General features: G+C 37.8%; 26 protein-coding genes, 2 long non-coding RNA genes, 1 other non-coding gene and 1 pseudogene across 42 annotated transcripts; 17 read left to right on the forward strand and 13 right to left on the reverse strand.

Moving 5' to 3' along the window:
- Positions 1-12,476: 12,476 nt before the first annotated feature.
- Positions 12,477-25,785, forward strand: LOC133523289 (protein virilizer). The gene is made up of 9 exons (XM_061858793.1): positions 12,477-12,859; positions 12,932-13,223; positions 14,256-19,015; positions 19,429-19,677; positions 20,314-20,440; positions 21,350-21,482; positions 21,797-21,973; positions 22,531-22,601; positions 25,282-25,785. The coding sequence occupies exons 1-9, from the start codon at positions 12,797-12,799 to the stop codon at positions 25,344-25,346; spliced, it is 5,937 nt and encodes a 1,978-aa protein (XP_061714777.1). The 5' UTR covers positions 12,477-12,796; the 3' UTR covers positions 25,347-25,785.
- Positions 25,786-34,202: 8,417 nt separating this feature from the next.
- LOC133523339 (E3 ubiquitin-protein ligase znrf2) lies at positions 34,203-295,920 on the reverse strand. 4 transcript variants are annotated; one of them, XM_061858861.1, is made up of 5 exons: positions 101,807-102,118; positions 68,844-69,392; positions 40,947-41,042; positions 40,335-40,440; positions 34,203-37,720 (listed from the first exon to the last, which is right to left on the reverse strand). In XM_061858861.1, exons 2-5 carry the CDS (start codon positions 68,938-68,940, stop codon positions 37,663-37,665), a joined length of 357 nt encoding a protein of 118 aa, XP_061714845.1. In that variant the 5' UTR covers positions 68,941-69,392; positions 101,807-102,118; the 3' UTR covers positions 34,203-37,662. The 4 variants fall into 4 exon arrangements, with proteins under 4 accessions (XP_061714845.1, XP_061714841.1, XP_061714842.1 ...); XM_061858857.1 differs by lacking the exons at positions 68,844-69,392; positions 101,807-102,118 and adding an exon at positions 295,248-295,920; XM_061858858.1 differs by lacking the exons at positions 68,844-69,392; positions 101,807-102,118 and adding an exon at positions 276,620-276,989.
- Positions 54,108-62,798, forward strand: LOC133523332 (uncharacterized). Of its 2 annotated transcripts, none has more exons than XM_061858847.1 (5): positions 54,108-55,646; positions 57,315-57,437; positions 58,176-58,402; positions 60,452-60,754; positions 62,361-62,798. In XM_061858847.1, the coding sequence occupies exons 2-5, from the start codon at positions 57,322-57,324 to the stop codon at positions 62,774-62,776; spliced, it is 1,062 nt and encodes a 353-aa protein (XP_061714831.1). In that variant the 5' UTR covers positions 54,108-55,646; positions 57,315-57,321; the 3' UTR covers positions 62,777-62,798. The 2 variants fall into 2 exon arrangements, with proteins under 2 accessions (XP_061714831.1, XP_061714832.1); XM_061858848.1 differs by having other exon boundaries at positions 54,108-55,531.
- On the forward strand, positions 132,801-136,659 carry LOC133523290 (uncharacterized). 2 transcript variants are annotated; one of them, XM_061858795.1, is made up of 2 exons: positions 132,801-133,707; positions 136,519-136,659. In XM_061858795.1, exons 1-2 carry the CDS (start codon positions 132,942-132,944, stop codon positions 136,521-136,523), a joined length of 771 nt encoding a protein of 256 aa, XP_061714779.1. In that variant the 5' UTR covers positions 132,801-132,941; the 3' UTR covers positions 136,524-136,659. The 2 variants fall into 2 exon arrangements, with proteins under 2 accessions (XP_061714779.1, XP_061714778.1); XM_061858794.1 differs by having other exon boundaries at positions 136,510-136,654.
- Positions 295,921-296,023: 103 nt separating the features above from the next.
- Positions 296,024-306,489, forward strand: LOC133523338 (uncharacterized Golgi apparatus membrane protein-like protein CG5021). 2 transcript variants are annotated; one of them, XM_061858856.1, is made up of 6 exons: positions 296,024-296,176; positions 299,516-299,580; positions 300,483-300,637; positions 302,380-302,459; positions 303,621-303,734; positions 305,456-306,489. In XM_061858856.1, the coding sequence occupies exons 1-6, from the start codon at positions 296,162-296,164 to the stop codon at positions 305,654-305,656; spliced, it is 630 nt and encodes a 209-aa protein (XP_061714840.1). In that variant the 5' UTR covers positions 296,024-296,161; the 3' UTR covers positions 305,657-306,489. The 2 variants fall into 2 exon arrangements, with proteins under 2 accessions (XP_061714840.1, XP_061714839.1); XM_061858855.1 differs by having other exon boundaries at positions 296,025-296,176; positions 299,501-299,580.
- A 1,908-nt stretch (positions 306,490-308,397) lies between these two features.
- On the reverse strand, positions 308,398-308,491 carry Trnai-uau (transfer RNA isoleucine (anticodon UAU)). Its single transcript has 2 exons — positions 308,454-308,491; positions 308,398-308,433 (listed from the first exon to the last, which is right to left on the reverse strand). It is a non-coding gene; the product is annotated as a tRNA-Ile (tRNA).
- A 213-nt stretch (positions 308,492-308,704) lies between these two features.
- On the forward strand, positions 308,705-331,784 carry LOC133523340 (TATA element modulatory factor). The gene is made up of 10 exons (XM_061858862.1): positions 308,705-310,955; positions 312,423-312,637; positions 313,349-313,490; positions 317,065-317,284; positions 317,373-317,585; positions 320,102-320,294; positions 323,369-323,513; positions 324,108-324,188; positions 325,146-325,325; positions 326,725-331,784. Exons 1-10 carry the CDS (start codon positions 309,075-309,077, stop codon positions 326,866-326,868), a joined length of 3,414 nt encoding a protein of 1,137 aa, XP_061714846.1. The 5' UTR covers positions 308,705-309,074; the 3' UTR covers positions 326,869-331,784.
- A 486-nt stretch (positions 331,785-332,270) lies between these two features.
- On the reverse strand, positions 332,271-584,213 carry LOC133523341 (serine/threonine-protein kinase SMG1; the record flags this gene model as incomplete). The annotated part of the gene is made up of 15 exons (XM_061858863.1): positions 332,271-336,508; positions 338,898-339,004; positions 339,280-339,368; positions 339,831-339,985; positions 340,583-340,780; positions 346,848-346,946; positions 348,099-348,306; positions 349,113-349,237; positions 354,911-355,125; positions 355,386-355,513; positions 357,163-357,335; positions 358,244-358,459; positions 359,697-361,023; positions 368,766-368,974; positions 577,389-584,213. Coding segments are annotated over 15 exons (10,152 nt in total), but the record flags the coding sequence as incomplete, so codon positions are not given.
- On the forward strand, positions 419,023-420,774 carry LOC133523291 (uncharacterized). Its single transcript, XR_009800211.1, has 2 exons — positions 419,023-420,121; positions 420,250-420,774. It is a non-coding gene; the product is annotated as an uncharacterized LOC133523291 (long non-coding RNA).
- Positions 422,770-426,421, reverse strand: LOC133523865 (uncharacterized). The gene is made up of 3 exons (XM_061859618.1): positions 425,914-426,421; positions 423,230-425,804; positions 422,770-422,778 (listed from the first exon to the last, which is right to left on the reverse strand). Exons 1-3 carry the CDS (start codon positions 426,084-426,086, stop codon positions 422,770-422,772), a joined length of 2,757 nt encoding a protein of 918 aa, XP_061715602.1. The 5' UTR covers positions 426,087-426,421.
- LOC133523292 (D(3) dopamine receptor) lies at positions 559,083-573,907 on the forward strand. The gene is made up of 5 exons (XM_061858796.1): positions 559,083-559,300; positions 568,375-568,893; positions 570,318-570,477; positions 572,135-572,305; positions 573,119-573,907. Exons 2-5 carry the CDS (start codon positions 568,523-568,525, stop codon positions 573,617-573,619), a joined length of 1,203 nt encoding a protein of 400 aa, XP_061714780.1. The 5' UTR covers positions 559,083-559,300; positions 568,375-568,522; the 3' UTR covers positions 573,620-573,907.
- A 340-nt stretch (positions 584,214-584,553) lies between the features above and the next one.
- On the forward strand, positions 584,554-585,581 carry LOC133523336 (ribosomal RNA-processing protein 7 homolog A). Its single transcript, XM_061858853.1, has 2 exons — positions 584,554-584,714; positions 584,804-585,581. Exons 1-2 carry the CDS (start codon positions 584,681-584,683, stop codon positions 585,559-585,561), a joined length of 792 nt encoding a protein of 263 aa, XP_061714837.1. The 5' UTR covers positions 584,554-584,680; the 3' UTR covers positions 585,562-585,581.
- A 105-nt stretch (positions 585,582-585,686) lies between these two features.
- On the reverse strand, positions 585,687-590,432 carry LOC133523316 (integrator complex subunit 15). The gene is made up of 7 exons (XM_061858824.1): positions 590,260-590,432; positions 589,897-590,189; positions 588,903-589,157; positions 587,726-587,867; positions 587,192-587,317; positions 586,793-586,941; positions 585,687-586,496 (listed from the first exon to the last, which is right to left on the reverse strand). The coding sequence occupies exons 1-7, from the start codon at positions 590,336-590,338 to the stop codon at positions 586,344-586,346; spliced, it is 1,197 nt and encodes a 398-aa protein (XP_061714808.1). The 5' UTR covers positions 590,339-590,432; the 3' UTR covers positions 585,687-586,343.
- A 319-nt stretch (positions 590,433-590,751) lies between these two features.
- Positions 590,752-597,562, forward strand: LOC133523294 (cleavage and polyadenylation specificity factor subunit 4). Its single transcript, XM_061858798.1, has 4 exons — positions 590,752-591,336; positions 591,438-591,714; positions 593,754-593,994; positions 594,761-597,562. Exons 1-4 carry the CDS (start codon positions 591,234-591,236, stop codon positions 595,046-595,048), a joined length of 909 nt encoding a protein of 302 aa, XP_061714782.1. The 5' UTR covers positions 590,752-591,233; the 3' UTR covers positions 595,049-597,562.
- Positions 597,563-600,407: 2,845 nt separating this feature from the next.
- On the forward strand, positions 600,408-601,455 carry LOC133523295 (NHP2-like protein 1). Its single transcript, XM_061858799.1, has 2 exons — positions 600,408-600,679; positions 601,019-601,455. The coding sequence occupies exons 1-2, from the start codon at positions 600,677-600,679 to the stop codon at positions 601,406-601,408; spliced, it is 393 nt and encodes a 130-aa protein (XP_061714783.1). The 5' UTR covers positions 600,408-600,676; the 3' UTR covers positions 601,409-601,455.
- Positions 601,456-601,983: 528 nt separating this feature from the next.
- On the reverse strand, positions 601,984-605,132 carry LOC133523293 (chitobiosyldiphosphodolichol beta-mannosyltransferase). Its single transcript, XM_061858797.1, has 5 exons — positions 604,462-605,132; positions 603,963-604,243; positions 603,322-603,607; positions 602,721-602,838; positions 601,984-602,165 (listed from the first exon to the last, which is right to left on the reverse strand). The coding sequence occupies exons 1-5, from the start codon at positions 605,004-605,006 to the stop codon at positions 602,070-602,072; spliced, it is 1,326 nt and encodes a 441-aa protein (XP_061714781.1). The 5' UTR covers positions 605,007-605,132; the 3' UTR covers positions 601,984-602,069.
- Positions 605,133-612,926: 7,794 nt separating this feature from the next.
- On the forward strand, positions 612,927-614,368 carry LOC133523297 (RNA-binding region-containing protein 3). Its single transcript, XM_061858800.1, has one exon. It carries the CDS (start codon positions 613,054-613,056, stop codon positions 614,353-614,355), a length of 1,302 nt encoding a protein of 433 aa, XP_061714784.1. The 5' UTR covers positions 612,927-613,053; the 3' UTR covers positions 614,356-614,368.
- Positions 614,369-615,321: 953 nt separating this feature from the next.
- Positions 615,322-624,347, reverse strand: LOC133523298 (nucleolar protein 11). The gene is made up of 5 exons (XM_061858801.1): positions 624,118-624,347; positions 623,821-623,985; positions 619,250-619,456; positions 617,746-617,881; positions 615,322-616,388 (listed from the first exon to the last, which is right to left on the reverse strand). Exons 1-5 carry the CDS (start codon positions 624,247-624,249, stop codon positions 615,334-615,336), a joined length of 1,695 nt encoding a protein of 564 aa, XP_061714785.1. The 5' UTR covers positions 624,250-624,347; the 3' UTR covers positions 615,322-615,333.
- On the forward strand, positions 620,006-622,749 carry LOC133523299 (uncharacterized). 2 transcript variants are annotated; one of them, XM_061858802.1, is made up of 3 exons: positions 620,006-620,548; positions 621,342-621,551; positions 622,555-622,749. In XM_061858802.1, the coding sequence occupies exons 1-3, from the start codon at positions 620,531-620,533 to the stop codon at positions 622,699-622,701; spliced, it is 375 nt and encodes a 124-aa protein (XP_061714786.1). In that variant the 5' UTR covers positions 620,006-620,530; the 3' UTR covers positions 622,702-622,749. The 2 variants fall into 2 exon arrangements, with proteins under 2 accessions (XP_061714786.1, XP_061714788.1); XM_061858804.1 differs by having other exon boundaries at positions 620,007-620,548; positions 621,351-621,551.
- A 195-nt stretch (positions 624,348-624,542) lies between the features above and the next one.
- Positions 624,543-626,195, forward strand: LOC133523304 (alcohol dehydrogenase class-3). Its single transcript, XM_061858808.1, has one exon. The coding sequence runs from the start codon at positions 624,909-624,911 to the stop codon at positions 626,037-626,039; it is 1,131 nt and encodes a 376-aa protein (XP_061714792.1). The 5' UTR covers positions 624,543-624,908; the 3' UTR covers positions 626,040-626,195.
- A 559-nt stretch (positions 626,196-626,754) lies between these two features.
- Positions 626,755-647,665, reverse strand: LOC133523302 (regulator of MON1-CCZ1 complex). 2 transcript variants are annotated; one of them, XM_061858807.1, is made up of 14 exons: positions 647,430-647,665; positions 646,890-647,260; positions 646,256-646,377; positions 645,553-645,668; positions 644,982-645,092; positions 644,648-644,780; positions 643,638-643,738; positions 642,706-642,863; positions 642,103-642,232; positions 640,250-640,340; positions 639,308-639,459; positions 638,859-639,028; positions 637,799-637,851; positions 626,755-630,291 (listed from the first exon to the last, which is right to left on the reverse strand). In XM_061858807.1, exons 1-14 carry the CDS (start codon positions 647,547-647,549, stop codon positions 630,239-630,241), a joined length of 1,881 nt encoding a protein of 626 aa, XP_061714791.1. In that variant the 5' UTR covers positions 647,550-647,665; the 3' UTR covers positions 626,755-630,238. The 2 variants fall into 2 exon arrangements, with proteins under 2 accessions (XP_061714791.1, XP_061714790.1); XM_061858806.1 differs by having other exon boundaries at positions 642,103-642,228; positions 642,702-642,863.
- Positions 647,666-648,095: 430 nt separating this feature from the next.
- Positions 648,096-655,811, forward strand: LOC133523301 (protein CC2D2B). The gene is made up of 13 exons (XM_061858805.1): positions 648,096-648,541; positions 648,783-650,600; positions 650,927-651,108; positions 651,218-651,338; positions 651,503-651,662; positions 651,970-652,137; positions 652,650-652,913; positions 653,338-653,490; positions 653,895-654,212; positions 654,427-654,504; positions 654,626-654,786; positions 655,036-655,153; positions 655,273-655,811. Exons 1-13 carry the CDS (start codon positions 648,129-648,131, stop codon positions 655,456-655,458), a joined length of 4,140 nt encoding a protein of 1,379 aa, XP_061714789.1. The 5' UTR covers positions 648,096-648,128; the 3' UTR covers positions 655,459-655,811.
- Positions 655,756-671,386, reverse strand: LOC133523305 (diphosphoinositol polyphosphate phosphohydrolase 2). The gene is made up of 4 exons (XM_061858809.1): positions 670,917-671,386; positions 670,656-670,811; positions 660,859-661,029; positions 655,756-659,253 (listed from the first exon to the last, which is right to left on the reverse strand). Exons 1-4 carry the CDS (start codon positions 671,013-671,015, stop codon positions 659,215-659,217), a joined length of 465 nt encoding a protein of 154 aa, XP_061714793.1. The 5' UTR covers positions 671,016-671,386; the 3' UTR covers positions 655,756-659,214.
- Positions 671,387-671,504: 118 nt separating this feature from the next.
- On the reverse strand, positions 671,505-673,209 carry LOC133523303 (uncharacterized; annotated as a pseudogene).
- Positions 673,210-673,327: 118 nt separating this feature from the next.
- LOC133523306 (disks large-associated protein 5) lies at positions 673,328-690,430 on the forward strand. 2 transcript variants are annotated; one of them, XM_061858811.1, is made up of 10 exons: positions 673,328-673,611; positions 673,714-673,811; positions 674,106-675,216; positions 675,870-676,012; positions 676,803-676,961; positions 677,361-677,523; positions 683,336-683,556; positions 684,146-684,223; positions 685,304-685,554; positions 689,163-690,430. In XM_061858811.1, exons 1-10 carry the CDS (start codon positions 673,608-673,610, stop codon positions 689,419-689,421), a joined length of 2,487 nt encoding a protein of 828 aa, XP_061714795.1. In that variant the 5' UTR covers positions 673,328-673,607; the 3' UTR covers positions 689,422-690,430. The 2 variants fall into 2 exon arrangements, with proteins under 2 accessions (XP_061714795.1, XP_061714796.1); XM_061858812.1 differs by lacking the exons at positions 673,328-673,611; positions 673,714-673,811 and adding an exon at positions 673,825-673,884.
- A 79,378-nt stretch (positions 690,431-769,808) lies between these two features.
- Positions 769,809-1,127,826, reverse strand: LOC133523315 (netrin-B-like). 2 transcript variants are annotated; one of them, XM_061858822.1, is made up of 7 exons: positions 1,126,608-1,127,826; positions 790,093-790,281; positions 784,312-784,461; positions 783,099-783,161; positions 778,859-778,933; positions 776,769-776,952; positions 769,809-776,348 (listed from the first exon to the last, which is right to left on the reverse strand). In XM_061858822.1, the coding sequence occupies exons 1-7, from the start codon at positions 1,127,605-1,127,607 to the stop codon at positions 776,198-776,200; spliced, it is 1,812 nt and encodes a 603-aa protein (XP_061714806.1). In that variant the 5' UTR covers positions 1,127,608-1,127,826; the 3' UTR covers positions 769,809-776,197. The 2 variants fall into 2 exon arrangements, with proteins under 2 accessions (XP_061714806.1, XP_061714807.1); XM_061858823.1 differs by having other exon boundaries at positions 776,228-776,348; positions 783,092-783,161.
- LOC133523307 (uncharacterized) lies at positions 816,757-821,922 on the reverse strand. 2 transcript variants are annotated; one of them, XR_009800212.1, is made up of 3 exons: positions 818,648-821,922; positions 818,049-818,242; positions 816,757-817,786 (listed from the first exon to the last, which is right to left on the reverse strand). XR_009800212.1 is itself a non-coding variant. In XM_061858813.1 (3 exons), exons 1-3 carry the CDS (start codon positions 818,776-818,778, stop codon positions 817,020-817,022), a joined length of 1,092 nt encoding a protein of 363 aa, XP_061714797.1. In that variant the 5' UTR covers positions 818,779-819,227; the 3' UTR covers positions 816,757-817,019. The 2 variants fall into 2 exon arrangements, 1 of the variants encoding a protein (XP_061714797.1); XM_061858813.1 differs by having other exon boundaries at positions 818,648-819,227.
- LOC133523308 (uncharacterized) lies at positions 988,198-989,448 on the reverse strand. Its single transcript, XR_009800213.1, has 2 exons — positions 989,017-989,448; positions 988,198-988,459 (listed from the first exon to the last, which is right to left on the reverse strand). It is a non-coding gene; the product is annotated as an uncharacterized LOC133523308 (long non-coding RNA).
- On the forward strand, positions 1,015,494-1,017,525 carry LOC133523309 (bombyxin A-3-like). Its single transcript, XM_061858814.1, has 2 exons — positions 1,015,494-1,015,716; positions 1,016,797-1,017,525. The coding sequence occupies exons 1-2, from the start codon at positions 1,015,568-1,015,570 to the stop codon at positions 1,016,978-1,016,980; spliced, it is 333 nt and encodes a 110-aa protein (XP_061714798.1). The 5' UTR covers positions 1,015,494-1,015,567; the 3' UTR covers positions 1,016,981-1,017,525.
- A 6,958-nt stretch (positions 1,127,827-1,134,784) lies between the features above and the next one.
- LOC133523177 (tabserin-like) lies at positions 1,134,785-1,137,459 on the forward strand. Of its 3 annotated transcripts, XR_009800196.1 has the most exons (4): positions 1,134,785-1,135,139; positions 1,135,654-1,136,214; positions 1,136,542-1,136,583; positions 1,137,091-1,137,459. XR_009800196.1 is itself a non-coding variant. In XM_061858654.1 (2 exons), exons 1-2 carry the CDS (start codon positions 1,134,948-1,134,950, stop codon positions 1,136,059-1,136,061), a joined length of 600 nt encoding a protein of 199 aa, XP_061714638.1. In that variant the 5' UTR covers positions 1,134,785-1,134,947; the 3' UTR covers positions 1,136,062-1,136,533. The 3 variants fall into 3 exon arrangements, 1 of the variants encoding a protein (XP_061714638.1); XR_009800195.1 differs by lacking the exon at positions 1,136,542-1,136,583; XM_061858654.1 differs by lacking the exons at positions 1,136,542-1,136,583; positions 1,137,091-1,137,459 and having other exon boundaries at positions 1,135,654-1,136,533.
- The last annotated feature ends 15,974 nt before the right edge of the window (positions 1,137,460-1,153,433 follow it).

Raw genomic sequence — 1,153,433 nt, forward strand, 5'->3', positions numbered from 1 at the left:
ACACCTTGCCCGAAAACGCGCGAAGAGGCGCAACCCACCTGAAGTTGATGCCGACATGGCTTCCTCCTTTAGCTGCCATAAATGTGGTCGCAAATGCTGGTTCCGCATTGGCTTATACAGCCACGAGAGACGTTGTCCCTCACATACAAATGCTGCATAAATCATGTGTCAAGAATCAAGATGCTAAAGGCCTTATGATGTGTACCAATCGTTCACATTGCGGAAAATTGTATAGTTACTTAGGTTTTATTTCATTTATTTAGGTAGCAAATGATACCTAATGTTTGAATAATAATATAATGTTAGGTAATATGTTATACGACTTTGAGTGACATGATAATGTTACAAACATTTATTTTTTAATCTAAAGTACCTAAGCTGATATCCTGAATTAGGACGATTAAACTGACAGCAGTTAAAAAAATGTTTTCTGATCTAAGCATATTTATTTGTAAATATTATTGAGAGGCCATGAAGTCATACTTGGGTGGGTCAACAGTTTAGTGTAACTCGTTGCCATGGTTAGTATTATTTGGGGGTGTTGCGGGCCTTTGAGTGCTACGTCAACCGAGCAGTGATCTATTGTGACGGCCCTTTAAAGTTCATTACTAATGCCCACGGAATCCAAGAAGTTCCATGTGTTGCCATGGTTACGGTTTCTTTTCCCTTAGACAACCACTCTTGGAATTTTGATCTTATGGGATTTTAATGATAGTCAGATTTATACAATATATATTGTCATTTATTTTATTTTATTTTCCTTTTGTAAGAATCCGATATGCTTTCTGTAAGAGTTACTATTTGTATGATTTGATGTCTTCTTTTTCTGCTGCCATGCCCTAGCGGGCGTCGGCGGCCACCTTCGCAAAGTCTTTTCTATGCTTGGCCAGTCTCGTTAGCGTGGTCGCGTCCTTGATGTTTGTCCATTTCTTGATGTTGTCCAGCCAGTTCATCCTCCCTCTTCCCCTTATTGTATGATTTGATGTATATGTACTTTTTTTTAATCTTCTATAAAGATAATTACAATTCCCTGCTTGAATTCTGTACTTTTTCTTATTTCTTCTGCTTCTTCTTCCAGTGCCATCTCGGCTATAATAAGGGCTATACGGACTTTAGACACAGCCGCGCGGAATAATGAACGTGTGCTCTGTTTAAACCATGTTCGAAGATTTTTGAGCCATGAGTTACGTTTTCGTCCGGATAATCTTTTCCCTTGGATCTTTCCTTGGATAATTAGTTGAAGGAGTTCATACTTCTCGTTTCGCATGATATGACCAAGGTACCTGTAGCTTGCATTTTTTAACCGTCCTTAAAACCTCGACCTCTTTATTTACTAACTGCAGAACTGTTTCGTTGGTTATTCTATCCGTCCATGATATTTTCAGAATTCTTCTGTAGACCGACATTTCGAAAGCCTCCAAGCGCTTACACATATTCTTGGTCAGTGTCCACGATTCTACTCCATACCGAAGAACCGAAAAAACATAGCACCGTGCTACACGCACCCTTTTCTTATTCAATGCATGTTAATTATAAGATTTATAAGATGTAATGTTTTGAAAAGATGTGTCCCGCAGGATGTGTGCCGGTCCATATTGGGATACCCTCCTCCAATTGAGGGGGGATTTAAATCTTCTCGGGTCAGAGGTGTAGGGTTAGAGCCGGCGCAGCTTTTTTTAACGTTCATAAGCGCATTGTAATATGCCTACTTGAATAATAAACTATCTTTATCTTTAATGTATCAAACATGCATTTTTGTGTTAATTTTATGCCATTTCTATGACAGACCATCCACTGAACATATTAGTAATTCGTCATGCAACATGTCTTCGATCAAACTGCGCCACTATTGTCCCTTGGACAACGGGACGGAATAACAACAATAAAGTTGATACTTACACCCACTTACAAACAATGTAAGTAATTTGGTAAAAGATTTATCACAGTACCTATACGTGCACCATGACTCCCACGGCCCATGCTTCGTTCCAGAGAAACTGCACAGCAACGGTTAAGGAGTCTTTTACGCAGACGACCCCCAGAATACCCCTGAAATTAAAAACAAGTGATGAGCCCGTCACAAATAATAAAAAATTTTTTCGTTAATAAAATTGAGATATTACACCAAAACATAGCTGGACTGCTAAACAAAACGGACTTACTAACAGTGCATTTAAATGATCTAAAAATAAATAATATAGATATAGGTGTCGTCTGTATAACTGAACACTTTATCATCGAAGGCCATGAAGACCTGATAACACTTCCAAACTTTCAGTTGGCTACATGCTACTCAAGAAAGAACCAAAAGCGTGGAGGATCTTGCATATTAGTGAGATCTGATTTAAAATATAAAGTGTTACCCGAAATTGAAAATTATTCACTTTCAAACATAGTCGAGTGCTGTGCCATAGAGTTACCGATATATAAGACTGTCATAGTATGTGTATACCGAACGCCTATACATAGCAATTTGAAGGACTTTTATGAAGTAATGCATAGGGTTCTAAAAAAGATATGTAATAATTCTAGTAAAAATATAATAATCTGCGGGGACTTTAATATTGATATATTGAAAAAAAATAACATGTCATTGGAATTCGAAAACTTTTGGCATAGCTACAATTTAAAATTAGAAATATGCCAGCCAACAAGGCCGAGTAGTAATACATGTTTAGACAATTTTATCCACAATGCAAAAACGTGTCAAAGCGAATTAATGGATTTTGGACTATCCGACCATACTGCCCAAATACTGACGATTCCGGTGAGGAGAGCGAATAGGTTGTATACGTATCGCATTGAAAAACGGGATTACTCGAACGAAAACTTGGTCAAATTTAATTCCTATATAAAATCACTTTCATTCACCGGCATCTACAGTACAGATAATCCAAATGTTGCGTATGATACTTTTATGGAACATTTCCGCTTACTATATGACCTTTGTTTTCCAAAAAAAATTGTGACTGTTACATGTAATGCAAAAACTAGGTGGATATCAAAAGGTGTGCAAGTTTGTTGTAAGAGGCAGAGACAACTATTATGGCAATATAGACGATTTCCAACTCCACAAAACAAGGCTTTACTCAATAATTATTCAAAACTGTTCAAAAAGATAGTCAAGTTAACGCAAAAGGCACAAAATAACTTTGCAATAAATACCGCCACAAATAGAACAAAAGCGACCTGGCGAGTAATAAATGCTCAAAAAGCTCAACACCCTAAACAATTTATACAATCAATAAAAAAAGGAAATGAGATATTAACAGATCCAGTTCATATCGCTGAAGCGTTCAATAATCACTTTATTGAAAGAAGCTTTCCAAATACGCCACAAAATTATAGGAGTGAAAATAAAATACGAAGTACCTCACATTCCATCTTTCTAGCGCCCGCCACGCCACAAGAAATAAAATCAACAATACGTTCCCTCAAAAATACAAATAGCGTGGGCTATGATGATATATCCACGCTTGTTATTAAATCTGCCGGTAATATAATAGACAAACATTTGTGCCATATAATCAATCTCACCATATCTACAGGAATATATCCCGATGGTTTGAAAAAAACAGTTATAAAGCCGTTACATAAAAAAGGAGACAAGGAAATTTTAAACAACTATCGGCCAATTGCTCTCATCCCTATATTTTCAAAAATTTTTGAGAAAATTATTTATCAACGTCTGTACTCCTACTTAACAAATTTTAACATACTATGTTACGAGCAGAAAGGCTTTAGAAAAAATGTTTCTATTAACTTGGCAATACATGACATGCTTAAAGTGGTAATGGAGAATATTGATAGAAGAAACCCGATTTGTGCGATTTATACCGACATGTCTAAGGCTTTCGATTATGTGTGCCATGATCTACTCTTGCACAAACTTAGTATGTATGGTATAAGAGGCAACGCATTGAATCTTATATCATCTTATTTAAAAGATAGGACACACTATACTGAGATATCCAGAATATGCAATGCAACCAAGCACCAATGTAAGTATACATCTGATGAACACTCTATACAACATGGGGTTCCTCAGGGAAGTGTACTTGGTCCGTTATTGTTTTTAGTCTATATTAATGATTTACCAAAGAATGTCAATTATCCAATTGTTTTATTTGCGGATGATAGTACATCCGTTATACAATGTAACAATACTAATGATTTAAGACAATATGAACGTGACATAAATACAGAATTGAATAGTATAATAACTTGGCTTAGTAATAATAATTTAATAATTAATTTGAATAAGACAAATGTAATGCATTTTTATCAGCGGACATCAATAAAATACGATATTAATGTTAACTACGAAGGTACACCAATAGAGAATGTAGCTGTTACCAAATTTCTTGGATTATCAATAGATTATCAGTTAACTTGGAAAAATCACATAAATGAGTTATGTAAATACCTGAGCAAATCGGCTTACGCTCTTAATACATTGTCAAAAATAGCCAATCGAGATACAGTTCTAGTAGCATACCATGGACTAGTAGTATCAAAAATCAGATATGGCATTATTTTTTGGGGCAACTCTGTAAATCGCGAAGCCGCTTTTATAGCCCAAAAGAGATGCATAAGAGCTATCTGCGGTGTGTATGTAAGAGATAGTTGTATTCCCTTATTCAAATCATTAAAACTTCTAACACTGCCTTCATTATATATACTAGAGGTAGCTCTATTCATAAAACGTAATCCAGATTTGTTTACATATGCATCAGAGAGACGCAAGCTACCAATTCGCTCTCAATATGAGGGACAGTTGTACATTCAGCCTATGAAAACGGCATTAATGCGAAATAGTTTCTTTGGAATGGCGCCAAGAATATTTAACAAAATACCGATACATATCAGAAACCTCCCAGTTCATCGATTTAAGAAGCAGTTGACTATCTATTTAATCGATAAATGTTTTTACTCAATAAAAGACTTCCTAGAGGCTCCTTAATAATGTTAGTTTAGCTATTATTTGACCTAACTAATTATTTGACTACCTCAGTTATTAATCATATGTATAGGTACTTTTATGGAATGATATTTTGTTATTTACAACGCTATGATTTATATATTTACATTGTTAATCTTAATTTTATTTTATTATTACCTGCATGCAGTATTACGCAATACTTATTATTTCTATGCCTATTCAGGCAGGATGTGCTGAACTAAAATTGTTTCATTATATCATACTATTGTACCGCATTCAAAGAAATAAATAAATGATTGATTGATTGATTGATTGACAGTATTAATTGTGCTGTAGAAAATAAATTATTGCAAATCAATATTTTAGGACATTTTTACACAGAGTGATCTAGTCCCACAGCGAGCTGAACTATTTATACATATTATTATACATAGAAAACATATACAACACTTTTTTTTTTTGTTAGCCTACTTTAGTTAGTGTCCCACTGCTGAGCAAAGCCCTCCCCTCGTTTTCTACACTTCACCCTGTCATTGGCATTTCCCCACCAATTTGGAACAAATATTTGTGTTAAACACACAAATAAATAGAGAGAAGCAGGAGGTCCCAAATTCGAATCATGGTAAGGGCATTTCGTCAGGTGAAAAGCAACACTCACTAATTACTAAAACATAATTAGACAAGAATCAACCTTATATTAGTAATAATGTGGTCCATTATGGAAATCAGAAATCAGAAATCATAGCATTTATTCGTGATAAACTATGACATACAAAAGTATAACAACATAACAAAAGAAAGAAACATAGAATAAATAAATAGTTTACCACGAAATGGTCCCGCCTCAGCATTAATGCTTACTCTAAAGTCAGCGCTGATCTCCCGGCGAGACCATTTGTGGGTCACGAACGCAGCTGTACGACACGGCATAAAACTGAACGCGGCTTTGCGGCGGCGAAAGGGCGGCGATCAACGCCATCTAGTCTGCCGGCGAGACGTCATGATTATGGCTTGAGGTGATAATTAGTAAGTTTTGCTTGTTACCTGACGAAATGCCCTTACTATGGTTCGAATCGGGGACCTCCTGCTTCGTAGCAGGTGTTGATTCGTGTTTGTAGGTTGGCTCACAACCAACTAGCCTAGTTCCTAGTTTCAAAGAAACTGAATTAACAACGAAATCCATATATCGAACCTGCTCTCAAAAGTTCCGGGATTTGAATTGATGGAAAAAGCCATAGGTAAGCGTGCTCCACCGTAGACCGCATCATCACATATCATCATGTGAGATCGTGGTCAAACGCCTGCCTATCTTCCATATGACCTATAGATAGAGGACGACATTTCTAGGGCGGTAAAATAGCACCACATGTAATGTTAACTTAATTTAAGTAAGAATTTGAATTGTATAGTTACATATTAGGTACACTTAACGGAATGACAGAATGTATGGCTAAACTAGGTATACATTCTGTACATATTTATTTGCCTATATTGAAAGATAACTCAACGCCCAAAGGGTCAGGTAGTCTCACTATTCTCTAAGTAATAACAGCGTCTCTGATAATAATGATAACGTAGACCATCATTATCATTACCTACCAGTGACGGTGGGTATTTCTCGCCATTAGTTAATGATAATGACCCGTTCTCTGTGATTAGATGTGTTAAAGTCCGTCTATGCTACTGCACAGACTTTGACGTGATAAATTGTGACAGGGTCATTAAAAACGTTTTTTTTTATTATGAATGTCGGTTTATCCACAGATCTAGGATGAGCAAAGTCATTGTAGATCATCCTTACCACGAGTTTGACAGTTTTGACACTGATATCATGGTATGTTCGATAGCAAATGCGTTAACTCAAACGCAGCGCGGATCCAACCCTCAAAAAAGGTGGTCACAGCCACCCAAAAATCGGCCAAGTGCGAGTCGAAGTACGAGCTCGCTCATGAACAATCATCAGCCAATCCATCTCCATAGACCGTGAAAGTGTTACGTCACAAGTCTTTAAGGGATTATCGTTTCTCAGAGTACCTAGATGTAACTTTTAATCGACTAACGTTTGGTAGAGTCTTGGTTCACATACGATTCAATTTGCTTTTGTGTAAATTAACGATTATTCTAAAGTAAATCTGCTTATCAATGTTATGCCAAGTTGCCAACTGACTACACTGTGTAATGAAATTCTGCCAAATAGTCTTCTGCCAAAGCGTCTGCGAAACAAATCGGTGTAATTTTACTCGGCGAATCAATAGGGCACCCTATTATGGCTCCTCTACACGATGGCCCAGCGTAGGCCAGTCCAAGGGACGCATTTATGCGTTAGAGGGAGCAAGTGATATTGCTATCTCATTCCACCGCATAGCCGCGTCCCTTTGGGCTCCTCTACACGATGGCCCAGCGTAGGCCAGTCCAAGGGACGCAGCTATGCGGTGAAATGAGATAGCAATATCACTTGCTCCCTCTAACGCATAAATGCGTCCCTAGGACTGGCCTACGCTGGGCCATCATGTAGAGGAGCCATTAGACTGGCCTACGCTGGGCCATCGTGTAGAGGAGCCCTTAGAGTTGTGGGCATGCCCATCGTGCCCACAACGGTGGATCCGCCCTTGTAATTTACGCGTTCACACCAAGATCATTTTTTGCTGCTTCGCCTGTTCTCATGTCCAGTTCAGCCAGAATTACCTCTGTAGGTATAATAGGAACTGTTTTCAATAAATAGGTTTAAAGATATTTTCGTTTATAAATAACATTAATAAACGGGCAGGCAGACACTTGTAAGGCAAAATATACCTATACCAAAATGTTTTCTGATACTTAGATAAAAGATAAGGGTAAATAAGTTTTCTGCCAACAAACTGTTTTACAGTTTGGCAGATAGTGGTAAATGTGAATGTAACACTTACTTTATGAATAAATAAATAAAAATAAATTCTCATAAAAGACATTCAAGTCACTTACACGAGAACAGGGCTATAACCGCGAAAATCGAAGTTTGCCAATTGCGGGCATTTTTCTCTTTCATTCTAACTACATCTTAGTGAGAGTAAAAGAGAAAGATCACCGCAATTTGCGAATTTCGGCTTTCGCGGTTGGCCCCCAGTACCCCAGTAAATTTATTCGATGATTAGTTCGATGGCGATAGTTAGTTGAACACGTTTTCACCTGAAATGGAATTTCTTAGAAAAATATACCGTTATTTCGCTAGGATCGCAAAGCTACATTCTTCCTTCCGTACTAACTAAATTAAAAATTAATACTGTAATAGGTACTAATGAATACTAATTAAATTTTAGACGGATGTTGCAGCAACAGCAAGAAGCAAGAAGGAAAGTAAGTACTTAATTATAGTTAAAATAATTTGTTATGCCTACTTAGTAGTTACAAGTTTACAATTACAACCACATTTTACATAACTTTTAAGAAAAAAATACGACTTCAATGAGGGAGACCGGTGAAAGAACGATTATTGTTGATTTTGGATTTCATACTATGAAATTAAAAAGACAACGTTTACGCCTAATTATGTAGAAAAGGAGGTAACATGTTTCTTTTTGCCACTGCACCCACCTTGACACATTTCAGATTTGCCCTATGGTTGGCTGGTAAGATACCCCCGATAGGGTATTCGACTGTATTTGAGATAAATTATTTCGCACCATGCATGAAATAAAGCACTAGATAATTATTAAAAAAAACTGAATAGGATAGAAATATAAAAATGTGCCTTGAAAACCTAACTGCTTGACAAACATGCAAAGAGAACAAATTGTCAAATCCTGAACTATGCATCGTTGAAGAGTTCCGTTCTGTTCATCATCAGCAGTTGCACTTCATCAAATGTCACTTCTACAAATGAAAATACTTGATTTGTTGATGAAAATACTAAGATCACTATATACATGCCTTTAACATTTGAGGAATTCCCTCAATGTCTCATGGACCCCATCGTCAGAACTGAAACTTGACAAAAATTTGTCTTAAAAATCTAATTTGCTTCACAAACACAGCGAAGAGGACAAATCGCCAGACGTGAACTATGCGTCGTTGAAGAGTTCCATTCTGATCATCATCAGCAGTTCCACTTCATCAAGTGTCACTTTTTAAATGTAAATGCTCGATTTGTTGATGAAAATACAAAAATCACTATATGCCTTTCACATTTGTTGAGTTCCCTCGATTCCTCATGGATCCAATCATCAGAACTGAGTTTTGACAAAAACAGGACCAATCTGTATATACATAAATTCAAACAAAAAAATAATTTTCAAGATCGGTTCAGAAATGACGGAGTTATGGAGTAGCAAAAATTAAAAAAAAAAACAACCGAATTGATAACCTCCTTTTGAAATCTTGAAGTCGGTTAAAAATAACAAACTTTTGTTATTCATTAGCAGGGGTCGGACAAAAAGTGCGGATGACGTAAAAATGACGTAATCTTGCACACAGGTGATGTTTGAGTTTGTATTTAAACTTCCGTGTGACATGTAGTAACAAAGTAGTATTAATGAAGTAACAAAATAATCGTAAATAAATCCATGGAATTAATAATACAGGTGGTAGGGTGATGTAGTGAATAAAATAAATTTCACGAAACTTGTTACCATAAGGTATAATTATTTGAAATTAGTTAGAACAAGTCTGTGGGATCCTCAGATAAATAGGTTTAATAGTCAAAAGTGGGAACAGTAGGTAAGATTAGTAAAAATAAAAAAAGATAATTTGATGTTATGTTTGCTGCTATCATAAAATTTGTAAGGTTCATATTAAATTCACTTTGCCCTTTTTTTTCTACGTTTCCGATATGTTTGGTTGTCTCCAAATGTCTTTTAATATCATCGTACATCAATGTTTAATATTGCTTACCTTCGTTGGTATATCTTGATTACAGCAAGAGCAGTATACGTGTTTGTCACGTACCTCCAAAAACGGAAAATTGCCACAATATTCGAGTAAAGATGACATTTTAGAGCGTTTTCTTATACATTAATAAATATAAATTTTAGCTAAATATAATCGTGAAGATACAATAGCTAAACAATAACGAAGTCAATTTATTGTTCATCTGATTGACAATGTGTCAGTCAAAAACGTACTTACTCATTTCATTTCAAGTGGCGATATCGTTTAATAAAGAGGTTGATAAATGATAAGTGATAATTGTTTATGAAAATCAAAAGTACTATTTGAAATCATCCTATAAGTGGTTTGACGTCATCCGCACTTTTTGTACGACCCCTGTTCATTTTTTTTTTATTATGCTTTTAAAATTTTGGGTCCAGTCCCCGCGAAGTGTACGGGCGGCCGGATCCGTAAGGTCTGTGGGATGTTTAATATCTCTAATGAATTAATTATGTTAGTTCATTAGTTTGCTCACTAATTCAATAGATGGCTCAAGCTACCCCGGCCCCGTTGACAGTTAATTATTCTATCCGTCAATAGAGGGCGGGACGTGTCTTGTTTTTCTGTCATCGAAAATCGATACGGTATCTGTCTTTCTTAAAACCAAATATGCAAGAGCGATAGAGAGGCGGAAAATTTTGATTTTAGATGTCCACATTAGGCCCTCTGAACTCTGGAGGTAAACACCTACAACAATGATGAGGCATGCTGTATTTAAGTATTTATTTCTTTCTGGTTTTTTATATCACCCACAAACTATAGATCGTGTCATTCACGACGACGCGTGTCTTGAATCGTAGTGGCATGTTATTAAAGGTTAGATTTGACAATTCTGCGCGTCATCGTGGATACACAAACAATACTAAGTTATAAATCTAAATATGATCTAGAACTAGAACATCAATTAGTTATCATCAATAGTTAGTTCGCACGAAGCCAACTAGATGGCGTAAGTAGTCTTCGATATAGACATAAACCGGCCATGACACCCAACGAGGGATGCATGGGATGCGTTCAAAATGTGGCAGATTATAGAAAACCAATATGGCCGCGTGGAGACACTGTCAGTTTCGTTTTAAAGTCCGCCAAATTCAAAATAACCCGCCTGTGTCATTTTGTACATACTTCCCCTAAGCGCAGGCTTCTTCATTGTGTCAAATTCTGTTCTCTAAAGTTTTGGTTTGGCACCGACTTCAAAAACGAAGTAATTACCAGGACGGTTATTAATTTTCTTATAGTATTAATTAGTTTTTGTCAAAAAATTGCTTTACGCTAACGGGGTAGAGACTGGACAAGGATAGGGGTGGGGTATATAAAAAATATTTTGTAGTTTTCAGTGAGTTGGTTTTTTGAAGGCGGTTCCCTTTTTTAAAAAAAACCGAGCAAGTGCGAGTCGGACTCGCGCACTAAGGGTTCCGTACCATTATTTATAAAAACGGCAAAAAAATTATGTTTGTTGTATGGGAGCCCCCTTAAATATTTATTTTATTCTGTTTTTAGTATTTGTTGTTATAGCGGCATCAGAAATAGGTCATCTGTGAAAATTTCAACTGTCTAGCTACCACGGCTCATGAGATACAGCCTGGTGACAGACGGACGGACGGACAGCGAAGTCTCAGTAATAGGCCCATTTGACCCTTTGGGTACGGAACCCTAAAAAAGATAAGAAATTAAGTTATTTTGATTAGCTTTTTTTAAAAAAATTTCAAGACATGCGTCGCTTAATGATATGATCCGTCGGTCTCTTGCCACCATCAATATATATATACAAAAATCTTAATCTAATAAATGCCCCCAAAAGCGAATACTAGTGTCACAAATTGGTTTTCTTGCCTCCATTTTATAGCTAATATCGGTCATAATCGGCACTCGAAATCGACGAGCCAAATTAGCGTTTGTGGAAAACACCTGATTTAATCAGATTGGCGAAAAATTGTTCCCGTCTGGACTGGCCTTTATTAGGTGCCTTGAGAATACACATTGAAAGAAAAGGGCCTCGCAGACGCGACTTGGCTCACGGCTAGATTAGTTCACTCTACGCTACTGGGCTATAACCGCGAAAATCGAAGTTCGGCAATTGCGGGCATTTTATGCTGTCTGCCTTTATAAGAAACTAACTATAAATAGTAGTCAACTAGTCATGGTACTTAGTTATAGTAACGCGTAATCAGCTTCGCTAGTCGTCACAATAACAGGAGAACAATTGTGCCGGGCACTGGTTTGTACGGGCCACGATCATGACTCGTATGGTACCGTGTATTTAGCTGTGAAAACACGTTATTATTTACTATTGTAGTGCGTTTATGCTGTAACGAGTTCTTTCAAACGACATAACGACGGAATAATGACTGATAAATAAATTGTATGTACTTACCTACTTTGCTATTTAGGTATGCACTAGAGTAATACTTGCAGTTTAGCGTAAATAATTCAGAAATTTGTGCAGACTAAAATAATAATAGGTATAATTTCTAAACAATAATACATGTATTACACCTCTTTGTACTATTACCTTTTATAAAACTTATTTTTAAAATGGTAGAATGAGGTACATGGTATTTTTTTTTAATATATTTGTACTGGCAACTTTAAGTAAACGTCACTCAGAGGTGTTTTATAGTTTAAACCATGTTTCATTTCTTTTACATTAAAATCTTTGTACTTTGTTCGATATTAACTTTGTCATTTTTGATAATGATTGATAATTACGTTCACGTTATTATGTTTAGCGAACAGCACACTAGAACTGTACAAATACACATGAAATACTTTTTTTTAAGCGCATACACTTGCTCGATTGGACAGATTGTTGCTGGTGAGATAAAAAAACGTCTTTACGGCGACGCAAGACACGAACGCCGAACGCCAAAAAATAATGAATATAATGATTTACTTTCCGGAGTTCTACTTATAATTTAGAATTTAGGCGATATATAACAATAAAAAGTCGAAATGGCTGCAATCGATCAACCGGACCTTTTATTCTTCGATACTTTCTCCCACGACACGAGCGAGGTTAGTAAAAAGCGCAATAGACAAGTTTTTTTTCTTGTATTTTGTCTTTAATTAGTTTATTATATTTTTCAGGAACTGAATCTAGATCTAGTGCAGTTTCCAAAGTCCGTTTATGTGAGAGAAATACGTATTATTCCTTTGGGGGCTCGTGTGGAAGGCGATTTTCCTGGAGGTGTCCGCTTGGGAGCAACGAATCCAACAAAATTTCATATAGATTTCTTCGTGAATGACTTGAGCAAGCCTGGAGCATCGACTTTTGAAGCGCTCGGGAGCTTGGACTACTGTCAGAATGGACAGATTCATATGGAGTGTGGGTCAAACTTGGACCAACCTAGGATACCCACTGATGGACTTGTTCTTAGAGGTAAGATTTTTTTTTATCCTAGATACTAAAAAACAAATAAGGTCTACGCACACGGGGACAGAATAGTAAATGATTTTGTTACCGGCAGGGGGAGGAAACTTAGAGTGTTTGGGCTTTCTGGCTCTGTTCGGCTTGGCATTGCTCTGAGCAATTATTAGGGTTGGCTCCCAGATATCGACTGTATATTATATACTCAAATAAATATGAAGCTGCAGGTTACAAAACCTGTTAATAGGCAGGTCCACACAGAGCGAGCGAGCGAGCACGTACGTGCGAGGCAATTTTCTCACGCACAAACCGGCCAGTGTAGATGTGCCTCGGCTGAGGCAGCGCGCTCGGGCGAGGAAAACGTCGTCTGTCACAGTTGAAATTTTCACAGATGATGTTTCTGTTGCCGCTATAACAACAAATACTAAAAAGTACGGAACCCTCGGTGGGCGACTCCGACTCGCACTTGTTCGGTTTTTTAATAGTACTCGAGATATCCAAAATATGCAGTTTAAACGGTAGTAACAGATTGAAATATGATGTTTTCTTTACATGATTAGATATTTTTAGATATGCATATTTTTATTTAAAAAAGTTATTTGTTTAATTTTATTCATTGGACTGATTGGATTGTACTTAACGATTACACCCTGTTTAGCTATATATACACACTACAGTGATTTTGTACGTAATACTGAACAACTATTTCTATGTGGCAAAATCCAAGATTGGAAAAAAATTATTCATTCTACATTTCAGCAACACATATGACAAGGTTTCCTATCATACCCTTGTTTTATTTTCACTATTTTGAAATTGGCCCATTAGTGAAAATCTTGAAGATTGTCGCCTAGTCATTAAATCACAAGCATTATTGATCTTATTGTGGGAATGTTGGGAGTAAGTTGATGTGTAAGACTGTCCTATGCTATTTATTATTTATTAATACAGTAAATCCTTCATACATATTTTGTAATGGTCAACCAAGTGCATGTGTAATTGTGCACGTTTTAGCATCAGTATAATATACAATTTTCATTCCAGGTTGGTATACAACCATCACTCTGGCAGTTTATGGGAACCTGAGCCAAGTGATTCCGGAAACCCCAGTTGGAGTGAACCCACCTTCAGTCCAGAGACCATCCATCCCCCGCGAAGTACCTACAGTGTCCAACGTACCTCCACAGGATTGGAACCCGGAGGCTTCTAATCCCATACCAACCTACACTGGCTCCGCTGCTGCTAATCCTGATGCCTATGGACCTAATTATCCTCCGGAGAACTATGATAATCCCTACCGGACAGACTACTATGACAATGAACCTCCAAAGGACCCAAGAACCTATCACATGGATGATGATTGGGAAAAGGACCGTCGGGGCATGAGCCTTGATCGTGAGGGAGATAGATTGCGGCGAAGTCCCCGATCCGTAGACTTAGACAGGGATAGAAGAGAAGGCAGAAGTCGTAGAAGATCTCTTGATAGAGGCCGAAGTCGGGATTCATCGAGACATCGCGATAGAAGCCGGGATTTGGATAGAATGGATAGACTCCATTCGAGATCTAGAAGTCGGGAGAGAGAGTATGTTGTGAAAGGGGAATATCGACCACTCAGCAGGTCTAGGTCTCGAAGCATCGATAGGGACAGACTGCGCGGAACCTCTAACGATCGCGACTGGGACAGAGGTTCTTATAAAAAAGACGACTATAGACGTCACAGAGATTCCTCGTACGACCGATCGCGCGGCGGATCCTATGATAAGCGCTCTGGTTCTTACGACAGACGATCGCCTTATGACAAAAGAGCTCCTTCCTACGAAAGGAAATTGTCTTACGAAAAACGTGGCCCGTCTTATGAAAAAAGGCAATCACCTAGAGCTTCGTCTTATGAGCGCAGAGCACCGTCTTTCGAGAAGCAAGCACCTTATGATAAGAAGAGACATTCACCATACAGAATTAGAACTTCGAGCTATGGCAGTCGGTCCCCTAGTCGAGACGATCCTAGAAAACGACCCAGGACTCCCCCTGGAGAAAGCAGTAGAAGACCATTATCACCTAGAGAAGGAGATACCTCTAGTCCCATTAATTCAATCAGGTCTGAAGAAACTGGGGACTATGACAGGAGCGGCAAGCAAATCCCAAGAGTTGACTTTTATCATCCAACCTACAGACATAAGAATCCGATCAGGAGTCCTTCCGAAGAAATCGAAAACCCTCCATATGTTGAACCTCAGCATTCTAGTTTAGTTACTGTTCAGATAGTGGATACCTCGGCACCTAAGGTTATTGAATCTCCCGCGCGGAATCCTGAGGAAGATCGCTCGATGGATGCAGAGCAGTTTGAACCAATTCTCTCTGACGAAGACATTTGTGATGACTTAGAAGCGCCATACATGGACGTTGACTATGATGTGAACGACTATGATGGTATTGATGATATAATAAAATATTTCAACCCATTCAAGAATGATTGGAAGAAATACCAGCATGTGAATGCCGTTCATAAACTTGCTAATGAGATTAAAGATGTAATGACAGCCAGTTTTGACGAGCTCTGCGATGCCAGTGCTGATCTTTTCAAGATGTCAGAAATGGCTAAAGCGGGAACCAAGAGGGAGCAGAAATTCTTCTCAAATACGTTTACTGAAATCGATAATACGGCAAAAGAAGAATGGGTTCATCAGTGCGAACAACTGACTATAGCTTTATCTAATCTTTGCAATAATACAGATATTATATTGAGGATTTTCAAGAACAGCGTCCGCATGGAAGGGTCTGAAGAATTTACAGATATCTACAACCTTCTAGTGACTTTCTGCCGCATAGGCCTGAATTTTGAGTACGCATTGTCACAGAATGTAGCTACATACAAGATAAGACACATGAAATGTGGCATCCGTTTAGCCGAAGCTCTGTTTTCACACAGGCACAGTGAGCAAGTTATCAAAGTATTTTTAAGCGCTGGAATAGATGTCCAGATGTTACTTTTAGAAATGTATTCTAAAGAATACATGGCTTTGAGCATACGCCTGATGATCTTAAAGGCGTTAAATGCTTGTTTGTCATCTAAAGTTGCCATTGAGCATTTCATGCAAGAGGCTGTCTATCCGAAATTCAGCAAAAATGAAAGTGATAGTGACAACAAACCTATGAATGGCTATCAGGCACTTATTGCTATTATGCAAACAAATCCTTTGGCAAGAATTAAGTTTTCTATCAGTGCTTTGATTAAAAAGCAGAATATATATGAATTATTAGAGAAATTACATGATTTAGTATTGAATTTCAATAAGAATGCTGCAGAAAGTAACCAAACGGAAGATGCAGAATTATCGGAAAGTGACACCGACTTCATTGTCAACTCCTTAGAGGAAGTATTGTACATGTATCGTTCACAGTGCTTCCATATTTCTCAACCAAAGCGTTTTTTACCTGTTTCTGCTCAATTTGAAATCAGTAAAGACTGTTCCAACGAGACCTTGTTAGAATTTTTCAATATGCATTACATTCTGGAAGTCTGTTTGTACTTACTGACGTGCCCTACCACTTGCAACAACTTGGTCGTCATAAGTCCGATACATGACTTGATATATGAGCTTGTCCATTCACAAAATGGTTTAAATTTCTTATATAGAAACATGGAGATGAGCGAACTACTTTTCAAGACCTTAGCTCAACCTTACGGCCAAAATACAGATGAGTTCATCTATCCCCATGATTTGAGCAACTACACTGATTTACAAATACTTGGTCTTGAACTTGCTTATAGACTCAAGGCGTTATATTATTTGGAGTCCATCTGCGATTTGCAAGCCGGCAAAGTGGATGAAAACGAATTGATAGATAGACTGCAATCTTTATACTGCCTAAGTTTTGGAAGCATCGGTAGAACTGCGGTCCCTGATGTAATCGCTATGGGGGATAACGCGGAATGTCTTATGGAAGTATTTGAGAAAGAATTAAAGAGTAAGAGGAGTGATTCCTTATCTAAACAGAAGTCACCTGCTAAAGGCTATGCAATTGAATTAATAGTATCTGCAGTTCGGTACTCGGCCAGTGTCCCATTTTTGAAGAAATATGGGAATAGACTAGTAAATGTTTCCAAGGAACATGATAGATTTGAACCCAGCGTCTCAAGTGTTCTACAAGAAGTGATTCCCTACTTGAAACCAGTCGAAAAGACCAATCTCCTAACTGGAGAGGACATGGGTGAATGCGTAGAAATACTAAAAACCACGTTGGAACAAGTCCCAGATTTGCCTGGAGAATTAATGACCTGTCTAAGGATTTTACGGCATTTCTGCATTTCGGATTACGAATCGAACGTATCCATCGCCAGCGAATCTGCCACCGATGAATATGTTGAATTAAAATACAAGTATAACGTACTTCAACTGTTTTCTCTAGACGGGGTTGCGTTACTAGTTGGAGTGTTAGATCGTTTGGCAGTTCATTTCGATCAACCAAGTATGCATACGGCATTCTTCGCGTCAGTTAGAGGTCTTCAACTAGCCCAAATTCTCTTGCCCTGCTTGAGGCTTTTGGACGAAATGCTAGCACGAGTTGTCCGCTGCCGCGGCTCAAGATTCCGTGATTTGACCGCCGCTCCCATGTTGCTCAAAACCTATGGAATTGCCAAGGCTTTCCCGGTGGGTTCAGTAGGGTATAGGACTGCGACTAAAGCGTCAGAAGCGGCCGTGAAAGCTTTACTAGCTTACGCTCAACCGATAGCTGACAACGCGAAGGATGGAGACTCAATACGTCGAGGGCCTTGGACTTCTTTATGCTCTGAAGTGATCTCATACATAACTACAGCACCTTATACTTTTGTACCTGGCCTTTTAGTGTTTTCAGAGCTTTTACCTTTACCTCTACCGATGCAGACGAAAACGCCTCCAACAGAAAGGGAATTAGCTGACGCGTCAAATGAAAGGCGCTTATGGTCGGCGCATCTCCATGCTCTATCTAATGATTTGACAGACATGATTCAAATCATTTGCATGTCGACATATAGACCTGTCGTTCATATGTTACGGCGAGTGTGTGTTCAGATAGCTGATTTAGCTCCGAATACAGCGGCTACCGTAGCAAGGGCTGCTGTCGGAGCAGTTATGAGAGAACTTAAACCTGGTGAACCTGCTACGGCCAGTTCTGCACGGGTAATGGGATTCTTAGCTTGCTTAGTATCGCACGCTCCAGTCAAATGTGCGGTGTTACATGCTATGAACAGCGGAGGACCTAAGGCTACCGATGTCCAGACAGCATTATGTGGAGTTTTAAGTCTTGCCAACGCGTCTAATGAGCACGCAGCGGCTCAAGAATTCGCCGCTCACGCTTTAGCGGCCTTTTGCGATGTAGAAGTTACATTAACACCTATGCACGCTTCCACAGATATTCTCCTTGCAAATTCCCTTCCCGGAAAGGAAGCTTTGGCTGCATTCTTGGATGCTTCAGCTGATTGTTTAGAATCCTCGACAAAAACATGTTCAGTGTCCTTAGCAGTTCTTAGAGCGTACTTCGTATTAACCGAGCATCAATACGGGTTTCTGCAGTTCCGAAAATTTGTGACCAAGAGAAGGGAAGCTTTGGGAAAATTCTTCAGATGGGTATTAGAAGGTCCTGGGGAAGATAAGGCGGAGTGCTTGAGTTTGTACTTCGATTTAATAAGGATGTTGAAGGCAGAAGAAGGTGATGGGCCTTTAGGGCGTAAAGGGGTGTTGACGGATGAAGAAGTGGCGGATATGGTGGGGTATACGGCTAATGAGGAAGACCATCCTGCTTTGACGTTGGAGAAAACATTGAAGGTAATGTGTTTTTGACATCCACTGTACTGTAAATTTGTATCTAGTATTTTTTACCTTTATAAAGAAATAAGTAGTGAAATTTATTCGGCTGTCATTAGTCATAGTTAAATAAGCCAAAACTTTACTGGTGTACTTTTGATTCAATGATAAAAATTATACGTTTGCTATGTTGAGTACTGGTCTGTGACTGGTCTGGTAAAAAATGTTAGTACCTACTTGTAATAAAGTAGACAATAATGAGGTAAATTTTATCTTGAGCCAGTATTTCATTTGCTAGCATTATTTTTGTTTAGCTAAATTCTTGTTAACGCGTTATTCAGCGAAATTCTAACGAATCTTAATAACGAAACAGGTTCATCCTCACATTAACATTCAAAAAAAAAATGTAAGACGTAATTTTTTATGTTTTTCAGGAGCGGTCCCAGGACGAAGACGTCTCAATCGCCAGCCTAATCACCTCCTGTCTCCACAAACTGAAGCCTTCAGAGGAAACCCCTGAAGTCCCGGAAACCGTCCTACCAGCCCCGGAGACTTTGGTAGCTCAGTTCGCAGCCAGGACTATATATGCTATAGGGGAGGCCAGTGATGAGAGATTAACGTCCAGCTATTGGTTGAATCTGCCTTCTGTTGGCGGGGAAGAGGATGTTAATGATAATGAGTTGGTAAGTAACCTGTATATTTGTGGAGTAATCATCATGAATGGCCATCCTCTTCCTTCACCTAGACAGCCTGAGAAGACTAGACGTTTACTTTTCCTTAGCTTAATGAATTCTCTCCTTGTTTTCTCTGACTTCCTCTTTGATGATTACTCTTCTTTCTATCTTGTATGAATTCGTCGTCTCTTAGCAGGTGTTCAAGCATCTCCCTCTCTATTATCTGGTGGTATAATCTTTACGTAGTCAATTTTCAGAATTATTCCTCAGCATAACTGATTTTTTGTCATAATTTTCATAGACAAATTTAATTCGCATAAATTTTTAGCTTAGGTTCGTTAGGTATGCACAGAAATATATGACAACTGCTATGTATGTCATCAAATATTATGGCTAAAAATGTATGAAACAATATATGACTTTACATTTGTATGCGCAATGATGATTATGAGTATTATGACACAAGTTGTTATGCGTATCAAAGATATAACTTAAACTTTTATGCAACCCAATATTGGACGTATACCGGTAACTCGGGCGAGGTACGTCTACACGGACCACGCTGCTTCGCACATATCCTCGTGAGGGGCCTCGTTCTGAGTGGATGCGCCTATTTACTTAACATACTCTGTTTAATTAATTTAGGTGTGTGTGGACATAATGGAGATAGCCCGTTCTTGCGTCGGAGCGGGTACCGATGTGGCCGGCGCTGTGCGTCGTCTGGCGGGCTGTCGCGCGCAGCCCGCTCCCGCTAGGGAACCTAGGCCTCCGGGTAAGATATAATTTTCCTTGAACCCTTATCCGTACTGGCAATTCAAAAATTTTGTATAATATTTGCATGCCCAATCGCAGGCTGAATACACTGTTCGTAAAAATGTATTTAAGATCCACCTGACTGTAGTTTAGCAAATAAATGAAAAAAAAAAAAAAAAACGACAATTGATTATCGATGTGCCGCATCGTCTGAGTTGCCTCTTTCTTGATAATAGAAGTTACATGTAATTATTGAATATTGATAAATGGCGTGGTAGACAAACCAAATAAAAATAATTGATTTAATAATTATTTAAGTAGAGGGCTCTCGGTCGTGTCGCTCCAAAGCAGTGGATTGTTTTCCTTATGCGATCGCCTTTTATTTATTTAAAATTTGATTCAGGCAACAAGGCTCATATTACAAATACCTTACAGACTAACATACATATACATTTTATAAAATTACAACTAAACACTATTTAGGCGACAAAACGGCGTGGCTCCGTTGAATCGGCTGCTCTTGTGTCGGATTCGGCAGTTTGCCGGAACCTCCGAAACACGACACCCTTTTACCTATACAAGAATAATTTAATTATGTCTGAAATATAATGGTCTAAAAATATGTTAATATAAATGTATACTGCGGCATATTGTTGAATTTCTTAACAAACGTTTGCGTTTGTGTATTAAAGCTAAAGAAGAATATTTAGTAGATCATATGTTTCGTCTTAGTTAAATTATTATAGTTTAATTAATATTAGTGCTATTTTGTACAAACGCATTTTAGTAAGAAAATATTCCTAAGAATTCTTTGTCTCTTATCGTATGTTCGGGTCACCCTGTTATAAAACCTATATCATGTTAAAGTGGTAACACCGACCAAAACGTTTGTCAGACTTAAAATATACGTACATGTTAAATTTTTCAGTGGCATTATCTCGCGTCCGGCCCGAGGGCGCAGACGCGTTCCGCTCCCGACCACCCAACACGTCCCGCCCGCCGTCGCTGCACGTCGATGATTTCACAGCGCTCCATCCACCGTACGGCAAACCTCAGGCACGGTGAGTACTATGGCAATTCCGGTGTTTCACGACAGGCCTAGGAATTTCAACATCTAGCTGGTTTTACGATCGGCCGCCGACAAATGAATAGCTGGACCCGCAGAGAACGAGCCGCCTCGCGGGGAATTTGCCATGCGAGGCATCTCGGTCGGTGGAGATGTGCCTCGCCCGAGGTAATGCGGCCCTGCGGTTCAGTGTGGACCCGCCCAATAGCATGTGATTTCGGTTTCCGGCTCGTCGAAAGTTGTCGAGTGCACTCATAAATAGTTTGGGTACGTACAGTAGAATGTAACGTTTGTTGTTTGTTGTTGCAGCGGCATGCGGCGCGGCGCGGCGCCGGACCGCGGGCGCTTCGCGTCGGCCGCGCCCGTGCACCCGGGCCACGCGGGCCACGCGGGCCACGCGGGCCACGCGGGCCACGGGGGCCACGCGGGCCACCCGCCGCACGCGGGCCACGCGCCGCACCAGGCGCCCGCGCACTACCGCCACCTGTGAGTCGCGCCACCCCCCGACACCACCCTCTGCTTACCCGACGGCCACGAGATGACCGCCGTACTATTGTAGTGACCGAAGTGTTGCGGTCGCGTCGGTATATAGCGAGCGTTTCGTGGCTAAAGCGTTATTGGCTACTCGTGCGACGTCAGTTGGCGACCGACGCCTAATGTAACGAGTATTGCATATTGGAGTTCATCATAAATCCGGTTATACATTTTTCTATCGTGTTGTGTTGTCCGATTGCCGTTCTGATGCATCACGACACTACAACTTCACGACAGACAAATGTGAATCCGGCTTAACTCGTCTACCGTTCTGAAATATATGATCACCAATACGGATATGATGGTCCTATTTGCCCACGTGACTGCGTGATAATGACAATGTCTATCTCTTTCAGTTGCGTTGTATTAAAAAGTAATACTTATTTTTATCACGAGGATAAAGCTATCCAAAATACGCCTACAGCGGTCTATTTGACGAGTACAGTTTGGGACATGGCAAAAACCCTCCTCTATTTGTAAATACTTACGTTAATGATGTGTTTTTCCAGTCGCGGTCGCGGCGCCTGGGAGCTGGGCGCGTCTCACTTCGGGCACTTCCCGCCCGCGCAGTATATGATGAGTGAGTGAAAACATGCATATTTTGAACAATATCGTACCAACATAAAGTCAGTACGTACAAATCCGTCTGCGGGAAATTACAATTTATAAATAAACGTACACAAGCTCGTTTTTTTACAGTACACTATTATTAACCTCGTCAATAACGCAGCGCTTGTTTTTAATTCCAGCTGTCAATAGCAGGTAAAGTGGAGTTTAGTAGAAATGGCAAATAATGTACTTAAACAAAAATGACAGTTTTTTTTTGCATTTGAGATATAACCGCAAATATTTTTAGAAGTTGTTTTCATTGAATTATTATTAAGAGGAAAGTATAGCTTTGCGATCCTAGCGAAATAACGGTACTTTTTGTATGAAATTCCTTTTTGGGAGAAAACGTTTTCCACTAAATAAATCTTAACAAATCACTGATTTTGATGTCGATCGCTTCAACATTAGTTATTAGTGTCCCAAGGGAGGAAAAGTAGTATATTGCGTGCCGCGTGTAAAACTGTTACCCGAGCCAAGGCGAGGGTGGCAAACACGCGGGATGGAATGTCCTACGTTTCCTCCCGTGGTGCGCATACTATTTTTCTGCTCGACGGAGACGGAAAGCGGCAACTTCGTTTAGCGCAGCGGGAGCAAAGTGGACGCTTTCCGCCCGGAGGGCAGAAAAATATAGGAGTCGCGAAAAAAAAACTAATTTTGAAAAAAAGGAAAAACCTATAAACCTAGTTTTTCATTGTCTCAATAGGCGAGTCCACACAGAGCGAACAGCGTCTGGAGGAAATTTCCTCGCGCGGCAAATGGCCAATGTAGACGTGCGTCGACCGAGGCAGCGCGCTCTGCCGAGAGTAACGCGGCCCGCTGCCTCGTCCGAGGCAAGACTACCTTTGCCATTTGCCGCGCTAAAAAAATTCCTGATGCGCCTCTGCCTAATAACATACTAATAAAATCATGGAGAATGCAAAATATTTAGAAGTGGAAAAACGTTTTCTCTTTTTGTATAGACAATGACGTGGTGACTTCCCTCTTAATCAACTTATATATATTTAACTATAATAATTGGTATAAATAAAAGATAAAATCTTGATGAAATTATGGTTGTCCTTAAAAAGTGTGAGATCACGAAGTAAAGAGTACATTGGTTTGTTTACTATATTAGCAATTTCTATTGAACTCTGCTTTAGTACGCTGGAACTGACGATAAAAAATACGCCGTGTAAGGGATTCCGGCAGGCGGATTCAGCCGCATTACCTTATATATCATGTATCCCACGTGGATTTTATTTTATTTCAGACGCAACAAGGAAAAGTACCCAACCATCCGGTTCCGATTTGATTTATATATACATGTTATAGTGTCGTCTAAAATAACAGACACGTATTTTTTTTTTAGCTGCCCAAACTCAACCTATTGGGAGAAATTGTCCTCCAAAGTACTAAAAAATTACTAAATCTTCTAACTCCTATAGAAAGTGATCCTCAAGCAAGTTGCTAGTTAATTGCTCGTTTGAGTATATGTTTGAAAGCAGGCCAAAATTAGCACAAAAAGCAAAACCGATAACACAAATAATTTCATCGCCAACAAAATTTCGTTACGATTGGTTAAGTTTTGGAGGAGGAAACAGTCGAGTACGAGACCTGGATTTATGAGATTTTTACGCGGGATTTTTCGCCTACACTGCAATTGTCGCCTCCAGTTAGCGCGAAGGAGATATTGACCTAAAATTCTCAAATCTGAGAAAGAGCTCCGCTGGCCTTTCCTTTTAAGACTTCATTCGAATAAGGTTACCACGCCACGCAAGGTGGAGGCTTCTAGATTGTAGTAGTGTTATTTACATTTTAGTGATTATAAATAATTAATTTGACCAACCGGTCTGGCCTAGTAGTAGGGTAGTGACCCTGCCTATGAAGCCGATGGTCGCGGGTCAAATCCTGGTAAGGGCATTTATTCGTGTGATGAGCATGGATATTTGTTCCTGAGTCATGGGTGTTTTCTATGTATTTAAGTATGTATAAATAATTATATATATCGTTGTCTAAGTATCCTCAACACAAGCCTTATTGAGCTTACTGTGGGACTTAGTCAATTTGTGTAATTAATGTCCTATAATATTTATTTATTAATTTATTTATAAATAGTTGAAAAGTGCGGTTTTTTGGAGTGAAATAGCTGATGAAGACCAAACATGATGAAATACTGTTTTTTGATGTCGGTTCTTTTTTTTTGTTTAAGGTTATTGGACATAACATCCTATATCGGATTAAGGGCCTCATAGCTGGAGATCCTGGGTTCGAAACCCGGTAAGGGCATTTATTTGTGTTTATCACGGATAATTGTTCCTGAGTCATGGATGTTTTTAATGCATTATCTTACACATATATTATTTTCGTCTAGTACCTGCAACACAAGCCTGATTGATTTGTTTTAGATCTAGTATCTAGTAGTAGTGTTTTTTGTTTTGTTAATATTTATTTATTTATAAAGTAATAGCGCCCTCTGACAATATTTTTATAGTTTGAACATTATTAGCATATACTCAAGAAATTGGGACGAGTGTCGCCGTGACCGGGTGGCTTAGAGGTTGTGGCTTCAACCGCGAATGCTGAAGACGCCGGTTCGATTCGGGTCTCGGTCACATTTTCTTTAGTATATCACGTTTATTTCAGTATATAGAACATTTGGTTTTTATCTGCAGGCTCTATGGGCTGGGGCGGAGCGCGCATGCAGCGCGGGCCGCGCCACCGCGCGTTCCTGCGGTAACCGCGCAACCGCGACTTCTTGCGGTAACCGCGCAAACGCGACTTATTGCGGTAACCGCGCAACCGCACCGTCGTGCGGTAACCGCGCCTTCTTCCGGTAACCGCGCCTTCCTGCCGTAACCGCGACACCACGCCTTCCTGCGGTAACCGCGCAACCGCGCCTTCCTGCGGTAACCGCGCACGGACACATGGACAAACATACTAAAGTTTTGACTTGATGGCAACACTGTCAAAGTTTATTTCGCTCGCAATATGTATGTATGTTGTGTACAGTCGAGTTCATAAATATGCAATCATTTTTTCACCTTATTGCAATATTAAGGTGAAGAAATTGTATACATATTAATGAACCCGACTGTACAATAATGCGTTATTTAAATCATACTATATTAAGTTAAAGTTGACTTAAGTAAATCCTAAATAAATAAAACTGCTGATAACTTAAGTTTTTTTTTTTTCATCCAACTCTTATACCTACTATTATTTAGCTGGAACAAGTTAATAGCAACTTACGCAAGATATTTTTTCATCACACTTGCTCGTAAACGGTGTTTATAGTACCTATGCCAGCATAATGAGATGGAATGAGGGCGTAATAGATTTTACAATACATATGGCGCTATTTTCCCTCCCTAGTGCGGTAACTAGCTGCGTATGTCCAAAATTTAAAGGGACATTGTACTGTAAAACGTGGCTGATTGCCGGGTGGATCTGTGCCTTCGATGCCCTAACCTGTCACAAATTACAATATGGCGGACGACTGTTTGTAAAGCCACCGTATCTAAGAATTATTTCGTTTAAAATTTACTTTTTTCCTCACAATTACGAGCTCGTGTTAATTATTTACCGCCCTTAATACACAATGAACCTTTACGATTATTTGCCTAACCGTTGGACACTTACTATTGTTTATGTTCAATAGATTTCACTTCAATATTACTCCAAGCAATAGACATGACAAACGGACCGAACACGTTCCCTGTCCAGAGGGCCTACCGCGAACCACGTTCGACGTGTTGCCTCTCTGTCGCACTTGTAAATTCGTGCGTAAGTGTGACAGGGAGGCAACACGCCGAACGTGGTTCGCGGTAGGCCTTCAGGTGCCCCCGATCCGATGTGGGGTAATGAAGATTTTTTTCAGGAGGCCGTGCTTCCTTCAAACGAATGCACTTCGTTTGGCTTTGTCATATCATTTTGTATGAAAACAGTGATCATGTGTGTATTGGAATTGGCTGATTAGCTTACATCATGGTTTTTGGTAAAATTTCGTGTATTTATAACTTTATTGTATTATATTCCCCAAACTGTGAATTAAAAATAGGTACTAAGCTCCAAATGTACTTAGAAAACGACAGGTCAAGTGACAAGCAAAACTCACTAATTACTAAAATAAAAATAAATATTTATAGGACATTATTACACAAATTGACTAAGTCCCACAGTAAGCTCAATAAGGCTTGTGTTGAGGGTACTTAGACAACGATATATATAATATATAAATATTTATAAATACTTAAATACATAGAAAACACCCATGACTCAGGAACAAATATCCATGCTCATCACACGAACAAATGCCCATACCAGGATTTGAACCCGGGACCATCAGCTTCGTAGGCAGGGTCACTACCCACTAGGCCAAACTGGAATTGGCGTAGGCACTAGTTTTTAACGAAAGCGACTGCCATCTGACCTTCCAACCCAGAGGGTAAACTAGGCCTTATTGGGATAAGTCCGGTTTCCTCACGATGTTTTCCTTCACCGAAAAGAGACTGTTAAATATCAAATTATATTTCGTACATAAGTTGCGAATAACTCATTAGTACGAGCCGGGGTTTGAACCCGCGACCTCCGAATTGAAAGTCGCACGCTCTTACCGCTATACTTAGCGCTTTGGTAACTAAGTCCTTACAACATAACTAAATGAATTAAGATTATTAAAAATGAAACAACAATTCTTATCAAACTATATTTCACCACGCAACTCCGGGAAATAAAAACAATATGAGAAAATTTAGAAACAAATCAACTTTATTATCAAGATGAAAAATTAAATCATATATTATATATAAGCTTAAGAAACAGATATGTCACCTGCACAGAATCGAACCCGGTGGAGGTGTCACTAGCGTACGAGCTAAGTTTTGGTCTCTCGGACTATGTAGGTATATTATCTATATTATATAAAGCTGCAGCCCGAACGTGAATCGACACGAATTGTTCTCCCGGAAGGAGGCGCGGGGGGGATTCGAGTTTGGTACGGCCGTACAGGGGGCGGTCCGGTGACCTCCGGAAAAATCCGACATTCGGTCTACCGGATCGGGACAGAAAAATGTTTGACGGCCCGGCTAAACGGTGGGAGATAGTGGGGGGGTGCTCGACCAAATGTCACAGAGGACCCTGGGCAGTTTCGGAGGCCGCCATTTTTTTTTCAAAATGGCGGATTCAAAATGGCGGCCGATTTTCAAGTCGGTCCCGGCGCGCTCAAATTTCGGTCACGGAATCTCGGGGCCCTCTAGATCGGTATGGAAAAAAAAAATTTGGAAAAAATCTAAGATGGCGGACACCATGGCCACTTTTATTTTGTATGGCAACTTTTAAACGGTGACAGATAGGTGGGGGGTGCTCGACCAAATGTCATAGAGGGCCCCGAGACAAATGGAATGGCATTTAAAAAAATTCAAAATGGCCGACTCAAAATGGCGCCGAAATTTCAAAACGGTCCGAGAGCGCCGAGAACCGGTATTTGGGTACATATGGGCCCCCGCATTCGAAAAAAAATTTTTTTTTTTTTTTAGCTCGAAAAAAATTTTGTATGGGATTTTTTTTCGAATCCCCCACATGCTAAACGGTGAGAGATAGGTCGGGGGAGCTCGACCAAATGTCATAGAGGGCTCCGAGTGGAATCTGAATAAGAAAAAAAAAAATCAAAATGGCCGACTTTTTTTTTTTTCTAAAACTTCAAAAAGGTCCGAGCGGTCTGAAATTTTGGTCGCGGTATCTCGGAGCCCCAATGACTCCTATGGAAAAAAAAATTTTTGGAAAAAATCCAAGATGGCGGAAAAATGGCCAGTTTACTTTTGTATGGCAACTCTCAAACGGTGCGTGATAGGTGGGGGGTGCTCGACCAAATGTCATAGAGGGCCCCGAGACAAATAAAACTGCATCAAAAAAAAATTCAAAATGGCCGACTTTTTTTTTTCTTTTTTTTATGTTGGTCCGAGCGCGCTGAGATTTTGCATGCGGCGAGCCTGGGGGCCAAGATTACCATATGAAAAAAAGTTTTTTGGAAAAATCCAAAATGGCGGCGGACAGGGGCAAAGTCAAATTTTCAAGTAGGTTAAGCGAGCCCGAAGGGCGAGCTTCAGGCTGGGAGGCCGAAGGCCGACCCCGCGGAGGGCCGCCAGGCCCGGAGCTTCACCCGGAGTGGCCAAGCGTGTCCTACTCCCAGTAATTTTGGGCGAGGCCGAAGGCCGAGCTGCGGGCGTGAGGAACAAAGCGAAATCCTATATAAAAACTGTGTTAAGCGAGCCCGAAGGGCGAGCTTCAGGCTGGGAGGCAGAAGGCCGACCCCGGCGGAGGGCCGAAGGCCCGGAGCCTTCTCCCCGACCCCCAAGCGTGCAACTCCCAGTAATTTAAAGCGAGGCCGAAGGCCGAGCTGCGTGCACAAGGTGCTCCCAAGCGTTCTACCAAGTCAACTGTCTTGATAAGCGGAGCCGGCGGGCCGAAGGCCCGACGGCGACGCGTCGAGGCTAGCGAAGGCCGAAGGCCGAGCTCCGCGTAGGGCCGAAGGCCCGAAGCGTCACCTGAGAGGGGGAAGTTGGAGCTTAAACACGACCCAATAGGAAAAGTGTCTTAGACAAGCGAAACGGCGGGCCGAAGGCCCGACGTGAGCTTGTCAAGACACTTTTACTATTGGGTCGTGTTTAAGCTCCAACTTCCCGCACTACTCCCGAAGCGAAACCAACTCTCCCCGAGTATCTTAATAAGCGAAGCGGCGGGCCGAAGGCCCGACGCTGAGCTTCGAAACCCAGCGAAGGCCGAAGGCCGAGCTCCGCGTAGGGCCGAAGGCCCGGAGCGTCCCATTGGAACGCCCAAGCACGCGAGGCCGAAGGCCGAGCTGCGAGAGTGCGGCCCAAAGCGGAAGTACAACCGCATTACCTTTCCCCTTTGGAAAACAAATATTCTTTATACTAAAAATAACGGGAAAAGTGCATTTATAGAGCGAACCGGTTACAAGTTAACTGTCTTAATAAGCGAAGCGGCGGGCCGAAGGCCCGACGCTGAGCTTCGAAACTCAGCGAAGGCCGAAGGCCGAGCTCCGCGTAGGGCCGAAGGCCCGGAGCGTCCCATCGGATCGCCCAAGCACGCGAGGCCGAAGGCCGAGCTGCGAGAGTGCGGCCCAAGTCGGAAGTACAACCGCATTACTTTTCCCCTTTGGAAAACAAATATTCTTTATACTAAAAATAACGGGAAAATTGCATTTATAGAGCGAACCGGTTACAAGTTAACTGTCTTAATAAGCGAAGCGGCGGGCCAAAGGCCCGACGCTGAGCTTCGAAACCCAGCGAAGGCCGAAGGCCGAGCTCCGCGTAGGGCCGAAGGCCCGTAGCGTCCCATTGGATCATCCAAGCACGCGAGGCCGAAGGCCGAGCTGCGGGAGTGCGTGCTCGCACGCGGACCATTCCTTGCAAGCAAAAGTACAACTGCTTTACCTTTTCCCTTTGGAAAACACAAACTTTTACACTGTGTTAAGCGAGCCCGAAGGGCGAGCTTCAGGCTGGGAGGCAGAAGGCCGACCCCGGCGGAGGGCCGAAGGCCCGGAGCCTTCTCCCCGACCCCCAAGCGTGCAACTCCCAGTAATTTAAAGCGAGGCCGAAGGCCGAGCTGCGTGCACAAGGTGCTCCCAAGCGTTCTACCAAGTCAACTGTCTTGATAAGCGGAGCCGGCGGGCCGCCGGCCCGACGGCGACGCGTCGAGGCTAGCGAAGGCCGAAGGCCGAGCTCCGCGTAGGGCCGAAGGCCCGAAGCGTCACCTGAGAGGGGGAAGTTGGAGCTTAAACACGACCCAATAGGAAAAGTGTCTTAGACAAGCGAAACGGCGGGCCGAAGGCCCGACGTGAGCTTGTCAAGACACTTTTACTATTGGGTCGTGTTTAAGCTCCAACTTCCCGCACTACTCCCGAAGCGAAACCAACTCTCCCCGAGTATCTTAATAAGCGAAGCGGCGGGCCGAAGGCCCGACGCTGAGCTTCGAAACCCAGCGAAGGCCGAAGGCCGAGCTCCGCGTAGGGCCGAAGGCCCGGAGCGTCCCATTGGAACGCCCAAGCACGCGAGGCCGAAGGCCGAGCTGCGAGAGTGCGGCCCAAAGCGGAAGTACAACCGCATTACCTTTCCCCTTTGGAAAACAAATATTCTTTATACTAAAAATAACGGGAAAAGTGCATTTATAGAGCGAACCGGTTACAAGTTAACTGTCTTAATAAGCGAAGCGGCGGGCCGAAGGCCCGACGCTGAGCTTCGAAACTCAGCGAAGGCCGAAGGCCGAGCTCCGCGTAGGGCCGAAGGCCCGGAGCGTCCCATCGGATCGCCCAAGCACGCGAGGCCGAAGGCCGAGCTGCGAGAGTGCGGCCCAAGTCGGAAGTACAACCGCATTACTTTTCCCCTTTGGAAAACAAATATTCTTTATACTAAAAATAACGGGAAAATTGCATTTATAGAGCGAACCGGTTACAAGTTAACTGTCTTAATAAGCGAAGCGGCGGGCCAAAGGCCCGACGCTGAGCTTCGAAACCCAGCGAAGGCCGAAGGCCGAGCTCCGCGTAGGGCCGAAGGCCCGTAGCGTCCCATTGGATCATCCAAGCACGCGAGGCCGAAGGCCGAGCTGCGGGAGTGCGTGCTCGCACGCGGACCATTCCTTGCAAGCAAAAGTACAACTGCTTTACCTTTTCCCTTTGGAAAACACAAACTTTTACACCTAAACAACAGCAACAACAACAAACACTACAACAACAACATATACAACAACATACGCGAGGCCGAGTGCATGCTCGCACGCGCAGCAAAAGTACAACTGCACCACTTCTTCCCTTTGGAAAACAAACTTTTTCACTCAAACAACGACACCTACAACAACAACTCATCAACAACAACATTAACAACAACACTAACAACAACACAAACAACAAACTACACGACTACCGCGGGGCCCTCGGGCCCCGCGCACCAAGCAAAACTCTAGTCTATATTATATAAAGCTGCAGCCCGAACGTTAATCGACACGAATTGTTCTCCCGGAAGGAGGCGCGGGGGGGATTCGAGTTTGGTACGGTCGTACAGGGGGCGGTCCGGTGACCTCCGGAAAAATCCGACATCCGGTCTACCGGATCGGGACAGAAAAATGTTTGACGGCCCGGCTAAACGGTGGGAGATAGTGGGGGGGTGCTCGACCAAATGTCACAGAGGACCCCGGGCAGTTTCGGAGGCCGCCATTTTTTTTTTCAAAATGGCGGATTCAAAATGGCGGCCGATTTTCAAGTCGGTCCCGGCGCGCTCAAATTTCGGTCACGGAATCTCGGGGCCCTCTAGATCGGTATGGAAAAAAAAAATTTGGAAAAAATCCAAGATGGCGGACACCATGGCCACTTTTATTTTGTATGGCAACTTTTAAACGGTGACAGATAGGTGGGGGGTGCTCGACCAAATGTCATAGAGGGCCCCGAGACAAATGTAATGGCATTTAAAAAAATTCAAAATGGCCGACTCAAAATGGCGCCGAAATTTCAAAACGGTCCGAGAGCGCCGAGAACCGGTATGTGGGTACATATGGGCCCCCGCGTTCGAAAAAAATTTTTTTTTTTTTTTTAGCTCGAAAAAAAATTTGTATGGGATTTTTTTTCGAATCCCCCACATGCTAAACGGTGAGAGATAGGTCGGGGGAGCTCGACCAAATGTCATAGAGGGCTCCGAGTGGAATCTGAATAAGAAAAAAAAAATTCAAAATGGCCGACTTTTTTTTTTCTAAAACTTCAAAAAGGTCCGAGCGCTCTGAAATTTTGGTCGCGGTATCTCGGAGCCCCAATGACTTGTACGGAAAAAAAAAATTTTGGAAAAAATCCAAGATGGCGGAAAAATGGCCAGTTTACTTTTGTATGGCAACTCTCAAACGGTACGTGATAGGTGGGGGGTGCTCGACCAAATGTCATAGAGGGCCCCGAGACAAATAAAACTGCATCAAAAAAAAATTCAAAATGGCCGACTTTTTTTTTTTCTTTTTTTAATGTTGGTCCGAGCGCGCTGAGATTTTGCATGCGGCGAGCCTGGGGGGCCAAGATTACCATATGAAAAAAAGTTTTTTGGAAAAATCCAAAATGGCGGTGGACAGGGGCAAAGTAAAATTTCCAAGTAGGTTAAGCGAGCCCGAAGGGCGAGCTTCAGGCTGGGAGGCCGAAGGCCGACCCCGGCGGAGGGCCGAAGGCCCGGAGCCTTCACCCCGACCCCCAAGCGTGCAACCCCCAGTAACTAAAAGCGAGGCCGAAGGCCGAGCTGCGTGCGTACGGTGCTCCCAAGCGTTCTACCACGTCGACTGTCTTGATACGCGGCGCCGGCGGGCCGAAGGCCCGACGGCGACGCGTCGAGGCCAGCGAAGGCCGAAGGCCGAGCTCCGCGTAGGGCCGAAGGCCCGAAGCGTCACCTGAGAGGGGGAAGTTGGAGCTTAAACACGACCCAATAGGAAAAGTGTCTTAGACAAGCGAAACGGCGGGCCGAAGGCCAAAGGCCGTAGGCCCGACGTGAGCTTGTCAAGACACTTTTACTATTGGGTCGTGTTTAAGCTCCAACTTCCCGCACTAATCCCGAAGCGAAACCAACCCTCCCCGAGTGTCTTAATAAGCGAAGCGGCGGGCCGAAGGCCCGACGCTGAGCTTCGAAACCCAGCGAAGGCCGAAGGCCGAGCTCCGCGTAGGGCCGAAGGCCCGGAGCGTCCCACTGGCTCGGCCAAGCACGCGAGGCCGAAGGCCGAGCTGCGAGAGTGCGGCCCAAAGCGGAAGTACAACCGCATTACATTTCACCTTTGGAAAACAAATATTCTTTATACTAAAAATAACGGGAAAAATGCATTTATAGAGCGAACCGGTTACAAGTTAACTGTTTTAATAAGCGAAGCGGCGGGCCGAAGGCCCGACGCTGAGCTTCGAAACCCAGCGAAGGCCGAAGGCCGAGCTCCGCGTAGGGCCGAAGGCACGGAGCGTCCCATTGGATCGCCCAAGCACGCGAGGCCGAAGGCCGAGCTGCGAGAGTGCGGCCCAAAGCGGAAGTACAACCGCATTAACTTTCCCCTTTGGAAAACAAATCTTCTTTATATTAATAACAACAAAAATAACGGGAAAAGTTATAAAGCGAACCGGCAACAAGTCAACTGTCTTAATAAGCGGAGCCGGCGGGCCGAAGGCCCGACGGCGAAGCGTCGAGGCTAGCGAAGGCCGAAGGCCGAGCTCCGCGTAGGGCTGAAGGCCCGAAGCGTCCCCTTCGAAGTTCGCCAGCGGGGAAGTTGGAGCTTAAACACGACCCAATAGTAAAAGTGTCTTAGACAAGCGAAACGGCGGGCCGGAGGCCGAAGGCCGTAGGCCCGACGTGAGCTTGTCAAGACACTTTTACTATTGGGTCGTGTTTACGCTCCAACTTCCCTTCAACCCCCAAAGTAACTATATTGCGAAGGCCGAAGGCCGAGCTCCGCGTAGGGCCGAAGGCCCGGAGCGTCCCATTGGATCGCCCAAGCACGCGAGGCCGAAGGCCGAGCTGCGGGAGTGCGTGCTCGCACGCGGACCATTCCTTGCAAGCAAAAGTACAACTGCTTTACCTTTTCCCTTTGGAAAACACAAACTTTTACACCTAAACAACAGCAACAACAACAAACACTACAACAACAACACATAAACAACAATATTAATAACAACATACGCAAGGCCGAGTGCATGCTCGCACGCGCAACAAAAGTACAACTGCAACACTTCTTCCCTTTGGAAAACAAACTTTTTCACTCAAACAACGGCACCTACAACAATAACTCATCAACAACAACATCAACAACAGCACCAACTACAAAAACAACAATACCAACTACAGCACCATGCACACCGCGGGGCCCACGGGCCCCGCGCACCAAGCAAAATCTAGTTTATTATATTAAAATTATGTGTTAATCCTAATAGGGAGTATTACTGTAATGTTCTGCAGAGTGCAGCACTATCAACTTCCTAAACCATAGAGTAACTTATACATTCTGTGCCTTAAACTGTTTTTAGGGTTCCATACCCAAAGGGTCAAACGGGACCCTATCACTGAGACTTCGCTGTCCGTCCGTCCGTCTGTCACCAGGCTGTATCTCATGAACCGTGATAGCTAGACAGTTGAAATATTCACAAAAGATGTATTTATGTTGCCGCTATAACAACAAATACTAAAAACAAAATAAAATAAATATTTAAGGGGGGCTCCCATACAACAAACATATTTTTTTTTTGCCGTTTTTATAAATAATGGTACGGAACCCTTCGTGCGCTAGTCCGACTCGCACTTGCCCGGTTTTTTAAAAATTTTCGCAGATAATAAAATATGACATTGATGCATCAAGGCGGTTTCTTTACAAAGGGCCTACCGGGAAACACGAAAGCCGAAATTAAGTTATCTGCCTCTTCATCGCTCGAATGTGCAAGAGTGATAGAGAGGTTAGATAACGAAATTTTTTTTTTTTTTTTCGCGGTAGACCCTCACATTGTGATGGATTGTGGTAGTGGCGCCCCCTACGCAGAGTTTCGCGTAATATTCCCTATTATAATTCCAAGCCTTCTACGCTCCGTTTTATACAGATTGTTAAGGCTTAGAGCCGATTTTATAATGATTTGTTAGATCTTTTTCACATTAATGAATATACAGTACATTTTAGACATAAATGAAACAAGGTGTAACAGACCATTGAAAAACCAAGTAATTATTAAATACTATACAATGTTTTATGACATAACTAATAAAAAAATCTTTATAAAACCAAGCCCGAAAGTGAGGCTTTTTAGTTAGACGTCATTGGTTTTTCAAGCAATTAATTTGCTTTCTCAATAAAGAAATATTTCTATATTCTTAATTATTATTCAACGAAAAACAATAGATTTGAGACAAAATATCGATTGCATTAACCCGTCTGTCACCGTTAAAACATTCGCTAAATTGTATGGGCAGTTGCATATTTCACTGCGGATTGTCGTTGATCAGTTAGTCAATGTTGTATAAGTTTAACGCCAACGCCATGAACACCTAAGTCGTCGTTACTAGTGCCCACAGCGCCAAGGACAACTATAGGTAATGGCGGACGCTGTCAAAGTAACCTTCACACTTTCGAGTAAGGTTTACATTAGCTCGCTTGCGCCCGGGAGCTTGGCTTGTGATGTTTGTGTTTATGACAAAGCGTTTAAGAGGCTGTCAATACCTAAAGCGCGCACAAAGTCTATTTGTATCGGAGTAAATGAGATAGCACTGTCGCATGTTACTGGGCCTGGGCAAGGGAATAATAAGAAAAAAATTTAAATAAAAAAAAGTGGATTATTAGTGTAATATTTTACTCAATAGCGGTTTAGATATAAATGTTTTGAAATTGTGATTTTAATTGCAGACCCATAAGTCAAAACAATAAAGGCATAACCGTTTAATTGTGATTTTAAGACCAATCTTTGCAATTATTTTCTATCGAGCCGATTTCGTTCAATCATGTATCGAGTACAACCACGGTCTTTGAAATATTATTAATATGATATATTTTTCTTACTTGACTAAAACAAATAGTCTTTCTTAAAAAACTGTTTAAGTAACATCAATTTCAAGGACATTGGGTGTTGACAGCTTCTTAAAGGGTTAAGTAACCTTCCACACAAATTAAACTTGATTTGATAGAAAATAGGACGTAAACGCTGTAAAATTTGACCAGTGACGTCATATCGACACCAAACAACTATAAACCAGTAGGGCTAAGATGGTCAGCGCTTTATCATTTGTCACCATGCCTGTCTCATTCTAACAAGTATGTAAGTGCGAAAGTGACGGGCATAGTGACAAGCGATAAAAATGGAACCATGCTGCCACTGCAGGGCGGTCAAAAGATTAAAACCTAATCACAGCCCAAGAGACCACCAACGCTTATACATACAATATAAAATAAAAACAATTATATCACTCAATTTCATAATGCCTTCAACTAAAGAGTAACTTTGTAAAATTTACATTTTCTCATTTAAAATTAAAACTTCACCGCGAATTTCCCATTACTATAATTGTCTTTAGGTCAGTCCAGATCTGCCGAATTCGTTCGAGCGTCATTCGCGAACCGATTACACATACATGCACGCTAGCAGTTTAAAGTCCAGTCGGCACAGATTTTGAAGTACCAATGTGTGAAAATGTTACTATTTAATAAACGTCATATTTTCATAGGAATTTCACGGTTACGATGGTACTTCCACAGCAAAATATATGCGGTAAGCTTAGCACGTGCGCGGGAGTTCTCACGTGCGAGTTAGACTACCTACCCGTTTTTTTTATCTGTATTAATTAGAAAAGGATGGGTCGTCTATACTCGTACCTATAGTGTTTCGTTTTTCTTTTTTACCAATCCACTACACAACGTACTTTAGAATACAAAGCAATCGTTCAGTTTACCGCAAAACACGGAAATAACCACATAGTAAAAAGTCGTCAGAAGGTCAGAACCATCTTTAAGGTCCAACATGTTATCGACTTGTATCTCTAAAAACTAGATTACAAGTCAAATAATAAATGAGACACTTTCCTTACATTGACCCGCCTGTTGCTATCTCTACTGCACGCGCATAATTATATTGCTGTCTCGGCCATGATGCCGATTGTCAATGTCACTGTGTGAGCTAGATAGCAATATAAATATTCAAGTGCAATAGAGATAGAAACAGGCGGTCGATGTACAAAATCTATGTGAAAAGCGTCTCTTCTTTAGAGTCTACTCTAAATTACTATTCTCAGGTAGTCAGGTAGGTAGATATACTATAGCGACGCACTCGTGCTAAGCAGAACAAGCCTAGATTTAGCTTGGTTCATTCTAGCGATCTTTGGAAAATGGCGCGCACGGCGCATTTGACAGATCTGGACGCACCGTTTATTTTTTAATTTTTATTTTTTTAATTGGTAAAACATCTCACTAGCATAATATATTTACAAGGCGTTTGCCGCAGTCTGTTCATTGTATAAAAGTATCACTCGCGACTAGCGCATGGCACTGTGGGTCCGGGCGGGCGGCGACTAGTCGCCGGGGTGCTCCGGACACGATCTGTTCACCTCGAACCATTGGTCTATACATCTGGAAAGGAAAATTAGTTATATTAGTGATATTGATATAGCATAACATGAATCATATAACAAAACAGAACAATATAGATTAAATTCACAAAAATTTGAAAATACGAGAAGACCTAGGTAAATGCAAAGAGAATTTGAAATATGCGAACTTTTCGAGCGATGGCGCCATAACTTTGGCCTATTAGTAGAAGGCGCACCTTTTAGAATAAGGATCAGTCAAATGTCGTTCTAAAAGTTTTAATCATGTGTCGAAAGACTGCAGTAAATTTACTGTGGGGACATAGTTAACTTTGACAGTCCACCTCTATTTTTAAATTCTCTTTGTAAATGTAACCGAATTCTACCAAAGCTACGTACTCATTTACGCAACAAAACATCTTTAATGTTTTTTCTATAATAATGCATCAGGTGATACAAGTAGGTACGTAATAGATAATATCTGTTATCATAACATATTAAACATAACATTGTTTTTCCTTATTGATTATGAAATATTTTTTTACTTGACATGCGACAATTCGAGTAAGGGATGGTTAAAAACGGTAAGCGTTGTAACGTTTTTATATGATGAAAAGATGGAATAATGAGAGAATGGGGTTGGCAACTGTCAAAGGGTTGCATAGATGGCGCCATCATAGCTTGCCCCTGTCTCTAGTTTTGTTCTATGAGATTTGGCTTAAAGTACTGGAATCCAGGTCACAAAATTCCAAAAAAAAACAAGAATTTGACACAATTCTAGGGATTGACAGGGCAAGCTATGATGGCGCCATCTGTTTAATACTTCGACCGGCCAACCCCATTAGCCGATATTTGGAACTACCCAAATATTTATTGTAAAAGTAACTATTAGTATCGCTAGCTATTAAAAATGCACGGGCACTGAATCTCATCTCAGCCGAACAAAGGCCTCTCGAAAGGGCCGATAACCTGAAATAGGTCGAGGGCTCGCGGGCTAAACACGGCCTTTGTGCACCGAGTGCACTTTTACAAGGGGCTGCCACTGCACTTGCAATTAGGTAAATGCATTATCTACCGGCTAGGCTCAGACAGATAATTTTTGAAGGTTAATTAATGGTAGATAGTAGACACTGAAATTGTGTGGTTTTAATTTGAATAACCCGTATTAAAATTCTTATTATTATAGCTAGGTAAGTTACTCTTACTAAACTAAACCTACAAAAAAGTAACTCAGTGAACGGAATAAAAACTTACCCCCTTAATAATCGTTTGTCCCTTTCCATCATACCAATACGTCGGAAAGGGACAAACGATTATTAGCGGCTTGTCAACTTCAATGGACGTTTATGAATAAAGGAGTTAGTGACTAAGCCTTGTACAGTCAGCGTCAAATACTTCGTAGCAGTCAAAGTAGCCAAATAGTTCGGTACACCATATATTTAGTATGGTGTACCGAACTATTTGGCCACTTTGACTGCTACGAAGTATTTGACGCTGACTGTACGATTGTGAAATTTTTGAATATTTTCTAATAATTTGTTAGACCAAGTAGTGAAAATGTTATAGTATGTTTTATGTTTGTAATCTACTCGTAGAGCCCTTTCATTTGGTACCCCGCATGGTATATTTAAAAGAAAAAAGTAAATAACTTTGTACTGCCAACTTATGACGTTACAGTAACTACCCCTACCGTGTTCGCGCTTTTTCATCTCATATATGTGTATTCAGCACATCTAACTACCCCCCATATCCGAGCTGACATGAGCGAAAATCGATTTCTAGAAGACTTCTAGACAAAATACTGACTTACTGGGTGGCTAGTCGCCGCGTAACAATTTCAGCTACTCAGTAGATTTGGTTGCTCGTTCTATATTTTTCGTTTGAATACTAACTTCTGCCCGCAACTTTCTTTTAATGATTTCTATGATAAGAATATCCGGTCCTTCCTCGGAACGCAGATAATTTTGAGTCCATATCCATACCAAAATGAAATTGCTTGGTCGCTGTAAGCGTAGATAGTTAACAGACAGAATTACTTTCACATTTAAATACTACTAGGGATCTGGAGTGTGATTTGCATCCTTTACTCATTGAAGGGGTTTAAGGACGGATCAATGAGATGAGATTGATTGAATCTAATACAATCTCGCTGATTTGAGTGAGAACTGAATCAATTAGAATCGGTACCGTGGAACGAGGTATGTTAACGTTATAAAATCCGTAAGATTTTTTTTTACTTTTATTACTATAGGTATTGGATGAGTATTAAAATTAAACCTCGCAAAAATTAAACACTTGCCATTTTGTGACAATTTATTAAATCAACCACCTTATCCTAAAAATCGCTAAAAATTATGACCCACCTAACGATACTTCGCATTCTTATCGCCTGTCACCATGCTTGTCACGTTCTAACAAGTATGTAAGTGCGAAAGTGACAGGCATAGTGACAGGCGATAAAAATGGAACCATGCTGCCACCGCAGGTCTGAACTCTTCTTATAGCCTGTCTTCCCCCGATTTAGCAGTTAAAACCACGATAAAAGTTATTCAGTATGATCAATATTTTCTCGCTCTAAACGTTGTACCCTATGTTTGACCCCCCGAAAATGATTAGGCGAGAAGATGGCATATTAATAGTTACAAAATTAAAATTACCCCTTGTGGTAGATGCAGAGGCAGGGCAGCCTCGCAATGGTGTCGCCGGCGGTCAGCTCCTCGAGACAGATCACGCACTCGCCCTTTGAGTCGGAGAGCACGTCCTCTGAAACGCCAAAACAACACGTTTTGAAAAATATAGTTTTTAGTAGGAGCACTTCCACTGCTTCATTATTTACCCTACTGTCTAGGGCCATAGATTATACCTACTGCCTAACAATTTCCTTGCAATGTTGACCACTGCGCTGTTTTCCCGGTATTAAGTATGTGGTTAACACCGAAGAACAATTCTGCCCAAGCGGCCGCGGGCTATACGAACAATGTTTTGGAATTTGCCAAAGCTTGGAAATAGAACCTACGTCTACGTAAATGAGCTTGGTAGTTTTGCGGTACTCCATATTTTTCATATGGCAGGGATATTTAACTAAGAAACGCTTAAATATGTATAAGGCTTCGAGAATGTTTCATTTTCAAACTGTCGTGAATTCGGTGGCGCACTGTCCATGAACCACTCTTAGTGCTTTAAAATGTAGACATAAGCAAACCGAAACAAAAAACAAATAAAATTAATTTAATTTGAATGAGCAATGTTATTCGGAAGCGAATACTGACCGTTATAGGAAAGGCGAGGCCTGGTGAGGCACATGACGAGGTGGCACTCGATGTCGTCTGGCAGCACGAATTTGCTGCACACTGGACATTTGATTCCTGCAACAACAACAAATATAATGTTACTGGGCAAATTAAGGCAGAAAAAACAAATACTCATATCGCCTTCTGTCGCCAAACACCCTAACACCATGAAATCGGCAGATAGTTTATAAAGAGAAAACAGAAAATGTAAAAGTAAAAGGTAAAAAAAAAAAACTTTAATCATTGGTCACCAGTAGTTACAAGTAACAACGTGCAATCCAAAATACTGCACATAATCGTTGACCGTCCTTTTGTATTTTTTTCTTAACCAGAATCATTAATACTATTGAGCATCGAGAAGGTCCTCACTCACGACCTCCCGTGTTTTATGACGATTTTTAAGGGTTACGGATTAAAACACTAACTTTTGCAAGCTTTTGTCTAATCCAAACTACTGCGTGGTGTAGGCACTTATAGGGCTGACAATTTTGTGTCATGTGTTTTGCCCTTTAGAGTAGGTTTTTACCTAATTTTGTGATCAAAATTTTGATATTTGAATCATATTATTTAGTTATTGTGCGTCTCGCCCGCGTCAATACATGTACGGATAATAAGTACGAGCGAAATGCACGATAACCGAATGACATAGTTAGATTTCATTCTGATATCAGTGTACGTTCGAATTGGCCTATGTGTTGACGTAGAGTTCCTTCGTTAATAGTTGAGTTCCATCGATTTAAAAATTCAAATGCTATTAGTTTAAATGTATCAATTAGAGTCGACATCACGAAAGGCAAGAATATTAAAACTAATTCACGTATATATTTTCTAAATTGTCACGTAGAAACCATATCATTCAACCTATAGCCTTGACTTCTCACGTAAATAACTACGTACGGACGTACGTTACATCTTGACATGTCGGTAGGTAAATATTCGCAACCATTCCGTCATAAACTGAAGATTATTCTTTTTCAATGTCGTATGTGACGCGTTTATGTGAGAATTTACCCTGGTTCCTAGTGTAATAAAATAACAAATCGATCATGTAACGTTTACTTCGTCATAAACTAGAGTCAGATCAAGATAAGGTGCCAGCGACTTTGGCAGCCCAGACAGTGCAAGTTTTATTTTAAACGTCAAACTTTTGTGAAATTATGACGTTTACTAAAGACTTGCACCGGATGGCCTAACAAAATCGTTGCCCACATATCTTGGTCTGACTACATGAGATGTAACGTGAGAAGTTTAAAATCATAGTCAGCCCACCGTCAGCTTTTAGGGTAAAGGAAAAAAGGGCTTCTACGTGTTGGCTTCGGCTCCGTGCACGCCTCCCAAAGATCCGGAACACCATTGTTCCGTGATGGGAAAGAAATAAACAAATAAAAAATAAATAAATACATAAATATTATAGGACATTATTACACAAATTGACTAAGTCCCACAGTAAGCTCAATAAGGCTTGTGTTAAGGGTACTTAGACAACGATATATATAATATATAAACATTTATAAATACTTTAATACATAGGAAAACACCCATGACTCAGGAACAAATATCCATGCTCATCACACGAATAAATGCCCTTACCAGGATTTGAACCCGGGACCATCGGCGTCGTAGGCTAGAAATAAAATTTGGAAATGTATACATGAATTTTGTGTAGTAATTTTACGAGTATGTATGAGAATCATGAAAGCCTGCGAGCCACACGCTTGCTCCCGCTGTGGAAGCCTTGTTGACGCTTATGGGCACCACGGACTCCACTGCCAGTCAAGCGCCGGCCGATTTTATAGACACTCTGCCCTAAACGACCTAATCCGCAGAGCACTCGGTACCGTCTCCATACCAGCAACCCTGGAGCCAGTTGGTTTATCAGCGGCAGATGGCAAAAGGCCCGACGGCTGCTCGCTCGTACCTTGGTTCCTGGGGCGGCCCCTGGCGTGGGAAAAGCCTAATTTAGGCTTAGTTTTTTGATAATATAGCTATTGTAATTGATTATGTAAATATATATTTCCCTCTATTTGGAGACTACCAGTGAGAATCATGATAATGAATGTATATTTTTAATTAATAGCTATAATGGAAAATCGACCTAAATACCCAGTTTAAGTATTTAATTTTCAGATAAACATTTGCATGCGGGCATTGGCTAAACGTCAACGTCGGGATTATGTCAACTTCAATTCACCATGTTTAAGCAAATAAATAATTATAAAAATATCTGCTATATTTAAACCCCTCCTCATCGCAAACGCCTCTCCGTTTGTCCCTCGTATAAAACAAAAGAACGTGAACCTTCTTTTGACATCTACAACAATAGCAATTCAGCAGGTGTTCGGGAAATGGAAAGTATCGATCTACGAGGATTGAGTAAGGTACCTATCGTTTAGATTTAACCTGAGGAATAATAAGGCCATCTATTTCATTGTATTCTGAATAAAATCAAAATTGAATTTATCTTGGCAAATTTTGATCTGTGGGCAGCTAGAGGTTAAAGGCATGTTCACACCAGATGCGTGTGCGTAGACGTGCACGTGCGCGTTGCAATATACAGATCCTTATGAGAGACGGCACACCGCTTGCGTGACGTGTGCGACTGTGCGTGCACCAACAGTTTAGTGCAACACGTCTAGACGCACGCGCAGCCGTGCTCGGGCCTTAAGAGGTAAGAATAGCTTTGCGATCCTAGTAAAATAACGGTACTTTTTCTATGATGATTGATGTTGATCGCAGCATAATATATTCTAGGTTTATAGGTTTCGCTTTTTTTTTAATAAAAAAATTCTATTGTTTTGCTAATTTTGAAAAAAACATTAAATGGAAATACTACTTCCCTCGTAAAGCAGTCATTTTAGTGAATCTTTTCTCCGTCGCGTCACGTAATATAATCGTAGGTCACGAAATGGTATGCGATCATGATGTATTTTGCGCGAATTACACTAAAAAAAGTCGTGCAAGAATGTGGGTACTTAATTGGTCCTATTAATAAAAATGTTTATTAAAACGTCTTAGTTACTCTCCCGACTCTACACAGATAACGATTATTGGTCATGAATCCTGATATGTCTGCGTCAATACTCGTATCGCCGCATCCAAATGTGATTTATGTATTATTGTTCAGCTCAATGATCTATTGTCATTGATACTGTCATTCGCCTGTTATTAGATTACTAGGAAGCCGTCAGACTGATGTCGACCAAACATATTAATGAACCGACGTCAAACATAACAACACGTAAAGAACGCCAGGACACGAGAGATATGAGTTCGTAACTTTACACGTACAACATTTATATCATATCATTCTTAGTTCTTGGTAATGTTGGTATTAAACTTGGTAATTTGAAGCGAACGAATTGAAAGAATAACACACACCGGTAAAAAAGAATTCTACATTTAGATGTACATGTAGATGTAATGATGCTGACAGATTTACATCTACGTACGATGTTATGTTGTATGCGTTCAGCGCCATGATACCTATAACTATAGGTACAGGTGTGCAATTTGCGATATTTTTTCCAAATAAATAAAAAACTAAGTTAGAAGTTTTCATATGAAATGCTAAAAAGAAGATTCCATTTAGATACTTAGATACAAGTATTAACGTGTTGCAATTTAGGAACCTTTCTGAACCATTAATCAGATTTTTTTCTTTTAAACAGCCCACTTTTTTTTAAGTTTTTCTTCAGAGCTGACTCTGCACCAACTGTGACGTGACAATATTCAGAATTGCCACAATAAACGTACTATTTCCATAAAAAAAATAAACATAGGTATATGGTGATAGTTTCAGATATAGCAAAGCCTGATATAAAACTGACCATACCAATGATTGCTACAACCATGGTAGGTAGTTCCCAGGGCCCAACGCATTAACTTGACGCAACCCCGCCATACTGACCGTCGTGACGTCTGTGATTGCAGTCATTGCAGGCTAATGAACGCCTAATAAAGATATACGGCTTCTGCTTTTAGCTGTACTTATCTACTACCTGTATGCGTACTGTCAATGTAAAGTGAACCTTATTGGAAGTATATAAGGTCCATTGATAATTAATTAAGTGTTGTTTATACCATCAAGCGAGGTTACTTCGATCGCTATTTACAATTCCTTACTGATTTAGTATTTAATTAAGTTTCTTCTATTCTTTTTATCTTTAATTCGGCCACATCAATGTGGACACTAAAACTAAAGTACCTACTCCTTTAAATGTTTGTAGGATGCAGACTTCCTTACCGCTGTTTCCATGAAGTTTTTCATCACTAAAACTCATTGGTACGAAACGAAACTTTGACGCCACAAACTTAGCTCTAAATTATTATAATTAAGAGAAATTCACCACAAATTATTCTTATAATCTATTCTTATTCATATTTCTCTGCAACGGTGAAACAAAATTTGTGACAATGTCACAAAGACTGACAAAATTTTCTATTGCTCTTTTTATTCTTTTTATCTGTAAATAGTTTTGTTGAGAATGGGGCTAAATCCTTATTACTAGATTTACGTACCTACGTAATAACTAATGTTTTGAAAAGGTAAAATGCAAATTACAAAAATAGTAACTTTGCATTTTACCTTTCTTATCTTACTATTTTAGGATTTCAAGAATCTATTCAGAAATTTAATTTCCATACCGTTTATTTTTAATTACATTCTATCAAACTGTAGTTAAAGCCTCACCAGTAATATGATCACGCGCCATATTGCGGAATTTCATTGGAACAAAAATTTTCATACTAAATTGAACTGTCACCCTATACATGAGAATAACAGCGCCGTCTTGACAATGATCATATATTTCTGGTCGGGCTTTACGTTATCAATGTTATCATTTATTTATACATTTTATTTCTTACCCTTCTGCTAGAAAGTGCAAGCGCGACGCACTGACATCGAAATCAAATACTTAACGTCTACAAATACGCCTCTCAAATAAAAACATTTCAAGATAAAATAAATACTGTTAAATGCGAAATATCCCTTCACCTAGTCCATTCAACGGCGCGAACAAAGAAGCCAGTTAATTAAGACATCCATTCGACTGTAAATTCCCCTCTAATTATCAGATTTTTATGCGGATTCGCGCCGAATGGCCGCTAATAGATACATGCCAATTCGAACGTACACTAACAGAATGATGTTATTTAGGTATCGTTTCTCTCTCCCGCGCCAATAAATATACGAACAAGTACGAGCGAAATGCACGATAACTGAATGACATTAGTTAGGATGTCAATCTGATATCAGTGTACGTTCGAATTGGCCGGATAGTCTGATACTTTATGCATAATGTAAAAATGTCGTGAATAAATTATCTTTCGTTTATTAAAACTTTTGAACCACGCAACTCGCGCTGGATATCTCGCCTGCGGTATTAATACTTTTAAATCTTTAATGTAAGTAAATATGAATTATTAACGAAGAATTGCATGGGACAATATTGCTAAAAAGTGAGCTTAAGAGCGATCTCTTCCAGACAACCTTTGGATAGCATAGACAAGATAATTAATTAGACCGCGAGCCAGAAACAATTTCTATGACCAATCGCCTCCCGGCTGAAAACTCGTGTAGTGGTTATTGGTTAACGGCTAGGTATGCTGAACCCTCGTGGACGTCAGCTGCCGCTCCGTTGGTAGGTTGAGGAATGGCAGCCACCGACACGTAAAACAAAAAATTTAAGAATTATTTCGCTTTTTTTCCTCACAAGTGTGATGAAAAACAAGAATTACGAACTCGTGTTAATTAAGCCCTCGCCTTCGACTTCGGGCTTAAAATTAACACTTGTTTACCGCCCTCAATACACAATGCAGGTACTATTACCTCCGTAGCTACGTTATCTTTTTATCCCGCAATATAACAGGAAAACCGCATATGTAATATGTATTCGCCGTACGTGTTTGATATTCTGACGCCTGACGCTGTATACTGTCGGCGTCAATGTACGAAAATATACTTTAGGAGTTGTTTATAACACCGTCGAAATGTAGTAAATATGTATGAGTGTGGATACTTCGTTTTATATCTTCGATCGTCAGTGGATTTAATTTAAGAGCGAACACTTTTTTTTAGAATGCTGAATAGTGTTTTTTAGAATATAATTTAACCGAGCGACAGCGGTAACTCCATTTCAGCTTGGGCAAAAACAGATATTCCCGGTTAACCGGCTGTTTTTTTCTACAGGTCACATATTTCAACCAATTCTCGCGTTCGATATTTATTTTCTGTTGGTTCAGTTTTGTGAAATTATTAAAAATGGTCGAGCCATGGGAGTTCGCGAGGTCTACAACTGCTAGAACCACTAGTTTATATGATGTAAATATATAATAATTTATAGAATGAATATCATTTATTTCAGTATAAGTTATACAATACATATAGAGTAAGAAAGAGAAAAAATGACTCTTATAACTAACTTGTACAGTGTATATAATTATACTGAAAAAGGTGAACACTCAGCATAATGCCAGGTCCTACTGAAGTAGTACGCTGACGCTGGTCTTCCGTGGACACCTGTAGGGAGCGTAGTTGCGCGCAGCTACCAACTACAGTTAAGTTACTAAGATAAATATAATAATTACGACGGTAAATAACGAAGCGGCAATGAAGCAGTTGACATCAAATGTTAGCATGACTATCATGGTCCAGAAAATACATTATATATATATGTACCTAAAATACCTTATTATACTACTTATACTACCACATATATACTTATATCATGAACTGTAATAGATGTCATATATCAAAGAAGAACTGACCAATGCCTCCAGTGGCCAGGACTTTAGACAAGTCAGTACAGCAACAGTTATGCACTGACATAAACGCGATCAAGAACACTTAGTTTCTATGCATCTCGCTCGTACTCGTATATAAGTGCAAGAGAGATGTATAGAAAGTAAATTACGTTCTCGATAGCGTATATGTCAGATTTGACATTGTCAGTCACTGATGGTACGGGTACAGATTAGTATTGGTAGGAACTCGAGTCTTTACTCGTTTTTAGGGTTTTACGAAACTCAACGCTTAAAAAGCTTCCGAGTCTTAGTCCCGAGGCGAGTCATTTATTGAGTCTTTTTTAAGAGAGCTCAGGACTCGAGCCTCCGAATAAAGACTCTGTCAACAATTTCATAGGTTTAACCTAAATAAAAGTAAAGAAATTTTGCGTTATTGTATTGTGTGCCAACTTATTACTTTAAGACAAAGCATTTCGAAATTTTGCAAACAAAGAATTGAGAGTTCTCTGACAAGAACTCAAGTCCCCACAAAAGACTCTAGTCTCTAACAAGTCGAAAAGAACTCGAGTTAAGACTTAATATGTGAGTCTGAAAAACTGAGTCGAGTTTCAACGCAGAGGACTTAAAGGACTCGAGTCTTAACCAACACTAGTACAGATCATCCCGATGCCCATTCAATTTCTTCCAGTGTCTGCTATTTTTGGCAAGACGTCTTCGTTTAAATATGTGAGCCGCGAAAGGTAGCGCTAGTTGGATTTCAGTCGTAGATAGCTGGCCTTATAAAGTCTACGGCCCAATAGGGTTGTTTCCAATTTTTTGAAACGCTTATATTACGTTCTATATTAACTAAAAGTTGCCCTAAAATTCAACTTTTATACTAAAAACGGCTTTAAATATGTTAAATTAACACAATATATTTTGACAGATGCTTTCGCGCCCAAAACGCTCTTTGAAAATTGTGTGACGTCACAGTTTACGGTTTGACACATAACTACATACACACGTAGAAGATACGAACTGTCAACTGACATTTGTCATTTGTTGTTTATCGCCTGTCAACAGTGTCAATCCGAGAGTTGTGACGTCATCAGAATATTCAATGACGTTTCGAGTTTGGTCACGTGACACACCCAAAACATATTTTAAATTCAATATTTACAAAAATATGGTCATTACAGGTCCCCTAAAAGTAGTTTAACATGTTGTTATAATCCCAAAGTTTTTATTGTGATACAATTCTGCCCTAAGATTTGTAGATGGAAACAACCCTATTCGAAGAATTATTAAGACACGCTTAAGATCTTGGAAAGATCTTTATAAGATCGGTAACTAAACGACATGTCAAAATTGACGTTTATTTCGATTCCGCTGTGATCCCAATAAGATCTATCTACGATATTTTTGACCTCAAAGTGACATTAGTTTCCCGAATCGAGCTGCTTCTGTCAATTATACGACATACAAACGATATCTACATGAGAACTTATCTAAACCAGAACTTATCGTTATCGTATCTCATTCTTCGATTCGGGCCGCTAGTTTTCGAGAACGAATGGAAATGGCACCAAACGGCATAGCACTTATTTAACAAACCCTAATCAACTAGGTTTATTAGCCCAAGGCAAAAGTGTGGTAGCAAAAACACTGTCCGTATACTCGTCACGTACTTCGTCTTGTAATACCGAAATGTCTTAAGAATATTCCGTTTGGACGCACATACGACTATTTGGTTTTACATCGGTAAGGTGGATTACAGTAAGGCGGTTTAATGTTACTGGCTCATTAAATAGGGACTTGTTAGGCATACTGATTAAAAAACTGGAGAAATTATGCGAGAAGCTGCTTAGCTGTGATGTGTGGAATTCTTTCCTAGTGTTATTACAAGCTAAACACATACACAAGCGTTTGTAGCCGAGCGGAAAAGGCTCGTCTAGACATCACGGGATCATATTTGGCCTACCCCTTGGTGATACCTTGATGATTGTAACGCCCGTTCAAGATCACGTGTATCAGATTTTGGGACTAAGTATAATACGAGAAAATTGGCGATAATTTCGTTGTTTCTGGCTTTCCTGATGAGTAAAAAAATTACACTTGATGTTTTCTCGGGTTCGTGACAAATAACTAATGGTTGTTTTTTGGGATTTAAGGACGACTAAACATTCAATCATTAACTGTCGCCTTTCCGTGAAGGTGCGAATCGCAGTGAGGAAACCGGACTAATCCCAATAATGTATAGTTTTTCCTAGTTAAAGCCTTGTCAATCCTTGTTTCAATCTTGTCGCCCTTGACTAATTGGGACTTCGGACTCCATTACCCGGAAAGGGGAAGTCCTTCTCATCTTTAATCTTTTGTAGAGGCAGACAATGAATAGCAAAGCTTACCTTAGCCAGACAAAACAATAGTAAGCAAACACAATATCAAATCAATTTACTACTAAGTCCTACTATAACCCATTTATTTTTGATGGCTTTGCTTCCAAAACTTCCATTGATTATATGTATATATACATAAGTATAAATGACTAGAAATATAATAGTTTGGTGTAAAATGAAACTTAACTTATTCTAGAACAATCTTACACCAAAATGGATGCCATTCAGCATAAGGCGATGACTACGATCCTCAGCCATGGCGCTGGGCAACCAATGTCATGTTACGTTCATGACTACGTCATGCAATGGAAAGCCCGCGGTTCGGAGTAGTCGAAGTAAATTTTAGAATTTACTACAGATAGAAGCATAAAAGGTATTTCGTGTTCCCTTCCGGAACCCGTGTATGTAAAGTTTTAAAACGGATTGTACAGACAGTTTAGTAATTGTTAGGTACTTTTACATTGTTTAATATTAGTTTACATTGTTAAGCGTAAGGATGATGATTATTTTTAGATTTTCTAAATTTTCGGCCATACCCGCCTACTTATTCTGTGTTTTCTTTTAAGGTTTTATTTATTTTATTTTATTTAAAAAATTGATTTAGAAACACGGCCCATATTACAAATATCCTTATAGAATAACACATATACGCTTTATAAAATTAAAACTGAACACTACTTCGACAACAAAACGGCGGCTCCGTTGAATCGGCTGCTCTGTACCCCTAGTGTAAATAAATTCGATTTCGAAACGTGACGTACGCGTTTGCGTTTAGTCTCATTTTGTATTGGATTTCGAAAGAGCGCGCCAAGCGGGACGTTTTGGAAACTCAAAATCCTATACAAAATGAGACTTAACGCAAACGCGTTCGTCACGTTATGATGTCGATCAAAGTTACACTAGGGGTACTGTTGCTTGTTGTTGTGGTGTGCTGTTGTTTAGTGGCGTATATGGCGTTTATTGGGGGTATATTTGTATAGTGGTGCTTATTATTATTTTTTTCTTGTAATAGTAGTGTTTTATTTAAGTTAAAAAAAAGAAAATAATAATAATAAACTAAAAAAATCAAAACATACACACTTAGGGAAACATGAATTGTTTAAAGAAACGAACGTAAGTACATATATGTTGAATAGAAAAACACATCATGATCAGTACTTTTTTAGCTGTGGTTTGGCTGTTTTTGGAAACATATTATTGGTACCTCTATTTGCGGATAGGTTGTACACAATTTTCACTAAATACTAAAAATAAGACAAACACTCCCATACATTAAAATAATTCACCTTAGCAAAATATCCCATTATTCAATCCTTAAAAGCCCATCTTATTTATTTCGAAGCTCAGGTGGCTTTCAATAACGATATCAAAGTGGCATTGTACACGAAACAAAGGCTCAATGAAGTCCAATATTGCAGACTCACGGTACAATGATACAATCGCTCTATTTGACTAGTAGTCCAACCAACGGAGTCTTTATGTACGGAACTTGCGTCATAATTTTCACCGACGTTATAAAGTCAGAAGGAGATTCTATTTAAGCGGATTAAGTCCTTAAAAAGATTTACGGATCTTTTCTTTCTCGACTGTCCAAATAATATTGCACAGACTTCCGATTTTTAACAGATTCTCCACTTTTAGTTATTTAATTCTTAAAGTAATAGTAAGAGTAAATAAGCTTCTCCTACGGATATGTTTGATGATCATCAGTAATGTAAAATATCCAATATCTAACAATATAAGTGAACGGGGCGAAAAGCGCCTGCCGTCTAAGTGCGCCTACCTTTAATATATACAAATATATATATAGGGGTAGCCGCACTTAGACGGCAGGCGCACTTCGCCCCCTTTACTTATCTAACAGGTCAAAACCACAATAAATCAACTACCAAAACGCATAGCGCTATTAAATCTATTTAGTTGTGGCGGCGATGGCGTGGAGTGATTGGATGGAAACTTAGGCCCGACGAACTTCGGGGACAGGGTAGCGATTTTATCGTCCTTCTCCTATTATACTTACAAACGGTGAACAAACACGCTTTCCGGTCCTCCGCCTATCTTCGAAATCTACGTCAGCAATGAGCAAGACAAAGTAACGTCATCTTTACAAGCCCACTTATAAGGTCAGCCAGGCCAATTGCACCTATGGGGCAAATGCATCTTCTCTACAGTGTCTCTAGAGTCCTTGTATTTTTAGAGTAGTTACATTTGCTCCATAGTTACAATGTCCCTGACTGACTTTACATCTAATCGCTGGGTTCTAAAGACATATACGGGTACCAACCCTCAATGTTTTCATTCACCAAAAAGCAACCAAGTATATTAACTACTTAAAGAGCTTCACACAGCTTAATTCATTCAGTAGCTGACGGCAGTGAAGCAGCCATACGTAGAGGTGAGATGCAGCATATCTCTATCGTCTCCTCCGTCCCTGATTAGATTATATTAGATTTATTTATTTCACAACATATGATTACAGTAAAAATTACGTCAATGTCAATTTATAGGAATCTATATTGTGATGGTTCTCAGTTACTGAACTAAGTAAGGTGTGTGAAGTGCTTAAATATCAAATGAAGAACTCTCCGTTGGTTGGAGTACCGTTCCCATTTACCATCATTGAAATCGACCCAGCACTCGTAAATAATCAGAAAACTGAACAACACTTTCATGAAAATTATAATTTGGAATCTCTTTTCATTCGGCCCGGGAACTGGAGAGGCTATTGACTCCAGATTTCAATCTAGATTGAAAGTCGAATCCTATATTTATTTTACGATTTTTGTCATAATATTATTTATTAAGGCGAGATTCAGACATGTCCACGTGTTTGAGTTCAAACTTGTATAGTTTAGATTGATACTCGTATTGTATACAACGCCTAATTTGCTGTATTTACCCAATATCCTGGTAGACGTCGCTGTTACTACCAGCGAATATTCTACAATAAAAAATATCTCGCGAACATTAGTTCAACGAATACGTAAGATTTTAACTCGTTTTGAGTGGAATAATAGTTTAGCCAGAATTAAACACCTTGTTTACAATTAAACAAGGTGTTTAATTCTAGCTTACCCTTCGAAACTAGAGTGCAAAATTGTACAGGTATTAAATTATAAGTCGGGGGCTTCTTGTAGACCGCCATCTTTGTGACATCAGTTATTGATTAATTTCTTTCTTTTTGCTCATAAACGTTGCTTATCGTGTATCGTGGAGCTTATTATCCAGTAAACTAAAATGAATGTGTGCGTATAATGAAGAATTAATCTTTACACGGGTTTAACCACCATTCTGGTGTCAACTCCGGGTAGCCCCACATGGCCCTTGTAAAATCCAGCTATCACCTTACAAGAGTTATACAGGAGCTCATAATAACATTAATAACCCAACAACCGAACAAAGTTGTGTTCTAAGAGCATTTGGTATTTCTACCTCTAACCGTGTCGGGCTAGAGCCCTGGAGGCCATAATTTATTGTTTATACCGTCTGGCTGAAGTGAAGAACATGAAATGTTAATTCGATCCCACGTGGATCTCACTTTGAAGTTGGCAAAATCATCGGCAGTATCGATGGCCATATTACCCAAAGATTGATTATATTGTAAGTCGTAACGCAATTTTTAGGTTTGGTAAAGGGATATTTTATTGAAATTGATATGATACACATTCAATCCGATTGTCTGTTTTGTGTTTGCTAACATTCTTCTTCTTCCTAGCGTTTGTCCCGGCTCATTGCCTCGGCTCATGTGAGCCTGGGGTCCGCTTGGTAACTAATCCCAAGAATTGGCGTAGGCACTAGTTTTGACGAATGCGACTGCCATCTGACCTTCCAACCCAGAGGGGAAACTAGGCCTTGGGATTAGTCCAGTTTCCTTACGATGTTTTCCTTCACCGAACAACGACAGGTAAATATCAAATGATATATCGTACATAAGTTCCGAAAAACTCATTGGTACGACCCGGGGTTTGAAACCGCGCTCTCCGGATTGAAAGTCCCACGCTCTTACCGCTAGGCTATCAAGTCTACCAACGTTTTGGTTTGCTAACCAAAGGTTCGAAAAGGACTTCTTTAATATCGCGTAATCAGGGTACCTATAGCCAATCTAGATGACAATCGCTGATAGTAAACGGCAATACAAACTAAAATAATGTATGGAAATAGTCACGTGACTTTTCGTAGCATCTGTCATCTCGATACATTTTTTTCTTTTTGTTAACGTTTGTCGTAGTACGATTGTCATTTTGGCCAGGCCCCCAGGTGTATGAGCGCGTGTCGCACTGATTTAATAAGTTGTCGCATTCATGCAAGAACTCCATGGTTTAAGGGCCCGGGTGCATAAAGCGGGCGCACGCACGCGGGTGCCATCGTAGATAAAATCCGTCGTACGCCTCCGCGGCAGTTAGCGCTGCTCATACTATTTTTCGTTAACCCGCTCATCCGTTTCCATTTCGTTCATCCGCTCCGTGCAACCGCGCCAGCTAGCGGACGCCCTTGGATTATGAGCGTGAAGGATCGATGGAATTGTCTGTCATAGTAAATGTAACATGTATACTCCTGTCATTCAAACTGACAAATCAGTAAAATGTTAAACTACGAGAGTGACAGTATTTATGAGCCCGGCATCTACTTGTAAATACTAAGGTGACCTGACTCTATTAAAATGACAAATACACTGTTGTTTTCGCAAGGAACAAAAAAAACAGCAGCCATTTAAACTGATACAAGCTTTGACAAACATTCTATAAGATTCTAAATCATTCAAACGTTTTAGTGTGAAATGAGCGTTATTGAACCGAATCAAGGCTCGGAAACCGGTTAAATGTCCAAACCGTTATCATATACTTGGCGTAAAACGTTTTAATTCCGGTTTCGGTCGAAAACCCGTTATTTTAAACCGGTTTTTATGAGAACAGTTCTTGTCAAATTAACTGGTTCAAAACAATAAAAACCTCCAGGCCGACACATGTAATTGGCGCAAAACCTTTTAATTTCGGTTTCGCTCTAAAAACCGTTTTTTTTACCGGTTTTTATGAGTACAGTTCTTGTCAAATTTATCGGTTTAGTTTAGAACAATAAAAATCACCAGGCCGACAGGCCGTTGCGTTGCTAGCGAATAAACGGGTTTGTTTAGATGAGAATAAAGTTCTTAAAACGTTCGCGTTTTTATAAAACTTCGGAGGAAAACCGAAATAAACCGGTATTTTAAAAACCGGTCCTGAGCCTTGTACAGAATCAACGTTTGTGTGCACATGCTCTTACACGACTAAACTTTGAACAGTTATATATGTAGTTAAACTGTTAAGTGTTCAGAGCAATAAGCCGATACTGTGCTGTATTATGTTTGAGTAACATGTTTACGTAATACATCAATATCGATATGTTAGTATGTACCGAACGCCTCTCGCAACGTTCGACAAATGTTTGGAGAGCTAAACATTAAAACGCGTGAGTTTTCGGTTGAAAGTAGTGAATATTTCGTTAATTATTAGTATTTAAAGTGAAACGAATGTAAACACAAGCATTAACGTGAAAATACTGATTTACTACCTCATCTTGTTTTGTAAGTCTCCTGTTTTATCATTCGGGCAAAATGGCGGACTGTGGATTTTCTTTTTCAATTGTACTACATAGTAACATTTATACTAGCATTTCCTTAGATTGTTGGCAGTCCTCAACTGTGCGTTTCTCCAGAAACTTACTGCCTCGCAGAGCTGAACGGGGAATGATGTGTCGCTCGCGGTATTTCGATACAATCTTCAAACCTTAAAGAAAAGAGCATAATCCCATCTTAAATGCAGGCAACGCACTTGCAACCCGTCTTGTGTTGCAGGTGTCCATGGGCGACGGTAATCGCTTACCATCAGGCGATTAGTCTGCTCGTTTGCCTCATATATCATAAAAAAGATTCTTTAGATACTGATGATTAGTCTTCGTTATATTCCCCGCGAAGGTATAAGGGTTTATCGAAAATCTCTCAATATTATCTTTTACGTTTAATTTAACGCTAAAAACTTTTTTATTGGCCCCTTTGACCCTACAACCTGTATATATCTCGATACAATTTCAGCTTGTGAACTGATAATCAAATTATGGAGTTTTGCGTTTAATCTTGTTAGAATTCTGTGATGCGGTTACGAAAGTTAAGATGGCAATTTAATGAAAGATTGATTTATTCTGTTTATAAAAGTCATTGGTTTTTTAGGGATATACAAAGGCAATATTTTGTTATTGTTACATTGTTAAAAATCTGATATCATTCCATTCTCCTTTAGAGGACCTGTTGAATTACGCATTATGTCAACTTTCAACCAAAAACGGTCACTTTTGATACTGATGACAGATCAGTAATCAGTATCATACATATTTAATTACTAAAACTAGAATCGCGGGCGAGATACTGTCGCGGCGCTCCTGTGCTACTGGAGTCGAGACAGAAAGTCCTATCTCCAATTTAATAGCATTATCATGTCAGCCGAAAGACATCTACTGCTTGACATATCCATCCCCAGGGGGTGACTGGTCGTGCGCTACCCTCACTCATCTTAACCTGATCGTCGGACCATATTGATGTGGGTATATTTTCCGATCCTGCTATGTTTTCCGATTCTGCTATGTTTTCCGATCCTGCTATGTTTTCCGATCCTGCTATGTTTTCCGATCCTGCTATGTTTTCCGATTCGCGATCGCCACTAAAGAACCTTTCTGCCTCATACTCGTAGGCTATCGGTCCTATGAGCAATGTGTCCTCCCCCTGCCACCCAAGACTGGCACCTATCTGAGCTATGTCAACAACCTTGGTTCATTTCTAGATATGTGGCGTTGAAAAGGCTGTAATAAAGCACTTCGTTTGCGGGCACAATAAGACGTGATATTGAGAAATCACAATGCCGTTGAAATTAATTTGAATCCGACATTGAGATTTTTATTTGAACAGACAAAATTTAATATAGGCATTTGAAGTTTTATGAATAAGGGGCTTTATATTTACATGATGAATTCATAATGTTATATTGACTGACGGTACGAATGTCCGTCAAAACATTATTATATTCATCTTTTCTGTTTACTAAATACAACACGAGGAAATTACGGCTCACCCAGATGTCCAAGAGCACCGTGTGTCCTTTCGCTCACGATGCAATAGTTTGGATATTTGGAAGGTGAATAACTGAATATCTATATTTACCTAAAATACATGTATTAAACTGTACTAATTTTCTCATTGCAGCTCCCAAATGCTTCTAATCTGGCTACTCCTCATCCCATCAGTGGCCGCCTTTGTTTGTAAAGGCGCCTGCGAACACTGCGCGAAGAACATGAACCAGGGTTCCGCCTCCTGTGCTCTGTGCAGGTACTATCTCTCTTCTCAGCATATTTGCGTCTACTGCTGAACATATGCCTCTTTCATGGATTTCCATGTTGTTCTGTATGCGGCAGTTCTATGCCAGGTCAGCCCCGCCGTCTACAGATACCATGCTATCCGCGATCCAAACTGACAAGGGTCATTTATTGCCGTCTTTTTCACTCTTGCCATGCCAAGTAAGTGTGAAAGAGAAGTTTTACGATCTTGCTGGCCATCAGTTTGGTTTGCGGATAGTATAATAGCAAAAGTTTTGACTACGTTTACGAACTCAGTTAATAGAGTGGAAGGTACGCACCATATTTCCAGGGTTTCACAATACCGGAGTATGTTGTGAACCTTTCTCATATAGAATAGAATAGGTTAGAAATAATTTATTCGTAAACACAAACTAGAAAAACATAGACGTAAAAAGGAGAAAGTGCCACGAAATGGTCTCATTTCAGCATGTTGCTGACTGCTGACGAATTCCAGCGCTGATCTTCCGATGAGCAATCAACAATCACCAATACTAAATGGATTTATCCACATCCACAAAAACGTAAAATCTTACTAGAGTAGAAGAAATAACAGGATATTTTAAAGGCCGGGAGCCCTCCCCATTGACCCCTTTGTAATAAAAGAGCAACGATTATCAGAAAAGCTTTAAATAGCTTATTATATTTTGTATAGTACTGACAACTTTAAGTTATCACACTTAGCTTTTATAAATCCCGAGATATTTTTTAGGGATTGCAAGAGATTCGAAAATCGTCGCATGATGGAGTCCCACACAAGAATACCCATTCTAAACGACCAGCAGAAGAATGATTTGAAAGAATTGGAGAAATTCGAGTTCAAACAGGTGATGAAGGAGTACGGATTGAAGCCGGAGGACTTGATAGATACTGACATTGACACTAGTATGCAGGATGATACTAATTCTAACGGTACCCAGAATAATACTGATCCTAACGGTGAGTTGACAGCAAAGATCATCTCAAATATCTTCTTCTTTCCATCCTGTTACCCTCTGCTGGGGTGAAGGGCTCGAACCATTTTATTCCACTGACTCCGGTCCTGGGCAGCTCCTCCCACCCTATCCCCAATACACCCAACTCTTGCTCCACGGCGCAAGTCAATTTAGGGTGACCATGTTTCCGTTTTCCGGGCATCTTCCAGGTCAGGGCTATTCAAATATAGTCGAAGAAATATTATTTGCACCGATGAATGATATCTGTTAAAAGAATGTTTAATGAACGACATAATATAACGGTTTAGGAACGATATTAGCAGGCGTTTCAATACCGGTTCCGAGCCATACCATCATAACACACGAACATGTCCGAAGGCAACCTGTCCTGACCTTGAACCTCAAAACGATAACAAAAGATAAGTCAAGATAAGATGAAGGCAAACAAAGCACAAACAAAACAAAAGTGGCACAAACAAACTGATTCCGGGTCTCGTACGCTTCCAGCACACCCGCAACCTGCTCTGTAATTAATGTTATTATTTTCAATAATTTAGTAAAACATGTCAACATTTGTACCTTTTTAGAAAGGTTATGAATTATGGAATCCATTTCTGTAATTTTTTCCCAGTCGCCCTGTACATTTCAGGCGCACGGGAGAGAAAACTTTTTTTTTGTGTATTTTTTCTTCGAGTGGGGGGGTGAAAATAGATATTTTTTTTTTTACGTGAGGAACGAGCTGGACGATTACTACACGAAAGCCTTATTTTAGATAACAAAGTAGGAGAATCGATTAGATTATTTATAATTTTAAACAAAGTAGTCGCATCAGTCAGTTTGCGTCTGTTTTCTAGAGATAGCAGTTGGTAGTGTTGTAGGGATTCCTGGTAACTTGAGTTAATGCGAAAATTGCGATAGTAGAGTATTTTAATAAATTCCTTTTGGAAGATGGCTCTTTATCATTTGTCACCATGCCTGTCAATTTCTGACTAGTATGTAAGCGTGAAAGAGACGGACATAGTGACAAGTAATAAAAATGGAACCATGCTGCCACCGCAGGGCAAGTTAAATAAAAGCTTGTAATAAAAATGACAGATCCTTAGGCCGATGGTATTATTTTGTACTTTTGATCTCTTTGCCGATTATGAAATAAACCGATTGTAAACAAGTAGCTCTGTCAGCTGTAGACCTTGCGTTAAGTTCAGAAAATGTAAAAGTGAAAAATGCTTAGTTCGTTGAGTCGTCATCATAGTGAACTCACAATGGTCTTAAGCGCCATAAACGCTATTGGCGCTTAAATCCTTTATGCCAACTTCTACATTTCGAAAAAATCCATAAACTGGATAGACAAAAGAACTATTTCATCATAATATCTGGTCACAAAATTTCAACCCGTTAAAAAATTGCGACCAGTAGAGGAGAACATCCGGACATACGAAAGCAAAATGCCCGAGTCAAAACGGACGTCTTCGCTAACGCATCGGTCAATAAAAAGTCATGGAGTTTAATAAATTTTAAAACTTTAAACGACGACGTTTCTTACTATTCTGCAGTCGAGTCGTAATGTATATCCTTACCTGTAACAAATTAAAAACACAATTAAATATTATGTACTTACAGCAAATTTAATAATCTTCACAGTTCTGGATAAAAATAATGGAAGTTCAGATATTAAATCTGAATACAAATTTATTGTTCAATGTAATATTAATATTATGATAAAGCGCTGGTGGTCTAGCGGTAAGAGCATGCGCTGCGTGCGACTTGCAATCCGGGGGTCCCGGGTTTAAACCCCGGCTCGTACCAATCACTTTTTCGGAAGTTATGTACGAAATATCACTTGATATTTAAGGTCAGATGGAAGTCGGTTTCGTAAAAACTAGTGCCTTAACTCTTGGGATTCGTTACCAAGCGGACCCCAGGCTCCCATGAGCCGTGTCAAAATGCCGGGACAATGCGGCAAAGATGAATATTATTTTGTAAATTAAATACGCTAAGGATAAGTTTCAATGTGTGACTCTTTCTCTAACTAATATGCCTTTAAATTCTACAGCTTGCATAGATTTCATCTCCTGCTTTGCAAAATCGGAGGAGAACTTTAGTGGCAAATTACTGCATGGCAGAGTTACGTTGACAACTCAAACGCCTAAAAAAAAATGCCGCAACATGTGCTCACCACGTTTCACTCCCAGCCCTACGCGGACTACACGTTGTCCCCCTGTCACGCCTTGCAAGAAAGCCTTGATGAAGATCACACGAACGGACGGACGAACAAGGTCGACGTTACCACCTCATGAGTCGATTTTAAGCGATATAGTCACTCTGGGAGATTCAGACTACGATTTAAATGACCAAGGTACTGTTTTACTTAATTACGGGTCATCCATCACGTCTAGGGTTGCCATCCGTCCGGGTTTCCTCGGATTTGTCCTAGTTTAGAGGGCATCCGGGAAGCGTCCGGGGAGGGCTTCATTAATAGTCCGGGTTTAAAAATTTAAAGTCTTAGACCGCCTGCGACACACGCAAAACCTGTTTAAAAAAACCTGTTGACATGTCCGGGTTCTGGACTCTAAAATCCTGGGTTTTCACGCGTCTTGTCCTGGTTTCAAAAATTTAGAGATGGCAACCCTAAATTTACGTCTCATGCACTTTGACATTAAAATTTGACATATTGTCACATTGGATGTCTTCACTGTACCTACAGTTAAATAAAAACCTTTTGCAATGATAATCGTTTTGTCATGTTATTTTTTATTCCTAATCGGTTTCATATTAATAAAATCTAATATATCTTTCATTAATATTATTTTCTATTTAAATTATAGTACCAAATGCGATTAGCAGATTTTTTTTTTGTAGAAAACAAAATTACTTAATACGTGACGTCACAGAAATGGCTTCTGAAAAGTGATCCCTCCTTGTCACAGATGGGGGGTCAACAAATCTTGAAATTCGTAACGTAATTTATGGATAACCCCTTAACATGAGTATTACGATATCGTGTCAGCAATATGACAGGGAAAACTCAATTCCAAATTTAACAACTCAAGGTCGTTTTTTGCCTGTGAAATTTCGATCCCTGGGCCTAAAGGGTTATCAGTTCATACACAAATAGATCGTGTCATTCACGAAGACGCGTGCCTTGACTCGTATTGCCATGCTATTAAAGGTTAGATTTGACAAATCTGCGCGTCATCGTGGATGATAGGAACTATAGAGTACTCAGTAAGCTTAAGCAGCTCAGTTAGCTCCATAAACCAATTTTTACGCATTAATAATAAGTCGCTTATAACTTAATACTTATTAGGCTTAATTTATTACAAATAAGCAAAGCTGACTTAAAACAAATGAGTTTTTATCAACGTATTGAGTAAGCATTCTACTACTACTTCTACTTCACTGGCTCAGTGACCGAAACAGGATCTTGGCCTCTGAGCCTCTGACACAAGAGAGCGTCACTCTGCCCTATTCTGCGCCGTTTCACGCCCTTTGGAGTATTCCGAGGGCGTATTATTTTGTAATCGAGAAAAAGGAAGAACCACATTTCTTCCTTTTTCCCAATTTCAGGATAAGATGATTGAAGGTTTTTTTTTTTAAGGATGAGTGTCACTATCAAATTAGTAATTACACGTGATAGATAAACACGTTAGTTTAGGTATATAAACAATTAAATGGTAATAAAAAATGTGTACTTATTTTTAAAGATACCACCATTCACCAAGCTTAGGGTTAAGATGTGCCAACTCTGAAGAGAGTTTTAGACAAGTTTTTTTTTTATGATATAGGAGGCAACGAGTAGACGAAATGATGGTAAGCGATTACCGCCTGCTTTTGTTTGTACTCATTTTGTACTAAAATTATTTCTAAAGTATAATTTTATACTAGTATTTGGCCCAAGAAACAAGGTTTAGTTAATAATTTATCATTTTTTCTAACAACAAACTACCTATTTTTTTTTTCAGGTTGTCCTACCCAGCCCAGTTGCTCTGATTACGAAGACTATGAAATGCGAGTTACAAAAAGGGGGTCTGTCTCTCCACCAAAGATTGTTACGAAAACATGTTGTCCCAAGAAACTGCTTAAGATGCTAACCACAACACCAGCCTGTGTGACTTGTATGCCTTTTTGTCAGCAGCCTTGCGCGATTGTCACACAAATACCTTTTCTACCGACATCTATGCCTCAAGAGACCCGGGAAACTCTTATCACAGTAAAACCAATGACAGCAAAAAACATACCAACCGAGAGTAGTGAAGAAAAAGAAAAAAACCAACCAAAAGAAGAAATAACCAAAAGTTCGACTGAAGGCACGACCAAGGACTATATTTACGTCTATGTCGGCGTTCCAAAAGATGTGAAACATCTTCGTAAAGGCTAAAATATTATGTATTTCTTTTTAATATGTATTTTTTCTTAGAGGGCCTTTAAGGTATTTCACAAAGTAGAATTTAAGAGAGGTATGGGCATTGTGAATGACATCTTGCTCTGTGTGGTACGGCACAGCGCAGCGGATGTCATTCCAGATCTAGAGCAGAGCCCAACTGGGGAAGTACCTCCACCTTACCGAAAACCGCAGCCAAATAACACTAGACCCTACTCATAGTGTTGTGTTCCTGCCGGTGAGTAAGGTTGCCAGAGCTCAACGAGGGGTGAGGGGCGTTAGCGTCGGCAACGCGCATAACTCCTCTTGAGTTGCAGGCGTACATAGGCTGAGTCATGGGTGTTTTCTATGTATTTAAATATTTATAAATATTTATATATTATATATATCGTTGTCTAAGTACCCTCAACACAAGCCTTATTGAGCTTACTGTGGGACTTAGTCAATTTGTGTACTAGTGTCCTATAATATTTATTTATTTAAGTATTTATTTATAGGCGACGGAGACTGCTTACCATCAGGCGGACCGTATGCTTGTTTGCCACCGACGTAGTATAAAAAAAAACAAAGCAAGGAAAATTCGATCCATGCCGCCGTGACCCAGGTGGCAGAGCGGTTTAGGCATCCGCCGCGAATGGAGAGGACGCTGGTTCGATTCCAGCCTTAGGCACTGGAGGCCTTGGTCACTTTTTAAGTATTTTCAATTCGACGATAAATACCGACATTTATTAAAGTTACAAGTTTTAAACTAGTATATAAACATCTACTACATTAATATTCTAGCGGCGGTGTATAATACACCACGTTTCTAATCTTCATATATGAATGATAGCTTTAATATATTATATCCCTTATCAACAATATTAAAATACAGGCTTATATAAGCCTTCAAAGCTTTCCCGTGTACATCAATTTTATATTTATATATCGGCTACTCTAATACCACACTTGTACCGCTTTAATTTGAGCGGAATTCAGAGTATTAAAAATGTCCACTTAATTAGTTATTACCTAGGACACACCTGGGACGCCCGGTAGGGCGGAGGCCTATCGGACGTCCCAGGTATCGCTGGGGCGATGCTGTTGAAGCGGACTTGCGCGATCTCCAGGCCGATAACTGGTGGGAGATGGCACAGGATCGAGACAACTGGCGTGTACTCGTGTCGGAGGCCATGACTCATTTTGGGCCATTAAGTAAGTAAGTAGTAATTAGATATTGATATGACATGGCATTGACACGACTCGCAATCTCAATCGCGTCAGTTGGTAGGTCAGGATTATAGTCAAAGCTAGCGGAGCGGAGAAGAGATGTTATTGGTTGATTCCCGAGCGTCCAAGGGCGTCGCTAAGGGAGTGCAGGGGGGGTTGCTGCTGTTCCTACAGGACACAATTTGTAACTTAATGTATGCCCCTACCCCTCCCCTTGACCATCGGCCATATAAACTGAAAACGTACGTATTTTGTAAGTTACTTCATTTGCCAATTGATTTGTTTACGTATAGTTTCATTTGGGTCTAGTATTTCAGTTTCTGAGAGGCTTATTTATTTATCAATATTGATTTACGTAGGCCATACACATACTTACTGATATTAAATTCAATGAAGGGTTTATTTATATACGTCCTACGTTTTCACCTAAGTTCAAGCCTTAGATTTGGACGTTATTTTTGGAAATCCACCCCTTGAGTGATTTTAGGTACCTATAATGACGTCAATCATTTTAAGTTCTACTCGCTGCCGTTCCACTATCAAGCCAACGTTTTAGCTGGGCTTGTTCATAACAATCTCGGTAGCTAATCTGGGCTATAACCGCGAAAATCGAAGTTCGCAAATTGCGGGCATCTTTCTCTGTCACTCTAATTACGCCTTCATTGGAGTAAAAGAGAAAGATCCCCGTAATTTGCAAATTTCGGTTTCGCAGCTCTGTTATCCAACGATGCTACAGGCAAGTGAGGCTACGTAGGTACTGTCAATACTGTCCGTCGTGTGGACGCGCCTAACTACTCTTGATTTTTATTTAAACGCACTACGTATGACCGTGACCCCTCATCAGTTGATAGATAAGCTGTGTTCACATTTACTTATGTAACTTAATTAAGTAGAGATAAGTGTTTTACACTACCGCTAACGAATATGTTGTCTTCCCATTCCCACCTGCGGCGGCATCATGGTTCCATTTTTATCACTTGTCACTATGCCCGTCACTTTCGCACTTACATACTTGTTAGAACGGGACAGGTATGGTGACAAATGATAAAGAGCCGACCATCTTAGCCCTACTGGTATTAGTCATATGGTATAGTTTCATTTTAATTTTTAATAAGCAGAATTATTAAATTTGAGCTTATATGTATACATAACAGACCCATCCAAAATACATAATAACATAATGGCTTTTAACTTTAAATTAAGTCTTTAACAATAACAAAGACTCTTTCCCTATTGAAATAAGCTCAAGGAAAATTGTTTTTCTTTCCTGTACGTAATAAGATTTAAACACATGTTTACCGTAATGCCTCATGTTATTTTTTGAGATTTTGCCAGGATGTATTTTTAAAAATCAGCTGAAACTATACTTTCTATCTCTACCTTAAGTCGCCATTTATATATTGTATATGTGTAAGTATAAATATATATTGTATTATATTATATTGTATATTTATTAGTATATTCGGTATTGTTTTAATACTTATATAAGTAGTATGTGTGTTTGTATTTAATAGTCTCCATATTTAGCTCCTTGCACTACCTGTTGACTTTTGTATGAGTTCGAAATTTCCTGCTACCTAAAGGTTGTCTGGAAGAGATCGCTTTTTAGCGATAAGACCGCCTGTTGTTACCTGGTTCTATTTTCCTTTAAAATTCATTTGTAGTTTTACACGTATGTAAAATGTATAATTGTTGGTGCAATAAAGAATATTTACTTACTTACTTCTCAACAAAACAAATATAACCCACCGAACTTTAGAGTCCGAGTCGGTTCTCCATACAAACGTAAAGCCCAACCAGAAATATATGATCATTGTCAAGAGGGCGCTGTTATTCTCATGTATAGGTTGACAGTTCAGTTTAGTATGCAAAATTTTGTTCCAGTGAAATTCCGCAATATGGCGCGTGATCATATATTAATGGGCAGGCTTTAGTTACGTTCTCATTTTAAAACGACTAGCTAAATTGTTATGAAACTTTGTACGTATAACAGGATAAGGTATATCTATGCCTCTAATTGGTTTATGTAGCTTCAGATACTATAGTAAAAAAAAAAACAACGGGTTGCACTCTGGGAGTGCCGGCAGAAGTGAAAACTTGAATATTAACGGAATTGGAATGCTTAGGGAATAATTTTGCACTAATTGCTTTAATTATCAGTGTAAAAGTACTATCATTTATGTGGTGAAATACAATATTCATTTATTCCGCTATAGTACACAAACATGACAATTTATATTACATTAAAAATGTAACACTTCAGAACTATTACAATTATTTAACATTAGAAAGTTTATCTCTCAGAAAAAATAAACTTCCATCCACAATCTCAACGACTCTTAATTGCACTATCATAATTAGGTACTATAGAACCATCATGGAGTTTTTCGATCAGGTCGCGTGTCCGTCTTACGAATTTTCAATCTGACGAATCTGTCGGTCACGTGACCTGTCACGAGTTTAACATTTTTTCCCCATCACAAAAAGTGCTCAGCGCCGCTAAAGAAGTTTTCACTTCAAAAATACTGCGTTTCATATAAAACTTTTTTTGCTCTATTTCGTTTGTTCTATAAACTGGACCTATATAAACTAATTATCTATTACCTCATGTCATTAAATGTATATACAGTGTCATTACAATCCAACACGTAGTTTTTAAAATGAGAACGTAACTCCGTTTTTATGGAAAGGTGAAATCCGGCCGAGCTTGCTGCTCTCCTGATGATTAAACCTACAATGTGAAAGAAATTTGACATTTTATGTTTGAAAAATAAAAGTATGTGGTCTACTATTTATCTCAAGAAGTAGTTCAAAACGTCGCATGGTGATTTTCTAGAATCTAGAAGAGGACTTCTCTGATTTTTGCGATTAAATAAAACTGTATATTACTTTTTACTTACCATAATAATAATAAACTGCATTGGGCTGGCCCGCTGGCGTGGGGACTATAGCCCAAGCCATCTCAAACATGTGAGTACGTCTGTGCCCAGCAGTGGGACGTATATAGGCCTTAGAAGACCTGGATACTAAGCGCCATCTCCGTAAGACGCGACCGAAGCCCTCGTATACTTATACAACCCAGCTGGCCAGCTTCATTGCGCACCATGTGATCGCATTCTCAAAACCAAATTTGGCTTTGCAAGTCATATCAGAGCGTTCTATGTCTCCGAATAAAAACATTTGGAGGAGTCGCCGTCGTCGGAGACGGTGAGGAGGACTATATAGCGTCCGTCTCAGTAAAACGATAGACCTATAGTATATCACTCAGGAGCGCCGTAACTCAGCAGTATATTGCATTGCACATGTCACACGCATTGTTGCATCAACAATAAATAAATAATAAATAAATATTATAGGACATTATTACACAAATTGGCTAAGTCCCACAGTAAGCTCAATAAGGCTTGTGTTGAGGGTACTTAGACAACGATATATATAATATATAAATATTTATAAATACTTAAATACATAGAAAACACCCATGACTCAGGAACAAATATCCATGCTCATCACAAGAATAAATGCCCTTACCAGGATTTGAACCCGGGACCACCAGCTTCGTAGGCAGGGTCACTACCCACTAGGCCAAACCGGTCGCCATATGATTTATCGGTTCGAAGAAAGCCTACCGTGAGTACCGTCTCAGCTGTCTTACTATTGTAAGACGATGACTCATATCAAAATATGTATATCAGCTCTGGTTTGTTATCTTTAGTGTCTGACAATATGCAAGTAATAAGTTCGAACGGAAGTTCTTAATGATGATAGTAAATGGTACGTAGCTTATATTGCTTACTTTAAGACCACCTCACAATCCTCTCATGCCAGAATCGTAAACATCAAGCTTAGGAATTTTTTGTAAGTAAATATTTTGCGTCAGAAGGTGTTTCTTTCCTGAGTACATAATTTCATTTAGACAAAGTGTGGTTAAACTATTTCTAGTTGTGAATAAGAATCCGCTACAGGACAAAAGTGTCACAACGCCTACCTATCCTCCATAAAAAAAAAAAAAAAAAAAAAAAAAAAACAGTTTTTAAGAAGAAATATTGAACCTCGTTCTACTAATGGAGTCCCAGGCATAACCATGGCAACAAGTGGCAAAAAATAATGATTTACCCACAAACCAAAAAAATAACATATCACCGCAGATACGATGGTTCATGCTGCGGTGGCAGCATGGTTCCATTTTTATCACCTGTCACTATGCCCGTCACTTTCGCACTTACATACTTGTTAGAACGTGACAGGCATGGTGACAAATGATAAAGGGCTGACCATCTTAGCCCTATCTTGATGTAGATGGCGATGTATGTTTCGATATGTTTTATGCTAATGGATTGTCAAAGTTTAGCAACCTAGTTACCGTTTGAGCCACCCCACACTAGCGGTTCCTGAGTGTCGGCGTCTAGTCAACTCTATGGCTGCTGCTCGACGCAACGTTGGCGCAACTGCGCAGCGACGCCATTTTCCATTGCGCTGACCTATTATTACAGCTATCATACTTGTGACTAATACAACGTTTTGCACTAACTTTATATTCGTTTGTGTACACAAATGTGTTATGCCATACACTCGTCGAGAGTCTCTCGCCGAGACTCTCGGCACCGCTCCGATCCGATCGGAGAAGCGCGAGACGAGACGAGGAAGCGCGAGACCAGAAGGGACCAGAATGTACACACTCGTTCTCGGCCTGTCCCGACGAGTGTGTACAGCCCCCAATACGTCTAATAAACGATGTTTTTCAATTTCAATGCGTATAAGGTTACAGAAACATTGTTGTGCTGTGGGAATCTGAGATGCGATGTTCCTGTTTGACATAGACAAATACACAATACTAAAATTCGTAAGCGTTTACCGTAAAGTATCCTCCGTGGCGGACGGCGGAGCTGCGCGCCGTACGCCGCCGCGTCCGGCTCCGCGTCCGGCACGCACGTCCCGATGATGATCCCCATGATCCACGGATCCGGCACTGAACCGTATTACGTCCGACACATTACCGTCATTTCACAACTTTACACTTTTCATGGCCCGCGGTGTACACAGACAGAAAGTTTAAAAGTTATAATTACACAAAACGCTTTTCATGCCCACAGTGTACACGAAAAGATTTCTAAAACTCCACTGTTTATGGCCAGTAAATCTAAAACACTTTATAATGCTCAGTCTAAAACATTAACACTTTTTATTACCCGTTAAAAGAGTTGGCCAAAACACAAATAAAGAGGTTTATTAGGCAACACTTTAGTTCTAATTTTCCATAGCGTACACACTCACGAGAATTTAAAACATCAACATTTTACGTTCAGCGTACGCAATTGACGTCAATCCAAAATTATACACTGCACTGTTGCACATTAAGTTTATTACAAATTTAATTGGCCTGTGCTCTTGCTCCCTACATAAACTAGCAACATAAAAAAAAAAAACTTTTTAAAAATAAAACTTAGGCGACAGTTTGTCAGAAAACTTCCGCGAGTGTACGCCAATCGTCGGGCACTTTATGTAAAGTGGCGGACAATTTAAGCGGCACGTGATTTCTCGACGCCGCTCGGAAGGCGAATGGAGCGTGTCTGTAGACTATGTAGGTCCTGGTCAGACGTGTCGCTGAGCACGTGCGAGGCTACTGCTCGAACTAACCAATTTACATATTTATAAAAATATACTATATTATATTTTATTTATTTTTTACAAACACAAGTGTGAAAATAGCAGATAAGAATAAACAAATTTCAATGGAGTTTTAAATTTAACAGAGTTTTATGAATAATGCTTTAATAAGTTTATAGATGATTTTTCTTGGATAATGTAGTTGAGGGTCTCTTCGAGGAAATAAAATTTGAAGCAAGGTACAAAAAACTAAACGTTATAAACAAATTCTGATCAACATATTTTTGAAATAATGTGCTGTTTTAAAAATCCCTTGCGGTTTGTAAATGCGAAACTTAACTAAAAGATTGTGACAATTATTTTTCTTATTCTCGAAACAATAATGATAATCGTAACAAAGAGGAAATCAATTTTAGCTACGTTTCATTGGTAAAAAATCCAAAAATGCGTCTTACCTATACCTATACTATACCGAAAAACCATATTCACAAATCTAGAAAAGTAATCGTCTTTTTTTTAATCCCAACAAATTGTTATAGATCTCAAGGTCATCTTAGACTGGTTTTCCTCAAGAACTCGACTCGTCTCGCCAGCGCAACGAACTCTAGACGTGACGTGTAGAATGCGTCACGAATAAATGTAAATATGGCCGACCTATTTCGGTCGCGAATACGACCGGTTGACCATTAAGGATCGTATGGCAGTATAAAATATACATTGTTTGTTGTCTACTGTATGAGAACAGTCAACAATAGGTATTGTACAAATATACAACAATGACATGGCGGAGTTAATGACAAATAACATTCTCTACCAGACAACCATACAGAACCAATAGCAAAACAAAAATATGTAGAATTTAATTAGAAATATTTTAATACCAAAACATATTACTATACACCGTGGGCCTATACAACCCGACAGATTTTAACCACGCAAAAATGTTTTACGACTTTTAGTCAAATTCGGCAATAAAAAATATATTTGTGTGTGTATTCTGCTCGATACGTTATTTACATCCTGGAGAAAAAAAAACATTTTAACGAATAAGTAATGTTTTGTTTTTTATTTACAGTTTTTTTTTGTTTCCTGTAAAACTTTAATGTCTGTCAATAGGTATGTCTAAACCAAGTCACATAGTAGCAGCGTCGCAGCCAAAAAGGCGGTTTTCACTGAGTTATTACAGAAAATTTTTTTACAAGAACTGTCATTATCTCTAAAACAAGTCCGATTTCGGAAAACTTTTGTATGTCATTTTAGTCTTCTAAATGAAGAGTACACCTTTAAAATCTGTCAGGTTATATGGGCCCACGGTGTACATTAAATAGTTTTTGACCTCTAATCCAGGCGTAATATAAATGAACAGTGTTATTGATTTACACAGGTTTACTTTAGTTAACGAGATTGACTAAGAAATGTGACGCACTACTAATCAGAATGATATTATATCAAAGTACGAATTTATCCTTATTTGCATCAAAGATAAAAATGGTAATTTTTCTAGGTACCTACTTTGTTTTAATTAATAAGTTAAGCTGCTACTAAAGTTAGTTTATTTAATTGAGCAAAACGAACGAGAGTTTTTCTAATTCTTCCAAACGACTAACTTTCCTAATTATTATTTGTATCTTATTTCATCAGAGAAACTAAGGTTAAATAAACTTAAAAAGTAGGCTTTTAACTACCTTCAAATGAAACCAATTACGAACAGCTTTTTGTCTAAAAGCCCACTAAGTAATTTTAATGGCAAAAGTTTTGACGCACCCAAACTTAAATCACTTTCAAGTGAATATGATACATGGGTACCTAAATTGGGTAACGGCGTAGATTTTGGCAATTAGTAACGTATAGCGACGTAGAAAATATTACGTTACGGTAACGTGAATACAACGTCGGTGTATCGTTATTTGGGGGGAGGTTGGTAAACATTTATAATGGTGGATTACGGTCTGTTTGAAGACTTGGCTGCTTTTTATGATATAGGGTAATAGGAGGCAAACGAGCAGACGAATCGCCTGATGGTAAGCAATCACCGTCGCCCATGGACAGCCGCAACACTAGAGGGATTACAAGTGCGTTACCGGCATAAAGTTAGGAAGTTTAAAGGTCGCATCGGTCAGGAAATACCGCAAGTGACAGTTCATTCCACAATTTGTAGGTACTTTAACCAAAATTTTAGCTAGATTTAGTCCCAACTCTACACTCAACTTCTGCTGGAACAATAGCGCAACCATATTTTACCAAATAGAAGATCGGACACACACACGTTCATGGCCCCGACGGAAGACGCGCTATCCCAGCCAGGCTAGCACCACCATGCTGAGTAGGGACCATTTCGTGGCGTATATATTATGTTTTATTACTTGTTGTTTTCTTCTTTAATTTTGCCACAAATAAAACGCTCTCTATTCTCTACTCTACAATGCGTTGCGTTGCGTTGCGTGTACGGTACGGTACCTATCATCCACAACAAAGCGCGCCAAAATCTGATACAAGCTTATTTTAAGAGCCATAAGAGTGTGTTTATATTTTTGCCCGCTTAGCTGTGGAAAAAATTATTGCAAATTGTACAGTACAAGTCACATAGAATTTGGAACTTGGGTTGTCACACTTGTCACTAAGGTACATTCTTTAAAAGAAACTGTTAGCAGACTTGTAAGAAAATACCTTCGCTATTTGAAGTCTGAACTAACGATAAAATAAAATTTGTATGTACAGAAAGTTCGCTCGATAGAAAATCTATTAGAAAATACCACAAACCAGATATAATTTAAAATCACAGGTTAAAGTTTTATTAGCTAGAGCTAGAATGCATATATTTTGGTTTTATCTCAACTTAAAATGTCCTCAAGTGTACACTTCAAATGTTCTCGTCTGTAACTTTGTAGTAAAGTGGCGGACAATATAAAAGACACGCAATTCCCTTCAAGAATCTTCTTCCACCAAATGCACTAAGTGTATTATGGACGGTAAGGGTAACATATTACACCGCAGAGATACAAAATCGTTTCTGTATAATATATGGAGGGTGACGACCAAAGTCCTATTGGACTGTTGGCGATATAACAATTTTTTTTATTTATTTAACTTCGATTTTCTTTGAATTGCAGCCCACTTTCACGAAATCTTATGAGCTGTCATTACGATAAGTAGAACAGAGCTCATAAAGTTTTATTGTATGGAAATTTTACAGCTGTCTGTGTTGTGGAGCCATTTTTGACCGGTTCGTTTATATATCCACTAGCCGCCTAAATGTCAATAAAAATGAATCCCATTGTATTCTAATCTGAATATTTATTTCGACAAATCAAATCTGCATTTGTATTGACATGTTTTGATGTCTGGGCAGTCAAAGGATAAGCTATTACATTTACGCTAAACAGTGTAATTAAATGAATATGTTATGTCATGTAGTCTCTTTTTGATATACTTACTAACTGGCGGTCTATTTTTTTAATTAAATATAAAAAATCTGACTTGTTTGTGCGAGATAAAGCGAATGTTATCATTCATTGATACAATTTTTGCACTATACTTTTGTAGCCTGTATGAGGTATTTTTAGGGTTCAGTACCACAACAGGAAAAAACGGTATCCTTATAGGATTACTTTGTTGTCCGCCCGCGCGTCCGTCCGGCCGTCGATCTGACCCTTTATCTCGGAAACGCTTGGAGGTACAGAGTTGAAATTAATACCATACATATATTCAAGTCTACAGTCCTTTGAAGCTGTAAAAAAATCAACCTTCTAAGTTAACGAAAAAAAAAGATACAATCGTTTATGCCGCAAAAAACGTATATTTCGACTCTCTCAAGGGAAAAAATAGGGTACTTCCCGTTGACCTAGAACTATGACATGTTGCATACACTACTAATACAGGGAATAATCAGAAAACCATACATTTGTAAAAACAAAAAAAAATATATATAAAAAAAAGTTCATTTTGTACGGAGCCCTCGGTGGCCGAGTCCCATTCGCACTTGTCTAGTTTTTTTTTATATAAAATAGATCAAGCGTACACCTTAAAGTTCCCAGAAGACGATGACGAGTATAACGACATAGTTAGTAAATTGTCTACGCTTATGCTACTGGCAACTTGTATACCTCAAAACTGTTCAAATTACTTAACAAAGAGAACATTCAACTGTTTTTTGCAATAACCGCTACTTCGGAAAACCCATCGCAATGCTGACTCATCATAATACTGCTAACAAAAGAAAAAAAACACCTTATTTCAATGACTTAGGGTGTTATTTCCCACTTCATTGGACAATGTACTTAAGCCCTTATTACGAAAGTGACAGAATCGTTAAGTAAAGAATACTAACACTGCCCTATAATTCTATAGTCATTACGTCATTAGTGGATATTTTAAATTGACATGTTCAACTTTTTTTTTGAATTGATGTTCTTGTATTTAATTGATTGATATGACCCTATATCAGGTCTTTATTTCTTTTAATAGGTTTTCGAGCCAGTGTTGCCAGGTGAGCGGAAGAGAATTATCGTATTTGAGTGTCAAAATTATCGTACGCCTATCTAAAAGGCATTTCTTGTAAAATAAGATTAAATTATAATCAAACAAAAAACATTATTTTCGTCTAAATTGCAAAAAAACAGTTTTATATTTGTGTATTTTTGTGATAAATCCAAACGGTTTAAAGGAAATTTCGAGATTTTCACTCTAAGGAGCCGAACACCCAAAAGGCTGTTCTGTTGAATTATAGGCTATTTCTGAGGGAGTGTTATATTTTGCTTCAAATACTAAGACTTTTCAGGTGGCATCGTCCAAGGGCTGAAATTATCGTAATTTTGGAACGTAAATCGTACCGGAGCACTAATTATCGTACATGTACGATAATTATCGTACGCTTGGCAACACTGATTCGAGCATAAGCGCACGGTTTAATGGAATTTAATTATCGCTACTAAGTAATATAATAAATCACGAAAGTAACTGTGTCTAGTTGTCTGTCGGTTACCTCTTCAATCTTCACGCTTAAACCGTTATACAGTAGCCATCAGATATATAAGAGCGGCCAAGGTGTTCACAAATATCTGAATTCTGAACACGCACTCTAACGCCTTGACAATAGAGGCGTGTTCACATATTTGCGAGCACCTTAACCGCTCCGGTATATCTGATAGTTTTCATCAATCATCATCATCATTCCATGAAGACAAAGTCGCGGGCACTGCGGGCAGTAGGTAGCTAGCAGCGGTGGCAGCATGGTTCCATTTTGATCACTTGTCACTATGCCCGTCACTTTCGCGCTTACATACTTGTTAGAACGTGACAGGCATGGTGACATATGATAAAGAGCCGACCATCTTAGCCCTACGGATTATTATTTCATTATAGTACGCATTAATAATATTAGTAAGGGTATTAGCATAATATTAGGGGCGTCCATAAATTACGTGAGGCTTTTTTGAGAATTTTTTGACCCCCCCACCCCCCCTGGTGAGATTTCGTCATGTTTTTCTTAAGCCCCCCCCCCTCCTAATCTCACGTGAGATTTTTTAAATTTGTGTACAGGCTATAATTTTTTTATTCCGATTCAACTTTACTTCCACGCAAATTTACACTTTTTTCCACTAAGAAAAAAAATTACGTGATATTTGCTAAACACGCCCCTCCCCCCCGAGTGAGATTTGGTAAGATTAAGCTTAACCCCCTCCCCCCTTGAACGCCTCACGTAATTTATGGACGCCCCCTTAGATATTAACTGAGTAGAATACCTAATTAAACAGTCTGATCCTATGCATATTTTATCTGAAATGGCCCATTAAGCGAGGATTACTACCTAGGCTTATTCTTTGTTTGTTCAAACTAAAAGGGTCAGAAAGGGTAATACTAAATTATTTTTAAGCTCTGTAATTGCTAAAGCCAACCTCGAACTCAATCACATCTCATATTAATATTATCTTATCAATGTGACAGAACTATGTATGTTCGTATGTTTCATATGTTTTCGCGGCTTAACTGAACTGTTTACATATTTAGTGATCACGTGACCACAACTCTGGTGCTCCCAATTTTTCTCCATGGTTGTGAGACATGGACTAAACGAGCAGATTTGATCAAGCGTCTCAACGCGCTTGAGATGTGGTGTTGGCGCCGGATTTTACAGATACCTTGGACAGCTATGAGTACGCCGGTTGTCAACGATATGCCAGGACCTAACTCTCATATACTTCGGACATCTCTCACGCCGCTCCCCGTATAGCCAAAAGAGTTGTTATGATGGGCAAAGTTGAAGGCACCAGACTTCAGGGCCCTCCCCCTACTAGATGGTGTGCTCAAATCACTGCACCTATGCAATTAAAACTGCACGAGGCCATGCGCTTGGCGAGGAATAGAAGCCTATGTAGGAATCTGGTCTTCAACAGGCGGACATGATGTCACGATCCTCGGCATTGAGGGACCGACTGAAGAAGAAGAGACCACATCTGGTGCGAACCAGCTGAGACATCGGATAAGGTAAAAACTAAGCCTTATTTAGACGGTTCAAGAACTTGCATGCAATATTCGATACATTGTTAACTACAAAGTACAACGAATTCAGTCGATCGACCAACTACCACAATGTAACGAAAATTGCATGCACGTTCTTGAAAATAGTATCGCGTTAGACCCATTTAAATCACAACATAAAATCTGAGAAAGATCAATATTTGGCAGGTATGGACATAATCGAATTGAAATTGTTACTGTCGTGAGTCAAATACTAAGCTAATTATACGGTTTAACTCACGTAGTTTTAGTCACTCGCGCGACTGTTTCGGAGAGCCTAGTACCCGTGCCATGAGTCACTGACAATGTCATAACTGACATATACGCTATCGAGAACGTAATTTTTAATTTACTTTCCACACATCTCGCTCGCACTTATACGCGAGTACGAGCGAGATGCATAAAAAGTAAGTTTAAGTAAGCGTAGATATATTACTCATATTAGACATAAACTGAACCTACTTTACTTTTGGAAATCATCTCAAAAGGTACAGTTCCCACGGGATGTCGAGACGTGGTCGTATTACGTTAGTTCTAATGTATTGTATTATTAGTAGGTAAGCATTGCATATCTAAACGTGAATCTGGCCTACTTAGATCAGAATAAATCATAATCTTCGTCGAAGCAGTTGTTTGGTATGCATTTTCAGCTGCTAGTGTATTAAACAATATAATCTTATACCTTTAAACGAGCAATTCTTGTATATATATATATATTTCTGTGATCTCGGAAACGGCTCTAACGATTTCGCTGAAATTTTGTATATGGGGGTTTTTGGGGGTATACAATCTATCTAGATTAGTCTTATGTTTGGGAAAACGCGTGTTTTCGAGTTTTCATGCGTTTTTCTTTCGACGCAGAATATGGTCGCTAATTTCGTATTGCCGGCCACTGTTCGTCTGGTCCAGCGGGTTAAGACGCGGACTGCTAAACGAGTGTTACGGGTTCGAATCTCGCCCGGTGACTATTTTTATATGTTCAAGTTTATATATAATTTTTATTGTTGTAGACAAGTTTAATTTAGTAAAAAATGTAGTTAAGATTATCACCTATACACCACCATATTACAATAAATAGTTATAACCGAGCTAAGCTCGGTCGCCCAGGTACTAATATAATGTTAACAATAATATAATAGTATATTTATTTCATAACGTTAACCATAATATTGCCCGCAATTATCAACAAAAGTGACGTGTTTTCCATGTTTGCACCATGTCCGAAGAAACCCATTTACGAAAATAATACGATTAGTTTCTTTCGTACGTAATTTGGTCCCGCGTCACGAAATAGTTATTTTTACTTTGAGTCATAATCGCAAACCTAATTAAGGAAATCGATTTATATTCGGTTGACAGCCTCTTGTGGCCTTCAGGGTGAGATTGATGATTATCCTTATAATACTTAAGTATATAGTCTTACTTACGGGGGTCTCGATGCCAATTATAACTTTGCTCCTTTCGGTGTCGAGACCCTCGGTCCGTGGGGCCCGGGAGCTCAGAGCCTCTTTAATGATTTGGCCAAACGTCTTGGTGACGTTAGAGGGGACAAAAGAGCTGACAGCTTCCTCGCTCAACGAATAAGCGTTGTGATTCAGCGAGGAAATGCTGCCAGTATCTTTGGCACTATCAGTGTCAGGTTCCGATTTGATTTATATTTATATATGTTATAGAGTAGTGTAAAATAACAGACACATACTTTTTTTTTGCTGCCCAAACTGGGAGAAATTGTCATCTAAAGTACTAAAAAATTACTATAATAAGTGACAGAGAACACTTTGAATAGACTAGTTTTTACAAAAAAAAATGTACCAATTCATATTTCAAATAAAAAAATCTTGCGGAATTTGTATAAGTTTTATTTCTTTTTATGACCTCAAAAATACGTGGTTAATTTTTTCCGTTTCCTCACGAGCACTTAGTATATGATATGATTGATATACGGGACAAAAACTGTGCTTACATAAGGTAACAGTCCCGTATAACCGGAACGTATGGCAACCCTACATATAGCGCGCTAGCATGCTATCTTCGCCTATCAAAGTTTGCGCCTACAATAAGTATACTACTTAACGTGTCTTTCCTCTACGATATTCCTAAACTAAACAACTACAAAAAATGGAAGCCGCCTCGACCTTTAAGTAATCGAATCAAAGGGAAACCCTGTGGTGGCTAAAAAGCCTGTTGCGTGCCGCTAATCTGTAGGATGATTGTGCTGCCCTTGCCGATAGCTACTTAGGTTATCTGATCAAGTGACCCAACTTGTACTTGGTTGTTTCAGTGTTGCTGTATACATTGACCCCTGCCTGATGCTATCTCTATTGCACGCGCAGAATTTGATTGCTGCCCCGCTCGCACAGTGACATTGACAGCTGGCAGCATGGGCGGGACAGCAATATAATTACGCGAGTGCGACAAATATAGTAACAGGCGGGTCAGTATCTATATTTTCTCGTATAGCTTACTTCTTGTCTTTAGGATGCATCAGACTTCAATGTTTGATATCAAAGAAGGAATAATACGAAGAAAATTTTTTTTTCTTACTGGCTGTATTGGCCTTTAGTTCATTATCATAAAGCCTCCTATCGCCCACTGCTGAGCATAGGCCTTTCTTCTTGTACGCCACTTATCCCGGTCCTGGGCTAGTCTCATCCAGAAGTGCCCCGCGACCTTTCAAATGTTGTCCACTCAACGAGTTAACGGCTTTTAGTTATGTTAACGGCTTATAGTCATGATTCTATTCTATTCTAGTTATTAGAACTAACAAAGCATAAACCTGTAACAAACACTTTCGTGCTTTCGGTTCGTTTCCACAAAGTTAACAAACAACAACATATTAAGAAGAATAAGAAGCAGGTAACAAGCCCGGACAGTGTGTACCTGCTCTAATCTAATTGGTATTAGGTGAATAAGGTTGCGTGTACACTGACGTCAAAAACTAAATGTTGCGATTAGGGGCCAGTTTCTCAAAAGCTTGTATTGTAATTCAAGTGGAAGTCCCTTTCTAACAAAAGCTGTCAAAAACTGACATGCACTTATATTACAAGTTACAATCTTTTGAGAAAAGGGGCTCTAGGGATTCCCAAATTTTTTGTTCTTACACTTCTTACGGTCTCCTAGCGTAGTCGGTACGGTAGTAACCCTGCTTTCGAAGCAAGAAGACCCGGGTTAGAATCCCGGTAAGGGCATTTATTTGTTTGTTCATCACGAATATTTGTTCCTGACGGATGTTATCTATGTATCTAGGCATTTTTTTATTTGATGTTCAGTTTGGGGCAAGCTCGATCAATCTGTGTAAGATTGTCCCCAAAATATTTTTATTTATTTAAATATTTTACTGCAATCTCGCTATTCTGTGCTCCATGATTGGAATAATTTTAATATAGATTACGGGGTTTTGCAGAGCCTAATAAATAGTGACAAGTGAGCAAATACATTGTGATATAAATTGCTTTATTATATTACCAAAGAAATAAGGATGTATTGCGGTATGTTGTGCATTATTTTTGGGCACTGCAGCGACCTTTACGGTCTCACCCCATCGTAACTTCAAACATATCAGATTCAACAAACTAAGTTCGAAATCCTCATCAGTATGCCGGAACCTTAACAGAATAGGCGCAGTCACGCAATCCCTTTGCAACCAACTCATTGATGATGCTGATAACCGGCGGCCTTGGATATGGAATTAATGGCTACCTTCAGTGGCTACCTCCACTTCAATGGGTTATAGTGTTTTGTGACGTCACTAGTCGGGAAACAATTTTCTATTACAAAGCTTTTATTTAAGTAGCAATGTATGTTTTGTTCTGTTCAAATGTTACAAGCGAAATGAGACCCATTTCGCATTATTCAATTGAGCTGAAAGTTCACATCTTCTTTCCATCCTGTTACACCCTGCTAGGGTGTAGGGCTCGAACCATTGTCTTCAACTGTCTCCGGTCCTGGGCAGTTTGGGTAACCTCCTTCCACCCCCAATACACCCAACTGTTGCTCCACGGAACGCGGCGCAAAGTTTGACGCCTGCTGTGACATCTATACTCTCCGTGAGTTTTCCTTTGTGAAGCACTCTACACGAAGATAGAGTGCTTTGATAACGTTGATCAGCTTATCTGGTACACCGTTAAGCTTCAGAACCCTCCATATGCTTGGCCATTTTACCCTATCGAATGCTTTTTCAAAGTCAACGAAATTTCACAAAACAAGTTGGGTGACAATGCAATATTAGGGTACCATCTAGCTGATCTGATTAGGTTGCGTTCCTATGGACACAGGATCGGGCGACCCTAATTGTGTTTAGGTTTGTTAGAATTGTCTCGATGAGTAGTAGGTGCCTGTTACGAATCGTTCAAAAATGGACTCATTTTTGATCCTTTATTCGTTAGGTTAAGTAATTAATGTTTGCAATTAAAAATCAATAATTTATTATATAATTTAATTTAATGTATCCAAACATTCTTATAATTAATTTCATTCATATTGCATATTTTTTAATTAAAATACTCAATGAAATGTATAAATTCAATCGTTATTCAATATCTCTATGTTCTAATTTCACTATGGCAATTTTATATTCAAAACGTTGACAGTTTACAAAGCTTTTAAAACTTACGGTTGTTATCCAATTCCCCAACGACTATTCACTTTGCCACTTCTTGTATTTTTTTGATTTTTTGCAATTTGGAATCCATATACGTAATTTGGATTTTACATGGTCCTTCGAAGCCTCTGAATTACGAGAAGGCAAGATTGTGGCATCGAGTCGTGCTCCACATATTCAACGGTTCCAGTGAAGCCGTGGGTCATCCAGGTTGGCGTAGGGCACATCCAGCTACGTGCAAGTTCCAGAGCTGACACTCATCGCGTCCCAGCAGTCAGGATCAACGACGAGTGGATACAGCATCGACGAACACACGGAGCATCCCATTGCAGTGGGAATCCAGCCGTAACCGGAGTCAGTTACGGAATCCAGCCCATCCAGCACCAACCAGACCAGTCCAGGAGCATCCAGTGGGGATCAACATCAACCAACATTGCAGTTGAATGAGACAGCAGTGCTCTTCAGATCCAGAGGCAGTCAGCACAGAAGGAACAAGCACGAAATTGTGAGATCGTTCCATTTCCTTTCAATTCACATTTCCTTTGTTTTTTTGTAGCTGCACCATCCATACATTTCTACCATATCCATATCCATATTCAGTTCAACCATATCCATTATTCATTACTTTTCCATCTAGTGCAGAAAGTAAATTCATTGCCTTCATTGTCATCATTTGGTCAGTAGAAAGTAGATATTCACTAGTATTCATTAGCGGTATTCAGAATTGTAGGCAGATATAACCTCTTAGCACATTTCACAGTAATATTAAGATTTCATTTCACAATTTCACTTCCAACTTGATATCTAACAGTTCATTAATCACAATATACATTAACTAATCAATTCAATAGTCTAATTTCAATTTAAAAACATTATAACTTCACCAGCACACGTTAATCGATCCATTTTTATAGTAAACTGCAGTGTGCCGGGAAGGCGTAAACAAAGTGATTAAGTGGTTACATAACTTTATTGCATCTCGCATCTGCATTGCATATAAGTTAAGCGCCTTGAAATTTCGCATAGCAAATTCTATTAAAAGACATTTCATTTTATTCCAAATTTATTTTGAGTAGGCTCATTGATTAATTTACATTATTTCACAATGTCTTCTGAACAAGAATTGAAAAAACTTAACTACAAGCGTGGGGCTATTAAAGGCAAACTTACGGCTTTTCAGAAGTTTGTTTCGAATGTAGCAGCAGAACCACAATTAACTGAATTGCAGCTTGCCGAGCTAAAGTTAAGGTTTGACAAAATAGTGCCTATATTCGATGAATTCGATGCATTACAGACGGATATCGAGATGTTGTCTGCGTCTACAAGCGGAGAGGAAATCGGAGAGGAGCGGGCTCTCTTCGAGGATGCATACTACGCGAGCATGTCATCTGCGCAAGTGCTGATTCAGAAGCACGCGAGGCGTAATTCCGGCGTCAATGAGTCAGAGGTAAGCTCTGCAAATACAGTGGTCAAGGCGCACAATTCAAATTTCATCAACTTACCAAAAATCAATTTACCTCGGTTTGAAGGTGGATATCAGGACTGGTTAGCATTTCGAGACACGTATCTTTCGTTAATTCATAATAATGATTCAATCAATACGGTAAACAAATTCCATTACTTGCGTGCTTCTCTTAAAGGCAGTGCAGCACTTATCATTCAGAGTTTGGATCTCACGTGTGATAATTATTCAATTGCATGGCAATTACTTTCAGAAAGATACGACAATCAAAAGTTATTAGTAGCTAATCATGTTAATGCCTTATTCAACGTTGAGCCAATACATAAAGAGTCGAGCCAGGCTCTGAGAAATATTTTAGATACCACAACAAAAAACCTACGAGCACTTCAGTCATTAGGTCAGCCAACGGACAATTGGGACACATTAATTGTTCACATGATGTCGTGTAAACTAGACTCTGTGACCACAAGGGAGTGGGAAGAGCGTCGCAATGCGGAGTCTACGGTTCCAACTCTGGAATTTTTCAAGACGTTTTTGTTGCAGAGAGCTGACTTTTTAGAAAGTCTTGAAGAAATGCAATTAAAGAGGCATAAAAATGAATCATCATCATCATCATCACAAGTTCACTCAAAGTCCAAAAGTTTTGTTGCCAGTGCATCCTTTGATGCCGACCGCAGGCCGTCCCTACTCGAATGTATGCCCAATGTGTAAAAATAAGCACCATTTATATAGTTGCCATTCCTTTAGGAAGCTTCCGGTTGAGGCACGCCTGAGCAAGGCGAGATTGTTTAAAGTTTGTCTGAATTGCCTTTGCCACGGGCATTCAGAATTTCAGTGCCGGTTATCGCATTGTAAATATTGCAATAGAAAGCATCACACACTAATTCACACAGAGCCAATGCAGGGGACAAACTCAAGGTCAGATATTCCTAGCAATATTGCAGTAGTTGCTGATCAATCAGTGTCAGTCTGTAGCCCTCAATCCAAGCAAAAGCTGTTATCCACAGCTATTGTAAAGGTAGTTGACAGTAAGGGCGAGCTACAGACAGCACGTATTTTCTTAGACAATGGAAGTACTCTAAACTTTATCACAACCGATTTGTGTAATAAACTCAAGCTGCGCACCTATCCAAGCCGTTCCAATGTGACTGGTATCATGAATCACACATCTAGTACGTCGCAGGAATGTGTCATTCAAATTCATTCATTCGATGGGAACTACATGGCAGACGTTAATTGTTCCGTCACTCCAGTTATCACTTCACATGTTCCGCACACATATATACACACTCAAAATATTCAATTGCCGACAGGGATTCAGTTAGCGGATCCATCATTTAATGAACCATCGTCTATAGACATTTTAGTAGGTGCAGAGATATTTTGGGATGTGCTAGGTTTGAGGAAAATCGAGTTAGGTAAAAATCAGCCCACTCTTCGGGAAACAAAGTTGGGGTGGCTGGTGTGTGGATCAATCCTTCAGCCTAAAGTGAACGTGCCACAGACGTGTATGTTCACGCATGAAATACCCTCAGATTCAAAAGTTGACATCTCAAGATTTTGGGAGTTAGACTCAATTGCACCTAGGCACAAGCTCACGTCAGAAGAAAACGCTTGCGAGGAACATTTTCAAAAAACTACGACACGTGATGCTGACGGTAGATTTATAGTTTCCATGCCGTTGAAGGAGTCGCCTGAGGTTCTGGGGGACTCATATCAGCGTGCCTTGGCTACTTTTCTGTCAATGGAACGACGTTTAGAACGTAATCCAACCTTAAAAAATCTTTATGTTGACTTTTTAAAGGAATACGAAAGTTTGGGTCACATGAGTAAGAGCATAGGTAATGAGTGTGAAGTGTCGTGTTTTTTGCCACACCATGGGGTACTCAGGGACTCCACCACGACAAAGTTGAGGGTCGTATTCAATGGTTCCTCCCCTACAACCTCAGGCAAATCGTTCAACGATATTCAAAACGTAGGGCCAACTATTCAAGACGATTTGCAGTCTATACTCATGCGATTTCGTCAGCATAACTATGTAGTGACCGCTGATGTCGAAAAAATGTACCGGCAGATACTAATCGAGGATTCACAGCGGTCTCTTCAGAAGATACTGTGGCGGTGGCACCCTTCGCAGCCAATCGCGATATTCACGTTAAATACAGTAACATATGGCACAGCTAGTGCACCTTTTCTTGCGACCAGGTGTCTCACTCAATTAGGGTACGATTCAAATGACGTAAATGTCAAACATGCAATTTGTCACGATTTTTATGTTGATGATTTTTTGTCAGGCAGAGACACGGTTGATGAAACTATTGCATTATGCCATAATGTTACACATGAGTTGGAGTCAGCAAAGTTTCATTTACGCAAGTGGCATTCAAATAATAAAGACATCTTGCTTGCAGTTGATCAAGATGCTAGTAGTTCTGAGATTGTAGACCTTAGCATTGAAGAGTCATCCAAGACTCTTGGTTTGAATTGGTCATGTTTCCAAGATAAACTGACGTTTTCCATCAACGTTAATACGCAAAGTAAAATTAATAAAAGGTCAATTTTATCGACGATTTCACAGGTGTTCGATCCACTTGGTCTGGTCGCTCCATGTATAGTAGAAGCAAAAATCATTATGCAGCAGCTATGGATTAGGAAATGTTCATGGGATGGGGAAATTCCTGATTCAATTAAAGACGCGTGGGTTCATTTTGCGCATACACTGCCATATTTGAACAATTTGTCAATTCCGAGATGTATTAAATTACCAAATCCTGCCGAAGTCTCACTTCATATATTCACAGACGCCAGTGAAAAAGCATATGGTGCGTGCATTTATGTACGTAGTGTAGGCAATGACGGGATAGTCAGTGTCCGTCTCTTAGCGTCCAAGAGCAAAATTGCTCCTATTAAGCCACAGGCTACAATACCGCGATTAGAATTGAGTGGAGCTTTGCTTGGCGCAAAGCTTTATACAAAGGTGTCTTCATCACTCACCTTAGACATAGATCACTGCGTGTTTTGGTCTGATTCCACAATTACATTAGGGTGGATAGCTGCAAACCCTCTCAATCTAAAGACGTTTGTACGCCACAGGGTAAGCGAAATTCAGGAGCGTACAGTCGGCTGTCAGTGGCGTTATGTACCGTCAAAAGAAAATCCTGCAGATTTAGTTTCCCGTGGTCTCAGCGCTGATCAGTTAGGTCAAGCTTCTCTATGGTGGTCAGGTCCACAATTCATTCGGTCAGATCAGATGCAGTGGCCAAGCAATCCAAACAAGAAATCCGACGGTAATCTACCCGAAATGGTAGAGCGATCTCTTGTTGTCAATCAACCACCTGAAAACATATTTAGTAAATTAATAAAAGACTCGTCAAGTTACACTAAACTCAAACGTATCATGGCTTATGTTTTTAGGTTCATTAACAATAGTCGCAAGAAAAAAGCTAAACAGACTGGCTTTATTGCGCACAAAGAACTTGAATACTCTTCTAACTTTCTTTTGCGTAGGGCTCAAGAAGACTCTTTTCCTACCGAGATTAAGTTGTTAACTTCAAAGAAGCCGTTACCTCGAAAAGGTAGCCTTCGGTCTCTTTCTCCGTTTCTCGGTGATGGTAATCTCATTCGTGTGGGGGGAAGACTGAGCAACTCGAGCTACGATTACGATCTTAAGCATCCGGTGTTGCTCAGTTCCAAGCATCATCTATGCAGACTGATATTCAGGTTCTATCACCTCACGTTCTTGCATGCAGGGCCTCAACTTCTTCTTGCTACCGTCAGGCACAAGTATTGGGCTATCCGTGGCAGAAATCTGGCAAAAAGTACAGTTTATAAGTGCATCAAGTGTACGCGATTCAACGGAAAAAACCGTACAGCCCGTAATGGGTAACTTACCTAGAGAACGTGTGATGTTAGAATATCCATTCCTTGAGACTGGTGTCGATTATGCTGGGCCAGTCATGATATCCAACCGAAAGGGCAGAGGTAGTGTACTTGTTAAGGCATATATTTGTGCGTTTGTGTGCCTTGCAACGAAAGCAGTGCACCTCGAACTTGTTTCGGATTTAACAAAAGAGGCTTACATTGCAGCCTTGCGCAGATTCACTGCACGCCGGGGTAAGCCGCAGACAATATTCTCTGATAATGGCACGACTTTTCAAGGTACTTGTAACGAATTCGCAAAAATTCTAAATGCATCGTCCTCATCAGAGGTCGCCGAAGGTATCAAGTTTTCTTTTATACCGGCTTATGCACCACACTTTGGCGGTTTATGGGAATCTGTCATAAAATCGGTTAAACATCACCTCCGCCGGGTACTTGACCAAACACACATGACATACGAAGAGATGTCTACTCTGCTGATCCAGATTGAGGCAATTTTAAACTCAAGGCCGCTGACTCCAATGTCAGACGACCCAAATGACCTTTGCCCCCTAACTCCTTCCCACCTCCTCATAGGGCGATCCACAAATTTCGTGCCACACCCACAGATCACAGCTTCCAAGATTTCATCACTCCAACGTTGGAAACGCATTGAGCTGCTCAAACAGCAATTCTGGCACCGTTTTTCCAACGAGTACATCCTCTGGCTTCAACAGAAGACAAAATGGCATTCATCCGCAGGAGCACTCCAGGAAGGCGGTCTGGTTGTCGTCAAGGATAGAACTCTGCCTCCCCTCCTCTGGCAACTCGGTCGAGTCGACCGAGTGATTCATGGCAGTGACGGTGTCGCACGCGTGGCAGACATAAAGACAAAGCGAGGAGTCATCCGACGGGCTTTCAACAACATCTGTCCTCTTCCTGTCGACACATAATTGAAGCTTGATTGCTTCAAGGCCGGGAGCATGTTACGAATCGTTCAAAAATGGACTCATTTTTGATCCTTTATTCGTTAGGTTAAGTAATTAATGTTTGCAATTAAAAATCAATAATTTATTATATAATTTAATTTAATGTATCCAAACATTCTTATAATTAATTTCATTCATATTGCATATTTTTTAATTAAAATACTCAATGAAATGTATAAATTCAATCGTTATTCAATATCTCTATGTTCTAATTTCACTATGGCAATTTTATATTCAAAACGTTGACAGTTTACAGAGCTTTTAAAAACTTACCGTTGTTGTCCGATTCCCCAACGACTATTCACTTTGCCACTTTTTGTATTCTTGTATTTTTTGAAGTAAACCAGCGTCTATACTATACAGTCCACTCTTATTTATCACCTCGACAACACCTGAGACCAGCGAAGATTTTACAGTGCCTGTTGAAAGAAAATAACACTCAGCCATAAGAACTTGTATCAAAAATGATATTTTTGACAAAAAACTTACGTAATTTGTGCACTTATATTTGGAACATTGATAGATTTGATAGCGCTGATAAGGCGGCCTTGGATATTAAATGAAAGCCTACGTCCACTCGTGGTTTGTGACGTCACTTCTTGGGAAACAATTTTCTATTTAGTAATGCGAGCATGGGCCAATGGAATTGGTTGGAAAGTGTTAGTTCAGCGCGCTAAAAATGGCCTACCGTGAATCACGAACGAAGTTTTGCCTCTCTGTCACACTTACGTACGAATTTACAAGTGCGTAAGAGAGGCAAAACTTCGTTCGTGTGGTTCGCGGTAGGACCTAAGATCGGTTCACCGAAGCAGGCGCGAATGGAATAAATTAAACGAATGACATTTATTGTTGCGACTGACAAAAAAGGATACCGGGAAGGGCATTCACTCGTGTTTATCATGAATATTTATTTCTGTGTTATGGATGTTATCTTAGTCTAGTAAGCCTGGTAAGGCGACGATATGCTTAGATACAAAACCTATACAAGCTTTGCTTAATTTGGGGCTAGATTGATCAGAGCCCCTAGTGTAAATTTATTCGATAGCGTGACGTGGCGTACGCGTTTGCGTTAAGTTTCATTTTGTATGGGATTTAGAAACAGCGCGCCAAGCGGGACGCTTTGGAAACTCAAAATCCCATACAAAATGAGACTTAAGAGGAATTCCTAGTTGCGATTTTTCCATACAAACGCTCTCGACTGATTCCTCCCTGGATTTTTAACCTAGAGCAGTGATTTTTTCAAATAAGATCAATATCATCAATATCTGTGCCTCTATGTTTTGCTTTTTTGGATTATTTTATTTTGAAGAAAGATACAGCGCCTCGAAAATCGCAAAAACGGCTAAATTGAATTGGCTGTAAAAAAAGGCACAGTATACAAATATGACAAAAAATATCCAAAAAATCAAAACATAGCGGCATAGATTATTTCTTCCTCTTGCAATTTCCAAAATTTCATAATGATTAGTTGCGTTTTGGAGGAGGAAACAGTCGAGAGCGAAACCTCGATTTTTGAGTTTTTTGCGAGTGAATTTCGGTCCGAGCTGCAGTTGTCCTTATCGCACGAATTGGAGGCGGAGACAGTTTCTAAATATACGTACACAGAAGGAATAGTGATGGGCATAACATCCTTATTAGGGATTGCAGAACCGGTACTGTTTAAAAGAACCGGGATTTCCCGGTACTTTCGGAACTGGTCTAATTATTTCATTATTTTAAATAAAACGACAGCATTTTGCGATTTGACCACCTTTCGTATTATAATTTAATAATCACGTTTTCTTTTATTACGTAGTAGGCAATTTTTTTTTAGATATATAGTATTTTACATTGCTCACACTTGTGTGTCACAAGTAAAAGATAACTACTTTGATGTTTGCCACTAGATAGCAAATTTAATGAAATTACATTGACGAGGGGATTTATATATAAGTATCGCAGTCGTATTGTATAATCCGCCGTATTACATTACGGCTAGCCGATATCAAAATAAGGGCCATTTTGAAATGCGGCGGTTCAACGATTAAGGTATGTTGGGTAAATACCGGATGCGGGTGAAGAACGTAGGACATTCATTTCCCCCTAATTTGGCTTTATTTTTTAATGTTGGCAACATTGTGTAAGACGCCATTTCATTGCGCCTCGACTGTCAGTGTCCCCGCGTCGCTCAGGGAGTCGGGCTTGTGCTATGTGCAATCACAGAGAGCAAGGTAAATTTCGCGAATTCTTCCTTCTATCCGATCTTCGCTCTGTAATTTATTTTGCGTATTGTGATGAAACTGTGTTTGTTTTTGTAATTGTGTTAACAGACCTTCCAGGAAAGATCGGACCAGAAACAATCAGATCTCTACCTATTTAAAAAACAGCAGTGATTATCAAACTTTAAATTTTCTTCAATTTACCTACTGACCTTAATTATCACATTTATTGTTTTCTTGATCACACTTTCGTACCATTATTTTTATCCAGTACCACTACCAGCGCGACGGTTACTGACAATGTATTTTTTTAATTTCCGCAACCCAAAGGTTGCCTTTTAGCGATAAGACCGCATGTTGTTTACCTGTGCTTATGGGTTTTAAATTTTCTTTTGTATTGTTTTCTTTTATTGAAGTGTGCAATAAAGAGTATTTATATTGTATAGGGATGATGATACATGTTGAAATTTATAACAAAATCGAGTAAAATAAATGAGCAATTTTTCGCAATAAAGTACCTACACATACGGATGCATATGTAGATGTGCACGCATACATACATTGCTAGTTTCGGATACATACATTTCTAAGTTTGATTCTTATTTTTTTGGCGACCTTCATTAAAAATGACTGGGCACGATTATTTTTTATTTTGATTTTTGTCCCTCCTACTTAAGTACTTAATATCTTCCAGTACATTCCATTCAATAAACAATACGAGTACATTTACACTTTCCCTAAACCTGTACAGTTCCCGAAATCTTAAATTGTCAAAACTTCGCAACATATCTATTATTTTAGTGGTTTTTTTTTTATTACTTCGGGTAAACCTTACAATAAGAGGTTTCTTAGCACATTGTTTACTTATCAAATTGCCTTATGACATAGGTATCAAAGTTTGAGAGCCACAATTTTATCAATTTTTGTATCAGGGTTAAGATCGGATACAAAAGGGTAGACACCGGACCTATTTCTTTGTGATACCTTATTCTCTTTCCATTAGAAGCAACTTTTTTTCAGCATCCAATGTTCTCTCTTGATGGCAAAACACTCGTTACCCTAAAAAAAAGTATGTCTCATCTTTACACAGGTACAAAACTAAAACCGTTCTATATTGAAGATTACCAAAATTCAGGCCGAATCTACGGTTATTATTTAACGATTCGCTACGTCCTTCAAGAATCTGTCACGTGTTGAGATCTCGAAAAAACATTTTTTCACGAGTTCTCTCAATTAGTCCCAAAATTGTCCGGCATTATCCCAACATACTTTACCCAGATAGTCATTGCGATACGTTCTTCAATAAGGCGGCCCAAGTTTAGCCCCATCGTACTACAAGTTAAATAGATTGTAGTTTAACCATAGGTATATTTATACCTACTTACAAAATTTCACAACACACCATGATCACTCCCAACTTACTGATACGGATAGGTACAGTCAAGTGTAAAAATATGGGTGTACACATCTTACTCAAAAATATGTCCCATAGCATCTTATTCCAGTGTAATAAGAGCGTAGTACCATATTTATGAGACGATTCTTTCGATACATATTTTTGCACTTGACTGTACGACGACAACCGAAGCTGAGACATCATTATTTTTTGCAGTTTTTACCTATATGGTAATTAATATCAATCAATCATTTATTATTTTGTCATCATAGGTGTAAAATACATTTAGTACAGGTGATAGGGTGTTTGGTATTAGGGTGTAATAGATACAGTATAATATAAAAATGAAAAATAATATTACGTGGTAACAACAAAAACAACTTGCGTCGGGCAGCGCAGAATAAATTCCGTCTGGCTCGCGGGCGATGTCGACGGAACGGCGCGCAATGACAATGAGCGAGCGCACGAGTCTCGCGTCTGTGTGCGCGCACTCACACTTAGATAGCTCCGGCTCCCGCCCACCGCAGCGCGACAGAAACATAGCTTCAAAAATTCGAGATTTGAAAAGTTGCTCAGCTAGGAATTGCTCTTAACGCAAACGCGTACGTCACGTCACGCTATCGAATAAATTTACACTAGGGGTACTGTGTTAGATTGCCCCCAAACATTTGTGACGTCTCACGAGTACGGGTACCTACCATATGGCGGTGCTACGCGACGTAAGCGCCAACCGCCATAAGGTATCTTTTCTCATGGAACGTCACATTTATTTTGTTTAGGCATTTATTGAACATTAAGAAATAACCATTTGGAAAATCTCACAGTGTTTAAGGAGAAGCTTGCCGTTTGTAAATTTGGACAGTCATCTAAGTAAAGCAAAATACTTTTCATCAGATAAAGTACAAGAAAAATGTTATGTACATACGTATATTGTACTGAAATACGGAATATACGAATATATTGTAAGCCTTGGACGCTGTTATTTCTGCACAAATGCGTAGCATTATTCGTACACCACTAAATATAAGAAGCTCTTTTATTACGCTTTCTAAAAGGAATCTCACGTTACGTTCAGCTTATACAGGGTGGTCCAAAAACGTTAACAAAAATGTTTTAGGAACATTTTTCTTACTGATAAGTCTTTTACTAAATTACATAAAAAATTAAAACTGCTATCGTTTAAATTAAATTAAACGTATAATCTTCGAAGTACAAGGTACCTTTGGAGTTGATACAGAAACAGAAAAAAATATCAACAATAAGTAAAGTAATAAATCTTTGTTATTTTTTTTTGTTGTGACCCTGTAGTGTTATAATCATCCAATTACATGGTAAATAATATGTTTAATAATATGCCTACCTTTAGATATAACAAAATAAAAATCTAAGCTTTGCTACGCCCTTAAAAGGACGCTTAACAGGTTGACAACTCCTGACCTACAGAAACGAATAATATCCAATATTGTGTTATTCATCATAAACGTCAAATCGAAAGAAAGAAAAAAAGAAAGAAATAAAACAATTGTATTTTGTTAAGCAGCAAAAAGGTTCAAGCTCAGCATTATGCTACACAGTTCGGAGACAACATATAAACAGAGATGGGCTAAGTTTTATGAATAAAGTGGTATTTGTTTAACAAATTCAAAGCCGCAACCCTTCCTCAATTAGTTTAGGAAGGGACACGACAACAGTCGCGGGCAGCCTTTTACGGGTAAGAGATGAATATCGTGCGATCGACGTAAGCGATGGCGGTCGGGGGCTTGACAGTCTGAGCGATGGTTTCTAATGCTGGGGTTTCGAGACGTTTATAATGCCCGAGGCTGATTCAGTCTTTTTCTTTTGTAACTAGCAATATTCTAAATCATAATAACATATGTGACCTATCGTTGAAGTAAATAATATTAAGAGTTTTAGGATAGGAAAAGACACGACAACAGTCGCGGGCAACCTTTTACGGGTAAGATATGATTAGATGAATATCGTGCGATCAACGTAAGCGATGGCGGTCGGGGGCTTGACAGTCTTGAGCGATGGTTTTTAATGCTGGGGTTTCGGGACGGACGTTTATAATGACTGGAGCTGATTCCGTCTACATGTTTTGATACTACTTTGAGTCGTGTCAAAACAAAATGAAAATCGAAATCCTAATAAGCTAGTCAATCTAAGTCTCTCTTGTGAAAAATAAGTTGGAAATATAATACAGGGAGTAAGAAGCCCTTCGAAAATAACATCAAACAAAACTCACATCAAATCAAATATTAATTAGTTTTAACCTTGGTTGAAAATTACACCCGCTCATTTCAATCGTAGTAATTAATATTTGAAATTGCCGTGATATTTCACCAACTACGTTAAACCATTCATGTATATTTGAACAGATACAACAAACGTACATAATCGTTCCATTTTGCGTCGTTACAAACAGTTAGCAGACAAAACACTTGATTTGGTACCTATTATACTAGTATTTATGCTTTATACAAGTAAAATCAGGGACGGCGAAACTATAATAAGTAGGCATATGTTGACAATATTTTTTACTGCGGTAAGGCGCCATTCGTTTATTACGTAAGACGGTTTAGAGGGGGAGGGGGGTCGCACATGTCTTATTTTTTCTTACAATGCGGTGGGAAAGAGTTTTCATAGTTCTTACGTAAGATCACAAAGATGCGAAAACTTTCAAATTTCTATGACGTTTAAAATAATACTTCTACACTCTATGCTATCAAACACGATAGTTAGCTTAGAAGGGCTCCAGAACCTTTGTAGGAACAAATAAACGTTCCAAAATGTTTTTTTTTTAATAGACGCTAAGACTAACGAGGCATGTATTCATTTTTCTTTTATATTCTTACGTAATAGAGTTAGGGGGGAGGGGGTCGACCTATTCTTTTTTTTATAAAGAGGTGGGGTGTCATAAACTGGCAAAAATCATCTTACGTATTAAATTAATGGCGCCTAAATTGTTGATAATTTTAAGAAACGTTTGCGTGTATGTTTAAAATTATAAAAAAAAAACGTAAGTCATGTTTTACATAGTTTACTACGCCTTCACGTGACAAATTGGCTAGTAAAAATTCAGTTAAAAGACGTTTACAGTACGTCGGTTAACGTATATCAAGTAGTTTACGGTCTGACGTCACGTTCGCGTCTACGTCATTACCTAACCTCGCACTTAGCGTGATTGGTTCCCGGTGGTTTCCGTAGAGCCTTCTAACGACATGGAAATTTTCCGTGCCCTATACGGCTACCACCAGTTTGACACTGGTATATTACTTTCTGTGCATCTCGCTCGTACTCGCATATAGTGCGAGCGAGTTGTATAGAATAGTACATTACAGTACATTACAGTACGTTTTACAGTACATATGGCCCTTTAAATGTTCGACACAGTAACGTAATATGCTACTTCTCGCACTAGTGCTATAAAGTAGCCCCATATGTACTGTAAAGTAAGTTATGCAGACGTTAGCGAATATGTCAGTTTGACACTGCTAAGTCAGTCATGGTAAGGCTACCGCTTTGAAGCAAAACTTCTTATGGCAGAAAAAAAATGAATTAAGCTTTTAATTTTGTGCAGTTTATTACGTGAAGCGTTTCGCGGTATATTTACCATATTTTACTTGTTTAGGAAACTTTTACATACAGATAAACTGTAGAATAAAATGTCGCCCGCGGTATCTTCGGACCCATACGACCTTCAAGAAAAGAGCGTACTTCCCATGTTAAAGGCCAGCAACGCTCTTGCAACCCCTCTAGTGTTGCTGGTGTTTAAGTATTGTTAAGTGGGGTGGGGACAGATGGAATAGCTGAATCTGAAAAGTTGAGAAATTGACTCTAAGACTGGTAAATCCTGATTCAAAAAGTAAACCGTTGTTAGCCACGTTCATATAATTGGGAAATATTTCTTTGTCTAATGTAACCCTACCCCTCCTGTCTTCAGTAAAAATTGATGGTACGCATATTTTGTGTGAACAAAATTCACTTACAAAAAATAACTAGTTTCGGTACTAAGGAAGAGTTTATGGTAGGTACATAACGCACGTAATTATGTGGGATTGAGGTAAATTTTTACGTCCAATATGCGTCGTTATGGGCATCTAAAACCCGCACTCAACCTGATTAGCTTCATACCGAAACAAAGCTGTAAAACTTGTGAGACGATGGCGCTATGGCTTTAGAGATAAGGCCTAATATCAAGATTTTGAGATTTTTCATTCTTTTTGAATTTCGAAACGGCCGTCACATTTAGTTCAGTTAAAATCTCTCAGTGAAATTTATTTTCGCGGTTCCCGAGATACAGCCTGCGTTTAGTGTGCGGCCGATGTTATTAGCTTAGGTAAAATCAAATTTAATTAATGTTAATTTCACTGTATTATATGTAAATTTGTAAAAAATGTTTGGTAACTAAAACCAAGATCACCTTAAGAGGGAAGTCCCACGTGATCGACCACACAAAAAAGAGAAAACGTTTTTCCACTTCTAAATATTCTCCATGATTTTTTTGTATGGTATTGACACAATGAAAGACTAGGTTTATAAATTTTCCTATTTTTTTCAAAATTTTCAAAACAACAAAAAAAAATTTTTTTCATAAAAGCGAAACCTATAAACTTAAAATATATGCTGAAGCGATCGACATCAAAATCAAAATGATTTGTTAGGATTTAGTAAGTGGTAACGTTTTCACCCGAAACGGAATTTCATAGAAAAAATACGGTTATTTCGTTAGATTCTTCCCTCTTAACAAATTGTAAAATTTGAGATCGTTTTCGCTCTGCCATATTCGTATGATAGAGGCAGATAACAAAATTCCTATCCTATTTTCATGTAAAATGTCGCCAAGACGAGACCATAAGGCTTGCACTGTCAAAAGTTATCGGATCTTATGTAGAGCCAAGCTTGTAACTCTACAAGCCCTAACTTCACAAACTCTACACCTTAGTTAAAATATGTGGCTTGGCCGTTTCGTTACTACAAGAAGCAATATATCCCATCAAAAAAAAAAAATGGTTTGCACTGTCAAAAAGTTATCAGATAGTAGAGCTAAGCTTCTAATTCTACAAGCCCTAACTCAAATATTCTCAAGTATATTTTCAGGGTAATTGATAAAAGAGACGGTCATATCAGTCGGTCGTCAGTTTCGCGCGGCGCGCCATAACTTCTGTTTCCTTCTAATTTCTTAGGCTCACTCTTAATATAATTATTTGATATGTATAATTATAAACCATATATTTTTTCTCAGACATATTTGTTTTCATTGAATGAATTTACTTTTCTCGCAAAGACTATACGTTTTGAATAAGTATTAGGTACGTTAAATTAGTTCTAACATAAAATGTAATAAATAACCAAATTTCTCCGCTGATGTTACATAATATAGATATCGATAAAATAACGAAGCGGAGACTGATTATGTTTCAACAGTCAATATTTGTCGATCCAATTTTTTGTAATCCCATTTTGTTGATTTCTTTGAAGTAAAATTGTTCAAAGAGAAATAATGCTTCAATAACACCGTGATAAGCCATGCAAAAATGTATTTTGTAATATAAATATTTCTTCTAAAGATTTAAATTAAAATAGAACATATTAAACAACGTGATTGTAAGTATTGTAACGTAGCAAAGATAATTATGTATATATGTATATCACTACGTCGGTGGCAAACAAGCATACGGTCCGCCTGATGGTAAGCAGTCTCCGTAACTTATGTACACCTGCAACTCCAGAGGAGTTACATGCGCGTTGCCGACCCTAACACTCCGCACACTCCTTGAGCTCTGGCAACTTTACTCACCGAACCTTTTTACGATAATGGACAGGTAGATGTAAAATATAATTAGATAATTATTCGAAATTTGGAAATCTTAATTTGACTTGATATTGATTTGACTGCTCGCAGTACATCTCGCGCATTAATAAGCACGAGTAAGATGCACTACTCGTAATATCACATTAAGTTTTAATTTTTGAAATTAGAATAGGCCGCGTGGTTCAATAAATCGTAGTTAGTTAGGTACATTTCAAATTCTACATTAAGTTTCCATTATTTCTTTCATTCTTCATTGTCATGTTAAATATTACTACTTAGTACAGTCACCATCAGTTACATCGGAGCGGCTGAAGTGCTCAAAAATATCTGAACACGCATTTTAGCTGATCAGATATTTGTGAGCACCTTGGCCGCCCCGATATTCTGCCGCCTCCTATCTGATGGCAACTGAACATGTGATTCGCTAGCAATGGAAATTGGAACGAATTTCTAAACAGTTACGGTTCAATTTGCTAGATTACGTGTTAATCAAACGCGGGAGTCTGCTACGATTCAGAAAATAGTACATTGCTACGGCGTAGCGCTACCATGTGATATCATTTTTGTTTCATTTTGACATTCGTCCGCGCACCTCGCTCGTACTTTCATAATTTAAAAATACTTAAGAACTAAGAAGTAACTATCAACAAACTTAACTATAAATAAAACTAAACCTAATCAATAAAAAATATTCAAAAAACCCACCCCGCATCGCTCTCGACGCAAAGGTTCGCATCACGTTTGCTGCGATGGATAACCTTTACACTAGGAAAGACCCGGGGCGGGGGCGAGACCCTTTTCCTGCAGGCAACGTCCCAGTTCCCCGAGAAAAGATTCCTAATTACATTTTACCCTGTGAATTTGAGCTCTCTGGTGTTATCTGGGACGTAGCTATGACGGTTTGGAAATAAGACGAAACGCCCCTCCTTTTTTTTGTTCGTCTTCGCGTGTACTTAAGAGCTAAGTAACTCATCATAATCATCATCATCGTATCAGCTCTTTATCGCCCACTGCTGAGCATAGGCCTCTCTTTTAGTACGCCACTTAAATTGTGCCGGTCCTGAGCTAATCTCATCCAGAAGTGACCAGCAATCTTTTTTTTTTATACCACGACGGTGGCAAGCAAGCATACGGCCCGCCTGATGGTAAGCAGTCACCGTAGCCTATGGACGCCTGCAACTCCAGAGGCCGCGCGTGCCGACCCTTTAAAAATCTGTACACTCCTTTTTTGAAGAACCTCATACTGTAGACCCTCGGGAAAACCTCGGCAGGTAGCTCATTCCACAACCGGAGCGTGCGCGGGACGAAGTTCCTCTTAAACCGCACAGTGCGTGACCATTTAGGTTCTAGGGTGTGAGGATGAACACCCTGCCGACGGCGGGCGGTGCGGTGATAGAAAGTAGCCGTGGGCATCATGTCAAACAATTCTTCAGAGCACAGCCCATTGTACAAGCGGTAGAACACACATAAGGAGGCAAAGTCTCTCCTTAGACTTAAAGGTTCAATACCGCTTGTGAGTTTGGGATCGTCGACGATTCGTACAGCACGTCTTTGAACTGAGTCGAAGGATCTTCCGAATGTCGTCCACCCAACGCGCCACCGGACGCCAGCGGCTTCTATAAGGCTAAGTAACTGCTAGGTAGTACTCGCATCATCGGATCGATATTTAAACGATTAGTGTTCACCCTTATGTCACGTGTACACGCGAACTTTTAGTAGAATGCGTGGGAGGACAGTTGGATCTATACCACAGACCATTCGTTAACTTTATTACAAGGAGATAAGGTTCTTGTAATAGTAATTATCTGTGTCGTTGACTTCTATATATGGAAATGCAAACTTTCATTGTTGATGGAATAGACAGTCATACAAATTAACAGGCAGAGATCCCTTGCAGAGATAAGTTCGCCTTTGTAATGCCTAATCTGTCTATCCTGTGTCATATGTTTTTATCTTTGTGTGTTATGTACAATAAAGAGTTGATAAGAAGAAAATAGATAATTCATAATTAAGAAATATGAAACTAGTATATTTTTTTGGAATTGTTGAAGTAGGACCGCCCGCAGTCTCTGCTTTACTTATAGGTTGACTCGAAGAGAAAGCTTTATGGCATTAAGTGCGCCTTTTGTACCGTAAGGCTTTCTTTTTTGCAATAAAGTTTAAATAAATAAATAAATTACAACTATTTAATTCTATGTTTTTCTTTTGCAATTTACTGTATCTTATAGAACATACAGCCCAATTCGAAGTGAGTTTTTGGTTGTATTAATGTCACTTTTGACACTGGCAGGTCGGTATCGTATCGCTGTGACATCTTATAAGCATTGTTCGAATATGGGCCATAATAGTTTGGCGTTCGTTTGATTGTAACAAAAAAAAATCAAGAAACCGCCTCGACAACCTACTGCTTGAAAAATAAAACAAATAAAATCTTTTGCAATAAACAACAAAGCACAGACGCGTATAAAATCGCGTCGCGTCGGCCATGACACCGGATGCGATCTCGCGGCGGACGCTCCACCGGAACCGGAAATAGACACAACACCTGCCGGCGGACTTACGGCTAGGTAATGTACGTGGTGTGTCGATAGCAAACCTATTATTACCCGACTCTTATACTTCATGTCATTCACGACGATGTGAGGCTTGACTCGTATAGTCAGGTTAATAAAGGTTAGATTTGACACATCTGCGCGTCACCGTGGATGATAGGAACTACGAGTATACATGCAAGTGCCGTTATCAATGTAGCAATTAATTTAAAATCATAGAAAGTTAGACGGATTATATCGCGTATAATGAATTTAAAATACATCCCGTCGTTTCGAACCCTTTACGGCGTTCGTACCACGAACCACCACCACGAAAGTTGTATAATGATACGCGTTAAAAGCCGTTTAATTCATAGACATATATATCTAAGCATGGGTCTTACGGACAATGAGAATGGGGCCAGTACAGCGGTGTCACGCACACGTATTCGAGCCAATCGTGCAGTCTAACGCCACAACGCGATTGGTCGCAACTAGTTGCGTTAGACTGCACGATTGGCTCGAATTCGTGAGTGACACCACTGAACTAGCACCATTCTTAGTGCCCGTAAGGCCCGACCTTAGATATATATGTCAATGGTTTAAATAATTTTATTTCATGAACTTTTTATGATTTACTATCGCGGTAAAGACAATAGAAATATTATCATAGAAAGTTGAACTAGGGAACAAACGAAATTATTTTATTAAATATTGTTTTATTTGTTTTTTTTTTAAGAGGCACACGACTTCATACATATAAATTATAAACTGAAATAGATGTAATATACTAATTCCAAGTCGTCGCCTTTCGATTACGTATATCAAATTACATTTCCAACAATGTAATATCTACATGAAACATTCCCGTAACTTTCCCACTTCAAAAACAATTCCACTATCATCTATGTTTTACTGTCTAACTCCGAAGATGCCTATATGAATTTAGTTGGGTGTTCTCGAGAAGTTCGCGTACTAACATTTAAAGTGCTTCGTAACTATTGTTGGTATATTATTTAATAACCGCGGAACAAGCTTATAATAAGAACCTAATCATTACTAGCAGAGACATTATAAAAACTATTAAAAACGTATTTAGCAAATTATTTAATTTTGTGAATTCTGGCCGACATACGCGACAAAGGAACAAAGTGACCATACAACCCCAAGGAACAAAGTGACCAAAGTCCCCTCCTCAAAGACAAAACCCCTCTCCCCACTACAATACTTAGTTCAACAAGACCTTACGTGCACAACAAGTGCCTGATGCATGCTTAATATCAAATATATTACAAAAACAGGTTTATTATCAGACAACCAAGGTTCAAATTCAAATAAAACTCATTTCATCGATGGCAAAAGCTTTATAGTAACTTGTCACATCAACTAGGTTGACAGATTCGTTCGCCGGCATGCATTCTGCTAAAACGACAAAGGCAGTGCACGCTTGACGTGTATTTCCCGGCCTCTAATCGATATTTTCACTGGTTCGGAAAGGTGAATTATCATATTCATGTGTGGGTGAGTTTATAACGATCGATATAACTAATAGTAGTAGTCGTCTACACAAGTTTCATGATATATTGAGTTAGTTCAGAGGCTTATCAAAAGTTTTCATCATTGAGGAGTAGTACATTCTGTAAAACCACCCGACCATAGTCCAAGTCCAGGGCTATAACCGCGAAAATCGAAGTTCGCCAATTGCGGGCATTTTTCTCTGTCACTCTAATTACGTCTTAGTGAGAGTAAAAGAGCAAGATCCTCGCAATTTGCGAATTTAGTTTTTCGCGGTAGGCCCCCAGTACTACATCCGTACAGTATACATTAATCTTCTTTTTTTCTGGGTTTTTTTCTTCCTGCGACATTATCTTAAATGATATTTACACCTGAATGAAAGTATTCGAGATCGTTTTGGACCACAGCTGGATGGTACATATTTTATGGTAGGTACTGAAAACTGGTTACTGGTTAGTTGGTGGATTTTTTCTCAAAGGGCTGATGCCTTGGGTCTTGATGTACGGTCAAGGAATTTAATTTCAGAACCATTTCATACGTTGTCAGTGACAATAGTATCTATGAGATCCCTAGCGACGTTTATAGGTGCAATAAAGATGAATGAATAACAGATTATTACCTAAATATTCCTACTTGAGAATCATTAAATAGCCTAAATACAAAGTCAAAATATGTAACAAATTACTCGCATCTAGTGATCTGGATCTAAATTAAATAGAACGGCTACCGTATGTAGTTATATACTATTATTGTTTTAATCTGTTCACGATAAACTAAATATCATAACGCGTACTTATATACAACGTCGATTGAGGCCTATATAAAAGGTTATACTAATGTTATCTGTATATGATCCGCAAGGTTTAATGTGATTTTAAATTTTAAACTGAAATGCCCCAAAGTATTATTGATAACTTATTTTGAAGAGTCGAGTGTGATCTGACTTAGGCGTTCAGTATTTAAGATCCATCGTTGAGCAATTTAAAAAGATATATTACTAAGAAAGCTCCATTCACATTCCAAAATTAAACGTGTGTGAAATCAGTCTGAAAATTAAAACTTTTCTTTCCAAAAAGCATGTTGCCTCACCGATTTTCCTTAACGAATATTTATAATTTTATATACAAAACTGTTACCACCATTTAAGACATGCATTTGTAGGTTATCGAATACATATAAGAATGCTCAATTTCTTATTCCAAATTTAGATTCAGCTCTGAAATCAATTTGAAGATTAAAAAATTTCCTCTCAAAAAGCATGTTGCCTCACCGATTTTCAATGTATAAAAAAATCTATACAAAACTGTCACCATTATTTAATACAAGCATACCTTATCGACAATGTCTATGTGTAAAAGTCCATTCAAAAATACGTAAAAACTAAGCTAAATGAACACAGCGCGCGCCCGGGCGACACGGCCGCTCCCCGGCGGGCCAGTCGGCTACTGAGGACTTGAGGAAGGACTGGAGGGAGGACTAAAGGGCAGGCCTGGCAAGTGAGTGGAAGAGAATTACGTATTTGAGTGTTAATATTATCGTACGCCTGACAAAAAACACTGTAACTAAAATGAGCTTAAATGTCCATTATATATTTAAAAAAACAATTTTCATCTAAATTGCACAAAAATAAGTTTTTGAATATTCTTGTAATAATTCCCAACGGTTTAGGAAATTTTGACGCCATGCTCGGTGTGAAGCTTCAAGATCGAGTAAGGAATGTCGAGATCGGTCGCCGCACCAAGGTGCAAGACGTGGGTTGCATCATTACCAAATTAAAGTGGAGTTGGGAGGCGTTGGGTTGCGTAAGGGGTAGGCAGAGTGATGGCAGGTGGACGAAAATGTTAACGGAGTGGTGGCTGCTTTCGGATAACAGATGCCCCTGGCGTCCGTTGGCTAGATGGGTGGACGACATTCGGAAGATTGCAAGGGACAAGTGGCGTACTAGAATAGAGGCCTATGCTCAGCATAGGGCGAGAAAGGGCTGATATGATGATGATGAGTTACTTAGCTCTTTGCTATTCTGATGATATCTCGGAGCACGGTAGTGCTCCCAACCAAGACGAACAAAAAAAGGAGAACAAATTTTCTCGAACTGTTTCGTCTCATTTTCAAACACTCATAGCTTCGTTTCTTTTCTCGGGGAACTGGAGCGTCTGCTAAAGGGGGGATGAGAGGAAGGATGAATACGAACTAATTGACAAACAAAACTATACGTATCACGAGATTTTTGTCCTTTGAGAACGTATGAAAGTGGAGTGTTATTTGCGAGTAGCGTGTAATTTTGCTCGGTTCTTTCATTAGGTTCGTAAGACCGACTTAGAGATACTGTAGAAATAGCCAGACGTTATACAGGAAGGAAAATTTTGGGGATGATTATGTATTTATTCATGTAGGTATTAAAGTACGTTGCTAAAGATTTCACCAGCAGTCACAAAGATTTCACTATGTTCTTAAAACTGTTACAGGCAATAATGCATTAAATATAAATTAATAAATAATACTTTTTTTGCCAATTAATCTCTTTTAGAGAAGCGTTCCGCGGGCTGTCCTGTACAAACGCATTTTTTTCGTGTATTAGAATTTTTATTTCGGCGTTTAAAACCGCGGCTTACTTTTGTGGGTATATTTTTGACCATTTGTCACACAAAAAGAAACTCCTATAACTGCAAATCTTCAGAAAATTCGCGTTTGTACACGGGTAGCGAACTTCGTAGTTTGGCAAGCCATTTCGGTCAGTAGAAAAAGGTTTAAAAAATATAGGCGTGAAGGGTTATACTCAAATAGAAAATATGAATTTCCCGCTTTTTCTACTGGCGAAGTGGATTTGCCAGAGTATACTTTCTCAAATTGATTATATTAATTCGTTGTTAATGAACATATAGCTATCACTACATCTTATAAAACAAAGTAAAACTACGATATTTAAAACTGCGTAGTAATAAACTATAGACCACTGGAGAGTGAAATTAAAACAAACCAGACATTGTTAGTGTTTGAAATAACCCTTTAAACGTTTTGTTAGCTGTGGGTTTGAACAATTTAAATTTCAGTGCGGGATTTACTGTATAAATAATACTTTTTCAACAAGCGCATGTTATTATAGTTACACACATGGGTTAGTATCGCTCATTTAACAACAAATTTAATTAATTTAATTGAATTTTTTAAACTGAACATATTATAGTTATGGACGCTTCTAAACTCGATTATTAGGGTTCCGTACCAAACATGGTAAAAAGGAACCGTTATATTAAATTTTTACTTGATTCGTTAATAGTTGAGAGTTTCCCCATTCATTTTTAACATGTTTACCTAATAATTATTGTAAATTGTTTTGAAAAGGTTACGGTAAGGTTAAGGGTACATAATGTGAGAACATAAAATTAAGATTACCACCTGTATTTAACCATTATGTGCAATAAATGTATTGAGTATTGAGTATTGAACTAGTAACGTTCCTTGTAGATAAATTACCCATGTTTCAGAGTTAAATTCGGGTTAAAGAAATTTATTTTCTCATAAGAAATTTACATTACACTTAACGAGAACTTAGAATAAATTCCACTTACCAACTCTTAGGTTTTGAAGTGAGAGGTAATTTTGTAAAGATTTTTTCTTACCTGTAACAAAAACAATATTGCTTTATGATACAGTAAACACATTAGAGTCAGACCAAGTCAAGTGTGCAACGATCTTGATAGCACTCGCAGTGCAAGTGTTGCTTTAAACGTCAAACTTCTATGAAATTATGATGTGTAAATAACACTTGCACTGAGTGTGCTACCAAAATCGTTGCAGACTTGTCTTGGTCTGACTCTTAATTATTTAGTCCTAGTTTTAGATGTATGTTACAAATAGGTCAAGTCTAATCAAAGAGAATTTGAAATAGACGTGGATTGTAAAAGAAAAATTTGTAGCCATAGTAGTGCCATCTTTCGACACGTGATTGAAACTATTAGAAAGCCATGTGACTTTAATGCTTATCCTTTCACTGATATGTGTTTAATTTGTTAAGTATCAAAAAGTGGCGCCATCTCATAGATCAAATGCCAAAGGTATGACGGCATCGTTTCGAGCGACGGCCCCACAACCGTTGGGTTTTGCCCGGTAAGATGGCGCCACTTTTTGATATTTAACAAATTTAATACATATCAGTGAAATAATAAGGATCAAAGTTTTAATCATGTGTCTAAAGATGGCAGCAAATTTACTCTATTTCAAATTATCTTTAAGCTAAATATAAAAATCATAAAGGAGTCCCAATATAATAGAGTTCTAGTGCCGGACGGCATCTCAAAGTCGAGGCAGACCTTATGGTGTTCCATCTATCGAATGTTTTAGTCCAACGTTTACATCTCATATTTTGCTTGATGAGAGAGTGAGACGCAATGCACATTGGACCAAGATATTGGACAAGTGGAATACCACCCTTAGACGTACTCTATTCATTTTATGTGTTAAGGCCGCGTGCGTCCAGCCCGTGGTCTAAGAGTAGGTATTTGTATCAGACACAGCGATCTAAGAGCATGAATCTTAGCATACTTGTTCCTTATGTGTTTTGGTATGTTTTCATATAGCATTTTGTATGAATAAAAAATGTCGCTTAAACAAATACAAACACAGGCATATTGAATTGAGACACGAGTTTTGCGGTTTTTCCATTTTTTACAAAGTTGCGTTCGGCGTTCGGGATCACAAAGTTGGATTATTCATTGGGCCAACATCATAAGCAAGTCTGTTAAAAATCAGACCTACCGGATGTCAAATCCGGATGTAAACGCTAAATGTATAAAGTTACTGGATTATTATCATAAATATTTTTCTCACTGCCCCATTTGGATACACCCTGTACAATTTCCACGTGTTTCGAATATCCGTTAATCCGTCACCATGACGACATTTGTCTTCCACATTTCCCTTTTCATTTTTTCTTCAGACCGATTCGTAGGATGAACGAATAAATAGGTACAGAAAACCCGACACAATATTTCTTACGAAAGTAATAGGCACTTGTAAAAAACTTAGCTAAAGCCAGCAAAGGTTTCGTATCGTAGTTGTGTATGGTTTTCGAACAACTCAGTAGTTTATGTGACTGCTACATAATGAAAGACATTGAAATACAAGTGTTTACGAAAGCAAGCGACAAAAATACATATAAGTACATAACATCGATAACTCGAAACAAAACATTCGTGATGACCTGACGATAAATGTCCTTGCCAAGATTCGAACCCGGGGCCTACAGCTTTGTAAGCAAGCTAAGCTAGGATAAGTTTTGTCTTGGATAAAATGGAGTCCTTCACAGCAACTGGATGGATGCTCGTTACTCGGGAAGATTGTAAGTCTAGTGGGGAGGCCTTTCCCCACCAGTGGGACACTTTATAGGCTCGTTAAAAAAGGTAATCAGAATGCAACTATGAAAGTACTTGAAACGTAAAAGGGTTTCGTGAATTAAGTACCGATATTTTTGGGGTAAGGGGCAAAGGTCGCTCATTAAGATCATGACTTTTAGGTTTAGCTGTAAAAAGCGATATTTTTAATACGTTATAAATGCCTTCGACGATAACTTTTTATTGCACCAGCAGGGAGTCGTGAAATTTCAAGCATTATCCTAAAAACATATCTGGTATTCAATAAATTAAGTAGTTTCTATTAGCTTCACTTCGCGAAACGTTCATCAAATGTATAACCTTATATAACCTGGTTATTACAATCGGAATATGCCTCAAGCTCTAGGAGCCATCTTTTTACTACGCTGCATTTTTCGTAGCGCTACACGATACAGTGCGTAGCAAGGAAACGACAATGTAGAGAAAATTATTCGTAGCACTTTCGTAACTTAGAAGTAGAACTCGCTAATCCGAACCCTCTCTAATCCGGTGATCCTTGTAATCCGGACGATCAATTTCGATTTTGAAAATTAAAAGCGAGAATTTGAGGCTAAATACTCGTAATTTATTTCCTTAGTCAAAATTTTATGTTAATACATAAATTGCTTTTATTTCTTTACAAACTAATAGTACATTACGATACAAGTGCGAAAAATAGGAAATTCGAAACGAGTGGCGATAAATTAAAACACGACCGAAGGGAGTGTTTTAAATCGACACGAGTTGCGAATTACCTATTCGCACATGTATCGTACAACGTTTTACAGTACATATGGCCCTTTAAATGTTCGACACAGTAACATAATATGCTACTTCTCGCACTAGTGCTATAAAGTATGTACTGTAAATGATTTTTTTAGCATAAATAAATTTGCAGATATTATCCGTTATTATCCGGAAACGTCCGTAACCCGTCAACGGCCGGATTTTTTGCCCGTCCGGATTAGCAAGATCTTAACGTAGTTACACAAAGTCTTCCCAAAAAAATCATCAGATTCATACAGGCAAGAAATTTTCCTTTGAACTTAAAATATACAGAACACATTTCATAAAATAATAATATAAGTACTAAATTGTAGTTAAAACTATACTCAAACACGCCCACTTTGTGAGTAGAAAAAAGGAGCAGAATTTTTATTTTTTTAAAGTCAACTCTTCGAGCCTTCAAAGCCGCCTTTTTACTGACAAAGTGGGTGTGCCAGAGTACAGTTACAGTACGATTTTAATCTCCATTTCAAGTCAGTTAACAAGCCCCATAAAGAATACCCGCGGAAACGTCTACAAAGTCGAAGTTAAACGCCAACTCATTATAACTGCGACTATTCGTGAAATGGAAGAATGAAAACGTAGTCGCGCACAACGCGAGGTACAAAGTTACACCCTGTACTACGTATTCCGGTATGTGAAGTCATGTTGTTACAATATAGTTCTCATTATTTTAAAATTATGGCTTCAGTCCAGTGGGACTATTTCGCCAGTATCAAGGCATTTGGAGCTTTAAATACGACTAAAATTGTACGGTTAGTACAAGACGGTGTACGGTGATTTTATCAGCTCTTGTAAAGCGATAGCTGGACTTTACAAGGAGCACGTGGACTACCGGCCGTTGACTCCAAAATGGTGGTTAAACGCGTTTCAAGATTAATTCTCCATTCACTGCACACTACCACATTCGTTTACTGTATAATAAGCTATCGATATTACACTTTAAACTATATTAATGATAATAAGCAGAAAACAAAGGAATTAATCACGAGAACAATGACATCACGGTCAAGTTAACTACTCTTTATAGTTCTTTTGGATTTATTAAATAGAAATTGGGTCTGAAAGTAACTGCGGTCTAGGTTTTTCTAATATTTTTCTGGTGCAAATTTCGTGCATGGTGTGAAATTATTTATTTGAAATACAGGAAGCATCCCTATTTCGTTAAATAAATAAAAAATGAACAATTTATTACAATACATTGAACACAAAAAAAGTATAAATATTACACAAAAATACAAGACCTCAAAGATTCTAGTAATAATGTGATACTGTTTTTCTTGTCCCAAGCAAACTAAACTATGTTCTTCTTACCCCACCTTACCTTAGTGTTTTGTTAAAATAGTTACTTGAGCTGTGAATAAAGTATTTCGGCATTCGGATTTTACAATATGACCTCAATTTGTTATTTTTTACACTAACACTATCAATAAAACACTGTTTAAAATAATACATGGCCAGCGTTCGCAGTCGTATGGTTTCCAGTACGTCTAATAAGGAGTCTGGCGCGAGGCGCAACTTGCAGCGATTAGCGAGCGAACAATAACAATATATCGCGGAATAAGTTGTGTCGGGCGCGGCCGTAAAGTGCAGCCGTCCGAAATGCGCTCCGCAGTTACGATGTAACGAATCTGGTGAGGTGTGGTGCCACTGACAGCGAGTAGTGAAGTGGTTACATAAATAGGTTGTAATGTATAAATTTACCTCAATGAGTTCCAGAAGAATTTGTTATATTTTTGAATTTAGGAGACCTAGTTACTCAATAGAAGTTCAAAATATATCGTGAAATATGTGCAAAAATTTGTACGCAGAGTTTTAGGAGGTTAAGAGAAGAAACCCGTCCGTCCGTTTTTTTGCATTGGAAGGAAGGTAGGCGATTTTGACGAGTCTTTTTATTGAAAAACACTTAAAAATAAGCCACAGCAAATATTTAACAATTATAAATCATTTACATTATTTTCCTTTCACAGATTGTTTACGTTTTTACTATCACTTAAAAAAAATATAGTTATACCGGATTCCTGAAAATGCTTCAAGTAACCGAAAGTCTACGAGTATGTAGTTTTGGAACAAAGAAGTAAGGAAGAAACTGTGATATTTTGGTCCTCATGGATTGAACGTAGACAAATAATGAAAGTAGCTCTACGGATAACTAAATGTATTTATTTAATTATTTTATTTTAAATTTTGATTCAGGCAACAAGGCCCATATTAAATATACCTTATAGACTAACATACATATGAATTTTATAAACATAAAAACTAAACACTACTTTGGCAACAAAACCGCTCACACACACTCACTGTATCCCACTGTATTTAGGTAACTACTAAAAGACTGAAAAGTGATTAATCGCGCAGGTAATAAATAAGTAGCGTAGACGGTGTCCAAAAGACTTATTCTCTGAATACAGCCTCCTTGTCCAACCAATATAATGGCTCTATTAGTTCTTAACTTGCTGCTTTTTAGCATTAGGCACAAAACGCTACCTCCTATCCGCCCGCGTATGTCAACCCGCCACAACAGTGACCGCCCTCCGTCGCGGGCGCTATGCCAGCAGGCTGCGCACTGCCAGTGCCAAGTCCTGGCTTCGATCCCCGCTGATGCACGGGATAATTGGAAGCCCGCCTCTACAATTTGTTGAAGAACCGAGTAATGAAGTGCTTTAAGCAGATGTTTATCACTTTATGGTCACGGTTTTTTCTTTTATCAGGTATTGTTTATACTTTCAGTAAAATTACCATAAAGATATAAAATACCGCCGGAAATAGAGACAATATTGTTTTTCAGGGAACGTCTATTACTAGTCAACCTTTTTTTTATCGGGCCCAAGCTATTACGAGTATATATGATACCTATTGCATTTTAATATTTAGATCACACTTTTTAAAGGAGAAACGCACTTGTGAGAATAATGAATTAAAATGGATGTCCGAGTAAATAAAAGCAAACCCTGCTGCTATGTAAATAATCAATTAAAACAGAATTAATAGTAAATATTACATTAAATTCTCAATACTGCTTGATAACACTAAATTAGCTGTATAAATTAGGCATAACTTGTCATCAAGTTATTTATTTACCTTGATTCAGAATGATTTGAAACTGCTAAATCAATCACTAGAATAATTAACAAATATAATTGAAAATAAAACCTTTTTATTATAGTTAATAAACCAATTTATTAACCTTATCATCAACAACTAATAAATACAATCACTAATACTTTATAATTTACCAATATATGTCTGAATGAATTATTTAATAATTAATTCAGCATTAAGGTATATAAACATTAAAATAATTATCAACATAGTATTTACTTAACTTTCAATATTCCTGTGGCGACGATTAACTCAGTGCTGCAGCGCAACGAAGAATCACAATGAGAATGATCCAAATGAATCGGGCCGGGCCCCTTTTATATCCACTGCAAACCAGCCACTCACACCTGGTTAATCATGCCATTTGTCGTACGAGAAGTGACGTCACAAACGTATCTTCTCATTTATCGAATAATGCAGAATAAAATGATCACAACATCTTTTCAATAAACTCCGTTATACATAATTACTAATAAGTAATATTAATACATAATATAATCACTTTGAAATAGTTAACAAATCTTATTAGTAGGTTAACTACTGTCTCAAAGTTACCACTATCCATGTTTCTCTAAACAACCGTGGTTTCGTATCGTACCCACATAAATCACAAATTGTGTAAACTTCGCGTGATATTGAGTTAAGTGTTTAAATAATGAATATTTATCAACATTGGACGTCAGAGAAACAGGTCAGTTTCATACATAATACAATTTATAAATAATAATCTAACACACTCCTTTCATTTTATATGCAAGCATAATATAATGCCCATATGACCATCTATATCAAAATGTACTTAATCCAGTTACCGTAGCATACCTTTTGATAAGATAATCCAGATATCACCTTTATTATTAGAGAAATAAGTAAGCTAGAGTGAACACTCGATACATCGAAAAAACAATTTATAATAAGTTTTAAGAGAACATTGCGAAAACGAATCTGTAATGAAATTTAAGCTTAAGAAATTTTTAGTGTTAAGCGAGTTTTAATCTCATTAATAATACCATACCTCCCATACAAATTATTTGATAATGATGATGATGACAAATTATTTATTAAGGAAGGAAACTGATGTATGGAGTAAGTACTCTAATCTTACTTATTTCTCCTATATAGAATGGGTCGAGTTCGAGTTACATCTAACGTGTCAGACTTGTCCAACTTACAGAGCCACTGACTGTAGTGACTGTACGAGTAGGAGTAAGTTAGGCTAAGTTGGTCCAACGTAAGATAACACTACTGCGACTGACAACCCTTTCCTGTGATGTCATCAAACATTGCGAAGGGAAAGCCGGAATAGGGGTGTTAATGTTAATACAACTTCTCTTCGTCCATTCCTTCGTTACATTTAAATTACAAATTAAAATTTGTTCCTCTAAAAGTAAATAATTATTCAACGCCGAAGAACAATCCAATCCGACAAAATAGCCATTCCTGGCTATCGTTCAAATTCCAACAGAGTACCTACCCAAACTAAATGAGAGAAAAAACTAACACAATGGGCTAAAAGGGCATTTTAAATTGCGGTGCACAGCACATTTGTTGGCGCGCGCCGCCAATTCAAATTACTGGTGGCTAACATTGTCATGGAAAACTGTGGATTCTATTTAAATAAATTAAATAAATAAATAAATATTATAGGACATTATTACACAAATTGACTAAGTCCCACAGTAAGCTCAATAAGGCTTGTGTTGTAGGTACCTAGACAACGATATATATAATATATAATTATAAATACTTAAATACATAGAAAACACCCATGACTCAGAAACAAATATCCGTGTTCATCACACAAATATATGCTCTTACCAGGATTTGAACCCGGGACCATCAGCTTCATAGGCAGGGTCACTACCCACTAGGCCAGACCGGTCGTCAGTATTTATTTCGTGAGAAGTTTTAGGAAATCATTATTATCATTTTTTATTTATTTATTAAGTACAACCACATCGTATATATTACATATGTTACATCAGAATAATCTTAAAGTACTTCACCTGATATAATACCTGTGGCCCTAGTGAAAAAGGATACAAGTCTCTGGCAGTTTAGGTGTATAAGGGCATAAGTGTTACGTGGAACTTACACCCCTTTACACCTGCGCTGCCAGAGACTTGTACCCTTTTTCACCAGGGCCACAGATTACAACAATTATGGAGTACATAGCGTTGTCCAAGTATAATATTGGGAACGACATAAAAACTATGGGACATTAAATTTTATAACAGTAAATTTGTAAGATTTATAAAACAATTAACTAATATAATTATGTACATTATTTACAATTTTACGAATAAATACTAATATTAATACATCATTTTATTTTCGTTTCGTTTCATTATGAAGTACTTATGAGTTTTATGAAGCTTAACAAATAGATTCAAATAAATAAAATATGAAGCTGCTGCTTGCAGAGCAGAGCCCAACTGGGGAAGTACCTCCACCTTACAGAAAACAGCAGCTAAATAACACTAGACCCCACTCATAGTGTTGTGTTCCTGTCGGTGAGTAAGGTTGCCAGAGCTCAACGAGGGGGGGGGGGAGGGACGGCAACGCGCATGTAACTCCTATGGAGTTGCAGGCGTACATAGGCTACGGAGACTGCTTACCATCAGGCGGGCCGTATGCTTGTATGCCACCGTCGTAGTATAAAAAAAAAATATTTATTTTAAATTCACAACTCTACTATGTATAAATCTATCACTACACTTTAAAAACCAAAGTCCCCGTCTGTTTGTGTGTATTGTTCGCGATAAACTCAAAAACCACTGAACGGATTTTCATGCGGTTTTCATCTATCAGTAGAGTGATTCTTGAGGAAGGTTTAGGTATATAATTTGTTAAGGTTTTGTGTAACACTTGAGAAGCCGGGGCGGGTCGCTAGTATGTATACGAGTACGTAGGTATACGATTGAAATTAATCAGATTCACTGAATAGCAATAAAACTGATTTAATCTTACACTTACCACCACCTACTTAAAAATATGAGTAATTAAAAAAAAAACCATATCAACTTCTTTTAAATAGTGCACTTAATTTAATATATCATTCTTCGCACGTAAGGAAATAACATACATGTATGTTAATTATTCGCAATAAGAGAGCTCAATATAACATCAGAAAAAAAGTTTGAATTGTGCAAAATATTGCGGCTGGTATACAATTTTATTTAGAAACATAGGCCGGGAGCCAAATGGAGTTTTCCACCCCGCATAAAGATTCAAAGAATTTATTTGCGCAGAATACACGTATATACATGCAGATCATATTGGTACAAAAAAAAAAACAAAGTTCCAGTGTATTCAGTCTGCGTGCAGACATGCAAAGATTATAGATTATAGAGGAGCACATTCTAACATCAAATCATAAATCAATACAAACATGAATAAAGAATAATATAATAATTAGTAAAAAATATGAAAATGTCAATGAAAAATAATTGCAAAGTCAGTTATTCAAATAATCCTTAATAATCCAAATAATCCATAGTGATCCAGCCTAATACATTGTGGTTGGTAACTTAGTTATGGACCATTCCGAAATTGTTTCAATTTACATGTTTTGCTGTAGTTTTTAGGCTGCGAGCTCCATATATGTATTTTATTATACATGCTTGTATCGTTATTCAAACCTTTGTTTTATCTAACAAGAATGTTTATTTATCTTGTAGGTATGCCTGTTAAATCCATTGAACCAATGTTTACATGGGATATTCTTAGATTTTTCTGGAATGTGACTGTGTTACTGGGATGATGTCAATATAACATCAGAAAAAAGGTTAAAGTATGCAAAATATTGCTGCAGGTATATAATTTTAATTAAAAACGTAGGCCGGAAGCTAAATGGAGTTTTTCACCCCGCATACTACAGCCTAAACATTGCGGTTGGTAACTTCGCTATGGGCCATTCGGAAATTATTTCAATTTACATGTTTTTCTGTAGTTTTTACTGCGAACTGTGATGTGGTTTATCAAACCTTTGTTATCGAGAATGTTTATTTTTTTTTAGGTTGCCTGTCACATCTATTTGACCAATGTTAAGGGCCTACTAAAGCCGTGAATACCGGTTCGTAAGCCACGTCCGATAGCTTCCTCACTCCCCGCTAGCACGCACACATGGAAGCGCTCCGCGGAGTCCGCGGCGCACGTGAAGGTGAAAGCTCCATCTAGCGTTACAAAAGTTAACTACGATTATACGCGGTCGGCCAGAAACTTAATTCTTAGAAAATAAAAAAGATGGCGTTATTACTTGCTACTAGAAAATAAAAAATTATATTGTTGTAAATTGTAATAAATCTGAGACTACAATATAGCCAATTTTTATTGTTGATTTTTGGAAGATGTCAATAGTATAGATAGTTGTAGGTATAACACTACCTATCTTTTTAAATTCGGTATCTTACACTGTTAGTTATCATATTTTATTTAGTAATATATTGTTGAGGCAGGAAATACAGGGTGCCGTTTTCCGACGACCAATTTTTCGGATGATAGTGAATCACAGTTGTCACCTACATATAAAAAAGAAAAAAGTAAGTATATGGTAACAACGAAAACTACAAAAAAAGTGAAACTTTTAAACAATTACTCAAACAATCAGGGTGATTCTTAAATTGTGTCCAGAAAAATATTTTTCACATATTGTTACGTATAAAAAGCATTTTTTGATGCATATGGTCAAGCTTAATACCCTCAGGAAAGGTATATAAAATGAGTACATAATCACGGTTGTCACAAAGTGTCCCTCAGCCGTGACGTTTCGGCATTTTGGCGGCCAACTCCACTATTTTGAATTATATAATATTTTTAATATAGCCTAAGTTACTCCCATGACTACGACACATCGAATGACAGCTCATACGTTGAAATTCGTCAAACTAACGCTGTAGAGCGTGACAAAGAATCGGATACACATCATATTACATCCACATACACGCGGAAACCATTTTTCTGCTTCGGCAGTTGGGCAATAATAACAAATGAACGTAGCTAATAAAATCCATTTCTAAAGAGTGAATATGCCTCTAAATTAATCAAACGAATTGAGAATGTCACGACCACGTATCTATATGACACGAACGTGGATTCAATAGTCCGTGGCGGGGAGAGAATTTTGAGGCCACTGTCGTGACAATTTGAAACATGTTCGGTATTACCTAAAAATTACCTTTGACTTTGCAAATATTAAATAATTAGCTCAATCTCGAATGTATTAGGTATATCTTATGTTACAAACAATAACGTGAAATGAGCACTGACTTTTAAAAACTCAAACATGGCGGTGACGCGTTAAGGTTGACCTTTTTTTTTTAATTAACACAAAAAAATAATTTTCGACAACATTTCTCCCTTCAGCCATTTGCAAATCTGACACCAACACAGTATTGCTGTTCTAAAAAAGGCTGCCAGACGTAAAGGTAACTTTCTACCGAGTACTGCATGTTTATGTTACCACGCGCGGCGGTGACACGAAAACTGATCACAAGATGTATGTTATTAAAATTGTTATAAAGTCGTTATATATGCATACAATTTTTAAACCGTATTGTGGAATAGGTGTAAGTGTTAACATTTGATATAAAATTCTTCCAAAAACACTTTCAAAGAAAAATAAAATATCATAAAATCCGAGGAAGTCACACTACACGTTCCGTGACATTTAGAACTTCTTAATATGTTTCTAATAAATGCTCTTAGGATATTAGGTTGACATAAAACTAGAGGTAAATTACTAAGGATATTGATATTTAGTTTACTTATTTTCTTAAAAATATATGCTATTCTTACAGGTAACACAAAATTGACGTATGTATTTATGATTGTTATTTTGACTGTTTTTAATTTAAGTTAATTTGTATTGTATTTTCGTTTGTTTGTGATGTAATTATGGGTCTTTCACCTGAAATAAACGATTTCATAATATCGTTCCCGTGGCTTTGGTTCACTGTGATTTTCATTCCCGTGTGTTTTGATATAAAATGTATTCTTCATGGGCATGTACAATGTCAAATCATATGTCAAGTAAATGATTATTTACTTTCATGGATTAAGTAAAAATTATCGTAATCATGACAGTCGATCAAAGACATACTTATTTCTTTTCCCCTGGTTCTCATTCAATGCCTTTGGACTGGGGTTTCAACTAAAATCAACGTTTGGTACTTCGTTCTATAGATCTTAAAAATAACATTAAGTTGCTAAGAGCGTTCTATGATTCAGTGTATTATTTTGGAAGTAATTGTTCCGAAATTCATTGTCATTATGTCATTCCTTGTCATTCCCTTATCGGTTTTTTTCATTCCCTCGTCGCTTTTACATTCTTTTTATCGATTTTATTATTCCCCTGATAGGTAAGAAATTGACCAAAATGTATGCCTATTCGATTGATGGGCTTATATTGAAATTATATTTAATAATCTGATTTCAAAGAACGACCCTTCAATGCCCGCCATAAGCTAATTGGTTGGCTAATGGTTTCAAGAGCATGGACAAATAAAGTATTGACTAACATTATCAACACAGAATCGCGTTCCTCTGAAATGAAAAGTTTGATCGGGATATCCAAAATTGCACAACGCCGTCTATTAGGAACTACTTTAATTATCAGACAGTTAGACAAGAGGTTGAAGCACCCAACCAAGTGTAATGAACTGATACTGCTGTTAAATGGTGGTATCTGCTATAGCAGTTGCCTAAACTTACAGGAAAGACATTGTTAGTAAGCGATTTTGCTAAGTATAAAACTTTAATCGTCTTTGTCAAGACTAAGATATATTATTAAGGTAAAAAAGTATAATTTTAAAATCTGAAAAAAAAATTAAAAACAGTGTAAGTTCTAAGATATACATTATCAAAAACCACCCTGTATATGTTAACATTTATAGTATTTTTCAAACTCGATGGGTAGGGTGACAGGTGTTATCTCTATATAATTATTAACCTAAAAACGCCAAATCTCGCAAAATCGTATTGAAACGACAGCTGTCAGCGTACCCATATAAAAAAACTATAGATAGCACCATACACGAGCTGAATTTTTTTTTATGCTACGTCGGTGGCAAACAAGCATACGGCCCGCCTGATGGTAAGCCTGTATATGTTAACATTTATAGTATTTTTCAAACTCGATGGGTAGGGTGACAGGTGTTATCTCTATATAATTATTAACCTAAAAACGCCAAATCTCGCAAAATCGTATTGAAACGACAGCTGTCAGCGTACCCATATAAAAAAACTATAGATAGCACCACACACGAGCTGAATTTTCTTTTTTTTTTTTATACTACGTCGGTGGCAAACAAGCATACGGCCCGCCTGATGGTAAGCAGTCTCCGTAGCCTATGTACGCCTAGAGGAGTTACATGCGCGTTGCCGACCCTAAACTCGCCCCCCCCCCCCCTCGTTGAGCTCTGGCAACCTTACTCACCGGCAGGAACACAACACTATGAGTAGGGTCTAGTGTTATTTGGCTGCGGTTTTCTGTACTGGCTGTGCCCTACCACACAAAGCGTGATGAAATTCACAATGCCCATACCTCTCTTATCACAATGCCCATCTCTCTCTTTGAATGGCAATTTTAAGAAAGGGACGATTCGGTACGTTTTTCTTATTGCTCCTTGTCAAGTAAAATCAAACTGAAAAGCATAGTTATACTTTACTCTTTGCTGAAAAGTCATATTAGTCATTGACGTTTTGACAGTATCCTGTTAAATAAATTATGTGAATTGTTCTTAAGGCATGCGGATTACAAATCAGAGGTCGCTGGTTCAAACCCCGGCCCGTGCAAACGAGTTTTTTTTTTCTAATAAACATGTTGATTTTTTTCGTTTTTTTTTTTATATAATAAGTATATTTGTTTTACATAAAGATTACCTAGGCTATAGAAAAATTGGTATGAATAAAATAAAATTATTCGTGTCATTAAAATATGTTTTTAATACACATATTTAAAAGAATAACTTTATTTCTGTATAAGACAGACAAGATTTACTTTTACAATAAAATAGAAAATAAGCAATAAAGATATTATATAGTAACAAAAAAAGAAACCAAAAAGTTACGATTAGATTCGATCGGTCTATAGATGTCTCGCATTTTTTCTTTGGTGTCTACACACAGCTACCGATACATTACAGATGCTGTCGAAACTTCCTTACCCGTTGTAATTGTTCAAAGAGTATTTGACTTTGACGTAGCTAAGCAAACACGCACACATGCGTAACGTATAGGCCTGTAAAGATAGCTCCATTCGTAGTAGACCTCGGATTCCGTTACTAGTTAATAGAGCTACGACTCAACGTTTATTGGATATGTCGATTTTACGTAATTTGAAGCGCTGCGCGATTTGACATAGGTCTTACCTCTTTGAGGCACCACGGCCATCTAACATTACTGGCATAAAGGACGCATATATGACTTTGACGCATGACAAAAAGAGAAGTCGAACTGCGTAAAATGGGCGTTTTCTGTTGAATTCATAAAATCAAAAACGAGAATAAATCCGTTTGTATAAGATAATAAGTTAATATTTAGTTGAATGATGTTTAAGACGAGATGAAAACCTTTACTTTAAAGTGGATTATGCTGGATGAAGATGTGTTTTCTAGTTGCACTGAGGTAAACACTAAACATGTAGATGTAACTTTGGATTTATATTCTATCGAGAAAATTTTAAGCCTTTTTGTTTCGACTAGTATCATATCTCTTATCATATAGTCAAGATACATATATCCGAAAATCACGTCTGTTTGTTTCCGGGGCTAGCCCCTGCCACGCTTCAAAGATCCCGTTATTTTTCGATGCAGGGCCTTAACTAAAAATTTTCCCGAATGGCTGGTGGTAGGTTTTCTAATTTTCAACTCCCAAGTATAAAAAATACAAGAATTAAAAAATAGTCCAAGTCAGTTTTAGAGTATATTTCCATTTATTACATGTCTTGTCTATTTGTTTAGTTTACTAAATTTTCTTCTAGCCTTATGCCATTACGTACGCCTTTTGAACGTTAACATTCAGTTTTATGAGATAAAATTTAAATAAATATAGCCAGTCTTCAAAGCAACATTTCTGAGAGCAGCAACCACCGCTTTATAATTGGGTAAAAAGGCTGTTTGTACCTACAAGTTGCTACGTTAACGTTATCAATAATGTACTTGTGATATATGACATGCTCCTATGTAATCTCTAGCAAATACTACCGTTACCTAGTTTGCGTCGGGAACAACGACATCTTTGGGATAATTCGAACAACCAAACTAAACAAAGGCCATTGCGCGTATGGAAAACTACGAAAGCCCCGTTAACCTAGACATAATTATTTAACAAATATACACAGATATTAGATAACACAAATAATAGATAATCAGCTTCCGTACATGCAAGTCAGTTTAATACATAGATATCTATCATATTTCTGTGGTTTAATATCAAAGCATTGATATCATGCAGTGATCATGTGTTTGAGCTACGCTATTTTTAACTTGTGATAAAGTTAAGAATCCGATATTTGGCATGATAATGTCTGATAACTTAGCTTTAAATTCAACGGTATATAATACGGATTTCTGCAGGTTCTTAATTATTTTTTGGGAAAGCCCCTGTGTCAAACACACTCGGCGCTCAGAATCTGTTTCAGGGATGTAAGAAATACGTTTTGATCATCGGTAATTATATTCATCATGCTTGTAATTTCATGCGTGAGAAATAAAATATCAATTACACAAGCTAGGTATTTAATTGTAAAGTAAATAACACGTAAAATTTAAGTTAAGTCAATAAAAATGTGACATTTATATTTGCACGTGTAAAGGTTTGAATAGACGCCTACAACTAAAGCCTTTTAACGAAAATCCCAAGTTATCGCTTTATACATAATATAATACTCCCCAAAACAGGTGCTTTACATAAAAAGCCAACTCCAAAGCCTTTTATTTCAAAAGAGAGTACTTAATTTGGTTCTTAGAATTAATATTGAATGTAAGAAAATCTGATGTTAAGAATAACTAAGGCGTCTAACGGCCCAATTCGAAGAATGATTAAGACACGTTTAAGATCTTGGAAAGATCTTTACCATATCGATAACTAAACGACATGTCAAAATTGACGTCATGTCGATTCCGCTATGATCCCAATAAGATCTATCTACGATATTTCTTACGTCAAAGTGATATTGGTTGCCCAAATCGAGCTGCTTTTGCCAATTATACGACATACAAACGATATCTAAATGAGAACGTATCTAAACCAGAACTTACTGTTATCGTATCTCATTCTTCGAATCGGGCCGTAAATGTTTTTTTTTAGTTTCTATCTACAGGAATGTGATATTTTGTATAAGGTGAAACAGGCGTTTATACCATTCAAACTTTTATTTATACCTTTATAAAACGTCAAGATGTTTAAACTATGGAAAAACAGGCTGGCCCAAGAATATGTTGACAACGAATTTATAGGAATATTTTCCTTACTTACGAGTACAAGTATTTTGCGAAATATGATTTAAAATGAAATCTACAATCATTTAACTACAACAAAATTTATTCAAAATATAGTCGTTTATAGTTAATACATGGGTCAGCGAAGATAATTTGGGGTGCCAAATTTTCTTTTCACAGCAGTTAGATAGGTTTATTACGATGTTAAAAAAACATGATTGCCATCTCAAAGTAATTAAGCGGCTTTGCCGTTTCGTTACTACAAGAACTATTGTACACCAGAAAAGTAATGAACAGTGAATACATTTTTCACGTTACGCCCACCCCATGTAATGGTAGCGAAACGGCCAAGCCACATATTTTGATTAAGGCGTAGAGTTTGTCAAGTTAGGGCTTGCAAAGTTAGAAACATGACATCTGATAACTTTTTGACATTGCAAGCTTTATGGTTTCGTCTTGGCAACATTTTACATGAAAATGTTTTTAGTGGGATTTCACTTCTTTTTGTAAGGTCCCCTAATTTAATTGGGGGGGGGGGGGGGGGGGGGGGGTGATTTACTAAAAATCCTGAAAGATGTATTTTTATCATTTATAAGGTCCATAAATCAATTTTCAGACCTCTAACGTCTAAATTTGCGGAACCCTCATACAAATTTTCACCCCTAGCTTACATACCAATTTCATCTTTCTAGGACTTTAGGAACTACCCTAAGAGTTTTGATGATCATCAGTGAATGAGTGAGTGAGTCAGTAACGAAATCGGTGTTTGTTAAATATCAATAAAATCTAAAGTATATTAATAGCTATGAAACTTTTTATGTTTAATTAAATAGTGGACACTTTTGACATCATATCCCGAGAATTTTGTTTATCTGGGATAATCCAAACACAAGTTATGAGGATTCAAAAAAATTACGAAGTGCTTCGAGAAAAGGTAGATCGCGCCCTTGCGCTTCGCTTGGCTCGTCTTGGCGGGGGCACTACCGTGCCCCGATTAGATTTACTGCTTGCAAAATAATGAAGCACACACGAAATTAAATTGACATGTCGTATTATAACTTTGGCAGGATGATACGCCTTCCTCAAGCAAATTACAAGGAAAAGTATTTTACCTATTGTTTATGTACACAAAGGATGTCAGATGATTTCCTTGTTATTTCATATAACATGTGTCGACTCCCAGGTCAATTCGAACGAACACTGAGATCAAAATTATATCTGAATGATGTCATTTAGTAATCGTGCGTCTTGCTCGCGCAAATATATGTACGGACAAGGACCAGCGTAATGCATGATAACATTGATAACTGAATGACATTATTTAGATTATCTTCACATGCTCTAAAAGGTAAACCTCGTAACTTAGTAAATGAAAATATTTCCATTTCTTTTAGAAAAACAATTCAAGCTTAGTCGTAAAAATAATTTTCCTTGGTTCATCATCTTTTAATAGACCGACATTTTTGTAGTTACGTCCATTTTAGGTTTTACGGTTTGGGTGAAATTATTTATACTCAACAGCGACCCTCTTTTCTTTGTATATTTAAACTTTGAATAGGTGTATCTTTTTACTATTTCGTATTTTATTTATGCTAACAACTTTAAATACTCTTCTACGAATTTTTAGGAGTAAATGTTACAAATAAGCTCCACTCAAAAACATTACGCTCTTGTGTTTCAAGTAATTTACGTATACGCTGACAACCCTTATTGAAGTAAGTATTAACTTATTATTATTACTCAAATGACTAAGATATTCAAGACAAAAATATAGGACCTAAACTTTTGTAACTTCCTCTAATTTTCTAATTTCTTGCTCCAGATAAAAAAATAACGGTTTCTCCCAATAGTTATTTCAATCTTAGGGACCTTGGGCATAATTTACGAACAGTCCATAACAACGGTCCATCTTACGGTAGTTTGGGGCTTAAACTTTTCTTGTTTACGCGGAAACTTCTCCAACTTTGATTTACTCAGGTTCATTTTACTGCCATTTTTTAGATAAATTATCAGTTTATTTAGCAAACAAAATCTTTCTTAAACTAGACTAGGAATTTAATGACTCTCTTGAGATTAATAGCTGATTTTATTTTTTTATAAGTATATTAATGTCGACTTCGTTTGACTACGTTTTTTAATGAAAACAAATTTGTGACTTGACTGCCGTGTTATTATACTTATACAGTGAAACTTGGTTAAGTGGTACCTGGGTAAGTGAGAAACCTCCATAGCTGGGACTCATGGTGCGGTCCCAACACTTTAGCACTGAATTACCTCTGTTAGTGGGACGTAACAAACCTCTATAACTGAGATTAGTATTTTGAATTTTATAGTCACATTTACCTCTATAATTGAGACAAAGAGTGTATTTACCTCTGTTACTGAGACTATATTTACAAGAATACTTTAGTTCAATGGTTTTTTCAGAATGCCATAGGAACGGACCTCTGTATCTGAAATAACGTCAATCTATGACCTCTATAACTAGGACTATTCCAGATTAATTCTCGTTATCTATTAATTTTTACTCTACCCACAAATTCCTCATTTGGTTAATTGTGTTTTTAAACGACGTCAAGTTCCATTAAGTGGTTAAAACTGTAGAAACGAAAGCTAAAATCTTGGTAAGAGACATGAAAAACCAAAAATTTATTTTCTATTATTATAATGTGACTAAATCTATCCTTCGTAGAATCATTCAAAATAAATTTAAATAAACTTTAAAAGTTCACTCAATGTTCTGAAGGTCAAGGATTTTTTTACCCTATTTTTGTTGTTAACTATCACAACTCATACCAACATAATGTTTACAAAATAACTTACTAACCACCTCTATAACTGAAATAACCTCTATTCTCACCTCTATTAATGGAACCCTCTGTAAATGAGACTGAAATTTATTTATACCTGGCTAACTGAGAGCCTGGGTAAGTGGAATACCTCTTTAAGTGAGACAAATTTGCAGGTCCCTTGAAGTCTCAATTATCCAGGTTTCACTGTAATTGCCATTGAAAACACTTGAAAGTCTCAAAGCTTTTTTGCTGTTTAAGTACCTACTCCAACCCACAACTTTTACAAGGAATCTTATGTTTTTGCGTAATACAGCGCGGAATTCAGATATGTAGTTCAAATACTTCAAATAAACCTGTACCCCTAGTGTAAATAAATTCGATTTCGAAACGTGACGTACGCGTTTGCGTTTAGTCTCATTTTGTATTGGATTTAGAAAGAGCGCGCCAAGCGGGACGTTTTGGAAACTCAAAATCCTATACAAAATGAGACTTAACGCAAACTCGTTCGTCACGTTATGATGTCAATTTAATTTACACTAGGGGTACTGGTCTGAGTACAGTCAAAGAATTTAATTACCGTATTTCGTACCTTGTTATACTGACATTCAATATGAAAGTCGCTAAACTCATACTATTGCCACTGTATTATTTGTATACCACTTATTTTATTTGTATTTTTTTAAACTTTCTGTGAAGGATTTTACATGTACGAAATCTACACATTTGGGTTCATCTTCGACGTCTCTAAAAACTGATCAGATATTTTAATTTTAAACTAATTAACACAAAAGTTATGGCCAGTAAACCAGTTTTTTGGCATAAACTTTGAAGTAAATATGTAACACTATACTACAGCCATTTCTGTTAATATGATAAGCTACAAACATTGGAAAACTAAAGTATTCAGATCGAGGGTCTTTGGCGTTAGGGACCCCCTTAAGTATATAACATCTATATCAGTTTATGTTGAGCAAGTTTATAGTAGCTTATGAAGGCTGGAACGTTAAAAGCGCAGTTATTTATAACTTAGTCCTAAGCGAACTTTTGAAGTACTCGGATACTAAAGTAAAAAGAGAAATAGGAAACTCCGTCGGCCGTGCGGCATTGTTAAAAGTTTAAATCTGTTTGTGAAGCGAGATACACGCCATCAGATATATCGGAGCGGCCTAGGTGCTCAAAATATCTGAACACGCACTATAACGCCTTGACAATGGAGGCGTGTTCAGATATTTCTGAGCACTTTGGCCGCTCCCATATATCCGATGGCGACGTACCTACCATAGTCAAGAAAGTTTCAGATCATTTGTAAGCCTTATAGCTATAGGGACAAAGTTCACTAATCGTAAAATCTGACTTCCGTGAAGCAAGGTATATACTATATACCTTCGTCGACAAAATTCCAGACTGTTGGTACTGTTCGTAGACGTTAATGTTATGGAAATAAGGGCTATTGATAATCAAATCTGCTTGCCCTTTTTCGACGAGCTTTTATTACCAATTCTTTACAGTTTAAAACAAGCTTTTATAACCAAAAATTTACATGTCGTTTTTTTCGCATTTCAAGTCCAAGTTGCGTTAATTGAATGAACCAATGAATTCGTTCAATCAATCAACCAAAAAGGTCTTGGATTTTAATTGTTCCAGCATTTCTCTATCAGGATAACGTTTACGAACGCTCCTCATTCGATATTTCTGAGACCGAAACTTTTGTTCGACATTGTTAATGTTTAGGGTGCCGTACCAAAAAGGTACAAAAAGAACCCTTATGGTGGGACTCTGTCAGTCTTTCGTCCATCTGTCTGTCACATTGCCAAATATCTGGAGAACTACTTGAGCTATCGATTTGTATTTTGAAATAATTATGAACAACAGTAACACATTGAAAGTGTTATTTTTTATTTTAAATCATGAAACTAACAACTGGCTCCCTTCCTATAGCATTATCATAAGGACGAGTATGATAAGAGTAGCATTCTTGAGCATATTTCTGACGGAATGCTTCATTTTCTTATGACAACGAGACAAAGGCCACTATATTAGTTAAATTATTTATCAATTAACCTATTCAGCACAGCATTTTATCTATAGGTACATACCTAGAAAAGCATGCTAGTCTTATGACGTACCGCTATAGGTATCGCCAGGAGGGTTGACGTGAATGATTACACAGACAGCTACACAGAGTACCAATCACAAAAACAATCGAATGAATGAATGAGTAAATGTGACTTAAGCCATAAAACAAATAAAAATAAACCTTGAAGAAAATGTTTGGTCTATCTTGCAATTGGCGGTATAACTTTCTATTGTTACGAAAAAAGAATACTAATTTAAAACCATTACATGATTTTGTTGTTGTGTGTGTGACTTTAACTCTAGCGCCTGCTTATAAAGCCAATGGTCCCGGGTTCGAATCCCATAACGGCATTTATTTGTGTGATGAACACAGATATTTGTTCCTGAGTTATAGATGTCTTCAATGTAGATAAGTATGTATTTATCTATATACGTAGGTAGTACATACCTATATATATCGTCGCCTAGTTTCTTAGTTTGGGGCTACGTACTCTAGGTAGATCTGTGTACGAGTGTCCCCAAATATGTATTTATTATTATTTATTTGATTTATTCTACCTTGCACATCATTACCAGCATTTAGCCTTTACCCGAAGCTCTGAAATTCCTAGGTCCAACAAAGGCTCTTAGCGTAATGCCTTCAATTTTCGCATTAGCCATAATTAGTGGGGCTCACTGCTCCTACTGGCGCTCACTGGCTCATTTTACGTACCAGTGACTTGTTTAATAAGATACTAGAGAAAATAGCCAAAATCTTCTAAACGACGATCGTGTTAAGATTTAGAAGTTTGTTAAGAAGAGACAGCTGGCTGGTGAGATGCCACTCCAACGGTAAAAACGTATGAGTATCAAGGTGATCGATGCGATGAAAAGTCACATCATTATTTTTTATTCCATGCTTTAAGTAAGTAAATATTCTTTATTGCACCAACAATTATACATTTTACATACCTACATGGAAAACTACAAATAAATTTTAAAGGAAAATAGAACCAGGTAACAACAGGCGTAGGTGCTTTATTTAAGTTTCGGTTGGTATTTTCTGAAAATTATATGGCGTCCATTATTATTATTGTAGGTTAGTGGGCCTTATGAGTGCCACGTCGACCAGATATTGATCTATTGTAGCGGCCCTTTAAAGTTCATTGTTAATGCCCGTTGTATCTAGGAAATTCCCTATTCTTTGGGCCGTAATGCTCTGTACCTCATAAGATTGCAATACGTGCCACCCTAAGTAGGTACTGTTTGGACATTCTGGTCCGCAGAAACAGAAAATGTGCATTGCAATCTCCTCTGATTCCTGGCAAAACCTGCATGCCGCGTCTTATTTCTTTCCAATTAGAAACATGTGTTTGTTCAACTTGCAGTGTCCCGTCAGTATTTTTGTCACTGTACATGTTATTGTGTCATTTGAGCCCTAGAAGCTCCTTAGTAGTTTTGCTGGTTAACCCTTTGATTAAAGCTTTCAAGTGTTCTTGTCCTCTGGCGAACTTCCACCAATCGATTGCTCTCGTTTTTTCTAGTTTGTGAAGCAGAGAATATGCTTCCTGTTTAGTGATTCCACAGAACGGTCCTGGGTCGACCAGGGGTATGTCTATAGTTGTGCCGTTTTCGAGAACGTTCTCCATTTACTAAGGGGAATGTTCACGCGCGAGAATATTCCCCATACAACGGCACAACTATAGGTGTGTCCGGGGCGTCCATTATTTACGTATCAAAGAAGAGTTTTCGACCCCCTGTGGTTATATTTATGAAATTTGTTTCGATTTTGTAGGAATTTATCTCTTATAAAAGAGAATAATACTTAAATCTGCCCCTAACCTCAATTTTTCTTCTATTTAATTCGACTACCCATTGTCCAGTTGGCGGCGCGGAGTTCGCATAAATCTTATATAATAATTTATTGTTATTTATTATTTAACAGCCTTTATTTACCGGCTCGGTAGCGAGGTCAATGGGCAATTAGCGAGCAATTAGCCAGCAATCTCGGCAATTGTTGCTAAACGAGTCGCAACGGGAATTGGAACTTAAAACGCTTACCGCACGGTTGATTAAAATTACATTTTCACGATAGTTGCTCGGAAAGTGTTGTTTAAGTCAGAGTCAAGTTTGTATTAAATACAGGATAGCTCAAAAATAAGTTTTTTTTTTTAGTGCGGCATATTGATGATCATTTTTAACATACGGCGTTTGTGTATCAAAGCTAAAAGAGAATATTTTGAAGATATACGTTTTGTTTTAGTGAAATTATTGCAGTTTTAATTTTAAATTACATTTTATAAAATATGTATATGTTAGATTTTTTTATCAATTTATTTTTGGTCCAGTACCTAGATTTTTTGGCAAACACTTTTTGATGAGGAAGACAATACAGATGTGTAATGATCTTTCTTTCTAACACAAACCTCTTACGGCTCTTTATACACCAGTCATACACGCGTCCCAAAATCATAATAAATAACACGCAGAGACGTCTGCAAACGACGCTATTAAGCTTAGAATAAAAAAGTAGAAAAAATACTGCCTTGGGTTAGACTTGAACTCACGGCCTCTGGATCGATACTCCAGCGCTCTGCCAACTGAGCCACCAAGACCTCATCCGTAGCCAGCGAATATTTCCACCATATGGGTCTAGGGGACCCTAGCGACATCTACCGTAAGAGCGTTACACTTCTTAAACGGCTATCGGAGTTCCAAGTCATATTAGAAATTCACCAGCTATTCACGGGTATTGGGTTAGAGTTAGATACTTACGATCAGTCGATTAAAATAAGAGTATTGCGATATTTTACCTGAAACAAACAAGAAACATAATAAGATAATGTATATGGTATGGAACAATCTCTCAAAGGTAATTTATACAGCAGAATATGTAGCATTGCATTCAGGAGATTTTTCAATTAGGTTCCCGTTCCAGGATTACAAATGAAACCGAGTTTCCATTCAATCATGGAATTTTATACGAGTATTACATGTCTGGTTTGGTCTCAACAGAAAATCGTCTCGTCTAGGGCATACATTGATTTAATATAGCCATTTGTCGTTTCAGTCCCTAAAAGTTATTACAAGTTTTTAATTAACTTGCCCTGTCAGTATGTATGAATGTATGTTTGTGTGGATCAAATCTTGGAAGCAAAATTTGACCCACTTCCCGGACTCCGATTGAGCTGAAATTTTACATACATATGTAAGTCGGATGACAATGCAATATTATGGTACCATCAAGCAGATCTGATGATGGAGACAGGAGGTGGCCATGGAAACTGGGATTAGTATCGAGTCGCCGCCTAATAATGGCTTTACCGCCGACCGCCGTAAGGTTCCTTGCGTCGAGGAATGTCACATCTTTGTGTTTTTGAGGTTTGGTTACATTTACGTACCCATAAATACGAACAATAAAATCTAATAAAGCAGCATTTTTTAAAGCGACACAGCGACATGATATCGCAGACGTCTTAACTAGCCATTAGTTGTGTTTGAGCTTCCATTAGCACTTCGACTTCTTCGGGTCAGATATCCATTGCATACAAAGGTTGAGCATTAAGCAAACTTGTGTAGCTATACCACAATATAAATTTAGTTCATTATAATTATCTAACCTGTTTATAAAATTTCACGCGAATCGATTAAGAAATGCGACCAGTATAGAACATCCGAATATACAAAAGGTTTTGCCCAAGCAGAAACGAAGACCTTTGCTTCTCTAGGTCAATAATAGTTTTTTTTTTCATGATTTTTTTTATACTACGTCGGTGGCAAACAACCATACGGCCCGCCTGATGGTAAGCAGTCTCCGTAGCCTATGTACGCCTGCAACTCCATAGGAGTTACATGCGCGTTGCCGTCCCTCCCCCCCTCGTTGAGCTCTGGCAACCTTACTCACCGGCAGGAACACAACACTATGAGTAGGGTCTAGTGTTATTTGGCTGCGGTTTTCTGTAAGGTGGAGGTACCTCCCCAGTTGGGCTCTGCTCTAGATCTGGAATGACATCCGCTGTGCTGTGCCCTACCACACAAAGCAAGATGACATTCACAATGCCCATACCTCTCTTGTGGACGTAGTTTAAGGACGTACCCGGGTCCAATTGGGTTAATAACATTTCCTTGAACCATGTGGCCAATGTTACGCCATAATATTTTCAATTGACTGCCCTATGGAACTTACACTTATATCGATGCGTATACAGATATTATCCGCAGCACGTAGGTAAAACCCGCACAAAAAATTTAAATGATTAAAATGCATCTGAAATTAACTACATGTTTGTTTTATTATAAACTAAAAAATACCTACCTATTCAAATATAATAAGCCAAAATACTAAGGGTTTAACACTTTTACTCAACTGTGCCTGCGCAGAAGCGGCCAAAGTGGGTGTTACAGACGTGCCGCGGACTATAACCCCATGACGTGCGCAAATAAGCACTAGCGGCCCGATTCGAAATTAAACATACGTCAAATATTAGGTCTAAATACGATATGAATCGAATATGTCAGTGTCATAAAAACGATTAGCCGTAAAACGATTTTCGTACTACGACTTGTCTGCCTTGTGATACGTTAAGTAGTTTCATATCTGTTTCAAGAGACCCGAAAGTTTACGAATTCAATGCAGGCGAAGTCACGTTAAAAGGCTGGTATTTAATTACAAATTATCGTAAGATCGCATAAGTACGATAATACACTTTTACTTTGTTACCTAAGTATGTGATAAGACCAAGGTCTCAGGGCCTTCAAGTGGTTAATACTTAATACAAATAAATATTTGTCTTGCTCCTTTGTTTTTTTGAAATGAATTCTTCTTTAGCGGCACTGTGCACTTTTTGTGATGGGGAAAAAATGTTAAACTCGCGACAGGTCACGTCACCGACAGATTCCTCAGATTGAAAATTCGTAAGACGGACACGTGACCTGATCGAAAAACTCCATGATGGTTCTAGTAATGATGATGGTGTAAGAGTCATTGAAATTATGAATAGAAGTTGATTTTTCTGAGATAAACTTTTTTTTTGTATTTATATCAGCAGAAAACACTCCCTTTTTGTCGGTCCCTCATTACTGAGGATCGTAATCACTAGGTTTTGCAGTTCCTGTGATTTGTCTCCATCAGTCTCGATCTCCCGTAGCCCTCACCGCAGGATGGAGTCAGACCATATGAGCCTAATCGAAATTAAACTGTCGTGAGACATACTAAGTTTAAACCGTAAAATTTGTTTCATATGAGCAGGGCCCGTACATTTCATGCCATTGACGGAAAAATGACGTCACGATGAATACAGTGTGATTCCAATTGTCTTTTCGCAATAATACGCAATTTTTCAACATCTTTAGTTAACTGATATAGATACTTGACAATCAGTACAGAAACGTCTATTTTTCATATTACTGTCACGCAACAAAATAATAGATTGTTAGTTTATTAAATGATACCTATTTTGATTTTTAACACTGTAATTTTTACGCGTCAATATGTTAGCTATCAAAATCTGTAGTGTTACAAAAAACTGCCTGTATGTGAAATTATGTCATCTTTACGTCAACGGTATGAAATGAACGGGCCCTGCATATGAGTCTAGTTGGTGCAGAGCTCTTTGGTCTTTTGCCTTCAATTTTTCTGACCACAACCATTTTCTAAGCAGAAAACACAGTCAATGTTAAATGCCTACAAGTTAACCTCATTGGACCGAATTAAAAAAAACTCAAGATTGCACTAGAAGACTCCATTCGGTATGCGACTACAAAGGTAATTATGAAAATAAAAAATCACCTCAAAGAATAACTATGGAAAATCGCTAGCACTAATGAACCATAATACTTTATCGTTTTAACCAGAACTGCTCTGTCAAAGGAGTTTAACAAAGAACTGAATGCGACAAGGTACTTAAGTCTTGAGGAACATATCAGTTTGTGCTAAAGAACACTGAAAGGTAACTAAGTAAATGAAAATAATAGTACCGTCGACTATACTAATGTAGGTATCATAAAAACTTATAACGTCATAAAGATCCTTTTTATAGCTTACATTATTAAGATCAACTTTATTATTAGCTTTAGATGAATGTTCGCTAGCAATTAAATGAAATTTAAGTTGTATGAGTGTACCATTTTCAAAAAATAATTGCCCAATCTAAGCTCTTTATTTACCTTAACTGGCCTAATCTTATAAACTTATCCCAATCAAATGTGTTTAAAAATGAATTCTTAAGTAAATGCGAAATACCTCTCAAAAATAAGATATATTTTTTGTGCAGAAATTTTAATCTATATAAAAAACGAAACGGCTAAATCATAAAATGATCAAAGAAAAATGTAGCCTGACATCTTGAAAATTCAAAGCCGTCTTTAAGGCTACAAAAGTACAAGAAAAACAAACAACAAAACAGTGAAGGACTGCGTTTTGAAACACATGGGAGCACTTGAAAGGGTACATTGGAATGTGCGACTTATCCACTTGATAGCGATGTGAGTGGATATAATATTACCAACTACGGGAACAAATCAAATGATTAAATACAAAATTTTGAGTTTTTAAGTAGTCACACTGCTATATATAAATTGATTAATTATAAACTAAAATAAATGTCATATATGTATTAAAGAAAAAGTGACGAAGCATGAAACACGCAAACGCATGAAACCCTAGGCCACGCCGTCACGGCGGAACCGGTCCCAATTTCTCGACTATATGCCATCTTAGTAAGACTAGGCGTCTTTGACCAATTCTAAGGGCGAGCAAACATGCTTGCATCTCCTATACGAATTCCGGAATTATGATATACTGAGAGGGATTGATATTATATTACCAGTTTTAAGTATGAATTTATGAGAAGTATGAGAGCCCCCTTCGAACCTATTATTGCATATACTGTTCTCAGTTAGTCAGTAAAACATGTAATTTAAATAAATGATATAACTATCTAGATTTAACAATGATATCATAAAAACGCTCGTTAAAATCTAGCCAATTTATATAAACCGATACTATTTGCACAAATCAAGGTCATAGCTTTGATATATGTATTACAGCAATGCTTATGCTCAATACGATTGCAGTTATGCTAGGTCAGGGATGGCGTACCAAATAGCACACGTTCCTCGAGTGTATGCGGAGAATTGTGGCGTGTTATTTGAAGCATGAATTATCTAAGTATACTTGAATATTTGATTTTTTTTATTTCAATTAATTTAAAATATTTAATTAGGTCTTGACGATGCACGATTGAATTTTACGCCTTTTTGGTGACACATTTTTGACTGAATAGTTATTGTAGCAGCAAAGCAAACAGTTAAAAATTAGCATGAATGCCTTGCATCTTTGTTTTAAGTAGATTGTTTATTTTATCTTATACAGGCAGACACACCGTCGCGAAAAATCCTTTATTAATGATTCATAATTTCACCGTCTCACATTTCTCATACGACAGATGACTCGGTTCCCATAGATAAAAGATAAGATAACACTTTAATTAACTTGTAGTGCGTTTATCATGGCCGCAAGTACATCCGGGTGTCTGGCGTAGACTAAGTACCCTTCTACGTATTATGTAGGTATACTATAGTCTAGCTGCGTATTTCCAAGTCTGGAGTGCAGTTTTAAACTATGTAGTTATTGGTAGAAGCAAAAGCGCACAGAAAGATTTAAAAATGAAGCTTGTACAGATAATTTTGAGCTCTTAAATTGCGTAACTATTTCTGAACGACTACATAAACTTGAGAATAAATAGCGAAACTATTGCCTCTCGCGTAAAATAATGTTATGTATGTGTGCGTGAGCGCACCACCCCGCATCATTTACTACATGTAATAAACCAGTGTGTCTATAGCCATCGGTTGTTTCACTCGCGCCCTTCCCGAATATAACATTGGCGGCGATCTACCTACTCACACGCGAAAATAAAAATGTCCAGTGCGCATTTCGGAATTTTGCCTACGTTTGATCACCATTCGCAGACCTGGAAAACGTTTAAATCACGTTTATTACAATGGTTTGTGGCAAATAAAATAAATGCGACGTCGGACGCGGGAGGCGAACAAAGGCGAGCGATATTACTTAGCACACTCATTGACGGTACTTACAAACTCGCAGCGGATTTAGCGTTGCCCAAGAAGATAGAAGAAGTACCATACGAAGATGTATTAAAGTTGCTGGAAGACCACTTTGTCCCAAGGGTGTTTGGTTTTAGTGAACGGTACAAATTTTATTCGGCTGTTCAACAAAACGGGGAGACGCATACCCAATGGGCGGCAAGGCTACGTGGTTTGTCAGCGGATTGCGACTTCACAAACGTGGAGGAAGTTCTTCGCGACAGATTTATGATGGGCATGCTGCCGGGACGGGAGCGGGACAAGGTTTTCACGCAGGACCTCAAGGAGCTGACGCTTACCAAGGCGGTGGAGTTGGCTAACGCGGTGCGCTGCGCGCGGGAGGTGTCAGCGGGTGCAGGGCAAGCGGCCTCGACGAACGACCAGCTGTTCAAGATCACCAGCGAGACCAAGGATACAGCCCGTGAAAAATGTGCAGTGTGCGGTTATTCAAACCATAAGACGGCCGAATGTCGTTTTTCTAATTATCGATGCAAGAAATGCCGCGGTAAAGGCCATTTAAAAAGAATGTGCAAAACAGTAAAGTGCATTATGGCGAATGACGTGAGCGAGGGAGACGATGGTAAGTTGTTTAATATTCGTTCCATAAAGGGGGCACCCATGTTAGAATGGGTCACCGTACAAGGCGTGCCTTTACAGTTTGAAATTGATAGCGGGGCAGCGGTCACGGCGATGTCACCGCAGCTGTTCAACAAGCATTTCTCTAAAGTGACGATTTGCGAACCTAAGAAAAATCTGGCGTCATATAACGGCGGTAACCTGGACTGCATAGGTATGGCGCCAATGCCCGTAGAATACACGGGGCGCACACAGCTGATTGATGTTTACATTATTCGCAATGGTGGCCCGCCGATTTTAGGTCGAGATTTCATTTCATCATTTAACTTAGAAATGACAACAGCAGTTAATTACTGTACGCAAAAACGGGATGAACTAGAAATATTGCAAAGTAATTATCCGGCAGTGTTTTCAGATAACTTAGGCCTATTTAATAAGTACAAGGTAGGGTTGCAGCTTAAACCAGACGCGAAACCGGTTTTTTTTTAAAGCGCGACCGTTAGCATTTGCACTAAAAGGAAAAGTGGACAAGGAAATAGACCGCTTAGTAAGTCTAGGTGTGTTAAAGCCTGTTGAGTATTCGGAATACGCATCTCCAATAGTTCCGGTGTTAAAAAATAATGGCACCATGCGTATTTGTGCTGATTATTCGGTCAGCATTAATAAGCAGCTGTGTGTGGAGCAATATCCGTTACCCACAATAAAAGAGTTGTTTGCTAAATTACACGGAGGACAAACGTTCTCAAAGCTAGACTTATCTTCCGCGTACACTCAGCTTGAGTTAAAGCCGGAGTCACAGCATCTTACCTGCATAAATACGCATCGTGGTTTATTTTTCTACACACGCTTAGTTTTTGGGTTGGCTAGTGCCCCGGCTATATTTCAGCGCGCGATTGATAATTTGCTTAGTGGAATGGACGGAGTACTGTGTTTACTGGATGATATATTGATAACCGGTAAAGACGACACTGAACATTTGCAAAGATTAAACGCAGTTTTAAAAAGATTAGAAAACGCAGGGTTAACTTTGCAAAAAGAAAAATGCGTATTTTTTCAAGACAAGGTGCAATATTTAGGCTACATAATTGATAAAAACGGACTTCACAAATCACCGGACAAGGTAAAAGCAATCCTGGAAGCCCCAGTACCGACCAATGTAAATAAATTGCAATCATTTTTAGGTTTAGTAAACTACTACCGTAATTTTGTGCAAGGGGCATCCATGATACTTTCACCTTTGTATGATTTGTTGAAGAAGGGAGTCAAGTGGTGCTGGAGAGAGGAGCATGATCGAGCATTTGAAAAAATAAAAAAAAGCCTAGCTTCGGATCAGGTTTTAGCCCATTTTGACCCAAATAAGAATCTAGTTCTAACCGTTGACGCATCACCTCACGGTCTTGGTGCCATTTTGAGTCAAATACAGCCAGATAACAGCGAAAGGCCTATTTCATTCGCTTCACGTACTCTTAACGCGGCAGAAAAAAATTATTCGCAACTTCAAAAAGAAGCCACGGCAATCGTGTTCGCAGTTAAACGTTACCATCAATATTTATTTGGGAGGTCGGTGCCCTTTATTTTACGAACCGACCATAAACCTCTAATCTCCATTTTCGGGCCTTATAAGGGCATTCCCGAAGTTACTGCTAATCGGTTGCAAAGGTATGCTATTTTTTTAAGCGCGTATAATTATAAAATTGAATATATACGGAGTGCCATGAATAGTGCGGATTATCTGTCTCGAGCTTGTTTACCTGACGACAGCGATAACAGCGGAGGGCCACAGCGGGAGCGCGCGCGCGGGGAGGGACAAGACCCGTTAACAACAGATGATCGCGCGTCATACATCAATTTTGTTATCGAAGGTTGCTTACCATTAACTACGGACGAGTTGCGTAAACAAACAAAGATTGACCCAGATTTAAGTAAGGTGATAGGTTACGTTTGTAAAGGCTGGCCTAAGAAAATTAATGACGATAGGTTAAAACCGTATTTCCAATGTAGATTGCAGTTAGCTTATGAAAACGGCTGTTTGATGAGAGGCCATAAGGTCGTGATTCCTGCGACTTTGCAGTCACGCGCGTTATCGGAGTTACATAATTCTCACTTAGGAATAGTTAAAACAAAAGCGGAGGCTCGGTCCAAATTTTGGTTTCCCAAGATCGACGAAAAGATTGAACGAATGATAGGTTCATGTGAAACTTGTATTAAGTTGAGGCCTGCTCCCAGTCGTGCACCGTTAGCTCCTTGGAAATTCCCAACGGATCCCTTTACGAGGATCCATGTAGATTTTTTGGGCCCAATTAATGGCAATACTTACTTAGTCATCGTAGATGCTCATAGTAAATGGGTTGAGGTATATAATATGAAGAATGGTACTAATACGTCGGCTGTGTGCGAGAAGTTGTACGAGTTTATGGCTAGGTTTGGGTTACCGCAAGTGATAGTTAGTGATAACGGGCGCGCATTTACGTCACAAGAGTTTAAGGATTTTTGCTTGTTGAACGGCATAACACCGGTGACGTCCCCGGTGTACCACGCGGCTAGCAATGGTCAAGCAGAGAGTTCAGTGAAAATAGTCAAAAAGGGAATTAAATCCTGTCTAATAGATAGTAAAAGCATAAAAGATTGTACAAATAAGTTGCAAAAATATCTTTTTGACTACAGGAATTCAATACATTCCACGACGGGGCACTCGCCTGCTCAACTAGTTTTCGACCGCAAACTTCGGACCCGTCTTGATTTACTTAACCCTTCGCCTGCGTCCCCCTCGCACACGTCATTGGATAATTATGTCAAAAATCAACAGTGTTTACAGAGTAAAGCGTATAGTGGTAAAAATAAACAAGAATTTAAGATAGGCGATAAGGTTTTATATAAAAAGAACTTTAATAATAACAAGTTTACATGGTGTAAGGGTGTTATTATGGAAAAGTTGGGAAAAGTTGTATATTTAGTAAAAGATTGTGAACATTTAGATAAGCATAAAAAACATAAAGATCAATTAATGTTATACAAGGGACAACAAGAGGACGGTTCGTTTCTAGATGACATTTCTCTGGAAAATTTATTTTCATCAGAACAAAACCTTCCATCTACGTGTACTACTGCCGGCAGCGAAATGCAAAATAATGGGGGAGGAGAAGGCGGCCAAATAGCCGACCTAAGCCCAGAAGGCGCGGATTTACCAGGTCCTTTGCCGCCGCCCGACGACGACCCACAGGAACAGTTCGAGGACGCCGAGTCGGACGACACCCCAGTAGAAGGGCCAGATGAACCAAATGTACCCCATCCGTCTACCACTGTCGGTCAGGACAGAGTCAAACGGAACCGTCCCAAAGTTAATTATAAACCCTATTTTAAGTAATCCTGTATCTAGGCTAGTTGTAAACTATGGGGAGGATTGTTATGTATGTGTGCGTGAGCGCACCACCCCGCATCATTTACTACATGTAATAAACCAGTGTGTCTATAGCCATCGGTTGTTTCACTCGCGCCCTTCCCGAATATAACAGGTCCCTATAACAGAACCTTCAAGTTTCTTTTAGCTGCGCTAACAGTATGTCTACAAACATTTGACGTGATAGGAGCATACGCTGCTGTCCCGTACGGATGCATTTTATTTCCTGTGTGGCGACTTTTCAGCGTTTAAAGCAGGCAATTATTTTTCTGTGCATATTTTTGACTATTAGTCACAGAAAAGGAGACTCATGTAAGTACCTGCAAATCATGCAAAAATTCGCGTTTTTACGGGAGAACTGTAGAGTCTGTAGACAATTTAAAAATGGCAATAACATATAAAAATGAAATGTTATAGGGACCATCAATTGAGGTGAGAGGTATAGTCTGTATGAACGTAGGTAAAATAAATCCAGACACAAAGGTATCCTATGTTCCATGTCGCATTTAGAATTAAGCTGTACAGACAGACGGCACTCCAGAGTCGCGCCGCATCGATCCAGGTAAGAACACTAGTGTATTTTACTTTTACTAGTTCAAACGACGCAAGTACGTGCAGGTAGAAGGCATTTACGCCCTTATAATCTAATATAACGATTGAATGTTTCTAGAGTCAAAATGGCGTAACTAGGCACATACAGATAGGGCGTGCAGTCCCGGGACCGGTTCCTAGTTTTTCATTTCCCGGTACCGGGTCGGAGCCGGTACCGGGATTCCCGGTTCTCCCGGTTCTTTATGCTGAGCTGAATTATTTTTATATATTTTGTTTGACATCATTTAACTGTGAATCTTGCAACTAACTTTAATAATAATGAAAAGGAATCGTAGGAATAATTAAGAATTTTTTATAGAATAAAAAACAGTTTTAGGAATAATACACTTAAATCAGTCTTTATAGTTACTTTAATCAGTCTTAATTGATTAATCAGTTAACAGTGTCATTGATCATAATCGTAATGTTATGAATCATGTGTAGTAAGTAATACTTACAAACACCATAATATTTTAAACATTCTTATCATGTTCACAATATCATAATTATCATAATATTGTAATTAAAAAAAAAAAAACAAATTGTGCAAAGTTATACAAATTTTAATATCTCAACCTGACTATTTATGTAAGATGTCGTCGAATTTACTTGACGTAACGCTAATCATTATTTTAATTTTAAATGTGAACTTAAATAATATAAATCAGTCTAATTATAATAGGTCAATATTTTTTATATTTCAAATGTGATTAACTTAAGATAATTGTAACATTGCAGTAATACTCGTATAATAATCAACACACTTAAAACAAATACAGTTCTTTTTTTTAACAAAAATATAATCAGTATAATCACGTCACAAATAAATAATTTAACATAAAGAACTTATCAAATACCTAATCTAATCATTGGCTTAAGAACGGATGGAACTGGAGATCAATAACAATTAGACACAAGAATGTGATTTATAGTTTTATACATAAACATTGCAGTTTAAGTCTTGTGTATATAACATTTATTCATCACCATCACAGGCCTTTGCGTCTATTGCAGACGATTTAAGCATTGCTGTTTAGACAACGGGTTTGGTGACTGTGGAGGCCGATGCGTGAGCGGCACGACCTCCCACATTTTTGGCAGAGAAAGCTCATGCCACCTGAGGTTCCAGTCCCGATTTGCTTTCTGCGACACCTTCTACTATCTAACGTAGTAAACCAGGCTTGGTCGCATAGCTTTCTCCCCTCCACAACACGCTTGCGCCATCCATCACGGTCTTCAGCTAAAGTTTCCCAGGCATGGTGGTCGATTTCAAATGCTGACATGTCTCGCTTAACACAGTCTTTAAAGCGCAGCATCGGTCTTCCAACGTTCCTTTTAGCATACGCAACTGCACCAAGCAAGACACGTCGAGGTATTCTAGAGGATTCCATCCGGTGCACATGCCCCAGCCACCGCAAGCGTCTCTGTTTGAGAAAAGCGGCAAGACTAGGCAGCTGCGCTTTTTCAAGAACCCTCTGATTTGTCACTTTGTCCTGCCAAGTTATGCCTAAAATGTTGCGTAGACAGCGCATGTGAAAAGTGTTGAGCCGTCGCTCCTGTTTTGCATACGTCGTCCAGGTTTCTGCTCCGTACAAGAGTATACTTAGAACGCAAGTCTGGTATACTATCATCTTGGTTCTAACAGTGAGGTGTTTGTTACACCACACCCTTGAACGTAGCCTCCCGAACATGGTCGCTGCTTTGCCAATACGAATATACATTACACATTTATACATTTATTAAACTCTGAGTAAAAAGTAATCAATATTACGGAAATATTTGATGTTATGGCGGGAACCGGGAGAACCGGGACTCGGTGCTCAGTACCGGTTCTTTGGATTCCAAATAAATCCCGGGATTTCCCGGGAAATCGAGAACCGGTATTTCCCGGGAGGACGCCCTACATACAGAGTAGAACGCGTTTACGCCCTTACAGTCCAGTGTTTCTAGTCTAATGTAATGGTTGACTATTTCAGGTTAAAATGGCGTAACGACACACTGATGTCGATAGCGTTTACATCCTTTCTCAACAAAATAGTGATCGTGCAACTTACGCCTTTATAGTTTAATGTAGCGACTGAGTATTTCAAGTAAAAACAGCGTAACGACACCATGTTATCAGTAAAATAGTACTGTGCAACTTTAAAAAGAACGCGATGTACAGAATTCGATGCCGCTTACGTCTTTCTTTACTACGGTACTGTCTTTAAGCAGGGGGTGCGTACGCCCTTATTACCTTTTTAATAACGAAGTTTATAATTTGCATAGGATGAGATGGCACTTATGCCCTTTTTTACTGTGGTATGATAAACTTCCTGGGTAAATGACCTTGTGGGGTTGGAAGAACATCCGGTGCTTTGTTTCAATGAGAGGAAGTATCCCAGACTAGTCATTATTTTAGTTTAGGTTATCTACGTACCGCTTTAAGGTACATTCGCATGCAATATTACTGGACGATCTTTGTAAAATATATAAAACTTGTAATCTATTATGAAGGACATTATTGCAGGTGACTGTCTGTATTTAATCATTGCTAAGCTACGCTCGTAATGCTACGTCGTAGCCGATAACATAACTTTCCCGGAGGCCAATTCGAACGTACATCCCGTTTCAAAATAATATAATTTTATTTTCATTCGGCTGTGCGTCTCGTTCGCGCCCATGCGTGTACAAACAAGTACGAGCGATATACAGGAGCGAATGATATCAAAATGACATTATTTTAAAATCGAAATAAAAGTTCAAATTGGCCTCCCGATATGTGCTTAGTGCAAATTCTTTATAAAATCATAACGATAACGTGTCGTGATTAGCAATGAAATAGGTTAAGTAACTTAAATACGATTACAATAGTTACATTGACATATATCTTAGGACGGGCCTTACGGGCACTAAGAATGGTGCTAATTCAGTGGTGTCATTCACGAAGTTACTGCCACAACGCGATGAGTTCGCATCAAGCGCGCGATTGGTCGCAACTAGTTGCATTAGTTCTTAGTGCCCTTAAGGCCCGTCCTTAGATATATGTCAATGTTGTATTGTTAAAAGGCATAGTTTTCGTAATATATACCTATATTACAGATTTATTAATTGTATAAGATGTAATCGTGCCCTGCCTTTCACAGCTGAAGTAGGTACACTGTACGGCTTTACAACTATTATACATTATAAGTATACGTAAGTAATGAAATAATAATAAAATGTATAATGTCACATAATTTGTAAAAGCTATTTTCCGATAGCTACAAATTACAATAAAACAATACCCGCGTCAAAAGTAGAAACATAAAACCAATTTTATTGGTCAATTTAGTAAGGCCGAACATTATAATAAATTAACGAATTAGAGCGTACCTGGAAACTCGTTACAAAGTACAATATTATAATTAATTTTGGTTTGCGCAAACAAATATTGATATTTTCTTTACATTGCTTGTCGTAAAATACACATAAATACTAAGCATTGCAACACGTCACAGGCGCATTCTGAATGTAGTAACAGGTTGATCTGCGGCTGTAACAAGGTCGCATTTTTATCACTTGTCACTATATGCCTGTCACGTTCTAACTGTTTACTATTAGAAGAATACTTCTAATAGTAAACATGTAAGTGTAAAAGTGACAGGCATAACAAAAATGTGACCGTGATGCTATAGCCGCTGGATTTGTTATCAATATGATTTCTCAGTCCCAAAAGTGACGTTTGGCGCCATTTATTTATTAGGTAAGATTATTTTTTCCAGTTTTTGACCCCCTGTAAGAAAAAATAAGATTAGGCCGAACCCGCTCCCATCCTGTAAGAAAAAATGAGATTAGGCCGAACCCCCCAGCCTGTAAGAAAAAATAAGATTAGGCCGAACCCCCTCCCACCCTGTAAGAAAAAAATAAGATTAGGCCGAACCCCCTCCTGCCCTGTAAGAAAAAAATAAGATTAGGCCGAACCCCCTCCCACTCTGTAAGAAAAAATAAGATTAGGCCTAACCCCCTCCCCTCCTGTATTATGTAAGAATCTAACGAAAAAATTAATACAAGTTTGGTTTGTTCTAGTTTTTATTAAAAAAAAAAAAAAAAACATTTTTGGAACGTTTATTTGATGGACTTAATAGTTTTTTAGCAACTTTTTGATCTTACGTACGAATTATGAAGACCCCCTCCCACCCCCTTGTAAGAAAAAATAATAAAACATGTTCGATCCCCCTCCCCCTAAATCATCTTACGTAATAAGTGAATGGCGGGCGCCTTTTTCGTTCAAGCACCAGAAACCACCAAAAAAGTCATGTTATACGAGTGGCTACGACGTAGTGCTACGACCATAGCTTCGCAGTGAACGTTCAGAAGAAGCCAATTACACGAACGAATGAATATAATTCATTTCTATTTGACTTGATCCCTTTACAACTCAGTTTTTCTGTGAACTACCTCGCGATTCTCGCGAATCCCCACGGCTCCGTCATTTTAAAATAATCCAAACTGAATCAACAAAAAAGTTATATTAATATCGAGCCTGCTTACCAAATTCCACGAGAATCGGTTGAGAAATGTGATATCATATCACTATCTTAACCAATAGAACATCCGGCAATTCTAAAGCATTTTTGCCTAAGTTTACTTTATATTCATAATTTCATATTAATTTAGGTAATCCATTATTATCATGTTCATCAGTACATAAAGGTCTTACATTTTCAAGTTGAAACGCTTCCCTCCCGCTCGGTCAATAAATATACGTTCCAAATATATTTTTTTTGTGAAAATGTACTTATACTCTAATAATTAATAACCATCTTAAGAACTGTTCTTGTAAAGAATCTCCTGCCTAAGAAAAAATATCTCCAAAACCAATTTATCTCTCGAAAAAACCGCGCAAAGAAGCAATGTACAGGGTGCTAGCAAAACATCCGCCTTAAAAGGGAGTTAAGGCAGCGATGATTAACGATTTAATAAATTCGCACCACGCCGTATAAATCACAAGCTGGTTTAAATGTAGCTTATCACGTGGACATACGGGCGAGTTTTGCGGACGCGACTGCTATGGTTTAAAAAATGTTGGATTTATGAGCGTCTGTAATAAAAAATAAAAGTTTAAGCCAGCACCAACATTAGCGAATGAAACATAGCACCCTGAAATACCTACTTTTTCAAATAGAAATACATGTCTGCAGTTCATGTTTAAAAGTATCTATCACAAAGGTTACAATCTTATTGTTTTACATATAGAGACATACCTCTTTCTGTTAATCTTTTGATGCTGTCTGTATAAATTGAGGGGCGCGAATTTTTGGGACATTTTTCAATATTTTGGTTTTTTTTTTTTTTTTTTATACTACCTCGGTGGCAATCAAGCATACAGCCCGCTTGATGGTAAGCAGTGTCCGTAGCCTATGTACGCCTACAACTCCAGAGGAGTTACATGCGCGTTGCCGACCCTAAACCCGCCCCCCCTCGTTGGTTTCTCATATTACTATTTTCTTCATCTTATATGAGTATAAAAAACTCATTATCACTTTCCATTGGTTTTTTTAAATGTCACACAACATCATAATCATCATCATTTTTTCGTTGATTTGCATGATCTAGCATCCCACGGTCTTAATAGAACTAGTAATAACTTTAATAAAATTCCAATTATTAATAAATTGAACAGAGTGGACCCGGGTACGTCCTTAAACTACGTCCAAAAGAGAGGTATGGGCATAGTGAATGTTATTTTGCTTTGTGTGGTAGGGCACAGCGCAGCGGATGTTATTCCAGATCTAGAGCAGAGCCCATCTGGGGAAGTACCTCCACCTTACAGAAAACCGCAGCCAAATAACACTAGACCCTAGTCATAGTGTTGTGTTCCTGCCGGTGATTAAGGTTGCCAGAGCTCAACGAGGGGGGGAGGGGGGGGGGGGGTTTAAGGGTCGGCAACGCGCATGTAACTCTGGAGTTGCAGGCGTACATAGGCTACGGAGATTTCTTATCATCAGGCGGACCGTATAATTGTTTGCCACCGACGTAGTATTAAAAAAAAAAGTTGCATTTGTTTTGTTTCGTTCGATTTTAAAGCGAAATAATTCCATTTTCTAATACCATTGATTCAAGTTTGATTGTCTCTTTTTCTTGTATGGTGGCCCGCTAAAGGTAAACTTATTTTTAACTGTGTAGTATTATAATAAAACGCCGCGTTTCTACAGCTTATCAGTACCGTATGTTTTCAATATTAAAAGCCTTGGAGGAACAAAGAAAACCACGAGACGCGACCTCCGAACATTTACTTTTTGTCGCGCGACAAACGACGCGATATATCTCACAAAAGGACTATCGAGTATAAACGTCGGGATATTAGTGTCTTTAAATAAATACGAAAATACTAGTTGAACTAATTCTAATTTATTTTAACTAAAGAAAGAAAGAGACTTCTAAAAAACTCGATAGCGACTGTTCGATTTCGAGTAAGTATATTGACTATTCAATAGTGCATTGAAATTGAAACTGGATACATTTTATGTTTTGTACTATTATTTGAACCAGGGATCGGAACCGGTTTTTTGCAAAAACATCGAAATAACCATATATTTCGGTTTATTTTATGTTTAACTCAGTTGTGTTTTCAGATAACGACTTCGTATTATTAGATTGCCTAATTAGAAATGAAGTAATTAACAAAGAACGAAAAAATACCGTTTTCGTTCCCATACAAAAAATACCGGTTTCCGATCCCTGATTTGAACTACGGAGCGCAGCATATTAGGATTAAAACGGATTGACCGAGTCGGCAACTCTACGCTGCGCTCAAAAACGCGCATCACTGACGTTAGAGCTAAGATCGCCCAGCTGAAATGGGCCTGGGCCGGCCATGTCTGCCGCATGCATCCACAGAGGTGGGCGAAAATAGCCACGGATAGCCGCAAGCTGGGCGAGGAGCTGGCAAGCCCAGGCGGAGATGGCTGGATGACCTGGACGCGTATATCAACGGCTGGCCAGAGATTGCTCAAAACCGAGACGGATGGTGATCGAGGCTGGAGGCCTTTGCCCAGCAGTGAGACACCATATAGTAGTAGTAGTAGTACTAGTAATATTTAATATATCTATTATTTATTCTGTTTTGTTAGAGAAATCTTGTGGAGCCTTTGATTAGTTTGAATATTTAAAATGTTGTATTTAGTAGTAATTGTGTTATGCTATAGCCATAGATAGTATAGTGTAAATGTCTGAGAGCGGCCAGCGGAGCAAGGCTGCAGGAAATTGCCTCTGTAGCGGCGTCTGCGCCGATCCGCTTCAATGCGCGGGCCGTGACGACCTCGCTAGGATCTCGGAGTGAATGCAACACTTACATATACCATCGGCCCGATTCGAACTTCAAGATACGTATACAATTTCAAGTATGGAGAATAACCGGACAAGCATCCGTACACAAGGAGATCCAAACGCGCATATCCTCGGCAAGCCTGACACCCACCTATCCAGAGTGGCTCTAACCTGGAAGATGCCCGGAAAACGGAACCATAGTCGCCCTTAATCTATTTAGCGGTCGGTTTCCTCATCACTGAGGGTCGTGGCTACTTCTAGAGAACAGCTGCTCTATGACAATTTGCCGCTACCTCTTTCTGTCTGTCGCCGAATGATGGTAAAGAATAAAAATAATTAATAAAGATGATAAAAAAACCAATTACAAAGACATTTACGTGCTATTACAATGTAAACTAATTACATTGCTACTTTTCTTTTAAACCGCAGATTTATCGCCGACTTAACTGCAGCGTCCATTATCTCCAAGCATTTAAATGCAGGAAGAGATAACTGATTGTTTTCATCGCGACAAGTGCACGCGATTGCACACTTTAAGTATATGACGTCACGGACCAGAGGACCCACCGCTAACACCGAAGTTCGCTATTTGTGGGCATCTTTCAGTGTCACACTAATTACGGCTTAATTGGAGTAAAAGAGAGATATGCCCGCAATTTGCTTTCGGTGTTCCCTCTGTTTCGATAAGCATAACATTCATATGGTAATGTTACGATATGGAATCATTGTGCATGAAAGGGTTAAAGTCATACAAATGTATGTGGCGCTTACATCTCTTTTAATATAATGTGTGCTGAAATGAATACTGATATTATGCAAACGCCCGTGTAATACTGAAGTGTTGGTGTGATTTGATATCATTGACAAAGGCACACACTTTATGTTTAATTTAAACTATGAATATATTTGGGTTATGATTTGCGTCGAACTTTCACGATGAATCCGTCAATTCTGTCACATCCTCGTCTTTTGTACGTCCTCGATGAGTCTCGTCCTGGCAAACCTCCTCATCAGATCGACGATACCTAGTTTATATATTTATTTCAACTTTATTGCATATGAAAAATAAGTACCAATGGCGGACTTAATGCCTTAAGGCATTCTCTTCAACCATAAGGCAAAAAAGAATTGAACGTGCGAACGTGGGTGTATTAAAAAATTTATTTCAAAAAACATAGTAAGTTTTAACAACTTTAAACCAATAGTTTTAGTTTGCCTTTAGACTTTTAGTTACAACCTTGAAAATATGTGTTTGTTTCACACACATCATTTCATTCAAATCGCTAGTTTGTTTCCTGAGACTTCAAATCTTACGCATCACATAACCACAGAATAAATAAATATTATTACCGTACAGAAAGGAAGCTTCCCACAAAACCAAAGTTTGACAGCGATTCAGAGACGAATCATGTTATCCCTTTCTAATGTACGGCACTTTCCCTTTCGGCTATTTAGGGTTGTCAAAATTCATTCATTATCTTATCTGTGGTTGTGCACGCAAAGGAACGTCAAGTTTCGTAGCAATGCAGGGGGCCTACCGCAAAAAACGAAATTCGCAAATTGCGGGGATCTTTTTCTTTTACTCTCACAAGACGTAATTAGAGTGACAGAGAAAAATGCCCGCAATTGACGAATTTCTATTATCCCGGTAGCCGCCCTGAGCCGAACGGAGCCGACTGCGCAGAGAACGCCCGAACGTTCCCCCCCCACTGAAATAACTCCAAATCCCATGGTAAACAACGGAGCATTTGCCGACGTTTTATACAAGTTTAGTTTCTCTTCACATCATTACTGCAAATAGCATAATGCAGCGTTATAGTACGTATAGTAAATTATCAAATTATAACGTAGTTAGTGCCGGTAATACTGTGACAAGATTGCAATGACTTGGCTTCCTAAATAACAGAAGAGAAAGTAGATAGTTCGGAACTGACTTAAATGCCTTAATATCGCGTATATGAGTGAGTATGTTATGTCTAGATTAAGTTAGACATAACATACCTAATAAGAATTTAATATGAGGCACATATACAAAATAATTTACTGACACCAACCCCAAAATCGCAAAAAAGAAACAGTTGCTCCAAAACGAATTAAACTTATTATTCGCCGAAATGCTTAAAACATCTCGACGACCTTGTCTGGCCTAGTGGGTAGTGACCCTGCCTATGAAGCCGATGGTCCCGGGTTCAAATCCTGGTAAGGGCATTTATTCGTGTCATGAGCATATTTGTTCCTGAGTCATGGATTCTTTCTTTGTTTTTATATTATTTATAAATATGTGTATATAATATATATCGTTGTCTAAGTACCTGCAACACAAGCCTTATTGCGCTTACCGTGCGATTTAGTCAATTTGTGTAATAATGTCCTATAATATTTATTTATTTATAAATATAAAACAGCAAACAACAGATAAATAAATATTTATCTGTTTATTTCGAGATTTCGGGGTATTTCGAGTCTAATAGTAAAAAAAATAACATGTTTACCCAATTATAACCTAGGGTGTAGGATATACCTTAAATACCTCATATGCTCCACCGTACAAAACAAATGAAATAGAGCAAAACCAAGTTTTCAACCTGAGGCAACATAAACTAATTACATCCCTAGATATCCCTTATAATAAGTACAAAGTTTCAGAGCAATCTAGCTAGTCGTTTTATGAAAGCGTAACTACGTTTGTATGAAGAACCGAGCTTGCTGGGGACCCTTATGTCAAATCTCTATGACGTTTATTATGACACTCCCTCGCTTTGTTTCATTCAAATCGGTGCAGCTTAGTCGGATTCTAGACAGTAGGTATCGACAACGACTACCACAAGGCATTGAGCCGGCCATTGTTGAGCGACCTTACTAGATAATTTCTATAAAGACTATAAATTATAAAAGCAATTACGCCTGCGTGATGCGGCGGCCTTCAGACCGCGGTCATGGAATGTTTTGACACTGTCTATAAGTATAAGAGACAAGAGCGAAGCAAACTATAGTTTATTCGCTTTAAGAATGCAGTCAAATCATCATCCACCTTACAGAAAACCGCAGCCAAATAACACTAGACCCTACTCATAGTGTTGTGTTCCTGCCGGCGAGTAAGGCTGCCAGAGATCAACGAGGGTGTGGAGTGCCAGAGTCGGCAACGCGCATGTAACTCCTCTGAAGTTGCCGGCGTTCATAGGCTACCGAGACTGCTGACCCATCAGGCGGGCCGTATACTTGTTTGCCACCGACCTAGTACCTAGCTACACCCGTAACCAATACAAATCGTTCCTAATTAGATAGTCTAGTTCACAGTGACTAGTTGAAGGCATACTTTTAGGAACGATTTGATGGGTTACAAGTAGTGTTGGCCGAACGTCAATTGCAATTAACAATTAACCACTAATTAACAACAATTAGGCAGTCGCTTTTCGGCGAAGAAAAACATCGTGAGGAAATCGGACTAATCCCAACAAGTTTACCCTCTGGGTTGGAAGGTCAGATGGCAGTCGCTTTCCCATGAGCCGTGGCAAATGCCGGGACAACGCGCGGAAGAAGGAGAGAACAATTAACTACTACAAATTGAATCGCAAAGCGTAACGGACGGTTGCAGTTTGCGGTTCAATTTGTAATGGCTAATGGTCAATTGCATTAACATTTCGGCCAACACTAATTACAAGCATCGCTATTAGGCCGGCGGACAATGATGAATTTACTGCATTCTTAACGCGAACGAACTATACTGTCACACAATACACAATGATACCTGTCACTTATATATCTATAACGACCGGTCTGACCTAGTGGGTGGTGACCCTGCCTATGAAGCCGATGTTCCCGGGTTCAAATCCTGGTAAGTATTAAAATGCCACTGCTTCTGTTCACTTCGACTACTGCAAAACCAAAAGGAAAATTTTCGACGTCAGAGAAAATTTATTCGTAGGTATAAATAAAATCTGTAAAGAGGGGTTTAAATGGTGCCCCTACATTGACTGTTATATTAGTCAGTATACTGTATAGTTTAAGGTACGATATATTATCATTCTCATTTTTACACACAAACTCAGAAAAGTGGAAACCCATAATTTTCCTACTAAACTTCCCTAGTCACAGCCCGTTCTAATTTCCAGGGCACACTAACGAGCCCTAACAGGATTACCTGTCGGCCTAATGAACGTGAATCTTAACCCGAAGCCGGTAAGGTTCCTAATTGATCAGCATTTGATTAATAGCGCGCCTAACGAGGTTAGAACGGACTAAGGTTTTTGTATAGTGTTACAATGGTATTATACGTCGCGTGAGTTATAAAACCAATTATATGGATAATGTGATAAATAATCTTGGAGAATGACATAGAAAAGTACATTTCCGTCATCGTACTGTAAGGTAATATCAAAAGAATTTGAAATAGATGTATATTGTCAAAGAAAACTTTGTAGCCACGTATATTTACTTTGTAGCCATATATCTTTCGACATATGTTTATTTTATTTTATTTTATTTTATTAGTGAAAAATCTTGTGGGCTTTTATTTTTTAAAATAAACCACTACGCCATACATTTTATATGCTAGAAACAATTGAGCGTTCCCTACTATACTCTGGCAAACCAAATTTGTCGGTACACAAAGACACGAATATCAAAATTTGTATGAAAAATCAATTTTTAAAATTTGCCGCTTTGCTTATGGTCTGCCAAAGTGTATTTCCTATGAACAGTAAGTTATCGTTAAGAAATATAGTATAGTTTATATTTAGGGACTTCCTTCTAGCTACAAAACGAGAATGACTTGCAGATACCAGTTAATACGTATATTGCTTTTATGAGTAGTTACAAGCATATATGCACGGAGATAAGCTACATAATACAAACATGCATGCAGTGATATCATACATTACTCATGTAATTCCCTCATGATCAACGCATTGTAGGATATCGTGCATTGTAGTAAAATATGCCAGTCGCCTTGAAAACGATCATATCATAGTAATTTAAGTTATTCAGCGAACATGACGCTATAAGTGTTAGAGGGCAGCTGAATAGAGCCTCACTCAACCGGGTGATGAAATTAAAGGCAGATACGACAGAGGCAACGATGTATTTTATTAATGAAAATAAAAGCCACTTGTAACAAGACAGGCACGAGATTAGCCTTCTGATGCAGTTACACACATAAATTACTTTCTTAGATTACTGATTACTGAAATATTATAATAACACTTACCTGCACTCAAACTACCACTTTACTACTACCTTGGCTTTGACTTATTATAAGACTTATTGCTATGAAGCAGATGGTCCTGGGTTCGAATCCCGGTAAGGGCATTTATTTTAGTGATGAGCACATATATTTAAGTTTTTGTATATTATTTATATCGTTATCTCACACCCGCCCACAACCCAAGCCTTCTCCTTGGATTACCGTGGGACCTAGTCAAGTTGTGTAAGAATGTCCCTATACTATTTATTTATTATTTTTTTACTTACGCGAAGCGCTGGTGGCCTAGCGGTAAGAGCGTGCGACTTGCAATCGGGAGGTCGCGGGTTCAATCCCGATATCATTTGATATTTACCAGTCGCTTTTCAGTGAAGGAATATATCGTGAGGAAACCGGACTAATCCTAACCAGGCCTAGTTTACCCTCTGGGTATGAAGGTCAGATGGCAGTCGCTTTCGTTAAAACTAGTGCCCACGCCAAATCTTGAGATTAGTTGCGAAGCGGACCCGAGGCTCCCATGAGCCGTGGCAAAATGCCGGGACAACGCGAAGAAGAAAAAGAAGATTTACTTACGGTTACTTGACAGTCTTCCCTGCAATACATTTTATATGCCGGTCTTTACCACTATGACCTAAGGCATATATACACCTGTGTTAGTATGATAAACACAAGTCCGCAAATCGAGAAAACTTTTAATCTTCTAAGTTTCTATCAGCCTCAAAACATACACTAATGGGAACATTATCGGGAATCAGAACAAAGTTGCGAACAAACCTGGTACAATCGGATACACAAGTTTTAATATCTGATATACCTATTTGTTTTGTTAGAAACAATGGAATACTATCTTACTACAACAAAAATTTACAATTACTCAATAGTCTCACTACAAAGGGTGCTAGGTAATAGGTTCTAACTGACAGCTTGTTAACTATAGTCTATGGTTTGTTTTCCGCGGTGTTACCGTGTTTTTGTGTTGACAACAACAGTGATATTTATTGCCGTAAGATTAAAAACTCTTGTGTAGTCGGTTTCTAAACCGCCTATTTTTTAAATGCGATTCGAACGTCCCGAAACGCATCTCTCAGTCGGATCCTAAGCCTCATTGTGATGATTTGTTGTACTGACAATTCTGATAAAAATAGTTTAAATGAATAATAAATAATAATAAATAAATTTTATTATAACATAGACCTGACAATGACTTCTTACAATTGAACAGAAACGTGTTAAACAATCTTGTGTGGTGGTTAACGAGGTATCAACGTCATTATGTCATTACTATCGTCTTTGTTCTTCATCTCATTATGCGAGATGCGGTTTAATGCAAGGATATATTTAATAGTTGAGGGACTGATAATTGACAATGCACTTTAAATGCATCTCTTTACACTTCCCTGTTTGCAAAATTACGTTCGCTCATTGTTGCTTTATGTAACATAAGTTCATGATTTTATTAGTCATTAATAAAAATACCTAAATGTCTAAGTTTACGATATTACGATCGATACTCGAATTAGACATAGACAGATTTTTTTTAATGTTACAGGCAATGCTACAAAACGTTACAAGCGTTAGACTAAAGTAGGCACAAGTTACTACATTACATGTAGATATAAAACCTTTTAAAATTATGATGCTACGAGTAAAAGGGAGCGAACCTGGCTGAATTATTGCATTAATTTATATAACAATCGAAGATTAAGAGTAAGTTGCATATCTGTTCGTACTTACACAATTTTATTTCATAAAAAAATATAACTTTTATGTAAAATACATATTTATATAGGAAACTTACCGATCGAAGTGATTGTAAAAGGATATCAGCTTTTTAACTTACCTAAAACAGAAAAAAAACATACATTAGTTATGAATCATATGATTATTATGAATTCTATGAATGTTAAATTATTTGTTTGGCCATTGTAGTTAGTACTAGCGTTTTAAACATCTTATTAGAATGTTCGCATGTACCTGTTTCTATATTTTAAGGTAATAATTGATTGTTAAAAACACTTAGAAATACCCATAACGTAAAATTCTAGTGAAGTCTACACAATAACATTTTACCAGTGTAATGAAGCATCCAAATCCAAAATACAACATGTTTGTTACACGAGGTTCCTTTTTTTAAGCTTTATTATTAAAAATATTAACGTTTCCATAAAAGGGTTTTTCGCTCGAGAACTTTGTGTTTATCAAAACAATCGTCTTAAAATACAATTAACGTTTCTGTCACTTTTCACCACGGCTGTACTTTCTTTGTCCGGTCCCCTGTAATAACCGACCAAGATAACTTCCTCAATAACGCCGTATCACGCCATTCACATTGTAATGGCCGCATTGTTTCATAAACTTATATAATTTACTATATATAAACTAGTTGGCTTTTGCCCGTGAGTTTTTTTGTATATATGGATAAAGTTTAGGTAGGTATAATATCTAAATATATAAAACAAACACGTTATTGTTTGTTAATGATTTTATTTATTTTTATTTTATTATTGTTTTTCTATAAATTCTGACTTGACGTTCCTTTTCAGGTGAAAATTTCCGTTTATTAATTTTATTGCTGCTATCTGGATTGTGATGTTATTTTTAGTCATTATTAGAATTTATTTTTGACATTTACAATATAGATTCATATAAATTGACATGAATGTAATTTGTAATGCAATCGTATGTTGTGTAATAAATAAATCTAAATCTTATATTGAAAACACACCAGCAGCAGTAAACGCTCTCTTTATTCTACAAAAACTGATGGAAAATTTGCATTTTATCCACAAGAGTGTCAAAGTAATTTAATGCAAATTTTGGGTTGTTTTCTCATGTTGGCTGGTAGAATTGACTTTTATGTGATAATTTTGAATGATAAAAATTTAATAACGTTCATTTTGATTTGTAATGTAAGGCATGCAGTTAATTTCGTGCCTTAAAACCATGCGAGACAACACTAAATAATCAAGATTCCACTTATTTACTATACTCGTGGTTCAATTTTGCAGTCTTTCGCTTGCTCGGGTATCAATATTAGCATTAGAGGTTAAACAACAACTTTTCCCCCTTGTAAAAGAAGTAACTATTGGCAATTCAACCCTCAAGCGAGTGAAAGTGAGACTGGCAGCTTTTCGGATGTCGCGGATGGAAGTCAGTATAATTAACTCAGGAAAAAAGCGTAATTTTTTTTATTATTGAAAAAAGAAAAGCAGCAGACGGCAATTATCCTAAAGTAGCCTCAGTCAAGTGGTTTCATAAAAAGTTAGTGCATATAACTATTTAAAATAATTGAAAACATACAGAAGTATTTTAAATGCGTGCCAAGGCCCATAGCGAAAGGAGGTTAATATGATTGTATGCAATTTTACTCTAGATGCACTCTGCATGGCAATAGCAGATGCCAGAAAAAGCAGAGGAAATAGCGCATACTGAGAATATATTTAAAATAACGTACAAACAGTAAATTCACTCATGTTACCGAATGATGTCAATGGAATCCGTTGACGATATCAAGCAAAACATAAGTTGAGATCAATGGATTGGATATTCTAAAGCCAAAGTACCTAAGAAAGAATTTCTATTCTGCAGGACGAGAAAATTTTAGGAGAATAGTGTGGGAACGCCGCAGGGATTTGGGATGAATGTCCCTACACTACATCTACATCTACGTGAAAAACAAAACCGCTTGACGCCGATTGGCATCATGCATGCAACGTCGAACATAAGACCTAGTAGTAGTAGACGAATATAACGCTATGCGCCTCTTGGTTTGCTTGCTTGTGATAGAATAAGATTCAGTGATTAAACCGGATACCACCTACCAGTGTTGGCCGAACGTTAAATAGAACCATATTGAAAATTAACCATTACAAATTAAATACTATATTGTAACGGTATTCTTTTTTACGGAGATATAGAGGACATTCAGCTCAATTCCAAACCATACATAGCAAAGAAACGAAAGTACTTGTTTTCGATTCAAATTCTCTTTCGTACAAAACAAATACATTTCTAGATTAGAATTTGTTTATCCTGTAAATATTTTCGCACCGATAAGATTGGTACGAGTGCGACTGATTCATATTCTATTTCGGTATTTGATCGAACGATCACTATTTGCGATTTATTCTTATCGCATAGTAATTGCCTTGTTTTTCGATACTTTGTGCACTTAAACTCAAGATTATTACTAAAGAAAGGACGCTTAGTACAAGGAATTCCGTATGTTCCTATTTCTATCGCACGTAGAGTCAGGCCAAAATAAGTTGACAGCAATTTAACAGTCAAACTTCTATGAAATTGTGACGTTTACATAACACTTGCACGGATGGGCGGGAGGGGTGACTCGACTGGATAAGGTCAAATCAAAAATGAGTTTATCAGGGGATCTTTAAGGTAGCACTCATTGTTGAAAAAGTAAAGGAAAGTCGATTAGGCTGTTACAGCCATATCCTTAGACGTGATGATGACCATTCTGTAAAAAACGACCTAAATATACCCAACCAATCCCGAGGAAGGGGAAGACCACCGACACCTGGTATGAAAGGGAAAGAGAACCTGAGTATGCAGAGAAGCCAGAACAGAGCACTCTGGTGCAGACATACAAGGAGACCCGACCCCAGATAAACTGGGAAGAGGGACAGGCAAAGAAGAAGAAGACATAACACTTGCAAAGGCTGGGCTATCAAAATCGCTTGCTTGGTCTGACTGTAATTATATTGCTGGCCCGCCCATGATACCGGCGGCTAATGACAGTGCGCAAGTGGGACACCAATATAATTATGCGCGTGCGATAGACATAGGAAGAGACGAAATTCCTTGTGCTAAGCGTCCTTTCTTAAAGGAAGTTCCTTGATCCTTGCTGTGAATACAGAAAATGTTGAAGTACAGTACAGATTTTAAAATATTTTGTATATTTCAGTTTAAGTTCTTTTGAGATTCATTCTAGTAGTTTGTAAGTTAATTATCACTTTATATTTCCGACATGATTGTAAAATTGTTACAGAATAAATTATAATTATTATAATTATCTTATCTTATTGAGGCTTCAGTAATGTATTTACAGTGAGCGAGCGCGACGTATTAGAAATTGGAGGATTTAACAACTGTCCAAAACAGTCTGCCGATTTTTGCGGGGGAGGGCACGTCAAATTTATGGATATATGTACGTAACGTAAAAATAGCCATATCAGATAAACGGCAGTCCATACAATACATATGAGGTTTTCGACAGAGGGTTAAGCTCTTAAAGGCGTCTCCAGTTGTTAAATCCTCCAAGTATTTCAAATTGCACGTACTGTGAAGGTTAGAAACCTTCAAAGTCTTTTTGAAGATAACTGGCGACAGTTATAGATTTGAATTCAGAACTATCATCCTGCCAGATGAATAAAGATCTGGAGACGAGCATTCGGGGGGTGGCAGTCAAGTCTGCATTCGCCCTGAGGGTCGCGAAGTTGTAATGTCGACACAATGCGAATTTCAATTATTTTGTGGTAAGCGTTCCGACTGAACGTCTAGAGACAAAGGAGGAGTTTTGGCCGAAGGGTGTCAAGTTTCGGCGGTTCCGCGGTCGGCTCCCTGACACAGCGGGGTTGCGAAATGCTTCGCAGCCACAGTGTGTGATTTAGTTTTTGAGATATATTTTATGTATGCTAGTTTTAAGGTATTCATCTACCTATGATAAGACAATATATTGTTTATCAGTTCAGTTAAATTCACTGTCAAACTCTGGAGCACGATTTTTCTTTTAACGAGCCTCTCAACAAAAAGCCGGGATTCTTCGTTCTCCGTATTATAAGTGCGTACGTACACGATGTACTTATAACATAAAGTACGTCGTATTAAATGCGAATTTCCTTAACAAGAACGACAATAACACGTTTTGTTGAATTGTTGCCCCTCATCTGACCTTGTTAGTCGCAAATCTCTGTGTATTTATTTTGACTCATTGGCAGTTAGTTCATGTTTTTAATCTACAGTCAAATAAATTGGAATAAGGTGAACATAGCATTGGCATTAAAAAATTATGAAACGTGTAGAAAGTAGGGTAGACAGTGGCAAAACATCACATGGTGAAATGGATCAAGATGAAAAGCCGTTGATATTTTAAATATAGCATTGATATGAGCGCACTAAATTGGTACCGTACAACCGTACCGTACCGTTTTAATTGTATGTAACAATTTTATGGGCTCTAGGCCTGAATCAAACTTTTTTTTTAATAACTGCACTTGGTTTGGGACGCTGCGCTGTCATAAAGAATATTTTGAATATCATGATCCGATTCGCATGCATACAAGGAATCAGGTACATATGGCAAATCTGTCCCGAATGCCCCTCATACATCTGCACATCAGACACATCTGACAGACTCATCTGTACGTACATCCCTAGCTAATATGACAATACAGGATGCAAATGTCCTCTCAAACGGCTGCATCGATCGGGTATCAGTGCACTGCACGGCCCTGCTTTCAATTATTCATTGGCTCGGACCTGCATATTGCGACGCCATTACCGTGGATAGTGAACCTTTGTGCTCGGGTTAAAAATATGTTTCCAGTTTTTATTTTGCCACTGATTTATGCCAAATTACAGCTTTCTAGCACTAATGATAACGGAGCAAAGCCGCGGATGAACAGACGAACAGATAGACGGACTTGGCGAAACTATAAGGGTTCCCAGCTGACTAAGGAAGTCTCAATCTCGTTTTGACACTAATATACAGATCCACCAAGCCAGGTTGATTACTTGCAGTACATTTCCACAAGTGACGTAATGACGTCATTAGTCTTCAATTCAACCTTCCACTCAATCTGGAGCACTGAATACTCCAGTCGCTGTCAATTTGCGGGGTTCAGTGAACTATCAAGGTAGCGGCCCGGTTCCCGTAAATGTGTGCTCTTTATACGATCCGGTTATTACGGGCAGTAATTTGACTTGATGCAAATGAAGATCTCTACATTTCGAATTATCTCATATGCCCCAAAATTCTAATACACCTAGAAGATGCTAATTGCGGCATTAGTTAGTCATCTAACCTAACCTTAAGAAAACATTATGCAAGCATATTCGTAATTTATTTGAGTGTGAGGGGTTAAGGAAGCTAATATGGCGGCCAAACAGTGGTTAATACAATTATGACTTATTTCGTTCTATATTCTATTTGCCTCACTATCGTTCCAATACTTCCATTATGCAAGAGCGATAGAAAGGCAGATAACGATTTTCGACGTCGACGGTAGGATCTCAGGGTTGGGATCGAACCAGCGTCTTAAGCAAGTTAAAATACTATCTATCACTACAACCGTGCACCGAGCGCCGCGGTGTGTGAACGAACTTTATCACATTGTTCGTAATTTATAGTCTTATTTGCGAGTGAGCCCTCCAGCTGGTCCGATGACCTGGTTACGGGAGGCTAAGAAGATAAACATGGCGGCCAAACTGTGGTTAATTCGATATTGTGTTAGTGCATTTGATAATTAGTTCTAATTTGCACTTTATTACATAGAAATAAAGTGTACATTTAAATGAATATTCACGTAATACGCGCGACAGCAAAATCCCAGACAGAACTGTAACCGCAACAAAGCAAAATGATCTATGTTTTTGGATTGTCAAATAATTGGCAAGGAATAAATGCCTGACTAAAAATACAACACTACTGGAGGATAAAAAAACATCAGGACATCTTCATCAGAATCAACTTTACCTTGGACGCCAAAGACCTTGTGTTATTTCTAATTTAATTTAACTTATTTTGTCTCAATTACTTTAATGTGAATTTATTTGGTTTTGGCCTAATTTAATTAGTCTTAAGTATTTTGTGTGCCCTAAGCAGGGCGTCATGGACTGACATTATTGATTCATTAATTACTGAACACCTTTTAGATTTTATGTACATGATTTTACAACGAAATAACTGAAATGAAACGAAGACTGATGACAATAACACTATTACCAAAATCTTTTGTTTATTTTATTTATTCAATTAAGACGTTGCTTCGTACCAAATTCCAAGATTCACGGGAAGTAGGTTTTGATTGCGTTGGCTTAGAAGTTTGATTTTTTCACAGCTCCAAGGAACAGTAGACCTGAGTATTTGATATAAATTCCAGCTTGGTACCTCCACGCGTTCCTGAGAAAAAGTGTCTTGACAGACAGACAGACGGACGGACGGACAACAAAGTGATAATAAGGGTTCCGTTTTTTTCCTTTCGAGGTACGGAACCCTAAAAATCAATACGTTTCAAGATAAACAAAGGTATTTTAACGTAATTGGGATGTAAGATATACTTTTTATATCAGGGAATATTTTTACTTGTTTCCAGAAAGTATATTTTAAAATTCAACAAGAGCCTTTGTGTCAAACGCGAACGCGAAGCAACGTTTCCGAATAAAATATGCAACATTTTTATAAAATAATGTTCCGTTACTTAATTCTGCTTCCACGAGCATCAGAGAAATAAAATGTTAAGTTATAAAAATGATAAACGAAATGCGAAACGACGCAGAGGAGATTCCTCGCTACAGTCGGTACTTCGAGAAAGTTATTTGCGACGTCATTTCCGGAGGTAGTAGAGAATGCTTCGAAGGAGGTGGATTCTAATTTTAAAATTACAATTTGATGTGTTATTGTTATGATACCTTGACATGAATCTAAATGCGTCTCGAGAAGACCATGTGCGAGCGAAATGCATTTCGCGCACACTAATAAGCGCGAGCGATATCATCATATCAATAACAAAACCATAACGGATTTGAAAGATAAAGCTAGTTTATTTTCCAAGTAGGCATATTACAATGCGCTTATGAACATCAAATAAAGCTATGCCGGCTCTAACCCTACACCTCTAACCCGGGAAGATTTAAATCCCTCCTAAATTGTAGGAGATCCCAATATGGGACCGGCATAAACAATAATCGTCAATATTAGTATGTTGAGAAATGCATATGACAGACAAACAATAACTGTCAAGCCATTTCCGTCAGTAGAAAATGCAGGCGCGAAGGGTTGTCGTTCCATAGAAAATTTCCTTTTTCTACTGACAAACTTGTTTGATCAATTATAGGGTACCTAAATTGTTACTTAATTCCTAAATAATTTGTAAACAATATACATGTTTAACATGTTTAAGACTGAATGGCAACTTAAGACTTAATAACATAGGGAATCCTAGTTCAGGCATATGTAAACAATCACTATTTTTAAGTCTGTGCTTTATAGGAAAGTAACCATGAAATACGTGTTATGAAATAAATTATGTTTATGTTTAAAAAAAATCATACAATTATAGTTTAATGTGTATTATATTCGCGAGTTGGCACCGCGGCCGAAAAATACCGATCTGTCAGTGTCAAAAGTGACATTTCTTCAACCAAAAACGTCACATTCTGAAGTAAGAACTAAACCGTAAATTGTTAATCAGAAATTCCCTGCGGTCGCAGTTTGTTGGCGAGATTTAAGAAGAGGGTATATGTTAATAAGTACTTAGAATACAAGACACGTTGCCCGTTTTTCCGACTTTTCTTAATCTACAGACATATTCACGAAAGTGTGCCACGCATGACAATAGGTAATTATTCGCACAGATACTTACGAGAACAAAACGGGACGACAGACAGAAATAATCACGGCTTTCTCGGGTCAATAGCACTCATTTGGCACAAATAAAGAAAAGAGACGGTTTCTTAATGCAAATAAATAGAAATATTTTATTTGTAAACATACACACATTAGAGGAAAAAGAAAACAAGGATGAAAGACGAGAATGTGTCACAAAATTTACGAAATGGGCTCATCTCCCACTTCGTTATTCTATTTGCCTTCCTAGCGCTCGAATATGCAAGAGTCATAGAGAGGCAAATAACGAAACTTCGATATTCATGAGACCATCAGCTGAGCAATATAAAATACCAGTAATCATTAAAACCTACCACTCCAGCAAACCATCACTGCTCGCATCACTGCTCGGAGCTGAACTTGAGGGACGCGGCACCTAGGGCTATCAACACCGCTGACTACTGGGCATACATCGTATGGAAAAAGTAACCTCAACACGAAAAGAAGAAGAATAGATTTGCCTGGGATTAAGTGTCGTCATAATCTTCTTTGGATCATTTCAAGCAGAAACGAATCTGCTCTGCGGCTGCTGGATCACCTCAGGAGTTAAGACATGATTGTGATCGATGCGGCAAGAAATACCGATCGGTTATTGGATTATACAGCCACCGGTCGAAGTCGACGTAGGCTGTAGACTACCTTCTCAAAATACCTCCTAAAATGCTGCAACTATCATCTGCAAAGATGCTGTGGCAAATGATAACGATGAATCTTGTTTTGTTTGATTTGCCAAACCATACATTTGAATTTGAACTTGCTTCAAAATAAGTTACGTTATTTGCCGAATGAAGCCAGTTATTTCTGGGTGGCTTGGTCTTTTGTGTTTCGTTCGTTTTGTTATTCAGTGCGTATCTACAAGTACTTAGAATACAGGGCACGATTGGGTACCTATAGGAGAATTCCAATTTGCTTAAGATAATACATTTTGATACCATCATTATCTATGCGTATGTAGAGTAATCCGATTATAGGTATGGATGGACGAAATTTATGGAATTGAAAAAACCTTTCTTATTTTTTATATGGAAACTATACAGTAGGTACTTACTATTGGTTGGTATGGAAATAGCATAATCGGTAAAATAAGAAGATTATTCATTATTAAATTGTATCGCTTAGCGTCGAAGATTTAACGCGACATACACATTTTTGCAGTCCGATAAAAACATTACAGTATGTTTTCTAATTTTTGCTCTAAAGTTTACTAAATTATAATAAGTTTCCGAAGATCTTATAAATAGCAAATGGTTGAATATTGCATACAAAATTCTTCTTATTTACAATACAGTAAGAAAGTAAAAAGAACCGAACCGTAGTTTATTAGATTCCCTCGTTTGTATCAAACGAATAAAAGTGACAAAGTTAAATAGCAACTTTTGAAGGTAATCGATCACTCGGGACGGTAGGGACGGAAAAAACTCAAACTAAGTAGAAAGTTTGCACTCTTTTATTTGTATAGTATTAAACTCCTATTCAGTTGTAACTAGTTTGTAAACAAAGTAATTAACACGTTGTTGGGAGTTCATCCAATCGAAGTTGTTAATAGTTTAGCCTGATACGAAAAAAGCTACAACATTCACTAAACAACAACGGGTACTTCCATTGCAGGATTATCTACACAGCTACAGGAAGAACCAAATAGTATGTCCAACGTAACAATCTGCTTCACCCGATTGTTGTATTCTAATAGTTCTAGTGGCCCTGTGAGCTGTAGACCTCGCGAACTCTCATGGTTGGTTCCGCCATTTTGAATAATTTCAAATCAAATTTGAACTGAATCTAAAAAAGAATCTATATAATTATGAACCGGTGAAGAAAATTTTTGGCCAGTCGGACTCGGAGCGCTTCGCTTAACATGGTCAATAAAAAAAAAGTGGTAACGGTAAACAGTAACCCACCCTTTGTGAATAAATTAATAAAGTTACTTTAGTCAAAGTACCAAGACCTCAGACCACAGTATGAGTCCCTAGCATGTTTTTTTTTCCAGACAAACTTATACAGAGGAAACATACCACGTGTGATTTAATTTCGCCACACTGCCGTCCGTCGGCGGTGCGAAGCCCAATTAATACCGCTTCGAACTAGACGCAATCTGGACCCAATCTAGACAGGCAATAGATTTTGGAATGTACTAGACCCAATGCAGGTTGACCCTGCATGTAATAAAGGCCAGGTGACGTGATTTTATTACGCGGGTCATGATAGATGTTGCTAACAGAAGCAACCATTGGGGCATAGGGCCTAGCCAAGATGACAATCGTTGATATAAAACGACAATCGAATTGTCGATGTACGATTGTCATCTTTGCTAGGTTTTTTTTTTTAATTCAGTAAAGTACTATTTAATTGTAGTAGTAGTATAACACTTTATTGCACAAAACAAGTACATATTAAATGTGTACAAAGGTGAACCTACCCCTTTAAGAGCTGGTTCCCACTTGTCGGATGTCGGCCCCGGACTGTAATCGGATGAATATAAAATATTCTGCCACTGGGACATCCGATTAAAATCCGGATCCTACATCCGCCAAGTGGGAACCAGCTCTAAGGGATCTCTTCCAGTATAGGAACAGTCGTAAATATAACTAATAGTACATGATTGCAGGGAGCGGGAAATGCCAATTCGTGAATGAGATTTTGTGGGACGATATGCGAAGCTGGGTCGTAAATAGAAAATCGAGTTCAAAACACAAATCAGTCTGTTCACACCTCGCCATAAGAACTGCAATTTAAAAACGTCGAAATTGAATTGAAATAGAACACCAACGGCCCTCCTGGTAAAGGCCGGCGAGCGGTCAACGCGTCAAGGCGAGCGGGCAATTTGACACTTTGGCACACAAACACACCCATTTACTGAGACAATTTATCACCAATTTATACTTTTTCATTGCAGCGGTTTTGCCTCGCGTAACATCATCTAACACTTTTTTGGCTACATCCTAAGTAGGTCAGTCTGTGGGGAACTGTAAAAGCCTTTGCTCTACAAAAGGTGGCGTAGAAAATGTTTTGACACAATATTGTTTAGGTATGGCAGGTTAATAAAAATCCAAGTTCTCGACCTTGAAGGACCCAGGCGTTAGCCGCCATCTTGAATTAAAGGTGCCAAAATGAGGTATATTTTAATTAACTTCTCAATTGTTTACTAAATCACAAAAGTGTCTATGAAGGGTTCAAAGAAGACAAAATTGCCTACATTTTTTGCATACATGATTATTCTGTAAGTCTTATAGGTAAAAAGTTACAAGCGACAGATACAATAATATTTACAAAAAGTAATTTAATTACACTAAAGTTTTTGTATCAATTGTACGGCGCGTTAAATTCTACGGTCAAACCGCCATCTCAAGGACGTGTCGGCCAATGATAAAAACGCATGAGACGTTGCCGTTCCGTTTTCTCTGACTGCGCGTGAGAGCGGGACGACATTATGGCGCGTGAGAGCGGGACGACATTATGACGCGAAAAAAAAACCAAAACAAAAACAAACAAAAACCCAAACAAAAAAACAAACAAACAAACAAAAACCGTCTTATATCAATGCTGAAACAAAAAATGGAACAAGCTGCTATTGAAGTAAAACAAGCAGAAGAAGATGCGGATGTGTTAATCGTCAATACAGCAATTTCTTTGGCTGCAACATTTAAAAATGTTTTTGTCGTTGGTGAAGACATAGATCTTCTGGTTTTGCTGACAGCACTGTCTCCACCCCAAAGCAACATATACCTGCTAAAACCCGGTAGAGGCAAAACTGCTGAAAGACAATACTCCACTAATAGTTTTAAATACAAGAAAGCTAGTAACAACATTCTTTTTCTCCATGCGTTTAGTGGCTGCGATACCACATCGTCTCTCTTCAATCAAGGGAAAATGAAACTTTGTTCCCTTGTTGAAAAAAACGCGCAACTGGATGCCATCATTGGCGTCTACAAAGATAAAGAAGCAAGACCAGAAGAAATCGAAGACGCTGGAGCACGCTTTCTAGTAACTTTGTACGGAGGGGACATGGATAAGGAATCCTTAGAAGATATCCGATATAAACTATTCGTAAAGTCATCAATAAAATGTAAATTTAATCTTGCTTCTTTGCCGCCGACAAAGGACGCTGCACGGTATCATGCGTTTAGGACATACCACCAAGTCCAAAAATGGTACGGAATAAAAAAAAACCAGAAGACTGGGGCTGGAGATATGACACCAATAGGCTCACTCCAATAACAACGACAGAGAAAGCAGCACCCCAGACACTTTTAAGTGTAATTTCTTGCCACTGTAAAAAAGGATGCAGCAAAACATGTAGTTGCAGAAAAGCTGGATTAAAATGCTCTATTGTTTGTGGCTTCTGTAGTGGTCAGCTGTGTGAAAATGCAGTAGAGATTCAGATAGATAAGGAAGACTGTGATGACGACGAAATTTCATGGTTGGATACTAAAAATACAGACAATGAAACAGAAAATTTCAGCGACGATAATGAAGAAGGCACCATTAACCAGCCCGGACCATCAAAAAGAATTAAAAAATGATAGCTATACAATTTTTGAACAAAATTAAAATTATATTAATGATTTTTGTAAATATTATTATTTCCTTCGCTTGTAACTTCTTACCTTTAAGACTTACAGAATAAACATGTATGCAAAAAATGTAAACAATTTTGTCTTCTTTATACCTCTCATAGACACTTTTGTGATTTAGTAAACAATTGAGAAGTTATTTAAAATATACCTAATTTTGGCACCTTTAATTCAAGATGGCGGCTAACGCCTGGGTCCTTCAAGGTCGAGAACTTGGATTTTTATTAACCTGTCATACCTAAACAATATTGTTTCAAAACATTTTCTACGCCACCTTTTGTAGAGCATAAATACCTACTGACTGGACTAAAGGGCCACCCCACGCGTTCCCCACCGTACGCGTAGCGTCTTTTGAACGTCGGCGTGTAGTCAAGCTGCTCGACGCAACGTTGGCGCAATTTTCCATCACGCTAGTGTGGGGTAGCCTTAAAGGAGGCTGATTTTTTGGCAACCTATCCCAAATATGGGCACAGGTAGTTTTATCGAAAGCGGCTGAAATCTGAGAAACTTAAGCATTGGGATTAGCCCGGTTTCCGCTTCCACAGAGTTAAAAAAAGGACTGGTAAATATCTGAATATTAAATTATTCCAATTGGTGCCACCTAGGGATCGAACTCGGCTCCGTATCCTTACCATGAGTCTGACACTGACATATTCGTTAGCGCTGCGTAAACTAACTCACAATGCATCTCCCTCTTACTGACATTGGTGCAAGCGGGATTCACTGCGTTTGTGTTGACGCAGTCGTTAGCGTTTAATGCCGCGTAAAACTCATGGTGAGGGTACTGGAGCCGCACGTCCACCAGCCACGTTCTACCAGCGTGTGAAAATTGCATTGTAAACAATGATTTAAAAAAAGTGGCACGAGTATACGAGCTTTATTTCCCACCATGACAGTCTGATATTCTTACCCGCGTTCGAAACGGGTAAGCCTTTACAAATCCCTTTTTTCCCAAAATGAAGAACTCCAAAACGTACTAAATATTGCCATAACTTGGTATTACGAGGAAAATGGTGCATTGTAAATATGGTTTTGTCTTTCGTAGATTTTGTATTTATTAAGGTGCCTTTACCACAAACGTGAATTTAATTAGAAATCAAAGGTTAATGTCTATAAAACTTAAAGAATAATTATGACAAATGATTAAATTAAAAATCACAATGATACACGAGTATACTCGTACACTTTCTCATCTTATGTGTTTGTCATAATTAAGAACATTTATCTGATGAATCTAATTATTATGTATATATGCATGCATGTCACTTTATTGCACATAATTATCAGCGATAAGACCGCCTGTTGTTTACCTCTACTTGAGTTATTCTGTGTATTGTTCTCTGTATTAATGTGTGCAATAAAGAATATTGTATTGTGGCCTCTGCGGGACGGTCAAGGAATTTAATTTCAGTACTTCGTACCTTGTCACAGTGAAAATAGTATCAGGTCCCTAGTCACTTTCATATTGATTGTTACCAAGTCAACATCGGTAAAAGTCCGAAAGGAACGAGGACAACCAAACATTAATTTAAGATTAGTAGTTAAGCTAGAAAAATGCATGTTTTTTGGTATGAAATAAACAGATTAAAATTTTTTTTCGGGTTTTCATCATTACGAGATAATTCTAATATGTTTAGGTTTTACTGTAATTCGGACTTTTACACGAACATACACATGTTTATAACAAGGTGATTGACTGATAAGTCAAAATAGCTTCTTTTTTTCGAACTGTCAAAACGATTCGCCACTAAGGAGTTTCAATAAAAAACAGTCATGTGACGTCACGGTCAAGTAACCTCTTTCTCTTTATAGTTCTCTCTTATTTATGTAATACAAATTACAATATTTAAATAACAACGGTTACACTCACGTGAATTATTCGTCCCTATTGATTTAAAAATATGTCATCATCATCATCATCATATTAGCCTTTTATCGCCCACTGCTGAGCATAGGCCTCTCTTCCAGTACGCCACTTGTCCCGATCCTGAGCTAATCGCATTCAGAAGTGTCCCGCAATTTTCCGAATGTCGTCCACCCAACGAGCCAAACGGACGCCAGGGGCTTCTTTCATCCGAAAGCGGCCACCATTCCGTTAACATTTTAGTCCACCTGCCATCACTCTGCCTAGCAACATGTCCCGCCCAACTCCATTTTAGGTTGGTAATGACGCAACCCACGTCTAGCACCTTGGTGCGACGACGGATCTCGACATTCCTTACTCGATCTTGAAGCTTGATACCGAGCATGGCGCGCTCCATGGCTCTCTGTGCTACACAGATTTTATGCACAGCCTCCTTGGTGAGTGTCCATGTCTCGGCACCGATGGTCATGGTGGGCAGGACACATTGATTGAAGAGGCGAGTTTTCAGGCATTGTGGAATGTTAGCAGGTCTCAGGATGTCCGCTAATTTATTAAATGCCGCCCAACCCAGCTGAATTCTCCTGGAGATCTCCTTCTGCTGATGTGTTTTGTCAAATGATAGAATATGTCCAAGATACAAGTACTGCTCGACCACCTCTAGTATTTCGTTCCCAACCTTAATGATTGGAATCGATTTACCGGGGATGTTCGTCATAATCTTAGTCTTAGACATATTCATCTTGTATGTATCAATATGTATGTCTCACGAAAGTTTAATTTTGGTAATATCAATTGTGTTTGAGGGAAAACCGACAGCACGCCGCCCGGCTGGTCGGTCTAGGTATTGATGGGCAGATGGGGTGGACACGGATCTGCGCGAGCTCCAGGTTGAAGACTGGCGAGAAACTACACAGGACCGGGATCAGAGGCGAGCAGTCGTGTTGGAAGCCAAGACACACTTTGGGTCGCTGCGCCAGAGGAGTAAGTAAGTAATATAAATTGTGTAAAAAACATGTATTCTAATTTACAGATATTTCGTGCACTGTGTGAACCGATATTTTACGTTGTTATCACACTGATGCGAATTCGCACGTCGATCCGATTTATGAGCGTGATAGCAACATTGGCAAGGTGGAAGTTGGTGAAGGCAGAAGTGGAAACACACGTAATCTTATGGAATGTCAAACTTTAATGCCAGCGGCAGCCGTTGTCACTAATTTTACTCCATAAGATTGAACGTGGAAAAGCCGACAAAATGAGAGCAGCACCAGGCGAATATAGGGATGCCCCGTTTGCACACCAGAGCGACGTGCGAATTCACATCCAATGCGAAGACCGCCTTAAATACGGTCAACATCCCTAATATTATATGACCGTGACTGTAGCCTATATTAGTCATATTTCTGTTTATTTGGGTTGCGTTACTTGCGTTCGCGAGGCCTAGCGTTATTGACAAGGTTCAAAGACCTTGCGGCTTCTGTTAGCTTTGTTTGTGACGGGTAGAACTGGGTTTTAGGTCTGTCAATGGGTCATTGGCATTTTACTTCAAATTGAATAAGCGCGTAATGTGCAAACTAGGTCATTGGAACGACTAAAGTTTAGAAATAACAATACTTATATTTATTAAAATATCATATCTCACCTTAAACACGTTTTTTTCATGTTACATATGTGTATGTTGATATTATAACTGAAATCATATATATAATTAAACTACATCAGTCTGTAAGTCTTCCTCTACGTTATTCAATTTTTTTTTAACATCAAAATTACACAGCTTTACAGAATATACTAATGCACTGCGAAATTTGGGACAGAAAGTATACAAATGCATACACATCAGGTACAGAATACAATCTGGGACTAGGTACTCTAGGTAGGTCAATATTATTTTAAGTTATATATCCGTACACAAATAGAAGGGTATTGATCATTAAAAACAGCTGCATAAGGTACAAATGTTATAGCCATGTTATAGCGAATTTAAATTAAATAACATATTCATTCTGCAATGTTTTTGTAACGGCAATGTAGCTTTGCGATTTTCTTCGGTCATATTTTTCCTGACAAAATCATATTAAAATTAGCGAAAAAAAAATTTTAAGTCAAAATATTACCAAACTACGTTTTCAAGCATATTTCAAAATAGAGTATTATCAATGCGGCTAAAGGCTAAATCCGTCTGCGGAAAATTCCGTACACAAGCCTATTTCATTTCAACCGACAGTGACAGCGTACTATGTGCTTTCGACTGCTGGAACTAAAAAGCAATCGCTGCTTTATCATGAAGTAAACAATACTGTACTGATTTTTAGAAACGCATGTACGAAATTTACCGCAGACGGATTTAGCCGCATTCGCCTTCTATAGAAAGTTATTTTTGATAAAAATAATCCTACAAATTAAATACTTCAAAATGCATATCCACCGCTGACGTATACAACCAGACATAAATACATTGCGTGGCCATACAACGACCAACAATACATTACATACATACATTACGGAGCGATTATTATGTAAACATACTCACATAACATAACAATATAATTACATCAACACAAGCAAAAACCTACTATTACTGAGTAATTTATTTTAAAAGGACATAAATACTAATTATTTCCTAACCACTTATGCCTTTATATATTTTTAATTAGCACGAGTACTTTTGTTCTATGCTGAAGTGTTTCTATTTTGTACCTTATTCAATTACATTAAGGTTGATTTTAATAAGTGCCGGTTGTACAGTTCTGAATGCACTCTTTATCCTTTGCTGAAAATCCTTGATGAATCACAAATATGTACCTTATTAAAGCACATTAAGGTTGATTTTAAAAATGTTTGCAATCCGAATATCAATTTATGTACATTCTTGCTACGCTGAAAATCCTTGACGTGTCTCAATTTGTACCTTATGCATCTGTTGTTAAGGTTGTTAATAAGTGTAAGTAAAATTGATTAGACGATCTTTAATTAGTTAATCGTATTTTTTTAGAGTGCGCGCGAAGTAGGTGCTGAAAGTTCATCCTGGAGCACAATCTATATTATCCTTGTGTAAATTGATACAATTTTATCCAGAGACTGTTGAAAACTAGCAGATTTAATGTTTTTTGTAATTGAATTGTAACCGTAAAGCGAAAAACTGGCCTCCCTTTTATTGCTGTTTTAAAGGAACACTTCAATGCAACTCATGTGTATCATTTAGGTTCATACATACTTATAATGCCTTGCCCGCAATAAGGAGTGGAAATATTTATGCAACATATATAAACATACCTGAAACAATAAAAAAGAATTAGTCGAAAATCAGTAGTTTATGAAAAACTAAAAAAAACTAAACTATACAAAACTATACTACTAGATATAATTTTTAAACAATAGATAAATATTTCATAAGTATGTAAACTTATATACTTAATTTTCCTTTTCAAGAAAATTACCAATAAACGCTAATCTTCTACAGATACTACGTATTTCTACAAATCGTACTTTGTATTTCTTTATTACTTTAAAAAACACAGAGGCATAACGACCAATCGTTTACTAGAGTACAAATTTCTTAGTAAAATAGAAGAATAGAATATACAGTAGATATTTCCACTACATCTAAATCATAAACGCAACATTTGTCCTCCGGTCGTGGTAACACGAGAACGAACCATGAAAGTAACAATACAATAAGGTTGCAAGCTGCATTGGGTACGTACTTGCTACATCCTGCATTATGCAATCACGTTGAGAGTACAGTTTGTGCAGAGTGGAGGTCTATTCAGATAGTAATTTCTTGTTTTCAATGTATGATAAATATGATTTGTCAGCTAACAACAATGACGTTTCTTCAACAAGAAATGTCTCTATTAATTTTTTTTTTTTTAATATTATAGGACATTATTACACAAATTGACTAAGTCCCACAGTAAGCTCAATAAGGCTTGTGGTGAGGGTACTTAGACAAAGATATATATAATATATAAATATTGATAAATACTTAAATACATAGAAAACACCCATGACTCAGGAACAAATATCCATGCTCATCACACGAATAAATGCCCTTACCAGGATTTGAACCCGGGACCATCGGCTTCACAGGCAGGGTCACTACCCACGAGGCCAGACCGGTCGTCGAAATATTGTCAGTTAAGTTGGCAGATCATACTTATAATCGTTTGATAACAATAAATTACTATCTAAATAGGACTAGGAGTAATTCGGAGTATCATATCATAATTCATAGCATACTTTTGTAAACATACAACAGCCCATTGCCTGCTCAGTGTCACAACTGTCGATGCCGAACCCATATTGTGTTGTTTTATACTATTTTTGTATAATTCAATCTTCCTGCCGTCATGGAAAGGAAAGAATAGCTTTGCGATCCTAACGAAATAACGGTACTTTTTATGAAATACGATTTCTGGAGAAAGCTATTTCCACTAACTAAATCTTTACGAATCCCTTTGATTTTGATGTCGATCACTTCAGAATAATATATTCTAAATTTATAGGTTTTTGTATTGCAAATTATGGAAAAGAAAGCAATAACATACTAAAACATCATGGAGTATGGTCGAGTACGTGGTATACTTCCCTCTTAAGATTTTTAAACACAAAATTACTTATTTAATTTATTTTAAACATATCAATAATCATATCATGCCAGCAAACGATATGGTATTAAATCAGAACATCTCCGATTATGTGTTATTATATCTTCACAAAAAATGTGTCACTGGTAATTAATCACTTATTGTTTTTCACACAATAAAGGTATACACCAGGAAGATACCGATACAATCGTATGCGACTTTGCAATATAAAAACAATGGTATTATCATATCATGCAACCAATATATACATGCAATATAGTTACGTAATATTAAACATCTGTATAAACAATGTATACAAACTGTAACAATCGATAATGTGTAATCTTTCTTTCAGTCCAAGGCTCAGCTATAACCAGTACACGTGAGCTCTCCGCGTACGTATAGTTGTTATTATCTCGGGGTCATGTTACAGTGGTGTGACGACTCGTCTGCGCGCGAGCAAGCAATGGGAGCATGGCGAGATTAAGATGAAAATTGAAAGTGTAGCCTGCGCGAAATCGCCATTTCATACAAACGTAGTCCTCATTTTCCTCTCTGGATATTAACATTATTGAAAATATTTTGAAACGATTTGTTGTATATCAACCACAGCTATTCCCCTACGTTTAAGTTTGGCTGAAATTTTGTATGGGAGAGTATTTTTTTTTTTTTAAATTTTATAATACAGTCAGCAGCTGACTTTAATTTACAAACGGAATCATATAAAATGATAAATCTATTCCGTTAGTCTTCATCCGTAACATTGACATTTGTATTTTATGGATAAGGTAAGGGCATTCCAATTGACCCACGTGTATCCTTTTTGACAGCCAAATCTAATAAGAACGGCACTGTTTTGTCTGATATTTATATAGCTAGATCATTGTAGATATTTATTTTTACACAACTCAATAAACGATTGTCACGAATAAAAGGCATTTATACGTGACAATAACAAAACAACACAACGAAAACAAAAAAACAGAACATTAAATGCGTATCACGAAATAGACCCAAATAGCATAATGCTATGAAGCCAGTGCTGGTCTTCCGTAGGGTTAGGTGGCCAGGTTAATTAGGTACCCAGCAGCTTATAAAATCAAACATTTTCAGTTTTAATAAAGACAAACACTGCCACCTGATATGACATAAATAAGATAGATAGTGGACACAAAACAACGTTATACAGTTATCTTTATTGCGTAGTTATCTACACGGAAACGTAGCGATTAGCAATAAGCGTGGAATGAGGTGAAATGTCTAGGCGAGACTAGACAATAATTCGAATATAACTACGGCGTAATAGCATAATAGCAACGTCACATGGTACGATTCTATGATTTCTGCTAACTTAGTTACTGTTAAATCTGGGTGTACCACGATCTTCGCTATTCGAGCAAGAGACAAAAATATAAATACTAAACAAAGGTGTCACTGGAACTACTAAAATTGCATTTAGATACTTGTAACATGCCGTTCCCAAAACTATACAAGGGTCATCATCTTCGACACAACCACAACGCGTTTCGAACGCTTAATTTAACGAAGTGTTACTAATTTTTTAAGATATTTTTGGTTTTTTGTAGTATGTAATCAGGGACCACGAACCCTATCAGACAATCAAAAATATTCTTCTGTCATGACACCAAAAATGTGTCCAAAGGAATTAGAGAAACAAAAACGCCTTGATTTTACATCTGAACTCTTTATTTCGTTTTTTCTAGATGGTTTTGTCATATTTAAAACATTGGTTAGTCGAACCACTAAAGCAGTGAAAAAATTTAATGTTCATAGAATTGAGTTTCTATCCACTTGCATATTTTCAAACAAAATGAACGGAGGATTAAAAGGATTTGACTTGGCTGGTTTTTACATAAATTTAAAGAAAAAAGAATAATTATGTCAACTTAGGTTTGCCCTACGAGTGTGTTTGACGCCTAGCTGCTTTGTCCTATTTATTTCCTTTCAATGTAAAAAAAGTCCCTTCAACCTTCAACGCAGGTACCCTTTGTCGAAAGTTCTAATCTAATCCGCCGAAACCTCCATATTCGGGATTAAAGTAACATGAATACATTACTCAAAGGTCATCCAAGGGTCCTATTAGCCTCCTAACTCACCTGCATTTATAAATTAATATACTCGAAAGAAAAGTTTTCCAAAATTTCCATTCCATTTTCAAGCCTTCCATTCCATTACCGTCACGTAAAGTCTATGAAAAATGGTAACGGAATAAAAATAATAATCTATAATTATTAATTATATTTGACCTATCTACGATTACACAAATTGGCTTAGATTTACATACCTATCTCAACAGCTGTGTATGTGAAAATGTGTATATATAAAATTTTAAGATTTTAATACCGATGAACATCTACGAATAAGGATACAAACTAAACAGAGAGGTTTCGTTGCTGTCAACATTGTATGCCATTCTCCGGCTCCAGCTCTGGCCTGTGTATGTGGCGCGCGTAGCGTCGCAACCATCGCGTTAGAAGGCTTGCCGCAAAAAAAAATATATATATATATTTGACAATCACATTTTATGACTACAGTTTGGGCTATGGAGTGTAGAGGTAAATCGGAGTTGTAATTCAATAACCGTTTAAAGTGACCGGGCCCTTTTTTTGCAGGTAGTGGCACGCGCGGTTTTAGTTAAGAAATAGACAAAGGATTAGCCGCTCGGGGCCAGCTTCAAATCTAGTCTAACGAAAAAAGTGGTTAGCGTCTAGCTGGAGGCCCTCAGTTAAGCCAATACATAAAGAAAATGCGTAGTTTGTAACGTTGTACAACGTATGTGAATAATTGAATAGGAAAATAGTTTCAGTAGGTAGTTGAATTTAAATTGTATATGTAAATGTTGGAATACGTCCATTTGTTCAATGTAATTTTGTGTAATGAAATGGAATTGCTGTAAAGCGGGTTCCAGACATTTCTAAAGAAAAAATACTAATACAAAGGATTACATTCACAGAGCTGGTTAAAGGGAAGGTTTAATGAGTTGCCATTGCCTTCGTCTCCTGCATTACTTTAAAAATATTTGTTTTATGGCGGCCTCTGCCCAGGCCGATTCGTAGCAAGGTGTTCCTAGTTAGAAAAAAGTATTCTTCCAGTAGGTTTTTGACTAGTTCAGAGTAATATGTTCGCGATTGGAGTATCTGACTTGAAAGTACTTAACAATAATATATTCTTTTTTTTATAAAACTGATGTATCTATAAGGACGACGGTTGGGACGAAGTTTGTGGCGGATTCCGTTTAGTATCTACGCTTTTAACGAAGCCTGCGCTGTGGATTTAGATGATGGTTGTGTTTTAGTAATTATGTTTTCGTTTAATAAAATGTAATTGCGTTTAATAAAACTTGAGATATAATATAATAGTTATAAACTAAAATATTTATATTGTGTATGGATTACGCTTATACGAACGAGTAGTATAAATGGAAAATAATAACAACGTCTAAAAGTTCAACGACCCTCAAATTTCCCAAGCAAAGGAATAACAAATGTCGATAACATTTGAACATTGCGGAGAAATAAGAATTGACTTTTCGTAACTCATCTTGAGTTACGAAAAGTCAATTCTTATTTTGCAATATTCACATAACCGGAAATTAAATAAACATAACAGTCTCCAAGGGATAGGCTTATTTAGAAACATGTTTTGTTTATTTTGAAGTAACTACGTCGCACACTCACATTGTTGTAACTATATGTATTGTAACTTTTATCAACAAGTGCCAAAACTTACAAATATTAGAATTCCAATTCGTATCATTATAAGACGTATTTATTGGGTACTTGACACATGTTGAATATTATAAGAAAATTTAAATAAATGGATAGAAAATGGTCCATCCGTTATAAAAAAAGACATATTGAGATTATAAAAAATACAAGGCTAGTCTCAAAAAAAAAACTTTTTATGAAACTTGAAAATGGTACCATTCGATTCCTTACATTTTATTTCAGGGTCAAAATAGCAATTTTCTTGATCTTCCATACATTTAGGAGAGACTAATGTAATGTGACGTCACATTACAATATCATTTTGTTAGAAGCGTTTCAATCGTGGAATGCGAGCGTCAGACTTTAACTCTCATTTCTGACATTTGTGTTGCTTAAATGCCATGAGCCCTAGACATTTGATCCTCAAGAAAATCAAGACCGACTGACATTATTTACAAAAAGCGGCCAAGTGCGAGTCGGACTCGCCCATGAAGGGTTCCTTTATGACGTATTAAAAAAAACTACTTGCTAGATCTCGATCAACATTTTACTACTTTGGACACACATTTTACCACTTTGGTAGTGTGTCTCGCGCAAACTATTCAGTTTAGAAAAAAATGATATTAGAAACCTAAATATCATTTTTGAAGACCTATCCATAGATACCCCACACGTATGGGTTTGATGAAAAAAAAAAAAAATATTTTTATTTTATGACTTATTAAAAAAACTACTTACTAGATCTCGTTCAAACCAATTTTCGGTGGAAGTTTGCATCGTAATGTATATCAATTATCATATATTTTTTTTAGATTTTTCATTCTGTTATTTTAGAAGTTACAGGGGGGGGGACACACTTTTTTTCACTTTGGAAGGTTCTCTCGCGCAAACTATTCAGTTTAGAAAAAAATGATATTAGAAACCTTAATATCATTTTTGAAGACCTATCCATAGATACCCCACATGTATGGGTATGATGAAAAAAAAAATTTTTTTTTTTAATTTCATGACGTATTAAAAAAAAACTACTTACTAGATCTCGTTCAAACCAATTTTCGGTGGAAGTTTACATGGCAATGTATATCATATATTTTTTTTAGATTTTTCATTCTGTTATTTTAGAAGTTACGGGGGGGGGGGGGGACACATTTTACCACTTTGGAAGTGTCTCTCGCGCAAACTATTCATTTTAGAAAAAAATTATATTAGAAACCTCAATATCATTTTTGAAGACCTATCCATAGATACCCCACACGTATGGGTTTGATAAAAAAAGATTTTTTGAGTTTCAGTTCTAAGTATGGGGAACCCCCAAAATTTATTGTTTTTTTTTCTATTTTTGTGTGAAAATCTTAATGCGGTTCATAGAATACATCCACTTACTAAGTTTGAACAGTACAGCTCTTATAGTTTCGGAAAAAAGTGGCTGTGACAGAATCGGACAGACAGACGGACATGACGAATCTATAAGGGTTCCGTTTTTTGCCATTTGGCTACGGAACCCTAAAAGCTGACAAGCAGCCAATTCCAGTAGTAAATGTTCTCCATAAGTATTCCAACTTGGTATTTCCTGGTATCCGACGGTATCTCAATAGCACTGTCTCATTTCGGATTCGAGACCAAACCTTCATTGAAATGCAAAATGTGAAGAAAAACCACAGCTCCATTATAGAAACTGGCCGTTTATTCCTACTGCTAGGCGAGTGCGGGCGAGCCGAATTCTTTGTCACCAGTGTAACACGGTTATTATTATAACACTGATGCGGATCCTGCACGTCGTTCCGGTGTGTGAGCGAGACAGCGCTATATGCACGTATATAGTGATGTCCCGGTCGCACACCAAATTGCATCCAATGGGAATACCGACTTTGGATGACCACGAGGCCCGAAACAAACTGGTGTGCATTTATGAATACAGTTGTATTCTCTGTTGAATTTACAATACTCGTCACAGACAGACCAATATAACGTGGAGGTCGTCACCCAAATCCATCCATTTTAGGTAATGTAAAAGAGAAGGCAATCGACTTTCGAGATATCACTCTCCATGCGGGTGATGTGCCTGGAGCGAAGTCCAGTCCAGTGATAGTTGTATGGAGGTATAAAAATTAGACATGTGTAAGTAATGCGCGTAACATCACAAATGAGATATCACTCAAACGCGTAATGTTGCATTACGCATCACTCCGAGAAACCAAGCATTACTTCAACTTCAAACATCACTCGAGCATATGACTGGCCGAAGCGCGCGTAAACTCGTAAAGCATCAATATAGATTGACGCGCCGGTAGTCGGTACGAAAGGTCCGTTCAAGTAGAATCCGCGTAATGTATAATGAGCAATGAGACGTGATGGTGTGATGTGTGATGTTTGGTTGCCATGCTATCATTACTTTGCTATCCCGCTCGCACCCGCACTCACTGCTCGCTCGCTCTCATTCCGCAATGCTTTCGGAACACTTCGGATCGGTCCGCTCGGCCGGTCGGTAGCAGTCGCATTTGAGTTATTGCAAATTTCATTAAATTGATACGATAACGGATTTTTGCACCTGCAATCGATTTAAAACTGTAATGCGTTAACATAGAGCTTACAATGTTTTTAGTATTTTACCTATAAGGATGCGGCAAAATGATAATTCGCTTGCGAGTTTGAATTTGACGAACAAAAACGTATTTACTGTTTATTATTGTTGTGAAATGTTTGGTTTGGTTGACTTTCGCGGCAAACTAAATTAAGCACGAGTGAAGTTACTTATTTATCTTTAATTTAATAGTGAGCTAGTGTTTACAGTACATTCTCGTATCAGTATCATATCATAATTTTATTGATATACCCAAATAAAAATACTACTACGTGACTCTCGATGGCGTTATCTCATTAATTAACAGATATTTTCTTTTCTTTTTTATCTATGATGCATATTTTATAGACATGTGTAAGTAATGCGCGTAACATCACAAATGAGATATCACTCAAACGCGTAATGTTGCATTACGCATCACTCCGAGAAACCAAGCATTACTTCAACTTCAAACATCACTCGAGCATATGACTGGCCGAAGCGCGCGTAAACTCGTAAAGCATCAATATAGATTGACGCGCCGGTAGTCGGTACGAAAGGTCCGTTCAAGTAGAATCCGCGTAATGTATAATGAGCAATGAGACGTGATGGTGTGATGTGTGATGTTTGGTTGCCATGCTATCATTACTTTGCTATCCCGCTCGCACCCGCACTCACTGCTCGCTCGCTCTCATTCCGCAATGCTTTCGGAACACTTCGGATCGGTCCGCTCGGCCGGTCGGTAGCAGTCGCATTTGAGTTATTGCAAATTTCATTAAATTGATACGATAACGGATTTTTGCACCTGCAATCGATTTAAAACTGTAATGCGTTAACATAGAGCTTACAATGTTTTTAGTATTTTACCTATAAGGATGCGGCAAAATGATAATTCGCTTGCGAGTTTGAATTTGACGAACAAAAACGTATTTACTGTTTATTATTGTTGTGAAATGTTTGGTTTGGTTGACTTTCGCGGCAAACTAAATTAAGCACGAGTGAAGTTACTTATTTATCTTTAATTTAATAGTGAGCTAGTGTTTACAGTACATTCTCGTATCAGTATCATATCATAATTTTATTGATATACCCAAATAAAAATACTACTACGTGACTCTCGATGGCGTTATCTCATTAATTAACAGATATTTTCTTTTCTTTTTTATCTATGATGCATATTTTACGACTATAAAAATAAAAACATTAACAAAAACGATCTATCACATGGCGGTGACAAAACGCAATGCCTAATAGATCGACGCGCCGATATGATACGCCCTAGAGTCCTAACACTCGCTGCGTAATATAGTTAGTACTGTGATGACTGTGATGAGTGTGATGTTGCCATCCCGCGCGCTGTATTCGTTCGGGTAAATGTTTCGTTTCGAGTGATAAGTGATGTGATATCTCAGTGTAACATTACGTTTTCGAAAAAGTGATGTGATATAGCATTACTTTTTGAAGCACTGTTTCGCGCATGTCTAATATTTTACGACTATAAAAATAAAAACATTAACAAAAACGATCTATCACATGGCGGTGACAAAACGCAATGCCTAATAGATCGACGCGCCGATATGATACGCCCTAGAGTCCTAACACTCGCTGCGTAATATAGTTAGTACTGTGATGACTGTGATGAGTGTGATGTTGCCATCCCGCGCGCTGTATTCGTTCGGGTAAATGTTTCGTTTCGAGTGATAAGTGATGTGATATCTCAGTGTAACATTACGTTTTCGAAAAAGTGATGTGATATAGCATTACTTTTTGAAGCACTGTTTCGCGCATGTCTAATAAAAATATATGCAACCGACACTTGAAACTTTGTAAGCGCGATGTAGAACCACGCTGCATACAAGTTACACTCTTAGTTGGGAACGAGCCATAGTAACGCCATCTATTGGTAACTGTGGGGCGATACTAGTTGACAATTGACAGAAGACGCGGCAGCCACAGGTTTAGTTGGCGGAGTGAATGATTATTGCTGGACCAAAATGTTAACCGAATGGTAGCCTCTTTCAGATGAAAGGAGCGCCTGGTGACCGTTGTTCCTTGAGTGGACGACTTTCGGAAGATTGCAGGTTGCGTACTATAAGAGAGGCTTATGTTCAGCGTGGGAGATAGAGGGCTGATATGATGATGATGATTTATGCGTAACCTCAATTCTGGTGGCAATACCTCAGTAGGTATATGTACAGGGTCGGGTTATATTGGCGATGAGATTTATCGAGTACATGTTTCGAGAATGTTAAAGATGAATAGATCGCTCGGGCGTTTTTAATCAGACGCAACCTTGGCCGTGGCATTGACTTCGGACGTGATCTGATATTGTCGAGTTGACTAAGTTTAAACACCGGCTTTTGTTATTTAACAATTGGTACGAGTAACTAGTATTGAAGACTAATGTTTCTTGTGCTGTTGCTATGCTTTGGTTTTGTTGTATATTTTGTACCTACTGATAGATGGAGAAGTATGCTTTATTGAGCCACTAAGTAAAATGTCAATAACAATGAACTTACTAAAAAAAGTTAGGTAACAACGGGCGGTCTTCGATCTCTTCCAGACAACCGATGGGTAGCGGGAAATGAAGAATCCTTGTCACAAAAGGTCATGAAGAAAAAAACAATGTAATTTTAGTAGACGTAAATATTACATACATCGATAAGAAATAGGTATTAAATAAACGATAACTAAGAAATAAATGAAATACGAGTCGTACTTTACAAATAATTCATAATCGTTCGTTGAAACACCCAGGGAGATACCCTATCTTGAACAAACTTTTAAATATGGATGGTCGACGTACCCTACATTTTGCCACACTTTTATTTGGTATTTGCAACAGTAAGAAACCCACATATTTGCATGAAAAGATGGTCTTCTACCAGCGTCGTATTAGGCGTGTTCCCCGACTGATTTGCCCAAGGCACAATACCGCTGCATTTCGTGGCAGTTTTCGTTATGCTGCCACGAAGTGCTGGAACAACCTTCCACCTCCTATTTGGGAGAGCACAACTGTTAGTAGCTTCAAATCTAAACTGAAAGCACACCTGATAGCTCAACAGGGTATTGCTGCCTAAGGGCATCATTCTACATAGCCTCAGTTCCTAAATATGATTAACACCCAAGTAAATATCTGGTTACTGCAATATAATGAACTCGCATGTATAATGTATAATATGTGTACCTTAATAGCTGTTATTTATAAGTATTTATATTTTATATTGCCTTTTGATAACTGATTATTTATTATTATCTGTCACACAAGTCGCGCAGTATGCCGTTCCGCTCACCTCACTGGCTCCACAGAAAACCAGCGCCGTTGACAACGCTTAGTCGTGCCAACTGCAATGCTGAGTGGAGACCATTTCAGCCTCACATCCTTATCTGTTCTGTACTATTCAACTTCCACTGTTTCTTTTTTTTTTTTATTATTGTTGTTGTTAATGTATTATCTTCTTTGTAATAATTGATGTGTTGTCTGAATAAATATAATTCTATTCTATTCTATTCTATCTGATGCTTCAAAAGTAAATCAGATGTTAACTGATAGTGGTGCAGGTACTTACGTTACGTCAATATTTGATTTAAACTCAGACCGCACTGTCTTGATGGCAAACGTTGAAATGGAGATGAAATACCTCTAGAGAGACTCTAGCTATCTAGAGTCCCTCTTGGTACCCTAACTCGGGTACCAACGACACATTAACAAAACAATTAAATAATCTTGATTCTTATTCTGTAAACTTTAAGAACGAAATAAATCATTTAACCATTAATCATTAAATAACTGATCATGTGAAAACGCTATTGCAGAGAAATAACAGGGAGTGCTCCGAGGAATTGTTCCCTGCTGCTTATTTCCACCAACATCCTACGGGACAACATTTTCATCTAGCAGTCCTCAGCTGTGCGTTTCTCCAGAAACTTCCTGTTCCTACTTCGCACAGCTAAAGTGTGGAATCGTCACCTGCAATATTTCCGGACCGATACAACCTTCAAACCCTCAAGAAATGATCGTTCTCCGCAATCTGAATACAATACATATCATAATCCTAGTGATACAACACACGAATTTCCTTGTTTCATGTAACATCACATATTTTAAAAGCAAATGCGCATTATAAAAAGACCCCTTCTGTCAACCAGCTGGACACAGCAGGGACCCGCATAATAAAGCCATTGGGTTTTATTAATTAATTCCGCAGTGATCGCTTTTGATGATAAGACTGTCGACTTGTTTACTTAATTATGAATTTTGTAGTAGCAATGAAGAGTGTGGTTTATTACCTTTTTTACCAGACTGACGAAGTTAGGGTAACGTTTTGAATGCATGTATTGTATTGTCTTTAAGTCAGGCTACAGTTATTATATTAGGCATAAGAAAAAGAAAGGTTATAAATCATAAGATATCGTTCAATGCATTTCAGTTGTAGGCGTTGTAACATCACAGACAATACTACTTACCTATTTAGTCGATTTCTTTTCATTTTTACTTTATTTATAATTTCAATTAGATTTCCCTATCAATCAGTCCTTGTTTGGTTGACTGTTCCTTTTGCAAAAATTTTTTTTAAACAATATTATGTTCACTTATTTATGTACGCTATAAGCAGCACAAATTATGTAACTCACTTAAAGTACTTAAAAGAAGCTGAATATTTTAGTGCCTCGTAACAAAGTGAGTGGTTAGAAATTACCATATTCGAGTAACACGCCGCACCTACTGCGTGTTACTCGAAGTCTAGTAACTTTGGAGCTCGCCTGTGTAAAATACGGGTAAGTAAGAGCACATAAAAAGTGCCCCATCAGTAGTTACGATCACGACTAGGTTGTTACTATTAAATAGTTTACGTCAAAAATTGTTATAATTATCTGTTACACTGTTAAAGGCCCGTGCACACCGGCTGCGTGTGCGTGTGTGCACGTGCGCGTTGTAATATACAGATCCTTATGAGGGACGGCACACCGCTTGCGTGACGTGTGCATGCGCGACTCAAATATTATGGGGCTCGAGCGGCGTGCTTGTGCACGTCTAGTCTACGCACACGCAGCCGGTGTGCTCTAGCCTCAAATGATAAAACGTAAACCTTATTGTAAAGACATGAGGTTCACCGATACCATGTTAATTTAAGGTGCCATCACCTGTGTACATTCTATCGATATGTGCAACACATGTGACAAACATGTTTTTTTTATATAAATAAGGAGTATGTTTCTTTTTTTTAGAGAAACTACCACCTAAGTTCCAGAAACAATTTGGAACCTTCTATTCAATAGGTACAGTGTAAGCATCAGTAGTAAATAAGGTGGCCTTATAATGATAGTAACATGTAGTATGCACCTGGCTTTATACTATTTGTTTTTGACCATTTTAGTTTTTGTAACTAGAGAACTGTCAGATGAACATATTTTTGGAGGTAACACAATTTTGCAATCGATAAGCAGAAACATTAAATTTATTCGTGGTAAATCACTCACTCACTTCACTGGCTCAGTGACCCAAACAGGATCTTGGCCTCTCGACACAAGAGAGCGCCAGTCTGCCCTATTCTGCGCCACTTCGCGCCAGTTGGGTATTCCGAGGGCGAACAGGTCGTTCGTGGTAATTAATAAAACAGAATTCAATTGATGAAACCGAAGTTTGATTCCATAACGGAGCCTAGAATAGATAAACTATTGGAGAATAAAATCATTTGTCATTAATACTTTTTGTGATCAGACACATAAAATGTCGAGGTTATCTTTGCCAGTCTTACACGAATACCCAATATGATCTCACTCGTAAATATAAACCTACTTTCCCACAATGTTTACAAACACTCATCATAAAACATAAATTGAGATACTTACAATTTATGTTTACGAAGCAAAAACAGAGCATATGAAAATCTCAATCAACAACGAACGTAAAGCATACATCAAGTGTTTTTGTGCGTTCAGATTTCTTCTCAGAATCTGACTCAGACTTATTAGTGGAAAAATGAACGTCAAGTAATTTAGATAAAATCTGTTATAAAAACAAAAACTTGTGTGTGAATTGTTAAATTGACTCATTAGTGATATAGCTAAAAGCGATACGATTTCGATTCGATTTTCGATGATGATGTCGCGTTTGCGTCAGAGTTTCAACTTTGAACACAACAACTGACCGCTTTTTTAGAACCAATATAATGCTGATTAACCTTCTTGTGGTACTTCTCCTGCCTTAAACTTTCCTCTGTATTATCAACAGCTATAACTCTGTGTTTTAGGTAAATTCATTAATTGTTTTGAAATAAATATAAAATCCGTCACGGCCGAGATTTGATCTTGACGCTAGATAGCGGCGGGCGGTGACTGACATAACGGTCCTTCCCAAAATGGCAGCACTGTATTACTTGCCACGAGATAGGTACGCAATAGGATGATGATAATTCACTTTTGCTAAAACGTAACATGTAAAATACCACTTTTTCTGCCTATTCTAAAGACTTGCGTAGGCGCAAATAGTTACAAATCTGTTTACAATCCAGTTGGCACTGCCCGCTGGCACCTCGGCGGGTTCACGGGAGTCGTTTACCCGTAGCTCAACGGATCTATGTATTAACCCACAAAGAATATATAGATATATATGCTTGGCTGTATCTATTGGATATTACTAGGCATCTATCGCGTAAACGGAGGACACTGGTTCGATTCCAGCTCTGGACACTGGAGGCCTCGGTAATTTTTCCTTCATATATGTCATATTTCTATTATGACATTTATTTCGGTTTTTAAAAGAGGGAAAGTAATATTTTTAAAAATGCGCATCGAGTATAATGGGTTAATCAAGTGCCTAAAATGCTCTGGAAAACAAAGTTAAGAACATAGGTTAATTCAGCCCCAAAAACATACATTATTCGGAATGGCAAGCGCGAAACCAAGGCGAGGCATATGACAGTTTATTTTTTTGACGAGGGTTACGTTTGCTATTCCCATAACAACAAGCAACGTGACGATTTGAGCGTTTTTTCAAAATACAGTTTTATTGCGATCATTCAATAAAACAGAAATGCCTTTTTTTAGGTCATCGTTAACTGTGAATTAGAAAGATGTTTTGCCACGTCTTGTATTAATAGTGATGGATTTTGCAAGTGGCTGATACCGCATTACTTTTATCAGTGACGACCTTATCGCTAAATAGTGTATGTAGGTTGTAAGAGGACTGAACTGACAAAGTTCGTGCATTACATATGGCGTGTTGTACCTACTTATATTTAATATTGTTTACGATATTAATGAAAGAGTTCGGTACAAAAGTCAATATATTTATTCAACACTTCAATATCACATAACGATACCATTCTCGTACGTAAATTTGGAACCTTTGGTCGGGCATAAATAATGCATGCCAAAAAAGAAATGTTTTAACTCTTATAACTTTTTTATAAAATGGTTCAAGTCAAGTCTCCCACCTGGGGTACTCTTCCAGACTCTCCTCAAGCGATGCAGCTGTACAACGCGATTATGAACCACCAAGTGAATTGAATGAAGCTGACGCAGTAGCGATGGAAAAGTTACGAGTATTTTGAGGAAATCATTTAATTTAGGTTTTTATTCATTTAATTAAGTAAAACTAAACTTGTGTAAATATGTTTATGTAGATAAAAAAGTAAGGACTTAAATACATTCGAACAAAACATCTTTACAGAAGTTGATTTTAAGTAATAAAAATATTCTTGGAGGCCAGAACAGTAATTAATTGTGAACACGTTAATTTTATGGATAAATGATGGATAAAGTGGAGAAAGATCAACTGCACGTAGCAGAAATGAAAATCTTGCGATGGTAAGGAGGCCTTACTCTGCTCGACAAAGTATGAAACCTTCCGAGTAAGACAAATTCCGGAGAAAATATGTGAGTCTAGATTGAGGTGTTACGGTCATGTATTGAGACGCCCAAAAGAGCACACGACGAGAACAGTGCTTGACATTGAAACCGGACCGAGAGGACGGGGCAGGCCCCGAGACACGTGGGAATCTAAAATAAACCGAGATCTAAAGTCAGCCCAATTAGATCCACAGAAGACCCAGGATAGAATGGCCTGGCGAAGATTGATTAGGAGAGCCGACCCCAACTGAAACGGAACAAGGCGAGGACAAAGAAGACGTTAATTTTACCTTATTTGTATTTGTCTAGAAAAGAATGTAAAATGCAAATTGCTGAAAGGTCATTGTCGATTTCTAAACACATGTTTATTCACTGACTAAACATTGACACTTAAATCTTTTTCTACCGCCAAAGCTAATGTCACAAGAGTGATATGACCTCACGGTGGCCTTATATTTTCTTCGTCTTTAATTTATCTTGTTACTTGACGACCGGTCTGGCCTCGTGGGTAGTGACCCTGCCTATGAAGCCGATGGTCCCGGGTTCAAATCCTGGTAAGGGCATTTATTCGTGTGATGAGCATGGATATTTGTTCCTTAGTCATGGGTGTTTTCTATGTATTTAAGTATTTATAAATATTTATATATTATATATATCGTTGTCTAAGTACCCTCAACACAAGCCTTGTTGAGCTTACTCAATTTAGTGGGACTTATACAATTTCTGTAATATTGTCCTATAATATTTTTTTACTTAACAAAATCGTCTCACGAATTAACGGATAGTACAAATTCACAAGCAAAATATTCTAATGGCATTATCGAATTCTTCATACTCACAGGTCACCAGCGGTCATACAAACGTTTGGTAAGGGGTCATCTATTAATTACATCACACGTTAAATGGGGGGGGGGGGGGGGTGGTCGTCAAGAAAATGTGACATTTTGTGACAAGGCTAGGGGGGAGTCACAAACTTTGTGACATCACTTTAACTTCATCAGTAATCGTAAATTTGTTTTAGTTTTTTTTTCATTCGCTGTACAGATAAATAACGAGTTTTTGAACGATAATCATTTTATACGTTTAATTTTCTTTCCTAAATGGTTTTTTTATAATTACTAATATTTCTTTAGTCAAAAATATTTTAATAAAGTATTAATGGTAAATAATTCGGGTCGCCGATTTCGCTGAAAAATTAAAAATTGCCAATAATGTGACGTCACACCACGGGGGAGAGGGTTTGCCAAATGTGACCAAGTGTGACAAGGAGGGGTAAAAAAAACCTAGAAATTCGTGTGACGTAATTAATGGATGACCCCTAATATCAAAGTAACTTATTCTTCTGTTGACGAATGTCAAATTGACTAGGCTCCTTAAACTAGGTACAAATATATAGATTATTATTTTAATAATAAGATTGCAATTAAACTATGCATTGCGTGGAGGACATTGGACAATCAGGTCTTACTTAGAAATTTATTTCGTTTTTGAGAAAAGCAACCAGATCCATTATGTTTATAACTTAATTTCTTAATACATATTTATATTATTCAGTTGCTTATTTATATATCCGCAATAGGGGGTCCACACAAAGCGAGCGAGCGAGCACGTACGTGCGAGGCAATTTCCTCACGCACAAACCGGCCAGTGTGCGCACAAACCGTGCCTCGGCCGAGGCGGCGCGTGCGTTTTCCTAGTCCGAGCGCGCCGCCTTGGTTGAGGCACGTCTACACTGGCCGGTTTGTGCGTGAGGAAATTGCCTCGCGCGTATGCTCGCTCTGTGTGGACCCGGCTCATAAGCATCGTATTGTTGTTTCGCTATCATAATTTTATCATAGAAGTTTGTTATCGAAGGGGGACATCACAACCCGCAATCAGCCGGCAATTTGCAATGTAAATCTATTGTAAATAGTAACGACCGTACCACGTAAGTAAATATCAATAGACATGTAATAGACACTAAGGCGTATTCTAATTGAATATTCATTCATTCTTTTACAATTAAATGGCTTCAGTCCATTGGGACAATTTCGCCAATGTCAAGGTATTAGGAGCTTTAAATACGACTAAAATTGTACGGTTCGTACAAGACAGTGTACGGTGACTTGTAAAGCGATAGCATGACTTTATACACACGTGGACTACCGGCCGTTGACTCCAAAATGGGGGTTGAACGCGTTTCAAGATTAATTCTCCATTCATTGCACACTACCACATTACTGTAAGCTATCGATATTACACTTCAAAAAATATTAAATGAGCAAAGACCAAAGGAATTAATCAAGATGGCGCTCGAACCGGAAGTCTTTCATTTCCACTGGATCATACATTTGATCTCTCAGTGTCAAAAGTGACGTTTCTAGCTCTAAAAGTCACTTTTGACACTGACAGATCATATTCATAACAAATCCTGATAAATAACATATTAGGTATTACAATCCGAACCGGACCTCTATTTTAGTGACAAATACTGCCATTCTGTCCTGTTTTCGGTATACCTATCAAATGCCCAGAACTACTTTATGATTGGAACCCATTAAGACAGCCTTAATAAGGCTGTATTAAAATCGCCCTACGGATATATATGAAAATGCTCCTTCGTAATTATTTCTATACATTATATCAAATTCCGCGAAAAAGTTTAAAAAGTATAATTCACAAATAAGTCATTTTATTACAATTTTACATTCATTTAAATCGCGTATAACATGCAGCTCTATTGGGCCACACTTAAATCTATTTACTTCTTCAACATACATATTTACATCTATGTATATAAAGATATTCACTTCAATAGCACTCAAAGTATGTTATCAGTAAATATTATTTGGCTTTCTCGAGATCAAAACAAATATGTTTTGAGCAAATACTATAACCTTATGATATACCTGGATACCTAAAGTACTAATCTAATAATAATTCAGGCTATATACGTCCCACTGCTGGACACAGGCCTGTCTCATGCGCGAGAGTGCTTGGGCTGTAGTCCCCTCCCCAAGTACCCATGCTGGGTCTTTGTTACATTTGAATTTTTTCCAGTATGTTTTCGCGTGTGTTGTTAGGTTTCCTCGCGATGTTTTCCTTTGCCGAAAAGATAGCGGAAAATATCAAATGATATTCCGTATATAAGTTCCGAAAAACTCATTAGTATGAGCCAGGATTTGAACCCGCGAGGTCCGGATTCCGGATTAAAATTCTGACGTCAGTTCCACAACTACTAAGAGTCGTCAGTTCTACTAAGAGGGACCGAAGAGCTGGCGGCTTTTTCGCACAACGTAACAGTATTGCGATACAACATACAACGAGGAAATGCCGCTAGCATCCTTGGTACAGTCAGCTTCAAAAGTAGCGGAACAAATAACGTTTCATAAATATCTACCTTTCTGTAACAGCTTAACAAAAAGTGATGTGTTTAATATTGAACAACTAAGACTGTAAAAGATATGCTTTTGAACGTGAATTTTAGAAATGTATATGTTTGGAAAAGTTATCAGGGATGCCAGATACTTTTGGCGCGTTGTTTCATCCGCTACTATTGATGGGCCTATTTTTAAAATTTAACTTTTAAGCTAGTTATTTATTTAGTTTAGTATTTGTACAGTTGCTGTAATACCTCTGAATATATCTATTAAGTATCTAAATAAATATTCGCCTCCTACTAAGTAAAATACTAATCTATTTTACGTTTTTGTCATAAATAATATAACAGGTCTTAAATTACGAATACCCATGTCTCGTCTAACTTAAATTTATCCTACAGGTGACACGTAAGGTGAGCTATATTTACTTAGACAGGTCATAAATTCTGTCACAAATATTATGATAAAAAAAGTTATAGGTACAGATACCGTATTATTCATATATATGGGATTAAAACTTATTTAATGCTGAATTACTGAGAATATAATTTAACGTAAGTTGCTGTTTCTGTTATTCGGAAAAATGTTATAAAAAACATGCAATAAAACGCGGCCTGTTCAAGGTGATAATAATTTTTCACAAGCCAGCCGCATATTCACGTCTATCGACAATCCCAAAGTAAACAAGTAGTAAATAAAGTTGCGATCTAAATTTTAAACTATTTTAAATCAGGGCTTCCTTTTTTATTAAAAGCTTTATATTACATTTTATCAGTCATAATCTTTGTAACAGAACTTATGACCTGACTAAGTTTAAGTAAAATAAGACTAGAAGCAGTATCTGTGAAGTCAAATCAAATTAGCAGAGTAACGTTTTCTTCATATTTATACCCGACTGAAGCAGGATTATACTTTCCAAGCGTGTGTATCTATATGAATATATATCTATATGACTACGAAGCAGGAACTCCAGGAACATGTATTATATATGTCGTTGTCTCGTATCCCTAACACCAGCCTTATTGTGGGACAATGTATGTACAATTGTCCTATAAATATTTATTATTTATTTATTACGGAAGGTGGCCAAGCTAAAATGGGACTGGGCTGGTCACGTCTGCCGAATTGCGAACGAGTTGTGGGGCAAAATCATTACGGAGTGGAAGCCAGAAAACTCCGGGGATCTGGCAGACTCCGCCGGCGATGGTGGGATTCCTTCTTCAAGGAGTGGCCAGACACAGCATTGGACAGAGATCAGTGGAGATTGGGTGGAGGCTTTTGCCCTGCAGTGGGACAAGACAAGCTCGAAATAATAATCATTATTATTATGTACTTATGCCAAATTCTATATCACGACCTACACCTTCATCGTTTGTCGGATTCAAATCAAATATGAGCAGAGTCATTAGAATTGTCTCAGTTGTGGCAGTCTAATAGCAGTTTTTTTAATTTCTTTACACCTTACAAACAAAGTCCTCCGCCGCGTATGTCTGTCTGTATGTTCGCGGTCCACCTACCAATAGAGTGATTTTTAGGAAGGTTTAGGTGCATAATTTGTTAACCCGTGCGAAACCGGGGCGAGTCTGATAATGACCTAAAGCAATAATTATTTTACGACTAATATGTAAACAAAATTTCTTGCCAGTTTTAGTTGCTAAGCGGACCCCAGGCTTCCATGAGCCGTGGCAAAAATGCCGGCACAACCCGGAAAACGCGAGAAAGACAATGATGGGCACAATTTCTTGTCATCGAAAATGATGATGTTTCTTTATCAGCAAGTCCAATCGTACCATAAACTGTTCGGGGTGCGTAGCCAAGGTGACAAATCGTTCGCTCTGTGGCGAATTATACGATAGTCTTTTTCTATCAATCTTCCATATTATTGCGACAAAGACATTGGCGTTTCGTTCGCTACGGAGCGTCAGCGATTGGCATCTTGGCACCCTGAAGCGAAAACAAACTTTATGTCTACGACATAAGGTCTACCGAAAATTCACAATTTCTATCAAACATCTACTTTCCACTTTACCGCAACATCATAATTAGCTTCGCAACTATTCGAGAAACAATTCAAATTTTGAACGGATAAAATAGAACTGTAAATACAAGACGATAAGGTTATCTTTTCATTGCGGTTGTTCGTATGATTAAGATTATGACGTTTTAATAAAACTACGTGTACAGAAAAACAAATAAACAAGTATAGTTGAGTGAAACTAAATGTAAGGTAAATAAAATGCAGACCGTCACTGTGACTTTTCCTTGTCTGCAAATTTGCAAAATATATTTAGACGACAAAAAACATGTGCTTAAAAGATAACTATAGTCGGACCAAGCTAACTCAGACATTTGATGTACAATCTGTGACAATTTCTATGAAAATATGACGTTCATAATGGCACTCCTTCACTTTGTTCCGTTCAAGATGGTGCAAGGTTAGTTTGGACAGACTCTACGTACAATCAAAGTCCAATGAATAATGAGAGATGTGGGGAAGAATCAATAGTATAAAATATTAGATATCTTTATCTCTATAAAGCCGGCCGGTCTCTACCGGCCAAGTCCATGTGGTACGACATAGAATGGCAGGTTCTGTCCCTTCCGTACCTTTATATAATACGTAAAGAACAAAAACCAAATGGTCTAAAAAAACTATGTTAAGCTTCTTAGCTTAAGCCTGTGCTCCTTAAATTAACTATGATAAGGCTTGTGTTTGTTGTGACGTTTCGACTGCAACTGATTAATATAAATCATTATCGTTAAAAGTATATTAGGTATTTGTAATATTTTACGAAAATATAATTAAATTTTTAAGCCTAAATAATTAGTCAAGAGCCATGAAAAGTCCTATTTTTAACCGACTTAATTATTTCAAAAGGAGTAGGAGTAGTCTCGATTGCGTTGAATGATTTTTAACACATTAATTCGCCATACAAATCCTAAAGAAATCCAATACTCTTAAATCCATTACGAAACTGCTACTACTTATCTGTCATTACAACAACAATCACCAACACAACCCACCTATTTCTTTCCTGTGATAATGCCTGTCATTGTGCGACGTCGTTCCAAAAGACTGGCCCATTTTGACACTTCACTGACACAATAAAAAAACAATTAAAAAAAGAACAGCGCACTGAGATAATGAAACTGACAATCAGCTGTGCGAACAAGTGACAGTTGCGCCGCGCATGCGTTACGTGCGCGCTCACGGACAGCGGGGACGGTACTGAGTGAGCGAGTGAATGAGAATGAGTGAACGAACGATAAGATTGACCTACATAGAAATAGACAGTGTTTGTTTTGAATGGATAGCTTACCGGCGTTTGACGACTGACAGGTTAATTCGAGTTTCAATTTATTAAATCTTATTCCAATCAAAAACTACTACTTTACTAATATGATACTGATCTGTCAGTGTCAACAGTTATGTTTTTGGTAGAAAGTTAACATAATGCGCAATTCAGCAGGTTTTCTAAAGGAGATTGGAATCATATCCATCCACGTTAGATCAGTATTACATAATATTGTTTGAATTGGCCTTTGAGAAAAGGAAACGGAGAATATTAATAATTTTATTGAAGTCTGATTTAAAAATAACGAAGTATCTGTTATCACCTCAGAATTGCATTTGTGAAGTCCCACTTTATGGCGATCAGCGCTTACGCTGTTATTAACGACGCCCCAATACTGTCCAACCGTCATAAGGTACCTTTTCTCATGGAAACTCACATTTCATTTACCAATCATTAGACTGTTTTTGACGTCTTTCAGAATGCGAGATAAGTAAAGCTCTAAGTGATATCATAAAGAAGGAATGGACCTTAGTTTAGCGATAAATGCTTAGACCTACAAGTTACGTAATGCTCGATTCTTGGCCATTATTGATCCACCAACACTCGCAACAAGACATTGTATTTCACTATACAGAATGTGTGTGTGAATTACCTGCAACATTTTACTCTGGGACCAAACCCCGAAATCGCGAAAAATGTTTACTCTCCCATAGAAAATATCAACATCAAACCAGCTAAAATTTATGAAAAAGCAAATAAATTTTTCGTGATTTCGGGGTTTATCCCAGAGTAAAAGTTTCTCAGTATGTTCACATCGTAAAATATTCCAGGTTATTAGAAAAATATCCAGTATTTCGATGCAATTCCTGGAATCACGAAGCCAGAATTGTTTAAGGATGTATCGGGGAAAACCTGACAAAACAATTCAGTTATTTTTAAATAAGGCCTGTGAATGACAGCTTATAAGAGGGATCGTGCACATTTTTAAGGCACATGTGTGCCCCCCGCAGTTAATTCAAAATCCCTATTGGGAGCGTGCACGACTGTCACGCAACCTAGTGTCCGCAAGTCTAGGGGAAAACTACATCTTATAAAACTACTCCAAAACGAGAAACTACTGAACGGATTTTCATACGACTTTCATCTATCAATAGAGTGATTCTTGAGGAAGGCTTAAGTATATAACTTGTTAAGGTTTTGTGTAAATTGTTTGAAATATAACGATGTTGTCGGAAAACATCACGCTGGCTAGGAGCTTTAATCGAAAACGCTGCCTAATCCGTTTGAGCTATAACAACACAATGTATGGTGGGGTTGTTTCTCATTCATAGGTCTACAAAAAAGTCCGCGATGTTAAATGTCTATCTTTTAAGGATAACTTACTATATCCATTCTTAACTTCTAGAAAAAGAGCACGTAATATGTGGCATTTGCAAAGCTATTTACATGGATACATTATTAACAATTATCAAAATAAATACGTTAGTTATATTAAGCACTTCATACAGATTACAATGGTCCCTTACACTGCCCTTACACCATTCAATTTAAATGAATATTTCAGGAGTAATCGTAAATCAAAGTTTCATTTCGAGCCATATAATTGTACTTACGGTGGCGTCGTTCATCGGGTCGCCACTTTCCCGAATGAAGGTTGAGGGAGGCGATGGCTGAGATACACGTCATACTCGTGAACGGGTGCTGTTTGTGGAGACCGGTCTGTTTAAGCTTACACGGGGTACAGGTTATGTTAAAGTATGTAACTTTACTTTTGAGTGACATTAACGTGAGACACTTCATTCGGTTCTTGTCTGTTTTAATTTTTTTGTCTTTTAATTATTTATATAAGAATTCAAGCCTTGGCGACCCTCTACATCTCTAAGGATAATTTAATATATATTTTTATATTTTATCTCTGACACTTAGAGACTTATACATCTCTAAAGAATTTTAGTATTTTATGGTTTTATTTTTTTATCATAGTTTTTTTTTGTGTAATTTGACATTTAGAGACAGTATACATCTCTAATAAAGTATTTATTATTTCATAGATTCGATATTTGTAATTGTTTTTTTTTTTTTTTAATTTTTTTTTTTTTTTTTTTTTAATTTATTTAAGGTCGCTTTTTAACAACAAAGGTCATTAGCGACCACAAGAGAATTACAATTTTTTATATATATCGATTAATTTTATAAACCTGAGTACATGTAAATATCCATTATTTAAACAATCACTTAAGGTGTTAGGCAACTTACAGATATCTTTTTCTTTCTTATATGCTAAACACTCAACTAAAATATGGCTCACAGTCAACTCCAAACCGCATTTATCACATTTATTTTTTTCTTCCTTAGTGATAAGATAGCAATGGGTCAAGTTTGTGTGTCCTATTCTTAACCTAGTAATCGCGATCTGATCTCTTCTACACGTGAATGGTATCGGTGGGGTTTCAAAAATTGATTCTCTAACACACGATAAACCACTTACGTTACCACCTTTCCAATAATTATTCCAATAGGTTTTGATTGCTGATTTGATCAGTTTTTTAACTTCAGGGTAGCTGGATTTAATTGAATGATCTATCTGTTGATTTTTAGTAGCGTTTTTAGCCTCAATATCAGCTTTTTCATTTCCAATGATCCCTTGGTGTCCTGGAGTCCAGATTAATTCAATTCTAAATTTTTTTTCTAATAGGTCAATAGTTTTTTGGTTAATATGTAAAACAAGTGGATGGGCGTTCTTGGGGTTCTGCAGGCCCATCAAGCATGATTTAGCATCAGTGTAAATTACATGTTTCACTAGGTTAGAATCCTTTTCAATTAATTCTATGGTTTTAAGAATTGCTGTTGCTTCACAGGTAAAAATCGAGCTGAAATCATGGAGTCTATAATTGTAGTTATTGTTACTAGATACAACTGCACATCCAGATTTGCCATTTATAACGGAACCATCGGTATAATACGTTTTACAGTGTTCAAACCCATCATTAAGTTTATTAAATAGATTCTTGTAAGTATATTGTGCCGTGTCACTCCTTTTATTTTCGGCTAAGGTTAGATTTATGGGCATTTGAAGCTGTTCCCAAGGTGGAAAAGTAAGTAATTTTATTGGGTATAATTCTGGGATAGTGAGATTTAATTCTTTCAGATATCTTGCTACTCTAATTTTGAAAGGTTGATGTAAACCTGGGTGAAAATTAAATTCGTCATCAGTAACAGATTGTTTGATGTAATAATCATATGTAGGACAATCTGGACGTGATAGAATTTTCGTTGCATAAATCAACGAAAGAGCTCTCCTCCTATATTTAAGTGGCATTTCTCCGGCCTCAGCCAATATACTATTAACAGGACTTGTACGAAATGCACCAATACTAAGTCTCAGTGCCGTGTTTTGTACACTCTCAAGTGAATTCAATGTTCCACTGTTTGCAGAATCATATAAAACTGAACCGTAGTCTATTTTTTGTCTAATTATGCTACGGTAAGTGTTTAAAAGACAATTTCTATCAGAACCCCAAGATAGAGAGGCTAATGTTTTAATTATGTTCAATCGATTTATACACTCTGATTTTAATTTATTTATATGTGTTTTCCATGACATTTTACTATCGAACGTTAATCCCAGTATTTTAACATTATTAACTTCCTTGATCAAATGATCATTTAATGATAATTCAATCGTTTTGTTTTGATTATTCTTTTTTGTAAATACAATAAATTCAGTTTTAGTTTTAGAAAATTTAAATCCTGTTTTACGTGACCACTTTTGAAGATCATTTAAAGTATTTTGTATTAATTTAGCTGTAGGTTCAAGTGTTCTGCCACTACACGTTATTGTCAAATCATCTGCAAATAAATAGCCTTTTACAGGTTTATCAATAACAATGAGTACGTCATTTATAGCTATCAGAAACAAAATAACACTCAGAACTGAACCCTGAGGCAAACCATTTTCCACAGAGATTGTGTTTGAAAGAAAATTATTTATTCTGACTCTGATAGATCTGTTTGAAAGAAAGTTTTTAACGAAGGCCAGGGTATTACCTTTGATATCAAGATTTTGAAGAAGCTCGATTACTCTATGTTTCCATACCATTTCATAGGCTTTTTCAATATCTAAGGTAACAGCTATTACTGAATTATCACAAGCAAGGGCATTTAGTAGTTCATTTTCAATATTCATCAGACAATCTATCGTCGACCTATTTTGGCGAAATCCATATTGAGAAGGTGATAAAAGGTTATTTGACTCCATGTACCATCTGATTCTTTTGCTAATTATTTTCTCAAAAATCTTACACAGGTTGCATGTTAAAGATATAGGACGATAACTTCCTGGAGAACTCGGAATTTTTCCAGGTTTCAAAATTGGGATAACTAAAGCTTCTCTCCAGCTGTCTGGAAACACCTGTTTATTCCAAATATAATTATAGAGGTTTAGTAAGTAATTTAGACCACTTATCGGAAGATGTTTTATAATGATATTTGGAATATTGTCTGGTCCTGGACTGGTATTTCCTAATTGCGGAAGGACTGATAACAATTCATGCATGGACAGATTCTTATTTATTGGATTAGAATTATCCGATACATCAAATTTACTTTGAACCTCTTGTGAAGCTTTAAAAACATTAAATTGTTGATCATAATTAGTGGAACTAGAGTTTGAAGCAAATGTCTCAGCCAGTAGATCTGCGTTTGCAACAGGATCAGCACTTAATATTCCGTCTAAATGTTGCAATACGATAGTGTCCCATCTAATATTTTTCTTATTAATTTTTTGGATTTTTTTCCACAGAATCCCAATTGGTGTATGACTATTAATGGATGATATAAAATTTTCCCAATAATTTCTACTACTCTCTTTAAGTATTCTTCTAGCTTTAGATCTTTTTTTCTTATAATCAATTTTTAGTTTTGAATCATGATCATTCCTAGCAAATTTATAATATAATCTTTGAGCCTTTTTTGCTTCTTTAATAGCTATTTTACATTCTTCGTTCCACCATGGTACTAAGTTCTTCCTTTTACAATTGCCTGAAGACTTAGGTACACATTTTTCTGCTTTTTCCAAAATAACATTAGAAAAATTACTAACTATGTCATTGATAGTAATGTCAGAATCGTGATCCAAGTTGATTAATTTACTAATATTGTTATTAATTTCTTCTTGAAATTGCGGCCAATCAGCTGCATGAAATTTCCATCTTTTTGTCATATTAGTGGAGTTCGGTGTTACATCATTGACTAAGGATTTAACCAAAATCGGAAAGTGATCGCTGTCATACAGATCTTCAAAAGCATTCCATTCAAAATATGAGGCAATATTTTGTGAAGCTATTGTTAGATCAATATTACTAGTGCGACCTGTGCTACTAGCAAAATGTGTGGGTTGATCTGTATTTAATAAAACTATGTTATCATGAGAGTCTAGCCAATCGGCCACCAACCGACCTCTAGTATCGCATCTTTCTGAGCCCCAATAAAAATGATGACTATTAAAATCGCCTAACAAGATGAAGGGGAGCGGTAGTTGATTGACTAGATCATTTAAATCATTCATATTTAAGGAAGTACTATTCGGAAGATATATACTGCATATTGTAACTTTTAATGGAAAACTTATTTGGACTGCACAGGCTTCTAATTGTGTATTTAAGCGAACTTGTTCTGGAAAAGTGTAAGGTTTCACGAAAATAGCGACTCCGCCACTGGCTTTGTTACCTTGTAACCGGTTTTTAAAGAAGTGTTCAAAACCTCTTAACGATGCACAATAATCAGAAGAGAAATTAGTCTCTTGTAGGCAAATACAGGTTGGAGTTAACTGGTTAATTAACAACTTAATATTTTCTAAACGTGTAAAATACCCATTAACGTTCCACTGCAGTATATCCATAACTGTAGTATATATAGTCTATATTTATATAATATAAAATATATATAAAGATATAAGGTTAACCTTAGCATACCATTAACATTAAACAGATGGTCCTGTGTTTAAGATCTCGTGAAGTTTCCTGGATAGGCGCGAACATCTGTTCTTCAGGCTTTTGTTCATTTTTGCATGTAAGCTGTTGCACATCATAATAACGTCTCTTACATTATCAGAGTATGAATAAACTACTTCCTTTACATTTTGTTTGCCACGTGTGTTATCCAGTAAACTTTTAAATTGGTCTATGTTTAATGGAAACTTTACTTCGTCACTCAGTTTAATCATTTCTTTTTCTACATCTTTCCAGACCTGTTCTTCACTCCTGGGATCAGTCTTCTTCAATTTTTTTCTCATTTTCTTCTTTCCTTCTATTTCTGTCCAATTTTCGTCTAGGGATACATTACTAAGGGTTTCATCAGTTTCAAGGTCATCAGAATCTATTTCTATTGGTGCCATCGGTTGTACATGCGGGAGGGGAGGGGGAAGTGGGGTCACAATCTCTAATTTTGACGATTCTGTTGTAGTAGGGGAATGGGCCCTTTTAATGCCTTGTGAAATTGTCGGAATGTAGTCATCATTTCTCTCGAAAGTGTTTTTTATATCTTCTGCGACTTCTTGTGTGTTTATTTCACTGTTCTGAGCAGTGTTTTGTTGGCAGTTTTTAGCCAGGTGTCCAATACTATTACAGGTAAAACATTTGAGAGAGTCGGTGGAGATATATATCCAATAATTTGTGTCCTCAAAGGTTACTTGGAATTATTCAGGTAGATGTTTTTCATCCTCAGGGGTGACGTATAATTGTCTTCTAAAACTTAATACATGAGAAAAACCTGGTTCCGTTACACCGGTTTTCATGAAGGTGATAGGAGACATTATTTTTACATTTAATTCTTCGAACTTGTTTTCAATAATGTTATGCGGAATAACGGGGCATACGTTTGATAAAACGATCCGTTTATTTCTGGTTACTAATGGTCTTATCTGCAGCTGCTTATCCCGAATATTAACATGTTTTTTTGTGTCTATGAGATTATCAGCAGTTTTCTTTGAATCCATGTATATACATATGCGGGCATTCGATATACGAGAAATGAAGCGAATAGACGTCGATGGTACGATAGCCGATAACGCCACTAAATAGTCTTTTATTGTAATACCGTCAATGGCGTCAAGAATAATAGCTTGATCTTTCTTGGGGAAACTTGTAGTCGAAGTAACATTTGCATAACTAACATGTTTTTGAGAACTTTGTTGTTGTTGTTCCGACACTTGTGTTTGAGAATACGTTGGGGTAATTTCAGACGATGGGGTTTTTTGGGACATTGTGGGGTTTTGAGACATTGGAGTTTGATTCATTTCTTATTCAAGGGACTCCTGTTAACAGGAGCCCTTGCACTTTCACTGCACACCAAAGTTTTGTTTACGTTACACTAACAATAATACGGTAAGTTATTAAAAACTCGCATTCACTCAGGTAATCCTGCGGCACGCGCGTCCACAGTGGCTACCGGTGCAAGACTCTGTTTTAATTTATTGTTTGTAAAAATGGACATGTAAAAGTGCCCCTGTGGCCTATTTGCTGAATAAATGTTTGATATTTGATATTTGATATTCGAAATGTTAAAGACGCTATCCGCACTTAATTCCAATTTTTACCACCTTATGCGCTGGGATCGCTTTACTTACCCCCACCATGCACTTCGCATTGTCCCAATTGGTTTTTAGTTTTCGTTGCTAGAAATTATATTAGATACAAATACATTAGAGCGAGTAGAAGTTTTTCATACGAACCTTAAACATAGACATATGTTACATACTTGTACTTGTATATTCATGTCAAACATTTTATTTCAGAATATCGTTTCAAAATGAGAGCGTAACTCCGATTATATGGCGGCGGCTGGGTTAAGTAATGAACTCAAAACATCAATAATAGCAGTAAATAAGTTTTAGGCAAAAAAAAAATTTGGGTTGGGGTTCGGTGGGTTGGTTTTCTTTTATCGCTGAGCGCTGACTGTCGTTTTCTTTCCACAGGCAACTAATACTCATCGAGACAATTCTAAAAACCCCAAACACAATTTGGTTGCGTTGTTTTATCACAGAGTTCCTATGGCCACCTTCTGTCTCCGTCATCAGAACAGCTCGACGGTACCATAATATTGCATTGTCAATTTGTTACCCGACTTAAATCTGTATGCAAGTTTTCAGCTTCATTGGAATTCGGGAAATAGGTCAAATTTAACTTGCAAGATTTGACCCGTACAAACATTGCAATGCAAGTTAAATAAAAGCTTGTAAAAAAATAGATAACGGTAACAATGTAATAACAATCGACGGAATGGACTCGTCGTGATAATGATGATGGACCATAAAGGGCATTTAGCGCTAAATGGCTAATTAAGCATCGGACTAATTACGGAAATGACAGATTCATGATAAATTTATATTTATTTATTTATTTATATTTATATATATCGTTGTCTAAGTACCCTCAATACAGGCCTTATTGAGCTTACTGTGGGACTTAGTCAATTTGTGTAATAATGTCCTATAATATTTATTTATTTATTTAATTAATTATAAACTGAAATAGATGTTATATAGTAAAGAAAAAGTGACCAAGGCATTGAAGGCATCCGTTGGTCGAGGCCGAAATCGAACCGGGGTCTTCAGCCTACGCGGCTAACGTCTTGACAACTAGACTACCCGGTTACGGCGGTAGCCGTCCCAAGTTGTAGTAGAGTAGACCAGTACTTGTGTGACTACTTAAAAACACAACAGAAAAAAAAAAACTTAATAAAATAATTTGATTTGTTCTTTAGTTATGTTATAATGAGCCATTTATAAAAATGGTGCGCTTAGGTAAAATTTTAATTTCTGTACCTACATAAATAGTTGTACGGATTACATCGCGTATAATAATTTTGAATAATATTATTCCGACATTTCAGAGTCCTTGGCTTGCAAACGTCTAATCACTATAAGTAATTATTTTACAATGTAATTAATAAATTCCCATGTTGAATGAAAAACAGTTATACATCTAGTCAACCATCCATGGTTAATAAGCTATATATTAATATTCGATGGACGACATTCGGAAAATTGCGGGACACTTCTGGATGCGATTAGCTCAGGATGGCGATAGAAGGCTGATATGATGATGATGATGATATTAATAAGGTTATTATGTTATTGTATTCCAATACAATAACATAATAACCTTATTAATATATTTTGTGAGGTCAACTTTTGTTACTCGATGATGCCTTCAATAGCAGACAAAATAAAATTCGGAACTATGTACCTACATTTTTATTGTCCATCCATGATATAGGCGACTCTTGTTTGTTTTTGACAGTGTTCGACCGAAGCTTCGATTCGCTAAGTTTCGCTTTCGGCAAGTGTGTCGGCCGAAGGTTAGGTTTAGATTTCGGCAAAAAATCCATCTTGGGTGGTATCGGACTATTACGTTTGCAACAGACTCAATGTTAGATAAAAATTTTAAAAATGAACCACCTCCTTAAAAGTCGGATGAAAAGGAAGCCCGTAACATTACGAGTGTCATCTGTGCACACATTATGTGAGCGCGTGTAGCAAAACATGAATGTCACCGTGGCCAATACCTGAAACAACACTAGCGTTTGTTTCAGGTATTGGCCACGGTGATATTCATGTTTTCTACACGCGCTCTCTTAATGTATTCTTTTATTTTAAACTCCAGTGCTTGTACCCAATTTCTAATTCTCTATGCTTTGTAAGTTTACGCAATACATTTAGTTATTAGAGAAAGGACGCTTAGCGCGAGGAATTTGATATATTGACCCGCCTGTTTCTATATGACGTCACGCTACATAGATTATGATTCCAATTAGTATTTTCGTAATAATTAATAATTTGTCAACCTCTTTAGGTAACTGATACATATACTTGACAATCAGTATAGAAACGTCTAACTGACTTTCATTTTATTGTCACACAAATAAATAATACATTATTAATTTATGAAATAATACATATTTTTGGTTTTTAACAGCGTAACAAGCTTTTATTCACGTAACAAGTATTTATTATGATACCCATCAATAAGTAAGTTATCTAAATTTGTAGTAACTCCCTGTATGTTAAATTACGCCATTTTTGCGTCAACGGCATGAAAAGTACGGGTCCTGGTCATGAAAAATACATAACAACACTTATAAATACAACAGCCAATGCCTGGGTAAACATTACATTTTAATAATCTTAAAATAAATTATTACTACAATACAATAGAGATGTATAGTCTATCGTTAAAAATACATTAAATTTGGAGATGTAAAAGGTCCCCAATGTCAGAGTACTACTACTAATAAAATTTGGAGGTGTAAAGTCTCTCCAAGTGTCGAAATGAAATTTATACTAAATAAATCAATCGCATCTAGACTGTTAAACTAGCAGTCTCATAAACTAATGCCACAGAATACATAACTAGTATGTCAAGTATATTCCTCGTGAAAAGTTATTTTCTTTATAGATAATATTCTCATTCTTTTACATAATATATTTATCGTATTTTTCATATAGCTTGGATACGATGACAGGGGTAATTTCCATACAATTTATAAAACACAACATATGTATTGAGATGACAGCTTTCACCGTACCCAAGCTATGTGAAAAATACTATGTGAAATAACTTATTATGAAAAATAGCCATTAAAAATCTAAAAATAGTCAAGCGATATTCAAATTAAAGCAATTAATGAAATTAATCATAATTTAATTTAATTTAATTGCCCTGTGTTTCCCCAGTAGTTTTGTTCTAAAAGATAAAGATCTTTCAGTAATTAGGTATGTTTCAAACGACCACACTTGTAGTATATCCTACAAAGATTGAAAAACCTTTTCAAATTACGTAAATAGAAATATTGTCTTGCAAATAATTAGTCTCTTTGACGAAATTACGTTATAGGTATATATTCCACAAACCTCATAACATAAACTATTGTAAAATATCCCACATCACCTGGCCGCTTAGTCACACAAAATCCGTGTCACAAAATGACGGCATTCGTCACAAAATTATCGGTAACTGTAAACCAATTTACGTATGTCGGTGAAAACACGAACTTCACTAAGCAAACAGCACAAAAACATGTTTTTACTTCCTGATTCGCTCAGATAAATATAAATATTATAGAGACATTCTTACACAAATTGACTAAGTCCTACGGTAAGCCAGGCTTGTGTTCTAGATACTCAGACAACGATATATATAATATAAAAATACTTAAATACATAGAAAACATCCATGAACTTAGGAACAAATATCTGTGGTCATCACACAAATGCCCTTACCGGGATTCGAACCCAGGACCAGCGGTTTCATAGGCAGGGACACGACCCACTAGGTCAGACCGGCCGTGAGATGAGCAATCTATATGTGGTTTGTGTTAATATTTAATTTAATGAAGGCTTTCATGTTCCTGTATCCACATATCTATACCTAATTTTATCGTACGTATTACCGAATTCAGTCATAAAAAGCATTCAAAATATTTACACTACTACTACTAGCCTCGTCTAACTAAAAGCCTTAGCTTCACACTCGGCCGGCAATACTCTATTTCCCGACTTTAGTATACTAAAATTCTTGATACAAAAACCTTTTTCGCGTTGGTGATGTGATGTGGTGTGAATGGTGTGATGTTCATGTGTCTTTGGAATAAGTTTTAAGAATTGTTACTCGTACTTAACCCCATTAAATGCATGTCATAAAAAAATATTTTGTTTAAATTTTCACTTTAATAGCGTGAATATTATAACTGCCATATATGGTCGCGTATGCAATAAAGGGTTAACACTAAGTGCGGTTTCAGACTAGCGTTTCATAAGAGCGTACGCGTGCGCGCGTATAGACCAAATGTAGCGAAAAGTAACGCACGTGTAAGCACATAAAAACCAAATTTGACGTTCTCAATTAAAAAGTACCACATTGTCGCTTACCGTAAGGACGAAATATACTAGAATTTTTATACGAATATCCTATCAGCCAATCCTTATGTCAAGCGACAATGTGGTACCTTTTGCTTGAGAACGACACAAATGTAGGGTAATGTAAATGTAACGCGCGTGTAAGTTCGTAGTTCGTACCGCCGAAACGTCCGTATACGCGCAGAAAAATACGCTAGAATGAAACCGATGACGATGGAATATGTACATACTCGTACATGTGTACATCTATTACAGTTACGTGCTAAAGTGCGGTGTCAACAGTATGTAGGGCGAGATGACGTGTAGCTAACATTACCGGTATGGTTTGACTCGTACTCGTACATACCTGAAATAGAAAAGGCATTCATTAATAACGGTTTTTAGTGAAAAAAAAAAACAAAGCATACTTACAGTAAAGTCTGACTTAAAAATATTTTTTTAGAGAAATCATAATTCACCATTTATCATAAGTATCATAACTAACGGACGTAAAAGTGACATAGAAAAACAATAAGAGAGTAAAATCTAAATTAAATAGTCACTTAGTACATTGCCAATTGTTTTTACTCTGTGAAACTCAAAAAATCTTTTTTCATCAAACCCATACGTGTGGGGTATCTATGGATAGGTCTTCAAAAATGATATTGAGGTTTCTAATATCATTTTTTTCTAAGCTGAATAGTTTGCGCGAAAGACACTTCCAAAGTGGTAAAATGTGTGTGTCCCCCCCCCCCCCGTAACTTCTAAAATAACAGAATGAAAAATCTAAAAAAAATATATGATATACATTGTCATGCAAACTTCCACCGAAAATTGGTTTGAACGAGATCTAGTAAGTAGTTTTTTTTTAAATACGTCATAAAATTTAAAAAAAAAATTTTTTTTCATCAAACCCATACGTGTGGGGTATCTATGGATAGGTCTTCAAAAATGATATTGAGGTTTCTAATATAATTTTTTTCTAAACTGAATAGTTTGCGCGAGAGACACTTCCAAAGTGAAAAAATGTGTCCCCCCCCCCCCTGTAACTTCTAAAATAACAGAATGGAAAATCTAAAAAAATATATGATATACATTACCATGCAAACTTCCACCGAAAATTGGTTTGAACGAGATCTATTAAGTAGTTTTTTTAATAAGTCATAAAATAAAAATATTTTTTTATTTCATCAAACCCATACGTGTGGGGTATCTACGGATAGGTCTTCAAAAATGATATTGAGGTTTCTAATATCATTTTTTTCTAAACTGAATAGGTCGCGCGAGAGACACTTCCAAAGTGGTAAAATGTGTGTCCAATGTGGTAAAATGTTGAACAAGATCTAGTAAGTAGATTTTTTTTTAATACGTCATAAATGGTACGGAAACCTTCATGCGCGAGTCCGACTCGCACTAGGCCGCTTTTTTCTAAACTGAATAGTTTGCGCGAGAGACACTTCCAAAGTGGTAAAATGTGTGTCCAAAGTGGTAAAATGTTGAACAAGATCTAGTAAGTAGATTTTTTTAATACGTCATAAATGGTACGGAACCCTTCATGCGCGAGTCCGACTCGCACTTGGCCGCTTTTTTTAAGGTAGCAAATAATCTTACAATTGCCCGATTTTTCTTCCCCGATAAACAATTGAATAAACAAACAAATATAATTCACACTGTTCATAATAATCTATATATTCTATACATTCTTGTTCCCTACTGATTGAGTTAGATGTACACAAGCAGGCTTAAAGGCCCCCTGCCTTATCAGTGGGTCAATGAAAAGCTAATAAAGCTCCAGCATTAAAAAGATAATAAAAAGTTAAAATACTTAGGTAAACGTTTTATGACCATATTAATTAACAAGATAAACCCAATAGAACTTAGTATCTAAGTAAATAATAACAAGCACATTATATGTAATCTATTAGGTAATTAAAATAACCGGTTTCCGATAGTGAGGGTAATTAAGTGTTTAATGATTTGATGGAAAATCTGTGTTTAATTAAACTTTAGACAATACTGGGTCATTTGACCTACCAGAAATATGTGAATAATTACTGAAAAATAATGTAAATATAATAATATACAGCCCAAGATCTTTCGCGCATGAGAGGAGGCCGGCGCCCAGCAGTTGGAGTGGGACGTAGGTATATAAAAAAACTAACTAACTGCTTTGGCTCAGCGATCCAAAAAGAATCTTGGCCTCCGAAACGAGAGAACGCCACCTGTCCCGATCCAGCGCGGTTTCCTGCCATGAATTGGCATTCAGGTCCGCCGCAGGTCCGCCTCCACGACATCACACCAGCGGTACCTGGGGCGCCCGATCGGTCGACGGCCGGTTGGTCGCCCCAAGAACGCTTTCTTGACTGCCCGATCCTACCCGACGTTTTATTTATTTCACTGGTAAATAATAATAATTATACGAACTCGGTCAAGTAAAAATTAAGGTTTTATACATTAGTTAGTCTATATTCTATAATATAAATTCTTTCTATGATCTTTGTATGATAGACAAGTTTTATAAGTGGGTAAATACCCTTGGCTTTGTAGTTTCTATTAGAAATGTTAATGCTGTTAGTTTTCTATGTATGTAATTAAAATAATTACATAAATAATAATTAATATTTTGATGGCATGATTGGCATTAGGCACATTTCCAGCATAATTTATGATAGGTAGTCTTAGAAAATATGATACCTAATATACCTATGAAAATATTGTACCTTGAAAACCTGGATAGAATGTTTTACAAAAGCCGTGGGAATAACAACCAGTATTTAAAATAAGCACTAATCGTTTTATACCAATTGTAAATACTTATAATTAAGACCATTTTTAGATTCCCATTTAGCAGACAACACCTTAAAAGGCAAAACGAGAAGTAAACAAAGATGGAAGACAATGGCACAGAGTAATTATAAACAGATTTATCTATAGGACGGTCAGTCTAGCCTGCTGCAACTTAATTGCAGAATTGCGCAAGTGTGCAGTGCTCATGCCGCAGCGTAGTTTACAGAGAAGCCACTGGTGACGATAAACGCCGATATTCTACTTGTACTAGAAGTAAACAAAGATGGGAGACAATGGCACAGAGTAATTATAAACAGATTATCTATAGGACGGTCAGTCTAGCCTGCTGCAACTTAATTGCAGAATTGCGCAAGTGTGCAGTCCTCATGCCGCAGCGTAGTTTACAGAGAAGCCACTGGTGACGATAAACGCCGATATTCTACTTGTACTAGAAGTAAACAAAGATGGGAGACAATGGCACAGAGTAATTATAAACAGATTTATCTATAGGACGGTCAGTCTAGCCTGCTGCAACTTAATTGCAGAATTGCGCAAGTGTGCAGTGCTCATGCCGCAGCGTAGTTTACAGAGAAGCCACTGGTGACGATAAACGCCGATATTCTACTTGTACTAGAAGTAAACAATGATGGGAGACAATGGCACAGAGTAATTATAAACAGATTTATCTATAGGACGGTCAGTCTAGCCTGCTGCAACTTGATTGCAGAATTGCGCAAGTGCGCAGTGCTCATGCCGCAGCGTAGTTTACAGAGAAGCCACTGGTGACGATAAACGCCGATATTCTACTCGTACTAGAAGTAAACAAAGATGGGACACAATGGCACAGAGTAATTATAAGCAGATTTATCTATAGCACGGTCAGTCTAGCCTGCTGCAACTTGATTGCAGAACAGTGCTAATTGTCGCAGCGTGTACAGAGAAGCCACTGGTGATGATAAACGCCGATATTCGACTCGTACTAGAAGTAAACAAAGATGGGAGACCATAGCACAAAGTAATTATAAGCAGATTTATCTACAGGACGGTCAGTCTAGCCCGCTGTAACTTGATTGCGTAGTGCTAATGCCGCAGCGTAATTTGTAGAAGAGTCACAATTCAATTCAATGTCTTAACTTTGCATAAAAAGTGGGCCATAAATTTAAAAACAATTTATTTACAGTATCACACATTACCAAGATTTGAACCCGGGACCATCGGCTTCATAGACAGGGTCACTACCCACTAGGCCAGACCGGTCGTCAACATACAAACATACATATGTGAACATTACAAATTTATTTTATTTGTAAAGTTTAAGGTTTCAACGAGACGTTCGAGAATCAAACAATAGCATTGGTTGTAATTTGTAATCCAGCGGCGCCGAGAAGAGAATGCTCAGTCCGCCTTAGTGGGAAGCAGGCTTATCAATCGCACATCTTTGGTAGCAACAAACATACATATATGCATACAACTGTATATTTATTTTCTCTATTTACAATAACAATATACATAATGGTTATATACAGAGGACTACTATAACTAGCTTAAATCCTTGAGGCATTGTACCAAGGATGCTGGCGGCATTTCCTCGTTGTATCGCAATACTGATACGTTGTGCGAGGAAGCCGCCAACTCTTCGGTCACCAGTTACGTCAACCAGACGTTTCGCGATTTCTGACAAAAACTTGTGCGCTCTGGGACCCCATGGACCTAGAATTTCAACGCCAAAGTATTCAATACTCTATATTTAAATAACAATCATGAAATAAAATGTAATGAATTTAAAATACAGCCTAACGTTTCGTTCGAGTCTCCCCGCGGACCAGAAGCGCCGTAATGATTTTACACGTACACGTTGTACCTACCTTACCTACATGTAATGTAGATATTAAAACGTGTGAAATCAACTAAGCCATTGTGTGAAGTACTTAGTAATCAGCTAAATTACGAGTGTAAAGGTTCTTAAATATAAAATACACTAGTTATCTCACTTCGTCACTATTATCATGCTGTCATGTAGACAAATACAATAAACTCGCATAACGGTTTTATGTTAGTTTAACTAATATGGCGGCAACTCAAGCATGTCAAAAAAGTATAAGTGACAAATTACACGCACAATTATATTCTCAGCATCTGACGAAACTTATGATACCTTTTGTGAGTAATGACGATGTTTACACCATGCGGTAACGCGGTCATGTCAGATAACAAATATTTTTTTTTATAATAGTAGAACCAGCATTGTTATAAGTACCCCTGACAAAAATGTGTTTTTAAATCGCCGATCAGAACTCCAAGCATACAAAATAAAATTATGTAACAGCGTATAACAGCCACTATAAGCTTAAAATCAGTCCACATGCTCTACACACAGACTTGTCAGTGCCAACGCTTCCCTATAGCGATTACAATATTAAAGCGCCTACAGCAAACATATTAGCAACAAAGCGCTCGTCGACAGAACGTTCCAGGCATTTGGATAGGCGCCAAGATAAATTGATTCCTTATTTACCTATACAAATATATTCTAGTTTGACTGAATCAATATGTGTGGGAGCGAAGTTTTGTTGGTGGTGGTTTGTGGACCCATCAGATGTAGGTATCAGAGCGGCCCAGGAGTTCACAGATAACAACAAAACCTCTGTTATCGAGACGTCAAGAGGATAGTGCACGATCGCTTCTCCACACAAAAGCAGTCCTCATTTTCTTCTCGGATATTGACATAATGATAAATATTTTTATCCTCCCATATATCTGATGGCGACTTTCCATTACAATCTAGGCAAACCTTTCTTTGTAAAGCTAGATGGAGCCACCGTCACAACAATTAGTGCGGCTAGTGGCCATTATAAAACATGAAGGAGCGGCATAATAGCGGACGTAGCCTGGCTTACCCTACAGAAAGAGGTAAGCAAAGAGGCCAGCCGAAAATAAAACTTATGCCAATGTCATTATGACCGCAGTTTTTCTTACTACAATAGAAGAAATATTTATGTGGAAGTTCTCAAAATGTACATTATTTTCAAAGGTTCCCCAACGTTTTGCGTCGAATCTATTCCATTTCGTCAATCAAAGTACAATAATTACAACGTATCATGCAGACGATTTCCTTTTTTTGTCCTCTACTTTCCATCTTGAGATCAATACGCGTGTAGCGTATAAATAAAGTAAAATTTTCCGATGTACTTCCGAAATGGAAATGGAAAGGCCAGGAAACGCAGAGATCGATTGACAGGGAAATATCCTTTTACCGGCCGTGAACGACTTGGAGTCCTCCGACTTTTCAGATGACAATTTATCGACTGTTACTAGTGCTGGTTAAGCCTTTTGGCAGAGGGAATATATTCCCCTCCTGATTTTGAACTTTATTTCAAAGTGATAGCGTCCAGTTTTGCATAATTTCTGACACCGTTATGCCTTATAAAGGGTTAAGATTCGAGTTTTTTGAGCTTTAAAGTCAACTCAAGTTTTCCAGACTCGTGTAATCATGCCGAAACTCGAGTTTTTTCCCACTTATTACTGTCCTAAGTCTTGTAAAGACTAGCCCGTTGCAGAGAACTCACAATTTTTTACAAAAAAAATGCGTTTCATTTAAATTAGGTATACAAATCATACAATAACGTATATTTCCTCACTAGCATTTAGATAAACTATGAAATTGTTGTTGTAGTAATTATTCGGATGCTTCTTTTGATTTTCCCTTAAAAGACTCAATAAAGGACAAGACTCGGGATTTCAAAGAAAGAAGATTTTTTTTAAAGCACCGCGTCTCGAATACACGCGTCAAGTTGTTCAAGTTTAGAACTCAAAAAACTCGAGTTCCTAACAACACTAACCGCCACTTTGCACAGAAGTCGCATGCCGACGGCGAAGTGGCAACAACTTAGATTTGTAAATTTTGCTGTACCCTCATTTTAGCATTTTCCCGATTGCATCATGCATTCCATCTAGCCAGGGATTCTACGCCATCCAATATCGGACATTTTTCAATACCTACAGGTATTTAAATCCGATATTGGTCCTCAATACTATATCGGAATTCCGGAATTAAAACCGGTATTGATATTGACCATTTAAGTCTTTTTTCAGTCTTTAAAAAAAACTTAAAAGGAAATAAAACAATACGTGTAGTATAGTTTAGTATAGTATCAGATGACGTAAATTCCACTCTTCTTGGTACAGTCAGCGTCAAATACTTCGTAGCAGTCAAAGTGGTCAAATAGTTCGGTACACCATACTGGTGTACCGAAATATATGGTGTACCGAACTATTTGGCTACTTTGGTTGCTACAAAGCATTTGACGCTGACTGTACGTGTCTTTAAAGTGCCCGGCAGACGCACTTCCGGCCATATAGGAACTGGCAGACGAGTGGTTTCTGAAGCTACATATAAATTCCGATCTGTTGCCACCAGTCTCATCTTTGTAACAGATGACGAAAAAATCACTTTTTTTTGTAACTGGAAGTGGTACTTTTTTCGTGTTTTAGGCCAATTCTATTTTTTTTACTATTTTTCCAAACTTAGCACCACTTTTATGAATTATTGCCATGGGGCTTATCCTTGTATCAGATGACGTAGTAAATCATACGGTCGCCGCCCGAACTATAGAAATTTAATAAAAATAATCAACGAAAACTATAGCGAACATATGATCAGTGAAGCCGTTTTAGAGTTAAGTACCGCAAAAGTCTTCCCTTGGTATTTGCCCATGATTAAAATTCAATATGATACTACAATTTTGCATTATACAGTAGTAAAACTAAGATTTTGCGTTATGCACCCCTTAAGCACAAAATAAATATTGAAATAAAACCTCAGAAATAAATGAAAATGAACTCGACGTCTATTCCCTTATAAACTTAAATGAAACTACTCAAAATAAATGAAACTTTTTAATGCTAAGTTCTGACTATGCAGGAGCAAGGATAATTGAGCACTAGTTCCCCTTTATACTGGGAGGTTGACCCCAATCAATAAGGATTATTATTGGTTCGAAAACAGTAATAAGTTGATGACAAAATCAATACGTTATTCAAACATTATCTTTGTAAGCTAATCGATTACCTTCAAGTAAACTGATTTGTATATATGCGTAAGTCGAGTAAAATTTCTATGGAGAGAAAAAAATGTAAATAGTGCAAACGTGGAGTTGTTTTGTTGGTTATTTAGCCAACGTATTGAATTTGACAAAGAGAAATCTGTCAGTTGCAACAATTTACAATAATAAATAACTACTACACTAACCCCTTATTCAAAACATCATCTATTTGTTTTTTTCTTACATAGAATTTATAGGACTATGAAATAGCAATAATGCTTGAATTGGGTTTATTTTTTTTATCTTATAAATTGTATATACAGACGTCAATCACAATGAAAAAACTAACGATGATTAACTCTAGTCAACGTAGGACTCGAACCCGCCACCTGACCATCCGTCGCGCGCCGCGAATTTAACCATTGCAATTGTGATAACGTCACTGGCGACATCTGCACCTTATTTCTTAATCTAGTCTGTTAAAGAGTTAAAAGTTCGCAACCGAAAACTTTCTGTCGCAATTCGCCGTCTCAGTTAATCGGACTAATAGTCTAGCCGACAAGTCCCCAAGTGGGGAGGCAGACGATGAAAAAACTGTCTGGATCGCGATCAGGTAGCGATTTCACTCCACTTTATTAACGGCTGTGGGACTCATTGCATTTTCTGGAATTTGAGTAGTTCACTGAAAGTGATTATATTTTTTATTTATTAAACATTTCGTATGCTCCAGTCAAACATTTGCCATTTATTTAGCGATAATGACGACTTCATGTTTAAGGTGAATATATATGGAGCAGATCTGCTCCTAAGCAGGCCACAGGTTAAAGCATGTTAATTATTAGATGTAATGTTTTGAAAAGATGTGTCCCACCGAGTTTCTTGTCTGTCCCATATTAGGATACCACCCACACACACATCTACACTTCAGAAGGATTTCAATCTTCTCTCTTCTCATCTTAATATAGGAAATAATTATTTTATTTATTTTATTCTGTCTTAAGTAGGTCTGAAACTCTCTAGGTATCATGGTCTTATGAAAAATATACGTATATTACAAGCTTTTATTTAATTTGCCATGTATTATTGTGTTTTGAATCTATTAGAACCACGTTTCTTACTAATCCCGCAGCCGTGTATCCTTACCTGTAACAAATTAAAGACACAATTAAACATTATCTACTTACAAAAAAACTGCATAATTTGGGATAATTTCTATGAAATAAAATAACTGGAAATTTTTCTTAGTGACCTTTTTCAATCTAAATACAGCACTCTCCGTGATTTTTGAGCCATTTAGGGTCCTAGTTAAATTGGTTGCATACTTACGCATACTTATATGACCAATTTAGCTAGAACCCTATATAGCTCAACATCACGGAGCGTGACTGTACAATTAACAGGCCAATTTGAGTTTTCGTTATTAGATTTCATTCCAATATGATACAATATGAACCAAATACGTAACTTTTGACACTGACAGATGAGTACCACACTGGAAAAACTGGAATTGGTGGTCTTCCGGTTCGAGCCCCATTTTGATTTGAGATTAATTCCTTTGTTTTTTGTTCATTAATATTGTTTAAAGTGTAATATTGATAGCTTATTATACAGTAAACTAATGTGGTAGTAGTGTGCAGTGAATGGAAAATTTATCTTGATACTTGTTTAACACCATTTTGGAGTCAACAGCCGGTAGTCCACGTGCTACTTGTAAAGTCCAGCTATCGATTTACAAGAGGTAATAAAATCACCGTACACTGTCTTGTACTAACCGCACAATTTTAGTCGTATTTAAAGCTCCCAATAACTTGACACTGGCGAACTACGGGACTATTCCCAATGGACCGAAGCTATTTTAAAAGAATGAATGAACTGGCATTGGCTTGTTATTATTATTGGTTGTCAATATATATTAAGTAAATAAAATATTATGGTACCATCGAGCTGTCCAAAACAAATTATATAAATTACTCTCCAGCTAGTGCACCAATTTGAATGAGGTATTAGTAGGCATATGTTATTAAAATTCAAATTTGTTTAATTATGTTAATAAACGGTGCAAGAATAATTATCTCTTGTACTCCATATAATATTTACAATGACTAATGGCAATAATTTGAGTTAACGCCAAAAAATGTTTTTTTGTTTTGTTAATTGAGCAAAAAAATATTGTTTCATTTTAAGTGGCCAAGATCTCTGTGCCCAAAGCTGCCAGATATTGAGTAAAAATAATTTAATTTGTTCCCGTACGTCGTTATACTTAAATGGCTAATTAATTATGATTTAATCCCTGCTTGGTCTTGTGAGTGTTTATCTGAAAAATGAAATTACGATTCACGACGTAAAAGTCACGCGGTATAAAATGTAGTTTGACTGACTCATGTGACGGGCCCCACAGTATATAACCATCTACCAAAAAATATAACTGGGGCCCCAAGCGTAAGCAGCTTTAAACATCGCCTAAGAAGTTGGCTTATTGAGCGCCCGTTCTACAATTATGAAGAGTTCATAATGACCAATTAATAATTGTGCTATTTACTTTGATTACTCTCTATTGAAAGTATTAACATTTTTTTATTATAAGTGACTTGTAAATTAGCTTTACAAAATAAATGATTATGATTAGTTTAATTAGCAGAAGCATGATCATAAAGCTGCTTACTCTAGCGTTCGTTAGGCAAAGCCCCGCACAGACCGACAACGCCACAGCTTATAATATAAACAAGCAACTTGTTTCTTGGTAGAAATGTGAGACAAGACGCGTTGAACACATGGAGGATTTAACAACCGGAGTGTCTTTTAAGAGTTTACCCCTCTGTCAAAAACCTCGCCCAATGATCATAATGACTCATAAATGTCGACTGAAGTTTATCCGACATGGCTATTTTTACGTTACTTACAATTAGCCATACATTTGACCTGTCCCTCCCCCGCAAAAATCGTCAGACTGTTTTGTACAGAAATTTACAGACAAGGCTCTCCAGTTGCTAAATCCAAAGGTTGGACAAGTGTTGGTCCGTAAAATACGTAAATTCACATGCATTCGATCAAAAATACGGCATACGGCAGCACCATTGCCGTATCTCCCATACTTTCTTCCCGCACTTTTGCGCAATTTTTGTGATAAGCTAATCAATATTCTTAAGATTTTCTTTTGTAGCGCACGACTCCGTATACGGCAATCCCAAAATTCGACAGGTATAAGACTGCGTTGGACGCATTTTAGTGCTAGAAAGCTAAAATATGGCATGGATATATAAATCAATGCAAAAAAGACGTAAAATAAAATGTAGGAAAAAATGTTTTGTGTATTGTTGACTTTTAGGAGCTATTGCAGTAAATTTCGATGGATTTCAGTTTTTTACTTTTTCATCACGCTCATTTTTCTCTGGCTTTAATGTTGCCACATTCATCAGTTGTTTTACAATGAAATTCCAGTAAGACCCTATAGTATAAACTAACCTAGACAGTACAATAGATCCCTTTATAAAAATTGAAGGTTTCTCCGCAGCAACGTGTGTAAATTAAAGTTCCGAAATACTCATTGGTACGAGGGCATTGAATCTTCAACCTTCTGATCAAAGTCTACCAGCGCTCTTTTCTAGTTACTGCTAGATTGTTATAATAGTATACACATACTATGTATATTACAATAACGCAAAGGAACGAAATTAACATTTCAAAATACTGTCCCCGCTGCCCAAATAGTCTACGCAAAGGTCAACGAAACTCCGTCAAGCCGAGTCCTTAGCAAAAAACTTATTAATATTCTATTTAGGGTTAATATTTAAGCAAATAAGGAAAACAAGCCGTCTGTACGTTGACCTGTGCTCATTATAAACTCTTGTGAATAAATACGGGTCCATTTGCATGGAAAGTCTAAACAAGTGAACTGTTTTTATTGTACTTGAGTGGACTTTATATAGTCAGCCGCAGCCGGCTAAATTGATAGAGCGGATTAAGTAATGGGCTTAAAAGTTACATTAACTCGGAAGCGAGATAGGAAAATACTATTTTTATGTTATTTAGTCAATCAAAAATATGAACTTCAAGTGCAAAAAAATACAAAAAGTAATATTTGCATTAAACGTCCGGAGATCGAACCCGGATCGTCGCTGTTACCACCTGTTTCTAAGCGGCTGTTTGCCAACTGCGCCAATATAGGATATTCAATTCAATTTCAATTTAATTCAATTCAATTATTTATTTGTATCGAATCTAGGGAGATCCATATAGTGTTAGTACAGTACAGAAGAAATTTATTGGGGTTAGTGACAGAATTTACAAATAAATTAAAACTATTGGATATAAGTCGGTGTAATAAGGCTACTTATTGTCAAGAAAGAATTTAAGCAAAACAGGATCATGACGTAAAAATCTTTCACTTTTTTTCACCTAGCCCCCGTTCCGCCATTCATCCGCCAACCGTACGATAAGGAACTTCGTTCCAAAAGTTTACTTGGCTACGCCTCTTACATTTGGGTAGATTCAAGTGCCGTTGTGAAGCTCAAACGTGGTCACGTTTTTTCATTTTTTATCTGCTTCTTAACGCTGACATGTTCATATGCGTGATGGCTTCCCTTTTGCACAGTTCTGCAGATATCAATAAAAAAGTTAAAGGGGTTTGCTAAGCCAGCTGTAACCTGCGAGTTCACTGCATTTGAATTGCAAAATTCCGAAACAAGAGAGCGGATTGGCGTAACTTTTGACTGCGTATTCCTATTGCCTGCTCGTCTAGAGTGCTCCAAAAAAATTTGGTTTAGCCACACACACCATGGCCTTAGAGGGTAGCAAGCAAAGGCAGTCGTCCAGGGCCTCGCGCTTTGTTACAACATGGCTTTACTCCATACAAAATTCATTTAACTCCAACTATTTTTAATCAGATTCTACTCCATAAAAAACTCATTTAACTCCAGCCATTTTTAATCAGATTCTAACATCGCATATAAGTGCAAGCGGGATGTATAGAAAGTAAATTACGTTCTCGATAGCGTATATGTCAGTTTTGACACTGTCAGCGACTCATGGTACGGGTATTGGAGATTCGCACCACATAATAAATGACAGTATTATCATACTCGTACATAATGTACGAAGGCATGCACGAAGGTTGGTATTGGGCCGTAGCAACAGGTGACGTCTTCCGCGGTCAAAAGGTTAAGTGGCAACAGGAGTGGTCATTTCTCCATATAAACGTTCTCGAATGTTTCCTCTGTGGTTTTTGAATCTAGAGCAATGATTTTTTCAACACAGATTATTACTATTAATATCTGTGTCGGACTGTTTGCTTTTTTTGATATTTTTGTTTCTTAAGGCGCTAGTGAACTTCAAATATTCGCAAAAACGGCCTAATTTACTAGGCCGCAAAGAGAAGCATGCAAGCAAGCAAGCAGTTCAAAACTGACATCAATTAGCCTAAAAAGCAATACAGTCCGACACAGATAATTTAATTTAGATCTCAAAATTTCGTTACATTCGGTTAAGTTTTCGAGGAGGAAACAGTCGAGTACGAAACATCATTTATTGAGATTTTTATGCAGGTTTTTTCGCCTAACTTGACGTTGTCGTTATCGCACTAGTTTTAGGAGCCGGTTCCGTTAGCAAAACGGATATATTCACCTAAAATATTTAATTCTCAGCTACCATATCCTCTTAACAGTGTTCCGTAAAGAGCGCATTCCGATATTTTGACAGGTTTGACCTTTACAGCTTTTGAAAGATTTTTTAAATCTGTGAATGCAATTTTTTCATTTTGTAAAATCACTAAGTTACTCCTTAAACAAATTCCTGTATTTCTTCCCCCACTGCTCCATTTGGACGAAACATTATGTATCGCCAAGTATATGAGCGAGTCAATGGCTCGGGTGTTTGGTCACCCTCTATAGGAATAGCACAGGTACGGGGAGTTAAGTGGTAATTTCCTAACTTTACAATTGAACACAGTTGTCGCTTAATTATCTACTTTGCTTTAAATTAAATAAGAAATATGGACCTTTCAAATGACACTGTAAATAGTCTGGAGTAGATAAAGTTAGTTCAAGTCTAGTTCGCTATTCAGATGCGTCCAGATCTCAAAAAATGTTTGACGCATCTCAAAATGGGAGCCGTGCAATCAATGTTCAAGGTGTTAGAGTGCGTGTTCAGATATTTTTGAACATCTTGGCGATTGTACACATGTACTGCAAGCAAGCGTGCATTCAAAACATTTCCTATATTATCTTAATCAAATTTACTTCTGAGACATATGCGCCTTGAATTTATGACAGCACTGTGTAGCGATCCCGACTGCACTGTGTGTCATGCCAGTCTGAAAACTAGAGATTACTGGCAATAAAATATTAATTGCTTCGCTGGGGAACTTGTATTAAATTCTGGGACCGTTTTAAATATTTAATGTCCTGTAGCGACGGTATGCTCATGTCATTTTAATATTCGCATCTGTACTTGTGTACATTATGGTCGCACTTATCTACTACATAGCGGGATAATGACACAGTGACTCTTTCTTATGCCCAATAATAATGTATACTTTGATGACCACTTGGAGTTCTTTACCCTGAGCCCTTAAGGCTTAGGGAATCAAAGGGGCAATGACCTTAGTTGGTTGAATTGTACAGTTATAAGTAGTCTCAAGTTTAGTGTAACTGCTCTATGTACCTCTCGTGGATATGACGCAAAAGCTCAAGAAAATCCATGTCAAAAAAGGTCTCTTTCGAGCCGTGTGTAAAACGTTTTTATCTTCTTTATCACATCAATAACCCTGTCCATAATAAACCCGCTGTACTACTTACTTACTTACTGCTGTGGCGCAGCGACCCGAAGTGGATCTTGGCCGCCGGCACCAAAGACCGCCATGCTTCTCTGTCCAAAGCCGTTTCTGTCCAGTCGACGGCGCCGAGTTCGCTAAGGTGAAGGTACTACAGTGAACAGTAATCTGTTTTTGGATGCCGGCTACCTAGATCTTGAGAAAATAGAACAGTAAAACTTCTGAGTTTTCTATTACTGTGACAACCGGTCTGGCCTGTTACTGGTAGTGACCCTGCCTATAAAGCCGATGGTTCTGGGTTCGAATCCCGGCAAGGGCATTTATTTGTGTGATGAGCACAGATATTTGTTCCGGAGTCATGGGTGTTTTCTATGCATTTAAATTTTTGTATATTATATACATATTTCGTTGTCTGAGTACCCTCAACACAAGCTTTGTTGAGCTTACTGTGGGGCTTAGTCAATGTGTGTAAGAATGTCCAATATTTATAATTATTTATTACTATTCTTAACTCTCCGTAGGCCTTTGCCCGGCAGTGGGACACTTTATAGGCTTGTTAAAAAATCTCTGCTTAATTTGCGACTTAAATGGTTACAATTTAATTTTCTAGCTTCTACCCGCGACTTCGTCTACCTATCCTTTCACGGGTCTCAGACCATCTCCGTATTTGGTAATACCATCTAAATCGGTTCAGCGGTTAAACGTGAACAGACAAACAGACACAGTTACTTTCGTGTTTATCGTTTCTTGCGTTTTCACACTTACATACTTTTTGTTGAAATACGAGGGCCATGGTGAAACTCACCGTGAGACTTCTTTAAACCCGCAGTCAGGGATAAAAAATACTTCTCGCGAATTTCAAGTATACCTACAGTTTTCGATAGCGAGTAAAAATGGAGTTTTGTAACTTTTATAAATGTAAGCTGACGCAATGATCGTAAAATTCAACAAAATCGGATTCAAAAACCAGTTCCAAACCAATATTGGTATCACATATGCCCATGTATCAAGAGTTCAATGGTCCTTATGATAATGAACACTGAGGCCATTTTGATTTGATAAGAGTTTCGTATCTAATCAAATCAGATAACTGAATCATAGGTGTTTTCTATGTATTTAAGTATATAAATATTTATATATTATATATATCGTTGTCTAAGTAGGTACCCACAACACAAGCCTTATTGAACTTAATGTGGGACTTTAGTCAATTTGTGTAACAATGGCCTATATAAAATTTATTTTATAACTAAGTACATACAGATGCTTTGTAGGGAAATGATTTATTTATTTGAATAGGCATGTAATTAACTCGATGTAACAAAATAGCAAACGGAAATCTGTTGTGTTATATTTATATTAGTGTTTATATAATATAATATCCCTCCATTTAACATGTGTAGCTTGACTGTAAGTGTTAATTTAAGGAACAAATAAATAAAATAAAATACTTAGTTTTTTAGCATTATTAAAAGGGTAAAACAATCTTGATGTGACTTTTTATTAAAAAAAGCTAATAAGAAGACTAACTTACATAACTATTATTTATAAAACCAAAAAAAATTAAACGATCGACATATGCAAAGTCAGTACCTATATATTTGATACATACATATTAGCTGCAACATATTTTTGTGTGTGTTTTCAATAAATGTCGTCAATAACGCTTAACTTCTTTCAGATGCAAAAAAACTAATTACATTACTATACAATTAAAATTGAAGTTAATATTTAAAAATATATACCGACAAAAGAAACAAATTTCAAAAAAGAATACCCCGTCCAATAAGTCTGTTTGCGACCCACCGGGCACAGATGGGAATAGGCGCTGCATATAAATCATTCCTATTTGTCCCCGCCTCATGTATGGCGGCGGTCAAGTGGGATAGGGACCAATGGGAATACACCATCCCATTGGCTGCGTTATCTATCTGTATCTGTACGTGGTCAGGTATTGGGGGCTAGGGATTGGGTGATATTATTGGAGAATCGACCCGCCCAGGAAATGTCAGGATTTTTAGAGTTACCTCTGGACTTTTGTCACGATATTCCATATGACACCCCAAACAAACTTCGTCAGTCAGACCATGAAATACATGACCTACCCAACAAAATGCAATTAGGAATGAGACAAAGGGCTATAAACACAGTTGAAGGTTACCAACGAAAGGATGTGACGTTTACTTTGTCACAAATCACAATCAGGCGTCAACATCAGATTATATTTAGCAAATCGCAGTGCCCTTGCGGGGTCGTTCACCTAAAGTAGTCTCGTTTGTAATGAAAATATCCGAGAAACGTCAAGGAACCATAAAAATAATACCGAAGTTGCAATTTGCTAAGTTCGAAACTTCGCCCAAGAGTTTTTTTATGATATATGAGGCAAACGAGCAGACAAATTGTTGAGTACGAGTAGGTACGTTACTGTCTTGAGTAGTCGCTTTCTCCCATTATAGGGACTACATATAGCAACGTAACAAATATTCGTAGAAAAGCCCGAGTTATATATATTTTTTAATTATGATAAAACGAACGGAAAATAAACTGAGCTGCTAAAATTAGCTGAGCGACTAGCTAGACGCTTAAGAATTTGAAGTTACGCTCTCATTTTAATTTTAAAGCAACTTTTCGTTTTACACGGTAAACCAGTTTCATAATCACTATTATTTAAAGCCAGGCAACTTTGGCAAAGTTGCGTAACTTTCCAATATGTTATTTGTGGATCAAAATAACTCTATAGGGACAAAGGGCTGTGTCCATCAAGTCAACGACATCACGATGTAAAATAAGCCGCAAGGCCGCGAAACCCTCCAAACACTTGTTACGCTTGTTGGATTTTAGCTCGGAATAACGCCTATAAACCTCAACACTCTTAATTAATTTAGAAAGTTATAATTTTAACATCTTTTGGTCGAGCAAACGTGAAGGATTGATTATTCTACCTATTTTCTGTAAATGATAAGGATCCTGACCGAATGTTTAGTCATATTTTTGCATTTTTTTCGAGAACGATTTTTTCTGCTCTATATACACCGAGCCCACGATATTTGACAAACACACGCATATGAAAGGCGAAGAGATTTGAGGCCTGTGCACACCGGATGCGTGTGCTTGCACGTGCACGTGTGTTGTAATATACAATCTTTATGAGAGACGGCACACCGCTTGCGCGACGTGTTCGTGCATGGCTCAAACATTTTAGCTCACGCGTACATGCACGTCTACGCACACGCAGCCGGTGTGCTCTGGCTTTCAATTCTAAAAGGGAGCGAATGATGTTCTGGAGGCTTACTTTGATTGTAATAAACCAGAAAATTCTTAAGAACGTTGTTCAACCCGAAATGTTACTTTTGACAACTGTCAGATCAGATCCATAACAAATCGAGATCCAATTCATAATCAGTTTTTACAATCGGAATAAGGCTTTTGAAATAGAAGAAACGCAGAAAGTGGCAAGAGGAAGCGACGAAAAGCGAAAGGAAGGAAAAGGCAAAGCTCGCCATATTAGGAACGCAGGCAAGTACCTATATTGAGGCCAAAAATCCAAAAAGTGAGAATTTAAATCGTGGCAGAGACATCGTATCTCGTGGCTGCAACTTCTGGAGTATTGCCATTTTACACGTTTTCGGGCCAGGTCTTGGAACCAGGCGTTAGTTGTGGATTTCGCGACCTTTCGCATAGGGGCTCTTCTATTAATCGCGATTTTTCACGAGCTCCTCCCAAGTGTCTCAATCGATGCCAAAAGCGACCACGTCGCGTTTCACGTGAGAATAAGTTTTAAAAGCCGATAACACAAAATACTCGCATTTGTCATACTTCTCGCTTCACTTGCCTCTGCATTCGTCACTGATATATTACATTACCTACACAATATACCGAATTGAAGCTTATCTTACCTAATCCTTTAAGCTAAATCGACATACAGATCTAAGTTACTTTTCAATATGAGACGGATTCGAGACCAATGAATCGAATAAGTTTCAATAAGTCTTCTTAAAGACTTTATGGAACAATCTTCGACAAAAAATTGGAAAAAGTAAGAAAGAAATTGTTTTAAAATGAAGCTCTTTTGATCATAGCATTTGACACATTCGATAAATCACAATTTTCTAAAGTCCATCTAAGAAGCTAGAAGCGCCTTTTTAGGGTTTCGTATTTTAACGTTGGGGAAATGGGTCTACGCTTGCCACCTGGTCCGAAGCAACCATGCAAATCTTTCCATTCCTTCCTTTATGCTTGCACGCATAGTGCGGAGCTCTTAACCATCACATGGCCAACTCGCTGGTCCAGCGCTGGGCCATCGTGTAGAGGAGCTATAACCATTGTATGACCATCTCGCTGGTCCAGCGCTGGGCCATCGTATAGAACTGAAGCCATAACCATCCTCTGGCCATCTCGCAGGTCCAGCGCTGGGCCATCGTGTAGAGGAGCCATTAAGCTTCCGTAGCTCAGTTGGTAGAAGCGATCGGACCGGTGCGGTGTTTCTAATGTCCGAAAAGTATTTTGTTCTTCATTTTCCTTTAAAATAAATAAATAATAACTAAATAAAAATTTGGGGACAATCTTACACAGATCGACTTAGCCCCAAACTAAGCCAAGCAAGCTTGTATTATGGGTACTAGGTGACGATATACAATTATACATACTTAAATAGATAATCACATAGGTATCTACTTATATACCTACAACAGGAACAAATAAATACCCTTACCGAGATCCGAACCCGGGACCATCGGCTTCATAGGCAGGGTCACATTCGGTCAGACAGGTAGTTAAATAAGCATTTGTGGTGGGTATCACTCGCAAACATTTTTGCTTGATAAAGAAGAATCGCGACGAATCAAGGCCTCTTTTTTTAACTTTTCACAAATACATCAAGCTTAGAACAAGTCTGAAATCATAATCTCACTAAAAGTCCTCGGATTTCACAAATTGATTTGAGCCCCAAGTCTGGGCTCGAGTGCTTTTGAGGTGAAAACACTTCGAACGCAATAGTCTGCGCGCCAGACGCTCCAGTGAATGAGGGTGCCGAAGACTAACATCTACAGACTCCGCCATAAAGTCCAAATCCAATTAGGCGTTAGTATTAGAGGGTTTCACGGCCTTGTGGGTATTTTGGACCCAGCCCTTGGTACCTGTATTTGAGTTATATTGATCCACAAAGAACTACATAACAAAAAAAAATTCTAACGCAATAGTCTGGCCAGATGCTCCAATAAATGGGAGTGAGTAGACTTGTACCCACAGACTGCGCTCAAGGAGTTTCACATAAAATAACTTGTGACCTGACCTGACTGAAACCCAATTTTTAGCCAAATATTCGGATTATTGCAGATTCTAACTCCCTAAACTTTTACTGATCTATTAAAATTCATTACAACAATTTCAGCAAGGAATTTTGGCTCCCTAACACTGCGGGGTTCCGAACTGCATCGCAGCTATAATTGTGTGTTTTTAGCTTTAAGATAAAGATAGTTTATTTTTCAAGTAGGCAAATTGAAATGCGCTTATAAACGTCAAATAAAGCTACGCCGGCTAAAGATATATTTCCCTCAAGGCATTAAGTCCGCCTTTTGTGCTTTTTACTTGTTTTTGTGAAATAGTATTCATAAGAAATTATAAATAAATTTTATATCTATTTATTTTAAGGTCTATGGGCCAATAGTTGCCTGAAAATAAAGATTTTCATTTCATTTACACATAAGCGTGCTGGTAATCTACTACGATGGACCTCACGATACTCAATTAAGTATATCCATAAATTGATGTCTTGATCCGCATGTTATAGTGTGCGAAGTAGGGATAAGAACTATTGATTATGACTCTAATTCACAATATTCCTACTCTCCAAGTTATATACAGTGCTTGTATCGCACATACAAAATAATAAATATCAGTTGGATCTTGTAACCAATTGCTTTTTAATACAACACAACCACTATGTGTGTACCTATGGTGGTGAACGCAACGGAAAGGAGCGGTCGCGCTACTCGCGCTGTCGTACTGAATTTGCATGAGAGCGCCAATGTGTGGAGACAGTGATTTTTCTTTTATCTTAAACTACTTGGCAAGTGGTCTGTGGGGTGTGCTAACTCGAGTTTAATAGAATGTAATGGAACTTGTAAAGCCATGTGTGACCCGAACAAATGAGTGTCGTTAGCTGGAGACTTGTAGTATGGTTAAAATGTATTAGATCCCGTGTAAATCTAGATTAAAGGAAGGTTATATTGTACCTACGTAACAGTACATTACGATGCAAGTGCGAATTACCTATTCGCACGTGTATTTTACAACGTTTTACAGTACATATTAGGCTTCTAATATACATAGTTTTTGTTTATTAGGTTTAACAGCTAGGGCCTTGACTGTTCCATAAACGGAAATATAGAGAAGGTGAAATTTTACACTGAAGTTTAAATAATTATTGTGGACATATTTATTTCGGTCAAAAAGTTGGTTCACCCATCTATCAATTTCCCTGTTAACTCGTATAATGCTCGAGTGGTGTACAACGCCCTCAGGGTGCTGGTTGGGCTGCCTAGGTTCTGCAGCGCCCCCGCCATGTTTGCGGAGGCTCGAACCGACTTGCAGCAATTTTACGCGAGAAAGCGGCCTCATTACTGCGCAGAACCAGGGATAGCACAAACAGCATTCTGAAGATGATTGCTGATCACGTTTGCTGTCCTATATTGATAAGTTTAATTAAATTAATTAATTCTAATATTATTTTTAAGTATGAATATAGGTTTTAAGTCTTATCTTATGTAATACTAACAAAAAATGAGATCACTGTTATCTCGAAATAAAGAAGTGAATTGTATATCTGTCTAAAAATATTCTTCAGAGGCGAAGCACAAAAATCAAATACGGCCAGCAATCTTTGTCTATGTTATACAAATACAATATACACTAAAGCGAGTTTTCCAATAGTCGAAGCGAAGAATACTCAAACATTAGAACAGCGCTAAATTCAAATAAATATTTTTTATTCAGTGCACTGGGGTTACCAATCAGTTTAGGTTATCTGGTCACTCATCCATGATAGTAAAATGTAAGGATATTACTAAAATACATACATTGATATTAATCCATGTTGTCGAAAATATCAATGCCTCGGGTAAAATTTTCATTTCATTTATTTATTTCTTTAACAATAATATATTGTGTTAGAAAACTTACGAACTAATTACATACTTATAATTTAATTAAACTAAGTAGTGAGTGGACATGTCAGCAAATAAATAAATTTTCTATGATTAAATTAAACAATTAATTCATAAGTGAAATGTAAAAATGAAATAAAATAATGTCAAAATAAAATAATAAGTTAAAAATTCAAAATTTGTAGTAATTACAATTAAATAAATATTTGATAACATGTCAATTCATACAAAAACAAATACTTAACTAAAAAAAACAAATATAACTTAATTCATTAAATAATTTACAACGCACATGTCAGAATTAAATAGATTCATTATTGTATTGGAAAAACTCTTCAACTGAATAAAAACATTTTGCTAGCAGAAATGACCTCAATTTATTTTTAAATGTGAATGGGTTCGAAACAGCTTTGAGTTCTGTGGGTAGCATATTAAAAACTTTGATAGCCTGGTACCGAGCACAGTAAAACTCGAACTCCCGACCCCCGCGTCTGATGGTATCTGGTATGGTATCCCAGAGGGCCACGAAACAAGAAAATAGAAATTCCTTTATCTGCCTATCTATCGCTCGCTATATGTAAGAGTGATAGAGAGGCAGATAACGAAATTTCGTTTTTCGGGGTTCGCGGTGGGCCCTCAGAGTCGCGAGTATGAGTTTAGCTCGAGGCAATGCATGTTCCCTTTATTTCAAACATTATTACTTCAGGGTGGCCCAAAAATACGTTACTCTTGTTACTAGTTACGTCTACCAGACGCTTAACGCTTCGCTACCCTTATTATTAGTAAACATGTTGATTGTAAAAACAAAAAACCGGACGGACGGTAGAAATACATGTTGGACTTTTATAACTATGTTTAGAGATTTGATTAGTTCAATATGTATCGGGTGTCCCTGATAGGCTCTGAAGGGCAAGGTCGTCCGCGATCAATGAATGTCAAGGTCGCGGACTCTTAACGATACTCGTGTATGCGGTACAAAGTTGGAGATCAGAGCGGTTTTTCGAAGCTCAGTTGATCAGAGCGATCGGACCGGTGTTCCGAAAGGTCCAAAAAAGAAGTACAGATAGGGCCTAGATAGGTTATGCCGAATAATTATAATCAAAAACAAATGCCAAGCGAACATGCGCACCAACGAACATGTGCACAAATGCGATTTGCGCATCAACGAACATCGTGGTGCCCATTAAGGCCCGTCTTGACGAATTAAAGTAAATAATATAATAAGTCAATGATCGCGAATTCGAAGCAGAAGCGGTGAGTTATTGAATTTTTCCTTTAATTATGAAAATTGTTATATCACTTAGAACAAAAATTAAATTAGAGCGGAGGTTCCAAAACTTCCAAATTATAGGTTTCTTGTGAAAATAGAGACATGCAGAACTTATAAGTAGTAATAGGCGACCTTAAAAGAAACTGAAGGATAAAGTCATCGGTCATCGGCGATCAATGAATGCGCGGAATTGGTGTAAAGTTGGATATCAATAGCAGCAGTTTCATACAAAAGGTGTAAGCACATTAATTTAGTTTGATGCTGACAAGCCCTTGTCAGCATGATGCATGCTTGATGCTGTAAGCGGTGAATGGCTCAAACCCGATAGTGAGTATGTTTGTGTGCGAATCTGATTTTAATTATCATGAAGCCACAGTTTTTTTCTTAGCGACCCCATCTATCTATGAACTCGGTGGTAAGGTTTATTATAGTTTTTCCTTTTCTCTATGACTTGTACCACCCTGCTGATAACCGCCTTAGTCGCATACTTAATAGGGTGAGAACGGCCGTACATTTTTGCATTGTTAGACTTCAAATGTTTTATTCGCTTTAGGTTTATTCGCAATTAAAAAAGACAAGTAGTTTTGTCCGATCAGTCATCATATTTCTAGCGTTGTTTCGGTCTGTTGCTCATTAGATTAATCTGAGGGTCCCAAATCTCAAGAACTGGCGCAGTTAGTTCTACTTTTATAACCGACCAGTATAAAAAGAATGCCCACTGGAAGTGGTCCCTTTGTACAGAGGGCCTACCGCGAACACCGACTCTTTTACTGGTTTTGCTGCATATCAATGACATGTTGTCTATCGACGACATTCATTGCCATGCGGACGACAGTATTGGGTATGCCTATTACTATTACATAGGGCCAACATTCCTCGTTCTGTGCTGCTGAAAAGCCGTGAAAAGCTTGTGTCCGATATTGAGAATACTCTATCCAAAGTTTCGGTGTGGGTCGGGACAACTTGGTCTGATCCAGCCCCACCAAGACAGATTTGCGCGTTTGCCGCTAAGAAAACCCAATTTACTGTGGCCCCGCAGTTTTAAAGCACAGCCCTTACCAAATTAGGGAGTATTGGTATCCTCGGTGTCGTCATCACCAGTGACGTCCAATTCCGTTGCCACCTGGAAGGGAAGGCTGCGCTGGCTTCCAAAAAACTCGATGTACTCAGCAAAGCGAGGCGATACTTTACTCCGGGGCAAAGACTGCTACTATATACTGAAGAATTGTTTGACATGATACCAACGGCCACTTTCTATCACCGCAGCGCTCGCTGTCGGCAGGGTGTCCACCCTCACACCCTTTATCCTAAATGGTTGCGCACTGTGCGGTTCTGCGGTTTAAAAGGAATTTCCTCCTGCGGACGCTCCGGCTGTTGTGGAATGAGCACACACACATTATGGGGTTCTTCAATAAAAAAAATTGTGTACAGGTTGTTAAAGAGTCGGCATCGTGCATGTAACACCCCTGTAGTTGCAAGCGTCCAAAGGTTACGGTGGCCACCATCAAGTGGGCCGTATGCTTGGTAGCCACCAACATGGTATTGAAAATAACAGAGAAAGATGCTCGCATATGTACAATTGAACACATCGCTCGCCCCTCCACTCCTACCGTCATACTCACAGCATACACATGTATCCCATTTCCCTCGGCAAGTAAACCGCAGTTATTATTACCTCGTTAATTTTAGCAGAAACTGAGCTGGCCTTGTACAGTCGCCGCTATTTTCATGCACATTGCTCCCTTGTGTACTCTCCTGTACATTGTCTGTGAGATGTCGAGATAATTATAATTAGCTTTAACTTCGTGTAGGTGGATATTTTAAATTTTACAGAGCATCTGAGAACGTTAAGCGTTAAACGGTGGTGGCCGAGTGGATATGACGTCCAACTTTCAATCCGGACGTCGCAGGTTGAAATCCTGGGTCGTACCTACCAATGAGGTTTTCGAAGCTTGGGTATTTGATATTAAGCACTAGCTTTTCGGTGGTAATTCGCAAATCGTGTCGATTTAAAACACTCCATTCGGTCGTGTTTTATTTTATCGCTACTCGTTGCGAATTTTCTATTTTCTGGACTTGTATCGTAAATAACTATTCCGATTCACCTTTAAATCGCCCTCATGTAAGATTAACGCAACCTGCTCCAAACTATAGCTCACCAGCTATTACATATTCATTACGGCCACAAACTCGTGTTAGCGGCACGCTAACTCATAATACGCTAACTACTGGTTAGTTGGTTTTTAGTATATTTATAAACTCGATCGAAAACTTGTTTGAAATATGTAGTGCAAGTTTACTGAAAAAGACAATATTTGTAACATGTAAAAGAGTTCTGCTGGGGTTTCTCCTGCTTCCTCATTTCCTCGTGACTGAGGGTCGCGACCACATGAGGTCATTATTTTGTGCACCAAGGCTCTCCATTCTGCACGATTTTCCGCCTTCTAATAATAGGCGCCATTGTAGATCCCTGGCGGGCCTTCTTTACAATGTGCACCCAGCGGGTTGGTGCATGTCCACTACCCCGTCATCCATCCATCATGCCTCCATGTCCAAAGTAATCGCATCGGCTAAAGGTTGTGTGGCGCCATCGCTCGAAACGATGCCGCCATACCTTTGGCCATTGATCTGTTAGATGGCGCCACTTTTTGATATTTAACAAATTTAACACATATCAGTGAGATAATAAGGATCAAAGTCAAATGGCGTTCTAAAAGTTTTAATAATGTGTCGAAAGATGGCAGTAAATTTACTGTGGCTACAAAGTTTTCCTAGACAATCCACCTCTATTTCGAATTTTCTTTGGTATTAGTACCCTATACTGACTCATGTCAGAATCGATTTTGTAACCATGACCACCAGTTTGAAAATCGATCGCCAGACAGAACAAATCTGTCACGATTACTAAGTACACTACACTCTATATTTCACATTTTTCTGAGATTATATAATTCACAAGGGATGTCGCTGAGTATTTTATTGGCTAATGCAATTTACTATTAACCTTGTTCAAAATGCTGACTTCAGAATTTTACAGTACAAATGAGTCAACCAATGTAACTCAAGTGTGTGAAGAATAAAGAGTTACTGTATTGTATTGCATTGTGTATTTTTAAGAAACTTTCAAACTGTCTACTCGTATCGAGCTTTATATTGGTTAAAACACTTTTTTATATAAGTTAATATTTCAATAAATAAATATGTCATCATTATCATGGAAACCACCGTGTACTACTTGTACGTGTACTTGTTCCGTGTGGTGTCCGGCTTAAGAATAGCACCAACCCTAAAACAACGAGGGTGTCGTAAGAGGCGACTAAGTTCACGAAGGGAGCCGTCATCTAACCCTTCGTAACAGGGGAGATAAGCCTCTAAGCATTGGGTTGCAACTAGGGTATGCAAACCGGTTTTAACCGAAACCGAAAAAACCGGTTAAAACCGGTTTTTTGACGGAAACCCAAAACCGGGTTTTTAGAATTTGAAAAAAACCGGTTTCGGTTTTATTCGGTTTTTTTATTTACCTAACATGCATGCATATTTGCATGTTTTATTCATTAAAAGGTTATAAATCGGTCCTAAACCGATTGAATCGACATCAAATCAAATAATGTGGTGTTGTGTTAGTTTGATCATTTGTAACGCTAAATGAATTTTTACGGTACAAAATACAAAAATACGAAAAATTTAAATAATTTAAAGTACTGGCAGTGGCAGGACATCCGTGCTGGTGTACGAATTGTATAGTAGTACTTTTTAATAAAAATGGGTATAAAAGGTCTTCTTCTTCTTAGTCGTATACTCTTGTCAGAGTAGTCGTGGTCATTGCGGTCGTTGTACGGCTTTTTTCGCTGTTTCCCGCCATGCTTCTCTATTTATTGCCTGCCGCGCGCACAGATTCAGAGGTGACCCGGTGAGAGCTTTCACTTGGTCGGTCCATCGCATTGAAGGCCGCAATCTGGGTCTTGTGCCATCCACTCTGCCCTGAACAACCAGCCTCTCCATCGCGTCGTCTTCCCTGCGCGTAACGTGACCGTAGTAGCTAAGGATGCGAGAGTGAACGATTGCCGAAAGTCTTTGTGTAACTTTGAGCCCCTGGAGAATTGATATATTAGTGCGACGCTGAGTCCACGATATCCGCAGCATCCTTCTCCAGCACCACATTTCTAAAGCATCAATGCGTTTCCGTTCACTCTCTCGTACTGTCCACGTTTCAGCACCGTATAGCAACACTGGGAAAACGAGAGATCTTACTAGACGAGACTTCGTTGCCTTTGTGATGTTGCGGTCTCTCCAGATCTTAGAGAGCTTCTCCATTGCAGACCTTGTAATGGCGATGCGTCGCTTGATTTCATCTTCGGAGCCTCCGCTGTCTGAAACCAATGACCCCAAGTATATATATGATGACACAACTTCACAGTTTCCAATCGCTTTTGGTTTATTCACGTTGTTACGGTTCACGACCATCATCTTGGTTTTCAGTCAGTTGATCTTCAAACCGAATTCGAGACTGACTGTTTCAACGCGACGCAATAGTGCTGTTATAAGATGTTCGCTTGTTGCTAGGAGTGTGGTGTCGTCAGCATAACGCAGATTGGAAATATTTTTCCCGCCTATTGGTATACCATCCGTCCAACCTTCAAGCGCTATCCTCATGATGTGCTCAGTATATAAGTTAAATAGCAGGGTGATAGTATACACCCTTGACGAACCCTTGACTTGACATGACTTTGACATTGTATTGTCCACTTTTACTGACGCGGAGTTGTTATCATAGAGCACTCTTAATAAGTAAACGAGATGTTTTGGAGCGCCCATTCTTAAGAGAATTTCCCATAGCTGCGGCCATTTAACAGAATCAAATGCCTTCTGAAAGTCAACAAAACATATGTATGTTGGTCGGTTGAATTCTCTAGCTTTCTCCACTATTTGACGCAGTATGAGAATCTGCTCTCTAGTTCCTTTACCTCTTACAAACCCAGCTTGTTCTGGTGCGATTTCTTTGCTGATATATGCCTTCAGTCTCTCATTTAAGATATGCAGTAAATTTTTACTGGAATGATTGATTAAAGCGATAAAACGATAGTTACCGCACTTTTTTGTAGATCCCTGTTTTGTGAAGAGGAACAAAGATCGAATGGGTCCATTCTTGAGGCCAAGTGCACGCTTTCCATATGTTGTTGGATACTTAATGGAAAAGTTCTGTGCCATATTCTCCGCTACATTTGACAATCTCAATCGGAATTTTATCATTTCCCAGCGCTTTTCCAGATTTAAGGTGTTTTATAGCGGCTGCAACTTCCTCTTTCAGGATATCCGGCTCTAGGTCTAGTTCAACAGGTTCTGGAGTCGAGAAGTTGTGCGCGTCTGGATCCAGAAAAAGAGATTGGCAGTAGACTTTCCATGTTTCTTAAAGGTTAAAGGTCTTACTTATAATTTTATTATGCGATGCGCTGTAGAAAAATTCCACGTAATCAATTATATAAATGGCAGCTTTAGAGTCTTTTGTTGGTTCGGTGATACCGACAACCTTTTTTGTCTCTCGCACTAATAGGAAAGGGTAGTTCAAAAACCCTAAAGAATGGAATTACTTGACTACCTGTGTTTGCCCAGTTTAAGCTAACACAATCAGTTTCTAATATACTAGAAGACAGCGAAAAACTTAGAGCAAGATTTCGGATTGAGCCATTTGATTTAAGACAAATAACATAAATAAATTGATATTGTCATATATTTAAGAAAAAATGACCTATCCCATCGGTGTCTAACCAACAAACCAAAACAATAATTTAATAAAATTGGTTTGTTCCTATTCCTAGTTACAAATAACATTAAGTCATTTGACAATTCCCATACAATACAACAAAATAGTCAGATATTATGTCTTTAATTCCGTGATAAAATCGCTAAGGCCAGTAGTAGTAGTAGTAGTAGTAGTAGTATCATGGAAAATTCAATCGTCATGACATAAACCATAGTTTAAAAAATCTAGTTTACTTTCGTAATTAGGTCCGGCTAAAAATAGTTCAGTATTTCTTGGAGTCAACGCTCTCATTTCTATGCAAAAGGCAAGTCCGTAAGAATGGGGCTTTATTGATTATTCGTCGCCATAAACCTATTTTCGATTCACAGCGTAGATAAAAATGTAAAAAGTCAAATCAGGCCAACCATTTAAGTTACTAAAATCAACTCAGAGCTTTCGGATCTCGTTCTTATGCTTACACAATGAATTGTTCCTATTTGAGATTAATTGACTTTTTATGTATCGTTTTTAGGGTTCCGTAGCCAAATGGCAAAAACGGAACCCTTATAGATTCGTCATGTCTGTCTGTCTGTCCGATTCTGTCACAGCCACTTTTTTCCGAAACTATAAAAGCTATACTGTTCAAACTTGGTAAGTAGATGTATTCTATGAACCGCATTATGATGTTTACACAAAAATAGAAAAAAAAACAATAAATTTTGGGGTTTCCCCATACTTGAACTGAAACTCAAAAAATCTTTTTTCATCAAACCCATACGTGTGGGGTATCTATGGATAGGTCTTTAAAAATGATATTGAGGTTTCTAATATCATTTTTTTCTAAACTGAATAGTTTGCGCGAGAGACACTTCCAAAGTGGTAAAAAGTGTGTCCCCCCCCCGTAACTTCTAAAATAACAGAATGAAAAATCTAAAAAAAATATATGATATACATTGCCATGCAAACTTCCACCGAAAATTGGTTCGAACGAGATCTAGTAAGTAGTTTTTTTTAATACGTCATAAAAATTTAAAAAAAAAATTTTTTTCATCAAACCCATGTGTGGGGTATCTAAGGATAGGTCTTCAAAAATGATATTTAGGTTTCTAATATCATTTTTTTCTAAACTGAATAGTTTGCGCGAGAGACACTTCTAAAGTGAAAAAAAGTGTGTCCCCCCCCCCCCCCCCCTGTAACTTCTAAAATAACGGAATGAAAAATCTAAAAAAAATATATGATATACATTACCATGCAAACTTCCAACGAAAATTGGTTTGAACCAGATATTTAGTTTTTTTAATACGTCATAAATGGTACGGAACCCTTCATGGGCGAGTCCGACTCGCACTTGGCCGCTTTTTATTTTTATTGTTGTTGTATTTTCGTAAGTTTTGACAATGTGAATTTACATTTTGGATTTTGTAAGTATTTATGTACCTACTTACTATTATAATTGTATTGACAATCCTTATTGGAGCTATAATTTTAATTTATTAGTATTGTTATTGTTTTCTTTTTTATTTTATTATGACGATCATGATAGAAATTCTTATATTTTTGACAGTAAATTTATCATGTAATTATTTTTCATGAAATAAATCTAAAATCATCTAATCTAATCTAAGCTTGTTGTACAACAACCATGAAATCAGTTTAATGAAAAAAAAATGTGATTTCACTCGATACATCTCTTACCGTTTTGACGTTTCATAAAGAGCATCTGATTTGACTCGTCAGTAAATTCTACTTCGTACCAGATGAATGAGTCAGTGAATAAAAGGAACGAAAGGAATGAGTTCAAATATATAACACTATAGTCTGTTAAGCCGTTTCAGTCAGTAGAAAAAAGCGGCAAATTTAAAAAAATGTAGGCGCGAAGGGTAATCTGGCAAAAAGTAAAATTATTGTGACACTATGAACTCATTCTATGGTGGATCACAAATCAGTACCCCTAGTGTAAATAAATTCGATTTCGAAACGTGACGTACGCGTTTGCGTTTAGTCTCATTTTGTATTGGATTTAAAAAGAGCGCGCCAAGCGGGACGTTTTGGAAACTCAAAATCCTATACAAAATGAGACTTAACGCAAACGTGTTCGTCACGTTATGATGTCGATCAAATTTACACTAGGGGTACGGTTTGGACATTATTAACTACTGTAAAATTTAGGTTTCAATCCAAGCATCATTTTACAAATAATCTCTAGAAATTTCTTTGAGACCGCGAGAATGAACACCTAGAAATAGAAAACTTGGCAAGGTCAGCGATCTTTCATGTCAAGTTTAAGGCGATACTTCATCAAGTCGTACAAGTTTTATATACTTATAAAACGCCTAGCTATACGGGTCTGCGTCAAATAATAAATTTGCGTTTGGCCATCGGCCAGCTACACGCTGTTACCATATGAAAATTTAAGGAAATCGTTTATTAAATTTTATACGGCAGTTTATATGGTTAACTTTCAATATCATATAATTGATATACCAGAAATGGGGACTTTTAAATATAGGAAGCCTAGCAACGTTTAAGCAGATTTTATATGCATATTTATTCTTTACTTATATTGAAAAAAAATTCGTTTGCTTTAAAAGTTTTTTGTATGAAACGAAGTGTTTTTAGGGTTCCGTAGCCAAATGGCAAACAACGGAACCCTTATAGATTCGTCATGTCCGTCCGATTTTTTTTTTCATATTAAGCATTACTTACAAGAAGAACATTATGTACACGGGTGCGCTACGAATACCAACCTTACTCCTACTCGTATTCAAAGAAGTATTTATGCGAATTTACTCGTGTTTCCTTGGGATGCGAAAACATACACACCACGTTACTGTATAGCATTAAGTTAAATTTAAATTCTCATTTTGCGTGAATAATGTATATTCTTATGAGAATAAATGTCTTAAACCATAAACCATAATTAGTAATATAATTTTACATTGTTACATGTTTAGTTAAAGATATTAACGAATAATTCGTAACAGACTGGAGAGAAACAAGGTGACAAATAAAAAGTGGATTTTTTCAGTAAAGTTAATTGACAGAATAACGCAACTCTGAACTACGAGCGTTTTCCTTCAGTCCCTCTACAAACCCTATTATAACTCTTTTATGAAACTAGCGAACAACAAACTCCGTAGCAAGATCCAAGACACACAGCGAGAGCAAGCTACTATGTATCTTACTCCAAAGGCGAGTTATGTTAACTTATGCCAAGTTACGTCCAACGTAATTTAAGCCATATATGATACCGTGACAAAAATTATACATCGGATCTAAGTGGATATGTTCAGGTGAACCACATAAAAAGGCTCTGAGAGCCTCAAGTTAAGCATGAATGGCTAATTTTCGGGACAATACGCCGCCGCAGTTATAAATCGTTTTATTTATCGGTCAGTATCCCACTACTGGGCAAAGGCCCCATTTACCTTACTTACTCGCTCCTGTTTTGAACAAGTATTAATTCATCTATCAACAAGTAAGCTTATTAAACTTCAAATAACCCGTCTGGATTTCATTTTCGGCTTGTATTAAGTACAATAGTTCTCAAGTGAAGCTTGTGACTACAAAATTGACAATGAAATAGAGATGTTTATTTTAAAACTCACATCACAACATATTGTACGTGCGATTTTATTTTTTTTGTCTTAATGTTACCAATACCATTTTTATTTTACTGCTGTCATTTTGTATTTTAACTTGATTAATGATGAAGCTTTCACTACACATGCAACTTTTTAAATATATTCATCCGCTAAAACTATTTCTGTGACCACATTTGCAGCATTTGTAACACTAACCAGCTAAATTATACGTTCGAATACTATTCGAACTGATTCTAACACCATAACTTCAGAACTAGGTCAAATGTTATTGCAGCTAAGCGCTTACATGATTTAGTTACTGGCGAATAAATTGCACCCAAGTAACATGGAACGGAGTAAAGTTCAACATGAATACTGGGGCTTTCCGTGCTTAAACCACGGCTTGGTGCAATTGTTAAGCTTCATTTAAGTACACAGTTAGACAGTAGGGAGGAAACTTTATTGAGATTATATCGGACTATGTGAATATAAATATGAACGTTGGTCGGTTTCAAATCAGAGGTCGAGGGATCAAAGTGTTCGAACGCCAACTCATACTAATGAGTTTTTGGAACTCGTGTAACGTTTCGTTAAAGGAAAGAATCGTGGGGAAACGGCTCTAATTCCAGATAGGCCTGGTTTCCTCTTTGGGTTAGAAGGGTAGATGTTAGTAGGGTTGCTATACGTCAGGATTTTTGGTCCTTGTCAAGATTGCGGGGGGACTTGGCGAGTATCAGGGTTTTTTTAGAAACCTCGAGTAACCACTAGAAGCTAGCTAAAAGTTTGAAGATCGGCAGAGGAAAGGGAAGGCTATGGTACTATCTACAGCGTATTGAGACGAGTTAAGGGGCTAATAGTTCACGAAAGGTTTTGGAATAAAGGATTTAATGGGTGGATTTTAGGGGAATATTCTTTTTTTTCATATGAAAACTCTAGATGTGATGTTAGTCGCTTTCGGAAAAATAGTGCCTGTGCTAACTTTCAAATTATGTTGCCAAATACGGATCATGGGTTACTTTTGCAATTGAGAAAGCGGTTAGGTAAAGACATCGGATTGGACTCTAGGGAGTCCTCAGTAAGTAGTACGTATTTTAATTCTAAAATCTAAATGTTCTTAAATAGCTAAGATAAAAAAAGTCTGATTTCGTTAGTCAAACAAGTCCAAAAGGTACTATAGAGCATATACCTAATAATATGAAAATAATTTAGAGATCATAAATAAGTCGCCACAAATAAACCTAACTAGGAAGTAACAGATATTGTTTGAACTCCAAAAACCCTGCCATCGCAGCAAATCTAAAACAGCAATCACCTGACGCCTCAGCCCGTAATCCAGCAACAGATCCAATTTAAAACATGAGTCTGAATAAAGCTCGAGACGATTCCATTACCGAGCCTGCCGCTGAAAAAGGGCCCTTGTGAGCAAATTGACGATTTAAATCGAACAATTCATTATGGCGGATAAAGGATTTCGATGCGACGTGACAGTTTTCGGTCTAGTGTTTTAATATAATTTCGGATTAATCATTGCGAGACCGTGCTAACTTAAGAAAATTAACCCGAATATCGGCAATCAGGGGAAATAATTCGTGTAGTTTTGAAAATTGGTATACTTATACCTTGTGGTCTCCAGATAAACATACTAAAAGTCCTCGAGGGTGGGGGTTGTGCTGAGGGTGTAGGGGGCGGGGGGTTGTTGAAGGTGCCTTTTTTCTGATTTTTGCTCATATCTTGAATATCTGTACAAATAGCAGTATAATTGCTTGTGACAAAAGATTAAGTATTAAATTACCTACAAATTTGGTTATGTTTATTTTTACTCTATGATCAATACTTTAGGAGCTACAGGGTGTTTAAGTTAACAAAGAGACAAAAAATAGACGATTTATGAAAACGTCGTTCTTTCATAATTGTTCATCATAACTCAATTTTTTTGTTTAGAATAAGCAAGCTTAGTCACCTGCTGACCAAATATACAAAAACCGGCCAAGAGCATGTCGGGCCATGCTCAATGTAGGGTTCCGTAGATACCCGTCCGTCAACATAGACTTTTTGCAAGAACTCAAAAACAGCTTGACCGAGCAATAGTTTTCCTAGAAAGTCTTTACTAAGCTTTACTTTCACGATTTTTTCATATTTTTTGGACCCATGGTTTTTTTTCTATGTATAGGGTACCTCCCCTATACGTAAAGTGGGAATGCTTTTTTTTCGCTTCAACCCTATAGTGTGGGGTGTCTTTAGATATGTCTTTTAAAACGAATAGGGGTCTTTAAGAACCATTTTTTGATAAAGTCAACATTTTCATTACTGAAATATTTAACCAATGGTTTACAAAGCTGAACAGCGATTGTATAATATCGTCCTGTGTTTGGGAAATGCTGACGTAAAGGATGCAATCAGATCGGACAGTGCATGACGCGAGTTGCATTTCATTTGTCCTTTATAAAGCCTTCCAATCAGTGACAGTACATACAGAGACACATCCTGTGTGGAGCTGTATTTGCCGTACGAACTTTTAAGAAATTTTTTGTTTTTAGAATTTTTAGAATGAAAAAAAAAATGGTTTTTTTTGGTTTGCGGATACTCCTATAAATGCAACTGACTGTTGTGGCTTGACTGCTGCGTATTCCTTGCGGTTTCCGTAAACGTTTTATATGTGGAGTCTGACATGTACAGTCTGCCTCGTAACCAAAAAACGTTACAAAATTTTCTCATAAAATAAATATAGCGTAAAAAATTGGCTAGGTTCCGGATTTCCATGAAGATGTAAGCGAATGTGACGTTAACGAGTTTATTAGATTTGGCTGGTTCGTGTCACTGCCAAGAAAAGCTTGGTTCCGTTTTGTATTAACGTAATGTTAGAAGTTACTAGTGCCAAGGGAAAACGGTTGAGAAAGAACACTTATTGCGTACGTATTGGTAATTTTAGTTATTACAGAGGTAACATGTACAAATCTAAGTAACATAAAGACAGAGCTTTGGCTTCTGATGTTCATCAATATTCTATAAATATAAAAAAACGGTGGCCTAACCTCTAAATAAAAATATAAAACTACATCAACTATACATATACTATCAATTGATTGTAACTGTTCTTAAATTTTCAGGTAAAAATCCGTATAAATTAAAGCTTCACAATTTAAATCCCGAATTTCAATCGTATCACTCAATCCGACAAATAGGGCGAAAATGACCGTAAGCTCTGCGTCCGACAGTGACTTGTACATAATAAGAACTGGTACTACCCATTATCCATACCTTTATTTGTAATAATATAATTATTACCAATTAAGTCCATAGCATGAACAAATGCTTAAGGCAAATTCTGCACATCTTTTGGCCTAACTGGATCACAAACGCTCACTTATGGAGAATAACCGGACAAGCACCCGTACATAAGGAGATCCAAACGCGCACATGGCATTGGATAGGGCATATCCTCAGGAAGCCTGACACCCACCTATCCAAGGTGGCCCTGACCTGGAAGATGCCCGGAAAACGGAAACATGGTCGCCCTAAATTTACTTGGCACCGTTCCGTGGAGCAAGAGTTGGGTGTATTGGGGATGGGGTGGGAGGAGGTTACCCAAGCTGCCCAGGACCGGAGTCAGTGGAAGAAAATAGTTCGAGCCCTACACCCCAGCAGGGGGTAACAGGATGAAAAGAAGAAAAGAAAGTCCATTAGCAAGACATTGACTAACTTTGCTTGCAAATACTACGGGACACACTATGGGATTTTCTCAAATATAATATAGATGGCATAGTTTTAAGTAGAGGGCAAAACGCTACACATAATAGAGTGTGAAATGTCGTTTATTGTATGTGATTTTTATTTTATTTAGTTTACTGTGAAAAGATATCTGTTTCTTACATTTGTCGAAAAATTTGTCAATCAGTCGTACGACATTTTTTTTAAATATGTCTTAAACATTGATCTCGCAGGCTACGTATGGCGATGGCTAACCCCCTTATTTATAAAATTTAGCAACCTCTAACAAACCTCTGTTATATATTGTCTCATTCTAAGAAACAGAAATGTCCAAATGACAATCGATTATCAACAGTTTGTTAGATTTGACAGCCATTTCTGAATAACGTCATAAGTCTATAAATACACCCAGTATATGTATACGAGTATAGTTAGTGTCATCCACGACGACGAGCTGATTTGTCAAGTCTAACCTTTAATAACATGAATTACGAAAGGCACGTGTCTTCCTGAATGACACGATCTATTGAGGTTATAAGGCAGACCCATAGGTTGGCTGTCTTTATCTTGACTCGTCTCTCCGTCGGATAAATGATTCCATCAGCACTTCGGAAATGACGTCCGGAGGGATCATTATTTAAATTATCCGGTTTAAAAAATGAGCCGATTTATTTTTGCCAAAAGTCGATTTCGTAAGATTGAGAAGAGATATCGTGTTTTATGAAGAAATTAATTAGTCAGTAAAATCAAAGATTATCCTATTGCAATATAGTCTTGACGAACTGTCTGGCCTAGTGGGTAGTGACTGCCTATGAAGCCGATGTTCCTGGGTTCGAATCCCGGTAAGGGGTATTTGTGTGATGAGCACAGGTATTTGTTTCTGAGTTGTGAATGTTTTCTAAGTATTGAAGGATTTGAATATTATATATATCGTTGTCTGAGTACCCATAACACAAGCCTTCTTGAGCTTACCGTGGGACTTAGCCAATTTGTGTAAGAATGTCCCTATAGGTAATATTGAATATTAATATTAACGGCCTCCTAACCCAATCAGTAATGACCCTGCTTACGAAGTAAGAAGTCCCAGGTTCGGATTCCGGTAAAGTTATTTGTGTGTTTATCGCGAATATTAGTTCCTGTATCCATAGTAGGTACAAGCGTTGTTTAGTTTGGGGCTAGGCCGATTTGTGAAGATTGTCCCCGAATATTTATTTATTTATATCCTTGATTTTATAGACTGTATGGCCAATGGACACTTATACTCGAGGACAATGGCCATACAGTCTTAGGACTATAACGATAAGCTTTGTACCGAATTTTGTTTTTCTTATCCTACTTTTTGCATTTCCAAAATCAGCAACCATCGTGTTCTTACCTGAAACAAGAAATAAAAACAATGACATTAAATATCACAATTTATTATTGCATGGAAAAATAAAAAATGAACCGGACAAGTGCGAGTCGGACTCGCCCACCGAGGATTCCGTACAAGTTTACTTTATTTAATTTGTTTAAAATTTATAGGTCTCCGATTTTTCCCTGTACTTGTAGCAAAGGAAAGTACCCTATAAATTTTGATTCCTTTGAGGGTGTCATTTCTTTTTTTACATTGACTTAGAAGCTTCAGTTTTCAAAGCTTCAAGGGCCTGTAGACCTGTGTATATGGTTTTAATACACCATCCACACATCCACAAGATAAAGGTTCTTGACCGACAGACAGACTTGACGGACGGATGGCGAACAAAGTGATCCTATAAGGATTCCGTTTTTTCCTTTTGAGATACGGAACCCTAAAAATGGCGTATACAAAATAGGTTTATATACCAGCCAGTGGCCTACTAGTTCGTTAAAATGCTCAGTTAATAGGTTTCCCTTGCTCATTCACGAATCATACTTAATACGACTCGTTTAGTCAACTCTAGTATAGTTCGTTCCATCAAAATAAAATAAGATTTTTTTTTCGATTAAACAATTTGTGCACATATCAACCTGCCTGAAAGGCAACCTGCCGAATCCTACACCGAGTCAGACGGCGCTACGGAGCCACGCTGATACGTCGTCACCCAAATCCAATGTTTAATTAGTATTTCGGCGCGATTCGAACAATGAGATACGATAATGATAAGTTCTCATTTATTTAGATATCGTTTGTATGTGGTATAATTTACGATTGTGATACGTATCGATTCCTGCAACCAATGTCACTTTGACGTTAGAAATATCGTAGATCTTATTGGGATCGAAAGAAACATCAATTTTGACATGTCGTTTAGTTATCGATCTTTTAAAGATCTTTCCAAGATCTTAAACGTGTCTTAATCATTCTTCGAATCAGGCCGTTTGCCTCCTTGTATTTTCTTTTTTTTGTAGTTTCACTTTCAATAAAATAAATAAAGTGCTTCAGGTTTTTTAATTATTTGTCATTTTCAAAACTGTACTGCTTTCGAATTTCGAAAATTTATTTGCAAAAAATATACGACAGTAACAAAAAGGTCCTCAGTTATAGTGGACAATCAGTACGAGCGTGGATTGCTTAGTGAATGGCTGACAACGCTTTTGGTTTTTATTTTCATTCGCCGAGAGCACTCCACTGAAATTCTTCATTGTGTTTTATTCTCCATTGCTGGGTTGCGTTTAATCCTGAGCTTTTCATTGTCTGCTTAAGAGCAGTTGTAATGCTTCATTTGATCTTTGAAATAATGGCAGTCAGGAGCTGTAGTACTTAAGCCTGGAAATCGTTTGTAGAAAACGCCAAACTAAACATAAATGTGACCGCGGCCGGGAAAACGTTCCACTTTGTCGCTTGCCATCTTTAGACGAATAACCTGTTAAGGCGTCGTTATGGCAAGCAACAAAGTGGGACGTTTTGACGGCCGCGTTCACAAATATGTTTGGTAATGATAACACACTTTTTGTTCAATTTTTAAAAGCTTTTATTTAACTTGCCCTGTTAGTATGTAAGTTTGTTAGTTAGTGTGGGTCAAATCTTGCAAGCTCAATTTGACCCACTTCCCGACTTCCGATAGAGCTAAAAACTTGCATACATATGTAAGTCGGGTCACAATGCAATATTATGGTACCATCGAGGCATCGAGCTGATCTGATGATGGATACGGAAACTCCGCGAAGAAACAACTCAACCTAATTGTGTTTGGGGTTTTTAGAATTGTCCCGATGAGTATTAGTTGTCCGTGGTAAGACAAGTAGAATCAGCGATAAAAGCGGGTGCCAAAAATATTTTTTTTTGCTAAAAACTTATTACTTTTCGATTGGCGTTTGTCGATATACGATTATCGTCGTGGCTACGGCCCCTGGTGCTCAGAACGATCTTAATACACCTTTATTGTTAATAGAGTTAAGAGCGTGTGCATATCACTTTGAATACTTCGTCCGCTTAAGAACTCTTGCAGAAGGTGCCGTAGGTTCAATTCAATTCAAATCCTGATCTTATGATTATGACTTTCGCTCGACAGAAAAAATCACGGTCATGGGTCTAAAATGCATCTTAAAAATTTATAACAAACTTTGCACAAAAGCTAAAAACATGGAAATTGGTTCTAAAAATGAGACATATCATGTTTGATCGAACTCATCGATTACTTTTTTATTTAAACATACGTAGTTACGTACTTACAAAAAATTAAAATTCAAAAAAATGATATCCATGATCCCGCTTCACGTTTACGATCAGTGAGAGTGAGAGAAAAACCCGAACCTACGGGGTCTTAAGAACGAATTTATTCACAATGTGTCCATGCAATTTTGCTGCTCACTGTACATTTACGTCTGTAGACGAATTGACCATTTAATTATACATTATGATCTACGGCGTCATTAGTAAGGTAGCTGCCAGTTAATTGAATTATCGACTTTGCAGGGGTTTCCCTAATACTGTAAGAAAATGTATGCCTAATCGAATAAGTAAATAGTATTGAGTGGCTTGCGAGAAACTGTACATTTTTTAATAATTTAGTATAAGAAAATACACCAGCCAAATAACACTAGACCATACTCAGTGTTGTGTTCCTGCCGGTTAGTAAGGTTGCCAGAGCTCAACGAGGGTGCGGAGTGTTAGGGTCGGCAACGCGCATCGCGCATAGGCTACGGAGACTGCTTACCATCAGGTGGGCCGTATGCTTGTTTGCCACCGAATTAGAATAAAAAAAGATGAGAGATACATAGCTGTGTAGGGGCGTGTACGTAAATCGGCACATACGGGCGGTCACCGAGAGGGCAGCGGGTGAAAAAATTGTGAAAAATAGATCACGTAGTATGGACATGTTCCCTAACTTGTTCAATCAATCTACTTGGCATTCGATTGTTTCATCGTGAATGTCGTCATCACCGTAAAATTTTACGATTTGCCATTTAGACAAGCGTTGCTGTCGCTGGCAAGAAAAGCGTGTGTAAGTCATTTTAGACATCTCGCCCGTTTAGCTATTATCCTGCTAACTTTACTAGGGAATTTTATTGTAGGTACCTTTTGCAATGCCGATATTTTTACGACTTACAGGTGGCCATTTTGACAAGCGGCGTTGTCGCTGGAAATGAACAAAAACGGGTATAGTTATACCCTGCTAACTTTACTAGGTACGGAATTTTTGCAGCTTCTGCATATGCAATGCCAGGTAGAGTTGTACAAATTCATAGTAAATGCTGACAATTCCGGCGTACAATTCACCCAGCCGTATTTTCACAGCGATTCGCTTGGCCATTTTGACAAGCTTCGCTGTCGCCCACAGTAACCCGGCTAAAAATACCGCGCCGCGCGAAAGCGGCCTTCGGCTTTTTATACTGCACCACCGGGACATTGCAGGGGACGGCAATGGTTATTTTGAACATTCAAATAAATGTTTAAACTTTAAAAATTGGAATGTTTTGTAAGCCATACTAAAGATGGGAAGATATGACTTTCCTGAAGACTGGAGAAGACTCAAAAAACGGCGAGGAGGCCTATGTCAAAGACAGCCTGACAAAGAGAAGAAACAGAAAAAGATTAAAATATAAATAAATAAATGGATACATGCATAGCTATAAAATAAAATGTAAAAATTATGTGTCAGGAAGAAAGGCTATTTCAAAGCTACCGAAAAGCTCCACCTCCTGGCTCTACAGTACCAATTTTTTGTATTTTCATCTGGATTATCTAAGATCGTTAGCGTATTCGCCTGTATGCATATTTGACAACTGTAGAAAAAAACTTGGACTCGTCTGGCTAATATCAGAAAGTACGGAAGACGATCGAACGGAAAGATATCTGTAAACCTGGTTCCAGGTCGCACCTAGTGACGAACCAGGAAAAATATCTTCAACACAATCTTGCTTGCTTCAGCAAGCATTTAGCTTGCTAAATTCGGGTCCAGTCCCCGCGAAGTTTATAGGAAGTCGTATAACGTCAATAGAATAGGATTTTTTCTCAGTAAAAAATAAAATAATATGAGCAAATGATCAAGTCCGGAAGACGATCGACCCAATTGACGAGATCGCGTGGGAGATCTGCAGCGAGTGCGGGGACCCCAGGTTCAGAGACCGTACCTGGCGGCGCTCCAACAATACAGAGCAATCGATGTCAGTCTACATTGAACTCTTGAGATTGAATAATTTCGTCTATGTACAACAAAATGACTATAGATACTTAGACTGAAATAAGTGCAAGCCATGATATCTCTGTCGCTGTTCGCATGTACGTTAATGCACAAAAGGTTGTCCTTTTGTATAAGGGCCAAAAACCCAACGATATGGATTTAAGTCACAAACACACTTTTCTTTTATTGTATTCAAAGTAGAAAGATATCTATTAACAGGTCATGTAGAATTAGTCGTTTCACAAATTGCGTGTCTGACACAGCAGCAGGACATCTTACGAAAAGAGTAGCTACAGTAAGGTACTGTACACTTGTACAGGAACCTCGAAACATATCCATGTAAGTCGAAACGCCAGCAGATAAAAATCTAAGACAACATTGTCTATTATGTAAATCTATGCCATACATCTGTCGTGTCTCCATTATTAGAAATTAGCTGTTTGGTAGTAAAGAGAAACACTGTTCTTACAAGCCAGTAAATAAAACTATGTTGCGGATGTTACAGTTATTATTAAGGCCCCGTAAGTTCAGGGTAAATTTTTCACTATCACTGAGCGTAAGTGTGAGATCCTGTTTTTGAGTTTTATTTTTTTGTGTTTTAATAATAAAAATAATAATCGACGAGTTCCCTCAAGCATAGTAATTGCTCAATTTTAGTGATGTAGTCACTAGAGAATTGCAAATAAAGTTTTTGGGCTAACTTACTGTGATCTAAAAAAGCTCTAAGATTTTTCTAAAATACCGCTCTCTGAACCTACGGCCCCTTAAGTCGCCAATAAAATACTTATTTGCAGATAATGTTGGGATGCGTTGGTTCGCGGTATGGTACATATACGGCATTCAAACTGAAGGTCGCGGGTTCGAACCCCAGTTTGTACCCAATGTACCAACGAGTTTTTTGGATGGAACTTATGTACGAACTACCTATTTGATATTTACCAATCACTATTTGGTGAAGGAAAACATCGTGAGGAAACCTACTTCCAATAGGACCTAGTTTCCCTCTAGGTTTAAAAATTCAGATGGCAGTCACTTTCGTAAAACTTTTTCTTCTTCAGTCGTTCCCTCAATGCTGAGGATCGTGACATCATGTCCTTCTGTTGACGATCAGGTTCCTCCATAGGCTTCTATTCCTCGCCAAGCGCATGGCCTCGTAAAAACTAGTGTCCGTGCTAATTCTTAGGATTAGGTTGCAGAGCAGTCTATACAACGCTAGGAAGCCGATGATACTGAAAATATTTGCTGATCTTATCTTCTCAAAATCTTTCACAAATGTGAACAAAGCACCAGTATAACAGAAAACCGAAGAAATAATAAGTTTTTGGCAAAAATTTCATTTTGGCACTTTTTTTCCACATGCAACTAATAGTCATCGAGACAATTCTAAAAACCCCAAACACAATTAGGTTGCGTTGTTTTATCACAGAGTTATTATGGCTATCTCCTGTCTCCAACGTAAGGATGTTTCAATATATTTCCCAAATGTAAACGAAGTACCAGGATAACAGGGAACCGAGGAAATGAGCAAGGTAATGTCTAGAAAAGCGGGGACCCCAGGTTCACAGACCGACCTGGCGCTAGTCCAACGATGGACGCAATCAATAATGCTAGCTGTTTCTTTACACTCTCGAGACTGAGTTATTGCGTCTGGATGCGCACATCTGAGACTGGCATGAAATGCAGATCAGTTACAGTGCTAAAAAAGAGGTTGATGCACCATTTACATACGATGTATAACTTTGACGATTACTTTAGAAGTTCGATCTAACGAATAAAAAATTCTCACTAGATCTATCTTGGATCTATTGAGAATGAAGGAAATGTAAACACTACAATCCTAAAAATATACCCTTTTTTTGTATACTTAGCTAACGTCCTATACGCGTCCTACCTATTTGGTACGCATTGCGTCCGTATGGTATGGTCGTTAGTAACGCCGCGTCAAGATCCGGCGTATTCCTTGGAACTAATATGAATGGCTAAGGGCGTCCGCGAGCTGGCGCGGTTGTACGGATCAGGTGAGCGGGTTAACGAAAAATAGTATGCGCAGCGCTAACTGCCGCGGAGGCGTGCTATGGATTTTACCTACAATGGCATCCGCTCCATGCACCCGCGTACGTCTTTACAATGCAGCATGAAACATTTTATCATAAATATATTTTGTAGCTATAAAATCTCGTCTTTTATTTGATTTCAGTCTGTTACACTGTTATACATAGTGGTCAATACGGATTCATACTAATTTATAACTTACTAATCCTACAATTTAGTTTCAATCTTCAGTAAAGCTAAGGCAGCGAGTTGTATAACAACTCAGTCGATACAGAACTCATCTCCGGGCTCCATCTTACCTTATTCTTCTATGGCGTTATTCATAAACGCGCTACATGCCTCAAGTAGCTATAAATCGTTTGTCTTAATCTCTCATCTTGACTTATGTATTTGCAAGAAAGGAATAAAACACAAAAATAGTTGTGACTTAAAGTTTTGTGAATAAGGGGGTTCTGTATCAGATTTATGAGGAAGTAAGGGCTTCTAACACAAAAAATCGCCCACTCAACTAAATCTAAAATAAAATACATGCCAGCGTAAAATAACATAGTTTATTAGATGCCGTGAATAAGACACACCACCTACAGGTATGACTCCGGCAGATACATCTGTGGCCGATTCCCGCCACATATTGACAAATCCATTCGCCAGATACTTTAGCTAGTCCAGTAGGACTATCAGCTAAGCTGATCGCCGCCATACGGAGGGTTGGGTTTATTACATAAATATTGTTTTAAGTATATACTTATTAATTATTTTCATTTCTAATTATAGGTTTTGGTTGGGAATGCTATCCAAAGCATATATGCTCAGCATGAAAGACATATTAAAGAGTGAAAACTACTTTTTTCAAGTACATGGTAAGATCATGTTGGGTAAGATAAACATATTTTGCTCGGGGCAAGAGGCCCCAGTATTGTACGAACATAGATGATCACGTACAAAAGCTAGTTAATAAGCTATTTAAATCCCGCAGACCCAGGAGATCAGTTAACTTAATACTAAATAACCGCTATTGTCTCAATTCACAGGGAATAGAATACCTACCACATGTTATTTAACTTTCCAGACGCATGCAAATTGTGGTAAAATGCATGTACATAATTTTCTACAAATATTTAACAGTAACAGTTTTTAGCGCTTTTTAAAGTTAACTACCTTGTTCTTATAAAAATAAGAATATATAAAAAATCAAACGAACAGCCACAGGTAAAAATCCACAGAGGAAGATGTCGAGAAGGTTTGAATAGAAAAATTACCTTATTTATTTCAGAGTCCAATCGAAATCCAAGTATTTCCAATAGTCCAATCCAATCGAAAGCCAAATAAATGCCTACGTGTTTTCCGAGCAAAGTCTGGCCGCCCAGGAACCAAGGATAAGAACTACCTAACAAGGTAAACAATAGCAGGAATAAAACATTATCTGCATATTTTTTTAGTGTGAGCCTAATCTTTCGACCTTTCCGAGAGACCAAATAAATGTGGATAGAGAACAGCTAATAAATATAGTTCTTTTGTTTTGTGTTGTATTCGACTAATATTATTTGCGAATAATTTATTCGTGGACTATTTTAATTACTAATACTTTAATTTATTCGTGGAATAAAATATCTCATCAAAAACATTTTCATGTAAAATGTTGCCAAGACGAAACCATAAGCTCGCAATGTTAATGATTTGACAACTTTTTGACAGTGCGAGCTTATGGTTTCGTCTTGGCAACATTTTACATAAAAATGTTTTTGATGGGAATTCACTTTGTAAGTTGCTTATGACAATGTTCCATCCCCTAATTTAAAGGGTTGGGGGTGATTTACTATTAAAAGTCCTGAAATACGTATCTGGGGGCATCTTTTATAAAATTTGTGTTTTTACTGATTCCCATACAAACTTCAACGCCCTTCCTTACTGGGTGATTTTGGTGTTGAAAACTATTATATATCCTTCCCCATAACAAAAACTATCTACATACCACATTTCAGCCTCCTAGGACTTCTGGAAGTACCCTTAGAGTTTTGATGATCATCAGTGAGTGAGTCAGTGACGAAATCGGGTTTTTTTAGACATAAATAAAATCTAACGTATGAGAGCAATGCAATTGAATTTTTTTCCAAACACAAGTTATGAGAGTTCAAAAAACAAAGCGCTTCGAGAAAAGGTAGGTTGTGTAACGTCTTGGCGCAATAATAGATAAGATACGCGTATAATATATTTGCCATATATAGATTGATCATTCGAAGAATGTACATTCGCGAATTACTTGGTTATTCTCAATCGTTATTCGTCATTTACAATAAAATTTGCCGATCTCTGCATGTATGAATCATACCATAAAATAAATTTCTATCGCTTGCTCAGATGTTTATATTTCTAGGTTATTATTAAATTAGATTTCCCTGAAACAATTCGAGGGTAGTCTAATAAAATACGATATTTAATTTGAACAAAATATTTGATAGGTCTTGTATTCGAGGAATATGGTAGCTTATGCCGCTAGCACTTTATTTAATTAAATATTTAACATTGTTAGAATTTCGGAACGGGCAATTTGATATAAATACATTTTTAATATTAGGAAATTTTATTGGGAGAATTTCAGTTCATTTGCGTAGTCAGAATTTTTGTAAGTGACCTTTCATCATGAAGGAACCGCCCGAATTCTATTCACCTTTAGCTAACGCGAGCCTGGAAATTTATGGCGGAGCAGGGATCAATAATCGTATTAATATTAACAAAGAAACAAAAAAATAAATAAATGGTTGTCTATGGTTTACCGAAAACCATTTACAATATTAACAAATAGAAAAGAGTCAAAATTCTTTTCGTTGTCTCGTTTTTTAACCCAAAAGCAATTAATTTTTTTTATTTATTCGATAAAAGACAATATAAACGTGACAGAGTGCTTAAAACATAGTTTATATAGAATTGGTACGCACTAGAAGATCGTTATTTTTTAAGTAAATAAGATAAGAAAGTTATGTTTGATGAATTTTAAATAGTAATGTATTTAGCTTTCAAATTTGTATAAATTTAAAAAAATCTCTGTTATGTAAATAATTACGAACTGTTTTCATAATGGACCCCCCTCATCTTCTGCACAACACTACACTGAAAGAAATGTTTGCATAACTGTAACAAAATTTTGGTTACTGTTTACACAAAAATTGGGACTTGCGAACTATGTGTTATATGTTACAAAACCGATTTGGCTATCAGTGTTCAGGTACTGGGTATACACTACAAAATAAGTTTGTAAATTTATGCAAAGTTTATTTTCTTATAACCGTAGTTTAGTTATTTAGTAAAGTTACAAAACCAGTTCGGCTATCTATTTTTTTTCAGTGTATTGTCGATATTTTTAGCCTGTTGATTTCTTGTAGATCGCAATGAATTGATACCCTGGACAATTTTACTAGTCTTGTTTAATTTTTTTTTTTCATGATTGCTCAGTAGTTTTTGATGGATTAAAATTGGGGACAATTCGGAGGATTCATCTCGCGGGGTATATAATTGGCCTGATTATTAGCATACCATGCCAAAACTTTTTTTGAGTACTGACAGCTGGCTAAATCTGGCTAACATTTCACAGGACCGTTGTTGCTTCTAATAAATGGCAATACAATTCTCTAAGCACTCTTTAATATAAAGGTCCAAATTCATTGTTGACTATGTTATAAAACTTTTCGTCTTACAGCCGCAATTATAAATTCCTTGCCATATCATATCTTTCTTTCCGAACTTGTTAAGTTTCACGAACTTATATTTTTCGGGTACATTACCTCTATTATTGGCCATATAACACTTCGAACCGAGTAGTTGATTAAAATCGAGTTTTACATACGTCTTGTCGTCCAACAACAAGCAACCTTCGAATTTTATCAATACTGGGTCGTACAATAGTCAAGCTAGTGTTTTAGCTTGTCGGATCTGTTTAACAGCCCGATTTGGCTGTTTTATTGCTCGATAGCTCTTATAGCCACCTCTGAGGTGAATCATCTTTATCTTTCTAGAATCTTTGAATTTTTGGGATAAATCGTAATTAGACCGTCCTGAATTTTGTTTGAGGGACCTTGGGATTTTTTTTTTTCAAAATCTTGATATTTGTCCCAGACCTCCGATTACTTTGTATTTTCCTGTCGGCTAATAGAGTCTCCTTGTAACGTTTTATAACCGTACAAATACTAGCTTTTAGCATCTTAAGCGACTTAGCTGTCTTCGTCCGGGATCGATAAGAATTTTCGAAGTATTTGTGCTCGATCAATCTCCTTTTCTCAATTATCATGGTCGAAAACTTTAACATGCATAAAGCTAGAAATATAATATTTTCACCATTAATACTTTGAAGGTTGATGATTGAACTGTAACTGTCAATTTTTTTCCCGCCATGGAATTATTATTTTTTAAACCTTGATAATTATGTGCCAATTCTATATGAACTAAGCTTTAGAAACAAGACAAAGAAAAGAATTTTGACGGAATAACGATCAGCCGTCAGCATGAAAATACACAAGCGTTTACTGTATTATTTGGGTTTAGCAGGTATTTATTATGGAAGTAGGTAGGTTTTAAAATATCCTTTTTAGAGGTTCGAATCAACAAATATTACCTCCCGAAGTTCATCCGAGGAATTATATTTAGAAAGAAGCGTGCAGGGTTATCAAAAGTCAGCAGCGTACATGTTACACCCCTAGAGTTGCTGGCATCTATTGGGAATGGTCACTTACTATCAGGCGATTCTTCCACATGGTGTCCCCAACATAATAAATAAAAATAAGTATTTGTCAAAAATTTCAGTTTTCGTTTACTTTTTTTCAACGGGCAACTAACACTCATTGAGACAATGACTACAAACACAAACAATTACTTATAGGTTGCGTTTTTTTATCACAGAGTTCCTAAGGCCATTTCCTGTGTGATCAGCTCAAACTTATAATGGGAAGCGGGTCTAATTTTGCCTGCAAGATTTGACCCGAGCATACATACCTACAGGTCTCTACAAAAAACTCATTTCATCGATCGAAAGATTGATCATGGTGCCAAAACCATACACCTGGCCATTATTAGGTCCTAGATCTAAATCCAGGCCCGGCAGCGGCCCACTGACTCGACCCAGTCCCGAATTAGTCCGCCTATTGGCAGCCGATTTCAGCGAAACGACACTTCCGACATTGATGCCGGAGAATGATATGTCAAGAAGCGATACAGTGCCCGTCAAGGATCCATTTTCTAAAAGGGTGTGACGTATAAACCATAAGTACCTGTATATTATACCTATGTAAGACGAACCTGTAAAAATCGATGTGGCAGTAATACACGTGAGATTGAAAGTCACGATTAACTGTTTACACCAACGATTGGCAATTGTCAATCCAGTTACGTTATTGAAGAATCCTGTTGTTACCTCTATCCAATTGTTTTTGTTTATGTTGCTGTACTTTTACTGTAAACTATGTGGTGTGCAATAAAGAGATTCATTCATTCATTCATTCATTGTATTGTACACAGACTGCATAATTCTTGAAGCAGTCGAAAGCTACTGTATCGACCCATTCTTGAAATAGTGCGTGCGTATGTACGATTGGCAGCTGCCGATCCAGAAATGTTAACGACATCGGAGAAATATGACTTACGCAATATGAAATAATCGTTTTCATTGGGTAACATCGTAATGTTCAAACACAAATTAAACATGATACTAACAAATAGAAAGGACAAGAAAAGTTGAAATAAATAAAGCAGTTTTATAAAGAAAAACTTTTAAATGACACGATAACAGAACGACCAAAGTAGCCAGTAACAGTGAAGGCGTGGGACAGAACCATGCTTTTCATTTAGCCTTATTTGAAGAAACGATCAATGACGTTTTTTATCTTTAAGAATTTAACTTATCAAGAATAAGGCTTAGTTTGGCTTCGTAAGGAAATAATGTGGAGGGATGTAAGAGGAGAGAAAAACGAAGGAAAAGGTGGATGAATGTGTGAGAGATGATATGAAAATAAAGCAGGTGAATAAGGAGATATCGAACGACAGACTCCACACAGAGGTACGGAAGAAAAAGACAAGCTGCATCGTCTCCCATGTGAATGGGAAAAGGGCAAGCGAATAAACGCTTCAGGGTTTAAAATTGTATGGATTGTATGTATGAGAAGGCATAGGTAATTGTGTTGAACTGTTAGCAACGATGTAATATGATATCAACAATTGTTAATAATTTAATCAAAATTTTCGGTTTAATAATAAATGCCAAAGTCCAGTAGTTTGAAGCAAACGTATTTATATTATATGCAAATATTTTCAGTACACATTCATAAACGTGGGTAAGCTGTGAAAATTGCTCCTATCCTTTGTTTGTGTGGATGAAGTTCTAAAGTATTCTCAAGATTTATGTCCTAGAGCAAACAAACCGGTAACTGCTAAAAGCGATATCAAGTTGTTTAGAGATGATCGCCTTTAAAATTTATCGTTATTTTCCGCAAAGCCAACAATGCCGGAGGCGTGAACTCGGTGAACGCGGAAATAAAAATACATGGATATATTGAAATATAACATTAACAAGGTGTAAGAAATGTAAGAGTAAAGGAAAATAAAAAAGATGGATGGACTGTGTGAGAGATGATATGAAAAGACAACAGGTGGATGATGAGATGACGGAAGACAGAGGTATGGTAAAAATACATGCTGCACCGACCACACATGAAAGGGAAAAGGGCAAGAGTTTAATAGAAACCGTAAAACATGTATACGACCAACCCAATCAGCTAGGTATTCTTTATTGAACGTCAATTAATTTGTTACTATAAAACTTCTATGAGAAACGAAGACTGCGTTATGTTGAATCCACTTGATTTAAATGAGTGTTTATTTTAATTATAATTACTGAAAGCGCAAAAACGTTTGGTCTTGTTTATTTTCATTTGATAGCCTAGCGGCTATTTCTTCAGCAATTTATCTCTAGAAATTAGTGTTAATGACGCTATCCGCGGATTAATTTTTATTGTTTATTTATTTTATTTTTATTGTATTTTTTATTTTTACTGTATTTTTTCTTAAACTGTATTTTATTTTTACTGTATATCTGTATCTTTTTTTTATTTTATTTGTATTTTAAAATTATGTAATAGGTCTATTGCCTGAATAAAGAAACATTCATTCATTCATTCATTAATCAAATGGAATAGAGAATACATTTCGTTTTCAAAAAAAAGTTTTCATCATATTTTTTATAATAGCTCAAATTAAAATCTCGTGACTCATTACCAGCGTTCGTAACGCATTCGAACTTTGTCAGACATACAATATTTCAAAAACGAAAGGATACTTCCATAATTGGCTGGACCGAACTTGCAACAGTGCAAACATTTTCGTAAACCAGCCACTCTTTTGAAAAGATCTATTTTGTCGAACTTCGAGCTTTAGCTGCAGAGAATAAAGTTGGTATTTTAATGACCTGGATTACGTATGCATTTACATAAGTTTTAACTTGAAAATTTGTGATGGATTCAGCATGCATGAAAAAAGCATTGTTATTAAATTTGCTAACGCTTTTTTTATTGTGCTTGACATGTAGTACAAATAATTTACAGGCCCATTTAAACGTATGCTGATATTAGAATTATATTTTTATAACATATTATTTAGTTATCATGCATTATTTTAAATATTATCAGTTTTACTTTGATGAATTACGTCTTTTGCGTCCGGATTATTTATTACAGGGAAGTAAATAAAAAAAACTGGATCCCTGAACACTTACAGTAATCTTTAAACACGAAGAGGACTGTAATAAGTATTATCTTCATTAAATTTAAAACCTTAAAAAGGCCAAATTTCGTAAAATTGCATTGAGATGACATCTGTCATCGTACCCTACCCGTTTGAAATACTATACACACAATTTCCTACAAATAGATGCCACACCACATAATTATTACGCAATACATAACAGCGTTCTAATTAATAGGAGGCGTAACATGTAACAAATCATGTAACATGTAATTACCCTACCTGCCTGGCTAGGTGCCGGGAATATTCAGACGATTGAGGAGAAATTGTACAATATTACACGGGCAATAGACAATTGCAGACATTGTGTCGCGGCGACGTGTTCCGGCGATATGTCGCCGCGACATGAAGTCTGTAGTTGTCGTCTGCTGCGGTTGCGACACGTCGCCGGATTCCAATTTGTACCTTTAGTAATTGAACTGTAAATATTTAAGGTGATTAGTTAAAATTCAAAACACAAAGATGAGAGAGACATCTATGGTTAAAATAATTAAAGTTACAGGTTAATTCGACATCAGGGTGGCATCTAAGTGATGTCATTCAGTTATCATGCATTATTTGGCGTAGTCATGTCGCTGTGCTAGTTTCATACACGACCGCATACCAATTATTTCGCTTTGATGTCAGCAGCACTACTGATCTGACTTCATGTAGCTGGCTTCGTGTCAAATGGTATTTCATAGAAATACATAGAAACTAGTCGTGACGCGACGACGTGTCTTTTGTGGTCGCCTCACGTCGCCGGGTTCCAACTTGTACCTTAAGTCTTCCTTGCGAATTGTTGCATTTATTAATCCTTCCCACTTACCTGGAAATAAAAAAAAAAACATTTGTTAAAAAAAACCTCATTAAGACTTACATTGTTTAAACTTAATATCATTTGATAATAATCAATACCATTTTAAAACAAACTCTACAATTATAAACATTCTAAACTACAAACACATCGTACATAATGTCAATATCTCACACAATACAGCTGTAACACTAAAGCAATTACTTCTAAAAGAAATTCCAAAGGAAAATCACAGAACTAAGTAAATAAACATTACAAAGAAGCCTTTGATGTCTGCGACCTTGATAAGGATTCCTACATTAGGTGATGTCGTATTTCTATAGTCCTTTACTGAAAAAAGATATTAAGTTACTCGTATTTTGTGTTATTGAGACTTAGATTTTACCCTTCGGCGATCATAGTTCTATCTCTTTGTCTGTTTTCTACAATTGACTTTTACAATAACGTTAGAAATAATATATATAGAAAGAAAAATAAATACATCGCTTAACTTTATTACTTTTAAAACTATCACGTTTTAAGCTCATTACAAATAATTTGGACTCTACGGAAGCTTTAATATCTACCATAGAATGAATATTATATATATCATTTTATATTTTGCGTCCCGTCCAAGCGAATCAAAAACACGAGATGTAAACGAGATGATAAGTTTGATCTCGTGTTGCACGCGTAATTTTTCGTCTCAGATGAGAACATGCTGAGAATATGCTACTTGAAAGATAATAAATCCTTCTTAATCTCTTTTTTACTCATGTTTTCTTAGGTCTACAATTACGTTTAATTATCACAATAAAGCATAAAAATATCTCAAAAGACCCATCCTTCATTACAACGATAGGCGCAAAATAACAGACTTATAAATATAAAACACTAACAATATTTTTGTTTAATTATTTCCTGGCACACCCATAACTCTGTTATTAGAACCGAGTTCATTACGATCTATATGTTTAAATATGAAGTCAAGTAGATTCAAAGATAAAACGTTAGAAAAATAATAAAACGATCATTAAAAATATCTGATATTGAAACTGGAACTACATCCCGTACGAAGAGAAATCGTATTTATATCCAAGACGGATGTATGAACACTAGAGAAATAATTGCGAGGGTAAACACGTATGTTTCTAACGATACGTGCAAGGTTACTCTGAAAAAACCTCGCGTGTGCCTTTATTTTTATCTCACGATGTTACAAAGTGCAGTAATATATCAGTACCAACGAACTAGAATATAACTATACCTAGAAGTCTGACTAGAGATCAAAGATACGTGAAGAACCCCACGTATATTGTGTCGCTAGCGACTCAACTGTACTGCGCGCGGCTTGACAATGTCAAATATTGTAATGCCGCGCAAGATGTTTGACATTTTTAAACAGCCTACATTGTGTCCCACTGCTGGGCAAAGGCCTCTCCTGTCTTCCGTCACTCGTGACGGGTTTGTGCATGCTCCCGCCAGTCGCCACAAAATGAGTCCAGGTCATTTCGCCATCTCGTTTTTGGCCTGCCTCTGCCTCGGGTGATCTGTGGTATGGTGGTCGGTGGTCGCTATTTTGGCCCATCTGTGTCCGGGTGCATTCTACAGATGTGTCCCGCCCAATCCCACAAGAGCTTGGCGGCCTTCACACCCACATCTGCGATACCAGTTTTGGATCGCAGCTCTGTGTTCCTTCCCCTTCATGTTTGATATAGAATTTTATTTTAGCCAATCAAAATGATTAGTACCAATCACAACTTTTTTAATAGCGGAAAAATGGTATTTTGGGTAAAATTAGGAATGGTTTCAAACTAGCGCATTTGTGTGTGTTCATCTGTATATATTCGGTTTCTGATGATCAGTAGGTACCTATTACCTTTTACGTAACATCTGAAACAACTTTTGACAGCCAAACGGGAAGTAAATTCACCTTTATACTTTCCTCTACTGGATCTCTGATTAATAAGTATGCTCACTTATTCTGGGCAGTAAAAAGTAAAAGTTTACTTATCAGTAAAGCGTTCCCCTAGAGAAAGAGGGGGTGGGATTCAAACTGCAGGGTGGGCACGGGTTTCTTGTCAACAAAAGGAGCTCGCCCCAAAAAAAGTTAAAAACCAGCCAGGCTTAAAGGGTCTATCACACTTGCAAAAGAATTCAGGAAGTATCTAATGCCAAGTACTATAGATAAGTGCAGTCTCACATTAGCAATGATACTGAGAGCAACCAAGAATGACACCATGCTCTTAGAAGTTATTCGAGCGTACTTGAAACAGTTGAAACTTGAGTTGGGAACGGTATCCAACTGGATTGTTATTCAAACACTGCTAACGGGCACCCGAAACAGTATGATGAAAAATAAATTAGATATGTTTCATGAATATCTGTAAAAATTAGAATTTCATAACAAAATTTATTATACTGTTCTGTATCCATCTCTCGTATTAAGTTAATTGTAAAATTCTTATGAAAATTAATGATCTGAAACCTAATTAAGTGCCGAAATATCAGTAATTTTAAGTTAAATTACTTTTTACCTATAACAAGCGTATAGCCGATAAAATGTTTCTTGTTAGGCAATTCCTTATTTTTCGAGTTTAATGACTAACGGCCCGATTCGGAGAATGATTAACTCACGTTTAAGATCTTGGAAAGATCGATAACTAAACGACATGTCAAAATTGACGTTTATTTCGATTCCGTTGCGATCCCAGTAATAGATCTTACTGACTACGGTATTTCTAACGTTAAAGTGACATTGGTTGCCCGAATCAGGCTGCTTCTGTCAATTATACGACATACAAACGATATCTAAATGAGAACTTGTCTAAACCAGAACTTATCGTTATCGTATCTCATCCTTCGAATCGGGCCGTAATTGGCTACTTGACAGTTTTTTGTAAATAATGTCAATCGATCTTGATTTTCCTGAGGATCAAATGTCTATACAGGACTCATGGCATTTAAGCAACACAAAGGTCAGAAATAGGAGTTAAAGTCTGACGCTCGCACTTGATGATTTTTTTTATACTAGATACGTTACATTACATTAGTCTATCCTAAATGTTTGGAAGATCAAGGAAACTACCATTTTGACACTGAAATATTGCGTTTATGTGTATAGTTGTCTTACAATTTATTTTTCAAATAAATGTAAGGAATCGAGTGGTAAAGTCACGTCTGAAAACATCGACACTATGGAAGTGCCAAAAATATGTATACACGACCTTATGGCCCATATATTAAGGTAGTGTATACGTATTTTTGGCACTTTGTCCGTATCGATATTTTCAGACGTGACCGTACCATTTTCTTTTATGTTTTTGAAATTAAATTTTTTTTTTTTGAGACTTTGGAGCCTTGTATTTTTTTATTATCTCAAAATATTTTTTTAAATTCCACTTTTTTATAATGGATGGCTCATTTTCTATACATTTAGCTAAATTTTCTAGTCTAGTACCCAATTCGGCTTCTGTGCAAAACTCCTTAAAAAGAGTTGGAAGTCTAAAATACTGCTTTATGTCCTCGCGTCTCAAGCACGTCGGAACTAACCAAGATTTACGCTATCATTTAACCTGGACGTATATTTCCAATGCCTAACAGACAGGCGACTCGAAGGCCCAAACCAGCCAGTATACTTATGGTTCCGAGACTCGTACTAACCATGCGTAGCCAGAAATCACTCTTATACTGGTTGTACCGAAACATGAACTCCTCCGCGCTCGGCACGCTTTTGCAATGACACAGGCACCCCTGTATTGAGATATACCGTCGGCCGAGTGGCATTGAATTAAAAAGATTCACGGGGACAAGGTCTTGTGGAACGAGTGAAAATAGAACAAGGGAAATTGGGTGTCCAGAATCAGCTTTCTTTTGTAGCTTTACACGTGTTAAAGTACAGAAACGTGATTGTTATATAATATGATCTTAATTATCGACGAATTGTTTTGCTATATTTTTTGTGTTGTATATATTGAGCTTTTGTTGAACCATTGGGTACTTGGCCGACCGACACCAAAAATTTTTCTTAAGGAAGTGTCGGTTAGACTGGTAGGCGTCTCAGGCGTCCCTAGGGCATGCTCGTTCTTTGCCCAGACTAGAGGTTAGGCTTGGCTATTCAGAGGGGGAATGTCGCCAGCATTTTGGCAAAGTTTTCCGGAGGCGGGTGATTTTGGGGAGGTTTTTTTTATATTTAGTTTATTTTAGATTTATAATTATGTAGTTGTAGTTAGTATTAAGTTTGATTTATGTTTGTTCTCTTTAAAATTGTCTGTAAATTGTATGTCTGGAAATGAAAAAAAAGTATTAGCTAGACTATTTTAGTGCTTTTGTTGTAAACTTTCTGTACTTAATTAATAAATACATAATATGGCATGCATTATTGAGGAGTGAGTCAAAGCTAAGAGAGTTTCAGCAAATTATCAGAGCATCCACAATTTTCGCGGGAACATGTACATTGTGCTCTGCACTTATTGCATTTTGGTATCCGAAACGTAGTGTCACTAATTCAACTGTAGGTCGACAATTTACAATTAGGCAAATCGAAAGTGTGTTTGCCACCATCAGAATATCCGCCCACTAGTAGGTAGGTACAGTTAAGGTATTAAATATCGATATAAATCGCCAAAAATATGTATACACGACCTTATTGCCTATGCATTAAAGCAGTGTGTACATATTTTTGGCACTTTTTCTGTGTTGATATTGACTGCCTTGGCTGTACATTAAATTTTGACAGTCCAAACTGTAAATTACGTGACCGCTTGTTTACATTTACTACGTCATGCGATTAACATCAAAGATAACTATTGGATTCGCGCCCATTGCTAGTCACTAACCCCAGACTGCTATTTCAATTCATGAACTCTTTAATCACTCTGGCTAATGTAATTTTTACTGGCTTCTGTTTGCGTAAAACGATTTTGCCAGCTGAGTTTGGCACAGTTCTTAAGAGATTTGCAATTGTAAGTTTGTACAACATACATATAGTGGAGATTGATTACAATGTAATATTACGTAGCGCGACAAATATTATAAAAATGTCATTTATTGTCGCAAAAAAAATTGTACATACAGCAACGGATAAGCAAAGAAAAAAAGACACAAAGCACAATAGGGACAATAATAATAATAATAAATAAAGGGAATAATAATACTTTATTGTACACTACAAAGAAAAATACATGTTACAAACAAAAAATAAAAAAAAACTATTCACTAGATCTCGTTCAAACCAATTTTCGGTGGAAGTTTGCATGGTAATGTATATCATATATTTTTTTTAGATTTTTCATTCTGTTATTTTAGAAGTTACAGGGGGGGGGGACACACATTTTTTCACTTTGGAAGTGTCTCTCGCGCAAACTATTCAGTTTAGAAAAAAATGATATTAGAAACCTAAATATCATTTTTGAAGACCTATCCATAGATACCCCACACGTATGGGTTTGATGAAAATTTTTTTTTTTTTTAATTTTTATGACGTATTAAAAAAAAACTACTTACTAGATCTCGTTCGAACCAATTTTCGGTGGAAGTTTGCATGGCAATGTATATCATATATTTTTTTTAGATTTTTCATTCTGTTATTTTAGAAGTTACAGGGGGGGGGGACACACATTTTTTCACTTTGGAAGTGTCTCTCGCGCAAACTATTCAGTTTAGAAAAAAATGATATTAGAAACCTAAATATCATTTTTGAAGACCTATCCATAGATACCCCACACGTATGGGTTTGATGAAAAAATTTTTTTTTTTTTAATTTTTATGACGTATTAAAAAAAAACTACTTACTAGATCTCGTTCGAACCAATTTTCGGTGGAAGTTTGCATGGCAATGTATATCATATATTTTTTTTAGATTTTTCATTCTGTTATTTTAGAAGTTACGGGGGGGGGGACACACTTTTTACCACTTTGGAAGTGTCTCTCGCGCAAACTTTTCAGTTTAGAAAAAAATGATATTAGAAACCTCAATATCATTTTTAAAGACCTATCCATAGATACCCCACACGTATGAGTTTGATGAAAAAAGATTTTTTGAGTTTCAGTTCTAAGTATGGGGAACCCCCAAAATTTATTGTTTTTTTTTCTATTTTTGTGTGAACATCATAATGCGGTTCATAGAATACATCTACTTACCAAGTTTGAACAGTATAGCTTTTATAGTTTCGGAAAAAAGTGGCTGTGACAGAATCGGACAGACAGACGGACATGACGAATCTATAAGGGTTCCGTTTTTTGCCATTTGGCTACGGAACCCTAAAAGGACATCATAAGTGAGTAGGTAACAACAGGCGGACTTATCGCTAAAATACGATCTCTTCCAGACAACCTTCAGATAGCGATTCAGACAATATTGGGGTGTAAGTCCAATAGGGTTGATTTTAGAGACATTTAGACAGCATAAAATCTCATACCTAGGGTTGCTAAAGGTCCCGTATATACGGGACTGTCCCCGTATTTTTCCCGTCCCGTTTTAGTCCCGTATATGTATATCATACGAACCCATTGTCCCGTATAAGCAATTATAGCAACCCTACCCATACCCTACTGCTGCTTATTCCCGAAGAAGATAATTCTTAAAGGTATAACGTGTATAATTCTTGAAGGAAAGTATCCCCCGGTAAGGCACGAAATAAGGATCTCTACTGTAATTACCACCAATAACAGTTTTCTGCAATTAATTACTGTGCCACTAAAAATTGGTGTCCCTAAAGCCCAAGGAGAAAATTATTGACGGAAAACTCTAAATAAACAGCGGGTAGAAACCGTCGGTTTTGCAAAATCTCTATGGCATCAGAGGCTAAACAATGTTCCACCAATCTAATCTCAAATTTCACCTATCCAAAGTACTGTAAGTACGTTAAGTACTACTAGTACTACTTGCACCAAATAGCTCTAACTCTCCACAGATTTTTTTTTAAGTTTTAACCAGTCCACATTCATGAAAACTGGGAAAGCCGGATTTGGCCAGGTTAAGACCTTGACCATTGAAATGACGCAGACGAAAATCCGTACGCCTATACGAGTATAAGCCTCTTGACACGAACTTAAGAAGCATTCTTGAGCGTAAAAAGTAATAGGGCCGAATTTTGTTCGGTCGACTCCGTTGTCCACGTAGAAAACAAAATCTCTATACCTATCTATTATTTCCGTGCTAAAAATCCAATTTCACGCGTTGACACACTTGGCACACTTGACATTGATTATAGGTAAGAAGCGCAGTTCCTGACCTTGGCACACTAGGCTAGTACTAAAATCGAAAGCATCGGCTTCCAAGGTTAGACTAGGTTTCAATTAAAAAATATAAATATTTTTCAGACAAGATTTTCTTTTCGCAATTGCGCAGTCCACAACTCATCAAGATAGTTTTGACTAGATTGCACACCGTAACTTTGAATTGTCACTAAAAGAATTCTGATCTACACAAAAATAAATGATCCGGGATTCGAACACAGGACTATCAGCATCGCAGGCATGATCAGGGTCGCTATCCTGTCAGATATCCTACCGCGAATATAAAAATCTAATAAATCTATATTTCGTTATCCGATCTATCTCTCTATCGGACTTGCGTATTCAAACGAGATAATTAATTAAATTTTCGGCCTTTGCGGTCTCAAGGGTCTCTCTATGCCTAATTACGTCTAACCTAATCCATTTTTATGAAACGCTTATGAAAACCTAATGCATCACATTGAAACCGCGAGCAGAAACCAGCCAAACAATCACCTCTAGTTACCTCATACGTAATATAGCTCAACTAAGACGAACAGAGGCGTCGGGGCGTCTGGCCGCGAGATTGGATATAATTAGCCCCTCGGTTCGGCTAAACGGCGCTAATCAGCTCAAATAAAGCTTTGTATGGCACTTAGTTCTACCGACTTTCAAGAAAGACAGGATCTTCCATCTCATTTGTTACTATGTACTTAATTAGATAGAGATAATCGCACGTCACTCTACCCGTAAAGTATGTATGAGGGGTAGGTGCAATTCGCTTACGATGCTAGGGATAGTTCGAGTGGTGCACAGGTTTTTAAAGATCAATAGTCATCAAAGTTGTGCACGTATTTTTCTTGAAAATAAAAGCTTTGTCTAAGTATATCAACTCGTGCACTGCTAAGCTACGATCGTAGCGCTAACGTTTTGGCCGATAACAAGGGTTTCCCGGTAATATGTGACGAGAATGCTTTATACTTCAAACAACAGTGTGGTGTGAGTAGTGATGTACCATCTTCCACACAGTTAACTGACAAAATAATTCGTAAAACCTGTTGCAAATACACGATCTACACATGGTCAGTTATTGCTGCGTTTCCACCAGAGATGTGCGAGGACGCGTAGCGAGGGATGTGTTTGTTAAGAACCAATAGCATCACTTCACATAACCTATCCCCGCTCAGCCCAGGTATAGTCGGAAATTCTCATTAGGCGGATCCACACAGAGCGAGCGCAATCGCCTGAGTGCGCCGCCTCGGCCGTGGCACGTGTACACTGGCCGATTTGAGCGCGAGGAAATTGCCTCGCGCTTATGCTCGCTTTGTGTGGACCCGGCTATTTGGAAATTTAATTTTTTTTATCCTGATCATATTTAAAGTATTCATATTTAAACTTTTCTGGAATTCGCCTAATTTCAGAAGTAATATCAATAAAAAAACATAATATTATAGTTACTTAGTGCTAAACGCGTTTTCCTACTAGTTAGTCTAAATGTCCTTATTGACAGATATCATTTTGGCAAAATTTACCTAAAGATTTTGGACTCAGAAATGCATGCTTATAATCTTTCAGGTTCCTCGTGAGCACCATACTAAGTCTGCATAAAAAATGCGATAATGGCCAGTGTCAAAACGAGCTCGATCCGTATTTAGACCAGACCAAACTGAAATTATAAATGGTAAAGTGGTTTCTCAATTTGATTGACATTCGGATTCCAATTGTTTAGAACTGCCACTCTGAATTAAAGCGTCGAAATAACGGAGTACTTTTAAAATTGGGTCTTCTTTATTTTGTTAAATCTTTTTAATACAGATTATGCATTACGAATATATTCTTATAAATACAAATAAGAATATAAAAAACACTAAGTTAACATTAAATACGACCACTTAAAAATTTAATTCAAACAAACACTTGAAAAATAAGTCAGAGCAAATATATAACAATTATAATTATAAATCATATACGATTAATTACATTCTTTTGCTTACATAAGTAATATAAACTATTTTTTAAAGCGTTTTCAGTAAATGGATGGTTTGTAATGGTCTAGTAAAAGTTTCATGGCTTTTTACAAGCTTTTTATGTATTTAACTGTCTTTACGGCTCAAATTTTGCTGCTGAAAATGTGCATAACATAATATGTATGTAGAGTGACAATGCAATATTATGGTACCATCGAGCTGATCTGATGATGGAGACAGGAGGTACGAACTATGTGATAAAACAATGCAACTTATTGTGTTTGGGGTTGTTAGAATTTTCTCAATTAGTATTAGTTGCCTGTGGAAAGAAAGCTTGTATCAAAAATGATTAAAAAAATTACAATCAGTATTACGTAAACAATTATTTAGAAAGTTGGCCACACTGGTCTCCATATAATTTTTATTCACCACACTTAACTAGTATATGTATGTACACTTAACTAGTATATGTATGTACTGTAGTAACGTATATTATTTTTGTTGAATCAATTTTTTATTTATTTTAATGGTAAATTGCGAGGTCTTTGCTCACAGAGCTACTTGTTTAATCTAAGTAAATGAAAAAAGTTTAAAAAATCACTACTCTTTCAACTATCTATTTTCAATAGATGTTGAACGTAGTAATCACATAAGGTTTCGACGCGCGATATTCATAGGTTCTTTGAGACTAAATCACTTTTATGGCATCCTCTTTGCATAATCAGAGGAACGCTTGTATCGAGTATTCTGTCCTAGAGAATATTGCTGTTACAGGATTTTAGAGTCACTGTTCGACTATACTTATTATACTTAGATACGCAGTGTTATACCTCTTGCGGTAAAAATTGCGGACTCGCTTAACATGAAAACATTTTTCACCCTCCGCTGTGTGTAACCTGCATTGTTGTTTTCTTTTTTGCAAAGGGGAATTGCAATCTACAGCGGTGGCAGCATGGTTCCATTTTTATCACCTGTCATTATGCCAGTCACTTTCGCGCTTACATAGTTTTTAGAACGTGACAGGCATGGTGACAAATTATAAAGAGCCGACTATCTTAGCCCAATAAAATTATATTTTATGGTGCTCAAAAGTTACAAAAGATGTCTTTCTATAATACGCGGATATCTTTAATAAGTCCATCAATACTCTGTTTCAATGGCGGAGTGTAGCGAAAATCTTGCTTAAGGGTCCCTCCCATTACCAGTCCGCTTGCAATCTCTGGTGCTATCGGGTGGCCTGCGCTCCTAGGCTAATAACGTCTACACACATAAGCGATTATTGCCTGCAATGGCCTGCTGCCACCTCTGCTGCGACTACACACTAGCAGTTGGGAATCGTCAATTTTCGCCCCAAGACCGTGGACTGTCCGACCGATATCTGTCGACGCTAGCCGGAATCGTCAAGCGGCCACACACTCTCGGTTCGTATTAACTAGTCGTCAGGCCAAAACCTGAAATGGAACTGAGAATGAGTTTTGCGATTAACTGACAGCAGTTGCTGTCAACTGCTGTCAGTTAATCGCAAAACTCACTCACTCACTCATTAGTCTGTACTATCAACCGGCGAACTGGTAATCTGTGGGCCCCTTTACTTTTGACAGATAAGGAACCCATGGGTAAGTAAATATATATCAATAATGTATTTAAAATGCACCTCAAGGTGAACCATAAAGTATAATTTTGCATAACAATTTATATCTGACCCATTATGTCGCAGGCAAAGAAATATTGCTTTTATAAATCATTGCAATCCGCTTACACTGAAGGTTTTTATTACGAGATCTTGCTTGTACCTTCTGGGGGCAAATATCGGGGGTTAAGCATATTTGTGCTGAAATATTTGAAATACACGTGATACTATTTATGAGTATTACGTGGCATGGGTATAAACTATTTACAGGGACACAAAACGAAGAAAAATGCATATATTTTTCTCAAATGTATGAATCTTGTATGCTCATCTGTATCTAAATTTAATTTATATGATAGTCATGTAAGCCTGAACTGTAATTTATATTATCAATAAACTATGAATACGAGTATTTAAGAGAACAATGTAATTAACCCTACGTGATTTATTTGTATTATCTGTTTTTTATGTTTTTAGGAATAGAAATAAGACTGACTTAGCAGTTCAGGCACTTTATGTAGTAAATAATGAGTAATAAGTAATCGTGCCACTTGAATTTACTTCATTATTATACCGCATAAAGTGCCAGATAAAAATTGCAGATAATGCGGAGTTCTATGTAATAGAAAAACTACAAATAAAATAACGTACGATCACGTGTCGCAAGTAGGGCCACGAAGTATCTATCTAGCGAGCGCATCAAAAAAGATTAAACACCGAAATGCGTCTACTCAAGGTGATAATGATAAGTACATAATAAATTTATTGTTCAAACTGTTTATATGAAGATGTGTGTTACCATGTTCGATCGATCATCGATGAATACGATGAAAGTATCGAACGATAAACATAGAGTAAAATTATAGCTCCTACCGCCGAGCGTTTGTTTAATAGCTGGGTAAAAAATAATAATACTTTATGCAACCGTTGTATAAGAAGAGTCAAAAAAGGCGAGTGGCGTGAGTTACAATGTGAGCCGGAGCCGAAAGCGTAGTTCGTAGTTGGCAACAGTGCACTTAGTTTGAAACTGTATTAATTTTTATTTTGTTAGCTTGGCAGCCATTAATTGCAGTAACGTTATATCGATTTTAAAGCACAAGTGCTGTTATAAAGAATAGACAGTATAGACTTTTCTTCAAACCTTATTATGTATGTTCTTATATTCGTGTTCGTGTATGTATAAATGACAGATAACAGTAGAGTAGGAAAACATAGTTATATAAGTTATATTACACCAAATGCTAATTTTCAGAATCAAAAACGAACAGTTAAACCTACGTCCGGATGACAGAATAAACAGCCAATAACATCAGAGTGTACCAAGTCAATATAATATCCGGCTATAACATATTAGTTATATACGTTCGACGCCACTGGGGGTTTCCACTAAATCGTAAACCTAAATAATTAAGTCTGTGGCGGCTGATGCTGCGTGAATTTTCATAGTTTTGACATTTTCTAATGAAGATCTAACCCAGTCAGGGTTTTATTTCTATACTGCTCGTTGCTAGCGTATGATGGATGGGGTTGTCCATGTGAACAAGTAAACTTCACTTTTTAACGTAACACGGTGTTAAAGGCTACCGCAAACACTTATTCTTATTTCCTACGTATTTATTTTCTAATGTAAACAAATTACAATTGCTCTTTTCGTCTATAAAACTGTCAACATTAAAGTTTGTGTTTTTATCGTTCAGGAAAGCCGTCTGCTGCGCAGCAACTGCTAGAATTACGTGCAAAACTTTAAACACACTGTTATGATAGGTCATTCGTTTCAACTTGTTTGAAACAAAATGAAACGGAAATTATTCCAAAGTTACTTGTAAAAACTACACAAACTATTAAAACTAAAGCAAATCAATTCAATTTATATCCACCTATACACCTAGTGTATATTCTGCAAGTATTCTCAAGGGCCCTTTTATTACAAGTCAATGAACATTAACTGTGTAACAATAGCAGCATTTATAAATACCCTTCACATATGTTAAAAAAGAGATGTCCACTGCTGGACAAAAAGCTATGTCTAGGATCTCCATAACACCGAGCGGTTCGCTATCATCATCCAATAGTACGAAGTCTGCTATCTTGACCAGGAACCTACTGTTAGGGAAATATTATCCTAATGAAAAGAAAATAATTATTACTATTAAAATAACTTAATATTATATAATACTATATATTTTATAATTTTAGTAAAATATAAGAACTATTATTTTACTTTTATGACTATGTCGTTTTTTTTTTATTTGTTTAAGAAACAAACAGTCTTTTATAATTATGTATAACATTGGAAATTTTCCTTGAAACTAGACTTACAGTTTCCTTAATGAAAATATTTTAAGATTCAATAAAGTTACTACAGAGTTTACAGAGCTATTTGTGCATACAACAACAACAGCAAAAAAAGGTTTCCTAGGAAGGGTTTCTGAGTGGAAACCATTTCCGTGACGTTATAAAGTGTTAGTTATATGGTTCTATTTTTTTTCTATTCTAGTCTCTTCTAAATTGTAAGAAAAGTTCCGCGAATATACAAGTAACAAATTGTTTCACATTGCTATAAGCCTCCCTACACCTTCCGGTACGTCACGCGTCATCGGCTCTACGAGCATTGTTCCCCGACCACCGAGTGACTACACAGACTACTTTAAGAGCTGCTATTTCGCAATCATTACCGAAATACAATTGCAAAGTGCAAGTCTGTTCAGTGAGAACCGTCGAAAATCGTCCTTTGTCTGCATTCCCGTTTATTTTCAACGCCACACGACACGCAGATGTAGGTCAAATTGATATTTGACAGATTCATTCGCGAGTGCCGTCGAGTCAAGTTTACGAATAGACCAGTGTAAAGGAACCCCCGAAATACTTAAAAAAAACGCAATCTTGTGTAAACCAGCAACTCCGTCAAGTTACGTAGTCAATAAATGTCTGTTAACGTTTTGAATAAAACAAGTCCCACCACTTTGAGCCAGTATCTGGACTGACAGTTTAGAACCAGTGTTCGTTTTTGACATTCAGAAGTTCATCGTCATATGCTTGAATTTAAAAGTACAACATCTTTGTTTGGGGTCTGGTTATACCGCTTTCGCCTGGCCCCGGTAGAAGCGGAAAGTCTTAGTGCTATATGAAAATTACGAGGGATGAAATGCTTACCAATGATCTCACAATAGATTATTTTAACACCGTGCGAAGTAGAGGAGGAAAGTCGGAATGACGTATAAACAGAATTTAGAGAGAATCGGAGACCATGTATAGCTTCTTCTAATCTGAGTGTTCGACTCGTGCCTGCTGGGTGAGCGTTTAGAATGACAGTCGTGTATGAATATGACGAACTAATTTAATAATTTACTAGCGTGTTCTGGCATATCGGACGGGTGAAGCCAGACGTCGTATAAATTAGAACCGGACTTATTGCTGTTTTATGCCACTTCTACCCATTTAGACAAAGGTGAACGTCCTGACACGTGATTAGTTTTGTCATATCGTTTTTTTTACAGGCACTTCTTTTCTTGTTTTGAGAAAAACAGAGATTCTCTATCAAATGTACGCATTTAACTCCTAAAACTAGGAGAAAACGAAAACTAGACGGATCGAGCTATAACTTTGCATGCCATTTGCAAGGCAATGTCATCATTAATGTCAAATTCTATGAAAATATGACGTTTATTATAATGACACTCCTTCACTCTGTTCTATTAAAGTCGGTGCAAAGTTAGGTTAGTCAGACTTTAGACAGCTGGTTGGTAGAGAGCCACTGTTTTATCAAGCCAGGCAATGTTGAATTAGTTTAATAGGTTACGCAGAATATGTTATAAGTGCATCTTCTTGCCAGTTATTTGATAGAATGGTTTAACATCTAAATATATTAAGCGCACACGTTCCGAGAAACTCGTCGGTACGAGACAAAATAATTTAGTTGGCATTTCAGTAAAACCACATTTTTACTTTGCTTGTGTATTTGATTGCTACATCGTACTGTATTCGAAACTATATTTTCATATTTTCTTTAAATATATAAATAAGTGTTTTCCAAGTTATCAAAAACATTGTGATATAATAGCGACCCTCTGGAGTCGTGAAGCCTCTATTAGCAGGTCACGTGGAGAAGTCAGTCAAAAAAAAAATCTACCGTACAAGTTACAAACAGCAAAAACTTTGGCTTGTGAAAAAGTTTTTCTTTTTAGGGGGGTCGTGTCACGAAAAAGGTAGAAAAACACTGAACACATCTTTTTTCGCTTCAATTTGTCGACGGGGAGTGTGATTCTAAGAATTATTGGAATAAAGACACCGTTGTCACGTTTTAATGAAATCGTGGCAGTGCCGATTTGGTGACGTGTCAATTTTTCTACTTTCTAATATCAAATCATGTTTTTGGCAAACTGCCTAAATTCGATTCTGTTGAGAAACATTAGGTAGAAAAATTCGCTTTTATTTATGAGAAGATCGAGTAGGTACCTGTCATTCCTTAAATTCAAAGATCACGTCAGGGCTCATCCACAATCACATATTACGTCACAGCAACCGGAGACATGTTAAAGAGATAATGCGTGACAAAAGTGGGCTTAAAACTTGAAATTTTGTGTGACGTAATTAATGGATGACGCCTTAACTTCTAGACTGAGCTTATCACAACACGCAATCTGCCGTATTGATAGCAAGTATGGGAGAACGACCGATTTTAGCTGCATCTCAAAAAAAAACCTTTACGTACATAAGTTGAGTGCTATAGGAGTTTACATAGGCTATCAAATATTGGTGTAAGATGTAGTAGCACGCTCGTTCTCGTCTCCGTCATCAGATCAGCTCGATGGTACCATAATATAGCATTGTTAGCCGATTTACAAACCGGGAAGTGTGTGAAATTTAACTTGCAAGATTTGATTACAGACAGACAACAGGACAGGTGAAACTAAACATAAAAGCTTGTAAAATTGCACCATGTATGACCTCACAACTATTCGTAAATGCTTTATAATGCTTTGTCGGTGTAAAGAAAGTAAGAATGAGCGCCTGATCACTGACAAACTTTTGTAGAATTACAAGTTCGTTGTCTCACAGAGTACCGTCAGCATTATTAACGTCCAGTTTTTTGGCAGATCACCATTTTAATTTCTAGTTTTTTCGCCAACAGTCAAGGCCACTTAAAATTAATGACACAGCTTTCCCGATCGTTTATACTTTGTCCTGACGTAAGGCGTGGGCGGGACACGGGTGAACTAAATGTCGGCGTATTTCATGCGAGTTTATAAACTACAATGCAGATCTTTTTATTGGAAAACAAGGGGAAACGGGAAGTGCGACGAACTATGTAAAATACATGTATGTTTGACTTGAGAAAACAGAAAAGAAAAAACTGTTGACAACCTTTTGTCATTTTATTTATGCCGACATTATTTGTAGGAGTACAATGTACCAGATGTTAATTCAATCTTACTAGAAAGCATGACATTTTACTTTGACAGAGTTTCGACAACTCACGACACCTTGAGAGTACGTCTAAGCTAACTTGGCACCGATTAATAGAACAAAGTGATGGAGTGTCATTATAAATATCATATTTTTTTAGAAATCAGACATTAATGATGACATAACCACACTTTGTCATTGCAAATGCCATACAGACTTACTGAGTTGGCTTGGTCAAACTCTAAGCGCCACTTGCACCACTCCACTAAACCGGGGTTGACCGGTTAAACCCGGAGTTACCATTGTTGCCAATACAATTTGACACTGGGTTAACGGTTTAACCGGTTAACCCCGGTTAGTGGGACGGTGCAAGTGGCGCAGGGTATTTAGCGTTCAACGGGTTAAAGTAGATAGGGTGACATTATAAGTCCTAAAGATCGTGTCATTCACGACGACGCGTGCAACTCGTATTGTCATGTTATATGAGGTTAGATTTGACAAATCTGCGCGTTATCGTCAATGACACGAACTATAAAATCAATTATTTTGGCGATGCGTGGAACATAAAATAAGTAAAATAGTTACACTTTCCACAAGTTAACTAACAACAAGCCACTATCTCTAATGTTTACCGCGCTTCGGGTAAAAACATAGCAATTTCGGCAAATGTTACGACTCCAGTATACCAAGAGTACCAAGACCGTTACTGCCCACTCGCCTCAACAGAACAATTATAAACGTGAACTCCTAATACCCGTAGTTATTACAGATCTCGGGGTCTCATTACATTAGCTTAGGTACTTGTCCAACGGGAATACATAGTGATATTGCAACTCCCCGTCACAGTCTCGGTAATAAAAACTTTCCGACAAACAAGGCCCAGCCCCCCTTTGTTACTCCCTATCCCCCCTCAGCCCGCAGGCGTCTGACTGAAGACAAATGATAGTTCTGAACAAAAGGACGCGTCACATATGTCCTACAACTAAACCTAAGCATACTTGAAATTGGAAGTCCGAGTTGTAATTGATGTGGTCAAATAGAGACTTTATTGTGTGAAGCAGATGATTGAAATTGTAATAACATGTCAAGTGAAGTTTTTTTTTTATGTTTGGGTCAACATACGCTGTCGTCCGACGCATAATATTCAAATTTAAAGGGCGTCATTATTAACGTAGTTAAAAAATACATATGAAGCAGTAAATACGAATAATTTCACGCTATAGCATAGCTTCTTATTATGTATTCATTAGTCACACTACACGCCTTAAATTTTATTATAATATGTATATGAAAAACTTCATAAATGTGTAAACAAACCCAGATTCCTATTTGGAAACAAAACCCGTAGTAGGTACACATTCCTCACAGTAATCACCTAAAATATAACGAGTCTACACTTCACACATTACAATCATACTTTTCAACACTTGTTTTCGCTTTCCTGACGCGATCCCCCTTTTGACACGAACGACATACATGCGTCTCTTGTTAAAGATGCTTATATACTTGGCTACATACAGTGACAATTGTGCGAGCCTGTTTTAGAGTAGTGTCGTAACAATTGACAATGCCCTCTTGTGTCTGAGTATCTCTTATTTGGTCTATTGTCGAAGCTGTTTTGAAAGCGTTTCTTTGGATAGGCTTTCTGGAAAGCTAGGGATGAGTTACGGATTAAGTAGATATGCCTACACGATGAAGGTTTGAACTACCTAAGCGAAGCATACTCGCATTTTTTCTTAATATATATCGAAACATATATGCGAGCCTTAAGAAATTGTATATACATACAAGGGAAAAAATTGACCCATGCCGCTGTGACGCGACGCGGGTGGCCAAGCGGTTTCTGGCAATGCCGCGATTGCGGAGGACGCTGGTTCGATTCCAGCCTCGAGCACTGGCGGCCTTGGTACTTTTTCTTTCGTATATGACTTTTATTTCAGTTTATAATTTATATGTATATTAAGTAGAGTCAGCTCAAGATAAGTTGACAGCGATTTTGATAGCCCAGACAGTGAAAGTGTTATTTTAAACGTCAAACTATGAAACTATGACGTTTCCTTAAAAACGGTGTTTCTACTTAAAAACACAAGTTAAAATATTTTCATTAAAATAATGTTTAATAGCATCTATGCGAAATAAATATACGCTATAGTAGCACCATCCTACTCATATCTTTATCCTTAAAGTTACCAAGTCCTTTGCAAACTTGAGATTTAATTTTATGGGCAGTCTTAGGATCTGTGAACTCGTTTGTTCACTCAGTCATAAAATAAAACAAACTTTAGGGGCGGGTTCCAATGACATTTGACGGAATCCTTAACGTCAAGAAAGTCACGTCTTTGCAAACGACCGAAACTTTATATGGGATTCTGATTAAGAGATTGGGATTTTAATGAATTTTTAGAACAACCTGCCTAAAGCCTATAAATTAAATTTGGTTTGGGGATAGTTTGAGTGCCGGACATACTTAGAACAGTTTTTATCACGGAAGTCATGAAAGGGTGAATAACCGGCCAAGAGCATGTCGGGCCACGCTCAGTGTAGGGTTCCGTAGTTACTCTTTCGTCACAATAAGCTAAACTGGAGCTTAAAGTATAGTAAATTGTTAACCAAGGGATGAAACGGTACCTTTCACCCGAGTTGAACAAATAGGCTTTGCATAATCAGTACCTAATTAAAGCAAGTCTTTTTACTATGAAGGGAATACTTTTTGCGATAACTCAAAAACAGCTAAACTGATCATGTCCGCTATAGTTTTCATTTAATGTCTTTCTTAAGCTCTACTTCCACGACTTTTTTCATATTTTTTGGACCTATGGTTCAAAAGTTAGAGGGGGGGGACACATTTTTTTTTTCTTTCGGAGCGATTATCTCCGAATATATTCACTTTATCAAAAAATGTTTCTCGAAAACCCCTATTAGTTTTGAAAGACCTTTCCAACGATACCCCACACTCTAGGGTTGCAGCGAAAAAAAAAATTCACCCCCACTTTACGTGTAGGGGAGGTACCCTAAAAAAAAAATTTTTTAGATTTTATTGTACGACTTTGTCGGCTTTATTGATTAATATATCCATGCCAAATTTCAGCTTTCTAGCACTAACGACCACGGAGCAAAGCCTCGGACAGACAGACAGACAAACAGACAGACAGACAGACAGACAGACAGACAGACGGACATGGCGAAACTATAAGGGTTCCGTTTTATGCCATTTGGCTACGGAACCCTAAAAAGGTGTATTATTTACTACGGAAGTGAGATATGGAACTATTACTTATACTCGGACATCTCGGGCAGAAGGATTTATATATGTTCTCAGGTTGTCAAGCACCGTCTAGGTCTGTCTAGCGTTACAAGTACTTAACCGGTCGGCTTTGATATGCAAACTACTCGCACAGTGCGGCGAGACGAAACGCAAACACGCAGACTTTGAAACTGAACGCTACTTGAATTATTAGTGTGCATGGTAAGGGTTGTTCAGCAGTTACAAAACGCAAAATTCCACCGCAAAAAGAACAGCGAAAACGAAATTTGCTGAAGGCTACATTGTATTTCAGCCTAGTCACAAATGTTGTAGTAGAAAGTTATCATATTATTTGGTTCCTAACGATGACTGCCATGAAGATAGCAAATACAACTTTTACTGACAGTCAAGTCAAGCATCATCTCGTCTCGCATAAAAGCAACAATTTGATTTCTGGCCGACGTACAGCGAGATGCTAAAGCGCATACCCAGTTTATCAATGGAACTCATTCATAAAGTTGAAACTTTTGCAGTTGGCTTACTATGTCACAGTGAAAATGTTACGAGATCTTTTGGCTTAACACTATCACTGTGATGAAATGGCCCAAAAACAAATTGATGGACTGTCTACTTATATTTTACAAGCTATATTTACCTACTAACAATGTATGTTCGGGTCAAATCTTATTAGACGAATTCAACGTTCAGTAAATTTTAGATAATTCAAACACATTGCATGTTACATGTCTGGCGCTCTTTTAGGTTAGGTTAGGTTATACTTACCACAATACCAACTGGCGACTGAATTCATAATGCTATCTCCTGTACACTTTAAGACAAACCAAGAGTGAAAGAGATGGCATTTGACCTCAGTCGCCAGTTGGTATTGCAGTGCAATACAATACAAATCCTCTTTATTGCACAACCTCTGAAAAAATGTACATGGAAACACATAAAATACATGAAGATAGAGGTAAACAACAGGCGGTCTTATCGCTACAGAGCGATCTCTTCCAGACAACCTTTAGGTAGTGAGTATAGCATTAAGTTTTAGTCAAATTGAACTGAAGATTACTTAGACACCAAAGGCGATATAGCTTTGCCAATTGATTTACTATACTAAGCAAAAATAGTACATCCAGAATTTTCAAAACATAGCTGCTGTAGGAATTTGAACTCTGTTGCAAGACAATACAGTATGTAAAGTAAATAAAAGCCTTTATTGAATGAGAAATCCGTACCAACTTTTCGTGACGTCTGTTACGTGAGGACTTTTAGGTCTCACTACAAAGTTGTGGGGGTACTATTTTGTGGGTATGTTATCCTGTAGTTTTACGTACTATATAACAAATAGACTTTGCGAAAAGGTTCATTCACACGCACCTTGCGCCGTGCCAGCACTCTCATACTTGGACTTGAGCTTCGCAGCAGTCGCACGTGCATCGGACCGGACCGAGTCCGTCGCCGTCGAGGTCGTCGTCCGGAACGACAGCGTCGTCGAGACCGACGAAAACGATGAACCAAGGCCGAGGCCCAGCGTGGTGCGGTAGCGACGACGGTACATGTTCACGCGACGGAGGTTAGTGGCAAACTGAAGCTGGACTGAAAAGTTCACGTTGTGGAAGCCTAGAGAGTAATAAGCTCGACGAAAACCAGTTTAAGCGCACTCTCTAGTTGTGATAGAACTAGAGGTCTCCTTACGATGGTTATACCGATTCACCCCTGCTTGTGACTCTAATAGGAATAGTACCAGCGCCTACGCATGCCGGAACAACTCCCGGTTTAAACGAAACGTCATATGTTTATTTAAGACGATGGGCGTTTGTGACGTTTTGCTGTTGATATGGTGGTGGATTTATTATAGTACACTGGAGCTAGGCGGGTGGGAAAGCGGTCAGGTCTGATAGTGTTTTCAGTTTCGTTTTGATTGTTGGTCAATTGCTAGTTGACTCGTAAATAGGTATCGTATTAATATTCGGGTGAGTACAAAAACTTATCATATGACAGAAATCTTCAGGCTAACTATGTTTTGTTCAAGTCAGAGTGTATCCAACGATTTTAGAATGTTTCAGCAATGAATTCATCCTTCATTCTTGTTTCACACATGTCACTTTGAGTGAAAGATGCAAAATGAAACACGAAAATGAACACAAAATGCACCGTCTGATTTTATCTTAATGCATATAAATATAATCGATTTTTTTTTACTGTGAACCCTTAGCAGGGTGTTCAGCAGTGGCGAGGCAAGACCAAAATTGTATGTGGGCAAGGTACTTTAGCGAGGCCCTGTGGTGGCGTAAAAAATAACGAACATTTTTACGTCGTGTCCGAGATATACTTCTTTGAGGCGCGAGGCCTCTCGGCCCGCGAGGCCGTAAGTAGGCAGTAGCCCACGTCGCCCACGCCTAACGCCGGCTCTGGTGTTCCGGGAGACCTTTTGAAAGCTTCCAGAAAAGTTTTGAAAAAGGCTGTAAAATTATAATTTAAACAGAAACTGCATGTGCTAGAGTTTTATAGCCTTTCCTATTTTTTAAAAGCCAAGTATAATTATATAATACTCCCATCTTAAAGGCCGGCAACGCACTTACAACCCCTCTGATGTTGCGGGTGTCTATAGGCGGCGGTAATCGCTTACCAACAGGCGATCCGTCTGCTCGTTTGCCTCCTATATCATAAAAAAGCTTAGATTACAATATAAGGGAAAGTAGTATTGAATAAGAAATATTGTGTGTTGAGGTTGTCTATTTTTTTTTTCATAGTAAGCTGGATTAGGGTACCTAACGTCTTAAGCGTCTTCCTCCTTGCTTCGTTTTCCTCAGTGCTGAGGGTCGTGAGTCGTGACCTCCTACGTGGACCACATGATTCCGGAAGGCAGATTTCCAGGCTTTTCGAGCCCTTGCGACTTCTAACGCGCTGGCCACGACATTGCGCGACTGGCTTCGGCTCTAAGGCGACAACCATAGGTTGGAGGGAGACACAGCGATCACACCTTTCGTTGTCGCCTTAGCCAAAGCCAGTCACAATGTCGTGGTCAGGCTGTAAGGCATCATGGACCATGCGATTTGCTAACCTGGTCGGACCATCGCGTTCGACTGCCCCTTCTCTCCTTCCAACGAACTTATGGTAGCGTAAGTGTTGATAAAGTAAGAAATGCTTTTGGTTTTATAAATAGATATTTGCCATTTAAAAACTACCCGAAGTTAACCCAATGCACCTGACCTAATCGTCGAGGCCGATATTGGGAGGGTTACGTATTGCTATATTAGGCATTGGGCATGTTAATGTCCTATAGTTAATTTTAAAGTGCGTTTTTAAATAACAGACCTTTAGTGCAATATGGATTTAATCTGCATTTTTGCGGTTTCCTCTAAATGTTATTGCAGATGTTTTTAAACGCACAGGTTAAATAAAAGTAGTTGTTTTCGAAACTGCAAGTAGGTCAGGCGTCCCGTAAATATCAAGTGTGTCATTCCAGTAACTCGGCGAGCACGGGCGAGTAGCTGGCTCAGTCAAACCAGTTCAAAGCTTTCTATCAAAATAATTGTCGTTTTTAAAATACTTTTTAACCATCAATTCGTTTTATGTATTTTCTCGACACAAGATTCTATTTGCACCTGATCTGCAATGACAACGTGGGACAATGTCACTGCCAAGTTTTTGATGTTTGTAATGCCACTCCATCACTTTGTTATATTAAAATCGGTGCTAAATTAGCTTAGACGGACTTTAACTCTATTTAAGACCACAATAAGTTACTATTTTTTTGCCAAAAATATAATTTTTGGTACAAGCTTTTATCGCTGACTGTACTTTTTAACCACAGGCAACTAATACTCATCGAGACAATAATAAAACCCCAAACACAAATGTTTGCGTTGATTCATCATAGAGTTCCTATCGCCACCTCCTATCTCCTTCATCAGATCAGCTCGATGATACTAATATAATATTGCATTCTCACCCGACTTACATATGTATACAAATTTTTAGCTCAATCGGAAATCGGGAAATGGGTCTAATTTAGCTTGCATTACAGCGATATTCCATTAAATTAAATATATAAGAGTAGTAAAAAGTAATAGAAATACTGTTAGTTACTGCAAATAATGACCAAAGTTGACCGAAATCTAATCAATATTACTTAGTTAGTCAGTAGTGCGTGTTATTTTCTTTTTAACAGAAGAAGGGGAATTGACACGATAATACACAGATAAACAAAATCAGTGATGTAAACACTCACAAGCACTATAATAACATTCTAAGTAGACGACCCAAAGGCGACCGAGTAAGTCCCTGGTAATAATTACTGGAAAAAATAATCATTTTCGCCTCGAGTTTCATATGGGCGGATGTGAAAAAAGTTAATTTTTCAGGACAGCCATAACAAAATTGGCACTTTTGTTTGCCATTATTTCACGAACTATGTGGGCCTACCTTCTATTTTGGATAAGTAAAAACGATTTAGTACTTTTGATACTATTTAGAAAGGCGCTATTTATGCAACAAATTTTTTAGATCCGATTCTCTCGATTGAACAGTAAAAGACAGGCATAAAGTAGTATTTTGACTTAATTACACTCAACACGTTAATTATTGTTGTTTATATATCAAAATAAGTTTAAAATATAGTTCCTAGCGCCATCTAGTACAGGCATGTAACAACATATGTCTATGGTAATATCTGTTCTTATGAAATAAAATCCCGTTACTTGTCAACCGTCATCCGTGTGTTTCATTACTTTCTTTAGAGGTTATGGGCGTTTTCCCGTATTTTTAATAAAAAATATTAGTAATTGTTAGTGTTTTTTCGTGTTTAGTGCGTGAAAATGAGTTCTAATTTTCTGACGAACGTGCCAAAGCTTAAGGGTCGCGAAAATTACGACGATTGGGCGTTCGCAGTAGAAAATTTGCTGATACTTGAAGGCGCGAACAAGTATCTGAAGGAAGAACCTCCAGCAGACGGGACTGCAATAACAGCAGCAGCAGACACTGCAGACGCAAAAGCACGAGCGAAACTGATTTTGACGATTGATTCATCGTTATTTGTGCATATAAAGAATGCAAAGACCACGAAGCAATTGTGGACAACGTTGAAGACTTTGTTCGACGATTCAGGATTTTCGCGGAGGATTACTTTGCTTCGTCATTTAATATCCATCAGACTGGAAAACTGTGATAATATGACGAATTATGTGACACAAATAGTTGAAACCTCGCAGAGATTATCCGGTACAGGTTTCGAAATCAATGATGAGTGGGTAGGTTCATTGATGCTTGCTGGTTTACCAGAACGATTTATGCCTATGATTATGGCTATCGAGCACTCTGGAATCAGTATAACGGCAGATTCAATTAAAACCAAATTACTCGATATGGAATCAAGTCAAGTAAGTGAAACGGAATGCAATTCAGCATTAGTTGCAAAAAGTTATTTGAAGAAGAAGTACAGCAACACTAGCAAGCATAGACAACAAACCTCTCAAACGTCAAACTCAAATGTAAACACGAAGAACATAACCTGTTATAAATGTAAAAACGCAGGCCATTATCGAAGCCAATGTCCACTGTTAAATGAAAAAACAGAAAAGAAAAAGCAGACTAACGCGTTTAGCGTTGTTTTTCTTAGTGGAGACTTCAATAAAAGCGATTTTTATGTGGATTCCGGTGCGAGTCAGCACTTTACGGCGAATGAAGCTTGGCTGCAAAATAAAGAGTTTTCGCCGGATATTCCAGACATAATTGTAGCAAATAATACGAAAGTACCTGTTTTGTGTTCCGGAGATATGGAAATTACGACAAGTCACGGATACGAAGTGAACGTGAAAAATGTCCTGTGCGTGCCAGACCTTACGACTAACCTACTATCGGTCAGTGAATTGACCAAAAATGGAAATAGTGTACATTTTGGTCGTAAAAAATGTTTGATTCGCAACAAACTAGGCGAATTAGTTGCAGAAGCAGACCTAGTCAATGGTGTTTACAAGTTAAAACTAAAAACAACACCAAGCTGTATGCTATCATCGTCAACAGCTGATGGTCAGACCTGGCACAGCCGTCTGGGTCATATAAATGCCAGTGATTTAAACAGGATGAAGCGCGGATTAGTGGACGGAATAGATTTCCCTGGAACATTCACGGGTAGTAAATTAAACTGTGAAGTGTGCTGTGAAGGAAAACAGTCAAGGTTACCCTTCTCACCAGGCACAAGAGCCACAGAGATCCTTCAAGTTGTTCATAGTGACATCTGTGGTCCTATGGAAAAAAACTCAATTGGTGGTGCAAGATTTTTCATCATTTTTGTTGATGATTTTACCAGAATGACTTTCATTTATTTCCTTAAAGCAAAGAGTGAAGCATTAAGTTATTTTAAGGAGTTCAAGTCAATGGTGGAAAACAGTCAGAACAAGAAAATAAAATTTTTAAGAACGGACCAAGGCCGTGAGTACTGTAGTAAAGAATTTGAAGATTTCTTAAAGAATGAAGGTATAGTGCACCAGAAAACCAACCCCTACACAGCAGAGCAGAATGGTCTCAGTGAGCGAAGCAACCGTACGATCGTGGAACGAGCAAGGTGTCTTTTGTTTGAAGCCGGCCTAGACAAGAAATTCTGGGCAGAAGCTGCTAATACTGCCGTATACATAAAGAACCGATCAGTAGCATCGGGGATAGATAAAACTCCTTACGAGATGTGGACAGGAAGAAAGCCTAATTTAGAAGGTTTGAGCATCTTTGGTAGCCCTGTCATGGTACACATCCCGAAAGAAAAAAGGACGAAATGGGACAAAAAGTCCAAGAAGCACATACTTGTAGGATTTCCTGAGAACATAAAAGGCTACAGAGTTTATGATCCAGTAAAGAATCAGATCACAACAAGTCGAGATGTAGTGATTCTAGAGAAGAAAAAGAATGAGGATACAGTCACAGTATGTATAGAAAACACAGATTCAGTGGGGGAGTTGACAGAGGAATCTGTGGTTAAATTAGAGCCAATTAACCAGCCTAACTCCAGTGACTCTGAATCAGAGTACCTCGAAGTGGATGATGGTGATCAACATGAAGAGGAAGGACAGCAGCAGTCTTCAGAAGGTGTACCTCATAGAATAGATGCTCTGTCACAATTGACATCTGAAAATCAGCAATTGTCTTCAGAAAATGCTTCACCAAGAAGAGTGGACATCACAGAAAGATTGACCAAGAAACCTGAACGATTGAGGAAGAAACCTGAACGTTATGGTTTTGCAAATACATGCACCAGCACCTATGTGGGAGAAGACGAGATGACATATGCAGACGCTATCAGTGGACCTGAGAAACAACAGTGGTTGCAGGCGATGGCAGATGAACTGCAGTCTTTTGAGGACAACGAGGTATGGGAAGTTGTCGATGCCCCAGATAATGCGAGTGTTGTGCAGTGTAAGTGGGTCTTAAAAAAGAAACGTGATTGTGACAATAGAGTGAGATATCGTGCGCGGCTAGTAGCTAAAGGTTTCACACAAAAGCTTGGTGTGGACTATCAAGAAACCTTTTCCCCTGTAATTAGGCACTCAACTTTGCGGTTACTGTTTGCTTTGAGTGTGCAGTTAGATATGGATATCACTCATTTAGATGTCACAACAGCCTTTCTTAATGGCCAGCTTAAAGAAAGCATTTTTATGCATTTGCCAGAAGGTTTTCCTGTCATTGATTCAAATAAAGTGTTAAAATTAAAAAAGGCTGTTTATGGCTTAAAGCAATCATCACTTGCTTGGTATAAAAGGTTGATGAAACTTTGTGTAACTTAGGATATACTAAGAGTAAACTTGAGCCTTGTGTATTTGTTAAAAATCATAACAATAATAAGAAAACTATTGTTGGTGTTTATGTTGATGATTTTTTGATATTTTCAAATCATAGTACAGAAAAAGATAATCTTGTAAAGGCACTGAGTCAAAAGTTTAAATTAAAAAATTTGGGTCAAGTAAAACAATACTTAGGCATGAGAATTAATATAAATAAAGATGAAAATTTCATTACTATAGATCAGGAGAATTATATAGAGATATTGTTGAAAAAATTTGATATGGAAGATTGCAACCCTGTTGAAACTCCTATAGAATGTAAATTGAATGTTGAAAAAACAAATCTTTGTGAAGAAAACCTGCCATATCAAAAACTTATAGGTAGCTTGATGTATTTATCAGTATTAACTCGGCCTGATATATCTTATGCTACTAGTTACTTGAGTCAATTTAATAATTCTTATTCTTATGTTCATTGGAACTATGCTAAAAGAATTTTAAGATATTTATTGAGAACAAAAGACTATTGTTTGAAATATTCCAAAGGAAAAGCAGAACTGGTAGGTTTTGTAGATGCAGATTGGGCGAGTGATACCATTGACAGACGGTCATATACAGGTTTTTGTTTTATGAAGTCTGGTTCTGCTATTTCTTGGGAGAGCAAAAAGCAAAGGACTGTTGCTTTGAGCTCATGTGAGAGTGAGTACATGGCTTTATCAGAAGCTTGCCGTGAAGCCATTTACTTGAAAAACCTTGAAGTGGAACTGATGGGTTTTAGCAATAAAATGGTTATATACAATGACAGTCAGAGCGCATTGAAGCTGGCAAATAATCATCAGTCACATAAGCGTTCTAAACATATTGATGTTAGATATAATTTCATTAGGGAAGTGATTGATAATGATATTGTTGAAACAAAATATTTGCCAACCGCTAACATGCCCGCTGACCTGTTAACAAAAGGTTTACCAGAGGTGAAACATTACAGGTTTATGAAAACACTTGGTGTGATTCAGAAATGATTTTATTACTTAATTTCTGTTATCACTAAATCATTTTTATATATTCACTTGAATAGTGTAATTACTTCATGTTTTATTTTATATGCCTGTAGAGACAAAATATTTTTTTTAATGAAAGATAGTTTCACTGGTTTATACCTGTCAAATATTAGTTTATTTCTTATTTTGATATAGTGGGGGTGTTGTTTATATATCAAAATAAGTTTAAAATATAGTTCCTAGCGCCATCTAGTACAGGCATGTAACAACATATGTCTATGGTAATATCTGTTCTTATGAAATAAAATCCCGTTACTTGTCAACCGTCATCCGTGTGTTTCATTACTTTCTTTAGAATTATTTTAGGCATAAGGTCTTATGTTCAGATCCGAGTTCGCGAAGTATTGTTACTAAAATTATAGGCAAAACGTCATATCTAATAAACACCTCTCTGTGTCAACTTAAGAGTCCTTATTCCTACAGACGAGCGTATTTTGTAAAATGCTTCCTTTTTCATTCAAGATTACGACGTAACTATTAGTATTTATTAAAAAACTGATAACGTACTTAAATAATCGTTTCCTAAACTAGGGGCTCCAACAGTTCAAATTTTCATTTTCTCTTTTAAACCTCTTTTTTAATGAGGTTTTTTGGGAGTCTTTTCCAAATTTTGCAGTGAGATGTGGCGTTTCGGTTCTCAATTTTGCTATAAACAAGAATCATTTGGTACATGAATGACTACAATTTGATTCAACATATCTCGTACGAGGGGCTGGAATGATTAACAATCGAAGATTCATTTGAAAAAACTGATAAAATACCTTCCGAGTTTTCTTCATTTTTTTGGCGAAAACAGGGTTTTATTATATTTTATTTCCGCAAATTGTACGCATATTTTGCTTTAAAAATAATATTATAGCAAACTGTAACTTTATGTTAATCTATAAAAAAAAAATCGTAACTATGGGACCTACATTGCCGTAAATTTATATTTTTTTAAAACAAGTATAAATCACGCAGCAGCGACGCCCCGCTCTCAGTCCGCGCGGAGCGCGCTTAGAGGACGGACCTGTGCTCGATTGTCAGGCATTCGTTGCGATCGTAATCAGCTACGGAGTTCCGAGAAGTGCTATATACTGCGATTAGAAAATCTTAATAAAAGTTCATTTTTTACAGTATGCCTAACAGACTCGCTTATTGATGGATTTTCAGTGTTACTTTTTTTTTAATACTAAGTCGGTGGCAAACAAGCATACGGCCCGCATATGTACGCCTGCAACTCCAGAGGAGTTACATGCGCGTTGCCGACCCTAACCCCTCCCGCCCCTCGTTGAGCTCTGGCAACCTTACTCACCGGCAGGAACACAACACTATGAGTAAGGTCTAGTGTTATTTGGCTGCGATTTTCTGAAAAACGCATTTTCACTTGAAATTACGTTAGGGTTTGCATTATTATTTTTGACCCGGATGAAGTCCAAGTTCTCATGATGGAGTCAGGAGTTGGTCACCAGAACTCCTAATCTACTAATTATAATCCCATCGTGTTTGGGCTCAAAAGATTTGCCCTGACGAACACCATCGATCTAGATGAGGTCCAGGGTCTCATGATGGAGTCAGGAGTTGGTCACTAGAACTCCTAATCTACTCATTATAATTCCATCGTGTTTGGGCTCAACAGAGTTGCCCTGATGAGCACCTTCAATCTAGATGAGGTCCAGGGTCTCATGATGGAGTCAGGAGCTGGTCACCAGAACTCCTAATCTACTCATCATAACTCCATCGTGTTTGGGTTCAATAGAGTTGCCCTGACGAGCACCATCAATCTAGATGAGGTCCAGGGTCTCATGATGGAGTCAGGAGCTGGTCACCAGAACTCCTAATCTACTCATCATAACTCCATCGTGTTTGGGCTCAATAGATTTGCCCTGATGAACACCATCGATCTAGATGAGGCCCAGGGTCTCATGATGGAGTCAGGAGTTGGTCACCAGAACTCCTAAACTACTCATCATAACCTCATCGTGTTCGGGCTCAATAGATTTGCCCTGACGAGCATCATCAATCTAGATAAAGTCCAGGGTCTCATGATGGAGTCAGGAGTTGGTCACTAGAACTCCTAATCTACTCATTATAATTCCAACGTGTTTGGGCTCAAAAGATTTGCCCTGATGAGCACCATCGATCTAGATGAGGTCCAGGGTCTCATGATGGAGTCCGGAGTTGGTCACCAGAACTCCTACTCTACTCATCATAACTCCATCGTGTTTGGGCTCAACAGAGTTGCCCTGACGAGCACCTTCAATCTAGATGAGGTCCAGGGTCTCATGATGGAGTCAGGAGCTGGTCACCAGAACTCCTAATCTACTCATCATAACTCCATCGTGTTTGGGTTCAATAGAGTTGCCCTGACGAGCACCATCAATCTAGATGAGGTCCAGGGTCTCATGATGGAGTCAGGAGCTGGTTACCAGAACTCCTAATCTACTCATCATAACTCCATCGTGTTTGGGCTCAATAGATTTGCCCTGATGAACACCATCGATCTAGATGAGGCCCAGGGTCTCATGATGGAGTCAGGAGTTGGTCACCAGAACTCCTAATCTACTCATCATAACCTCATCGTGTTCGGGCTCAATAGATTTGCCCTGACGAGCATCATCAATCTAGATAAAGTCCAGGGTCTCATGATGGAGTCAGGAGTTGGTCACTAGAACTCCTAATCTACTCATTATAATTCCAACGTGTTTGGGCTCAAAAGATTTGCCCTGATGAGCACCATCGATCTAGATGACGTCCAGGGTCTCATGATGGAGTCAGGAGTTGGTCACCAGAACTCCTACTCTACTCATCATAACTCCATCGTGTTTGGGCTCAATAGAGTTGCCCTGACGAGCACCTTCAATCTAGATGAGGTCCAGGGTCTCATGATGGAGTCAGGAGCTGGTCACCAGAACTCCTAATCTACTCATCATAACTCCATCGTGTTTGGGTTCAATAGAGTTGCCCTGACGAGCACCATCAATCTAGATGAGGTCCAGGGTCTCATGATGGAGTCAGGAGCTGGTTACCAGAACTCCTAATCTACTCATCATAACTCCATCGTGTTTGGGCTCAATAGATTTGCCCTGATGAACACCATCGATCTAGATGAGGCCCAGGGTCTCATGATGGAGTCAGGAGTTGGTCACCAGAACTCCTAATCTACTCATCATAACCTCATCGTGTTCGGGCTCAATAGATTTGCCCTGACGAGCATCATCAATCTAGATAAAGTCCAGGGTCTCATGATGGAGTCAGGAGTTGGTCACTAGAACTCCTAATCTACTCATTATAATTCCAACGTGTTTGGGCTCAAAAGATTTGCCCTGACGAGCACCATCGATCTAGATGAGGTCCAGGGTCTCATGATGGAGTCAGGAGTTGGTCACCAGAACTCCTAATCTACTCATCATAACTCCATCGTGTATGGGCTCAATAGAGTTGCCCTGACGAGCACCATCAATCTAGATCAGGTCCAGGGTCTCATGATGGACTCAGGAGTTGATCACCAGAACTCCTAGTCTATTCATCATAACTCCATAGTGTTTGGGCTCAAAAGATTTGCCCTGACGAGTACCATCGATCTAGATTAAGTCGAGGGTCTCATGATGGACTCAGTAGTTGGTCACCAGAACTCCTAATCTATTCATCATAATGGTAATTTGATGGTGCTTGTCGGAGTAAATCTATTGAGCCCAAACACGATGGAGTTATGATAAATAGATTACGAGTTCTGGTGACCAACTCCTGACTCCATCATGAGACCCTGGACTTCATCTAGATCGATGGTACTCGTCAGGGCAAATCTTTTGAGCCCAAACACGATGGAATTATAATGAGTAGATTAGGAGTTCTAGTGACCAACTCCTGACTCCATCATGAGACCCTGAACATCATCTAGATTGATGGTGCTCGTGAGGGCAAATCTATTGAGCCCAAACACGATGGAGTTATGATGAGTAGATTAGGAATTATGGTGACCAACTCCTGACTCCATCATGAGATCCTGGACTTCATCTAGATCGATGGTACTCGTCAGGGCAAATCTTTTGAGCCCAAACACGATGGAATTATAATGAGTAGATTAGGAGTTCTGGTGACCAACTCCTGACTCCATCATGAGACCCTGGACCTCATCTAGATCGATGGTGCTCGTCAGGGCAAATCTTTTGAGCCCAAACACGTTGGAATTATAATGAGTAGATTAGGAGTTCTAGTGACCAACTCCTGACTCCATCATGAGACCCTGGACTTTATCTAGATTGATGATGCTCGTCAGGGCAAATCTATTGAGCCCGAACACGATGAGGTTATGATGAGTAGATTAGGAGTTCTGGTGACCAACTCCTGACTCTATCATGAGACCCTGGGCCTCATCTAGATCGATGGTGTTCATCAGGGCAAATCTATTGAGCCCAAACACGATGGAGTTATGATGAGTAGAGTAGGAGTTCTAGTGACCAACTCCTGACTCCATCATGAGACCCTGAACATCATCTAGATTGATGGTGCTCGTGAGGGCAAATCTATTGAGCCCAAACACGATGGAGTTATGATGAGTAGATTAGGAATTATGGTGACCAACTCCTGACTCCATCATGAGACCCTGGACTTCATCTAGATCGATGGTACTCGTCAGGGCAAATCTTTTGAGCCCAAACACGATGAAATTATAATGAGTAGATTAGGAGTTCTGGTGACCAACTCCTGACTCCATCATGAGACCCTGGACTTCATCTAGATCGATGGTACTCGTCAGGGCAAATCTTTTGAGCCCAAACACGATGGAATTATAATGAGTAGATTAGGAGTTCTGGTGACCAACTCCTGACTCCATCATGAGACCCTGGACTTCATTTAGATCGATGGTACTCGTCAGGGCAAATCTATTGAGCTCGAATACGATGGAATTATAATGAGTAGATTAGGAGTTCTAGTGACCAACTCCTGACTCCATCATGAGACCCTGAACATCATCTAGATTGATGGTGCTCGTGAGGGCAAATCTATTGAGCCCAAACACGATGGAGTTATGATGAGTAGATTAGGAATTATGGTGACCAACTCCTGACTCCATCATGAGACCCTGGACTTCATCTAGATCGATGGTACTCGTCAGGGCAAATCTTTTGAGCCCAAACACGATGAAATTATAATGAGTAGATTAGGAGTTCTGGTGACCAACTCCTGACTCCATCATGAGACCCTGGACTTCATCTAGATCGATGGTACTCGTCAGGGCAAATCTTTTGAGCCCAAACACGATGGAATTATAATGAGTAGATTAGGAGTTCTGGTGACCAACTCCTGACTCCATCATGAGACCCTGGACTTCATTTAGATCGATGGTACTCGTCAGGGCAAATCTATTGAGCTCGAATACGATGGAATTATAATGAGTAGATTAGGAGTTCTAGTGACCTACTCCTGACTCCATCATGAGACCCTGGACTTCATCTAGATTGATGGTGCTCATCAGGGTAAATCTATTGAGCCCAAACTCGATGGAGTTATGATGAGTAGATTAGGAGTTCTGGGGAGTTCTGGTGACCAACTCCTGACTCCGTCATGAGACCCTGGACCTCATCTAGATCGATGGTGTTCGTCAGGGCAAATCTTTTGAGCCCAAGCACGATGGAATTATAATGAGTAGATTAGGAGTTCTGGTGACCAACTCCTGACTCCATCATAAGAACCTGGATGGACTTCATTCGGGTCAAAAATAATAATACAAACCCTAACGTGATTTCAAATAACACTGAAACTCTATAGCACTAATGTGCGCAAACGATTGGCATCTTGACTACGCAGCATGGGTGCGTAGCCACCATGCCAATCGATACGACAACGAAACACTATCTGTCTCTCTCTCGTACTAATATGCACAAACGATTGGCATCTTGGCTGGGCAGCATGGGTGCGTAGCCAACATGCCAAACGTTTACGATACGACAAGGAAACACTATCTGTCTCTCTATCGCACTAATATGCGCAATCGATTGGCTTCTTGGCTAGGTATCATGGGTGCGTAGCCAACATGCCAATCGTTTACGATACTACAACGAAACACTACTCTCTCTCTATCGCACTAATATACGCAAACGATTGGTATTTTGGCTAGGCACTAAGCAAGTGTGTGGCCAACATGCCAATCGTTTACGATACGACAACGAAACACTATCTGTCTCTCTATCGCACTAATATACTTTATTTATACCTGCAGTCATTTAGTAACTTCTTCATTTTCCATTGGTGTGAAAGAGACAGAATAAAGAGCAAGGGTTATAGTACACTCTGTAGTCTGTACACTTAGTAGTAGTGTACATAAAAAAAAAACTACTGTGCATATACAATAAAATAAAGAGTCCCCATATGATATCATATGACACTAAAATTAATGTTGCTTGAAATTATATTGAAAACTATCAAGATTATTCTAGTCTGCATTGAAACGCGCGTCGCGTTGCCGGCGCTCGCGTACCGAGCGCCAACGCCATCTATCGAGCGTTATTTCGTGAAATCGGAGAACGCTCCAAGGATTAAGGGCTCTTAACGCCAACCGCAAAATTGAAATAATTCAGAGGCAAAAGTATGGAAGACGGATGTGAAAACAATGCTTTATGCTTCACGATTATAAGGAAAATCATGAAATCCGACCATATGCACTTTCTGTATCACGGAGACTAAAAATGATAGAAATACGTATTAAAATATCATTTTTGTTGGATGTTCATATCCGACGTTATGGAAAGAGAATTATCGTAATTTCAGTCAGGAGTTATCCAGATACCTAGTTTTAAATACTGTTACTGTTACTACTGTCTATATTAAGCAACATTTGCATTTATGAAGTCATTGCGTGACGTGATACTTTCATAATTGATGTGCTGTAGTGTAGTATTTGAATTGATTAAATAATTGTAAATACTAATTTAAAATGACAAAATGGTATAAAATCATCCTTAGAGTTTCTTTACACTGGTCGGCCCAAGCCTAACTAAACCCGCTTACCCGCGCTCGCGCAACCATCAGAATGCGCCCAGCCCGGGAGCGACAGTGATGACAAAATTGCCAGCAGTCAATTACCGACCCGACGGGCGGCAGGATTTTGTTTTATTTTGTGTGGCATTGACTGTGCAACATATAGACCACCTGCATAGGAGGGTATCCATAATTGACAGGACAAAAAAAAATCGAAGAAACCTCCATGTATCAATATTCAAGTGACAGGAAGAACATTTTTGAATTTTAATGTTCGCGGTAGCCGTTGCGCCAAAACGTATGTGGAGAAATGTTGTAACTTCAACCGTTTTTCCAATAACAATGAAAAACTACAACACCCAAAGGGAAGAAATACATTTTTTTTACATACATAATATGTATGCTATAAGTGAATGCCGTTTCATTCTTTCTTCGGATTGGGACTGTACTTTGAGCTAAAGGCTCTACAAACCTTCCAACAAATGGCATACAATTTTAGTTGACTGTTGGCTAATTAGGAGGAACTAATACAATCGATCAATTAAATCCTAGCGAGAATGTATTGCAAATTGCATTTCCAATTTTATTTAATCCATTAGGCGGTGCGCCAGGCGCGGATACAAGGGGGGGGGGCATAGGGGCAATGCCCCCCCCCCCCCACCCTAAAACCCTGGCTCTCACATTACTAAATTGAGTAAATTTTATTTTTTACCAAAAATATATGATTTTCTCAAAATGGCCCCCCCCTAAGCCAAATCTTGTATCCGCGCCTGCGGTGCGCTCAGGCGAGGAAAACGCGCACGTCTACACTGGCCGGTTTATGCGTGAGGAAATTGCCTCGCGCGTATGCTCTCTCTGTGTGGACCCGCCTATTGAAATCGCGACTGTCGAAGACGTTTGGAAAGAGTATTAAAGCCGAATATTAAATCTGTTATATGATCTTCTCACCACAAAAATAAGTATTCACACGAACAAAAAAGGTTTCGTGGTTGCTTAAATTGTATTTTTTTTTAATGTTAGCATAGTCAGCAAACGAGCTGACGAGCCGCCTGATGGGAAGCGGTCATCGTCGCCCATGGACATAAGCAACACCAAATTTTGTCAATATTACCTTCCAAGCGCGTAGACTAGATTATGTACGAATATAAACAAAGACGATAGAACAAGACGTAGTAACATGTTCTCAAACGAGATAAGGTTATCATTATCAGTGCTATCTCAAACTAACTTGTTATGGGGATCAAAATATTATTCTACATATTTATAACTGAATACTAATTAAGGGTGGGCATTTAACTAGAACCTAAATAAATAATAAATAAATAAATATTATTACACAAATTGATTAAGTCCCACAGTAAGCTCAATAAGGCTTGAATAGAACCAGCTCTTTATGAAATTCAGTTAAATATGTATGGACCTAGTAATCATAAAACTAAATCAAATAAATCAGCTAGATTTTGAGCTACCTACACTACCGTCAAAAAGTTTAAGACCGAACACAATTTTTTGTTTCTTTTCAAGAACACGTTGATCGGCCCATTTGTTTTGCAAGAAGACAACAATCTCAAGCATTCGGTAAAGATCTGTAGAGGCCAGACACCCAATAAAGAACAGCAGGGTGTGTTAAAAAAAAATTCCACCACAATCACCAGACCTTAACCTGATCGGGCTTTCATAGGATGAACTCGCCCGTAGGGTCCGAAAACAATGTCCGACATCAGCAAAAAACTCTATGGGAGACACTGCAATATGAGTAGAAATCCATAAGCCAAGAAACGCTAGTAGACAAACTTGTAGAAAGAATGTCAAGATTACTCTGTAGTGGAAAAGCGTCAAGGATTATTCGATGAGAAACTGTGAAAAAAACTTTTTATTATTATATATATATGCCTTTTTAAAAAAAATCTGATTAATAAATTGATTAATGGTTTATTTTTCCGATCATAGGTATATACTGCAAAGTAGTAATTTCGTAAAAAAATCATTAAAATGTTGATTATTTGCATATTCTGTGTTAGGTCTTAAACTTTTTGATGGTAGTGTTTAATAATTATAACACATGATACAAACATAATACCTACATACATTGACTGTTAAAATTATGACTCTTCCCTTTGAAGTGAAGGTGTTTACTATTTATTTTTACTTAAATGCTTCAATATAAACTGCTGCTATTTATTCTTACTTAAATGCTTTAATATATATGACAGCTACTTACATCCTCCTCTAAATCTAATAATTAACAATTTTACCGAATTTTCAATTCCATTGTTATTTGTAAGAGTTGTGTCTAATTGTGTGATAAAATTTCCAAGAAATACCAAAAAATAATGAACATAAAGGCATGATAACATTTGACCTACCAATATCTTGAAACTGTATAGATTCTAAAAAATGCCCAACATTTATTTATGTTGTTTTGTACAGCAACATATACCATATATAACAAATGAATTAAAATTGAATGCTAAATAGACATCAGAAAAAAAGATTTTCCCACTTCCAATAAGATTCTTATTAGGCAATGACATCAACCTCACTAACATATGATTCATGGTCCATAACTAGACTCAGTACATTGGATGGATAAAAGTTATTGCAAGCATAAAACTTGTATTTGCTGCAGTACTTGTGTTTGATTGGCTCTTTTCATAACTTTAAGAAAATCTAACATGTGAAACTTTCGCTTTTGACAAAGGTTGAGGTTAACATAGTGGTCATAGTGACAGGTTAATCACAAACATATTTGATTGTTGTGCCAATTTTATGGAAATCTATTATGAAATGACCTTTAAACAATTAGGGCTGAATCTTAAACCCAACGTCTGTCTTGCATATCCTCTGAAGGCCCAGCCATAGAAATGAAAAATCCAAAATTTGCCACTGAAATTTGAACCTATAGTGCACGGAATACAGTAGATTTTATTTTGTTTGAAAATTGCACGAAACAAAAGAAATGCAACTCTGTCCTAATTTAATATGATTTAAATTTCATCGAACTGAATAAGTCCTATAGGTAGGACCTTGGGCCTTACGAGGATATTACAAAGTTCTAGTCAATCAATATCCAACAAAGTTCTTAACTTCCAAGCTTCTAACAGTTATTAATTCAAATACATTAGTAGAAATAGGGTTGACATTCATTTGGCTTTACCCAGACATTTTAGGCAAGGATTGGAAGTGTCCAGGTTTTAATGTCTGGGTAATCTCTACAGACAATTTTAAGAAATAAATATAGAAAAGAATGCAATTTGAAATAACACATGATCTCAAATTACTGGAATTTTAACTATTTGTTTGGTATCAGTAACTCAAGTAATGGCAGTCCTAGAAGCATGGATTATTTATTAACTGTAGGTATTACATATTGAGTAGCACAGGCATGTAAAGATACCATAAAGTATTAAGACATACCAGCTCATGGTGATGTTTATCTTTTGATTATCACGCAATTTACAGCACTATCAATCATAATTGCTTACACATACAGGATTGAACAAATCAATTTTAGACCAATAATATGTACAGCAATTTTAGGTCACAAATTTCTTATGATCATGAACATTCAATATTCAAACAAAAAAACTAGATAAACAAACTTAAATTATTACAGAAACAATATTATGGCCATGATCCTTAAAATGTAATTTAGAAAACATGTATGTATCCACTTAATAAAATGGAATACTGAGAAATCAAAACATACCTGTAATAAGTTCATATAATTTTTTGTCTTCAAGTAGAGAACAAAGAACAACACTGATTTGTGGTATTGCATTTTGGTCACATTTTTATTAAATTCAGGCCTGTTAACTTGATAGGTCAATTTACTAATTTACAAACTTGGAAGTTCTTTTACGTTTGATATCAAGTTTAAATTACATTGAGGGTAAATTGACAAAACAAAATGGAATTGACTTTAAAAGTCTTTGTTAAGTTATTTAAAATATTTTGATGCATGATAGATACATCAACAACTTTGATTCCTATATGGTGTAAAAGTAAAAGGAAATATAAATTGTCATGTTTTTGCTTAAAGTTTGTGTTATACTGTCTTGTCTAATGATATTAGGTTAGTATTATTAGAATTTTGTCATGGGAACCCATACGATTCGACGGTTCGTAACTAAGAATTAGGCTAATACCGTTCGAGAAATGGGCCCCTGGTGTTAGGTAATTTCACTGATCAAATAAGAAATGCTAACTCACCGTTTATGGACCAGATATGTGAAGGCAAGGAGTGAGCAGCGTAAACGCGGCCGAGCGCCAAAGCTGCACCAGGGCCCGGCCCGGCTTCCTCGTTGGAGCTGGAGTCTGTGTCAGGGCTCGCGGCCGCGGAGGCCTCATAGCTCGCCGAGCTCGGCGGGATCGCGATCGCCTCGTGCGACGCGTGCAGGTCCGGCACCGATGACAGCGACCTGGCCCGCTGGCGGTCGCTCGTCACTTGGATCCCAGGAATCGCCCGCAACAAACTAAACCCTGCACCCCCCGACACCACCTCGCTGCTCGAGCTCGTCGAGAATGTCCTCGCCCGCGGACTCTGCCCCCCGTTCGCCGTACTCGCCTTTGCACCCATTACTGCACTGAATGTTACGCAAAAAAAACACCTGTCACACGCACCGTGGATTAAACTACGAGCACGCGCGGACCGCTACGCCCGCGGCGGCGGAACGCATCTTACACAGCGCTCTAACTGCGGCCTTTTACGTGTAAAACGACGATAATCACGGGAAACGACGGGCCTCCGCAAAGTAAACAGCGATGCATGTGCGGTAGCTCGCTGCTTTCCTGCAAAATTTTGACAGGTCTGCCCGAACCACTACACACCACAGATCCGGAATGTGATTACTTTAAATCATTAATGCGTAGTTAGCAAATTATGTAAAGTCACTATGTTTTTCAAAAATGTGATTGTTTCTCGTACTAAAACAATCTAGCCAACCTTAGCGAATACAAGAATGTCAATCAGACGTTTTAGTATGGGTGAGTATTTATAATCTGTGGTATTTAGGGACATGTCACGTCAACTTTTCACGGAAAACGAAAATAATACACGATTTACAGTGTTTTCCCCGATTATTAATTGAAAATACAATAATTATCCGAACTGCTAAGATTCAGAGATGAACTCTGCAACCGTAAGTATTAGTAAATAGAAAAAATATTAATTTTAATGCCGTAACTTGCCTAAATTTTGCATTCGTTATTACTCATGATTGATTCATAATAAATATTTTCTTCGTTTAAAGCTTTAATATTAATAATATTTAGATATCTGATTTGATTTGCTCATTTATGACTAATTTGTGTTTTGAGTATTTATTTAACTAGCATTTGCGCAAGTTATTTTTCGCATTAGGTTTAGTATACCATACGTTTTGTTAAGCTTTTGATGAACTTGAAGTAACTAAGTAAACTAAAGTTAGAGTGAGCTAAGTTGGCAGCTGTTTTTATAGCACAGACTGTGCAAGTGCTTTTTAAACTTCATAATTTCAAAATACTTAACACTTTCACAGTCTGTACTATCTAAATCGCTGCCAATCTTATACCTTTAAACGAGCAATTCTTGTATATATATATATGTATATATATTTCTGTGATCTCGGAAACGGCTCTAACGATTTCGCAATTTGGTATATGTGGGTTTTTGGGGGTATACAATCTATCTAGATTAGTCTTATGTTTGGGAAAACGCGTGTTTTCGAGTTTTCATGCGTTTTTCTTTCGACGCAGAATATGGTCGCTAATTTCGTATAGCCGGCCACTGTCCGTCTGGTCCAGCGGGTTAAGACGCGGACTGCTAAACGAGTGTTACGGGTTCGAATCTCGCCCGGTGACTAACTTTTGTTTTTTTTTATATGTTCAAGTTTATATATAATTTTTTTAATTTTTATTGTTTTAGACAAGTTTAATTTAGTAAAAAAATTTAGTTAAGATTATCACCTATAGACCACCATATTACAATAAATAGTTATAACCGAGCAAAGCTCGGTCGCCCAGGTACTATATATATATATATATATATATTATTATTATGAGCATGAAAGTGATGTAAAGTTGAAAATTACAAATATGTATAAAACAAATGAATAATACAACAAACTACCAGAACAGAATTAACTGCCATATCAATCAAACTTGCATGCCCTTAGAAAATAAATATATTCTGTCTAAGGATGGCATTTCACTAGAGATGTGCCGACTAGTCGCCGACTAGTCGGGAAAGCCGACTATCCGGCCACATTTATAGTCGGCGACTAGTCGGCGACTAGTCGGCAAAATGAGCCGAATAGTCGGCTGCCTAGATCTTCCAAAAAAATAAGGAAATAAAATAAAAAAACCACCATACTCGAAGTGTTTGCCGATTTACCCAGTCCACCTCGCGAAATAAGTACTTGGCATTGATTACACTTCACTTTACTTGAATCATCTTCAACATCGTCAAAAAATGTCCACACGCGTGATTTTCTTTTAGTCATAATGTTTATAAAGATCACTACTTGTTTATTTAAACTTTTAAACAACAATTACGATTCGTTATGTATGTTTTTCTAATAATAACACACCGGAGCAACAAGTGAATCGGAAAGGTAAACAAAACTAGTCAAAACATGAAAACGCAACCACGTGCGGCAGCGAATCAGGCGACCCGAACGTTTCCGATTACGCCCGAACTTAGGCGAAGACCATAGTCGGCTACGCCGACTAGTCGGCCGACTAGTCGGCCACCTGACTGCCGACTAGTCGGCTAGTCGGCTAGTCGGCTAAAACCGTAGTCGGCACATCTCTACATTTCACCTATCCACTTTCTTGGTCCAATGTGTATTTGCTTCTCACATTTTGCTTAATGAGAGAGTGAGATGCAATGCACATTGGACTAAGAAATTAGACGGGTGGAATGCCACCTGGTGGAGCTAAATTTATACAGACTTGAACAGAACAAAGCATTCATGTTTTTGTAGAAATTTGACAGTAATGATATCATTGCCACACTTCATCATTGCAATTGCCATGCAGAGTAAGCTTGGCCCGTCTCTAACTATTTCAGACTGTATCATGATTGCAACCATCTAAACTAATATTACAAGTAAAACTAAGACCATCCTCATGTTTGATTACCTTTATAATTACTACAACATGCCATATTTGTTCATTAGTAACAACTAGATAAAGCTTTTTCCAGCTCCTCAACCATTTACTGGTATAGAGTAAAACATTGTAAACATTAACTGTCATTTACTCATTTTAATTAATTTGATTTTGCATTAGGAAATACAGGGTGACCTTAGCCATTGGACAAACCCTGATATTCCACGTAGGGTTACTTCTCAGGAATGCTCTGACGTTAATATTTTTTAATTAGAACAAAAGTTAAAAAATAATTTTTCAAACAAAAGTTATTTGCAATAATCTACAACAAAAAGAAACACACTGTATTAATCTTTGGCAGTGTTTTTGACAATTTGTTCGAAATATTTGATAATAATTACATTTTTCAAAAGCAGACATTTTTATTAGTGTCATAAATAAAAAAGACCAAAAACGTTGAAGAAGGTTCCATACTATTTTTTGAAGATATTACCTTAGGAGCTACTAACACATATAGGCTGCTCCAAAGTAAAAAATGGTAATTTGTTAATTTCTTCAAAACCACTACACGGGTTGTTATGATACTTTGTACACTGGTTCTAAATACCCTAATGCATATGTACATTTCGGCTTTGTCCAATGGCAAGGGACACACTGTATATCAATTGGGTAGACAAATCCATTCAAAAACTCAGCGCTTTAAGTTGTGTTTCTAAATGCTATGATTTCTGATTTCTGCTCATATTTCTGTGTATTTGTATTATCCATTTCAAGGCATTTTTCAGGTCTGGTCTCATAGCACCATTTGATCAGTGAGATTGACATACATATTGTTGTTGTGCTTGTAAATTCCACTATGTGATCTGTCAAATTTTAACCTGCAAGAAAACCTTATGTACAGTTTACAAGCACAGTGACAATATTCATCTTGCAGGGTATAGATGAGACTATGGAAGGTAGAGTTAAGGAACGCAATCTCCATAGGCAGAACTTATGCAAAAGTGTCCAGTGGTCAGCTATAAATAATAGTTCCAAATCTCTCCAGAGTAGCTAAGAACCTAGGCGTTATTGAGGGAGTGAAGTGCGCTGTTTATGATTTAAATTTTTTTTCAAGTATTCTAGGTATTGTAGCGCCACCTATTTAAGGTTTTTTGATGACATTCCTATCTTCACCTTCCGTAGATGAGACATTGAAAGTACACCCCTTGTGCTTAGTTATATCTTGAACTATCCTTTTTTTTTATAAGAAAGTATGTATTGTTTTTTTTACTAAGTGCTAATAAGGTTGTCTACCTGCCATCATGTAACAAAGTTTGTATGCTCGCATTAGCTTTGCACGGCTTGGCCTGTAGTTGTCGCTACTTACATTACAGCCAGGTGTGCCGCAGGTGCCGCTGCTGGATGACGACACCCTCGCGTTCGGGGAAGAGGACAATGCGGGGAAGAAATTTATGTAAGTTATGTTTTATATAGATTTCTGATACACTTCAGAGACCTATTAAATTTATTATTTATTTATTGTATGAAATAACAGTCATTATATAATTATAAGTTAAACACTTAACACTCTTCCTTCTTCAAATCCTTATTTACCCTTTCTGAAAAGTAATTGCGTTTATTAATACGCGAATTACGCAGAGGTATACACCGGGTGTCCGGTAGTTAATTAACAATCTTCTAACCACCAACAGGCACCTTAGGTTGATACAGAAAATCAATCACTCAATCATTTATTATTTCGTCATCATAGGTGTAAAATACATTTAGTACAGGTGATAGGGTGTTTAACAGAAATAAATAAATAATAAATAAATATTTTTACAAACAAATAAAAAAAAATTGGCACTTTCTTTCACTTTAATGCCCGACTACAGGTGGTAAATAAAAAAATTATGGAGAACAGAGAAACCTTTCATAAAAAAAAAGCATAGTTTAGAACTTAAATTGAAAAAAACAAAAAATAGTACGAAAATTTCGCGGTTTTTTGAGTGGTGCACAGTTAGCACAGGTCTAAAGGGACTTTCCTGAAACTTAAATTTAGCATAGGAACCATTTCATATTTAGGATTCCATTAAGCAATGGCCTGTAACATGGACCTTATCATTTTGACTACCGAAAATTGACATCTTAAATTGACATCACTCTGTGAAGTTGATGAAGAGTCAAAAGTTAATTATAAACCTACGTGTATAACGCCGGTCCTCAAGAGGATATAACTTTTTGGACCTTATCAATTCTAAACGTGCATATCCTCGACGAAGGACAGAGCCTTTTACGCTTCTGCTGAGCGAAAGTAAACTTACGAGAGAGAAACACCTTTCTTGCGTGGACTTACTATGTCTCTCTGCATTCCAGCCACCCATACATTGTGTTCTTCCACCTGGTGTTCCGCTGCTCCGCCATCGTGGTGTACATCCTCTGCGGATGGTTCTCCGATTCCTTCATAGCGTCCTTCGTGCTGGTTATCCTGCTGCTGTCCGCTGACTTCTGGAGCGTCAAGAATATTACTGGTAATCTCTTGTTAAATATAGTTGGAGACCCCGGAATATTATATACGATAATGAGACCAATAAAATTTACAGTTACTTTGCTATACTATAATGCTTACTGGATCCAGGCGTCTGGCATCAAGCATCGAGGATAGTATAGCAACCTAATTGCCGTTTCGTTCTTCTCAGTAACATGTACCATTTTCCAGGGCTACCTCTTTATAGTCCAATAGAAGGAACGAAGACAAAACATTTATGAGTCCATAGGTGACACTGGAGTGTCTAATGTATTATTCAATTCAATAATTCAATAATTTTAATTCAGAAAATAAATTCCATACATTAAAATACATTATAAATTAAGATAAAAATTAAAATTATAATTAAATATGTTAGTAACAATGGGTAAATTCTTAAGAACTATGTTAGTAATAAATTGGCCTAAACAAAAAAAAAAATATTATTTCCCCGCTGTGGTATGGAGCTGCATCCATCGCCTAAGTATCGGGGAGTCCCACCTCTCGGCCAGCGTTTGTAGGATGGTGTTCGTGGAGCCGCGCACACGTTTCATCATCGAGGCGGCCCGCTTCCTGATAACGGCATAAAAGCCATCAATTTGCCGCTCCGCAAACATCACGGAGGCGCTGCAGTGTCGCGGCAGCCCGAACAGCACCCTACACGCATCATTATACTGGACGCGCAAGGCACTGTATGTACGCTGCGTATGTCTGACCCATAGGCTACACGTGTAAAAGGATTGGCAGTACGCCCTGAAAAGGGTTACTTTGACTGCATCAGTACAACGCGCGAACCGCCGGGCCAGCATATTACAACGTACAGCCAGCGCCCTACGTTCCCTCTCTATATCAAGGTTGTCACTTAGGTCATCGGTGACCCAGTGCCCTAAATATTTAAATTGCTGTACCTGCTTTAACGGTGCTCCACACAACCTGACAGGTGGTACATCATGATATGTTTTAGTGCCGGCCTTGAAAACCATGAATTCGCTCTTTACTGTGTTATATTTAAGTCCATAGGTCTCCGCGTATGACTCACAGATGTGCAACATTTTCTGCAACGCACTAATCGAAGGGCTGAGCAACACCATATCATCGGCATAACTGATGTTATTTATGCAAACTCCATCCACTGAGCATCCTAGGTTGGTGTTGCTCAGCTCCTCGATGAGTCGGTTCATGTACAGGTTGAACAGTCGGGGCGAGCTTAACCCACCCTGCCGCACCCCGCACTCCAACCCATACACATTATGCTCACGCGTACTCCCTTATCTCATACGGAGTATTCATTTGGGAAGATGTAGCATACAATATCACTGGCAACATCTTGATTCACTCACTAAAATTATGGAGACACAACATTATTAGGATAAAATATTGAATTGAGACACGCAGATAGGCAATTAGGGTGTAAACATTACAAAAGCGGCCTTTTGTGTAAAAAATTATATATAGCTGTAGTGTTCCTTAGTAAGGCAGCCTATTATGCTTACTTCCTCTTCCTTACGTGTTACGAAACATCAATATGGGGACAAATGCGAAAGTAACTCTGTCTATCTGTTCTTTTCATGCTTTAACCTCTGAACCAATTTAGATGAAATTTCGTATGGAGATAGTTCATGTCCCGGGAAGGGGCATGGGATAGTTTTTGATCAATTATCATCATCATCATCAATCAGACGAAGTCGCGGACAGAATCTATTTGTTATAAATTGAAAGTAATAGAAATTCTATGTTACATTCCAGGCCGTCTTCTCGTGGGTCTGAGATGGTGGAACTATGTTGATGACGATGGAAAATCGCACTGGGTCTTCGAATCCAAGCAGGTATTATTATTGTTTCATTATGTTTTACATTACCATTAAATATTCGTTTCTATTTGACAAGCAAGAGCGTCGCCAGCTGATGGGCTAGAGCGGGGGGAGGGGGGCAAATCGATATCAAATCAAATCAAAAACAATTTATTTCGAACAGTGTCCATATCGTGTTAGTAACATACAAATACTTAAATCTAGGGTTAATATGACATTAATACAAATTCCTACATGTTGGGGCATGTAGCTGCACCCAGTGCTTCAGCCACGGTGAGTCCCACCGGTCGGCCAACGTGCACAGGATGGTATTCGAGCTGGCGCGCCACCGTCAACAGCGAGCTACACCGCTTCCTGATGATCGCTTCCTGTGGAAGCCATCGATCCGTCCCTCCACGAACATACCCGAGGCGCACAGTGTCGCGGCAGCCCGAACACCACCCTGTACGCGTTGTTGTACTGCACCCGCACAACGCTGTATGCCCGCTGCGTATAGCTGATCCATAGGCTGCACGTGTAGAAGGACTGGTAATATGCTTTAAAAAGCGTAGCCTTCACCTTTTCGGTACATCGTGCAAACCTACGAGCCAACATATTGCAGCGCACAGCCAGCGCTCTGCGTTCCCTCTCAATGTCCATGTTGTCACATATGTCATCAGTGACCCAGTGACCCAAATACTTAAAATGCTGAACTTGTGCTAAAGGAGTTCCACAAAGAGTCACAGGGGGCACGCTGTAGGTTTTATTACCTGCTTTAAACAGCATAAACTCGCTTTTGTTAGCATTGTATTTGAGCCCATGGGCCTTCGCCCAAATATGGCCGGGGGTGGGAGGGGTGTACATTACGTAACAAATTTCATTCTCTATCCCTTCGGCGACACCCTTGTTGGCAAGTATGTGTAAATCTGACTTTTTTGATCGTGATGCAGTGCTGCAGCTGCAGAGGTGATCCCCGTGCATACAGTCAGTCATATTTTACAAATCTACAAATGTATGTGTCGCTCGCTTGGCGCCCCTGAGGAAAACGGAACACATTCGTTATTTGACAGATGACATAATTTCTTTTTATACCCCCACCACGCACTTGGCGTATCCAGAAATTCAGAATTGAACCCTACTTCAAAGAATCTGCCAGTTTTTTTGCTTTTAATGATTGTATTTTTTTTTGTCTTCTAGAACCGTGTGAACCGCAATGAGAGCAGACTATTCTGGTTGGGACTGATCCTGTGCCCTCTCGTGTGGAGCGGCTTCTTCCTCATGTGTCTCTTCACGCTTAAATTCAAATGGATGGTAACGTTTCAACGCCATGCCATAGAGAAATAAGAAGTAATAGAGTGCTCACTCCATACATCAGTTTTGGTACCAAAATGGTTATTATATAACTAGAGTAACCGGAACTCTATTTTCAACTTCACGCTTACTCTGGTTATAATATTAGCGGAAAATAGTTGAGCATTAGACTTTTTGTTTGCCGCGATATCTATTGTCGAGTAGCAGTACTGAGAGTTCCGCTACTCGATGCTAGATGTCGACTGCGAAAATAATAAGCATTTTGGTACCAAAAGTGATGTATGGAGTGAGCACTATTACTTCTTATTTCTCTATGGCCATGCTAACTATAGAGTTAGCGGTAGAAATATTAACTACTCCTAACCACCTCGAAATGGCATATAATATTAAGGATCCTACATTTCTTGTGGGCCTGTAGGGTCAGTCTTATCTCATTTGTGATATTATAATTTAAAATAAGAACAGGACCAAACTACTTGGTCCTTGGTTCTATAAAAAAAAAAAAAAACGACCACATAGCTAAAGAACCTACGTCACATTTGCCACTGAAAGGTGTAAATATATTTATTTAAAAAAAATACAAAGATAAGATTTTTAAAATACGGTTATTATATAGAATTGAATTTAGAGTGTATGAGGAAGTGTAATGACCCTAAGCCCGGTGAATTTCGTCCACTGACCCGCCTGTACCTATTTCTAACGCATGCGCATAATTATATTGCTGTCCCGCTCTTGGCGGCGGTCAATGCTACTGTGCGAGCGGGACAGCAATATAATTATACGCGTGTCGTGTACGAAGTTCTTCGTGAGCGTCCATACTCTAGATACTAATTCACACCCACATACACCGTGTTTTTATTGAATTCCGTTAACTTCGGGGTAGCGGTAAGTAAGTTTAAAGAAACTAAATGGTACAGTTTCTTTTAAAAAATATAATAATAATAAATAATAATAATAATTCAGCCTATATACGTCCCACTGCTGGGCACAGGCCTCCTCTCATGTGCAAGAGGGCTCGGGCTATAGTCCCCACGCTAGCCCAATGCGGATTGGGGACTTCACATACACCTTTGAATTTCTTCGCAGATGTGTGCAGGTTTCCTCACGATGTTTTCCTTCACCGAAAAGCTAGTGGTAAATATCAAATGACATTTCGTACATAAGTTCCGAAAAACTCATTGGTACGAGCCAGGATTTGAACCCACGACCTCCGGATTGAAAGTCGGACGTCATATCCACTCGGCTACCACCGCTTAAAAAATATATATTTTTAAATTATTTTTATAAAAAGTAACTAAATGTTTCATTTGCGTTGTTTCCACACGGACATTACATTCAACTCAACCAAAGAATTGAAAACTGTGACATATCAATGTCATTTCTAACATCGATCGTTCGAGATAGTACTTACGTTTAGTCGCAAATGTATTAACTCATACTAAACACTAATCAATATGTAAACAGGCCCTATAGCAAGTGTACACGCTCGTAAGGGCCTTATCAGATAAAGAATAATTATTGATTATCTCCGAAATGGAGTTAATTAGAATACCGGTGAGTTTGAGAAACTTACTTAATTTAAGCTCAAGGATGCACTCTTGGAATTAACGGAAAAAAAGAAAACACGGTGTATAAGACATTGAAATTTATTTCTACTATTTCGTGAAACCTAAATCATGAAAGATTAATCATTTTCACCATTGTGTGTTTTTTGCCCACAGCTCCTCGTACTAATCGCCCTGACCCTCAGCGGGGCGAATCTGTACGGCTACATCAAATGCAAGTTCGGGGCCAAAGAGAACCTACAGTCAGCCACAACCGACTTCGTGAGGAAACAGATACTTCAAAACGCAACGTCGTTCATGTTCTCGCAACCTTCTCCGCCGAATGCGGCTGGTGGAAATGGTACTGGCGTAGTTTAAGCAGTTTTAGATTCTAACTGAATGAATATAGGGGTGATTTTTTCCATAAATGTGTTAAGAAAGTGATACAACAAAACGAGATTTGTTTATGTTCTCACAACCTTCTCCGCCTGTTGAAGTAGGAAATAGTACTTGCGTAAAGCCATTTTGGACTCTGATTTAAGGGATATAAGGTTGATTTCTGCCTTAAACGTGTAAAGAAAAAGATGATACAGACGCAACGGGTAGGAATAGTACTGCCGTAGTTTAACTATAATTTAAAGGGGCAGGGGTTATTTTGCTATAAATATGTAGTCTGATGTTCTTGTCAGTAAAAACGAAAGATACTTTGATTGAGTAAGATGTATAGGGACCGTGCGCGTTGGAGGGTCTGCCATCTTATGGCCTGAATCGGAACCATAAACATGCATATGATGTACACGTGACGTGTTTTCTTGTGCATAGTAGGTTCTGCCATCTTGTGGGCTACATCGGAACAAAAAACATCACATTTACGCCTCGCGCCAAAAATCTGACGGCTCCTGTGCTGCCTCCTACAGTTCATGCACGTTCCCTATATAATTTAAGACAATTTCATACTTCGAATTTGCGGTAACTCTAAAATTGACGTTTGACAATTCAGTGACCGCAATACATATAGCGCAGTACAGCGCCATCTGTTTTGGATGTGAAACAAAGGGGCACGTTTTTTACTTAGACTTTACCTCTCTATTACAATCAATTAATTCTGTTTGATAAAAACTGAAACATGTTCTATTGGTCTTTAACACATTTTTGGCTCGAAACCATCTTTACCATTATGTTTTCTGTGTAAATAAAGTTCCTTGATCTTTCTAAGTATTTTATTTATTTAATTTTTTTTTTTTTTTTTTAATTAATTTCTCTTTATCAGGCCAATTTGCCCATAGATTGTTAGTTATATACAGACTTACAATACTAGTGTTAGTACATCTTAACCTATGTCTCACGGCTTCATTTGGGGTCTTGGTACACAGGACGATGAGCTGACGCCCAGTGACAAAAAAATGGACAGTCCCATCTCTCCGCTATATCTACCAGCAAGCTGTTGGTATTAATTTAAGTAAAGATATTATTAATGAAATAACTTGATGAAATATTTATTAAAAAATGTTCTCATATTTGCACACAGATTCATATTTATTGTTTAATCATAATCATATTTCAATTGTGATTTGTTCCTTGTTTCATTCCATTGCGTATGATTGTATTTTCATTCCAATTTGATGAATAAATTCAAGAAATTAAGAAATATTACTATAAACTAATAATTATTATTTAAAATTATGGCTGTTTATTTTATTTTGGAACCTTTAAAAGCTAACTTTATTTCGGTACACGGCAGGAAGAGGTTGATTACTCGAGATATAAAATTGAAAAAAATTGAACTTAAAGTAGAATCGCATTAGGTTCAAATTTCTTCAACTATATATCTCAAGTTAACCTTCATAATGTGTCTGGAGGTAAAAAATCGTTCGTTCAAACCTCAGTTGTATGTGTGTCGGCTGTGTAGGTGTGGGTGTGTTGTGTGTGGTCTCAGAGTTGTATTCCACCTATCCAATTTCTTTGTTCAATGTGCATTGCGTCTCACTCTCTCAGTAAGCAAAATGTGAGACAAAAAATAACACATTGGATCAAGATATTGGCCAGGCGGAATACCAACCTTAGTGCAGAAAAAAACGTTCTCGAAAAAATGCAACAAGATGTTAATTGTAAACTTTTGGTTTACTTACATATTTCGTCCTGTGGAAACGTACATAGAGTATTTCATAGAGAAAGAAATAAGTAAATATATAAAAATACATAGCTTTTCTTAGGTGTGGTTAAATTATTATTTTTATATATATATTTTTTTACACAAAGCTCGCTTAAAGATTATTATAAATGTACTTTTATAATAATAATGACCCACATGTATATCCCTTGGTTTTAGATCTTTTTTTAACGTGGCTCTGCGCTTTTGGCTTCGGCCCCACGCACGCCTCCCAAAAGTTCGGGAGCCCATGGTAGTTAAATATAAGAATACCTAGGGAGAATATCAGAATGAAAATTGTAATACAACAAATCCATTTAAGTAAAACCAAATTTCAATTGCTTATCGTAAACAAATGAAAAAAAAACGTACTTGGAAAGTAAAATGTTCTAGTGCAGAAAAGTATCACTTTCTGCACAGTTTTTAGAACATTAATGACCGTCTAACCTCTTTCAGAGCATGAGAAATGAAATAGTTATTTATTTTAAAAGGGGGAGTGAAACACAAAATTTTTCACCACATCAACGCGAAGAAACTATTAACTATGAAATACCAAAATATTCAAATTAAATCAAATCCAAATGAATGTAATAATAAAATTATCATTCAAAATCATCATTTAAAAGTCATTTCTACTAGCTAACATAAGGAAACAACTCAAAATTTGTATCTGATTACTTTGCCCACATGTGGATAAAATGTAACTTTCTCGTTAGTTTTTGAACAATCAAGAGGGCCTTTACCAGTTGGTGTGGTGAAAAATAATTTACCTTTACAATAAAATAAAGGTTTTCAAACATATCATTTGGTTTTACAAAACATTGTTTATTGAAGAATATCGAGTCTTTTTATTTTTAACAGCAAAACCAGCCCGCCAGTCGGTAAATAAGATTTAGTTTTCTTTTTTGTCATTTTCATCATTTTGCAGAAAATCCCTTTCTGCTATGTAAATTGTGTCATACAAAAATTATGCTCCAGGTGAGGCTCGAACTCACAACCCCGGCATTTCTCACACGAACACTGTCTTATAAGTACCGTGCGCTAACCAATTGCGCCACTGGAGCTATGGTAGGACAGGCCGAAATTGCCCGTCACTTTTGCCTACTCATTTTGTGGTCAAATGACGTCCTGTTTCGTTTCATACCAAACGTCAAAATTTCGGAGTTTCCAACTGCACGCTTTATTTGACACAGAGTTTGTTTTGACAGCTCGTGGACCAATAAGAAACTGTGTCATTTAGGTCCCAACGTTCCTGATTGGATCTTGACACGTCAATACTACTTTGTTTGTGACCGAGTTGCAAATCGTTTCAGAAAATTCAGTCCATATTTCGTGTACATGAAATTAAGAAGTGTAGTTATAGTGTTTCAAATTGCTATAAAATTTAATTATTTTATTTCAGACAGTTTACGCGAGCTATTCTAACAATTTCTCGAAGATAGGGTACCGTCGCAGGATACAAAAGGAAAACATAAATACAAATATTACAAAATGGAAACGTCACTTAGTTCCTGTGTTGTGATAATGTGAATAATGTTTTTCGATTAAACAATGGCCAGTTAAAACATTCCTACGGTGATATAATACTGCGGATATTTTTAATTAGTCAAACGTGATGTTTGTGTGCGTAGTCAATGAGATTTCAATATGAATTGGTTCGACACGTCTGGTTTAACGAGTTTGGCGAAGACAGCGCTGAAAGAAGCTCAGAAGACGCTGGACAAGGCTCTGGACATCCAGGACGAGAGCGGGGAGGAGGAGGAAGCGGGGGCCTCCACTTCTCAGATGAAATCGTCGCCAGGTGAAAGTGAAACGACCCCAAAAGACAACTCTGATTTCTTTGCCTCTTGGGGCCTTACAGTCAGCGCTGAAGGCCCTCAAGATACCAACGAGCAGACCGTAGTCACCGAGAGCCCTTCTAAGGGCTCTCAAAGCCTCTGGGGATCATTTGCAGGGTCTTTCTTTGAACATCAAAAGAATTCTGAAATAGATACAGCAATTGTTCAACCTCCAAAAGCTAAGTCCATGAATGTTATTAATGACTCAAAATATGGCAGTGCTACTGACTTGTTCTCCAAAAGCCAGCTTGTTATGTCTGATGAATCAGAGTTTGATGTTAAAAAGGTAAAAGATGATGTCAAGACCGATGAGAGACGTAATTCATCCCGCTCAAATAGATTATCACTGGTGTCGAGCAGGAACAGCTCTGACTCTGTTGAGGTATTGTCACAGAGTTTGAAGACTACTCCAGACTCTGAAGCTGCATCTGTACACTCCATCTCCCACAGTAGCAGTGTTGGTCAGAAACTCAACTCTGAATCTGTGGAAATTTTACCAGACAGCCTTGTGAGTCCCAGCTCTATTGAATGCCTAGGCTTTGACAGTTATTCCAGTGATAAAAACAGCAGTACATCTTCAAATCTCTCACCTGGCGAGTTGAGTGACAAGAAATCTACACCAGTTGACAGGACTGAGAAAGCGGAGACAGCAGACAGTGTCAGTTTGGTAGCCGATGATGATGAAGACACCATGTCCTATAATTCCATCTCAGAATGCACAGCTCCTACAGTTTTAGATACTGATGACAAGCCAGTAAGTCCATTTCCAAAAAGAGAAAGCAAGAAGTTGCTAGAGAAAGAATTTATTCACTTAGATCCTCCATTGCTACCACAGAAAATGCAGATTAGTGAGAACTCATCTAATGACGGATCCTGGTCTGATCGGACCTTGAATGCTGATAATGACAGTATGATTCTAGACTTAAATGTTGGCGAGCCAAAGAAAGAGACTGAACCTGAAGATGTGCTTATGGAGAAATTGAGTGATTCATCCTCATTTTACAATGTAAATGTTTCTGGAGAAATGATTAGATCTGAAAGTTCAGCTTTTGTTAATGTGGAGAAGCAGCAATGTAGCCAGTCTGATAAATCTGATTTTCAAAAAGGCAGCATTAAAGAGCGCATATCGCCAACCAGCTCTGACAGCAAGAGTGACTTGGTCAAGATCGGTTCTGATCGTACCTCTGGCCATACTTCAGGTGATGAGCTTGAAACAACCACATCATCAGACATTGAAATCATCCCAAGTCCAAACGGTGACAACCATGGTTTTCGTAACAGTCCTGCCAAATACAACTTCAAAAAATTTGATGGAACAATCTCACCGAACTTGGTTGATTTAGTCTTAGGAAAATCTTTAGCGACTAAAATCCGTGGACATAACAGAGAATTATCCGAAGCATCAGTTCAAAGTAATACAAGTGATGACAGTAGTACAGAAAATGACCGGTTGATGCGTCGGCTATGTGAAATGGCAGAAATACTGGAAGCCAGAGAGAATAGACTGATGGAAGTGAGCAGAAGCAATGCAGAGCTGGCGGAGAGTAATGCGGACTTGAAGACCCAGGTAGAGAGCTTGCTAGCAAAGCATGGGATGCACGAGAGTGGGGATATTAGTACAATCACGGAGGACTATACGCAGAGGATGTCGGCGTTGGAAAAGAAGTTCCAACAGGCCATAAGGGAAAAGGTAAACAATATTCATATTACAGTTTAAACCCTATGACGATTTATATTAAATGCGTTTTGACGTTGACCAATAAACCACGTTAAAATCGCCCATACGTACGCTTTATTGGGTTTATCTTGCAATGGCTAAATACCAAATTACATCTAACTCTGGTCGACTTCATCACATGCAATGCGACGCAAGTCATGCTACGCCAATCTATAATAGACGGTAGCCAACGTTGGCAATAGGGACTTAGGGAGTGGGCGGAGTGGCGAGCACCGTGGGCAGGACAGCCGAGGAGATTATCTTAGTATGAGGCTGCAGACTATATGCAGCGGCGAGCGGCAAATAAAAGTCATTCATGCATTGCGCTCCACCATTAACATTGACATGTTGATTTGCCGCTCTTTGCGCCGCCTACCTAAAGACAAGTTACCTAAAGTCAAGGACCTCGCAAAGATCTGTCGCCCCTAGACACGCAATGGTTAAGGCCGCCACTGTCGGTACCTGCTTAGTCAGGACTGTTAGGAACAATGCAATATTTATACTGGTAATTATACCTACAAGTCTTAGTAGGTATTTATTCGGTATAATTTTCCGCTAATCGATACAGTTACTATATTTTTTCTGATAACAATAATATTTCATAGACGATGATGCGATATTCTTTATATAGTAGGTAATTTACCCATATATTGGCAAGTAGCTATTATATTTTTAGTTCTTTCGGTAGGTATAATTATTACTTACATCAAACATTAAAATCATGGGCCTCAAAATTCTAATGACTATTATTTTTGTTTAGAACCAAGATATAAGACATGTAAGTACTTACGAACCAATTATATCATTTAATTTACGTCCCACTGCTCGGAACAGGGTGCTTAGCCAACATGCCTGGAGGCCTGGGTGGGTAGCCAACATGCCAATCGTTTACGCTCGATAAACTCGATAGCGAACGAAAAGCAACTGTCACTCGTACTACTATGGAAGAGTGATAGAGAGAGAGAGAGAGAGATGACTACTGGACTACGCTACGCTACGGAGCGTTAATGATTGGCATGTTGGCTACTCACCCAGGTCTCCTCTCGGGCACAAAAAGGATTGAGCTCTAGTTGAGTATACTACAGTACTATACTATAGTATAGTACTGTATAGTCCCCACAATGGCAAACCGGGCCAGCAATTGAGGCTTCCTCATGGTGTTTTACTTCACCGAGAAGCGACTGATACTATCAAAATCATATTTCGCATACTAGTTCCAAGAAACCCATTGGTAATAAGAGCCAAGGTTAGAACCCCACGACTAATGGTCCTTCTCGCACACTGTCTTTTCCATGGTCTTTTAGGCAGCCCGACCATTGACGAACGACGAAGAGCACGTGTACCTAGCTAGATGAAGATCCCGTGCGAATAAAAAAGATGCATATATTCTACCGAGTACTTTTTATAAGAGAAAACATAATAAACTTTATTTTTTACCAGGACCAGTTACGCAAGCAACTCGACAGCCTCAAATCCGACTCGTCCCGCAAGAACTCCTCCGAGCTAGAAAGCAGTTTGAAAGAAAGGGATGAAGTTATAGCTCAGATGCAAGAGGAAGGAGAGAAGCTAGCTCGTCAGCAGTTACAGCATTCGAATATTATTAAAAAACTGAGAGCGAAAGAGAAGGATAATGAGCAAGTTATTAAAGGACTTAGGTAAGGTTTTTTTAGAAATCACATAGGGTAAAATAACTATGATTGATACTGACTTGTTGGTATAATTTACTGGTGTCTTTGGCACATACTTACTTTTGTTGGGAAGTCACTACCTACTGCAGTAAGGATGAATGCACACACTATTAGTTGTGTGCCGACCAATCGTTTAAGCGCGCGGTTGTTTTGTGCGATAAACGCGATGCGTTTGCCGCATACCCATTTTATATGAGCTTATTATTTATTTATTTTCAAACACATGTCCGGTTCACAGCGGAGGCCAAACGCCATATTAATTGTCATATTAATTGCAAATAAACAAGTAAATAAAAACAAAAAAAATCATAATAATTCAAGATAATAATGACTACATTTTATAACATTAACATTTTTTAAGGCATATCTCCCAACTGCCTCAGTCTAGGGACGTCTTAGAAAGACATTTAAATATTGGGATATTTTCGAGCACAAAACACTCAACTTGTCATTAAAAAGGTCAGCATCCTGGACCAAGCCAACTAAACCGTTTAGAAGTGTAAGAGATAATCGTAGTCTGGCTAACACCACTTGTCAGTTAGTAATAACCAGAATTTTTTGTGTTTGTGAAAATTTTCTTCTAGGTAACTAGTGTAAGACAAAGAAAGTATGATTCTCTCTGCCTATGTTTGAAATGAGACAGTCCTGGGCCAAACTATAGTATCTTGTTTATTTCAGGGATAAAATAGCCGAACAGACTTCCGAGCTAGACCGACTAAAGAGATCTATCGCTGCCAAAGAAGAGTTAGAAGTGTCACAAATTGAGGCCGTTTACCGACTTACTACGGCTAATAAGAAACTAGAAGTGGAACTTGCTGAGGTAAAGGGAACCTTAATGTTATATGTATAGAGTTAAATTTACAAGCCGCGAAAGAGTACCAAGGCTGGGTATCAACTGCCCACAGGTAATCTGCACCTTACTAAAATGTTGTTGGAGTTCAATTTACAAGAGCGCCTACAGAGGTTTGTCGCTGCGAAAAAAGAGCTGGAACTATCCGACTCACCACGGCGAATGATAAACTAGACGTGGAAGTCACTGAGATAATCTAAACCTTATTGCTTTAGGTTTAGTTTAATTTACTAGACTACAAGAGTAGCAATAGAAGAACGAGGAATATCCCACATTGAGGCCGTATATGTCGGCGGCCGATCGTAAAATCAGGCAAGTCATGAATTCCTACGCATATCGCGAAACGTGAAAATCATTGGCTCGTTCCATGAGTCGACGGAGCTACGTTCATTCGCGGGCATCGGAAGCAACCTAACGAACATATTCAACATATCTATCGGTTTAATGTGACTATCGTCAAAACATTACACAGGGACTTTACGATCGGCCTGATTTTACGATCGGCCGCCGACATGTGGACTTATCTCAGCGAACAAGAACCCAGAGGCAAATTAAACCAAGGTAAATTAAACCTTTATTTTATGTGTATAGTGTGTGAATTTATAAAACTACAAATGTTCTGCCAAGTCGTTAACTTCCATTGTACTTAATATTAATAACGAGTTTAAAATGTTCATTTACCGTGAAACGAGAACCAAATCAGTAAAAGTGTACATTACATTACGTATCTAAATGCATTTTCCTTATCATAACCACATTGTAACAATTGTTCAATTAGAAAAAGGCTACAACTGAAATGCAATGCCAGTTGAAATTGAACTTTAACTGAATATAAATAAAGTTTAAAATTTGAAGTTGTGATGTGTTAAGAGAACTTTCTGTCTGCAGTGATTTTTAGAGAACAAATGTTTCTATGTATAGACTGAAAGTACAATAACTACTTAGGTCTCGCGTTTTATAAAGAGCTGAATGAAACGAAGGATAAATGAATGTACTTATGTAATTACACAAACAGATAAAAAAGTATGGAAATTGGTTTTCATACACGTGTTTCTATTAGAGATGTAACGGAAAGTTGTTTCGCCGTATACGTATACCGAATATTCGGCCAGAGGGAGGGCAATGCAAAGATCGGAATGGCGTTCTAGTGTTCACAAGAAAGTAGCTCAATTTGAGCAGCAGTGTCTGGAAGACCTAGATGCTAAGCGTGATATCCGCAAGACGCGACCTAATAAGCCCTCCTACACATACACCCGCAACTCGACTGGACAACTCCATTGCGCATCGTGTGACCGCATCTTCAAAACAAAGTTTGGTTTTGCGAGGCACATAAGGGCATTTCATAATCCGGATAAGAATTGTTGATGGGGTCGCCATTGCCGGATACGGCAAGGAAGGAGTATAGTATAGTATTCGGCCAGACCATCGGCCGAATATTCGGTATCCGGCCGCCGAATTTTCGGTATCCTGCCGACAAATATTCGGTATCCGGCCGCCGAATATCGGTATCCGGCCGCCGAATGTTCGGCCCGCGGAATTATACTTAAATTGTTAATACTAGACATGCACGCGCATACTTTGCTAGAAACAATAAATGTCCCTGTTTTTCAGAACTATCACACAAGTTCTGAAAAAAGGGCCACTAAAAGATCTCTTTAGACTTATTTTGAGGTGGACAAAGAAGATGCTAAATAGCTACGCCGTTTGTTTACTTTGAAATCTAAAAAGAAGAAAAGAAAGCTGGGACCTCGTGTATGAAAAACCATTTGAAAATATCAATAAATTCTCAATTTTGGTCAAATTAGATCAAATATCTCTTCTCACTATGTACCTACTAGTGTTTACAGTGAGAGACTCTGAAAAAGCAGGGCTTTTAATGATTAATTAAATTTAATTACCACGTCTACGGCACAAATATATTATATAATAACTAGGTATGTATTATGTTAAAATTGTTTTAAAATAATAAATGAGTGCAATTATGACCGTCACTCGTGATTCAATTTGTTTACTTTACTCCAAAATTAAGCAAAGTTACCATCCGGTATCCGGCCGGATGGTACGTCATTGTCAGTATCTGGCCGGATGATAAAATAAGCGCCGGTTAGGCCGGATACCGGGTAGTAACCGAATATCCGGAGCATCTCTAGTTTCTATTTTCGGAGTGTTGTTTTTATTTGAAGTTATTTAGAGTCTCGTCTCGAAAAAGTACTGCACTGCATATAGTTTTTTCTATATATACTACTTCGGTGGCAAACAAGCATACGGCCCGCCTGATGGTAAGCAGTCTCCGTAGCTTATGTACGCCTGCAACTCCAGAGGAGTTACATGCGCATTGCCGACCCTAAACCCTCCCTTGTTGAGCAACCTTACTCACCGGCAGGAACACAACACTATGAGTAGGGTCTAGTGTTATTTGGCTGCGGTTTTCTGTAAGGTGGAGGTACTTCCCCAGTTGGGCTCTGTGACATCCGCTGTGCTGTACCCTACCACACAAAGCGAGATGACATTCACAATGCCCATACCGCTCTTGTGGACGTAGTTTAAGGACATACCTGGGTCCGTAGTTTAGTATCATACGAGCTGGGCACATTTCACGAAAGTTTAAGACGTGGTACAAGGAGAGTGGTCTCTTTGTGTTTAGTTATTTCCATCAGAATGTGACTACTAATAAGATATTATAAGTAAAAAGCTGTGTTAAAGCGGCGGCCTCTGAAGAAGGTACAAGTATGGACACTATGTAATGTAATATTTCCGCTATTTTATCAAGCGATGACTGACAATTGTGATAATGATAAGGCAGCGTTATCTTTTAAGTGTAGGCATCAAATTGTAAAGCGGTGTATTTTAAATTAGACAGATAACTATGTTTGACTTATCATGCACTAGACCAAATGTACGAATTAGATGTTTGAGGTTCGTAATTCAATATATTTGTCTGAACAATTTTGGACAAAAGTTGACCCCAAACAATATATTTTCTTTTTAACTTATTAGTCTTATTACAGGTATGTACATGATTATCAAGGTATTTCCACTCTCCGACGACGCTTGAGAAGCAGAATTTACTTTGTATGACGTCGTGCATATTAACCTTTTTAGGGTTCCGTACCCAAAGGGTCAAACGGGGCCCTATTACTGAGACTCCGCTGTCCGTCCGTCCGTCTGTCACCAGGCGGTATCTCATGAACCGTGATAGTTATTAGCCAGTTGAAATTTCTACAAATTATGTATTTCTGTTGATCTCTATAACAACAAATACTAAAAATAGAATAAAATAAATATTTAAGGGGGCTCCCATACAAAACAGTGATTTTTAGATACCTAATGGTACGGAACCCTTCGTGCAAAGAAGTCACTGTCGGAGTCCGACTCGCACTTAGCCGATTTTTTTATTATAACTGCGCGCTTTTTTTCGTAAGGGTGCAAAACATATGCTCGTGCAGAAACGGAATAACAGTTTCTTGTTGAAACAAGACTTGATTATAAAATGAACGAGATAATGCTTTCCATTTTGTTAATATTAGCAAAATTCAATTCCCAGACAAAAAGCGCACTAGACGACGCAACCCAACGCCTCACCACGACCCGAGCGTCGCTCGAGGCAGCCAAACGAGAGCTGGCCGACGTAGACACGGAGCGAGTCGAGCTGCGCGCCCGCTGCGGCGCCGCGACGCGCGCGCAGCGGGACGCCGACCAGCAGCGCGCGCAGCTCGAGGCGCTACAACAACAACTGGCTGGTCTGAGAGCGGAAGTTGTTCAAGGTTTGTTTCTTGAAAGTTGTTTGTTTCTTGAGAAAAAAACTTAAATTTTTGAGCCGCCTAAAGATGAATGCTTGTGTATTGTTTATAGAGGAACGTCGGTGGGTGTCCCGCGAGGAAGCGCTCCGCCGAGAGCTAGCCGAGGCGCGCGAGCTGTGCGCCGCGCTGGAGGCCCGCGTCGGCGCCGCGGCCGGCGGGGACGGCGCCGGCGCGCTGCTGGCGCAGCTGGCCGCGCTGCAGCGGTCCGCGCTGGACAGGGACCAGGCGCATGTCAACACTGTGAGGGGACTCAAGCAGCAACTCGGTAAGACACTGGAGGCCCGCGCCGGCGCGCTGCTGGCGCAGCTGGCCGCGCTGCAGCGGTCCGCGCTGGACAGGGACCAGGCGCATGTCAACACTGTGAGGGGACTCAAGCAGCAACTCGGTAAGACACTGGAGGCCCGCGCCGGCGCGCTGCTGGCGCAGCTGGCCGCGCTGCAGCGGTCCGCGCTGGACAGGGACCAGGCGCATGTCAACACTGTGAGGGGACTCAAGCAGCAACTCGGTAAGACACTGGAGGCCCGCGCCGGCGCGCAGCTGGCCGCGCTGCAGCGGTCCGCGCTGGACAGGGACCAGGCGCATGTCAACACTGTGAGGGGACTCAAGCAGCAACTCGGTAAGACACTGGAGGCCCGCGCCGGCGCGCTGCTGGCGCAGCTGGCCGCGCTGCAGCGGTCCGCGCTGGACAGGGACCAGGCGCATGTCAACACTGTGAGGGGACTCAAGCAGCAACTCGGTAAGACACTGGAGGCCCGCGCCGGCGCGCTGCTGGCGCAGCTGGCCGCGCTGCAGCGGTCCGCGCTGGACAGGGACCAGGCGCATGTCAACACTGTGAGGGGACTCAAGCAGCAACTCGGTAAGACACTGGAGGCCCGCGCCGGCGCGCTGCTGGCGCAGCTGGCCGCGCTGCAGCGGTCCGCGCTGGACAGGGACCAGGCGCATGTCAACACTGTGAGGGGACTCAAGCAGCAACTCGGTAAGACACTGGAGGCCCGCGCCGGCGCGCAGCTGGCCGCGCTGCAGCGGTCCGCGCTGGACAGGGACCAGGCGCATGTCAACACTGTGAGGGGACTCAAGCAGCAACTCGGTAAGACACTGGAGGCCCGCGCCGGCGCGCTGCTGGCGCAGCTGGCCGCGCTGCAGCGGTCCGCGCTGGACAGGGACCAGGCGCATGTCAACACTGTGAGGGGACTCAAGCAGCAACTCGGTAAGACACTGGAGGCCCGCGCCGGCGCGCTGCTGGCGCAGCTGGCCGCGCTGCAGCGGTCCGCGCTGGACAGGGACCAGGCGCATGTCAACACTGTGAGGGGACTCAAGCAGCAACTCGGTAAGACACTGGAGGCCCGCGCCGGCGCGCTGCTGGCGCAGCTGGCCGCGCTGCAGCGGTCCGCGCTGGACAGGGACCAGGCGCATGTCAACACTGTGAGGGGACTCAAGCAGCAACTCGGTAAGACACTGGAGGCCCGCGCCGGCGCGCTGCTGGCGCAGCTGGCCGCGCTGCAGCGGTCCGCGCTGGACAGGGACCAGGCGCATGTCAACACTGTGAGGGGACTCAAGCAGCAACTCGGTAAGACACTGGAGGCCCGCGCCGGCGCGCTGCTGGCGCAGCTGGCCGCGCTGCAGTGGTCCGCGCTGGACAGGGACCAGGCGCATGTCAACACTGTGAGGGGACTCAAGCAGCAACTCGGTAAGACACTGGAGGCCCGCGCCGGCGCGCTGCTGGCGCAGCTGGCCGCGCTGCAGCGGTCCGCGCTGGACAGGGACCAGGCGCATGTCAACACTGTGAGGGGACTCAAGCAGCAACTCGGTAAGACACTGGAGGCCCGCGCCGGCGCGCTGCTGGCGCAGCTGGCCGCGCTGCAGTGGTCCGCGCTGGACAGGGACCAGGCGCATGTCAACACTGTGAGGGGACTCAAGCAGCAACTCGGTAAGACACTGGAGGCCCGCGCCGGCGCGCTGCTGGCGCAGCTGGCCGCGCTGCAGCGGTCCGCGCTGGACAGGGACCAGGCGCATGTCAACACTGTGAGGGGACTCAAGCAGCAACTCGGTAAGACACTGGAGGCCCGCGCCGGCGCGCTGCTGGCGCAGCTGGCCGCGCTGCAGCGGTCCGCGCTGGACAGGGACCAGGCGCATGTCAACACTGTGAGGGGACTCAAGCAGCAACTCGGTAAGACACTGGAGGCCCGCGCCGGCGCGCAGCTGGCCGCGCTGCAGCGGTCCGCGCTGGACAGGGACCAGGCGCATGTCAACACTGTGAGGGGACTCAAGCAGCAACTCGGTAAGACACTGGAGGCCCGCGCCGGCGCGCTGCTGGCGCAGCTGGCCGCGCTGCAGCGGTCCGCGCTGGACAGGGACCAGGCGCATGTCAACACTGTGAGGGGACTCAAGCAGCAACTCGGTAAGACACTGGAGGCCCGCGCCGGCGCGCTGCTGGCGCAGCTGGCCGCGCTGCAGCGGTCCGCGCTGGACAGGGACCAGGCGCATGTCAACACTGTGAGGGGACTCAAGCAGCAACTCGGTAAGACACTGGAGGCCCGCGCCGGCGCGCAGCTGGCCGCGCTGCAGCGGTCCGCGCTGGACAGGGACCAGGCGCATGTCAACACTGTGAGGGGACTCAAGCAGCAACTCGGTAAGACACTGGAGGCCCGCGCACACTGTACTATAGTGCACATGGACAGTAGGGGTAATAATAGTGTGAAAATAATAATAAAAATAAAATCAGAATTGCTGAAACCCTGCTGAAACTAAACATAAATCACAACATCAACTTTAACTCCACAGCTGAAGCCGAAACCTCCCTAACCAAAGCCGTGGAACGCGAGCGTCTCTCCCGCGACGAATTAGAAGAACTAACCCGACGACTAGCAGCCTCTGAAGGTTTACTGGACGACGCACAGAGCCGACTGGACACAGTGACTAGTCAGTGTCGAGAACTGGTCGCTAGGGTCGACACACTAGAGGATGAAGTGGCTAGGTAAGTGTGTTTCGATTTGGAAGAGTCTGAAGATACTCTACTACTACACTATACTATAGATGGTGTTACTGGATGACGCACAAACTGCTTGCTAGGGTCTACACATCTACCCCCTTATTCATAAACGTGCGTTTACTTAAGTCCTACTTAAATGGTAGAATACAAAGGGTCGATGTGAATGGACAGCGATCACCGGGGTCATTGGTCTCTATGGGTGTACCACAGGGGTCAATATTGGGACCTTTCCTGTTCCTTATCTACATAAATGACTTGCCATTCCTTGTAAAGACCCACCATGATATAGTATTGTTTGCAGACGACACTTCACTTATTTTCAAAGTCAAACGACAGCAACAAGCTTACAATGATGTAAACGATGCTATTTCTAAAGTAGTAAATTGGTTCAATGTTAATAATTTATTGTTAAATGAGAATAAGACTAAATGTATTAAGTTTGTCACTAGTAATGTAAGGCATGTACAAACAAGTGTCATTGTGAAGGATGAGGAATTGGAACTAGTTGATAGTACAGTTTTTCTTGGTATAACTTTAGATTCTAAACTCCAGTGGGGTCCCCATATTGCTACTCTTTCGAATAGACTGAGTTCTGCAGCTTTTGCAGTAAGCAAAATCCGTCAGTTAACTGATGTCAAAACAGCTCGATTAGTATATTTTAGTTACTTCCATAGCATTATGTCATATGGTATTTTACTGTGGGGTGGTGCTTCAGAGATAAATACCATTTTTGTTCTGCAGAAGAGGGCTATTCGAGCAATATATAAAATGAAACATAGAGACTCACTGAGAGATAAATTTAAGGAAATTGACATCATGACAGTGCACTGTCAATACATTTATGAGAATATTCTGTATGTGCATAAAAATATTGCCGATTTTAAGAAAAATTGTGACATTCATAATATTAATACTAGAAATAAACATAAGCTCGCCGTGCCCTTCACTCGGCTCCATAAAATTAAAAAATCATTCATGGGTAATTGTGTGAGATTTTATAATAAACTTCCAAACCATATTACTGAGTTACCAATTAATAAATTTAAGAATCATGTAAAGCGTAAACTTATTTCTAAAGCTTATTATACCACACAAGACTACATGAATGATAAAACAACGTGGGATTAATTGTGATTCGAAATGATTAATTATTTATTATATTTGAATAATGATGATGAAATGGATATTCCAATGCATGTATTTCCTTTGTTGTTTTTATTATATTTGTTTGACATTTAGAATTTATTCTAGAAACAATCTAGACAAGTATTTTTTATACATTTTTTTTTGTATGACTGTATTTTGTGAAAGTTTTAGTATTAAATTTGATCTATGTATTATATTCATTAGTATTATATATGGAATAATATTTACAACATCAATAAATTGCTCTGATAATTAGATTAAGATAATTATATGTAATACTGTCTTACTATTCATAAGTGCTTGTTGCTAGGCCTACATGAATAAAGTATATTTGAATTGAATTGAATTGAATTGAATTGAATTGTACTAAAGTTACGATGCCGCTAATCATCGTTTGACCCTTTCCGACGTATTGGTATGATGGAAAGGGACAAACGATTATTAGCGGCTTTGTAACTTTAGTACACGCTTATGAATAAGGGGGCTAGTGTGTAGCATGCTCTAGCATGAGCTAACTAGGTAAGTGTGTGATAATTTGGAAAATATGTAAGCCTGAAGAAAAAGAAGTACCCACTTAGGGCGGCACATATTTATTTATATATTTACGTTCAGGAGAACCAACAGCTTTAAACTTACAATAGGACAACAAGATTAATACAGAGAGCCAATTACAGGAACTCACAAGTAATTACAAAGTATATAAAGTATTGCAACCCTATGAGGTACAGAACATTACGGCCCAAAGAATCTGGAATTTCCTGGATTGAACGGGCATTAGTAATGAACTTTAAAGGGCTTTCACAATAGATCACTGCCTGGTCGACGTGGCACTCAAAGGCCCACAAACTCCAATAATAATAAATAAGCCTGAAGACTCAAAAAGACTGACTAGACACTATGACCTGGTGTCAAGACCTGGTTGCTAGAATCTACACACTAGAAGACGAGCTAGCCAGGTAAGTTAAATGTGTTAACTCGACGACTGGCCGTCTCTTGAGGCTTACTAGACGACGCACGAGGCCGACTGGACATCGTGACCAGCTAGTGCGAGAACTGGCTGAATTGGTCGCTAGAGTCGACACACTAAAGACCTGGCTAAGTGTGACGAGTTATAAGAGTTAACCCGATGACTGGCCGCCTCTGAAGTCTTACTGTGACCAGTCAGTGTCGACAACAAATCACTAAGAGTCGACACACTGAAGGACGAGCTAGCTAAGTGTGTCACGAGTCGGATTTAACTTGACGACTCAAGGTTAGGCGTTGCCCAGAACATACATACATACATACATACACGAAAGTCAAATGTAAGTCGAGTACGGCTTTACAAAATAATGGCACGGGGACCAGAATCTACTACTTATTTACCAGATTGAAAGCTGTTCTCATGGTTATCAATGTATCAAGTCAAATTTAAGTAATTTCTGCGAAGCCTATTCTCGCCTATCCTCTCGCACCAAACGAACGTTTCATATTCCCGTCGTTCATACTAATTATAGGAATAACTCATTTCTTCTAAGAGCTGCTAAGTCCTTTAATCAGCTTTGTAAACATCACGATCACATCGATCTGTTCTGTGATAGCTTTAGTTCAATTCGCAAACTAATGAGCCAAGATTTCTCCCACTGTTCACACTTATGCAATTCCATCTTATTTATTTATCTTTTGTTCTTCTCGTTAAATGTTTAACTCAGTCTCACTGTCAAGCAACATAGTTATAAGAATAATAGTTATTATTAATTCTGTAATTTCGCACGCCATGTACTTTATGCAGTTTCTACCAGTGGAAACTTGTAATTGGCTTACTGTTTTTATTTCGAAACCTATTTTGTTACATTAGCTGTAAGTTTTCCCAAGAAAAAAAAACGTTTTTGGTTATAAAGATTGTAAAAAAATCTTTAAATTTTAATTCTCAGTAAATCCAGAGAGCTGACGCGAATAAAGGAAGAAACAAGCAAGGAAGTAGCAGAATTGCGGCAACAGCTCGCCGCCGCTGAAACTGCCCTGGCCACAGCTCAAGATGCCTTGGAGACGGAGAAAAAAAGAAATTCTATTCTACAGGTAAATTACAAAATTATTGGTTATTGAACGGTTGAGTTGAGCTGAGATACGCGTCACACTCGTGAACGGGTGCTGTTTGTGCAGACCGGTCTGTTTAAGCTTACACGGGCTACATGTTATGTTATAAGTATGTAACTTTACTTTTGAGTGGCATTAACGTGAGACACTTCATTCGGTTCTTGTCTGTTTCTCTGATTTAATTTCATGTCTTTTAATTATTTATATAAGAATTCAAGTCTTGGAGACCCTTTACACCTCTAAGGGTATTTTAATGATCGTTTTTTTTTATCATATTTTATCTCTGACACTTTAGTATTTGAGAATTTTAGTATTTGTTGTCTGTATTTTTTTTATCATAGTTTTTTTGTGTAATTCGACATTCTAATATTTCATTGATCCATATTTGTAATTGTATTTTGTTTTTTTATTGGATGTAAAAATTTGACATGTAAAAGTATATAGTATTATAAGTATATAGTATTTGCTGAATAAATGTTTGTTTGTTTGTATTTTTTGTGTCAAATAATTATCAACGACATTTTAGATTTGTCAGACGTATTATGATATGAATAATGCCGCAAATGTATATTTCAGGAGCAAGTTTCATGTCGTGGCGACATCAGCCCGCCGCACTCCGTGGCGTCCGACACGCTGTCTTCTTCGCTGTGGGCTTCGGTGAGTCGTTCATATCTCTTTCTCACTTCTCATAATCATAAAATTGACGTTTAAGTCGCGTGGAAGCGGCATAAAATTGCTCATTATTAGAGTATAAAGTAAAACTATCTATTACGACCCTTATTAATTTAGTTATAAAGTCCAAATCTGCCATACAAACCGTCTCCGTCCGCGCGCCCCGAGTACGTAACTACGTATAATAACATTGCATATTTTTGTATATTTTCATCGCAATGTGCATGTACAGTCAGCATCAAAAGTAGCGGATCAAATAACGCTTCAAAAGTATCTACCATTCTGTAACAGCTTAACAAAAAATGATGTCTTTAATATAGAACAACTAAGACTGTAAACGATATATATTTGAACGCGTATTTTAGAAAGTTATCTACATTCGGAAAAGTTAAACGGAATATCAGATACTTTTGGCGCGTTGTTTCATCCGCTACTTTTGATGCTGACTGTACTACACAAGCCTACTGTTCATGTATATATTTTTTTTCTTTTTTTTTTGTTGAGAAACAAACAGTCTTAAAATAAACATATGAGAAACTTAGTTAATAGCTATGGATTGATTTCGTTATAGACCTATAGTTTCCTAATTTTAAAGATTTGTCCCACAATATGTATTTATTTATTATCCGACATCCGATATCGGATCGGCCAATGTTCACGACCGGTTTGGCCTAGTGGGTAGTGACCCTGCCTACGAAGCTGATGGTCCCGGGTTCAAATCCTGGTAAGGGCATTTATTCGTGTGATGAGCATAGATATTTGTTCCTGAGTCATGGGTGTTTTCTATGTATTTAAGTATTTATAAATATTTATATATTACATATATCGTTGTCAAGTACCCTCAACACAAGCCTTATTGAGCTTACTGTGGGACTTAGTCAATTTGTGTAATAATGTCCTATAATATTTATTTATTAATGTGCAAACGCTCCATGTCCGCAGGAGGACGCGGGGCGCGCCACGCCGCCGGCGCCGACCGCGCTGGACGAGCTGCTGGCGCGGCTGCAGCGCCGCGAGGGCGAGCTGCGCGCCGCCCGCGCGCGCGCGCTGCAGCTCGGCGCCGAGCGGGACGCGCTCAGGGACCACGTGGCGTCGCTTCGGGCCCGGTTGGATGACTATCAGGTAACGCAGCTATATCCTGTACGTGTGTGTCATTGTTACTTAGTTAGATTTGCTGGTCGCCTTGATTCGTTGAGTTATTATTATTATTATTATTTTATTTATTTGGAGATCCAACAGCTGTGACATTAACATAGAAAAATATAGTAGATACAGGAAGCCAATTATAGGAACTCACAGGTAGTGACATAATACTAAACTAAGATTACGCACTATTGCAACCACATATGTGAACAAAGCGAATACAAATGATACCTAATAAGGATAATGTGGGAGTGGGTTATTCTCAAAGTTACAACGACAGGACGAGGAGTTGCGTGCCGTGCAAGCTCGCGCTTAACAACTTAGCACAGAACGAAATACTTTACGAGATCACGTGGCTTCGCTTCGGACTCGATTGGATGACTATCAGGTAACGCAGCTATATCGTGTACAAAGAAAACCCACTTGTCATTGTTACTTAATTAAACTCGCTGGTGGGATGAAGTTGCCGAGCTACTCCCACAGCTATAACGACGAGACTGGGAACTGCGCGCCGCGCATGCGCGGGCTCTACAGCACAGCGCCGAGCGAGACACGCTCAGAGACCATGTGACTTCACTTCGGGCTCGACTGGATGACTATCAGGTAACGTAATTACATCGTGTAGTGAAAAAACTTACTTTCTATTGTTACTTGGTTCCACTCGCTGGTCGGTTGGAGTCGACGAGCTGCTCCCATAGCTATAACGAGACTGGGAGCTGCGCGCCGCGCAAGCTCGCGCTTAACAACTTAGCACATAACGAAATACTTTAAGAGATCACGTGGCTTCGCTTCGAGCTCGATTGGATGATTACCAGGTGACGTAGCTATATCGTGTTAAATGCTCATTTTTCATTGTTACTCGTACTTGGTTAGACTCGCTGGTAGAGTTACATAGGTGTACAGAAAATTATCACTTGTCATTTGTACTTAGTTAGACTCGCTGGTCGGTTGGAATCGTGGAACTGCTCTCCCAAGTTTTTTTATTATTATTATGAAACACGAATGGGCACCACAGATCACCCGAGGCAGAGGAAGGCCAAAAACGAGATGGCGAGACGACCTGGACTCATTTCGTGGCGACTGGCGGGAGCACGCACAAAGCCGTGACGAGTGGCGGAAAACAGGGGAGGCCTTTGCCCAGCAGTGGGACACAATGTAGGCTATATAAAAAAAAAAAAAAATGAAACAGCAACTAATTTTACAGGCAAAGATCCTAATGCAATAGTGCCTAAAATTAAATGTTCCTTATTACTACTTAACTAAATTATTTCAATATACCAGTCTTTATCCAAATGTAACGAAAACAAAATTCGCTAGCAACATTATAATCGACCCGTTTCCAAACTTACCCAATTTCACATCAACCAATCTTCCACAGAGCGTCCAAGAGCAATACGACGCCCTGCTCCAGATGTACGGCGAGAAAGAGGAGCAACTGGAGGAGCTGCGGCTGGACCTGCAGGACGTCACGCAGCTGTACAAGGCGCAGCTGGACGAACTGGTCGCTCTTAAACGGAGGTAGCCGGGCGGCCCGTCTTAAGCCACGAGAATATGTAATTGTGTATTAACGGCTAAAAATCACAAAACTTATAGACAACGGAACAGACAGACGTTAAGAATCTCTCTGTATGATTAAATGGCATGCCGTAGCACTGGTTTTCTAGCAGACTGACAACATTGTACGTAAATATGTGGCTTTCCATCACAGAAGGGTCCTTATGCTTCAAGTGCAACAAGGACGTTTCCATCTGAAATTCTAATAGAATTTATGATAAAAAGGCCCTTATTGCAGGTGAAGTATAAGGATATCTGATGGAAAACCACATAAGGTAGTGGTGGTATGTTTAAAAACAATTAAAATGGATTGCTGCGGCAAGAAAGAGGAATAGCTTGAAGAGCTATAACTAGACTAGACTTGCAAGACGTTCCTCAGTTATACAGGGCGCAACTGGACGAACTGGTCTCTCTAAAGCGTTGCCATCGGCCGCCCGTCTTAAGCCTACGGCAGAGGGAATATATTTCCCACAATGATTTTGAACTTTATTTCAGTGATAGGGTTTAATTATGCGTAATTTTTGACACCCTTATGCCCGATAAAGGCTTACCCCCTTATTCATAAACGTCTACTAAAGTTGACAAACCGCTAATAATCGTTTGTCACTTTTACATCAATACGTCGGAAAGGGACAAACGATTATTAGCGGGTTGTCAACTTTAGTAGACGTTTATGAATAAGGGGGTTAGTATCTGAGAAGTTCTTACAATTTCCAATGGGGAAAGAAATTACCTGTACTATAATTATGCATTATTAAAAACTTTTTATTTCTTGTGAAATTTTTCTAAATTGCTTTCGACTTTTTGGAAATAATACGCAATTTTCACATCTCTCATTCTTCAATAGCTCTATTACTTAGACCTCCGTCGTGCCATCCACGATGACGCGCAGATTTGTCAAATATAACCTCTAATAACATGATATTACGTGTCAAGGCACGCGTCGTCGTGAATGACACGATCGCTATTACCAAAGTAAACCCTGTTTCATCTCAAAAAGCTAATAAGTATAATAATACCAATTATATCTCCTCGGTATCAGAGAAAAGTTGTTATTGTAATTGCCATTTGAATTTAAAACGGTGTTGCGTGTGTGCTTCACTTGAAAATCACGAATTTGCACCCACGTGCTATGTACAGTCAAATGCAAAAATATGTGTAAAAAGGCCCAAAAAGAAAAGCACTCTTGTTGACTATACAATAATGTAATTAATTCAATAGAGGTACAACTGTTATAAAAGCTTGACAATGTTTAGTACCGGCCAGACGTCATGTTTCTCGGAAAAATCTTAACACCGCGATCTAGGATTTTCAACACATGGTATAGCGACATCTAGCAGGCAATTTGACAACTAAAATTAACTTTTTGCAAATAAAGTTAGGAAATACATACAGAGGTTGGACAATATGTATCGAAAGAATCGTCTCATAAATATGGTACTACGCTCTTATTACACTGGAATAAGATGCTATGGGACATATTTTTGAGTAAGATGTGTACACCCATATTTATACACTTGACTGAACACAGCTTACATTGTGATATGCCTTTATAAAAATACTTATAGATTTAAAATCGTGGTTATGATCAGAAATGTGTACTCGGAGAAATGTACAAGCAAGGAATATATCTGTGCCACTTAGTAGGTACATTGTCACTGGGAATTGTGACAATGTACAGTCAAGGTATTAAATATCGATGCGGAGAAAGTGACAAAAATATGTACACACTCCCTTAATATATGGGCAATAAGGTAGTGTATACATATTTTTGGCACTTTGTCCGTATCGATATTTAATACCTTGACTGTACAACTAACTTATCAACTTTATGAACTTGCACTTTTTCATTTTTTTTGCGCATTGTGGTACAGAAACCAAATTCCTTGGCTGTACAGCTTAGAACATACAACATCTGGAATAGCCTGGACGTATTTGCGTCAAAAAAAGTACGGAAGGTGGAGATAAGGAACGAAATCTCCATATACCAAAAAGTGTCATCAAAAAACCTTAAATAGGTGGCGCTACAATACGTAGAGTACTTGAACAAAAAAAAACAAATCATAGACAGCGCAATTCACTCCGTCAATAACGCCTAGGTTCTTAGCTACTCTAGCGCTACTCTGGAGAGATTTGGAACTATTATTTATAGCTGACAGCTGGACACTTCTGCAACAGTTCTACCATAAGAGATGCCACTCCTCTTAATTCCACACTCCATAAAAAAAGACTTGCAGAGAAGATCTGTGTCGAAACACGAAGAGACACACACATGAATAAAAATTAACACTTAAATCATTCTCATTTTGACACGCACAAACATATTATACATGGAAATTTATATATACGATGTTTTGCACATTGCCACAGAGTAAATAATAATACTACCGTACATAAATGACACTTCCTACAAAACCGAAGTTTGACAGCAATTCAGGGTAGAATCATGCTGTCCCTTTCTAATGTATAACACTATCCCTTTCGGCTATTTAGGGTTGACAAAATTGAAGCCATTATCTTATCTGTGGTCGTGCACGCAAAGGGACGTTAAGTTGTGCCAACCCTAATAATTGCTCGCAGCAATTCTGAGCCGAACGGAGCCGAGAATGGCCGAAAGGAGGAGTGTCGCCCCACTGACATAGTGCAAGTTTTTTGACAGAGGGGTAAGTTACTGAAAGGCTAGTCCAATTATCTATGGTCTAGGCTGTACAAGGACACCACTATGTAAAGAAGGACTTATTGCCAACGGGTTTAGGGCAATACTCGTAAGTATGTAAATAAGGGGTGGCCAACTTGATTAGACCCAAGATCTCCTGTTTGCTAACGAAACCCTGTGCGATCTACCAATTACATACTTCTTGAAACCTTAAATGAAACTGGTCTACGTATTTATATTTTTTGCCTTGCCACGATCGACTGACCAAACAGTCGCGATCGACCTGTTGGCCACCCCTGATGTAAATGTTTTGTCTTTGGCAACTTATAATAGATGACCTTGATATTAGAGTACCGTGAAATAAATTGTACACTGGTGCTCAAGAATCGCTAACAATTATGCAATAATCTAGTTAGATATAGTCTGGTAACGTGCAGGCATTTTATTCATAGGTTTATCAATTTTGGTTTCCTTAACGGAATTTTTTTTAAAAGCTTATAGAATTTTGAGAAGGCGAACTAGCCGATTAACCGAGGCCATTGCTGGAAATAAAAGTATTATTTTTAGTGATATTTTGAAACTGTCACAAATAAACCCGTTTTATAATACCTAGAGTCATTTACATTTTAAAATTTTGACTTCATTGCACGAAATAGTGATATTGAGTTCATAGATATATTACGTTTTATGTTATGTTAGTGAAATCCAGATAAGGCAAGCATGAGTAATATACACTCTAGAGCAGGGGTGGCCAACTTGATTAGACCCAAGATCTCCTGTTTACTAACGAAACCCAGTGCGATCTACCAATTACATACTTCTTGAAACCTTAAATGAAACTGGTCTGCGTATTTATATTTTTTTGCCTTGCCACGATCGACTGGACTAACAGTCGATCGACCTGTTGGCCACCCCTGCTCTAGAGGAAATAAAAGGATCACTTTGTATGGGTATTTGTGTACAAATTGATAAGTACTAAATACTTAGCTAGGAAATGGCGTATGATGATGATGATCTTGTTGATTGAATAAACTCAAAACTTTTTTCATTTTTGTTGTTCGAATTTGCCAAATTCTTGGTTATAAATTCAAAAATTCTATATGAAATTTATTTAATATTATTTTATTGGTTGCTTAGTTATATTCTTTAAATGCCTGAGATGTTACTTAGTGTTTTTGTTTAGTATGTAAAGATGTATAGATTATGTAAAGCTTTTATGTCGCAGACATAAATATGTGAATCTAAAGACCAGTGAGTTGAACCGTTCGTTAGTCAGATTCGGTGTCCATACATTTACGTCAAGGGCTGGGGGTCTTATGCAATTACATTGTTATAAGCAACTTACTAGTTATAATGTCGTTGGATATAAGTCAGTGGTGGCAAGTGCCCTCCTCGTGTGTCAAGTGGCAAGAACACAACCTCAAGAAGTAGGGCTCAGGGCTATAGCCGGGAATCTCTTCATTTGTTCGTCTGTCTCTAGCTATAACCCCTTGTCTGTGTATGATAAGGGTAGGTGGGAATTTATTGTTTTAAATGTCAAGGTCACTGTTTCAATGATCAAATTTGACAGGCCGCATACGAGGGGATAAGAGTAGTCGGTCATCATAAGCGCCACAACGCCATCTGACGAAATATGTGAAAAACCAATTAGGGTAAACAGTCTATTACTGGCCACCTTATACTAAAATGGCTAAAATTAGAATTCTATTTATTTATTTACACAATTCAAGTAAACTAAATAACTATCGTTCTGGTGATTAACTTAGATTGTGTGATTATTAAACATAATCCCTTTTAGTATAAGGTGGCCAGTAATAGACGGTTTACCCTACAAGGGAAATTTTTAGGGTATCTTTTATTTATTTAATATTTTTTAAGGTAATAGTTTTTTGTATAGTAAAACAATCGTTATATTACCTTAAAATAATTAAATAAATCAAAATTATCCCAAACATTTTCTTGCTTAGGAGGCCTACCTTCGTGGTCCCTAGGTACCTTTGTTTTGTTTGCCATTTAGGGCACTTGCGTCACCTGACTACTTATTTGTTTCGTTCTCAGGGAAAAGGACTTCAGTGATGGCTCTCTCGTGCTAATAATTCCTATTGAAAGTTCGTTAATATTTAGACACACTAGCATCTACCACACGGAGGTTCCTTTTCGTTGAAAACGACATTTTTTAATAATTCACAGCTGCCTGTATGTTTTTGTAAATAAAAATAAAACAAGTCTTTTTTTGTTTCTTTTGCCATCCCCGAGAATAACCTGTATCATATTGTATGAGTAGTGCCTACGGGAAATATAAATGTATCTGTTTCGTAATCGAACGAAATGCAAGTCTGTTCCTATCGAAAAAGATTGAAATCTAATTTAAGGTAACATACTATATGAAAGGACTTTGGGAGTATGGAGTGTGGAATTAAGAGGAGTGACATCTCTTATGGTGGAACTGTTGCAAAAGTGTCCAGCTGTCAGCTATAAATAATAGTTCCAAATCTCTCCAGAGTAGCGCAAGAGTAGCTAAGAACCTAGGCGTTATTGACGGAGTGAAGTGCGCTGTCTATGATTTGCTTTTTTTTGGTCAAGTATTCTATGTATTGTAGCGCTACCTATTTAAGGTTTTTTGATGACACTTTTTGGTACATGGAGATTTATTTCCTTACCTCCACCTTCCGTATTTGGGAGGATAGGCGGACAGATAAAATAAAACAAAACAATTTGACATACACCATTTATTAATATTGAAGTAAACAAACATACAGCAGTGGAGGCATTCCAAGTCTAAAGAGGTTGTACAAAATAATTTGAAAATTTCTGGATTCTACATATATGACAAATTCACATCGATAATAAATCTTATTCTGACTATTCGTTATACTGAAAGAAACAAGGTTTTGCTGCCACACCTACATACCTAGACCGAATAGGCTTAATTTTGCTAAATACCACGATCGTAAGATTTATTCTTGCGAACTTCAATTAGAATAATTACAGGTGTACAAGTTATTCTTGCATCCCCTGCTTGTACAATCTGAAGTAATTTTACTATCGAGTCTAATTAGCTACTTTGTGCATCGCTATTTGTATGAATAATTTGACATATCTTTATGCTCTAAGGGCCAGTTGCACCAACCAAACTTAGCGAAATCATCAACGTCAGGCAGCAGTGAGGTATGAAACTTCCCATATAATAAAATTTTGTGAACGCTTTAACGGTGACAGACGGTTTGGTGCAACCGACCATAAGTCTAAGGTAAAATTAAATAAACAGGTAAGGTTAGGTTCGTGTCATTCACAATGACGCGTAGATTTGTCAAATCTAACCTTTAATAACATGACAGTACGCGTCTTCGTGAACGACACGATCTATAATGGGTAAAACACGGATATGATAAACGATTCCATTTTTAAGATATGCGAGTGTAAAAAAAATACATAAATAAAGCTGAACAAATAGTAAAAAAATATGACGGTACATTTTTGAAATTTGAAAACGGAAATTTTGGTCTGTTTAGCGCAATAGTTTGAGAAATTTGGAGATACATGGCTGTGGTTATTATAGTGTAGAACAAATATATTTTACAGCAGATTTTCTTGACTTTCTCACAGATCTGTTTGTGTTTATAGATTTAGATACAGACTTTATTTTAAAACATCGATTTCATGCCATTTATTTTTGTCAGTATGTAATAAAAATGTCGACATTTATTTATTAAGAATTCTTGTATCTAAAACACCTTTTACATATAACAATAATGATTTATCTATTCAGGCAAATGAATTATCTGATATGACACATAATTTTGTAGACATCAATATAACATTTAGTCTACATACATACATGTAACACAGATCTTACTACATTATTTTGTCACAAAATGCTCCACTGCCCAACCACCCTTAGGATACATATGAAGAATGAACATTAACATTACACCAGTCTCTCGCCAGGCACACATGACACTACAAATAATGCGGGTAATATGATGAATATAGAACTCATTTTCTGTAAATTTAAATTTTTTTTACCAATTAGAATAAAAATGAGGTACATAATTATTTTGAAATGAACGAAAAGGTCAATGATTCTGAAGCCAAACATGAAGACATTTTTTTATGTGTTAGTATGAACTTGATTTGTTACTGTTAAAAAATGGTCTTCCTCAGAGTTAATTTGGTGATGTAATTACGGGACATTTCATGCCGTTGACGGAAAAATGACGTCACGCTGCATAGAGTATGGTTCCAATTAGTATTTTCGTAATAAATATTTTATTATCATTTATTTGTCGACCTATTTAGTTACCCGATATTGATACTTGCAAATAATCAATACAGAACGTCTTAATTGTCTTTTATCTTCCTGAGACTCAACTAAACAGTAGATTGTTAGTTTATTGAAAAATATATATTTATGATTTTTAACAGTTATAGGTATTTTACGTAACAAGCATTAATTTTGGGTCAATAGATTAAGCTTACCAATCTCAATTTATAGCGTTAGTATTAAAAACTTCCTTAATGTTAAATTAGGTAATTTTTACATCAACGGCGTGAAATGTACGGGTAATTTTTGTCTCCGTATTTTAGAGTAACTAGTACTACGCATTCACACTAACAAAGCCACACAAGATTTAATAAAAAAAAAATAACTTTTTTTATGTTTTTTATTATTTTCATCGGATCTAAACTAAAGTGATGGTGATGAAAAGTACTACAGAAAATGAGTTCTCAAGAACGCTTTTGAATGTATTGAAACGTTACATGAACTACTAAGCATGTTACTAAAAGTTATTTGAGTCATATTATCAAGACTGTCAAATTGCAAAATAGATGGATTGTAAATTCAACTATGTTCGAGAGGATTTTTCATCTTTTCAGACTTGTCAACACATTTTGTTTTTTTTTTTAAACTACTTTTGCGCTTCCATGAGGAACAATTTGTTAAGCAATATTTCTATTGAATTATTTGTTTTTTTTTTTGCTACCAGAAAAGGTCGACCAATATCTGTAACATGTCAGTGTATCTAATTAGTCTAATTACCTGTGGGTACCAACACGAGTGGCTATGACCTAATAAAAAAAAATTACACACATATGACGAAAATATGGTAGGTATTCATTACTTAAGTTTCAAATTTCAGTAAAAAAAAAAGTTAAAAGTTAGTCAAGTTTAAGAGTACGTAGTCATGCAACACCATTAACTGTTTGCCAAACAGATACCTAGGTACGTTATGAATTGTGTGGTTCAATAATCCTTTTAATGTGTAAATATTAGTGCTTTAAACTTGGTTGATGAAAATGTGTTTATTCAAAATGTATGAAATGTCAGTTGATTTGTAAATCCAAGTTTACACGGGCAATTTTTATAATGAATAAAATTCTTAACTAAAGTAATGAATGAATTTGGAGAATGTTGGAGCAATTTTAATTTAATAAGAAATTTTCATAAAATACGAGATACGTAATTAAAGCTTTTTTTTTTTTTGATCCCCTAATAGGATTCAAAGGGGGTTGAAAGTGTGTTTCGGGAAATAAATCCACGCGGCCAAAGTCGTGGGCAACAGATAGTACATATTATTCAAAGTTGCTGATATAAATGGTGTGAAAGTTCACCCATTCACCCATTGTCCCTCAATAAAACATTAGGTTTTCTATGAAATTATCTCATCTCGTAAATGTTGTCTACAATTGCCCGTGTAAGCGCAAAGTTATATATTTTTAATGTCAATTCTCTTGCGTTGAATGATGCCTATGACAGTTCCTTCAGTCGCATTTGGTTGGGTTCAACCCATTCAGCGCTAATCACGACACGTTGTCGTTACGCCACGAGGCATTTCCGCTACATTCCGGGAAACTCACGTTATCGGCTACGACGTAGCACTAGAACCGTAGCTCAGCGGTGAATGTGTTAACTATAAAAAACATAAATAACTTTTTTTACTGTATTTTTATTACTTAAATGTTACATTTCTAAATAAATTCACTTTCAAAAATAGTCTACAATTTGCGTGACAGTTACTCTATATAAAAATGAGCTGTCATAGGGACCAACATTCTATGCGAGAGGTATAAGGTCAACGAATTGTCGTACTAAATATGTTATGATGAAGTTTTTTTTGTATATTTTTTATATATTTCATTTTATTCAAAAGCGTTCAAAGCATGACTATTAGTCGGCGGATTCTTACAGTAATACGACATATATTAAGCATGTAATAAATCTAAATATAGCTCTCGGCCTGTCAGCTTTGTGCTATCGACGTGTATAATCGTCACGAAGACGCATATTGACGTCGCAATAGATAGACGTAACCCAAGCTGGTTAGAGAGCATAAAAATAATCGCGAATTTAAAACATCTACCGGATAAAGTGACATTTCTGTCAATAATTGTCGCCTAGTTGTTCGGACGACTGCCGCATGCAAAGTGCGGCATTCCCGTTAAATGGTTAGCTCTTTGAAGCATAATTTCCTTTTAATACCGTTTTCAAGTTGATCGGCCTTCTTAAGTCTAAAATTACCAACAGGTCCGTTGCGAAGGCTCAGCAAATCGCCCGACTGTTGAATTCGAATCCCGAAGATGCCTGATGGGACGATCGGGGCGATATCATCATTGCCCGACGACACCTCTAGTAAAACCCGAAAAAAAAAACATAGACAAGTCCCCCCCACTAGAGGGGGGTCAGCTCGCTGGCGAGCCAATCTCCGAGCAAAGTCGACCTCGAGGCGTCAGAGACGCGTTGAGGTATTTAGTTGGTTACGTCCCAGTACTGTAGTACTCATCTCCGGCGGGCGGCGCACGGGCCGCGGGGCGCAGGCGCGGCCGCCGGGGGGGTGGCGGGAGGGGGGGTGCGGAGCCCCGGGGGAGTCTCTGTTCAGACCCACGCCATCCAGCCTTCGTACATCAGGCACAAGTTCTCTGCGTTAGTCGCTTCCGATATTATGTAGTCCACCTGTGAACATTACATTTTTTATGATGGGTAAGTATTTTAAAAGCACAGTAAAAAGCGTAGTAGTTTGCGCACGACGTCCGAGTAGTATTTAGTCGAAGAAGCGCTTGGGTGAGTGTCAGACTGTTACCTCAAACTTGGTAATACAAAGACGTTTTCCTACTCCTCTACTGTTATCTGTCATTTATGCATTCATTAACACGAATATAAGAACATACATAAAAGGTTTCAAGAAAAGTCTATATTGTCTATTCCTCATAACAGAACTTGTGCTTTTAATCGCTATAACGTTACTGCGATTAATGGTTACCAACCTAACAAAATCAAAACGAATACAGTTTTAAACTAAGTGCATTGCTGCCAACTTACAAAATTAAGACTTATTTTTGTTGACTCGTAGGATAAGTATTGTATCCAACGTTGTATAAGTAGGTCAAAAAATGCTCGTGGCGTATTCCTTTACAATGTTCGCCTACGCCTTCGGCTCCAGCTCACATTGTAACTCACGCCACTCGCCTTTTGACCCTTCTTATACAACTGTTGCATAAAATACTATTACGAGCGCAACAAGTGAAATAGTCATAAGTGAAATAGTCAACTATAATGAAATTGACCAATCACAGCTCGCCGTGGTCAAGAGGATGAAACAAAACTATAGCTCAAATTAATTATTTATTTTAGGTTGTATGGTAGAAACAATTGCTTCATAAGTCATAAACAACATAGCATTACTATAGCAACATCCATAGACTACGAAAACCGCGTACCTTTGCTTGTTAGTCTCCATAGGCCACGGTGGCCATAACCGATAAAAAACTGTCTAAAAATTTAATTTAGTGCGGAGAAAGTACCAGGGCCTCATGAGTTACGAGAAGGTGTCGCTGACCGCCCCGCCGGGCCCGGGCGGCCGGGGCGCGAACGAGTATGTAGGTATCGCGGCTGTTCGCCAAACAAACAAACCAAAATTATACAGCTATTTAATATATCATAGCTGTATACTTTTCGTTTGTTTACCTATATGGTTTTATTAGTTTAAACCCTTTTCCAGGCCGCACCAATCTACAAGGTTTTCCCAAAAAATCCAAATATATTCCAATTAATCCAGCTTTGATGATTTATTTGAAGACAAGTAACATTTCTTGAAAGTGTAATCTAATTTGAACCTTAAAACGGAATGCTAAAGTTGAAATTCTAATGGCGCGTATGTGGTCGATTAATCGTACTATGCCTGGAAAAGGGTTAAAGTATTATTTTTGTTGAAAAAAAAAACTCGTTGAAAAAGTTTTGTACACCATAATGAATTAATGATATAATCAAGCTTTTCAATCTCGTATCTCCCTTACTCTCCATTATATCACGAATGTATAAAATATAGTTGGTCAAACCAATTTGTCAGTAAATAAGAACAAAAAAACTATACTCATCCTTTTCTTTTGGATGCTAGTACTAGTGTAAGACAAAGATAGTGTGACTCCCTCTGTCTATGTTTGAAATGAGATAGCCCTTTGACAAACTATAATAATAATATCCTTAATAATATTATCCTTATTAAGTATCATTTGTATTCGCTTTGTTCACATATGTGGTTGCAATAGTGCGTCATCTTAGTTTAGTATTATGTCACCACCAGTGAGTTCCTATAATTGGCTTCCTGTATCTACTATATTTTTCTATGTTAATGTAACAGCTGTTGGATCTCCAAATAAATAATAAATAAATAAATAATAATATTATACAATTAGACCACGAAGCTTGCTGTGTAGTCTAAGTAAAATACGAGATTGAAAAGCTTGATTATATCACTATTAATAATTATAAATATAATATAATATTAATTAGTATACTTTTTAAGAGTCAACTAAAATAATATTATATTTATATCCCGAATACATAAATTCCGACACGATTTCTTATAAACTCTATGTGGTATTAAATTAAAATATCTCCCGCAATAGAACATTACGATACAAGTGCGAAAAATAGGAAATTCGAAACGAGTGGCGACAAATTAAAACACGACCGAAGGGAGTGTTTTAAATCAACACGAGTTGCGAATTACCTATTCGCACACGTATCGTACAAAGTTTTACAGTACTTATGGCCCTTTAAATGTTCGACACAGTAACGTAATATGCAAATTTTCGCATTAGTGCAGTAAAGTAGCACCATATGTACTGTAAAAAATCTTTTCATATAGTACAATAGTACATTACTATACAGGTGCGTAAAATAGGAAATGCGAATTACCTATTCGCACATGTATCGTACAACGTTTTACAGTACATATGGCCCTTTAAATGTTCGACACAGTAACGTAATATGCTAATTTTCGAACTAGTGCGGTAAAGTAGCACCATATGTACTGTAAAAATCATGAATGAGTGTTAGTCACCTGGTCCTGCGGGCGCCCGGCGCGGCCGGGGTCGGGGTCGCGCGCCTCCAGCTTCAGCCGCACGCGCTTCCACACTCCCGCGCCCACCGCGTTGCGCTCCCCTCCTCCTGCGAGACACACGAATCGCAACCTTAACGCTTCGTAAATAGAGGTTATTTTAAATGGATGCCATTTAGGGAGAACGAATCTAACCACATAAACCCGACAATGAAATTTTAACCTATCAAAGCGTAACCAATCACCCGAATGCATGGAAAGTACAGACTGCTTTCAAAGCCTTTCAAAGATAGCATACACCAGAGAACGAACTGCAAAATCTATAAAGCGCATCAAACAAGCAGATATAAATCCTTGAGTAGTGTATGAGAGTACTAGTACTGACCGTGCTTGAGGTTGCCGCCCCGGGAGCCCACGGCGGCCTGCCGCCCCAGGCGCCGCGCGCCGCTCTCCGCCGCCCAGCGCGCCCCGAGCCTGCAATCAGCATTATGTTACGAAGGCTCCATATGGCTTACTAACTCCATATAAATCAGGTCCATGTTTGCTATCTCAACTTCAGGGTAAAAATATTATCTAAGCGTTGCTTAGTAAGCGGTAAGTATTTTGACCATCAGAATTGAAGAAAAAAGTAACCGCCATCCCCAATTTCTATATTCTTGATAATACGTTTTTCCAGCTAAATTGACAACGATGTTAAGTCTGGAGGACGGAGCAGGAAAAGGAGGAAGAGTAGGATGGAGTGGGGTGGAGTCTGAGAGGAATCATGTTAAAAACCAAATCTACAGAACTGAAAGTCCTTTATACAAAACTATTGCCAAAAAATCGTCCGCCATCATGAACTTCTCTATTTTTAGTCAAGGCGTACTTATGAATATGGGTTATCAAGATCTATTTGGAATGAAGATAGACTAGGGAGTAATGACAGCCACTACTTACTCGGCCAAGTCCGTGTAAACAGCGGGCAGTCGCACAGTCAGTTCGGCCGCGGCGGCAGTGACTGCAGCAGGTCCTGCACTTGTATCGTTTATGATATTCAAAAGTTCCGTGATTCGTTTCTCTCGAGCTAATATTTCGCTAGCTGGGTTTATTCCCTGAAAATCAAAAATACGATAAATATTTTAAAAAAAACACATCATGTAAAGATATTTAATTATTTAAACATATCTTCAAACTTAAAAAATTCCTTCGAGACCTCATATATTAAATGATCAAATAGTAAATTTTTTAGAACACACTCGTTCGTTTCATTCGCATATCATTCGATTTGATTTCGTTCACATATCACAGACTCCCATATAAAATGTCAGCTTTATTTCCATCCCAGGTTATTTCGTAAAGAAATAACAAAATTACAAATATCCTCGTATATTTTGAGATTTCTTAAAGGCTTTTGATTTCATCAAACACTTATTGACAAATGCAGTACGTATTCGTATCTAGAATATGCATGCAGTTTTAAACTTTCTTTAGTTTCATATAAGCGGTGGAACTCAATACGTTTAAATGTCATATACAAAGAAATTATTTAGAATAAGTAGAACAAATCGATTCAGAGATATAAAATGTATGGCATACCACAAGGGTCAGTTATAGGCCTCTTATATAAATATCTTTGTAATAAAAATGGTCTGTCGTCGCTATGGGTCGCTGACTCAGTGATTCCATGAGTGAGGTCCTCGTGTACTCACATCGTTGACGTGCTGCAGGGCCTGCAGCGGCGGGCAGATGTCGTGCGCCAGCGCGGCGCGCGCGGCGGCGGGCGCGGCCAGCCCGGCGGCGCGCGCCGCCAGCCGCTCCGCCGAGCCCGCGCCGCGCTGCGCCAGCGAGCCCGCCTCGCGGCTCAGGGACGAGATCATGTCCACTAGCAGCGAGTTTACGCTCTCCACCTGTACACAATATCAAATAAATTGCCATTAGAACGGTGACTCGTCACGATCGACAAAATAAAAACACATTCAAAGAAGATCCCAGCAAGATCCCAGCAGTTCGGTGCACGCACTCGCCGCGAACGCACATGCGCACGATATTCAATACCTCATTTTGTTTTGTATTCTTCCTAGTGGTTCCCAAACTTTTTTAAAATATGCAGTGTGCCTTTTGTAAAGAAGTTATTAGTGACAGCGCCCAGTGTGCGAGTTGTCGTGAAGAAATAGGCTTTTGCTGTGCTCAAATTACGGAGGCGGGATATAGAAAGCTTGGAGTGGACCGCAGATCAGCATGGAAATGTCTCAAGTGCAGAAGAGATGCATCCCCGGCCCAGGGGAAAGCAACGAATATAAGTGAGCCATCACAGGGCCATAGTTTGCCATCGAAGGTGAACGTGCCGGCGCGGGCTAAACCCGCTGACAGGAAGGAGGCATCACCTGGTCCAGCCAAAACAACTGACCTGGACACCATCATGAAGCAACTGAAAAGCATGGAAGAACATCTCGCCTGCCTGCCTGGACTGGTTCGAGATGTTGGATCCCTTAAAACTGAATTGGCCGAGGTCAAAAACTCCTGTACCTTTGCCAGTGCGAAGTTGGATGAGTTTTCCGGTCGTCTGGTTGAGGTCGAGAGTAAAATTCCAAAACTAGAAGATGTTGATGGCAAAATCCAGGTGCAAAACAAAGAGATACTACTGATGAAGGAAGAACGTGCACTTATTAACCAGCAGATGCGTCTTAATAATATTGAAATAAAAGGGGTCCCACTAAAGAAGAACGAAAATCTTTTCTCAATCATGATGAATATATGCACCGCTGTGAACTTTAGTGTGGACAAGAGTGATATCAACCACATATCCAGAGTTCCTATTCACAACTCCAGTGACAAATTGATTATTGTGAGCTTTATTAATCGTTATATTAAAGAAGATTTAGTAGCGGCAGTCAGACTTAAAAAGACCCTCACGGCAGAGGAAATTGGCTTCCAGGGAAATACTCAGAGAGTGTACGTAAATACCTACCACCCGACCTGACACCCGATAATAAGAAACTTTTGTCACTTGTCAAATCGTCACTAAAACAGAAAGGCTACCTCTACGTGTGGGTCAGATACTCTAAAATTCATGCTCGGAAGGACGACAATTCCAAAGTGCATATAATTAATAATGAACGAGATTTAAACAAATTGCTATAAATTGGTGTATTTTCAATTTATCGTTTAATTATGTCTTCTGCTTTGCAGTTTTGCTTTTGTTATTATTGTTTAATATTAACATTAAGCGAATTTGCTTAAGTTTGACGACCGCTGACCGGCCCGCCTGGGCAGTCTTTTGTTTGCCGCTCCGTCTTATCGCTAACTGCAATTGCCACCTTTTGTTTACACCACGCTCACCGAACACTGCTTATCTCTTTTTTTCACATTCGTTAAGTATTGGGTTTAATTATTTATTCTTTCGCACCTATTACACCTACCTTATGGATTATTATAACTGTATTATTGACTGGCGTGTACTTCGCATTTTATTCATAAGTAATTTACCGTTGTCATTGTATTGGAGGATGCAGTATTATAGTTACTTTAATTTTTACTCAACTTTAGTTATAAAATCAATCTCAAATGGGTAGTACATCAATAGATAATCATCTTTGTATTTATTACCAGAACGTTAGGGGGTTGCGGTCAAAAACTTTTACATTTTATCGTAATCTTAGTATGGCATCTTTTGACATTATATTTTTAACGGAGACGTGGCTGGTGGATGGTGTGTTAGACTCCGAATTGTTCGACGACCGGTACGTGGTGTGGCGGCGGGACCGGGATTTCGCCTTGACCGGTCAAAGCCGCGGGGGCGGCGTGCTCATCGCCACCCGTCGGGAATTATCTGTGACACCGCAGCCGACGTTCCGGTCGTCTGCTGAAGACTTGTGGGTTACGCTGTCGCTTAAGGACAACTGTAATAGGTTAGTAAAAGTTCATTTGTGCGTGTTGTACTTGTGTAACCAAAATAATGGTAATTCATTTTCTCAACAGTTAGCTAATTTCTTAAATAAACTAAGTGACTTAATGCTTAATTGTCCGGATGATAAGTTTATAATAATAGGTGATTTTAATATGAGCGGTATCCAGTGGATAAGTCGAGACTCGGTGATGGTTCCGTCTTCTTATGCTGGTAACGATGAATGTAGTTTAATTGATGAAATTCATACTCTAAATCTGAATCAATATAACTGGATTTTTAACCGGTTCGGTAAGCTACTGGACTTAGTATTATCTAATGACTTTGTATGTGTTACTGGTTGTACGGTACCTTTAGTTCCCATCGACCCGTATCATGAGCCCTTGACTATTCAAATTAAGTTTACTACTGTCATCCCACTTCATACAGCCCCCCAGATTAAATATTTTTACAATAAAGGCGATTACAAGTCTATTAATAACGAGCTAGCTACTATTAATTGGGAGAGTGAGTTTGCTGACCGTACATTAGACCAAGCTTTGGATTTCTTTTACGCAACTTTTAAGAAACTTAGGAATAAATTTATACCCAGTAAACTGGTTAAAAAAGATAATTATCCAGTATGGTACTCCCTTTCGTTAAAGAAATCAATTAAAGAAAAATATAAATATTTCAAAAAATACAAAAAATATAAGAATTTATCAGATTTAATATCATATAACACTCTAAGAGATAGAGTACGCAAATTAGAAGATACATGCTTTACTACGTACATTCACCGGGTGGAAAAAAATATTGCTACTAACCCAAAACAATTTTGGTCATTTGTGAAGTCTCGGTCATCCTCTCAGAGTCTACCCAGCAGTCTTAAGTATGGGGACAGTATATTTAATTCAGGTCTAGATATTTGCAATGCTTTCTCCGATTATTTTTCTACCACCTTCACAGTCTCAAATCAAAATATCCATAATCAATCACCCTATCCTAGTTACGACTCAGCGGCTAGTTTAAATATTATTGAAATTAATCCGGACACTGTCACTAATATATTACTAAAATTAGATTCCTCTAAGTCAGCAGGTCCTGATGAGCTGCCCGCCCAGTTCTTAATTAACTGTGCGAAGAGCCTGGTGTGTCCCATTGTTTTACTTTTTCGGCGCTCATTCGCCGAGTGCTCAATACCCTCCATATGGAAGTCGGCGTTTATAACCCCTGTTCATAAAAAGGGTCCGAAAACAGAAATAACTAATTACAGGCCGATATCTAAATTATGTATACTTTCAAAAGTACTGGAAAAAATAGTATTTAATCAGGTCTACGATGCTTTTAAACATTCTTTTAATGATCATCAGCATGGTTTCTTGCAACGAAGATCAACTGTCTCCAATCTTGTTTTACTAAATGACTATGTCACTGAGGCTATGGACAGTGGCCTCCAGGTTGACGTCATATATACTGACTATAGCAAGTGTTTTGATAGGATAGATCATGGGCTATTGATATCTAAATTGTATGACATGGGAATACATGGGGATCTACTGAGGTGGTTTTCCTCTTATATCAATAACAGGTCTCAGGCTGTCGTGGTCAATAACTATATATCTGGATGGGTAACAGTCCCAAGCGGCGTCCCCCAAGGGTCCCTGCTCGGTCCGTTATTGTTCAACATGTTTATTAATGATATAGGTAAGTGTTTTCGTCACTCTAAACTTCTTTGCTTTGCTGACGATATGAAAATCATAAATAAGATAAAATCCGACCATGACTCAATGTTATTGCAATCTGATCTCGTACGTCTTGATGAGTACTGTAAAATAAATATGCTGGAACTTAATCCCTCGAAATGCTTTTCAATTACATTTTCCCGTCAACGTAACGTAATCTCTAAATCTTATACAATTAAGGGCCAACCGCTTGAGAAAATAACATATATGAAGGATTTGGGTATTATTCACGATTCCAAACTTATATTTGACAAGCACGTTGATAGTATTATTAGTGGAGCACTAAAAGCATTAGGCTTTATAATGCGTAATTCTCTATATTTCACTCAAGCTAAAACCCTTAAAGTACTTTATTGCGCCTATGTGAGGAGTAAACTGGAGTACGCATCGCAAGTCTGGAACCCTTGCTATGATACTTACGTTGACCGAATCGAACGCGTTCAGCAAAAATTTATTAAATATTTATGTTTTAAACTGAAATTTCCCTATAGTTCCTCCAACTATTTAAGTATTTGTAAGAAGCACCATCTAGTCCCCTTACAAAAAAGACGTGAAATATCTGACATTACCTTTCTCCTGAACATCACCAGTGGCGTAACTGACTGTCCCGAGCTACTAAGCAAACTTTCTTTCAATACTCCCTACCGTTCTAAAAGGTACTATCCCCCAATATCTATAAAAACTGTATCCTCCAAGTATAGGCAGAATAGCTTCCTGGTTCGCGCGAGTCGTAAGCTAAATGAGTTGTCGAAGGAACTTGATATTGACATATTCAATTGTAAAGTTCCTAATGTGAGGCATAGTCTGGTTAAGCGGTGTTTTATGTGAGCTTTCTTTCTCTGTATTATTATATGTATACTGTTTTTTTTTTTTTGTTTTTGTTACTTTATTAAGTTTTCATTAGGCGATTAAATGCATTTTATTCATCAACCTAGTGCATTAGCGCCTCGATATGAACTTTAAAATATGCTTTATCAGCATTAACATCTGATATATTTTACTGTATGTTCTTTTTTCCTTTGAACTTTGAGACCTCAATTATTCTGGGCGCTAATGAACTAAGTGTTTCCGAACCTAGGGTCTATTTTAATGGCTTCTATGTATTTTCATTTTCAATTGTGTTTTTGTTTTTTTTTTCTCACTTTGTACGCATGTGTGTGTGCGTCAGTGTTAGCATTTTTTTTTTATATACTTTGTAATTACTTGTGAGTTCCTGTAATTGGCTCTCTGTATTAATCTTGTTGTCCTATTGTAAGTTTAAAGCTGTTGGTTCTCCTGAACATAAATAAATAAATAAATAAAGATATTGATAATTACGATGTAAACCAAGCAGAAATATCAAGATCTTCCAAGTAGTGGTGGGGTTATAAATCGTACTATGCCCGGAAAAGGGTTAATAGTACATTATTGCTGAGACCGGGAAATGGCAATTCGTGGACGAGTTTCGATTTTGTCGGAAGACGCGAAGCGGACTCCGACAAAGAAGACGACTCCACGAATTGCTGTTCCTGCCGCCGAGGCATATTCCTGCTTTTCTCCAAACTGGCATGTTTAGATAAAAGCAGGTAAAATAATCAAAATTTAGGCTTCACATCAAAAACGTCAATAACAATTTCCCTATTTAATATATTTTTTAAAGTTCTAAAGGAACAACTATTCAGCCATTCAGTATCATTCAAATACAATCACTCATTCAATATAATTATGCAATATAAGATGTATATGAGATCCTTAAAAAAATATAAAAAATTACATAGTCTTTGATTTTATTAAGCAGTATTCGCACGATCCTACACGACGGTCGGTCTTACACGACTCTATCCTATAGCTTGAAATGATGCTGATTGCGTCGTGTAAACGCAGCCCGCGGCTATATTAGTTGGCTGTTTGCGTTTTTCTTAATGGATATATATGTTTAAAAAGGTAAAAAACAATACAGTAATAACTTCCCGTCCGCTAAAACATGACAATAATGGTTTGAATTTTTTTAATTTGTTTTTGACCACAACGAAGAACTTCCCGTACCGTTTTTGCTACAATAAGGTGAACGTTTTTTTTTTTTTTTTAATACTACGTCGGTGGCAAACAAGCATACGGCCTGCCTGATGGTAAGCAGTCTCCGTAGCCTATGTACACCTGCAACTCCAGCGGAGTTACATGCGCGTTGCCGAACGTTTCCGCAGTTGCAATGTTTCGTTCGTTACCAAACGTTGAATCAACATTCACTATTACTTCCGATGAATTTAGGACGGATTAATCTAATAGCATACTTTTGAACTGATATGATAACAATATTGAAATAACAAGTATGTGAAACTAATGATTAAATAATAATGTATTACGTACCCAATGTTGATCAATGTTGCCTTCGGGGTGAAGCATTTCCATGAGTGCGTGTTGGGCATCCGTTACTTTCAAGGAGTACTTCTGCGACAGCGTGCAAGCCTGTAGACAAATTAAATATAGTTGGTTTTAAAATACAAACAACTGTTTTACTTAATTTATATATATATATATATATATATTTTAATGTACGTGTATAGAGAAATTTAGATACAGGTTCAACAGATATATTGTTGTGATCTTTATCTTCGGGGAAAATATTCATAGTGATGTGTTTTTCTTTTTTTTATTCATATATTGGCTGTAAACAAGCATGACTGTTGATGCTTCAGTGTGTCAATATTTCTACTTATATTCTGGCCATATGCTCGATGAGTGGCATGGGAACTAGGCGGAGAAGTAGCGTGGATACTTGTCATGCCGCACGTCATGCTCGTCGTCATGCCCACCGCTTCCTAAATTGTCGGGTTTTTTGTCAAAGTGCTGGCAATAAGAGTACTGAGCACTTGTAAATTCATACGTAAGTGTGACAGGGAGGCAACGCGTTGAACGTGGTTCGCGGTAAGCCTACAGGCCAGCCCCTGCTCTACTCGCGCATTAAACGTGAAGCTCTGAGGGCCTACCGCGAACCACGTTCGACGTGTTGCCTCCCTTTCACACTTACGTACGAATTTATAAATGCGACAGAGAGGCAATACGTCGAACGTGATTCGCGGTAGGCCCTCTGAGTGGGAAACATCGCGGTAGCGCGAGGAGCATAGTGTGGCAGCTATTAGATGGAAAGGTTCAATATCGTTCGTGCGTCTGGTATAGTTATTGATTCGTATAGTTTGCTTTCGGATCGAAATGAGAATGGATGGATTGGTTTTGGAGAATTCTCCTATTTTCCAAGTGTGCTAACGCCTGGCGCGGTGTTGGTGGTCTCTGCGCGCTCAATCATAGTACAAAGAGTGGGGAAGTAGGTTATCTTCATACAAACGCATCGCGCGCGGCTTGTATGTGTGCGCCATGGTATCTATGCGTCGCCGCACGAACACTCAAACAAAAGCCCCGACTGGCGCACTGAGAAACGGGTTTAGGTTTTGTTTGAGTGTGCGTGCGGCGACGCATAGATACTACGACGCACACATACAACCCGAGCGCGGTGCGTCTGTATGAAGATGACCTACTTCCCTACTCTTTGTAGTATGGGTCGGTGTTCACGGCGGCGGGCGGACGCGGAGCGGGAGTACGAGTATAATGTTGTCAGCTGACCTTCTCCCAGTGGGCGAGCGCCTGGCGCGCAGTCTTGGCGGTCTTGGCGTGCTGCGCGCGCATGGCGGCGGCGGCGCGGGCGTGCTGCGCGAGCGCGCGCGCGGCGGCGGCCAGGCGGCGCGCGCGCACGGAGCGCGCGGCCCACGCCGCCTCCAGCGCCGACAGCGGGGACTGCAGCGCCGGGTTGGCGCCGGCGCCCCATTTCACTCTGAAACATTTTCTATATTTTTCTACTCGTCGACTGTAACGGTTGATTTAAGATTTCGTAAACCAAACTAAAATTGCTTACTTTTCATGTATGGGCTCCCAAGTCCCAACCAAACTGTAATATTCATTTGGATACGTAATCAACTATAAAAAATGACCGATCACGTGCCGCCGCGCTCCCATAGAAAACACTAAGCGAGCGGGACGGTCCGGCGAGCGGAGCGGGGACTTCGCGCGTTTATGTCTTTTTAATACATTTTTGTCTACTGAAATACTTACCACTTTTCATTAATAAGAAAAAGTACTGTATACAATAGTGATATAACCAAGCTTTTCAATCTCGAACCTTACTTAGGCAACTCAGCTTCGTTGTCTAAACACGGTACTCGACTGAAAATCTCTCTATTATATCACGATTGTATAATAGTAGTTTATGTGACTGCTACATAATAAAAGGCTTAAAATACACGAGTGTGGGTTTAAGAAACGAACCAAGTGAGTTTCTTAATAGGATCACACGAGTGTTTTAATGCCTAATTATGTACAGTTACATACACTATTTTATCTACACACATATTATAAACTTTCTATGATATATTTACTAACCCAAATTACAGCCAACGTTGCTCTCTTGGCGGAACTCGCGGATATGTGGTGGCGTCATAAAAATATTTTTTACACGAAACTTTTGCTATAGTTACTTTAAAATAAAATACTATTGCAAGAAGTAATTGTTCAATAAAGTTTTTTTAACGATTAGTTTTTACCTCACACTATTCAATGAATTTATCTATATATAAATAGTACCTTTGATGGGCCGCCGTTAGTAGCCCTTGTGCCTTGGCAGCGGCGGCTGTCAGTCGTTCCATGGCCGCGGCCAGGTCTCTAGCGCGGCGGGCCAGCACCGGGGCCTCTTGATTAGACCCCAACACCTGAACATTTTATAATGTTACACATCATTAATAGGTTCATCACACTTGCTCGAAAAAGATCTTTTGTTATGCAGGTGTACTGAAGAACAAAGGCCTATATTGTTCGTGCAGGAGTAATTAGATTGTGAAAAAAAAAGATGTAACTGCCTAATTTTTTATTATGTCACTAATTCAAAAAAACTAAGTAGCGTAAATGGGTTTTACTTTTAAAACACTGACGTTTATAATTTAATATTTTTGTTTATGTTTAAAAATATTTTTTGTTTTTATTTTAGCAGCCGTTTAATTTTTTTTACATAATTTTCAATCGTGGCTGAATGCCGAGTAGGTCTCGAATAGCTTTTTCAAATGTCAAGTTTAAATAATAAAAAAGGCGGCAATTTACTTATTTACTTAGTAGTCATTTTAATTATAATATTTTCGTACATTGCTCGAGAAAAGCGAAGCGATATACAATCCTTGGCCGGAACAGGGATTGCAAGACTCGTTTTATCCGTCTACCGCAATCTCGTCTTGCAATCCCTTACTTCACGGCCTCTGCAGTAATGTACTATTATTGTTTCTTGATATTAGAATACATTTTTATAACGCACAAAGGCATTTTTAACTTTTTTTTTTTTTTTTTTTTTTTTTTTTTTTATTTATTTGGAGATCCAACAGCTGTGACATTAACATAGAAAAATATAGTAGATACAGGAAGCCAATTATAGGAACTCACAGGTAGTGACATAATACTAAACTAAGATTACGCACTATTGCAACCACATATGTGAACAAAGCGAATACAAATGATACTTAATAAGGATAATGTGGGAGTTCAAAATACTAATTAACTTAGTAACATAATGAGGTCTAAGGTAAAAGTATAAATAGTAAATACGTAATTATAGGTATTCAAGAAGGCGACAACACGCTCACTCAAAAGACTCAAAGTATTTCTGCACTAAATTACGTCTCAAGCTAGGAATGCCACAGTTGAATATATCCATATCCAATTCTTTAGATAGCTCATTTAGGTTACGACTGGCGCGTGGTAAAAAACTATTCTGTCTGTATTTAGAAGATGCATTGCTGATTGCTATTGGGGGATGATACCTTTTAGAACGAATGGGGGTTTTGAAACATAGTTTACTTAGCAACTCAGAGCAATCGATTACACCATTGGTTATACTTAGGAGATATGTAATATCGGCTATTTCACGGCGTTTTTGTAAAGGGACAAGGTGATGGTGCTTACATATTTTAAGATAGTTGGAAGAACTGTAGGGATATTTTAATTTAAAGCAAAGGTGTTTTATGAATTTTTTCTGAATGCGTTCAATTCTGTCAATATATGTATTGTAGCAAGGGTTCCAGACCTGAGAGGCATATTCTAACTTACTTCTAACATATGAACAATATAGCACCTTAAGCGTCTTAGCCTGAGTGAAGTGAACAGAATTGCGCATTATGAAACCTAGGGCTTTATAAGCGCCACAAATAATGTTATTAATGTGATTATCAAAAATTAGTTTAGAGTCGTGAATGACCCCTAAATCTCTCATACATGATACTTTCTGCAGGGTTTGACCCTTTAAGGCATAGGTAGTATCGACTAAGTTACGTTGGCGCGAGAAGGTCATTGCAAAACATTTAGAGGGATTCAAGTCCAATCTGTATAATTGACAATAATCATCAAGGCGTACGAGGTCAGACTGTAGTAATATTGAGTCAGTAATAGATTCTATCTTTAAGAAAACTTTCATGTCATCAGCGAAACAAAGAAGCTTGGAATGCAGGAGACATTTGTCAATATCATTAATAAATATATTAAAGAGCAACGGCCCTAATAATGACCCTTGCGGTACCCCACTAGGAACAGTGACCCAGCCGGACATATAATTATTCACGACAACAGCCTGGGTTCTGTTCTCGATATATGATATAAACCATCGCAGTAAATCCCCATTTATTCCGATGTTATTCAGCTTTGATATTAGTAAGCTGTGGTCAATGCGATCGAAACATTTGCTGTAATCAGTATAAATTACATCAACTTGGGACCCACTATCCATAGCGTCAGTAACATAATCGTTCAACAGAATAAGATTAGATACTGTAGATCTACGTCGCAAAATGATATTTGGGTTCTCATCTTTGGAGGGATTGTCTCTTCTTAAAAATAACTTTTTAACAAGCAGAAACGTCTGCAAACGATGCTATTAAGCTTACAAAAAATTACAAGACAGTAATTTTTCCAATTTTAAATTTATTCTAAGCTTAAGACCTTTTTAGTTAAAGATTCGGGAGGTATTCTCCAAACGTTTCCCTGTAAGGTATATAATATCTCAGCATATTACTGTGTGTGTACAGCGAGTCGGGAGCGTGCAGCATGCTGCGCGACCGCCACGAGCGCTGCTGGCATCATCGCGCGTTAATGAGGATGTGGTACCGACCTTGTCCCTTAGGACTCGGGAGATACCCTCTAGACGCCTGCAAGGCATCCATACTCAACCTTTTTCATGAGGGCTACAAAGACGGTTTTGCCTTCTATCCTCGCAAGATAAAATTGTATACCAGGATCGCTTGGCGGTCCAACTAAAAAAGGCCGACGTGCCGCAGTATGAGTACGACTACTGTGGTGTACAATAAAATAAAATAAAATAAGTACCTCAGCGTGTAGCTGCGCGTGCGCGGCGAGCCTGGAGCGGGCAGCGTGGTGCGCGGCGGCGGCGCGCGCGCGTGCCGCGGCGGCGTGCTGCGCGCGGTGCTGTACATACCTCAGCGTGTAGCTGCGCGTGCGCGGCGAGCCTGGAGCGGGCAGCGTGGTGCGCGGCGGCGGCGCGCGGTGGCGTGCTGCGCGCGGTGCTGTACATACCTCAGCGTGTAGCTGCGCGTGCGCGGCGAGCCTGGAGCGGGCAGCGTGGTGCGCGGCGGCGGCGCGCGGTGGCGTGCTGCGCGCGGTGCTGTACATACCTCAGCGTGTAGCTGCGCGTGCGCGGCGAGCCTGGAGCGGGCAGCGTGGTGCGCGGCGGCGGCGCGCGGTGGCGTGCTGCGCGCGGTGCTATACATACCTCAGCGTGTAGCTGCGCGTGCGCGGCGAGCCTGGAGCGGGCAGCGTGGTGCGCGGCGGCGGCGCGCGGTGGCGTGCTGCGCGCGGTGCTGTACATACCTCAGCGTGTAGCTGCGCGTGCGCGGCGAGCCTGGAGCGGGCAGCGTGGTGCGCGGCGGCGGCGCGCGGTGGCGTGCTGCGCGCGGTGCTGTACATACCTCAGCGTGTAGCTGCGCGTGCGCGGCGAGCCTGGAGCGGGCAGCGTGGTGCGCGGCGGCGGCGCGCGCGCGTGCCGCGGCGGCGTGCTGCGCGCGGTGCTGTACATACCTCAGCGTGTAGCTGCGCGTGCGCGGCGAGCCTGGAGCGGGCAGCGTGGTGCGCGGCGGCGGCGCGCGGTGCTGTACATACCTCAGCGTGTAGCTGCGCGTGCGCGGCGAGCCTGGAGCGGGCAGCGTGGTGCGCGGCGGCGGCGCGCGCGCGTGCCGCGGCGGCGTGCTGCGCGCGGTGCTGTACATACCTCAGCGTGTAGCTGCGCGTGCGCGGCGAGCCTGGAGCGGGCAGCGTGGTGCGCGGCGGCGGCGCGCGCGCGTGCCGCGGCGGCGTGCTGCGCGCGGTGCTGTACATACCTCAGCGTGTAGCTGCGCGTGCGCGGCGAGCCTGGAGCGGGCAGCGTGGTGCGCGGCGGCGGCGCGCGCGCGTGCCGCGGCGGCGTGCTGCGCGCGGTGCTGTACATACCTCAGCGTGTAGCTGCGCGTGCGCGGCGAGCCTGGAGCGGGCAGCGTGGTGCGCGGCGGCGGCGCGCGGTGGCGTGCTGCGCGCGGTGCTGTACATACCTCAGCGTGTAGCTGCGCGTGCGCGGCGAGCCTGGATCGGGCAGCGTGGTGCGCGGCGGCGGCGCGCGCGCGTGCCGCGGCGGCGTGCTGCGCGCGGTGCTGTACATACCTCAGCGTGTAGCTGCGCGTGCGCGGCGAGCCTGGAGCGGGCAGCGTGGTGCGCGGCGGCGGCGCGCGGTGGCGTGCTGCGCGCGGTGCTGTACATACCTCAGCGTGTAGCTGCGCGTGCGCGGCGAGCCTGGAGCGGGCAGCGTGGTGCGCGGCGGCGGCGCGCGCGCGTGCCGCGGCGGCGTGCTGCGCGCGGTGCTGTACATACCTCAGCGTGTAGCTGCGCGTGCGCGGCGAGCCTGGAGCGGGCAGCGTGGTGCGCGGCGGCGGCGCGCGCGCGTGCCGCGGCGGCGTGCTGCGCGCGGTGCTGTACATACCTCAGCGTGTAGCTGCGCGTGCGCGGCGAGCCTGGAGCGGGCAGCGTGGTGCGCGGCGGCGGCGCGCGCGCGTGCCGCGGCGGCGTGCTGCGCGCGGTGCTGTACATACCTCAGCGTGTAGCTGCGCGTGCGCGGCGAGCCTGGAGCGGGCAGCGTGGTGCGCGGCGGCGGCGCGCGCGCGTGCCGCGGCGGCGTGCTGCGCGCGGTGCTGTACATACCTCAGCGTGTAGCTGCGCGTGCGCGGCGAGCCTGGAGCGGGCAGCGTGGTGCGCGGCGGCGGCGCGCGCGCGTGCCGCGGCGGCGTGCTGCGCGCGGTGCTGTACATACCTCAGCGTGTAGCTGCGCGTGCGCGGCGAGCCTGGAGCGGGCAGCGTGGTGCGCGGCGGCGGCGCGCGGTGGCGTGCTGCGCGCGGTGCTGTACATACCTCAGCGTGTAGCTGCGCGTGCGCGGCGAGCCTGGATCGGGCAGCGTGGTGCGCGGCGGCGGCGCGCGCGCGTGCCGCGGCGGCGTGCTGCGCGCGGTGCTGTACATACCTCAGCGTGTAGCTGCGCGTGCGCGGCGAGCCTGGAGCGGGCAGCGTGGTGCGCGGCGGCGGCGCGCGGTGGCGTGCTGCGCGCGGTGCTGTACATACCTCAGCGTGTAGCTGCGCGTGCGCGGCGAGCCTGGAGCGGGCAGCGTGGTGCGCGGCGGCGGCGCGCGGTGGCGTGCTGCGCGCGGTGCTGTACATACCTCAGCGTGTAGCTGCGCGTGCGCGGCGAGCCTGGAGCGGGCAGCGTGGTGCGCGGCGGCGGCGCGCGCGCGTGCCGCGGCGGCGTGCTGCGCGCGGTGCTGTACATACCTCAGCGTGTAGCTGCGCGTGCGCGGCGAGCCTGGAGCGGGCAGCGTGGTGCGCGGCGGCGGCGCGCGCGCGTGCCGCGGCGGCGTGCTGCGCGCGGTGCTGTACATACCTCAGCGTGTAGCTGCGCGTGCGCGGCGAGCCTGGAGCGGGCAGCGTGGTGCGCGGCGGCGGCGCGCGCGCGTGCCGCGGCGGCGTGCTGCGCGCGGTGCTGTACATACCTCAGCGTGTAGCTGCGCGTGCGCGGCGAGCCTGGAGCGGGCAGCGTGGTGCGCGGCGGCGGCGCGCGCGCGTGCCGCGGCGGCGTGCTGCGCGCGGTGCTGTACATACCTCAGCGTGTAGCTGCGCGTGCGCGGCGAGCCTGGAGCGGGCAGCGTGGTGCGCGGCGGCGGCGCGCGCGCGTGCCGCGGCGGCGTGCTGCGCGCGGTGCTGTACATACCTCAGCGTGTAGCTGCGCGTGCGCGGCGAGCCTGGAGCGGGCAGCGTGGTGCGCGGCGGCGGCGCGCGCGCGTGCCGCGGCGGCGTGCTGCGCGCGGTGCTGTACATACCTCAGCGTGTAGCTGCGCGTGCGCGGCGAGCCTGGAGCGGGCAGCGTGGTGCGCGGCGCCGGCGCGCGCGCGTGCCGCGGTGGCGTGCTGCGCGCGGTGCTGCGCGCTGCGCGCCGCCGCCACGCGCGCCGCCAGCACCGTCGCGCGCTCGGTTAGTGGGGATGTGGCGAGGACCTTCTCGCACAGCGACTCCAGGGATACGCTCCACGATGCACCTACAACAAATATTCATAATTCATTCCTGCAACCTAGAGGACCGTTTCCCTCAATTAAAATCATAGTACTATTATTCAAATTGAAGACAAAACCACATCATCTATGATAAATTAAAAAATTCAAAACCACGAAGCCGCATCGCCTCTTTTGTGTATCCAAAAACTAACGTTTATAAAGAGGTGATTTTTTGAAATACCGTATAAAGTAATGATTTTCACTCTGTGTAAAAAAGAAATACCCCCAGTAAACAACATCATACCAATTTCTTTCTGTTCCACCTCAGCTGCGAGGTCCAGACGCTGCCTTCTCAGCAGCAAGCATAACACAGAGGCTAGCGCCTTCGAGTGCACGCCTAGCACGCAGCGGGACACGTATTCGGCGGTGAACCTGAAATAAAGGAAAACTACAGTTAGCGATGTTGCAAAATTACCACATGAAAATCCTGTCGTCTCTTCTTCAGTGTGTATTCCGCCAGTTGTTATGTAACGGGATCGTTACAGTATTCTCTGAGTAAACAATTTTATCCTAAAAAGTACACTATTTACAAACTTATCTACACACATTATTCTGGTGGCTAGAGGTTCCAACATTGCGCACCTCTAAAATGATCATGGCAGCTCCGGGTACCAAACGGAGTGTATGCGGTTTTTTATTTTTTATCTGTGAATGGCTGCACAGATACGGTATAAACTATTTTCAAAACACAGACTACCAACGTGACAACATTAAAAAAATGTTTCAACCACATTTTAATCTACATTACTTTGCAAGGTGTTTGACAAGTGCGTATGTGAAAAGCATTTGTGTGTTTTTAAATACCGTAAGTGGTCAAATTAACATATTTCTATTAGTATTATATATATAAATATATAGTATAGTATTATATATTGTGTATTCGTTTATTAGATTAAAACTATATTTTATTCCTACTTAATATTGTTAATCAAAAAATCTCCTTTCAAAAACAATAGCTCAGTACTTTTGGACGTGTTTTGTAATTTAAATCCCCACATTTCTAAGATAACTAAATATTTTTTGGCTAATGAATAATCATTTTAATGAATAATCATTTATAGTACATAGTTATTTTTAGTCTGTGGCTGACATGCTGATGTCATATTTAGCTATGTTTCGGTTAATTTTATATATATTTATATGTATATCCATTTGTATTCCTTATATGTGTTAGATTAAGTTGAAAACGTACAATAACAGTATCGATATGCATTTTAATTAAAGATAATAAGTGTATCAGATTATGATATGACTATATTTTAGTACTCGAGTGTCTAAATTCGCCACAAAAAAATCATGAACATAACGTTTTGTTTCAAGGCAAGTTGAGTAATTCAAAAGTTTCTTATCGGAAATTGAGTTACTTATACTCAGCATTTTTAAAGGAAAACGTTTAATATCGTTTGAAAGCTCATTAAGTCTCCTTTAAATTGAGTACAAAAAAGATATGTTATCGCTTTAGATTTTTTATAAAAAATAACTTTCTACTAAAAATCTGTATTTATTTAATTGGGTCAACTTTATGTATTTATATAATTATTTTTATTATATCAGCACATAAGTATAGCATAAAATAAATTTCTTAGTTTTTTTATCTATATAACATAAAAGCACCTTTTGTTAAAATCGGAATCATGTGAGTGGTTATAATCTAACTTAAACTACTTAAAACTAATAAAATTTAATATTTAAATCAACATTAAAAATACTATGTTCCTATTAGAAAGTAGAACTGAGCGAATAAACAAATTGTTTGTTGATTTTTAAATTTTCAAGCAACTTCAAAATCATGTTTGGCGGGTGCCCACATTTGTGCAACGCAATTACTGCGATACGATTCCCTTTTAGGCCCCAATTCATTATAGATACGACGAGATAAGCGTTATGTGTGGTATATAATTATAGCTCACAAATCCATCACATTGTCATTTTTTATTTTTTCGGTAGCATTTGTTTTAACGGAAATGAAGAGGTTACAAATCGAGTAGCAGAACTTAGTAATCAACTAAAGAAACACCCACCGTTTAACAGGTTTACAGAGCGCCGCGTCGTCGTAGACGGCCAGCGGGCCGGCGCCCCGGAAGGCGGCGGCGCTCTGCGCGCACAGCGCCAGCGCCTCGCCCACCGCCTGCACGCGGCGCACGACGAACAGGTCCTCCAGGACGGAGCGCAGCGCCGGCCTTTGGAGGGCGGCCTGACAACAAAAAGCTTTAGCTCATGACGTTTGTTTCATGACTTCGCAAGTGTGATGAAAAACATTGTTTGTAACTCCGGGGGTAAGAATATTGCAAACTCAGGTTTTTAATTCCCTCCAGCCTGCGGCTGTCGGGAGTAATCACCCTCGTATCCGGAATTTCACTTACCCCCCTCGTTGCACAATGTACTATAGTTCCGCTATAACGTACCTATTCTGATCTGATTCTTTTATGAAATCTAATCGGTACCTTCCCAGAAGATCTACGCTCTATAGACAGTGTAATGCTATGATCGTAATAATGATAATTGTAAAGTAAAAATGAGCTTTCTCGACTTTATTTGAGGACACTGCTAAACTGGTATTCAATTCATCCTGATTTAGACTGCATTTTACTGTACGAGTTAGTTCTCTCGTTCATATTTTACAGATACGAAGAGTCCTATAGGACCAAAATATCGTTGCACTACAGACAAAGCTTCACAACAGCAAGAATTCAGCAAATAATTATTAAGGCACTAAATAGTAACTTATCGACATATGCTGCTTGGTCATTTACATAACCGATTATGCTCCCTGCAGGACAGTTCACTCATCTGCATTTTTACTCCTGTATAAACTAGGGCTCGCGGTCGAATCCGTGTTTCGTTTACGTTTCGAATACCCGTTTCCGAATAATACGTAAACGATTTTCTCGCCTGTTCCGCACGTGTAATTAAGATCCGTCTCCACGGATAAATGGGTATTCGATGAAACGGATCTTATTTAGCCGTGGCTCCGGAAACGACCTTGACGAGTAGCGCAGGAACGGACCGGCGTACTTAAGAGCCACAAATGAATAGACAATAGATTCGGGTATATATAGCATGAAATCTTCAGTCAACACTTGAGCCACCTGAGAGACTCACCGACATATGCATGGCGTCGCTGACGTGGTCGATCTTCCTCCAAGCAGGAGGCACGGGCGCGGCCAGCGGCTCGGCCAGCTCGCGGGCGCGCATCTCCACCGCCGCGAACAGCCCGTTGAGGCCCATCAGCACCATGCGGCCGGGGGAGTCGCCGGACAGCAGGCCTTCGTAGCGGGCGCGGAGCTCGGCGGCCAGCACTTGGGCGCCTGCGGGACACTGAAAAGCAACGTTTACTTTTGAAGAACTCGTTGGTGATATCGCTACCTGTCCCATCCGTTAATATGTTTATTTTAATGTTAGTTTAATCTAAACGCAGTCTGTCTAAAAAGATAAAATAAAATGAAAGAAAGCACTACTCAAATATACTATCTAAACAAGAAGTAATGATGGGTAGCCAGCATCATACGAGCCTTAGCGGCCGTAGCGTTAGCCTTAGCCCTGATTAACATTAAATACTACTTTCTTTTTACTTCATAATTTTAACAGAGCTTCTGAAATACGCTTTACAAATAAGTGTCTCAGGATTTATATGAATTGGGTTTGTTTAAATCGCGAGTAAACCGATTATTTCTAGGCATGTTTGTAGACCGCAACGGTCTAGCGCAAGGTTATTATTGAAATGAAATTTTTTATTTCAGGCAACTAGTGGCCCTTAACCATAAAACTTGATATATTTTAAAATTATTTAATGAATAAGACTTAGGAAATGTTTTGTCCGTGTCAAATGTAATGTTTCTGGTTGAAAAAATACACTTTTGACACTGACAGATCATATCCACAACAAATCCAGAACAAATTCATGACCTGCTATTACAATTAGAACAAGCTTTTAGTTCAAAATACTATCTGACGTACAAAGTTTAATCATTTCATCGCTCAGAACAGGTGCTTTACTTAGTACGTAATAATAGCGCAATAAAATTCTAGGCGCGAAAATCACGTCAACATCCACGTGTCGGATTATAAATATACGATGCAGAATGTTATAGCGAAAGTTTTCGATTCAATCTCGGCGAAGTTCTCGAGCAGCAAATTGCGATGCGGGCGACGTCGATAACTTGGGAGTTGCGAGTTCAGCATTTGAATTCTAAGATGCGGGTCACTATCAGGTATTACAACTATTTGGGATACTGTTACAGTTATTTTTAGACTTTTTTGATATAGTATATTGGTGAATGGGTTGGATAGTGATAAAATAAACGTTTTTTAATATGTATACCGCGCGATTGAATTGAAGAAATAGACACGGTAATTATCATATCCATACTGGTCTGATATTTTTCCATATAGTGCGGTTAAATTAACCAATTTGGTAAACTTATTCGTTGACTGTTGCTGTCAATACGCAGGATTATCATCCCAGGTGCGAAAAGCCTGAATGAGCGCCAGTGGTTCTGTATTAAAAAAAAGAGCAGAATCTGATTTTAGACATATCTTTGTTAAATCAACTTACCTCCATGTCCATAAGCAGATATCTGAAGTTCATCTCCAACTGAGTGAGCAGCTCGTTCAACGGCATCGGAGTATTCATTATCACTGCATTCAGCTCACTGATCATCATCAGCGTTGACGGGTCCTCCTGATGAAGCTTCTTCATCGCTTCCGGCAGAATAATGGTGCTGTAGTTGTAGTTCAATTGAACCAGGTCAGATAAGAGAAGGTTGGCGTTGCGAACGCATTCAACTGCTACAGGCATGGCCGAGTCTTCAGCTGAAGCTGATTGTAAAGGTAGCAGAGATAGCAATTCAACAGCTTGCATTGATAGAGCGCTCATGTCATCTAAGAACCATTCTCCTTCTCTAGACGTCAAGTCGACTAAACAGTCACCCGCGCTTTGCGCGCTGTTCTCTAAGATGAGGTATCGTCTGTTCAAGTTGCAGAGCATTCCTATGACAACGCTTTCCAACGCTGCTCCAGCCCCCTCTTCAGAACGCACCCAAGAGCTAATATTCGTCTTCGCTTCAATGTATGCCTCTTGAGCAATTGCTACCGCGTCAGGACCTCCATGTATTTGCAGTCTTTCAATTGCCTTGTTCAAGTTCACATTGGCTTCAGCAGTAATAGTTTGTAGTTGAAAGTTGTACGCAACTATCTGTTCTGTATTATTTGCATTGTCAGCGTTGACTAAAGCCGTCACTTGGCTGGAGACTTCACGGCAAACTTCAGGGGATTTACTTTCTAAAGCTTCTGCCAGCCATTTGCGGAACATCACAACGCGATGGTACTCGGTGTGGGTTTGAGGGTAGTATTGAGACACCGCCACATATTGTGAAAGGAGCTCTAAGCAGGATCTGACGAGGACAATAGTCTCTTGCATGCTCTGATTCAGTTCGTTTTCAGCTTGTTCGCATTGCGTGATCATTGAGCTCTGTCCAGCATTTGCGAGGAACTCTTTGATGTGGTCGAATATTGGTTTTTCATCATCTTCACTCGGGCCTGAAAATTCTTGCACCCATGTGACCAATTTGGGACCGTTAATAGCTTCGTTGGCCGCTGCGAAACTTTCTATTTGAGTGTCAAAATCATTGAGTATCTTTACGAGGGCTTTCATAGAGTCTTCTACGGCGTTCTTCGCCTTTTTGTAGGAGGAGTATTTCTGCGATATAGCGTACAAAGGATGGCTGCTTAGATTCGGCCCGTACGCTTCTATCTCTTTGACCAGCGCCATCTGCTGGTGGCAGTCATGGAGTCTGGTCTCAATGGACTTGAGTTCTTCGGTTTCCTGGAGCCACTGGTCAGCGCTCGCTTGGATGTCTGGCAGCACAGCCAGGAACTGCTCCCTGAAACAATATCGGACCGTGAATATTTGATGAAATATCCCTTAATAATGCATATAGGGCATGTAATCAAAGTGGCTTTCAGTGGAACAGTCGCGATTAATAATTCTAACACAGCTACCTGTCGGCTTTATGCGCCGAGCTCTGAGCTTTAAATAGAAATAACCTATTGTTTGATTCCTAGCTTTAAAGCGAAACCAATATTTGGGAGTGAAACTTTTACTCCGGAAAATAATGGAAATTATGAATTGGGAAGTTTGATTGAGGTAAATATTGTTAAACGCTATTCGAATCGATTTTATTACGAGACAGGAGACCGACTGTTGTTTAACCTCTGTTCACGTGTAGTCTCGTTTATCTATTGTCTGTATCAGTTATTGAGTTCAGGTTTGTTTTCAACAAAGAGGTATTGTGTTGATACCAATAGTTTCATGTGAAGCACAAGCTTCATAAGTTCAATAACACAAAACCTTTTAGATCAGGTTAGGCCGAATTAGAACAAAATTCAAGTTTTAAACAGCCATAGCGTTTCACATTATCTGTAGCAGCAAAGAGGTATATTTGCAACCCGGCACAGGCGAATCGGTGGCATTTATTATTGTGTTATCTTCTGCGGCTCACACTTGGCCGGTTATCGCGACCATAAACGGGACTTGTTTGTATTTATTGCGCCAGAAACATTGCTACTGTAAGTACAGAATTATCGTTGTTTAGGGACGGTACGCAGTATGGAATTTAAGGAGTGGTGGATTTAAGGAGGAGTGGTTTGAATATTTATAACATTACATACATTAACCACATGCGAACTTGCAGTTTAATTCATGATTTCAGGTTTACTGAAACTATTGAATACTACTTGTAGCCGCCGCGCAGGTCAGGATCTCGACGACTCAAATAAAACTTCGATTTATAATGAAGTGTTAGGTATAATCTTCCAAAACGTACTGGTTTACAAGGGTTCTTGCCAAAACGGTTAAATGAAAAATGTGAGTGTTATACAATTTATTTTTATCTTTAATACCTGGTGTTACCACCAAAAACCTTTTTCACACATGCCATGCGTCTCTTCATTGACCTTATCAGCTTCCTGATGGTATCCTGGGGGCATGCTTCCCACTCTTCGACCAAAGCTTCTTTCAGGGCCAAAATTGTCTCCGGAGCGGGATCGCGAGCTCGAACCTTGCGTTTCAGGTAATCCCACAAGTGCTCGATAGGATTTAAATCGGAGGTGGCCACTTCAGAGTCGGGATGCCAACTGCGTCAAGGTACTCCTTTGTGACGCGGGCGGTATGACAAGGGGCATTGTCTTGCATTAAATGGAACCCCTCGTCAAAGAACCCGGCGTAGGGGATGACATGGTCTTGCAGGATGTCGGTGATGTACCTGTCTGCATTCAAACCACCGCCTCGACCCCCGCCATCAACAAAAACCAGCTCGGTCCGCCCCTCCATGGAAATCCCCGCCCACATCATGACAAAACCTCCATCGTAGGAGACTGTTTCAGCGAAGCAATACTGGGCGAACCTCTCTCCAGGTCTTCGGTACACTCGTCCTCTTCTGTCGCTGCCGTGGAGACACACTCTGCACTCATCGCTGAAGAAGAGTCGTGCGAGAGGAATGCGCTAAGAGTAATCCCATCAAAACATAAATGTGAAATGAGAGCCATGGTTGTTGCTGGCTTCGTTGACAAAATAATTGAGATCATAGGTGCCAAATTCTGTGTAGAAAATCATTTTTACAATCCATTTATTTTACTCGGGTTGTAATTCAAGTTCAAGATGTCACTTGAACACAAATTAGTGAAAACACAAAAATACCGGGTTTTAAACGTCAATTTATCAATAACTGTTTGAGCTACGTTTACGAAATTTTGTATTTTAGACAAGCTGAAGCTTGAATAAATGTGCCAAATGAAATGACATATGTGCAGGTTAAACAGGTTACAAGTTGTGAAGGGGTCAAAAGTAGATCGAAATGGTTCGTGTAATATTACACACGGTTGCTGCTTCTCCAGTTCCTTTTTTGAACTTGGCTGGACACGCTGCAGCGTGTCTAGATAGCAAATCCAATCAAGATAGCATTTTAAAAGTTTAAATACCAGGCCACTTCGAAGGTTCACTGACATACAACCAATATCGGTTTGATGTTGGCATGGCACGTTCGAATTGGCCTGTACATTTTACACCAAGCAAGCCGCACTGTGTGTGCTACGCCGTAGAAATAAGTAACAGTTTTTTTCGCTACGACCCATGGTTGACTGCTCGTAAAGGGGCCCACTGATTACCAGTTCGCCGGACGTTATCGGCCTGTCAGTTTGCGTTCGCGATTGTCAGCTTTTGCAAATAACTGACAGGCCGATATGGTAAGACGAACTGGTAATCAGTTGGTCCCTATATGACTTGAACTTTGAAAAGGTTAATATAATCAAGACTCTTTAAACATTAACAGATCATTTTAGGCCCAGTAAGTTCACATTCTTCTCTCACTCTCACTGAGCGTACGCGTGAGCGGGATGGATGTGCGGGAGCCCGTATACCATCTTTTTGAATTTAATTTTTATGAGAAATAAAAAAAGTAATTGATAAGTTTCCAAAAACATGATATTGCCGACTTTTAGAAGCAATTTTCATATTTTTAGCTTTTGTGCAAAAATTGTTATACATTTTTAAAGTGCGTTTTAGGCCTATGCTGGTGATTTTTTTATATCGAGCAAGTCAAAAACTCAGGATTTGAATCGATAACGTCTGTCGAGAAAGGCCTCAAGATTCCTTATTAAATTTATGGCCGTATTTATATTATTAATATTTTACGCACTAGTACATATGTCTGTATGTAGTAACTATGTCGAAAATTTAAAGGGTCATATGTACTGTAAAACGTTGAACGCTACATGTGCGAATAGGTAATTCGCAACACGTGTCGATTTAAAACACTCCCTTCGGCGGTGTTTTAATTTATCGAAAAAAACCGTAACGACGGTGTAGTATTCGTAACGACGAATTTCCTATTTTTCGCACTTGTAAATAACTATTACTAACTTACTTTTCTGAACATACTGCAACAAGCTAACACGTCTTGTGTTTTACGCGGTGATTCAATTTCTCATTATGCCAATCCGCCTCGCTCCTGCTCTGATGCGGCGCGAGGGAGCTACAAGTAGGACATGTCATTAGCAATAACATCGCCATATTGTAAGATATTATGACTATGACTTTCCGCTGTTGAATATAGTCCTGCCCCGTGACTGCGTTGTGTTTTTAAGAAAATTCGGTTTAAAAATGAGCAAAAAAGCTTCTAAAATTTATATTCCATACTTATCAGCTTGAGTATTGTATATAAGCTTTGAAACAAAATATGAAAAGTTCCATGTGAGCATTACGAGTATTACAAAAAAACCTTTTCGTAAATCTATCATTTAGTTTTGTGTACCCTGACCATCGTGGCATGTGGATTTTATACGCGAGAAGAGTATAACAGAGGATGTGGAAACAGCAGGTATCGCCCGTATCCGCAATTAATAATTCAGAAGAAACGTGTACTGTCCTTGTCACGAAGTGAACCGACAAAACCACGGTCGGTCGGACAATCACTCATAATTTATAACTGTGGTGTTAAGGTAATATGCTCGTAAGTGAGTATATTAGTGCCAACGTCGTTTCATTTGTGTATATTTTAGTGTCCGACCGAAGAATCGGTTTCAGTCTCGGCCAAAAAATAATGTTCCGGGCGGAGTTTCAGTTTCAAAAACGGCTGAACCTTTTGGCTGGACCGGAACTTACGAAATGGTACTTCGTACTGTGAAACTAAACTATGTGACAAAGACAAAAAATTGGGGAACAAGTACAAGAAAAGAAAGTAATTGGTTTATTAGAAAACACAATTCCCCCAATGAGGGTGCCACTGGACGGTCGAAGCAGTGTTAATATGTTTATAAAAGCGGTTTTATGACATTTTTCAACGATTTTAACAAGTCTAAATAAGTTTCGGTTACGGCAAAAAACTTGTCACAAGTAATTTTGTTTAATGCGGCAACGCGCATGTAACTCCTCTGGAGTTGCAGGCGTACATAGGCTACGGAGACTGCTTACCATCAGGCGGGTATGCTTGTTTGCCACCGACGTACTCGTAAAAAAAGATACACATTGCACATGCCAAGCGAGGCCGCAGCCCAAAGCTACATATAATCTGTCACGTAACATTGTTACTTTCGCGATCATTTATTTGCACGTCCCGGCCATAGCTTAATTTAATGTCAACATTAAACTCCAGCAACGCACATTACGGACAGCAGCCGCATTCCAAAGTTTTGAACTTGACACTGATTTGACATTTCAACATAGATAATAGTCCAGACGATTTAAGGCCCTCTTACTTATTTACCGAAAAATTATCCACCAATTTTGTAAGATATCCCCAATAGCTTTGCTATAAAATATATACGATATAGACCGTGCGTGTTGGAGGGTCTGCCATCCACAATTAAGGCTTCTAAGCAGGTGCTGCCCCCTACACTTAAATCTAAAAGTGGAAACGAGCTTCGCGCTAATGAATAGGCGGCTGCTGTGCTGCCGTCTACAGTTCATGCACACTTCCTATAGAATATTCTCAGTGAGAAATAACAAATTTTAATAGGCATAATGGAGAGGGAGACAATGCATTTGCTCGTATACTTTTATTCGGGGTGTTTTTACGTCACACAAGTCATATACATCAATATACGATATATTATATACGCTTCCGTACCTATTACTATGAGCAACTTTTGTTATGAGAACAACCCTGAAATGGCAAAAAAAAGCGGTGTTCCATACTAAAGTTCAATTCGACACAATGGATGGAAACCAGGACTTTTTTGTGATTGCAGAGTTGCTGCTATAATAAAGCTTGATCATAGAAATGAGTACAATCGCGTACATATTATGTAGTATTATCTAAAAAATTACAATCTTAAATTAAAACAAGTTGCGATTTTTAAAAAATCGAATGAAGAGCCAGCCACGTGTCAAATGTGGGGCACGACCTTGACTCTCAAAACGCTGCACCACTGCGTTAGGCAGTTGCCTGACCGGCGGCGATAAAGCGAGTAGCGATCGACTGTTTTCTTGCGCAAGAAACGTACTTGCATCTAGATGTAAATTTGCGTGAGTTACTAAATATTATAAACAGTTATATAGCTCTGATTACACTGACAGCAAGAACCAACTATAATACATACTGTTCACATAGAGAAGCAGCTGTACTGTATTGCTTTCTGTACACTTGCGTGCAGCTTATACCATTATGCCACTTACGTCGAAAATAAAAGTAAACAAAATTGATTCGCGACATATTAAACAAGTCTGTCTACTCTGGCGATGCTGCTTGAAGTTTGCAGACAGTCTCGCTTCGTACAGCAAACGTATCATGACGAACGGCCCGATTCGAAGAATGATTAAGACACGTTTATAATCTTGGAAAGATTTTTAAAAGATCGATAACTAAACGACATGTCAAAATTGACGTTTATTTCGATTCAGTTATATCTACGATATTTCTAACGTCAAAGTGACATTGGTTGCCCGAATCAAGCTGCTTCTGTCAATTATACGACATACAAATGATATCTAAATGAGAACTTATCTAAACCAGAACTTCGAATCAGGCCGGAATACGCGTATAGTTTTCTCATAAGAAACGTGAGCCCCTAAGTGTAAACTCTCGCTTATTAAAAAAACCTCGCCCTTGCGCTACCCGCTGATCGCCGTTGATCAGACACCAGCCTTATGGCGCACTGGGCGAGTACAGTCAACAGCTGATGCATCGAAATGTAGACAAGCAGCTTATGCAACGTATGTATAAACTGCATATTCAGTATAGCTGCTGATTCAGTGAAAATATGTTTTGCAAGCCTTTCGAAGGACCTCACATTTTTCAATAAAGTTGTCAAATGTTCCCTCGCTTCCTCTTCTTCTTCGCGTTGTCCCGGCATTTTGTCACGGTTCATGCGAGCCTGGGGTCCGCTTGACAACCAATCCCAAGATTTGGTGTAGGCACTAGTTTTTTACGAAAGCGACTGCTATCTCACCTTTCAAGCCAGAGGGTAAACTAGGCCTTGTTGGAATTAGTCCGGTTTCCTCACGATGTTTTCCTTCACCGAAAAGCGACTGGTAAATATCAAATGATATTTTGTACATAAGTTCCGAAAAACTCATTGATACGAGCCGGGGTTTGAACCTGCGACCTCCCGATCGCCTAGTAACGGTAGTAACAAATGTGTTGCAAAATTGTCTCATCCGCACTTAGGCACTAATTTATGGCCCCTGAACTGATTGACATGTTTAAGTAAAATGTTAACCGCTACCTAATGCAGGAACTCTTATCATGTGATAAGAATGCACATTACAGCACTTAGCTAACTTTTATACTCAAGTACGTGAACTAACAATAGTTATGGATTATACCAAGTCGGTGACAAACAAGCATACAGTCCGCCTGATGGTTAACGCCTAAGGGGGACCTTTTAACGTGTAAATACGCTTCTTTTTTGAAGAATCCCATACAGTAGGTCGTCGAGAAAACGAATGACCGTGGAAGAGAGTTTCTAATTCACTTTAGCGCATCCAAGCATCTAAGAAAATTCCTTTACGATGCACGTACATAAGATAGGTCTGGCAACTCTGGCAGCTGTGTCGCTACGATAGAAACTTTACGGTGTATACATCCCGAGCTTGCAAAATTAGCTCCGTGTTATACCTATACTGCACATAATGCGCATCCGTTATTCAGCTACGCGATTTGAATAAAAACAAAACAGCTTGCATTCTTGTTAGCAACGCTTTCCTGACTTAAGTGCTAAACAGAAGGTTAAGTATAGTAGTTTACATTTTAGACGAAAGTGCCAGAATTGGTGTAAAGGTATCTATCAAAGAGAATTTGAAATAGAGGTGTATTGTCAAAGAAAACTTTGTAGCGACGTAAATTTACTGCCATCTTTCGACACATGATTAAAACTTTTAGAACGCCATTGACTTCGATCCTTATTCTTTCACTGGTATGTGTTCAATATGGTAAATGTCAAAAAGTGGCGCTATCTAATAGATCAAAGGCCAAAGGTAGCAGCATCGTTTCGAGCGATGGCACCATAACCTTTAGGTAGTGCCCGGTACGTTGGCGCCACTTCAAAAAAAAAAGAAAAAAAAAAAGAAAAGTTCAATTTGTGAAAGAAAGGATCAAAGTCAAAAGACGTTCTAAAAGTTTTAATTATGTGTCGAGTCGAAAGATGGCAGTAGATTTACGTCGCCACAAAGATTTCTTTGAAAATACACTTCTATTTCAAATTCTCTTTGCTATCTATCTAATCCATGACGCTACTGAGCCTGTCAAAGTGTAACTGGCGAAAAATAAACAACGATATATTCTATGTTTGTTAATACTTGTACCATGCTGGTTTGTGGTATGGTACTGGCAAATTAAGCGACTCAACTGTTTCTGTTTGAACCCGGACCGGCCATCAGGGCGGGAAATATAACATATTAAAAACTTTCAAAAGTTGCAAAGTCTGTTCGATAATCTGAGAAAATGCAATGTTGGCTTTGCGTGTTTTTTGAAAACAGGCACAACCAACATAGCTACGGCAGTGCAAAGATTCCAACCAGTGGGTCGTACACGAAGGCTTCCGACAGCGTTAGCAGTCTCACGTTTACAACATATTGTGAGAACAAGGTCACAGGGAAGATTATGAAGGATATAGAAGGGAAGTAACTTACGTGACATCAGCAAACTGCTGTTTCAGTTCATGCGCACGAACAGCCAACATAGCTACTGCAGCTCGAAGGTCTCTCTCTCCTCGGCGCTTCTTCGCGCCGCCCCATTCTACTAGCGGGTCGTACACGAAGGCTTCAAGTAGGGTTAGTAGGGTCTCGCGTCCACGGCGCATGGTTCGAAGTACGTGCTCGCAGGCGAGGCGGAAGATGCCCTGTGGAGGAAAACAATCATGAATATTGTAAACATACGAGACACATTAAATAATAATATTAAGTGCGTTTGGCGAGATCGATAAGCGACCATTTTATAACGATGCTTAGATCTTCTGTATACTGCTGTCCTTTTACACGTGTAGCCTATGGGTCAGACATACGCAGCGTACATACAGTGCCTTGCGCGTCCAGTATAATGATGCGTGTAGGGTGCTGTTCGGGCTGCCGCGACACTGCAGCGCCTCCGTGATGTTTGCGGAGCGGCAAATTGATGGCTTTTATGCCGTTATCAGGAAGCGGGCCGCCTCGATGATGAAACGTGTGCGCGGCTCCACGAACACCATCCTACAAACGCTGGCCGAGAGGTGGGACTCCCCGATACTTAGGCGATGGATGCAGCTCCATACCACAGCGGGGAAATAATAATTTTTTTTGTTTAGGCCAATTTATTACTAACATAGTTCTTAAGGATTTACCCATTGTTACTAACATATTTAATTATAATTTTAATTTTAATTTTTATCTTAATTTATATTGTATTTTAATGTATGGAATTTATTTTCTGAATTAAAATTATTGAATTGAATTGAATAGCATCGGACCGATTTTATATGTGATTTTATCTTATATCTTATTCATCAATTCAATCATTTGGTGGTTAGTGCTTCCCACAATATGGATGAAGAAAACATTAAACATCTTACAAAGCAATAAGAGTTTCCCTAAGCGCCAAACCGAAGACAACAATAAATTCAAGGTTACCCTGAGATTTTGCAGTGCTATTATTTTAAAATTGGCACCAGCATTCTGCAGCTGGGTTACAAACCGCTTATCCTAGAAATTTGATTTGGTTTAAGGTATTTTGGACGTAACAATGATATTTTTTATTTATCTGTTTAATGTCTTGATTTACAACACTTTATTTCAGATCACCGTAAGTTCTAAAGCGCGATTTCTTAATTTATGTTTTACTGCTTTTCCGAAAATATGAATAAGTAGAGAACGTGTAACGTTCACATTTCTTGCTTCTTCAATAAAACAGTTTCTGTATTCTATTAAAACCCGAATAGATGTATTTAACAAAGGTATTTTTATTGACAGAATGTAAAACTACATCACAAGCGGCAAGTAAACTAAGTCTTTTCACCAAGGAGGAGTTTTGGTCGAAGGGTGTCAAGTTCCGGCCGTTCCACGACCGGCTCCTTGGCTTGACACTGCGCGGCTGCGAAAATCAACTGTAAGGATACCGTTTAGTTTATATAGATATTTTGTCATTATAATACATTTTTCTAGATTAAATAAGCTAATTATACCATTAAAAGTATGTGTAACGATCGATTACGTGAAGAGTCACGTGATCGATCCCTCCATCAAAAATATGGAACGAGCATTCGGGAGGTGACATTCGAACGATGACAGTCGATGCAAATTACAAGTGGTTACGTTGATTGTATTATTAGCAGGTCAGTACGTTTTGTTTTGTTAGAACTCGAGACAATATAATTGCTTGTCTAAGCGTACTACTGTCGTGTGGTTAGTTAGATTGGAGGTTGTGCCAAATAAATGTATTTTGATCACACCTACCGTTCTTTTAATATTATGGTTAGACCCCTTATACAACGCAGACATAATGTGATTTTTTAGGTTTTAAGATATATTCAATAATTTTGTAATAATGGAAATAAACAAATTAACTCAGTTTCATAATATACGCTAGTTTAAAGGTCTATGGGCCAATATTTGCGGTAAAATAAAGTTTTTTCAATTCACTTAATAAATAAAATATCTACGCAGTACTTTTACTTTCGCGTACAGTTCACAGAACATCAAAACACGAACTAATCCAAGATTGAAAGTCTAAGCTCCGTCAAAAGAATTCAATTTCAGAATTTTCCGTAACAAACGAAATAGAAAAATCGAGATATGATGCAGCCTATCAGCATATTCCGCGATCGGAACCGGGTCAGCCTCGCATTAGCTAATAGACCACGTATGGCACGTATGTTGGCTGCGGCATCATACTATCCATGCCTATAGGGGGGTAAGCACACAAACGTTTGATGGACGTTTCCGTTATTCAACAGTGGGACAGTTGTCCATTTGTGCGACAGGGGCAGCGGCATTGGGTAACAGTTCAAAAAGTTTTATTATAAGTTTCTCAATAATAAAATATTAGGCGAAGTTAGGGACAGGTGGCAATGTAACGTATTTTAGATATTATATTTTTTACTTAAAACTGTGGACGTAGCTCTAATATTTATTGTGAATTCATGGATATATATCTAGTTATTTCTTAATAACATTATTACATATTTTAATATTACTATTTGAATACTTAGGCGAAGTTAGGCATCACAGTAAATTTTGGGTTCCCTACGTTAGATAGTTTAGCTAATACAATTTTTTGAATCGAATGGAACAATGATATGGGAGTTTGCTTAAAAGTAACACAATTTTTTATAATAAATACGTTTATTTTGTCGTATATTAGGACTATAAATTTGTACAATATTATATAATGTAATATAATGTACCAAATATTTATACTATTAAAATACAAAAATTTCACAACATGAATAATAAACTAAATGTAACTACAATTAAAATAACTAAAGCTAAAAATTAAAAATACCTATCAAAATTTTGCGCCCTTGGTAGGGTGCCCATCACGCAGGCAGCGTTCCCGCGCTGGATTGCGATTGCAATTCTCTGCGCGAGAAAGCTGCCCGGGGGTCGCCCGTTGCCTCCCTCAGCCGCTTGCCCAGCGCCTTGTGGAGTATATGTGCCCCTCTGCCCCACGAACCAAGTGTCTCGACGCCAAACGCAACGAATTCGTATTGAGCGCCGAGACAGCTATATTTGGCTACCTTTTGACGCTCCCGAGTGTCCGCCGCCGCACCAGCAAGCCTGCTGGTCGATGGGAGGTAGGACGCCGCTAGCGTGTCAGCACAAGTGGCGTCCCATACCAACGCGCGGCCCATCTTCCAGGGAATTAACGCAATGATATTTTGGTGAAATAAATCAAAAGTATAGTATTATATTATCTGTGGTATGGCTGACTATATTTCTGCAGTTAATTGCCAGTTATACATTATTATACGAGAGCATTTTCATCAATTTTTAAAGTTGAACGTTGAAGAACGTTGTTTCATATCTTACTTTAAAGTTCTCAAGATGTTTTATAAATCTTAGTTAAACTTCTTCAAAATGCTTCTTTATGAAAAAATATGACTAATTTTCTTTAATTTCTTGTACTTTGGCCACAAGGGTAATATAAAAGGGCCATAAAAACCACATAAAAAAATATTACAATATTTTATATCATGATTTATGTTTTAGTTATTTTCTATTTACACAGCATTACAGTCTTACAACTAATACAGTGTGAAACGACACAATTTAATACTACTAAGTATCACTACGATTTAACATTTAACACACTAGACTCTCATCCGTCATCTCACCAAATCTCAAGCATTCCTTACACACATCCGTCCGTCGCCTCGCCAGCAGGTCACGGTCCGGTGCTGATACCGAGAGTGCATTCAGTAGGGCCCAAGGCTCGAAGGATCGGCTAGTTTCTGTGCGCCACCTGCTGCGCAAAGTACGCACCTTTTCGTTTACAACCGCATTTTCATACAATTTAGCAAATTTCACATTTCCTACATCATTCTACGACTAAGCAAATTTCGATATTCGAATGACTGCTCACGTCAATATTTTTTTCTCACCTTAGAGAAAACGCAAAAGAACGTAGTACTCATTCTTGGCCCTAGTAGGCAACTTGAAGCAGGGTAGATTACAAAACTTTACTGGCGCGACTCGGGGGTTCTCCATCTCCATCCGGCGTTTAGCCCAGCTAGCGTAGTATGGAGGTAATTACGGTGAACTGTACACTGCAAGTTCGCAACGGCTATACGGGTAACTTTGCGTATAAAGAAAATTCTGCTAAATATTTTATTATACTACTTTTAACGCTAGAGCTGTTTTTTATCCAACTTCACATAAGATTTTTAGTTATATCTGTGTCTTATACTGGGTGATTTTGGGGTCGTGGTCCCGAGTTTCAAAAATGTATTAAGATGGTTATACTGAACAAGTCTTTTCATGGGAACGATATGAAAATCGTAAAAAATATACCTCTGGGCCCATACGTTTCGTGCACTTCGGGCCTTAAAGGTACATTCGACTTTTTTTCGCGAATTCGTGGTTAGTCCCATGAAGAAATTTGTTTAGTATAAACAATTAACCGCGTTTTTGACATTCATGATCCGGAGTCCAAAATTACCCAGTATACTCGTATAATATATATCAGCAAAGCCCGTTATGTTTTCACACATCGGTCGACTACTTTAATTTCCAGGCCGTGAACAGCACGGCCCACATCACACGGTATTTGCATAAGAATAATCTTCGCCTGTCTGTCTGTCGAGTGTCGAGCCCCAGGGGCAACACGAAATACCCTTATATAATATTTCCTAGATGAAAAATGTAGTTGCTACGTGGTTATTGTTTATTTGAGATGTTTCTATTAAGTAGAATAGCAACATGTCATATTATACTCCTAAGCTCCTTCGGCCTTTGTGGATGTATGTGAAAAAGCTTGCATTGTCTCACAATACAGTCTACAATCTTACAATTTGACGCGTCGAGACCAATTTCTATTGTGTACAACCGATACCGTCTTAATGCACAAATGCACTAAGTCATAGAAAATAAACTAAATCATAATATAGCAGTCAGGCCATAAGGTTTGTGATCTCACGAGCTGTCAAAAAGATGAAGAAATGTGTTTTAAGTACAAGATTTTTCCGCCCATCTTGCGGTAGCTAAGGTCAAAAGATTAAAAAATATATATGCTTTCTCCCGTGAAATCAGCAATATTGTAGCATCTAGAGCGCGGTTTATAATGAGATAAGTAACTTAATGCCCGTTTTATCTCGTAGCTGAATTTTGGTAAACAGCAGTTTCTTGAAACAAGAATGCAGTTATGTTGTACATAATGTGTTTGCGGTTACTGTCTTTCGTGTCTGAGGCGGTTTCGTTTTTGTGACCGGCTCTAATTTGGAGCATCCTAGACTTGTATTCCTCCAAAGACTTGGAATTATAAAGCGTTTACGAAGACTAGCTACTATAACACATACGACCTCTCTTTTGCTTGTAAAACTGGATAATATTTTTACAAGCTCTTATTTAAGTTGCCTGGTTAATATGTTAGTTAGTTAAAGTGGGTAAAATCTTGGAAGCTAAATTTGACCCACTTCCCGATTTCCGATTGAGCTGAAAATTTGCATACACACGTAAGTCGGGTAACAAACCTTCAAGAAAAGAGCGTACTCCCATCTTAAAGGCCGGCAACGCACTACCAACCCCTCTGCTGTTGCAGGTGTCCATGGGCGGCGGTAATCACTTACTATCAGGTGATGCGTCTGCTCGTTTGCCTCCTCTATCATAAAAAAATGCAATATTATGGTACCATCAAGCTGATCTGATGATGGACACAGGAAGTGGCCATAGGCAGTTTGTGATGAAACAACGGAATCAACGCAACCTAATTGTGTTTGGGGTTGTTAGAATTCTCTCGGTGAGTATTAGTTGCCAGTGATAAAAATCTAAAGTCAGCGATAAAAACTTGTACCAAAAATGAAATGTTTGCCAAAAACTTAATAGTTGGCAATTCCATGAAAACTATGGACTGAGACTCGCGAATGCGACGCGGCGCGGCGCGGCGGCTCAACGGCAATCGGAGATCGCCCACGTAGGACACTTCCATAGGTATCAAAGGATTGAATTCACCCGCGGCACGCCGCTTCGCGTTCGCGAGTTATTCGCTCAGGTAAGACACTGCCTTATTCATTTCTTTCGTTATATTACACTCGTTCATTATTCACAGTACAATCTGAATTACTTTACATGTACCCCGGATAGAATGTGCCAAGCAAAAAACTAAAAAGCTGTCACCACACAAAATTAAATGCACATTTTACAACCAACTTTCAAAGAGCGGGGCTTTCCGAGATTTTGGTGTGGCCCGCTCCGGATTCTACCCGTTTCATGTAAAATGTAGTTACATTAAACTAAATTCTACTTTTACTTAACTATGCAATTTTCGATGTACTGATATTGGAACGAAAGAAACAGCTTCGTAGCCTTTGTGTCACCATAATAAACGAGAAATTTTACGAGAATAGTTTTTGGTAGAATTTATACACGCTTATGCAACCTTAGCAGTATCTATAAAATCTGTCAAGGTTGTCTGAAATAGATATTTATGATTTTAGTGTAGAGATACTATAAATAGGGCTGTACCCTCGCTTTAATAAACTTCAAAAAAATGGTACAGCATTGTTGTACGTTTGTATGAGGTGTATGTATATTATGTATATCTTTCTCGATATATTTTGTAGCAGTTCTCAGCTTTTATATATGAGGTGTCTTTACCGCCTCAATAGCATAAGTAGCAGGTGTGTTTCTGTTATCAATTACATTTTTCACAATCCTTAAGTTGTGATTTATTGTAAGGCACCCTTTTTACTTTAAATATCAAAATCGCAAGTAACGGTCGGAGTTGGCTCCCTGACGTCAGGGGAGCTTTTGAGCCGCACAATATTTGCATGTCACGCTCCGTAGCACGGTTTTCAATATTAAGTCTATTCTTCCTAAAAATATTCCTGAAAAGAATTCAGATGGGAGATGAAAGGTTGCTCCATTAGTTATTAATAGTGGATAAGAACAAATACCATTGCGATGGAAACAGCAGACATACTTAGCATTTATGTTATGAAAAGGTCCGATTCAAGAGATTTATTTTATTAAGTTATCGCATGACATAGGAAAAGTTAAATTCTCATTAAGGTCAATCTATCATTGCCTTATCAGTTTGTAGATAGAAAACGTGTCAAATACATACTACTTTTATTTAAAAAATATCGTCGACGTATAATTCAGTTACATGTAGCAAAAACAACGGACATTATTTTACGATGATCAGTGGAAAACAAAGGGTTTTTGGTCTATGTTTTGTTTGTTTGCACTAGGAAACGTGTCTATTCTTCAAACATATACAGTATACAGTGCAAAATTTTTGAACTGTTGGGTCAGCCCAGGTTACTGGGCCAAGGACACATTCGAAACAATAAAACGTCAATTCACGGTTGTATTACTACGATTATAAGTCATATGCAATATACTTTACGGTGCATAACACAATTAAGTATATCATAGCGTTATTTCACTTTTTGTTGAACAGTATAGTCGCGAGACGAAAGACTTATAGCCATAATTTCGGCGGCAACTGACAGTCCCGTTGATAGTAGAAGACCGTAAGTACCTCAGTATGGAGTAACTCAAACCCCTTTGTATAGCAGTTGAAATCTAATTTATGTTTTCATTTTGCACTTTCTGCGACAATGTATCACGGTACGATTCGAACTTTAGGATACGTCATATTAGGTTTAGATACGATATGGATATCTTAAAGTTCAAATTGGGCAGTTAGTGATACTTTATCGCTGATGGGCGCAGCCCGAAGTCGAAAATATATGTGTCTATTAAAAAAAAATTGGTTATTTCCATTCCAAAAACGATCCAGCACGCTTGTTGACAAGCACATAACTTTGACAATTTACGTTTACGAGGCCATTGTAACTGATTGATTGTGTCACTACAAGATTGACAATCGTTTCTTAAGGTTTCATTCATGTTCTACCTCAATATGGAAATATTGATATTGCATAAATTATATTTCAAGCAGGCTTGTCCATAACTTACATACGTTTGCGTGTTGCTCACGTACATGACGTTGCCTATCAATTTACAAAACAAGTACACTAATACTAATATTCTTCGTCTGTCACTTAGTTAAATATATCTACAATTGAATAAAACGCTAGACCAAATCAACCCAAACCCAACTGTTTTGTCATCAATTAAACTCTCCTACCGGAAACCAGCGAAGTTACTCGTAGTTACCGGAACTTGAAGCGCACTTCGCAGTCGGTTAACAATGCATGAGGTTCTCCTATTCAGAAAGGTACAATCCAATTCCATGACGTACCATTTAATTTCAATATCAGTGAGCCAGTCACACACATGAAAATATAATTGAAAGCAAGCGGACCCGCGAATACAATAAAATTTTGATATGAATTTTGATACGTAGGTACATGTCGAATTTTCAGAAGCTTCCATGGAGCCCGCGGCGTTTGCGAACGGTTCCGGGTTTGATCCCAATGGGCCGCCGTATTCTACGTCGTCTGAATAATACACGCCTGTAGAAGGCATACATAATATAGTCTGGATTACGAATGTTTGGGTATTTCCTGTTAGTATTACGAAGCCCTTGTATGTTCCTTTGAAATACATTTGTAAAGGCTAGAGAACAAAAGGAAAGCCGCGCGTCTGGTTTGTTTTAAGGCTTTGGGAAGAAAATTGTTAAGAAAAAATATTTAATTTCAAGGGTTCTGGGTCCAAAGATTGAAACAGGACTTTATTAAGTCTTTGACTTCTACAACAATGCATGTTACTGGATAAAACTTGTAAATAGGCTAAGTCTCTGTATCTTGTTGAATCATTTAATCCACCAAAAATACAGATAATTGTTTACATGCTTGACTCATGCTCATGACTAACCTTACCTAACACCTCGACAATTAAGCCTGAAAATAAAAAAATTATGCCTGTTAAAATAATTGTGAGTACCCTGGCTACTCCGATATATCTGTTGGTAACTGGACGGCCCACGCTTGTAATCATGGTATAAACTAATAGCATGCTGTTATTCAAACTCAAAGATTATACATAGGTATACCTCGCTTATAAGATATCCAGGAGTATAAGCATGTAAAACTTCACTAATGAACTACGTTTCAAAGAAAGTATTAACGTCTTTTCTTGCAGCTCATAGACTGATCCGTGCATTGTTCCGCATGCCCTGGGGAAGTAAATATTATGAAAGTCAATAGCTTCGCCTTCGTTAGTTCGCTGCATTATTAGTTGGGGATTCGAGCTTGTAGTTCAAAGATGGGAATATTGGTAGGTATAGGTATATCGGTAATTTAATCCGTTTATTCTTTTAATTGTGCAAGCAAGTCTATTGTGTACTCGTAACATAATAGTCTTATTTCCTGTGTCATATTTTGATAATAAAAAATAAAGGTACGCTTGAGTTTCCGTAATTTAAAGTATCTTTTCCCTTAAATGTAGGTCTATCCTTGTTTGCAAAAAAATATCATAATTGACTGAGGGGGGGTTGAAGGTTTGCTCTTTTGCAACCGATTTGTAGTATGTTCAGTGCTTAAAAACTTTAGTCTTAGTTCCAAAAAAAACACCTACAAGAAAATTAACAGCTCCCTCACGCATGGTCTCAATTATATGACCATAATGTTTCGTTGCAGATAATATAAGATACTTCATCATTCGCTTGACCTTTTCCCATCATTTTGGGTCGGCGCAACGTGTTTTTTTTCTCGAAACCTCTCCGTCGTCCATCATCTCATCATTCCCCTGCTTTCTTTATAATATAAGATACTTAATAGTTTAATTTCTTAAAAACTAATCTGTAAAATAAAATAAAAGATACAAATTAACTGGTTTGACATAAGTCATCAGCGACCGTGACCAAGTAAAACTTGTGTCACAACGTCGGATTAATTCAGGAATGGCCCGTTTAAAAAACAATCTTATATATTCAAAATGCTAAAGTTTTAACCATTACAGTTACGTTCCTTTGAATCGGACTGTTATCTTGCAACCATAAGCCAGTTTTGCTCTAGTTTAGAAGTACATATATTCCTGGATGTGAATAATAGGGTAATCCCCTCCTAAAACGTCAGTCTTGTGTACTCGTCTGGTCTACATACAAAGCGATGACTGTATACAAAGCTGAAGCCACAAGTCTCTTTAGTTAACGTGTTGTCTACAGGAATTGCATGTATTTTAAACGCTTTTATGTGCAGTCAACATGTTGAGTGTTAATGGGTCAGCGTAGACCCAGAATAAATAATAGTACTACCCAAAAAAGCCATTACACCATTTTAATTTATCAAAGTGTATGTATTGCTCACCCGGTATTGTATTATCCTAGACCTAATTATAAGTGTTGCATGGTAGGCTCTACGAAATTGTAATACTCATGTTTAACATTAATATTTGAGGCTGTTACTAACACTTACGAGTATATGGGTTATGCCTGAATTAAATGATCATTTAATTTAATTTTAATTTTACTACGTGCCGTGACACGAAATACTTAGGGCCGGTGGTACCGAATTTTGTTGTACCTCTGCCGAGTAACGTTCGTGAGTTGGACGGTGGTGGTTAATGCAATTGAAACTTACTAAATCATTGTAATATTGATGGTTAGTACATTTTATTAAAATGTGTTTAAACTTTCACAAATGTCGCCGTTGTTATACCGTATTGACATCGCAGTTACGTGTCTTTCATATGTCCATTCCATTGATACTTGATAATGTACCGGGTCTAATATAACGTACTAATGCAACTGAATCTAGTAAGTTTTTTTAGCTAGGTAAAGAAAAAAGACAAGCGTGTTTCTTTTAGAAAACACTAATGCATATTGCTCATCTATAGGTTACTTTTGTAGCATCTAGATTATTATTTAGCAACCTTGCCCCGCGAGGGATAACCGTCTTTAATAAAGCGAGATAAAGCTCATTATTGTATTTATATAACCGTCTATATATTCAGCATAACCCGTATAATACATCCATTAGTTCGCTTAACGATAAATAATATATTTACAAGCTTTAAGTGCCATAATAATCCTGGGAAAAACATTCGTGTGTCATGGCAAAGAAATATGATTGAGTGAGGTAAGTATTGGAATTATCGGGAAAAAAGTTAAGAGTAATTCTCACCCCACGCAATATGGAGTGGAATTTATACAAATAACTAAACTAGAGGATTATCATGAAGATTAGTTAAGTATGTTATTTTGCGACGTATTAGGAACATTATCGCAAAAAATCTTTAGTCAAAAGTAATTCTCATTCCGTGTAATATGGGTTGGAAATTTTGGAATTTGTACAAAAAATATTATAAACCATAGGATTATCGACAAGGTTTGGTTATGTTAATTATTCTTGACATTTAATGACAAAGAAGTTTCAGTTCTTCATCCATTTATGTAGAAAGAAGTGTATTCCTTAAATGTTTATTTCATTCTCATTGTACTTCATTACCTTCTTAGGTAATTTGGAAAATTTTAAATCTGTAGGATTTTTTCATGTTTTCACTTGTCTATTATGAAATACGTCGATCTATGACGTTCAACAATGAAAAGTTAGTATTTTTGTAATTTAAATATAAATGCCATCTATAGCATTAAAATTTAAGTTTTATAAACACAATACACTCGCTTGTATTGTATATTTATTACTATTCGTGGCTGTATTTGCATAAATTGCATAACCACCGGATGGTACAGTGGGTACAGAACATATTACCTATTACGTCTAATTAGAAACCAAGTTTACAAATGGCTTAATACATGCTGTACATAATGTTCATAATTTAGTCGGTTACTTGTGGGACAACAAAATAACAATACACAGTAAATTTTCTTGTTGTTGTTTCGTTTAAATTGTAAATTACATTACATATGTTTTTTGAGTGACTCTAATTCCAATTAGTATAAAATATAGTAGCGGGCGACTCACTAAATTAAATCAGGTGACCTCAAAAAATCTGTTATAGTACAGGTGAGCCCTGGACTCATTATCTAATAATAACAGTAATTAGTCCTCAAAGGCACTGGATAATTCATTTTTAGTGTTCTACACTGCTCAAAGGCCCAGTTGGGAATATTATGTGGTATTCTCTAGAAAAAAGAGACTTTGCTGAGGTAAAAGATACATTTTATTATATTAAAAAACCGGACAAGTGCGAGTCGGACTTGCCCACCGAGGATTCCGTAGAAATTTAACTTTCTTTTGACAAATTTATAGTTTTGAGATTTTTCCATGTACTTGTAGTATAAGACGATATTACTTGCCAAATTTCATTCTAAGTTCTTCAAAGTTCTAGGTCAATGGGAAGTACTCTATAAATTTTGATTCCCTTGAGAGTTGTCGAAATATATGTGTATGGCATAAACGACCTAATTTTTAGGGTTCCGTAGTCAACTAGGAACCCTTATAGTTTCGCCATGTCCGTCTGTCTGTCTGTCTGTCCGAGGCTTTGCTCCGTGGTCGTTAGTGCTAGAAAAATGGACTTTAGCATGGACATATAAATCAATAAAGCCGACAAAGTCGTACAATAAAATCTAAAAAAATATTTTTTTAGGGTACCTCCCCTACACGTGAAGAGGGGGTGAATTTTTTTTTCTTCAACCCTACAGGGTGGGGTATCGTTGGAAAGGTCTTTCAAAACTCCTAATCACACCTGTGTGATTGATATGACCATGATAAAATAAACCATACAATATACATACCTACGTGGTGTTTCATACTCGTTTGTGTCATTTCATGTGTCTCTGGGTAACTCAAATCATTAGCTTTTATTTTTAAGGTTGTATTTTAAAGCAATAAACACAACATACTATATTTTGATGACAAAACTGACATCTGAAGCGAACTCTGTCTACTTATGTCCTGTTTTCATGTAAGTAATCGTAATATTATTAAATCACGCACGACTTGATTTCGAGGAAGGATCCGGTAAGAGAACGGGTATTATGAATAAAGGGAAAAATATGGATACTTCAACAGATCTGAGCTAAGTAGGTATTACTGTTATGACCTAACCTATTGAAACAGAATAAGTAGGTAGGTAAGTAGGTAGGTTATCATAAAAGAGAAATCCATTTATTTCACTTTTCATATTCGTAGTTAAGTGTACATTATGTGAATAAATTTGTCATGAGTCGCTACGTATGTTCTCGCTATCAAATATTTCTTCACAATTTTTTTTATCAACATCGTTTGTATTTTCAATGGGGCAATAAATTTCTTAAGACGTGAGTAGGTTAGGTTAGGTCAGCCAATGAGGAAGACCGACGATCTAGTCAAAATTGCCAGTACAAAATTGATAAGAATAGCACAAGATATGAGTGTATTGGAAGATGCCTACTCTCAGCATCGGGTAGCACCGGGCTGAAGAATTCATATTATCAATGCGTGCGAAGTGATCGAAGTTCAATATTTTTGATTGGATTAATGTTTTAAGTAGTTAGGGCATCCGCTAGGTGGCGCGGTTGCACGGAGCAGGTCAAAGAAAAATAGTATGAGCAATATATAATTATAAATAGTGATATAATGAAGCTTTTCAATCTCGCATCTTACTTAGGCAACTCAGCAAGCTTCGTTGCTCCATTGAAAAGCTCTCTATTATATCACGTTTATATAAAATACTATTATATAATGTTATATCTGAGAAGTCCCACATAAAAAGCCCGAACATAGCAAAATGGCTGCACTCAAGCTCATATTACCCACGCTTCCGCGAGATTCATTATAAAAGTAGGATAACGAAATATTTGAAATATCATGTATATTTTCGGACAAATTGTTCAAATACTCCACCCTAATACACTTTTTTGCTACCTACATGAATATTTAGATTTCTCCAGCTAAGATAATTATAATTTATTAATGTGTGTGGGAGTTGCATTACAATTTGTGGTTGCAATCGCATTAGAACCAGATATAATACTGTAGATTTAATGAGGGCTACCGGCAGAGTTCTACGAAATCAATAACTGTTTCTGGATTGGTTATGCACGTTTATTACAATTATAATTATTTTGTAAACTTTTTGTAATGTCGCGGATTATTAATTCAAAATATGATACATTTGATTACAACTAATTTGTCCAATCCAATAAAAATAATAATTAAGTATCATACTTTTTAAAGACAATGGGGACGTTCAATGATTATTTTACTTAACTTAGTGGTATATGGTAAAGGTGTAAGCACGCTTATCTCGACAGTATTTGAAGTAACTACTATGAAACATATTTTTGAAAATCTTGTACCCGCAAATTCCCGTTCAATTTCAGGCATAAATGAAATGAGATCTAAAATCAGCGCACATACCTTTAGCGCCTGTCAAACGAAGGAGGAAGCGACTTTATTTGATGAGGTTCCTTCAACACATTGGAGTCTGTCTTGTTAGATCCCTTCGGGCCTTCCGGCTAACTAATCATACCTACAGACTTCTATCAGCTATACTCGTATTTATGTACACGACTAATTGAAGATTACAGGACGTACACTGACTTCAGAATAATACTTGAATCATGTTATTTATTTAGTTACTGTGAGTCTCGCCAGCTCCGATTCATGTACGGATAAGCATGAGCGAGATGCACGATGACTGAATGACTCCAGTTAGATGTCATTCTGATATCAATGTGCGTTCGAATTGGCCTGTTAGTCTGTCTAAGAAATGATTTAAGAAATGAATGGTATAATAACCTAAAGTCAAGATCGAGTAGTTTATTACACTTACTTGAAGATTTTTTTCCTAATAACAAACATTTATTTTATTTCGCGATGATGAATCTAAACTCGAAACTACGTATCAAAATCGTACGTTACGAAACCAGTTTCACGAGGCATACGTAATATAATCCGATAATGATGATTTATTTAAATTATATGCGGTAATTGCGTAAACTGAAGTAAATATTCCATGGTAATAAACATAATTATGTCCCGTTAATATTAACGTACGTAGTACATCCTTGTATACATGAATATGTATTTTACCGAACCATACTGAGTAGGTGAGCTGAACCATATCCGCATTAATATTTGATGGCCTGCCAAATTGGGCTATAAATAGCCTACATTATGTAGGCGTCTGGATGTTTGCTTCTTCGCCTTCGCTAATGACCTATGAGATATATCGGTCCTACGACAATATTAATGATTGGGGAGTAAATTAATTAGTTTTATGGAGTGGTCAATATTAGGTTAAGGTTAGTGAGCAGATCACAGGCTTGTTAGTTGTGGTATGTAACAGAATGAGAAAACTTTTACACAGTAGTGGGAGGCAATATATTAATGAGTTTAATATTAAGGGTACATTTATCGAATAACATTTCTGTATTATGATCTTAAAAAAAATCGCTACGATTTATTAAAAGCTCTCTACCTTACAGAATTGTCACATACATCGATCTATTAATATTGACGAGCCTGAATCTCTCCATTAACGTTTCAGCAAATATACCGCAAACACTGTTATAGGCATTCTGAATTTTAATTTATGTAAATTATTTTTGGCAGAAATAAATTTGGCTTACTTAACAGCCGCATGGTATATTTTGTAAGTGGGAACTTGTCGGTCCAAGTTTTAATGAAGTGTCGCCTCGCGAGCGCGGTGCGCGGCTCCTTAGCACTTATTTTTCGAGTAAAGAGTACAGTACTAAGATACATTTTAAATTGTGGGGAAGAGTGCACCCTTATGGGCACAAAGCCTCCCCTTTTCCTGCTATTTGAATATGCAATTTTTTTGTGATCGATAATTGGCCAAAAGAACTATTGCAAGTTTGATGTGATAGGGTTTGAGACAGACCAAAACATTTTTTATTTTTATTTTTTATATGTAACGAAAACGGTATTTTTTCGTTCTTTGATAATTATTTCATTTAATTGGGAAATCTTACGGTTCAAGCGCATGGACACGGATCCCCGCTCCGCGGCGGTGTGCAACATTCACATCGCTACATAATGTTCATAGCGCTGTCACCGCCACACATTGGATCAGCGCGCGCGAATCCGCGTTCGTGTGACCGAAAGCGACGACGCAGGCTTTGCCGCTTGATTACTAGCGCTATCTAGTGCCACGAAACAATTTGTGATACGTACGAGTAGTTTCAATTCTAACAAACTGGCTCTTTGCAGTCAACCCTTGTTCTCTGTTTGTGACCTATACGTACAGTACGTGCCGGACGACAGTGGAGCCGCACCCGTGCTAAGTCTGCGCTCAACTTGCCACTCATACAAGCCGCCGCAGGCACCCCGTTTGTTCAATGTGACGTATTAATACCGCCTGATTGAGAAACTCAAAGTGTTCGCTCTGTTTTCTTACGAAGAATTACACATGTGCGGTAGAATTCCTAGAAAACGTGAGCTGATTTCAATTAAAACCTAAGGTATTAACGCTATAGTTGGTTCTACGCTAAACACACAGCTTAGACACAGGCCAATTCGAACGGCCACTGATAGGTATAAGACTGACATCAACTGATGTCATTCAAATATCGTTCATTCCGCTCGTACTTGTGCGGAAATCTATTGGCGCGAGCGAGACGCACGATAACTAAATAATATGATTCAAATATCATTCTAATGATAGTGTACATTCGAATTGGCCTGATAGTCTAATTGTCGAAAAAACTGAATTCTTTTAAAATGGTGTATTGCAAAATGTAAAGTAAAATTCTTAGGATATAGATTTAGAAGAGCCTAATATCAGATATCAGGTCTCGGAATTTTTCCCGAATCAAGCTTGAAGATAAGCAAACAACGGCCGTCCGGAGAATTAATCGGCGTGATCAAACAATTGAAAGTTAAATTACGTTGAAAATTTCCTAGATAAACTTAAAGTACCAAAATTAAAGACGTGCCCACTGTGTTTAGTTAAGCGCTGTTGTTTATGTTACATAAATGCATTATTAACCAAAATATAGATATAGGTATTACAGTTCAGTTTTATTTTAGTCCTGTATATTTAGGTTTATGACGATAATGATGAGAATTGGCGTTTGAGGTATCTATCGTTATACGAGTCCTATTGCGTGTGTACTTTCTTTATCCTTACCCCGAGTTTGACACTGAATATTCTCTGGCGACTGCGTTAACTAACTTACAGTACATCTCCCTCGTACTGACGTATACTACCTCGAGTTGACGTAGTGGCTAGCGTTTAAGGCTGCGTAAACTAATACTCATGGTGAGGGTACTTTACCTCCGTCCTGTTTCGTACGTACATACACGCACGTACATACATTCATAATTTAGAAACCTTCAACATACTTCAACTCTGATTCAATTCAAACATAACATCCGCTGGAAAAAAATCGTTTGACCGTTCCTACTCAAATATAGAGTAAATATCATGCCATGCTAAGAAAAGATGCGGTTAATAAATAAGGAAATGTTAAAGACACTCTGCGCTCGGTTTTCGTAGAATAAGTACAGATAATACTGCAATACGTACAGACAGAATGCCGTATGTTATTCGTAGTGAGAACTTAAATGTGACGTTTCGTATTAAGCAAGGAGTACGGTACGGAAGTAAAGAAGATAGAAGGCATTTTAAAATTTCAGTCCGTCGCAATTTCTTAAAGCTGGCAGGTTGCTGGGCTGGAGAGTTTCGGGTTTCATTAGTTTTAGACTAAGGCAAAGTAATCTTTATACGCTCTTATTCTCTTTAGATTTTTAATATTCTTAGAACATGAGAAAATTAAGGAAAGCGGCAATTTACGGTTCCTGTAAAGTAAAAAATTATGTCTCAAAGTTCTTGGCAGGGGTTATACTCGTACCACTTTATCATACTTGCTTGTTTTTTCAATGGTTTATACTTAGTTGTATTGGTGTACTCTACCTCTTATTCGTTCTGCCTAGGGTCATTCCTCATTTTAATAATATCACGACTGGGATTTTAAAAAAAATCGGACAATTAAATCCATAGTTTGATAGTGACAAATAAACTTAAATTATTATGTGAGGTCCAGCCCCTAACTAATGCACTACAGTACTCGTACACTGTCTGAAATATATTGACTTACTTTGACGTTAGCGAAATCATCGACTGTATCGATGGAGCCAACATATACAAAGATTAATATTAGGTTCTGATCATCAACCTAGCGTTTTCCCGGCCTGGCGCCAGGGTCCGCTTTCCTAATCAATAGGTGCTCTGCGCGGGTTCCACACAGATAAAGATAATTCTTCTTATGTCGTTCGTAAATGAATACAGAATCATTCAGACACAAGCCAGATCACGCACGGATGGTCTGGAGCAAACATACCATTTGTTATTGTAATCTACCCCGTGTAAACAGCTTGACAGCGTGACAGCTGTCATGGGGAAAACGATGACAAACAGGGGGACTATTGTGTCTTAAAAGGTTTTAGTCATTTTACCGCTTTTTGTGACGGTACATAATGCGGTGTCTCATAGAAAGTCCGTGGATGTATTTCCCAGTTAGTAGACTTTCAGTAACTTACCCCTGTGTCAAAATCATTAAATCGTATAAAGACATTTCCATGTGTGATATGTTTGTGTGCGTCAAAATGAGAATGTGTTCTAACTTGCGTGGCCTTTTTTGTTCAGTGTACTTTCATAAATTAAATATGAAACAACCATTGTACTATTATTTAACGCATAGAACCACAGAGAACGAGTAGTATTTTGCGTCATGAGTTGTTGTCGGCCGACAGCAAACTATGGAAGCAGAGCTTGGGTCTCCCGACCTAAACGCGTAAGCGTGAATTTGGTATGGCTTCTCTATATGAACAACTCGATTTTTCTGTACGAAACTAAACTATTGCTCGATTCGTATGAGCTAGCTCGATATTTGTTCGAACCTGAGAGTTTCAAAGTATTTCAACCTCCTGTGCCACAATTTCCTAAATTTTACTAACATTATTTGTATTGAATATAACAATCATTAATCAAAATCATTCACCGTTTTAATGTCCCTGATTGAGCGCTCATTTCGCAATTGTTCAGCTGCGCATTAAAATTACGGTTTGTTGATTAAAATTGCGGGTATAATAAACAAAGCCGGAAATAAATTATCTATCGAATCCAGGAGGCCTATTCGAATTCCATAAATTAATCTTATCTTGACATCACTCGCAGTGCATCTCGCTTTTCCTGTATTCGCTTTTTAACACGGATCAAACGAAATCTAAAGTCCGTCTAAGTTAACGACATATTAACCAGACATGTGAACTTTTCTGATTGATTCGCTGAAAATATATGGTCATTTGGTAGCTTTGGTTTTCTATGATTGGTCCTCATCTGGTCTTTTCTGTACTGATATTTATATTGATGCGGGTGAAATGCGTTGCGAGTGATGTCAAAATAAGCTCAATTTATAAAGAATAATTTGTTTCATAAGGCCTCCTGTGACCTAGTTGGTCATATTCGCAATTGATACCTGTCAAATTATTAATTTGATACAGATAATCTTTTGTTAGATTGATTATTAACAGGCAGCAAATAATATATATTCTAGTTATGTTGAGACGAAGATCACAAGCTAAAAATGTTAGTTTTACCGACTTCAAAAGTGTCAATAATTTAGATAATCAAGAAAACCCTTCGTAAATTACAAACCGATCCTATGTAATTCTAGTGGTTTATTTCGCTTCAAATAATAAATTAGTGCAAAATGATTTTTTTAATGCTTTAAAATGCAAACGAGCAGACGGATCGCTTGATGGTAAGCGATTACCGCCGCCCAGAGGGGTTGTAAGTGGGTTGCCGACCTTTAAGATGGGAGTACGCTCTTTTTTTTTTAAGGGCTTATCGGTCCGGAAATACCGCAGGCGACAGTTCATTTCACAGTTTCGTTGTGCGGGGAAACGTAGGTACAGATGAGGACTACCAACCATCTAAGTAGTGAAGATGGAAATGTTGTCGCGTAGAGCAATAGCGGAAAGAAGCGACAGAAATTAAAACTGTATTAAAATCTCATTTAAGTATTACAACACGAGTCATGTAGTAGTCATGTGATGGTGATGGTCTATTTTAAATCTGCATAATATATATCAACATTCCACAATATAACAATAATAAAAAAAGGATTTTATAACAAATTCTGAAGCATAGTAGGCATTTTACGGTCCTGTTCAAACTAAGCCTCGTAAAAATTGTCCTCGTTTCGATTGCAGTCACTTAAAAATACATTTAACGTTCACGGTTTGCAAAAATACAACATCAGAAATAACAACTTGCGGTCTCCGCATGATGTGTTTTTGATTTTACTGGGACCTGGGGGCCTATTCGATTCGCTACATAGATCTTGAAGTCGCAACAATGTGTCTACTTTAGTGCATATTTTTGAAATACATATATTTAAGGCGCCATCCATTTATTACCTACGAAGACGATTTTTGCCAGTTTTTGATCCCCGCAGTTTTAGATTTTTACCAGATATTGTCGACAGGAGCATCGCGTCCCCTAAATTGTCTTACGTAATTAATGAATGACGCCTAGTGATGACAAGGATTAGAAAGTCTTCCACTTGCATTATAGTCCCTATGAACGTATAATTTCAATTTGACAGAGCACGTGCTATCAATACGTTTGTACATTATTGATAAATTATTTTCTGTGCCATCAAAATGTATTATCATGTTTTATACATGCATTTTCGTGTAAGTATCGTGAGACCTAACACGCAAAAAAAATCATATTTTTAATTTGAATCTTTTTGAGAATACAATGAAACAAAAAATGCTACTTTATTTGATTTATAATATTTAGGTTCTAATTAGATTGAAACGGAGTGTACATTGTAATATACATTGGGCCTTACGGGGATATGATTAATTTTATCCTATATTTTATTATTTTTGTAATTGAACTTAGAAGCGAGAAATTAACTGTGTCACTAAAATAATACCCGAGCAGAGAAAAACTTAATTAAAATCCATCTCGCTTATTATCATAGCCTGAGCTGGGGATTATTTTCGGCATGTTTTCTGTGGTACGTAACGGCTCTGCTCACAGGTCACACGTTTTACCTAAAATTCCACGTGACGGCTTGCCTACTAAAGCAAGGAATGGGGGTATATTATGCGACAAAATTTAGCAAGTGTAACCAAAATTATATACATTGTGTGTGTATTGTTTTGATATAAGCACAAACTTAAACTAGGCGTAGGTTTAAGTGCTATAAAACGATTCGAAATTATTTTCTTAATTTAGTCTTAACTATCAGATCGTAATTATATAATAATAATAATTATTATTATTATTCAGCCTATATACATCCCACTGCTGGGCACAGGCCTCCTCTCATGAGCGAGAGGGCTTGGGCTATAGTCCCCACGCTAGCCCAATGCGGATTAGGGCCTTCACATACACCTTTGAGTTTCTCCGCAGATGTATGCAGGTTTCCTCACGATGTTTTCCTTCACAGAAAAGCTATTTAGTGGTAAATATCAAATGATACTCGTATTTCGGACATAAGTTCCAAAAAACTCATTGGACGAGCCAGGATTTGGACCCGCGACCTCCAGATTGAAAGTCGGACGTCATATCCACTCGGCCACCACCACTTTTTTTTTGCCCGCTTGGGTTTAAAAAAAGTAGTGATATATTGCTTGCACATTCTAATTTGTACATTCGGGTAAAAAGTAGATTATATGAGAAATAAGACTAGAAGAAGGAGAAGTTAACAAAACAAGTCGAAAAGATAAAATTTAATTTGTAAATTTAGTAAAGGTTTATAATAATTATAATATTTCTTTGCGCAAATAAGTGTAATTTATATGACATTCCTTTTATTTTTAACATAATAACTATTAAATGTTTTAACCGATAGCTGAACTTTTGATTTCCAATAACTACTATTTCAAAAGTTTTGAATAAATTAAGTAGCAGTCCTAGTTTTGTAAAACTAATAATTTCTCAAGTAACCTTTCAAGTGGAGCTAAAACTGCTAAGACTAACTTATTCTTTTTGGTTAACTTTATTAAAAAAAAAAAATGTTTATCAATTCCACCTTACTAATCATATTTTATTACTGTTAAACCTACTTCTTAAAAATTATACAATTAGTGATTGTTAATCAAGACTCCCTTGAGTCCTGTGCTCTAAGACTGGACTGTGTTTTCAGATTCACATAATTAAGTCGAAGCACTGATTGTTTTCCTTTTTTGAATTTGAGTTCTTTTCAGCGAACTCTTATTCTCGTAAAATTCATGGGTACGGGTCACAGACTTCAATTGTTGATCTATTTAGGGTTCAAGCTAAATTGGTAGTCAATAGTTGTAGCCGCCGTGCAGGTTAGGGTCACGACGACTCAAATAAAACTTCGATTTATAATGAAGTGTTAGGTATAATCTTCCAAAAGGTACTGGTTTACAAGGCTTCTTGCAAAAACGGTTAAATGTAGAAAGTGGGTGTTGATAGTATGGAGGATGATGAAAGAGTGATTTTCAATATTTGATCGGTACAAAAGGTGGTTTAAATGTAGGTGCTTATAATTGGCCGCGATACAAAATATATGAATACTAGCCGAGCCCGAGGGCTGCGTTTAGCTGCATTGGGATTTTTTTTTATATATAATAATAAGTTGCATTCGCAACAATAGTAAACTCTAAATGGCTCAACATTGGAGTTCATGACTGTAGCATACAAAAACGATTATTATCTTTACTGCTTGTAGTATTTAAAATAAAACCTACAAACCTGCGTACGGAGTTCGGAGGCTCTAGTCCTTTTGAGTTGCGCTTAAAAAATAGTTAATAAAGGATTGACTTTACGATTCGATTCGAGACTTAAAAGGCTCGGAAGTTTTTTAGCTCAGAGTCTCGTAAAGCCGAGTCGTGTTCTTCAAATTTAGACTAAAAAAAATCGAATTCAACATTGAATGTAATGCCGGTGGTCAGAATAATGTCAGCAATTGTGCTCGTTTTAGTGTAGTCACTAAAGATCCGCTCGCCGCATGAAATTATAATGAGCGGGCGAACTTGACTACTCCGGGTGAAGAGTGGGTGGGGGGTGGTGCAGTATTCATCAGGGAGACAGGATTTCGACGTTGGGAGCTGATTCTGTTGAACAATTTGATATGGTTTCTTATTTTGACATGATGTTGAGTGGACGTTAGCTGCACCAGCGACCTTACGGTAAATTGACTACCCCGGGGGCGGAGGCGAGGGGTGGTGCAGTATTCATCAGGGAGATGGAACATCGCCGTTAGAGGCTGACTCTGGTTAGGGTATAGTGGACGACTGCTTCTCCATAAAACGTAGTCCTCCTTGTTTTTCCTGGATTTGGGACATATTGAAACAATGGAAAATTTTACTAAAAAAATTTTTATTAACCATAGTCATGATTTATTTAAAAGCTCCTAAATCTTAAGATACGAATAATTAAAAGGTCTAAAAAAACTATATTGCGTAAAAATATTTTCTTTATTGTTATCCAGATAGGGTAACGGGGACTACGTTTTTATGGAGACAAAAGTTTGGGCTACGACAACGAAACGTGCTACAAACAAAACGTATCTGTCTCTCTATCGTGCTAATATGGAGGGCTGCACTGCACCGCAGGGCGTTTTGGATGCGTATGCGGATCTCCTCTCCTCTCTGGTGTTTGTGTCGGTAGGAAATACGGATGCACATCATTACATAAATTTTTAAATTACTTTCAGCTATGCATTAAGAGAGGTATGGGAATTGTGAATTTCATCTCGCTTTGTGTGGTAGGGCACAGCCAGTGGATGTCATTCCAGATCTAGAGCAGAGCCCAACTGGGGAAGTACCTCCACCTTACAGAAAACCGCAGCCAAATAACATTAGACCCTACTCATAGTGTTGTGTTCCTGCCGGTGAGTAAGGTTGCCAGAGCTCAACTAGGGGGGGGGGGGGGGCGGGTTTAGGGTCGGCAACGCGCATGTAACTCCTCTGGAGTTGTAGGCGTACATAGGCTACGGAGACTGCTTACCATCAGGCAGGCCGTATGCTTGTTTGCCACCGACGTAGTATATAAAAGCTTCTATCACCAGACAAAATTTTGCCATGTGCACATTTTTACAAGCTTTTATTTAACTTGCAATGTTTGTTCATGTCCAAGTTTGCAAGCTTAATTAGACCCACTTCTGAATATTCAATTAAGCTGAGACTTCACATACATATGTAAGTTAGGTGACAATATTATGGTACCATCGAGCTGATCTGATGATGGAAACAGGAGGTGGTCATGAGAACTCTACGATTAAACAACGTAACTTAATTGTGTTAGGTTTTGTTAGAATTGTCTCGACGTGTATTAGTAGTCTGTTAAAAAAAATACAATAAGCAATAAAAGCATGTATAAAAAAAAATTAATGTCAAAAACTTTTTATAGTATTACTTAGCACAACCCCACACGTAAACTTACGCAATAGTAATAAGTGATTCTACTAAGTTACCTACAGAAGGTTCAGGCACCTTAAACGTGACAATATAGGTTAGTAGAATAAACGTAACTTATTCGGGTATAATTAAGATTAAGATACGTCTGCCGTAAGTGTATAAGCGGTTATTATTAGTGATGAAAACACTCTGTTCTCATGATTTGAAAAGCAATCGTCAGCAGATGATTACGCTAGAAGCAATTTGCTTACGCAATGCATACATGTTTAACGCTAAGCCGGAACACAAATTACGTAAATAAACACGAGCAAAGTTAAAATTTTGTTTGCCGCACAACATTCTGTACTTGTTAGAATTATTTATTAACATCCGCTCTAGTCGGTCAAAATAGAATGATGTCTATTTGTATCGATTACAGCAGGTAATAATAAATAAAGTTACATAAATATTTAAACACAATTGTATATTAATCACAGCTATATCCCTTCGTTAACCTTTTTTTAGATTGTAAGAAAGTAAGTAAATATTCTTTATTGTGCACCATATAGTTATAAATAGACAGGAAATGAAAAAACACTTAAAAGCTAGGTAACAACAGGCGGTCTTATCGCTAAGAAGCGATCTCTTCCTTAACTTAGATAACTTTTGAATGACAGCTAACTGCTATGATTCCAATATGATTCAACAATCGATTTGATGTCAGGGTGTTCGAATTGGCCTGCTTAAAAAAGTTTCCCAATTTTCAATTAACAGTTGTTTTACCCCTTTAGTGTAAGGCCTGAGTGGACGTTCGAGTTAGGCGTGCAGCGGGGCGGGGCGTGCGGCGTGTATTTTAAGCAAATGCAAATGTATAGGAGCGGCCTTAGTGCTCGCTGCTCACATCACTTGTGAGCCCGACGCCACGCTGCACGCTCCGGCCAACGCTCCACTTCAAGCGTCCACTCAGGCCTTACAATACGGACTAATTTAGATTTTAGTTACGTTGCGTAGTATTGATTATACATACAATTCAGCCGACCAATCAAATTCAGCAATGTAATGAAACACGCATGCAAGTTCCCGCACCGTCTAAATGAGCCTTTATTGTGATCCACCAGTGTTTGCCACCCTGACCGCCACGTAATTACGTAATCCTGGAATAACATATTCATGTTCCATCGTAACCCCTACACTCCGTTCTATATTTAAGAGTCCTTGTCTAAATAAATCCTTTAGAATTAAGGCGCTGCCCCTACTACATTCCTATCTTGATATACCTAAAACCAATATTTCTTCAATATAATCCAATAATGTGTCCGTGTAATGTTGCAGCTCATTGTACAACTGGAGCGGAGCGAAGTAAGAGGGGTTAGCTAGGTAAAAATCCACCAATAGTTAGAATTGCATAAAATCTCCGCTCCCCTTGCGCTGCTTTGCAGCCTTACTCGGGTTATTATTTTAACTTTTGTCACAATATTGTTTAAAATTTTAAAATCAACTATTACATTTTTAGTCTAAAGAAAACACGTAACAATGGTTAAATATAGCCTTTACACATAAGATGCTATAATTTGTTTGTTTTTGTTTACTAACATGCAATAGTTTGTGCCAATAGAAAATAGATATTCATATCATAATTAGAATAAGTAAACTGAACTGGACTGTGTATCTCGGTGAGGACTGTCGTGGAGGAAAATGCATGTTTTACGTGTAAGTTAGTTTTAATAGAATTTTATGTACATTTTACTCTATTTGTTCTCCTAATAAATAAATAAAATAAAATAAAATAACAAATACTTCGGGGAAGAATAAAGTACTAAGATTAAACAATGTCCAATTTGCGGGAAATTATATGCTGTTTTCATCTGGGCACAAACAAAGGCACCCCTCGATTTCCACTCGACGCGGTATAATGAGTCAGATGATGATCGGACTTGTCTACGGGAGAGTGTGGTAACAACAGTATACCTAAGTCTTTTTAACAATCGCGCGATGTAAAAAGTGACAAATGCTTATCATGCGAATAATCTCGTCAATAATAATAATAAATAAATAAATATTATAGGACATTATTACACAAATTGACTAAGTCCCACAGTAAGCTGAATAAGGCTTGTGTTGAGGGTACTTAGACAACGATATATATAATATATAAATATTTATAAATACTTAAATACATAGAAAACACCCATGACTCAGGAACAAATATCCATGCTCATCACACAAATAAATGCCCTTACCAGGATTTGAGCCCGGGACTATCAGCTTCGTAGGCAGGGTCACTATCCACTAGGCCAAACTGGTCGTCAAATCATGATCATGCCTTCCGCCTACCATGCATACAAATATATAACATAAATAAACACCGGCCAAGAGCATGTCGGGCCACGCTCAGTGTAGGGTTCCGTAGTTACTCTTCCGTCACAATAAGCTAAACTGGAGCTTAAAGTATAGTAAATTGTTAACCAAGGGATGAAACGGTACCTTTCACCCGAGTTAAACAAATAGGCAAATTTGCATAATCAGTACCTAATTAAAGTCTTTTTACTATGAAGGGAAAACTTTTTGCGATAACTCAAAAACAGCTAAACTGATCATGTCCGCTATAGTTTTCATTTAATGTCTTTCTTAAGCTCTACTTCCACGATTTTTTTCATATTTTTTGGACCTATGGTTCAAAAGTTAGAGGGGTGGGGGACACATTTTTTTTCTTTCGGAGCGATTATCTCCGAATATATTCACTTTATCAAAAAATGTTTCTTGAAAACCCCTATTAGTTTTGAAAGATCTTTCCAACAATACCCCACACTCTAGGGATAAAGCGAAAAAAAAATTTCACCCCCACTTTACGTGTAGGGGAGGTACCCTAAAAAAAAAAATTTAGATTTTATTGTACGACTTTGTCGGCTTTATTGATTTATATATCCATTCCAAATTTCAGCTTTCTAGCACTAACGACCACGGAGCAAAGCCTCGGACAGACAGACAGACAGACAGACAGACAGACGGACATGGCGAAACTATAAGGGTTCCTAGTTGACTACGGAACCCTAAAAATGACATAATAGTACATTATGATACAAGTGTGCTACATTGGTTATTACACTCGAGGTGGTTCAATAAGTTCCATGTGCAGCAAGTGTGTTGAAAAAAAAAACAGTACATAGCCTCAGGATAGAACATTGGTAGGGGCGGGTAAGTGGTGCCGGATCAAAGGCCATGCATATTGCAAGCGGCGCTTCGAGAAAGGATCTTAAGCCTCCTGTCAACAGGCGGCTGTATTTTAATGGTAGGAAAAATTACGATTTCTTGAATCTACATTCGATTGAGTAAAAAATTTACCTATATCATGTTTAAGTATAGTTAGCAACAAAAGTATACACCATTCTCTGATAGCTTAATAGTAAAAATATGTAGAACAATTAAATTGTGGTAGATACTTTTGAACGTGAACTGTTGAGATATATCTCTATTTGGGAAAGTATTCGAGGGTGGCATATGTATTTGGCGCGTTGTTTCATTTACTAATAATGATACTCACTTTACAAAACGTATCATGCTTTAACTCAATGGTGCCATGCATTTGAGTAATATGACCATGAGCACCATTTCCTCGGGTTTTTTTGGGGTGGAAATTGCAATGAGCTAAACATATTTGTCTGCTCGTTTGCCTCCATCATCATAAAAAACAGCCAAGGAATTCTTTGATTTAGGGATCTACCCTAGCTGCTTTCATATTGATTATCATTATGACAAAATACGAAGTGGCAAAATGGCTTAGGGCCAGTATAGACGGACTGCAACTTATATGGGAACAACCAACTGCAACATCGGCGTGCAGTTCCCATACAAATTGCAGTCGGGTTGCAGCCCGTCTGTAACGGCCCTTAAACTCGTTTAAACTTATCTATCTTTCGAGAACATACGACAACTTTTTTATTTCTGTACCCCTAGTGTAAATTTACTCGATAGCGAAACGTGACAAACGTTTGTGTTAAGTCTCATTTTGTATGGGATTTTGAGTTTCCAAAACGTCCCGCTTGACGCGCTTTTTCTAAATCCCATACAAAATGAGACTTAACGCAAACGCGTACGTCACGTCAAGCTATCGAATAAATTTACACTAGGGGTTCTGATTCTTTCAAATTCAGAAGCGTTAACGTTAAATTTATGGTGACTTTGGTTTGCTAAATAAAGCATCATTCCGTAGAGCGAAGCACAAAGCACTTTGTGATTCAAATCTTACGGCTCCCAGATAATGGTAGTCATTATAGTTTCAAACCGATGCATTTACGAGCAAAATTATTTTACTATATTTTAGTCGTTATGGGTTAACTTCCTTATTCTTATTAGAACTTAGCAAACCTTTGTAAAATTGTGTCTCTGTAATTTTTGCCAGCGAATAATGGAGCGCAGCATTCTAGGTGTCACAAGGAGGGATCGCATCCGATACACTACATTGCGCTCCAAAACATGCATAGCTGACGTAGGGGCGAAGACCGCCAGGCTGAAGTGGGACTGGGCGGGTCACGTCTGCCGCATGCATCCGGATAGGTGGGCTAGTATAGCCACCAAGTGGATGCCGCAAGCTAAGCGCGGACGTGGCAGGCCCAGACGGAGATGGCGGGATGACTTAGTAACTGGCCAGAAATAGCACAACAAAGGGAGCTGTGGAGATCACGGGGAGAGGCCTTCATCCAGCAGTGGGAAACTACAACGGGTTAACTTAAAAAAAAGACACCAGTACGGATATGATGGACGTTGTTGTCTACGTGACAGCGGGACAAAGACAGTGTCCGTCACTTTCAATCGCGCGGTGTTAAAAAGTGACGGTCATTTTATCACGTAGATAAACTCATCCATGATACGCCTGCTGTGCTTGTTACAAAACAAACACGATTGCCAAAATGACACATTTATGAATTAACATTTCTACTAATAAAAATGTTTACTAATATCAATAGTTTCGTAAGTGTAAACTATCAAGGTCTCCACATTTTCAAAATGACTTACAAAATTTTGGTTATCTTGTGTTTATTTTGTATGTGTAATATGCAGTGTTTAAAGAAATATTACATTGTATGCTGACATAATTTAAGTAACATTTAGTTTAATGGTCTAATAAAACGGTCTAACATAAAGTTTATTTATTTAATCCAGTAAGACAAATTTTAAAACCAATAAAAATTGCTTAAATTGTTCGTTGAAACTTGAAAACACGATGATTTTGTGGCTGTGGCACGAAGTGGCTATTAATCAAAAAATCAACCAGCGCGTATAAAATCTACCTATATTTTCATCGTTTCGTAATAATAAAATTATAATTTATTCAGCTCGCGATTTTCTTCTTGTTCATCAAAGTATCTTCTCCCTCGTGAATGACCTCCTACGCCCGCGTTTATAACAACAAGTAAAACAAAACTAAAGCGTGGGAGTAATGCAGGGGATATTAATAATGCACTAGTGGATTCCGTGTTTATATTAAAATACATTTACAAGTTACAATTTTACAGGAATAAACCTAGGTGAGATTTACACGCGCTTGACTAGCTACGATACGATACTCGACGTTTCTTCAAACAAAAACGTCACTTTTGACACTATTATATCCATAGGCTTTAATGAACTCAGTTTCATAGGTTTCATAAAAAAGAGACGACTTTTATTTTTCCCTATAAAATACTACAGCAAACAATAAATAAATATTATAGGACATTATTACACAAATTGAGTAAGTCCCATTAGTAAGCTCAATACAACACAGCCTGTTGTAGGTACCTAGACAACGATATATATAATTATAAATACTTAAATACATAGAAAACACCCATGACTCAGAAACAAATATCCGTGTTCATCACACAAATATATGCTCTTACCAGGATTTGAACCCGGGACCATCAGCTTCATAGGCAAGGTCACTACCCACTAGGCCAGACCGGTCGTCGAAATGCATCACTACTTTGTTTTAACTCAAAACGTCGCATTTAATGATGTCACAACTGACACACGTGACTATGTTGTACGTAATACATTGCTGCTCGAAAAAAATTCTAAAATTAATTATGCTCTAGTTAAGACAAAAAAAAAACAGAATCGTTTTATAGCACTAAAACCTACGTAGTGTTTTTTATTAAGCGTTTAAAATTTTGGGTCCAGTCCCCGCGAAGTGTACGGGCGGCTGGATCCGTAAGGTCTGTGGGATGTTTTATATCTCTAATGAATTAATTATGTGACACTGGGGTGAATTTGTGTTGTTATGAAAGGTGATGGTGGTAATGAATGTTAAGATATGAAGATGGATGGTGTAGATGAGTTGCTATGTGAACCTACGTATTTTAAGTTTGTGGTTGTATCAATATACACACTGTATAAAATGCGGCTCCACCCTTAATCGTCTCTAGTTTATCTAAACATGGGATAATATGTAGGAAGATCCATTACTATGTAATTTGCGTGACTAGTCTAACTTAGATGTCCTTTAATTGTTACGTTAAAGACTTTCCCGTAACCAGTATAAGAAACTCTCAATAAAAGTAATTAGAGTGGTTCGGCATAACTGCACGACCTCGAGCAAATTACAACGCTTTTACTGCTGCTAATAGCGCCATAAAATGCCTTCATGTGTGATGGCTGATCGACGATTTACGACCAAGGAGATATGAGGTTTACTATTCTACTAATTTTATTCTTTATCTTTATCTCGTTTTCATTAAATAAATATTTGAGCAATTTTTATTAATTTATATTTTATCCGTGACGGAAAGGAGACAAAAAACGCGTTAAAGATAATGTTAGTCACTAATTAAAATTGTTTATTGCCCGAGCTTAGTGATGGTCTCCCTTTCATCTTGGCCAAAAAGCTTTCGAATGTCCGGATGGAAGAAAAGAGCGTACTCCCATCTTAAATGCCGGCAACGCACTAACAACCCCTCTGGTGTTGCAGGTGTCCATGGGCGGCAGTAATCACTTACCATCAGGTGATCCATCTGTTCGTTTGCCACCTCTATCATAAAAAAAATGTTCTGCTCTGCAGATCGCACTTCTAAGCGGATTCTCGTGAAATTTTGTGCGCAGGTACTTACTGATTGAAGAAAAAAAAAAACAGAAATCTACGTCTGCGTTTATATTCTCCACCATAGTTAGACCGCATTCCCTTTTTACAGTACCTTTATATGATTCAGAGCTCGAATCACAATCCCAATCTCTGTGTCACTTTACAGCCATCGCCATAGTTACGGGTTATTTGTGTCGATTTTGGTAACAATGATAATTTTTTCGTTGGTAAGGCAAGATGGCCTTACCAAAGAAAGCGCCACTTTTCTCGGCCCAGCGCTACGTCACGCCGACTGTGGACTCGAAGTTCGCGCAGATTCGCCTCCGCCATGTCGCACCAGAGATACCTGGGGCGTCAGACTGGACGTCCTCCTGCTAGGCGGCCCAGGTACGCTCTTTTCACACTTCGATCTTCGTCCATTCTCTCAAGGTGACCCAACCAACGGAGTCTGTGGGTGTGGTGCAGCCCTTCACAAGGTGTTAGTGTCCAAGCTTCTAAGCAGACGCACCAAGATCCGAATCTATAAGACCGTGATTCGCCCAATCCTAACCTACGGATGCGAAGCATGGACACTAACACTCAACTTGTGTGTTGAGTGACTCAAGGAAGAAAACATGTTGCTAGTTGCCGAGAGGAAAATTCTCCGTAAGATACTGGGCCCCAAACGAAGACCGGATGGAAGCTGGACAGTCCTTAGAACCGTGAGATTGAAGACCTAGTGACTGAACCTAACATCATCAACCTATCATCATCATCGTATAGACTGAATTTTTCGTCTTCAAGTTCTATAAAGAAAAAGAGCAGAGCTAACATCACCAAAGAACCTAGACTACCACACTCAAACTCCGCTTTATAAAACGTTTACGAAGACCGCGAGGTCACTAAACATAGGTGCTATTTTACTTGTGTAAAGGGGCCCACTGATTAACAGTCCGCCGGACGTTAGCGGCCTGTCAGTTGTTCGGAACTGTCTAATTTTTTGGTTCTAATTGACAGGCCGATACCGTCCGGCGGACTGATAATCAGTTGACCCCTTTAAACACATCGCGGCCTGCCGCTCCAATGACTTGCATCTTACAACTTTTTATACTAGCTTTTTACCTACAATAATCTCTCTTAACCCTCTCGATTAAATACAAATAAATAAATATTATAGGACATAATTATTTTATACTTTTTATTTTAGAATACTATTAGGAAACAAATGATTTTTTTAATATGACAATATTTTAATTTGTGTTATTTAAAGTACACTACCTAATACGAGTAGGTATATTTATTTTGGAATCTCAAAAAGGCTTGTGTTGTGGGTACTCGATAAAGGCCCTTTAAGCATGCAACGTCACAAATATATTGCGCTCTCGTTAGATTATGCTCGTAGACACGTCTGTGCCTTATTCTCGCTCAACATTGACAGATTTGTCTATATACTAAATTAGTAAAATATCACCGCCACCTATATTGTTCGAGATGTTGCATGCCCTATCTAGTGGGTTAGACAAGCGATCTGAGCTGCTGAATAAGTGAAACGCTTAACTTATGCACGAATAAATATTCATATTCGGATCCTATCGGATGGCGCTGGCATCATCCGAGATTTAAATATTTTTCGCTAAGATACTTACTCAATCGAACCAGCATCCTGCGATTAGAATCCCTCGAGAAATGAGTTCTTAGATTGAAGCAAGTTGGAGATATTATTTTTGATTCTAGTCGGAGTTATATTTACTCTTGAAAGTTTCCAAAATAGAGAAATTATTGCCTAGGTTAACCGATTTTTAAAATTTACATCTAAAATCTAGGCAGCCATGGAATGGACCGGCTCTTTAATAAGGCAACTTATTACAGTTAGACTATATATAAAATGAGCTTTCATTTGATATTATGTACGAATAAATAACAACATCGATATATTTTACTATCTAGGCAGCCTATTTGCAATGTGTCAATGTAAATATTATTACTCATTTATTTGTTATCAAAAATAAATACTATGATGTAGGTGTACGTTCAAATTGGCCTGACAATCAATTCAAATGTGTACAAAACTGATATACTTAGAATATATTCGTGTGTATAAATATCTATAAGTAAACGAGTAGTACTCGATAGGGAGCTTTACCATCATTAAATTCATACCACGTGAATACAAAAATAGCATAATCTTGCACCTTCACTTTTTAGGGTTCCGTAGTCAACTAGGAACCCTTAATATAGTTTCGCCATGTCCGTCTGTCTGTCTGTCTGTCTGTCTGTCCGAGGCTTTTCTCCGTGGTCATTAGTGCTAGAAAGCTGAAATTCGGCATGGATATATAAATCAATAAAGCCGACAAAGTCGTACAATAAAATCTAAAAAAATAATTTTTTTGAGGGTACCTCCCCTACACGTAAAGTGGGGGTGAATTTTTTTTTTGGCTTCAACCCTACAGAGTGGGGTATCGTTGGAAAGGTCTTTCAAAACTAATAGGGGTCTTCAACAAACATCTTTTGATAAAGTGAATATTCGGAGATAATCGCTCCGAAAGAAATAAAAAATGTGTCCACCCCCTCTAACTTTTGAACCATAGGTCCAAAAAATATGAAAAAAATCGTGGAAGTAGAGCTTAAGAAAGACATTAAATGAAAACTATAGCGGACATGATCAGTTTAGCTGTTTTTGAGTTATCGCAAAAAGTTTCCCCTTCATAGTAAAAAGACTTACTTTAATTAGGTACTGATTATGCAAATTTGCCTATTTGTTAACTCGCGTGAAAGGTACCGTTTCATCCCTTGGTTAACAATTTAATATACTTTAAGCTCCAGTTTAGCTTATTGTGACGGAAGAGTAACTACGGAACCCTACACTGAGCGTGGCTCGACATGCTCTTGGCCGGTTTTTATTATATCTGGCACAGTCCCAGCGAAAACAAACATGAGTATGAAAATACTTCCAAAAATCCAGGGCAATAAAAGCCAAGCTCCGATTAAATATGTATTACGGCTAACTTACAGACACCATCAGATATATCGGAGCGGCCGAGGTACTCAGAAATATCTGAACACGCTCTCTAATGCCTTGTCAATTGAGGCGTATTTATATATTAGAGCACCATAGCCGTTCCGATATAAGTATCTGATGGTGACCTAACAGCGACACTCTTAACTGACCATCTGAGGATCTTATGTCTTTGATAATAAGGTTCACGAATGATCAAACAGTGCTGACGATGGAACGTCGCGTGCACCAAGGTTATTCCGAATGTTCCGAATTCGGTCGTTAGGTTTATGACATATTTGTGCAACGGTGACGCGTTTATTTCAGTTCAATAATAGTGACACGTGCGGAGATAAAATTCTGCAGATCTGCGACATCTACTGACAAGGTACTGAAGTTATTTTCATACCACAATTAGAACTTTATAAGTAAATAATTGGACACAAATTGACTAAGCCATGGGGCAACACAAGCCTTCTTGAGCTTACTATGGAGTAAGCTCAAGAAGGCTTTTGTTGTGAGTACTTAGACAACGATATACTTATATGATATAAAACACCCAGGTTTAAGGGTCGGCAATGGGACTCCACTGGAGTTACATCAGGCGGGCCGTATGCTTGTTTGCCACGTAGTATATAAAAAAAACTCTAGTGTGGGGTGGCCCTAATGCACGCGGCACGTGTACTGAATGCAATCGAGCCGCAAGTTCACGGCCGCGCCATTTTGTATGCCGATGCACAATTATATATAACTTCACTTCGTTGTATATTCGTGGTACTGATTGGTTAAGCCTAGTTTGTGAGCATACGAAGGTGACGGAACTGGGTTCGAATAAGTAAAGAATTTGTGGACGGACAGAAAAACTGCTAGTTTCTTTAAGTGTTTGTGCACTCCTTGTGCTTAAACGTGCGTGTGCGGTTAAATGTTGGAGCCGTGCACGCACACGGTACGCTAGCGATGTGCCGTCTCTTATAAGTATCTGTTTATTACAACGCGCATGTGCACGTCTACGCACACGTATCCTGTGTGCACAGGCCTTAAATAATACACGCACATGAATCCTGCATAACATGAGCGATGAACATTCATGGTAATGTGGTATTCAAAATATCCTCATAATCTAAGTCCGTTAAATAAAACATGCAGCCGATGGGTTCTCTGAACTTTTGTATCCATTTATCGTACTTTAAGAGATTTAACGAGTTTCAAGTCACTTGTAATGTGTCACAAATGTTGTAAAAGAGTTTTTTTTACAACGTCAGCAAAAAAGCATACGGCCCGCCTGATGGTAAGCAGTCTCCATAGCCTATGTACGCCTGCGCCTCCAGACCAGATGAGTTACTTGCACGTTGCCGACCCTAACACTCCGCATCCTCGTTGAGTTGACTATAAATACGCACGCGCAGGCACGCGAACAAAGTGCTGCATGGCAGTATGGTTCCATTTTTATCGCCTGTCACTTTCGCACTTACATACTTGTTAGAACGTGACAAGCATGGTGACAAATGATAAAGAGCCGACCATCTTAGCCCTACTGATGCAATATAACTGTGGCGTCTCTGTCACTGGCAGCGTCGTGCCACAAGATTATAACAGATGGCGTTAGCACGTTCTACATCGCGCTTACGGAGTTCTGAAAGTCAGTTCCTATGAATACTACTTCTGAAGAACTCTTTGTACACTTCGGTCCTCTAGCACACCCGCCTGCAGAGGGTTCTCTCCATTGGCCGTCTTTACTTTCTACACAACCAATAAAAACATGAGGTGTTACAATACGTATCCAGATATACTTTTACTACTCACTGTTTCATTGTTATTTGCAAAGTTTTATTTACAAAACGATTATCCCAGTGTTTTTTTAGGGTTCCGTACCTCGAAAGAAAAAAACGGAACCCTTATAGGATCACTTTGTTGTCCGTCCGTCCGTCCATCTGTCTGTCTGTCTGTCAAGACCCTTTTTCTCAGGAACGCGTGGAGGTATCAAGCTGGAATTTATATCAAATACTCAGGTCTACTGTCCCTTTGAGCTGTGAAAAAATCAAACTTCTAAGCCGCGAGCGGGTTCAATGTGTTTGTAACCGCCAGAGGACACCCTGGAGTCAGCTCTCAGCGATAACTCAGTTTAATATTTATTTACGGAGCCTGCTGGTTCGGAAATCCAATTCCTCCCACGGTGGGACGTAGTTGGAGCGTCAAACAAACACCACTTAATTAGATTCTTATTTATTTAGCACTAGCACACACTTAGTCTAGACCTTAGGCACCAAACTTAAGCACTAAACACTAACACTATAGGCACTTTCACTATAACGTTATTCTAGTACTTACTAAGGTAAAATAACTAAGCGGTCCACGTAACTAGCACTAAAACCACTATTACCACTAATACTGATCACAACTTTAGGGCACTTTCACTTTTTCCTCACTTTTCCTTTTTGTTTTCCGATCGCTTGAACTGAACTGTACTAAACTCACTGTCCGCAGGCCGTATCTCGCCTGCTTATATAGGGCGAATACGAGGTCTCGAAAGTAACTCCAGATAATTCGAGAACGGCCTCGTTACGTGGACTTCTCTTTCTTGTGCTATCTCTTTCTCGCATTGGGCGTAGAACTTTCCCCGTATTTAACCACCTTTTCGGGTTTATCTCGGGAACCCTGAGGTTTTCAGTGATGAACCGTACCTTTTTAGAAAGCATTTACGAAGATCTACCCTATTATACCAGTTTCAGCTGAAAATATTCATGAATATAAGAATTATCTTCATCGATAGTTCAACTCCATACAAAAATAACTTTAAGTCTTAATATCTCGATAATTCTAGGCCCAATGCTTACAATGTTTGTGTCTACGGATAGCTAATCCTATGTTCTATCTATACAGGTCACTACGATCCCTGGGGAAAGCCTAACTTGGGAGAAATCAGGTGAAATTGGGTCGCCTCGACCCGAACATATAAATACCGCGCACCGAGGTCCGCGCCGCTCAGTACGCTTCCGGCTTCCGCAGCGATCGCACCGGCCGCTCACCCGCGGTGATGACGTCACGTAACAAGCTGACACAAAACGCTATTTTCATAGCGACCACAATTTTATCCTGTTTCTAGTCAATCGACCGACAAGTCAATCATACAAAGTGTGTTTGTGTCAACTTATTCCTATCCTATAGCTAGGCACCCTATAGCTATTTTATTTAGTTTTACGCGTTAGGCAATTCTTTCCGGCCCGGGTCTGTACCGTCCGAGCATTCGTCTCGGCAGGGGTCCATGCTGTCCGTAACAGTCTGCCCCCGCTGACGCTCCTGCGACTGCTCCTGTTGCAACGGTAGGACAGCCAACTTTGTGACGGGCCTCCGGAACACGCCTCCTCGGGTTTGCACGTCAGCCGATCGTATTCCACCATCCGGTCCTGGGTACACCTGGGTGACGATGCCGCGTGGCCACACATTGCGCGGCAGATTTCCGTCCACTATTATTACATAGTCGCCCTTCTGGATTGGCCTGACCCTGTTATTTGATGATTGGCGTGGTGCGAGTGTTGGCAGGTACTCCCGTATCCATCTTCGCCAGAAGTGGTCGGCCAAAGCTTGGCTGGCCCGCCAAGTCCTGCGGTCCGCTTCCTCGCACGGTCCGGTCGATGGAGCTCCCGTTGAACCTCCCAGGAGAAAATGAGCCGGTGTCAACGCTTCCTCATCCCTCGGGTCCACTGAAACATGGGTCAGTGGCCGTGCGTTGACAGTATTTTCTGCCTCTGCCAATATGGTCAGCAACAATTCTTCTTTGGGTGCCTTTGTGTGTAATGTTGCCGTTAGGGCGTTCTTTACGGAGCGTACTAATCTTTCCCAAGCTCCGCCTTGGTTGGGTGCACCGGGTGGAATAAACTTCCATGTGACGTTGTGTTGTACGCCGAACTCTCGAAGTGCTGGTAACCACTCCTTGTAGGCGTTGCGTAGTTCGACGTCCGCTCCCCTGAAGTTCGTTGCATTGTCGCTGTAAATGACTGCGGGCCATCCTCGTCGTGCCGCTAGTCGCCTGAGAGCCATTATCGCCGAGTCCGTTGAGAGACTATGGACGATCTCCAGATGTATGGCTCGCGTCGTTAAACATGTAAACAATGCAACCCATCTTTTTTCATGCCTTCGTCCGATGGTCACTGTTAATGGTCCAAATAAATCCACTGCCGTGTTTGTGAATGGCCTCTTGTACGGCTGGATTCTAGCCAGCGGTAAGTCTCCCATTGCTGGCACCTTTGGTTGCGCTCTCCTTAACACGCATAGGCGGCACTTGCCAGCCACCATGCGCACCGTTGGCCGTAGGTGAATGATCCAGTAGAGCTGTCGTAGATCATTCACAACTCGTTCATTATTTGCATGTCCAGCTTCCTTATGCGCGCGTTCAATTAATAATCTAATTATTTGATGCCTCCCGTCCAATATGATTGGCTGCTTCTCTAACCCTAGTACTGGCGCTGCGTTGAGCCGTCCTCGCATACGTATCAGTCCGTCTGGGCCTAATACTGGGTCCAATTCATGCAGTCGACTTTTGTGGCTGACTGGTTCGCCCTTAGACAGATTCCGATACTCCTCAGGGAAGCTTGTGCGTTGAGCATATTGGAAAAGTAGATGCTCCGCCTTCTTCCTATGTATGACCTGCAGTGGTTGTCGTTGTCGGTTCCTGAGACAATCGAGAAATTGGAAGACTCGTGCCGTTGCGTTCACCAAACGATTATAGTCCGAGAATCGCTCGATGTCTGGAATCGGCTCCTTGTTGACTTTTGGCTCCTCCTGAGCAGCACAGGCAACCTCCTCATACTCGGGAAGGTCTTCTTCAATATTTGTCTTGACGTTTTCCTGTGGCCATTCTTCCTCAGGGCGCTTAAGAAAGTCTGGTCCTTGGTACCATCGGCTTTCGAAGGTCACTTGTCGATCTTTATCCGGGCGGGTAGCTTCATCCGCCGGATTTTCTTTTGTGGGAACCCAGCGCCATTGTTTTGGTATTGTCAGTTCCGCTATTTCACCTAAGCGGTTGGCTACATAGGCGCTGTATCGTTTTGCGTCGTTGCGGACCCAGTGTAGCACCGTCCTTGAGTCTGTCCACATGATGACCTGATCTGGTGTCAGACGGTGCTCCTCCCGGATGGTCTGCTGTAGCCTTGACCCGATGAGCGCCGACTGAAGTTCCATGCGTGGTATGCTGAGTTGCCTCGTTGGCCCAACCTTACTTTTTGCCGCGATTAGGCTCACTTGGGCCTCCCCGCCATTTGAGGCTACTCGCCAGTACGCCACGCATGCGTATGCTTTGGTGCTGGCGTCCACGAACACATGTAGTTCCCTTCTCGCCACTGCCCCCGTTGAAAGATAGCATCTTGGTATCCTGAGCTTCGCGACGCTATCCAGAGCTCGCAGCCAGGCCTCGAAGTCACGCTTATCCTCTTCTGGCAGTGGAGAGTCCCAGTCCAGCTTCTTGGCCCACAGATTTTGCAGCTGAACTTTTGCTGTTATAGTATAGTGGCTTAACAGCCCCAGCGGGTCATATACTGACATCACGGCCGATAACATTTGCCTCTTCGTAGGCGTCTGTATCATTTCCTTCACTTCGGCCGGTACCCTTATCATTGTTGTGTTGAAACCCAACTGGTCGGTTTCAGGGTTCCAGTACATCCCAAGGATCTTATTTTCCTTGCCTTTGCCGAGCTGTGCCGGTGTACTTGCGTGTAACTCCGTCGGGATCCGCTGGAGTAGCTTCACACTGTTTGAAGTCCACCCTCGTAACTGGAACCCTCCCTTGGCGTGAGACGACGCGACTTGCGTAGCACGATGTAAGAGTTCCTTCTCATCCGGGTAGCTGGCTACGTAATCGTCCATGTAATGATTACGTGTGATGTCTTCCACAGCATCCGGGAACTCATCAGCGTTGTCCATAGCGTTTCTATTTCTGACGCTATGGGCCAGGAATGGTGAGCTTGCTGCACCAAAAAGCATGCTCGTCATTTTGTAAAATTGCGGATTCCCTGTCCGGCGGTCCCCTCTCCAAATGAACATTTGTGACGGTTGATCCTCGGCCCTTATTTTTACTTGGAGGAACATTTCCTGTAAATCCGCCACAACTGCAAATTGCCCTTCGCGGAACCGAAAGAGAATCCCTATAATTGACTGTAGTAGATCCGGTCCTTCTAAAAGAAAATCGTTTAGGCATTTCCCTTGAACGCGACACGCAGCGTCGAAGACTAGCCTTATCTTTCCCGGTTTGTTCGGATTAGTTACCGCAAAATGCGGCAACACCCACGCTATCTTGCTATCTGGCGGCTCCTGCAGCGGCTCGGCGTACTTTTTCTTTAATAAATTATCAATTTGTTCCTTGTAACTCTCAGCGAATGCCGGATCCCGATCCATCTTTCTCTCGATACTCCTTAACCGACACATTGCAGTTTGTATGGTCGGTGGCATTCGTGGTTCGTCGTCCCGCCATAGCTGACCTACTTCATAGCGTGGTCCATTGTCGTTGATTTTCTTTATTGTTCTGTCCAAAATATCCATGGCCCTTTGGACTTGCGGATCCACCTTTGTAACGTTTTTTATTCCCAGCGAATCTATGTTGAAATAATCTCGTAGCATGGAGTCTAGGTTCTCATCCCTCTCGCGGCAGTGCAGCATCAGGTGTTCCTCGCCCTCCTTGGGAATAACCAGCCGTGGTTTTCCCCCGAAGATCACCCAGCCAAGCCCAGTTAGCACTGCCGCTGGCTCGTCCAGACCCCTGACGATTGCTTCCTGTGGTAGTAGCACAGGCCATTGGTCGATGCCGATAAGCAGTTTAGGTATAGCCTCTTCATAGCACGCAGTCGGTATATTTTTGAAGTGTTCCAGCTCCATGATTTTCTTACTCATCCGTTGCGTGCGTAGGCCTATACGTCGTACAGTCGTGAAGACGAGATCGTATGCGGTTTCCAAGCCCTTTCCGCGTACGCGCACCTTCACCTGTCTGCTTATTTCAGGCTCCGCTTCCATATTGCTTACGCCTGCGAGACATAGCGGCGTGGCAGGTCCCGTAGCTCCTACGGTGTCCGCTACGTCTGTCTGAATCAGGCTTATAGTGCACCCGTCGTCCAACATAGCGTAGGTGTCCACCTTCCCCTTAGGACCCTCTACGGTGACGGGAACCATTTTGAGGAACACCGTGGTTGTGTTATTCACATACTCCGTAGTGTTCGTAACAGTGTCCGGCTCTTGTGCTATAACCGCCGGCGTATGTCCGGACCCTAGGCTGGCGGTGGGCTGCAAAGAGGGTGCGGCCGCGCGGGACACTGGTGGCGGCCGGCGTTCACGCGTCACTTCCTGCGCCTTTCCCTCGTGCAGCAACTTATGATGCCTAAAAGTGCATCCGTCGATTCCACAAGGTTTGTCATGGCACTTAGTCTTTCTATGCTTGCTGTTTAGGCATCTGAAGCATATTGTGTTACTCCTGGCCCAGTCCCATCTAGCTCCTATGTCCATGGCCAAGATCCGCTTGCACTCCGGGGTTCTGTGGCCACCGCCGCAACATAGGCAGGGTACACGCCGCGCCTCGGCGTTACCCGTCGTGTATGCCTGCTCGGCGTGGTACTGCGCCCGCTGTGGACGTCTACTTCCCTGGACTTGTTGGCTCGTCGTTGATGGGCGGGCAGTTTCCTTCGCTGTCGTTTCCCTCCTCTTCATATTGCTTGTAGGTAGCCGAGCGTGTGAGAACTCTAACTCGGCGTCGCTTTCCTCGATGAGAAAATCCGCCATGAGCATAAGCTCACATTTACCATTCTTTATATTTTCTCGGGCATATGCACACCATCTGCTTCGTAAGTGGGGACTCAGACGATCGGTTATTTCTCTTACCAACAAAGGATTGTTACTGTAATTTTTACTATCCAGTTCACACAAGGTGCTTACTATATTGACGACTTTTGTAGCAAAGTTATTTAAATCTATGGCACTAGGACCCACAGGCGGCAGACGTTTAAGCTCTTCTAGCGCTTTATCGACTAAAAGGTCAATCCTTCCAAAGTTCTTTTTCAACAATTTCATTATTAAATCTGGCTGTGTCGACGTTGATAATAGATGTTGCACGCATTGGCGTGCATCCCCACGTAAACAATTTCGAAGCCTTGCCATGTTTTCGAATGCACTAAAATTGTAGCGTCGAGTTGACTCGCTGTAGGCATTATAAAATAATAACCACTCGTTCGGGTTGCCCGAGAAAGGTGGCAGCTCGTAGCATTGTTTTGGCGGCGTTGTGCGTACGGCGTCCCTTAATTGGTCGGCGAGCCTATTAAATGCAGTAGCCGCGTCACTCGGCGGCGGCTCTACCGACGACCTTAGTTTAGTATGAGGAGTGAACGGCGTTGACGCGAAGTAATCCCTTTGTGGTTCAGTTCGTGACTCCATGTACTCGTTGCGTGGTCGCGACGGCCCCATTTCTGGCTCTAAGGGCGACGGCGCACGGTACTCGTATTGTGATCGTCGCGGCGGCTCTACCGGTGACGGCGCCCGATATTCATTGCGCGGTCTGCGCGGCGGCGATCTATCCCCTTTCCGTGGCTGGCGCGGCGGCGATCGGTACTCAGCTCGCGGCCCGCGCGGCGGCGATCGGGCGCGCTCGGCCCGTGTCGGCACGGGTAGCGTCTCTACGCGAACGCGAGGCGGGTCGTCGTGGGGGCGATGCGGCGTCTCGACGATCTCTCCAATGTCATTAAGCCACTCGCTGACTCGGCTCTCGGGTTCGGCTCGTACTCGTCGCTTGGGGCTACTCCCGCGTGATGATGCCACGGAGGTGTCCGAAAGTGACCCATATTCGTTAACCACGACGTTAAGACGGTGCTTATATTCTATGTCAAGCATCTCGCGTTCCAGAGCGAGCTCCCTGAGCTTCAGTTCCAGTTTCTTTTTTTCTTTTATATATTGAAGCTCTTTTATTTTGCTTGAACATAGACTGCTGATGTGTGAACCCCTTGATGATGCAGATTTGACCGACGACCCTTCATTCCGTGCGTTTTTCTTAGGCGAGGGTGCTGGAGGTAGGGGTGTGGTGCGCGGAGGTTCTTGCCTCTCCTCCGCCGCCCTACTCTCCCCCTCGGAAATGGGCGACATTCTCCTTGACTGCGCGCTCAATTGTTCGCGCTCGGCGCGGCGTCGCTCAATCCGCCGTTGATTAAACCGCTCGATCACAGACGGTGAACGCGGAGGCCCCTTGTGGACAGTTATCTTCACGGCCTTTGTCAGTGGTACCTCGGCCTTAGCCTTCCCTAGTACCGGCGGCGAAGATTTGGAACCCGCCTCTGCTTCCTCGTCGATGGCCTTTGACCCGGTGCCCTCGACGTCCTCGCGGTGTTCCCCCCTAGATGGAGGGCTAGCCGTCGACTCCCTTCCGGTAGCCGTCGTTAACGGCCTCCCGGTGCGCTGGCTAGACCCTCCCGACGTGTCCGTTGCCCGCTCCGCGACCTCTGATACGCGACCCGTGGTATCCGTGGAGGTCGTACGTTCCCGCTCGTCCCTGGTGCGGTCCGACTGCGATCTTGTTGTAACTCCCATTTTCGAGTTACTTCCCGACATTATTAACACTTCACAACACAGTTCACTGCACGGTTCGTCAGTCACACACAATATTCACACAACACAGTTTCCACTGTTCAGTATTAGTCCAATAAGAATCTAATTAGACACTCACTGTACTCACTGAAAATTACTAGGTCCCACTGAATTTCAGGATCCGGCTCGAAGGACCAAAACTGTAACCGCCAGAGGACACCCTGGAGTCAGCTCTCAGCGATAACTCAGTTTAATATTTATTTACGGAGCCTGCTGGTTCGGAAATCCAATTCCTCCCACGGTGGGACGTAGTTGGAGCGTCAAACAAACACCACTTAATTAGATTCTTATTTATTTAGCACTAGCACACACTTAGTCTAGACCTTAGGCACCAAACTTAAGCACTAAACACTAACACTATAGGCACTTTCACTATAACGTTATTCTAGTACTTACTAAGGTAAAATAACTAAGCGGTCCACGTAACTAGCACTAAAACCACTATTACCACTAATACTGATCACAACTTTAGGGCACTTTCACTTTTTCCTCACTTTTCCTTTTTGTTTTCCGATCGCTTGAACTGAACTGTACTAAACTCACTGTCCGCAGGCCGTATCTCGCCTGCTTATATAGAGCGAATACGAGGTCTCGAAAGTAACTCCAGATAATTCGAGAACGGCCTCGTTACGTGGACTTCTCTTTCTTGTGCTATCTCTTTCTCGCATTGGGCGTAGAACTTTCCCCGTATTTAACCACCTTTTCGGGTTTATCTCGGGAACCCTGAGGTTTTCAGTGATGAACCGTACCTTTTTAGAAAGCATTTACGAAGATCTACCCTATTATACCAGTTTCAGCTGAAAATATTCATGAATATAAGAATTATCTTCATCGATAGTTCAACTCCATACAAAAATAACTTTAAGTCTTAATATCTCGATAATTCTAGGCCCAATGCTTACAATGTTTGTGTCTACGGATAGCTAATCCTATGTTCTATCTATACAGGTCACTACGATCCCTGGGGAAAGCCTAACTTGGGAGAAATCAGGTGAAATTGGGTCGCCTCGACCCGAACATATAAATACCGCGCACCGAGGTCCGCGCCGCTCAGTACGCTTCCGGCTTCCGCAGCGATCGCACCGGCCGCTCACCCGCGGTGATGACGTCACGTAACAAGCTGACACAAAACGCTATTTTCATAGCGACCACAATTTTATCCTGTTTCTAGTCAATCGACCGACAAGTCAATCATACAAAGTGTGTTTGTGTCAACTTATTCCTATCCTATAGCTAGGCACCCTATAGCTATTTTATTTAGTTTTACGCGTTAGGCAATTCTTTCCGGCCCGGGTCTGTACCGTCCGAGCATTCGTCTCGGCAGGGGTCCATGCTGTCCGTAACAGTGTTAATTAATCGAAACGTGTATTTTTATGGCAGTATTAAGCCTTTTCTCTAATGGGCAATCTACCGAGTATGCTAGTACAACGTTGTACATTTATTGGCCCTAAGCTTTCAGCAACAAATATCTTAAATCGCATACTGTATGCCAAACATCTCTAAAATTTGTTACCTACTTGAGAAAATTTGTAGAAATGTAGCATTTTATATTCACAGTGCAGTGGGACTGATTGTCGTAGCGGCGGTAGCTCTACGGCTCGTAGCGGTCGCTACGGCGTAGACGTGCTACGGCGAAATTCAATTCTGTCGGAGCATTTTGTAAGAGAGATACATGGCAATTCCAACAACAATATGATAATTTAACATGGTTCTGACATCATTCCAATATGATATGGTTCCAATCTCTTTTAGAGGACCTGCTGAATTACTGCTATTGTTAAATTCTAATTTTTTATATTGTATGTCCTTGACAATGTTTAATCCATTTTTAGTTTATATTGATCCTCGATTTTTAATGACTTTACAAATTTTGTATCACCTATGTATATTATTCTATATTTTTGTAAATATTGCCTGTTTATCACAATATTTGCCCGCCCCACAAGCTCCCTACAGATCTGATAGTGATCTGTCAGTGTCAAAAGTGACGTTTCTTCAAACAAAACTGTATGTATATTTGACGAAGTTCGAATCGGGCCGTTAGTGTGCTTTAAAATTGGCTTGCAAGTCCAATTCCTGCATCAGTACCACCGGTGACGCGACATCTGCGTGTGACTACAAAGCTTTGCCATGTGAAGCTCTGGGAACGCGAGCGAAATGAGACCTTAAATGCTAGTTATTAAGCCCTATTGTGTTTAGAAAGGCTTTGTGAATAAAATGTGCATGATTGTTAATATAAATATGGGTTGGGTGGATAAGGCATGGCAAAACAATAAACGTACTAAGATTGTCGTGGATAACAGACAACGAAGATACTTATATGATAAAAGCGCAAGTCCATATGTCCAATTTTTTCTGTAATAATTTTACATACCGAGGTTGGTCTGTCCTCTCCTAAAACCTCCAAATAAATTATATACCTGAAAAAAAAAACATATTGGTTAAAAATGGACCAAACATGCGTGGCAAAGGAATAAAAATACAGTTTACATAAAAAATACATAATTTACAGCAGCATTAATACATTTTATTCCCATCACAAGCTATGAACGTAGCCGATCACACGAGAAAAAACCTATAAAACCCAACCCTACATTACGAAAGGCGCCTAGGACCAGAGAACCCGCCTAGCGAGTCCCTGACAGTGAATGTGTGATCAAATTTAATTCTCGTCTCACTCCTGACCCCGTCAATTTTTTTTTCACACAAAAACCCAACACTATATTAATTTCATCAAAAGCCTAAATTATCCATCATAATTAAATTTTAACGCTCATAAGCCGCATCCAAACAGCTCGGGCCGGCAATGAAGGGCCCGCCGGGAATTTTTCCATTACACACGAATCTCGGCGGACAATGAGGGTTTTAAGCTGGAGATCAAAGGGGAACCCAATTATGTGGCGCGAGCTAAACGGTTTCTTGGACGGAAAATACAGGTGTTTTATAATGTTATTGTGGGACACAAGGACGAAAGTCACATTGACGTGAAACGTGATTTAGGGTGCCGCAGGTTCAGAGAGTCTCCACTCTTTTATTTTATTAAGAAACAAACGGTCATTTACAATATGCGGCATTATTAAATATTGCATTTTAAAGTTAGACCTACGGTTTCCTTAATTAAATATAACAGTACCGTTTTTTAGGGTTCCGTACCCAAAGGGTCAAACGGGAGCTTATTACTGAGAATTTGCTGTCCGTCCGTCCGTCCGTCCGTCCATCCGTCTGTCACCAGGCTGTATCTCATGAACCGTGATAGTTAGCCAGTTGAAATTTTCACAGATGATGTATGTATTTCTGTTGCCGCTATAACAACAAATACTAAAAACAGAATAAAATAAATATTTCTTTCCAATCTCGAGGTTTTCATCCAATCACCGAAGTTAAGCAACGTCGGGCGGGGTCAGTACTTGGATGGGTGACCGTTTTTATAGATAATGGTACGGAACCCTTCCCGTACGAGTCCGACTCGCACTTGGCCGGTTTTTTTTTAATAACAAAACGGTTTCCAAACATTTCAGCGATATTTATCGGAGCTCTCTCGATAGAAAAATCTTAACATAGGTCTAAAACGCACTTAAAAATTTGTAACTATTTATGCACAAAAGTTAAAAATATGAAAACTGCTTCTAAAAATACTCAATCTTATTTTTGAGGGAACTCAGCGAATACATTTTTTTTTTAAACTTCAAATTAAAATTCAAAAACATGATGTTTATCCGCGGTCTGAGCACCATCTCGCTCACGCTTACGCTCAGTGAGAGTGAGAGAAGAACGGGACGTTAAAGATGACGACTTGTATCTTAATATTTTAGGACAGCACTTTATCTAACAGAAAAAGAAAACCAAACTAGCCTGGATCAGAACCTCTAGTGTAAATTTATTCGATAGCGTGACGTGACGTATGCGTTTGCGTTAAGTCTCATTTTGTATGGGATTTAGAAACAGCGCGCCAAGCGGGACGTTTTGAAAACTCAAAATCCCATACAAAATGAGACTTAACGCAAACGTGTACGTCACGTTTCGCTATCGAATAAATTTATACTAGGGGTACAGAATGGTTATGCTTGATGCCCTGTAGGGCTAAGATGTTCGGCTCTTTATCATTTGTCACCATGCCTGTCACGTTCTAACAAGTATGTAAGTGCGAAAGTGACGGGCATAGTGACAGGTGATAAAAATGGAACCATGCTGCCACCGCAGCCACTGTTATACAGATGCAGTGCATAATTGTTTTCCGTCTCATTTTCTCGGAAATACGTCTTATTCTCTCGGAAACGTGCGTATTTCCGAGAAAATATGACCGTCTCCGCTGCAGACCATCCGTTGCATTCAGAAGTTAAAGTGGCTATAGTTGTAGTAGGCCATTCACGGAGTACTCAAAAATTGGAGCCCGATTGAGATTTAACAATTTGTTACGATTTTGATCTAATATTGATACGACATTGAAGATGGCTCACGCTGATTGCATATCAAAACCAGTCCAAAACTATGACAAATTCTTAGATTGGAATCGGCCTCTTGACCTTCTCCGTGAATTCTTGCAGTAATGTACAGCACTGAAGTGCGAGGCGACGCGAGCCAGTAAGTAGCTTCCTGTCATAACTCTCGACGGTTAATGATGGCGTCAAAACGCGAGACACTACGTACAATCAGTACAATGTACAGATGTAGTGCATAATTATTATCCATTGTATTTTCACGGAAACGTACGAACGTGTTTTGCTATTTCAGTCAGTCTCGGTACAAAAAGTACTAAGGTTGACTGAAGTAGCATGACAAATACGAGTATAATAATATAATGTAGTAATATAATCGTTGAGGAGTCCAAGAGGGGTTTTTTGTAGTTACTCGAGCGTGTCAGAGTAACATATTAGTGATATCTTGCTACCCCTTGGAGTCTACCTTAACCACTTTTATCCCTCTATGTTAATCTGTTGGTTCGTGTCGTGGGGGGTTGGTGTTGTTGGTGTAACAAATCATTAAGCAGCTTGTAGTTTTGGTCATTTGTAGATTGAGTCCAAATTAATAATATAATTGTGCTATTGCTAAATCTAACAATTATTTGTACATGTTTTCTAAATCTGTCAGTTACAATCTGAAAATCGGGCGTCCTTGTGGTCGTCAGATTAAGGAAATATTTACAAATAATTATCAGATTAAGTTACTGAAAAATTATAGTATTAATTTGGACCAAAATGATCAAATCCTATTTATCTACTTAACTATTTTCTTTACCGTCCACCAACACCCCGAAATTTTAAAAAAATCTTTAGACGCTTTCCTCCTCGCTGGAAAAGAAAACTTTATTTAACCTTTTTTTTTCTTTCTGTCACCTAATCTTTTGATTCCAATAGGTTTCTACGACGCTCGAGTAACTACACATTTAGCATCGCCGGCTCCCCAGCTATAAATATACTTCGCATAAAAAAGTTGTGATTGGACTGATTTATTTATTTATTTAATAATTATTGCACAAAATAGTAGTTGCCTGTGGAAAAAAAAGTACAGTCAGCGATAAAAGCTTGTACTTACCTGAAATTATTTTTTTGCCAATAACTTATTAACTTATTCTAGTTTGTATGCCATTGACTATCAAGCTCTCTATTATTCCCGGCCTAACGCAATCATTTTCTATAAACTTGCACCATGCGGGCACTGCCCCTTTATCACGCCGCTGTCTCCTGCCTTTGATTTATAGACGATATCCAACCGCACGGTACGCCGGGGAGTTCACTCCAGTAAAGATGAACACTCACGTGACATATTGCTTGTTAGGTCATATAATGAAGTGGTGAGCTCTGAGGAAAAATATCAAAGAAGAGTTTTCTATTGCTTATAACTCAACATTTTGACGTTTTTTTTTGCAAATATTTATACTAGCATCGGCCCGAAACTTCGGCTGCGTGGAATAATAATTTGTGTATTCATAATATTAGTAGGGATTATCTCAACTGAACAAAATATGCTTAGACAATAGCAGGGCTGCGAAGCCTCGTGCGTGCCGAATAAAACTGCTCCTTCTGCAACTAAGCTTATCACTGAATAGTAGTAATAATAATCTTACTCAAACAGCTCTCTTCCGACGGTCTAATCCCAACGGCGTTCGAGACGGCGCAAAAGCATCACGCCGCGAAATTGGCCAACACTACCATCTTCGAGAAATTAAACACAGAATGCTTTCCCTTTTGAAAATAGAGCCTCAATGAACTTGTTTAATTGGAGGATCCGACATCCGGGCTTAGGTCTAATGATAGAAAAGCCTCGAGTAATTAAAACTTTTTCACCGACTCCAGAAAATGTCTCCGGTTTTTTTACAGATTACGATGCCTTTGAGCAAATTGAGTCGAGCACTAAATGAGAGTAGTAGGGATGTGTGCGTTCTGGCTCAGCTTTGGAGGGTCAAACAGTCCTGGTTTTGGTTGATGACCTTTTTTTTAGCAGCCACACTGAGAACCTCAGGTGTTACTTGGTGTCAACAAGTGGGCGGGGTGTTGGTTCAAGGTGTCGCTCTCCTATTGGTCGTTGCGGTCATTAGTGGTTCTAATTAGCTAATGACATTCCATTAATTAGGCCACACCTCCTAGTTGAAGTTATCAAGTGGGCGGGGTCTTGGTTCTGGATGGCGCTCTCCTATTGGTCGTTGCTGTCATTTATGATGCTCATTCCTTATTACATCGTAATTACATAATTCTCGATGGGACTCTGCTATTGGGTAGGTAATTAATGATTCCCTAACTGCATCCATTAATTAGGCGACATTGCTCATTTACGAGTAAACTGTTATGAGCCTTTCATATATTCTTAGACCAACCAACAGACGTTTCTCAGGGGTCACGGTTCTAACCTAACCTAACCTATCAACAGCGCATCACGGTTTAAACCTAACCTAACCTACCAACACACGTTTCTGTCTGCTCAGGGGTCACGGTTCTAGCCTAACCTAACCTATCAACAGCGCATCACGGTTTAAACCTAACCTAACCTACCAACAGACGTTTCTGTCTGCTCAGGGGTCACGGTTCTAACCTAACCTAACCTATCAACAGCGGGTCACGGTTTAAACCTAACCAACCTGTCTCTAATACCATCGAAGTTCAAATCAAACCTAACCTAATTTTATTATTTTTAGAATACTTCAAATATCTAGTTTTATAAATATTCTCGTTCATTACAAAGTTGAATGTTGAAATCTCTATTTCACACAATGGAATTTTAATGTGACTTTAATGTATGTATAATCTACTTAGTAATTGAGCTTATCATAATTGTTAGCCAAATTCCAATAACACGTATTTAGAAGCAAAACAAGTTATCAATTATCAAACAAGACTTTGTATTGAAACAAGATTTTTAATGATCAAGAGTTGTATATATAAAGACCTACGACGATTTCTTTTTTATACTACTATCGATTGACCCACGCTGTACTCCTACACCAGAAGGCATCAATATGTCGGTAAGTCTTCAATTATTAACTACAAATATTGCACATGTTTTTCTAATGTTAAGATTTTAAGAACTGTGGTAATCACGAAATTATGTAAATTTACAATTGTGTAACACATGTTTTGTTTTTAAATACAGAACTCCCCATCAAATGTCTTCGACGGCCAAGACTATACATTTAAGCAGTACTATTATCCAGTGTCAGATGCAGAGGACAGCCTAACTTGTGTACCAGACGAGCCGGTGAAGCGAAAATTAAACACACACACTCAAATATCGATGCATTCTTTGACCAGCCAAAGATAAAGAGGAAGAAAAACGTGTCTTCCACTGTAGGAAAAGGCTGTAAAGGGGGTGGTATATCATATATATCTACAAACAAAGACGATGGTACGAATTCGACACATCTAATCAAAATAGAAATATTTGATATGAAAAAACTATCCAAAGTTTCTGATACAACTAAACACTGGATGTTTGCGGATGTGCGTGCAAAATATTTCGTGATGGAAAATGAAACAAATAAGCACTTACAGCAAGCTAAAGATCTCATTTACGGAATCACGAAGGAGATTTCCGAATCCGACGAGTGTAAAAAGTACCATTTTAATTCAAAAGTCTAATCACTGTTGTCTAATTGTGAATAAAAATATATAGTTTATACATGTTGATGTTTTATTTCTTTATTATATTGTGTGTAGTTATAAATAAAACCAAATCACATTTTTTTATCATATTATATTTATTCAAATAATATATTCTAAACATATGACATATAGTAACATCATTACTTATTCTGTTTACAGCGGAAAAAACATTAATAAAATCATGCATTTTAACATTTTTTGTTTTTAAATAAAGATAAACTAAACAATATTTTCCACAAACCGATGTTAAATAACTTTGCAGTTCTTGGTGATTATAGAACCACTTCTTAGCATTTCTTTTCAAGAACATTTTATGATAACCTTCTGGTTTTCGACCGAATGAATCAAAATATTCACCAACACCATTGACATCAATGTAAATGGTTATCCAATGTGAGCCAGGTTTAAAATCTGGATCTAAGTTGCTTATTATGAAAACAGGTAGTTGAACAAACATTGGCATTCTGTTGGCTGCAAATACATTCGATTCCAAGGCTATATTCATTTTATTCATATAGTGTTGAATCTTATTTGAGTTTTGTCTCTCGGATTCTTAAAGTAAATAATGTAGTTAGCATTCAATGATATATCACGTTGCCCTTTTCCCTGATGAAATAGGTTCTGTGTTATGTAAAAAACACTTATATTTCGATGATGACTCCCTTTAGTAAAAATATCAACTATCCGTCCATCGGATTCTCTCATTAAATCATCTATAATAAGCAGTTGTGGTTGTTTACCATCAAACATACCCAAGTCTGGAATACCTTGATTATAATTCACATTCTTTAAATTGTACAATGGCTGCATTTCATCATAACACCACACAATTTTTTGGAATGATTGATTACAAACTGCTTTGATACTATTTAAAAAACTTGTTACAAAATGTGATTTCCCACAACTACTGGGGCCAGCAACAATGGCTGTAAATGGATGCAAAAAATGAATCATTATTTTTTTATTTTCCCGAGGAGGGTAAAAAACACGTCTTATAATGAAGAAGGTAAGGGAAGAAATAAATATGTATCATTTTTTTTTATAAAAAATAAATAAACTGGTATATTCTATAGTATTTGTTTATTATATTATAAATCGATATTCTAATTACAAAAATACAATTAAAACTATAACTATGTTATATTATAACTAAGAGATCACTACAGCGATTATTATTACTAATACTATTATATATATATATATTTTTTAAATTAAATTAAAGTAACACATTTAAACACTTGCATCAAATTAATTACTACAATAAAGTGTACATAAACATTTTATTTTATTTTATTTACAGTTGCTTCATTATAATTACAAATGCTAATAACTAAACAATTTACAATACATAATATTATTATTAAACACTATTTTCTTAAGCTATAATGACCCCATGCTAAAGTGTTAGTAGAATTCGGTATAATGTAGCGTTTACTATCATCATAAGATAGACTAATTTTATTGATATTTTGTGTGAAAATTACGTGTTTTATGGATCTAAATCTATACATTTTTGAATATTTTTTTGTTTCGTCAAAAAGACAAGTTTTGTAGTCATCCATTTTCATCTTTTTTGTTACAGCTTTGTTAACACCCTTAGCTTTTGCTTTAAATTTATCCGTATCTTTTACAGCATCAACACTTATAGCATACATTTTTGATCTTAATCCTACGAACTCCTTTAATATTTTTCCTTTGATTTCATCTTTGAAAAATCCTAGTTTCTTTTTGTTTAATTGTGGGAAACCAAAAATGTTGTTTTCTTCATACTCCGACGTATCAAAAAACTGAGGTATGTCTGGTTTTATGGCTAAATAAAAGTCATCTATAAAGTATTGATAGATAAAACTATCTGTGTCCGTATACAGTAATTTAACATTATTTTCAAATTTTATTTTCATATAATTATAGTGAAAATCATACATCAATGTTTTTGATATGTCTAAAATACAAAAACCTAAATAAATTGGTTTATTGTAATACAACTTAGTCTTATTCAACTGAATAGCAATTAGATTTTCTGAAAATATACACACGCTGTGTAGTTCAGGTCTTGCTACTAACGACTGAGCACCTTGCACTTTACCTTTATTTTCCCAATGTGTAATTAATTTAACATTTACCCTTTTTTCGATATTTTCCATTGTCTTTCCGAACACAGCATTATTCATAAGTTTATAAAAGTCCTTTTCGAAATCCGATTTTGCTTGGGTACGATGGTGAGTATTCAGATCAATGTATTTTTTTAACCACGGACTTTGTTTAAATTTTAGCACTCTATGAATTTTTGTTAGTTTTAATCCTAAATTTATACACTGTTTGAGATTTCTGTAATGAATAATGTACTTTGTTTTTTTGTTTAAATTTGGAACTAATTTCCTTTCTTTACAATGACCAATAACAACATTTTCTGGACAAAGTGGAAAATCAGAGTGCAAATTATGCAGGATATCCGGGTAATCAAGGTCAACTTGAAGGATGTAACCGTAATCACATGAATCTGATATGTTAAAATCCACATTTTCATTGACCCACTCAAACTCTCCAATAGGCAAATATTGTGACATAGCCCATCCGTATAAATTATTCGCATCAAAATAAGCTAGATAAGATTTTGGTTCATTAGGTTTAAATTCATCTTTTAAGTACTCGTTGTTGGCTTTGGCATATCGATTGCTGCACTGAGATATTCCCCCTCTAATACCTGATTTGACAAAAGAGACTTTTTCAAAGTCAGTTAGTAATTCTAGTTCAACGTTAGTATGCTTAAGCATTGCATCCCAACTCAGACCAGGTGCTGTATAGTAATGTGAGGGGTCCAAGTCATATGTTTCCAAACAAAGTTTTCGAAAATTTTCAAATACGTCTGCCAGTAACATTACATCGGTTTTCAAATATAAGTTAGAATAATCTAACATTGTTTTGCATTTAAAATGATCCCAGACATCTTGAGCATGAGCGTAGTCTATATCGGAAATGGGGCTATCACTTAAACAATTGTAAAATTCAGGTTTGGTTGGGAGTGATGTAGCATTTAATGAGTCATAAGATTTAATCATTTCATACGGGAAAACACCCTTCCTTATTAGTCTTTTAAAGTCATCTTGGAGCGGGAATTGCTTTCGTAACTCTATAAATTGGTTTATTTCTAGATTATGAGCGAGTTTGTCCAAGCTTTCGGACATAAACTTGAAAGAATCTAAAAACCGTAAACTAATTTCTTGTCCATTTATACGTATTTTTTTTGAAAAGGAAATGTATTTTTCTTTGTTTTGAGGAATAATTGAAATCTCACCTTCATCAAAATTTAATGCATGTACAATAAAATGAGCATCATAATTACTTAAATTATGTAAAAATATGGGTACAAAGCGGGGTGTCTTATACTTGGAACTGCAAAATGAATGTGCTAGTCCTTCGAAGTGACCAGTACTCCATTCATAATGTTCAACGCAGTCTAATAGTAACTCATTATTACAAATAAAACAATGTTTTGTTCTGTTAATAGTTTCTTCATCCGCTGAAGTTAGGGGAACTGGAGCTTTTTGAAAACAAATCTTACGTTGGATTTGAGCAACATCTTTGCTTACGCTTAGCATGAAATTCTTAGCACAATCAGGTCCAGTATAAGTGCAATATTTTGAAAGGTTATCGTCATATGAACATTTTATGTAATAGCCGTAGCTGTAAACTTCGTGCTGTTGAACATTATTTGTAAACGGTTTTGATGAATCTAAATTTGCGTTAGAGTTCGATATAGGTTTCAGAAACGATTCGAAGACCGCATAAATTACAAATGGTAACTTGTGTTTTCGTATAAATGCATCAAACAAAATTTTATTACTAGGCTTCATTTCCTCAAACCAATTTTTTTTGTTCGTCTTTTCAATGTCAGGTAGCTCTGTTACAACATGAGCACAATCATTTTTCTGGTGATTTTTCAACTTTTGTTCGGTAAAAAAATATAAGAGACAACCATCACAAATATGAATTGCATCATGACGACCAGTTATTTGCCTATTAACTAATCGCGATAAATTCTTAATAAAGCAGTAATGGCCCGTATTACCATTGCTTAAATACAAAAGATTAATGTGTCTTTCTTTCCTTGATTTGGTAAAATGCAAGGGCCCAACTATGTTGTTTCTTTTCGAAATGCTATCATATTCAAGCCCAAATACATTAATGCTTATGTCATTTAACTTTTCAACTTTTTTTATATCACTTAATTTTACGGGAAAACGTATGCCGTCAAACTTTAACTTATTTTGATGCTGCATGTATGAGGTAGTTCTGTTAGCGTTTTTTACAACAGGAAAGATACCAGACAACAAAGCCCATTTAAGACATTGGTGATCATTATTTTGTACATTTATCACTGCCTTTTTACTTTTGATATCCTTTGGTAAATCCAAATAAGATGATCCTCTCAAAGGATTAAATTTGTTGACATTCATGTCTACAAACAAAATCTTCTTTAAGGACCATCCACTGTCTTTTTTCTCAAATTCACTCATGTGTGTACATAACGTGTCCTTTACTTTTTTAATGAGCGGGTCATAATCGTCTCCAATACAAAAGTTATAATTAAAACTTTGAAAATCAAAAACGTTTTTTAGATCTTTGGTTTCCTGCACAAACTCCGCATGCACTATAAAATTAATATTAATTATCGTAAGCTCATCTAAACATTCCTTTATTAAGGCCTGAATTTTATTTTTTATGGATTCAAAAAATATTTCAGGAGTTTCGAATTCAGTCTCTTGATTATCTGATCCTATTCTGTAAGTGCGGATTCGACATCCAAACGCAGAATTGATTAAACTAACATTACTTAATTCATGGGTGTTGTGTTCTATAACTTTGTTCTTGTGAATATTACTTTTCAAATGATTTGAAAAATATCGTTGTCTTACCCATATATTACAAGCTTCGCATAATTTCTTTTCTTCATAATTTTCCGAAATTTCAACTGCACTAGATGGTCCTGCATCTGCAATATCCACAGCTTTCCTTTTGATCCCTCCTCCGGATTGGCGAATAACGCTAAAATAAAAAATAAACATAATTTAATAAACATGACAAAAAAAAAAAAAACGACTAAAACATTTAAAAATAACTTTTTTCAAGAAAAGTAAAAATTATCTGAGCTTACCTATTTTCGTTTTTGGAGTCGTTTCCTCCAAAGGTACATAATTCCCAGAATCGTTGTGAAGTATCTGCTATAAATTCGACGTCTTCTATTTCAAGACACTTGTTAACCATATGGCAATCCATACTGTCTTCACACTCAAAGAAATTACTTTTTGCGTCTTCGATTTCATCCATGATAGAAAATGAATTGTATAACCAACACACTGCGAAGTCTCAAGGGTTAGTGATGTACATTAATTTGTAGGAAGCCCTATTTATACGAACTATTTGTGGTTGTGAACATATTTAGCTAATATGATATCAATCATTAACTAACTAGCTTCAAATATAGTTCTAAAGTATTTTATTAATAGTTTTCTCATACATCTAATTAAGTTATTACACTTCAGTTATTACAACAGTGATTAGACTTTTGAATTAAAATGGTACTTTTTACACTCGTCGGATTCGGAAATCTCCTTCGTGATTCCGTAAATGAGATCTTTAGCTTGCTGTAAGTGCTTATTTGTTTCATTTTCCACCACGAAATATTTTGCACGCACATCCGCAAACATCCAGTGTTTAGTTGTATCAGAAACTTTGGATAGTTTTTTCATATCAAATATTTCTATTTTGATTAGATGTGTCGAATTCGTACCATCGTCTTTGTTTGTAGATATATATGATATACCACCCCCTTTACAGCCTTTTCCTACAGTGGAAGACACGTTTTTCTTCCTCTTTATCTTTGGCTGGTCAAAGAATGCATCGATATTTGAGTGTGTGTGTTTAATTTTCGCTTCACCGGCTCGTCTGGTACACAAGTTAGGCTGTCCTCTGCATCTGACACTGGATAATAGTACTGCTTAAATGTATAGTCTTGGCCGTCGAAGACATTTGATGGGGAGTTCTGTATTTAAAAACAAAACATGTGTTACACAATTGTAAATTTACATAATTTCGTGATTACCACAGTTCTTAAAATCTTAACATTAGAAAAACATGTGCAATATTTGTAGTTAATAATTGAAGACTTACCGACATATTGATGCCTTCTGGTGTAGGAGTACAGCGTGGGTCAATCGATAGTAGTATAAAAAAGAAATCGTCGTAGGTCTTTATATATACAACTCTTGATCATTAAAAATCTTGTTTCAATACAAAGTCTTGTTTGATAATTGATAACTTGTTTTGCTTCTAAATACGTGTTATTGGAATTTGGCTAACAATTATGATAAGCTCAATTACTAAGTAGATTATACATACATTAAAGTCACATTAAAATTCCATTGTGTGAAATAGAGATTTCAACATTCAACTTTGTAATGAACGAGAATATTTATAAAACTAGATATTTGAAGTATTCTAAAAATAATAAAATTAGGTTAGGTTTGATTTGAACTTCGATGGTATTAGAGACAGGTTGGTTAGGTTTAAACCGTGACCCGCTGTTGATAGGTTAGGTTAGGTTAGAACCGTGACCCCTGAGCAGACAGAAACGTCTGTTGGTAGGTTAGGTTAGGTTTAAACCGTGATGCGCTGTTGATAGGTTAGGTTAGGCTAGAACCGTGACCCCTGAGCAGACAGAAACGTGTGTTGGTAGGTTAGGTTAGGTTTAAACCGTGATGCGCTGTTGATAGGTTAGGTTAGGTTAGAACCGTGACCCCTGAGAAACGTCTGTTGGTTGGTCTAAGAATATATGAAAGGCTCATAACAGTTTACTCGTAAATGAGCAATGTCGCCTAATTAATGGATGCAGTTAGGGAATCATTAATTACCTACCCAATAGCAGAGTCCCATCGAGAATTATGTAATTACGATGTAATAAGGAATGAGCATCATAAATGACAGCAACGACCAATAGGAGAGCGCCATCCAGAACCAAGACCCCGCCCACTTGATAACTTCAACTAGGAGGTGTGGCCTAATTAATGGAATGTCATTAGCTAATTAGAACCACTAATGACCGCAACGACCAATAGGAGAGCGACACCTTGAACCAACACCCCGCCCACTTGTTGACACCAAGTAACACCTGAGGTTCTCAGTGTGGCTGCTAAAAAAAAGGTCATCAACCAAAACCAGGACTGTTTGACCCTCCAAAGCTGAGCCAGAACGCACACATCCCTACTACTAATGAGTTTGTAAATTATATAAAAAAGAATTAGACTTTCAAATTAAGTCTCATCTCCGAGTTAGATAATTAATGAGTAAGTGCTCATTACGAAACGTAGGATTTTTTTTATAAAACACTGTAATTTGCATATGCAGACATCATCCATCACGTTTTTGAGGTAAATCTAATATAAGCTAAACAAGAAAAACTTGTTTTTAATTGCATAAGGGGTGGTGGGGCAATCCTGAGGTTGTGCAATAAAGAGGATTTGTATTGTGTATTGTATTGTCCTTGGGTGGGATAATTACAACTATTTTTGCATTTTTATATACAAAACGCATTTTAATATACAGAGCATGAAAGCAATCAATTGTTAGAAAAAGTACTAAAGATAGTAGTTTTCGGTAGTCAAATTTGTACTTTATAACATAGCAGTCGAAACATCCCCGCTGCACCTTGAACATCATAAACAAGTTATCTAATAGAAACAAATAAAAACTGTAATCCGATTACAGATTCTTTTATCAGATCAAAACCGGGAGCTTCATTATTCTATTTACAAACTTTTATTTATCTTGCCTTGAATGTTTTTTTTTTTTTGTGTCAAACCTTGGAAGCAAATATGACACACTTCCCGATTTCCGATTTGCATACATATGTAAATTGCATGACAATGCAATATTATGATGACATGGACCTGATCTGATGATGGAGACAGGAGATGGCCATGGGAACTCTATGATAAATTAACGCAAACTAATTGTGTTTGGGGTTTTTAGAATTGTCTCGATGAGTATTTGTTGCCCGTGGTAAGAAAAGTACAGTCAGCCATAAAAACTTGTACCTAAAATTAAATTTTTGCTAAAATCTATTTGATGAGGTTTTGATCGGCACAATATTAATTAAATTATTAAAGCACAGTATTAATTTACAAGCAATTAACCATACATAAATCTATACTTATCCAATAAACTTAAATGCGAACAGGTATAATTAATTTCGTTAGCCACCGTCGGGTTTGCCACCAAGTATAAATTAATGAAGTTTGTACAGCGATCCGTCTGGGCTCGTCTTATAGACATATTCTGTTTCGCAGTGAAAGATTAAGATGACGGTCTTGTTATTTTGTGTGGGATTAACTGCCAACGGTTTTGATCCACTATGTAACTTTTTAACGTTTTGAATGCCAAGAACCAGTGTTCTTCAAGGCGTCGTTACTAGTCGTGCCCACAGCGCCAAGGACCCAGGTCCAAGGTCCAGGTCCAGGTCAGGGACCAAGGTCGAGTAAGGTTTACATTGTGCTCTTGCGCCCGGTAGCTTGGCGTTTGAGTGATGTTTGTGTTTATGGTATAAAGCGTTCAAAGGATTAATACCTACAGATCAAACGAAATCTTAACGTAATCGGCCCAATGGAACACTGATCCACCATGGAACTATGTCATAGTAACGTTTTGTAAGAAGTGTCATGCAGTTTGACTTAAGCTGTCAATTTGACAAGGTTCTATGGTGGATCAGAGTTCTATTTTGCCGATAGTGCATATGAAATGCCATTCGATACGATACGATAGCTTGAGTAAATTATACAAACCAATAGTCTAATTAACCATTTCCATCATAAGATTTTGTTTTTTTAATTCAAAACTTGTAGGCCCTCAGCCTCAGCCTTTATATATTTTTAAAACTTTCCGCCTTTTTGATGGCATAAACTGTTGAGTCCCACGTCCTCAGCGCAGAAAATTAACCCTCCAACCCTTCATAAATTATTTTTTAATTTGGCTGGCGGCTTCCTCGCACAACGTATCAGTATTGCGATACAAGGATGAAATGCCGCCAGCATCCTTAGTACCATTGTGATGTGATAATTGTTGTTAGTGTGTTATCGAGGCATTCCTCGAGGGCCTATTTTAGATTTAAGCTAGTTATAGTAATCCTCTGTATACATCCATTATGTATATTGTTATTGTAAATAAAAGGTATTTCATCTAATATAAAAAATGGCTGGCGAGATATTTGCGTTACCAGCCAGCTTTTCCACATTTACTTATTGTATTCAGCATTGTAATGTGCAAGGTCGCAAGGAAGCATTTTCGATTGTCCTGTTTACTCAGTCCTTGAAGGACTGACGCCCTGTTCTTTAGACAGGGACCTTGGACCGTTATTAGGCATGGCAAGATTTATTGCCACAGAGCCAAGGTTGCATCCCTAAGAAAATCAAATTAATGTAGTAGAGAAAGATTAAGACATTTTGATACCCCAAGCATTGCTAATCCCTAAGCTAGAGATAGACGTAGTAATAAATCCGTCATATATGTCTGGAAGAAATGTCTGGCGGACAAATGTTTCGATGTATGGCTGGAATTCGGGACAGATATGTCTGATATATTATATACTATATCTCGTATAGACACAATTTTCCAACGGACGTATTTTTTATGATATAGAAGGCAAACGAGCAAACGAATCGCCTGATGGTAAGCGATTACCGTCACCCATGGATACCTGCAACACCTGAGGGGTTGTTAGTGTGTTGCCGACCTTTAAGGGAATACGCTCTTTGCCATGAATACCTGATAGACACATGTTTTTTTTTTTTTAATTAAAATTAATTTTAATTATTGGTCTGACCTGGAAGATGCCCGGAAAACGGAAACATGGTCGCCCTAAATTTACTTGCCGCCGTTCCGTGGAGCAAGAGTTGGGTGTATTGGGGATGGGGTGGGAGGAGGTCACCCAAGCTGCCCAAGACCGGAGTCAGTGGAAGAAAATGGTTTGAGCCCTACTCCCCATGTACGGGTACCAGGATGAAAAAAAGAAGAAAATTAATTTTATTGGATATCATTATTACATTGTTTGTCATTTTTTTTTATACCACGACGGTGGCAAGCAAGCATACATTATTAGCTGATGGTCCCGGGGTCAAATCCTGGTAACAATAAACCAATAGCTTCTCAATATAGACGTTTCCCTAGAACACAATTTAATAAGATATAGAATGTTGGATCCATCATACTCGGAACTTAAAGATGTCTAAAGAAGTTTATCGATGATTTAATACTCTTCTAGATTAGCGGTCGTTCCTAAGTTGTGTCCGTCTATGTGTAGGTATCAGTTTTCGGACTTAACTTCAATGTAACGAGATATAAGATGACACATGTATAATGTTTTTATCCAAAACGTTATTTATGACACACTATATGTACTGCTTTTGCAACTTTTGCATAATCGCATGTTGCATTGCATTGTGTTGTGTTCCTGCCGGTGAGTAAGGTTGCCAGAGCTCAACACCTCTGGAATTGCAGGCGTCCATAGGCTACGGAGACTGCTTACCAACAGGCGGGCCGTACGTATATAAAAATAATCGCCAAATAATCATACTGACGATTTTGCTCATGCATTTCAGGTGTGTTTTTGCTTTAATTTCACGTTCGTACAGCGTTTACCAGTTTACGTTACCATATTTTACAGTTATCTATGTTATACATTTACAGGATTGTTACATTAAAATGAGAATAATAAGGCCTATTTTCTCGTTGTCAGTTTTAACGCTCATTTGCGGTTCGATATTGTTATAGGGTTGTACAAAATTGTGCACATTTGTTTCAACATTCTTAACTTTTGCGTATGGAGTCAAATTAGAACCTTAATCTATGTGTGACCACTACAGTGGAAATCTATCTTTCTAACAAACTCCCAACACAAGAAACTTGTAATTCAACAGTTGATGTCTGGAGTGCATACACTCGTGTGTCAAACAGCGCTAACTGCAACTCGTGAGAAGGTCAGGGGTGGCCCGTCGCCACTTTGCGCCGCTAACGACTGCCGTCTTGGATAGGGCTGCTCATACTTTCTACTACGGTCAGAAATAAAATTTCCTTTAAAGTATTAATTGTATTTAATGTATTTTGAGCTAGCCAAATGTTATTTTTGCCTGTCTGTAATTGAGACACAAAATCGTAGATTTATAACAGGTTGCAGTTTGCCACTTTCGTTTAAGTCCTAATTCCAATACAAAACACTTACGTTATAATCGATTTAATATCCAATCTGTTGATCAATGTGATAGACTCTTACCTATTGGGTTTGAGTATCTTACAGATAAGGCATGGGTGAATATTTTCGTAATAATAATAAAGCCCCAATGGCGTAACCCTTGTTTACTAAGAATACATTTCACAGCAATTTCTTTAGTTAGTATGCCGACAAAAGAAAGTGTATTTTAAGGCCCCGTGTGTACTAAGCGTAAGCGTGAGCGGGACGGCTGTGTGTGTCCGGGATTTTTAGCGCATTTTTAGAAGGAATTTACATATTTTTAGCTTTTGTGCACCGTATTGGCCTTTGTTCGTGATTTTTTTCTATCAAGTGAAAGTCAAGAAATCAGGGTTTGAATCGATGAAGTCACTAGAAAAAGGCCTAAAGATTGCTATTCATATTTTTGGCCACTTTATTATGAACTTGCAAAGCGCTACGATTTTTCAAAAACTTTGCGGGCCATCGCACCTTGAGAATGCATGTCTTTAACGACCCTAGCAACCCTAGTCGTAGTCGTCCGGAGGGCGCGAGCAGGGCGTTATTTGCGAAATAAAAATTAACTGCGCGACGCCCGTCTGCTTTGTATTGTCTGTGGTCGTGTACGGACACCGTTACTAGTCTACTTACAAAAAGGTCTAATTTTAAGAAATCGTCCAGTCACTTACGTCTTTTGGCTACTGAACGTTCTTTATTCTTACGAATTCAGTTTGTGGCGAGGTCAGACGGCGAGCAAAACCTAAAAACGCTTAAAAGACGGAGATTTCCAAACACATAGAATCTTTAGGCACTGTGCTGCATCTCTCAAAAAGAAATAAGCTATTTGGAACTTTAATGCCGTATACATATGGTGCTTTTCACAGGCGTCGTTAAAGCAATTGTAAGACAAAGGAAACCGACAGTTCGATGTAAAATTTGAAAGGTTTGAGTTTTTGTTACTCCAATATTGCTTTGTCTTTGCTATTGTCACCTGACACGCTAAATCTAGTTGTAGAATGGCGCTTGTTGTCGTCGTCCAGCGAAGCGCTGGTGGCCTAGCGGTAAGAGCGTACGACTTGCAATCTGAAAGTCGCGGGTTCATACTCCGGCTCGTACCAATGAGTTTTTCGGAATGTATGTACGAAATATCATTTGATATTTACCAGTCGCTTTTCGGTGAAGGAAAACATCGTGAGGAAAATGCCGGGACAACGCGAGGAAAAAGATTTATGTCGTCGTACAGTCGTTGTCAGATACATCGGGGCGGCCGAGGTGCTCAAAAATATCTAAACATGCACTGTAACGCCTCGACAAGAGACGTGTGTTCAGATATTTGTGAGCACCTTGGCTGCTCCGATGTATCTGATGGCGACGGTACATGAAATTTGCCATGTAATGTTCCAAATGTTTGTTAATTTCGATTGACTTGCTTTTGAAAATGGGAATTACGCCTAATTAGATTTGAGCCCACAAAATTTTACCTTATGCTTAGGAGCAGAGGGCCTACCGCGAACCACGTTCGACGTGTTGCCTCCATGTCACACTTACGTACGAATTCACAAGTGCGACAGAGAGGCAACACGTCGAACGTGGTTCGCGGTAGGCCCTCAGATCTACTCCATGTATATTCAACCAAATTCAACTTACACATGAAGACGTCATGGTTGCTAAATAAATGGCAAATTTTTGACAGGCGCATACGAAAGAAGTCGCACCTTAAACATTAGACTACCAGGTGTGTAGCCAACGTGCGAATCGTTAACGCTTCGTAGCGAACGAAAAGCAACTGTCACTGTCGCACTAATATGGAAGAGTGATAGAGAGAGATGATTACGCTACGCTGCGGATGGTTAACGATTGGCACGTTGGCTAAGCACCCAGGGGTACCGACACTCCACCATTAAGTTGACGTTTAGATGGCAACTGCAGATGCATTAATATTGCGACATTTACTGCTGCGGCCTCGAGACAGACGATATATACATATATATTTACTTGAAAAGATGAGTGTTTTGGCCGCCGCATTACTGCTGCGACGTTTAATCATTCACTTATTATAAACTATATAATATTCACTCATTCACTCATTATCCTTAAGAGGCTGTCAATACCTAAAGCGCGCACACTGTATATTTGTATCGGAGTAAATGAGATAGCACTGTAGCATGTTACTGGGCCTGGGCAAGGGAATAATAAGAAAAATATTTAAATAAAAAAAGTGGATTATTAGTGTAATATTTTACTCAACAGCGGTTTAGATATAAATGTTTTGAAATTGTGATTTTAATTGCAGACCCATAAGTCAAAACAATAAAGACATAAAACCGTTTAATTGTGATTTTAAGACCAATCTTTGCAATTATTTTCTATCGAGCCGATTTCGTTCAATCATGTATCGAGTACAACAACGGTCTTTGAAATATAATTAATATGAACATATATTTTTCTTACTTGACTAAAACAAATAGTCTTTCTTAAAAATCTGTTTCAGTAACATCAATTTCAAGGACATTGGGTGTTGACAGCCTCTTAAAAACTACCAATGTCGTTGTCAACGGAATATTTATGACACATCAAGACAGGAAGTCGCGTAATTCGCCGAAGTATTTCACTCGACGTATTTTGAGCGACAGGTGACAATCACTGACAATTTGGTCCGGGTCCCCACGGATCTGGGGCTCTGTGGTTAGCGGCATATTTTACATAACATTAACTGACGTATGTCGACAGGCCGCAGGTTTCTAGATTATGGATCACTTGAAGTATGGAAGGTAGAGGCAAGGAACAGAATCTCCATATACTAAATAGTGTCCGACAAAAAACCAAAAATAGGTGGCGCTACAATATCTAGAATACTTGAGAAAATAATCTAATCATAGACAGCACACTTCACTCCGTCAATAACGCCTAGGTTTATAGCTACTCTAGCGCTACTCTGGAGAGATTTGGAACTATTATTTATAGCTGACAGCTGGACACTTTTGCAACAGTTCTGCCTAAGGAGATTCTGTTCCTTCCATAACTTGAAGTTTTGCGAAAGTGACATGTAACTTATGTAAGGTCTTCGTACAAATTGATAAACATGTCGAAAGTTTCAAAAGCTTTGTACCTATTTTTTACACATTATTAACTAACACAAACGGGACTTTATCGCGTATTAAGTTTTTAAAACGAGACCACGGGGACAACGCCGTCCTCGAAACGTCGGAGGTAAATTTAAAACTTAATACGCGATTAAGTCCCGTTTGTGTTAGTTAATAATGTAGCTTTGTACCTAGACAAGATTTCCCTTTGGACGTCAAACGCGCCATTAGTCGTCGTGCGTAGTCGTGCCCACAGCGCCCAGAACGCTGAAGTGTTATTGCGTACATTGTCAATTTAACCTTCGTGGTTTCAGGTAAGGTATACAAGGTGCTCGTGAGCATTGCGAGAGATTTTAACGGTGCAATCCTGATGGCAACAAAAGCAAAAAATGTTATATGACTTCTTGTGAAATTCGACAAAAAAAAAATGTGTTTTTTTTTCCTTTTTTTGAATACTCCTGTACATAAAACGTATTTTTTATTGTATATTTGCGTCAAGGTTTGACTGTCAGTACATGAATCATTGCCATATGATACATGTACTGACAGGCAAGCCAATATACTGTATGTAGAAATAGTATGTTATGTCATGTGTTTACTAACCTTAGTTGTAGGAAGACTAATTAATGTAAATGTGTAATTTAATATAGTATAATGTAATTACTAACAAACTATATGGGCCTATTTGACCTGAAATAAATGTATTGAATTGAATTGAATTGAATTGAATTGTTAAGCATATAACCTAAAATTAACTAAAAAGTTTTTTTTTATTTATGGTAGCCTCTCGAATACAATTTTTTAATTTTTCGATGTCAATCAATAGGTATGTCCAGACTAGACCTCAAAGTGGCAATACCGCAGTCAAAAATGTGTTTTGTACCGACTTATGGCGAAAGAATGATTTCGAAAAACATTTAATTATCTCTGAAAATAGGACTAATCCAGAAAATTTTATATGACATTTTTGTTTCTAAATATTACCAAGAATGCTTAGTTAAAATGTCTCGCAATGCTCACGGGCACCTTGTATATTGAATTAATTTTTTTAATAAGCAGAGACTCCAAATTTTATATGAAAGGAAAAAATGGAAAAAGTTACGCTTCCGGCACCCGCGGACTTGAACCCGCAACCTCCGTGATCCGTGTGTTTATTTTTTTAAGGTATATATTGGCTTGCATCATCATTAGGTGTGAGTGATTTTTTGACAGAGGTAACATGTTTACAATTTATGTAAAGAATAATTGTATTTGAACCGCTCTAAAAAAATTAATTAAAATTGAGCTAAATAGTGTGTAGAAATAACAAGGCCACTTGCCTAATGATTTCCATTAAAAGATAGGTTTTTTGCAAAAGGCAGCCCGTGCGGCCTTTGTGATTCTAATTCAGGTCTACGACAGAAATCTCATTACCCCCGGGCTGGCTCCTTTGAAACCGCTCTACTGTTCTCGGTATAGCTAAAATAAAGGGTTAAATGTGTCATAAAGTTACACGCTGGCCACCTTAACTAGATTTCTTTGAAATTTTTAGTACCTATAAAACTTTTTAAGATATCCAAAATTTAAGTATTTTTTATCAGCGGTAACGCGTTATAAAACCGTTTGAGGTTGTATAAATCTGATGAGGGATTGACTACCTACTTGAGACTCTAAAACACCTAATTACAGATTTGTTTAGATAAAACCGCATAAGAGCATCAACATCGTAATCAAAATCTCTATTTTAATCGTCAACTAATGTTAAACAATGGCAATACCTTTGAAACTAGGCCAGATCAAGAAAAAAACATTTTAGTCTCTAATTAACATTTTATCTATCCGTGATCATAGGATAGACTTATTAAATCCTACAGGTTCCTCGAGAACACGTTTTATAATTTCAAGTACCATAGCTTCTATAAAACTGTATTTAACTTTTCCTAACAATCTTTCCAAGATAGCAACAATACAGCGACGTGACAAAATAAGCAGTCTCAACCACGTGCAATAATACCCGTGCATTATACAGACCCTGATCAATTTTGATATGTAGTTAAGTTGCTATATTGCAACAGTGCAGCGAAGTGACAAACAAGCAATGTACACAAGTGTCCAAGTGGTCAATAATACCCGGTGTCTCAGTCACGTCCCGCGGCTGCGGTATACAGCGCAGTGGTCGCAAAGCTATTCACCAGTGCAGCGTACAATAAATGTACTACCTTATCCTGATCAAAGTGGTAGTTGAGCTCCTATGAATTGTATTTATTTTTTCCTATCTTCAATCTTTCAATCTATTGCAACAGTGCAGCGAAGTGACAAAGAAGCAATGTCCGGAAGTATCGAAGACGTCAATAATATTCATATCCGGTGTCTTGGTCACGTCCCGCGGCTTCAGTATACAGCGCGGTGTTAGCAAAACACCAGTGCAACGAACAACTACATAGTACCATAATTACGAGTAACCTGATCAATTTACATATAGACGTTTCGACTTGTTTAGACGTTCAACGGGGCTAGGCAACTTTATTGTCACACGTGCAATAGAGTATTTAGGAGCAAGTTCGGCCATATTAGGGCTCACGATAGACGACGTGCATAATGTTTATTTAAAGTCGCCGTCATCCTATGCGATGAGAACTATATGATTATGTACTGTTAACTGTTACGTCTAATTGTATGACGTGTAAAAACATTGTATTTTTTGATCTAATAAATGATCTGAATCTGACTGTTCTAAAGTTTGAGTTTTGGCTTCTCAACTCTAGGCAGTCATGATGGTGTCATGCCTATAGGATATCCAACGCAGTGGACTTCCAACCCAACATGCCTGTGAGCTGTTTAGAAAAGTTAGGAATTGCGGCCAAGCTCTGAAAACAATAACTGATTAGTTGGATACATATTTAAAGTTAACACTGAAAAAAATAATAGTACGAAAGCCCTCATCCTACTGATTCGATAGAGTGAACTTAAACTTTTCAGCCGGCTACGAATATATCAATCAGCCTTCCCACACCGCTGTGGTTGAAGTCAGGAATATCCGAGCAGGTGTAACGAGTGCACTTTGTCGCCGCCCTGTTGCTCGAGTTTAATGCTCGTTTGTGTCGCGCGGCTAGGAAACGGCGCAATGTTTGACCTGAATTTCTAAGAGAAATAAAAGTGTAGAAACGAGGTAAAGTGCTTCGGGATTGTTCGAAAAAAAAACTGTTTTGAAGCTTTGAAATCTTTAAATGTGTGTAGATGTTAACGCCGTGGAATCGTAATGATTCCTGATTTAGAAACATATGAGTACGAGAATTAAATTAAAGTACAGGAGATAAAAGTAAGTTATCCGATAAGCAATAATAAACTTGAAAAAGTTAATTTAATACGTCATATGTCAAAGAAAAGACAGGCAATCCTAAAACTATATTTTACAATAGATGCACCTGCCTGAATTGCCGACAATGTTTTTAGTTGAACTTTAAAGCTCTTTATCATGCTTAGAGAGGTTTAAAATTAGATATCATTCAGCCGTAGGTAGGTCGAAAACAATGAAATATTACTCAAAATTTCGAAGATAAACTGTCTGGTTGGTTATGATTTATGATTCAGGCATCTGAGTAGGTCTCGAATTTCCATCTAGCCAGTCTGCCGCTATCTCACAGTTTCAGTGGCGTCGTTTAAACCGTTTAAACCTTATCAGGCTTGCAGATTAGGTAACTAAACTCGCTGATTAACGCAAGACAGCTGTTAAATTTTAAGAAGAATATCATCAGTTGCTGTCAAGAAGCGTTAAGATTACCTAATACCCAAACGAGCAACGCATACCTATGTAGAAACGAAATCGGGGTAGTTAACAAATTAAATAAGTTTACGATTGAAACTAAACCTATTAAACTTAGGAGTTTATAGAGTTGTGCGATGTTAGTAGAAAACTCCTTCCGGTTTGACTTTTGAGTTCATGGAATCAAAAAAAAAATTGAAATAGAGGTGGATTGTCAAATAAAATTTTATAGTCACAGTAAATTTAGAATGCCATCTTTCGACACATGATTAAAACTATTAGAACGCCATTTGACTTTGATCCTTTTTTTTCTGATATGTGTTAAATTTGTTAAATATCAAAAAGTGGCCTGTTGTGAAATATTAGACTTGTCTCTGACCTAAGTTAATAAACCCGTACATCTTTGGTAACGGAAGATATAGGCTCGAGCGCTCGACTTCGATAACGGTATAATTTATTGCCACCTCGTTATTGACTGTTCCTTATTCTCTAAACATTTTGCTCCCAGCTGCAAGTACACAAACATTTGACAGTCGCTAGTGTAACTTGACCTTACACAGAGTGTGTGTGTGTGTGTGTGTTGTATGTTAGTTGACATGTAATAGTAGATTGTTAACCAAGGGATGAAATGGTGCCTTTCACCCAGCTTTCACCCGAGTTAAACACTCTACTTTTCATTTCGAGTACGAGGAAAGTAAAACACATGCATTAAAAAAAAACACGGCTAGGTATAACATAATGTCGTAAACAAACATATGAATACTTGTTGTCTGAAATAAATACATTCATTTCATTTATAAACTTCAGTAGTATTTCTTGGGAACTTTCAATTAACAATTGTGTGTGCCCAAGATTGCAGATATGACTTGTTATTTTTAGTTACTTTCAATTCAACTATAAAGGTAATCTATGAGTTCGGTAAAAAATAAAATTGCATAGAAGCAAGCTTCATTTCTTTAGAATTGCAATAAAAAATGGTGCGTTTTAGACCTAACCTAACTCTGCTGGCCGAACCCACTGCATCTTAAGAAAATATACACTCATTGTTTTGTGAAATGACTGCCTTTCATCAATCATCGTAAAGTATATGTACCTGTACTGTATCTGGGTGAATCAACTTTTTTTGTTTTGTTAGTCTAGTAGTCACAGTCGGCGGATTTGACCCATTTCCCGATTTCTGAATAAGCTGAAAATTTGCATACATTTGTAAGTCGGGTGACAATACAATATTATGGTACTATCTAACGATAAAGATGGAGGGATAGAATTGTCTTCATGAGTATTATTTGCTTTTGGTGAGAAAAGTACAAGCATTGTACCAAAAATAAAAATTATACCAAAAAAAAATTGAACTAGAAATCACATAACAAGCGCAGAAAATGTAAGCGATATCAAGCGCATTTATAGTTACTCAATAGATAAATACTATAGGATATTCTTAAACAGATTGACTAAGTCCCACGGTAAGCTTAAGAAGGCTTCTGTTTTGGGTACTTAGACAACGACATATGTAATATAAAATTAAATACACAGAAAACATATGGATGTTCAATTGTGCATATGGATGTCTGAGTCAAGGAACTCACGAACAAATATCTGTGCTCATCACACAAATAAATGCCCTTACCGAGATTACAACCCAGGACCATCAGCTTCATAGGCAGAGTCACTACCCACTAGGCCAGACCGGTCGTCAAAAGGGGGAGATGATGCTTAGTTGAGCGTTGTGAACTGCAGTCTCGCGGAAACTTCTCAGCACTTTGTGATTTCCCATGAGTACACGCGTTTATTAATATTTTTCACATTTAATTCATTTATTTATTGGAAATAAATTATTTGGTTTTTCATTATTCTATTAAATGTTACTCACCCCTAGGACGTTTTTTTAGCGAGCATTGCTAAAAGTAATTGGAAATTTCTTAATTTATAAGATAATAGGTATCAAAAAAGATAGATTTTGAGTTATTAACTAAATTTTCCTTTTAACAATTGATGGAGGCCGCCGAAGCTTGTTGATTGGACCTTTGAAAGTAAGATACTGAACATTAAATGATGATAACTGATAAGTGGGTAGGATATATTAAAGTCAAAATATCCAAGAATATTTAGTTCAACCTGGGCACTGTGGTCCACACGAAATATTGGCCAGTGATCGTTGTTAGGTATTAGAAATTGGGTTCGGGTTGGTTACATATAAGTTATTTACAAAAACTATATTACGTCTAGCTTTCTTGCGATATTTCAGAAGGCTACATACAGTACCAAATAATAAATTGATGTTTGTTTAAGGGGTTTTCTGTATACTTTATTCGAGTTAAGAACGAGTGTAATAGAGTGTAGTAGAGTCATGAATATAATGCGAACACACCAAAACACTTCAAAGTCTATCGAAACACTTCAAGGACAATAATCTGAAGGCCTAATAAGCTCGGCGGCTTACCTGAGATAATGAAAACGTTATGTTGCTACCAAAATAAACTTTGCAGCTTTCTGTCTCTGTTGGCAGTAATGTTGTGCTTTTACAACATAACATACCTAATTTATAAGGTAAGCCGCGTGCTCACAACTTTAACGTACTGTACGTAACATTATACAAAGCATAGGTAAGACAGGCAACAACGTATCCATTAGAAGCTTTCATTTAAGTATGAGTATGCAGCATCGCGCCGTAAGTTAAAGCCACGCACACGACGTGATGTATAGTCAGCGCGATTTTAAACTTAGATTTAGACCCACCTGTACCTACAGTCCATGTGACTTTATAGGTTCCTTGTTAACGTGCCAATTGTATAAAAGCCGCTAGCGTTCTCATATGTTGTGACAATAATATGGTACGAAGTGACGAAATCTATTATTATTAGAGCATGCTATTCAATCATCATACGTTCCATTTGCCTCCACCTAATTGACCTGTATGCGAAATTAATCCAATGATACGATAGGAGCCGGTAGTATTCAAAGAGTTTCTATTGATTTGGATGTTTTGCCTTTTGATGAGGTTTTCACTACGCTATAGCACTGCATTTAAACTTAACACTTTCAATAACATGCTTACACACTTGTTACACATTTCGGAGATCTTGAGTGGCGTACCAAAAAATAGCCAACTGATATCTACGCATTCGTGTTTCAAGGAGTTCAAAATGACGAATTTAAATTATCGTGTGTAACAATTCATTATACACCGTGTTTTTTTTCATTCCGTTAATTTCAGGGTATGGGTAAGTACGTTTAAGGAAACTTAATGGAATAGTTAATTTTCCAAACTTTGTATTTTTTTTTTTTATTGTATTTTTAAAGTTGCATATAGCGTTGTTACACGGGCAATTACATTTAACCCGACCAAACAATTGAAAACTGTGACATATCAATGTCAATTAAAAAAAAATATAAATAAATATTATAGGACATTATTAAATTGACAAAGTCCCACAGTAAAAAACACACTTAGTAGAAAAATAAACTAATTATTTTAAACGCGATATTAACTTCAAAAGTAAAGTACAGCGGCGGTATCATGGTTCCATTTTTATCACTTGTCACTATGCCTGTCACTTTCGCGCTTACATACTTGTTAGAACGTGACAGGTATAGTGACAAATGATAAAGAGCCGACCATCTTAGCCCTACTGATGTAAATAATTATGTATTATACCTTTCCAGAGGAATATGCGATGAGCTAACGAGTACATATTCCAATTAAAAGGGTAAATTGAATAATCTTGTTTTATCAATGTTGTATCCTAAATGGTTTTTCTTGTATCGTCAATTACGTATACCCTTATCAGAAGTCGAATTTTTAACTTTCTGCCTAATTATACTTGTTATGTAATACCCTGAATAATAAATAACTTACATTATTTTATCTAACTAAGATACGCCTATATAGAAATTGACATAAAATAAGTATTTATAACGTAAATGTTGGTGTTTTTCTACCAGTGGAAACTTGTAATTGACTTACTGTTTTTATTTCGCTACCTATTTTGCCACTCTAGCTGTAAGTTTTCCTAAAAAATAAAATAAATACAATTTAATAATTTGATTGAGTCATAAAGCCGATAAATGGAGAATGGAACTAAACTTGACTATTTGTTATAAGTAGATACTAAACTGCTGCTTCTTATGTATTATTAAAATACCTATTTATTTTATTGCTACTTTATCATTAAGCACTTCAATTTAATTATTATGCTATAAAATTCATACCATATAATAAAATGTTATTTATTTGGAAATAGATTAGATTATTAGAATAGATTAGACATAGTCATACAAAACTGTGTCAACCCCCATAATCTAAATAAATAAATAAAATGTCAATTTAAAGTATGCTTCATATTTATGTTTTCAGGAATTTCAAGTGGCCTTAAGTATGCAAATACAAATCTCAGTCCTGTTGAAATTCTTCAAACGTTTTGCTTGTTGAAATTACTAATCTAAAATAAGTCTAGCAACCATTCAATAACAAGCATCTTAAGGACAAACTGGTCGTAACTTTTTTACAGTTCTACATACATGTAAAATAAAAACAACCAGTAAAATCAAGATGGCGGCACATACGTATAAAAAAGTATAACACCGCAATAAAAGTTAAATTGCGGCGCACCGCGACGAAGTCTCAATTACGGGCGTTATTTGTCGCGCGCGACAGTGAGGGATGCCGTTGCATTCTGTACACCCTCCACGTAGGTATTAAACAACAAGTTTAACTTGAACTGTAAAATGCATCGTCCTCCGTGGGGCAACAGTCGCCGACAGATGGTTAGTCACGTGTTAAAGACCAGTTAAACAAGACACGTATAATACTTTCTAATTTAAGGACGTAAAGGTCTGTTTTGGTTGGTCGACTGTCATTGTGGCCGGCTGAGTTGTGACCTTAAGCGTCGAGATCTGGCTTCCGTCTTGGGTTTAGAAACAAATTAAGGGGCTGACAAGAGTGAAATTGTATGTTAAATTAAAAAGTTTTTAATTTGACTAAGCAAGTCATGTAAAATAAGATGTGGTCACAGAATATATAATACTACGTACATAATTCTCACTATCTAAATTATTAAGGCTATGATTTATTCTGTGATTAAGGTCAAAATCGTGTTATTTCTCTCTAACAGACAGATTATTTTTAAACTATGAAGCGCTGCACATAGGAATTAGTATGGAAATGGAACGCTCATTTGTTTCTTGCATAGAAAATGTATGGTGTAGTGTTTTAATAGTTAAAAAAACAGACTAAGTAATATTAACGCCCTGAAAGCGCGCACACTGTCTATTAAAAAAAACGGAATCGGAATATCGGAGTAAATGAGATAACATTTGCCATTGTTAATACGCCTGGTAAAGAAAACTATTGAAAAAAATGGATTATTTGTGGTAAGCGTTAGCGGTACAGGTATTAATATTTCGAAATTGTGATTTTAATTTGTGGGTCTGCAACCACAAGTAAAAAAATATATACATAAAACCGTTGAATGGTGACTTTAAGACCAATCTTTGCAAATATTCTCTATCGAGCCGATTTCGTCCAATCATGTATCGAGTTCAGCCACGGTCTTCGAAACATAATAAATATTAACATATATTTTTATTGGTTTGCTAAAACAAATAGTTTTTCTTAAAAAACTGCTTAAGTAACATCAATTTCAACGAAATTGGGTGTTGACAACCCTTAATCGAGATCTGGCTAGTCCAGCAAAGCTAGGTTTGAAAATAAATTATGTAAGTTCATCGTTACGAAATGGCTGCACTGAACGTGATGCACAAAGGAAGTTATTTGACTGATTTTGTATGTACGTTGGTCTCGTACGGTCTCCTTTGTAGATTGCTTCCTTTGCTTGGCTGGAATAATAATGGTCATGTAAAGGACAGGATCATACTTCGAGTTTAACCTTTTGACCGCCAAAGTCGGCCTGACCTGGCCGTGACATCTATTTCATTTTATAATTCATGTGTGACTACTTAGTCAGGTCATAAGTTCTGTCACAAAGATTTTTACCGATAAAAATGTTATAGGTCTGTACCTATAACATTTTTATCGGTAAAAATCTTTGTGACAGAACTTATGACCTGACTAACATGACCTGACATACAATAAATGAATAATAAGAGATCTGTATCTCTTATTATTCATTTATTGTATGTATATGTATGTATATACTTTATTGAATATAATAACATAAAAACACGAAAAACACAGTTACAGAGTAAATTAAATACAACAAAGGCGAACTTATCCCTGTATGGGATCTCTTCCAGTTAAGTTAGTTTTATACTACGTCGGTGGCAAACAAGCATACGGCCTGCCTGATGGTAAGCAGTCTCCGTAGCCTATGTACGCCTGCAACTCCAGAGAAGTTACATGCGCGTTGCCGACCCTAACCCCACCCCCCCTCGTTGAGCTCTGGCAACCTTACTCACCGGCAGGAACACAACACTATGAGTAGGGTCAAGTGTTATTTGGCTGCGGTTTTCTGTAAGGTGGAGGTACTTCCCCAGTTGGGCTCTGCTCTAGATCTGGAATGACATCTGCTGTGCTGTGCCCTACCAAACAAGGCGAGATGACATTCACATTGCCCATACCTCTCTTATAGTTATTAGTAGTTATTAGTTTATTATATGGGTTGAAAGCTTATTTAATGCTGAATTACATACAATATAATTTAACGTAATTTGCTGAATTATTTTAGCATAATTCTATGTAGTATGTAATAATCGGAAAAAAGTTATAAAAAACATGCCATAATACGCAGCCTGTTCATTTCCTTTTTTTTATTTTTTACATGGTTGTATTTTACATACAACAAAAGCTGGGTCTTTTATCTTTCTTTAGATATACACCGGAGGGCCAATTAAACCCGACAGATTTTAAAGGTGTATTCGTGACCATATTTAAACACCAAAATGTCGTACAAAATTTCCTGAAATCGATATTGTTTTAGATATAATGTCAATTTTTGTAAACATTTGTTACTGTAATAATTTAATGAAAAACGCCTTTTTAGCTGTGACGCTGCCGCTATGTGATTTGGTTTGGTTTAGTTTAGAAACAAATTAAGGGGCTGACAAGAGTGAAATTGTATGTTAAACTAGAAAGTATTTAATTTGACAAAGCAAGACATAAAATAAGATGTGGTCACAGAGTATATAATAATACTACGTACATAATTCTCACTATCTAATTATTATTACTAAAGTTTTAAAGTAAACTTGCAATATTTATTTGTAAATAAAAAAAAAACTTGACTTATTCGTTGTAATGTTTTTTTTTTTCACCTAGGTGTAAAAATAAATAACGTTTTGTGTGCAGAAAACGCATTTTTTTTTTGTTTCGCCAAAACTCATATTACATTTATTTGCTTCTTATGACCTCAGAAATGTCTGGTCAAAATCTGTCGGGTTTAATTGACCCACGGTGTATAATACATGTGTATTGAACTGCCAAAATTGCAACTGTACTGGTTTTACTAAACCTACTCGTTGGATGGCAGTAAAAAATAAGCGTGTTGCTGAAAAGAACCCTAAGTTTGAAGGGTATTAGCTGAAGTACAGGCTTGTCGGACAGTAAATACTGGTGATAAAATAACGTTCAAATAAAGTAGTTTCATACAAATAAACAATTGTACCTAATTTATGAATGGGATACTGATTTTTACTCCCTTTTCTTAAGTATATAATTTTTCACACTCCAGCCGCGTATTCGCGTCTAACGACAATCCCAAAGTAAACAAGCAGTAAATAAAGTAGAGATCTAAATTTTAAACTAATTATATTACGTTTTTATAATTATAAAACAAGCTTTCAAACCATGGCTAACTTTTTTTAATTAAAAGTTTAGTATTACATTTTATCAATCAAAACCTTTGTGACAGAACTTAGGACTGGATCAAGTATAATAAACACAAAAATATTTAATAGAAATAATAAGACTCGTTCCCAAAATTGATTTTATTACCGTTTTCGTTTATTTACGTACTTTCTAATGCTATCTTATTAGATAATTTTGAATAAACATTAGCATCTAAATAGTAATGCGTACCTAATTTACTACTAACATGTTTTATTTATGCCCTAGGCGCATTTGAAGTATTTGAACGATTAATCCAAGATGTATTTGAGATACCTTCACGGGCAAACGGTTTGCCCTTGCCAATGCCGATTATATTTTCGGTAGAATGCATTCGCAATTTTAAAACTACAAATTGTTGTTATAACTTAATCGAAACTAATGGGTTCTGCAGATTACCATAAAATTCAGTTATAATAACTAAGTATCTGAGAGCATAAACTCGCAATTTTAAATGAGCTCATTTTTAGAGTGAAATTGTTGGTGAATTTGATTATATTAATTTAAAGTTGGCTTCGCCTGGGGCCGTCGCCTTTCGTGAGTGGAGAGCAAAGTTGGCGGTTGGAAACTGTAATACATATTTATAAACACATTCAGTCAGCCCAATTCTAACAATGCTTCTAAGATGTCACAGCGATACGACACTGATCTGTCAGTGACAACATTTGGTTGAAGAAATGTTACTTTTGAGTAAATCGTTCTTGAGTAAATCTTAAAAAATCGTTCATGGGAAACTGTGTAACATTTTATAACAAAGCACCCTTAGAGGCATGGAACCTGCCCTATACTTCATTCAAGCAATACGTCAAAAATGCACTTCTCAAAAAGGGATACTATAAAATAGATGACTACTTGGGAGACACGGAATCATGGCCAAGTATCCAGTCTCAAAAGCTGTAATAGTTTTGCGTGCAGTGTCCCGGAGAGGCATATGGCGCTGTTGTTTCTAGCTGTTCAACCTTATGTATTAATGTTTGTTATGTTTTAGTTATTTTGATGATGACATTGACATATTAAATACATAGTAGGTAGTTATGTATTCTGTAGAACTAGTTTTAAGATTGTTAGCTTAACAGTCTCTTGACGTGAAATATGTATTTCATACAATTTTTTATTTTTTTTATTCTTTGACATTTGGAGAACCTTTACACCTCCAAATCTTATTATTGTGTATTATTATTTTTCTCAGACCGTGGGGACCTTATACATCTCCAAACTTAATGTATTAACCGTGGAGACTATACGTCTCTGTCATATTGTATAATATACTTGACTTGGTACATACTAGTTATGTACAGAATGTAGCATTCGTTTATGAGACTGCTAGTTTAACAGTCCAGACGCGGTTTATTTATTTAGTATAAATTTTATTTTGACACTTGGAGAGACTTTACACCTCCAAATTTTATTACCTTTTACATCTCCAGATTTAATGTGTTTTTAACCATAGAGACTATACATCTCTATTGTATTGTATTAATTATTTATTTTAAGATTATTATAATGTAATGTTTACCCAGGTATTGGCTGTTGTATTTATAAATGTTGTTATGTATTTTTCATGTCACTATATGATGTTACTATAAATGTTGTATTGACTTGTAAAAGAGCCCTTGAGGCCTACTTGCAGAATTAATTTTTGAATTTTGAATTTTGAGTTTGGACACATAACAAAACTGTCACAGCTTTACGATGCCGGTATAGCTGTGACTTTATTTTTATTTTTTATGATACAGGAGGCAAACGAGCAGTCGGATCACCTGATGGTAAGCGACTTCTTATAAGCATTGTTCAAATTGGGCCGAGTGCCACGCGCTACGAGCGTAACCGAGAACATGGCAAAAGCCGTATGTAGCGAAAAGCGCCTAATACGAAAAGCGAACCTGCCTAGCGGGTCATTGGCAGTGAATGTGTTAATATTGTCACGCAGATATGATAATGTTATTATCAACCATGTTCTATTCCATGTGCAATTTAAAAGCTTGTAAAAACTACTACCACATGTCGTTAGGCCAATGAAATAATTCCATAGAAACAAAAGGTTGTACCTCCATTGGCTGAATAAACGAGTCACAATTTTCTGTCTTACAATATTTTAAGGTCCATACGGAATAGATTCCCTTGGGCCAATTGATGATTGCTGCAGAAAAATTCAGACCCGGGTATGTCCTTAACCTACGTCCAAGAGAGAGGTATAGGCATTGTGACTGTCATCTCGCTTTGTGTGGCACAGCGGATGTCATTCCAGAGCTAGAGCAGAGCCCAACTGGGGAAGTACCTCCACCTCTCAGAAAACGGCAGCCAAATAACACTAGACCCTACTCATAGTGTTGTGTTCCTGCTCGTGAGTAAAGCTGCCAGAGCTCAATGAGGGTGCGGAGTGTTAGGGTCGGCAACGCGCATGTAACTCCTCTGGAGATGCAGGCGTCTATAGGCTATGGAGACTGCATACCATCGTGCAGCGGGCCGTATGCTTGTTTGCTACCGACGTATAAAAAAATTACGAAATTTTAGCAAGGGGAAATTTAGAGAACTTCTTTTTTTGCAAGGAAATTCAAAGTTTCGATATAAAATAAATTCCCGTTGCCAAAATAGAAATTGCTGAGAAAACAATGCTGAAAAACGTTTAAAAAAAGTCAACGTCTTTAAATAAACGTTTACGAATACTGAGTCTTGAATTTCATCTCTATTATAAGTATTCCAAGTCGACAACGGTCCCATGGGTTGCATATCTGATTAAAATTTTGTATATAGTTCGACAAGCAATGAACTTGACTTGCAAAACTTAAAGTCAAGGGCATGGCTGCACAATGTAGGATCACTTATTTATAGCCGAGAGCTGTGACATCGATAGCTGAACTTTTGGTTATGACCTTAGACATTATTCCGAACGCACAGTCGAAGGCCAGGGAATCCAGTATAACCCAGCGACTTACATACGTGAGCGAATAACTCGCGAACACGAAGCGGCGCGGCGCGGGTGAAATCAATACTTTGATACCTATGGAAGTGTCCTACGTGGGCGATCTCGTTGTGAACGCGAATGCCGTTGGGCCGTCGCCGCATTCGCGAGTTAGTCGCCCACGTAAGCCGCTGCGTAAGCGAGCTCTTCAATTACGTAGTGCGATCTTCGGCTACGTGTCCAATGAGGCGAAGATGGGAGAAGACGTGCGGGACCAATAGCATTAGTTGTAATCCAGGAGCCCATTGCTCTAACAATTTTAGACTACTATTACCTATGAGACTATTAGTGTGTTATTAACTAACACAAACGGGACTTAATCGCGTATTAAGTTTTAAATTTACCTCCGACGTTTCGAGGGCGGCGTTGTCCCCGTGGTCTCGGAGAAGACTGGCTAAAGTTGACATCAACATCTTCTAGCCGCGCGAGTTTTTCGAACTACCCGCACTTGATCTTGTTTATTGACTTGAACATTCTGCGCAATAGGGATGTTACTTTGTCGTTTGTGTTAGTTAAAATAGTGTAAAAATCGTGAAAGTTTAAATCAGTATTAGTGTGTTGTCATGGAAACCCATACATTTTGACAGTTCCTAGCCTAATAATATTATAGACTAGAACCGATCGAGAAATGGACCCTGGCACGAGCGGAGCGGAGAAGAGAATCAATGCTATAGGCGCATGGCACACTGCTGATTCTATCAGATTCGACCTTCGAGACAACGCTAGGCGCGTATTATAGCGACATCCCGCTGGCACGTCGGACCGACGTGCGAATCGGATGCAGGGTGCTAAGCGCCATAGGTTGATGCATGTCTACTCGAGACGGAATGGTCATCTTTTGAGTAACCATCGTCCTAACCATCCCAGACTGCATCGGCACTTACTATTAGGTGAGGTTGTGGTCAAATGCTTACACTGTTTTTACAATTTAAAAAAAACTCGAGGTCACGATCTACTACTGGCCATAAGAACTCGACTCATCTGCACTCGCGCAACTAATAGTAAAACGGCCATACAAAAGGTCAATGCTTGAGGGGAGTGCTGTAGGTATACGGGTGGCATAACATAGCTACTAGACAAATATATACTGAACATTAAAAGATCGTTCTATAAATTAGAGTTTGACTGTGATGGGTATTATGGAAACCAATGCTCACGGCATAGTTGGTTGTTCTGGGCAGTTTCTGCAAGTCGATATTCAAGATCAAGATAATTGATCAGAAGGCTTAATATTCTTCAACGCTACGATTAAAAACTCATTTTCATAAAAATCCTTGTTCAATTTAAACATCTACAAGTATTTGAATTTTGAATTTTTTGTCTAAGCTCTGCACCAAATTTGACAGAAAAAATTGAGGACGTGTCATTATAAACGTCAGTTTCATAAAAATATGACATTGGTCCGACTGTATGGCATTGGCAAATTATCTGCTATCTAAATGCAATGTATCATTGTTAGAGACTCTAAATTCAACTTCATGCGCTAAGTTACCAGTATTCAGAAGACGTACCATCCTCGACAACGTTAACGTACATTTCGTACACCTTATCGCAATACATAAGGTTCATTTATAGTTAAGTGTGTTGCTGTAATACCCCTGCCACACACTCGTCGAGAGGCATGGGAAGAAGCGAGGAAAGTAGGCAGAGACGTGGTGTGAAAACGTTACTTGTAATGCTGCACGTAAGTTATGCTCCTCGTCATGCCCACCGCTCCCTATTTTGTAGTTTTTTTGGGACGAGTCAATGGATCGGCTACACCTGGCAATGCGAGTAGAGCAGTGTGTAGCCATAGGGTAACATCGTGGCAGCGCGAGGAGCAACGTGAGGAGCATACTGTGGCGGGGGTAATAGGGTTACAGGGACGGGCAACAGTCGCAGGCAACAGTTGCTGTAAATTGCATTCTTCCATTACGTGTCCGACGGCTAATGCACTTTACCAATTGGATAAAGGATTGTTACGGATTCAGTGCAAGTCTAATTCGATTCTAATAAGAAATTACATCACAATACCGGTGGAACGGTTAGCGTTTTCCCGGTTACATCCTAAGTAGTCCGGGGTAAGTTTAGCAACATAATCCCATGTATTAGCTCAGAGACTAGATTTAAGGAAAGCGAGTGCCATCTGGCCATCAAACTCAGAGGGGAAACTAGGCCTTGTTGGTATTAGTCGGTTTCTTAGTAGTCTGAAAAGGATTGGTAAATATCAAATTATATTTCGTACATAGGTAGATTAGAACCCGCGACCTTTATTGGAAGTAATGTCTTACTGCTAGGCCACCAAGGCCCATCCTTTAATTCAAACATCTCAATTTTCAGTTTTTTTTTATGTACTACATCGGTGGCAAACAAGCATACAGCCCGCCTGATGGTAAGCAGTCTCCGTAGCCTATGTACGCCTGCAACTTCAGAGGAGTTACATGCGCGTTGCCGACCCTAACTCTCCGTACTCTTATTGAGCTCTGCCAACCTTACTCACCGACAGGAACACAACACTATGAGTAGAGGTCTAGTGTTTAAAACATCTCACTTCTCACTTGGTGTGTTGATATTTTACATATAATTGGTTCCTGCTGTTTTTTTAATTACTTGAGCTGTCCAGAAATGGTTTAAAAACGTGACGACATTAAAAACTTGAATAAGGAATCCACTTTTCCAAATCCATCTAAAGCACTCTAAAAGTAAATGACATTTCCGTAATATAAACATAATTAATTTCCCTTCTCAAATTCGAAACACGTAACAATCCCGCCCCTAATGCCACGGATTAGACGAACTGATTTCCGAACAGTCCGGGCAATCTTGCCCGAATAGTCGGGGCAATCTTGCCCGCTCAGTATTCCACCCGGGCGATTTGAATAACGGCCACACCGAGGAATGCAGTTAATTTACACCAGTCCGGATTCATTCTGACACTGGGGACGCAAGCCATAGAGCGATGTGACCAGTAGAGTAACTACTGTCCGCGTTATTTATTTTACTTTCACCCAGGGATCCATTCGAAAAATCAAAATACAATATTCGCGATTTCGGGGTTGGCCCCATAGTAAAAGTTGTTCAGTATGATCTACATATTCACCCTTCAGAGTTTGGAACTTAACATGACAAAAGCTCCCTGTATTTGTATATGTCTGTCAAGACTAGGTGCATATGTATCGCACATTGTCATAGACATACGGCCGTATTCGAACAATGCTTCTAAGAGAACTCATTTCATAAATCCACACTCGTTAGGCATTAAAATAATGCCTTTCATTATATAGCAGTCACATAAACTACTATCACATTTCAGGTTAGGTACTCCAGTTACTCTATTACAAAGTTTTCCTTAGATAAGTATGAATACTGCGGGTCACTTCTGGATGAGACTGGCTCGGGACCGGGATAAGTGGCGTACTAGAAGAGAGGCCTATGCTCAGCAGTGGGCGATAAAAGGCTGATATGATGATGATGATGATGAAGTATGAATGGATGTGAATAACAGTTCAAGGGCGAAACCTTCCTTTCATTCTGAAAAACACTTTCAATGTTTTTGATTTGGCCTTGTTCGTAACTATTTCTAAATTTTAAATCGATAGCGTAACTAATTCTTGAGATATTTAGCTATGTATATGACAGACAAATGGAGGGACTCGCACTAAGGGTTTCTTTTTAACGTTTTGGGAACCCTGAAAATGTATTCACATCTCAGGTTAATCTACTGCAGTGATCTCCTTGTGAACACTTGAGATGGGGTCGTTTGTTTATTGCTTCTCTCACGGTCTAGCGATTCTTTAATTCAGGCCACAATAACGTGAATCTTCGGTTTTCAACGAGATAAGATTTTAGTTTTAGCATATTACTTAATTAAAGTATAATTAAGTCATAGAATATTAGGTTAATATGATGAATAAGCACGATATTTCCAGGCTCTTAAAAGCTTAAACTGTTTTTTTTTTTTCGATAAATGTCAAACCAACAAACTCCAAAATAGGGTCAGGTCTCGGACTACGTAAAACGTGCGTAAATCCACCAGACGCTTTGCCATTCGTTTATAGCCAATTTGTTTCACGTAACGCGATCGGCCCGTCCGAATGACTACGGATTCTAGTCGAGGAGCCCAATTCAGATTTATCAACTTGTCCTGGGTTCGAACTGGTTTTGATCCGACCTTGACAAACTTCTTAGCGATTGGCGGGAATTTTGCATACTGGTGCATGCGATGTGCAGCGTGAGCTATCTTCAAGGTGTTATCAAAAGCAGTTCAAAACCGTGACAAATTGTTAAATCTAAATCGGGCTCCAGTGCGCATTTCAATAAGGCTTATTGTTATGCCAAGACTCATTTTGGGGTATCACGGCAGCCAAATAATTAAGTATATCGCAATAAAGGACCACAATAAAATTGAAGCTATGACGTTGATGATAATTTTAAGGTGGCTGTTGGCAATGTGAATATATGATTTTTTTAAATACCCCGTTTTCGATTAAGGTCGCGTTGCATATAGGATCCTCACTCACTGCATTTTCATTTACAATCTCTTAGAGATGCACAGATGAAAGATGGCGATTAGAGATGGATGGATCTGTGAATCGATGTCAAAATGAGATTTTGACGAAGCGTGTGGTGGACCTTTGATTTGATCATGAATAAACTCTCCTTTTTATTAAACTAAAGAATACATTTCAAAAATAAAAGATTTATGTAAAAAATCATTAATTTCAAAGTAAATACGATTTGTGTCGAAATGAGATGAAATTGACCTTACGAGGGTCGTCTGAAAAGTTTCTGGCCTGTCAGAGAAACAAGTGATTTTTGATATTTTTTTTTTACTTTTCAACATAGTCTCCTTGTAAGGCACACTTGTCCCAACGATGCTCCCATGATTTTAACCCGTCCAAGTAGTAGTTGCCGTCTTGCTCTTCAAAATAGGCGTTCACGCTAGCAATGACCTCTTCGTTACTTGAAAATTTCTGTTCACCGAGTCAAGTTTTGAGTCTGCGAAATAGGAAAAAGTCGCCAAATCTGGAGAATATGGTGGATTGTCAATGATTTCGTATCGAAGCTCCTTAATTTTGGCCATGGCGACTGCTGACTTGGTGGAACAGTACTTCCTTTTGTTTTTAAATGTGACCGTTTTTCGCTATTTTTTCCTTCAGCTTGTCAAGTAACGAATTATTCATCGTTATTGTTGTTCCATTTGTAAATAGTCAACAAATATTACACCGCGGCTATCCCAAAACACGGAGGCCATCACTTCCGGCCGATGAAACCGTCTTCGCCTTCTTCGGAGCATGACTCATTCTTTGCAGTCCACTGTTTGGACTGTGATTTTGTGTCAGGCGTGAAGTGATGAATCCACGTTTCATCGACAGTTACCAAACGACGCAAAAAATCGGACTTATTTTGCTAACATCGTTTCAATTCAAGAGATCTTCAGAAATGTTCTTTAGAACTTGTTTTTGGTCCGAGTTTAACAGACGCGGCACACAACGTGCGGATAGCTTTGTCATATAAAAAATTTCAGTCAATATGTAGCAAACTCGTTCTTTTGAAATGCCACGGTTTCTTCTAACTCCCTAACCTTGATTCTGTGATCGTCGAGCACCAATCGGTGCACTTTTTCGACTATATCGTGGTTGGTTGCAGTTTTTGGCCGTTCCGGGCGTTCTTCGCTGTTTAAGCTGGTACGACCGCGTTGAAATTCAGCCACGGCCGCCGGTCGAAAATGATGGAGCAGACTCGCCGTAAACAGAATCCATCTCATTTTCAATTTGGGTTGGCGTACTGTTTTTCAAATACAAATACTTAATCAGACGACCCTCGTACTTTGCAAGTTCGAATTCGAATAGACTTCCAGTACAACGTATAATTACTACACCAGTTGGAGTTCTCACTAAAAACTTCCACAGGAATTACTGTTCCCACGTTCCATTACGCTAATAGATCGCCCGTATTTTTCACTAAACGACCTAGCCACTCCGACCGCCAGCTCTTGGCCTAAAAAACCTGTGTGAATTATTCCAAACAGTTCATCACGTATCTACATACGAGCCGGGATCATTCGATCTCGTTTCAATAGAGTATTCCCTTTCTTTTTATGATTTCCGGGTTATGGGGGTTTTTGCGTATTATTTTGGCATTATCGGTTTTGCAGCAGTTCAGCGTACTATGTTTTTTATTGGAGTTCGGCTTATGACGTTGCCAGATGGCACGTCATATGTGACAGTAATGAAGTGGCGCAAATTTAAATAACCTGACAACGTTATTTGATAATCTTTGAATTTAAATACTGTGTCGGAACAGAGTGAAATAATAACAAAGAACAGATATTTTGCATCAAGGGTACCATGAGCATAGGTATTAGCGAAATAAGTAACCGAGAAATCACTAATATGAGACAACAACGAGAGGTCGATCAGAATTAGATATTTAGATAATATAGACGATTTAAAACCTGTCTCATGACATGAAAGAAGACGAATTCGAACATTTGTCAATGTCACAAAATATTTAAAATAGAACTTTTTAAAACAGCCAACGTAAGACATCTAAAAGTTCGATAGTTGCGCACTTATAAGAAGTAGTAGATATATGTATCTACTCGTATATCGTTAGAAACAGCGCGCCAAGCGGAACGTTTTGGAAACTCAAAATCCCATACAAAATGACACTTAACGCAAACGCGTATGTCACGTTTCGCTATCGAATAAATTTACACTAGGGGTACAGGTCTAGTTCATTATCTTTGCGTCTGTACATTGTGTACAACATGTCTAATATGCTTATTACGATTTATTAACACAGTTTGTGTTCTAAATAAAAAAATGTATGAACGCATCTATCACACATTAAATTAGTAAAAAATGTATTAATTATACTACTTAATTAATATATAAGCAGTTAATTATGATAATTCAAGGCCGTACACACCTAGTTAACAGCTATCAATCTTCATATTAATGCTATAACGAGGAATTTAATATCAGTCTGACCGAAATTGCATAATAATGGGCTGACTACTAGACATGTATTTCATTCCCATCCCATTGAAGGTGCGTGTGCGAGCTAGTCAAGGTCTCGAGAAAGCCAGTGATATGTGGTGGTGGATCCATAATATCTATGACTAAACAAAAAACTCGCTTGTATTGGTAAGTCCGTGTCGTCAAGCGCCAGTGTTTTCTAGACGGTGGAAATAACGACAACAGAACAGAGGGCCTACCGCGAACCTCGTTCGACGTGTTGCCTCTCTGTCGCACTTGTAAATGTGTACGTAAGTGCGACGGGGAGGCAACATGTCGAACGTGGTTCGCGGTAGGCCCTCTGCAGTCTGAGACACATATCTGGACAGTAATGGTGGTATTATGACCCAGTTTAGTATCGGAGACGAGTGTGCTGAATGTTTTGTGAGGAATAAATCTCGGCGAGACTTTTCCGTTATTGCATATTCTGGGGAAATGAATGTAAATAATGGGTACTTGAATAAAAGATATCGCAATTGTGCTTACTCCGTATGCTCAGCGATCCAAAATGAGTGTCACTTTTCTCTGTCCTGTGCGACTTCTCGCCAATTGTTGACTCGAAGTTCGCGCAGATCCGCCTCCACCATATCATCGCTCCAGGGATACCTGAGGCGTCCGATAGGAATTTAATCAGGTATATAATATTTTTTAATGGTAATGTGTGAAATTGTGTTTTTTTTTTGTTGTTAAAGTTTGTATAAGTTTTATTGTCCAAAATAATCAATGCGTCGTGCTTGTCAAACTTACAATCACCTTTTACCCACAGTTTGAAATTAGGTAGGTACATATCAATCATATAAATAAGTTTCTCGCCGAAAACAATCACGTAACATTTATTTGTAACAAACAAGAAACAAGCATGGCTCCCAAGGGTTTACCCCCAATACACCGCAGTTTGTCAAGTACAGCTTATAACATCAAACGCAGACCGAGACTTACCTAGTTACTGGAAACAATGAGAAGTTCCCAGACTACGCTTTGGTACGGTGAACGAAATTCGGAAGTTTGTTCGTGTTGTCGCTTCTGTAGTATATAAGTATCAACCGCAGAAGAGATGGTATTAACAGCTGTCAAATTACTTCCATTAATGAAATTCGAAACTTATCTGTCACGATAAAACTTTAAGATTTTCGTCTCCGATTGACGCCGTACGCTGCGTATTGCGTTTATATTATATGCGATGACAGTAGCGTTTCAGTAAAACGATACGCGACCTCCAGATTTATAGGTTCTAACGTGGCAGGTTTTAAAGCATGGAATCGAAGTGACTTGGATTAATGTTCCCACGCTAGCTGAATATGGTTATAAGTTATAACTATCATGTGACGTAATTTGTAGGTTTTCTTAGTATGTTTTTAGTAGTAGTAGTTAGATTACTCTAAGTAAAACATGGCCGTAATAATTTAAGTAAAAACTCAAGTAGCAGCTGGGGAAAATTGCCTCCCACACTTTGCCTAAGTTGAATATATTGTTCAATATCACAAAAACTGGAAAACGCTTTTGAACAGTGAAAGCATAGTGATGAACAATGTCGTCAGCTTTTAACAATACTTATAGCAGACTTAATATTCCCCACACGTATCATGACACAACATAAATATTCTTTTTCTACTCTAGCACTTCAATCTGTCTATTAAATGCCTGACAGTTATATCTGAATGAGCTTCATTTGAAGCGTGGTGCTTGGGGCGTGTCTATGGGATCATGAATATCATGATACATATGCTTAGCCATTTAATGAATGTTCATATTATATAATACAATTATTGTACTTTATTTTTAAAGATCTACAAACAAAATAGATTTACACTTGTGTAGCTCCTTACTTCGATTTTATTTACCATTTTAAGGCCTTTAAAATTTTTAAGGACTCTACCCCCTACTGTAACTTTTAATTCAGGGATTATTTTGACCATGATCAGTTCAGCCTATCAATGAGTTTCTTTCCAAAAAAACTTCTATTCTAATTTAAATGTTTTGAGTGCTGGGATGATAGCCCCCCTTTTACTGCTATGGCTTTTTATGTCCCAGGTCCAACACGCACTTAGCTGTTTTTTTTCAATTGCAGAGCTTAAGTAAAATACTTTGGGATTTTTCCTCAGTACCAACGGAGGCATTCATTTACCTTTAAATGCCGGCTTTCTCTTTTGCAAGATGTGTTTAAAAATGTATCATAAGATTCCTCTCGTGAAACAGGGAAAAAAACATCATATTATTTGAATATTTTAATAAAGGTATAATTTAATCTGTGAAAAACATCTTATTTTCAAAGGCATTCATAAATTTGCATAAAACGTCAAATTGTTATCTCATAAACAACTCTGTGTTCTGCAGTTACACAATTCTTGTCGTTGAAATGGAAGAATGGAACAGTATTTCGGTTGTGTTATATCAAGCTTTAACCTTATCTGTGGAACAAAGAAAGTCAAGGGCGCTCGGTAATGTCAAGTGCCTGCGGAGGGTGGCTATTAGGGACTTCGAGATCAATGTAAGCGATACCATAATGAGTACCTTTACATACACTGATGAGAAATGAAAGGAAATTCTAATCAAACTGTACTATGTGTGTACTGTATATTCGTCGCTCTTGAATATAATATAAAATTCGTGAAACATATTAAAATCAACGTTAAAGTTTCGATATATGTATGTTTTCACTACAATGTTTTACAAACAATATAGGTGAGAGTGCATGAGAATTTCGTGTCGTATTTTCAATAATTTCTTTAGATATTTTTATTACATTACATAGTCACGTAAAACGAGCTAATTAAACGTTGACGTTACTGATTTAAACTTGAATGGAGTATCAATATATAAAAAAACAGCAGATATGTATATAGAACTACATTCAAACACCTCATTTCACTGTTTTTCATTGAACGTTCGCAGTTAACAACACAACGCAACATGTTTTAAAAGTTCTAGAGAAAGCAAACTACCAAACATGTCCTTTTCGTCCCAAGAGCACTCACAAGATCGCTAAGTGATTTGACAATCTCGAGTGCCATGATTGATTGACACGTCAACCCCGACGAGAAATTAATTATATCTCGTGTAGGTATTTGTACTTTAACATGTTCACACAAAGACTATTTGTTGCTTGGTAGAACAATGGTTTGAGTTATGAACAAACGTGTCAAAGATAAATAATGGTAGAATAGCTCACTCTGTAACTGAGCAGAAAAATGACGAAATTTTACGTGTACATGGGAGTTTTCTTTTTTATTCAGCTAGCGCGTATTATGGTATTGATATTTGTAATAATACTGTACGTTAATGATGTATGAATTAATTCTAATGTTCAGATACAATTAAAATTGTATTGCAAAAATAAATGAATAATTATTTTAGCAGTCAGAAATATGGTATGTGGTAATAAGCACATTCCATATTTCATACAATTTCAATTTCCGATAATCAAGCACAAAACAGCTGCGTTCAGTTATAGGATTGATAGGCATTGACGCATTAATTATTAACTGGTGTGTCGCGATGTGGAGTAAATCACAACTTGTAAAGGGCCGTTAATACCTGCTTGTTGTAAGATTCATAATATGTACTGATGAAAACTACATGAAATGAAGCGTAATAGGTTCAAACTGAGGGTAATTTTGGCCCACGTTAAAACTTCATAAAGAATATATTTAAAAAATATAACAATGACGATTAGTTAAAACACGCCAGAAGACAGTGTACTTTAATTTAAATGCAGTAATAAAACATGCGCCGAATTAATCCCAATGTCAAAAGTTACCCTCAAGGGCAACAATACTACGTTAATCAATTTTACGGCACATCACTTGATAAAATAGGTATTCAAAGGTTTTAATCTAATACACCATGTAACTGTTATATGCTAGAGGAATTCAGCACATTCAATAAACTGACACCCGATTTTATAAATGATATGTATAATTCTGAACGGCAAATAAAAATGTCGCATATGTAAGAATGTGATCTTATAGATTTAAAATTCATTTAAAAATAAAAAGGGACTGAAAAATGATGTTTGACGATCCTTTTGTGAAATTCTTATTATTAAGTTTACCATATCTATAATAGTTCAATGTTTTTTTTAGAACAATAATAACTGCATCAATAAATTGCTCTGATATTTAGATTAAGATGATATTTGTAAAATTTGACGATTTAAAAGTGCTTGTTGCTAGGCCTATTTGAATAAAGAATATTTTGACTTTGACTTTGACTTTGAATAGGATTAATTATTATCCGTATATGTGCATACAACAGACGTTTCCGGTTTGGTACGTAGCTCATTTAACATGAGCAAACAACTTTGTCAGGATTAAAAAGTTAGCGATCCGAGCGCGGCTTACAGAGGTAAGCCGCTTAGCGCTTACGTACTTTCACACCGCACGCTGTGGAAAATGGCAACATACTTGTCAGGATTTCTTTTTTACATAAGTTTCTGTACAAATTATAAAAGAATATTAAAGTTTGAGTTACTTGAATACACTGGCTTACTATACATTGGCAAACCGCGGCCTGAAAGCCACATGTGCCTCTTTTAGCTTCACAAGAACATTTATGGATAGAGGTGGCTCTTTGAAACGATTGAAAATGTTTTCTATTGCAGTAGGATGTTGTCTCCAAAAGCTTGCCAATATCTGCGCTAGATTAAGTATAATAAGCCATAAACAAAAACATTCCGAAGAAAAACACAATGAAATTGAACATGACAAAAGAACTTCACAATCATACTCGATCTCGGAAGACCTTTAAATGTTTCACGTAGCTAAGAGTTTCATACTACCATTAATTTGTGGTTACAGACAATTTTTAAAACAGTTACACAAAGTACTTAGCTCGTCTTCAGTATAGATTTTTTTTTTTTTCAAATTTAGTTTCAAGAACGTTATACTCGTATTAAGATAACGAAACCAAACGCAGCTTACAAGTTGTTGACAGCTTACAAAACTAACTCGTCTATCACAATTATTTCCCATCAGAACATATTATAACGTCCTATATACTCGTACCTGCCGACAAAGTATAATACCCCAACATGACTGCAATGTTTAGAAAAATCAGTATCGCAAGCACTCACAACACAAACACATTACTCGCCGAGGGAGACCGAGTTATTAGTTCCGACACGTTGGCCTTCGGTCTACTAAATGAATTACTGACTTGCCAGCATTGTGGAACAGTTAATTCAGTTAACGTCGTATTGTCTTGTTAATTGAAACAAAGTTGGTGTGATACTTGATTAAAATTTCAGCGTAATAGTTAGGATAGTTCATCAATTGGGTGAAGAGTCTACGGAGAGATAAGATAAGAATTATTTTACAATTTTCGGCTTTCTTTATGATTATCTCACTGTGTGTGGTCTGCCTCTATGTTTAATAATCACTTGTTTTTTTCTGCAGCTGTATGCTTTAGAAGCTTTATGCTGAATAGAGAGTTCTATCTATGTAATTATCGTATAGGGCATAGTGACGTAAGTCTAAAAACTTTAAACATAAACCCTTTTAGTAATATAAAGTGGGGCCCTGTACAATTGTGATGGGGATTGCGACTAGCTACGTTTACCTATATATACTAACATTAGGGAAATTCTGATATATAAAACTAATGATAAGAATATTCCTGCTTTCTTCTGAGAGCTTTCCAAGAGAGTAGGCATTGTCACACCAACCAATACAAAACGTCTTTACGATAAGACGTGTTCGAATTTTCTTGAACATGTTTGATCAGATCGTCAGTTGGTTAAGATTTTAGTTACACTATTATTTGTCCACCGTTTAGTTTCAATTTATTAAAGCGCTGTCCGATTCGATATCGAATACGACCACGAAAGAAGTAAATGAAAGACAGTTCTTATTTATATTTATTTATTCATTCATTTAATAAGGTGAGGCCTACGCGGTAAGACACGGTCTTGTATACAACTCCAAAAAGAGTGAAGTCTTAGTCTTCAGGTCAAAGAAAATGAACCCTCAGCATGTGCTTTCTATAGCTTTGAATGGTATTGACCTACAGAGAGTGTCACAGTTCAAATACCTCGGGCACTATGTGACGGAAGACCTCAAAGACGATCTCGATTTGGAGAGGGAACGAAGAGCATTAGCGGTCAGAAGCAATATGTTGGCTCGTAGGTTTGCCCGTTGTTCAAAACAAGTTAAAATCACCCTTGTATTTTACACGGGTAGCCTATGGGTCAACTACACGCTGAAAGCCTATAATGCTCTTCGTATCCAGTATAATGATGCCTTTAGAATCCTGTTGAGGTTGCCACGGTTCTGTAGCGCTTCAGGAATGTTTGCCGAGGCGCGTACTGACGACTTTTATGCGATCAGGCGAAGGCGGGTCGCATCTATTCTAAACCGCATCCGAGGCAGCGACAACAGGATACTGAAGGTAATTGCCGACAGGCCAGAGAGTTCCATCCTGTGTACATGGGTCAAAATTATTAATTAAAATATAATGACATTTTTATACTTGCTCTTTTGACATGAAATCATTATTTATGGGAATATGAATAAAAATAGTAAATTTTGACATCGTAATTATTATTCTAGTCTATTTTATTTTGAATTTGGCATGTTAATTTATTAATCATTTTTTCAACTAATTTTTATTTTACGCTAAAATTATGATTTCATTGTTATTATGTCAATATTATTAATTATTTATTATTCTTATTGTGTTTGGATTTGATTTGATTTTAATGTACTTACTAACCCCTAGCTATAACAATGGTACTAACAGTGTTTTATGGAATTCTTATGGTTCTGAAATAAAAATATTTTATTTTATTTATTTTATCTTGAATAAACGTTTATTGTACTTAATGCCATAGGACACTCTGCAGCATCTGTCTTTCTCTTGAAGCCATCCAATATGTGAAAACGCTTTTAGACTGGGAAGATAAATTATGATATGATTAAGGGAGAAAATACGGAAAATAACTATAAGACGCTGATTCATTTCTCAAAACTTCACTAGTTCCCACTAAAGACGCGACTACTGGTTTCCACTGAGTTTGCCGCTGCGGTCTGTGTCAGGCACAGGCGGCGGTTTAATAATGAATAAATCAGGCACATGTGCAGCGCGAACGCGAAGTGATCGCCGGAGGGAAGGCGTTGTCTAATTGATTTTATGTGTCTACCCTCCAGGGAAGCAGGCAGCTGTTTTTTTGTGCTATAATTAATTTGGGATCTTTCTTATTAACTGCCTAACCTGCGAAATTCTGAATGTCCCAAATAATATGCTACCTAAAGGTTGTCTGGAATAGAACGCTACTGTGATAAGACTGCTGATTTTACTTTGAATTTTGCACATGTAGGTACCGAGTTTCTATTAGTTATTGGGGTGTGAGTCGAAGGGTTTTGTATTGAATTATATTTCAATTTTGTTTATTCACAGACGTGTATTAGACCGCGGGCCAGGAGCACATTTCGTCAGTCGTCGCCTCGCGGCTGATACTTTGTCAGATGATAGATTTAGATACTGTTACTATTAAAATTAAAAAACCGTCAGCCGGTTGTATCGCGGTGGAAAGACCGTCAGCTGTAAAATGAACATGTAAAAAATATGCGCCTTACCACTTTATATGCGGCAAAGTATGCGTAATGTGTAAATTGATGAATCCGTTGATGGTTTTTCAGGCGTTACGCCAAATTCATGCACAGTTTCATGATTTGTTATTGCTATCATAAAAGGATATAGCGCTTATTTTTTACAAGTTCGTGCGACCAGCTTATGTTCTTACCACCGCGATATAACCGGCAGACGATTTTTTTATTAACAATCTGAACTATCATTTGACAAAGTAATGAGTTTTTTTTTGTTTTATGTGTTTCGGTGGCTGCCATTCCTCAACCCACCAACGGAGCGGGAGCTGACGTCCACGAGGGTTCATCATACCTATCCGTTAACCACTACACGAGTTTTTGGCCGGGAGGCGCGTGGTCATGGAAATCGGTTCCTGGCTCGCTGTCTATAAATAGGCAAGATGTAGGTATACGGGCCCATAGATGCAATCAAAAGTTTTATGAGCTTCGTTTCATACTTGTAAAGACTTACCTACAAATTGATTTACATTTGATATACTGATCTGTCAGTGTCAAAAGTGACGTTTTTGGTTGAAGAAGTATCATATCGGAAACAGATCGAATAACTACAACTCGAATTGGCGAGTAAATCATCACCCATAATATCTGTAATAACTATTTTCCTCTTGAATTCCATTACAATTTCACAACGTAGTGGACTTCACTTTTCCAACCGACGCAATATAAAGGTTGGAAACTTGTCCTTCTATAAAACTGCTGTTTGCGAACACACTGGAGTCGTAATTGATATTAGCTTTGGTGTCTAGATCGGTAATTACTTGAATCAATTTATCTTGGTTAGTGAATTTCAATGTTTGATTTGAACGACGTCTTTAATTGAAAAAACTTTCACAGCACAGATTCAACACCAGATCGAACGAGTCAGCTCGGGACGGTATTGATCTATAATCGACGTTCCCCACGGAAACAAGTTACATTGATTCTCAAGCAAAACTCAGTGCTGTTTCCGCGTTTTCGAGTTTAGTGTTCAAAATAAAGCTGTCAATTCAATAACATTCAAACCAGACCGTTATTCTCGCTTACCAAGGACATCGTTTCATGCGCATTAGTATAGTTTGATCCCTAATTATGTGAATTGTTTAAGGATTCCGAGCTCACAATAAACTGGATTGTATTATTTTCCACTCTAATGCTGTTGAGTATGAGTAAATCAGGACAATCGCTTACATTACCGGTGTCCTTGTGCCTGCATAAACAAACTCTCGAATATGAATAATTTACATGAGAGATTCCGTCTTTCACGCGCCAATAACTCTGTTTACGTTTGAAACAATGCAAAGCAGGTCAGAATGAATATAGGTGATATTTTCAGGTTCGTTTTAAAAATAATCTGGACGTCGCTGGAGACACGAAGTGTAAAAAAACATTAGAGAACTCGATGCCGTCGATTGGACAGAAACTGATTTGGACAGAGAAGTATGGTGGGCTTTCGCATCGGAAGCCAAGATCCATTTCTGGTCGCCGCGCCAAAGCAGTAAGTAATTATAAATTGCACTTAGCCAACAAGTTTAGTACTAACGCCGGCACTTGTGGGTAACATTATATTCAAGAAGCGTGAAGTGTATAAAAAATAAAACGGGCAAGTTACGTTCTTTAAGTCAAAAATCGAGCTAACGAGGAGCCTTATCAAGCCCCACCGGCATTGACTGAACGAAGTTCATGTGAACGCGTAGGCAGCTTGTTTTAATATAGGGATTTAATACGTCAGCACACGAAAGTTATGTCCCTTGAAACTAACGACAATGACATAGGTTTCCAAAAATTACACAGCTAAATAAGCAAATAGACTTCGACATAAATTTTAGAATTAAAAATATTTTTTCACAAAAATGTCTGATATTTAGGTGATTTGGCCCAACAAAACGGCGACCAATTGGCGCCCAAGATAATAATACTTATTTTACATTAACAAACTGCACTTACACAAGTGCCAGCGCATTTGAAACAACGCAGCTAATTTATCTAAAGAGACAATGAAACGTGAGAACTGTGCACTAGAATTACCAGAGCAGCGGTGTGGAAGGGCAGATAGGCCGCGAGCTTGACACGGTATGCGCTTACCTGCAACAGAAGTGCATTGTGAAAGTATTTTAATGGAAGCTTTGTAAAATCTGAAGAATTTAATACTGCATAGTAACGATTTAATAATTTGAGATAATGTATGAAAAATATAATATTCTTAGCTATAGCCTGCGTGGTTATATGTAAGTCATACTAGATACATTTTACTATGGGATATTAATATGGGATGGAATCCTGACTTCATTGTGTCAATAAATCTTTCCGCATTAACCCCTAAGCTCACCTTGTAGACTTGAATACAGCAAAGTGCCATTAGAAAGGTCACATTTTTATAAAATTTGAGATCTATAATAATTTGTGATACACCAGCGATGAGTATTAGGTGTACGTTGAAAGAAGTCGTTGTTGTCATTTTATTTTATGGAGTTTTACAATTTCAAATTAAACTTCTTTAACTAAGTTAATAAAATCTCTAAAGAAACCTACTCAATTAGGTTAGGTTCCACGGCTAGCATAAAAACGAAGATCCAAGTACTAATTTAGCGTTCGTCTGTCCTTTGATGCAATAACTTATGGCTGTTCACATTTTCAAAACGTATACTCGATTTCACTAACATCTTTACAAACCAACTTTCCAAAAATATATTAACACGCCTCTACGACACTGGCAATAAGGCGTGTAACTATATTTTTGGAAGGTCGGCTTGTAGAGATGTTTATGGACTTGAGCGTACAACACTATACGATGCCGATCACGTCGGCTTTAGTATCCAGTGTCGCGTCGAGGAGTTATACTTCAAATAGAGACAAGTGTGTAATAAAGACAGTTATGTGCGTTTTGTTGTAAATTGCGTCAATTTACTTGATGGTGTCATCGAAAGATAAGCGCTGGAAAATGCCAGCGACATGCTAAGAAGTACGAGTCCTTTTTTCGACATTTTTTCTTATACCTATGTTATAAGATAAATTATCCGCTCATTAGAAGGCTAACGGTTTTAGGCGAAGGTCATAAAGGTATCTAAATACTCTGTGCCTGAGATAAACGAGTAGAGGCGCTATATACATCAATGAAGAAAAATTCAACTTTATATGGAAGTATTTTTATAATAATGCTTAATTTTTTTTTTCTTAAGCTGGGTTTCCACAGCATGCTTATAAAAGTAAAAAACAAAAATATATCAAAAATATTTTAATTGTTAAACGTAATTTGTTCATTTATTCAACAAACACAATGTTCATTATATTACAGTGCATAACGTAATATAACTATAAAAAATCTAACCTACGGCCCGTTTCGAAGAATGAGATACGATAACGATAAGTTCTGGTTTTGATAAGTTCTCATTTAGATATAAGTAGTTTGTATGTCGTATAATTGACAGAAACAGCTCGATTCGGGCAACCATTGTCACTTTGACGTTAGAAATATCGTAGATAGATCTTATTGGGATCACAGCGGAATCGAAATAAACGTCAATTTTGACATGTCGTTTAGTTAAGATCTTGTAAAGATCTTTCCAAGATCTTAACGTGTCTTAATCATTCTTCGAATCGGGCCATTAATGTAGAGTGTACCGGCGTGATTAAAGGAACCTTTGGATGTTGATTGCTGGTTTTATTCCTATAGGTGCCATCTTAACATTTACTATTTAGGTACCTGTCTCTGCTTTAAATCAGCCAAAGTGCCGGCGGTGCGAGCGAAATGGACAATCCGCGAATCGGCCCCCGAGGCGCCGTAGCGGACGAGACGAGCGAACTGATCGGGCAAATTGAATACTTGAGTATTCCATTGAATACACGTAGACAACTTAAGTCTTGTTTTTACAATTCCGTTGAAACATCTCTACACACGTAACAAATGTTATCCGATTATTAAAGTGGAGTTTAAAAAAAGACAAATATTGTAAACAAAATATAACAGATTTTGTTAGCATTAATTAATTAGCAGTAATTGGTATAAATAAAAGATTCAAGTATAAAATCATGAACTGTGAATGAAATCATGGTCGTTCACAAAAAGTAATTTCGCCAACATGTATTTTCCAATATACGTTCAAAAGTATAGTTACTTTAACATTTGTTATTTTATATCAGTAGAGAATACTACTTAGAACTGAAAACGCTTTAAGATAATATTTTAGAGTGGCACCCAACGTGGGGCCCATAACTTATGGCTCCATATACCCTAAGTTGGGTTGTTAACGTCAAGTACAGTTCCAGGACAAATAGAATAATATCCCTATCGGATAAGCATCGAAGAGGCTATAAATAAAACTAATATCAAATCGATATGACTCGCGACTCAGTTAGATATTGGTACCAACAAAAATGTTGAAGACTCGTGCTGTGTGCATTGTAAATTTAAAATTTAACTGTCATTTAAGAGTTCTTAGTTCAAAATTACTAGCTTGTAAACCTAAACAACAACACAATTTTGTGGTTAATTTATTTCATTATTATACGTAATTAAAAATTATCAGGAATCGTCCTCGACTGAATTTGTCCGCGTTGAACTTCTTAATCGCGCGCCCTATTAATTGGGTATATTTATGTAAAGTCAGGTTCCAAACTACGAGGAGTTATCTTGTAGAGTATTCCATCCAAATGCATAATAATAGAAACGTGCTTATACAAATTTTAAAATTACAACAATGTTCTTATACGGACCACCGATTTTTTTTATTTTTTGACTAGTACAGTACACCTCTTGTACGATAAGTTTTATTTTGATAATATTATAGATATATATTTGTAACAAACAGATTTTTGTGCAGGTCTGCAGGTCCCACAGGTTTCATAGGAAACTACGAGTAAGCTGACATTTATCGGACCGGGAAGCTTTTGTGTTCGAAGTCTGCCAACTGAGAGTATTACTACGAGTAAATCTATTCAACGAAGATCAGTATTGTAATAAAACCCATAAAATATCGGAAATATTATTATCTCGTAATAAATTTCGTTTCCTCTCTTCATATTTATGCTTTATTTTCGAAAGTGAAAGTCAGACTTGTAAATGTTATTGAGACTCTTATTTATTTTTGCAACTGTCGAAGCATCAGGTCAATGTCAATCTAAAGTATAATGTATGTTTGTGTACATTTATTTGACACTCCATACCAGTGGGGTACGAGTAGGTACTTAACATTAATTTACGCTCAGATTTAATTATTTTCTTGCAATTAATAAAAAAAAGCTTTGTGTGTAACGCAAACAGTTATATTAATGTTGTAAAGTCCCGGAATAACAACCCTCCATGGTTTTGTATTTGATTCTCTTTACTGGACTACGTTAATTTTGGCCTCAACAGATGTGCAATGTTGTATTATGCAATTAGTAACTGTTTTATCTTTCAGTCCAAATTACGTACAATTTGCACCTGACATCAAACAATCATATCCGCGATCCCGGGCACGCGCAGCAGCTGCAGGACCGCCAATTGCTCAGCGAACTGCGACCTGAATTCACGACGCCTTAAGTTTAGACATGCAAAGTAAAAACCAAATTTTTAAGCTCGGCTGTTTCATTGATTGGACTACATCTGTAGTTTCAGAGATAGCCCGCGCTAATGCCAATAATGGTCTAGGTATCTGATTACAACCTAACATGTTTTCTCAGGCTCGAACTAAGTTAGGAAACTCGGGGAGTAGTGGTCCATTAGGGGCGTAAAAATGGACCCCTTGAGTAATGTTTGATTGGTGTAAGTTATTAACGGAGAATAGTAGATTGTAAAACTGTTTTATATCGTAAAGGAAGCCATTTTATCACATGCAATTTGCCGGTCCGAGTGGCCAGGCAGTGACAGGGCAAGATCAACATTTTAAGTGGGCAAAGTACTTACATTTAGCGAGACCCTCTGGTGGCGCAAGAAAGAACTGATTTTAAAGTTATGTTCGAGATATAGGTACTTATGTGAGGCATGAGGCCACTCGGCCCGCGCGGCCGTAGGCAGTGGCCCACGCTTAACGCTGCCTCTGTCGCCAGGCAAAAGCTGATACGGCCTATGAAGAACTGCTTATTATATACATATATATACATATGTACATCAACGGTACCCATAGTACACGCTATGCTTAGTTTGAGGCTAGGTAGATCTGTGTAGGATTGTCCCCAAATATCTTTTTTAAATCATAGCTCATAATATTGTTTTAAAAAGCATTCTGTTAAATATTTAACTGACTAAACAATTTTCGATGGCAAAAATTTTATTGCTTCAGAAAAATATATTGGAAATACTGCACAATACATTTCTTCAGAGTGTTATCGACACCAGCAAGCCGGGCGAGCAAAAAGTCGTTTAGTCGAAACAAGTCGGAAAAATGAGAAGCAATAACCATTTATTTGCGCCCGGCGCAAATGAAAACCGAAGGGTATACGTGTATATATTAACCTGTTTTAACCTCTTCATACTTATACGTATTACCGCTGAATGTTTGCAGTAACTTTGATGAAAAATAGTTATTTACGATACAAGTGCAAAAAATAGGAAATTCGCAACGAGTGGTGATAAATTAAAACACGACCGAAGGGAGTGTTTTGGATCGACACGAGTTGCGAATTACCTATTCGCATGTGTATCGTACAACGTTTTACAGTACATATGGCTCTTTAAAGATTCGACAAGGAAAGTGCTCATTCCCGCTCGCATGCGGGAATGAGCACTTTCCGTGCATATGTCGAAGTTTCAACAGAGCCAATGTACTGTAAAACGTTGTACGATACACGTGCGAATAGGTACTTCGCAACTCGTGTCGATTTAAAACACAATCACCACTCGTTGCGAATTTCCTCTGCACTTGTATCGTAAATAACTATTTTGCGCTCCCGATATTTCGACGCAGCTACATGCATCTTGTTCACGGGTAGCGGGTGGGAGTCAAAGTTGTGTAGAGAGCGCGCGGTCGTTTTAAGTCTAGTGAAACTAACCGTGAATAATTCAAAACTGTTAACACAAAAGAGATTGCAAGTTGCAAACTACAACTCTAATCCTGTATATTAATGCTGAACGTCGCATTATATACGCAAATACACGACAAATTATTCCTTGATGATAAAATAAATATTAAAGATGGTATTTCATCTGGGCGAAATAGCAAAAAAGGAAGGAAGGAAGGAATGCTTATAAGATGACACAGCAATACGATACCGATTTGTCAGTATCAAAAGTGACGTGTATAGTTAGCTATGTCCATAAATAATAAAATAATAATAAAAATGTTTATTGAGTTAGCACAAACAAACGTGATTTTGACTGGACTGGTGCCTCTTTTAAGCGTACATGACACTTGTGTCAAGAGACGCCAAATGTCACTTTTGACACCGAAAACCGGTATCGTATCACTGTTCAATTGGGCCTTGTTCGCATTGGGCCGTACGTGACAATAAGTCATACAGAAGGTTATCAGTTAAACATTTATTTAAACTCAAGCTACCTATAGTATAGTATTGTACAGTCACGTCTGAAAATATCGGTACGAAAAATATTGCAAAAATATGTATACACTACCTTAATATATGGGCAATAAAGTCGTCATAATTTCATAGAAGTTTGACGTTTAAAATAACACTTGCACTGTCTGGGCTGTAAAAATCGCTGCCAACTTATCTTGGTCTGACTCTACATTTTTTTTTATTTATTTATTATCACAAATAGTATGGTACATTTTAAACTTGTGTTAGGTTCGCCAAACTTGCGTTTAACGGCGAAATGAGGCACTCATTTTCAACGTTAGTACCTTAATCTAAATTATATGATTAACTTATAATACTAAGGTTAATACATATTTATATCATATTAACACAGTATAAGTAGTTGTAGTATATTTACCTATCCTATTTATTTATTCAGACATGCGTTGTACCTATTAGCAACTTCTTAATTTTTGATTTAAAGATGTTTTTACTAGCACATTCGTCTTCTACTGATAACTCATTAAATATTCGCGGTGTGACATGTTTTCTGCACTTCCAATAGATACCATTATAATGTTAAAGTTCCCAAACTACTTGTATTTCTCATTTTAACTTACAAGTTTGAAGCAGCTTTTGAAATTAAACAGCTAGCTCCAGCTGTTAGCAACAGCAAGAACTAACTACTCGTAACGTCGCCTGTTAAACACTTCCCAAGGAAAACGAATAGAATATTAAATTAAACAATCCCACGAACACCGTAAATCTCATTAAAATGACGAAGTTGGGTTATCCAAGCGTAAGCGCGTAAGTTTACCGCTCAACTTGTAATTACTTAAAACACGTGTGAACAAATTCTGGTATAATCACGTTCTCCAATATTATGAAGAAAACTCCCGATCAGACCAATATTTTAAACCTTTATAAGGCAGGGGAATATACTTCCGACCTGGTTTTGAACTTTATCACAAAGAGATAGGGTAAATTTTTGCATAATTACTGACACCCGTTCGGATCATGTCTACCTTCGATTAAGAAACTTAAAAGCCCGTTTTCCCTGTTAAAATCTGCCATAGAATGCTTTGGTAGGTACAGCATTATGTCTATTGATATATCTAAAGACTGGCCTTACGGGCACTAAGAATGGTGCTAGTTCAGCGGTGTCACTCACGAATTCGAGCAACTAGTTGCGACCAATCGCGCGCGTGATGCAAATTCAACAACCAATCGCGTTGTGGCGTTAGACTGCACGTGACACCGCTGTACTGGCCCTATTCTTATTGCCCGTAAGGCCCGTCCTTAGATATATGTCATAATGCTGTACCAAAGCATTCTACGGCAGATTTTAACAGGGAAAACGTACTAAATTAAATATTTGAAACGGGCACTTAAGGCGAAGGGTAGGGCAAGCTCTTTCCATACAAACTTTGTGTGCGTTTATCTTCGTTTGTGTTTGCGCTACAGTTATTATTTTCGATAAATATGCTTATTTTTCTGTTAGCTAGGGCTCGATGCATTTTTTTTTTTTAATTTTTACTTTTTTTGTATTTATGCATTTAGATTTTTTTTTAATAAAGAAAAATTCTACTTCAAGTTCTGCGTATATCCAATATATACAAGCTGATTAGGTATGTCATTAAAAACCTTGCGTTTTAAAATTTCATCGCTTATCAAGTTTTTCAACTGACACTATTTCTCGACTGAGTAACAGTAACAGCCATAAATAATAAATTATTGCACCTCAAAAATCTATTCACAACACCTATTAATTATTAACGCAATCTACTCGGTTTCATTACACGCCATTAATAATGCAATATTAATAAAAGTTATCATGAACAATTTGTCGCGTTCCGACATCGTTAACTGCCATTGCAAAACGACGGCATAAATATGTATACATTTTAAACTTTATTACAATGGAATAAGGTACAAAACTTTCCACGTCGATAGCACAAACCGAGGGCCTACTGCGAATACCGAAGTTCACAAATTGCGGGCATCTTTCTCTTTTACTCCAACAAGAGTAACAGAGAAAGATGCCCGTAATTTGCGAACTTCGGTGTTCGCGGTAGGCCCTCTGAACAACCAATTTTCATGCACGGTAATAACACTTATACGTCATAACAAATACGTAGTTAAATTGTGTGAGGAATATCTACTCGTAAGTGAAAAATATCGGCCGGATTCAAACTTTAAGATTCGCCAAACATTTCCTAAATATGGATAATATGGATTGGATGTTAGTGTGTATGTGGATGGAAATGTCGTTTTTGTTTTGACACTGACATATATAATCCATTCGTATCTTTAGCAAATGTTTGACGTATCTTAAAGTTCGAATCGGGCCGTATAATAGATTTTGCTCTCACGTTATTAATACCAAGGGCTTTCGAGGTCGAAAACTTGGATTTGTTATTACCATTTCATCACTACCAACATATTAAAAAAACAGAACTACCTCATTTCATTTGATGTTAGGTAAAATGTGATATAAGGGGTCTAACCATAATATTAAAAGAACGGTAGGTGTGATCAAAATACATTTATTTGGCACAATGAATATAACCTCTTCCAATCTAACTAACCACACGACAGTAGTACGCTTGTCGCTCAGACAAGCAATTATATTGTATCGAGTTCTAACAAAACAAAACGTACTGACCTGCTAATAATACAATCAACGTAACCACTTGTAATTTGCATCGACCGTCATCGTTCGACTGTCATCGTTCGAATGTCACCTCCCGAAAGCTCGTTCAATATTTAAGATGGAGGGATCGATCACGTGACTCTTCACGTGATCGATCGTTACAAATACTTTTAATACTATAGTTAGCTTATTTAATCTAGAAAAATGTATTATAATGACAAAATATCTATATAAACTAAACAGTATCCTTACAGCTCGGCCATCCTGCTAGAGCAAGTCCCTTTGCTCACCTACATTTACCATTAGGTTACATTTTAGATTTACTCGTTTCATATCAGTATATTACAAAATAAAGTATTTTAACTAAGCAATACGAATTTCAAAATTCTAAAAGTAAATCTGCAAGTAGACCTCAAGGACTCTTTTACAAGTCAATACAACATTTATAGTAACATCATGTAGTGACATGAAAAAATATAACAACATTTACAAATACAACGGCCAATACCTAGGTAAACATTACATTATAATTATCTTAAAATAAATAATGACTACAGTAAAACAGAGACATATTGTCTCTATGGTAAATAATACATTAAATCTGGAGATGTAAAAGGTCCCCAATGTCAGAGTACTAATACTAATAAGATTTGGAGGTGTACTGTCTCTCCAAGTGTCAACATGAAATCTATACTAAATAAATGAATCACGCCTAGACTGTTAAGCTAGCAGTTTCATAAAGTATACAGCTCACATAACTTAATTTGAAATATAATTTAATTTATTAACGTCTACAAAGCCTAATCGAAAGCATTTATTTTATAACAATAGTGCAATATTCACAAAAAATATCAATTAATCTAAATTACCTATATCCTAGACTATTAGCCATGCTAACTAGCCATGATGATTACTCAGACCCATTCCATTTGGACTTTCAGTGTCGTCGTCCCAATATCATCGTATGTTTTTATTTTACTTTTACTAACTTAACACCCAAGACAAATAAAGATAATAATAAAATAATAATTAATTAAGTTTATCATAGTAATATTGCTCAAGTGAATCTCCATATCGAGCTTTCTTGGACAGCATAGTTATTAAAACTTCCGTGTAATCATCACGACTTGGAAATAATTCTACAAGCTTCCTTTTCCACTCTGACCACGTGTATAGGTTAGTGCTGAGACCCTGGTACCAACATTTAGCAAGACCTGTAAGTTTCAGAAGCGTGAAATGTATAATCTCTTTCTCTGCCCACCCGTAAGTCTCAGCACACTCCTCTACTTTTGTAAGCCATGTAGGAATGGTTTGATCTTTCGATATTAGATCGAACTCGAGAATCTTCATCTCTTCATCATCTTTACGATGATTAGAAATTTACTTATAGTATTTTCACCAGATTCATTCAGGTAGTCTACTTACTATCTACGACACGATCGACGCATGGAGAGTGAGAGTACAACCTTTTATGTTTAGAGGTTACACGATAGTCGTCATCAGAACTACTACTATAAACATAGTGCCTCTTTCTCTCCATGCGTCCATACCGTATTGGGCTTACAGGATGTCGCGGATGCTTATAATTATGCTAGTTGTCTTCATAAGAGGAACTCCACTACCATCCGCAATTTCTTGCGCGCCCGTGCAAGCTTCAACTGCAAGGAACATGTCTGGACCCAAATTTGGTGTTCGTGAACGTGGCGCTCTCTCACACCGTAACTCGCAATCATACTCTTCATCATGCAGCAAGTGTTTGCGGCTTTGCCTACCTTTCAGGCTCCCTTCCGCTCCCTCACTTGGCATGGCAGATGATTTAGGCGTTGGACGTTCCCGAATCTCACATTCGTTAACGTCCACTTCCGCGACATTATGATCGGAGCTGCGCTTCTCTCTGCGCCCATTATTGCTGACCTTATCGTCATTTGCGTCCATCACTGAAACTTAGATTTGTTCGGATAATATCATTGTTCATTCAAATTTTTAATCGTCCTTAGAAAAACATTACGATGCGGCATTTTGCAACATATGCTTAAAATATGATTAGGTAGAAAACACGTTGTTCTTTTAAAAGAGCTCTATCAGCCGACAGGATACCTTGATTTCAGTTAAGTTTTATTATTAATTTCTAATACCATTAAAACTATAATATTAGCATTTCCAACAAGCTGTAACAGCCCGAAATATCACCCCTGCCAATTTATTAAATTTCATCAAGTCCTGAGAGTTTTCAGGAAGCGACATGTCAGGTCCTTTCTGATAAAACTCTACACTATATAAAAATATATTAATTTTAAATCAAGTTTTAGTCGTTTTCAGTAGCCTGAAATATCGTTTCAAGCCATTTCTAATGATACGTTACGCAATGTCAAAACATTGGAATTTATCACGAGTTTCAGTCGCCATCAGCAGCCTTAAATATCGTTTCAGGCCGTTATGAATGAATCTCTACACAATATATGAGATTTGAAATTTTAACAAGTTTCAGTTATTTTCAGCAGCATGAAATATCTACACTATATCAAAACTCTAAATTTGCATCAATTATTAGTGTTTTTCGCAGCCTGAAATAACGTCTCAGGCCGCGTCAAAACGGTTTCATTATTTTTCTTATAAAAATCATCTTAATTCCCCTCGTCATGTTACATTAAAATTATCCTAACATCACAAGGTATTTATGTATATGAATCTATTATATAGATTTATTATTGATTTATTTATCATATCGTTTATTTTCTTTATACCAATAATTTGATCACTATTTGAATAAACAACTATTCAATTTGTTCATATAAATGTAAGACGAGCAAACTCAAGCTCACCTAGGGAATTCGAACAATAAAAAAACTAATAAAAAGAATAGGGAAGTTTGCATCATTGCCACACCATCACGCATCTAGCTTTAAGCATAACGTAAAAATATATATTTTCAATAAAAGTACAATAAAAAAACCATTTTATTGCGAACATCGAACTAGAATAACTATAAAAGACTGACTTGGGCTCAAAAATGACCCCTCGGCTACTGTGCCGAAAACGAATCGACTGTGCGGGTAGTTCGAAAAACTCGCGCGATTTTCTAATGTAAATGTTGATGTCAATTTTAGCCATTCTTCTCCGACAACACCGTCCTTGAAACGTCGGAGGTAAATTTAAAACTTAAGCGATTAAGTCCCATTTGTATAAGTTAAAGATGTGTAAAAATCGTGAAGGTTTAAATCAGTGAATTGACTGTACTAGGCGGAATTAGACAGCTTTAGTACGACAGCAGCCTTCTGCGGCATAACATGTCAGCCCATACAAAATTATTAATTCAGAAACCTATATCAAATTCCTTATTGTGCGTTTATTGGTACCAAAAATTCAATACAACACAAGAAGAAGAATGGGATTAATTGGTTTGTGTAAGTTTAATTCCTAAACATGATAAATAATTATTTAAATTAACAGACTGTTGTAGACTAATACGCTAAACCAAATGTCGTAACTATATGTATTAGTTTCATAATAACTCATGCCCTTTTGGGCATACTTTGATACGGGGTGACAGAATGAGATGGCGTTATGCAACATTTTACTTTAAAGGAAGTACGGTGCAAATTTCTTGCCGATAAACTTCCTGTTTTATTTATTCAAGTTTCACAAAGGACCGGAACCAAGGATCGTTACCGGTATTCTGACTACCGGTTTTAAATTAGGTATAACCGGTTATAGTTGTATTTCGCAATTTTTATCACTAAAGCTTTGATTACAGGTATAATCAATAACGATACTCATGTCTATTAGTGATTTTGCCATTAGACAACAATATCTGTATTTGACATTTTACCCTTAAAAACCATTACCGGTTATACATGTCAATGTCAATACACTCCTTTATTTGTGACTTCGAAGATGTTGCGCTTTGCGTATTGCTAAATTGTCAGAATATTTCAGACTTAGTACTTTGGCAAGGCTTTTCCTTTGCGAATAAAAATGAAGGACATCGTTACTTAAATAATTTACTTTCAGAAGCAAATAATATTAATCTAGGTACTACTACTACACTTCAGCCAGCTATGCAAAATATTATCACGTGACGTTACAGTATTAGACCTATTTGTTGTGATTTAGTAGTAGTGTCTGATTGACATCTTACCTTTCAAGTACAATGAATGGCGGTATTGAATAAAGGTATTTAATATTGTAAATAGTCTATATATAACGGTAAAAACAAAAGCAAAATCAAAACAATACCTCTAATAGGAATATAGCTATTCTTTTTATAGCGGTATTAGTTTGAGAATTTATTTACAGGTATTAAATAAAACCGGTTGCACAATCCCTGACCGGAACAGAAAATTCTTTGGACAAAAATGCTGTTACTTTAAACAGGCAGGCACCAGGTTGATTCACTTGGTTCCCTAGCCAAACACGCGAATTTGTAGCGTACTTTTCAAAGAAATTTATTACTATCAGACAGAAAATGGATAAGTGGGACTTGAAGATAAGGTTGTTCTTACGCTTACTTATATTTTTGGTTATTTCATATGTATTATATTTAAAACAAAACAATATATTCAGTTAAGAATAATATTTCAGATGGCACGTACTGAAAATATCTCGGAGAGTTCAATTGAATCTAGTAACATCCCAACAAAAGGTCGTATGATAAATAGTTAAATACTTTATTAAATTTTAAAATATTAAAATAAAACGTCGTCTCATTTATAATATTTTAACTTCAGGTTTCTTTCCATATTGCGTTGTTGTTTTGTATTATTTACATTTTATTGATACATAACTAAAAACGTATATTAAACTTGGGAAACATTCAACACTGGCATTTTATAAAATTTTGTATGTACTTTCATTGTTCCAGAATACATAATACATATTAACATTACGTTTCAAATTTTGTATGTACCGACATACACTTATAAAGTATAAACATGCCTAATCTTGACAATAAATACGCGTCAAACAATAATTTATATGAATTGGTTCCATCTTAGAATAATTATTGTAAGATTTGACAACGCCAAAATATTGTAACGCAACAACGGTTTGACGCATAGAATTTTATTATAGGCAATCAAAACTTTTATTGATCAATCACAACTTTTTGTTTAATAGCAGGAATTAGTTTATTGAATATAATTCGAAGCTGCAAGGATATATTCACGGTGAAGGGGTAGCTGTCAGTGTCAGTATGGCTGGTATTTTCTATGGAGAGCGTTGTCTATATTATATATTCCGTCGCTGATTGCGAACCAATCAAAACATTATTAAATCAGACCGTTGTAATTGAAATTAATTGTATAATGAAGTAAAAATGAAAATATTCTAATTAAAATGCAACAATCCACCTTAGGTTTTATATTTTACTTATTGGATTTATTGGAAATTAATCCACGCTCCACGCCACCAATCCGGGCTCCACGGTGCCCTAATTTGGCGACAGATGGAGGTGGCGGTAAATTGTCAAAGAGAAACTGTTCCCTCGAAGTGGCAACTACCTTCAGTGATGAGGAAACCGATGCAAGTAGGAGGAGGAAATTATAATTATCTAGTGTAAAATATGTAACTGTTATGTTTGTCCTAACAACTCAGGACCTGTCCTGACAAGCATACGTTTTAATTTTAACGTATGCACTCGTTTAATATTTCTCACGTAAGCTAATTCAGTTTTATGATGTTATTACATTACAATATTTTATTTTTTCGTTTACTATTTTTATTTATTTAGTTGTCTTATAAGCTAACATTATTTAAGTGTGAGCACTAACCTCACATAAAGAAATTATTAGTCAAAATAAGTGGTCAAACATAGACAAACAATATCATCAGTCGTTATGCATCAGTAATTGTATTCATTGTGCCAGGGCCGATTAATTAACTTTTGCAGGCGGGATAAACGAGTGATTTGTTAAAATACTCGCCTATCCTCACTTCTGAGATATAAGGGGTCTAACCATAATATTAAAAGAACGGTAGGTGTGATCAAAATACATTTATTTGGCACAATGAATATAACCTCTTCCAATCTAACTAACCACACGACAGTAGTACGCTTGTCGCTCAGACAAGCAATTATATTGTATCGAGTTCTAACAAAACAAAACGTACTGACCTGCTAATAATACAATCAACGTAACCACTTGTAATTTGCATCGACCGTCATCGTTCGACTGTCATCGTTCGAATGTCACCTCCCGAAAGCTCGTTCAATATTTAAGATGGAGGGATCGATCACGTGACTCTTCACGTGATCGATCGTTACAAATACTTTTAATACTATAGTTAGCTTATTTAATCTAGAAAAATGTATTATAATGACAAAATATCTATATAAACTAAACAGTATCCTTACAGTACCAATTCCATGGGCTATGAATAAACTAATGAATACACATGAATTATGAATAAACATGTAGGAGCTATTTTTGTGTAAAGTGTTTTCACTTGTTGCATACCTATAGGAGCGTGGGCAGTGATAATTAGCAATGCAATGATAGAGGTATATTTAGATGTTTTGTTTGATTATAATTATCCCGCGTTGTGAGTTTCAAATTTCAACCCTGTCAGGTTGGAAACCAGGATAATCAACATGCTCATCTAATGTACTGAATACGAGTTACTGGGTTAGAAAATGACGTTCGCGGTTCTGTATTTAATGAGATTGCCGTGTCGTGGTGGTTGTGGTAAAGTAAGGACGCTAGGCACGAGGAATTTCATACATCGACCCGCCTGTTCCTATCTTTATCTTCTCTTTTTTGTCGTTATACTCTTTGCAGAGCGCCGTGGTCAACTGCTGACGCTTGATGTAACTTTCTGGCCATTTTCTGACAAATGCGTCCAGGGGTCCCTCCATGGCAGATCTCTATCACGCGCGCGTATATTGCTGACCGCCCATGATGCCGGCGGTTAATGGCACAGTGCAAGCGGGACAGCAAATATAATTATGTGCGTGCGAATGGGGTAGAAACAGGCGTGTCAATGGACGAAATTCTTCGTGCTTAGCGTCCTTATTTTACAAATCTTTTTATGAATTTCTATGTTCTACCTACTCCATTTTTTATGACATATCCTATTACCTACATGTGCCTATAGAGCACAAATTGGATTGAAGTTACTCTTTTGCTGCAGTCAGTAGGTACCCTTTGTAATTTTGAACACCATTGTTTGTAGCGTTTTATTTGATTGATTATAATACATATATTTATTTATTTAACACAGTGCAAGCTTACAGTACTACACCAATTCGCTTACACACTAGAAAAATAGATGTCAGGAAAATAAAATATAAAAAAAAAACATAATAAAATATAATATAATTATACTAAGTTGTTAATTCCAACCCTGTCGGGTTAGATTCTAGTACAATCAACAACGTGCTTTATGATTTGCTCCATAATAAATTGTAATAAAAGGCCAGGTAGCACTTAATATACAAAAATTGTTCAAATTACCTATGTTATTTTTACGGTTTTGTTTTGTATCATTATATTTATATTTGTGACTGAGTACCCACGACACGAGCCTTCTTGAGCTTACTGTGGGATTTAGTCAATACGTGTAAGAATGTCCTATAATATTTATTTATTTATTAGCTTCGGGGCTACCGTAAAACCAAGTACCTAGGTACCAAAGGTTGTCTGGAAGAGATCGCTCTTTAGCGATAAGACCGCCTGTTGTCTGCCTCTATCACTAATCAATTGCTTTTCTTTAAGCTGTATGTTTTACTGAGGTGTGCCAAAAAAGAGTATTCTATCTATCTAGGTCCTAGATTGTTAGTGGAAGGTTTTAAAATGCGTAATCAGACTGCAAACACACCAAGCATGTTTCGCTGGTAAGGCAAAAAGAGGCACGTTTCGTAGATTAAAACTGGAGACCAGATAATATCAACTCTCTGTAAAAGGGTACTAAACTCACATGTTTTCTATAAATAGATTGAAAGCTTTACCTAAAAGTCAACATAAGAATTGCGTCGTATTCTTTTAAATGTTAAATGAACTCGCAACGTGAAATCAATTTAATGTTTTCGTAATACATAATGTTACCAGAAAAATCAAAGGTCCGTAAATCCGTGGTTAGGTGTTTTGATTTTTACCGACGTCCTTCGAAATATAAACAGTCAATAAGAAAATGAAATGGGGGAAAACTACAACTTTAGATCGATTTTTTTTAATTCTTCTGGATTACTTGACATTATTAACTGCAATCTTTACTAAAACAATATTGTAACTATTGTAAGTTAAAAAGTAATAATCATGAAAACCGGATTTTTTACTAACTCGCGGAAATTCTTATAAAAATTTAAAACCCTACGAAAAAAATACAATTGTGTACTAAGATTGTAATTTTTTATCTTGTCTATTATTTCCAAAAGCTTTACATCTAAACCCATGCTATCCGGAAAAAAGTACACTTTTCTATAAGACGATCTGCGTCGCGAAGTGTACAAGTGGTCCATCATTCGGACTTTGTTGTTTATTTTTGACCAAATACTTCGTTTTGTTAGTTTGCTTGAGACTCTAAATTTTAGTGCCGCCCATGGAAAATCGACATGTTTATACGTTAAATATTTATATCAATTCAATTCAAAATATTTATTTTCATAAATAAGGGTACAATCAGACACACACTATTTACACTTTTGCACCTTACTCCCTTTCCCTTTCTCCTGTAATAAGGCGGAAAATGTAAACATATCTTTGACGTCCACTGTCCCTACTCAACTAAATGTGAACGAGAATTGCACCTTATTCATAAACATGTTTGAGTAGCGGAGTCCGCTTTCACAGATAAACAAATAAATATTGGTAACTATGGAAAAACAATCTCGTTAACGTAATACTAAAAATAGATCTGTTCGATCACCTCTTGGCAGCCGACCATTTTGGCCATTGCGATTACGTGGGATAGTTTAGCTTGTTTACTTTCATTCCATTCACAAGTTTGGCTGGAGAACTTTTGGCAGCAAGGTCATTTCTAGCGCCAAGTCGATGAAAATTTTCTCTTACAATTATCCAACCACGGAAATTTAGCTGAGCGGTAATTTAAGGTCGTAGATTATGCGTGTGTCCGGCGTGATCACGTATACTTCACTGCTGGGCGCAGGCCTCCTTCCATAAGAAGGTTTGGGTTATAATATAGTAGTTGGTAGTTGCAGCTTCACATACATCTATTGGCTATGTATGCAGATTTTCACAAGATCATTTCGAAGAGCACCTAATAAATATCGAATGATTATACGTATGTACATAAATCCTCAGAAAATCTATGGTACGAATCGGAGTCTTCGAATCTTCGGATTGAGTTTCGCATGCTTTGCTTCGTGTTTTTGGTGCTACGTATAGTTTAAAAACCTATTAAGGTTGCATTGGGGTAACTTCGAACGTGGAGAAAATGGCAAATATCGACTTAGCCAAAAGGCACTTTACACTTTAGCAACAACTGCAACTACTGCAACACTTATCATGGCATGCATCTTGCTTACCGTTGCTACAAGAGAATAGTGCGTGTAGTTGCGCAGAAATTAGCAATTTTCCAAATTTCCCCGCTTTAAAAGTTGCCCCAATGAACGTTATGTAACCGCGGCATCTTCAACTTTTGGAGTTAATTTCACGTAACAAATCAAAACACAATAAACATGCTCACTCATTCAACTAGCACGTACATAACTCAAACAGATGTACCATCTGAAACTCAGACCAGTTCATAACCGCCCTGAAACTGCACTGAGTGCAGTTAAACAGAAACTTGTACCGCCGAACTGTAAAGTTTCCTGCTCACCTATGTGTTAGGCGTTATGAGCATACACTGGGATGTTAAGTGCGGATATGATTTCGAGTATTTACAATTTTATTTTCATCTCTCCTATTCGGAAAGTTCACCTTAGGCCCATAGCCGGGTGGAAAATTTCATTTCCCACACTAGGGTGGAAAGTATTTTCTTTTATTTGTACTTCAAGCAGCCGCTGACAGCCATATATGCCATATTATTCATTTAAAAGTTCTCATATTAGCTTCCGCATTTTCAGACGAAGTATTATGCAGAATGAAAAATTAATAATGTATGTGTAAGCTCTATATGTTTTGTCGTTATTTATGTATATATTATAAGAAATATAAGTATGTATATTTATGTATGTATGTATGTATTATGTATGTATGGTATGTTATTGTATTATATTTGGTTGTTGTTGTTATTTTAAATAATAAATGAAAGTAGGTTCTGGTGTTATAAAAATGGGTAGTAAAACTAGTAAAAAAACGAAACAGCACAGGTACTGGCACAGCATTCAAACTTAGTTCCACCAATTAATTTTAATTAAGTAGTATTCCATTCGTTCTCAAGTAAAGTTTTACGCCTGAATAGGCCCCAGCGGTCCCCGAGGCTTGGCACTAACATGGAAACACTTTTTCAGCTCGTAACTCTATCCAGTTTTCAGCCTGAAATGCCAGACGCGTGAATTATACCCGTTTTAAACCATTTCTCAAATTACGTAAATTTGACATTAGTAAAGCGTGGGGATTACTAATCGGAGGTCGTGGGTTCTAAACCATAACTTAGTCACCTGCAATAATATGTGCACGAAATTGTCTTAATCATAATCATTTATTGTATAATTTTATAAATTACATGTCAATTATTCACGAAAAATGTTTTTAATAAAAATTAATAATATAACAATCATTAATATAATTATATACTCTGGGTATAACTTACAATTTAAGCTTTAAAAATTCGTCGATGCTGTAAAATGTGTGCTCGAGAAGCCAAGTTTTTAATTTTCTTCTAAAACAATCTAGTGAAGGAGCCGAGGTGATTGACACTGGCAACTTATTATATACGGTCGGGCACATCACGTGAGTTATCTTCTCAGATCTTGCGAGGCGTCGTTGTACTGGCAACAACCTGCCCGATTCGAAGAATGAGATACGATAACGATAAGTTCTGGTTTAGCTATCTTCTCATTTAGATATCGTTTGTATGTCGTATAATTGACAGAAGAAGCTCGATTCGGACAACCAATGTCACCTTGACGTTAGAAATATCGTAGATAGATCTTATTGGAAGCACAGCGGAATCGAAATAAACGTCAATCTTGACATTTCGTTTAGTTATCGATCTTTTAAAGATCTTTCCTAGGTCTTAAACGTGTCTTAATCTTCGATTCGAGCCGTTAGACTTTACTCATGTAGTACAATCAATAAATCTTTGTTTATAGATATATAAACCCTCGACGGAACCCTAATAACGAGTAAGCCGGTGGCCACAAAGAAGTGTCACTCCCGACGGCGTTTGAAGGGCTCGCCATTTGCATTTTAATTGTATGGCGACATGGTTATCGGGTACAGTCGCCGCGTTAAATACATCACTGATGAAAGATACTGATCGCTCAAATTATCATTTACAAGGGGCAAATGATTTATATCAACGACAACTTTCGTGTTTCGGTTAGATGATAATTTATTTATTATCATCTGGTTCGACTGGTTCATTACAAATATTACAATGTAGTCCCTAATTAAACAAGATATTTGTTAGATATATGTTTTACGGGCACCAGGCGTAGGTATTATGGTATACATTTGTACAAGACTATAAATAAATACTAAGACACGAGAAACCATCAATGTCCCAGACACAATATTCGTGCTCGCCACACAAATAAATGGCTTTACGGCAAAACCACACGACAATGCAAAGCTTAAACTTAGTTTTGATACTTACTCTTAATTTGGTACTCAATAAGATACATAAACATTTGATAACATGTAGAAATAAGGAAAGTAAAATTTAACAATCATCATCATCATCTTCCTCGCGTTATCCTGGCTTTTTGCCACGGCTCATTAGAGCCTGGGGTCCGATTGGCAATAGTGTCAAAAATTGGCGGAGGCACTAGTTTTTTCGAGAGCGGCTGCCTTTTGACCTTCCAATCCAGAGGGTAAGTAGAACTCGTACTCCTGATCGGAATCTGACCTGAGGGACGCGACGGACAGGGCTGTCAGCACTGTTGCTTTCTGGGCATCCTCTGTTTAGGGGAACCACGACACGAAAGAAGAAGAAGTAGAACTTATTGGGATAAGTCGGTTTCCTCTCGATGTTTTCCTTCACCGAAAAGCGACTGCTAACTATCAAATAATATATCGTAAATAAGTTCCTAAAAACTCATTGGTACAGTCACGTCTGAAAAATATCGATATGAAAAAAGTGCCAAAAATATGCATGCTCTATTATAATATATGGGCAATAAAGTCGTGTATACATATTTTTGGCACTTTTTTGTATCGACATTTTCAGACGTGACCGTACGAGCCGGGGTTTGAATCCCCGACCTCCGGATTGAAAGTCACACGCTCTTACCGCTAGGCCACCAACGCTTTAGCTTTAATAATAAAGTAAAATTTGACAATGAATAATAGAATTATAGATTTCGTCTGTCTTTCGTTTTCATCCTAAAGCAAATGAAAATAATCATTGACTACTTGTCTGTGTATGAGACTTTTCGAGAACGATTTTTTCCGCTCTTCGAGTACAGCACAACCGAGGTCCGAACGCATGAGTTTTGAGCACCAAACATATATGAAGGTTAAATATACTAACTGGTTACTCTGTGAGCTTCATGCGGTGTCTTATGTAAGCGAACAACTCGCGAACGGAAAGCGAAGCGGCGCGTCGCAGATGAATCAATCCTTTGATAGTCTATAGAAGTGTCCTAGGTGGGCGATCTCGGTGCGAACGCGAATGCCGTGGGCCGCCGCGCTGCGCCGCGCTGCTCCGCTTCGCTTCGCATTCACGAGTTCTTCGGTTAAGTAAGACGCTGCGTTAATCCTTGAGAACCACCATAGCTCCGCGACTGTAAAAAAAATCCGAACACTGTATCGACAAAAAAATCGGTATACCTATTACCTAACTATAGCAATTGCTAACAACATTTTCGTGAAAATCGCTCAGTCAACTAGTATTTTAAAGATGTGGATACACGACGCTAAGTTAACTGTAAATTGTAGTAAATAATATAAAGTTAGCTTCTGCTAGGTACTCATTAACTTCAGGAAAGCTATTAACGCTATTATTGCACAGCTAACTGTACTGGTCTATTCCAGAAAATGGAAATTTCCCATAGCGGTTCTAAAAGCAATTAAAATTACACGGGCTACTGCCCCGATGAACTGCAGACGGTCCGATATCGGAGGTTGAGGGAGAAAAACTATGATCGCGCTTAATTAAATACGATGTAATAGCAGAGAAAGAAGTTGTACATAAAAAAAGGTATATTTATGATTATGAATAATCATGTTTACATAGTTGTTTATGCAGGTTATGAAGACCAGAGTAGACCAGTTCGAAATTAAGTGTTAACGACGGTAACGATAAGTTCCATTAAAAGAAAGAGTACAGAGGAAATTATACAGAGAGAGGCATATATACCGGCCAGTAACACAGTAAACTCAATAAGTCTTGTTGTTGGCATTAGACGACGATATACGAGTAGGTACATAGAGGCAGGAATGGATATGTCTATCAGCTGATGATCTAGCTGTCAACAATGTCATTTGTGGTTGAAAAAAAGTAGCTGTGACATAATCGGACAGACAGACGGACATGACGAATCTATAAGGGTTCCGTTTTTTGCCATTTGGCTACGGAACCCTAAAAATGTGATTGTTGACAGCTGGCAAATCATAGCCATAATCGTTTCATAATAAGATTATAAAGTTCGAATCACCCTCAAGAATGCTGTGTTTGATCCAAACTCTCGGCATATCGGTGGTGCGGGCATTCAAACATGCACTACCGACGCTCTGACTTGATTGAACACGTCGTATCTGACACGATCTAATGATGACTAACTGACTGATCTATTTAATGAATATCGCGTTTGGGAAGATCTAGTTTCAGATCCATACTCGTATCTTCAAAATATGATGATAGTGACAGTCTAATTGCTTCTATGTATTAGGGTGAACTACGCTATTGTGAGCTCCTAACAATTCTCCTTCGATTTAATTTTAAAGCAGAATAGGTGATTTTCTTATATAAATAAGTGCTAAAGATTGATTTATTTCTATGCCAAATAATGCATAGATTCCCTATGCTGCCACGGTAATTAAGCGTCAAAAAAACGATTATTTAATTCCCTTTAAATTCTCGCCATATCGACAACGCGAGAATTCAGAGGTGCATTATCAGCGCGCTGAGGATATTGAACTGGTCGTATTGGTTTTTTCGAATTACGAGTGAATTAAGCTTTAACTATAAAACAAAGACATAAATCTATATATAATTATAGACAGATCAAAATGTTTGTCAATGTTTAAAAACTGCATTCCATATCGTCGGTCTGGCGCCAGTTATATATCGACTCAAGTCGAATGGGTTTCACGTATTGACGCCGAACTACTCCGAAGCATACATCCGCGCTCCTAATCCCCCCGCCCCCGCTACGGGTCACTGCATTCCAATTTGAAGCAGCCTTCATACACAACCCACATTTACTGTTTATCTCACTCCAATCAAGCGATTTTAACCTTTGATTGCCTTGATTTAAAATCCAATCTGAACTTTGAAAACTGCATAATGAATATGGTTTGTGTGCTAAATGATTTTGCAATTCTGAATGGCGTTGCTACAATGAGATTTAAGAGTCAATTGCAGAACGGTTTTAAATGCTATCGCGCTGTTTAATGCTCCAATTGCTTATTTGAAAGAGTATAAATGAGAAAGAGTTCATTTCATTGCAAATTTACAAAGAGAATACTCGTAATATAAGGCTTGTATATATATTAAAACGAATGTCTGGGGATTTGTTGGAAATAAAAAGATTAGCTAATATTATATAGAATAACCAAATTAATTAAACTCCATAATAGACTATACAGCAAAAATAAACTATATTTCTTTGGCTTCATATTACAGGCCCGGGCGAGTTGAAAGAGCCAACAATCATTAAAACGCACCTAATAATTTTATTGTCCAGCTCAGAGCACAGAAAAATAATCTCAAAGGTAAATGATATAAGTTTGCAAATGCATCAAAACACAATCCAGTCTTATGCTGTCGCGTAACAGGATGATAAATAAAAAAGCACAATAGCACGCCACAAGTGCATTTAGCACGTCCTCACTACTCCGGACCGAATCTTGGTCGTTGGCCAGCTGCCAAGGACACTCTCACTGCTATCGGATCGATTCAACCGGGCTGAATCGAGTCGACGTTTGGGAAAGTGGATACCGGAAAAGTCCGGCTTGATTTTGTGGACATAGCACAAATGCAAGAAATTGTTATCGAAAGATTAGTAGTCTTCTCTGCATATCACTAGCAATGGCTCCTCTTCTCTTTTCTTATTTATGTCAGATAGGTGGTAATATTTCGCCACTTTAACATTCACTATTTGATGCTATTGCTGACTGTACCTACTCTTACAGTCAGGCAAGAGGCTCTATAAAAGATTCAAAGCTTGACTGTCAGCTATAGATTACTTTTGCATTGCTCAAGGGCGAAATCAATGATTTCAGTATACCTTACCGTTGTTCGTTATAAGAGATGCACAATTGCCTTTGCCACCATTTTTTTTAAGAATCGTTGACACACACAAGCTGCTTCTGGAATTCCAATAGGGTAATTTCGCTTACCTGTAACAAAATAACATTAATTATTAAATATGTCAAGAATAAAAAACAAAAGGTCATAACAAAAAAAATTAACGAAAAAGGCCTTGGTAAAATGCAGTTGTTTGCAGGAAGGATGCTGCAAAGTAGAAGGGCATTGGGGAGATGCCAGTGATAATAGAATACGAATGCACTAATTATGGACTCCGGCTCAGCATATTGTAGAGAAAATGAGCTTCATGTAGGTATGCGAGTAAATAGGGCTTAATGTTACTACTAACACTGACTTTGTTGAGCTAGTTTGGTGTTATTAGGCTTTTAAGTCAATGAATTTGTTTGTTTTTGTTGCTGTTTGTCGTGTCACTTTTCACACTGACATATCCGATCCATATCGTATCTAGACCTTATAATTGAAGTATCTTAAAGTTTAAATAGGACTGTTTGTATCATTGCGAATGTCGTGAGTGGCGCTACACCGATGTCTGTAGCAAGTAACAAGAGTATCCGCATATACAAGAAACATTTCGTAGCGCCTCGTTACATCATACGCGGGAAGATATAAAAACTTCCATTCCAATCATAGCAAACTAATGTGAACGGCAAATAATATTTTTCAATTTTCCTACGAACCGATTTATAAAAGTTCCCATTATACTCCAGCCGCAGAGTTAGCAAAGGTAATAGGGTTCTCATGGTAATTCGGTTTTCAATATCGGTTTGATTCCACCGGCTTGCCAATAAATCTAACAAACTGTTCCCTTGGTGGAAACTTTGTGCAAGGCCTTCCTGTTATTAGCGCCGCGAGCATACCAATCTCGGGAAAGGACATTTATCAGCCAGTGTGATGATTTTTCTTATAAGTTTTAATACTTGAGTGTCTCTCCAGCTAAAGCCTTTTAAGTTTCTATTCCGTTAACTTTAGAGCACATAAATCGCACGTAGTTTCTGTTTACTTTTGTAACTTTTGCCTTTAACACTAAAGGGGGAAGCCCTTTTACCTTCGTGTGGTTTAATTTTTTTTTTAATCATTCTATTAATAATATATTGAATTTTATTTCACCTTTTTGACTCTTTGTTTAGTCATCGTTCACCTGCGGTGGCAGCATGGTTCCATTTTTATCACTTGTCACTTTCGCGCTTACATACTTTTTAGAACGTGACAAGCATGGTAACAAATGATAAAGAGCCGACCATCTTAGCCCTACTGGTCGTATGTTATGATTATTTTAGGTATATTTTATCTTATAGACACAAGTGTTATAAATCATGCCGCTAAATTGTTACATAGGTCTACTCTTAAATGTCAATACATCTCTCAATCTGTTGGACACACAGACTGAGTAATGGATGAGAAGGAATTGGCTCTTAGTCCTACAACCGCACACTTCTGTACAGGAAAAGGTTAGTTCGAATTTACTAGAATGCCAATTGGACTCACAAATGCCTCTATTCCAATATCGGTTTGATTTCGCCCGTAGCCATAAATCTGCCGAAGCGCTCCCACGGCCGCAACTTCGCCAGGTGTTTGTGCAACTAATCCACGGACATTGCAACGCAGTATATTACCTGCCTGGGACAAGTTTGACTGCAGTTGGATTCTACGAGTGTACCTACGTGTTTCTAAATGCCTTGCACGGAAACTTGAAAATAAAAGCTTTGCAGAGGCAAAGTTCTTGTCCAAAGTAACGAGGGTTAGTCAATTTAGTAATTTCTTTTAAAGTTACTTAACCGTTTCAAGAGATTGGACTAATTTAAGCTACACAAAACATGCTGGATTCTGTTGCTGCTTTCTAGAACTTCACAGACATGATTTAAACCAAAATGTGCACGAAATTTAACATTTACAACAATTTCTTTTCTCCAATGCACCCAACAACTTTAAGCCAAGAAATTAAGCATTCACCTAAACATCTGTGCGAGTTCAACCTTAACCAGGCGTTCATTTGCAAGTCACGAATTTCTTATTCAATTAAATATTTAAGAGGAGAAAAGGTCGAATTATTGAAGCGTCTCGTTATTGTACCGAGTTGCGAAGCCTAAGGTGAATTAAATTAACAATTACATGTCTTGAGTACACCTGCCGCTCAGTGATTTAGAAGCAGCTAACTCAAATAACATTTTTTCACTGTTATTATGAGAGCTGATCCTAATATATTATAAAGTATAATCGCAGACAGATCAATTGAACTGACATACTCGAGGAGGTTTAGAGATTGACGACTTTATCATAAATCCGTCTGTGGTTGAAAAATGTAAAATTTATGGATTTGTTAACTTCTTTTCCAAGTATAATCAAAACTATTCCTGAACTCCTTATCCTGCACACTGAAATTGGTCTCAATCGTCTAACAATAAAGGTAACTTCACAAATCCAATATCTGTTTCATCTTCTTAAATAACAGCTGGCAATGGTAGGTTTTCAGTTTGGTAAAGAGAAAAAACGAGATCTAAATGAGCTATAAACCGTCTGTCTGATGTCTGGCGAGAGTCTCGAAAACGAAGTGACAATTGAGTAGAAAGTTTGCTGATTCGAAACTACTTTTTAAATAAAACTTGGAAAGAGCACGTCTGCAGAATCGTATAAAATTTAAACCGAAAAACATTCAAGAAGAACTTTGTTGTCTAAAAATTCTTAAATAAAGGGAATAGAAACAAAGATTATTTTGTTTTGCTATTTAAATTGAAGTAACATAACAAATTGACACTGCCGTGTTCAACTCTATACTAAAGTTAAAACTTTTCTTTGTTTTCCGTATGTAAGTTGGAATAAGTTAATATGTATTATCCTTTCTTCCTTTTCCTTCCTCCCTGTGAGACTACAGTACAAACTTGTCTTAAATTAATTACTTAATAGATAACAAGATTAAATTAAAAAACGAATTCGAAGCTTCATATTAAAACAGCCAATACCTGCTGATGAATTTTCTTCTAGGTACTCAACGTGAATTTATTTGAAGAAGTTAATCGAATTACCCGGGGAATACTTATTACTTGGAATCATTTACAATTGAATTTTTGGCCGGAGTAGACTTTAGAAAAGCGTTTAATTCTGCGCCTCTTTCAATTGGAATGACTAATAAATTTTCGCGCTCCTCAATAAGAAGCTCCAGAATACGCATTTAGCTAACACTAACCAATTCTGCGAATGCGTAGCGAGCGATGTGTGTTTTAAAAATTTCTAAATCTACATTACTTCATTTGTTTTTCTCGCTCAGCGTGTAGCGACTGTATTGGTTCTTAACAGACACCCCACCCTACGTATCCTCGATCTGGTGGAAACGCAGCCTTAGTTTGGTTCTATTAAAATTCAACATTTACCGAAGCACAATTATAATGCGTGTATAAATCACAGTTTAAACCTATTATTTTCATAGCATTAGAAGCTCAGGGAATCACGTAAATCACACTAAATACACTAGGTATATTGAACCGAGGCTTACACGCGTTTTAGGCCAAAATTTTGGGACAAGGCTAATTCCATTTCGAATTTTGATATAAAAGCCGCTGAATATAAAAAAATCTTATTTAATATAATGTTGGAGACATTTTGGTCTAAGCCCTTTTCGAAAGCTAAGCCTATTAAAGTATTATTTATAAAATCCTATAAACTGCTTAAAACGATTTAAGCTGACAGTATTTGACTAGCTCCCATTACTGTGTACCAAGTCATCTTATAACGACGTAACTTGATTTTTATACCGGCGGAAAAAAACATAGCTGACTTATCATAGAGAAAAACGATAATATGGACACAAATAGAACCTTTACCCTAAACATATATAGTGTCTTCGTTCTGTTGTGGGTAAAAAAACCGGCCAAGTGCGATTCGGACTCGCGCACGAAGGGTTCGGTACCATTATCTATAAAAACTGCAAAAAATCACGTTTAGTTGTATGGGAGCCCCCTTGAATATTTAATTTATTGTTTTTTTTTTAAAGCGAGTAATAGGGTCCCGTTTTACCCTTTACGTACGGAATCCTAAAAAATCGACTTAATTTATTGACATTTGAAGTAAGGGCGTTCTTAAAGAAGAGCATTTCTTATGTGGCGCACGTTACTTCGATAGAGATCTTGAATATCTTAAATAAAAAAACAATCCTGATAATATTACCCGGCAACGTTGCCTAGTTCAGGGGACAAATATCGATAAGCTAGTCTATCAACGAACGATATCACCACTTGCCACTCAATTTCCGCCCATATACTCTGCACCTCTATTGGGCACACGTCAATGGCGATTAGATTACTTATGATAGTTTTTTTCTGGGCCTCACACACAAATAACATGGTTTGCTGTTAACAGATGTCTACCGTTAGACAACGTGCCAAACGTTAACGCTCCGTAGCGTGGTCATCTCTCTCTATCACTCTTCCACATTAGTGAGACAGTGACTTTTGCGTTTCGTTCGGACGGAGACAACTGGCACGTTGTCTACGCAACCCTGGCCCTGAGTATCATTAGAATGAGTAGTCGTGCGCTGCCTTTGTCCAACGGTTCACTGAATTTTTGATTAGAAAGTCACTCCATCTTCGTCATCAGTAAGTTACCATCAAATAACCGAGTCTGTCTATGCCAAGTACGTGAAGCATGGGGCGGCCATATTTTCAAGTCTGTGTAGACTGAAAAAAATATGCGAACACAGCAACATGTCGAACATTATAAATTGTATATAGAGTTATGATCACAAACTAATATTGACCTTTGTGGAAAGTGACAAGGCCAATGATGTAGCTTGTTTGTAAACACACGTAAAAGCCGCTAATTTAGAATGTAAAATAAGCTAGAGATTACGTTCGAATTTCAAACACCAAAGAGCATAGGTATTTGTTATGAACCTGTTTACACTACAACTCGCAAACAACCCCTTAGGCCTATACAAGGTGAGCGGCCTCTGTCCACAGTTCTCCTAGCTCACCAGGCGTAGGCGAGTCGAGGTGAGGTTCATGTTGGTCATGTAATTATACGTGCACTCTAGCACACTACGTTACGGATCACGAGGCCACGGTTAAACTAGAACGTTCGAATTTTCAAATCGCCAGCTCCCTTTAAGCAATCAGAATACGTGGTCTGAAGCAACGAACAAAAGTACATCAATCAACATTCGTAAACCTTAATACCACAGCATAAGGTCCACAAACAGGCGAAATGTCGTGTTAGCATAAATAATTTAAAGTCAAAGAGATAGATTCAAAAGGGCACGGACAGCTGGAGTATATAAATTCACATTATTTCGTCCAAATAAATTTCCATTTCTCAGCAAAATATTGTTCAACCTGCAATACCTCTCGAGATGCTCTGTAAAATTCAAATAGGTTGGAAGAAATATTGGTTTAGTATTTTTTTAGAACGTCTTCTATTTTTCTTATCACATTTGTATAAATTGAGACGAAGGCATCGAGACAGTAAAATTGCGAAGAAGTGGTGATTTATTTGTACGTACACTCATACTTTTTTATGCAGTTTATAAAGAACTTCATGCATTTGCTAATAAGACCTTTGTATGAATATAGTCTTCAAATAAGTACCTACAAGATTTGAATAAGTAGCGATTTCATTTATGTGAGTTATTTATTTGTTTATTTAAGATATTGACCGCAATATTTTATAGGTACTACACATTTTTAGGAAAGTGAGTCAGTGGTGTTTTAAAGCATAATGACATTTCTTAGATCTACTTCGCGATAATATTTCTCAGTATTGGAGAATATTGAAGCACCTGTATAAATGTTTGCCCGTCTTACAGATTCCATGCTGTATATTTAACATCCCAGACAATTAATTTCACATGAAACACGGGCCAATTCTAACGTACACTAATATCAGAATGACATCTAACTAGGGGCCTACTCAGTTATCGTGCATTTCACTCGTACTTAACCGTACATGTATTGGCGCAGGTGAGGGGCATGATAACTATGAGTAAATATAAATATAAATAATAGATAAAAAAAAACCTTTTATTCCTTGCACGAATTTAAGGATTACTATTTCCTAATATTAGTATATTTTTCTTAATTTTGTTCTAAATTTATAAAATATAATTAAACATTGTAAAAAATTATACTTCCTACTCTAAGTGTTTGTGTATTTTTTTAATTATATAACCCTTTGTTCTAAACATGATTGTTCTTGTGATAGCAAGTCTTGAATAGTCATATGAAGTCTCTTAGATCAGTGTGCCTGTCGGCAAAGGCCTCCTCCAACTCCTTCCAGTATCTCCTCTCTCTTGCCACCCTTGTTCAGAGTGGTCCCTGTCCTGTACTTACGTATAATTTCGTCTTCCCATCTTGTTAATTGAGGCCCTTGCGATCTTGACCCGTCTGTAGGGTGCCACATGAGAATTCTTTGGCTCCACTTTTTTGTCTTACATCTTATAGTGTGACCTGCCCACCTCCATTTTTGCATATCTATGTGGGTGAGGATATCTGCTACTTTTGTTCTAGCTCTTATTTAGTTAAGTTTGTTATTAAGTTAACTTAATTAGTTAATTATTATGGTTATGTTGCAAGAACCCCTGTTTGGGTATCACGAGTAAATAACATGATTCAAATATCATTTTGATATCAGTGTACGTTCGAATTGACCCGACAGTCTCAGCACTCTCAGCATTACTCAACGGCATTACCAAGTAGGATCACGTAGAATCTAGACGTATTAGAATTATTACCCTGTTCAATTACTGAAGCAGATTTGCATTGACAGCGAATATTGAAATTAGAGATAGGTAATTGTGTATAAGCCGTTGCGTAATACATTATTAGGTTTCTAGGAGTATAATGAAATGCTCGTAATGTATAGAATTATTTAGATGCCTGAGCAATAACAAAACTAGATGTGAACTTGGTAAAGTTGGTACATATCAAGGTTTTTAACTCATCCAAATTACAATTATTTATATTATATTCACAACGAACTGTCACCTAATTCGAATATGCAGCAAAGGAACTGAGGAAAAGGGTAGAATCTTACAGAAGACCGTCATCGTCATTGGCTTTTACGTCTGTCCTCCAAAGTCCCGATGTCCATTTAAAAAGACAAAATTTTAAACTGCAACAATTACTTGGGACTTAAGAGGCTATTGCAGATGATTTGTAAGATCGCCTGCGCACGGTAAAAGAAGAACGCACTGGAGACGTGAATGAGTTTCGGAACGTATGTATGGAATATCATTTGATGTTTATCATTATTAAGCTTTTCGGCGAAGGTAAACATCGCCAGGAAACCTGCATAAATCAGCGAAGAAATTGAAAGGTGCATATGAAGTCCCCAACCCACATTGAGCCAGCGTGGGGACTATAGCCCAAACCCTCTCGCGTATGAAAGGAGGCCTATGCCCAGCAGTGGGACATATTTAGACAGAATTATTAATTACGTACTTGCTGATAGTGTGTGGGCCGCTAAAAACGAAAAAGCTCGAAGGAAACAAATAACACTTTTCTCTCTCAAAATTAGTTTGTAGAGCTTCATATTTCGGACAGCAGCAAAGAAACATTATTTACCACGGATAAAACTTTCGGAAACTTTTTTATTACACTGCGGAGGCGGCTAGAACGAGTTTAATTTAATCCAGCAGTATGATTGTGTTTTCGGTGCAGATATTTACTTAACAACCACTCCTTTTTAATAGTTCTTTTAATTTTCACGTTTTTACCAAACAAAGTCTTCTTTCTTCTTTACAACTTATGAATTGTCTATGTCGATGACCGATCATACGATTAGGCAGATCGTAATGTGCCTATGTAATGTTTTGACGGTAGTCACATTAAACCAATAGATAGATAGGATAGTTTCGATAGGTTGCTTCAGATGCCCGAAGGGCAAACTGTCCGGCTGTCTGTCTGACTCAGGAAACGAGACAAAGATTATTTTCACAGTAAAAATGTCACGATATGCCTACTCTAACGATAGGCCGCCATTAAACACACTGTAACAAAAAATTTAAACTAAAATCTATAACTTGAACACATGGATATATGATTTCTGTCAAAAATGCATGTGAAATAGGGATGAACAAAGAAAACTACGGATGTTACGGAGCTCCGGTTTCGGACCTTCCGATTGGTATTACACATCCCCTTCGGTTCCGGTACCGTTACTTTTCAATCGGAAGTTATATCGGATGTCAGAGATTAGCGCGGCGGCGAGACATAAGCGGCGTATATCAAAAACAAACAGGTTTATACTTGTCATTCGCTCATCTTCCCGCTTGGCACGTGCTGTATTAATTAGTTGTTTTGTTATATTCGTGTTATTTAATTAAAAATACCTATTCATATGAGTTGTGTTACTCTCGTCCACCCCTCACTCAGGCTCCAATTCTGGTTCCGGTATTCCGATTTCGTTTCTGGTCCGATAAACAAACTTTAAAACATCTGGTTCCGCTTTCCGTTCCGACAAAACCACACCGTCACTTTTGACACTGACAGATCAGTATCATATCGGAAACAGATACTTAATGTAGAGTCACGGACTTTAATTTTTGAGTCATTTAGGGTTTACGAGTACATTGGACATTTCATACGACAGCTTAAGTAGCTCAAACCTTAGTCTGTGACCGTACCCGTTAACTGTTTACAAAAGCTTTGTGATGTATCAATTATTATTCATTACGAACGTGTCAAAGTTTATCTTTATCAGCGTCCAATGTGCGAGCGTTCGTGTTTTTTCACTGCAACTGCAACCGAAAATGCGCGAATGCAGTACCCAATTAACCTCGCAATGGCACCCGGAAATGGGTCAACGAAACGCGATTCGGGTTTTATGTGGATACTTTCTAGGTTTTTACACTTAAAAGGGAACGACGTCACGTGAACGCTTCTAAATACAAACGTAGTCCCCATTTCCACTCTAGGTATAAACATCGTTTTTAGGGCTCCGTACCATAAGGGTACCTTTTGTACCTTTTTGGTACAAAAGGAACCCTTAGCCCTTAGCAAAAGGCCCATAGATGTACTACGCTGTACACAATTATTCTAATAGTATACTTCTGGTCAAAAGTCTTTCATGAAAAAATGTAAAGTTTGTACGGAACCTTCGGTGCGCGAGGTAAACGAACTCGCACTTCACCGGTTTTTTTTATTTTATTATTAGGGTCGATCAACTTTTTCATGTCATCTCGTGTCCCAACAAAATAAAAATCTAAGTATATTTGTAATTTATCAGGTATGTTATAATGAAACAACTACTACAAAGGGAATCTAACTAAAATTTAAAAACAAACAGAATTCTTTAAATTTATCTATTTTTCTTGGTGACCCAGGAGAAGAATTTTGACTCCCATACAAAAAGAGCATGTCCCAATCGCATATCGGCTTGGGTTTTTACTTAACAGTGTAAAAAATATATTCTGCCATATGCCATATTAGCGCTTAATTCAAAAGGTGTTTACATCTTATTTACCAGTTTAATGCTAAAAGTTCATTAACCTAAATGTATTACCTAATTTAAAAAAAATTGTTAGTCTGTCCCAAAACAATGGCTTATTTTTAAGTCTCCTTACTTATCAAACATCACAATTGCAACGAAAGCAAAGGTACAACGCGGTATCGCTAACCAAATAGGCAGCCGATCTAAGTATCACGAGACAGTGATACTTAGATAGTTTCGTCCGGGGTACGAAAAGAGGTAGGATGTGTTTATTGTCAGTCCACTAACTTACCGTTGATATTCCGAATGGCATTTAGTCATTTATATTATTTTGAAGCTAAATAGATCTATCCTGGGTCTAATATGTTATAGCAACTTAGTTTATTGAAATATTTTTGTGGATACGTGGTAGAAAAATGGTTATTTTTTTCATTAAATGTCTTCTGGGTCACCGTTCTCCCGGGTCACTTTTTTGGTGACCCAAGATACATTGAGATAACACGATGAGTTTCACAGTCTAATACCGTCGAGAAATAGGACCCAACTGCTGCATACTATCTCTACAACCCTATAATCTTACAAGTGGATTTGATTCGTCAGATACAGTTACTGAACACGGGACAATCAGATCCCGTCCACTAGACGGTCCACTTCAGGGTAATCTAGTTGCACTAATGATGTCCGCCTACGTGGCCAAGCCTGATTGCCTGAGTGCAGTGCTCTTAGTAGGACATAGGAGTAACGCCTACGCCGCCGTTTTAAGGAGCTATCTCTGTTTTAGGGATTCGGAGGAAACCTTGTTTTGCGGGTACGACATAATTATTTAGACTTACATATATTTTATTGGTTTAGATGGTGTGGTAGAGATTGATGTACATCTACACCACCTAAGGTATGAGGTAGACATTCTGTTAGGATCAAAGGTTTATTGGAGCATGGTTTTACATGAGATTATAAAGTTAGGTAATGATCAACCAATTTTGCAGAATACTCGATTAGGGTGGTTAGTTGCGGGGTCTACGCCCAATTGTCATACAACATCAAACGCTGTTTGCAACTTTAGCCAAGAAATTCGTGACTCACTTGAAAGGCTTTGGTTGATTGATGATTTACCCTCTGAAAAAACCTATTCTCCGGAGGAGCAGCTCTGTGAGCAGCATTTTGTAGAAACCTTTTCTCGACTGCCTAGTGGAAGGTTTTCTGTTCAAATTCCTCTGAAGGAGGTGCCTGAGGAGGCACTAGGGCATAATTTCAACACAGCAAAAAAGTGTTTAGAAAATTTAGAGAAAAAAGTTGTTAGGCAAACCTAAAGCAAAAATATAAAGAGTTTATACAAGAATATAGTGACTTAGGCCATTTAACTAAAATTGATTGTCTTACATATATTTATTTGGTAGATTGTATACTTACATATATTTTATTGTTTTTTGCTATTAAATACGTATTTAAATGTCGTACCTACTAAGTTTGTCTACACTCAAACGTTCCCGTTGCGCCGCACATAAGCTAAGGGCCAAAACTACTCCCGAAAATCTCAACTGATAAGACTAGATTCCCGTTATATTATACGTTCTGACTAACCTAATTTGCAGCAAGAAGTAATAACACGGAAACAAAACCGTCACTTTACAAGTCTAGAAAATTCCACTTGTTTTTCAATAATAGTAAACAAACAGTCGCTTCGTTTGTTCGACTATTGGCTCCGACAAATCTCGTTATCTGCGCGCTCGACATACTTGTACCCCTTTGCATTTTTACACTCCAATTTGCACTTCGGAAAGTGAATTTAACACCTACACCGGCTGTAATTTCATTGTGTACATGACTGGAATTCGGTATTGTTTCTAATAATTCCTTGTATGAGTGATATTTCGATACGAGTGGGTATATAAACCAAACTTAGGTCAACAAACTTCAGTTTTACATAGAAAAACGTGTAGTTAATTATTGCAAGCCTTCGCAAAGTTTTAAAGCAGAAAGCCATCGGTACATTAATGCTATTAATACAAATAACCAGTTCTTGTCTATGAAATCAAATATACTTAAAATACAGACGTAACAGTTGTGTAATTAACAGATGCACAATTAAAATACGATGGTCCTGAGTTCAAATCTCGGTAAGGGCATTTATTTGTGTGATGAGCATGAGCAGAGATATTTGCTCCTGTATTTGGCCATTTGTATATTATATATATCGTTGTCTGAGTACCCAAAACACAAGCCTTCTTGGCTTACCGTGGGAGTTAGCCAATTTGTGTAAGAATGTCCCTATAATATTTATTATTTATTTATGTATTTGTACTTTCTTTCAAGTTCAGTAAAAACTAACGAAATTTTAATATGATAGGCCACAACAACTATAACTAGATTTAACTTTATTCAAACAAATGTTATTCTATTCTATTGTAGATTACACATAGTTTTGTACCCGCATTAACTTCAGGCAAAAGCTCCAGAGAGGCGTTGGATTATTAAAGGAAACAATCCCAGTGCGAGCGCAGATTGGCAATCAACAAAGGTAGTGCCTCGTATTGACACACCTACCCTGATTGTATGCTCATACAGCCGACGAGTCTCTAACTTAATTCTCTGAACAATTACTGAAAGGTTAGGGAGGGCATGTAACGTACCTATTACGTAGAATCGTAATTTGCAACCAAACCCGCAATACGAGTATCAGCCGCCTTATCTCGGTTGGTCACCTGTTATTACGTTATAAAACTTATAAATATTATATACCTATACATGTATATGTACTTGTACAGCAACTAATAATTATAACAATTAATGGTACATGGCCTACAGAAGCAAACCCTTCTACTGCCCCTCCGGGACCAGGCATACACGATCCAATTCATCCCACGGGCCGTTAAGGTGATGAAAACGGTTTGGGAATGCGAGAACATTCTGTTTACTCGGATATGTAAATTGTTGATAAATATTTAAAGCGTTTTATCAGTATTTGTGCTGCTTTGTTTTGAAACTTCTTCTTCACTGAAACTTCTACTTACGCTGGGGAACGAAACTCACTCTTAGTAGACCGCGGGCCGCAGGAGCATAATATTCTCAATCATTATCGCCTCCCGGCTGATACTTTGTCAGATGATAGTTTAGATGCTATCATGAAATAAAAAATAGTCAGCCGGCTGCATCGCGGTGGAAAGATACTCAGCTGGTTACATGAACATGTAAAGAATACGCGCCTTACCACTTATGTCGGCATAAGCATACGACTATGCGTAATGCGTAATCCGTTTATTGAAACGCTTGATGGAATGCTACATGCAACGTTTTATGATTTTGTTATCACTATCATAAAAAGGTAAAGCGCTTATTTTTTACATGTTAATGCGACCAGCTGACTTTCTGCTACTCTCACACAATATATACTCTTTAAGTACCCATAGAATGCTCGAGCTATGAGTATACTGTGATTAATGTGTCAGGGTAATTGTTTCATTCTACAAAGAGTACTATAATAAATGTAATTTTTTCTAATGGTTTTTGATTTATTTTATCCCGTAAAAATTATAACAAACTGATTTATTCATAATTTGAAACCACTAAGGCACCAACACCATGTTACATAATCATCATTTTAAGTATGGTTGGCAAAATACTCCGCATGCGAGTAATCGCGCCTTTCCGTGATAAAGACTACCTATGTTATGAAAAACGAAAATCAAACAAAAGTTTCATACGACGTGTTTTTTCTTTGTTATTCAACAATAGGGTGTAAGTATAAATAAAATCCAAAGACTAGAAAGGCTAGACAGAAGATGCTGAAGATGAAAATGACACGAAAACTCGAGAATAGGTGCGAAAGCTGTTCTGTATCAGTCTAACCAGAAAGGCTTAAGTGAAAGGTATTTTGTCTTCATACCATTACCAATTAATGGTGTTTCTATGTCGGCATTATCTAGAAAGGTCGCACCCCGAAATATGTCACTTAGCCTTGGCTTCTACTTCTGCAGACAATAACCTACACAACTTGGATATTATTACTTAAAACCAATTACTAGATTGGTTTGCACGTGTCTGCCAATTTCGTAAGAACTGTATTAAGGACGCGTAGTGTGGTGCTAAGCTGCAATTACCTCAAAGCAACAAAAAAAATCGAATAACAGAAATTACGAAGGTTTAAAATAATATTCATTTATGACAAACGTTAAAAAAATAACAGTTTTATATCGCGATTTCTTTATATTTGTAATTTTGCAACTCTGTTTTCACATTTTCCGTGGTTAACTGAGTTTAGATTCTTAAAATCTTGCAAACACTTCATGTGCAATTACATGTACCCAAGAGTGAAGGTATTTGTCATGTCATTTTATTTTTCATCAAAATAATAAATTATGCATATTTGAACCTCGAGGCCTATTCAGAAGTAATTCATTGTTTAGAAACGAAACGAGAAATATTAACAGCTGATAGATCATATCCATAACCATTTCATAACAAGATTTAGAATCGCCGGTCTAGAGTTATTTTTTAAAATTTCCGGTATTTATGAACATTTACCTCAAATACCTACTTAACCCTCATAACCTCAAGGTAACATCTCTCATCCCTATGTTTTCTCATAACGCCTAATCGTTTCAGGACATGAATTTATAGAACAAATAAATAATTGTGTAATATCTAGAATCTAATGTAATTTGATGGATTCTAAGAATGATTAAGTACTCAGCAGTTCATCCGTCTAGACAATATAGTACTTTTGAATTTATTGGAAATGAAAATAATTTCGAAGCGGTACATAACGCAGAATTGAATAATTGGATCAAACGGCAAAATTCAAGTTTCGTATACAGTATACAGAGTAATAAAATTAAAACATGATATCTTGATATATAACTGACGACCTGCCTGGCCTAGTGGGTAGTGACCCTGCCTATGAAGCCGATGGTCCCGGGTTCAAAGCCTGGTCAGGGCATTTATACGAGTGATGAGCACGGATGTTCGTTCCGAAGTTATTAAGTATTTATAATTATATTTACATCGTTATATATTTAATTTATATTCAACTCCTGGTACGGGCATTTTATATATGTGATTAGCACAGATATTGGTTCCTAAGTCTGATGTTTCCTATGTTCTTATATATATTGTTGTATAAGTACCCACAACACAAGCCTTATTGAGCTTACCGTGGGACTTAGTCAATTTGTGTAGTAGTAATAGTCGTAGTGAACTCTTTATTGTACAAAAATACATATTAAAAAAAACATACAACGAGTAAGAAGTACAAAGGCGAACGTATCCCTTTGAGGGACCTCTTCCAGTTAACCTTCGAGTAGATGAAAGGAGAAAGTGAAAAGAGGGTGACAAATGCAGCAAAATGTACAACAAGGTACCAGACAGACAAAGGATATAAATAATTACATAATTTATAGGATAAACATACTACACAAAAATGAAAAGGGGAATAATACACTAAAAATTAAAAAGAAGTAGAAAAATAGAAAGCAACTATACAAAAGAAAAAAAGGCAAATTAATCAGTCAGATAACCATAACATCTTTAACTTCCCCTTTTTTTTTTTTTTATGGTAGAGGAGGCAAACGAGCAGACGGATCACCTGATGGTAAGCGATTACCGCCGCCCATGGACACCTGCAACACCAGAGGGGTTGTAAGTGCGTTGCCGGCCTTTGAGATGGGAGTACGCTCTTTTCTTGAAGGTTTGAAGGTCGTATCGGTCCGGAAATACCGCAGGCGACAGTTCATTCCACAGTTTAGCTGTGCGAGGCAGAAAGTTCCTGGAAAAACGCACAGTTGAGGACTGCCAACCATCTACGTGGTGAGGATGGAAATGTTGTCGCGTAGGGCGATGGCGAAAAGAAGCGGCAGGGATTAATCCGAACAATTCCTCGGAGCACTCCCCGTTGTACATGCGATAGAAAATGCAGAGCGAGGCCACATCTCTACGCAGCGCCAAGGAGTCAAGCCGATCCGAAATACACTGGCAGTCGACAATTCGAGTCGCTCTTCGTTGGATGCGGTCCAGAGGGAGAAGCTGGTACTGGGGTGCCCCTGCCCATAGATAATAATGCCCTTGTGTAATAATGTCCTATATTTTTTTTATAACTGAACTACTTCTTTGACCGTCAGGGATAGTGTGGTCAATTTTTATTAAAATAAGACCATTTCATTTAAACGGACCATTATATCGTATTTAATTAATACCTTATGTATTTTTTTGCTAGGTAATTATTTGTCAATCAAAAATCGAGCATATAACGAATTTGGCATTATCAACGACGATATGAATAACGCTGTTAACTTCAACAACATTGGAAGTGTACGTGTTACAGCGTGATTTTCAACAACGCTGTCAGGTACAGCTCAAAAAGTAAGAACAGAGGAGTAAGGTGTATGTATATATATATATATATACTATACGAGTATAAGGTACATATATATAATATAAAGGAGTTAAAAATATTATAACTGAAAACTGACCCAGTAAAATAGCAGAAATGCTTGTACCTATTACCTATTGTTAAGGTTTGAATTAGAACCTTACCAGTGCGCTTTGTACACTCAAAAACAATAAAAATTCGTCAAGAAAAGGAAGAAGTATGACAAACAAATTAACCTGTGCTCTTGAATCCAAATTCTACACATTGACACCGGCCATACAATAAAACATAAGACAAATTAGGCCGCAGAGAGACCCTTGCGGAAACACGGCCAGTTGACCCAGACTTAATTCAAATTAAAATTCATCGCGTCAGCGCCGCGGGACATAGGTATTTCAAGTGCCGAAAGAACCCTTTTGTTGTCCGAATAATGAAGTAATGATGTATGTGAAAATAAGTATCTATATACATGTGTATATGTATACATAAGCTTGTGAGAAATTTGTTAGTATTTCCCACACACCAAATAAAAAAATCGGCGTCGAAAATTTTTTACTTTTATGTATATTTCAGTATTTCACAGCTGTCAACCGTCAGATAACTAATGTGTCCTATACTCGTAGCTACCAGGGCGCGCAACAGTAACGCATAAAGTAAATACAAGGGAGTATTAGTACTAATTACAAATAACAATCAAGAAAATAATCGACTCTAAATACGCCATTCAGAGAAAATATAATATAATTACGCTCATTATTTTACGGGCTTTCAAATTGTGACGTGTTACGATATTTCGATATCACCGAGAAATCACCCAAAATTGAACATATGCCCAACGTATATGATAAATGGTCACAAAATAGTTTTCTGGATTCATTTTTTTAGTTCTCTCAGACAGCCCTAATTCAATGATTCCCTGCAATTTTAATCAGATCCACCATATCGGCGGCGTCCCACGCAGAGTTTCCCTGTACGTGGTCACCAAACAATACATGTAGCAGATAATCGATAGGTAAATAAGTACTTAATTTCGTATGTAAATAAATAAATAAAAACAAACGTCAGCCAAAGAAATCGGAGCCCACTGAAACCATTCGAACGGTATTTTTTCAAATTTACCGAGCAATCAAAATGCAAATGGCGGCCAAACGACACCGCGGCGTGTCACGGCATACGCCGTCGATTATGCCGGCCCGTCTGGGGATTTACACAGAGCCGTGACCGAGCCTATGAATATTACATTCATTTTAAAGTAATACTGTGATTACTGTGTTTTAACGTCTAACCCATGTCATTTTATTTATCAGAGAGAAATCACTTAGGACAATCAGAAGGGATGATGGGAAGAACCGTATACTTAATTTTATTTGCCGCCCGATCTGAATGACGATGCAGCGTTCTATTTCTCACCCACTAGGTTGTGCCTTTAAGAACTGCAAGCAAACTACTGCGTGAAATACCGCTAACTAGATTACGAAAGAAGGGACAGCATTTGTTTGTAATAATCCAAAATTTACCTTCATTGCCCATTATTCTTTGAAATACGGATATTTGGTTGACCATACCTGTAACAAAAAAATTATATTAATTTTAAGAAAATCACATACCTGTTATGGAATTTGAAATCTGAATGTTAAATTCTAAATTATCATATGCCCTCCGCTGCAATACTGAAGAACCTGGTTTGAATAAGTCTTGGGGTCTTCTTAGGACAAGTTCACTTTTTCTTTAGTAATTGAACTAATTAAACAAGTCCACAACTTTAGTTATTCCTGCCGAATTAAAGCACTCATTTAAATTTTATCACACTCGAGTTTATTTCAAGTATATTTTCTATGGTCTACTTATTTTTCACACGTGGACTGCGCTGAGCGCTCGCGGCTCATAGGAAAGCGACTGATGCATTACTTTTGAATGATACCCTATTAATTCATAATGATTCCAGTTTTGGAAAGAAAGAAACGCTGGGTAAATAATATCCTTTGTATTTACTTGAGTATGCTACATACCTGCGAGAGAAAAAAATCAAAGCAACCTACAAGTTCAAGCTCTATATTTCGGCTCTTTTAGCATTAGCTATTGTTTCCAAATCGGGCACTTTTTGCGGTAAAAAATTGTAGCATGATCAATACTTAAAATTGGCATCTTGTCTACCAGAGATGTGACTTATTTGAAATACTTGTATTTAAAATGCAAATACTAAATGCAAAATACCTATTTTTTATTTTGTATTTAAATACCTTTTAAAGAAAACTATTTTGTATTTTATTTCAAATAGTTTTTGGGACCTATTTTCTATTTTCAAAATACAAAATACTTTTTATTAGGTAAAGTAGGTAGTGACCCTGCCTATGAAGCCGATGGTCCCGGGTTCAAATTCTGGTAAGGGCATTTATTTGTGTGAACACAGATATTTGTTCCTGAGTCATGGGTGTTTTCTATGTTTGATGACCTTATGTATTTATAAATATTTATATATATCATTGTCTAATATCCACTACACAAGCCTTAATGAGCTTATTACTGTGGGACTTAGTCAATTTGAGTAATAATGTCCTATAATATTTATTTATTTATTCATTTATTATTTTAACATGGAACCGGTGAATCTGTTTAGTAACGCCGCAAATGACCACAAGCGTAACGAGAGATTAAAAATGTGGAATCTTAAGCGTTGCAAGGGTTTCAAGGCACGAGAGGTAAACAAACTTTTCTGCCCTGGTGAAACACAAACGAGACGTTTTCACCAACCAACGAGAGGTATATACAAGCTGTAAAACATTACAAATCTAAATTAATGCTTTTAATAATTGAGTGTTAAAAACCGTCACTTAAAAATCCATTCAACCGGTAAACATGAGGAGACACAAAATTTGCACTCTAGAGGACTGATATACACACTATTTTTAAAGAATAAAGACAGCCTTTCCAACTTGTAAATTCCGAGCTATACTAACTTTTTAATTCAGACTTGGTATTCACTATTTAAGAGTACCTCTTATCGCAAAGTATTTGTATTTTAAAAAAGCATTTTGAAAATACCTATTTTGTATTTAGTATTTTAAATACAAATTTGAAAACTATTTTGTATTTTGCATTTAAGGTGGTTCGACTAGGTTACCCAAAGCTTAAACCTCACTAGATGGCGCCACAATTGCAAATTTTGAGTTTTAATTTTTTTGTGGAGTGATCTTGGTATTTCTATACTGTAAATTATATTTAGCGCACTCTTTAAATAAATATTGAACTATTACAACAAACATTGAACACTTCATTGTACAAAAACTACCCCTTAATGTCGACAGAATGTTTCTTGACTCTATTTCTAAGTATCACTCACACATTGAAACAGTCTTACTGGGATCCTTGTAGTAGACAATTTTGCACAGCGTGAGTAAGCTTCAATGGCGTTGCGGTATGTACGTGGAAATACATGCAAGAGGATGTGGGTTCGAGACTCATTAATTTTTTTTTTGTTATCAGTATTATCAAGTACCTATTATTAATAAATTATTTTATGAGAAATATGAGCGTTTTCCATGAAAATATTAAAAATCTGACTCTCACACATGATATTTTTGGGTTCTTCCAACTCAGAATCACTAGCATAATCAATCCTCGTGCTAAAAAAACCCGAAAATTTGTATTGAAATTTTAGTTTTACATTGTAATTTCTTTCACACTAAAATGTGACGTAATGGTATGGATATTTTAGGATATCTTTTTTTAATGCTAGGGTGGAGAAGATTCTAAGTAGAATGAACCTAAGAAAGTCTAAATTTGTAAGTCAGATTTTCCGGTATTTTTTTTCAAAAAAAACGCTGTTTTGTTCTAAAATTAAAGCAATCCCTTACTGCCCAGCCTTTAAAAAAGTAGGTACTATTTTACAGTAGAATTAAAACATTTTTTTACGATACATTTAATTAAATTACAGTGAGTTACAAAATTGCATGGCCTTCTATTTATAACCATTATAAAAAGAAATGAGATATTTACCATGTTTGTTTATATTATTGATTTCCCGATATTTTGACACAACTAGAAGTTCCACACAATGCCTAGAGATAGAAAATTATTTATTTATTTTATTTATTGTCAATTTCATTCAACGGATCACATCATATCCAATTTATTTTCTACCTAGTTGGTTATTAAATTCTGTTACTGCAATAATCTTTATCTACATAAAATATACCAACGAAAGTTTAAAAAAGTATATATTAAAATGAAGTACACAAAATCAGGAATTACATATGACAATATCATTCAAAATCGCCTCCTCTGGCTTTGACACAGGCCCTCAAACGACGAGGCCAGTCATCAATAGCGGCACGCACGATTGTCATGTCTAATTCCGTCACTGTCTTAACTATGGCCCGCTTGAGGGAGTTAAGATTTGTGTGGGGTTTAGCACAGGCTTTCTCCTCAATAACCTGCTATATGGCATAATCCAGGGGCTTAAGGTCCGGGTTGGAGGACGGCCAGTCTTCGTGGGCAATAAAGTCAATTTTGTTCCTTCGAAACCAGGCTTGAGTTGTTTTTGCCTTATGTGCAGGAGCTGAGTCCTGTTCAAAGATCCATGGCTGGTTTTGAAATAGGGTGTGGCTTAAGGGCTTCACTATTGGTTCGAGAACGGTTTCCGGTTTCCGGTTTTCACACTTTTTTCACAGAAATGAATCTGTGTTAGCCCTGAGTATGACACACCCAAAATCATGTTTGGCGGGTGCCCACATTTGTGCAACGCAATAGGGTTGTTTCCATCTACAAATCTTAGGGCATAATTGTATCCCAATAAATTCTTTTGGATTATAAGAACATGTTAAACTGCTTTTAGGGGACCTGTAATGACCATATTTTTATAAAAATTGAATTTAAAATAACTTTTGGCACACATCACGTGACCAAACTCGAAACGTCATTGAAGATTCTGATGACGTCACAACTCTCGGATTGACACTGTTGACAGTTAGGCGATTAACAACAAATGACAAATATCAGTTGACAGTTCGTATCTTCTACGTATGTATGTAGTTATGTGTCAAACCATAAACTGTGACGTCAACAATTTTCAAAGAGCGTCTTGGGCGCGAAAGCATCTGTCAAAATATATTTTGTTAATTTAACATATTTAAAGCCGTTTTTAGTATAAAAGCTGAATTTTAAGGCAACTTTTAGTTAATATAGAAAGTAATACAAGCGTTTCAAAAAATTGGAATACGATTCTCTTTTAGGCCCCAATTCATTATAGATACGACGAGATAAGCGTTATGTGTGGTATATAATTATAGCTCACAAATCCACCACATTATGTCATTTTTTATTTTTTCGGTAGCATTTGTTTTAACGGAAATAAAGAGGTTGCAAATCGAGTAACAGAACTTCAGAACAGATATCATTTGATATTTACCAGTCGCTTTTCGGTGAAGGAAAACATCGTGAGGAAACTGGACTAATCCCAACAAGGCTTAGTTTTACCCTCTGGGTTGGAAGGTCAGATGGCAGTGGCTTTCGTAAAAACTAGTGCCTATGCCAAATCTTGGGATTAGTTGTCAAAGCGGACCCCAAGCTCCATTGAGCCGTGGCAATATGCTGGGACAACGCTAGGAAGAAAGAAAGAAATCGAGTAACAGAACTTAGTAACCAACTAGGTATAATAGTTATGATGTAAATGTCCATATCATGTTGGAGACATATATGTATTAGCCAACTAATTATTCAAGATCAATACACTTAGCTCCCTTAGGTATTCGCCTAAGTACAATCTCGGGTAAAATTGAGTTTTATAAAAGTGAACTAGTTTCTAGGTCATATTTTCTATGAATTGGTCATTTTTGTAGACTCCAATTACAGTTACACTTTTCCTGGTTTTTCGCGGACCAGAATATCGATGATTTTTGTAAATTGATTTAGACGTTGCTATCATTTTCAATCCAAAAACACATAAAATCACAATTCAGAACATTCGGCAGCGTTGTTTTCTATCAAGTACCTCAAGCACCAGAGCGGCTACCGGGAAAATCGAAATTCGTCAATTTCGGGCATTTTTCTCTGTCACTCTAATTACGTCTTAGTGAGAGTAAAAGAGAAAGATCCCCGCAATTTGCGAATTTAGGTTTTCGCGGTAGGCCCCCAGGTCCTGTCAAGTTTCAGCAGTGTTGCCAGGTGAGCGGAAGAGAATTATCGTACTCGAGTGTCAATATTATTGTACCGTTGAAAAAAATATCGTACGCCAATCAAAAAGGCAGCCCCTAAAAATGTCTAGGAAAATAAGCTTAAATTTCCAATTAATAATAAAAAAAAGACAATTTTCGTCTAAATTGCGCAAAAAATCTGTTTATGTTTGTGTATTTATGGGATAGACTCAAACGGTAGGTATACAGGAAAATGTGACATTTTAAACTTTAAACTTACACCAAGGAGCCGAACACCCAAAAGATACTAATTTTAGCCTATTTCTGAGAGAAAGTGTCATATTTTGCTTCAAATTACTAGAGTTTTAAGGTGGCATCATCCAAGGGCTGAAAGTATAGTACTTTAGTGTACGATAATGCTCTTTGGAACATTACGTCATACCGGGGCCCAAATTATCGTACATGTACGACAATTATCGTACGCCTGGTCACACTGAGTGTCAGTGTCGACAAAGTCAGCTATAAACGCGTCAAACATCGCAACGTCGCGCCGATGGCCGGCCGAGGCATGGAGTGGCAACGCCGCAATGTATTTGTACACGACATTTGTCACACACACATGAGTAAAATTTATAAAAATATAACGTTGATTATTGCATGATTTCTGTATGAAACAAAGTTTTTCTATTAATTTAGCGCAAATGAATATTCGAAAGTAGATAGATGCGCAACTATTTATGTAATAATATTGTGTAATTAATTAATTAATAGCGATTGTTTTTTGTATGAAAATCGAACCACCTTAAATACTTTTTATAAACTATTTTTCACATCTCTGTTGTCTACGCACCATATACACGATTTAGATTTAACAATTTGTTATGGTTAAAGGTCGCTCACGCTGAATACTGCTTGTTAAATGAAGTGAAAGTCATATGTGAGATGCGTGCCAATCAACAAGATGACATTTATAAAATCCACATGAAATGTATTACAGTATTTATAGTACAGCCATAGTCGCAAGTAGCCGCAAAATCTGTCGCACTAATATGGAAGAGTGATAGAGAGAGATAACTACCGCTACGATACGGAGCGTGAACAATTGGCATCTTGTCTGCGCACCCAGATTACACAATCGTTTGGTCAGAAAATGTACCTGTTTGTTTTTTTTTTTGTCTTTAAAGATTCATAGAATGAAGCTTATATTATAGGTACTAAACTAGTCAATTGGCACTCCTATCGATACAAATTTCAAACATTGGGTGTTGTTGAAATCCCCTGTAAATATCACCGAGCAAGTTGTTTCTGCTACTTAAGATGTTCAGATGAGCTAGTAATTGGACGACAACTAAATCGCAAAGTGCCTGCCGGATTAAGAACTGTAATCCTCTAGGGCCCTAGTCTAGAAATTGGACTTAGTCTGAAATTAGAACATCTTAACGTTTAACTTAACAGGTAATCTCAAAAAGAAAAGAAAATATACTTCAATAACAGTAACTTAAGTTTAATCGCTTTCTGTACAATATATCCTTAAAGGCTCGGTGTGCCAAAGCCGGTGTATGGTTTTTATTTAGATCAAATTTTCTATTTATAGACCCAATTCGATTTAGTTAGTAGAAACATCAGTTGTGATACTGACATATGCGATCCATATCGTATCTGGCGTATCTTAAAGAATCAGTCCGCGAACCTTATGTTTTTGTAATATTTCTAGTTTGAGTTCCGAGCTGAATGGATTTAAAAATATTACAGAAATTTTACCCGACAGAAAATTGAATGGAAAACATTACAAATATATGCCTATGCATATCTTACCTTAATCTAGTAAAAACGGCAGTTTAATGAAGTCGGTGATAACGACATGTGATAGCTGATAGCGATAATCGATAACGCGGAAAACAACGCTACCTCAATTTTATATTGGGTAAACAGACGCCAGACACTGCTACCATCTGCTACTTACCGCTTGTCCGTTGTTTTTATCGTACAACCGGACCGTGTTACGCGACTACGTCCAGTTTTGTATGCACTTAACGACGGCTGCAGCCAAGAAAACAAGACATCGTCACCTAACACGGATAGTTGTTCGGTGAAAATAACGGACGTATACAAGCGGCCTAACTTAAGTGGCTATGGTTTTGCAATATGTTGCTGAGACTCCGCTGTCCATCCGTATTTTGCGACGGTTAATTGATTTTGTAGTTTTAGTTTTCCTTTAATGTAAGTGAACACCCGTAATTTTTAGTCGCCAGCCGCCACTGGCTACAAATGAACATGCCTTACTAAACATATACAACAGCCCGATTCGAAGAATGACTAAGACACGTTTAAGATCTTGGAAAGATCTTTAAAAGATCGATAACTAAACGACATGTCAAAATTGACGTTTGTTTCGATTCCGCTGTGATCCCAATAAAATCTATCTACGATATTTCTAACGTTAAAGTGACATTGGTCGCCCGAATCGAGCTGCTGCTCTGAATTATACGACAAACAAACGTTATCTAAATGAGAATTAAACTAGAACTTATCGTTATTGTATTTTAATCTTCGAATCGGTCCGTAATAAGTATACGTTATGAAACGAAACATAACATAAACACAGCAAACCCGTAACCTCACGTTTTTTACAAGTGATCTTAAAACAGCGCGAGTTACATCAAAGTTGTTTCATGCGAGAAATTCTCAGCTGAAAGTGGATGAATAAATAAACAGCCCGAGCGTTGCCTCTGACATTTAGCTACGCTCATGTGCATATTAATTAGAAGTTCAACGTTCGTGCCCGTAAATACGTTAACGTCTAAAATAAATAAGTACACAAACAACTGGGTAGACATATTCGACGTTAGCTAACTCGAGCACGTATTGCAACCCTATGAGGTACAGAACATTACGGCCCAAAGAATCTGGAATTTCCTGGATTCAACGGGCATCAGTAATGAACTTTAAAGGGCTGTCACAATAGATCACTACCTGGTCGACGTGGCACTCAAAGGCCCAAAAACCACAGGGCAGCTTGTGGAACCGCAGGGCAGCTTGTGGAACCGCAGGGCAGCTTGTGGCGAGCTGTTGGGGAGTAACGACCCCACGGACCCGAGTACTCCCGAGAGTCGGTCAGGGTCTCCGTCTCCGGCGTGTCTTCGTCGGTCGGAGTGGACCCCAAGGGGACCCGCAGGACTCTCAGCTTTGGCTTGCCTTCATTGGCCGTCCAGAGAGGAGTCGTTAGAGCTAAATGCTTCAGGGGTGGAAGTGAAAACTTGCATAAGACGCGAGTTGGCACAGTGGCTGTTATCAGCCACTGGGTAGAAAGCGGCGTACACCTCTCGACACCCCTGAGCCGCTCACACCGGTGTTGCTCCTGGTCGTCTTCAGGACGGCATTTTCAGGGGCCCATCTAGTGGGCGGCGAGTCACCGCCTGCCTCGATAACTAGTGAAAACATTGTTATGGCAGGTGTCCGGACGTCTTTGCAATAACCCAGTCTCATTGTCCTCCCAAACTTCAATCCATAGACCGTTATACTGTTCACTTTACTACAATAGTCCCAATGCCTGTTGCGACCGGTTCATTGGTGTCTATTGTTGCGCCCGTGAACGGGTTCCAGCAGGCGTTCTACATGACATTAAAGCTCTCCAAGAGGCCTCTACGTGTTGGATCTATATCCCCATGCAAGCCTATCAAAAGACCGGGATTTATAGGCCCGTGAAATCCAAGGAGATACAATAATAATAATAATAAATAATAGCTAACTCGATCTTGAACGATATCGCTTCTTTGTCACGATAGTGGCAAAAAAAGGGCACGATCCACGTGAGAGATGGCGGAAATCCTATGGAAGCTTACTGCTGCACTTGCTGTTCCACTGAGTCCGCAGCAAACTCGGCCGAATTTAACCTTCCTATACAGACGGAGCATCGTTCTCATTTCAAAACTACATGTCGGATTGTAATGAAATTTTGTACATACAATGACATGGGGTATATATGCCTGTAATTAGTTTAAATAGCTCCAGCTTATAAAACAAACGAATAGAGCAAAAACCAGTTTTGTATAAATAAAATTACTTTCGCTGTATTTTTTTAACTATGGTATCTGAAGCTACATAAACTAAGTACAGGCAGATATACCTTATTCTATTGTAAGCACAAAGTTTAGCAATTTAGCTAGTCGTTTTAAAATGAGAGCTACATTTGTATGGAGAACCGAGCTTGCTGCGGACTCTTAATGTATAAATATATGTTAACTTAAAATAGCATAATTCAAAATATTAGGAGTTTCAGGCAATATCTGAATTACTTGTCATTGAGGACCTAATGACCGGGTTTTTTTTTTTTCATTGAGATTGAGGACCTAATGACCGGTTTTTTTTTTTTCATTGAGATTAAGTAGTTAATAGCATAACTCTATAATGTAGCACTGCCCCTAGCATTATAGTCAAAAAACAAATCAGGATATATTATATTTCAGGCACTCACCACTTCTCACAACACACAACCGCTTATGAAAATACCTACATAAGTAAAAATACAAGAAATACTGTGAGCGTTTGAAATGAAAGAACAACACCCACAAGGTACGTTACATCATCTATCAGCACAAGTAAAGTAAAACCAGCTGGTTTATCATTAGCTAATAATAGCTTTAAAACATTCATCTTGTACATATTATCATAGCAAATTGTTTTTAGGGTTCCGTACCCAAAGGTTCAAACGGAACCCTATTACTGAGACTCCGCTGTCTGTCCGTCCGTCTGGAACGGAACCCTTCGTGCGCGAGTCCGACTCGCTCCTGGCCGGTTTTTAGGGTTCCGTGCCCAAAGTGTTAAACGGGACCCTATTACTGAGACTTTGCTGTCCGTCCGTCCGTCTGTCACCATGAGATACATGAACTGTGATATCTAGACAGTTGATATTTTCACAGATGATGTATTTCTGTTGCCGTTATAACAACAAATACTAAAAACAATAAAATAAATATTTAAGGGGTCCCCCATACAACAAACATATTTTTTTGCCGTTTTTATAAATAATGGTACGGAACCCTTCGTGCGCGAGTCCGACTCGTTTGTTATCTTGAGAGTAGTTGGAGTCAGTCTTACGTGACTAACAACTATGCTTCTTCAATATCCGTGTAATAGACGTGTCTGTGCCTGCTGTAGATTGACAGATTTGTCCGTCACACATCTGTCAAACTGACTATCTGTTTGTGTGTATATCTCTAGCTCACGTGCGAGAGCGGGTCGAATGGAGATTGAAATGATATCAATAAAATATTTATGAAATACGCCTATAGAGGCAACATTTCATTAAACATAATGACCGCGGAAGGCAAAACATACCACTACACGCTTGCCAGTAGGACCCCTTAACGGGTTATTCGTATAAAAATACAAGCAAATCTCCTCCTTATAGCAAGCGACATAGTGGGACGTTTCGTCGGCCGCGGTCACATATAGTGCAAGTCGTAGCTGGTCTACGCCGTAGCACCGCTACGCAAGCTCCTTTTGAAGTCACGTAGCCAGAAATTAGTCGATAAAAAACAAATGCATCGCACGCCCCGCAAGTAACATCAAATTTATATTAAGTATATAGATTGTCCTAAAGTAATTATTTCTTATTTTACTCGACTATAGGTAACATATATTGTGGGTATGTTTGCGTCATATGTTCCACCGTAGCGTCAAACCCGAACCCGGGCCGATTGTAGTGTCTAAAGTGACATCGGCTATTGCCGACCGCACCGATTGCACCATGCGAAATGCATGGTAGAGTAAGTAAAGCGATCGCAGCGCACAAAGTGGTAAAAATAGGCATTAACCGGAGTTAGTCTTTAACTTTTCATACAAGTTAATGGCTCGAAGTGGAACTTTAATTTACGATTACTACTGAGATATTCATTAAATTGTATGGTGTAAGGGAATTACACCATACTTAATATAATTAACGTATTTAATTTGATAATTATTAATACTGTATCCGTATAAATAGCTTTGCAAATACTATATATTATGTTTTACGGCGTTTTCGATTAAAGCTCTTAGTCAGCGTGATTTTTTTTTCTGATTTCATTAGCAAATATCGTCATATTTCAACCAATTTACACACAACCTTAACAAATTATATTAATTGACTTTCAGTACTATTAATAATACATGTACGGACAAGTAAGAGCGAAATGAACGCGCGAATGACAGCGAACTGATACGATTTCAATATTATTCAAATATAACAGTTTGATGCCAAAAGCACGTTCGAATTGGCCTGTTAGAAACAGATGTTTAAAATATAAAAAACCATAATCGGGTAAAAAATTTGAAACGTTTTGCTAGTGTTTTAGCAAAACTCGGTTGACAGAGTAAACAATTTCTCCTAGCGTCGACACGCTATTATAACAGTTTGCAGCGAAAATGTTTGCAATGAACGTTTGAATTCAGCTACACTACATTCCATTATTCAACCTGAAATAAAGTTTTATTATGTGTAATAGTTAGTCAATCGAAACTACGATGAATTACTTATTTTTTGTAATTTAACTTTTTTTTTGTTTTATTAGCCTATTTGTGGGTCCCACTGCTGGGCAATTTCCAATCCTCCTGTGCTGAGCAAGGTCCAGCCAGTCCCGCTGAAACGCATCCAAGTCGTCCCGCCTTAGTTTTAAGTTTTTTTTTTTGTAATTTAACTAATGAATTTTATTAGTTGTCCATAATGTTTACTTTTATTTAAATACTTATGTGTTTGTTTAGCACTTTGTTTGGCCGCAAACATTCTTTGGAGTCGGCAATACGCATGTGACAACCATACAGTTTTTAATACAAGTACCCATTTGGCTGCTGCTGCTTAACTGCTACAGACAACTGTGTTATAAATGATAATTTAAAAACTCCCTCTAATATAAGTAATAGTATTGTAAAAAAAAATGACTATTTTAGATTTGTAGGTACTTAGTTGTAATTTATATGTTACAGTTTTATTATTTTTAATTTCCATTATGCTCTCAGTAGGGCTAATATGGTCGGCTCTTTATCATTTGTCACCATGACTGTCACGTTCTCACAAGTATGTGCGAAAGTGACAGGCATAGTGACAGATGATAAAAATGCGACCATGACAACCTTACTCACCGGCAGGAACACAACACTATGAGTAGGGTCTAGTGTTATTTGGCTGCGGTTTTCTATAAGGTGGAGGTACTTCCCCAGTTGGGCTCTGCTCTAGATCTGGAATGACATCTACTGGCTGTGCCCTACCACACAAAGCGAGATGACATTCACATTACCCATACCTCTCTTTTGGGCGTAGTTTAAGGACGTACCCGGGTCCAAAAAGGTCAGTGAAGGTAAGTGAGGTCCCCACTAAAAACCAGCGCCACGGATTGTCGCAACACTAATGCCGAGTGGGGGTCCTACTTTAGCGTCCGAATCGTTTTATATGTATGCATGTCTTCTAATAACAAAACTACCGTGAGACACAGACATATTAAATATGTTGAAACGGGTCCGTCGACGTCGGTACGGAACGGAGTGAAACATATCGAGCGTTTTCGACTTAAATTACGCGAGTGACCCGTTTTAACATATTTAATATGTATGTCTTCTTTTCTTTTATAGTATAAGTTGTAGCGTTAAAAAAAAATATTTTCTTCTTTCTTATTTAAGAATCTCATTTAAAAATATTATGTTTATTTATGACACGTAATCGCAAATTTAATATCAACGATCAAACTGAGAACTTCGTGATCTTGATAATGCAAATGTAAGCATCGCGCTCTCTCACTCGGTGTAATTTAAGTGTATTTTTTTTAATATTCTAACAATTTTCTCTAAGTAATTTGCTACCGTCTAGCCATCAGCACGTGCACTATTAACAAACTTCACCAAGCTCTCATAAAATTATTCATAGATTTATAACGAGCGGGGCAAGCATTCGAGAAGTTTCCCCATCGGCCAACTTTCCGAAAGTATTCGAAGAGTGTGCAAAGTTCACGCCCTAACTAACCAGCTTATTTATGTAACCGTGTTACTCGTGTGTCAGTTCTTCCCAATCTTACTTGATCTTTATGACCTATCTTACGTTTCAAAGTTAAAAATTGTATAGAAATTACAGGTGTTACCATTAACATCACATACCATACCAAACATTTCAGGTGTTACCATAATCATCAAACGTCTATTTCATAGACTATAGATTCCAAACGGCGCGTCCAGCTCAGGGGCCCATTTATCGAACGGTATGAAAAAAAATTACAGTTCATGGACTAATAATATTAGTCTAATACCGGTCGAGATATGGGACCCTGGTTACTGTGCCGCTAGGGTAGGTATCATTCGTGAATCGCGCATACACTGAATAAGGGCTCATTTAGATGGCGCGCGAATATGTATGCGATTTTAATTACATTGCGTACTATTGAGGTTACATCTAATTCAGCCGATTGATCAAAAACCGCAACGTAATGAACTCGCATGCGAATCCTCGCACCGTCTAAATGAGCCTTAATGCACTCGTATCATCCTCATCCTACATATTTTTCGGACGCGGTCGCCAGATCTGGAGTTTGAACGCATCTTAACGACTATACGCGTTCCGTCATAGCATAAGTTGAGATTTTGAGGTAGCACTATAGTTTTCTAAAAATGGTGACAGTAAGATCTACGTGGCAAGGCAAGAGAGCACAAAAAAGTAGTCTAAACTAAAGAAAACAGTACCCGATTTTTTCTTGCGGTCCAAGTGCCCACTAAAGGTCTATTAAAGCAAATCATAGTGTCAAAATAATAACAATTTTACAGACATTAAGGACGAACATCGGTCCGATTCGAACTTTAAGATACGTCAAATTCATATTTGACGTATCTTAAAGTCTAGACCTCATGGTCTAGATACGATAGGTATGGATCGGTTATGTCAGTGTCAAAAGTGTAGTTTTTATTTGAAGAATCCATATCGTTTCTAGACCTACATCTGACGCATTTAAATTCGAATCGGGCCGATGACAGTCTCATTCGTAACAGGAAGATCGAGTTATATTGGCACATGTGCAGCGCCGCCGAGGATACTTTTGTGAACAGCTCCCAGCTGCCACCTCAGAGCCTGCTCCGAAGTCAATTAAACGCGTCATTAATTAACGTTTTCTTCGTTAAACGTTCTTTAACTGAGTGCTGGTGAACATAATACTGCGACGAAATTTTGTTTACAAAATTAAACGAATTCTTGGTGTGCTTTCATGAAATGTATTACTTTTTCTTTCTAAAACGAGTCCATCAAACCGTTTAAGCTGACAATCACGAATAACTGACAGGCCGATACCGTCCGGCAAACTGGTAATCAGTGGGTCCCTTTAGGTATAGACCTTGTAACACACAAAAACCTGTCATTAAAAGTTAAATTTCTGTCAAAAACAAGAAGTCATACATTTCAAAGACAGATTTGTATGGTTTGAAGTGTTTTTGCGTATGTTCAAATGATTGATTAATTGACAATTAAGTGTTAAATACCAAACTTAAAAATAGACAGTGTAAGTACCTATAGTGAAACGAATATCGTCCAAAAGGAAAGAGCAACAGGGCTATAACCGCGAAAATCGAAGTTCGCAAATTGCGGTCATTTTTCTCTGTCACTCTAATTACGCCTTCATTGGAGTATAAGGGAAAGATCCCTGCAATTTGCGAATTTCGGTTTTCGCGGTAGCCCCAGCTCTTACTTGTTACCCAGCAACCATATATCTAAATACACTATCACGGCACTATTCTGTGTGTTGTGACGATAAAAACCCCAAGGGGAAAGCCGCAGCATTTACTAGAATTTAATCAGACAAGAGTTAAGAAAACGGGACTCTTAACTAACGAGACGTGATGGATTTGTATCGGATTACCTAGATAATTAAACTTTGAAAGTTTGATCTTACTAGGCTTCAGTGTAAACTTCTTAAGGCTTAAAGTTAATTCTCGAATAAAAAGAATTAACAACGTAGAAAACTGTAGATCGCCTACGAATTCTTTTGTATAGATCTGTGTGGATTAAAATGTAATTTTTTGTCGCCTAAATCATAACAACCTAATAGAATGACACCTAATTTCTTAACACATAATACCTACATAGCTAAAACTACTAAAATGATAACCGTTTTCGTTTATGCCGTAAGATGGGTATTTGCTATCATAATGTTCCTTGTGCTTGCTCAGTATGGAAGATTGGGCGATTAGAAAACCATGTTATAATCATTATACTTTCGTGTTCCTTTGGCAAAGTTTTATCATAACCTAATATTCTATTCATCTGAGTACACACTAGAACCTACAAAAATAAGTGCGTGGCCACCCCAAGTTCCTCCCAGCCAAGGCCACTCGTGTCTTTCTTAATACATTTACAATAACACAAAAAGACTCACTATTATCTTGGGGATTACTTAAGAAGATTGCGAATTCGTTCGCGAGCTCGTTCGCAAATTGAAAGGCTTTCGAAGGTGAGCGTGGATTGAGAGATGTAAACGACCGAATTAAACGATATGTATTAAATGCGCGTTAGAATAAAAAAACTCACAAATATCACGATGAATTTTTGCAAAGATATTTGTATAACAATACATTGAAGAGCAGACAAGATTGATGTAAGTACTTATTTATTATTTAAGTAGATAAAAATGTGATCATGCGAGAAAACTCGTATGAATGAATAAAACTTTTTAATCTGAAAGATCATCTCTCGGAAAAATACAAAATATAATTTTCAATACAGGGTGATTTTGTTACGCCTGATCATACTCTGATGGGGAAATATTAAGGTCATGCTGAACAACTTTTACTATGAAGCCAAACCTGAAATCGCAAAAAAACTGCTGTTCCATAGAAAACATTGACATATGATTATCTGAAATGTACCTACGACAGCAATTTTTTTTTTGCGATTTCTTCATAGTAAGAGTAATTCATTATGATTTAATGCATATTCACCACTGAAAGTACGGTTAGACAACAAAATTATCTTATTAAAATGAAGTGACTTGTAATCCTTACGTATCGCTTGGGATAAAAACTCTGATTTTGGTATGCCTCCAACAGTAAAGCCTCAGGCCAGATAGAATTAGAAGCGCAATCTTCGCGGAGATTCTATCTAGCACACGGTTTAGCCATATTTCATTTTAGCCATATAGATGTTGTCTGATTTCTAGTTTTTCCCAGTCTGGGGTTCTTTGATGGATATTGTTTAATAAAAGTTACGTGGAATCATAACTTATATCATATGATTTAAAAATATATTACCTATAATACAGTGCCGACCAATAAAATTTCTGTTATTTTCATGTAATTCGTGTTTCTTTTTGTCTCAAGACTTTATTACCTGTTTGATATGATGATGTCCTCTCAGACGTATCCGTCGATGGCAACACCCTGACAAATCAGTACCCGTACTGGCCCTACCATGAATCACTGACAGCGTCGAAACTGACATAAAGGCTGTCGAGAACGTAATTTACTTTCTATGCATCTCGCTCGTACTCGCATATAAGTGCGTTTATGTCAGTGCCGAACTGGTGGTAGACTCACAGGTATTTTGTAATTTCTGACGTGCATGGGCTCGAATGTAAATTGCGAAACCGAGTTTTGCTTTAAACTTTGCCATTTGAGTCGTAAGTGTATGTAGGAGGGCTTGGGCCGAGATTTACGAACCTATACTAATCGATTACCTGTACTAATAGGTACGCGAATGTGACCAAACTGAAATAAAGGTAAAGAAAAACTGCCAAAGCCTCCAGCCTGTGCAGATTTCGCATACGAACCTGCGTCTTGTTTGTTCCATAGTTGACTAATAAGACAGTTTCCGTTATTTCATTCCAATTGTCTAATAGCATTGAAGATGAGTCATCCACTCTTCGAAATATAATTCACACAAGCCACTTTCTTTAATCGTTCCGAGGCAGGTTGCCTCCGTCTCATAAACTATAGACTCGTAAAGGCACCCTTAGTGCACCTGAGGGTATAAAATGCTTACGGTCTACATGTAGGTAACCTATACGTGTCATGTGTGGGAGCTAGTAAGTAAGACATTTATTCTTAAACTCCAATTAAATAACAGCCAGATTACGCTAAAGTGTTAAAACTTTTTATTTAATCCTATTAGAAGGCCTACAGCTTTAACAAACAATATTAGTAGATTACAGACCAAGGGGATAAAGTGCTGTTTTATGTCACGGGCGAGATATTGAATCATGAACGTAAGGAAGGACTTAGATTTACATTTATTAGTAAAATTCCGAGCGAAGCGAGGGATTAAGACTGAGTCCTGTGTGCAGTGAGGGATTCAAGCGGGCCCAAGACAAAACCAGCTTTATATCTCTCTCTCTCTCTTCTACTCTACTTCTAGTCTACTCTACTTTTCTTACCTCCTGCGAAACAATAAAAAAAACTAAGGCTACTAGAAACATTATTTTATTAAAATAAATCTAAAATAAAAATGAATGTTTGATACACAGCGTCAAGCGTCTTGTAGCACTCGCGGGTTTTTTTTTTTTTTTTAATTTATTTATTCCTAAAAAATATTCAGCATGTGGTGGCCAGTGCGATTTTCGAATAAATAAATCCGATTTTCAAAGCAGTGCGACGGCCGCCGCGCCGCGTGTCGTGTCCCGCCGTACGAGCTTCACGAAATTAGACTTTAAAAACATAACAATAATAATTATGAAAAAATTCAATACAATATTACTACCCCCGGCTAAAGCCAAGGGCTATAATGTTTTGCTTTCGGTAAGGTTTGCATGATATATAATTTGGCATTGTCGAGCAGGTGGTGTAAAAAGACTTTTGTATCGCTAGCTACTCGTACCTGGCTGATTTTTACAAATGAACTTTCTGTAAGGCACTTGCGCCTAATAAGGCCCATCGTTTATTTATTTTTATGTTTCTTATTTTGAATATGTACTCGCAGCTTTGTCTATGGTGCTAGCGAACATGGGCCCAAAATTAGCCATTCCCACTATAAAAGTATGGAAGTAGGCAAGCTTTACAAACGGACCGAACCTTATGTAAATAGTTACCTCAATACTGATTTCTTAAGTAACGCAAAATTGTAGTTTTTATATTGAATTTTTAAACAATTTAATCAAAAGCAAATTCAACGAAAAAAATATTCGGAAACTAAGTCGACTACATTTGCAAGAGCAGATTCGAAGCGCTACTTGCACCATTCCACTAACCCGGGGTTAACCGGTTAAACCTGAAGTTACCATGGTTACCAGTACAATTTGACACTGGGTTAACGGTTTAACCGCTTAACCCCGGGTTAGTGGGATGGTGCAAGTGGCTCTAAGAAAAACCTATTAAAATTTAAAGTTGGCTCGTTAGAAAAAAATCACAAAAACATTATTTACAGCGTATATCGTTACCCAGCATACCATAGCAGTATAATTTTAGTATTAAATAGCTAGTGATATAGCAGAGGGATTTGACTAGCGAAATTTTAAACAGAAGTATACTTTCAGAAATATTGTACAAAAACGACAAACCCGCGCGATCGCGATATCTTCCGTCGCAAGTATCGCGCGTTTAATCTTTTGTTCCTTTCTAATTTCCTGGCTTTACGCCTCCTCTTAATAAAAACTGTTGCACTTGCATGTGTGGTTATAGTAAATATAATATCCGGTGAATTTTGGCTTGGGCTGGAGGAGCGAAGAAATAATAATAATAAATATTATAGGACATTATTACAAAAATTTACTAAGTCCCACAGTAAGCTCAATAAGGGTTGTGTTGAGGGTACTTAGACAACGATATATAATATATAAATACTTAAATACATAGTAAACAACCATGACTCAGGAACAAATATCCATGCTCACACGAATAAATGCCCTTACCAGGATTTGAACCCGGGACCATCAGCTTCGTAGGCAGGGTCACTACCCACTAGGCCAAACCGGTCGTCAAAAAAGCGAAGTAGCGAAGAAAGTTCACCGATATTAGGTAACTGAACTATAACCTCATATATAAAAGTTTTTGTTAAGTAATCAGTTCGGCTAAGGCCTTCGCTGTTCATATAAAAGAACAACAAAGAAATCCATTTGTAAATTCCACGTTACAAATGTGTTTATAATTTTGAACCGTATCCCATTGTGATAAGGCTCGAACTGTACACATATCTATGACGTGTGTACCGTCATATCGGCGTACGCTTTTATTGGAGAAAACGTGGGAGTAAACAAACGTGAGGGATTATGATTACATTCTGCGGCTTTCAATGTCTTCCTCGAAAACATACAAGTTTATGTTTGAAACGATAAATCTCAATTTCATAAACCTGCGAAAAGCGCATACAGCGACTAAATTATTTGTCATTATATGTACGAGTATTTCGCTTGGGTCAACGACTATTTCTTGTGGTAAACTATTCATTCAACAAGAAATAAGGTTCCTTAGAAAAAACTTTGAGGTAGTACAGTCAAGGTATTAAATATCGATACGGATAAAGTGACAAAAATATGTACACATCATCTTACTAAATATGCAATAAGGTCGTGTATACATATTTTTGGCACTTTGTCCGTATTGATATTTAATACCTTGACTGTACAAGTAAAGGAATTTCAAATGATGTGACCCAGACGCAACCACGGTAACGAGTGACAAAAACAAGTGGATTGACCCATTTACTTCCTGTCTTCATCTTTGTTTAGGCAAATTATGCAATCATCAGCGTATAACCACCAAATTTACCTTCCACACAAAAATAGAACCTTCGCAAAATTCCACTGCTTTAGCTTCATTAACATGTCGCCGTCCTTATTTATTCATATCGGAGGGAAGAGCGCGGGCTGAATAATCCTCGTGCAAATAAAAGTATAGTTCTGCGATTTGAATATGAAATAGGGTGTGATGCGAATTGCAGTAGTAAACTTAATTTAATAGTAGGTACCTAGTAGCACCTGTATAATAATGTAAAGTTCTAGGTACTATTCCATACGATTAGATAAAAATATGTCACATTTATTATTATTATTGAAAATATAGAATAAACCTATTGGTACTTAAATCATATAACATAACATAAGCATCCACTAACCCAAGAATGAGTTTGTGGTATCACCAGTCTGATTTATGTGATTTGTGTAGAGAGGCGGGTATTAAACACACTTAAATCTATTAATACATAATGTATTCAGGGTACACATTTAACATTTTACCAGAAGTACCGCCTGTCTATCTATAGGTATTCTGCAGTGAAACAAAATGTATAAAATCTGAGCATTGGATGGCTAGATCATCGGCGTTATTACAGACTGAAATGATGAAGTGGTTTCCAGAATTACACTATATCCATACCCCATTAACTCCAACCTTGGCCACCTAAGCGCCACTTGCACCATCCTACTAACCCGGGGTTAATCGGTTAAACCGTTAACCCAGTGTCAAATTGTACTGGTAACCATGGTAACTCCAGGTTTAACCGGTTAACCCAGTGTCAAATTGTACTGGTAACCATGGTAATTCCAGGTGTAACCGGTTAACCCCGGGTTAGTGGGATGGTGCAAGAAGCGCTTAGTTAGTGTTTTACAATATTTATTGAGGGTTTTGTCTTGAGTAAACTGAAAAGCCTTTGTATCCCAATTTTTCTGTTCATCCTGTTTTATATGCGTCCTCGCATAGTTATCTTTTTATAGGTTCGTTCTAAATTCCAAAACCATCATTTTGCTTTATATTCTACATTTCCGCTGATACTGAGACCGCGCACTGACTAAACGGATTTGAATATAATGAATACAATCGAGACGTGTATAATCTGAGAGGGAACCCCGCAGATTTAATCTCCAGTAGCGCTAATCAGTCTCGAATTTAACTAAAAGACTTAGCAATTATGATGGAGATCGTAATCATGAAGTTCTTGACTATATTATGCAGTTATTAAATCAATAGCTATAATAAGCTACTATATTTCCTAGCTTCATTCTTAGCGATTTGTTTACATATTGTAGCGTCGAATGAAGCTACTCATATAATTATGATCGAACTTCACGTATAGGTAAGTTCGTTTGATCATTAATTAGCTAGTGACAGCGCGATTCTTCTCTGATCAGTTTTTAACTAACGGAAACTTACTTTTGGTATTGACATTGATAGCAGACCAATTCAAACATACACTGACAATACTGACATCAGAATTACATCTGAAACATATTATTTAGTTATCGTGCGTCTCGCCCACGCCACTACATGTACTGACAAGTACTAGCGAATTGCACGATAACTAATTGTTCTGATGTCAGTGTACGTTCGAATTGTGCTGCTAGACGATAGATATTTTAGCAATTGAGACCGCATTACGATTTTTGGACGAGTCGTAAGTACTTACAGGTATGTATTCACTTAGGATGTATGGGTCGGTTCCCTAACATAAGTATCCACTTTTATATACAACTAGTATGGCTACTTGGTTACTTAAGTTGGGGCACGACCGTACTTGTAAAGTTATTGTTCCATAACGCCAAAAATGTTTATAAATATAAATATTAGGACAATCTCACAGAAATGTGGCTTTCAGGTACGATTTTTTTGACAATCGTTGACAAACAAATGTACTAACACATTGCTACTGACTTTTATATAGCGTCTTATGGCACGACGATTTAGACGACAAAAGAGTGGGAGGCCAACAAGTAAATATGCAAATTTTGCCATGTCCTCGACTTTTACGACATTATTACATATAGGTCAAGGCATGACAATCCCAGGAAAACAGTAGCTTACAATAATAGTAGCCGTAGATAGATGCCAAAGAGTGCGCATGGGCTAATATAAAATTATATAATATTTGTACTAATTTGGATCTTTAACAGCGTCCTGACAAATATCACACATTTGTTGAGTCAGTGTGGAAAGCTTAACTTCATTAGGGATTCTTCAACTTTTTATCCTACCTATTTAAACCGAATTTCTCGTTCAATTAATTATCAGAAACACTATATACTAAAAACTCATCTGCCTCTAATAGATTCAAAGATAAGAAAAGTAAAGCTGTGCGTAGTCACAAATTTATCAAAAGTGTACACTTTCAGGACCAGTATTGTTTATCTCCGATTACGAATATTGCTTATTTATTTGTAAGGCTGCGTTTCGAACAGAGATATGCGAGGATGCGTAGCGAGAGATGTGTTTGTTAAGAACCAATAGAATCACTTCATTTGTTTTCCTCGCTCAGCGTGCAGTAATCACTACACTGAATAGAATCCTATTGGTTCATAAAAACACATCCCTCGCTACGCATTCTCGCACATCTATGGTAGAAACGCAGTCTAAATCAATGAGTCAAACTATAGTAGAGGCATCGCTAAACAAGTAGAATTTCGTTGAGAATGGGCTCTGCGTGGGTAGGGTGTCGGAAAGTGGTTATCTTATCAGCGCGATAGGAACTGTAATTACGGAGCGAAAAACACTCGATGCTCTCATTTAAACAGTTTGTTTTATTAAGGCAGGTATTTTTATTCTATTACCAACCTCGACAGCAGCAGGGTATCCTAATGATTTCAAATTTCGAGCAAATGCGTCTTTCGATTGTACGCGTAACATTTTTTTTTTTTTTAATATATTTAAGAGAAAACACTGTGCTGATTAGGCGTCTTTAAAAAATGGCCTTAAAACCTTTAACTTAAAGACCATAACTAAATCTTAGTATGACCCTTTGGATTAGCGGGTAATATTAAAATTTATAAAAATTTCAATCGTTTGTATAGGACTGGATATAGATAGCATACTTATGTCTATTTGCCAGATAAAGCCCTACATTTAAGCTTAGTTTTGATTTTAATGTAACTTGCGAAGAACCAATATACAAAATATATAAAACTACTAAATCCTAACATTGCACACTTTTCTTTAAAGTTATTTACCTACCATCGACCACGTTGTTAACTACTCTTGAACCTTAAGTCCACCACATAAGACCCACCGATGGTCAGTCAAGTATTGCTATTAGAAGGTATCATAAATAAGACTAGTCCTCGACATCTGAATAATGTCTTCGCTAATAACTTTGCACAGGCCATTTTTCCTCATTCTCAACAAGTAAGAAACCGGCTTGACGCAAAAGAAAGCCATTCGAGCTTTATAATGAAGCAATATAGTACGTGGTTTGGTTACTGTTGTAGTCTATTATGAAATGGATTTATATTCCAATTAGTTATTCAAATATGGTTGATTTATAAATAGGTACAGTCACCTGTAATATGTTATTCTTCGAAGGCCGCAAAAATATGTGACTCGCTCCTATATGGCTCTACAAATAGGATCGTATCAGATATTTTTGTGACTGTACAAAGCAAATCTTAATCTCGGAGACGGCAGCGCGAGCGGTGGTTTGCGCGGCACGATCAAAATTCAAATGTGTGTGTGTGTGTGTGTGTGGAATTGTAAATCTGTTTTTGACGTCGGCGGCCGCTTGCCGCGCCGCCCGCCGCCCGCTCGCCGCGTGTGTCCAGTCCGCGGCCTAACAGAATAGAAAACATTTTAAAGCATATCTGAAAGATGTTTTCAAACGTAATTCGCTCACAAATAAATACAAGGGCCGCAGTGATTTCACTATTTACCAGGCAATACACAAAAAAAAACATTAAATAAAACGAAAACAGTTATTAAAGTAATGCAAACGATACGACAGAACGTATTACTTAAATTTTTAAAAAGCAAAGTATCCTTTTTGCTTTCACAATGTTGAATAATGTAGGAGTTTAAAAGCAATCGAAATATACAAACGGAGGAGCCATTAGAAAGCTTGAGCTTCAGAATTCGAGGCATTGTCGAAATATCACGCACCTGCTTTCCTTGCGAGCCTACAAGGATTTCTTAACAGTTGCATAACCTTGACATACATGCGTTTGACAAGTAACATTATAAAATTATATAAAGTTACATTTTAACAAACATCTGTTACATTGATAACTGTGTTACATATGCAACAACACCTTCAATATAACTGATCATTATAAACTCATAACAACTTAACCGAAGTAAGTTTTGATATACTTCAGTGGTGGTCAAAGGCTCGCCATCGGTCCTTCGAAATAATTAGTATAAGGCTCGCGACGTAACGGTTTCAAATGAAAATGCATTTTTTCTGCAATTCCGGCCCTTTAGTTCGGATTTTTCTTAATTTTCTGGCCCCCCATGGAGAAAGTTTGCCTACCACTGATATACTTCGTCAACTATAGGTACAAGCAATGTTCGTTATTCTAACTATAAAACCCCCGTGAGACTCGAAAATATTAAAATTATTTTTATCTAAACACGTATCATAAACCCTCTAGGATGCATTCAAAAACCGCAAATAACGGCCAGCATTAAGATAACTGTTTTGTGACAACTAATTTCTCATCTTTACAAATAATAATGGTCTAAGATACGTTATAACTGTTATAAGGAATATCTACCCTCATTTGTTATTGATTTTATAAAATAAATAAAAGATAATATTCACATTGACACATTACAAATAGGTTTTAAAAACTGTGGGTCAAAAATGTTGTTTTGACCTCTATTGCCAAACGTCTGAACTGTACATCGATATGCGGTTTTTTTGCGTACACCTTCCACTACAGAGGGGGTGCAGTCGGTGTATGCTGTCTCGCCATATAAGGGTGGCTGCCGGCGGATAGTAAGCAAGCGATCATTCTCGAATAAATGTGTTTAATTACTGACTAATAATAGGTTACATAGGTTTTTATATACTACATAAATGACACACACTACAGGTGCTCCTGTTCGAGGATCCTTAATAATACGTGAGAAACCCGTTTTTTTATGTTAGTTATGTTTGAAGTTGATATATTCCATTTCATAGTAAAAATCAGCCCTTAATATGCGTCATACATCTCACTTCTCAAATCACTACCCATATCGACTCGGAACTGTTACAGTCCGTTTGTTTGGTCTATTTATAAGATGCCCACGAGGCATATTATCCTTGAAGGTTAGGTGTGAGCAGTTTTTGATCTCGACTACGTGCCCTGACTATTTAGGGCATTATCCTAAAGGAGAAAAGGAAGTAAAGAGTGCACATCGTAAAATGTTACGGCCTTTCTCTATCGGGCAGTTTTCAGGGGTCAAACTTCGTTAACTTGTAGACGTTAGTTACACTTACAAGTCGGGGTCTAGTGTTGGGTGACAATTGTATTTAGAAGCGTCCTTGTTTAATGTTACTTAGAGGACGACTTAGGTACAGTTGAATACGGTAAGTGTCGACTTAGCATCTGCAAGTTCTGCAACTAGTCTTAAAATATTGCGAAGTCTGCAAATAATTTAAACATCGTCACAATAAAACCTCAGAACATTTACTTCTGATTTTTCGATTATGTGAACCAGTTTGAGTAAAAAAAATCTTTTAAGTAACACTATCAGGTCATGTAAGAATACCTATGTAATTTATAAATTCATTATAAAATCGCCGTCAATACAATTTAGATTAACGTGGTAGTCATGGCACTAGACAGGACATACATAGGTAAAGAATACATTGCCTGAGGCTAACTCGAATTGTTCTCACCACGGCTCACATATCTAAATTATAAGCTAAATATAAACTTCCAGTAAAGAATAGTGTAATAATCAGACATATAACCCTTACTTTTCGCTCATAGAGAGCAGTGTCCTAACTGCTTATATTGAATAATTCAGAACAAACTCGCGAAATGCTCGCACTCGAAGTAAAATGTTACGTCTACGGCATGCAACGGAATGAAATCATTTGGGAGCGATAGCATTCAGGTTACCTGGGCCTGAATATAAGACCCAAAACTAACTGTGAAGCTAAATGCACCGCCGACGAGAATCAAATAAAACTATTCGATTTATTTTGTTCAATAGAAGCGTTTTTTAACAAAGATAATATTTATACGTGAATAAATTGGATAAAGGAAATAAATTAAAGTTTTATTTCAACTAGAAACCGTGTTATTATAGGCCAAGTACACTGGAATTAAAATAATGGGGTATTTGCCTGACTACTCGAATCTGGTCTTTTTCCAAGTAAAATGGAAAAAAATATTAATTAAGGATCCCAAAAAATTCTAGTAAGTATCGACGACACTGAAAGCTAATAGTCTGTCTTTTTTTCTAAATGTACCCAAGGAAAAAACACAGCGCTTAACCCCTTACTGCATGTAATAAAAAATATTTGTTTAAATTTGAACTTTAACAGCTATCAATATGCCATATATGGTTTCGAACGCAGTAAACGGCTAACACACGTCTGACACGTCATAGCGTCCGAGTCAGAGTCGTAAGCACAAAGACCAAAGTGCAGTGCCAACACTGGGAGAACGCATACAACTTAGCATGCGTGTAGCCTTGTGCAGGTAAGAAAAAAATAGACTGCGAAGCAACTTATCAACTAGGTATTGAGTATATACCTACAGTTTTTTTCCACTTTTGTGTCACTTTTCGGAGTATTTCATTGTTATTAGAAAAAACAGTTGAAGTTAAAACAAAACTTGATGAACTAAATATTCTCCATTGGATAATCTACAATAGTTACGATTAATGTTGCTTATATGTAGTATTGGAATTATGTGTGGCCCAAATTTTGAGTAGACATGTTTTTTTTATACTACGTCGGTGGCAAACAAGCATACAGCCCGCCTAATGGTAAGCAGTCTCCGTAGCCTATGTACGCCTGCAACTCCAGAGGAGTTACATGCGCGTTGCCGACCCTAAACCCGCCCCCCCTCGTTGAGCTCTGGCAACCTTACTCACCGGCAGGAACACAACACTATGAGTAGGGTCTAGTGTTATTTGGCTGCTGTTTTCTGTAAGGTGGAGGTACTTCCCCAGTTGGGCTCTGCTCTAGATCTGGAATGACATCCACTGGCTGTGCCCTACCACACAAAGCGAGATGACATTCACAATGCCCATACCTCTTTTGGACGTAGTTTAAGGACGTACCCGGGTCCATGTTTTTCTACCGTGCTTCGCTGGACGGGCACTATGGGAGACGAGGGAGATATCGGCCCAGCAGAAATAATTATGTTTCGTGCTTTCATCCTAATGGGATAATACTTTTGAAATTTGTTAGGGTAATGAGCCGGACTAACACGTGATACAATTTTTTTTACAGATATCTATTTCAAATCAATTCTATCATCAAACGTAAATTCTTTTTTCTTTAATGTATATACATTCTCGCATTAAGCTGCCATGTTACTGTCAAGCGTTACTTCTCTGATTGCAACAGAATTGTTTTTATTTCCATACGGAAATATTGTACTATATACTCGACAATAAATGCAGAAAGGTTGATTTTGCAAATAAAGAAAAAATCGACTTGCCCAAAGCTATGTAATAATATGTATTCAAAGATTCTTCTTACTTTATTGAGATTCAAAATTCGACCTTCTTTTATATAAATAAGCTTCATTTCAAAGAAAACACGTAAATATTTTTTTTTTTTGAACATTCCGATATGAAATGTGTCAAACAATAACGTCTTTTACTCTCTAATGAATCGATTCTCAACCAATGCCACTTCGCACGACATTAATACACGACAAGTAGCCTTACCACGACTGCCTTATTAGTGTCGAACTAACATATTCGCAAACGTCGGCTTAACTTACTTTCTGTATATCTCGCTCACACTAAAATTCCGGTACAAACGAAATGCATAGAAGGTAAGTTGCGCTAACGCTAGCGAATGTCAGTATTTTTTATTTTATTTAGAAACAAACAGTCTTAGTATTGTATTCAGTGTCAAACTGGTGGTAGCCGTACAGAATGGAGCCTCGACTTACAAGTAAATAACGAGCTAAATAAAATCAGTCACCACATTTATGTGGCGTTTATATTCCTGAATATATTTACTTACTGCTGTATAGCGCAGCGACCCGAAGTGGATCTTGGCCTCCGACTCCAAAGAGTCCAAAGACCGCCATGATTCTTTGTCCAAAACCGTGTTTCTGTCGTGTATATTCCTGAATATAGTCAACAATTATTATAACTGAAATTATTGTTATAATATAAGTAATTTGTTAATGTTAAATGATAAATTACGTGTATGTGTAATTAGGTGTTAATATCAGGCACGACATCCGTTGCTAATTAACTGTCCTTCCGCCCGATTCGAACTTTAAGATACGTCAGACATTTGCTTCTTTTTCAAACAAAAACGTCACTTTTGACACTGACATCGAATCCATATTGTATCTTTATGAATTTTTGACGTATCTTAAAGACTTAAAGTTCGAATCGGACCGCTTCCCATAGATCTCCTCAAGGACACCTCAAACATTCAAGACTCTGTTCAATTAAACACAGCAAAATAATTCCATAAAAAACGAAACATTTATATAATATAACGTATAACGGGTCACTTTTTCAGTTGCTAGTGAAACCGCTCAAAGGTAGTTAGTAAAAACTAATTAAGACGAGAAAATTAGGTTTTTGTTACAACTTATTTTTTAGTATTCAGTTTTTTTTGCCCTGAGGGAATTCTTGTGAATTGTACGGCTAAAAAGAAAAGGAATAATAATTAATCATTACGGGGCAACACTTAAATCGACCGGGATATAAACCGTGATTACCTTTTATATTGTTTTTATTGAGCTCCCGATATTTCGACGCAGTTACATGCATCTTGTTCACTGGAAACTGAACAAGTAACTGGAGTCAGCGTGAGTCAGGAGAGAGTAAGTAACTGGAGACAGCGGGTGGGTGTCAAAGTTGTTCTCGTCGTGTGCACTCAATTCGTGCGCGTCGGCTGCGTACGCTTTCAACGTTACCACTGGTTGCGTCCACACTTCTTAGTCTATCTAAGCACACCACACTCACTGTGTCACAACGCGTGTTTGATTCGGATATCAATGGTTTTTTACACAAACAAATCACAGGATTCCACATATTTGACAATATAAACCTATATATCTTCACGATTGAAATTTCTATATTTATGAATTTCAATGATTTCTCTTACCAATCTTGGTATATAGTGGCGTTCTGTCGAAATGACCTTCGGACTATGCAACTCGATCGAGTGATTTGTACCCGACTCAAGGAGATGCTGAGCAATAGCTGACTTGCGAACGTCATTGTTCTTGACCGCAGCGATGTGTTCTTTGATTCTACAGGCAATAGTGCAGTGCGCTTGGTCTGCCCAAGGTTGGTGTGGTTTATATCCCGGTCGATTTAAGTCTAGTGAAACTAACCGTGAATCATTCAAAACTGTTATTACGGGGCAATTTCACAGAACTTAACCTAGTACCACATCCAAACCAATTAGGCTTGTCTTGTGTGTAGACGACATATTATTATATAATAGATACATAATTATTTTATTTAATATCCTATTTTATACCTAACACACACCTATCATCTCAATGAAATTTTAAAGTTAACTAATCATTTCCAAAATTTTGCATAGTTAAAATTTAGAACCAAGCACTCATTATATCTCTCTCAAGTCTAATAATCTGGCATAAAACTCGTTAAGCCGCAGACGAAGCTGTGGGTCGGACTAGATCATAAAACAATTTCAAGCTAATAGAGGTTGAAATTAGGTAGTTAAATAATCAGAGGGCGCAAAGTTAATTTAAAAACTTCATTAAGGGGTTTTCCAACTTTTATAATGAGTGAATTTATTTATTTCAGATAACATATAGGACTACATTTCTAAATAAAGATTTTTTTGTGATTATGTTTGTTTGATTATTCTTGTTTACTTCACGAAGCTTAGGTAAAGGGGTCCACTGATCACTTACCAGTTCGCCGGACGATATACACGCTAGATGGCGGTGTTCCGTGTAGTAAAAATCGTGAATCGCGCTATCAAGATTTTTCTTGGATGAAAAGTCCCAGATTCACGCAATTTTCTATTATATAACGATGAAGCGCACGCAATATGGCCGGTCAAGTTCACAATCTGCTTGGAGTTCTGTTATTGGCTATGCTTAAAAGTACTCAGGTTTCTTGTATATTATTTACTGTAAACGCTGTAGAACTTCTCAATAATATATAAAGAACTTATTTTCAGAGTCTTAGGGGCGTGCAAACATATTTTTGGAACGTTGGCCTGTAAACATCTTGAATCAGGCTATCACAATTGTTCTTGGTATAACGACCCCTTAGATTCACGCAATGTTTGTTTATTTAATTTACGAATCATGCACAAGATGGTGTTGTTGTAGTTAAAATCTTGAATAGCGCGTTAATGATACTAAATTTATACAAATATGACTCAAAGACAAAAGCAATCTCATCTAAAACTTATATTCCTATCACTTAAATACCGAGCGCAATACACATATTTCTAACCTCTAAAAATAATCTTCCTCTAACTAAAACTCATTAAGCAGACGAAGTCGCGGGACGGACTAGTCTATAAATCGATTTAAAGCCAATAGGGTGTGAAATTAGGTAACTGTTACGTAATCAGAGGGCGCTGAGTTTATTTACAGACTCCATTAAAGGTTCGTAAACTTTTATTACCGCTTCAGTAAAAAAAAACTTTAGTTTCCAAATAGCATGCTAGATGGTGCTGTTTCGTGTAGTAAAGTCCTGAATCACGCTATCGAGATTTATCTAACAATAACGTTTCATCAAATAGTTTACGGATCACACACTAGATGGTGCTGTTGTGCAGACGTCTTTTATTAGGGAATAGGATCCCCAAAAATCTGTTAATACAATTTTAATATTCTGTGAAAAAGACAAGTCATATTTAAATGACAGATTTTTATGAATGCATAAACATTTCTTTCTGCCTGAAACTCGTTAAGCATGCGAAGCCGCGGGACGGACAACTCTATAAAACGATTCAAAGCTAATAGGGTGTGAAATTAGGTAATTGTTAGATAATCAGAGGACACCGACTTAATTTACGGACTCCATTAAGGGTTCTCAAACCCGCTTTTGTGTCCGTTTATGTAAGTCGTAGTCGAAATCATAAGTCTATTGGTTATTACTGTTGTGGAGGATGTTATGGAATAATATTATTAAAAAAATGTTTTTATTCTATGCTAACAGAAAATGTAATACTTAAAAGAATTCCATTGCGATACATTGCGAATTTTTGCAATGCAGCTAAGTGCAGGGAATTTCAATTTAGTTTGCTACTTGGAAATAAAACACGAGGAATCTGAATTCGCCCGCATATGAGGGCGTCGGAGAAAATGAGATTACATGCACTTGAAGTTTAAATCTGGTTAAGGCGATGTATCCAGACCAAATAGCGTATTTTTAAATCAATTTTAGTTTATCTTGATGTAACTAACTAGCTAGTATTGTCATTAGATCCCCTGAAAAATACCACAAATCGACCTATAATACATCGCCTTAAAATGTGACGAACACTCATGGAAACAAATAATATAATATAGTGTAAATTTTGAGTTTCCAAAACGTCCCGCTTGGCGCGCTGTTTCTAAATCCCATACAAAATGAGACTTAACGCATACGCGTACGTCACGTTTCGCTATCGAATAAATTTACACTAGGGGCTCTGTTATTCGTTCGTCTGATTCGTTATTACCCGCAGCGCATCACTCTAGCACCCACAACGAAGAGTGATGTCAAATTGATATTAATTTTTAAAATCGAATCGGTCCCGCCACCAACGGCCCGATTCGAAGAATGATTAAGACACGTTTAAGATCTTAGAAAGATCTTTAGAGATCGATAACTAAAAGGACATGTCAAAATTGACGTTTATTTCGATTCCGCTGTGATCCCAATAAGATCTATCTACGATATTTCTAACTTCAAAGTGACATTAGTTGCCCGAATCGAGTTGCTTCTGTCAATTATAAGACATACAAACGATATCTAAATGAGAACTTATCTAAACTAAAGCTTATCATTATCGTATTTCATTTCATAAGTCAAACAGAGCCCCAGACCGGCTAGCATGACTTGAAGTCCCACGAAATGTATGGAGTCGCGCGCGAGAACGCAAGTCATGCTAGCCGGTCAGGTATCAAAAGCACTAAAACCGTCAACAAAGCAATCGAATACCGAGCCGTCAGAACGCGATAAAATTTAGTACAACACGGGAACAAAGAAAGGCACTTAGCAATGATTTATACACGGCTACGTGCCGTAGCAGGTGTAGACTGTAGCTACGGCGTAGCTGCTACGGCGTTTATGTAAGAATATTAAGGAAATACTAAAGTCACATAGGTGCACAAGTAATCTGTATATTTAATTATATCAGAATTTTTGGTTTAAAGAAGTATGTTGTTGTAAGACGGGGGTTGCAGAGTTCTTTTTTTGTCTTTGTCCCCTCCCGTACTGATTTTAGTACCAGCGCGAGCTACGCGTTACGAGCGTAAGTGATAACATGGGAAAAAGCGTATGTCGGGAAAAGCGCCTACGAACAGAGAAGCTGCCTAGCTGGTCGGTGGCAGTGAATGAGTTAACGCGAATTGCAGGCCACTGACGTAAATACCAGAAGAAGGCACAAAATAATTCAAAACTACATACCTATATGTAGTAGTAAGTAAGAAGAAGTCACAGCGAAGCTTAGTAGCAAATGTATGAACTCACCAGTACACACTAATGAATGTGTAAACAAAGAAATGCTTGGCTGACATCCTCCTCTCCTCTCTCACTGACCGGTGACATGTGCTTTGACTCTCTAAGTTTGACTCATTTTTGTGGTTTAATCTTTATAATGTTCAGTTTATTACTCTCTTATATTTTAATGTTTAGATAGTTATTTTTCTCTGATATTTTTCACTGTAGTTAAATTAATTCGTAACGTTTGCGCTTACTTGTAAAGCATGCTGTCTACAATTGTTTTGAATCTCGTGCTAGTTTTTAAGCCATAATATGCAATTGTATGTTTCTCAAGATATTGTACCATATCTGTATATTGTAACTATTAAGTAAAATAAAATAAAACAGCCCCAACAATGTGACGGCCAGCCACAACCGCACTTACCCCTATGTCACACAGTTTACCCGTATTAACCTGCGGTGGCAGTATTGTTACATTTTTATCACCTGTCACTATGCCCGACACTTACATATTTGTTAGAACGTGACATGGTAACAAATGATAGAACCGACCATCTCAGTCCTACTGTAGGAATTTTTAAAGGTCGCGGTGTTCGAATTTTAAATGAAATGTAAATATTTATTCGTACGAACTGTTATATAATCTGTCTGTGGACGTAACTCCAGGTACGCATAATAAGGCTGCCAGGGGCAGGTGTGTATTGTGCCGCGACAATGCTCGTCCGACGTGACGTGTGCAGACCTCTGCATACCCTATTGAGGGCATGGAAACATCGCAAACATGCTTCGTTCACAATATGTGGTTAATATGATATAAATACTTTAAATACAACCTTTTGTGTGTTACCTGGGTTTTTCACTTTTCTATATACGAAGGGAGATCCAAAAGTTAGTGGGATAGACGACATAACGTTGTTGCGCTTTCCAAAGCTGATATATGCTCGATTTTTGATTGACAAATAATATAATGACCTAGAAACAAAACACATGAGGTATTAAAGTCATTTAATTAATATCGCGCACATATCAGATTTGGCTAGCGCAACGACGATAATTAAATATAAAGAGACATTATAATTTTTCTTATGCCATATTAATTTTTTATTTTCCAATAAGTATGCAAAATAAATAAAAAAAAAAACAAAAATTCCGACGAATTGAGAGTCTGATACTATTTTTGAAGTCAATTATAAACCAGGTGTACAGAGTCCTAAATTGTCGGCAATGCGCATGTGGCACCCTGAAATTTTAAACTTAAGAGATCCCCTTTAGGGATAAGTTCGCCTTTGTACATTGCAAATATTCTGTTTTATTGTATTATTTTAACCTGTCTTATGTACTATAAAGTGTTTACATACTTTAATCTGATTGGTTATTTAAGTTATTTTCCATTGACGTGGTACCTATCAGAAAAAAAACAGTTTTTACTGTAAGTTACTGGTAAATTAGTTTTGACATATTAAATAATTTCAGTTTCTATGTATTGTTTAATATTCCGTTTATATTAGGTATGCATAGAGACCTATAAAATAGAGGATATTTGTAATTTTTATTTACCTTTCCGACTACATATGTGCCATTTTCAACCAAAAGGGTACTTATTGTCGGCTGACGTTAAGGCGCTATTTCCGTAAAGCTTTGAAAATTTGAAATCAACCTTATCGAACACCAACCATGTGGTAAGGTTAGTTCAACCTTTTAGTTGAAAACGTCACATAATTTTGCTCCGTATTCTCGTCTAATTAATAAAGCACCATTTAGATGGTTCAAAAACTTGCAAGCTATTTTCGTTACATTGTGGTATTTGGTCGATATACTTAAATCATTGTAGTTTGTAGTTAATAATCGAATATTGCGAGCAAATTCTTTAACCGTCTAAATGGGGCTCAAGGCAAACCACCATAAATATGTACACGTGACTCACAACTAACGAATCCCGACAACTTTCCCTAGTTCCACAAACCACGTAATGTGGGCTTCGTTTATGGTTAAAAAAAACAATCGAGTGGAATGAAAACATTTATCTTCGTCTGTCCCCAGCTTCCGGACGGTCCGGGCTCCATTTGTTCCGGAAATTCAAGCGCTGCCGGAAAACGGCCGCTGCCGGTAAATAATAGGCGTATTGAGAAATATTTTGCGCTAGTGTCAGGATATGAACTACAATAGACAGAATTTTGATAGAACCAAATAGGTATATAAATGACAAATTTAGATTGACACGATGTTTAATACCCCTGAATAATATGAGCGATGTTAAAATGAGCTTTGTTTAACCCTTTGGCCGCCAAAGACGTCAACTGACACGCGTAGCTGCAGCCCAATATCAATCTTCATGCATTCCAACAAGGCTCACAATAACACGTCGCACACGATAAGCGTAGCGTTCGAAGAATCAATTGTAATCGGACTCATCCGAAAAATACTAAGAGGACGAGAATATATTTTCAAAGTGCAAAAAATAGTTCCAATTAACCTTTATTGTTAGTGGAAATGCGAATTTGAATACCAAGTTTTTTATGGGTAGTATTTTAACTCGAATAGACACCGTTAGTGCTAGTCCACAAAAGTATAGAAAAAGCCTTGTATATCACAAAAGGAATACGAATCCACTTAGATGGTTGGCAGTCCTCAACCATGCGTTTCTCCAGAAAGTTCCTGCCTCGCACAGTTAAACTGTGGAATTAACTATCGCCTGCGGTATTTCCGCACCGATACGACCTTCAAACCTTCAAGAAAAGAGCGTACGTACTCCCATCTTGGCCGGCAGCGCACTTACAACCCCTCTGGTGCTGCGGATGTAATTGCTTACCATCAGGCAATTCGTCAGCTCGTTTGCCTTCTATATTATAAAAAAATCGGAATATTAAAAAAAACACGATGGATAATGGACACAGTCCCATTCAAGCCGACGCGCCGCGCGTACCATTTTGTTGATAAAATACAGCAGCAAACTAGGATTCGTCGAGTCTGGACAAATATGGGTAGAATAATAAACCTGGCTTACATATTTGTCTTATACATATTCATGTTTTAATCGCCGAAATCTCATGCATATAGTACAGTGGTAAAAACATAAATCATGACCAACGACAGAAGGGACTGAAATAAAAATTTACTTTTACTATAGATATTTTTAATGTTAATGTTACACTAAGGGCAATCTTATAAGATATATTTATATGTATTAAACACTTACCAAAACTATTAACGATCTTATATACAGTTAATTCTCAGAAGAAAATTATATAAATATAAGTTTAGAAAATTGCTTGGAAACTTTGCACAAACTCGAAACCAAACTTCAACAAGCAAGCTCGACGCGCTAATTATCATCAGACTAACCCCTTATTCAGAAAACTTTACGCGCTTCAATTAGTTGATTTATGTTTTATTCCTTAAAATGACAGATTAAGAAAAACGGTTATTAGCATTAGCTAATTGAGGTTTATAACGTCACTTGCGAATATTTACTGCTATATAAAATCTGGTAAAGTGTCCTAAGCAGACAAAAAACGTAGTGTCATACTAAACTTAGAATCTTATCAACTGTTCTACCTGTTTCATCGCTGCTTTATAAAATGCGAGAATATCCTATTATGATAAAAGTAACTTTTTCTCTGAATAGAAATCTTCATTGATTGATTACGAATAACAATTTCTCGTTAAGCAAGTACTTCAAATGAGTTTCGGGGTTGAGATTATTACGAATATTTGAACAACCAATTGTTTCACCACAATCTGAAGAATTCATTATTATTACTGTCAATTTTTACTTAATTTTCAAGCTAAGTCGTGATGTATGAACTTGATAATGTCTAATCTTCAGGGGGTGTAAAAATACGTGAATAAAGGTAATATTCGGATAACGACTGCAGCAGCATTACTGTACTGCAGCGTTGTCGCGGACGGTGTCACTGTCAATTTCCTTGATAAATTGCGTCGATAAACCGCATCACCTTTTCCTAGTGAAGTTTAGAGGTATGACATGCGTAACACCCACGATATCCTAAAGAGATAACTTAAATTTTCCTTCCAGACTCATTCAATATATAAAACTTTTGATCCTACACGTGTTTCGATTGTAATACGAGTATAATGCTTGAAAACGAGTATTATGTTTTAGGCAGAACTTGGGAATAATACCTATAATCTGAGCCTACGGCCTATTTTTAGTTAAATTTACCCAAATCGTTAACTTACAAATTGTCCACAGGAAAGACGGGTATTTCCCGGAAAGTTTTCGACCCGCTTGAGCATAAAAGTGTTACAAAAAATTAACAAGTGCACTTAAGAGCAATGAGAATGGGTCAGTTTGGATAGAAGTTTCTGTGTAAGTGTACATAAGTTAGTTTTTATCAGAATCTTATCGCCCGCGTACTTTAGGGCTAAGATGGCCAGCTCTTTATCACTTGTCACCATGCCTGTCACGTTCTAACAAATATGTAAGCTCAAAAATGACGGGCATAGTGACAAGTGATAAAAATGGAACCATGCTGCCACCGCTGTTTTATCACCCTAACTAACATACACACATTATGATTTTATTCAAAAAGTTTTCAAAAAGTTGGCCCGTCTTTTCAGACCCTGAAGGCTAATTAGAATAATTATAACTAACTTTGCATGCTTAGTTATTAAGTTAAAATAATACAGCATGGTTATATTCAACTGACACAAATGGATATCAAGAGCGAAATTAACTGCCATCAAACCGCTTCGCAGGTCGGCAGTACTATTATGATGTAACACATATGTACCGTGTATTATGAGAATAAATGATTAATAATAATAATAAAAATTCCAAGAAGTTTTCACATAACATTAGCAACCCGTTTAATTAGTAGATAGGCCATTTTATTTTACTATCCTTTTTTCAAATTTGGAAATTTTGATCTTATTACTACGAGTATTAGAATCAAGAACTCTTTCGATCTTAATAATGTCGTATAGATGAATAGGAAGAAACCAGGCAGCATTTGTGGACAATGAAAACAAAACCGCCAACGGAGCGGTTGCCGCGTATCACGCTTCTGCGGTCCACGGGCTCTTTTGTTGCGCTGATGTTTTTTTAGAGACTCTAAAATAGTGCTGGTGCAAATCGAGTCTTATGAGTCTACATTTGAGGAACTGAACTAAAGTACAGGTGCCTAAGATGGCCCGGTTCTTAAGCTTGCCTACTTTCATAACTATATACTTTTGTAAGTGTGAATGTGTTCAAATTTTGGCCCGTGTTCGCTAGTACCAGTGTTGGCTGAACGTGAATTGCAATAGACCATTCACCATAACAAATTGAACCGTAAACTCGTTATGGACGGTTACAGTTTACGGTTCAAATGGTTAATGGTCAATTGGATGAACGTTTCGACCAACACTGGATAGTACCCTAGACAAAATTGCAGGTTACTTCAAATTTTTACAGCATCATATAGGCATATCAATAATCAGGCGATTTGGAACGTCATGTTTACTTCTGCGACGTTTTACTGATGCTCCAAAACTCTACGCTTAAAAGGCATTTTAGTTGAGAGACTCGTGAGTCGCGTCAAAAACAGTAGGTGAACAATATGTGAAAGTAAAACGAGTCTTCATAATAGTTGCAAAAAATCTCAAGCCTAAGACTTCATGAGTTACGTGAGCGTAACACAGACTAAAAACTGAGTCGGTTCTTGAAGGTGAAAGACTCGAATCTTTAGGTACCAACACTATCGTAGAACGTTATAAATACAATGTAACAGGGGAAGGCATTGTTTCAATTCTCTTTACACAACAGAGCGTATATTAGTTTGTTTAATAGGTTTTTTATATTTTTTCCACGTACCCTGGTGCTAGGATAACAAATTAAAAAAAGTTCTTGAGAAATGGTACCTATATAAAACAAAGCATTTTTATTATTTTCGTCATTGATTTACTCACATATAAATGTAAAGGATAAAGAGATTCGGTTGCCATACAACCATTTGTACGAATTAATATAATCTAAAGAACAAATTACAAGAAGCCTGAAAAAATAATAACTTAGATTAGAAAATCTAAGTCAATACTCCGTGTGTTTCTTTTTCATTATATTAACAAGAGATATTCTTCGTATTCCCAAAAGCAAACGACAGAAAATTAATTCAAACTTCGCGATATTTTATTTTTGCGAAATTATGTCTTTGTCCCCCATTGAAGGCATGCCAGAGCCGTTGCAACAATGGCAGGAAAGTCTTGAAAGTTATTCGATTACGAAAGTGGGAACTTTGACGGATTCAATTCAACTTTTAAATAAAATAGTCGAAGGCACTGAGAACAAATGTGAAAAGAATCCGAGGGGACTATTCTTGGGCGAACGACATTCGTAAGACATTTTCGAATCTACAAACAATGAAATAAGAAACATGCAGTGTCTGGAATTTACTCACTAAGATTGATAAAATACAACGTTATAAAATAAATACAGCTAAATAAATGGCATTATGTGCATTGGATAAGCCCAAATGGCGGAAAAGAGGGAAGGCCTATACCCAGCAGTGGACCACTCTTATAGGCTAATAAAAAAAACGGCAGACAAGAATGTTTTCTAGAGGTCGCACATCCCAACTTACTTTTAAAATATTCAATGAGACTGTCAAGTATTAGATTTTTCTGAACTGTCAAGTATTAGGTTTCGAGTTGCGAGTAAGGTATAATATACCAAACTGCCTGAAACCGCTCTGCCTGAAAACCAGCGTTGTAGTAAATACACTTCAACATTATGCTGAGGCAAGCTCCTATTTAACACACATGAATATTAAATTTTGCAACTCAATTTCTTTGTTTTTAAGTCTAATATTACATGTCACTGTCTCTTAACTCTGTCATTTCATGCGATATTGAATATAGATATTCTATGACTACTTTTTACTCGAGTGGTTTTTTGACTTTAAAATCTGCTAAGTTTTAATATTGACATGATGGTGATTGGTATGCGCGAAATGCACTGTGAATCATTATTTGTTATTAGGCATCTCGCTCGCACTTATTGGTGTACGCGAGATGATTCTGCGAATAGTCAAAATTTTAACAATTTGTAATATTCCTGCCGCTCATGTTATCATTAATACTTTATACTTAATCTTACAACTGTTACATGTTTCCTCAAGTGTGGTATCTCTCCTTTGAATAATAATTCCATAGCCCCAGGTTCTGACGTGAGTAATGAACACAAAACGATTCTATTTGAACTCCGAGAAGCCAAGTTAAATTATGATAGACAAATGTCGACAGCTTTGGAATCCACCTCTAAGCCTCTGAAATGAGTTATTTCATTTAAATTGATGCCTTCTGGCAATTCTGGGTACGGGCACCTGACAAACCCCGCTTTCTATGGCTTCCTACATTCCTTTTGCGTGAAACTGTTTTTTTTTTTTACATTAGAACTTTTTGTTCTAAAAGTGAGTGATATTATTTAAAGGTGAGTTTAAAGTCTAACTTTGATACATCAAAAGCAGAAGTGTGTGAGCATTATGTTACGTATTGAAATTCTAGACTGGCATTTGTTTGGATGGACAGGATATTTCCGATGTACGAGTCTCTCTCACCTCAAGAATCCCGATATTCTTCATATGTTTTATTACAAGTATTACAACACTCTATTTCAATAGATACATATACCTTTTTGTGTTGATCATAATTATGAGATATATATTACAAAACAACAATCGTTTTATTTGTCTCATTAGCCTTTTTTTATGTTATGTAGTGTTAGGGGCAGTTGTAGTCATTTAACTAATGTCTTTAATGTTCATAGTGAAACCTACCTACTTATTAGGTACCTATGAACTTTGAGTTTTGACACACCAATAGGATAACCGATATTTAATTCTAATAGCTTTCTAAATTGTCTTAGATACGCATCAATAATAATGGCTCTACTTATTAAAAATCAAGTAACAAATAATATTCCAACCTTGATATTTAATATTCCCATAAAAATAAAAACGTGCAATAACAACGGAAGCCATAAAGACCTGTGTTCCGGGTGTAAACCTGCGGGAATTAATATCATATTTCTTGGCTTTATGATAATTTCATAAAAGGTTTTCAAAAGAAACCAAAACAGTATTTCCAAAAAAATAGATTTGACAACTGTAACATTGTGCTGTACGGACATTTTTAATAAACTTAAAAAAACATAAGTTTATCAATTGGATGTATGTTTTTAAATATCAGCCGATCGGAGTAGATAAATTGTAACAAAGTCTCTATCAAACTACATTCAAAATATTCAAATATTTCTTTCGACGACGACGATTGATAAGTAATTTTTCTTTTAAGTAATTATGTATTTAGGTCATTACGCGTTTATGGCATTTTGCGTTAAGGGTATTTTGCGTTTAGAATATTTTACGACTTTAGGACAATATGCGTCTGCTCTGCTCAAAATTGCTCTGATATTTAGATTAAGATGATATTTGTAAAATTTAACGATTTAAAAGTGCCTATTTGAATAAATATATTAACTTTTGACTTTTGTCCTACAACAAAATAAAATTATATATATATGGGTAGCGACACACTCCGGCTTCGCACGGGTTACACAACACGTTGACAAACTATACACCTAAACCTCCTTCAGGTCTAAAATGGCATGAAAATCCGTTCAGTAGTTTTTGAGTTTATCGCGGACATACATACATACGCAGACGCAGCGGGGGACTTTGTTTTATAAGGTAGCATCATCTTATGTGACTACATAATACCAGGTAAGTGCTTTTCAATATTCATAAAATTGCTCAAAATTACATCAGATCATTATATAACTCATCCTTGATCCAATTCTGATAGCACCTAGCCTTGTAATTATGTTTCCATATTTACGACAGCTCCATACAAAGCCTACATTCTAATAATAGATATAGAGACAGATGAGCCGTATAACTGTCTATTATCACATCTTTTATGGCGGCATTTCGAACTGTAATAAAGATATCGGGAGTAATAAAACGTGTGGTATGATGGCGCCTGGCTTCTTTGAATTAGCCATGTCAGAGGGTGGAATGCTATCAGGACTTCCTGTTGAATACCTAGGTTTTTTAAAAAGAGGATATCTTTAAGAGACTTTGGCTGTAGCGTGCTACCATCCATAAAAACGATCGCCTATGCAAGTCTATTGAATAGGTACCTTGTTTTACTATCGCGTATGAAGAAAAATTGTGCTAGATCGTTTTTGATTAATAATGACTTCTTACTCGAGGAAATGTATTTAGCTATGAAGCCTATCCTTATCTAGGCCATCCAGGGGATCAGACTCTTTTTTTTTTAATAGTTGTTGTTTGCTTGTTTGTTTCAGATGAACCCTTAAGATAAATATTAGCTTTAACTATAAAGTGGATGTAAGTCGCTCGAAGTTGCTCCAAACTTTCCTGGAACACTAGAAACGTTGAAGCCTTGGCATTAACGATATATAGCCACAATGTGGGTCATTGCCGTCCCCAATGCCGCTCCAGTGCCAAACTTCGCCAATTCACACGAATAATGCTCACGATTCTATTTATACAAATAAATCTACCGAAATAACAACATGTGAACTGAGTAAAAGAAAGCTGTGGTTACCGCTATACTATCTCATACTGTGCCATTGGATTATTACGACGATAAAGTTAAGTTATCTCTACCAATATAACTTTTTTCTCTAACAATTCGTGACACTACGCATTTTGGCGCGAAAAAGCTGTTATTCTGAGGGTCTTTTGAATTAGGAAGATTTGCAAAGGATTGTCGTCGCGCCCATTCTATTTAATGTTGTGATTACTTTTAACACCCATTCTAATAATATTTTGATGTGGAAATACATTTTATATGAAGCGAATGATGGACTGACAACCTAAGCCTAACTCGTAGGTGTTTCGTGACAGATGAGCATGAATAATTTAACAGGTAACCACACGTTTTGATTTGCCAGAGATTAGAGACCCTTCTGTACCGCGACTATCTGTTCAATGGTGGCAAAAGGCGAAGATAGCAAACTGTATCGCATCGCATCGACATCGTATATATGCTTTTAAAAAGGCCTTTTAAAAGCTTACTTGAAATGTCGAACGCGCAGGCTTGGAAGAACTAAGTGTTAGAAAGTTTGCCAACTTAACGTCAGGAATCTGACATTTTCTCGCACATTTACTTTCTTTGTTGGCGGTGACATTAAAGAATCGACCTTCTGAAAACAGCTTGTATTTTAAAACAGAAAACTCGCCCAAATTAAAGCTAAAAATACAAAGTAGTAAATAAGCTAAACAAGCTTTTTATTTTAGTACGAACTAAATGCGGGACGCACGTAAACGTAATACGTAACTTATCCACTAAAACGCCCCCATAAACTATTCTCAAAGCATTCGATAAATCTAACGAAGCAATAATGTCATTCACACTGATCAAAGACTTCGCTAGGAATCGATGGGCCGATGTAACTCCACGCTCAAGGTCGGACCCAAGTTCTACTCCACCACATGCCATTGACATTGGGGAGCGTCTGGCAGGGTGCCAACGCCATATGAACACGGGATCCGTGCCAAAAGTTCAAAACACAACCTTATTATACTTGTTTTTGAAGATATTTTTGGGTAAACAGCGAAAGGGACACAACGGAAGTTGGTACGCTGCCTTTGATAATAGGGAGTAAAGTTGAGCCGGGGCTAAGACGCCACCCTTTAATAAAAATATACATTTGGTTTAATAGTCCGAAAGGGACAGGTTTACAGACATTCTTTTATTAAGGAACTCTAGGAGTTTGAGGAAAAATGTAGCTTTCAAGAGCTCTGCAGAGAGACTATTTAAAGTTAAAGTGGGTCATAAATTATTAATATGACCTAGCAGTAAATCTCGGAGAGCACTCAAAAATATGTGACATTAATCAAGATCCGTAAGAATAAGTCTAAACTTTTGCATTTCCAAATAGGTAGTAATGGTATCACACAGCTATATTAGGCAGGATCATAGACTTAACTTCAGGATTGGAGTGTAGCAACAAATCAAGTCAAAGACATATTTTATTTTATTTTTGACGGACTCACAGCAAATGTTGTGCCAGTCTTTAATATCCCCAACATGTCCCCTTGAACTTTAATGTAACATACAAAAAAAACTTAGGTTTTCATCATACAAATTTAAGAAATAGAGGGAACATGCTTGGGTTCCCAAAACAAATTAGGCGTTAAATTTCATTTATTTTGATGTCCACAGGAAAGACACATTACCTAGAATCATGAATGTACTGAAAAAGTTTGTGACCACTGAAAGATAAATAATCTAAAAACGAACCAACTACAGAAACAGTAAAGTTTAGTGATATGTAAAATCTCAAAACTAGATATAGATACGGTGACATTTGGGTCGCGTCAGACGCCACTTTGCATTAGCTTGCCTCCTCGGAGGATTAATTAATTAACTGAACTATAACCTAACGTGATAATAATTTAGCAGGCTCTGCAGCTGACGTCCTAGCAACTGGAGAAACTGTCGTGATCGTGGGGTTCTAGGGAACTATTCAAATATGTAAATGAATCTCGACCCTGTCCCTGCTCCTATAGCTCCAGGTCCCTGTTCACAGAGTAATAAGTAAGCTTAGGAGTGCTCACTCCATACATGACTTCTATTGCTATATTGTATGGGTGGTATGGTAAAATGTATTTACAAATTATTTATTAAGAATGTATTTTTAAACTCGCTTTAACTTATTACTTATACATAAATGGGTTTTTATCTATGGAACACTCTAAATTTTATTTGTCTATGACCTTGTTTTTCCTCACTGATAAATGTCACCTGACTGGTGATAATTCATCGTATAGGTACATTGCTGGCCAAACAAGTACACATTGACGCTATGAACAGGGAATTGTATATGTCATGTGAAAATTGTCAAATTGGGGAAATAAGCGACCGGGGCGGTATTTTGACGTTAATGATCTGTTCTTGATTTGACATTACCCTGCTGCGCAGCAGCAGATGCACTGTCAAGCAAATGCATGAAGAAATCTAGACCAATTTTAAAACTTGAATGCCTCTTCGGGGTAAATTACCGTGTACGAAGAATACAAAACAACTTACGAAAAGATGGCTTATAGTCGGCTCGAAGACGAAGGAGGGCGCTTACCTGTAACAAAACATATCAATTTTATTTAAGGGTTATTTTAGCTTCAGTGCTACTATGTAGAGCAGGCAGACACCATATTGTGATTGTAATAGCAGAGATATGTTACTGTCAAAATGTGATATTTCCTCAAGCGATATCTAAAATAAGGTCACTATAAATGGGATATCCCGTACAAAGCGACTCTTGGGTGTATTTAGTAAGTAGTAACTTGAGAGTCAAGTATTTTAAAACGCCATTTTTTTAGCCCAACCAATAATTTTACTTTATTGTCATGGTTAGTTAAGGGTTCAAATTATCAACAGAACTCGTTACAGGCAAGGGCTTAAGTTTAATAAAATTTATAGTATAGAATCGACTGTCAAGCTAAATTAATAAAATATAGTATCAAATAGAGGAATTGTAATTATTTTCTGAAGCTAAGGCTTCATATATTTCTTGTCCGCCTCTTATCGACACCGAACAAGAAAGTACAATATTTCTCGTGTAACCTTGGAATAAGTTACTGAAGCCCCTATTTCAGATATATTATGATTCGTAAAACCATGACTTCGCGAAACTAACGGCCCGATTCGAAGAATTAAATACCATAACAATAAGTTCTGGTTTAGATAAGTTCTCATTTAGATATCGTTTGTATGTCCACCAATGTCACTTTGACATTAGAAATATCGTAGATAGATCTTATTGGGATCACAGCGGAATCGAACTAAACGTCAATTTTGACATGTCGTTTAGTTATCGATCTTTCCAAGATCTTAAATGTATCTTAATCATTCTTCGAATCGGGCCGTAATTCGAGTGATTCTACACGTTGGATGCGGATCCGCTTGCCGCTCCAATGTACGAGCAGGTCATCGATATATACGTGCATAGTGTCTCGCTCGCACACCGGAGCGGGGTGCGGTGCATTAGTATGCTAACCTAAGTCGGGTAACAAACGGCTATCGATTGCCAGTACCGCCATATGGCCGCGCGCCAACCAATGTCAAGATCGCTTTCCCTACGCAACCGAGAACCGCGAACATCGAAATTCGTTCTGCCCCTCTATCGCTCTCGCATGTTCGAGTGAGACAAATAACGAAGTTTCGATTATCGATATTCGTGGTTTGGGCTCTGTTAAGCCCGTTGGCCGATATTAGTTGAGCTAGGGAAGCATTTCCCGCCTTCTGCGGCAGTTGGGTAAAAAAGGAATCGCACGCCATTCATGAAACATTTTCTAGGCATATTTGACCCAATTTAGACATAGTTTATTTATTTATTGCAATAACTTATTTATGAAGATGACTGTAAATCTTTCGATTATTTTTTAATTTAATAGATATGCAATGTTAATTACTTGCAGAATATTTATTTTAATTTTGAAACTCAGACATCAGAAGGCTAGAATTAGATTCCCTAAATTATTTGGGCTCTAACTAGTTCATTCGTGTATTTGTCTCTCTATCATTCTTGCTTATTCGAAAAAGAGGGACGCAGATACAAAATTTTCGAAATTTCAATGTTCGTGACTTTGTAAACCCCCACAACATGGTTTACGAGTACCTATTACAAATGAAACTAACTCGAAAACAAACTAAAACTAACCTTATCTTTGTTAGATTTCGGCTCGTCCCTACAACTAAAAATGCCGATGGCAATCTTATCTAATTGCTCAAAGGTTAACTGGAAGAGATCCCTTAAAGGGATAAGTTCGCCTTTGTACTAATGATGAGTGTTTTATTTCCTGTTTTGTTTTCGTTTCTGTACAATGAAGAGTTTTACTACTACTACTAATTAAAACAAGTAATATTACTTTGCTAATCCGCGAGAAAATAACGTGTTAGTCAACCAGTGCTAACCCGTTATACTTACTTGCGTATTTTTACATGCAATTAATGTTCCCACCCTCCCACCGCAAAAATAAATACGCAAATAAATATAACAACCCACCACCAAAAGTACAAAACTCGACACGTGTTTCGCCTCTCTACGAGGCATCCTCAGGAGATGCTGGAGATGTTGACGGTAAGACACCCGACAACTGACTGAGCTGTCTAGAACGGTCGGCCATATTTTTACCTTGACCAGTCCCCCTACTGTGCAAGTGTGAGTGAGATGGAAAAATTCGTAATAACGGCGATGACGCAACATTCAACTGTTCGTTAAGAATCATCCCCCTATTGTTGTACCTAATTATTTCCAACTGTACAAACACGTGTCGAGTTTTGTACTTTTGGTGGTGGGTTGTTATATTTATTTGCGTATTTATTTTTGCGGTGGGAGGGTGGGAACATTAATTGCATGTAAAAATACGCAAGTAAGTATAACGGGTTAGCACTGATTGACTAACACGTTATTTTCTCGCGGATTAGCAAAGTAATATTACTTGTTTTAATTAGCATGGATTTCCGCAAAGTAACGCCTGATTCTATTAATTACTACTACTAACTTTTAACCCTTGTCTATGAACGTTACTTCCTATTTCTAGGAGCTAAAAAGTAGAGATGCACCGAATATTCGGTTACTATCCGGTATCCGTCCTATCCGGCCTGTAATTTAGTTAATCCGGCCGGATACAGGATATCGACATACTATCCGTAAAAACATTCACGGTCATAATCATACTCGTTCGTGTGAAGAAAAAGAAAGGCAAATTGCGGTGTAAATACAAAATTTTCATTACTATTCGGTAACAAACTATTCCTCTTATTTTGATATAATATCCCTGCCCCTGAAAAGAGATTCTCGCGTACTTATGACATAATAAAAGTCGTTTCGAACCTAGAAATGAGTCCGCGCGAACGTTCACTATGATCAGGTCAAAATCAAACCCTGCAGCACGCGCACCGGCAAAAATCTAAATGTAGGTAGGGTAAAAGGTAAATAGATCTGCCGGCCGAATATTCGGTGGCCGGATATCGAATTTCCGGTATCCGACCAACAACTATCCGTTGCATCTCAACTAAAAAGGCCAGGCACCCATTTTGATTACTTTCGCGGCACCGAACCGAATATCGTTAAGTGGCGCTGAAGGATAAATATATGTCGATTTCCTGTAAGTCGCTTAGCTACTCTAGTTAAAAAAAAACACTAGTGGTGTTGAATTTTTCGAAATAAATAATTCTTTATACTCGACCCGAGGTAAAACCGGTGAGTTGCGATGTTTTATTACAGATCTTTCTGTGCAAGTTGCGGAAAGTTTCAACAAGTTCGACAATTTTAAATATGAAAATTTCCGAAATTTCACCACGAGGATATTTTGCAAATATGGAAAGTTCAGACGATCAATAGTTACTTTCCATCTCTTTCATCAGAACAAATTACTTATGCAGAAGAAAGAAGCCTTTTACGCGACGTATTTTATAATTGTAAGATTTAATGCGATCGTCAGCAATGACAATTAAAACAGCGGGTTAGAATCGACATCCACTTATCTTTACGACCAACACTTTAACTCTGGAAGTAAAAGCCGATTCAACGTTTCTCGTAAATAGAACTCTATTCCTACAGGCTTGCCTAATTTGAGGCAGTAACCAACGAATATTAAGAAAACATGACATGTTTATGCAATATCTATTGGAACTAGACAGACTTAGAGTTAGAACAAACTATGTTTGCTGCGATTTTGATAGCGCGAGCTGTGCAGTGTTATTTTAAACGTCAAACTTCTATGAAATTGTGACGTTTAAATAACAATTACACAGTCTGGGCTATCAAATTCGCTGCCAACTTAGCTTGGTCTAACTGATCTAACTCTAACAGTAAAGTGTATGTTTGAGGTGGTTCACAATCGATGGCCCAGGAGAGCATTAACTGTGAGGCACAAAAGGATCATTGTACTATTCGTAGTATACCAATATAAATATTTAGGGACCTACTACCTACTGCAAACAAAAAAAAGAATATGTTTGGTCGATAAAATATGATTTGCCACTGCCGATACCCACTACAACACTGACTCTCATTTAAAAAGGTTTATAATAAAGTTTATGATAAGCAATATTAGCTTTAAAAGTACTAAACGTTGGTTAAATGTTAGGGTAACTAAGTTATTATCTAATTCTCCTGGCAGGTTTTTGATAAGTAAATAGACTTCAATTAAATATACTCAGATTTATACAAATAACTTCAGAGATGCGGTCTTTCGGCGTAGTAAATTCCACAAGGAAAACAAATAATTCCACGATTACTTAACTACATTCTGGGGGAAGAAAACAGCGCATCCCTTAAAATATTTATTATGTACATATTTATTTTATCTTGGAAAGGTTTTACTTATATAGGTTTGCAGAAAAAACTACAGAAGCTTCCTCTATCATGCTTGCTGTGGGTTTGGATGTTTACACGATTCTACAACGGCCGAAATAGAAAGGCAACATACAATACAGTGTTTCCAATAGTTCCATTGCAGTGTTAAAAAAATTATCTCAGCATAAATATTGACCTATCGTTGAATTTTCCAAACAACCGGACGCTTTTTAATTAAATCCCAATACACAAAAATCCGGCAACACACCGGAACTCCGTAAAAATAACGCTCAGCCTTTTTCACTCTTTTGTATCCGCTATCGGTGGGCTCTCGGCCAAATGACGTCATAACTCGCCCGTAACACTATATGTGGTGAATCCTGGAAGGAATTAAAACATGTAAATATTTAAAAACATACACCTGCAAACACTGGAGACCCTAACACTAGAATTCACATAACAGATCTGTATTTGTTATCTAGAAGAGTTCCGTAAGGTGAATAACCAATTATTGGCACGTGGTGCATATTACAGCTAAAATGCAACAATGCTTCGTTCTGCATTTAGTCTGAGCAGCTTTGCTACAACATCTACGTAAATTAAGATACAATTGTACGCTTCATGTATAAGCTTTCTCATGGTTGAAAAAGATACTGTAAGTGACTGTAGAGAGATACATATATATATTTTTCGTCCTAACGCATGCGTCCAGCTGGCTAGGTGTCTAAATGCAACATTACTCTTTATCAAGTAACTGGAACATGCGTAGGCGGAAAGCCGGACTTGGGGGTTAAAAACAAATTGTAAAACTTCCTAAACGTCGCTTGTAGTTCAGCTTAGCTGTGACACAAAAAAACACTTTATCTGAGCTTGAGCGACTGGCGAAAATTTATTTTTAAACTCAACTTGTTAGACTGTAACAAAAGTGTAAGTCAAGCGGATGATTCTATGTAAGAAACACGCAAAATGTCATAAGTACTGACAGTCACCTAAATTATTAAACCGGACAACAAACAAATCCATACGGTAAATCAACCGGACTAAGTCAATATTGAAACTGTACTTCTAATAACACAAGTTAAACAAGTGTCAATATTTACGAAGACTCTAAAATTAATTCGGATCGACTTTGAAAAATATGCGAACATTTTCAAAAATTCAATTAAGACATTCATCAGACAGGGAACAGGGTTTTTATCACTATTGTTTACCGAGCGTTCGCCTCAGAAAAAAGTGGACTTATGTGGCAAATACGCAACGCAGCTGCATCAAAGTGGACTGACGATCAGCCAAGATAGCCAAGACCGCGATCCCCTCAACGCTTGCTACCCTCCCTCATTAGCCTCGGGTAACTGTTGGGTAAGAACTGCATGACACCGGTCATTTGCAGACGCTTATGGAAGGCTTCTAGCAGCTTTTTTGTAACATACTGAACACAGGCTAACTACACCTGATGGGCTCCATTCCATCTATCAGTCGTGGTTATCTTCCGAATGCTATCATAAAGCGAGATCACATTTTACTGGTTTGATTAAAGCGAACGTTCACGCTCTTGGTAAGTTTGAGAATAACGGAATAGCGCTTAAATGAAAGACAAATAAGCGCCGTCGGATTTTTCAGCGGCCATGGCTGGATAATGGCGGCGTGTAATAATTAAAACCAGAGACACAATGGAGGGAGTTTACTTTGTTAATGAAGCTCGGCATCGAGCACGGCGGTTCGATATCTGTGATATTTACCCCGTTCCGTTGAGATCCTTTTTAGTTTCTAGCATCTTAACCTCCTCCATGCGGGGTGCATACATACATATTCCACAAACTAATTTGAACATTTATTTAGTAGTAGTAGTAGTAAAACACTTTATTGTACAAAAAGAAACAAAACAGGAAAGAACACACATAATTTGTACAAAGCTAACTTATCCCTTTCTGGGAACTCTTCCAGTTAACCTTTGAGCAATTGAAGAAGAATTGAAGAACGGTTTTTTTTAGTAAATAAGGAATGTAAATTCAAAAACAAAACAACTACATTTAGTTTGGACCTCTGATGGAGGCTATAGGTGTCGAAGGTCTACTAGATAATTTTATCATATGACTCGAGGCTGGCACTAAGTTTTACGAAAAAAATTGGATCCGACATTCGAACCCCGAGGTTGAGGAGGAGGAAAGTAATTGGTACGAATCAGAGCCGTGTTTCGATCGACGACCTCCAGTATGTAAACCGCTTGCCAACTGGCGCTTTGTATTTATCCCGTAACATAAGACATGACATTGACATAAGTTTGTAAGGCATAATTTGACAATTTATTTCACAAGATGACATAAGCATGAATTTAAATTTCATAGGACAAGGATTTGTTGTAGTTTGTAGTACAAGTTTTATATTATCTCGACATGACACTGAAACTGTTTCTAGGGCGGCAGTTCAATGACTTTGTTAAGTATGCTAGTATTTTTACAACGCATATTTAAAATATTTTACAAACTTGAAATATATATACAAAAGTATATATACAGTAAATCCATGCTATGTGATCTCTCAGACTTTAGGAAAAGAAAACCATATGTATTATTTTCATGGTTTTATTACGGTCATAAAAGACCGGGGATATGTTAGAATTTACAACCACAAGCAATGCAGCGAACCATATGTATTTAAGTATTCGAAAAATTTAGAGCATATTTAATATATTTATAGATTGTTCACAAAAGCCTTACAAACTCTCGAGAGTAGATTATAATCAGCTTTAATAAGTCCCGTCAGACAGATTGTATTTGCATATTTCACTCCTCCGCGGTATTCGATTGTTTCCAAGTCATCCACTGACGTAAATGGCTCGACTTCCAAAATTATTTCCGACCACTTGCGTCACCGTGAAAACAACGAGGTCATTATAATTTACAAAAAATAATAACATCTTAAACATATATCATAGAACCCATTGGAACGTATTCGATTAAAAATATTAATCAGAAAGCCATAAAAAATTTGCGGCTAAAAACAAGACAAAAGAAACGACGTCATATATCCAGATTATTTAAATGGCTAATCCGCAAGCTGCAGTAAAATAACTAAGTTAGCATTAACCGAGCTCCATAAACCACTGCTTGCCGCAATTTATGTCCGTAAGAAACTTAAAATTGAATGTAGATAATTCAAGAATTTTAGGATTCAAAGGAATAATTGCGCTTGCAGTAATTATTTACGTCAAACTTTAACTATTAAAAAGTTCTTTAGCAGGATTTCTATGCAACTGACAGTAAAGTGACCCACATTCGCAGTAAATTCCTCTTAAAACCACCGTGCGCTCCACTAATCCGTTCGTATTCCGCAAACAGAATAATGACATATGCTCCGATTATCCTAGCAAAAACCATGACCTTTGCCACTGATGCTTAGTCCACTAATGCCTGTTAGAGGCCTCGAAATTCGAGTTTGGGCGTCGCGTGCCGCCGGCTTCCACATCCACAGTTAGTTGCGTGCCGGCAGCCGACGCGGGCGTTTGTCTGCGGCCCTTCAGACAGTACCTACAACGTTACCGTCGGAAAACTTGCGACCGCTTTTTGAAAATAACTTAACAAGTGTTTTTTTTTTAATAAAAATTGGGTGTTGCGTATGATGTAGCATCATTGTGTTGACAATTGTTTTGGCGGGAAAGTGAAACTTAGTTGCATCGTTTCACCAATGGCGACGTCGTCGCTAAGGTAAATATTGACGCGAGGAAATCACGACGCGGACTACCGGACAATGCCCACTACACCATTATTTACGGAGCTGTCGGGAGCGTCCATCCACGATCACCATATTGACACACACGCTCAAAGGACTCCAATTAAACTCGGACACAGTTTCAATAAAACAATACGAAAACAAACACGGTTAGCGCAAATTGAAACACATTAAATTCCACACCCTCGCTTAACGAGCGGTAGTTAGCTCATTCGTCGTTTGCCGTTATCAAATGATACGAGCGGGGCAGATTCCGATATGCTAAGTGCGAATTAAAACTAAGTAGACAGCGAGTCAGCTGTGGGACAGCGGTGAGCCCGCCAGCCGGCCTTACGTAAGCCTTCGGCCAAGTCTCCACCCCCACTTATGTAACTGCCCGTTTCGAGGGGAATTTCATCTAAAGGATTCAATTATAGCGAATATTTTATATTCGATAAAAATTATATCAGTATAGTGGACGCTAAAAGCCAATTGTAAGCCCACCAACCGCCAATATATATGTCATTAATTAAATATTTAGGTATAAGACTACTTCCGCACGCCTACGTTCCTTTTACTTCATATTTGTTTCACCCAAAGGTTTTATGTTTTGACAAAACGCAAGAAAATTGAATTGCTACGGGAATCGAAATTTCTACGATATACAAAAACCGGGGATGCCAAAGCCCAAAGGCAAACATTTTTCTGGTAAAATTATTTTATTGTGTAAGGTGTTCAATATAAATGTCGAATATAATTGAATGGCGCAGGCAATTATATTGATCAATGCGAATTTGAGGGATACTCAAACGAAGAATGTATTATCCAGGAAACAAAACCAATCAAAAACTTTCTCCAGTATAATAAGTTTTGACTGAGCACGGATTTATTTGAATCCCGGCTGAAACAACAATCTTAAGGGAACTAACTCTGACTCAACTCATCGTTAGTTACTCCCAATTCCACAGATCAGATTAAAGTTAAGCCTTAGTATCTAAAGAACTGTACTTAATAAGTTGAAAGGTCGTTAGCACGTATTCCTCGACTTCCACTGTTTCCGCAAATAGTTTTATTTTCCCCCGAGATTATCCTGAAAGGCGTCTGTAAAAAGTATTCATACAATGTGTCTGAATTTAGTAAACGATTTAGGGTCTTTGTGTACTTAACTGTTTCTTTATCCGAATCCGACGATAATTTATTACGATCCTAAGCATTGTGTGCTTTAGTAATGGACAGCCAATTACTTCTTTCAAAGGTATATACTAGTTTGTATGTAAAAATACTTGTCAGTTATTAAAGTCCGTTTATTTTAAGTATGTTTTAGTGAGACCGTTTAAGTAAGTGTTCATTTTAATACTACACCAAACAATGTAATCTACTTATTCTGTCACATACTTCTGTTATTTCTCTAATAAAAATAAAATCATGTTGCAACGTTTCGCGTGGATTACCAGTCACTATGATCTTATTAAATTTGGTATCACTTCAATCGAGTGGACGGCAAGGAATCGGGCGCGGCGCTAGGCTATTTCGGTTTATCAATCCCATTAAAACGAATTGCCTTAAATCGATATCACCCTAGAGAGCAATTAGTAAAATTGCTAGCGTAAGTTTCTAATTTTCTATCCAATGCCACTTGCTGACTATATGAATATTTTACTCCTATAATCTGAATGAGTCATAAGTGCAAAGTGTCGCGTTTAAAGTCCCTTTAGTAGTCACAAAGAGCAACAATGATGATAAATAGAATTACATCTCTGTAGGAATCGGTATTTATTGGCGGGTCAGTAAATCCGTTACGGCCCAGAAGCGTTTTACAGGCCATAAACCACGATCGTGCCAATTTAACCCCGCCATAAAGAAGTTTGTAGGAAGTTTTAAATTTAAACCCCTTTAACGGTTGAACTAATTAGAACTGCTCATATAAATTATTGACAATAACAGAAGATACAAAATATTTAGATACACTATGCGCAAAAGTGAAAAGACAACATAAGAAATCCCGAAAGAAGCAAATATTACATGTGGAGGAAGAACAGTAATCGGTGTGGGTGGTAGTGTCTAGGGAGCGGATAGTTTAATATGCACTGAATTCCCCGTCTATCGTAAATCGATTCTAATACAGCTCGGATAGTCATGTAGGTGTCTCTACGTCGTCCAACCTTTGCCTTTCATCATCTTGATGAGAAAATGTAGGTTAACTGTTGAACGAAGATATGCGATATCGATATTTTATGACTTGTATTTGTAATAGATTTTGCGACCAGAATATACGAAACGTTTGTTGTGAAATGTGCATATGCTATTTCAATCGTTAAATATTTTATCATGTTTTTGGAGATTCAAACGATTGATGAAATATTTTATTTTATTTCAAATGTGGCGATAGCTGCATCTATGTTCGAAAATTGCTAAATTAGTGAATTGGAAATTTCGAATCAGTTCGATATTGAAATGCAATTTCAAAATTAAACGTGCAAATTGGTAAATTTAATACAAAAGGGCTTAATTGGGCGATAGCTTCAAACAAATCAATCATGTGTGACTAAATAACCCCTTGTTAACGTTACATTAATGAACATCACGCAATCAAAATCACGCACAAACACTTCATTTGAAATAAAATTCGTTAGTAGGTAATTTTTTTTAACCTCCATGTTTAACACGATTTTATTAAACAGTCCAAGTAGGTATTTGTAAACAATGAAGTGTAAGATAATTCCGCGGCCGCTCATTTTTTTTTCTATAGAACTCTGTTCTTTAAAGTTTTTCGAAAGAATGCGCGCAATCAAACACTTGGTTGGTTGCGTTGGCCTGGTTTTCCCCAAGCTTTGCTTCTCGCTTCCCTGGTTATATTATTAACTTTAACAGAAAACTTTTATTTCAATGCACAACGCAGACGAGCTTGTCTTTGTTTCCAGTAAAGATAGCAGTTATTCTTTCACACATGTGGAATGACTGGATAATTTTAGTATTAAATCTGCAGCAAACACGCCAATGTACGATAATATAACAAGTCTCTATAGAAACCTAGCACATAGCAACCGGAGAATATATCAGATAATAATAACGATAGAAGTTTCATACGCGAATTCAAATATGCAATCGACTGTAATAAAACTGATAAAACTAAAAGCTATAAACAACACGTAACATTAAACTACAACAGAAGTAATCGAGTCAAAGTCAAAGTCAACAGTGCGGACAAAGTTGGCGGTAACTCCGCCACGTAAACAATACCGGCTGGCAATAAATTGTAATCTAAGAACAAACTATCTTGTGAAGTATAACGAGAGTAAATTTAGAAACCAGTTCGTAGAATATCCTTATCAAAATTTAAGCTATATAGATATTCACAGTCTAGGGCCTAAACAATACAGCTAGTTAATAATAACATAACAGATAACTTGAGCTAAGACTGCCAAAACAGCGAGATTCCATAAGTAATCATTTTGATTTATTAATAATACTCCGCCAGCATCTGTACAACGTGCGCACAAAATAAATAATAAACCAAGTCACGAAACCCTGGTTATATCAATCCACAATAACGTAATGGAAAATTTATTTTCGGTAAAACAAGACAAAAGCCGCACATTACGCTTGAAGGTACCGCTGTAAATTCTTAAAAAGAAGTCAGAAACTTTTGATTAAAAGTGAAAGAGTATAATTCGTGCGTTTCGGTTCTGATTTTCTTAAACTTGACATGAACCGAGTCATATACTCGTATATTGTAAGGGCTATTTCACATTAGAGAGGGTTGGGGATATTTGTTTGGGGGCAGTGTACACAAGAGACGCACCCTTTAGCACACAATGTACGTGATACAGGCGTTTACGATTGCCTTGTGGGATGGAACAAGTACAATGAAGAGGTATTATATCGGTATAAATAGGTAGAGTTTTCCGCTACCGCGGTGATTGCAATAGTAGTCGTGTATTCGTCGTTTCCATCCGAAACAGAGGCGATAAGCAATCGAAACCGTATCTTACTTTTTAGGTTTGCTGTTTTTCTTTTACCACAAGAAATAGTCCTTTTTCTATAAGTGCCCATTGAGGCAACAACTGTAATTTAAAGCGGCGAAAGTTACTCTAATAAGCAGCGAAAGTTATAGCAAAGTACTGTAAGTAATATCTTGAATAGCTACAACACACAAAATGGTTATTGGACACAACACCAAAACCAGTAAAAGTAACGAATGAAGAAGTAAGAACATCACGAATTTCGTGGTTCCGTAGGTGGTAAGAATCGTGGAAATTCGTTGATGATTCTAAGCTGCATCAGGGTTTAGGATTAATAAGGTTACTTTTCTCTCACAATTTTCGGAAGGATCATATAACTCAATTTCCGGAGGATCAAAGCGGTGGCAGTCAATTTTCAGAACAAATTGGAAGTAGATAGTTTTATACGAAGCTGGCATAGATGGAAGAAAGTTAGTGACATGACATCAACGGAATTCCATAGTCCATTTGGGACACGAGAAGTTTTCATGTTGCGCCAGACCCTTCCCAACGGCCTTCGGATCGCGAACAAGCGTGCTTCAGATACATTCAGTTGCAACCTAAACGCGATGAGAGTTCTAAATAAACGTTAAAGTATCAACAGCTTTTTAATGAACCGTCCAAATGCAAAACGCCACCTTATCAGGAGGAACACTTCATTTTCAAGATCACAAATTACCCCTGTCCGCATAACAAACTGTTTAAAATTCCGCCACAGAACCCTGTTTGCTGATAAATGGCTAGTGACCCCGAGCCCCTGACCTTCGAGGCATTGATGTAGAGGCAAGAGGCGATACGGATCTATGGCGTGACGTCACGATCGCTGCCCCGTTCTTAGCGAAAATCGACTTATCGCGTGTAACTGCACACGTTAGGAATACCCGCCCTCTTCTAAAATAAAGTCACGTTTTAAAATAAGAACAATCTTCATTTAAATAAAAACGATGTCGTGTCAGTGTTAGCGGGTAATCGTCGATGGAGAACAACCATCAATACTAATTAAATAACCGTCTAGCTGAAGGCTAGCTTCAGGGTTAGTGTGTATTGTTGAATTAACAAATCATTAGGTTTAAACGGTCGCGTTTGCAGTGTCATCAGATCAATTAACCGACGAAACGTAAAGAACCGCAATTGTCCCAAACTGCTTACATCATGTATCCCACATATCTACTCATAAAACACGCGATTACAGACAGACTCACACATCTAATTAGGGATTTAAGCGGTACGATAAAAAGAAACCACACTAAATACGGTAACGAATCTTGATCCTATACGAGTAAACATTTGAAAAGATGTGCCCAAAAATAACCACCGAAAATATTCTTTGTCTCATATTTGTTGGGATAACAATGCCAAAGGATTTCGACAAAAAATAATGATAACATCTCGTACATCGTAGAGATCAATGTCGCATAGTTTTTGTGATACTTTGGCATTTTCCTCATTGCAAATTACTAAGCGGCAATAACATGAAAGGAATACATATTTATACGAGTAAAAGTGCTAAGTTTCGCTTCAGTTATATACTTATATACGAGGAAATGAATGTAACATTAATTTCCGAGATAGCAGTATCTTAATTGACTTTCAATTTCAATATCGTCGGGACAAATCGATGTTCATCTCGACTTTAGTGCCCAAGTGAACCGTGACGCGGTACAACTTGACTTTGCGATGACAGACTATTAACCTTATTGTGGACAATTGCAAGTGCAATTTTTGCGTAACTCGCGCGGACCTTGGCTCTTAAGAAGTCCTCAATGATATCATCACGGATTTCGAAATCTCATATTTGAACTAAACGAGCAAATGGTTTTAATTAGTATTTTTTTGTAATTGCATGCTGCTCGTAATAAAATATGTTATTAAGGTCGTTACAGATGCTTTTATGTTTGCTTTAAATCGAAATGATATCAATATCTCCTATATTTAACTTTACATTGACACTATCGTAAGTTATATTCTACATTTAAAAGTAACGTGGCATTTCAAACGTTTATTTATAACCTTGTAATTTTTATAATAGTCTATCAAACGAATACATATGTCCATTATCTAGAAGAAGGGTGTTATTACCAGTGTCGGACTAAATACTATTATCAACGAATGGGCGTTCACAATGACTGGGCATTGGACAATAACATCGTCCTTGCAGACCATCGATCCGTGACAATTACCATTACATTGTAAGGGTGGGTTGAACAATAATGTTTAAAAACATTATCAAAACAATACCGGACATACAGTCAGTACAGTCACTATGTCCTTTCATTCCGATACGTGTATCTTGTATATCATGCTCATATATTGCGAAATTTACCAAAATGTTTAAATCCAACCGGGTCACGATGACACTGAAAAACATAACTTTTCTGTCTTAAATTTTAAGGATACCAAACATTTTCCGTTTACGTAATACATTAATATGTATTATGTGTAATTAGTAATCTCTATATCACGAGTTATAAATACAAAAATACCCGACATGCATAAGCAAAGTCCTAAAAACAAAATATTAAGTGGCCTTCACCAAAGTGCTTTTTGTTTGAGGGTAAAGCCTTTGCACGTGACCGTCCGGGTACTCATCGACTTGACAAATTAACCGGTGTCACCTGCTTCCCTTCCAACGCAATATTATCTAGTCCCGGAATACGACAAGTTAAGTTTTTCCTGCGCCATATTAACCCAGTACTGTTGCGAACAGAAATATGAAACACTTCAGCCAACTTCGTGAAGCAACGCAAAACTATGAAACCGAATCTTCTTTGTACCAAATGTGAACTGGGAGGGTTGTCATATTTGACGTCATTGCAACCGCATCCCCAAACTAGGCGAGCATCAAATGCAGAGATTAGGTCGCACGTATCGTCGCAAATGTCAAACAACATTAGCCACGGTGATCGAACGCTGTTGCATATTAATGGCGTGTCATTGGTCATATATAGTCTACTGTTTAACTCCAAATAGCGGGATTGTGTGTAATAAACATTAGGTAATAAGGGCTATAGTTGCACGCGTGAATTGTTCGAATATGCACCTAGTTAGGTGCCAAAGGGCATTTGATGTTCTAACATTGTCGCAACGCCAGATTGTGACCGGCATACACCCCGAAGGTTTCACGGTACTGTGCGTGACATGCCACATTGTATTGTTTATAAATTAGAAAATGAAAGTGATTTTCTTGGCCTGACTCTGACCTAGATATTACCGTAGATACTTTATCAGAAACATTTTCTAATAAACCAATTTTCTTTTCTGTAATAGACTGTAATTGATCAAAGAGCCATTATAACAAAAGGAAATTAATAAACAATTTACGCAAATTAAAGCTTTGTGGCTTTGTAACAGGTAGATAAGGATTGTTTTGGTTAATTCAAAATCGTTTTATATCAACGTTATTCTTGCGACAGCTGGGAAGAAACCCACCGCAAACCTATAAATAATTGAACACGTGCAGCTCGTCTAACACTACGCGAGTGCAATCTGCACTCCAGAGTTAGCTAATAAACGCGAGAAGAAAAACAAACTCAATCCACTAAAGTATTCATCCAAGAATAGTAATCGCCAACCATTGACAAACTCAACAAATTATGCATGGCTGCCGTTCCATTCGTCAAACTTATGGATGCACGTGATCCTGTAATGCGCGATTAGTCGATTACACATTCCATTAATATAAGCGCGAACAATAGGCGATGTCGTTCGGACTAAATCCATTATACAGCCAATCAATCTTCTTTAATCCATTTTTCTTCCGTCAGCTCGAAAATTGTCGCTCATTTTTCCGACTCGATTACCGCCGCCGTCGTTGCCGATGAATCGGAATTATCGTAAACAGGCTATCGAACTCCGCAACGGCCTTCTTGCCCAAATCGATATGTTTCCGCACCGCATACGATAATTTGCATCCGACCACGCTACATTTCTGCCTTCTGCCTCCATAAATTAACTTTAATGGACATTCCTTTTCCACTCGGAATTAATGGGCGATACTCGTAATTTGATCAATCCTAATTAGGCAACAGTAAAAGACGCAGTTCCAGTCATACGCAGACATTTTATATCAATATTTTAATTAGCTAACGCTGAATCGGATGGATGAGCTTATTAAAATTAACGCCCAGTGTTTGATCACAGCGCATTTGAAATTTAGATATAAACGTAGCCGGGTGCCGGGTCAGAGGCTATAATTGACACCGTCAGTTTCAGCTGAACTGAATATTTCAGCCAACAATACGGCCCCCGAATACATTAACGGAGAAGATTAAAGATAAACGACAAGTGGCGAGTTTTCTAAAGGTCGGGCGGATGCCAGTAGATAGGTACTGTTAATCCATAACAGTATCTCCTATAATCCCCGAAACATCCTCGACCGTCCGTAATTCTATCCGCCGACGCCGCGTCTAAGCTCCTTGGAAAATGCCACTTAATATCATATCTATACGAGAATCTGCTTCAACGTTCGTTTTACCTGGCATCTGTATTAAACGCCGCTAACAGCTATTTTAGAGCGATATTAGCGCATTACCAAATAAACCGGTGCTTTCGCGAAATGGAACGGCTTCATTTCCTTCGCATCGTGTTTACAATTCATGTTGTAGATCTCTAACCACAAACACTTCAAACTCAATCAATAAATCGACGATAACAAAACTCTATTCAAGGATTTATCCTTGGACATTAATAATCCGTTACAAAACATGAAAACAGTAGCCTTAACTTTATGGACCACCGTATGACCTTCGACTCAGAATAACTAATTTATAGCTGTACAGCAATCGATTCGGCTGCAGACAGACAAAGCTCATTTCGGATCATGTTGTGAGCCATAAATAATTCATCGCCGAGGGCGACGGGCAAGTCCGCGACACGCGTACCCTCGGAAAAGTTGATAATGTGATTTACAGACGCGAGAAGTGGAGCGCACTAGCCCTAACCCCCGCTGCGCAGTAATTTGTTGGGGAAACGCGCCCCCGCATACTGACTCCCTGTTCATACACGCCATGCATTCACAAGTGTCGCACAACAACTCACGCCCGTCTCTTACCTTAACTGTTCTGTTCCAGATGTTCACGGCGAAACTGAGAGTGCAAATGGAACAATGGCGCGAGGGACTAAAACCGGGTGTGACTAGTGATAATAATAGTTAAGGCGATGTGTTAAAGTTCGGCCACGACGACGAATTACAGCGGGCTGGCCGCGGCCAGCGATGTTATGGACGGTGTCTTCGGCAATGAGAGCGAGTGGGCGAACGCGACGGCGACGGCGCCGGAGCAGGACCTGTACAACTACTGGCCATGGAGTATCGTGGATGGAGCACTCATGCTGCTCATCGTCAGTGGGAACACCCTCACGATCCTGGCCGTGACCCTCAGCCGCCGGCTCTCTTCCCTCGTTTCCAACCAGTTCGTCCTCAACCTCGCCATCTCCGACCTGATGGTGGGGTTAACCCTTCCCTACCACCTCGTTTTCTACCTGGACGATGACTTCGGCAAAATCAAATGGTCATGTCTGATGAGATTTATACTCATCATATTGGCCTGCCTGGCGTCCATATACAACATCATAGCGATAGCTGTAGACAGGTACGAATGTTTTTCTCGTGTGTTATTGTATTTATATGGTATTAAAGCTAAAAAGGTCGTTCAAAAACGGTGACACGCTATAACTTGAACCGCACGAAGAATGCCACTGAACCCAAGGCTGCTGTTCCCAATGCTTACAAGGCACAATACCTAACACGAACCGAACGTGATATCCGCAACAACTATGGGTAGTTACAAATCACAGTATCAGCCGTTCTAAAGCGTCCTCAAATAAGAATCTCTTAACATTGACTCAAATCTCAAAGTAGGGCTTAGGGATTTTTTTAGGTGACCCACGCACTGGTTCGCATGTTTGTTATCTGAGCATTAGGAATGCTAGTGAAGTTCGTGTGCAATAAGACTAAAACTATTTATACGAAAGAAACTTGCAAAACGTGGCTTCAAATTTTCAAAGGGTCTCGTTTCACGGTACAATTTCGCATGAAACCCGTATACATTTGAATTCTCTTTATCATTTCACCTTTGAGAGAGCTTTGAATAGCTACAGATATTTTCCACCACACCAACTGGTAAAAGGCCTCTTGATTGTTAAAAACTAATGAAAAATTTTGCATTTTATCCACATGTGGGGCAAAGTAATCAAATGCAAAGTTTGAGTTATTTCCTTGTGTAAGCTGGTAGAATTAACTTTTAAATGATAATTTTGAAATATATTTTTTTATTACGTTAATTAGGATTTGATTTAGTTTGATTTCTTTTGTATTTTATACTTAGTATTTTGTCTTTCACTTGAAGGCAAAGTTTGTTTAACCCTCGTGCCTTGAAACCCTCGCAATGCTCAAGATTCCACTTCTTCTTCGCTTTCGCTTGTGGTTCAAGGTTTAGAGTCTTTCGCTTGCTCGGCTATCAATATTAGCACGAGTGGTTAAACAACAACTTTTCCCTCTTGTAAAACAAATAACTATTAGCTGCAATGAGTTTGTCACCAATCTAAACAGTTTTATACGGAACTTTTTAACTTACGGCATTTTTGGCTATAGATACTATAAAGTGTAGGGAATGTATGTACAACAATTGTAAGTTTTACACACCAGTGCGTATTTATGATATTAGCAATTCACTACATGATCTCATTTCGAAATCACCCGCAGTGTATCTTATCATCTCGTACCTAAATATAGCTGCGAGCGACATGCGCTGCGAGTGATGGATGTTAAAATGAGATCAATTTGTGAAGTATGAATAGGCTTCAAATCGTAATTGATCCGCTGTTTTTGCCTATGTTTGTGTATTTTATTTCGCTAAATGATATTTCCACAACACCTGACTTATAAAACTAGGATTTTACCTACTATACTTCTACAAACTTTGTTATAGTGCATCTATTAGTCATTTAGCCTATAGGTTCAAAAGTGAATTGCGAACTATTTATAACCATTCCTAATATTATTCTGCACTTGCAGGTACATAGCTATAGTGCATCCCCTGCACTACAGCCGCTACATGACGAAGCTGGTGACCAGGCTTCTGATGAGCACGACCTGGTCGGTGGCTCTCTGCATCAGCTGTATCCCCATGTTCTGGAACGACTGGCACGATGGCGTCGCCTGTGAGATGAATATGGTGAGTCCTCCCTTTCTGAATCTGCTCCTACTTACATAAAGGTGGTCACACTTAGGTTTATCGTCCTCCATCGACTTAAGTCCACCTCGTCCCTCACAACTGTTTAGAATCTAGTTAAAGAATTGTGTATACTATACGTTGTATCCTGGACTCAGGGGCATCGGGAAACGGTATGTTCACTTCGGTTCTGATTTCTAGATCTTGAGTTACACGCAAATACCTTCATGTAGTTGACTACAGAACTCCCTTGAGGGAGTCGCAAAAAGACTTATAATTTCTCTTAGTGTTATAAATTCATGTCTAAGTATGGACTTTAAATATAGTAAATAAGTATAATATTATTTACGAGGAATCCCCTATTATTGCAACCATTGTAGTAAATACCATGATCACCTCGCGAGCGCTGTCTATTAATAACATACGATAACACTATTTCGATAACCATTTCAATATTAGTTCCCGAAGCGTAATACAGTAGATTAGATACGCTCCTGTTTCTATAACGTTTACTTTAGGGCACGTTCACATTTCGATAATAGATTGCGGGTTAATCCACAGAAGATAAAAGTACTACGTACAGAATTCTCTCTGTCTAACAAAGCTCATGTTTGGCAGTAGGTACTCTAACGTATAACTTATCGGATTCTCTTTCTCGTTCATCAGACTGTGTCTTAACGTTTGACATAGTCGTGAGCCGAGCGCGCCCGAATAATTCAGTGAAATACCACTGACTAATCCATAAATTCGAAAGTGACTATAATACATTTTTTGGACAAGAATACTTTATTTTTGAAATACACCCCCAAATATGATGCAGGGAAAACAACACAAACGGAGCCGCCGGCATTAATGACAATGAGCCTAATGACACAAATAGGGAATCTTTATAATGGTGTTTTATACCGACCTTCTGCAACTGCAGGGTTTTTCAAAGTGGAGTATGCGAATCCCCATCATCAGGGGCCTGCCAATGATTGCATATAACAGTGACTGGCTGACTCAAAAAAAAAAAAAACTGCCGCGACAGCAAGCAAGTGATTAACGTTCTGAATCCAAACTATCTTGATGTTAATAAATCGCGACTCCATCACTGCAAAAAGTCGCTGTGTGCGAAGGCTCTTAGTCGCATTAACTCATTGAGAAATATATATGAGTTGGCACTGAGCTTAACTGCGCGATAGACTTTAAAAGCATCGTCAATCGTTACCCGGCTGTTCAAAGCTAAGGCAAAGTTATGCACTTGTTTTATTTGTCTTTAAAACGGCTGAAGTATCACATGGGGAGAACGAATGGCGTAGTGATGTTGCTACATATTTTCATGTTTCTATCGATGTTAGGGACTAATATAGAATTTTGCGAAATCCATACTGATAATTTAAATCGTAAGTACGACGAATAATTGTCTGTCCTGTACCTTTTTACAGCCTAGTTACTAGACTGATTGAAAGCTCTGGGAATTAACATAATCTACTCCCCTTGGGCATAGAAAACGACACGGGCCGAATATGGCGCGGGCGGAGTTGCTACCCTACTATTCAAATATTTTCATAAAAGCATACAGCACTTTACTCCCTTGGTTAAAAGTGTATTTTTAGATTTAGAGACCAATTACTTCAACTCCAACAAAGCGTTTTAAGATATTTTTTATCAATTCCAGGTGGTGCCCAAAGAGTACACGACGTCAATCCTAGCGCCCATGTTCTCTCTCATCTGGATGGTGATGTTCATCCTGTATTGGCGGATCTGGCGCGAGGCGACGTGCCACGCGCGCCGCATGCGCGCCAACACGTGCTGCCCCGCTGGCGCCAATGATTGGAAGAGCATACAGGTACGGCTGGTAACCAAGCTTCCGCCGGCCAAGGTCAACTTTGGCCTTGGTAGGGGCTTAATACAACTTGTTTTCCAACTATTTATATATATTTCTTTAAGAAAATAAATATATGCGGATCCAGATTTTGTTTCATATGACGATAGAAATTGCGAAAGTGAGGAACCATATTCTAAGTGTGCGTTTGGTACAAGTTAGTAGATTTAGATCACGGCTTCGGAGACAAATAGACAATATAGTCGCATTACAATGATAGTAACTTAAAAGCTCCCATAAACAAAACAACAAAAAAATGTTTACAATACTTCACCGTTTTTACCAATGTACTTAACTTACTCATAATTCTTAATTTTATTATTGATCTTTCCCTATTACGCCGTGGTTGATATGACAATATTAATAAAATACGCATCACCTACCTACAAGTCCGAATCCGTGCCTCCATCCGGGTCAAGAAATCAACATGCAAATACCTACACTTATGACCCAAGCAAAAAATATTCGCCATATACAAAACATGACCTCACCTCGAACATCGACTCAGCACATAAATGTATACGTCTGCCGTTATATCTCTGACTGTCCCTAAATTTTACGAGTCCTTCATAAAACCAGTCTTTACCTTTACTGCCTTCCTCGGAACAACATAAAATACATGTTTGATTACGTAGCGGATGGATTTTAAATAATGAAAGGCTGTATTTCATGATAGATTGCATTTAACCGATATTCCGTTCATTTAAAAGCCATTGTTTCTGCGCGATGACAGGTTGACACACGATTTATATCGGAATTTGTTCTTTTTAATTTCAGGTGGTGCTGCTAGTGTTGGGGTCGTTCTCAATTTGCTGGATGCCGTTCGTGGTGGTGGCGTGCGCTCAGACCCTACCGGTCATCACGCTGCACAGCCCCGTCGCGTACCGGTTGACTTCATCCCTGGCCATGTCTAATTCGGGCATTAACCCGCTGATATATGCGTGGAAGAACGCTGGGTTCCGAGCAGCGTTCGTGAAGCTACTTCGATGCAAACGGCCAGATACATCGGAGTACAGAGGATCGCCAGCGCCGGAGAGGAAAAGAGGCTCGGTGGCGCTTAGGGAAGGGTCTATAACGCGTTCGAGCGCTCCTAACGCGCTCTCAAGCATGGGAGGACGTCCAGCGAGGCTGCTGTACGTCGAACGCGAGACCGACACGTCGAGGTGCCGTATAATCGAGAACGCAGGCTACGTAGAGGAGAGAGGGGATGCGAACCCCTCGTACGCGCCCGACCCGACGCCGGTGCACCGACCCGCCACGCGCCCCGACATAGTGTAGTGAATCTTAAACGTTCATAGACGTTCAGTGGGAAACGTAAAACGCTTTTAGCATTTAAAGTTGTTAGTGACTTTAGGTACCCCCTTCGCATTAAGGTACCTGTTTGAATCTACGCTCAAGTTTATAAAAGCTTTATTGTTGAATTTTTATTGATAGATTTTAATGAGTTCCCTGCCATAATGAAATTCTTACTGAGGTTCTCTGTCACTTAAATAAATTGAAATGTTTAAATTATAAAATTATAGCTAAAACTGTTCGATGTAAAATTAAAATATATAATTAATTCTATCTAACTTTATTGAACATCATCTTAAACGGTGTAAACTAAAGATTCATTAATAATGCCTATTCGATGTGTACAAAGTCTAAGACAAATTCGTGCTCCGATTCGAGATTTCGAGTTGAACCTTCGAATTTGACAGCTAATGTAATATACATGTTATTTTATACAATCAATGAATCTTTGGCATAAACCCTAAAAATTAAGGCAGTATCAGCGAAGAGAAGAAGAAAAGAATAGGTGTAAGGTCAAAGAAAAATTCGTGCTCCGAATTTAACGGCGAAACTAGATGGCGGTACACTATGTCTTCTGGTAACTGAATTGTGAAATGTTAACTTTTGCCAATCAGAACTACCGCATAATATAACTACGCGGTTATACAGCGACATCTATTTCAGGTGTCAAAAATGGAACACTAATATTTCTGAGACTTTAGAGCTCTTCTACTATTGGGGTAAGTAAAGTGATCACAGCGCATAAGGTGGTAAAAATTAGAACTAACTGCGGATAGCGTCTTTAACATTTCGTACAAGTTATATGACTCGAAATGAAACTTTAACTTACGATTACTCTTGAAATATTCATTTAAATTGTATGCGTGTAAATAGCTTTGCAAATGCCACATACTATTTGATCTTTTTCTAGAAGAAGGATGGGTATAGTAAGTTATCCTTAAAAGATAGACATTCAACATCGCGGACTTTTTTGTAGACCCATGAAAGAGAGACAACCCCACCATTGTGTTGTTATAGCTCAAACGGATTAGGCAGCATTTTCGATTAAAGCTCCAAGGCAGTGTGATTTTTCCAACAACATCGTTATATTTCAACCAATTTACACAAAACCTTAACAAGTTATATACGTAAACCTTCCTCAAGAATTACTCTATTGATAGATCAAAGTCGTATGAAAATCCGTTCAGTAGTTTTTAGTTTTGGAGTAGTTTTATAAGATGTGCATTGACGTTTTACCCTAGACTTGCGGCCGCTAGGTTGCGCGACAGTCGTGCACATAGCGAATTATTAACTCTTTATTATTGCTAAGACACGAGTCGCCATCTATGGGCGGCAGGTTGATACAACGCCGACTCTGTTAAGTACGATGGCGAATAGTTCTTCGCGAGCTACAATATCTTAGCGTTTCATAAGAAGATGGCGCTTTTGTCAAAGACACAGCGAGAAACTTTATATTTGGAAAGGCGATTAAAACATTAAATACCAACTAATGTTAGAATCTGAATATTACAAAAAAAAAGTGAGATAACAGATGTTCAGCAGTAGGCGCGAGCTCGAGGGCGCCGCCTCGGCCGAGGCACGTCTACACTGGCCATTTTGTGCGCGGGAAATTTGCCTCGCGCGTAAGCTCGCTCAGTGTAGACCCGCTTAATAACGTCTTCAATTTAAGAGGCTTAAAACAAAGATTATAATGAAGGAAGGAAGGTAAAGTACGGGATCTAAAATCAATATACATACAGGATTTTAGATGCCGTACTTTACCCCCTCGGAAAAGGGATAAAAAGGTAAGTTCAGAAAGAAGGTTCCGTGGGGTCAAAAAGCCGAGTTTAAATTTTTTTTATCCCGCATAAGATCACAATACGGTTGCCAAAAATATAATTAGCAACCTTGCCTTGCCTTTCTCTAGTAACTTTATAGATCCGAATCCAGATTTTTTGACTTTCGCTCGATAGAAAAATATACGAACATAGATCTAAAACGCACTTTAAAATTTTGTAACAAATTTTGTACATAAACTAAAAATATGCAAATTGCTTCTAGAAATGGGCAATATTATGTTTGATCGAACTCATAAAAATCTCATCATTAAAATCTTACAAAAAATTAAAATTCTAATTTATGATATCAGCGATCCCGGGTAGGCACAGCCGTCCCGCTCGCGCTTACGCTGATTGAGAGGGAAAAACCTGAACTTACAGGGCCTTGTGACTATAAAGAAGCGAGCAAAGAAGACAAACAGACTAAAATAGTAAGCAACTATGAAATAATTTATGTATGTACTTAATACCCGGCTGTGCTGCGCGCAGCGCGACAGCAAATGATAAATGACTGTATTGTAACAAATAAATGATTTGATTGATTGATAAATATGATCAATCATAACATAACTAACTATACATTTTAATGGGGTCATTAAAAACATTCGATTTCGAGCCTTAATAGGGTTGTTTCCAATTTTTTGAAACGCTCGTATTACGTTCTATTAACTAAAAGTTGCCCTAAAATTCAACTTTTATACTAAAAACGGCTTTAAATATGTTAAATTAACAAAATGTATTTTGACAGATGCTTTCGCGCCCAAAACGCTCTTTGAAAATTGTGTGCCGTCACAGTTTACGGTTTGACACATAACTACATACGCACGTAGAAGATACGAACTGTCAACTGACATTTGTCATTTGTTGTTTATCGCCTAACTGTCAACAGTGTCAATCCGAGAGTTGTGACGTCATCGGAATCTTCAATGACGTTTCGAGTTTGGTCACGTGACGTGTGCCAAAAGATATTTTAAATTCAATATTTATAAAAATATGGTCATTACAGGTCCCCTAAAAGTAGTTTAACATGTTCTTATAATCCAAAAGAATTTATTGGGATACAATTCTGCCCTAAGATTTGTATTTAGATGGAAACAACCCTATTGAAGTCTGGCAGCAAAATTACTGCTGTTGCCTACAATATAATGAGTAAGATAGAGCGCCTGTAACCTCAAGTTCAGACCAAAATCTAGATCGCGGTATATAATTGTGGCCCTAGTGAAAAAGGGTAGAAGTCTCTGGCAGTTTAGGTGTATAAGGACATAAGTGTTACGTGGAACTTACACCCCTTTACACCTGCGCTGCCAGAGACTTGTACCCTTTTTCACTAGGGCCACTGAGTTAATTCCATTTATCTAGTGCAAGTCTATTAAATAAATAAATAATGCATTGATTTCATTTAGTAAACACTAATCCCCTTATTCATAAACGTGTACTAAAGTTACGATGCCGCTAATCATCGTTTGTCCCTTTGCATCATACCAATACGTCGGAAAGGGACAAACGATGATTAGCGGCATCGTAATTTTAGTACACGTTTATGAATAAGGGGGCAAGTGGATTGCAAAGTGTATTTTACCATTTAAAATCATTCAACGCAATAGATGATGCTAAATTCAGTCACACGCCGTCATACGCTTTTTGTCAAACTGACTGGTGGCGCTACGGCTTATCGGGGGTAATTGGAAGAATAAATAATTAGTGCTATTATCATATTATTAATAACAATAATGCACAGAAACAAATTCGATATTTCGAACTTATATTGTGCTCATACTAAAACAGTGACCTCGAGCGTAAATGATGCATGTTTTAACAGGTGCATAATAGGTGTCAGTTTAACCATAGGTAAAATACTGTTTTGACTTACAATATAGATAGAAGCGATGGACTTTTTCTTAAAATATCCCACCCAAAACAACAAAAATAAAACTCACCTCAACACCAGTCACGCCGAGCGCCGTCACCAAGTTCGGGGTCATCCTGAACGGCACCTTCTCCGGAACCCGCAGCGTCTTCCCCTTCTCGAAGCACACGTTATAGTCTATATGCACCACCTCACCAGATGTCAAGTCCACCATCACATTGTCCAAATGTCTATCACCGAGGCCGATTATATAGCCTATCGTACTCATCACTGCCACTGAGTAACTGTACCGACGGACCATCTGCCACCACTGCTCGGGAGACACACTGCTGCACCATATCTCTCTCCACAGCAAATCGTTAGGAGTCTCCGCTGCTAACTCTTGGAGCACTTGTTTAAGTATGGATACTGGCCATTCCTTCCTATTCTCAGTCGGTATACCAGCTTCTTTCAAAAGAGGGTTCAGTTTATTGTAGAACAGTTCTGAAGGGCGCAACACATTGACAGTTTTGTTGGTTTTAGCGGTCAGAATAGCTGCTTCTCGATTCTGCCAGCGTTTGTAAAGTGCGAAGAGTGGCGTTACGTTATCCACCCAGCTGATCAACCCTGAACGGGGTCCTAAAGGAATCACGGAGTAGTGCCGCGCTCTGTAGGTTTGATTATCATTGTTTTCGGAGTCCCTAGCCAGCATTGTATTTGTTATGGAGAGCAGCTGCATTATTCTCTCGTCCAAATGTAAATCTTCTAAGCCTTTGAATAAATATGTGTAAGCTCTACCGTCTGAGCCGCAGAATACCAATTTCTTTGGCCTGGTTTTAGTTGGAAGAATAGCCACATTGTTCTCAACTGACTTTATCGTCACTCGGACAGTTCTTTGGTTAGTGTGGACTCCAGGCATCGTAATAACAGTGTTTTTCAGTTCAGCTAACACAGGGCTAATATCTGACATTCTCAAAATGTAAGAAGTTCTTTTATTCACTTTTTGTTGGAGCTTAAGCTGTAACTGTTTCAAAGGTGCCCAAGACTCTTGTGGTTTTTCAGGATTCGTTGGATTTTGCAGTCTCTCGATAACTTCTGTTATCAGATTATGGAATTTCCCTTGGAAATTCGCCTCGTGAGGAGTTTCTGGTTTTGCAGACGTGATACGTTCTAGTTGTTCTAATACGTATACAACTGGTTCAAATATAATTCGATGTTTCTCCTTAATCAGCTTTTCTTTATCTTCAGCGCTCAGATTAGCATTGTCTTTAACTCTAGCAACTTCCGTCTCTAGTTGTGAGAGTCTTTTATTGAACTCTGAGTGATGTTGCAGTAGTGTTCCAAGCCACAATTCGTCCCACAAAAGATTAATCCTCTGTAACTCTTTCACTAACAATTTCACTTGAAGTATTGTCTTTGGTGCTTGCTTCGTTAATGTCTCCACCATGTCTAAGAAACAAGAATTTAGTTCATTATTTACGACTTTGTCGCTAGCCGTATCCTCCAAGTCGCTGTCAGGTTGGCTGTTTTCTTCGTCATGCGATAAATAAGATCTTGCTACACTAAGCTCGGTCAGATCTTTCGTTTCGTTTTCTACAGCACCAACAACAGCAGGAAATGTAATAAGATGAGGCGTATCCTCCGCGAGTCGACATAGCAGATCAGAAACACATTTCCTCACGTAAGTCTCGGGATGATTTAATCTTGAAAAGAGCTGTGGGATAATCACTTTCCATGGCTGCGTTGGTGTGTTCGCTAAACCAGATTCCAAGACAGTCTGTAGCTCCATAGCATGTTTTACAATTAGACGAAGCAGTCTCAAAGTAGCATTCACGACTGCATTTTCGCCACTGTGATTTATGTAATCCGAGGCGCATATTAACTGCAAGAACTTGAAGTAAGCGTCTGCTGACAACTCGAAATAAGAAAATACTCGTTTTTGAGCTTGGCGCCATATATCAACCAGCAAGGCAAGGTGTTCAGGGAACGCGTTGCTCAGGGAAGGCACCGTGCGTAGTTGACTCTCTATCATCTCCGATGTGTTGATCTCGTTCCAATCAATATCTTCGTCGTCACAAGTGGCTTTTGTTTTTGATAAGATTTCACATACAGCTTCGAAATCCTGTGGCGAGCATCCAATCATAACGCTCTCTATCTGTACTTTATCATTATCAGTTAATTGTTCACGCGTCTTAGAACTGAACTCAACCATCTTCCTGCCCCATCTGAAGCACCAAGCTGCGAAATTAGCCCATGCTTTAGCAAGTCCTGGACATTGATTGACTCCAAACTGCAATAGCTTGCCAACAGCGGAGTCAGCTAGCGGGATCACGTTTTCAGAGATGTTGTTGTCAACAAGACCGATTTCGGGTAGGGCGGATACCAATTTCATTAAAGGCGAATCTACTTCCAAGATATTTTCGTTCTCGGTTTGACTTTGGATCCATTTAGACAAGGTCAAAAGCATCCGAGTTCCTTTTTCGCGCAATTCGTAACTTTGTTCTCCCATTGCAAGTCTTTGCGAGAATCCCAGGGATATATTCGAGCACAGATTGATAGCTTGCATTTTGGTTTCTTCTTTAGCATATGTTAGTTTGCATAATTCCATTAGCGCCGTCGTGTTGTTTAATGTCCAAATGTCTAAATCATACGTGTTTGTCGACATTACCAATACCTCACTCAGTTCTTCTAAATTCCCAACGTTACCAAGATACACTTGGAATGCTGAATTATGTTTGAAATGATTTAATAGTTCTCTTTTAGCCATTCCTATATTAGAATGTTTCCTGGCATTCTTTATTACATCCAACCGAAGGCACTCTGCATAGAAGATGTTCTCTTCAGTCATGTTCAATTTCGTAAAATATTGATTCCACCAAAGAATGCGACTGAGATTTTCGAAGTCCGTGCCATATTTGTGTTCTTTTAGAACTGACGGTTTGAATGGATTTGAAATTACTTTTCCATTCTTGACGATATTTCTTAGTCCTAGATTAGCCAACTGAAGTACTGCAATGTCTTTCATGAAATGCACAGCATTCGTTCTAGCGAATTCTTGAGCACTGCATTTCAGCAGAGCGTCACAATCTGTTAGCAAACGCTCATATTGTTCAAAGTTATCAGTATAGCACACATTGACAGCAGTGCACACTAACGTCGATTCAATCTTGTTTATGAGGTTTTGATATGAGCAAGCGTTTTTGGATATCTCATTAGAATTCATATCGAGAATGTCCCAATTATTAAGTTCGTCGGGAATTTCAGTACTTCCTTCGAATACTCGCAGTGCTGTGAATGTGTTCCACGGCGAATTATGCTTCTTTTGGTTCTCATTTTCTTTCCATTCCTGCATATCCTCCCAATTCTGAATATGCTTGTAGCTATCCATCATTTGTTCATCAATGAACTTTTCACTTTTAGTCTCTGTTTGAGGAGTGTCACCAGATTCTTTTTTGTCTTCTTGGGTTTTTATATTGTTTAGTTTCTTATAGAATTCCAAAGCCAACTCGTGTCGCGAATTAGCCTGCTCTGCAGCACCCTTTAGCCAATACAGCTTTTTATCAAACGTTTGTTTGATCCAAACGTAGAGTCCGTGCAATACTTCCGGTTCTTGGATTTTTATGAGGGCTCGAGCTAGATTCATGCTGATAGCTTCGATATCGATGTTAGTTGTAGAGGTGGCAGCAGTTTGGAGAATTAACGACGCGTGGTAGATAGCGGCGCCATAATGGCCAGCGTATTGACTGACAGCAAGAGACGCCGGCCGCAGCCTGTTCTGCCAATCCCGACACGTTGTCCAGTTTGTATAGAAGAATGTCCGTACGGGCTTGGCAACTGGTGGCAGCACTGTAGCTGTCCCTTCAGCAGCATTGTATATGTATTTTTCAAGGAACATCATAAACTCTGTGATCCAACGGGATCTCATTTGCTCTCCCACAACCACATCCATTAAATTTCGTTGATCTGTAGACACATATTTGGTTTCTAATGAAGAAGTCTCTCTTGCAATCCCTTTCAGCGCTCCTTCTATTTTCATGAATGTTTCTTGAGGCTTCCCAAGAGCCGTTCTTAGTTTTAATGTCACAGTAGTCAAAGCCAATTCAGATAGTGCCCAGCTGATACAAATTGATGAGAAATTCGTGGCACACTGTCGGAAAAATAGGATATTGTTCTCGTCCGCGTCTTGGGAATGCAAGGGCCAAGAAGTTAAAAATGCGTTTAGCAATAGATTTTTATCTTCGACCGTACACTGAAGAATACAGTCAATTATTGCTTTAAAATGTTGATTTGACAAGGTTGTGTATGAGCCTTTCAAAAGGTATTCTTTTAGAGAGTTAGCTTTACTTTCATTGTTGAGCAAATGTAGGCTCATTTTTCGATATCTGAATACTTGTATGACTTGTTTGTCAAGCTCCAGTTGCACTATATCCCATGGAAGTTCAAAAAGCACTTCCATACAAATGTTTGATACTGCATCATTTTGATTGTCCATGTGTAATACACACAACACAGCTATAGTTTTCAATACCATCACATTTAAACTGAGGTTTTTGTTTTTTAACAGCAACTGACTATTTTTCATAACAATCAGCACAATGTCATCATCAAAACAGTAAGCTAGTGACAGCATGTTTGTGGTCAAAATGAGGAACCCTTTAGACATGCTGACAATTGGTAAGTACTTGTCAAGCTGGCTAAGTATGTCTGAAATCCAATGAAGGACCAGCAACATGGTTTCTTTGCAAACCTCTTTTTCCAAAATTACACTCAATGTGTTGAGAATTACCGCTAGATGTCCAGATGTAGGGCTGGTGCCTTTCACTTCTCCGAGATTTAATTTGGATAAGCCAAATATATCATTTGCTCTCTGCTGGGAGTTCTTCATCTTTACTAAATCACTTGATGCAATAAAATGATTGTTTTTTCTGCAATGGGAATAGAGCAAATACAGCACAGCATATTGGAGGGCTGGTTTATCTTGGCTCAGTTTATCATCTTCAGGTCGCATTTTAATTGCCAGGAGCTCTAAAATGCTCGGCTGCAGAGCCCACATGCCGATGATTGAATTACTAGCATTTGCAAGCTCGGAAAGACATTGCAGGTAAAATATAACATTTTTTTCAGCATCTTCTTTGCATACTTCATCAGTGTATTCAGGCTGAATGATTTGTATGTCAGGCACAATAATAGAATATGAGTTTTGTATGTCTGTAAGTACAAACTTGTAAGTTTCTTGCAACAGTGGGATATTCTTTAAATTCAAAAGATTACTATATACTGACATGACCCCATTTAGAACAAGAGCACTCTCTGAATTTCGCAACTGACGTAATTTAGACTCAGGACCTATTGTTTCAGTAATAAATTCAATAGGTAGGTTTGATGCAATCTCTTTGACAGTTTTAGATATTAAGTCAATGACACTGAGACACACATTTTCTTCATCATTCAAATAAGTTGTAATCTCCGTTGAAATCAGTGAGAACAAAGCCGGGAAGCTCGACATAGCTTTAGTTTGTAAATGCTTCAACAGTAATGTAATGCTTTCATTCCCAGCCACGATCAAATCAGGTTCCGCATCATCTTTCAAAGTCTTAGTAAGTACCTGAAGTATCTTAGTTATGGATTCAGTCAGGAAGGACCAGCTCACGGTCTGAGATGTAGTAGGGCTGAGTAAATTGCCCAAACTCTTTACAACAGTGTTAAACACATTAAGAAATGAGGTTATCTTCTGGATACAGTCCTCCGCTGATGTAGACTCTGTATCTGTGTCACTTTTGTTAGAATCCAGGTCAGTTGAATAAGCTACCATATCCTCAACAAATTGGTTCAGCAGGTTTACTGAGAACCCGACATCAGCCTGCCAGTGACGGCTCAGTTTAAACAGCGATTGTAAGGCAAACTCCTTGATTTTTCTCGGTTGAGCATTATCTACATGCCAGCCGACTAGAATGTCCACAGTATCCACAAAATGATTGGCAAAGTGTTCTGGGTATGAGTTCGACATCACTATCATGGCAGTTATGGCAGCCATAAAGACATCGGCTGAGTCAGTGCCCTCTATAATGACTTGAAGGCGAACCAGAGTTGTCTCTGCAAACTCTGACAGATTTGGTGTCTGAAAGTCCAGTTGAAATGTCTCAGAAAAGGATAGTATGAGCAGGTGTTTGATAGAGCTATTATGTGCTGTATATGTAGACTCAATCCACTCCAGATGTTTACGGAAATCCGGCCCCATGACATAACCAATCCTGCCAAGGACAACAGCGGCTTGTTCCTTTGTTTCTGGCCCTGGGGCATCATACAGCACATCAAGAAGTGATTCAACAAGTATGTCATAAGACCTTCTAATGTATCTGGCGTTTTCTGGAAGCATGACTGCCTCCTGCAGCTTGCTGCATATCGCGAGCGACTTTTCGATATCCACCTCGGCACACAGGCGACGCAGCAGTTTAGATATGCGTGGATCTTCGGGCAGATGGATAGACAGTTCAGAACGCTCGTAGAAATTTTTGGTAGAGTTCGTTTGGGCCCAGGAATCAGCCGCGGCATGAGCTAACGGTTCGTGATATTTAAAGGAACCGTCCAGATCTCGGTCGCTGCGGGGCGGCAGGCCTCTGCCTCGGCCGCCGCGCCCGCCGCCTCTCGAGTGTCGAAACTCCGTAACCCGGCCACGGGGCCGAAAACGCCCGTCTCGGCTCGGCCCGCCAAAAGAAGACGATGCATCATAAGAACCAACATAACCTCTGACCTTATCATCCGTGTTTTCTTGGCCGATTTCTTCCCGTTCAAGAACGTCGGGGGGCTCCGACCCCTTCAAGTTTTTCACTTTATTATTTGCAGTGGTTGATAACATCACTAAAATTGTCTCTAGGGGCACAAATATGACCACACATGGCCGCAAAATTACGCAAATTTACGGTCAAAACAGTCGTTTTCAGCCAACACACAACGAAAACGTTACTATAGACAATTTTTACATCTTTCTAAAACGTCACTGTAACAGCTGTCACTTTGAAAAAAACTGTAGCTTCAAAGATTTCTGAACAAAGAAATAATATTATTTTACATCATAATTTGAATATTTACAGATATTATTATAAGAACTTGCACACTTTAGCATAAATCATTCCAATTACAATTTTTTGTATACATGTTTCTTTACTGTACTGTTAACTGTTACTTACTTTACTGAACTCATTAATTAAATAAATGAAACCATGGAGAATCATCTCAAAATTTCTGGACGACAGTTCAGTGTCATTAAAGTCACAACAAATGATATAACCTCAAATACTACAAAGGCGTGTACTGACTATTTCTTCGTGTATAAATGGTATAAATAATGAATTACAAAACTAAATGAAACTTTAAGACGAAAACATGAAGTCGAGTAAACGTCCACTAATTTTCAAAGGTACGTTGTTATAATTAACTCATTAATACTTATCTATTTCTAAACACATTTCATAATATTCAGTTTTATAACGCAATATTTGATTTCAGCTTTAGAATTAAAAGTTGCGGATGATTCAGAGTCTCCCCACACAATCTATATCAAAGAGCATGCGGTAAGGGATCACACAGAGGACAGACCTCAAGGCAGAACTTTATTCGTTGTTAACATCCCTCCATATATTGACGAAAATGGAATCAAAAACGCATTTCAAGACGCTGGCACTGTCAAATCTGTGGCTCTTTTAGAAAAGCCGGGTCCTTCAGAAACAAAAACAATAGACAAATTCCTTCCAGTCACCCAGAAACCTATTTTCAAAGTGGGTTATGTAGTCTTTGCTAAAGTAGCACAGTTAGATAAAGCTCTAGCTCTTACAGAACTCGCACCTGTTAACTCCGACAAATATCAGATCAAATGTGGCATGAAAAAGTGGGTAGAAGAGTACAACAACTCAGTACTGCTGGCAAAAGAACTGAAAGAAAAAGTAGAGGCATTTATGAAAAAACATGATGAGAAAACTAAACAAGCTGAGCATAAAGAGAAAAAGTTAGAAGAAGAGGATGATGATGGCTGGATCACGGTCACTAAGAAAGGAAAAGTACAAAGCTTCGCTCGCTCTGAGAAAGTAGAGAGCAAGGTCATGGCTAAAGAAGAGAAAAATAAAAAGAGGAAAGAATTGAAAAACTTCTACACCTTCCAGATTAGAGAGTCGAAAATGAAGCATGTGGTAGCTTTGCGACAGAAGTTTGAAGAGGACAAGAAGAAAATAGCTCAGATTAAACAGAGTCGTAGGTTTAAGCCTTTCTGAATAAACTAGTTTAGAATAAATATGTTTACATTATTTTTTGACTTTGGAGTTTAATAACTGGAAAAGCATAATAAAATAAACATATTATTTTATAAAAAAAACAATATGGCAATGAAACTATGATATTAGTTTTAGAAAATTGTCTTTAATCCATAAACTATTTACAATATGCTAAATTCATATTTATAAACTTAATTTAATCATTCCTTTGTACAGCAATTCATCTTCTATGAAAATAAAATACGTATTTCTGGATACACTGACAAGTAATTGATTACTAAAGCTATGTGGTTGCCTGACTTGGCTGACTTTTTTTTCACAATAAGTTTCTGCTATAAATTTCATTTTCTAAAATACTAATTTAACAGTCAGTGTACTTAACATCTGCACAGAATTGGATTCGTGAAAATGAATTGTATCTCGAAGGATATTTTAGTAGCCAAAGAGTTCCATTATCTATTCTGCCTTCATGGTACCAAATTACTGTATTGTTGTTTAATTTATATATTGGCTCGCCCAGACCAATAAAATATAGTAATAGATCTCTTATGCCATTTTTTTTTAATATGCGGGTTTTTTAAATAAAAGCGTATGCTCGGTCTGTGTGGACCCACCTAATTAGTGTCTTTTTATGGTAATAAATTCTTCCTATCTTAATTCATAGGGTTGAATGGTAAATCCTATGCTGGCATTATCTGTAAAATACTTTGACCCCATTAAATTTTCAGGCTCTAAGCAAAGGTAATGCTACAGATCTAATCAATCTCAATGAGTTGGTCCTGTCAGCAGAGCGAGCGATGCGCCTGCACCACAATTCGCAGCAGCCTGTTCTCCGGCAGAGAATCCAGAGTTGCTAGCAGATGATTGATGTTGCCGTATACGCAGCCTGATGAGAGTGCAACTTGTACGGCTTGGCCGAGTCGATCCAAACAGTCCTGGGAAAAGTTACATTTTTAAAGATTTACAAGCGAACAGTGGGCTAATGAGTGGATGAAATAATTTAAAGTATGAACGTATTGAACATCCTTTAACTGTGCCTGTCCATTAGCGGTTTGTATGTAAGTGGGGCTCTCGTCAGCAAACTTTAAGCTAAAATATTTTCCCATAATATTACAAAAAACTTTGTGTAAGGAAAAGTGTGATTCTCTGTGCTTAAGAATCACTGTACATTAATAAAATAAACATGACACAAAATTGAAGTCATGTTTAGGCAGTAACTGTTTGATAGTACCTGCAGCTTCCCGTCGGGCTGCGGGCGCGGCCGGGCGGCGGCGTGCGCCTGCAGCGCGGGCGCGGCCGCCGCCAGCGCCGCCGCGTGCACCGCGCCGCCCGCGCCCTGCGCGCCCGCCCCGCGCCGCCCGCGCAGGCTGTGGAGCACACCTGTCGGAGTTCAACATTATTCTGATAAATCGCTACAGTCTACAGTCGTGCGTTTACGAATATTCGCGGTCATCACGTCATCAGTTTATAAGCGCTGTTTTACTACACGAGTCACACCTAAAACTTAATTTATGCTATTTAGGTACGTATTTGAAATTAATTCACGACCTTATGTGTTAATGAAAAATGTTAAATCATTTTCACATGTTAATATTTAATTTATTTATTTAATATTAACGTCAAAACTTACCTAAATGTAACTTTATATAAAGCTCAGACTCTGTTAACACTTTGGCCGGTACGGGTTTGATCAGTGACAGGTTTTCTCCTTCTATCTTGATCTTTTTCGGCGGTGACACCTCGACCATTTCAGAGTCTGTAAAATAAAATGTACAATTTATTTGATAAATATTCCTGAGCCCGAGTGACAACCAGATGATGATTTCTCCTAGTTCTGTAGACTTTTTACATCAATAGTACCTTCTGATTTTGTATAAATTAGACAAGAATTTAAAATAAAACTATTTTCAGAATAACAGATAGATTACCTACTTTATAACAACTTATCATTTTTCACCTGTACACCTATGAATATTTCACACAAAACTTTCACAAAAGAAATCATTATTTATCACAATAAACTTACAAAAGAATAGACTTAATGCTATAGACATAAAACTACCAGTCAACCTTTGGGTAAAGAGTATTTGTATTGTATTGTAAAGCAGATAAACTATGGTGGAAATAAATAAACTACGTTTGGCGTCTATATATAGTTTTATACCAGAGTCTATATACAGTGGTGCTAGTGTACACCAATGCACGAGTCCAGCAAGAGGTGTCACGGCCGCCATCGGGATGGAGCCGGGCGGCAGCTGCGGAGGGTTGTTCTGGGCGGACAGGCATAGGGTTGGATTAGAGTACACCTGGAAAAAAGTTATGTTGCAGTGTAAATTATATTTAATAATTGTGGTTTTACACCTCAATATTTCAAATTTGAGCAATCATCAAATTTTATACTTGAAAGACTAAATAAATTATTTAATTTGTTGTTTAGGCTTCTTTGATATGCATCAACCTAATAAAATGGTCTTTGAAAATGATGTATTGTTTGAATAAAGGAACAGAAGAAAACAAAAGAGGAAAGGAACACACATTTAATATATGTACAAAATTATACACAAAACCTCTTAAAACTATAGTGTTATGTTATAATGTTGTAAGTCATAATCATAATAGTTAAAATAAACACCAATTAAAAAAATATTGCAACATACACAGTGATCGGAACTATGGGAGTAAAACTTTAACAAAACTTATCAAGCGGACGTAAAAAGAGTGCTTATAGCCTTAAACATATTCGCATATCTATGAATGTAAATATTTTTATGGCTGTAAGTACTATACTATTCCTATCCCTATGGACATGAATATTTTTAGGGCTGTATGCACTATTTTATGTCCGCTTAACAAGTTTTGTTAAAGTTTTACTCACATAGTTCCGATCACTGAACATACACAACAGAAATACAAGAAACAAAAACAAACTTGTACCTACTATACCTAGATTTCATAAAATAAGTAAATCATTCATTGGCCATTTTTTAACAATAAAATTCCTTTAATTTTAAAATTTTGCCATTAAGTGAATTTAAAATCAGTCATCATGGAAGTTTTGTAAAAGGGGATATTATAAAACATACCTAGAAAACCTTAACACTTGAAGTTAATAAGCATGTGTATAGTGTAAATATATAATTTAATTTTTAAGTAAATGTTATTATTTGACCTCATAGAGCAATTGTAAAAATTCTACTATGAAAATAAATTATATGATATGATATGAAAATAATCAGTCATAATTTAGCTTGGAATGAGTGTGCCACTCGAAATGCCCAAACAATAAATTTAAAAACTTTAGACTTCTTTGGTAATGGCAGTAGATAGTAATAAGTACCCACCCAAGATGTGATCACCTCCAATAAGTTCTTAGGCGGGAGTTTCCTTACACCATTCACTTCTTGCATGTACAATTCTGTGACGGCTGTGATGAAATTGGCTACAAACTGAGGGGCACTGGAGGCTAAGCTCTTGAGTGCAGTTTGGTTGAATGTGTTCAAGTGAAAGTGGTCTCTAATGATGTTTTCCACTAGTTGCAGGGATGGTGGTGATGAGCAGCCCATTTGTTGCAGCCACACACCTACTGCTAGTAGTACCTGGAGACAAAGTAAATCTCTGTAAAATATAAAATTGTACTTCCTTCTGTCTATTTGTATTTTTAATTTGAACTTTATACCACATCACATACAGGCTGTTTAGTTAGTCACCTGCAATAATGTATGGGGTGAATATATAGGTCATACTGAGCAACCCAAAATTGACTGTTTCATATAATTTGGCTGTCTGACCTTGACATTTTCTATGGGAGGGTAATTTTTTTTTTTCGTGATTTCGGGATTGGTCCCATAGTAAAAGTTGCTCAATATGACCTATATATTCAGCCTGTAAATTATTGCAGGTAACTAAATAAACAATATGTATATAACGGTGGTATATGGTAAATGTACACAAAAGTAGCACAAGGTTATAGACAGCACAAATAAGTCATAAAATAAAGCTTTCTAACAATACAATCCTAATAAATCCTATTTTCCAAGACAGCTGCTATATAATGCATATAAAAACATGGTTTAACAGTAGACATGAGTGCCGCCAGGATTACTTTCAGGGAGGTGCATAATAAATGGAATACAAGAATTGATGCAGTCATTTATTTTTCTTGTGTTATATAGTTCCGAGTTATGCTATCAAAATCATTGCAGACTTATATTGGTCCAACTCTAATGCTGGTGCAGAAGCGTAAAAACCAGTGCCAGGAGGGTGCAAGTGCACCCCCTTGCACCCCGCTGCCGCTGCCGGCGCCCATGACAGTAGATATAAGAACTGAATACTTACTGGTGTGCTGGAAGCTGAGACAGCCATACTTGCAAGTATACTCAATATTTTCAGTCTCTTCTGAGTATCTCCGCCTCCGAAGAGAGACAAGAATATTGTATTCTTCGTCGTCTCATTCGTACAGCTTGACAAGTACTCGCAGATTACATCAATAAGCTGTAGTTCTTGGAGAGGGTTCAAACCCCTCCGCTCCCCACGTCGCGTAGACTCACAGAAAATAAACTCGGAAATGATCTCCATAGCTACGTCTACCTGCTTGCTGCTGGGGGCCGCACGACCGGCCAGCAGTTGTTCTGCAAATAACAATGTAAATAAGCAATTTCTCCAAGAGCCCGATTTCAATATATAATAGGGATATTGTACCAATTCTTAAAAGAGCCTCCTTTGCACATTGAGGGAATTCATATTTTCGTAATGAATGCTTTAGATCCGACATAGACATAATGTCGGATTAATTATTTTAAAACTATAATAAACTAAGAAAACACAGCGTCTCCTCAGCCCACGAAGGAATTCGAGTTTCGAGGAGTTGTCAATTTTGACACTGACATTTGAGATTCTAAAAATGTTTAAGCCCAGGATAAAAACGCTGTTTATCTTTCAAAATTACTAATATCTATACATTGGCCAGCCGTAATTTATTATATTTTGTTTTTTATGGATGAAGCTATTCGCTTAACCCTAACTGTGAATAAAAAAAAATTTGAAACCAGTGTTGCCTGACATAGGATAATTAACGTACATGTACGATAATTTGGGTTCCGGTACGATGTATGTTCCGCCTTAGAACAGAGGGCCTACCGCGAACCACGTTGGACGTGTTGGTGTTGCCTCCCTGTCACACTTACGTACGAATTTACAAGTGCGACAAAGAGGCAACACGTCGAACGTGGTTCGCGGTAGGCCCTCTGGCTTCGGTAACTGTGCGTAATGACACTTTTCCTCAGCAATAAGCTACAATTAGCACCTTATGGGTGTTTGGCTCCTTGGTTTAAGTCAAATGTAGAACCTTCCTATAAACATTTAGCATCTAACACATAAATACTCAAATATAAAATTGATTTTAGCGCAATGCGTTTTCTTTGATTAAACATTGGACATGTGAGCTTATTTTGAAAGAAAATTAAGGGGTAGTGGCTTTTTGATAGGCGTACGATATTTTTTTCATCGGTACGATAATTTCGACACTGAAATACTATAATTATATTCTGCTCACCTGGCAACACTGATAGAAACTGTCAAGCAATCAAGCAGGTCTTGTCAACGCTGCATCGATGTGCATTGCAAGCAAATTAATGTAATTTTCTCTATAAATAATTTCAATTTTAGCATTCCAAATGGAGGTCCTAGTCGCTAACGTAGATCATATTAAATTCGACATAGATTTTGCATTAGACGAGCAATATGGAGCTTTACCGCTACCGTTTCCCGGAATGGACAGTAAGTGTGATTTTACGCATATAATACAGTGATATACCTGGCTACTGGCTGTTTAAGACGTTTGATGTGACGTATAAAACAATTTTCTCATGGTTTTTCAGAGTCCACGGCCGCGGTATGCGAATTTTACAGTCAACCCAATGGATGTACAAATGGACCTCAATGTCCTTACAGACACGTCCGTGGCGACCGCACGGTGGTTTGCAAGCATTGGCTGCGCGGCCTGTGCAAGAAGGGCGACCAGTGCGAGTTCCTTCACGAGTATGACATGTCCAAAATGCCAGAGTGCTACTTCTACGCGCGCTTTAATGCCTGCCACAATAAGGAGTGCCCGTTTCTGCATATAGACCCGGAGAGCAAGATCAAAGACTGTCCCTGGTAAGAGTCAAGCAGCATTGCAAAGCTAGTGTATTATAGTTGATCACTATCTTAAAGAAATTGCCTCTATTGAACATCCTCTCTTCTCTTCTTAAAAAAAACCACTCGGTTGGTCAGTCCCTCAATGCTGAGGATTGTGACATCATGTCCTTCTCTTGAAGTCCAGATTCCTCCATAGGCTTCTATTCCGTGACAAGCGTATGGCTTAGTGCAGTTTTAATTGCATAGGTGCAGTGATTTGAGTACACCATCTAGTAGGGTATGGTCATTGAACATAGATGATCTACTAATGTTCCAACTCGCAAGCATTTGGTACTAAAATATAAACTTGTAGACAAAGACAATAGTGGTTAATTTTTAGGGTTCCGTAGCCAAATGGCAAAAAACGAAACCCTTATGGATTCATCATGTCCGTCTGTCTATCCGTTTATGTCACAGCCACTTTTTTCCAAAACTATAAGAACTATACTGTTCAAAGTTGGTAAGTAGATGTATTCTATGAACCGCATTAAGATTTTCACACCAAAATAGAAAAAAAAACAATAAATTTTGGGGGTTCACCATACTTAGAACTGTAACTCAAAAAAATTATTTTCATCAAACCCATATGTGTGGATACGTCTTCAAAAATGATATTGAGTTTTCTAATATCATTTTTTTCTAAACTGAATAGTTTGCGCGAGAGATACTTCCAAAGTGGTAAAATGTGTGCCCCCCCCTGTAACTTCTAAAATAACAGAATGATAAAACTAAAAAAAATATATGATATACATTACCATGCAAACTTCCACCGAAAATTGGTTTGAATGAGATCTAGTAAGTAGTTTTTTTTAATACCTAATAAATGGTATGGGGTTCATGGGCGAGTCCGACTCGCACTTGGCCGTTTTATTTATTTATTAATGACATTTTATTGTGGGTTAGAATATTATTTTATACATAACTACATCCAACAATGATGTGTGAGATGATGTCTAGCTGAGTCCACACAGAGCGAGCATATGCATGAGGAATATGCCTTGCGCGTATACTCACTCTGTGTGGACCCGTCTACTAAAATACTTATTTCTCATGTTCTGATATTTCTTATAGATGAAATTATGCATACATAGTTGCCATTAAGTTGATCTGAATGTTATGATAGTAAAAGGTTGTTAAGGTTGCTATAGGAGATTTGCAGTTAAATATTGCAACCTCATAAAATTTCTACAGACACATGAATTGTTTCTGAGGGACATGCAGAGAAAACTACAATTTACAGAAAATCAATTTCCAGTATAAGCATATACTTTTCCTTAGATAAATATAATGAAGACAATTCTCACAATCTCAATTTTATTACAGAGTTACTGATGAAACGAGTTATTCCTACTAGTTACCACCAACTCGGTTTGGTGGTAATGGCGTAAGCGCCATGGACAATAAGGTCACATAATGTGTCACATAATTGTGACATTATTTATTGAAACGGACGGATATTTATTGAATAGTAAAAGGTGGGAAAAAAAATCCCAGTAGTTACCACTGGTAAAAACTTGGTGGTAACTAGTGGGAATAACCCGATGAAACCCACATTTCAGTTAAAATATTGATTTATTTATTTATACAAGGAATTCCAACAGCTGTAAAAGACACATTAAACTTTTTGGATAGTAATACAGAGCCAATTACAGGAACTCGCAAATAGAAACTGTATATATAATTACACAGTACACTCTAGATACAAAAGCTCATGTGATACAAGATATTACAATATGGAATATATTAAAGTTACAATTTAAAAAAGAGACCAAAAAATATATGAGTAATAAGCAAGAACACTTATAATTTATGAAAATACACTAAGCTAAACAACTTAGTATATAAACTTAAATATGTGACTTTAGTTTTTTTATAGTTTATAACTAAATGATACGCGCTAAGCAATTTCCTCAAGCACAAAACGGCCAGTATAGACGTGCCTCGGCCAAGGCCGAGGACCCCGCCTAATTGATTATGAAACCCCTTAGATTATGACGTATTTTTAAACTATATTCCAGGTACGACCGCGGCTTCTGCCGGCACGGGCCGCACTGCCGGCACCGCCACGTGCGCCGCGTGCTCTGCACCAACTACCTGGCCGGGCTCTGCCCCGAAGGGCCCTCCTGCAAGTACATGCACCCGCGCTTCGAGCTGCCTGCTCCACCGGAGCAAACTAAGGATGCTAAGAGATTGCCTGTTTGTCATTATTGTTCTGAAGTCGGACATAAGGCGTCATCGTGTAACAAGATACCGCCAGAGGTAAGAAATATTGCTAACCAGCGACCATACCTGATTTTTATATGCTGTTTTTTTTTTCTTATATAGAATAGCAAAACGATAATCACTTAGAAATCAGGTGTTATTATTGAGGTAAGCTTGTAGTTGTGCCGTTCTCGAGAATGTTCTCTGTTTACTATAGGGAATGTTCTCGCAAGAGAACATTCTCCAGAATGGCACAACTATAGGTAAGCTATTCTTTGATATAGCTCCAATCCAAATTTGACTAGCATAGTCTGTTATTTAAAATGCTTTAAGCAGAAAAGTACTGTACGAGACGTTTGTCTGAGGGGATTTAGTTCAGAATGTCTATGGCCTTGGGCGTAATGTAATTATCGTATCATATTACTATTTCAACTCAATTATAAACAATACATCCCCTCTTTCAACCCTTTGGGTTGGCAACAATTTATTTTTACTAAAATTCCAAATGATAGGCTAGGTAAGTTCTACTTAGCACAGGGCAAAGCAGATGTTGTAAAATATCGAACGTGCTTTAGCTACGCACGCTCGCACACGGACGTTCCATACTTAACAAAATCTGCTCTGCGAGGAACCGCGTCGCCTGCGCCTCAGCATACGCTTAGCCTTAATCTTTTATCATACCATCAGATGACAGTGACGATCTACTAAAAATCGGCAAGATGGCATGTCGCCCTGTTGTTTAATATTCAGCCGCAATTCACGAATTCTTTTTTTTATGCAACGCATGCCCAACTTATGCCTCACAACAAAATCTTTATTCCAGCAACGCGAAGCAGCCCAACGCCAAGAAGAAGCCCGGTACCGAGCGCTCGGCTACATCAAGCCGGCCAACGAGAACGAGAACTCGGAGAGCCCCCGCCTGCAGCGCATGATGCACAAGCCCCTGGAGGAAGTCACCTGCTTTAAGTGCGGCACGAAGGGACATTATGCCAACCGGTGCCCGAAGGGGCATCTCGCTTTCTTGTCAAGTCAGAATCAAAATCAGCAGAACCAAAACCAGTGGCTTAGGGATAAACAGCAGCAACAGCAACAGCCGCCGCAGCAGCAGTGATAGTTTTAAGCTTTAGTTTTAATTAAGTGACATGGAAATTAAGATGAATGTAGTCGCGTTTTTGACGATAAAGGGGTTATTGTTAGAGTCAGACCAAAATAAGTTGGCAACGATTTTGACAGCCCAGACAGTGCAAGTGTTATTTGAGATGTCAAACCTCTATGAAATTATGGCGTTTACTTAACATTTGCACAGACTGGCCTCTCAAAATCGCTAGGTCGGATTCTATTATTACATCTATGCTCTTCAGTGCCGGATTAACCATTAAGCAAAATAAGCACTTGCTTAGGGCACCACGTCTAGGGGGGCACCAAAATCGTAGGAAAAAAGGGCAGGCTGCAGCCGTAGTGTAGTACTTATGTACACGAAACTATTTAATACATGTGCAAGTAGGTACCCATCTAATAACGAAGGGTCGTAAGAGAGTGAGGACATGTAAGCATATCTCCAACCTTACGCGGAGGCCCTGAAAGCTCATGGCCAAAAAAAAAATCTTACCGTCGGGCTTGTGCCCAACCGATTTTCTCGACGTAGATTACCCATTTTGTAGCGTATTTTACTCTCTTGCATGCAAGATGTGTCGGCCAGGCCGAGTTGGTGCAGAGCCGCGATGCTGCGACCTAATTGTCAAAGTGTTATAAAGGGCCCCTCGAAGGCCGAAAACCAAAAGCATCTTATGAAGTTGCGCTTTCGAGTTAAGCCAAAGGCCGAGCAGTAGGAGAACTGTGATTACATAGGTTCGATTTCAAGCCACTCTTTTGCAGTTCGGCGTTAGGTCTTATGCGACGCTACTTTATGCAAACTGCCTCACTTTCACTTGGCCATGGATCCAAATCCAAGCTGTCCTCTCTCTCAGCTGGGTTTCCTGCCTTGCTCACACCTCGCCATTGGTTGTATTGTATGATAACGCTCCGCGCTCGGACGCTCCGGACGCCAAGCCATTCATACCTCGCCATTGGTCAAATTCAAGCCTTGCTTTTGTCCAGCTCGACCTTTGGCCTCATCCGTAAGCGCCGATTGAACGCTCCGCGCGTTCAGCCTTATGAAAAGCTCAGCCTTAGACTTTGCCTTTAAAAACACTGATTTAAACTTTCACGATTTAGACCAATCAAATTAGATCCAAAAATAGCGTTTTGAGGAATTAATTCACAGCAAGCTGGAAATTGTTTTGATACTTTCATTTGGTCCTAAATGCATGTAATCCGAGTTCGCTCCATCCCAGGAGGTGTGCATACATTTTGGTATCCTTAGGAGATATTTTTTCCTTTGGATTACCAAACCACTCCATGTAGAGGAACCCACTATCAATTACAATAGCGCTTGGTGGATTAGACAATGGTAAGAAGGCGTTTTCGGATTATTAACATAATTTGAGCAAAAAAAAAAAAAATGTTGACCATTTTTACAATTTATACGAATACATATATTATTATATATTATTACCTTAAATCAATCAATCAATATATTTTATTGCAAGAACATAGTTAAATTACATTTCGGATCCTCAGATATCAATTAGAACAAACTGTCCGTCGGACTTACCGTTTTCGATTTACAAGCAAAAAAACTGAAAAAGAGGAAACATTTATGCACACCTCCTGGGATGGAGCAAACTTGGATTACACGCGTTACGAGTATTAGGAACAAATTCGAAAAAATCTAATTTTATTGGCCTAATTGTGACACATTATTATTTAAGAAAACTTTTTAAAATTACCTCCAACCTCAAGATAATGATGTCTACTTTACCGTCTTCTCCGAGACCATGGGTACAACGCCGTCCTTGAAACGTCGCGTCGGGTCAGAGGTAATTTTATAACTTACCCTATTAAGTTCCGTTGTCGTAAACAATAATTTGCTATTTAAGACACTTGTGGCCTTGTTCTGACAAGAACCAATGGCCAATGGCTAAGCCCCTACAGAAGCTCGGCCTTTGCCCTCACATGAATGAGTTTCGCAGGAAAGCTCTAGGTAGAGGTCGCAAAACCCTGTGCGGAGTTCGGCCTATGTCTTGCGTCTTCGCTTACACTAGGACATTGGTTGGTTCGGCCTCTGGCCTTATGTGAAGAACGGTCTTCGAATTTGCTTACACTTGACCTTACTTACTGTTGGAACATTACTGCTGCAGTACTATCAATTTCCGTGATAAAATGATGTGATGGATTGAAAATTATATTCTCAGCTGTAATGCAGCAATAAACGGCACTCAATATACCAAGAAAATTCAATGTAATCTTGGTGAGGGGGCACCATGGTCTAGAAATGCTTAGGGCATCAACATATCTTAATCCGGCACTGATGCTCTTTCACACTTTCTACTAAGAGAGACAAAGAAAGGATGATGAACTAGGAAAGGAAGGATGTTGTTTCTTTTTCCCTCTTAGTAGAAAGTGCCTGGCAAAAGGCTAGACCTTATCCACTTAACCCTTTGAACGCCACGCCTTTTGTGTGCGGTGTGTCAACCTGAACCTTATCAGAATGCATGAAGGTTGATATTGAGCCGTAGCCGCGCCGCGCGTCTGTTGACGTCTTTGTATAGAGTCAGACCAAGATAAATCTGCAGCGATTTTGACAGCACAGGTTGTGCAAGTGTTATTTTAAACGTCAAATTTCTATTAAATTATGACGTTTAAAATAACACTTGCAGTCTGTTCTGTCAAAATCGCTGCTGAGTTAACTTGGTCTGACTTTATCTCATTCAAATAGATATCTGGTACATAATGTATGGTTTCCAAGTAACTGCGTCTCTGTCGTTATTTTAAATGCCATTGAAAAGGCATTTGCACGAAAGGCGTAGGTATGAACTAGGAACATACAGGCGGTGTGTTATCCTGTAGTTTAAAGACAGTAAAAATTCAAGTTCAGTGAAGAAGACAATACTTTGATTTATGTAAGGAAGTTTGTTATAGTTTTGCTCAGCATATACGCGTCCGCTGCTGAACATATACCTCTTACATGGATTTATTTCTTTCTAATTATCAAATATTACAGTTATCAACAGCATACATAGGTTATGGAAAGCTAGGCAACTGAGCCAAAAGGCGATTAGCAATCGAGTATTTTTTTCGAATTTAAACTGTCGTGAGCAGTGGCGGCTTTAACCATCGCGGGCGGCCCCTTGAAAAATCTGCTGCTGCGAGGCCTTTGTAAACATGTGATCGGATTGATGCGAGGCCCCGGGCGTCTGCCCTGCTCGCCACCCCCTAAGGCCGCCACTGGTCGTGAGACATAAACATTAAACTAATTTCTACATAAGAAAAAAATACTCACGTGTTTTTAGTCACTCGCGCGACATGTTTCGGAGAGCAGTACGCAAATCACGTATCATCCATCACGTAGTTTTAAAATGAGACCGAAACTCCGTTTCTATGTGAAGGTGAAATTCGGCCGAGCTTGCTGCGGACTCTTAACCAACGTCTATGAAACATCCCATACTGTAAAGTGTACCAAACGCTTTAATAGTGAGTTTGGTGTAACCGACCCTTACTCGTGTTCCGTTTCTCGCTGATAGTCGACGGTCTGACCGGTACCTGATGCTTGAGTTGCTTAAGCTTACATGCGAGCCGAGCCTTGGCAAGCGTCAGGGACGCAGTTATGAGTTAGAGGGAGCAAGCGAAATTGCTATCACATTCCACCGCATAGCTACGTCCCCGATGCTTGCCAATTGCCAACTCTCGGCACGCATGTAAATTCAGGCTTTAGATAATTTGGTTTACTAACGATCAAACTTATCAAGAATTCGTCACTCAGTAACAGAAGTCAAATTTTTCAATACCGTTTTTTATAAATACTTGCGTCTAATGTTATTCTTAGTAAATTGTGCTGGTCTGAAATTCATAAGCAAATGTAATATTTTTGTCTTAATTGGTATACTATTAGGATAAAAATATTACATTTGCTTAGGAATTTCATTAAAATAATAAATAGGAATAAAATTATTTTCTAAATGAAGTGGCAAAATATTTAAAATAAAACTGTCTTAATGTTATTAATTATTAGTTTTATTTTTAGTATGGAAGGTAGAGGCAAGGAACAGAATCTCTATATACCAAAAAGTGTCTGACAAAAAACCATAAATAGGTGGCGCTACAATACCTAGAATACTTGAGAAAAAAATCTTATCATAGACAGCGCACTTCACTCCGTCAATAACGCCTAGGTTCTCAAAGAGCATATAATCACTATAGGTTCTTAGCTACTCTGGAGAGATTTTGAACTATTATTTATAGCTGACAGCTGGATACTTTTGCAACAGTTCTGCCTAAGGAGGTTCTGTTCCTTGCCTCTACATTCCATAATTTTTAGATTGTCAATTATCTACAGAAACTATCAGCGCACTTCACTCATTTAGTAACGCCTAGGTTCTTAGCTACTCTAGCGCTACTCTGGAGATATTTGGAACTATATTTTTTATAGCTGACAGCTGGACACTTGCAACAGTTCTGCCTATGGAGATTCTGTTCCTTGCCTCTACCCAGTGATTATATGCTCTTTACCTCTACCTTCCATACTAAAAGGGCGTTCAGCGAAAATCGGGTCTCGCATCGCGTAAAGAACTTACTTGGACTTTAAATGGTTTTCGGTTTTCAATTAAAAAGTTTGGTCTATTGAGTTTCATTTAAATATTTTTGTCTATGCAGCCAAATTCGACTGCAGAAATTCCGTACACGAGCGCTTTTTCAAACAGTATTAGGTACACGATTGTTAACTTCATCGACAAAGCGGGGATTGTTTTTAGTTTTACTAGTCAAAAACCTAGGGCTCTATTTCTGACGGTTGAGAAAAAAAACGGAAATACGCCCTACGGAATTTCTCAGTGACTGATTTGGCCGCATTGACCTTAACAATAAGCTCCAGGGTCTAGTTTTGGAATCGGAGTATTAAAGCGAAAACAGGAGGTTTTTAGTCAACTAATCAGGTCAGGGAATCAAGATTTTGATTGACCGCAGCTTAAAATATATTCAAACACATCCACTCTTTGTCAGTAGAAAAAGGCGCGAAATTAAAATTTTCTATGGGATGTCAACTCTTCGCGCCTCCGTTTTTAAATTGCTTGCCTTTTTCTACTGACATAGTGGGTGTGCCAGAGTATAGCTACAAACATGAAAATGAAATATTATAATATTTGTTATTGCTTACGTACTGCAAGTTACTTTCGTTGATAATTTGTTACCTATAGTCTGTCAAGCCATTTACATCAGTAAAAAAAAGCGGTAAATTTAAAAAATGTAGGCGCGAATGGTTCGTCACATAGAAAATATGAATTTCCCCCCTTTATTTCTACTAACAGTTGTTTGGCAGCAATTAATAAAGATCAGAGATTTAAATTATAGCTCAAATAGTTTAAAAGTAAAATAAAAACATGACATGACATTTTGTTGACTGTCAATGTCACATAAGCGTCGTTCGTCCACGCTTTGGTTGTGCTTTGTGCTACTCTTATTCCGGCTACTCGTGCTTTTACTGTGCATTTCTCGTGTTCCCCACTTTTGGCTGTTCCACGCAGTTAAAGTAACAACATTAATTACTTATTCTATAAACCCTTCCTGGATACCGTTTCCTCAGTGAAGCGAGAAATCGCGGAGAGGTTGTAAATTGAACTAGGCAAACTCTTTGAAAGCAAGCAACATGGTGAGTCCACGTGTTTATTATTATGATTTTCACATTTCAGCACAAGTTAGTCATTTTTTCTACGTTTTAAAACTTATAAAAACAGGAAATGTAAAGAATTAGGAATAATGTAAATAAAGTTTTGAGGTTATATATAAACCGCGCACATGCGTTTAGTTATGAAACCCTGAACAAACAAGGATGTGTTTAAAAAAAAAATATTAATGGATAACTCTTGTTTTAACGTTAACAAAAAAAGAATGAAATTGAACAATATTAATGTACACATATTTCATAATATAACACCACAAGAATTTGTTTCAACCAATGATTTACACTCTTATTGTCTTCATATTTCAGAGTGAAACCGAAGCCGCAGTTAACCCGAAAGCGTACCCGCTGGCCGACGCGCCGTTAACCAGCAAGATGCTGAATCTGGTTCAACAGGCAGCCAACTACAAGCAGCTCCGTAAAGGGGCTAATGAAGCAACAAAGACCCTGAACAGAGGACTCGCTGAGTTCATAGTTATGGCCGCCGATGCAGAGCCTTTGGAGATTGTACTACACATTCCGCTGCTCTGTGAGGATAAGAATGTTCCTTATGTCTTTGTCAGGTCCAAGCAAGCCTTGGGCCGGGCGTGCGGAGTCTCCCGCCCTATTGTTGCGTGCTCTATTACAATTAACGAGGGCTCGCAGCTGAAGCCTCAGATTCAGAGTATTCAGCAAGAAATTGAAAGACTATTAGTGTAAGAGTGTGTGAAAGAGACATATTTTCTTAAATATAAGCTTTAAACTCATGTTTGTTTTTTTTCTTTGTGTAACAACCTTCACAGTAGGATATATGAAAGTCCAGTTTGACCAAACTGGGACAATTAGATATTAACTATTCTTTCATGGGCAACATAAATTGAATTGACTTAAGATGTAATGCTTGCCCGCCTGTCGGGTACTTTGGCGTCGTGTGTAGGTTTATAGCTCGTGCCAGACTACCGGGTACGCCGGCATCTGAGTAAAGTTTATGAGTGCCAGAGTGTCGGGTACGCGGTTTCGAAAGTGTTAGGGTGCATAGTGTCCCACACCCGATCTAGTTCTCTTGGCACACCTTTTGCTTTTAGTCTATTTGCAACAAACATAATTTAGGAATTAAGTGTAGTTTTAAGAAAGGGTGTTTTGTAGACAGGGTTGGGATATATTATGCCCCAAGTTCCTTCCTAACACTCCTTAGCTCCTTACCATATGAATAAGCTACTTTTTGAAATTTAATAATAGGTATCTAAGAAAAATTACTCTTGGTCATGGGCCTAAGTTGAAATAAATAAAAAATTTAACAAAATACATTTATTATTGCATATCATAATAATATTAACATTATTTGGCCCCATCAATAAATACATCGAATTGTAAGTTGAGATCAAAATTGGAAGAATTTCTTCACACGCAAGTCCCAGTTGCTCTCCCACCGAGACATTTGAAACTTTTCTAACTCCTTTCTCATATCTGCTGCTACCTGCAAAAGCATCAATAACATAATTATAGATATGAGGGTTACAATATGAGCACAATTTTATGCCTTTATAAGCCAACAGTGAAAGAGTACAGATTTTTAAAGGGTCGGCAATGCGCATATAACACCTCTGGAGTTGCAGGCGTCCATAGGCTATGGTAACTGCTTACCATCAGGCGGGGCGTATGCTTGTTTGCTACCATCGTGTTATTAAAAAAAAAGACAGCAAAGATTAACTGGAAGAGATCCCTCTTAATGATAAGTTCGCCTTTGTACTACACATTAATTTTTTATCTGATGTAATCAATATTTATGTTTCTCATACAATAAAGTGTTTACTTCGATTTTCACATAATACAATGGGTAAAACAGTATAAAGCGTAACTGTCATTCAAGGCTTTACTTTGTAGTAAATTGGATTTTAGCAAATTTTAATAACTAACAACCTTCTGTTAATTTTTTTATTATACAATTTATTATTCTCTTGGATCAACTGTGTACGAGTATAAGTTTGATAAGTTATTATAGACTAGGCTGTATAGCTAGAATAAATTGTACCTTATTTTGCTCCGTATTACTGGGAAAGTCTTCAAACCATCCAATAATCCGCTTTGAAAGCTCATCACTATTCTTGAATGTGTATCCATTTACACCATTTTCGACCAATTCATCAATGCTGAAATTAAAAACTTACGTATTGAGAAACTACGACTAATGTGCCCACGGAAAGTTATGACATGCAAAATTTCTGGAAGTCTCATATTTTTATATAGGGATCGAAAATTTTCCATTACCGAAACGAAAGTTCCCTTAATTGCCTATGGAATTTATTGAAACTTTCTGCAACTTGCACATCTGTAGAAAAGACAGTGATGGGATGTGGCTAGGCAAAAAAAGTAATAGTTATATGGCCCTAAACTCTCTTTGCATTTGTAATTTGATATAGTTTTTATTTTTGTATTGTCTATGGGCATTTAGACTAAAATAAATAATTTTATTTAAACAAGGACTGAATATCTAAATTATTCCATTTAGGCTTCACAAGAATGTGGAAGCCTAGCATAATATTAAGATAGACTTGTGACAAAGCTAAGTAACTAAACCATGTATGGCCAATGGCCAAACTTTCACAAAACATTTTTTTTTAACAACTACCCACCAGCTAAACTCATACGCGCACACTGGCAACCCAGCCCCAAACATATCCACAACCTTCATAGGTAAATCTAGACCTGATGAACTGGTGTGCAGACACACTCCCAGGTCTGCACTGGCCACCATGGTAGGATAATCAGCCGCTTCCAGCCAAGGTGTGACTACTTTGATGTGTTGCCAACGCTTGCAGTCAATGAGGTCTATGTAGTGTTGCTTCATTGGCCCTTTGCCTGTTATTACACAGATTAGTTTGGGCAGCTTCTTTGTTATATCAAATGTGGATTCATAAACTGAAAAAATTACATGTTTGTTAATATTTTTAAAACAATTTAGAATCCTGTTTGCAGTCATACAAGAGAAGAAGGCAGGTATCAAGTTATAAGGTTGCAAGTTGCAGCAAGGGCAGATCCAGGTTTATAGTTGTCTGGCCACCAACTTTAAAGTCAGAGGGAATTGCCAGTTCAGAAAAATATCCACTGTTTTCCTATACCCAGCCCAGGAATCAGGGGGAGGTCATGACCCTCCCCCCTCTCCCTCCCACCCTGGTCAAAATGCAAAAATTCAGACATGGCATAAATCCTGATTCATGAATGAATGAAATTTTATGTTGTTTTAATACTTGACATTGATAGAGTAAATTATCACCTTGAAGTGCTTCCATCAAAATTCCAAAGTCTTCATCTGGTGTCCAGCTTGTGCTGCTAAACAGTAGTCCAGGAGCATCTGCCCTCATCTCCACCTTGTTGTTAACATAGTTGGTGAAAGCAGTCTTTGTGACCATGTCTCCCGCAGGATGGTTGAGCAGCTCTCGCCCTGGACAACTGAACTCGGGGTATTGCTGACTGATTTTGAGGAACCATTGGTGTTTTTCATCTAGTGTTATAGGGTGAAAGATTTTCGGAGGTCTGTCGTAGAGGACTGTTGCCCTGAAAATGGTGTTTATAAAATGTGAAAATAAGTTTAAGCGAGAGGTATGCAAAAAAGGTAGTTTAGCCTTATGCTTAACACTCTGTTATATTTTTTTACATTGAAATTAATTAAAGGTGCCAACTAAACCAGTCACTTTGCTGTTGTTGTCAGTATTTAAGCGCAACTAGGCTTCCATGCACATTCACTAGATAGATATAATAGCTAAACAACTTACTCTATTCCCCAGTTCTGGAACAAATCTGACTTCATAGCATAAGTAACACACATACTGTGGTGCGCGGATTGCCCGAAGTACCTCTCCAAAGCCGTCGCTAGCTTCAACAAAAGTCTATTAGGCGAAGCCAGCGCCATTATCGAGTATGCATAGTTATGCCAGTCAATAATAAACTTAGTCTTAGTTAATAAGCAGTAGAACCTACAAACAGGTAATGTAGGGATCGCCGGCGGGTTCTGGCATAGTAGATAGTGACATTTACCGGTTATAAACAATGTTAGTAGCAAACTTATCGTCTGCCATATCGCTTTCATTGCATACCGAATTATCTTCGGCCCTCGATTAAATATCAATGGATACAGCTTTGTTATCGTGATATGCTCATGCTCTAATATTTCGGGCAGTGGTTTACTCTCTAAGTAGCCAATTATATTTACATTTAGACCGCTATTGGCGAGTGATAGAGCGTGATATTGCATTCGTGGACTACGCCCGATGTCTCCAAGCACGACCACTTTTGCTATCTTTTGCGGTTTTTCAGTCATAGCGTGCAAGTTTAGTTTGGTATTTTGATAACAAAATATTAATTTACGGACGGGTGAAACTTTTTCAAAACAAGGGACACGACATTACATTCGGCACAGCACAGATCAGTGTTGGCAGGTGCGCGGAAGAGAATTATCGTATTTGAGTGTCAAAATTATCGTACCCGTGAAAAAATTATCGTACGCCTATCAAAAAGGACTCTACTCCCGAAATTTCTTGCAAAATAAGCTTACATGACCAATGTATAATCAAATAAAAACGCAATTTTCGTTTAAATGGCGCAAAAAACAGTTTTATTAAATACATGAGATACAAAACAAGACACTCCACAACTTAAACGGTGAATCAACCGCCCAACTAGAACATCTTGAAACCGAGTTAGCGACTTTAAAAGAACGTTTGAAACGTCCCATGTCATATGCTCATGCTACTAAAGAACAATTGAACCATGCAAACACAACCACCCACGCACAACCTGAAGAAACTTGCAAGATAAACTCGAGAAATACCACGGATAATTCGAAGAAAATAGTACTCTACGGCCTAGGTGAAATTAGGCGCGAGACAGATTCAGAGCTACTTAACAGAGTATTATATTTGTTCTACGACTTTTACGGCATGGATCTTACGGGATATATAGATGATTTATATAGAATAGGGCGAGCGACATCGAAAAGGCCATTAGTGATCGAATTACTCAGCAAAAGAACAAAGAAACAAATTTTAGACAATGTAGGATACCTAAAGAGTACAGGACTGCATATTTCTGAGTTCTTAGATGCCGAGAGCCTACAGTTGAGACAAAAATTAAGGCTAAGACTCCAAGAAGCGAGGCAAAATGGACAGAAAGCTGTGATAAGGAACAATAGACTTATTATTAATGGATACGATGTTACAGAGCAGACAGAAACTAGGCATCTACCAACACAACAAAAAAACCCGAATCTCTTTCATGCGCCCGCAACACAGCCGACACAAGATAACGTACAGAGCATCGCCCAAAGTCCGAGCCTGCAGCATCCGGACCGTAGATCTTCAACCCCTGTAACAACTAATTCAAATAATTTTCGTCCCTAAACTAAGTAATTTAGAAGTACTTTTCCAGAATATGTGTAGCATTAGTAATAAGTTACATTTAGTAGAAGCTGTGATAGATGAAAAACCTAATTTACATGTATTATGTATATCTGAGACATGGATTACTACGTCTAAGATTGATCTATTACACCTTGAAGGTTATAATTTATCTAGTTACTTCTGTAGAACAAATTACGAAGCTGGAGGAGTTTGTATCTTTGTTCGGGAAGATATAGAATATATCGAATTAGCAGATGTAAACAAGTTATCAGTTGAATATATATTTGAAACTTGTGCCATAGAAATACCAAACTCTAATTTAGTATTAATAGTTATTTACTGGCCAAATAGTGAAAGAAGTCCTGACATATTTTTTCAACAAATGGAACAACTTTTACACATATTAGAGACAAAATATAAGAATAAAAACGTCGTTATAGGCGGGGATCTCAACATAGACGTTCTCAGTAAGTCTAATTTATCGAAAAACCTCATAAACCTTATGTTAACCTTTAACTATAAACAACACGTAAATGAACCAACTAGAGTCTCAAAAAATACAGCTAAATGTTTAGATATTGTATTTACAAATTTTAATGCCGATAGTTTTAGAGTAAAAGTTGACGAGCTTGGTTTCTCAGACCATAAAAGTGTATCTTTAATAGTGCCCAATACAATACAAAAGAATGGATATAAACACGATGAATATATGCAATTTAAGCGTTTGTTTACAGAGAAAAACACTCAATCATTTAAAACGGAATTGCAGGAGGTTAACTGGTGCTCTATCCTGTCACCACATTTTACAGTTAATGAAAATTATGATAAATTCAATAATAAAATAAAAATGTTGCTAAATAAATGTATCCCAAAAAAGCGAATTAAATTTAAAGTTAACTCTAAAAGACAATGGCTAACACCAGGAATTAAGAAATCTTGTCTACATAAAAGATTATTGAAGAATATTACTGTTCAAACAAATAACCCAATATTAATTAAATTCTCAGAAACGTATGCAAAATTATTAAAGAAAACTGTCATAATAGCTAAAAAAATGTATAACTACAAAAGAATAAACACCTCAAATAATAAAATCAAAACCGTGTGGAAAATCATAAATGAACAGGCGAAAAAACCTCAACTACAATTAAAATCTAAAAAAAATATTTCGATTAAAATAGACGGAAAACAAACAGATGCACCATTAACCGTAGCAAACAAGTTCAATGAATATTTTTCTTCAATAGGGCTTAATATGAACAATAATCAAGCACGTGGTCGCCCGGTACTCAGTCCTACTAGCAATACTCTATTTCTTTCACCCGTGACCCACATGGAAATTGAAAAATGTATAAAAAAGTTAAAAAATAAGCATAGCTTTGGTATAGACGAAATTCCACCATCTCTAGTTAAAAAATGTGCTAGCGAATTGACCATACCACTGACATTTTTAATAAACCAATCATTTTCAACTGGAAAGTTTCCCGACACCTTAAAAATAGCCATTGTTAAACCAGTACCAAAAACGGGAGACTTGACCGACCCTGGCCAATACCGGCCCATCGCCTTGTTGCCGACGATCTCAAAAATCTTTGAAATGGTTATGGCTACACGTCTGTCAGCTTTCTGTAATAAATACGAGATATTCGATGACAGTCAATTCGGCTTTAGGAAGAAAAGGTGTACAATATTAACTGTTAACAAATTTATGTATGATGTTATTAATATTATTGATAGTAAGAAGTATGCATTAGGGCTTTTACTTGATATGAGTAAAGCCTATGACCGAGTACAACATAATATACTTCTAAATAAATTGTATGGCATAGGAATCCGTGGAACAGCTCATGACTGGTTCAAGTCATATTTAACAAATAGGATACAATATGTCGAAATAGACTATTTTAACAAAACAACAAACTCTCTTTGTAAAATAATGTCACAAAAAAGACATATAACTTGCTCTATTCCACAGGGCAGTGTTTTAGGCTGTATCCTATTCTTAATTTATATAAACGACCTGGCAAAAATAATAAACACCGAATATACTAAAAGTTTCCTATATGCCGACGATATTTCTATAGTATTCTCTTGTTTAAACAGTAACGATCTAACTCATAAATTAAATAATATTTTTGATACCGTAATACAATGGCTCTGCGACCATAATCTACAACTAAATTTAAAAAAGACAAATTTAATTCAATTCCGACCCCATCAGCGGAGTCCATTAAATGTTAATTTTACTTACCTAGACAACCCAATTCGACCAATAAAGAACTGCAATCTCCTCGGTATAATTATTGACGAAAACATTAATTGGAAAACACATATAGATAACATTAGTTTAAAAATATCACGCTTTGCTTATGCCCTTAGAAATATTAAAAAAACCTCAGATTTAAAAACAGCTCTTAGTGCTTATCACGCATTTACACAGACATGGCTTCAATACGGGATCGTTTTGTGGGGAAACAGCACAAATAGTGTAGATTTGTTCATACTGCAAAAAAGGTGTATTAGAATATTAAGTAACATAAAAAATCAAGAAAGCTGCAGACCTTACTTTAAAAAATTAAATATTTTAACTTTGCCATCCCTTTACATCTTAGAAACATGCAAATTTGTACGAAAACATCCCGACCTATACATAAAAGCTAAAGACCGTCATACTAGTAACTTGAACCTAAGATATCAAAACAAGATTGCCCTTCCTGCCAGTAATTTACAAATGAGTAACAAAAGTCCCTATAACATGTCTGTAAGAATTTTCAACAGTCTTCCTAAAGAAATAGCGATAGAATCAAAATATGATAAATTTGTAAATAGCTTGAAAACTTATTTAATAAATAATTGTTTCTATTCTTTACAAGAATATTTAGATGATAACAAATACCATAAATAGGCATAGGTATACTATAAACTACTTTTTTTTGTGTATTCTGTAGTTTGTAGGTATGTTATAATTGTTTCATGTGTTAGTGTTAGATAAAATTGCAATACCCTTACAGGGTGTCATATTGTGAAACATTATATTATTCATTAAGAACATCTGTATGAACACCAATGTGAAAGCAATAAACTTTATTATTATTATTTATTATTATTATTATATTATTATATTTGTGTACCTATTTTTGTGATAGATCCAAACGGTTTACAGAAAATTTCGACATTTTTGACGAAAACCAAGCTGCCGAACACCTAATAGGTGCTAATTGTAGCCTATTTCTCAAGGAAAGAGTCATATTTTGCTTCTAAAACTAAACTTTTTGGTGGCATCGTCCTAAGGTCTGAAATTATCGTACTTTTGCGTACGATAATGCTCTTTGGAACGTACAGTCAGCGTCAAATATTTTGTAGCAGTCAAAGTGGCCAAATAGTTCGGTACACCATACTAAATATATGGTGTACCGAAGTATTTGGCTACTTTGGTTGCTACAAAGTATTTGACGCTGACTGTACAACGTACCGGAGCCCAAATTATCGTACGTGTACGACAATTATCGTACGCCTGGCAATACTGGCACAGATGCCACACTTTTGACATTGACATTTATGGCATGACATGACATGACAGACAGCAGCAGTGTTAAGGGATGCTATGCCAAACGTACTTTTACCCGAATATTACTGCATTGAAAGTCGGACGTCATATCCACTCGGCCACCACTGCTTTTATCCGGAGGTCGCGGGTTCAAATCCTGGCTCGTACCAATGAGTTTTTCGGAACTTATGTACGAAATATCATTTGATATTTACCACTAGCTTTTCGGTGAAGGAAAACATCGTGAGGAAACCTGCAATACATCTGCGAAGAAATTCAAAGGTGTATGTGAAGTCCCCAATCCGCATCGGGCTAGCGTGGGGACTATAGCCTGAGCCCTCTCGCACATGAGAGGAGGCCTGTGCCCAGCAGTGGGACGTATATAGGCTGAATTATTATTATTATTGTATGTCTTTCCCATCACGGAACAATGGTGCTCCGGACCTTTGGGAGGCGTGCGCGGAGCCGAAGCCAACACGTAGAGGCCCTTTTGACACTTTAATGAAATGTAAGGAGTACACCTAGCGGATGCTGCCCTTGCCCGTGTCATAGGACGCACGCAGAGGCAGCACCCGCCAGGGTGTAAGGACTATTTGAGGGTTGATGGAATCTAAAATGAACTGGGCTATTGAGTGAAAGCGATGGACTAAATACTGAGCTATGGGATAAAAAACCGGACGCCTGCCTAATAAAAGGGTATTCAATTTTATTTCCGGCAGACGGTGACTCGCCCCCACAAGATGGGCCCCCACAAAAAGCGACATCTAGGATGGCTCAAGGGCAACACCGGTGTGAGGGCTCAGGGGTGTTGAGAGGTGTACGCCGCTTTCTACCCAGTGGCTGCGAGCAGCCACTGTGCCAACTCGCGTCTTATGCAATTTTTCACTTCCACCCCTGGAGCTTATAGCTCTAACGACTCCACTTTGGCCGGCCGGCTAAGGCAAGCCAGAGGCAGAGAATCCTGTCCCACCCACCCTCCTTGCGGCTAACAGAACTCCCCAGGAGCACTCGGGTACGTGAGGTCGCTACTCCCCAACAGCTCGCCACAAGCTGCCCTGCGTTGACTGATTGCACTGGTAAAACCAGCGGGCGATGGGGTCGTCACATCCCTACGCCTTTTTATTATTATTATTACTGCATTAAAGCTTTGTAGTTAAATTAGTTTATTTAATAGATAAAATTGTTACTATCAATAATTTTCAAATTAATTTCTGACACACTATTGTCAGTAACTACGCAAAATTTACAATGAAACAAAGTTCAAAATCAATGTGAGAAATATACTGAAATACCAGTAGAAAAAAGCGCGAAATTCAAAATTTTCTATGGAAAGTAAACTCTTCGCGCCTATTTTTTTAAATTTACCGCCTTTTTCTATTGACAAGGTCGCTGTTCCAGACTATATATTCCCTCTGCCTTATAAGGGCGAAAAAAAATGCGACACGACTTTATGGCCAGGATACGAGTATGAGTTCCTGATTTACTAGATAAGAAAGGTGGGAAGTCTAGTAAACAAATTAATTAGAAGAAAAGGTGCGCTTTTCAAAATTTGTATGGGAGTTCGACCGATCAGTGCTACATTTCTCAAATTTACCACCGTTTTGTACTGGGAAAATGACAAAGTTCTGAGGTAACAGACATACAAAAAAAAACAAAATGCGGTTGCATTAATAACCTTCTTTTTTGAAGTCAGTTAAAAATTAGCTTGTTAAACTAAATTTCAGTCTAAATTGCCGACATTCTTTAAAAACAACGCGTTTTCACTTTTGCGTTTTTTTTAGGGTTCCGTACCCAAAAGGTAAAACGGGACCCTATTACTATACTGCATTGTTTTAATGATTTCTGACTTCTGGACTTACGTTATCTAAATGTTTACCCTCTTTTGTTATTGTATTCAGGCAAAGCCAATTGAATATATTTAATACTGTAGGTTGGACAAGGGCTATAACCGCGAAAATTGAAGTTCGCAAATTGCGGGCATATTTCTCACTGTTACTGTTTATTACGTCTTTATTGGAGTAAAAGAAAGAGATCTCCGGTAATTTGCGAATTTCGGTTTTCACGGTAGGCCCTCAGGTACGGTTGTGCGAACAATTGACCCGTCTGGACACTAGAATCAGACCAAGATAAGTTGGCAGCGATTTTGATAACATGTGCAAGTGTTAAGTGAACGTCATAATTTTATAGAAGTTTGACGTTTAATTAAACTAAAACTTGCACTGGCTGATATTAAAGTCAAAGGCGTAAGGTTTGAAGCAATGGAGACTATCTTACGAAAATTAATACGTTAAGATATCTCCGATGCCGTTGCCATTTGGTAGACCCATAAGACTGGCCGCGTTTCCTCGCTGGATTGCAATCCCAATGCGCTGAGCGAGGAACGAGCCAGCCCCGTGGTCACCAGTGGAGCGGATCAGAAGATATTTTAATTTTTGATAAAGTTTTAAGACCTAGGCCGTCCCTGGCCTGGGACAAGCACGTTATGTCACAATCACCGAGGGTTGATGTTGTCTGTGAGGGCTAACGTGCTATGTACCGAGGACAGGAACGCCAGGACAGGAATTGGTCTCAGCCCTTGACCACCCAACCTAACTGGTAGAGATGCAATTAAAAACATCCTAGTGTCGATTTTGACAAATTTTTCAATCTGTATCCACTTTTATGGTGTCGAGATTTAAAAAAAAAATTGGAAATTTCCAGAAGGGGCTGCAGCGCATAGCGTAGGTAATTAATTATTAATTGTTGAAAAACATTGTTGCCTAGCAACCATTATTCTTAGATCAGAATGAGGTTTTAATAGCTGGGCTGCTAAAATCGCTGCCAACTAACACAACAATCTTGACAGACTATCTAAGCAGTGAAATCGTGCTAAGTGAACTCTGATTTAGACGTACCAGCATCAGCTTCCTGTCTAAAACTAAATAATAAAAATAACAACTTAGTTCGATTTTACATAAGACCTGCCTAAGCATCCCGCCCCTATATTTCCCCTGTGTGAAGGGAATTTATAATGCTCTTACAACATTTATCTTGACGTTTAACTAGTGTGTGTTCCAAAACAGCATTAAAAAGTAAAAGTTGTTTAAATACATAGTTTAAACAAAAAAAAATAAAGATATAAAACAAATTTAAAATATTTTTTCAATGTAAATGTTGGTATAAATTTGAAATTTATAGTGAAATAAAATAATATATCTTTGTTTAAATAAAATAATAATTTAATTTTGGTAGAACACCACTACGCCCCTGTGAATCCAAATCCATATGATATTAAATTAATGAACGTGCATTCAATGTCGGGTTCTTGGTTCTTGTCAAGTCAAAATTGAAACTGGCAAAACTGCAGTCAAAACAATGTATTATTCTATTTACTTTGCGGGGCTCTTTCAAGAATTTTCATTGTGTGGTAGTTATTTTGCATAATGTCGAAGGTACTAATAATCAGGCACCTTCCCACCGCGTTGACGCTTAAAGAAAAGGAGCAACTGTTAAAGCATTTTGGCGCTGAAAAGGTTTGGGAACCTTCTTCCAAAAGAAACTACACTTTCGCCGCTTTTTCTTCAGAACACACAGCTCAGCAGTCTCTGTACCGTCTGCATCAGCTCGAAATAGCCAATAGGAGGCTGGTTGTTGAGTATTCATTCGAGAAAGAACCAGCGGCGCAAAAGAAAGAAGATGACGAACGTAGTTCTCTCACAACGAAACATGTAAAAGAATTTCTTAGAAGGTTAAACGCTTGGAATCCTTCAGTTGATTTTTACCAGCCTCCTCTTAATTATATAAAATACAAATACCCAGAAATATCCCCAAAAATAATTATAAACATTATTCATGCTTTAGTATCTCATAAACCACTGTATGTTCAAACTTTACACTTAATGAACAAAATGTGTCTTCAAACACCTTTCAATGAGAATAATAAGGCGATGGATTACTTCAAGGAAACTTTTAGAGAGTTCTTCCTTGATCAAATAATGGAAATACCAGTTCCTGATTTACCAGCGGAGCCTGAAAGTGAACTGGAGTCAGAATTATCAAGTGATGAGACAGAGCATGAAAAACATCACCAACCAGCCGTGACCAAGAGAAAACATACTTTACCAGTGACTAGAAAAAGACCAGCTGCAGTTCTAAAAACAGCTGTATTACCTAAAGTTAAGAAAACAGTTGTCAGTCAAGAAGAGGTATTTGAAATGGTCACTGTACAAGAGCCTAAGAAAATATCTTTAGTAGTTCATCAAGATGCATTGCAGAAACCATCTGAGGAAACAGAAGTTGTCGGAGAGCTAGGGAAGTTCCAGAAAGAGGATGAACCTGTGCAGGAAGAGCCTCCTACGGAAGAACCGGATCTACCAACCATAACGAAGAATGAGCTGTTACGCAACAGGATATCACGAAGTGACATGAAAGTTATGAAGGTGTTTAAGAACTATCATCCGGGACAGCCATCTATGAGGCTTTATATAAAGAATTTAGCGAAGTCAGTGACCGAACAGGAATTAAAGAGAATTTACCGACGTTACATTGAAGGTGTTTCGGAAGAAGAGCAGATAGGGTTTGATGTACGAGTTATGCAAGAGGGCAGAATGAAGGGACAGGCATTTGTGACATTCCCGTTCGAGAGGATGGCAGAGAAAGCGCTGAATGAGACTAATGGGTATATGTTAAAAGAGAAACCAATGGTTGTGCAGTTTGCTAGAGCTGCTAATAAAACTGTTCAATAAAAACTGGTTTTTAGTCTAGTCAGTATCATTTTTCCTAAAATGATTGTACAGTCAGCATCAATAGTAGCGGATGAAACAATGCGCCAACAGTATCTGATATTCTGAATAACTTTTCCAAATATAGATAAATCTCTAAAATTTACATTCAAAAGTATATCTTTTACCGTCTTAATTGTTCTACATATAGAACCATCACATTTTGTTAAGCTGTTACAGAATGGTAGATACTTTTGAAACCTTGTTTGATCCGCTACTTTTGATGCTGACTGTACTTTAATTCTCTTCTATTATGTCTCAAATTATTTACACTAGCCACTTGGGTGTGTATTTGTTGATTTTAGTTCCAATAATGATCTTCCCAGTTATACCAATTACTTAGTAACACAGACTAGTGTTACTAAGTAATTGGTATAACTTGTTATAAGTATAGCTAAGTTATTTAACAAGGAATGATAGTTGCTGATAGTCTCCATGCAAGGATTCCTTCCTCGGAAAGGAGTTCACTACATAGGGACATTGGGCTAGATAGGGATGTTGAAAGAGAAGTCTCATTTCCATATAAATAAATAAATATTAGAGGACAATCTTACACAGATTGACTAAGCCCCTAACCACTACCACCACTACAAGACCACTACAAGACAAGGCTAAGTAAGTAAGGGTAAGTGACAAGGGCTAAGGGTTAGTCTTTGTGTCAGCGACCGATCGTAAAATCAGGCAGATCATGAAATTCCTATGCATATTGTGAATCATGAAAATCATTGACTCGTTCTCGGAGCCAAAGGATCCCCGAGCGGGGCTCTTATTTCTGGTCAGTTTGCCCTTCGGGTATCTGAAACAACGTAAGGAACCTATCCTACCTTTCTATTAGTTTAATATGACTACCGTCAAAACATTACACAGGAACTTTACGATCTGCCTGATTTTACGATAGGCCGCCGACATTTAAATGAATAAAAAACAATGTAGAAATAATAGTTATATTTCCATTAATTCAATAGAATATGGTAAATCTTCACCAGTTTCAACTGTTTTAGTATACAGGAGTTTATGCATCAGTGCAATGGTGCTATTGACCAAGTCAAGGTCTTGAATTAGGTCTTTAATTACTGCTAATGTCTGCGTCAACACCTCTGTGACCTTCTCGTCTTTCGTCATCAAGTATTGCTGGTAGAAAGCGTCCATAAGGACTGTACACCAGTCTAAAAGCTTATTTTCTTCAACTTTCACACCTTTCCCTGTCTTTAACAAACATGCTGCATATGCTAATAAGAATAGAGCGTTATCCAGAGACATACTACTCCTTAAATAAGTTATCAGAAATGAGTCACTAACTGTTATACCAAGTAAATAGTCCAGAAGGTTAAACTCCGATACATATTGGCTGTAAGCTTCAACAACTCTGTCGCTAATCGAAGCATCCGATTCTTCATTAATCGTTTTCATTACATGGTTTATTAAAAGCACAACCACCGATTCAGGAACATCTTTGAACTGCTTTAAAACGTCAACTATCCTCTCACAATTAATGTTAGATTCTTCAAATATATTATTAATGACTTGCGCACAGAGATTCCTTTCAGATAATCCTTGTTTTAGTGGTTTACCATTCCAAGTCAGTACTGATTCTGATTTATTCGTTGGTGATCCCCAATCGGCAATTTCTAAGCAATCATCTTCAACGGTATCATGCGAGCCTAGTAAACTCGACAGCTGACGTCTCTCTTCAATGACATAGGGTAAAATTCCAATATGGTTTGATGCTTCGAGAATAATCCGGTCATCAAAACAGTACAATTTGGCATCGGCGGTGTACATTTTCATGGGATATTTGCAGGAGCCGACGTTGAGGAGGACGTTGTAGGCGACTATGATGGCTCCGTCGCGGTCCGCGCTGCAGCCGAACGCCGCGACGTGGTTGTGCCCCATCGCGGCCAGCGACGCGCGCGCCGGCGCCGCCACCCACGGGATGGTGCCGACGGACTTCCAGTAGCGCCTCAATAGGTTGTAGGCGGTTATTTTGGAGTCGCTCCCTGAAATAAATAAAAAATAGTCTTATCATTCCCACTTGTATTTGAAATAGTAAGTTTCTGACGCATTGGTTCACGCGCATTTCAGCTTTAAATTTATAAGATAAGATTTATTTATTGTCATAACATAACTGTGTATGTAAAATGAGATCGCATGTCAAAATATAGAAAAAAAAGTCCAACAGTTCGCCCATTTTAGTCGTGCAATATTTATAATAACTAATATTAACAAATTCAAAACAACAACAAGACAATTTTAACTATCTACATGAAATATTCATTTAAACTATAAAAAAACCGGCCAAGAGCATGTCGGGCCATACTCAGAGTAGGGTTCCGTAGATACTCCTCCGTCACAATAAGCTAAACTGGAGCTTAAAGTATAGTACATTGAACAACCAAGGGATGAACTGTGGATGTACGTCTTTTTACTATGAAGGGGAAACTTTTTGCGATAACACAAAAACAGCTAAACTGATCATATCCGCTATAGTTTTCATTTAATGTCTTTTTTAAGCTCTACTTCCAAGATTTTTTTTCATATTTTTTGGACCTATGGTTCAAAAGTTAGAAGGGGGGGGATACATTTTTTTTCTTTCGGAGCGTTTATCTCCGAATATATTCACTTTATCAAAAAATGATCGTTGAAGACCCCTATTAGTTTTGAGAGACTTTCCAACGATATCCCACACAGTAAGGTTGAAGCAAAAAAAAATTTCACCCCCACTTTACGTGTAGGGGAGGTACCCTAAAAAAAAATTAGATTTTATTGTACGACTTTCTCGGCTTTATTGATTTATATATCCATGCCATATTTCAGCTTTCTAGCACTAACGACCACGGAGCAAAGCCTCGGACAGACAGACAGACGGACATCTCGAAACTATAAGGGTTCCTAGTTGACTACGGAACCCTAAAAAGAACATTTATTATACGACTAGTCATTTGGCTTAACGTAACTCATACCTGCAAGGTAACTTTGCTACGGAATGCACGTCCACAAGTGCGCGCTCGAAGCCTCAGAGGAACAATAGGTACTATAGAGGTGAGATGACCGAACAAGGTGGTCCTTTGGACCTTTGAGTAGGAGTATAGGTAAGTAGTAGAGCAAGCACTGTTATTGTTTGTCCGTCTTCTTCTAAGTTCTAATTGCCACGTCAACCTCACGAGCGTACGTACTTTCCAAAAAGATGGAAGAGTACTCAGAAATTTCTGTAAAAGTTATCTTTCATTTTGGTAATGGAATATTTCGATTACCATACAAAAATTTGAGAACTTTCTCAAATTATTATACGCTGGGAGCGTGTTGGGAGTTACTCGTACCTAGAGCCAGAGGATAAAAAAACAAAGTATCACTTACACAGGATGTAAACCATTTTCTCTGACGCGCTGATAAGCTGACTAATGACATACACGTCGGGCCGCGTAACTTTGACTCTGTGCAGCTTGGACTTGTCCATGTCTCCTAACTCCACTCTCAATGGGCACTGTATAATCTGAAACACAAATAACTCACTTTAATTGACTTATAAGTTAAGAGGTTTGCAATATATCGGAGTTTATATAGGATCCGACAACTTTGAAATCGTAAGCAGAGTGTGGCCTTGCCGTCAGGCCTGTCAATACGAATATCTTTCCTCATAATCCTGGTTATTCTTGATAACGCAGCATGTCGTTGTCTCTCTCCTTGAAACACAACGACATAACATTTTCTTGTAAGTGTTGACCGCCACAATTTCGTCATAGACATAGACATAGAATATTTTTATTTAACACCACATTGAAACATGTTTACAGGCAATACTACAAAACATTACAAGCCTTAAAATGAAACTTAATTAGGCACAAATTTATGTTTACATGTAGATATAAAAAACTTTTAAAATTATGATGCTAAAAAGGAGCGAACCTCAGCATGTGTTGCAGCAGGCTTACCTACTACAACGCTGGTTTTCAGGCCGACCCTTCGTACAATACGAATTTACTTGCTGCTTGTCGGAAACTGTATGGCTAAGACTGTTTGTGTAAAAAATAATATAGGTATGCAAATACATATATGTTTATGTTTATGGATATATTTATAAGATTATACTGTATGATACTATGACATATGTGATAGTAGGTTTAATGTTTAGGCTAAATAAATACGTTGGGTAATAAAGTATATATTGAGGAGATAAATAACATGAATGTAATAATTTTACTATAAGTAAGTACCGAGATTAACAAAGTTGAACGGCGCATAAGAACGATTTCGACCACTACAGATACGACGGTTTTACTCTAGGAGGTAGCATGCTTTGAAATTCTAGAAGTTGTTGTTTGAGTTTTAATTTAAAAGTACTAATTATATTTAAGTTTTTAATAGGTGGCGGTAAGTTATTCCAGCATTTTGTTGCTGAGTATTTAAAACTACCTTTGAAAACGGCAAAGTGACAGCGAGGCAGTAACAAATCATCGCAAACCGATCTGATTCCATACAAGCTTGACCTGCTACCACGAAATTTAAACTTATTAAATAGATACTCTGGTTTAGACGTTTTAAAAACACCAAATAACAGAGATGAAAGATGCAATTCTCTGCGTAATGACATTTTAAGAATACGTGCTGAGTTCAAGTATGGCGTCACGTGCTCTCGCGGGGCGACTCCAAAACAGTAACGTGTGCAGGCGTTTTGCACTCTTTGCACCATCCGGTCTGTACTAGCTAATAAACGTCGTCAGCATCTCTAATAATCCTGGACTCCTGGTTAATTATTGCAGACGCAACATATGTTGTTGCCTTTTCCTGGAACGAGCCAACGGATAGTGACGGTTTTTTACGTCTAATTAATGGCTAAATTACTTTCATTCGTATATCTCACCTCATAATCCAGCTCATTCTTGACAACGTAGCATATGTTGTTGCCCTTGATCTTGCAAGTGCTGACGGCCACAATCTCGTCAGCATCTTTAATAATTGCCTTGCCATCGTAAGAGTTGCGATTTTCGAGCGCGTAAGTCAGGGAGGCGCAGTTGCCGTTCGCGAAGATTATTAGCCCAGGTAAGACTCGGAAAATTGGAAGTGGGAACTGAAAAAGATAATATAGTTGATAATTTACTGCTTGATAAGGACTTCAATTTGGGAGTCTGGATTCTAGTCTAGATAGGTATACTATTACAGTATACACATTCTATAGGTGCAGTCCTTTTTTGATTTGCAAGTTAGGTACTCAAAGTACCTACTAACGAGGAGACAATCGGATCTTGACCGAGAAATTATTTCGCTACTAACAGGACTTAGGCATTCACAATCCCACATTCCCACACACGGACCAGTATAGCCTGCCCTCTGATCTCGCAGTTTTTAACCTTTTGACCGCCAAAGACGTCATATGACGCGCATGGCTACAACCCAATATCAACCTTCATGCCTACCGACAAGGTTCACGATTACGCGCCGCGTACGATAGGCGTGGCGTTCAAAAGGAGATTATAATTATTGTACGAATGTTAGTCTGTAAGATATATATCTATATGCCTTTGTTGCCTAACAAAAAATGATTTTTGATTTGATAGTTTCAGTCAGTCTTTAAGTCATACTTATTAATTAGCAATATACTAAATTGATTATTGGTAGGTAAAATGAAATCGAAGAGTGGTCAGTTAATTGTGGTATTGGAGGAGAGTTCACACTCACAGTAACAAAATGTTGGTTCCTATAATTGTAGTCACTCCCATAGATATATACCACCATACCAAACTACTCAGACGCAGCATAGGTACGCAAGTTTAGGCCTAGAACTCAATTATTGACGACAATTGATAATTTACGTATATATGTAGATACTGCTAAAGAAGTGTTCATTACATACAAAATTAGTATGGCTCATGTGTAGTGGGTTAGTGAGTAGGTGTAGCACCTAGCACTCAACTCAGAAAACATGAAAATAAGTATCAAAGTATTATCTTCGAATCCGCAAACTATTACTTCTCAGGGTTTCTATTTCCATGGTTTGAGCATGCCTCGGCGAGCAGTGATAATACTGCCCACTTAGGGTCTGAACTGAATGATAGCCAGTTATCCAATTGATCTGCAATAAGTTTAGTTTGCAACCTCGCTTGTGTTGGGCGAGCGACAGCACAAGGTAAACAAAACTGGCAATATGGACGCGATCATCATGGTAAAGTGGCATACTTTTTGTTTAAGCATGTGACGTAGTGAATTGGCTCAATACTGCCTGCCATGCCAAACATTGCCGAGCAGCTAAAATAGTAGTGTTTGATAATTTGGTAACACTCTGGACCAACATCAACATACGTATTTAAAAACAATTAGGAGGTCTCTAGTTGCTTTGTGTGTCAGTAATAATATAAGTTACAGTGTAAGATGAATTATTTTTCTTCTTCTTCTTCCTCGGTCCCTCACTGCTGAGGATCGCGACCATGTATGCTCTGTCTCCATATTGTGCGGTCATAAGCCATATAACGCACACGCACGCACTGCATGTTGCCGCAAACCACCCTCTTCACAGCATCAGACCATCTCGTGGGTGCTCTTCCTTGCGCACGCTTGCCATCCATTTGACTCGAGATAACCTGCCTTTCTAGGTTATGCTTTTTAGACCGCATGATATGACCAAAAAAGCTGAGTGAGCGTTGACATATTGTAGAGAGCCATGTGGTGATTTTCAACTCCTCTAGGATGGACTTATTCTTAGAAATTTAAATACATAATATATTTATTGTCTTAGCTGCAATATTTGCTAATGCTTTGTGTTCCATTTGTGTGTACAAATTTGTTCAAAACATAAGTTATGGCACTTATGGCTATGCATAAATAAATTATCTGTATTATTTTACAAATATAATATTTCTGAACATCACTAGCAACTACCTTTACTTTGACAATATACCATTCAAAAGAATCAGTATTTTCTTAACATATTAATTTAATTAATTATTTTTCTCGCCCAGGCCTTACAGTTGCACAGCATATCTAAAATGAAGATTGCGGCCTTCCTCCTCCTACTAGTAAATGACAGCCACAACAAGGACCTACTAGTTGGCAGCACTGATAACAGCACATTAACATACATGGAGGTAGCTTATAACAATGCTGAGCCTGCAAAGTCTTGGGAGGATGATGTTATATACTTCTCCGGTAAGGTGGATAAAACAATTAAGGTATGTAAGATGATAGAAACATTCATTGGGACTGCACCGGTAAAAGTACCACTTTGTTGCTTGCCATAAGGACGAGATTTGCTTCTATCTTTATACAAATAATCTTTCAAGGTGTCCTTATGGCAAGCGACAAAGTGGGACGTTTTGCCAGCCGCGGACAAAATTTAAAATCATTTTAGCATATATCTTCTTAGTTGTTGGACATATTTAATAGGAAAAATACCCATATATATATTTGGACCCGGGTATGTCCTTAAACTACGTCCAAAAGAGAGGTATGGGCAATGTGAATATCATCTCGCCTTGTGTGGTAGGGCACAGCACAGCAGATGTCATTCCAGATCTAGAGCAGAGCCCAACTGGGGAAGTACCTCCACCTTATAGAAAACCGCAGCCAAATAACACTTGATCCTACTCATAGTGTTGTGTTCCTGCCGGTGAGTAAGGTTGCCAGAGCTCAACGAGGGGGGGTGGGGTTAGGGTCGGCAACGCGCATGTAACTCCTCTGGAGTTGCAGGTGTACATAGGCTACGGAGACTGCTTACCATCAGGCAGGCCGTATGCTTGTTTGCCACCGACGTAGTATAAAAAAAAAAAAAAAAGATTTATATACCACTAGTAGAGTAGTCATCTCCAGCCACAATTTTTATTAGATTTTTCTACACAAGGTTTTACAAAATCGAATATTTTACAATTGTAGATGTGTTAATCTGTTTGGAAGAAACCATTTAGAGAGCAAATTATTTCACTTAATTTTTGTAAAAGTCTCATTAAGAATAAGAATAGTTAGCCCATTATTATTCCCATTTTAACCCACCATTATTGAATACAAATTCAACGAATAGTCTACAGCAGAAGTGGCTAAGCGGGAGAGGTGTACAAAATGACCATACACATTATACACAATATTTTCTTAGCAATAAAGTTTGTCCAGTTAATTTTAAATTCTTCATCTTAACAAATTTTGCCCCTGAGTGAATAACATCATACAACATTGTTTCAGGCCATAAAGGTGCAGGATCTGGATGAAACCAATGAAAAGGACATTGCTATTATCATTGCAGGCGGAGTGGCACATAATTTTGTCAATATAAGCCTAAAGAGTGACCCAGGATACAGCCTTAATTACAAAATTGAAATATACTCATAAATATTCAAAGTAACATTCTCAATTTATTTTCTACAGAAAATAGGATATGTTATACCTTTAAACGAGCAATTCTTGTATATATATATATATATATTTCTGTGATCTCGGAAACGGCTCTAACGATTTCGCTGAAATTTGGTATATGGGGGTTTTTGGGGGTATACAATCTATCTACATTAGTCTTATGTTTGGGAAAACGCGTGTTTTCGAGTTTTCATGCGTTTTTCTTTCGACGCAGAATATGGTCGCTAATTTCGTATTGCCGGCCACTGTCCGTCTGGTCCAGCTGGTTAACACGCGGACTGCTAAACGAGTGTTACGGGTTCGAATCTCGCCCGGTGTATAACTTTTGTTTTTTTTTTTATATATTCAAGTTTATATATAATTTTTTTAATTTTTATTGTTTTAGACAAGTTTATTTTACTAAAAAAATGACCTATGTAATAAGAAAAATTGACAATACATGGCGTTACTCTGTGACAAGTGCTGTAAGGTTAAAATCGATTGTAAATAATAATAATTGTCAGTTCACATTTTACTTTTTAAGTTTATGTAGATTATCAGCGAGCGGTCGCCCATAAATAATTTATTAAACATACCTTTAAACGAACAATTATTGTAATATTTATATTTTTCAGGGATCTCAGAAATGGCTCTAATGATTTCGATAAAATTTGCTTTATGGGGGGTTTCGGTGATAAAAAATTGATCTAGGTCTCTGGGAAAACGCACATTTATGAGTTGTTATATGTGTTCCGAGTAAAGCTCAGTCTCCCAGATATTAATTTATTAAACATAAAATATTGAGAGCTGTGTATAAACCTAACTTATTTCTTTAGTTTTTAATTACCTACTGTCAATTTATATGATAATTTACATTTTACCTAGTTTTAAGTATTCTAGTGCATTGCAATGTTACAGAATTAATGAAATTATTCAAATAATACATTTAATAATTACATAATTTTAATATGTGTGTTCGTTTTTAATAGCAAATGTGGAAGAGATGCCATTACCATAGTGATACCATGGCCATTGTCATATCGTGGTCACCATGGTAGTATTTATCTTCTTCTTCGTTTCGCTAGTAAAGTTAGAATCAGACAGATTATTGCTTACCTTATATTTCTTAACTTTGTCCAAATTGTCTGAATCTTCCTTCCACATTTTTATCGTATTATTGTTGAAGACACCCACATAGCAACTGTTCTCTGTGTCGTAAATGACTGGCGCCGTGATGTGATCCTTGGACGTCCATCCTCCCGTCTGTTTTTGATCTGTAAGCTACATTGTAAACATTTTAGACCATAACCTCACTTTTATACATTTAGTAATTCATGTTTCATGAACATAAAGTAAACATATTCTTAAGATCTGATTTATTGTGCTTCTTCTTGGTATTTTAAAGCGGCTTACCCTGTATTTGTTGACCACATTGCGCCCCAAAGTAACAACAACAGTTTGTTCTTCCTTATCCTCTGATATTCCGAGGAAGCTCTTCTGATCAATCAAGGGACACAGCACATAGTAACTCTGTAGTTTAGCCATTATTGACGACTAATTCACGCTGTAAATATTTTAAACCATGGATTTTAATAAAAAAAAGCACATGGACATATATCTGTTTCGCATTCAGGCCATTTCAGGTATTACATACAATGAACTGTCATAAAGACTTCTTCTGTCACTGTCAGATAGTGAATGTAATCTTTACATAAGTAGTTTTAAACGTTAGCTTGAATAGCACATTTTAGTGTACAGTCGGTACAGTCCACCTTCCAAGTTTGCAGTTAGAAACAAAACAAACGTCGTGTGTTAAAAAGTAACTAATAGTTTGTAGACCGAGGTATTAGCGAAAAATGCGAAAATAAACTTGTTCAGTAGTGCTGCCAAGCCTATGAAGCCTAGCTTTTGGAGTTTAAAACATAAGTTTGTCGACGTTGCTGTTTTTGTTAGCGCTGTTGCTGACTGTGCAACTTTTATTCCGTTCGCTCTATCCATTTGTGTCGTTCACGTTCAAGGTCGCGGTTTATCGTCAGTCCCCCAATTCCATTACATCACTATTTATAATTTTCAAGTTCTTATCACATGTGTACGAATACGACTTATTTACTTATCAATCAAGTTTAAATTGAAGTTTATAGCATTTGCTCACTTTCTGATCGGAAGTCGGCCGGAGTGCACATTCCAATAAGCCGGTATTCAACATGTCTACAGCTGGAAAAGTGATCAAGTGCCAAGCGGCGGTTGCCTGGGAGGCCGGGAAACCTCTTTCTATCGAAGAAATCGAAGTGGACCCTCCTAAAGCGGGTGAAGTCCGCGTGAAGATCACCGCAACCGGCGTGTGCCACACCGATTCTTACACTTTATCCGGAAAGGACCCGGAAGGTGTGTTCCCTGTCATTTTGGGGCACGAAGGTGGTGGAATCGTCGAGAGCGTCGGCGCGGGCGTCACCGCGTTCAAAGCCGGCGACCACGTCGTCCCGCTTTACGTGCCGCAGTGCAAGTCTTGCAAGTTCTGCCTCAACCCGAAAACTAACCTCTGCCAGAAGATCCGCATCACCCAGGGCCAAGGAGTGATGCCTGATGGCACCCGCCGCTTCCGCTGCAAAGGTAAAGAGCTCTACCACTTCATGGGCTGCTCAACTTTCAGTGAATACACTGTTGTCTCTGAAATTTCTCTTTGCAAAGTCAACGAAAAAGCCGCTCTGGACAAGGTGTGCTTGCTCGGCTGCGGTATCCCCACTGGTTATGGTGCAGCTCTAAACACTGCTAAAGTTGAACCTGGCTCCAACTGCGCTATCTTTGGTCTTGGAGCTGTAGGTTTGGCTGTTGCTCTTGGTTGCAAAGCTGCTGGTGCCAAGAGAATCATTGGTGTAGACATCAACCCAGACAAGTATGAGATTGCGAAGAAATTCGGTGTCAACGAATTTGTCAACCCTAAGGACCATGACAAACCCATCCAGCAGGTTCTTGTTGACTTGACTGATGGTGGTTTAGATTACACTTTTGAATGCATTGGTAATGTTAACACCATGCGGGCGGCTCTTGAGGCTTGCCACAAGGGCTGGGGAGTCTCTGTGATCATTGGAGTGGCTGCTGCCGGAGAAGAAATCAGCACCCGTCCATTCCAGCTTGTCACTGGTCGCACATGGAAGGGAACAGCTTTCGGAGGATACAAGAGCATTGACAGTGTCCCCAAGCTTGTAGAGGAATACCTGACCAACAAATTGCCTATTGACCAATTTGTGACCCACAATGTGCCTCTCAAGGAGATCAATGAAGCGTTCCACCTGATGCACACCGGCAAGTCCATCCGTGCTGTTGTCCACCTATAATTTACAATTGTGCTAAGCACTTATGAAAACCAGTTATACTCGCACATTTATAATATTGTACAAAACATATAATATAAAGCATTTATTATATGTTAACCCAGTTGTAAGTTTATGACAGCATTGTTGGTGTTTGAATACTCTATATTTTTCACATTATCTTTTGTTTTATTGGTCAGTCCCTAGCATTTTTCACTACCTAGTAAATAATTTAGCATATCAATTATTCCAGTTTGGATATAGGTAATTAAAGTCAAAATTAAATTAAATACAATTTACATTAATAAAAAGTTGTTTAATAAACCTCTTGTAGATTCAGAGCATCAAAATTATAATCTAATTTATAAAAATGTTGCTCTAATCAGTCACCAAATTAATCATACTTGTGTATATATATATAGTATGTATACATATGTAGTTTAGGGTGTAGACTTTCAACAATATTTGAACATCATGTGATAAAGGATTCAACATGAAAAGAAAAAGAAAAGTCATTAAATCAAATTACGAATTCAAGATTGATGCTTTTCACTAAACTACGTTCAGTTAATTTGACTGAGAATAAAGTATTTCACATGACAACAATTAGCTTCTACGATTGGCTGCACAAAAACGATAAGTCAAGGCTAAACTGTAACCTGCATTCATTATCGATAACAAGTTACGTAAGTGGCGACATGACGGAGGAATGTAGTATCAATAAGAAAACAATAGTAAGTAAATGTAACTTTTAAAGTTTATTTTCAACAAATACATTTCATAATTAATTTGATAATATAAACAGTTTTAATTACTAATAATAATTTTATAATTATTATGATGTTCGTTAACATTAAATAAAACCATTAAATTCCTTAACTACAGTAATAAGAAATGTAATAAAATAATATTCTGCCTCATATAGGTACAGTTGTCTAACAGACCTTCAAATATTGAAACGGTTCACTCAAGTATTTTAAGTCGAAGATTGCTCATGTTTCGCTACATAACGAGGAATCAACAGGAGCACGCGTTGGCGGACCCACGTAGACCGACTAAAATTTGGAACCGTGTCACAATATAAAGTTACCTAGGTCTAGTATATATTGGGCCAACGTAACGTAGGCTTATCTGGGGTTCGCATCTACACGGAGGAACGAGAAAGTTATAGCTCTTGCTCCCTCTAATGCATAACTGAGAAGGGGCAATTGCAATGACTCTTTTTTATGTTGCATCTCTGTCCCTCTTTGCAGCCATCTTTCTATGGCGTTCGCTGGCCCAATATGCTTAAAATAAATGCAATTTACAAGGGTAATACATAGTTCAAACTTTAATGGCAATAATGGTCTCGCCATCAAATAACTTTAACAAACCTTCAGACATTTTAGAATTTAGGAATGGTTTCTCATAATAGATTGTATCTAAATACAGAAATGTAGAATTCACACTATCATTAAAATTAGGAAAAAATTGTTTGCGATCCTAGCGAAATAAGGGTACTTTTTCTACAAAATTCAATTTCGGGAGAAAACGTTTTCCACTAACTAAATCTTAACAAATGGTTTTGATTTTGATGTCAATCGCTTCAGCATAATAATATTCTAAGTTTATAGGTACCAATAAAAAAAATTGTATTGCAAATTTTGAATAAAAGGAAATCCTATAGACCTAGTTCTTCATTGTGTCAATATTTATAAGTGGAAAATGTTGTCTCTTTTTGTATGGACAATCAAGTGGTATGCTTCCCTCTTAGTTGCTACTGTATACATATGTATAATTAATGGTTTTTCTCAACTCGACAATAATCACAGATCGATTTGTTTCATTACTTACACAAATAATCATCTTAGGAAGGAATAAGTATATACAAACAAACCTCCTTCAAATTGCAGATATTGTCACGTGAGCTTTTTGGAGTCAATAGGAAATATTACTCGAAACTGCGTAGAGTGCGCCACTAGCACATACTGAGGGCTTACCGCGAAACACAATAATTGAAATTTTGTTTTCTGCCTCTATCACTCTTACATATTAGAATATATATAGCGATAGAGAAGCAGATAACAAAAGTTCAATTTTCGCGTTTTCGTGTTTAAATAAACCGCCTTGGTGCATCAATTTCATAGTGATAATTTTTTTAAAAATCAAAAAACTGTTAAAGGTATAGTATCCCAAGTAGCATTGCTAGCTGTATAAGAGCTGTATATCAGTTTATTTGAATACTATAAGCTGTACATTTAGGCTGTACTACAGCTGTATAAGCGCTTATACAGCCCTTATAAGTTAAAAAAGGGCCCCAATTATACAGTTTTTCGCGTTATTAGAGCTGTACAGTAGCTGTACAAGCAATAGATAAGCTGTATAATAGCTGTAATTCGGTGTAAATGGAAACCTTAGCACTACAGATTATCTCTTATAAATATGATTTAAGAATATCAGTTTTAAATAGGTTTTTAAGAAGAATTACAATAGAATAAAAAATATTCAAGTCTAAAAATGTCTTCTGTTCATTCGTTATATTTGTAATGGCGACAAATGACAAATATAAGTGGAAAGTAATAGTGCAGTTAAGATACAGGATCTTGAGAGCAGTTATATTACTATTGGTAAGTGCCGATTATTATTTATTGTGAACATGTGTATCTTTTCTGGCAAAATATTCACGCCCCTGCTTAATAATCAAGAAAAACATAACAAAAATATCTAAAAGTGGTACATAAGTTTAGTTTTTGTTTTTAAGGTTAAGGTTTTTTTCTTTTAATGTTAATTCTAAGGTTAAAGTCAATTTATTTTAGCTGGTTATCATAATATGACAAGTTTTTGTTAAATATTTGCAAGTTTATCTTTAATTATATTTTCAAATATGTTTTTATTCATAGTAAAATGGCGACAGTATTTAAACAGCCTATAGGATAGTTGGAGAGCATCATAATCTTAGTAGCTGTACTTACTATGTAATTAATGGAGTCACTTCTACAGCTTTTGGATTTAAATCAGCTTTGTAATAGAATATTTTTATACATTTGACTGTATTTCGGCTTTCTGTACATAAGTTATAATTCCCGTTAGAGATCCGTATTATAAATAAAAAAACTAAAGCTGTAATATGACTGCCATTTATTCATTTAGTTTTATAATACACTCCTTGTCAGAAATCATAAAACTACTATACTTATATGAGTGCAAAATTACGCCAAAAAATTACTTGAAGCGACTTTGGTCAGAAATACGGACAAAAACTGTACTACAGCTGTCATTTATTCTTTTAGTTCTATAATAACCTTACAGACAGAAGTTATAACACCATTATACTTATAATAGTGTAAAATTACGCCATAAGAATTAGTTTTAAATCGGAGTTGACAAATACTTTTATACAGCAACAAGTGCCAGGTGATCCTACACTACAGCCTCTATACAGCTTAAATGATAGAATAAGCTTGTAGCGTCACACAACACTTAAAGTTTTATAACGGAGTTTACAGATACTTTTTTACAGCAACAAGTGCCAATTGATACTACAATACAGCCTGTATACAGCTTTAACGATAGAATTAGGTCGAAGTGTCACACAACACTTAAAGTTTTATAGTAGATTTTTTATTTTCTGATATAACACCCCATGCGTACGCAAATTCCTTTATAATGATTTTATACAGCTTGAGCTCAGGTTAGTTTTCTCTGACACTCTTATAAGTCCCTTAAACCACCCTAAGTTCTAAATTGGCTGGTATATTGATTTTACCGACACTTAAATGCTACTTGGGATGTGTATATTACTCAGTAATACCCCCTATTTTACTAAGCCCGTCACTTTTGGCGCTTACATACTTGTTAGAACGTGACAGACATGTGAGGCATGGTGACAAATGATAAAGAGCCATCTTCTTAGCCTCGCTGGTCTCGTACGTTATACGGTAACTATAACGTTTATTGTCAAAGTACAGTTACATGATGCCGTATGGCGTATGTCAAGGAACGGTTCTAAGAAAGAATCTGGGGGCTTACCGCGAAAACCGAAATCCGCAAATTGCGGGGATCTTTCTCTTTTACTCTCATTAATACGTAATTAGAGTGACAGAAAAAAATACCCGCAATTGACTAACTTCGATTTTCGCGGTTATAGCTCATCTGGACCTAATCAATAACTCAGACCAAAAATCTGGTTTTGAGCGACGTATTCTAAAACCTGTTAGATGTGTTGTTTAGGTGAAACAGGTTTTTCATTCGGACATTATCTGCTTGTAGTATTCCACGTATGCGTCGCACTGCTCCCCTGTAACAATATAATAGTTATTTACGATACAAGTGCGAAAAATAGGAAATTCGTAACGAGTGGCGATAAATTATAACACGACCGAAGGGAGTGTTTTAGATCGACACACGAGTTGCAAATTACCTATTCGCACATGTATCGTAAAACGTTTTACAGTACATATGACCCTTTAAATTTTCGACATAGTTACATAATGTGCTAATTCACGCACTAGTGCGGAAAAGTAGCACCATATGTACTGTAAATATAATTACATTTAGCCCGTTCTAGCATTCTCTTGACCAGTGATTCATAATAATTTATTTACAAAAGTTGGTAGGTACATTATATTTGTAAATCCATCCATCCTCTTAGCCGTCCATGCACAGCATGAAAATCGTACAAACTAGCCTAAATATAAAATATTTAACTAAATAAAAGTTATTCTTAACCTTTTAGGCCCACTTGCACTATTCCACTAACCCGGGGTCGACTGGTTAAACCTGGAGTTACCATGGCGACATAATTTCTTACCAAGGACCATCACCTGATTGCTAGTACAATAAATACCAATGACGAATAGAAAAACCCCGGCTCTAGACACTATGCTTGACTAGGTATGCTCATTCTAGATCTTAGTCAGTTCCAGTACCCTTACCATGAGTTTTATGCGGCCTTAATGTCATAAATCCAAACATCACTCAAATGCCAAGCTCCCGGGCGCAAGCGAGATAATGTAAACCTTACTCGAAAGTGTGAAGGTTACTTGTACTTGTAATTCTTATAAATTATGATTTTAAAAGATTAATATTTAATAACGTTCATTTGATTTGGTTTGATCTTTTACAGTTAGTATTTTCCTAGTGTGATGAAAAATTTGTTTAACCCTCGTAAAGCTCAAGATTCCACTTTCCAAATCAAAGCGATTTCTTTATGACAGAAAAGGTCTATTTTTATTCTCAGATTTTGTGGATTGGATCCATTGCCCCAAATTACGTCCAAGTTTCCATCACGATCTGAATTCATGTTTATCGGCACCATAGCACCATACTGATAACATATGGATAACTTATGGCATGGCGGGTCGCCTGATAAGTCACAAATACGTCAGAGAATATAGAGTTTGTCTTGGACAACTTCTATGGTGACTAACACAGTCTTATATATGTAACCATGGTAAATAATTTTAATATAATGAGGGCTAACGCGTTTAATTTCGCCGCTGGGGGCGTCAGTGTAGACGGAGGTCTTTCAAAATGTCAAATGCATAGTATTTTTGGGCGTTACAAGCTTTTTCATCGCCGTTTTCACTCCTTATTTTTTATTATTCATGGTAGATATAGTTCAATAAATGTTAGTGTTATTAAAAAAGTGCCAACTAAAATATATGCAAAATAAACAGGTTTAAAAAACGGCAAATTTATTTACTTATTTAAACTCTATTGCACAAACAAAGAAAAATGTACAAATGGCGGATTTAATGCCAAAAGGCATTCTCTACTAGTCAACCATTGGGTCAAACAGAGACATATATGTTGGTGCAAATTTAAACGTATTTTTATTATTTAAATTTTAAATAGATTTTAATTTTTAAATAGAGCGCTGGTGGCCTAGCGGTAAGAGCGTGCGAATTTCAATCCGGAGCTCGCGGATTCAAACCCCGGCTCGTACCAATGAGTTTTTCAGAACTTATGAACGAAATATCATTTGATATTTACCAGTCGCTTTTCGGAGAAATCGGACTAATCCCAATTAGGCCTAGTTTACCCTCTGGGTTTTTTTTTTGTCAGAGGTGGAGGTAATCCTCATAGGATACTGCCGGCCCGGTATCCGGCAGCATGCCCGACTCGGCTGTGCTGGTAATAAATTTTATGTCAGCCGCCTACGGACTAAACCCCTCCACCCTGTGAAGTGTTTTGTAACCAGAAACTCGGTGCTTTCGTTTTACACGTTGTTTCCGGGTGTGTAGTTGTGTCATCCGGGAGAAAGTTAAGTGAAGTGTATGTGATAAATTTGTGTAGTGTTGTGTGTGTGTTGAGTGTACCTACTTATGTTTGCAGTGCCAGAGATGGTCGATTGACCGACTCTGTACATCACAGAGAAAAGAAGAATGAAGATTTGAAGAGGGAAGAAGAGATAAGAGAAGGAAATATGAGGACAGTAAGAGTTGTAAGGAATATTAAGTTTGAATTTAATCTATTTGTGTTAAGTACCGTTGAATTTCTTCAGGTTTCTAATTATGTATTCAATGAATTCGTGAAAACTATCTGTTGTGGATTCTTTGTTTAAGATTTCTGGTATTTTACTTGGGTCCGTGTTTAGATTCTGACATAAAATTTCATGATTCACTCGTCTTGTTTCGAATCTGGGGCAATCATTTATCCCTCTGGGTTTTTTTTTTTTAAAGGTTTGTAAGTGTCGAGTGAAGATACAGGGCCCTCGCTAGAGATACGGGCCCGCGGTGACATTCGCGAAAGGTTTTTGTGACTTATGCGATGCCGGGTCCGGCATCACCATCAGACGAAACAATGGTGATGCTCAGTTTTAGAGACCCGGCGTTGTTCTTGTGGTTTAGCTATTGTATCCCTCTGGGTTGGAAGGTCAGATGGCAGTCGCTTGCGTAAAAACTAGTGCCCATGGGACCCCGGGCTCCCATGAGCCGTGGCAAAATGCCGGGTCAACGCGAGGCAGAACAGATTATTTTTTCAATAAGCATAGCGGAATTTTGAGAACTGTTTTTCGGGACCACCATTTACAGTGGCGCCATCTGGTAAGCACAAAAACGGTAGCTGTCATTACGTCACCGTCACATCCGTTTTGCCTGATACACTCCAAATACTACAACTGCCACTGATTCATTATAAATAACTACTTATCGACCAAATCTAATTATTTCGGTAAATATTTAAATTTGTAACATTTGCAAGTACGCTCTAGGTAGGTACCGTAAAACGCTGCAACTTTGCCTGGATTTTGACGTTTTTTTCTTATATCTGTGAACCTATTTTTCATTATGAGTTTCATGAGTATTAGTCGGAAAACATACCCTATGCCTTACCAGATAACACTCAAATCTCATTACCTAATCATACTGTATTTCCGATTTACAAGCAATCAAAGTGGCAGGCAAAGTTGTAAGCCTAAGACGTAACTTTGCCTAGACGGATATCTCCATAAATAATGTGTTGCTATTTGCAATAATATTTACTCTTGTGCATGAGACATTATGCTTGTCCCTGACAGTCAAATTATGGCCATAAGTTTCATACTCTTTTTTTCACATGCAATAGGTAAAGTTGTAGCAGGTTCCACAAACTTTCTATACAAAAATATCGTTAACTGTAGGGTTGTGCCAAAAAAATAATATTATTAAAAAAATCTATTTATATTGTTAGTTACAAAATAATCAACAAACAAATGTAATATATTGTTGTTTGATTTCTTTTTCTTTTAGTATTTAATAATTTGAACTTATTTTTTTATTTTTATTACAAGTACATTGCAGATACACTATTTTGCTAATTTTCAGTGCATTATTATAGTGTAAAGTTCTATTTCATTGTAAAGTTCTAATCACCCGTCACCTTTGAACTCCAATTGTAATCGACCTGACACCTGACAACCCAGATTTCGATAAGAAAGATAACTGCAAGACAAATCAAATGAGCCTAAACACAGTGGGTTTATTATGTGTAGTTTAGAAGTTGCTATTTTCGGTCTCCATCATCAGACCATCTCGATGGTACCATAAACATTGCATTGTCACCCAAGTTACATAAGTATATCAAACACCTCAATTGGTCGCTAATAAGTGGTTGAAAATTGATTCTAAACATACAACATAATTATAATACAATAAATATACAATTGCAAGTAACTACAATAAAAATATAATAACAGATTGCAATAAGTTTTTTTTTATAATTTTCATTTTAATACCCATAAGTTTTTTTTGTTAACGTTAGTTTATTATTGCATTGTCAGCAGATCTACATAGGTACCCACACAGAAAGTCGGTGAAAATCGACTTGCAAAATTTGACTTAAACAAACAAACATTGCAAGTTAATAAAAAGCTTGTTATAAATAAACTAATTTAAGCAGTTTAGGCAAGCTTATTTTTACTCTTTTCTGTACATTTATAAAATTCAGCTAGTGACAGCCCTAGACCCAGGCAAAATTGTGTCATTCAAGTTTCCAAAACACTGCCCAATATTGCCTAGTACGTTATTATGCTGAAATCATGTCCTTTTCTTGAAAATATTAAACTTACGGGAAATAGACAGTCTTTACTTACCCTGGGACGTTACCACTTCTCAAAAAACACCTTTTTCGTAGATAAAAATTCAAAAGTTGCGAGACACTAAAAAAATGTTGCCTCTCACGCCGACTTATGATACGTAACTGGCGGAGCAACAATGGAGTTACCATTGTAAAAATATGAAATATGTGTTGCCAGAATAATGAAAATTACTATCAAATGGTAAAAAACAAGGAAAAACTAAGCAAATTCGAGAGATCGTAATTGAAATGAAATAGGCAAAATTGTGCTTAAATGGCAAAGTTGCAGCATTTTACGGTACACAAATTATAAACTGAAATGAACGTCATAGTTATAGGTACGAAAACAAAGAAACGACCATGGCCTTCAGTTTAGCGGCCGTGGTCGGATTCGAACCGGCAGATGACCTGGGGGCCTAGCTAAAATGACAGTCGCTGATAGAAAACGAAAATCGAAACATAAATAATGTATGGAAATAGTCACGTGACTTTTGGCTAAAGTATGCGGTTTAGTTATGCGGTTTGCAACTTTAGGTATTATTGAACAAAGTAGCAAATCCCTAATGTCCTGTAATGGAGTTACGAGGTTTGCGACTTTAGCCGACGATATGACATCTATTTCTCACATTGTAAATGTTTATAACTTTATAGACGACGAATTTCGGTAGCTATTCGTTCCCTCCCTGAAGCGAAAATTATTTTTCAACACACTTACTCAAAACGACGTTTTTATTCCACCGATTTTTGGCACATAATCCTAGATATTAAACACGCGTGCTCTTTTCAGTATATTATAACACTCGTGCTTTTTTTCATTATATTATCCGACTGAGTTAAGAAGGTAACTGATTGCTAATAATATGCATGGAAACGGAGCCTTCTTAATTCGGTCGAGTAATACATTTTTTAAACCAACTATTCAGAGGAGGTTTCAAATGTTAGTTCAAAGAGGTTTTATCACACCAAACATATTTTATAGATTAAATTATCTCGTAAGTTACATTAATGAATAAACATAACATTTTATCTACTTACTTGATCTCCATCCGTCGAATAGAAATACGAAAATATTAGTTTATTTACTTTTATTTAATTGGCTGATGTTTGTCGATTTCGTTCGCGCCTTTGCCTTAAATAACGCGCCAGCCATTTTCCGTATTTGTCATAAAATTTGAATAGTTTTGCATGTTTTTAGTTTATATATTCACGAAAATATCATTTTCAAGCATTGAAAATGAAGAACACATAAAATTGACGCTGCCAGTAATATATACTAATAGAGGCAAGAGCCGAGAACGATAGTCTTTTACCATCAAAATCGGGTGAAAAATAATTGACGGCATATGAAACTTGTATTCAATGGAAAATCAGCAAAAAAGCCCAGTCTTTCTTGGAAAACGTGTTGGTGAATAAGTGCCTACAAGCCCAGCACGCTTTGGTGCAATTATTAGATGTTAAAACTGTAAGCCACCATTTTGAAAATTGTACTTTTATTGTTTTGACAAAAAAAACTAATTTATAAGTTTTATTTTTCCCTCGCAAGTGTGTTGAAAAACGTCGTATGAAACGCGTGTGCATTGGTCATTACCCACATCGGCTTTCTTATTGCGCGCTCGTTTACAGCTCGCGCGCATAATATCGCCTCGTGTGTAATGACCAACTTAGCACACTTGTATCATAATGTACTATTACAGTACATATGGTGCTAAACCTTTCCGCACTAGAGCGAAAATTAGCACATTATGTAACTATGTCGAAAATTTAAAGGGTCGTATGTACTGTAAAACGTTGTACGATACATGTTACTAATAGTTCATTCGCAAGTCTTGTCGATTTAAAACATCCCCTTCGCTCATGTTTTAATTTATCGCCACTCGTTACGAATTCTCTATTTTTCGAACTTGTATCGTAAATAACTATTTTAACTGTAGGTTCTTAGTAAGTATGATACGATACAAATGATACAAGAATTGATACGGTAGATGCAAGTAATTAAAATTAATAATGTTTAACTAAAGGTAATTATGCTCACAGTTACGATTGCCCAAATATTTCTTAACCACAAGTACATGCAAAGTATTGCATTATGTAGTACTAGTACATAATGTATCGACTCATCCCTTATCCATTAACGATATCGGATAAATAATAAGATAAGCCCGCATATTATGAAATGATAAAGACGCAACAGGTCGTGCTGATAACATATTTTATTTATCGTTGTCGGAACGTGATAAATAGAATATCTATGATATTATTTAATGGCTCGGAAATTATAATATACTAATTGTCGACTTAAAAATAATAACAAAACAAAACATTTTTTATCATATTAACCGACGACTCCATTGTTTAGGATATACAGCCTATATACAAACTTAGTAAAAGTTTGTATACAATTGGTACAGACTTTAGTGATTAATTTAGAACAAATAAGCTATTCTTACACTAAAAAAAAAAAGAAAGAAAAAAACCCCCTCCTAAATATACAGGCTTAGGCTTATCTAGGGGCAGTACCAGCAGCATCCTGGAGGTAATTGCAGGGAGACTTGAGAATCTGGCGTATTGGATTCGCCAAGTTATAGGATTTTTGAAATTTAGAAAATAGGTTAGGTATATAGTTGTAATATTATATTGAATACAAAATTAACATTAGTTCCTAAGTTATACTAACAAATATGGATGGTTGTAAATCTGTAATAAATATATTCAAATTTTCAAAATTGTGGTTGTTTAAATTTAGCTTTTTTTTAAACAACGACAAATACTTATGACTTAGCCTTCACTGTGCTATGAGCTGTCTCAATTTAAAAGAAATAAATAAATAATGTAAGTTATTGAATTTTAAGAAATTGCAATAAAGCCCACACCTATTCGTTATTCATTGGCATCGGTGTGCAACATCAGCGACATCTAGCGAATAGTTGTCACAGTTTATAACGAATCTTTTAGAAACCGTATCTCTCTTATTCGCTGTGAAAGAAAGTCCTAGGTCCGACAAAGTGTTTGGCGGTCTGAAATGGCTCATTACACCTACGAGTTACTATCATATTAGAAACTGAGGTCCTATCGCGAAAATCAAAATTTCGTTATCTGCCTCTTTATCGCTCGAATATGACAGATAATTTAGTATTTTGTGGTAGGCCCTCTGTCAGTTCACTCATTAGGTCATAAAAACCGCGCCCATTATTTTTTCATAAGCATCAGTGTGTACATAAATGACATTCAACAATCATAGCATTACTGACCTTTAAGAAAATGCGGCGCCCCTCTTATCCTGTCGTTCCTCGCCTGCAACGCCCTGTAATAATATATTTACATTTAATATTATAGTATTTATGATATACTAGCTTCTGCCCGCCACTTCGTTTGAGTAAAATGATGATGATGATTCCTCGGGCCTCACACTGGCTCCATACCAAATTTCATCCGAATCGGTTCAGCAGTTTAGGCGCGAAGATGTAAGGCCGTACGCTAGCTGGCGCGGTTGTACGGAGCGGGTGAACGGGTAAATGAAAAATAGTATGCGCAACTCTAAATGGCGCGGCGCGGGAGGCGTGCCACAAATTTTACTTACAATGTCACCCGCTCTGTGCGCCCGCCCACGCTAGCGGACGCCCTAACAGACTTTCGCATTTATAATATTTAGTAGGTAAGGATTTATTTATTTTTACATAACTTTTAAGATTTTTAATTTATTTTACGATATCAAAACTTACTAGACGATGTTTGGTTCATAATAATTATGAAGTCTATAGACCTTCAAATTATGACAGAATTTTTTTGCCATATTTAAGGTGGTTGTAGCGACACTAACCCAAATAGAATGTTATCAGGCATAGCCAGAGTCTTTGCTAACTTATATTATACAGCAGTGGCAGCATGGTTCCATTTTTATCGCTTCTGACTATGTCCATCACTTTCGCACTTACATACTTGTTAGAATGTGACAGGCATAGTGACAAATGATATAGAGCCGATTTTATGCCGATTCGCATGTCACTCCCGTGTGTGAGTGGGACATCTCTTGTATATGCATAGCGCTGTAATACTCATACACTGAAGCAACATGTGATACCTGCATAAATCTTAATATCTCCTATATGCTTAGAAGGTAAAAATATGGTGATACAAATTTCATAATTGATGTAGGTACTTCTAAATAGCCACACAAGTCCTCAGTTACATCAAACAAAGTATCTCTTTAAAAAGTTAGGCTTCAGGGAATGAATAGAATGTTAACAGGTATGGCGTGCCACACGTGTGTGGTGTGTGTGTGCGTGCGTGTATGCGTGTGTGTAATGTTACCTATACACCGCCGCGAAGGCGCCCGGGTCGCCGCTCTGCTCCGCGCACTGTTTGGCGGCCTGCAGCAGCTTCCGAGCAGGTATGGCGTGCCACACGTGGGTGCCGGCTTGCTTCGCCGCGCCGATGGCTGAGACGGGCTCGTTCCAGCTTAGCAGGACCTCTTCTATTTCCTGTTGATACAGTTATGCTTGTTAAAATAAAATAAAAAAGTTCCGTTTTAATATTTTTAATCAACAAAGTTTACGTGTAAGACTCAGTATTGAGAAGCATCTGAGATCTTGAGAAATATTTAGAAACGCACGTCACCTGAAAAAGGTACCGACATTTTAGCATTTGTGATGAAACCTATAACCACTATTCTGTCTCTGTCATGTGTGTGTAATGGCAGAGTGAATTATATGCACTACTTCTTCAGAGATATCTAGCGTGGGATCCGTCTCTTTCATTACCTGAATGGCATCCAGTCTCCACATCATATCCAACGCCAGCTGCGCGTGGTGGCTATGCTTCCCGCCCAGCGCCAGCAACTGGCACGCCAGCGGCCTGGCGTCGGCGAGTGCGCCGCGTCGAGCTAATTCTCGAAGGCGAGAAGCTGCACCACCTGTTATTTATTTAGTTTTATTAACTTATTCATTTACAAGGAAGCTTAACAGCCCGGCCACGGCTATACTTGCCGAAAACTAATTGGTGAGTCAGGTCATAAGTCATCGGAATCATGCTATCTCTTTCGCACTTGCACGGCTTCAAGGAGTGGGAATCGCGACAGTAGTACAAGTAGTATCACGCATAAAAGATACGGTGCCTCACTCTTTTGTTCGACTATCTACGAGGGATCGCGCCGGACTACACTTGACCGCCGGAGAAATGGGTTCGGGACCTACCCCGAGCCCTTCTACACAAGGAAGAAGAAGACATCACACTCTCGAACGACGCCAATATACGCTCATCAATCGTCCCAAAAACGACGACGAAGGATCGCCCCACGAGGATGGGGAGGGAAAGGAGACAGTCTCCGTAGCAGAAATGCGGACGAGACCACTCACATCCTTGCGAAAGGGTGTCGAATCAGCTACAAGATACTTTTTTGCTCGTCTCACCACTTTCTACTGCGGCAAGTATAAGCGCAGAGGCGGCAGCAGTGAGCGGCGCCTATAGGTGGGAACGAAAGGTTGGATCGCTGTTTCTCGCTCCCACTTATGGCCACCGCTCGCTATAGCCGCCGCCGCGCGAAGTCGTGGCCCTAATAACACGCTTATAAGTAAACTTATTATAGGTTGGCAAGGATCGCATGTCTGTGGAGTTAGGTTTGGTTGTCTTTTTCTTTATGCTTGTGTTAAAACCCAAAGTTTTTTGATTGGTTTTTCAAACTATGAATGCTATGTCACATTTACCTGTTACCATTGCGCGTACGCAGAGCGCCGCGCATGTATGCTGGACTGTAATGTTGTGGCGGGCTAGGGAAGCTAAGTAGGCTGTCACCACCTACGAATAAAACACTCATCAATAAGCCTTGTGTTGTGGGTACTAGACGGCGATATATAACATTAGAGCTATAGTAAATTGTAATTGTAAATTGTGGTGTTTCTTTTTTGAAAAACCGCACTGCATAAAATAAACAATGCCTTTTGTTTAACAGAATAAGGTTTAAGCCGAAAAAATCACCTCAGAAAATTTCAAATATGCAAACCTGCACTAAGTTGTTGTGTGCAGTGTTGGGCAAAAATCAATTCGAATAAGAATAAGAATAAATCCATCACTTTTTATTTTAAAATAACATGAAATGGAATAAATCATGCAATTTTTATTTTAAATGAAGAATAAAAGACGGAATAAATTAATTATTCCAGAAATGGAGTTTTTCTAAATAAGGTTTTTAGTGGAATAACATGTTATTTAGAATTAGAATAAAGTTTGAAGTTTTCGTTAGGTCAATCTTGCGAGTCGATTTACTACCACTTCCTGACGTTCGATTTGGCTCAAATTTCGTATACTTGAGTATCTGGTGGACTTGGTGACTGTGCAATATTATGGTGCCATGAAGCTGGTCTGATGATGGAGCCAGAAGGTGGCCAAAGGAACTCCTAAAGTAAACAAAATAAAGACACCGTGTTTCGGCTCATTCGATGTGTCTTGGCAAACACTTTGATGTTGTATGGTATCCAGGGTCCACGCCAGAACAGGATGGTAACCAAGGACGTCATGTTATGAAACTACGCCTTCTCATCCATTTAGGGCTCGTTCGATTCGTCGATAGTAATAATTACATATTCAGACAAAATATATGGAAATAGAATTGGTATTTTTTATGTATTTTATTTTATTTATAATATAATTTAGAGATTTTAGACTAAGAATAATTTATTTTCATTCAATTTCCTTACCGAAGAATTATTCCAGACGGAATTATTTGAAATAATTTTGACGGGAATAAATTCAACGTGATTTCATTCTTACAAATTCTTATTCCAATCATGATTTTATTCTTGAATGCCCAACACTGGTTGTGTGGTTGCAGCAACGTGCACATATGTTATTATGTAATGAGCACGGGAATGTGTGCAGTGGGAGGTCCTGGCTCGCCTGCGGTGTTTCGTCCACCTCTTGGTCGGCCCACTTCCTACAAGGTCTGGCCACAAACCTGCACTAAGTTGTTGTGTGGTTGCAGCAGCGTTTACATATGTTCTTGTGTAATGAGCACGGGAATGTGTGCAGTGGGAGATCCTGCCTCGCCTGCGGTGTTTCGGGCCACTTCTTGGTCGGCCCACTTCCTACAACAAGGTCTGGCCACAAACCTGCACTAAGTTGTTGTGTGGTTGCAGCAGCGTGCACATATGTTCTTGTGTAATGAGCACGGGAATGTGTGCAGTGGGTGATTCTGCCTCGCCTGCGGTGTTTCGGGCCACTTCTTGGTCGGCCCACTTCCTACAATGTCTGGCCACAAACCTGCACTAAGTTGTTGTGTGGTTGCAGCAGCGTGCACATATGTTCTTGTGTAATGAGCACGGGAATGTGTGCAGTGGGAGATCCTGCCTCGCTTGCGTTGTTTCGGGCCACTTCTTGGTCGGCCCACTTCCTACAAGGTCTGGCCACAAACCTGCACTAAGTTGTTGTGTGGTTGCAGCAGCGTGCACATATGTTCTTGTGTAATGAGCACGGGAATGTGTGCAGTGGGAGATCCTGCCTCGCCTGCGGTGTTTCGGCCACTTCTTGGTCGGCCCTCTTCCTACAAGATCTGGCCACAAACCTGCACTAAGTTGTTGTGTGGTTGCAGCAGCGTGCACATATGTTCTTGTGTAATGAGGACGGGTATATGTTCAGTGGGTGCTCCGGCTTCGCCTGCCGTATTTCGAGCCACTTCTTGGTCGGCCCACTTCCTATTAAGGCATAAATATCACGATCCTCTCTCATATCAGAAATAACAAAAACAAAATGCTTTATTGCACACTACAAAAAAAATATGGTACAAAGTATGTAAAGGTATAAATATGTAATGTAAGTAACAACAGGCGGGCGCTAAACAGCAATCTCTTCCAGATAACCTTCAGATAGTGAAATGGCGAACGTAATCAAGTTAACGGGTGAAATAGTTAGAATCAAGAATTTACTAAATATATAACGCTTAACAACTTCTCATCATTGTTCTAGGCGGCGGTGTTTATAATTTTGTGCGTAAAAAACTTTCAACTTACTATAAAAATTCGAAACGTAAAATGTAACTCGCCTAATCGCTGTCAAAGGCACAAAATACAATAAAATATATGCTTTATAACTTTATTGTAATACTTAATGCCTAAAGCTGTTTACAACCTTATTGTAAGAGCCTAAGGTCTTTATTGTCTGTACTTGCCTGTACACTGCATTAATTTCGTCGAACGCTTTGGACAGCTGAACTAAATAAGTAGCTGGAGTGGACACCAACTGATCTAAGATGCTGTAGATAGTTTCCTTGCCGTCTGTACGTCGGAGTAGCACTGCTACTATCTTCGATATCTCGTCTTTTGGCACCTAGGAAAAAATCATCATAGTCAATCAAGTACAGAATAACCCATATTTATTGTCAATTTTTTTTTCTTTATTAAAAACTGATCGGCGATTGGCTCTAGTCACACCTGATGGAAAGTGAAGACAGGGCCTAAGATGGAGCTCACCGGTTCAGTAGTAGCCTATTCACTCTTGCTTTAAAGAGACCGAGGTCGTATTTATCAGGGAATACAAATGGCGGGAGCGCATTCCATTCTTTAGCCGTCAATTGTGTTTATTTGACCCTATGGTTGACTGACAGTAGAGAATGCCTTTTGGCATTAAGTCCGCCCTTTGTACATCTTTGTGCAATAAAGTTACATGTCTTTATAACGCGGGTAATATTTCACAGCGAAATACGCATCGAAAATAGAGGCGTCAAAGGCAGAGGAGGAATATCGCGCGCACTTTATAACTATTGATTGACATTATTTTAGCTAAGAAGTAAGTCGATATGAACTGCTACCAGAACTAAAGGCATCTACGCGGAAATAATCATAGGAGACTTATACAGGATGAAATTTTAACCACCAGCCATACTCTGCATAGAGACTTCATAAGTCACACTGAACAAATTTTATTATGAAACCAATGTCGAAATCGCAAAAAAAGGCTGTTTCATACATTCTGGTTGATGTGGTGCCGCTGGTTTATATGGGGCAGCCAATGATTGTACTTGTGGATCCGCTTACAATGAGGCGGGTCCTAGGCTTTACTTATGGGTATGTAGCATTAAAAATGATTAAAGGGTATATTTACAGCGTGAGCCAGCCCGGAGGGGATGAGCTTGACGCGCCATAGACATCCTAGACGCGCATCGATGATGTAGTCCGGTTGGAACACCACCCAGTTGCCTGAATCTAGTGGGTATAATAATATGGTCAAGGAAAAAATCTATAGGGAACTGCACTTGTTTATTGGCGCGAAATGTAAATGTCAAGTTTGAGATGGCGGAACCTATAGGTAATGCACAAGAAAACGTACATAACTCAACTGTAGAGAACAGCACTTGCTTTGGCGTGAAGTGTCGATGTATAGTTTATGTTTCCGATTCAGGCCACAAGATGGCAAACACTCCAACGCGCACGGTCCCCTTAGAATCTGACAGAACTAACTATTGAAGGTAGGAACTTGAAAACAACTCATTGTCAGCAGAAAAGGAGACACATTTGTCTGAAAGCTAGATCACACAAAAATTTAAATTTCGCGCAATTATGAAGTATCAACACGTCGAATTTAAAAAAGCAATAATTTATCCCTATATTATTGTATCGTGGAAAAATGTGTATATTTAAGAGAATGACCTTGATTGTACACATCATACCAGTGAACGATACACCTAGGACAACGTTGTCTGTCTACGTAAGCGGCCCGCATGGTGTGCCCACTGGCGTTTAGTACCTTGGCGTTTAGTACCTTAAATGACAATTCAATTCAACACGGTCGGACTTAAAATTCAAAAAAACAAAATGGCGGCCGACTTTTTCTCGATATTTTAGTCCCGTATGGCAACGTGTATATAATTAAGACAATGACCTTGATTGTACACATCAAACCAGTAAGTTGTCCGTTTACGTAAGCGACTCGCATGGTGTGAACAATGGCGTTTGGTTCTTTAAATAACAATTTTGAACGCCATCAGACTTAAAATGCAAAAAATCAAGATGGCGGCCGACTTTTTCTCGATATTTTAGTCGCGTTATGGCAACGTGTAGGTATATATTTAAGACAATGACCTCGATTGTACACTTCAAACCAATAAAGGATACACATAGGACAGAGTTGTCCATCGACGTAAGCAGGCCGCATAGTGTGCGCTGATACCACAGGGACGTGAACAGTTGCGTGAGGCTCTGATTTGGCTTCCTCCATGATGTCAAAGATTTGTGAGGATTGGCTTGACTGGAATACATAATGTTTTTGTTAGTAAAAGTTGTCAGTTTAAACCAAAGGAATATACTAAGACATTAATGAAAATAAAATATGCACAAAACAATAAATGGCGTCAATATTATGGACGTTTGTCATTAACAATTTAATGCCATTGTATTCTTGACGAGTGCTTTAAGTAGATCAGCCAAATCGAATTATTATACATTATACCTGGTGATGCACAGCAACAAGGTTATCAAGCACGCTAACGGCGAACCGCCCCGCGAGTCCTGTTCGTAGAATTCGCGTCTGCCCGCCGCCAGTTACGGGCAGCAACCACAACTGAAAGCAAAGTTAAATTAAATTGTTTTGTAAGGATAATACTGTCAAAAATTACATTTTTGATATAGGCTTTTATTACCAACGAGGCGATTTTAAAGAGATCAAATTCAGGCCACTTGAGACCGAATTCTTTTATTTTATTAAATACACAATGGCCATTTTGGGCTTCAACATCAGATCAGCTCGATGTCACCAGTTTCACGTTACGCCAAATTTCAGTTCAATTTTTACCAACAAGTGGTCAGACAAAGGTTTGCAAAATTCGAAGAAAATTTAGATTATACATAATATGTACATAGTTTTTTCCTTAAAAAACATGGTCAATCAGTAGCTTTTAAAAATCATGGTGTTGTGGTATACAATAGCGTAGAATGCAATGAATTAATAAATGAATGTAGTGTTGCTTACAGCTCAGCATTTAAAAGTAAACGCTTTTTAAATGTGATGTCTGTCGCCTTACCTCAGTGGGTCCAGGTGCAAGAACAGAGGCACTACTGGCGTGCCTGAACACGGCGCACCAGGTAGCGTCGCAAAGCCTTAATAACATCACATCACGTTCCACTACAGGCTTGTCCACTGATAAAAATAAAATCAGAATTCTCCTTTACTCAAATAGGTTGTAATAGTCCTAAATTGTATTCCAATTTTTTGGGAAAATTAAGCTATCAGCAAAGATACATTAATTGAGTAATCCAAGACAATTTCGTGCTTGAAATTTGACAGGTAAACAAGATGGCGCTGTACAGCTCCATACATTTTGCGGTAACTCTGATTGTCAAAAGTCAGTGTTTGACAATTCGGTGACCGCAAAACATATGGCACAGTTAGTTAGTTAGTGCTTCTGGGCATTAATTTCTGCAAATCGACAACCATTGTGCCTATTTTGCGTGAAATGAGGTAGCGCTACTATGGCACAGTACAGCGCCATCTGTTTTGGATGAGAAACTAAGGGTTTTTACTTCATTCAGTGAAAACTGCAAATAACACGTCCTGTAAGATGCCTCAAAATGGACCCTCTATGGCAACCATGCTTATGGCAGACGCAATTTTAATTATTGGAAGCTTGCCACGTCGAGGCTGCGCGCCACAAGGCGCGAAATTGTAAAATATTGCTTTGCCGCAAGAAGGGTTAAGAGAGTAAATTATGCTAATTCAAGACTCACATTCCAATTTCTGCAGCTTGCTGATGGTGGAGTTGTTCAAAGCAAAAGGCTGCAGCAAAGCTCCATTGTTTCCTGCCAAGAGCACTATGTTGCTTTGGGCACACCATGAGAACCAGGCCCCACTGTAAATAATATGTACATGTTTAGAATCAATTTAAATTAATATGACAACATCTTACAACACAATACATGTAGGTGTGTTCTTTCAATAAATTAGGGAAACTGTAGATTCTCTTAGACATAATGTAGACAATAATTATTTTGTGTTATGAAACCTTTCAACACTCCTCCTTTCGAGTATTCTCAGCTCCAATAGGCTCAGCATTGCTGCAAGTAATTATTAGGGTTGGCACAACTTGATGTCCCTATACATGCACAGTCACAGATAAGATAATGACTTGAATTTTGATGACCCTAAATAGCCGAAAGGGATAGTGCCATACATTAAAAAGGGACAGCACGTCAAAAACGTCAACTGACACGTGCAGCTGCAGCCCAATATCAACCTTTACGTATTCCAATAAGGTTCATGACAACATGCATGTGATAGGTGTGGTGTTCAATCAGGTTAAAGGAATTACTACACATTGTTTTATAGGCATAATAGGAACATTTAAGATAAACTGACTGTTACCTAAATGAAGTACTTTTCAGACTTTTCAACTGTTTCTTCTCTGGAAAAACTTGCAACAGCTCAATACCATGGTCAGTAATGAATGCTATTTCATTCACTCTCGGCCACACAAACCCTAGTATTTTGGCATTCTTCCACTTGCATGTATGCGAATATTCCACATTGGTAGGAACCAAGTCTTTGAAATTCACGAATTCCACATTAGCATTCTGATTATCTAGATTTCTTTGAATAGCCAAAATATTATGGTCTGGCGAAAATTTTATTGAGATTATGGGACCTCTGTCTTCCATTCTGAAGGATGTTGATTTGGATTCATCCATTCCACTGACCGTGACGCCTGTAACGCCCCCGGAGCGGACTGTAAAAACCTTGAAAACAAAAGATGGTCTAATGTTTAAAAGTGAAAATTTACTAAAAGTAAGCGGGTTTAAATGATATATATAGTTGTTATTGCATTTTTATGTGTTAAATAATAATTATCAAAGCACTTTAAAGGCAATACATTGTTTAGAAAGCGTAATATAGTAGATCATTTACCTGTCCATTGGTATCATCGAAAAACACATTTGTTACCGGGCTATCAGCGTCAAATCGCTTCGGTTGTTCTGAAAGCGCTAAATAGTATTCGTCGCTATCTTTAAGGCTGAATTTAGCCATGTTTATTGCATAATATTGTTATTTACACTAGAAAACACAATTTCCAAATTATTTACGTTGTTTTGACACTGACAGTTGTTGTGTTCCACTCTTTCACTTTGATTGCAAAAAAATAAAGTCGCTGTCGTTTTGTGACATTTTTATAATAAAGTGGAACATCATCATTCGCTTGCCCTTATCCCATTCATTTGGGGTCGGCGCAGCATGTCTTTTTCTTCCATATTTTTCTGTCACCCGTCATCTCATCATTCACTCGCGTTCTTTTTATGTCATCTCTCACACAATCCATCCACCTTTTCCTAGGTTTTCCTCTCCCGTTCCATCCCGCCACATTCATTTATAATAAAGTGGAGCGCGCCCAGATAATACTATTCAAGACATTAAATATAACGCTGATATGTGCATTAATGTAAACTTATGGCTGCGTTCGTATATGGTTTTGGTCATTCGTAATTATGAATGTAGCATTATCTCATAGACATACAATATAACATTATCTCTATGACAACAAATGGCGGAAGTTATAAAAACAAACAAAGCTTGAGTAAAAGAAATCACTCTAGTTCTCTATTTTGTGTAATGATGACTGAAAATATTGAACTAAAATCGTTTCCATCTAGCTTCGGAAAGGATAATGACATCGAAGAATATCACGAAATAGACGAAAAGGCTATTTCTAAACCGAACACACATTCGCAACGCCGGGTTTCGAAAGTGCACTCAAAAACTATCACCGAAGATGATTTCTTTACAGAACACGATGTGAAGTATGCGCATAAGAAGCCAGGCAAGAAAAAACATACGAAAAAGAAAACTGACGCCTCAAATTTAATGGATATAATTAACTCTGAATTAGCTGGTCTTACTCCCCCAGTGACCGAAGAATTAGTGACCATGAAGATTGATAATTCCAAGGCATTATTAAACACTTACTCAAGAAGTTCTGGAATACAAATGTTTAAAAAACCTCTTTGCTTTATACCGGAGCATGGGTAAGTGTAAGTTGAAGCATCTCTGTTGTACTTGGTACCTAACCTAATTACATGTTGGAAACATATGTGAGACGTACAATCGGACAAACTGATTTATGACCCACCATAGAACATTTTCACAGAAAGTGTTTGCCAATGACGCAGTAAATGTGAAAAGGTTTCACAGTTGGTCAGGAATCAATTGTTCGATAGTACTTATAAGTAAGTAATCCCTAGACTTTTGTAAATTATGTAATTTCAGCTACGGAGACAAGTTACTCACAACAGTTTTAAACCCTGTGTACCCAAAAGTGCTGGAATATGCCATAACAGAATATCAACCTATACCAGTTCAGTATATGGAAGCTGCAAAGTTTGAAGATGTCGTGGCTACAAATGAGTCTGATGAAGGATTGAGTAAATTTCTAGATTTGACAATAAAAAATATGAAATTCAAACATCACCACGAATTATCTTTAGAAGAACTACTTTGCAGTAAACTTGTTGAAATATTCAATGAGTATAAAGGAAATGAGAGAATGCTTAGTGAATTAATCAGAGATATCAAAGTTATTAGAGAAACTAGGGACAGTCTCAAAGAAGACTTCACGAAAATATTAACTAAAAAGGAAACTGTAAGATTTGATGAAACAGTTCGAAAATATTCGGCGAAACTATTTTATTTGAAAAATAAGCTTGAACAACATTCAAATATGAGAAACGAAATGTTACACCAAGTCGGTTCCTTGTGGTCAGACGTTTTAATGACCAGAGAAAAATCAGGGAAAGTAAAGACTGCTTACGTCTTAGATATTGATAAAACTACGAAAACTACTGAGGAATACGAAAAAGAATGGTCTGAAGTATTTAATATAGAATACACCGATAAACTTGATAGGATTGAATATGACTATGTTACAAAATATGTCGAGTACAAAAGTGCAAAAGCAAATAAATTACAATCTAAAATGAATAAACCCAAATTAGAGTTTGATGAAGAAATAATAAAAACGGAAGCAGAAACTATTGCTAATAAAACAGTAACAAAAGATAAAATAAACATAAACCTAAGACAAGATCCTAAATTAATATCAGACAGACGAAAATCTCAGAAACCACATTCTAGAAAGTATTTTTTTAAGATATTCGTAGATGACGTGTTTGTTTGTGAATCTGACGCATACGAAAGTAGCCCAGTAGATAAAATCAACGTGGAATTTAACGAATCTTTCTCAGTACAAATTCTACCCAAAAACACTGAAATAACAATCGAGTTATTTGAACAAGATGAATCTGTTTCTTACGTAAAAATTGCTATAAACAAAATTAAAGAAATTAGTGTCAATGCAGAATATAAGACAGAAGTATTTGTTTACAACAACATTGTAGAACCCAATTCCAAACATGTTGGTTGTGGACATAATATCAAAGAAATAGCAGCAGAAAATAAAGTGAGATTGAAAAGCAGTAATCTGTTTAAAGGGAATTTGTATACAAATTGCGAGGTAAGTTTGCAAATGTGCTGGAATGAAAATTTAAATGAAAACGAGATGGAGCCTATCAAAACTTCTATGGAAATAGGTAGAAAGCTAAAGAGATTAATACATGGGATTGATAAGCCTGATATTGATGCATTGAAAAATATCATTGAAAATATATATGAAAAGGACATTGGAAATGACGAAGAAATAATAAATACCTTGAGACGTTTATCCAAATTAAATGTTGCTTCCGACGATAATATTCTTATCGATAAAGAAAGTCCGGAATTCATCAGACTAAAACTCTTACATCTAAGAAATAATGGTGGTTTTACAAATGTAGAAAATAAAATGATACCTTTATTGGCAAGTCAAATTTCAACAGAGCAGTTGAACTGCCTCCAAAAAAGTACAGATAATGAGTTCGATGTTCAATATTATTATGATAATCAAGATATGGACCCAATAGAGATACAGAGGTACATTGGGGCCAAATATGTGGAGAGGTTGAATAAGAATATGCTGAAGAATTTAAGTGAGCACCTGTTGAAGAAAACTCATAAAGATGTCGTACGGGATTTCAAGGATTTGAGTCTAAGGTTGGTTAAACATTTAGAAAATAATTTCAGAAATCAGAATTTTATTTAGTGGTCTCTTTTGATGATGAATTGAGGATAATTAATAGGAGCTAGGTTTCCTAATAGTGTTTCAATTTAATGGATTACATTATGCGTACCTACATACCTTACCTACTACTGAAAATTAAAATTACATATGATCGACCGAACGAACAATATCGTAGTTATGCCTGTTTTTTGAAAGACTAGCAAAAATTACAATTTCAGTTCCTTCAAAGCAAAAAAATCGCTTTTTCCAAAGTCACCTCACTTTTTCATATTTTTATCTACCAACAATAAAATTTCAGGGGCCTCTTCTCAAACCAGTCCAACCTATCCCTGGCCCTCTCAAACAACACTCGGCAACAGCTTATGTCAGATGGCCTCCTGAAAGAGCAAGAGATCCGTGTAAGCGTGTTCCGTGCTCTCGGACTGCGGGATCGCAGTGCTCCGGTGGTTCAGAACGATGATGATGATGAGAAAATTGCTGGTAGATATCGTCTGACTTGATTTTGGACTGCTTAGAACTTGTTGATTTATTACGAGTAAAATTTTTGGTGTTCCGTTTTCTGGTCTATTACCTAACTTGATTTTTTTAGGTTTCAAAATTCGCCCTCTGCGTCCCTTCGTTCGAGTGTCTTACCATAAGGTATCAGAGCAAACTACTCCTGCCATTGGCTGCCATCCTACCTGGAATCAGACTATAAAGATCAAGACTAAGTAAGTTTAGTTTCATTATTGTGTATCATCATATGTGATAGTCTGTTCGGAAAGAGAAGAGTCGTGGAATGTATTGGGCCCCATACATTTCACGACTCTTGTCTTTCCGCTCTAGATCCCCCGCTGGAGATATTGTGACACCTACATTGCGTTTACCATTACAGACTGTCTCCGCTTTCAACAATCCAAGTGAATATATTTGATGAACAGCGGTCACCGGTCGCTGATGATTCCGATCAGCCGCTTACAGTTCACTATCGTTGTCAGAATAAGTGGCTTGGCTGCGTAGAGGTTCCTTTGAAGACGGTGTTGGACATGGGCATGGTAAGTAGGTACAAAAAGATGTTTATAAAATCGGCAACAAGTTGGATTATTTCATATTATAATGAACATTTGTTGGGCAGCGGTTAATAATTGTCTCGTTTTCAAATAGTAATGGAAATAAATTATAAATCTTGTGTATATTATGAGTTTCATTTCTCCACTACCTTAAGGTTGTCTGGAAGAGATCGCTCTGTAACGATAAGGCCGCCTGTTGTTTACCTCTATCTTCATGTAATAATGTTTCCATGTACATTTATTCTGAGGTTGTGCAATGAAGAGGATTTGTATTGTATTATATATATTACAGATAAAAGGTACCTTCAAGATATCCTCGCCACCCTTCCTTCTGGGCTATGAGAGCGCCCCCAAGAACTCCCATTCTTTGATACCTGAAGTCACGCAGCTCATGCGTAAGGAGGCAGCTTTTGTGTCGCTTCAGATCACCAGTAGCCTTTCACATTTGGGAGGAGGGCAGGTGAGTTTAAGACCGAAGTAATTGGTTATTGATGTAAGCCTCCCTATAAGGTCGCCAACGAGTTTTCTCAACTATCTCTGCAGCTGACTGACTGTATAATACGACAACATAATGTTATTCTTTAGACCCGTTCCAACAATTGACGACCGGTTTGACCTAGTCGGTAGTGACCCTGCCTACGAAGCTGATGGTCCCGGGTTCAAATCCTGGTAAGGGCATTTATTCGTGTGATGAGCATGGATATTTGTTCCTGAGTCATGGGTGTTTTCTTTGTATTTAAGTATTTATAAATATTTATATATTATATATATCGTTGTCTAAGTACCCTCAACACAAGCCTTATTGAGCTTACTGTGGGACTTAGTCAATTTGTGTAATAATGTCATAAAAAAAAAAAAATGTTGTTACCTAGTTAAGTGTAATGAACTCTAATCCTTACTCAGAACGCTTGTAGATCTATCTGATAAGTTGATAATCTTATAAATGAGAATTCATTGTAGTTACATTTTCAGGGCTACAATCAACCAGTCCCAACCGATCCTGACGACTACATCATCCGACATCTCAACAACTTTGTAACCGAGTACACGAACGAGTTTCCTTCCAGAAACATCTCCCTCGCATACATAGACGGTACGGGTCACAACAAGTCTGTGACGCATTTCCTGCAGCCCATTCCGCTACCGGATTATGAGAGCTTTCCGAAGAATCCTAAGAGTGGGTCGGCTATGTCAAAGAGTTCTCGATCGTCGAGCAGTGGAAGAAAGAAAGATACGGTACGTTACAACTCCAGAAGGAGGTTCGATTTTAGGCTTACCAACCTCTCCTTCCCTTGTCTTTCTATTAAGACCGTATTCTCAGGAACCCGAGAAAGATTCAAGTTGAAAATGTATCCCTGGAGTTCTGAAAAGACTGAACTTACTAAATTAATGTGATCATAGAGCTTCATACACCTTTCCTTCTTCAATTTAGTAACAAGCGACATGAATGAAGCAAATAGGTATGGAGATATATCCATCGTGTTCTGACGTGTCTTTGACGTGTCAATAGTGACGTACATCCCTCTCGTACTGAATTCAGGAAGGTGTTACAAGACTTAGAAGGTGTTAAGTTCATATGCGAGCCTATATGCATCATATTTAGGTAGACTATTGCAGGAAAATAATAAAACTTGCTCTTTACTAAATTACAATTTTGTAGATCGAAGAAAAAACCGAGTTGGAATCAATCTACAGTGGTTTCAGCGGCAAAGCGGACGGAATGGGGAAAATGATGGACTCGTGTTTGAGATACGTGTCACTGATACCGTGCTACGAGCCAGTGGACAGACGAGTTGTTACGTTACTGGGGGTGGTAAGTGTTGTTTTGGTTCATCTACGTACTCTTCATTCAAGAAAACAGAAATAAATACATTGGCGCGACCTGCTGAGGCCCATGTCCTGAGGCAGCTTCGATAGGGCCCCATATTTTTTTTTTCAATTTTGGCTTTTCCTGTGGTTTTTCGGCTTTAGCCTATTGGCCGCACATTGTTGCGCCACTGACCATAAAATTACGAATCAAAAATCATTTGGTCCTTCGACCCGGATTTGTCAGGAACAAGAACTGCCTAGAAAAGAATTGACTGTAAACTGTAAATCGGGTAACCCTTATTTATACATCATATCGTCGTTTACTCAGTTTTGATTACTACAACTTACCAAATTAAGCGACCCAAATGACGAACGAAAAACCAAACGAGCTAACGCAACTCTTTCCAGGAACTCTTAAAAGTCCTCCACGGCTCTCCCCTCGACCACGCGATCCTCCTAGCCTGTTATTTCCTCCACCTCGGCCTCAAATGCTACGTCGTCGCAGGCTTAGGTCTTCCTCGAGGCCTAAGCTTTTACGTTCTCGCCAAATTTGACATAACCACCCACAGAATGATCATGTCCAATGATCAGAATAAGAGTAAACTGTTTGGGAGGAACGATGGCTTTGTGTGGTATGTTTATGATGCAGTTGGTGGGGAGAGGTTTGAGTTGAGAGATGTCAGTTGCCCGCTGAAGAGTGTGAATTACGTCTTTGATAATGAGAATGTGAGTACCTACATCTTTTTAAATATGCCTAAACAAGTACCTACCTGCTTTGCCCGTCTGAAAAACGGTTTGTCCAATTTCTGTAAAGGATTTGCAATACATTAGAAATACTTATTTTAGGTTTGTAATTTTAAATTTATAGTTAAAATTGCTTTAAATGTTGTTCCGATAATTAGATGAGTGTTCTACAACGAATTGACCGTTTTTCTTTCAGATTTGGGTGAACGTCCAGTCTTCTCTCGATTGTGAGAGTGTCTCTTTTGATTTTTCTCGATCTTCAGACTGGCAGCCCGTAAGTTATTTATTTCTAATAAGCGTGTCAGATGTCTGATATCACATTGTAAGGTCAAAACTACCTTGTATCACTTGATGGGCATATGGAACAGGTTGGCAAGTAATATGTTTTCTTTCAGGTATTCGACAAGTCAATTTTCGTAATGAAGCTACCAGTAGTTACTGATACCAGTCTGTACTCCGCTCCCGTCGGCGTCGAGAATTTACGAGCCGCTCTGGAGAGCCGGATAAAAAGTAAGGTGCAGCAGTGGCGCCCTCATGTTAAGACTATTTGGAACAGGTAATTTGCCGCAGATAACAAATATAAGCCTAGACCTTGTAAGCCCCTTGCGGCTTTTTTCTTTTTTCGTAATCATCAATTGAATAGTAATTCTCTTGCCGCTGGAGTATTTATTACCTGCCAGTTTTCTCTAACTTGCTATTGTTACGATGTTTTCACACTTTCTTACATTTTTTGCCCGGCGACCAGGCTACCTTTTGCTGTCAGGATAAAAAAAGATTTTTATGCTATTATAATTATGTTGTTTAGATACTGTAGCACGTTACTCCGAGAAGAGTTGCCGTTCTGGGAGTACTATGCCTTTAACCCCACAGAACAGAAGCCGGGGTTAGGACAGCGGTTGAAACAACTAATGGTCACACATAAGGTACAATACATTTCACTTTGGACCTTTTTTATAATTATTTCAATAAGTACAGTAGGGGCTCGGTAATCTGGCACTAGAAATTTTACACCTATGCGGGAATAACATTTTTTTTTTTTCAGATGTTTGGGTTCCCCCTTAAAATGCCGTTCATCAACATGAAATCTGTCGTCTCGACTGTCAAATCGACGGGCCTCCACGTGCAAGCGGACCCTAATGCAGAATTCGCGCTGGGGGTCGAAATGTTTTCGTACCCCAATAATGTTATCAGTGTATGGGTGTTCTTGGCTAGCATTTCTAGGATATAAGCATAAATACCTGAAAAATATTGTTAACTCTGAATAAGGCAGGAGAATTCCAGAAATTATTTGTAATTTAACTCCACCATTAAAGTTTAATCCTGGTGGTAAATATGTATATGCCCTTTGACTAATAATATAACTTAATAGTTAAATTGTAAACCTTCTCAGTACAAATTAACCCATAATGCAGTGAACCTTCGCTACGCTCAAGATTATTTTATAAGTATTCTTCCTTAATGTAAAGTGTCGGTTTAGGATAAATGAATCTTCTGGAGACAGTTTATCAAACAAAAACCCTTTACAGAAGAGCAATATAAATTTATTATTAAAACTATACCAGGATACTTAAAAAAAAAAAACAAGATTTCATTTAAATAAAAATATCGGCGATGTCTTTTTCGTTTTAATGCTAACAAAATAAAATTAACATTTATTCCATCGTAGTATAAAAATATACGTAAAAATAGAAAAGAAGTGTTCATAGCGATGATCTACCGCCAAAGTTACTGTGGAAAAGTAACAACTCGCGCGCAAAAAACATTAAAAATGAGCTCTAATATCTAAAAAATAAATACCAAATCCGCTAGCACTAGCTTAATGTCAATCTACTTGGCAACCCTACTAAGTTTTATTTTTCAATGACAATTCAGCACTCCGAAATGCAATTGAATAATGTATCAGAGCGTACATGGTTCCAGACCCTTACGAAAAAGTTAAGATTGGCATAAAAAATGTTGGGTTGTTGGCGAGAGATCCATAGCAACCCCAAATTCATTTTGATCACACATTCAATCTATCAAGGTACAAGAGGTTTTGAGTATGTACACTGAGTAGAACTGATACTAACTTGCCAATTAAAAGAATAATCAAAACGAAAAGTGGGGTTGACAAGGAGCATGACATCTTTCTTTAGGGTTGTCAATTAAAAAGCTAAAAATCTCAAATTTCTACGCGCGCGTTGTCAATTTTCTCTAACAAACTCGTCGAACGCGTCCAACAGTGATCCTTATTTCGTTGACCATAAGTTCACCGTTTTCGCTGAAGTCCCCTAGCCGAGTTACAGTCCGGTAACCTAACCTAACCAGTGACAGGCCAATGTGAATGTCAGACTGATTCCACATTTAATTTCATTAGAGATACATATATGTAAAAATTTAATTGTCATATGAAAAATAACAAAAACGTGGTTTGAATGGGATAGAACGCATTGCATGTTTATATGTAATTTTACGAATCTGCCACAAATAAAATGAAACTGAATTTGTCATTCAATCTGTTCTGAACAGTTTTCGTGAATCTACCAGTAAAAGGTTGATAAGTTTGCAACGATTTCACAATATGCCACATTTCCTCAATATAAAAAATATGTTAACAAAATTTCTGATGTTTCTGTCATCTTTTACCCGACATTTCAAGTGTTCCTTTCGTTTTGGATAATGCAGTTACATTCAGACATATGAAAGTGAACAAGCAGCTCATAAATCTGTACACAACTCGTGCCATTTGCTATTTTATTTTATCTCTAGGTATCTCAAAGCCTTCATTGGTCTTTTAATTGACCGAGCGTTAGCGTAGGTCTCCGTTTGAGCTTGGGCAAAAATGCTTGCGTATGTCCGGATGTTTTCCTCTACTACTCGCCATTCTCAACTGGTTCTCGTGAAATTTTGTGAGCAAGTTCTATGATTGTTTTTTTTTGTAGATTCAGTTTTTACACGGGGCAATTTTATAGGATTCAGCTGAATCTATGCACAACCGTTACAATACAGACACATTTAATTGAAACAGTTACATTTCATAAGCTTGATAAAGTTGATATGTTGTTGCGACAGACATTAAAGAATGCATTGTATTTTGCGGATGTGGCATTTTAAGAACGAGTGGCAACTGAATATTTTCTATTGTTAAATAGACAATAAAATTGCTGTTAATTTATTGCGAGATACTACATAATTATGAAGTCTATGGTTTCTTGCAGTTGTATTAATAGTACAATAAGGATACATTTTAACTTTTATACTGCCCTATTATGAGTTAAAATAACTTGTGAATGTCTGAAGAATACAATTCCAGTAACTAATTAAATGAAGAAGTACATTTGTATAATAAAACATGGAACAGATCTAAAGTCAGTCGATTAAAATTGTCTTAATTTACAGTATAAATGTTCATTCATGCTATGATAATTTTACATTAAAATTACATTTTTGTCATTCATATAGGACAGTATATCAATACAAACAGCACGGCTACCGCGTTGGCGTTTGACATTGACGTTAGCATCTGCGTGAACTCGATCGCACCAATACATCAGTGAGAGCGAGATGGACTGCGATCGAGTTAATGCAGTTGCTAAACGTAAACGTCAACTCATGGTATGGCTACTGGGCGCCTTAATAAAATAACAATAGTCTCATACCCATCCCTATAGCGGTCGATTATGATAGTGTTGGCTTAGGGATCTATCCTTACTTAAATAAAGAGTTTTGACCTTTTCACTGCATTCGTAATATCCATAAACGTCACTCACCAATGGGCTATGTGCACGACTATAGCGCCTGTCAGTTACGGGCCATTTGACAGGTGACATTAGTCAAACGGACCCAAGTAAGGTCTCATTTTTGCCAAGAACTTCGCAATTTATATTTCACTTAGGTACTCGTCTTGAAGGTTGCTTAGATAATATTTATGAAATGTTTGAGTTGTTTTTACATATGGCGCTTGTTTATGTTTATAAAAAAGGCACAGTGTGGACATAGCTTATGGGAGTATCATTCGATGTAGAAGCGACATCTAGTGAAACTTATTTCAGCATTTTTCTCTTAAATAGGCACGCACACAAACGCACGCACCGAAATAACTCGGGCGAGGCATTTTCACAGACCGAGTTGCCTCGCGCAGCAATTTCCTCTCGAGGCGCCTCGATCAGTGTACGGACATGGACAAAGTGTCATAAATATTTATACGACTTTAAGCCCATACTTTAAGCCCTGTTTGAAATGATTACTATTCATAAATAAAATAGATGTTATGATTATAATAAATACAATTATTGGTGTAAAACTAGGACAAATCGAAAGCCAACACTGCTAAAATAGTATTGTAGAAGATAAAAATATGCGGCATCTACAATGTATAATGCGAAAGTTATGCCTCCCGGGACCGTCCCATTCTAACCTTACAAGTTACAAGATATCAAGACATTTGATATTTTAAGACTAATAAATTAAAACGAGCTCCCGATAATGCTACTCGACACGGAGTGAAACATGTCGAGCGATTTTAGACTTTAATTCGTGAGTGAGCCGTTCTAATACCTATATTTAATATCTTATAATGATTGGTACAAAATGCCTTTACGCAAGTCCGCCATTTTTTTAAAAATATTTTGTGTATTAAGTTTTAAATAAATAAAGTACTTCTGCGAAGTGCATTATAATGCTGAAAAACAGTATAGGAGACGGACATTAAAATGTATCACTTTTAGTAGGCAGGTATGATAAATATAAATCAAACTTAAAATTCCGAGTCCGCTGACGTCATCTTTTTCAGACAAATTTTAACTTTAGCACGGTATGTATAGAGTCCAAATTCATGTTCCAGACATGGGACCTCACAAGGTTAAAATGGAATTTATGGATTTTAAAGAAAGGACAACGAACAGCATTTCTTATTCTAGTGTCAAGTTATCTTGAGTCGAAGGTTAGAATGTGTCGTGCCGCGGGAGGCGCCAGCGAACATCACAAAAACCTGTCAGCACACCGCTTAGCTCCCGTCGGGGTCCGGCTTCCGGCTGCGTCGGAGCTGGAATGGAAAAAAGGAGAGTAAGACAATAGTTATTTGTTTAACCTTTTGACCGCCAAAGACGTCAGATGACGTGCGCGGCTACAGCCCAATATCAAGGTTGATGCGTACCGACAAGGTTCACGATTACGCGCCGCGTACGATAGGCATGGCGTTTATAAGGTTAAGGGGGAAAAGGTGTTGTTTAATCTCTCCTGCTAATATTGATACCCGAGGAAGCGAAAGATTTCACAATTGGACCACGAACGTAGCGAGTGGTTCGAAAATGGAATCTTGAGCGTTGCGAGGGTTTCAAGACACGAGGGTTAAACGAACTTTGACACCGAGTGAAACACAAAATTTTTCACCACACCAACGCGAGGAAAATATTACTCAATACGCAATATTTTATTGCAAATTCACAAAGTAGTTGTACAGGTGGTAAACTTATAAGCTAAGTATTTGTGAACTCTGTTGGGTACTGCAATATTATTTACAATTATGTACATATCTACAATATTTACAGTAAGACATTACAAATCAAACCATAATGAACGAATCTATTACAATTTTATCGTTAAAAATCATCACTTAAAAGTCAATTCCACCTGCCAAAATGAGGAAACTACTTAAAATTTGCATCTAATTACTTTGCCACTCTTGTGAAGTATCAAGAGAACTTTTAACCGGCTTGTGTGGTGAAAATAATATTTGTTTTTATAAATCATACAATGAATAAAGAAACTAACAACCATTGTTAGACCTTTACAAGCGCGTTTGAGGTCAGTAATTTGAATAGGACAGTTCTTTTAAATTACTTAGACAACAACAAGGAGGTACTTTTAATTTTTAATTAAGCATTTAGTTCGCGTCAATGTTGTCATCTTATCACTCTACTTTACAGCAGAGGCTTTGCTGAAATGATATTCACATTAATTATTAGGAGTAAGTAGGACAAAGATAAAAGGCAGGCGGCCTTCCACTCGGTCAGCTCTTGGGTGACCAGCCGTCCCGCTCCCGCATCCACACGCGTCCTATGTTAGAGTGAGACTGACCTGCTGCAGGTTTAAATGGGCTTGTGCAGCGCCAGCTGGGGCAGCGCGTCGTCGATGGAGAACCACTGCCGCTTGCGGCCCATGAGGCGCGCGTCCTCCCACTCGGCCAGCTCTTGGGTGACCGTCATCGCGTACACTTCAGTCCATCAGCCGTCCCGCTCCCGCATCCACACGCGCCCTGTGTTAGAGTGAGACCGACCTGCTGCAGGTAGTGCCGTTGGATGGGCCAGCGCGTCGTCGATGGAGAACCACTGCCGCTTGCGGCCCATGAAGCGCGCGTCCTCTCACTCGGCCAGCTCTTGGGTGACCGTCATCGCGTACACTCCAGTCCATCAGCCGTCCCGCTCCCGCATCCACACGCGCCCTGTGTTAGAGTGAGACCGACCTGCTGCAGGTAGTGCCGTTGGATGGGCCAGCGCGTCGTCGATGGAGAACCACTGCCGCTTGCGGCCCATGAAGCGCGCGTCCTCTCACTCGGCCAGCTCTTGGGTGACCGTCATCGCGTACACTTCAGTCCATCAGCCGTCCCGCTCCCGCATCCACACGCGCCCTGTGTTAGAGTGAGACCGACCTGCTGCAGGTAGTGCCGTTGGATGGGCTTGTGCAGCGCCAGCTGGGCCAGCGCGTCGTCGATGGAGAACCACTGCCGCTTGCGGCCCATGAGGCGCGCGTCCTCCCACTCGGCCAGTTCTTGGGTGACCGTCATCACGTACACTTCGGTACGGTGCTTGTGTTCGCGGTTCTGGAATGGTGAATCAATTCATTAGTTGTCTGAAAAAATGTCTATCAGTGATTTTTTAAAGTACTGTTGTCATCTGTGCCCTGTGCCCACTGGAGACGACAGAATAATTGCATTTATGCGCTGCAATATATATACGCATAATAATACATACAACTACTAAAACAATATTTATAATTAAATTGATTTGATTGAGCGGCTTAGCCTAATCTAGATAATCATGTCAGGATAGACGGTCATTTTCGCAAGTAACGCGTGACAAAGATATTTTTATACTAGCATTATTTTCTTTCTATTATACCACGAAATAGATAAATAAAGTCTTTATCAACTGTTTTGTTGCTATGATTTATTTGATTTCGTTCTAATTAAATCATTTTATACAGGAAACGTAAAACAGATAATAAAACTGTTTACGCTACCGGTACATAGTACATACGAACGTAATGGCAATTAATATCGCAATGAATTCGAATACGATCGGTCGTGAATCAAGGTCGGGTCCACGACCTGTAAGTAAGACGCTAACTAATCGAATTTTGCAACTTTGAATCACTTACTGATGCGTCATTCCAATGGCCTAGTGTTTTTAAACTAGGTCTATCTGGTCTATAGTCAGAGTAATGTAAGAATTGATTCAAAATTCAAAAAAATATTCTGCATGTAGGCCCCAAGGGCTCTTTTTTTACGAGTTTATCGATGGTTATGAATTGTTCCTTATACATATTATAAATATGAAGTTAAGACTTTCCGCTTAACGTTGTTTACGGTCTGCTGGACATAACTATTCAGCTTACCGAGCCATCGCCTCAAATAAATCGACCTCGTAAATGTCGTGACTAATACCATTTTTACACTTGCACTTCATCGGTTGAAGCGATACGACCGGTATTTTTTTCATAGTTTTCAATATTTATAGATTTAAAATGGCTAAACATGTCCTGCTCACGTTCTACAATTTAATAAATATATGCAAGTAACATTTCACCTGTCTATCACTCTCCCATATAGGTGCGACAGACATCTGCGAATGATTATCATCTTGGCTAGGTGCCCCCTGTGCGGTGATCTCGCGCTATAACTAAACTTAACTAATAACACGACATAAAATACTAAAGTTCTATAATATTTTTTAAGTAACGAAGGCTAAAGTTTATAACAAACTATATTTAGGTGTTTTCGTAGTCAATACTGGGAAACATTATAGTCGGTCGTTAATACTATACGATTGACTTTCAACGCTAAAAACAAGGTCACGACGCTAACTTTACACTTTGGTTGGGTGCTAATTTTCCTTTTTACGCGAGTGAATTTTTAATCTAGTTTTAGTCTATGCTATTTCTCGGATCCTGTTATAGGTAAGGCTTATTAATCTCCCTATCCGAAAAATAGCATATGCTGAAACAAATTCTACCTATCAGTACCCCTAGTGTAAATATTTTCGACAGCGAAACGTGACGTACCTACGCGTTTGCGTTAAGTGTCATTTTGTATGAGATTTTTGACTTTCCAAAACGTCCCGCTTGGCGCGCTGTTCAAAAACCCATACAAAATGAGACTTAACGCAAACGCGTACGTCACGTTTCGCTATCGACTAAAATTACACTAGGGGTACAGGACTTAAGTAGGATCTTTAGCATAGATACTAATTTTGATGAAAAAAAAAAAAAAAAATGGAAAAATTCACATGTTTTTAATTATCATGTAAGAGTCAGTTTAATATTATGCGCGAATTCGCACACCGCTCCGTCGAATGAGCGTGACAGCGCTATGCACACATATAGCGATGTCCCGTTCGCACGCCTACGAGACGTGCGAATTCGCATGCACTATGCAGATCGCCTTTCTGTAAGCCCTGTAAGGTAATGTTGGGAAATATAAATATTATATAGAACTTTTTGCATTTTGCTACGGGCAAGAGAAACAGTATGATAATTCTCTATAAGTGTTTATCTCAGGGATCGGAACCGGTTTTTTGGAAAAACTTTGAAATAAACATATATTTCGGTATATTTTATACTCCAAATATAGGACTCGGTTGTGTTTTTAGATAACTTCGTATTATTAGATTGCCCAATTAGAAATGAAATAATTAACAAAGAACGAAAAAATACCGTTTTCATTCCCATACAAAAAATACCGGTTTTCGATCCCTGGTTTATCTTGCCCTTATGTGACAGTCGAGTTCATAAATATGTATACATTTCGGGTGTGTAATGCTTAATATAATTATAAAAAACAATCATACATTTGTTATAATGCCATTTGATATAATATTATATGTTATCATGTATTTTTTATTATACGTTTCTTTTGTTATATAATGATTTCATTTAAACTGTTATTGATATAATGCCTATTATAATATAATTTTTAAGTACATCTTTTATAATGACTTTTGTTAAATTATATTTTTGTATAACGGAATATTTTATATAATTTTATCAAGTTTAAATACATATATTAAGGTTAACTGGAAGAGATTCCTGAAAGGGATAAGTTCGCCTTTGTATAAATGATGTGTGTTCTTTCGTGTTTTATGTTTCTTTTTGTACAATAAGGTGTTTTACTACTATTACTACTATATAGTATAACATATTTTGTCATATTTAATTTAATGATAACGTATAGTTTTACATAATTTTTATAACTAAGTACGCATAATCATCCCACCTAACGCAACCTAACCTATTTTTTCAAAGTTTTTGACTATGCGGGGGCCACAGTTCAAACCTAATCTATACCACATTTTTCCGAGGTCTTTCTACGGGGGAGGAGGAAGTTTTTCTACGGGGGGTCGCGGTTCTAATCTAACCTAACCCTCCTTTAGCTAGGTAGTAGGGTCCAAATTCATTTCGTTGTCTTGTTGATGAATACTCTGTCTTGCTGGTATAGAATCTCTGTATAGCTTCTATCAAATAAATAAAAAAGTTGAGTCCTATTGTATGTCTTTCTAGCTATAGATTATATTTTCCATGAAAAATTATAAAAACTATATTTCATCTCATACAAAAAACTACGTCACCTTTTTTGGGGGCATAAAACAAGACAACGAAAATAATTTTGACCCAGCTATTCGTTTGTGCGGAGTCGCAGTTCCAACCTAACCTAACCCATTTATGTCATGCACTCATTATGCCACACAAATAATTATGTGATGTCACTTGTTAGAACACATAATATGCTTTAGAGTATGTAATAATTATGGCAAAGTATATTAGACGAAGTATAAAATATACCTTATGACTATTATATCAATAATAACATTATGTTTGCCGTTAATTAGGTATAACGGTAGTATGCAATTTATTACGTTATTCAAAATAACGTTATATCAAACTATAATATATGAAAAGTAATTATAAAAACTGTAGTGCACCCATACATTTCTTCACTTTAATCCATTGCAATAAAGGTTTAAAATGTATACAACACTTGAAAAAAATGTACCACTGTTATTTCGGTTGTTATTAAGTTTCTAATTTGATCGAATCTTAAATAATTGTCATACAAATGAAACGACCAGCAATTAACTTGTTTTATTTGTTGTTGTTTGAGTCTCAAAATGGTCGTAAAAAAGTTAGAGTATCGCTGATAAAGGTATTTAGAAGTTTTAGAACTGGAATAAACTTTTTTATTGATTAGAAGGGTAGTAAATTGTCGGAACTCAACGTAATTTTATTGTGCACCCAGTCGGAACAGTCAGCACACAAGGAAACCTCAAGGTTACAATAAAATACAGTCACAATTACTATAGGTGTGAAAATAATTATAAAAATGAACTCGGAAAAGTTTTGGTGTAGACTAATAGCTATTTTGAAGAGGGAATTAAAGCTAAATCCGGCCCACGATAAGAGTAAAAATCCATACAATCCGGCCTTCAAAAAGTAAACGTAGCCCTGGTCAATGCTTCCGGAGCAAAGAGTTTGAAGACACCAGGGTACTTAGCCAACGTGCCAATCGTTAACGCTCCGTAGCGTAGCGTAGTCGTCTCTTTCTATCACTCTTCCATATTAGTGAACGACTGGCACTTTGGCTACGCACCCTGATGTAAACAAACAAAACCACATGACTTGATCCTTCAGCCATTTTTCTTAATTTATTGTTTATTTACAAATTTAACTCTCATTAGCAGAACTTCTGTGTCAGTCAGGACTTAGGACTAAGATAATGGTGCAAATGCTCTTTTTTTTATTAATAAGGCATTTATGGCATTTCAAAATCAAAATCAAAAATCAAAAAGCATTTATTTCGTTAAATAGTATACAACATAATACATTCATGGTTGGGACTTCCTAGTAAGTATGTATAATACCTGTGACAGGAAGCCCCGCTCTTCTACATTTGTCTAGTACATTTGTACACGGTTAACGACAATAAAGTCTAACATTGTGCAAACGGCTATTATTTTAAGTAAAAGAAAATAATAACTTACATAATATTATTATTACTATTACAATATATGTATAATTATTAACATTTTAAATTCTGCTTATATTCAAAAAGAAAGAAAGAAGTGATTAGCTTACAATTCGTGTGTGTGTGTGTGTGTGTGTGTGTGTGTGTGTGTGTGTGTGTGTGTATGTGTATGTGTATGTTTCAGTTACTATCGTACTCGTCATCCTAATAGAATTTCTGTTTCGTCGTATGTTATATTTTTAAGCCAATTTATTAGGGCTATTTTACATTCATACCAGGGCAAACAGTAGATATTAATTTTTTCGTTTATCATATTATAAAGGTGTATTGATAATGCCTGATATTGTCTTCTTCCAAATTTAGATTTACAGTTCACTGGAGGCATAACAGATTTTTTACGTCTACGTGATAAGATCGTTGTATCAAACTTTACAGTTCTATGTACTCGTAATACCGCCGCTGTAATATATAATTTTCTCATTGTAAGCTGTTCACTAATTTTATAAAGTTCTTGTGTTGGATAGCGATATGGTTTTTGGTGCATAACTTTTAGCAGACATCTCTGACTTCGTTCTACTTTTGCATACATAAAGCAGTAGCATCAACTTCTGCGAGTACATGCACAACAATTGGCGATGCTGGCTCTTCGTCTGCAACCTACTGCTTTATGTTTATACACTAAAAGTCGACACTTACCACACAATAAATCATTTATGCAAATTAACATATTACTGCATTTGCTATATAAATCAGCCTCTTGCTGTTTCTATGCATTTTTGTTTCCCACGGATATTTTTTAATGTTTTTTTACAAGACTTGCATTTAATGTTTTCCATTTTCCACTAAAAAATGCAAAAAACAAATGCAGATAATATTATGTGTCAGATGTTATCAAAGCTGACACGTCATCGCTGATGTACTTCTATCTGTACATATAATGCCAGTGACTACTTATTGGAGAATCGTTTTTTTTTTGACATGAAGCACGAACATTTGTGCAAATATTTTTATATGTGTATGTAGTGGGAATTAGTGGCTACTCATGCATATTTTTTTTGGAGGTGTACCTCCGCGAAAAGTAAAAAAAAAATTGGAAGGAAAAAAATATTTTTATTTTTTGCAATGAAGTTTAAGGACAGGATGCTGGTAAAAAATATGCATTTTGTAGTTTTTTTTATTGTTATCAAATATAATTTTGTTTGGTTCACGTAACTTGAATCGTTTATAAAATATGACACTTTCAATGATACCCTAATTATTTTACGTTATCCTGAATAACTCGCAAACAAAAGAGAATTGAGGTCTGATGTTAAGCATGGAGGGTCCTTAGGACCTAACAGTACACTACCAGAAATATCGACAAAATCCGTCGTTGGGGGCACTTCTTGTTCGCTTAGCCTGCTAGTGCTAGACCCTTTGTAATAATTATAAATCATATATGATACATTTTTTTGCTTTCATACGTAATATAAACTAATTTTTAAAAAGCTGTTTTCAATAATTTCAATGAAAATACATAGCAAGATTGTTTACCTTTTATCTAATGCAAAAAAAAAAAACGAAGTATACTGGTTTTCTACATAAAATCTGCCCTGGCACCGTTTACACTCCCCACTCTTCCCTATTCCCCACTATTTGGATTGTAACAAATACATTATCTATTATAGTAGAGAAAGATTATCTAGTCTTTACTCTACAGCACTTAATTTTACCAGAATAAACATATACAATTAAGTTAGCATAAGTATTTAACAATTTGTTTACACTAAAGATCAAAGACCCCATTTGTGGTAATGGCTGGCAATGAGAGGCAGTTTGTAAATAACTGTCCTTATATAGCACAAGTGCAGGAAATACAAGATGAGAAAGGATGTGTTTGCTGAATTAATTATACAGTTGAATCATTACTGGTTCCTGAGCCGCAAGGTATCATTTGACACAGTTAATTGAGTTATTTTTAACCTTATTGCAACCAGATTAGGTTTATCTCTGGCTAGAAAACAATTGCTTTTAACCGTGGCCTATTATTAACCTTTGGTATGCTTAGGAGCAGATCTGCTCTATATATATTTAACCAAATTCAAATAATACATGGAAATCATACCAAAAAAGAGGTGTTGCCTTACATCACATGAGGTAGTTCTGTTTTTTATATGTATTGGTAGTGATGAAATAGTAATGACAAATCCAAGTTTTCCACCTCGAAAGCCCTTCGGATCATTGTGTGTATAATATACAGTACAGTGAGCGAAATTGTTATAATTATAACTCATATCTCTTGTATATCTTTGATGGACCTGGCTGGTCCTCTGAATCCACAGCACTCCTTTTGGGGCCAGCGTGTGGTAGCATTTCTTCGTCAACCTGATCAGGCCGGTCGAAATTGTCATTTGATGGTGTATTATCAATAAATGGTTTTGCAATGTCAGCACACATCTCCGGTCCTGTATTGTGCATGAGGAAGTTGCCTCGTGCGTATGCTCGCTCTGTGTGGACCCGGCTAATCACACATTGCTCCAACGTCTAAGCTTGAGCTTATACGCATATTATAGCAAGATCCCTCTTGCATGTTGTGATTGACTCAAGTAATGTGTAGAAATAGGTTGCTTTTCTGTCATCCCTATACTTTTATTCTTTATGTTTGACTTTTGTCAATGTACAATTATTATCCAGGCTAGACAGACTTGTATTGTATTGGCTTTAATAAATCAAATGTTGTACATTAAGATTAAAAACCTCTATTATCCTTGTATGATATTTTTTTGTGGCCAACCAAAGTTTTGGTTTTGGCTGAAACTAGAGCAAATCCGAACCTTTAAAGTTATACAATAGTATTTTTCTCAACAGTAAGCTATATTTGCTCTGTACACCAACGTATATAAATAAATCTGTAAAACACAGTATAAATAACTGCCATTGTAATCTGCACAATCACTCTTAATTTGTTATACAGTAAGATATAATTATCATTGATGAGATGAAGGTTGTATTGTTACTAGCATGTTAATATGTGACATCATAGTGTTCAGAGTCTATTAGGCGGGTCCAAACAGAGTGAACATACGCGCGAGGCAATTTGCTCACGAATTAACCGGCCTGTGTAGACGTACCTCGGCCAAGGCGGCACGCGCGTTTTCCTCGCCTGAGCTCCCCGCCTCAGCCGAGGCAAGTCTACACTGGCCAGTTTGTGCGTGAGGACATTGCCTCGAGCGTATGCTCGTTCTGTGTGGACCCACCTATTCACTTCTCCTGGAAGATTTTGTCTAGATCAGTGGTGGGCAAAGTACGGCCTGCGAGCCAGCTCTGGCCTGCGAAAGGATTTTATCCGGCCCATCAAAGGTCCTTTAAATAACTATAGTCTATTTTTTTTATCCCGTAGACTAAATGACATTTCATGTGTTGCTGGTATTGTATTGTATTCGGGCGATTTTCCGCAACTCGACGACTTGCGCCTATTTTGCGTGATATGTTGGGGGTGGGCTAGTCCTGCCAGCCCAGCTCCTCGAGGAATCCTATCAAACCTTTAATGTTGAGTAGGACCTCGGGGAGGTCTCTCGGAGATCTGAGATGTTTAGCCCTGTATGGAGTCACTCCGCTGCATTCCAGCACCACGTGAGAGGCTGTTTCTTCTGTCTCCATGCATCCTTGGCACAGGGGACTGTCTGTGACACCTGTTGTGAAAAGATGTTTATTAAATAGTCCATGACCTGTTATGACACTGGTTACCATACTCAGTCGGACCTTCCCTAGTTGCAGGAGCGCCCTTGTGAGCATTTTTCTGTTGATGCCAGGCATGGCTTCTTTTGCCTGTCTGCATCCAGTCTGGTTCAGCCAGTGTTCTGTGTGTAGTTTCCCTGTACGTGCCAGCAGCATTGAGCGTACCTTGCTAAACGGTATCGGAAAAATCGGTTCCGGACCAATCGCCCCCGCATTGGATCCTTGCCTGGCAAGCTCGTCCGCAGCATCGTTACCCCGGGATCCACTGTGTCCCTTGATCCATTGTAGTGTGATCTTGTTATTATGACATACCTCCATTAGTCGTTCGTGGCATTTGTGTATAAGTTTGGATGTAACTATATGGCTATTTAGAGCCATGAAGACTGCTCTACTGCTGGAGGGTATGCGGATGGAGGATCCTACTACCTTCCTTGCAGTGATGGCAGCCGCCATTATTATGATGCCCATGCACTCAGCTTGGAATACCGAGTTACGGGCTCCTAGCGGAGTGGTGATTGACATGTTCAGGTCTTCTGAGAAGGTTCCAGAGCCCGATCCGCTGTCTGTTTTGGACCCATCAGTGAAGATTCTCAGCTCCCGGGGATTGAGGATGTGTTGCTGGTTTTTTACGTCTTATAAATAGTGATGTGCTACAACCGGTACTAACCGAAAATAAACTATTGAGAGTTACTTATATAGGCATGTAACACCATTTTGAGGCATTTAGAAAGTTTGTATCCAGGTCTAAACACAATATTTCTAATATTTAAAAGCGATTTTATTGTAAGATTAACAGTCACCTTGAAGCTCATAAATCTCATAATGCAATTTTTAAATGTTTGAGTGGATTAGTAGTGAGTAGATTTTATTTATTATTTACTTCCTATCATGTAGTGAGTAGATTTCATTAATTGTTTATTTTGGATCTAAAATTAATTTAATATTTATTGGTTATTCACAAACCGAAATCAAAGATCAGCCCTATTTGTTTTAAGCTGGTCACATTATTTCTGCGTTTGAAATTTGAGGTTGTCATTTTAGTCTACGGAATAAAAGAACAGACTACAGGCCCGTGAAATAATAAAAATGCATTATTGCTGCAAGTCTGGCCCTCATCTGAATTTTCTTTAACTTTCTGGCCTCCCATTGAAAGTTTGCCCACCACTGGTCTAGATGATGCAAGGGCACTGTTGTTTATTCTTCATGAATTAATTTTGTACCTAGTAAGGGTTATTTTGTATGTTCTCTACAGTTAATACCAATATAATATCAACATTTCCTTGCTGATTATTACATCTGGATGCTGTACCCATAGAGGTGAATGAAAATGCATAATGTACATATTGAAGTATTAAGTAACCTATTATATCATAACTCGAATACTATAATCCGGACTTCTGTAATGACTAGGACTTGTTTTTCACGCGTTTAAGCAAATAAATGAGGGTTTGATGGCACATTTTTATGAACATATGTGATGGTAAACACGGTACCTCAAAGACGCCGAGACAGCGGCCAAGCTTGCCGATGACACCAGCCTCCTCCAGCACCTCCCGCATGGCCGTCACTGACGGCTCCTCCTCGGGCTCCACGCCGCCACCCGGCACTATCCAGTTGTCCGGCCGCCGAGATGATGTCACTAGCAACACCTGCCACAAACACACCGATTTTTCACGTTTCGAAACAAAATGGTGAACCTCCTCAAACAAATAACGCTAGTTAATAATGTAGTGTATTATTTTCTTCACGCTGACCTCCGTTTCGGCGTCGGATCGCACGCATATACAAGCCGCACGGCGTCGGAAACCTTCCTCATCGTAGATCCGGATCGAATTTGGCTTCTCCTTCACCATTTCGAGTAAACACGTAAACGCGAACGAAACAGACGATCACGAACGAAAAACGGACATCAAATATAAAGAAAATTATCAACCGAACGAAATTTTTTAGTGATCAACAAACGCCATAACTGAGGTATCCTGTGATAAACGTATCCATTTTCGACTAATTGAAGAGTTACACAACGTACATGTAAAATGAAACTATAATAACGATAACACTACAATTAGAGCAATATTTCAGCTATAACTAGCTCTTGATCGCGTATTTCGAGCCCATGTTGAATGGTGCCTGACGTTTTCTTTACGAAAATCGAAATAGGTTTTGGAAAGCAAAAGCAAGGGACTATCAGCTGACAGCCGGAAGAAGGAAACAAGGTTGCCATGCCACGCTTGTAGGGGCTTGCAATGTTGCTAGCGTGGCATCAGACCACTCGGACAATCGAGTCGAGAATTTGAGCTATTGTCATCTTTGTCTCTAATTGCCAAAAATGTTTGAATTATTTTTTACCATCCCAGTATTGTAAACGATGTGCTGTTATTTCGTGAATGGGAAAACGACTCTTGCTCAGGGCAGACGGGCAGACGTCGGGCCCAACATCGGACCCGTTAGCACGTGGATTAGTATGTCGTCAGGACCCACGGCCTTCCGGTTGCGAAGACAATTTTGTACCTCGTCTGGTTTAATAGGGGCAACAAGATTAGGGGGCAGTTCTGGAGGAGAGACATTTGCGTGTTGCGTGTTCAGCAACTCGTTAAAGTAGCTAGTAGCTACGCCACCTATCCTTTACTTGGAATACGTCGCAAACCAAAGTGCCGTTGGAGTCAGTAATACATAGACATTTGGTTATGTCTTGTGTTGACTTCTCCCGGGCCTTTGCCAAGCGAAAGATGGATTTTTGGCCCTCTTTGGTCTCCAATACGTCATACAATGGTGACAATTGGTCTTGCCGGGCTTTGGCAACGGCTCGTTTTGCGGCACATTTGGCTGCTTTATACGATTCGCGGTCTTCAGGGGATTCGGTCTCTTGCCACTTTTTAAAAAGTGTCTTCTTCTCTCGAACTGCCTCCTGCACTGTCATTCCACCACCACGTCTCCTTGTCGATGACGCGGCCTTCCTTGGAAGTGCCGAGCACCCGTTTACCCAGTGCGCTGACTGCTGACTGAATCTTAGAGCACTGACTATTAGCGGACTCTTCCTCGCTTGGGCGTAAATCTAAAGTTAGAGCGGCCTAGTGGAATTCATCCCCTTTTGGTCCATATAGCAGCCACCACTTAGTTCTGGGCCTACGTCGCTCGGGTACTTTCTTCTTCGGTATTATCAATATGTCCATGACAAGGATGCGGTGTTGCGATGTGAGGCTTTCGAGTTTCGCAGTTAGACACTTTGGCGATTTGGCTCCTTCTTATGAGGTAGTCTATCTGGGTGGAGTGTGACCCACTCTTGTATTGTAGGTTATGAGGTGCTCAGGTTTCTTTTGTAAGAAAGTGTTCACGACTGCTAGATCTGATACAAGACAGGTCCTAAGAATTGAATTTCCCTCTGCGTTTGCACGATCATAGCCGTAGCCCCCGTGGACACGTTCAAACCCCCGTGAGTCGTCACCTACATGCCCGTTCAAGTCTCCACACACGATTATGCTCTCTGAATTTGGAATGCAGCGCAGGACGTCTTCGAACTTATCCCAGAAGGCCTCTTTCTCTGATTGCTGGCAACCGACTTGGGGAGTATAAGCACCTATAAGATGTGTGACAGCACCTTCTATCAGTAGCTTCACCCGAATGAGTCGATCGCTCAACCTATCAACTTCAAGGGGACCTTTCTGGAACTCTTTAGACAGTACTGCCGCTACGCCATTCTTCCCTGAAGGAGACCCGCTGTAAATCAGCTTGTATCCCTGACCGATCTCACGTGACTTGTTCCCCTTCCAACGAGTCTCTTGTAGGAATGCTGCATGCACCCTGCGTTTCATCAGCACGTCTGCTAGTTTTCGGCAGCGGCCTGTTAGAGAACCTATATTCCAGGTGGCAAAGCAGAGTTTCACTTTAGGTACTTGCGTCTTTAACCGTGCCCGTACTTGACACGGTAGCCCTAGTCCACTTGTCGCAGGTGTAGGGCGATGAGCCTGCGCGTCGTTATGCAGCGACGCCCTAGCCATAGTACCCAAAACTTTATCCGACATTTGCATAATAATTGACAGGTTTGTAGTATTAGTTTAGTAGTCCAGCAGGGTGCACCACGAGCAGGAGAGGTTGGCTAGGATTCGCAAGATGTTATTTGAACCCCTTACACCCCAAAACCCTTAAATTATATTAGCTCTTAAATTGTCTGATCAAATTAGGTTATGTGGACGCGAACTGCAATTTGGCTCGCCAATTCGATTCGACACAAGATGAGATTGACACCAATTTATTTTCTAATCAAATCGGTCGATTTGATCATCTCGTCTGGACTGGCCTTGAAATTGTCTATGCTTTTGATTTTTTATATTGTTTGACGGTGAATGCAGTTAAGCCAGTTATTTCAAAAATTTGATAGATGAGGTTGAGGTTGTTTGTTACTTTGTTTCAATTCTAATTTTGTTTTAGTTTTTTTCAGGTCAGGAATGGGTAAGTTATGAAATCAATTCTTGAATATTTTACTTCTTCGCATTCGTGAGTTTGTAATAGATTGAATAGCCTTGTCAAATCCGTTTGTTATTTGGTTTTTAGATACAAGCTTCGACTTAGTAGCTCTACTGAAGCAGCAACCTACAGCGAAGAAGAGTCACAAAATAAGGCCTGCGCAGTTTGTGAGCGTAGCGGGAGGGGTACTGTCTAACATTTAATATGTGTTGTTTGTGTTGTGTCCCCCAGTATTCTTAAAACATTAAAATGCATGCGGTAGGTGAACAAGGCCCATTTACTCGTCTGAACTTTGTGTTATTTTCGAACACTTATTCGTTAACCAATACGTGAAGATTTGCGAATTAAGTATAAATATAATTGATTACATATTTTTATTAGATACACAAAGTTCAGATCTAAAGTATGTTTGCATCAGTAAGTAAGTTTTGATTACTATTTCTCTTGATAGTTTAAAAACTGACTGAACTTGATTGCAGGTCCAAAAGAGATTGCAGACTAATATCAAGAATAGAAAGAGCAGTCGCTTGTCTGTCTTTGACAGAATCAGAAATATCACAAGATGTGAGAGCCCCAAGGCATCAAATCTTTCCGATGCCCAGCAGAAAACACTGCACAGAAAACAGCAGTTGGAGAAATGGAAAGAAGAGAAGGACAAGAAGAAAAAGGAGACTGCAAGACAGAAAAAAAAGCCGTTTGTTGCTGCAGTTTCTCAGAGAAGGACATTTGGACCTCCACCACCTCCCCCTAAGCCTATGCCGAGCACTTCAGGACGAGTCACGAGGTCCCAAGCTCGACAAAAAACTGAATCAAAGCCCTTGAATGCACAATCAAAATCCTTTGCACCAAGTAATGCTACTTTTAAACCTTCTATCTTCTTAAAGACTGAAGCTCCTACTCTGGCACCTGTAAACAAAAAAAAAGCCAGGAACCCAAAACATAACATAACTTTTGAACCTGTGCTACCCAAAAATTTGCATAAAGAGACCAAAACTACTCAAACTACAAGAGCCGAACCAGTTGCAAAAAAATCAATAGTAGATAACAAGAAAAAGCCAAATGAAAAAACCAAAGCTAAAATGCTAGTAAAACCACCACCGCTAAAACAAAAGATGTTCCAAAGCAGTTCATCTAGCAGTGATATGGAACTGCCCAGTGAACAAAGAAGTAGGCCAAGCCTACAAAAATCAAAAAAACCAGTGCCAGTGGTGCAAGCCTCTACCTCCCAGGATTCAGCTTGTGAATTACAAGAGACTGCATCTATGTCATCCTGCATCTATGTCAAAGACTCGCAAGATGCCTTAATGTCCCAAGACTCACAACATACCTCAATGTCCCAAGACTCAGAAGATACCTTAATGTCCCAAGGCACAGCATCAATTTCATCACAAGATGAACTAAGTACTCCCAAAAATAAGGTCCCTAAGAGTGAGTCTAGTTCGGAAGAAAAGCTTCGTTCTCCCAAGGCACTTGATATGCCGCTGACTCCAGAACAGATTGCAGAGGTGGCAAAGAATATCAGCCCATGTGTCACAATGTCACGAGGAAAGGATAATGCCAGGAAAGAGAGAATGAAAAAACTAAAAGAAGGTATTGTTTTTACAAGCTTTAGTTTAGTTGGTTTGCTTTATCACTTTCTTTAAAGAGAGTTACTATAAATTAGAGTGTATTCTGTATTATGTAACAGGGATGATCTAATGATGAGACCTGAAGGTGGACATTGTAACTTTGCACCAAATAAGAGGACACCATTGAGTTTGGCCCCTTTAGAAACCTTGAGTATAGTTAATGATTTATGAATTTAGCTGTTTTGTAAAAAAATCTGCTAAGTAAGTTTGACACTAATACTAGATTTGGTATTCTGAATTTTCATTTGCTGTCAGTTCACTTATATAAATGCCGCCAATAGCCCGGTCCACACAGAGCAAGCAGACGCACTAGGCAATCTCCTCGCGTACAAACCGGCACGGCAAAAAGAGGCACATCTACATTTGTCTTCTCGCTCTGTGTGGACCCGGCTAATTAATTTAACTTCTTATTTCTTGAATAAAATCCTGGAATCCTATTAACCCTTTGAACGCCACGGCCGACCGTGCTCGGCGCATCTCCGTAAACCTTGCATGCATGAAGGTTGTTATTGGGCTGTGGACGCACGAGTCAGTTGACGTCTTTGGCGGTCAAATGGTTAAACTGGTGAACATTGTTCAGTATATGCCTATTATAAGTTTAATTAATCACACCAGGACTGTTGGATGAGGATAACAGCAACATGCAAAGCGTGAAATACTTCAGTCAACAGCTGAACTGTGAGATCACTCGCATTACTGCCATGTGCGAGACTTGGGACCAGATCTTGGCTCAGACTGTACTGCCGGAGCCAATTCAGGTTTGTGATTACTCTCAAACTTATCTCAAATATATCTCGCAGTCCCTTAGCCACAGTTGCGGATAGGGTAGATGGTGCTTTCTGGCAATATTGGAAAAATCTTCATGTGTGTCATAGAATTAAACGTATATGTAATTATATAAATTGTAATTAAATTTAAAGCTTTTTAAAAAACAGGAGGAATGTACTACTATATTACACTACTATTACTACTATTAGTTATTTATAGAAACTCTTGACATGGTCATTTACTTCAGAAAAATAGCATGTGTGACTTTGTCAAATATAGGGACCTCATATAAACAAATATACGAGACCTGAACTGAAAACACTAATAATAATTAATAATATAAAAACTATTTACTTAGTGTTTTGAGTTAGACCTCGGGTGATTCACAAAAAGGCTAAGAGAAATTAGCTTTAAATAAGCTTTGAAATCTTTACCACTCAAGCAAAACTTAACTCGCAAACTTTCCAAAAAGACTTCCTTTACGTCCTGTAATTTTTTTCCAAAGCTTGATGTATCTTTCTGCAATTTGCACATCCAGCACATTTGTAGCTAGCAGGGCTACACTCTTACAAAACTGTGCCTTGCCGAGGTTTTCCCGAGGGTCTACAATATGGGGTTCTTCAAAAGAGGAGTGAACAGGTTTTTAAAGGGTCGGCAACGTGCATGTATCACCTCTGGAGTTGCAGGCGTCCATAGGCTATGGTGACTGCTTACCAAGCCGTATGCTTGTTTGCTTGCACAGTGGTAAAAAAAAAACACTAAGTAGGCTTTTTATTACAGGAGCTAGTGTTGACAGCAGTAGGGCAGGCGCGGCTGCTAATGTCGCAGAAGTTCCAGCAGTTCGCGAGGCTGGTGGAGCAGTGCGCGCGCCCCATACCCGGAGAATCGCTCGTCACCCCGGCCGACCTGCACGGCTTCTGGGACATGGTGTTCATGCAGGTGAGGTGTCCAGGAGCTAGTGCTGCAGCAGTATGGGACGAAGCGGGCGGAAATTTCAGATATCATAGATGCACGTTTGACTGTGACTTTTGCCTTGGTTTTATATTAATTCATTCTTAATGTCAAGAAAAAACTACCACCAGTTCTACTCTTAACCTCAGACCTGAAAACGTGGACAGTATTCCCTTCGTGCATGACTGTGGCGCCACTCTAGACAGCTGGAAGCTGACAAATAGTGTGAAGACGTTGTCTCATGAAAGTTGACATTTTCACCACTTATGCTTTGGCGTCGCTTGCATTTCCCCTCCACCAACTTCACACATAGCCAATAGGCTTTCACCTCTGTGCTATGTTGGGGTAATATTGGCGTTTGTTTATCAACAATTAAATTCTACACAGGTGGAAAACGTAGACATGCGCTTCAAGAACCTCGAAGAGTTACGGCTACGGGACTGGATTGAAGAACAGAAGCCAGAGCCCAAGAAAGTTGTAGCCAAGCCGGCGGCCAAGAAAGCTGCCAAGCCCACTGGAGGGCCGAGTCGACTTAGAGAGATGATCGCTGGTAAGATTACTTACATGCTTTAGATCGTGACTATTGGAATGCTGTGGCCTAGTCGTAATCCTTTTGTCTGGGTCTGCCTAAAACGTAGTCTGACTAATTCGCGTTATGCCTAGACCAACCGAGAAATAGTCGCACTGAGACTTAGGCCTAATGAGTTTTTGTCCAAATGCGAATATGGCACAAGAAGACTTAGGCCTCTTGCATTATTGTCCAAAAGCGAATCTGGTACAGAGAGACTTAAACTTATGTATTAAGTTTGTATCCAAAAGCGAATCTAGTGTTACTTCTCCTATAATAGATTTTTTTATAATAATTTTTTTTCCAAGAACATTCCCTCTTAAGAGTCCTTATTCCTACAGACGAGCGTATTTTGTAAAATGCTTCCTTTTTCATTCAAGATTACGACGTAACTATTAGTATTTATTCAAAAACTGGTAACGTACTTAAATAATCGTTTCCTAAACTAGCGGCTCCAACAGTTCAAATTTTCATTTTCTCTTTTAAACCTCTTTTTTAATGAGTTTTTTTGGGAGTCTTTTCCAAATTTTGCAGTGAGATGTGGCGTTTCGTTTCTCAATTTTGCTGTAAACAAGAATCATTTGGTACATGAATGACTACAATTTGATTCAACATATCTCGTACGAGGGGCTGGAATGATTAACAATCGAAGATTCATTTGAAAAAACTGATAAAATACCTTCCGAGTTTTCTTCATTTTTTTGGCGAAAACAGGGTTTTATTATATTTTTTTTCCGCAAATTGTACGCATATTTTGCTTTAAAAATAATATTATAGCAAACTGTAACTTTATGTTAACCTATAAAAAAAAAATCATAACTATGGGACCTACATTGCCGTAAATTTATATTTTTTTAAAACACGTATAAATCACGCAGCAGCGACGCCCCGCTCTCAGTCCGCGCGGAGCGCGCTTAGAGGACGGACCTGTGCTCGATTGTCAGGCATTCGTTGCGATCGTAATCAGCTACGGAGTTCCGAGAAGTGCTATATACTGCGATTAGAAAATCTTAATAATAGTTCATTTTTTACACTATGCTTAACAGACTCTCGCTTATTGATGGATTTTCAGTGGTCCTTTTTTTTATACTACGTCGGTGGCAAACAAGCTTACGGCCCGCCTGATGGTAAGCAGTATCCGTAGCCTATGTACGCCTGCAACTCCAGAGGAGTTACATGCGCGTTGCCGACTCTAACCCCCTCCCGCCCCTCGTTGAGCTCTGGCAACCTTACTCACCGGCAGGAACACAACACTATGAGTAGTGTCTAGTGTTATTTGGCTGCGATTTTCTGAAAAACGCATTTTTACTTGAAATTACGTTAGGGTTTGCATTTGCATTATTATTTTTGACCCGGATGAAGTCCAAGTTCTCATGATGGAGTCAGGAGTTGGTCACCAGAACTCCTAATCTACTCATTATAATCCCATCGTGTTTGGGCTCAAAAGATTTGCCCTGACGAACACCATCGATCTAGATGAGGTCCAGGGTCTCATAATGGAGTCAGGAGTTGGTCACCAGGACTCTTAATCTACTTATCATAACGCCATCGTGTTTGGGCTCAATAGATTTGCCCTGACGAGCACCATCAATCTAGATAAAGTCCAGGGTCTCATGATGGAGTCAGGAGTTGGTCACTAGAACTCCTAATCTACTCATTATAATTCCATCATGTTTGGGCTCAAAAGATTTGCCCTGACGAGCACCATAGATCTAGATGAGGCCCAGGGTCTCATGATGGAGTCAGGAGTTGGTCACCAGAACTCCTAATCTACTCATCATAACCTCATCGTGTTTGGGCTCAATAGAGTTGCCCTGACGAGCACCATCAATCTAGATGAGGTCCAGGGTCTCATGATTGAGTTAGGAGTTGGTCATTAGAACTCCTAATCTACTCATCATAACTCCATCGTGTTTGGGCTCAATAGATTTGCCCTGACGAACACCATCGATCTAGATGAGGTCCAGGGTCTTATGATTGAGTCAGGAGGTGGTCATTAGAACTCCTAATCTACTCATCATAACTCCATCGTGTTTGGGCTCAATAGATTTGCCCTGTCGAACACCATCGATCTAGATGAGGTCCACGGTCTTATGATGGAGTCAGGAGTTGGTCACCAGAACTCCTAATCTACTCATCATAACTCCATCGTGTTTGGGCTCAATAGATTTGCCCTGATGAACACCATCGATCTAGATGAGGTCCAGGGTCTCATGATGGAGTCAGGAGTTGGTCACCAGAACTCCTAAACTACTCATCATAACCTCATCGTGTTTGGGCTCAATAGATTTGCCCTGACGAGCATCATCAATCTAGATAAAGTCCAGGGTCTCATGATGGAGTCAGGAGTTGGTCACTAGAACACCTAATCTACTCATTATAATTCCAACGTGTTTGGGCTCATGAGATTTGCCATGACGAGCACCATGGACCTAGATGAGTTCCAGGGTCTCATGATGGAGTCAGGAGTTGGTCACCAGAACTCCTAATCTACTCATCATAACTCCATCGTGTTTGGGCTCAATAGAGTTGCCCTGACGAGCACCATCAATCTAGATCAGGTCCAGGGTCTCATGATGGACTCAGGAGTTGGTCACCAGAACTTCTAGTCTATTCATCATAACTCCATCGTGCTTGGGCTCAAAAGATTTGCCCTGACGAGTACCATCGATCTAGATTAAGTCGAGGGTCTCATGATGGACTCAGGAGTTGGTCACCAGAACTCCTAATCTATTCATCATAATGGTAATTTGATGGTGCTTGTCCTGACTCCATCATGAGCCCCTGGACTTCATCTAGATCCATGGTACTCGTCAGGGCAAATCTTTTGAGCCGAAACACGATGGAATTATAATGAGTAGATTAGGAGTTCTAGTGACCAACTCCAGACTCCATCATGAGACCCTGAAAATCATCTAGATTGATGGTGCTCGTGAGGGCAAATCTATTGAGCCCAAACACGATGGAGTTATGATGAGTAGATTAGGAATTATGGTGACCAACTCCTGACTCCATCATGAGACCCTGGACTTCATCTAGAGCGATGTTACTCGTCAGGGCAAATCTTTTGAGCCCAAACACGATGGAATTATAATGAGTAGATTAGGAGTTCTGGTGACCAACTCCTGACTCCATCATGAGACCCTGGACTTCATTTAGATCGATGGTACTCGTCAGGGCAAATCTATTGAGCCCAAATACGATGGAATTATAATGAGTAGATTAGGAGTTCTAGTGACCTACTCCTGACTCCATCATGAGACCCTGGACTTCATCTAGATTGATGGTGCTCATCAGGGTAAATCTATTGAGCCCAAACTCGATGGAGTTATGATGAGTAGATTAGGAGTTCTGGGGAGTTCTGGTGACCAACTCCTGACTCCGTCATGAGACCCTGGACCTCATCTAGATCGATGGTGTTCGTCAGGGCAAATATTTTGAGCCCAAGCACGATGGAATTATAATGAGTAGATTAGGAGTTCTGGTGACCAACTCCTGACTTCGTCATAAGAACCTGGATGGACTTCATTCGGGTCATAAATAATAATACAAACCCTAACGTGATTTCAAATAACACTGAAACTCTATAGCACTAATGTGCGCAAACGATTGGCATCTTGACTAGGCAGCATGGGTGCGTAGCCACCATGCCAATCGATACGACAACGAAACACTATCTGTCTCTCTCTCGTACTAATATGCACAAACGATTGGCATCTTGGCTGGGCAGCATGGGTGCGTAGCCAACATGCCAAACGTTTACGATACGACAAGGAAACACTATCTGTCTCTCTATCGCACTAATATACGCAATCGATTGGCTTCTTGGCTAGGTATCATGGGTGCGTAGCCAACATGCCAATCGTTTACGATACGACAACGAAACACTACTGTCTCTCTATCGCACTAATATACGCAAACGATTGGTATTTTGGCTAGGCACCAAGCAAGTGTGTGGCCAACATGCCAATCGTTTACGATACGACAACGAAACACTATCTGTCTCTCTATTGCACTAATATACTTTATTTATACCTGCAGTCATTTACTAACTTCTTCATTTTCCATTGGTGTGAAAGAGACAGAATAAAGAGCAAGGGTTATAGTACACTCTGTAGTCTGTACACTTAGTAGTAGTGTACATAAAAAAAACTACTGTGCATATAAAATAAAATAAAGAGTGCCCATATGATATCATATAACACTAAAATTAATGTTGCTTGAAATTATATTGAAAACTATCAAGATTATTCTAGTCTGCATTGAAACGCGCGTCGCGTTGCCGGCGCTCGCGTACCGAGCGCCAACGCCATCTATCGAGCGTTATTTCGTGAAATCGGAGAACGCTCCAAGGATTAAGGGCTCTTAAACGTAACTAGACGGAGCCCCGCAAAGCGGGGCTCCTATTTCTGGGTAGTTTGCCCTCCGGGCATCTGAAGCTACCTAACGAACCTAACCTTAGGCTATTAACCTGACTAATTGTGACTTCCCTAAAAACATTACACTTTGGGGGGCGACTAAGAATTTCGCTACGCGGAACAAACGCGTTTAGGGCGTAGTTCGAGCTACTCACTGGTAATTAGGCGTATCGCGAAATGGACAAACAGCTACTTAGGCTTACTGCGTTTGGGACATATTGCGAAATAAGTAATATAAGTATTAGGTCAATAGCGATTTAGACGAATAGCGAATTTCAAATGAAGTTTTGTCATAACGCGAATTAGTCAGACTACGTTTAAGGCAGACCCGGACAAAAGGGTCGTAATAGCTTGTGGTATTCAATACGAAGGAACCCCAACTCGTAGTAATGAAATTGTCGGAACTTATGTACGAAATATATAGGAATGCCGGTTGGCAGTCGTGCCCGTTAAAACCAGTAGGCAGGACAAATTTTTGTCATTAAGTTGCTAAAAAACTGGACTCTCTGGAAGGCTTCTTTTAATGGGTTTTATATAGATATCGAGTGTGTTGCAGCTTAAACATACAAATATAAACAAGGTCATCATTATCAATCAGATCTCAAAACGATTGTCTTACCTTATAGCAGAAATTTTCGCCATGCATTCCCACTTATCGAATGTTGGGCCCGGATTTCAATCGTATGTCCCAGTTGCAGGCCAATCGGTGTCAGGCAAGTGTGGCATATGAAATGTCCTGCTACTTGGACATCCAATTAAAATCCGGACCCGACATCCGGCTAGTGGGAACGGGCTCTAAGACTTGCGGTTCTAGCTGTAGTAGAAGGGTGAATCAACTTTTTCTTGTCGTTTGCAAAAATTGCCCTTAATTATTATTATTCCAACTCTTGTAAGTTTTAACATGGCCAAAATGAAACAAGATCCTTAATATTTATGATCCGTTAGAAATCAAAATACGTCAAGATTTTATAAAAAAAATAGGGTGACCCAGTGGACGAACCCTTATTTTTATACAAAAGTGTGGAACAGCATTGTCCTCTGGGTCACTTTCTCTTAAACAAGTTACAAAACATCAAATCATGATAAAAAATATTGCATTACGTAGCTTTGTTTATCTGTTTTTATATAATAAGGAAAAATAATTACATAAAATCCGAATATTTTGTTTTATCACTTTTAGTCAAAGTAGGTCAAATTTTGCTGACAAATAAAAGTTGATTCAGCCAGGTAATTTGATTAGTTCCGGTTCCAAACAAAACAAAATCAACTCTATTTCTTCTATACCATAGGTCCCAATTTCACTGGCATATTTTGGATTTTTTATTTGTATAGCTGGGCCTTAAGCATACACCTACATTTTTTGTCCGCCTTTTCAGCCGCAAGAAAAGCAAAGAAAGTCCAAGAATCTCAATCCGAAATACCGGAATCAGAGAAGTCTGAGCCAGCAGCGTCCCCAGAAACCAAGACGTTTGAAGCTGGTTTCTTCAGAATCAGCTCTCCGATAAAGCGAGACTCTCCGGCGCCGGCCACGCCGAGCGACAAGGCGAGCTTGCTGAAGACTGTGCTGTCCAGCGAGGCCAAGAAGTCTGTGTCTAAGGTAATACGAATTTCAGCAAATTATATAATGATTTATGGCGTTATTCATCAAGCCTATATTATAGTTTGTGTCATCCACGATGACGCGCAGGTCAAATCTAACCTTTGACAAAGAGAATTTGAAATAAATTTGAAAATTTTGTAGCCACGGTTAATTTTACCGTTTTTGTGGATGTTTAAACAACATCTCATAGTGACCATATCAATATTACAAATCTTTTGTTTTAAATAAACAAAATGACTTGGTCATCGCATGAAAACACAATGTATCTCTCTCTATATTATATTAGATTGTTAAGTGCGATTGCCAAGTCAATCTATTTATTTAAAACAAAAGATTTTTAATATTGATATGGTCACTATAAGATGTTGTTAGGTTAGCTAATTACGTAACGACTTAAGCGAGAAGGTCCCTTAAGCAGGGACTGAATAAATTAACCGACTTAGTATTACAAGAAACTCAAAACTTTTGACGGTTATTTTTAACTAGTTATGTTTTTGATGGCATTCAGTATTACAATTACGAGATATTTTAGCAGTTTATTAGAAAAGCTAGTATCATACGTAAGTTTTTGACGTATGTTTTTCAGAACTCTACGTCGTTCGCCATGCTGCGAGCTTCGTTGATGAGCAAAAATATGAACATCGACGGTGTATCTCCTCTCATGGTAAGTTGTTTATAACAGCTAGCTTGTGTTGTTAGATTTTTAAGAATTGATCCAATTGAAAACATTCTTAATTAAGCTAGGGGGTGAAACTGTAGCATTCGGGCATTTTCGGCTCCGTTCGGCCCAGCATTGCTCCGAGCAATTATTAGGTTTGGCACAACTTGACGTCCCTATGCGTGCACGACCATAGATAAGATAATGACTTGAATTTTGACAACCCTAAATAGCCGAAAGGGATAGTGCCATACATTAGAAAGGGACAGCTTGATTCGTCTCTGAATCGCTGTCAAACTTCGGTTTTGTTGGAAGTTTATTTTCTGTATGATAGTACTATTACTCATTCTGTGATTAAGCAGATAGACCTAAAACACTCTCAAATAATCAGTTACAAACATCATAAGTTATTACGAGAGTAAGGTATAAATTTGTATATATACTGGCTGCATACTGTGGTACCAACAGCAACACTTGTCCATCGGTGGACCTTATGCCTTTTGTAATAAGGTCCACTGATGGAAAGTAAACAGTGGGCGATGGTAGATTACTTTTTACTTCAGAGGGTTCTACTGTCAACAACTTGTATGTTGATCATCTGGTTCTGTTGTGAATCGCCTCATATCTTTTTCAATATGGTACTTGACACATGTTGAATATTATAACAAAATTTATGTAGCTTAAGGGATAGAAAATGGGCCATTAATTATAAAAAAATTTGGAATTTAATATTGAGGTTATAAAAAAATACAAGATTTCAAAGATTTTTTTTTTTCTTTTAAATATAAAAAAGGAAAATTATACCATTCGATTCCTTAAATGTTATTGAAAAATAAATTGTGCAACAACTATATGCATAAACGCAATATTTCACGGTCAAAATAACAATTTTCTGGATCTTCCATACATTTAGGACGGACTAATGTAATGTGACGTCAAATTACATTATCATTTTGTTAGAGGCGTTTCAGTCGTCAAGTGCGAGCGTCAGACTTTAACTCTCATTTGTGGCATTTGTGTTGCTTAAATGCCTTGATTCATATAAATTTTAATGAAACTATGTTTGAGTACTGTTTGGAATTCCAGCAAACCCCGACCCTAGCTCCGGTGGACCTGCAGGCCACGCCGGCGCGCAGCATCCTCAAGCAGCGCGGCGCCGGCAGCAACAAGCCGGACAAGCTCAAGACCGTGCTGTTCCACGACGATTCTTCCAGCCCCACTTCTTACACCAGCTGTGGGAAAGAGACGGAAGCAGGGGAGCCAGGAATAGCGCCGTTGCCGGCCGATGATAAGGAGAATACAGCTACGCCGAAACAAGCTTCGGCCAGGAAGTCTAGGTCAGTTCTATAGTACATTGTGTACACGTACACGAGGGGGGTAAGTGAAACTTTGGAAGCGAGGGTGGGAATTAAAGACCCGAGTTTGCAATATTCTTACCCCCGGAGTTACACACAATGTTTTTCATCACACTTGCGAAGAAAAAACAAAATTTTATGCGAATTATCTTAAATACGGTGACATATCAAACATTCGTCCGCCATTTTGTAATTTCTTGACAGGTTAGGCAACGAAGGCACAGACCTATTCGATATTCAGCCACGATTGAAAATGATGTAAAAATATTTTAAACGGCTGTTAAATTAATCAAATTAAATCATTTTAAACAAACAAAAATATTAAATTATAAAGTATTTTAAAAGTAAAACTCATTTATGCTACTTGGTTTGTATGAATAAGTGACATAATTAAAGAAAAAAGCTATAACTCCCTAGGGAGTTATAGCTTTCTTTTTCACAATCCTTAACTCCCGCGGGAACAAAATAGGCACCTTCACCTTCTTTGTCCTTCAGTACACCTGCATGAAATAGGATGTTTTTCGAGCAAGGGTGATGAAATAGTTATTTGTTTTACGTAGAGGGGTAAAGATGTAGCTTAATCGCTCGTGCTAATAGCCGAGCAAGCGAAAGCTTCCAAAATTAAAAAAGTGGCATTTTGATCATTGCGGGGTTTCAAAGCATGAGGGTTAAACAAAATTTGCTTCCCGAGTGAAACACATAATTTTTCACCACACCAACCCGAAGAAAATATCAACTGTAAGATATCAAACAAAATCAAATCCAAATAAACGCCGTTTAATATTTATCATTCAAAATCATCATTTAAAAGCCAATTCTACCAGCTAACATAAGAAAACCACTAAGTTTGCATCTGATTACTTTGCCCCACATGTGGATAAAATGCAACTTTCTCATCAGTTTATAAACAATCAAGAGAGCTTTTACCAGCTGCTGTGGTGAAAAATAAAATAATTACGTTAGAAAAGCTGAAAACTGTCTTTTTCCACGAGGACCTCAGCTGTACGAGAATACATAAAATTTACATTTTGATAAATTTTAATCTTACACCTATATTACTTTGTAATGCCTCCACTGGAATATGCGTAAAGTGAATTAGGTAGGTCCTGAGTTAGGTAGGTCCAGAATCTATCTGCAATACCGGCCAATAATATTGTATGCTTTGTGTTTTTTGCATGAGCATATATAGAATAAACAATACAGGTTGGTTTGTAGATTGCATATATATATACTAGTCACTTTATAGAAATATATGATGAATAGTGCAATGGAATACTGTGAATAGTACAATAGGAGACTCAGCATATTACTAAAAAGCTAATAAAAAATGAAGCAGACTATATATTAAAAAAACCTCTATGAAATAACCATTACATGAGACCAGATTTTCTAATGGCTCGCACAAAGGACTACTACTAGACTACCTAAAGTAGTGAGGTGGAAATTACTAATAAATATTTTTTCCTACTCCTCTACTGTTATCTGTCATTTATGCATTCATTAACACGAATATTCTTATATTCGATTACATAAAAGGTTTCAAGAAAAGTCTATATTGTCTATTCCTCATAAAAGCTCTTATGCTTTTAATCGCTATAACGTTACTGCGATTAATGGCTACCAACCTAACAAAACCAAAACGAATACAGTTTTAAACTAAGTGCATTGCTTCCAACTTACAAAATATTCATTTGGTTGCATAGTAATAGTACATTACTATAGAGGCCGGGAAACGTAGGGTTGCTGGCCAAGTAGATATATACGGCTGAGCGTAGCGAAGCCGGATAGAGATACGCGGCCGGCAACCCCGTTTCCCGCCGAGATATGTATAGTGCTTTTCTCAAACTTGCAACTAAAACAAAACATTTAGTCAATTTGTTTTGTGGCGACCTACTCGGCTCGCCACTCTACCAGACGCGCGTAAGTCCGCGCGCCTGCGCGATGCGCCACCGCCGTTGCTTAGCAACGAATATGCACAACAAATCACTGTACCAAGCTAACTGAAGATAGTTGATGGTTGGATACCAAGACGTTGTGTCACAATTTGACGTTAAAAAACAATAAAAAGGTTGCTTTACAGTCCTAGGTGTGTAAGGCAGTATGAAATTCCTTTACATATCATCTTCACTCATGCCACCTGATATGTAGTATTTCCGGACCTAATATGACGTAAGTCATGTCATCTTTTCATAGCAAGTTTGAGAAAAAATAATTACTTCATAAGTCAGAAACACGCATGTGACACCCGTAATATAGCAACACCCATAGACTAAGAAGACCGCTTAGCGTTGCTTGTTAGTCTCCGTAGGCTACGGTGGCCAAAATCGAGAAAAAACTGTCCAAAAATTTAATTTAGCAAGTAGCAAGTACCAGGGCCTCATGAGTTACGAGGAGGTGTCGCTGACCGGCCGGCCGCGGCCCGGGGCGGGCCGGGCGCGTCACAAGGTATGCTCGCGCGTCTTGGCTATATACTTTTGCTTTGTTTACCTAAATTAAGTTTTATTTTTGTTGACTCGTAGGAAAATATTGTATGCAACGTTGTATAAGTAGGTCAAAAAATGCTCGTGGCGTATTCCTTTACAATGTTCGCCTACGCCTTCGGCTCCGGCTCACATTGTAACTCACGCCACTCCCCTTTTTTGACCCTTCTTATACAACTGTTGCATAAAATACTATAAAAAGTTCTACCGTAAAAACATGGAGGTGATATTAGACCGCGGGCCAGGACCATATTTCGTCAGACATCGCCTCCCGGCTGATAATTTGTCAGATGATAGTTTAGATGATGTTTTAAATTTAAAAAACTGTCAGCCGGTTATATCGCGGTGGAAAGACCGTCAGCTATAAAACGAACATGTAAAAAATATGCGCCTACCACTTTGTGCGGCAAAGTATGCGTAATGTGTAAAATGCGTAATCCGTTGATGGCTTTTCATTCGTTAATGCCTGATGAAATGCTACATGCAAAATTTCATGATTTGTTATTGCTATCAAATTTATGTAATTGCTTACTGTGGGACTTAGTTAATTTGTGTAATAATGTCCTATAATATTTATTTATTTTATTTATCTTTATATACCTTTTTATGTATAGCGCTTATTTTTTACATGTTCATGCGACCAGCTGATGCTCTTACCCCCGCGATAGAACCGGCTGACGATTTTTTAAATTAACAACAGCATCTGAAAGAGATCGCTTTTTAGCGATAAGACCGCCTGTTGTTGCTTAGTTATTTTATGTTAATTGCTGTATTTAATCATGTTTTCGTTGTGCACAATAAAGAATATTATAATTATTATTATTGACAAAGTATCAAACGGGAGGCGATGACAATATTTTTTTGTTTTACGTGTTTCGGTGGCTGCCATTCCTCAGCTCACCAACGGAGCGGCAGCTGACATCCACGAGGGTCATCATACCTAGCCGTTAACCATTACATGAGTTTTCGGCCGGGAGGCGATCGGTCATGGAAATTGTTCCTGGCTCGCGGTCTATATATTCTTAGCCGGTACTGTAAATGTAGTAAAATAGGAACGAGTAAATTACTCCTCTAAAAAAACCCTGACCAACCTATTATTCATTTCCACAGGTTAGTTCGACAGAACGCCGAAGAACGGTCCAGCCCGGTCATGACCCGCAGCCGGCGCAGGAGCGTCCAGGCCCCGCTGCCAGCGTCCGACCACGCACTGCACAGACGGACCACGAGGAAGAGTGCGCAGACACCTTTAGTAGAGTCGGACACCAATGTGCAGGATAAACGCTCTACGAGGAAGAAACAAGTTCAGGCGCAGGAGACTGAAACGCCGAAGCGGTCGACGTGGAGTCGAAAGAGCGCTCCAACTGTATAATATACCATAAGTGGTAGAAATTTGGATAATACATTGACATATATCTAAGTCGGGCCTTACGGGCACTAAGGTGGTGTCACTCGCGAATTCGAGCCAATCGCAGTCTAATGCAACTAGTTGCGATCAATCGAGCACGGCTTGAATTCGTGTGCGTGACACCGCTGTACTGGCTCTATTCTCATTGCCCGTAAGGCCCGTCCTTAGATATACGTCAATTGGATTAAAAAAAAAAAACTCAGACAATTAATACAGTCCAATAATAACTAGTTTAATATACAAACCATGGGTAAAGGAATACTAAGACGCGTAAAATAGTGTAAACCTTTCTACATGCCCTTTACTATCCAATTGCCAAAAAAGTATAGCGAACAGTTACGGACTTATTGCTGACCTATCTACAGTTCAAGCTAATCTGGTTTTCAATACTAAGGCTATGAAATGTCCAATGTAAAGTGAACCCTAAATAGATCTACAATTGAAGTCCGTGAGCCGTGACCTTGAGCCCGTCCCCTATACAACTTGAATTTGAAACGATTTCGCTCTCTTTACACTCGCTAATTTTTTATCTTAAATAAACAGTGTCCAAACTAAAATGTCAAAATCGTACGACCAATAGGGAGTATTACTGAAATGTTCTGCCGCCAGAGTGCAGCACTAGCACGTTTCGTAAACCATAGAGTAACTTAAACATACTGTGCCTTAAACTGTTTTTTTGATAAGTTTTCACAGATAATAAAATATGACATTGTTGCATCCAGGCGGTTTGTTTGCAAAGGGCCTACCCGTAACGCGAAAATCGAAATTTAGTTATCTGCCACTTCATCGCTCGAATATGAAAGAGTGATAGAGAGGTTAGATAACGAAATTTCGATTTTCTTGTTTCACTGTAGATCCTCAGATTGTGATGGATTGTGGTAGTGGCGCCCCCTGCGCAGAGTTTCACGTAATATTCCCTATTGACAGAGAATAAGTACACTCGCGTCGCGTCGAGTAGCGCCGCCCGGCAACGGACGAACTTGAATACTATCAATTTCTCGAAAACTATTTATATAATTGAAAAATCGGCAGACGTAATTGTATTGTATTGTGTGCATCATTGTCCACTATTGGTTAAAGTTTCCTGTCTAAGCGTTGCATAATAAGGGATATTATACGGATTTTAACTCGAGAAAAGGGGCCACGGAAAAATTATTTACTTGTGATACGGTATGTTTTTTGAAATATCAGTAGACATAATTAGTTACCAAGCTAAAATATTGTGTACTGAGCTTAATTGTTTATACAACGTTCAAGCATGTTATAGCGAATTTGCCTTCCGGAACATAATGTTGAATTCTCGAATTGTTGGATTCTCATAATGTTTAATCTCAAAATGTTGAATTCTCATAATGGTGAATTCTTAAAATGTTGGATTCTCATAATGTTGAATCTCAAAATGTTGAATTCTTAAAATGTTGGATTCCGGGAATTTTTAATCAGTTTTAACCTTTTGACCGCCATCGTGAGACAAAGTGACAACGTAAATGCCACCTTAAGTTCAAACTTGAAAGTTACGTTTTTGACGTACGGCGGTCAAAAGGTTAAATTTACATGGTGCGACTTTCTTGCCTCGACCGCACGATGAACAGGGAAACTTGGATTCCACATAAATATTCTGTTGTTTCTGGCAAACATTTTGATCCAAAATAGGAGGAATAGTAAAAAAACCTCAAGATCGGCTCGATCCCAACTTAATAGTTTTCTTCCTGATTAGTTCATATTTTCAATTTTAAAATTGCCGTAATACTCTCTTGGCCATCCGCGGCCGTTGTCAAAATTAAAAATGGTCAGATAAAAATAAACATATTTGAGAGAAAAACAAAAGGAACAACACATTCAAACTCAAAATATTCTTTATTCAAAATAATTCAAATAGGCCTCGCGACAAGTACTTTTAAATAGTCAGGTTTTACAAAATGTTACCTTAATCTAAATATCAGACGGCCTAGCCAAGACGACAATCGCTATCGCTACGACAACGAAACGCTTTGTGTCTCTCTATCACTCTCCCATATTAGTGCGACAGTGACAGTTGCGTTCACGATGTACGCGGTTTTATTGGAATTTCACAAAAGGATCCTCACCCACCAAAATTGTATAAAAATACTAGTCTAGAAACTTTTTAGAATAAAATCTAAGTGTAAAAAAATACGGATTTGTCAATTTTATCATTATTAACATAATAAGGAATAATTAATTTTATTATTTTCAGTCATACTTAATTCCACGGTGTTTTGTCATTCATGTAGTCTTGTGTGGTATAATAAGATTTAGAAATAAGTTTACGCTTTAAGTACATATTTCTAAAATTAATTGATTGATAAAAAATCTTAAAAGCAGTCGATAAACATTCAATCACCGATAGATTATTAATATATTGTAACTTGACATCACTGTCTTTGATCTCAGACAATTTACGCACACACTTGCATTTCATTTTTGGTCGCACTTTTAAAGCTTGACAGTTGTTCTTGTACATTCTAGTTCTGTGCGTTTATCTATATTTATAAAATAAATAAAAAACCAGAACGGGATTAAAAACGAGAGAAGAAGCAAGATGGCGCCTTACAAATTTCTAAAAAAGATTTTGACACGTTTCTTAAATGCGACGCAAGTATGATAAGGAAAAACTGTTTAAAATGTTTCAATCTATTATATAAATATGAGAATAGAACTAGACTGCTGCGGTCGGCAACCCTTTAGCAGCCAATCGCCATTGTGGCCACATAGTAGTTAACGAAGTTGCGCGGGCCACACTTTGTTCATATTTCGTCAGGTGACAAGCTAAAGTCACTAAGTACCACCACAATTTCATAGCCATAGTGAACCGTGTTATCAACAGAATATGGTTGATTTTTGGTTCATATTTTTTTTAGTAATTAGTGACTTGTCACCTGACGATTTTGGGAATCGTCAACATTTTGGGAATTCAACATTTTGAGATTCAGCATTTTAGAATCCAACATTCTAAGAATCTAACATTTTAACATTCAACATTTTAGAATCCAACATTCTAAGAATCCAACATTTTAAGATTCAACATTTTGAGAATCCAACATTTTAAGAATTCAACATTATGAGAATTCAACATTTTGAGATTCAACATTATGAGAATCCAACAATTTAAGAATTCAACATTTTGAGAATTCAACGTTTTGAGATTCAACATTTTGAGAGTCCAACATTTCGACAATTCAACATTATGTTCCGGAAGGCAAATTTGGCATGGTAGCCCCTTAACTGGCATATTTTAAGCTTTAATAAAGCAATTGTAATAATACGTTTTAGTATTCTTTTAACTAACTGTGGCACAAACGAACCTATGTTGAAGAGCCCATAAGACACGTCACATTGTTACGAGGACCATTTTATTAACAGTTCCCAATTTGACATATAAACTACCCCTAGTTATATTAGTTTTGGTTTTAATTCTAAAACCTTTACAATTTGATACAAGTATCTGTTTGCGATTTGGTAATAGCTTTATGATAATTATGATATTTAATTGTTTACAGACTTGGAATTTCTAAATCATGTTATTATTACAATTTTAAATTTCTTAACATTACTGTATGGATCTTTTATAATTACATTGATCTTATTAGGTTCAGAGAAGAGTAATCTGACAGCAGTTTGAATAAACATGTTTGATTTAGGTATATTTATGGAAAAATATGATTGAAGTAAAAATCTTTTTAAAAAGTATAAAATTTATACGATAAAACTATAATTACATAAAATACACGCCCGAAGCTGTTATTTTACTCTGATTTCGTTATAAGTGAACATGACACGACCCTTATTATTTAATTATCATGTGAAAATATTAATATCTATATCTTATAAATATGATACGAATGAAAAAACAGTAATATAAAAAATAAGGAAGTAAGTGAGATTTTATTGAATGAATTTCGTTTGTTTAATTTAAGTTTTTGTTTTCAATTTTTCAGTGCTATTTTTTAATTCCAACCATCATGTTGAACAGGTTAGCTTATTATTTTATACTTAGTTTTTATTAGTAATATTTGATTTGAATATATTATATACGATTAAGTAAACTACTCAACTAAAGCCAAGAGACGTCATTTTCTTACAACAGGTCTGAACAGGTCTGAATGTATGCTATTAATTTGAGTGAGTTATTTTATTTCATAAGTTAAGTATCAAACGCTTACTTTCTCAGCCAACAGCAAAACATCAATGAAACTTTTCATCTAATATTCGGAAAAAGTTTTGTGCGAAGTTAAAAAATAATCACAATAAAAATAACTACTTACAAACTTGGATAAATAAGATAGGTGGTTGAGAAAATAAGTAATTGATATTAGTGCCATGCTGTGGTACTTTTTACGTGCCTAATGTAGGATAGACGTGAATAAATGTGGTTTTCCATCAGAAAATATTACTTGATGTTTGTGTGTCAATGTATGTGCGAGTAGAGCATAGTAAACGAGGTTTTTACATTTAAATAAAGTTAGTTAGAATGATTTATGAAGTGTTTATTTTTACCCCGTCTCGTACTATAACGACATCCCGCTCGCACATCGGAGCGACGTGCGAATGGCATATAGTGTGCCAAGCGCCATAATGACCTGATGCTCGTAGATTTTATCTAGTTACCAAATTCGTTATTTCTAGAATCAGCAAAGCAGCAGCAAAGTTAGAAAGAAGGTAAGCGATCTTGACGTGTCTTTTTATTAAAAATCGCTGGAAAAATATGTCACAGTAAATATGCAAAATAAATAAATCATATAGGGAGCGTGCATGAACTGTAGGAGGCAGCACAGGACCCTTCAGATTTTTGGCGCGAGGCGTAAATGTGATGTGTTTTGTTCCGATGTAGCCCACAAGATGGCAGAACCTACTATGCACAAGAAAACACGTGACGTCTACATGTGCATGTTTATGGTTCCGATTCAGGCCACAAGATGGCAGACCCTCCAACGCGCACGGTCCCTATACGATTATTTTACATTCTTTTGCTTTCATAAGTAATATACATTAATTTTTAAAAAGCGTTTTTTTAATGATTTTTAATCAATAAAAAGACACGCCAAAATCATTTTAACCGATTTCAATTTCATTAACCGACTTCAATTTCATAGAAGGAGGAGGTTCTGTATTCGGTTGTGTCTATTTGCGCACCCGTGGTCCGATTCGAGTAATTATTTTATTGTTTGGAAGGAGTTACTTCCAAGTTGGTCCCATTTTAATTTGGTTCTGATCTGATGATGGGATCCATGAGAAATTGAGGGAAATCCCCATTTTTTAAAGGCACGTATGTATGGTGATTTGGGTATTTTCTTAGCAAATCGAGCATTTTCTCTCAAAAAGCATCAATTTGATGAAGTGGATCTGATGATGATGATTTTTTGTTGATAATATCGATGATTTTTTAAATGTAGTATGTTCACCGATTACTCCGACGACACCCGTGGTCCGATTTCAGCAATTCTTTTTTTGTTTCAAAGGAATTTTTGTTGGGATCCAGGAGGAATTGAGGGAACTCTTCAATTATTAAAGGCCCATATATGGTGATTCGACTATATTCTTAAGTAACTTCAGCATTTTCTATCGAAAACTACCAATTTGATGTAGTGCAACTGTAGCCTTTCCACAAGTTTGACTCTACATATTAGCTGACGTGTTCGTAACTTACTATCTATACATCTCGCTCGCACTAATAGGATGCCAGTACGAGCGAGATGCATAGAATGTAAGTTACGCTAGCGAATATGTCAGTGTCGAACTCGTGGTAAGGCTACTTACTGATTATGAAGATCATGGGTGATACAGTAGCGGAAAATAATCTATGATATTTGTGTTTTTTTAAAGTATTTTTTTATGAGAACGACTAAGGCTGCCTAGACGATTATCATGTGAAAGTCCTTTAGATGGAGATTAAAATCATATACTACATTTGTATGACACCAATATAAGAAACTCGTTTTGTACGAGTTTATTAAAAAGTGCATAAAATAACTAATACTCGAAATATAGGTAAAAGTGGTTTATTAATAAAGAAAACAACAAAAATTACAGATTCTGCACTGAAAATCAAAATAGCAGCGTTTTACCTGAAATAAAACGCATATTAAAATACCTCACTGGAAGCTTTATAATTGAGATAGCATATCTGTTTCCGTCGAATTATCACCAGTCTAGTGCTTTATTTGACTTCGGTTTCTGCATAGACATACAATATAACGGTTTCTGGCGACAGTGGCGACACCTGGCGGACCGCGGCATTCTTACACCAGCACGGCTAGCACATGATTACACGCGGGATAACTCGCGCCGCGAGAAACAACAGTCGCGTGTCACAAATTTCTATCTCGACTTGTCAGTTTCTCGATTTTGGTAGCATAAGTTGGCGTAATAAAAGATGTCCGGTGAACGCTTTGTCATTGGCTTAATTTCACCAGGCAGAAATGAAATGAAAGCTTCCAGTGAGGTAAGTATTTTAATATGCGTTTTATTTCAGGTAAAACGCTGCTATTAAATTACTTGACCGTCACTGGAAGCTTTATAATTGAGACCTGTTTGTTATCGCCTGGTCTCACCCCTTATTAGATTAATTTTAATGTAATATAGCGCCAATGTGATTGATTAGTATCTGAATTAATGATTAATTAAAATACTGAATTACCGATTTCAATTATTTTATTCTTTAAACATATAATTGTACACTTAGTAAATAATTTAAACTGTGTTTTTTTGCTCCAGTCATGGAATGTATGGCGCTATTAATTTTCAAAATAACAAATATCAATGATAAATTAAACTTAAGCAGCTCTTTGGCTCTTGTTTATGGTAAAATGTTGCCAGCGATTAAAAACTGATGGTAAATACTTGTTTTACAACATTTGTCTATACCATTCCATTACTGGTGCCTGTTCCATTATACGTGTTTACTATACGTTTGTAGGTACAAATGTATAATACAACAATGAAGTCGAGTTGCCAAGGCGCCGTTACACAGATATCCTGCGGCCTAGTTGAGGCAATGCCAGCGTCTGTTATCTATGAATCCTAGGATTAGTGGAGCGGGCTTTCTCAAAGCTTTCATTTTATTCGGTTTGGTTGTCCTATGACTGTGGATCCTGTGGTTATCACCGGATGATTTACACTTCGTATCTAGGAGCCACAGATTTAGTAATAGGTATGTAATAGGTATGCTAATTTTCATTTAAAAATTTGGGCCAATCGGTAAACGGGGGCTACATTCATCGTGGGGTATCATTGATCGTAGATATTTGAACAACAAGGAATTGGTTCCTAAACGCTTTCATCATGTATTTCTGTTAAGGTAATAAACCACATTATAAAATTATTACGCTCGCTTTCAAAAATCTACTCCCTATTCCTAAAAATCGATGATCTGACATTGATCATCGATTTTTAGGAATTGACGCTAGGTATTGACCGGGAAAACATTTATAAAAAAAGTTACAGGCAGTGTTGTCAGGTTAGCGGAAGAGAATTACCGTATTTGAGTGTCAAAATGATCGTACCGATGGAAAAAATATCCGCCTATCAAAACGGCACTACCCCTAAAATTTCTTGCAAAATAAGCTTACATGTCCAATGTATAATCAAAGAAAACGCAATTTTCATCTAAATTGCACAAAACAGTTTTATATTTTTCTATTTTTGCTATAGATCTAAACGGCTTACAGCAAATTTCGTCATTTTTGTCTTAAACCAAGGAGCGGAACACCCAAAAGTTGCAAATTGTAGCCTATATCTGAGGGAAAGTGTCACATTTTGTTTCAAATACTAGACTTTTTGGGCGGCGTCGTCCAAAGGCTCAAAAGAGAATTATCGTACTTTTGCGTACGATAATTCTCCTTGGAACGTACATCGTACCGGAGTCCAAATTATCATACATGTATGATAATTATCGTACGCCTGGCAACACTGGTTGCAGGGACCAGTGTAGTGTATTATGCGGGAAATAGTTCACACATACACGTTCACTGCCAGCGCGAGCTCGCTACGACCGTAGCTGGTAAGTGAGACCACGTGAAAAACCGTTTGTAGCGAAAAAAGCTCTTACGAACAGAGAACCCGCCTGGCGAGTCGTTGGTAGTGAATATGATAACGTGATCATATTAAACGGGTTCTACAGTATTCGCAGCTCATTGTACTGGAGCCGGGCCAGGCTGCATCCGGACGGAAACGAATTGCTGCCTAATGACCGCCGGCTCCTGACCTATCCCGTCGTGCCCGTACACACATAACATGCACATTAATTAAGTCCTTAGCCAAGTGTATTGCTGACTTACAGCGTTTTCACTTTGTCCGATATCGGATAACCGTTGGAGAAAAACAAATGCTAGACAATGGCCATATGGCCATATACAAGCCCTTGGGTCCTTGGGCCCATCTTTTGTTATGTTATGGTTATTAAATGTGTAAAAAAATATATACCTAAAGGGACTCTACATTTAACTTTTTTCTAGTTCTTGGAGCCGGATAGGTAGTAGAATTATTGATTGAAGAAGAGCTGAAAAATTTAAGATGCTTCTTCTCTCGTGTCGAGGTTCCCCTAAACAGAGGGGATGCCCAGAAAGCAGCGGTGCTGACAGCCCGGACCGTGGCACCTCTCAGGTCAGATTCAGAGAGAATAAACATATAAATATAGAACAAATTTAAGATAATTCATGCTTAGAGTTTGATAGCAGGAGTAGATGGCGCAATAAGTATTTTCGTATGTTTATTTTGAGAATAAATAGATAAATAAATAATAATAATAAAAAAATCAGCCTATATACGTCCCACTGCTGGGCACAGGCCTCCTCTCATGTGACTCTCTCTCAGGGCTCGGGCTATAATCCCCACGCTAGCCCAATGCGGATTGGGGACTTCACATACACCTTTGAATTTCTTCGCAGATGTATGGGACAATCGTACACAAATTGGCCGGCGTACTTAGTTCCAAAGTAAGCGCAAAAGGCTGATGTAGTGCGTTCTAGACGCCGATGTAGACAAAAATACTTAGTGGTCCAAGATCCCAGACCCGCCAGACCTTACTTATTTTCTCATGAATAAAATGTATGGGATAATATAGTTGTAGTATTAGTATGTACTTTTAATGACTGCATACTTGCTATATTGGCCCGACGGCCATTTGTCCGGTACAAGGTGCTAATGGTTGGTAAAAATAATACTATTCTTAATATTCTCATGGCTGATTTCTATGTAGCCACAGGAACTTTGTGATAAAATTACGCAACCTAATAGTGTTTGGGGTTTTTAGAATTGTCTCGATGAGTATTAGTTGCCTGTGAAAAGAAAGGTACAGTCAGCGATAAAAGCTTGTACCAAAAATGAAATTTTACCTACTGTCAATGTCAACCGACTTACATACTACCCTAAGGTTATCCTGCTACCCTAAGGTTGTCTGGAAGAGATCGCTTACAGCGATAAGACCGCCTGTTGCTACCTTTCTTTACATTGTAAATCTATTTTTTAAATTTGTCTTCTTTGTGGTGCAATAAAGAATATTTACTTACTTACTTACTTACTTACATATGTATGCAAATTTTTAGCTTCATTGGAAAACGGGAAGTGGGTCAAATTTAACTTGCAAGATCTGATTACAGACCGACAGACAACGGGACAGGTGAAACTAAATAAAAATTTGTAAAATTGATAATCAACATTGTCAGACCATTTCCGCCGGCGGTGACTTTTACCGGACGCTTTAAAGTTGTTAAAAATATATTGTCGTTTGGCGCTTACGTCGCATAGCACCGCAATAAGATTGAAGTGGCGTTAATAATGGCGTAAACGCCAACCGCCATAAGGTACGTTTACCCGTGGGACGTCACAAATATACTTACCAGGATGTATACTCGTATATATTCAGTAAACCATTAGGAAACCTCATTAGGCACAAGAAATTCAGCTACTTTACAAAGTTCATCTCATTCATAAAACTAATTATATTCCCCTAACAGAAACAAAACAATCTCGCATAATTTCACCCCTGAAGTCTCAAGTACAGTGAAATTAAATAAGCAATTAAAAATGGCAACGGCATGGCAGCTGCGACTATAACAATTAAGAGGCTCATTAGATAACGGCTCAGATTACCTAAATCTATGCAAATTAATGCCGTCCTGTAATAGGGTAATTTGGAATTTGGTCCTGGCAACCCCGAGTCACGGGATGAGGAAACTGCCAATATTAAAAACTGACACTGTTTTAATGTAGTAGAAATACCTAAATGCTAGTCTGTGCGGAAAGAGAAGAGTCGCGGAATGTATTGGGCCCCATACATTCCCCGACTCTTCTCTTTCCGAAAGGACTCTAAATATTATTGCCGCGTAGAGCAAAGTGCGTTTTAAAACATGTGTACCTATAGATAGATAGATAGAATACTCTTTATTGGCACACCCCAGTAAAAAGATACAAGAAAAATAAACAATTGATTAAATGTAGCGGCAGACAACAGGCGGTCTTATCGCTAAAAAGCGATCTCTTCCAGACAACCTTTGGGTAGCGGAAATAGAGAAGTTTATCGAATAAGTAGGTGTTGCTAAACCGTCATGAAGCTCGCTTTTCGTTTTGATGATCGCTTTTTAGCGATAAGACCGCCTGTTGTTTACCTCTTCTTTATGTGTTGTATTATTTGTACTGTTTCTGTATTGAGGTGTGCAATAAAGTATATTTGTATTGTATTGTATGAAGCCTACATTCACACACACAATTACAGTGAATAAACATACACATATAAGGAACACAAATAGACATACATAAACATACATATATATGTATAAAATTAACCGAAACATAGCTAAATATGACAGCAGCATGTCAGCCACAGAGTAAAAATAACTATGTACTATATAAACACTAAGGGAGAGATAATGTTGTTTGAGTGATTTTTTTGAACACAGCAAGAGATTGAGCGCGTCTAATGCCAATGGAACGGATGCCTATACAGAATGTGACAAACATAGTGGGGATCCATTTAAGGGCATATGCGGTATGTGTTCTGATTATGAAAATAAAGAATGTTTATGGACGAATTAAATGACTTAGGTATATAGCCAACTTTGGGGACAAATCAAATTTAATTTTGTTGTTTTGTTTTTTAGTCAGTTGTCATTACTAAAAAAAGTGACCATCAAACTCAGTGTTGGCAGAACTTGCGTGACGTTCCATTGCGTGCATAACCACAGATAAGGTAATCACTTGAATTTTGACAACCCTAAATAGCCGAAAGGGATAGTGCCATAAGTTAGAAAGGGACAACACGATTCGTCCCTGAATCGCTGTCAAAGTTCCGTTTTGTAGGAATTTTCCTTTCTGTACGGCAGTACTATTATTTATTCTGGGAATCTATGCTGGAAGGCTTGGTCTCTTTACTCTCTTTTTCGTTAGCGTATGTTAACGGCACCAATCATGGGACATTTAAGAGAAAATTTGGAGTGTTTTTGATATTTCACCGACATTTGTAAAATTTCTAACGCTTTATGCTTTAAAAGTTGAACGTCCAATTCATCCTTTATTTTTTCTATGTATTTCATGAAAGCTACTTCAATTGGTTTCAATATAAGTAACAATTAATTGTTATATTGTATGGCGCAATTAATTGTTAACTAACAAATATTACCTAATTAAAAATTTAACTTAAGCAGCTCTTTGGCTCTTGTTTATGGTAAAATGCTGCCAGTGATTAAAAACTGATGGTAAATACTTATTTTACGGGATTTGTCTATTGTCTCTCTATACCATCCCATTACTGGTGCCTGTTCCATTATAGGGGTGTTTACTATATGAGATCCAGTTTATTATTTTTGGGTGGAGTATTATATTATAGTCTGCTGCTCATACTGCCGAGTGGCTGCGCAGTGCACACTAAGTTACGTTAGGTAATATAACAAATATAACTTTCAAGGTTTGACCCGTACATACATAGGTACATTGCAAGTTGAATAAAAGCTTGTAATTATCTACTTTCTTTTTGAACTCATACTTCAGGCATAGGTAGTTTACCTATAGGCTATTAATACTATGCAGCTGATTGCTTGATATTAAATCGCTAGCTCAGAATCTACCTTTAATACATTACCATCCATGTTTAAACTGGTGTGATATTTCCTCCAGTTACGAATCTACTCACGTACTCTTCTTCACACCCCAACTTAACAGATATATTATATAAAACAGTCCCTTATTCATACGAAAACTTATGCCGTAGTGGCAGCAAATCACTCAAATAAAACACTGGCGAAGAAAACTACCAGAAAAGTGTAGTTAAGGAGAGTTAGGTAGGTTAATTTGTAACTTTGGACAACTGTAGCCATGAGTTATGGGAACTTCGGAATTCGTTTCTGATGCTTCTTCGGAATGTTAAGGCTTGTGTTTGTAGTTTCAGTAAGACAATAGGTCAACCGATATAAAGTTTCAATGTAAATGAATAAATATTTGTGCTGCGGTCACATTTGGGAACAATCTTACACGGATTGACCTAGCTTAAAGCAAAGCTTGCTTAAGCAAACTACGGGTACTATATAGGCGACGATATACATGGTACTTAAATGGATAAATACATACTTATATGTATGTATACCTGCATAGAAAACACCCATGATTCAGGAACAAATACCCGTGCTATAGTAAACACCCCTATAATGGAACAGGCACCAGTAATGAGATGGTATAGGCAAATCCTGTAAAATAAGTATTTATCATTAGTTTTTAAACATAGGCAACATTTTACCATAAACCAGAGCCTTAGAACTGCTTAAGTTTGATGTTTCATATTGATCTATCTTTGTTTTAAAATTAATGGCGCCCTACATCCCATGACTGGGAACGTAGTTTTTTTTTGTTAATAATATTGAAACCATGCAGTATCTTTCATTAAATTCATTGAAAAAATAAAGGACCAATAGGACATCCAACTTTGAATGCATAAAGTGGTAGAAATTTTACAGGTGCCGAGAAAATATCGAAATGTTCCAAATTTTCTCTTAAATGTCCCATGACTGGTGGCGTTAACATAATCACACAAATATATGCCCTTACCGGGATTTGAACCCGGGACCATCGTCGTCATACACAGGGTCACTACCCACTAGGTCAGACAGGTCCTCGTCGTTTATATTTTATGGATTCTGTACTTACTGAAAGTACAGTACCGGTACAGACCGGTTTTATGTGAATTCAAAACCAGACATTAGGCTCTTTTATCTTTAACCTGTAACGCGGACAGGCAGACGACGGAGATGGCAAAAACGGAGCCCTTAAAAAGGGAGGTTTTTTAAGGGCTCCGTTTTTGCCATCTCCGTCGTCTGCCTGTCCGCCGTTTGGCTCACTGACCGTAAGGCCGTGAAAGCCACAATTTGGCATTACTATATTGGTATACCTTCATATATCAATCTCAATTATAATTTTTTTTTATAGGAAAAAATATAGAATAAACTTTGGCAATACAATGGAAAAGGTTGGTTTCACGAAAATCCGCTTCCTGGGTTTTTATAACCTTTTATTTAACTTGCCCGTTAGTATGTGTGTACATATGTACGTTAGTGTGGGTCAAATCGTGGAAGCTAAATTTGACCCACTTCCCGAATTCAGATCCTACTGAAATTTTGCATACATATGTAAATCGGATGACAATGCAATATGATGATGACATGGAGCTGATCTGATGATAGATCAAATATATCAAATATCAAACATTTATTCAGCAAATAGGCCACAGGGGCACTTTTACATGTCCATTTTTACAAACAATAAATTAAAAAAAAAAAAATTACAAATATCGAATCTATGAAATAATAAATACTTTATTAGAGATGTATACTGTCTCTAAATGTCAAATTACACAAAAAAAAACTATGATAAAAAAATAAAACCATAAAATACTAAAATTCTTTAGAGATGTATAAGTCTCTAAGTGTCAGAGATAAAATATAAAAATATATATTAAATTATCCTTAGAGATGTAGAGGGTCGCCAAGGCTTGAATTCTTATATAAATAATTAAAAGACAAAAAAATTAAAACAGACAAGAACCGAATGAAGTGTCTCACGTTAATGTCACTCAAAAGTAAAGTTACATACTTTAACATAACCTGTACCCCGTGTAAGCTTAAACAGACCGGTCTCCACAAACAGCACCCGTTCACGAGTATGACGTGTATCTCAGCCATCGCCTCCCTCAACCTTCATTCGGGAAAGTGGCGACCAGATCAACGACGCCACCGTAAGTAAAGACTTTTAAGCGAGCATGACATGTTCAAGCTGCCGGGTTGTATTAATATAAATATAATAAAAAAATTGTGAGATACAACATTTGTGCTTGTAAGTTACATTAAAGACGGCATAGCGCCACATAAACGCGACTACATATTATTCATAAGGAGTGCCTACCTATAAAACTAAATTATAAAGTTAAATTGACTTAGAGATGTACAGGTCTCTAAGTGTCCAAATCATTAAAATAGGTATTAAAATAAAATGAAATTTAAAATAAAATAAAATTTAAAATAAAATAAAATCTTAGAGGTGTATAAGGTCTCTAAGTGTCCAAAACTAAAATAATACAATCAAACGAGAACATGATGTTCTCTTGTGTCAGTTCTACTGGACGCTAGTATGGTTATTTCACAGAAAGAAAACGAAAACACTATTACTTACATTTTTATCATACTATCAAGATCAAGCTACTGGCTTAAAGGCATCCTTATCATCTATGAAATCATTCACAGCATAATACGCCTTACTTAACAAAGAGCTCTTAACGTGTGACTTAAATTTGTTAAGAGGCAAATTCACTATATCAGTGGGAACTTTGTTATAAAAACGTGTACAGTTCCCGACGAAAGACGTACTAACCTTACGGAGGCGGTGGGCGGGCACAGCAAGTTTATGCTTGTTTCTAGTGTTATAGTTATGGATATCACTGTTAAGCTTGAATTCGTTGATGTTTTTCCGAACATACATAATATTCTCAAGTATGTATTGAGATGCAACGGTAAGAATGCTTAGAGACAGGAGGTGGCCATGAAAACTCTGTGATAAAACAACGCAAACTGATTGTGTTTGGGGTTGTTAGAATTGTCTCGATAAGTATAATGTAGTTGCTTGTGGTAAGAAAAATACAGTCAGCGATAAAAGCTTGTACCAAAAATGAACTTTTTGGAAAAAACTTTTGCATTTTAAAGTTTAACAGCCCTTCATTAAGCCCCGTTTCAAGGACGGACAGGTAACTACCCCACTGAGCATGGCCTGACACGCTCTTGGTCGGCTTTTCTTTACGGCCAGACAGGATTTTTTACGCACAATCAATTGTCAATTTAATTATGTGGTGCGGAGGCAAAAATGAAATTCAAGAACATTGGTTCGTTTGCCGATCCACTACTAAATTTTGTATATACGTGTGGACGGTAGTGAAGATTGACAATTCAGTTGCCAATTTAATTTGTTATAAAATTGGCAATTTGATTATCCCATCTGGACTGGGATATCCCAGAATAAATACATATCATCATTTATTTAGTCTGGCCAGCCATTGTGAGACTCTAAATCTAAAAGAAAGCAAAATTCCAACTTTATTTGACACAAAAAGAGTGATATTAAAACAAACGTAAAGCTAACCATCTACATTTAAATTTGAAATCGACTATTTCTCTATGAAAAAACTCTTGCAAAGTAGATAAGCAAGCAATAATTCTTCAAAAAGGTGCGTCTCAACGTTTTTCATTAAAAGCATAGATAAACTTAAACTTCTTTTAATAACGCCATCAAAGCGTGCACGTTGAAAAACCCGACGCCATTACATTTCCACGACGCGTGGGGATTAAATTAAAAAAGAATTTTCATTCAAATTTGGAATTCTTGCGAGGGTCGGGGCTGCCAGCCTCGGGGAAGTTTCCCCATAACATGCAAATGGGGAAAGTTTGGCTAATTGCTGGCAAGACTGTCTCGTCGGACACTGGAGTTAATTAAGACTGCGTTACCGATATTGGGCTGGTTATATGAATGTTAAACTTTATCAATGAGGAATTACCATATTTAGAGTTAGGAAAAATAGATAAATTTAGGAAGATACTGACTTACGGCCCGATTCATAGAATGAGATAGGATAAGGCCTCCGGTGATATGAACTCCCCCCCCCCCCCTTAGTTTCACTGGCTGGCTACGCCCTTGAAAGTCCCCAAACGTAAGTTAATGTTCTTTTCAGTCAGTTATCCATAACTGGTGTCATTATAGACAAAGGGAGAGAAAGTAATTTATTTTTTATACGCTTGTCTGGGAAAAATATTGAGTTTTTAATCTAAAACAATTTGATCAGCATTGAGTGGAAGGACAATGAGTTTTCTTAAACGCCAAGAATATTTAGGGAAGTTTATGATCTAGGGCGGAAATATACATAGCTAGGACATAAAAACGTTGAAAACAATAAGATATAACTTCTTCTCTCTAAAATTAAGGGTACTAGAAAGTGGAATATGATTTTTGGGGACACCCGTGTTCTCACACAAGTCATTCTAAATTAGATTGTCATCTAACCACTCACTTTGCTTTTGGTAACTGTAGTTACCAGCTGTCACACTGAAAAATATGAAGCATGTGAGTGTATACGGGCTCCTCTACACGATGGCCCAGCGTAGGCCAGTCTAAGGGACGCAACTATGCGGTGGAATGAGATAGCAATATAACTTACTCCCTCTAACGCATAAATGCGTCTCTTGGACTGGGCTGCGCTGGGCCATCGTGTAGAGGAGCTATAACGGCCAAAATCCATCCGATGTAGATAGTTAGTTTTGCGGAGTAACATAGCGATCATGACAGCATTGACATCCATTGAAAAACTAGTTTTAATTTGGAATGGCTTGTGCGAGAACACGGCGACTATTACATGAGTTTTGTAATGGCTTTTTGGCCTAGTGCGGTTAGCACTGAACGGGCCATATATACTGTAAAACGTTGTACCATACACGTGTGAATAGGTAATTCACATCTCGTTTCGTGTCGATTTAAAACACTTACTTCGGTCGTGTTTTAATTTATCGCCAGTCGTTGCGTATTTCCTTCTTTACGTACTTGTATCATATTGTATCGTCTTTTTCACTCACCCTGTAATCACCCTGCCCTGCTTCTGCATTACTTGGCATAAGTTACGGCAGCTTCACGCACTACAGAAGATCGACAAGGTTTACGGAAACGGGGGGTATAAATATACCAAATACAATCATCTACAAAAAACTCGGCCGGTCAGTATTCCTATGTGGCAAATGATAATCTGATAGGTAATGAAGACACGTGAGACGTGACGTGTCCGGACACGTAGCGAGAGTGGCGCACGTAGCGCCCCGTCGGCACTATGTAACTGCCTAAACCTACTGCGGGAACTCGAAGTGCGGAAGGGGTATAACTCGGTTAGTACCTAACCGTACTAATAATAAGTACTTATTTGGTGTTATGATGTCAAGACAACTCACCTACCTCCAAAAATATTACGTGATTTTGGTGTAAGTAGGGTCATTATTGTGGCAACAGTGGATCACCTTTTTTTTGAGACGCTCGAAAACTATACAAGCTGTTAATGTCAAATTCAAATGAAATAAAAATCAGATATTGAGTCCATCTAAGTCAAGACTGAAGCGACTTGATAGAGACAAAGCGGACCGCATATGCAGTGGCGGATTAACGACGTGGCAAAAGTGGCAAATTTATGCCACAGAACCCGCGTATATGGGGGCCCCGCGCACTAACGCATTGTGACTGTAAATAGTATATTACTACAGAGGCCGAGAAGTAAGGGGTTGCCGGCCGAGCGTAGCGAGAACGGATAGTTACGAGTATGTGACCTGAGCTATACCTCGAAAATCGAAGTACGCAAATTGCGGGCATTTTTCTCTGTCATTCTTTATTTATTACGCCTTCATTGGAGTAAAGGGGAAAGATTCACGTAAGGGTCTCCCCAAACCAGTCGACGCGGAGTCGGCTTTCGCCGAGTGTTTTACACCACACTATTCGCATTTAGCCGATCGACCGTTTAGCAGTCTCATCCTCCTTGCGGCCGTAGAGACGCCCGATCGCCTGCGACTTGCTATCGCAACAGTTGTAAAGCGACGGTCGGCTCTCCCGTGCTCCGTCCTGCCGTCGAGACGTCAGACAGCACACGTACAGCCGTTCAGTCCGACGAACAGATGTAGGACAGCGGGTGATCGGCAATCGTAAATCTCATTTTTGGAGACTGGTTGTTAGTAACAACCTGAGTTTGAAATTGAACAGACCTGTAAGATTATTTTCCTTGGTAATTGTTACACATTATATAATAACCTGTGATGATGGATATTTTACGTAGACGGGCATGGAAAAAAAGGCTTACCAGCATTTTTACCGTCATCGGCTCTGTTCGGCCGTCGTCAGCTATGTTCGGCCGTCGAAGACGCTGAACGGCTTCCGCCAGCTCTGACCGGTCCTTATCGTAGGTACTCGGCCGTGATCGGAGCCGTTCAACTCTTTCCGGCACCGTACGGCGGTATAAGGAGATTTATGAATGCGAACGTGTGCGGTAGGCTGCAAACAGCGTCGTACGAGTGCGAACAGCTTTACGGCAAAACGCCGTTTTCCCGTCGAAAGACGTCGTTTCGCGTGGGCCGAGCCGATTTACGACTTATTCGCTCTTATTGCGTTGACATAAAGCTTTTTCCGTACGCGATTTGCCGAAACGGCGTCGACTAGTTTGGGGAGACCCTAATTTGCGAATTTCGGTTTTCGCTGTAGGGTAATTCGAGTTGCCGTAGTAGCGTCCAGATTAACCCTCGGCTGACTGCGCACTGGATCAGCTGCAGTGTTTGTCTACTCCGAATAATTGCATTTTCTTGTTAACCCCCCCGCTGCTATCACTAGCTTCTGGCTACGATTTACGAGCTCATTAACGGGGAATTTCATTTGGAGGTGAATTATGGTTTTAGTCGTATTAATTAAGTTTGTAGTTATTTTAGTCAGCCAAGTTTTTTCGCAAGTATTTTTTATTTATCTTGCTCGGTACACTTTTTAAGATAATTTGGCAGCGATTTTGATAGCTCAGCCTTTGCAAGTGTTAAGTAAACGTTATTATTTCATAAAGTTTTGACGTTTAAAATAACACTTGCACTGTCGGAACTGTCAAAAAAGCTGCCAACTTATCTGGGGCTGACTCTAATCAGTTCGTTAACCAGTGGTTCCGAAATTGTTACTTTGTTTGTTTGTTTAAACTTTATTGCACAAATTTACAAAAAGAGTACAAATGGCGGACTTAACGCCTTGAGGCATTCTCTACCAGTCAACCATTGGGCTAAACAGAAATAGTTTGGTGCAGGTTTGTAAAGAGTTGATATGGAAATAGACACAAGTCGAGACTACTATGATACTATTACTTACACAAATATATATTATACCTTTAAACGAGCAATTCTTGTATATATATTTCTGTGATCTCGGAAACGGCTCTAACGATTTCGCTGAAATTTGGTATATGGGGGTTTTTTGGGGTATACAATCTATCTAGATTAGTCTTATGTTTGGGAAAACGCGTGTTTTCGAGTTTTCATGCGTTTTTCTTACGACGCAGAATATGGTCGCTAATTTCGTGTTGCCGGCCACTGTCCGTCTGGTCCAGCGGGTTAAGACGCAGACTGCTAAACGAGTGTTACGGGTTTGAATCTCGCGCGGTGATTAACTTTTTTTTTTATATGTTCAAGTTTATATATAATTTTTTAATTTTTATTGTTTTAGACAAGTTTAAATTAGTAAAAAGTTAAGATTATTACCTATACACCACCATATTACAATAAATAGGTTGTTATAACCGAGCAAAGCTCGGTCGCCCAGGTACAATTTTTAATAATACATACATATATACATATTCAATATATATAAATAAACATACATATATATATAATAATAATGTAAACAATAAAGAATATTTACTTACTTACTTACTTACTTACCTATTAGTGTGAGATATCACGCAGACATTTAGTCACGAATGTTTTCAAATAAGTGCTTACGCAACTTGCTTTTGAATGAAAGCTTGCTCTGAGCTTGTCTGATAGGTAGAGGGAGAGCACTTTGGTATAAAGATAGGACGCTTTACCGCAAGGAATTGCGTACGTTGACCCGCCTGTTGCTTATTTATATTGCATGCGCATAATTATATTGTTGTCCCGGTCGCACAGTGACACTGACAGGCATTATGAGCGGGACAGTAATATAATTACGCGCGAGCCATAGAGATAGAACTAGGCATGTCAGTGTACGAAATTCCTCGTGCTAAGCGTCCGTTCTTTACGAATTCTAAGATTTAATCGAGAACTTGCAGAGGCAATATAAAGTTTATAGTGGCACGGCCACACGTTGTCGCTGTAAAGTCGGCGCAGAGTTAGCTTAGATGGACTCAACCGGCGTAACTTAAGAATGTATAAAGTAAGAAGAACAAAAATACAATAAAAACATTGTCACAATTTCACCCCAGTGATATTCTCACCTCACACAACATGTCTCACACCAATCTTTTTTAATTAAAGCCAACCCTGTTTGCACAGCTGTCTCTGGCCAAGTTCGAAAAAAAATCCTAAAAAAATATTCTTCGTAATGAAATCATTCGGTCTAATCTGCTCACTGCTGAAAAAAATATCTTACTGCATGGTGTGTGTGAGGGGGGGGGGGGGGGGGGGGGGTGTCTGGTGGTCATAAAATAATATGATTTGTTCCCTATAGTGTATCTTTATATTTTACCTACTTCAAACTTTAGGACAATACGAATGGGGCCAGTACTGCGGTGTCACGGACACGAATTCGCATCATGCGCGCGATTGGTTGAAACTAGTTGCGTTAGACTGTATATGTCAACGGTAGGTACAGACTATGTTGTGTTTTTTTATAATCCGTTGTTACCGGTTTTCTGGTTGATTTATTTTTTGTTGATAATCTTCAAATACGTAAAGCAAAGGAAAACCAGTGGCATCAAACAGAATTTTGAGACAACAAATTAGTTCTAACGCCAACAAAGTAACACCGCTATTTTGTTAAAAAACCTTTTAAGTTCTATAGCTTGGCCTATTTCTCTGTGTACGCTTGTACCGAATACTTTTCACACAGACAGCTAATGAAGTCACAGATGCCGTTTATGTCAGCCTACGGGGACTCCTTTTATTGTTGGTACAGTCTGAAAATATCGATACGGTAAAAGTGCCAAAAATATGTATACACGACCTTATTGCCCATATATTAAGGCAGTAATACATATTTTTAGCCCTGTGTGTGTATTTTTGGCGATATTTTCAGACGTACCAGTTCCATGGTTTATTCTCTGAAAGTATTGTCCTTGGTAGAGAGAGAACAAGAAAACCTTTCAAATTAAATTTTCAAACTGCAATTTTCTAATGAAAATTATTACACAAAGACCTAGGTTTTATCGGAAACTTCTCCAGGCACCGTTACAAACGTGCTCTCCACTTTACCAGAGGGCGCTCCAAGCACTTTACATAAACCAGCATTACTTGACCCCCCACCCCCCCTCTACCCTTTAATTAAAGCAGGTAACAAAGGGCCGGGATATGTAAACTAAGAGGTCAGGTAACGGCGGTTGAACTCAATGACAAAAGACGCGGGAAAACAATAGACGGTGCGCCGTAAAGATGAGTTCTCTTTTTAAAATTGCATTAGATTTTTCTGCAGTTTATGGAGCAATTTTTTTAAGTACCTATGTCAAGTTTTTCTTACATTCAACAGATATTTTATTTCGGTCTTACAGTGACAAGAAGCACATCTGTGAATTTAGGAATTTTAGATTTTTGAAAGTTATTTGGTGTCAACAAGGCAGTAGATGCTAATACTAAAGCCAAGGGAGTTTCATCTAAGCTAGGGTAGAAAAGATTCACTCCTAGTACTTTACGAATCCCCATAGGTATTGAATTAGTAACCCTTTTTTTAAATCCCGTGGTTAATAGATCGTGTCATTCACGAAAACGCATGCCATGATTCGTATTGTCATGTTTTTAAACATTTAAATATGAAAAATCTACGCGTCATCGTGGCTGACACGAACTATATACCTATCTTCTGACACGTTGTCGTTTTGCCTCAACGAAGCATTTCTGCTACATACCGGGAAACGCATGCTATCGGCTACGACGTAGCACTACGATCGTAGCTCAGCGGTGTTAATAAATTATTTAATTTATTTATGTATACATATACATACTCCTAATACGTCCAAAAAGGGCGCATTTTACAAATGAAGGATTGACTATGAAAGTAAACAACCAGTTACAAATAAAGCCAACGTATTAAAACTAATCACAAAGCCTTATATACAATCCCTATAAACATTTCAATGTAATAGCGCGATGTAGAAATCGCCACTCCCGTTACAGTGCCATCTCGCGTGATATTTGGTAAACATGGTTTATAATAAAGTACTTACTCTACGGAACGGACGCGAACAATTTATTTGCGTGCAAATTTTCCTTTAAACCAATTAGCGCAATATCTCCCCTGTATGTATTCTAAAAAATGTATGATTTTAACATTTATATATGATACTTATAGTCATTTTTGACTTGGCGGGCTCCTCAAAATTTCCTGCCCGAAATTTTAGTTAAATTCTTTTAGTAACTACAAATCTGTCTGATATTGGCTCAATGCGACCCAAGCGACAAATCGCTTGTTTCTGCAGATCCATTTGAAGTGTCATCCACATGTCTGTCTCCCTTCTGTTGGCCACGTAGTCTGTGCCACATTAGTCGTGATCAATCAAGCGTCACCTGCGCCTGACCGTCCGCGATACCGACCTAATGTCAGCCGCTACAAATGGCTTCATTCAGATCTGTTTGTAAAGTCCTCCTTAGGAGATTTATTAGGACGGAACATATATTTGTATATATATGTCCAATGTTTTTGGGTAGTATAAGTTATGATTATATCACACACAGTTACCCAAAAAACCTATCCCTTTATGCAGATATGGGTTTAATTATGTCAATTTGGCCTTGTAGCCCATAATTGGGTATGCGTTTTAATGTATGTTGGACACATTTTTACAAGCTTTTATTTAACTTGCCCTGTCAAATCTTGGAAGCTAAATGTGACCCACTTCCCAATTTCCGATTGAGTTGAAAATTTCCAAACATATGTAAGTCGGGTTGACTAATCAATATTATGGTACCATCGCATCGCATCGGTGGTAGCTGATCTGACGATGGAGACAGGAGGGGACTATAGGAACTCTGCGATGAAACAACGCAACCTAGTTAGTTAGTTAGTGCAACCTAATTGTGTCTGGGGTTTTAGTATTGTTTCGACGAGTATTAGTAGCGTGTGGGAAGAAAAATACAGTTAGCGATAAAAGCTTGTAGCAAAAATTAAAAAACTTCTTTATATTCGAATTTAAACTCTCGTGAGACCTACTAACATTAAACTAATTTTACGGTTTACACTCACGTGTTTTTAGTCACTCGCGTGACATGTTTCGGAGAGCCTAGGTCTCCTTTCTCAAACACCTACAGTGAGCGCAGCGTGAGTGACTAAAATCACATGTAAACCGTAAAATAGGGTTACTTATTTATAGTTATTATTATTATATTGTAAGATTTTTTATGTATGTAAGTTTTATATATCTAGTTGACGTAAAGCCCGACCAGAACTACATATTTGATCATTGTCAAGAGGGCGCTGTTATTCTCAAATATTCAGTTTAGTATGAAAAATTTAGTTCCAATGAAATTCCGCAATATGGCGCGTGATTATATATTACAGGTCAGGCTTTACATAGGTAGAAAAAAATCCGATCTACCGCATTATTAAAAGCAAGATATATTCATAAACTATGTTTTCTGACACATTATTTTATTAAAATGTTGGAAGTAATTTCTAAGTTTATTTATTTATCCCCATCAAGTAGTAAAGTAAAGTAAAGTAAATATTCTTTATTGCACCACAAAGAAGACAAATTAAAAAAAAACAGATTTACAATGTAAAGAAAGGTAGCAACAGGCGGTCTTATCGCTGTAAGCGATCTCTTCCAGACAACCTTAGGGTAGCAGGATATAAAGAACAGTAAGTTTTTAGAACAGGTAGTGCACGAATGAATTAGAGGAATAGGAAAATTACACATACATCAAGCAGACAGTACATACAGTACATTTACAATTTAAATAAACATATAAATGTAACAATACATACCTATATTAAAATAAATAAATATTAGATACATATCTAAATATACATACATACATAATACATATAACACAGCGGCACATTAAGAAAGAGACAAGTAATGATTTTTCAGTAGGGTAGTGTAGGTATATAAAAAATTTTTTAGAAAGTTTAAACTAGTATACCTGCCGGGCCTGCGTTGAAATAATCCTAAGTTCCATACGTCGAGTGTGGTAAACTAATTTCGGCACAGGAACAGTGCGTCGGTTGTGAGCCAAACTTGCCGTGTTTGAAGTTGACTTTGACTTCCACGCTGTTGACCATGTGTTGACCGGGGTGGTGAAAATGGCCAATATAAAACTACTATGTGACTAGCAATGTGCAAGTTGTAGAACATTCCTCAAATTTCCGCAATTTCTGGATACTTTCATGAGAAAATTGTTGTGCAAGTTTACACTTAGAAAGTTCCCGTTCAAATTACTAATGGCGACTGTTTCATTTACGTCACTATTGGCGTTTTGCATCGTCTTCCTCGCGTTGTCCAGGCATTTTTACCACGGCTCACGAGAGCTTGAAGTCCGCTTGGCGACTCATCCCAAGAATTGGCGTAGATACTAGTTTTTAAGAAAGCGACCTTCCTATCCAGAAGGTAAACTAGGCCTTATTGGGATTAGTTCGGTTTCTTCACGATGTTTTCCTTCACTGAAACGCGACTGGTAAATATCAAATGATATTTCGTGAATAAGTTCCGCAAAACTCATTGGTACGTGTCGGAGTTTAACTCGCGACCTCCGGATTGCAAGTCGCACGTCTACCGCTAGGCCACCAGCATTTCCAATTCTTCAAAAGTTCTATTTGGCACATTGATAAATGTGACGGATATATATGATAAGCGTGAGATAGGTACCCATACCTAAGTTATCGAGGGTGGCCGGATTTAAGTTTGTCTTGGGTTAGGTTGCCGGAACAGCAATTCAACGCAGCATGAATGAAAGAGAAGGTACTAAGAAGTATAGCCAAAGCTCCCATATGGCACAATACACTGGCATTATGAAGTTCATTGCGTTGCTAATCGAGTTCAGATTCGATCAGGATGGTGCGTGGCTATTCTGTCTGTGTTGTGTGTGTCTTAGTACAGTACAGAGAAAATTAACTCATCTTAGTATACAAACTTCTATGCAAGAGAGGTTTTCTCTGTAGCAAATTGTACTATTACCTACTATTCTGCGCGCGTTAGTATCAAGCATGTATTTAGCCATAAGAGCACCTGTTGTTAACCTCTGTATGTTTACTGTATTCTCTGTATTGTTTTCTTTTGTTATGGTGTACTTAACTGACAATAAACTGTATTGTAAAATCTATGCTCATTTTCGCAGCAGCGTTCCAAAGAAGACATTTAACCTTTCCGCGAGTTAAAAAGAGAATCCATTTTTTCCATCGCGTCGGCTCTGTTCCAGTGAATGTCCGTGGAGTGCTTTACCATGTCTGCCCCGGGCGCGCGTCCGAGGGATGTTGTGATCGGCTGTGTAGCTACTTCCTTATTTTATGTGTGAGTAAGTACTTAAGTACATAGGTACATACATACATTACAGGAGCTAGGTAGTTACATAATAAAACATCGACATAGCAATTTTCTATGACTCTAAAATACGGTATACCTACTAAATAAAGTGAGGAAAGATAGTCACCATGTATGTATACACATGTACATATACAGGGCCATAACTAGAAAAACAAAAACTCGGAAAGTTTGAATTTCGATTGTGACATATCGACCAAAAACTGCCCTCCGAGTCTTGACCACTACCAAAAGTGTAATGTAGTATAGTAATATGAATATCAATACGAGATTATTTTTTGAAAGTCATATGCTTCACTAAATCAAATTAATTAATTAATTTAAATCTAGGTTAAAAAATGGTTAAAAGACAAATGTTCTATGTGTCAATGATTATTTTGATTAATACGAGAACATTCTTAACTGATAATTATGTATTTTTAAGTTCTTTTATTTATTGACATTTCGAATCTCTAGATTATTTTAATTAATACTATTAATGTGTTGTAAAACTACTAATGTATTTTATGTTTTCCTGCTTGTTTTAATTATATTGTTCTTGACCTTGTAAATATTGAATGAATAAGTCTAATTTTGTAATTTTGCATGCCAGCTGCTGGTGAAATGTGTGTTTCCCTAATACATATATTGACCATCTTTTGTACCATGATTCAAGCAAAATAAATGATTTATGACTAGATTAAGATAAAAATTAAACTAATTCTACGGATTCCACTCACGCATTTTTAGTCACTCGCGCGACATGTTTCGGAGAGCCTAGGTCTCAGTGTGCTAGGTGTTTTTCCCTAATACATATATTGATCATCTTTTGTACCACGATTCAAGCAAAATAAATGATTTATGATTTATGACTAGATTAAGATAAAATGAAACTAATTCTACGGATTCCACTCACGTGTTTTTAGTCACTCGCGCGACATGTTTCGGAGAGCCTATAGGTCTCAGTGTGCTAGGTGTTTTTCCCTAATATTATCTTTTGTACCATGATTCAAGCAAAATAAATGATTTATGTTATGATTTATGACTAGATTAAGATAAAAATGAAACTAATTCTACGGATTCCACTCACGCATTTTTAGTCACTCGCGCGATATGTTTCGGAGAGCCTAGGTCTCCTTTCTCAAGCACTAACAGTGCGAGCAGCGTTCACGACGGCCGTGCTTCGCGTCCGTGAAACACGTGTAGAATTAGTTTAATGTTAGTATGTCTCACGACAGTTTAAATTCGGAGATAAAAATTGTTAATGTTTTACCAAGCTATAAGCTAGTGAGTTGTGTGGCGGTAGGCATAATCTATAATCCTCTCAGCGGTGGCATCATGGTTCCATTTTTATCACTTGTCACTATACCCGTCACTTTCGCGTTTACATACTTGTTAGAACGGGATAGCCATGGTGTCAAATGATAAAGAGCCGACCATCTTAGCCCTGCAGGTCTACTTATTGCTACAGTTTGCTTCTGGCGCTCCTATTTTTCGAACGCAGGAAAAATGTTTTTCCCGAACAAAGGGCATTACCTACACCTTAATTTTATTTGTGCTGCAAAAAGCGAAACAGACCATAATATTTATTTGGAATCTTGTGATTTCTATAGAGCGTAACGGGATTACCCGCCGGGGTTTCTATTGTGCGACGGAAATACACGGCCTGAAAAATCTGGTATGAACGCAAATGACTTAGATTTAACCTTTTAAAGCGAGGCGTAGACTAGTATTAAGAAAAGAACTTGCATGCATTTTACGACGTTACATTGTCGACTACTAATACTAAGGTAAACTGCATTCAAAAGTTTGTTCAGATACCGCATGTCATGAAAATGAAGAACTTTCTTGCTTATCTAAACCTCGCTAAAGAACCTGCATACATACAACCTGAGTCGCCTTTACCTTCGAGTCGAGCTTATCCCTGTAAAGACCCTGCGTAAGTACACATTTTTGTACATACTGTAGCAAAATTGCTACATAATCAACATCTGTCGGTTTATTTTTGAACTTCTTCTTCTAGTTGTCAGCTGGCTCAGTTCTCTTTCTGTTGTCTCTCTATGCGGTTTCATAATTCAGGCGTTGATGGTTAGATGGCGCTTTTAGCTTTTAAAAAAGAAAGCGCCGACCTTTTTTCGTATAATTCCTGGCCGTTTCTAATATATTAAGTACTTATTTGCGCTTATTTTGAATTTAAATTTTTATGGAATATTCGAAAAAGAGAAGATTGAAGATGTTTTTCGGAGAGATTGTTTTGTGAATTTGGAGTGGAGAAGTCGTTTGTGTTCCCGGGTCGTTTTAAACCAGTTTTGCAATTTATAGCCAGTTTAATAGTTAACACGAAGTCTTTTTAAGTGCGCGTAAATCCACGGGTGGAGAAGCTCCTGGTAACAGTTGACTACCAAAGGCGCTCGTAGATCGGCGTTCGAAGAGGAGAGGCTTCTCATAAACAGTTGGTCACCAAAGCCGTAAATTTAATTTTTTTTATACAGGGTGAAATTTAATTTTGCATTTTTTTGGAAAAATGTTTTAAAAATTATACGTAATCTGCAAAAGTTTTTATTTTACTGCAATACATACAACCTGAGTTGCCTTTAAGAGCTTACCCCTGTAAAGACCCTGCGTAAATAAGTACACATTTTTGTACATATATGCAACCGGAGTCCCTTCAAGAGCTTACCCCTGTAAAGACCCTGCGTAAGTACATATTTTTGTACATATATACAACCTTGGCTCCGCTAATATACGCGTATACTGGAGTTTTACATAATGCAGACAAATTCTAAGAGATTTCTTTAGAAAAATCCAAAATTGTATGGAACTACATTAACAAATAAGGAAGTTCCGTTGTACCTTTGAATCGCTCTCCTACAAAATCCTGATTTTGCACTTGTCTCAGTATATTTAGGATTGTTTGCCACCGATGTAACATAAAAATAATAATTTAGTACTTGTATTCGCTTCGGATACCTTGAAAACTAGACTGTACTTACAATACAATACAATACAAATCCTCTTTATTGCACAATCTCAGAATAAATGTACATGGAAACACATATAATACATGAAGATAGAGGTAAACAACAGGCGGCCTTATCGCTACAGAGCGATCTCTTCCAGACAACCTTTAGGTAGTGGAAAATAACTAAATAGCATTATAGAAAATACCTTTAAAATTTAAGTCTATAACAGTAAAACAATACAGATATATACATACTACTTACATAATTATATACCTACAAATATACATACATACATACAATTCTTGCCAAAAGTGATAACCAGTAACGCGGACAGAAACACTACGGAAGGGACAGATAATAGTCTTGAAGATGGGATTGTACTTACTTACTTTACCTGAAATGTGGAATCGCTACCGACCACAAAACAGGTTCGTATATTTTCAAGGGCCCTTCCCACCTAATATGTGCTTATGCGCCACCAAAGGGCAGGAATGATGGGCTTATTACGAACCAATCATTTCCCTGTGTGCTTCACTTTGCTTTGCTTAGCGTGATTCAAACATATGTAAGTACCTTTACATATTTCAAAGTTGCGTGGTACAGTTATTAGCATCAAGGCACCAAAGCTCGAAAAATATAATTATCTCTACGAATTTTGTACTTCTGAAGCTTTTTGCTTCTGGAATATAAGCACCTCTCTTAGTCGATTCGATACCCTCTATAAGGTGAAAACTCGTTAACACAATTTTGCATTTGCCTTGAGATTCGTGGTATCGAGGTTCTACTGTAGTATCATTTACAGATAAGACAAGCCAGTTGCGGAAAGTTTAAAAAAAAAAGAAAATTTATCGGAAATTTTTGGAAAATCATAGGAAACTAAGGAAACTTTTATTTTAGAAACATAGAATTGCTATCTCCATACAAACATATGGGAAATTTCAAATTTTTTTGCACAGCAGTAGTATCATGCATTCACGTTTGTTGCGCCTTCAGAGCATGAAATTCCAAATGTCCACAATCTGTCCCAAAAAAGGTCAGAAGGAAGCATAAGTCCAAAACGCCCCAGGTTTATAGCCCCAAACCAAATGAAACTAGCCATCAGACCCACAGAGCATGAAAGGGTCCAAGATACACGCCGAGTTAACGACTGTGAAATACATACAGATTACATAATACTAGGGCAGATATGCCACTCGTATACAAATCATACACACACGTACATACACGTCGAGGTGCAAAGATTGATATGACTGGGCCAAATTTACATCAATACAATGCCATGTGCCTATTTATTTTCTATCTACAAACTAGGTTTTCAATTCCCAAGTAACAGGGTAAAATTATGTGAAAAAGTGAAAAAAATGCTGGTAAAATATCCTAGACCTAGATGTCTAAGAATATCGACCAGAGGCCCCTATTATTCTTAACTGTGTTGTTCTACGCGTTGGTGAAGGTCATACAAATTGCCTAGATACTTTATAGTGACGATTTGGTTTGTATTGTTGTTTTAAAATATTTTAATAACATATTATCATATTAAAGCTGATCAATGTGCGCGAAAACATCGACATTAAGATCGTGAACGATAATAATTTCGCGAATTTGTTTTCTAAGAATTGCTGTTAGGAACAGAATAAGAAACGAACGGAAATAAGAAGGGATTTGAACAGTACCTGGTCAGTGAAAAAAAAAATCTTGAGTTTCCCTCGTGGAACGGGCCCGCTATATCTTCTATGATCTTCTTTTCTTCTATCTCACTAATCAATGTCAGTCAGTGTCCACTCACAACAAAATAATATGTAAAAGGCCCGAAGTCGAAAGGGATTGATATTTTAAATTTAAATTAAATTAAATGCAGGCAGGGTGTATCGGCTATGATAGGTTCTTGTCACGTCGTATTCCTACAATTTAAATAATGACTGAATGACGTTTCGAATGGTGGATATCCGGTGCAATGAAGGAACGTGAATTTGACGTATAATGTCGCTAGATGAAATAATATATTCCTAAACAGTTGCATATCTGTTCGTATTACGTAATCTGTGCAACGGACCTTCGCTGCCCTCGTCATTACGACTGCCATTTCTCTGCTGGCGTGATTGTGACAGTGGCTTTGTATACTTTATTTTTGGGTTATTAGGTTTTTTGGGAAAATTTACTACTTTTTTACTGTCGGTACAATCAGCATCAATGGTAGCGGATGAAACAACGCGCCAAAAGTATCTGATATTCCGGATAACTTTTTCAAATATAGATAATTCTCTAATATTTACGAGTACCTTCAAAAGTATATATTTGATAAATTTAATTACGCGACTTTTCCTACTGAAAATGTAGGTTTTCCAGGGTACAGGTAGGTAATACGTTATTGGTATGGGTAGGAGCAAAATGGACTCCGAATAAAGTTAAATTAATATCCAAGTGATATTTTAAGATATCCATTAATAATTGTATTTATTACGTTTTAAATTAATATCGAATTCCGAACTGATTTTTCATTTTCGAGTATGGCTTTAAAATCTAATGGCCAGATAGGTTTTTGGTTTCCTGTAAATACTTCCACGGCTACTTAACACCGATTCGCACTTGACCCGGGCGGGGGACCGACCCCTGTTTATACAACGGATTTCCATTTATGTACCATTTTATCCAGTGCCCATACCTTTCTATCTGTTTGAATTTTTGAAGAGATTACTTACCTATATTATACTCAAGAGCAATGAAAGATTCAACTTGTACCTTAAGTGGCCCGTTTCTATTGTTTATTTCTGCATTTATATACTATACTTGCCGCAAAACTAACTGGCGACTGAGATCATAATGCTATCTCCTTTACCCTAGTTAAGACCAACCAAGAGTGAAAGAGATGGCATTATCTCCTGACTCACCTATTAGTTTTGCGGCACCACTGGCGGCCGCACCGCTTTGTGCTTTAGATTTTGTTACCTGCGATTGCGTTACGTTAGGATGACATCTACTAACCATCATCAGTCCAGTTTCTAGATACGATCTGGACTCTCTTAACTACTCCTCTGTTAGATTTCCAGTAGGGAATGCAAACCGGTTTTTATTCGTATGAAATTTTGGTTAAGAATCGGTTATTAACCGGTTTTCCCATACAATTAAAAACCGGTTTGCATTACCTAGTTTCTTGACAGCATCATTTTACAGATAATGCGGCGGCGTTGTTGCCGCAGCAGTAACGCTGCAATTGTAATGCAGCTGTAGTTGACGACATCCGAATGTCACCTTTAACCCTTTATAGGGTGTCAGGAATTATTCAAAATTGAACCCTATAATTTGAATTAAAGTTCAAAGCTGTTGGGAAATATATTCCCACTGCCTTATAAAGTCCATGTCCAAGTCCAACCATAAAAATATGAGACAAAGCATGAAGATTTTCATAGTGATCGTTTAACGAACCTATATAGCAACACCGTGAGAAAATAATAATCATGTTCACAAAAACAACTCAACCGGCTATACCGGTAGACCCTTATAACCTTCTTCTTCTCTTAAAATATGGCTTCCATCAAATCTATGATGATTTTGCCAATGTCAAGTTACGTTGTAAGTTTTAAGTGTGCTCGTAGAGCATGCCGTTGTTCGGTAGTTGCTTTTAGTAAAGAGATAGCTGGACTTTACTAAAAGCCACGATGTATTGCCGGGAGTTGATTAAAATATGGTTAAACGCGTTTCAAGATTAGTTTTTCATTAGCTGCACACTTCTACGATAGTTCACTGCATAATATGATAAGCTATCAATAATATACTTTAAACTACATGAATGAGCAAAACACAAAAAAATATTCTCGAGACGTGTTCGCCATCTTGAATCTCAACGACAACCCCCTTATAGCCTGTAATAGGGATTCTTTCGTCAGGGTCTGACAATCCGTTCAGTCGTCAATGCCATTCAATTGAAAATGCAAGAAAACATGGCCGCCCTGAATGACAAATGGCTCTATTATCTCATTAATGCCCATATTGCGCGCGCATCTCATTCACTCATGTAGTTCAGTCAAAAAGAATCATCCTACAAGCTTTCATTTAGCAACTATATTTTCTGTGACCAAAATTTACATTTGTCACATCACACTTTTGTATCTCCTTATTCTTCTTCTACATAGCGATATCCCGGCATTTGCCAGGGTCCGCTTTCCTGCTTGCTTTCCTCCACTTTGCGCGATCCTGGGCGTCTTCTCGTGTGAGCCCGTTTACGATGATATCCGCCTTCACGACATCGAGTCATCGCTTTTTTGGTCTGCCGTGGGGTCGGGGGCTGTCAAGGGCTAGATGAAGGCATATATTTCCTACGTAGTCAGCTGGCCTGCGACCAACGGGGCCGAACCACCGGAGGCGATGTTCTTGGGGCTTCTCCGCTACGTCATGGACAGCGAGGCTGCCACGGATGTACTCCAATGATTGTACAGGTAGGACAAAGTACATCTGCAAAACCGCTCTTCAAGGACCTCCAGATACTCACGCTGCCCTCCATGGTGATATACCAAGTGGCCGTCTATGTGCGATGTCACCTTAATGAATACGCGAGAGGAGCTAACGCCCACGGTCGTAACTTGCGGAACGCCCACAAACTCTTGGGTGTTCAGCATAGGTTAGCTAAGTCAGCGAAACTAACGCACGTGATGGGGCCGACTGTGTACAACCGACTGCCGGGACATGTCACGAATGCGCCGTCATTAGTTTTAAAATGCAACTGAAAAAATGACTTCTCGAGCACCCTTTTTATAGCTTTAATGAGTTTATAGAGTACAAAACAAGTACCTAAAAACTTAGATTTAATATTAATTTTATGTTTTATTATTATGTAAAATGTTACAAATCATGTTTTGTCAACAATTAATTTTAAATAATATTGTGACATATAATATGAATTATTATGAATAAATATATGAATATGAATAGGATGATGGATGTTGTTTTGTATTTCCTTATTATAATATATTTATCCAAATCATTTATATTTGTCACAGTATTAATCAAAATTTAAATTATTAATTTATTCCCAAATAATACTTTAATCACAATTATCTAGTTATCTACTGCTTCATATATAAAATTTCTTTCCACAAAAATAGTATTTTTTAAGTAAAATAATATATACCAAATGAATATTTCTTTTCATTAATGTTATAAAAAATTAGGTTAGGAAGATTAAGTAGGAGAGCGGACCCTGGCGCTAGGCTGGGAAAACGCTAGGTTGAAGAAGAAGAAGAATGTTATAAAAAATACCGAACAGGATTGATTTGTAATATTATTATCTATTTGAAAAGCATATACACCGTGTTTTTTTGAGCTTAAATTAAGTTACTTTTGTTAAGTTGGAGACGAAATTAACTTTTCAGTCTATTAAGTTCTCAACTTTTCAGTATATAAATACATTGAAACCAAATAGGCGCCACCTCGTTGACTGGGCTACAACATAGTCCTCAACAGGCGCCGGCGCATCTCGGCCGCTAATAGCAATAATTGCGCCGTAATTGCTAGCAGTTGCGCGCCCGGATTCCCTGAGCTTGGGACTTGTTCTTAGTATGCTTGGGGACAAAAGTGGACATTTTTGAAAGCTTTTGTGTACCTACTTTAAAGAACTATTGCGTTTAAGTCTCTGGACACATGTCTACGGTACGGCACCGGCCACCGTGTCACGGCGCCGTGCTGCCACCGTGTCACGGCGCCGTGCTGCCACCGTGTGACGGCACGGTGCCGTGTACGGCGCCGTGCACGGTGTGACGGCACGGCGGACGGAGCGCAGATCGGTAGTTTTTATTTCGCTATTGCTTAGTTCGCACGTGTTTGCAGCAACCATCTTTTCATAAAATACAGTTTTTGTCTTGATATGGACCGCGAAATACTGCTGCTAAGACGACGAATGAAGAAAAAACAGAAACGAAAATATATTAACGATAATATTGGGTGAATCCATACCTTTCTTTAATGAACCATGATGGAGGTAATTTTAAGAGAAAATATGAAGCACTGAATACAGACTGAATATGTGGGGATGACAAATTTTACGAGTATTTTAGAATGTCCATATCAACTTTTGAAAAACTACTAAACAAGATAGTACCTCATATACAAAATCAATACTTGTTCAGAAAACCTGTTGAGCCTATGGAAATGCTAGGGTTAACTATAAGGTAAGAAATAAAATAATTACTTAATATTGTTTTTTTAATCTAATCAAAGGATTGTTTTAAATAGACATGTAACTACTCACCGAGTTTCGTTTTTTCTTTATTGTCCTTGTCGTCGAAAGATGGAAAAATATTTCGGCAGACATCTTTCCACCCTTCTATTTTTAAATTATTATTCATATAGTCCTCCTTAGTCTTGTCCCAGAGAACGCGACGAGCTTCCAAATGTGAAATTAAAAAGTCGATATTTAAATTGTCAGCCATTTTATTAACACGTGCGAACTAAGCAACAGCTAAACAAAAACTACCGAGCTGTGCGCTGTCCGCCGTGCCGTCACACCGTACACGGCACCATGCCGTCACACCGTACACGGCACACGTGACACGGTGGCCGGTGCCGTACCGTAGTCATGTGTCTAGAGCCTCTTTTATTATTTAACATATTCTTAATTTTAATATTAATCGTGATGAACATTACTATAAGCTAGGCATAGGCACCCAAAGTAGTAATTACTACTAATAAAATGTATATGAAATACATCAATTAATACATTATGTATGTAGAATGCAAATATTTGGAACCTTGATTTGGTGCAATATGGAAACTATCTTGGAGTACCCTAAGCTGTCAAGTATTTCCCTAACTAGAGTGACTTACTATTGTGCCATTATGATTCAGAATTTCCGAAATATTCCACTTGGTAAATGTTAACAAACTTTTCATATTTTGTATGAGGAACGAAAATTGTAATTTCCTAATAGGAACTTCCATTATTACTTGTGAAAATTTCTAGCCCAACTTTTAGGAAACTTTTCGCAACTAACATACCTATATTATCTTTAATTTGACTGAAAGTATATTATGAATATTATGATGTACTTAGTGCATTAATTATTTTCCATCGTATTTTTACGGAAAAATACGAACGTGTCTTGCTATTTCAGTCAGTCTCGGTACAAAAAGTACTAAGGTTGACTGAAGCAGTATGAGAAAATACGATGGAAAAAAATTATTGCACTGCATCTGTACTTATATCTCTACCTTAAGTTGCCATTTATATATTGTATATGTGTAAGTATATATATATATATATATATATATATTGTATTATATTATATTTTATATTTATTAGTATATTAGGTATTGTTTTAATACTTATATAAGTAGTATGTGTGTTTGTATTTAATAGTCTCCATATTTAGCTCCATGCACTACCTGTTGACTTTTGTATGAGTTCGAAATTTCCTGCTACCTAAAGGTTGTCTGGAAGAGATCGCTTTTTAGCGATAAGACCGCCTGTTGTTACCTGGTTCTATTTTCCTTTAAAATTCATTTGTAGTTTTACATGTATGTAAAATGTATAATTGTTGGTGCAATAAAGAATATTTACTTACTTACTTAGGTACTTACTTATATAATATTAAGAAATTACCGCTTGTAATTGACTGTATCTACGTGCATCATTCGCAATAAAAACTACATTCGTATTGTTTTCTAAGTAACCCAGTATGGCGGCTATTGTAATTAGATTACAGTTGAATCATTTAATAGTCATTAAATAAAAAAGAATATTCATGTTAAGCACGAACATGGCCGCATCCTGCCAGAGCAAAGTTTTTGTTTCGCTGATTTGATGAATGTATTAAGTACCACCATATAACTCATAGGAGAGAATTCCATGGTTACATTTACCATATATGGCCTATAGCAATAGTTTATTCTTGAAATAAATTGATTGGTCAACAGGACATAATAAAATAAAGATTACAATTTGGTGAAGAAGGATTTTAATGACGTAACCATTACCAAATTATTTACGCCCGTTTAACTCGTTTTATTTTATAATGCGGCTAGCAATGTGCCATGGAGAATTAAAAAAAAAAATGCCAAGTTCCCACAAAATGTTCTCGGTATTTTTTCTTATTACATTACCAAATATTCTTAGATTCGATTTCTTTCACACTTGAAATAAACAAGAAGTGACGTGCGTAAACAGTCGTCATCAGTACCCCTAGTGTAAATAAATTCGATTTTGAAACGTGACGTACGCGTTTGCGTTTAGTCTCATTTTGTATTGGATTTAGAAAGAGCGCGCCAAGCGGGACGTTTTGGAAACTCAAAATCCTATACAAAATGAGACTTAACGCAAACGCGTTCGTCACGTTATGATGTCGATAAAATTTACACTAGGGGTACAGTTAAGAACATTGAGGAATACTCGTATCTCTAATCTAAACGGGAACTTTCTAAGTGGAAATATGCATGTGAATTTTGAAAAATGAAAGTTACCAGAACTTCTCGGAAATTTTGAGAATGTTCTTTAAGTTCTGCACCTTGCACACTGCTTAGCGCGGCACATACATATACCTATCGCTGCATGAATTCCTTAATTTCTTCTTAACTTCCTACTTGCACTTGCACCAATTTTTACGTTGACTAGTAAATAATTCTTTACATGCCCCGCACCAGCTTTGCTTTTCTGTTTGGCCTAAAGGTTGACTGGTAGAGATTGCTTTGTGGCATTAAGTCCAACTTTTGTAACTGTAAATTTTTTACTATGCAATAAAGTTTAAATAAATAAAGAATGCCAAAAGGCCGCCATTTGTAGCTTTTCATATTTTGTGTCATAAAATTAAAACCTTATATAAGTACCATTGGGTTTTACCTACATTTAAACATATGTTTTAGTACATTACTATAGAGGACAGGAAACGAAGGGTTGCAGGCCAAGTAGATATAGACGGCCGAGCGATAGGGAGACGCGGCCGGCAACCCAGTTTCCCGTCGAGATTTGTATAGTGCTTTTCTCAAACTTGCAATGGTATAATTAAAAAAAAAATAGGATGATGATGATGATGATGATTGTTTCATGTCCTAATGTGATAGGTTATTTAGTGCGTGGGGTATTGAAGGGGAACAAAAATGTAATTATTTAGGCGCTACCACGCACGCCATTACGCTTTTTTCTTTTCTTTTCCTTTCTTTTTTTTTTTTTTTCTTTTTTGTGTTTATTGTTGTTACCGAAAGGGGAACGAAAATTTAGGCCTATATCTCCTAAACCGTGCGTCGTAGCGCAAAAATAATGAATTTTTTTTCCCCTTTGAATCCCTGAAATAATATTTAACTAACACAAAAAAGACAAAAAAAAAAACACAAAAAAGACAAAAAAGAATAAAAACATACTGGCAGAATTTTGTTTATAGGTTTTTTTATAGTTGAATACCAAGAGGTGCCATTATTTGACGTTAAAAAACAAAAGAAGGTTGCCTTACAGTCCTAGGTGTGTAAGGCAGTATGAAATTCCTTTACATATCATCATCACTCATCGCACCTGATATGTAGTATTTCCGGACCTAATTTGAAGTAAGTCATGTCAACATTTCATTACAAGTTTGAGAAAAACTCATTATCCTCCCTTTTAGTCAGTTGGATAATCTGAACATTACCATACTAAAGTACATCAAGAGATCCGCACTTTCTGAGTATGTTAAGTAAGCAATTAAGTTGCAATTACGCTTAACATTTAGTAATGGCTTTAACCGGACAGCATATTGCTTGTTTTATAATTACTTGGTAGTTGGTACATAGCAGGCTCTGTATTCACTTTGCTCTGCGAGTTTAGCCTCACGGGACTAAAATATAATATAATTACGATAGAAGTGCGAAAGGTAAGAAATTCACACGTACGTAGAACGTTTTACTGTACGCTGTACGTATGGCCCTTTAAATTTCCGACACAGGCACGTAGGTGACGTAGATAATAAAGTGCTAATTACCGCACTAGTGCGGTACAGTACTATACTATTATGTACTGTAATAGTACATTACGATACAAGTGCGAAAAATAGGAAATTCGAAACGAGTGGCGGACACGAGTTGTGAATTATCTATTCGCACATGTATCGTACAACGTTTTACAGTACAAATTTAAATGTTTGACATAGTAACGTAATATGCTCATTTTCGCACTAGTGCGGTAAAGTAGCACCATATGTACTGTAATAGTACATTTCTATGCTAGTGCGAAAAGTATGTCATTACGTCACGAGTACCGAGATATCTTGCCATGAGCTGTAGGCGTGACTCGGGAGTAAAGAATGAGATTTTGCGCACGTGTATCGAACGACGTTTTTTAATGCAGTTGCGAAAAAATAAAAAAAACAACATGTAATATTTTTATGCATGTTCTATAAGACAGAAACAATTGCAAAAATAAAACATTGTACTATTATTACCTAAGTATCGTTATTTACGATTATTTGTGTATAGTATATTTAAATTGTATAAAAACAATATCGAATGTTGCCTTTGGAAACTTAAAACATGCTTGCAGTAAGAAAAAACGCCTCTTCTTTGACAGGGGTTTCGGCAGCTATTCCGTTCCATTCAGACAACTTATTACGAACGGGCTTTCAATATTCAATACTAAAAAACCGGCCAAGAGCATGTCGGGCCATGCTCAGAGTAGGGTTCCGTAGTTACTCTTCCGTCACAATAAGCTAAACTGGAGCTTAAAGTATGGTAGATTGTTAACCAAGGGATGACTGCGAATGTTAGTACGTCTTTTTACTATGAAGGGGAAACTTTTTGCTATAACTCAAAAATAGCTAAACTGATCATGTCCGCTATAGTTTTCATTTAATGTCTTTCTTAAGCTCTACGATTCTACGATTTTTTTCATATTTTTTAGACCTATGGTTCAAAAGTTACACATTTTTTTTCTTTCAGAGCGATTATCTTTATCAAAAAAATGTTTGTTGAAGACCCCTATTAGTTTTGAAAGATCTTTCCAACGATATCCCACACTGTAGGGTTGAAACTAAAAAAAATCATCCTCAATTTACATGTAGGGGAGGTACACTAAAAAAAAAATTGATTTTATTGTACGACTTTGTCGACTTTATTGATTTATATATATCCATGCCAAATTTCAGCTTTCTAGCACTAACGACCACGGAGCAAAGCCTCGGACAGACAGACAGACAGACGGACATTGCGAAACTATAAGGGTTCCTAGTTGACTATGGAACCCTAAAAATAAACGTGTTATTATGATGACGAGGTAAGTAATAAAATATGTATATTTTTATTATTCTTACATTAACCGTAGGTATGTTCATTACAACTTTTAAAGGAAACTAACATTAACACCCATCAATAAGTAGTCATGAATTGGAACAAGTATAAATTTAAAAAAAAGGAAAAATTAAAAGCACTAGTTCGTGAAACGAAAACCAACTTTCCGCACGCTAAACAGCTACGTAAAGTAGCACTTTTTGAGCAACTGTATTAAAAAATAATTATAGTTGATATGATACAATATGATATGATATAATGTGCCTACGTGTAATTCTGACTCTGATATCCGAATCCGTAATAACAATATACATAATGGATATATGCAGACGATTACTATAACTAGCTTAAATCTAAAATAGGCCCTTGAGGTACCTTGGTACAATACCAAGGATGCTGGCGGCATTTCCTCGTTGTATCGCTATGCTGATACGCTTGTACTGTAAATAGTCTTACGTCAGACTTCGAGATCTATGTTAACTAACAGCGCGGCATACGTGGGCATTGACTCGCGAATGCGACGCGACGCGGCGCGGCGCGGCGGCCCAACGGCATTCGGAGATCGCCCACTTAGGACACTTCCATAGGTATCAAAGGATTGAATTCACCCGCGCCGCGCCGCTTTGCGTTCGCGAGTTATTCGCTCAGGTAAGACACTGCCTTAGGCTTGGAACCGTTTTAAGGGTCATTCTCTGATAATATGTCTGCGGAATTGCGGATTGCCACGAGTCTTTTCATAGGCAGTGTACCAATAACCCGCGAACGCGAAGCGGCGCGGCGCGGCGCGGGTGAATTCAATCCTTTGATACCTATGGAAGTGTCCTACGTGGGCGATCTCCGAATGCCGTTGGGCCGCCGCGCCGCGCCGCGTCGCATTCGCGAGTCATCGCCCACGTAAGCCGCGCGGTCATCGCCCACGTAAGCCGCGCTGTAAGGCTCTCTGTCTTAATGATAAACTTTCGTGAGATACAGATACAGACATACTACATTTCGGTACAGCAGTCTCATACATTTCGGTGAATCACATATCAAATATTTTCTATGGAATAGCAGATTTTTTTCGCGATTTCGGGGTTACCCCTTAGTGAAAGTTCAGTATGACCTACATCTCCGTCCCTCGGAGTATGGTCAGACATAACAAAATCATCCTGTATAGAATTTCAGAACGCTATTCATAGATCATACTTATAAGTATATATATATATATATATATTTTTTTTTTTTTTCAAAGTACTTAGTGTATTTATTTATCAACACATTTCAAGTTAACCAAATAACATAAATATTGTATCAAAGCTTATTAACTAAACTAAATTACAACCATCTTTTTTTTTTTTAATAATTAGTTATATTGGTTTACTACGCATTTTGAATACAAACTATGAGGATGCAGGTTTGTACAGGCGTGCCGGAGCGTCGAGGATAATGATTTGGTACCCCTGGGAATATTGCCCGGGGTGATGAGACCTTGCTGTTAACGTGGCTTTGAATACCTCGAACCCACACGCCACTTTGATTGCTAAAAAATAATTGCTCAAAATTATATACTGAGTCGGGCTAAGCTAATTCTGCGCGACATTTGTAACGATAATGTCTGGCAATGTCATTTAATGTCAAATTTCTATGAAAACCTATGACGTAAAATGTTTCTTCATCACGCTTGCTCGAAAAAGTTCTTATTTCATGCAGATGTACTGAAGGACAAAGGCCTATTTTGTTCCCGCGGGAGTTATGGATTGTGAAAAAAAAAGCCATAGCTCCCTATAGCGAGTTATAGCTTTTTTTAAATTATGTCACTTTTTCATACAAACCAAGTAGCATAAATGAGTTTTACTATTAAAATACTGACGTTTATAATTTAATATTTTTGTTTATGTTTAAAATTAAATAATTCGATTAATTTAACAGCCGTTTAAAATATTTCTACATAATTATTAATCGTGGCTGAATGCCAGATAGGTCTGTGCCCTCGATGCTAACCTGTCAAGAAATTACAAAATGGAGGACGAATGTTTGATATGTCACCGTATTTAAGAATTATTTAGTTTAAATTTTAGTTTTTCTTCGCAAGTGTGATGAAAAACATTGTGTGTAACTCCGGGAGTAAGAATATTGCAAACTCGGGTCTTTAATTCCTCGTATCCAAAATTTCACTTACCCCCCTCGTTGCACAATGTACTATAAATGATTCACGGTTAGTTTCAGTAGACTTAAAATCAGTTTTGTATAGTTTTCATAAAAAAAACATTTAATACAAGCTACAATGCTCATAAACAATCAGTTTGGAAATGTCTTATTTCTAAATCATATACAATAAAAAAAAAACTAAAATTGTTTTAAATCAAACAATAATATAAAATTTAATGCAATAAATTTCTAATTCCCTATCCTATAAGTCTTAATTGCCTGTCACAGCAGTGCATGATGTAAGGACAGTCTAGTCTGTCAGCGATCATCGCTAGAACTGTGTTGGGGCCGGCTCGCACCCGCTGGACCAAGGACGCAGCTTTTCGAGCTCCCAATATCAATTTCCCGTGACGACGTTATGACGTTAATTTTTTTCTGTTGAAGTCGGCGGAAAGTAAGCTTAGACCGATTCTATAGCTATTTACTATTTGTAATTATTATAAAGCTTTGATTTGTTCAATAGTCTCAGATATAAGTACGTAGTAGTAAGTCTTCGTTCATATAATAGGCGCAAGTATAAGATCACAATCCGTTACTTGTGCGTGCGTTGATTTACGGCGCGCCGCCGCGGCAACTTCACAGGACCCGAAGACTAGCTTAGAAGTACTGGAAGGAGCTTAAGGTGAACTTTCCGGTGTCAGTCAAGGTTAGTTGTCCTTGCTTCAGAGGATGAACTGTAACTGTAAAGGAATCGGCAGGGAATTCTCGTATGTATAGGTACAGAGTTGAGAAAGCACATGTGACATCGTGTTATTAGGCTTCGATATCTACTTACTTAACCTCAGTGACCTATCACATTGCAATTGTGAAGTCTCCAAACAGTGATGACTTGTTTTATACTTGTGCATCTTGTATTCATATGTATAAGACTTCGATTTACGGCGCGCCGCCGCGGCAACTTCACATGGCTCGGAGTCTAGCTTGTAGAAGTGCTGGCAGGAGCTAAGGTAGAACAGTAGGTTGCTAAATAGGAAGAAGTCTATTAATTTAAAGGGCCACTTTAGCATAACTTTCGAGAAAGACTCTTTCGTTGAAGACTACAAACAATGTCCAGATCTTCAAGTCCAAACTAGGTATAGATGTGCGGATGTGATGTGATGTGGAAAGTTTCCAGAAAGTTGGAAAAGTTTAGAAAATTTCATTATGGAAATGGAAAATTCGATTCCCATACAAAAATATAGGTACTTATCCGAATTTTTTCCATGTGAAAATTTCGCAATTTTAGGAAACTACGACGACACCTCAGTACCTACTCCAAACAGTGGTAGAAGAATAATTTAATGTATACAATAGGTAGACAACAGGTACAGATATGTTAGACTTCGTTCATACAGCAAGCGCAAGTATGAGCTCGCAATTCGGTCGTTTTTAAATAGGGATAAATTTCGCCCAAAACAAGGTCCCAAAATCTTTTCTTAAAAAAATCATACGTACAGTCAGTAAACCATTAGCTTAGCACATCTGCATATACGTACATATTTGTAACTGTTGATGCCAAGCTAATAATTTTGCTGACTCAAAACACCACCATTCTATAACCACTTCTAGTGAGACTATACCCGTTGAAGGTATTCGCTGATATCATTTACCACGTGGACAATAGGCGCAGTCGCAGTTCCTAACTACCTTTGCATAGAGTAGACGTTCAATTCTCGAATGAAAACTTCAGATATGGTATTAAATTGATATCGAATAAGTTCCTGGAGGCTAATTCTGATTAAACAATTTGTTGTGGTTTAGATCTTGTATCGATCGTCTTGGTGCCCGTGGTGGTGATGATCCGAGGGCCTACCGCGAACGTTCGACGTGTTGCCTCTGTCGCACTTGTAAATTCGTTAGTAAGTGTGACGAGGTAGGCCCTCTGTTTTGGTCATCCCACGCACGACGTTCCACCAATCAACGTGATTGATTTTCAAGCTCGTATTAAAACCATATTAGGTCTCCTGCACTCCCACTGTTCAAAAGAAATCATGAGAGCGGGACTTACGGATATCACAATGAATTCAAAGATTTTTTTGTTTAAAATGTTTTGGTATCACTATGTCGCGATACAAATTCAATAAAAATGTTTTATTTACATAATATATATACAGAGGTATTACACAACAAGTGTACAAATAGTAAACTAAATTAACTTAAATCTAAAATATCCCCTTGAGACATTGTACCAAGGATGCCGGAGGCATGTCCTCGTTGTATCGCAATGCTGATACGTTGTGCGAGGAAGCCGCCAGCTCTTCGGTCACAGAATATTGAATCGACATTTTGAATTAGTTTAATACAAAGAGAATGCTATTTAGCTTAAGTTTACATACACTAGACTTTGTTAGAAAATTTAGAGCAACGTTGTTCATTGTCATACTTCAATTAGTATTTGAAATCATCTTTCTTTGTGATCTAATTTATGTAGCACAATTTCTATGGCTTTCTAGACTTAATTGGAAACGGACCCTCGATACATTTGTTAACCAGTGAGAAAATAAATCTGCAATCCTTCAGATTTAATCAAACTGAAACCAGACTAAGTATTTGTATAGGATTTATAAAATACAGTCAGCGTCAAAAGCAACGGATCAGAATACGCGTCAAAAGTATCTGTTTTGGGTGCAGGTTTTGGGTCTGCATAGCGTTTAATACGAGCGTATAAGCTCATTTTTAAGAAGCGCGCTTAGGAGCATTTACGCTCGCGTGCCATTCGTACGAGCGTTGTCACGCTAATAATAAGCATGTCAAGCTCGTGCCGTGCGAGCTGACACGCATCGGTTCGAGCGCACACGCGCGAGCGCCGGTGTAAGCTCATACACGAGCGTCCGGAGTTTTGAAGCGAAACGAACGCGCGTATACGGATACGCGCGTAAAATGCGCTAGTTTGAAACCGCTCTAAAGTTCACTGTTTACCTACGTTGCAGTTACACTCAAATGTCTTTTCAAGATATCAAAACAAAGTTGATTTATGCAGTTTAGTGGTGCAGACGTTAGTGTTTCGAAAGTATCTTTAAATTTTGATTTACGAGTATATCCTGCAAGTCAGCGGTGTCTCATATATAATGCGACTTCCGTAATCTTGTTTTGATATCTTCCTCTACCAGGTAAATTTCTAGATATAAAATGGAGTCTGGAATTTTCAGATAAAAGACTAGGCCACACATTAACTTTTTTGTAATACCTTTTAGGTAATTGTGTAATATTTTTTTTTGTAAATTTTGGTATATTTTGTAGCGTCACGTGAGTTCACTATAAGCGCCAGTACAGTAAACTGCATTTATATAGCTTACCCGTTAACTGTAGGTATCTATATCTATTCAAAATACAGAGGTAAAGAATAGGCGACCTTATAACTGCAGATCGATCTCAGGCAAGCTTCGGGTAATGGAGAATTTTTTTTATTGTATAAATAAGTAGGAGTCTACACTGAGACAGGCTGTACGCTCCTTTGCTACCATCGATAAAAAAGTGCTTAAAGGGCAAAACAATCGAGCGATAAGTCCGCAGTGGATTGTCCCGGGATCCCGGGAGATAAATCACGGGAATTAGTGTAGTGATAACGTTCCGGGCAGGGCTGGGAAAAGAAAATAGAAAAAAATCTTTACCGACAGAGGAAAAATGTACACGGAAATTTCAAGATTTTTTTTACAGATGTAAGGTAGGTGTGGGTGGGTAGTAGGTTGGAAATGGAAAATTTTGATCCCCATATATATGAGAATAACATGGAAATTTCGATCTTTTTGATACTTTTCGACATTACGTCAGTTATCCAAATTTAACAGGAAAAATAAATAAGTGATAAGGTAAAACTTGTGTGGTGGCCCGATTCGAACTTTAAGATACGCCAAAAATTTCCTAAACATGCGATATGGATTGGATATGTCAACCTCAAAAGTGACGTTTTTGTTTGAAGAAACAAAACATAACTACTTATTCTACTGAGGATCATGCAAGTTTTTGATCCAAAACGAAGAAAGGGTCGTAAGGTTTCCCTATTCTGTAAGGTACCACTTTCGATTGGAAGTTATGAAACATTTTGGGACACTATTTCTTTCGTAGTAATCGAAATAGGTACCTTTCTCGTAATTCTGAGTAGATTTTTTTAGGGGTTAATTTATGTCAAAAGTATACACCTTCTTTGACATTGTCGTTTAGGTACCTCGGATTCGTGTTTCTTTTGCAATAAACTCTGTTATATGCCAATTAAAAAAATTATATAAATATTCCCAAATCTTAAAAAAAATTTTTTTTTTCAGATAGGTACCCAATTGTCACATACATTTACCCAGTATCACAGCAGTCTTGAAACAGAGACGCTTACGGTGGTTGGGGCACGTGCACAGAATGGAGCCCTCTCGTTTGCCACGAAAGACTCTCCTGAGCGAAATAGAGCACGCGAAACGACCGGTTGGGCAACCAATGCTTCGTTTTAAGGAACAAAAAAGAAAAAACAAAGCAAGATATGTTGTTCTTCCGGATCGATCCCACCGACTGGGAAAGGGAGGCTGAAGATCGCGAGCACTGGAGGAAGACCCTAGGAGATGGAGTAGTTGCACACGATGAAGCATGGCTTAAACTCCTTCACACTAGGCGAGAACTGAGACACCAGCGCGCTGTTCTCCCACCTTCGTCACCGGGCATGACATGCTCCTGCCCGCCATGCGGTCGCGGCTGCCGCTCTCGAATTGGACTTACTTAAGTGCCGCAATGTCATTTACGTAAGTGCCGCAATGTTATGGGCGCTGTTTAAACCATCATTTAATAGTATATTATGATACAAGTGTGCTAAGTTGGTCATTACACACGAGGCGATATTGTGCGCGCGAGCTGTAAGCGAGCGCGCAATAAGAAAGGCGATGTGTGTAATGACCATAGCACACGCGTGTTATATGACGTTTTTCAACACACTTGCGAGGAAAAAACAAAACTTATATTTTTTTTTTGTCAAACCAGTAAAAAAACAATTTTCAAAATGGTGGCTTACATCAGTTTTAACATCGAATAATTGCACCAAAGCGTGCGGGACTTGTAGGCACTTATTCGCCAGTTCATTGAAGTAAGCTACCAACACGTTTTCCAAGAAAGACTGGACGTTATTGCTGATTTTCCATTGAATAAAAGTTTCATATGCTGCCAATTATTTTTCACCCGATTTTGATGGTAAGGCTATCATTCTCGGCTCTTGCCTCTATTAGTATTACTGGCAGCGTCAATTTTATGTGTTCTTCATTTTCAATGCTTGAAAATGACATTTTCGTCAATATATAAACTAAAAACATGCAAAACTCTTCCAATTTTATGACAAATACGGAAAAAGGCTGGCGCGTCATTTTTTTTACGCACGATTCCAATGCGCGCGCAAGGCAGAGGCGCGAACGAAATCGACAAACAGCCAATTAAAAAAAATTAAAAAGCGAATAGGTACTTTCTTATTTCTATTCGACAGATGGAGATCAAATCGATGAATTGTTATGTTTATTCATTAATGTATTAATTTACGAGATAATTTAATCTATAAATTATGTTTGGTTTGATAAAACCTCTATGAACTAACATTTGAAACCTAATAAATGGTTAAAAAAAATGTATTACTCGACCAAACTCAGAAAGGCTCCGTTTCCATGCATATTATCAGCAATCAGTTACCTTCTTAAGTCAGTCGGATAATATAATGAAAAAGCACGAGTGTTATAATATACTAAAAAGTACGCGTGTTTAATATCTAGGATTATGATCCAAAAATCGGTGGAATATAAAACGTCGTTTTGAGCAAGTGTGTTTAAATTGATGTTATAGGCCAATGATGTCGCAGCCCTAAACGGGTGCGATACAAAAACACGCTGTAATCCGGCCTAACGACGCGTAGAGCGCCACCTAGCGGCATTATTTGTTCCTCTCCGCTCATTAGCGACTCCTCCCGATGAGAGATTTATTGCTAAGATGGATTTGCACATAGATTGGTAATCTGATTGTATTCAGTACGGTTTTTATTCTAGAATATAGATTAAACAGGGTTTTTAGGATTTATACCCGAAGAGTGATAAACCTGCGGCGTTAGTATGGTCGCGTTTTTATCGCCTCTCGTGTCATACATCACTCGCCATTAATTAATCTTTAAAAAAAATGTAGAATCGATTATATAATTTATTTATTGATTCCTTCAAATAAGTATATACTTACAAGATACCTAAACTGATTAAAAGACTTTTAGATAGTATGAATAAAATTTAGACTAAATTATGTAGATTACATTATTTATCTCGCATCTATATCGAAACTCTATCAGACAGATAGCATTAAGTAAATTGGTTTACGTTCAGGCCCGATTGTATGTAAATAAAATAAATTGAATTGCCTAGATTACGAGACTAACTTAGGTTTAGACTTCAGCCTCCCAGAGCTTTTGGAAGCTTTTTCTCTAAATTGCATTTACTGATTGTATTTGGATAGTTTGGGGTAATTTAGAGGCTCTCAGTAACATTTATCTTAGTTTGTCTTTTTTTGTTCTTGTATTTTTGCTGAGCCGAAGATTGATGATTTTAGTACTAGCCATGAAATAAGTTTCGAGTGGCTTTTATCTATATCAGATATCGGGTTGTCACTTCCGATAATTTCTGACATATCGGAACCCCCGTTAGCTGTCGGCAGTGTTGGCCGAATGTTAATTGCTATGAACCATTAATTGCAATGAACCATTAATTGCAATGAACCATTAATTGCAATTAACCATTAATTGCACCGTAAACCGTAAAGCACGGTTTACGGTTTAAGGGGTCAATTTGTAATGGTTAACGGCCAATAATGGTTAAATGCATTAACGTTTCGGCCAACACTGGCTGTCGGATCGATAATTTTTGTTTGTGTTCGTCTATGTGTAGGCCTTATGACTCTAATGTTTGCTGTGTAGTGTGCGTGACGAACGTGGTGACGCAGGGCGCGTCGGTGAAAGTAGACTGTCGGATCCTACATCCGATATCGGATCGGATTATTGTGAAAATGCTCCAACATGGCGGACAAGACGAGATTCATCTTTGACATTAAAATTCCCAGACTGAAAACGTTTAAACCAAGTTTTTTTTTTTAATTTTTTTGAAATTCAATTTCAAAATGTATTGAATTTCTTCCTTAGATTTACTGATTTTGGCGGACAGAAAAACAATAGAAAAAATGGTGAGAACCAGTTTTTTTATAGTATCAAAACCAGCCAGATATAAACAGTTCAACCGAAGAATGTTACTACTATACTTAGATATATTTAGTGAAACAAAAAAAATAATTCTAATTTCGTATTTCTATGGAAAACCTATAATTAAGATAACAATTTCACCGTACCACAAAGATCACGCCGAGCTTATGCTTATGGTGGCGGTGCGTTAGTAAAATTAACTGAGCACGCCGGTCACGTGGCGTTCGTTAGTGATGTTTACTGTAATCAGTGATCACTGATCAGTCACGTATGCATGATAAGATGCACGAGCCCTTTAACTAATTCTAAGAAAATGATTAAAGTCAGGTCAACAAGTAATAATCAAAAACTTTTTTAGCATGACTTAAGGTTATGCGATTTTCCTGTGGACATCATAAAATAAACGGACTGTAAAGTGTAAAGTCTAATTTTTGCACTTTATCCTTATCGACATGTTAAAACGATGATATACTTTAAAATTGTTATGTTGAAGGTCTTGGAAAAATTTACCTAAATCGTTTACTTTCGTATGATGTTCACAGAAAAGACGCCAAAATGTTGAATCATTTAACCTGACTAGTTGACTACTAAATCTTTCCTATAGAAACTCCTCCATTTTAAAAGTTGGTTCAAAGAGGCACTAGATGTCACTTACGACAAATAATCGAATCGATTGACACCAAAATGAAGGCTTAGTAGCTTGGAGGATTTAACAACTGGAGACGCGTTGTCTCTAATTTTCTGTACAAAACAGTCTGCCGATTTATGCACGTCAGATGTATGGCTATTCGTACGTAACGTAAATATAACTATGTCAGATAAACGCCAGTTACAATACATATAACCATTGGCCGAGGTTTTCGATAGAGAGGTAAGCTATTAAAGGCCACTCCAGTTGTTAATTCCGCCAAGCTTAGTAGTTTCAACTCTACTGCGGAAAACACGCTATAATAATACTTATCTAGACTTTTTTCTAACTTTGCCATAGTCGGGTAAACATAGTAACCTCCGAGGTTTTCCCGAGGGTCTACAGTATGGGGTTCTTCAAAAAAGGAGTGTACATGTTTATAAAGGGTCGGCAATGCGCATGTAACATCTCTAGTTGCAGGCGTCCATAGGCTGCGTTGACTGCTTACCATCAGGCGGGCCGTATACTTGTTTGCCACCGTCGTGGTATAAAAAAAAACCTACGCCTATTGTAGCGTACAGCGTACCCATTTCGCCATGACTCGTTAACTTACGTAAGTAGAGAAGTATAATAAACACAATATATTTAATCTAGCCTAGCCGATAACACGCTTATTAAATGTTCACAATGCCATTTCAATCAGGAAATATTTCCATAACATTCTATATTTAATTTATAAGTGCAGGTAACATAGTTCTAAGGGTTCCGTACTTGAAGGGAACTGAACGGAACTCGGTAACAGGGTGTATCAACTATTTCTTGCTGTCATTTTGCCCGGTCATTCCAGAAAACAAATGAGGCTTGACGTTATTCGAGTATAGTTCGTGTCATCCACGATGACGCGCAGATTTGTCAAATCTAACCTTTAAGAACATGACAATACGAGTGAAGGCACGCGTCATCGTGAATGACACGATCTATATGATAGTACGTAATCCATTTTGCTTGGTTCGATCAACGGAACAGAAAATGTTAGTCGCAGAAAAAATACAAAAATTCATTCACAAAGATCATAATCTATCGAATCATTTGGTCATTCGGAAAAATTTTTTTTCTCAAACTTGTAATGAAATGTTGACATGACTTACTAAAACTAGGTCTGGAAATACTACGTATATCTGGTGCGATGAATGAAGATGATATGTAAAGGAATTTCATACAGCCTAACACACCTCGGCCTGTAAAGCAACCTTCTTTTGTTTTTAAACGTCAAATTCTGACACGACGTCTTGGAATTCCACCATCAAATATAAGTAGGTTCGTAATTTGTTTTTAGCTGTATAAACCTACGAATAAAACAAATTGAGTACTTTTTTTTCATTTCAAGTTTGAGAAAAGCAGTATACAAATCTCGGCGAGTTGCCGACTGCGTATTCCTATATCTACTTAGCCTGCAACTTTCGTTTCCCGGCCTCTATTTTTATTTATTTAAGCCTTTTATTTCTTTAATAATATATTATACGAGTACATTACAATAATACAATTCATTTTACATTTAAGTTTTATCAGATAATAATATATAATAATATTCTTTTAAATTTGAGTTTATGTAAATTAAAATTAATTAATTAAATATATATCACTTTTTTTTACTCATATTATTAATATTATTAAAGACCTCTCGACGAGTATAGGCCTCCTCCATTTCTTTCCTCTGATTCCTATCTTGGGCTACTTTTGTCCAGTCGTTGTTTGTAAACTTTATAAGTTCGTCCTCCCATCTTTCTAGAGGGTGACCTCTTTTTCTTTTCCCTTAATGTACTATTCTAAAACCAAACAATTCCAAGCAAGGTACTGTTGCTTTACAAATTCAATCATTTCTAAATAATATGGCTGTGACACAATATTCCGCCATATTGCGAATATAAAATCCAGCCGGTGTTGCCAGACGCGACCAACTGTCCGTATTTCCATCTATAGGCATAACATAGACAACCTTTATTCAACTGTCACTATTGTCTCGTGACAAGTTTAGACAGAACTATGTACATACTTTTAATGTATACTTAAGGTAATCCCTACTCATACATTATTATGAATGTTACCTCTACTTTATATTTTATGGTCGTGAAAGTGCGAAAGAAACAGCACGATTGCTATGATTTATGACCTAACTCGCCACTTATTGTTAGTTTTGTAGCAAGTTCACTAGAAAATGTACTGCGAGAAATACAGAGTAATGTAAGTATATAGATAGAGAAATGTCACATCAGGATCAAAAAAATATACACATCAAAGAACAAAGTTGAAAGTTGGAATGCCTCTCCGAGGGGTCTAGCGGATTTGCAATATTGAGATCATTGTTTGTGCAAGACTTTTTTTTCGCCGCTCGGGCCGCGGTTGGATCGTATTTTTGCCGCGAAGGGCATTAAGGGAGGCTACACATGAACTGCGATTGCTGCTAAATAAAGTCTTAATCTATATTTATGGAACTTTACTCAAATTATGCCGGCTATTGTTATGCAATAATTCTATATTAATAATTCATAAGATAATTATATAAATTTTATTTGAAACACATTTGCGGTACCCGGTGCGGTACAAGTAAACTTCATGTAATATTAGATCGAGGGAAATCGAGTCCATATCGAGTCGGTCACCTTGCTTCTCATAAATTAATAAATAATAAATGAAATATTGTATCTATAGATTTTTTGGCCAAGTGTCAAATATAAAAAAAATTACATCAACATACGTGTTAACGCATCAGCGGTCAAACCAGTTCCGGAGGGGTGAGGACTGCGGAGTATGACGTCACGAACGCGGCGAGCACTCACCGCGCAAACCACACACGGCTCTCAACTACCGCCTCATACATACCTAAATCCTTGTAAAACTCAAATTAAAATAAGTAAACGTGAAGCAGGAGTTTTCTTGAAGAGTCAACCCCTCAGCTGAGCTGTTCATCAATAACAGCTCCGACAAGTGGCGACCGTGACCGGACTGTACCAATGTCCGCGTACCATAATCTAAAGGGAGATCGACGGGCGAGCGGAATATTCCATACGGATTGCAACAATTGCACCTGCATCCAGTGATCGTCATCGCAATTATACAGGAAAGTAGCCCATCCTATATTTTCCTTAACACCTGTGATCCATTCCCCTTAATTCTTATTTGCCGATGACATATCTATCCTCACACAGTGTACCGATAATTTCAACCTTAACGCGGAGATAAATAATATATTATCAACAGTGTCGGGATGGTTAAGTGACCACAACCTGGAAATAAATTATTCAAAGACAAAACTCATGACATTCCACCCACACCAAAAATCCCCGCTAAGTATCACATATAGCTATAATAATGTACACCTTGAAGTCGTTAACGAATTTAAATTGCTCGGAATAGTAATAGATAAAAATATTTGCTGGAAACCACATGTACAAAGTATTCGAAACAAACTTTCACGATTCGCATACGCACTTAGAGAAATAAAAAAAACCACCGACCTAAAAACAGCACTCCAGACCTATTACGCGTACGCATATAACTGGTTGAGCTATGGAATAATATTCTGGGCTAATAGCACAGACGCACCGAGCCTATTCATAGCGCAAAAGAAACTCATCAGAATCCTGGCAAATATTGAACTACCCGATAGCGCCGCACCTTATTTCCAAGAATTTAAAATACTTACACTTCCATGCATCTACATCTTGGAAATGTGTAAGTTTGTCCGTAAATACCCTGAATTTTACACCAAACGGGAAAACGCGGTAAAAAATCGTAACATGCGGTACAAAAATAAATTACAATTGCCATCCTCACGGCTTAAGCTGCACTCGGCTGGACCTCTTGTAATGTCCATAAAAATTTATAATTCATTACCAGAAAGTTTGAAAGACGAAAAATCTGAGACTACCTTTATTAGAAAACTAAAAGAGCTACTGATTTCTAAAAATTATTACTCCTTAAATGATTTTTTAAATGATAAGTTTTAAAAATATAGTTAATGTATATAAAATAATATTCGATTACATAGTGCCTTTCTCCATATTTGCTGCGCCCAACAGGGTACATAATGTGTTAACATAGAATTAAGATTACCACCTGTATTTAACCATTATGTGCAATAAATGTATTGAGTATTGAGTATTGAGTATAATTTGTGTGAATATAGTGCTCAGCCCTCAGCTTTTGTCTAGACCTTGAAGTGCTCATAATTCGTGATAAAATAATAATTAATCAGTGCTATAGCTATCAAAATCGCTGCTTATTCGTTACTGTGCATAAAGTTAAGAAAAGCCTACTTGCATTCATGAACTACGTAAATTGCGAGCATTAAATAGGTGGATATACTCAGTGCGATAAGCGAGCGTCCATTTTGTGTTGCATCAGCTTTGCATAGCAACTGCATTTATTCTGCATTTATCTTACAAAATCTTATATTTCTTCTTCATTTCATATCTTGGTTTAAGCTACCTTGATTAAGGTAATAAAATAACTACACATTATTTGCTATATACAATTCTCAGTACCTTAAATCTAGTATAAAAAGAGATACGTTAAAAAATATATATTTTCAATCTTTTAGATAATTTAGATTATTCCCTAAATCAGCAAAATAGTGTGTTCTTTAAACTCAAACGGTCCTAACCGTGCATTCCAGTGATTACGAGAGTTCTGCGCTCATTCCTGTGCCAAGCTGTGAGTGTTGTCGTGCACGGCGTACGCGGTGCGTCATAGCTTGACGTGCACGTCACGTTACCTACTTCGCTGCAAATCAAAGTGCCGGTGGACCAGTTGTCAAGACTTTTAATTGGGTTTGAGAGCACAAGTTATTCTATCTAATTATTTATTTGCCCTTGATTAAATTAGTGTTTTTAGTTTAGATAAATAACTTAAAATGTCAGAGGAAACATTAAAAGAATTAATACGACAAAGAGGCACCTATAAGGGTCGTGTAACAAAATATAAGGATTATCTTTCTAATATACAAAAAATGGATCGTTCAAACATAACTTCATTACAAATTAAAGAATTAAGTCTTCGATTGGCTAGATTACAAACTTTATTTTCGGAATTTGACTCGATTCAAACACAAATTGAAATGAAAAGTGATAAGTTAGATGATTAGATGGAAGAAAGGGACGCCATGGAAACGCAGTTCATTTCTCTCATCTCAGCCACGCAAGAGATAATTGACTCTCATACAAACAATGATGACCGTGGTTCCGAGGGTGCACGAACAGCCCAATCGACTTTCGAGACGGGCCCTGTTAGTAAAATTCGTTTACCGACCATTTCTCTCCCGTCTTTTGACGGAAACTACTTAAAATGGTTGGAGTTTCGCGACACCTTCGACGCCATGATCCATGTGAACGAGTCCATTCCTGACATAAATAAATATCATTATTTACGCTCCTCGTTAGAGGGCAGTGCCAGTGTCGTAATAAAATCACTTGAATTTACAGCTAAAAACTACAAAACGGCATGGGAATTACTGTGCGAACGATTTGATAATAAAAATCTGCTTATAAATAATCACATGAAGGCATTATTTAACATAGATCCGCAGACTCGAGAATCTCATCGGTCAATTCGATTTCTTATTGATCACATTACAAAAAACCTAAGCGCCCTTAAATCTTTGGGCCGCCCGACTGATTCATGGGATGACGTAATCATCTACTTAGTCGCAAGTAAACTCGATCCCACTACGTCAAGAAAGTGGGAAGAATATAAGGCTAACTTAACAGACTTGCCTGCATTATCCGAGTTCTTGAAATTCTTGCGCACTCGGGCCGATGTACTTGAAACAATGGTAGCTTGCAGGAGCGATAAACCAGCCGAAAATAAATACCTACAGCCTAAGGCTACTAAGGCGTTTGTCGCTGCTGCAACTGCATCCCGCAAACAACAAACACACTTTAGTAAGGCGTCGCCGCCGCCAACGTGTCCGGTGTGCCACGGCGCGCATAGAATCTCGGAGTGTGTCAAGTTCAAGGACATGAACGTCGAAAGTAGGTCAAGCGAAGCCTTGAAGTTACATCTTTGCTTGAACTGCTTGAGGCGTGGTCATAACGTCGAACAATGCCGCCTCGGTTCGTGTCAGGTCTGTAAGGAAAAACATAACACATTATTACATAATTATAATCAATCATTATCCTTACGGGCTGATAATAAAACAGCTGGCCCGGCGCCCGTCATTAGCGCGGCCAGCGCGTGCGCCGCGAACGCAATAGCGGATCGGGAGGTATTGTTATGCACAGCTTTAGTTAAAATAACGAACGTTGAAAATAACAAATCTCACATTGTTCGAGCTATGTTAGATCCTGGTTCGCAGAGATGTTTCTTAACTGAACGCATGAAAAATAAGTTAGGATTCTCTAACAATAACAAAAAACCGGCTTGCGTGTACGGCTTAAATAAATTATAATTTAATGTCTCAGATCGATGTGAGCTCACTGTAAGTTCGTTAACGAGTCCTTATGAAGTTAATATTCGTTGTTTCGTCGTGGAGCATCTTATAGATAGCCTACCTAACAATTATGTAGATACCTCAAAATTAAACATACCTGCGGATATACAGCTGGCGGATCCTGGTTTTTATCGTCCTTCTGAAGTCGATCTGCTACTAAGTGCTGAATTTTTCTTTAGTATCACGACGTCGGATAAAATCGAACTCGGACCAAATGAGCCGGTTCTTCAATCTTCAAAACTAGGCTGGTTGGTCGCGGGGCCCGTAAGTGACGTTGATTCGGATGAGGACGAGATTGTGCGTTGTTGCTTTACGAAACAAATCTCACAAGATCTCACACGGTTTTGGGAGCTTGAAGAAATTTCATTACCGAACGTCACTAAAAGCGAGAGCGATAATATTTGCGAACAACACTTTTTAGATAACACGCGACGTTTAGATAACGGTCGATTCTTAGTTAAAATGCCGTTACGTGAAAATCCGGAAACCGCACTTGGCGATAGTTTTAATATGGCTAAAAAACGATTCTTAAACTTAGAAACTAGATTAAATAAAAATCCAGTTCTTAAAAAACAATATTGCGACTTTATCAAGGAGTACGAAGAACTAGGTCACTTGAGTAAAATTGATAAACCTGACTTCGGTTATTACGCTCCCCACCACGCAATTATTCGTGACAGCGAAACTACAAAATTGAGGGTAGTTTTTGACTGTAGTGCTAAATCTAGCTCACAAAAGTCACTTAATGACATTCAATATATAGGACCCGTTATACAGGATGAATTATTTGACATTCTTATCAGGTTTCGACAACATAAATATGTTTTGTCCGGGGACATACAAAAAATGTACCGGCAGATTTTCTTGGACGAATCGCAGCGCCATCTGCAATTAATCCTTTGATGTACTTAGGCTAAATACGGTGACGTATGGGACCAGCTCAGCGCCTTTCTTAAGCGCTAGGTGTCTTGTACAGTTGGCAAATGAATGTCCCGACAAAATAGTGTCCGAAATAATAAAACATGATTTTTATTACGATGATTTCCTTAGTGGCGCTGAAAGTGAAAGCAACCTGAGGCACATTTACGAGTTAGTTAAAGAAACGCTTGCCTCAGCTTGCTTCCCTATTCACAAATTTAGAACAAATTGTCCACAAATTTTCGAAGATGACTGTACTTCAACTCAGTCATTAGACTTAAATAAACAAGCCAGCGTATTGGGCTTAATTTGGTTTCCTGATCATGATACCTTACAATTTTCAGTGAAATTGGACAAAAATAGCTGTGCCATAACAAAGCGGGTAATTTTGTCCAATACATGCAAAATATTTGACCCACTGGGCTTGCTCAGTGCATGCACAATAAAGCTAAAAATATTGCTTCAAAAGCTATGGATTCTTAAATTATCTTGGGAAGATGAAGTACCAATAGACGTAAAAAAAATTTGGCTTAAATTTTTGTCAAACGTGCATGTTCTGGCAAACCTAAAGGTACCTCGACACGTTTTGTGTTCCAGTCCCACTTCAATTCAGATGCATTGTTTTGTGGATGCTTCTCAAACAGCTTATGCAGCGTGTGTCTACTTGCGGTCGACAGATGGCGCTGGCAATGTGGCTGTTAATCTTTTATGTGCCAAAACGCGCGTAGCCTCAATTAGATCAATATTGACTATTCCGAAACTTGAATTATCGGGAGCGCTATTAGGTGCGCGGCTAGCTGCCAAGGTCACTAGTGCATTGCGCTGTACTGTGGATCGCAAGGTTTTTTGGACTGACAGTTCCGTGGCGTTGGGCTGGATACGAAACAAACCAAAACTGTTTAAGGCTTTTGTATCGAATCGTGTTAATGATATACATGAATTAACTACGAGAGATTCCTGGCGGCATGTGCCAACTGCCTTAAATCCTGCAGATTTGGCCTCCCGAGGAGTCGAACCTGGTCAGTTGCCGGAACTGAGTTTATGGTGGCATGGCCCATCCTATTTACTGCATGATGAGAGTAGCTGGCCACAGAATATAGGTTCTATAACTTCTATAGATACCAATTTACCTGAAAGGAAAAAGCAGAGCGACAGCTCAATATTTGCCATGATTAATATTGAGCAATCGCCCTTGATAGTGTTTGAAAATTATTCCAAGGCGAATAAATTAAAAAGAATAGTAGCATATATCTTTCGCTTTATTCACAACTGTAAAAACCCTAAAACTAAAATAAAAGGAACCTTGAAATTAGAAGAAATAAATAATGCATTAACCTACTTAGTAAAACTATCACAAAAACAAACTTATGCTACAGAATTATCTACACTTTTACAGGGAAAGAAGCTTAAAACTAAATCATATTTGTTACAGTTAGCCGTCTTTGTTGATGGCGACAGCGTAATTAGAGTAGGTGGTCGCTTACAAAATGCCGATTGCAATTACGAGAAAAAGCACCCGGTCCTATTGGACGGTAAGCATCACTTTGCACGGCTCTTGATGGAAAGCGAACACCTACGTCTCCTACATGCTGGCCCTCAGTTGCTCCTTAGCTCCATACGCGACGAATTCTGGCCAGTTGGCGGTCGGTCTCTATCTCTAGCGCGTAGTGTCGTTCATAAATGCGTAACATGCGTACGACTTCGAGGTGAAGCTATGAAGCCACTGATGGGCAATCTACCTGTGGATAGGGTTACCTCGTTTTACCCCTTCCAGGTGTGCGGCCTTGATTTTGCGGGGCCCTTCATGATTTCCAGTAAAAAGGGAAAGGGTAACCGCATAACAAAATGCTACTTAAATATTTTTGTCTGCTTTGCAACTAAGGCCGTTCACCTGGAAGCAGTCAGCGATCTAAGCACTAATGCCTTCATTCTAAGCTTACGTCGTTTTGTGGCTCGAAGATGTAGACCGCATACAATTTATTGCGACAATGGCACTAACTTTGTAGGGGCAAATAACGAATTAGCCAGAATGCTAAGATCCGCTCAAAATTCAGTTTATGAGTTTGGCAATGAGGAACACATAAAATTCATTTTTTCTCCCCCCTACTCTCCTACTTTCGGTGGAATTTGGGAAGCAGCCGTTAAATCGGCCAAATTCCACTTGAAGCGAATTATGGGTAGTGCTAGTCTGACGTTTGAGGAGCTGAGCACGTTATTTTCTCAAATTGAGTCGATCCTAAACAGCAGACCTCTTACTCCTTTCTCGTCAGACCCTACTGATCTTTCCCCTCTGACTCCAGGGCACTTTCTGGTGGGGCGGCCCATGACTTCACTGCCGTCACCCCCCGTTTGTCTTAAAAACCCTGATAGGTACCAGAGGATCGAGCAGCTGCGCCAGCATTTCTGGCAACGATGGCGGAACGAATACTTGGCCGAGTTGCAGCAACGTACCAAGTGGCGCCAGAGGCAGAAGGAACTCAAGGTTGGAGACCTAGTGGTGTTCAAGGAGGAGAACACCCCGCCACTCAAATGGAGGCTCGGGAGAGCTCTACACCTCTATCCAGGAGCTGACGGAGTCTGCAGGGTAGCAGATTTCACCACGCAGAAGGGCGTGGTCAGAAGAGCGCTCAACCGAGTGTGCCCCCTCCCCTGCATGAACGATCTTGAAAGCAGCAGCTTTCAAGGGGGGCAGGGTGTTAACGCATCAGCGGTCAAACCAGTTCCGGAGGGGTGAGGACTGCGGAGTATGACGTCACGAACGCGGCGAGCACTCACCGCGCAAACCACACACGGCTCTCAACTACCGCCTCATACATACCTAAATCCTTGTAAAACTCAAATTAAAATAAGTAAACGTGAAGCAGGAGTTTTCTTGAAGAGTCAACCCCTCAGCTGAGCTGTTCATCAATAACAGCTCCGACATACGCGTATATATTTTTTAATTTCCGTTTGTTCTAAAAAAAAACTTGCAAAAATATTGTGATATAATATGGTGGTATTATTTGAAAGATTTTTGTGTACAATGATGATGGTAACGAATAGAATAAGGCGATACTTTGCGGAAATTAAAACACAAAGTATTACTGAACAGTCGTCGGACATCGGACCGTCAACATCTCCTGAGGATGCCTCGTAGAGAGGCGAAACATTTGTCGAGTTTTGTACTTTCGGTGGTGATGGTGGTGGTGGTTTTGTATTTTTGCGGTGGGAATTGCATGTAAAAATACGCAAGTAAGTATAACGGGGTTAGCACTGATTGACTAGCACGTTCTCTTTTCGCGGATTAGCAAATATTTTGTTTTTATTGGTTTCAGGTCAGACTACTCCAACATAATTTAAACGCACTTGTACTTTTTTTATTTCAGGTCAGACCCAGATTGATTATTTAGTATCGGTTTATTAACATAAATTGTACAAGTCGATCGTCCATGTGTACAGTCCCTTATCAAGCCTGCCAAGTCACGCTGTTTTGCCACCGGCTCGATGCCGGGGCACGTTCTTAAAAAAATATCGGTTTATTTTCCATTCTAAGCCGCTTTTGAAAATGGAATGCCGCCGACCACACTCGTAAAGTTGAACTTTCTGTTTCATAAAAAACGCTGCTGTAGTTTTCTTAGGAGAAGTCACGTAGGTATAGTTAAAAAAAAGACTTAAGTGCTGTAGAGAAAGCTGGTATGTCTAATTTAAGAAATAAAGTTTACATTGCAACACCATATGCATTCATTTAAAATAAATTTAAAAACTTCAGCAAACTACTTACTACCCTCGACCGTCAACTTCTTAATAGTTTTTTCATGTAACATTCAGGAAGAGGAACTGTTGGAACCACGCTTAACAGCGTAAAGGCAGGATTCCATCAGTGTGCGGCACCCTACGTCACAAGCATTTTTGTACCGAATATGGTTGTGCCGCACAGTGTGCGGCATTGGTGAAATTCCGCCTTTACAGTAATTTCAATTGTTTACCGTATTCTACCGCGATAAATACCAAATAAAAACTGTTTTTTTTTCAATGGTTGTATTATTTTGCAGTTACGACCAGGAAATTAGCCATAATGTTGCAAATAGTGAAAATTTTGATCGGCTATATATTTTACGTTTAGACGATTAAGAGAGACCCCACACCAGCATCTCTGAGTGTTGGCGTCTAATTAACCCTATAGCTGCTGCTCGACGCAACGTTGGCGCAACTGCGCTGCGACGCCATGTTCCATAGCGCTGACTAGACGCTGACGCTCCAAAGACGCTAGTGTGGGGTGGCCCTAAAATTCACCTTCTTCGGTACGGAGTGAAATATGTCAAGCGATTTTCGACTCAAAATACGTGAATGACCCGTTTAAATAAATTTTATATTTACTTAAAAAAATGTTTCAAGTCCCTTAAAAATATGGAAGGTATCAGGGTAAGGACTTAAACTGAGGTATACGTAGGTACTAAGTACACATATATTATTATTTCCTAAATATATGCAGTGCCGGATTAACCATTAAGCAAAATAAGCACTTGCTTAGGGCACCACGTGTAGGGGGGCACCAAAATCGTAGGAAAAAAACGCGCAGGATGCATCAGCATCGCAGTCGTAGTGTAGTACTTATGTACACGAAACTTTTTGATACGTGTGCAAGTACCCATCTAATAACGAAGTCGTAATAGAGTGAGGACACGTAAGCACATCCCCAACCTTACGCGGAGGCCATCAAAGCTCATGGCCAAAAAATCTTACCGTTGGGCTTGTGGCCAACCGATTTTCTCCGTAGATTACCGATTTTGTAGCGTATTTTGCTCTCTTGCACACCAGATGTGTCGGCCAGGCCGAGTTGCTGCAGATCCGCGATCCTGTGACCTAATTGTCAAAGTGTAATAAAGGGCCCTGCGAAGTCCGAAAAACAAAAGCATCATATCAAGTTGCGCTTTCGAGTTAAGCCAAAGGCCGAGCAGTAGGAGGACAGTGATTACATATTAGGTTCGATTTCAAGCCACTCTTTTGCAGTTCGGCGTTAGGTCTTATGCGACGCCAGGCCTTTTACTTTATGCAAACTGCCTCACTTTCGCTTGGCCATGGATCCAAATCCATGCTGTCCTCTTTCGCAGCTGGGCTGCCTTGCTCACACCTCGCCATTGGTTGTATTATATGATAACGCGCCACGATCGGACCCTGCGGACGTCCAGCATTTCATACCTCCCCATTGGTCAAATTCAAGCCTTGCTTTCTTCCAGCTCGACCTTTGGCCTCATCCGTAAGCGCCGATCGAACGCTCCGCGCATTCAGCCTTAGACTTTGCCTTTAAAAACACTGATTTAAACCTTCACGATTTAGGCCAATCAAATTAGATCCAAAAATAGCGTTTTGAGGAATTCATTCCCAGCAAGCTGGAAATTGTTTTAATACATTTATTTGGTCCTAAATGCATATAATCCGAGTTTGCTCCATCCCAGGAGGTGTGCATACATTTTGGGATCCTTAGGAGTTAATTTTTTCCGTTGGATTGCCAAACCACTCCATGTAGAAGGAACCCCCTATCAATTACAATAGCACTTGGTGGATCCGACACTGGTAAGAAAGCGTTTTCGGATTATTAATATGATTTTACCAAAAATAAAAAATATTGACCTTTTTTTACAATTTACTACGAATACATATTAAGGTACCTTAAATCAATCAATCAATCTATTTTATTGAACAAACTGTCCGTCGGCCGTACCGTTCGATTTACAAGCAAAAAAACTGAAAATGAGGAAACATTTATGCACACCTCCTGGAATGGAGCAAACTCGGATTACCTACACGTATTTTAAGGTCGAAAAAATCTAATTGTACTGGCCTAATTGTGACACATTATTATTTAAGAAAACGGTACTTAATCGCATTTGATTAAGTTCTAAAATTACCTCCAACGTCAAAATAATGATGTCGACTTTACAGTCTTCTCCGAGACCATGGGGACAACGCCGTCCTTGAAACGTCGGGTCAAAGGTAATTTTAAAACTTACCCTATTAAGTCCCGTTTTCGTAAACAATAATTTGCTATTTAAGACATTTGTGGCCATTGGTACTTGTTCTGACAAGAACCAATCGCCAATGGTTAAGCCCCTTCTGAAGCCCCTGCCTTTACCCTCACATGAATGAGCTTCGCAGGAAAGCTCTAGAGGTTGCAAAACCCTGTGCGGAGTACAGCCTATGTCTTACGTCTTCGCTTACACTTGGACAATGGTTTGCTTGGCCTCCGGACTTATGCGAAGCACGGTCTTCGAATTTGCTTACACTTCACCTTACCTAATCCTTGAACATTACTGCTGCAGTGCTGTCAATTTCCGTGATAAAATTATGTGACGGATTGAAAATTCTATTCTCAGCAGTAATGCGACAATAAACGTCACTCAATTTACCAAGAAAATTCAATGTAATCTTGATGAGGGGGCACCATGGTCTAGAAATGCTTAGGGCACCAAAATGTCTTAATCCGGCACTGAATATATGTTTCGCTTAGTAAATTGTCCATCCAATCCAAATCCATTTGCAATTAGACCAAAGTCAAAAGCCCACGAATTTTCTTTCTCAATTCACATGGTCGGGCAAATTGGATGATCCGACGTGAAATCCTCGCCCACGCTCTGACCACCTTATAATACACTTGTCAAACACCTTATAAGCTTATAAATAAGGGTTATTTTTGATTGAAAATCAGGATTTTACTTTGTCTAACAGCCAACTTTTACATGCACTTTAAAAGAAACTTATTTATTTAGCAATAAGAGCGTTTTTTGGTAAATTTCAATTAGGGTAAGTCTTTTGGGAGTCTAAATCAAAGCTCTTCACAATGTTCGTGTTTACTTTACATTGCATTAAGCTATGTTATGACTGTCGGAAAGATTGTTAGATTGATGGATATAAAATATAATGAAATCAGAGCGAGAGAGCTATTGATTCGTATCAATTTATCATTTAGCGAAAATACCGTTATTTATGGAATCGGGAGTTAAATATTAGAGTGAAAATTATATAACAAATACATTTAGAATAGAATTTTCATTGGTCATCGTTGAAGAAAATATAAAAACTTACTTGGAAACTAAAATATGTCTTCCTGACGTTAGTGTGGTGAAAAATGTTGTGTTTCCCTCGGGAGTAATGTTTGTTTAGTCCTCATGCCTTGAAACCCGCGCAACGCCCAAGATTTCACTTTTCGAATCACTCGCTAAATTCGTGGTCCAATTTTGGAATCATTCACTTACCAATATTCTGGTACTCGGGTTATTCGGGTACGAAACGTTGAAAAACAACTTTGTTAAAACAATTAACTATTTTTTTTTCTATTTATTTAGAAACAAACAGTCATACACAATTTTTGATCAAAACTTATAGACAAAAAATAGACCTATAGTTTCATATGTAGAAATAAAATATAAACAGGTGCGTGGCTATTACAAAAAACAAACATACTTAAATCTGTATTTTATAATAACAAATACTTGAAATATGTAATTCAGTGATTTGATACGTCTGTAGAAAATAAGTTACCTACTCGTATACGTTACATATACGTCGTAGTCTCGTAGTACATTAAATTTAAGCAAATAACAATTTACACAATTACACAATTTGATGTATATTACCGAAAGCTATGCCCCTTGGTTCGTCTACAATAACATTGCTGCTGCAGCACCTCGGGCATGTTTGTGGACGCGGGGGCCCCGACTTTTTCGCGGTAACTAGATCCCGCGTTGCCTCGCTGAAGGAGACTGCGTCGTTCCGACAACATAATACTTGAGGCTGTCTCTGATGATATAAGGAGTTCGGTGTTTAAGCGCTGGATTTCTGTATATGAGAACAAATATTACTCTGCATGCATTGTGCCATTTTAATTTTATTTTTAATTGTAACTTAATTTTAACATGAGTGGCACCCTTTTACAGTGTCAATTTAGTTTTTAATTTAGTAGTAATTTAATGTTGTATGCACTATGGGTACTGAACTTTTTTTTGTCGCGTCGTTGTAAGAAAGTTGCCAGTTTTTCCTATTTACTAGTCTCTGATAACACGCAGTCCTGTGTAGGTGGGATGTTGATTGGCGATCGCACAGATCATACACATAGACATACAATGCACAAGCTGCACAATGTGTGATTAAAATGTGCGTGCGCACAAAGAAAGCTATTATCGACCATTGTTGGGCCATTATGCCGGAGATAGCTTAGGCCGCACGCATGTGGACGATTTTCTATTGAGAGTTTGATTGGACTATTAGCTGTATTAGTTAAAAGTTAAGTTAGTATAATCTAAAATGTACTACGAGGCTGTTTGTTGTCAGCGATTTACTAATTATTGGGCTTTTGAATGAAAACCGGACCTAAATAATAGTTATATTCTCTTCGTAATTTCTGTTGTAGAATTGTCGTCAAGCTCACCATACTTATTAACCTATCGAATGAGCTAATGGTTTTACGGATACTGGAAAGCGATATGTAAATGTACTACATACCTATACGAGGCCTGGATGTTAGTGAGATGACGATATGAGTTGTGCTGGTGTCCGACTTTATTACCTACATATAACATGAGTATCACATGATTATCCACCTGGTTTCTTGAGCTTAATAGTCGCCTCCAAACCTCCCCTTATAGCGACCCCTTTCCTCACACAAAGTTTACCTTAAGTTCATATTAGCCTCACTGGATCACTGTTCACTCTGAGTACTGATAACGTTGGTCACAATATACTAGAGACACATCATTATTCTAATAACACCATAAGAACGTTCTTGACTTGATCTAAAAGCAAATATCACTGCCGCGTCGAACTGTTCGCACACAACCTCCTTTTTCCTACTGTCGTTCTCATCTACCCTCTCACCTTCCCCCAAAAAATCCCAATAACCTCGAAGCGGTTACTTAAGTTAAACGTGACTACTAGCGCCATCTACTCCATGACGTTGGCAAATATTAGCGGGTTCGCAATACGTTGGCGACACTCCCGCCCAGAAAGAAAATGCTACTCTTAATTGAAATTAGATGTCTATAGGCAAACATATAAATAAATCAACAACTAGATAATAAGAACACTTGTGAATAACAATGTGTTTTCTCGAACCGCATGGTTCACCCTTTGCGTCGTGAATCGACACGGCCTGAGACTTTGTGCAATTTCTGATGACGTTACAGAAATGTGCTGAGACACTGCGTTTCTGAGATCGATCCAATCGTGCATCTGGTCTGAGTTGAGTTGTGATTGTGAGTGATCTGTCTTGAGCTGATAAAGAACAGGATTCTGAGTCTGGTCTGAGCATTCATCAATGTTTGTGCTGAGCCAAATAATAACAGGATCCTAAGACTGATCTGAATACTGATCAATTTCCGTGCTAAACTGATTGAAAGCAGGATTCTGAAACTGGTGTGAGCGTCCATCGATGTCTGAGCTAAGCTGAGTGGGATCACGGCTGCGACCTGTCATATTTGGTCCATTACTGGTCTCTCCGTCAACCCATGACCAATGTTATTTCTTACACTCCAGCGCGTACGGTTCTCGATTGCTCCGAGCAGTCTCTAGTTGCAATTTAGGTCACGAGAAGAGACCGCGTCATGCGGCCCATGTGTCAGAGAGTGGCAATGCGATCTGATATCAAATATCGGTATTATTAAACAGTGAGAGCTCCGTTCGCGATAGGTTTATCCCATCTGTAACTACCATCTGTGATTCGCTCTGTCACTTTGTCACTTTGCTCTTTTGACATCGTTATTAACATAATAACCTATTTCACCACTTCAAGTGTCACAACTATTACTACAGCAGACGTAAACAACTGTAACTGTTTTGAACACTGCGACGACCGCGAGAACGAAAAGAACATACGTTTTTTATATGCAATGATAGTTACCACACAGACAAATGCGGCCATCTTATCCGAACGGGTGTATGTAACCTAAATTCCCACTACTTCTCTTTACTGAATATTACTCGCAGTAATCTACTATGTTAAGTATTCGCTTTAAATCTATTCGCTTATCCATTAAGGCCACTGTTGACATGTCCATCTCTGGGTGCACCCACTTCATGTCCGGCAGCCCTCCCCAGCCAAGGGAGAATCACGCTATTTTTATATAATCACAAATCAGAATGTAAAATAGAATCTATTTACAACTCGACCACACTCCTTTTTTTATGCTAATTGGACATTCAACAGACTTGTCAAATCAGGCTCCCACTTCGAACCGTCAAATCCAAAACAAGTGATGTGATATTCAAGGCACCTTTTCTTACCGTTCATTTCGATTTATCAAGCAGATATTGAGTCAAAATGAACTCTGTTTTTTTTGTTTGCAAAGTGGTTTTTATTCTTCTTATCATTCTCTGGTGCGTTTATATCGCGCCTGGTGTGAAATAATCTAGTTTAAATATGTTGGGACAGTCAAGTTGTCAGCAACAGTTTTAAAAGTATTATATCGCGTCCGTGATTTTATTCACGTCGATTTACGCATAAACATTTTTGCCACACTTTATTCTGTCTAAATTGAGCTACACTGATACCGCCTTTGGGGGGTGGATGCTGGCGAGTACCTCGGTATTAATTCAACGCATTCAAAATGCTTTTCTTTTCTGTTTCTTGCCGTTCTCACATCACACCATTTTTAAACCGTTATAACCTATTAAATATGTCTGCCAGACCTACCTTACACTTTGCATCATTGCTTTTTGGAGTCATTCGCGATTAACAGCCGTCTTATCTATTTGAAAAACTTAAGATTTCGAAGGGTCATATACGTGGTGTCCTCAGGCTTAACGGCACGCAACACAGTAAGTCCGCTTTTCGTGGCAGCTTTCGATATGTTTACTCTTTGATTACATCCCCGTGCACATGCATCAGTCCTGCTAAGGATGGTAGAAACAGCAATACATATACTGTACATCCGAGGTACCGATCCATCTTCCTCATTCCGATCAGATCTTAAATTAAGCAAAATATCGCCAGCCTTCCGCACCACAGTGTTTTAACTGCTGTGTCCATCAAATTGACCCAATCTGTTTCTTTTATTCACGAATAATCACTTCACAACTTTAACAACCATGCGAGACATATAGATGGGTACTCAGTAGCAAATTCTCAACGTGTGCCAATTAATAAAGAATACAGTGGGTGCGGCGTATACTCTTTAAGGCTTTGCGCTTTATTGACTTCGCATTCGCAAAGGCTTTTGATTTCTTTAACTGGAGTTAAATGTTCAGAGTTATGAGAAATGGGGATACCGTAACACGTAATCCTTTTATAGTTGAACGAGGAGTGCAACTGTTCACTGAGATCTGTGAATAGACAATGAGTATAGGAAGGTTGTGAGGGTGATGTCCAAGTTGGTGGCCAACTAATCAATAAACTCAGTTTTGCAGATGACATGACTATATTAGGTTAAGTGTCCGTGGAAAATGAATTTCGGTTCTGCTACAAAAGATTGGGTATGCCAGTAATGAGTCCATTTTCAGGATGCAGATCCATACCTTATGATCAATAGAAATGAGACGAAGATGATGCATGTCGATCTTCCTTGTAAAATTAAGAGAATCAATGAATTGCACGATCTTGAGGCAAGTTGTTGGTTTACTTGGTATTTTAAATAAGTGATGATGGCATCTGCGACTAAAAGGTGATCAGAAGAGCTCATGTGGCCAAAGCTGCGGTGAAACGACTCGCCAGGATATGCATATGGAATGCATAAAACATGCATAAAACAAGGATCAGACTAATGCGGGCGCCTTGGTTTCTCGATCATATTCTTTACATGTCCGAAACCTAGACCATTGAAACTGAAACCCATCATAGGACAGATGCATTTGAGATATGATGCTGGCGAAGAAAGCTTGAACGTTACTACGGTGCAACTGCTTCAACTCTTGACAAACTCGACATCACCGAGGTTATCCACTGTTAGTACCCATAGCGTTCTTAGTTTCTTCGGCTATCGAGGCCGAACCAAGAAAGGAAGAGCCAAGGAAGCGTAGGGATGGACGTATGGTCACACGTCGTTGGGCGAACAGAATAACATTAAAGATAAATCCACATTACAGGCTAGCATACACCGCCCAAGAAAGAGCGGCTTCGAGTGCACTGGTGAAGAACCACACAGGACAGGTGTCCACAGTGACTTATGACGATACGGCAACGAATAAGACTTTGATAAATCTGTCTTGTGACTATTGCTACTGTAGGAGTCGTACATAAAACAATTAAGGCTCCTCTTCCCGCAAAATACCGTAAAACTAAGTTATTCAGAACCATATTTTATATTAAACATTGATACTTTCTGAGCAGCAAAAAACATATAACAATCTACAAGATATGACCAACGATATATTTTTCTGGAAATCTATTTTAATTTACACAACTATATTTCTTTCAGTTAGATCGGTATTACTTCTGCAAAAATATGGAACTTTACAATCATTCTCACAAGACACTATAAAATGATTTGGTTTTCTTGCTTTTTGCAATTTCATAAAACTATGCCTCAATTTCTAAAAACAATAAGCCTAAATTCCGCCTAGATTCCTACCATTACCCCCCTCTGCGGAGGCAGTGCGAGGCAAGTCGTATTGCTAGACGGACCTGTGCTGCATTGCACGCGCGAGCAAGCGATATTCTATTTCGAACGCATAGCTCTGCGCGCTCGATCTTTTGCAGTGGGTGGTGCGGTGAGGGGTATAAAGCTCCGCCCACACGCGCGAGGTCATTGGCGTCGAGTGCAGCCTTAACACTACGATATTTCACGGCAATATTAAAATGAATCAAGAAAGATATCGAACTTCCTTATATGACATCTGATTCTAATTGTGATTATGATTCTTGGGATCATAGTGTAGCTCCAGTCTGCATTTCAATCCGATTAAATCTGATAAACAAGCTAACAAGCTGAGGTGTCCCGATCAATTATTATCAATAATTATTTGGCTTATGATTAATCTCTTCCTTTTAAAGGTTTAATGGTCTGAGCTTTTGCATACTAAAATAATTAATAATAAAGTCCTTTTTATTGTTTCTAAAGATGATATTATACAAAATAGATGATATTATATCTGAATTACTTCTGTCATTACATTTATTAAAATAACACAATACTTGAGAAATTCTGATCTTATTCAGAAATGTATCCACCATGGTCTTCTACCGCCTTTGTAATTATTACTATGAGTATGAAGGTTGAAGGTACTTAATATGTACATCTACGACGAGTAGACTCGATTGAGTTGGCGACATCAATTAACATCTACTGCTCGATTCCACTTTCATTTAACAAAATTAAAATAGTTTTGCATGGCTAGTGACTATTCTTTAAATTATCTACCACTCCCTTACCTGTTTTTGTTGGAATAAAATACATAATAAAGAAACCACTAGCCCATTCAATTAGTATGCAATTCATTTGAAGTCTTCTCAATAATAATATATTTTAATATTTTTAACCCTAGGTTTGGGTCATCGCATGTACATGACATAGATACATACACAATTCAGAAGTTAAGTTAATATTTATCTAATTAGTTTATATCAAATCGCTAATCTGTGACTGTCCACACTATGAATCAATGGTTGAATAATAATAGGAAGTCCTTATACCTATAGGGTATGGCTTAGGTGCAAACATATATATTATAATAGCCTGGTGGCTTATAGTAAACAGTTTTGCGTTTGCAATTTACTGTTATACAAGTTGATATTTATTGATTCTCTGATGACAATCTCTAGATTGGAATGTTAATTGGGATTGAATCAAGATACTGTGCTGAGTTACATGAACAGAAAAAGTAAGTGAATATTATTTAAACATAATATTTATATTCGGCAGTTCTTTATTCGTTTACAATCCTTTTAACCGTTTATTTTTTAGGACAGCAATATCATGCATGCCAACTGTTAAATCTAGCGAGAGCCCCATATTGGCAGTTTGCTGGTGCCATTGGAGTGGCTGCGCGATTCTGATTGGGTCTCAATGATGGTCCTGGTCCTTTGAGTTTGGGTAGCCATGTACATATTATGACATCAAATTGTAATCTGATTTCAAGTGCCTCCTGCATTTTCATTAAGGCACGTTACAGGTTACTACATCTAAATGATACCTATAACTTCTAAGAAACCAACCCGTACCAATACCTTACAACTGTAACAACAAGCAACAATGAGGCAAGACATTCCTTAACATCTCTTATGTTATGAGTGGTTCTAGTCCTTCAAACGAAGTGAAAGGGTTGATTTCGAATTTTGAATTACACGCAATGCGAATGCTTCTGATTTTAGCTTAGTGAAGATATGGATGCGCAAAACATACGATTATAATAGCCTAGTTTGGTTGTTTGGAAGATGTCGCTCTTCAGCGATAAGACCGCTTGTTGTGCACCATAGTTTGAGTTATGTGCTTAATCTGTATGTTATTTTCGTTTTTATATTGGTGAGCAACAAAGAATATTTGTACTGTATTATTTTATTAATCTTGATAAAATAAATTTTGTTTCATTCTAAGAGAATATTTATGGATCATATAAGTATATCGAACGAATGTTAAATCTGGTTCCTACCTAATACGTTAAACATGATACATTCGTTTTCTAAAAAGACACGCAGTATAAATTGTTTCCATCCACCACGCACACTTGCGCACACGACGAGTCAAATCAGGGCTGAGCTGATAATTTGTGATAAAGCGGATATTCTGCAAGCAATGCGTGTTATACAAAAGCATCATTCATAAGAGATTATGGTCCTTTTCACAAAATGTTATAAACACCAATATAACTAGATCCCGAAGTTACAGAAAATATACCAAATCGGGGGTCAGACCTAAACTGGTTTGTAAGCAACAACAGTCGGCAAGGCATTATATCACTATCCGCATGATAAATAAACTTTAAATTTGATAATATTAACTATAACAACTATTCCGCCAAACAGAACAATGAATGAGAGATTTTGATTCTTATTATTTTAATATTAAAATGTTAATTATTTTGTTAATGAATTGTTGATCAACAGCATGATTTGAATCTGTGATAAAGTCGCTGTTTGAAAGGATGTATCCTGGGTCACAACACAAATTGACCAGCAAATTTTAATTCAAAATGTCGTAAATGTTTATTAGTGCATGATTTTATTTAATTTATATCAAAGATTGGTCAGGCAACTAAATCTAAACACGTAGGTAAAGTACCTTGTCCCCTACATAATCAAATATAAATATCAAAATTAACATAACGTATAGGTACCTAAATATAGATTATAGTTAAACCTCTTGTTTAACTTAAACTTAGGTTTGAGCAGTTTGACCTGTTAGGTATGAGCAGGTATGGTAATGGCACCATTCATTAGACATTTAAGAGAACAATTGGATAATTGCTGACACTTCACCGACAATTGAAAAACTTCTACCGCTTTGGGCGTTAAAATTTGAGTTGAATGTCCTTTCACCCTTCATTATTTTCGACATGTTTAATGAAATATGTAGTTAGGTACTTGGTTTCAATATAATGAAATGTGAGACTTAAGAGTTCTAAGGCTCTTGTTGAAGGTAAAATGTTACTAAGTCAGTGTTTAAAAACTGATGATAAATACTTGTTTTATAGGATTTATAGTAAACACGAATTACGAATGTTTACTGAGACTTACCTGATTCATAAATGATTACTGATTACCTTTTATTATTCAGTAGAGATAACTATATTTTCTGATGTGACAATCTTTGCCACTCTCTCATTCTTTTAACATAGAAATGTTGAATCTGTTTAGTAACGTCACATATAATCATGAGCGTAAAAGTAAAATCTTGAGCGTTGCGAGTGTTTCAAGGCACGTGAGTTGAAAACAAACTTTGCTGCTCTGGTAAAACATAAACATTTTTATCACATCAATTATTGTCAAATACTGGTTCTAAAACATAAAAATTTAAATATTTATATCATTCAAAACCATAACATGAAATTCCATTCCATTCCACTGCTTATAGCTGCTATAGGGCTAATAAACACACTGTTTTCAAAGATTAAAGAGAGCTTTTTAATTCAGACTACCCTTTGTCGCAAAATATTAATAATCGTGAAAGTATGTATTTATATATCTGCTTTTTATAAACTATATTATGATACCTACTGACACTTGCAATCTCTTGTATATCAAAGAGCAAGAATGTTCAGTTAAAATGTATGTAGGTACTCACTCAATTGCCTATGTGCTCAGGTGAACCACTAACATTCGCCTGCTGAGTACCTTTTTGGTAGAAATAATATAAATATGGGCTTCATGGTTGAAATAAAACATTAAATTGAATTAAATAAACCAAATATTGTAGCTCTTTAGTTGTACGCGCGTAAATAAATTGACTTTTCATATGTTAGAGATAAATATATGTTACTTTTGATGATGATAACAGTGCATGTGAATAAAAATTCCCAGCATGCTCCACCATGTCGTCAAGCTCACCATACTTATTAACCTATCGAATGAGCTAATGGTTTTACGGATACTGGAAAGCGATATGTAAATGTACTACATACCTATACGAGGCCTGGATGTTAGTGAGATGACGATATGAGTTGTGCTGGTGTCCGACTTTATTACCTACATATAACATGAGTATCACATGATTATCCACCGGGTTTCTTGAGCTTAATAGTCGCCTCCAAACCTCCCCTTATAGCGACCCCTTTCCTCACACAAAGTTTACCTTAAGTTCATATTAGCCTCACTGGATCACTGTTCACTCTGAGTACTGATAACGTTGGTCACAATATACTAGAGACACATCATTATTCTAATAACACCATAAGAACGTTCTTGACTTGATCTAAAAGCAAATATCACTGCCGCGTCGAACTGTTCGCACACAACCTCCTTTTTCCTACTGTCGTTCTCATCTACCCTCTCACCTTCCCCCAAAAAATCCCAATAACCTCGAAGCGGTTACTTAAGTTAAACGTGACTACTAGCGCCATCTACTCCATGACGTTGGCAAATATTAGCGGGTTCGCAATACGTTGGCGACAAGAATGGAATGGAACGTACGTTCGGCAAAAGCAAATTAAAATTAAACCTGACTAAGAGCGTTTTCATTTCACTTTATCCGATGCAATACCGGATGTCGGATATGACTACAAAGAAGCAAAAAGTAAAAAGTGGCTCTTTTACAATTTTTTATTCATTTAATTATTGTGTGTTGCCGAAAAGGGACCTTCGCCCGAAACATAATGCTTATGGTGAAACCTGCCGAAACTGAAACTTTGGCTGGACACTACCGAAATTACGGTTTCGGACCGACCGAAAAAAGGATTCGGAAATTTTTCGGCTCGAACCGAACATTCGGCAGATACATGAATTTTATTCCGAAACCGAAACTTCGGTTAGGTATTCATTAAAATTGTACATGTTTCTAGCCTGAAGTAAAAAGTTGATACTCGTATATCCTACACAAAAGTTTATCCCACTAGTTAGATTTTGGATAAAAGCTAACATTATATTTATACATTTTGTACCTACTGTACAAGTAGACACCACAGCGTAGGTATACAATACATTGCGCTTATAATTTTTATTCAAAAATATAGAGAAAATATAGACAAAAGAAAACTAAATAGTTATTTCCCAAGTCTGATTGTTTCCTTTGTTCTAGTAATAAGCCAAACGAAGCAGAAAAAGAAATCACTTTGTGGGCGTTGATGTATTTGAGGTAATCATTCTTAATTTGATTTAGATTTTGCTACCGCCGGTGGGCGGCCATTTTAAATTGATGGCTTACTCCGGGTAGACATGGTAATCACTATTGTTTGAACAATATTGTACTATGATGTTGATTGAATACTTCTTCAGTGCAATTCTGTATTTCGTAATCTAGTATCATGGTCAGTTAAAATGTTTAAGAGGCTGTCAACACTCAATGTCCTTGAAATTGATGTTACTTAAACAGTTTTTTAAGAAAGACTATTTGGTTTAGTCAAGTAAGAAAAATATATGTTCATATTAATTATATTTCAAAGACCGTGGTTGTACTCGATACATGATTAAACGAAATCGGCTTGATAGAAAATAATTGCAAAGATTGGTCTTAAAATCACAATTAAACGGTTCTATGTCTTTATTGTTTTGACTTATGGGTCTGCAATTAAAATCACAATTTCAAAACATTTATATCTAAACCGCTATTGAGTAAAATATTACACTAATAATCCACTTTTTTTTATTTAAATATTTTTCTTATTATTCCCTTGCCCAGGCCCAGTAACATGCGACAGTGCTTTGACGACCGGTCTGGCCTAGTGGGTAGTGACCCTGCCTACGAAGCCGATGGTCCCGGGTTCAAATCCTGGTAAGGGCATTTATTCGTGTGATGAGCATGGATATTTGTTCCTGAGTCATGGGTGTTTTCTATGTATTTAAGTATTTATAAATATTTATATATTATATATATCGTTGTCTAAGTACCCACAACACAAGCCTTATTGAGCTTACCGTGGGACTTAGTCAATTTGTGTCATAATGTCCTATAATATTTATTTATTATTTATTTATTTATTATCTCATTTACTCCGATACAAATAGACAGTGTGCGCGCTTTAGGTATTGACAGCCTCTTAATACTTTTTTTTAACATGACCATGAAGAATTTTGATTTCACGTGCTGTTGAATAAACGATGCGATTTTATATATACAGGTTGTTAATTAAATCTGTAATAACTTACGGGGTGAATATAGGTCATACTGAGCAACTTTTACTATGGGACCAACCATAAAATCGCGAAAATAAAATTTACTCTCCCATAGAAAATGTCATGCTCTCCCAAACAAAATGTATGAAACAGACAAATTTTTCGCGATTTCGGGGTTGGTTCATAGTATAAGTTACTCAGTATGACCTATATATTCACCCCGTAAATTATTGCAGGTGTCTAAATAAATACCTTGTTGCTTTTTCTCACCGTAATAACTTGTATTTGAAGGTGCCTTATGAGTGTCAAATGGATCAAATAAAGACACAATGAAAAGTTTATTAAATGTGTTATGACGATTTTCATTTTCGAAGGGCTACCGAACTGCAATATGGTGTCATTAATGTCATCATTACCTATATGCCCGGGCAAAAAGCCTTTTCTCATGATACCTATCTGGAGGTTTTTGTCGGTATTTAGGCTCCGTAATAGCTGTAGAAATAAATGGAAGATGTAGCTCAAACCATATCTTTCAATAAAACACGTAGAGAAACGTTTAAACATTTTATATAAGTTTTTGGCAAACATTCCATTTTTGGTGCAATCTTTTGTCGCTGACTATACTTTTCTTACCACGTGCAAATAATACTCATCGAGACAACTCTTAAAACCCCAAACACAATTAGGTTGTGTTGTTTCATCACACAGTTCCTAAGTGCACCTCCTGACTCTATCATCAGACCGGCTCTATGGTACAATAATATTGCATTGTCACCCGACTTACATATATGCATGCAAATTTTCAGCTCAATCGGAAATCGGGAAGTGGGTCAAATTTAGCTTCCAAGATTTGACACTAACAAAATAACATACCCGTACATACTAACAAGGCAAGTTAAATAAAATCTTGTAAAAAACAATATTTCCAAAAACGAAATGTAGGTAAATAAGCAGGCCTCTTGGGCACCGCAGTTGACAGTTCAATTTGTTTTCCATGCATTTCATTACAACTTTTATCCAACAACTTTTTAAAATTTTTGCCTTTTTTAAGGTTTAAAATATTCCAACGGCTATCTTTTTATATTTAACTCTATATATAAGAACATATCTTTTGATTGGTTACGTAACTTTACTCTCACTCTCGGCATAAAACTTCTAGCTAGACTATGCATAAAAGGTACTTAAGTAATATAAATTGGAAAATCAGTTTAGGTATAAAAATAGAATTAGTTTCAACATTTATTATCTACTCATTACTCGTACCTATATCTTACAATTTTAAAATTTATCTATTTCTTATTTAATTATGACTAAGCTAACTACGATCGGAATACAAGTTACTTTTCAAAAGTACCAATTTTGTTTTAAGTGTTTAATTGAATATACTGAGAACTCATTTTATAGATCCTACGTCCTTATGTCGACCATGTGCGAGCCGCCTTACCTGATCAAAGCTCAATAGCTCCACGTAATCGCGAATGCACTCTTGTACTTATGCTTGTCACAACTCACAACTGAACAGTTACCCTTGTAATATTACAATAAAATGATTAAAATAACGTAAATTAAAAAAAAAATGGTTAAAATATTAAAAATAAATTTAAATCCTATACAAAATAAAAAGGCCGCCACCACGCCTTAAATGATATCATCCGGAGGGCATTGGTCTCGGCAAATGTACCTTGTGTGCTGGAGCCGCCGGGTCTTAGTAGGTCTGATGGGAAGAGGCCAGACGGGTTGACCTTGGTCCCGTGGGAGAGGGGCAGATGTCTGCTGTGGGACGCTACGTGCGTTAATACTTTTGCTGCTTCTCATATTAACCGAACCATACGTTCGGCGGGAGCAGCAGCTGAGCTGGCGTCGGTTCGAAAGCGGGCGAAGTACGCAGCGCTGGCGAGCTACATATTTGTCCCTCTTGCCGTAGAAACCACGGGCTGTTGGTGTGATGAGGCCAAGACATTTATTGGTGAAGTGGGCAGACGCATGCGGGAGTGTGGTCATGACCCTCGCTCCGGGTCGTTTTTGATGCAGAGGTTGTCCATCGCCGTTCAACGTGGCAACGCAGCGAGCGTGATGGGCTCCTTTTGCATCTGGAGGGGCGCGGGGCGAGTTGTGCGGATAGTTTTTGTGTGTCTGTTAGATTTAGGATTTAGTTCAGTTTAGGTTAAGATTTTTGTGTTTGTATAACTTTGTATTTTTCGTACTTTATTTATATGTGGATTGTGAAATATACCTATTATTGTTAACTACTTTTAAAAAGCAACATTTTAGCGGTATATATAATCACAAAATAAATATTAATAATGGTTAAAATTCTGCCTATTAATTAATTAACTAAGATATGGGGAAAATGTGGACAAATGACGTAGATTGGGCTTTCCAAGGGTAGTTTATTTGACCTAAAGTTTGGTAGCCCTGGGACGTATACCTTATATGAAGCGTTGTTTGATAATGCCGTTCTCACTTACGCTCTTTACACAACGTTATCGTGACAAACAAGATCGAAATGCACTTAGAATAGTCCTCCCCACATATATTGTCGCGGAATCGGCAAACGCCGATAGAAAACAACTTTGTCTGCGCAATAAAGGCGAAAAAGGCGTCGGAGCGTTGGAAGGCGCCGACCGATGCGAGCCGTGCCGAATAACGTCTTTTTGCCGATTCCACGTCGATATATATAGGGAGACCCTTAGATAGAGTTATTTATCATACATGTAAAATATAGACCCTGGCAACAATCACTTTATCAATGCCAGAACTCATAATTTTCTCAACTTGTCCTTATACTTGAAATCCCTTATGTAAGCCCAGAACAAATAAACATACGCGATAAAACAAATTTAAAAGCACGTTCGACCCTGATTTCCCGGGGGAGTAGCATCGTCACTATCCGAACGACCCTTGCAAAATGGTATGTTTTGATGAGTTATTGTGGAGAGTTGAGGCTTTTTGTTCTTAGGACAAGGGGTGGGGGAGCTTCTGTTGTAGGTGTCTATTAATTTAATAGTTTCGAGGGTTTCTTACTACGTGTCTTCGTAGCATCCTAAATCATCTTAAACGAGAAGCGATTCCGACGGAAGTCCGTTTGTTGATGTTCGCAACCAACGTGTGAAATAGTACACGTACCTATGTTAGGCCTTGGTATACTGGTGTGTTCACATTTGCCACTGCCGAGCGCAGATGGGAATAGACGCTTCATATAAACCATTCCAATTTGTCCCAGCCTCGGTGATGTACGTGGGGCAGTGACAAATGGGAAAACACCGGTATACTGAACGATTTTTTACCATGTGCCAACCCTTAAATTGTGAATTTGACGGTCACAAATTTCGATTAATTAAGTCTGTTTTTTTTTTTTTTTATAAGAGCTCTAATATTTATTGTTCCCGTAGCTAAAGTCGTTTATAGATGCTCGTACCGAATTTGCACTTGTAAATGATGGCTAGAGAGTAAATTAAAAGAGTTAGAAAGAAATCTTGTAATGTGTACCGAACCAATCCCTACTAGTTCATAACGTAGTGAAAGACGTAAGTTTACAGTCCATTTTACTCATGAGAAAACTAGCCTACGTTAAACTGTATTTCGGCACTCTTTGATGTGACAAAAGGCTGACCCTACAACAGGGAAAGCTGAACGCAAACACAATACACAGAGCCAAGTCGTTAACATTCAGTTCTGCTAACTTAGATTGCTGCTGCAATTGTTGCAAGACTTGGAAAATATCTTGGATGTGTTTCCTATTTACGCGTTAGTACCTACTTTCTATTTTAGCTACGGACGTTACTGATTTTTCGATTCTTATTCTAGTAAAGTTCGTCTTTATGATTGTAAGGTAACGACCGGTCCGGCTTAGTCTCTTCGCCTATGAAGACGATGGTCCTGGGTTTGAATCCCGGTAAGGGCATTACTTGTGTGATGACTTGATGAGCACAAATGTTTGTTCCAGAGTCATGGGTGTTTTCTATGTACATGATATTTACTTGTCTGAGTGAGTACCCACAACACGGTTCTTGAGCTCACAGTGGGGCTTACTCAATTTGTCTAAGAATAATCTATATTTAGAATTTTATTTATTTATAGAACTGCCGTACAACATCTCGGACGTCTACCTTAGATGACTCACGCCAGACTGGGCCAGGGCCCCGGGCAGGGCTTCCGGCGCTTCCTTTTCTATGGAAAGCACCACGTGATCACCGATCAGCTATCATAGAAAATGACGTGTCGGAAGTCTCGGCCCGGGCCCGGCCCGGTCTAGCTTGAGTCATCACGTCAGTGTCATTTACATACAGTTTCAATTCAAACTTTGAGCTTATGGCTACGTTAATCATTTTCCTAAAGAGAGGAAGAAAACTACAGATAAGTATAATAATGTAGTTTTATTTTTAAATAAATATAACCAATAACATTTATTACATCACAGGAGCAGGGTATTATAAAACACAATTAATGATTATTGCAAATACACTACTAACACTATTTCATTTGTTTGCCATAGAGAAGTAAGAACGTCATATTATCGCTTAGACTTCACATTTTTTATACAGGGTAATTCATGAGACGCGAGCAGGACCAACCTATTCAGAAAATTTTAATGGATCGTTAACGATAGTGTTTGAGTGAAACAATCACATCAATAAAGATAAAATCAACCTTTTTAACCGTTATGACAGCACTTTGATTATAAAGAAAAATGTGTTACTTGCGTAAGATACGATCATTCAAAAGTAACCAAACCCTGATGACATTCAATTTGATACTTGTCATGGATAAAGCAAAGAGATCGAGAGATGGATCGGTATTTGACAGAATTGTAGGGTGTCCATGCATGTCGTAAATAAATTCAAGCGTTTTTTTATACACTAGATTTTTTTTATGTTAGCATAGTCAGCAAACGAGCAGACGAGCCGCCTGATGGGAAGCGGTCGTCGTCGCCCATGGAGATAAGCAACACCATAGGAGCCGACCCTTGGGAAACCTAAATACCCGCTTCTTGAAGAATCCCATGTCGTAGCGCAAAGGAAATACCTCCTGAATCACCCTGCATAAAAAATGTAGGAAACTTTGAATGTCTTCTTTCTCTATGGATAACTAATAAACAATTGTGCAATGCCGTAATACAATTGACGTTTCTTAAATATAAATAAGTAAACTACCATACATTACTTTTAATTTCGAACGGTTGCATTTTTCATAATAGGCCTTTGTGCGTTAAAACATACTTTTAGTTCAAAATGGACAGTTTTTATTCGATTTTTCTAGACGGATAATTATTTACCTGAAAAAACAAACAATACCTAAAAAGATCGGTTTTAATTCATGTCGTAAGATGACTACATTTTTTGTGGTAATCAATTCACGAAAAATCTATAAAGACAATAGGCTTGACACTGATTTTAGACGGAAATTTTCAATATTGTGAAACTTTCTATATGGACAGATTTTAGAAAATTCCATAATTCCGAAAACTTTCCTAACTGTTGGAGTCTTTCTCTATCTTGTACGGTCAGGGAATTTAATTTCAGGACCATTTCGTACCCTGACACAATTAAGTATATGAGGTCTCTAGCCACATTCATATTGATTGTCACTGTCACAAGGTACGAAATGGTACTGAATTTCTTTTTTACTGTTCAGCATGTAGGCTTAGACAGTTCGACATCTCATATTAAATATGTACAGTCAAAAGATTAACCCCCTTATTCATAAACGTCTACTAAAGTTGAAAGGCGCTAATAATCGTTTGTCCCTTTCCGACGTATTAGTATGATGGACAAACGATTATTAGCGGCTTGTCAACTTTAGTAGACGTTTATGAATAAGGGGGTTAATTTGTGACCCATTTCGTACCTTGTGACAGTGAGTAGTATGAGGTATCTAGCGACCTTCATGTTGTATGCCACTGGGACAAGCTACAAATGAGTCACAAATTAAATCTTTTGACAGCACTTAAACCTTTTCCTGGACTGGAATGGCATTTATACGTCAACACATTTACCAAATAAATGTAAGTTATTACCTGTTAATAAATAAAATGTACAAATTAATATTCACATTACGTCGAAATACAAAACGACCATTATAATAATCGTAGATTAGATTCAGACATTATATTATTTTATTTTATAATGTTACGCGCTATTATGATATGGATTATTAGAAAAATCAAACAACTTCACATATGAATATCTCTATCAAAAAAGTCCAAAGGTTTTATCAAATTATAAGTAACATTTATCAAATAAACAACAGAAAAAAATATGGCATAAATCTGTTAAAAAATGAATGAATATCGTCTGTTTTTAACATGGCACAAATTCGAACAGCAACATTCGGAGTTTCTAGAAATTGAGAGAATTGTATTAAATATCCAAAGACCACTTAATTCCAATAGTTAACTTATTCTTACCTCTATTGTCAGTGATCAGGTGACAGCTATTGCAGTTGTCAAGCGTTGGGACATTTATTACAAAGTTTTCAATTAATCCTTATTGACAATAGCGCGTAAACGACAACATTTAGCTAAATGCTAACACTCAAGCCATGTAATCGATGATGATGAATCAGGCAACCCCATTTCATAGATATATTGTTTGTATGGATAGATAGGTACTTATGAAATACAAATAAAATTAAAGATTAATTACAGTACTATAATTCGTGTCATCCACGATGACGCGCAGATTTGTCAAATCTAACCTTTAATAACATGACGATACGAGTCAAGGCTCGCGTCGTCGTGAATGACACGATCTATACACGACAAAAAACAAGAAAATATTTGTATTTAAACAACAGTCCTATCTAACTTAAAATACAATAGTGAAGTAGTCATTTGCCGTTGTTTCTTCGAGTCAACTATGACTTGAGTGTCAACATTTAGGATATACAAATTACGATTCTAAAGATATGCATAACTAGAAACAGGTTAATAGATTAATCTACAACTAAATACACTTTTTACAGTCAGTTACTTGTGAAACTATGATTGTTACATACGTCTAAACGATGATCGGTTATTTTCAATAATGTTTTGTTTATCAAATTTAAACTGTCTTAAATCATACTAACATTAGGTTAATTTTACGCTAAGTTTAACTTACGCATGTTTTAACTTACCGCGTACGCATCGTGCGTGAGTGCGAGACTCGCCGCGTGAGTGACTTTAAAAACATGAGTTAAGCCGTAATCTTAGCTTAATGTATTCTATATTTAAAACAATTGTAGTTGTAAACTTATTCTTTAAAGCCCGTGGTTATTTTTACTTCACCTATGAAGCAATCTGCGTCAGACTGTCAATATATTTGATTATTGTAAAGAATAGAATCTAAGTCTACATTATTGAAAATAACCGATTTTGCTGAATTTTGAAATTGTGACGTCATTTTAAACATGTAATATTTTTATGTGATCTATCTTTTAAGGGGTAATGATAGGCGCAGATAAATAAATTAAAAAGAAAGTCATCGATACTATATTAGTAGTAATTATAATCAGTATATAGCAGTTTAATTTATAGTCTGTATGTAACTCTCTTTAGATACTTTCCTTATTTCAAAGAATATTTACATTAGATTAGGGCTAAACTGTTGGATTCCGCTGTCACAGATTATTGTTGGCAGCCGATTGTTATCGATTGAACGTCAGATGATTTGCAGCATTGTTCACAATCGCATGCATAATTTACTCCCGAATAACTTATGTTAACTGCATCCGCAATTCCATTCAACTCTCAAATTTGTTAAGCTAGTAACAAAGTTCAAATTTGAATGTCAAAGCCAGGTGAGTTCCGTCATTTTAGACGGGCGTGTAATTTTGACAGCTCAATTGTCGTGATTCTGTATTATTTGCACCTGGGGAATGCGAGAATAGTTTAACGGTAAAATGGTTCGTTTAGCCATTATCTTGTGGATAATGGAGAAAGAAACATCCAGGGAGGAATTTTTGTTTGTTTTAATGTCACAAAAGTTGTAAAATTTTAATCAAAAGAAAGAAAGGAATCTTAAATTTAAGATCTTTCCATAAATTTGAAGAACCAAGTGACCCTTTAACTCTCATGAGACTCGAACATATGTATTAAAATCGACATGTATACATTGTATACAGTAGACATGTAGTATGACAGTATACATGTCGCGCTCGATCAGTAGCGACGTTGCAGTCGGTGCTCCAGTTGAAGACCCTCAAAAACGGATCGAAATATATCGAGCGTTTTTTTGACTAAATAATATGTGAATAACTTGTTTAAAATAATTTTCATAATTGACCCTACTACATATTAGAAACGTTAGGCTGAAAATGTACCTGGAATAAACGATAGGATATCAGATAGAAAATTCTGTTGAAATAATAAGATAAGAATTTATGAATATAAAAAATGACGTCACAATTATCCCTATAGTTAATAAGTATTTAAACTTAGTAAAGCTAATAATACTGTACATACCTTCATAGGCGCATATTGTTCATGTAGTTAGAGATTGTTATTTTTAACATTTTAGCCGACTGTCATTATTTTCATACTGTATTGCTATTTGACTGGCATTTATTTGTTTTATCCATGTTGTCATATCGAGAGCCAAATAAACCCAAACTCAATCAAAGTTTACGTCATTTTATCTATAGATTATTATGGACTTACCTAATGTTGTTTTCTCCTGGTTCCAAGTTTCACCATACATATTTATAATACAAAGTCAGAGTAAAGTATTGGATATCTAATTAACTGCCAGATAAAACTACCTTAAAAAGTTGTAAACGTATTTATCTAGCAGTTAAGCTTATTTGAAGATTGTGAAACGGCAACGATGACTTTATTCGTCAGATAAGTGGCAAGTAGCTTCAGGACTTTACTTGGACATTACATACAGTTTTTTCTAGTACGGAGGAATCATTTCCTACTCTTACGAACAACCTGCTGTAAAGTTAAAATTTTATTAAAAGGAAATAAATATATTGAAATTGTGTTAAAATTGTGGCCCTTAAAGTGACAGTCTGACAGTGGCCTAAATATTCAAAGCGATAGAAAAACAAATGATTTTATAAACTGTACACTGCTTTGGCAAGAGTTTGTAGCAGATTAAGAGTCCGCAGCAAGCTCGGCCGAATTTCACCTTCCCATACAAACGGAGTCTCATTCTCATTTTGAAACTATGTGTTGGATTGTAATGAAACTTTGCACATACAGTGACAATACTACATGTCATGCCTAATTAGTTTATATAGCTCCAGCTTCTAAAACAAAAGAAACTAATTACTTACAGGCATAGGTATGCCTTATCTGATTGTAAGTACAAAGTTTCAGGGCAATCTAGCTAGTTGTTTTAAAATGAGATCGTAACTACGTTTCCATGGACAACCGAGCTTGCTCTAGATTCCTTAAATTAATTTATTAGATATTTAGATCGATAATTTAAAGCCTTATGCAAATTATCAAATTTTAACTTTAGCAACAAAACCTTTTAGAAAAAGGTAAATAAATGGTGGAAACACCCTTAATGAAAATCTACTACAGCTGCACAATCTGCTACAGCGCTAAAATGACCAAAGTCACAAATAAATACAACTTATTTAAATAACAAAATGCGCATTCCAACGAAAGGAGCGAAAGAAACAGCGGCACATTCTCTGTGTGTCTGTCTCACTCATACATTAACAGTCTTATATGGCAGTTATGGTTCGAGGTCATTGCCCTCTATGATTAGTACTCTCAGTAGCGGACGTCTCAGTGCAAAAAGTCCACTACATTTTGCTGGCTGATTAGTGTAAACATATATATGACTTTGGTCACTTTCTACGCAAGAAAAAGGTAGCTACTTGAATTGAGTTCGTATTTTAAAACTGATAACGTTATCAAGTATTACTTCATTCAAACCCAATATCACCCAGTTGAAACGAGCCCATTCGTTTTATAATCAAATGCGATTTTCATAATAAGTCGCGCAAGTAGAAAATCTAAGCTATTATAAATTAAATATGTAACCCTTAACGATATAAGTCTATATTAATAAATGAGGTATATAAACCATTGTGACTATCGCGTGAGTGACCTAAATCTAACTTGTACAATCGACACGACATAAGAAATTAAGTTAGGCCAGAGCGAGAAGACATCGACAAATCTTGCCAATCGATAAGTACTTCCTCATACAAACATACGAACACCCCAATTTTACGATTTTTCTTGACTGGCCGTAGCCTTGTCACTTGTCCTTGACACTTCCTTGTAAAAACATGAGGATAGCGTGTCACCGTGTCATATATAATAAAATTAAGTGTTCGATGACTTTACCACGACTCTGTCAAAATGGTAAATCCGACGCCGTTAGTTGTACTTACAATATATAACATGCATTCCATAAGTAACAATTATACAAAAATGCAAGTAATGGAACGAAACAATCGGTAGCCCTATCTTAAATTTGTTAAATAAATAAATCTTTTAATGTACATTTTTATAAAGTAACCCTAGGAAGTAGAAAAGACGATTTAAGATATTTTTGGTATTAAAAATTATGAGTAAAAACTGGCGAATATTAATAGTTACTACGCAAAACGGGATAGTGGCAATAAACTACAATCGGACAATGCTTACCACTAAACGTCAAACAAGTTATTACAGTCGTTTACACCAAGATGGCGTTGCAAATGCTTTACAAAATGGCCGCCGCGCACCGCTATTGATTCGACATTTGCCGCTTAATGCTGTTCAAGGTTCTACGAGACCTGAAGTTGGCTAAATTTGCAACATTAGTGGCAGTTGATAGCGCGGCGCTGCAGACGTCGGATGCGTCGGTGCCAGTCGTCGCGCCATTCCAGCAGCAGGGTCCGATCGCCTACCGTCAGCCCTGGCATTCCTGATGAGGCCCCTTCTTTTTCCACTCCTAGGATTAGGTATGACCTGCGAATATAAATGTTTGTGTAAAGCGGATGTATGTGTTCTTACATGCTACTGTCATTACTTCAACTATTCAGAAACAGAAGCATCCTTAAGATCGAAGCATTTGAAGTTAGTTAATACCTAAGGCTAGTCATTTGCCCTGTTTTACCCATTTCGTGCGTTCATCTAAGAATTTGATCTTATTGAAAGGGCGAGACATTGTTATTCCTACACTATCATTTTATAAGCTGGGACTTGTAGACGAGGTCACCTGATGCCTAGAGAATTTGCCTTGCTTATAACTACTAATACTTAGATATGTGTCTTGAGCTTGGAGCACGTGAGACGCAGGCTCCGACTTATTAAGGCTACCCAAACACCGCTTTACATCCTTCTGTAGTGGTTCCATGCGTCCGGAATTTAGCTTCCTTCTAGACTTACTTATTAATCTTGAGCTTCGGGCACTTGCATGCGAGGTCCCTGGCGCGCACGTAGAGCGGCGCGGCGCCGCGCCGCAGACGGCTCCGCGGGCCGCGCTTGTACACCGCCTGCACGCTGAGCTGCAGCCGCGCCCATTCGTCGCCCGGCGCGCTCGCCTCGCGTCCGACCACCTTGCCCATTATGACTGCAAACAGGAATTAGCGTTCATCTATATATATCAAATAGTTCCGTTATATAGATACTGACAGGCCCATCATAATTTTCCGTATTATATATTATGTTATGTTAGTCTATTGCAGACGATTTATGGTAAATCACCCAGAAGACGCCTTTTTTAGTGGCCACATAGACCGCTAAGAGACCGACATAGTTCACCGCAAGCCTGACAATATTTTTTTGCGGCAGAATACACATAGTAATCTAATCGTTGAAGATTAAACCTTGAAGTTTAAAACATATTTCTAAAAGTAGTAGAACGATTTTGTAATCCTTTAGCGTCAGTTGACAAGTCAAGTCACTTTAATGTGTATGGACTATGGATGCCATTTCCTTACTTTATAACCATTTTTAGCGTTTTAATAATCTCATTCTCCCTTGACATAGCTTTTCTTCGTATGATATCTACATCCCGGGAATTAAAGTTAATATAGAGTTGGGTAATCTGATATAGACTCGTAGAACTTAATATTTAAAAATTATGATCCCAGCGCGCATAAGTTTTTTGCAGAAATCGCGATGCGTCTGGTTGACGCAACTGGTGACCGAAGAGCTGGCGGCTTCTAACAACGTATCAGTATTGCGATATAACGAGGAAATTCCGTCAACATCCTTGGTACAATGCCTCAAGGGCCTATTTTAGATTGAAGCTAGTTATAGTAATCCTCTGTATATATCAATTATGATATTGAATACACCCAATAATTATGCCCCGAACCCAGACCCTACCATGTTTTTACGACAAGGAGTACCTTACCATAAAAAGCATCACACCTTCCGTCCCGATTAACCAAACTACTTACAATTTCCACATACGACAAGCTAATGTGATACCCACACACCAATTTGTTCAAACGACTGATTGTCTAGTGATGTATCTCCGTTTTAACAGTTCGGTAATAAGTGTAATTAGTATTTCAGTAAAGACCAAAGACTGGTATCAATCACGCGAATATGGGAACTGTCGCTCGGCATGGGCGAGGATTACTGAGGAAGTAATTTGTTTGCGATCTAATGGAGTTGTAGACGTGTGGGCTTTTTATGCTAATACATGAACAAACTCACGTACGAATAGGTACCTAGAATGGGCTCTCAAGCAATATTTCATTCGGCTACGGCGAAAATAAGGATTGTTTAATTTTAGCAGTCTATGTATGTTGATTTAGTTATAAAAGGTACCAATCGATTCGGTTTTTATAGTTTCTAAAAGATCAAAAGGGTGTGTTTTTTTTTCAATAGTGGGTATTATGACTTTTAACAGTGTTAACATTGGGTCTAACAGAGCTTCTTTTTCCTTTAACCTTCTATTAAACTGCAGAAATATTTATTGTCAGGCATTTATGGCATTTAAGTAAGAAATTTTAAGCGGCTTTATCATCCGACGTGGATAAATCGAAAGGGTATCAGTTGTTCGAAGACATACTCAACAAAGGTTGAAATAAATGATTAACGCACTAGTCTAGATATCAACAAATAAAATTATCGTGATTCTGGCAATTGCGCCACCCCATTTGGTAACCATTAAAGAAAATGATCGCTAACTGCTCATACGTTTTGTAGTAAGACTGGCGTTCTGCGAGGGCAAAGTGCGGGAGATTTACAATAATTGGCCAAATCTAGACGATCCTTCATGTTGATTGAAGTAGCAAAGTAGGTTAACTTACACGTCGCTCACCTTGCTGGCTTCACAGAAAACCAGCGCCGTTGACAACCCAAGGCATTGCTAAGTGGAGACCATTTCAGTCTCACATCTTTATCTTTAACTGTGTAAAGTTAGCTGTGTTTTGTATACTTCTTCTTTCACATTTTTGTTATGCATTTTGTAATGTAAATGTGTTGCCTGAATAAATATTATTCTATTCTATTCTACTTACCGTAGTCTCGGCTGCAGAACTTGTTGAGGTTTAGCGTGCGTGCGCCGGCGCGGCACCGGCCGCACTGATCCGCCGCTGCAATATGACAGTTCTCATTACACCCTACATCGCCTCGGCCATCTGTGCACCTACCATCTAGCTCAAAGAAGGCGTAGTGTACCTATAGCCATCCACAGTATTGTCTTGCACAACAAAGCTAAAATAGACACAATCCTTAACGGGCAGTGGTTTCAGCGACCTGAGTTGAATGAATAGCAATCTTGAGACGTCTCTCTAGTAACTTCGTTGATTCGAAAGCTGATGAAACAACTTTCGCTCGATAATAAGGAATAACGAACATAGGTCTAAAACGCTCCATTAAAATGTTACTATTTTTGCACAACAGCTCATCAACATCAAGATTGCTTCTAAAAATGTGTAATGTTATCTGTGATCGAACACATCGATACTTAGTAGTAGTTAAGGTTGTAAAAATGCACGTTTTTTTAATGAAATAAACAGTTTTTTTTTTTATAACTTGTTTTTGTTAAAAAAATACTAAAAATAATGATTTCCTCGATTTTGGGTACGAACGGCCGTCCACTCAGTGCTCAGCGAGCTGCGTTCGAAGAAAGTACTGAACTCACTGCACCTTAAGGTTCTACAATTAAGATTTTGTCCGATTTTTGAGCATTTCATTGTGCAAGATCAGCACAGAATAGTCCTTTAATCTGTAATGGAAAGTTTTACCAAGAATCAAGGCATTTTGCTACTTTAATGTAATAAAGGGCGATAAAATGTAGTGGACCCCTTTATGCTACGATCTGTAGGAAAACGGTTAATACGTATTTATCCAGCGAAAAAGATCGCGTTATATCATATTGAAGGTACTGAAATGGATTCTAGTGTCGAGCAGGTGTATTCTACGTACGGGGTATTCAAATTATCACACTTATTCATGATAGTGTATTTGGTATCATAAACTATTAATTGCAAGAAAGAAACTGACAAATACGAGACGACAAAATAATCATTATGCAATTATACTTTGTGTCCTACAGATCACCATTAAAGGGATGAATTCACTAGAATTCTTAGAGATGAATCCAGATTTTTTTAAAGTAAGTACAAAGAAACGGAATGCTTGAAGTTTCAATACGAGTACAATCAGCATCAAAAGTAGCGGATGCGATTACGCGTCTAAACTACCATTCTTTAATAGTTTAACAAATAAAAATGTCATATATAGTACAATTGGACTGTGACAGAAACTTTTGAAAGCGAACTATACCTACTGATAAATCCCTATTAGGAATTAAAGTGCGTATTCCGTGGCGGCAGATTTTTTAGGCGCGTTATTTTAACGGCTACTATTGATGCTGATTGTACCAAAAGTATTTGTATCAAATTTCAACAATCGCAGACTAATCTGAAGGTTTCAGTACTGGCTAAACCAGGAGCCCGATTCTGATTTGCTATTTATTAGGCCGCGGACTGGACGCGAGCGGCGCGCGGTGCGGCGAGCGGAGCGGCGGGCGGCGTGGCAAGCAGCCGCCGCTGTCGTCCAAAACAGATTCATTCAAGCCTATATACATTTTGATTGTGTCGCTCGGAGCAAGGCGGCGCGAGCGGTGGTTCCCGCGGCAGGATCAAAATGTATAGACTTAAATTAATCTGTTTTGGACGACAGCGGCGGCCGTTTGCCGCACCACCTGCCACCCCGCGCGCCGCGTGCGTCCAGTCCGCGGCCATACAGTTTTGATTTAATTTAGATACGAACTTCAAGATCACTTACGCTGATTAATTTAATGAATTAAGTAAAAGTCGTGCATCAAATGCGTGCCAATCAATAAGACGATCGTCAAAAACAGTTCAATACCATAACAAATTGTTACATTAGAATCAACCTGCTACTTATCGTGTAATACAGCGCGTTGCCTAGATTTGTGTGTAAAGTTTAGACTTATTTTATTGTGTATCACCTCGCTTGTGTTGCATGACTTACGGGCATTTTAAACATCGTGTGTAATGGCCTTTATTTAAAACTGTGACTTTTATCCATGTTCTCAAACCTTCAGTTTAGTGTAAACATATATTAAATAATAAGACGATACAAGACAGACAAACATGAAGTTACCTCGTCTTCAGCACTGACAACAAAAGAAAATGTATGAGAATGATTGAAAAAAGCACGAATTAGGACGAACTTTCAACAACATCAATGACGACTCCTTTTCTCAAGCTCATAGCTGAAATATTATGCGTACGAGTATTAGGGTGAGGTGGGGCAAGGGACGCCGGGCAAGAGAAACTTATATGGAATAGTCATACTGTTTATTTTACCCCAGGAAACTCCCATCTGAGCTTACACCAGTGTGCGGTGCAGATTAAATACTTAATAATGGATAATGTAAGATTTCGTAAAATTATACCCAAGATTTGTTTATAATTTTATGAAATTATTTTTAGGGGGTTTCAAAGTCACTAAGAGCTTGAGAAAATTGTTGTCCATTCATGACTATCTTTAGGAAAGCGATTAAATATGTATAAATTACACGTAAGTAAAATATCCATATGAAAAAAAAAAAATGGTCATATGATTATTGTAGATCAGCAAGTACCTTCCTAGCGTTTTGCATTTTTTATGAAAAAGGGTAACCTTTGTATAAAACTTGCAAAACAATTAAGAATACTTATCCCAAAGATAGCCTCAAGTTAGAACCCATTTATGTCACCCTTTAACCGAAGAGCATTATCCTACCCGTCGTTAAGCCGAAAAGCGGCGTTCCTCTGAGATTTCAGCCAGATACGGCATTTTAGCTTCAAGTGGTTGAAAAGGTGATAAAAATCGGTCCCGAGATGTAAATTAAAAGGTAATGTGCAAATCAATTAGAATGAGAACGACCGTATTTGCGTTTATTGCCAATAAAAGGGCATTAAAGTAAAATATTCGATTTTAATGTATCTGAGATTGAAATCTGTACATTCATGGCAATAAAAACTGCCAATTGGTCACTTCGGAAGATGCCCACCAAGACATAGATGTCTAGGAGGAATCTACTTATATCCGGGAGCTTCATTGACTCAACCTTGTACGTTCTAAATCTAAAGTTGTACAGAATGATCTGGACTCAACTTTGGTTTTAAGGATAATCGTCTGCGAAATATTTTTGGAAATCTGGTTCGCTTAGCCACTCTATGCTCCTGACAGGAATTCACCTCGAGATTTTATATCAAGGAAATGAAAAAGGGATATGCAATAACCAAAATAAAATTATCCATCATGAAAAGTTTTTCTTTCCGAAGAAAAACTGATCCAAAAGTCTTGTACCTCAACATAAATTTTAAATTAAAACTGTCCATTCGAAATGCACTCGCAGAATTCAATTTCAGAAGAAAATCAATCGCGTCCGCAGATATTAGCAGGAAATGAGATGGCAGTGAAGTAATCATAGAGAAATGTAAAACTTATTAGATTGAAAACGATACGGTCATTCCTTGGAAAGCGCGATCATGATGAGTTTTTTAGGGTTGAGCGAGTTGAAGAAATGGCAGGAAGATTTTGTAATACCTTGGTGCCATTTGTCAGTTATTAAATTAATAATAAGGTAAGATAATTCTTGTTATTTTCGTTTTCTAGTTTTGCGTTGTATGGTGTGGTGCGGATGATGTCTATGATGTTTGATGTACTAAGAGTCTGTACATCTAGGTAAGCCAAAATAAATTAATTTTTGGTCTTATGTATCTCTGATTTTATACAGGTCACTTAACTTATAGCAATTATTGTCTTATTTTTCTATGAACAACAGAAAAATAAAACTTACGAACAAAAAATTAAAGGCGAAAAATTTGACCCAGATCGTCAATGTAGCAAGGTGCCCAGAAGGCTGATCGTAGTTTCACTGAATAGCGACATTTATTTCGCTGTGCAAAATAGGGACTAATTTATGAAGTTAATAAAGTTTTCTCACAATTAGTTTAGTAACTTATAGGAACTGGATACTGTAAGAACGGAAAGTTTGAAATAACATAGCAGCAATAATTTTGCACTTATTCACCATATAATTTCCTGTTTATTTAAAAAGTTAAATTTGTTCATTAAAAAAATATATATATCACGTAAAATTGTGGTTCCATCAACATCATTATAGTTATCGACATCATTCTCATTATTACCCCCATCAACATCATTATCATCAACATCATCATCGTGACCGCGCTTGTGATGGTGGAAGTGCAATGAAGGCCACTTACTACTTACCGCGCGCCGGCTCCCCGTCGACTGCCTCCATGGCCTGTACTGCAGTCACCACTCGAGGGATACCTGGTAACAGATGATTCATTTATATTGTTTACAATATTGAAGTAAACATTGACAATACTGTAAAATCACCCAACAAAATTGACTCGAAAATCTTCTATGGCATATTTATAAAAATGGAAGTAAAAACTGAGAAAAATCCAAAAAGTATGATAGTTATACTTAATTACGTATTGACTAAATAGTATTGTTTAACCAAGCAGAAACGGCTGCGATTAATCGTTACAAAATTTTAAATTAAAGGAAAATTAGACGTAGTTCACGGCTTTGGGTAAGATTAAAACTAGCGACCTTTCGGAACATCGGTCCGATCACTCCGATCAGTCTAACCAAACATAGACAAAGTTCCCTAAAAAATTAAGATATCTTTTGTGTAGTTTTGGCCCGTCATTCCCTTTGTTGCAGATTTCGCTTCTTCGGTGAACAGTACAATAGATATGTGGTGGTGGCGATTGAAAAACAGAAAAGTGTAACATGATAAGGCACCTGATACGATAAGACGATTACATAAACATTGACATTTTATTATTTTATGCTCATCCGGTTATGTCTGTGTTTGTGATCTCTGTATGTACTAACAATAGTCTTGTAAGTTATGTTGTGTAATACTAACACTTTTATGGGTTTTTTGCCTGAAATAAAGGATTTAATAATAATAATAAAGAAGGAAAAATTAAAGGAAGGAAGGCTGTGAAACTTAGCGTTCATGAATTATGAAAGCGTAGGTATAGCGTCATATCAGGAACTCTAAACGATAGCAAAAAAGGAGAATGAATAGCGGTTACTGAACACTTTATGTTTTTCCTTTTTTATGTGATTGTCGTTGGAATGGTTGACTTACACAGTTACCAAGAAATCCTGATACCAAGATATCTTATGACGGTTAAACGTGATGTGAGAATCCATTGTTTTACTTATAAAACCTGATTTCAAATTTAATTGTCTCCTAAATAAGGAATCTTGAAACATTGCATCCCTAACACCCATTGGTGGTAACTTTGGATAGGTACTCTAAGGAATCTCCAGTTTGATTTTTTGCTATTATTACAGGAAACACTCTGTATACAGGTGTTCCTATGGTGTTCTTGTAAGAGTTCCAAACCCAAAAACAAAACAACTGCGCCTGGGTCTTAGGAGGCTAGTTGCTACTCACGTATGCAGGGCGCGATGTGGCTCCTGGACTGCTGGTAGCCCTTAGCGCAGCGGTTGCACGTCGTGCCAGTCACGCCGTCCTTGCACGGGCATTGCCCGCTCGTCTGGTTGCAGGTCTTGCCACTCGCTCCCACTGGATGACAATCGCATGCTGTGAAAGAGACGAAGGTAGTTAAGTTTTTTTTTTCCAAATTGAAGCTCGATACAAGCCCTCGATACAGTGGTGAATACAAAAAAATGCTCTTACCGGGGTTCGCCGTTAAATAAAAGTACATATTTTACTCTGGAATAGGTATCATAATCATAAATTCATAGTGTAGATACGAAAGAAAAAGTGCCTTAGGCTGGGTTCGAACCAACGTCTTTTGTAGATTAGACGTGTTAGTAGCAAATTAACTGAAATTAACAAATAGGCATTCTATTTTGTCGCTTTACTTTCTTTGGATTTTTTTTTATTTCATAAGAAAATTTACAGCTAGAGCAACAAAATAGGTTGCGAAATAAAAACAGTAAGCCAATTACAAGTCACGGGTAAAAGAATAACGTCAATGCTTCTTTCTGACAACGACATGTACAAGCCGTTTTGTAGCTGTGTAAAATTTATTTAGAAATGTAACATTTGAGTAATAATAATCCGGTAAAAACATTTATCTTTAATAATTTTTAAAATAAAGTCCAACAAAATGAGAATACGGAAGTTTCACAGGGAATGGTCCCATTCGACGCGAGAGGTTATAAGAAAGTTATTACTATGAATATACCTACACTATACGCTTCAATTCGCGTGACCTATCTCAGTTTATTTGAAGTTCAAGTTTATTTAGTTGACTGTAATTTCGTTTGTCGACACAGACAATCCAATTGTCGTGATTCGAATTGGGTAAACTAACACTCAGACCAAAGGTAATTCAATCGAGATATTCGTGATATCAACATTTCATAAAATATAAAACGAACAATTGCCATAGGTATAAATTATTGAAATAAAACTAAACACGTCCGTTATTTAAACCAAATAAATGTACCTACTTTAAACAAAAAAAATCTGTAATAATTTAATAAAAGCAAAAGTAAGATGCTTCACAGCTAACCATATATGTATATAATATTCCTAAAGATGAAGTCTAAGCCAGCTATCACCGTAGCCTCACACACACAAGTATATTTTTATGTACGATTAACAATGAGGAATCAGAAGTTGTGGCCATGTTGATAAAGTCATATCGATAAACTATTCAAATATCAAATATCCAACATTTATTCAGCAAATAGGCCACAGGGGCACTTTTACATGTCCATTTTTACAAACAATAATAATTACAAAAAACAATTACAAATATGGAATCGATGAAATAATAAATACTTTATTAGAGATGTATACTGTCTCTAAATGTTAAATTACACAAAAAAAACTATGATAAAAAATAAAACCAACAAATACTAAAATTCTTTAGAGATGTATAAGTCTCTAAGTGTCAGAGATAAAATATAAAAAAAAGATATTAAATTATCCTTAGAGATGTAGAGGGTCTCCAAGGCTTGAATTCTTATATAAATAATTAAAAGACAAAAAATTAAATCAGACAAGAACCGAATGAAGTGTCTCACGTTAATGCAACTCAAAAGTAAAGTTACATACTTATAATTTCCTTATATTAACTAACTTATATTGGCATCCTTTACAATTTTATTTTATTTGAAAGGATTTAAACTACTTAAAATGAACAGATAACCATTATAACACAACTGTATATATTAACGCAATAATTGATTTATATTATATTATAAAGAATACATTATCCATTAGCATTTCTAAAATGTTTATTTTAGTGAAGTTAAGTTATCGAAGCTTCAATGAATTGCTTTTCCGTTCCGCTATGTAAATCGCCCAGTCCACATCCCTAAAAACATGCTAAAAACCTACACATGTCAGTTTGCCCATCACCAAAATGGCTACGGCTTGAGTATTACATTTTGTACTGAGAACAGACAACGTTGGGGCCTCGCAAACAACACAACAATGTTGCCATTCCAAAACCCGCAAGAATCCCAAACTCTGATTACAATCACTCAATCCCCGAAAATTACTATTATCACGACCCTAGCTCGCGGTCGACCCAAAAAAGGCTTGTCTGCTCAACTGTTAAATGTGATCGGCCATCAAAACACTCAGGCACTCAATAGTGTTGCCTTGCCCCGGACCCCTGTCCCTCGTAAAGCGGTGGGATTGCCCCGAATCGAGGGGTTTCTTGGACAGATAATTGAGTTTGGGGCTGATTGACCTGACCTTTTGGGAGTGTTTCAAAACTATCTTTTTGCTGGTGTTGCTATGGGGAAGTATAAATGTGATGCTAATTTTTGAAAGTTGAATAAAAAAACTAGTAGAGCCGAAATAGTTTGATGATAGCCTCCAAATAGACAAACTTCAGCAAAATGTGATTAAGTAATTTTGTAATAGTAATGGAAAAACTGCTCTCTAAAAAACTATTCTATCTGTTGTTTTAAGGACGATAAAACTCTTTGGCAGAAATAACGTTAGTTTTTTGGGCGTTAAAATAAAATTATTTTCTGATTTTTTTTAACCAGCATCCTGCTATTTTTTGGAGTCTAGTTTTTCAAGTAGCACGGACCGAAAAAAAACGTGGCGCTGTCTTGTGTTGGAGGCCAAGTCTCATTTTGGGTAACTGAGCCAACCGAGTAAGTAAGTAACTTTTATAGTTATTGTAGGTATATCGATTAAATATTAAATCAAAGCTTTAAAACATATCGAGTACAAGATAACCTGAACCTACTGGCATAACATTATCAAACTAAACGTCGTAATACGTGAGTGACCCGTTGTAACACATCTAAATCTAAGCCCTTACATCGTTACCAACTGCAAGTCAGCACACGGCCCAAAAACCAATGTGCTCAAATAGTGTTTGGTCCCTAGGGTGTGATTTCGTCCCGGACCATTTCGCGCTCTAGGCCGGGTAATTTTTATGGTAGCTATTCGGGAGGCCGACAAATGGCCTGTGGTTGGCTTTTGTTTTTTAGTTTTTATGCGATTGCTGACGGTCTGATATTTCAGCTGATATTGGATTGTATTGGATTTTCACGGGTTTATTTATTTATTTATTTTATTTATTTATACAAGGAATTCCAACAGCTTTAAAAAATACATTAAACTTTTTAGATAGTAGTACAGAGCCAATTACAGGAACTCACAAATAGATAGATTATGTTGTGGGTTTGAAAATGTTGTTTGGAACGGGGCTTGTGTCGTAAAAAATGGTTTATTTTAAGTAAGTTAGTAACAAAAATATTAAGTTAGAAATTAATAATCGAGAATGTTACTTTTAAACGAGTCTTTAAATTTAGTTTCAGTTTTATTTAGAATTTTATGAAGTAAATTACTGAATTCCCCATTTTTTAAGTCCCCAATCCGCATTGGGCTAGCGTGGGGACTATAGCCCAAGCCATCTCGCGCATGAAAGGAGGCTTGAGCCCAGCACCCCAGCAGTGGGACGTATATAGGCTGAATTATCATTATTATAAATTACTGAATTAACTTTAGGTAATTCGTTGGATTCATTAACTTCTATGAAAATGAATTCCATTGAATAACAACCGTCTGTAGGTTATTATAATACATGGGTTTGCTATTTAAAAATATTATAGGTACTTAGATTTGGTTTGAGATCTAACAAATCCATCCCAAAAATATTTTTTAGAACAGCGTGCGTTTGTCTTATGCGCTGTTGCCGCATACCCATTTTACAACAGATAATCTAATGACAATACAATGTTTTACGCGGTAAGCGCATTGTCATTTTTCCTACATTCCGTTGACGCACGCGTTCAACGCTGCGTTTATCGCATGAAACAACCGCGCGCTTTAAAACTTTCCACACTACACTCGCCATCGCCGTAAATAATAAAGAAATAACAAAACTATCTAAATTTAAACATATCTTAAATGAAACGTGTCTTCGCAAGCAATGTTCAAAACTTTCACTTATCCCTTCAGCGTTCACTTCAACTCAATAAAAACTTTTTATACCCTCTTTTATTGCGATACAATTTTACTCCTTAAGGCTGCCTGTAAGCCCTTTTTCTTTACCACTAAGTTTTATATCACGCATTTAAGGCGTTTATACTGATACTTCGGAGAAAGAATGTCGTAAGTGAGTTTCGTACATTTTTGAAGCTTTTTTTATGGGAGTTTAAACGGTTCTTGTTAAATTCTTTGAGCGTTAGTTTAATTATAAAATGTTATTGTTCTTTTTATTTCAGTCAGAAGGTAATAAAATACTAGATTTGGAAATTGTATTTAATGTCGTTAAGTTTATATTTTTTACTTTTATTTTTATGGACGATATCAAGTAAACTCTGCTTTATGTTATGTTATGACGGATGAAAAAGTATTGTTGTGTTGTGTGTAATGTATAGAGTCTGTGTGGAAAGAGAAGAGTCGTGGAATGTATGGGGCCCAATACATCTTACCTACTTAGTACTTAAAGTATGGCTAATGAAAGTAAAGACTAGAAAAAAGCAAAACTTCTTTATATGGCAACAATTGTTCATATAAAGCAAGCTGTCACTTTATACAAGTACTTGTCATTGCTATGGATTTAGTGTTACCAGGTTGCGTTTTTTTCATATTTGCCGCTTTTTTCTAGTTTTTACTTTCATTAGCCAGAGTCTATACGATATTGTAACATAAACAGTTGTGGCGTATTAGGTGACTTAAGTTGAAGACTAAATTTTTAAAATGAATGAGCCGATGACGATGTTCAATTGAGGAGTATTGGTTGGAAGTTGAATTTAAGCAAATAACTTACATATTAACCCTTCTTACATTTGCAAGATGTTCTTGTGCGTGATGGGGTTGTAGAAATCCTTGTACTGTAGGTGTATTTTTAGGGTTCCGTAGTCAACTAGGAACCCTTATAGTTTCGCCATGTCCGTCTGTCTGTCTGTCTGTCTGTCTGTCTGTCTGTCCGAGGCTTTGCTCCGTGGTCGTTAGTGCTAGAAAGCTGAAATTCGGCATGGATATATAAATCAATAAAGCCGAAAAAGTCGTACAATAAAATCTAAAAATTTAATTTTTTTGATGGTACCTCCCCTACACGTAAAGTAGGGGTGATTTTTTTTGCTTCAATCTCACAGTGTGGGGTATCGTTGGAAAGGTCTTTCAAAACTAATAAAAAAAAATGTGTCCCCCACCTCTAACTTTTGAACCATAGGTCCAAAAAATATGAAAAAAATCGTGGCAGTAGAGCTTAAGAAAGACATTAAATGAAAACTATAGCGGACATGATCAGTTTAGCTGTTTTTGAGTTATCGCAAAAAGTTTCCCCTTCATAGTAAAAAGACTTACTTTAATTAGGTATACTGATTATGCAAATTTTCCATTTGTTTAACTCGCGTGAAAGGTACCGTTTCATCCCTTGGTTAACAATTTACTATACTTTAAGCTCCAGTTTAGCTTATTGTGACGGAAGAGTAACTACGGAACCCTACACTGAGCGTGGCCCGACATGCTCTTGGCCGGTTTTTTTTTAATACTCCGTCGGTGGCAGGCAAGCATACGGCCCGCCTGATGGTAAGCGGTCACCGTAGAATATGTACGCCTGCATCTCCAGAGGAGTTAGATGCGCGTTGCTAACCCTAACACTCCGCACCCTCGTTGAGCTCTGGTAACATTACTCGCACTCCAGCACTAAGCCCCAGTACTGCAGTAGCAGTATTTACCGGCAGTGAAGCACGTACCACTTGAGTTGTTCAGATAACTTACGTTTGCAAGCCTTCTTGTGGGTGATGGGCTTGGTAGGATCTCTATAATAGCCCTCTCGGCAGTAATGGCAATGTCTTCCAGCAGTGAAGTGCCTGCATTTGAGGCAGACGCCGCCGCTGGCGCGGCCTGACAGTTTGTATAACTCCATGTTGAATCGGCAGCGGCGGGCGTGGCCGTTGCAGTTGCATTCTGGAAAGAAATAGGTTGGTTAGACGGGGATTTATAATAAAAAATAACAACGGGTTGCACTCCGGGAGTGCCGGCAGAAGTGAAAACTTGAATATTAACGTTGTGCATTTTTGATATCTCGGAGAAATTGAGTAGCAGTTTTATAAAAAGAGATAATTCTGTATTATACCTACGTAAATAAAAGTTTGAGTGTGGAAGATGAAATGCGAATTTTAATGTTAATATATAACATATACAGAGTACTTAATTCATGAGACGTGATCAGGACTACAACCTACACAATCGGTAAATGTTAATGAATCGTCCACCATCATGTTAAATAAAACAATCACACTTCTTTTCTGTTATTTAACTTTTTGGTAAAGAAAAATTTGAGTATCTACAATCATGGACTCCCAACAACACAAAGATACAATACAACACAATTAACAAAGATGAAACCTCTTTAACCGTTATGACAGCACTTTGATTATGAAGAAAATAAAATGATGAAGATACGATTTTTTTAAATTAACCAGGCTTCTATGACATTCAATTTGCACGTCACCATGATGTCACGTGTCCGTCTTACGAATTTTCAATCTGATGGTCACGTGACACCTGACGCGAGTTTAACATTTTTTCCCCATCACAAAAAGTGCACAGCGCCACTAAAGAAGTTTTTACTTCAATAAAGGATAACTCACGCTAGAACGGTATGTGTCCGGACAGAGGCTAACTACACTTCGTTTTCTATGACGGGCGATCGGGCATCATGTGCTGCTTTTTCTATAGAAAATGAACTGTTGCACGCTTCGGCTTGGACCCGCACCGTCCTAGCGTATTATCTTAAGAGGGAAGAATAACTTTGAGATCCCAACGAAATATCGGTAATTTTTCTATAAAATTCCATTTCAGGAGAAAACGGTTTCCACTAACTAAATCTCAACAAATCACTTTGATTTGGATGTCCATCGCTTCAGCATATATTCTAGGGTTATATTATAGATTTCGCTTTAAAAAAGACACACATTTTTTTTTGTAAAATTTGAAAATAGGAAACCTATAAACCTAGTTTTTCATAGTGTCTATAACATACTAAAAAATCATGCAGAATGGAAAACATTTAGAAGTGGAAAAACATTTTCTCTTTTTGTATGGACGATCATGTGCTATACTTAGGGAAGTATAAAACACCCAGAACACAAGTCAAGTTAAAGAACACGATTTATCAGATGTCTTAGAGAATGACGTAGAATATATCATCGTACGATCGTACAAAGAATTAGTTCGTAAGGTGATTGTATGTACGATCGTACAAAGAATTAGTTCGTAAGGTAGTGGATGGTATGTACGATCGTACAGAGAATTAGTTCGTAAGGTAGTGGATTGTATGTTTTATAAACAATATTACGGACATTACGGTACAATCGGATGTAAGAAGACACAATCAACTGTGGTGTCTGTGGTTCTTCTCCTCGGTGGACGGAAGGTGTGTTGTGTCCCTTCCGTAATAAGGTCCATTGTACAGTCGCCATCAGATATATCGGAGCGCCCGAGGTGCTCACAATTATCGCACACGCCTCTATGTCAGGGCGCTAGAGTGTGTGTTCTGATATTTTTGGGCACCTTGACTGCTCCGATATATCGGAAGGCGACTGTACGTACAGTTTATATTACCAAGTGGTAGTACAGGCTGCTGAAAAAAGTTATAAGTACCGTCGAGGAAATTGATTATTTAGCAGGTTGTTGTTCACTTTACACTGGAAAGCTCATAGCATAAGTATGTACAACCAAATTTACTTGAACCGCAAATTGCTAAAGGATCAATTTCCTCGACCGTAGCTAAATTATAGTTACCGAGTGTCTCCTGTAACATGAGATAATAATTAAAACTTAGATTGTACTCCTCAAACGATAAAACATTTGTTCAACAACTTAAAATTTATGAAGTCCTTAGATTTTCTCTTTTTCGTACAAATTAATAATAATTAAAATAATAATTAAGCCATATATTTCCAATAGATTACATTCCACGCTTCGATATATTAATTACATTATTATTATTTTGATTGTATAATTATATAGTTAGCAATATAAATAGCAGTAGCATAAGACATTAATTTATATATATATATATATATATATATATATATATATATATATATATATATAAATTAATGTCTTATGCTAAAATAAATAAATATATATATATATATATATATATTAGATGATAAATTAGTTTATATTAATTAGTAGTATTATAGTATCTAATTATTATCTATTGGGCTGTCCATTTACGGACATAGGCCTCCTCCCTCCTGTTCCACTCGTTCCTATCAGCGGCTACTCGGGTCCAGGTGATGCCCGCCTCGGCGACGATGTCGTCTCGCCAGCGTCGCCGCGGGCGGTACGCGTGCCGCGTGGCGCCGCGCGGGTACCAATGCAGGATTTTTTCGCTCCATCGTCCGTCACTAGTGCGAGCCGTGTGTCCAGCCCATCGCCATTTTAATCTGCAAGCCATTTCCGCTGCATCTATTATCTTAGTGCGACGGCGGATATCTGTACTGCGTACTCTATCTGTTAGCCTAAGATTTAGCATGCTTCTTTCGGCTGATCTTTGAAACACTTTAAGTTTTTGCACAAGTTCTTTAGTTAATGGCCAAGTTTGGCATCCATATAATAGGGTGGGCGTTACTACGGAGTCCATGACTTTTTTCTTTAATTTTATGTCTATTTTAGACTTAAATATGTGTTTGTACGACCAGTATGCCTGCCAGGCTTTTTTAATTCGTCTCTCGAGTTCTTGAACCGGGTCGCGATCCTTGACAGTTATATTTTGACCGAGGTATAGGTATTCTTTAACGTATTCTATATTTTTAGATGCTATTGTCGTAGATTTAGTGTCGCCGTTGGTCATAATACATGTCTTTTCGGGATTCATTTCTAAACCACATTTTTTACTTTCATGTTGTAAAGTTTTCAACATGTATACGAGCTCGTCGTGGTCTTCTGTCATCAAAACTATATCGTCAGCGAAACGCAGGTGATGAAGCCGTTCGCCATTTACGGAAATACCATAGTTTTGCCAGTCTAGTCTTCGAAATATGTATTCTAGGAGAGCCGTAAATAAGTTGGGCGAGATTGGGTCTCCTTGTCTCACGCCACGTTTAATATCAAAGTACTCTCCTTTCTTCTCCAACCTAATTAGCGACTTTCCCCTGCTGTATATTTCTGAAAGAATATTTATATATTTGCTGTCGACTCCCTGTTCTTCGAGTGCGACCCAAAGCTTTTCATGCGAAATAGTGTCAAAAGCTTTCTTGTAGTCCACGAAAGCTATGTAGAGTCGCTTGTTATATTCACTATACTTTTCTATTATTTGTTGTAGAGTGAAAATGTGGTCGATTGTCGAATAGTTGCGTCTAAACCCTGCTTGCTCTACAGGTTGTTCAAAATCTAGTGTTTTTCGCATTCTGTTTAAGATTACAGTCGTAAATAGTTTATACGTCGATTGGAGCAAACTTATAGGGCGATAGTTATTTATTTTAGATGGATCTCCTTTTTTAAATATTAGTGTAATAGTCGATGTTTCCCATTCTCTGGGTATTTTTTCTTGTTTAATTATTTCATTGAAAAGAGCTGTCAGGTGAGGAGTTAAGGGTTCTCCTATTGCCTTTAGTATGTCGTTAGTTACGCCGTCTTCGCCAGGGCTTTTCATATTTTTCAATGTGTTTATAGCAGAATGTATTTCGCTTTCTAATAGTGGCGCTATAGTCGTCGGTGTTCTTTGTCCGTCTCTCGGAGTAGAGTCTTTGTTTTCAGAATATAGAGTCTTGTAAAATGTTGTTGCTAATCTGATTATACTGTTACGGTTTGTATGTTGTCGTCCTGTATCATCGGTAAGCGAGGGTATCCACATTTTGTGGTCATTTATGCGTCTGCTTCCGCGTTTAGCGGATCCTCTTTTAGAAAGCTCCTCCTCTATAACTTTCATTCGATGACGGAGTCTATTTTCTTTCAGTTTATTGCGGATTTTTGAATATAATTGCTTGAGCTTCCTTTTTTCTAGAGCCGATTTAGATGTTTGATTCTTCAATTTTGTTCTCTCATTTATTAGATTTTGTATTTTTTCTGTTATTATTGTAGCGTTTGTGTTTTTAGGGGCAGTTTCAGGTGGTAATCTTAAGGTGCAGTTTTTTATTTTATTTTTAATCTTAGTGTAACTGTCCTGAATATTGATGTATTGAAGTGGTTCGGCGCATTCTGAATGAAAAATGTTTTTTAAGGACTCTTTTTCTATTGGATTATATTCCTTCAGTTTACCTTTAAACGCTATTCTAGATTTTTTGTCTGATTTCAGTAAATAACATGTTGCTCTAAGTAGTCTATGGTCCGTCGGATGTGTAGTATTTATAACTTCCACATTTTGTATAGTTTTAATGTTCTGTTTTCGAGTTATAATAAAGTCGATTTCATTATGAGCTTTTTCGTTTGGCGACTTCCATGTCCAACGAAGTTTTGGGTTTTTTCTAAAATGAGTATTCATTATGTATAGTTCATGCTCAAGACAGAAGTCGATTAGGATTTTACCTCGACAATTCCTTGTACCGTATCCCCATGACCCCATAACAGTGTTGTCTTCGGTGGTAGGCATTCCAATCTTCGCATTAAAATCTCCTATGATTAACATGTTTGCGTAGGTATGCTCCATTGCGTGGCGTATGTCATTATAAAACGTCTCTATATGTTCCTCAGGGGCTTTTTTTGTAGGGGCGTATGCCTGAATAATGCTTAGTTGGGTATTATTTATCATAAGGTCCAATCTTGCTACTCTGTCGGATATGGGTTTAAAATCAACGATGTATTGTTTTATTTCCGTTTTGATCATAAATCCCACACCGTTTCTTCCACTTTTTTTCCCTGTATATAGTAGCATGTAGTCTTTATGTTCCTGTAAATTAGTGCCTTTTATTTTCACTTCTGAGAGACCGAGTATGTGCCAATTTATATTCTTTAAAGCGTGTTCGAGTTCTTCCTGGCGACCTGTTCCTAGTAGAGATCTCACGTTCAATGTAGCAATATAGAGTTTTTCATCCGTGTGTTTGTTTTTCTTTTTATTCGTTACATTTGGTATTGGAGTGGAGGGTAATGGTCTGACGCTCCCGCGGGGACCAGCCGTATTGGGAGGTTGAGTATTGTTTTCTGTATTGTGTTTTTTTATTGATAGGGAGGGGGCCACTTTATATCATGCCGTCATGCTGCGATCTGTCACTTCAGTGCTCGTGCTTTCAGAAGGTTTCATGTATTCTGTTATGAGATTGTTAACTTTGTGTTTCTTAGTTGTTTTTAGTAATTCCCTTGTTTCGGAGCTTTCATCGTGTGATTGCAATGGAGATGACGATGGTGGTCTTTTGTTACTGGTTTTTTTCTTGTTGGTTGTTATTATTAGCTTGTCGTAGCGAATAAAAGCCTCGTTTCCTTTCTCTTTTTCGAGCTTTTGTTGTGATTTTAAATCTTCCCTGATTTTTAGTATTTTTGCCGGATATTCATGTTTAATATATAATCCAGACCCTTCTAATAATTTTTTATTCTTTAAAATTTTAATTTTTGTTCCTAGGGTTGTGAAAGTAACGGATACTGGTCGGGTTTTAATCCCTTTTATGCCAATCCTTCTAACAGATTCTATTTCTGATGCAGATATATTTAATTTCATTTTTTCCTTTGTAATTTTGTGTAGTTTTTCTTCCAATTCTAGATATGATTTTTCACCTTCCTCTATGCCAAAAAATACTAGGTTCCTCTGAACTGACTTCTTTTCTATTTCGTTTAACCTCTTTTCTTGTTCTTCTGTTAAGGTGCGTAAAGAATTCACTTCGCCGCATAAGGTGCTGAATTTTTCATTCATATTGCTTATGATATTGGCCGTAATTTTTTCTTCAGATTTGGCTATGGAGTTTTCTATGTTAGCAAATTTTTCCTGCATCTCATTTCTCATTTCCGTTAAAAGTTTTTCTATTACATTCATTTTGCTCAACTTTGATTTTCGCGCCCTCTATTTAAATTTTGTAGAAGAAATTTGTTCTTGGTTAAAGCGATCGACGGATTAAGAGTAGCTTATAATTTACTTTAGTGGCTATTGTAATTATTCCAACATTAATCGCTAGATGGCGCTAATATCAATAACACAGTTGAGTTTTCACCATGGATTCTGCGATATAAAGTCAATTATTGTATTCCACTTGTTTAGTTCACTTTAATAAATATCACGAATAAGTCATATCTTGAATTGACTTCTCATTAATAATTTTTTCACAAATCTTTTGTCACTTTTTAGATAGGTGGGTATGTAGGTAATCACAGTTCCAGACGTATTTTTGTAGTTTTCACCAATTATTGTCAATATTTTTCAGATGTCTATTTGTTCACACGATTCATTGTCACTAAATAGATCACACTTGCACTTTTTAACAGTTATTTCTCGGGGAAAACATTTCTTTTTATTTAAAAATACGGAGAGTAATGTAAACAATGGCTCAGTGGCGCCTCCCCATTTTCGTACAAATTAAGTAAGAGTTAAGTCAGTCGTTAAACATAAAAAAATTCGCAATACATTCCGTCTTAAAATAAACTTTAAAGTGTACTAAAAATAGTAACACAAGTTATTTTTAAAAGTCGCCGAGCAAAAGTTGGTCAGTTTGAGGAGTACAAGCTACAGTTTAGTTTATTGCGCCTGTTACCGGCCACACCCAGTGTAAACGTGATGGTTTGTGAGATCGGATAATGCTTGTTACTCTTTGACGTAAATAAACTTGCCTAGTGAAAGGATTTTCCCAGTTAATCATGTACATGTCCAGTAACTTTGTCGCCTGAAAGTACGGGGTTCCTTTGCGTCAAATCCGGTAGTTCTGATTTTTTGCTGACTTGTTTATGATGTTGGCCCAATGAATAATCCACGTTTGTGACAATAATTACAACGTATATTTTTTATAACAAGAGTCATCCCCGATGAGGAACGTTTAAGGGGATAGATGTTCGTATGATTTTGAGTAAGATTAATGAGTTCTGCGCGGGGTTCCATTTCCAAAGCCGTCAAAAAAAGCTAGTGTATCCATCAAGTCTCTGCCAGCGTCAGTTGATGTCGGTCTGAGCGGATATTTCTGTGACATGCTTACCAAGCACGATTATATGAGTAGGTACCATTATATTATAGGCTAGCATCATGAAAAAACGCTCCAAAAGTGATATTGACTGTACAATGTAATGTATCGTATTAGTTGTACGTATTAAAAATGACATATGATACAAATTATAATCAGAAATCATTTGAAATCCGAAAATCGAGGTTTTCTTGATACAAGAGTGCGAGAACGAACAAGAAAATAATGCGGAAATCGGCCTAGCTGCCATCGAGAAAACATACACAAATAAATCCAGGCGAATTGGGAATCGTGCGTACGCGCTGCGCGTCGCGCGGCTATCGTGACCGCTGCTCATGCACTGTTAGTGCTTGAAAATGGACACCTAGACTCTCCTAAACATGTCGCGCGAGTGACTAAATATGCTGGTATGATTCTTAACGAACCGTTGAATATTGCTTCATCACCGTTATTACGATTTTTTCCATCTCACTCACACAGTAAATATATGGCCGACCATTCTAGACAGCTCATTCAGCTGTCGGACATCAGACCGGCAACACGTGTTGAGTTTTGTACTTTTGGTGGTGGTTTGTTATATTTATTTGCGTATTTATTATTGCGGTGGGAGGTTGGGAACATTAATTGCATGTAAATAACGGGTTGGCACTGATTGACTAGCACGTTATCTTTTCGCATATTAGCAAAGTAATATTTTGGTTTTAAACAGTAATCTTAGCTTAAGTTAGTATGACTCACGAGAATTTAAACACCCCCTCATTCTTAAATCAGCTAATAACGGCAAACGAGATTTCTCACCCTTCGTACAATATAATACAGAATTACAAATTGATTAGGTACCTTGGCAAGTATTTATCCCCAGGGAGGGATTACCGTGATTGCAATAATTAATATCTACGGAGTGGGTTATCCGGGTTGCACATTAGCTGGATGTTCGAACTTACCGGTGCCTAGTGCTCGTAAAGTCCGTTATCCAGCAACATTTGATTAAGCTATGCTAATAAATAAAATAAACACAATTGTAAGCACAGCGTTTTAAATTATTTAAGATTTTAGTTAAAATCTGCTTTTAGTTAAAACTGAACTGGTGCGTTGCATTTCTTTATTTGAGATTTCTTTCTCCTTGACCTTTTTCCCATTTACTTGGGGCCGGCCTTTCATGTCCTTTTCCTCTATAATAACCGATCATTGGCTATTTCAGCGTCTGTATTAACATCTTTCATGTCTTTTTCGACTGTCGTCAGCCAAGTGGTCTTCCACATCCTCGATTTTGTGTCGGCATATTTAAGGTTAACTTGACCATATGATTTTCTCGGCGACGAAGAATACGCCCGTACCATCGGAGACGATTTTCTTTAAGTTTCTCAGATATAGGTGCGACCTTGACACTACCTCTTATATATTCGTTACGGATTGTATCCAACAGGCCCTTGGATATGGCCATTTTAGTACATTACGATACAAGTGCGAAAAATAGGAAATTCGAAACGAGTGGCGATAAATTAAAACACGACCGAAGGGAGTGTTTTAAATCGACACGAGTTGCGAATTACCTATTCGCACATGTATCGTACAACGTTTTACAGTACATATGGCCCTTTAAATGTTCGACACAGTAACGTAATATGCTACTTCTCGCACTAGTGCTATAAAGTAGCCCCATATGTACTGTAAATATCATTTCTTTATTTGAGATTAGTTTTTACTAAATGCCTTTATTGCTACTTGTAAATATTTATTTCCTATTTGACTGTAGTACTAAATTATATAAATTGCCTTATGTAACTAATTACCATATATTTATACCTAAAAACGTACTGAACAATGGATAAACATATACCTATCGCCTCCTTTATCCTTTTCAGTGCAACAAAGTGTACCTAATTAGTTAAATTAAAAGTCTCATTTCTCCACTATCCAAAGGTTGTCTGGAAGAGATCGCTCTGTAGCGAAAAGGCCGCCTGTTGTTTACCTCTATCTTCATGTATTATATGTGTTTCCATATATATTTGTTCTGAGGTTGTGCAATAAAGAGGATTTGTATTTGTGTACCGACTAAAATTATTTAGTAAAAATAAGTATGAGTATGAGTAAATAGCTTGTGCCCGTTAAAACGATAAAAGTACTAAATGAAGCCATATATAGGTTCCGTACATATCCTTTGTACCTAGAGTCCAACAGTCAGGTATGAGGCTCAAGTTGTACATGTCGGGATCCTAAAAACTTATAGCTATTATCGGACTTATCGGTGTATTCCCATTTTTGTCCCCGCCACACGTGACCGCCGCCATCATGAGGCGGGGACAGATGGGAATGATTCATATGAATACACCCGTATTCCCATCTGTGCCCGGTAAGGAGTAATAGGATGACAATCTATTATTAAAGGACAGGTAGACAAACCTTAGCAGCAACAAATATGCAACCATTGACATATATATCTAGAGACAGGCGTTAGGGACACTAAGAATGGCACCAGTTCAGTGGTGTCACTCACGAATTCTAGCCAATCGTATAGTCTTACGCAACTCGTTGCGACCAATAGCGCGCGTGATGCGAACTCATCAACCAATCGCGTTGTGGCGTTAGACTGCATGATTGGCTCGAATTCGTGTGCGTGACACCGCTGCATTGGCCCCATTCGCATTGCCCGTAAGGCCCGTCCTTAGATATATATGTCAATGCTTGCTACATAATATAACTCTGTATCTTTAGGTATTTAAATAAGAAGTAAACAAAATCTACCCTCAAATGGCTCCTTAAGCCAGCTGAGGGTAGATGAAAATATTACATGATCAAATAATGTAGGTTAAAGTCAGGTTGTTCAGTGACAGATCCAGGCGGTTTTGTATTTGGTTGGTTCACAAATAAATGTTATAATTACCCGAAATTGTACAAATGTTTGTTTACTTTTATTTAAATACCTTTAGGTACAGAGTATAGCTACAAAACTAACTTTTCCCCGAACGGAAAAAGCGAGTCTACTATCAATGGATTTGTACCCTAACCTTTGCAGTAACAAATACGCAGCTGTAGGCTAACGATGCACGCATTTGTAAACGAGTAATGGCTGTAGCTTTTAACCCGCCGGGGGCCAGGAAAGTGAACCGATATTACTGACGAATGGGAAATTGAATTACAATATCATACGAACGAACAGTTGGCTAACGAAACATTTGTAATAAAAATTCATAAACAAGTAAATGTAGAAGTCCAACTTAGATAATTTCAGGCAAGGCTTAAAATTTTATTTCAAATATTTTTTTTCGATAAAACATATTTTGAGACATTCTTTTATCACTGACTGTTCGTAATCAGACGAATATTACATATTCCATTATTGTAGATATGATTCTAACAAATCCATTGACGGCCCCAATCATTAAATACAATCAATCACTACAATAACTTATTTTACTACGCCCTCGAGATTGATTTCGGATTTCAGAACCGTATTATTTTTGGATTTAAAGAAATATGTGAAGTCGGAAGTCTTGTTTATACAGCGTGTGTCTAAAGCGTTCGATAACTCAACAGATCAATAAACTATACTCAAATAAGCACAATCATTAATAAAACAATACTGAGATATTCCAAACGCATGCCGAGATGATCGCTGCCTGCAGGCGTATTATGGTTGCGCTTGTCGTAGCATGATATGATATAGGGCTTGTATCTTAAGCATGGTATCAGTATAAGATGTACATTATATTTCATACGGCTATTGGCTCCGTGCGAAGTGCATGGTGGGGGTAAGTAAAGCGATCGCAGCGCATGCGGTGGTACAAATTGGCATTAAAAAAGGTTAGCGTCTTTAACGTTTCGTACAAGTTATATGGCTCGAAATGGAACTTTAATTTACGATTACTCGTGGGATAGAACATATTTAATTTGATGATAATTATTAATACTGTATCCGTGTAGATAGCTTTGCAAATACCACATATTATGTGATTTTTTCGTAGAAGATAAGTATGGATACTAAGTAAGTTATCCTGAAAAGATAGACATACACCATCGCGGACTTTTTTTTAGATCAATGAAATTGAGACAATTTCGCCATATATTGTGTTGTTATATGTCAAACGGATTGCGCAGCGTTTTCGATTAAAGCTTTTACCCAGCGTGGTTTTTTTCTGACTTCATTAGCAAATATCGTCATATTTCAACCAATTTATACAAAACCTTTACAAATTATAAACCTCAACCTTCTTCAAGAATCACTCAATTGATAAGTGAAAACCGTATCAAAAATCTGTTCAGTAGTTTTTGAGTTTGGGAGTTGTTATATAAGACGTAGCTATGTGACGTTTTCCACTAGATTTGCGGATGCTAGGTGGCGTGACGGTCGTGCACGTAGAGAATAAGCGAGACCATGAGATAATAAGCACAAGCAGGGATCGGAACCGGTTTTTTGGAAAAACTCTGAAATAAACATATATTTCGGTTTATTTTATACTCCAAATATAGGACTCGGTTGTGTTTTTAGATAACGACTTCGTATTATTAGATTGCCCAATTAGAAATGAAATAATTAACAAAGAACGAAAAAATACCGTTTTCGTTCCCATACAAAAAATACCGGTTTCCGATCCCTGAGCACAAGCATCATGCATAGTTGTTACGGATCATCTGAATGAATAAATAAAATAAATAAAAAGCCTCTTTATTTTCTTATCAACTACTTACACACTTGGTATCATTTAGGTACATACTATTAATTAAACTTATTATGGTTAGTATATTTCAACTTAATTTTATGTTTTTTTTTCAAACTAAAAGTTGATAGGAACCTCACTTTATTGGGTAAAGGCCTGGCCTCCTCCAATTTGTTCCATTCGTCTCTGTCCTTTGCCTTATTTAGCCATCTTTGACCGGCCATCTGAATGAATATAGATCAACATTCAATGCACTAAAATCAGACAGAAGCCCTTATCCTGGTTGGCCCAACAAACTGACTCGCCAATCAGAATACGGGACACGGGACATGTACCGTTGACAAAAACTAATACCATCAACCGCGTACGCGCACTTAAGCTGTCAACAAACGATCTGTCGCTACTATGTATCTAATGAAATCGGTTCGGTAACGTATGAGGATTCTTGGAAATGTATTTGTATTGGACTGTAGTCATAATTTATTTTGAAAGGCTTATTTTTGAAAGCCATATGGGTCGGCCTATTGATGTTATGAAGAAACGTTAAACTATTTTCTGTGCTTAGAAACATAATAAATATTATAAGGATATTATTACACAAATAGACTAAGTCCGACCGTAAGCTCAATTAAGGCTTGTGTTATAGGTACTTAGGCAACGATATATATAATATATAAATACTTAAATACATAGAAAACAACAGGACAAATATCCGTGATCATCACCCAAATAAATTTACCAGGATTTGAACCCGGGACCATCGGTTTCATAGGCATAGGCAGGGTCACTACCCACTAGGTCAGACCGGTCGTCAAAACATAAAAATGAGGACTGGGATTAGGCTAAAAATAAAGCTGCATTTCATTGTATCATGCGTACTACAAATCTACCTTAAGGAACAGTTTGTATTTTGTTCTAAACGAATCTTTTCTTTGAAATTTATTAATCTGAAAGATGCGATCCGATTTTGTCTTTGATTATCTCTACCAATTTCTACCATATAGGTACTTATATGTTGTTGTTGTCATACATTAACCTTTTGAACGCTTTATGTCATAAACACAAACATCATTGAAACGCCAAGCTACCGGGGCAAAAAAGCTTATATTAACCTTACTTGAAAGTGTTAAGATTACTTTGACATCGTCCGCCATAACACCTATAGTTGTCCTTGGCTTTAGGTGTTCTTGGCGTTCAAAAGGTTAAATATCATAGGTGAATACAGAAAATATACCTATTTATATTTATATTATTTCGTACAAGATATCTATGCGCCATTTTTACACACACATGTATTTCAGACTATATTCCTAAATGGGTCAAATTTAGTTCAGCTCACGTTGTATATTAAAATGAGCGCTCTTACGTCGTTTTACAATAATAATAAAACACATGGCGCTTGACGAAAATATATGATCTTTTGTTCTGTTTCTTTTCTATTAGACTAAATATTTGTTCTATGCAAATATAAACGCAGACGGCGTTGTATGATGAGCTCTGGTTTATGATAAATTATCTGTTGGCCGCGTTTGAGGTGAGAAAATAACTCTTTAGAAGTTAATAAGCTTGCGAATGAAAGATAGCAGTTATAAAGGAAAGGTTATACTTATAATATAATATAATAGAATAGAGAGCGTTTATTCGTGGCAACATAAAAGAAGAAAACAAAACATAACATATAAGCCACGAAATCGTCCCGACTCAGCATGGTGCTAGCCTGACTGGGCTAGCACTGGTCTTCCGTCGGGGCCATGAGCGTGTGCAGCACGAAGTGTAAGGGAAAGATTTATAATAGAATAGAATAAAGAGCGTTTATTGGTGGCAAATTAGATGAAGAAAATGAAATATAAAATATAAGCCATGAAAAGCCAGGCTGAGCTAGCGCTGGTCTTCCGTCGTCGGGGCCATGAGCGTCTGCAGCACGAAGTGTAAACGAAAGGTTTATAATAGAATAAAATAAAGAGCGTTTATACGTGGCAAATTAGATGAAGAAAATAAAACATAGCAAATTAGCCATGAAATAGTCCCGACTCAGCATGGTGCTAGCCCGGCCGGGCTAGCGCTGGTATTCCGTCGTCGGGGCTATGAGTGTGTGCAGCATGAAGTGTAACACAATATTGGTTTCTTTGTTGTATACTAAATAAATCTGCCTAAGGTGAGTTCTAGCTAAAATTCTTATTTTTCTTAGTTATTTAGTTAGGGTGTTCTTTTTAGGTTGTTTGGCTAGAAATTTATGTTACAGAAATGTCGAACAAAGTTGACTTTTCGTCTAAGGTAGCATTACGTTTAAGTTTATACTTATTGAATTTGCATTATTTATGAACATTTTCGCAGAAAAACAAATAATCACCCCTTAACTATAGCACATCTCTTTGCTAGCTGCTTAAGATACCTACTTACTTTTAAAACATTTAATTTGTTTGTCGTGTTGTCTTGCCGTCATGTACATACTATCTTAGTTTGACTACCATTTCTTTATTTATCTCTCTCAGTTGCTTAAAGGTTAGCTGGAAGAGATCCCTTAACGGGATATGTTCGCATTTGTCTAGATTTATGTATTATTTCTGTGTTATGTACTTGTTTTGTGCTAATAAAGTGTTTACTACTACATACTACTACAAACTTTAACTGATGGGCTTAATAATCTACTGTGAAAATGCTCATGTTTCAGGGCCCACTTTGTATACTGATATCAGTATCAGTAACGTAATAAAACTACACTAGTGTAAGGACTTGGTTATTGAAACAACGACATATTGGAAGTGTGTTTTATTTGTAAAGCGCTGTCTCACTCTTACCTTACTGTTTATACATATCTCTATTCTTGTTACTCTAACGGTGTTATTAAATATCGAATGAGACTACTATGGTTCGACCTAATAATCGACTTTGCCCTTACATGCCCTTTGAAATTTAAATTGAAAAGAATATATTATTTTAATTTTAAATTTCACATCTCTCTTACCCTTACATGCCATTATTTCAACAATTAAACAAACTATATAATTAAATTAAGAAAACAAATTTACTACGTTAAGTTACTTCCATTTTATTTGGGCGGGCCTGAAGCTGAAACTACTTTTACATTAACAACGTTATACAACTCTAAATTACTGAAACTTTACTTGACAAAACAAACTTGAAATTGCAACTTTATATAAATGAGAAATATGTTAGTATACTCTACTCTTACACTTCTTTGATCAAATCAACATTATTTACATATTAATTTTGTTTCACACATTTCCAAGCTAATTTTATTTACATCTGACCTTAATGTGTCATGACCTTAAACTATAAGCAAAATTATACAGCACATTTTTTTGATACATTTTCTAACTTTTAATATTTTTTGATCTTTTTTTTTTATTAAGCAACATATATACAGCAATTGTAGTTAATGTCTTACATTTTATATACAAAATTTATTTAAAGTGATATCCTTTTTCTTATTAAAAAAAAAACTACATCTCAGTCATTATGTACAAATTTTCCTTTTTCAATTCGGCACTAGTTTAAGTTCATTATTGATATACAAATGTGTTCGTTTTTTTTTTTTCTACTTTTTCTTCTCACAATATTATCCTACTATACAGACCTTTTTACACTTAAATCTAGGTATGTACATATTTATAGCAAATTCTATCTATTTACACTTTCTGGCGCTTCGCAATCTGACTTTTCTTTCCTTTCTTTTTTTTTTTACATACTTGAAACTGAGTTACTCTTAAAAAAAAACTTATAGAATTACTAGACTGTTTTACTTTACTATGCAATTTTATACTGAAAAACTTTAAATTGTGATAAAAAAATTGATATCTAAGACTCTTTGGTACATAGATTATATACTAACAGGGAATATAAGAGAAATACATATATTTATATTGTCAAATCCGGTTAAATATCATACTTGTATGGTCTCTCAGTGATGCGTCCTCTATTGGTTACATACTGCCTTCGTCCTCCTGTATGACTGGTCCCATCATAATCCAGTGTGTTTGTCAAGTCCGTGGTCTGATGATCCTCCTGTATCTGGTCACTATGGTAGTTTGCATCATCACTGTCATTATTGTTGTACTGGTCACTATTGATATGGTCATCGTTTTGTGTGCCTGAAAAAGCTGAAAAAGAATCTAAAGGGGGAGGTGGTGTTAAAGGTTTCAAAAATTGTACATGGACTATCTTCTTCTGTGTGGGTTGTTTGACATTCTGTATCTCATAGCATACTGATCCTATTTTTTTTACTATTTTGTATGGTCCCTTGTATTTTGGTGTCAACTTGTGATCTTGTGGTTGGGGCCATGCATATAAAACATATTCATCCTCCTTGAAGTTGTGTTCTAGTTTTCTGAGGTCAAATCTTACTTTATTTCTACAATGTTGCTCTTCTATTTTTTTGTTAGCTATGGTTCTTGCTTCTGATAATAAATCTAACTGATGTGTCCGGTCCATATTGTCTTGAATAGTGCCTATGTGAATTTCATTTGGTGGTATTCTAGGATGATATCCATGTAGTAAATAAAATGGCGAATATTTTGTTGTCTTCTGTCTGGATGTGTTTATTGCTAATAAAGTATTAGGCAACAACTTATCCCACTCTGTACTATTTTCCAATGCCATTTTAGTCAGAGTTGCAATAATTGTGGCATTTGCTCTTTCAATTAATCCGTTGCTCTGAGCCGTGTATGGTGTTGTAGGCAGATGTTGTATTCCATATTTTGTAAAGAAACGTTGAGTTGATTGACTCATAAAACATGGGGCTTTGTCTGAAATATATGTCAAGGGTGGACCATATACATAAATAATATCCTTTTCTATTGTGTCTATAACATCACTAGCAGATAACGAACTTGTGGGCTTTGCCATTATGTACCTAGTAGCATGGTCTATATGTACTAGCATGTATATGTTTCCTGAAGTGGTCTGTGGTAATGCTACTATGTGGTCAGCTGATATTACTTCCATAGGTGTGTGTGGTATGGGTCTTGTGCCCATTAATCCATAAGCCAATTTTGTTCTTCGATTGGTACTTGCACAAATAATACAAGCATTTGTGTAAGCTTTAACATCCTTGTGCATTGATTTCCACCAATATTTTTGTTTGATGCGTGCCAACGTTGATTTCATATCCATGTGTCCACTGTCATCGTGGGCTAGCTTTAGTATTGAAGATCTCAAGCTTTGGGGTACTACGATTTTCTCTTTATTGAACAGCTCTTGTTCGTTGACATGTATGAGAACTCCATTTTCTATTTTATATTGTTGTCTAATTTGTTGCAAATGGTGTGTTGTTGGTTCTTGACTTAATTTTGTGCATATTGACTTAATGAAATTGTCTTTATTTTGAGCTTGTTTTAATTTTTCTTCATTACTTGTTACTATCATCATACATAAATCTTCTAATGGATATCTTGACAAATGATCTGCAATACAGTTTTGTTTTCCAGGTCTGTGCATGGGTGTGAAATCAAATGGGGCCAAATCCACAACGTATCTGGCGAATTTTCTGTTCATTTTTGATTTATTTATAACATATGCTGTCGTGTAACTGTCCGTGATAAGTGTAAATTTTGTGCCTAGCAAATAAACTCTGAATTTTTGCGTAATAGCCCAATGCACTGCCGTAACCTCGAGTTCATTTATGTGATATCTTGTTTCTGTATCTTTCAATGATCTACTCGCGTACTCAATCACTTTTTTCTGTCCATTTTGAACTTGAAGCAAACATGATCCTATTCCACTATATGAGCTATCTGTTTCCACTATGGTTTCTTCTGCATCTTGGCGAAAATATGCTAATATTGGTGATGACGTGATTAAGGTTTTAACTGATTGAAATGCTTTTTGTTGTGCTTCTGTCAATGTCACTTGTTTTTTCTTCAACTCCTGTTTTTTATCTATAGACAAATTTGCGTTTCGTTTCAACATATCTGTCAGTGGTTTAACAATTGATGCATAATTTTGTATGTATTTTCTAAATGTATTGGTGAAGCCTAAAAATGATCGAATTTCAGATATTGATGTCAAAGTTTCGTATTTATTCACTGCAGCTGTTCTTTGCGGATCTGGTTTTTCTTCATTGTGACCAATTATTCTTCCAAATAATGGTAGTTCTGTAGCTAAAAATACACACTTTTCCTTGTTTAATTTCAACTTTTTTGTCTGTGTTGCAATAAATACCTGCTCCAAAATTGTCAATAATTGTTCAATGGGGAATGGATGAAAATATTAAATGTGCCTGATTATTTTTCTGGTCGTAGGAATAACCATTTCTAGTTACAGAAAAAAGTTACAGATTTTTTGGTTGCGTCATACATTTTATAAAAATAAAAACATTTTGCTTCACCGCACGTCCGGCCCATTACGGCTGTTAAGAAAACTTTCTAAGTCTTAAAAAGTTATCGCTATTTGAATCTGTGGAGCGCATGACATTGACAGTTGATTGACAGCTTGTCATTCTTCTCGCGGAATTCATAACCTTTTGTGCTCTCATCTGGTGAACTGGTTTCTTTGTATTTATGTGATTATTACGACTCGCTTCCCCACCCGGACCTCTGATTTTGCCTGCTCCAACGACGACCTACACTTTTGAACCCCGGACCTGATTTTGATAGCAATTTCGACGACCACTGCAACTGAAACTGGACTATTAGTTTGGTACCGTGTTCATCACCATGAATACAAACACTTATAAACTATATAAAGATCCTAAAACATGCTTTATACCAACGTGCTCCAAGACTGATCTGAAAAACCCGGATTTGAAGTTTTTTACTGTAAGAAAAGAGCTGAAACAACGTTGGTGTCAATTGGTTGGCAGGAACTGTCCAAACCGAGCACTGTTTTGCTGTGCGGACCACTTAAATGTAAGTTACCTTGTTTTGTTTACCATTCTGTAAAAAAATTAATTACCCCCATGTTAGTTTTGATGATATGGCATTTTTTTAATTGTGGAATAATGGATAGAATAATTTATGGTAAGCTGGTAAAAAACAATTTTATTAATACATTACATTAATGTGGGTGCTGCTATGTCATGTTTAAACCCTTTGTCATATCAATGAATTTTCACTTTGTATTAAAATAACATGTGGTATTTGTCAGTACATGGTGAACAAAAACACTATGAGGAAACTGGGCTGATCAAAACAATGCCTAGTTTCCTCCAGTTAATAAAATGTGTGCCTATGCCAATACTTAATGTTATATTGCCCAGCAGACCCCAGGCTCCATAAGTGAGCTACAGCAAATACTGGGGAACATTTGGAAGATTATGACAACTATTAAATATAAATGTTTAATGTTTTCTAATATTTTTACAGTTTGAAGAAGATTTGGAAAATTATGGACAATGGATCTCTGGTGCAAAGCCAAGACTGAAAATAATTGCCATACTTAAGAATTTTTCAAAAAAACCATTGAGTGCAATCAATAAGCATATTGAAGATCTTAATCGGCCATCAACTTCAAGTGCTGCTGACAATAAGGTCCGACCGAGATCTCGGTCTCGGTCTCGGTCTCGGCATTCTCGGCCAAAAATCGGGCCGAGATCTCGGTCTCGGCTCTCGGCCAAAATGGGCCGAGATTCTTGCCGAGACCGAGACTAGGCAATAAGTTATCATTGGTGGATTTGAATTTACCGCGCACGAGCGCCCGTTTCTAAGCCACCCGTTGGTTGCATCGCCCGCGTGGTGTGACGTTTTTTGTGATTTTTGATTGGTTTCGTACCCACATTTTAAGCCAATTACTTATCAAATACGGTGTTGGGTTGGGATCGGATGGCTCGGTTGCCAGTAATGACTTGTTCTTTTGTTCTTTTCGTTTTGTTGTTGTTGTTATTGCGGAAGAGTTAATAAGTGAGTGTATATTGTTATTGAGATGTAACTTAAATTAACTTGATGTGGGTGTAAGATGACACTGGGTATTTTGATACTTAATATTTTTTTATTTACGGGAAAAGGTAAAGCAGTAGGTAAGTACAAAACAATACCTGTGGCGGGTTACTGTTGTGGAATATTGAACATAATTTCATGCTAACTTTGCGGATGCTTCTATGCAATTTTGACGAAACTCGCGGTGTGGTTGTTGAGACATAGGTTGATTTTCGTTTAATGTGGGTTAGCTTAGTAGCAAGTCACTAACTGACCAGTTAAACGACGAGCATTGTGACAATTTAACGGACAATAACGCTGAAAAAATACGTTTTTTGTGTTACAATATATAACTATACTTTTGATTATTGTACCTCTTTTTGTGCACATCCGTATTAGAAAAACCGGCCAAGTGCGTGTCGGGCAACGCATAATAGAGGGTTCCGTACCTTCATACAGTACAAAAAGCCAGACAAGCAAAAGAGAAAATGTTCGTGGCACTTACTTCGTTTTAATAAGAAGATATTTAAAATAATTTTCCTGAAAAAGTATTTATTACAGCTTAATTATTTACCTTACTAAGATGCGACTTACATTACATAATACACCTTCGGTCCATATATCGATATACAACGTGTCCCAAAACTCAACGATAAGCCGGCACCAGAGGATGGAGCTGCTTATGATTAGTCGAGAAAAAATAAGGAAAAAAATATATCTCAATTATTTTAGAAACTACAGAAAATAACCGGCCAAGAGCATGTCGGGCCACGCTCAGTGTAGGGTTCCGTAGTTACTCTTCCGTCACAATAAGCTAAACTGGAGCTTAAAGTATAGTAAATTGTTAAACAAGGGATGAAACGGTACCTTTCACCCGAGTTAAACAAATAGGCTTTGCATAATCAGTACCTAATTAAAGTAAGTCTTTTTACTATGAAGGGAAAACTTTTTGCGATAACTCAAAAACAGCTAAACTGATCATATCCGCTATAGTTTTCATTTAATGTCTTTCTTAAGCTCTACTTCCACGATTTTTTTCATATTTTTTGGACCTATGGTTCAAAAGTTAGAGGGGGGGGGACACATTTTTTTTTTCTTTCGGAGCGATTATCTCCGAATATATTCACTTTATCAAAAAATGTTTCTTGAAAACCCCTATTAGTTTTGAAAGACCTTTCCAACGATACCCCACACTCTAGGGTTGAAGCGAAAAAAAAAAATTGACCCCCACTTTACGTGTAGGGGAGGTACCCTAAAAAAAATTAAATTTTTAGATTTTATTGTACGACTTTGTCGGCTTTATTGATTTATATATCCATGCCAAATTTCAGCTTTCTAGCACTAACGACCACGGAGCAAAGCCTCGGACAGACAGACAGACAGACAGACAGACAGACAGACAGACAGACAGACGGACATGGCGAAACTATAAGGGTTCCGTTTTATGCCATTTGGCTACGGAACCCTAAAAAATGAAATTCATTGAAAATCGACATCCCTAATGGTATTTTTAACGACCATGTCTACAAATATTCAAATATTACTGTTTTTTATTTTGTTTTTGGAAACTTCAGTAGCCCTGCTATCTAACACAGTTCTTAAAAATACCAAAATACATGTAGTTTTTACACAAAAAATAATCAAAATTCATTTTGTCCCTACAATTTTGAAAGATTGTTTCTTACAGTCCACTTTCAATCATCATGGTGTAAAAAAATAGTATCGACACCACTATGGCAATTATTTTCAAAAGTTGACGCAACTAACCAAGATTCCAAAATGGTATAATACTTTGGGAAACCTAGTCACAACAAAAAACAACGAATTTTTAAACAAGAACCGACATTTTTAAATGTTGATATTAATCACTTTTGAAAAGGGTTGTTGTTGCAAGTTTTAAAATTTCAATGGAAAATGTGGGTAGTTAATACAATTTTCAAGTCAGTACACTCTGATCCTTTGTTCGCTGTGCACCGTTCCGTATTAATTGATGTGGCTCTCATAGTAACAACTCTTGGCTTTGCTTTTTGGACTGGTGATCTGCAAACTGTACTGATCTGGCATTATTTTGGACTGTGATTGTGTTTTGTGTATTGGACTTTTTCCGTATTCTGGATTGTTTAGCGTTTATCATGCCGCTACCGTACACACCGTTGGAATACGCTAATATGCATCTCATTTATGGAGAATGCCGATGCAATGCTAACGCTGCTAGCAGATTGTATCGAGAAAGGTACCCAAATGTTCAAAGACATCCGGATTATCGAGTGTTTATTAATGTACATCAAGCCTTTGCGGAAGGTCGTTTACCATTTGACAGGAGACACACTGGAAGACCTAGATTGGAACGCGATGAAGAAGTTCTCAATGAAATAGAAAACGATTCAACTACCTCGGTACGTGCCATAGAACTAGCTACGGGAATACCAAAAAGTTCTGCACATCGAATTCTAAAACGTCACAGACTTCACCCATATCACTACAGGCGTGTGCAGACGTTACTACCGCGGGACTATCCACATCGGGTCGCATTTTGCCGTGCGATGCTGCAAAAGCACAGGGAAGATCCCCAATTCTTAGACAAAGTTCTATGGTCGGATGAATCAACCTGCAAGAAAGATGGCTATTCAAATCTACACAACTTACATAGTTGGAGCAATGAAAATCCGCACTTGATGAGAGAAGACAAATCTCAGTATCAATTCAAGGTTAACTTATGGACGGGCATCTTAAATAGAAATGTAATTGGACCCTTTGAGTTACAAGGAAACCTTAATGGTGATGGCTATTTGACCTTTTTACAAAACGACTTGCCTGTATTATTAGAAGACGTGCCTTTACGTGATTTACAAAACATGTGGTTTCAAAATGATGGTTGCCCAGCTCACTATGCCCGTGCAGTGCGAGAATACTTAAACCAAGAGTATCCAGGGCGTTGGATCGGGCGACTTGGTCCTATCTTGTGGCCACCCCGTTCGCCCGACCTGAACCCCCTGGACTTCTTCTACTGGGGCTGTCTTAAAGACAAAATCTACTCAAAACCCATAGCAACATTGGACGAGCTTCGCCAAAAAATCACACAAGCTGCGGATCATATCAATGGTAGAAGATATGCACGACGGATAAAACGATCATTTCTAAGGCGATGTCATGTCTGTATTAATGCCGGTGGCAGGCAATTTGAACATTTACTGTAGTATTAATAATGTAGTAAATGAATTTAAAAAAAAAAGGAAAAAAAATTGTACCATTTCTTTGCATTTATTCAACATTTTTCAACAACAAAAATCCTTTTTTGGGTACAGTAAAAGTGATTACCGCCAACATTAAATAATGTCGATTCTTGTTTAAAAATTCGTTGTTTTTTTTTTGTGACTAGGTTTCCTAAAGTATTATACCATTTTGGAATCTTGGTTAGTTGCGTCAACTTTTGAAAATAATTGCCATAGTGGTGTCGATACTATTTTTTTACACCATGATGATTGAAAGTGGACTGTAAGAAAAAATCTTTCAAAATTGTAGGGACAAAATGAATTTTGATTATTTTTTGTGTAAAAACTACATGTATTATGGTATTTTTAAGAACTGTGTTAGATAGCAACTACTTAAGTTTCCAAAAACAAAAAAAAAAACAGTAATATTTGAATATTTGTGACATGGTCGTTAAAAATACCATTAGGGATGTCGATTTTCGATGAATTTCATTTTTTTTCTGTAATTTCTAAAATAATTGAGATATATTTTTTTCCTTATTTTTTCTCGACTAATCATAAGCAGCTCCATCCTCTGTTGCCGGCTTATCGTTGAGTTTTGGGACACGTTGTATAATATATATCGTATAGTTTTTGAGTAAAATGGTTGTGACATACGGACAGACGCAGACAGACGGCAATGGTGAAACTATAAGGGTTTTTGCCATTTTGGCTACGAAACCCTAAAAATACCATTTAATAGCGCTACGAATTGATCATGATAACTTTTTCTGATAAATCGTCTAATTTCGACTATTAAAAATTTTGATTGCAAAAATCGTTTTTTTTTTCTTCTATTTTATAAATTCTCGGTCTCGGTCTCGGTCTCGGCCGAGAATCCCATTGAATCTCGGTCTCGGTCTCGTTCTCGGCCGAGACAGAAAAAGCATTCTCGGTCGGACCTTAGCTGACAATGCTGGCATGCAGGTCTCTGACAGTGTAAATATTCACAATAGTGTTGCGCACATAAATGTATTAATATTCTTGGGTATAGTTAATCTGACACACTGAATTTAAATTCCAACTTTACTTTGCTACCTGTGCTAATTATTTATTTATTTAAATTTTTCTTAAATCACTAATTTACAAGTTCTAATGTATGTTAACGTAGTATTGTTAAATAAGCACTTGACCTGCTCTAGCACATGATTAGCGCGACAGTATCTCGCGCCGAGATAGACTACCCGCCCCTCTTAAATTAACATAGAAAAAGACGGGTAGTCTATCTCGCTGCGAGATACTGTAGCGCCAGTCATGTGCTAGGCCTACTGAAAAAGTATAGGTAAAAATTACTAGTGGTCTTTGTGCATGAAGATGTATTTATAGAACACAGGAATGGATATAATGTCAAATATTTATATACAATTGCACCTACTACAACTTGTGTGGCTTTAATAATTTGAATTTAATAAATGCCCACTTTCCTTACCTAAAAATAAACTTTTACCTGTTTCTGTGATTGTTAAATTGTAGGGTCACAAGTTGCATTATATTTTGTTTATTTATTCTTTGCATTTTTGTTTCAGATAGATGCAGCTATACAGTGTGATAAAAGAATAGGTGTTTCAAACAAGTTTGTTTTGGCCCAGCCGAAGACTCAAACCATAGCTACTCAATTCCGTGGGCGAAAAATAAAAGAAAGTGTGATGCCATCACGAATGATGCAACTACCGAACACTGAGAAGAGTCCCAATCAATCACCATCCTTGTTTGGGACATCCAACTTCGACTCGTCTTCGAGTGCTCAACAAGAGGATATTGAAAAACGTGGCAGGGAGCACCTACTAAAAATTATTACTAACAAACCCAAAATGTTTTTAGGTCTGCCTAAAAGCTTTTGGTGGATTATTAATTTCATTGCCCAGGAGTGCTCTTGTTTGGCATTTCATATTATCATATGTCTATTTAAATTAAAAAACAATGACTCTTTTGCTAGGATGAGTGAAGAATTTCAAATGGCCAGGTCAACCATACGTTTAGTGTTTGAAAAGAATGTCGTAGTTTTGTCCACATACTTTCAAAATTGTATATATTTACCACCACTATCAGAAATAAAATAAAAATTACCATTAGCATTTAAAATCAGATATTCGAATGTACAGTGTATTATAGACTGTTTCGAGATTCAAATAGAAAAACCCAGCGATCCAGAGAAGCAGGCGCAGACTTGGTCGCAGTACAAATCATGCAACACGATGAAATATTTGATTGGCTGCACACCCGCTGGATACATTTCATTCATCTCACAGGGTTATGGGGGACGTACATCTGATAAAGCCATCACGGAGAACAGTGGCTTTGTTGATGTACTTCCCCTAAATGCAGTAATCATGGCCGATCGTGGTTTTAAGGAGATTGAATCACTCTTAATCACAAAAAATGGAAAACTCTTAAGACCTCCTAGTGTCTTCGCCAATCAAAAAATGACAAAAAAAGACGTAATTAAAACTAAGGTGATTGCCAGTTTGAGGGTGCACGTTGAGCGTGTAATTAGGAGATTACGGGAATTCCATATGTTAAAACCCCACTCTGTGGTTAATAACAAACATTTAAAATATTTGGACGATCTGGTCATTATAGCTTGCGGATTAAGTAATCTTCAGAATCCAATAATAAAAGACGTTTGATAATATTATGTTGTTTTATTTTATCATATACCATAGGTAACCTCGAGTAGTAGGCAGGTAAGTCCAGTTCCTAAGCCATATATGTAGAGGGTAAGGCCAAATTAGCCTCCAAAAAGCTTTGGGGTGCTAGATTGATTTATAGATGAGACAGTATTTCACACCGGCCCGCAGCTTTATAAGCGCCCCCACATGGAATACTGTTCTCATCTATGGCCAGGGGCACCCCAGTACTAGCTTCTCCCTCCGGATCGCATCCTAAGCGAAGTCGGCTGCCTGCGTATTTCAGATTGGCTCGACTCCTTGGCACTGCATATAGGTGTAGCCTCGTTCTGCATTTTTTATCGCATGCGCATAACATAAATTCTATGGTCTCTACTACGATACTACTACTACTAGATAAGAAAACGTGGCAAGATTCAGAGGTTTGCAATCCAGCTGGGACTTATAACTAGATTGCAGTCCATCTGTTTCAACTTGTGTAGCAAGTGTGCTCAACATTGTAACTTTTAACACATTCACTGCCAGGAACCCGCCTGGTGGGCGCTCGTGAACTTTGTTCAGATGCCGGACAACCCGCTGGGCGGGTTGTTTTGTACGCAGCTATAGACCACCGGTTTCTGGGGTAGTGCGCCGTTTTTTGTCTGGCAGTGAATGTGTTAACTATTTGAACGTTATAAAAAAATGTCATTGACAAGCCAAAGTCCCAGGCGCAAGCGAGCTATTGTAAACCTTACTTGGAAGTGTGAAGGTTACTTTGACAGCGTCCGCCATGACACCTATAATTATCCTTAGCGCTGTGGGTACAACTAGTAACTACGACTTTAGGTGTTCTTGGCGTTCAAAAGGTTAAGGGTTGGGTTAGGTATACTTTAATAACAAACTACAATACATGCTCAACATTAAGGGTGTTAAAATGAGTAATAATAAGGTCAAGACAAACATATTTATTTAAAATAAATACAAAGTACAAAATTAATGTCATGCTGTAGATGCACTTTTTAAAATTACAGGATACACATTCTCATCCCAAAATTTCTCTGCGTCTCTCATCAAATTATCTATATAATTTTTATCAAAATTAACAACAATTGTCTCAATTAAGCTGTTGCTTTCAAATTTCGGGTCCGCCACACACAACAAACACTTATTTTTGCCAGCCGCTAGCATCTCTAATTGCACTTGGCCCATAAACTTATTCGCAATTTGCCCATTCTTTATATAATTTTTTTTTAGTTTTCTCCGAAATGGGACACTTAATTTCGACCACAAAGTCATCTCCAACGCCATCAGGTGACGCTCCAAAAATTCCATCTATAATCAAAAATCCACATTCTTCTATTTCTTTATTTATATCAGTCTTTACTTTATTCAGTACTCGTTTTTCTAGGATTTTACCCCTTTTCATGGACTTTGTTTCTGGTGCTTTGCACCCTCCTAGTATTTCTTCAACAAGACTGCCATGGGGTGTTTTGCAATGAGCAATTTCATAAATTTTTGATCCTGTAATTCGGCCTTGTCGAATTGAATGCCACTGCTTTGAGTTCACTTGGCCTACAGTGTCTTTCATGATTTTTTCTTTATTTTCTAGCATTATTGCATTGCTAAATATTTTAAATTTGTTAAAAGTTGGCCTACTTTCCTTTTCTAAAAAATCCACCATCATGTCAAAAATACAATATTTTGAGTTCATTTTCATCGGTCTTTCAGGATCATATACCATGAGCAGGCTTTTACCACAACCATGTTTGGTTGCTTCTTGTCGTAGTCTTTTCAGTACCAAAGGGTCCTTTGGCCCCCTTTCGGCAACTTCTCCTTTTGCCAAATCTTTACACATTAATGGTTTGTCTAGCGCCCGTTTGAGGCTGGGTTTCGTCCAGTAACATTGGATACTGGTTGGTGAAGGTTCAGCACTTCGTTTTTGTAGCCAATGTAATACTACAACAGTATGTTTACACCCACCTAAGAAAAAAGAACATTTTAAACATATCTATAATAAAACTTGTACTAATTGAGAACATTCAAAAGCTCCACTTTTTTTGAAATGACAGACTAAATTGCATGTGTCATATTAATATTTCATGGTTATATCTGATCAGATTAGCATAGGGTAAGAGGTAAGTTTTGGTTTTGACAGAAAGGGAACCACACGCAGGTCAAGTTGAGTGTAGTTTGTTCAAAATCACTACAAAATCAATAAGGACATGTTTATAGCAAAACTTACCAGCCCCCGCTGCACAGTCACATGAAGTATCTATGATTGATTCATTTGCCTCTTCTAAATGGACCATCACAACATAGTATTTGCTTGTTATTCTTTGTTCAGGAACAACTTTAGCTCTCACATCACAAAGATTCCCAGTCCGCTTTGTTTCAACATATCCAATAGCAGTCTCAACATATGATTCTCTTGAAGACCTTAAACAAACAAACAATTAAGTACTTTCTCCTTTTATAACAAAATAAGATTAATGTTACCAATTTAAAGGAACCACAGACACTTTAAAGCAAATTTAAATATGTGATTAACCACAAAAAAAAACTCCGCATTGGGCTAGCGTGGGGACTATAGCCCGAGCCCTCTCGCGCATGAGAGGAGGCCTTTGCCCAGCAGTGGGACGTATATAGGCTAAATTATTATTATTATTATTTATTAAATATGTGATTACTTTGCTACAAAATGAAAAATGTCCAAAATTTATATTGTTTTAATTTGAAACATTTTATGAAAAATGACCCAGGTCCCGCGTGTTAATTTTTCGCTTGCCAGGTCAATATCAAGATAAAGCGCGGTAATGAGATAGGGGTTAGGTTCATACTTACGACAAAGCTTTGGCATCTCTTATTTCACCGGCATTATGTTTGTCGCTATTCTTCATAAACTCCATAAGCATATATGGGTCTACTTTTGGCAAATTAGATGAGTTTGCTCTAACAAAAGCAGCGGTATCCATGTTTGCAGAATTCAAATGCCAGGGGTCGTCGAAATTGCTATCAAAATCAGGTCCGGGGTTCAAAAGCGAAGGTCGTCGTTGGAGCAGGCAAAATCAGAGGTCCGGGTGGGGAAGCGAGTCGTAATAATCACATAAATACAAAGAAACCAAATCACCAGATGAGAGCACAAAAGGTTATGAATTCCGCGAGAAGAATGACAAGCTGTCAATCAACTGTCAATGTCATGCGCTCCACAGATTCAAATAGCGATAACTTTTTAAGACTTAGAAAGTTTTCTTAACAGCCGTAATGGGCCGGACGTGCGGTGAAGCAAAATGTTTTTATTTTTATAAAATGTATGACGCAACCAAAAAATCTGTAACTTTTTTCTGTAACTAGAAATGGTTATTCCTACGACCAGAAAAATAATCAGGCACATTTAATATTTTCATCCATTCCCCATTGTATGTGCACCTCCTGAAATGTCATCGTAATACAAACGTACTCCTTGGTCATATAAGTGTCCATATGTTAAATTAATTACTTTTGACATAATCGATGGCCCTCCGACCATTCCAAACATGACTCGCATGAATTCTACATGATGATCCTGTGTTATTACCGCTGTCTTATAAATATCTTCTTCTTTAATTTTAATATTGTGATATGCATGGTAAATGTCAAGTTTAAATTTGTATACAAACTGTGATATTACATTTATTATATCTTCCATTCGGTCTATAGGTTGAACATTGTTTTCTGTAATCGGGTTTATGGTTTTTGAATAATCTACAACCGGTCTGAAAGGAGTTGTACTATGAAACGGCTGTTCTACAACAAACATTGGTGCAGCATATGGGGAATCTGAATGTCTACATATCTTTTGCTCAATCCATTCATCTATCGTTTTTCTTAAAAATTCTCGTTCTGGTTGTGGAAGTCTGTATGGTTTACATTTAATAGGAACATTATGTTTTAACTTTATTTCTAGTTCTACATCCTGAAATTCTCCTATATCATTTTTGTCACTTTTAAAAATTTCAGAATACTTGTCAACTAAATTAGCAACTTTTTCTTTGTCATCCTGTGTAATTAAAATTTCCTGGTTGCTAGTGCTAATGGTTTTCATACAACATGCAGTTAAAGTGTTTTCTTGTGACAAATTGTCAAAATACTCTGTATGTGTAGGCGTAATAATACATATTTTGCCATCTGGTTCATGTATAATTCTTGCATATACTGAATATTGCCAATCTTTTCCTAATATCATATCTACTGGTAAGTTTTCACTGATTGCTATCTGAGGCATAATATAGTCAATTTTTCCCACCTGTAATCTTGCTGTAAACCATCCAACGGGTGTGATCATGCTTCCTGCTACCTTGTATGAGCCTTTTTGCCATGGGTGTACTTGCAGGTCACTTGGGAGTAGCTTCTTATCCACCATGGTTACCACTGATCCTGAATCTGGGAGTGCTGACAGTTTTATATTGCTGTTGAGTATAATTGGTATTAATGTTACACTTGGTTCATCAAATTGAATGCAATTTACTTGCTTTTCCTTATGCTGATTATGTTTGATACCTGTTGATGTGCTTGGGTTATTTAATTGATTAGAGTATGGTTTTGTTGCTTGTTTTTCTTTAGGTGACTGTACATTGGAGTGTTGTGACTGTATTTCACAATTGTATGAAACATGGCCTTTTCGCTTGCATCGGAAACAAGTAACTTCTTCTATTTTGTCTACACTGGGGTTGTATTTCGGTATGAAATTGCTTTTTGATTTGTCAAATGTTGGTTTACTTACTGATTCATGCTGCTCGGTCATCTTACGCTGTACCTTCCTGATGTTGTCAATTGCTGTCGCATGATTGATGAGTTCCTCCACGTTCTTACAGCAATGTGTTGCTATGGGCGTTGACCACCGCATGTCTTGGATTCCTTCTAGTATCAGAGATACTCGATCTGGCTCTGGAATTAAACTTGGGGACTTTTCAAGCATCGCATTTTTAACATAAATGTACTCAGTAATGGTTTCATTAGAGCGAAGTATCCTTTTACTTTGGTATTGTATGAATTCGGCAAATGACATTCTTATTTTAAATCTATCTATCAGTTGTTTTTTCCATTCTGACCATGATTCAATTTTTTTTCCACAAACAGTATTCCAATTATAAGCTGGACCTCTTAATCGCATGGATGCATTTACCATTGTCAGGTTATCTGACCAACTTGCTAATGCAGCTATACGTTCTACTTGCCTAACCCATTCAGTTGCATTTTCAGTGCGGTTACCTCCAAAAAGAGGGATAGCGTTACTTGTATCACTAGTTGAGAAGACTTGGAAAGTAGGAGACATTTTATGTGCAATTATTTCTTGGGTCTGTGCCAATTGAGTTAAAACTTCGGTTAAGGTCGCATTTGTACCTTCCGCTGACGTACCTTGGTCTAATACCGGTGCTCGACTTGCTTGTAGTTCCCGAATTTGCTGTCTCATGGACTCCATTTCCAAAATTTGAGATGTACGACGTACCTTTTCTTGCTTCAATGCTTCCATTGTACCATCCTGTAATTTAGCTTTGTTGTCCTCGATAATTCTTCTGATTAAATCATGTTTTAGGCCACTTGTTGGCAAATAACGTATTGACAATTCTTCTCGTAATTGTGTTACCGTGAAACTTTGAAAATTTTCTTCTTCTGTTCCTTCCATTTCAGTTAATTACGTTTAACCTGAAAGCTGAAAAAAGAGAAAACTTGCCGGCGTACCGAAACTTGGTACTCGCAATTAATCGTATCGCGTGCTTATTTCCTTCAACGTAGGACTATCCTCGCAATCCGGCTACATCCGTGTTTTAACAAACGTTTTAAACTGATTTTATCTTTTTTTACATTATTTACGCTATGATTTCTTTAAATTCATGTTTATTTTTCACTTCACATTACGTTTAACTAATTATTTTTAATTAATTTGGCCGAGCGCCATGTAAGGACTTGGTTATTGAAACAACGACATATTGGAAGTGTGTTTTATTTGTAAAGCGCTGTCTCACTCTTACCTTACTGTTTATACATATCTCTATTCTTGTTACTCTAACGGTGTTATTAAATATCGAATGAGACTACTATGGTTCGACCTAATAATCGACTTTGCCCTTACACTAGTAATAAAACTAACTTAACAATAGTTATAACTTAGTACTTTATTAATAAAACGAATCCGACATGACTTCTCAGTCTCGCTGTCCGCTTCAAGTTCTTTGCCACACTTTCGAGCTGAATGCGGCCTTTATTGGGGCACGTGCGTCCGGTAAAGTACCGGAGGAAGCCGTCACGCACGCACAGACCCTAGTCATTTAAGGCCAGGGAACATTACCGGTATAACTTAAAATATTTTTCCTTAGCGATTCAAAGGGCCTAAGATGACAATCGTATATTGACAAACGCCAAAGGAAAGAAAAGTCTCGGGATGACAGACGCTTCGAAAAGTAGTGTGACTATTTCCTTATATTAAGTTTCGATTGGCGATTTCTATTAAAGATTGTCATCTTGGCTAGGAGCTCCAGGTAGAACCAGACCAAGTTATCTCTGCCATGGACTAATCTAATAAAGCCAGTTGAGGGTAGATGAAAATATTACATGATCAAATAATGTAGGTTACAGTTAGGTCGTTCAGTGACAGATCCAGGCGGTTTTGTATAGGTTGGTTGGTTGGATAACCAATTCACTACCCGAAAATATACAAATTGTTTACTTTTATTTAAACACCTAAAGGTACGGAGTTAATATAAATATGACAAAGTGTCGTCATAATTATCATAAAATAAATGTCAAAGAATATATGACGTATATGTGGCATTTTCACTCTTTAAAAATGAGTGCAAAGTTAGAAATGGTACTTAAACCAAGTATGTACTGCTATTGTGGAATAAAGGAAGACTCACCCTAGACCGGGCCGGGGCCGGGCCGGAGCATCCGGGGCTTCGTTTTCTATGGAAAGATGTTTTTCCACGACAAGCTTCATTTAGCTATTAATCGTTTTTATTAATCAGTCATTTTAACTTAATAGGGAATATTACGCGAAACTACGTAGGGGGCGCGACTACCAAAATCCATCACAATCTGAGGGTCTACCGCGAAACAAGAAAATTGAAATTTCGTTATCTAACCTCTCTATCACTCTTGCACATTTGAGCGATAAAGAGGCAGATAACTAAATTTCGATGTTCGCGTTTCCCGGTATTAGGCCCCTTGTAAACAAACCGCTTTGATGCATCAATGTCACATTTTGTTATCTATGAAAACTTGTCAAAATACAGTTTAATGCACAGTAAGTATCGGTGACTCTATGGTTTAAGATACGTGCTAGTGCTGCACTCTGGCGGCAGAACATTGCAGTATAGGCCCGTATTGTAAGGATTCAATATATAAATATTATGGGACATTATAACACAAATTGACTAAGTCCTAGCTGAATAAGTTTGACGACCGGTTTGGCCTAGTGGGTAGTGACCCTGCCTACGAAGCTGATGGTCCCGGGTTCAAATCCTGGCAAGGGCATGTATTTGTGTGATGAGCATGGATATTTGTTCCTGAGTCATGGGTGTTTTCTATATATTTAAGTATTTATAAAATATTTATATATTATATATATCGTTGTCTAAGTACCCTTAACACAAGTCTTATTGAGCTTAATGGGCTTAGTCAATTTGTGTATTAATGTCCTATAATATTTATTATTTATTTATTTATTTAATAAGGCTTGTAAGGAAGGGATAAAACGTAAATTAACTAATTAAGACTTGTACGCGTGTATGATTAAGAGGGTAAGTAAATGTAAAAAGTGCAGCTTTCTGCAAGCAGGTCATGCTGAGAGGCAATTGAACCGACCTCGGAGCGACTTGATTAAACTAGGACGTTCTCCTAGCATAGTCGGTAGTGGCCCTGTCTCCGAAGCAGGAGGGCTTGGTTTCGAAGCCTGGTAAGGGCATTCATTTGTATGTTAGTTATGGATGTTTTCTATGTAGATATAAATATATCGTCGTATAGTGCCCACGACATAAGCTGAGCTTACTGTAAGACTAGCTCGATCGGTGTAAAATAGTGCCATAATATTTTTTCACTCCAAAAACACGAGGTGGCGGAGGATGGAAAAGTGAACACCATTTTAAAACGATATTTAAAAAAAAACATAGGTGGGTAGGGTATACTATACAGGGTGGGATCGGATCAGTAGTACCCACTTTAAAAAAAATTAACTTTGGCATATTATATATTTATATTGCGTTCAGTTACCGTAATAGTAACTAATAGACCAAAGTCAGTAGGTAGGTATGTTATGTTTCCTTGTGTTTCTTAATACTTATTAAGGGAGTCAATTTTCAATTACTCATACACAAGTGATGGTATAGGACTGGAAACGTCGTCGCGATCCCTTTAAACAGTTTAATACTTATTAATTCATTACTTTCTTCTCGAGCAAAATCAATTAATTTTATTCAGCGCACATTCTGACTGTTGAACGGTAGTACGTGTATTCCTGAAGTAATTATTACCATTATATACACTCAATTACTATCAACATACCTTCGTATCTTACAATACAAAAATGTCATAAACGCCATATTCATTAAATGAAAATAAGTCATTTCGTCATTCAGTATAGCACCCCTCCAATAAGTCAGGCGCGCTCAACCTTTCACGATACATGGATTAATTTAATTTATAAAGTCGTTATCTCGAGTATGGCAATTTGGCTTCCGGCTAATGTAGTTAGATGGCGACGCCTGCTCGAGACGGCGTGTGATGCTTGGAAAATTTACTATATTAGGTAGCTATATAACATTATTAGCTAGTTTAGGTAGTAGCTATTTTAGTTACGGGATATTTGGTACAACTCAGGCGAGATCTCAAAGTAATGTTCATTATTTATATCATATCGTGAGTAATTTCGAACTTTAGACTACGAGTATAATCTGATGTTAAATTCTTATTTCAGTTTGCTTTTTAATTATTGCATTTAGTTTTTTAAACCACCGGTTTTTTGAGGACCGGTCTGGCCTAGTGGGTAGTGACCCTGCCTACGAAGCTGATGGTCCCGGATTCAAATCCTGGTAAGGGCATTTATTCGTGTGATGAGCATGGATATTTGTTCCTGAGTCATGGGTGTTTGCTATGTATTTAAGTATTTATAAATATTTATATATTATATATATCGTTGTCTAAGTACCCTCAACACAAGCCATGTTGAGCTTACTGTGGGACTTAGTCAATTTGTGTAATAATGTCCTATAATATTTATTTATTTATTTAGTATCGACAAACCTTTTGTAAGACACATACTTATGAAATATATTAATCTGAATCACTCACGTCACGTATTTAAAATTTTAAGGTCGCAGATCGCTTGACATATTTAGCTCCATAACAAGGAGCTTCAAATCTTCAAAATGGAGCACGCGTTGGCTGGAAGACTGACACAAACGCGACAATCAATAAGCAACCTTCGACTTAAAATACATGAGCGACCCGTTTGAATATACATGCTGAATGTATTTAATATGAATAAATATTAATTTTCTTAATTCTAACATGAAACTTAATTGTGGATAAACAAAATGAAACGCCTGGCTCTAAATTATCCATGTAATAAATTTGACGTAATCCGCTTAACTGTTTTTGCGTGATTAACAGACTGTAAATTACCAATACCAATTTACATGTCTATAATACATCACATTGTTTGGAATTATATTGTCATTGCTTTTTGATATAAATACAACATACTGCGAGTGGTAGGCGGTCAAAGTCGTTAAGTCAAATTATTTCATTTAACTTCTTCTATGCACGTTACATATAGTTCTAATTTCTAAAACCCATTTGCTCAACTTATCGGCTTTAACCACTCTCCCGTATAGGCTCAGTCGTTTACTAGAACTTTAATTTTTCATACAAATTAAATATTACCTTTAATGTACGCTATCATCATTGTAATTGACGTAGCTTGTCACGCTTTAAAACATAAAATTTCTTATAAATCAATACAAAAGTTATTTTTAAAAGTCACTGAATTATGTTCGTCAGTTTGAGTAAAGCCTACAGATTAATTTTTGCTCCTGATACAGGCCACACCCGCTATAAGATACCTACTTATATCTTCACACCGATTTCAATTATACCATGAAACACGAACTGGACAGATATGACGCAAATTGATCTGCCATTTTTCATAGCGACGTTGATTGACGAATGAACTCCGCGTTGAAAATATTTGCCCTCGCCTTTTTTGATAAATTGAATTTGATCCCGTTAGCGTGAATTCGTTAAGGGATATAGGAATGTATCAAATTGAAATGTGTTATGTGGAAATGAAAAATAGGATAACGCAGAAAGTTTGTAAATTGCAGACCCTAAAATAGGTAGGTAGCTACATAATTGTACTAACTTTTTAGGTTTACCACACCTGCGACAGTGCTACACTGTCGCATTTTTATCGCCTTTCATCATGCCTGTCACATTCTAACAAGTATGTAAGTGCGAAAGTGACAGGCATAGCAATAGCGAATCCGACCACACGTTGAACTATCTACCATTATCTAATAACTTAATAATATGTCTCTATAAGTTAGGTTATATGTAAGTTATATGTAGAACAATAATTAGACAGCAAAAGACGTTTGAACCCAAACTGTAAAATTTATATCTAGTTGGGAAAGTATTCTAGGGTGGCATATACTTTTAGCACGGCGGGCGCCGTGGTGGAATGTTTTCGATCCCAGTGCGCCCTCACGAAAGGCAAATAAATTTCCACTCCGTCAAAAAAAAAAACATGATACATTTAGCACGTTTTTTTTATCCGCTATAGATAGTATCATTCATGACGACGCGTGCCTTGACTCGTATGTCATGTTATTAAAGGTTAGATTTCACAAATCTACGCGTCATCGTGGATGTCACTATAAGTCAGACAGTGAGACAATACTAAATTAATTATGCTGACTATACAGTGTGTCCCTAGCCATTGGACAAAGCCGAAATGTACATATGCATTAGGGTATTTATGCATTTTTTACTTTGGAGCATAGCAGCCTGTATGTGTTAGTAGCTCCTAAGGTAATATCCTCAAAGAATAGTATGGAAACTTCTTCTCATTATCAAATATTTCGAACAAATTGTCAAAAACACTGCCAAAGATTAACACAGTGTGTTTCTTTTTGTTGTCGATTATTGCAAATAACTTTTGTTTGAAATTTTTATTTTTTTATCTTTTGTTCTAATTAAAAAAATATTAACGTCAGAGCATTCCTGAGAAGTAAGGTCACCTGTATATAACTAGATTATAGTAACTTAACACTAAATGGTCAGTCTGATCCCTGATCACCCGTCATAGACAACGAAGTATCGTATGTTTTAACGTGAGTCATCCTTTAATTTAAGCTATTATGCCGGAATAACTCATAAACCATACAAATGATCACTAGCAAATTGAAACATAACTACATTACCCCTAACTAGAGCTCATAAAACGCAAAATCTGCATGTAACTGCAATTTTACTCTACTATTACAAAAGGTCTTATCTCTGTAAGTGATTAGTGTCGCTTACGCCATTGTCTAAGTAACTAGTAAGCTTCGCGAGGCCGTTCATATTGTGAATTAACCGAAGCTTCCTATATCTGTGCTTAGGGTTGCCATATGGAATAAGTTTACGATGCAAGTGTTTATGGCTGTATGTATTTTTCTTTCAACATACGAATATTCAACTAATATTGCGTAGACACACTGGCACCGTCCCCCCTCCAACGGACTAATGTAAAAGCGGGCGTAGCGGTGGAAAGCGCCGAAATTTTAAAACGTAATAAATATAAGAGTCCCGGTAGAGAGTACCATTTGGCGTTGAAACTCTAGGTCCATGGGGACCCAGAGCGAACTAGTTTTTTGCAGAAATCGCAAACGTCTGGTTGACGTAACTGAAACCGAAGAGCTGGCGGTCTCCTCGCACAACGTATCAGTATTGCGATACAAGGAAATGCCGCCAGCATCCCTGGTACAATGCCTAAAGGAACTATTTTAGATTTAAGCTAGATATAGTAATCCTCTGTATATATCCATTATGTATATTATTATGTTAAAAAAATTATTCAAAATACATATATTTAAGATAATACTCACAAACCAGAAATATGGGACCGGCAAGAAACTCGGTGGGACACATCTTTTCAAAACATTAAATTTTATAATTAACATGCATTAAATAAGAAAAATACAATTTAATGTACTATAGAATATATACACTCGCCAAGTCCCCCCGAAATCCTGACAAAGGACCAAAAATCCTGAGATGACAGGGATCCTGACGTGTGGCAACCCTATTTGTGCTAGACTAATCCGTGCCCCATATATGCTGGTAGCATGCCAATTGGACGCCACGATAGTGATGTAGATTAGATTGTAATAGTTCGCGAACTTTGAGAAGTTGATTTTCTGACTGCAAAGTTTCTTTTCTGACTGCATAGTTTCTATTGGCCTGTGCCAATTCGAACGTCCACTAACTAAACCGATATTATAATGATATTGTCATATGAGTTGGCTATCAATCATTTACGCGGGCGTCTCGCTCGCACTTATACTTGTGCGTACATCTGACGACCTTTAGACGACCGGTTTAGCCTAGTGGGTAGTGACCCTGCCTACGAAGCGGATTGTCCCGGGTTCAAATCCTGGTAAGGGCATTTATTCGTGTGATGAGCATGGATATTTGTTCCTGAGTCATGGGTGTTTTCTATGTATTTAAGTATCTATAAATATTTATATATTATATATATCGTCGTCTAAGTACCCTCAACACAAGCCTTATTGAGCTTACTGTGGGACTTAGTCAATTTGTGTAATAATGTCCTATTATAAAAATAAAATAAAAATCTGAGCGCAATGAACGCGCGAATGACAGCTAACTGATATGATTCCAATATATAATTCTCATATCGGTTTGATGTCAGGGCTCGTTCGCATTGGCCAAATGGGGCCAATATCTACAGGGTGTAACAAAAATAGCGGGGATCCATTTAAGGGCATATTCAGGAAAATACAGAAGATTTTTTTGGACGCGAAGTATTTTAGCCTTTGTATGGAGGATTGACCAACTTGGACGATCTGCCCCATATAATTTTTTTTTTTGCATAAATATTTATTTTTTACTACTTTTTCCTAATCAGAACATGACACTGAATATCCGGATCACCGAACACGGATCCCCATTATTTTTGTTACACCTGTATTTTGGTCACAGTACCAGTAACAACGCGCGACGTGTATGTGACAACCTGTAGACTAACGGCCCGATTCGAAGAATGATCAAGACAAGGAGAATGAAAAAAATCGATAACTAAACGAACGTGTCAAAATTGACGTTTATTTCGATTCCGCTGTGATCCCAATAAGATCTATCTACGATATTTCTAACGTCAAAGTGACATTGATTGTCCGAATCGAGCTACTTCTGTCAATTATACGAAATACAAACGATATCTAAATGAGAACTTATCTAAACAAGAACTTATCGTTATCGTATTTCATTCTTCGAATCGGGCCGTTAAGGTAAACATAACTACTAAAACACAACCATCATCTATCCACAGCGTAGGTGCTAAACGGAATCGGACTAAAGGTGACGTTCGAATGTCAACTTCAGCTGCACTACTGTTGCGGCGTCGTTGTTGCCGCCGCTATACTTGTCCATTTCCTTGATTAAAGTGACGTTCGCCGCCGCATTACTGCCGCGATCATGACGTCCATTACGTCACTAATTTTACCAAAAGAGTAGTGAAACAACCATTATCATTTCTTTAATTTCTTTTATATTTTATATACATATAATTTAACTGTGATTTATTTCTTTCCAATTTGTTTGTTTTATTGCTATTGTTTATTATTCCTTTTTTAAATGTTGTGTACTTTTCGTGCTTTACTCGTTTATGGCCCCGGCGGAAGACCAGCGTTGGCCCATCCAGGCTGACACCATGCTGAGTCGGGACCAATTCGTGGCTAATATGTGTCATGCAATGTTATGCGTTGTAATGTCATGTGTAAGTTTGTTTTTTGTTTATTTATTTAAACTTTATTGCACACATAAAGAAAAATGTACAAATGGCGAACTTAATGCCAAAAGGCATTCTCTACCAGTCAACCATTGGGTCAAACAGAGGCATTTGTGTATGTTGGTGCAGGAAAAAATAATAACAAATAATAAGGAAAAAATTAAACATGAAGTCAAATAATATTAAAAATATATAAATAGTTAAATACTACTACTTATATAATGGATAAAAGATAGACTAATACATATAATTATGTACATATACATGATGGTGGGTTCACCAGCATCTTCTGTCAGAAGAACTTAAATAAGGTTTTATTTAAGTTGTTCTGACAGAAGATGCTTGCGAAGTAGTCGTTTAAAAACGGGTTTGCTTGGGGCTTGTCGAATAAAGAGAGGGAGGGAATTCCAGAGACGGATTGCCTCAACCGCGAAAGAGTTAGACATAAAACCAGTACGATGAGAAGGAATCGAGAGTTTGGGAGATGGGGAGGATTTGTTCCTCTTTTTATCTGTATATTTTTGCCTCGAATAAACTATTTCTATTATTATTTATTCAAAAATAAATAGATCAATCTCTACGTTTGCCCACCACTAGTTAACATGCTGTTAGTTACATTGTGATTAGTGACATTGTTTGATCGCTCGTTGACGTATTATTTATTTATCTTTATTTATTCACAGTCAACTGTTCTATTTATTTAGATTATTGCTCGGCTGTTGACGTGTTCATGAAGCACTTTACAAAGTTATTTGTTTGTTAATTTAAATTCATTAGTGTTTTGGCAATAACGAATGGCTTCGAATTCCAGGAGCCTATTTAATTTGTGCTGTGCTATAAGTTTTTAGATTCTTTTAACAAAACTAAACGTTCTTCTTCTTCCTCGCGTTGTCCCGGCATTTTTGCCACGGCTCAAGGGAGCCTGGGGTCCGCTTGACAACTAATCCCAAGATTTGGCGTAGGCACTAGTTTTTACGAAAGCGACTGCCATCTGACCTCCCAACCCAGAGGGTAAACTAAGCCTTGTTGAGATTAGTCCGGTTTCCTCACGATGTTTTCCTTCACCGAAAAGCGACTGGTAAATATCAAATAATAACAAAACTAAACGTTGTTGACTATAAATTAATTGTTACATATAATTAATCCGTTTTAATATATTTTTACTGTTCTTGATAGAACAAAATAAATATACATTAACCAGTGTGATAATTGTCTCAATATTTAATTTGTTTTATCAGTGTATTTCGAAAGCTGTGAAATTAATTTTATAATGATTAAGCCACAATAGAGAAATTTTCTATACGTTACGCTACAACGACGCTTCGTGTGCGGATTTTTTGAATTTGTACACATTTGAGCTCGTAGCGCTCTCGTTCCACGCGCGTATTACGATGCGCTTACGCTTACGCGCCGTGTGCTGAGGGCCTTAGTCGGTTTTACACAAATTGCAGAGGCATGCAGAATAACGGCTTATCTCAAGAAACTACTCCTACTAGTAAATTTACTCGTTCCTAGTCGTCCTATCGACAACATCGCGACAAATTTGCGACAAGCCTCGAGAGCTCATGCAATATTTATCCGCGGCTGGTCGCTGTAAAGGCATTCCTTGTTATGGACTATTATGGAATGGGTTACAGGGTATAGGAGAAAGCGATTCTCTTGTTTTTATAAACTTTTTCTTATAGCGATGTCTTTTGCTTTTGTCTTTGCGGTTTCTAGAAGCTGTTTTGATAAAATGGCGACAAATTTGCGACAAGCCTCGAGAGCTCATACAATATTTATCCGCGGCTATTCGCTATAAAAGCATTCCTTGGTATGAAATATGGACTTGGTTACAAGGTGTAAGAGAAAGCGATTCTCTTGGTTTTCTTATCTTTTTCTTATAGCTATGTCTTTTGCTTTTGTCCCAGCGGCTTCTATATATACGCTAAATATGTCGACAAAATGGTGACAAATTTGCGACAAGCCTCGAGAGCTCATGCAATATTTACCGACGGTTAGTCGCTGTAAAGGCATAGATATGGATTATGGATTGAGTTACAGGGCGTAAGAGGAAGCGTTTTTGTCTCAGCCGCTTCTATACCCCTTGTAGACAAATTTGCGACAAGCTCCGAGACCACATGTAACATTTATCTGCAGCTAGTCGTTGTAAAGGGATTCCTTGGTATAAACTGGGTTATAGGGTATAAGAGAAAGCGATTGTCATCTTTTTCTTATAGCTATGTCTTTTGCTTTTGTCCCAGCGGCTTCTATATACATAAACGCTTTGTCGACAAAATGGCGACCCCGAGAGCTCATGCAATATTTACCGACATATTATGGACTGAGTTACAGGGTGTAAGAGGAAGCGTTTCTCATGGTTAGTGCCCCAACGTCTATCACAGACAGACGTAAAGCCAAACCTATCGTAAGAGGATACATCTTATGGATGACTCAGGCTAGACAGGGCCGGGGCCGAGCCGGAGCTTCCGACGCTTCGTTTTCTATGGAAAGAACCACTTGATCATCGATCAGCCGTCATAGGAAATGACGTGTCGGTCGCTTCGGCCCGGCCTCGGCCCGGTCTAGCGTGAGTCATCCGTTAGTGTGATAACCACTTTACAATCGTATGTATTGTATGTGTGATGTGTGATTCCATATTATTTCAGTTATATAACATCCTGTGACAGGAACAACATGAACACGCCAGCTAAGCTACCGGTCGCGTTCACCGCGACCCCGAAACCTGGCCCCGCTCAAACAGTATCTCGAGGCTAGGGGTCTTGGGGTTGGATAACGATCGGTAGCGAAGAGCTGGCTCACACCAGCCACACACACCGTCCTCATATGACGGCCAATAGACCTCCGGGGAGCTGCAGCCGAAAGGCGGAAGCGACCCCTCATACCCCCTGACGGGGAGTATCGAACGACATCCAGTTCAACCGCGAACTACGTTCAACGTGTTGCTTCGGTTTCGCACTTGTAAATTCGTACGTAAGTGTGACAGGGAGGCAACACGTGGAACGTTGTTCGCGGTAGGCCCTCAGAAAACATGAATTGAACGTTGGACCGCTTGCATCCCGCAGTTTGGCCACCATGTTTTATGCATGCCGACAGGAGCGGGCAACTGTTGATTCTATCCCGTATAAATGGCCACCCATTCTATTATCGTCCGTGTTTTGGATAACGCATTGACATAATTAAGACGACTGAGTCTTGTTTAAGTGTACTGTTATACGGCCCGATTCGAGGAATGATTGAGACATGTTTAAGATCTAGGAAATATCTTTAAAAGATCCATAATTGAACATGTCAAAATTGACGTTTATTTCGATTCCGCTGTGATCCCAATAAGATCTATCTACGATATTTCTAACGTCAAAGTGACATTGGTTGCCCGAATCGAGCTGCTTCTGTCAATTATACGACATACAAACGATATCTAAATGAGAACTTATCTAAACTAATATAGTATCTTTAAAGAAAGCATTGGTTTGTAAAAAAAAAATAGGTAGGTATTTATTTTATATAATGAAATTTAATACCTATGTAAAATATATACCTATATAGTGAATGGCACAATAATGTATGGCGTATATAATTGTAGTACTTACTCTGCAGATATAAAAGTAAGCTTAGAATTTATTATAATATAATTGTTTAATAATTATATATACATATATTAAACTCAAAAAAAAGGGAAAAAAGAAAAGTGATGGCGCTGTCTTGTGTCGGAGGCCAAGTCTTATTTTGGGTCGCTGAGCCAATGGAGTAGTAGTAGTAGTATATTAAATTCAGATGTTCTGTAGCAAAAAAAAGTGTATAAAATCTAGCACTTATATTTCATTAAGGAAACCGTAAAATTTAAAATGCAATATTTAACAATGCCGCATATTGTAAATGACCGTTTGTTTCTTAATAAAAGAATAAAAATAATAAAATAAAATAAACCAGAACTTAACGTTATCGTATCTCATTCTTCGAATCGGGCCGATACTCGGTACTGAGGTATGCAGAAATAGGTTGTATAAATCCTCCACTTATGAATTTTGAAGTCGGTTAACGTTTCTTTTTTCATTTTCCGTATTTATTTTTCTATGTATATGCTTTACTGTACATACATCCATACATAGCTCTTAATACAGAGTAATTTTGTAATGTCTGATCATACTGTGAGGTCTGATCATATTCCATAGAAAAGTTTGACATTGTATGAGACAGCAGGTTTTTTTTGAATTTTCGGAGTTGGCCCCATAGTAAAACTTGTTCAGTATGACCTACATATTCACCCCCCAGCGTATGGTCAAACATAACAAAATCACCATGTATTATTACAACCAGTTTTATCAAACGCTGCACATTTTGACTTAATAAATAATATTGATATTCCCATCATAATTATTAAAATACCTTTGGGAAAAAACCTTTCAATTAGTGTCAGTTTCAACACGGTTATGGAATTTAAATGACCATCTTAAACTGTCGATTAAATAATCGTTCAATCTTTACGCGCAGGTCGCCACGAAAATGGTAATTTGAGCGCATAATGTCCGCGCGTAATGTCGCGAAAGAAAGTATTTATTTATACTTACAAAAAATCAATGAAAACAAAATGAACGGATTTCCACTGGGGTTTGCAATGCGAATCTCAATAGTACGAAAAAATTTTCGAGTCTCGTCACGAAAAGAGCCAATAAAAGGGTGTAATTATAGTGTATTATAGTGTTTTCTTTGAATAATAGAGAAGTTTACCACGTTGAGTGAGACTCCATGCGTAAAAGACTACGGGGATATTTCCGCCATACCTATCCTACATTGTTACGATATATGCCTTAAACCTAAGGTGATAATGACATACTACTTGTTGTAATAACAACTTGATTGATTTGACGACCGGTTTGGCCTAGTGGGTAGTGATCCTGCCTACGAAGCTGATGGTCCCGGGTTCAAATCCTGGTAAGGGCATTTATTCGTTTGATGAGCATGGATATTTGTTCCTGAGTCATGGGTGTTTTTTATGTATATAAGTATTTATACATATTTATATATTATATATATCGTTGTCTAAGTACCCACAACACAAGCCTTATAAAGCTTATTATCAGTGCCGGATTAACCATTAAGCAAAATAAGCACTTGCTTAGGGCACCACGTCTAGGGGGGCACCAAAATCGTTGGCAAAAAAAACGAGTAGTTTGTACATGAACCTTTGTGCGTCGTGTATAGGCCACGTAAGCGCGTCTCCAACGCAGGTTTTGCCCCTACGGAGAGGCCCCATCAGGCTTGCAATATCGTCGTTGCGCTGTCCAAAGCTGATATGTGCTCGATTTTTGATTGACAAATAGTTACCTAGCAACAATAGACATAGGGTATTAATTCATTTAATTAAAATCGCGCACTAATCAGTTTTGGAAAGCGCAACGACGATACTGATTTTTTCCTCATACTTTGCCCATTGGTTCGTGGTTGATTTTTGATTTCCAGTAATTATCCGGCAGTGTTTTCAGATAACTTAGGCCTATTTAATAAGTACAAGGTAGGGTTGCAGCTTACACCAGACGCGAAACCGGTTTTTTTTTTAAGCGCGACCGTTAGCATTTGCACTAAAAGGAAAAGTGGACAAGGAAATAGACCGCTTAGTAAGTCTAAGTGTGTCTATAGCCATCGGTTGTTTCACTAGCGCCCTTCCCGAATATAACATTTTTTTTTCGAGGATCGGTATTTGTCACTCATGCTGCCCGAGCTCTTGCACACCAGATTGATTTGCGACGCACACGGCCAAGCTGCAGAGCCGCGATCATGCGAACTAATTGTCAAAGTTTTATTATAAAAAAAACTGATGACGGAATCAAAGGCTAAAGTGCAGGTTTGGGGGCCCACGAAGGTCGAAGCCCAAAAGCATACGGTTTTATTTGAACCAAAGGTAATTAAAAAGTGATGCCACCCAGATTTTTGATTCAGGTTTATTTCAGCTTCGGCGAAGTCGGTCAGTCAGAGGTCAATAACTGTTTAAGTTTAGGTTCTAAGTTACGTTTGGTATCATTTTCGACAAAATCTAAAATGTAGATCATACCAAATTTCATTCAAATAGGTGCAGCGGTTATTGATTCCCCACATAAACTTCCACCCTCCTTTACACATCCTTAGCGATGATTTTTTAGATTAAAACTATCCTGTCCTTTCTTTGGACTAAACTAATTATCTCTATACCAAATTTCAACTAAATTGGTTCAGCGGTTGAAGCGTGAAGAGGAATATTAAAAAAAAATTAAAGTTTACATGTTTCCACTTCGGAATGGTGTCAATGTTAGACCATACTCGTAAATGAGTTCGGCTTTCCCGATTTATACACTACAAAACTTGGTGGCTCCACTTCTTAACTAAATCAACCCTTGGATCCTAACTCCTTGGGGCCAATCCTGCCAAAGGAAATCTTCGGTTCGAAACGCCTATTTCATCGGCTGCAACTAACTCTAATCAAGTCTAATCAAATCCCTTTTGAGCGAGCCAAATGCGGAGCAGCAGGAGTGCCATGATCATATTGGTTCGATTTCGTTAGGTCTTATTCATACTCGGCTTTTTACTTTATGCAAAAGTTAGCCTTAAGCCTCACATAAATTTGGCCATGTGTCCAAATCCAGGCTTTCGTCTCTCGCGGCTGAGCATTATGCCTTGTGTACAATTCGCCATTGGTTTTTTTTATAGCGCGCCGCCATCAGACTCTCCGGGCGTCTAACCTTGTGAGGACCTCAGCCTTCGGCCTCATTCACACAATTTGTCAATTCCAAGTTCTGCTTTCTTGCAGCGTGGCCTTTAGCCTCATACGTAAAAGCGCCGATCGGACCGCGCTTTAAGCCTTATGAAGAGCTCAGCTTTCGACTTAGTTTTTTAAGACACTTGGCCATAAATTCTTGCCAGAGCTCGGCCCTGCTGAAGCTCAACCTTAGGCCTCACATGAATGCGCTTCTCAGAAAAACTCTCTTTTCAACCCTGTGTGGAGCTCGACCTTAGTCCTCGCCGCTTACACTGGGTATTTTTTCAGTCACAAAACCCAGCTCTCTCGCAACTCCGCCTTTAGGTCTTGCTCGGAAGCGCCAAGTGGGCACTCCGGATCTTCAACCTTATGAGCATGACCGTTGGATTAGTTTTTTGACTATTGCCACCATTGGTTCAATTCCAAGCACTGCTATCCTGCAGTACGGCCTTCGGCCTCGCACGATTGCCCGCCACGGTAGAAACAACTGAGGGTCAACCGCGAACCACGTTCGACGTGTTGTCTCCCTGTCGCACATACGAATGTACAATTGCCTCTGGGCCTCAGTCCTTATGTAACTTTCGGGTTACTTTTGGTCATGTTACTTCTAGGGTTTATTTGTGAAGTGAATCAAAGCAGGTTTTAATCACATAGTTAGCCGGAAAGGCAAGTACACAACAACGTTACTGCTGCAGCACTGTCAATTTCCTTGATAAAATAAGTAATGGATTGAAAATAGAAATTGCAGCAGTAATGCGACCATGGACGTCACTTAGTTTACCAAAAAAAAATCAATGTTGTCAATGTAATCTGGATGAGCCTAGGCAGAGGGGGCACCAAGATCTAGAATGCTTAGGGCATCAAAATTTCTTAATCCGGCACTGCTTATTATGGGACTTAGTCAATTTGTGTAATAATTTCCTGTAATATTTATTTATTTATTTTATTACTTTACATTGAGACGAAGCATGTTGCTGATATGAATAGAATAGAATAGAATAGAATTTGTTTTATTCATAAACACACAAACAGCAAAAAAAAAAAAAAAAAATATGCATTTCTAGCCACCTGACGAAACCTGCGTTGCGGATATTTTACGTACAAAGTGGATTATTTTTAATTTTAAGCTTATAATGTAAGTTTCCTACTGTAAGTTTAAAGCTGTTGGTTCTCCCTAACATAAATGAATAAGTAAATACAAATACAAATAATTTATTGAAAACAGTATAGTACAGTAGTGGGTGGTAGTAGGTTTGAATATTGAAAATTACAGTTATGACTGACCAGGACTTTATTAAGTAGAACTGACTTAGTGATGCAAGTGTCATATTAATATTAAGCTTGTAACTTATTCATAATTATTAGAAGTCTCACTAAAATACTGAATTAGTTTACAATAGTTTATTTATCTTTGAGTTTTTTACAATTAAAACAATACAAATCCTTCCTTCAATCGCTTGAGTTTTTTTTCTCTCAGTCGTAAACTAACTGTCAATGTCACATTTTACCAAAACCGCGGCAAAACTATCTGTCACTTGTCAAACACTTGACAGAATAAACCTAAAAGATCGTTCGAGATATCCTTAATATCTAATATTCGGCCAACCTGATAATCTAGAAGTTTGTCCTCAAACTCAATCTAGCAGGTACTGAACAGTATAAAACCTTATTTTTCAATGAACCACACGAGTAGGTATACATAAGTTCATACATTAGTCTCTAATGTGCCATCATGAATTTGTTTAATTAACCTTATTTACGCAAAATTTTGTAACATTTCACCCTTCAATACTCTGGTCTCTAATATGCGGCCGTGTATATCCCCTTTGTCAATCCAAAACATTAACAATATCCACCTGAGATGGCATTTCACTCCACACCACACCAGTCACTAATGCGGCTGTATGAACCTGATCACTCAGTCTAAAACATCAACAATATTCATCTGAGGTGACATTTTCCATTTCACTCCGCACCACTCTAGTCACTAGAGTAGCCGTGTGAACCTGGTCACTCAGTCTAAAACATCAACAATATTCATCTGAGGTGACATTTCCATTTCACTCCGCACCACACTAGTCACTAGTGCAGCCGTGTGAACCTGATCACTCAATCTAAAACATCAACAATATTCATCTGAGGTGACATTTCCATTTCACTCCGCACAACACTAGTCGCTAGTGCAGTCGTGTGAACCTGGTCACTCAGTCTAAAACATCAACAATATTCACCTAATGTGACATTTCATTCTAAACCACATTAGTCTCTACCGTAACCATGAGCCTGGTCACCCAGTCTACAACATTAACAATATTCACCTGGTGTGACATTTCACTCTAAACCACATTAGTCTCTAGTGTAGCCGTGGACTTGGTCACTCAGTCTGCAACATTATCAATATTCACCTGCTGCGACATTTTATTCTAAACCACAGTAATCTCTAGTGTAGCCGTGACCCTGGTCACTCAGTCTACAACATTCACAATATTCACCTGGTGCGACATTTTATTCTAAACCACAGTAATCTCTAGTGTAGCCGTGACCCTGGTCACTCAGTCTACAACATTAACAATATTCACCTGGTGCGACATTTTATTCTAAACCACAGTAATCTCTAGTGTAGCTGTGACCCTGGTCACTCAGTCTACAACATTAACGATATTCTCTTGATGTGACATTTAACTCTAAACCGCACCAGTCTTTAGTGTGACGGGTGAACCGGTTCACTCAGTCTATCCATATTTACCAACAAATAACAGCAAAAAAAAGGCAACACTAAATCTTTTCATACTTAAATGTCTTTTGACAACAATAAACATGACGTTTTCATAAACTAAAATCATTTTCTTTGACTTTCATTTTCTTTACTAAGTACATCAAGTTTCTTAGGTGAGGTGGAATGGCCTTCTTTTCAGGCATACAATTATATTTTCACTAACTATTCTCACTATCGGTTACTTTGTTCAGACCAAGCAACATATCATATTGTATCATCTAAAAGTCAAAAAATATTTTGAATAATCTGCTAAACCTGAATCATCAACATATCAATCATCATAATGCTATACTTTAAATATGCATGACTGTATACAATCTATAACCTGGACATTTTTGCATTTTCCTTGTGTCGGTCTTATGCCCTATTATTTTGTTAACTGCCCTATTTCCATCTGTAATTCTATAAATATCTGAATTTTGTGTACCTACTTTATACATTTATTTATTTCATTTTCAATACAAACTTACAGTGTACACCAAATCGCTTATATGAGAACAATTACATAAAAAAAAAAAGTCAAAGTATGTTACAGGTTTAAACATATCTATAAACATAGCTATATACATTCTACATATATTTCCATAAGTCATGAGGTTCAGGAAATAGGGCAAATGCAGCATCTGCTTCAATAGTGCAGTCATCAATACATCATTAAGTTACGGATCGACCTAATATATATATAACAGGAAACAGGTCTACCTTAGGCACATAATCTACCATATCACGACGTTGGCAATGGCGGCAATGCTCATCTCACAGTTATGGTCACGCCAGTAGTGATCTGACCATCTGCGACATCGAACATAGGACTGCGCTCGAGCAATCCCCACAATCGGTTATCAGTTCAGCCTTCAGAAGAAAAGCCCTCGCCCCCGAATGTCAGCAAGCAGCACCGCAGAACCTCTGCGCCTCGTGCGCCTTCCAAAACGCATCAGGGGTCTCGTGACGTAGCCGATTCATGCTCAGCGGCTCCAATTGCTCCGACGGCCGTGCACCGCTCCGGCGTCCAGTCGCACAGCCGTTTAGCGGTACAGACTCATACCGCCATACAGACGTGTAGCCTCGCGTTAGAAGTCCAGACTCGCACTGTCGCTCAGACGTGCAGACTCTTGCCAGTACATTCTGCAATCATAACTCAGGACAATATCTGTGTTCGGCATAAAATAGCATGTTTCATTCAACATTTGAAATTACGGTTGAACTATCTTTTCTTACTAAATATTTACTAATAATTTATCAAAATATTTTTTTTACTAAATGTTTGATCAAAACGAATTACTTAAATATGAACTGAGGAGGCCTGTGCCCAGCAGTGGGACATTATCTTGTAAAAATGATAATGGCTTCAATTTCATTGACATGCATCAAAATGCAAACTTACAAAACAAGACACAAAGTCTCATATTAAAAATAGGTTTTATATTAGTTAAATTATGTCAATAAATATGTGATCAAAATATTGACTTAAATTGTAGATCCAATACTGTATGAGCTATAGCAAGCTATCTTAGTCACAATAGTAATTACCGGCAATGTAACCCATTTCTCCATTGTAAAAATGATAATGGCTTCAATTTCATTGACTGCATTAAAATGCAAACTTACAAGACAAGTTACAAACTCTCATATTAAAAATAGGTCTTGTATTAATTAAATAATGTCAATAAACATATGATCAAAATTTTGACTTAAGTTGTAGATCCAATACTGTATGAGCTATAGCAAGCTATCTTAGTTACAATAGTAATTATCGGCAATGTAACCCATTTCTCCATTAAGTCATTGTACTAGAGTCGGCATCTCTAACAAAATGTTTCCACACCTCAATGAAGTGTCGGCACTTCATTAGGTTTAGTACGACTCCGACTACAGGCGTGATGCACGCATGTGACAAAAAAGTTTTTTTTTTTTTTTTTTAATAAACTGAAAATGCCTTTGTGCGTTATGAAAATGCATTCTAATAATATCAAGAAACGTAATTAAAGCAATATAATAAAGATTCAATGCGAAAAGCTCTTGTTTTAAGCTCATTTAGATTATTTTCAAACGTCACTTTAAACACTCACGGTGGTACGCCATTTTCTGTGGCGCATAGATTACATCTCGCAGATGTAATACATAGGTACTAATGATTACTTACCTTATTCTTTGCAAAATAATAATTATATACCTACACAATAATGATATATTACTCTTTATCTCGTAATTTTTTTTTGTAGTTTCTTCTCTTCTCATATTTAAAGAGTATATTATGCTATAAGTGCGATTTGATCAAAATTGCTACGAGTACGAGAGTCGAATAGAAAGTTCAAAGCTTTATGACTATTTTTATAAATTTTAATGTCGTCCGTATCACATACGTAAAACAATTTCAATACACTTGTAAGGAAATACAATACATTTTATCTAGATTCTTTACAATGCATATGTAGACAGAAAATGAACAGTTGTCATAACAGTTTCGCCTCTGGCTAGCTACACAGCTATCCTTATTCTTTAGCTTAGTGACAGATGTCAAACGCCGAAAATGGCGGACACAATTTGTTCTCGATAGCCTGTCTAGTATATTTATGTCAATGCATTTCTCACAAACAAAAAAAAAGATTATGATTATGATCTTTTAATGTTAATTCTCCATACAGAATGTTATATACCAATAATTTATTTTATTTTATCTCTTGTAATTAAAAATATGTCTTGTACCACTTATTATTATAAGTATTTTATTTATACACTAGCAGTTTTTGAAGCGGATGCATGTATATCACAGCACTTGTGTTTATCTAGTGCCAATAATTTATTACCATTTCATGACATTGTCAGATTTCAACAAATTTGCTTGCATGAAACTTTCAAATACTTCAACTTGTTGAAACAAGGAACATGTGTGGAGTATACTTAACTTTTGTTATAGCAGCAAATACAGCATCCCCTTAACTTTTGACATAATACCTGCAGTCATCTCTCACCGCAGATTGCTTTTACTGTAAAGAATCCCTTGCACCATCCAGTTCGGGGAGGACACCCATCACGCACTTGCAGTACCCATTTGTGAAGACATTTGGAGATTCTAACAACACACAACATGCAACATGTTACATCTCACTCCACATTATCACTCGTCATGTAGATAAATACAGTGGAATCCATTTATTAGTCAACCGCTTACTATGACATAATTATTGTGTGAAAGTTTGAATATAAAATTCCTTGTAACAAAATCGCATAAGATGACTTGGCTTAAAGTGACAATTCGCTTAGTATGACCTATTTATCCTATTTTTATCAAATCATGGCTGACACATTCACTGGTTTTTATGGCAGTCCCCACACTTTCTACGCGAGGATGCTTGGTGCATGCTTGGCGTCTAAGTTGTTTAGTTTTGATTCTAATTGACAAGTTGATAATTGGTACAAAATTAATAAAAGTCATCTCTCATAAAGGAATTTGAGATTAATTAAGACAACATAAACAACAACTAGGTTTTATATGACATCCACTTAGTATGACATATTTGTCACGATCGATTGATGTCATTATATGCAGATTCTACTGTAAAATTATTGCACTGTAAGTTAACTCTGTAATATGAATCTTGAAATATTATTCTTCTTGTAGCAAGGCATTCAGTAACATTCTTTGGTTGCACTCAAGTAATTAGTATGAGTAAGTAGGTCTTCATGACTAACCAAGACTTAGTCGATATCTCTTAATATCGACACAATTTGCATTCCACAACAAAATATTATTATGAATAATTCGATATGCATAGATATATAAATATGTGTGTCCTGATTGACTGATTCATTAACACAGAGCCGAAATAACTAAAACTAATAATTAATAAATGACCACTTTTACAAGTATCATAACTAAGAATTAGACAACAGGCCTAATTCTTATTTACTCATCACTGAATTAACTACCTCTGATAATACAGTCAACATCAAGAATTCATGTGTAAAAGAATTTCATACTTTTTTTCTTTTTCACTGCACATGTTACTACAACCATACAATTTGGACAACACAGGCCTTTAGTGGCTATGCTGGCTTGATATATTTCATTTGAAACATGTTAACAAATATTAATTATTCAGTTAACATAACAATTTTGATCTGTCGGAAACATACCTCAAAGCGACTAATCTTTTGTATTAGTCAATTTTATGTCTGGCAGTAATACTCACATGTCATTATTTAAACCAATACTTACTTGTAAATTATGTGAATGCCAATGAAACATTCTATAATTTGACCTTACCTCACTTCATCTTGTGATTATATATTTTTATACCTCCAAACCTTTTACACACGGCCATAGTGCATATTTGAGTGCAATAATTCTTCAACAATTAGGCCTTTGTGGGTATGCCAACCCCCATCTTGTTCACCCTGCAATTTCATCTTAGAATTCTAACATGAAGCTTTACTCAATATTAAATAACCAAACTTTCGTATCTTTCTTTGCATGTTTTAAGGTTAGCATATGAGCATTGTTGTTCACATGGGTATATGCCATTATAGCTATGATTTCATGCTGTAAAATGTTTTCATATATGTAATACTCAGGATTCAAGATTTGTTAGACACTATAGCACTCAGTTTGCTCTGTCAACATGAACTCTGAACTAGGGCTCCTGATATCCGTGATACACGCCGATCCGTAGCTACGGGTTCTTAAGCCCGGCGGTACTAAGATCACGAATTTCACGAACACGCCAAGGTACGTACCTCGTACCTGCGTTCGCGACCGGATTCACGTGACACGCCGTGACACGCCATGATACGTAGCCCGTACCTGCGTTCGTGTGCGGAGCTTCGGGCTCGGTTCCGTTAGATAGGTACTTATTGCACGTCTCGTAGGTTCGACACGCCCGGGAGAAAAATAAATAAGGCCTAGGTATTATTGAATTGAGTTACCACTTAGTATATTGAATACGGGACGTTCGTCGGACTAACATTTACGTGTGAATTAAACTTAAATTGTATTTTTTGCATCGATTTGAATATAATGGTTATATCTAAATAATTTATGGGTTTATCCTGTTTTTTGTATAACCAGCTAATGATTAATAGTCAAAACTAGCGACCTGCTCGTTGCATAGCACTAATATAAATATAAGGTGTAAAACTTCCTAGTAAGTATCATTATAATTATGAACTTAAGCACTCCGTGTGTTAACCGGCGTGTTCTTAAGATACGTGAAGCCGTGATCACGCCTACACGGATCTACACGGATTCACGTACCCTAATTTCACGTAGCCGAATGTCACGTGCGGAACGGACCAGAAAACCGTTGCCGTGAATCACGAAACCGGGCGCACGGCTACGGGTTCACGAATCACGGACACGACCGCGAGCCCTACTCTGAACATGATGGCCTGTCCCAGTTTTCCTTTTTTTTTTTGTTCTTTGATATTTCTTCAGTTCTTTGCCACTTCCGATATTAGAAGTCTCACTAAAATACTGAATTAGTTTACAATAGTTTATTTATCTTTGAGTTTTTTACAATTAAAACAATACAAATCCTTCCTTCAATCGCTTGAGTTTTTTTTCTCTCAGTCGTAAACTAACTGTCAATGTCACATTTTACCAAAACCGCGGCAAAACTATCTGTCACTTGTCAAACACTTGACAGAATAAACCTAAAAGATCGTTCGAGATATCCTTAATATCTAATATAATCATAGTCAAAACAATTTGTTCAGACGACAGAATACTAAAATGCACTTATGATATCGACTGTCCATGTTAAAATACCGGTCAGTTCACACCCAACACCCAATACGATCAGTAATGTAATAAACTGTTATTACGCGCTCCGCCTTCGCGAAGAAGGTCTTAACCGCCACGATTTCACTAACAACTTAATACCTTTTTTAGTAAACAACAAAAGTGTACCTAATACCAAATCATCTGCGGTTTCAAGCACATAAAAGCGTCGGTATAAGGTCTGATTTCGCTTAATTAAAACTATACTTATGTTTGTAACTGAAATTGTAGTAATTTATCGGTGCGAAGTGAAATGTTCCTAATTAGCATACATGTAGGCTTTGTTTTTGTTTAATTTACGAGCTTAGGTAGTAAATTGATATAGTTTGGTGTAACCCACATCAGTATATACATATACTCATTAATAACGGCCCGATTCGAAGAATGAGATACGATAACGATGAGTTCTGGTTTAGATAAGTTCTCATTTAGATATCGTTTGTACGTCGTATAATTGACAGAAGCAGCTTGATTCGGGTAACCAATGATACTTTGACGTTAGATATATCGTAGATAGATCTTATTGGGATCACAGTAGAATAGACTTAAACGTCAATTTTGACATGTCGTTTAGTTATCGATCTTTTACAGATCTTTCCAAGATCCAAACGTGTCTTAATCATTCTTTGAATCGAGCCGTAAGTGTGATTAGTTCAATTGGCCTAAAGTAATTACCTAAAGTTATTTGTGATTAAAGCCATTTTACCTAACTTATTATCGAGTTATTATAAAGTGAGAATATATAATAGTTGTTATTAATTGTTAAGTGAGTGCATATATTTCATCAACTAGGTTGATATTAACAACATTATAATATGGGCTGGTAGTCCGGAGTCGAGAGTTCGAGTTTCACCCTAGACAGTGAGTTTATCCGCTTTTCTTTATTTCTAAGTATTAACGTAATATTATAATTATATTAAAATCTTATAGAGATATATATAGAGGTATTACTAGAACTAGCTTAAATATAAAGTAGGCCCTTGACGCACTGTACCTGAATTAGCTGTGAATCGTTTGTCTTTATCTGTCATTTTGATTCATGTATTTGTAAGAGAGGGATAAAACATAATTTAAATAAATAAATAAATAAATATGTATTGCCACACAAACAAAATTTACAGTTTACGTGAAAATAGCTAAAAAAAGATAGATTAACAAATTCGGGCTCGTAAATGGGTATGACGCTTTTTAATTACTTGGCGGTTATCTGACTTACTTAGCGACACTTGCAGGCCAATTCAAGTTTTTGTTATTAAGTCTCATTCCAATATGATACTGATCTGTCAGTGTCAAAAGTGACGTTTTTGGATTCCAGTTCTAAATATTATATCTCGGTCTTCCGGTTCAAGCGCCATATTGATAGTCACGCCTCGTGATTAATCGCTATGTTTTTTGCTCATTAATATTGTTTAAAGTGTAATATCGATAGCTTATTATACAGTAAACAGTGTGCAGTGAATGGAGAATTAATCTTGAAACGCGTTAAACCACCATTTTGGAGTCAACGGTCGGTAGTCCATGTGCTCCTTGTAAAGTCCAGCTATCGCTTTACAAGAGCTGATAAAATCACCGTACACCGTCTTGTACTAACCGTACAATTTTAGTCGTATTTAAAGCTCCTAAGACCTTGATACTGGCGAAATAGTCCCACTGGACTGAAGCCATAATTAAAAAAAGGAGAAGATATTATATCTCATTCCATTATGATACAGTACCCCTAGTGTAAATAAATTCGATTTCGAAACGTGACGTACGCGTTTGCGTTTAGTCTCATTTTGTATTGGATTTAGAAAGAGCGCGCCAAGCGGGACGTTTTGGTAACTCAAAATCCTATACAAAATGAGACTTAACGCAAACGCGTTGGTCACGTTATGATGTCGATCAAATTTACACTAGGGGTACTGGTCTCTTAGTGTCAAACGTGACGTTTTTGGTTGAAGGTTGACATAATGCACAATTCAGCAGGTCCTCTAAAGGAGAATATAACCATCTCATATTGGAATGATGTCAGAGTCAGACCCATGTTAGATCAGTATCACATTTTATTGTTGGATCAAATTTATCCCTTTTTGCAAGTATCTTTGATTGATTTTTTATTTGATCCGCATGATGTATTTTCCTTTATTGGAAAATTAAATGTAAAAAACCAAGCTATTTAGAAAACATTTGTTCATGAAATGGAAGCCTCCGGACATTCGTATGCAGAACATATTAATAACATTAATATAAATATTTGATCCGTTCTTTGTAAATAAAATTGCAGGAAATGAAAAATTAATTGCTTTTCGAAACAGAAAAATACGTTTAATATACTTTGTGTTTTAACTCATTAACATTTCCATGTAAAAACAACGTTAATCTTTTTTAACCGACTTGTATAAAGCAGGTTTTTTGTTTGTCAATTATATTTATAAATGTGTTTTGATTTGATTATGATTAGAAAGAGCGCCGGTGGCCAAGAGCGTGCGACTTGCAATCCGGAGATCGCGGGTTCGAACCCCGGCTCGTACCAATGAGTTTTTCGGAACTTATGTACGAAATATCATTTAATATTTACCAGTAACTTTTTGGTGAAGGAAACAATAGGTCAGATCGTGAGGAAACCGGACTAATCCCAATAAGGCCTAGTTTACCCTCTGGGTTGGAAGATCAGATGGCAGTCGCTTTCGTAAAATCTAGTGCTCACGCCAGTTCTGGGGGTTAGTTGCCAAGGGGACTCCAGGCTCCCATGAGCCGTGGCATAATGTCCATCTTTAGCGTTTCCGGCCGTGGCATTACACAGTGCTTTTTACGACTACTGCGAGGAAATAAGAAAAAAATTGCGTAACTATAAGTACTTTAATAGGAATTAATATTGGAGTGTTGAAAGAAGAACTCATTTTTATAGCGTAGAATTTTTTTAACAAGTTATTGATCCTATAAATAACTGAATTTTATTTTTAAAGGAAAAAAGTGCGCAAAAAAAAATACCTTTTACCATCACCAATGACAGATGATGATAACAATGATCACCCATGACAGATGATGATAGCAATGAAACATTGTAGTAGAGGTAGCTATTGCCTACTTTCCAGCTTGGTTTTAGACCATCCATCTATTGCCACATTTCCAAACAGTGGCGTGAAAAAATCTTTGTATACCAGTATTTAGCAAAGAAAACTAGTACAGTCACGTCTGGAAATATCTATACGAAAAATGTACCAAAAATATGTATACACTACCTTAATACATGGGCAATAAAGTCATGTAATACATATTTTTGGAACTTTTTTCGTATCGATATTTTCAGACGTGACCGTACTAGTTTTCGTTGCTAAATATTGGTATTAAAGATTTTTCCACGCCACTGTTTGGAACCTGGCTATAACCGCGAAAATCGAAGTTAAAATACGGGCATCTTTCTCTGTTACTCTAATTACGCCTTCGTGACGAGGAAAATTCAAAAATATACTGAGTACTTCGTCTCATATTCCGTTGCTGGTAGTTGTTCTGTCGCATTTACGTCTGAGACTGGAAGCAAGCAAGCTGGAAGCTTCTATGACAAAACGGAGCAAAGAATAGGCCTAAATATTCAAAACAAGTACCTTTTATTTGTCTTAGGCAGCAGTGTGCCAGCCTAACGAACCCCGCCGTGACTTGATTTCCGAACGAAACCGTTGGAAATAGGATTGCACGGGGACGATACAATTCGATTTTCGAACGTTTCAAAATTGCGTTCGCGCGACAATAGTTGAAATGTTGTTTTTACTGTTTTGTTTATTGTTTAGACACAATAACTACAGTAAATACGTGTGTTTTACTCGTAATAACATACTTGTACGGTCTACATACCGCACATTGTCATCTCAGCGAAATGACTTATAATTGCGTAAAGCAATAAAATACGAGTCAGTTCACGTTTGGACGCTCGAGTTGGGCGTGCAGCGAGGCGGGGCGTGCGGCGTGCATGTTAACAAATGGAAGCGTATAGGAGCGGCCTTAGTGCACGCTGCTCAAATCACTTGTGAGCCCGACGCCACGCTGCACGCCCCGCCGAACGCTCCGCTTCGAGCATCCACTCAGGCCTTTCACTAAGGAAATCAATACGTCTTAACGGCCACCTATTTAGCCTAGTTGTAGCTTGGTAGTGGCATTTATTTGCGTGTTTTTTATAAATATTGTCCTTGAGTTATGGATCTGTTATCGACTAGTACCCATGCATTTTTTTCCGAAAGCTGACATCACTATCATCATCATAAAATTAAGAGCAGCGTTCTGGTCGGTGGTCTCCATGTATTTCTTTCGTTAGCCTTTCCTTAGTAGCCTGATAGGACACGACGTTTACTTTCTCCTTCATGAATTTCTTGGCTTCCCTGTCTTCCTTTTTTCTTCGACTTACCCCCTTAAGATGGTCTTCATGAATTCACTGACAATTCTGTGACAGGTGTCCCAACATGGGTACCTATTCTATTTTCGATGGTTCTTATTAGGCACCGAAATAGTATATCGTTAACCAAGGGATGAAATTGTGTCTTTCACCCGAGTTCAACACTCTCCTTGTCATTTCGGATACGAAGAAAGTAAAATACATGTGCATTAAAAAATACTTCACATATTTCATGAACTTCAGTAGTATTTCATGATATAACTAGTATGCATTTAAAAACAAAATTACTTATCGTAAAAAAAGAGAAAGAAACATACTTGGAAAGTACAGTACTCTAGAGCAGAAACGTATCATTTTCTGTACGCTTTTTAGAACAACAACGACCCACTTTCAGAGCATGAGAAATTAAAATTTATATAATGTAGTAAATATTGACTTCTTCCCACCTTTCTTTTTTTTATTTATTTAAATATTCACTTGTGCTCTTGCCTGTACGCATGCAGGTGAACGCTTTGTAGCTCATAAAATACCGGAATAGAATTAAAAACAAAAGTGTAAATGTAGCACCAACATTATTTTTATGATTTTTGTGGATATACTCGTATTTAGACTTATTCATCGATAAAGTATGATGTGTCATAATCATTGTAGATCATACGGAAAGTCTAGCTTAGCACTAACATTTTTTTTTCGTGGATATATTTATACTTATTAATCTAAAAAGTTATAAAAAAATGTTAACATTAAGTTATAGTTAGTCGAATTTTGCTATTGAAATAGGTAGCCATAATGGAAATATAGCTTAGAGATACTATTTATTACTACTAATGTAATAGCGTAAATAGATAAAATTGCGGTTTTGTTTAATAATTAAACGGCGTAACAATAGAAATAATTAGTGCTAAAATTGGTTTGAGTGGTTGGTTTGAGTGGTTGGGTTGTGCGGCTCACTGCGCTTTTCACTCGATTGCTTTTGCATCTATTTGGCTAAGGATGAGTCTACACTTCTGGGGGCCGATTTTTGAATTTCGACCACTTGTATTTTGTAATATCTATAATATATCCACTACTAGGCATTTAAATTCTCCTATGGAATTGAAAACGAGTGATCTATACCACTCGATTCCCAATTTCTATCGCTCGTATTTAAAAAATAGCATTTCGCCGTTTTCCACAGATTTTCGAGTGACGAAATCGAGCGCTCGAAATTCAAAAATCGGTCCCCTGGTCTCCGATTTTATTACATTTACATTATTACGTTTGTATCATTATTATACCTCTCATCAAATGATGGTCCACGACAGGTCTTTGAAGTGTCTTTTGGTTGGATATATAAAATCGGCTTCTCTTTATATTAAATCGGCCAAGAGCATGTGGGGTCATGCCCAGTGTAGGGTTTCGTAGTTACCATTCTGTCAGAATAGGCTAAACGGCATTTAGGCAATGCCTATTCTGGCATTCGTAAGTATTGCAGGCCTGTCTTCTCGCCGCACCTTTCATGAAGAAGTCGAGCCAGAAATCGGATCGCAGCTGATTCAGCTCGTGGACGGTAACACGAAGTTGGGAGTTGCATATGACCACCAATCTTCCCGCCGCGCCTTCCGAGATGATCATGAGATTCATGAGCCTTGTGGGGCTCGTATCTGTCGCCGCTTCCTGCTGAGCAGCTGAATGAGTATGTTATCTAGCTGGGCATCTCAGCGTACATGCAAGTAGAGAAAATACATATATGCCGTTATCTAAAGTATCATGTACATTACAAGCATAAGGAAGTACCTTCACAAGGCTTTGTTATACGTCTTTAAGAGATGATTTTTTGCTATAACTCAAAAACTGTTGGACCGATCATGTTTGCTATAGTTTTTATTTAAAGTATTTATAAAGCTTTTATTCCAAGATTTTTTTCATATAATTTTGACCCATGGTTCAACAGTTAGAGGGACCCATATATTTTTTCTGAGCAATCATAATTTCCGAAACAATTAACTTTATCAAAAAAGGTTTTTGAAGGCCCTTATTCGTTTTGAAAGATATCTAACGATATTGGGTCAAAGCACAGAAAAAATATGTATGAGAGGTACCCTAACAATTTTTTTTCTAGATTTTATTTTATCGTTCTGTCATCGTGCTCCGGCATGATTAATCTATTCATGCCAAATTTCAGCTTTCTAGCGCTAATTATTACGAAGCAAAGCCGGGGACGGAGAGATGGACATGGCGTAACTATAACGGTTTCTACGTGACGGATTATTATTATTTATTTATTTATTATCATGCGACGCAAGAACCTGAATCTACTAAATATAAAGGATATTTACGTTTTAAGTGTTTTTATTTATATTTAGTGTCCTTATGGACATGAATTGTGTCCTAGCCCTTAAATTTCGTTATGTAGGCAGCGCGGTCCGCGGTTTGGGTCCGCTCTAAATCAATCGGTAATCAGTGATTCATTCGATGCATTCGTTATTGGAGCTGTATCGAGCCTCACTATTTCATTCGTTCATTGGGAGACTGAACCGACATTTTGCATGCTTGTTGTTTATCGTGTACTTGATCGTTGATTTTTAGAGTTCCGTTGCCAAAGTGGTGAACGGTTTTTTATGTTCTGTTCTCTTTTATATTTTTATTTTTGCTTTTTTTTAATTGTATAAAAGTTTGGTCGTATATAGTTTTAACATATTTCCATTATCTATGCAACTTTTTAGGTTCCTTTTTTGAATACATTAATTTTCCAATTATGTTGCATCATTACTCAGTAATCAGTTGTTGATCACACCGGATAGTTTTTACTAAAATTCCTACTTTAGTAAAAACTTATTTAAGCTATCGAAATCCGTTAGAGTTAGACCAAGATCAGCAGCGATTTTGACGGCCTAGACAGTGCAAGTGTTATTTTATACGTCAAACTTCTATGAAATTATGACGTTTACTTAACATTTGCACGGGCTGGGCTATCAAAATCGTTGCCAACTTATCTTGGTCTGACTTTATGACATTATAACGAGCTTAAACCACTTTTATTGTCTTGTGCGAAGATGTATGTATTGTTTTTTGTGTGTCGTTTAAATATATGTCACACGGAATATAAAGTGCTTTCGCCTGATCAATTAATTTTACACACATTTCTGTGTTTTATTTTTGTTTTATTTGCGAGTGCCAATTAAACGTAATACAATTTATCTGACATGCGACAAAGTATATATTTAACGCGCACGTGGCTTGTAAATTTGTCTTTTTTGATGATAGCGCATATGAAATATATTTTATTGAATTTAAATTGTAGTGAGTCATATTATCATTAAACTAATCTTCACTGCTCACTCACTTATTTTTGTTATATTTAACGGCTTCCAATTCTAGTCGGTAGTGACAATGCTTACGAAGCTGGAAGTCCCAGATTCAAATCGTGGCAAGAGCACTTATTTTTGTGTTTATCACGGATATTTGTTCATTACGGCCCGATTCGAAGAAAGAGATACGATAACGATAAGTTCTAGTTTAGATAAGTTCTCATTTAGATATTAATAATATTAAAATTAAATTATGACTACTTATAAAATAAAACGACTAAAACTAAACCTACCTAGAAAAAATAAAGAAACCTAAAACAGACCCTGGCCTCTTGGCAGGGTGCCCATCACGCAGGCAGATATAGATATCGTTTGTATATCGTATAATTGTCAGAAGCAGTTCGATTCGGTCAACCAATGTCACTTTGAGGTCAGAAATATCGTAAATAGATCTGGAATCACAGCGGAATTGAAATAAACGTTAATTTTAACATGTCGTTTAGTTATCGATCTTTTAAAGATCTTTCCAAGATCTTAAACGTGTCTTAATCATTCTTCGAATCGGGCCGTTAGTTATGGATGATTCCTATTTATAAGTCATTATATAAAAAAATATATATAAGGGGACATCTTACACTGATGAATCTAGCCCCAAACTAAGCCCAGCTTGTACCTACTATAGTTATATATTATATACAGGTGATTTTGTTACTCTAAGCGGTGGATTTGTAGGTCATATGGAACAACTTTTATAATGGGGCCAACCCCGAAATCACAAAGTTTTCTATGGAACAGCTAGTTTTTTTTTGCGATCGCATCGGACAACAAAATCAACCTGTATACTCGTATACCGTCGTGTAATACCTATAACACAAGTCGTATTAACCTTCTTATAGGACTAGATCGGTTTGTGTAAGATTTTCCAATAATTAACCGAGCTTTAGCAAAGGTCTTCGTTTGACCTTGAGCAGAAATGCTTTTATATATTCTCCTCTACAGGTCGCAATTCTAAGCCGATTCTCATGAAATTTTGTGAGCATGTTCGATGATTAAATAGAATTTAAAAGTTTAAATGTCGATACGTACTTGGTTATTTACGAAATGGCGGAGTGGATTTATTCAGCTTTAAATTATGCTCCTAGTACAGTACAGCTCAACGAGCCACTAGTATATATATATTCATTTATTTATTGCAGTCAACATAACCGCTCCCTGTTCGTGCTCTAAAATCGAAGACCAGGAGGCCGATTTTTTAATTTCTAGCGCTCGATTTCGTCACCCCAAAATCTGTGGAAAACGGCGAAATGCAATTTTTCTAATATAATCTAGTGGTGTTGACCACTCGTTTTCAATTTTACAAGTATAATTTAAATGCCTAGTAGTGGAGATATCATTAAGGAGGAAACCCGAAAGCGAGCGAACGAAATCAAAAATTGCTCCCCTGGGTACTCCGAAACATGTCCAAGACATGACTAAAGGATAATAAATAAAAAGAAAATAAGTAAAGTATTTCGGCTCTTAAACAAAATAAATGGAAAACGAGAAGCAGGCTTTTCTTTTTCGACTTCTGTATTGTATACATGGGAAGTTTTAATTAATTAATTACGAGTCAAAAGGCAGGGCTGGGTTAATTGAATGAATAACATAATGCTGAAGGCGAGCTCTCAAGAGAAGAGGATGTCGGGGTGAGCTGGACAATAGGGTCAGTGGGATAATGTATTAAGACCACATAATATATATATATATATATATATATATATATATATATATATATATATATATATATATATACCTAAGAACATTTTTTTTCTCATACTTGCAATGAAATGTTGACATGACTTACTTCAAATTAGGTCCGAAAATACTACGTATACGGTGCGATGAGTGAAGATGATATGTAAAGGAATTTCATATAGCTTTACACACCTAGGCCTGTAAAGCAACCTTCTTTTTTTAAAACGTCAAACTCTGACACAACGTCTTTGAATTCAACCATCAATGATCAAATATTAGTAGATTCGTAATTTGCTTTTAGCTGTGAAAACAAATTGTATAATTTGAACGTCTGTTATGAGGTGTAAGTAAGTAAATCTTATACCTTTAAACGAGCAATTCTTGTGTATATATATATATATATATTTCTGTGATCTCGGAAACGGCTCTAACGATTTCGCTGAAATTTGGTATATGGGGGTTTTTGGGGGTCTTATGTTTGGGAAAACGCGTGTTTTCGAGTTTTTATGCGTTTTTCTTTCGACGCAGAATATGGTCGCTAATTTCGTGTTGCAGGCCGCTGTCCGTTTGGTCCAGCGGGTTAAGACGCGGACGGCTAGAACAGTAGAAACGAGTGTTACGGGTTCGAATCTCGCCCGGTGACTAACTTTTGTTTTTTTTTTATATGTTCAAGTTTATATATATATTTTTTAATTCTTATTGTTTTAGACAAGTTTAATTTAGTAAAAAAATGTATTTAAGATTATCACCTATACACCTCCATATTACAATAAATAGTTATAACCGAGCAACGCTCGGTCGCCCAGGTACTGTTCTTTATTGAACCACAAAGAAAACAAATTTAAAAACGATTTACAATGTAAAGAAAGGTGGCAACAGGCGATCTTATCGCTGTAAGCGATCTCTTCCAGGCAACCTTACCTTTCCGACAACAGCACTTTACCTTCCTTACCTTAGGGTAGGATAGCCTGAGGGTGTAATAAGGTACATATGATATAATAAAACAAACATACCGAATCAGAAAAATGTTATAAAAAAAAAAAAAAAAAAAAATTAAGCTTAATAAATAAATATTATAGGATATTATTACACAAATTGACTAAGTCCCACAGTAAGCTCAATAAGGCTCGTGTTGAGGGTACTTAGACAACGATATATATAATATATAAATATTTATAAATACTTAAATACATAGAAAACACCCATGACTCAGGAAAAAATATCCATGCTCATCACACGAATAAATGCCCTTACCAGGATTTGAACCCGGGACCATCAGCTTCGTAGGCAGGGTCACTACCCACACTAGGCCAAACCGGTCGTCAAGCGGCGGTAATAAGCTTAACCACTCACATGCTTTTGGTAGCTGTAGTTACCAGCTGTCACCCTTATTTTATTATAATAAGAAGTCGCTGAAAAATATCAAGCTCGTGAGTGGTTAAGGCACATGCAAGACAAATTGCGACGACGCACATTATCTAATACCTCCATTAAATCAAACCTCAAAATGCCAAGCACAATGAAAACAAAGAGTCACATTGAGTTAAATTAAAACACAACGCCACCATAGAGTTATATCGTTATTGTCTGCACAATGTAGCTTCAATAAAGCGTATCACGGCTGTATAGATAAGACCATTGTCTCGGACGAGATATGAGGAAATAGGCTACCGTTCTCAATGGCCGAACTCGCGGCTAAACTACGTTTGAATTCGGAACTCTCATATCTCACGCAATTGTTATTACAATCTCAACCTTACTGGCTTTAATTAAGGTTTGTATTTCAAGTATATGAAACGTGGTTGCTAGAAGTTTAGTATATTGGCAAAGTTATTCGACAAAGCGATTTCTTGCAGATAAATTTGCGAGCTGGATATAGTTTTATCAGACTGTTTAAGTTAAACATATTTTAGTTAGCTTTGGGCAAAACTTTTTGCTTAATTTGCTGTACGTGTTTCGGTAAAAAAAACTCCTTCACTTCTTATTGAGGTCAAACTTACGAACAGTTGCAGTAAAAACTTCATTAACTTTCATATGAAGATTTTTTTCTCAGTTTGGACGTACCTGAAACCAATAAAAACAAGAATAAGAGAACATCGTTTTAAAAATGCAAACCATTTTTTCGTAACATTACGTCAAAATATGAATAAAAGACAGTATTGAAATTTAGTTCTCTAAATCTTATACACGCCTGTAATAAATACATATAATAGCTGTACATTTTATTTGTCTCTAAGCTTTAATTTAAAAAATATCAGCAATTAAAAAAAATACGCCTCATGCACATAATTTGCGTACGGCTCGCGTTCAAAGGAACTGAAATTGTTTATAAAATAATACTGAAGTGATGACAAGAATTTTATTACCAACATAACAATTTTCATGTTGTGTTGGCAGGACTGAATACAGGTGGCCAATTCTGTTTTGACAATTTGATATGGTTTTCATCTTGTTTTGATACGCCTTTGACCGTGAGCATCCATCAGCATTAACGGCTCACTTTGATGGGTGCTGACAAACTGTAATTGGGTTTCGTCTCATAAGACAATTCTCTCGTGCTTTTGGATGCCTGTGAGTCGCCTGATAACACGACTCAAAATCGTATCAAAACAGTATGAAAACCTGTATAAAACTATATCGATCTACCTCATGCACACTGTTAATTCCAGCCAAATGCTTAACAAGTTCGCGGAATGTGACGTCATGTGTCATAGGCCAAACGAGACTGCTATAGCATTCCTGTCTGCAAATGTGTTAATCCTTTAAACTCCACACGCTTATTGTGTTAGGCGAGTCATCGTGAACCTTGTCGGAATGCGTGAAGGTTGATATTGGGTTGTAGCTGCGCGCGTCAGTTGACGTCTATGGCGGTCAAAAGGTTAATTGAAAAAAATAAAAAAATATGACCTATAGAGCACACATTAAAATGATTATCATTAAGTTTAACTGCTTTATACAATATCAACAAATGTTTGAAAAACAGTAACGTTAACTGTTTGAACATTTCTAAGTACCTATTAAAAAAACGATAAAAATAAACGAAAAGTCACTACATTTTAGCTACTCAAAACAGTAAAATCTACTGTCTTTTCGGAATAGTAAAATTTACTGTTTATTAGATAGGAACTGTTTAAAGCATTAAACGTTAATGCAATTTCAATTGTTTTAAATGGTTTTTTCTCAATGTTATAAGACTCCATGATGCGTACCCGCGAGAACCAATTAGCGTGAGGGATTGTCAATGTCTCTCATCAAAACCGTAACGAATACTTAAATCAGAATAGGCTTGAAATCTGTTGTGTTGTCAGCACTGAATACGGTGTATAACCGTCTTTACGAGCTCAACTCAATTAGGCGTTTTTACGATTAGCTTATTTTAGACGACCACACACGAGTCGATTAACGCGTTACTGTCTGTGCCGGGAGATACGGCTTTGTGATTAACACGTTAGTATTGTTTATATTCAAGATTAATCATAGATTTGACGACCGCTCTGGCTCAGTAATACCCTGCAAATGAGGCCGATGGTTTAGAATTCCGGAGACCTTACTTCTGGAGACCTTACCGTAACATATCCAATACATAAGTATTAGTTATTCGTAATATAAATCACAAATGTGCTCATAATTGACAAGTGTCATAAAAACAGTGGTTTTATCACGGGCACCGATTTCACGACAATTTTAGTAAATAAGTAGTCGTTCGTTTTCCACGCAAGCTACAATTAAAAAATAACTCTAAACGCAAAATTTTAAATTTTAATATCCCCGACCTAATAAAAGAGTGCTATCTAGTGCACTTTAGGGTTAAGGTTCTTAACTTAATTTTTTAATTTTTATTTGTGTGATACGAGTAAGTCGATGCGATTTTGGATTTTAATCTCATATTTACTGTTATTTTAACTTTCTCAAAACTTGCAAACAAAAAAATATTAAAAAAAAGCGAGACCTATAAACCTAGAATATATTATGCTGACGCGAACGACACAATTAGTGATTTGTTAAAATTTAGATAGTGGAAAATGTTGTCTTACGTATACTTGAATTTAATAGAAAAAGTACCGTTATTTCGTGAGGATTGCAAAGCTATTCTTTCCTCTTAGTAGGTACTTAATAATATTCCCGATATTATAAGTATTGAACGCAGACTGTACCAAATCTGCCAGCGTAGCAAATTGGGCAGTTCCCGCGAAATGTATAAGATTCACGAACGCTGTTGATTTTGGCACGTTTCGCGCGAAATTGTGTTTATGATGCGTGGTTTATGACGACTCCTGAATCTCAATTCTGCTGAAATGCATTAAAAAAGAGTTGTGATTTGATGTTCGTTCAGACTGCAGTGAGAATACATCCTTAACTCAGGAGCAAATATTTGTGATAAATAATCAAATAAATGCCCTTACCAGGTTTCAAGCCCGGGTCCTCCTTCATAGGTCACTACTAGGCTAGGAGTTCAAACCTATGTACTTAGTATTGAATGCAGATTGCAGACTGCACGTAATTTGCCAGCGGGCAGTTTCCGTGAAATGTATAAAATTAAGCATTGAACTATTATTACTACGTATAGAACTGGCACAGAGAACCAGTGTTTTGCGCCATGACTTGTTGTTTTGACAACAAACTATAGAAGCGGAGTGAATCTCGCGACCTAAACGCGTAAGCGCCATGACTTTTCGGCGCTTACGATGTTTTGGTCGCGTGGTACAGGGGATTGTGACAATTTCATTGTTTCAAATGGTTTCTTCATAGTAATAATAATAAATGGATTCACGATTGCTGTTGATTTTGGTACGTCTTGCGCGAAGTTGTCTGTATGATGCGTGGTTTGTGACGAGTTCAGAATTGGGATTGAGCTGAAATGTACTTTCTTAAAAGTTATTTGTACTAAATATCTGACTGTAGTGGGATGTAATCATCGCTTGTGGTTTAGGGCGGTTCCAGACTAGCGTTTTATACGCGCGTATAAGCTCGTTTTTGAAAGCGGGTGTAAACGCGTACGGGTCAAATGTAGCGTTAAGCGCCGTATACGCGCAGTAAAAAACGGTAATGTGAAACCGCTCTTATATATGAAATCTAGTTTATCCAACCATTTGTGGCCCTACATACACAGATAAGAATAATATATGATTCTCTCAACTCTTCTTTAATGGGCCAAACAACAGATACACATTAATAATAATAATAATAAAAAATTGAACCTTTACCCGGAATAACGCGGCCTTATACGCTAGCGACTGCGTCAACTCAAACGCAGTGCATCCCGCTTGCACCAATACCAGTATGAGGGAGAAGCATTGTGAGTTAGTTTACGCAGTCGCTAGCGAATATGTCAGTGTCAAACTCGTGGTAAGGATTCTAGTCTTAAGGATGACACATTAGAAAGGCCCGGGTCTGGGCCGAGGCATCCGATTTCTATAGAAAACATCACGTGATCACCTGTCATAGAAAATGAAGTGTCGGTTGCCTCGGCCCGGACCCGGTTCGTTAATTCTAGCGTGAGTCATCCTTTAATCATCGGTGTAATCAAACGGCCACCATCTACAATAAGAACAACAGTAATCTATTTGCAGCAAGACGCGGACTATCTAGACAGTTCGGTCCAAGAGGCCGATTCTAATTTTATAAATATTATTTTGGTAATACACGATTTGTTATGATTTTGCAATTGACCGCAGCACTGCGCTCAAACACATTGTTGGTGAGAAGACTGCTAGGCTGAAAAGGGACGTTACCGGCCGGTCAGGTCAGACACCTTCCTCAACCACTGCTCGGAATAAGGAATAGATCAGGAGTCGTGGAGATCAAGGGGCTTTGCCTACTGCCCAGCAGTGGGACACCAAAATAGGCTAGGAAGGAAGAAATGATACGGCTGACAGTGCATCTGGCGCGCACGTCACATCAGAAAATGCAAGAAATACCTAATGATGACACGGTTGGCCTATGATGCGAACGCACGGAGGCCAATCAGCGTGATTGTCAAGGTCATATGTAAAATTAGAATCAGCCTCCAGAACAGTTGCCAACCGAGTCGTATTAACAAAGTTTCAACTACTGAACGCCGGAGGCAACGAGCATGTTGGTGCCACATACGTATACTATGTATGTATAATAATTTGCTAAAGCTTTGTGTCTGTGACATTCCATTGAGTTACCGAATAATTATTAATTGAATATTGATTATTGATTATTGGATATTGATTTGTGTAATAATGTCCTATAATATTTATTTATTTATTTATTTATATTAATGTATTAAAATTGCTTAAGCTCGCGGAAAATTGTGACAGAACTTGATTTATAAAAATAATAATATATATAGTATTTTTTATGCTACGTCGGTGGCAAACAAGCATACGGCACGCCTGATGGGAAGGAGTCTCCGTAGCCTATTATGTATGCCTGCAACTCCAGATGAGACATAATACAAGAATAATTTTCAAGGCTGTTACAGAAATGTACGCATGTAATACTTATTAAGTTATCTTTTTTTATGTTTAATTGCTTTATATAAAAACTAAACACTTAAAAATATAGGAATATATATAGGAAGAAATGGTTTTCCGAAACGAATCGTTTACTTCATTACTATAATTGTGTGGAATAATTTTTGAGTTAGCCTTAATCGTAGGACTAATATAAGTAGTATATTTTTAATATACTAAAAGCTACGTAATTTAAAGTTTAAGTATCTACTCGTGACAGCTATAACACGTTGTTCAATTAGTCTATCTATCAATTACTTGATGTTATAAATACGCATCTCGTATAATTCTCAGATAAACTTGTGGCTTGTCTATAATTACAGTTTTACTTAATAATTACCGCAATCGTATCCAAGTCGCTGTAATCAACCTTTTGATTTATTGGTCATAGCGGATAATTTAACACCTACTTCTTGGAAAAATATTATTTAATACGTAATGAATTGTGGTGGTCGTTATTAGATATGACTGCAAAGACGTGGGTAACAAATAAATGATTCAGGCGCAGTGGATGACAACGATATAAAATATTATAAAAAGTACTCATTATCATCACTGGCCCAAGAATGCACTTGGGTTTTTCTAAAAAAAATGTTTGTTTTGATTACGAATTTCAAACACCGTTTGGCTTGATTTTTAGGGTTCCATACTCAAAGGGTAAAACGGGACCCTATTACTAAGACTCCGCTGTCCGTCCGTCTATTTGTCTGTCTGTCACCAGGCTGTATCTCATGAACCGTGATAGTTAGACAGTTGCAATTATCACAGATGACGATTTCTGTCCGCTATTACAACAAATACTAAAAAGTACAGAACCCTCGGTGGACGAGTCCGACTCGCAATTGTCAGGTTTCTTATTTTCTCATCTGTAGGATAAAGGATGACTTACATTGCCATGGTCTGAGTCCGAAGTTGTCTCGTGACTCAAATTAGAAACTGACTGTGACTCAAAAAAAATGGTATAAGGAGCGGGTTAGCGAAAAATATTATGAGCAACGCTAACTGGTGCGGATGCGTGTAACGGATTTTACCTACAATGGCACCAGCGTGCGTCTGCCCGCTCCGTAAAATTTTAGTACCTACCTTAGGTGTAGAATTTTACTCAATTACTCAAGGTCATATTTTTAAAAGCTTTTTGTTCAGAGACAAACTGCTAAATAATAATAAAAATAAAAATAATAAAAATCATTTATTTCAGATTTGTTTAAAAATCCATAGAATGTTAGTTTTAAATTATATCCTTATGTTAGTATTAGATTAGATTAAATACATTCAATAGGTACACGGCTTTACTCGTGCGTAGGTTTTTAAGAAGCACTCTCGCAGTCATATTTCATAACCCACTATCAATCTAACATGCAGACAGCGTCCCATCGCGACATCAAAAGTCAGTCATAAAGTAAATTGCGACATTACGCATGCTCCGGATTATTTACCCACGTCATAAAGCTAACGTTCGCCATCGTAACATAAAATATCATTACCGTTCGTACGGACATGAAAATTTTATCATTCCCGTTCCTAACGCGAAATTACGTAGCGTTACGTACTTAATCCGGAGAGCGATGAAAACCTCTACCTCCGTTTGATATGAAACTTCAGTATCAAGAATATCCCATTTAAATTTATCTATAATACAAATGTATCTATCGTTTCTTTTCTTCTTCTTGCCTTTCCTCATGCCATCCATGTGACATTGATTGCATTAAGGCTGGAAATTGTAAAAAAAAACATTACAAAGACAGTAATTAAAAGAGTACAGAATACTTAAATTTGTCTTTGATCCTTTAACGGTCGTTCAGGTTTAAAAAACTAAACGATTCAAGCCTCATAGGCTCTTTAAAGCCCTTAAAAATATTGAATAAGGATAAAATACAAAGAAATTATGTTAAATAGTGGTAATTTTTGCCGTATGATATTTAAGTTCAAGGGTCCATGTGATACTCAATCTTATGTGACAACATATGTGCTATGCTTTGCAATAAAGGAAATAAGAAATAAAGTTTGCCCTAAAAAAGGTTAAAGTACTCGTGCCTCTGTGATCTAAATAGAAAAAGGAGCGAAATTAAAATTTTCTATGGGACGATAATAGTTCGCGCCTACATTTCTTAAATTTGCGGCTTTTTTCTACTGACGGAAATGGCTTGACAGATTATAAATACCTCGCGAGTCCAAGTCTGCTATTTGGATAATATACAAACATTTACAAAAAAAAATTTTGTTAAAAAAGCAAATCAGGCCGGGTAGCCAACGTGCCAATTGTTAACGCTCCGTAGCGTAGCGTAGTTATCTCTCTTTATCACTCTTCCATATTAGTGCGACAGTAACAGTTGCGTTTCATTCGCTACGGAGCGATAACGATTGGCACGTTGGCTACGCGGGCAGTAGAGGTGAACAGCCAGACATAAGAAAGCATTTTCAAAGCTGTGCGCTCGTTCGGTGAATGAATTATTAGTTAATTCCATTCCAAGTCGCTATGCCCTCGACTCACTATCGATCAAAGTGTGTAAGTATAACAACTCAGTTAATCTAACCTATAAATCAGATTTACTAGCTGATTCCAAACTCAATGGCGCCCACTCGCTGACCGGTCGCTTCCAACTCCATTATCGACTTGAGTCGATTGTGAATGCAACTTGAGTAGGGCAGTTTCAGACTAGCGTTTTATACGCGCGTATAAGCTCGTTTTTGGACGCGCGTGTCATCGCGAATGGCAATATGCCCGTATACACGAAAAACAAAAGTATAGGGACAAAACTTTTTTTTATCTACTAATAAAATTCGGACTATGATTATACATCTAACATTCTAATTCTATCCTCTATCAACTTTTAAGTTCATATAGGAATTTTCAGGTTGCTGTACTTAATCTGAATGAAACACTTTATCGCAACGTAAATCCCATATCAAAACTCGGGACCTAAACCGTATATCCAAGAGAAAGACGTTTTACATCTAGCAACGAGAAAAACAAACTTCGTCGCCCGTTTCCCAAAACCTCATTCATTTCCAAAATTCGCGGTAAATGCATCGCTTTGAGTTCATACCTCACTGCACGGGTAACCAGCGTGGATCTATCCGACGGTAATGAGGGCGGTAATGAGGTGGACTGTATGTACAAATATTTGGAAATTCAAATTATTATTTACATAGTTACGATTATTAAAAGCAAGACCAGCGTGCGGTTTCCAAATCGGAGGCCTTAAGTTTGTTCGTTTCAAACTTACAATAGGTATTTATTACTTATATTATCGGAACTTAAGAAGGAAATATAGGTTAAATAATCTACTAATTTATCAATCGCAAGGAAACCGGCCTATTTTAGTGAGACATTATACATACTACAGCCATACAACCACTAAGAAGATAAAACCGGCCAAGTGCAAATCGGATTCGCACACAAGGGGTTCCGTACCATTACGCAAAAAACTGCAATATAATCACGTTTGTTGTATGGGAGCCCCACTTAAATATTTATTTTAGTCTGTTTTTAGTATTTGTTGTTATAGCGGCAACAGAAATACATCGTCTGTGAATATTTCAACTGACAGACAGACAGACGGACAGCGGAGTCTTAGTAATAAGGTAATAAGTTTAGTTAAAGTTCACAATAGAAAGTAAAGTATCTACATATGTAGTCATAAATATTATGGTTTCGTGACTTTGCTGTCCGTAAAGGGAGTACAAATACTTGCTTAGATATTTTGTAATTTACGTCATAGGTAATTGAAAAATCACACCAACCTAGCCGCCGCCATAGTGTCAAAGTTATTCTCTCATTTTTAATTTTAACACGACATTATGAAATAACATTCAAGCAACATGAACATTCAAGTAACATATATCTAAGTCGGGTAATATTTTTCGTTGCTAGAAATTATAATATAAATAAATTAGAGCAAGTGAGCGTTTCTTTTTTTTTTGCCATTTTTTATGTAACTTTCTTTTACCACTTTTGTGTTATTTTGCGCGATCCTGTCTAGGATCGGGAGCCATTTTTTATCTTTATGGGTGAATAAAGTGTCTCGAAAATTCCATATATTTTTCAACCTTTCCTTTTTGTTACCGCCATACAAAGTATATGGGGAAATGGTAACACAATAAGAAAAAACTCTGGGACATTTTTTTCCATTAGCATCGAAAGAACTCGCGATTCTGAGTAGAAATAACAAAAAATTAATTAAAAAAAATTTAATAAATGACCGTGGCATTTTTTAAAGAAACACTCAACTACAAGTTTTACATACAAAATTTATCTCTTTGAATAACAATTTTTAGCAACAAAACCCAGTACCAGGCATAGATAGATATATGTTACGTAAATGTTCATGCCAAGTTCTCAAATCATGTCTAAACTCAAATACTTAAACTGGCTTAGTACATTAAAGTCCATACATGGATGTCGTTGCCACAATGACGGCGAACGAGGGGATGTCGACGAGCTCTGAATATTTATGAGAGTGAAATTATTGGCGACATCAAAGCGAATTATCGGTGCGTGTTTTGTATGATTGGGAGTAAGGGATGTTGAGAGTTCATAAATACTAGTCGTTGCCTGCGGCTTTTGCTTGTTTCGTTATTAATGGCATGAGATGTCTCAGAGCCCTTTCTAAGCTTGAATTCTTATTTTTGTCTGATTTTTGTTCTTATTTTTGAGATAGCTTATGAAGAAAGAAAATTATAGTGTACGCGGTAATAGGTTCGATTGTCTAGTCGATTTAATGAATACTGAGAGACCATATACATAAATATAACTCTAAGAAATAAGTAGAGGTAGGGTATTTTACCATATTGTCATTCACGAAGACGGTTTTGAAACGACCTTGTCGATCGTCTTGGTTCAGCGTAAGCGATCTTTAAGATATCAAAATAAGATTTAAACCGTAACAAGTATCTGAATCTAAATCGGGCTTCCGATCTAAATCTAACAAGAAGCGGTGATTGAATACACAATTGCCTCCATTATACATGGTTGTTAACTATTGTTCCACTATCACCTACCACTACCACTATCCTATATTAAAAAAACAGTTTTGAAACAGATTTTCTTGCCGACTTTACTTAACGCCCTCGAAGAATTCGACTCGAAGTCAAGTCGAATTTCGAGGAATGTATGAGTACTAGTTGCCACCGAAGAATTTTTTTTTGATAGATGGCAAAAGTGCGGACGACTTGCCTGATGGTAAGCAATTACTAATATGGATATTTGCAACACTAGAAGGATTGCAAGTGTGTTTTCGGCATTTAAAATGGGCTATTACGCGCTTTTCTAAAAGTTCCCCTATCGATTTACTTGCACAGAGTGATTCGGTTAGCAGGTAATTGAAAAGATTAGAAGTAGGTTAAAATTGGATTTCAAGACTTTGTTACATGGTTAGTTACAAGTGACCTATATTTGTCTTCAAAATGCTTTTTAACCTCCGGTCTGGCCTAGTGGGTAGTGACCCTGCCTATGAAGTCGATGGTCCTGGGTTCGAATCCTGGTAAGGGCATTTATTTGTGTGATAAAATGCCACCACTTGTCCGTACAATAGTGATGAACACGAATATTTGTTTCTGAGTCATAGGTGTTTTGTATGTATTTTAGTACTTATATATATCGTTGTCTCAGTACCCACAACACAAGCCTTCTTGGCTTACCGTGGGACTTAGTCAATTTAATATGTGTAAGAATGTCCCTATAATATTTATTTATTATTTTATTTAAAGAAATAAAGAGTGTGTGAGTGAGAAGGTAAGGATCTAACCAACATTTAAATAATTGATTTCCACACAGCATCTGAAATAGCCGGGTCTTATGTAAATTACTTAAGGGCAGTAAAATTAATGTAGTTTAAAATTGGATCTTCATTTGAGTTTGACCATAAAATTTCATTTCAAACCCGAAAGATATCGCAGAAATGTTTCAGAATCATTTTAAAGTTCAGTCGCAATTGGGACCGCCGTGCAGGCAGCTCGATATGGAGGACATCGGTAAGCCAACAACTTTGATTCTCGCTAAAGATGTCAAGTTTGCGATAAGTAGAATGAAGAAGGGCAAATCACCAGGCCATGATGGTCTCTCTATCGAGCACCTGCGTAATGCTGGCTTTCACTTGCCGCGCGTGCTTGCGATGTTCTACAACGTCTGCCTAAGTCACTCATACCTGCCCCAAGACATGATCAAAACTCTGGTGGTACCTATTATCAAGTGCAAGACGGGAGATGCGTCGGAGAAAGCTAATTATAGACCTATCTCCTTGGCCACGATAGTAGCAAAAGTACTTGACAGTGTGCTCAACTCGCATTTAAAAAAACACATTAAGCTCCACGATGCGCAGTTCGGCTTTGTACCTGGCCTGTCTACAGAAGCTGCTATTCTTAGTTTAAAGCACACTGTCAGGTATTACACTGACCGGGATACGCCAATTTATGCTTGCTTTATGGATATCTCGAAGGCTTTTGATACAATTTCGTATGACATACTTTGGCGTAAACTGGAAGGTGTGGGGCTGCCACCAGAGTTGATCTCGCTGTTTAAGTACTGGTACTTGAATCAGGAAAATCGAGTGAAGTGGGCAAACGAGCTTTCGACGCCATGTCGGCTGGAGTGCGGCGTAAGGCAGGGAGGGTTAAGCTCGCCCTTGCTCTTCAGTTTGTACATGAATGCACTGATTGAGGAGCTCAGTAGCACTCATGTCGGCTGCTTTGTTGACGGAGTCTGTGTCAATAACTTGAGTTACGCAGATGACATGGTGCTGCTGGCTCCGTCAGTCAGTGCATTGCGTCAGCTTATTGGTGTCTGTGAGAAGTACGCGACATCGCATGGTTTGTCTTACAATGTGAATAAAACCAGCTACATGGTGTTCAGGGCGGGAAATAAATGTCCTTTCTTTTTTCCACCAGTGACACTTAATGGTGTACCCTTAGAAAGAGTGACACAGTTTAGGTACTTGGGGCATTTGTTGACTGACGACCTGAAGGACGATGTAGATATGGAGAGGGAGCGCAGGGCATTGTCAGTTCGAGCGAACATGCTAGCCCGCAGATTTGCTCGATGTACAGTTGAAGTTAAAACTACACTTTTCAAGGCTTACTGTACATCGCTGTACACGTCAAGTCTGTGGGTTAGATATACTCAACGTGCTTACGATGCCCTGCGCATCCAATACAATAATGCGTTTAGGATGCTGTTGAGACTCCCGCGGTTCTGCAGCGCGTCTTCCATGTTTGCGGAGGCGCGCACAGATGGCTTCGATGCCGTCTGGCGCAAGAAAACTGCCTCACTGCTTGACAGGGTGCGCGGGAGTGGCAACAGCATTTTAAGCATGATAGCCAATAAGTTTGATTGTCCTCTTATGTGCAAAATGAGCCAGAGGACTAAATCACTTTTATTAATTTATTATTAGCGTTAGTAAACTAACATGTAGATTAAGTTCAAAACTAACAACTATGTGGACCATTATGTTGTCTATAATAAATAAAAATAATAATAATAAAAAAAAAAAAAAAAAATAATAATAAAGAAGAATTTCCCGTTCTGTTTTTTGGTACAATAAGGTGAACATTCGTAACAGTAGCTTTTTTATGTGAGCCGCCAGACTCCGATGGCTCGGGCACGTAGTCCGTATGGGTGAGGATCGTGCAGTCTGGAGGGAGTGCTCTGGAGTTCCAAATGGCCGAAGACCGTCTGGGCGCCCTAGGTACCAATGGAGAGATGAAGTGCAAAATGACCTTAGCGAACTCGGCGCCGTCGACTGGACAGAAACGGCTTTGGACAGAAAAGAATAGCGGTCTTTGGTGTCGGAGGCCAAGATCCACTTCGGGTCGCTGCGCCACAGCAGTAAGTAAGTAAGTAAGGTGAACATTTCCGAGCATAATGGAGAAAAATAAACTTCTTTCAGATATTTGGTTACATGTCAAATGCTGGCCAATTCTGCCATATTTGCTTAGATCCTTATATTTTCTTGATTACAATTTAACAATAACCCAACATTTTTTTTATCCTATAATACAGAAAACATAAAAATAAATCCTGATCGAAGATTTTAACACTCGCTATCCTTTTAATAAAACCAAACGCATTATCCATTCCACCATTTTGAAAATGGCGTCTCAAAACGGCGGTTTATCAAGATGAGCGTCGCCAATAATTCGCAAATAATTCCTTTTGATAAAGGAAGGACATTGATCAATCGATTCCGATCCGAGTTATCGGAATCGTAATTTCACGGCTTATTTCACAGTTTGTCACGTAGGTGTTTTAAACTTTTTGAGGAAGTCTGCAAGATTACACAACTCTTTTCTCAGTAAGTAGTAAAGTAATGGCGGGCGCCATGCGGCGGGCTCGGGCAATCTGACCATGAAGGTAAAGCCCAATATTGACTCGGCGGCGGTTTTTGATGACACTGATATCAGTGCTGCCAGTGGGCCTCTAGATCTTCTTTGGTGATTAAGACCATTGAGAAATTATCATGTATAACAATACACAATACATTCTTATTGTCAATTTGTTACCTAATAACAATTAGGTAACAAATTGACAATAAGAAAACATATTAAAGTATCATTATGAAATAGAAGTGATAATGTACAGTAATCATCACGAAATAAGCCTAAACGATTAGCAGGACATGTACGGTCGAGGAAATTGATTCTTTAGCAATTTGCGGTTCAAGTAAATTTGGTTGTACATACTTATGCTATGAGCTTTCCAGTGTAAAGTGAACCACAACCTGCTAAAGAATCAATTTCCTCGACTGTACCATGGAAGTCACAGTTTTTAAGCGTTGTTAAGATAGGTACTTAATCTCATAAGCAGGACCCGTACTTTTCATGCCGTTGACGCAAAAATGACGTAATTTAACATACAGGCAGTTGTTTTACAATACTACAAATTTAGATAACTTACTTATCGACGGGTATCAAATTAATACTTGTTACGAGAATAAAAGCTTGTTACGCTGTTAAAAATCAAAAATATGTATTATTATTATTTTTTTCCATTTTTCATTCGTGTATTCATTCATTAATTACATAGGTACATTTATTTATTACTATAAAAAATATTGAAATATATCCTAACAATTAACATTAATTTACTTTATTTTAGAGAATAAATAATAAATTAATAATCTATTATTTATTTGAGTGACAATAAGAGGAAAGCCAGTTAGACGTTTCTGTACTGATGTCAAGTATTATGTATAACTTACCTAAAAAGAGGTTGATAAATGATTCATTATTACGAAAATATTAATTGGAATCGTACTCTATGTAGCGTGACGTCATTTTTCTGTCAACGGCATGAAAAGTACGGGCCCTGCTCATAAGGCATTGTTCATAAATATGACGTTTTCAACCAAAAGGCTCTATTTCCATATAGCTTTAATTTGAAATCAACCTTATCCACAACCGCCAATCTTGGTTAAATCGAACAAAACGTTGGTAATCGCTTTTCCCTATCCGACCTTTTGATGTTTCTGTTTGTTAGAAAGAGACAAAGTCTTACAGTTGTAAGAGGGTGCTAAGTTTTATGAATAAGGGGGGCTAGTTACCAATATACGCTGAAAGTCATTATTCTTTTCACCAATAATACGAGAATTGAATAAAACATGTAATATTTTAGACAGACCCTCTTCGGATTTTGAAATATTATTGTGCTGTCTATGTCTGCTGGGGGTTTGTTTGTATTTTTGTGACGTTTAAATAATTCTAAATTCAAAACTCAAACATTTATTGAGGGCACTTCTACACATCAACAAAAATAAAGCAATAAAATAAATCACCAAAAATTATTAAATACAAATCGAGTCATGTCCAAAGCTGAGAATATTTTATTTATCGTCTTCTTGTATAGGCGAGTTCATAAATAGATATACATATTGTCACCTTATTGCAGTGGATTGAGGTGAAGAAATGTATACATATATATTGTATTTTCATGGCCACATAAGAACCCTTGCTACCGACTGCTATCGGAGGTTGGGATTCGTAATCCGCAATGCTCGTGAATTTGATAACCCCTTTGTCATTAAGCTTGTTTACACCGCCCTAGTTAGGAGCAAACTGGAGGCAGCGTCTATAGTGTGGAACCCCCACGAGGTCACTTATGCCCTGCTTCTAGAGAAAATTCAAAAGGCGTTTTTGCGATTTTTATATAAAAAAACCTATGGGTACTATCCCTTCCTTTACCCAACAAAATTTCTGCTTGGCACCCTGGGCTTTAACTCCTTGGAAGTGAGGCGTAATTATGCTCTCGTGACCGCGGCGTGCCGAATAATACGTGGGGATTCGGACTGTCCACAGCTGGTCTCGCAACTTTTACGCCTTCTAGTGCCCCCTCTGTTTCAATCAAAGACGAATTTTAGGCCACGTAAGCGCGACTTACTGGCAGTTCCTAAAGCGCGCACTGTGGCGTACAGGAACTCACCATTGGTTCGCGCCTTACAATACCTAAACGCACTTGTCAAATCAGCTCCTGACTGTGATGTTTTTGCCAGTAGTTGGAAGATTCTATGTGACGAATGTAAGAGGTTATGTGAGGCGATGGATGATCACGCGTCTTCGGTTAGTATTTAAGTTTATTTGTTATTGTATAACACAACATGTTTTTGGATAGTAATTATATTGTATGCATTCCACAGTGCCTTAGTGTCTCACTGTAATACTGTGTAATCTGTTTGAATAAAAAAATAAAATAAAATAAAAATAAATATGAACTCGACTGTACCCACAAGCCTTATTGAGTTTACTGTTGGGCTAAGGCAACTTGTGTTAAACTATCCTGTAATATTTATTTATACCTTTAATATAAAAATAATAATAACACTTACAGACTGCTGGATAAAAATAGTCTGTTGATTTCACCTCGTAAAATTATTTTCATCGATATGTGTATAATAAAACAAATCACGATTCTCAAGTTAAGTATGTTCATCGTGGGCTACCTCCATCCCTTATTATCGTGTTAGTAAGTAGGGAACAACACGAGACTACTGCCCTCGGCAGTACAGGGTAAGGTTCTCGAACGAAAATAACAAATGCAGTATTGTGACTTCGCAGAAACGCACATATCCTATAACTACATATAACCTTACTGTATGACTAAGTTGATTGGAGTAAGAATTGTCCAATATTATTTATTTGTTTATTTGATTTATTATTTTTTTGAGACCAATCAATTATTCTTTTCCTTGATTTTTCTTTAAAAGTAAGTTATGACATCAGCTACGAATGGTGAAGATGATGATTGAAATCCAACTACGATAAGTAATATTTGTGTTATACTTAGTCAAATTATCATAACGAAAAATTTGTCGGACTTTTGGAATTGACTCAAAAAATTATGAAAACATAATATAAACTTTCAACTTGATGTAAATATTTATCGATGGGATCTTTTGCATTTAGTAAATTATTATTCAATTTATTCATAGGTAGGTCAAATTTAATGTCTTACCTATTGTTTGATGAAATTAAGACATGCAGGAATCTGAAGACTGACCGTTTGAATTGCTGATACTTTGTACAATATCAAAATCATCATGAACTAAAACTATTACGTAGAAACAATATATATATAAATAAATAAATATTATAGGACATTATTACACAAATTGTCTAAGTTCCACATTAAACTCAATAAGGCTTGTGTTGTGGGTACTTAGACATAGATAATTATATAGTATATAAATATTTATAAATAATTAAATAAATAGAAAACACCCATGACTCCGAAACAACTATCCGTGCTCATCACACGAAAAAATGCCCTTACCAGGATTTGAACCCCGGATCATCGGCTTTATAGGTAGGGTCACTAGTTCACTACGCACTAGACCCAGACAGGTCGTCACAGTATTATATGATGTTATAATACTGTGAGTATTATCGGAACCGTGCCCAAGTGCCGGTGGCTAGCAATTAGCTCGCGTGATCGCGTCTCCAATTAGGATAGTAACGATCGATCCTCGCCGTGATAACTATGGGAATAAATACCTCTAGATGTTATAGAAAACAAGAGCTCAGGATAAGGATTATTATTTCTGTTTTCGTGGACACGTAATGCTGTGGATTTTAAGAGGAAACCTTAATTAGTGTGCATTTTTTCTATACAAATGTTTTCGACATTTTCCTCTCTGGATTTAGTGGCCTTTGATGCAGTTTTTTTTATATAGCTCAATATTACCATTACCTATATCTGTACGTTTTACTTTTTACAAGCTTTTATTTAACTTTGTATGCCCTGTTAGTATGTATGGGACAAATCTTGCAAGTTAAATTTGACCCACTTCCCGGTTTCCGATGAAGCTGAAAGTTTGCATAAATATGTAAGTCGGGTGACATCGCAATATTATGGTACCATCAAACTGATCTGATGATGGAGACAGGAGGTAGCCATATGAACTCTGTGATAAAACAACGCAACCTAATTGTGTTTGGGGTTTTTAGAATTGTCTCGATGACTATTAGGTGTCTGTGGAAAAAAAGTACAGTCAGCGATAAAAGCTTGTACCAAAAATGAAATTTTTGCCAAAAACTTCTGTAATATTCTGGTGTTTATAAGAATTAGGTTACCTACTTCAATCAGCCAAACACAGATATTTTTTTTCGTATTCCGTTCCCAAAATTTCGTTACCTACGATTGGTTAAGTTTTGTAGGCTAAAAATGTCGAAAAGAAAACCTCGATTTCTGAGATTTTTACGCAGGGTTTTTCGCCTTAGCTGCAGCTGTAATTTTGAAGCCACCTCCGTCAGCGCGACCCGGAGATAATTACCAAAAATTCTCAAGTCTGAGAAGGATCTCAGCTGGTATTTCCTCTTAATACCATAAGTATCCAGTAATTTCGTAAAGATTTATCAAGATGAACTTCCAGCTGATAAAAATCTACTGGCACTTCTGTCTTATGCACATATTCAAACAGATTTGAAGCGAAGTTAAAGCGTGGGAAAACTAAAGTAATTCGTAACAAATTGTCTAACGAACTTGAACTAAAAGTCTTACTCGTAGCAACATCTGTGGAACGAGCGTATAGTTTCAGAATGAACATTTCTTCCGTTCAACCAAAAGTCCCGCTTTGCCGATTGCATTACAATGTAAAGACAATAAAACAATTGACATCAAGTGTCCGAAGAACCTGTATTTTTGGGCAACGTCTGCCAAATATGGCTATCCGTGTGTGTAGCTGTCAGGACAGCGTGAATATACTTAATCTGAGTTGAACCAGCGAGGATATATTTCGACATTTATTTCGAATCAGTATTTGGAGTTTTGAACGATAATGTTGGAATAATTCGTTGTGAAATAAGGGTTAAAAACTTTTAAGTATGAGTTATATCTATGCATCTTTCCTGTGGACACCAGAAAATAATAGGAGTTTTAAGCCTAATTTTGATACTTTATCCTTATAGGCTTCTTAAAATTTTCTATTTTATAAAATTTGCATGACATAAACTTTACAAAGTGTACCCAAATCGTTAACATTAATAATGTCTACAGAGAGGAACATTTTCCCGAAAGTTTTATTTATTTGAAGTATTTACTTTTTACAGTTACTAGTTGCAGTTTATAAAAAAAATATATTAACTGAACAGGAATGGTGGACGCAAATTATATTCCATCCGAAAGCTTAAATATACTTATTGTTATTTTTGTTTCTGTGTGATAAAATGAAAGAAACACAGTTACAAGGCTTTCGGATTAATTATGCTTTTAGCCTGTGTGTATTTCATTAACAGTGTTAGTATACGGAAACCAACAGTGTATTTTCTGTAAGTAACTAGCTATTCTTCCTTTGTACTAACAGTTTGTAAGGATAAACAAACTTGCGAGGAAGAAGGTGTATTTAGGAATTAAGCGTGCGTATTTAGGGAGCTTTTGAGGACAGTCAGCGGAAGTATAGTTAATGAATGAAATATGAATGAAATACTTTATTGCGATAAACATGGTGTACATAAGATGGTAAGTACATTATTGTTGAATAGCCAAAACATGCACAAAATGGCATGCAAAATTAATAAATTAAATAAGATAAATATTACACCTAAAATAAATATTAATGTAAAATGACATGCTATAAGAATAGTACATGTCTAGCGACAAATGGCATGCAAATACTTTTAACAGTCAGTTAATTATATATTTACAATAATAATTACATTTAAGGGGATCAGTCCGTCACTAAATCTTAAACATTATAATAAAATTCTAAATTACATTTCTGATCAGTCAATTATTTAAAAAGTTCTTAATCGAATAAAATATCTTTATTACTTTTAGCCACTGAAATAATTTCGTTTTAAATTCATATAATGACAATTTTTTAAAATTTAAAAATAACCTATTAAATATACATATAGCCATTGGGAAGCAACTTCGACGACACAGGTCTGTTCTTATTCTAGGACAGTATAGCCGGTTTGGGTACCTCGTATTGAAGTAAAGTATGTTGCCGATATACGAGTATAATAACATTCCTAGTTTTATACACAATATTACACTACTTTTTTTGTACTTGACAACATAATATTCCCAAAATTAATACGACAACGGGAATGAAACAATACATTAAGAATGCTTGCAATAAAACAAAGTGATGTAGCAATAATTTTATTTAATGTCGTCATTTGCTTCTCCCGGATAACAATCACGTAACATTGTGTTCGCAAAACCGCTACCATCTTTGTACCGATTGAATTTTGTGTTTTGCTTAACTCACTTCCCTTGTACTTAAAGCATTATTTTGCTATTTGTAGAATACTCGTAGGCCTCCTAGCATCAGAATTTAAGGATTAAATTAAGAATCATAGGATTCTAATGAAAAAAGTAGGTAGGAAGAATTATAGCGGGTGAGACTGTGCGTCAAAAGTATCCACTATTCTTTATTTATTTTGCATTACATTACATTTATATCAATTTTTATAATTATTAGTATTTATATGTATCTACTGGTCTTTGTGCTGACTAATGATAATCATTTAATTCAAAATAAGTTAGTACTTATTTAATGCAATACTTGCTCAATTACTCAAATTAAATACATAAGATACCAGTATCGTGGGTGGCATAATGCTCCTTAAGTATATCATTCATTCATGTCGATTTTTGCAAAGGTCTAAAGCCTGTATAAATACATGTGAGATCGTTTTTACGATAAAAAAAAAACAAGCTACCTAAGTGTACATTATACATTTTTACTGCTAGATCTTTATCTCTGAGCGTAGACTACCCCTGATGGACCGTATACCTCAAATAGACGTAGACTCGCGGTCAGTGCACATAAGCAAGCAAGACGTATGTAATGATGTTGCATGCATGTTAATATTTGTAATTTAATAGGTTGTAAACATGAGCGGTTAATACTAAGTTAACACAGCCACTCAAGCACGGCGAGTGCAAATTCTGAGGCATGTGAAAACCACGGCGCGCCAACCAGATACACGGCTCGTAAATACGGTGCACCGCAGTGCAGTTCGCCTAGGCAAGGGCTTCGCAACATGTTCGTTATACATCTTTAAATAGTAAAGAAATAAACGGACTTTTGTATTAAGTCACTCGTTCAATGCACATTTTGATGTAGATAGTGCCGTAAAAGGCTGGGCACTGTCTTAATGTATTCCATAATTGGAACTGTCGTAGGGTCAAATATTTCTTGACATTGAGCTTTATTTTACCAAATTTTTGTTATTTAAATGTTACATTTCTAAATAAATTATATGCTAAACATCCAGAAAATGTCTACAAGTATTTTACGTGACAGTTACTCCATATAAAAATTAACGGTCGTCGGGACTATCATTCGACGCGAGAGGTATGGCAGCCATTGTCACACACACACTTTAAGGCAACGTATATATTTGACTAGTAGGAAAAACCCTATTGAGAAGTTGAAACACATCAGGCCTGATCATCAGCAGACTAAAATAGTAGTCTAAAATATAATATACATCGTGGGCTGGTAAAACCCGACAGATCTCAAAGGTGTACTCTTGACCGCATTTACAGACTAAAATGTCATACAAAGTTTTCTGAAATCGGTCTTGTTTTAGAGATGATAAAAATTCCTGTGAAAATTTGTTTTTGTAATAACTTAGTGTAAAACGCCTATTGGCTGCGACTCTGCCACTATGTGACTTGGTTTAGACATACCTACTGACAGACATTAAAGTTTTAAAGGAAACTCGCATTTTTATCTGTAAATAAAAAAAACTTATTCGTCGTAATGTTTTTTTTTCGCCAAGATGAAAAAAAGAAATAACGTGTCGTTTGCAGAGATGCAGACAACGCAAAAAACATTAGTTGACCATAACTCATATACAATTTTTTACTCCTTATGACCTCAGGAATCCGTATAAAATTTGTCGGGTTTTACCACCCCACGGTACACCGTGGTACACACAGTACTATACATAGTACTCCGTCTGGTGCGGAAGTGATCTGTGTCTCACAGTCTAGCTCAAGGCGTCAAGTCGTTTTTTTCCGAGTTTCAAGTTACGATGAATTGGACGCGCTCCTTGAAAGGATTTATTAAGTGAACTTGTTGGAATTTATTTTCTCCTGTTTGAGTTTAAGTTGTTTTTGTTACTGCATTTCTCACTCGGGAAATGTTATTTGTATGTAAATATGTGTGCTGTGGTATGAAAAAATGCAAGTATAAACATGGATGAGATATGGATTTAATATCCATATCTGATTTTGTCTATATGTTGGCAAGGTTCAAATAATCTCTAAAGGTTTCTTTGCAGCGACAGTGTGATAAAATTAATATTTTTTTTCGTAGAAATTTGATGGTTTTGGTGGCACTTACTGTTGCTGAATGGAGTTTGTATGGCAACATTAAACACTTTACTGGTTTTCAACCAACCAACCAACCACGAAATCGCAAAAAAATGTTTTGGCTTTTCCATAGAAAACATCGGCATCTGATCAGCCAAAATGTATGAAAAAGCCAAACATTTTTTTGTGATTTCGGGGTAGGTCCCATAGTAAAAGTAGCCCTGAATTTAAAGCCCATGAAGGAGACATACTGTATTCGGTAGCGGCCCGCCTTAAGGAGCGCTTGTGCAGTGCACTCCCATAAATAATCATAATGAAATCATAGTACCTAATCAATGTAATAAATGCTACTTATTCATAATTAATGTTTCTATCGTAAACAAGTCAATAATAGTTAAATAAGTAATTATTATTCATAAGCATATGGCTACTCGCCTACTGCTATAATTTCATACGTAACGCGCGCAGCGGAGCGCTATGGATTGCGCTCCTATGAAAAAAGATTTAGTACATTGAATCAATAGGAAATTCCATAAGAGCGAAAGAGAAGTTTCGCCACAGTTCCGCTCGTGAAACAGAAGATGTTCTATGAAGAAAGACGTTAAAATGAAGCGGCGCGCCTAGCGCCTAGCCCGCTCGACGAATGCGCGCGCACTCCGCGCGCCATGTTGTCATTGTTTGCAAACATAACTTTAACCTTAGTATTTTTTGAAATACGCGCGGGAATGCAATTTTAACTATTTTCATTCTAAATAATTAGACAAGAATACAAAAAGTGAGTTCACATAATTTCTTTGTGGTAAAGTGTTTAAAAATGAATGAATATAACGTGACATTCATATAAAAATGTGAAAAAACTTTGCAAAATTGACTCGAGTTAGATACAAAAGGAAGACCTTCAACTTTCGTAAAAATGTTTGGACCGAAACTGGTGCGTTAACAATTTAGCACTTATTTCCATAAACAAAAAAAAAAACATTCACATATTCATTCAAGATATTCGTAAAGCATTATATTCCATTGCACATAATGTACATACCCAAAATCTAGAAGAGAGTTCAATGACCGGGTGGACGAAAACCAATATCTATAAGTATAGGTATTTTGCGACGGTTAATAGATTTTGTAGTTTTAGTTTTTCTTTAATGTACATAACTGAACACCCGTAATTTTTAATCGCCAGCCGCTGCTGACTATATTATGAAAATCCTCACTTTGATAAGAATACAGATTCCAACGATCAATTGTAACGTAATAGACGTTCTGGTTATCTATATGAACAAACACTCAGCAGTAAACATACGCAAATGATAAACAAACTACAAAGTGAGCCGTTTTATTGTTCTTAATTGAATTATGTAATAGCCTATGACATGACGCATAAGGCGCTACTTTTAAAGTGAAAAGGTTACAGTGTGACGGCATTCAGCCTAATTTCGTCAACTCGGTCACTGGCCGAATGCATCGGGCGAGCCATTGATCAACTTTAAGGTGCGTCCACATCGCAGTTCTTTTGTGGAGCAAGACTGTACATCACGGTAACATTAGGTAACATAATGTGGTACAGTGATGCTCCACAAAAATTAACTGCGGTGTTGATGCACCTTTATGAAGCCTACACATTCCTGATCAAATCATATTCGTGTGCGATTATTGTTTTCGTTAAGGATTTAAGTAGTACCTAGGCATGCAGGTCATACTAATCTTACCTAGTATTTGCAGATCTTCTTGTTAGATGCAACTATTCATTCCATCTTCCAAAATGTATTTAATTTGACAGTCAAAGAGCGCGTTTAGTTTTCTTATTTCTACCATATACCTAATCTCAGATACTGCTGATCTCTGGAACATAATTGACAATCTATACAGTGTTTAATAACACACAACAAATAAGGTTATTAGATTGACAAAATCTAAATATTAGGAACACTTGTTTACTTTAAATCCTAGAGAAAACAAACAGAAGTATCAGGCTATAGTAGTCCATCACAACACACATTGATACTAAGGGCGTCACATAGCTGGCGCGATTGCAGTGGTTGCACGAAGTAGTTAAGTGGGTTTACGAAAAATACATATGTAGTATGGGCAACGCTAACTGGCGCGGACGCGTACGCCGAAGTTTACTTACAATGACAACCGAGGCGTGCGCCCACTCCGTGCACCCGCGCCAGTTAGCGGACACCCTAATAAACCATATTTCCGGTACAAAATATGTAAATAATGTGTACCGCGCTTAAAAATTCAAAATAAGAACGCGCGCGACCACAGCCGTTGAAGATGACAGCTCGAATTACGACGTGCGCACACGCCGATTAATGAGCTCATTCCGCGTTTTATTTATTACGCTCTTATTAGTCGGACAATTTGCTCCTCCGTGTTTATGAGCACGATTTGTTTGTATGTGTTCGATGAATTCTTAGTACCGTGTTCAATTAAAAGTACATTTGTTTTAGATGGGTGATAAATTTTAAATTGATCATAAGTATATACAGATGCAGAAATTAGGTACCCTCTGCATAGAAGTTCGTATAGAGACTTTATATCTGCAGCTCACCGTACTAGTTCCTAATAGTAGAGGTTTCTCGCATCGCCATGGAGACTGTGACTAAAAGACTAATAATGTCCTCAATGAACGAGCCGTGACATCGGGGAAACTGAAGCGGCGTCGCTGACGGATGCGCTGCGCCTGAGTTGATTTCACGGCGCTCTGGTTATCTCAACCAGCTTACATATTTCATCTCAAACTTCTAGTATAACCTGACACCTAAAGGTTCGAACACTGCTCAAAATGCGTTTTTAAGCAGCGGTCTGGTCGATCCTTTAACGTGTAAACTAAAATAGATGTCATATACGAAAAAGTGACCAAGGCATCCAGTGCCCAGGACTGAAATCGAATCAGCATCCACAAAGAAATAAAATGTATTAAACACTGCCTTTTTACATTTATTTATTCATTAAATAACTGTCCGGTCGACCTAAGTATCGATGGGCGTTTGTGGTGGACACGGATCTGCGCGAGCTCCAGGTTGAAGACTGGCGAGAGGCTGCACAGGACCGGGATCAGTGGCGAGCAGTCGTGTTGGAGGCCAAGACACACTTTGGGTCGCTGCGCCAGAGGAGTAAGTATTGAATATTTGTTAGTTTAAAAATAAAATAAAGGACGTCTTGTCACGGGGCAGTTCCTAGCAGCTCTTTTTCTCTAAGGCTCAACCGATATCCGACATTGGATTGGACAGTGTGAAAACGCTTTTAGTGGCATTAAATGATCCTAGTGGTATCAAAACGCTTTTCCACGAGGAATAAAATTATCAGGATGTGTGCAGTACAGTTGAAGGTCTGGAGTGTAGTGAAGGCCAGACCAAGCAATGCGATGTGAGTTCTCTCGAGCGCCCTCTAGGGCTTGAGTACAAATCACGTGAGGTTTTTTCGGCTATTTTTTTGACCCCCCCTCCCACTTGGTGATATTTGGTGAGGTTCTTGGCGAACCCCCCTCCCCCACATAACCCTAATGTGTATTTTTTTAATTTATGTTTTCATTCGTTTTTATTTTAAGATAAATAGTATTGTATGGAGTAAATCTTGTTTAGACTTGCTATTTTGAAGTGCAAAGTGAAGAATTATGTTTAAAAAAAAACAGAGAAAAAGTATGTGGTAGATATTTTTTCTTCGTTTCGTTCACCATAAAGAAATTACACGTGGGGTTTTCTTATACCCCCCTCCCCCAACGTGATCTGTCGTGATTTTTTCGTGACCTCCCCCCCCCCCCCCTCCCTATCGAACGTCGCGTGATTTGTGTACAAGCCCTCTAGTCCCTCTACCTAATTCTTGTACAGATTTCTTAAGACGAAAGTGGAGGGCCCGCGCGAATTCGCCTGTTATTAACATAATCATAATTATTGAAAATATTTTGACACAATTTGTTGTATATCTACCGCAGTTATGCCTAAGTTTGACTTTTTTCGTATTTTTAATTTTTATATTATAAGAGCCTTTAAATATTTGTATGAAATCAGTTTTTCGCTCCTAATTTTTACAATAATGAATAAATCGTAAAAAGTCCAACGTACAAATATTTGAATTTTTACAATAATAACAAAATCTAAAATTGTAAAACGCAGGGGCATAGCTATGGTTAATATACATCAAATTATATAAAAATATTTTCCATAATGCCAATATCCAGAGAGGAAAATGGGGACTACGTTTGGAGAAACAGCCGTCCCATCTCTTAATGACTGTAGTTCGCCTCAGGCTTAGTGGTCGATAAGAATAGCGAACAAGATGCGCCTGCGTCGATTTCACGCCGGCGAGCGGCTCAGACCAATTTAACGCGTATCACGGACAAGGAACTGAAAGGTCACATTGAATTCTGTACTTTAAGCATCATTTTCAGGTACTTAAAAAAAATATTGAATTTTATTACGGTGGAACCTCCCGATAACACGAATCTCAAGGGAACCCCGAAGGTTTTTTTAGGTTTTTGCCCGTCTTAAGAGGGAAGAATAGCTTAGCGATCCTAGTGAAATAACGGTATTTTTTCTTAGAAATTCCATTTCGGGAGAAATCGTTTTACTAACTGAATCTTAACCAATCACTTGATTTTTATGTCTATAGCTTGAGCATAATATATTTAAATTTTATAGGTCTCGCTTTAAAAAACAAATTGTTTTGCAAATTAAAAAAAACGGAAAACCTAAAAACCTAGTTTTTTCATTGTGTCAATAACATACTAAAATATCATGGAGAATGGAAAATATTTAGAAGTAGAAAAACGTCTCTTCTTGTATGGTCGATCCCGTGGTATACTTCCCTCTTAAAGAGGTTTCGAGCTGTTAGGCCTCTATAAGGTTAACAGGAAATTTTTGGTGTTTCCCTTGAGTTTTGTGCTATCGAGGTTTTACTATGTATATTTTATCTGTGGCATGCAGCCTTAAGTAAAAGCATAAAGCAACAATATCCCACAACATAATTAATCACAACATATACCTACATAAACTAGTATTACAACTGCATAAAAAAAGAAAATTCCTACAAGAAATGTCTATATTTCATACGCCTTTTTTAAACTAAGCAGTGAAACTTTTGCGTAGGCTTGATAAACGAGCGAAAGATACGCATATCTCTATCAACTGAATAGAAAAAGGTCATATATTCTTATAAATTTATATTACTTTAAGACTTTTTCATTAAGAAATAGGTATATATACTGTATTCCTTGTTTTTAGTAAGCAGTCGCCGTATACGACCAACATAAGTATGAACTTGAGACTTTTAAAATGTATATGTACGCACAGGTCACACTTACAGTAGTTAGACTTATATGATGCGCTAGAGGCAGTCATGAAGGCATTAGCTATCTTAAGTTACAAAGCTATTTATTATTTTCTTTTCTAGATTGAAGATTGCAAGGTGGATGGGCAATGGAAGATATTGCCGGTTAGATGAAGTACCGTGAAATGTTATATATTGCCTTTTGCAGGAAAACTACAAAAAAGAGCATAAATAAACAGGTTTTAAGCGATGTATGTAGCTGGCGGCAGTTTAAACCCAAGTAGGCACGGTTAAGGGATTTGAATTCTGTGCCACCTCGTACTTTTTCACAGTGGGTATTATTGAATATGGGATCCAAAATAGCGGCTTTCATATTGTTTGTGACAAGGTACGTAGTAGCTTATAATTATAAATCTAACTCCTTGACTACTACCCATACTAACCGTCTAGCACGAGTTGCATTCTCGCGTGCGAGTCCAAACTTGAAGTTTCTTAAGGTGTATGGAGTCGCGCGTGAGAACGCAACTCATGCTAGCAGGTCTGATGTGTTTTTAGTCCTGCAAAAGCTGATACAGTGAGAAAATAATAGGGATAAGTATATTGAATATAATAAACTCGTAGTGTGTCGGATGGCCAATGCGAATGACTCTATATTCTGTATTTTTATGTATTTAAATAAAAGTAAACAAACAATTTGTACTTTTTTGGGTAGTTATAACATTTATTGGTTAACCAACCAAATACAAAACCGCCTGGATCTGTCACTTAACGACCTGAATTTAACCAACATTATTTGATCGTGTAATGTTTTCATATAGGTACTGGCTTAAGGAGCAATTTGAGGGTAGGTTTTGTTTACTTTTTTTAAATACCTAAAGATACAGAGCAGGTATAGAGAGCCCAGCGGTATTGAGCAAAACATGTATAATAAAATAGGAATATGTTTATTTGTAAACAAAAACGAAACAAAACATATACTTGTTAGAAAACGAACATATATGGCCTCATCTGAGCATGTTGCTTTCGACTTCCAGCACCGATCTTCCGATGAGACCATCAACTGAAAAAATCACGGCAGGTAACACTAACAAGCAACAAGCCAAAAGTAAGGCAACATAAAATAAACAGAAATAAATTACATACACACAACACATAATTATATGTCAAGCTATTTTGGACACGAAAAACGAGTGTGACCCGTTTTCACTCTACACTGAAAACATGATCTATCGAGCACACATAATAAGTGATTTTCATTAATATTAACTAATTTATTCAATATCAACAAATGTTTAAAAAACAGTAAAATACAAAGCAGTAACATTAACTGTTTAAACATTTCTAAGTATTAAAAAACGATAAAAATAAACGAACAGTCACTACATGTTAGCTAGCTACTCAAAACAGTAAAATTTACCTACTGTCTTTTCGGAACAGTTAAATTTACTGTTTTCTTCGATAGGCTCATATGAAACTGTTTAAATCATTAAACGTTAATGCAATTTCAATTGTTTTAAATGGTTATTTTCTAAGTGTAGAATTCTAGATTATATAATGTGAACAAACATCCCCGTTTCACTCCAGGAGATAGATAACTTTAACCACTAGAGTCACCTATTGGACAGAACAAAGTGCTACCACACATATCATACAAACGATGCTCCGGCCATTTCGTTTGCTAATTTAAGTAATAAATGCGCTCATTTAAGCCGTGATTGCGAAATATGGCCGCAAAGGGTTAATTGCTGGCCCGGGGGGTTAGTGTAGTTCGAATATACAGTATCTTGATATGACAGGAGTCATATCTTTACAATTACTATTCACAAAAAAAATATATTAAATGATTTTTGTGTCTCGTATCGGTTCTTAAGTCCCTTGACATCTAAGAGATCATATAAGTACATTACAAATTGATAACAAGTAATTATTATCTGAATTAACCTCCGGGATATTGATTCTTTTTTGTTTTTACTTAGTTGGTCACCAGCAGTGACCCTAATGAAGACAAGGTTGTGTGTTTAAGTCCTGTTTAGGCCATGTAGGTTATTATTTTAATAAATACAAATACAAATAATTTTATTGAAAACAGTATAAGTACAGTGTTAGCACTTAAAGACTAAGGATTAAGGATAAGGAAAAGTTTACAAATGCCTGAACTAGGAGTTCCTGTGTTTCAGGCAGAATAGGACCATATTAATTAATTTGTAATTATTCACATAATTATAATTATAAATAGTAAATAATAAAAATCTAGATGAAAAAACTATATATTGTCATTTCGGTAACGGAGGAAGCCTTTGCCTAGCATTGGATAGATAAGCTAAGGAATAATACGTTTTTGGCAAAAAATACATTTTTGGTACAAGTTTTTATCGCTGACTGTACTTTTCTTTCCGCAGGCAACTAATACTCGTCGAGAACATTCTAAGAGCATGTACCAGAGCCCAAATTATTGTACGTGTGCGATAATTATTGTACGCCAGGCAACACTGACCCCCTGTCTCCATCATCAGATCAGCTCGATTGTACCATAATATTGTATTGACACCCAACTTACAGATGTATGTAAATTTTCAGCTTCATCGGAAACCGGGAAGTGGGTCTTTAACTTGCAAGATTTGACCCGTACAAACATAGTTACATAGATACATTGCAAGTTAAATAAAAGCTTGTAAAAAGGATCTGCAGCAGACTCCTTAATTATTTTAAGAAACGAACATATGAATTGACCGACAGAAGAAAGGAGTTGAACAACAGACGTCCGAACATCTTTAAACAAGTAAAATGAACTGAAGTTGGACTTCGTACTAGTGATGTGAGCATAACGTAGTAAATAGTTAAACCAGGTTAAAAATATTCCGAAGAGATCACTTCAAAAACACGTCTTAAACGGCGTCAAAAAATTTATGAAACAAAAAAACCAGTGTCAAACGGCGTATTAAGCGCGTAATCGTATTAAACGTCATCAGCCTGTAGGTTGTACCTTGTACCGTGCAGATTGTGCCATTTTTGTAACTTACTCATAGTCTGGCACAAAAGAAGCGTAATTTTAACAATTAAAAATAACGGTTGATCCAATCTGAGGTATAAAGTACGGAAGGTGGAGATACGGAACGAAATCTCCATGTACCAAAAAGTGTCATCAAAAAACTTTAAATAGGTGGCGCTACAATACCTAGAGTACTTGAACAAAAAAATCAAATCATAGACAGCGCAATTCACTCCGTCAATAACGCCTAGGTTCTTAGCTACTCTAGCGCTACTCTGGAGAGATTTGGAACTATTATTTATAGCTGACAGCTGGACACTTTTGCAACAGTTCTACCATAAGAAATGCCACTCCTCTTAATTCCACACTCCATAGTATAAAGTAACGAATTTGATGAATTTGTCAATCGGCGACGTTGAATTTATTGTTACTCAAGATAAGTTAAAGGCGTTCCAAAATTGAAGCGCTTACCGTGTAACAAATTGTACAAGTTGCCTGTAGTCCCACATGGGCAAGCGAGAGACGTGCACATGCTAACGAGCTTCCGCTTACCGAGAAAGAGACAAGCTCATGTTTAACAACGAGTATGACCAAGATGAATGGAATGCGAAAATTTGTCAAAAATAGCACTGTCAAACTGATGGTATCCGTATAAATCCGCAACCACGACCTGTGAAACTGGTTTCAAATATGTTTAAATAAAAAATGTAATAAGTCAGGGGAAAGAATTAAAAAAAAACCTACATTCATCATTCAAACCAAGCTCTTCACTAGTTGCGAGCTAACTTAAACTTTCTGTTAGCCCTCCATCTTGCAAGTTGCATACCAGACGATTGCATTAGCTGCGCAAACAGTAGCATTATTAAGTGCAGTAGTCGCTAACAATACCTTCTTGTTTTGCACAATGCAGCAGCATTGTTGTTACAATCTTAGTTTGAAATTTAAATAACGTAATATTGGAAATTTTATTAAAATATGGAACAATAACTTATACATAAACATAAAAATGATTATTAAAAAAAAGGTCCTATAAATAAAACACGTCCTCCAAGTTACTGCCAATGGGTAGTGTGTCCAGAAGGCTTGCCGCATATTTTTTTTCTTTTTTTTATTACGAAAAGGTAAGCATTTAACCACAATCTTAAGTGCCGATGCAGTCTAGGATGGAACATGCTTACCTAAAAGATGTCTATTCACTCTCGATTTAAAAAGATCCAAGTTATAGCGGACTGGGAATAGATTTGTAGGAAGTGAATTCCATTCCTTAGCCGTTCGCATGATAAAGCTGGATGCGTAGCGTTTGGTGCGAATCAGTGATAGAGTAACGACGTAAGGGTGAAACGCAAGTCCGCATCTAGTCCCACGGCGGTAGAACGGAGATGGGGGCTTGCCACGTTGAATGGCAATGCTAAATAATGCGTTGAGCAAAATACTGGCGAGCCTTCTGGTCACTTGTGGCGTCTTTAAGGCGCGCCGCTAAGTTAAATTAAAAATATAGTAATAATAGATATATACTATTACTATAACTAGCTTAAATAATAAAATATTACCACCAAAAAGCTGTACTGATCGCTTGTTTAAGTTCTCAGGGAATCGTTGAATTACCTGTAACAAATAAAAATAGTCTTTAAAAATTATGTCATCGGCGTATTTTTCTAATACAATATATCCATTAAGTACTTTAAAACTAAAAGCCAAAATACCCTACATACACTCGATTTGGGTCACAATTAAAAAACCTCAGAAAAATTCGCTTGACGCCCGTTGAATGTTAGCGCCAACAATCTTCGAGCAACACCGGGAAGGGAGTCGGCATTCACACTATTTCCCCTCTGCCGAAGCACATGCCCAACTGGGCACAGCGCGGTGCGTGTTGTGATTCGTCCGTACACAAAATCAGATCGAAGTGTGCAAGATTTATCTTTGACGTGTGTCTTCTATGTATTTTTGTCGTCATTATAGACTGGATTTTGTATGTAGTGAGTGAGAAATGTAAGGATAACATTCGTCGCTACAAAATTCACTCGGAACTTGGAGGAACGGAGATGCGACTAAGAAGCCATTATAAATATTTGTGAGCCATAACGTAAGTTCTACAGATATTTTCGAGCGAACATTTCCGATACAAAACTAAAAATGTTCTCGTGAACAGCACAGAACACCTCTAAACTTGTATTTATGTGACTTCATATTCATACAAGACTACCCCTCACAGATACCGCATTTATGATGCGTTTACAGTTATTACACTGATATAGTGTGCTCTTGAGGTAGACATGGCGAAACTATAAGGGTTCCTAGGTGACTACGGAAACCTAAAAGCCGACGTTTATCCCCAGAACTAAATTGTTACTCTCTTATTCATATAATTTTACAAGCCTATATTATAGTTAATTTATGTTTTATCAATTTCTTACATTAGTCAAAATGACAGATTAAGACAAACTATTAATAGCTAATTGAGGCTTCTAACGCGTTTATGAATAACGTCTTTATTATTAAATTTGTTTTTGACATGAATACAGGTCGTAATCGTGGGCGCAACTGAAATGAGCGACCGCAGGTTCTGGTGACCACGAGACTATGGGCGTCCGCTAGCAGGTGCGGTTGCACGGTACGGGTGAGCGCTTAAACGAAAAATAGTATGAGCATCTCTAAGGCCCACTTGCATTCCACTAACCCGGGGTTAACCGGTTAAACCTAGAGTTATCCTAGTACAATTTAACACTGGGTTAACGGTGCAAGTGGGCCTAACTGGTGCGGACGCGTGCGGCGGATTTTACCTACAATGGCACCCGCGTGCGTGCGCTTGCGCCAGCTAGCGAACGCCCTTATACGGTCTATTTAGTAAGTGATCTGTAGACATAACATAAATTATAACATTCCACTTCCTATAAACTCGAGCGCAATAAAACTAAGCAAAATCACAGAAATCAGCAACCAAATAAATATACCACCGGCATTTCTACCATAAACATGAATGGTAGAGTGATAGATAATCAGAGTTTGCTACTTAATGTCACAAGGTTGTAACTGAGGTGAATTCACTATTGTGTTAGACATTTTTAGGATTGAGGGGGAAGTGAGGAGTGATTCTCATCACCACGTGTGCCTTTAGGCAAAAGGCTATTCGGTTCAGGAAATAAAACAATGGAAAATGTAAGGGAAAGCATTCTACGTATTCTTAACATAGGGGTATATAGTGTGTAATATAGATATTGAAATAAGAAGTGCTGGTGGCCTAGCGGTAAAAGCGTACGACTTGCAATCCGGAGGTCGTGGGTTGAAGCGGGTCCTGAGTTTTTCGGAACTGTACGAAATCTCATTTGATGTTTACAAGTCGCTTTTCGGAGAAGGAGAACATCGTGAGGAAACTGGACTAATCCAAACAAGGCCTAGTTTATCCTCTGGGTTGGAAGGTCAGATGATTCGCTTTCGTAAATGTGTCTCCGCCAATTCTTGGGATTAGCTGCCAAGCGGACTCCAGGCGGGATGAACCGTGGCAAAATGTCGGGACAACGCGAGGAAGATGATGATAGATATTCAAGTAAGAGGAAAGGAAAACCAAGGTAAAGGTGGGTTGTGTAAGAGATGATATGAATCGAATACAAGTAAATAATGAGATGACTGGTGACAGAGAAGCATGGAAGAAAAAGACATGCTGTGCCGACCCCAAGTGACTTTGATAACTTGATAAGGGCAAGGCGTACACCTCTCGACACCCCTGAGCCGCTCACACCGGTGCTGCTCCTGGTCGTCTTCACGACGGCAGTTTCCGGGCCCCGCCTAGTGAGCGGCAAGTCACCCCCTGCCTCGATAACTAGTAGAATTATTGTTATTACAGGTATCCGGACGACTTTGTAATAACCCAGTCTCATTGTCCACCCAAACTTCAATCCATAGATCAGTATACTGTTCACTTTTTCTACAATAGTCCCAATGCCTGCTGCGACTGGTTCATGGGTGTCTATTGTTGCGCCTGTGAACGGATTTCAGCACTTCCAGGAGGTGTTCTACATGACAGTAAAGCTCTCCAAAGGGCATCTACGGTTAGATCTATGTCCTCACACAAGCCTATCAAAAAACCGGGATTTATAGGCCCGTGAAATCCAAGGAGATACAAATAATATGTCATACAAGAGATATATTATAAAAAAAAAACTAAAAACAAAACAGTCACATACAATTATTAAGATAGCATTTTTTTAAGATAGGAAAAATAAGATCAAGTACTTACCTACTTCATACGGAATCATTAAATGCCCTTAAAATATTTGAATTTATCTTTGTCTTTTGAAGTTTTGAGTGATTTTAAACATAAATGAGAATTTCATTTAATTTTTCTTTGAACTTCTTTCTTGCTACTCGGTTAAGTAATTAATGTACATCATGAAAGCGTTTCCCGGAAATTTATGATTTTAGCTTATTTTTCCTGCCGTATCTTAGCTATATTTCGCAAGGTAAATATATGTATGTATGTACTCACTTACTCCGTTGGCTCAGCGACTTAAAATAAGACTTGGCCTCCGACCCTACCTAATGTAACTGTAGGTATAATTATTTCTATTTAACATTGTATTTATTATGCTAATTTTAATTTAACTGTTAATTTAATGTGATTGTTAATTTATTTAAGTATTTTAATATAATTATGAAAAGTGGCATGTAATCTTCTTCTTCCTCGCGTTGTCCCGGCATTTGCCACGGCTCATGGGAGCCTGGGGTCCGCTTGACAACTAATCCCAAGATTTGGCGTAGGCACTAGTTTTTACGAAAGCGACTGCCATCAGACCTTCCAACCCAGAGGATAAATTAGGCCTTGTTGGGATTAGTCCGGTTTCCTCACGATGTTTTCCTTCACCGAAAAGCGACTGGTAAATATCAAATGATATTTCGTACATAAGTTCCGAAAAACTCATTGGTACGAGCCGGGGTTTGAACCCGCGACCTCCGGATTGCTAGTCGCACGCTCTTACCGCTAGGCCACCAGTGAAGTGACATGTAATATGAATTATTATACGAATATGAATATGACACAAGACAGCGCTGCTTTTCTCGGTCCTGTGCGACTTCTCTCCAATTATTGCTGATGTTACTGAACGAATTTTATTTAGTAACATAGTTCGTGTCATCCACGATGACACGCAAATTGTCAAATCTAACCTTTAATGACATGAAAATACGAGTGAAGGCACACGTCTTCGTGAATGACACGATCTATAACTCCGAGAACGAAAACAAAATGGCTGATATCGGGTTAAAGATATTTATTATTCTCAAAAGAAATTAACATTTCACTTCATGAGACTTAAACACTATTTACATACATGCCATGCAATTGCGCCCGTGAGCTGTGATTTTATACTTAAATTATTAACAAAAATCACAATAACAACATTCACAAAGGCAATAGTGGGTAGTTATTGCACTACGACAAATAGAGGGATGGGTAGAATATAATGTGCGCATGCACACTGCACTTAGCGCTCGGCTATTGCTAAGCGCCAGGCCCGGATTCAGGTGGCGGGAATATTAGTGATAACATAGACCTTTAGCTTTTTTTAAAAGATGTTAAATGATTCAACCTCCTTAATATTTTTTGGCAGACTATTATATAACCGTGCTCCTTCAAATGTTATATTTTTATTACCATAGGCTTTAGTCCGGGGAAAGGGTACAAACAGATTATCCGCACTGCGAAGGATCCTTCGGCCTTTTTGTCTATTGGTAAGGAAAGCTGTTTGGCAGTGGATTTGTTTTTTTATGATCTTCCTGATTAAAATACATGTATTAAAATGGTATAACTGGTTAAGGCTCATAATTTTAGTTTCTGCGTATATGTTTTTAGTAGGAGTAAGGAAGTCATAATGGAACAAAACTTTAATTAATTTATTTTGTGTACATTTTATGTTCTTTAAGTTAGTTTTAGCGGAACTACCCCATATTTCTATGAGATAGTCCAAGTGTGACTTTACTAAGGAATTATAGATGTTGTAACGGACTTCGCTCGGAAGATATCTAACTATGCCACGTAGGGATCCTAATAAAGATGTCAGTTTTGATTTCAGTTTACTGATGTGTGGTTTCCATGTCAAGCCACTGTCTAATATCAGACCCAGATATTTCTCCTCATTGGATTGTTTTAAATTGTCATTATCAATATGTAGAGGTGTGTGTTGTTCTATTTTCTTGTTTTTAGGTTTAAAAATTATATATGAAGTCTTAGAAGTGTTTATGGTTAATAAGTTGCATTTAAACCATCTGTGTAGATTATCAAGATCTTTCTGTGCTGTTTCAATAATGTTGTGAATCGAATGTCCAAAGTAAAAAATACAGGTGTCATCAGCATATAAAGAAATTTCACCATGTATGGTTAGTTCGCTAATAGAGTTTACGTAGATCAAAAATAGGAGCGGCCCGAGTATGGAACCTTGTGGTACTCCAAAATTTAGAGGCTGTGGTGTACTCTGACTTTTGTTAATTTTGACTATTTGAAACCGGTTGGTTAAATAAGAATCGAAGATTTTATACGCCTTACCAGTTATTCCTATGTTGGCGAGCTTGCTTAAAAGGATAGTGTGACTAACAGTGTCAAACGCCTTTCTAAGGTCAATGAACACTCCTAGAGCAATGTTTTTAGCGTCAAGATTTGTTTTGATTTTCGTAATTAAATCAATAGTTGCCGAAAGTGTATTCGATTGCTTGCGAAACCCATATTGACGTGCAAATAGAAAGCTATGAACAGCTGGATAGTAGGGTATAGGATATAACCATTCAAAGAGCGGTTAGCGAAGCGGATAGTTGATTCCCATATCATTATAACATAATGACATTCGGCAGAAGTGTATGAAATAGTATTTTTTTTGGCGATATCGGCGTTCAAGTAGAAATACATTCAGTACTTAGGTACTAATAGCAACAATCTTAAGAAAAAAGTGTACGACCGCCCCGAAATCTCCTTTCCATAAAGTATTCCCCATTTTCTTCTCCGGATATTAACGTTTTTGAAAATATTTTGACACTATTTAATGTATATCACCCACAGCTATGCCCATTCGTTTGATTTTTTCGAATTTTTAATTATTATAAGAGTTAAGTTGACATCAAATTTTGTCAAAATATTTCCAAAAATATTAATATCCAGAGAGGAAAATGGGGACTACACTTGTGTGGAGAAGCGATCGTCTCCTTTCCTTCTTAACTGACCATGAGCATTAATAATATACGCAATAAAGTTTACGGAATTTCTAGAAATTTAAATTACGTGATTATTCATAAAGCCGCTAATAATCGTTTGACCCTTTCCATCATACCAATACGTCGAAAAGGGACAAACGATTATTAGCGCCTTGTCAACTTTAGTAGACGTTTATGAATTAGGGGGTTAGTCTGTCCAAACGATCATGTTGCCGTTCCCTGCAGCCCTGGTATAACCCTATCATCGCAACAAACAAATTTCATACAAAAATAACCCAAGCTTTATAACTTCCTACCCCTGATTGGAGCCATAAATCACAAATCAGCCCAAAGCAACAAAATTTAAACAACCATAATTTCAACATGAAAAATCCCTAAACAAATATATCGTAAAGCCACAGCGTAAGTAAACAGTGTGGCCGCGCCGATAATTCGCCGCCGCGGGCCAACGGCGAGTGATTGCTCTGATGATATGATTGCAGAAAACTGCACAAGGTGTGGGATTGGAACAAATATTTGCGTTGAATTTAATTTAATTCTAAGATGTGTTGTAGATTTGAAACAGTTTGTTTCAAACGTTTTGTAATGTTTCGTAAAACATTTAGAAAGGACACCAGTTCACTATACAAGTTCATTTATATTTTAAAAACAGTGATGTAATCTTTAACAATTTTTAATTTGTACATATTATTATTTACTAAAATAAAAGGGACTTACATACATGCCAATTCCAACAATATACTGATGATGATGATGGATAAAAACCATTCTTTGTCCTTTCATGGGCCTCAAACTATCTCCATACCAACTTCATCTAAATTGGTTCAGCGGTTTAAGCGTGAAGATGTCGATGATGTAAGGTGACTAGCACGTTATCTTTTCGCGGAGTAATTATTCGTTATTTGAAAACAGACAGAGTTGCTTTCGGATTTTAAAGTAGGTAAAATTAGTTCATCCTCCCCGGACTCTGACTCTGATCAAATCGGCGAAATCCTGAAGAAAGGCCAGGTCAAGAACACCCTAAACCGGCAAGCGTGTTTGATGAAAGTTATGAAAGTGAAGGAAACGAAAGAGGTATGTCAGGAGAGATCCTGATCGTAGCAAGTGGAAGTCCGTGGTCTCTTGCCTACCCCTCCAGGAAATAGGCGTGAGTATATGTATGTATGTATGTATATATGTATTAGAGGAATTTATATAAAATAATAAAAACCCCCCTCCCCTGCGCTCCAAGACCCAAATCGTCGATGTAGCTCGTAAGGCGGCCAAGCTAAAATGGGGCTGGTCACGTCTGCCAAATGAGTTGTGGGGCAAAGTCGCTAGACTTTGCCCCACAACTCATTCGGCAGACGTGACCAGCCGCACACATCTCCGACATCTCCGTAGTCGGAGTGGGAGCCCGAAAACTCGAATCGGGGATCTGGCAGACCTCACCGGCGATGGCGGGATGAACTGGACTCCTTCCTGAAGGAGTGGCCAGACACAGCACTGGACAGGGATCAGTGGAGAGATTGGGGAAGGCCTTTGCCCAGCAGTGGGACACGACAAATAATAATAATAATAAAAAGCCAATCCCTCCCAGCAGCAGCCCTATTTCCACACAGATAAAGCAGTGCTCCTAGAACACTGCCCGGGGCACAACGCATTTCGCAGACATCTTGTTTTACCTCGCTCATATCAAAATGGCGTATCATTTTGGACAGTTTACACGAGTTATGACCTTTTAAAATTAGCGGTGCAACGGCGTACAGTTGAAATTATTGGAGATAAACAATGGATGTTTTTTCTTTAGTTTGAGTGTACCGCCTTCAATATAAAGCGGTTCTAAGATTGACTAGTAGAGAATGCACTAAATAGTTCATAAGATAAGATCGGGTACACAAAAACTGTAAGTGAGTGCAACATTCACCGATAAACACAGCACAGCAGATGTCATTCCAGATCTAGAGCAGAGCCCAACTGGGGAAGTACCTCCACCTTACAGAAAACCGCAGCCAAATAACACTTGACCCTACTCATAGTGTTGTGTTCCTGCCGGTGAGTAAGGTTGCCAGAGCTCAATGAGGGGGGGTGGGGTTAGGGTCGGCAACGCGCATGTAACTCCTCTGGAGTTGCAGGTGTACATAGGCTACGGAGACTGCTTACTATCAAGCAGGCCGTATGCTTGTTTGCCACCGATGTAGTATAAAAAAAAAAGTTATGTTTGGCGAAATATTATGTAAATGTATATTGTACCAACTTTTTTTTGGACAAAAAAAAAAAACTATCTATGGATTATGTCCGCCTTTTGTAGAATAATAGCCCGATTCGAATTTTAGGATAAGTCAAACATTTCCTAAAGTAAGTTATGCAATGAATTAGGAAAGAAACAAACTAATATTGTGCATACCTACAGATTTGCAACTTGCAAAAAGTTGAAAAGAAAATTTCAGGAATATTTCATAGAAAACAAAAGAAACTTTCGTTTTAGAAATTTATCGATTGCCATACAAAGGAACTTTTATTATTGTACCGTAATATTCGATTTCATAGGAACCCACCATTTTAAAAGAGGTTAGAAAAAATCTAATCTTGAATAAAAAAAGGCCAAGAGCATGTCGGGCCATGCTCAGTGTAGGGTTTCGTAGTTACCATTCTGTCAGAACAGACTAAAGGTTTTGTTTCACGTGATTTTTCATATTTTTGGACCCCTGGTTCAAAAGTTAGAGGGGGGGGGGACATATTATTTTTCTTTCGGAGCGATTATTTCGGAAAATATTAACTTTATAAAAAAATGTTTTTGGACACCCGAAAACGTTTTGAAAGACCTAACCAACTATCCCCCACACTATTGGGTCAAAGCAAAAATAATAAATAAAAATAAATACATTTTGTATGAGAGGTAAAAAAAATGTAGTTTTTATTTTACTGTTCTATCGCCATGTACGATTAATGTATTCATGCCAAATTGTAGTTTTGTAGCACTAACGATCACAGAGTAAAGCCGCAGACGGACGGACAGACGGACATGGTGAAACTATAACGGCTTCTAGGGACTACGAAACCCTATGAAATGGAGTATATTTAAATAAAAATGATTTAAAACGTCGAACTCAGAGAACGATAGCCGAAGGCTATGAGTACGCAATGTATACTGTAATGAGCTTTCATAAAATTTTGACGATTTAAATAAATTAAATTGATACAATGAATACAATTATAATGAGTGTAACACAAGTACTTACCTACTTTCCAATAAAATTGCTATAATTAAATAATAATTCTAACCATAGTGTAATAAGAAAAGTAACCCATCTCCAAACATTTAGGATTCAATGTTTATTGTTTAAATCTCGGATGCAATAATTTCTCGTCACTAACGTTTATTTTATTACGTACATGTTACAAAAATACAGATGTAACAAAAACAGTGGAGATCCGTTTAAGGGCACAGTTGAAAGGAGAAAATAAAAGGAAAAAAAATTGACGTGCATCATACGCCTGCAGGCTAATTGCTTGTGCCGTTGCGTGTATAGTCAGCATCAAACGTAGCGGATCTACGCGGAAAGTATCTGACTATTCTTTTCTATAAAAATAAATGAACTATTTCAATGTAACAGATACTCATGAACATCAACTGTAGATATATTCCAATTTGGAAAAGTATTCCAGGCTGGCAGATATTTTTAGCGCGTTGTTTCATGCGCTAAAGCAGAGACGCTTTTTAGATAGATTTTCTTGTCTTCTGCTGTCTCTATTGCACGCGCATAGTTATATTGCTGTCAAACTCGCACAGTGACATTGACAATTATGCGCGTGTAATAGAGATAGCAACAGACGAGACGGCCCAATGTACGAAAATCTATTTCGAAAGCATCTCTTCTTTAGTATTGATGCCGTCTTTCAATTGGCTGTACCGTAACTTGTTATTTGCCCGCGTTTTGTTAGAAGATAGACTACTCTTCATAAACTTACTCTGATTGAACTCTTCAACGCACACATAAATGTCACTTTGACAGGACAATAGAGCATGAAACCAAATGCTAAACGACGCAGAATTGACAGGTCCTTTAAAGTGAAATCAGCGACAAGAGAGGACATTAATATTCTATTCTATTTTATGAGTATATTCTTCAAGTTTTGCATTAGTTTCAAAATAAGCAAAACTCGTTAGCAATGTTTCAGTTAATTTGACGGTCTGGCCTAGTGGGTGCCCTGCCTATGAAGCCGATGGTCCCGGGTTCTAATTCCGGCTCGTACCAATGTCTTTTTCGGAACTTATGTACGAAATATTATTTGATATTTACCAGTCGCATTTCGGTGAAGGAAAATATCGTGAGGAAACCGGACTAAGGCCTAGTTTACCCTCTGGGGTTGGAAGGTCACATGGCAGTCGCCAATTCACCAATTCTTGAACTTAGTTGCCAAGCGGACTCCAGGCTCCCATGAGCCGTGGCAAAATGCCGGGACAACGTGATGGAGATGACGAAGCTGTCAAGAACGAATATCTCACATCAGTATTTCGCTTCAAAACCACTTAAATTCGTAAAATGCAATGCAATAGGCGAGAATTGCAATTAGTAGGCAGTAAAATAAAGCCGTATACAGACAAATTGACGAGATTCTTTCACGTGACATTCCGAACGGATAAGGCAATTGTTCTGCCTTATCCGTTCGGAATCAAAAGTACGTATAAACTTAGGCAACTTAAAAGCAACCTTATACGAAGGTAATTAAGATCGTTCTTAAATGCTGCTAAAAGGACATCTGTTGCCACTGTACTAATCACAAGCAGATGCACTAACAAGGTGAAACCAACCTTAAACTAAGTTGATTATGATTGGAATTTGATTACAACTGAAATGCTGATAGGAAAGGACACATGAGAAGAAATGGATATAACAAACGAAACTGGACTTTCAATGTATTGAGGTAAAGTTGGTTTTTGTTTGTGGTTGGAATGTAGCTGGAACCTGTATGTTCTATTAAGGGAATGCCGTAAAAATGGCAGCAAGTGTAAAGTCGGCGTTTTAAGTTTACGAGGCGGTTTGTAAACGGTTTTTATCTTGCAGGTGACTCGGGATTTCTCCAGACTTTTATAGATGTATAGTCGACGACAGAAATAGCTTGATGAAATGCAATTTGATTTAGGTAGAGAAGATAGCTAGAAAATAAATTCAATTCAATTCTTTCCAGTGTATAATTATCGTCAAGACCGGCAACGCACTTACAACTCGTCTGGTTTTTGGTGTCCATCGGCGGCGGTAATCGCTTACCGTTAGGCGATCCTTCTACTCGTTTGCCTTTTATATTATTAAAAAAATACTATACAAACGTACGAATTTTCATTGTGACGTGGCGGATAATTACCCTCCTTCATAACATGTTATCTTTCTCACTTACAGCCCGATTCGAAAATTAAGATCATCAATCATTTACGATACGATATGGATTAGATATGTCAATGTCAAAAGTGACGTTTCTTCAAACAAAAACGTCACTTATGACACTGGCATATCCAATCCCTTTAGAAAATTATTGACATACCTGTCTTAAAGTTCGAATCAGGCCGTTACACAATTACTGCTCCAAGCAGTCTCAAAGCAAAAATAATACACTGAAAAAATAATTAGCCGAACCCAGCGGAAAAAATAACTACCTAAACTTACGAAATAAAAATAAAAATTTGGCTCAATATCCTAAAACTGATTTTGTAACAGGTGACACATAGTACTGGTAGAGAATGCCTTAAGGCATTAAGTCCGCCATTTGTCAATCTGATCTAAGAAGGCTGGATGCCTATTGTATTATAAACAAATTAGATTTGAACCCCACTAAATGTTTTACAGTAACCTTTTCTCGTAAATTAAATAACATTTGTACCCCATATTCACTAAAAAGTAACATTCTTCAGCGAGTTGGAAGCATGAGCGATTTAGGTATTATTCATGACTCCAAACTTATTTTTAGTGAACACATTGATAATATAGTAGGTAAAGCTTCCAGGTCACTTGGTTTTATAATGCGTAGTTCAGTTTGTTTTACCCATCCTAAAACTCTGAAAATCTTGTATTGCGCTTACGTGAGAAGCAAACTAGAATACGCATCTCAAATATGGAATCCTCAGTATCAAATTTATGTTGATAGGGTTGAGAGATTACAGTCAAAATTTATAAAATTTCTTTGTTATAAAATGCGAGTCAACTATAGTTCTATCGACTATCTCAAGCTGTGTAAGAAACATCATTTGATCCCACTTGTTAAGCGCCGTGAAATTGCAGATATAGTGTACTTAGTCAATATTATTAAAGGTAATGTAGATTGTCCAAATTTGCTTAATAAGATCTCTTTTAATATTCCGTCAAGGAGGCTAAGGCATTTTCGTCCCATTAGTAATTACCAAGCTACTACTAGGTATAGGAAAAACAGTTTCATATGCAGGGCAGGCATGAGTTTAAATAAAGTTTCTATAAATTGTGATATCGACATATATAATGATAGCATTGATAGCATAGCAGTAATAAAAAATAAATTAATTAGACACTTCATGGGTGACAATAATTCTGGCGCAGGACAAGGCTCGGTGCATTGTTGAATATGTACTCACAGGATTTAACTACTTTTTCTTTTTTTAATTTATTTTTTGTAAAAATAATCATATATATATATATAGATCTGTTCTTATGCTGTAGGAACTTGTATGTGTAAATTAAGATGGGCAAAAACTTTTTATAATTTATTGTATTTTTATAAGTGAGAACCTGTAATTGGCTCTGTAATTCTATTGGAAGTTCTAGATATATATAGCGCTGTTGGTTTTCCATATACTAAAATAAAATAAAAAAAATAAAAAATAAAATAAAATAAAATTTGTACCATTTTATATCGTGCAATAATGTTTTACCCTTTAAGAGGCAAGACTGAAAAATAATCCTCCTCAATTCAAACCCCATCGCCAACCTATTGTCCTAAGAAGTCTATACAAGAAAAAAATACAAAAAGATTATGTTATGGGGTGGTCTTTTTGAGAACTTTAAATAACTTATAAATAGTTCCCAAGTCCTATTTTTGTGGAAGTAGACAAATATATGCTGTTACAGTTATGAAAAAAAAAGTTCATTGTATAAGTTACGCAGACTTAATCGTATGCGCTTTTTTGAGTAGGTGACTCCACTCAAAACTACATTCTTCACTATTTTTTCACATAACATTATTATTATTCATTAAAACAGTCCATTACATTACATACCATTACAGCAATAAAAAATGGAGTGACAGCAAGCGTGTTAAGCCGTGAAATTTCGCGAGTTGTATGCAAAACAGACACGATCCTGCGTACACGCACTGACAATCGCCGTATTCAGAACTGGATATAATTATAAATATAGTACCAATTTAATGCTGTATGTGTATTTGGCTTGCGATGGCTCCACCATTTTGAATGCAATAACTGTATCGACAAAAAAACCTAAATAAAATGCACCTATAAAAAAACCTATATAAAGTGCACACATCAATATGACATAATGACTTAATGACACTCTCATACTTTCTTCTGTCGAAGTCGGAGCAGAGTTAACAATAAGTTAGAGGAAACAATAGTTCTCGACATTTTCCTCTCTGGATTTTGGCCGTAGATGATTATTTTTTTATAAGAGTTCAAGTTTACGAAGTAGCTGTATCTGTATGTTCTGTTTTTTTTTTGATATTCTGGTTTTTATGAGAACTAGGTTACTTCAAACAGCGCTAAATCGGCAAAATATGCGGCGTAAACAGATGCCTAGCAAACAAAATCGGCAACAATAAACGAAAAAATCTAAACGGCCAGACACAGGTAATTTCTTTTCATTCCGTTCTCAAAATTTCGGTACAATTAGTTAAGTGTTGGAGGAGGAAAATGTCGAGAATGAAACCTCGATATCTAAGATTTTTGCGCAGGATTTTCGCTTACGCAGCAGTTGTCCTTATCGCCCTAATTTTAAGTGCCGCCTCTGTCACTATCCGTATTCCCTCTTAAGTATCGAAACAACTTGCAAAATTTGCGACCTGCAATGGGGAACAGCCGGAACGAAAGCATTTTTGCCGTAGTTAAAACGGTCGTCGTATTTGGAACGCGCGTTCGCTCGGTTAATGAATATCGATAATACACTCACACTCATGTGGCTTGGCTTTAGAGCACGAGAGATTAAGCATGCAATACATTTTTGATATCATTCATATGACTCAAAAGCATTGGAGAAAGACCTACGCTCGCACTGACAGGCCGATACATATCTTATGAGTCCAAATATAGTGCTGAGAAACGGTATATGTGACGTTTTCAAATAAAAGATACCACATTGACGGTTGTCAATAAGGTTGATTTTAAATGAAAGCTTTATGGAAATACCGTCTTATCAACAACCGACAATAAAAACCGTTTTGGCTGAAAACAGCACATATGTAATTTTCTTTACCTATAATGTGTTCTTTGTGATTAAACAAAAAAACATTTTCATCCCACATGCTTGAAAAAGATTTCATTTCTTGCAGATATAAGGCATTCGCTACATCTGAAAATTCTGCTAAAATATTTTAAGCGGCTATTAAATGAAAAAAATGATTATATTTTAACTTAAATAATAAAAATAATAATTTGTATAATTTAATAGCAGTTTAAAATATTTTTACAGAATTTTCAATTGTGGCTGAATGCCTTCGATGCCTAACCTGTCAAAGAATGACAATGTGCCGAATGAATGCTTGAAATGTATTGAAGAATTATTTCGCTTAAAATTTAGGTTTTTCCTCGGAATTGAGATGAAAAACATTGTGTGTAACTTCTGGGGTAAAAATATTGCAAACTCGAGTCCTTAAAGACTTCGTTTGCAAAATTTCACTTACCCCCCTCGATGCACGACTTTTTTATTTTATTTATAATTTCGTTAGTAGACGATTCTACTTATTACCTAAACAATCGTTTTAAAACTGGTGAAACTGATATTTTTTAACCTTACCAACAGACATTCAGCTGCATTCGAAACTAAAATTCCACATTGTTCGATTGATTGATAATGTTGGAAATAAATTCCGATGTCAAATGAACAACAGGTTTTTAAAATCCGAATGCCTTCAGGCGTCCTGTATATTGAAACGGTTGTTCACGGTAAATTATCCTTGTAATAAACTGGTTGCACTGCGATCAGGATAAATGTAATACGGGCGTGAACTCGCTCTTTAGATCAGAGATAACCTAAACACTTGAGTTTGATTGTATCAATATCAATAAACTAATTGATTGAATTAAATTTAGGGTTTTAGTTCAATAATATTGAGTATTGAGTATGTAGTGACAAAAATTGAGAAAGGTATGTTGAGATGGTTTGGACACGTGGAAAGAATGAATGAAAAAAGGTTAACAAAGAGAGTGGGGAGATATAAAATAAGGGAGAAGTAAAAGAGGGAGCTGGAAGGGATAGACCTCGGCGGACTTTCTCTGATCAAATCGGGGAAATCCTGAAGAAAGGCCAGGTCAAGAGCACCCTAAACCGACGAGCGTGTATGAGGAATGTCATGAAAGTGAAGGAAGCGAAAGAGGTATGTCAGGATCGTAGCAAGTGGAAATCCGTGGTCTCTGCCTACCCCTTCGGGAAATAGGCGTGATTATATGTATGTATGTAATATTGAGTCGTGGCTTACTTTTTGGAGATTTTTGGAACTTGAGGCAATTTTGGACGTACACTTTGACATGCTTTCATTTAGTTTTCAGTCGCCCGTGCATTTCGCTCGTACTTGTCAGTTTTTCTAAGATCAAGTACGCCATAGTAAATGTATGGCGAACTTGATTTTAGAGATCGGACAGGCTATACCTACATGATCTAATGTACTGAAGAGAGCGACACGCAGAGGCGAATATCTAGACACTTTTACTATTGGGTCGCGTTTAAGCTCCAACTTCCCTTTAACCCCCGAAGTGACTATATTGCGAAGGCCGAAGGTCGAGCTGCGCGTAGGGCCTAGGGCCCGGAGCGTCCCACAGGGATTCCCAAGCACGCGAGGCCGAAAGCCGAGCTGCGGGAGTGCAGTGCTCGCACGCTAAGCTATTCTTTCTAAAAAAAATACAACTTCATTACTTTTTCCCTTTGGAAAACATACTTCACAACAACAACAACGTATATATATCATTTTTATGTTAAAATGTATGTTTGAACTGGCGTCTTGCTCAAATGACGTATTGACGAAGGTTTCTCGTTTTGCACGTCTATTCATGAAATGTTTGTAATTAACCCAAACTTGATGCATACAAATGTCGTACCAGGTGTATTTAAGGTATAGATAGTGATATTTAGGTAGATAATGCACCCAAATAAATGTTAATAATTAAATACCTATACAGAAAAGCTATGTACAAGTACAAGCGTGTGAAATTGAAACGTTCTAACAGAATAAATTTAAAGCCATTAATATAGCTTCCCTGCAGTGTACGGAACATTCCCATAAATCTACTATTTCAAGAAGACAGTTCCAATTCATCCACCTGCAGCAATAATGCAAAATCGAAGACACGCATACCTAGTCGTTCTGAGATACACCTTATTTCTACGTAATAGAGTACAAAATTGTCAGGAAAATATACCTTTGGCTGTAGCCACCTGTACAAAGTTATATTTGCGACTAAAAGCGTCGCTGTCACCTAACATTAGGCGTGAAGTTAATAAGTAGTGACGTTAATGTCTCTTTTGGCCGTCGGCAATAAATAAGTTTGTGTTTTATTAGCGCACTGAGCAGAACGGTTGCTGACTTTATGGTCGAAGATCTGGCTCCAAAAGGAGCTAGTCTGATCTTATAATTCATCTTAGATGGAAGTAAAACTGGTATCTTTGTTAATTCTGAATGCAAATAAATTGTCAAATGCATTTGCATTTCGTCTAACAGTTTAGCCATTATGGAAATAGCTTATAACTACCACACAAATGCATGTTTTGCTAAATTTAGCCACCACAAAACCACCATACCATAAAATCAGGATTTTGAGAACAAGGAGAAGGGACATCCCCCCTTGCCCCCCCCCCCCCTTGGATAATGGTACAGAGTAAAAACACAAAAACGTTGAACCACCCATTTCATTAGGTACTTAATTTCTGTAGAAATGTTTAAGCAGACTACAAATATTTTCTTCTTTTAGCAATAAAAAAAAAATGCAGTTAGTTACTTTATAAATGAAATATAACTCCTTGTGGCTCTTTTACAACAGTCTGCAGCCCCTGTAAATCTAAAAACAGGTTACAACGACGGTCGGCCGGACCCCGTACATTTTGCCAAAGAGACACCAACAGTTTCAAGCTTAATTTATGGCGGTCAGAGCCAATTCCGTTAATCGTTAATCATTGGCCGGTTTAATACTTGTAGCTCTATAACAACAGTTTGCTGTTTCTGTAAATCTAAAGACAGGTTTAGACGGTTCAGCGTCGGTCGGATCCCGGACTTTTTGCCAAAGACACGCAACAGCCAGTTCCAAGCTTAATTTACCAACAACCAACCAACTCTTTATAAGCTAATTCCATTAATCGTCCATCATTGGTCGGTGTGAATACTTTCAATTAAGGTATCAAAAATGCAGTTACCTGTTTTATTATGAACTGTAAATTGCCTACTCCTCTTAGCCATATTTTGCCTCTGTAAATCTCAAGACAAGTTTAGACGACGGTCCAACGTCAGAGCCCGTACTTTTTGCCAAAGACACGCAACTGTTTCAAGCTTAATTTATGGCGGTCTGAGCCAACTCCGTTAATCGTTCATTACGAGTATTGGCCGGTTTCAATTCCGATTGGCGTGAGATTTTAAATGTGGCTCCATGGCTGAAAAGCCATAAGAGACGTATATTTTTGAATCACTGTAGGCTTTCTTAGTCAGAACTCCGAGAAGATTGAAATTCCTCCTAAGTTGTAGGAGGGTATCCCAATATGGGAAATCCCAGTATAATAGCTTGTAAGTTTTGCACATCGCCCCATATCATTTTTTTCCTTTTAATTATCTGAATTTATGCCTCTTCTTAAACAAATTAAGAAGATAATATAATGATTTATGTCGTGGAAGAAGACGCATCTATTCCTCTGTAATTTTATGTGTTAAGACCGTTGATATCGATTTAGAACGTCACCCGAGACGGTCAAGTTCATTGAAATAACCCTGCCTAATGGAACGAGATATGGTCCGATTCATACTTTAAGATATGTCAAACATTAGGTGTCAGATACGATATGGATCGGATATGTCACTCTCAAAAGTGACGTTTTTGTTTGAAATAACGTCACTTTTGACACTGAAATGTCCGTACCTTATATTCGACGTATCTTAAAGTTAGGCTCGGTTCGCTAAGCAAACGTGGTTACGTTCTCAGTTTAAAACGACTATGTGTACGGTACCAATCATGGGACATTATTTTATGTTAGATATTAAGGATATCTCGAACGATATTTTAGTTTTATTATGTTAAGTGTTTGACAAGTGACAGATAGTATTGCCGCGGTTATGGAGTGTGGAATTAAGAGGAGTGACATCTATTATGGTAGAACTGTTGCAAAAGTGTCCAGCTGTCAGCTATAAATAATAGTTCCAAATCTCTCCAGAGTAGCGCTAGAGTAGCTAAGAACCTAGGCTCTATTGACGGAGTGAAGTGCGCTGTCTAAGATTTGATTTTTTTGTTCAAGTATTCTAGGTATTGTAGCGCCACCTATTTAAGGTTTTTTGATGACACTTTTTGGTACATGGAGATTTATTTCCTTACCTCCACCTTCCGTAGCCACGGTTTTGGTAAAATGTGACATTGACAGTTAGATTACGACTGAGAGGAAAAACTTAAGCGATTGAATAAGAGAACACTCAAATATAAATAAACTATTGTAAACTAATTCAGTATTTCAGTGAGAGATCTATCATTTAAAAGATTTTTTTTTGATATTTCACCATCTGTAAAATTTCTACCGCTTTATGCTTTAAAAGTTGAATGTCCAATTCGTCCTTTATGTTTGCTATGTATTTAATGAAAGCTACTGCAATTGGTTTCAATATTATTAACCAATTAAAACTATGGTTTTTTGCTCCAGTCATGGGATGTATGGCGTCATTAATTTTCAAACTAACAAATATCAATGAAAAATCAAACTTAAGCAGCTCTTTGGCTCTTGTTTATGGTTAAATGTCGTCAGCGTTTAAAAACTGATGGTAAATACTTGTTGTGCAGGATTTTTCTATACCATCCCGTTACTGGTGCCTGTTCCAATATAAAGGTGTTTACTAGATTGCTCTGAAACTTTGTACGTACAATAGGAGTTTATGTAGCTGCAGCTACCAAAGTAAAAAAAAAAATACAGCGAATATAATTCATACAAAACTTGTTTTTGCTCTATTCTGTTTGTTTTATTAGCTACAAAAGTAGTCACAGGCATAGATATACCTCATGTCATTGTATGTGTAAAGTTTCATTACAATCCAATCGCAGTTTTGAAATGAGAACGAAACTGCTTCTGTATGGAAAGGTGAAATTCGGCCGAGCTCACTCATTCGCTACCAACGTTTTTGTAGCGCTACGCTCGTAGCCGATCCCAGCGTTTTCCCGCTTTTTAGAGGAAAGAAACTACGAAAAGAGAACCCGCCGAGCGGGTTCTCGATACTCAATGTGTTAATAAAATGTACTTTTTTTTTATACTACGTCGGTAGCAAACAAGCATACGGCCTGCCTGATGGTAAGCAGTCTCCGTAGCCTATGTACACCTGCAACTCCAGAGGAGTTACATGCGCGTTGCCGACCCTAACCCCACCCCCCTCGTTGAGCTCTGGCAACCTTACTCACCGGCAGGAACACAACACTATGAGTAGGGTCAAGTGTTATTTGGCTGCAGTTTTCTGTAAGGTGGAGGTACTTCCCCAGTTGGGCTCTGTAGTGGTTGGGGTCTGTCTATACTTTAGTAAGTCGGGTGATTGGAACACCTTTAAAGATTTATATAAAGTTAGGACAGAGCTTCGTGTTTGTCTGTTGCAAAATTAGTTAAGAAACCGATATCATGATTTGAGTTATGGTTACCAGTTTAATTAAGCTTTTGTCGTGGAGTTTAATTAAGCTTTTGTCACAGAGCGAGTTTTGAATGAAACGAAACAATTTCTTAGTTTAATCGTGGCAGTTATTTATGTGAAATAGACCAATTCTGATTAAAAAATCCTCCCAGATTTGAGACTTTTAGATACATTTTTTTCACCTCAGCAGCTCGAGCAAGCTTACTTTCGTCATTCCAGGGAGTCACTTAATATGTTCTCACTACTGAGGTGAAAACTTGTATGTGTCACATGAGAGCAAAGTTATTTTACATCTCGTGTTTTTGAGTCCCTCGCTACGCTCAAGATTCTAACTTAAAATTAAAAACAATTATATAATATTTCGCTTACTCGGGACTCAAAATCAACACTCGCAAGAAAAACCAACTTTCCTCTCTTGTTGCACAAATAACTATTGTCGCGCTGACGGGGACGGGTTTTAAAATTAGTGCGATAAGGACAATTAGTTGTCCTTAGGCGAAAAATCCCGCGTATAAATCTTACATATCGAGGTTTCGTTCTCGACATTTCCTTCCTCCAAAACTTAACCAATCGAAACAAAATTTTGGGATAGGAATGAGAAATGAATTATCTATATCTGACCGTATTAATTTATTCGTTTATTGTTGCCGATTTATTTGCATTTATTTGGCTGTTTTTAGCGCTTTTTCAAGTAACTTAATTCTCATATAAACAAGAAATAAAAATAAAGAAAACGTACAGACACATGTACTTACTGGTAATATTGAACTATAAAAAAAAATACCGTCTAAGGCCAAAATCTACAGAGGAAAATGTCCAGAATCTTTGTATAGAAAAATGACCAATAATGTTTCCTCTTAAGCACAACTTTACCAACGAGTACGCACTCAATTTTTTTTGCAACACGGTTTGCAAATGCGCTAAGTGCATTGGCTACATACTTGCAAATTGTGACCATTGATCTGCCATACTAATCTAATCTGTTCTTTAATGTATGAAAATAGATGTAAAAATCTAGTGAACTCCAGATCTCTTATAACCCGAGACCAACTTTAAAGTTCCACTAATAAATGTAACCGCATAATTAACAGTATCAGAAACATTTATCACTCCAGCCTACATCCGGCGATACCATCTTAAAAACCAATATAAATAGAGCCCTACTTGTGTTACAACTGTATGCAGTCGGAGCTCAGAGTTATGTTGGTTCATACGAGTATGTGGAAGGCCTGTCGGGTTCAGATAAAGGCAAATTACATAAAACATGACGCGACGATTTGTTATAGGGATTCTACTGTCCCAGGGATGTATGGCGCTAGATGTGATCACTGTATTAAGTTGAGGCGTTGGTAGACAAGGCTCGGAAACCGGTTAAATTTCCAAACCGTTATGTACTTGGCGCAAAACCTTTTAATTTCGGTTTCACTCGAAAAACCTTTATTTTGAAACCGATTTTTACGAGAACAGTTCTTGTCAAATTAACCGGTTTAGAGCAATAAAAACCGGTATCTTCCTATGTCGGTGTCTATGTTTACGTGGCACACCACCAAGCTGGCCGGTCGTTTTATCGCTCGTCTATTAAACCGGTTTTTTAGGTTACAATAAAGTTCTCAAAACGTTCGCGTTTTTATAACGGTTCGGAGGAAAACCAAAATAAACCGGGTTTTACCGGTGTTTTATAAACCGGTTCCAGGCCTTGTTGGAGATGAGTGGTAGAGTTGTCTTTACGTCAGTTTTAGAGCGAATAGAAGTTTTACATGCAATAATTATCGTCTACAGTTCTATTTTGACTACAGAGCCAGCTCGTCAAAAATATTGCATCATCCATTATCCTGACTGCCTTCTATAAATAAGACTTTATCAATACTTTTACCCAGTATTTACTTTTGCATTGCTTTTTTCCAACTGAAAACTTTTGTTGGCCTGCGATTTTGACCTCCACCCATGCCAGCACTGAGGACCTTATAGGTAGGAATGTGGACAAGTAGGCACTATGGACCATATAGGAATGTGGACAACATAAAGTGGCGATATAGGAATGTTGACGAATCAGAACAGTAGACCATATGACAATAATGACAAGTTAAGAAGGTGACGAAATAGGATTTTGGACGAAGCGGTCCCGAGCTATAATCATGAACACAGCCATAAGCAAGCAGTAAAGCTAAATATTTCAGTGTTTAGTGTAATTTCTCACAACATTGTGCAGAGCTTTGAAAATTTTCCACCAAAACAATTTCCTGCTTCTAAAGAACACAATTCCGTATAATAAAATAACATTTTAAATTTCATAAACATTTTCAGCGCACTAAATTGTTAAATACTACAGGTACGAAAAAATCCCTAACCAGGCGAAATTAAGCCTTCTGCCACGGAAACAAGGATCAAAACACGTAAATGGTTTTATCACTTATTTGTAAAGTTAGGGCTGTTAGGTACATTATGCTGAAAATGCATTGTATTAGAGAAATGCAGCGAAATAGGAGAATCGCCTAATGGATTTTCTGGCTAGTATTTGTTCTCTCTATTAGTCTAGTTATTGCCGAGATGAACTCACAATACTTTTGAACTCACAATACTTTTCGAGTAACCTAGAAAAATACTATTAGAAGTATGAGAACAAATAAATTATTTTCCGAAAATATTTTAATTTGTCTTTATTTCAAGTAGAAACACTTCTAAATTACTTATAATCCGAAATAATTGTCATATACTAAGAGAAAGTAACCAAGGCCTCCAGTGCCCCAGGCTGGAATCAAACCAGCCCAGCCAACACAGATTAGCTGAATAAATTTTGCGTAAAAGCAATTCTTTTGACTTTAAGCTGGATAAAGTATTTGTATAACTTCTGTGTAAGCGCTTATACAGATGATATTCAGGAAATTTGGGCACAAAATATATTGCTTCAATTTGGATAACATTTGATTAATAGCCACATAGCAGCTGAATAAATGTACAACACACTGAATATCTTCTGCATAAATTCTGATTTTTCTTTAGTCCAGAAATTATACATCTTTTATGCAGTTGTTAATTTGTGAGTTCAGATATTCAAATGATATTCAAGATTCCGATCTCAGGAGTAGTTTTATAAAGAAATTATGCAAGTTAAAAAAGTATAAATGTATTTTTCATTGTGACGAGATTATTTTGTGTTACTTAGTTCACAAAATTCTAATGGTCGCTGATCACGTCTTCAAAAATTTGGTAAGTAAATTGTTTTATATATTTTAAGTAAGTTTAAGGTGAATTATATAAACGCATGGCACTTTACTGTGAATTATCAATATGATTAATATAAAAATTTTTGAGCGCCTTAAGATAAAGCTACAATTTAAAAGGTAAACAAATGTAAAATAATATTTAAATGAAATTATCTTTACTTTTTATCAAATTTCAGTCCCAGCAAATAATGAGAATCAAATTTTGTATGACTGCTTATGTTTCCTACACACTAAACAAAGTGTTTCAGAAGATAAATGTTGAGGATTTTTATAAAAAGAGGTTATGTCGAACGTTAGTTAATGGCGGACGGCCAATTTGAATAAAAGTGTCTATTTCAGTGATTATGTAGCTTATTTCACCATAATAGTTCACATGCGACTACATATCCAGAAATTATTTGGTTTAAAGTACAATAATTATACATATAATCCTTTTGTATTACTGCACAGATACTATTTTTTATCTTTACATACTCTCGTGAACACTTTCTTCTTATTCCTCCCGTTCTCTTTCTTTTTTTCCATGAATCATTTACGCTTTTGTTATTATTTTTCTGAGGAGGCATATTGTTGATGCAGCATTTAATTATCACTGTGACACAAAATGGTGAAATATCTGGATATAAACATACGATATCTTCAACTAACCAGTTATTTGCTGCTTAAGATACCCACATTTGCAACTGATATTGTTTTAAGCTTAACATAAAGACAATTGTACGCTTATTGCGCTATAAGTTAGGTAAAACAAGGAGTTTATTTTCAATTATGCAGAAGTCAGCTGTGTAAAGAAGAAAAAATCTAAAATATTCAGCATCTGAATAAATTTGTACCATTTCGTACACTATGCAGCTTAAAGAAAATATTTTGTCTAATATTCAGCGTTTTACTGTTTAACTGCTTTGCTTAAATATGTTATACAGGAAAATGCAAAAATTTCAGCTACTGTGCAGATAATAGCTTTTTCAATTACTTTTATTTGAATATCGCTTGTTTAGCAGATTCTACTCTTGATTACTATCCCGACCCTAACCCCACCCCCCTCGTTGAGCTCTGGCAACCTTACTCACCGGCAGGAACACAACACTATGAGTAGGGTCAAGTGTTATTTGGCTGCGGTTTTCTGTAAGGTGGAGGTACTTCCCCAGTTGGGCTCTGTAGTGGTTGGGGTCTGTCTATACTTTAGTAAGTCGGGTGATTGGAACACCTTTAAAGATTTATATAAAGTTAGGACAGAGCTTCGTGTTTGTCTGTTGCAAAATTAGTTAAGAAACCGATATCATGATTTGAGTTATGGTTACCAGTTTAATTAAGCTTTTGTCGTGGAGTTTAATTAAGCTTTTGTCACAGAGCGAGTTTTGAATGTAACGAAACAATTTCTTAGTTTAATCGTGGCAGTTATTTATGTGAAATAGACCAATTCTGATTAAAAAATCCTCCCAGATTTGAGACTTTTAGATACATTTTTTTCACCTCAGCAGCTCGAGCAAGCCTACTTTCGTCATTCCAGGGAGTCACTTAATATGTTCTCACTACTGAGGTGAAAACTTGTATGTGTCACATGAGAGCAAAGTTATTTTACATCTCGTGTTTTTGAGTCCCTCGCTACGCTCAAGATTCTAACTTAAAATTAAAAACAATTATATAATATTTCGCTTACTCGGGACTCAAAATCAACACTCGCAAGAAAAACCAACTTTCCTCTCTTGTTGCACAAATAACTATTGTCGCGCTGACGGGGCGGGTTTTAAAATTAGTGCGATAAGGACAATCAGTTGTCCTTAGGCGAAAAATCCCGCGTATAAATCTTACATATCGAGGATTTCTCGACATTTCCTTCCTCCAAAACTTAACCAATCGAAACAAAATTTTGGGATAGGAATGAGAAATGAATTATCTATATCTGACCGTATTAATTTATTCGTTTATTGTTGCCGATTTATTTGCATTTATTTGGCTGTTTTTAGCGCTTTTTCAAGTAACTTAATTCTCATATAAACAAGAAATAAAAATAAAGAAAACGTACAGACACATGTACTTACTGGTAATATTGAACTATAAAAAAAAATACCGTCTAAGGCCAAAATCTACAGAGGAAAATGTCCAGAATCTTTGTATAGAAAAATGACCAATAATGTTTCCTCTTAAGCACAACTTTACCAACGAGTACGCACTCAATTTTTTTTGCAACACGGTTTGCAAATGCGCTAAGTGCATTGGCTACATACTTGCAAATTGTGACCATTGATCTGCCATACTAATCTAATCTGTTCTTTAATGTATGAAAATAGATGTAAAAATCTAGTGAACTCCAGATCTCTTATAACCCGAGACCAACTTTAAAGTTCCACTAATAAATGTAACCGCATAATTAACAGTATCAGAAACATTTATCACTCCAGCCTACATCCGGCGATACCATCTTAAAAACCAATATAAATAGAGCCCTACTTGTGTTACAACTGTATGCAGTCGGAGCTCAGAGTTATGTTGGTTCATACGAGTATGTGGAAGGCCTGTCGGGTTCAGATAAAGGCAAATTACATAAAACATGACGCGACGATTTGTTATAGGGATTCTACTGTCCCAGGGATGTATGGCGCTAGATGTGATCACTGTATTAAGTTGAGGCGTTGGTAGACAAGGCTCGGAAACCGGTTAAATTTCCAAACCGTTATGTACTTGGCGCAAAACCTTTTAATTTCGGTTTCACTCGAAAAACCTTTATTTTGAAACCGATTTTTACGAGAACAGTTCTTGTCAAATTAACCGGTTTAGAGCAATAAAAACCGGTATCTTCCTATGTCGGTGTCTATGTTTACGTGGCACACCACCAAGCTGGCCGGTCGTTTTATCGCTCGTCTATTAAACCGGTTTTTTAGGTTACAATAAAGTTCTCAAAACGTTCGCGTTTTTATAACGGTTCGGAGGAAAACCAAAATAAACCGGGTTTTACCGGTGTTTTATAAACCGGTTCCAGGCCTTGTTGGAGATGAGTGGTAGAGTTGTCTTTACGTCAGTTTTAGAGCGAATAGAAGTTTTACATGCAATAATTATCGTCTACAGTTCTATTTTGACTACAGAGCCAGCTCGTCAAAAATATTGCATCATCCATTATCCTGACTGCCTTCTATAAATAAGACTTTATCAATACTTTTACCCAGTATTTACTTTTGCATTGCTTTTTTCCAACTGAAAACTTTTGTTGGCCTGCGATTTTGACCTCCACCCATGCCAGCACTGAGGACCTTATAGGTAGGAATGTGGACAAGTAGGCACTATGGACCATATAGGAATGTGGACAACATAAAGTGGCGATATAGGAATGTTGACGAATCAGAACAGTAGACCATATGACAATAATGACAAGTTAAGAAGGTGACGAAATAGGATTTTGGACGAAGCGGTCCCGAGCTATAATCATGAACACAGCCATAAGCAAGCAGTAAAGCTAAATATTTCAGTGTTTAGTGTAATTTCTCACAACATTGTGCAGAGCTTTGAAAATTTTCCACCAAAACAATTTCCTGCTTCTAAAGAACACAATTCCGTATAATAAAATAACATTTTAAATTTCATAAACATTTTCAGCGCACTAAATTGTTAAATACTACAGGTACGAAAAAATCCCTAACCAGGCGAAATTAAGCCTTCTGCCACGGAAACAAGGATCAAAACACGTAAATGGTTTTATCACTTATTTGTAAAGTTAGGGCTGTTAGGTACATTATGCTGAAAATGCATTGTATTAGAGAAATGCAGCGAAATAGGAGAATCGCCTAATGGATTTTCTGGCTAGTATTTGTTCTCTCTATTAGTCTAGTTATTGCCGAGATGAACTCACAATACTTTTGAACTCACAATACTTTTCGAGTAACCTAGAAAAATACTATTAGAAGTATGAGAACAAATAAATTATTTTCCGAAAATATTTTAATTTGTCTTTATTTCAAGTAGAAACACTTCTAAATTACTTATAATCCGAAATAATTGTCATATACTAAGAGAAAGTAACCAAGGCCTCCAGTGCCCCAGGCTGGAATCAAACCAGCCCAGCCAACACAGATTAGCTGAATAAATTTTGCGTAAAAGCAATTCTTTTGACTTTAAGCTGGATAAAGTATTTGTATAACTTCTGTGTAAGCGCTTATACAGATGATATTCAGGCAATTTGGGCACAAAATATATTGCTTCAATTTGGATAACATTTGATTAATAGCCACATAGCAGCTGAATAAATGTACAACACACTGAATATCTTCTGCATAAATTCTGATTTTTCTTTAGTCCAGAAATTATACATCTTTTATGCAGTTGTTAATTTGTGAGTTCAGATATTCAAATGATATTCAAGATTCCGATCTCAGGAGTAGTTTTATAAAGAAATTATGCAAGTTAAAAAAGTATAAATGTATTTTTCATTGTGACGAGATTATTTTGTGTTACTTAGTTCACAAAATTCTAATGGTCGCTGATCACGTCTTCAAAAATTTGGTAAGTAAATTGTTTTATATATTTTAAGTAAGTTTAAGGTGAATTATATAAACGCATGGCACTTTACTGTGAATTATCAATATGATTAATATAAAAATTTTTGAGCGCCTTAAGATAAAGCTACAATTTAAAAGGTAAACAAATGTAAAATAATATTTAAATGAAATTATCTTTACTTTTTATCAAATTTCAGTCCCAGCAAATAATGAGAATCAAATTTTGTATGACTGCTTATGTTTCCTACACACTAAACAAAGTGTTTCAGAAGATAAATGTTGAGGATTTTTATAAAAAGAGGTTATGTCGAACGTTAGTTAATGGCGGACGGCCAATTTGAATAAAAGTGTCTATTTCAGTGATTATGTAGCTTATTTCACCATAATAGTTCACATGCGACTACATATCCAGAAATTATTTGGTTTAAAGTACAATAATTATACATATAATCCTTTTGTATTACTGCACAGATACTATTTTTTATCTTTACATACTCTCGTGAACACTTTCTTCTTATTCCTCCCGTTCTCTTTCTTTTTTTCCATGAATCATTTACGCTTTTGTTATTATTTTTCTGAGGAGGCATATTGTTGATGCAGCATTTAATTATCACTGTGACACAAAATGGTGAAATATCTGGATATAAACATACGATATCTTCAACTAACCAGTTATTTGCTGCTTAAGATACCCACATTTGCAACTGATATTGTTTTAAGCTTAACATAAAGACAATTGTACGCTTATTGCGCTATAAGTTAGGTAAAACAAGGAGTTTATTTTCAATTATGCAGAAGTCAGCTGTGTAAAGAAGAAAAAATCTAAAATATTCAGCATCTGAATAAATTTGTACCATTTCGTACACTATGCAGCTTAAAGAAAATATTTTGTCTAATATTCAGCGTTTTACTGTTTAACTGCTTTGCTTAAATATGTTATACAGGAAAATGCAAAAATTTCAGCTACTGTGCAGATAATAGCTTTTTCAATTACTTTTATTTGAATATCGCTTGTTTAGCAGATTCTACTCTTGATTACTATTCAGCTTGAAAAAATACCGCGAACTTTATACAGAATTTAGTAAGCTTACAACATTATTTTAATTTAAGAACTCTCTTATTCAAAATAAAGCCATAACGTCAGCTGTGATACAAAAGTAATAAAGCTTGACACTGCTTATTGTGGTATATTTTCGCTTCTATCTGGCTTATGTGTTGGCTGGGAGCGTCCTCTGCTATCGCGGCAGGTGCCTGAGCCATTTGGCCAACGAGGTCACGGGGCAAAGGTTGAATTATTCCAAGTACCATATGCATTAGAACAAATTAAATTATTTTTACGTGTGGATAAAATGCAACTTTCTCATTAGTTTTTCATTTAGAAAAAGAACAAGCCATATTTTAAAACCCCATCTAGTTCCTCAGTATCGGTGTGGGACCGGTTTCTAATTGCAGAGCGTCGTAATTGAACGTTATTGAATTAGGATCGCGCCCGACATTCGTTCATTCATTCATTCATTCCGAACTAAAAGGATTTGTTACATTGCCATTCAATTCCGACGCTCTTTTAGCGCGCGCTACGAATGTTTTTGAATTTAAAAAAATCTTTAAGTCTTTTGAAACAAATTATTAAATATTTAGGAACATATATGATTACTTCTTAATATAGATAGTCGATTTAACTGGCAACCTCATGTAGACGCAGTTTGTAATAAACTGAGGTCCATCTTATGTAAGTTCAATAACATAAAACGCTTCACTGATAAGACGACCCTGTATACTTTGTATCATGCATTAGCCGATTCAGTTCTTAGCTATGGGCTCATAGTATACGGTGGGACATTCAAAACACAAATAGGCAGAATACTCAATCTCCAACTTAGATTAATTAAAACCTTAGTTCATAACAAAATTAAATAAACAATATGACACACTTTTTAAAAAATGTAATATACTACCGGTGCAGGAAAAGTTTAAATTTCTTCTAGCGGTCAACCAATATAACTGTTTAAAGTTCAAAACATCCAAAGTGTACCCTCGTTCCCTTAGAACCTTATCGTTAACGCGCAAAAAATATGTTGAACCACGGGCCAATAACTACTACGGTAAACGGACGAGGCATTACCTAATACCGAGAATTTATAATATAATCCCATCTGAAGACGACTGTAATAGCCTATTGTCCTTTAAAAATAAACTAAAAATATTTTTATTAGACAATTACACAAAGACAGGTTAAAGTGTGTGGCAACCTGTCTTCCGTTTTTAAAATAACTAATTTGAGTCGCAACACTTGCAACAGAGATAACTGATACTAGTTCCTATTGCCTATATTTCCTTAGCATAAACATATTATATTATAACATAGTATAGTACTAGATATAAGATTGTATGTTGAGTATTTTCTCTGATACAAATATTTCATCAGTGTCACAGTTCTCTGACCAGTTTTGAACCTTGTTGCGATTAGATAAGGCCCAAGGACTGGTCAGGTAATTGTGTTGCTGTTAGTACCTTACACAGTAGATTAAGGAAGAATGTTGAGTGCTACCGTTCGCCAACAAACTGTCAAGCAGTTTGGCGAAAAAATATGTAAAAAGAATTATTCTGTGTATTTCTTATTGTGTATTTAAATAATAAAAAAAAAAAAACTTATATTTTACCAATATTGAGCTTTATTCGTAAATGTGTGACTTGTTTATACGAGTAATAAAGTTAAGTTTGCAATTAAGATATAAATAAATCAACTACTTAAGTTTAATTTGAGAAATAAAGTTATCTATTCTGTCAGTACGTAAAAATATTCGTAATACAAATGTGGCTACAAATTAAAATTAATTAAATCTGTCTGTTACAACGACACGCCGACAGCCACATTTAATAACTTGACACTAATGCCGAGGTGTGGACAAACTTAATGATATGATAAGTGTCAAATCCGTACACAGCGGGAAGAAGTTGATTACACGAGATATAAAATTTAAGAAATTTGAACCTCATGTGCTTCTATTCTAAGTTCAAATTTCTCCATCTCGAGTTATCAACTTCTTCCCGCTATGTACCGAAATATATTTCAACGGGTCACTCACATTTTCTAAGTCGAATGTATCAAGATATTGAGGATCAGTTGCACCATACACTCTGTCAACATCCTCATTGCTCATTCAAATTTGCTTTTATGAAATGTTTGACGGCTCTCAAGGGAATGACATCTGGGTGCGTAGCCAACATGCCAATCATTTACGCTCCGGAGCGAACGAAACGCAACTCTGTCGCACTAATATGGAAGAGTGATATAGAGACATAACTACGATACGCTACTGAGAGTAAACGTTTGGCACGTTGGCTAGGCACCCTCATGACGTCATATTCAACGTTCACGAGTTCGGTGACTGTGCATTGTGAAACCCACCCTAATCCCGTGATTCACTAGGATTCTCGTAATTCATCGTCATTCTTAGAATGAGTGAGTGACCTGGTTTGATTCTTACTTCACCTAGGGATAAGTTCACATTTGATTATCAAATTATGTACATTTAGCAAAACTATTATCTTAGCACCCCTGCATACAAATGACACGAGTCACTCACGTCTACTAAGTTATATTGACGTTAGCTTGGTACCCCTGCATACACATTTGTATGCGGGGATGCTACGCTAATAGTTTTGCTGATTGTAATATTTGTAATATCGAAAAGATGTTTTTAGCAGACGTGAATGCAACTTAGTAGACGTGAGTGACTCGTCTTATTTTGAATACCTTATTTGCCTTTGTACGTTAATTTTACATTGTGTCATGACATAACTTATGTATAATTAAGTGCTTGCTGATTCTACTTCTTTTAATCTAAGAGTTTGATACGCATAAACATTGATATTTTTCTGTGCCTTCTATTATTATAATAAAATAAGGGTAACTAAAGCTACTAAAAGCATGTGAGTGGATAGGTAGACCTGTAGCAAGCGTATATGAAACAAACATCGGCGCTGCCCTCTTTAATTATGAGTAAACGCCGTAATTATGTGTCGGAGTGTCATCGGGCATACCTGTCATTATCGTTATGACGATGCGGTGGGGGACTGGTTAGTGGGTGGTGCAAGTGATGGATAATTGCGGGAAAGAGAAATTAAAAGTTGGCAGAATCGACGGGAAATTGCGGTTTTAGCAAATGATTTGACAAAAACATAATTTCCATGTAATTTGGTGCTTTCAAATGTGTTCCATTATATACTAACTGCACCAGCAATAATGATTCAATTACAGATGCCACAGATTGAGATTTCAACAAGTTGTAGTTGTATTTGTATTTGGACATTGCAGAAACGATACGTTAAAATTTAATCATCCGATGTTCGAAACAAAGACAAATTGGATTATAAATTTCGTTAACAGTTTCTACTAGGTACCTGTAATCTTTCTTATTTTAAAAAGCATTAATAGCACTATCAAAAAAACCTAATGAACTAGGTATTCTGAGATTGGTTGTGTGTCCATTAATTAAAACATTGTTGGACTGTTGGTTCAGGTAAGCGCTACTTTCTTTTCAAGTTTTAGTCCATTTCGCCACATTTCCGAGCAGCGTGGCATAAAAAAATAAAAAAATCGCCTCCTATCACTTGTCCCTTGCGCCACACATGGCGGTGACAGGGTGACAAATTAAAACAGGTGACGGTCGCCTGCGCCGGATTAAGGGCAAGCGAGCCGGCGCTGCACTTACTTTGACGGCATCAACGGTTGAGCCATGTTGGGAGATCAAAATACCCGTAGATTAAGAGTTCATGCTTGCAAAACGATTCCGCTTTCTATTTATTTTTAAACATGCATATATTATGCATTATCATAATCATCATAACTTAAGAGCTTTGCTCTTGTTGGTGGAGTAATTGTCATTTTTTTTCCTGGGCTAATCTTTCGATTTGCTCGTACGATGTATTCACTTGGCTGAGATGTGATTCTAAGCGTTTCTTATTAAATACTACAAGGAATAGGAGAGGTAAGTTGTTAGGACACCAGATACTCGTACGCTAGCTTTTTCTTAAACAAGTTGGAAGGCAGGATTGAAGAGACGAGAAGCAGAGGAAAACCTAGACTTACATATCTCAGTCATGTGAAAAGGAAATCAAAAGACTGGTCCATGAAAATAAGGATTGGCGATTACTCCACAGACAAGCGCAAGATATTTTATTTCCAGCAAAGATATGAACATGATTATAAAATAAAATACACGATTTGAAAACGTCTATTCGATCGTCATCATTATTTTTTCTAACCCCGGCCCGGTTAAAAGGCAAATTGCGTTAACTCAATATCCCTTTTTTATTACAATCTTCTTTTTAAAACAGTGGTTGCTTTGCTACTGAACACAAACATTCATCAACATCATCCTCATCCACAGAAAAAAAAAACGTACCTATACCTAATGATTTCAATAACATGGTCTGATAATTAATTTAACAGCTGTTCAATTTAAACAATTAATAGAACAAACGAAGGTTTGTACTATTTACATTACATTATTCATAACATAAATGTGACTAAACCGTGTATAAAATAAGCGTTAAACTGTTTTATTTACAAGTAATTAGCGTATAACATTAACTTTGAATCATTTTGTGTAAGTGTTACAAACATGAAACTTTTACTTAAATTACGCCAGCATTTTGCCGTCCTTTAGAATACACAGCAACCAAGCAAGGGGTAATTAAATCACATGTTTATTTAATTCACTTTGTGCCAGTTGTTTGCCGACTGCCATATTTGAACTAGGGCTTAAACTGTCAGCTGGACTTTACACTATTTATATTAGGAATAAGCTGTGTACGTTTGCGAAGCTAATATAACAGTTATGACTTAGTTACTGTTTGTATTTAGTATTTTAAATGTTGTTTTTGTTTACAGAATTTAAAAATTAAATGGATATAAAAATAAGAAGAAGTTCACTACTCGTATAGCCTATCCTATATATAGTTTAATGTGATGTGTATACTCGTATATGTGTGTATCTATGGCACTACATAAACCAATGAAGTATTATACTATTTATTGCTTGTCAAAAAACGGGGACACTTCAAACCAAGAAAATTGCTGGGGCAATTTTCGTGTCCATATTATTCAAGAACAGAATATTCTTATTCGAACAGTGTTTTTTCTGTGTTTCTTCATCGATCGTCGTGAATCGTCGACATTAATATAGTTCGTTACCAATGCTAAGTCTCCCACCAAATTTTATGTGAAGGCGCGGCTTTACATCATCACTAACAAGAAGTGGTCCAAATAGAGTTATGCTCTTTTCGAGAATGTTCCATACAAAACGGAGAACGTTCTCGAGAGCAACCCAACTATTCGGTTCAAACTTAGCGTGATTAGAGTTTTAGGATTTTTACAGGTAGTTATTATACTTGTTGTTATGCTTAAATTGTCTCTCTTCGTGAGTTTAATGTAGGAACATGAAGTACAAGTACCGTAAAACCACCCAATTGTAATCCAAAAGCTCGGAACATAAATCAAAAAATAACTCGAAGATGTGAATATTATTTTAAAGTCGTAGTTCTAAGGCAAGACATTTTCGCAATACGAAGAAAAAACTTAGGCATGACCATAAAAAAAGATTGGACAGAAGGTTCGGCACTCAATTACATGTTGAAATTGCGGGTCATAGTTTTAGAATAGAATAGACTCGTAATAGAATATCGTTTATTTCAGTATAAGTACACAGTTATACAATACATACAGAAAAAGAAAGAGAAACGTGCGAGTCGGACTCGCGCACGAAGGGTTCCGTACCATTATTTATAAAAACGACAAAAAAAATATGTTTGTTGTATGGGAGCCCCCCTTAAATATTTATTTTATTCTGTTTTTAGTATTTGTTGTGTATAGTGGCAACAGAAATACCTCATCTGTGAAAATTTCAACTGTAGCTACCACGGTTCATGAGATACAGCCTAGTGACAGACGGACGGGCGGACAGCGAAGTCTCAGTAATAGGGTCCCGTTTGACCCTTTGGGTACGGAACCCTAAAATACTACTTACTTTTTTTTACTTACTTTTTTAGTACCGTACTATAAAATGTGACATTTTCAAATAAAAGGTACCACATTATCGGTTATTGATAAAGTTTATTTCATATTGAAACTTTATGAAAATAGCGCCTTATTGTCGACCAACAATAAGTACACTTTTGATTGAAAACGCCACATAAGGTTGAGTTTGACGGTATTTCAAAATTCAGAACGAATTCGACAAAAAATATATTCGATAACACAGACTGTATAAAGCGATTAATAATTCAGTTTATCACCAATTTGTTTCAAGCTTTGTTTGAATTTTGTGAGTCAGAAAACAGGAGTCGGGCATTATTGCGGTATTCACAAAACGCCTCCTTGTGTCAACAGTAATCGTTATTAATTTCGTCTGGGCCCTTTTACGCTAAGCTTGAGTTATGTGGCTTGAGCATGAGCAGTGTTGGCTCCATTCATAAAGAAAGATTACAACAAAAGTTACTCATGAGACCATAATCTTTGAAACAGTGTATTAGTTGATTTATGTTTCAAGACATAAAGTTTAATTTCGAGTATATATCTAAACAAAACATCGTTGCGTTTTAAATGAGTGTTTGATTTCGTTCGATTTATGAGTTTAAAAATATTGGAAGTATAATAATAGGCATTTTTAGTATGATGTATTTGGAAGGTATATTTGCAGTCGTGTCTTTAAAAAGACATACAAAAGTATTAATTTAGTTACGGTTACTTTTATGAAAATTTATTTTTAACGGGTCACGGGTCACTCACGTAATTTTTAAACGAATCTTACATGTTGAGCGATATTCAAACAAAATTGCACTCGTGAGTGCACCGTTATAACTATATTTTAATATTTTAGTACGTTTAAGTATCACGAGAGTTTATCATCACATAGATTATATTATTAGCAATATATAAATGTTTCTGCATTATGTTTATTACCTACTTAAAATACGAATTTCGAGTAGGAAGGCAATAAACAGTTTTCTACTACCAATGGCGTTGATCACTGATCAAACAAGTTTTTTCCACTTCTCATATAAAACTTTACGACCTATTTTAAATAATCGACTAGTTCCAACCTACTACATATAAAATAAGTTATAAAATCGTCAATAATATTATAAGAATTTTAAAGACGCACACCCCGAAGATAAGAAATTTAACCTGAATGCTCAGACAGTAAAATTACAACCCAAATCACACGTCGCATTGACATAAACACGAAAAAAGCCGAAGCGAAAGGGCGGTTTATCGCGGCCATTTATCTGTACGGTTATCGCGCGACAAATCTTAACTTTTATATGACGATAAAATAGCTTAAGCGACTGCGGCGGTCAAGTCGTATTCATATGGAAAGATGGTGGCTAAAAGCGGACAGGATGGTGAAATCTGGACACTATTCGCTAAAAAAAATTCAACAAATATAGACATTTCTTTATATATTTTTTAATGTGTAGGTGTACTTCAAATTATCATTAAGAGGTTCAAATCTGCGCTACCAACCCTTTATAAAATGTAAGTAAACTACATCTACATAGATTTGTCCGATTTTAATTCGATGTTGTTAACAAAACATATTGTCAGGACTCAGGAACCCTGGTTAATTCTTTAAATCAGTAATTGTTCAAAACATACCTTCAGTAATTTCAAGAAGTACCCTGTGTCTGCGGAGAAGTAACGTATACTTCTTCTTCCATTTTTGAATTTTGACATATATTCTACAAAACCTTGGTACAAAACGACATAGACGAGAGATATTTGTTAAGGGGCTGTCAACACCCAATGTCCTTGAAATTGATGTTACTTAAACAGTTTTTTAAGAAAGGCTATTTGTTTTAGTCAAGTAAGAAAAATATATGTTCATATTAATTATATTTCAAAGACCGTGGTTGTACTCGATACATAATTGAACGAAATCGGCTCGATAGAAAATAATTGCAAAGATTGGTCTTAAAATCACAGTTACACGGGTCTATGTCTTTATTGTTTTGACTTATGGGTCTGCAATTAAAATCACAATTTCAAAACATTTATATCTAAGCCGCTATTGAGTAAAATATTACACTAATAATCCACTTTTTTTATTTAAATATTTTTCTTATTATTCCCTTGCCCAGGCCCAGTAACATGCGACAGTGCTATCTCATTTACTCCGATACAAATAGACAGTGTGCGAGCTTTAGGTATTGACAGCCTCTTAAGTTATTTACCAATGTTCACCCTAAAGTAGGTTGGTAGCGCGTTCCATCCGCACTTAAGACCTTTGTAAAACACGACTTTACAGTACCATTTTAAAACGCCTTATGTGTGTATGCCGACACTTTATGATTATATCCGTGGTACAAAATGTTTATATTATTTGGTTTACGCTTGTAAATGTTTGGTTTAATAATTTGTAGCGTTTTGTAACTCGGTTTTATGGTGAAGTCTGTAGAGTGAATAATAATAATTATGTATTAAAAAAACTACCAATTCCGATGCTAATCTACGACGGCACGTATGATTTTAAAAACGTAGCTAGAATTGTATTTTGTTGCTTTGTTAAAGAATTACAGAAGTATTCAGATTTGAAAAATGCAGACATATGAAATATATTATCACGAGTCACTCTCGTTCGTAAAGCGTGAGTGACCCGCGTTAATCTGATGTCATAGTTCGATTTGTGCTATTTGAAAGTCAAGCTCATTTCATGAACTATAATTTGAAACATTAAAATTAATAAATAATTACAAAATTCTCCAGTGTCCGACCGAGGAATACGAATATTCAAAATTAATTGAAAAAACCGGCCAAGAGCATGTCGGGCTATGCTCAGAGTAGGGTTCCGTAGTTACTCTTCCGTCACAATAAGCTAAACTGGAGCTTAAAGTATGGTAGATTGTTAACCAAGTGATGAACTGTGGGTGTACGTCTTTTTACTATGAAGGGGAAACTTTTTGCGATAACTCAAAAACAGCTAAACTGATCTTAAGCTCTACTTCCACGACTTTTTTCATATTTTTTGGACCTATGGTTCAAAAGTTAGAGGGGGGGACACATTTTTTTTTCTTTCGGAGCGATTATCTCCGAAAATATTCACTTTATCAAAAAATGTTTGTAAAAGACCCCTTATAGCAGCCCGCGGCGCTATATCTGCCGACGATAGCTCAATGGAGAAGGCACCGGGCTGTCGCCACCACTCCTACTGCCAAGACCGTGACCACGGCCCTCTACGTCGCCGCGTGAAGAGGAGCGAATACGATACGCGAGGAGATAGCTAAATAAACTACTGTTACGCACAAACTCACTTTTATTAAACGCGATACAAAGGTATAAAAATACTCCTACAATCCCTACTACGCGATTGAACCGCTTCTGGTTCTCTTCCGGTTGGTTTCTTCTTGAGGCTTCTGGTTGCTGGATCACTCGACGACTGACTACGATTTCACTCCGTTCCTTCCTCGCTTATATACGAATTTCGTAGAAAAGGAACACCCTTACGATAAGGAGATAAGACGCGTTTCGATTCGTTCTGAATCAAGCCCTCTGATTGGTCGGTTACTTGATTCGGCTTTGTTCGGGTTAAATCGTGTTATCTCGTTATCGTTTACATAACTATAATTCTCACAAATATCTAATTATTGACTTAAATATTGCATAACACGCTAACTCGGTTACTAGGTCAGTGAAACAAAACAATAACACCTGTCCGACTTGCTTACTTCACGAATACAAAGCCTATTGTTCGCCCGCGCTCGGAACAATAGCCCGTTTCTCGACGGTTTACGGCATGCTATTATCTAATAGCTAGGATTACGATAACATGACCTATATTAGGGTGTTAAGCAATTCACGCTCTACAATTATACGTAACATTCATTTGTCTAATTAAAGTAATTACTGCGATAATAACCTAAATATGTGCGTCTCATAGTACAACTGAGCGTAATCGAATTCTGTACGGGAAATTGACTGACCAATCACGATCGAGATTTTCTGTCTCGCTGTTTTTTACCTTTCCTTGTCTTTATTTGCATGTGATTGGCTATAATTATGAACCAATGAATAAGTTTTCTTTATTTTCTTATTCCTTCGTCCATCTCGCTCTTCGAATAAGGAATTGGGATTTAGGGTTTGCGTGACCTAAATATCGAATAATACCTGATATAACGAACGATTACATAATTCTTATGTCTAATAACAATCTAATAATATATCTGCCCTACCTAACGGATAAAATCTTTATTTCGAATACAGCCTTAATCGTATTTAAACTTAACTAATCTTAGCGTCATCTAAGGTTTTTCAGTCGCGTCGCTAACATTTTGTCCCCGCAGTCGAAGACTCCTGGTGCATGGGTTGCGACGCGATGACCGCCAGTCTGCAGCTCGGCCTGCGTAGCGTCCCGTGCCTCGTCCTGACGTCTGCGGAGCGGACCCGTCCATCGGGGCCTGGATAGACGACCTCGACGACTCCTTTGGGCCATACGCTGCGAGGTCCATTGGGTTCAGCGATGATGACCACGTCTCCCGGCTGGATCTGTCGTCCTCCCTCGTCGGACGATTTACGTGGTGCTAACAGTGGGAAGTACTCTTTCGTCCAGCGCCGCCAGAAGTGGTCTGCGAGCGCCTGTGCAGCCTTCCACTGCTTCTTGTCGTTTTCTTCGTAGACTCCGATCATAGGTAGGTTTGCGTTGTGCAGTAGTAGAAAGTGTGCCGGTGTAAGACTTTCCTCGGATTGCGGGTCGACGTTAACGTGTGTGAGAGGTCTTCTATTAACGATATTCTCGATCTCTGCTAATAGTGTTTCGAAGACTTCTGTTCGCGGTGCTCTTGTATGGAATGTGTACGCCATTGCCGTCTTCACGGTACGCACCATGCGTTCCCAAGCTCCGCCTGCAGAGGGATTACCAGGCGGGATGAACTTCCATTCCATCCGATGATGTAGACCGTAAGCACGTAGCTGTGGTAGCCACTGCTTATATGCTTCTCGTAGCTCCGTTGATGCCGCCTTGAAGCATGTCGCGTTGTCGCTGTACATCGTGTGTGGCCATCCTCGTCGCGCAGCGAATCGTCGTAGGGCGAGTAGCGCGCTGTCCGTCGACAAACTATGCACGCTCTCCAGATGGATGGCTCTGGTGACTAGGCATGTGTATAAACAGACCCAGCGTTTTTCTCTTCGCCGGCCTATTGTCACGTACATGGGGCCTAGATAGTCTTGCGCGGTGTAGGTAAACGGTCGTTGATAAGCCTGTAGTCGCTCGGGGGGTAGGTCTCCGAAGGGCTGCGCTCGCGGTGAAGCTCGACGTAGCTTGCAAAGTGCGCAGTCTCTCGCTACAGCTTTCACTATCGGTCGTAGATGCAAAATCCAATAATCTTGACGTAACTGATTTATCACGGCTTCGTTGTGTATGTGCGCTGATCGTCTGTGGGCTCTCTGAATCAGCAATCGAGTAAATGAGTCTCTGCCGTCCAGTATTATCGGATGTAGTGACGTGTAGAGTACTGGAGCGTTGCCCAATCTCGTTTTCATACGTAGCACGCCGTCGTCGCATAACTCTGGTGCTAGCGTATATAGCTTCGATTTCCTGTCGATTTCGCGTCCGATGTGCAGAGTACGTATTTCGTCTGGAAAGCTTCTCCGTTGACTATTCTGTATCCACATATGCTCTGCTCGCTTAATGTGTTGCACTTGTAGCTGTAGTCCCCTATTCTTGGATTTCAGCTTATCGATGAAAAGTAGCACGTAGGCTGTAGAATTAATCAATCGATCGTAATTACTGAAGCGACGTATATTGGGTAATACGCTTGATGGCTCCATTTTCGATGTCGTAGTCGATAAAACGATTCCTGACTTAACTTTCAGCTTCCTTTCAGGGAGATCTTTGGTGCGGTTTACTGTGATATCTCGGCTCGGCCACTCCACCTCGGCTAGGTAGAGAAACTGCGGTCCTCTGTACCAATCATCCTGTATGTCGATCCTCCTTGTAGGCTTGCCTCGTGTAGCATGGTCTGCCGGATTAAGATCGGTCGGTACATATCTCCATGCTTGACGATTCGATTTCTCGGTGATCTCGGCTAATCGATGTGATACGAATGGCTTGTAGTTTCGTGCGTCGTCTTTAATCCATCCTAGTAGGACTCTTGAATCCGTCCAATAAATCACTTCGTCGATGTCGTATCGTTGCTCGTTGCAGATTGTTTCTGCTAACCGTACTCCGATGACTGCCGCCGTTAGCTCCAATTTCGGTACGGATAGCACCTTCAGTGGACAAACTCTGCTTTTGCCCGCTGCTAAACTTACTCGAACCTCTTGCTCTGAGTTTTCTATGCGCCAATATGCTGCAGCGCAATATGCTTCCGTTGACGCGTCGGTGAAAATATGCAGAGTATATTTCGTAGCAGCTCTCGGTGTCTCGTACTGTCGCGGTATGCGTAGCGTAGCTACATGTTTCAGTGCATTCAGCCACTGAAAAAAGTCTTCAGCTTCTTGGTATGGTAGCGGTGCGTCCCAATCCGTTCCTTTTGACCAAACTCGCTGAAATATTATCTTCGCGCTTATCACGAATTGAGCGATAAGTCCCATCGGGTCGTAGATTGACATTATCGCGCTGAGTAACTCTCGTTTCGTCGGTGATCGCTCGTGATTCTTTACTGCGTCCGGTACGCGCAGCATCTTCGTATTGTATCCTAGAGTATCGGTGCTAGGATCCCAAGTCATTCCTAGAACGGTCTGTTGCTTCTCGCCTAGATGCGTCGGTTCTTGTGCGTGAAGCTCTGGCTCGATGCTCGCTAACAGTCGCTCGCTGTTGCTCGCGTAGCCTCGTAGGTGAAAGTTTCCCTCGGCGTGAGAGTCTCGTACCTGCGATGACACTCTCAGTAGCTCATCTTCAGTCTTGTAGGACGCCACATAATCATCCATGTAATGATTATTGTGTATATCGTAGACCGCCTCTGGATACTTGTCCTCGTTGTCGGTTGCGTTACGATTGCGCACTGAATGCGCGAGAAACGGTGACGATACGTTTCCGAAACAAACTCTGTTTAGTTTGTAGACTTGCGGCTCCATGTCTCTTCTCGTACCTCGCCACAAGAATAGCTGGCTCTGCTGGTCTTCGGCTCGAATCTGGATTTGCAGAAACATCTCCTGTATATCTGCTACTACTGCGAAGCTCCATTCGCGAAACCTCAGTAGTATACCCAGTAGGCTTTTTAGCAGGTCTGGTCCCGCTAAAATATAGTCGTTCAGACTATTTCCTTGACTTTTCGCGGCACAATCGAATACGGCTCTTCCTTTGCCTTTATTCAAATTAAAAACACTAAAGTGCGGCAAAAACCAAGTCTTATCGGTTTGCGGTGGTTCCATAATACGCTCGGCATATCCTTTTTTCAGCAACTTCTGAATCTGGGCTTCGTAGTCCTCCGCGAAGTCCTTGTCGCGACGCATTCTCGCTTCCAAGCTATGTAATCTTGAACGCGCCATAGCGTAGCTCGGTGGTAGCTTCACGTCGTCTGACGCCCATAGCTGGCCAACCTCGTAGCGATTTCCAACTTTTCTCACGGTTTTATTAAATATGTCGATGGCTCGTTGATCGCTCGGACTCACGTTCTCCTTTTGCGTTACGCCTAACGCCTCGATCGACCAATGTTTCTTCACTTGCTCGTTGAGATCTTCATCCCCCATACGGCAGTGTAGCACGGTTTGCTCGTTCGTACGAATGATGCGTGGCATTCTACCGAAAAACGCCCAACCTAGTGGTGTTTTCATAGCGCACGGCTCGTTCTCGCCGCCCTGCCTGATTTCCGTCGGTGTAATCAAGTGACTATAATCACCTCCGATTAACATCTGTGGTACGCCTGTTCCGACGTAGCATTCGTCGCCTAAGTCCGCCAGATGTTTATATTTGAGTAGTTGCTCCTTATTGAGCGACTGTGACCTGATTCCTAGGCCATCTACGGTCTTGACGGTAATCTCGTGTTCGGTACCTCCTTTCGCCGGTCTCACGGTGGCCTTAACAGTCTGTGTTATCGACGTGTGCTTGAGATTCCTTATTCCTCGAATACATAACGGCTCGTCTTGACCCACTGCACCTATCTCATCAGCAACGTCTTGATCGATCATCGACAATGTCGATCCGTCGTCGATAAAAGCGAAAATATGCGCTGTTCCTTGCGGGCCTGTTACCGTTACAGGCAACACTTTCAACAACACGTTGTAGTTCGGGGTCGATGACACGTAGACTCGTGGGTCGTTGTCTTCTCGTGGCGTAACTTGCGTAGATTGCGTCTCTTGTGCCGCCGTCGGCTCGATCGATGCCGTAGTAACTCGCGCTACGGCCGCTCGTTGCGTAGCATGAGTCATCGCCATCGCGGTATTATCACGGAGCTCCTGCGTCGTCTCCGCGTGGAGCAGACGATGATGCACGTGCGGACAGCCTGCCACACCGCACCCTTTCGCCTTGCACTGTATTTTGAGGTGCTTCGCGTCCATGCACCTATAGCATATACGGTTGAGCTTTGCCCACTCCCATCTTGCGCCTATGCTTTGTGCGGCTAGCTTGCGACATTCCGGCGTTGAATGATTGCCGCCGCAATACAGGCACGTCGACTTCGATGTACTGGCTTGACGCGTCGCATACGTCACCTTCTGTGCTGTGGCGTATCGACCTCCGGGTGTGGTAGCGGGAATCGGATAACGCGGCGCGGATGTATTCGTACGAGTGCCGGTCGCGCGCGCGTTCGGTGCTGCTGACGGTACCTGCGCACGCCTCGGGGCTGCGCGGGCATGACAAAACGCCATTTCTTGTTCACTTTCCTCCATCAGAAAGTCAGCAAGTTGCAGGATCTCGGGTTCGTCGGTATCACGATGATTGCGTGCGTAGTCGCACCACCTGCTTCGAATATGAGGCGATAACCGGTCCGTTACTTCGCGAATCAGCAACGGGTTGTCGGCGTAGTGTCTCCGATCTATATCCATAATAGTGGACACTATGTTCATAATTTTGATTGCGAAGCTGTTGAGATCGTTCGCTGTAGGTCCCAACGCTGGCAGCTTGCGCAAATCTTCGATTGCTCTGTCTAGCAATACTTCGCTCCGACCAAATTGCTTTTTCAGTATTCGTATAATCATATCTGGACGAGTTGCGGTCGATAGGACGTGTGACACACATGTCTTCGCGTCCCCGTGTAGCGCCATACGCAGTCTAGCGACGTTCTCGTAGTCGGTAAACTTATATCTTCTCGACGTCTCGGTGTACGTGTTGTAGAAACTTCGCCACTCACTCACATCTCCGTAGAAGTGAGGTAGTTCGAAGATATCCTTCGGTGCCGGTCGAGCCGCCATTTGCATCTTCTCGAATAACTGCAACATAGACTCCGCTACGGTTCCTTCCTGAGTGAGCTGTGTACGCTCCGTGTGCGGCGTACGGGGCTCGATCGGTGGCGATAACGATCGCCGACGGTCCTCGCGGCTCGGTGAGCGACGTCGAATATGCCTCTCTTCCCGCGTGGAGCGCCTTGGAGTCTCGTAATCCGGTGGGGGCTCGTTGGCTAACCTCTTCTTGGACTTGACGGGCTCGGTTAGCGTCTTGTCCTGCGATTCGTCCATCCATGTCAGGATGCGCTGGTGTTGCGGTCCGATTTCGCTCCTATCGGATGCCGCGTCGGATTCACTGGCTTCTGCACGAATTTGCAGCTTCTGGGCTTCCAACCTCTTCTTCACTAACTCGGCTTCTAACTGCAGCTCCTTCTTCTGAATCTCCGCTAGCCGCTCGCTCGCCTCCAGCTCGGCTTGCGAGAGTCTGGCCTCGATGACGGTACTCGCTTGTGAGCACACGGACTGCGCACGGGTGTGCCTACCCGGAGTGCTCGCCTCCTTTGGAGTATCCTTCGGTCGTTGCGATGTGGTAACGTCTTTAACCACTGTCTTCGAATGACGTAACGGGATCGGTGTAGGTCTCGCAAGACGTCGCAGGCGTTTGTTCAGGTCCCTACGCCATAGCAACATCGTATCTTGCGAGGGAGACCTCGGTGGCCTCTGGTAGACGTCGTCGATCGATAATGTAGCCGCTGCGCCTAACGGTTCCGCACTAGCAGCTCGATGGGTGACCGCTGCTGCGTCGGCCGACTCGCCAGGGGGGAGGGGAGGGCGCTCCGCGTCGGCGTCCTCAGTCCTCTCAGCGTGTTCGCGGGCAACCTCACGATGTTGGGCCGCCGCCGCGCCTTCTTCTAGGAAACGCTGCCTGTCTTCGTCGCTCTGTACCGACGTAGCCTTCTTGGTCCGAATTATCGGCATCTTGACGATGTCGCACGATGGGGTTCTTCACGCAGAGTAGAAGCTGATCTCGACGGTCTTGATGGGCTGACAGTTAATCCGGTGCTCGAAGGACCAGGAAAATATAGCAGCCCGCGGCGCTATATCTGCCGACGATAGCTCAATGGAGAAGGCACCGGGCTGTCGCCACCACTCCTACTGCCAAGACCGTGACCACGGCCCTCTACGTCGCCGCGTGAAGAGGAGCGAATACGATACGCGAGGAGATAGCTAAATAAACTACTGTTACGCACAAACTCACTTTTATTAAACGCGATACAAAGGTATAAAAATACTCCTACAATCCCTACTACGCGATTGAACCGCTTCTGGTTCTCTTCCGGTTGGTTTCTTCTTGAGGCTTCTGGTTGCTGGATCACTCGACGACTGACTACGATTTCACTCCGTTCCTTCCTCGCTTATATACGAATTTCGTAGAAAAGGAACACCCTTACGATAAGGAGATAAGACGCGTTTCGATTCGTTCTGAATCAAGCCCTCTGATTGGTCGGTTACTTGATTCGGCTTTGTTCGGGTTAAATCGTGTTATCTCGTTATCGTTTACATAACTATAATTCTCACAAATATCTAATTATTGACTTAAATATTGCATAACACGCTAACTCGGTTACTAGGTCAGTGAAACAAAACAATAACACCTGTCCGACTTGCTTACTTCACGAATACAAAGCCTATTGTTCGCCCGCGCTCGGAACAATAGCCCGTTTCTCGACGGTTTACGGCATGCTATTATCTAATAGCTAGGATTACGATAACATGACCTATATTAGGGTGTTAAGCAATTCACGCTCTACGATTATACGTAACATTCATTTGTCTAATTAAAGTAATTACTGCGATAATAACCTAAATATGTGCGTCTCATAGTACAACTGAGCGTAATCGAATTCTGTACGGGAAATTGACTGACCAATCACGATCGAGATTTTCTGTCTCGCTGTTTTTTACCTTTCCTTGTCTTTATTTGCATGTGATTGGCTATAATTATGAACCAATGAATAAGTTTTCTTTATTTTCTTATTCCTTCGTCCATCTCGCTCTTCGAATAAGGAATTGGGATTTAGGGTTTGCGTGACCTAAATATCGAATAATACCTGATATAACGAACGATTACATAATTCTTATGTCTAATAACAATCTAATAATATATCTGCCCTACCTAACGGATAAAATCTTTATTTCGAATACAGCCTTAATCGTATTTAAACTTAACTAATCTTAGCGTCATCTAAGGTTTTTCAGTCGCGTCGCTAACACCCCTATTAGTTTTGAAAGACCTTTCCTACGATACCCCACACTGTAGGGTTGAAGCAAAAAAAAAAGTTGACCCCCACTTTACGTGTAGGGGAGGTACCATAAAAAAAAATTTAGATTTTATTGTACGACTTTGTCGGCTTTATTGATTTATATATCCAAACCAAATTTCAGCTTCCTAGCACTAACGACCACGGAGCAAAGCCTCGGACAGACAGACAGACAGACAGACAGACAGACAGACAGACAGACAGACGGACATGGCGAAACTATAACGGTTCCTAGTTGACTACGGAACCCTAAAAAGCGTGTGTAACTGGCTCTAATAAGACAGTTCATCAAATTTTATTTTCTCTGTGTTTTTGTCCTGGCGAGTGGGGGCACGATTACAGAGATATCCCATGCAAGCCCACTTTATTCCCACGCACCACTTTATTTATACCATGCACATTCTAGAATGAAGCCCCAAATTCCTTCAATAGACAACACATTTTACGACTCGAAGTATAATTTCATCCATCATTCGATATTAAATCGTCATCCGGTGCATTCTGCTGCATTTCGTAAACACTGCGCCGTTTGATGCACATCAAAGGCGCTATTCCTGTATCGATTGATCGGTTTGTCGGCCTAGGGCGGGAATGTGTTTTTCTAATTGCGTTACAGAGTTACGACAATGTTACTTTTATTACACAGGTGTAGGACAATATTTAATGTTGTATAGGTTCAGTCCCCATAAACAATAATAGAATGAACAATACTCGTACAAATAAGGTAGTAAGGATTGTACACGACACAACATGTTCATATAATTTTTAGCTATGTACTTATAGTACCGAAATAAACAATGGCGACTGTACATGCCATAAGATAGTTCCCGTTATAGCAAATCAAAGTAGTGCATCAATGAGCTATTTAGGCAGCTGGGGTCGGCAACGCGCTTGAGGCACCTCTGCAGTTTAAAGAGTCCATAATTCTATCTTGTTATCTAGGCCAAAAAACTCCCAACGAATCAACAAATCACTTGTTCAAAAAGTTACGAAATTATCTTTAAATCATTTGCGTGCCGACAAATCGTAATGAGGTAAGAACAATTGTCGTTATAAATAAATCGGCCCCGTTTGACAGGTGGCGGTGGTTGGCAACACTGCCAATTTATTTAAAAAAAGAACTTCTCGGTAACTTGAATGAAATCATTTGCATCGTTAATGTCATGCGATGAAATGAGAACAGTTAAATTTAATAATCTTTTTAACAATGCGTTTTCCCATGAGAAGTTCTTGCGTTCTTTAGATTTAAAAGTAATGTAGTAAAAACTCTATCGAGTTCCATGGGTCCCACTTGCAAGCCGGAGTGCAAGCAGACCGGAAAGGAAATCGACTCAGACGCATTCTACCCGAAATTGTAGGAAAATACCAACGACAGGGTCGAGTGGAGAAAACGAGGAGAGGTCTTTGTCTAGCACTTAGGGACACTAAGTTCTATCGATGATTGAATCCCTTATATATGAAACCTTGAGTTACACTCAACAGTTATCTTGAGAATTGTTTTCAGAGATTGAATTAAATTTAATTTACGATCGCGTTTGCTGCCTTTTAATTGGGTTGATGTTGATACACCACACCACCATCATGTATCACAGTACAATGGGGAATGCTCTGCAGAACTGTTTGAATTGGTGCCATCGTTTCGCTTTTATCACCGCGCCTTCCACCAAAGGAGTAAAGCTCATTCCCTCTTCTTAGATACATGGTACACCAAGAATAAGTGGGCTATCTCGCTAGTTTTTTCCAGAAACGTGCTGAATGTGGAATGAGTTACCTCCTGAGGTATTTCCTTTGCGCTACGCGATGGGGTTCTTTTAGAAGCGGGTATTCAGGTTTCTCAAGGGATAGCAATGCATAAGTGGCTTCTCCGATGTTATTTATGTCGACGTTGACTGCTTCCCATCAGGTGGCTGGTCTGCTTGTTTGCTGACTATTACTTTAAAAGACTCTTCACTATGTAAAACAAAACTATTCGTTTATTTTATGACTATACCGATAACCATCTCATTTTGGTTAATACCTCGTTAATGTCATCGATACGGCATTTTAAATTTCGCCATAATCCGCTTAACTTCTCCATAATTCCAATTTCGAATAAAGTATAATCGATCAAAAGTCAATTCCGCTAGCAAAATTATCTTCCACAAAACATCCAAAAACCAACTTTAACACATTCGATTAAAGTACTCCTAAATTTTTCGATAACTTAGTTCACGTGCTTGTTTACAAACTTAGCTGCTCATGTGTGAACGATCTTAACGTGTAAACAAAAGGTTGATAATTGCATGGTTGGTGTATCAGTTAAGTTAGTTGGTGTAACTAGCTGGAAAACCGACGCTGAACATTCCAAGCGCTCAAAGAGCGCGGAAGATTTGATCACTCAGGCATAAAACTATAAGAGCGCTCATCACAAACGTATTTCTAGAAGTTTCGGGTCTGGAGGTTAAAGAGCACTTTGCCTATCGGTAGGTAGCTTCTCCTCTGTCGCTATCAACGTCGTGCCACAAGATCTAAGAGATGGCTACTTCCATACAAAGAGTGCAACCTTCTATGAAACGTCATACATTCCCTACATTGCGCTTATGAAGTTCCAAATGTCAGTTGCAATATATATAATTCCTAACCAACTTACCAGGCTAGGCGTTGTGGGGTTGGGTAACGATCGGTAGCGAAGAGCTGGCAAACTGCAGTTACGAGATCGTCCCCAAAATGGTGACGTTTGACCTCCCCTCAGCGGCCACACCGATGGGGAGCGAACCGCCACAGCCGTCATAGCCGATAGGCGGACACGGCCTCTCATATCTCCCTTCAGGGAGGTATCCAACGACATTCAGTCCTAACCAACTCTCATCGGATTTCGGTTCTCAGGTAATTGCCCTCTTTCTAAGATGTGTGGCTTCGAAACTGAAGTTAAGTACATGAGTTTTGAGATTTGTCTCGTACCAATGAGTTTTTTTGGAATATATGTGTCGTTTGATATCTACTAGTAAACATTGAGACTAATCCAAATAAAGCCATATTTTCCTCTCGTCTGGAAGGTAAGATGGGCAACCACTTCCGTAAAAGCCATGCGCCTTTTGGATGCAGTCGGGATAGCGATAGGATGATAGAGGGCGTACATTACAGATCGGAAGTTTGTAATAAATTCGGTTTAAGCTGAGTATGCAACAATAAAATTAGGCATGTTTGACGTTTATGGTGGGGCTCGTCTCTCTGAAGACTTCACTTAGACTGGTTCAGTTTTCTGTTGCAACTGAACTCGCTAAAGCTCGTTAAGCTGTGAGAACGCGCGGTGTTTGAGCTCAGTAATTGCGCGTCAATCATGCTCACCAATAACCATTAGCGGTTGTTAGCGTCACAAGTGCGGTGTGACAGCGGCTTTATGGAATAGTGTTTTTTTTTTTTAATAAGTCTTATTAAGACTGGCCCGACCAATTTTGATTGAAAACTGACAAAGTGGTCGGGTTACCGGATTTCTTTAAAGCAAATTGGTACGTCAACTATTTATTTTAATTGTCAACATTATACTTTGAGTAGATTTTGACTAGTTGATTGCATAAATATTTAAAACAAACTTAAAACATTGAATCGAAAAGCGCCATCTTATGGAACAGAGTTGTCCCTCTATTACACAAGCTGATACAAAATAGCCGATAAAAAACATTCTCCACGACGTAAAAATAACACAACAGATAAAAAAGAATCGCTATCAACGACCATAAAATCAATTTGACCGTTCTAAATACCCATATTTATGTCTTAACCGAACTGCATACAGCGAGAGCAGTTAAAAAACGCATCAGGCCCGATGTCAGTGTGAAAAATTGTTATTTAATGCACCGTTTTTACTTTTTTTAAGTTAACGCCTTTCCGCACGGCTGTATGTCATCAATCATGGTTTCAACGGGATTAAAAAAAAGTGAAAAGCGCGCGAAATTTGACGTTTGTTTTTCATCGCGCGCCAAGTGGAAGATCGATTTAGATGCCATCCAGTGAGATGAAAGGGAATTAATATAATACTTGACATGACTTATTATGTAGCTTGTGCTTGAAGCAACTAAAGTATTAGAAGAAATACTCGTAATAACAATTTGTTTTGATAGTCTATAGATGAGTATCAAGTTTTAGAATTATCAACGAATTGTTATTGTAAATAAAATGTGTTCCATAAATAATGCCATTAAAATTTTATCGCTTCGTCTGAATGAATGAACCGCGATTTAATCGGATGTCGTAAAATTCGGTACAAAATTTAAACTTATTTCAACGCATATGTGACAAAATTTAAAAGAACCTTTACATTTTTTTATTATCATCGGGTAAAGAAAGATTATTTTCGTCATCGTAATAATTTATCATACCAGTAGAAAACAGTAGTGGGAATTAGAATATAATTTAAAACATATAAAATATTCTTAGTAATGAAACCGTTCCAATCCAGAAGTTTTTCCCATTCCAATCACATTGCATAGCCCTTATGTAGATACTTAGAACGAAGCAAAGGATTTTTACGATCCTATGGCTTGTATATTTTCCCTCTCCTTTTTATAATGTTTAATTAAAACATATGTTTATCAGTAAGTGATAATTTTATTGTAATATGAGAAATAAAGATTTTAAATCTAAACCTGAAAAGGCAGAATACATTGCAACCAATCTGTGTTTATTTTTAATCGGTTTATGAGACCACAGACCACACACGTTGACATATAGCCGATGGATTCCACAATTAATTTATACAGTAATTATGCATGCTTCAAGTAATTAATGCATTGCCGTGTTTTATTGCCTCCTTTTATTGGTGTTTGTGTAATTTTCGACCGGTTCGATATGGCGTTTTTATCACGTGTTTTAATATCATGTCATACTTGCTTAAAAATGCGACGTTTATTTTTTAAATCGCACTTTTTTAGAAATAGGTATGTATGTAATCTCCTATTGCATCAAAAAATTTAGTATAAACTGAAATAAATGTCATATACTAAGAAAAAGTGACCAAGGCCTCCAGTGCCCCAGGCTGGAATCGAACCAGCGTCCTCTGCTATCGCGGCAGGTGCCTGAGCCACTCGGCCACCGGGGTCACGGCAGCATTGGTCGAATTTTTCCAAGTATATGCATTTCTTACTGAAGGCTTACGGCGCCCCCTAACCACCTCTATAGTAGTGTTAGCGTGTTACTTGAAATAAAAACAAATTAAAATATTTTCTGAAAATAATTTAATTTGTTCTAATACTTCTAATAGTAAATTTAGTATAGTTCGTTTATTTAGCATCAGAAAGAATATTTACATTATTTACATGATTTCGCTTTCATAAGTAATATAAACTAATTAAAAAAAGCGTTTTTCAATAATCTTCAATAAAAAGACGCATCAAAATTGTGTACCTTTTTTCTAACCCAAAAAACGAAGTAAAGTAAAACAGAGTGGGTAAAACATAGGTACAAGCGTACATATGCATTTTAATACAGATGTAGTGAAACCCAAATTTTGTCTGTGTGCCTAAAACAAAACCAATATTAGACGAACGACAGTCAACATGTCAACAGCTACCGTCTGCGCTGTCTCATTCGCACCTCATAACCTAAAATACTTGTAAATATGTATGCTTGTAAACAGAAAACTTGACCTAGTGAATTCCGGTCTTTTTAAAAATTAAATTAAAGTAAGGAAGGAACATCTTAAGTAGATACCTTTCTAAGTAAATTAATCACGAGTTCAGTTTTCATTTGATACCATTTTCTTTATGACTCAGTTTCATTGGTCGATAGCTTGGTCGATATAAAGCGTGCGGGGACTCCCCGCAGGCGGTATAAGGACTAAGGACTAGTGAAACTCATAAGTAGATATTTCGGTCGATATACAGCATGCGGGTCACTCTTCGCAGGCGGTAAGGTGGTAACGACTCGTGAAACTCATAACGGCACGCGTTTTGGAAATCTCCGCACCCCGCATACCATTGGCCTTATCGACCAATGAAACTGAGCCATTCGGATGGCATGAAAATGAGTTTCTCGCCACTGTACAGGTTACATTCGGATGACTAAATCGTGCGTTAGGTACTTACACTTACAATCCCTCTAAACTAACTTTGCACCGAGTTGAATAGAACAAAGTCAGTGTCATTATAATCATTATATTTTCATAGAAGTTTAAGGTTAATGATAACCCCACTACATGTAAAGCTAGCTGGTACGACATCTAGGTATCTTATAGAGAAATGATTGTTCAATATGGGTGAGCGCTGTTTCAGAATGTCAACAGCTCTGCGTCTGCGCCGCATCATTAGCACCCAATAACGCATGCGCGGCTAATTTCAGCCGTCTTGGGGAATAGATGGGTCGGTGATGTTATAACACGCCGTATTTATTATAAGGCAGAAAGCCGAAGCGAACTATTTATTTCGTCCGTCTAATTGCGTCACTATCGCTCGAATATGTAAGAGAATGGAGCTATTTGTACGAGGTAATATTTTTTTTGCGGAAGCGCTGGTGGCCTAGCGGTAAGAGCGTGTGACTTGCAATCCGGAGGTTGCGGGTTCAAACCCCAGCTCGTACCAATGAGTTTTTCGGGACTTATGTACGAAATATCATATGATATTCACCAGTCGCTTTTCGGTGAAGGAAAACATCGCATCGTGAAGAAACCGGACTAATCCCAATAAGGCCTAGTTTACCCTCTTGGTTGGTAGGTCAGATGGCAGTCACTTTCGTAATAACTAATAGTGCCTATGCTAATTCTAGGGATTAGTTGCCAAGCGGACCCCAGGCTCCAGTGAGCCATGGCAAAATGCCGGGACAACGCGAGGAAGAGGAAGATTGATAAAAGCATGACAGGGTGGTCAGGAACAAGACAACGAGAATCATTTTGACCCATATAACGAAATTACAATTTTTGTGGCGGTAGGCGAGGGCCTACCTTACCGTACGACCTTATTTTATGTAAAATGGACATACAACTGAGGAGTTGTATGTCAATTTTACATAAAATAAGGTTAATATCGTGAACATCCTCAGAGGACAATATAAGTACCCGTGAATGGGTTCCAGTAGGCATTTAAACATGAGTTACATGACATCAAAGCTTTCCAAATGGCTTCTTCGTGTTGGATTTATATCCCACGCATATAGACGAAGCCGGCTTGAAAGACCCGAGAGGTTTAGAACGGAGACTCACAATGATAATAATAATGATATTGATAATTACAGTTTGGCAGAAAAAAAAAACAAAATTGTAAAATCAGGGTTTTTTTTACCAGAATAAATGATAAAAAAAAGATAATATGAAAGTGATTTAATCCAGAATACTATAGCTATTACCTGCTGTCATCATATGGGCCCGCTGTCTTGGTTCATTAGGCGCGCCGCGGTCGACTTACGCCGACATGGATAATCAGAGCTCGGTCACACTGTTTGGTTTGTCTGTCCACAATCTTGTAGATCAAGATTATAAACAGACTGGAGATTATATATTATACACGAGGTACTAATGAAGCGAGGACTTCTCATACTAGAACCACCATTGCGAACTCACAATTCAACGCAAAATCTGCTCACACATATAATAAAATCGTTAAATTCCTCAACATTTGTCCAAAACAGTCCCATGAATGTAAGTCCACTGTAACCAAATGGCTCAAAACTAAAACATATGAAGAAACAGAGTGCCTATTACGATGTGTCCCATTACACACGCAAAATTGATCTCCACTTTTACATTTTGCAGTCGTCACCGGAATGTCTCCTTTAGGTTGAATTACATCAGATGCGGAATGCAGATGGCTCCAGCTTGCTACTTAGGCCCGCAAATGCACATTGCACACGCGGGTTGTATAATATTTGTTTATTTTTTTTATTTTTTTTTATGTCAGCTCACAACACAAGCAATGTGCGTGTAAGCCTTTAGTATAGTCTGTAGCCTTGCTTGCTTACTCGTAGCGGTGGAATAAAACTATTAATACTTAGAATTATAAAAAGGTTAAGAGCCCTTAATCCTTGGAGCGTTCTGCGATTTCACGAAATAACGCTCGATAGATGGCGTTGGCGCTCGGTACGCGTTTCAATGCAGACTAGAATAATCTTGATAGTTTTCAATATAATTTCAAGCAACATTAATTTTAGTGTCATATGATATCATATGGGCACTCTTTATTTTATTGTATATGCACAGTAGTTTTTTTTTATGTACACTACTACTAAGTGTACAGACTACAGAGTGTACTATAACCCTTGCTCTTTATTCTGTCTCTTTCACACCAATGGAAAATGAAGAAGTTACTAAATGACTGCAGGTATAAATAAAGTATATTAGTGCGATAGAGAGACAGATAGTGTTTCGTTGTCGTATCGTAAACGATTGGCATGTTGGCCACACACTTGCTTAGTGCCTAGCCAAAATACCAATCGTTTGCGTATATTAGTGCGATAGAGAGAGAGTAGTGTTTCGTTGTCGTATCGTAAACGATTGGCATGTTGGCTACGCACCCATGATACCTAGCCAAGAAGCCAATCGATTGCGCATATTAGTGCGATAGTGAGACAGATAGTGTTTCCTTGTCGTATCGATTGGCATGGTGGCTACGCACCCATGCTGCGTAGTCAAGATGCCAATCGTTTGCGCACATTAGTGCTATAGAGTTTCAGTGTTATTTGAAATCACGTTAGGGTTTGTATTATTATTTTTGACCCGAATGAAGTCCATCCAGGTTCTTATGATGGAGTCAGGAGTTGGTCACCAGAATTCCTAATCTACTCATTATAATTCCATCGTGCTTGGGCTCAAAAGATTTGCCCTGACGAACACCATCGATCTAGATGAGGTCCAGGGTCTCATGACGGAGTCAGGAGTTGGTCACCAGAACTCCCCAGAACTCCTAATCTACTCATCATAACTCCATCGAGTTTGGGCTCAATAGATTTACCCTGATGAGCACCATCAATCTAGATGAAGTCCAGGGTCTCATGATGGAGTCAGGAGTAGGTCACTAGAACTCCTAATCTACTCATTATAATTCCATCGTATTCGAGCTCAATAGATTTGCCCTGACGAGTACCATCGATCTAAATGAAGTCCAGGGTCTCATGATGGAGTCAGGAGTTGGTCACCAGAACTCCTAATCTTCTCATTATAATTCCATCGTGTTTGGGCTCAAAAGATTTGCCCTGACGAGTACCATCGATCTAGATGAAGTCCAGGGTCTCATGATGGAGTCAGGAGTTGGTCACCATAATTCCTAATCTACTCATCATAACTCCATCGTGTTTGGGCTCAATAGATTTGCCCTCACGAGCACCATCAATCTAGATGATGTTCAGGGTCTCATGATGGACTCAGGAGTTGGTCACTAGAACTCCTAATCTACTCATTATAATTCCATCGTGTTTGGGCTCAAAAGATTTGCCCTGACGAGTACCATCGATCTAGATGAAGTCCAGGGTCTCATGATGGAGTCAGGAGTTGGTCACCAGAACTCCTAATCTACTCATATAATTCCATCGTGTTTGGGCTCAAAAGATTTGCCCTGACGAGTACCATCGATCTAGATGAAGTCCAGGGTCTCATGATGGAGTCAGGAGTTGGTCACCATAATTCCTAATCTACTCATCATAACTCCATCGTGTTTGGGCTCAATAGATTTGCCCTCACGAGCACCATCAATCTAGATGATGTTCAGGGTCTCATGATGGAGTCAGGAGTTGGTCACTAAAACTCCTAATCTACTCATTATAATTCCATCGTGTTTGGGCTCAAAAGATTTGACCTGACGAGTACCATCGATCTAGATGAAGTCCAGGGTCTCATGATGGAGTCAGGAGTTGGTCACCATAATTCCTAATCTACTCATCATAACTCCATCGTGTTTGGGCTCAATAGATTTGCCCTCACGAGCACCATCAATCTAGATGATGTTCAGGGTCTCATGATGGAGTCAGGAGTTGGTCACTAGAACTCCTAATCTACTCATTATAATTCCATCGTGTTTGGGCTCAAAAGATTTGCCCTGACGAGTACCATCGATCTAGATGAAGTCCAGGGTCTCATGATGGAGTCAGGAGTTAGTCACCAGAACTCGTAATCTATTTATCATAACTCCATCGTGTTTGGGCTCAATAGATTTACTCCGACAAGCACCATCAAATTACCATTATGATGAATAGATTAGGAGTTCTGGTGACCAACTACTGAGTCCATCATGAGACCCTCGACTTAATCTAGATCGATGGTACTCGTCAGGGCAAATCTTTTGAGCCCAAACACGATGGAGTTATGATGAATAGACTAGGAGTTCTGGTGATCAACTCCTGAGTCCATCATGAGACCCTGGACCTGATCTAGATTGATGGTGCTCGTCAGGGCAACTCTATTGAGCCCATACACGATGGAGTTATGATGAGTAGATTAGGAGTTCTGGTGACCAACTCCTGACTCCATCATGAGACCCTGGACTTTATCTAGATTGATGATGCTCGTCAGGGCAAATCTATTGAGCCCGAACACGATGAGGTTATGATGAGTAGATTAGGAGTTCTGGTGACCAACTCCTGACTCCATCATGAGACCCTGGGCCTCATCTAGATCGATGGTGTTCATCAGGGCAAATCTATTGAGCCCAAACACGATGGAGTTATGATGAATAGATTAGGAGTTCTGGTAACCAGCTCCTGACTCCATCATGAGACCCTGGACCTCATCTAGATTGATGGTGCTCGTCAGGGCAACTCTATTGAACCCAAACACGATGGAGTTATGATGAGTAGATTAGGAGTTCTGGTGACCAGCTCCTGACTCCATCATGAGACCCTGGACCTCATCTAGATTGAAGGTGCTCGTCAGGGCAACTCTATTGAGCCCAAACACGATGGAGTTATGATGAGTAGAGTAGGAGTTCTGGTGACCAACTCCTGACTCCATCATGAGACCCTGGACCTCATCTAGATCGATGGTGCTCATCAGGGCAAATCTTTTGAGCCCAAACACGTTGGAATTATAATGAGTAGATTAGGAGTTCTAGTGACCAACTCCTGACTCCATCATGAGACCCTGGACTTTATCTAGATTGATGATGCTCGTCAGGGCAAATCTATTGAGCCCGAACACGATGAGGTTATGATGAGTAGTTTAGGAGTTCTGGTGACCAACTCCTGACTCCATCATGAGACCCTGGGCCTCATCTAGATCGATGGTGTTCATCAGGGCAAATCTATTGAGCCCAAACACGATGGAGTTATGATGAGTAGATTAGGAGTTCTGGTGACCAGCTCCTGACTCCATCATGAGACCCTGGACCTCATCTAGATTGATGGTGCTCGTCAGGGCAACTCTATTGAACCCAAACACGATGGAGTTATGATGAGTAGATTAGGAGTTCTGGTGACCAGCTCCTGACTCCATCATGAGACCCTGGACCTCATCTAGATTGAAGGTGCTCATCAGGGCAACTCTGTTGAGCCCAAACACGATGGAATTATAATGAGTAGATTAGGAGTTCTAGTGACCAACTCCTGACTCCATCATGAGACCCTGGACCTCATCTAGATCGATGGTGTTCGTCAGGGCAAATCTTTTGAGCCCAAACACGATGGGATTATAATTAGTAGATTAGGAGTTCTGGTGACCAACTCCTGACTCCATCATGAGAACTTGGACTTCATCCGGGTCAAAAATAATAATGCAAACCCTAACGTAATTTCAAGTGAAAATGCGTTTTTTCAGAAAATCGCAGCCAAATAACACTAGAACTTACTCATAGTGTTGTGTTCCTGCCGGTGAGTAAGGTTGCCAGAGCTCAACGAGGGGCGGGAGGGGGTTAGGGTCGGCAACGCGCATGTAACTCCTCTGGAGTTGCAGGCGTACATATGCGGGCCGTATGCTTGTTTGCCACCGACTTAGTATTAAAAAAAAAGTAACACTGAAAATCCATCAATAAGCGAGTCTGTTAGGCATACTGTAAAAAATGAACTTTTATTAAGATTTTCTAATCGCAGTATATAGCACTTCTCGGAACTCCGTAGCTGATTACGATCGCAACGAATGCCTGACAATCGAGCACAGGTCCGTCCTCTAAGCGCGCTCCGCGCGGACTGAGAGCGGGGCGTCGCTGCTGCGTGATTTATACGTGTTTTAAAAGAATATAAATTTACGGCAATGTAGGTCTCATAGTTACGATTTTTTTTTATAGGTTAACATAAAGTTACAGTTTGCTATAATATTATTTTTAAAGCAAAATATGCGTACAATTTGCGGAAATAAAATATAATAAAACCCCGTTTTCGCCAAAAAAATGAAGAAAACTCGGAAGGTATTTTATCAGTTTTTTCAAATGAATCTTCGATTGTTAATCATTCCAGCCCCTCGTACGAGATATGTTGAATCAAATTGTAGTCATTCATGTACCAAATGATTCTTGTTTATAGCAAAATTGAGAACCGAAACGCCACATCTCACTGCAAAATTTGGAAAAGACTCCCAAAAAACCTCATTAAAAAAGAGGTTTAAAAGAGAAAATGAAAATTTCAACTGTTGGAGCCCCTAGTTTAGGAAACGATTATTTAAGTACGTTATCAGTTTTTGAATAAATACTAATAGTTACGTCGTAATCTTGAATGAAAAAGGAAGCATTTTACAAAATACGCTCGTCTGTAGGAATAAGGACTCTTAAAGTAAACTTTTGAGAATGACACAATCACGAAGTTCTGCATTAACGATAAACATATATTTATTTGCAAAAATGTAGTCGTAAACATAGACTGTAGATAATTTTAAATACATTTTACTTAATGAAACATGAAAACTTTTCTTATTAACTAGGTACTATAAGTTTAGTATATAAATAGTTTATATATCGTAACATTGCATCTATTTAACCGATTTTAAGCATTTTCCAAAATAACCTTGGTCCTTGACAGTCCACATCGAGTCCGTACCTAAATAACCGTTGTTTACAAAGGGCGGGTGTACACGGGAGCAGTTAACGAGCTGGCGACGGACGAGCTATTTGGACGCAAGGAGCTATTTGGGATACATTTCATATCACCTCTAGCTGACTAACGGACCGATTTGAACTTTAAGATACGTACACTTACGTACGTACACTTTTGACACTGACATATTCGATCCATATCGTATCTAGACCTAATATTTGACGTATCTTAAAGTTCGAATCAGGCCGTAAGTGTTATATATGCCGTTACATATTTTATAGTCATTGTGATATCTTTTGTGACTGATAAATACATAAGTAAGTATTTACCGTTTAAAAGCATTTTTTTTAAATAACCTTGACACTCACAAGCTGTACCTAAATAGCCGTTGTTTACAAAGGGCGAGTGCACACGGGAGCAGTTAATGAGCTGGCGACGGACGAGCTATTTGGACTCAAGGAGCTATTTGGATCCGATACACCAGAAGAGTAGGAATGCAACGAAGTTTGCAAAGCACTGACAAAATTGACGTTTATTTTGACTGTGATACCAATAACATCTATAATAATATAATAATAATTCAGCCTATATACGTCCCACTGCTGGGCACAGGCCTCCTCTCATGCCCAATGCGGATTGGGGACTTCACATACACCTTTGAATTTCTTCGCAGATGTATGCAGGTTTCCTCACGATGTTTTCCTTCACCGAAAAGCTAGTGGTAAATATCAAATGATATTTCGTACATAAGTTCCGAAAAACTCATTGGTACGAGCCAGGATTTGAACCCACGACCTCCGGATTGAAAGTCGGACGTCATATCCACTCGGCCACCACCGCACATATACGAAATACAAACGATATCTAAATGAGAACTTATCTAAACAATAATTTATCGTTATCGTATCTCATTCTTCGATTCGGGTCGCTAATGTTTATAACAAAACAAAGCTAGTTACGGCATTGTACGTGGGTAATACTGAAGAAGGAATGATCCATTTAGAGGTCACGCAGTGAAAATATTTAGGTATTCGTGGAAAATATAACTTATTGACTATTTTTAGGTATTGTTCGGTGATGATTTGCATTTTAGGAATGCTGTTTGAAAATTATGCCAGTTTTTAGGGTTCCGTAGCCAAATGGCATAAAACGGAACCCTTATAGTTTCGCCATGTCCGTCTGTCTGTCTGTCTGTCTGTCTGTCTGTCTGTCTGTCCGAGGCTTTGCTCCGTGGTCGTTAGTGCTAGAAAGCTGAAATTTGGCATGGATATATAAATCAATAAAGCCGACAAAGTCGTAAAATAAAATCTAAAAAAATAATTTTTTTTAGGGTACCTCCCCTACACGTAAAGTGGGGGTGAAATTTTTTTTTTCGCTTCAACCCTATAGTGTGGGGTATCGTTGGAAAGGTCTTTCAAAACGAATAGGGGTTTTCAAGAAACATTTTTTGATAGAGTGAATATATTCGGAGATAATCGCTCCGAATGAAAAAAAAAATGTGTCCCCCCCCCCTCTAACTTTTGAACCATAGGTCCAAAAAATATGAAAAAAATCGTGGAAGTAGAGCTTAAAAAAGACATTAAATGAAAACTATAGCGGACATGATCAGTTTAGCTGTTTTTGAGTTATCGCAAAAAGTTTTCCCTTCATAGTAAAAAGACTTATTTTAATTAGGTACTGATTATGCAAATTTGCCAATTTGTTTAACTCAGGTGAAAGGTACCGTTTCATCCCTTGGTTAACAATTTACTATACTTTAAGCTCCAGTTTAGCTTATTGTGACGGAAGAGTTACTACGGAACCCTACACTGAGCGTGGCCCGACATGCTCTTGGCCGGTTATTTTATTTTATTTAAATCTTAAGTTTCTAGGAACTTTCAGTATGACCTAAGTTTATACTTAAAACTCATACTTACTAAATAGAAGTATCAATACTGGTATTTAACTAATCGACCATATCTTCCTAAGTCCCGATGTCCATTTAAAAGGACAAAATCAAAACAGATTTTGAAGTATAACGGAATAAAAGAATGTTCCAAATACAAAACTGCTTTAATGACTCTGGGACTTACACTTAGGAGGCTAGAGTTATAAGTGTCCATAGGCTACGGTAAACGGTATTGTTGCCGTTGTTACTAATTAGCTACGGAGAAGGAATTAATAAAATAAAAAAATTATACACGAAACTCGTTATTTTAAGAGCATTTTTTCTTACGTCATTGTTCACTGAATTGCAAATCTAATCTAAAGTTAAATTGAGACCTTTGAAGTAAATGTAATTATTACTCATACAAAAATATCACCGTTCCTATTCCCTAGATCCATTGTAATAGTAAAACGAGAAAGATTGAAAACAATTCACATTTCTAACATCCTTTTCCCCATATTCGTAATAGGTCACGAATATTCGCATTCGTATATACGAATATTCGCATCATTTTAAACATTAATCATCGACATTAAATTTGCATTCGCATTAAATGAAGCGAATGTTTTGCGAATGCGAATGTGCGCAGGTCGTGTCCTGTCTCGTCGACTCGCGTATGAGCAGTGCGCGCAAACTGTTTTCAAGTAATGCATTTTGACCAGTAGATCGCATTTCTCAACACTTTGACGACCGGTCTGGCCTAGTGGGTAGTGACCCTGCCTATGAAACCGATAGCCCTGGGTTCGCATCCCTGAGTTCGAATATTTGTTCCTGAGTCATGGATGTTTTCTATGTATTTAAGTATTTGTATACTATATATAATATATCGTTGTCTGAGTACCCACAACACAAGCCTTCTTGGCTTACCGTAGGACTTAGTCAATTTGTGTACGAATGTCCCTATAGTATTTATTTATTTATAACATCCCGTTCCAAGTTTACATATATTTTATGTATTAACAGATTTTCTACTGATAAGGAATGATAATACCTAACAACGACATATTTTTTCACATTCGCATTCGGACATTCGCATCCTGGACATTTGGATTCGCATTCTCGAATGTGAAGATTGCGACATTCATGACATCCCTGATTCGTACGTCGACATCAAATATAATATATTATCACTTGCACCTTACTCCTTCGTAATAAAGCATATTTTTCGTCGACTGAACAAACAGTTTGTGAAGTTTGTCAAAAGGGTGTCAAAGTATCGTCGACATTTTTATGGCGTCGTTTTCCTTGTGATAACGGCTGTAAATCTTAGCGAGGATAGCAGGGCACGGAAATATGACACTTACAAGGTAAGAATTACGTTGGTGAAGTGAACGAATAAGTCTTTATCAAGATTCTAGCTTTTCTAGCTACTGCTCGCGACTTTGTCTGCGTGAAATGTGATGTTTGATCAAAACTGCTCTATATCGGCTCGATCCGAACTTTAAAATACGTCAAAAAAGATATGATATGGATTGGATATGTCAGTGTCAAAAGTGACGTATTTGTTTAAAGAAATGAAGAAGAAAAAAATGAATATTATGAGTTAAAATTATTAATAAGTATTGTACCATTAGAAGTAGAGTGAGGTGACGGAGTAATATGATGCAATCGTAACGATCGAGTAGGAAACATTAGGATGTGAAAGGTTTAGTAGAATACAAAGAGTACTAAATTTGCCTTATTTTTGTGCGACTGACCAAGTTAGCGACCAAATTATCATATTTTTGCAAATGTCAAGCCCGCTAAATAAATAAATTTATAGCTACCAATGAAGCGGTGGTGGCCGAGTGGATATGACGTCCGACTTTCAATCCCGGCAATGAGTTTTTCGGAACTTATGTACGAAATATCATTTGATATTTACCACTTGCTTTTCGGTGAAGGAAAACATCGTGAGGAAACCTGCATACATCTGAGAAGAAATTCAAAGGTGTATGTGAAGTCTCCAATCCGGATTGGGCTAGCGTGGGGACTGCATTGGGACGTATATAGGCTGAATTATTATACCAAATTATACAATCATAAAAACTATTTTTTTTCCTTAAACTATGTACTTATCTAGTGAATAAATAAAGTAGTATGTATTGCAAGTATGTAGTAGACACGTAGTATTAGGTAAATCATGTCATGTTAAAGCAGAGCGCTTTCAGATAGATATTTATACATCGAGGCGCCTGTTGCTATCTCTATTGCACGCGCATAATTATATATATTGCTGTCAAACACGCACAGTGACATTGACAACCAGCGTCATGGGCGGGACAGCAATACATAGGTATAATTGTGCGCGTGCAATAGAAATAACAACAGGCGGGACAATGTACGAAAATCTATCTGGATTTTTTTCTTTCAAAATAAATTAAAAATAAGTACCAAAATAATATAAGTACTTACCGGTATTCACTTTTAAAACTGGAAAAATTGGATCCTCTTACCTGTAAACAAATAAAATTGATAAGAATAAAATAAAATATGTGTTAGTATTTCATAAAAACTCAAAGAAAAAACTCGATCGTGATACAAATATTGCCCATTCAAGTCTTGCATTTACAGATCCATGATATCGTTTATGCAATAAAAAACAATGACAAAAAACAACGGCCCAATTCGGCACATTGAGCGTAAAATGACAGCTGTCAAAACAGCGCTCGCGGCGGTGCACGCCAGGAGAAATAGCGGATTTTACCCGACTACTGGAGGGGTTATTATTTACCCTGTCTATGTAGGTGAGTAATGTATGTACTCCTATATAGGTATTTTTTGTCGTTTCTATCACTGTAGCGTTAAAATAATTAGTTGATTGGTAAATGATATCCTTCGTATCTATAGATTGTTAGAAGACTTTGAAAGAGGTTTTTTTTTTCAAATAAAAATAGATAGTTCAAAAGGTGCATGGGTAATAAATAGTCCTTCGAAATGTCCATCTAAGAAAAATACAGAAGGAGAATACTCGTTGACCCTCTTTAAGATGGTTCAAACGGACAGCGCCGCAACATAAAACGATCAATAGCATAATAAAATAATATTTCTCTCTACTTTCTTTGCCCGCATTCGTGAATTCCATTCATTCACCATTCGTTACATTCACTTTGTATAAGTAAAATGGCTTTTGAGTCTATGTTCTATCAAGTAAAAGATGATGCTACATGGCCAGAACCGTTTTCTTTGAACTTCGCTGAACACGCTACCAGGTGTCTAGTATCCTTACTGACAGTGTTAAAACTGACATATACGCTAACGTGTACGTAACTTACTTTCTATTTTTTTTAATACTACGTCGGTGGCAAACAAGCATACGGCCCGCCTGGTGGTAAGCGGTTACAGTAGCCTATGAACGCCTGCAACTCCAGAGTAGTTACATGGGCGTTGCCGACCCTGACACTCCGCAGAAATACCTAAAAAGAATGAAAATTATCACCGACGATCTCTGCCCCTGTGACGGAAACACCCCACAAACAATAGACCACCTTCTACGATCATGCCCAAAATTCAGCATAGCAAGATTCAATCATGAAATCATCTGTCATAATCTCCAAATTCAACCTTACAGCCTCCCAGACCTCATTAGCAGAGAAAGTACATTGACCTCATTTTGCAATCTATCCAGGACCATAATCAACAGTTTAAAAAAGTTCAACAACACATAACAACTCATCTACACCATCCATCTTCATATCTTAACATTCATTACCACCATCACCTTTCATAACAACACAACATCATCCCAGTGTCACATAATTAATTCATTAGAGATATTAAACATCCCACAGACCTTACGGATCCAGCCGCCCGTACACTTCGCGGGGACTGGACCCAAAATTTTAAACGCATAATAAAAAATAAAAAAATAAAAAACTCCGCACCCTCATTTGGCTCTGGCAACCTTACTCACCGGCAGAAACACGACACTATGAGTAGGGTCTAGTGTTATTTGGCTGCTCGTACTGAATTAGTGCGAGCGACATTCGCTTTAGCTCGTTCCTTGTACCTTCATATCCTCAGGAGGCGTGTCGCACGTGATTTGACGTCAGTCTGTCTGTTCATGGAACGTCCCAAACAGGTAAACCCCGCTCCATTATAGGTTTGTTTCCATGTTTGAGTGATTTCGTGATTCAAATGGTTTTAGAAATTCGATCGAACTTAGAGAAAACATAAGGAATTCTAGCACAATGGAAAACTCGTATGTTTTCCACGTAGCGTAGCGTTTGCAGTATGTACGTATACATACTCCAAATTAGCTCTTCGGCTAGGCTCATAGTAAGTGGACATCGTAGTATACTTGTATCTGTATGTAAGTATATTTCGACGACCTGTCTGGCATAGTGGGTAGTGAGCTCATTATTATTTTGTGTGATTTCGGAGTTTGCTCCATAGTAAAACTTGTTCAGTATGACCTACATATCCACCCCTCAGCGTATGGTCAAAGATAACAATTTTACCTTGTATACAAAAAAATGATTGCCGCATCCACTCATTCGACACTGCTGTAGAAACGATTATCGCTCATCATACCAAGAAACTCTGGATTGTATGTATTTAGTCGCTCGTTAAATAATGGTGGCTATAATTGCAAGGGCCCGGGTTCGGTGCTCGGCATGGGCATACCGATCCGACGTAATGACACGCCGCACCTTGGTAGCGCCAGCAAAAAATATAGTTTTCTTATTTATACTAAAATTAATCAATTATTATGTATCTACACATTTTAAAAGTACCTATAGTCTTTTCTTTCGGACTGAGAAAACGGAGGAAGGAAATCAACAAAAAGAACTTATCAGTATTTTTTTTACGCGTTCTAGGATAGGACGACTGTAAGTTTCATTTGATTGAAATATATTCTTAGTTAACTAACTAATAATATCTATCTCAAATATCTGTATCTACATGACTCCAATAAATGATTTTCTTTTTCATGAATTTGTGAAAAACATACTTATATCATAGGACAGAATGGTATCCTATACTATTTCAATATTTAATTATAGAATATTCCTGATTCTCCACTATCATGAACATCAGTTGCTGATTTAAGAACAATGTACTACTAAATACTGCACAGACCTTGAGGAGACACAGAGCAGAGGTGTCATTATACACTGGACCTGGGTATGTCCTTAAACTACGTCCAAAAGAGAGGTATGGGCAATGTGAATGTCATCTTCCTTTGTGTGGTAGGGCGCGGCGCAGCACAGCGGATGTTATTCCAGATCTAGAGCAGAGCCCAACTAGGGAAGTACCTCCACATTACAGAAAACCGCAGCCAAACCAGCAGACCCTACTCATAGTGTTGTGTTCCTACCGGTGAGTAAGGTTGCCAGAGCTTAACGAAGTGAAGTGTTAGGGTCGGCAACGCGCATGTCACTCCTCTGGAGTTGCAGGCGTACATAGGCTATGGGGACTGCTTACCATCAGGCCGTATGCTTGTTTGCCACCGACGTAGTATACAAAAATACTCGTAAACGTCACATTTTCATAGTGATGTGACGTTTTTGTGACACAATACGGATTGTGTCACTGCAATATTTGTTCAGGTATCTTGGCCCAACTGTAGTTTCTGACCACGCTAACTTTGCACAAACTGGCAGTAATAATAAATTAATAATTATAAATATTATAGGACATTCTTACACAGATTGACTATTAAGTCCCACAGTAAGCTCAAGAAGCTTATGTTGTGGGCACTCAGACAACAAAAATATCTGTGCTCATCACACAAACAATTGCCCTTACCGGGATTCGAACACAGGACCATCGGCTTCATAGGCAGGGTCACTACCCACTAGGCCGGACCGGTCGTCGAATAATGCATACATATCCCTCTAACCTCCATACTTGAGGCAGCAGTCACTGGCAATCTCGTTGAAGATAAGTTTTTTTGCCTACTACAAAATATGCCTCGAAACAATACGAAGCGGTCTAATAATTCGGTAATTTCATCCAAATCCGGTCTTGTTATAATGACAGCCGCTCCTCAACTACGTACTGGTGGCAAAACAGACAATGTAACATGTTTTATAAAATTTTGTTTCACTCTGGTTGTAATATAGTTTCCAACAGGGCATCGTAGGTAGAAACAGACCAGGCTAAGTTGGCAGCGATTTTAATAGCCCAGCCTGTGCAATCGTCACAATTTTATAGATGTTTGACGTTTAGAATAAGACTTGCAGTGCCCAGACAGTTCTGGGCTATCAAAATCAACGACACGTCGACGTCGAGAGCTCAACGAGGGGGGGGGGGGGGGCGGGTTTAGGGTCGGCAACGCGCATGTAACTCCTCTGGAGTTGCAGGCGTACATAGGCTAAGGAGACTGCTTACCAGCAGGCGGGCCGTATGCTTGTTTGCCACCGCCGTAGTATAAAAAAAAACACTCCCAACTTATCTTGGTCTGTCTGTATTGGCAGATCAAGTGCGTTGTGGTTCGCGTCGTCGTGGATATGAAATAAGTTGTTAAGGTTACTAGGTTCTTCAAAAAAGGAGTGTACAGATTTTTAAAGGGTGGGCAACGCGCATGTAACACCTCTGGAGTTGCAGGCGTCCATAAGCTACGGTGACTGCTTACCATCAGGCGGGCCGTATGCTTGCTTGCCACCGTCGTGGTATACAAAAAACTTACATGAGGTTATTATATTCTTCAATAAATACCGACATCCAGCCAATGTTGTTTTATTATTGAATAAATAATAAATTCACAACATTGTGAGTCGAATTTTAAATAAACACTTAAGATTAATTAGGATTACTAATTTAAATAAGTATCACAATTAAGGAGCCATATTCGTGTTGCGGAGCATTTTAACAAGTAACAAGTAACACCCAGATACAGCAAACGTCATTCATGAGCTGTCATAGATTAGGTATACTATAGGGACCGTGCGCGTTGGAGGGTTTGCCATCTTGTGGCCTGAATCGGAACCATAAACATGCACATGTACACGTCACGTGTTTTCTTGTGCATAGTAGGTTCTGCCATCTTGTGGGCTACATCGGAACAAAAAACATCACATTTACGCCTCGCGCCAAAAATCTGACTGCTCCTGTGCTGCCTCCTACAGTTCATGCACGCTCCCTATAGATCCAGTGTGGAGAGTACATTACATACAATATTCAATAGTTTGACTCTTATTCTTTTAATTTTTTTATATTTAGGAATACACTTATGTACCTCCAAATGGAGTGAGAAAGACTTATTTTGGAATTAACTATTGACTAAGTATATTATATTATGTTCAATTAAAAACAATGGTTACTTTAGTGAGCATCTTCATACAGTAATTTGAAGTTAAGGATAAATAAAGACCTCGAGTAAGGTGCAACCTGTTTAGGTACGTACGAAAAATGATTTTCCGATTTTGATCGAAACTTTTTTAGGGCTCCGAACCCAAAGGGTAAAACGGGACCCTATTACTAAGACTCCGCTGTCCGTCAGTCTGTCCGTCTGTCAGCAGGCTGTATCTCATGAACCGTGATAGTATTTCAGTTGCCGCTATAACAACAGATACTAAAAAGTACAGAATCCTCGGTGGGCGACTCCAACTCGCACTTGTCCGGTTTTTAAAATCAAGCAGATATATGTAAGCGACACCTACAACAAAATAAAGAAAGAATGGAAACATTCACCGCTTTGGGAAAGACTCGAACTTGCGACATTTTGGAACACTAAAAAAAAAAAAAAATTTTTTTCGGTATCCTGAATTTGCGCAATATGATTTTTTTTTTTCAAGAACTAAATTTTATCGAGACTTTCTTGATTTAGCTTTAAACATTAGCTACAATTGTGACACAATCGTCATAATGATTTGCTGTCGATACATCCCATGGCAATGCGCATGGCAAAAACACTAATAACCCATTGTCTGCGACGATTCGCGACGGCGCGGCGCGGTCTCCGCTGTAATTTTATGGGAGAATTGTTTCTGATTGCGGCAACTCAACTGTGACCAACATTTGAAAGATTTATCTGGGTATATTTATTTATATTTCAGATATTAAAGTGTGGCTTCAAAAGTTGCATCCAGATCTAAGTAGAGAATACGCCGCGAGTTTACTGTAGATTGCGCACTTTATGCGAGAGAACTTATAAAGTTATAATATGTGGGCAGAGTATGTAAGTAATTAGGCATTAAAACATGCCTTACATTAAGTAGCACTCACATTAACTACATTAACATATACACTAATTGTTAATTTATTCAAATGCGGTTCCGACACATTAAATAAAAATCGGCCAAGAGCATGTCGGGCCACGCTCAGTGTAGGGTTCCGTAGTTACTCTTCCGTCACAATAAGCTAAACTGGAGCTTAAAGTGTAGTAAATTGTTAACCAAGGGATGAAACGGTACCTTTCACCCGAGTTAAACAAATAGGCAAATTTGCATAATCAGTACCTAATTAAAGTAAGTCTTTTTACTATGAACTTTTTGCGATAACTCAAAAACAGCTAAACTGATCATTTCCGCTATAGTTTTCATTTAATGTATTTCTTAAGCTCTACTTCCACGATTTTTTAAATATTTTTTGAACCTATGGTTCAAAAGTTAGAGGGGGGGAACACATTATTTTTTCTTACGGAGCGATTATCTCCGAATATATTCACTTTATCAAAAAATGTTTGTTGAAGACTCCTATTAGTTTTAAAAGACCTTTCCAACGATACCCCACACCGTAGGGTTGAAGAAAAAAAAAAATCACCCCCAATTTACGTGTAGATTAGATTTTATTGTACGACTTTGTCGGCTTTATTGATTTATATATCCATGCCAAATTTCAGCTTTCTAGCACTAACGACCACGGAGCAAAGCCTCGGACAGACAGACAGACAGACAGCCGGACATGGCGAAACTATAAGGGTTCCTAGTTGACTACGGAACCCTAAAAATGATATTTTTTTCGTTTCATTTTAATAGTAGATAGTACAACAAGGGCATAAAGCACTCCATTTTCTTCCAATTTATGCCTGAGTTATACACTCTGCATTTTATTTCGATTGCGAGGTAATTATAAAAAAAATTACATCATTTTAGGTTATTTTGCCGTATTTTTCAAGACTAAAGAAAATCGTACTCAGACCATTAACTATTAAATACGAAGAAATCACAAATAAAGTAATCCAGTTACCTACAACTAATTTGTTGTGTAGTTTCCTGTCTTTCGAAAATATTAATTAAAATACGATTATCTTTATTTAATTATATCCTTGGTCCACCATCCTTAATGCATCCCTTTGCTATCAAAAACAAACAATACGTTACAATATTAATGTCGATTCACATTAAAAACAGATTCCACAACGGTCAGTATGAAGCCATCATTCAAACAAATTAGATGACCAGTAAAATACCTTAAATCGTTTGAATAAAGTCCAAAATTGGTTAGTTAACTATGTCGTTGATATGTCTGTCAAAAAAAGGAAACATTTGTTGATAATTCGTCTCTATTTTTATGACATTAGAGTTCAAATTTGTGAAGTCCAAGCTTTCCGCGACTCCACTGTTTACATCGCACAATTATATACCCATCCGTCTTACACGGACAATTGAACAACCACATTACTAACCACGAAGATTTATCACTCTTAAAACAATCAAGGCCACGTAGGTTTAGAGAGCGGAGTATTTGAAAAATCGTACTGTTTTTTTAGACAACAACCGTCTTCATCGCGTTGTCCCGGCATTTTGCCACGGCTCATGGGAGCCTGGGGTCCGCTTGACAACTAATCCCAAGATTTGGCGTAGGCAGTTTTTACGCAAGCGACTGCCATCTGACCTTCCAATCCAGAGGGTAAACTAGGCCTTGTTGGGAGATTGGTCCAGTTTCCTCACGATGTTTTCCTTCACCGAAAAGCGACTAGTAAATATCAAAGCGACTAGTAAAGATGGTAAGAGGCATGTATCCATAACTTTTTTCTTTAGTCTCAGTGGCAAATTACCTTTCAGGACTTCTCTAAGGCTCCAAAACTTTTTCCATGTTCAAGATATTCTCCTGTCTATATAACGAACATGACCTATGAAACGCACTCAAAAAATGTGTAACAATTGATACACAAAAACTAAAAATATGAAAATTGTTACAAAATGCGCAGATTTATTTTTGAGGGAATTCAGCGATTACTTTACAAATTCAAATTTAAAAACATGCAAGAGTCAGACCAAGATAAGTTGGCAGCGATTTTGATAGCCCATAATTAACGTCATAATTTTATAGAAGTTTGACGTTTAAAATAACACTTGCACTGTCTGGGCTGTTAAAATCGCTGCAAACTTATCTTGGTTTGACTCTATCCGAGGTCCCTAGCAGGCGCATCCACCTCGCTCTCGCTTACGCTCAGTGAGTGAGAGGAGAACACAAACCTACGGGGCCTTAAAGTTTAGTTTTCCCTACAATTCATTTGAAACTGACTCTTGAAACAGATGTTTTAGAGGTTAATTTCCTTTGTATTTTAGCTATTACTGATTCTTAAAACAATAGTAATAGAGGTTGTTTTGGTGAAGCAAGTTGGTGACACTGATGCGGGTAAGATTTATGATGCTTCCATGATAATCACGTTTTTGTTTAGCTTACTTGATACCGGACCAGTTGGGCAAGAAATTGCTAGATATTTATCGAGATAAAATACGCCAATGACAATACAATAGGATAGAGTTAGCGCCATGTTTCGCGTTGTTAGGACCTTAGATGGTCAATTAAAAAAGTTGATCTAGTGGTTGAGTACTAAGTGTACAGTCGGCAATTCAGCATCAATAGTAACGTATAACCCTGCCCGAGTCTGTGTTTCCGCATGAGTACAATCTGGGTCTCTTCAAGGCTAGGGTAAATAGGTATCTCATAGGTAAGCGTGCTCCACCGTAGACCGCATCATCACTTACCATCAGGTGAGATCGTGGTCAAACGCTTGCCTATCGTTATAAAAAAAAAAATATGATCTGCCTTTCTGGAATTGTTTACCATATTTATTTATTTAAGATTAACCAACAATTATTGGCATCGATACCTCAAAAATGTATAAGCTACGAGTAATACATGTAAGGAATGTATACGGCCCGATTCGAAGAATGATTAAGACACGTTTAAGATCTTGGAAAGATCTTTAAAAGATCGATAGCTAAATGACATGTCAGAATTGACATATTCATCCGAATAAGATCTATCTACGATATTTCTATCGTCAAAGTGACATTGGTTGTCCGAATCAAGCTGCTTCTGTCAGTTATACGACATACAAACGATATCTAAATGAGAACTTATCTAAACCAGAACTTATCGTTATTGTATCTCATTCTTCGAATCAGGCCGTTAATCACTTACAGGTAAATGCGGCATGCAAATGAAATATAAGTAAACAGCTATAAAAATAATTTCAACTTATTTTCTAAATATTTATGTTTTATGAAATATTTTCAGAAAGATTGTTATGAAATAAAGGATATAATCAGGCGTTACTTTGCGGAAATCCATACTAATTAAAACAAATATTACTTTGCTGATCCGCGAAAAGATATCGTGCTAGTCAATCAGTGCTAACCCGTTATACCTACTTTCAGTTGTCGGACGTCAGAACGTCAACATCTCCAGCATCTGCTGTGGATGCCTCGTAGAGAGGCGAAACACGTGTCGAGTTTTGTATTTTTGGTGGTGGGTTGTTATATTTATTTGCGTATTCATATTTGCGAAGGGAGGGTGGGAACATTAATTGTATACGCAAATAAGTATAACGGGTTAGCACTGATTGACTAGCACGTTATCTCTTCGCTGATCAGCAAAGTAATATTTTTTGTTTTAATTAGATTGTTGTTAATTTATTTAGTGTGTCATAGTGCATATCCACCTTGTCGCAGCAATAATTAGCAATTTTACACTCGCAGACGTATCTGGTTGTTAAAAAATTATTAATTTCTTTTATTTTACTATTTTTGTTTGTTTAGTAGTAAAAGGACGGTCTTGAAGATTTGGTTGGCTGCCATGGATAATATAGATAACCATTTTTTGGTAAAGGTGTAGGTAGTAGAAGTACTATAGACCTTGCAACTAATAGCATGCGACTAAACCGATTGCTGCAGCTGCGATATCTGGCTAAGTAGGAGCTACAAATTCAATCAATCGTTTAAATGCCGCAATGTAAGTACTTACCTACAATTGCAAATCAGAGGCTACTTGACTGTCTACAGTATGCGACAAAAGCTTGCCTCAAATTCGAATTTTCTAACTAAAACTTATGCGATTTTATATTAGTCTAATCCTTGAGATACTGTATAAGAGAGTAAAAACCATGTGAGACCATACTCGTTTACTTTCAAATGCCTGATTTTTTTGCGAAGGTGTTTATTTTATCCCTGGCCGTACATGTTCACTGATTAGCTAGTCTTACCTAACCTGACTGACATGTACCCAACAAAGGACTTCTGCAATGTGGTTGGCACCGGCGCTTAAAGTCTAGAGCTTTTTATGTAAAATACATTTAAGTGCATATAAATAATTGATTAAGACATCAATATTTATAACGAACATGCTACACATAGCTATGAAAAACTAGTACACTTGGTCCTAAAGCCCTAGATCAACTTGTTTTTATTGACCATTTAATTTACAGCCAGCGTCAAAAAAATCGGACCTGAGGGCCTACCGCGAACCACGTTCGACGTGTTGCCTCCCTATCACACTTACGCACGAATTATAAGTGCGACAGAGAGGCAACACGTCGAACGTGGTTCGCGGTAGGCCCTCATACTATGTTATAAGTATCAACAATTATCTAATAAAATATGTCTTATGCAGAACAATTAGACTGTTAGGTATATAAACTTTCAAACGCGAATTCTTACCTATATATTTTTGTATAATATACAAAACAAATATATATACAAATTACTGACATTGCTTAAGTGTCGTGCTCCATCTTGTTTCCCCCTCTTTACGTCCCGCTGAGGTCAGTTTCAGGCACTAATAACTCTCCAATATACAGGTCATATATCCTAGTGGGAATTGTCTCAGGATGTAGGTTGCACTTATAATGTAAAAACGAATATCCTCTTTTCTGTATCATTTGCCTATGTCTGTTTTTTTCCCCAATAAAGAAAATAAAATAAAATAAAATGTAAAATTGCTAATTATTGCTGCGACAAGGTGGATATGCACTATGACACACTAAATAAATTAACAACAATCTAATTAAAACAAAAAATATTACTTTGCTGATCAGCGAAGAGATAACGTGCTAGTCAATCAGTGCTAACCCGTTATACCTACTTTCAGTTGTCGGACGTCAGAACGTCAACATCTCCAGCATCTGCTGTGGATGCCTCGTAGAGAGGCGAAACACGTGTCGAGTTTTGTATTTTTGGTGGTGGGTTGTTATATTTATTTGCGTATTCATATTTGCGAAGGGAGGGTGGGAACATTAATTGTATACGCAAATAAGTATAACGGGTTAGCACTGATTGACTAGCACGTTATCTCTTCGCTGATCAGCAAAGTAATATTTTTTGTTTTAATTAGATTGTTGTTAATTTATTTAGTGTGTCATAGTGCATATCCACCTTGTCGCAGCAATAATTAGCAATTTTACATTTTATTTTATTTTATTTTCTTTATTGGGGAAAAAAACAGACATAGGCAAATGATACAGAAAAGAGGATATTCGTTTTTACATTATAAGTGCAACCTACATCCTGAGACAATTCCCACTAGGATACATGACCTGTATATTGGAGAGTTATTAGTGCCTGAAACTGACCTCAGCGGGACGTAAAGAGGGGGAAACAAGATGGAGCACGACATTTAAGCAATGTCAGTAATTTGTATATATATTTGTTTTGTATATTATACAAAAATATATAGGTAAGAATTCGCGTTTGAAAGTTTATATACCTAACAGTCTAATTGTTCTGCATAAGACATATTTTATTAGATAATTGTTGATACTTATAACATAGTATGAGGGCCTACCGCGAACCACGTTCGACGTGTTGCCTCTCTGTCGCACTTATAATTCGTGCGTAAGTGTGATAGGGAGGCAACACGTCGAACGTGGTTCGCGGTAGGCCCTCAGGTCCGATTTTTTTGACGCTGGCTGTAAATTAAATGGTCAATAAAAACAAGTTGATCTAGGGCTTTAGGACCAAGTGTACTAGTTTTTCATAGCTATGTGTAGCATGTTCGTTATAAATATTGATGTCTTAATCAATTATTTATATGCACTTAAATGTATTTTACATAAAAAGCTCTAGACTTTAAGCGCCGGTGCCAACCACATTGCAGAAGTCCTTTGTTGGGTACATGTCAGTCAGGTTAGGTAAGACTAGCTAATCAGTGAACATGTACGGCCAGGGATAAAATAAACACCTTCGCAAAAAAATCAGGCATTTGAAAGTATAACGAGTATTGTCTCACATGGTTTTTACTCTCTTATACAGTACCTCAAGGATTAGACTAATATAAAATCGCATAAGTTTTAGTTAGAAAATTCGAATTTGAGGCAAGCTTTTGTCGCATACTGTAGACAGTCAAGTAGCCTCTAATACAAACTTCACCGATAATTACATATGATTTGCAATAGGTAGGTACATTGCGGCATTTAAACGATTGATTGAATTTGTTGCTCCTACTTAGCCAGAAATCGCAGCTGCAGCAATCGGTTTAGTCGCATGCTATTAGTTGCAAGGTCTATAGTACTTCTACTACCTACACCTTTACCAAAAAATGGTTATCTATATTATCCATGGCAGCCAACCTTCAAGACCGTCCTTTTACTACTAAACAAACAAAAATAGTAAAATAAAAGAAATTAATAATTTTTTAACAACCAGATACGTCTGCGAGTGATACTCCAAATTTTATATTAAAGGAAAAAATGGATAAAAGTTACGCTTCCGGCAGGACTTGAAACCGCAATTCCTCAAGTGCTCAATTGTTTCCATAGCTCAATTAGTTAAGAGCATACGCACGAAATGCGGACGTTGCGGATTCAAATCCTGCCGGAAGCGTAACTTTTTCCTATTTTTCCTTTAATATAAAATTTATGAATTATAGTTATCAATTTGTATTTATTCTTCGTCAAAATAAACTGGTAAAATCATGAAGAACTGTTCGTAGATTGAGAGCAGAGATAATATTCATTTACAAAATATTTCAACCAATCTATCCACAATTTCTACAATAAATTCTCTTAATTGCCGTTTTAGTGATAAATATTATCAACAACGCTTTAATCTCGTGATTTAGTAGGGAAGCCATTTTATATCGTGCATTTTGTGAAAGTTATATTTTGGGATCTTTGAAGCTAGATGTCTTCCGTCGGAGATTGCATATAAAATTTTTTTAAGATACTCTTAATCAAGGTGTAGTTAAGACCACACATAGTGAAGTTCTTTCTTTCAATTTCATCTTCTTATAGTTAAGTTAGTTCAGGTCCATTGCAACAAAATTAATAACTATAATCTATAACGTTTTCGGCACTGTATTGTCAATATTATATGTATTATAAGACAAATGTAACTCTTCTGTAATGACTGTTTGTGCCAAAATAAAGAGAAAAAAAAAAAAAAAAAGATGTGTCCCTAACTGAAAATGTTAAGTTAAAAAGAGTTGCGTTGATAAAACGTTTTTGTGATAAACGCACTGAAACGTTTAGAACGTTTGTCCATTAAACCGTGATCTGTAGGGCTAAGATGGTCGGCTCCTTATCATTTGTCACCATGCCTATCACGTTCTAACAAGTATGTATGCGAAAGTGACGGGCATAGTGACAAGCGGTAAAAATGGAACCATGCTGCCATTGCTGGACCCCGATTTATAATTATTATTATTTCTTGTTATAAAATGGATATGGATATGATCTGGACAGGCTCCAGTTTTTACGAATATAGCCAGATTTTAGACCCTTTGGCATGGTAGAAAAAAGCACAAACGCAGCAACTAAAAGGAAAAGCAAATGTCGTGTCTTACAGGGACCTAAATAATTTGAACAAGAACCGCGAAAACTGGCATTTACTCCACCGATAAGAGCCATGCTCTTAAATGATGATGAGGAAAAAAAACTGTGAGAATAGAGGCCTGTTTCACAATGTCCAAGTAAAGTCCTGAATAAGCTACTTGCCACTTATCTGACGAATAAAAGCATCGTTAGCGTTTCACAATCTTCAAATAAACTTAACTGGTAGATAAAGTGCTAAGTTTTGCAGGAAGTTTTATCTGGCAGTTAATTTATATTGTGAAACAAGCCCTGAATTGGTGCAGATACAGGGATGCACTCTGCTTCGATAGCAAAGATAAAGTTACCTGCCGATTGAGACTGCAGCAACATTGCTGATGTGGCGGTACTGGTTCAGCAGCGCAGCAACAGACAACGAGCAATGCCACTGTCAATCTCATTGACAAAATGAGTACCCACATGATGGGCACCAGTAATGGGATCGTATAGACAAATCCTGTGAAATAAGTATTTACCATCCGTTTTTAAACGCTGACAACATTTTACCATAAACAAAACACACTGTTGAAGTTTAATTTTACATTGATATTTGTTAGTTTGAAAATTAATGGCGCCATACATCCCATGACTGGAACAACAAAAAACATAGTTTTAATTTGTTAATTATATGGAAACCAATTGCAGCAGTTTTCATTGAATACATAGAAAACATAAAGGATGAATGGGAAATTCAACTAGTAACGCATACGAGTAAAGCGGACAAAGCGGTAGAAATTTCAATACTGAATACCCTGATACGGTGTTGTTATCTGTATCACAATCTAAGTATAGCCAAGATGTTTGTATCCTGTAACTAAGTACAAGCAACGAGCACTGCTTTCTCTCGCTTGAATTTAACGGCTCGCATGAACAAATAAGCGTCTGACAGTAACCAGGCGGCGTCTTTATGGGGCTTTGTCCGCGAGAATATACTGATTGTTTTAATCGGTATACAGATGAGAATAGATACCAGCGATTCGTTAAAGGGGCTCCGACAAACAAAGATTTTGGCTGAAATAACAAAAATTTCGTGAGACTGATAGATATATTAAATATATTTAAATGGGCATAATTAAAACGTACCTTGTTGATATACAGGTACGTTGGGCGGATTGAGTGGAGGTTTTTTTTTAAAGTATTTTCAGTGTCTAGTGAAATTGATACGGGCGACCCTGTGTCTGCGAAGATATATGTGATTGGTTGTTATGGTTTGCGATTTTCAGATTTGTCATCACTATCTTAGGAATCTTGGGAGATAGTGATGCTCAGCATAAAAATCTAATTTTGATTGTATGGTTGTACTTGTTTTTGTGGACATATGGTCCCCGCTGAGATACGGGCGGCCATATGTCCGTCGGTGAGATTTGTGGTATGATAGACCTCCGTGAGCTGGCGTTGACGAAAGCTGGCGTGAATTTGCTCAGGATCGAGCAAAATGGCGGACTGTTGTAATGGAGCCCAAGATTGATTTTGGATCATCCCGCCAGGCAAGTAAGTAGTAGTCAGTAAATAGGTACCTCAAATATTAAGTATGACGCACCTTAGAACGGCCCGGGTCCATTCGACACTTCGTTTTCTATACAAAGCATCACGTGAACACCGGTCTCCTGTTATAGAAAGAAGTGTCGGTTGCCCCGTCCCAGACCCAGTCCGTTCTAGCGTGAGTTATCCTTTAGTCTCTGCGTCGGTCAGCCAACGCTTCTCGTTATGGAACGAAATACGTCGAGCAATTTTCGGCTAAAAGTTTTCTTATTCCTTGCTTTCATAGTGCATTATAGAAGGATTGGGTTTATCATAAAACACATTATTATTTAATTTAACTAAGAAACAACTCAAGCGGAAAGCATATTCAAATAAAATTCAATTTTTTATAATTGTATTTCTCTGAATATTTTATAAACAATATCTTGAATGTTGAGTTGGTTTGTTTTTAAATGATTCCTTTTATTTGATTAAATAGCTTACAAAGAAAATATCTTCTTGTGTTTAATCTTAAAATGGAGCCTAAAAACTACATATGTACAGTCAAAAGATTGAATTTGTGACCCATTTCGTACCTTCACAGTGACAAACAACATAAAAGTAGCTAGAGACCTTGTCACTTTGACAAGATACGAAATGGGTCACTAATTATAATTAAATCTTTTGACTGTACAGTCGACGTCAGAGATATGTTTAAACTTTTTCACCTGACTCCTTTGTAATAAGGTGAAAATGTAAACATCTTTGACGTATGTACGTCTGTCGTAAGGTAATATGACATCTTACGCTTAAAGCCAATGAATTTACGGATTTTCTGTATCCTTGAAGCTTTCCGTTCGTCCTTGCTATATTCCTACTTGCCCATGTTGGAATCTACTGATATAAATGGGCTAGAATCTAGATCATACGAATGACTAGATAATACTCAGAGGATTCCTTAACACCTGTTAATCATGCATACGTCACAAAGGCTATTAGTTCAGGCAAACTATCCGTTCCTAGAAATAATAACTACTGCGGGGATAGAACCCTTAGGAAAAGAATTCCATATACTTATTTTATAGTTTGCCTGAAGCCATAAGACGTCAAAATAATAAGACTAAATTTAAATATATATGTAAAAAAAAAACATTTTCATACATTGTAGTCATTAATTACCTACTTTATGTTATGTTTAGTTATATAACTAGAGACTGGCGACCCCACAGTCAAACTCATTGTTGAGTTTTGTGGGGCTACGTCTATTTTTAAGAATACCACTGTATTTTAATAAAAAAATAAAACAATTAGAGGAAATGAATTAAAAACTCAAATACTCGTAAGCATAAATTTTATTCCTAAAAATCAATAGCGATTGCAAATCAATCATTTTAGACTAAATGTTGTGATATGAGGAAATCAATTATATAGGGGTTTATTTCACAATAGCGCAATAGCCCTCTCAATGTAGCTATGAAGTTGAGTTAAAGCTGTTTACCGTATGCGTGCGCTGTTCGTACATATGTAAACGCGCGAGTTACTATGGGTGCATAACATCGCTACAATTTCTATCTTCACCACAAATATACTTTAAAGAATCAATGTTTTTCTCTACGTAATGATGATGGAGTTATGTAGCCCTACATTACCTAGACCAGTACGGCTACTACGAACGTGACACTAACCTGACACCAGTGTTGGCCGAAAGTTAATTAGAATTAACAATATTCAAAATTAACGATTACTAATTGAACCGTAAACCGTAACTGTTACAATTTACGGTTCAATTTGTAATGGTTAATTTTCAATATTTTCAATTCTAACTAACGTTCGGTCAACACTGCCTGACAACTAACATATTCGCTAGCGTGTGCGTAACTTTCAATGCATGCATGCGAGATGTATAGCTATAAAAGTAAGAATAAATCAAAAGTATAAAAAATCTGCATAAAATTACACAGGTCGCTTCAATGGCCACCGCTCACCACTTCTTATACATATTTGCCTCTCTATCGCTCGAATACGCAGGAAAAAGAGGCAGATAACGATTTCCAGAGCGTGTTTACGTTCCTCTGTTTATCGTGCGCGTGCGCCGCCGCTTGTTTGTAAATGCGCGAGTTACGATGGGTGTATAAACTCGCTACAGTTTTCACCTGCACCACAATGTATGGCGTAAACAAAGATATTCTAAAACAATGTAAATGTATTAAGATAAACAGAGATGTTTTATAGTAGAAGTGTGCACCTTAAAATTACTAATAACAGTAAATATCTTACAGTAGCTGTCCGAATCCGGAAACGGTGGCTGAGTGGATATGACCTCCGACTTTCAATCGCGGGTTCAAATCCTGGGTCGTATCAATGAGTTTTTCGGAACTTATGTACGAAATATCATTTGATATTTTCCACTAGCTTTTCGGTGAAGGAAAACATCGTTAGGAAACCTGCATACATCTGCGAAGAAATTCAAAGGTGTATGTGGAGTCCCTAACCCGCATGAGGCCAGTGTGGGGACTATAGCCCAAGCCCTCTCGCGCATGAGTGGAGGTATGTGCTCAGCAGTGGGACCTATATAGGGTGAATAATTAAAAAAAATCTCTTTGACAACTGGTAACAATTAAAAATAACAATGTTTTATGTACCATTACATAGAAAAGTTAGTTACTATAATTTATGGAATTAGAACAAATAATATGTACCTACTAGTGTCTCTGTGAGCCGTAAATCTCGCATGTATAATTTAAAATTTAATAAATATTCCGAAAACCAAAACAAAATCTATTTAATCATTAAACCTGCTGACAAAATTTCTCGACTATAGGTTGAGAATTGCGACCTGTAGAGCACAAAATCCGGACATACGATTTTTTTTACTCCTAGTTGGAACAGAGACCTTCGCTAACGGTCGTCAATTATGTAACTATCTCGAGTAGGTAATCTATTTAATTTTATTATTTACGTTATCATATTAACCGCAATTTATAATAACAAAATTACCTTCAAACGTAACGAAAGAATAAATATTTTCTCCTGATAGATATTCATCTATCGCAATAAAAACATGAAAACAAATATAATAGGTGTTTTCTAATCATAACTGTTAACTGATTAAACCTCCGCTTATAACGATCAAAGGAAATTTATTCATCCGAAACTAAAAGGACCATTCGAATTTTAAATCAAATTATCTTGGGCGTATTCACATGTTAAGATTAACGTTATGCGGTGTGCTTTGCCAAACGCATTGTTATTTAAAACTGCTAATAGTAACGTCACACAAATGTGACGCTTGGGTACATCCCTAATACCCTAAACAAACTAGCAGGCATAAGTAAAAAAAAACTCAAAAGACCTATTTAAAAATTAAACCCTAATTGGAATGAAATAGAACTCAATTTAAGTTAACACATAAATTAAGAAATATCATTCTGGTTCTTCTAAAGAAATGTAATCGATAATCAAAATCGATTTCTATTGAACTTAAAATAAGATTCAATTCCAATTGCACTTTAACAAAGATATGTCTTTTAAATCTCAAATCGAAGGCAACTTTTATCAATGGCCAGTCGCATTTCGAAAAAAATGTTTTTGTTGCCGAGCAGTCTGCCGTACTCCGTGGTCCATTGAAGCGAAAAAAAAAAAATGGTTGACATTCCAATATGGACGATTACCTGGTGTTAAATGCTACAAATTTAACTTTTCTGTGGCAAAATAAGTTGGTAACGTCATCGCATACGAAATTGTAGCTTATGACTTTATGTTAAGGTAGTTGTGGATAGCAAATTTAACTTTGTTGAGTTTGTACCTGATTTAATGTTAGCTTACTACGAAATATGTTGAGTTTTTATGGTTTCGGGAAGCTTCTTGTATCAAACAGGGACGGAAATAGCAGTGTAAACTAAAGGCTTTTGAATCGATGTGTAGCAGACGTTTAAGTATTTTTAGATAGGTAACAAACTGCGTTTTAGACATAGTCGTCAGCTTAAAAATCGAACTTATATGTTAATAAAAATACTTAAGTAATGGTTTAAAACTGTATCTGAATTTTATCGGAATTCGCTTGTTGTTCTAATAAGTAATAACTAAGCGATTAAGCAATAAAATTAATCGAGCTAGTAACTAGCTCTTACTATAAAGAAGCTGTCTGACAGGAAACGACTAGCGAAAAAAACTACAATTTTCGTATAGGTAAATGCCGATCCCGTGGGAATAAAATACATAATTAATTCAAAATTCTAAAAATTATTCTGCAAGTAGGCATCAAGGGCTCTTTTAGAAGTCAATACAACATTTATAGTAACATTATATAGTGACATGAAAAATACATTAAAAAAAAAATTATACAGGAGGCAAACGAGCAGGCGGATCACCTAATGGTAAGCGATATAATTATAAATATATTGAGATTGATTACTCAGAAAAACATCAACCCGCGACGAAACTCTTCTTTTATCTCAAGGTAAAGGTAATCTCTTCTCGCTGGTCCCCGGCAGCCATACAAATGCCTAAATTCATTAAGCAAATTGGCTACTGTGAACCGTCTCATTCGTTCATTATTAACGACGTTATATTACGCAACGGATGGCAACCCTGGCTGTCAAACGATAAGCAGCTGATTTTGCTAGGTCCCTTGTAATTATTTTAATTTTAATGATATTTCATGTAATATTAAGCTGTTTAAGTGTGTATTAAATAGTTTTAACATTAAGTTTTATGTATACATAATAAGTGAAGTGCTTTAGTGACGTTTACGTGTCTTGTAATATCTCAAATTTGTAGCCGTTATAGGTTATACATTTGAAATCTGTGTTCGCCTTAAAATCCTTTCTGGTTGTTTTTATCACTAGTAATTACTAAGTGTGCGTATAATAAAGCGTAAATCATTGCACAGGGTTAGAACACAGTGTAGACATAGTCAATCGTCACTATTTCATGTAAGTACGTACCTAAATATCACTTGGCTTGAGTAAGCGAATCCTTGTTTTTTTTGGGTTTAATATAATAAAAAAAAACATCTACAATGCTAACCCGCAGAGCAGCCGCAGCGGCTCGCCAGCAGGAGACTGATAAACTCCAACTTACCTTGCTGGAATTGAAAAAATCCAAGGAATCTTGTGCTCAATTGCTTAGTGAAAGAGAAGACAGTGAGAAGGAACTATTATTAGTACTTAATAGCAATGATAAGCTGAAAAAGCAACTGTGTTCTTTAGAAACTGACTATAATAATGTAAATTCAGAGCGGGCCCAGCTTCAGGAGACGGTTGACAGGTTCACTGAGTGTAGTGCTGCCTATGAGCAGGCCCTGAAGGACATCAACTCATTGGAGAGAGCACTGCACGACGCCCACGAACAAATCTACGAGCTACAGGAGGCCCAAAACAATGTAGCAGCAGCACACACTCAGACCTTATTCGAAGAACTGGTTCGGCCCGACTCTCAGTTGGTTACCGCACCAATTGAAAACCCTGTGGCCACTACAGATTTAGCCAATGATACCACCACACCAAGGTTAGTAAGTTGCAGCGGAAACAAACTAAAGAAATATATTAAATTAAATAGACTTATTAAAAAAAAACAAAAGTTGTCAAAAATAAATAAATTGTTTTTTAAAAAATTGAGATTTTGTAAAGTTAATGTAAGCTTAGTGGATAAGTTAGATTTATACTCTGCTCAGTTAGAACATAGTAAATTACAATATGAAACTGACACACAGACATTAAAATTAAAAGTTCAGAGTTTGGAGGATTCAATTAAATCCTTAGATGCAATAAATGAGAGTTCAAAAAAAGTTATCAATGAATATTCTTTAGCCATGGATGATTTAATATCCCAAATTAGGCAAAATTCAGAGCGGGTTGAGTCTCTGACCAATGGCCAGTCATGTGCTTGTATGCAAATGATTGGTCATTCGTCGAGTGGAGCACTCGAGCCGAACCTGTGTGACAGTTTGACTCCATCACAACAAAATGATAATAGCTCCTTCCACACTACACAACAAAGCACACCTGAACCTAATGTCATTATGTACTGTGATGAAATTGGAAGCAATATGAGCACATTTTTAAACTATTACTTAAAGGGACTTAGTACAATCAACAATTGTCTGCCTCATAGTAGCCTTGAAAATCTCTCAAAACGAATTTTAAATGATAGTACTATTAATTCAAAGACAACACTGCTTATTCTTATGGGGAATAGGGGTAATGTGAATAAAAATAATTTAATAAAATTCTTTGAAAAATTAAAGACACTTATAGTGAATGAAATTATTATTTTCACATTCCCCTATTGTGATCAAATGTCAGAGGCAGAAAATAACACTAGGTGTAAGTTAAATATATTTTTATATAATCTTTGTACATATAGTGATAAGTTTAGTATAATTGACACTAACAAATTTGTTAGCAAATACCATATGCCTATGGTTTTTTGGACTAAAGGTAAGTTATACCTTTCAAATTATTATAAAAGACAAATAGCTTTGTCGCTATCATATTTGTTTGACATTTCTGCCAAAAATTTGGCAGTTTATCCTGCTTCTATTGAGCAGACCGGTATGAACTTGGTTTTGGTTCCAGTCATAACCAATAATTTAAATTAGCTCTTAAGACAAAAGAATCTGTCTCTGGCAATTTAGCTTTTAGTAAATCTGATGAAAAATACTGCAAACATGGAATGTACATCCACCTGGTGCATCAAAACATTCAATGTATTAGAGGAAAAGATTTACAGATTGAACTTTTTTTGAATGATTATAATATTGATATTTTATGTATTACTGAACATTGGTTGAATAATAATGAATTAATGCCTCAATTTAATAACCACCAGGTGGGCAGTTCGTTCACCAGACTTAGTTCCATACATGGTGGGTCATTAATTATATTAAATAGTCAGTTAAAATTTAAGGAACGTAAGGACATTGTATCCATGTCTGTTGAGCGGACTATAGAACTAAGTGCAGTAGAATTGGAGCAATTTATTGTTGTCTGTGCGTATAGGCCGCCTTTAAGTAATTTTGAAATATTTGAAAGCATAATGGAATCCGTCCTACTTAAAATATCACCTTCTAGTAAGAAATTACTTATATGCGGCGACTATAATGTAAATATTTTGGAAAATTCAACAGTAAGTTGTAGATTGTTGAATCTTTTCAAATCATGTAATCTCAACCACATGTTTATGGAGCCTACTAGAGTGACTGCCACTAGTGCCACCTGTATAGATAATATTTTCACTGATATTTTTCCTACCGCTAAAAATGTAATCAGCAAGTTAGAATCAGACCACTTAGGCCAATTAATGGTGTTTGAGGCTGTAAGGAAAAATACCTTGCGAAAACAAATAACTTTTGTACCAGTAACCTCTGACCGCGTGGAACGAATGAAACAAAGTTTAATTCAGGCGCTACCCTTTCTGTCTTCCAACATGAGTCCTAATGATATGTATAATTCATTCTTTCACACTTTTATGGAAAATTATAATGCGATATTTACTACAAAATCGGTCATGGTTAGTGATGCATCAGTTTTTAGTGAGTGGGCTACTGCAGAGTTACATCAACGAAGACGTGCATTGTATGCCTTGTATGAGGAACGGCGGTCCAATACGAGTGATGAATTTAAGGAATATGTTAAACAATATTCGAAGAAGTTTAAAATAGATTGCCATATCGCTAAGCGTAATTATATAAGTCAAACAATAAAAACTAGCTCTGATATAATTAAAACAACGTGGAAAGTAATTAATGTGGAGACTGGTAGATCAAAGCAAAGGATGAAAGATCTTAAACTAAAAATTGATGACAAAATCGTAGATTCCAGTTTAGATGTAGCAACAGAATTTGAAAAATTCTTCACCGAGGTACCAGCTTCCACAACTAAGAACTTAAATTCATCACCCTCGTCTGCCGTTACACTGTTAGAAGAGAATGTCCCAGAATGTACTAGAAACCTTAATTTTGAACATGTGAGTGCCTCAGATATATTAAAGGCGTTTAAATCAATTAATGTAAAAAAAACTAGTGACCTTTGGGGAGTCTCCGTTCATACTGTCAAATCCTTAATAGAAGTTGTAGCGCCTGACCTGGTAGTTATATTTAATAACAGTGTTGACTGCGGTGAGTTTCCTGATCTAATGAAACATAGTAAAGTCACTCCTTTATTTAAATCAGGTAGCACATCCGACCCCACTAACTTTAGACCGATATCAGTGTTACCAACATTCAGCAAAATTTTTGAAAAAATAGTTTTGAGTCAGTTATTGAAACATTTTAACATTAATAATCTAATGCACAACAAACAATTTGGTTTTACACGGGGTCGCTCAACAACCGACGCTGGTGTTGAGCTAATTAAACAGATCTTCGATGCCTGGGAGGAGTCACAGGATGCTTTAGGTATCTTCTGTGACTTATCTAAGGCCTTCGATTGCGTCTGTCATGAAACATTGATCAGGAAACTGCACTATTATGGAGTAAGAGGCTCGGCGCTGAATTTAATAAAGTCTTACTTACACGGTAGAATACAAAGGGTTGATGTGAGTGGACAGCGATCACCGGGGTCATTGGTCTCTATGGGTGTACCGCAGGGATCAATATTGGGGCCGTTCCTGTTCCTTATCTACATTAATGACCTGCCTTACCTAGTAAAGACCCACCATGACATAGTATTGTTTGCAGACGATACTTCACTTATTTTCAAAGTCAAACGACAGCAACAAGCTTGCAGTGATGTAAACAATGCTATTTCTAAAGTAGTAAATTGGTTTAATGTTAATAATTTATTGTTAAATGAGAAAAAGACTAAGTGTATTAAGTTTGTTACAAGTCACATAAGGAATGAGCAAACAGGTGTCATTGTCAAGGATGAGGAATTGGAACTAGTAGATAGCACAGTTTTTCTTGGTATAACTTTAGATTCTAAACTACAATGGGGTCCCCATATTGCTAATCTCTCGAATAGACTGAGTTCTGCAGCTTTTGCAGTGAGCAAGATCCGTCAGTTAACAGACGTGAAAACAGCTCGATTAGTTTACTTTAGTTACTTTCATAGCATTATGTCATATGGTATTTTACTATGGGGTAGTGCTTCAGAGATAAATACCATTTTTGTTCTGCAGAAGAGGGCTATTCGTGCAATATATAAAATGTACCATAGAGACACACTTAGAGATAAGTTTAAGGACATTAACATAATGACAGTACACTGTCAATATATTTATGAGAATATTCTGTATGTACATAAAAACATTGCCAGTTTTAAGAAAAACTGTGAAATACATAATATTAATACTAGAAATAAGCATAAGCTCGCAGTGCCCTTCACTAGGCTCCATAAAATTAAGAAATCATTCATGGGTAATTGTGTAAGATTTTACAATAAACTTCCTAATATTATAACTGAATTGTCTGTTAGTAAATTTAAAAATTATGTAAAACGTAAGCTTATCTCTAAAGCCTATTATAGCACACAAGACTACATGAATGATGAAACACCGTGGGATTAAGTGTGATTGTAAAGAATGAATTATTTATTGTTATGTTATTAATGATGAAATTGATAATTCAATGTATATATATACCGTATTTTTTGACATTTAGATTTTATTCTAGAAAGGTTCTAGACTAGTATTTTTATACAATTTTGATGTATGACGATCTTTTTATGAAATTCTTATTATTAAGTTTACCATATCTATAATAGTTCAATGTTTTTTTTAGAACAATAATAACTGCATCAATAAATTGCTCTGATATTTAGATTAAGATGATATTTGTAAAATTTGACGATTTAAAAGTGCTTGTTGCTAGGCCTATTTGAATAAAGAATATTTTGATTGATTGATTGATTGATTGCAACATGTAAAAAGCTAACGAAACAAATCCGCCGCATGCGTGACTGAGTGGTTGCTAATGGAGGCGGAGTCGTGTACAATTAATTACCCGCGACTTAATTAATAACTTCGCATTACACGCTCTAAAATACTATTCATCATTAGCGCTAGGGTTGCCGGAGAACAGGAATCAAAGACGATTATTTTTTAACCGACTTCAATTTCATAGAAGGTGGGAGGTTCTGTATTCGGTTGTGGCTATTTTTAGAGGCAAACTTTAGTAAAGTGTGGACTGAACGAAGATGTAGTGACAAAAATTGAGAAAGGTATGTTGAGATGGTTTGGACACGTGGAAAGAATGAGTGAAAGAAGGTTAACAAAGAGAGTGTATAAGGGAGAAGTAGAAGAGGGAGCTGGAAGGGGTACACCTCGGCGGACTTTCTCTGATCAAATCGGGGAAATCCTGAAGAAAGGCCAGGTCAAGAGCACCCTAAACCGACGAGCGTGTATGAGGAATGTCATAAAAGTGAAGGAAGCGAAAGAGGTATGTCAGGATCGTAGCAAGTGGAAATCCGTGGTCTCTGCCTACCCCTTCGGGAAATAGGCGTGATTATATGTATGTATGTAAACTTTAGTACACGTTTATGAATAAGGGGGTTAGGGTTTCTTTTGCATGTTGAAGAGATAGATATATCTATAGGTATTGGAGTTCCCAGCAAGCTCGGTTCTCCATACAAACGTAGCTACGCTCTCATTTTAAAATGATTATATCGATAGGATAAGGTATATCTAGTCCTGTAATTAGTTTATGTAGCTTCAGATACCATAGTTACAAAATACAGCGATTTTAAGTTTTTCATACAAAACTTGTTTTTGCTCTATTTCGTTTGTTTTATAAACTAGAGCTATATTGACTGTGTAATTAGGACTATTAAACTCATGTCTTTTTATGTGAAAATTTTTATTACAAGCCAACACGTAGTTTTAAAATGAGAACGAAATTCCATTTGTTTGGGAAGCAGAATTCCGGCCGAGCTTGCTCTCATCTTAAGCAAATAATAAGCAAAAATAGGATTAAATAACTATTTTTTTAAATGTCAAAACTAACGTAGGTATCATTGGCAGTGTAAGTACCTAAATATCTATAGCCGTGTAAGCCGAAGACGGTTCGATTTCGACCACGCCCTCTAGATGGCTTGGTCATTAGTCACTACCTATTTCTTTAGTATATGACATCGATTTTACTTTATAAATTATATAGCCTATTTACTTTAAAATACCTAGGCTAGCTAGGTTTGTGTTAAATTAAACTTGCTATAAGTCGATGTAAATAACCTACGACCCTAAGTTTACAAGTATGAATTAATTAGCTGCAAGCGACATCCCTGACGCAACAGTTGATCGCAAACTTAATCAATTTAGATTATGAAGTTAATCCATGTTATATATGTATACATATACGTAATTAGATCGGTAGATTATATTGTTTCACATTATAAAATTAGTTAATTATTAGGTAATATATTAAATATTTGAGTAATAATATATCTTGAAGTAAGACTGGTAATAAGTAAACGTTAAATTGCGGTTGTGTTTGAGTAGGTACAGTTTGAGTACTAATTAATTATTAAATGGGTTGTTATATTATCTTCTTCAACCTAGCGTTTTTCTGGTCTAGCGCCAAGGTCCGCTTTCCTACTTAATGTTCTCCACTTTGCCCGATCTTCGGCATTCTCAGGTGTGAGATTGTTTTCTTCCATGTCCGCTATCACGACGTCCAGCCAGCACTTCTTAAGCGCAGGTTGGTGTAAATTATGTAAGGTAGTCATCGAGTCCTATAGATGCCTGCCAATGTGCTCTTTATACAAGGTGTAACAAAAATGGTGGGGACCTGTGTAAAGGCATATTTAGTATCGTGTACTAATAAGGAAAAAGAGGAAGAATAATTTTTTTGACGCGAAGGGAAACAAATCTATGGGGCACGTCGTCCAACTCGGCCAAACCTCCATACAAAGTCCAAAGATTTTGTTACACATTGTATAGTGATCTGAGTCAGGGTTTCTATAGGGTTACATTTTCTGATAAACAATTATTTTAAATGATAACAATAAATGCTTTCTCTTACCAGCAAAACTTAGGCAGCCTTCGTCTTTTTATTCCATTCCTTTATAAGTTTGACGTATCTTAACATAAATCATGGGGATAAAGGTGGATGCCGCTAGTTGAGCGCAGACGCGGCAGGCCCAGACGTAGATGGCGGGAGGACTTAGACACCTTCATCAGTAACTAGTCAGAAATAGCACTATAAAGGGAGCTGTGGAGATCACGGGGAGAGGCCTTCGCCCTGTAGTAGGATACTATAACGGGCTAACAAAAAAAATCCTCTTAACCTCTTATCTGTGTATAATAAGGATTCAGGCCGAATTTTAAGTCATCTTTTAGCATTTTTTCTGTTCAAGACAGCACAACCGAGGTTTGGACCCACAATTTTTGATCACCACACATATTACGAGAAGTAAAAGACGCCTGCACTCCCTTCAATACAGCAAAGTAGCAAATTGTGCTACACAACAGGTGTTGCATCACTTGCAAAAAAGTTTTTGCCGCGTCACACCCGCTTCCGAAATCCTACCGCATTAAGTAAGTCAGGATGGAGCATATTATTACACTTAAGAGGGTGTACAGGAAACTCCTATGTAACCCCCCCCCCCCCCCTCGTTGAGCTCTGGCAACCTTACTCACCGGCAGGAACACAACACTATGAGTAGGGTCTAGTGTTATTTGGCTGCGGTTTTCTGTAAGGTACTTCCCCAGCTGGGCTCTGCTCTAGATCTAGAATTACATCCGCTGTGCTGTGCCCTACCATGCACACAAAGCAAGATGACATTCACAATGCCCATACCTATCTTTTGGACGTAGTGTTCCGGACACCATATCTAGTTTAGTTTTATTTATAATTTTTTGATAAAGGTCATTTCTATACCTATATCGTAAAATGGAACGCATTAATTAGCGACAGGTAGGTTAGTTTTTTCAAATATTTTTGATGTTTATAAAAGCCAGTTGAAGGTCGATTCGATGGCTGCTTATGGCCGTATGCGCAAGCTCGTTCGTCGTGTTAAACAGAAATTCGTTCAAACTGTCGATTTGTGTGCTCCAAACCCTCGCCGGAGCCACTACAGCATCAGCTCGCTATGAAGATTAACGGTACCGATCCAGCTGTTTTGCCGTGTAGGGACGGGGTGAGTTGACTTTCGATTGATCCCCTATCACTGACATTAGATTGCTAAATTTCTCTCTAAAAACAATTTCCCTACTCGAGGTTAAATATGTGTACATATTATACATTTTTTCAAATAATATCCTGTAACTAAAATATTGTGTGGAACGTTATCGTTATAACGCTATTTAAATTTGAGTGAGCTGTCTCATAACGTAATTATTTGTGCCTTCCTTACGTTAATTCTACAGCATTATTGCAGAATGGCAACAATACTAACAAGCCCTCGTAAATCAGGCCGCGACAATACAGAACCCTTGACAACACGGAACCCTTGAAGCTACGGAACCCGTAATTGACGTCGTAAACGTCTCGTTAGACCCCTGTTTGTTGGACAATTGTGTGGGCCGAGGGCTCAAACTGTCTGTTCGCGGTGCAATTTCTGTTTGTGAAGTCGTTAGGTTAGTTGTTATAATGATTATTTTGAACGAGTAAAATGTTGAAATTAATTCAGACTTACAAAGTTTACTTTTTTACTTCAGCAGGTATAGTTCGTGTCATTCACGATGACGCGCAGATCTGTCAAATCTAACCTTTAATTACGTGATAATACGAGTCAAGACACGCGTCTTCGTGAATGACACCAGGGATCGGAAACCGGTATTTTTTGTATGGGAACGAAAACGGTATTTTTTCGTTCTTTGTTAATTATTTCATTTCTAATTGGGCAATTTAATATTACGAAGTCGTTATCTAAAAACACAACCGAGTCCTATATTTGGAGTATAAAATAAACCGAAATATATGTTTATTTCAAAGTTTTTCCAAAAAACCGGTTCCGATCCCTGAATGACACTATTACATGACAAAATAACACTATTACTGGTACGTATCGCACTTTATTGGTTCGGTTTTAATGCAAAAAATAGAAACCGTTTCCGAAAACGTTACCTATTCTCAAAAATCTTGTTTAGTAGTAACTATACTTCATATACTTATAAACTTTTTATTAAAATACAACTAGTCCTCTGTCCATTCTTATTAAGTCAGTTAACAGTCGAAATAAAAGCTTTTAAAAATCGCTCGCAGCCCTTTAATAAAGCACTTTGACCTCTCATAAATAACGAAATAAATTACTTAAGAGCAATTAAATTTATGGCGGCCCGTCTACAGTGTGCGCACGTCTTAGGGAATGAAATGTTGCGAGAACCTAGGAGAATCGAGATCTGCGCGAACCAGTATTAAATGACCTCGAGATTCGTTATTAACTATTCGTTCTTTGGTAAAAATAAAAACGTTAAGTACGTAGCATCTCGAGTCGAAACGTCCTCGAGAGGGCTATATATCCGCATGAGTACAATCTGGATCTCTTCAAGGCTGTAAATTGGTATCTCATAGGTAAGTAAGTGTGCTCCACCGTAGACCGCATTATCACTTACGTTACTTAAACTTACGTTACGTGAGATCGTGGTCAAACGCATGCCTATCAAATCCTCCATAAACAAAAATCATAGCGTCCACAAAGTAATAAGAATCCTTTTAAGTTTAAATTATACAAACTTCACTCTTCGAGTGAATACCTGCCTGCGAGCATCTGCAACCTTCAAATACACTCTTTAACCGGCAGTCGAGTTCTTCTTTGAATATTGATAATGTTATCTTACCCGTCTAGAAATGTGGTCCTGAAATGTCAATTCTTCTAAAGAAGTTCATGAAATTCTGCAGCAAACTCAAAACTTTACAAGTTTCGACATAATGGCTAAAGTCTCAAAAACTGTGTTGAGAAAAACTCTAAAGAATAAAGTTTTTATTTTAACTATCACTGCGGTCACCTCAGTGGTTGGAACAACATTTGGTCCTGTACTTTCATTGTTGGTCACTTATTCGTTGCAGGTCCATTTAATTCAGGTCTCCCAATACCTATACTCGTTACAGATCTCGAGGTCATCCTTGTAGTGGTTTGTTTAGGGTGATATAACGAATGGGAATAACTTTGGTATAATTAATTTATTGGAGCATTATGGCAGCGCCTTATTAGGTAAATTGGGCTGCAGCAAATATTGGGGACTTATGATACGGCAGTTGAGAAAGAAATGTGTTTAAGGTAATTGTGGACTAAAGTTGAAGATGTTTATTTATTTTTTTATTTCGGCCACAGGTATAACAGCGATGCTGCTGCAGTCGCCATCCATCCGAATGGAATGTTATGAATGAACAGTTTTAATCATGGGCAAAAGTCGTGAAACAAATCACATGAAAAGAAGACCATATTAGTAATGGCATACCTACTTCAACCAAAATCTTAAAAGTCTAAAGTTAGCTCGGTAGAAGAAGAATGAAACCATGTCTGATTGTCATTTATTTTGTCGTTTTAGTATAAAAAGCAAAATTCTAATCTGATATATATTTTCAGCGTAATTGACATAAAAAATTAAAACCCACGCGGTGGCATATCTTCACAAGTTTCATGGGCTGATTTCGTTGGTTCTGACTTAACGCCCTCTCTGTACACTCTTCACAGTGTCGACGATTGTTTCTTGTCTATAGAACAACTGCCTTGGAGAGCAGGAAGATCGTGTGTGTCCGCAACCTGATCTGCGCGCGTGCGCAAACGGGTTCCTGAATGTGGCCAAATATCGAGTTACTATCGTGAATCAAGTTGTACATCTTTTGATGGACCGCTTTGCTTTGAATATCTCTGCCCGTATAGGGCAGCATCTTGTTGGAGTCACGAAAAATAGTAGAAGGTATTAGTACTTAGTAGTAATATTTGTTGGCTTTTTTCGTGAATCAAGTGCTACACACAGCTGCAAGTGTTTTCTTTTTAAATACCACGTCGGCAAGCAAGCCGGCCCGCCTGGTAGTAAGCAGTCACCGTAGTCTATGGACGCTTGCAACTACAGGGGTGTTATGCAGTATGTCTCCCACCATCGCCACAGCGCTCTTATTGTCAGGCCTTATCTAAATAACAATGAATGTACGCTCAAAAATATTATCTACTCAATACAAAGTAAAGTAGTGTAAATCTCTAAAATCTCGTTCGAGATTTCAAAATATTAATCGAGATCTCGACCAAGATCACAAACATCGAGATTTCTTGTCGACTTGTGACTGTTTCTTGTCGATGTCGAATATCGAAAATGATCTCGAGATCTCGAAGCTTCGAGATCTAGCAAGATCTAGATTACATTTCTTAGTTTGATATATTTCAAACAAAAATCCTTAACCAGCGAACCCCGCTAACCTGTGAGATATTCTACAGCGAAATCTACCTACCTTTGCAGCGAAATATGACCGCGGACAGAACAATGGGACAAACGGACCGGCCGCCATTGTGTTGTTTTAAATTATTCAACGGCTGCATCTCTGCTTAGGATCTAAAAATAGGAGGCCTGGATGGCCAATGGGAGTTAGATGGGGACTTGGAAAGTAAGAAAGTAGGAAGATACCCTAAAACAACCTAACTATAGATCATCTCTCACCTATTGTTGTATAAAACGCCTAATTAGATGTGTTTACTCAATATCCCGGTATCTCTCTGATATGTGTTAAATTTGTTAAATATGCAAAAGTGACGCCATCTTACCGGGCATAAGTCAAAGCTTGTGGCGCCATCGCTTGAAACGATGCCGCCATACCTTTGGCCTTTGACCTGTTAGATGGCGCCATTTTTTGATATTTAACAAATTTAACACATATCAGAGAAAGAATGAGGATCAAAGTCAAATGGCGTTCTAAAAGTTTTAATCATGTCTCGAAAGGTGGCAGTAAATTTACTGTGGCTACAAAGGTTTCTCTGACAATCAACCTCTATTTCAAATTCTCTTTGACTGTAGGTAGTAGGTACCTAACGACCCACAAAACACTGCTACTACTCACGACCCAATACTGAAAGTGTTTTGTGGGTCGAGAATGCCGAGTGCAATAAGGACCTTATCATCTGAAATTCCAACAGAAATTCTGATATCATGGTCCACATTGCACCTGAAGCATAAAGAGCTTTCTGTGATGGAAAGCCACGTTTAAATCACAGAATGGGCGTTTCTTAATAACGAAAAAATAACTCTAGCTCTAGAAAAAAAAACGCATTTGCATTGCCAAGAGGCATTCTGGATGGAAAGCCACAAATAAATAAACAAAAACTCGTTTGTCAGGGCCTGGCGTTTGAAATTTGTTTTTGTTAAAATATTCTTACGAATAGATAAGTGTTTGCAATAGCTAAACCGCTAGAAATTATCCGTGGCTTCTCCATTAACTTGAAAAGGCAAATATACCAGCAACATACAGTAATTACGTCTACAAGTAGTCAACAACTGACAGACAGCTTAGGCCAGGGGTTGACAAACATAAGTTCGCGAGCCGCAAGCCCTCTTTCGAAATACGTTTTAAGATAAGATAAGATAAGATAAAATTCCCAAAAAATAAAATATAGTCTATAGTAAATAGTAAACAGCTGGGCAGTGTTGGCCGAACGTTAATTAGAATTGAATGAACCGTAAACCGTAACGGACGGTTACAGTTTACGGTTCAATTTCTAATGGTTAGTGGTCAATTCTACTTAAAATTCGGCCAACACTGCAGCTGGGTACGTAGCCAACGTACCAATCGTTAACGCTCCGTAGCGACTAGCGACCGAAACGCAACTGTCACTGTCGCACTAATGTGGAAGAGTGATAGAGAGAGATGACTAGACTGATAGAGCGTGAACGATTGGCACATTGGCTAAGCACCCTGGTGTTACTGTTAACCAAATTTGGTTGCTGATTGAAATTCCAGAAATCTGATGTGTGCTTTTTGGGAGAAATATGCCTATACAACAAGAACACTTTTGAATGTAGGTAAATGTATACAAAAATATAAGGGTTCCGTTTCTTGCCATTTGGCTACGGAACCCTAAAAAGACGACATATCGATGACATTTAATCAATAACCTAGTACTCATACCTATGAGAATAACAGAGTGTATATTAAGCAGGGATCGGAACCGGTTTTTTGGAAAAACTTTGAAATAAACATATATTTCGGTTTATTTTATACTCCAAATATAGGACTCGGTTGTGTTTTTAGATAACGACTTCGTATTATTAGATTTCCCAATTAGAAATGAAATAATTAACAAAGAACGAAAAAATACCGCTTTCGTTCCCATAGAAAAAATACCGGTTTCCGATCCCTGATATTAAGAGCAATTCCTAGCTGAGCAACTTTTCAAATCTCGAATTTTTGAAGCTATGTTTCTGTCGCGCTGCGGTGGGCGGGAGCGGGAGCTATCTAAGTGTGAGTGCGCGCACACAGACACAAGACTCGAGTGCTCGCTCATTGCGCGCCGTTCGTTCCGTCGACATCGCCCGCGAGCCGGACGGAATTCCTGCGCTGCCCGACGCAAGTTGTTTTTGTAGTTATCAATCACATAATATTGTTTTTCATTTTTATATTATACTGTATCTATTAAGTACCATATAGGTAAAAACTGCAAAAAAGAATGATGTCCCTGCTTCGGTCGTCGTCGTACAGTCAAGTGCAAAAATATGTATCGAAAGAATCGTCTCATAAATATGGTAAGTACTACGCTCTTATTACACTGGAATAAGATGCTATGGGACATATTTTTGAGTAAGATGTGTTCACCCATATTTTTACACTTGACTGTACCTATCCGTTTTTGTAAGTAGGTATAAATATAATATGGTTAAACTACAATCTATTTAACTTGTATAGTACGATGGGGCTAAACTTGGGCCGCCTTATTGAAGAACGTATCGCAATGACAATCTGGGTAAAGTATGTTGGGATAATGCCGGACAATTTTGGGACCAATTGAAAGAACTCGTGAGAAAATGTTTTTTCGAGATCTCAGCACGTGACATATTCTTGAAATACGGAGCGAATCGTTAAATAATAACCGTAGATTCGGCCTGAATTTTGGTTATCTTCAATATAGAACGGTTTCAGTTTTGTACCTGTGTAAAGATAAGACATACTTTTTTTTAGAGTAACGAGTATTTTGCCATCAAGGGATAACATCGGATGGTGAAAAAAAGTCGCTTCTAATGGAAAGAGAATAAGGTATCACAAAGAAATAGGTCCGGTGTCTACCCTTCTCCAACGTATATAAATTACATTACAGCCACCAATAATTACAAACTTAAAAGTTTTTTGTATCGTTGTTTCGTATTTTTGTATTCGATACAAAACCCTGATACAAAAATTGGTAAAATTGTGGCTCTCAAACTTTTATACCTATGTTATAAGGTAATTTGATAAGTAAACAATGTGCTGAGAAACAGTTGAGAAACCTCTTATTGTAAGGTTTACCCGAAGTAATAAAGTAAGAAAAACCACTAAAATAATAGATAGGTTTCGAAATTTTGACAATTTAAGATCTCGTGAACTGTACAGGTTTAGTGAAAGTGTAAATGTATTGTTTATTGAAAGGAATGTACTGGTAGATATTAAGTACTTAAGTAGGAGGGACAAAAATCAAAATAAAAAAATAATCGTGCCCAGTCATTTTTAATGAAGGTCGCCAAAAAAAATAAGAATCAAACTTAGAAATCAAAAATACTAAGTAGTTCTTTAAAAAGGTCAAGGTTTTTTTTAATACTACGTCGGTGGCAAACAAGCATACGGCCCGCCTGATGGTAAGCAGTATCCGAAACCGATGTACGCCTGCAACTCCAGAGGAGTTACATGCGCGTTGCCGACCCTAACGCCCTCCCACCCCTCGTTGAGCTCACTGAGAGCCCATCTTGAAGTATGGAAAATAAGTAAAATTGCGATTTTGTTGGTATAATTTTGCAATTATGTATATATATATAGTTGATATACAATCATTTTTTATAAAATGTAAGGATCGTATGTAAAGAGTAAAGTAAATATATAGGAAAAGAGAGCCCTCTTGAAGCATTTTAAGGAAACTAATTTCGAAGCCCTATCTCTATTTTGTATCCTAAACTAGCTATGTATGTATGCGTGCACAGCTACATATGCATCCGTATGTGTAGGTATTTATTGCGAAAAATTGCTCATTTGCTATCTATTTTACTCGATTTTGTTATACAATTCAACATGTATCATTATCCCTATACAATATACATACTCTTTATTGCACACCTCAATAAAAGAAAACAGAAACATAAGCACAGGTAAACAACATGCGGTCTTATCGCTAAAAAGCGATCTCTTCCAGGCAACCTTTGGGTTGCGGAAATTAAAAAAATTACATTGTCAGTAAGTAGGTGTACATACACATACAATATACAAACATACAAAATAGACTGCCAAAATCTCTTCCTTTTGATTTACCGTCGCGTTGGTAGTGGTACTGGATAAAAATAATGGTACGAAAGTGTGATCAAGTAATTAAGTAGGTCAGTAGGTAAATTGAAGAAAATTTAAAGTTTGACAATCACTGTTGTTTTTGAAATAGGTAAAGATCGGATTGTTTCTTTCCGTCTTACACAATGTTGCCAACATTAAAAAATAAAGCCAAATTAGGGAGAAATGAATGTCCTACGTTCTTCACCCGCATCCGGTATTTACCCAACATACCTTAATCGTAGAACCGCCGCATTTCAAAATGGCCCTTATTTTGATATCGGCTAGCCGTAATGTAATACGGCGGATTATACAATACGACTGCGATACTTATATCATGTATATAAATCCCCTCGTCAATGTAATTTCATTTAATTTGCTATCTAGTGGCAAACATCAATGTAATTATCTTTTACTTGTGACGCACAAGTGTGAGCAATGTAAAATACTATATTTCTAAAAAAATGCCTTGTTTATTGTGATTATACGTAGTAAAAGAAAATGTGATTATTAAATTATAATACGAAAGGTGGTCAAAACGCAAAATGCTGTCGTTTTATTTAAAATAATGAAATAATTAGACCAGCTCCGAAAGTACCGGGAAATCCCGGTTCTTTAAAACAGTACCGGTTCTGCAATCCCTAATAAGGATGTTATGCCCATCACTATTCCTTCTGTGTACGTATATTTAGAAACTGTCTCCGCCTCCAATTCGTGCGATAAGGACAACTGCAGCACGGACCGAAATTCACGCGCAAAAAACTCAAAAATCGAGGTTTCGCTCTCGACTGTTTCCTCCTCCAAAACGCAACCAATCATTATGAAATTTTGGAAATTGCAAGAGGAAGAAATAATCTATGCCGCTATGTTTTGATTTTTTGGATATTTGTTGTCATATTTGTATACTGTGCCTTTTTTTACAGCCAATTCAATTGAGCCGTTTTTGCGATTTTCGAGGCGCTGTAATTTTCTTCAAAATAAAATAATCCAAAAAAGCAAAACATAGCGGCACAGATAATGATGATATTGATCTTATTTGAAAAAATCATTGCTCTAGGTTAAAAATCCAGGGAGGAAACAGTCGAGAGCGTTTGTATGGAAAAATCACAACTAGGAATTCCTCTTAAGTACCTATAGATAGGTACTATAAATGCAAGTGGATACAGGTAGCAAATAATTTACATAAACATCATATTAAAGGTGTGAATGCAAACATTTAACACATTAAATTCTAAAGTTTATCTGAATTTATTAAAATGTAGCATTTTATAGCGCAACTTAGTCCATTTACATGATAAAGTCCTTAACAATAATGTAAAATTAAATAAACACTAATAACTATGCAAATTCAGGACTGACAGGCGCAATTATATGCAAGCTGACCGCCCAATTTACTTTGGCCCCTTTCTTCATAACGGTTATATGTATACAGAGATCTAATTCTCCTGGACGTTATAGCGCGTAATAGTGTCCAGAAACTTAGATCTACAGTTTGATACAAGAGGGCATACGTAGTAGATCTAAGTAAGCTGGACAATAATGACCAGAGATTTAGAACTATTGGTTCAAAGTATTATTAAAGGTTAGTAGGGCTAGTGAAACTGGTCACTGGTTAATAAAATGTCTGGATCAGTGAACGCCTAGGGCGTACAGTCGAGAGCAAAACGGGTTTGGTTTTATTTGTGCTTGTTGAGGACACTCAATGGATTTAGAAACAGACTGAGATGTTGGTGCGGTTGTTTTAGTTGCAAGTTAATTTAGCGTGGTGAGTTCATTTACTATTGGCAATGAATGTCGTGGGGAAATAATCGTGATTCATTCAAGGAACTGCTGTAGAAATGAAATGTTTGATAAATTGCTATATTATTTTGATAACTGTTTAAGAGTGTGACGTTTAGCGTCGCAATAATTAGGGTAGACTGCAGAGTGAGACGGAAGAAAAGTAACCTGAGTAAAATTTACAAGATGTATTTAAAACAAAAAAAAACTAACTAAAAGAAGGACAAGGTCGTGAGTCTTTTCTGAGCTGGCACTACACAGTTAGGTCGGAAACAAGCCCTTGATAGGGGTCACTTCCCTGCACTACGGTTTCGCACTTGTGGAGGAGGCCGTCATCAGCAGGGTTCCGGATCCTCAGCCGGAACCTTCCGGAACATGAACGGGAGCACGCGCAGTGGGGTCGGTGTGTTCCAATTGAAACCCCAGACTTGGTCCCTGGAATTCCGGTAAAATGGCCATTTCAAGAAAAGTCCGATTTTTAACTAGTGACTGCGACATCCGGATTTAGGCCAAATTAATGTGCTAATTGAATAGTAGGCTGGTTTAGTGAACCCCAAAGCATTTAAATGGTGATCAATGATGTGGCAGTCACAAGTAGAAACATCATTATTTTTTTAAACAAGGAAGAAAGTGAATCGAAAGCTATTAAATCTACTTCTACTAACATAAAAACAACTAATGGCATTACCAATGCATGAAAACTACAATTCGGAATGTAATTTTGTACTATTAAATTAGATTTAAGCATAACTTTAACTATGATTTACAAGATTTTTACAAAGTGGGTAGACTTATATTTCTAGAAGGATTGAGAAACTTATTATTTCCAACGTTACTTCTATAGGAAATTACAGTTAATAAAAAGTTAGTGAAATATGTACCCATTAAGAACAAAATGTAAAATGATTGCATGAAGAATATGTTTCCTTACTATGCTATTAACTACGGAAGTTACCTTATTCTAAAAACTACAAAATATTCAAAACACTCACCCTATTTGGGGAAATACTGGAACTTAAACTTAACACATTTAGTTTTAGATTTTATTTCACCATATTAAAAATTTGTCACTTCATGACGTTTTAGATTTAGTTTATTTGACCTTTCGCTGTCAAAGCCGTGGTAGAAATGTCGCGGACGCGTATGTGTCTCATTAACCGGCCAGTGCACATCGCTTATCGCGAGCGGGTGACGTAGTCCTTTGTATTCGCATCTAGTTTTATCTAATAGCAAATGCAGTCGTCAATTCCGTTTGTTCGTAGATTTATTATGTGTAGTTTATTACTTTTTAGAGTTTTTGTATGATTTCTTTGTCAATATATATATAGTGAGTATTAGTTAGTATTATAGTAATTTATAATTATATTTAGGTTTTAGTTGTATTTTTTTATTTCATAGGATTTTAATTAAAGATAACGGTAAACCGTTACAAGAGGGGGTTTCAATTATAAGAGACAAAAGTAATGTCCTTCCGTCAGAGGTGCAAAAATGTGTCACTCCCTTACTGTTACTGCCGATGCCGAAATATTTGGCATTTACGAAACCATGGGTTGTCAAACATGTCAAAAGGGAAAATACTTATTTTCAACACACTTGCTCAAAACGACGTTTTTATTCCACCGATTTTTGGCTCATAATCCTAGATATTAAACACGCGTGCTTTTTCGGTATATTATAACACTCGTGCTTTTGATTTATATTATCCGACTGAGTTAAGAAGGTAACTGATTGCTAATAATATGCATGGAAACGGAGACTTCTTAATTTGGTCGAGTAATACATTTTTTTTGAACCAACTATTAGGTTTCTAATGTTAGTTCAAAGAGGTTTTATCACATAAATTATCTTGTAAATTTTATTAATGACTAAACAAGACATTTTATCAATTTGATACACATCCGTCGAATAGAAATACGAAAATATTAACTTTTTACATTTTTTTAAATTGGCTATTTGTCGATTTCGCGCTATTTTCGATTTTTTTTTTTGCGCCTTTGCCTTGCGCGCGCATTGAAATCGTCGTAAAAAATAAATAACGTGCCAGCCATTTTCCGTAATTGTCATAATATTTGAATAGTTTTGCATGTTTTTAGTTTATAATATAGACGAAAATGTCATTTTCAAGCATTGAAAATGAAGAACACATAAAATTGACGCTGCCAGTAATAAATAGAAGCAAAAGCCGAGAAAGATAGCCTTTTTCCATCAAAATCGGGTGAAAAATAATTGGCGGCATATGAAACATTTATTCAATGGAAAATCAGCAAATACGCCCAGTCTTTCTTAGAAAACGTGTTGGTAGCTTATTACTTCAATGAACTAGCGAATAAGTGCCTACAAGCCCAGCACGCTTTGGTGAAATTATTCGATGCTAAAATGTAAGCCACCATTTTGAAAATTGTACTTTTACTGTTTTGAAAAAAAGTTTTGTTTTTCCTCGCAAGTGTGTTGAAAAACGTCGTATGAAACTTAGCACACTTGTATCATAATGTACTATCAGCTACAGTTACAGCTTTTCTATGCTTTGCTTGCTTACAAATAGTACATATAAAACAGTGACACTCAATAGACCATCGATACCTTATTGCAGTAAGATTTACGAATGGTCAGGTAAGTACCTAGTGTACCTACCAGCATAAGAAAAAAAAAAACAAACAGTACATTCCAGGAAACACAAAAGTCCCAAGTGAGACCACACGCAAATGTCATGTTTTTGTCGCATTCGGACCACAATAGTCGGTGCATTGTAATTGACCACAGGGCGCATATAAATAGTGACAAATATCAAAATAAAATCTTTAAAATTTAAACTGTGCTCCTTTACCTTAAGGTTGGTTTTAAAAAAGTTTTTATTTATTTGGGAAATGTCTTATTAAGACCGATATGTTGCCGACCCCTGCTGGTTTTAAATCGCTTAATACAGAACAGACCCATCTTCAGTAATTTTGTATACCGAAATTTTGTTAAATTCTGACTTATTTAGACGCTTTGTTTTGCTTATATTAATATATTACCTGCTTACTTAAATTTGGAATAAAGAACTCGCGCACGTACCTGTAACAAAATGAAAATAATCATTAGGTAATAATAATAAATGATTCTCTTATTTTTAGGCAAAAACACGCGCGACAAATAAGTAAAACATAGGTAATAATAAGAACCGGACAAGTGTGAGTCGGACTTGCCCACCGAGAATTCCGTACGTTTTAGTATTTGTTGTTATAGCGGCAACAGAAATACATCATCTGTGAAAATTTCAACTGTCTAGCTATTACGGATCATGAGATACAGCCTGGTGACAAACGGACAGACGGACGGACAGCGGGGTCTTAGTAATAGGGTCCCGTTTTACCCGTTGGGTACGGAACCCTAAAAGTTATCAATAAAAAGTTTGCCTCAAGGCGTGGTCGCTCAGTAGGGTGCCCATAAGACTGGCCGCTGTATAGCAATGCTGATCTGCTGAGCCAAATCACAGCCAAATATTGACCAGTCCTCTGGTTAACAGAACCCCTTATTATAGTGCTTTACCTAATTATGGCTTAAAAATAAATTTTATAAAGACAATAGGTATATTTGACGACCTGTCTGGCCTACTGGGTAGTGACACTGCCTATGAAGTCGATGTTCCCGGGTTCAAATCCTGGTAAGGGCATATATTTGTGTGATGAATACGGATATTTATTACAAATGCCTTTTACGACATGTCAGAATATTATAATAATGATTTTAATTTTAGTTTAATTTAATTTAATTTATTGGATATCTGAATTGTGTTGATTATTTTTATATTGTTATACCTTATATTATTTGATTTGATAATTATGACTTTTATGGCATGTCAGAATATTATAATAATGATTTGAATTTATTGGATACTTATCTGAATTGTGTTGATTATTTTTATATTGTTATATCTTATATTACTTGATTTGTTACTTTTATATTGTTTTATTTTACTGTGTTTTAATTTGATTATTATTATCTTAATTGTACTTCAATTGACATCGACCTAATTATATGTTGTATTACCCTTTTGACTTGTAAAATTTATAATTTTATCAATAAAGGAATATGAATATTCCTGAGTCATGGGTGGGTTTTTATACATTTAAGTATTTTTTAACTTTTATATATATATACGAGTATCGTTGTCGAGTACCTAGGTACTCGTGCCCGCAAGATAAGCCTTATTGAGCTTACTGTGGAAATTAGTCGCTTTGTGTAAAAATGTCGTATAATATTTATTTTTCTTTAATTTACAAAATCTGAATCAACGTTTTTATGAACCTGAATTCATTTTTCATCATGATCATACTCAACCAATGATCAAAGCTCAAAATTCATTTAACTCTCCCCTCAAATCTGTAACCGTACTCATATCGCTTCAACGCACACGCTTTTATAAACCAGAATATCTTGAACCTCCACGTCCCTACACAGGTTTAATATTAGGACATAGCAACCTCTTTTAACAAACGATTATCCACGGTTTCATAGATCTGTTAAAAGTTTTTGAACAACGCCGTAAGACAATAGTGGACGACCGATTTTCCATACAAAAATTAATCACCATTTTCCTGTCTAGGAAATTTATTGACACAGCGGCAGCCAAAGATACGAGTACAAGTAACGAGACTTGATAATATAATCCTCCTCATCGTTTTCGATGACGGCGACCCCAAATGTCTTGTCTAGCATGAGCCCTAATGTGGCTGGCCAGGCCGAACTTGCTCTTAAATACTCTATTGCACGCGTGACAATAAAGTTGGCCAGCTACGTTGAACGTGTACACGTTGGAGGGCTTAGGCTTAAGAAGTATGTTCGCGGTAGCCTCGGATCACGTGAAATCGCCGATACTGAGATACGCCACAAAAGAGTCGACTGAGATGGTTTGGACACGTAAAGAAAAGACCTGAAGAAGAATGTTGCTATGGGTCTGAAAATCCCTGGATCCCGAGGAAGAGGAAGACCCAGGATGAGATGGGCACATACCATAGCAAAAGACATGAGTGCCTGCGACGTTTCAGTGGACGACACGTCCGATCATGCGAAGTGGAAAGAAAAGACTAGGAAAGCAGACCCCACAATCGGGAATCATAATGCTTAGAAGACAGAACAGAACAACGACGCCGAAATAGTAATTTCTGTGCAGTTGCAGTTGATACATTTTTATCATCTGTTGCTATGCTCGTCACTTTCACGCTTACATACTTGTTAGAATGTGATTATGTGACAGACGTTGTGACAAATGATAAAAAGCCGACCATCTTAGCCTTACAGTAGCGCTACACACCATGCCTGTCACGTTCTAGTTCTAACAAGTAAGTAAGTGCAAAAGTGATGGGCATAGTGACAAGCGATAAAAATGGAACCATGCTGCCACTCCTGAACGTCACATTTTAGGATAATCATAAAGACAGTGCCCGTCTCCTTCAATCACATTGTGTTAAAAAGTGACCCTATTTTACAGTGGCGGCGCGTCACAAATATTCGTAGGAATATCCGTATCCGGAGCTAATTTTGCTTTCCTTTTCTCCATGAACCGATTGTGACAGTACTCAACGGGCTGAAATTAGACAAGCCGGTGGGAATCGAGTTCTTTGAACGATCCGCCACTGCTATTTTATCACGTGGATTAAATTCACCCATAATTCGCCAACAGAGTTCACATTTAAACTGGCTTATTATACAAGGGATGAACAGAATGTAAACAAACCGCAGTCAGCCATATTACAACCAAACCACTCAGTCCTAAACATTGTATGCAGTTACTTATCCCTATTAATATCGAGGGTAAATTGAAAATTGGGGTGCTCAAAGGTCTCGGTATGCGGAATCTTTTATTAAAATCGACTGGCATGGATTCTGAATTATGGGTTACTTATTTTAATGGAGGTATTTCGATCTCTAATTTTTCGAGAATCTGACCCTTAGAGGAAATAAATTGAATATCTTATGGTGTTTTTGAACGTTTAAGCATACCGTGTAAGTGCGTGATGTGGAGTGTTACCTCAGCACTCACTCCTTTCTTCCTCATATTCTCTTTCACACAATCCATCCATGGTTTTTTGGGTCTACCATCCGCTCTCCATCACCAACATTCATCCCTAACATTATTTTTCCTATATGGCATTCATCCCTCCTGATGCCCATACCACGCTGACCTACTACTCCTTATCTTCTCCGTTACCGTTTTTTTTTCATCTCACTTTCATCGCCCCGCATTCTCATCCACATATTAAAATAACGTGGTCATAACAAAATGCATTTTTGTCCACCCCCAGAGAACTCTGAAGCAAACGGCTACTTTCTCCGTTTCCCTGACTGACCCATACATCGATACCAACTCCATTATGCATAGCAATCGATCCTTCCAAGCACCCCCTCCAGAACGACCTAACAACCATCACCGTACGCCGCATTTACGACCTTACTCTTCTGTTAACACTAAACTAAGGCTAACTTTGAAAATGTCGTATGCGGGTGAATACTTAAGGGCGTGTAAGACGTTTTGAAAGTGACACATGTACAATGCACTTGTAAAGGTAATGGAAAGGGCTATAATGGGCGATTGTTTCGAATGCAAAAGGAGTAAACTAGAAAGGGCTTACAAATAGGCTGGAAGTAATGAGCAATTTGTTAGGTTGGACATATGTGCACGGACCTTTATTGGTACGGAGGTACTCTGTAGTTCACAGAAAAAAAAAGAGAAAGCATGTTAACGCAGTAAATATCGTTGCATCTCTATCACTCGTTTAAGCAAAAGCGATAGAGAAGCAAATAACGATTTTAGATTTTACCATTTTGGCCCTCTGATTTTTCATTTTGCAAACTTTAAGATTATTGTACTACTAATTAAATCATGTAGGTGCCTATCCTTGCATTTCGTTATTATTGAAACTCCTCTGATACTAACTCATCATTTTGGTGTTTTGGCTTCATTCTAAAGATCCCAGAACCTCTTTGCAACATAATCCCAAGGAAATATTGGTTACGAAAATAACTTACCGACTTTCCAACCCACATAGAAAACTACTAGGTTTGAACTCGCCATATCCGGTTAAAAAGTCGCATTACAAAAGTAAGGACGCTAAGCAGGTAGAATTTCGAACATTGACTCGCCGTTTCCTATCTACATATATAGTATGAGCATAGTAGGACTTTCTGCAACGAGGCAGTTAAAACAAATTTTGCAAACGAGGGGGTTAAATCACAAAGGCTGGAGTGAATTAAAGACTCGAGTTTGCAATATTCTTACCTCCGGAGCTACACACAATGTTTTTTATCACACTTGAGAAGAAAAAACTAAATTTTAAGCGAAATAAATCTTAAATACGGTGGCATTTCACACATTGTTCCGCCATTTTGTAAATTTTTGACAGGTTAGGCATTCAAGGCCCATCCGGCCACTATTAAAAATTGTGTAAAAATATTTTAAACGGCTATTAAATTAATCAAATTAAATATTTTTAAACATAAACTCATATATAACTTGACATGTAACAAGTATTTTACTTATAGCCTACTTTGGTTCGTATGAATTATTTACATCATTAAAAAAGCTATAACTCCCTAGGGAGTTCTAGCTTTTTTTCCTAATCTATAACTCCCGCGAAAACAATATAGGCCATTGTCCTTTAAGTAATACACCTCCATGAAATAAGACCTATTCGATCAAGTGTTATGAAAATATATTGAAGTCCCGCTCGCACATTGACCGCTGGCATCATGGGCTGGACAGCAATATAATATTATGGATGTGCGATAAATAAAGGAATTGACGGGTCAATGTACGAAATTCTTCATGTTAAGCGTCCTTAGCGAAGCTACCAATCCTTCGCAATGCTTTTTGCTGACTGTACCAATGTTTTTTGCTAACTGTACCTAAGTAAATGCATTATTAAGAAACAATGAAAGAGCAATGGAGTTCATAGATTTCGATACTTCACACATCTCTCACAACTCACTTCACAAGTTTTCTCTTAATAGAAATAATAAATAGGCGCGCTACCACACACAATCATTAATTGATTTTTCATGTTCGTGATATGAAAGTTACTTAAAATGTCATTATGCGATCGTTACTAAATATATTCGACAGATAACTATTGACTATTGCCATTTGTTTAACTGTTTAATAAAAGACAAATACACTATTACCAAACATCAGGCAAACCGCGAAAATCGAAGTTCGTCAATTGCGGGCATTTTTCTCTGTCACTCTAATTACGTCTTATTGAGAGTAAAAGAGAAAGATCCCCGCAATTTGCGAGATTCGGTTTTCGCGGTAGGCCCCTCGATATCCGACTGAGCTGAAACCTAAATAGTTATGATACATCAGCTTTCCTAAGGCCTTGAGCGTTCTCATCCACGCCCGTCGCTCCCGGCGGGTATACACGACCAATACCTAAGAGCTTCTTAAGTTGCGGGGTGACTTCGTAGTAGAAGATATGTACCATCAGCCGTAAAAGTGCATGGTGACTTTATCTATGAATTCATTCATAATTTCTCCATGCATCGCAGCTCACTGTACGTTACGTGCCTAATGCCGCGCTTTGGACTGCCGGACGGCTGACATATTTTTAAAATTCTCTTAATTAATTCATTCTTTTAAAATTATGGCTTCAGTCTAGTTGGACTATTTCGCCAGTATCAAGGTATTAGGAACTTTAAATACGACTCAAATTGTACGGTTAGTACAAGACAGTATACGGTGATTTTATTAGCTTTTTAAAGCGATAGCTGGACTGTACAAGTAGCATGTGGACTACCGGCCGTAGACACAAAAATCGTGGTTACACGCGATTCAGGATTAATTCTCCATTCACTGTACACTACCACATTAGTTTACTGATAGAGGGAAAGAGAAAAAAAGGAAGACGGAGAAAAAAATATTTCAACCAAATAAAAGAAAAGGTTCGCGTCGTGTCATACCAGAAGGAGTTTGCAGAGGGCCGGACGAGTTGGAGATTGCTCCACCGACAAGAGCACAGCTCTTAAATATGAAGAAGAATAATAAGCTATCGATATTAATTTTTTTTTTTTAAATAGCCTATTTTGTGTCCCCTTTTTTCCGCCACTCATCACGGTTTGAAGTATGTTCCCGCCAGTCTCTGCAAAAAGCGTCGAGGTCATCCCGCCATCTCTTTTTTGGTCTGCCTCTGCCCCGGCTAATCTGCGGTGTCCATTCGGTAGCCAATTTGGCCCACCGATCCGGGTGCATACGGCAGACGTGTCCTGCCCAACCCCACTTAAGCTTAGCGGCCTTAACACCCACATCTATGATACCAGTTCTGGAGCGCAGTTCTGTGTTCCTAACTCGATCGGTTCTCCGAACTCCTAGTATGCTGCGCTCCATTGCTCGCTGGCAAATCTTGAGTCGGGACTTCTGGGCTTCCGTTAATGACCAACAATACAATACACATTTTAAACAATATTAATGAGCAAAAAATAAAAAAATTAATCACGAGGCTAACTATCAAGATGGCGCTCGAACCAGAAGTCCTAAAATTCTCTTATTCATTCCAAAATGTCCAGTTATCGTCAACTTAACCCTAAAATTAACCTCCAACCTCAGATTAAAATTCAATAATTCCCAATAGTATCCAATCAGAAAATTCTTAGGAAATAAATGGAATAAATTATAGATAAGAATGAGCGATGCGTCCCCACCGCCATCGGTCACGTCGATAACTTATCGCTGCCGGTTATGACAAATTGTTTGACGAATCTACTGTGTGCTTCTTCTAATTATTTGGGATAATCCGGTTTATAAGTATATATTAAAATTACGTTTTGGTAGCGTTACAGTCGCCACTTAAAATAAGGTACGACGTTGGATGGCAAATAAACTAGTAGTTCGCCGAGAACTGAGGGCCTACCGCGAACCACGTTAGACGTGTCGCCTCCCTGTCACAATTACGCATTAATTTACAAGTTAGACAGAGAGGCAACACGTCGAACGTGGTTCGAGGTAGGCCCTCAGGGCTATAACAGCGAAAATCAGTCCACTATAATTTGGATTTTTTTAAATCGAGAGTGAATAGACATCTTTTTGGTAAGCATGTTCCATCTTAAACTGCATCAGCACTTACCATCAGGTAAGATTGTGGTCAATTGCTTACTAAACCTTTTCCTAATTAAAAAAAAATCGTCATCATAAGTTCGTCAATTGCGGGCATTTTTCTCTGTCACCCAAATTACGTCTTAGTGAGAGTAAAAGAGAAAAATCTCCGAAATTTGCGAATTTCGGTTTTCGCGGTAGGCTCTCTGAGAACTCGCGGTTTGACTAGAGCAATTGAATTTGTTTCACGTACTTGGTCGACAATAGATCGAAAACTACGTGCGATTTATTGCAAGGTATGTGGAGCCCTTAACTAATCGATTTAAGTTACCATAGAGATTAAAATTAACCGTATCTGTGGTAAGTCGTATGCTCGCATTAAGCTTAGAAACTGTAAAAGTGAAAAACACTTAGTTCGCCGAGTTATTATCACATGGAATTTACAATAGTCTTAAGCGCCATGGACGCTACTGGCGCTTAAGTCATTTATGCCAATTCCCGCATTTTGAAAAAATTTCAAACATGGATCGACAAAAAATTCTATTGGTTTTTTTTCTAAATTCTATTTAATCGTAGAATCTGGTCAAAAAATTTCATTAGAATCGGTTTAGAATTGCGACCTGTAGAGGAGAACATACGAACACACGAAAGCATTCGGCCTAAGTTAAAATGGAGACCTTCGCTAACGCTTCGGTCAATAAAGCCCCTACGTTTTTATCGAATTTTTAATTATTATAAGAGTTAATTTTAAGAGCATTTAATTTCCTTATGAAATCTGTTTTTCTTTCCTAATTTTTGCAGTAATCAAAAAATCTAAAAAAGTCAAAAGTAGGGGCATAGCTATGGTTTTCTTCTTCTTCTAGAAGATAGCTATGGTTAATATACATCAAATTGTATAAAAATATTTTCCATAGTGTCAATAATCAGATAGGAAAATGGGGACTACATTTGTATTGAGAAGCGGCCGTCCCCTTTCCTCTTAAATTAAAACATAATAAATAGCGCCATTTAGAACAACGAGGCGCTACGAGTAAAGAGCTTAATACTCCTGATTAATTTACTCTCTACTTTGACCCACATTATAATATACAAAACCCTACCAGACAACCAATTTGATGGTACAATTGATTTAGCAGCATGAGCTCATTCCCGGGAGATGGCGTTGTTTAATAAAACAACCATTTATATCATTTGCCGGTTGCCGGCGGACACGCAAAAAGAGGGAACTGGCAGATTTGCCTACTTGTTGTACTTAAAACACCACTTTATTTAGTTCCTCAATTAAGTTCTAGTAGCTGTTGGCCGCGACACTAAATCCCATTGTAACCTATACAATATAAATAACTATTTTAATATATGTATTTCAAGCCGTTTGAGCACACTTCACACGACTATAAAATATTACCACATAAAACGGCCAATACAATTATTAAAAACAAATGTTTCCATCGTAAATTATTGAAAATTCATCCACGAATTTCCAATCAATTAAATCTGACATTTTCTGATAATTGTACTGGTTCGTAAATCTCAGGCGACTTTCAACAGCCCGCCTGTTCCGTATTGAATGCACAATGAGCAATTCATTATTTCCGAAGGCAGCGAACGTTGCCATTCAAAACGTTCGACGTTTAAAAAGTTTCGAGACGGCTTTTAGGTTATTGCTTAAGTTTCGCGCGGGGTTTTGTCAATCTTGAAAGTTTTTAGGCGTAAAGAAACGATGGTAGAATTATCTTAACTTACTCAAAGTTAAGATTATTGTAGGAAAATTAGCACTTAATACAATTTTGTCTGTTCAGATGCCATTGGTAAAGGAGAATGTCAGAAGCAATATCAACTAACAAAAGCTAATCACATTATTCAAACATTTCGCGAGTTTTCCGGCTACCTATCCAATATATTTCTTACGTTTAAAAAGTACAGTATATTTCTAATAAACCTAATTTCTCATATGGGTCTGTTTATTAATAAATAAAGTCCGACCAGAAATTTATGATAATTGTCAAGAGGGCGCTGTTATTCTCATGTATAGGGTGACAGTTCAGTTTAGTATGAAAAATTTAGTTCCAATGAAATTCCGCAATATGGCGCGTGATCATATATTACTGGTCAGGCTTTAATAGCGTTGTCTTTTTGGTTTCAAGAGTTGTCATATTGTGTGTGTAATTCTAATGTTATATGAGATCATTAGCAAACGGATATTAATAAATGAATTGAATTGAATTAAATTTCAGCGATAGGAACGCACAATTTCTACCTTAACTTCTAATCATGTCCTTTGTGGATGTAGGTATACCTACATATTTTAAAATAAAGAGTAATTTGTATGCCGTAACTTGCAGAAACAAATTGTGTTCGAATATTAATGTCTAAATGTTTATTTCATGATATTCATGAAAGATTAAACTAATTAATTAATAGTTATAAATTTATACATAATGTTGACGTATAAATTGGGTTTACAAATAAAATGATTATGATTATGATTACGTGAAGCCATAATAATAATTCCAGCTCGCAAGCTTCTCAATGTTTGGCAATGTATATTTTTTGACAAGTTATTCCTGTTTTTTTAAAGAAGTATTAACCTTTTCAACGCCGTGTTAAACACAAAAGCTGTCATTCGGACGCCACGTCACCGAAGTGTCAAAAATTGAAAGTGAACAGTATGCAAATGCACGTAGATCTATATTGCTCTGTGGTCGGATTAATCCGACTTCGGCGTTAGATTTACGCTGCGGATATATCCGTCATTAGCGTCAAAAAGGTTAGGTAAGTAAATATGTCTCAGCCTTTTTTTAAAAGTGCTGTCTGGTTTAGTTGACTTTTGACCTCGTCTGCTTATTCAATAGACAGATTTTAAATATTTTCTTTAAAATATGAGTAGTTTTGTTTACAAAGTGTGTTTTAAGTCAGTTATGTTAGTGCTAAATGTAAGTAGCTACTTAATTATATTTCGTTTTTTTTTTTATTAGAAAAAGGGTAAATAATATTGACGCGTCTTTTTATTAATGTGATTATTATGTTCTTGCTATATATTTGCTGAGGCTTATTTTTCAAAAGAGTTTTTCAATAAAAATATACGGTAACATTGTTAACCCTTTTTCTGATGCTAAAAAAACAAGGTTTAGCGATCATAAGGACATAAAAACCTAGTCTACTAAATGACGCCATTTCGGAACTTCAACTTTAGAAATACTGAAATACTATAAGTACCAAAGACATTGTGTGAAACACACCTAAATTAGATATCAGAGCGTGCAGAAACGTCTTTATATAATAGTCGCCTCCTGCGTGTGGCAACACCGTTCCACCCTCTCTCTTCCTATCTGAAAATGTGATAATTTAAGTTTTTCTCTAATAAACGTGATTAAGTGCAGTGTACCGTTTAATTCAAGCCTCTACTACTCTTGACAGACATGAATATTTCATAATTAGGTAAAAAGTTTTTGGCAAAAATTTCATGTTTGGTACAAGTTTTTATCTTTTACTATACTTTTCTTCCCGCAGGCAACTAATAATCTGATCGACACAATTCTAAAAATCCAAAAGACAATTAGGTTGCATTGTTTCATCACAGAGTTCCCATGGCCACCTCCTGTCTCCATCATCAGATCAGCTCAATGGTATCATAATATTGCATTGTCACCCGACTTACATATGTTTGCAAATTTTCAGCTGAATCGGGATCAAATTTAGCTTCAAAGTGTTAAAACCCACACCTTCATACATACTAACAGGGCAAGTTTAATAAAAGCTTGTAAAAAAAAGAAAAAGATCGCAAAAGAAAACACAAAATTGGAATTTTATTCTCAGCTTAAGAATTTTCTCTATTACCATTTTACATCTGCAATTGAATTAAATTCCAAGTAAGACATTAAACCCAGTTTACACACCACACTTGCATCTTATCGTCGTATCACACACTAACGATAAAACATGTCGGTTTGTCGGTTTATTTTATATCTGTGCGACCTGCGACATAGTTACATTGGTCAGATTAAAATGCGATGATGATGTGAATATGCGTAATGAGGACATTAAAATGCTTGAGGGGAAGTATTGCGAATATGGCAATTTTTAAAGTCCGGTTTGTCAATTTTGGTAGGAAACTATGATTTGCAGTTAGATCTGTCAAGCCTTATTGAGTTTACTGTGGAACTAGGTTAATTTATGTAAGATTACATGTAAAAGACACCTTTAGACCTCGGTACTCGGTACTCGGTTGACTGTCATCTTAAGAGGGAAGAATAGCTTTGCGATCCTACCGAAATAACGGTACTTTTTCTATGAAATACCATTTCGGGAGAAAACGGTTCCACTAACTAATTCTTAACAAATCACTCTAATTTTGATGTCGATCGCTTCAGTTATATATATTCTAGGTTTATAGGTTCCACTTTTTTGAAAAAAAGGAAAACCTATAAACCTAGATTTTCATTATGTAAATAACATACTAAAAATCATGGAGAACGGAAAATATTTAGAATAGGAATAACAATTTCTCTTCCTGTATGGACGATAACTTGCTCTATTTCTTTATTAAGAAATGTTGCTATTTACCCACAAAATGTGATACTATACGCAGCGTACGGTGTCCACCGGAGACCGAGGTCTTAAGGCTTCTACAGACTGCAACAAATTGCATTATTAATGGGATTATCGGTGACGTTTAAAGAGGCCTATACTCAACGCATGCGAATTTACTTTAGACTATGCCAAACAGAGCCATTTACATTTAAAACGCCTTCTAATCGCTCTTGTAACACGTCAATATAAACGCAGTTTTAACGGTTGTAAATATAATAATAAAACATAAAAATATATGTAAATTCCGCCATAAAAATTACCATCTTTAGATTGATTAACGATGTGTTGCCACACTTTAAAATTCCAGAGATAAAGCCGGGGGCACACCGACGCTGGCAAAGGTTATGGTAATAAACAATGATATGAAAGTTTATGGCTTTGTGAGTGGGCTATTGTCTATAGTTTCTTGTTTTTAAATCAGTATCTAATAACTTAATCACGTAATCTTGTGTCCGAATACAAAATTAGTTGTTGTTTTTACATTGTTAAGCTAGTTAAGAAATACTATATGTATTGCGTAATCTATAAAATTTTCATCTTTGTGTACTGTGAAGGTTTGAAACCTTCACAGTCTTTTCGTAGATGACTGGCAACATTTATATATTTGAATTCAGAACTATCGCACTGCTAGAGGAATAAAGAATTGGCATTCCGTTGGTGGCAGAACTGGCAGTGATTAAGAGTAGTCGATATTGTTAATCTAGCTGCTATAAAAAAATATAAAGTCAGAAAACTACGTCGAGTGTTCATCATCCAGCCCAATTAGGCGCCTCCCTTTACAGTACTTATATTGCAGTCGAGATCGATAAAAAAGCATTTTATTAATTATGAGAATATTATTTAATTAATACTGACTACATTGCGAGCTAATGCCATAGTTCTGGATGCTGATATGCCTTTTAAAAGTTTCCAAAATTGAGAAAGTTTTTTTATTTTCTAAATAAAAGTTTTCTTTATTTTCTGTAATTTGTTCTGAGATTATTGGTAACATTTTAAACTTTATGGATTCCTTTGAGGACCTATAACTCAAAACCGAATGACGGCCCGATTCGAACTTTAAGATAGGTACGTCAAATATTAGGTCTAGATACGATGACATATCTGATGCATATCGTATCTAGACCTAATATTTCATCATCATCATCATCATATCAGCCCTTTATCGCCCACTGCTGAGCATAGGCCTCTCTTCCAGTACGCCACTTGAAGTATCATAAAGTTCGAATTGGGCCTTCAGTCGCGAAATACTAAAATCTCGGTGTGAGTTATAAGTAGATGCTTGGTCCAAATCTTAGTACACCAGAAGCATAACACAGAGAAATAAAAGCCGTAGCACCGGTTATAGGTGTTTAGAGAGGCAATAATTTGTACCATTAAAAGGGTATCTATTTAATAACTGACGGCTGATCCCATCATCGAGCTGTTAAAAGTCATCACTCGTGACTGGACGGAGTGAGGCGCGCGCGCAATGCAGCTCGGTTGTGGTGTAAGACAAAAGAATTAGAGCGGAATATACAGCCCATCTATAAAAATAGCAGATCAAAAACTAAACAGAGACTGCTTACCGCCTAATGATAAGAGGAAGCATAGCACGTACTCGGCCATACAAAAAAAGAGAAAGTGTTTTTCCACTTCTAAATACATATTTTGCATTCTCCATGATTTTTTGGATTTTATTGACACAATAAAAAACTAGGTTTATAGGTTTTTAATTTTTTTTCCAAACAAGCGAAACCTATAAACCTAGAATATATTAATTTATTTATTTTTTTCGAAAAAGCGAAAACTACAAACCTTTATACTTAGGTTTAGTTTTTTGGATTTTCTTTTTTTTTAGTTTTGCTAATAAAAAAAAAGGAATCCTAAGTATAAACCTAGTTTTTCAATGTATCAATAAAATTCTGAGAAAACATGGATAGTGGAAAATATTTAGAAGTAGAAACACATTTTCTCTTTTTGTGTGGACGATCACGTGCTTCCCTCTTAAGGATGACTCACGCTAGAACGGTCCGGGTCCGACCTGAGGCTTCCTTCTATGACGGGTAATCGGTAATTACGCGATGCTTTCTATAGAAAACTGAAGTGTAGGACGTCTTGGATCGGACCCGGACCGTTCTACTGTGAGTCATCCTTTAAAATAGTTAAATATTATAGACGTATAATCAATCGCGTTTCGTTTGTAGCTTGCGCCTACGCAGTTCACACCTCCGCATCGACGGATTATCGAAGCACGATCCACGAAGAGATCTGATCGTTTTGCATTCATTTCTCTACTTATTATATTTGAATAGCAAGCCCGTTCTATCACAGATCACCTCTGCTGTAGTAGAAGCCTAAGTGATGACCAGGGTCGTACAACGATACGATACGATAAAAACAACTTTGTCAGTAGAAAAAGGCGCTAAATTCAAAATTTCTTTGGCCCGATTACCCTTCGCGCACACATTTTTTTAAATTTGCCGCTTTCTTTCTACTGACGGAAATGGCTTGACAGACTATAGATGCAATTTTGATTTTCTTTGCACTTAACTTCTTGTTTTTGTTTTTTATTTTAATTTATGTAATCACCTATAAATACCTATAAATTAAAGTTATCGACATCAGATGATAAGTTATCTAAAACTAATAATTACTGTTTTCATTCGCTTCAGATTCTATTTGTGGTTCAATGAATGAGCGTATTGAATAAATCTCATTCCGTTATCTCGGTCATTCATTAGAGCTGATAACGAGGTCCTATCAGTAAAACAATTTAGAAAAAATACCCACTGCGATGTAGTTTAGCCAGTACTATGGTAGCTGTCCCACCGTAAACGATCAGCAGAAAAGTAGCGGAGAGCGTAATTTATCTTTGTTTGAGCGTTTTATTTGAGAAAAAATGCTCGGTGGCAGCATAAAAATTTCGATATTAATTATTCACACGTATTTTATTTGCATGGGATCTACAGCTAGTGACCACTCACTACACTGCACTCCACTTTTATTGCCTTTTGTAACAACTTAACACTCATTTATTCGGAAATTTACATTGTAAGCGGCTGTAAAAAAATCTTAATAGCGTGAAGCAGCCTGCAGCGACATTTACTGTGAAATTGGGCAACTATTAAAACTAAACATTACTATATTAACAGGTATGTGACGTTTTTGTTACCAACTTCAGAAGATACTCACTTTATTACTATAGGTCGGATACATGTCTAAATTGTCTTACCTAAACGTCTAATCGCTCATTGAGGTTAATAGCTAGATATGTATATAGGTTTTATGGCTGTGCTGAAATTACCTGGTATAAAAGAAAAACTTTCAACCTACGAGTGTAGGAGAAACGAAGATCTTATTGGGACAAGACTTACCAAATTAAATCCTCGCGCGACTTTTATTTTTCTTCATTTTAGCTTTATACGTATACCTTCACCTACTGCTTTTAAGACTTCTCAACATCTGGCCGCTACCATATGCACAAGTAAAGCATATTATGCTTTTAATAAAAGTATTTTAGGCATATCCTCATTTAATAGCGCCATCTAGTTAAAAGATTTTTAAACTTCCAAGGTCTCAAAACGCTTGAAATTTACTTTTGTGAATAACTGCGGTCAGATTTCCGAAGAGCATTTTACGTTTAGAAGTTATAAATAGCCGTATGTATGGTGGCAGTTTTCGTACGCAAATAGAGTCAGACCAAGTTAAGTTGGCAACGATCTTGATAGCCCAGCTAGTGTAAGTGTTAAGTAAACGTCATAATTTCATCAAGTTTGACGTTTAAAATATATTGACTACGGAAGGTAGAACAAGGAACAAAATCTCCATATACCAAAAAGTGTCCGACAAAAAACCATAAATAGGTGGCGCTACAATACCTAGAATACTTGAGAAAAAAATCTAATCATAGACAGCGCACTTCACTCCGTCAATAACGCCTAGGTTCTTAGCTACACTAGCGCTACTTGGAGAGATTTGGAACTATTATTTATAGCTGACAGCTGGACACTTTTGCAACAATTCTGCCTAAGGACTTTCTGTTCCTTGCCTCTGCCTTCCATAATATAGACTATTCTCGCGGTGTTGTATGGCCAGCTGTCAATCTTCTTTATTTACTAGACTATAAATTTTTTCAATTTTTCGTTTCTCAATAAAAAGGCATGTCAAGTTTACCTTTTTTCTAAGCCTAAAAAACAAACAAGTACTTCCATAGAACGCCATTTTGACTGACACTAAAAATGAGGGCAAATAAATTTCCATTGTTTTTCAGAGATGTTCGAAATTTGAATATCATTATTAATATATATCGACGTTATTATTACGTAACAATAACTCACAGATAAGACATTAGTTGTAACTAAACAGTTTATCTTTAGGGTTGCCATAATTTGCGGTTTTTAAACACATCATAGACGGTTTATGATATGATCATCAGCCAATTATTATGTATGTTATTATTATGTATGTATGTTACCTTCAGATTTTGAATTTGCTGTCTTTTTCTAGTGACATCGACGGCTGTCCTATATACATATATTATACGAATAAACCAAAACTAATGATTGCAGGTTTTTTAATTGGCACTGAAATTGAAAAATAGTTAGGATTGATAACCTTTGATACACTCGCTATAGTTGTCGTATTACCTGTCAATGGCATTGGAAGCATAAACTTGACATTTACACCTCTAGCGCCAAAAATCTGACGTCTCATGTGCTGCCTCCTACAGTTTATGCACGCTCATTATACTTCATTGCATTTTGAATTAGTGGATCATTTTGTAGTAGGTACTGGACTGGTTATGTAGTTAGGTGGTTTTACGGAACTAAATTAATATGAAAACCTAACTGAAAAGCGATAAATAGCAGGCAGTAACGGTCTGTTTATTGACAGTGTTAACAAGCCTGTGTTTATGTTTATGGAGCATTTATCGGTGTTTACAAGGCTGTAAAAGGCACATGTCTGGCTATCCAGAGCTACTATATTGCAATGCGAAATCGTTTTCCAATGTTTTGCGCTGATGCTGGAGCCTTTTTCATACTGAACTGAAAAAAACTTTAGTTGTTTTTTTATGTGATAGTTAGCAAACGAGCAGACGAGCCGTCTGATGGGAAGCGGTCACCGTCGCCCATGGACTTAAGCAAAGGTAAGTAAATAAGCTTTCTTTTAAATTTTGATTCTTACTAACAAACACCAATATGGACATGACAGATTTGGACAAGCGATTATCAACGGCTTGTAAGATTTGACAGTAGTGAGGAATAAAAACCTTAGGTATATTAAACCCTTTCGGCAAGACAAAAAGAAACATTAGGTGCGTAGCAAGGCTTCACTCATCCGCGTAAAAATGTGCGCGTGTTCATTAAAATAACACTAAATTAAAAATAATACGCAAATAAATATTTAATATTTAATATTTATTTGCATATTATTTTGTATTAATATATATTTTTTAATATATAGCGGAGGGAGGGTGGGAACATTAATTGCATGTAAAAATACGCAAGTAAGTATAACGAGTTAGCACTGATTGACTAGCACGTCATTTTATCGCGGATTAGCACAATAATATTTCTTCAAATCAAATCAAATCAAATCAAATCACTTTATTGCCAAAACATGATGATACAAAGAAAAACAATACAAACAATACATAAAGTCTAGGTTAAGTATGTACTAAATTATTCCAGGTTAAGTACTAACTTATTGTCTAAACTAATTGGTAATCAAAATTAGCAAGACATGTTGGCTGTGGGTACCAAGCTCAGCATATGCTAGACTGGCGTCCAGCGCTGGTTTTCAGTTTGGCCCCTTTTTGTAGAGGTCTGACAAAGTATTTACATGTTGATCTTTTCTGAGCCGTTAAGCATTTTTACTTACAACGAAAACAAAACTTATGTAAAATGATGAGCAGAATGAATATGAATGTTCTTGCTTTAATAAGCATGGATTTCCGCAAAGTAACGCCTGATTCTATTAATTATTTGTGCGTGTGTTCGCCATTTGCAATGTATGAATGAAAAAATAATAAACATTAGGAAATTCTTAGACAAATTGACTATGCCACGTACATAGTAGGTAAGCACAAGAAGGCTTTACCGGGATCCGAACTCAGGGCCATCGGTTTCATATGCAGGGTCATTACTAACTAGGCCAGACCGGTCGTCAAAACCTGTGTCACGTCAATATACTTTGGGCTTGGGTCCGTTATGTGATTATAGAGTGGACTGTAGGGATTGCAATGCAATTATGTGACAATTGGCATCCAATCTCGGCCTCGGTTAACCTCATCTTTACATCGTTTGATATATACATATACATCATATCAAACGATTTGATTTCATACACAAATCAACTGTTGTCAAGCGGACCCCAGGCTCCCATGAGCCGTGGCAAAATGCCGGGACAACGCGAGGAAGAAGAGACGAATCAAGTGGGACAGGTACTTAGCAATATGACTGCCTTTAGCTTAGAAAGTTAAACTATTCTTATTCATAAACTTCTGTCCTTAAGACAGATGTGATGTCCTTATAGCAAGCAACAAAATAGGAAGTTTTGATTGCCGGCTTCGGTCACAAATAAACAATAGTTCCATTTAACTTAACTTCGATGATTATAAAGGTGACGTCCAGACGTCAACTAGATGTTAGGATGTGACGATATAAACATCATAATTGCGTTAGTATCAGAAAGACGGCAGGGCCTACCTGGCATAGAACCGCCGCATACAGAACAACATGGAAATCTATAAAAGAGGCATATGGTTCAGCAGTGAACGCAAATATGCTGAGAAAAGAGAGAAAGAGAAGATAATTGCGTTAGTAATGCGGCGGCGAACGCCATTCATTTTATCAAGGGTATTGACATCGGAATGTCACCTTTAAGCACTCAGTTCGGTTTTATCTTAAATGTCAAGAAAAACATTTTTTGTAATTGTAGTTTGAAAGATTTAACAACTGGAGTCGCCTTTAAGAGCTTACTCCTCTGTCGAAAACCACGGCCAATGGTCATATATATTGTATGGACTGACGTTTATCTGACATGGCACGTAACGTAGAAATAGCCATACATTTGACGTGCCCCTCCCAAAATTGGCAGACTATTTTGTTAAATCCCCCAATAATTATGGTGCATATCAACTTCATGATCTTATTCAGGCAAATCTTACCGTTCAACATTAACTATTTTCTTTAAGTTACTTTCTTTATTTACCATCAATTTAGATAACACGATAATATCATGCACTGATCCATAATCTATCCCACGGCAGCTAATATTCTCAAAACTTACAACCTCGATGCTAGAAGACCAGAATCACAGTAACCTCCGACCATGAAGAATTGCTATAGATCTAAGGTTCAAATAATGATAGAGATACGATTATTAGACTACACAATTTCCTCTGAATAGATGGATACTCGAGACATTCCAAAGACGTTTATAACGACGATAATGAGCCACCATTTGCTCAAGACTAGCCATAATTTTGAGTTATAAACTGATGGAAAGGCCTTATTTACATAAATTTGTAAAACGGTGAATGTGGGCTTGGTAAGAGCAATCTCTATAATTTGTATATTGTAAATATAAAACTACTTATGTGATTCGTGGTTACTATTTAATTTAGTTATTTGGAAGATTTTTCTTCACGCTATTTGTTAACAATTATTGGAGCAAATACATTTTAAGCATAAGAACACATGTCTGACACATAACATACAAACATACATGCTCTGTTTGACTCAATGGTTGATTGGTAGAGAATGCATTTTGGCATTAAGTCCGCCATTTATACATTTTTCTTTGTTTGTGTAGTAAAGTTTAAATAAATAAATAAACATTGTGACTAGGGTTTGCACGTCGGATCCGAAATGTATAGGAAGATCCGAGGATCTGGATCCAGATCCGTATAATTTCATACGTTTCGGATCCAGATTGCAAACCCTAATTGTAACATTGCTATTTTCTAACAAGGATTATTATTGTTTATAAATAAGAAAAGAAATCGACGGAACTTTTGTGTTTGATTTCGCTAGATTTGGAACAAAATTTGGCTGATTTGAAGAGTTCTTTCTGGATGGAAAGTATTCCAATATGGTACAAAAAATTATAAAAATTTGAGTTGACTTACGAAAATATAAATAATAGAAAACTTTATCTATTAATTAAATTTTATAAATATCTGACCAAAATAAATCGACAACAAAATAGAAATCGGCGCAAACTGCAGCGAGAGGGAAATAATAGTCTAAATCATATACGATTTCATTTACTATGGAACAAAGTTCCAGGTGAATCCGACCCCTTACCAGATGCACTAGCCAAATAAAACTTCAGTATAGAATAACTTGTTATTTATTAATTCAACAAATATAGATAATTAATTATATCTTCACATTTCTGTACTCCTGGAACTCCTAGATTATCTTTAAAAATTTCAAGGACAGTACGTTAGTAGCTCGTCCACGGAGCAGGACTTATCACAGCATTCGGAAACCACCTGCCGTTTGCGCCTGCTTCCATGTAGCACTTGAGGTGCTGGAAGCAGCCAAGGCCAGAAATCAGGTTTCCACGACTCCAAGGTATTTCTAGAACTCTGGAAGCCATATTGCGGTGAGCGCTTTACCATCCCAGAAGATAGGTAAGGGCACAGATCCCTTAGCGTTTGAGATAAGTGCCTGCCGCAGTAACGTTGGTCATCAGCATTGACGAGGCAAAAGCAGGCGAGAACCAGGAGTACTTGGATCTTCATGTTGATTCCCTTTGTGATCTACTAGACCGAAGGATTTAAAGTGCGGAATTGCAAGAAGATGTGTGGCTTTTATACTGAACTGGTTCATTAATATGCGCTCGTGTTAGGATGAGGTCGACCTGATTGTGATTTCAGGTGTAAATGGAGATCTACCCACACAGTCTGCGTGTTGACGTCATAGTCTGGAGGCCCGTTTAATTTTATGCAGACCCAAAAACAAGATTTATGTAAAATTAAGGTTGTTTGGAAGATATACAGGGTGAAATTGTCATGTTTGACCATACGCTGAGGGGTGGATATATAGGTCATACTGAACAACTTTTACTATGGGACCAACTCCGAAATCGCGAAATAAGGATCTGCCGTCTCATATATTTTGGTGAGTCATATGTCTATGTTTTCTATGGAACAGCAGATTTTTATAGAAAAAGTTGTTCAGTATGACCCACCCAGTATGGTCAAACAACAATTTCACCCTGTAAATTTTTATTTGGAGAGGTAGGGAGTTAGGTACTCCAGGGTGGCAGGGGGCCTAGCCAAGATGACAAACGTTGATAGAAAACGCCAATTGAAACTTAAATGATGTATGGAAATAGTCACATGACTTTTCGTAGTATCAGTCATGCCGATATTTTTTTTTTCGCGATTAGCATTTGGCAATGTACGATTGCCATCTTGGCTAAGCCCCCATGTGGTTTTGGAGCATTATTTCATCAGCTACTATTGATTCTGAATGTCTGAAATCTACAAGCGCGGAAATATCATTTTGACAAAATATAGGTACCTGCGACTTACCTTACAACCCTGGGTTGGAAGGTCAGATGGCAGTCGCTTTCGTAAAAATTACCCAACCCTACCTACCAACCACCACCAACACCAATTCCACCAACCCAACCACCACCAATGCCATTTCTAGAGATTAGTTGCTAAGCGGACCCCAGGCTCCCATATGCCGTGGCAAAATGCCGGGACAACACGAGGAAGAAAAAAATAAAGAGGTACCTACGACAAAACAAGGCATAAAGACGTTTTACCTGTAAACTAAGGTATTCCATTTCCGTCTTATTCCGAATAACCTTATTACATTTAATAATTTAACACAATGAATTCCTGCATTTTATATCAAGACTCAGATTTACGAATGAACAAATTCAACGTAGGTACATTTCCTGCGGCACTTTCCGGTTACAAATTTTTTGTACCAGAAAGAACCCAGTTCCATAATTAATATCTTTCGCGAATGTCACTGAGTATTAAAACGTGATTAAACATGAAAGCTTTTTTGTCATCGTTAATAAAACAGTCTTGAGGCCCTGTTTAGGTTGGTTTTTTCCCCGCCAGATGACGCATTTCGCATGTGACAGAACAGGAATTTTGTTTGACGGTTTAGCGAAGTTTTCGTCACATGAATATGTTCAAGTATTATGCCAACAGTTTGTTATTTAAAAAAACTTACAATAATTATAGAATATTCAGTATTCCCTTGTTTATTTAAACTTTACGGCACAATGCATGAAAGCACCTCTACAAATGGATGAAGGACAAAATGCTATACCAGTCCATCATTGACTAAACAAAATGATTGAATTGGGTCAGGGACCAATCCATTGGGTTATTCCCACTAGTTAAACCCAGTTGTTACCAGTGGCAACTACTGGAATTTTTTTCCTCACATTTTACCAACTGGGACAAAAATTAAACCAAACCAAGTTGGTGGTAACTAGTGGAATCACCAAAATTTTGTTAGTGTTCAATATTAATAAAAACAGTATAAATATGGTGTGCTAATAATTATAAGCGTTTCAATAAACTGCCTTGAAAGTGATCAAAATAATTATTGTTTTAATTAGTCTTGAACTCTAACACCATTTTGGTGGTAACTACTGGGAAAAAAATCTCCCACCTTTTACCAGTGTTACCTACTGGGAAAAAATCCCAGTAACTACCACTCGTAACAATTTGGTGGTAACTAGTGGGTTTAACCCGTTCCATTGGAACTGCATGATTGCTTGCTATGTACGATACGCCGCATAGCTCTGCAAATATCAAAAATAGTGGCAGTGACTTAGGTTGTCAGCGGCAATATAGCCAGAAACAATGCAACGCGATGCAGTCGCAATTGGAATTTAACCCTTGACCGGCAATATTGCTGGCAACGTCACATCAGTAAGCGCGATTCCTCATTCTTCCCGAGCACTTTATTGTTTTCCCGCAATTTGAGAACAAAGCTTGTTGGATTTAATTTTACTGGTGATTGTTCCTTTTATAAGTTATTGTTTTCAAATTGTTAGCGGGTTTAGAAATATTTATGACTGTTTTGTTTCTATGCGTTTGAAGGATTAGGAAACGCGACCATGCTTCTGTATTTTCACATATCCTTATGTACAATACGACTAGGTATTAGGAATTGTTTTTATTAATGCCAGATATTTTAAAGTTGATTAAGTTATTCCCTCTCCGGAGATTTGCTAGTTTCGTGTACCATAGTTGACTATAAAGGTTACATTACTGGTGTAGAATTCACACGGTGAATCATTTACGGTGTATCTCTTAATTGCCTTGATAAAATGAGATTCAGATTGAACGTCATAATCGCGGCAGTAAAGCGGCGGCGAACGTCATTCATTTTATCAATGAATTTGACAATAACGTAACGTCACCTTTAGTTGTTGTAATAAATCTTCATCAGCATAATTCGTCCACTCTAAGACACAGAGCTTCTTTAAGTCATTCGCCATAATTTTTGATCTGCCATTTCGCATGGGCCAATTTGCCATAAAAAAGAGTCAGTCTGCATGAACAATTGGTAAATTATTGCATTTATTGCTAACTGTCTCATTTCTTTCTTCTGGCAGAAAATACATAGTGAGTACATAGTAAATACATAAGTGACTCCCAAGAAACTCATTGTTACTATGGTTTGAACTTACCACTACAGGATTAGCCGCACCGCCAGTATCCAGAGGGATATAGAGATATAACATATATGTACATAATACTATTGATTAGTCTGCATAAATGCCGGCATGCTTACACGTCTATCAAAATAAGACATACTCAGAACCGTCTATCAAATCCTGGAAACTTAAGTGGCTTGCTTCCTTGTATCTATTGAAATAATGATGATTGATATTTGTAGCTCAACCGCTTTACAACAGAAAGTGCAATTCATGCAATGTAACTGATTGTAGGCATTGTCTGGTGCAATGAATGGAGAATGTTAGGGTTCATTTGGTGGTAACCGGGTGTTTTGCAAGATTCCGGGTTGCATTTCTTTTGTTAAACTGTCAATTTGACCACCAGATGGGTAGTCAAAATAAGGCCAAAGATGTAAAAAAAGTTCACTAGAATATTAAGATTAAATTTGAACTATTTACCTTTCCATTTCTATTAAAAAGGGATAGATTTATACTCTCATTGATTTTACAATTGTGTACACTGAAATTAAAATGCAATATAAAAATGTTACCACTGTTCTAAAGATGCTAAAAAGCTTTATAAAGATAAAGATAGTTTATTTTCCAAGTAGGCATATTACAATACGCTAATGAACGTCAAATAAAGCTACGTCGGCTCTAACCCTACACCGCTGATCCAAGAAGATTTAAATCCCTCCTAAATTGTAGGAGGGTATCCCTACCATTTCTTCTAGACAAGCATTGGGTAGATAGGATGTAATGAATATGTACTTACCACTTAAAAATTAAAGTAAGTGAGCAAAAACACAGTTATACACATGAACTCGTACTTTGTACATTGTACGGACATAATCAATCAACAGCTAAACATGTTGAAGTCCTGAAATATAACATATTTACGGAGCCCTGATACGACGAGCCTGTAACAGTGGTACTCTTAATTACAAGACGTTCTAATCTAAATTTAAATTATTGTTATCATTCTTGTCAAATTTGTCACCGTGGGTGTATTAGATGTGTGAGGACAAAAGTCTTTCACAGCCCATCACCCCCTATTACCGATCGTCTAACCCGCTTCACGTGTTTTTCACATATTCACCTCTCATTAAGGTAACTCAGTGTTCACTGAATCGTGTATTCATTAGAATAATGGTATAAATACGGGAGATCAGAAGCTTTCAGCACATTCCTCGGTTATCTGTGGTAACGATCAACACGAAAACCCTAAAACGAATACAAACATGAAGGTCCAATATTCTTTGTTCTTCTCTGTAGTTATGTTCTTTGTGTCCGTATACAGTCAGTCTGAGGATACTCCTCAAGTATACTGTGGTAGGCGACTTGCTCAAACGATGGCTGTGCTGTGTTATCAGCAGAAATATGACAAGAGGTAAGAAATCTTATTTGTATTTTTTAAAAGCTTAATCATTGTAAATTCTAGTTAAACTTTCAATGGCCTCCTGACCAATACGGTAGTAACTTTACTTAAGAATCTCGAGGTTTTGACTTCAAATCATAGCAAAGAGAATTGAGTATCGAGGCATATTGTCAAATATATTTTGTAGTCCAGTAAATTTACTGCCATTTTTCGACACAGGACTAAAACTTTTAGAATGACATAGGCTATTTGGCCCATGTTCTTTCACTGATTAGTGTTGAATATCAAACGGTGTCGCCATCTATTCTTATTTCGAGTCGAGATTCTATTCTTTTTCTTGATTTTTTGAGGCACGTTTTTTTGATAGACTTTATTAATCTTATAAGGAGTTATATATATATTTCTCTTTTATCATAGTAAAGGCGGAATTATGCCTGTGATATATTTCTAGTGATAATTTCCATTTTACTTCAATTCAGCACAGTTTTATTTAATCGCCTAGATTTTTTCACACATAGCTAATGACTATTTAGTTGGTAGGGGATGCACATGACTTGGATTAGAATTAGGATTTCGACTTTAATATTTTCCAAATGGAACGATAATCAAAACAATGACATTTATGAACTAAGTTAATATGAATCTGGAAGCTACTTTTTTAGCTACTCGAACCTAACTTTCGACGTCATCCATGTTAGCATTATTTATTGTAATATCATTGTTATTATGGATTGCCAAATATCAACTAAAATAGATATTTGGAAGTGTGTTATAACTAACTGTAGGTACACATGAGCTCTTTCTAAGTCATATAAAATTTTCTACAAAACAAAAAATAACACCTCTCTGTTTCTCATCTCAACGTTTATCCCAGTTGCATCTTTCGCTACTGCTTCGGAGCCCAGGGTCCGCTTTCCTACTTTTTCTCCTCCACTTCGCACGGTCTTCGGCATTCTCTTTAGTTAGACCATTAGCGTGATAATAATAAATAATAAATAAATAATAAATATTATAGGACGTTATTACACCTAACCTACAATAATGCCTAATAAAAAACTAAATCGTTGCAAAAATGGCCCTCTTTCTCCACAGATCAGACTACAACTCCATCCATCTGGGCTACGAGCCAGAGTTCAGCTGGCCCTGGATATCCCGAAGCCTGGACCGACACACGGACCGGGGCCTGGCCAGAGACATGGGGCGCGGCAAGAGAGGCATCATCGAGGAATGCTGCCAGAACTCGTGCTCCATCCCAACACTGCTGAGTTACTGCTAATTTGACGGACTAACGGCAATGGTTTTATGAATATGGTTTTTGAGTAGTGTTTAGAGCTTTAGGTTAATTTTGCATTGTTTGGTAAATGTATCTTTACAAAATATAATAATTGACACATGTCATTGTTGTCCGCCGCTTCAAAGTTTTAAGACCCCTCTTTCTTTGAGAATCTTTGAGACTCTCGGTGTTTTGTACCTAGTACAAAGGTTGGCCATCGTCATCGAACGTGGCAGTCCGGTGTTTATGATGGGCATTTTTGCGCCAGGTTCAACTCGCGGGGCACTGTATGACTAGGTCAATTACTTTTATGTTTTAGTTACTTTTACGACCTGCAATTTCGGTACATTTTTTGTCAGAATTGACTTTTTTGATCAATATGCGGAGTCTCTAAATATTCGTTGATGCGATGGACTACCGATAAAATTCAAAAACCTTTACATTATGACAAAATGATATATCAAACATCTTGCACTCGATTATTTTTTGTAAATTTGTCTATTATCGCGTGTATTTTGTTAAGTTATTATTAAAGTTGTTTTGGAAAAGATAGCTGTTTTGCTTGAGTTATAGGTTAGTATAAAAATAAATAAACATGTTGGAAGCTTTGGTAATATAAACAAAAATGCAAACTTAACGTAGATAATATCCTTTATCCATAAATAAAAGAGTAACGGGCTTTTTCGTTTACAGGTACAGAACTATATTTCATCTCAACTAAATAGTTCATTTTAACAAGAAATATTTTCTCACCGGCATTGATAAACCTTTTAAGTTTTCAAGTTCTGCCGTGACCATCTTTTATAAATGGGCATAAGTGAGGTGACCAGTCGAATTGGGACTTTCATTAATTGTATTATTTATCTCATAGTTGTATATTGATGAACTACGCAAAGCCTTTACGCCAAGTATCGTTCGGTCAAACATTGTCAATGCCAAACGCAACTGTTATAATTAAAGTTATTTTACATATTATGCTATAAATGGAGGCAAATCGTTTAAATAGTCATAACAAATTTTAGATATGAGACTATAACATTTATGAAATAGTAAAATTTCTTATTATTATCAGTGTTGGCCTAACGTTAATTAGAATTGACAAAGACCATTATAAATTGAACCGTAAATCGTAACTGACGGTTAGAGTTTACGGTTCAATTTGTAATGGTTAACGGTCAATTCTAAATAACGTTCGGCCAACACTGATTATTAGTATGTCCTGTACCTGTACATGTACTTGTGTACATGATTTTTTTAAAATACTTATATATTAAATAACTAGGAGAGATGTAATAGACTTAGCTTCAAATGCAATGTTTAAAGAGTTAAACGTACCTAGTTTACGTTACTAAAAAGTTGCGTATTAAATGAAATATCCTTGTTGGTTTATCGTATTATTTGACGCTTTGGGCATGAAAACATATGGTGGTGAACATCTAATAGAATATTAATCATCTAAAGCATCGATTATCCAAATTATTATACATAGGGATGTCACGAATATTCACATCATTTTCGCATTTCGCATAAAATGAAACGAATGTTTTGCGAATGCGAATGTGCGCAGGTCGTGTCCTGTATCGTCGACTCGCGTATGAGCAGTGCGCGCAAACTGTTTTCAAGTAATGCATTTTGACTAGTAGATAGCAATTTTCAACACTTTATAACATCCCTTTCTAAGGTAACACACGTTATATGTACTAACAGATTTTTTTCTAATTTGGAATGATAATAACGACTACAAATTCCCTAACATTCGTATTCGCGAATGTGAAAAATGCGAGATTCGTGACATTCCTGATCCAAATGGTTCGCTTGTTTCTCATATTAGCGTTTTCTTGGTTGCATTTTAAAAAACCCGTGATCTGGGGATCGTAATTCCAAAAATAGGCGTCCTTTCGAACACGAAATTATGTGCAAAACTAATATGGAATTCATAAAGGATTCTATAGGACGTCGACGTAAATATGGGCACTTTCCATGGGTATTTTTTTAAGCACACCTTATAATTTATTTAGGGTTTCACAAAGTGTTAGTAAAGTATTGGATACCTAGTTAATTAACAAATAAATAAACTGCCAGATAAAACTTCCTGCAACACAGCACTTTATCTACCAGTTAAGCTTATTTAAAGATTGCGAAAGGCCAACGATGACTTTATTCTCCAGATAAGTGGCAGCTTATTCAGGACTTTACTTGGACATTATGAAAAATGCCCTTAATCGGTACCAATTTCCAGGTATTTTTCTTCTTTTTTTGAGTTATGAAATATATTTATTTTATTCATCAAGTAGTATAAAAAAACAGTAAAATTAGGTCTTAAAGTAAAAATTACAAAATAAAATTAAAAAGTAAGCTTAAAAATAAACTATAAACTGTTCTTTTTGTATTCTAAGATGCAAATTCCAATCAGTAAATCATTAAACTGTGGTAATAATCCGATAAACAGGGCGGCGTTGGACAAGTGCGAGTGTAAATTACATTATGTGTAAACGGCCGGGTCAGTAATAGAGCCTTCAAATAAATTAGAGGTTCCCTGCTGCGCCGTCATGGGCGTAAGGCACAAGTGGAAGCGATAAAATGTCCTTAAGGTATTGCATACACTGTTTACAAGGCAATTACACTTTTAATTTCAATTTAATTATATAAAGAAATAACTACATGAACACGTATAAAAGTAAAAAAAAATCCAAAAGGTACGTTTAAGAACAGTCAAACGATGTTTTTTTTACAAGCTTTTATTTAGTTTCACCTGTCCCATTGTCTGTCTGTCTGTCTGTTATCAAATCTTACAAGTAAAATTTGACCCACTTCCCGACCCAATGAAGCATACATATGTAAGTTGGGTGACATTGCAATACTATGGTACCATCGAGCTGATCTAACGATGGAGACAGGAGGTAACCACTGCGATAAAACAACGCAACCTAATTGTGTTTGGGGTTTTTAAATAGTCTTGATGTCTTGTAGTTGACTGTGGAAAGAAAAGTACAGTCAGCGATAAAAGCTCTTAAAAAAAATGAAATTTTTGTCAAAAAAATTATTTTATAAAATAAATGCAATAAGAACATCAACGGTTCCAGAAAAATCGTTAAGAATATAAATAAATATATTCAAGCGACACCAAAAAATGTTCATCTAAAATAGCCACAATTATTCGAAGTAACTAGACGGTTTGGCCTAGTGGGTAGTGACCCTGCCTACGAAGCTGTTGGTCCCGGGTTCAAATCCCGGTAAGGGCATTTATTCGTGTGATGAGCATGGATATTTGTTCCTGAGTCATGGGTGTTTTCTATGTATTTAAGTATTTATAAATATTTATATATTATATATATCGTTGTCTATGTACCCTCAGCACAAGCCTTATTGAGCTTACTGTGGGACTTAGTTAATTTGTGTAATAATGTTCTATAATATTTATTTATTTATTTTATAATTTTAATGATCTTAATACTCCATAAATAGGTGAATAATAATAAGATTATATAAAGAACATTCTAAGAATGTTGTGATGGATAGGTACTTATATAATCTTCTGTCCTAATCCCGATAACTCTCGCTCCGCTTGACGCTACCGCTTATAACTTACCAACATCATGCCCGACGGAGTGTTGGGAAATTATCTATACTTTTGTTCTTCTATTTAACGATGACAGCCGTTATATATGACGTGTTTTGAAGAAACATTGTAGAGTAGAAAGTACCCGAATGCCGAAGTTATCTCCGTTTCTATCGGAACAGCAGCTGAGATAAGACGGTGATTGTATTATCAGTTATCACTTTCTTATTTGACATAGTAATATGAAACCGTGATACATAATAAAACATGACTTGATTTGACTTTGGGATTAAGAATCAGTCATCGACTTGAATCAGAGTACCTACTAGGGTTTGCACCACGGATCTATAATGTATGGGACGATCCGCGGATCCAGATCCAGATAATTTTATACATTTCGGATCCAAATTGCAAACCCTAGTACCAAGATAAGTAGGCAAGTAAAGTATAACCAGAACTGATAATCGACAATGACTGAGTTTGGTTAATTTATTCATTATTTTGAATATAATAAAATTACAAAAGAACATCAATTGACGCCATCTTTTATTTAACTGTCTTGCCAACCTCAGAAACCAAATCATAGACTCTCACCATAAACTTTAAAACAACGTAACAGTTGATAGAAAAATGCCAATCAAAACGAAATAACGAAATTACGCTGCATATTGTAAATGACCGTTTGTTTCTTAGAAAAAAAACGTAACCTACGGAAAAAAATCTCTGGCTTTTCATAGCATCTGTCATCCCGATAGTTTTTTTCGTTTGGCATTTTTCGATTGGCTTCATCCCCAGACCTGGCCGCGTAGCCAACATGCAAATCGCTTACGCTCCGTAGCGATCGAAACGCAGCTCACTGTCGCACTAATATGCAAGAATGATAGGGAGACACAAAGCGTTTCGTTGTCAAAGCGATAGCGATTGTCACGTTGGCTAGGCTGGCTGATCATCTTGCGAGTACTGCCCACGCTATAAGAAGCGCTAAAATCACTACTTAATAAGCTGCCACTGCATACTTGTGTTACAACAGCTATAACATAAAATGTCGGCCTGCCCATAAAGTATCAATTTCAGATCATAAGGATATAGCCATAAAAATATATAGTGCTACTTGTAGGGTAGCGAAAGACGTAATTTTCAAACACACATGGGTATTTACATTATGAATACTATGAAAATAAAAACAGTAGACACCATTTTGATAATTATAATATTTTATATGTGTGTTCTACCGCTTTGCTCTGAAGAATTGTTTGACAGAATGCCAACGCGCGCTTTCTATCACCGCACCGCTCGCCGTTGGCATAGTGTTCATCCTCACACCCTAGAGCCTAAATGGTCGCGTACTGTGCGGTTGAAGCGGAATTTCCTCCCGCGGACGTTTCGGCTGTGGAATGGGCTCCCTGCCGAGGTTTTCCCGGGGGGCTACAGCATGGAGTTCTTCAAAAAAGGAGTGTACAGGTTTTTAAAGGGTCGGCAACGCGCATGTAATATCTCCACACTCTCACAATTTTCATAGAAAAAAATTATAAGATATTTTAAATTTTAAATTCATTACATTTTATCAAAGTTTAATGTATTGTCCAGGGCCTAAGTATAATGTTGTGCATGGTAGTATTTATGAACTTGTATTCTGAAACATTAGTATTTCAGTTTTATTTACAAACGTTAACCCAGGGTTATGCCTGAATTAAATTATTTCATTTAATTTAATACGAAAATTCTGAAAGCTGGTTACTCTACTTGTAGACAAGTTACAAGTCGTTCCTACCAGTTCTTAGAAACTAATTCATTTCAAATACATTACCAAAGTAAATCTAAACGTACATTGAAGATACCTAAAAGGCAATCAACCTTATATTGCTACCAAGTTATATTTGCGGTCAAAAGAAGCGCCACTCTCCTCATCCTGATATAAAAGTGTATGAAATAAAGCTAGTTTCTGATTTATCCACTGGTATCGCTAAATTTGTAGCGCTAGCTTAAAACAAATCATATTTTCAGTTTCCAATACCCGTATCGTTAACATCTTCTACTTTCTTTGTATGTAAAAGTGTTAGTTATAGATTTTATGAGCAGCAAAATTAAGTTTGTCGTGTTAAATGTTATAAACCAGAATAGTATGTGGAGAGATATCATCGCCATATTAAATATTAATAATTCTCGATGGCGAAGATAGCCTAGCAAGTTAATTTGAGTTGACTACGTATGTTATTGAACCGAGCTTTTTATTAGAATACGTATATAGTAGTATTGATTCTATGATATGAGAGTGTATTTGGTATTACATAGAAGTTATAAGTCAGAAAAAAAAAGAAAACGACGTTGCACTAAGTTGATAATGCAACGTTGTTTTCTAGTATCAACGCCGCCCGTCTGATATAAGTAGTAGATAGCCTTAAAAACCTCAACGGTTCAAAAGCGATTTATGTATAACAAATAAATAAATATTATAGGGACATTCTTACACAAATTGACTAAGTCCCACGGTAAGCTGAAAAAAGCTTATGTATAGATTTTGAAAAAAAAAACCGGAAAATAATAAGTAAACTAGGTAAGCAATCTGAGGGTCTACCGCCAAAATGTTATTTGGTTCTTTATCGCTCCAAAATGCAAGAGTGATGGAGAGGCAGATAACGATTTTCGATGTTTCTATGTTGGCGGTCCTCAGTCATACTCGTACATTTGAAAAACCATGAATCATTTTAGTGCTCCGTTCAAATTTTTAATTTTCTACGCACATGTGATACCTCTGGCGTTTGCAGGCATAGGCTGCGCTGACCGTTTTCTAACAATCGAGCAGTATATTTATTTGTCAACAGCGTGTAATATAAAAAAAAAACTTAACGGAGTACTTATAAGGTTGAGGCCGTTTGACGTAAACATTTGGAACAGAGCAACTATATAAGCTCTAAGGCAATGATTAATTCAAAACTACTTATTTTTACTTTGATGCGATGTATTAATGGACCTATCCAACGATAACCCACACAATGGGTTGCAGTTCTTTTTCTGAGTCTATTTGAGTTTCCCACTGCTGCAAACACTTCTCCCCTGGTTCTCAATAATCCATTCGAACAGTTGTCCAGTTCTTATTAAAAATAAATAAAGAAATAAAATTACCTGATCCCATTGCCCAACGAGGCAACCTCGATTATCAATCAAGGGCCTGCACAATTGTCAATAATATAGCTATTATTTATTATTATATAACAATCACTATAAAACCCAAGGCGAGATCCAACATGGGTGTAATTCCCATCGCTTGCTAAGCACATGGACTAGGGATAGGCTTAATGATGGCTCACGTTAAAACGGTTCGGGTCCGCCCTGAGGCATCCGACACCTCGTATTTATAAAGGGTAATCGGTGATTATTTACTTGATGCTTTCGATAGAAAACTGAAGTATCGGAAGCTTCGGCCCGCTTTAGCGTGAGTTCTTTATTCGATTTTCACGAATTAATTTTCAGACTAACTAATTTCCTACTACTAACTATTCACACTAACTTTGAAGGAAGAAAGTAAGCTTTTGATGGCTGAGAGGAAGATTCTCTGCAAGATCCTCGGCCTAACGCAGAGATCCGATGGCAACTGGAGAATCAAAAACGGCGAACTCGAACAGATAGTTGCTAAACCAAACATCATTGGTGTTACAAAGGCGCAAAAGCTTCGGTGGCTCGGTCATCTAGAGCGAATGGGAGGCGATCGGGCGGTGATAAGACCGTTTGAGGGAAAACCGACAGCACGCCGTCCGGCCGGTCGATCTAGGTATCGATGGGCGGATGCAGTGGACACGGATCTGCGGGAGCCCCAGGTTGAAGATTGGCGAGAAACTGCACAGTGTTGGAGGCTAAGACGTTTGGGCCGCTGCGCCAGAGGAATAAGTAAGTAATTTTCTGAAACCAGAAAAAAAATCCTTTTTTTCTATTTCTGCCTAACCCTTACTTCATATGCAATCATTGTTCCTTTAAGGTACAGTATGCCTCTTAACTTAAATCGACCGGGATATAAACTGTGATTACCTTTTATATTGTTGTTATTGAGCTCCCGATATTCATCACAGTTTAAAGGTAATCACGGTTTATATCCCGGTCGATTTAAGTTTAGTGAAACCACGTGAAACTAACCGTGAATCATTCAAAACTGTTAGTATGCCTCTTGTCTGCCTCTCTCACTAATGAAAAGTTTTTCTTTAAGCTATATATTTTACTAAGGTGTGCCAATAAAGAGTATGTACTATGTATCTATGCATTGCAAGTGTACTCTAACTGTTTAAAGTCCTTTTTACTGGTTTGGTGAACTAATGCGCCCGCTACGCTACAGTAATAGTAGCCGGAGCCATTTATTTGAGATTTTCTGTAATTATTTCACCATACAAGAATCACGATTGTCTCTATTCAAAATTAAAGGTCACAACTAACAATGTAGGACAATCTAATCAGTACTTTAATGGATGGTTATAGGGCGTGTTTTTGATTGATTGAAGGATGTTGTTACATTGTTGCAGATACGAGTGTAATTAGTAGAGGCTCTGCAAGGTATCAAAGATGATTTATCGACCAATATTTATATCTCAAGCAGATAATCCTGAGTTTCTTGTAAGTTTAATGTTTTTCTTATAGCAGTGAAACCTTTAAACTATATTTACTACAATGTAGGCTCTGAGGATAGTTGTTAAAGTACTATAAAACTACAATTATAATCCAGTACTACAACTACCACAAGTACAATACGTAATTGAATATAAATAGCAATTCTATTTTTTTAGTCTTTTTTCAATTAAAAAAAATATTTTCATTAAAACTGTGACAGTCAAATGCTACTTATACCTGAACGATGATTTTCAAGTTAATTTTGGAACATAATTGCTTTGGGACTATAGTTAGGTGGTTTTACTGGACCTTATCTTATCTTCACCATCATTATCATCATCTCAGCCGAAAGACGTCCACTGCTGGACAAAGGCCTACACCAAGGATCTCCACAACGAACGGTTATCCGCTGCCCTCAACCAACGGTTTCCTGCGACTCAGATCGTCGGCCCATCTAGTCTGGGGCCTTCCCACACTGCGTCTTCCGTCTTATCTTATCGTATGATTTTTGGGGCCCTTGCGAATACACTTCGACCCATAGGGATCTATTGTGTATAGCAACTTAGGAAAGATCTGTCAACTACTCAAGTTTTCGACCATTTCGACCTCCAGTTATTCAGATACCGGTCTGGCCTAGTGGGTAGTGACCCTGCCTACGAAGCCGATGGTCCCGGGTTCAAATCCTGGTAAGGGAATTTATTCGTGTGATGAGCATGGATATTTGTTCCTGAGTCATGGGTGTTTTCTATGTATTTAAGTATTTATATTTTATATATATCCTTGTCTAAGTACCCTCAACACAAGCCTTATTGAGCTTACTGTGGGACTAAGTCAATTTGTGTAATAATGTCCTATAATATTTATTTTATTTATTTATTTTTATATATACATTTGTGCCATTTTCAACCTAACGGGTAGTTATTGTTGGTTGACAATAAAGAGCTATTTACATGTAACTTTAATCCGAAATCAACCTTATTGACAACCGACAATGTGGTACCGTTTGGTTAAAAATGTCACATTTATCTGTATAATGTTCAAATGACTAGATTCAAAGAACCTAAATGTCAAAATTGTCTAAATGTATTTTATTAACACTTGTATTATTGGACTTTCATATAAAAATAATATTAACGATTTAAATCAAAAACCCGCCATATAAACTCTATTAAAATTATGAAAAACATTGCAACTCTTTGTTACCGTCCATATCCCATTTTAAAAACTTTACAATAAAAACGTAAAGCCAACTACTCGTAACACGACGTCAAAACACGCATTTAAAATTAAACCTTACATATGTGCTCATAGAGTATATATCCCCCTTTTATACATTTTTGAGTCATATTTACCAATCTTCCAAATACACTTAAATTACTCGAATATCACCCATATATCTATAACATTACAGTGCTCTCTAACTCCACAGGTTAATTTGTCGGTAAGGTCAACACTGTCACCTTGCGTGCGTAGTATTTTTCTCACGTAGTCATAACAATTGCAGCATTTTGTTCTTATTTCTACAAATTACGGAAAGCATACAAATTGTAGGCTAAAAATAAACCGGGACATAATTTAAAACAAGTCTGTACAAAGCATGTGAGTAGTACCTAGCCATGCAGGTAAGTACCCGCATAAATATTATGTAGAATTCTGATATGACCGAGACCATTTTAATTGACTATTTTAACGGCACCAATCATGGGACATTTAAGAGAAAATTTGGAGTATTTTTGATATTGGGTAAACTAATTATTTTGAAAGACGGGAAGATCATATTGCTATCAACAATTATTATATTATCGGAAGAAAGTAAACATGTATTTACTTATTTAATAAAAACACTTATCTTTAAATCTTGACAACTCACGCAGTTGAGTCATACCTGAAACAAGAAAATATGATAAGTATCCGTAATGTATTAAGATGATACATATTACTGACACACATGTGTCAAGCATAATACGATTAACACTGGAGTTACCTACTACTTCAACATAAATAATAAAAATATTCTTTGATGTTTTATTCTTAAAATCAAAGAGCCATGTAAATAATAAGTAAACAGCCGGAATTTAAAAAAACGGATTGACCGAGTCGAAAACGCGTATTGCTGATGTTGGAGCTAAGATCGGCATCGGCAAGCTAACATGGGACTGGGACGGCCATGTCTGACACATACATCCACAGAGGTGGGCCAAAATAGCCACGGTGTGAGTGCCCCAACCCAAAATGAGCGAGGAGCTGGCAGGTCTGGCAGTCCCAGGCGGAGATGGCGGGATGACCTGGATGCATATCTCAACAGCTGGCCGGAGATTGCTTAAAACCGAGATGGATGGAGATCGAGGGTGAGGCCTTTTCCCGGCAGTGTCCGGCTCCAATATCCGGGTCGTACGAATGAGTTTTTCGGAACTTATGAACGAAATATCATTTGATATTTACCAGTCGCTAATCGGTGAAGCAAAACATCGTGAGGAAACTGGACTAATCCCAATAAGGCCTGGTTTACCCTTTGGGTTGGAAGGTCAAATGGCAGTTGTTTTCGTAAAAACTAGTGCCTACGCCAATTCTAGTGATAAGTTGCCAAGCGGACCCCAGGCTCCCATGACCCGTGGCACGACCGGGCAAGTAAAAATATATTGACGGTGACTGTCCTTAACCTGCAGAGGGGTCTCTGCAAGAAGAAGTTGTATTGTTCTTTAATATGGAACACTTTGTTATTCTTTTAAAGTTCAGTTTAGATTGCGGGATATGTAGGTGCAAACATTTCTATACAGGTTAAAACAGGTCGTGAAACAAGTGCTACTATTCGCTGGGCAAAAAGATCTGTAACAATACAGCAGCGACAGTAAAGTTTACGAGGCCATACACACTGCAGATCGAAAGAAGAGGAAAGATCGTTCAGATGTAGTTTATAGAAGCCACATATTTGTTAACTAAGGTGTAGAGCTTATGAATTTAGGGCTTGGAGAGTTAGAAGCTTGGCTCTACTAGAGATATGATAACTTTTTGACAGTATAAACCATATGGTTTCTTCTTGGCAACTTTTTACATGAAAATGTTTTCGATGAGATTACTATTGCGACATTAATGCTGTTGCTGCCGCTGTATCTGTCAAATTTCTTGATAAACTGAGTGATGGATTGGACGTCATAATCATGGCAATAATGCGGCGTGGCGATAATGTCGTTACACTCACCATATCAAGGAAAGAGAGACAGCGGCGAACATCACCACCATTGCAGTAATGTGACAACAGTAATGCAGCTGTAGTAAATATGCTAAAACACCTTTTTTTAAAAGGAAATTCTCAATAACAACTCTTTCGGCAACGCTAGAGCAGTAACGCTGGGGTCTTCCAAATGTTGTTGAGACGACGTTGTTTGATTAATCAAACAACGTCTTGAAGGTTTAATGAGCCTTTCAAAACACGAACACGCCAAGCAACTACGAGTATAATACATTGTAGTCGTTACTTAGTAGTAACTTTTTCCTGCTAACAACCTATCCTTGGCTGCCGCGGTGTCGTTCGACATAACTCGCGCGATACCATCTCGCGGTGGGCGGTGACAAAACACCTTTTGAGTAGGCTTGAAGCACCTTGAAGTATTATTTCAATTGCTCAAGAGTGAGATTGCCCTAAGTAGAGATACATTAGATGAGAACGACCTAAAGGATGTCGAACTAAAAGATACCCTTCTGTTCTGCAGAAGAATAGGCGTAAATTTTAATTATAAGATATGAATTCGACTGGGATTGGATAATGGATCGAATTCATATTCTGTAATTAAAATACCATCAAAAACATAACTTGTAAAAAAACAAGTCTCGCAACGCAGGTCTTCTAACGTGAAAGGAAGTGAGATCCATGTCATACCAAGTTGATTAATTTATTCAGTCCCTGTCTCTACTTGGACAGAAGTTATTACTTGTGAGATACATTGTGTTTTCATGCGGTGGCCAAGTAAGTAAATAGAATACGCCTGGAACAAGAAGACTTCTGTACCTCTAGTGTAAAATTCGATTGCGTGACGTTACGTACGCGTATGGGATTTTGAGTTTCCAAAACGTCCTGTTTGGCGCACTGTTTCTAAATCCCATACAAAATGAGACTTAACGCAAACGCGTACCTTCGTCACGACACGCTATCGAATAAATTTACACTAGGGGTACAGGAGAACAGTGTGGGAAGCCGCCGGGACAGTCCGGACAGTAACCAACTGCAGCTCAACTCTAGGGTGCGTAGACAAGATGCCAATCGTTAACGCTCCGTAGCGAACGAAATGCAAATGTTTCTGTCGCACTAACATGGAAGAGTGATAGAGAGAGATAACTACGCTACACTACAGAGCGTGAACGATTGGCATCTTGTCTACATATCTAGGGAATTGGGCTGATCGAATGCAACAAACGATCGACAGGCTGCCTGTTTCTGACCGGGCGTCCATACACTACATCTACCGTAGGAGTATATGGATCATTAAGGTCCTATCTGTGTGGTACTAAGATTGGTCTAAAAACCCACACAGCCTAATAGAATTAGCAAACACATAAATTATACCAATAACTGCTTAGTCCGCGATCATAAACAATAAATTCAACATTGCCAATACCAAATAACTAATATAATATAATATTACAACTGTCTCTATTCCGAAACGTACAGTTAGTATCAGTAAAACGGATAAAATAACGCGGCAAACCTGGCGTCCTGGAGTCCTCTTCCAAATAGAAATACAATACAAATACTCTTTATTTCACACCTCAATACAGAAACAATACAAATAATACAGTACATTAAGAAGAGGTAAACAACAGGCGGTCTTATCGCTTAAAAGCGATCTCTTCCAGATATCCTGTAGAGATATATCCACAGTTCCCGTTAAAAAGTATCTTTTCATTTCTCGTGCTCTGAAAGTGGGTCATTGTTGTTCTAAAAGGTGTGCAGAAAATGATACGTTTCTGCTCTTGAGAACTGTACTATCTAGGTACGTATTTTATTTTATTTTTACGATAAGCAATTACAATTTTGGTTTTAAGTGGATTTGTTGTACATTTTCCATTCTGATAATGAACTCCCTATTCCGTAAAAAAACTATATTTTTTAATATGTACTAGTAATATGTATGTTATTTTCGTCGTATTCGAATGAAAAGTAGAGTGTTTAACTCGGGTGAAAAGCAGCATTTCACTCTCGGACTACTGGCGCTCTTACTGCGTTCGAGCGCCAAAGTACCTCGACAGAAATGTACCTTTTATCCGTTGGTTAACAATCTACTATTTCATTTCTTATGCTCTGAAAGGGGTTCATTGTTTATCTATGAAGCGGTTTGAAAATAATACATTTCCTAGAGCGTTTTACTTTACATTTTAACATTAATAATCTAATGCACAACAAACAATTTGGTTTTACACGGGGTCGCTCAACAACCGACGCTGGTGTTGAGCTAATTAAACAGATCTTCGATACCTGGGAGGAGTCACAGGATGCTTTAGGTATCTTCTGTGACTTATCTAAGGCCTTCGATTGCGTCTGTCATGAAACATTGATCAGAAAACTGCACTATTATGGAGTAAGAGGCTCGGCACTGAATTTAATAAAGTCTTACTTACACGGTAGAATACAAAGGGTTGATGTGAGTGGACAGCGATCACCGGGGTCATTGGTCTCTATGGGTGTACCGCAGGGATCAATATTGGGGCCGTTCCTGTTCCTTATCTACATTAATGACCTGCCTTACCTAGTAAAGACCCACCATGACATAGTATTGTTTGCAGACGATACTTCACTTATTTTCAAAGTCAAACGACAGCAACAAGCTTGCAGTGATGTAAACAATGCTATTTCTAAAGTAGTAAATTGGTTTAATGTTAATAATTTATTGTTAAATGAGAAAAAGACTAAGTGTATTAAGTTTGTTACAAGTCACATAAGGAATGAGCAAACAGGTGTCATTGTCAAGGATGAGGAATTGGAACTAGTAGATAGCACAGTTTTTCTTGGTATAACTTTAGATTCTAAACTACAATGGGGTCCCCATATTGCTAATCTCTCGAATAGACTGAGTTCTGCAGCTTTTGCAGTGAGCAAGATCCGTCAGTTAACAGACGTGAAAACAGCTCGATTAGTTTACTTTAGTTACTTTCATAGCATTATGTCATATGGTATTTTACTATGGGGTAGTGCTTCAGAGATAAATACCATTTTTGTTCTGCAGAAGAGGGCTATTCGTGCAATATATAAAATGTACCATAGAGACACACTTAGAGATAAGTTTAAGGACATTAACATAATGACAGTGCACTGTCAATATATTTATGAGAATATTCTGTATGTACATAAAAACATTGCCAGTTTTAAGAAAAACTGTGAAATACATAATATTAATACTAGAAATAAGCATAAGCTCGCAGTGCCCTTCACTAGGCTCCATAAAATTAAGAAATCATTCATGGGTAATTGTGTAAGATTTTACAATAAACTTCCTAATATTATAACTGAATTGTCTGTTAGTAAATTTAAAAATTATGTAAAACGTAAGCTTATCTCTAAAGCCTATTATAGCACACAAGACTACATGAATGATGAAACACCGTGGGATTAAGTGTGATTGTAAAGAATGAATTATTTATTGTTATGTTATTAATGATGAAATTGATAATTCAATGTATATATATACCGTATTTTTTGACATTTAGATTTTATTCTAGAAAGGTTCTAGACTAGTATTTTTATACAATTTTGATGTATGACGATCTTTTTATGAAATTCTTATTATTAAGTTTACCATATCTATAATAGTTCAATGTTTTTTTTAGAACAATAATAACTGCATCAATAAATTGCTCTGATATTTAGATTAAGATGATATTTGTAAAATTTGACGATTTAAAAGTGCTTGTTGCTAGGCCTATTTGAATAAAGAATATTTTGATTTGATTTGATTTGATTTGACTTTCCAAGTACTTTTTGTTATATTTTATTCATTTCATTTCAAATATTGTAGTGCTGTATTAAATATGTATTACCTTTTATATAACACCACATAGTATTTATATGCACAAATATGTATCTATTATATCTCTTAGATCAAGTCTGTTATAAATAAAGATCTTAGTCACAACCCGTTAGCAAATATAACAGTAAACTAATAAACATCTCTTGAATCATTTCACTAAGTAATCTCCACAAAACAGGCCTTAAATCGTTCTATTAAGGCCCCACGTTATCGTAGACAATACCATAAATAACAGACGTTTGCAGTATCATGGACGAACTAAATAGCTCATTTCCATAGAGATGCTGTGGTGCAAGCTATTTTGAGTTCATTATGCGGAAATAAGGCTTCTGTCGTAGTTTGTTTTGTTTTTCAATGTGAGCGAAATAGGAAAATACTTACGTAAATACAGGGTGATTCATGAGACGTGAGCAGGACTAAGCCTACACAATCAGTAAATGTTAATGAACCGTTCACCATCATATTTAAGTAAAACAATCTCGCTTTATTTCTGTTATTTAACTTTTTGGGAAGGACAAATTTGATAATCTACAATCATGGACACCCTACAACACTTAATTAAGAAAGATAAAACCTCTTTAACCGTTATGACAGCAGTTTGATTATGAAGAAAACAAAATGTCACACTTGAGTGAGATACGATTTTTCAAAAGTAACCAGACTCCGATGACATTCAATTTGTCACTTGTTATGGATAAAACAAATAGGGTGACCATACATGGTGTAAATAAATTATAACATTTTTTTTGAACAGTAAAAAATAAAAGAACGTTAATCTCACAAATACTGGTACGAAACAGTTGCTTATAACTTACTGAATGCTCAAGCTTGATCCTGCTCACGTCTCCTGAATCACCCTGTATATACTGAACGTTGTATGGATTATTGCATAAAAATCTACATGGAGTAAGTTTTTGCTCAAAATCTTAATGTAAATTCTCAGTTGGAATGAATTTAAGAAAGGATATTGACACATAGGTACTGCTTTTCACATGACAATCATACACATTTTCATATGAGAAAATCATTTTCATGTACATGTTCATGTCCGCATCCGTGTTACTCATTCTCATTCTTTCTCATTTTAATTCTCAATCGTTGGAACGAAGTAAGAAAGGGTCGTGACGGGTTTTCGTGACGAAAAAATCTTACACTTTTTTCGCCCAGCCTTCCGCCAAGTCCGTACCGTCCGATAACGAACTGTTTGTTACTTCATAACTCCGTCATTTCTGGACCGATTTCGTAAATTTTTTTGATTGAATCTATGTATATACAGATTGGTCCCGTTTTTATCAATACTCAGTTCTGATGATGGGATCTATGAGGAATCGAGGGATCTCTTCAAATGTGAAAGGCATACATATAGTAATTTTTATATTTTAATAGAATAGAATTTGTTTTATTCATAAACACAGAAACAGTAATAGACAGACATAAAAGAGAACATAGTGAGAGTAAAGTGTCACGAAATGGCCTCATCTCAGCATGTTGCTGGCGACTTCCAGCGCTGATCTTCCGATGAGACCATCGAGTGCGAAATAATCACGGAAGGTAACAGAAAAAAGGAAAGAAACATAAAATAAACATGACGAACATCCTTAACACTAAGTTTAAAGATAAAGTTATTAAAAACATTAAGTAAAGATGACAGCTGCCAAATGAGTTCTTGTTATTTTTTCATTTTATTTTCATAAAAACACTGTTGAATAAATATATAATGTGTTTATAATATACTTAAAGCAAAGAAAGGAAAGCAAGAAATACACGTTTAAGAAATACAACAAAAACCTTTGCTTTGCAAGCTGCGCTTAGTCTCCTTCGCGAAATTGACAGTTGTGTGTCAAACAAAATAAACAATAAATAGCAAGAAATATGTGCATTTCCCAAGATGATGTGTTTTTACCAATGTTTAAGCGTTATCTTTGAGTGGTAGTACCTTTACGTGTCAACCTGCAACGCGCCCTTTTACGTGATCACCGGTGCCGACGGCGACGCCCTTGCCGGCGACTCCACAAACATTTCTCCACTCCAGCGATCTAGGACTGCGCCCTCTCTGCTGCCGTACCATTTATGACTGTCTGAAGTGCTGGTTACTTAGTTTTGTTTTAATATTTATTTTGATATTAAGTTGTGATACATATTGTTATATTTTTAAGTTAGTATTTACTTAGGCCCCTTTTAATTAGCGCTTATGCTTACTGCGTCCCAACCCGTCGTATCAGCCGTTCACCAATGCCCCATTTGTACGAAAAGTTTTGAAAGTTCCCGCGGTCTTAACATACACCATTCGAAAAAACACAGAAATGTTTTATCACAGAATACCACTCCTATTACTGGCCCAACCACCAACATCCCCACATCACCCCCGCACCCCTTTAATACCCCTTCACCTCCAAATAACTTGCACCTCGATCTAAGCTACCTTAAAATTCATTGCCCCATCGTAAAACGGATTCCTCGCGGCGCCAGGATCTCCGTCGCTACTCGCTTGTCCTTCCTAATTGACCAGTGTATAGAAATAAATAGTTTAGAGTCGTGGCGCAACCTCCTCACTTTCGCCTATCACACACTACACGCCCCTACTGACAGTACAGACGGCAAAATATCTCTCACTCAAAAAATTAAGAATAATTGCTCCATCCCTTCAATATTTGCCCCTGACATTACTTCAAGAATTAGCAATAGCACCGACAAACCGATATCATTTAATTTGACTAAAACCGTTGAAGGCAAAATTAGCGACGGAGACCTAAAAGGCGCTGCCCGTATTTTGTTCTGCAGCGACACTCTATCTCCTGACACTCCCGACACTCTCTCAGCCCTGCACTCCAAACATCCCCCCGCCCCCTCCATACCTTTTTTCTTAGACCCGCCAACTTCCACTCAGGACTGCCTCCATATTGAAAACAAGTACATTACCGATGCCATTGCTAGTTTCAAAACCGGCTCCGCGGCCGGTCTAGACGGCATTTCCCCTCAACACCTGAAAGATCTAACAGCACGTGGTGTCGGTGACGCAGGTACAAAATTGGTCACTTCTCTAAGTAACATAATAAATCTAATGCTAAGTGGCCGAATAAATCCTGACATAGTTCCCATCCTTTATGGAGCTAATTTAATCGCTCTTACTAAAAAAGATGGTGGCGTGAGACCGATTGCAGTCGGCACGACCTTAAGACGCCTGGCGTCTAAAATAGCAGTTCGGCATATCATTTCTAAATTACAGCGTAAATTCGAACCAATACAATTAGGGTTCGGGACAAGAGGGGGGTGCGAAGCAGCAGTTCATGCACTTCGCACCTTCCTCAGCAATGACGATCGCCAAGTTCTTATAAAAATCGATGTAAAAAACGCTTTCAATTCCGTAAACAGAGATACCCTGCTGGCTGAAATTCGAAATAATACCCCGGAGCTTTACAATTACCTACTACATTGCTACGCAGACCCCTCCAAATTAATGTACCGTCACCACGAACTCTCGTCAGAAGTTGGTTGCCAGCAGGGTGATCCCCTCGGGCCGGCTATTTTCAGCCTAGCAATAAACCCTATCATACAAAATTTACGATCAAAATTTAACGTTTGGTATTTGGACGACGGCACCCTAGGCACCCGGCAAACATAGACACTGTACTTTCTGACCTTTCGACCCTCAAAACAAAATTTGAATCCATTGGCCTAGATCTAAATTATAACAAATGTGAACTTTATATTCACGATACATCCATTAACCACTTAGATATTACCAATAAATTTAATCTCTTAGCACCAAATATAAAACCTGTTACAAAAGAGACTCTTAGCCTCCTAGGGACACCAATTTTTGATGATTCTTTTCCTGACTTTATTAACAATATCATAGCTAATTTTGAAAATTGCGCCGATCGTCTACTAGAAATTAGCCCCCATTCGGCCTTTTTTATCCTTAAATTCTGTCTTTTCGTGCCAAAATTAACATACATGCTTCGGTGCAGCCCCTTCTGAAAACATCCAAATTTATTGACGCCTATCGACTCCTTAGTTCAAACCCACTTGGAAATTATATTAAATTTAAAGCTCACCGAACAATCTTGGCTCCAAGCATCCCTGCCTGTCCGATACGGCGGGCTCGGAGTGCGCAAAATTTCGAGTGTTTCGCTGCCCGCATTTCTATCGTCTGTCCACAGCTCTGCTGGCCTCGTAGGAAAAATCATAAGGGCTCCGCCCACAAACTACGAGATCTCAGGCTTGGATGACGCTAGAAATGCCTGGCTGTCTGCCTGCCCGGGGCAAAACATTCCACACAACCCATGTTCACAAAGGGGGTGGGACGATGTTGTAAACAAATTAACGTATACCTCCCTCCTAAATAGCAGCGCAAGGAGCTGAGCGAGCCCGGCTGTTGGCTGTCGGCTGCAGAGAGGCAGGCCACTGGCTGAATGCCTACCCATCGCCCAATATTGGTACCCACCTAGACTCCGAAACACTCCGATTGGCAATGGGCCTACGCTTAGGGGCCCCAATCTGCGCACCGCACAAATGCTCCTGTGGCTTTGAGGTGGACCAACTGGGACGCCACGGACTTGCTTGCCAACGTAGCGCGGGTCGCCTTTCGCGCCACGCTGCACTTAACGACATAATCCGTCGGTCACTTGCCACCGTCAACGTTCCGGCTATACTGGAGCCTGCCGGTATTGCCAGAGACGATGGCAAGAGACCAGACGGGATGTCTTTGATTCCGTGGAGGATGGGACGTGTGCTCGTGTGGGACGCAACTTGTGTTGACACGCTGGCACCTTCCCACCTCCACGGTACTACACACAAAGCCGGCGCGGCGGCGGAAGCGGCAGAGGCGCTCAAAAAGCGCAAATACGGGAGTCTCGACACCAACTACAACTTTGTTGCATTTGGAGTCGAGACTCTTGGTCCGTGGGGCCCCGCAGCGCAGGGCCTATACCGGCAATTGGCGAAACGGCTGGTGGATGGGACCGGGGATAAGAGAGCTGGCAGCTTCCTCGCCCAACGCTTGAGCATAGCGATCCAGCGAGGAAATGCTGCCAGCATCCTCGGTACCTTGCCACGGGGGCCCATTTTAGATTTAGATTTTTAGTTTTATATAGTAGTTTTAGTTTAGTTAATTGTATTACTTATATATTTTTTTTTTATTAATCTTCTCTTCTCTTGTCAATAAAGTATATTAGTTTAAATAAAATTTTCATCACCAAATCAAGTATTCACATTTAAAAAGTGACATTTGGTGAAGTGGAACTGCTGATGCTGATCAGAATGGAACTCTTCAACGACGCATAGTTCCCGCTTGGCGATTTGTTGTCTTCCTTATGTTTGTTAGGAATGTTAGGTTTTTGAGACAATTTTTTGTCAAGCGCGAGATCTGATGGTAGAATCTATGAGGAATCGAGGGAACTCTTCAAATGTGAAAGGCATGCATCTAGTGATTTTTGGATTTTCATAAACAAATCAAACATTTCCATTAAAAAAAGTGACATTTGATGAAGTGGAACTGCTGATGCTGATCAGAATGGAACTCTTCAATGACGCATAGTTCCCGCTTGGCGACTTGTCATCCTCTTTATGTTTGTTAGGAAAATTAGATTTCCAAGATACATTTTTGTCAAGCTCGAGATCTGATGGTAGAATCTATGAGGAATCGAAAAAACTCCTCAAATGTTAAAGGCATATAGTGATTTTTGTATTTTCTTTTACAAATCAAGCATTTACATTTAAAAAAATGACATTTGATGAAGTGGGACTGCTGATGATGATGAGAATAGAACTTTTCAACGGTGCATAGTTCACGATTGGCGATTTGTCCTCTTCGCTGTGTTTGTTAAGTAAATTCGATTTTCAAGACATTTTTTTAATATAATATAATAATCTTTCTTTCACCGGTTTCCCTCATTGAAGTCGGTTTTTTTTTCTTAAAAATTATTTATTTATTTACATAGCTCTAGAATTACATCTAATATGACATCTATTGTGAAATTTTCTTTTGTGACTTTTTTTGCCTTAGAACTGCGACATTACGTAGTATTATATAAGCATAAATATATATATTTTTCCCTTATCTATTTTTCGTATTGAAAATAAAATATCCGCAGCCAGCAAAACAGATTTCCGTGTATCTTTATAGGAATAAGTTGACAAGGCGTTCTTATGGCAAGCGACAACGTGGGACGTTTTGCCGGCCGCGGTCAAATATATACTATAAACGCCAAATCCTATTCCCTTGTACCGGTCTAAACGAAGGCACGGACCTTGTAGGAACTGTACGATGTACGACACAAACCAGTCTCGTCCGATTTCATCCAAACTTACATTACATCTCATTTGGAATTTACGATGCCAGTTTGTAGGATGTTTCTGTGAGTTAGTATTCTGCGTATAGATTTAGACTTTCACGATTTTCGCATGTTATTTTAACGAAATGGGAACATTGCACTGGGAAATAAAATATAAAATAAACAGGCTATACAGGATGATATTAAAAAAAAAAAAAAAAATTGACGCGAAAAATTTTGAGCCTTTGTCCGGAGGGTTGGTCGATTTAGACCAACTGCTCCATCCAAAAATTGTTCTTCTACTTTTCCTAATTGGAACACGATATCGATTATGCACTTAAAAGGATTCGCTCTATTTTTGTTACGATTGAGTCCTGTTTAGATTTTTTTAACACTTGTTATTTTTTAACATTTGAATGAAGTTTCTATTTCTACAGTACTACATGAAAATTATAAAGCTATATGCAAAACTAGCTTCTGCTCGCGACTTCATCAGGATGATGAGGAAGATAAAAAAAAAAAGTTTTCACTATCTCCATATCAATTTTCATGTAAATCTGTTCAGTGGTTTTAACGCGAACTGCTGAAGCGGTAACGGACAGATAGACAGATAAATTTACTTCCACATTTATCTACATATGTAACAAAAATAGTATACTATATCCGGTATATTCGGTATTGAGGCTTAGTAGAAGAAACATTTTTTTACGAGATTTTTTTTCTGTGGAGCAGGTCGTCCAGGTCAACCCTCCATATAAAAGTCAAGTATTTTTCGCGTCAAAATAATTTTTGTCTTCTTTTTTTCTAATCAGAAGACAATACAAAATTGTCCTTAAGCGGATACCCAATATTTTTGTTACAACCTGTATAATTAGTAGGTATTGTTGAAGTGTTAACTTCGCGTAATTTGTTCAGTCACTGGAAACTACTGTTGGTAGCAACTCGAGCCTTTTAAGTCTAAATTCTAACTCGACTTGTTTTTACGAGACTAAGAGCTTAAAAACCTTCTGAGTATTTATTAAGCGCAACTCATAAGGACTCAAGTCTCCGGATAAAGACTCAGTCAACAATTTTACAGGTTTTACTTACAACAGTAAAATAAATAGGCGTTATTGTATGATTTATTTCATATACTATACATCCATGAATTTTACATAAAGACAAGGCATTTCGAAAATATTTGTAAAAAATATAATTTCTACTAAAAGATCTCAAGCCTATACAAAAGACTCGAGTCTCTAATAAGTTGAAAAGAACTATAGAGTTTCATGTTAACTATGAGAGTCTGAAAAACTGAGTCGAGACTCAGAACTCGAGTCTTAACCAACACTCCTGGAAACGGCAAAGTATTAAATATAATATACGTAGAATTAGAGCTTAACTATTTAGTACAAATGTACAAAAACAAGAAAATTTCCTAAACACTTGCAAATACTTGCTAGTAGTATCATAACTGAAATATGTAGGCTGTAGGTTAATTACATAAAATTATTTAAGAAAATATAACTCCTTCGTCCGTATCTACTGATATTCTGTCTCAAGTGTTCCGTATTGGCCGTACCGTCTGCGGGCGAGGGTCCTTCAAGTCGAAACCCTTTTCACACAGATTTTACGCTCTAAGAGAATTGACTGGGCTATACATAATATGCGCTATAATAGCCCAGTATATTACATAAACACTTGCAAATACTTGCTAGTAGTATCATAACTGAAATATGTAGGCTGTAGGTTAATTACATAAAATTATTTAAGAAAATATAACTCCTCTGTCCGTATCTACTGATATTCTGTCTCAAGTGTTGCGAATTGGCCGTACTGTCTGCGGGCGAGAGTCCTACAAGTCGAAACACTTTTCACACAGATTTTATGTTTTAAGAGAATCAACTGGGCTATGCATAATATGGGCTATAATAGCCCAGTAAATTCTAATATTAATATGTATTAATATTACATATACACGCATAAAAATGTAGCAGTGGTAGGTTGATTACATAAAATTATGACTCCTCTGTCCATATCTACTGATATTCTGTCTCAAGTGTTGCGTATTATGGGCCGTACGGTCTGCGGGCGAGAGTCCTTCAAGTCAATACCCTTTTCACACAGATTTTACGCTCTGAGAGAATTGACTGGGCTATGTACGCATAAAACTTCTCGAGGACTGTTTTGACTTTATACTTTCTTTTAATGCGAGAACATGCTTGCACTTTTTTAAGTGCCCATTGCAGCACGTAAAGGAAGTCGAGTTTTTTTTTGTAGTTTTTATGTCTTTGGAGTTGGATCTTCTTTATAGTTTTCTACTAAAGAACGAGAAGTAGTATTAAATTTAGGTGTTTTTTGGGTTCCGTAGCCAAATGGCAAAGAACGGAACCCTTATAGATTCGTCATGTCCGTCTGTCTGTCCGATTATGTCACAGCCACTTTTTTCCGAAACTATAAGAGCTATACTGTTCAAACTTGGTAAGTAGATGTATTCTATGAACCGCATTAAGATGTTTACACAAAAATAGAAAAAAAAACAATAAATTTTGAGGGTTACCCATACTTAGAACTGAAACTCAAAAAATCTTTTTTCATCAGACCCATACGTGTGGGGTATCTATGGATAGGTCTTCAAAAATGATATTTAGGTTTCTAATATCATTTTTTTCTAAACTGAATAGTTTGCGCGAGAGACACTTCCAAAGTGAAAAAAAGTGTCCCCCCCCCCCCTGTAACTTCTAAAATAACGGAATGAAAAATCAAAAAAAAATATATGATATACATTACCATGCAAACTTACAACGAAAATTGGTTTGAACCAGATCTAGTAAGTAGTTTTTTTAATACGTCATAAATGGTACGGAACCCTTCATGGGCGAGTCCGACTCGCACTTGGCCGCTTTTTATTTTATTAGTTAATAGTATTAAAGTTAGTAATTGCAAAGGGAACATAATAGGGATCTAAATAATAATATCTAAACACTTTGATACCAATAGTATCAAATTTCCCTTTACATCCATTATAAAGTTTATTATTTCTGTACCCCTAGTGTAACTTTGATCGACATCATAACGTGACGAACGCGTTTGCGTTAAGTCTCATTTTGTATAGGATTTTGAGTTTCCAAAACGTCCCGCTTGGCGCGCTCTTTCTAAATCCAATACAAAATGAGACTAAACGCAAACGCGTACGTCACGTTTCGAAATCGGATTTATTTACACTAGGGGTACTGTACCCCTAGTGTAAATATTTTCGACAGCGAAACGTTACGTACGCGTTTGCGTTAAGTGTCATTTTGTATGAGATTTTTGACTTTCCAAAACGTCCTGCTTGGCGCGCTGTTCAAAAACCCATACAAAATGACACTAAACGCAAACGCGTACGTCACGTTTCGAAATCGGATTTATTTACACTAGGGGTACAGATCACTGTCTCAGAAATTACCCCGTAAAAGTATTTAACTAGAATGTACGACAGCGAATCTGCCCCACACGTTCATTATGTCTGAAGCAGACTTTACGGGATCAATTACTTCTAATTACTTCCCTAAGGGAGTCAAGTGTGTTAGAGACAATTAATGCGACAAGTCTTTTATTACCTATGTCGTTGGCAAATAAGTGACCAAGCCACCAGTGGCTGAGGCCGGAACTAGCATCTTCAGCTTACAGTTCATGACATCCAGATGAATCTGATGACGCGCAGATTTGACAAATCTAACCTTTATTAACATGACAATACAGGTCAAGGACACGTCTTCCTGAATGACACGATCTATACACAGTTAGCCCTGGACCTCTAGGCCACCCGGCTTACGGCAGTACCCGTCCCAAAATTGTCTGACTGTTACCTTTTTTTTATCCTCCTAAGTAAGACCCTGAGTACTAATATAGGTACTTACTTACTACTTACTCCGTTGGCTCAGCGACCCAAAATGAGACTTGGCCTCCGACACAAGACAGCGCCACTTTTCTCGGTCCTGTGCGACCTCTCGCCAATTGTCGACTCGAAGCTCGCGCAGATCCGTCTCCACCATGTCGCTCCAGCGATACCTAGGGCGTCCGATAGGACGTCCTCCTGCTAGGCGACCCAGGTACGCTCTTTTTACGTTACTAATATAATTTAATTAAATTAATTTATTTATTGAGAAGTTCTACAGCGTTTACAATGAATAATATACAAAAAAACATGAGTACTTATAAGCATAGCTAATAACAGAACTCCCTGGAATTTACACAAAATAAAATATCATCTGTGGGTAGACTTGTGACTTGTGCTGTACAAGAATTGTAAACAAAAATTAAATTGTAGATCTTTAAAATACAAAAAAAAAGAGTATAAGAAAAGAAAAATAGTAACTGAAACCTGGGAAATTTGTACATATTCCAAAATCTATTTTGAACTTTTATTATGTAATTAAGGGTGCAAATTAAAAAAAAAAAAAACAAATTATTGGTTCTGGGTCTTAGGAGGAAGCACGTCGGTGGCAAACAAGATGCATACGCAACGTAACGCACCAGTGTGGTCTCACTCTTACTGTGGATTGATAATGTCAAATTTTGACCTTAGCCATCCACAGTAGTTAGATTTGATCGCTAGACTTTTATGCCTATTAGGCTTGGGCACCATCTTGGAATTTTTGACGTACGAAAGGGTATTTTATGGCAATTGTAGTGCCAAAGAGAGGGCCAAAGGTACTCAGTGAAAGTACATTTAGCAATCGCGGCACGTAGCTATATTAAGCAATAAATATCCGTGTTTTATGACAAACGCCTTGATTGTAAACTAGTAGGCAATAACGGGGATAGATTGCGCAATATAGTAAGCAATTCATAAAGTTTGCCGTACCGGTCGGTGCTAGGTAGGTAATTGGAATGATACCTTAAGTCAGGGGTTGAACACATTTTTGGCAGCTGTCTTGGTAGCTGTGCCAAAGCGAGTAAAATAAATGAATATTATGGGAACACCCTAACTTATTTATAATCTTCATTTTAGCTTTTAATTGCCTTGTTAATTGTTTAATATGTGCATGTTGTTTTTCTCAGAGCAATAATTGTGTTACCTATAAGTGGAAACTGTTCTGGCTGTTGTATTAACTTAATTTGTTAAACTGTATGTGTAATGATATGCTGTTTGTTTCCCTTTGCAATAAAATAAAAAAAAACATTTAAATGCATGGAAAACATCCGTAACTCAGGGAAAATTATTTTATATATAAAAATATATAATTAAATATAAAGTTATATTGTAGAGCGTATACAGCTCGCGAGGTCTACGCTCAGGGAGTAAATAAGTAAGTAAACACTTTATTGTAGGTACAAGAAAAATTAATATTGATTCTGATGTAATAAATAATAGAAAATTAATGTGTAGTACAAAGGCAAATTTATCCCTAAGAGGGATCTCTTCCAGTTTACCTATACCTAAAAGAGTAATTAAAAATATACCTAAAGTAATTATATATTATTACACAGCAACAAGTTTAAAAGCTTAAGGGTTGACTGGCAGAGAATTCTTTAAAGTATTAAGTCCGCCATTTGTAAAATTTTATATCGTATACAATAAAGTTAAATAAAGGCTTTTTAGAAAGGCTCATACATCTACACGGCCACGGGGTCACTTGGACCCGGTAAATAAAGAAAGAAACCAGTCCTGAGGCGAAAAAAATATTTATTGCCGTCCGAACGGAAAACACCGAGTGCATAAATAATGCATTGTGTTGGGATTAATTGCTCAATTTGTTATGAACCGGCTTATTAATTAGCGATGACAGTTTTTTAATGGTTGTAATTGGTTGTTATTTATAGTGCAACGTTTAGTACCTACTTTTAGGAAAAGGAAATAGAACCTATATATATATATATATATATATATATATATATATATATATATATAGGAAGGAGAAGCGCTGGTGGCCTAGCGGTAAGAGCGTGCGACTTGCAATCCGGAGGTCGCGGGTTCAAACCCCGGCTCGTACCAATGAGTTTTTCGGAACTTATGTACGAAATATCATTTGATATTTACCAGTCGCTTTTCGGTGAAGGAAAACATCGTGAGGAAACCGGACTAAATCCTAACAAGGCCTAGTTTACCCTCTGGGTTGGAAGGTCAGATGGCAGTCGCTTTCGTAAAAACTAGTGCCTACGCCAAATCTTGGGATTAGTTGTCAAGCGGACCCCAGGCTCCCATGAGCCGTGGCAAAATGCCGGGACAACGCGAGGAAGAAGAGAGGAAAAGGAAATAGAGCAAGTAGAAGTTTTGTATGTAATTCTACTGGCTCTAATATCTTTCTATTATAATTTCTGGCAATGAAAACTAGTAAGAGACATGGATATACGTCACTTGAATGATCATGTCAAGTTTCATGAAGCGTCTGGTTGACATAACTGGTCACCGAAGAGCTGGCCGCTTCCTCGCACAACGTATCAGCATTACGATACAACGAGGAAAAGCTATGGCTTTTGATTAACAGTGTCATGTTATTTCAGTTTTAAAATAAGAGCATAACTTCAATAGTATGGCGACGGCTAGGTTCCTGTGAGTCTTACGGCCCTATTCGAAGAACGATTAAGACATGTTTAAGATCATTAAAAGATCGATAACTAAACGACATGTCAAAATTGACGTTTCTTTCGATTCTGCTGTGATTCCAATAAGATCTATCTATGATATTTCTAACGTTAAAGTGACAATGGTTGCCCGAATCGAGCTGCTTCTGTCAAGGCTCGGAACCGGTTTTTAAAATACCGGTAATTACCGGTTTATTTCGGTTTTACTCCGAACTTTTATAAGAACGCGAACGTTTTCAGAACTTTATTGTAACCTAAAAAAACCGGTTTATTCGACGATCGACGCAACGGCCGGTCTACCTGGTGGTGTGCCACGTAAACATAGACACCGACATAGGACGAAACCGGTTTTTATTGTTCTAAACCGGTTAATTTGACAAGAACTGTTCTCATAAAAACCGGTTATAAAATAATGATTTTTTGAACGTAACCGAAATAAAAAGGTTTTGCGCCGAGTACATGATAATGGTTTGGAAATTTAACCGGTTTCCGAGCCTTGGCTTCTCCCAATTATACGATATGACGAACGATATCTAAATGAGAATTTATCTAAACCAGAACTTATCGTTATCGTATTTCATTCTTCGAATCGGGCCGTTAATCATAAGTATATGTGTAAAGTAAACAAATTTCAATATGCCTTTTTTATGACAAACGAGCAGATGATTTGCCTAATGGTAAGCGATTACCTTCGCTAACGTACACCAAAGGGGTTTTAAGTGCGTTGGCCTTTGAGATGGGAGTACTCTTTTGTTGAAGGTTTGCAGGACGTATCGGTCTGGAGGAACGCACAGTTGAGGACTGCCAACCATCTAAGTGGTGAGGATGGAAACTACTACTAATCGGGATTGTAGGTACAAATCGCCAAGGTATGGAAAAGGTGTGTAATATTCATTTTCTCAAACTATTGAAAATGATGAAAAATTGAAACGTATCTGGTGCGATGAGTGAAGATGATATGTAAAGGAATTTCATACAGCCTTACACACCTAGGCCTGTCTATTATCTTCGTTTCCCGGCCTCTATAGTAATGTACCAATGTAAGTAAGTGCACTTTGAAACTTCGTATTATTAGAGTAAGGCTTAATTTTGTATGCATATTTTTGGAGCTGATCGCCCGGAACGTTCCGTTACGCGACAACCTCTTAACTTGTTTTATGCGCACGCGGCCTTACGTTCCTTGCGTAGACTGTCTCCAACAGATCTCGCATCAAGAGGAAATTGGACCACCGCTTCTCCATATACTTAGACTCCAATTTTGTCTTTAGATATTATCATAATTAACATATTTTACTATGTAGTCAGCCCCGAAATTGCGAAAGTCTGCTATTCCATAGAAAATGTCGGCGTATGATTTAGATTTATTATATATTTTATTTTTATACCACGACGGTGGCAAGCAAGCATACGGCCCGCCTAATGGTAAGCAGTCACCGTAGCCTATGGACGCCTGCAACTCCAGAGGTGTTACATGCGTGTTGCCGACCCTTTAAAAATCTATACACTCCTTATTTGAAGAACCTCATACTGACCCTGAAAGCTAATTTATATAATTTTATGTTATGATCGTCAAATATTATAAATAATTAAATGTCAAAACAACATCAAATATCAATGATTAAATATATTCTTAAGAATGTCAAATAGCATACTTATGGAAAAAATTACAATATGGCTATTTATACATAGGTATTTCGTAATGGCCGTCAAATTAAAGTACAAGGAATGACAAAATAAGAAAAAATACTTAACAAATCATAGTAACGTCACTCTCATATAGGTACATATTCATTAACAAATATAATGGACTATCCTATAAAAAGGATCTTAATTGGCGTCCAATTGAAGAAATATACGAGACAGCAGTTTTTTTTTTCTGTTTTCGGGTTTGGCCCTACAGAAAAAGTTGTTCAATATGCCCTACATTGTCACCCCTCAGACCCACAGAGTATAGTTAGATATAATAAACACTGTATGCTCTATCTACGTAATTGATCTGTGATTCTGTGTCACTGCACAGTGTAGCCGAAAGATTTACATCAGGGGTTCGGGAATCGTGAAGCAAATATTGTTGAGACGTTTTAACCGCTTTTCACAGCGGATATACATCACAGCTGCCAATATTTATTTATTTCTTTAACAGTTTTTTTTTTCAATTTTGCATTTGCAGTAATAGGATAGTCTGTCTAGTCAAATCAGTGTGGCTACCACCAGTTCGGCACTGACATAAACGCTATCGAGAACGTAACTTACTTTCTATGCATCTCGCTCGTACTCGCATATAAGTGCAAGAGAGGTGTATAGATAGTAAATTACGTTTTCGATAGCATATATGTCAGTTTTGGCATTGTCAGTGACTCATGGGAAGGGTACAGTTCCTTTTTTCAAACTGCCAAAACTAAACACTGGAATTTATATGAAAAACAGAACAATGATGTCACAGTCAAATTACCAACTCCTAAAACTATAAGAACCCCTAGTTTAAATTTATTCGATATCGAAATTACAATATGGCTATTTATACATAGTTATTTCGTAATGGCCGTCAAATTAAAGTACAAGGAATTACAAAATAAGAAAAAATACTTAACTCTATAAAATACTTAACTATAAAGCTGTATAAGTACCCTTAGTGTAAATTTATTTGATAGCGAAACGTGACGTACGCGTTTGCGGTAAGTCTCATTTTGTATGGGATTTTGAGTTTCCAAAACGTTCCGCTTGGCGCGCTGTTTCTAACCACTCACGTCACGTGCTTTTGATAACTGTAGTTACCAGCTCAACCAGCTGTCACACTTATTTAATTATAATAATAGAAGTCACTGAAAAATATCAAGCACGTGTGTGGATAAATTCGATACAAAATCAGACTTAACATAAACGCGTACGTCACGTCACACTATCGAATTAATTTACACTAGGGGCTCTGGTAGACCTATAAATTCATAGAGCAAATATTTCAGTTCCGACCATAGCGAGGATTAGAACGAAATATATATTTAGCTAGAAAAGTAACAAATAAAGGGTAATACATCCCCCAGCCCTCTCGCTCGTCAAATCCATACAATACCGAACTAATGGACATGTGCGAACATATTGCGATAATCCATAATCCCTAATAACACTATTTTCCCACATTCATCCTCCCAAACACTGACCATACGCCATTTGCAATTTCTGATCAAAATGGCAGCCAGTCAATCGCATTCTTTTTTCGAACCACGATTGTCTTTTGTTTTGCAAAACCAAGTTATTGACGACATATCAAATGTCGCCACTTCCTAACGGTGAAGTATAAATTATAAGTAATATTTTAGTTCCAAATTTTGCCACCGATACCATTAAGTTTGTGCAAGTTCGCCAAAAGTACAAAATTAATACGGCGTGTAATTTTATATGAATAGAGGTAATTAGAGCATTTATTTATTGTATCGCTTGCGTAGCGTAGGGGTGTGTCACTGCAGATACCAAATGGATTATAAATAATAGAACAATAATAACATACTACGTTTTGGAAATAAAGGGGTCACATGAATTGCATTGCCGTCGGCTACTGTGGGGTAAATTCTGGGGGAAAAAAGATAAGAAGGCAAGTCAGTGGTAATAACAAAGGTGGTTTTAATTAATAGAGTAATTAGAACTGCGAATAGACAAGGGTTGGTCATGTTTTTGACATTTAGCCAAATATCAGACAGAAAATTAACTGCAAAATGCAATGGGGTGATTTTATAAGTATTTTTGTACCAACATATCATGTTCAGATACAAAAAAGAAAGAAGAAAGTATGTAAAAAGTCAAGCGTAACTTATCTGTACTAATTATTAGTTTTATTTTTATTTACTAATTGTATTTAATTTTATTACTTAGTAAGTAACAAAAGTACTTAAGTACTTACCTAGATATAAATAAAATAGAAGCCTAAATTAATGATTTAAGAAAAAAAGCTGGAGTTTAAGAATAATTAAAAACAACTTAGAGACATTTTTGAAAATTGAAACATTTTTATATGAATGAAATATCTTTTACAAATACAAATATCAGGGAGAGCAAGCTTTGCTCGGAAAAATTAAAAATGCGCGTTTTCTCACAGATAAGACCTAGCTTCATTTTTCACCCCCGATACCTATAGCAAATTTCATCGAAATCGTTAGAGTCGTTTCCGAGATCCCCGAAACATACAAATATACAAGAATCGCTCGTTCAAATGTACACGAATAAGTAGGATTTACGCCAGTGTGCGAAATACGGCAAAATATTAAGCACTCAACGGCTTTTCATTCCACCCCTCACCTATGAACCCTTGTCACACTCAACGGTGTGTTTGTTACAAAGTTCAGTAATGTGAGACGACATGAATCTTTTTACTGCAACAGAGTCCTAAAGTTCTCATGTTTGCAAGCGAGACTCAATTCACCTCGCTAAATTCAAATTGAAACAGCCAATGAGGCAGCTGACGGAGCGACTAGTAACGGAACAGTCACGGACGGGGTCAGTCAAGTCATAAAGTCCTACCTATCCTTTATTTTATTATAATTATGGCTCGATTTGGCATATGATCTAAAATCTAAATTCCCAAGATGTTTGAGTAAGACCTTGGTCTCCAGTGTACAATGTAGGTACGCTGCGTACAATGTCACCTTGTGTGGGTATAGGGAGCATGCATAAACTGTGCCCACAAGAGACGTCAGACTTTTGGCGCGAGGTGTAAATTGAAGTGTATGCTTCCAAATCACTTCCAATGTAACCCACAAGATGATCTACAACGCGCACAGTCCCTATACCCTGACAAGACTTTTATTTGCCCTTCGCCATGTTGCGGATTTTCAGTAGTATTAATGGCAAGAAGATTCTTTGACAACAAACGTTGAAAGCCATCGAATGTCACCGATTTTTTTAATGACATAAATGTTTATTCAGAAAAACAAACCTTAAAAGTAAATCACAACTTCCGCCAAACCAGACTATGGTTTGTTGGCAGAGTATAACAGATATAAACAATTTTACCACAATAATGCCAGTAGAGATTGTCAAAGATTAATTTGAATACAATAAAACATTTATATGTGAGAGAGAAGTGCTGGTGGTCTAATGGTAAAAGCGTGCGACTTTCAATCCGGAGGTCGCGGGTCAAACCCCGGCTCGTACCAATGAGTTTTTCGGAACTTATGTACGAAATATCATTATCAGTTGATTTTCGGTGAAGAGAAAACATCGTGAGGAAACCGGCCCCAATAAGGCCTAGTGTACCCTCTGGGTTGGAAGGTCAGATAGCAGTCGCTTTCGTAAAAAGTAGTGCCGACGCAAATTCTTGGGATTAGTTGCCAAGCAGACACCAGGCTGCTATCTGGGATAACGCGAGGAAGATGAGAAATAAGAAGGAATGCGTATATAGATCATAAACGATATTTTGAAGTTTAGTTGTTGACATGACCTGTACTGTCATTATATTTGACTTACGCACATCATTGCCATGTGTAAATAAGCTGCTTGTAGCGGCTCTAAGGCTGTAGCGGAGTTTTACTCTCAAGGGGATGTAATAATAACCTCGCTACATGGATCTACACATATACAAAGCACAACATAATATAGCTACTGCACCGACCATGAATTAACACTCGATGGGCGCACAATTCCATCTCCTCTCAATCTCGTATCTCTTTGTTATGAATGTAACCTCAACACTCTCGGGGAAAATTAGAAGGGCCCCAAGTCCCGCGGCTATTATCGGTGGATGCACGGCACAACTGAATCTCCACAAGAGAACTCATCGTGCATCCCGCAGACTTGTACACTCTCCTCATGCGATGAGTACTGAGGTGGGGACCATGTGGTCCCCGACGAGCCTCCACAACAACCCCTACAGCTCATCCATCAGCCTCCATAATTAACCTCCAGTAACTCAAACCGATAAACACCAGCCACCTCACTTGTTACATTCAAACTCGAGCTACACACAAAGAATATCAATCAATTCTTTAACTCAGCTCTTTCTCAGGGTAGTCGTTAACTCAAGGTCACTGCAATATCCATATATTATATATATATAAATATCAGAATATAGATATGTTTCGCTTACCAAGAGTCTCCTGTACGCGATTGCACGCGCCGCACCACCTGTTACCTCCCAGCACTCAGATCGCCTGTCTCCACTTGTACCCGCCATCTTTCTCCCCCGTCTCCTATATCACTAGCCGACCTCGATCGTCAGTGTTACCAGTGAAAATTACGCTAAGAGTGACAGATATGATACATACCACAATAACAGACTTCGCGATCTCCGCGACAAAGGCCAAATAGAAACTTATCAGGCTTTAAAATGGTCTGCTTCAGAATAAACAGGACCCTAAGCTGAGGTGTTCATTTTCGCCAGCTATCCTTACCATCCCTCGAAATCGAATCCAATTCACTTGTAGGATTAGCAAATTGACTTAAGGGGAAGCTATCATTTATCACGGCCTGTAATTTATTTAATAAATCAGCTGCCGGCTATTATTTAAAGGCTATACCGGTCGCAGATCGTGGACCGTGTGAGTAATCTAGGACTATTAATACTACAGGGTGTCTAGCAGCAGATTTCCGATTTCAATTTCAAATAATTTTCGAATAAAAGTTTTTTATTAGAAAAATAAACCCAGTAATTTGGTTTGTTAAATTACAGCACAATATAACAATACCTATCTCATTAATCGAACAAACCAACCACTCCCATTAGTATATTTATACAGAGTGGCCAATATAACAGTCTCTTTAATGTATTTTTTATGTGATATTCAGCAAACGAGTCGACGACCTGCCTGATGGGAAGCGGTCACCGTTGTCCATGGACATAGCATCTTTTTGAGAACCCTGAATGCCTTCTAAAAGAATCCCATGTTGTACAGCAAAGGAAATACCTCAGAAGGTAGCGCATACTACATTCTGCACATTAAAAATATAATGAAAGGTACCGCTGGTGTGATGTCGTGGAGGCGGACCTGCGTCGGCTGAATGCCAATTCATGGCAGGAAACCGCGCTGGATCGGGACAGGTGGCGTTCTCTCGTTTCGGAGGCCAAGATTCTTTTTGGATCGCTGAGCCAAAGCAGTTAGTTAGTTAGTTAGTTAAAAATATAATGAATACCTTTATTCTTCCGTAAATCAGTTCAAAAACTTACCAACTCTGCATTTCGAAAGTCTTACCTGTAACAAGAACAATTAACGCAATTAGATATATCGATTTTACAACAAATTTAGTTTTTACCGCGGGCGCTTATGCCCATGCCAAAACCATTAACCTTTTAACCGCTTCAAATGTTTCATCGAGCGTGCTCGTGTTGCAGCCGTTACGAAATTAGACGAAGTTTTGTCTTATTTATCACACTGCGGGGAAATGAGCTGGATATTTTACGTCTTATATATCAGACTACGGCGGTTAAAAGGTTAAAAATAAAATAACCACAAAATAAATCAAAAAATTACTATCTTTTACCCTTGGGCCACTCCAGGCCGTCGACTCCTGACCGATTATGTTATTTCAATTTCAAATTTGATTAATTGAAATAAATTCAAAATTCCAATAACTCAAAAACGACATAGGCCACTTGAACAGTTAAGTGCGTCTTGAACTCACAACCACTAGATCGCTAGTCCAGTGCTTTGCCATTTGAGCTACCAAGACCTCACACAAATACTGCATGTTTAATATAATCGTTTCTGCTTGATACAAAATTAATTTACCAAAAATATGTCGCCATTTTGATCAACTAAGACTAAACTTTAGGCAGGCTGGACCAAAATTACCCTTACCCCAACATCAAGTCAAGCATGGCCTTAGGGCGCATACATATCTAATTATAAGCTGATGTAAACGAAAAACAAGCAGTTGGAAATTTCGCCAAAATCGCAAAATCACCAAGCATCGACACCCTACGCGGATTAGCAAATGCATTTAAGGCGAAGCCATCGTTTATCACTCGGACGTTAATTTATTTAATAAATCAGTCCAACGATTACTCAGGATTCAATATGGCCGGCGTATGACGGAGATGGATGGCCGCAAGGATGCTGCGGGACGTGAGACAATAGTTTTGAGTTATGATCTGAGGTTTAAGGATTGAAGTCGGTTGTTAAGTTATTGCTGTCGTGAATGGCTAACTGCTCACAAATTAATGAAGTTGCTAATTGATGTGATTAAATTCCTTATTATGTTATTTTACGGGTCACTTATTTATTTATTTAAACTTCATTGCACGATATAAAAGTACAAATGGCGGACTGAATGCCCTTATGCATTATCTACCAGTTAACCATTGGATCAAACAGAAACGAAATCTTAAAATAAGAAAAAAACAGTAGAATAATAAAAATATAATCATTTGAAAAATATTTGTGAAATTTAAAGCTAAGATGTCAAATATTTGTTTATTTGGTTAGTTTATTTGTTTCTTTTACAATTAGCACTAACGGTTTAACCTTACGTGCTAAACAGTATTGTGATACTTAGGTCTAACATGCAAATAGGTGAGAGGTATGTACTTAATTAAGTGGCATTAAATTACAATAACTTACAAACCTATGAAATAAATTACAATTGAGATACTCGTAACAACAAATTAAAATAGATTAAAAATAGATAAAAAAATATGGGTAGACGAGCAAAATGTCAGAAAATTATAATACAATGTCAATTTACTGTTTAAATGGAGCTTTTTGCTACTATTGACTCCAGGTACCGGCTGGATGCTGTCAGAAATTTGTTTTCAGGGGTGTAAAAAATGTCGAGTTGGCTATCGCTGTTTAAGATGCTATTTCCCAATTAAATATTACATCGCTTGATGTAAATGGGAGAAAGAAAGCGCGCGCGTCCTGGCCGGCGCGGCGGGACGGCAAAGAAACCGCGGTTGCGAGCGCGTAAAAGTTTGGTGGAAGTTTGAGGCACGCGAATTTCTACCAGGGAGAGTAAGGCAGGATTAGAAAGTGTTCCCCGTATAAGCCGAAGGAAATATATAATTCTTAGCTGCCTAGTTTTATCAGAATAATAAAAAAGTCACATTTCTGGCGCATTCAATGCGACCTTTCCGAATTCTTAACATTTTTTTTAACGATGCCATTTGCTTGAAACCAAACCAGGGGGTTTAAGTGTCCCGTGCCAATCGGATAAACACGAGAGACCTACTGGTTATAAAAAAAATTATAGCGTGTTTTAGTACCTAATATTAGTATACTTCATCTTTTTAGCATTAGAAAAAGCGTAAACAACGAGTCTTTAAAAAATAAAATAATATGCAAATATGAAACAATTATATGGTATATATGTATGATCATTGATCATTTAGGTACATTATTTAAGTTTTTGGGAACATGCAACAAACCATGATGAGTGGCAAAAGAAAGGGGAGGCCTTTGGGCAAAGGCTCTTCCCCTTATTCCCCTTTCCTTAATTTTGACACGAAATAGGCTCCTAAAAATAATTTTTTTTACGTACCATTTTTTTACGTACTTAGTATTTTTTGAACGCGTTTTTCGCTTTTACTAGTATAAAAAAGACGAAGTATTTAGATTTATTTATTGCTCCGTGAAGAGTAGCCACAAATACAACAATTACGTCGTGTCATCCCAAGCTTGAGCGAGTGTTTAGAGTAGAGTGAAACTCATTAAACATGAACACTAAATAACATTTTAACAATGCGTCTTCGTTAAATGAAAATGATTGTTAAAAAAATAAGCTACAATATATGAGGCCAATTGCAATTTGTTGTACAATAACATTCTCCACGACAATTAAAAACAGTTTTAATAGCCGCGGACAAAAACTTTCGTTTCTTAATCGATTAATTTCATCGTTCAATCATGCAGCCATTAGAAAAAAAAAACAAAGCGTGCCGCCTTAAGGGTAGGATATGCTTTCAAGACCAGTGGGACCACTCGAAGGTACCGCTACTTGAATGACTTAAAAACCGGGACCAAGACTACGGATGAAGTATAGTTTGACCCAGGACTATCTCATTTCGAACGATTAAATACGATTATATTCTCTCTGTCGATATCTCTCATTTTGACAGAGAGAATCATACTGTCTTTGTCTTACGCTAGTACCTACTAGCAGTCAATAGTAAGGGATGAGTACCTATAGTTTTCCTGGTTGTTACTGACTGACGAGTTATGTTTGCAAGACTATATTAAAATACATTCTAATTAATCTAATAAATGTGATAATGAAAACTGATATTCATTATTTTTTATATAGCAATAAATTTCATATTATTACGTTATTTATTTTTCTTACGATTTTGTTTTTCATTACTTAATTTTAAATTTTCACCTTCGTAAAAAAAATAGTTATTAAAATATCGCTCTTGCTGTTTAATAAGATGTAAATACCACGTAAAATTTGGTCGCATTAATGTCATATTATTACTACTTACAGCCCTCATTTATTCGTAAAACATTATGGGAGCACATACCCTTAATTGAAACGCGCCCGCGCACCCATCTCATGGATTAATCACACAAAAGCAGCGGAAGCTAACATCGCCTGCCCCTTAACAAACACACACATTCCAAAATCAACCTTGTAACAATGTAATGTGATCGAATATCAAACAAATGAAAACCTATGTTCAAATTTAAAATCATGTTCGATTTTCAAAAGTGGACCTATATTTTCGTTCATATTTGTTCTTCGTCCGTTACACTCGGAACTGAATCTTAGCATGTTGGTTTAAAATACATTTCCGCTTGCGACAGCTGAATAAACATACCAGCTAGCTCGTACGCGTGTCTACGCATAATATCATTGGCACACACTTTTATATTGGTGATGAATTGTCAACTTCACATGTTACTCTCATTTTCTACTTTATTTCTTACGTCATAGAGTTGTAATTAGTTTAAAAGTTTGTAAATTATTTTGTTTTCTTTGGACGCTAGACTGAAAAGTTCCTTCATGGCTCCTTGACAGCGGGATTTTGTTTTTTTACACGTAATACGTGCCTGGAAATTTTACATGCATGTTTTTTGTTTAAGCGCATGTTCTAATAAATTACCCGTAAAGCATGTGCTTTGTGCGTTATGTAAGGAAGGATTTATTTATAGTTTAGAACTATTAAATTTTACTGAGTCAAGGTCCACCTTGTAAAAAAAAACGCAAGTTTGTAGGTTGCACATAAAGTTGATCCTTAGATGGTCTTGAATTAATTTAACCCAATTTATGTTAATACTATTATCCGAAAATAACAGCTTAAAGTAATACAGCTATTCTCCGAAGTCAGATAATTTTCCATTTTTCGCCACAAGAGAGCCAGGAAATGAAACAAATGAGTTTTTGAATTACGGGAAATAAAATTACCAACGCAAATAAGAACAAAGTTCAAAGCAAGTATGAATAAATTATATCTCATTACTGTACTTATTGCGTTCGCTAAGCATTATCAGAGACCAGTTCATTATTAAGACTGTTAGTTTATCTGCCTTAACGCCTTCTCAACTTGAGACTATAGACTACATATACATATAAACCTTTTTACTATACCTACCTCTCGCGCGAATAATGGTCCTGATGACAGTGCCCTTAAGTATCTTTTAGTTGAGCTTAATTATAAAAATTTTTTGAAATATTTACCGTGTGAATAATTTTTACCCTATTTTTGCATACGTACATATAAAAATCACGTCTATTTCCCGGAGGGGTAGGCAGAGACCACGTATTTCCAACTACTATGGTCCTGACATACCTCTTTCGCTTCAATCACTTTCATAACATTCCTCATACACGCTCTCCGGTTTTAGGATACTCTTCACCTGGCCTTTGTTCAAGATTCTCCCTCTTCTACTTCTCCCTTATACACTCTCTATATTAGCCTTCTTTCACTCATTCTTTCCACGTGTCCAAACTATCTCAACATACCTTTCTCAATTTTTATTACTTAAATTAAGGTAAAAACGTAAAGTTTCTAAATAAATTAACATGGTGCACTTCCATAAAATGTTTACAAACATTTTACATGACAGCTGTGAAATTTCATAGGGACCATCATTCTGCGCGTGGGATAAACATGCATTTATTAGCTACTCATCTTGTAAACGGCATGAAGTTAGTGAGATCTTGGGTCCATACCCAAGACCTAAACTCTATGAGGATGTCGTAAATGGCTTGCACCTTTGCTTATTATACCTTAATTTTATCTATGGCATCTACATAGCAATATTTTAAGAGATCTCTAGATATTATACAGTTGCCGTCGTACACGGGTATCATTACAAAAAATCACTTATTCTCAGGCAACAAAGGTCTTAGATCTTACAAAACATATAAATATACATTTCATAATATAGTTAGCTATAGCTATCGTTACTAGGTCGAAAATGATTTTAGGAAGTGTCCTATTTTTTTAATTCACAATATTTCGTCTTTATTTTTTACTAGTCTTTACATGACGTTACGTAATTTTGCAGTCTTGTAGTTACCTACTTAAATGTCGGATGATTAAGATTTGACTTATATTTCACTTCCGACATCTGGGCCCGTAATCCATCAGTGTAGGGTTCTAGGAAGTTGTTGAATCAAAATTTGGAGTAAGTACTTATGTATTAATTCTTGCTTGGGCTCAGAAAGAAGAGAGCAAGTTCTTAGTGCCGAAAAGGAAAATCGCGGAAGATTCTGGGACCTCTTAGAGATGAAGATGGAAGTAGGGGGCTGAGGAAGAATAAGGAGCTAGAGGAGCTGGTTGCGGTGACCAATATAATTGGCGAGATCAAAGCCACACAACTCCGTTGGCTCCGGGCACCTGGCGAGCTGCGTATGTGGGGTACTATGGTGGAAAATTGGCATTCCAGATACCGCTGGAGTGACGAAGCCCTAAAACACCTGTCTACGCTCGGAGTACCTAACTGGCGTCAAGCAGCGCATTAGGACAGATTGGCATTCTCTTGTGTGTATCTTTATTTATTTGAACAAGATTTTCTTCATCATTCTTCTTAACGTTGTCCCGGCTTTTAGCCACGGCTCACCAAGGGACACTGGGGTTAGCTCGCAAACTTATTCCTAGATTTGGCACAAGCACTAGCTTATACGAAACCTAATATAAATGTCTTGATAAAATGGCCTTACCTATGCAGTTTCAAGTCCAAAATCCTAGTCACTGAAAACCAGTAGTAATGACCTATGCATGCGAGACATAGACGTTGACTGTTGGAAGGGTCGGCCAAAAGGTGGCATAGAGATCTAAAGAGCGCGCGATGCTCGGGATCTCCTTGCGAGACAGAATTCGAAACGAGGATATTCGCCAGCGCACCAAAGTTACCGACATCGCCAAAAGAATTTCGCAACTATATTGGGAATGGTCCAGCCATATTTGTCGAAGGGATGACGACCGATGAGGCTAGTTACTGCTCTGGAGACCTCTACTAGGAAGCCGAAATGGCGGAAAACCACGAGCCAGATGGTCGGACGACATGAAAAAGACGGCAGGGCCGAATTGGCATTGAATTGCCGCATACAAACCTTCCATGAAAGAGGCATATGTTCAGCAGCAGACGCGAATATGCTGAGAAAAAGGAAAGACTGCAGCGCGATGTTACTGCTGACTGCAGCAGTAATGCTTGTGTAGTCTGAATCCGAACGATAACTTTAGCGTGGTCGGACTGTCGAACTATAGACAGCCTAAATACAGAATCTTTGGTTCTCTCAAAATTAGCCTGACCCGACTTGAACACCGATTTACTAAAGGTCTATAGGTCAAACTTTATAATAACTCCCTTTGTCGCTTACTCCGGGTTTAGAATTGACTAATCGGTGAACTTTTGCAGCCTAATAACTGGTAAAGTTAAACTTAAAGGCAACTAGGAACTAGATTAGCATATATAGATATAATTATTTGCCTAATAGTGTCGTATTGCATGAGACCAGCAATTTTGCATGAAAAATTGAAAATCCATTGCCGGCGCGTTTTAATTGACGTGACGGTAAAATTTTGCGTTTAGGTATGTAGTTGTCATATAGGTACAGTCAGTATCAAAAGTAGCGGATCAAATAGCGCTTCATAAGTATTTTTGTACTTTGGAACGTGAATTTTAGAAATTAATCTATATTTGGAAAAGTAATCGGATATAACTTTGGCGCGTTGTTTCATCCACTACTATTGATGCTGACTGTAAAATCTGTTTTTTAAATAAAATGTAAGGAATCGAATGGTGGTCCCATTATTAGGGTTTCGTAGTCACCTCTAAATTTTGAACCATAGATGAAAAAATATGAAAAAAATGGTGAAACAAAAGCTTCATGAATACTTTCAATTAAAACTGTAGCGAAAATGCTGTCCAGCTGTTTTTGAGTTATTGAAAAAAATCTTCTTTTCTTGGTAAAAAGACGTACAAAGCGTAATGTACACGATACTGAATATCAGCCCCCGTTTGGCCTGCTCTGTCAGAATGATAACTAGAAAACCCTACACTGAGCATGGCCCGACATGCTCTTAGCCGATTTTATTATCTTTTGAAAGTTCAAAAAGCGAAAATTTCGAATCTTTGCGGTCCTTTTTATTTATTTTTCAATTTATTATGATTAATAGCTCATTTTCTATTGTTTTAATTAGATTTTGTTAAAGTACTACTTGATGTGTCATCACTCCAATTGCTCGTAATCCTGCAAAGAGAATAACCACGGATAAGAAGCTGTCGGTCCTAATAGTAATATGCTCCACCCACTGCCGCTCACATCTGACAACTCACTAACTATTTCGAGACATTCACCCGTGACAGAGTAACATTTCTATTTACAAATCGAACTAAACACATCCGTCGTATCGCCAAGTGTTCTATTAATGCACCGATTATTCATATTACGACGGAACCACGCCGTAAATATCGGCTAAAAACGGTCGCGTTACAAACGCTGAGTGTAAATACAAGAGTAGTGGGCACGACACAGTGCCACAGAATAAATAATAGTCCTACGTACAGAAGGTTCACTGTATAAAAAATGCCTGACCAGTAATATATGATCACGCGCCATATTACGGAATTTCATTGGAACTAAATTTTTCATACTAAACTAAACTGTCACCCTATACATGAGAATATCAGCGCCCTCTTGACAATGATCATATGTATATTTCTGGTCCGGCTTTACCTGTGTATGATTCTGAACAGTAGTGTTTATTTATTTATTTAACACAGTGCAAGCTTACAGTACTACACCAATTCGCTTACACACTAGAAAAATAGATGTCAGGAAAATAAAAAATTTAAAACATACAAACAGATAAAATGTCAAGAAAAATAAAATTTACATAATCAGTCAATTAATTACAATATTTAGAATATATAAAATGTCAAGGATGATAGTTTGGAGGGTTACGTCAGATTTCTCCATATCTTAATCCAGAAAACATAATTAATTTTTTTTTCTGTGTATTTAGTGAAATATTTCTTTCATTGCATTTGCAACATTTACTGACATATGTAAATTTATTCATTTCCGCTACCCAATGCTTGTCTGGAAGTGATCGCTTTTTAGCGATAAGACCACCCGTTGTTTACTTCTGCTTGTGTTTATTTTATTGAGGTGTGCAATACAGAGTATTTGTATTGTTGTATTTTAGTAGTAGTAATAAAACACTTTATTGTACACAAAGAAACATAAAACAGGAAAAAACACACATCATTTGTACAAAGGCGAACTTATCCCTTTCAGGGATATCTTCAGGGTTCTTGTATTGTATTAATTTCATGTAATTTTCTCGCATTTTTACACTATTGTTTGCCCGAAAAAATACGTGATATTTTCCAAAATCCCGTTTTTCCCATGTCATATTTCGTGATATTCGGATTTACCTCCCTGAACACCTCATGTAATTAATGGACGAATTAAGGAACGTTTTTATACTGGTTTTAGTCTGAGCATTCGACTCAATAGGCTTCAGGAATAACTCTTTCCTAATAGCGTGTGGACGGGTTAACTCTTAGTCAGTAAAGAACTATAATATTTCATAGTTTAATGTGACAATTATAATAACCGCCTTGTTGACGACAGGCGGTATTTTTAAACATTCATTGTTCTTTTGGTAACGTGATGAAAAGATTGATGTAGAAGATAGCTTGGTCTGAAATAACTTTCTGTAACGTAATAAGCTTATAAGCTCTTCTGTACAGCCGCCATGAGATATATCGGAGCGGCCAAGGTGCTCATAAATATCTGAACACGCCTCTATGGCCAAGGCGTTAGAGTGCGTGTTCAGATATTTGTGAACACCATGGCAGATCCGATATATCTGATAGCGATTGTATCTATAATTATAGGTTCAAAATACATCTTAAGTATTTTTTTGGATATTATCTGGTTTTTCCGATATCATATTATTATAGGAGATAAAAATATTGCTAGGCATATTAAAAAAATAAAAAATCAGGGATGCTTTTATGTGTACTTTTTTTGTCTGTGGGATAAATCGATCGACAAATGTTCATATTTTCAATGTATTTGTAATCAAAATATATCTCAATATGCTTCTTAGGTCTCATGCTAACCACCGCTTAAAAGTTCAAATTCCAAATTCAAATTCCAAATCACCCGTTCACCCGTAGCAAATTTACACACCATAGATTTATAACTAACCTAGATGCCTAGTCTGTACATCCCTAGTGAAGCCATTTCGAGTACGACATTATGTCGCCCTCGTGTCATCGTATCCGAACGGCCCTCGCAGTACTGAAGGTCGAGTTGGTTTGTGTACACCTCCCGGTTATAAATTAAAAAATACAAGAAAGATGGTTGTTTGTGCGGTGAATTGGTGTCACAACACATCAGTGAATAAAAACAAACCGCCTGATATAACATTTCATGCGTAAGTATCCAGTTTAATGTGATATTTTTACGTAATTGTAAATACAAAAATCCAAATTTTCGTCAGCCGCCATTACTTATAAATGTTGCCAGGTGATATGAATATTTTTTCCTCCAAATGAGGCATGACGATTACATTGATAAAATTAATATGCTTACTTTAAGTTCCTTGTATGACTATAGAAAATATTCTTTTTTAGTTTTTCATTCTTTTATTTCAAATTATGTTTTGTCTTTTATAAAATTACAGTTTAAATTCATATTTTTATTTTGTGTGATATTCGTTTTAGATTTCCGACTGATCCGCTTCTGTCTGCGAGATGGACGGAAAAAATTAGATTAAATAGGAACGATGCAATATGGAAACCGACTAAACATAGTCGAATATGCTCTCGCCATTTTGATGAGCAAGTAAAGTAAATTTTATTTGTGGAACACAGGTGTTACAGTTAAGGTCTGTAAAAACGAAACGCAACTGTCACTGTCGCACTTATATGGAAGACTGATAGAGAGACACAAAGCGTTTCGTTGTTCGAAGCAATAGCGATTGCCACCTTGGCTAGGCCTGCAGGTACAATTACTAGTACTGACGATAAATAGTTATTTGTTTTACAAGTGGAAAAGTTGTTGTTTAACCGCTCGTGCTAATATTGCTACTCGAGCTAAATAAAGATCCAAAATGTCGAAAAATGGAATCTTGAGCGTTGCGAGGGTTTCAAGTTACGAGAGTTAAACAAATTTTGCCCCAAGTGAAACACAAAACTTTTCACCACACTAACCCGAAGAAAATATTAGTCAAATAAAATCAAACCAAATCAAATCCAAATGATCGTCATTAAATATTTATCATTTAAAATCATTATTCCAAAGTCAATTCTACCAGCTATTATCAGTGCACATTTGTAAAATAAAAAAAATAAACGTTTTTTTATTTAAACATTATTTCACAAAGTACAGAAATGCAAAGTCCTTAAAAGAAACCTTGAAAGCTTTTGCTACAAATTTAATATCTACATACACACTCCCAAATGATTGATAGCCAAGTATAAGGATGTGGTTAAAATCCATCTACTTTAAGGGGAATAAATGAACTCTGGCAACCCGTTTTTGTATATATGTGTGTGTCGCTGAGCGTAAGACACGAGCGTCGCACGCACACATCGATCGAGTTTCGGCTTCACTTTTGGCAGTTAGCCTGATGAGGACTAACTGTCTATGTGTGATAGGTCAGTGTTACACACTATATAATAATATATGTATTACAAAAAATACAATGAATGCTACATAAACTCGAATGCTTAACAATTAATATTAAAGGAAATGCCATATCTTCTTTCTTTATCAAATTCTACAAAACCCTCAATCAAACTAAATTGGGAAAACAGATTTAATAATGCAGCTAAAAAAACAAATTCACTATGAAAATATTACCCATCTTTTATTTTCGCAACGGCATCTTCTAAATATGTATCACAATTTGTTACCAACTTATCAATGACGGTAGGGAAATGAGCTTGTCTTACGAATTCGTATTAAAGTAAGTTTTTAAGAGTGTAAGAGATAAGTTTGTATTTTGAAGTCAATCAGGAAGTACGTCAGAAAAGAATGGTTCCCGTAATTGACAGATCGCGTGAGTGAATGAATAAAATTGAGTGAGCTGAATATTTGTTTTGGTTATTAGGGGGCAATGGTTTTGGACATATTTTAACTGGTAAGTAGCTACTTTCACTTCCTCACGCATTTCTCTAATAAATTATTCTCTATTAGGTTATTATTCATCGTTTAAGTTACTGTACTATACGCAGAAAATGTTTGGGCACTAAATCAATAAGTAACTTTTCCAACTACAATACAATACAATACAAATCCTCTTTATTGCACAACCTTAAAACAAATGTACATAGAAACACATATAATACATGAAGATAGAGGTAAACAACAACATCTATCTCGCAACGCCTATCTATATAACTATATATACCTATCTCGTATTTAGGGTTTTCTAGTTACGTAGAAACCCTTTTTGCTTTGCTCCGTGATCGTCAATGCTAGAATGCATGTCATGAATACAATAATCATGCATGGCCGGAAAATAAAAACTACAAAATATTTTTTTTGGGTACCCCCCAGGCTCTCATTACAAAATGTTTTTGTTTGCTTTGACCCAATAGTGTGAGGTATCGTTGGTTAGGGCTTTACGAATAAAGGTCTCCAAAACCATTTTTTGATAAAGTTAATATTTTCGAAAATAAATGGTCCGTAAAAAAAAAGAAAAATCATGAAACAAGAGCTTTATAAATACTTTCAATGAAAACTATAGCATACATGACCGGCCCAGCCGTTTTTGAGTTATTGCAAAAACTCTTCTCTTTTTAGTAAAAAGACGTACAAAGTGCTGCGAAGTTACCTTTACTCTCTTAAGGCTCATTTAGACGGTGCGAGAATTCACATACGAGTTTCTTTCCATTGCGGTGTTTGATTAGTCGGCTGAATTGGATGTAACCAATAATCCTCAATGTAACTAAAATCGCATACGAGTTCGCACGCCGTCTAAATCAGCCCTTAGTCTCTCTTTATGCTTGTAATGTGTACAAACATGATACTTGATAATAGCTCCCGTTCCTTCTATTCTAACAGAGTGGTACGAAACTCTACACTGAGCATGGCCAGACATGATCTTTGCCAATTATTTATCATTGGAAAAAGACTACACAATCATAAGACACGTCAAGACTTAAGACATATCAATGAAAAGACACATCAATATTTTTTTTATTTTTATTTTATTTAGGTAAACAAACAGTCACTACAAGAGAGGCTTAAATATAAACCATTTTTAACACTGTTTACAGTATGTGTGACCAACACCGTTCACCACTTATTAATTAGGTACAATTAGTTAGATTATTCGGAGCATTTTTTTTACAAGTTTTGCAACACTGGAGCTAAGGCTCCGGGAGGCATTGACATTGATAAATTCATGAAGAAGATAAAATATTCTTTAACGCTTAACAGTTAACAGTGCCTGCAGTGTTACGTTAATATTGAACAGTTACTATTTTTTTCGCTTCATATCAGTAGATGTTACATTTAGTTATTATCTCTAAGTACATCTATTACAAGTTTTTTATATACACCAGTACTGCAGCCAAAAATATCCACCTGGTTAAAATGTGTGTTGTAAGTATGAACGAGCCTGCGAATTATTTACTGTCTTTTTCTAATGCCAAAACGAGGTAGCATTTAAGAATACGTCTATTGCAATTTCGGGGAAATTGCTCTGCCAAGGGGCCTAACCAAGATGATAATATTTACAACATCAATAAATTGCTCTGATAATTAGCTTAAGATAATTATATGTAATACTGTCTTACTATTCATAAGTGCTTGTTGCTAGGCCTACATGAATACAGTATATTTGAATTGAATTGAATTGATAATGGTTTGCACAAAACGAAACGAAATGCTATTGTCTCTCTATAACTCTTCTATATTAGTGCGATAGAGACAAATATCGTTTCGTTTCTTTGCGAACGATAGTCATTTTGGCTAGGCCCCCAGATAAGCTATCGAGGTTTTCCCAAAAACATCCAATTTTAAATGACATTTACTTATTGTTTTATTTCGATTAACTTCTCTATTTCCGCTACCCAAAAGTTGTCTGGAAGAGATCGCTTTTTAGCGATAAGACCGCCTGTTGTCTGTCTCTACATTTAATCAATTGTTTATTTTTCTTGTATCTTTTTACTGAGGTGTGCCAATAAAGAGTATTCTATCTATCTATCGGTATCGTTAGTCGTTTACATTTACAGTAAGTTGTGTAAGCTAAGCTGTAAACTATTCCACACTTACAAAGTGTCGACCAAAACAGTCAAAACAGTGCATTTGCATCAGTTATTTCATATTTAATGTCACGAAAGCACACCAACTGTTTCAGCCCTCCAATGTCATGGATTTTGTAATTACTGGAAAGAGCATAACCAATAACATGGAGTGAGCTTAGTGTTCTAAAATTAAGTGTGTATGTCTTTAAAAAGATATGATCCCACAGATTATTTCATATTACCCACATACACATAGAAAGCTACACAGCTTTTTAGGGTTCCGTACCCAAAGGGTCAAACGGGACCCTATTAATGAGACTCCGCTGTCCGTCCGTCTGTCACCAGGCTGTATCTCATGAATCGTGATAGTTAGCCAGTTGAAATTTCTACAGATTATGTATTTCTGTTGCCGCTATAACAAGAAATACTAAAAACAGAATAAAATAAATATTTCTTCCCAATCTCGAGGTACCAATCCAATCACCGAAGATAAGCAACGTCGGGCGGGGTCAGTACTTGGAAGGGTGACCGTTTTTATAGATAATGGTACGGCTCAGCGAGTCCGACTCGCACTTGGCCGGTTTTTTTATATTAATGTTGTAAATCAAAAATATCATTAGATTGCTCGTGCAAAGTGTTTACCGAGCTTTCCACCAGAGATTCGCTTTCAAACGCTACTTTTCTGATTATTCTTAAGACGGGTTTGACAGTGTTACATACCTAATCCAAGCAATAAGATATCATCACAGTGCACCATTTGGCGATCACACATCAAATAAAATAAAATGGTCGTTTTTATTTTTCCGTAATTTCTACTTCACAATTTCTTGCAAACATATTTTTAGGATTCTTTTATTCTCGTGTTTTTGGCTTACAAAGTGAACAGCTTCGTTACATAAGATATAAGGCAATTCATAATACAATTTCATTTTCATAAGACAATAGGGCACTTTCTTGCTAGTCAAATCAGTTCCTCTTTTCGAACTATAAAACTATGAAAACTGCCACGATGGAATTTATATGAATACTGCACAATTGACGTCACGATCAAGTCAGCTACTTTTTTAGTTCTATCCGATTTATTAAATAGATTTTTATCTAATTATTATCTGGAACTTTTTAAATACAGGAAACATCCGTATTGTGAAACAGCGCTTTCCAGTAACGTAGTTAGTCCACGTCCCCATCATGTACGATTTGTCGCCCACTGTTTTATCTGTGGCAGCCGCTGTCACGCTGACATTACGATAATATGTTACTCTGACATTAGTAAACAATAATAAACGGTATTATTAGAGCTGCCTGTATTACTTTTAGTAATAAAAGCGGGGTCATAAGTTCAAACGCAGTACTATTTTGTGTTGAAATATGTTTTTTGGTGGAATTAATGATTTTTGGACTTATTAATGATTTTTATAGCTGTACCCTAACTTTGTATGAACAATGAAAAGGGTAATTTCTTGAATATGATTAGAATACCGAATATACTGTTGTGTACGTTAAAATATAAGAAATTATATTCACGAAGATAAGTAGCATAATTTATAAACTATATATAAAGGAAAAATTATTATTTATTTATTTATTTATTGAAATACAATTTTACAGCATTACAGCAAACGGTCACCAATGTGCTGTAAAATTAAGTAGTAATAGAGCTATAAGCTAGGTAATAAAAGTACATATATGATAAATATGACAATAATTAAAAAGCTGATTCACAATAATGTAAAAAATCTTTAAAAAGTTTGTGATTTTTGTCAGCAAACAAGTCGCAGTCAGGTGCAAAAAATATAAATATTTTGTAATACGAATTCGGCATATGGCAACAGAAATAGCATTTTACCTAATTTAATCCTTTATATGGCAACGGTCTCAAAAAATACCATTATATTTTTATATTATATTATATACTTGACATTTCTTTTATGTCGTGACATTGTTTTATTTATTAATTTTAAATTTAATATATTTTTATTTCTGTTTTAATGTTAAGTTGATGATCTTTTAGTGAAAGCCTTTGTTTTATCCTTTTGTGTACAATACTGTGTCTTTTTCTTTAAGATATTAAATAAATCTAATCTAATCTAATCTATTTTTTTCGTGTAAAGAAGTTTAAAAGGACTAGAGATAAGGCTTTGACGATTTTTTTTAGTTTTAAAGGCCGTTAAAGGGTGAAATTTAATTAGCAGACGGATTTTCGTAGAGCATTTTTATAGTGACCATATTATTTTGTACTTACGAATAAGTTATCTACTGCATCTCTAAACAACCAAACATATTTTAATCCGTGGAGCGTCTTAGTAACACACGTGTGATACTAATTCAATTTGGGTCGTAGCGACTCAGTCAATCTTCTTCTTCTTCCTCGCGTTGTCCTGGAATTTTGCCACGGCTCATGGGAGCCGGGGGTCCGCTTGGCAACGAATCCCAAGATTGGCGTAGGCACTCGATTTTACGAAAGCGACTGCCCATCTGACCTTTTAACCCAGAGGGTAAACTAGGCCTTATTGGCAGTAGTCCGGTTTCCTCACGATGTTTTCCTTCATCGAAAAGCGACTGGTAAATATCAAATGATATTTCGTACATAAGTTCCGTGTTCCGTCACATTAGTGTTACCACAGATATTACATCAATTTGTTGTATGGTGGGCGTTCGACGGGTTAATATTCAATGTTAAATATTACATTTTAAGTAAATAGCTATACAAAATAAAATTCAAATAACAAAACCACTGAAACATAATTAAAATGGGCATTGAATATTTACTCGTAAAATTGAATGTTGTAAATCCAGTAATGACAGAAACACGTATTTATCTTCATTTGCATTATTAATGTTCCAATGCATTTATGATTAATTCCATTATCTCTTTGATGAAAGCCGGAATATATTTCGTAATACGCGTCAATAGATGATGTAAAACTTAATTATAATCTGAAACATTAAAGGAATGAAAAAATAATTAAAAGTCAGCTGTATATTTTATATATAAGTACTTTTTAATGTCTCCATGTTTATGTCTGCGTCTTTAGAATCAAGTAATGTGCTGTTTTACAAAAAAGGATTGAGAATAACCAAAATAAAATAAAATTTAATATGTATATGTATAAGAACCTCCTTACAGAAAACCGCAGCCAAATAACACTTGACCCTACTCAAAGTGTTGTGTTCCTGCCGGTGAGTAAGGTTGCCAGAGCTCAACGAGGGGGGTGGGGTTAGGGTCGGCAACGCGCATGTAACTCCTCTGGAGTTGCAGGTGTACATAGGCTACGGAGACTGCTTACCATCAGGCAGACCGTATGCTTGTTTGCCAACGACGTAGTATAAAAAAAAAAAACAACGTCTGGGGTCCACTACACCCCAGCAGTGGCAGCATGGTTGCATTTTTATCACTTGTCACTATGCCCGTTACTTTCATGCTTACATATTAGTTAGAACGTGACAGGCATGACAAATGATAAAGAGCCACAAATGATATGGAAACGACGTTGTTTTCTTTCAAGTTTCTATTATTATTGTATATGTATATTGGTAACCAAAAACTTACATTAGGTAACCACAAAAGATCAAAAATACACCCTAAGTATTGAAACATCCAAATATTGTATAAAAGATTTAAAAAAGATTTTTTTTTATGTTATGTTGATCAAAAAATGGAACGAATTGGCATAAGGGGTTTACCTCTTAAATTGCTGAATGACTACTTGCAGGGGCGTACGCAAAGGGTGAAAATAGGAGACTTCATTAGCAACGAAACGGATATAACTTATGGTGTCCCCCAGGGAAGCGTTCTGGGGCCCACGTTGTTTCTTATTTATATCAATGATTTGACGAATCTCAAACTACAACGTGGGCACATCGGCTCTTATGCTGATGACACAGCTATAGTGTTCGATGGAGAATCCTGGGAGTCAGTGTTTAGAAGTGCAGAATCAGGCCTCCGCAGAGTGGCAGTATGGCTTAGAAATAACCTTCTTACGCTTAATGCCAGCAAAACTAATTATATATGTTTTAGTAAATATGACAGTTCGCAACCTAATGTTAACTTAAAACTAAAAATACACATGTGTAACCAAGATGATCCTTCCCCCTGTGTATGCATTGAACTGGAAAAAGTTAAATTTACTAAATATCTAGGTGTACTACTTGATGAACGCCTTTCATGGCACATGCAACTCGAAAATGTAAACAATAGAATAAGAAAACTTAATTGGATTTTCAAGATTTTTAGATATATTACTACTAAGGAACTACTGAATCAACTTTATATAACATTAGCACAACCTGTTATGAGCTACTGTATTACTGTCTGGGGTGGCGCTGCCAAAACAAAATTTTTGGAGGTTGAGAGAGGGCAACGCTGCCTGCTTAAGGTGATGTACTCAAAACCATACAGGTTTCCTACAAAAGAACTATACGAAATTAGTGACCAATTAACAATCAGGAAACTGTATGTTTTGAATACAACGCTCAGGCTACATAAAACCCTAGATTTTAACTTTACTATTGAAACTCGTCGACGTCAAAACAGTGTTGCCCCCTTATCAAGCTATAAATCTATGTTTGCCAAAAGGCAATATAAAGCGCAATCGGCATACATCTACAATAATATAAATAAGCTAATTCATATCCATCCATTACTGTTGTATAAGTGTAAGATAGAACTCACAAAATGGCTGAAACAACTAAGTTATGATGATACGGAGTCATTATTGTACCGCGTGAATTATTAACTATACGTAATATATAGGCTGAACACACACACACACACACACACACACACACACACACACACACACAATATACGAATGTATATATATATATATATATATATATACATTCGTATATTCACTCATATTCACTCATATATTCATATATTAATTAGGCTAGAACATAAATCAAATAGCATATATATATATATAATAAATATAGCTATAAATCTTTCATGTACTTATGGAATATTTCCCTACTACTAAGTAAAAAGACTGTATGTTATGGAGGAGCGGGGCATCCTGATACAGGTTCATTCACCTAAAAGGAAGCTCCAACCACTTATGTCAAATTGTAAACCTTTACTTTATAAGGAAAATAAATATTTTTCATTTTTCATTTTTTTCATTTTCATTTTCATCTGGCAATTATCATAACCATAATTTGAGTTATTTACTTTTCCTCGCCTGAAAATCACACTTTTTTATTGTCACATTATTTCAATCCTTTGGCCTGGGTGTTCATACTAGGTACATACATATAAAAAAAGACAGAAAATAACTTGAGCCTATTACCGTAATAGAAAACGTAGTTCCAGGTGCACGAGAACTTTTAAACAATGGCTTCCCAACCTTTTGGGTCAATTGAGATGTAAGAAATTAAGAATTGTAGAATATCAAGATCGGACTTGAGATAACGTGAAACAAAACTTTGCTGTCAACAACTCAACATTTAATACTACGACAAAAAAAAAAGTATCACATTCGGCCGAAAACTACTTTGTCCGCTGTGAATAAAGCACTACTGTGAAATAGTCCTTATGAAAAACGGATAAGGTTTTTTTTTCATTTGACACCACGCGTATCGTGCGGACGTCATCGTGAACCTTGTCGCAATGCAAAAAGGTTGATATTTGGTTGTGGCCGCGCGCGTCAGTTGACGTCTCCGGTCAAAGGGTTAAAGTCACATGATACTGGCGGCCATATTGTTTTAATAATGATGTCATTATTCTGTCAAGTAAGGGTTACAAATCCATTGGCACGTCATCCATCTATGGCGTAGCTGGAGGTAATGTAAACAGATACAAATTTACCAAACGATATTCAAAATTTATTTAACTGAGAGGGTTGGCTAGGAGTTATTAAGATTGAATATGGTTTGGTTTAGTGCGATTGATTTAAGCTCACCGAAGATAGTTGCAGGCGATTTGTGTTACATTGCGGGATTTTAACAATTGAGTACCTAATTGATTTCAGTCCATCTATAATATTGTCATTTTATATTGACATTGAATTACCGGAGTAATATGCATTTATTTACATATTAGATAATATACAGAGGTTAATTTATATGATAATGACAATCATATTGTTAATTTGATCATAAATTAAATTGGCAATTTGACTGTCACTCTTGACTAGTGTCCACACGTACAAAATTGTATAGTGGGGCGTTCTTGAATTTAATTTTTCGTCTGCACCACCACTGTAGTAGGTACATTTTTGCAGGTTTCTGGTCACTTTTGGTAATATGTCACAAAATTGCCAATGTCACAAAAAAACAGCGTTCCAATTTTAAAATTCGATTGCCTTAACCGTTTTTCGTCCCGCCACAATAGCTCCCAGACTTGAATAGTTGCCAACTGGCCTATCTTTGAAAACTCTCCAAAACCCTTAACACACTTACGAACTCACTCTAAATATGAACTTTACAGCCGTGACACTAAGTTTAATTTACAATGAAGTCAATGTTACTAGATAGGAGCTTGTGATAGTAATGTCGATATCTGAATGACGTATAAACATTGGTACGGTGGTTATCTGGAGACGTTTTTTTCCTGTTAAAATTAGTGGAAAGTATTTTTAGTCTGAGAGACGTGCTTTTGTTGTTTTGATTTAGATTACGTGTAAAATTGCAATGTTTAGAGATTGGTAGTAAATAGTAGTAATAAATAATAAAATAATAAAAAGTAATAAATTACTTAATGTCGAAATATTGGTGTCAGTTAAATTGATAAATATTCAAAATCAGTATAATAAACTTACTGAATGATCCTATAAAGGGGTTTATTAATCTTATGTATACCAAGTCGGTGGTAAGCAACCATATGGCGCCGGATAGGAATTGGTCACCGCAGCTTATGGATCTACAACTTACCTTCTGTAATCAGTAAAACCTCATATGTGTAGGTTTTTAAAGATTTATTATGATAAAATAAACCTTGCTAATATTTCGGCATTATAGTTCAACTCTCTTTTGACCAAATAGAATATTCATAGACTTAATAATAAAATTCAATTAAAATTATCTATTTTGTAACTATATCTATCTAAAAGACGCCAATAAATTATAGTAAAGGCGTCAGTAATTAAATCCCCAAATCCCTAATTTTTGTTTACACAACGCTTTTAATTTAGTCCGGCCCACGGAAGCCATATTTCACTCTTTTATTTACCCAATAACTGTCACTCCTTTGGATCGAATAACTTTCCTATTATAACTGCCAATGCAAAATGTACTTTCTAAACTAGATCATAAAGTTTAAATTAAATGCCAGGTGAAACTAAGATATGAGGTTTTTAAAGTTATCGTTCGATTTGTCCTTGCTGCCAGTCACAGATTAACAAAATGCATTGCGGTTAAAGAAATAACCTTTGACTCTTGTTAGCAAAGGGTTAAGTGTGAATTTTGATTGTCTTTGTTTGGTTTAAGCGATATTGTTAAAGTTGTGGGTTTTCTTATTGTCAGTGAAGAGGTGGCACAAATTGACATATGTCAAGATTGTCGCCGCCCACTAACAGGTAGTGGTAAAAATAAATATTTGGCTACAAGCTTTATTGAGTTTTATGACATTATAATGAGTTTAACTTTTGTTAATGTCACTTAAAAATTACGAAATGGTTTTAGTCCTAAGCAGATTAAAAGTTAGGTACAGTTTATACATATATGTATATAATTAAGAACTTACTTAATATTTAAAATCACCAAAAACAAACAGTTATAGTTGACTAGGGAAATCTAAAAAAATAATATTAAAACACCTACTACTTAAATAAAGTTATATAACACCTCATACAGTACAATCCATAAAGCTACTTAGTCATACATGCAAATAGGTAGGTACTAAAAATATTGTTCTCCCTTCTTCGATACTTAGACATAATACGACTAAAAATATATATACAGCGGTATTTTAATAAAATTTCCATTCCCAAAACAAACAGCCTTGTAATTTACCTGAGATTCTTAGGAATTAAATAACGGAAACATCTGGGAATCGCAATGTTACGCAAACTCTAAACTTTGACATGTTCTTGTGAGTTGTGAATAACTTTACTACCATTCAGTAAAATGTTAATTGTAGGAGACATAAACTTTTTACAACAGTTAGCAGATTTTCGATCTACGGAAGAACTCATTCAGGTGAACGAACATATACTTACAGATTTAAATTTAGTTGACTGTAAGTAATAAAAAACTGGCAAAGTGCGAGTCGGACTCGCGCACGAAAGGTTCCGTACCATTATCATAAAAAAAATCACGCTTGTTGTATGGGAGCCTCCTTAAATATTTATTTTATTCTGTTTTTTAGTATAGCGGCAACAGAAATACATCTTCTGTGAAAATTTCAACAGTCTTATCATGGTTTATGAGATACAACCTGGTGACAGACGGACAGACGGATAGCGGAGTCTTAACAATAGGGTCCATTTACCCTTTGGGTACGGAAACGGAACTTTTTAAAAATCAGACAATATCTTAAGTATCTGTACCTATGCTTCGCTCGGAGCATCATATATTATTGTGTAATTTACAAGTACCTGCCCAATTTATTAAATAGACTATAGAAGGACATATATGTGTATACCCGATGAGAGAACCGATGGCCGATGGGGCAGAGAGGTTCTCGAGTGGCCAGCACGTACCAAAAGACGCAGCGTGGGAAGGCCCCACACTAGATGGACTGACGATCTGGTTCAAGTCGCAGGAAACCGTTGGTTGAGGGCAGCGAATAACCGTTCGTTGTGAAGATCCTTGGGGAGGCCTTCGTCCAGCAAGTCTTTCGGCTGAGATGATGATGATGATGACATGTGTATGTCTCCTAATGCAAATAAAAACACCCGGTAAAATGATAGCGTTGAACACTGGAACACAGTGTACTAGCAGAGATGTTTTTGACATAGTTCAGTTATTTTCCGACCCGGATACGTCCTTAAACTACGTCCAAAAGAGAAGTATCGGCATTGTGAATGTCATCTCGCTTTGTGTGGTCGGGCACAGCACGGCGGATGTCATTCCAGATCTAGAGCATGGCCTAACTAGGGTAGTACCTCCTACTCATATTGTTGTTCCTGCCGCTGAGTAAGGTTGCCAGAGCTCAACGAGGGTGCGGAGTTAGGGTCGGCAACGAGCATGTAACTCCTCCGGAGTTGCAGGCGTACCTACATAGGCTATGGTGACTGATTACCATCAGGCGGGCCGTATGCTTGTTTGCCATCGACGTAGAAAAAAAAATCTCGTTAGAAACCTCGATAATGTAAATTTATACGCAAATTATGTTTTAATTTTATTGCGATTGATTTCTGAACAAGGATTTCATTTATTTCTTTATGAAAGAGAACTGATAGATAATTTTTACGGTATCAATTAATCCAACTAAGATAACATATAATGGCCACTCATTCAAGTTATCAGAGTATTCAAGTAGGAAATTTTTTTTTTTAACGAAACGGAAATTATTTAATCGATTTTGTCATCACATCAGAAGGCCTACCGCGAACCACGTTCGACGTGTTGCCTCCCTGTCACACTTCCGTACGAATTTACAAGTGCGACAGAGAGGCAACACGTCGAACGTGGTTGGCGGTAGGCCTTCAGTATCTTATGATGAGATCTTTTAAAAACCGAGGGTACATCAAATATAGGCATATAATGATTCGGATAATTAATCTAGATTTCAGAGCATATAACAGTGAAGTACAAATTAACTTAAAAATAGTAATATAAACTACAAATAGTAGTAGTAGATGTAACATATAGTATAGAAGATATAACATACCTATAGATAATAATATATAGTTGATATAACGGTAAACTACAAATTAACTTAAGAATATAGTTTTACCCCTTTTGGTGTGGAAACACTTGGCCCGTGGGGTCCCGGTGCCCTGAAATTTTTTGGGGCTTTGTCAAAGAGGCTTGTGGATGCGACTGGGGACCGTAGGGCTGGCAGCTTCCTCGCACAGCGCATTAGTATTGCAATCCAGCGGGGTAATGCTGCCAGCATCTACGGCACCTTGCCGAGGGGTGAATTTTTATTTTAGTTTAGGTTTTACTAAAAAAATGTATTATGTTGTATTGTATATTGTAAAAACTTAAGAATAATAATATAAACTACAAATAAACTTAAAAGTAAAGGCTTTACAAATAAAAAACTTTGCCCAAGTCACTAGTCACTACCGATCGATGGGCAGTGCGCCCAGAAGGCTGGCCGCATTGCCGCGTTGGGTGGCAATGCTTATCTTTTCAGTACTATACTGGCCCTGTGGTCTCCTCTGGTCACCTGTGGCGTCTATAAGGCGCGACGCGAGGTCCTCGTAAAGCCGACGCTCGGTTTATCAGGCCCTTATTTGAATTTTAATGTAATATAATATATTGTTATTTAAATTTTAGGATGTTATTTAATTTGATTTAATTTTATTTTAATTTAATTTAATTCTTTATGTAATGTAATTATGTGTAAATGTATAATGTATATGGAAATAATTTTCATTCATTCATTCATTCATTATCTCCACGGCCCCAGTATTATACTTCGGATATTCTATATATATTTTCGACTCGTCGACCACACGTCGTCGTTCGTATACCAACCTATAATTGCGTACTTTTTATGGGCTCTCAAATCAACTTTAATATTCATTTCGATACGCTCTAGTCAACTATAAAAAAATGATCAATCACGTACCGCCGCGCTCCCATAGACAAGACTTTTTTGTATTTTGTACTATATTTTTGTCTAGGTATTGAGATACTTACCAAATTTTCATAAATTATTTAGGTTGTATACTAAAAAAAAGTATTATTACGATTACATAACTAACATCAGCAGATAAATACCACAAAATGATAGGTTTTTAGACTGTTTTGTGAGGTCTTCGTTTTTACTAATGTTGAATTATTTGATTCAAATGATTCACTGAAAAACGTTTTAAACTCTGCGCGGAAAGAAAAGAGTCGTGGGATGTCAGGAATCCCATACATATTTACTACGAACTTCTTTTTCCACACAGACTCCAAACGTGTTCATGTACCCTGGTGGGGTAGGTATGTAAAATCGTACCGTGAGAAATATCAGAATTCTAATCATTGAAGTATTTTACTGTCCTAGGGGCCTAGACAAGATGACGAAAGCCAAATAAGAAGAGAAACAGACAGATGCTAGGAAAGTCACATGAATATAACATACATATTATTATTTAAGTTTCAATTTGTGTTTTCTATCAACTATTGTCATCGTGGTTAGGCTCGCACCTGCCAGTTCGCGTGGCCGTATTTTAGCACTGCCGATGTATTCCAATTATGTTGAAGCGAGTCGGACACTCAGTTGGCCCATGATTCTCTCGGATGGTACAAGATTGGCGATTCTAGATCTCAAGCGAAAAATCTGAATCGAGATTCAGTGTTCCGAGATCTCAACCGTCAGACTTTCGAGATTGTGACGAATCTCGACGAGATTAAGATTTGAAAAAGTAATTAAAACTGACACCGGCCCACCTGCAACGGACTAATGTAAATGCGGGCGGTGCGGCAGAAATTTCGAAACCTAATAAATATAAGAGCCTCGGTAAGGAGATTTTATACCATTTGGCATTGAAACTCTAGGTCCATGGGTTCCCAGCGCGCACAACTTTTTGCAGAAATTGCGAAGAGTCTGGCTGACGTAACTGGTGACCGAAGAGCTGGCGGCTTCCTCGCACAACGTATCACTATTGCGATACAACGAGGAAATGTGTTGAGTGAATGTCTCCAGCAGAAGGTGACAAATATATGTATGCGTGGTGCCTCCATCAAATGTTTTGTGGACCGCTTAGCGAAGGACAAATTTGATAGGGGCACCACTCTAATTGTACATTTGGGCGATAGTGTTGGCGTAAGGAAATCCCACCTAGAACCCCTTATGCAAACACTGTCAGATATTGAGCAGCGTGGAATTTATAAAATTATTTTGTGTGCCTTTCCGTATTCTAATTCAGTATCTCGTGAACATAATATTAGAGTGTCCGAATTAAATTCCATGCTGTACACTGTGACATGTTACAACAGTAACTACCATTTTATGGATATCAACCAAATGTACAAAAGAAACTTTTATAATGTCACATTGTATGATCAATATTTGTATGTACCGAGAAACTGTAAAGTTACAACAGCCAAATTGCTTGCTTACAACATTGAACCTGGGCTTTTTGACTCTGCAGCCAGTGGCAACAGCGCCAGCGGCGCCACGAGCGCAGGCGCGAGCGCAGCCTCTCCCGGGGGGCGCCCACAGCATTTAAACTGACTGCTGAGACAGCGGAGAAGCCCCGCGAGATCATGTTAGTCCACCAAAACCTACAGGGCTTCTCCAGCAAGGAATTAGAGGTGGGTCTGTTCTTAGAATCTCTAGATGTAGATATTATGTGTATTACGGAACACTGGCTCAAGGAATATGAATTGTTATTACTCAATATTTATAATTATGATATAGTTAGCTCGTTCAGTAGAAAGTCGGCCATTCACGGGGGCTCATTGATTATAGTGAAAAGAAAATTTAAATGCAAGGAAAGAAACGACATAGTCAAACTTTCTATCGAGCGAACTATAGAAATATCATGTGTGGAAATGGAGAGTCACATTATAATATGTGTCTATAGACCACCTTCGTCGGATTTTAGCCAGTTTGAGTCCGTGATGGAAGATGCGTTGAAACGAGTCTTTGTTAGCAGTAAGAAGATAATAGTTTGTGGGGACTTTAATGTTAATATATTAGATCCCACACATGCACACACTGTAAGACTTCTAAACCTTTATCAGTCTTTTGACTTGTTTCCGCTATTCAACGAGCCCACAAGGATTACAGCTAGCACGGCGACATGTTTGGACAATGTATTCTATAATTGTGAAGTTATAAAAAAAGAGATCTTTAGCTGCTTCAACTCTGATCACTGTGGTCAAAAAGCCTATTTCCAAGTCAATGTTATAAGACAACAGCAATCATTTACATATAGACCCATCACTGCCAGTCGAATGGAAAGGTTTAGAGAAGGTGTTATATCCAAGGTACCAGCACTGATTACAGGTGAGCAAGATCCTGATACACTATACAAGGAACTGTCGAATGTGATACATGACGTCCACAAGAATATTTTTAAAACAAAGACTCTAAAGCAAGGATCACTGAAAACAAGGTTTAGTGAATGGGCCACAGTGGGCATCCATAAGAGTAGGAATAGATTGTATGACCTGTATGAAATGAGGAGCATTAACCATGACGAGAATTTTGCAGAATATGTAAGAAAATATTCAAAAGTGTTTAAGAAAGTCTGCGCCGCGGCTAAGTCTGCCTTTATAGGTCAGAAAGTCAGGTCAGCTGACAATAAAGTAAAAGCTACTTGGACTGTAATAAACACTGAAACTGGAAAAACGAAACCCCGTGATGGCCACTACAGACTGAAAGTTCAAGACCGAATATTGTCTGCAGACCTGGATGTTGCTGGCGCCTTTCAACACTTTTTCACCAACATAGCCACAGATGCTACACGGAACTTGAACTCCTCTGTAGCAAAGGCTGGTGTTTACTTAGATACAAACAATGTCAAGAAATGCAGCATGGAATTATACTTCCAATATACTGACCCCCATGAAATCATTAAAACGTTCAAGTCCTTGAAATTAAAGAATACTGAGGACCTTTGGGGGATCTCTGTGAAAGTCATGCAATCTGTAATCGACGTAGTGGCACCGTATTTGGCCGATATATTTAATGCTTGTGTTAGAGAATGTGTATTTCCCGATCTGATGAAGTACAGTAAGGTCATTCCTCTATTTAAAGCGGGCAGCAAAGATGACCTTGGAAATTTTAGACCTATTTCAATACTTCCTGTTGTCAGTAAAGTGTTTGAAAAAATTGTATTAAACCAATTGCTTCGACATTTCAACTCGAATGAACTACTTCAAGATCAGCAATTTGGTTTTACAAGAGGTCGTTCGACGACTGATGCCGCCTCTGTACTAATCAAGCACATATACGACGCCTGGGAACACTCGCTAGATGCTATAGGTGTCTTCTGCGATCTGTCCAAAGCATTTGATTGTGTGGAGCATGACACACTTCTACACAAGCTGAAGCACTACGGTCTGTCAACGGAAGCTCTAAGCCTTGTTAAGTCTTACTTAAACCAAAGAACCCAGAAAGTGGTTGTAAATGGAACGGAGTCTACTGGAATGACTGTAAAGCTCGGAGTTCCACAGGGTTCAATTTTGGGTCCTTTTCTCTTCCTTGTATATATAAATGATCTGCCGAACCTTGTAAAACATAAATGTGAGATAGTCTTATTTGCTGATGACACCTCACTAATTTTCAAAGTTGACAGGAAACTGAGCGATTATAGCCAAGTCAATGAAACTTTGGAAAAGGTACTAGAATGGTTCACAGCAAATAACTTACTTCTTAATGCGAAAAAGACGAAATGTGTCAAATTTTCGCTGCCGAATGTAAGAAAATCTGAAACTATCATCACATTAAATGGCGAAACGCTGGACCTTGTCGAGAATACGGTTTTTCTGGGCCTTACTTTAGATAGTAAACTGCAATGGGCCCCTCACATATCTGCCCTGGCGAAAAGGTTGAGCTCTGCCGCGTATGCAGTAAGAAGAATCAGGCAGTTTACTGACGTGGAGACAGCTCGCCTAGTTTACTTCAGTTACTTTCACAGTATTATGTCTTATGGCATACTGGCGTGGGGCAAAGCAGCTGACATAGAAACCATCTTCGTTCTTCAGAAGAGGGCAATCAGATCTATTTATAACATGGCTTCTCGTGACTCACTGAGAGAACGATTCAAGGAAATAGATATTCTCACAGTAGCTTCACAATACATACTAGATGTGATAATGTATACGCATAAGAATATAAAGTCCTTTAAGAAACTGTCCGATATCCATAGTTATAATACGCGAAATAAACATAAGTTAGTAGTCTCCAAGTTTCGTCTACAGAAAGTTAAAAAATCGTTCATGGGAAACTGTGTAACATTTTATAACAAAGTACCCTTAGAGGCATGGAACCTGCCCTATACTTCATTCAAGCAATACGTCAAAAATGCACTTCTCAAAAAGGGATACTATAAAATAGATGACTACTTGGGAGACACGGAATCATGGCCAAGTATCCAGTCTCAAAAGCTGTAATAGTTTTGCGTGCAGTGTCCCGGAGAGGCATATGGCGCTGTTGTTTCTAGCTGTTCAACCTTATGTATTTATGTTTGTTATGTTTTAGTTATTTTGATGATGACATCGACATATTAAATACATAGTAGTTATGTATTCTGTAGAACTAGTTTTAAGATTGTTAGCTTAACAGTCTCTTGACGTGAAATATGTATTTCATACAATTTTTTATTTTTTTTATTCTTTGACATTTGGAGAACCTTTACACCTCCAAATCTTATTATTGTGTATTATTAATTTTCTCAGACCGTGGGGACCTTATACATCTCCAAACTTAATGTATTAACCGTGGAGACTATACGTCTCTGTCATATTGTATAATATACTTGACTTGGTACATACTAGTTATGTACAGAATGTAGCATTAGTTTATGAGACTGCTAGTTTAACAGTCCAGACGCGGTTTATTTATTTAGTATAAATTTTATTTTGACACTTGGAGAGACTTTACACCTCCAAATTTTATTAGTATTAGTACTCTGACATTGGGGACCTTTTACATCTCCAGATTTAATGTGTTTTTAACCATAGAGACTATACATCTCTATTGTATTGTATTAATTATTTATTGTATTAATTATTTATTTTAAGATTATTATAATGTAATGTTTACCCAGGTATTGGCTGTTGTATTTATAAATGTTGTTATGTATTTTTCATGTCACTATATGATGTTACTATAAATGTTGTATTGACTTGTAAAAGAGCCCTTGAGGCCTACTTGCAGAATAAATTTATGAATTTATGAATTTATGAATTTATGCCGCATTCTTCAAGGGCCTATTTTAGAATTAAGCTAGTTATAGTTATCCTCTGTATGTATCCATTATGTATATTGTTATTGTTCATTAAAAATGAGTTATTTTGACCAAATACCCGTAAGAATTCAGTATCCAAAGAGTTTGACTCATCCGCGCTCATGAGAACATGGCTGTGAGGCAACAGACAATGCTTTTTATCTCCGATCTCTGTTTATTTGCGCGCGCCGTAATAAAGATCTCGAGTGTCGCGTAAAGGATAAAGTCGCTGTTGCGATATCTCTCGATTTACTCTTTGATCCTTACATAATATCTAAAATAGAAACGGCACACAATATAAAAAGGCATTACATACGGCACACAATATAAAAAGGCGTAAGGGGTCGTCCATTAATTAAGTCATACAAAATTTAATTTTTTCGATAATTTATACATATTATTAATACCAGTGTTGACCGAACGTTAATTGCAATTAACCATTAACCATTATATAGTCCTCCTCATCGTTTTCGATGACGGCGACCCCAAATAAACACATTATGGACGTTGTCTAGCATGAGCCCTAATGTGGGTGGCCAGGCCGAACTTGCTCTTAAATACTCTATTGCACGCGTGACAATAAAGTTGGCCAGCTGCGTTGAACGTGTACACGTAGGAGGGCTTAGGTCTCTCTTTCCGTAACTGGCGTTTCATGTCTAGGCTAGTGAGGCGGTTATCTTCGAATGTTTTGACACCGTTATGGATGGTAGAACGCCAAGAAGACCTCCTTCCAGCAAGCTCCTCCCAACGCTCAGGGTCGATGGCGCAAGCGCTCAGATGCCGTTTGAGCACGTCCTTGTAGCGCAGGTGCTGACCACCGTGCTTCCGCTTACCCACCGCCAACTCAGAGTAGAGCACAGCTTTAGGCAAGCGGTGGTCATCCATTCGAAGGACGTGCCCGCACCATCTGAGCTGCCGCTGCATTAGTAAGGCCTCCATGCCATACATTCCGGAACGACGCAGGACCTCAGAGTTGGGAACATGGTCCTGCCACTTGATCCTGAGTATAGACCGCAGACACCTCAGGTGGTAAGTGTCTAGTTTCTTTATGTCTGTTTTGTAGAGGCACCATTATAAATTGAACCGTAACCGTAACGGACGGTTACAGTTTACGGTTCAATTTATAATGGGAAAAAGCAAATAATTTTTAATTGCAGTAACGTTTCGGCCAACACTGATTAATACATGATTATCTATATTTATTTAGGATGATATACTTGTTTAGCTGTGGCGGCTTATCCTTGTATATTATTTTGGTTGCCAGTGACTGAATTTTACGTGTATGAAATATTGAACGAAGTTTATTACGAATGCTCTTTGTGCACTTTAGTTGCAACCTGTGTTGTACCTTCTGCTCTGGTCAGTGAAAGATTCTCTCCTCTCCTGCCTGCGAGTGTGGGCATCCAGACCAGACCATCGATCACATAGTAATGGAAAAAAATTTAAAAATTCGAAATTTACTATAATAATTATAATATAATAATAATTATAGTAAGTAACATCTTAAAATTTCGCCCTACTCAGGTAAGCCACCGCTTCTTCAGCCAGGATATTGAAGTCGTTCACTTGGCCCATGTATTTTGTGAGGGGACATTCCATTACTATGTGATCGATGGTCTGGTCTGGATGCCCACACTCGCAGGCAGGAGAGGAGAGAATCTTTCACTGACCAGAGCAGAATTATTTATACTCTCTACCATTTTATATCCAGTGACATGTAACGAAGCCATACGATAAATAAATAGTGAAAGATTTTGCTGATTATTTCAACAAGGAACGCGGATTTATACTACTCTTAAATCTTGTATAAGTAGATATTTTATGTTCAGTCAAAACATCATTTAATCATCATTCCTTCCTTGTCCAGCGAATTGGTGTGATACAGCGCGGCAATGCCACCACAGTCTACTAGTCAGTCTACAACATCTATCGCCGAGCTAGGCCCCATTTTTACCCAGTTTTCTTAGTCTGGGACGCCACATGCGTCTATACTGGTACCGTCCCATCTACCAAGAATTTTGACCAGGGCTGGGGCAGCTGCCGAGGCGGCTGAAACCAAGAAGAAAAATATCGAGAAATATCGAGGTCCCCAATACCACTTTGTGGCATTAGGAGTTGAGACACTAGGGCCATGGGGTCCAAGCGCTCGTGTTCTATTAAAAGAAAAAAAAAGAAAAAAAAGTTTTAGTATAAAGCACATCGACACTCGGTGACCAGAGAGCTGGCAGCTTTCTCCCGCAGCGCATTCAGCGAGGGAAGTATTTGCTGTGTATAGTATTATTTGCTATTGTGTATTTTATAAATGAACAAATAAAATATTTTTTTACCTGCAAATAGAAGTTTTACTTTAATTTAACGTTATTTTCGTTTTTATATTTTATCAGTCAAAAATAACTCATAGCAGCTAAGACTAAACTAAGGCCAATAAAATGTTTTATGTCAGTTTTATTGAAATTTCTATTGAATTTCTTATAAGAAAAAAAAACAGAATAAATGAGTCAATTTCTAGCATTCATAATATATCAAAAACACGTTTTCGTTATGAATTTATTAACCTTTTGACCGCCTAAGACGTCATATGACGCGCGCGGCTTCTGCCCAATATCAACCTTCATACGTACCGACAAGGTTCACGATTACGTGCCGCGTACGATACGCGTGGCGTTCAAAGGGTTAAACTAGTTAACACGGAAAAAACGCATAATCATCGGAACGAGATTATCTAGTTTTATTACCCAGATTCAGTGTTAAAACGTTCCTCTCATGTTTGTGAAGATTTATTTTATTACCAGCGTAGGAGATTGATAATACTACGATATTAGTTTAGAACAAATGTGTTACACTGTTTTATGGATTGATGAATTAAATTTGCCTAATCCTACACCGTAACAGGTTACGCCACAGAAAACTTGGCTTAGTTTATAAGATTTTTTATTGTATGTATGTTATAGTTTGTAAGGTATAGATATCGTACCTTAGTTGCTTGAAAAGAAATAAATATACAACAAATTTTATTTACAATAACAATATACATAATGGATATATACAGAGGATTACTATATCTGGCTTAAATCTAAAATAGGCCCTTGAGGCATTGTACCAAAGATGCTGGCGGCATTTCCTCGCAATGCTGATACGCTGTGCGAGTAAGGGTCTCCCCAAACCAGTCGACGCGGAGTCGGCTTTCGCCGAGTGTTTTACACCACACTATTCGCATTTAGCCGATCGGCCGTCTCCGCGGTTGGACACCTGCGTTTAGCAGTCTCATCCTCCTTGCGGCCGTAGAGACGCCCGATCGCCTGCGACTTGCTATCGCAACAGTTGTAAAGCGTCGGTCGGCTCTCCCGTGCTCCGTCCTGCCGTCGAGACGTCAGACAGCACACGTACAGCCGTTGAGTCCGACGAACAGATGTCGGACAGCGGGTGATCGGCAATCGTAAATCTCATTTTTAACCGACTTCAAAAAAAGGAGGAGGTTCTCAATTCGTCGGAATATTTTTTTTTTTTTTTTTTTTATGTATGTTCACCGATTACTCAAAGACGCCTGGACCGATTTGCAAAATTCTTTTTTTGTTTCATAGGGTATACTTCCCAGGTGGTCCCATAGTCATCAGGTCAGGATCTGATGATGGTATCCTTGAGAAATTGGTGGTATTCTTAAAATTTTATAGGCAATTTTAACGTTTTTCATATACTTCGTAAAGCTATTTAGGTATTTGCGCCTGGTAGTCATCATCTCGTTGCAGAGCTGATGATGGAAGATACAATTCCTTAACGGTAAAGAGATAGGGGGTAGATGGCTTCCGTTGTTGCAACAATACGTTTACTTTAATGATGATGATTACACGGGAAACCTTGTCAATACTAGCAAACCGCTTTCTTGGCCTAATGGATAGGTACCTGTCTACCTTTAGTCAGTAATGAGATTTCTCAACCGTTGCATTTCTGCTAATGCCCGTTCATCGTGGGGTTTAGTTAACAGTTTAGTGGGTTCTAAATCAGATAGAGCTATTCCTTCCAGTTTTTACTCTGCTGAGAGCTACATATACTTATATTTTATAGCAAAATTATTTTTTCCTAAATCTATAACAGCTTTATCGAAGGTTATACCCTGTAGTTTATGTACTGTTACAGCCCAGCATAAAATAATAGGCAACATTCAACTTCTTCAACTTCAACATTTATTCAGCAAATAGGCCACAAGGGCACTTTTACACGTCAACATGGAATTTACATACAAGCAAAAACAAGCACATCAACAATTAGGGTTACCCTCATGTGGCAGAACAATATTGGTCAGAAACACACTTGGCATAACATGTTTCGCAGAAACACTTTCGGTCAAATGATAATTTTGCATAAAGGTATAGTTGGAATTATTAATACCACGCATACGACACATTTTGCAGCACATTGTTTCGTAGAACATTACTTTGGCCGACTTTGGTTTAGCATCATTTTAGATACCATAATAATCCTATAGCATACTATTACAATTGCATAATTATTTTCTGCTAAGTAGGCATAATAGGATTGATAGGTATCTTGCGTCCCCAACACACCCGACTCGCTATCAAAAAGGTAATACAGTCCCAAAGTCACCGTTAGGTACGACGACGAGCGTAGCGAGGAGGAGTGTTAGGTATATTGCGTCCCCAACACACCCGACTCGCTATCAAAAAAGAAATGCAGCCCCAGACTCACCGTTAGGTACGACGACGAGCGAAGCGAGGAGGAGTGTTAGGTATCCTGCGCTCTCAACACACCCGACTCGCTATCAAAAAATAAATACAGTCCCAGAGTCACCGTTAGGTACGACGACGAGCGAAGCGAGGAGGAGTGTTAGGTATCTTGCGTTCCCAACACACCCGACTCGCTATCAAAAAGAAATAGGGAGAATTATAAATAAAACAATAATAATAATAATAATGGATTTATGATAAATAAAGAATAACAATTGTAATCTTTTTATTTTAATTTCAAATTAGCACCTAGCGCCTTCAATAAACCAATTTAGGCGGCATGACAACTTTATGCCGCCTAAATATTATGCAAAAAAAGTATCTGCGAAAGTACTATTCGTTTAGAAGACAGTTATGCTCATAAACATTATGGCAATATAAGATTCGATATTATAAAAATCTGCGAATTGATTTATGCCAAAACATACTCTGCGTAAGGTGTTTCTGCCAAACGTTAATTCTGCCAAAAGACGCAATAGCTACACAAAATTACTAGCTTAAATTAACTTAAATTTACTTAGAGATGTAAAGGTCTCTAAGTGTCAGAATCATTAAAAATATAGGTATACACAATCAAATTAAATACAAAATAAAATTAAAAATTTAGAGATGTATAAGGTCTCCAAGTGTCTAAAACTAAAACTAAGTTAAACAATATAATTCAGCAATATTTGAAACGGTCATTTTGTTCCAGTTTGCCTCAGCAGGAATTTTTCGTTTTTAATATGATTTGAACAACGAGTACAGGTCACGATATTACCTAAAGCGATTAAAACAGCAGGAAGTAAATTGTCTAGATTTGTAGTTACTAGTCTCGTACGCTGCTGAGGATATATCATTTTATTGCAAATGGTGCACACCACATCATGATGGCTATATATATGTCCGTGAAGTTGACCGCCCCAAATTGAGTGCCCGCAAATGGCATACCTATATCGTTAGTTCATCGTTAGTTCACGTTAGTTCAGTAGGTTAAATCGTTAGGATCCGACTAAAACATGTATTTTTTTTAAAAACAAAATGGTGGGGGCCAACTTCACGCTACCGCCCCAAAACCGATTTTGCGGTTTCTATTAATAAGGATCGATAGATAATCGTTAGTAGACGTTAGTTCAGTATATTAAATCGTTAGGATCCGATTCAAAGTATTTTTTTTTCTTTAATAAAGTGGGGCGGTCAACTTCACGCTACCGCCCCAAAATCGATTTTACGGTATCTATTGATTTGAATCGATAGATAATCGTTAGTTGACGTTAGTTCAGTATATTAAATCGTTAGGATCCGATTCTAAGTATTTTTTTTTCTTTAATAAAGTGGGGCGGTCAACTTCACGCTACCGCCCCAAAACGGAATTTACAGTTTCTATCAATTGGAATCGATAGATAATCGTTAGTTTACGTTAGTTCAGTACTTTAAATCGTTAGGATCCGACGTATGACATGTGGGCGAATTTTTTAGTACTGATAGTGGGGGGAGCACATTACACAGGCCAGGCTGCCGCTAAAAACTGTTTCTATGGCTTCAATCAATTTGAATCGATAGGTAATCGTTTGTTCATCGTTAGTTCATGTTAGTTTAGTATGTGAAATCGTTAGGATCCGATTCCGAGTTTTTTATTCATTATTAAGTAAAGTGGGGCGGTCAACTTCACGCTACCGCCCCAAAACGGAATTTGCGGTTTCTATCAATTGGAATCGATAGATAATCGTTAGTTTACGTTAGTTCAGTACTTTAAATCGTTAGGATCCGACGTATGACATGTGGGCGAATTTTTTAGTACTGATAGAGTGGGGGAGCACATTACACAGGCCAGGCTGCCGCTAAAAACTGTTTCTATGGCTTCAATCAATTTGAATCGATAGGTAATCGTTTGTTCATCGTTAGTTCATGTTAGTTTAGTATGTGAAATCGTTAGGATCCGATTCCGAGTTTTTTTATTCATTATTAAGTAAAGTGGGGCGGTCAACTTCACGCTACCGCCCCAAAACGGAATTTGCGGTTTCTATCAATTGGAATCGATAGATAATCGTTAGTTTACGTTAGTTCAGTACTTTAAATCGTTAGGATCCGACGTATGACATGTGGGCGACTTTTTTAGTACTGATAGAGTGGGGGGAGCACATTACACAGGCCAGGCTGCAGCTAAAAACTGTTTTTATGGCTTCAATCAAGTTGAATCGATAGGTAATCGTTAGTTCATCGTTAGTTCATGTTTGTTTAGTATGTGAAATCGTTAGGATCCGATTCCGAGTTTTTTTATTCATTATTAAGTAAAGTGGGGCGGTCAACTTCACGCTACCGCCCCAAAACGGAATTTGCGGTTTCTATCAATTGGAATCGATAGATAATCGTTAGTTTACGTTAGTTCAGTACTTTAAATCGTTAGGATCCGACGTATGACATGTGGGCGAATTTTTTAGTACTGATAGAGTGGGGGAGCACATTACACAGGCCAGGCTGCAGCTAAAAACTGTTTTTATGGCTTCAATCAAGTTGAATCGATAGGTAATCGTTAGTTCATCGTTAGTTCATGTTAGTTTAGTATGTGAAATCGTTAGGATCCGATTCCGAGTTTTTTGATTCATTATTAAGTAAAGTGGGGCGGTCAACTTCACGCTACCGCCCCAAAACGGAATTTACGGTTTCTATCAATTGGAATCGATAGATAATCGTTAGTTTACGTTAGTTCAGTAGTTTAAATCGTTAGGATCCGACGTATGACATGTGGGCGAATTTTTTAGTACTGATAGAGTGGGGGGAGCACATTACACAGGCCAGGCTGCCGCTAAAAACTGTTTCTATGGATATAATTTTTTCTGGCAAATCTGTTTTGAGCGCCCGCAAATAACTTATCTACCTTGAATAAGCATGATCTATTTACGATATTCTGTGAGTGGCATCGTAAGGACCCAACTCTGACTATTTTTTTCAGCCTTCGACCTAGGAGCATATGTTGGGTTATTAAAGTTTTCAAATATTATTTTTTTCTGGCAAATCTGTTTTGAGCGCCCGCAAATGAATTGCCTGCTTTAAATAAGCATGATCTAGTGACGATATTCTGCAAGTGGCATCGTAAGGACCCGACTCTGACTATTTTATGCAGTCTTCGACCTGGGAGCATATGTTGGGTTATTAAAGTTTTCAAATATTATTTTTTTCTGGAAAATCTGGTTTGAGCGCCCACAAATGACTTATCTGCCTTGAATAAGCATAATCCAGTGACGATAGTTTGCAAGTAGCTTCGTAAGGACCCGACTCTGACTATTTTTTTCAGCCTTCGACCTAGGAGCATATGTTGGGTTATTAAAGTTTTCAAATATTATTTTTTTCTGGCAAATCTGGTTTGAGCGCCCGCAAATGACTTATCTGCCTTGAATAAGCATGATTCCATGATGATATTTTGCAGGTGGCATCGTAAGGACCCGACTCCAACTATTTTTTTCAGCCTTCGACCTAGGAGCATATGTTGGGTTATTAAAGTTTTCAAATATTATTTTTTTCTGGCAAATCTGTTTTGAGCGCCCGCAAATGACTTATCTGCCTTGAATAAACATGATCCAGTGACGATATTCTGCAAGTGGCATCGTAAGGACCCGACTCTGACTATTTTTTGCAGCCTTCGACCTAGGAGCATATGTTGGGTTATTAAAGTTTTCAAATATTATTTTTTTCTGGCAAATCTGTTTTGAGCGCCCGCAAATGAATTGCCTGCTTTAAATAAGCATGATCTAGTGACGATATTCTGCAAGTGGCATCGTAAGGACCCGACTCTGACTATTTTATGCAGTCTTCGACCTGGGAGCATATGTTGGGTTATTAAAGTTTTCAAATATTATTTTTTTCTGGAAAATCTGGTTTGAGCGCCCACAAATGACTTATCTGCCTTGAATAAGCATAATCCAGTGACGATAGTTTGCAAGTAGCTTCGTAAGGACCCGACTCTGACTATTTTTTTCAGCCTTCGACCTAGGAGCATATGTTGGGTTATTAAAGTTTTCAAATATTATTTTTTTCTGGCAAATCTGGTTTGAGCGCCCGCAAATGACTTATCTGCCTTGAATAAGCATGATTCCATGATGATATTTTGCAGGTGGCATCGTAAGGACCCGACTCCAACTATTTTTTTCAGCCTTCGACCTAGGAGCATATGTTGGGTTATTAAAGTTTTCAAATATTATTTTTTTCTGGCAAATCTGTTTTGAGCGCCCGCAAATGACTTATCTGCCTTGAATAAACATGATCCAGTGACGATATTCTGCAAGTGGCATCGTAAGGACCCGACTCTGACTATTTTTTGCAGCCTTCGACCTAGGAGCATATGTTGGGTTATTAAAGTTTTGAAATATTATTTTTTTCTGGCAAATCTGTTTTGAGCGCCCGCAAATGACTTATCTGCCTTGAATAAGCATGATTCCATGACGATATTCTGCAAGTGGCATCGTAAGGACCCGACTCTGACTATTTTTTTCAGCCTTCGACCTGGGAGCATATGTTGGGTAATTAAAGTTTTCAAATATTATTTTTTTCTGGCAAATCTGTTTTGAGCGCCCGCAAATGACTTATCTGCCTTGAATAAACATGATCTAGTGACGATATTCTGCAAGTGGCATCGTAAGGACCCGACTCTGACTATTTTTTTCAGCCTTCGACCTGGGAGCATATGTTGGGTAATTAAAGTTTTCAACTATTTTTTTTTTTTGGCAAATCTGTTTTGAGCGCCCGCAAATGACTTATCTGCCTTGAATAAGCATGATCTAGTGACGATATTCTGCAAGTGGCATCGTAAGGACCCGACTCTGACTATTTTTTTCAGCCTTCGACCTGGGAGCATATGTTGGGTTATTAAAGTTTTCAAATATTATTTTTTTCTGGGAAATCTGTTTTGAGCGCCCGCAAATGACTTATCTGCCTTGAATAAACATGATCCAGTGACGATATTCTGCAAGTGGCATCGTAAGGACCCGACTCTAACTATTTTTTTCAGCCTTCGACCTGGGAGCATATGTTGGGTTATTAAAGTTTTCAAATATTATTTTTTTCTGGCAAATCTGTTTTGAGCGCCCGCAAATGACTTATCTGCCTTGAATAAGCATGATTCCATGACGATATTCTGCAAGTGGCATCGTAAGGACCCGACTCTGACTATTTTTTTCAGCCTTCGACCTGGGAGCATATGTTGGGTAATTAAAGTTTTCAAATATTTTTTTTTTCTGGCAAATCTGGTTTGAGCGCCCACAAATGACTTGTCTGCCTCGAATAAACATGAACTAGTGACGATATTCTGCAAGTGGCATCGTAAGGACCCGACTCTGACTATTTTTTTCAGCCTTCGACCTGGGAGCATATGTTGGGTAATTAAAGTTTTCAAATATTATTTTTTTCTGGCAAATCTGTTTTGAACGCCCGCAAATGACTTATCTATCTTGAATAAGCATGGTCCAAGGACGATATTCTGCAAGTGGCATCGTAAGGACCCGACTCTGACTATTTTTTTCAGCCTTCGACCTAGGAGCATATGTTGGGTTATTAAAGTTTTCAAATATTATTTTTTTCTGGCAAATCTGTTTTGAGCGCCCGCAAATGACTTATCTGCCTTAATTAAACATGATCCAGTGACGATATTCTGCAAGTGGCATCGTAAGGACCCGACTCTGACTATTTTTTTCAGCCTTCGACCTAGGAGCATATGTTGGGTTATTAAAGTTTTAAAATATTATTTTTTTCTGGCAAATCTGTTTTGAGCGCCCGCAAATGAATTGCCTGCTTTAAATAAGCATGATCTAGTGACGATATTCTGCAAGTGGCATCGTAAGGACCCGACTCTGACTATTTTTTGCAGCCTTCGACCTAGGAGCATATGTTGGGTTATTAAAGTTTTCAAATATTATTTTTTTCTAGCAAATCTGTTTTGAGCGCCCGCAAATGACTTATCTGCCTTGAATCAACATGATCCAGTGACGATATTCTGCAAGTGGCATCGTAAGGACCCGACTCTGACTATTTTTTTCAGCCTTCGACCTAGGAGCATATGTTGGGTTATTAAAGTTTTCAAATATTATTTTTTTCTGGCAAATCTGTTTTGAGTGCCCGCAAATGACTTATCTGCCTTGAATAAACATGATTTCGTGATGATATTTTGCAAGTAGCATCGTAAGGACCCGACTCTGACTATTTTTTGCAGCCTTCGACCTAGGAGCATATGTTGGGTTATTAAAGTTTTCAAATTTTATTTTTTTCTGGCAAATCTGTTTTGAGCGCCCGTAAATGACTTATCTGCCTTGAATAAACATGATCCAGTGACGATATTCTGCAAGTGGAATCGTAAGGACCCGACTCTGACTATTTTTTTCAGCCTTCGACCTAGGAGCATATGTTGGGTTATTAAAGTTTTCAAATATTATTTTTTTCTGGCAAATCTGTTTTGAGCGCCCGCAAATGAATTGCCTGCTTTAAATAAGCATGATCTAGTGACGATATTCTGCAAGTGGCATCGTAAGGACCCGACTCTGACTATTTTTTGCAGCCTTCGACCTAGGAGCATATGTTGGGTTATTAAAGTTTTCAAATATTATTTTTTTCTGGCAAATCTGTTTTGAGCACCCGCAAATGACTTATCTGCCTTGAATCAACATGATCCAGTGACGATATTCTGCAAGTGGCATCGTAAGGACCCGACTCTGACTATTTTTTTCAGCCTTCGACCTAGGAGCATATGTTGGGTTATTAAAGTTTTCAAATATTATTTTTTTCTGGCAAATCTGTTTTGAGTGCCCGCAAATGACTTATCTGCCTTGAATAAACATGATTTCGTGATGATATTTTGCAAGTAGCATCGTAAGGACCCGACTCTGACTATTTTTTGCAGCCTTCGACCTAGGAGCATATGTTGGGTTATTAAAGTTTTCAAATTTTATTTTTTTCTGGCAAATCTGTTTTGAGCGCCCGTAAATGACTTATCTGCCTTGAATAAACATGATCCAGTGACGATATTCTGCAAGTGGCATCGTAAGGACCCGACTCTGACTATTTTTTTCAGCCTTCGACCTAGGAGCATATGTTGGGTTATTAAAGTTTTCAAATATTATTTTTTTCTGGCAAATCTGTTTTGAGCGCCCGCAAATGAATTGCCTGCTTTAAATAAGCATGATCTAGTGACGATATTCTGCAAGTGGCATCGTAAGGACCCGACTCTGACTATTTTTTGCAGCCTTCGACCTAGGAGCATATGTTGGGTTATTAAAGTTTTCAAATATTATTTTTTTCTGGCAAATCTGTTTTGAGCACCCGCAAATGACTTATCTGCCTTGAATCAACATGATCCAGTGACGATATTCTGCAAGTGGCATCGTAAGGACCCGACTCTGACTATTTTTTTCAGCCTTCGACCTAGGAGCATATGTTGGGTTATTAAAGTTTTCAAATATTATTTTTTTCTGGCAAATCTGTTTTGAGTGCCCGCAAATGACTTATCTGCCTTGAATAAACATGATTTCGTGATGATATTTTGCAAGTAGCATCGTAAGGACCCGACTCTGACTATTTTTTGCAGTCTTCTACCTGGGAACATATGTTGGGTTATTAAAGTTTTCAAATATTATTTTTTCTGGCAAATCTGTTTTGAACGCCCGCAAATGACTTATCTATCTTGAATAAGCATAGTCCAAAGACGATATTCTGCAAGTGGCATCGTAAGGACCCGACTATGACTATTTTTTTCAGCCTTCGACCTAGGAGCATATGTTGGGTTATTAAAGTTTTCAAATATTATTTTTTTCTGGCAAATCTGTTTTGAGCGCCCGCAAATGACTTATCTGCCTTGAATCAACATGATCCAGTGACGATATTCTGCAAGTGGCATCGTAAGGACCCGACTCTGACTATTTTTTTCAGCCTTCGACCTAGGAGCATATGTTGGGTTATTAAAGTTTTCAAATATTATTTTTTTCTGGCAAATCTGTTTTGAGTGCCCGCAAATGACTTATCTGCCTAGAATAAACATGATTTCGTGATGATATTTTGCAAGTAGCATCGTAAGGATCCGACTCTGACTATTTTTTGCAGCCTTCGACCTAGGAGCATATGTTGGGTAATTAAAGTTTTCAAATATTATTTTTTTCTGGCAAATCTGTTTTGAGCGCCCGCAAATGACTTATCTGCCTTGAATAAGCATGATCCCATGACGATATTCTGCAAGTGGCATCGTAAGGACCCGACTCTGACTATTTTTTTCAGCCTTCGACCTGGGAGCATATGTTGGGTAATTAAAGTTTTCAAATATTATTTTTTTCTGGCAAATCTGTTTTGAGCGCCCGCAAATGACTTATCTGCCTTGAATAAACATGATTTCGTGATGATATTTTGCAAGTGGCATCGTAAGGACCCGACTCTGACTGACTGAAAACGGGTTCATGTTTAAAAAAATCTGAGTAGTTTTTGCATTTGGATTAATTTATCAACTTTGGCTTTGCTATAGAGACGTAGTTGTAGATTGGAATATTGATATTATATTAGGAATAGAAGTTTAAACGTAAATGTATGTTATATTGCTTTAATCGGTTTAAATTAAAACGGTTTTCTAACATATTTCCTGCGTGTAGTCGCCGCAGAAAATTTCGGTACGGTTCGTGGCATTCTTTTAGAAAATTTAGGTGCATATAGATTACTAAGAGCCAGCGATGCTTGCTATAATCTTGTGTACAAAACACATTATATACATATCTTCTGTTGATATTTTAGTCAAGGTATTCGATGTAGCAAATAGTACATTACGATACAAGTGCGAAAAATAGGAAAGGGAGTGTTTTAAATCGACACGAGTTGCGAATTACCTATTCGCACATGTATCGTACAACGTTTTACAGTACATATGGCCCTTTAAATGTTCGACACAGTAACATAATATGCTACTTCTCGCACTAGTGCTATAAAGTAGCCCCATATGTACTGTAAATGATGTTTTAGTGGATTAAATTGCCAAATCCTATAGAGAGAAAACACTACAGAGTGAAGCTCTGATGGCCCTTCTTCTGCCGACGAAGATGGAGGTGGTTCTACTTTTACCATTCAGGGGATGACCGACTAACTGTGGGCGTTTGGAAACGGGAAAGGGAGTATTTTCTCTTTCCTTCCCATTTTGTAGGCGTTGGCAAGGAGAATTTGAAATGGAGGTGGATTGTCAAACAAAATTTTGTTACTACAGTAAAATTGCTGCTATATCTTTCGACACATGATAAAAATTTGTAGAACGCCATTTGACTTTCCTTTCCTTGATGATCTTTTTGATCCTTATTCGTTTACTAATATATGTTATAATTGTTAAAGACCTAAAGTGGCGCCATCTAATAGATTAAAGGCCAAATGTTTGACAGCATCGTTTCGAGCGATGGCACCATAACGTTCCAAAAGTTTTAATCATGTGTCCAAAGATGGCAGTAAATTTACGTGTCTACAAAGTTTTCTTAGTTAATAATTAATGAAAATTCCTTTTCCGTGCGGGCTTTTTAAATTCTAATATACGAAAAAGTATCTATGTAAAATTAAGATCAATTAACATTATTTAGAGGTCGCTATAAATGAAACAATACTGCTATACAAAATAGTATGAAAATAAATTGACCCATCAATAATTCTGCTTTGGAAATGTCTTTAAGGGCTCTTTATTCATTTTATTTATTAGTACCTGGGCGACCGAGCTTTGCTCGGTTATAACTATTTATTGTAATATGGTGGTGTATAGGTAATAATCTTAACTACATTTTTTTACTAATTTAAACTTGTCTAAAACAATAAAAATTAAAAAATTATATATAAACTTGAACATACAAAAAAAAACAAAAGTTAGTCACCGGGCGAGATTCGAACCCGTAACACTCGTTTAGCGGTCCGTGTCTTAACCCGCTGGACCAGACGGACAGTGGCCGACAACACGAAATTAGCGACCATATTCTGCGTCGAAAGAAAAACGCATGAAAACTCGAAAACACGCGTTTTCCCAAACATAAGACTAATCTAGATAGATTGTATACCCCCAAAAACCCCCATATACCAAATTTCAGCGAAATCGTTAGAGCCGTTTCCGAGATCACAGAAATATATATATATACAAGAATTGCTCGTTTAAAGGTATAAGATTTATAAGTACGCTAAAAAAGATGGCGATCGTTTTTTTTTTGTTTTAGGTAACTTTGCATTTTTTTTTTGTATGAGTATATTGCAAATCACAAAATCATAGCGACCACCTAATCATTCGCAAATGAGTTCAAATTTGGGACATAGATTACTGTTCTATAAAGGGAGCCATGTGAAGATAAAATCCTTTCAACTTTTTTCTACATACAATGTTGGACCATCGTATTCGATAATTATGTTTTTTTTTGTCAATTTAGTTTTTATAAATTCTTCTAAACAGCGGAGCCATACCATTTATTCAGTTTTAAGGGCTCCTCTACACGATGGCTCAGCGTAGGCCAATCTAAGGGACGCAGCTATGCGGTGAAATGAGTTTACGAGTTTGCGCTGCCTACAATGCCTTTATAAAGGACGGGGATTACATCGACATTTTTCATGATCGTTTACCTGCTTTCAAAAATAAAATAATGAGCAGAATATAAAATAAGGAAAATAATTTGTTCAATTAAATTAAATTATATTTTGTATCTGTAATATATGTAATAAAAGTCGTCATAGATATCGATTAATAGGTTTTAGGGAGGTTGGATTTCGAAAATGATGACCATTTTGAAATCAAAGGTGGCGGCCTTGTTTTTTGTCATAATAGTCGTCATGGATATCGTTTTATAGGTTTTAGGGAGTTCGGGTTTTGAAAATGATGACTATTTTGGAATTCCAAGATGACGGCCACGTACTATTTAATAAAAGTCATCATGGATGTCGTTTTATAGGTTTTAGAGAGTGCGGATTTCGAAAAAGATGATCATGATGCCGACCATGAAATATGTCAGAAAAATAGTCATGGATGTCATTGTATAGGTTTTACGGAGTGCAGATTTCGAAAATCATGACTATTTTGGAATCCAAGATGGCGACCATGCAATTTGTCATAAAAGTCGTCATGGATGTCGTTTTATAGGTTTTAGGGAATGTGGTTTTCAAAAATGATGAACCTCAACCATGCGTAAAGAACTCGTCATGTCATTTAAAATGAGCTTAAACTCGATAGCATTATGGGAAGTCATCGATGAGTTCCATTGACAACTTCCGATTTCACTATCAGACCTTCGTCACCATGTGTATCGTAAAGAACTCTTCAAGACATTTTAAATGAGCCCAAACTCAATAGCATTACTAGTAGTTATCGATGAGATCCATCAACACCTTCCGATTCCACCATCAGACCCTCGCCACCATGTGTATCGTAAAGAACTCGTGAAAACCTTTAAAATGAGCCCAAACTCGATAGTATTACTTGTAGTTATAGATGAGTTCCATTAACACCTTCCGATTCCACCATCAGACCCTCGCCACCATGTGTATCGTAAAGAACTCGTCAAGATATTTAAAATGAGCCCAAACTCGATAGCATTACTAGTAGTTATCGATGAGTTCCATCAACACCTTCCGATTCCACCATCAGACCCTCGCCACCATGTGTATCGTAAAGAACTCGTCAAGACCTTTAAAATGAGCCCAAACTCGATAGCATTACTAGTAGTTATCGATGAGTTCCACTGACACCTTCCGATTCCACCATCAGACCCTCGCCACCATGTGTATCGTAAAGAACTCGTCAAGATATTTAAAATGAGCCCAAACTCGATAGTTCACGCGTTTACAACGTTTAGGTACTGCGAAGAACAAGGAAAAATCTAAAATGTATAGATGTTTCTTTGTGGTAGTAAATGTAAATAAAAAAACTGACTATTTTTTACCTTTTTATGACTTTCATAAGTGCATTGTCATATTGAAAAATAAACTATCTTTATCTGAACTGTTCTTTGTCTGTGTCCCATTGTAATTCGCGCGTGATTAGAATGGGATGAAACCTAGTCATGGTGACTGGAAATATCGGAAAAATTCAAAATTATGAAACCTTGTCTAAATAAGGTTTGGTCTCATTCTGATCGTGCACGGATTATATTTTCTATGCTAAACTAGCAAAATAAATTTTAGGACAGATATATGGTGCCATACCATCTTATTCTGTTTTTAGTATTAAATTTATTGTTATAACGGCAACAGAAATACATCATCTGTCTAAATTTCAACTGTAGCTATCACAGTTCATGAGACAGCCTGGTGACAGACGGACAGTCAAGTCTTAGTAATAGGGTCCCGTTTTGACCCTATGGGTATGGAACCCTAAAAAGAAGGATTATGAAATATCGAACTTAGAACCTTAGTCCTAACAAAGGCTAGTGATAGTATTGAATTTAGGGTATTACAAGATGTGTAACTTTTTTATACTGGTAGAAGATTAAAACACCATATTTAGTTTCTATGATTTGTTTTATTTTTATAGAGCACTGCACTCCAACAGGGCTAGGCACTTCCATTATTAAGTATATTTATGCCCATAAAATACTTAAGCTCTCTGTGGGATCCTTGTAATGCTTCATCAGGTCTTGACAGTAAGAATCCCATTTCATCATAAGGCTTCAAAGCAGAGTTTCTGTTATACCTTGGGAACAGGGCTTGGCATTGGTGTTTCTGGGGCAGGCTAACAGGTAATACCCACCAGTTATATATATATAACAATGAAAATATAAGCTCAGACATATATTTTAATTGCTATAAATGTAGTTAGTATTACTTGAAATTATTAAATAAATAGCATGATTTATATAATCAAGTCAGTAATAGAAACACTGGTACTTTCTTGGATGCTTTGGGACTGTTCTTGTTGACACAAATTGATGGATGGCTCACCTGAAATAAGATTTGATTGCAAAAAAAGGAATTTAAGGCCAGGCCACACCGGTTGCGTGTGCGTAGACGTGCACGTGCGCGTGCACGTGCGCGTGCGCGTCCCGTTGCGTTGTAAACTAAGAATTCTCATAAGATATGACACACCGCTTGCGTGACGTACGCGTGCGCGTGAGCTGTACGTCACGCGTTTTGTAGTTCTAAGGCAAAGTATGTTTATAAATGGAAGGTAAAACTAGGAGTAAACCAAAAGGAACATTGGTATAGATACTTAATTTCCTTTTGAACTTGTGGACCATAGTTGCAGTATTGGACTATAGTTGGGTAGTTTTACGGTACGTCATAAATGGTACGGAACCCCCTTCATGGGCGAGTCCGACTCGCACTTGGTCGCTTTTTAACTCCAACGATTATAATATTAATAGGTTTATAATATTAGCTGAAAATCTTTGAGAATTAGACTTTTTGTTTGCCGCGACATCTATGGTCGAGTAGTAGTACTGAGAGTTACGCTACTTGACGCTAGATGTAGACTATGTATATAATAATATTTTTGGTAACAAAACCATTGTATGGAGTTAGCACTCTTGGTCTTCTTAATTCTCTTTGGATTTAGGTATAAAATTATACCTGTACTCGCCTACAAGCAAAATTGAAACTTATTACTGCACACGAACCGTGAATCTTCTTTGCGCGCCGCAGTTTTATAACCCAGCTGTGAATGTCGGCACAGGGTTGTCACTTGACAAGTTTTTGTACCTATACCTACTGATTTATTATTTTTAAGATAAATATGTAGGAATTACAAACGTTGATTCTGTAAATATAAAAAAATTATCCGGAGATAGTATGTCGATTCTCACGAAAGTAGGTGTGTCACAGCCGTAAGTATTCCTTTGAAAATATGTTGGTCAGTTCCTAATATTGTTTCTGGGCAACCAATATTCAATAAATTAAGGATGTTTATTGTAACTATTACTAAACTAGTAGCTCTGTGAGCTGTAGACCTCGCGAGCATAGCTTATGGCTCCTCTACACGATGGCCCAGCGTAGGCAAGCCCAAGAGCAGGGACCGGACCCGCTTACCCTAACCCGTTCAAAAACCCGGGTTATTGTAAAGCTGTGTTCCAAAAACCGCTTCATTTCGGTAAGCGAAATTTAAAAACTTTAATAACACAACATATGCTCCTAGGTCGAAGGCTGCAAAAAATAGTCAGAGTCGGGTCCTTACGATGCTACTTGCAAAATATCATCACGAAATCATGTTTATTCAAGGCAGATAAGTCATTTGCGGGCACTCAAAACAGATTTGCCAGAAAAAAATAATATTTGAAAACTTTAATAACCCAACATATGCTCCTAGGTCGAAGGCTGAAAAAAATAGTCAGAGTCGGGTCCTTACGATGCCACTTGCAGAATATCGTCACTGGATCATGTTGATTCAAGGCAGATAAGTCATTTGCGGGCGCTCAAAACAGATTTGCCAGAAAAAAATAATATTTGAAAACTTTAATAACCCAACATATGCTCCTAGGTCGAAGGCTGCAAAAAATAGTCAGAGTCGGGTCCTTACGATGCCACTTGCAGAATATCGTCACTAGATCATGCTTATTTAAAGCAGGCAATTCATTTGCGGGCGCTCAAAACAGATTTGCCAGAAAAAAATAATATTTGAAAACTTTAATAACCCAACATATGCTCCTAGGTCGAAGGCTGAAAAAAATAGTCAGAGTCGGGTCCTTACGATGCCACTTGCAGAATATCGTCACTGGATCATGTTGATTCAAGGCAGATAAGTCATTTGCGGGCGCTCAAAACAGATTTGCCAGAAAAAAATAATATTTGAAAACTTTAATAACCCAACATATGCTCCTAGGTCGAAGGCTGAAAAAAATAGTCAGAGTCGGGTCCTTACGATGCCACTTGCAGAATATCGTCCTTGGACCATGCTTATTCAAGATAGATAAGTCATTTGCGGGCGTTCAAAACAGATTTGCCAGAAAAAAATAATATTTGACAACTTTAATTACCCAACATATGCTCCCAGGTCGAAGGCTGAAAAAAATAGTCAGAGTCGGGTCCTTACGATGCCACTTGCAGAATATCGTCACTGGATCATGTTTATTCGAGGCAGACAAGTCATTTGTGGGCGCTCAAACCAGATTTGCCAGAAAAAAAAAATATTTGAAAACTTTAATTACCCAACATATGCTCCTAGGTCGAAGGCTGAAAAAAATAGTCAGAGTCGGGTCCTTACGATGCCACTTGCAGAATATCGTCATGGAATCATGCTTATTCAAGGCAGATAAGTCATTTGCGGGCGCTCAAAACAGATTTGCCAGAAAAAAATAATAGTTGAAAACTTTAATTACCCAACATATGCTCCCAGGTCGAAGGCTGAAAAAAATAGTCAGAGTCGGGTCCTTACGATGCCACTTGCAGAATATCGTCACTGGATCATGTTTATTCAAGGCAGATAAGTCATTTGCGGGCGCTCAAAACAGATTTGCCAGAAAAAAATAATATTTGAAAACTTTAATTACCCAACATATGCTCCCAGGTCGAAGGCTGAAAAAAATAGTCAGAGTCGGGTCCTTACGATGCCACTTGCAGAATATCGTCACTGGATCATGTTTATTCGAGGCAGACAAGTCATTTGTGGGCGCTCAAACCAGATTTGCCAGAAAAAAATAATATTTGAAAACTTTAATTACCCAACATATGCTCCCAGGTCGAAGGCTGAAAAAAATAGTCAGAGTCGGGTCCTTACGATGCCACTTGCAGAATATCGTCCTTGGACCATGCTTATTCAAGATAGATGAGTCATTTGCGGGCGTTCAAAACAGATTTGCCAGAAAAAAATAATATTTGAAAACTTTAATAACCCAACATATGCTCCTAGGTCGAAGGCTGCAAAAAATAGTCAGAGTCGGGTCCTTACGATGCCACTTGCAGAATATCGTCACTGGATCATGTTTATTCAAGGCAGATAAGTCATTTGCGGGCGCTCAAAACAGATTTGCCAGAAAAAAATAATATTTGAAAACTTTAATAACCCAACATATGCTCCTAGGTCGAAGGCTGAAAAAAATAGTCAGAGTCGGTTCCTTACGATGCCACTTGCAGAATATCGTCACTGGATCATGTTGATTCAAGGCAGATAAGTCATTTGCGGGCGCTCAAAACAGATTTGCCAGAAAAAAATAATATTTGAAAACTTTAATAACCCAACATATGCTCCTAGGTCGAAGGCTGAAAAAAATAGTCAGAGTCGGGTCCTTACGATGCCACTTACAGAATATCGTCTTTGGACCATGCTTATTCAAGATAGATCAGTCATTTGCGGGCGTTCAAAACAGATTTGCCAGAAAAAATAATATTTGAAAACTTTAATAACCCAACATATGTTCCCAGGTCGAAGACTGCAAAAAATAGTCAGAGTCGGGTCCTTACGATGCCACTTGCAGAATATCGTCACTGGATCATGTTTATTCAAGGCAGATAAGTCATTTACGGGCGCTCAAAACAGATTTGCCAGAAAAAAATAAAATTTGAAAACTTTAATAACCCAACATATGCTCCTAGGTCGAAGGCTGCAAAAAATAGTCAGAGTCGGGTCCTTACGATGCTACTTGCAAAATATCATCACGAAATCATGTTCATTCAAGGCAGATAAGTCATTTGCGGGCACTCAAAACAGATTTGCCAGAAAAAAATAATATTTGAAAACTTTAATTACCCAACATATGCTCCCAGGTCGAAGGCTGAAAAAAATAGTCAGAGTCGGGTCCTTACGATGCCACTTGCAAAATATCGTCATGGAATCATGCTTATTCAAGGCAGATAAGTCATTTGCGGGCGCTCAAAACAGATTTGCCAGAAAAAAATAATATTTGAAAACTTTAATTACCCAACATATGCTCCCAGGTCGAAGGCTGAAAAAAATAGTCAGAGTCGGGTCCTTACGATGCCACTTACAGAATATCGTCTTTGGACCATGCTTATTCAAGATAGATCAGTCATTTGCGGGCGTTCAAAACAGATTTGCCAGAAAAAAATAATATTTGAAAACTTTAATAACCCAACATATGTTCCCAGGTCGAAGACTGCAAAAAATAGTCAGAGTCGGGTCCTTACGATGCCACTTGCAGAATATCGTCACTGAATCATGTTTATTCAAGGCAGATAAGTCATTTACGGGCGCTCAAAACAGATTTGCCAGAAAAAAATAAAATTTGAAAACTTTAATAACCCAACATATGCTCCTAGGTCGAAGGCTGCAAAAAATAGTCAGAGTCGGGTCCTTACGATGCTACTTGCAAAATATCATCACGAAATCATGTTCATTCAAGGCAGATAAGTCATTTGCGGGCACTCAAAACAGATTTGCCAGAAAAAAATAATATTTGAAAACTTTAATAACACAACATATGCTCCTAGGTCGAAGGCTGCAAAAAATAGTCAGAGTCGGGTCCTTACGATGCTACTTGCAAAATATCATCACGAAATCATGTTTATTCAAGGCAGATAAGTCATTTGCGGGCACTCAAAACAGATTTGCCAGAAAAAAATAATATTTGAAAACTTTAATAACCCAACATATGCTCCTAGGTCGAAGGCTGAAAAAAATAGTCAGAGTCGGGTCCTTACGATGCCACTTGCAGAATATCGTCACTGGATCATGTTGATTCAAGGCAGATAAGTCATTTGCGGGCGCTCAAAACAGATTTGCCAGAAAAAAATAATATTTGAAAACTTTAATAACCCAACATATGCTCCTAGGTCGAAGGCTGCAAAAAATAGTCAGAGTCGGGTCCTTACGATGCCACTTGCAGAATATCGTCACTAGATCATGCTTATTTAAAGCAGGCAATTCATTTGCGGGCGCTCAAAACAGATTTGCCAGAAAAAAATAATATTTGAAAACTTTAATAACCCAACATATGCTCCCAGGTCGAAGGCTGAAAAAAATAGTCAGAGTCGGGTCCTTACGATGCCACTTGCAGAATATCGTCACTGAATCATGTTTATTCAAGGCAGATAAGTCATTTACGGGCGCTCAAAACAGATTTGCCAGAAAAAAATAAAATTTGAAAACTTTAATAACCCAACATATGCTCCTAGGTCGAAGGCTGCAAAAAATAGTCAGAGTCGGGTCCTTACGATGCTACTTGCAAAATATCATCACGAAATCATGTTCATTCAAGGCAGATAAGTCATTTGCGGGCACTCAAAACAGATTTGCCAGAAAAAAATAATATTTGAAAACTTTAATAACACAACATATGCTCCTAGGTCGAAGGCTGCAAAAAATAGTCAGAGTCGGGTCCTTACGATGCTACTTGCAAAATATCATCACGAAATCATGTTTATTCAAGGCAGATAAGTCATTTGCGGGCACTCAAAACAGATTTGCCAGAAAAAAATAATATTTGAAAACTTTAATAACCCAACATATGCTCCTAGGTCGAAGGCTGAAAAAAATAGTCAGAGTCGGGTCCTTACGATGCCACTTGCAGAATATCGTCACTGGATCATGTTGATTCAAGGCAGATAAGTCATTTGCGGGCGCTCAAAACAGATTTGCCAGAAAAAAATAATATTTGAAAACTTTAATAACCCAACATATGCTCCTAGGTCGAAGGCTGCAAAAAATAGTCAGAGTCGGGTCCTTACGATGCCACTTGCAGAATATCGTCACTAGATCATGCTTATTTAAAGCAGGCAATTCATTTGCGGGCGCTCAAAACAGATTTGCCAGAAAAAAATAATATTTGAAAACTTTAATAACCCAACATATGCTCCCAGGTCGAAGGCTGAAAAAAATAGTCAGAGTCGGGTCCTTACGATGCCACTTGCAGAATATCGTCACTGGATCATGTTTATTCAAGGCAGATAAGTCATTTGCGGGCGCTCAAAACAGATTTGCCAGAAAAAAATAATATTTGAAAACTTTAATTAACCCAACATATGCTCCTAGGTCGAAGGCTGAAAAAAATAGTCAGAGTCGGGTCCTTACGATGCCACTTGCAGAATATCGTCACTGGATCATGTTTATTCAAGGCAGACAAGTCATTTGCGGGCGCTCAAACCAGATTTGCCAGAAAAAAATAATATTTGAAAACTTTAATAACCCAACATATGCTCCCAGGTCGAAGGCTGAAAAAAATAGTCAGAGTCGGGTCCTTACGATGCCACTTGCAGAATATCGTCACTAGATCATGCTTATTCAAGGCAGATAAGTCATTTGCGGGCGCTCAAAACAGATTTGCCAGAAAAAAATTATATTTGAAAACTTTAATTACCCAACATATGCTCCCAGGTCGAAGGCTGAAAAAAATAGTCAGAGTCGGGTCCTTACGATGCCACTTGCAGAATATCGTCACTGGATCATGTTTATTCAAGGCAGATAAGTCATTTGCGGGCGCTCAAAACAGATTTGCCAGAAAAAAATAATATTTGAAAACTTTAATTACCCAACATATGCTCCTAGGTCGAAGTCTGCAAAAAATAGTCAGAGTCGGGTCCTTACGATGCCACTTGCAGAATATCGTCCTTGGACCATGCTTATTCAAGATAGATAAGTCATTTGCGGGCGTTCAAAACAGATTTGCCAGAAAAAAATAATATTTGAAAACTTTAATAACCCAACATATGCTCCTAGGTCGAAGGCTGAAAAAAATAGTCAGAGTCGGGTCCTTACGATGCCACTTGCAGAATATCGTCACTGGATCATGTTTATTCAAGGCAGATAAGTCATTTGCGGGCGCTCAAAACAGATTTGCCAGAAAAAAATAATATTTGAAAACTTTAATTACCCAACATATGCTCCCAGGTCGAAGGCTGAAAAAAATAGTCAGAGTCGGGTCCTTACGATTCCACTTGCAGAATATCGTCATGGGATCATGCTTATTCAAGGCAGATAAGTCATTTGCGGGCGCTCAAAACAGATTTGCCAGAAAAAAATAATATTTGAAAACTTTAATTACCCAACATATGCTCCTAGGTCGAAGGCTGCAAAAAATAGTCAGAGTCGGATCCTTACGATGCTACTTGCAAAATATCATCACGAAATCATGTTTATTCTAGGCAGATAAGTCATTTGCGGGCACTCAAAACAGATTTGCCAGAAAAAAATAATATTTGAAAACTTTAATAACCCAACATATGCTCCTAGGTCGAAGGCTGAAAAAAATAGTCAGAGTCGGGTCCTTACGATGCCACTTGCAGAATATCGTCACTGGATCATGTTGATTCAAGGCAGATAAGTCATTTGCGGGCGCTCAAAACAGATTTGCCAGAAAAAAATAATATTTGAAAACTTTAATAACCCAACATATGCTCCTAGGTCGAAGGCTGAAAAAAATAGTCAGAGTCGGGTCCTTACGATGCCACTTGCAGAATATCGTCTTTGGACTATGCTTATTCAAGATAGATAAGTCATTTGCGGGCGTTCAAAACAGATTTGCCAGAAAAAATAATATTTGAACACTTTAATAACCCAATATATGTTCCCAGGTAGAAGACTGCAAAAAATAGTCAGAGTCGGGTCCTTACGATGCCACTTGCAGAATATCGTCACTGGATCATGTTTATTCAAGGCAGATAAGTCATTTACGGGCGCTCAAAACAGATTTGCCAGAAAAAAATAAAATTTGAAAACTTTAATAACCCAACATATGCTCCTAGGTCGAAGGCTGCAAAAAATAGTCAGAGTCGGGTCCTTACGATGCTACTTGCAAAATATCATCACGAAATCATGTTTATTCAAGGCAGATAAGTCATTTGCGGGCACTCAAAACAGATTTGCCAGAAAAAAATAATATTTGAAAACTTTAATAACCCAACATATGCTCCTAGGTCGAAGGCTGAAAAAAATAGTCAGAGTCGGGTCCTGACGATGCCACTTGCAAAATATCGTCACTGGATCATGTTGATTCAAGGCAGATAAGTCATTTGCGGGTGCTCAAAACAGATTTGCCAGAAAAAAATAATATTTGAAAACTTTAATAACCCAACATATGCTCCTAGGTCGAAGGCTGCAAAAAATAGTCAGAGTCGGGTCCTTACGATGCCACTTGCAGAATATCGTCACTAGATCATGCTTATTTAAAGCAGGCAATTCATTTGCGGGCGCTCAAAACAGATTTGCCAGAAAAAAATAATATTTGAAAACTTTAATAACCCAACATATGCTCCTAGGTCGAAGGCTGAAAAAAATAGTCAGAGTCGGGTCCTTACGATGCCACTTGCAGAATATCGTCACTGGATCATGTTTATTCAAGGCAGATAAGTCATTTACGGGCGCTCAAAACAGATTTGCCAGAAAAAAATAAAATTTGAAAACTTTAATAACCCAACATATGCTCCTAGGTCGAAGGCTGCAAAAAATAGTCAGAGTCGGGTCCTTACGATGCTACTTGCAAAATATCATCACGAAATCATGTTTATTCAAGGCAGATAAGTCATTTGCGGGCACTCAAAACAGATTTGCCAGAAAAAAATAATATTTGAAAACTTTAATAACCCAACATATGCTCCTAGGTCGAAGGCTGAAAAAAATAGTCAGAGTCGGGTCCTTACGATGCCACTTGCAGAATATCGTCACTGGATCATGTTGATTCAAGGCAGATAAGTCATTTGCGGGCGCTCAAAACAGATTTGCCAGAAAAAAATAATATTTGAAAACTTTAATAACCCAACATATGCTCCTAGGTCGAAGGCTGCAAAAAATAGTCAGAGTCGGGTCCTTACGATGCCACTTGCAGAATATCGTCACTAGATCATGCTTATTTAAAGCAGGCAATTCATTTGCGGGCGCTCAAAACAGATTTGCCAGAAAAAAATAATATTTTAAAACTTTAATAACCCAACATATGCTCCTAGGTCGAAGGCTGAAAAAAATAGTCAGAGTCGGGTCCTTACGATGCCACTTGCAGAATATCGTCACTGGATCATGTTTAATTAAGGCAGATAAGTCATTTGCGGGCGCTCAAAACAGATTTGCCAGAAAAAAATAATATTTGAAAACTTTAATAACCCAACATATGCTCCTAGGTCGAAGGCTGAAAAAAATAGTCAGAGTCGGGTCCTTACGATGCCACTTGCAGAATATCGTCCTTGGACCATGCTTATTCAAGATAGATAAGTCATTTGCGGGCGTTCAAAACAGATTTGCCAGAAAAAAATAATATTTGAAAACTTTAATTACCCAACATATGCTCCCAGGTCGAAGGCTGAAAAAAATAGTCAGAGTCGGGTCCTTACGATGCCACTTGCAGAATATCGTCACTGGATCATGTTTATTCGAGGCAGACAAGTCATTTGTGGGCGCTCAAACCAGATTTGCCAGAAAAAAAAAATATTTGAAAACTTTAATTACCCAACATATGCTCCCAGGTCGAAGGCTGAAAAAAATAGTCAGAGTCGGGTCCTTACGATGCCACTTGCAGAATATCGTCATGGAATCATGCTTATTCAAGGCAGATAAGTCATTTGCGGGCGCTCAAAACAGATTTGCCAGAAAAAAATAATATTTGAAAACTTTAATAACCCAACATATGCTCCCAGGTCGAAGGCTGAAAAAAATAGTCAGAGTCGGGTCCTTACGATGCCACTTGCAGAATATCGTCACTGGATCATGTTTATTCAAGGCAGATAAGTCATTTGCGGGCGCTCAAAACAGATTTGCCAGAAAAAAATAATATTTGAAAACTTTAATTACCCAACATATGCTCCCAGGTCGAAGGCTGAAAAAAATAGTCAGAGTCGGGTCCTTACGATGCCACTTGCAGAATATCGTCATGGAATCATGCTTATTCAAGGCAGATAAGTCATTTGCGGGCGCTCAAAACAGATTTGCCAGAAAAAAATAATATTTGAAAACTTTAATTACCCAACATATGCTCCCAGGTCGAAGGCTGAAAAAAATAGTCAGAGTCGGGTCCTTACGATGCCACTTGCAGAATATCGTCACTGGATCATGTTTATTCAAGGCAGATAAGTCATTTGCGGGCGCTCAAAACAGATTTGCCAGAAAAAAATAATATTTGAAAACTTTAATAACCCAACATATGCTCCTAGGTCGAAGGCTGCAAAAAATAGTCAGAGTCGGGTCCTTACGATGCCACTTGCAGAATATCGTCACTGGATCATGTTTATTCAAGGCAGATAAGTCATTTGCGGGCGCTCAAAACAGATTTGCCAGAAAAAAATAATATTTGAAAACTTTAATAACCCAACATATGCTCCTAGGTCGAAGGCTGAAAAAAATAGTTGGAGTCGGGTCCTTACGATGCCACCTGCAAAATATCATCATGGAATCATGCTTATTCAAGGCAGATAAGTCATTTGCGGGCGCTCAAACCAGATTTGCCAGAAAAAAATAATATTTGAAAACTTTAATAACCCAACATATGCTCCTAGGTCGAAGGCTGAAAAAAATAGTCAGAGTCGGGTCCTTACGAAGCTACTTGCAAACTGTCGTCACTGGATTATGCTTATTCAAGGCAGATAAGTCATTTGTGGGCGCTCAAACCAGATTTTCCAGAAAAAAATAATATTTGAAAACTTTAATAACCCAACATATGCTCCCAGGTCGAAGACTGCATAAAATAGTCAGAGTCGGGTCCTTACGATGCCACTTGCAGAATATCGTCACTAGATCATGCTTATTTAAAGCAGGCAATTCATTTGCGGGCGCTCAAAACAGATTTGCCAGAAAAAAATAATATTTGAAAACTTTAATAACCCAACATATGCTCCTAGGTCGAAGGCTGCAAAAAATAGTCAGAGTCGGGTCCTTACGATGCCACTTGCAGAATATCGTCACTGGATCATGTTTATTCAAGGCAGATAAGTCATTTGCGGGCGCTCAAAACAGATTTGCCAGAAAAAAATAATATTTGAAAACTTTAATAACCCAACATATGCTCCTAGGTCGAAGGCTGAAAAAAATAGTTGGAGTCGGGTCCTTACGATGCCACCTGCAAAATATCATCATGGAATCATGCTTATTCAAGGCAGATAAGTCATTTGCGGGCGCTCAAACCAGATTTGCCAGAAAAAAATAATATTTGAAAACTTTAATAACCCAACATATGCTCCTAGGTCGAAGGCTGAAAAAAATAGTCAGAGTCGGGTCCTTACGAAGCTACTTGCAAACTATCGTCACTGGATTATGCTTATTCAAGGCAGATAAGTCATTTGTGGGCGCTCAAACCAGATTTTCCAGAAAAAAATAATATTTGAAAACTTTAATAACCCAACATATGCTCCCAGGTCGAAGACTGCATAAAATAGTCAGAGTCGGGTCCTTACGATGCCACTTGCAGAATATCGTCACTAGATCATGCTTATTTAAAGCAGGCAATTCATTTGCGGGCGCTCAAAACAGATTTGCCAGAAAAAAATAATATTTGAAAACTTTAATAACCCAACATATGCTCCTAGGTCGAAGGCTGAAAAAATAGTCAGAGTTGGGTCCTTACGATGCCACTCACAGAATATCGTAAATAGATCATGCTTATTCAAGGTAGATAAGTTATTTGCGGGCGCTCAAAACAGATTTGCCAGAAAAAATTATATCCATAGAAACAGTTTTTAGCGGCAGCCTGGCCTGTGTAATGTGCTCCCCCCACTCTATCAGTACTAAAAAATTCGCCCACATGTCATACGTCGGATCCTAACGATTTAAACTACTGAACTAACGTAAACTAACGATTATCTATCGATTCCAATTGATAGAAACCGTAAATTCCGTTTTGGGGCGGTAGCGTGAAGTTGACCGCCCCACTTTACTTAATAATGAATCAAAAAACTCGGAATCGGATCCTAACGATTTCACATACTAAACTAACATGAACTAACGATGAACTAACGATTACCTATCGATTCAACTTGATTGAAGCCATAAAAACAGTTTTTAGCTGCAGCCTGGCCTGTGTAATGTGCTCCCCCACTCTATCAGTACTAAAAAATTCGCCCACATGTCATACGTCGGATCCTAACGATTTAAAGTACTGAACTAACGTAAACTAACGATTATCTATCGATTCCAATTGATAGAAACCGCAAATTCCGTTTTGGGGCGGTAGCGTGAAGTTGACCGCCCCACTTTACTTAATAATGAATAAAAAAACTCGGAATCGGATCCTAACGATTTCACATACTAAACAAACATGAACTAACGATGAACTAACGATTACCTATCGATTCAACTTGATTGAAGCCATAAAAACAGTTTTTAGCTGCAGCCTGGCCTGTGTAATGTGCTCCCCCCACTCTATCAGTACTAAAAAAGTCGCCCACATGTCATACGTCGGATCCTAACGATTTAAAGTACTGAACTAACGTAAACTAACGATTATCTATCGATTCCAATTGATAGAAACCGCAAATTCCGTTTTGGGGCGGTAGCGTGAAGTTGACCGCCCCACTTTACTTAATAATGAATAAAAAAACTCGGAATCGGATCCTAACGATTTCACATACTAAACTAACATGAACTAACGATGAACAAACGATTACCTATCGATTCAAATTGATTGAAGCCACAGAAACAGTTTTTAGCGGCAGCCTGGCCTGTGTAATGTGCTCCCCCACTCTATCAGTACTAAAAAATTCGCCCACATGTCATACGTCGGATCCTAACGATTTAAAGTACTGAACTAACGTAAACTAACGATTATCTATCGATTCCAATTGATAGAAACCGCAAATTCCGTTTTGGGGCGGTAGCGTGAAGTTGACCGCCCCACTTTACTTAATAATGAATAAAAAAACTCGGAATCGGATCCTAACGATTTCACATTCTAAACTAACATGAACTAACGATGAACAAACGATTACCTATCGATTCAAATTGATTGAAGCCATAGAAACAGTTTTTAGCGGCAGCCTGGCCTGTGTAATGTGCTCCCCCCACTATCAGTACTAAAAAATTCGCCCACATGTCATACGTCGGATCCTAACGATTTAAAGTACTGAACTAACGTAAACTAACGATTATCTATCGATTCCAATTGATAGAAACTGTAAATTCCGTTTTGGGGCGGTAGCGTGAAGTTGACCGCCCCACTTTATTAAAGAAAAAAAAATACTTAGAATCGGATCCTAACGATTTAATATACTGAACTAACGTCAACTAACGATTATCTATCGATTCAAATCAATAGATACCGTAAAATCGATTTTGGGGCGGTAGCGTGAAGTTGACCGCCCCACTTTATTAAAGAAAAAAAAATACTTTGAATCGGATCCTAACGATTTAATATACTGAACTAACGTCTACTAACGATTATCTATCGATCCTTATTAATAGAAACCGCAAAATCGGTTTTGGGGCGGTAGCGTGAAGTTGGCCCCCACCATTTTGTTTTTAAAAAAAATACATGTTTTAGTCGGATCCTAACGATTTAACCTACTGAACTAACGTGAACTAACGATGAACTAACGATATAGGTATGCCATTTGCGGGCACTCAATTTGGGGCGGTCAACTTCACGGACATGCTATATATATTTACATCACTAAAAAGCAAAAAATAAATAATTTTTAATTAAAAAAAAAACCGCCTTCAAAAAATATCCAATAAAGAAAATAGTAACTATATACACAGTAAGATAAAACACTAAAAAGGTTAGAAATAATAAAGCTTTTTCTGTATTATAAATCCAAAGTTCGTTAAAGAACCCCTTTACAAAATATATTATTTACTTACAAATCAATAATAATAAACAATATTTGGAGTCGGTGCCAGCAACGATATAATGGGATTAAGATTTTGTTAACATACCTACATTATCTACTAATTTCTAAGTTATTGAATTGAAAACGACATTTAAGTTTCACTAGTTATTTTTATATGGTTGCTGGCACCGACTCCAAATATTGTTTATTATTATTGATTTGTAAGTAAATAATATATTTTGTAAAGGGGTTCTTTAACGAACTTTGGATTTATAATACAGAAAAAGCTTTATTATTTCTAACCTTTTTAGTGTTTTATCTTACTGTGTATATAGTTACTATTTTCTTTATTGGATATTTTTTGAAGGCGGTTTTTTTTTTTAATTAAAAATTATTTTTGGAGACTGGTTGTTAGTAACAACCTGAGTTTGAAATTGAACAGACCTGTAAGATTATTTTCCTTGGTAATTGTTACATATTATATAATAACCTGTGATGATGGATATTTTACTTGCACACTTGATCACTATACCTACTTAGAGTCAGACACGTCATATAAACACTTATATTTACCGACTAATATTATTAAATGTTCCTCCGTCATTATTACTTCCGTGTTGTCAGATCTATTGCAGATTTTAATGTGGGTAATAATTCAAATGAACAAATACAAACGCATCAGTAGCTACTTCGGCCGTCATCGGCTCTGTTCGGCCGTCGTCAGCTATGTTCGGCCGTCGAAGACGCTGAACGGCTTCCGCCAGCTCTGACCGGTCCTTATCGTAGGTACTCGGCCGTGATCGGAGCCGTTCAACTCTTTCCGGCACCGTACGGCGGTATAAGGAGATTTATGAATGCGAACGTGTGCGGTAGGCTGCAAACAGCGTCGTACGAATGCGAACAGCTTTACGGCAAAACGCCGTTTTCCCGTCGAAAGACGTCGTTTCGCGTGGGCCGAGCCGATTTACGACTTATTCGCTCTTATTGTGTTGACATAAAGCTTTTTCCGTACGCGATTTGCCGAAACGGCGTCGACTAGTTTGGGGAGACCCTAAGCCGCCTGCTCTTCGGTCACCAGTACGTCAACCAGACGCTTCGCGATTTCTGCAAAAAACTTGTGCGCGCTGGGACCCCATGGACCTAAAGTTTCAACGCCAAATGGTACAAAATGGTGCTCCGACAGAATAAATTCTGAAATAAATAATATTTGATTTGATTGAAACAGTGTTTTATCGTAACCATTTAATCTCAAGTGTCACACGAACCTAGCCACCGTTATCTAAGTAGTCAGTTATTATGTTATCTAATTTATAAAATATGTAAATAAATATTTTGGGGGCAATCTTACACAGAACGACCTAGTCTCAAACTAAGTAAAGCTTGTACTATGGGTACTAGGCGACGAAATATATACTTATATAGATAAATATATACTTAGGTACATAGAAAACATCCACGGCGCAGGAACAAATATCCGTGCTCATCACACTAATAAATGCCCTTACCGGGATTCGTACCCGGGATCATTGGCTTTTTAGGCAGGGTAGGCCAGACAGGTTGTTAAAGTGTTGTTAAAAATTACAGTGTTCAATAGTTAAGGATCCTTCCTTAAACCGTAAAATGGTTGAACAAATTTGTTTTTTTTTTGTATGTGAGAAAAGACAGTTTTGGAGGTCGTACAAAAATGGACGAGGGGTATAATTATGACTTGACATATTTAAAAACGTGTTTAGTTGGAGGAAGCTCTCCAGTCCAATTTGTACGATGTTGTAACCTTTTGCTGTGTATCTTTTTATTTTATTGTTTTATTTGGACGAAACTAGATTATTAGTTGTTTAATGCTGTGTGATACAACGTCTGAATATGTAGAAAAGGTTGGAGTAGACAGCGAAGAAGGACTTTTAATACAAATTATGAAGTTTTGCTTCTTGTTCTGAAGTACGAAAATTGTTAAAGGCGTACACATAATATTTTTTTAAACAGTTCGAAGTAGATAGACGAAAATATAAAAGAATTAATACTAATTATTATTAAACATAAAAATGATGTTTATGTCCTGTCAAAAATTATTCAAGCATAATTTTTAAACCCTGATGTAAAAAGAGGGCTGTCTGCATTCTGTGGCATCGTAGCTCTCAAATGGATGAACCAATTTCGATTTCGGTTGTTTTACGTAAAAGCGACTATATGCCTTGCGGAGGTTCTTGGCTATGTTTGATAAAAATCGATCCACAAGTTCGAAGAGTATCGGATCTTTTCCAAAATCTTAGGCATTTTTGGCATAAAATGTGGCATTATCTATGAAAAGGGACCCTATTGTCGATGGCGCTTACGCCGCACTGCGTCGCGCAGCGTTGTATTTGTATCGGAGCATCGTTTATAACGGCGGAAGCGCCATCGACAATAAGGTCCCTTTTCATAGATAACGTCACAAATGGTTTAAAACTTATGATTAGCGTTAGGTTTTTAGGGTTCCGTACCCAAAGGGTAAAACGGGACCCTATTACTAAGACTCCACTCTCCGTCCGTCTGTCTGTTCGTCTGTCACCAGACGGTATTTCATGAACCGTGATGGGTAGAATATAAATTTTCACAGATGATGTATTTCCGTTGACGCTATAACAACTAATACCAAAAAGTACAGAACCCTCGATGGGCGAGTCCAACTCGCACTTGTCCGGTTTTTTCTTAATTTTTACTTTCATATTTATGCTTAGGTAAGCAAGTCTCAAGAATAAGTTTTATGAACGCACCACCACTGTTCCCTTTTCTACTGTTCTCCTTTGTATTAATAACATCTTGCATTTCGAGAATGTAGACAAAATGGCGATGTCTTCTGTATGTGCCCGCAATTTCCGAAATACGAATTAATTTCCGTCGGCGGGGAACGACGGAGTTTCAAATATTGTGACAAATATTTTTATTACTTTAGAAATGCGGGGATTATTGACTATGAGAAACATTTCTTGGAAAAGCTGGAAGATGTTTTATTTTTCTATACGAGATTAGGTATATGAATTCTGCATTGGTGAAAAGTTTTATGTGTGTTTGAAATAGTGTGTTGTGTTTTAGGAAGTAAATTAAAACAAGTAATATTACTTTGCTAATCCGCGAGAAAATAACGTGTTAGTCAATCAGTGCTAACCCGTTATACTTACTTGCGTATTTTTACATGCAATTAATGTTCCCACCCTCCCACCGCAAAAATAAATACGCAAATAAATATAACAACCCACCACCAAAAGTACAAAACTCGACACGTGTTTCGCCTCTCTACGAGGCATCCTCAGGAGATGTTGACGGTATGACACCCGACAACTGACTACACAGTAGTAGAGGGTGGGAACATTAATTGCATGTAAAAATACGCAAGTAAGTATAACGGGTTAGCACTGATTGACTAACACGTTATTTTCTCGCGGATTAGCAAAGTAATATTACTTGTTTTAATTAGCATGGATTTCCGCAAAGTAACGCCTGATTCTATTAATTATTTTAGGAAGTATTAAGGTGACATTCGGATGTCAACTGCAGCTTTATTACTGTTGCGACATTACTGCTGCGGCGTTGGTGCCGCCGCTGTATACATAATAATATGTCAATTTCCTTGATAACATTTTTATTTAATTACAAATCCTGGTCATCGCTAAAAATATTGTTTATACATCGCTCTTAGTGAAACCCGCTCGCGCCTGTAAGTATACCTATGTCTAAGTGTAATTAAGAATTGAATTCCTCTCCGGTTAATGATAGGCATACATTTTCTGAGGCCATTGCCAGCTTTTATTATACGTAAGCTCACATTTCTACTCGAAGTACGATTAATGTAATTTCAATTAACTAGGCGGCGGATTCTAATTCAACAAATTGTTATGCTTGATCTGGTTTTGACACGACCTAGACGATCGTCTTGGTGATTGGCGTGCACCATTCAGTGTGAGCGAACCTCAAGATCAAACCAAAGAGGCTCTAGGTATCTTTTGAATACTTTAACTTTTAGGGCCACCCCACACTAGCGTCTCCAGAGCGTCAGCGTGTAGTCAACATATGGCTGCTGCTCGACGCAACGTTGGCGCAACTGCCCCGTTTGTTTGGACCCGGGTACATCCTTAAACTACGTCCTAAAGAGTGGTATGGGCATTGTGAATATCATCTCACTTTGTGCGGTAGGGCACAGCACAGCGGATGTCATTCCAGATCTATAGCAGAGCCCAAATGGGGAAATACCTCCACCTCACAGAAAACTGCAGCCAAATAGCACTAGACCCTACTCATAGTGTTGTGTTCCTGCCGGTGAATAAGGTTGCCAGAAAGCTCAACGAGGGTACGGAGTGTTAGAGTAGGCGGGCCGTATGCTTTTGCCTGAAAAACTGTGCAGCGATGTCATTTTCCATAGCGCTGACTAGACGCCGACGCTCAAAAAACGCTAAGACCAACCGCTAAGGCCTTTAGACCAATTAACACCGAAGTGCAAAGTACCGTTAGTCTCGTCTCCAGACAAAAGTACTCAATATTATATTGATTACACACGAGGATACATTTAACCGGCCAATAAAGTAGTTATCGTGTTATTGAAATTTAACTGGCAATAAAATTATCTGAGGCCGTAAAACTCTGTGTTGTTACGACCCTCGTAAATCAATTGGAACGAAATTTGGGCGCCACACCCTCCAATAATTGAATATATTAAGATAAGCATAATTTAATTTAATTTTTAGTAAGATAAACTACTCAAAATGTACCTAGGTTTCAGTCATGCGGTATGCGTATAACTATTTGGAGATCATGCTTATTTGGACTTTATACACAGATTATAAAACAAAAATAGTATACAAAACGCTTAACGGAATGGGTTTACGCAATATCCTGGTAGATGGCGCAGTTACGACCGGCAAATATCCTGCATCACGCAAACGTAACAATTGACTAAAAATACTAAAATATTGAATTACCGTTTCTATTAACAGAAAAGTTGACGAAAGGCTTTTCCCTTCGAGCAACTTTTTCCCTCTGCCGAAGCACATGCCCAACTGGGCATAGCGCGGTGTGTGTTGTAACTCGTCCGTACACGAAAAGAGATTGAGGTGTGCAAGATTTGCTGTCGTGTCGTGCGTTATTTTCTATGTATGCGTGTCATCATTACAGATTGGATTTTGTTAGTAAGTGAGAACTGCGACTGTGTACACGTTTCCTCCCGCAAAAAATGACAGAACGATTTGTACGACAAGATATCACTTGGGCTCTTCCGACGTCTTGGAAGCCGATGTTGACAGTAAAAAATATTTTGAGGAAAGTGGGGACTACGTTTGCATTGAGAAGCTATTGATACTTTCCTCTTATCTTCTTCCCTAGGGCACTTTCGAGCAAGCGAATATACGCGACAGCCGCCTACGCACCTATGATTTACGACGCCCCATCCTATTTAACATAAAAGTATCCAATCATTTTAAATGAAAATCAAGGATGTATTTTACTACTTAAGTGCTATTACGCAATACAAATATTAAATGCAAATTGTGCATCGAATATATGCGTAGTCGTTTTAACAAATATGGATAGGTCAAATGACATATGTGGTAGGTGTGTCCTTTGCACTTACATATACTAAGTTAAAGAAACTATGTATATACTGACTACTAATTAATTTAAACTCTAGGTCCATGGGGTCCCAGCGCGCACAAGTTTTTTGCAGACATCGCGAAGCGTCTGGTTGACGTAACTGGTGACAGAAGAGATGGCGGCTTCCTCGCACAACGTATCATTGCGACACAAACGAGGAAATGCCGCCAGCATCCTTGTACAATGCCTTAAAGGCCTGTTTTAGATTAGCTAGTTATTAATTTAGTTAAGCATTTGTACAGTTACTGTAATACTCTGTATATATATATTATTTTGCTAATATTTATATTGTATAGTTTCTTCTTATTCTAAGTCGGTCCTTTACTGCTGTGGATCGTGATTCCGCTTGCTAATATTCCTAATGGCAGCTCTCCACTTCTCCCTCTCGGTTGCTTTGTGGAAAGCTTAGTGTGATGTCCATCTGGGCAGATATTTGGTCACACCATCTCATTGGACTTGGTCCTCTAGGCTGTCTGCCGTCCACCTTTCCCGTAACCACAAGTCTCCAAGTTGCCAGGGTCTCTGCGAGCTATGTGACCGAAGTATCTCAGTACTCGTTGAAGACAGATGGTGTAAGTCTAGGTTCCTTTTCCAATGTAAGCTGGGCTAATATGGACACGTTAGTGCCGCATGAGTTCTAGGGTATAGTTTAGTTGCTTCAAATTTTTTTACTTCTTACTCATGTGTAGTGTATTTTTATCTTTCTTTTTCAGTGTAATATACGTTTATCGTATAAAATATGTATGTATTTATATCCTTTGTCTTTCTAGTATACCTTGTATTGTGCATATTTCACCTTCTTATAACTTCCTCCTCTTGTCTACTCAAAGGTTAACTGAAAGAGGTTCCTCAAGTACTTTTAATTAGTGTTTTTGTACAGTAAAGAGTTTATTACTAATTGCATTAAGTTGTAAAATCGTTTTAATTAAGTAGAATCGTTTAATTGCTTTTCGAGTACAGGTGGCCTAGTGGTAAGGTGTAACCTGGGGTTCGTGGGGTCAAATCTCGGCTCGTTCCGATAAGTTTCTCTAGACATCCATGTCCATGTTCCCAGCATCCATACTACGGGGAATGGCTTATCATCAAGCAGGCCATGATTGCCTATATTTGTAATATTTTTATGTTTAAGTATAACGTGGTAGACATATAAAAAAGAAAATGTGAGCCTAATTTGGTAGTGAATCTGCCATAGCCTACTGAAATATTTCGCCAATTTGGGACTAGTGATCAATGTGAAACCAAACATTTTTATCTCAATATAAAAAAAAAACATTTTTGAAAAAAAAATATTAAGACCAGTCGACAAAAAGTCAACTAGCTAATTAAACTAATATGGCGTCTTGAATACACAAGTCGATCAGTGCTCTAATCTAATTTCGTTATAATTTTCATTTTTTCCAGAAATATTTATTAAAAATACCAATTTATCTAACAAGCAATAACAACGTTATACATAATAACAATGTACTTACATCATATCATTTCATTAACTTTATACATCAAGTACTTGATCAAACCGCGTTTACTGCAGCCATCATAAAACCACCCGCCATTTTACTGCCAGTATATATCACATATTTACAACCCGCTATAAAATTAAAGGATAATTTCGAACTGGTCGTTGTAAGTCTTGTGATAAACCTACCCTTACATACAATACGAAATGTACATTTTTCTTTATGTGCGCACAAAAGTTTAAATAAATAAACCAAGTTGTGTGCCAAACGTGTAAAAACGCCCCAGTATAATCAGATAACTTGAGGAATGTGTAGAAACGTGGATTAATCTTAATTTCACATGCGAATCATTTCTCTCATTATCATAATTATATTTGTCGACTTTTTCTGTTAATCAACACTGATAAAAAAAAACTATATTGCCATTAAAAGAAGTTCAGTTTCACATTGAAAAATAAGTGAAACATCACCAGCCCCAGTAACCAATTGTAAAGTAACATTTTATAACTTACCTATATTGGACCGCGTAATGCAATAGTCAACCATAAATCAAGTTGTGTGCCAAACGTGTAAAAAAGCTTATCCCGCATGCCTATTTCGGGCCCAGTATAATCAGATAACTCGAGGAATGTGTAGAAAGGTGGATTGGCTTCATTTTCATTCCGGACGCCTACGCGTTGGTATCGCTGGGATGGACAGGCGGTTCCTGATTTATTTGAGTATGTGAAAAAACTAACTAAAGTAATTTTACACCAAGCTACAAAGCATTATTTCGTATGATATATACATCATTAGGTTGTTTGTTTAAAGTATAAAGTACTTAAAGTACCTACACAATTTCACTAAAGCTTTTTTTAAATTACATTAAAGCATCTTACAGATCTTACTTAATCTCCGACATATGTTATAGTGTTTTAGAGTAAGACCAAGCTAAGTTGGCAGCGATTTTGATAACTCAGACTGTGCAAGTGTTATTTAATAATCATAATTTAATAGAAGTTTGACTTTTGAAATAACACTTGCATGGTCTGGACTATCAAAATCGCTGCCAACTTAGCTTGGTCTAAATATAATAAATAATAAATAAATAAATATTTATAGGACATTATTACACAAATTGACTAAGTCCCACAGTAAGCTCAATAAGGCTTGTGTTGAGGGTACTTAGACAACGATATATATAATACATAAATATGTATAATTACTTAAATACATAGAAAACACCCATGACTCAGGAACAAATATCCATGCTCATCACACGAACAAATGCCCTTACCAGGATTTGAACCCGGGACCATCAGCTTCGTAGGCAGGGTCACTACCCACTAGGCCAAACCGGTCGTCAATTCATTCTATTAATTATTTGATGATGCGACAAATTATTATTTGAAAATTTTTCCACGTTTCCCTAGTAAATAGATATATAACGTAGATAAATCTGTTATATAATCATCATTAGTCATCTTTAGGACATAAGATGGAAGCTTGCTTGGTTTTTATTGGTCTAATACTTATTTATGTTTTTGGTACCTATGTATAAGAATCCCAAGCAGTCTATTTTGTACATTACTACTAGTGAATTAATCTTAAATAATCTGTAAATTCCTTTGTGTTTTTTTTTATAATATAAAAAAGCTCGTTCCAATGCCTACACGAAACCGGCACAAATTGTTTTTGTTGTTTGTTTGTTGTTGTATTCACCTAGTTATTGCAAAACGTTGAACAAATGTAAATTATTTAAGATATACAGTATATTCCACTTGTACCAAATCGAGTACCCGTATGTTTATTGTCATGCTTTGAAGAGTATGCTTCGATATTGATATTATATCATAATTATGTCTACCAAATTATATATTACTCATGTGTATCATAATTGTATGTAAGAAATTGTAACGCAAATAAATAAGAGCGAGTTATACTTTAACATAAAAATCTTCCAGGCGCACCATTTTTTTGCATGACAATTTTTAGCAATGAAAAAACAGGCCAGTAGGGCTAAGATGGTAGGCTTTTTATCATTTGTCACCATGCCTGTCACGTTCTAACATGTAGCTAAGTGCGAAAGTAACGGGCATAGTGACAAGCGATAAAAATGGAACCATGCTGCCACTACAGAGATATATATATATATATATATATGTATGTCTACTTAAAGTGTTCAAGCCAACTTTCGTGACATTTTAGTATGTTTTTTTTTTCAATTAGAGCGTAACTTTTATTGTATGAGAGTGGCTATTCGTGTGACAAAATATTTAATTACCTCATTGATTACTCTAAATATCTCAAAAGAATTGGAAAGAATTTCTTATCCTTCCTTATGAATCATTGTTATGTTAATACAATAGCAAACACAACGTATATTATTTCATGCGAGTAAAATATCATATCCTTGTGTACACAACCCGCGTGTATAAATATTTGTGCAAGATGATATCTCAGTCAACAATATAGAACTTTGTGCGTTCGTTTGTTGTAGAAATAGGGATAATGTTCTCTGTTGGTCATTTTGTGAGTGTTTCTTACACTTTATTGACTGGCGAAGCAAATGTCATTTCAGCTTGCATCTGGATGTTCTTCTCATGCGACCCATTTCTAACCGATTCTCGTAAAAAAATGTGGGTATGTTTGATAGTTTCAATAGAAAAAAAAAATTTTTTTTCGATTGAAACTACATATAAGTATTTGTGCAAGATCATAGGTCAGGAATATAGATATAACTTAGCACTAGAAGTTCATTTGATATAGAAATAGTTAGAGTAGAGTTATATTTCATCACTTAATTTTTCAGATATAAATTTATAGGTGCATATAGCATGGCACATATTTAAGTGTAACTATTTTTATTAAAATTGCCAAAACAACTTCCACTTTATCATTTTTAAATTATCAATGTAATTTTAATATAAATATTATAGTCGCATTGTGATTGTATGCATTCCCTATTTTTTTAAAGGACTACCTGTAGGGCTAATATGGTCGGCTCTTTATCACTTGTCACCATGTCTGTCACGTTCTAACAAGTATGTAAGTGCAAAAGTGACGGGCATAGTGACAAGCGATAAAAATGGATCGATGTTGCCACTGCTGAATACCAACTTGATATTTAGAAATGGCAAGAAACTGCATTGAGTTCTTCAAATAAGGTTAAGGTACACATTATCAAGGGTTAGCAATGTTTTCATGTCACCTCTGGAATTGCAAGCATCTATAAGCTACGTGTATGTTTTATTGTCACCGATATAGTATGTATTAAAAAATCGCTGTTGTCCATTTTTATCGTCGATTGTAGGTACGTGTCATGAGACCTACTACTCAAAACTGTACGAAGACAAACAAATATAACGGGTTCTTATCTATTTCTACTGTCACTCTACATGAGCTCGTACTCTGATTAGATATCACAACTGAATTAGTACCGTCAACTGGGATAAATAGGGATAAAAGCTGGAATGAGATTTACCTGATAATTTCTTTACCTATACAAATTGTATCATGCAATTGAAAATTATAGTAAATTTTGTATGGGCAGTTTTTAAAATATTGTCAAGTTAATCTAATTTCAGATTTAATCTGTGTTCATCCCCGCTATCCCTATTCACCCCGGTTGAAGGTATCGTATTGGAATTTGACGTTTCCGAATCCATCCTCAAATTGCCGTATTTGACACGTATTGCTTAATTTAGAATGTCTATTTTGTATGCCCTGAAAGGGTAAAGGCCTAGTAATTATTAGAATAGCAGGCTCAAAGGCAAGCATTTAGAGTATTTAGGTAGCCATTATGCTGCACAAAGCGGGCAGTGCTGTGCGTGAAACATTAATTGCTTTCTCGTGTTCACCTGGGTAGTTGGTTTAAAGCTAGAATTTTTAACTTGGGCGAGCCGAGGTTTGAAATTGGGAAGATTGGGTTACTCCAAATATAGTAGTTGCTGCCACTGGTAGAAACCATAGAATATCAGGTTTCCCGGTTGTTGCCGGTACCTAGGGCATGCAATATTACAGTTACCTACTACACGTACAATTCTGAAATCCTATACCTATTGATTTTCAACACCGGAGTTCCGGAATTAAGACCGGCATTGAAAATTATAATTGTGTTATGGTAAAGTTAGTTAAATAATCAAGGAAAATGGTCTGTTTTTAATGTTTTGTGCCTTCTGCGACACTAAATTTGATCAGAACGAAGGTAAATAATACGGTACAGAGTAAATGTGATCAGCAGCTCTGAAAACCGAATGTTTGATTTATTAACAATTAGCGCAGAAATCTAAGCTGGATTCTTCCTCCGGCATTTCGTTTTGTATAACTGCAATAATTCATACCTTTTACTTCTCATAATATGGCCTAGATATTCTAGTTTCCTCTTTTCAGTTGTAGGCCAATCAAATAAGATTTTTCCAAGAATTGATAATTTTTTTACCCAGCAAGTTGGAAATAAATATACCTTATTTGGTCCTAAATGCGTGTAATCCCAGTTTACGCAATCCCAGTAGGTGTGCATAAATTTTTGATATTTTTCATTTTTTTGCTTGCGGCTCGAAAACGGTACGTCTGACGGAAAATTTTCTCTAATCATAATTAAAATTGATATAATTATGTGGAAATCCAAAAACTCCTTTACACCAGTGTCTGATCCACAAAACCTTACTGGCAGTGCCATTGTAATTGATGCTTGATGGTGAGTTCCTTTTACATCGAGTGGTTTGGCAATCCAAGAAAAAATAATCCCAAGGCTCACAATTTTTGGTCTATATTGTTATGTAGCAAATAATCTGTGGCAGACGGATAAAGTGACGCAAGAGTAATCCTATAAAGGTTCCATTTTTTCCTTTTGAGATACGGAACCCTAAAAACAGAAACAAATGTTTTATATCTTTGTCATTATCGACGCGATAAGCGTACATGCAGACATAACATTAATCTTCGTCTAATTCATTAAAATCGCGGCTATAAGACGGTATCATGTCAGATTAAAACGAAATTTGCCATAAGTAGGCAGGAGGTCAATTGACTGAAACCTGTAAACAGCTAGGCACTTACTCGGTGATAAGAAAGCTCATTGATTTGCTTGGATGTAAGCTTTCTATACACTCTTTTGTCTTATTCTGATTTTACTTGTCCTCTAGTCTCGGTAAGTTTTAACCCCTTACTGTATGTAATAAAAGTATTTGTTGAAATTTTAACTTTATAGCTGCCAATAGAGTTGAATATCATATCCGCCATATATGGCTTCATATGGGGTTAAGTGCATCAGCATTACTGCTGCAGTTTTGCGCTGTGCCGAATGCATTGTTGCCGCCAATATCAAAATTCGTTTTCATTTCTCATGCTCTGAAAGTGATACGTTTCTGTACTAGAGCATTTTACTTTCCAAACACGATGTATTTTACTTTCCTTGTTTTCGAAATGAAAGTAGTGTTAAACTCGGGTAAAAGGCATCATTTCAGCCTCGTATTTACCCTGTCACTGCGTTCGAGCGCCAAACTACCTCGGCCTTCCATTGTTTGGTTAACAATCAACTATTATTTAATAAAAGTTAATGAAGAATGCAGTTGGAAACATGACTGCAGCAGTATTGCAGGGCGACATTACTGCCGGCTTTGTTGTTGTCACAAATAATATCCAGATCGATGTCATTGCCTGCAATTATGACGTTTGCAGCAGCAATGCAGTCGGCAGTAATGTCGCACTGCATGGTTACGTTCAGATATCAACCTGAAATAGACAAAAAGCAAAGAAGACAAATAGCCTACCGATAAATCCATAAATGTACTTTTTGCGTTGGCTAAAATTTCTCCCTTATAAATGTAATAAAATGAACCACCTTAATGTATTCATCACCTATCTTTTAATTTGCATCCAGACAAATTGACGGGAGAATTTACTGTCGAGATAAGTACTCCGTTGAGTGGCCTATAACATTACGGCGTTTCATAAAATTGTATAACTAAATATGTTTAATGTGCATTTTCTTTGTTTCTCCAGCGAGTACACTCGTAGATATGAACACAATACAATGTAAGTACGAGTGCCGACCGATAATCGTAATGATGTTAATTATTAATCTTACGACTAAGTAATCTCAAGAGAAGTGATTTCCGTGGCTTAAAACCGAAATACGCATCATATCTATTAAACGGATACTAATACGTAGTTTTGCAAACGGGAGCAACCCATTTAAAAAAAAAAACCTGATTATTGCAACAAGTTTATTTTTAATGGATATTTAATGTTTATTGGTTGGTGGTCCAAATAATGTCGGTTCACACTTGCCCGTTTACTCCTAATCATAAGAAGCGGTTTCATTCAGATTTCCTAAAATCTGTAATTGATTTGATTTAATTAATAAGTACAAGCGTAATGCACTGAGAATAATAACAATAACAAAAACCTAACAGATTTTAAAAACAGAGGTCGCTCGGGACTCTAAATTGATTGAGAAATAAATCGAATTGATTTGGATATTTCGTATGTTTAAAACATAGATAGTCGACCTATAGATTCATATACATATCGTAAAACCACCCAACTATTGCCCATCCATTGACTATTGTTGGGAAGATTTACGGTATCAGTTATAAAATACAAAACAGCATGCGTTACCTTTGCATTCGTTGGCGTCCCTCGCCGTCGCGCGTCCCCACGGCCTGTCGAAATGGAACGGCTTGCACCTCTCGCAGTCCCGGCCTGCCGTGTTATGCCGACAGTCACACGCCAGCTGCTGCTGCCCTTCTTCTCCCTTCATCGGAACACATCGAGAAGCATGCCCGTTGCACTTGCACCGTCCACCGACAGCGAAATCAGACACAGCGTAGTGCTGCGTCCCACCCGCTGCCTGCTTCTTGTAATCCACCTCGTCACCCTCAGATACCATGTGCAAACGGTTAAACACTACACGCACGTCAGTAGCAGTCACCCAGTCTTGTAGCACAGGCGATATGTCGAAGTTCGGAGCGCTAGGACGGCCTTCCAAAGTTGAAAAGGCTAGGCGAGATCCGCTTGCGCCCTCACCAGCCATCCTATGGGAATCTGAGCATCTAGCTTCTTGCTCGTTCGCAGATGTCACTGAAGCTTTATTAGGCCTGCCATAAACACGACGGCATTGGCTTGAGTAGAATTGAAACGGTTGCCAGGTCATTCCATAATCCGCGCTCTTGTAGATCGCTACGGAATCCGGTCGTGCAGCTTTCGGGCAGAACTGGAGGCTCACGTAAGTTAACTCGTATTTCTTGCCCAGGGATAGGGTTAGAGAGACGTTATCGGGTGGGGATTCGTAGGAGACAGGGGCTAGAGCGGCTGAACGCCAGCAGGTAACGTTAGAAGGGTTGTTTAAGTCAGTTAGATGAGTAGGTGGGTTGCGGCGATCGGAGCGGGTAGCATCGCAAACTCTGCAAGCGTTCTCAGGTTCATCATCTCCTGGAGGATCACAGAGACGCTCAGGTCCTCGACGTCCGCAGATGGAGGAAGCAGCTACAGGGGCTCCGAAAGCTGCGTTGACAAAGTCAGGGATGCATCGGCGCGGGCGGCCGTCCTCGTAGCACGGGTCAGGGGCGGCGAGCGCGAGCGCCGCGGCGGCTAGCACAGCCAGCGCACGGGCGATCATGGTACGTAAGTACACGACACTCGCGAAGTTCGCGGAAACTGGCGGGACGTGCGCGCCGGTCGGGCTCCGCCGGCAGACTAACGCGGGGCGCGGGCGCCCCCGTGCGCATTGGGCGACCGGTGAAAGTTCAATTGTTTTTGTTTACAGCTTTTTGACTGCGTTTGTTGGCGATATGGGCGGATAATGCTAGCTTTTGTGCAATTTGGTAGCTTCCTGGTAGTGTCGGATTTGTAAATAGACTTATTAATTATTGTGTTGTGTGAGTGGTAGGTAGAGCTCTTACGAAATCACTTCGATCAATGAACTTTTGGTTTAGTTTGGGCTCTTTTTACAAGGATGATTATATGATCTATTTTGTCTCGGAAAATTGTACCAGAGTCGTATTATGCTACGAAGATGACCTGAATCTTAAATAGGCAAAGTACTTATTACGAAAGGTGTGCATTTTTGAGATTAATCATAAAAATCATACTAATATTGGAATTTACCACTTATATATATATATAAACTAAAACATGTTTTTAAATAAACAGATACTTGTAGCTATCTGAATAATTAGGATTCCAAATTAATGGATAGTGGATTTTTCCACTGCAGGAAATTAAAGCACTTTATAAACAAACATTATATTTAAATGAATGCTTATAGTACATGTATCTATTTAAACCACATTGCACCCATCTTACACATATAAACATCACAAATAAAAACAAAACCACAAAAAAGCTTTACACTCAAGTCCCCTAGTTTGAACAGCGCTCGCCAGACGGTATTATTTGTAAGCATCTAAGCATTGAGAACTCTCCACGCACCCATCGGCGACTGTACCTGCACTAATTCACGACCCCTGACTGTACACAGCTATAAAACGTACCTATAGTTCACTACCTCTGCCTGATAGTAGGTGCAAACAGGGGCCCATTTCTCGAACTATATTAGTCTAATACATATTAGAGAAATGGGCTCCTGGTCCATAATCAAAGATATCAGTTATTCTTTTTAAAAATGGTTTGCATCAAATTTGTGATGATTTGGCCAATACAAAAGTACCAAAAAAAAAGTTTGTACCATAAATTTCAACATACAGTAAATCACGACCCTGTGTCCTGAGCTAGGAAACCCTGTGTTACAGGACCCAATTTCGTTATTCGCTACTTTCTTAATCTATATACTGATACAAATTGTACATAGCGTTTTACATTGAAACTTACAGATAATGTTATTATTTCTAAGCTGTGTGTGTACGAGTGTTTGTTTATATGCAAGTGTATGTGTGCGTGTCAGTGTGTAAAATTGCAGACTGTTTATTGTTGCTTTACCCGGATCCCTTTGTTTGGGATAATTATTGAAAGTAATAATGTAATTATAGTCATATTATCATTAGTCATAACTCTGAAACCGTTAACTTTTCAGAAATTTCCTTAGGTTATCCTATAGATAGGTTAGGTTAGGTTTGTTTTATGGCAATCCTGAAAAGTTACGCGTTTCTGACAAAAACCAAATTATGGCTAACGAAAATGAGGACAAACAATACATTATGACTTAAAACTTTATGGGAAACAATAGAGACCCTGGTTTACCACATCTCGGGACCTCATGGTCCCGGACCTTTGGGAGGTGTGCGTGGGGCCGAAGCCAACAGCATAGAGGCCTTTCAAGACTTTGATGTTATGTAGTACACCAGTTAGAACCCATTGGGTGGAGCGAAAAAAGTGTATTTTTAATAATTTCAATATTGTGCGGGTATTTTAACATACTTCCAAATTAACTTTTTTACTTAGGAAACATTTATTATCAACACCATTGCAAGTATTACAACTATCGCTACTAGTACATAAATGTACTAAATTTCATAAAATAATAGTAAGAAACAGTAAGGACCACACACAATGCAAACTAGAACCATATATGGTCCTTACTCCCACGCTTGCCTCGCTAAGAGGCTGATTCTGACAAAGCAATCTGTTATTAATCACGCGCTATAAGTGCGAGAGAGATTCGTAACGAGACGACTAATGCCTGCTGCTTCTTTCCGCCATTGTTTTGCTCGAAATCATTTCCATCTTTTCACTTAGATGGTTGACAGACTGACAGTCCTCAACCGTGCGTTTATCCAGAAACTACCTGCCTCGTACAGCTAAACTGTACAATGAACTGATTTAACAATCTGTTATTCATGTTACGCACTTATGAAAGAGATGCTTAATGAGACAACTAGTCCTGGCCAATTCTTTCCGCCATCGCTACTAGACAACATTTCCATCTTCACTACTTAGATGGTCGGCAGCTATGCGTTTGACCAGAAACTTCCTCCCTCGCACAGCTAAACTGTGAAATGAACCGCCTGCGGTATTTCCGGACCGTCATGACAATGAAACCTTCAAGAAAATAGCGAACCTATCAAAAAGGTTCGCACTGGCAACCTCTCTGTCTTGCAGGTGTCCATGGGTGACGGTAATTGGCACCGATTCATTTGCTGGTTTGCCTCCAAAAACAAATCTATACCAATCCAGTAATCGCGAGCAATCAAAGTCGTCTCATTCGGCATCTCGTTGGCACTTATTGGTAAGCATGCGATGCCTACAAGAAATGAACTAACGAACTAATATGGCTCAGCGACCCGAAGAGGGTCTTAGCCTTCGAAACGAAAGCGCACTACTTTTCCCGATCCTGTGCCATTTCCTGCCAATTATCCGCTTGAATCTAACGCAGATCTGCTTCTACACTACCTCTCCAGCGGTATCTGGGCCGACCTACTGGGCGGCAATCAATCAGTTTTCCCAAGTACGCCCTATTGGCCATCCGATCCTCTCCCATTCTTAACAGGTGACCGAACTAGGGAATGTATACATATAGCAATATTAAAACACTAAGTATTATGTAAGTAGCTAACGTAGAAAATAAGGTTTTGTCTGTTACTAACTAATATAAATCTATGGATAATGTCTGATACAAATAAAAATAAATTGATGACTATTCACATCGACACGATTCATATCAAATCTTCAAAAAATAATCGGCCACAGATCCATTCGGACCACAGTAACACCCACTAGATACTTCAATTAAGCGCATAACACTGCTTAACGAAGCGTTGATCGGTTAAAATGGCGATGATAAGTCTTTTAGTCGTTGAAAAAAATTACACTTCCAATACAATTGGATTTGATGTGATTTAAAAGTTATAATAGCTGATCATCAAAGGCGGAATGAGAATTTCAGATTATGATATTGATTTTTTTATTGTTAAATTTAGTATTTGGCTGTAGGTAATATATTTTCGCGAAAACTAACACTATTTACATATTATTATATATCGTTGTTTGAATATCCACAACACGAGCCTTTTTGAGCATACGAGTATTGTGGAGCTTAGTTAATCTGAGTAGGAATGCCCTATTATATTTATTTATATTTTATTTAAACGCCATAAAGGTATAAAATCGCTGGTGGCGTAGCGGTAAGAGCGTGCGACTTGCAATCCGGAGGTCGCGGGTTCAAACCCCCTCGTACCAATGAGTTTTTCAAAACTTATGTACGAAATATCATTTGATGTTTACCAGTCGCTTTTCGGTGAAGGAAAATATCGCGAGGAAACCAGACTAATCCATGGCAAAATGCCGGGACAACGCGAGGAAGAAGAAGACGCCATAAAGTTATAAAAAATGCAGACATTATAAGTGTCCAATGAACAAAGGGAATTTTTACAAGCTTTTATTTATTAGAAGCTTTTATTTACTTTCACCTGACCGTTGTCTGTTTGTAATCAAATCTTGCAAGTTAAATTTGATCCACTTCGCGGTTTCCGATTGAGCTGAAATTTTGCATACTTATGTAAAAGTATTAGTTGCCTGTGGAAAGAAAAGTACAGTCAGCGATAAAAGCTTGTACCAAAAATGAAATTTTTGCCAAAAACTTATTTTCAATTGGTTGCTTCCGTTAATTTGCCCATAAAAAACTAAAGTCAATAACGTCCCGCCATGTTTATGCAAAAACATAATTACTGCAATAAATACGGCAAACTCAGGTGTCCACTTACAGGGGTTCTACCCTTCCGGATAGGGTAGCGTGTGGGGTCACCCCGCCACTTGAGATATCCGCATCAAGTTGATAATATCAATATTCTGATCAAATTGGCCTACAATTAAAGTCGATAACACTTGTAGAATAATTTCATAATTATTTGACGTTGAAGCTCTAGGTCCATGGGGCCCAGCACGCACATTTTTTTTTGCAGAAATCGCGAACCTCGCACGTTGCATCATTGCGATACAACGAGGAAATCCCGCTAGCATCCTTGGTACAATGCCCCAAGGGCCTATTTTAGATAGAAGCTAGTTAATAATTAACTTTTCAACAAGTAGTTATCAGTCAGTTTAAAGTCAAGTTGCGGTTTTTTTTTTGATCTTTAATTGTGCCATTGTGATAACTGATAGTTTGCAATAATAATTGTGAAGCAAATTAAAAAGTGTATTTAACTGGCTAGTTGTAAATCTTAGTAAGAAAATTTATATTGATACAATGACGGACGATAAACATGAAAAGCTTATACTAGTATATTTCACAGAAGCCTAAAAACTGCCAGTAAAGGAGGCAATAAAACCCGTGAAAAAATGACCATAACTCACTGACTGCCCTTTTATATCCGGGCTAACCCTCTCATCGATAGAATGACGGATCTGACGGAATGGGGTGATTGCTATCATTTGAGAGTTTGGACCCTTCGCATTCTCATGCCGAATACTGCCAATTTCATCAATGCTTTGACTGCTATCGTGCTAACGCTAATTACCTGCCTTGTTCTGCCTGTATTTGTTCCTAACCAAATCATTACAATAAAGAATCGTGCGTTTGTTTTTCAAAGGTCGTGATAGAAATTTGAAAAAATATCTTAAAATGTGGAACTGGACGCACTGGCTGTTCATATGTCACAGATATAGTAAATACTACCAGAAATTACTTTTAGGGCTTGTGCACAAATCACGCGAGGTTCGATAGGGGAGAAGGGGGGTCTCGAAAACATCACAACAGATCACGTGGGGGGAGGGGATTATAAGGAGACCTCACGTGTATTTTTCTACAGTAAACGAAACTAAGAAAAAATGTCTACCACATGAGTAGATACTTTTTCTCGATTTCGTTAACATAAAACATAAATCTTCACTTCGTACTTCAAAATAGCGAGCCAATTTTACGAAATTTTGGAGCACGTATAATAAATATACATCACGTTCATACCGCAAATAGAAAAATAAACAAGATTTACTATATACAATACTGCTTATTTCAAAATTAGATCGGAAAAAAAATCATAATAATACACGTGAGGTTATGCGCGGGGGGGGGGGGGGGGGGGGGGGTAGCCAAGAACCTCACCAAAATATCACCAAGGGGAGGATCAGACGATCCGTGCGCTTAAGTGCTGCCGTCGAGATATTAAAAAAAAACTATAAAGTGTGAAAAATAACAGACTGTAACACTTCTGTCACAGAAAACTAAATGACTAGTTATTGTGTGCAATTTTTTGTACATATTCCACATTCTGTTATGAACGTTTATTCAGTAACTTAAGGGTTGCTAATTCTAAAATAAAGCAAGTGGTTCTTGGTTTCATGAGGTTAAAGCAACAAAACCTGCAATGACCATAACTCACCGACTGGCCACGTATATCCAGGTCAACCCTTTTATCGATAGTGATGGATGGACTGATCGCTGTCATTTGAGAGTTGGGACCCTTTGAATTCCCATGTAGATAACTGCCAGTCTCATCAGGACTATGACCGCTATTATGACAGGATTACATAACTAGAGCCCGTAGTTCTTAGTTATCATCATCATCATCCTCCTAGCATTGTCTTGACAAGAAATGGACCGAAATACCGTTTTGAAGCTTAGTTGATTAAGGGCTATCGGACCGGTGTTCGATAAATCACAAATTCGAGTTTTTCTCGAAGTGGTATGTTTTTATTTTTTGTTTAAATGTAATAATTTGTAATTATATAATTACAGCCCGATTCGAAGAATGATTAAGACACGTTTAAGATCTTGGAAAGATCTTTAAAACATCAATAACTAAATGACATGTCAAAATTGACGTTTATTTCGATTCCGCTGTGATCCCAATAAGATCTATCTACGATATTTCTAGCGTCAAAGTGACATTGTTTGCCCGTATCGAGCTGCTTCTGTCAATTTTACGACATAAAAACGATATCTAAACCAGAACTTATCGTTATCGTATCTCATTCTTTGAATCGGGCCGTATTATGTCTAGTTTTGTTCTGACATTATTTTGATATCACTCAGAATGCTTTTTAATAGTAATAAAGGCTGAACAAACCTACATATCGATGTCAACATTGATTTTGACATTTGCGGCAGCAATGCAGTCGGGAGTAATGTAGCGCTGCAATACTGCTGCAGTAATGCTGGCGCAGTCTGTATCTGAACGGTACCTAAACCCATTTCTAGATTTCGAATGCTGTTCCTATTTTATGTATTAATGCGGACGAGATGCGATGTCATGTCAAAATCAATTTGTAAAGTTCTGATAGGCTGTTTTAAACACACGTACTTTACGGATATACTCAGCACCCGGGCAATACCCGGATAACACAATTACGAGGCGCGGCGAGGTGCTAACTTAATGAGCCCTTATTTAGTGCAAGTTGGAGTTAAGAGGATTTGTCAGGATCGTGGAGGTAGTGTTTTAACGTATAAGTTAGGTTAAGTAGGAAAGGTAATTATCTACAGAGCTTATGCGACTCCATAAGATACTTAATTTGGAGTAAAAACAATTTTTTTTTTGGAGCAAAATCCTTCCTACTGTTTTTTTAACAGGAAAACTTGTGTTTTTTTATTCACAAAGAATAGGCCTACATGGATAAAATGATTTAAATTCAAGATAAAAACTTAAATGCTTATTAATAATATCACTCACTTGTAAAGTCAGTCATTGAAATCTGAACGTTCTGGCTAAGTGAATAAAGAAACAGTTTGAATAGAAATTGTCAATTATCGAAAAAATGTAAATATACATGACAAAGTAGTAGATACTATGACACATGTAATTAAAATGATTATTATCAGTCATCAGCAACACGGAACTTGGAATTTCTCAGTAGTAACCGGATTAGATAGAAGCGTTATTAAAGAAGAAGAAGTCAGAAGTCTAATTATAGGTAATATAAAAATATCTAATACTTATCTATTTAATTAAATAAATGATGATTAACATCGACACACGGAATCATTTTTCACAAAAAATTCACAGCCTACGCAAGATAAGATAAAACAGATATATAAAACTATCGACTTTGTTAGACATATCATTCAATATAATGAAGGTAACAGTGTTTGTGGCTTTGGTGCTCGCAGCGACTCACGCCCTTAAAGATGCATCGAGCTACCACGATAAAGTAGGCATTCCCTTAGCCACTCAATTTAAATTGGCTGAAGAAAGGGGTGAAAATACTTTAAGTCAAAGGATTGCGGGTGGAAATGTAGTGGACATCAGTCAAGTTCCTTACCATGTAAGTAATATCATGTTTTTTATGCAAAGTCTGTCTTAAGGAATTTTAGAGTATCGCTTTTTCAATATTTTGACAAGTAATTATTTTTAACCAAAATCGAATCTTTTTTTGCTCTGAGATATCCATACATTTTTAAGATCAAAAAATGGTAAGCCCAATAGTGGGCTCATAATTTTCTTAAGACGAAAGTGCAGCTATGACCGCCGCGGAATCGCCTTGACATACCAACGTAGTCCTCATTTTCCTCTCTGGATATTAACATTATAAAAATATTTTGACACAATTTGATGTATTTACAACCACAGCTATGAATATCACCAAGGGGTCATTTATTTTTATTCTAATATTTAATAAATTCAAAAATTACGAGCATAAAAAATGCATGTAATGTGTTTTTCGCTCCTAATTCTTATAATACATGGTTTGCCTTTTTAAAGTATTAGCTCGATAGCTTACTTTAACAATTAGGTACAAAACTGTTTTAACCAGCACTGAACTGTAATTGCATAATTAGGTGGCAGTCCTCATGAAAGTCTTCTTCATCTACTGGTCCTTCTGCGGAGGCAGTCTCATCTCGCCCACCCGCGTTCTCACTGCTGCCCGCTGCTACGACGAAGACAGCTATCAACACATCGACTTTATACAAACAGTGCATGGATCCAACCAGATCTACACTGGCGGAGATAGGCGGTTCACCACTGACATTGCAATCCATCCAAGGTGGAAGGACCCTTATAATTGGGTTGGTGAAGCTGATATAGCTATTATTCGTATTGATGCTGTCACTCTTTCAAGTAAGTTCTCAAATCAATCAATGTACAACTTCTCTCGCTTTCAGTTTAGCGTTTATCCCCGTTGCATCTTCAGCTACTGCTTCGAAGCTCAGAGTGCACTTTTCGCCTCCATTTCAATAAATCAATAGTCTTTATTTATTTCATTGTATTTTGTAAATGTTTGGAGGATTGATTTGTCTTTTACAGATGCCATCAGTCAATAGCGCTTTCTTTGGACGATGTTTCAAATGATTTGATTGGTCAAGTTGCGCTGGCTACAGGATACGGTCTCCCTTATGAAGGTACGTAGTCCATTATTCAATATAATTTATCAGTTAATTTACTTTCTTCAACTTGTAAATTCGTAATTTTCTAAACAGTTCAGTCGACAGAAGTGTGCAAATCACAGATTTTTATAAAAATACCTACTTATTTATGGTTTAAGTTTTAATAACATTGTAATGCAACTTCTTTCAATTTATTCTTGCATAGATGGATAGATATAATATAGAATATTCTTTATTGGCACACTTCAGTAAAAGAAACAGCAACAAAGAAAAGAAAAACAATTGACTAATGATAGAGGCAGACAACAGACAATCTTATCGCTAAAGAGCGATCTCTTCCAGATAACCTTTGGGTAACGGAAACGAAACAATTGATAAAAAAGAGTAAGTAGGTGTTGCATAATAAATTTGTGTTTTGTAGATGCCGAGCTAGCCTTAACCTATCATTTAACCGCTGTGTCCCTGCCAATCATCGAAACCAGTGAATGCTACAGAAATGTGGGCTCTTACATGCCAACGGACAAAATCTGCACGAGCAACGATGGCGGACGTGGCCTGTGTATTGGGGACGACGGCGGTCCTCTAGTTCTGAATATCCGCGGCATTACTACTTTGGTATATATTTATTTTCTCGTTCCTACTTAATTGTATAACCGTGTCTATATTCCTTTCATTATTAAATCTCCAAGGGGTCAAGCCAAGATGCCCATCTTTTGCGTTACGACAACTAACAGATTTGATTTATCCATTTTATCTCTAATGGTATCGCTAGATTCGTTTTTAGTGTATAAGTAAGTGAATTAGTAGTAGTAGTATTAGTAGTATTTACGTAATGTACTGATTTGTTTTTATTTTTATCTAATTTTTCATTTTCTTTATGTTCGTTTTCAGATTGGCGTAGGATCGTATTATCCGTTGCCGTGCGGCTTCGGATATTCTACTTTTACCAGAGTGGCGCCCCACCTAGCCTGGATTACTTCCGTTAAGTAAACGTGAGTTCCAGCTAAATTCGCTTTGGACTTAAAAGATTATTTTACTGTTAATGGTAATATGTAATATCATGTTACTCAGTATAATATATGAAAAAAATAAAACCTTGTTGCAACAACTTACTTTCAGTCTTCTTTTATGTCAATGTAACGCATGATTAATACTTGTTTTGTCTGAGTATATTTCTAGATACGATTAGTTTACTTATTTCTAGCCATTGAGTGTTATTTTGGAATGACGAGTTAAATGATATCCAAGCTTCTAACTCTACAAGCCCTAACTTCACAAACTCTATACCATAGTCAAAATAACTATGTGGCTTGGCCGTTTCGTTACTACAAGAATATTGTATACTTAACGGAAAATTAATGATCAGTGTTTTTTTTTACTTGTTACTTTTCGAAGTCATCGAGACTAAAGTACTGAAATACTGTACGTCTAACAGTATGACTGTATAGGGGTTTTATGCTTTTAATTTGTGTTTTATGATTTTAATGAGAAACATGCGATACAAGTACCTATATAAAATAAGAATATCTATCTGCACATACCAATAATGGCCATCGAATTAAAGTTTTGTTAATGTTTTTCAAAAATATTACAGTATTGGATTCGGAAGTATCAATTTTTTTTTATTTTATTATAGGACATTATTACACAAATTGACTAAGTCCCACAGTCAGCTCAATAAGGCTTGTGTTGAGGGCACTTAGACAACGATATATATAATATATAAATATTTATAAATACTTAAATACATAAAAAACACCCATGACTCAGGAACAAATATCCATGCTCATCACACGAATAAATGCCCTTACCAGGATTTGAACCCGGGACCATCGGCTTCATAGGCAGGGTCACTACCCACTAGGCCAGACCGGTCGTCAGAAGTCAAAGTCCGGTGCTAAGTCCAAAAGGTTCAAAGAGTGACTCATTGGCTGACACTTGACAATTATGTTGTAAATTCGATTGGACCCCAATCGACCGTCTGAAGGACGGCGTCGCCAGAATAACCAAGCAGTTGGTGGTTAAAATAGTCTCTTTTCGTAGCTTTCCGCGTGAAATGTTGAAGGAAATAATGAAAAAAGTTTAGAAAGGAAAGTGATTCCTTAATTTTTTTCCTCTTGAATTAGAATAAGAAAGCTATTCTCATGAGAGGTAAAACCTGATCGAGATAATATTTTATTTAAATAATAACTTCACATAAGTATTTTTTAATTTGAACAGGCCATCTAGGTACTCGACTTCTCGACTTCTGTTTGATGGTTTTGCCTTCTTGACAATCTTGTACATTTTATTGCGAATCATGATCAAATTGTCGGTTATTAAATATTTTAGATTTTCTTAGTTACTTTTCGGTAAAGGAAAATCTTGGTAGGAAGCCTGAATTGTATCGACTTGAATAAAGTGCCAAATACTCATAACTCATGCTAGGGTTATGAGTTAGACTAATAAGTAAAATATGGAAAAATTTGATTAGTGGAATTTTTAGTAGATGTCGCTAGGGTATCTCCTTAAAAGAACAATACTTATGGTGGAAATATTTGCTGTGTTGGATGAGGTCTTAGTAGCGTTGATGGAATCACTGGGCCAGTAATCCAGTGGTCATGAATTGAAGTCTCACCCAAGACCGTAAATTTTTCGACTTTAATTTATTTAAAGCATAATAGCATCGCAGACGTTCCTGCTTAATACAAAATTAACTCATAAGCCTAGCTTAAGAATTATATCTATATAGTAAACACCCCTATAATGGAACAGGCACCAGTAATGGGATGGTATATACAAAGCCAGTGAAACAATTATTTATCATCAGTTTTTAAACGCTAGCTACATTTTACCATAAACAAGAGCTAAAGAGGTGCTTAAGTTTATTTTTTCATTTAAGTATATTTGTTAGTTCGAAAAGTAATGGTGCCATACATCCCATGAATGGAGCAAAAAACCATAGCTTTAATTGGTTAATAATATTGAAACCAATTGCAGTAGCTTTCATTAAATACATAGAAAACATAAAGGAGTAATTGGACATTCAACTTTTAAAGCATAAAATGGTAGAAATTTTACAGATGTCTGTGAAATATAAAAAATACTAATAATTTTCTCTTAAATATCCCATGATTGGTGCCGTTAACATAGGTCAAAAATGACACCTTAACGACTTGAAAAATATGGTAAGTAAGGTACCCAAATTAAATTACCTATGAGAAATATGAATTTCGTTAATATAGATTGTGTTGTGTCATTCACGGAGACGCGTGCCTTAACTCGTAATGTCATGTTATTAAAGGTCAGATTTGACAAATCTGCGCGTAAAGTTCGGAAACCGGTTAAATTTCCAAACCGTTATCACGTACTTGGCGCAAAAGCTTTTAAATTCGGTTTCGTTCGAAAAACCGTTATTTTTAAACTGGTTTTTATGAGAACTATTCTTGTCAAATTAACCGGTTTAGAGCAATAAAAACCGGTTTATTCCTATGTCGGTGTCTATTTTTAAGTGGCTCACCACCCGGCCGGCCGTTTCGTCGTTCGTCGAAAAACGTTATTTTAGGTTACAATAAAGTTCTAAAATCGTCAGCGTTCTTATATAAAAGTTCGGAGTAAAATCAAAATTAACCAGTTTTTACCGGTATTTTATAAACCGGTTCCAAGCCTTATCTGCGCGTCATCGTGGCCACTAACTATATTCGTTTGTAAACCAAACCTTTAGCGATATTTTCTTGTAAAATTCCATCATAAACTACATATTAATGAGAAGATAGCTCCTTTAGAAACTGGTGGTTTGTATCTAGTTTAGACATATCGTCATATGTGCACGCGCTGGTTTTTGCGCCCGACTGCCTTGGCGCCTGCGTAGAGTACCGTTGGATAGAGACTACGGAAAAAGTCAACCCCAAAGGCTGTATGAATTGATACTGAACTCAAATATTCGAGCAAATTACTACTGACATGATTTATTATTTATTAAAGGTTATTTTTATGTCATCAATGACGCCGAAATGTAATGTTTATATTAGCTGCTGAACAAAAGCATCTCCTGAGGATCACGAGATTTACTGAAACAATGACCTTATGATAATACTAATTGTACAACTTACACTATCTAAAATTTATTTTACCAACATGTATTTAGTCTTTATAATATACACCAGCAGTGGCAGCATGGTTTCATTTTTATCGCTTGTCACTATGCCCGTCACTTTCGCACTTACATACTTGCTAGAACGTGACAGCCATGGTGACAAAAGATAAAGAGCCGACCATCTTAGTCCTACTGGCATACAGTGTTCAAAAAAATTACTGGTGCGCTCCTAAAATGGGACAATAAGTCAATTTAATTAAATTTTATTTAAATAACCCCAGAAAATAACGAAGGGTCAAGTGGGGAAAAATTTGACTTGGGTAAAAATAAGACGGTACCGAAAACCTTACAGTTATAAACTTATATTAAAAATAAAAATAAAATAAATATTATTTGACGACCGGTCTGGCCTAGTGGGTAGTGACTCTGCCTATGAAGCTGATGGACCCGGGTTAAAATCCTGGTAAGGGCATTTATTTGTGTGATGAGCACGAATATTTGTTCCTGAGTCATGGGTGTTTTCTATGTATTTAAGTATTTATATATTATATATATCGTTGTCTAAGTACCCAAAACACAAGCCTTATTGAGCTTACTGTGGGACTTAGTCAATTTGTGTAATAATGTCCTATAATATTTATTATTTATTATTATTTATTTATATACTTATATCGTTGTCTAAGTACCCAAAACACAAGCCTTAAAGCCTTATTGAGCTTACTGTGGGACTTAGTCGATTTGTGTAATAATGTCATATAATAATTATTATTGTTATTTTTATTTATTTATCATAAGTCATGGATTAAGTTGTACGTTTATTTACGTATATTCTTTTATTCTATAAAGTTTTGAACGTATTTTTTATGAAATATGTCTTATGTTCTTACTGTCTTATTTTTACCCAAGTTTCATTTTTACCCTACATGACCCTACCTACATCTAAGTATGGTATCTAAAACTCACCTAAAATAGAAATTGATAAAACGATCTGAAAATACACCTCTTTCACGACAAAAAAAAAACTAGCGTCTTTTGAGCGTTGGCGACTAGTCAGCGCTATGGAAAATGGCGTCGCGGCGCAGTTGCGCCAACGATGCGTCGAGCAGCAGCCATAGAGCTGACTAGACGCTGACGCTCGGGAGACGCTAGTGAACTCAAAGGCGTGTGAACTAAAGCAATTTAAATAAGAAAGCTTCACAGTCATGTTTATCAAGAAAGCTTTCCAAGTAGATCACTTTACAGTTTTCGCCATTTATTTACCCTATTTGAGAGTTTAATCAGGTTTATGGCATTTGAAAGGTCATATAATCGCTATAAACTATAGGATATTTATTAACTGTTAGATCGTGTTTATGCAAATTTTATCTACGTAGGATTTATGACGGAAGGGCATTCGGACTTTAGAAATCTGACATTGATTTGGGTCGTACCGCATCTCGCTCGTATCAATATTATACAGTGAAATTGTTGTGTTTGACCCTACGTTGAGGAGTGGATATGTAGGACATACTGAACAACGTTAACTATGGAAGTAACCACGAAATCACGAAAAAAAAAAATCTGCCGTCTCATACATTTTGGTGAATCATATGTCAATGTTTTCTTTGGAACACCTAATTTATTTTTGCAATTTCGTAGTCGACCCCAGAGTAAAAGTTGCACAGTATGACTGACATATTCATATTCAGCGTATGGTCAAACAACAATTTCACCCTGTATAAGTAAGATTGTGATCAACAGGCAAGTGTCAAAATTACTTATATAAATAAGTTTCGAATCAGCCTTCTGTACCCCTAGTGTAATTTTTATCGACATCATAACGTGACGAACACGTTTGCGTTAAGTCTCATTTTGTATAGGATTTTAAGTTTCCAAAACGTCCCGCTTGGCGCGCTCTTTCTAAATCCAATACAAAATGAGACTAAACGCAAACGCGTACGTCACGTTTCAAAATCGAATTTATTTACACTAGGGGTACAGATACTCGTACGAGTAATAGTAAAGTCTACATCGTGAAAGCGATAAATTCTACGAGTATCCATTCTGTGTTTTAATTCTGTTAAACACCCAGGTCTAGAATGGCGCTTACGCTTAAAGTTAATTGAAGTATGCAAAAAGGAAGCCATCACGTATATGGACATTTCATTAATGCGAAAGAGACAGACTATGAATGAAAACATGTGACCACTTTCGGACTTCATAGCTGCCACCAGTGACCGCTATGAAGTGAATGAATGTACCAGAATGTAAAAGGTTAGTGAACTAGAAAATACAAAATATCATAAATATTTTGTACGCGCCTGGCTAGGTCAAAACCAGACCAAATGTTCTGGTTTATTTTTTTATAATTATTTTTATTTAGATACTTAACTTTTACTTGTAAAAATTACAGATTGCCCCAAGAACATTTTATTGGCTAAAAAAAAAATCTTTAAAAATATAAGAGTCGATTTAGGCCCGCTACCCTGCTGTGCCGAGCTAGGGTATGATAGGAGGAGTATCAGACAAATTTTCAGCTTGCCTCAAGGACCTACTCCAAAATGTCTACCAGCTCTCGGACCATTAGGCAGATACCTGCGCCAAAGAAGGCCCATCGTTTATTTTGTATGTTTAATATGAACTATAATTCTCCATATAACACATGGACGCGAAATTTGAATCCATTCACATTTATAAAAGTATGAAAATTAAAAAGTAGGCCAGCTTGAGAACCGGGCCCTTCTTTAACGCAAGTACCTTAACTTAGTATGGCGGCGCGGCGGTTAGGATACTCTGCCCACTACCTTACCGGGATAATGTCTGCGATTAGCCGCGGTGAGTTTTTCTGACGCATGCGCTCTCGTGATGCGCTGGCGCCGCTAGAGTAATTGATATGGATTGCTAATATATTGTTACCATCACGTACAGAGTTCTTGGCCCAAGCTTTGCTGCCAGTTTCGTAAAAACAGCCAATTATAGTTCAATATTTCAAATAAGGTACACAATTTTCATAGGTTTAGGTTCTTCTCTCAGTCTCTTTGAGCGTAAGAGTGAGCGAGGTGGCTGTGTGTGCTCGAGAAGAGCTGACTGATCTACAGCTGCAAGGTTGTCGCCAAAATAACGACGATTGTTCTCCCCACATCGGTAGGGAGCGACCCGCTACAGCCGTCACAGCCGAAGCCTCTCAATACCCTCCCTTCAGGGTATTGAATGAAATCCATCCATCCATGTCTTTTAAGGTTTTTTTTGAGTTATAACAAAAAAAGTAATCGATGACTTCAGTTCGAAGCAATTTTCATATTTTAGCTTTTGTGCAAAAATGTTTACAAAATTTTAAGATTCACTTAGACCTACCCTGATTTTATTTCTATCGAGCGAAAGTCAAGACATCAGGTTTATTAAATTTATGGCAACCGTATTGTGGGTGCCAATACTGCCAATGTTCATTTCGGTTTTGTCTGAGTTTTTTCTTCAATTTTGTTTCCTTAATTAAAAGAAAGGGTTGGTCAAGTAGTCTTAAATATACTGGACAGATTGTGAAAAATAATGGCTTGCTTGAGGCAAATACTCGCTGAGGGATAACGAGTGATAATATTAACCATTTGGCTTCAACTCGCAAAGCTTGCTAACTACATATCTACAGCTGTACCAGCTTAAGCCTGACCTACAATTACGCATAGTTGTTACTAATGGAGGATCCAATTATAATGGCAATTAGTTGAAAAGCGCGTATACGGGTTTTTTTTGTAAAAGTAGCTTAGCTAGTTTTTCTGTTCTATATGTGACAGGAGACATGAGTAATGGCGCTTAATGCTACATGTTTATTTAATCCATACTAATTTTAACACGAAAGTAACTCTGTCTGTATGTTAACTCTACGCCTTAACTGCTGAACCGATTTATGTGAAATTTGGTATGGAGACATTAATTCCCAAGAAAAGGACATAGGGAAGTTTTTAACAAAATCCCTTAAGTGGGTGAAAAGGTTTAAGGAGTTTACCATTGAACTAGAATACTAATGTATTGATTCTACGCAAAATAAATTGGGTGCAAAAGCTTCTTTGCAATAGAATTATGTTTTTATTGATATTTCATAGTTTTAAAATATCAGCATATAGTTTACTTCAGTATTTTTCACAATATTCTATCTTATGGAATAGAATAGAATAGAAAAGAATAGAATTTGTTTTATTCATAAACACACAAACAGTAATAGACATACATAAAAGAGAACATAGTGAGAATAAAGTGTCACGAAATGGCCTCATCTTAGCATATTGCTGGCGACTTCCAGCGCTGATCTTCCGATGAGACCATCGAGTGAGAAATAATCACGGAAGGTAACAGACAAAAGGAAAGAAATATAACATAAACCGAAATAAATTACACATCGTAGACAAGCTAATACAAGAAAGAGATACAACATGACGAACATAGTAGTATGATTATGGCATAGTAATATGGGGCAAAGTAATGTGTATGGTTTCATTTTTGTGACACAAAGGACAGAATATCACCACCAAGACTACTACCTACATATATGTAAAAGACTGTAGTCTCAATTATCTCTCGTCGTAGATTAGATTATCGCACATATGCGATATTGTGGAATAAGCACCGGTACAAAAATGAACCCCACTATTAACACCAAGATGCCTTCGCCATAAATCTGCCACCGTGTAAACCTGCCTGTTGGAATTGGAACTGACATCGACAGCGCCCGGATTATTCGCAAAAGGATTAACTGCAGGCAGATTGGCGCACATGCGTTGTTGTGGTGAACACTGACTAAAATTATATTGACACGGAGACAGCACATGTGACATTTTTTTAGTTACTTATTTTCACTGAATTATATACTAAACACCCCTATATTGGAACAGGCACCAGTACTGGGATGGTATAGACAAATCCTGTAAAATAAGTATTTACCGTCAGTTTTTAAACGCTGACAATATTTTACCATAAACAAGAGCCAAAGAGCTGCTTAAGTTTAATTTTTCATTGATATTTGTTAGTTTGAAAATTAACGACGCCATACATCCCATGACTGGAGCAAAAAACCATAGTTTTAATTGGTTAATAATATTGAAACCAATTGCAGTAGCTTTCATTAAATACATAGAAAACATTCAGGAAGAATTGGACATTCAACATTTAAAGCATTAAGCGGTAGTAATTTTACAGATGTCGGTGGAATAGCAAAAATACTCCAATTTTCCTCTAAAATGTCCCATGCCACTGGTGCCGTTAACATAACTGTCACATACATTGGTACAAACTTATACGTTGTTGTGACGGGTACCGTATAGGGCCCCCAATATCGGATGGTTTTCAATACCGGGATTGAAATTCGATATTGATCCTCAATACTGGAATTCTGAAATTAATAAATTCAGTGAAATACCCACAGAAAATGGGCCGTTTTTAATATTTTGGTACACATAATTATACAATTTATGAATTAATGAATAATTTTACAAATACAGCGCACGCACTTATATACTACATTCTACCATTTGGCATGTGAAACTTAAAAATAGTATATGTGATGCAATGATGAACATGACATTAAATTCATGTACCATAAACCTTTCTCATTTTCGTGATTTTTACAGTACCTATTCGTCGTATTTAAAAAATTAAACTAAAAAAAACCGATACCGGAATTCCGATATTTTGTTATCCTCTTCAATTCCGGTATTAAAATAAGTTATAATTTAAGATCAACATCATCAAACATCATCTATGTATGTATGTAGGTTTCATATTACGTTTATCGAGGTACGAAAAAAAGTAAGTTAATATTATCTATAAAAGCTCGATAATAGTCGATCTTCGAGCAAGGGAGCCGGGAAGGGAGACGGCATTCGTACTATTTTCCCTCTGCCGAAGCATTGGTACAACTGTACCTATGGCGGTGGATGTTGTGACTCGTCCGTACACAAAAAGAGATTGAGGTGTGCAAGATTTGTTTTTGACGTGTGTCATTTTGTATGTATTTGTGTCGTCATTACAGATTGGATTTTGTATGTAGTGAGGGAAAAATGCTACTGTGTGCACGTTTCCCCCCGCAAAAAATGGCAGAACGATTTGTACAGTGAGATATCGCTTGGGCTCCTCCCTTCCGACATATCGGAAGCCGGTGTTGCTCGAAGTAGTCGATAGATAAAAGAAACACATAAATCTCCACAAGTGGAACCTGGACAAGGAATGACACGCCACTGTTTTTATAGCATTCCTTATTAGTGACTACGCTCGGAGTAAAATTTCCTTCAGATTGTCTACGGTTAAGAACGATATCGATGTATACAGGCGACATTCAGAGACCAATATAAACTTAAACTTACATAGTAAAATCTTTTATTTACAATAACAATATACATAATGGATATATGAAGACAAACTCGCTAAAACCCGTCTTAGGTGATATGGACACGTAATGAGGAGACCCGAGGATCACCTAACCAGAAAAGTCCTCAGTATAAACACCGGTCCCAGGAAGCACGGAAGACCCCTTCAAACTTGGATGTTCGTCATCAACAATGATCTAAAGAGAGCCCAAGCCAATGGCGTGATGACTCAGAACCGAAGAGTATGCCGAAGATTGACGAGAAAAGCCGACCCCAAATGAAATGGGACGTGGCTAGGCAAAGAGGGAGAGACAATGGACATATACGGAGGTATGACTATCTGCCCGATTCGAAGAATGAGATACGATAGCAATAAGTTCTGGTTTAGATAACTTCACATTTAAATATCGTTTGTATGTCGTATAATTGAGAGAAGCAGCTCGATTCGGACAACCAATGTCACTTTGACGTTAGAAATATCGTAGACAGATCTTATTGGGATCACAGCATGTCGTTTAGCTATCGATCTTTCCAAAGATCTTAAACGTGTGTTCTTCTAATCGGGCCGTATAACTAGCTTAAATCTGTAATAGGCCTTTGAGGCATTGTACCAAGGACGCTGACAACATTTCCTCGTTGTATCGCAATGCTGATACGCTGTGCGAGGAAGCCGCCAGCTCTTCGGCCACCAGTTACGTCAACCAGTGTCTCGGTCGCGCCAATAGGTATACATGTACGGACAAGTACGAGCCACATTCACGAGCGACTGTCATCATTTGGATATCATTTTAATGTCACAATGTAAATTTGAATTGTCCTCTCAGATAGCAACTGCGGCTGTTATGAAATTACTGCTGCAGCGTTAAGAGGAAAGGGGACAAGCGCTTCTCCATACAAACGTTGTCCCCATTTTCCTCTCTGGATAAGTAAGTAAATATTCTTTATTGTGCACCATACAGTTAAAAATAGACAGGAAATGAAAAAACACGTAAAAGTTAGGTAACAACAGGCGGTCTTATCGCTAAGAAGCGATCTCTTCCAGACAACCTTTGGGTAGCAGGAAACTATATATAAACTTACAACATTGAACGGGTAGTGCCGATATATATATAATTCAACAAAATGAAGACGCAAACAATATAATACATACCTACATACTAATAAAATAAATACATATATATATATATATATATATATATATACGTGCATTATATATTATACAATCATAAATAAAGGCAAGTTAAGGCAGCGAAAGGTAATGAGTCTTCAAAAGATTTTTGAAAACGGGAAGGGATTTAGCACGTCTAATGTCTAATGGCAAAGCATTCCACAGCCGAACAGCACGAAAAGAAAAAGAGTTGCTATAAAATTTTGATGATGAAGGAGGTGGAGCAAGGAGATGCATCTCCGCACAGCGGACCGAGGAAAGATAGTTGAAACGCTTTTTAAGATATAGAGGGGTGGAGGAGTTGAAAAGAATGTTATAAAGAAGTACAAGAATATGAGAGTTACGGCGATGACGAATAGGGAGCCACTTGAGCTGGGTACGAAATTCAGAGACGTGGTCATATTTGCGTAATCCAAATATGAATCTTATACAGACGTTTTGAAGGCGCTCAAGTTTATTTAGCTGGTCCTCTGTAAGATCAAGATAGCAAATATCGGCATAATCCAATATAGGTAGAAGAAGAGATTGAGCAAGCGCAATTCTGGTAGCGAGCGGCAAGAAGCTACGAAGCCTGCGAAGTGACCCCAGAGAAGCAAACATCTTCCTACTGATCTCACTTATCTGTGGTACCCAAGACAGTGTGCGATCAAATATGACTCCAAGATTTTTTACCTGGCTCGATAATGGAACCGGGACACCATCAAACAATATGAAAGGTAAGTTAGGAAAGTCAATACGAGAAATGAGTTGAGAGCTGCCTAAAATTATAGCTTGCGACTTACACGGATTAACTTTCAGCCCATAGCGTTTGCTCCAACTGGAAATGTGTTCCAAGTCCCGATTTATGGAGCCGATACTCTTAGGTAGATCGTTTATTACGCATTGAGAGTAAATTTGGAGGTCGTCGGTATAGAGGTGGTAAGAAGAAGAAATATTAGTATATTAATAATAGTAGAATATTTGACGACCGGTCTGGCCTAGTGGGTTCCGGGTTCAAATCCTGGTAAGGGCATGTATTCGTGTGATGAGCATGGATATTTGTTTCTGAGTCATGGGTGTTTTCTATGTATTTAAGTATTTATAAATATTTATATATTATATATATCGTTGTCTAAGTACCCTCAACACAAGCCTTATTGAGCTTACTGTGGGACTTAGTCAATTTGTGTAATGAAGTCCTATAATATTTATTTATTTATTTATTTATATTTAATGGAGTTGATGAAGATGGAAAATAATAGAGGAGACAGCACACCTCCTTGCGGAACGCCGGCCAGGGTGCTGCTCCAAGAAGAAATGGAAGAATCTACCTTTACTCGCTGCCGACGAATAGATATTGATATTTTGGAAAATATTTTATACAATTTGAATTATATTAACCGTAGATATGCCTCTACGTTTGAGTTTTTTCGAATTTAGTATTAATATATACATATAAGTAGCTTACAAGCAAGAAGATTCAAACTATAAAAATCTTCGTCAGATGTCGAATTGATTTCAACCAAACTACTCCTTGTAACACACACACACCTTTCCTAAAATCTCTTATTTCAATTATTTTAATTCTGAAATGAACCATGCTGCTAAAAATATAAAGTATACATTTGAAGCTCCATAAAAATATATTCTAACTTTGCCATACTGAATGACTTTACTCAATAGTATTCCTTGATTGCCGGGTTAAGATATTGGGAAGACAGATGGCTTTTTAAGCTGCGTTTGGCTTGTTCCCCGGTTTCTGCCTACGGAATGCCTTTGAGTTAAGATTAAACAAGTTTCGCATGAGAATGGTTTTGGAATGTCTACATTCTGATTACTGTTAGACTTAAATGTTTTGTTTGTGGAAAATATTAATCGCAAGCATTATCTGTGAGTATAGTAGAGAGTAGAGTAGAGTAGAGAGCGTTTATTCGTGGCAAGATAAAAGAGGAAAACAACAAGTAACATAACATAACATATAAGGCACGAAAAGGTCCCGACTCAGCACGGTGCTAGCCTGGCTGGGCTAGCGCTGGTCTTCCGTTGGGGCCATGACCGTGTGCAGCACGAAGCGTAACACAATATTTAACGAGTACTTTATGAAATTATATGAAAGATACAATTAATTGCATGCTAGGTAGTTATTACTGTAAATTATTTATTCTAAATTATGCTACACTGATCTGGTAAAAAGACCAAACAACATGTTAAAAATGTACCATCTTATGTAAACATACAATTTATGGTAAATAAATGAAATGAAATGAAATGAAATATTTACACTAAATATTAAAAGAATGACACATCATTAGACACATCACAAACGAATTGGAAAGTAAAGAAGTAACTTTACACAACGAATTTATAGAATATACATTAACAGAATCGACGCGAGCAACTTTGACATTATGTGACAGCTCGCATTATCTGTTGCGGGAGTTGAGTCACATTTAGCAAAACACAACAAAACATGGGTCGTGGTTCGCTGATCACGTCTTCACTGCGAATGTAGGGTATCAAATAAGTATCAGATATTAAAACTATATTTAAAACTGTGTGAAACAATTAAAATGAGAGGTTCAAAAGAGGCGGTAAGTACATACTACACGTCTGGAGTACTTAAATGTAACTTGTCTTATAGGACAATTTTATATAGACTGACCTAGACCTAGTGTTGAGGATACTAACATGCTCTTACCAGGATTCCAACATTTCCAACCCAGCTTCCATCTACCCAGCGACCATCGGCTTCATAGGCAGGGTCACTACCCACTGGGCCAGACCGGTCGTTGAATCTCATATAATAAATGCCATGAATACCTGTAATATGTATGCAGCGTACATTTCTTCAAACAATGACACCAATTTACGCAATTAAATTTGCATTCACACCCTAATATTAAAATGTAAATGAAGTAATGAATGAATGTGTCTAGCATTGGGGCGCGTCCACCCGCATCTCATCAGCTATATTATATGCGGCCTTATCTTTTCTTAATTGCCATTTAGACGATGCACTATTATACTTTTTATTAGTTTATAAGTTAATTTGGACTATTAAGTCAACAAAAAGTTTGGTAATTAATGAGATATCAAACAGTGTAAACCCACATATACCTGACTTATCCACTATATAATATATGTAATTTATTGTTTTTTTTGGCGTGTTGCTTGTTACCTGCAGTTATTCTTCTCACTTGATGGTCTCATCGGAAGATCATCGCAGACCTGGCAGCTTTATTCACTCTTGGGGATCTCATATTACAAATTTGTTAACAATAACAATGGTAATAATTATCATGTCTAAATCATAAAGTCAGCCAGGGAAACTGTAACTATGCGGCAAGTGCAACTACTCTAAAAATCTTTATTGTTTCCATAGGTAATAATAAAAAATGTTACATTTTATTTTGTTCAGCTATGAAACCCTGTAGGGCACTGCAATTCAACTTTATATCTAACTTACTAAGATGTGCGGCAAGCTGTTAGTCTCTGTCAGAAGTGTTGTGTTGTGCTTGCCGATGCTACTGGTGTAGGAGGGCTCGGGGCCATCTCTGCGGAGGTATGGTGTGATGATACGGCGCAATGTTCCGTAGATGGTCAAAGCAGCCGTTGTTCGTGCGGTCAAACATGAAGCCATTAGGTAGTATCACCGAACTGAAGAACATAAAAACACAGGTGTATCAGTTGAGCAGTTTGGCGCTGCGCCAACGCAGCTCGCTAATGGCCAATCACGCCGCGTGCCAAACGGTTAGCGTGTCGTTGCTAAACTACGTGTATTACAGTAAAGCCAATGCTTCAAGATATCTAATGATCCAGAAAGAACGTGATTTAAGTTCTATAGTGATTATTTTAACACATTCGATGCGGTAGCGCCAAAGCCAAACATACTGCCACTATTTTACGATTAATAAACTTTTCGCATGAAGAAAGCCTGATTTGCGCTACGTTCTATATTTTCTCGTACCATGTCTAGACTTTGAGGCTCCCCAAAGACCTGGAATATTATCAATGTGAAGTAAAAATCATTTGAATTATAGACTATCATTATCTATATGTCGGCGGCTTATTGGGTCGGACTTTTAGAGTAGGTAATTCTCAATATAGATAATAACATTAGACATGAGTCTCGTTAGAGCTATTTGGATAAATGCATCGACAACACCAAATAACGTGCAGTTCAACAGACAAATAAATATGACGAATTTCGCCAATCGTTCCAATAAATCAAGTCAACGCATTCGGGCAGTCGGGCAATGACTGGCCTATTGTTAGTGCATTTACGAGAACTGACCGAAATAGACTCGCACAATGCTCTCCGATATGCACGTTATGATTTAAACTACCTGGGGAATCGGCTAAAATGATTTGGAATAAAGAAACCGAGATTATTAAAGAGAGAATGAGAGAATTGAAGAGCCGAAAGATTTGAAACTAACCAACTGCACAAACAAACATTTTGAAAAAAGAACCTTCGTGTTAAAACATGCAGTAACATTTTGAATGAAGACTTCGTGAGTTGGTTCTTGTTTGTAGAATTACGTCCAACTGTAGAACAGGAAGAAACATCAGTTCCGTTTGATATTTGGGTATTATTCGAATTTCGATGACGGAAATTATCGCGGGAAGAATAGGTTAAACCAAATAAGGCCTACTTTTCTCTGTGTGTTGGAAGACAATTTTTATTTCAATTACATAAATATTAAGAAAGATTTAGGTTGCCTCAAAAGGAAAGGTTTAAAATGGCACAAAAAAATATCCTCAATAAATTTTGACAAAATGGAGAAATAATGTAGGTACATGAAGGAATTTCATGTGTGTGCAATTCGTACCTTTTTATAGAGATTTAATATTATCAATTTTAACCAGCATTTTTCTAATACGTAACTATAATTACGTTGTTAACAATCAACTAATTTTACTTGACTTTCTTACAATCATTTTCAAGAAGACTAAACTATTCATGCCAAGCTCGATAACAAACGCAAAGTGATAACTAAAAGCTCGTACACAATCCAAACTTCACCCCAATGTTTACAGAAGGGGTGCACAAAAACAAGAGGTCACTGATATCTTAGATAACCACCCTTTACACCACTTTCCCTATCAAAAAACCACCTAGCGTCTAGTAAAATAAAGTACATTTTCAAATGTCAAACACATTTACTTAAAGTTGTCTGGAATGATCTCAAAAATTCCAAGCATAACTTTTCCCGCCTTCCTAAATTGAATTTGGAACTAAATTATCTATGATACCGTTGCAAAACTAACGACATTCTAAACTAGTCTCTATAAAGTTTGTAAAACAGTTCAAAATGGAATAGTTAAGTTAATAAGTATCATGTAAAAACACTAAGAACTAGTTGTTTTTGACATTCCTGGAGGGTGGTAGATTGATGGAATACTTTAATGTTTGAGGGGTAATTTAAAACTTGCAGTGGCTAAAGGGGAACGCTCTGCTACTTTTGCTCATTCATACATATCGGTTTATTTTATTCAACTTTTTAAGCTAGTCCTTTCAGGCTGGACATTCAGACATGTATCTTTAGAAGCAAACGGTATAGAGTCTGTGCGGAAAGAGAAAAGTCGTGGAAGGTATGGGGTCCAATACATTCCACGACTCTTTTATTTCCAAACAGACTAACTGTAATATTTCACTTCACCAAGTTTTGATGAAGCT

This window comes from Cydia pomonella, chromosome 12, assembly GCF_033807575.1.
Source record: "Cydia pomonella isolate Wapato2018A chromosome 12, ilCydPomo1, whole genome shotgun sequence".
NCBI lineage: Eukaryota > Metazoa > Arthropoda > Insecta > Lepidoptera > Tortricidae > Cydia > Cydia pomonella.

Excerpts from the sequence above, each read along its gene's own strand:
- LOC133523289 (XM_061858793.1), top strand. The coding sequence starts at position 12,797 with ATGGCTGCAATCGATCAACCGGACCTTTTATTCTTCGATACTTTCTCC. Across the intron at positions 21,483-21,796 it reads TACGGCAAACCTCAGGCACG|CGGCATGCGGCGCGGCGCGG; the intron begins GTGAGTACTATG and ends TTGTTGTTGCAG. Across the intron at positions 21,974-22,530 it reads CCCGCGCACTACCGCCACCT|TCGCGGTCGCGGCGCCTGGG; the intron begins GTGAGTCGCGCC and ends GTGTTTTTCCAG.
- LOC133523301 (XM_061858805.1), top strand. The coding sequence starts at position 648,129 with ATGATGACTGAAAATATTGAACTAAAATCGTTTCCATCTAGCTTCGGA. Across the intron at positions 654,213-654,426 it reads ACGTCTTTGATAATGAGAAT|ATTTGGGTGAACGTCCAGTC; the intron begins GTGAGTACCTAC and ends TTTTTCTTTCAG. Across the intron at positions 654,787-655,035 it reads GTTAAGACTATTTGGAACAG|ATACTGTAGCACGTTACTCC; the intron begins GTAATTTGCCGC and ends TATGTTGTTTAG.
- LOC133523302 (XM_061858807.1), bottom strand. The coding sequence starts at position 647,549 with ATGGCTAAATTCAGCCTTAAAGATAGCGACGAATACTATTTAGCGCTT. Across the intron at positions 645,669-646,255 it reads CAAGCTGCAGAAATTGGAAT|TGGACAAGCCTGTAGTGGAA; the intron begins GTGAGTCTTGAA and ends TATTTTTATCAG. Across the intron at positions 639,460-640,249 it reads CGTACGCGCAATGGTAACAG|GTGGTGCAGCTTCTCGCCTT; the intron begins GTAAATGTGACA and ends AATAAATAACAG.
- LOC133523865 (XM_061859618.1), bottom strand. The coding sequence starts at position 426,086 with ATGGATGAAATCGAAGACGCAAAAAGTAATTTCTTTGAGTGTGAAGAC. Across the intron at positions 425,805-425,913 it reads GACTCCAAAAACGAAAATAG|CGTTATTCGCCAATCCGGAG; the intron begins GTAAGCTCAGAT and ends TTTTTATTTTAG.
- LOC133523336 (XM_061858853.1), top strand. The coding sequence starts at position 584,681 with ATGAAGTCGAGTAAACGTCCACTAATTTTCAAAG. Across the intron at positions 584,715-584,803 it reads ACGTCCACTAATTTTCAAAG|CTTTAGAATTAAAAGTTGCG; the intron begins GTACGTTGTTAT and ends ATTTGATTTCAG.
- LOC133523339 (XM_061858857.1), bottom strand. The coding sequence starts at position 295,614 with ATGGGTGCAAAGGCGAGTACGGCGAACGGGGGGCAGAGTCCGCGGGCG. Across the intron at positions 41,043-295,247 it reads ACATATCTGGTCCATAAACG|GAATCAAATGTCCAGTGTGC; the intron begins GTGAGTTAGCAT and ends TTGTTGTTGCAG. Across the intron at positions 37,721-40,334 it reads CTCTGCATCTACCACAAGGG|ATGTATAGACCAATGGTTCG; the intron begins GTAATTTTAATT and ends TTTCCTTTCCAG.
- LOC133523299 (XM_061858802.1), top strand. Across the intron at positions 621,552-622,554 it reads AGGTGGATAAAACAATTAAG|GCCATAAAGGTGCAGGATCT; the intron begins GTATGTAAGATG and ends ACATTGTTTCAG.
- LOC133523316 (XM_061858824.1), bottom strand. The coding sequence starts at position 590,338 with ATGTCTATGTCGGATCTAAAGCATTCATTACGAAAATATGAATTCCCT. Across the intron at positions 590,190-590,259 it reads GGAGGCTCTTTTAAGAATTG|AACAACTGCTGGCCGGTCGT; the intron begins GTACAATATCCC and ends TGTTATTTGCAG. Across the intron at positions 587,868-588,902 it reads TGGAGGTGATCACATCTTGG|GTGTACTCTAATCCAACCCT; the intron begins GTGGGTACTTAT and ends ACTTTTTTCCAG.
- LOC133523307 (XM_061858813.1), bottom strand. The coding sequence starts at position 818,778 with ATGGATACCGCTGCTTTTGTTAGAGCAAACTCATCTAATTTGCCAAAA. Across the intron at positions 818,243-818,647 it reads AGAGATGCCAAAGCTTTGTC|GTCTTCAAGAGAATCATATG; the intron begins GTAAGTATGAAC and ends TGTTTGTTTAAG. Across the intron at positions 817,787-818,048 it reads TGACTGTGCAGCGGGGGCTG|GTGGGTGTAAACATACTGTT; the intron begins GTAAGTTTTGCT and ends CTTTTTTCTTAG.
- LOC133523294 (XM_061858798.1), top strand. The coding sequence starts at position 591,234 with ATGGAGGTCCTAGTCGCTAACGTAGATCATATTAAATTCGACATAGAT. Across the intron at positions 591,337-591,437 it reads ACCGTTTCCCGGAATGGACA|AGTCCACGGCCGCGGTATGC; the intron begins GTAAGTGTGATT and ends ATGGTTTTTCAG. Across the intron at positions 593,995-594,760 it reads GTAACAAGATACCGCCAGAG|CAACGCGAAGCAGCCCAACG; the intron begins GTAAGAAATATT and ends TCTTTATTCCAG.
- LOC133523306 (XM_061858811.1), top strand. Across the intron at positions 684,224-685,303 it reads ACGGTGTATCTCCTCTCATG|CAAACCCCGACCCTAGCTCC; the intron begins GTAAGTTGTTTA and ends TTGGAATTCCAG. Across the intron at positions 685,555-689,162 it reads GCTTCGGCCAGGAAGTCTAG|GTTAGTTCGACAGAACGCCG; the intron begins GTCAGTTCTATA and ends TCATTTCCACAG.
- LOC133523304 (XM_061858808.1), top strand. The coding sequence starts at position 624,909 with ATGTCTACAGCTGGAAAAGTGATCAAGTGCCAAGCGGCGGTTGCCTGG.
- LOC133523315 (XM_061858822.1), bottom strand. The coding sequence starts at position 1,127,607 with ATGATCGCCCGTGCGCTGGCTGTGCTAGCCGCCGCGGCGCTCGCGCTC. Across the intron at positions 783,162-784,311 it reads CCACATCGCGCCCTGCATAC|GTATCCCTCGAGTGGTGACT; the intron begins GTGAGTAGCAAC and ends ATCTGTTACCAG. Across the intron at positions 776,349-776,768 it reads CCGAAGCTCAAGATTAATAA|GTCATACCTAATCCTAGGAG; the intron begins GTAAGTCTAGAA and ends TTATATTCGCAG.
- LOC133523298 (XM_061858801.1), bottom strand. The coding sequence starts at position 624,249 with ATGGCTAAACTACAGAGTTACTATGTGCTGTGTCCCTTGATTGATCAG. Across the intron at positions 623,986-624,117 it reads ATGTGGTCAACAAATACAGG|CTTACAGATCAAAAACAGAC; the intron begins GTAAGCCGCTTT and ends TTTACAATGTAG. Across the intron at positions 617,882-619,249 it reads AGAATGAGCTGGATTATGAG|ATTATACAGTGCCCATTGAG; the intron begins GTGAGATATACG and ends TTTGTGTTTCAG.
- LOC133523309 (XM_061858814.1), top strand. The coding sequence starts at position 1,015,568 with ATGAAGGTCCAATATTCTTTGTTCTTCTCTGTAGTTATGTTCTTTGTG. Across the intron at positions 1,015,717-1,016,796 it reads CAGCAGAAATATGACAAGAG|ATCAGACTACAACTCCATCC; the intron begins GTAAGAAATCTT and ends CTTTCTCCACAG.
- LOC133523177 (XM_061858654.1), top strand. The coding sequence starts at position 1,134,948 with ATGAAGGTAACAGTGTTTGTGGCTTTGGTGCTCGCAGCGACTCACGCC. Across the intron at positions 1,135,140-1,135,653 it reads TCAGTCAAGTTCCTTACCAT|GTGGCAGTCCTCATGAAAGT; the intron begins GTAAGTAATATC and ends TTGCATAATTAG.
- LOC133523305 (XM_061858809.1), bottom strand. The coding sequence starts at position 671,015 with ATGGTGAAGGAGAAGCCAAATTCGATCCGGATCTACGATGAGGAAGGT. Across the intron at positions 670,812-670,916 it reads GATCCGACGCCGAAACGGAG|GTGTTGCTAGTGACATCATC; the intron begins GTCAGCGTGAAG and ends TGTTTGTGGCAG. Across the intron at positions 659,254-660,858 it reads AACGGCACTACCTGCAGCAG|CTCCGACGCAGCCGGAAGCC; the intron begins GTCGGTCTCACT and ends TTTCCATTCCAG.
- LOC133523340 (XM_061858862.1), top strand. The coding sequence starts at position 309,075 with ATGAATTGGTTCGACACGTCTGGTTTAACGAGTTTGGCGAAGACAGCG. Across the intron at positions 317,285-317,372 it reads GAGAGCGGAAGTTGTTCAAG|AGGAACGTCGGTGGGTGTCC; the intron begins GTTTGTTTCTTG and ends TATTGTTTATAG. Across the intron at positions 325,326-326,724 it reads CCCGGTTGGATGACTATCAG|AGCGTCCAAGAGCAATACGA; the intron begins GTAACGCAGCTA and ends AATCTTCCACAG.
- LOC133523332 (XM_061858847.1), top strand. The coding sequence starts at position 57,322 with ATGCTTCTAATCTGGCTACTCCTCATCCCATCAGTGGCCGCCTTTGTT. Across the intron at positions 57,438-58,175 it reads GCCTCCTGTGCTCTGTGCAG|GGATTGCAAGAGATTCGAAA; the intron begins GTACTATCTCTC and ends GATATTTTTTAG. Across the intron at positions 60,755-62,360 it reads CTACGATTTAAATGACCAAG|GTTGTCCTACCCAGCCCAGT; the intron begins GTACTGTTTTAC and ends TTTTTTTTTCAG.
- LOC133523290 (XM_061858794.1), top strand. The coding sequence starts at position 132,942 with ATGTCCAGTGCGCATTTCGGAATTTTGCCTACGTTTGATCACCATTCG.
- LOC133523292 (XM_061858796.1), top strand. The coding sequence starts at position 568,523 with ATGGACGGTGTCTTCGGCAATGAGAGCGAGTGGGCGAACGCGACGGCG. Across the intron at positions 570,478-572,134 it reads TCGCCTGTGAGATGAATATG|GTGGTGCCCAAAGAGTACAC; the intron begins GTGAGTCCTCCC and ends TATCAATTCCAG. Across the intron at positions 572,306-573,118 it reads ATGATTGGAAGAGCATACAG|GTGGTGCTGCTAGTGTTGGG; the intron begins GTACGGCTGGTA and ends TTTTAATTTCAG.
- LOC133523297 (XM_061858800.1), top strand. The coding sequence starts at position 613,054 with ATGTCGAAGGTACTAATAATCAGGCACCTTCCCACCGCGTTGACGCTT.
- LOC133523338 (XM_061858855.1), top strand. Across the intron at positions 299,581-300,482 it reads AATGCGGGGAAGAAATTTAT|CCACCCATACATTGTGTTCT; the intron begins GTAAGTTATGTT and ends TCTGCATTCCAG. Across the intron at positions 302,460-303,620 it reads GGGTCTTCGAATCCAAGCAG|AACCGTGTGAACCGCAATGA; the intron begins GTATTATTATTG and ends TTTGTCTTCTAG.
- LOC133523293 (XM_061858797.1), bottom strand. The coding sequence starts at position 605,006 with ATGACTGAAAAACCGCAAAAGATAGCAAAAGTGGTCGTGCTTGGAGAC. Across the intron at positions 604,244-604,461 it reads TTCCAGAACTGGGGAATAGA|GGCAACAGTCCTCTACGACA; the intron begins GTAAGTTGTTTA and ends CACCATTTTCAG. Across the intron at positions 603,608-603,962 it reads TTTGATGGAAGCACTTCAAG|TTTATGAATCCACATTTGAT; the intron begins GTGATAATTTAC and ends TAATTTTTTCAG.